A 951644-nucleotide genomic window follows, 5' to 3' on the forward strand; every position below is an offset into this window, starting at 1 on the left:
TGCTTTCACCACCAGATCTCCCCTCCGTGTTAAAGTGCTACAGAAAAATCCCCGTTAAGATACAAACTTGTTAGCAGGAACAGGTGACCTGTAAGCATTACCCCTCAGCAATGGCAGGTGGTTAGACTTAGGGACTTCAGAAATCCACTCATCCCACAAATCCTCACTGGTGCCTATCTACTGGTGGATGGTGAGTGCTGGGGAGACCACCGACAAAGAAACAGCCCAGGCCCCTGCCCTGGGAGCCTAACTTTGACTACAGAACAGACTATAAACAAACGAATAAAAGTCAGGCAGTTATTCCTGCTATAGAGAAAAATAAAGCAGGTGTTAGAATCTCAGAGAGTATGGAAGTGCCGTGAATTCTCTGCTGGAACCAGCTGACACTACGTCCAGTTTTTCTGAAGGGCTTTTAGGTCTAATTGGGTATATGGGTCTGAGGGTGCCTTTCTGAGTTTGTTGCCTCATCAAGCAACAAACTTGTTTTCAGCAGTGTTTAGAGTGGGCAGAGGAAGTTGTACTGCTTTCGTGCACACAGAGGTTCGGAGGGTCGGACAGTGTTGACGGATCGTCAGCCAGCAGATACTGATGTGAGACTGGGCTCCAAATGCATTAATCAGCTGGGCAAGAGTTCCATCTCTGATTCTGGTTTCTCCGGGGTTGTCAATATGGGGAATAGTACCCACCTCAGGGGTCGCTGAGAATATTAAATGAGACAATGTATAAACATCAGAGGGCTAGCTAGCTGTTCCAGTAACTTCTCACTGAAGCCACTGGCCTTTAGGAGAATAGCCCTGGGGCATAGCCTTTGAAAGCTGAGGTTGCTTGATTGTAGGATTAATTTTCCTTTCCAATTCTTGCCACTCATGGGTAATTGATTCTTTCCCTACAAAAAGAAGTCGGCCGTGATCGGGGGAAGCCTGATTTACTGAGGCACCCCGCTAGCCCTCTACCCACAGGATCTCTTTGTCATAGCTACCACTAACCATTGTACAGATTCAAAAGAGGATCCAAGAGGTCAGTCTCCTCGCCAGCAGCACACAGCACATTACGTGGCGGAGGGAGGATTGCAGTCCTTCACCCTCAAAGCCCCGATGTTGCCCACGGCCGTGGCCTCCTTCAGGGCACGTGCTACTCTAGGCAGCAACAAACCACTGTGAAGCGAAAGGAAGAGGTTCTCGTCGTTGGCCATTCTTTAATAATAGAATAGCTGTACCGTTGGTGGAATGCACCTGGTGTAGCCATTCTGGAAAACAGTATGGAGGCCCCTCGAAGTTAAAAGCAGAGCTGCCCTGGGGCGCCTGGGTGGCTCAGTCAGGGAAGTGTCTGACTCTTGGGTTGGCTCAAGTCCGCGATCTCACAGTTTATGAGTTCCAGCTGTGCTGACAGCATGGAACCCACTTGGGATTCTCTCTCCCCCTCTCTCTGTTCCCCCCCCCCTCAAAATAAATGAGTAAACTTAAAACAAATAGAACTGCCCTATGATCCAGCAATTGCATTACTAGGTATTTACCTCCAAGAATACAAAAACACTAATTCAAAGGGATACCCTCACCCGGTGTTTATAGCAGCATTATCTACAATAGCCAAATTATGGAAACAGCCCAAGTGTCTACTGACTGATGAATGGATAAAGAAGAGGTGATACACATACACACACACACACACACACACACACACACAGTGGAATATCATTGGCAATAAAAAAGAAGAAAATCTTGCCACTTGCAAAGACATGCATGGAGCTGGAGAATATTATGCTAAGCGAAATAAGTCAGTCAGAGAAAGACAAATACCATACGATTTCGCTCATATGTGGTGACTAGAGGGCAAGTGGAGGAGGGTGGGGAAAATAGGGATGGGGATTAAGGAATGCACTTGTAGAGAGCACCGGGTGTTATATGAAAGTGTTGAATCATTCCATTGAACACCTGAAACTAATATTACAGTGTATGTTCCCTAACTGGAATTCAAATAAAAACTTGAAACAAATAATAGCAATAGTATGTGGTTATTTTCTTGTACAAAAATAAAAGGGAGCTATGACTTCTAGCTCCTGGGGCCAGACAAATGTATCTCCGGGGTTATAGCAGTGAATTAGAAGAGCTGTACCCAAGCTGCCTGTCCCCCCTCCCCCCACCCCCAACCCTGACAGGTGCCATGGAGAGCCTGGATCGCCCTCTGGACATCAGGGGGTAGAACAGGGGACACCCTACCCTCGGTCCTCCCTGGCAAACCGCTTCCCAGAGGGGCCTGGGCAGTCCTTCCGTGGGGTGTCCATTGAAGGCTGCTTCCCACAAAGCAACTCCACTCATCACCCACTTCCCAAACGTAATAATGTGGAAGACACCCAGATGGCTTTACACCAGACATTGTCAGAGTCCGATGCCTAGAAATAGGTCTTTTGAATAGACCCAGAAGAAGAAACCATGCGGATCTTCCAAGGTTCCAAAGCAGTTTTTAGAGCAATCCCTCCATATGGGGTGAGGCTTTAAAAGGCGTGACAGTAGCTGGGCATTAGATGCATCCGAGTAACAAGAGAAATGAAATTGTAGGTCGATGAAAACGAAAGAGTTTGGGGGATAAAGTTGCCCAAAGGAAGGGTTCTATTTAAATTAATGTGTGCAGATCTAAGAATAAGCTTCTTGAATTTCCACTTAGACTGAGAGAGAATTTAACTTGCTTCCTTCTCTTCTAGGTTCAAAGCTGCCTCTGTGGTTCACTTCTCTAAGCATTCATACTTAGTTTTGTGGGGCGATGTTATTTAAAGTAATATTTTCTGCTATATGTGTTGGAATCCATTTTTACTTTAAACTTTTGGAAACTCTAATGTTAGTTGTCAACATGGCCTGAATAAATCTGTTTATTGTTTTATTAAAATCACGCTTTGGTCCGGAAAGAATTTTAGGTGGCATATATAAATACATCCAATCCAAGAGAACAAGAAAGAGAATTAAAAACAGGCAGATGAGGAAAACATAACTCAAGGGAAATGAGAACAGAAAAGATGAACAGGCATTCATATATTTATATCTATGTAAATGCATACATTTATATCTGTTTTCATCAAAACTCTTTTAGCACTAACTCTGAAAGCAATGTAAGCAAACCATGCAAAAATGAATCTTTAGCCTATTTAAAATAAGTAAAAAGTCATGATGTATTTCCTGAAAACTGTATTATATTTGGGGGAAGAATGGAACTGTGATAAGGCGAGAGATCTCGAAGCTTCCAGAGTGCAAACCATTACAATTATTTCTTTACATTGTACATATTTGTAAAATGTTGTACAATTTATAAAATTTAAAAATTTTTTAAATGTGTGTTTATTTTTGAGAGGGAAAGAGTACAAACGGGAGGGGCAGAGAGAGAGGGAGACACAGAATCCGAAGCAGGCTCCAGTCTCTGAGCGGTCAGCACAGAGCCCGATGTGGGGATTGAACCCACGAACCGCGAGATCATGACCTGAGCAGAAGTCGGACACTTAACCGAGGGAGCCACCCAGGCACCCCTGTGCACTTTTGGAACATTTACTACATTTTTGTTTCATGACGATAAGAGAAAAATGTAATATATCTATACTGTGTGAGCGGTGCGTGTATGTGTAACTGTTTTTCCACTAGCACTAAAGTCACTTCCGAGAGCAAATAAAATCACTTTAGAGACCCAAGGATGCACAAGTAAAGTGTCTCCGTTTCCTCTGGTTCTAGTCTACTAGGTAAGTCCTGTGAACACTCAGTACTTGTTAACTAACTTGCCAATTGGCCTTTCTTCTTCTTTTATTCCTGTGAATGACTTTAATGTTTTCTGGGTGGATGTTTCCCCCATCTCTGTTGCGGGCCTACTGTGAGAGCTCACTGAGAGGAACATTTCTGGCGTTAGCCATGAATTTGTCTGTGAAAGCATTTAGATAGCGCTTCTGGATCGGAGATTGACCTTCGCACAGAGAATTAGGAAAAAAGCCTGAAGGGGGAGAAAAAGAGGCAGGAGCAGGGGAGGCCCCGCGGGGATGGATGGCAGCCCAGGAAAGATGAATGGGCCTCCAGGAAAGATAACGGGTAATAATTCAGCCACACCTGGGGGTGCTGACTAGCTGTCAAGTAAGCAGCTCACAAATGATGGCCGGACACTAATGATACCCCCTACCAGCAGGCACTAGGATGCAATGAAATATTTGCTCACTTGTCTGGAGATCTTGTATCTTGTGATGGACACGCTCCTCTGTTAGATATGATCATTTATAAAATTTAGTTAATGGTTACTCTTGTTAATTCTTTTCTCACCTTCTGTGACCGTATATGGCTAATTCATTAGGATAAGGATTTCTTCTGCGTTTGAAATACTCAGAAATGCATCGTGTGCCCTTCCTGGATTCCCAATACACAAATAACGTCAGGCTAATTATGGAGGGAGTTCTTTATTCTAAGCTGCATACAGACACAAATACAGGCTTTAGAATCTCTCCGAATTTCCAAAGGTAATACTACTCCTATGAATTGCTCTAGTGTGTTACTGGGACTTGAATTAAATGAAAGGAAATCAAGGGGGGTGGTTAATAAAGACTCACTCATGTCTACTGTCCTAAATTCTTCTAGGCGTCGAACAAGCATTTTATCTTGGGATCCTAATTAAAGTCACTTTTCATCATTTTCATTGTGTACCCCCGAGAAATAGGCTCATAAATAAAACTGACAAGACCTGACAGTGTTATTAACCACCGATGTCAAACTTGATCATCATAGCACAGAATCCCCCCATGATAGGCTGCTATGTACAACCACCTCCTGGCCCTCGGTCTGCCAGGTGGATACGGAGGAAGGAGAAACCAGATGAATAGAAGTTTCTTTGCAAAATGCAGCCCTTTACAAAAAGCCCTTATCAATCGCTGGTCAGATTTTCCCCAAAAGCATTAATTGTGACTAACCGTGACCAGGGTGCTGTTGCTATCGAAGCAGAAGCAGTCGTTAACAAATCGTGCTTCCTCACTTTGACTTTGGTTCCTTCCTGAACTTGACAACTGTTTACTGGGTGATTCTGTTTGAAGAAAGATACCAGGCCCACGGGGATTTTTCTTCACGGCCATTGTTCATTAGGACACGAAAATATAATGAGAAGATAACATACATGTGTAAATCTACTTCCTGTGAATTAAATTGCCGTTCGAGTGTGACTTTAAGAGAACAATGCGAAGCATTCTGTGAAAAATTCCTTTATGAAGCAAAGGATCCAATTGTGTGACAAATAACAATTTGTAAACTGGAATTTGGGTATAAAGACCCACATTTGTAAGATTGAGAGGTTGCAGCTTTCTTTGTGAAAATTTCTCTAGGTACTAGGTGGTGAGGAGGGCCCTGGAGACAGTGTGGGACCTGTACAAGGACACTGGATGGGGGGTGGGGTGGGGAGAAGGCCACAGAGTGGAACATGGGACCCCAAAGAGCGTGAGACCCCATGGCACCAGTTTAGAAGGGTCCTCCGATCTAAGGCAGAGGGGTTTAGATTCAATGACCATTGTCACCCTCGAGGAGCCGGGGGTTGGTATAAAGGGTCTTTAGTCAAGACTATCGTCTTGACAGGCATGCGGCTGAAAGCGGACAATGCTGGTGGTCCGGGAAGTGACACCATGGGGCGGGGGGGTCAGGGCAGGGGGGAGACTCAGATTCAAGGAACCCGGGAGAAAGGAGTCAGGCTCAGGGACCAGATGCGGAGGAAACGGAGAGGCGGCTGAGCCACAGCTCTCTGCTGGCCGCTCCGTGCCACACGCTGTCTGGATTCCACTCGTTCTCCAAGTACCGCAGAGGCAGGCAGGTGCCTCACTAAACATGCAGTGGAACCAGGGCCTCTGAGAGCAGCCTTTCCGGAGAAGCATCTTTACATCACTGGAAACAGCCTCCAATCGACCCGGGACTGTTTGCCCTGGAACCATGAGGGAAGGTGACCAGGCTCTTACTGCACAACTTCGGGTTACCTGGCGCTGTCACCTGTGTTCGGCTCTCTCCATACGCGCGTCTTTGTGACACAATTTGATCTCTTCCTTTCCTAGCTTCCTTCAAATAATCCACGTGGAACCCTCAGCCATGAGCTCATCTAAACCCTTTCTGGACCGGTTCTATTTTTAGCCTGCGCGCATTCTCGGCAATAATGAGTTGTATCTTCTTCGCAATCATTGTAAAATGTGCAATCCCCCCCGCCCTTGTCTTGAGAGGGCATTAGCGCGTCACCCTCATTCAGCCGTCTGCGTACTGCCCTTCATTCATTCATTCATTTGCTCCATAAGCATTGATCCGGTGCACACCACGGGCGGGATTCTGCGCCATGCACGGGAGGAACAAAGCAACGTGCTTCCAGCTCTCGAGGAACTCAAGAGAGCACTGGGGAGACAGCCTGGGAAATCCGACACTGTAGCTGGAAAGCGAGCAGGAGCGTCTGAGCAAGGTGTCACAGACGCAGCGAAGAGAAGTGCCTTCCCAACTAGTGCGCCATGTTTCACGACTCTGCCTGCCACTTCCACCCTAGATGTGTTAGAGCTCGATGGCCTGGTACTTCTTTTTTTGTTTTTCAGTGTAAATAATCTGTATCTTTTCATCCAGCCCCTTATGAAAGCTTCTTTAGACCCAACTTTTTAAATGTACGACGGGTCATATCCGTCTTGCCACTTGACTTGAAATGGAAGCACACAACGCTAGAAAAAGTTAAGAGGTGGTGCCCTCCGGCTATTTCGTTCTTAGATATCAACCTAATAGACAATTTTGCCACATGCCCTGTAGATCTGATCTTGGTTTCTTTGGAAATCCTCTTGAATTGTAACTGTTGAGAACCTAGCACTCCAGAAAAGTTCTTTCCTTCCCAAGAACTGATTGTGTGTGTGTGTGTGTGTGTGTGTGTGTGCATGCCTGCACGTGTATTTCTGTCTGTCTTCTTGGTGTGCCGAGGCTGAAGTTGGCTAGATTCTTTCACAAATACTAAATAAACCCCCTGCCCAGAATGCATAACTTAAGAATGGCGTCCGTGACAGCTAACGTTCTTAAGAGGATATGTGTTTTCTTGTAAGAGAGTTGAGTGGATGTAGAAGATACCGGTGATGGGCCCGTGGGAAAAATCCCGGGGTCACCTGGGACACCAAGCAGTATAGTCGGCGACCGGCTGACTTCGACTTTTCCACTCTGACTCTGACGTTTGCGATTTCATTTCATGGACGCTGAAAGCTCTCTGCCCTGGCTGCCCTGGCAGGAGAAAGCTCCCATAAGCATTCGACGGAGTGCCGTTACAATCCCGTTGAGTCCCTTGCTCCAAGGCGTCGAGGGCCACAGACCATCTTCCCGTTGCACCTGCGGACGCGCCACAGACCTCCTTTTGGAAACTAAGAAATCACACCTTAGGAATCTTCTCCCACGTCTTTGTCTTTCAGGGGCACAGAAGGCTCCATCTTCAGTCAAGACATGTTTATGGCCTGAACAAAGACAAAGCAGCGAAAATATAAAATTAGACACATTGATTTATGCCATTTAACTAGCTATCTTCATGCTTTCGGTCCATTTACCTACACTGACATGTTCGCATTTATCTTTCCCATCCCACTTAAGATCACTGGACGTATTATACGTTTATCTTTTTGTGCATTGCCCCTCCTCTCCCCCACCAGAAAGACCAGTGTCTTTTGTCTATTTTGTTCTGTTGTACTTTGGCTCCTGGAATACTTGATAACTGCTCAAAAAATACTTAGTGACTGAATTCTGAATTTCAAAATGTAGGGCTTGCTCCTCAATCCTCGTGAACGTATAAGGAGAAAGAAACTCGGTGTCTATGACGATTCCCCATGAATTTAGAGGACGCTCAGAAACAAAGATGATGAGTACTTAGTGGACATACGCTTTTGTTTTCTAGCTATGGTCCCTCCTTAAGGAAACATACCAACAATGCAGACATCCTCAGAACATAGGATCCACTGAGGAGTCTCTATATCTGAGTGCAGGACTGAAAATCCGTATGGCTTAATGCCAGATCCTGATCCCTGCGTTAAGTCATCTAAGATGACATCTCTTAAAAGGAAGCTGCATCTGATAATGGATTCGAGAGCAATAAATGTCATAGACAGAAGACAAGGGTGTTAAACGGAGCAAATCTCAACAGCTTGGAAGGTTGTGAGTCGCAGATCAAATTCTGTCAGACTTGACAGTGTTCTGGCACGAGTGGGCACGCAGCTGTAGACCTACCGCCAGGGCCCCACCTCCCTGCAGCCCTGAGGTCCCCTGAGCTCCAGGAGCCGGAGGAGGAAGGGCACAGCCTCACTGTTCTCAGCACCCCAGCCCAAACACAGGGCAGCAAGGCTGAGGGAGGAGAGAGGCCGAGGTGAGGCTGGAAAGGAGTCGCTGTCTGCTATTTTGTGCAAAGAGCGGCCCCCCATGCAGACGGCCTCAAAGCCACACCTGAGTCCCAACGTGGGGGAGGAAATGGACTCAGATGAAGAAGGCCCCGAGTCCAGCTGGTGGGCCAAAGTGGCTAGCGGGCGAAAGTGCACCCCAGGCATGCCTTCCTCGCCCCCCAACCGAAACCGCCATCGGCCTGGCCCTGCCCCTCTTCCGCAGCAGCGAGCCCCCTCCCTGTCGGGTTCTCAGCCAAGAGGAGGAAGAGGTGACCTTGACCTCCTGCTCTTGGGAGATCTTCACCCTGAGGAAGGCTTCAGTGAGGCTAAGTGGGCCATGGTGTGACTAAAACCCCAGCCAGCCCATCAGAATTTTCTATGAATACGCAGCTCAGGGTCTCACTCTGAACTTCCAACGTGCTGAGCTCACTGCCTCACTCTCTTCGTGGGGCACCGCAAACCCTGTGTCAAGAAAACCCTTTAGCCCTCCTGACCCACTGGCTTGGCTGAGCTTAGGACCCCTGCCCTCCCAGCCCGGGGCGTCCTGCTCAGTCGAGCATCTCCAGCAGGGCTCCGGCACAGCACTAATTTCACTGCTTAATGACCTGTCGGTGCACCTCTCCACCTCCCTGCTCCCCCTGCTCCTCTGACTGAACTACTTACTAGAGGGCGGGAGTCACCCAGGGGTCACAGATCTGAAATGCAAAGGCACCTAGTACACCGCATTGGATGGTTGCGGAAAAAGAGAGAGATGTGTGTGTGTAAGTGTTAAGAAAATTCAGAGAAACCCCTTCCACCGAAGTTTCTCAGGGTGGATGCATTTGCACTATGCCTTGGAAGATGAGACTGGCTGTGGGCAGGTGGAAATTGGGGAGAGGGAGGGGGCTCTGAGAGCAGAGAGTATAACAAGAAAGCCCTTGGGTAGCACCCCTTGGCTCCTGCCTCTTGCCAGCTGAGATGGTCTCGAGCAAGTTACTTAGCCCCTGTATATGTTGGTTTCCTCCTCTGTGAGACGAGAATGATGTTGGATCTGTTTCACCATGTTCTGAGGATCAAATGAGCTAACATTTGTTTAGGCTTAGAACAAAGCTTGGCATACGGTAAGCATTTATGTAAATATCAGCCATTAGCAATACTATTATCATCATAAGTCCAAATAAGAAATGTGGCAGGAACTCAGAGACAGAAGAATGGAAACAGTCTGGAACAGACCTGGCTGAGGCTGTCACTGCTGCTTTATTTTTTCCTTTCCTTTCCTTTCCTTTCCTTTCCTTTCCTTTCCTTTCCTTTCCTTTTCTTTCTTTCTTTCTTTCTTTCTTTCTTTCTTGATAGCCTAACATTCTAGATTTTTCTGCGTGTCACTTTCAAAGAGAGTATTCCAATGTTTCCAATCCATCCCAAGATTTCGTTGAGAACAAGAGGGTCATTGTGTCCTCATGAAGAAGTCATTGGATCTTTTTATTTACGTTTCTAAAATAATCTGTATTTTGACACCAGGCAGGGTTCCTCCCAATTTCATCCTTGATTGGAAAAAAGGCAGAGAACAGATCAATTATATAACACACACACACACACACACACACACACACACACACACGTTAGGGCAATAAAAGAAGGCAAATCATATTTCTCTGAAGATCATGGTTACATGAGATGTATAAACTGGCTAAACTAAATTGTTGCAAATCCTGTTTGTCTGTAATTTTTTTTCTTTAAATGTCCCGGTTGAGGTAAACCCCATTTGCATTTACATGATCATAAAAAATCACGAGAAAAATATACTAATGCAGATCGACGTAAATATACAAGATAACAATAATAGACAATAGTGTATCTATGTTTTCCTTAATACCTTCAGCTAAGCCCACATTAGTCTAATTGCTTTGTTTTTTTGTCACTCATTTGTCAATGTCTGGCCCCTTTCTTCAGTTGTTTTCTTTTAGAAAATAAAAGCAAGTTACATAACAGTGTTGGTTGCACCCCAGAGGCCATAATGATGAACCCAGAGGCCAGCAAAATGAGAGGAAAAGCCAGTGCTGTGGGCTGACCCCCAGCTCAAGGCTTAAGTTGTGCTCAGTTCTGGACCTGACTTTGTCTAAGTCTGAGAATTGAAACTGGATCTACTGTGATCTTGTTTTCCAAGTCTCCTAAGAGCTCCCAGAGCCAGGTAGCTGATCCAGGCACCTGCCCCAAATGCCCGGGTTCCCCTCCCGCCCTCAGGCTGCCTGGGCAGGGGGCTGTCAGTCTCTACCCTTCGTGGACGGAGATGCCGTCCATTCTCCCCTCGCCCACTCTGTGTGACACTGCAGAAAGGGGGTTGCTTAGGTCAGCAAAAGGGTGGGCTTTGAAGTCCAGCCGGCACTTACCAGTTTGAGACTTGAGGCCATTCCTTTGGCCTTTGAGCCTTAGTTTCTCTTTCCGAAAATAGATCCATATGGTAAGTACCTTACGAATGTCTTCACTCAAGTGAGGAAGTAAAGTGGAAAAGAGGAAAGAAGTGAGACCCCAGACAGGGGATCCAAGGAGAAGAGCAGCAAAGGGGCCCTCCAGGGAGGGCTGGTGCAAGGTGACGAGGCATCCCTGGGTGCAGAGGGCAGTCCAGCCTGGGGCAGTGGCCAGCCTCAAAGATGGAGCCTAGGGCCCTTGGCTCGGTGCCTGCCTCCGGGCCTACTTTCATTTATTTATTTATTTATAAGTGTTTATTATTTTTCAGAGAGGGAGACAGAGCGTGAGCGGGGGACGAACAGAGAGAGAGGGAGACAGGATCCGAAGCAGGTTCCAGGCTACGAACTGTCAAGACAGAGCCCAACATGGGGCTCGAACCCATGGTGCCGAGATCATGACCTGGGCCGAGGTTGGTAGCCACCCAGGTGCCCCTGTGTCTACTTTCAATGAGTGAACTACTGGAAGATGAACCCCTGCCAAACAAGGGACGACAGCAAGACAGAAGGAGACATGAGATCTAGGGAGCAGCAAATGCACAGGGGAGGGCAGAAAAAGTCAGACGTCAGCAATAGCAGCCTGGACATCATCACCCCAAAAGATGGATGGAGACCCTGAGGAAGGTCATGGCCAAGGAACCCTGGGACTCCCTGGTCTTGGGAGAGGCTATTGGAGAATATGAGGAAAATCAGTAATCCATTGATAAGCCAGGGAATTATTGACTTGCAGAAAACAAAAAGGAAGGAAGGAAATTATCAGAGCACACTAAATATTTAACCGTAATAGTTGCAAATGCAAGGGCACCTGGGGGGCTCAAGGTGGTTGAACACCTGACTCCTGATTTCAGCTCAGGTCATGGTCCAGGGTTGGGCCATCTAGCCCCACGTCAGGCTCTGCACTGAGCCTGGCGTCTGCTTAGGATTTTCTCTCTCTTTTTCTCTCTCTCTGCCCACTTCCCCCACTTGCTCTCTCTCTAAAATAAAATAAAATAAAATAAAATAAAATAAAATAAAGTAAAATAAAATAGGGGCATCTGGGTGCCTCAATCAGTTAAGCATCCAACCTCGGCTCCGGTCATGATCTCACGGTTTGCGAGTTCAAGCCCCACATCGGGCTCTGCGCTGACAGTTCAGAGCCTGGAACCTGCTTCGGATTCTGTGTCTCCCTCTCTCTCTTTGCCTCTTCCCCCACTTGTGGGCTCTCTCTCTCTCTCTCTCTCTCAAAATAAATGAATTAATGAATTAAAAATAAAATAAAATAAATTTTAAAAATAGTTACATAAGCAGATAAAGGTGAACAGTGAACACAGATTTAATTTAAAATTATAATTATTTTGAGGGGTGCCGAGCTGGCTCAGTCGGTAGAGTATGTGACCCTTGATCTCAGTGTTATAAGTTCGAGCCCCTGTTGGGTATAGAGTTTACTTAAAAATAAAATCTTGGGGCGCCTGGGTGGCTCAGTCGGTTGAGCATCCGACTTCGGCTCAGGTCACGATCTCCCGGTCTGTGAGTTCGAGCCCCGCGTCAGGCTCTGTGCTGACAGCTCAGAGCCTGGAGCATGTTTCGGATTCTGTGTCTCCCTCTCTCTCTGCCCCTCCCCTGCTCATGCTCTGTCTCTCTCTGTCTCAAAAATAAATAAAAACATTTAAAAAAATAAATAAAATAAAATCTTAAAAAATAAATAAAAACAAAATTATAACTATTTTGAACAAAAGGAGAAGAAAAAGCAGAGAACATGATGGTGGATCAGAAGTACAGAAAGTCAGTAAGTCATGTTGAAATTGATTTTAAAAACCGATATACATACACTCTTTAGAACTGTGGTCATGTTTAAGTTGTCAGAACAAACATCTCAAAGAGTTAAAACTGGTTGAAAAGAAAAAGGTAAACAGTGAGCACAGATTTAATGGGGAAAAGTGAAAGCAGGGAATGGTTTTATTTTCTTCTGGGCCTTCCACATTTGAATTTTTAACCTATGTGCGTACATTACCCTGATAAAAATAAAAGCTAATTTAAAATCCTCACTTAAGGGGGGCGCCTCGGTGGCTCAGTCGGTTAAGCATCCGACTGCAGCTCAGGTCACAGTCTCACAGTTTGTAGGTTCGAGCCCCATGTCGAGACCACACTGGGCTCTGTGCAGACCCCTCAGAGCCTGGAGCCTGCTTTGGATTCTGTGTCTCCCCCTCTCTCTGCCCCTCCCCTGCTCATGCTCTGCCTCTCTTTGTCTCTCAAAGATAAATAAATGTTTAAAAAAATTTAAATCCCCACTTTACCAGATTGTTACACGGGTTACTGACGATATTTACAAAGTACTTAGCACAGGGACTGGCACAGAAGGACAGGCTCTCATGGGGACAGTGGTCATCATTACTGTTGCTGGTAACAGCTCATGAGTTGGTCCAAATAAATATGCAACTGGTTACTTACCACGTGCCAGTGCACTACTCTGAGTTCCGAGCGTGTATGCGAAGGACATTTGCAGAGTGCTTTTATTTCTGTTACAAAATGTTTGTGTTTGAATGCTAATGCTTTTTATTGAGGTAAAGTTTGCAAAGTCGGGTTTTATAATTATATTCCTTGGTAGGATTTAGATCACTCTTTTTCTTTTTAATTTTTTTAATGTTTATTTGTTTTGGAGAGAGACAGGGCACAAGCGGGAGAGGGGCAGAGAGAGAGGGAGACACGGAATCCAAAGCAGGCTCCAGGTTCCGAGCTGTCAGCATGGCGACCCATGCAGGACTCAAACCCAGGAACCTGAGCCGAAGTCGGCTGCCTAACTGACTGAGCCGCCCAGGCACCCCACCTTCTTCTTTTTTTTTTTTTTTTCGAGAAAGAGAGAGAGTGAAAGAAATGTGTGCGGGGGAGGGGCAGAGAGAGAACCTTAAGCAGGCTCCACATCCGGCTCGGAGCCCAACATGAGGCTCGATCTCACGAGTACCAGATCATAATCCGAGGTGAAACAGAGTTGGACACTTAATTGACTGAGCCACCCAGACAACCCTTAGATCACTCTTGAGTAGGGAATTTTACCATCGGATCTTTGCTGTTAGTGAATGAACTTTAATTTTGTAACCTCTTAGAGTTGTAAGCAAACTTTTTGAGAACATGTGTCAAAAGTAAAGAATCTATACTTTTCGTGAGATTTTACGAGGTTATGAGACCTAAGAGGGCCCATAAAATGTCTCTGGAGAATACAATATGTTGATATGACTTTTAATAAGTTTTGACTGCTGCAGTACAAAACCTTTTTTGAACCCAAACTTTACATTTCAAAAAAGACTAAAAAATAATTCCATTTGAGGCTTGATAGACCTAATAATTCCCTGACTCTAGTTTTTCTGGTGTCACATCAACCGAGGGAAGTTAATAAAGAGAAGTGTTCTTCAAACCAAGCATCATAAGTGACCAAGACAGGGGCTTTGGCTACCTGTGAAGAAAACAAAGGTACGAAAAGTAAGTAGGTTTGTTTGCCCATGAGCATACACGTGTAAAGTGGGGAGTCGAGAGGGGAAAGAAATTAAGAAAGAGAGAAATTGAGAAAGAAAGAGTTTAAAATGTGGAAATTTCCTTAAACCTAATTCTACCTCTTTTTAAAAAAAATTTTTTTAACATTTTTATTTATTGTTGACAGAGCATGAGTGGGGGAGGGGCAGAGAGAGAGGGAGACACAGAATCTGAAGCGGGCTCCCAGCTCTGAGCTATGAGCCCAGAGCCCGATGTGAGGCTCTAACTCACCATCTGTGAGATCATGACCCGAGCCGAAGCCGGATGCTTCACCGGCTGAGCCACCCAGGCGCCCCTAATTCTACCTCTGTTGTCTCTGAATTAATCTACTCTTTCTTGGACAGATAAATGTTCACTTACTTTTAAAAAATCTTCTGGGGTGTCTGGGTGACTTAGTTGGTTGAGTGTCCGACTCTTCATTTCGGCTGGGGTGGTGATCCCCGGGTTGTGGGATCAACCCCCGTGTCAGGCTCTGTGCTGGGTGTGGAGCCTGCCTGAGATTCCCTCGCTCCCTCTGCCCTTCTCCCCAGCTCAGGTGCTCTCTCTAAAATAAAGATACATAAATCTTTTATCTGCCTTCAAATCCTCACATGATCTCTTCTACAAATGAGCATCAGAATCCTCACAAAAAGGTGCTTGACCTCTTTCACACCCCAAACCTTGTGGCGCAAAGTCTGCAGGAGCCGTCACTCAGCGAGCAGGTCATAAGTGGTCTGCCCGGCCTGGGGCTGGCCACTCCAAATAGATGTGGTTTCTGTCTTCTCGGAGCTCGCAACCTGTCGGAAAAGTTAGTCACAGAAACAGCTGTGAAACCACACTGGCCGGAAGTGCTGAGAGGGAGGGGACATGGTGTGTGGAGAAACCCGGCGGGTGCTTTGAGGCAGAGCAGGGACTCAGGAAAGGCTTCCCGGGGTGAGTGGTGCCCCAGCAAAGAACCACAGGATGCTGCAAGGAGGAGGCAGGAGTGCTCATGACAGGATGTGCGGCTTCTGCCAAGTCTCGAAGGAACTGGGGGCCTTAACTGTGTCACACTGGGGAGGTGGCTATGATGAGGCCAGACTGCAAAGCAAGAGACCAGAAAGAGTTTCACTGGTGATTAGACCCCAGGTTCCCCGTGTTCTGGGCCCGCCAGGCAGAGTCACTCAGGGGGAAGCACAGGCAGGTGGGGAAAGCCAACTGTGGGTGGGTGGGTGGGGGGGCGGGTTTTCTTGTGGTTTCCATGGGAAGGAGCGGGCAAGGCGGGATAAGCGGGTTGAGGATTGGTTTGCTGTGTCTGCGAGTAGAGCCCTCATGAAATTCGTGGTCACTGCACCTATTAAAACACGCAGTTGGGGGTTTTCTAAAGTCTCCAGATGGTTGGCGGTGGGTCAGGGCTTACCTGGGACCAGCTAGCGGCCATTTCTGTAGACGTTACAACACTGAATTACAGAAATGACGAGTGTGGTTTTATTGTTGAGGGCGAGGTGACCCAGGAGAGGTGGGCAGGTTCGGAGCACCAAGCAGACAATGTTACAGTTACCTTCTTAGCCACGAACACTTTGAAGATGACTGGGGAGGTGGGGGGAGGTATTCTGAAGGAACAGGCCCGCGCAGTGTGGAGACGGGTCATGGAAATTGTGAGTGACCACTGAGGACTTTAAAATAGTTCGGGAGAGACGAGCCACTGACAGCACAGAGCCTACTTGGGAATCTCTGTCTCTGCCCCTACCCCCTCGTGTGCACACGTTCTCTCTCTCTCTCAAAGTCAATAAATACACTTAAAAAAAAAAACCAAAACACTCTGGGGGTTAAATTAAGTTGACCAAATTCACATGGCTGGTTGAAACTGGTCTACCTCCAAGCTTACACATTCTTCACGACTTTTCCCTGTGTGAGTCGAGACAACATTCATGAAGCAAAAAATTCTCCCTGAAGACAAGCTTGCTCTGATGAAAGCATTTCCTAGTAAATAGAAATTCCCTGATAAAGCCTGAAGACAACTGAGCTAACACAGGAATCATTCTTTTGTTAATTAAGGCATAGTGCCTACAATAAGCCACACAAATCTTACATGTGGTTTGATAAGCTTTGACAAACGTGCACACCTATGTAACTGCCACCTTAATAAACGTGTAGAGCATTTCTCTGACGTTAGAAAGTTCCCTCCCCACCCAGAAGTGGCCACTATTTTGTTTCCTAGCCCCATAGATTAGTCAGCCTGTCTTCCGTTGTGCCGGCCTTATTTTGCTGAGCATCATGTTTCTGAGTTTCATCTACGATGTGTATTAGGAATTTGCTCCACTTTACTGCTGAGTTGTAATCATCTGTAAATGGATGCTTAATGGATTTTAGCAGGCTTTTGCATATCATTATTAATAGCTTCTCAACTGAAGGAACCTCATAGTTTAAATTTCTCATGTTTGCTGGGATCCTGTTCCTTTTATACAACACAGACCATAGAATTAAGATATAAATTTCTCTTCTTCCTCCTAGTCACTCATCAGTATACTGACAGTATCCCTAGGCCAGAATTGCGGGCACTAATTGATGGGTTCAGCTCCCCATTGTTGATAATTAAGGCCATCTGCTTCGAACTGGGATCTGCAGGGAGACTAAATCTCCATCACAAGGTAAAGCTTCTATAAGCTTCGCTGATGTTAACAGATTGTGAGAGTGGGAAGTAAGCGTTTCTGTGGGTGAATTGCAAATGAAGGCAGCTATACCATGAGGAAAACTGAAACATTTTGCCCGAAAAAAATTAAGAATGTGTTTTTTGGAAATAAATATATATGCTGTTATTTAAAAGGGCATTATGACCCCTGAAAATGATGCCACCCACACAAACACTGACCACCACACACGTGCTAAATAAAGATAGGGTCTAAGAAGATTGTGTGATCAGAAAGAGGGCACAAAATCTCCAGAATATCACCAGGAATAAAAGATCAATATATCATAGTCATCTTATATCTATATATTAATAGCAAATGATTGAAAATGACACTTACGAAGCACATATTGTCATCTTAGAGCAACCACTAAAAACTAATGAAATTAGCTTAAAGGCAATAAATTAACTGCACAGTCTGCTAAAAAAAAAAAAATTTAATACACAAAAAGCAGGGTAAAAAAATCAGGAGTAATTTAAAAAAGTGCGAGAGAGATGTGACAAATAGCAAAATGGCAGACTTAAAATAATTCATATCAAGAATTAAATGTAAGTGGATTAAACTCTCCAATCAAAAGACAGAGATTGGCAGATGGGAATATAAAAACAAAACCAACCTATATGCGGTCTACAAAAGATGCTCTTTAAATGCAAATATGCAAATGAGTTTAAAGTAAAAGAACAGAAAAAGACATAGCATGGAAACAGTCAGCATGAGAAAACCCAAGTAGCTATACTGTAGGAAGGACTTTTACTCGAGGCAAAGAATTTCAAAATGATACCAAGATCAAAAAGCAGGAATATAGAACATTTACAGATGTGTATGAACCTGATAACAGAGTTCCAAAACACTAAACATTGACGAAAAGGAAAGAAGAAATAGACAAATCCATGATTTTTGCTGGAGACGAAACCGTGCTCTTCTGGTTAACGACAGAACGTGTAGACAGAAAAGCAGTATAGTGAAAATTTGACCAACATTGATAAAGCAGGCAGAAAATCAGTAATGATAGATAAAGCCTAAACAACATCATCGGCCAATGACCTAATTGGCATTCACAGAACACTTGCCACATGGCAATACATTCTTTTCAAGTGCATATGGAATACTCACCAATATAGACTATCTTGAGCCATAAAAACAAATCTCAATAAATATAAATGTAATGGGATTGCTTAGAGTATCTTCTCAGACCACAACAGAATTTACCAGAAGCCAGTAACAAAAACTCCCTGGAAAGTCCTCAAATATTTGGAAATTAAACATGATTCTAAATAATCTCTGAGGAAAAGAAGACATCGGAATTAGAAAATATTTTGAGTTGAACAAAAATGTAAGCACACAGTGAAAATGCTTACAGGAAACTTTATAGCATTAAAAAGCTTATATTAGAGAAGAAGAAATGAATAAATCCAGTGATACAAACTTTTTTCTTAAGCAAATAATAAAAGAGCAAATTAAACCCAAAGCAGGAAAAGAAATAATAGAGGTAACAGTAGAAATCAATGAAACAGAAAATAGACAAACTAAAGAGAAAACCAATGAAATTGGAATCTGGTTCCTAGCAAATCTCAATGGAACATAAACTTTTAGGTAAACTGGTCAATTACAAATGTACAAATTGCCAATGAAATGAAAAAAATGACAGAGGATTCTCACTATAGTTCTACACTCACTAAAGATTGGACAATAAAGGAATGTTATGAACATGCCAAAAAATTCAGTGCCAGGGGCACCTTGATGGCTCAGTTAAGCCTCTGACTCTTGACTTCGGCTCAGGTCATGATCCCAGGGTAGTGGGATCAATCCCCAAGTCAGTCTCCGTGTTAAGCTTAGATTCTCTCTCTCCCTCTTTCTCTGTCCCTCCCATATTCGTGCTGTCTCAAAAAAAACCCAAAAAGTCAATGCCATATGAAATATACAAATGCCTAAAAAGACAAAAATTACAAAAACAGACTCGGAAAACTGAAGACATATAACAAATAAAATGTTTAAATTTCCATCTGATTTCATGGTAATTCTATCAAACATTTAAGGAATAACTGATACCCATCTCTCACAAATTACAGCAGAAAAAAGAGGAGGAAATACTTTACTGTATTACTCTTTAATACCTAACAAAGACATAACAAGAAAAAAAAAACTATATACCAATATCCATCGTGGACATAAATGTAAAAAACCCTTAAGGAAATATTAGGAAAAAAACTGAACCCAGCAATATATTAAAAGCATCATGAATCATAAACAAATAGGGTTTGTCCAAGAAATGTAGTATTGGGGGAACCTGGGTGGCTCAGTCAGTTAAGCGTCCTACTTTGACTCAGGTCACGATCTCGCGGTTTGTGAGTTCGAGCCCTGCATCAGGCTCTGTGCTGACAACTCAGAGCCTGGAGCCTGCTTGGGATTCTGTCTCCCTCTTTCTCCCTCTCTCTCTGCCTCTCCCCTGATCACGCTGTGTCTCTCCCTGTCTCAAAAATAAATAAACATTAAAAAAAAATTAAAAAAAAAAAAGAAATGTAGTATTGGTTTAATATATGAGAATCAATTCATGTAATTCATCATATTAATAGAATAAAGGACAAAAACTATATGATCATCTCAACAGATGCAGAGAAAGTATTTGACAAAGTTCAACACCCATTCCTTTTTCATTTAATTTAATTTTTATTTTTTACATATTTTTATTTATTTTGAGAGGGAGAGAGAGAGCAAAGGAGGGGCAGAGAGAGAGAGGGAGAGAGAGAATCCCAAGCAGGCTCCATGTTGTCAGTGCAGAGCCCAACGCTGGGCTCAAACTCATGAACCACGAGATCATGACCTGAAACTTACCCAACTGAGGCACCCAGGCGCCCCTCAACACCCATTCCTGATAAAAACTCTCAGCAACCTCAGAGTAGAGTGAAATATCTTCAACCTTGAAAAAGAGCATCAATGAAAAACTTAGCAGGAGCATCATACCGAATGTTGAAAAAGTAAATGCTTTTATCCTAGAACATGAACAAGACAAAGATATATACCCTTGCAACTTGTATTTAGCATTATTATTCAGCTGGAGGTCCTAACCAGGTGAATAAGCAAGAAAACATATAATAGAGCATAGAGTTTTTAAAGAAGTAAAACCAAATTTACAGTCAACATGATCACATATGTAAAAACTCCCAAGGTGGGGGTGTATGGTTGCCTTATTTGGTTGAGCATTTGACTCTTGATTTTGGCTCAGGTCGGGATACCAGGGTTGGGGATCAAGCCCTGAGGGGGACACTGCACTGAGCACAGAGTCTACTTAAGATTCTCTCTCTCTCTCTACCTCTCTTCCCCTTCCACTTCTCTAAAATTAAAAAAATTTAAAAAAATCCTGAGGAAATATACAAAATCTACTAGAAATAATAAATGAATTTAGTAAGACCTCAAGACAAAAGATCAATATGCAATAATCATTTTATTTCTATGCATTAACAGCAAACAATTAAAAATGACATTTAAAAAACCAATACATTTACAACAGCATAAAAAAAAATCTTTAGAAATAAATTTAATGAAAGTTGTAGAAGATTTTTACAACGTTGAGAGAAATTAAAGAAGACCGAAATAAATGGAGAGATATGCCATGTTTAAGAATTAGAAGATTCAATATTAAGATATCAATTCTTCCCGAATCAATAGATTCAATGTAATCTTTCTTTCTTTCTTTTTTGAGCGTGACACCCATCGTGGGGCTTAAACTCACAACCCTGAGGTTAAGAGTCCCATGCTCTACCAACTAAGCCAGCCAGCTGCCCCAGATTCAATGCAATCTTAATCAAAAGCACAGCAGGCATTTTCTTTTAGAAACTGACAAGTGGATTCTCAAACTGACATGGAAATGCAAAGGGCCAAAAATAGTCAAACAATTTTAAAAAGAAGAAAAAAGTTGGAAGACTTAAACCACCTGGTGTCAAAACTACCGCGATCCAAAGAGTGTAATATAGGCCTACCAATCAGTGGAGCAGAGTCAAGTCCAAGAATAGATCCAAACATATGTAGTCAATTGGTTTTTAACTCAGGTGTCCAAATAATTAAATGATGGAAAGGATAGTCTTTTCAACAAATGGCTTTGGAACTGTGCCGTACTGTCCATATTGGGGGGGAAAAAGTCTTGACTCTTTTACCATATGCCAAAATTAAGTCAACATGGATCATAGACCTAAGTTTAAAAGCTTAAGTCTTTTTTTTTTTAATCTTTATTTATTTTTGAGAGAGACACAGAGTGTGAGCGGGGGAGGAACAGAGAGAGAGGGAGACACAGAATCTGAAACAGGCTCCAGGCTCCAAGCTATCAGCACAGAGCCTGACACGGGGCTCGAACTCGCAAACAGTGAGATCATGACCTGAGCTGAAGTCGGCCGCTCAACCAACTGAGCCACCCAGGCGCCCCTAAAAGCTTGAGTCTTAAAACCTTTAGGCAGAAAACATGGGAGAAAATATTTGTGATATAAAATCAGGCAATACTTTATTAAGACATAAAGGCATGAAACAAAAGAAAATATTGATAAATTGGATTTCATAAAAATGGACATCTTTTCCCCTTCAAAAGACTCTCTTCAGAAAATGGGAGAAAATTTTGCAAAGCATCCAACGAAGGGCTTGGGTCCTGAACATAGCACTATTACAACTTACCAATAAGGAGACACACAGTTCAGTCAAAAAATGGACAGAAGATTGAAACAGACACTTCATAAAAGAATATATATAAAAGGCCAATAAGGAACGAAAAGATGTTCAATGTCAGTGGTTAGCAAAGAAATGCAAATTAAAACAACAAAGAGATACTGCTATATACTTCCTAGATTGGCTAAAATTTAAAAAGCCTGACAATATGAGGTATCTGCATGGGGATGAAGCTATTGGAATTTTCAAATATTGCTAGTGGTTATACTACAACAATACTATACTATACTATACTATACTATACTATATCCCCTTGAAAAACAAGTTGGTGCTTTCTTAAAAGGTTAAACACACACTCAATATTCATCCCAGCAATTCCACTCCTAGCTATATAACCAAGAATGAATACATATATCTACACACCAAGATACTGTAGACAAATGTTCATAACAACATTATGCTCCATTGCCCCACACTGGAAACGATCAATATATTCATTAAGTAGTAAATCGGTGAACAAGTTGTTGTATATCCGGACAATGCAACACTGCTTGGTAAGACCATGGAATGAACTACTGATACATGCAAAAAAACATGGATGACACTCAAAAATATGCAAAGTGAAGCAAACCAGACACAAAAGCCAACAAATTATTCCATTTGTATGAAATTCTAGAGAAGACAAAATCATAGGGACAAAAAGCAGATCAGTGGTTGCCTTGGGCCAGAGCTGGAAGAAGAGATTGACTGTTGAGAGAACGTGAAATTCTTCTGATTTTGGTGGGGTTTGCATGATTGTATACGTTTCCCAAACTCATAGAACCATACTCTTAAACTCTGTGAATTTTATTGAATGACAATGTATCTCAAAAGTTGCCAAAAAAAAAAAAATCTATATGCAAAAAATCAGTATCTTTTCTTTCTTTCTTTTTCTAATCAGCCAGTAGAAGACCCAGTGGAAGAAAGGACAATATGTTGGATATCCTGTCTTGCCCTCCAGATTCCTTCTCCACCTGACTCCACCCTGTTCTCCACCCAGATAGGCTTAATTATATGGCCTGTTGACTATATCAATGGGCTCTCTTATCCTTTTGCCTCTGGTTGGGTTTGGCCAATGGAAAGCTCCAGCAGGAGATCTGAAGGAAAGGATTAGGGGAGGTAACATTTTTTTTTTTTAATGGTTATTTATTTATTTTGAGAAGGGTGGGAGGGGCAGAGAGACAGGGAGAGAGAGAATCCCAAGCAGTCTCCACACTGTCAGGGCAGAGTCCGACGCAGGGGCTCGATCTCACGATCTCACACATCAAGTGAGGTCGTGACCTAAGCCAAAATCAAGAGTTGGATGCTTAACCCACTCAGTCACCCAGGTGCCCCGAGATAGCGTGTTTATTTCTTCCTCTACCACTGTACTCTCTGCTGGAACCACAGTGGGCCAGTGGTGCCCCTGGAGTAAGAGTATAACTCCTATCTGCAATAAGACTGTGTATGTGGGTTACAGCAACTCCTTGCCCTCTACCATCCATGCCCAGGTGTGAAGATGACGAAGGACCTTACAACTGCTGTTACTTTCCCGAAGGTACTACTCTGTGCTCTTTGTTCTTCTATACCTTGTTCACATATTTGCAAATACAACTTTTATCTCCCCAAGCCATCCAACTGAAATGGGACCATTTGTTTTCTTAAGAGAACCCTTACTGATACAGAGTTCGCTCACAGCAGCACCAAAAAAATAATAATCCCACTGGAATTCACACACTAGAAATTGCAGGAGTCACGTAAAAACACTTCAAAATCAACAGCAACAAAAGACTTCAACAAATGGAAAGATCTCTGTGTACTGGAACAAAAAGACTCAACACTGTAAAGATGTCAATTCTTCCATAGTTAATTTATTATCTTTTTAAAGATTTTTATTTTTTCTCTCTACACCCAACGTGGGGCTCAACTTTACAACCCCAAGAAGAAGAGTCACATGCTCTACTGACTGAGTCAGCGAGGTGCCCTATTCCATAGTTAACTTATAAATCAAATGCCAACAGGTATTCTTACTGTTTTGTTGCTACTACTGTTATTGTTTCATTTTTTAATCGAACGTACCAGTTTTAATATTTATGTTGAAAAATAAACAAATAAGGATAGCTAGGAAAACTCTGAAAAAGAAAAGCAAATGTTAAAACATAAAATTATCATTAATGTCTTAAAAACCTGTGGTACTGGCATGTGAATAGGAGACACCAATGTCATTGAACAAAAAGCCCAGAAAATATACACGAATACTTATGAGACATTACAATAAAACTTGCATCTGGCTCGCTTGGTTGGTGCACCATGCACCTTTTGATCTCAGGGTGGCGAGTTCAAGCCCCACATTGGGTGTACAGCCTAGTGTAAAAAAAAAAATGCATCTCGGGGCACCTGGGTGGCTCAGTCGGTTAAGCGTCCGACTTCGGCTCAGGTCATGATCTCGCGGTCCGTGAGTTCGAGCCCCGCGTCGGGCTCTGTGCTGACAGCTCAGAGTCTGGAGCCGGCTTCAGATTCTGTGTCTCCCTCTCTCTCTGCCCCTCCCCTACTGGTACTCTGTCTCTCTCTCAGAAATAAACATTAAAAAAAATTTTTTTTAAATTGCATCTCAAATCAGTGGGGAAAAGGACTATTTAATAAATGGTTTGGAGACAACAGGGAGCATTCTGGGGAAAAAAATACTGTTGAATCCATGCAGTTCAACATACACGAGGATAAATTCCCAATGAATCAAAGATTTAAGTGTAAATGTGGAGTTGGAAAATATTAAAGGTAATTATGAGAGCATTTGTTATAATTATGGAGTGGTAAAAGACTTTCTAATTATAATTTAAAACCCAGAAGTAATAAAAAATTTTTAAATCTCGTATTACCAAACACCACTGGAAGTAATAATGTTGAAAGGTAAAGTGGGAATCAAACAACATACTCCTAGAGATCTATAAGAAAAAAAAAAAGACCAAAAAAAAAAAAAAAAGAAGAAGAAGAAGAAGAAAAGTACAGAAAAGAAAGGCCAACAATTCAATAGAAAAATGACCAGAACAATTAACAGAAAAAGAAATGCAAACGAGTTTTAAACAGAGAAAAGATACTCGCAGTGCCTGGGTGGCTCAGTCGGTTAAGGGTCCGACTTTGGCTCAGGTCATGATCTCGCGGTCCTTGAGTTCGAGCCCCGCGTCGGGCTCTGTGCGGACAGCTCGGAGCCTGGAGCCTGTTTCCGATGCTGTGTCTCCCTCTCTCTCTGCCCCTTCCCCACTTGTGCTCTCTCTCTCTCTCTCTCTCTCTCTCTCAAAAATAAAAATATGTAAACAAAAAAAAACCCAGAAAAGATAACTCAACTTTTCTCATAATAAGAGAACTGCAAATTGCAACAACACTGAGAAATCGCTGTCCACTTATCAGGTAGGAAAGCTCAAAACCACGGTAAAGTATTCCTGGTGAGGCTGTGGCCAACCGGGTTCTACCACGCACACCGCTCTTAGGAGTACAAATTGGTACCAGCTCTCTGCAGGGCTCTTGGTGCTATTAGAATTCCAAATGTATTCACTCTTTGATCTAGCTATCTTCTTCCTGTATATTTACCCTGTAGATATATTTGCACAAGTGAGAAATTGTGTCCACGTAAACTTCCCACTTCAGTATTGTTTTTAATAGCAAAACCCCCAAACACACTGTCTGACAATGGAGAACTGGCTGAATACATTATGATGTGTGCATACAACGTAGTACTTTGCAGCCTAAACCAACATGGAAAATGTGCTCTGTGTGCTCATTGGCATGAAGTTAATTGGAAGTGCTAATTGAAAAAAGCAAGGTTCTGCAGGATTGTAGTGCGTAAACAAGAAAGGAAAGTAAGAATATATATATCTGAAGTTGCTTGTATATAAACACAACGCTCTGAAAGGACAGGCAAGAAACTAGTTACGGTGGTTACCTGAGGGACAAAGGTGAGGGGTGGTGACAGCTGGGTGGATAAGCGACAGAGGTGGGAAGGAGGCTGGTCATCATATACTTTCTTATATTTGCAAAGGTGTCGAGCCCTGTAACTATATCCCCTATCCACAATTTTCAAAATATAAAGACATATTATTCTTAAAAGTGAAACCCCAGAATGACAGATATTAGTATGTTACTTCAGCAATACTCCTTAACTTAACAATGGGTTCATCACATTCACTGTCCCCCATGTGGTACAATGAATGTTTTCTGTCCTCATGTAGCAAAAACAGACAAGAGCAGGTGTTGTAGCCTTTGCTTCCCAGCTTGGTTAATGAGATGTGATTAGATACATTTATTCTTGGGCTCCTAACCCCTCACAGGACTCTGACCCGTGAGAATTGCCTTAGGTATGATTCTCTCTCTGCTCATTGGCTTTGAGTCTCCACATACACTGATTTTCATAGCCTCAAAAGTGTGCATTTCTGTACTTCCTTATTCGGACAGTACAAAGGTGTGATTTTGTACTTCTGTAATTTGGACAAGTTAATATACACGGTTGCAACATTGGCAACCCCACCGAACAACTCAGCACCACTGACAATAATAATATGCCGTTAGTTAATCTTGACAGCCTGTGTTTGATGCTTTTCATTTTTCTTCTTTTTCCTCTTCTCCTTCTCATACTCCTTCTCCTTCTTCGCCTCCTCCTCCTTCTTCCTCTTCTTTTTCTTCTTCTTTTTACAGAAGAACCGACTTCACTCTGCCTTATTTGTGCATAAGACAACCTTAAATTTTATCTGCAAAAGCATCTAAGACTAGATGGTTCTCTACAGATCATTGGCTGTCTAGCAGATGAGCATTCAAACCTGTAATTGGTGAAAATCATGAAATGAAAGAAAAGCTCCAAAATAGGGAAGAGAGAAAAGGGTAGGATTTAGGCAAGTGAATTTATTTTCCCTCTTATTTTGGAAACCATGGTGACCCAAGAGATTTGGTTAAACCACGTAATATGCCAACCAACATAAATCAGAACCATGTTGGAAGAAATATATCCTTTTGACCTATTCAGTTCCTTTTCCTACCAGGCAAAATTTTCCCACAGAAATCAATCTGTTTGCCAGTCACAATCAAGATTTTCTATAAACCATAATACAATGGACAGATTGGCTGTCCAGTGGAAATGACCTTTTAATGCATGGTCTAGCCTTGTTTCTTTTTTTTTTTTAATTTTTTTTTTATGTTTATTTATTTCTGAAACAGAGAGAGACAGAGCATGAGAGGGGGAGGGGCAGAGAGAGAGGGAGACACAGAATCAGAAGCAGGCTCCAGGCTCTGAGCTGTCAGCACAGAGCCTGACGTGGGGCTTGAACTCACAAACTGTGAGATCGTGACCTGAACCGAAGTCAGTCACTCAACCCACTGAGCCACCCAGGCACCCCAGTCTAGCCTTGTTTCAAATGCCTTAGTGTCACTGGGCATGGGGTTACAATCCTCAGAACTTCTGGGAAAATTTGAAAGTGAAGTTATAAATTAAATCATGGGTCTCCAGCCCAGAATTTTGGTGATTCCATCCCAGTTCAACTCCACCCAAGTGGATAGCCTATGAGCCGCATTTTTAGGAAATAAAAGCTAGTCTATATTCACATTTTTGTGATCTGCTTTCCTATCCATTTACACACTGAAATGGTTTTATTGTGCTGCCTTCTTTGAAAGAAAAGAGCATTTTGCATTCGTTAATGAGGCAGAAAATTCACCACACATTTGTAAATAATCACACCCTTCCTGGGCTTGCTTTTTTTCACCACTGCATTCTTAACATGATGACTGTGTTCCTGAAAAGCTGTGTATTGATTTAATTTTTAAACCTCTGATGAATCTTGTGTTAGTGAAGACGAGGATTTGAAGATCTGTTCTGAATTCTTTGTAATATGAACAGACCTTCCCAATTGATCTTCCTTGTAGGGCTGGACCTTTTTAGAAGGCTTTTCTTAAACAGAATGATTTCAGATTGTCAATTACTTAGATATGTAACGACATTAGGTCCCAAGATTAAGGCTGTGTACCTTTGAGTATAAACTTCAGACTTAACGTGAATTTCCAGCTGACCTCAAGAGAATATAAAGATATATTATTAACATTATGTATTGATTATATATTTCACAGTTATTTTATAGTTATATATTTATATAATATATAAAAACAGATATCATTATGTACATTATATAATAATAATATAGCTATTATAAATTCAGCAACACTTTAAAAATTATAACATAATTAATTTTAAATTCTATGATTAAAAATTTTTTTTTCATTTTCTTTTGAGAGACAGAGAGAGAGAGACAGAGCATGAGCAGAAACAGAAAAAATTCTGTTTTTTTAAAGATAACTAATCAAAGATACAAACATATGTAATTTAAAAAGTTTAATTGAATAGGTGGCTATGTCTGCTCCTGATCACAATATTCACTTTCAACCATTTGCTTTTTAAAAACCACTTAATTGAGGTATGATGGCTAGGCAAAAAGCTGCATATATTTAATGTATACAATGTGATGAGTTTAGGGCTAACGATATACCCCTAAAACTATCCACAATGGAGGCCATAATCTATTCATCACCTCCAAAAGTTTCCTTCTGCTTCTTTATTTTATTTTATTTTTTCCTCTTGTGGTAAAGGCTACTTAACATAAAATCTACTCCTTACCAAATATTTAAGAATATAGGACGGTATTGTTAACTACAGACTCCCTGTTGTACAAAAAATCTCCAGTTTATTCATCTCGCATAACTGAAACTTTGTACCCTTTCACCAACACCTCCCCATTTCCTCCTCCCCCCAGCCCCTGGCAAACTCCACTCTACTTTCTGGTTTCGTGAGTTTGGCTATTTTGGATTCCTCATAAACGTGGGATCACGCAGTCTTTGTCCTTTCCTGCTCGGTTTGTTTCACTTAGCGTTCCTCCAGGTCCAGCCATGTTGTCTCAAGTAGCAGGATTTCCTGATTTTTTAAGGTGCAATAATAGCCAATTCTATGTATATGCCATATTTTCTTTATCCATTCATCCTTCAACGGACATTTAGTTTGCTTCCGTCTCTTGGATATTATAAATAATGTTGCGATGAATACAAGAGTACAGATATCTCTTTGAGATCCTGACTTCAATTTCTTTGGACATATACACATTAGTCGGATTGATGGATCAAAGAGTAACTTTATTTGTAATTTTGTTGAGGAACCTCCCTACTGTCTTCCACAGTGGCTGCACCAATTTGCATTCCCACCAACAGTGAACAAGGGTTCCCTTTTATTCTCATTGTCACCAACACTTGTTTTGTTTTGTGTGAGAATAGCCATTCTAACAGTTGTGAGGTGACATCTTGTGGTTTTGATTTGCATTTCCCTGATAATTAGAGCATCTTTTCATATACATGTTGGCCATGTATGTCTTTTTTGGTGAAATGTCTATTCCGGTCTTTTACCCATTTTTTAAATAGGGTTATTTGGTTTTTTGCATTGATTCGTAGGAGTTCTTTGTATATGTTGGCTATTAACTTTTTATCGGATATTTAGCCGTTTGTTTTTAGTGTTCTAGTAGTTGGTTTTCATTAATCATAATCATACAATTATTTCTTGGTTTATGAATCTTGTAGTGTAACTATTGACTTTTTTGCTATGATAGATGAGCATATTATTTATTTATCTATCTATCTATCCCCTCCTCACCTATTCCTCCCCTTTCTTCCAGTTATAAGTATCACTATTTTTCATTCTTTAACTGGTAATAGAAGTTAATATAAACATTCATATTCTACTGTCATTATACTCAGTAATGTTACATCTGGTGAAATGTATAAAAGGATAGCCCACTTAAGCCTTTTCCTTTGAGATTAGCAGAGGCCATGACATTGCACCACAGAGAGAGAAGTATAATCATATGACTTAGCAATATGCTATATAGAGAGTCACTATATATATAATGGGTGTGCATATACATACAAACATTTGCACATAGTGTATATGTATGTAACCAAAATAGCATAAATGCTATTTATTGATTTTAACTTTTGGATTCAATCTAGAGGTAAATTACAGAGAACCTCATCATGGTTGTATAAATTCTGTATATATGGTATAATTATACCTAAATGATTTTTAAAGCCCATAAAACCAGAATGTTTATATTTGAAAAAATATAACAAAAGATTTGAATTTTATTATTTATTCACTGACGGATAATGTTTGATGTATATATTGTGTATGTAACAGCACTGCAACCCTCAGATGTCACTGGTTTCCGAGTTGTTAAATACCAGTTTACTGATGGGCTTGTTAGCAGTACCTCAAGAATTTAAGTATTTTCTTCTGTCTTTATAAAAGGGCTTATGTCTGACATCCTTATTAGATTATAAGCATCTTAAATTCAGGAAGTGGGTTTCGTATAGCAGGTAATTAAGAAATGCTTATTGGTAGGCCAATATCATACTTCCTGAGGAATTTTATAGACTTAACGTTCAAGCGATTAAATTCCGATAACATTTCTCAGAATAGCTGAAGGAACACTGTGTACAGAGATATTCTAGGTGATGTGGGAGGTATAGAAAGAAAGAACTTCCAGTCCACAGTCCTGAGGTTCACCCTGTATGGCTGGAGAGGCGGCCAGGGAAACAAATCATGTCTTGTATCATAATAGAGGCATGAGCCAAGTATGTGGGAGAAGGACAATGAATTCCAACAATGAGATCTTGGAGGACTTTGTGAATGAGATGGCATTTAAGCTGAGCTTTTAAAGGTGAGTAGGATTTTGATAGACAGTCAGGAAGAGAATAGGTGTTACAAAGTCCAGGGAATTCAAGCAAAGGCAGATGACTGCTCACCAGCTTTTACAATCCCTTTCCTTCCCTGGAAAGTGGCTACCCTTCCAAAGTCTGTATTTCCCAGTTCCTTGTTGCATCTAGATATGGCAGGTCATTGGGGGCACCGCTGCCGGGTGGCTCAGTTGGTTAAGTGCCCAACTCTAGATTTCAGCTCGGGTCATGATCTCACAGTTCATGGGATCGAGCCCCGAGCTGAGCTCTGTGCTGACAGTGCAAAGCCCGCTTGGGATTCTCTGTCTCCCTCTCTCTCTGCCCCTCCCTCTCTTGCTCACATATGCATTTGCTCGCTCTCTCTCTCAAAATAAATGAATAAACTTAAAAAAATATGGATATGGCATGTCATTAGTTCTCACCCAGAGAGTGTTAGTGGAAGGGATATGTGTCATTTGAAGCAAGGCTTAAGAAACAGGTGTATTTTCCATCCTCCCTTTCTCCATCTCCTGGAGAAAAAGGAACCAGAGATGGATGAATCCTGGGCCCCCAAGTCACCCCAGGAACAAAGCTGCTGACCAACTAGAAACACTTGCCTTGAACTGTCCTGATGAACAAATTATACACTAGACCTCCACATTTGGACATTTCCACATAGTAGGTCGGTCTAAAGGCGGATGGAGTCATATTCCCTGGAATAAAGCTGGAGCTGAATCTTGCACCCAGGACCTGGAGGGAGAAGAAAGCACGAAGTGAGATAAACAGGCTGCAGTTCCATCATTACAACACACAACATTTGTGACACAAAGCGGGGGGACACATCAAGAGACCCTTAAGACAGTAAGTTTCTAATCAACTGAAATGTTGAAAGAAAAAAAATATACTTATCTCCTTCGCTACACATTTCCCTGAAAGGATATTATCCAGTGGGGTAGGGGAGGCAAAACAGCCATGGCCTAGAGGTTGAGAGCAAGAGGAGAAAAATGTGCCCCTAGAAGGATGAGCCTCCACCCAAGGCCCCGGTCTGCAGCTGAGAACCCTTAGTTCTTAGTTTCCCTGGGGCAATCAATGGCTACCCGTAACACTGAGACTGGATAATTAAATGCTGCGTAAAACTCTCCTCATTTCTAAGAGCTCACTGGGAAACCCCTACCCAGAGTGTCACTCCTAATAGACAGTACTAACAGTGTAAGTAACAGCCACTGGGGCTTTCTGGGCAATTCGATTGATGGGCGATGGGAAGTAATTGGACTCCCTCGAGGAGACCAAAGTCCATGTAGGTGACAGGCCCACCTTCTGGAAGATTGGCCCGAAATTCAATCAGAAAATAAATGTCAACTCTGATCATATCACTGGACGTAAGTTGACGCTAGCCAGTTAACATTTAACCATTGGCCTTTAGGATAAGTCGAGAAGAAGCTTTTAAATAAATAGTGACTATTCCACTCTCAAATGTCTGTTAAGACTTGTGCATACAACTGCACACAAATCTACATAATTACCCATGGTCCTGAAGCCTACACCAATAATGTATGTTGACACAAAGCACCCAGGGCTGTATGAGCATCCAGACACAATTGGGATCTACCACCTGGGTTTGAGAGCCACTAGAGTAAATAGATAGCGTTTATTGTAATGATTTATGGAGAGCCACATTGGTTAGCACTTTGGAAAGAAGAGTAACCGACTATCTGTCCCATCCCTCGGCTTTTACTTCCCTTCTGAGGAAAACGGTGAACCATACTAGCCAACAGTCAGCCTAGAGGAGACAGGCACGGTGAAATAAACCCAGGATCTACTTTGCCAAGGGCACGTTTCTGCCCAAACCATGACTTGCCATGAGATGGAGTATTTTCATGAATCGCTGGCTTTACCTTTTTAAAAATACCTGTCATTTTAAGGAAAAGGCTGCAAAGATTTTGAGACTAGCATTCTCTAATAAAGGACAAGGAACTGTGTGTATCCGGATGAAGTTTGTGTATCTGTTGAGTGATGAGCTTTCGTGGTAGCTAGAAATCTGGGGCCTGGATCAAGGGCAATTGTGACTTCCTAAGCCTAAATAGGCAGAGCATGTTTACATTAACGCATTTAGACCACAGTGAAATGAGGTACTTTAACAGCATCGATACAGGCATCGTGGGCTTTCTACGTCAGACTGCTCTCAACAGTATTCGAGGAAGGGACACAACTGTGCTGTTAAGGGGCGGGCAGTCAGTGGGCAGGGAAACCATGAAGCAGCCTTGAGGGGGATTTATGAGAAAGAGAAGACAAGTACCAAGATTGGGCACGGCACATACTTTGAAATATGCTTTGATGTTTCTAACACAATGCCAGGATACGCATGTGAACTAGAACCAGGAGTCTGACTGCAATCATCAAGTGGATGGATGTAAGCAAGCAGCTGGGGAGAGAAACATCAGTTGCCCAAGGAGATGTCTATCGCGGCATTTTAAAAGGAGCTATTTTCTTCTGATGCATTTTATAAAATAGTTCATGTCACAAACTTCAGAAATCAGCAGGCCACCAGATGTCCACCCAGCCCACAAGAGTGACACTGGCCCATCTGATATTTATGGATTTGCGATCAAGAGAACAGAGGCCTACCTATGTCTGAGTACTGAAAGTTATAAATCAACTTAAGAAACAGTCAAAGAAAATGTATCTATTACCTTAAAATATAGCTTCATAACAGAGGAATAGGAAAATAAGTGTCTCAGAGCTATGATTTATATATGAGTCAAGTCCGAAAATCACTATTTAGGTTTTTAGCATTAAGACATTAACACAGGAGTGCCTGATTGGCTCAGAAGGAAGAACATGGGATTCTTGATCTCAGGGTTGTGAGTTCGAGCCCCAACTTGAGTGTAGAGATTACTTTACAAAAAGACATTAACATAATTTCTATTGTTTGGCAATAATAATCTAAGGGATCCAAAATAAAATTTAACGGTATTAAAAGTGTGAAAACTTTCAATATATTATTAAAGTGTAGAGTAAATGAAAAAATAAAGTATTAGTTTTTTTTGAGAAAGAGGGAGAGAGTGAGAGACTGTGAATGGGGGAGGGGCAGAGAGAGAAGGAGAGAGAGAACCCCAAGCAGGCTGCGTGCTAAGCGGGGGCAGGGTGGATGGTGGGGAGAGGGTGTGCCGGCTGGGAAGGTAAATCTGTCTGCCACGGTCGCTGTGCTCCTTCCTGCGTGCGTCTGAGCAACTCGTGAGCACATTCAGAGCTGCTGCCGAGAGAAGGAGGACAGTGGGTAAGCCGCACTGCTGGAAAATGATGGTTCATTACCCAAAACTGACTGCAGTGTGCTGAGAGGGAACGTTCGACGCGTTAGTGAATTTGCCTTTTATCAGAATGCTTCATCTCCCTTCTCCCACCGCCCCCGATTCTCCCCGGGATCTGGAGCCATACCCATCCCCAAAGTCAGCCACGGCACCCCCCAAACCTTCGTGGCATTAAGATGTAAGACACGGATTCTCTGGGGCCTGAACACCACCGGCCACGAGAGCAGATATGTCGGCTTATGGTCGCGCTGTGTCCGTGCCGAGCGCCCCGACTCAGAAGCGCCCGTGTGTTCCTTAACACATTCATCTGTGGGCAAGCGTCGCACCCAGGCCAGCCCAATCCCCGTCAAGTCTACGCAGGCACCGTCTACACCAGCGCTATGGCAGAGAACTAGAATACAAGCCGCATGTTTCCTTTTAAGTTTCCTAGAAGCCGTGGTGAAAACTAAAAAGAGGTAAAATGAATTTCAGCAGTTTGTTTTCTTTAAGCCAAAACATCCACATATCATTATTTTAACACGTAATCAATATAAAGACTATTAACGAGGTATTTTACATTCTTAAAAAAAAAAATCAAACTAAGATTTTATAATCGGGTGGTAATTTTGCGCTTACTTCACATCTCAATTCAGACCGGCCACCTTTCCAGCACTCAGTCGTCACATGTGGCTGCTGTGACATGTTAGCACAGGCCCGGACATCCACTCCCCGAACCCATTTTCTGGAATGAATGTGAACACCTTACAGCAGATAATAATGGCTACCGTTTATTAAGCATTTATTTTACCAGACACCATAACAAGCGTGCTGTGCTAATTTTCTCATTTTGTTCACCCTCAGGTAATATTTCTTGGCCTATTTTAGAGCTCAGAAAACAGGCCCGACAGTAGTAGTTACTGGAGCAAGGAAAAAAGAGATCTCAAACCCAAGAATCCTCACTCCAGAGCCGTGGATGCCATGCCTTTGGGACGCCCTCAGAGCTCTCTGCTGTGCTCAGATTCCCCACACACACTTCACAAAAAAAGGGAATCCGGAAACAAGAAGTTTATTTTCATGGCTTTGCCCTCTACTGACTCATTTTCATGAGCTCCATTGTGGATTTCCCCTCGTTGGCTCTCCCACCAAAGACAAATGTCCCTCCACCCCTCTGCCCCTCCCATCCCCCAGTGCAAGAGCCAGCTGAAATTCTGCATGAGGATTAATTTATTCATAGTGAAGGCAGCCAGGCATGTTGAGAAATTACATCCTGTTCTGATGCATGAATAATGAACTTGGAATAAGGACACAGTTACTTGTTAGTCTTGTCGTAACCAGACAATTTGGATAGGCAGCAGAAGTTTCATCAGATCTATGGATCATGCCAATGTAAAAAAAAAAAAAAAAAAAAGGGCAAACTTTGCAGGTTAGATCATTGTTCTAATAGCACCCACCAATGTGGACTCTTTTGATAGATTGTGCAGATCGATAAGGTACACAAAAAAGAAAGATTTCAACTCTCCTGCTCACCTGGAGACTAGAAGACACAGGGAATGCAGATATCTATTAATAGCATAGAATAAAAAAAATCCAGGGGGCCTGGGTGGCTCAGTCGGTTAAGCGTCCGACTTCAGCTCGGGTCACGATCTCACGGTTCGTGAGTTCGAGCGCTGCGTCAGGCTCTGGGCTGATGGCTCAGAGCCTGGAGCCTGCTTCTGATTCTGTGTCTCCCTCTCTCTCTGTCCCTCCCCCGTTCATGCTCTGTCTCTCTCTGTCTCAAAAATAAATAAACGTTAAAAAAAAACAATTAAAAAAAATCCATGGGGTCAGGTTTCTTTTGTGTAAAGAAAGCATTTACGGATTAATGATTTTTTTCTGCTATGATTAAAAATAAAGAATTATGATTTTGAAAAGAGCCCTCTATCTCTTAGAGGTACATGCTGAAGTCGTTACAAATGAAAGTATATGATGTCTGGGTTTGCTTTAGAATAATCTAAGTGAGGGGGCCACGTATATCTGAGACAAGACTGACAACGCGTTGACAATGGTTGAAGCTGGTACATGGGGTATATTATATTCTTCTCTGTATTTTGTGTATGTTTAAAATTTTCCATGATAAAAAAGGTTTTTTTTAATTTTTTATTGTTTTTTCATTTTTGTGAGAGAGAGAGACAGAGCGTGAATGAGGGAGGGGCAGAGAGAGAGGGAGACGCAGGATCCAAAGCAGGCTCCAGGCTCTGAGCTGTCAGCACAGAGCCCAATTCGGGGCTCATACCCACGAACCACGAGATCACCACCTGAGCCAAAGTCGGTGTGGTGTGTAACCGACTGAGCCACCCAGGCGCCCTCATGATAAAAAAGTTTCAACAAACCGATCGAAGAAGAAAAGATTTCCTCAAAAACAGCCCTTCCCTGGTTTGCCATTTCTACCCCTTGGTTTTCTACCTGTTTGTGTGATCATTGTCACTTTAGGACAGGATTCCTCGGCCTCGCCACTTTCGGGCCTGGACAATTGCTGTGGGGCCTGTCCCGCTCGAGCTGGGAGATTAACAGCAGCCCTGCCCTCTCTCCACCAGATACCAGTAGCTCGAGAGCGAGCATCTCCCACCCCTCCCCCCAGTCCTGCGGCAACCAAGATCAAAACAGCTCCAGACATTGCCAGAAGTCCCTGGGGGGAGCGAGAACGTGCAAGCCCACCCCAGATGTGCACCATCGCGTTAGACTGTGAACAATTTGAGGAGCGTTTTTGACTTCGGGTTCCTGGTGACTCCAGCAAAACTGGTACATAGTATCTGATAAACTCTCCAGCGATTCGCCTGGAGACCGGACCAGGAGCTGTGGGTAAAGCAAAGTAAAAAAGAAAACAAATGTACAGAAGGCAGCACTGGGTGATGGTCAAGTGGTGACAAGGGCATATAAGCTATTCTTGAGGATAGGGCTTTTACAAAGATCTTTCTAGGGGCACCTGGGTGGCTCAGCAACCGACTTCGGCTCAGGTCATGATCTCGCGGTTTGGGGGTTCGAGCCCCGCGCCGGGCTCTGTGCTGACAGCTCAGAGCCTGGAACCTGCCTTCCAATCTGTGTCTCCCCCTCTCTCTGCCCCTCCCCTGCTCATGCTCTGTCTCTCAACAATAAATAAATGTTAAAAAAAAAATTAAAAAAAAATCTTCCTAACTGATCTGGTTTGTTATTATAAATAAGTAGAACTTATTAACTGAATGTATAAGCTACAATTTTTAAATTATGTTGTATACAAGAAGTTGATTTTATATCTTATATGAAATTTTTATATTTTCTATAAAATGTGTGCATGACTGGTATTTGACTTCACTATTATTGCTCTCAGTTATTCAAATTTGAATTAAGTCAATTCTGCTTGGTCTGTGATATATTCAAATATCATAATAGTCACTTCTTCAGCGATCTCAATTATTTAAAACAGAATTGAATACCAGAGTGTTATAAGAACAAGGCCTCAAGCAGTCCATATAAGTAATACAAAGACCCTGAATTCATTTCTCCAGGAACAATGGATATACCCTCACTCAGAACTGAGTTACTCTTACTTTGCATATAGTTCTAACAAGGTTGGTGAGCTATTTCTTTCTCAGTAAAAACCAAGTTAAGGCAGGGAGCGGGGCAGAGAATGCCAGAAACGAACACACTAGAAGAAGCAAGAAGTAATACTTGGTAGTCAGATAGCAAGAAACAGGTAAAAAGCAACATAAACACTCGACAGAAACAACACCAGCAGCAACAATAAAAACCAAACCTAGGGGTGCCTGGGTGGCTCAGTCGGTTGAGCGTCCGACTTCGGTTCAGGTCACGATCTCACTGTCCGTGATTTCAAGCCCCGCGTCGGGCTCTGTGCTGACGGCTCAGAACCTGGAGCCTGTTTCAGATTCTGTGTCTCCCTCTCTCTCTGACTCTCCCGTTCATGCTCTGTCTCTCCCTGTCTCAAAAATAAATAAAACGTTAAAATAAATAAATAAATACCAAACCTAGTGTGTGATGTAGTTATTAAATGCACTTCATATCCTTTAAATATTCTAACTAACAGTCATTAATTCATTAACCAGAACAGAGAATAAAAGGCACATAGCAAATATTTGTGGAATAAATGTCCGTGACAATATGTCTCCGCCATTAGGAAAAAATGTAGTTGTGTTCATTATATTATGATTATAGGGGCATAAAAGCCAGCAAAACAATTTAAAAATATTCTCACTGCACCCAAAAAAAGGATTAGAGAAACGTTTTGTTCTTAGGGTGATAATAAACCTTATTTATATGGAAACCTCCTTTTTCTAGGACTGTTGTTAACACGAAAGATTATTGGGGCTTATTCTAGAAATAAGAAGTTGGTTTAACATTTGAAAATCAGTGTAATTCATTATATTAACAGAAATAAATGAGAAAAGTCATATATCCATATATGCTAAAAAAGCATTTCATAAAATTTGAGACCCAGTCATAAAAAACACTCAGGAGGGTCTCCTGGGTGGTTCAGTTGGTTAAATATCTGACTCTTGGTTTCAACTCAGGTCATGATCTCATGGTCGTTGTGAGATTAAGCCTCTCGTCAGGGCTCCACGCTTGAAGCTGAGCTGCTTAAGATATTCTCTCTCTCTGTCTCTCTGTCTCTCTCTCTCAGAACCTAGGTGGCTCAGTCAGTTAAGCCTCCAACTTCAGCTCAAGTCACGATCTCACAGTTCGTGAGTTCGAGCGCTGCGACAGGCTCTGTGCCGACAGCTCAGAGCCTGGAGCCTGCTTCAGCTGCTGCGTCTCCCTCTCTCTCCCCCTCCCCTGCTTGTGCTCTGTCTCTCTTTCTCTGAAAAATAAATAAAAAACATTTTTTAAAAAAATTAAAAGATTCTCGCTCCCTCTCTATCCCTCTGTCCTCCTCTCCCTCTTCCTCTGCCCCTCCCCCATTGGTGTGTGCACACGCTCTCTCTCTCTCTCCCTCCCCCCCTCACCCCCAAAACACTCAGGAAACTAGAAATAAAATATATTTAACAAAAAACCTAGGATATCACACTTAATGATGAAATATTAAATGCTTTCCTTATCAATTAAACAAGAAAAAGATATCCATTTTTATTCACATTGGTACCCCACATTGGGTGTAGAGATTACTTAAAAATAAAATACTAAAACAAAAAAAAATGCCCAATACTAACAAGTCACTTTTCTTAATAAAAATCAGGAAATTGGCCTCAAAAGAATTCCACCTCATGTTCCACCTGTTAGGATTATAGGAACATTCATTTCGGGGAGGATAGACCAAATATATTTAGTGGAATCTCAGGATACTTAAGGATCTAGAAAGAGTGACATTTGAACTACACTCAGGGAATTGTAAACATTTTTAAATGCTTCAAGGTATTTTTATATCTCTTTCTAAACAATATTCTAAAAACATAAGCTTTTCTTTAAAGATTTGAAGTAATTCCACACACAAAGATGGGGCTCAAACTCACAACCCCGAGATCAAGAGTCACATGCTCCACTGGCTGAGCCAGCCGGGTGCCCCAAAAGATAAGCTTTTAAAGCAGAATATCATATATAATCTATCCACGACCAAAGAGTTCTACAGCCAGGCTAGAGGTCACAGTCACTTAAATTGCATTTGATATATTTAGAACTAGCTATAAAATTATTTGTTCAATAAGCATGCTGAACACTTACCATGTTCAAGGAACAACAGACACTGTGAGCGTAAGAGGTTTTGTAAGCCTTTGTCTTCTACTCCAATGTCTTATAGTCTATTTGGGGTGATGGCACACACAGGTAGACAGCGATAACAGTAATGAAAATAATAACTAGCTGGCATTTATCTAGCACTTCTTATATGAGGGACATTTTCTATGCTATTTCACTTAACCTAGTCCTCAGACAACTCTAAGAGGTGGGTGCTCTTGTTTAACAGACGTAGAAACAAAACTCAAGGAGACCCCACTGCACCCCTAAAGTCACTCTGCCAGAGAAACCAGGACGGGAGGTGTTCTGTGTATTGCAAAAGCCTGACCTTTCAACCAGCAAGTAGGCCATGGTGAAAAAGGAGCCAGGAATCTGGCATCAGTTGGAAATGATTTGGATTTTAGGGGAAAACGTGATCAGGTGGCCCAATAAAGAAAGGCTTTGGGCTGGAAACCCAGCAATGTTGAATGTATTCTCAGCAGGCAGAAATAAGTACACGGAGAAAGAATATCAACAATGCATGAAGGCAGAAAATTCCAAGGCTGGTCCAGGAGATAGAGTATCAGCAAATCACGGATTCATGCTAAGAGGGTGGGACGGGGTCAGGTTATGGGGTAGCAGAAGTTAAAGCACGAGTTTGGAAATGATCACGTAGGTGCTAATGAATTGAAGCTTTTCAGTGGGTATATATGAAGCAAGACTCCTTTACAGTCATAATCCAATATGCAAAATGGATTAAAGATGGGGAGAAACTGGTTAGCTGCTGGTCCTTAGTCCTAGCTGCATATTAGAAACACCTAAGCAGTTTTTTTTTTCTTTTTTAATGCCAATACTGGGGCCTCAGCCAGGTCCAGAATCTCTGAGGTTGGGACCAGACATAGAATGTTTTTAAAGCTCTTCTAGGTGATTCCAATGTGGTATCAGAGCTGAGAATCACTGAGATTATTGCAGTCATGCAGTGTATGTTTTTGAGCTAGGGTGATAGCAGGAGAAATGATCGAATGCCACAGACATGATGGAGGCAGAGGAGGAAATAATATTTGGGGAGAAATTATTTTTTAATTCAACTTATTTAAACTAAAACAAAAACAGGGGCGCCTGGGTGGCTCAGTTGGTTGAGCATCTGACTTCGGCTCAGGTCATGATCTCACGGTTTGTGGGTTCGAATCCCACATCGGGCTCTGTGCTGACAGCTCGGAGCCTGGAGCCTGCTTCGGATTCTGCGTCTCCCTCTCTCTCTGCCCCTCCCCTGCTTGCGGTCTGTCTCTCTCTCAAAAATAAATAAGCAGTAAGAAAACTTTTAAAAAATAAAAGCCAAAACAAAAACAGTTCACCCATTTCTCTCACCCTCAGTCCCCTGCCTCTGGTAACAACTAATCTGTTCTCTGTATCTATGGGTTTGGTTTGATTGACTGACTGATTGATTGATTGATTGATTATTCCACATATAAGAGAGATCGTACGGCATTTGTTTTTTTCTTCCTGACTTATTTCACTTAACATAATGTCCTCAGGTCCATTCATGTTGCCCGTCGTGAATAGCAGTATTTCCTTCTTTTTTATGGCTGAGTAATTTTCCACTGTATATATGTACCACATTTTCTTTATGTATTCATCTATTGTTGGACACTTAGGTTGTTTGCATATCTTGTCTATCGTAAATAATGCTGTAGTGAACCTGAGAGTGCAGATATCTTTTCGAGTTAGTGTTTTGTTGTATCCGGATTAACTCCCAGCAGTGGAATTGCTGGATCGTATGGTAGTTCTAGTTTTAATCTTTTGAAGAACCTCCATACTCTTTTCCATAGTGGCTGTACCAGTCTCCATTCCCACCAACAGTGCACAAGGGCTCCCTTTTCTCCACAGCCTTGCCAACCCTTGCTATGTTTTGCTTTTTTGACAATAACCATTCTAACAGTTATGATGGGATCTCATTATGGTTTTGATTTGCAGTTTCCTGATAATTAGTGATGTTGAGCATCTTCCTATGTACCTGTCGGCCACACGTATGTCTTCTTTGGAAGAATATCTATTTTTTCCCATTCCTTAGGTTGCCTTTTCATTTTGTTGATGGCTTCCTTGGCTATGCACTTCATTATGATTTTGATTACATTTCCTTCATCATCGGTGATGTTGAATATCTTTTCATGTGCTTATTGGCCATTTGCACACCTTCTTTGGAAAAATGTCTATTCAAATCTTCATTTTGACTTGTGTCTTTTATGTAACAAGTCCCTTTTAAGATACAATTTGTGTATATTTTCTCCCATTCTATGGGTTACCTTTTTTTCCCCTTCTTTTTTGGTGGCATCCTTTGAAGTACAGAAGTTTTTTCTTTTGATGAAGTTCAATTTTTCTATTTTTGTTTTTGTTTTTGTTTTTGTTGCTTGTGCTCCTGGTGTCATGGCTAAGAAACCATGACCTAATTCAAGTTAATGAAGCTTACTCTGGAGTTTTCTTTCTTACATTTAGGACGATGATACATTTTGAGTTAAGTTTGCATGTGGAGTCAGTAGAAGTCAAACTATTTTATTTTAATGCAAATATTCAGTTGTCCTGACACGATTTGTTGAAAAGACTGTTCTTTCCCTGTTAAATGGTCTTGGCACTATTTTCAAGAATTAATTGACCGTAAATGGAAGGGTGTATCTCTGGGCTCTGAATTTAATTCCATTAACCTCTATGTCTATCTTATGTCAGTCTCATACTATCTTGATTACTGGAACTTTAAAGTAAGTTTTGAAATTGCGAGGTGTGAGTTCTCCAACTTTATTCTTTTTCAAGATTGTTTTGGCTATTCTGAGTTCCTTGCATTTCCATATGAATGTTAGCACCAGTGTGTTAATTTCTGGCCAAAAAAAAAAAAAAAGGTAGCTGGGATTTTGATAAAACTGTTAAATGTTAAATCTATGGATCCATTTGTGGTATATTGCCATTTTGACAATACGAAGCCATTTGATCTATTAACATGGGATGTCTTCCCTCTTACTTAGTCTTCTTCAAATTTTTTCAACAATGTATCATCATTTTTTTTAGGGCACAAGTCTCACACTATTTTGTAAAGTGATCTTATATATTTTATTCTTGTCTTATGCGACTGTAATGGAATTGGGCTTTATTAATGTTTATATTTTTATTTTGAGAGAGAGAGAGAGAGAGAGCGCACGCACAAGCAGGGAAGGGGCAGGGGAAATCCCAAGCAGGCTCTGCACTGTCAGCACAAAGCCTGACATGGGGCTCGATCTCATGAACTGTGAGATCATGACCTGAGCTGAAATCAAGAGTCAGATGCTTGAGCCACCCAGATGCCCCTGAAATTGTTTTCTTAATTTTATTTGCAGATTTTTAACTGCTAGTAAACTGAAATACAACTGATTTTTGTGTATTCATTTTGCAACCCATACAGGTATATACACTTGTTGAGTCATTGAATCTTACGTGTAAGATACAATGCATTTTCCTGCATAAAGCTTACCTCAGTAAAAAAATTTTAAGGTTTTAAAGAAAATAAACAGGACTGGTTATTTTTAGCATGAGATTGTTCTACTAACTGGAAATACTGAAGGTTTATATAATTGGACTGATTAAGGAGGGCTCGTCCAATGGAGAGAAGGAGGTTGTGGTATTCTATAGAGCACAGCTAATGGCTGTTAATGGAAAAATAAAGTCAGTCCATATTGATACTTCAGAGTTAAGACAACTCCGTAAATCAGTAACTATGGTGATAGAAGAAAGCGTAGGCTGTGACTCGCATTACCCTGGCACGTTCCTTGTCAGAGCAATCTCGCAAACGAAAAAGGCTTTTGTTTTCTCTGGTCATAATTGATGAGCACCCAAGTCCCAGAATCTCTGGGCCCCATGTTCTCTCCTGTCTTTTTGCATCTTGAGGCACCTTGAGAATGAATAGAACATCTCCACTGTCTCTTTAACCACATCATGAACACTGAGACTCAGCTGTTTGGTAATCACCGAGAGAAGTTTCAGCCATCAATCAAGAAATAAGGCTCTTTTGGTGCAGATCTTGTGAAAATATAACACCTATTAGCAAGTGTGCTTAACTACTGGGGCCGGCAGATCCGTCTTGTGTAGTAGTAAATTTTATTTCTTCTCGAGAGTTCGTGCCCTGAGAAACCCTAGCGAACGCTTGGTACCTATGCCATGTTGCCCATGTTTCTAGAGTTTACAAGGAAAACTTCAAGACCAAAACCTCCTGGAGACATTGATCTTCGCGCCCTTATATTTGAAATTAGAGGAATGAGGACCACAGGGGGTAAAATAGGCCTCAGGGGCCACATGTGTTTTGAATATTTCATCGTAGATATTTCAGGATAATTCATCTTCAAGGTTCTTAGGCCTCATCAGACTTAGGTCTTACACTAAGGTCTAAGAAAATACTGTGTGAAACTAGCCAACGTTCATTGAAGACTATCTATTTCTCTCCAGTCTTCTAATGTGAGCTGCTGTCATGTAAATAATCTAGATATTCCTGAGATGATTACAAATAATCACCCTTCAAGTACACTCTATAAAAAATGGTATTAACATTTGTTGAGTGACTGTGTTCCATGCATTGTTCTGGTGCTTTTAAACCTGGTCCCAAGTTTAATGAAATCTGACAATAATGCAAACAAATTTAGTGTACCCGCCAGACTTATTCAATAAATTTGTGTTCATTAAGAAGACAAGTGAAACATCATTGATATATACATATTCCAATATTTTCTTTCTTAACATTGTTTTCAGCCTCCCTCACATTACCACGAAGACATCAAAACCCTACTATCGCAGTTCTGTCCTTCTGATTTTCCCACTGAAGGACAAGAGAGGAAAATTCCATATCTGTCATCTAAAATCTATTAGTAACTACTTTGGCTAAGCCTCGAAACTAAGATGCCGCGGATCGATTACACAGGAATGAGCTGACATTTGCTTCCCTGCCAGGAGGCAATCCAGACAGATATAGAGAATTGGTTTTCTGAATGTAGTTACAGAGAGCACAATATTTACCTTTGTAAGGATCTGAGACTTAGGGAGCTAGTACAAAAAGCTGTATGTTAAAAATAAGGACTTAGGTTTTGGGGAATCACGGAAGGCCCACTATGTTTCTTCCATACTATCCTTTTGGCCAGCTTATTTGAATATGCCGAAACAAAAAGAACGTTCTCTCTTACTTCTGGCAGAGTTGCACAGAAGGAAGGGGAGGAGCTAAATCCTCAACCCTCTCCCAGAACCTCCAGAAGAGGAAATATTGAAATGTGAAAGCTGAAAGAGCCCTTAGAAGCCACACCAGCCACAGCCCTTATTTTATAGACAAAGAAACGGAGGCAAAGGTTGAATGCGACTTTTTTTTTAAAGCTTTTAGACCCTTTATCGTCCCTTCTGCCTGTGTGCCACTTACAGACTACATCGAGAAGTTTCGCTGGTGGGACTAGGATTCAGGTCCTCTGCGATAGAGTTGAAACAATTGTAAAAATGATTTTTCTTAGATGTATGATAACAAAATATCACAGAGTGCACACAGGACTGTGGACAGCAAGAGTCAGCATATTCCATTTTCAGAGAACGACTATCTGTCTCCACCATGGCCCTCTAAGGAATTTCAGGTACATTCAGATGAACTGTCTTTTATCCCAAATGCAATTTCCACCACTCGGGCAATCTACTAAGGTAAGGTGCCCTGTGCTTCACAGTTAGCTCTGGGATTTGCCAGCTACACACAGCTAGCCATAGGCTGGCTTGCTTTTAAGAATAACACTTGGCTTGGGGCACTTGGGTGGCTCAGTCAGTTAAGCATCCAACTCTTGGTTTTGGCTCAGGTAATGATCTCACGGTTCGTGGGTTCAAGCCCTGTGGCAGTCTCTGTGCTGAGGGTGTGGAGTCTGCTTGGGATTCTATCTGCCTCCTTCTTTGTCTCTCTCTGCCCCTCTCCCCCCTCAAATAAATAAACTTAAAAAAAATACCACTTGGCCCAAGGACAGACCTCTAAGGCAACATCCATCTACAGTCTTAGTATAAAATGAAATTATACTTTAAAGAACTTTTCCTACGATGTGAATTGTGATCTATTTCTATATACCAGAGATTCATGGCAGATATGTAACTCTTAAATAAGAAAAATATGCTAAGCTATAAATATATACGCTTACAAAGTACATGCATATACAGACACTTATTTTGGAAGCTCTGCATTTCTTTTGGAATAATAATTAGGTTTATACTTCAGCCTACTTATTTTAACAAAAAGAGCATATGCCTTTCTAGGAATATACTTAACTCTTAACCTGTCACTAAAGCAACTAAGTTCAATCTTCTGTTGTCCAGAAAAAAGACCAGTTTACTTTCTGAGACACCCAAAATACTGCACGTCCCTTTTACCAAAAGTCTGTATTACATAGGAGAAATCCAAAATTTCAGTTTTTCAGATCTTATAGCAAAAGCAAGTGTCCAAGCAAAAGATAGTGTTCCTGGTTGAAGCAATGAATTTCAACAGTATTCACCACGTTTATTTTCTGGAAATTGGGACACAAACACACAGCCCTCGGATTAGAGGTTGCAGGAAAAGTGGACTTTCTTATTTCTCTTATTTTACGAGTGAATAAGATTGAATGAGTGACTCATCCTGTTATGACTATAGCACATTTAGTGAATATTTTCACTGGTAATGAGTCATAACACAGGTTCCAACACGAGGAGTGCGGCTGCTCACGCACGATGTGAATGTTCTGGAGTCTGAGACTGTGTGGCGCTACTGTCTTAGTGCTGCCATCTACTGGAGACTCCTGTCTCTGCAATGTTGACCAGATGGTTTTAAAACTCAGATGGCCTCCGAATAATTAACTTCACTTCTCGAAAAAGCCGGTGTTGCTACTTTGGTTGCTCCCAGTGTGTTTGCAGCGGAGAAAGCCTGGCTTTCCGATATATGAAAGGAAAATCACGAGGAATCAATCGTGGAGTGGAAGGCATCATTCCTGCTGTCTTGCACAATAGCTAATGGAAAGAGCCTCTCCTGATGTAAACACGCTATCCTGGCTTCTCCTTCCCTTTGGCCGTTTTACTCTGAAACAGGATCAGAGTCCATGAAATCCTGTCTCAGCCCTCCCACCTGCCTCTGCTTCTCTCTCTGCGTCTAGCCTCTGAAGCCACCACTGTCCCCTTTCCTCAACTCCCGGATGCTGGCTGCCAGCCTGGCCCCAGTGAGTGGGCCAGGTGCAGGTTCGGAGAGCGGCTCTCGGGATGTCAGCTTGCCTGATGCGGTTCTGTGGTCAAGGTCATGGGCACGCTCACCATCGGTGGTACTTCCCTCCCCCCTCTGTACAGGTTCCAGGCCATTTCAGGGGAGCTCACTGGGGAGGGCACACTGTGGTCTGCTCCAGTGGCCGGCTCTGACTGCGTCCTCCCATTCGGCCTGTCGTAACTCAGTGGCAAGGCAGGAGACGTCCTCAGAGGCCCCGCTCGCAGTCACCAGCTCACCTTGTAAAGCCTCAGCTGTCACCAACCGCGGATCCTCCACCAAATGTAAATACTGGGTAAACATCCCATCATAGGAGGCTGCTCAAGAAAGGACTTGCCGTGGAAATAAGGAGAGGAAGTGCTTGTCGGTCAATCCAGGCACCGTCCTCAAGGTTCAGAAACTCAGTGACCTGCGTTCCAAGGAGAGACGTGTGTGGGATTGGTGGTTTATTTTTTATCCTCACTGCACCTCCTCATACAGCCTCGTCTCACCCTTTCTCTATCCCCCAACTACAGAAACACACACACAAATGCAAACACAAACACACAAATGCACATGCCAACACACACAGACACAGAAACACACGCAAATATACATACACATAACACACACAAACACACCAAACGCGCACATACAAACACACAAATGCGCACACACACACAGACACTCCTCTCTCTCCTCTGCCTTGAAGCCAAATGCAGGAGTCCTTGAATGACACACAAAAGAAGTTTTTAACGGGAAACTGCAATCTTTGAAGAAGGGAGAAACCTAATAATACAAATTATTTGTGGAAGTTTAATAAGCTGGATCAGCCAGAACGGAGACTGGACCAAGTAAATGTCTGTCTGCATCTTCCTTCTAGCCAGCATTCAGTTAACTGTGCCAGCTACTCAACTGGGTGCTGGGGATGATTCAGACATTGCTCCCGCCTCTCCAGCGACTCACGTGTCACGAAGGCTTGCAGACTCGATTCTTTCTCACGTCCTTTCTCCCAGCAAACATTGACTGGCTGACGCTGTTAATTGCCAAATGTGAACTAATTCTGAATGCACGAGCCTGAATTCTCCAGGCGATTTTGTTTCTAGAAAGGAAAATACAGATGCGAAAAGACAAAGGAAAGAAAGCTTTACGGTGCACAAACACGAAACAGAGAAAGGATGGAATAAAAATGATCTATACTCACAAACCCAGATGACGAGGAGATGGGCAGGGGGCCCGTAATGGAAATAGAGAAGTCAGCAGGGCTAGTGTGAGGGGCAAGGTGACATGTGCACTTTGAGACGGAATGATGTGAAGTGACAGGGAGACATGAGTGTCATTGATTGGCAGACCTTCAGATGCGAGGGGTGGGGCTTGGGTCAAGAGTGGATGGTCAGACTAGAGATGGTATTTGGGAACAATCTGTAGGAAGGGGAATTAAATCGGCGGGGCGTGAGATAAAAGAGGCACCATGATTTAATTAAGTAGAAAAGGTCATTTCCTCCAAACACCGTTGGTCCACATCGAATAAGCCATGGGAAGGCTGTCCTGAGGCAAAACTCTGGGCCAAATCCTTCCTTCTGAGCAATGAAGGGGGAGAAGAGGGGCACGGTGTGAAAAGGCAGGGAGTGGGAGTTCTGGCCTTAACTGGGGTGTCACTACAGCTTCACACAGCTCGGGAGGGGCATGCTCTGCTGAGTGCCTCCATAGCCTGACGCGGTTTTGCTGCCTTGTGTTGGGGCGGCCCCCACGGAGCCTCAGTCCCAGGTCCTGAGGTGTTCAAGGCTCCGAAATCACTGAAAACACAGCATCAATGTGATGAGGGAGCGTAAAGCAAGCTGAGGGCAAAGCACAGCTCGCAACCCCTCACCCCCACCCGGGTGGGATGTAGGTGACATTCCTCAGGCACTCCCGGCTGCCCAAGGGCAAAGGAAAGGGCAAAATCAATGGTTAACTGACAGAGATTCCAGTCATGCAGGACACGGGTCTCCATCCGTTAACAAATGTCTTAGTAAAACTACAAGAAAAAGGCAATCTTATCAATGGCCTAATCTCCAGAAACCTAGAGACTCACTTTCCTGGAGCCCCAACATCACCCTCTCCTCCGGAGTGCTGTAGGGAACAAGGACAAGAAGGAAATGGCGGGTAAAATTAAATTTCTTTATAACCTACAGCCCATCGACAAATACTTGAGGCAAATAGAGTCTAACATTTCTCCAGGAACCCCCTACTGCCTTAATAGTAATGCCTGACTGGTGGGAAAACAACCTTAGCCTGACAATAGCAAGGATCCTTTAGCATATGGAAGTCCTTTTGCCTCAACCTCCCCTAACTGCACAGTGTATAACCAGTCACTCTTCACAACCCCAGTGCAGCTCTTTCTGCCCACAGGTCCTGCCTCCATGCTTTAATAAAATCGCCTTATTGCACCAAAAACGTCTCAAGCATTCTTTCTTGGCTGTCGGCTCTGGACCCCCACTGCTCCAAAACTCCATCAAATGGACAAAGAACTCAACCACACAAGACACGAGGTGCACACTAGCTGAAATCAAAATAGCCTTTTGCTGTGCTTGTATTGCCAAATCAGGACTTTGGCGGATGAAGTTCATTTCCGTGCCCTTTGTCTTGCCGATGCCCCAACTGACGGCCCCAGCTGCCTTCTGGAAAACCCGGCACCTCCATTCACACATGACACCGTTTCTCTCATTTTCCTGAAGAGTCCGCAGCTCTCTGCTCCTGCTCCGCTCTTCTCCATCTCCACAGGCTGACCTGACCTTCGTGCCCTTGTTACTGGCTCAGGCTTCGCAGTGTCTGGATTTCAATCCAGTGCAATTGGAGCGAGCCGAACGTCTGAGCCAGCTCCGCATGGGGGCTGGGACACCGGGCCTGCGTTCTATCGCCATCTCCATCAGCAAAACCCGTCATCGTCTCCATCGTCGCCTGTGTTCTCTGTCATAGAGGAGCTGTCAGCCCGCGGCCCCGCTTTGCCTCCACCTCCCCACGCACTGTGGAGCGGATTTCTGGGAGCTGCTCGTTCTCCTTGATCAGTGTAGCAGCACGAAGCTCACCCCACTTCCTGCCATCTCCAAAGCAAGGCTGTGCACGGCCCCCCGCACCCCAGGGGGCATTTGTCCTTAAACCACTTGATGACGCTTCTTGGTCTCAATTACTTCTCAGGCAAGTTTTCCATTCTTGATTAAATGCGCCAGAGGAACTCCCCCAAACCCAAAACAAGTTCTAGGTCTGGGTTAATCCCTTTCAGGAAAGACTCTGTTCCTATAAATGCTGATGATCTCATTTCAGCAACATTTATTAGGTGCAACTTGTATGCCAAACTAAGAAGGCCACAGGATAATGGGAATGTCTAGATGTATATTTAGAAATCACAAAATAGATATTTTGCTATCCAAGTTATTCAGGGACGCATTACTATAGCAGAAAGAGGCCCAAATTAGGGATTATTGGGGATTCTAATCCCCATTCTGCCAATCAAGGCTATGGGAACTTTCCATGCCTCTGCTTCTTCATCTGAAAATACAGGGGTTGGACCTGATTTCTTGCTAATGTTCCTTTACGTTTTACCATGCTGGGATTTTTCTTTTAATTGTTACCTTCTTATGTGATGTGGTTTAGCAATTAGGAACTCCCAAGCCCCTATTTGACATCGGTGTTTGAGCTGTTAATATTGGAAACACTGATTCCCCTCAGATCAGCTTTGCAGATAATCTTGTGTTTTATGGAGATGTCAAAGAAGGAAGCGCTTTGCCAGAACGTCTGCAGAAAGCTTCGTCTTTCTGCAAGGTCATGATGTTCTAGGTGCTCCTGTGGCCTCTTATTTCACTCGGTAAGAACCTTATTTTTATTTATTAGCCAAAGGTGATGTGGTAAATTCCACAGTGGCTTATCCTCACTTCTGAGTTAGCATTTTTTTTTCAAATCTGTGCATCCTGTTTCCCGGGCAAATTCTCTAGGCAGAGTTTGAAAAAGCACTTTTAAGAAGAATACAAAGCAGGGGTGCCTCAGTGGCTCCGTTGGTTGAGCATCCAATTCTTGGTTTCGGCCCAGGTTATAATCTCACTGTTTGTGAGCTCAAGCCCCTAATCAGGCTCTGCCCTGGTAGCACAGGGCCTGCTTGGGACTCTCTCTCTTCCTCTCTCTGCCCCTCCCTGCTCTGTCTCTCTCAAAATAAATAAATAAATGCACTAAAAAAAAAAAAAAAAGAAAAAGAAAAAAAGGAAGTTTAAAAGGCAGTCGTCCAAGTGAGTCCCAGACCCAGGGAAGGGGGCGTCTGCACTGACTCCCACAGTTCGGGGTCCCCAGCACTGCGGTGGGGGTGAGCCTGGCTCAAGAGCAGCAATTTGCCTGCGGGTGTGTCTGTGCCATGATGGGCCGCAACTTCTAGGCCAGGTGTTGCCAACAGCTTGGGCACATGCTTCCCCAGCAGCAGTTCCGGTTCCCAGGAAGGGTCCTCTGTTTCCCGGGCCAAACTCTGACAGCCGAGAGCTTGCTCCGACGGGCTCAGGCCTCAGTCATCCTCTCCCTCTATTTCCCGCGTGTTCCCCTATTTGGGGCAGGTTCTCCTGTCAGAACCAGCCCCCCTCCCTGTGCAATGGAGACATTCATCCACCCCCAGGACCTTCTGAAGGCACCTCCTTCTCTAGGTCAAGAAATAAAATCCACAGGCTTGATTTTGTGAGAAATAAGCCCACCGCCCCAATCAAAGGAGGGACACGGAGACTCAGAGCACACTGAAGCAAGGCTTTAATCAACGTTCTTGCAAGACCGGGTGTCTGATGAACAGGCCCGCTCGGGGCACTTGCAGCAAACAATTTATCTCCTAGTATGCAAGTCCCTCCCCCTAGTATGCTCAGCCTCATTGGCTGAGCACTACACAGGTAAACCCCTCCCCTGGTTCCTCATTGGCTGAGCACCACAGGCCTTACCCGGAAGTCACCTGTGCCCATGTAAGGCAAAAAGTAGTCTGATTGGAACAAATGTACATTCCTTGAGGTGTGGCAGACACTTCAGTTCTTTGGCGCATGCTCATTGCAAAGCCCGCGAAAACTAAGCCCGCGAAATGAAGGGGCAGGGATTAGAACCAGGAAGTGAAGTGTCTAAGCGTTTGGGACTCTGGTTGATGCATAGGTTGTAAGGTTGTAATAGGTTGTAAATCTATTGTAAATAGGTTGTAAACCTTTTGTTAACTAGACAGCACAGCTTTTATTTGGTATTTGAAAATGAATCCTCTCACTTCTCACAATTTCCACCTTTCACAAATAATTTCTAAATACTTGGAGTTTTGGCACCAATAATTCAACGCATGAGTAGGATTTGAAAAACCCATCAGCAAAACGCAACAAAGTACCTCACAGGTCCTGTGGAAGGCTGTATTGTACTTCACCGATTCCTTTCTCTTTCTTCTTGTATTCATTATTTACTCAACAGACATTTACCTGAGGCCTTCCTGGGTATAAGGCACTGAGGTTTCAAAGACAGAGAAGAGTTGGTTATGGTGTGACAGACAGACGTAAACACAGCACACCACAACTGTTACTGGGCAGAAGTTACAGCCATGGTCCCTGGGGACTGGATCCAGGTCTCCCCCCTGGCTCCCGCATTCTGTAATTCTGAAGGAGTTGTGGTTCTGTTTTACAGGGGAGAGAGCAGAGGCTCAAAAGGGTCACTCAATTCCTGCCTTCCAGGCAGAAGTGGTAATGATGTGGAAATGTTAGGGTTGCAGCCTACTCTTGAGATGCCTTCCATGCAAAAAGGTAGTTTTATTAAAGCATGGGGACAGGACCCTTGGGCAGAAAGTGCTGCACTGGGATTGTGAGGGGTGACTGATTATATACTTGGGAACTGGGGGAAGTGAAGATGCGAAGTTTCCAAACGGACTTTCATATGCTAAAGACTCACAGGATCCTGGAGGCCTAGCTATTGTCAGGCTAAGGTTGTTTTTCCCTCCAGCAAAGCATTGACTTTAAGACAGTTGGGAGTTCCCAGGGGAAGGTCATACTCTGCCCGCCTCGAGTATTTGTCAGTGGGCTGTGGGTTATAAGGAAATTTAATTCTATCTATATTTCTTTTTGCCTCTGTTCCCACATCAGTAACATTAGCTTTGTCCTTTGGGCCACATCTAACACTGACGTCTCCTCTCTGAGATGCGGAAGTCTGCCCTGATCGTGGCATGCTGCTGTTAAAAAGAAATCCACAGGCTTTTCTTTTTCGAAAATGGGTGTTACTGAGACCAAGATCCCAAACTAGGGCTTACCAGCTCAGCTGATGTAGTTTTTACCTCCCGCAGAGATGCGCTTTTAACCCCTCCGTCAGGAATTGTTTAGTCGAGGCTGGTGAGCCTGGTTCTGGGGCCTTCCTCATCCCCTGAAGGAAGGTGAGGTGACTGACTTGGTAAAACCCCCACCTTTCCCCCTAAGGGAAAGGGGCTTGGCCTGGAACAATCCCTTTCTTTTGCTAATCACTTTCTTGCCACACCCTCCTTCTAAAAACCCTCCAGATTTTACAATTCCTCTGAGTTCCCCTCTCCTTGCCAGGTGGGATGCTGCCTGATTCTCGAATTCATTAATAAAGACAATTAGATCTTTAAAACGTCCCCAGTTGGGTTTTTGTTAGTTATTTAACACTGCTGAAGACCGCAAGCCTGCTGGATCCCTTCCCCCGGTCGAAGGGTCAGAGAAGACAGAGGAACGCCGTGTATGGGGGCTGGAACTCAGGGTCCCATGGCTCCTGCACCCTGCGCCGGTAACACCCCTTGGGCAATGGGTTGCTCAGAGAATCTGCCCCTTTCTTACCTTATTCAAAAAGTAAAACCAAGGAAAATCCCTGAAGCTCTTCTAATAAATTCACCCAGACTTTCATTCCGTGAACACTCATTCATTGAACACGGGCCTTGGGAATACAGAGATTGATAAACTTGTCCACCATCAGCTGGAAGCCAACACAGACCGCCTCTCAGTGCAGCAAGGAGACTGAGGAAGCTTGGCCAGCCCACACTCTTGTTCTGAGCCCAAAGGCAAGAGCCTGCTCCACTCACCAAGTCCTTCCAGGGCACCTGTTGGGGGGGGACCAGAGTCCTCCAACGGCACTCCACTCTGCCATGCCCTATGTCTCTCCAAGCCTTGGTCCCAGCATTCCTGGCAGATGAAGGAGACAGTCCCTTGAACTGGGCATCGTCACCATCAAGCTAACACTCGGAGGACGTGATTGGAAGGGGGCTGGCGAGAGGGAGGCCCCCGGAGGTCCCGGCCATCTGAACGCATCGTCGTCACAACACCCGGTGCAAACCAAGAATATCATCTCGGGGAAGATCCCTCAGAGAATATCAAGAAGACGAGCAGGAGGGGGAAGGGGACGTGTGCTCCCTGGGTCCTAGGGATCCTCTTCTCCATTCCATGAGCTGAAGACATGGAGGTGACGGTTGGGAGAGGGCGGGCAAGAAAATGAAGGGGCAGCGAGAGCAGCAGGGCCAGAGAGCCTTACCTGGATGGTTCCACACCGTGATGGGGGGCTGCCGAGCTCTCTGCCTTCCTGGAGTTCAAGCGATGCCTGTTTCATCTTCATGGAAGGGACTCTGATCGAAACACAGGTGTCGGGGTGCCCGGGTGGCTCAGTCGGTTGAGCGTCCGACATCGGCTCAGGTCGTGATCTTGCAGTTGGGGAGTTTGAGCCCCGCATTGGGATCCTGCTTCGGATTCCTGTGTCTCCCTCTCTCTCTGTCCCTCCCCCACTCGTGCTCTGTGTCTCTCTCAAAAATAAATACACATTTAAAAATTAAAACAAAACAAAATCCCACAGGTGTTGAAGGATGAATAGGAGCTCATCAGAAGAGAAATAACAGGAAAGGCATTCCCCGGATACTGGAACAGCACATACAGAGGCATGAGCTGGTTCATAGTGTATAGAATGGTGAGAAGTTAGATATAAAAGAACATAAGATATGGGATGGGGACAGGAGGAAGGCGATATGGAAGGGTCTAAGTTTTCAGTGAGAAGCCAGAGTTTATTTTTAGGAAAATCAATGTTCAAATGAACCCAAGAGGAGAGATTCTGGAGGCAGCCAATTGAGTTCACGGCTTCTGACCTGCTGAGAGGTGGTCTGGTAATGACACAGGATAAGAAGTCGGGTCAGTTTGGGGAACAAATCTGAGATACACTTGACATGGCTCGGAACAAGTTGAATAGGGAAGGTGAAGGGCGAAGGAGATGAGGGGTGTTTTTAGGAAGAAGGAAATGAGCTCCATTTTTAACATGTTCGATTTGAAACACCTAAAGATGTCCCTCAGGAAGAGGAAATACAGGAATGTGACTGCAGCTCAAATTAGAATAAAAATAAAGCTTGAGGTATTGATTTTGGAGTTGCCGGGGTATACGGTGACAGTCGTAACTGTTTGAAGTAGGTCAGACCGCTCAGAAGGAGCATATAAAGTAAGGAGAGAAAAGGACACTTTCCCAGGTAATAAATGAGAAGAGAGAGGTCAGTAAGGGGATGACAGTCCCCAGGTTGAGGAAGAGAATCAAGAAAAAAGGGGCCATGGAACTCTCAACCCAACAGATAATAACACAGGGCGGAGAGCTGTGCAGCCTTAGAGGGGGACCGCAGGGCCCCAGGGCCAGTTCCTCAAGGCACGGGAGGGCGGGCTGCAGGGTGCAGGCACAGACTCACACACACACACCCCCAAACAGACACACACATAGACAGAGACACACACAGCATCCAGCCACACGGCAAGGCCTTCCTGGACACTCCGAGGGGAGAGGTTCCATCCCACCCGGCCCAGTTTATCACAGCAGCGGATTGTGGCCCTTCACGACCTAAAACCAAAGTACTCTGCACGGAGCTGGTGCCCCACACGTTGGAAAGGTTGGAAGACACCTACCAGGCCGGTGTTGACAACAGGGAGGCGGACGGCAGAGGTCTTCGTTCCCCTGGGTAGCACAGCCTTCCTTTTCCTACATGCAAATCTTCATTTTATCCACTCTGCAAGGCCCGTTCTTAAAATCTTTCTCTGACCCCTCCAGCTTGATGGGATCTTTCCCCCCAAATCCCTAATCCCCTCAAATATTTATTGTCCTAATTTTCCTCTGACTCTCAGTGCTTGCTGATGAGGCTCTGTCCCCCTCTATTATTACTAATACTTTATGTACTACTGTAATCCTCCAACTAGAATATATGCCCCTCCCACATTATATCTGCCACATGCACACGTATAAACTCAGTCAGTCGTGTATCTAAATCGATGACTTTCCCGGGCATTTGGACATCCAGGAGCCTTTAGAAATTTCCAGACTGAAGAGGGGGCCGGCAGCCTTTGAGAATCAGGTCACTCACACCCAGCCTATTTCTGAAGCCTCTTCCCTCTCAGGGGGGCTTCAGGCCAAGAGTGACAGAAGCCCAGAGCAGTATGAGGATATCCGGGGCTCGGAAACTAGAATAGAGCACTTGCCTCGATTATGAGGGCGTGACTGACTCAGCCATTCGCCATTCTTCACGTATTACGATCTTATTAGTACTCAAACGTCCTGAGTGTGGCAGCAAAATTGGGAGACCACGTCACTTTTTAGTTTGATTCCCAGTAAAAGAAGGCACAGACAGAAAGGGAAGAGGGAGGACCGGCCATGAAGACCGTTCTCAGACCACCACACACGCCACACTCTACGACAGTGGTCCAAACCGTGGTTGTCATCTTGGCCTGAATCCTCGCACTTGTATATATATAAGTTATATATATATTTTTACAAGGGTTGCTGCTGTGTGTGTTCTGCACACAGGAAGGGGGCTCGGTGCTGCCACAATTCTGCTGCCTTGGTAACAGCTCACAGTGTAGGGGCACAAGTCTTGCCCAGCTAAATTCCTTGTTTAACTATCTCCGTTAAAGCAGATACACGTTTAGGGTTCTTGCAAATAGCCCAGGGAGGCAAACTTGTGTTTCCTCTTAGCTCTGCAAAATTTTCAGTGGAAAGGATCAGAAATTCAATTAAATACAGGTAATTCAATTCAGACAGAGAGAACCAGGCTGATGGCACATCAGGACACTACCTTTATTATAGACAAAGCCACTCCTGGCGAATGTGGCTTCTGTCTGTGGGAGAGTGGGCTTCCTTACGCCTGACCCCCAATGGGGCAGCTGGCCCACCGGGTCCATGCCCCGGGCGGACGCTGGTAAACTTGCGGCACAAGGAACCATGTGGAATGTGTTCTCCCACCAAGGAGCCGGGGCGTCGAGGGGAGGAGGAGAGGACTGGGCTGCGCCTTCCCACACCCCCCATCAGGACACAAGGGCTGTTGAAGCTTGGACGAAGGTACCCTCCTGCACGTGGAGACTGAGAACATGGAATGTGCAGGTTTGCTAAATGAGACAAGAGTTTCACCTACCGGCATACAGCTTCCCTTCTGTGTTCCACCAGCCCCTTTTGCTTTGGGGTAAAAGATGCTCGGAGGGTCAGGTTCTAAGACACCAAATGACCAAGACCGCAGGGCTGCTCTGAACGAACAGTGGGTTGCTTTTAAGAGATACGCAGCTTGTACTCATATGCCTTCCCCCAAATCGTCTGCATCCTGCTCCCTAAAGAGAAAGACAGGATTTGAGTGGTGGTGAGCACCCCAGAAACGCCAGCATGGGATGGGTGACGATGGGCCCCGGGACTTAGTGGGAGACAGAGGGGCTGAGAGGGAAAGCCGCTGGACCAGAGGAGCTGGGTTCTGACGCTGGCTGCGTGTGTGCATGTGTGTGCGTGTGTACGTGTGAAGTCCCTTAACCTCTGGAGCCACTGCTTCTCAAACTTGAGGGCACTTGTCACCTGGAGAATTTGTTAAAAATGCCAAGTGCTGAGTTCTACCACAGCGATTCTGACAAAGATCAGGGACCCAATTTTTAACCAAGTGCTCCCCGTGTGAGTCTGACGCGGGTGACCCGTGGACCAGCGTTGCAGAAGCTGCATTTGGCCTCGCGTGGGGTAGCTCAGGGTGACGCCTTCCTGTGTCCCTGCCAGGGCCTCAGTGGGGATGAAGAGACACCACTGACGTAAGCCCATGTAGTCAATTTAAAGTCCTATACAACTGCAGCATCATTCTGTGAATAAAGCCTCTGTTATTCCCCAGAAAGCCTTTTGTGGCCCCCACTAACATGGTCTAGGTTCTTCCCTAGGCATACAGAGTATGTGGCCACAGAGTCTTTTGTGATTTCTAAGTCACACTCTGTATTCTAATGTCCGTTACCTTCTTGATGTGTTTTTCTCCCTCTATTTTCCCCAAAGTCAGACGCTGCATTTGCATGTTGGGTCTCATGTGCTATTTGTCAGCCACATCTCGATTCCCTTGCGTTTCTCTTCAGCAGATTCTTTTTGAGCTCCCGCTCTGTCAGCCTCCTGGAGAAACCCGTCACTCAGAGACGGAGTGGGCAGTAGAGAGGTTTGCAATGGATTTGGGCCACCCCAGCCATACGGAGTCCCCACTGGGACTTCTCCCGGGCCAGAGGACTTGTCCTACCTCGGTCGGTGGTGCTTTTGCTCCTGGCCCCCAGGGCCTCTGCACTCACTGCCCTTGAACTGTCTCTGGCCCTGGGTTGAGCTGACACGGTCCAGGGCCAGCCTCTCAACACGGGGCATGGGGTCACACCTTCAGTCTTTGCCGGTCCCCAGAGGAACGGGCTGGCAGGCAGAACATACCGGACCTCAATTCTGTGCTTCCCAAACTCCTCAACGGAAGACACACACATCGTCCGTGTTTAAAAGAATTCTCATCTCTTCCTCTTGTTCTGCCGTGAATCGACTATATTGCCTCCTCCCACGTGTCAGCCAGCTAACAGACTGAAATAAATGTTTGCCGAATGGACAAATCGGTGAATAAATGAACGGAACTGACAGGACAGAGCCACTGATGTGATATCTAATCCCCGAGCTGTGTGGGGTCAGGGTGGGGATAGAGGCCACCATAAAAGTCCCCCGAGAGTGGCCTCGATCCTAGTGCAAAAGTAAATGCCACCGGGGGCTAATTACATCTGAGCCTTGGAGACTGTGTAATGTTACCACGCTTTAAGTTATTGTCATTTTCCCATTTTAAAAGTACATATTCACCGATTCCTTTTTCTGTTAACAACACCCTTTTCTGTTACTTTGTGGCTGGGATGTATTCAAGCCAATTTAACAGAGAAACCTGGCAGTTCCATTTTCCTGCGTTTGGGGGACGTTTGAGCCAAAAGAATTGTGACATCCTCATAAGTACATAAGATATCTGTGGCTCGGGCGTCTTGGAACAGAAGTGTGGTGTGGGAGGTGGCCAAATTGCTCATGCAAGGTGGAAAGGCACTCACATCCTCCTCACGTTTGTCGAGGATTGACTCTGCACGGGGGATCTAACAGAGCGAGGGTGATAGGAGTTCCAGCAAACAAGACGTCCTCGCCTTCATGAGATCATTGTCTCGAAAGAAAGGCAGACGGATCCACAGGCACATAGAATACCCTGTAACACCAGGTTCTGTTTTGTTGTGTTTAAGCCGGGGGGAAAAAATGATTCTCCTCCCAGTGTCGTGAGACTCGAGGATGATTTTAAAAACTCTATTCATACTCGACACCTACTAGAACACTCCCACGGGAGGAGGTTCGTTCCTGAGTCACAGAAAACACGAAGAGGCAGATGGAACTAATAACAAAAGCTGGAAGATTCTATGGGTGCAGGGTCCGTCTTCCACAGCTGCCATGCAAGACAGCTGTGACGTGGGAAGGCAGGGTATCTTCATATGGGCCAGACCTCAGGGCTAAAGGAGACTTCAAGTTTAAAAAGCAAGATTTGATATAAAGTTGGTTTGGAAGACGATGTTGAAGCAACATACTGTTTAGCTCCGTCACTTCTCAAAGTGTTGCCTGGGGCGCCTGGGTGGCTCAGTCGGTTAAGCGTCTTGATTTCAGCTCAGGTCATGATCTCACGGTCATGGGATGGAGCCCTGAGTTGGGCTCTGTGCTGATAGTGCAGAGCCTGCTTGGGATTCTCTTTCTCTCTCTGCTCCTCTCTCTCTCTCTCTCTCAAAAATAAATAAACTAAAAAAAAAAAAAAAAAAGGATGTGCGGAATCTCAGGTCCTATTCTAGATGCACAGAATAAGAATATGTATTTTTTTAATGTTTATTTATTTTTGAGAGAAAGAGAGAGAGAGAGACAGAGCACAAATTGAGGAGGGGCAGAGAGAGAGGGAGACACAGAATCCGAAGCAGGCTCCAGGACCCGAGCTGTCAGCACAGAGCCCAATGCGGGGCTCGAACCCACAAACTGCGAGATCCTGACCCGAGCAGAAGTCGGAAGCTTAACCCACTGAGCCACCCAGGCGCCCCAGAATGTACATTTGTAGCAACATCTCCAGGTGATTCACGTGCTCATAACAGCTTCCGCAGTGCTGGTCTAGATCCGAAAAGATAGAGCCCGAGATAGATTTGGAAAGTCTAGGTCTGGAAAGAAGCTATAATCTAGGACACAGCTGGAAAGAAGATAGAGGGTAGAGACAAGGGCTGGAGGAGACGGAACATGTAAAGATTGCTATAAAGGACAGTCTGGAGGGTGAAGCCATCTCTTGTCTAGGAAACCTCTTCACTGCATTTTCTGAGACCCTGACAGTCTGAAATCATCTGCCTAAACTGTAATAATAGCTAACACTTATATAGTACCAGACACACTTCCAAGCAGTTTACGTGCAGCAACTAACTTCATCCCCACAACCCACAGAGTGGTGACTAATATTCTCCCATTGCACAGGTGAGAAAACTGAGGCATTGAGAAGAAGTGCCTCTCCCAAGCCCATACATCTAGCAAGCCCCAGAAATAGGCTTTATTATTTTTTTAAGTTTATTTCTTTACTTTGAGAAAGAGAGAGAGAGAGGGAGGGAGAGGGAGAGAGAAGTTGTGCTTGAATGTATGCGCAAGCAGGAGAGAGCAGAGAGACAGGGGGGAGAGAGAGAGAGAGAGAGAGAGAGAGAGAGAGAATCCCAAGCAGGCTCTGCACTGCCTTCACGGAGCCCGAGGCGCGGTTGAACTCACCAACTGCAAGATCATGACCTGGGCCGAAATCAGGAGTGGGAGGCTTAACCACTGAGCCTCCCGGGAGCCCCAGAACCAGGCTGTAAACCCAGGCGGTGCCACCCCTGCCTCTGTAGCTTTTTATGGCCTTGCTCTTATGCCTCGTAGGATCTTAAGCTGCTTCTATCAGCTTCTTGTTCTTACTGTTTCCCTTGGAGGGTTTTGTCTGTTTGTTTAAGATAACCATCCTGGGGTGCCTGGGTGGCTCAGTCGGCTTAGGACCAACCCTCGATATGACTCAGGTCATGATCTCACCCTTGTGAGATCCAGCTCAGCCTTGGGCTCTGTGCTAACAGTGCAGAGCCTGCTTGGGACTCTCCCTTTCTCTCTGCACCTCCCCTTCATGCATGTACTCTCTCTCTCTCTAAATAAATAAATACATACATACACTTTTTGAAAAAGAAAAAAAGGAGGCGCCTGGGTGGCTAAGTCAGTTAAGTGTCCGACTTCGGTTCAGATCACGATCCGAGGGTTTGTGAGTTCGAGCCCCAGGTCGGGCTCTGTGCTGACAGCTTGGAGCCTGGAGCCTGCTTCAGACTCTGTGTCTCCCTCTCTCTCTGCCCCTCCCCCACTTGTGCTCTGTCTGTGTCTCTCTCAAAAATAAATAAAATGTAAAAAAAAAAAAAGAAAGAAAAGAAAAAAAGGATCACATCCTAACTCTGCTGTTCCAAGGAGGAATAAGGGGAAGACGCTGGTGCGTCCTGGGCCATCTCATCCTCCGGCTTCGTGCCCTCCCACCTGTCACTGTCATGTACAAATTGGCAGGCTCCAGGCTGAATTCAGTGTGTTTTGCTTCACCATAAGTGTTTTAAAACTCAGACATTTTCATACAAAAATCTGCATATTCACACTGCTCGCTCCAGATGGCCGTGGTACCCACGGCTCCCTGGCCTGCTTCATTTGTACACACTCAGTATCCCCTTTTGTCCCCGCCTCCAAATGTGAGCGCCGTGAGAATGTGTGTCTCCATCAGCATCTGGGTTGTTCCTTGAGCCTAGTGCCACGCATCGGGATGGAGGAGCTGTCGTCGATGCTTCTCGGCCTGGGCACCTTGGGCAGGAGCCAAATGGAGAGGAGAGGGGAGCCGGGCGCCAGAGGAATGGCCGAGGAGGGGAGAGCAGAGGAATCAACACGGGGAATCCTAGACTTCGCAGGGGAGGCTTTTGGGAAATGACTGTAAATCAGGGTGATTCAAACACAGATCCTTACTTAGGAGCAAGCTGTTGGGAAAGCCCTGTCGTCTTTGAGTCAAAGCCCATGCGGTCGTCTGTGGAAACGTGCCATGTTCTATCAAGGAGCTGATTTCTTAATAAGTGAATTCATTTTCTCCCGTAACATGCTCCCCTTCATTCACCATCTGTCCCTTCGAACGTGCGTTGGTGGATCCCTTCCAAGAGGTTCGCAGGTTTAGAAGTGGGATGAATGCGCGAGAAAACGCTTCACTGCCAGGAGGGCTGTTCTGTTCCCCACCCTCACCAGTGTGCCAGCGAATGTGTCCTTACCTGTCCTGTGCTGCTCAGAAGCATGAGTATTCATGACACGTGGGTGCAATACCACAGTCAACGTTTTAAGGGAATATGGTCGTGCTCTGTCTGCGTTACCAGGGAAGCTGATTGCACTGTGACTCGCCGTTGGCCGGACCAAAGCCTCCGTATTTCCCACCTGTCAGTTGGGTTCTGGAATACAGTTGCAATAAGACAAGATTTAACAAGATTGGTGACTCAGTTCACTGAGTTTTTGCCTAAGTTCAAAAAACAAATCCCCACGTTAACACAAGTGATTATTTCGGTCCGCTGGAGGGAATTCTGTAAGTATATTAAATATGCCTACACCTTGCTTTTTCTACTGGGAAAATATCCAAAGGGAAAAAGTCAGAGTCAGGGTATCATTTCTGGAAGGAAGAAAACCGAACCTCCTGTATTTGGACACTTAGACTTTAATTGGGCCTTCAACTTGAAATCCTATCATTTCTCTTGGTCTCAGATTCTCCTTCTCTCTCTGCCTTTTGCGCTTCCCTCTCTCTCTTAAGCATATCTTTGAACTGTGTATTGGGTACCATTTACGCCACTTAGTTGTATCCTTTAAAAAAATTTTTTTTAATGTTTATTCATTTTTGAGAGAGAGAAACAGAGCGCAAGTGGGGGAGGAGCAGACAGAGGAGGAGACACAGAATCCGAAGAAGCAGGCTCCAGGCTCCGAGCTGCCGGCACAGAGCCCGACGCGGGGCTCGAACCCACGAACCGTGAGATCATGACCTGAGCTGAAGTCGGACGCTTAACCGACTGAGCTCCCCAGGCGCCCCAAATCTTCATCTTCATACGCTCACTTGCATAGCACCTCCAGAGTATCTAAAAAGCTTTCGGACAGATGCTTAATCTCATGTGATCGTCTCAGAACCCTGTGAACCAGGAGCTACTATTTCCATTTCATGGGGAACCTGAGATGCAGCAAGAGAAAGAAACTTATATGGGACAAATGGCCAGTGGCAGAGCTGAGATTTAAAACTGAGCCCTCTTGGGGCACCTGGGTGACTCAGTTGGTTAAGCATCCGACTTCATCTGACTTCAGCTCAGGTCATGATCTCACAGTTCATGGGTTCAAGCCCCGTGTCAGGCTCTGTGCTGACAGCTCAGAGCCTGGAGCTGACTTCGGATTCTGTGTCTCCCTCTCTGTCTGCCCTTCCCCCACTTGTACTCTGTCTCTCAAAAATGAATACATGTTAAAAAATTAAAAAAAAAAAAAGCATCCAACTTCAACTCAGGTTGTGATCTCACGGTTTGTGAGTTCAAGCTCCATATCGGGTTCTGTACTGACAACTCGGAGCCTGCTTGGGATTCCATCTCGCTCTCCCTCTCTCTCTGCCCCTTCCCCACTCTCACACACTCTCTCTTTCTCTCCAAATAAAGTTTAAAAAATAAAAACTAAAACTAAAAATGAGATTTCCTGTGTGCTTCCTTGCATGTTAGAGTGTTTCGATGGATATAAGGACTTACCAATCTATAAATATCAAGAGCTCTACACGCAGACTTCCTGGAGGTGAATCCTGGCCCTGCCATTTACCATCCAGGGAGCTTTGGACCCGTTACACAGCCTCTTTGTGCCTCCTTCTTCATCTGTAAAATGGAAGTAATAATGTCTACATCATAGAATCACCATGAGGATAAAATAAGCTAACACACAGAAAGCACGTATGAAAGCGTGGACAGGACCCCGCACTTGCCTGTCACCAACCTAACACTGCTGGTGAAGGTTCAGCATAAAAGGCAGTATCCACACCAGAATCGTATGATCGGGTGTCCATAGCTAAATGACCAGGAAGGAAGAAAACTCAGCAGGTTTTCTGGATATCAGTTTTCCTTAGCTCTCGTCAAAATGCCGTCCAGGCGAGAATTAGCAGAGGCCTGGGATTCAAATGTTTTAAAAGCTGGTGAGGGTGTCCTGTGAACTGCTCGTTTAAACAGCACATATAGTAGATGGAAAGAGGGTCCATTACTGCAGGCTCTTATCTCTTGCAAGGTTAAGAAGCTGTCTCTTCTAGAATCATCATTAGTCAGTGAAATAAAGGGTGACAATAGCTTACATTTCCACTTCAATCTTCTCGCACAAAAAAAAAAAAAACCCACAAAAAACCAGTTTAATCTGATAAGGCAAAATGCTAACATCTTTCAAAGCTCCCATTACACAATTCAAAGAGAGTTTAGGAGTTTTCTTTATTTCTCTTAAATTATTCATAACATAAATCTTTGAAATATTTAAACTCCTTTCTCCAGTAGTCAAAGGAGAATGCTGATGGAAAGCTCTCTGTGCATGCCCAAAAGGGACACATGGATGCTTGCGGATGGGGGAGGGGGCGGGGGAGTGGCACCGCAGCCTGGAGCGGGAATGGCCTCCCCATAGAACCTTCAAAGGCTTTCATTCTGCACGCTCTTGCTTTCTGGGACTGGGAATGTCTTCCTTTTGAGATCCAGGTTTTACCAAATGGGATTTACTTTTTCTAACGTTGTTCTCAAGGAAGAGCCTTTAACAAAACACAAGCAAAACATGCGAAGAAGTGGGACCGTCCTCCTACAGCAAATGAAAAGTCGCTCATTAGCAAAGCACCGGGGTGCTACCATCCAGACGCCAGTGCAGCTGGCACCAATTCTGAGAGGAGAATGGTTCATTACCATGGTTACTGATGCCCGAAATATTACCTTCTGCAATCAGCACACACAAAGATCCTTTAAAGAGAGTGTAAAAATTAGAGCACTGTAAACAATTAGTGAAAATTGCCAGCGGGCACGGAGGCTGAACTTACACAATGCTGCTTTCAGGGCCGAAAACCAGAGGGGACCACTGCGGCACCAGCAAATCTTGCTCAAGGCAAAAAAAGACACTCCTGTTCAGGGAGCCAGCTGCAGGCCTCGCCCACAAACATTTCTGTACAAATCTGTTATCAGTCACCAGGACGGGTTAGGAACAGACCTATCTAGTTGGTAATATTTGTACGATCAGATTCTAGTTCATTAGACACATAATTTCATTTTTTTTTAATTTTTTTAACCTGTATTCACTTTTGAGAGACAGAGCACAAGCAGGGGAGGGGCAGAGAGAGAGGGAGACACAGAATCCGAAGCAGGTTCCAGGCTCCGAGCTGTCAGCACAGAGCCCGATGTGGGATTCGAACCCACAAACCACGAGATCATGACCTGAGTGGAAGTCGGAGGCTCAGCCGACTGAGCCACTCAGGCGCCCCTAAAAGCACAGCTTTTTAAAGCTTCTTTTTTAAAAAAATTAATAAACCTTATTTAAAAATTAAAAAAAAATTTTTTAAATGTTTATTTTTGAGACAGAGTCAATTTTTGAGAGACAGCACCCCAATAAACCTCATTTTTAACACCAGTTTTAAGTTCCCAACAAAATTGAGCAGAAAGCACAGAGATTTCCTCCCCCCACATTTGTACAACTATCAACATCCCCTGCCAGAGTGCTACATGTGTTGTAATTGATGCACCTATAAAAACTGATGAACTTACACTCACACATCATTATCACCCAAAGTCCATGGTTCACATTAGTGTTCACTCTCGGTGTTGCACGTTCTACGGTTTGGGGCAAATGTATAATGACACGTATGCACCATGATAGCACCCTGCGAGTATTTTCACTTCCCTAAAATCGTCTGTGCTCTGCCTGTTCATCCCTCCCCACCCCCACTCTCCCACCCCTGGCAATCACTGATCTTTTCACTATCTCCACAGTTTTGTCTCTTTCAGCATCTCATATAGTTGGAATCATACAGCATGTAGCCTTTTCAGATCGGCTTCTTTCACTTAGTGATAGGCATTTAAGTTTCCTCCGTGTCTTTTCATGGCTCGATAGTCCATTCACCTACTGAAGGACGTTTTGGTGGCTTCCGAGTTTTGGCAACTCTGCATAAGGCTGCCATAAACAACCGTGTGCAAGGTTTTTGTGTGGACAGAAGTTTTTGACTCCTTTAGGTAAAAACCAAGGAGTGTGACTACTGGATCGTACGGTAAGAGTATGTTTAGTTTTGTAAGAAACTTCCAAACTGTCTTCCAAAGTGGCTGCACCATCTGTACTCCCATCAGCAATGAGTGAGAGGCCCCCAAGGTCGGTGTTTGCAAAGCATCTTGGAAAATGCTCTGTGTCCTAACACTAATATTACAGTCCAGTGCTGTTGCTTCTTAGTAATAAGATAGGGATGCGAAAGTGGGAGGAAAGGAAGCGTGGTTGTTAAATGGCAGAAGTTTGCCTTTCAAACTGCAGTGGACTCTCTTCCAAGTCTTTAAATAGGAAACTAGATTAACTTCCATAAAAAAAGCTTTCACTGAGTGGATGAGTCATTCCCATACATATCTTATTCTATTTAAAGAATGTCAACACCTTGAGGCAATCTGTGCTTTCCCAAAATCTGGTCCAAACTCAGCAAATCCCAAAGCCCCACCCTGCTCTGCTGAAAATGGCGGCAGTAAAAACTCGGTCATTCAAATCTCTGATTTACTGAAATGTACCTTCCACCGCGTAATTTCTTCACAAAGAGGTGGCTAAATCAATTGGTAGTATAAACAAGATAATAACCTATAAGGAGCAGGCACTTTTGCATTTTGCAATGTAATTTGCAAAGTCAGTTAAAACGTTGATGTTTGGGGCACCTGGGTGGTTCAGTCGGTTGGGCGTCTGACTTCAGCTCAGGTCATGATCCCACAATCCATGAGTTCGAGCCCCGTGTCGGGCTCTGTGCTGACAGCTCCGAGCCTGGAGCCTGCTTCCGATTCTGTGTCTCCCTCTCTCTCTGTCCCTCCCCCCTCTTGTGCTCTCTCTCTCTCTCTCTCTCTCTCTCGAAGTAAACATTAAAAAAATTAAAATAAAAAACATTGATGTTTATCATCTATTCTTTAAAGAACAGTGATTCATCAGTGCTTTATTAGCCACTAGTATGGTCTCAAGTGGATGAGATTTGATAAATACATGCATATATGCATTCTGTATATACATATACAGAAATACAGATAGAGATATAATGTGATTGCCACATGAGCAAGGTTTTTTTGTTTTTTGCTTTTTTTTTTTTTTGTTTATATTGTCCATTGTTTTATCCCATATTGTCCATTGTTTTATCCCAAGCACCTGGAAAAGTTGTAGCACATAGAAGACCATATACAAATGTTTATACATATTTGTATATGGTCTTCTATTATCTACATGGCCTTCAAATACACACGCACGTTGGCACACATGAATGAATGAATGTGAAGGCTCTCTCTCCTCTTTTGAATTCAAAGAGTTGTTGACAGATTTTTGTGAGTTTTCTTTTTCTGAGTACATGAGCTCTGTAAGGCTCCATGAAGGCTGGAACAGGGTCTCATAGTTCTGTGTATTTTTAGTCTCATCAGATTCTTGCTCTCAGCTTCGCCAATTTCTTTCTGGTCCACTGGGTCCTGGACTGGCCCTGTGGGCTCCTTCTGCTTCACCCCGGATCTTGTGTCTCCAAACCCAGTTGGAAAGGGCCCTGGTTTCTTCTTTGCTTCTCTTCGATGTGCTTCTTTTAACCTCCAAAGAGTAACTAAAGGTGATATAACTAGCTTTTCCACAGTGCCAGTGGTTGATGTGCAATTATATGCAACTAACAGCTGACAGGGAACAAGGTCAGCTGTTAGGAAATATCCATTGTACGCCAAGGCATGGTCAATGAAAGCAAACTGGCCAAAAGGCTGGGAACTGGCGAAATCGATGGGCTTATCCTTATGTAGCTCCCCAAACAGATTTCACTTGAGGGGACTGATCTAGCCATCACTACCCCTGATTTTTTTCTCTTTAGAAGAATTACGTAGGTTCCTGAGATTCACAGGGCCTGAGTTCAGTCGAGTGTCTGCCGGGACTTCAGGGCAGAGGCGTTAAGGACAGGTGTAAGAATTACAACAAGAAACTTCACAGATACAGGCTGACGGGGGCCTGCCCCGTTTCCCACAAAGTGAGGCTGGGGCTTGGCAGGTGTGGAGCTCCTGTAGGGACCCTCGTGTCAGTGCCTCAGTATCCAGGACACCTCTGCCTAGGGAAGAACTCGAAGAACAAAGGAAATTTCCAGTCCTACTCTTCTTCCTCAGCATGATGGCGTAGACAAGGGCGCCGGCTTGCAGCCCATCCCAGATGGATTAACATCTCTGCTTGCTACTTACCACTGCATCATTTCAGGAAAGTTGTGTAACTTCTCTGAGCTTGAGTTTCTGTAACTGTTAAATGACAAAAGTAATCGCCTGCCTCATAAGGTTGTGACAAGGATTGGCTGCCAGTGAGTATAGTGCGTGGGGTCCACCGGAAGCCCCTGGCGATCCTGTCTCAACTATTCTCCTGATGTGTTCTAACATGCTCTCCTGTAAGATGTTACCGTTGTAACAGCGACTGGACAAACCAGCCCCGCATGGGCTGCCTCCGTTCACTCCTCTTACCCACCCTGAGCGGTCTAGACCTTAGCACTCTGACCCGTCTCCGGTGGCTGACCCCACTCCACGATGCAATAATGTGAAACATACATATTTCATTAGAGATTTTATGAGGATTCAGTGCAGATGTCTCAGCACCCAACGCACAGCAGAAACAGCAGAATTTCCCCATTAAACACCCCAGTTCTTTCTTCGAAAGCTTCCCTGGACTGTAATCAACCTCACCTCTTCTCTTGAAACACAGATTCTAAAGACTTTGCCTGATGCCGGGAGCAAGCCAACCCCACCCTCGGCTTTATGCCCCACATCTCCCAACACGGGGCTGCGGTCGGCAAATCCCTGCCTGGCCCAACGGCTGGTGTGGTTCCGAAGCCCCACAACCGTGGCCTAGTCACGTCTCTCTGCCCTCCTCTCTCCTGTCCTCCAGGAAGGAAGAAACACAAGGCAAACCTAGTGTGAGAAATGACATTCATTCGCAGTGTTTCTGGGGCTGCTCAAGTTTGCATGGCCAAGGGGTTCAGGGCTGCCTACGCCGGCCCCTGATTCTAAAGCCTTAACTTTCTGCTATGTTTCCCTTGGGCTTCGAGCAGACAACTGGTTTTTCTGTCCCGTCCTGCACTGGTGCATTTTAAGGAGAATATTGGAGATGTCCAAATCAACTCCCTCCATCAGTCATGACGTGAAGTGAACCAGAGTTCAAGGCCCTTGACTTCCTAAGAGTAATTGAACAAAAGGGATGGTTTCTCGGCAGACCAGTCCCTCTCTCCCTTTCAGCCTCCTCCCCGCTTGCCTCTCCGGCCACACCCTGCGGGACTGGATCACACCTGATACCCTTCTGTGTGGTGGTAGGGTACGCTGTAAGCTTTACCATCCTTACTGCTCAGAGTTTGAATCTTGAGTTCCCCAACTTGCCACTGGGCACGTTAACTTAACCTCTGTGAGTCTCAGTCTCCCTACCTGTAGAACATGGATAGGATTACCTTCCTCAGAGGTTTATGGGTAAGACCCAATGCCTGGAACAGCACACATTCCCCACAGAGTGGCTATTGGTTCCTGATCTGGGCAGAGCTGGATTTGGGGATCCTGTGCCCATCTGACTGGCTTCGCAATGAGGGTCAGGTGGAGAGGTCGGCATGCCTTCCCCAGAGGCTGGCTCCGCCAGCACTGGGGCACGTTCCTTTCTGCCTGGCTGGACATGGGATTTCATCCTTCACACCCTTTGCTTTCCTCAGATAAAGAAAAACGGGCCAGTGGTTCTCAACTGGGGCAACCATATTAAGTCCCGCACCCCTCACCCTCTGGAGGCGTTTTTGGCTGTCTCAGCTGGGAGGGGGTGGGGTTACCCCCTGCACCTGGTGGCGGGTGAGACCAGGGATGACGCTAAGTATCACACAACGAACAACGGGACAGCCCCCACAACAAAGAATTAGCCAACCCAAAATGTTGATCGCGCCGAGGTGGAAAACCCTGGAAACAGACCCCGTGTCCAGAATGTATGCGCTCACAGATAAAATGCCATTCTTTATGAAGTGGGGGGGGGGGGGGAAGCTGTTGGAGGCAACTACGTACAAAGAATGCTCGTGGACAAATTCTCTGAAAAGAAAAACAAGAATTACCACCGGGAGGGGATGATATCAGATGATCTCAGATGGTTCTCTTGCGTTTTAAATCTTCCTATCGTGTGGTTTGGGCCATAAGTAAAGGAAAGAAACGAATCGTCCCAGAGGGTGGCACAGGGTTCGGCTACTAATTTAAACAAGATGACCAGCACTTGGAAATTCACTGACCCTCAAACTCTCTCCATTCACCCAGTGGGCCAATTTGTCCCCACCCAAGTCACTTTGCAAATGCACGAGATAGAATCACACCAAGAGAAATCAACATTTAGAGGGGCAAGAAAATCCATCCATGCGAAAATAATTTCAGTAGGGTTTTTAATATTCATTTAAGTTTTACTTCATTGTTCACTAAACCAGAAAATGACAGCAATCGCCGTGACTGGTTAGGTCACTTGGGCCAAAAAAATTTCTGGTTGCCTGGCTTTTCCTTTTCAAATTTTTCTTTTCTCCTTTTTTCTTCCCAGAAACTGTTCTTAACTGCCAAGTCATTAAAAACTGCCGAACCAATCTGTGCATAAAACACAACCGAAGCAGAACAGGTCAGAGGGAAAAAAAGGATGCACTGAAAACACCTTCTACATTATACGACGGATGGTTTCCATAATAACAAAAGAAAAAAGAAAATAGGACATTTATAATGAAATGAAGTGGCTGAACATCAGAAGACATTCTTAAACTGAGGTGGAAAAAGACTCCAACACATAAGACAAAAGGCCAATCAGGGCAAGACGTATAAAAGTCCTATTCACTGAAGGCCAAAGAACGGCTTAGCTCCCAACATACTATTAAAGAACCACTCACACCCCACACTTCTCCTTAGCTGAGCGTGGGAGACACAATAACTGCTCTTAGTCACTGTCAGCACAGGGGGGGTAATTTGCATGTGATTTCCATACAATCTAGTTGCAGGCAGATTATGGCATTCACAAGTCTGAACTTTTCATTTTATTTTTTTTCAAAGAGAAGGATCCATTGACCAGCAGTATGGACAGCTGTTATTTCTGCCCCTAACCGCTGGATGTTTGCAAGCTCCCAAATGGTCCTTTTGATTTATGTTTTAACACTCTGATCAATGCAAGGAAACGTGAAAACCTAACCTTTAATCTTTGAGATGGTTGAGATGGAATGAGCTTAGCTCTCCACGAGAAAATGCCAAAGTTACGAAATTATAAACTACATTATTTATGGAAGAGGAGTATGTCTTGACAAAAATTAGCTTTAAGGCAGAATTCTGTAATGGGTACAGATTATTTGATCTGCCCATTCTATCCTGTCTAGTCTTGCTGTCTTGCTGTCATAATCTGTTTATTTATTCATTGATTCATTTATGCCACACTCCACAAATGCTTCCAGGAAGTGCGCGCGCGCACACACACACACACACACACACACACACACACACACAGAGAATACTTGAGGTGATAAAGCTGAGGAAAAAGAATGAAGCCAGGGAGAGATTAGAATATAGAATATACACCATGAAGTGTTGTGAGTTCCTATGGTGGGTAACAAATTTGATGCCAGTCTTCTTAGTAGCCAAAGCAAAAAGCACATTCCCATTATTACAAAGTTCACAGAAAAAAGAATGGTTCAGTTGTTCAGTGTTTCTCAACTATGAAACCTGAGAGAAAATTCTCTATTGTGCCTTGTGATGGCAGTTTCTTAAGGGATTTGTTAAGTAATCTAACAGTCGTGTTTTCTGTTTCATTACTTTCTGCACTTACCTGTATTGTTTTCAAAATAGGTAATAGAACACAATTTTGAAAAATCACTGCCTGGGGTGCCTGGGTGGCTCAGTCGGTTAAGCATCCGACTTCAGCTCAGGTCACGATCTCGCGGTCCGTGAGTTCAAGCCCCGCGTCAGGCTCTGTGCTGATGGCTCAGAGCCTGAAGCCTGCTTCCAATTCTGTGTCTCCCTCTCTCTCCGCCCCTCCCCCATTCATGCTCTGTCTCTCTCTGTCTCAGAAAATAAATAAACATTTAAAAAAAAAAAGAAAAAGAAAAATCACTGCCCTAGAGCAATTCACATATGCGCACAAGGAAGCATGCGTGGGGGCACTGGTCATAGCACTGCCGGACAGAAACAAAATAAATGTTCATCATTAAAAGAATGGATAAAGTTCGGGGCACCTAGGTGGCTCAGTTGGTTGAGCGTCCAACTGTGGCCCAGGTCATGATCTCATGGTTCATGGGTTCAAACCCCACATCGGGCTCTGTGCTGGGCTCTGTGCTGACAGCTCAGAGCCTGGAGCCTGCTTTGGATTCTGTGTCTCCCTCTCTCTGCCTTTCCCCTCTTGCACTATGTCTGTCTCTCTCTCTCAATAATAAACATTTAAAAAAAATTTTTTTAAGTTATTTCTGTGGGGCGCCTGGGTGGCTCAGTCAGTTAAACGTCTGACTTTGGCTCAGGTCATGATCTCACAGTTTGTGACTTAGAGCCCTGAGTTGGGCTCCCTGCTGTCAGCACAGAGCCCGCTTCAGATCCTCTGTCTCCCTTTCTCACTGCTCGTCTCCCCTCTTGCTCTCTTTCTCTCTGTCTCAAAAATAAACATTTTTTAAAGAGTTATTTTGGGGGCACCTAGGTAGCTCAGTTGGTTAAGCATCTGACTTTGGCTCAGATCATGATCTCACAGTTCCTGGCTTCCATCCCCGTTGGGCTCTGTGCTGACAGCTCAGAGCCTGGAGCCCGTTTCAGATTCTGTGTCTCCCTCTCTCTCTCTGCCCCTCCCCTGCTTGTGCTCTCTTACTCTCTCTCAAACATAAATAAACATTAAAAAAAATTTTTTTTAAAGAATGGATAAATTTTGATATAGCCATACATGGGAATACAGTATAACCGCTGAAATAGATGAATCAGATCGACATTACTAACATGGATAAATATCAAAAACATTGAATTTAAACAGCAAGTTAGAAGGTGATATGTATAGTGTGATTTAATTAATACAGGAGTTTAAATCTCCTTGAATAATACTATATGGTGTCTACAGAAACCTGTAATTAACGAAAACACATAAACATGGATAACAATGATGCAGAACAACTTCAGGATAGTGATTCCTTCTGGGACGGTCATGACACTTTAAACTCTACACGGGCATGCAGGGTAGCTGGGAGCTTCCACTCTATCTGTAGGACTTTTCATTTTTTTGGTAGATAGAAATAATTTTATTTTGTATTGAGGCACAGCAGGCATACAATCCGTATTACTTCCTCGAGTGTGCGATACATTAGTTATTCACATTATAAAATTAAGGACAGAAAGCCTTGTATGCAGGGGATATTAAAAATGTGTGTCTAATTTTGAATCTGTCTCTGACAGCACCCACGACCAGCTTTATAAATCTGAATGCATACGACATGAGACACATTTGGACAAAGTATTCATATGGGTCCACTCCAGATGCTAATTCACTCTACAGATAACTCACTCTTCACCTTGGTCATTGGCACTCCAGGGTCTGAGGCACATGTGGATTTGAAAGACACTTCTGGAAGTACATTTATTACACTGGCCATGTAAAGATTTCTGTTTCTTCTATTCTGCTTTAGAGTGGGGAGACCTTTTCTCTTTACAAGCAAGAAGACCTTTAAGCTTGTCTTTTGTTGGAAGAGTCTGAACATAACAAGCTTCTTCTATGGCGAATCCTGTTACTAAATCAATCTCCATCCCTTGATTAATTGCTAATTTTGCCATTTTTATTGCAACACGTCCCTGAGGTAAAAACTTTCCTGCCAGGTCCAAGGCCTTGCATGGGCTGGGCAGCATTCCTGTCCTGGTTCTGTTCTAGAACGTGGCTGATCAAGCCCACTGCTTTGGCTTCTTGGCCATCGAGCACACGTGCAGAGAAGATGAAGTCTTTGATGAGGACCATCCCGATACCGCCTGGCAGTGGCTGTGACCCCCCTGCCTCTATTTCATTCATCACTGCTCTCATTTTGGAGACAAAAGGAACAACTTCACTGGGATTCACTTGGACTCTCTTCTTAAGGTCGGCACCAGCACAGAATATTCCTGGGACTTCACTCCTGACTATTACCGTCCGCGCTTTTGAATCAGATTTGAAAGCATCCACAGCTTTGGAGAGCATTTTTATCAGCTTTTACTGAATGGGTTTTGGCATCAGCTCTGTTTATTCCAAGCACCGCAGTTCCTCGGTGCTCCTCTTCCAGGTACCGAACAGGCTGCTGGTCCTCTGTCCTCACCTCAGAGCGGTACCCCTCCATGGGGCCGACCCCCTGGCTGATGGCAGGCACCCAGCCCCACCCTAGATGCCTGACCCACCCACAGGCCGTCAAGGAACCAGGAAGTGCCCCCCCCAACCTGTGGGGCCAATGCAGGTGCCCAAAGTCCCAGGTGCCCCCGAGGCCTTGTGTAAGACTTTCTTTACACAATGATATGAAACAGATATGGTAAACCAACGAACAGTCTAATTTTTCTTGTGGGCACTTGGGTGTCTATCATCGTCTTCTCTGAACTTCTCTGTGTATTGAAATCTTTAATATTTAAACATAAACATTTTACATCATGAAAGGAAAGTTTGGGGACAGAGCTTGAAGGATCTAGAATGCCATGCCTAGGGTTCTGAACTTTATTCTTTAGGCATTAAGAATGTTTGTGCAAACTTAATTAAAAAAAAAAAAAGTGAGCAGAGGACAGAGTGGTCAGAGCTGTGCTCTAGAAAGATTACTCTACCAGGCACATAACACTTCACTCTCTTGGGGAGCCTGGGTGGCTCAGTCGGTTAAGCGTCCGACTTCGGCTCAGGTCACGATCTCGCGGTCCGTGAGTTCGAGCCCCGCGTTGGGCTCTGGGCTGATGGCTCAGAGCCTGGAGCCTGCTTCCGATTCTGTGTCTCCCTCTCTCTCTGCCCCTCCCCGTTCATGCTCTGTCTCTCTCTGTCTCAAAAATAAATAAAAACGTTAAAAAAAAATTAAAAAAAAAACAAAAAAACAACTTCACTCTCTTGTTCTTCCCATGATACGTACTCAAGTCCATCCGTATCCTCTGATGTCTTCCCTGCCTAGTCTCAAAGTTGTCCCGCCACCAGGCTCAGTGTTTCTTGTCTCAGCTGCAGCTGTGTGGTGTGGAAGATTTTGGTTATTGTAAGGAGTGAATGGGAAAAATTGAGACCGAGGGCGGGGATGAGTTCGGGAATCAAGAAACATCGCTCCTATTAAGAACACCCTAAGGGGAGCGACATAAAATTAAAACTCAAAGCAGATCTGTGCAAATCCCATGCCAATTCCCTGGTGGCCCAGCTTTTTCAAGTCCTGGCTTAGCTACGTGTGATTAAGGGGAGCACATCAAATCCAAAAAGGCACACATGTCACAGACCCTCACTCGTTCCTCATTGGGGACCATTCCAAAGCATGTCATTACATTTTTCCCAGGAGTAAATTTGCCTGCACAGGAGGCTGTGGGTCACGTCAGCTGCTCGACTGGGGACTGCCTATGTCAGAAACCAGTGCCTTCAAGGGTAAGTCGGAGGAATTTCCCACTCTGCACCCTGGCTATAACTCTGCTGTGGGTGTATCCCTTCCTTCCTTCTCTTTCTTTCTTTCCTTCCCGTTTTTCTTTCTTTCCTCCTTTCATTCCTTCCTTTCTTTCAGTTTATTTATTTTTGAGAGAGACAAGAGGAGCAGGGGAGGGACAGAGAGAGACAGGTAGGGACACAGAATCCAAAGTAGGCTCCAGGCTCTGAGCTGTCAGCACAGAGCCCGACGTGGGTGTGGAACCCGTGACCAACGAGATCATGACCTCGGCCGAAATCAAGAGTGGGAGGCTTAACCCACTGAGCCACCCAGGTGCCCCTGCGCGTGTATTTCTATCAACATTTCCTTATCCTCCAGGGCGGGCCAGGAGGTGCTGCTTAACAACAACAACAACAACAACAACAAAAGTTTCATAACGGTGCTGACGGACTCAACCAGGTATTTGTGCTAACCTTGGGGCCCTCCTCACAATCCTTTTATTCGTATTTTGCTGTCTCCTCTTCTCGGTGCCGGCGGGGCTGTTTCAGACGGCCAGTCATCCGAAGTTCCTCCCTGGCTCGGGCGGCAGAAGGCTCCCCTTTCCACCTGACGAAGAACATAACGAGCCCTCCTCGTCCTAAACCAATGCCTGGGGTTGGCACTACACGTCCTTCCCTCCGCCTTCAGGGAAATTGGGTTAGAACCCGTCCCCGCATCGTCCGCAGGGCGGGCTCTTCAGCGCGCTGAAATCCCCCTGCTGCAGTGATTGGGTCAGAGGCGATCACATGTCCTGGGGCCAGCCAATCAGTGTACTCCAAGTCTGGGCCTTGGTGATTGGTTGGAGGATGAGTTTAAGACCCAAATTGGTCTGGTCCAGCTCCTTGTCAGTGCTTGGGCACGCCCTCCTCCGGAAGGAAAACGACTCCTTTTTCCCTTGTCAGGGACTGGGCAGTGGTGTCCGAGAATTGGAGCCAACATTAGCAGAGGGAGGGAAAGAAACCAAGTTCTGCTGGCATTGTTTGAACTCCTAGGTGCCGCTCAGGCCTTGGACTTTTCACTACATGAACCAGGAGTTCCTTTTTCGTCCCAGGCAGTTCGAACAAGGTTTTCTGTCACCTGCTCTTGGCCAAGCGTGACAGCTCCAGTGTCCTTTCACACTCCCCAAAGCGGCCTCTGCAGTTCACCACACAGACCCTGTCACCGTCCTTCTAGCCATCAGCAGGTGGCCTGCCCCTCCTCCGCAGAGAAAGGGAAACCATCCTGCACGAAGTCCACACTTCTCTCTGAGTTCTCTTGCATCTTGACCACCCATCTTTGTTGAACGGTCCTCGGAGGAGTACTTCCTCCTGTGCAGAGTGAGCTGGACCCCTCTGCTCCGGATCCTGTCCCTGCTGCCCTCCTCTGGGACTTAGCCTTATCAAGTACTCCTTCTTCCTTCTATCTTCAATCTCTCCTGCCCCAGTGGCTCTTTCTCTTGTGTCTATGAACTAAAAAAGAAAGAAAAGAAAAGAAGGAAATTAAAAGAACTTTCCTTCTTCCTGAAAATCAGCCTAACATCCTTTTTCCTTCCTTTACTTCACAACGTGTTCGCTTCAAAAAATACTCGCTACTCCCTGTACTTTCTTATCGTTCATTCACGTCTCAATTCACTGCTGCAATTAGAATTCTGCCCCTCTACTTCCCTGAACCTGCCAAGTGCAGTGGCCTAATTTCAACATTTCACTCCTCTGTAACAGTTGATTCTGCTGCTGTGTCCTCTTCTAAATGGCCCGTTGAGCACTTCCCTCATAGATTTTACTGCTTTTTTTCAGGGCTTGTTCCTCCATTTCCTATCGCTTAAGCCAACAAATGTGTTGCCTTTTCTGGATTACAAAACTTGTTGAAAAATTGACGAGGCCTATTGTTTGTTTCCCTAGAAGCATGTACTTTGCAGGGTATTGATCAAGGTTGTTAGTAACAAACTGAAAAATATACTCCAGCTGGTGGAATCAAAAGGGGCTTGCCTAAGAGCACAGACAGTTCACATAAAGGTCGGGAGTGCGAAACTTCCAGGAACCCTGCACACGCAACGGAACTGCTCTGCCTCTGCCCAGTGAGAAGGCTCCTAAATCAAAGCCACCGCCAAGCTGCTGGCACCAAGCAGCTCGAGCGGGAACTGTGCGGGCAACGCGGTGCCCCGCACCCTGTGCCTCTCTCCGCATGCAACTCTGTGCGGATCAAGTCCCTCATGAGGGCAAGTGTCTTCAGACGACCCGGTTTCCAATCAGGGTCTCTCCCAAGCTCATCTTTCTGGCAGAGCCTCAGTCTCATGCCGAATCCTGGCCTCAAAGGAGGTGAGAGATGTGGCTTCCACCTTTCCTGCTCGGGGCACTGTAGAAAGAGGCTAAGCAGACAGCGTTGGGCTAATCAATCAGCTGTATCACCATGTATGTGTAAACGCAAACTTCAAACACTGAAGAAACACATTTTAAATGTTGATGTTCCTGAGTGCTTTAGTCATGATTTCTTTCTTTCTTTCTTTTTTTTTTTTTTTTTTTTGGTTACAAGTGTCAGATCACAATCGAAATTGCCTTTGTTATTATTTTTTTAATCTTTATTTTTGAGAGAGAGAGACAGAGTGCGAGCGGGGGAGGAACAGAGAGAGAGGGAGACACAGAATCCGAAGCAGGCTCCAGGCTCTGAGCTGTCGGCACAGAGCCCGACGCGGGGCTTGAACTCATCAACCATGAGATCATGACCTTAGCTGAAGTTGGATGCTTAACCAACTGAGCCACCCAGGCGCCCCTGAAATTGCCTTTCATAGGAGAAGGAATTTATTGGCTCAGACAAGAAGTGCAAGAACAGAACTAGCTTTGTCAGAACATGTCCACTCAGGGTCTCTGTTATTGTCTTAGCTCTGTTCCCCACTGCTTCTCTCTCAGGCAAGATGCTCCTGCAGTGACTAGCTGGCCAACAGCAATTCCCTGCTCATATCCTACTTGTACAGCAACCCCAGCAGACAAAGAGCCTCCTTTCCCAAGTAGTTTTAGCAGAAGACCCAGAGTGATGTCTCCTTGGACTAGTGAGTCAGATGCTCCTCTTTGAATCAACCATCGTGACCAGGTTCGCAGCACTCTGATGCACCATGTTTGAGTGATGTGTCCCATCTTAGGTCCAGAATGTGGGGCCATCCCTATATGAACACGTCGAACTGAGGGGTAGGAATGGAGGTGCTTTCCAGAGGAAATAGTATGTTGTTACCCAGAGGAGGGAGAATGGATCCTGGAAAGGCGAATTTAAGAGCTGTCCCTTCCACCAGAATTCTGCATCCTGCCTTCTGTTCCAGATTCCCTTGGGATAATCTCAACTACTTCTGTGGTTTCAACTACTGTCTGATTTAGGACGCTCTTGTCTGGAATAAACCTTACTTTGATTTTTTTTCATCCAGTGAAGTAGAAAATTCAACAAAAGACATAGTGCATTTGAGGGGCACCTGGGTGACTCCGTTGTTAAGCATCTGACTTCAGATCAGGTCTTGATCTCACGGTTCGTGAGTTTGAGCCCTGCTTTGGGTGAGCCCTGCTTCTCTCTCTCTCTCCTTCTCTCTCCCCCCATCCGTCTGCCTCTTGTGGGATTCTCTCTCTCTCTCTCTCTCTCTCTGCCCCTCACGCACTTGTGCCCTCTCTCTCAAAACAAAACAAAACAAAACAAAAACAGTGCATTTGAAAGGAATTTTTTTAGAGGGATTTTTTAGAAGGAGGAAGGGCACAGCCTTTTTTTCCCCTATTTAAAAACATGTTACACGACATTCTGAAATGACTCGCGGTGCTTCTGGTCCTCTACTAAAAATGGAACTGTTCGCTGTCAGATAATCCAGTTTATTTCGCCCAAATGGTGGACACAGACATTTTTGTCCACAAAGGGAATATTATTTTTTAATTTTTATAAGTTTGTTTATTTTTTTGAGGTGGGGGGAGGGGCAGAGAGAATCCCAAGTGGGCTCCAGACTTGAACACACGAACCATGAGATCACGACCTGAGCTGAAATCAAAAGTCGGTCACTTAACCGACTGAGCCCCCCAGGGGCCCCCACAAAGCGAATATTTTTTAAAATACATTTATTCTTCTTCTTCAGGAACAGGCCTCTTGATCCTTGGGATCTTCAATTGAGATATTTAATTATTCATTTATCTCATCTAAGGAAGGTTCAATGGTCATATCTAATCTCAGTTGTCTTAATTCCCAGCAAGCATGATTTTGAGCAATTGTCAGGGTTGTATTTTCTCTTCCCTTAGTGTAGCTTATCTTCTGGGAAGGAGGCACACAGATCTGAGTAGGTGACTACCTTAATACCAGTTTCTTTAAATGTGTTCCAGGGATAGAGGAAAAAATGCATTATGACCTGGTATTATCTGTCGGTATCCAAAGCAGGATCTCCACCCAGATCCAGGTTCTTTATTTCGTTTTAATGTTTTAATTTATTTTTGAGAGAGAGAGTGTGTGAGCAGGGGAGGGGCAGGAGAGAGGGAGACAGAGGATCCGAAGCAGGCTCCACGCTGATAGCAGCAAACTTGATGCAGGAATTGAACTCACAAACCGTGAGATCATGACCTGAGCCGAAGTCGGATGCTCAACCGACTGAGCCACCCAGGCGCCCCTCCAGTTTCCTATCTTTAAAGGGCATTTTTATCTCAAGGTCCTGAAAACACCACAACTCAACACACCTCGAATGAACTCATCTTTAACATTTGCTTTTTGTTCAATATTCCCTATTTCAAGTAATTACTAGCTATCTTTCAACAAATTAGAAATTTCTGAATTGTCTGTCATCTCTCTCTGCTTTCATATCCAATGGGTCATCAAGTATTGCTAGTTCCTCCTGAATCTGTCTTGAACCTGTATCCTTCCATCCTCCTCTGCACGAGCCTGAATGTTTTTAAGATTTTTTTTAACATTTATTTATTTTTTAGAGACAGAGAGAGACAGAGCATGAGCAGGGGAGGGGGAGGGAGAGAGGGAGACACAGAATCCAAAGCAGGCTCCAGGCTCCGAGGCATCAGCACAGAGCCCGACGCGGGGCTCGAACTCACAAACCGCAAGATCATGACCTGAGCCAAAGTCGGACACTTAACCCACTGAGCCACCCAGGCGCCCCTGCACAAGCCTTAATTAAGAACGCCCTTTTCAGGAATTGCGGGCGACTTGGACATACAGCAAAAGCCTGAAATGCTCTTCTGCATTCCATCTATCACTGGAAAGGAGAACCAGACAAGGAGCTGACTTCATTCAGCTCTGGCTTTAAACCTGCCCCCTCCCTTACCAGGTCATCTCACTCACCAGGGGGAAATCACTTTTCCTCTTCGGACCTCAGTTTCCTCATTTGTGAAAGGAAGTGGTTAGACTACATAACCTCCAAGCCCTTCCAGCTCAACAGTTCTGGAATTCTAGTCCCAACAACCCTGTCCCTACCCCATTTATCTCACGGGGTTAGTGTGCAAATTAAAATGACTGTACTTTCAGTGCCTGTTGGAGGGAACGCTGATGAACTCACACTAATTAATCCTATGCCTAGGGATTTAAAACCTAAGAAGTCAGGGGCTTCCAGGAGAGTCACACGCATTCAGCCCAGGGAGCAGAGCTACTGGACCCCTGTCCCGTCACTGGGGTGGGCTGGGGGACAGCTTCCATGCAGGCCTGGAGAGGTGGCTGCAATCACACAGGTAAGACCTTCAGAGAAGGTCACGGGCCTGAGTCATTATTAGCAGGATCACCTGAGCAGTCTATGAAAGACTCCCCCCAAAGCCCCCCTTCACTCCTTTGTTGTTTTCTCTCAATTAGGCAGCAAGGGTGGGGAAATTGTTTTAATAGCTGGCACCAGATTTCTATCAGGGAGACACCTGTTTAGGAAAACCCCTGAACCGGCCTATCGGCCTATGGGGGATAGTGGGAGAGCGTGTTCATCTAGGAGACGGGGAGAGAAGAGGAAAATGGGAGCTGGCAGGGGATAGAAAAAGAAACCCAAATGGCCAATGAATATGGAAACAGCTGCCAGGTCTCCCAGCTAGTGGCTGCCTGGTGAGGAGCACAAAAACCCTGTTCGCCTCCAGGTGGGATAGACTTTGCAGTGAAGTATATTCTCCCTGTGGAACCAGGAGGAAGGAGCTTTCCCCCAAAATACATCCTTGCTCAACTGGATCTCCCGCCATTTGAAGGATGTTATTTAAACCCAGAGGACCAGGTAACCCCAGCGATCACTTACCTTACGTTAGTAACATAACACAACTGTACTTATTACCTTCTGAGTTTTTTTAATTAAAAATGTAGACGGGAGCCTGGGTGGCTCAGTCGGACAAGCATCCGACTTCGGCTCAGGTCTTGATCTCGCAGTCCATGAGTTCAAGCCCCGTGAGCTCAAACTGACGGCTCAGAGCCTGGAGCCTGCTTCGGATTCTGTGTCTTCCTCTCTCTGCCCTTCCCCTGCTCATGCTCTGTCTCTGTCTCTCTCTCTCTCAAAAACAAACATTACACATTTCTTAAACTTTAAATTAAAAATGTATTAATCTTGTATTAAGCCTGTGTTTGCTACTACATATCACACCAGAATCCACTGAGATTTATTATGTCAGTGCTCTTGTGATTATCTAGCAGCTCTTGGGAAAGGAAACAATATAAATAGATTTATCCTGATGTCAAGTAGGGAGGATAGTCGAAATTACTGGTCATGGTCCTGAGTTTCCGTAAAATACCAGTAAATCTCACATGAGTCTGGGGACTTCATGACTGTGTGAAGGGCAAGGGCCCCCAAGCTTTTCCTATCACAGCCTTCATAGAAAACAATGATATTTATGCAGCACTGGGGGGCTAACCCGAGGGGAGCCAGGGACAACCCACTATATGGGGCTTGGTAAAAACATTACATTTCGTTCATATCACATCACACAGTTACGTCAAGAAAAATGAGATAGGAAGTATCAGAGAAAATATTTAAGACTGCCTTTCTGTAAAACTCTTCTGTTAAAGGACTTCACTGAGAGATCAGAGCTCCCTCCCCATGCACACGGCTTTCCTCTCAAGGTTTTAAGCCTCAGAGGGTCCCACCCTCCTTTTCTAACCCTTGATCGCCTCCATCCAGGAGGAAACATGTTCATCCAAATGGGTGATAAAAAATTGAAAACCGTTTTTGCAAACCTTTCAAACATTTATAACAGTTGGAATTAAGTTGAAAGGGTCTACCAGCTCCGAAGTTTTTGTGATCAGGGCACATGGACCTCAGACCCACCGGGACTTGGACCCGCCGATGGCCCCTCAAGTGGCAGCTGTCCCTGGCGGATCTCACGTATGCGAGCAGTCCCCCGGAGGACACTGGGTCCGCCGAAAGTGCCCTTGGCCAGAAGCCTGCTAACTGGGGGGACAGAGATCGGGGCCCCGCCGAGCCCTGCCTCGCCTCACACCGGGCTGCCCCTCGGCTGCGGAGCCCTGCTTCTTGCGCTTTTCCAACACAGACTCCCCCCACCCCTGCTCTCCACCCTTCGTCCGTGGAGTGGGCAGCAGCGGCAGAGACGGGGTTCCAGGCGTTGGATCCCCCTGCTTGCATTCTCCAGCCCTGCAGGGAGTCCCAGGCTTTTCATCCGTTCGTGAATACCTCGGGATGATGTTAGGCTCTCTACCCCCTGCCCGAGCCACTCTGTGGATCCCCCAACCAGGGTATGGCCAGCCACTCTGGGCCCTACCGGAGATCAGCGCCACCAAGCATACCTCTGAGAATATCCAGTTAAAGCCACAAGCAGGGAGTGGAAAAGTAACTCTGAAGGTTCAGAGAAATAGCCTCGTAAAATAACAGAAACGAGTGTAGCTGGTAGATCCATTGGGCGTGTGTGTAAGTTGTGAGACTTTAACTCATAACTCGTATCAATTTATTTATAGCTACTATAACAAAAAGTATTTTTAAAAAAAAATTTTTTTTTAACGTTTATTTATCTTTGAGACAGAGAGAGACAGAGCATGAACGGGGGAGGGTCAGAGAGAGGGAGACACAGAATCTGAAACAGGCTCCGGGCTCCGAGCTGTCAGCACAGAGCCCGACGCGGGGCTCGAACCCACAAACCATGAGATCATGACCTGAGCCGAAGTCGGTCGCTTAACCGACTGAGCCACCCAGGCGCCCCACAAAAAGTATTTTTAAAAAAAATTTTTAACGTTTATTTATTTTTGAGAGACGGAGACAGAGCACGAGTGGGGTGGGAGTGGGGGGCAGAGAGAGGAGACACAGAATCCGAAGCAGGCTCCAGACTCTGAGCTGTCAGCATAGAGCCCAACGGGGCTGGAACCCACAAACCATGAGATCATGACCTGAGCTGAAGTCGGTCACTTAACCGAGTGAGCCACCCAGGTGCACCCAAAAATTAACTCTTAAAAAAATGTTTATTTTTGAGAGAGAGAGACAGAGACAGAGAGAAAGACAGAGAGAGCAAGAGGGGTGAGGGGCAGAGAGAGGGAGACCCAGAATCCGAAGCAGGCTCCAGGCTCCAAGCTGTCAGTAGAGAGCCCGATATGGGGCTCGAAACCACGAACCATGAGATCATGACCTGGGCTGAAGTTGGACGCTTAACCGACTGAACCACCCAGGCACCCCCAAAAACAACTTTTTAAAAGTGTTATTTGGGCCTGATACAAATTAAGCCACCACCCCCCCCCCCCCCCCTTGCATCCCTGCAATACTGCAGTCTAATTCTGATGCTAGTCACTTGGAGTCAGCAGAGATTCCACAGGTGAAGGGCATGGTCCCCAACTGTCCTCATTTCAGATGCCCGCTGCAAGTGTGGTCACCTGCACTTCTGACCAATTGGCTACCAGTTTGGGGGGTTCCCAAGACCCCCTCAGGTTTGGATAATTCATTAGAATGACTCCCAGAACCCAGGAAAGTACTGTACTTACAATTAGAGTTATTAAAAAAGGATACAAATCAGGACCAGCCAAGTGAAGAGTCACATAGGGCAAGGTCTGGAGGGTCCTAGACACAGAGCTCTGTGTCCTGCCTCATGGAATTGGGGTTGTCATCCCTTCCAGAACAATGACGTGTTTACCACCAGGAAGCTACCCTGAGAAGCCTCCGTGTCCAGAGATTTTATTGGGGTTTCATTACATAGGCACGACTGATTAAATCATTGGTTTCAAAGTTGAACTGAGTAAATCTCCAGTCTCCTTCCCCTCCCTGGAAGTGGCGGCGGGGGGTGGGGGGTGGGTCAGGCTGATGTCACAAGGTTCAGGGCCCTGGCTTCTAATCACATGGTTGGTCTCTCTGGCATAACAGGTCCCATCCTGAGTCACTTCCTTAGCATAAGCTTAGGTGTGGATAAGGGGCCCACCACAAATAACAAAGACACTCCTATCATCCAGGAAATTCCGAAGATTTCGAGGTTATCTTTCAGGAAGCAAGAACATACATCAGACAAACCCTATTATAACCCCTAACAACGCTGGTTTATGGATACAAGACTCTCAGGATAAGCCTCCCGGACAAATCAGGTATTATATGGATTTTCCACCAAAGGAGGACAAACGAATTGTTGGAGATATAATTCTGAGCTACATGTCAGTATGAGAGAAAGTTATTAGGAGAACAAAGAACAAAGGTGGCAGGAAGAAGGAAAGAGTAAGACCAAAATGTACAGTCATAAGAGAAAGGATTAAAAAGACGCAAGTCCTTGGGGGTGGGGAAACTCTAGACCATCAGACAAAATGGAGCCCAAGTAGGGTTTCGCCTCTTTATTATTTTTTTAAGTAGACTTGGTGCCCAGTGCAGAGCCCAATGTGGGGCCTAAACTCACGACCCTGAAATCAAGAGCTGAGCTGAGATCAAAAGTCAGTTGCTTGACCGACTGAGCCACCCAGGCACCCAGGGTTTCACCTTTTATTCCTATTTAAGGTTGAGAGATGTTACTGTCAGAAGACCAATATTCTCTTGAACACAATGTTGGATTTGGACTTTGATGGGGTTCTCCACTTAGAAGAAATCTCCCTCACACCCACCAGGCAGGCACAAATTGATGGGTATGGTCATGCATCAGACCTGGTGCATATGTGCCAGACTGAGAAAACAAGATGTGACAAGAATCTTCTGCAATGCAGTCCCATGGGCAAAAGAAAGATTTAGAAGCTTGTTGAGAAAAACACATTGCCATCTGGAAGTAAGTACAAAACATAGATCTAGGAGACATTGGTGTCTTCTGGGAAACACTGAGGTGCTAGCAGAGAAAGATCTTTTTAGATTATCCCCGTCTTCTCGCCTGCCCCCTTGGAGGGTCGGGTAAATGAAGGAAGGGCCAAAGATGTCAAATGTACAGGCCTTCGTTTTCCTCAAAGTGGGAACCTTGAAAAATAACCCTGTGTGCATGTGAGGGTTTTTTTTATGTGCATTTCATGAAAAGTGTATAATTCTGTACAAAAAGGAATATGCAATTTTCCTAAACACTGAGACCTTGCTTGGACCTGTGTGATACATTCTTCACCAAATATTAGTATCTGTAGACTCAACATTTGGATAACTGCCTTTTTTCACATAAACCTTCACTGATAAGTGAAGAATATTATTCTTAAAACTTTTAATATATACATCAATATTTGATCCATTCTAGGATGCATATTTTCACACAATTTTCCATCTCTAAAGCTGGGTACATCTTTGAATCAGTGGTGTCTTACAATTATAATTGCCAGCATTGTTTTTTCCTTTATGATACATAAGAGAATGTACACCTGTAGAACCTTAGATTCGATGAAATATGGACAATTGCTTAAAATGTTACTAGACAAAACGCTGAAAGTTTAAAGAACCCCCATTGTCCTGAATAGCTTGAATCCTTTAAGAACATGACAGGAATTAAGTGTCCAAATTCTAGAATTGTTAAAGAACTTTAAAAAGTGCCTTCAGGCATGGGAATCTACGGCTCTCAGATATCATATGCTTCTCCTTGAAACTTTTAATGTGACAAGTTATAGTAATAGACTTTTTAAAAATGTTGAACCATATTTCCATTCCTGGAGTAAACCCAACTTGATATGATGAGTGTTGGTTTTACAGACTACCAGATTCAGTTTTCTTTTTCTAAGTTTCATTAAAGAGAAAGAAAGCGCACACACACACAAGTGGGGGAGAGGGGCAGAGACAGAGAGAGAGAGAATCTTAAGCAGACTCCACACTCAGCGTGGAGCCCAACAGGGGGCTCTATCCCACCACCCTGGGATCATGCCTGAGCTGAAATCAAGAGTCGGATATTCAACCAATTGGGCCACCCAGGCACCCCTGGATGCAGTTTTCTGATCTAATATGGAAACGTTGAATTCCATGATAGAGATACATTTTTAATTTTCCTCAACGAATGGTTCTTCCTTCTCTTAAAGAGATTGTGTTAGGGACACCTGGGTGGCTCAGTCAGTTGAACGTCCGACTCTTGTTTCAGCTCAGGTCACGACCCCAGGGTTGTGGGATTGAGCCCCACGTCAGACTCCATGCTGAGCACTGAGCGTGGAGCTTGCTAAAGATTCTCTCTCTCTGCCCCCTTCCCCGCTCATGCACACCCTCTCTACATACATATATACATACATACATAAATAACTTTTTTAAAAAAGAGAGAGAGGGGCGCCTGGGTGGCTCAGTCAGTTAAGCGTCTGACTTGGGCTCAGGTCATGATCTCGAGGTTCATGAGTTCAAGCCCCATGTCGGGCCCTATGCTGACAGCTCGGAGCCTGAAGCCTGCTTTGGATTCTATGTCTCCCTCCCTCTCTGCCCCTTCCCTGCTCATGCTCTGTCTCTCTCACTCTCAAAAGTGGATAAATGTTTAAAAAAATAATAAAATAAAATAAAATAAAATAGAGAGAGAGACAGATTGTGTCAGATTGGAGTTACCTGATCATTAGATGTTTGGTAGGACATTGGTTCTGCTATCTGGTTTTACTGTTTTGTCTGGAGGGGGCGGGAGAGTTTTCACTGTCGATTCCCTTGTCTTTATAACAGTTTTAGGACTTTTCATGTTATCTATTTCTTCCCAAGCCACTTTCGGCAATTTATATATTTTTTGGAATTTGTATGTATTGTCTAAATGTTGAAGTTATTGCCATAGCTTTATAGCACTTTCTCTCTTTTTATCGATGCCACAACTGAAATTATGCCCGTCTTCCCATTCTGAATCTTTCTCTTTTTTCCTGATAAATACTATAAATGTTTTACAAAAAAAAAAATCAATTTTTGTATTTGTTGATCCACTTTAGAGTATCTTTGTTTCCAGTCTCGTTACTTTCTGCTAAGTTATATTACTTCTTACTTAGACTTTCTATGGGTTTATTCTGTTATTCTTTTTCCAACTTCTTACATTAGATTAAAATGGATCCTTAACTCATTAATTCTCAGCCTTTTATCTTTTCTAATGTAAGCATGTTGGGCTGTAAAATTCCTTCTAAGTAATCTTTGGCTGTATTTCATGTTTTAATATATAATGTCTTCATGACTGTGCACTTCTAATTGTTTTCTAGTATGCATTCTCATTTATTCTTTGATCCACAAGGTATTGAAAGGCACATTTAAAATTTGTCCCAAATGTATGGAGTGGTTTTAGTTATCTTATCTCTGCTAATTTCTAGCATACTTGTAGTAAAAGAACATAATTCTGCATGTAACTGATTTTTTTTTTTTTTTTTTTTGGAGAAGCTTTAAGACTTACTTCATTGCTTAGGATGTAGCCAATTTTAATAAATGTTTTATTTGTACTTGAAAAGAATGTGGATTTTCCAATTGTTTGTTCCAGGATTACATGTGTCCAAAAGTCTTTCTCAAATCTTTATCCTTACTGATTTTGTGCCTGCTTGATCTTCCAATTACCAAAAAGTTCTACAAAACAGCTCATCCACTCTGATTGTGGATTCAACTGCTTATTGTATGGTCCCCAGTCCATTCTTAGGCCCTGGAACCAAAAGTTGAAAGTTCTAGACCTCCAGGAATCAGTAGTAACATCCAGGGATTTCCGGCCTCCCTCCTTTGATAGCTCAATATGCATATAGAGAAATAAAAATAAACATTGGCATTTTTTAAGTGTTCTGTACAAGAAAATTTTAAAACGCTGAATTTCTGTATTGCCAGAAACATGTAAGATCTCTAAGCCTCACTTTTTCATTGAAAAATGGAAATAATAATATCTGAGGTTGAGATTCCCCAGGAAATGACACCAAGACAGAGATTTATACTCAGGGAGTTTGTCGGGAAGCTTTAAGTGGCCTTAGCAGAGAGTGTTATGTCTCACTCGTGTATACCCACCAAGCTGAGCACGGACCTAACACAGCAAATAGTCGATGGTTGTTCACTAAACCAAATGACATGAATCTATTTTCTGATACATATAATGGATATAACTTTTGCATCAGAGGAAAGCTGCAGTTAGACTGTGGCATCAGACCTGGGACCACTGGAGGACCTGGCCAAGAGTTGTCCTTGAGCTTCCCAAGAGAACCAGAATCCCCTAGTAAGTTCCTATGCCACCTGGGCAACAAAGCCAACGTGGAGGCAGCTTCCGACACCGAGAACAACCTTCAAGGACTCTCAATTATTTCTAAAAGGCCACTTTTATACAGGGTTTAGGGAATCTAGAAATCTCAGGAGCTAAGAAGGAAATTAAGCTCTCAAATCTTAGACCTAGAAGCCAGAAAAGCATAAAATCTTAAATGATCTAAAATGAGAACCCCCTCCCACCTGGGGGATAGCTAGGAAAACGGAATGTGTCTGCAGCTTTGGGTCCTGGTCTTTGCCCAGACTTCTATCCTTTCTCGGGAATATCCCTTTCCCCATGTGACTGCTGGCTCACAAGCACCTGCCATGTCCTGGAGGGTGCAGGAGTCTGTGAGCACAAAGCATGGTGGGATAGAAAAATTCAAGGGCCGTTTTCCATTGCTTTGTTCTCTTTATGACATTGACCTCTTCCTTCTGAGACACAGGTTTTCACTCCCCTTTGGTTCAGTTGCTTCTTCGGGATTCTAAACCTTCAGGTTAAAGTTCTCCACGCGGTGAAAACAGCATGAAAGGCTGAAATCGTGTATGCTCTTAGAACTCTCCTGTGAAGGCCCACATTGGAGACTGACATCTATCAGTGAGTCTAGTGTGGCCAACTACTCCCTCTGCGTCAGAACAGATGGGTTTCTCTGAGTTTGGCTGCTCTGTCACATGAAAATGGTGCTATCATTAAATCCCAGAATCCCACATCCCACTCAGGGCAGAGCAATATTCACTCTATGAGAAGTATTCAGCAAGTGAGGCTGATTCAGTACATGGGCCTTGCACGTCCGTGGCTTGAAATGGTAGAGGCAATTGCTCTCTGACTTAAATTATTTTCTCTCGAGCCCATAGAGTTACATTTTTTTTTTTTTCCGTGTTAAACACATCAATGATTTCTCTCCGCTAAGCGGGTGTGTACTCAACCACCCAGCCACCTGCCTTCAATCATGGTTGCTCTCTCTCTCTCTTCTAGCCCCTTGTTTGGTATCTGGGGAGGGGCGGGGGGAAGCGCCTTGCTGATTTCAGTGCCATCGTGTCTGTTCACTGCTGTTTTAGATGCCAACACTCCAACCAGCTCAGCTACTGTCCTTGATTTCTTCCACAAAGACTAGGCTTTTCCCCTTAGTCTCTCCTAATTATATGTAGGCTTTTCATTTCAGAATAACCTGTCTCAGAAGATCACGCTTCAGACCACCTCTACTCCCTCCTGTTTGCTTGTTTGTATATAAGCATCCTGCACCACTCTATACCTCATTCCCAGTCCAAGAAATCCGTATTTATCTCTATGCACATAAAAGCAAGTTCTCTGTTCAACTCCAGCTCATGAAATTTTAATTTTTATAAATGCTTTTTTTAATGTTTATTTATTTTTGAAAGAGAGAGAGAGAGAAAGCACAAGCAGGGGAGGGGCAGAGAGAGAGAACGAGACACAGAATCCGAAGCAGGCTCCAGGCTCCGAGCTGTCAGCGCAAAGCCCGACGTGGGGCTTGAACTCACGAACCGTGAGATCATGACCTGAGCCGAAGTCAGACGCTCAACCGACTGAGCCCCCCAGGCGCCCCTGAAATAATCCTTTTTTATTTCTTTTACTAATAATAACTCTTTGCCCCACGATCCTTCCTATAAAAACCCTCTATTTTGTACAACTGCTCAGAGCGTCTCTCTACTTGCTGGGAGGGAGTGCTGCCTAATTCACGAATTGCTTAATGAAGCCAATTCGATCTTCAAATTCATTCAGTTGTATTTTGTTTTTTAACACCCCCCCCCCCCAAAAAACAAAACAAAACAAAAACCAGAAAACAACTCTTTAAAAGACTCCAGTCGGGGCGCCTGGGTGGCTCAGTCGGTTAAGCGTCCGACTTCAGCTCAGGTCATGATGTTGCAGTTTGTGAGTTCGAGCCCTGCGTCAGGCTCTGGGCTGACAGCTCGGAGCCTGGAGCCCGCTTCCGATTCCGTGTCTCCCTCTCTCTCTGCCCTTCCCCTGCTCATGCCCTGTCTCTGTCTCAAAAATAAATAAAAACATTAAAAAAAGACTCCAGTTGGTTCATCCTAACAGTCACAGCAGATTAGCCAGCCTCATGTGTGCTTATGAAAAATGGAGATTTTCTGAGCAAAAGGCTCAGAGATCAGATCCACGTCAGAATAACAAGGCTTTCGAAAGGCAAACAACAGTTTTTCACTTGTCTACAAAGTGTGAAAAGAAATACGGGCCCACTGTTGGTTTTTTCCACCAATTTCACGCACACGCACACACACACACACACATCACACTGCCATCACCATCATTCCAATCAGTTCTAAAAACTGAAAAGGGTGGAAATAAGATTCATCCCGAAAAAATAACCTACAGAATTCACTTTAAATGTAAAGGAGCAACAAAATTTATTGGCTGAATTGAACACAACAGTTAAAATGGCAGTGTTGTATTTTCATTTTAAGATGTTTGAATGAAACAAGGAAAGTGCTATTAGTTCAAGCTTCTTACATTCATTAAAAGGGTGGCTATCAAAACCAGCAACATGCACGATGATACATATGCACAAGATGGAATTATATCAACAAATATACAAAATACCCAAAATAAAATATTTACAGGCTTAAAAATATAAACATTGGTTCATTTATCCCATTAAATCATTGGAGGAAGGAGAAAAGATCCTATTGCTATCTGGAATCCTCTTGTAAAACAAGTTTTAAAAACATAGAGTAGTTCTAGAAGACAATTTTTGATGTGTTGGGGGGGACTTAACATTCTATTATAAAAATAATATCTATAAACCTACTAACCATTTTCCTCCTGTGCACAAAAATAATACAGCCAAAAGCTTGTCCTCAAAGACATGCCTGACTTTCAGGAAAACTAATTATAGAGATGGAGTTTCTCATTTGGGTCTTCTTTGTCATTATTTTCAAAGAACCTGCAATTCCCTATAGTACACTGAGATATTTCATATAAATAACTTGGTCAAAACCTGAAGTTAGCAATGAGCCCGGCAGAGAGCTGGAGTCAAGTAAAAATGACAAAAATTTACTTTGCCTATAGCGTCAAAACCATTTGCCCTGACGTTCTTGATAGAACGGCCACTCTCGGATCCTTCGCATTCAGTTAACTTCATCCTAGAAGCAGTAACAATGTCATCTATTACTTTGTTAGCATTTCTCTTCATTTCTTTAGAAATAACTGTGCAGTGGGGGAATAAATGGTTGCAGTGTAGATATCTGAGAAGGCTTACTAATTCCTTTAGGCTGCCTAGGGCCATCTCATGGCATGTCACAAGGATTTGCTGTGTGTCTGCTCTATGCCCCTATGCGGTTTGACCAGGTATTTTTAGTATCTCTGCTTTAGCTTATTAGATGATCCAGGTAGGTATCTGAGAAAGTTTAATATGTCTCTGATAGCCAGTCACCTAGGCTGTATTTTATTAAAAATACTATCTTCCCACACAAAGCAGAAAGTTACTCTACCAATTACTGAGTGGTTACCAAAAAGGACCCCAGTTGACGATTCAATAGAATGACCACCTGTCACCGAACTCTTCATTACATCTTATTAATACGAGGTCTAAAATCCATTTTAAAAGCATCTCGCCAGCAGATTACAAAATCTGTAGGCAGACCTGCTTGTGTGTAACTCGAGAATAACTGGGGAATATAGTCCACAATTTTGACTGGCCCAGGTGGGGAAAAAACCTGCTAGACTCTGAGATCTTTTAGACTTGCATGTATAAAAGCCATCAAAGAATTAAAAACCAAAAAACCAAAACAAGCTCACTTTTAACTCAAAGAGTCAGAATAGTCATCGGTTGAATGGTATCCACAATTATAAAAATCTGGTTTGGCTCTCACAGTTCAGAACTTTGATCAGTTTCTTACTTAAAACGACTTATACAAAAATGGAATCATATGGCTAAAAAAGAAGATATGTAATTAAAGCAGGAGCTATAGAGTTAGGTTTCTCATTCAAATTCTGTCCATTACGTATGAAATGGGCGACTCTGGACAAGGTGTCTCACCTTTGCGCGCATTATTTCCTTCCTCTGCAGGATGGAGCTAATACCCACCCTGCACAGTTCTTGTGGACCGTGGCGATAACAATGCACAGAGGATCGTCCCGGCACAGAGTCGACACATGGTATATGTTAGTTGTTTTACTTCAATATACAACCCTCAAATTCACGGTGGCTGACTTTCTAGGTCTTCAGTAAATATTAGTTGAATGAATTAATGAATCAGAAAATAGGCGCCAGAATTCAATGGCCACAGACAGAAGGTAGGATGCGCTACTTTTGAAAGAGCCAGGGGCTTGTCTCTGAAGTCCAGAACTGTATCGAGGCGAGGGATCGCTCAGCTAGTTCCTACTTAAACAAACCACACGGAACACCCAGAGCAAGCCTGGGCTGGGTTGATGATAGAAAACCACGTGCAACGTGCCTGGAATGACTGAAATCCTACAGGGAAGAAGTATTGCCATGACAACAGAAGAGATTTCTGTCTATATTTTTGATGTTAAACCCGAGAAAGAGAGGATACCGTCAAAAAAAAAAAAAAAAAAAAGCAGAGCGTTTGCCTGTTAACTGCACAACAGTGCCCCGTCTCTCTGCCAGTGATGGGAGCACCATCGTCTCAGACACAAAACCAATTTTCAGCTTTATGGCTTGGGTTGGCTTTTTTTTTTTCTATTGGAAGCGAGCCGGTCATGCCATGAAGTAGTTTTCAGCTCTTGTGTCACCCTAAGTTGGTGAAGACTTTATATTCCTGTCCCAGACACTAGGGGAAAAGAGAGAAAGGGAAAGAAGGGAAGGGGGAGGGGTAAAGATGGAACGGGATGGAAACAAACAAAAAGCAGGAATGAAAGATGGCACACGAGGGGAGTAATACTGCCTAGCCCTCGATAAAAGAAAGATGTTTTTAGGGACTGTTAAGAAAGTCCCATCACGGTACGGCTACGTGTGAACTGCAAACTGAAGGGGGTTCTATGAAGTATCAGATACAGTATATGCCCCATGAATACAGGTTGCTTTGAATTTAAGTACTTATCGGTCATAAAATGCGCCCAGTTTCAGTTCCGGAGGCCTCGTGGCCATTTTAATCTGTCCTTTTTCAGTTTGAGAAGGGACTCCTTTCCGTAATCATGAAACTATCATTCTGAATCGCTCCTTGAAAGCATTCTCTGCAGTGAAAGAAAAACATTCCTTATAAGTGGACTATTCTTGCAAGAAGCTGACTCCTTTATATCATCAGCACAGTGCAAAGGCTTTGAGAAGCAATTTGTGCCAGCCGTCAGGAGATGCTCCGAGCCAGACGCTGACCGCCCTTGAGGGGGAACCACACTTACCACCTGACCATGTTACAGACACGTCTTTCTATGAAGCAAACGCTTGCCTCTTGCTTTCCCACACAGGTCTGTATGTCACCAGTCGGCCATGCTAGCGTGTGGTCCCAAGCTGTCATGCATATTTGTGCGTGGGGAATCAAAAATTCCTAAGGCCGAGTTTCCACGAATAAGAACTATGTTGTTCATCCCTTGGGCTGCCTGGAGAGGACAGAGGGAAACGGGTAGGGCCGAGGTATTTGGGTTCCTCCTGTTACTTCATTCGGGTACTTTAAGCCAGCCATTGCCAGTGGTGAGAAGAGGCAACTGTGATGCTTTCTCCTTATGTTTACGAGTATAAAATTCTTTAATTAGTTTCTTAAGAATGATTAGTTGCTTAAGAATGAGCACAAAGTATATGCAAATATATTGGAACACGCCTCAGTAGAAACGGAGCACAGGGGACCAAGGCCAGATTGTCATCATTCGGGGGAGAAATCTGGAATGACTACCCTCAGGAAATGTGTTCCACTACGCAAGTGTCAAAACACTCCACCCTCGCGAGAAGTGTCCCCTTACTGCCATCCGAGGGCACCAAGTAAACATGGTGGGTACGGAGAGAGCGGGGAGAAAGCTGCTTTAATTAATCTCTGCATACAAAGTGAATGGTAAAAAGTCTCTGAAGACTAATCTGACAAAGATGTAAGGAACGAAAACTCGGAAAGATCCGTATAAGAAACCTTGATATCTAACATAGCCTTTTTACCTTGGTAACCGTGTAAGCAAAGGGTACTTTGAATATTATTCATTTAAGCGCAAATACTTCAAAACTGACTTCTGAGATGAAGAAACCCTTAAAACGCAGTAAAACGTCACATTCATCAACGTGAAAGGTTTTGTATTTACATAGGCAGATAGTCTGTGGAAAACGTATCTAAAGGAAGCCCTTAATGTCCTGTATGTCATTGTTGTTATTAGGTGAAATAATAAAAATCTAGTTCCTCTTGCAATTATCGAAAATGCTATAGTAAAATTTCTCCCGGTCAGTGCTAATGGAAGAATAAAAGCATCCAACTGCCATTAGAACTGATGCCAGAGTAGTTCAAGTAACATTGTGTGATGTAGACATTAAAGTCAGGCTGTCTTTGTACAGAGCTATTAAACTCACTGATAAATGCAGGGCCAACAATTGATTTGACTTTCTCCTCTCTAATTTGTTCGGCTCTCTGACTAAACAGACTTAATCAACCAAGCATCTCAGAATCATACACAACATAGCAAAGGTATCATCAGCCCACATTTAATCCTTCCCATTAAAAAAAAAAAATCAGCAAATATGGCCAATTTAGGAAACGCATAATAATAACTGGAATATAAATCTATTAAAATGCTAAAAAAAAAAAAAGCCAACTCTTCAATCTCCAGGAACGTGAATGAAAGTAGCCCTTGGCACAAAAAAAGCAACTATGATTCCTTGCCTATGGGTGGACAAGGTTACAATCCAGGCTTCCTGCATTGGTCCTGATTTCCCATCAACCTACTGAGGCCATTTAATTAATTGCCTGCATCCTTCATTTTGACTGGCGTGGGTGGAATTCTTAAAGATATAGAGGTTTGGGGGTTTTTTTAATGGAAAACATACGGGAAAACAAGAAAAAAAAGAGAAAATATTTTACATCTTGCATAACTGGTTAATTGCCAGGCAAGAGAAAATGAAGGTAAACTTTGCTGACACTTTCCTTTACTTATAAAAGAAGACACAGCATCGTGGTGGAATTGGAGAAAGGAGTCCCAGAACTGTGAAAGCAAAAATAGTTTGTCCCAGTGCTTATAAAAGAGATTTATCAATAGATTGCCTTTACTGTTACAATATTCTCATCAGTACTTCAGGTACACTTAACTTTCCTGTACAGTTGAACAAATGAGCAAACAGAACTTTTGTCATGGATTCACACAGAGGAGACTACAACCCTCACAAGCAAATGCACGAGAAGAAAATCAAGATCCTTTGTTTTACGGCTAGGAATGAAATTTACGTTTACATTCGCTGGGGGGGGAAATGAATGCAGCTGGAGTCTAGCACTATCGGGGTGAAATCAAATTTAAATCCCTTTCTCAAGACAGAATGTGTAAAATATTTCCAAGTGTGCAGTAGATGCCTTTGTGTGTTAGTTTGTGCACAGTTGAGTGCATCAGCACGTGTGCGTGCGAGTGGCTTTATGAATTCCTGGTGGTAGGTTCAGAGTGCTTAAGGCTATGTCTGATTATAGGACCTCATCTATAGAAGGAAATTAAATATTAAAACAGTACTTTGAAATGACATTAAGGATCTGACACAATGCAATAAAAGCCAGTAATCTGACTAATAAAGAAATTCAACAAATCTCTACCACCTCTTCCAATTGAATCACTGCAAATTTAAAATGGGAACAATCTGCTTTATGCTACTGGCTCAAACTTGTTTTCCTTTGATGTCTGTTTATTTCGTTCCTTTCGTACTGTTGAAATAGGTTTCCATATACTTAGCTTGCCTCTTTCTTTCCTTTATGAAACAGAACACAAGCTTTAAAAACATGTACCATCAGTTCATTACTTAGGCAATCTCTCTGGAAGATGGGAGCTATATAGCTCATATAGTGTATGAATGTTATGCCGTTCACACGCATGTAGTTTTGCTTGAGAATATCTAGTCGTCCTGACACCATGAATCAACTCCTAGTAGGAGCTCTGGTCTTTTGATTACACACACTGAAGAGCATTTCACAGAGGATATTACATAATCATTAGAGGCTAATAGCGTTCTAGGAGCTGCTTCAGTTAATCACTCAAAGTATCCAGGCATATGGTAACCTGTTCTGAAATAAATGTTTCATCTAAAATAACAGGAAACATACATATAAGGAAGCCACTTTTCAAAAAAAAAAATCTTGGCACAGAATGTTTATGATACATATGCTTGCCAGTGTCATATTCTGAACATACCTGTCCCAATCACAAGTCCATAAAGCAAAAGTCAACTAACATGAAAAACTGTGTTTTTCTCTTGTTTTTTCTTTATATGTTCCTCATTTGGGACTCCCTATATTGTAGAATGGTGGAATCCAAAATTTTTATAACCAAGGTAAAAATCTCTGATAAATAGTCTCTTACCCAAGACAAGACAGAACCATTCCTCTGGGAGGTCAACACAATAGACTTTTCTTTTTTTCTTTCTTTCTTTCTTTTTTTTTTTTTGGTTGTTTTTTTTTTTACCCCTGCATTGAGAGCCAGAGAACCCATATAAAACAAAAACAGAATTGCTTTAGGTTACAGTACATAAAAGAACATCAATAGTTCAGGGACAGTTATCATAACTAGTTATAAAACCAGATTTTAAATTCGAGGTTACTGATAGATTATAAAATGTTAACAGCTGGATAAACTGTAAAATATGCATTATGTACACATGAAAAGGTTACAGTTTATAAATGCTAAAATACTGTGTCTCTTGGCATTTTAGTGAAATCTTTCCCTGATCCTAATTTCTTCACTGGGTGGGAAAGAAAAAGGAGAAAGAAAGAAAGAAAGAAAGGAAGAAAGAAAGAAAGAAAGAAAGAAATCCTGCTCTGTTGAGCTTTTTACTTCTCCCCAAACAAATGATCTAAACCAAGCAAACCAAACTGCTCCTTTATGGTCCTGGTGGTAGATAGTGACCTATTTGCATACCCAGCAACTGAAATTGGGCAAATTTTCTGCCAATCACTGATCCCCTCTGCTCATCAGGTGAAGACCAGACTCTTTCAGCTTTGGGGGTGTTTCCCACACAGTGGTATGGCAAAGGGTCTTTTTTTTCTTTTCTTTTCTTTCTTTCTGTCTGTCTGTCTCTCTCTCTCTCTTTTTTTCCTGGAAAGAAAAAGGAAAAGAAGGAAGGAAGGAAGGAAGGAAGGTGTCTTGGGAGAGGAGGGGCTCCTCTGGGGTTGGCAGTGGTTCCTCCAGGCCCTCTTTGCACCCTGCCTGGCACGGCCGAGTATCACGGCATGACGCTTACTTAGGTTTGTTTGGTTAAGTCCTGTTTTCTGCAAAGGCAAGTAAAGGTGACTTCCAAGTGTTGAGCGCATCAAAGCAAAAAAAGGAAAAGCAAAGATTTTTTGTTTTCAAAGGTAAAAAAATTAAAAGTGCTTGAAAATAATTCTCAGGAAACTTATCTTGAGAGGAGAATCCCATGTGTAGCACCCCCTCCACGCTGTATCCTGCTGCCCCTGCTGGCCGCACAGGGACCTCCTGGGTCTAGGCTCTGGAGCAGGGACGGTCCTAAGAGCCTCCGTTTAGGGGGAAGCAAAACTTATTTCAGTGGTTCCCAGGGAAAGTTGTATTCCTTGACGTGTGGTCCATGCACGTCGGCCTCGGAGACCTCACAACTTTTTGGCAGTGTCGTGGCACGCCGCTGCCCGGATGGTGGTCCCAGCCAAGCCCCTGTTGCTGACCCTGCGGACCAGCACTTTGGAAACCGGGATTTTTGTTCTGGGCATCTCACTCCTGACCGGTTGCTGGTGCGCTACGGGATGGCTGGACGGGAGGTTCGCGAGGTGCTTGATGCTGATGGGGATTTTAGAGTCCTTCAGCAGGCTGCCTGGTGTGCGCAGCGGGCAGGTGATGGTGACCGGGGACACGGGCTTTAGCCGGGACAAGCAGGCCGTCTCCTCGCTGGCGGGGACGACGGCCGGGCCCGCATCCGGATCGGAGTAGAGGTCGTAGAGCGCGTCCCCGCTGTAGCTATCCCGGGGGATGGCCGCCTTCCTGCCGCCGCCGCCGCCGGCGCTGTCCTCCTCCGGGCCCGGAGTGGTGGAATCCCAGTAGCCCTCGTCGCTGTTGGGGACGCCCTCCTGCTGCTCCTTCTCCGGGGGTTTGGGCTCCTCCTTGGGATGGAGCTCCATGGGAACCCGGTTGAGCCTCCGGTGCTTGCCCAACGGCACGTCCTTGGCCCCTTCTGCGCACCTGGCGTCTTTGGGGGTCTCCGGCCCCACCTGGGCGTCCAGGGCCGCCGCCGCCGCCGCCGCCGTGGCCGCTGCCTCCTGGGGCCCTCGTCCCTGGTCCTCGGTCTGCGACAGCATGTCCCAGAACTCCTGGAGATAGGTGTCGTCCAGCTCGTCCGGGCTCGCCATCTCCTCCCCGCCGCCCTGGTAGGCCACCACGCCGGGGTTCTTTTTAGACAGGACTGGCTTGCCAGGCCCGGGGGCATGCTTGTCGCAGCTGGGACCCGCCTCGTCCTCCGGGTCTGCAATAATATCTCCGCAGCCTGTAAGAGAGTCAAAGCTTTTCAGTGAAGTCACGTCAGAAAACATCAAACAAATACGATCGGCCGCCGGGTCTGAGGGCGGATCGACAGAGGAAGGGTCGGGGGCGGCCGCCGCCCGGCCGCCGCACTCCGCGTCGAGCAGGGGGACGGGCGGTGCCGGAGCGTCACCTGTCCTGCAGGCATCCTCGGCCGTGTGCGCCTCCTCCCCCGCGCCCGGCTCCGGGGGTGCCCGGGGCTCCTCGGCGCGCCGGTGCCCCGCGGCGTCCTCTCCCCGGGCGCCCTCGGCCCGAGGCGCGGCGGGGCCGGGGGCCCGTCGGCGGTCCGGCGCGGGGGCGCGAGCGGCGGGGGCTGGCCCCGGCTGCCCCCCTCCGGGCTCACCTGCTGCTGGCTCTGGCGGCGCGTCCCCGCGCGGCTGCTCCGGCTGGCGCGCGGGCGCGGGCGCGGGCGTCTCCTCCTTGACGCACTCCAGGCTGGCGGTGAGCGAGCCCGGCAGGACCAGGCCGCCCGGCGCCCCCGCGCGCTCGCCCTTGGCCTCCGCCTTGGCCCGCTTGTCCTTCCTGGGCCAGCGCATGCTGCTGAAGAGCCCCTTGAGCCCCCTCTTTTGTTTGCCGCCGGCCCTGCTCGCGTCCGCGGGCTCGCCCCGGCCGCTGTCCGGCCGCCCGTTCTTCCTCAGCAGGGAGAAGAAGCTGTGCGACTTGGCCACGGCGCTGGGGGCCGCGGAGCCCCCGCCGGGGCCCGCCGCCCTGGGGGCGCCCCCCGCCGCCGCCGCCGCCGCCGCCGCCGCGCCCGGCCGACCCCCGCCGCCCCCGCCGCCGCCGCCGCCGCCGCGCGGCTCCTCCTTCTTGCCGCTCTCCAGCACCAGCACCTCGGCCAGGCCGTCGTGGGTCCGGCTCCTCGCCATCCCCGTCGGACCCGAGCCTTTCGCGTCCCCTTTGTTTTTGACCCCGAAAATGCTGGGCATCGCGCCGCCCGATTTCCTCTTCCTGAACAACTTGAACGCGGCCTTGTTGATCCTGCCCGACGGCTGCTCGGCGGCCGGCGTCTCGGCGGCACAGTCGCAGTGCGAGTCCATGTCTGCCGCGAGGGTCCCGGCCGCGGCCGCCGCCTTCCTCCTGCAGCCCCCCGCGGACGCGCGGTCGCCGCCGCCGCCGCCGCCGCCGCCGCCGCCGCCGCGCCCGCTCGTCGCCATGGAAACCGAGCGGGCTAAGCCGCTTTCGTCAGCCGTGCGCTCGCGCCAGGCCCCTGTCATCGGGTTCTGCATCAACCTGAGCCGCTCGAGCCGCCGCCGCCGCCGCCGCCGCCGCGAGAGACGCACACATCAAAGACCCTCTCCCCTCCCGCCAGGGGCTTACATAACTCCCCAGCCCGCTTCGGATCCGGCGCGGCGCGTGTGTGCGGCGGGGGCAGGCGACGGGGCCCCGAGCCGGCTGCGCACCCGGGAGGCGTCATGGTGGCGCTCGGATCGCGGCCAATGTTGCCCGCCGCCCTCGCGGTCGTCCTCTAGAGATGCTCCTTCCGCAAGCCCGGTCGCGGATCCCGGAACGCCCCCGACACGGACAAAGAAACGCGAAAATTCGACCCAGCAAAATGGTTCCTCCTCTCCGCGCCTGTCCCGGGCCTCATGAGTGTCTCTCTCTCTCTCTCTCTCTCTCTCTCTCTCTCTCTCTCTCTCTCTCTCTCTCTCTCTGTGTGTGTGTGTGTGTGTGTGTGTGTGTGTGTGTGTGTCTTGCCCCCAGCCTGTCGTGTCTGGCCCTACCGTTTGGGCCCCAGGCAGCAGCAGGCAGGCAGCGCGTCTGTTCGCCTCTGCGGCTCGCCCGCCGCTCAGCTCAGCACAAATCTGCAGGTGGAGGTGGAATCCTCGCTATTGCGGTTCTGATTCTGGCCGCAAAAACGCCAGCCCTCCGTCGAACACCAAGTAGCAACGCTCCGCAAGGAAAGTGCAACAGTTCTGCAGGGTGGACGTGGACTGGTCCTTAGGGACAGCCATAGATTTTTATCTCAGACCCCAGCTCCTGGGGCTCGGGCCACGGGAGCCACTGCCTGGCCCGCACTGGGCCACGGCGGATGAGTGCAGAGTGGGACACCCTATTTGAGAATCTCAGGTCCACAGGTGGTCCTCGGAGGCCAGGGCCTGCCGCCTTCTTTTTCATTCCGCAGGACACGAGCTTTACTCCTGTCCCCCCACCCCGTCCCCTTCAACACCCCCAGGCCTTCCTGCAGCCCTCTCCCCCTTCCAGACGGGGAAGAGCCTGGCAGCATCCCTGAGGGCCCAAGAGTCTCTGTGGCTGCTCCAACCCACATGATCTGGGGAGAGGAAAACCTTGCCCCAGAGAACCGCCCAATCTGGGGACCTTTTCTTCAGTCTGACTTGGAAGGTGACTGCTAATATTGTAACCTTCCCACCTAATTCCGTGATCCTGGCTGGGGGGTTATTAGCAATAAAAGAAGAAATGTGGAGAAGCATGTACACACACACACATAACATATACATTTAATATTATTTAAGAACGTGATAAATATGTAATAATACTTATATACCATTTATTTTACTCATAAATATTATTTAGGAATATGCAATGTTTACATCAATGTGAATAGCCATGTTTCCCCTAATCATCTTGAGATTCATTTTTGTTGTTTTTTGTTGTTGTTCTTCTTAGAGACAGACAGGTGGGGTGGGGGGAGGAGAGCCCTCACACTCACTGAGCAGGGGAGGGACACAGGGAGAAGGAGAGAGAGAGAGAATCCCCAGCAAGGCTCCACACCCAGCGTGGAGGCCAGCTTGGGGCTCTGTCCCACAACCCTGGGATCACGACCTGAGCCGAAATCAAGAGTCCGACTGAGCCACCCAGGTGCCCCTCGAGCATCCTTTTTTTTTAATTTTTTTTTCCAACGTTTATTTATTTTGGGGACAGAGAGAGGGCATGAACGGGGGAGGGGCAGAGAGAGAGGGAGACACAGAATCGGAAACAGGCTCCAGGCTCCGAGCCATCAGCCCAGAGCCTGACGCGGGGCTCGAACTCCCGGAACGCGAGAGCGTGACCTGGCTGAAGTCGGATGCTTAACCGACTGCGCCACCCAGGCGCCCCTCGAGCATCCTTTTTTATGAGCTTTGCATTTTACCCCGAAACTCCATTCTCTATGGGTTGGAGCCGCAGTTTTACTACTAACGTGTTGGCCATTGCAGCTCCTGTAGCACGGAACACAGTTGGTTTGAATTTAGGCCTTGGGGTTGTTCGTTGCACCCTTGCCCTTTTCTACTGATTTCGATCAAGAACGCTGTTTCGTAAAATTTAAAGAGCAGGGAGTTTGGATTCAGGAGAGGTTTTCATTCTCGCGTTTGAATCCAACCGGGTCTCTGCAATTCTTGGCACACGTCTCTCCTGGACAGGGTGTAACATTAAGACCCAGGTCTTTTGCCGGTTCTAACTGCCCACTTGCCATGAGGAATCAGGTTTCACATCACCGCAGGGAGGGAAGAGCTATGAAGTCTGTAAAGCGAAACGCAAGTGTTATTTCTCCACCAGCCTTTGGAAGGCGGTTGAAAACCTTTCTCAGTTCTCTTATACGCATCCTGAAATCGCTCTGACTGATGGGTTACGACGACGTAACTGTCCGTCCACAAGCGTTCATGGCAGGAATCTGGGAAAAGTGAAGCACTCTATACACACTCTCCCCTGCTCTCTCCCCAAGCCTGGCGCTGGGAGAAAGTGGACTGCTTATCTACTGCAGAGCTCTGATCTCCCAGGACTCCAATCTGAGTTTCATTAGCGTGACAATCCTTGGGTCCCCCTGGAAAAATGTGGCCAGGACTCTGGGATGCATATCATTCCCTTTGAGACACAGAGACTCCAACAAAAACAAAGGGACAAAGCAGTCCTCAGTCCTTGGCCCAGAGGCAGAAGAAGGCACCACACTCAGAACCATCCAAAGGCCTCCAGCAAAGGGAGCTTTAGAAGTCAAGATGTGAATGGGTGTCTTCAAATGTCCTCTAACCTAAGGTCCTTGTTACAGGGACTGTCAAAAAGGAGAGCGTGGCCAGCCTGCAAGGACCTTACCAGAAGAACCAGACACTCGGGGAGAGCACCCCTTCCCGGGGCCCAAGAGCCAGCAAGGGAGGTGGATGGTTAAGAGTTCCAGGCAGCCTGCTGGAGGTCAGGCAGCCAAAGGTCATGGTTATGAACCATGGCAGGGGTTTACGCAACCTTAAATCGCTCTTCACAGTCAAGAGTGGGGGAAGCAAAATCTGCATCTGCACAAACTGGTGACTTTAGTCCCTGAAAGACAGATCATGACAGTGAAGATAAGTTTACCAGAAGCATCCCTGTAGGGGGTTATGTTTTCCTCTTTCATTCCTTCTCCCCAACTCCACCATTGTCCCCACCTCCACGCTGCCACTTGAAAGAGCAAACAGAAAATTCAAGGAGAAAGAAGCTGAGGAGAAATGTTTCAGAAAAAAAGCTGTTCCGGGGGCGCCTGGGTGGCTCAGTCGGTTAAGCGTCCGACTCCGGCTCGGGTCGTGATCCCGTGGCTCGTGAGCTCGAGCCCCGCGCTGGGCTCTGTGCTGATGGCTCAGAGCCTGCTTGGGATTCTCCGTCTCCCTCGCTCTCTGCCCCTCCCCCGCTCGTGCTGTCTCTGTCTCAGGATAAGTAAATAAACTTTAAAAAACATTTTAGAGGGTGACTCCGTGGCTTAGTCAGTTAAGCTTCTGACACGAGCTCAGGTCATGATCTCATGGTCCATGGGGCTCTGTGCTGACAGCTCAGATCGTGGATCCTGCTTCAGATTCTGTGTCTCCCTCTCTCTCTGCCCCTCCCCGACTTGCACTCTGTCTCTCTCTTTCTCAAAAATAAATAAACATTTAAAAATTGTTTTAATTAAAAAAAAGAAGAAGAAAGGAAAAAAGCTGTTCCAAAATGATAGGATACTTCACAAACGTAAACAGCAAGCTGCCTTTGCTGGAGACATGTGCATGCTTTTCTGTTTTGGCACAAGGGAGTGTTTGTTATTCAGTCACGGCTTTTCTCTCTGGGTAGAGAGCGTCTTTGGAGGAAGACAATCAAAACAAGAGACAAGATAAGAGAAACACAGGAGAAATCATTTGAAAGCTTACCATCATGATCATCATCAAATTCCCCTTCAGGGTGTCTTCTGACCAGCCTAGCTCCAGCCATTGTCCTAAACTTATTGGGTGGAATTTTCTGACAGGCATCACCCAGAACATTCTGCGGAAAAGGCCATGGTGCAGCAGCCGCCGTGGACCTCCCCTTGTCACAGCATTCCCAATAAGGAGGCCACTGGCTTTACCTTACATTTGCCTAAGGTCTTTAAAGCAATAATGCTTAATCAATGTCATTTAGAAATGATGCTTGAACTGCAACCAACACTTCCTGTCTCCAGACCACTCAGCCTGCTCTGGACCCAGCCCAGTTGGCAACGCTGGCTTCCCCTTCCTGTCCATCTCTGCCCCCAACCCCACCCCACCATAACTATCCTCTAAGGCGAGCTGAGTGAAGACCCTCAAATATCTTTGTTAAGAGGACCATCCAGAAGAGCCCCAGCCTTGCCAACTTTGACCCTCATCCAGCAGTTAACTCTGTCCATGTAACCACGGCCTGTCCTTGCCCTCCAAGGGATGCCTTGGGCAACCACAAGCTGAGAGAGACCACAGGTGAAGTGCCCAGTGGCCAGGGGAGAAATATGTGAATGCCCCTTGGCAGGGAGCTTGGCCCAGGGGCCCATGCTGTTGGCATTTTTCTGTGCCCTCCTTTCCATGGGACACAAGGCTCTAGGTGACGGCTGGCAGAGAAGGACTAGAGAGCTCTAAGCACAGTAAGCCTGAGCTGGACCAAGGTTCTTAGGTACTCTTATGCATATTTTCATTGCTGATCTGGCCTGAGCACCAGCTTTCAGTGTGGGGTAATAGCTGCTCTGGGTATATGCTTACTCAGAGGAGAAATTCATTTCTAATTAGTAACATGCAATGTGAAAAGCCCAGTCCAGCTCGTAATTTTCCACATTAACCCTGGAACACAGCTGAGGCTGCTGAGGGGCAAGGGCTTATCTCAAGAGAACACAGAATCCCATGTTGGCTCTGGAATGACCGGAAAGCTCAGGGGGTAAGGTGTTCTGGGTTCCACAGGTCACCACTCAGGTGTCACCCTGGCCCAGCCCCTGTGGGTTTGTACCCGGATCATAGAGCAAGGGGGTGTGAAGAAAAGACCAGATAAAAGCAAAATGAGCACCTATCTGTAATGTTGGTGGGGCTCAGGGGCACGGGCTGTGCGGAAGCTGGTATTTGGGTCATTCCTACGCCTCTCTCATAGCTTCTGCTTCTCGCTGGCAATCATTGGCATCCCTTGGCTTCTAGACACATCATTCCAAACCACCTCCATGTTATTCTTTTTAAAAAACGTTTATTTTTTTAAAATTTTTAAAAATGTTTATTTATTTGAGAGAGAGAGAGCAGGGGAGGGGCAGAGAGAGAGGGAGACACAGAATCCGAAGCAGGCTCCAGGCTCCGAGCTGTCAGCACAGAGCCCGACGCAGGGCTCGGACTCACGGACCTCGAGATGATGACCTGAGCCGAAGTCGGACGCTTAACCGACCGAGCCACCCAGGTGCCCTGAAACCACATCCATCTTCACATGATGTTTTCCCCCAAGTGTCTGTGTCTCCTCTCTTCTTACAAGGACACCAGTCACACTGGAGTAAGGACCCCTCTCCAGCATCACTTCGTCATTTTATATCTCAGTCACAATTGAAAAGATCCTATTTCCACATAAGGTCACATTCACAGGTACCGGGGTTAGGACCTCCACACATCTTTGGAGCCACCGTTCAACCCACAATAAGCACCACTGCCAGCAAGGGTGCCAGCATGCACCTCACTATTATCCTTCAGCCCGGTCACCAGTGCCCTTGGCACAGACAGTATTGTGGCTGGACTCTCTTCGACAGATCCAAACTGGGTATGGGTCGCTCCAGCAAGTGTAGGCCCTTGGTAGATTTCAAGGTCATGGATGGCGCTCCTGGGGTCGCCAGCAATGAGGGGACGGTACCACTGGCAGCCGGAGCAAACAGGAAAGAAAATCGCGTGGTCCAAGAAGACTAGATGTTGGCACACTAGACGTGAGACCGCTGGCGTCTGTTGGCATCATCCGGGAGGATGAGGGCTGCCCGAGTTCCCATGCGGTGGATGGGATAGACTAAGAGAAACACCGTGGCCACTGTTGTGCTCCAATTTCTGCGCATAAGCCAGCGTGGCCCGAGAAACCCGTTACCCCGTCACCGCGACTCAGCTCCTCCCCATAGTTCCCTTTTCTCCTGGGTCACTGTTTGGCCAGAGCGCCTCTTAGAAAATATTCTGTCTCAGATTGCAGAGTGGGGTGGGAGGCCCTCAAGCTGTCAGCACCAAGGTGGGCACGAGGAAGCCAAAACCAGGCAGAATGAGGCCAGACAACAGGGGCCCGTGTGGACGGGATGCCAGGGTGTGGGGCACGGGTGAATGCACATCAGGGAGCGGCCAGACTCAGCAGTGGGGATCGTCTGATCCTCGCGAGCGTGGAAACCACAGCCAGACTCCAAGAGGAGGCCCACAGGTGTTAATGGAGGACGCAAGGCACAGGAATTCAAAAGCGAGAGCCCAGAGGGGCTGCGAGAAATGAATTAAAGCCCAAGCACCCGGCCCCTTGGGGGTAACTTTCGCTCGTCTTTAAGGAAATTCTACTGTGTGTCTGCTTTCTGACGCAAAGCAGCCTCACACACAGGCTTGACACGGCTCTTTCCGCAGGTCCACAGTGAGCACGAAGCAGCCCGTGCAGCTAAGGGAGGCCCCCCTGTCCAGGTTCCTCCTTCCCACCTGGTTTGCAGCCACATGAGCGAGGTGCTCTCTGCCAGGGCATCTCCTCATTGCCACCACGATGCCTTCCGGATCACCGGCTCCCTTTCTCGGCTGTTTCAACTTCAGTCCCACAAACACCAAGCTCCCCTGCTTTCCCGGGCCACTCTGGTTCTGCCGCTGCCCCACATCATAACACCTGCTTCCCTGTCCCTGCCGTGATGGCGCAGGGGACATACATAAGGGCTCCAGACAGACAGCAGCAGGGTCCTTTCTGGTCTCGGCTCCCAAGCCCCCCCGCGACACGGGGAGGCGTGTGTCACACCCACTCCTTTGTGGCAGGGCCTCCTTCTTAAAGACCCTGCCATTCCTTCTCTCCAACTTCTTTTCTCCCACTCCCCAAAGCTTGGGGGTCTTAAGTAGTCTGGGCCAGCAAAATACACACGTGTTCTCTTAAGTTAATCGCTTAGGTTGGGACCTTGGCCCTTCCAGTTTAAATGACCCTGCCTCATGCAAGTAAAAACCTCTTATACTGGAAGATACTGCCATGGGCTTCAAAACTTTATTTTGCACTTCAAAAAGCGTCTTCACTTGTTTTCGTTTTCTGGTTTCTGCATCTCTGACGACCTATTCTCGTCCAATTTCCCAGCCCTATCCCATCCCAAACCTCCTACACACAACGCACAAACACTTGCTCTCTAGCGTAGTCTATATTCTGGCAAGTCTGAGCAAATTCCCCGAACGTATCGTTGCCCATCGGCTTGGTACACACTGCAGCTATCACTTGGGGCACGGGAGCCCCACTTTTGCAGCTGATGTACCCCATGCATTCCCCACGAAGTGGCTGGGACCCCGGTTTCTCTGTGTCTCTAGGAGGTGTAGCAGATTCCCACGATAGGCATTTTCTGCACTGCCTCAATCATCATGGTGGCCCAGGGCCCACTTCCCATAAGTTGACTCGGACCTAGAGGGGCAGAAGATGCTGTTGACAGGGAGGAGGACTTCCCTCTGTGACAAGCAGAGCCCCCAGCCAGTAGCGCTGAGGCAGGTGAGGAGCTCTGTCATCTCAATCAGAGGCTGATGACTCACTTCCGGGGCCACGACCTCCCCATTGTGAGTTACACGGGGTGTGTGTGGGGGGGGGGGGTTTACTTCCCTTGGAATTCTAAGCGTTACTTAGGATAGTCTTAGCTTCTGTACCAGGTCCCCCCAAATAATGACTCAACCCAACAAGTGTATGTCTAGCTCAGGTACCAGTTCGAAGTAGGTATTCAAGCCAATGGGGCAGGGGTCTCTTGCACATGCTCACTCAGGGTCTCGAGCCTCACATCTCCCCTGGGGTCTTGTGGCTGTCTGCTTCTAGCCAGTGGGAGGCAAAGAGACCCCGGGAGAAGCTTAGACTCAGGCACCGTGCCTATCCCTTCCTCTCGCATTCAGAGGGGTACAACCAGTCACATGACCACATCTAGCTGCAAGAAAGGGTGGGAAATCTGGTCTCCCCATGTGCCTGGCCACATTGCTATTACTATGGAAGGAGAGATTAGAGCGGCCAGCCAGCAGAATCTGCTGCCTACGGGCCCACTCTGCGGCCATGCTGGGGCAAGGAAGCCTTCCCCATCTCGCAGTGGGTTCACTTTCCTTCATGCTCCCTCCTCCTACAAGACGGCACATTCGGTCTCCAGACCCTCCCCTCCAACCCCATTCCAACCTCTATCGCCCACTCCCAGCTCCCTTCGTTTCCTTTAGCCTTCTTCTGTGGAGAGAACATTTTCTGGCTAAAGCAATTACATTTAGGGGCGCCTGGGTGGCTCAGTCGGTTAAGCGTTCGACTTCGGCTCAGGTCATGATCTCACCGTCCGTGAGTTTGAACCTCGCGTCAGGCTCTCTGTTGTCAGCGCAGAACCCACTTTGAATCCTCTGTCCCCTCCTCCCCTCAAAAGTAAACATTACATTTTTTTTTTAAAAAGCAAATACAATTAGCAAATGTTTGAAACGGACTTAAGTTAGTGCTGACTGTGGTTATTGCCACCTCTAGACTGCCTCCATTAGCATTTGTTGAGTGTCTACTGTGTGCTGGGGACTGTCATGAATAATCTACGACACTGCCCTCGGGAGCAACCAGGAGACTCCCCAGTGTGAGCCTTAGTTCGATGTGACACTCTCCAGCCAACTGGCCTCACAGTACCTTTGTTTCCTCCCAGGTGCTAGGCCAGTATGATCAGCCCTCCGCAGCTTAAGTGTTCTTTTTTCTTCCTTTGGAAAAAAAAAAAAAATCTATGTTTTCCTCCATGATGGGTTAATCCCCAAATAGCCAGGCTTACTTCAGTCCCAGATCCTAACCGCCTACTGGGTTTTCTGCGTGGGCTTCTGTTTCAGTCCCTGATCCGGCTTCACGCAGCTTTCATTTATGTTTCATTTCCATCCACCACAACAAGGTTACTTTTTTCAAAAGAGAGAAATCTCAGCAGATGTATTCATTCTGAAATGTTTCCTGGGCACACACCAGTGAGCTCATTAGCCCAGGCTGACCATGAGGTTTACCCTCCCCCCTCCCTGCCTCTTTTCTTCTTCGTCGTCGTCGTCTTCTTTTTTTTTTTTTTAATTTTGCAGCAGAGAGCAAGATCACATGGTCCCCTAGCAGCTCCTTCCTGTATGTGCAGGGAGCAGTGACTGAAATCACCCTCAAGAAGGAGGGCTGTGCTCTCTAAACACGCATACTTCGGAGTATCTGCTTTTGTTTAGTGAAGACTGAAACTCAAATGGGAAATTTCTAGGTCAGCTGTACTTTGCTCTAATAAAGGGAAAGTCTAGCCAAAAAGAACAGCAAAACTCCGGCCTCAGCTTTTTGGAGTGTCTTTTCTGATTACCCAATTATTATATTACAGCTCAGATTAGGACGGGATTAGCCCCCGAGGTCGGACAGATGGAGAACCCTATTAAAATACCCCATGTGGGGTTTCAGAGTGGGTAGCAAAGTGGCCACCTGTCCCTGTTTCTTGGGTCAGTCTGTCCTCATTTAGAGTCCCAAGATCGCTGTCTTTGATGCCAGTGTGGAGAAGCTGAATAGCACAGGAAGCAAGCTGGGCACCCCCCCCAACTTCTGCCCCTCCTCTTTCTCTTTCCTTATCTTGTGCCCTGCCCTAGAATGACCTGGCAAGAAATGGTCAGCTGAATTGCAAGTGACTTTGGGGTTGTCATCTCTTAGGGCCCTTGGGAACAGGTCTGAGACATTGTATTAGTTAATAACAGACAGGAAGGTTTCCATCCCAGATCCCCTTTTCCTTTGTTAACTTCTGAATAGGCACCTCCTCCTTTCTTGAGCTTTTGTAATTCAAAGGCCACACTGGGCTGTTTCATGAGCAGTGAAGGAAGGTCTGTCCTGTGTCTTTGTGTGCCTTTTCACCCCTGTGTTTGGGGAGATCGGGACGGTCTCTGTACCACCTTGCCGGGCAAGGAAGCCTAGTGGCTTGGGCTTCGGGTCCCAGGCTTGAATTCGCAGGCAGAAAGGTGCTCTAAGCGGTTCATTTAATAATTAATAAGCCACTTAGCTCTTCTGCTTCAAGTCTTTTATCTTACAGGAATGGCGATGCTGACCTCAGAAGGATGTGTTCAGAAACATTAATGGCTGATGAGAAAGCATTATGCCAAGTAAAATATGTTGGTAATCTTGACACTGTAATGATCTAGCCAGATGAGTACATCTTCCTAATGAACATATCTAGCTCAGGTCAATTCAGGAAAAGCATACCGAACACATAGAGCGGCTCCTTCCTCAAAGACTTGGCCCCAGCACGACAGAACATAGAATCTTAAAGTTGACAAGCTCATCGATACCCAAAGTCTACAGACAGCCACCATTCATGATCGGAATTCTCCAGGAAAGAGGGTTTCACCACATCCAGAAGCAGCTTACCCCACGTTTGGACAATTCCATCACAGAGTTTTCTTGAAAAAAAAATAGAGTTGAATTTATGTCTTCACAGCTTCTCCCCCTTAGTCCTGCTACTACTCCAGTACTGACCAGCTCAGACAGGCCGGGTATTATTTCACAGGATTCTCACGCCTTATTTCATCCCCTCAATAATCACAGGGGGTTGGCTCCCCCGGTTAAGCAGAAAAGGAAACCGGGACAAAGAAGTAAAATGATTCGCTCAGATCTAATGGCTGGTAAACAGTGTGGCACCATAGTCTGCCATTTTTTTTTTAATGTTTTTCATCGATTTTTTGAGAGAGAGCACAAGCAGGGGAGGGGCCGAGAGAGGGGGACAGAGGATCCAAAGCAGGCTCTGCGCAGACAGGATGACAGCAGTGAGCCCGATGCAGGGCTCCAACTCGGGAACTGCGAGATCACGGCCTGGGCCAAGGTCGGACGCTCAACGGACTGAGCCACTCAGGTGCCCCCATCGTCTACCTTCCTTATTACTCTTTCGGTTATCCACTCTGAGACATAGTGGCTTCAAACGATGACCATTTATTTGCTCAGAATTTTGCGGCTCAGATGCTTTGTCAGGGCTCGCGGTGCGATGGCGGCTAGCACTGGACCCCAAAAGCGAGCATTTCAATCAGCAAAGCTGAAAACTGCCTAACTGTTCAGGTCCAGCTGGAGAAGTTACATGCCACCACCTCCACCAAATTCTATTGGTCAAAATAAGTCCCAGGGAAGCCCAGACTCAAGGGGAGGATGACTAAACTCGATGTCTTTGTTAAAGAGTGGCAAGATCATAGCGTGAAAAAACATGTGAGATGGGAGAGAGCATGGTGACCATCCGAGGAAACACCATCTACCAAACCCACCACTTATTTCTTCTAGAAAATAAGTTTGTATGTACTTCCAAATGACGCCTCTTCTGGAAACTGCCTTTCGAGTATTCTCCGAGACTTAGGTTTTTCAGGTGAGCCTTTGGTTCTTGAACTGTCCCTCATCATCCTAGCCTTCTCCCTCCACGTACCCCACAATGTAATGGCACATCCCAGGCTGTGCCCAGGCGGGTGCAGAGCAGAATGGCCATGGCCTCGTGTCTGCTAGATGTGGATATTGAATCAAGTGGGAATTTTTGACTGCCACACGGCATCGCGTAGAAATTCTGGCCCCTGAAATTTGTAGCCCCTCACTCCGTACCTGTGCAGTTCTTTCGAGGGACCCAAGCTAAGTTCCATTTTGCAGAATCTGGCCTCGCACTCTGATTCGCCGGGCCTTTCTAGATCCTGATGTGGGGTTCCGCTGTCTTCACGCTCCTTCCCAAACCTACGTTTGACTCATGACTTACCTCTTCCTTCCACACCGGCTTCAAGCCACTGACAAGACTCCGGGCCCATTCAGGCGCAAGGAGAGAGTGCTGAGGAACACCTCTTAAAAGACAACCCCTCTGCGCATTGACATCTAGCCATCGATCTGCAGCTCTGCAAGCCGGTGGGCGGATTTATTCAGGCAGCTGTGGATTCACCACCTCGTCCTGCTTTTCATCCAACCCACCTTTTTACACTTTGTCTCGGGAGGGTCAGAAGAACCACTGCCAGCACTTGAACCAGGTCCTGGAGACTCCCTCCTCTTTGCATTTCTCTGGTGTGCCACAACCGTAACACTGGCAGCCAGAGAAACTAGGTCAGCCCGAGTTTTCTCACCGAGCCCCTGCTGACTCCTGGCAATCACAGCCTCCCCTTCGCAAATCATCCTGTTTACCCTCCGTGCTGGACTCTCTCCCACCTCCTCTGCCTCCTGCCTGTTTCTGAACAGCAGCGCACTGTTCACCCATTTACAGCCTTCCCTGTCCTCTCCAGAATTCCCTAGGGAGCATCTCAGTGGTGCAGTCACCAAACTAAATCGCAGCTCCCCCTAGAACCTGATCCTCTTAGGAATCTGGGTCAGGAGACATAAAGCTGCCCACTGTTTTCAAGAAATGTGGGCTTCTCTGCTCCCCGGCAATGTTGACGGCACAGCACAGCAAGTGCAAGAAAGGCAGAGTGGGCCTTCAGACTGCTTACGGTATAGTTCAAGGGGAGGCATGTCTGCTAATAACAATAATATAAAATTAACTACAGTCGCTGCGTTTAGGGGGTGGAAGTGAGACATTACAAGGTGCATAAGACACACGATTTCTACGTGGGCAGAAAAAAAAGGTTCCGGGAGGCAGTGGCGTGTGGAATAATTCCCAAATAGCAGGTAAGTTCTGGCGAGAGCACAGCGACGGGCCTCTCGCACGGCTGCCTGTGTGCAGACATTCTTGAAAACAACCAGGTGGCGATGTAACAGATTCCTTTAAAATGCTCGCACCACTCGAGCTATAGTGCTTTCAGTGTCCGAGGAATTAATCCAAACACGACGTTATTCAAAGTGTCATTTAAATGATGGTGTCCTTGAACGGAACACCAGGCCACCATCAAAAGACTGTTTGTGAACGTGAACCCGATATCAGCTCAGGGCCCTAGGAGGCCCTCCCCTTGTCCCTCAGATATCTGATTGACACACCTGTATTCTCCACTCCACCCTTTGTGACAGTGCGATTCTTTCCCACTAATTGTGCAGATTGCCAAGAGCTTTCTTCCTTCCGAACGCTTCTTTCCTGTCCAGGGCCGCCTCATTCAGCTTCCACTCCCCACAGGCATGTTGTGATTTGGGTGATTTCCTCTCGTTGAGAAGACCCGTCAAGGGGGCTCAGACTATGCAGCCCGGCTCCCTCTCGCCCTCACGTACTCGCTCCCTCAACTCCCTGCACCAATTGACAAAGTATGCCCCCTGCTCCTCCCCAGAGCTTTTTTCTCAATAATGGCCAGTTTTTCCCTAAAAGGAATTCTTCTATCAGTTGCTAAGAATATACATTTCCCTCTCACATAATTGTACGAAGAATTTTTTATGACGTGACAAAATGCTTAAGATAACATGAGCTCAGCAGGAAAAAAGCAAGACACAATCGTAAAATTAGACCCAGTATAATCTCGACTGCCTAACACAATGGGCCTCAAAGAGCAAATTTAGCCCAACAGTAGCCGTGGCCGTCTCTGGCGATGGTGGGCTATTTTTGTTCTCCTAAATACACGCTGCTGCATTTGCCAAGTGTTGAAACATAATGAAGATACTTGGGGCCCAAGTGCCGGGGAAAGTAATGTCACCTTTTGGAAAAACTGAAGTCGAGAAGTGAGGAAAAGCCAGCTCGGGGCAGGGAGGGCGGGCTAACCACCCTCGCGCTCCTGAATGATGCCCAGCCCTCCTTGCCCTGTGCTGCTGACCGCCAGCCTCCGAGCGAAAGCTTGACTAGTTATCTGACTTCCCATCGTGTTGCCAGACCGGCTCCGTGACACTTGGAGCCTCGGCAGGATTTCTGGGAGGCGGGGGCAGCGGCCGGATCGGACTGAGGGGCGCACCTGCTGGTCTGTCCGGGCGCTCGCGGCCCGGTCCCTCCCCGCGGGCTGGCGAGGCCGGTGTGGTGCGCGGTGTAGCCACGGAGGCAGTGAGGGGCAGCAACGTGTGCTAACGGACCGAGCTCTCAGCCCTTGTGGTCAGCGACGGTCCCTCCTAAGTTAAACATTGCAGGGGGACCTGGGGGGCTCAGTCAGTTAAGCATCCGACTTCAGCTCAGGTCATGATCTCATGGCTTGTGAGTTCGAGCCCCAGGTCGGGCCCTGTGCTGCCAGCTCGGAGCCTGGAGCCTGCTTCCGATTCTGTGTCTCCCTCGCTCTCTGCCCCTCCCCCGCTCGTGTGTGTGTGTGTGTGTGTGTGTGTGCGCGCGCACGCGCGCGCTCTCTCTCTCTCTCTTTAAAAATAAATAAACATTAAAATAAATTAAAACATAACATTAACCATTGCAAAGCTGGATGTGACATCTATGATGACCACTCCTACATTTAATCACTACTATTTAGTCAGTAATTTACTGGGCCCAGGAAAGGAAAATAAGACAAAAGGCCTGTCCTCGAGCTGCTTGTAAAATCTAGAACGGGAGATTCTGCACATGACCAGATGGGACAAGAGCCTTGAACAGTACAGCACACAGGAATTCAGATCCTCTGACGGGGCGGGGGGGGGGGGGGGGAGCGGGGGGGAAATGACCACTGCCTGGGGCAATGCAGGCCCAGAGGTGTTCAACCGTGAAGGATGACAGTCCTGGTGAGCACGCATGGGAGGAAGGCTTTCTAGGCAAAGTGCTAGCGAAAGGGACAGGAATACCACGGGGACAGGAAAGAATCAAGCATATCCAAGAGTCATGAGTGGTGGGGCACCTGGGTGGCTCAGTGGGTTAAGCACCCGACTCTTGGTTTCAGCTGGTGTCATGATCTTGTGGTTCATGAGTTCGAGCCCCATGTCCTGCTCCGGTGCTGATGGTACGGAGCCTGCTTGGGATTCTCTCTCTTTCTCCCTCTCTCTCTGCTTCTCCCTTGCTCTCTCTCTCTCTCTCTCTCTCAAAATGGATACAAAAAAAAAAGTCACGAGTGGTGGTTGAGCTGGAGGGTAAGATCCACACAAAGGAGTCATTACTGGAAGAAAAAACTGGAAGGTAGATGAAGATCAGTTGAAGGAAGCTATAGATGCAAGTGAAAGAATTTACTCAATGGGCTGAGGGTTTTCGAGCGGGAGAGTATAGGAGCTTAAGAAAGTTTATTGTCTGCTGCAGGTAGTTGAAGGAGGCAAAGCCGGGACTTAGTGATCAGTCCCGGGACTGGCTCTAGATGGTTAAGGAAAGTAGGTTCGAGAAACCTTCTGGGTGTGGAGCCATGATTGTTATTATCTGGTTGAATGTGACGAACAGAGGAAAAGAACAGAAAGTAAAGCGTGCTGAGTTTTCATGACCAGGAGGGTTGAAAGCTGCCATTTGTTTCCGTCTAACTGAATTTCTGGTGCACCCGGCACCCGAGGGTGGCGGTGCCTCCCAGGCACAGCTAAGGCTCAGGGACGACAGGCCTGGGATCCCTCCCTGAGCCTTCTTCTTGGAGATAAGAGTCAAAGTAAGGGGGCGCATGAAATTGCCGAGAAAGGATACTACAGAAGCAGAGAGGAGGGAAGGAGAAAGCCCGTAGTTAAGGAGTTACAAGAAGAGGGGTTATCAAGATAGTTGGTCAGTATCTTTGCTCGACTGACCTCTGACTTGCTTGGAACTTTATGCCACCTTGACACACAGCTGTCTTGTCAATGTTCCGAATGACCTTCTGGCTTGCTCGTCTGGGTATTCTTCTCTACTTCATTGGACGCTCTGGTGCCCAAGGAATATGATTTGCTGTGGCTGAGAAAGATCCTTGACAAAATTTCTGCTGTAGCATTTGGTCCATGAGCTTGTCAGTCCTCAAGTTTGTTTAAATCAGTTGATAGCTTAGCATTTTTAGGCTTCCAGAACTCTGTGAATAGTATTTAGGTCTTCCAGACTATCTCCAAGTCATTCAAAGATATTCAAACCCTAGACTGGCATACCTTTTAGTATTCTTTGGTTTGTGATGGTGCTTTTCCTTTCGTGAATACGAACTTCTAGGGATTGTATCATGCTGTATTTATGTATATCGAGATAAATAAAAAGGTGCCCACCTGGCAAACAATCCAATCATGTACGCACTGTGTACAAAACCCACTTACTACAGACCTCAGCCGTCGCTTCCTGAGTTCAGATCTTTCTTTGCTTGTGATGGGGTTACCTCCCAGTAAACCCATCATAAATTGAAAATATCACAAGTTGAAAATGCATTTAATGCACCTAACCTACCAAGTGTCAGAGATTAGCCTAGCCTACCGTAAAGGTGCTCAGAACACTTACATTAGCCTCCAGTTGGGCAAGGTCATCTAACACGAAGCCTATTGTATAATAAAGTGTTGAATACCTCGTGTAATGTGTTGAATACTGTACCGAAAGTGACAAATAGCACGGTCGTGTGGGTTCAGAACGGTTGTCCGTGTATTGGTGGCTTACTCTCGTGCTGGCTGCCAGTCCTGGCGAGGGGCTGCGACTGCTGTCCAGCATCAGGAGAGAGGATCTTTACTGCATATCCGTCGCCCAGGAAAGGACTGAAGTTCAAAATTCAAAGTTCGGTTTCCAGCAAATGCGTATGGCTCTCATGCCACCGTAAAGTCAAAAATCGTTAACTCGAACCATCGTAAGCAGGGAGCATCTGGGGAGGGTGTGTTAGACCCCGAGAGAAGAAACCCCATCCTAGATGACGAGTCTGTGAACGGTTCAGACTGCAAGGCAGGGCCAGCTTCTGGGCGTGTCCCGCTGCACAGGGCCCGTGCTGGGCTAATGCCCTGCTGCTGCATCTTGAAATCGTTAACACTTTTTGAACAGGGAGCCCTGCGTTTTCATCGTGCACTGGGCCCCGCAGATTATGCAGCCGCAGAGCTAAACACATGTGTCAGTAATAATGGAAAAGGTCAGAGGGGTCTCTGCTGGAAGCAACGTTTGAAATGGCTCTTTAGGTCAAAGCAATGCTGGCTGCAAGGACGTGGCCCCGTGGGCTTCCCGCAGTCATTCACTGAGATCGGCTTGGGGAGGGCCAGGGGCTCGCCAGACCTCTCTGGGGCCTCTACCTTTGAGCCGGGCGCCTGGCAACAGCTGCTCGCCCCGAGTGGGTGAAGAATTTAGCTGCAAAAATCTAATTTGGGACTCCCTAATTAAGCTAATGAAGTCAGATCATTTTAATCTCTTCTTGGTCTAGCCCTAAGTCTAATCCCCCAGTAAATAGATAATTGTGACTTTGTGACATATGTGCCCTATTTTGGGATCGATGAGCCGAGCGACATCTTTCTGTGACTTTTTTTCTTCAAGACTTTAGGCAAGGAACTGGTTTTGCTCAGCCAGATTGGGGCAAAACTAGCCAGACTGATGCCTTTAAAGTGAGTCAGTCGTACACCTTTTACTATAAACAAGCTGTGCCCAAATTGCCCCTTCGTCCCGAAAGATCCTAGATGATCCTCAAATTTCTCTTGTGTAATTAATAATAAATAATTACCATGTACAGATGTCTCCTGAGACGGGCTGAGGTTGATAAAATGGAGACCAAGCCGGCTCTCTCCTTTGGCCTCATAGTCTATAAACTAGGAAAATTCGCTAGTTCACCTTCAAAACAGTATCACATTGTCTTCCTGGGACACATACATCCTCGTAACATTGGGAAAGCCTCTAAAACCCAGAGACTGAAGGCACCGTTCTGTGTAGTCCCTCCGTCTTCCTGCCAATCAAGATTGTTGTTACTGAACCATTTCCCCTGTCTTTTCAAATAACTGAGAGACAGTCATTCTTCCCCTCGGTGATTCATTCACCGAGTCTTTTCCATATTAATATTAATATCAGACGATTTTCCAGTATCACCTATTCCTCCCTTCAGAGGGTTTTGTGTTTCACCCATGCAATTTGATTTCTAAGCATTATTAGAAAATACAGGCACCACTTAGAAACAGTCCAATTGGTTAGCAATACCACCACTAACGATAAGGGGTAATGTTCATTGGGAGCTTGCTCAGCACATCAGGCCCTATGCTGAGCGCTTTGTTTAGATTATCACTTAATTTCTCGCCATCACAAGAGGTAGGGATTCCCGCCGTTGGAAGCGAGGAAAGCGAGCACAGACTGGTCTGTCCTTACCCAAGGTGCCCAGCCGGGCCCGTCGGGGGGCATCTGAGCCAGGCGGTTCCAGGGCTCCAGGAGCCCCTCAGGTTCTCTTGCGAAGGACAGATCTCTGTCCTATGGCCTCCGACTTCCCTCCAGCTCAGCTAAGTGTACAGGCAGGGTTGCCACTGGAAAACACTGCTGAGACAGTGTGACGGTCAGCACACGGCATCTCAAATCGTGGTGGAGCCCCGATTTGCCGTGTGCAAGGCCGGAGGCGCCATTCACGGGATACAAAGGTCAGGAGAACACAGACCCGCCTCAGAGAACATACGGAAGTCTTCCAACTCTCCTCGCAGAGACAGCAACCAGCCATCCCGGGTTGCCCGAGGCTGAAAAATGTGTGACTTTCCATTTTAAAAGGAAGATCTTAGCCACACCAGGATGAGTTGGTCACCCCACTAGTGGAAAAGTGGTATCCTGTGTATTTTGAGAAGAAAATCCATGCAGCCCCATTTGTGGACCCTATCTAGACAATCTTGTGGTTTCTGTTCGCCTTTCTGTGTGCACCGTAGGGCCGCAGAGGCTGAATGAGCCCCGTAGGCAAGCAGCGTGCTCAAGACCCACACCTGGAATATTGCGAGTCCCTGAGGACCCCAGAGTGAATATGGCTGGGCTCAAGGAAAGACAAGCTCAGAGGAAGACCTTCCAGAAGCCCCGTGGGTGGGAGTAAGGAGAGAACGTGGATCAGAGCTGCCTGCCTGAATGGGAGTGCTCTGAGAGGGGAATTGCCCCGGGAGCACCATTTGCCCCTTCTTTCTGGACTCACCTCTACCAGCCCATAATTCTCCCCGGTGACCCTCGACTTTTTCAACAGCAGGCAGGAGGGACCAGAGCCACTCCAGTAACCCGCCCCCCCCCCCATTCTCCTACTGGTGACCCCAGCAGCATTGTTGTTAGAGTCTTGGCCTGTCCCCCCACACTCGGCTGTCTCACGTTGGGGCAGCTGGACAAAGTCCAATAGGGCAACATACTGGATACTGGAGGGAGTGCATTTTCCCTCAAGACTGACGCTGTCATCGCTCTCCAGAGAAGCCTTTGAACACTTAGGTGGGAACCAATACGGTGGAGGGTTTTCGTGAAGGCTTGCGAAGGACCCCAGAGCAACTTTTCTAGTTTCCGAACAGAGAAACACAAAACGGCTCTTTTCTTTTCTTTCCTTTTTGCTCTTTGTTGCTGAATAGCTCCTTGTTCACAATCCTTTGGGCATGCGTTCAGTTCCTATGACAATGCCTATGGCGGAGCCAAACTGTGAAATCAGACCCATTGTCAACCACAGATGTGCTGCCAGAGCCTGGGTGGGGTCGCCCGATGAACCAAAATGGCATCAGCTGAGGACACAACAGTGGTGAGCTCTGTGCTATTTACCACGACATCACAACAGTCCAGATGGGGCGCTTTTCACCCAAGGTTTGAAAATCCTCAGTAGAGAAGATTCTAGGCAGAGAAGAGGAGAACGCAACTGAATTTGCGTCGCTGAACTTAGTCTGATTTCGGAGAGAGATGGTACTTCACTGCCATCGGGTCATTTGCTGAGCCAAGAACAAGAACTTACGGCGGGACAGGTGACGCATGGCGGGGTCCTCTGGGAGACAACAGATGCACGAGTTGGATTAACGCTTAAGCTGATTTAAGATTCATATGAGCTCGGTTGAAGTGTGTCACTAGACTAATGTGTTTTTACTTCTATTTTAATTCTGAGGTTGAAATGGGAGCAGTTGAAAACAAGCATGAAATTAATTTCCCTATAATCTCTCGGTAGGAATATGACATCGATATCATTGCTTGCATCGAAGGAGCATTTGGCTCAATAAAAATGGAGTGTCGGGCACTACATTAATCCTGTGGAAGGGTGAATCTCCAAGTAAAATAATCGTCCCACTTAATTTTTATTCCCTAGTCATCTGTGGCCACGGCTGGGCTGCAAATTTCATGAGAGGAGGGGCCAAGTCCGTCTGTATCTCTTATGCTTCACACAGTGCCCTGAACGTATGTCGTAGGCACTCAAAAAATATTTATCAAATGAATGAACGTAGTGTAAATGACGCGGGATCTCCACCCTTAAATTGTGGTAAAGGAAACAAAGACGATGTGGCCATAAAGGCTTTGGAGGGTTTGGAGTGGGTGGGCTGGGAAGTCCCTTCCAACTGTGGGAGCATCTCTCCTGTAGAAAGAGGGGCTCTGGAGGCAGCTCTAGAAGATAAAGGAGGGCCAGGCTGGAGGGGGAAAGGGAACTCTTGGTGGGTCTTCCCCATGACTGACAATCTGAATCTGTCTTCTTCCAGGATGCTGGCCCAGCAGTGCCCAGCCTGCCCTCTGTCGGGCCCCCCGTCGTCCAGGTGCGGTGTGGCTCTGCCTCAGGGCGGGCATCTGGGGCAAGGATGTAGGAAGGAGAATAGCCATCATGAGTCTGCCTGAAATGTGTCCTTTGCTGGGGACACATTTGCTGGTCCCAGCAGCAGAAGCCAGCACCCTTCCCACCACTCATGGACAGGCAAACGCCTCCAAACTTGGAACTCAAATCCTAAAGTGTTTGAAGTTTATTTATTTATTTATTGTGTGTGTGTGTGTGTGAAAGAGAGAGAGAGAGAGAGAGAGCAGGGGAGAGGCAGAGAGAGAGGGAGAGCGAGAGACAGAATCCCAAGCATGGAGCCCAATGTGGGGCTTGAACCCACAAAGTGTGAGATCATGACCTAAGCTGAAACCAAGAGTCAGGGATTTAACTGACTGAGCCACCCAGGTGCCTCGGAAACCAAATCTTTGTGCCACAGTTTGCTGCTATGGTACCCCAGGGAAATGCCAACCTGCTGTTCATTGGTTCTACACTTCCCTTCTGACCAGTTACCATTTTCCAATATTCATCCTTCGTCTCAAATTCTCTTCCTCTTCTCTTCCCACCTACAGTCCTCCCCTCTCTCCTCTGGCGTCCCTCTCTTCCTTTGTTTCCTTCTCTGCCTCTCCTTCCTCTTCATAGCACTGAAAATTCCTTCAGATTCTAGTTAACAAAAGAAAAAGACTGGGGTGCCTGGCTGGCTCAGTCAGTGGAGCGTGCGACTCTTGATCTCAGAGTGTGAGTTCAAGTCCCATTAGGTGTAGAGATTGCTTAAAAATAAAATCCTTAAAAAAAAAAAAGACCCCTAAGGCAATGTATACCAAAGCAAAAAAGAAAAAAAAAATCCAAAAGTGTAAAGTTAAACCCATAAAAGTGGGGCACCTGGCTGACTCCGTTTGTAGAGCATTGACTCTTGGTCTTGGGGTCATGAGTTCAAGCCCCACGTTGGGTGCAGAGATTACTTAAGTAAATAAGTAATTTTTTAACTAAAAAAAATTTTTTTAAACCTTAAAAGTATTAAAAAAATCATAAGTGACCTTAATTAAAAACGTACCAATACCCATTCATGATAAAAACTCTCAGAAAACTAGGAATAAAGGAGAACTTCCTCAACTTGATAAAGAACATCCACACAATATCTGCAGCTAATATCACACTGAACGGCGAGAAACTAGAAGCTTTCGTGTTAAGATTAGGAACAAGGCAAGTATGTCCCTTCTCACTCCCTCTTTCCAACATTGTACTGGAAGTCCTACTTAATACAGTACGATGAGGTACAGAAATAAAAAAATCTATCAACCAGGAAGAGAGAATAAAATTGCCTTTGTTCCTAGATGACATGGCCATCTGTGTAAAAAATCTGAAGGAATCAAACAAAACCTCTTGGAACTAATAAGCAGTTATGGAAAGGCTGCAGCAAACAAGGTTAATACATAAAAGGTCAACACTTTTCTATATATCAGCAGTGGACAAGTGGGATTTTTAAACAAGGGTGCCTAGCTGGCTCAGTAGGTACAGCATTGTGACTCTTGATCTTGCGGTCATGAAGCATCTAGCCCCATATTGGGCCTAGAATTTACTTTAAAAAATGAAATAAAAAAACCCAATGCCAGTTATGGTAGCACGCCCCCAAATGAGGTCAAAAACAATACCTAAAAATGAGGTATATACCTAACAAAATATGTAGAAGATCTCTACGAGGAGAGATACAAAACTCCGATGAAAGAATCAAAGAACTAAATTAATGGAGAGATAGCCCATGTGCATGGATAGGAGGATCCAATATTATCAAGATGTCATTTCTCTTCAACTTGATCTGTAGATTCAATGCAATCCCAATAAGAATCCTAGCAAGTCATTTGAAGATATTGGCAAGCTGGTTCAAATGTTTACATGGAGACGCAGAAGACCCAGAAAAGCCAACACAATACAAAGGAGAAGAACAAAGTCAGAGGGCTGACGATCCTTGACTTTGAGACTTAGGGTAAAGCTACAGTAATCAAGGCAGTGTGGACCTGTTAAAAACAAAACAAAACAAAACAAATAGATCAATAGAACAGAATAGAGAGCCCAGAAATAGACCCACATAGAGTCAGCTGATTTTTAACAAAGGAACAAAGGCAACACAATGAAGCAAAGATAGTTTTTTCAATAAATCGTACTGGAACTGGACATCCACAGGCAAAAATATGAGCCCAGACACAAATCTTACACCCTTCACAAAAAGTAACTCAAAATGGACCATAGATCTACATGTAAAATGCAAAACTATTAAACTCTTAGAAAGTTTAACTAATGTTGGGTATGGCAATGATTTTTTAGGTCCAACACCAAAGACACCATCCAGGAAAGAAGTAAATGATAAGCCGGACTTCACTAAAATTAAAAACTTCTGCTCTGCAAAAGGAAATGTCAAGAGAATGAGAACGCAGGCTACAGACTGGGAGAAAATACTTGCAAAAGACACAGCGGATAAAGAATTGTTGTAAAAAACACACAAAGAATTTGTATAACTCGACAACAAGGAAAGGAACAACTCATTTTAAAAAAATAGGCAAAAGTGATACCTCACCAAAGAAGACGTGCAAATGGCAGATAAACACATGAAAAGATGCTTCACATCGTATGTTGTGAGGGAACTGCAAATTAAACAAGAGTGAGATGTCCCTACACGACTACTAAAAATGGCCCAAATCCAACATGGGCATCCCCAAATGCTGGTCACAACAGGAACGCTCGCTTACTGCCGATGGGAATGCAAAATGGCGCCGCCACTTGGGAAGACAGCTGGGAAGCTTCTTACAAAACCCAACATACTCCTACCAAGTGACCCAGCAATCACTCTCCTTGCTATTTACCCAGATGAACTGAAAATTCACATCCACCCAAAGACCTGCCCAAACTTGGAAGTAACTAAGATATCCTTCAGGGAGTGAATAAACAGTGGTACATCCGGACAGTGGGATATTATCCAGCAATAAAGAGAAATGAGTCATCAAGCCGTGAAAAAACATGGAGGAAACGTAAATGCATATGACTAAGAGAAAGAAGGCAGTCAGAAAAGGGTATATACTGCCTTGATGTCAACTATCTGACATTCTGGAAAAGGTGAGAGTACGGAGACAGTAAACAGAACAAGTGGTTGTCAGGGGTCAGTAGGAAGGAAGAGATGTATAGGGACAGCACAAAGGATTTTTAAGGCAGTGACACTACTCTGTATGATGCTATAATGGTGGATACATGTCATTATACATTTGTCAAAACCGATAAGAAGGTATAACACCAAGAGTGAACGCTAACGTAAATGACAGTCTTCGGACGATAACTATGGGCCAATGCAAGCTCGTTAATAATAACAAATACACCATTCTGGTGCAAGATTTTCTTAGTGGGAGATGGTATTGGGCAGGTGGGGGCAGGAGGTATGTGGGAAATCTCTGTATTTTCACTTTTTTTTGCCTCAAACCTAAAAGTACTCTGAAAAAATAGCCGATCAAAAATATATAATGAGGAAAGGAAGCTATTAAGATGTGACTAGGTGAAAATGAATAATTTCTGACAGTAAATATTACCATACATAAATGAAATGAAGATTATCTCTTAAGATAAAGCTGTAACACCTTCCACATTTAAAAATGAAAACATTTAGGGGCGCCTGGGTGGCTCAGTCGGTTAAGCGTCCGACTTCAGCTCAGGTCATGATCTCATGGTTCACGAGTTTGAGCCCCGCGTCGGGCTCTGTACTGACAGCTCAGAGCCTGGACCCTGCTAAGGATTCTGTGTCTCCCTCTCTCTCTGACCCTCCCCCCATTCATGCTCTGTCTCTCTCTGTCTCAAAAATAAATAAACGTTAAAAAAATTAAAAAAAAAAAGGAAAACATTTAAAGACAAAACATGCTCAAATGATAACATTATCACATTTATTTGTCACCGTTCCAAATGAAGGACCCCCACGTCCACAGCATTTGCTCTAACACTGACGGCCTTTCCCCAAACCACTACCATCCACTGGATGTTGCAGCCTAAGGGCGTTCAGCAGGACACCGATCCTGCCCACGTTCCACTCTCTGTCCTGAATGAAGCGTTTCCCTGCGCTCCCAGAGCCAGAGTGCCTGCTGGTTTTCCCATCTTTGCCGGAAACGTCTTTTACAAAGTACTTCCTTTGGCTACGGTGTTAGCCAGCCTCGGGGCGTTTTTGTATTTCGGATTGCAGAGACAGGTGTAGCTTTTCACTGCAGGCAGCTAATCACTTCACTCGCTTCCTACCTACTTTCATCGTTCTGGATTTAACTTCTTCTTTTTTTTTCTTGTAATTTTCTTTCTTTCTTTGGAGAGACAGAGAGAAAGAAAGCAGGGGAGGGGCAGAGAAGCCTGGGGTCTCCTGGGAATGCCCATTGCTCATGGGGTTTCACAATAACTAGACTTCGGTGTACCTTCTTCCTCAGTTCTTTACCCTTGGGCTCCTGATTCCCCAGGTCATCCCCCCAGGGGCATGCAATTCAACCAGAACATCTTTGTTTTCCTTCACTGTCTTATCAAAGCTCCCCGCTACTCCCCTTCACTGGCCGTGGGGTCCTGGGGGCTGCCACACAGGTGTCACCGGAGTAATTTCTCCCGCGTGACAACTGTCTTCTTTTAGCAGCTCTGAAAGCTACAACTTCAGGGGTGTTCTTCCAAGCCACAGATCCGAGCATTTATGGTCCAAGGTCTCCCGGCCAGTGACGGCCAAGCTGAGATTCGTCCCCTCCAGCATCCCAGAGCTTTCATGCCGCCAAATCAGTTCCTGCTCCAGTGATGAGACCCTGTCTTATAGTCTTTGCATATGTCCAAGCAGATCATGAGTGAATCATTTCCTTCCACCCGATCTTTACTCTCCCTTTCTTAGGAGGGCAGAATGTTTCCCTGAATCAATTTCTTTAATCTGGCCTCTGGCCATGTTTTTCTGCTCTGAGCGCCTTGCAAGTGATCTGCTGCTGCAGAAACAAATCACCCCAAAGCACGGGGGCTTCAGACAACCCTCTTTGTCGTGATTCTGTGGTTCTGCGGTCTGACGGGGGGGTTCTTCTCCCTGCAGGTGGTTCACACTTCCGCGTCCACGTGGGTGTGGGCTGGCCTGGGAGGCCTGAGAAGGTCCCTCGCACACGGCAGGGCTGGGGCCCAGAGTCCGCCGGAGGGCTTCGGTTCACACGCTCCCCGCGAGCCCTCTTTCTGTGCACATGTTGTCAAGCTCCAGGGCCGCCCCACGTGGCCTCTCTCCAGCACGGTGGCCGGGTTCCAAGAACACAGAGATGAGGCCCTCAGTCTTCCCAGGGACAGGGCCACGGAGACCCTGTAGCCGCACTCCATCGGCCAAGTGAGTTTCAAGGCCGGCACAGACTCCCGGGCCGGGGCAGTTGCCTTCCGCCCCTAGATGACGGTGGCATCCAAGAGGCCGTGGCCCTCTTTAATCGGCCAGCGGGCCACAGTCCTGGCCTCAAACTCGCTACCCAGCGGGAAGGACGCACAAACGATGGCCTCTCCAGCCCTGTGCGTGTCCTCATCAGACCCCCCATCCGGCGGCACTGGTGTTCAAGCCTGCCCTGCAGCTGTCAGGACCCCTGAGGGAGGTTCCCTGAACAGGACTTTGCAGATCCCGGCACCTCAGTTACACGCGAGCTGCTCACCTACTCCCTCTGCCGGGGAGGCCGGCTCTGCCTTCTTCTTCAGGTGCATGACCGTATCCCCTGTCACAAGCACCGGGTGCGTCTCCAGCTCAACGTGCCTTCAGGCTAGAGAGCCACTGACTTGCATTTATTACAGGGGTTCTAGCCGACAGTACAGTGAACCTCTTCTAGGGAGGTGCTCCCTGCCTTCCTCATTCTAGGTAAGGCCTTGTGATGGTTAATTTGATATGTCAACTTGCCCGGGCCACGGTACCCCAGCAGTCGGTCAAACACCTGTCTGGATGTTTCTGTGAAGACATATTTTAGATGAGATTAACATTTAAGTCAGTAGGCTTTGATTAAAGTAGATTACCTTCCATGACATGGTGGGCCTCGTCTAATCAGCTGAAGGAGTCAAAAGACTGAGGCTCCCTGAAGAAGCGGGAATTCTGCCTCCAGTCTGCCTTCAGATTCAAGCTGCTGCTGTAACTCTTCCATGGGTCTTCAGCCTGCCCTGCAAGAACCATCTCACCTCACGGTGCCCTTGGGTGCTTTTGGGGACTGGCAGGTATTCAAAGCTGACTTTTGTTTGGGGCAGGGCTCTCTCACACACAGGCACCTTAATATGGGCAATGTCCCCTCAGGCTGGCCATTTGGTACCGCCCCCAGCCCCACAGGTTCCGGATTTTCAGCCACACAACCCCCATCCACGAATACACAGACTCTCTGTTACTACTGCCCCCAATGTCGCCGCCTGTGGCTTTCTCAGATGAAGTCCTTTTAAAGATGGCTCCAGTCTGGCTCTCTCTTCTATGTAGACCACATCTCATTCTAGCCCAATGCCCCAGGAACAAGATAGATGGTATTCCTTGACTTTGGGGTCCCTTCATTTGTTTCCCTCCCAAATTCTCCCAAGAGAGACAAGTAGGTACATTTGACTGAGGTGGTAATCTGGGATGCGGTGGGGACAACAGTGGATGCTGATGTTTCCTGGGGATGAGGTCTAGTGCTGTTTCTTGGCTAAGGATTACCAAAAGGGGAACCTGTTCCATTTTTTCTTATCATCCTTCCTCTCTGCCATGTATGCAACAGGTTTCTCCAGACTAGATCCACCACTGTGGGCCTCTCCCAGAAGGCCCAAAGGTATGTCAGGGCCTGATATGCCTGTCAAGGACCTTTTGGCAATAAGTAGCAGAATATCTGACTAAGAGTAGCTTGAGCAATAAGGATTTATTATTACGTATAAGTATAGAGGTAGAAAGTTCCATGTTGATCCAGTGGCTTGATGATATCATGGCTCTAGGTCAACTTCTCTTGATTTTTTTTTTATCCTCTTGGTCACAAGATGGCTGCTACAGTTCCAAATATCACATCATCCACCATAACATACAAAGCCAGGAAGGAGAGGACAAATTCCATTCACGTACCTCTGTTCGCCTCAGAAGGGAAAATGTTTCCCAAAATTCTCCAGCAGACTTTCCTTTACATCTCATTGGTCAGGACAGGGTCACACACACCCCTCTCCCCCCGCCCCCCAGTTCCCTGCTGCCCAAACCCAATCACTAACAAAGGGAATAGGTTGGTCTGAGACTCCTCGTGATTCATCCTCTGGAGCTGGTTCCAACTTCCTTCAGGCAGCCAATCCCAGAACAAAACTGGGATTTCGTTCACGGGGGAAAGAAATGACGGAGTGTCGCCAGACCAGCACGCTGTCCTCACAGGCTCCAAAGATAAATGCCACCTCCTTCTACTTCATGACTCTGCCCAGGGCAAGTCATGAGACAGCATGTATCAGTCCTTGTCAGGGACAAAACAGTCACACGCGTGAGTGGATTCTGCCGTTTAAATAGGCTTGTTTCTGCATCCGATGCCCCTCTGAGGTCCCCGAACGGGCTGAATCAGAGAGCAGGAGACACCACAGGGCCCACCCACGCAGGTCCCCAGGCTGCAGGGTCCCCGTGCCTCCCCTGGGCCTCACTGCCAGCGGGCCCTCCCCCTGACTTCCCTGGTCGGCCGGAGGGGGGCGCTGCTGAGGACTCACCGGCTGCGAGGTCGAAACAGAGACGCAGATGTCCTTTAGGAGATGCCCGGGAGGCAATGAAAATCAGCCAGAAGCAAGGCGAGGGCTTCTGACAGCGCTGGGCAGACGCCGCCCCTGCCCCCCACTGGGGAGACTCGGGGGGGGGGGGGGGGGCGTCTCTCTGGGTGGAAGCTAGAAGGAGGAGAAAGGAGGTGGAGCGCAGGGGTTCGGGAGCAGGGAAGGAGAGAGGAAAGGGCCCTCTCCATCTGGATTGGCAGGGCAACTCTTGGGAGATTTTACTTCCAGTTCTGTTTTCTACTGCTTTCTGGTTTCTGTCCGACACTTCAGCAGGTCAGGGTGTGGCTTGTTTTAATTCGTTTGCATATCTGGCAGGCCCTGGGTTTGGGGCTTCATTTAATTTCCACCACCGACCGAGCCTCGCCTTGGGGAGTTTGAATGGGAAACACAAAGAGGGAGCTAGCAGAGAATAAAGGCAGAGCAGCGCAGGACTGAAGGCGGGCTTCGGAGGCCCGCGGGGCAGGGGCCCGGGGTTTGCAGGGGGGAAGCAGTGGCCAAAAGAATCACGAGAGAAAGAAGTCGCTCTGTGATCAAGAGGAGCTTGCTAATGTCAGGAACGGAGGTGCCCAGGCAGGGACGGAGCTCAGCCGCTTTCGGGTGCCTGGGGGACCAGGCCATCCTGTCGGGAGAGCCGCTTTGCCGTGCAGAATGAGGAAGCCGGCCTCCTACCCTGTCCTCCGGGGTCCCCTGCCAGGTGGCACACGTACCTCTTTATTTCCTCACCTATCCCTCCTGACACACCGTAACCAGATGAGTCCCTTTCGAGAGCACTGAAAGGGCTCCTTAAGATCACTGGTTGGCCCCTGACTGTTCTTTATCCTTCGAAGTATTGCTTCTCGATTTTGACCCCAAATCAGTAAGAACATTTTTCTGACGCTGAGCTGTGTTCCAGTTCTCCGCTCATGGTGCCGTTGTCGGGAGGGCTCGGGGACGGATGCTGTGCGCCTGCGTGCCAAACTATGGATTCATTCATCGGTTCACCCGTTCACGCAACACGTATGTATGTAATCTGCACCGGCTGCCAGGTTATGAGGTTTCTGGGATGAGCAGCGTGGCATTAACGTGTCACCGTTCGATCCGGAATATTTTACGCCTCAGAAAACAGCATAGAAAAGCTGAAACCAGAAGCAAGAGAAGTATAGAGGAAGAAAGATTAGAAGGACGTTCGATGGCTTCCAGGGAGGAGAAAGGACCCCAAGGCCATCTGCTTCCTGGTGGGGATGGGAGAGAAATTCAGGGATCCCCTGGATGTGTTTGGGTCCTCCCTGGGCAGACGACAGCGCCCATCCTCAATGCCACCAGGTCGTCCCCAGACCGGTGGCCAGGCCTCAGGACAACCCGAAACTCTCCCACCAGAAACGCTAGTGTAGAGCCACCCCTTGGCCCTGGGCCTTCTGGCACGTGCAGGCCAACCCCAAATCAGGCTCTGTGGGCTCCTGACGGGGGGTGTGGAAGGCCCCGGGGCAGCTGGGACAAGGCCTGCGTTCTGGACAGTGCTGGCTGTGTGTTTGGCTTTCAAAACTGAAAAGTAATAAAGGTATTTGAGGCCAAGTACGACTATAACGGCGTCGTAAAGGATTTATCCAAAAGAGCCACCTAGATGGGAGAGCTTTTGCGTGCCCGGGTTTCAGATGCATTCCAAGGGAAGGAAATGTGACTTCTAGAAAGGTGCCAGGGTTTTTTAGCATGAGGGATTGTGCCAAAGCATTTGCTGGTTATACTTTGAATAATCAAGAAGGGTCTGCTGCCACTAATTGGCTGATTCAAGGCCAAAATCAAAGACTTGAATGCTGGGTTCAAGTGCACATCACTTAAATTGTATTTTTAGGAAGTGGCGTCATTCAGAGTCCAATTGAGTCATGTGTTCTATCAGAATCCTTCCAACCTGACATGAGAAATATGCTCTAAGCACACCTTCAAAAGGAGGAATGATTTTCCTACTTTTTGCCCTACTTTTTGGACATTATACTCCAAGAATTATTATGTGCTCCTATTTGCTATTTTTATATCACCACTGCCTGGACTGTGACACCCTGCCTGGGACCCACCCAAACACAGTGGCAACTGTCATCGTCTGTGAAACGTCTATCCCACACCTCCCTCAGCAGCTCATGCTTAGGCCAATGAGGAGGGACTGTGCCCGGCTTGAACGCCCTCACCAAGAAACATGGGTCCAAGATAGAAAATCCCCAGAGGGAAACAAAGCCTTGACTTCAGACTCACAAACCTTAAAAGAAATTATCTTATTAATCTGAATAAAACAAAATAAGGCACAAGAATAAAGCACTGAGCTATAAAGACTCCATGATGTTTTTTGACTCTCCACAATAACAAAATTCTCCTCACCACTCTGGAGGAGCTAACCCGGCCTTCCAGAATGTATTATGCCCATGGAGGGGGGGGTGTCTCCTGAGGGGAAATTGGCCTAGCTCTGTTTTCCCTTATATTTTGTATGCTGACACCCAGATACTTCTTTTTGTCAGGCAGAAACAGCCATGGGTCTGCGGGGACAGAAATCACCACTTGTTTCCCCGGAAAGTCTATTTGGTACTCGCCCCCGCCCCCACATCCCAAATGGGAGAGAAGAGGCGGCCAGTTATCTGAATGACAAATGGGGAGAAAATACCCATCGGCCCGCAAAACAAGTCTCGCTTCAAAAAGAGCTCTTGCATCTCACCCAGTTGGAACTGTCGTTTGTCAGTACCCGCAGGACGGACTCAGTAAGTTTTGTTGGATGGATAACTCAGCGTTCGTGTTCGTCGCGGAGGATTGTCCTGGCCCAGCTAGCTGCACCCAGGCCCCTGTAAGTGACATCACCTGTACGGGGGGCGCGGTGGTCCTACTGGACCTGCTGGAGAACGAGTGACAGAAACGGCACACAGCCATGCTAGCGGCTCCTTTCTGTCCTCAGTGGTGACATTCTGGGAACAAAGCCCCTCTCCCGCTTACAACCTTCTGGTCACTTCCCAGTTTTCTGAGGACGGTCAAGTCTGAAATCCTTAACAGGGTCCATAGATCCCTGAGGACATGGCCCTTGGCTCTCTGTCGTACCCCGACTCCTGCCACTGTCCCGTTGTCCCCTAGGCCCCAGCCGCCTGGCCTCAGTCTCCCCACACCCCAGCTCCTCCCACCCCGCCCCACTTCCTGCTCCGCGTGAGTTTGGCGCTCAGTTCACAGCTTACCAACCCTGAGAACCATCTCGAAGAAGGTCCCCTGCTGAACAGTCACTTTCACAGCACGTCCCTCCATTGGAAACATGTGCCCATTGGGATGGCGGTCCTCTCCTTTTAAACCGTAAGCTTTGTGGGGCACCTGGGTGGCTCAGACTGACTTGGGCCCAAGTCATGATCTCACGGTTTGTGAGTTCGAGCCCCGCGTCGGGCTCTGGGCTGACAGCTCGGAGCCTGGGGCCTGCTTCTGATTCTTTGTCTCCCCCTCTCTCTCCCCCTCCCCTGCTCACGCTCCGTGTCTCTCTGTCTCTCGATAATAAATAAACCTTAAAAAATTTTTTTAAACCGCCAGGAACAAAATGATGGCTTCGGTAGCTGACTCATTTCATTATGTCCCGTGCTCTACCAAGAAATAGCCACTCCGGGAATTTTTCTCATAATACTATTGGTTTTACCATCTTAATTACTTTTGAATATCAGTCTATGTCATTAAGGATGAATGTTCACAAAGGCTCTCCGTCAGAAAAGCGCCCTGGTGCTTAAGCCCCTTAAATAAGCCATTTCTTTAATAAATAATTTCCACCCACCGAGCATAACGGTGTAGATCCTCTGACAAGAGAATAAACAAGGCGTCTGTTGGAGCCTGCTTTTTGCCAGGTTTACACTGAGAGCCTACCCCCCTCCCCCCATGGGACTGGCAGGGGTGTGTCCCAAATCTCCTAGTTCTGTGTAGGGACGTATGTGGCTATAAACCCAGGGGCGACTGCTGTCCTCCTGGGCCTCACCACGTGCCGGGCACCCTGAGAGGCGGGACTGACCAGGGAAGAAACCGCCACATGTCCACCGCTCTGCTGAGGGACAAGAGACCTCAGGGAGGGACCTGCCCCCCCTGCGCCCCGGCTTTCTCCTTCTTAAAGCCAGGGTTATATTACCACCTCTCTCAGGGGGCTGTAGGGATCCAGGGGCAATTCACATCAAATGCTTAGCCCACGGGAAGGTTCTAGACGTGAGTTGACTCGCGTTACCGTTTCATAGCCCGTTTCATCACATCTTCACAGCAAACTCAGGACGGCTGTGTGTGGGCGCTGATTTATCACATCCCCACTGCACAAAGGAGGAAGCTGAGGTTTGGGGGCAGGGGTACAAATCAACTTCCGGGAGGTCAGCCCGACCCTGTCAGATTGTCAGGGCGACCCTGGGACGCTCACACAGATTGATTGGTCCTCCAAGCCCCTGCCTCCATCCCGGCTGTGACCTGGGAGGAGGAGGGGAGGTGAAATACCAGAGCCAGCGGCCCCCCAGTCCCCCTTGCCGCTCAGGGAAATAGCACAGCAGGGATCGGGGCTCAGCACCGGCTTTAAACTGGGAGACTGGTCTTTCTGGGCTTCCGGTTCTTTGACTCAGATGAGAAGAACACTCCTGCTGAGCATAACCTATAGGCTTCTGGTGATGAGCCCCAGTACCCACGAGGCAGCCCCAGGACATTGATCCACTCTCCTTCCTCATTTGCAACATGGGAGTGAGCGCACCCCCTCCCTGGAGGAGCTCTGTAACCCTAACACCTCACCCCTGGCGGTGGGGAGCACACTTCTGGTCCCCCCCAACCCCCGTCCGTGGCGCTGTACATGGCTTGGCCGTGTGCCCCCAGCGCAGGAGGGAGAACTAGGACCTACCCAGGGGTCTTTTCCAATTCTGTCTCAGACTTCATCCCTTTCCATGCACAACACTGGTGCTGACGGAGCAGAGTAGAAACCAACTTTTCCTCTCCAGGGGTGGCTGTCTATACAACAGCCCCGGGGCCGCGCGTCGGGTCGGCTGGCCTATTGCACGTCCCGTGTGAGACCTACACGCCTAACCCTGATCTCATGAGCGCAATTTCAGAGAAGAAATACGGGCCTGATGAAATACTTCTGGAATACGGATTCCGCAAGCTTTGATATAAAATAATATTTGTGAAATGTTCTAGGCTTTGGGTGAAAAGTGAAACATGAGGGTCATAAATATATCATCTAACTCGTTAGGCCAGCCACGGTGCTCGTGTCACATGAAGTAGGTCTATGGCTCTGGGCTCCATTCATCACATTATTCGGCGATTATCTCGAAGCCAGTAGAGTCCTTTTCGTGGGAGTGATGATTAAAGATGAAATTTATAACGAGGACGCGCGGAAGTCCATCTATACTGCTGATACTTAAGGATGTGCTGGGCGTGTGGAACTTAGGATATGGCTTTTGGGTCCCCCCCCCCCCCCCGTCGCCGTGGCCCAGGATGTAAACTGTACTGGGATGCGTGGCCCGTGTAGCCCTCCCCGCAGTCACGCAGAGAGAACTGGCCTCTGCAACTTCTCCATTCCTGAGCTGCTCTTCCTCAGGAGGCCCGTGCCCTGCAGGGAAGCAAAGGCGAGGATCTCAATTTCCCGGGACTCGGTAAATTCAGTCTGAGGTAATCAGGCAATCACTTAAGCTTTTGCTATATGCTCAGTCTCTTAAGAAACATTCTGCGTGTCTCTAATATTTCCCCCTCCTCCTGCTCTCCTCCAAGATGGTGACGGAGAGGTAGGGATGGCTCATGACAGTGTGTGGTGCTAGGGGAATCTCACCTCCCCTGGAACTTTCCGGGGGCCCTCTGGCCGCGAACACAAGAGGGGCTAATGGGGCCAATTCCAGATTTGCGGCGGATCCCAGGACCTGTCTGGATTGAGAAGTGTTGGCGGGGCTGTGCCAACACCCTCTACAGGGGTCCTTGTTGCTGCCCCTGGTACTAAGTAGGCTTCCACCTGTCAGGGGGCTCTCATCAGAGAGGTGGGCATAGCTGCGCCCTGCGCACACTCTCACAGGTCCATGGCCTCGTGCCACGACCAGAAGGGATCACGCTGGGACCAGTGATGATTGCAAAGATACCTTCGCAGAAAATGCATCTGTTCCTCGGCAACGGCAGTGGGAAGACTGACGTCGTTATAGGCAATGTATCCTACGGCAGATGGTTTCTCAAGGACAGTGGTGCAAATGAGGACGAGCAAAGGGTCCTGGGCCACAGTGTCGGCCCCTCTCGCTCACAGAGGGAGATGAGCAATCAATTTAGTGTTAAAATGACCTGAGGAAGTGAGGATCCCAGACATGAGCTCTGCCATGAAGCCTTCCTCGGCACCTGATGAGCGGGCAGAACGAGGGCTCACCACCCTCCCCCCCCCCCCCCGCACCTCCTACAGAGCGGGGCTCCTGGTTCCGACACCATCAGTCGTGTCCATCACTCATGGTCACCATGGCCATGGCACAGTCTTTCCCCACGCGATCACCCCATGTTTCCTCCCCCTGATCCTTCTTCAGACCGTGGAAAGGGGCTGAAGTTCTCGTTGTCTTTTGAGCCAAGTCTCCTCCAGGGGCCAGAGGGAAGGAGGCCAGCTCCTCCAGTCGGTCCCGAGTCAGGAGCCAGCAGGGTTCAGGGGAAGCTCACACCGCCCCCTCCCAGGCTTGCCAGCCCCCCTCTCTCCTGCCCTCTGGTCTCATTGCCGCACAAGACACGAACGCCCTCCTTGACCGAAATTTGGCCAGGCTCCACAGCCCTCTTTTCGGCCAGGCTTCATCTTTGGCCCCTGTTGTTGGTCTATGGAGTCCAGTGTTAGTGAAGATTCTAAGTCACTTTATTGAGAGGCCCCCACCCTTGATATCCAAGCAAACTCCTCTTCCCCGCCCACCCCCCCAACTTCGGTACCGAACCAAGTTCCTCCTAGTAATTTTCCATCCACGGTCTCATCCTGCCAGTTGGTTATAAATCCCCATGGTTCCTACTGTATTCCCAGTTGCATCCGGTCTCTCTCCCCTACCGCAGCCCAGTCCTTCTGCAACTGTTTTGAATAAACTCTTTGTGCCAGTTTCACGTGTGTCAGAATAATTTCCCTTTAACAGTTCCGAGACCGCCCCCAAACTTACTCTCTGGAAATTACTGTTTGATTTTGCTCACGGTGCAGGGAAGGCGTGGTTGAGCCACCCTTCTCCGGTCCTCGAGCGTCAGGTGGGGAGAGATAGAGTTGAGGCCACCTTCCAAGCCAACGTCGTCACTCCCACGTCTGGTCCCTCCAGGTCTCCAGCCCCTCCCTCTCCACCTGGCATCTCATCGCTGAGGGCCCCTCCCTGTGATATTGGGTCTCTGGGCGCCGCGATTTCTTACGACCCAACAGAGGGACGGACATTCTACAAAATACCCGACCAGTGCCCCTCAAAACCACCGAGGTCATGAAAAGCAAGGAAAGGCTGAGAAATTGTCACAGACCAAAGGCGGTTAGGAACACACGGCACTTACGTGGAATACAGTAACCTACATAGGATCTTGGAACAGAAAAAGAACATTAGGAGGAAACTAATAAAATCTGAGTAAAGTATACAGTTAAGTAGTGACATACTAATGTTAGACCCTCAGTTGTGACAGGTAGTAATGTAAGAAGTTAACAACAGGGGACACTGGGTACAGGGTCTGGAAGTCTCTGTGCCATAGACCCAACACTATTCTAAAATCAAGCGTTTTTTAGGGGTGCCTGTGTGGCTCAGTCGGTTAAGCGTTCAACTTTGGCTCGGGTCACGATCTCACAGGTCTTGAGTTCGAGCCCTGCGTCCGGCTCTGTGCCAACAGCTCGGAGCCTGGAACCTGCTTCGGATTCTGTGTCTCCCTCTCTCTCTGCCCCTTCCCCACTCACGCTCTGTCTCTCTCAAAAACAAACATTAAAAAAAAAGTTCAAAAAAAAATTTTTTATGTTTATTCATTTTTGAAAGACAGAGAGAGACAGAGCACAAGCAGGGGTGGGGCGGAGAGAGAGGGGGACACAGAACCCGAAGCAGGCTCCAGGCTCCGAGCTGTTGGCACAGAGCCTGACGCGGGGCTCGAACTCACGAACCGCGAGATCGTGACCTAAGCTGAAGTCGGACGCTCAACCGAATGAGCCACCCTGGCGCCCCCCCCAAAAAAGTTTAAAGCAAACATTTTTAAAACAATTAGATGAACCTAAGCTACAGCAGTATAATGGCTTACCATTTACATAAGACTAAGGAATGGGGGGAAAAAAAACGTCTAAGCTTAACGACACCTGGATCCTGGACCTCCAAGAGTAGTGAAGGTGACACAAATAGAATCAGAAGCTGATAACGACTTTACCAAATGCTAATTACCTCACATTTGAGACTTAGGATTTTGAATTTTCAGTGACAGTACACGGAGTAATTAATTATACAAGATTAACTAGACTATGATTCAATTTAAATTTTGAGTTTCAGATTCTGTTCCTTTTTCTGCTGGGTAATCCCAGTTGAATACGTCTCTGAACTGTGAATGGCATTTGCAACGACACCGAAGGAATTTGAATCAGACTGTTCTCCTCCAGTAAGATGAGTTCTTTCCGGAAAGGATGGCCAAGGAAGTCGTGTCTCTTGGCTACCTGATGAAACTCACCAGCAGCAGCAACTGATCTTAGGTTATGGGAGTGGAAAAGGGGATTTAGAGTTTTGGAGCTTTCACTCCAAAAGTGCTGGTGGGGATGATACCGGTGATGCTGGTGGGAGCAGACGCATTTTCCCACAGCGGCTCCCCAGAGGAGATAGTACTCCAACGCCCACTTGGCCATGGCAACAGGGTTGTTGACTTCCAGTCACGCTGCCATTTGAGTGGCAGCTCAGTGGGGAACCAAGCTCAGCACAATGAAGGTCCTGCTCTTCAGAGCCTACTCAGTCATAAACATAGCTCTTTTCCCAGGCCTTCTGAAGAGAGGAGAGGCCAGGCCCAGGGTGCTGTGAAAAATGCCCCTTCTTTCCGCCATCCCACTGTTTCATTTCCTATCGCTGTCTTTTTTCGATGAGCAAAGCATTCATATACTAAAAGTGGTAATATCATGGTTTTGACAGTGTATTTGATTTTGCATTCCCCGTGGTGAGGACAAAGGTTCTTTTTATCACATTCTAGTGCAGCGCACAAGAGGGAGGCCGGCAGGGAAAAGGCGACATGTGCAGTGAGGGGGTTAGTTTTTATTCCGAGTACACTGGGAAGTCATCGGAAGGTGCAGCCATTCAAGGACAATGTGTGCTGGCGAACTTAAGAGACCTGCCTGGAACTGGGGGAAGGTTTATTGGCTCTGTCTTCTCCCTCATAAATTTTAATGACATGTTAGAAAATTGGGGTCAAGAGAAACAATTTCCCAACGTCTTGATTTCCTGAAGGGTTTACCCTACAAGCAGCTATTTTCATGGGATCCCACTGTAAGACAGAATCAAGGCTTAATTCAGGAAAAGGATCTTGGCACTCTGGGCCACCGTGCAGCAATTTCTCATTCAATCAGTTATTAAGTGCTGATTCAATACTAGCAATGCACTAAGCACTGTGCTAAACATCAGGAATAATGATGATCAAGGCCCAGCCCCTGCCCTTAAGACGCCCACAGCTTAGTGTTGGAGACAGGAAGAGTGGGTATGGTTGGGAAAGACTCATTGCAATTTCGGCTGGCTTTTAAATGTTTTTCAAACTCACCCCAAGTGAAAACAGCTACAGAAGGATACCCCAATTGTCTCTGGTTTTGAGATCCTGCAGCTTTTCATGTGTTGAAGTCTCCTTCAATCGTCTTTAAAGTCTGTATGATTTAGGAACAAGTTCTTTGGCTGACGCTAGTGAATTTACCAAAGTCAACACCTATCCACTCAGCTGCTTGAGGAAAGTTGGGACACTGACAAAGTTTAATGTGGTGACTTCCTATGCATCTTTCTATTATCATTTACACTGTCTTTAAAATCCCAAACTCACTCATTCTCTCTCCCCATTCAGTCTTCTCAGGAAAGAATCTAAGACTTACCCACATTGAGATTTAAGGAAATGTTGAAGCTCAAAGTATGTTTCAATAGGGGCAAAGTTTTGTTGTTGTTTTTCTTTTTAGTTTTGGCCTAAGATCCACTAAATTCCATGGTCAGTTAATACATGTTGAATAAAGGAATAAATGAATACACAAGCAAACAAAAAATAAAACAAAACAAAACAAAACAAAAAGACGTATTAGAAAGAGTGTAAGGAGGGATGCCTGGGTGGCTCAGTTGGTTAAATGTACGACTTCAGCTCAGGTCATGATCTCACAGTTTGTGGGTTCAGGTCCCACATTGGGCTCTGTGCTGACAGCTCAGAGCCTGGAGCCTGCTTCAGACTCTTTCTCTCTGCCCCTCCCCAGTTCATGCTCTGTCTCTCAAAAATGAATAAGTGTAAAAAAATGTTAAAAAAAAGAAAAAGAAAAAGAAAGAGTATAAGGGGAGGCAGAGTTAGGCAGATAGAACAATAGCATCCCATGACTCCAAGTAAGGTTGTCAAGCAATTAGCTAACAAAAACAAAGAAAAGAGATTACAACAGCTAAAAATCAGAAACAAAGATCATCCACCACAGGAGAAGACAGTTTGCAACCTGATCCAAACACATATATACACACCATGCTGTCCTTCATTCATTTTGCCAGACTGGGAAAACCTTCCCATGGCCTGAAGTCAGCCCACAGGTTAGCTGGTGTTTGGAGCCACGGGGCTGAAAGATGACCCTCCTGACAGGAATGCTGTCTCTTTTTTTCTTAATTTTTTAAATGTTTATTTATGTTTGATAGAGAGAGAGAGAGACAGCAAGGAGGGGAGGGACAGAGAGAGAGCGAGACACAGAATCCAAAGCAGGCTCCAGGCTCCCAGCTGTCGGCACAGAGCCTGACACAGAGCTCGAACCCACGAGCTATGAGATCACGACCTAGCTGCTTAACCAACTGAGCCACCCAGGAGCACCAGAAACTCTTTTTTTTTTTTTTAACTGGTAGGGATACACAGCATGATGTGGACGCAACAGAATTTTGCACCAAATGTGTACGCTGCTCTTTTCTTGGAAGCTGAAGCCTCTTTTTTGTCATCTCTGCCCCAGTAAAAGTAAGGACCATTAAATTCATAGTCTCCTGATGCCTTTGCTCAGGAAGAGGTTCCACCCTATTTGTTCCAGGCGATTCCATTGCCTCCTAAAATTGATCATATCCAGAGATGAATTAACTCTTGATTTTTTTTTCCAAAAAGGAACACTTATAAGTCTTAAATCATTCAACTTGCACCTTAAATTATTCAACTTGCACCAACGGATACTGACTCCTTGACACTGTGTTGTGTATTTGTGCCCCACCCCCCTCACCTTTACTTCATCTAAGTGCCTCTTAACTTTAAGACTTAAGTAGAGCTGTTTCTTCAGCTTCCAAACTTCTCTGTGGGATGACATTATATGGTCGACTTCTTCCCAGAGTGAGGAAGAAAACCAATACCACCATCAATGGGGGGATAATATCTTCTCAGTGAAGACAGCTCTGTCTACTTTGGAATGATGGCAAACTCTTTGTTTCAGACCAGGTAAAAACAATTTGCTGGTACAGAAGCAAGCTATCAGTTTTTATATATTTATCTTGCATTTAGCCACTTTGCTGATTCTTTATCAAATGAAATGGTTCTTGAGTTGGTTATCTGGTGCTTTCTTAGATAGACAACAATATTGGTTGCAATTTTTTCCTCCTTTTAAATAATTATAATATATCTTATTTATCTTTGATATCTAATTGTATTGCCCAGAACTTCCAGGCAATGGTGAGTAATAATTAAGGCAGACATCCTTGGGGTTCCTCCACAGTTTTAATGGAAACACTTCTAGAGTTTCATATTTAATGTTGTTTAATGGAGTTACATATTCTATCCCAAATGTGAGCCTTAATCTCCCTAGTGTTTTAAAGATTTTTCTTATCTCAATCGGGCAAGAAGAGCCTTAAATTTCACAAATATCTCTTCCACATCTAACAAGATAAACTATTTCCTTTGTGAGTTGTTGATTTGGTTTATTAATATATTTTAATGTAATTATTCTTGTATTTCTGTAATAAATCCTACACAATCATAATAAATTATTCTTTAAATGTGCTATCAAATTTAATTTACTAGTATTTTATGTAGGATTTCACATCTATGTTAAAAGGTGAGTCTGGCCTACAATTTGGGGGGAAAATTAATTTCTTTTTTCTTCTTTTTTAGGTTTAGGTTTATTTATTTTTGAAAGAGAGAGAGAGAGAGAGAGAGAGTGTGCGCACACACGTGGGCAGGGGAAGGGCAGACAGAGAGGGAGACAGAGAATTCCAGGCAGGCCCTGTACTGTCGGCACAGAGCCAGAGGCAGGGCTCGAACCCTTGATCCAAGAGATCATGACCTGAGTGGAAACCAAGAGTCGGACACTTAACTGAGCTGCCCAGGTGCCCCAGGGGAAAATAAATTAAAAAAAAATTTTTTTTAACTTATTTTTTATTATTGGTCTATTCAAGTTTTCCATTTTGTCCAGTTAAAGACTTTCCTATCTATTGACACTTACTGTTTTTAGATAATCTTTTAAAACTCCTCTACGCTTATTCATTTCTTCCTTCATTCAACAAATAGCAATTGAATTTGCCTTTATAGATTCAATTCATAATAAGGTGTCTCCCACAGAGACTCCACATTTTAGGGATTTAATCACTATGCCTGGCACTGATTTAACTGCTGGTGACACAGCTGTGAATGTGCCTCGAGAAGTCCTTTCCGATAAGAGCTTACTTCCTAGTGGGGGAAACCATAGATGAAGTAAACAGATTGACTGCAGTGACAAAAAGATGGTAAGACAAGACCATGTGATGGAGATGAGGAAGCATGCCTGTCTGGAGCATGGTGGCCAAAGAAGCCGAGATTTCATGAGAAGCAGGCTTCCAAAGGCCAAGGGGCCAGCATTGCCAAGCCTCCGAGTTAGAAGAAAGCAGAATGAAGAACAAAAAGGGACAGGAAGAAAAAGCAGATAGGTAATGATCAAGGAGGCCGAGAGGCAGGCACAGGTGAGATCACTCAATATGGGAAGATACTGGAGGGTTTTGTGCGTGGTTGGACATGATCCAACATACATTTTAAGCAGATCTATTTGGCCGTTATACAAAGTGTTGGGGCAGAGAACAAGAGTGGCAGCTGGGAGACTAGTTGGGGGTTCAGTGGCTGCATAGGCAGAAGTGAAGGTGTTGCCCTATCCCTTTTCTCAGAATATTCGAGTTGTCTTTTTCTCCCTTGGGTAGCTATGCTGGAAGTTTGCCTACTTGATTGCTCTTGTCTAAGAAACAACTCTTGCATTTCTTGACTTACTCTTCTAATGTTCTCTTGTTAATAATTCATCAATGGTGTTTTGACCTCCAGGATTTTTTTCTACTTTTCTCTTTACTTTTTGCCCTCTTACTCTTTTCTGATTCTTAGCTCATTGTTTGTTGCTTCCTTTAAAGTCAAAAACATTTAGAGATTTCAGTGTATCCCATAAATCTAATAGGAAACAAAATCTTCGTTTCACCAGACATTACCTTTTGGGGTACTAATGGCATCATATCAATGACCCAAATGTCACTAAGTCAAGGTTCCATGTGGATAATTGTCTCTCTTTCAAGGAATTATCATATGAAACACAACTTGCCTACTCTATATTATTGTTTTTTATTTTTTTAATGCTTATTTATTTTTGAGAAAGAGACAGAGTGTGAGCCGGGGAGGGGCAGAGAGAGAGGGAGACACAGAATTGGAAGCAGGCTCCAGGCTCCGAGCTGTCAGCACAGAGCCCAATGCAGGGCTCAAATTCACGAACTGTGAGATCATGACCTGAGCCGGAGTCGGACGCTTAACCGACTGAGCCACCCAGGCGTCCCTTGCCTACTCTATGTTAAATGCAAACCCCAGATACTTTCCCACCCCCCTTTGCGTTAGGACATGGACACTAGACTCTAAGTTAGAAGCCAGTGACAGGAAGAGCCAGTGGCTGTGCAGAGCCCTGTTGAAATGAAACAGCAAGAGCTGCACACAGTGACAGAGGAACGTATCGAAGTTGACAGCAGAAAAAGTTCCACAAAAATGTTCAATATTCCTAGAAAACCACATAAGGGGAGCAATGAAAACTTGCCATTGGAGGTGCCAACAGGGAGATCATGGGGGAACAAGAAGCTAAGGCCACTCCTTCTGATGGAGTCTCTGTTTTCTCAGTGGGTGGAGAGGGTAGGCAAGCCATCACCTGCCTTGTGAGGAAGGAGGCACAAGGGAATGTTGGAGGGTTGAGGACAGGTGACATGTGGCCCCACACTGAAAGGGAGACCATCAGCTACTGTGATTGGTAACTTTTTGAGACTTCTTGAGCATTTGAAACTGCCTTGACATTTCAAATTTCTGTAGCAGTAAATTCCCATAGCATGTGTGTGCTTTTGTTTCAGAGGATGTAAGAATAAAAGCTAGATGGGGCGCCCAGGTGGCTCAGTTGGTTAAGCATCCAACTTCAGCTCAGGTCATGATCTCACGGTTCGTGAGTTTGAGCCCCGTGTTGGGCTCTGTGCTGACAGCTTGGAGCTTGGAGCCTGGAGCCTGCTTCAGATTCTCTGTCTCCCTCTCTCTGCCCTTCCCCTGCTCATGCTCTGTCTCTGTCTCTCTCTCTCTCAAAAATAAAGATTTTAAAAATTATTTTAAAAAAAAGAATAAAAGCTAGATAAACTACATCCCACTCTAAAGCTGGTACTGAGAGAGAACCCCAGGTAGCTGGAAAGGTTCATCAGATGCCCAGGGTCTGCAGAGGGGGGCAAGGGTCGCTCAGATAGATAGACTGAGCAGGCTGAGGAGTGGGCCACCTAGCAGGGACCATACTCCCTACATTCCTAAGCAAAGCAGAACCACCCTCCTAGATATGGCCTCATCTTGCGTGAGGAAATTGGACTTAATATGTTTGGAAATTATTTGAATTTCACTAATGCGGACCTCCAATTTTTTTTCTCCTAGACAGGAGAAAAATTATATCCCTATAATTATATCCCTATAATTGCAAAAACTAGTGAAGGTATTTTACATATTCGCTTTTGCTTTTACTGAATAAAACATGTACTTTCCATCCAGAGCACACATTTTTAGTGTTTCCCCATCAGGGACCTCTTTTTTTCTCTATGGTTCAAACGCTTATCTTTGAATGTACTCCTATTCTATGGATGAGTTGGAAAGAAGTCAAATACATAAATATTTGACATGACTAAAAGCATGCTTTCCCTGTCAGAACAACTATACTTTACCACCAAAAGTGAATCCCAGAATTTAAACTCCTTCCCTGCATGCCTCGGACAACCGCTTTTCACCTTGTCCTTTGGCTTTCTGATGACTGACTGTCACTCGGAAAAGAGGGAGGCATTCTCGTCTTGCACATTCCCTACAATGTCAAATCTCTATGACAGATACCTAGGTATAAATTAGATCTAAAAAATGAATGCCAGAGACTAGAACCCTAGATGAAGGGGTTTCACCACATTACTATTTATGAAAGGCCATTTGACCCTCATTTTCATCTCCATGTGAACCATGAGTTCTACCCAAGAAGAAACAGACACAAGAAGTCCATATTCCAAGAGTGAACTACTGCATTTGATTTGGGACGTGAAGTCACATCATCGAGTGGAGATGTTTGCACTTCTGCATTTGAGCCCTGGCATAGGACTCTAAGATAATTCTTTAAGTAGCTCATTCCCATCTATTTTCCAAACACACTACTAAAACCCTTGTGGACAACAACTGAGCATTCTCCAGGTCAAACCTTGAGACCATAAGTAAATAGAAGACGACGAAAGTAGATAAATTCAAATAAATAAGAAAAAATATTTAGAGCTTTGATTTTAATGGGGCCCGTACGAACTCAAATCAAGAGACAGAAGCTGGAAGAGATAGCCGTTCACAAGTAAATAATGTGGCCCGAGGAGAATGAAGATGGTTTAATTTACAATGAAAACAAATTTTTTTAAATGTTCGCTTATTTTTGAGAGAGACAGACAGGCAGACAGAGCATGAGCAGGGGAGGGGCAGAGAGAGAGGGAGACACGGAATCCGAAGCAGACTCCAGGCCCTGAGCTGTCAGGAGAGACCGATGCAGGCCCGAACACCCGAACCGGGAGACCATGACCTGAGCCGCAGGCAGACGCTCAACTGACTGAGGCACCCGGAAGATGGTTTAATCTTAGAATCACACAGAACATTGGCCTTATACTCGAGTATTTTTCTTTATAGCAACTTATCGTCAGGGAGAGGTTTCCGAAGGCGAAGGTTCTTTTCAGGGCGTGTCTTCTGCCACCGCTCTGTCGCATTTCACATTGTGGATCGTTCTCCTTTCAAACCTTGCTCCTTCTTGACTTCCCGTGGGTACTTGTCCATTCGACGAGTCCCGCGGCGTCCACCAGACACGGAGCCCCGCAGTGACGTCACACACACCAACACCCCTGTCCTCATGGGGCACATCTGTTCAAGGGAGCCAACGGAGAGTTTAAGAGGCCTATGCTCCTCTTAAAGTGGAGTGCAAGTGGCTCCAAAGGGTGGGCAAAAACAGGGGCACACGGGAGCCAATGTCTGCTCCCACCCACTCTCACCCCTGTTCCTCAGGCAGCCCCTGCCCTGGGGCCTTCCCACCTGATGGCCGACTCCTCATCCCCTGCCCGTCTTTGTTCCCACAGCACCTCCTAGGCGAGGCCCACCGTTTTCACCCCACGCGACCCACGGCCTTCCCTCCTCCTGACCCCTGGGTTTCTTTGCTGCAACTACCAGCTGCTAGCACACAACATAAATTACTCTCGACGGTCATAGTTCATTGACTGCCTCCTTGCTCCCTGGCAGCTCCTTCTGAGTCTCCTCCAGTATCTCTTGCCCTACCCATACCTGACACGTTCCCTTGGGTGTCCTACTCCGTTCTTTTCAACGACGATTCGGTGCCTGGGGTATGTTACATACGTGGGCACGGAGGAGAGGAAGATGGAACCGGCCTCGGTCTCTGTCCTCGAGGAGCTCATCACGTCCTTGAGGCAGACGTGTGGACGCTTTCACTACACGGGATTTACCTGAACTCCTGGGAGATCACAGGTGAACCACTCAGCCCTGGTTGGGGGTTGCGGGAAGTCTTCCTGCTGGATCACGGTCCGAGGATTCGAACTGGATCACGGAGCCAGGACGAGGGTTACCCTGGCAGAGCCAATATGCTCCCCCAATTCCAGGCACGTCTCAGTTCCCCAGCACGCACCGTCCTCGGGTGGCTGCATTTTCCAACGACCGCCCAGCACACTGGGAGCAAAACCAAGCACCTAACCGAGGCGTGAACATGCCTGTCTGTCCTCCTCTACCTCCTGCACCGCTCTCAAATGTGATCAAGGGACTCGGTCGGGAGTCCTTTCCTGAGGAAGACAGTATTTAAACAGAAAGCTATGAAAATAGAACTTTTAAGGAACAAATGCTGTCTTAGGAAAAAACAAACAAATGAACAAAACAGTGACAGGAAGTAATACAGTGGGATACAGGAAATAGGGGTACCTCCGGGGCATTCTCAGCCACACCCTTCCCTTTCCTCTCAAAGTCTGGGGAAAGAGTTGCATTTAACTGATATTAGACACTTCAACAAACATACGTGTATTGAACCCTCTCCTTCTTGTATGCTCATGATTCACAAAACTGCCAGGTACAGACGTCTTTCCTGAGCTCCAGACTCTTTTTTTTTTTTTTAGTGTTTTATTTATTTTTTGAGAGAGAGCAATTGAAGCGGGGGAGGGGCAGAGAGACTGGGGGACAGAGGATCCCAAGCAGGCTCCACACTGATAGCAGCGAGCCCGATGTGGGGCTTGAACTCACAAACCATGAGATCATGGCCTGAGCTGAAGTCAGACACCCAACTGACTGAGCCACCCAGGTGCCCCGGAGCTCCTGACTCTTAAACCCAACTTCCTACTAACAATCTCTGCCTGTGTTTCCCAGAGTGCTTTACATCCTTCACATGAAAAGCAGAACCCATATTCTTCCCCATATACACCTGCTCTTCACGACTTTATTTCTCAACTTGGTCAATGACACTACCATCCTTATTAGCAATCCGAGAGGCGTCCGAAATCCCTCCCTCTCCACTCCGCACATTGAATTGGCCACCAAGACCTTTACATTTTCACTCCCGCCACTCTGTCCACTCCTTCCCCTGTGTGACATCTTGGCAATTAATTTTTTGCTTCAGTCTTTCATCATCCTCTCCTGAACTCCTGCAAGAGCTTCTTCTTCCACACTTTCTGTCCCAGACCGGGTGTCCCCCTTTCTCCCCCAAGCAGAGCTTGATTAGAACCCGTGAGTAGGTTCTGTTGACGTTGGAAGTACTCAAGGCAATAGGCATGAGGGAGCTGGGAGAACGGTGGAAGAAAAGCCCATATAAAGATGAGTGACCAAGATCACCTCTGTGGGTAGCTGGGGCTTGATCCCATTCTCAGGCACATGTAGATTTCATCTTGGTATTATTCGTGAAGAGACGGGAGAAGCATTTACCCATGGGTTTCCATTCCTCACCATGAGGGTGTCAAATCTGCTGCACTTATGAGGCAAGGTGAAGGCGTGTGGGGCCAGGTACCCGAAATATCTGCCACCTACTCAGTTGAACCCACCTTCATTTAAAATGTCTTTCTAGGGGCGCCTGGGTGGCGCAGTCGGTTAAGCGTCCGACTTCAGCCAGGTCACGATCTCGCGGTCCGGGAGTTCGAGCCCCGCGTCGGGCTCTGGGCGGATGGCTCGGAGCCTGGAGCCTGTTTCCGATTCTGTGTCTCCCTCTCTCTCTGCCCCTCCCCCATTCATGCTCTGTCTCTCTCTGTCCCAAAAATAAAAACGTTGAAAAAAAATAAAAAAAAAATGTCTTTCTAGAATATAAATCTGATGATGTAACCCCCCCTTGCCCAATTTATAATCCTCCAGTTCAGTGAGCTTGCAACATAGCACCCATACCCATTAGAACAGAGTATACAGCCTGCACGATCTGGGCACTGCAGCCTTCCTGACCTCCCCTCACACCTACCCATTCCCCCCAATGCCCTGGCCATACCAGAGGCTGGACTAGTCACGATTCTTCTCTTTCCTCCATGTTTGCTCACTCTTCTCATCTTAAATGTTCTTCTCCACCTGGTGAATTCTTACTCATCATCTAAAACTCAACCCAACTACCATTTCTCCTCTAGCACCTTCCTGACGCCTACCGTGTACTCCCAGCTTGGCCCCCAAAGGAAGACCTAAAGCTCCCCCTCCTTTGCTCCTATAACAAATAATTCCAAGGCGATGTTACAGGGGGAGTAATGTACACGCTCTGTAATTCCGCCTACCCTCTTGTATTATCTGCCCCGGTCTTGTGAAACCCTTGAGGGCAAGGAACTACTATATCTCCTTCAATTTTGTATGTTCAGTGCCTTGAACAGCGTTGGACCCATAGGGCATTCACTAAATATTTCTTGAATAACAACACGGATTCGTCACTTATAATGGATCAGCCACTTCGCTAACTGTGTAATGCATGTGTCACTGAAATGTGTGCAGGAATCGAAAGCTGGCCCAGATAAAGTACACCTGAGACCCTGCCATCACGTGCTCATGGAAGGATGACATGAAGAGATACAAAGCAGCTAAAGGTTCCATCTCTCAACTGCCTCCATACACTGCACACACACAGCAGCTTTCTCTCTTTTCTTCTTGCATCTGGCCCTTTACACTATGGGAGAGCAACTGCTGTAAATATTACTGGTCCAGAGTCCCCAGAAACTTGAAAATGGACCCTAAGCCAGAGGCTTCGGACACCGCACGGGGACAGGGCAAGTGGAGACAACGGCGATGCAGAATACGAAACTGGATGAAAACCTTCAGTGGCAACAACGGGGGGAAACAGGGCCAAACCCGAGATCTTCGCAAAGAGGACAGCACTTTGTAGCAGCTGCACGGGAAGGAGGAGCGTTAAACATTCATTAATATTGCCCATTTTCAGAAACCATTTGGCCAAGAGCCACCTGGCCGGACTCCTGGCCCCAGCCCCGCCTGCTAGGAGGCTGGCTTCCAAGCACAGGGGCCTTCTAAGTGGCGTTCTGCCGAGGGGCACAGGGCTCCAAGCAGCGTCGGCTACATCCCCGCTAGGATGCGATGTTCTTACTCTCTGGTAGCAACATACAAATTTAAAAATCCTAACTCGCTTCCAAGCTCTAGAAGATACTAAAATATTTAGATTCAATACTTGCCTGGAATTATGAGGAAGGGAAGAGAGAGTTTATCAGAGGAGAGCGAGCGATCTTAGCAAACTGGAAAAATAACAGGCTATCTGAAAATTAAAGGCATCATTCTTGGTATGTATCAATATTTTAACACGGTTCCCTTTAGTTTCCTTTCTTTTAACTCCATCGGAAATTAGGAAAAAAAAAAAAAACAAACCCTTAAAAATTCTGGGCCTGTAAAATAAATAAATAATTTCTGGGCCTGTGTATTCATCTCTGCAGCCAATCCATAAAGGCCTCTTGCACAACTGCTGGGTGCCTGGAGACGTGCTCACGGGTTTTGGATAAGACGAGGAAAACACTCTTTGCCATCAAAAGACCAGGACTGAAACCCCCATGAGACATTTTCCCCCTTCCATGTACATTCTATAGGCTATGCTCATTTGGGTTTTCTAAATCGGTGATCTTTAGTGTATTTTAACTCTTTTCATAGAAAAGTTATATAGATAAGACATATTTTTCTCCCAATTATGAGTGTGGTCTGTAGTCATGCTCTCTACTCACTCACCCCCCATTCAGCCATAAAGCTGGCTGAAGTCTGATTTCTGCCCCTACAGTCTGATAGTGAAACTGTTCTTGACAAACCACAAGGACATAGACCATTTCTACTCTTTACATGAAATGACCTTTATGGCATTTGACACGGTAGATAAAGTTCTCAGACCCTTCCTCCCTGGAGCCTATCGGTCTCTCTGGTTTTCCATGTTCTCTTTGTCTTGCTATTTTTTTCTTTAGCTTTTCTTCTTTTCCTTACTTCTCAAGGTCTCAAGCTTCGATCTCTTATCTTATTCTAGGACCTCTGATAAATTTTATGCACACCCGTATCTTAATCCTCCGCTAGAAACTGGGGGCTTCCAGACTTCCCTTTTATAACTGAGGTCTCTCCTCTGAATACCAGTCCCATATTCCCATATTCATAAAATATCTTCACTTGGATGTCCCATAGATCTCTTCAGTGCAATATAACTAAACCCAAGAGCATCTTTCCCCCCCTTACTCTCCCCTTCTCTTCCCCACCTAGGTGAATGGTAGTCCCATCTTTAACACAGTTACCCTAATGAGAAATCTGGAAGCCATCACTGACTGGTGCCTGTGCATACTCTCAGGCCCTCAGCAATGTATCATTGGTCAGCAAGCTGGTCTATTCTAGCTCTCTCCCTATTCAGCTCCCCCCTATCCTTCATCAAAATCTTTTTTTTTTTTTTAAGAGACGGGGAGAGAGCACAAGTAGTAGAGAGGGAGACAGAGACAATCTTAAGCAGATTCCACACCCAGCACAGAGCCGGACGCAGGGCTCTATCTCACAACCCTGAGATCATGACCTGAGCCGAAATCAAGTCTGACGGTTAACCGACTGAGCCACCCAGGTGCCCTTCCTTCATCCATGTCTTACTTCAGGCTTCCATAACTTCTCTCTTGGGTTATCTCAGCAGCCTCCTTTTGACCCCCACCGGTCCAGAGCAATCCTTCCAAAATACAAATCTCACCTTATGTCCCTCTTGTTTAAAATCAAAACTTCAAACTGTCTTCTCATCTTCTTTGCATTAATACCCAATATCAACTCTTACTACTTTCTAGTCATACTTTTCATTATGATCGTATTCTGAACTATTCAGAGCTCCCCATAAAACCCATGTTCTCCCATTTTTCTGTGCTTTTGTTCTAAATGGATAACATCCCCCTCTTCTTTACCTGGCCAAAACCTACACATCCATCCTAAACCTCCTCATTCATGCAAACAGTTCAAAACAAAGCCTTTGATGGCCCCTCCCCAAGCAGAAGCAGGATTTCTCTATGCTATGATAGCAACAACTCACAACAGCAGCAAAAATAATAAAACAACAACGAATATTTACTTAGGGCTAAACAGTCACAGTGGTTCTTAATTCCAAACGTGTATAAGAATCATCTGGGAATGTTAAAACGCTATGCAAACATTGAAATGGTATCCAATGGTCTCCAAAGCCCATTCCAATATTCAGATGCATCAGATCTGGGACTGAGATCAGGAACCCACATGTTTAACAAAATATTCAAACTGATTCTGATGCAGTTGATCTAGGAACCATATTTTGAAAAACACTGAACATCTAACCGGCTTCCTGCCAATCGACTCAACACATTGCCACCAAATTACTATTCATAAAATACCTCTTATAATTTTAAAACATCAAATAGTTGGCACCAAAGACAATTGTGAGCTTCACACATATCTGTCAATTATCTTAAGCCCACTGAAGTGGTATTATCTATAAAGAAACAGAAAGTTATGGAGATTAACCTGATCAAATTCACAGATAGGAGTGACAGGATTCAAGTTTCAGCCTTGTTCCAGGATACCGTATCTTGAATCATTCACTGCCATATAAAAACGATAACCAAAAGTCTCAATGAGTCCCCATGACAGTCAACTGAATGAGATCCTTGGCCTGGATTTAAAGGCCCTTAAGGGTCCTGCCCCTTGTGATGGTTAATTTTATGTGCCGACTTGACTGGGCTTATCTGGGCAGATAGCAGATAAAACATTATTTCTGAGTGTGCCTGTGAGGGTATTTCCAGAAAAAATTAGCATCTCAGTTGGTGGGCCTAGTAAAGTAAGAGTTCTTCCCCTTTGTAGGTGGGTATCACCCAGTCCACTGAAGGCCCAAATAGAACAAAAAGGCAGAGGAAGGGTGAATTTGCTCTTCCTTCCTGACCTGAGACACATGCCTTCTCCTGCTTCAGCTATCACACTGAGTCTGGAACTTACACCATCAGCCTCCCTCTCCCCCTTTCTCATGTCTTTGGACTCAGAACGAAGTATGGCACCAGCTTTCCTGGTTCAACACCAATAAGACAGCAAACTGTGGGACTTTTTGGCCTCCATTACTTCATGAGCCAATTCCTAAAATAAATTCATATATATATGTATGTATGTAAATATATATATTTATATGTAATTTATATATATTTATTAATTTCTATATATATATTTTTATGTATTTATATATTTATACATAATATATATATTTATATATACATTTTTCATATATGTATGTATGTAAATTTATATATATATATATATATATGTATGTATGTATGTATATGTATATATACACCCATACCCACACCCACAAACACATAGGCATACCTCAGGGATATTACAGGTTCAGTTCCAGACCATTACAATGAAGTGAGTATCACAATGCAAGTCAAATGAATTTTTTGGCTTCTTAGTGCACATAAGAAGTTTTATTTAGGGGAGGAGCCAAGATGGCAGAACAGCATGAAGTTTTTTGTGTCTCGCGTCCATGATATACAGCCAGAGCAACACTAAACCATCCTGCACACCTAGAAAACTGATCTGAGGATTAACACAACAATATGCACAACCTGAACCACAGAATTCAGCAGATATGTGGCGGGGAGAGGTGAACTGGGGGAGAGAGAAGCTGCAGAGGGCAGAGAGCCACTTTTGCAGGTGGAGAGAAGATGGAGATGGGGGGGAGGAGAATATGGGAAAAGCACCCCCTCCAAAAGCAGCTGGAGAGAAAGTGGAAAAGTGGAAACAGCCACAGGGACTGAACTAAAAAAGGGAGAAAGGAGAAAGGAGAGGGTTGAAATTCCATTAAGACTATAAACAAGGGAAGCACAGAGTCTGCAACTCTGCAGCTCGATACCTGGCGGTGCTCTAGTGGGAAGGACGATTCCCCAGGAGCAGAGTGGAGTCCGGGGGTCTTCAGGCCACATGGGAAGATGTGGTTCCCCTGCTGGAAGGACACCTGGTAGAGACTGTGTGGGCCCCCCAAAGGTAAGGCCCCAGTGGACCCGGGAGAACAACCACATTCACTGGTGCTGGAACAAGGTCGTTAAGGGTGAAGCCTGGTGCCAGATGTGTGTTGTGATTTTCCATAATCCCTGAAACTCTGCTGCTACACTATCGTGCAAACTTTTTCTGGGGCGGGCTGGCACCCGGCCACAGTCTCTGGGCGTCAGCAGCAGCACAGTCTTGCAAACGTTCCCGGGGGCAGCCAGCACCCAGCCATTGCTCGGTGAGACCCTCCCGCAGAGGGGCGGGGCGGGGCGGGTCAAAGCCGCAGTCCCTCAGAAGTAAGGGGCTGGGGAAAAACAGCCATATTAGAGACAAAACTCGGGAGGGAGGTTCTGCCTGGGGTGTGGTCACAGACTGTGTAAAAGCGGGGAGTGGACAGAAGCCGAAGACAGAGGATGGGTGGGTGATTGATGGCCAGGAAGAACAGAGTTCCAATACTAGAGAATGGGTAGCTGGGTGCCGCCATTTTCACCACTCCCACGCATGCGCATACGCACCTATGAGCGCCACAACAATCCACCCCAGTAGGCTAGCAGCGCCATCTAGTGGAGAACGGAGACATTACACTGAGCCAGCCCAACTGGGCCAACCTCTCTCTTCAAGAGCACAAGTCTCACCACCTGCTTAGTTTATGGACTATAAAGCACTTCACAGTTTGACTTCTAGGGGAAAACAAAGTAATTTCAGTCATATTTCAATCAAACCCTGCTGTTGCTTTAACTACTAAGTTTGTGTAATATTGCAAATCCTTTGCTGTCCTTTCAACAAGCTTCACAGCATCTTCAGCAAGAGCAGAGTCCATCTCGAGAAACCACATTTTCTGCTCAGCAGTGAGAAGCAGTCTTCACCCCATCACGTTCTATCACAAGACACAGCAATGCCGTCCACCTTCAGGCCCCACTTCTAGTTCTGGTTCTCTCGCTGTTTCCACCACATCTGCCGTGATTGCCTCCACTGATGCCCTGAGCCCCCAGAGTCATCCTCAAGGGTAGGAATCAACTTCTGCCAAACTCTTACAAAGGAGATTTTGACCTCTTCCCGTTGTTCTTAATGGTTTTCCATTTCAGGAGGGATTTAATTTACTTTGCCCAGATCCATCAGAGGAATCACCGTCTATGGCAGCTAGAGCCTTATGAAATGTATTTGTTAAAAAATAAGACTGAAAGTCAGAATGACTCCGTGATCCATGGGCTGTGGAATGGATGCTGTGTCAGCAAGCTGAAAACAACATTCATCTGCTTGTGCGTCTTCAGAGCTCTTGCGTGACCAGATGCATTGTCAATGAGCAGTAGTATTTGTAAAGGAATCTTTTATTTTTTCTGAGCAGCAGGTCTCAACAGTGGGCTTCAAATATTCTTCAGTAAACCTTACTGTAAGCAGATGTGCTGTCATCCAGGCCTTGTTGTTCCACTTATAGATCACAGGCAAAATAGATGGAGCGTAATTCTGAAGGGCCCTAGGGTTTTGGGAAGGGTAACTGAGTTTGGCTTCAATTCACAGTCACCGGCCACGTTAGCCCCTAATGAGACAGCCTATCCCTTGAAATTTTCAATCCAGGCATTGGCGTCTCCTGTCCAGCTCTGAAAGTCCTCGATGGCATCTTCTGGCAATAGAAGACTGTTTCATCTTGTTGAAAACCTCTTGTGTAGTGTAGCTGCCTGCATTGGTATCTTAGCTTAGCTCTTCTGGATAACGTGCTGCTTCATCTTACAATCTGATGTCATGGAGCTCGCTTCTTTGCTTAAACTTCAGGAACCCACCTCTGCCGTCTTCGTACTTTTCTTCTCGGCTTCCTCATCTCCCTCAGCCCTCACAGAATTGAAGAGAGGTAGGGCCTTGCTCTGGATTAGGCTTTGGCTTAAGGGAACGCTGTGGCTGGTTTGATCACTGAAACTTTCTCTGTATCAGCAATACAGTTGTTTCACTTTCTTATGATTCATGTGTTCACCAGAGGAGTACTTTTTTCTTTCAAGAATGTTTCCTGGGCACCTGGGTGGCTCAGTTGGTTAAGCCTCCGACTTCAGCTCAGGTCACGATCTCACGGTCTGTGAGTTTGAGCCCCGTGTCAGGCTCTGGGCTGATGGCTCAGAGCCTGGAGCCTGCTTCGGATTCTGTGTCTCCCTCTCTCTCTGCCCCTCCCCCGTTCATGCTGTCTCTCTCTGTCTCAAAAATAAATAAACGTTAAAAAAAAATTTTAAAAGAATGTTTCCTTCGCATTCATAACTCAGCTAATGTTTGGCACAAGAGGCCTCGTTTTTGGCCTGCCGTGGCTTTCGACTTGTCTTCCTCATTAAGCTTAGTCATTTCTAGCTTCTGATGAAAGTGAGAAACGTGTGACTCTTCCTTTCACTTGAACAACCCAGAGGCCCCTGTAGGGTTATTCACTGGCCTAATTTCAATATCGTTGTGTCTCAGGGAACAGGGAGGCCCAAGGAGAGGGATAGAGATAGAGGAAGGGCCAGTCAATGGAGCAGTCAGAATACACACAACATTTAGGTTTAAGTTTGCCGTCTTATACCAGCATGGTTCGTGGGACCCCCCACCCCAAACTACAATAACAACGTTGACATTCACTGATCACAGATCACCATAACAAATATAATGAAAAAGTTTAAAACATTGCAAGAATTACCAAAAAATGTGACCCAGAGACACGAAGTGAGCAAATGTTGTTGGTGCCAATAGACTTGCTCTCCATGGGGTTGCCACCAACCTTCAGTGTGTGAAAAAACACAGTATTTGCAAAGCAGTAAGGCAACGTGCACTAGAACGAGGTATGCCTGTATGTCCTGACGGTTCTGTGTCTCTGGAGAACCCTAACACACACAGACTTTGGGTCTAGAGAAACAGAATTTTAGGGATGAGTTTTCTGAATTGGCTCTTGGGTTTCTGGAATTGGCTATTAGGTTTAAAAATGTTAATGAGGGGCACCTGGGTGGCTCAGTCAGGAAGGGTCCGACTTTGGCTCAGGTCCTGATCTCACAGTTCGTGAGTTTGGCCCCGCATTGGGCTCTGAGCCTGGAGCCTGATATGGGTTCGGTGTCTCCCTCTCTCTCTCTCTCTCTCTGCCCCTCCCCAGCTCATACTCTGTCTCTGTCTCCCTCAAAAATAAGTAAGCATTTAAAACAATTTTTGAATGCTAATGAATCTATTTCCAGCAGTTAAGAGAGCATGGATAGTTCATGGTGTGAACTGTCTATAGAAAGATGCAAAATATCTGAATTGGATACTTCTGATTAGCCCCTTACAAGAAGCAAGGCAGTAAATGACTCTGTATATGATACCTTGGAAACTTTTTGGAAAACTAAGGTATACAACAACATTGGTCAGTTGATCTTAGAACTCTAAGAAGACTTAGTAAGCCCTGTCCTTTATATTACAGGTGAGGAGAGCGAGACTCTATGGGGAAGAGTCTTGCCTGGGGGGACCACCGAGGAGCTAGGCCTGGGTCCTGCTTCTCCTGGCCCTTGGGTCAACGCTCCTTCCACACAAAAGACCGTCTCCTTTCATTCATCAAGAAAACAAAAACACCTTGCTTTTAGTAAGAAGGAGTTTTATGGAGCGATGAAGATATTCTAAAACCGGATTGAGGAAAGGGTTGCGCAAGTCTATAAATGTGTTAAAAATCATTGGATTGCCTGCTTAAGAAGGTTGAATTTTCGAGTATTTAAATTATACCTCAATAAAACGGTTAAACAATGAAACCTTGCCCTTAGGGAATGGAGTTTGGTCAGAAGCAGTCTCTATCTAGCACACAACAGACAGCGGTAAACTGAAGATATTGCCTATTCTGTTTCCTCCTCCTCCGGCTGAGGTCCTGTTCCTCCTTTAGTATCAGCCTCCCTACTTGCTGCCACTAAAAGCTAAGCTTCCCAAGGGCAGGGACTTTTTATACCTTGTCCCCTTCTAGATCCCCACCTCCTAGAATAATCCTAGAGTAATCTCTGGTACATGGTAGGCCTGTCAAATATTTGCCGCATGGATGAATGAATGAAAAACATGCATACCTTCATTTTCTTGCTGTGTTCTCTACTGCGTAGAATCTGGCTTCTTTCTCCAGGGAGGGGTTGACAACTAGCCCAAAGTCCACAGATACTTGGGGGTTTGGGGGCAGAGCTGGGGTCAGCCAGGCTCCAGAGGCTGTGTTCTTAATTGCTGCTCTGTACTGCCTTCCATAAGCACTGAATAAATGTTAGCTGCTGTTATCACCAAATCTGCAAACAGCTAGTTTCCCTACATCCCAAGAGATAGCCAAATTGGCTCATATCATTTCCTCATTGAAGAGGACATGTGCATTTCTTTCTCTAAAGAATAAGAAGGGTTTTGGAACCGCAGAAGGAGTGTGAATTTTGGAATCAGGAAAGTAAAGTATGAGTCCAAGTTGCTAGCTGTCAGAGTAGACACGTCACCTAACTGCTCCAAGTTGGTGCCTTCACAAAATGAGGAAAATGCCACCATCCGTGCAGGGTTACTGAGAGACTTTCATGAAACGATGTCTGTGATGTACCCAGCACCCTACCTGGCATCCACTAGACCCTCAGCTCGTGCCAAATGCCCGAAAGACAAAGAATGGGGGAGAGCACTTGAAGTGGGAGAAGCATCAAAGGAAAGGACAGTGAGAAGGTAGCACGAGTGAGACTAAGATAGAACAACAGAGGGAAGAACTCCACAGGTTTACGTAAACGTAAAACACACACACACAAACTCTGAGGACAAGAAATGCACGTTAAATACTATGTTTTGGGGATGACTGGGTGGCTCAGTCAGTTAAGCGTCTGACTTTGGCTCATGTCATGACCTCACGGTTCATGGGTTCGAGCCCCGCGTCGGGCTCTGTGCTCACAGCTCGGAGCCTGGAGCTGCTTCAGATTCTGTGTTTCCCTCTCTCTCTGCCCCTCCTTGGCTGGTACCCCCATCTCTCTCTCTCTCTCTCTCTCTCTCTCAAAAATAAACATTTAAAAAATACACAAAAAAATAAATGGATGTTTTGGGGAGTGGAATACAAGTGAGGTGAAAGGGAAAAAGATCAAGACAGGGACTTGTATGAGCTCATGCTGCTGCCGTATCCCTGGAATCCGGACACCCACGGTCCTGCAGACTGCCCTCTCGTGTGTACACAGCTCCCTCATACTCACACATGGGCACGAGAGCGAAGAAAGGCCAGCTTCTCTGCCCACTCAACTTTTGTTCCCAATCTCCCTGATGTTTTGTTCCCCTATCTACCAACTGCTCAAAACATCTACCTCCTGCTGGATCCACTGAGCCTAAAATCTTCAACCAATTCCCTTAGGACCTCACCTGCCACAACTACTTAGCCACCAGTCCTACTTTGCCCTCCGCAAATGCCAAGACCGCTTGCCAAGGGCCTGTTTCTTGACAATTAGTCCAATGTCGGCTATTTCTAAAGAATACGCCATTAGATAAATTAAAGACTTCAGGATTTATACCTTCCTACAGGAACTATCTTGTATAAGAGCATACAGTTGGATCTGTTAAGAACAGAGAGCAGAAAAGCTAACAATTTCATCTGTCAAACTCTGGAAAATTAAACTGACAAACAGATCTGGGCAAGCAAGATCCCACTGTTTAGATTTTTGCTGCCCAATACGGTAGGCACATGTGGCTACTGAGCATGTAAAGTGTGGCAAGTTCAAGCTGGTATGTGCCTAAATGTAAAATATATCAAATTTAGAAGACTTAATACAAAAATATGTTAAATATCCATCCATAACTTTTATATCAATCACTTGTTAAAATGCTAATATTTCAGATGCATTGGGTTAAATAAAATGTATCATTAAAATTAATTTCTTCTTTTTCTTTGTACTTTTTTAAATGTGTTTCCTAGAAAAATTTTAAATTACATATAGGGCTTGCATTATATTTCTATAGCAGAGTATTAATCTGGACTTTCCTCACAACTCTTTCCCATGCTCCATTTCACCAAGGAGCACTCCCTGATAATAACATCTGATGATCCAGTAACCTGAATAGGAGCTTCTCACTCAACCAATTTCACACTCATGTGTGCTCTTCAACTTGTCTCCCACTTCATTTCCTTTACAATATTCTGTGTTTGTTTCAGATGGCTACGTGACTAGAATTTCTCATATATTTTATGTGATCCTTTTACTCATGTTTATTATTTTAATTTTCATACTTTTGGTAACCATATCAAAACACAAATTTGAGATGAGTTGGAAGGATGATGGCTCAGTTAATGCAGTTGAGATATGCTTTTGTCTCTTTTTCCTTGCTGAAGTGTCAGCTTTTCATGGTGGTCACTCTTCCTGTAGTTGACCAACCTATACCATGCCAACACAAGAGAACAAAATACTAGCAAACTGAGTTCAACAGCACGTTAAAAAGATTATAGACCATGATCAAGTGGGATTTGTTCTTGGAATGCAAAGGTGGTTCAACATACAAAAATCAGAAAGAAGAGGAAAAAAGTGATTATCTCAGTTGATGCAGAAAATTCATTTGACAAAATTCTATGTCCTTTCATAATAAAAACACTCAGCAAACTAGGAATAGAAGAAAATTTCTTCAATATGGTAAAGGCCACCTATGAAAAACTCATAGCTAACACCATACTCGATGGTGAAAGACTGAAAGCTTTTCCCCTAAGATCAAGAACAATACAAAAATTCCTGTTTTGGGGGTGCCTGGGTGGCTCAGTTGGTTGAGCATCTGACTCTTAACTATGGCTAGGGTCATGATCTTAGGGGTGTGGGATTGAGCCCTGTGCCAGGCTCTGCTCTGGGCATGGAACCTGCTGAAGATTCTCTCTCTCCCTCTGTCCCTTTCCTCTGTTTGTGCACTGTCTATCTCTAAAGCAAAAGAAAAAAGTTTAATAACAAAATAAAAATAATTTTAAAAAATGCCTGTTTTCACCATTTCCATTCAACTTACTACTGAAGGTCCTAGCTGGAGCAAGTAGGCAAGAAAAAGAAACAAAAGGCATCCAAATTGGAAAAAAAAGAAGTAAAATTATTTCTGTTCACAGATGACATGATCTTACATGTGTAAAACCCTAAAGTCTTCCCCTCACACATAAAACTGTTAGAGCTAATAAATGAATGTAGCAACGTTACAGGAGACAAAATCAACAGACAAAAATGAGTGGGGGTTTTATATACTAGCAATGAACAATCTAAAAAGGAAATTAAGGAAACAATTCCAGTTATAATAGCATCAAAAAGAACAAAATACTTAGGAATAAACTTAATAAGGAGGTACACTGAAAACTATAAAATGTTGGTGAAAGAAATTAAAGGAAATTCAAATAAATGGAAAGACATCCTGTGCTCATGAATCAGAATCTTAATAGAGATAAGATGTCAACATTATCCAAAGCAATTTAGAGGTTCAGTAAAATGCCCATCAAAAATTCCACAGCGTTTTTGCAGAAATAGAAAAGCACATCCATAAATTCACATGAATCTTAGGGGATCCTAATAACCAAAGAAACTTGAGAAAAGAACCAAATTAGAGGCCTCATGCTGATTTCAAAACTTACTTCAATATTGCAATAATCAAAACAGTGTGGTACTGGCATAAAGACAAATATGTAGATCACCGGGATAAAATATAGAGCCCAGAAACAAAGAAATGAACCCTCACATACACGGTCACTAGATTTTCAATAAGAGTGCCAAGACCGTTCAATGGGGAAAGGGCAGTTGTTTTCAACAAACAATGCTGGGAAAACTGGGTATCCACACGCAGAAAAATGAAGTCGGACCCTTATCTTACCATATATGAAATTCACTCAAAATGGATCAAAATGAAAAATACTATGCTAAATGAAATATACCAGACACAACAGGACATAAACTGCGTAATTATACTTACATAAGGTAACTAGAATAGTCAAATTTATAGAGATGGAAAGTAGAAGGATGGCTACCAAGGGCATTGGGGAGTTATTGGTTAATGGATACTGAGTTTCTGTTTGGGATGATGAAAGAGTTCTGCAAACGGATACGGGTGATGATTTCACAACATTGTAAATGTACTTAGCGCCACTGAATTGTACAATTAAAAATAACTGAAATGGTAAATTTGATGTTATGTCTATTTTACCACAATAATGACACAAAAAGAAGACATGGGTCGGGGGGCGTCTGGTCGCTCAGTTGGTGAAGCGTCTGACTCTTGATTTAGGCTCAGGTCATGATCTCAAAGTTTGTGACAGTGATCCCTGAGTCAGGCTCTGCGCTGACAGCACAGAGTCTGCCTGGGATTGTCTCTCTCCCTTTCTCTCTGCCCCTCCCCCGCTCGCTCACACACACTCTCTCAAAATAAACAAACAGAATAGAAAGACCCTAAGAAGAAGAGATGGGGACTCCTGGGTCCCCACTGGATAATCGTAGCTAACTCTGTTAGTCTGAGTTCTACAGAGAACCAGAAGCAAAAGGATACACACAGAGAAAGAGATTTATTACGAGAAACTGGCTCACATGATTACATGGGCTGAGAAGTCCCGTGATCTACCATCTGCAAACTGGAGACCCAAGGAAAGCCAGAAATATAATTCAGTCCAAGTCTGAAGGCGTGAGACTCAGGGGACCCAATAGTGTGAACTCCAGTCCTAGGGCTAGAGAAGACCAGTGTCTCAGCTGGATCATTCAGGCAGAACAAGGAGGTAAGTTCTTTCTCCTTGTTTCATTCTCTTCATACCTTCAATGGATTGGAAGATGCCCACCCACATTGCTTTACTGAGTCCACCAATTCCAATGCGATCTCCTCCAGAAACACACTCAGAACACTCAGAATAACGTTCAGCTGAATATCTGGGTGTCCATGACCCAGTCAAGTTGACACACAAAATTAATCACCACAAGCCCACCCCTTGTCAACTTGGGCCCATACATATCTTGTTAAACCATACTTCTCTCCAAATAAAGAAAATAACCGGATCCTAATTCTGCCTAACATGACACAACTCTTCTGCATGAAGACTGAAAAATGACTAGCCCCTTCCCCAAAAGAGGAAATAAAATCCTTGAGTGATGTTTACTCTTCTCCTTGACGTCCTGTAACTTAAATACTACGATATGACATTAACAACACTTAGATACTATGATATAGTGAATACATGATACGCTATATAATGAGGGAACAAGACAGGAAAGAAAACAAGGATATTTGCTTCATATATATACTCACACAAATGTATTCATCAATATAAGAAGGAAATACTCATAAAAACGATAGTCCTCAATCTGTAACTGGTCACATGGTCATTTCTGGCATTCGTAAGTACCTCTTCCCACTACCCATTCTGTAGTCCTTTTGCCTTCAGCCAGCACCTCAGCTGGTCGTGGTTCTTCACCTGCTGGAGTGACCCAAACCTATATTCCTTTAAAAAAACATTTGTTTTTAAGTTTATTTATTTACTTAGAGAGAGAGAGAGAGAGGGAGAGAGAGATTGGAAGGGGCAGAGAGAGGGAGAGGGACAGAATCGCAAGCAGGCTCTACACTGCCAGCATGGAGCCTGATGCAGAGCTTGAACTCACGAACTGTGAGATCATGAGCTGAAATCTAGAGTCAGACACTTAACTGACTGAGCTGCCCAGGTACCTCCCCTGACTTCTCCAAACCTATATTCCTGAAGGGTCTGCATCATTAGTAACTGACTGGATAGGGTTCGTGTCGTTTTCCACTGACCTTAATCACAGGCCATGGTAATATTAAGAGAAGCCCACAAGGATCTGCTGTACGCTAGACACACTCTTCCTCACCTCCACTGTGTAACAGCCATCCACTTTTCTCTTGGTAGTCGGGACCAATCACCCAGCCAACACGGTAACTCCCTTCTTTGCCTGTTGATTCAGAGGCATGAGGAGCCCAACACGGGCAGGTGGCAGTCTTAACGTCCAGCTCATGAAATCATTGGTGTGTTTCCTGGTGGAGGCATTCCTCCCTCTCAAACTAAGACTATGTAGGCCAGCAGAGCATGACATCATGGGAAGAGAAAGCAAAAGCTTTGCTAGCGGGTCACTAGGAGTAATAGTGAATAATCCTATTACTCCTAGAGGAGTAATAGTGAGCAATTCCTGGAATCATGACTCCTGGCTATGGGAGAAAAAGCAACATATATTGGACACTGATCCAGAGCATGCACAGCCTTCTGGAGAACCTTGTCCCAGCCCTGCAAGGTATTGCCACCGAGCTGGCACTACAACTGAATCTTCAAAGGACCGTTCCATTGTCCTATCAGGCCAGCTGTTTAGACAATGCAGCAAGGCCAATGAATTCCATGAGCATAAACTTTTCTGCTTGTACAGACCAAGCAAGAATTTAGTAGGTTTCCTATCCATTTCACTTCTGGAAACACCATTATCAACTAGCCAATGCCACGGGCCTTTATGAGTCGACCACTCTAACTGCCGTTTTGACTCTGCTGTCCGTTACAGTAACCACACCTACCTTGCCTTTGGCCTCGAGTGTAACCACGTGACCCCCGCCACCCCTAGATCCAATTAGTCCCATTAGAACTTCCACATATTCATCGGTGTAGCTGTAAAGGTCAAGGGGGAGGACAAATTAAGTCCCTCCTGGCACATGCTTGCAGCATACCGAGAGAATTTCATACATTTCAATTTAAATGTGACTGGGGGAATAAAGATCTGAGACCAGCAGAACTGGCTCTCCATCCAAAGTGGACAGTCAGGTGGAAAACGAATGTGAGAGAGTGCAATGTGACAGTTAACATCAGCTATAGTTCATTCCCATAGAGAGAGAATCCCTCTCTACATGAAGAAATATTGACACCACATCTGAAACTATAGAGTCAAAAGGAAGGAGCTTAGGATGTATGTTGTGGTCATCTTAGGAAGACGTTACTTCCAGGGGAAAGAAAGTATCTTGAAAGGTGGAGGTATTGGGAAAGAAGAAGACAGCTAAAGATAAGCCTTTTACCAAGATAAGATAATATAAATAAATCCGAAGACAGACAACAAAGGCACATTTATTAAAGAAACTGTACTTCACTACAGCAATAGAAGAGGAAGTTCTTAAACTAGCAATACATGCTAATTCTTCCATTCTTCTTCATAGGATCACCTGCTACAACTGTTCCAAGAAAATCCTACACAAACGCTTATGAATAGCAAACAAAAACAAGCATCCATGGGAAGTTATAAGAAGGAAGCAAAAACGAGAATTAAAACTTTTCAGTAGATGAAATCCCAAAGATAAATGCTACAAGTGGAGGCAAACTGTAGCAATACAACAACATGCGTTAAAATATAATTAAAAGAAGTGCTGATATGATAAACAACCACTAATCATAAATTCAAAAACTCAGAATAGAAATGAACAAAAAGATGTGAAACAAGAATTAACAAACTTAAAAGAGAAACTGAAGCAGGGCACCTGGGTGGCTCAGTCAGTTAAGCGTCTGACTTCAGCTCAGGTCATGATCTCATGGTTTGTGAGTTCGAGTCCCGCGTTGGACTCTGTGCTGACAGCTCGGAGCCTGGAGCCTGCTTCAGATTCTGTGTCTCCCTCTCTGCCCGTCCCCTGCTCGTGCTCTGTCTCTCTCTTGCAAGAATAAATAAAACATTAAAACAAAAAAGGAAAGATACTGAAGCAAAAGAAAACAAATCCAGAAACAAAGATTAAATTTTAAGTTTCCAAAAGGAGAATATGAACAACTAAGTGCACAATAAACAGCATAGAGGAAAGAAATAAAAGATGTAAAAAATTAAACAGAAATGAACAAAAAATGGTAAAAAGAGAAACTGATACAAAAAACTAAAAAGATCTAATACTTATGAAATTTAAGCCCCTGAAGAAGAATAAAACAATAAAACTAATATATATTTTTTTAAGTTTATTCACTTCTTTTGAGAAAGACAGGGAGAGAAAGAGAGAGTGTGTGTGAGCAGAGGAGAGGCAGAGAGATAGAGGGAGAAAGAGAATCACAAGCAGGGTCTCTGCTGTCAGTGCAGAGCCCGACGCAGGACTTGAACCCACAAAGCATGAGATCATGACCCGAGAGCCATGATCAAGAGCCAGATGCCCAACCAACTGAGCCCTAAAACTCAGGCACCCCTAAAACCAGTATTTAAAAAATGATTCTAGAAAACTTTGCTGAAATAGAAGACCTGAATCTGTATGTTCAGCTGGGCCCCAGTGTACCTGGAAAAACTGACTAGAGGAGGTAACTAACTGCAAGATACTAGTTTATAAAATGACTTGACTTTATTTTTTTTAATTTGTTTTAATGTTTATTTATTTTTGACAGAGAGAGAGAGAGAGAGCATGAGGGGTGGAGGGGCAGAGAGAGAGGAAGACACAGAATGTGAAGCAGGCTCCAGGCTGCGAGCTGTCAGCACAGAGCCCGATGTGGGGCTCGGACTCACAGACCGCGAGATCATGACCTGAGCCAAAGTCGGATACTTAACCGACTGAGCCACCCAGGCACCCCAAAATGACTTGACTTAAAAAAAAACAAAAAAACCCACAGCCACTCCGGCTCAGTAGGTTGGGCGTCCCACTCCAGCTCAGGTCATGATCTCATGGATTGTGAGTTCAAGCCCCACATCGGGCTCTGTGCTGACAGCTCAGAGCCTAAGCCCTGCTTCAGATTCTGTGTGTCTCCCTCTCTCTCTGCCCCTCCCTTACTCGTGCTCTGTCTTTCAAAAATAAATAATTTAAAAAAATTAACCCCCCCACACACATGCACACAACAAAACCCACTGGGCTTCCAGGGAAAGGACCAAGCCACTTAAAAGGAAAAATATGGCTGGCATCAGACTTCTCAACAATAAACAAACAACATTTCTAAGAAACCCCAGGAAAGAAAGTATACACAAAGGATTTTATATCCAGCCATACTACTCTTAAAGAATAAAATTTATATGAGAATGCAAGCTGGTGCAGCCACTCTGGAAAACAGTATGGAGGTTCCTCAAAAAACTAAAAGTAGAACTACCCTAGGACCCAGCAATTGCACTACTAGGCATTTATCCATGGGATACAGGTGTGCTGTTTCGAAGGGACACATGCACCCCCATGTTTATAGCAGCACTATCAACAATAGCCAAAGTATGGAAAGAGCCCAAATGTCCACCAATGGATGAATGGATAAAGAAGATGCGGTATATCTATATACAATGGAGTATTACTCGGCAATCAAAAAGAATGACATCTTGCCATTTTCAACTACGTGGATGGAACTGGAGGGTATTATGCTAAGTGAAATTAGTCAGTCAGAGAAAGACAAAAATCATATGACTTCACTCCTATGAGGACTTTAAGAGACAAAACAGAAGAACATAAGGGAAGGGAAACAAAAATAATATAAAACAGGGAGGGGGACAATACAGAAGAGACTCATAAATATGGAGAACAAACTGAGGGTTATGGGAAGGGTTGTGGGAGGGGGGATGGGCTAAATGAGTAAGGGGCACTAAGGAATCTACTCCTGAAATCATTGTTGCACTATATGCTAATTTGGATGTAAATTTTAAAAAATTAAAAGAAAAAAAAAGAATAGAATGAAAAAAAAGAATAGAATTTATAGAAAATATTTAAAACATGCAAGAACTAAAGATTGTATTTGCAAGCTCTTCTAGAGAATCTTCAAGGGGATAAGCTCCACTGGGGAAACTTTGGCAAAGACTGGTGTTGAGCATTGGAGACATTTAGTGAAAACTTCTAGAGTAGAAAAAAATGAGATGAGGGTGGAAGGATAGTTTGATAGTTATATGCTCTGACAAAGTGGAAATAACACAGAAGGGAGACAGAAAAGGAAGAATAGAATAAGCTCATTGACACACAAGTACCACATGGGAGCCAAGGATTACTACATACAGTGGACAATCCAAAGAGCAGAAACCTAAGTAAGGTAAAAAATGAGCTACGTGCTTCATATAAAGTATCACTAAAGAGGCAACCACTCGAACCTAAGTCCAAATATGTAATTACTAAAAGAAAGGTTTAAAAACATTTTTAAATGAAAAAGACCACATAGTAAACAGATAAAGTAAACATAGAAAGTTGAAGTAAACGTACACACAATAAAGTTATAAATTATGGCAAAGTTAACACCAAAGATGAGTCCATGTTAATATAAATAAATGAAATAAACTGAACATTTATTTGATAATAAAAAGGATCGTTTACATAGGCTCAAAGGACTTTCCACAAAATACTAATGTTATTAATTTTAAAGACAAAAAGAGTGATTTTACTTTGAAGAAACCTGGAACATACCACTTTAATCAAGGGTTCATAATTAACACCACCAGTAGCAGAATAAACTGATTTCACCTGATAGTACAAAATAACTGGCCTGTACTCATCATGAAATTCAAGAAAACACTGAGAAACTTTCCTGATTGAAGAAGCTGAAGAGACTGGAGAATCAAATTCAACATGTGGATTCAACAACTGGATTGTTTTTTTATTTTATTTTTATTTTTTAATGATTTTTTAAAAATATTTATTTATTTTTGAGAGAGCTAGAGACAGAGCACAAGCAGGGGGAGGGGCAGAGAGAGACAGGGAGACGAGAATTTGAATCAGGCTCCAGGCTCCGAGCCATCAGCACAGAACTGGCATGGGGCTCGAACCATGAACCAAAAGATCATGACCTGAGCCAAAGTCAGACTCTCAACCGACTGAGCCACCCGGGCGCCCCTGGATTGTCTTTTTAAATAAAGGTAATTTGGGGGACAGTTGGAAAATTTAAATGGGGTCTGAGAATTTTAGAGTGGTTATGTTAACTTTCTGGTTTTGATGGCTGCATTACGGTTATACGGAAATGCCTTAGTTTGTGGGGAAAATACACATAAAGTGTCTAAAGGAGTAGGGGCAACATGTCGGCATCTTACTTTCAAAGGGGTTCAGGAAAAATGTTTCTTCTGTACCTTCAACTTTTCTGAATACTTGAGATGGCTTCAAAATGAATAATAAAAATAATAGTAAAGAAAACTCTGAGAAAGAAAAGTGCCAAGGCACAGTTCTACCATATAGCTTTGATAAATACAGTTGTACAGTTTTGGTACATGAACAGACACACCAGTGCTAAGGAAGAGAATCCAAAAGTACATAAATATGATGTCTCAAATCACTGATAAGAAGATGAATTTACTAACAAATGACTAAAATAACCAGATAACCATTTGGGAAAAGATAAATTTGAGTCCATATTTCTTTTTATATCCAGAACAAACTCCAAATGAACCAGAGAGTCAAATGAAGAACAAACAAACAAACAAAAAAAACCCAGCTATAAATACTAAAAGAACATGGGTGAATTATTTTATAGCCTAGGATTAGAAAGTCTAACTATAACTCAAAACAAGAAGCAATATAAGATGAATAGAATTCTATCTCCAAAATCTAAAACTCTTTTGCATGGCAAAAAGCAAGAAGCAAATGACAAACAAGGAGAATATATTTGCACAATACATCATAGAGAAAAAGTCAGTCTCCCTAAAGTATAAAAAACTCTTAAGAAAAAAGAGAACTTGTTCAGAAAAAAATGGGCAAAAGACATGAACAGGCAATTCACAGAGAAGTGCAAATGACCTTAAATATATGAAAAAGAAAAAAATATATTGATGCCTTATCCATCAACCTACAGCGTCTTTACCACACCTTAGCTAGCTAGCTAGCTAGTGCCCTCCCCCCCCCCCCCCCCGCCACACACACACTTTGAACTACTTGGTAAAATGGTATGTCTGAAATCTGTTTTGATATATGCCAACAACAAAAAATGGCAGAGTATCAATCAAATGTGATTAGCAAACTGCCATTAATAATTGACTCTAGATATATACACAAAGGCTCATTACACTACTCTTATTTTTGAACTTTTGAACATCTGCATAATAAAAAGCTTAAAAAAATAGGAATGAGTTGAATTCACTAGTTTAATAAAATCTATACCATGGAGTAAGTACTATGTAGCCATGAACAAGGACTGAGCAAGCTCCATCTGTAATGATCTGAAGTAATCCTCAAGATTCAGCGATATAAAAAAATGCAAGATACAGAATAGTATAGAAAGTAAGTATCTTTTGTTCAAGAAAAAAGCAAATAAATATATATATACATACATCATATATGTATGCACATTTAATTGCAAAAAAATATTGAAAGGGTAATAGAAACTAATAAAAGTGGCTGCCTATGGTGGGGGGGATGGAAGAGTAGTGGGAAAAAAACAGGGCAGAAGGGAAAGGAATAAAAGCAAGACTTCTGCATATACCTTTTTATAGAAATTGGAATTTTGAATTATGTTTTACCTCTTTAAAAATCCACTAAACCAAAAAGAAAATTAGCAAATCCTAAATTTGAAAACAAAATGTCTTAGCTGTATTTCAAATTAGTACAGTTGTTCCTTGTTTTATTGCACTTTATAGATAACCACATTTTTTTTTTTTTAATTTTTACAAATTGAAGGTTTGTGGCAACCCTACATCGAATGAGTCTATTGGCACCATTTTTCCAACAGCATCTGTTCACTTCCTATCTCTGTGTTGCGTTTTGGTAGTTCTTTCAATGTTTCAAACTTTCCATTATTATTATATTTCTTATGGTGAGCTGTGATCAGTGATTATGACTCACTGGAAACTCAGATGATGGTCAGCATTATTTAGCCATAAAGTGTTATTAAGGTATATACATTATTTTTATAGGTGTAATTCTACTGCATACTTAATAGACTATGGTATGGTGTAAGAATAACTTTCATATGCATCGGGAAACCAAAAAATTCATTTGATTCACTTTATTGTGATATTTACTCTGTTGTAGTGGTCTGGAATCAAATCCCAGTATCTCTCAGGTGTGCCTGTAATGTGAACAGAGAAATTATTTCAAGTGACTTTTGAATATAATTCTCTTTATGTCCTTGGTAGGATATACACAAGGATAAAGAGAACGGCAAAGAAATCTTAACTTTTATTCCGTATTTCTATCATTAGTAGTAACACTCATTGCAATTGTGCAACTATATTTTGGATACTGTAGTATACTGTAGAATAAAACAAAAAATGTCAAGAGATGCCTGGGTGGCTCAGCTGGTTAAGCGTCCGACTCTTGATCTCAGCTCTGGTCTTGATCTCAGGGTCGTGATTTCAAGCTTTGCTTCGGACTCTGCAGGATATGGAGCCTACTTTTAAAAAAAGGTCAATATACACATGCTATTAGAAACCAGGATTTTTAGTATAAGGAAAAAAGAAATAGACCAAAGAAAGCCCTGTGGTAATAATAATTTGAATTAATATTGTCTAAATTTATTATTTTTTAAAGTTATTTATTTATTTAGTCAGTTAGTTTATTTATTTATTTTGAGAGAGAGAGAGTACAATAGTGAGAGAATCCCAAACAGGCTCTGCAGTGGCAGCACAGAGCCCAACATGGGATTCAAACCATGAGATCATGACCTGAGCTGAAGTAAGAGACGCTTAACTGACTGAGCCACCCGGCACCCCTAAATTTATTATTTTTAGAAATACATTTTTCTAGTTCTGTCTACTAAAAGGGCCTGGAAGCAGTGACGCTCCAGGAGCAATGAGCACATGTGATGTCCAGAGTTTGGTTTTAAATATTATTCCCCACTAACAGGAACAAAGGTTCCCTGGAGACATGGCCAATTCCAAAACTGGAGCCAGGAAAGCACAAGATGGGCCTGGGACATCTACTCGTGTCAGTATCCAAAAATGTGCTCAAAACTACTTGGTACATGAACGGACATGAAAGGAACTTGAAGGAGCTCTTCTGCACAGACAGTGTGCAAAAAGAGCCTTTACTGCAACTGATTATAAAAATACACATCCCTACAGAAAAAGAGAGAAAACTAATTTTTGGAGGTATTACAACTCCTTACTCTGAAAATTAGTGATTAAAGGGAAAGAATTAAGCATTTATCAGGCCCTTTTCCAGAAGAATTTTCCCACTTGATGAGTGAAAGCACTTCTTTAAAGAATACCATCAAATAAACATAAAAGTGAAAAGACAATTTAGAAAATCAGCATTTTGGAACACCCAATGAAATAACTGATTCAGGCAAATATTATCAAATGGACAAGTTGTTAGGGAATGGGATATTCATTTTGATGTCAAAATACCACCTGGCAGATGGGGCACCTGGGTGGCTCAGTCGGTCGTGTCCGACTTCAGCTCAGGTCATGCTCTCTCGGTTCGTGAGCTCAAGCCCCGCATCAGACTCTGTGCTGACAGCTTGGAGCCTGGGGCCTGCTTCGGATTCTGTGTCTCCCTCTGTCTGCCCCTCCCCCACTCATGTTCAGTCTCTCAAAAATGAATAAACATTTAAAAAATAATCACCTGGCAGACAATTGGCTAAGTGCGAAGCCGGGGTGGGGCGGGGGGGGGCAAATGTACCTTTAGAAGGAGAGATCAACCAAGTGATCGAATTTATCATCAAAACAGTGGAACAGGCTGATTATTATATCCTCCTGAGTAAGGAGGTACAGGAAGTCGTAAGATACCCTACAGTTGGTCTGGTTCAAGATGTCAGTGCAAAGGGTGAGGGGACTGTTCAACGTCAGAGCCTAAAGAGGTACAAGCAAATGCAATGCATGAACCTTAACTGTAGATAGGAGTGCAAAAATAAGTAAAAGGCCCTGAGGAGACCATGAGGGGCTGGAATCTAGATGAAATCAGAGGCTTATTAACTTCTTGGGTGTGCTAATGGTTTCCTCATTCAGGATGAACTAGGTTATGCTACAGTAACAGAGCCCAAACTCTCGGTGACCTAAAATAAAGGTTTCTTTCTCACCCATCTTGTGCAGCAATGTTTCTTAAGTACGATGCGTCCCAAATTACTGCTCTTCATGGGAAAGTAATTCTGCGTTTCCTTTAAGAACAGGAGAGCCGCTTACTGATCGGGGTAGGCGATTCAGAATGTGATTCTCCCACCATTCTGCAACAGAAGCTCCACAAATATTGTTAAGTGCAAATGCTTCTGAAGGTTGCTTTTGGTTACACATTCCACTCGTTGACAAGAGTTGCTGTGCAAAGGGGTATTTTACTTGCTTGGAAATAATTAGATTAGCACTAATACCATTTAGAAAAGTGGCAGAAATTAGTGTTTTATTTTCTGATAAGTACAATAGTATATATCCTTTTCTTGAGATAGTCAGTCATCTTAGTTTACAGGCTTTTTCTAGATACAGCCTTCTAAAGCGTATAGTTCTGTACTTGTAAAAACAGGTTCTACGTTTTAACCCACCAAAACATGTTAATGCGAGTTGTACTACTGCACGGAAAAGCCAACAGAATAGCCAAAACACGGCCAACGAAAATGGATCGACATCACCGATAAAAGCCTGCAACTTCTCCTTATATAGTTTTGTAAACGATCAGAATTTCATCCAACTTAGAATGCCAACTGAATGAATTTTCAGTACTCTAAAGCGGACCTAGAAAAAAAAAAAAAAGAGGTCAAAAAAGGCTATTCAAACGGCCGAAACGCAGAACACCGACAACGGTGACGGTGAACACTGGTGAGGGTGCGGGACAACAGGAAGTCTCACCCACCGCTGGTAGGAATGCCACCGGCTCCCCCACTTTGGGAGACGTTTTGGCACTTTCTTACAAAATTAAACAGGCTCGTCCCACACAACCCAGTAATTCTACTCCTTGGCATTTAGCCAAAGGCGTTGAAAACTTCTGTCCACACAAAAACCCGCACAACAGATGTTTATAGGCAACTTTATTAAAAACTGCCGTAACTTGGGAGCCACCCAGGTGCCCTACAATAGGTGAATGAGTCAATCGTGGTATATCCAGACACGGAATATTATTCGGTGAGTGAGCGATCAAGACATGAAAACACCGAGAGGAACCTGAAGTGCATTTATTAAGTGGAAGAAGCCAATCTGAAGGCTGCATACCGTATGATACCTACTATGCAATGCTATGGAAGTGGTAAAGCTATAGAGACGGGAAAAACATCAGTGGTTGCCAGGGGTGGGTGGGTAGGGAGAGATGAATAGGCAGAGCACGGAGGATTTGGGGGGCAGTGAAGATACTCTGTATGATACTATAAAGGTCATCATACATTTGCTCAAAGCCCACGGAATATAGGACACTGAGACTAAATAAACCCTAAGGTAAACCGTGGACTTTGAGTGATAATGACGTATCAGTTTAGGTTTATCAGTTGTAACAAATGTACCACTCTGGTGGGGTACGTGAGAAATTTCCGGACCTTCCTCTCAATTTTGCTGGGAACCTAAACTTCCCTTTAAAAAATAGTCTTTCAAAAAGGAGGTGGGGGGGTTCCTGATACTACCCACCCTGTCCTGCTACTCCACTAAATAAAGAGAATACAAAAAAAAAAAAAAAAAAAAGACTTCCTTCCATCTTTTTTAGTCAGGATTCCCTGAGCTACTCTGGCTTAGCTAACCTGTTCAAAACACCCCCATATAAACTCCTTCCTGCAAGTCACTTTCCTCCTCACATTTACGTCCAGATCTGCCTTTGGCAAGACATTTTACCAAATGTATACTCTTACTGGACACTGCCTTCCACCAAAATTAAGTGACTCAACGACATCTGCTGAGCCTTTTAGCCCACTGTGCCTATTTTAAATATTTTGGTAATTATCTTTATGTAAGTTATTATTTATCAACATCAACTTTTGGGAAAATGAACTGAGGAAAGAAAGAACCACCACAACTTGATGCCATTTGTTTTTTGTGTTTTTTTTTTTACAGAAGAAAAACATTCAAAGTAAAATATGAACATTTAATTACCTTTAAATAACGTATGTAATAATTTACATGCTATACATTCCCAAACACACTGAACATAAATTCAATTTTATAAGACACATACACAATCTGCTTTTTGCCAGCACATACGCTGTAGGTCACTTCAGATGTTAACTGATTTCTCAGTCCATGTGTGAGCACATAAATACACATATATATGCCTGAAGTTGAAGATAAACCAAAAACGCGTGAATATGAGAAGTCTGCCATGGAAGATTCTAAAACCACAATCAGTTAACTGGAACCAAGCAACAAGGCACAAAAGCTTCCCTTTGTGGTCACAAAGATTAAGGTTCCTGTCCCAGTGCTTAATTAAGTATGGAAATAGGCTTGGCTAAATCACAAACTATATTTTATAGTGCATTTCTGTCACTGTTTAAAAAGGAGTATTTTTCTTCTTACATAACGCATTACACAAAAGCATTGGAAAAATAAACAGGATTAGGTAAGTTCCCATACAATAAAGCTTTTTTTTCCATGTGAAAAAGATACTTGTTTATGCTTAAAACTAATAAAATAGATATAAGCATAGTAAAGAGAAGCATTAGGGATCTTATGCAGGTTTCCTACTCTCCCTGAATCACATCTCTTGCCAGCCGTGTACTTAAACCTTCAGTTTTAAAGCCAGCTGAGTGAAGACCGTCAAATGCATGTGATTTTTTTTTCATTTAAAGATATGTTACTAGCACACAGAAACAGTTAACATAACAAGGCAAACAGAAACCTCCTAGCATTTAAGTTGTTTTGCTAACTTTGTACTAGGCTATCCTTAATTTTCCTTTTCTTCCCCTATGTTAACGGATAAGATAAAAATGTTCCACATAGAAATGGCTGCTTTAAAATTCATGCAACCAAGCAAAATCTAAACTACCTGTAATAACTTCCCTTTTTTAATCCCAAAATGTTAAGGAAACTGAAAGTTTGTTTTAGGAAGAGCAACTTATTGAAAGATAAAACTGTATATATCTATATACTCTTCACTGTCTCTAAGAATAGTTTTAGAGCCTTAGGACATCAAAACAATGCAGTAATCCGTACATAAAAGACAGTCAAATATGTTTACACATATTCAAGAAATCAGTAATCTAAGTTGTAAGTAATGTCATCAAGTGTAGCACTGCACAAACTGGAATCAGAATTAAACCTTCAGTTTCATTAATCTTGAATATGGAAGTGGGACCAGCCAACCATGAACTTAACAGTGGACTTGTACATCTGTTTATACAGGAGTATTGTAGCATGCAACCCCTGCAGTAATGAGAGTGCAATTCTTTACAGATAAAACAAGGCTGACCAAAAGAAAAAAACAAAAAAACCTTGCTCTTGGCTATAAAACCTAAGAGTAAAGAATAAGTTGAGATTTTTAAGGCTTTCTCTCAGAAGTATTTTTCATGGCACTTCAACATTAAACATCACTAATAGGCAAAATATGTAAATACTCATGGTTACGTAATTATAAGTCCATGCCATGTCAATTATTAAGTAAGGGAGAACTTGGTCAATTAAATTAGAGTTAAGGAAAGTTATTCATGTTTGGCTGTAATTAACATCCAAATCATACAGAAGTGTCAATTCACTAGTATACAGTACAAGTTGTGTTCTGAGTAGATCCGCCCATTCCACTCGTTTCTTAAAGAACTGAAAGTCATTCCTTGCCGGAAATGCAATTAAATGGACTTACTTCTCTCACAATAGCAGTTATTACCCTTTCTTCAACTACTCGACTCCAAAATCATTATCAGACAAATTCCTTTTGGTCATGCGCAAAGACCATTCTCACAATCCATTCTTGCACTACAGTCAGTCCAGAAAATACTCTATGCATCTAACAAGTCATTCTTGCCACACCATACTCTAAGCTGACCACACCGGGTTCCGATTTGGAAAACTCCTCAGCGTATTCACTGTAACGATTATCTGCTGGGTTGCTGCCCTCTATAGTTCGAAGAGCATGATTCACAGGTAACAGAGTTTGCTCCTTGAAACACAAGGAAGTTTTGAGGGTAGGTGATTCAGGATGAACTGAATGTATCAATTCCTTGGTGAGAATTCCATCTGTTGGCTTATTTTTGCATTGTTTAATTTTCTAGAACAAATCCAAATTTGAAAAAAATTACTAATTGCACATACTACACGTTCAGTATAGGTTAGATGAAAGAAGAAACCAAGCTTTTGCAAATGTTCTCTTTACGAAAAATACAAAGTTAAACCTCAAAAAATTAATAAAATCTACTGCAGAAGAGTAAGACATCATTGAGAATCCTGTTTATACAACTTTTATAGTGAAAAATGGTTATTACACTTGACTGCAAAAGATCCTAAGCCTTCATATTTGAAAAGGATATACGTTACCTAGAAAGCATTAAAAAAAAAGTAAACATTTTATAATGAAACACATGTGTAGGAGACCTTCACCCTGAATCACAACTGTATAATAAACACACACTTACTTAAAGGTTTTATTGCCTAAAGAACTTTCTTACATGGTTTCCCTATAATGGTTTGTTAGGTAAGCACAACCAGCTTTAGAACACAAGATTAAAAAAAAAAAAACAAAACAAAAAAACAAAAAGAAACAGAACACAAGATTTTAGAAGTATTCTTTGGCAAAGTATCACGCTCTCCAAATCCCTGGACCGCTCTCCAGCCAATCTGCTTGTGTCACCTACGTCTTGGGCTTGCTTCACTTTTTACACATCCTCCTACTGCTTCCTCAAGTGGTTATTAGTTACCTCCTATTCTGACAGATGACTAAGGAGCAGTCCTGCCTGATTGGCAGACACGACAGTCTGAGTTACAACTGTCTACGATTTTTAAAGTAGGTACTCGCTGATCCTTTTTGCGTCTATATGATGACTGACAGAAAGATGATACGAAAGTCTTAGAGTGGAGAGGGACTTCTTAAACAAGATACAAAAGAAGGCATAAAACATAAAGACTCATCAATCTGTACACAAAACATATCATAAATAAAATGGAGAAGACAAAAATGGACTAAATGATGCCACTTGTGATAGATAGATAGATAGATAGATATGAAACAAAGAATTAGCGTCTGGTATATAAAGAACCCTTACGGATCAATAAGGAAAAGGCAAATATGCCAACAGAAAAATGAGTGGAGGTTGGAACAGGCCATTCACAGAAAAGGGAAAACCAAATGGCCGGCATATATATGAAAAGTCATTCAACTTCATTTGTGATCATGGAAATCCAAAACTGAAAACAAATGAAGTGTTCTGCAGTAGCTGAATGGAGAGACTGATATATGCATATAAGAGAATATTATACAGTAGTTAATAATAAAATGAATTAAAGCCACATGTATCAACATGGATAAATTTCAAAACAATGTCGAGTAAAATGAAGCATGACGATATAACAACCTTTATATACTTTTAAAACGTGCAGCTCCTCAAGCCGGGTGAAGGGTACATGTGCAATCATGTTGCCTGTTGCTTTTATACCTTATTAGAAAATATATTCTTTTGTATTTTTTAATAAATATTAAAAATAATATTTTAAATCATATAAAACAGTCTTATAAATTCTGGATAAAAAGACAGACAGAAGTATAAAAATATGCACAGGAATAATTAACGCTAAATTCCACCCAAATTATGTGGGGATGGGCTGAGCAGAAGTATACAGGATCTTCAAATACATCCTATTTCATTTCTTAAAAAAAAAAAAAAAAGCGCTGAGGTATGATAAATATTAAAATCTCAAAAAGCGTGAAAGATACCCCAATATTTATTACGTTCATATCTCTACTTTTCTGATGACCCCTGAACAACACAGGGGTTGAAGGAACCAAACCTCCCTGCAATCAAAAACCCACATGTAACTTCTGACTCCCCCAAAACATAACTACTAATAGCCTACCACTGACTGGAATCCTTATCAATAGCATAAACAGTCAACTGATACATATTTTGTATGTTACAATGTATTATATACTATATTCTCACAATAAAGTAAGCTAGAGAAAAGAAAATGTTATTTAGAAAGGCATAAGGAAGAGAAAGTATATTTACAGTACTGTGCTGTATTTGTAACAAAAAAAAAATCCACTTATAAGTGGACCTGTGTATTTCAAACCCATGTTGTTCACGGGTCATCGGATATTGTACATCAGCTGTACAATATTAGTATTTCCACATTAAAATTCAGGGAAAGCAATTCAAACTTAAGAGGTTTCTACATACCAATTTACACTTCCAACATAAGGAAATAAACTAACTTAATATTCCAAATGTATTATATTAAGACACTTCAGAATACTTACAGATTCTAAGTCTTTAATATCTTTCTCTAACTGCTTATTTTGCTCATTCATATTCGTAATTATATTAAACACAGACTGTCTAGGATGCAATGTTCGGTCAAATTGGTGGTACATGTTTCTCCAAAACCTTTAGGACAAAACCAAAAAACAACAGCTCAATAAATTGTGTTTGAAAAAAAACAAGTATAAATACCTCAATGATGTCAACTTACTTAAAATTGAAAGATACTGTATTTGGCTCCAAAACTGTAAATTTTGGAGATTTAGAAGTGTAGAGAGGATTTAAGTACTTCTTCTGGTCATCCAGGAGAAAAGGCCACAGGGAGTAAGTCTTCTCCTTTAACCTTGGTGTAATGAGAAAAACAAAGAGCTTTCTCACAGATGCTAATAATCATTTTTTATAGATCAGGCAATTCCTTCCCAAGTAGATTTCAGTTTTAATTTTTCCTTCTACTCACAGTGTAACCTCACCTTGTCTCTGCATTCTGTATTCTCCCTTTTCACTCATAATCATGAAATAAAACCATGTCTCTTTGAACATAACACAGGTCTACCATTTCTCTCACAACCATACACGTTAAGAGATTCCTTTCAACTCCCACAACTTCGTAAACGTGGTCTCTGTGACACCTATCTCAAATCACCATACACATGTATACAGAGTAAGATACTTGTATCACCCTTTGCCTCATTCTCTTAACCCTCCATAGGGGCCGTAGTACAAGTAATTGCAGAGCAGGGACAAATTTAAGTGGGAATGAGTACAACAAAAGGGAATTGGGAAAAATCAAGTCGTTATTCAACAGTAAAAACACACCAATTATATTGCAATTTTAAGAATACGTTAGGTGAAGTAAGTGGATAAAGAGTAGAATGGTTTAGATAGTACATTTACAAAATGAACATAAAATAGATAGGAGTAGAGGGAAAAGGGGAGAGTTTGCTCATTCTTCTATGATCCCTAAGATGGGTAAGTTCTTAGAGAAAGACTAATAGGAAATACATGCTTTTACTACCATCTTCCTTTTTGACAGGATGTTTGGCACTAACTGAGGACAGTGTTTCCTAAAATAGCCCTGTACTCAGCATCATCTGCTCCAAATTATGATAAACTGTGAATTACCATAGCATGGAGCTAAAGTCTTAATGGTCTTTGATTTGTTCATCTCTGTCATACTTGATTTCAGTTGCAATTCCTTTCACACATCTTTAGAATCTTCCACGTGCTCTCAGTTCTGCTTCTGAGTTGGTTGAGAGTGAGAGTGTGTGGCTGTCTTCAAATTACTATCAGACTTAGTTTCTCTAGTTCCTGGATACGCAAGAATCTATAACTGCTCTTTACTGGCTTGTAAGAAACCTAAACGCAGAAACTCAACCTAAAAAAAATGTAAGAACTTCTCACGGCCTTATCCCACATCTCCTTTGTATCAAAATCTAGCCAGAAACCCCTACTCCCAAAGAACAGACAGGAGACCCAATTCAGGGACAGACACACTATAGCTAACATATTTTCCCCAAACAATTGTCTGCTTAGAAATGTGAGAACTGTGGCACCGGGTGGCTCGTCAGCTGAGCGTCCAACTCTTAATTTTGGCTCAGGTCATGATCTCACGGTTCGCGGGACAGGGTCCATGTTGGGCTCTGTGATGACAGCAGGGAGCCTGCTTGGGATTCTCTCTCTCTCTTTATCTCTCTCTCTCTCTGCCCCGCCCCTGTGAGCAACTGCGTGCTCTCTCTTTTTCTCTCTCTAAATAAATAAACTTTCAAAAGAATTTTTAAAAAATTATTTTTTTAATGTTTATTTTTGAGAAATACAGAGCGTGAGCGAGAGAGGGGCAGAGAAAGGGAGACACAGAATCCGAAGCAGGCTCCAGGCTCGGAGCTGGCAGCACAGAGCCCGATGTGGGGCTCGAACTCACAAACCATGAGATCATCACCTGAGCTGAAGTCAGATGCTTAACCAACTGAGCCATCCAGGTGCGCCGCACCCCCCCCCGCCCCCCAAATAAAATTATTAAAGAAAAAGAAATGCAAGAAATATAAAGCCTCATCTTACCTTAAAACCAACAGTTGTAAAATTCTTTACCAAACCTTAAAGCTTAGTGATCATTACTGTGTAGGAAATGAAATAGTGTAAGGCTTTTCTGTTCTAAATCTATATTCAGACTAGAAAGGAACATGAAGGGGGTTTCCAGGGTGTTGGCAATACTTCTTGTTCTAGGTGCTGGTTACATGGATGGATGAGTTTTAGATGTGCTGAGCTTCGCACTTAAGCTATATGTACTTTCCCATGTGTATGCCACATTTCAAAACAAATTTTTTAAATGTGTTTTTACTATTAACCTGAGGATGTGAAGGATCTTCAGAAAGTACTTAGCTTCAGAAATACAGACAATAAAATTCAGTTCTATTACAAACTGTCAAGGTATTTTATTATGTTCAACCATGATCTATGTTAGACCTCTGCTAAGTAGGAAAAAACACCAGTCCATTTGAAGCAAACCATCTTACTTGAGTTCTTCTCTTTCCTTCTGACAATTTCCAAGGAAGTTTCCAAATTGGCATGAATGAATATGTTCATGGATCTGAACGAGAAACGCTTCATTGAATTCAAAGGCTTGTGGAAACTGTTCGGTCAAATGCCACACACATTCCAAGAACTGAGTAAACACCGGTGAGACTTCCTTTGGGTCACCATCCAAATGGCCACACCTAACCCCCCAGAAAGTACAAGCTTTTGAAAATGCCTCTGAGAGAAGACAAGTGTTCAGGTATTATTGAATTTAAACACACACACAAACACACGAACCAAAAACTTTGTGACATTGGCATTAAAAAAGTATATATTTTTTTTTATTAAAGCAATTTAAACCTGAGTTTTTCAACCACAACTTTAACGGGTATGTTATCTTCTAAGTACCACAATCCAGGCAGAAGGAAGGTAATGAATTGCCATAAAAATTAACAAAGGTATGAGAATTGAAAGAAGTAATAGAAAAAAATTAAATCAGTTTTCATACAAAAAACAGCACTCTCACCTGCCTCTGGACATGTGAGCTCATGAAGAACAGAAATATTCTGGCACTCTAAAATAGCTTTATTAATTTTACAAAATATATAAGCGTAAAAGTATGACTCACCTCTCTGAAAACTTATGTCCAAAAGAGATCCAATCCTTTTCTATTAAAACCTTAATAAGAAAAAGTAAAATGCAATTTACAACTACTTTCAATTTCTTTTGTTTAAAATGGATTAAAAACTATTATTTTAATAACAGCATTTACCCTTTCAACTTATGGTTGCAAACAGAACAAAACAATTTTTTTTTTAAGTTTTTTAATGTTTATTTATTCTGGAGACAGAGAGACAGAGCGTGAGCAGGGAAGGGGCAGAGAAAGAGGGAGACACAGAATCTGAAACAGGCTCCAGGCTCTGAGCTCTCAGCACAGAACCCGATGCAGGGCTTGAATCCATGAACCGTGAGATCATGACCTGAGCCGAAGTGAGACGTTCAACCAACTGAGCCACCCAGGCTCCCCCAAATTTTTGTTTAGTTATAGGCAAAATATAGAAAGAACCTGGATTAGGGGTTGGTTTAACAAAGAGTAAAAATGATGCATAAAAGAAACGGTAGTCTTGTGACTTAATCATTTCAGTTGTATTTATTACATTTTAAATGAAAAGTACATGCTATAAAGCACTAGTACATTTACATTTTTATGTGTAATATCTGCATAGTAAAAAAACTAAGAAAATATAAATCAAAATGGTAACAGTGGGTGGTAGACTGGGATATATGTTTTAAACCTTTTGGCTTACTTGTACATTACTTATATGGTGCTTACCAAAAAAAAAAAAAAATATATATATATATATATATACACACACACACACACACACACACATATATACACACACACACACACACACACAGAGAGAGAGGGAGATGGGGAGAGACAGAGAGAGAGAGAGAGCAATGAAAAGTTTATATTCAAATTCAAATGTTGATATCAACCTCTTGAATGAACTGTCTTTATCTGTTTTCTCTGTCACAACTCTACTGAAGAGACAGGCTTCTGATTTTTTTCAGTCTAATTTATGCAACGTATCTTCTTCGTATACCACGTAATTTCATTATATAATCACCAAGTACATTTTCAGTATTAAAACTGCCACATTCAGCTTCTCTGATTTTGTTTTAAATCTCTCCAGAAGGCCATGTAATGTGATGGGGAAAGATGCAGCTTCTGGAGCCATGTTGCATGGGTTCAAATCCTAGCTTTGCCACCTCCACACTTGTGTGACCGCAGGCAAACGGTCTTCAGGCTGGAGCCCCAAATTTTACTGCAGGCCCTCTGCCTTTCCTCTCCACACCCACATCTAAAACCTCACTCAGTATCTTTCTCACGAAACTTAGTCATCTGTTTCTCTCAGTAGAAAGAGCAAGAGAGCAGCACCATCCATCCTGGCAACTGAGTCCAGATCTGGAAAATCATCCTGGAAGGGGCCTCCTCTCTTCTCCTGCACATTTAACCCAGGAACAATTCTTATGACTCTACTTTCTCAATATTCCTGGAGGTTGAACCCTACCCTCTTGTATCTGTGTGGGACTGCCCTACTCCTGGCTGTCTTTTCTCTTCTGAGTTATCTTGCCAGTTTCTACACTGGTCTCCTGCCCTCCATCATCCACTCCCCTCCACCTGGAAGACACCAAGCCATCTTTTTACAAAGAAGATCTAAGCAAGTTACCGTTCCCTCTGTTTAAAGCCCATTAATGGCTCTCACTACCCAAAGAAGGTGAAGGTCAAATTTCAGTCTTCTCTTCCTGAGGCTTTCATCTCACTATATTCTTCTGCACCCAAGTAGCCCGCTCTGACACCCTGAGCCCCAGTCATCACGCATACCTGCAGTCAGCTAATGGATCTATGCTTTGGTTCTCATTGCTCCTTTTGCCTGGGAAGCTCTCACTCTGTCCCAGGGCATTTATCACATGACTTCATTTGAATGTCTAGCAAACAATTAAAGTCAAACGTGGCACAGAAAATGTTCCTCACCTTCCACTCTCAAGGTAAGCTGCACATAATTTTATCAGGAGCACTTCCATTCGGCCTATCCCAGATTCGGCATGTTAGTGCCACCAAATAATGGTGCTGAAAGGGATCTGGTGATGGTGAACTTCCCTCTGTCTTAAAGATGGCACTACATTTAATAATTCTAACTAATGACAACTTTCTACCTTCGCTTCATTTACTTTACTTGCCGTGAGTTAAGATGCAAATTTTGAAAATCTAATCACGTTAAAAGACAAAAAACAGGAGGCAGGGCTTTAGCTTCACAGAGCAGAAAATCTAGGGGCGCCTGGAGGGCTCAGTCGGTTAAGCATCCAACTTCAGCTCAGGTCATGAGCTCGTGGTTTGTGGGTTCGAGCCCCGCATCAGGCTCTGTGCTGACAGTGCAGAGCCTGGAGCCTGCTTTGGATTCTGTGTCTCCCTCTCTCTGCCTCTCCCCTGCTTGTGCTCTGTCTCTCCCACTCTCTCAAAAATAAGTAAACGTAAAACAATAAAAATAAAAAAAATAACAAAGAAAATCTATTCAACTAGAAATTTAATCTTCAGATATAAAACATGCTTCCTAATGTATAATTACAATTAACAAATAAAGGAGTTTTAAACAGAAAGTTTCCTCTAGAATATCATTTCTTTTAATGTTTTCATTATTTATTTTTGAGACAGAGAGAGAGGAAGAGAGAGTGCAAGCAGGGGAGGGGCAGAGAAAAAGGGAGACACAGAATCTGAAGCGGGCTTCAGGCTCTGAGCTGTCACGATAGAGCCCAACGTGGGGCTCAAACCCACGAACTGCGAGATCTTGACCTGAGCCGAAGACGGATGCTCAACCGACTGAGCCACCCAGGCACACCTAAAAAAATAATTTTTAAGTACTCTTATTTGTGCCTTGCTTTACTATATCACTCATATTAGTTAGATAAAAATGAGGGAGAAAATACTGAATATTTCTACTATAACATTTTAGGAAACAACTATTAAATTTAAAAGTTGTTGGGTCACCGGGTGGCTCAGTCGGTTGAGTGTCTGACTTCAGCTCAGGTCATGATCTTGTGGTTCCTGAGTTCAAGCTCTGCATTGGGCTTGCTGCTGTCAGCCTATCAGCACAGAGCCTGCATCAATCAAATCCTTTGTTCCCCCCCTTCTCAAGCTTGCTCCCTCTCTACAAATTAAAATTAATTAATTAATTAATTTGAAACTCGTTTTCAAAGAGGTGGCACAAATTGAAATCAGTCTGATTCAAGGTTTTTGAAACTCAGCACTATATATATTTTAAGCCAGAAAATTCTTTGCCGCAGGTGCTGTCCTATGTGGTCTAGAGTATGAGCAGCATCCTGGGCCTCTACCAGCTAAATGTTAGTTAAATCCTTTTCTTTGTAACAATCAAAGCTGTCTCCTAACATGGCCAAATGTCTCCTGGGAGGACAAAATCGCTCCTATTTGAGAATCACTGGTCCAGCCAAATCACTCCTTACCATGAATCCTTTGATTGTCCTGTAGTAGGAATCCAGTAAGAGAGAGCCAAGGGAACAGACCTGGGACGTCCTATCCCAACCATCAGAACAATGTACCAACACACTTGCACTTTCAACCGTTATTGCCTGGAAAGAAAGATCACATACTTAGATTACAGCAGAATACGTTTTAGTTACATCAATTAAGTTCTATTTAAAAACGACACTAGCAAGTGTTGCATTACACAGAGGAGCAAGGATGGCAATGGTAATGTCACGGCATAATTTCCAAAAGGAAAAAAAAAAAAAAAGGCAAAACACAATAAAAACACAAAGCATACCAACAAAAACCAAAACCAAAACCGCTGTTTCAAAGTATTTGGGGATTTCTTTTTAAGTCCCTACATGAAGTGCCACGTGATCTTTTAAAGCTCAAATGAAAGGAAGCCTCATTAAGGAGGTAGCACGCAATGAAACTTATCTGACTGGAAAAGATACCAGGTCCCGACAGAATAAATGTAATTCCTTCCCAACCAGTATAAACCCCAAACCAAATGTGAGAAAAGAAGAGTTACTTTGGCTAAGAAGATTGCTGCATCCATAACAGCTTTGATATGGCGAAGCCATCCTGAGCTCTCCAAACCAGAGTAGAAATCACTGACAGAAAGCCCTTTGGTACCATTAACTAGAAAAGAAGGGAAAAATTTTCGATTAGAATGAGGCTACAGTCTCCACTTTTCCTCCTCAAGCTCTCTCGGAGTTAAATGAAAAAGAGAAGAGGACAAAATAAAAAGCAGGACTCTGGACTCTATAAATGAAAAGATGCTAGGAGAAGCTCCATGACGGATTTTGGGGGTATGTTTTCCTGTCACTCTTCATGCTTAAGTAAAGCTCCAATCTCTTTTAAAAAAAACAAGCACAAAGTGTTTCATTAAAAAGTCTGATTTTTTTTCATTAAAGAATTTTAAGTGTATTTTTGAGAGAGAGCGAGTGAGCGAGCACGAGTCAGGGAGGGGCAGGGAAAGAGGGACAGAGAGGATCCCAAACAGGCTATCTATGCACTGCCAGTGCAGACCAGTGCAGGGCTTGAACTCACGAACCATGAGATCATGACCTGGAGTCGAAATCCAGAGTTGGACATTTTACCAACTGAGCCATCCCAGCGCCCCTGATATTTTAATTTTTAAAATTCCACACCATGACTGGAAAGACACCTTAGTACTTAAATAGAGCATTACTATCATCAATTAATCAATCTAACAATAGCAATTTCTGTAACACCATTAGAACTTTGCTGTCCAATACAGGAGCCACTATCTACCTGAATATGGCTATTGACATATGTTTAGTCCAAACTGAGATGCACTGTAAGAGTATAAAATACACACTAGTCAATTTCTAAGACTTTAAAAAAAAAAAAACACCTAAAATGTGTCATTACTAATTTTTATACTGATTACACGTTAACACAATGTTTTTAATATATTAGGTTAAATAAGTACGTTGTTAAAATTAATTTCAACTTTTTTTTTTTTTACTTTTTGGAATGTATAGGAAATTTTTAAATTACCTTAATTTTAAATTTTATAATTGGACTAGCATTATATTTCTATTAGACAAAGTTGCCTCCAAGGCAAGCAATAATTCATACCTTCCAATAACTTCTGAAGGCTGGACCGCATGACGTGAATATTTTCGATTCCAACAAACTGAAATCTAATATTAGAATAGTTGTCTTCATTTTCATAACCTTTTCCAGCTGCTCTGTTGGCCATTGCATTCAGCTAAAATTTAAAATTTTAGAAATTTAGAGATAAATTGCTTTTATCTTTTAATTTAGTTCACCAAAACATCACGAAAGCACTAAATGAACCGTATTTTACCAGAGAGTTTAAAGAACACTTTAAAACTGAATATGCTACCATTTTTTAATGAATAAAAGTGTCACATATGTTATTAACAGTAAAGAGGGCCACTAACACACGATTGCTATGTAATGGAAAGTTCAGACAAGAAGTTCCCCACAAATAATTTATGAAACTAATTCACTTATGTTTGTAGTCAGTTTTCCATACGTTTGCAGTATTTCAAAATTTAGAAGAAGAAAGAAATATCTCTTATCTGAATCCTAAATGATTCAGAGATGAGCAGAGCTGGGAAGTTTTTCTGTTGCAGAATGAATGAGACCCACTTCAGAGCAAGCCTGTGGAGCCCCTGACCATCGGAGAGCCACAGGGACCCTGAAGAATCAGATCTGAAATACACGTCAGGTTATCTGAGGTCCTCCACATTAGAGATTACTGGAGGCCCACATGGTACATACCATGGCATGTAATCCACTAACCTGATACATCTCCAAGAATTGGGCCAAAATAAGGAGAAAACAGACTGCCAGTAGGCCCCATGTCTTTGGTCACTAGATCAAATGTAGAAGTCCATTTAAGATTTGGCATGTTTTAATTCTTCCAGACTAGGATTTCATATTACACATTATTACTGTTTACTAAGTATTCTTACCAACTTGGATGAAACAAAACCTAAATTGAAAGAAAAAGTAGCTTTTCATTCAGTGGATGGGGGCCCAGTTTGGTAACAAGAACAGTTCAATTCTAGCTGCTGGCTCACTGGCTATTCCGCACCTAAGGTGAAAGTTAGATAGTAAAACGCTTCCACATTATTACTACTTAAATTTGAGTTCATCAGATGAGAGTCAGAGATTAAAATGCTTCCACATTACTACTCAAGTTTAACTAGTATAACAAAACAAACAGAGAGGCCTGTTTTCTGTGTAGAAGTCAATTATACAAATGAGAGGTATAAGGTCCTGAGAAACAGATTGCCCTCAGGCCTCATATTCAGAAAGTCTTGTGTTACAACAATCGTTTATATCTAATATCGTCTAAAAGTAGTTCTGACCTATGAACCCACCTAGATGAAACAAAATAAAATTTGTCTTACGATATCACCAACATTCTAGACTGCTAAGAACGTCTTTTCTTGTTAACAAGATAAAAGATTATCAAATTATCAATTTCTAATTTTTAATATTTCTTAATTTACTCAAATTAATCTTCAAATTAATCTTCTGTTTCTTCCATTATCTTTTGTGAGAATGAACAATGATGAGAATAACTTGTAGAACAACTACCGTTCCTTTCAACAAAACTGCCTAAAATCGTGTTCTATATCGCTCACTCGCTTTTTCTCATCGCTTTCTCTTATTTTCTCATCATTCCAGATTTTTGAAGAAATCCTCACTATAATTCTGCCAATGTCCTTTTGTGTAGCCCACCAGCTCTGCATGCGATGCTATAATAAAAATTAAAAGTGATGTTAGCTATTACCATTGAGGATTTTAATTACTTTAGTTTCAGGATCCAATATGCATTAGTTGTTTAACTGTGTTTATAAAAAGAAAAAGGGATTCTGACACTTTGGCCCAATGATAAAAATTTAACCTAACATTATAGATGCCTAACAGAACAACTGTTTCCTGTTTACTATTTATAATTCTCTAGTTCAATGTTTCTTAAGTTGAACTCACTATTTTCCTTATTTTCTTGAGTATTTCAATTAAGGCCCATTATTTTAACAAAAAGTATTCTGACAATTAAAAATTCTACCAAAAAAATTTAGTAAGATTTTCTAATTTTTCACAACACACATACTATTTAATATTTCTTCACAATAACATAAGACTTACACATCATCAAGAGCTCTCAATATAAAGTTCAGCTTTTCTAAATTTACGTATAAATCAGAAGACATAAGAAATCACACATCTGGGAAACAAGTCTCCTAACCTGGCATGCTTTTAAAGGCTGCTTTCCTCAGTATCATTAGCCTCAGTTAATTTAAAACTAGGATTCAGATAGGTCGATTATGGGCAATTAGATCAAATCTCACTAATTAAAGTAACAAAGATAATGAAACAAACAGACTGTACTGTATTCAAGACACGTACTTTGGGCCTGGTATCCATTACATACATATAGCGATTGACTGGGTTGGCTTTACTAATGGCTTGAAGCAAATGTTCATCCTCCAGGCACCTGGCACTGAATCCTGATAGTGGCTGACTACATCGACAAATGGCAGCCTAATTTTAAAAGGACAGAAAACAGATTATTCAGAGATGTCTAAAAAATGCTTAAAAGAAAAACAGAAGTTAAAATCAAACATGTAATCTTTTTAAAAGATGGCAAGACAATTAGAAGATGTTAACTCTAAAATACTATTAGAATTAAACGTTTTTAATATCTTGGTGTTATGTAAATTTTCCCAATATTTTCTTCTAGTAAGAAACTGAAATGCTTCCTTGCCTAGTTTGATGAAAAATTCCTAAATTCTAAGAAGCAACACTTAGCCAATTCTCTATCATGTAACCTACTAAGATACTTGCATTCTATGCTCTAGATTATAAAATATTTTGAACTCAAGTTCAAGTAGGAGATTAGTCAATAAAGGTAGAACAAAATTTTTAAAAATAGCAACATTTGAGCTTTTACTTTCTCAAAGCTTTTAGATCTCTACTGAGAAATCAGATCTTAATATAAAATGAGACATAAAGTAAGAAAAATGAGTTTCAGTTTAAATTTGGGTTAAAACATAGTCAATCTAGGAGGGCAAACATATCTGTAAGAAGTAGTGAATGTTGGATTAGACATTTTAAAGTCTTAAAGAAAGGTTGAAAGATTTAGACCCATATACTTTTTCTCCAATCTCATCCATACCAACTCCAACTTAACCCGACCCAACATTCCAACCATAGTATTTAACATTAAGGAAAAAGAGTAACATAAATTCACACATTCACATATTTTAAATTCATACACAAAACCATGAGAATCTAATAAAATAGAAGAAAATGAGGACTGCTTTACAACATTCTTTTCAGACATACTTTCTGATTTGTTAAATTGGGCACTGAATATCTATTTTCAGCCAAGCTTTCCAATAAATACTGTATACAAATGTGGGTGTGTCAAATAGAGGCCATACCCAGTCATAACTCCCTATGACTTTGTTGTTATGAAGAGTAGATTGAGAATTTCTGTTTAAAGTTTTACTTTTTACCTCTGGCTCCCTTCTAAAATTGAACTAAAATTCTAATAAAGACATCTAAAATGTATAAAATCAAAAAATCAAAGAGAATGGAAAAGAGAAAAGTACAGTAGAAATATTAATAAAATTTCAGTAAATGAAAGCAAATTGATAAGTAATAACCAATTTACTGGAACAAAGAGAGCTGCCAAGTTGTTATAAGTCCACAAGAACCAAGTATTCTGAGCAGCAAAATTTACCTCTGATTTACCTCTGAAAGCCTGACCCGGAGTATAACTGAAAATAGAACTGGCTGAGTATCTGTATGGGACTAGTTAAGGCTCCCACATCTTCCCTCGCCCTGAAGACAAAGTTTATCCTATGAAAAGGATTAACCCGGAGACTCTGGACAATAGGCACAGCTGTGGGTGGAACCCTCAAAAAACAGGAGGATGGGGCGGTTTGGGGGGGGGGGCACCTGGGTGGCTCAGTCGGTTGAGCGTCCGACTTCAGCTCAGGACCTGATCTCATAGCTCGTGAGTTCAAGCCCCACGTCGGGCTCTGTGCAGACGGCTCAGAGCCTGGAGCCAGCTTCGGATTCTGTGTCTCCCTCTCTCTCTGCCCCTCCCCTGCTCACACTCTGTCTCTCTCTCTCAAAAATAAGCAAACATTAAAAAATAATTACAAAAAAAACCCAGAAAGAATCCAAAGATCGAGATCACACGTGCACACAAACTTCTGAACAGCTTTGTAGTACCCCACTTTTAAATATGAGAGGGCAGCTAAGAATCAGGTATTTTGAAAGGCATGAAAAACAAACAAAAAAATAAACAGAAAAAAGGAACTCTGAGCAACAGACAACTAATGTGGGAAACAAAAGAATTCTTTTTAAAAAATCTTTAATATCTTCAGGGAACCCAGTCATCACGGCCAAGAAAAGTGTCTAAAAAGTTCAGAAAATACAAAAGAGTTCTTAGATTTAAATACAGTATAGCAAGAATAAAGAAGTGGACTAGAAACGAAGTTGAGGAAATGTAAAAAATAGAGATGGAAAATAGGAGAGAAAAATGAAGAAAAACGGAAGTTTTTTAGCCCATTTGCCAACATACACACACACACACACACACACACACACGTACAAAGGAAAGTAAAAGAAGACAGGAAGTTACCAAAGAAATGGAGAAGTAATTTCCCCAAAGCGAGTTCCCAAAGAGAATTTTTAAAAACACGCCAAAGCACCTCACTGTGAAATTTCAGAACACTAAGGGGAAAAGCAGATTCTAAAAGCTTCCTGAGGAGAAAAAATCAGGTCACAAAGGACTGGGAGTCAGAAGTGGCATGGGACTCCCCAACTTACTAGCTGTTAGATCTAGGAAAAGTGGTTTACTCTCTCTGATAGTCTCCCCATCTGAAAGTTACAGGTAGTTAGTAGAGGCTACCTTATCAGATTGTCGTGGGGATTTCATGCATATGAAGCATCTAACACATAGTACCTCGGGGCCTTCTATACAAGCTACAAAGAAAACTCTGCGGTAATGGGCAATCCCTATTACAGCATCTCAGTACAAAGATGCCTCCTCCCCCTCTTCATATTGCAGAATCCTTCTGTTTGAAGAGCTTTCTACAAAAACTGAGAGCCTGAAATACTCTTGGTTTTCTTCTTTTTCTTAGTTGGCTTCTCAAGACTGTCTGGTTTCCCCCAATACACGGGATGAAAAGAGAACCACAGGGAAGAAGAACCTATCTGTGCCTTAATCCTATACTTTCAGGTCCCCATGAGAAGGAAAGAAAGACTGAAGGAGGGCGGGAGAGAAAGAAACATGACAAGTATGAAAGTTTCTGTATTTCAGGCTACTTTTGTCTTAAAATTTCAAAAACGTAACCCAGAGTTCCCTATCAGCAATGTTATAATAACGATCTCTTGATGTAAAAGCGAGTGCTCTTTAGGATGCTTAAACCCGAAGAGGGGTTACACCTCGTTTGTAAATTAACAAAAGAAAAAAGAAAATCTTCTTTTCTTACCTCTTTATGTTCATGATAGTAGGAAAGAACTGGGAATCTTCCCTTGCTCCGGAACTTGGAACTACCAACAATTATTGGTTTACTTGCTATTCGGGGAACATAAAGTTCTCTGGGGTAAGTTTCACAAATCTGTAAAAAATCAAGTAAAACATAACCATTCTTCTCACCATTCAAAGACCATGAGGTTAAAAACCACCTTCAAAAAACTTTCAAACTTATTAAACGCAAGTGCGGTACACATATGGACAGACAACTTGCTGCTGGGACACTCTCGGGCTCTGGGACTAACGTTTTCTGAATTTCTCCCAAAAGGTTGCTACGTCGAAGTAAATCAGAAAAAGACAAATACCGCATGATTTCACTCGTACATCGAATTTAAGCAACGAAACAAATGAGCAAAGGGGAAAAAAGAGAGAGTGAGAGACAAGCCAGGAAACAGACTCTTTACGGAGAACAAACTGGTGGTTACCGGAGGGGAAGGGGGAGGACGGGTTACACAGGTGATGGGGGTTAAGGACGGCACTTGTGAGGAGCTCCCGGTGTTGTAAAGAAGTGTTGAGTCACTGTGTTGTACACCTGAAACTAATATTACACTGTATGCTAACTACCTGGAATTTAAATAAAAACTTAAAAAAAAAAAAAGGTCGCTAAGTTACCTTGTATTCTCGGTTGGCATCAGACAGCTGCCAGTTTGAATTTGGCACTCCCATCCTCTTATATTCCTCGGCAAGGTCAATGAGCTGCCAGCCTCGGAGTCGCTCCGAATCGTTTTGTTTGGGATTGTAAGAGAATGCATAGAGATCTTCATATTTTGCTGTAGTATACAAAACACATAAATGTTAAGCTGCTACTATTATAGGATTTATAGTTAAAATTCTACAAATAACAGTTTTTCAGTTGTTTTTTTTTAATGTTTATTTATTTTTGAGAGAGAGAAAGACAGAGTGTGAGCCAGGGAGGGGCAGAGAGAGAGGAAGACACAGAATCCGAAGCGGGCTCCAGGCTCTGAGCTGTCGGCACAGAGCCTGACGCGGGGCTGGAACCCACGAACTGAGCCGAAGTCAGACGCTTAACCGACTGAGCCACCCAGGCACCCCAACAGTTTTTCAGTTTTATCCCTTCATTTTTCCTTTAAAATTTTCAAAGAGATAACTAATACCCGAACATATTTGAACTGAATATTTTCTCAGTTTGTTAATTCACATGATTATATATAAAGGGATATCAATCTGAGATTCAATTTATATCATCAGCAAAAGCTAATAAATAATATTTTTATAATACCCTAGTGTAATACTTCTTTTTAAAAGTAAACTTCTAATGACGTACACACTTCTCACCCACCACTCTTCCCAAACGAGATGTGAAATGAAAATACTAATGCTACGTTCCTATACATTCCTATTCCATGCTACATTCCACGTACATTCCCATAGGACAGTGTCAACCAAAAGTGGCAATGGTTGTACGGAGCTCCGGACAGCACTTGTTCCTGAACAGTGTTGAGCCCCTAAAGTGACCATCTTTACTATAAGATTTGGTGTAACCTGGGACACCGGGATAAATGCTACAGGCTTTATGTGTTAGGAAAGAAAGGTGTACATACACCTGTTCCTAGGCCACTACAGTCCGGGTGTTCAACAAAAAAGTACATTTAGTAACCAGTGTGCTTTGTCTCCCTGGAAAGGTCTATGTAATTCAAGTCAATGTTGAGGGAAGGAAGCCTCCAGATCCTGAAGGCGTAAGTAGTAATAGGATTCTTCTCTTGGGCCTACATGTCTCTCACTCCTACCTCTACTAACGTTGGATTCACCCTCCATTTCTCCTTTGGTGATCTCCCTTATGTTCCACTCTGGGCAATTAAATATATTAGTCCCACTGCTACCAAAGGAGCCCAACCTTCCTTAACTTCTCATTTAGCAACCAATTTCCAAGTCATTGGAACACCTTATTTGTGGGATACCCACTTGAAAAAAAAAAAAAAAAAAAAAAGAAAGCTGTTCTGTTGGCTACCAACAAACTTTAAAAACATTAACATGAATCTATGGTTTTTAAAATCTGTACTCTAAATGCTTCATTTTTTCTTTACTCTTACCCCTTCTTTGGAAACCATTCTTACAAGTCAGATCAAAAGCAGCTAATTATTTCTAAGCCAAATTTTTTGGAATAGAATGCATAAGAACTTGACTTAAGAGTTAAAGTATCTACCCAAACGATACAAAAATACAGATTTGAAGGGGTACATGCACCCCAATGTTTACAGCAGCATTATCAACAATAGCCAAACTATGGAGAGAGCCCAAACGTCCATCGACTGACGAATGGATAAAGAAAATGTGGTATATATATATACATACATATATATATATATATATATATACACACATACACATACACACACACACACACACACATATATATATACACACACACAATGTGATATTACTCAACCATCAAAAAGAATGAAATCTTACCATTCGCAACAAGGTGGATGGAGCTAGAATGTATTACGCTAAGCAAAATAAGTCATTCAGAGAAAGACAAATATCATATAATTTCACCTATATGTGGAATTTAAGAAACAAAGCTGATTAACATATGGGAAGGGGGGGAGAGAAGAGAGGGAAACAAACTACAAGAGATTCTTTTTTTTTTTAATGTTTTTATTTATTTTTGAGACAGAGAGAGACAGAGCATGAGCAGGGGAGGGGCAGAGAGAGGGGGAAACACAGAATCTGAAGCGGGCTCCAGAATCTGAGCTGTCAGCACAGAGCCCGACGCAGGGCTCGAACTCACGGAGTGTGAGATCATGACCTGAGCTGAAGTCGGACGCTCAACCGACTGAGCCACCCAGGCGCCCCATACAAGAGATTCTTAATGACAGAGAACAAACTGAGGGTTGATGGAGGGAGGTGAATGGGAGATGAGCTAGGTGGGTGATGGGCACTAAGGAGGGCACTCGTTGTGATGAGCACTAGTAGTATGTAAGTGATGTGTCAAAGAATTCTACTCCTGAAACCAATATTTCACTGTATGTTAACTAACAGAATTTAAATTAAAACACACACACACAAGAGTAACTTAAAGTATAAAGTAACAATGAGATTTAATCCATCACAAAATTAAGTAAGCTTTGGTCTCTCATAACAGTACCTTGTTTTGACAGTTGTAGCAGGGAATTGTAAATATCATGGCAATCTCTTTCTCTGGGAACAATGAAATGCACAATCCTGAAGTTCTTGCACTGAATCACAAGTGGGCATCCAGAAGTAGTCAAAGCTAGTTTCTCCACTAAGGCAATATGGTGATGCAATATCTACAGCATGAAAAAACATTTGATCAGCGTCGTAAAAAAGTACTAAACATCGTATTCTCTTCCAGAGCGCATACGTGTTAGGAATGCCCTCTTCAACCAAAGTCCTCAGGCTTTGTGACTGAATGCCTGAGCCAGAACTATGCTCTGATACTTCTCCATCGCTCCGCACATTCACTGCATCATCAGACCCCAACCACCGCGTCTCCTACATCTCTCTGGAACCTACTTCTCTCGGTGCCCACTGTCACTTCTCTAGCTGCCGTGCTCCCATTGTTTCTCACCTGAGTAGCTGTAAGTCACCGCCTACGTGCTCCCTTCCTACCTTCTCTTACCTACTCTTACCTTCCTCTAATCCATTTTCTACAGGGCAGGTGATGACTATTAAAAAACGATGTAGAAAACAGCAATCTGGTCATGTCATTTCCCACACTCTGGGTTCTAGACTCATTTCCAGCCCCTCCCCACATCGACTTCGACTGACAAGGGCCCTTTCTGCATCAACCTCCTTCACACACACTCAGTTGTTCTTACTAACTGGCAAACTGTAGGTCTGCCTCTTCACCTAGGAACTTCTAGTATTACTTCTGGCCTTTGCTTCAACCTCACCACCAAGAAAAACAGCCTGACAACCCCCATGGCCTTTCCCATGGGAAAAGTTAGGTCCTCTCCATTTTCTTATCCCTTATCAGCCTATACTTTTCCATCACGGCACTCAGAACACGAGTAATTCCTTGTATACAGTGAATGTCTATTTCTCCAGCTAGATGTTGGGAACTTCATACAGAGCAATACCACAGCTAAGTTGAGCAACGTTCTATCTCTAGCACCTAACACAGTATCTGGAGCATTGGAGTGACCCTGCTCAAATAGAAAAAGAAAGTTTCAACTGTTATATCTTATACATGCAAACTTAAAATCGGACCAAACCAGCAATACAGGTGTCACTGCTTATACCTCCCTTACAATGTTTCCTGACTGAATGAATAGGAAGTTCTACTATAAACTCAATACTTGATGGCATTTTAAAGATATAGTTATCATTCATATGAGTTCTAATATTCTGTTTGCTACTAAAAAAAGTTTTCTTTTTCTCAATACCATTCCTATTAATTTAAAGCATTTTTTAAAATGTTTACTTAAGAGAGCAAGCAGGGTAGGGGCAGAGAGAGAAGAGACAGAGAATCCCAAGCAGGCTCTGCACTCAGTGAAAAGCCCAACACAGGGCTCAAACTCATGAACCGTGAGATGATGACCTAAGCCAAAATCAAGAGACCGACAGTTAACCGACTTAGCCACCCAGGCACCCGTACTTTAAAATATGTACAGAAAAGTTTTCTGGAAAATAAAAGATCTCAAGAGTTATAGCAGATTCCTGAATGATAAAACTCAATCATGACAAGAAATAAATTCATCCCAAATTAATCTAAAACTTTAATGTAAGTTCCAATAAATAATTCCAAATGGCTTTTTGCCTTTTTCTGTGGTAGGGTAAGAGACGGCTGGTTATTTTTATATCATATATGTGTATTATATAATTATAAAATTAAATGCTGGTATTATTAATCACTAATTATATATTTTTTCTAAAGTTCACATGCAAGATTAAATCTATAATATAATCAAGATAAGCTTAAAAAAGACTAATGAGGAAAGAATTTGCTCCACAGACATTAAAAGTATACATCACACAAATATTTAACACACACTACACATGTACGGCTCACACTTGTGGCTAACATTTAGCACTGTTAACACTGATATTAGCAGGCCTGTGCCAAGTTACTCAAAATGATCTAATACTAGCATCTAAATAGAGAACAAGAGACAACAGCTACTGTAATAATATGTCACTATCGCGATTCTAATTATGACCCAAAATTATTTGCAAGAAAATGCTGCAGAGACCGACTCCGCCAATAACTAGTGACATGACCTTGAAAGAAAAATCATCTGTAAAATGAGAAAAAAGATAAAAAGTTGGTAAGTCTCTAGATCTAAAATGTTCATTTCTGTGGATCTACTATATGAAACAGATTTCATTCAGGAGAGACATATGGGAATATACTGATAAGAAGGCATTTTAAAGACAGTAATAGGAGAGGACAACACCGATATTTTTTCACTGCCCCAAAACTATGTTCTCAACATCTGCAAGAAGAGGTCTAGGGGAAACTTGCACATGTATCGCGAGGAGATGGGTAACATACTGAGAAGGTATTAGGACAGACGGACAAAGGAAGCGTAGATAGAGTGGGGGGTAGCATGACTAAGGATTTTACAAGGCCCTCCTGGCAGCTCCCGGGCCAACACTGCGTGGGGAGAAGTCCAGTGCCTCTTGGGAACACAACTTCTCCGAGATCAACATCTCAGGGAAGTATCTTGACTTACTTACTGCAATCACGTATCAACTGGATGGCCTTCCTGGGAAAATCAAGAGTACAATCAAAGAGAGATTGTATTAAAAAGCTAGAGTCAATCAAGGAATGTGCTACTGGTACAGTGGAAGCAATATATCAAAAGAACAGGACAGGGAGCCTAAAAGCAGGCCCTCCCTTTATCTATCACAGTTGATAGTACACATTAATGCAACAAAACCGTCAGTAAATGGTGCCAGTATCCATATGAAAAGAACATAAAAATGAATCCCTAAGTCATATCGCCCACCAAAATATTTCCCAGAAAGATTAACAACTTATACTTGAAACACAAAATGTAAGTTTTTAGAAAAAAAAAAAAAAATAGAATCCCTTAAGTCACAAGACAGCATAAACCATAAAAGAAACAATGAAAATCTAATACATTAAAATTTCAAACTTTAGTTGCAAGACGTATACACATACAAGACAAGCCACACACTGGGAGAAGTTATCTACGACACACACACCTGACAAAACATTAAAAACCAAAATTCTTATAAAGCCAGTAAAAGGATAAACAGCCCAACAGAAAAAGAAAAGGAAACCTAAAGGCCAAAATATCTGAAAGGACAACTTTCTCATAATCAGAAAATTAAAATCACAATTGCACATCCACCAGGGAGGCAAACATTGTAAAGCTGACAATGTCAATGTTGCTGATGAGGGCGGACCAGGAGTCACACTCTACTGAGAATATTCTGAAACAACTATTTTGGAGAGGTGCCACACTTAGCAAAGGAAAAGAAGCACTTATCTTAGACCCAGTAATTCTACTCTCAGCCAGATACCTCCGAGACACTCTGGTACATATACAGGAAGAAATATGTATAAAATATCCATTACTGTACTGTTTGATCTATAATCAATCAACTTAAAAAACACTGTAATTGCAATTTGGTATAAAAATACCACGGAATAGGCCATTTGATCTATTAAACATGGGCATGTATTATTTACATTTTTAAAAATTAAAAGGAACAAGCAGGTATTTTATAATTATTTATGCAGATAAAAAGAGCCTTGCTATATTCTATAAAAAATTTCCACATTCCACATGGTATCTTTGTTTTATTAGGAGGGAGGGTAGAGAATAGGCTGTTGAATTTTGTTGAAAATAGGTAACCAAGGATTAAATTATTTGTACATGACCGAAATAAAACACAGCTATAAGCCAAGTCCATTATTATAAGCATGGTAAGCAGCACAGCAGATGTCCTTCTTACCCAGGTTTCTTTCTGATGAGAGTCTATAAATAATAGATGTGTGGCTGTAAGATAGAGTGTTCCTGTTAGTGACTTGTTGCTGGTACTGAATCGGTCAAGTAATTTCACTTGCTCAACCTAAAAAAAAAAAAAAAAAAAAAAAGATGTTATCTCTCATTTCACAAGTAATACAAATTCTTTGTTATTCCAGGATTTAAATGATCAGCTCCAATTTTTTTTCCTCCTTCTGTTCAAACACACGAGTTTATTTAATGTTGAACATTAAATTTCACGTATCTCGGGGAACAGGTACACCATCAGTAACCTGGGTACTTTTTAGAGTTAAAATTATAACCGATACAGGAACACCGTAAAAAAATATTAACACAGATACTAAGTGGAACAGAAAGGAAGCATGTGGTATAAACAGAAACAGTTTTCATATCCAAGAGTCCGTAAATGTTAGGTTGGCAAATTAAGTAATAAATACAAAAGGTCATTTACCTAGGGTCATGGAGGTAAACTACCAGAAAAATGAAATCAGGAAACAGTTAAATGGTTGCAAACTCCGACTGAATTTCTCTATTCTCTTCACCACTCCACCCAAGACCATGTTTTGTAGCCACCTCTGTGCTTTTCCTCACACTGTTCTCCCTTTCTAAGACAGTCTCTTCCGCTTAGCTAAGTGCTAAGCACTCTTCAAGGCTCACTGATGCCCAGTCTCTTAACCCGAGTCCTTCTCAGAAAATTAATTGATTAATGTCTCAGCTTTGTAGTTCCTCCCGGCTCTGAATGCCCCGTCACGGATTATGTCACACGCTGCTTCCGTGTTGTCTAGTGGATGAGGCAGTGAGGCACATAGTAGATCTTTATTAATAGTAAACACCCACGCATGCCCTGTGCGCACGCGCACACGCAGGGTTGCCATTGGGGAATGGGGTTAGAGTTGGCGGGAATGTGCAGGATGCTACTGTTTTGAAAACAGTATTTATGGCTGTGCATGCTCATGGGGACGGGAAAAAAGTAAAACAACCATAACCAACTTAAAATTTTGATCGGCAGCTGTAAGAGTAGGCTGTGGATAATTCTTTAACTTGTGTGTCTTCAAAACCAGATTACTAACAGTTATCTCATTAATTCTGTACTTTTCCCATACATATTTTGTTCCTTACTAAAAGTGAAGAAACAAATGCCCCCCATTATGAAATTATGATCTTCAGTGTAATAACTACCATGTAAAACACTAATTAGCTTCCCCCAAAGAAATTTCCTTCCAGGGTTTTGCACTCATAACAGTTGCTGTCCAAATAAGTCAAAACTTAAACGTAAAAATAAAGCACCTGTTTTTGACAGAAAATTTTATTTGCAAGATTAAGGCAATGAATTGAGTTTTAAGTCTTTCTTCTGGAAACTTATAGAGATATGATCTAATAATGGCTCAGTTCTCACAGTTGATTTGACAGGCAAAAACTGCCAGATCATCATACTCCTTGTCCTTTATAAAAGACAATAGGAAAACCTCCTTCTTATAAACCCGTATGAAGATTTCCCTTGGAGATCAGATTTGTTTAGGACCACTCCCTCCTTAGATAAAATTCTAACTTCATTGTGCAACACACTTTGAATCCACACTTAAATTTAAACACTTTTAAAACAATGGGTCAATTACTGTTTACCCCTCTTCCGCCGTGCTGGACTTGGCTGTAAGGGCACTGCGGCCAACCAACAGCAATGACCCCGGTATAAAATCTCACCTGCCGCATCTCTGAAGCAATGAAAGTGAAGTGCCAATGGCACTGAAGAGAACTGATGAATATACTTGGAAATAAAGGTGACTATAAAGTGTCGACACTACTCAAACAATTTGTGCCACTTCACACGCTACTCAGAAAAGATAAAAAAAAAAAGGATATTGGCAAGTAGTTTAAAGGGAGTAGGGGCTGATGTTGTTATTACCATTTATTTAAATGAACAGCAAGTTCTTTTTAAGTCCACATGAAGAGTTTTAATCTGTGGATTTTTAAAAGGTCATAAGTATTTCTTGTTATGCTCCAATCATAAGCTGTAATAATTTCTTGACAAGGCACAAATTCTCTACACACGATTATCCACATGCAAAACAATCACACCACTTTTCATTTGAATGTTAACCCTCTTCCCTCCATCCCCTACCTGGGGCTCTTGTCCACTGTCATTGGGTTAGCCTATACGTTAATGATTCCCCAAACTAAATGCCAACTCTGAGCTCTCCTGAATTTACACCGTCTGTTATACATATAATAACAATAATTCCTGACATAGTACTGAGGTCTTATTATGTGGCCAGTACTATGATAAGTGCTTCACATACATTATTTCATTGCTTTTCACAATTCCTATGTGGTACGTACTATTAGTGTCTGTATAAAAAATGAGACTTAGAGAAGTTAAATGTCCCAACACCACACAGCAAGTAACGGCTAGTGAGCGGAACAGCACTGAACAGGAATAGTCTGATTCCTGAAGTAGGACACCTTCCCACCATGCTAAACTGCTCTACTTGAGTGTCTAAAGAGTTATGTTAAGCATGTGAAGATGAAACTGATTTTCCCTCACCCCTCACAAACAGGTTCCCAATCCTGTATTTCTGAACTGAGTGAATATTAACCCGTCCTCATCCAGTCACCCACATTAGAAATCTGGGACTCATCCTATGATCCCCAACGTTCAATTAATCACCAATTCCTACCAATTTTATGGCCTACATATTCTAAAAATCTGCACCTTCCACTACTATTAGGGTAGTTCCTACAATATAATGAAATCATCTGTTCACGTGCCCATCTCTCCCACTCAAGCTATAACATACCCCAGGGCAAGAACTCTTATTTTTTTAATAAAGTCTTTTTTTTTTAATGTTTATTTTGAGAGAGGGATCAAGCACAAACGGAGGAGGGGCAGAGAAAGAGGGACAGAGGATCCGAAGCAGGTTCTGTGCTGACAGCAGAGAGCCCGATGAGGGGCTTGAACCCATGGACTAGGAGATTACGACTTGAGCCAAAGCCGGACGCTTAACTGTATGAGCCACCCAGGCACCTCAAGAACTGTCTCTTATTTTATGTCTGACTACCTAACGACTAGTTTAACATTTGACACAATAAATGTTTGTTAAACAAAAGTGAACAGCCACAGAGAAATTTCTCACAGGGGGGGAAAGAGAAGGTGCCCACAATTTACGAGTGGTCTCTTTTGCTGAAATCATCCAAGAGATTCATTACATAAAATTCTTCTTTGTAACATTATACTGTCCCTAAGGTCTCTCCGCCACCTTTTCCCTACACAGTAGGTGAACAGTAGACATTCAGGGGTTTACAACTAAATGAACAAACTTAAAATTAGTGGAAAAATTACTAATAGGGTTCAGCTTTTTTTGTTTTTAAATACATGTGTGGACTCTCAGTCTGCTATTCCCACCTCATCACCCAATTAGGACAAAGTCACTCTTCTTCTAGAGCTGCGTAACACTACATGGCTCTTTCAGGCTTGCTGTCTATCAAGATTAGAAATTCAGGTCACAGATACTCTTCCTGGGGCACCTGTGTGGGTCAGTCGGTTGAGTGTCCCACTCTTGATCGCAGCTTAGATCTTGATCTCAGGGTCATAGTTCAGGCCCAGTATTGGGCTCCGTGTTGAATGTGGATCCTACTTAAAAACAAACAAAACTCTTCCTAACACTCCAAGCCTATTTCTTGATTCCCCCTAATTTCTATATCCAAAATTATCTGAAACTCCATTTATTAGATCTCTAATTCTGGCTACCTACACACAAGTCCCAAAGCCTACCTGTTCCTCTGAATCATCTCCAAAACTCTACATAAATATAAATCCCAAGCCCCACTGAACTACATTCAGTCATCTCAGAAGATGGAGACCAATATAAATATAAATACATAGACATAAATATAAATACATATGTATAAATACATACATATATTCTTTAAATACATATATGTATTTAAAGAATCTGTATTTTTATGAAGCTCACCGGGTCATTTTTACGCAACAGGTAGTCCTTCTAACTTTAACTCCAAATTAATGCCTCTTGCTCTTAACTCACATTAGGCTAGGTTCCTTCCCTATCTTTATGCTCTTTTCCCAAATATTTAAGGCCCCATCTCGTGTAGTCCCCCCAATTTTTAAAAGAGCTTCTTACAACTGTGGCCCCTTAAAATATGCAACTGCATTATGGGCATGTACATACACTCCCCTGCCCTTCCTCCCTCCCCACGCATACACACACATCTTTAAAGAACATAGAAAAAGGGGTACCTCGGTGGCTCAGGTAATGATCTCTCGGTTCATGAGTTTGAGCCCCACGTCAGGCTCTGTGCTGACAGCTCAGAGCCTGGAACCTGCTTCAGATTCTGTGTCTCCCTCTCTCTCTGCACCTCCCCCACTCTCTCTCTTTCACAAAATGAATAAACATTAAAAAAATTATGAAGAGCATAGGACGAACATGAACATAAACATACATTATAAAGAAAGAGAGTTTACTAAAAAAAAAAAGAGTTTACTAACTCATTCAACAAAATTTTACCAGCTAGCAACTAAAGGTCAATTTGTCTGGGCCTCGTTTTCTTTATCTGCAAAATAAGTACAATAATCTCTCCCTTGAGGGCTGCAGTAAGGTTGGATAGTAAATGTAGGTACTTTACCCCAAGGTTGCTTGAAAAACAGTAAGCAATAAAGTGCTCAAATGTTTGCAAAAATTACTACTGTTATTAAGTTAGTTAGCTGATAAGGTAAGTTGAGCCCTGACAGTCCTCTATATTAAAACGATGTCAAGTCAAATGGAGAAAAGGAGGAAGAGGCACACCGACCCAATATTCTAATGTGTGCTACAGCTGGAAAAAACTATGTTTTCCTAATATAATATTGAAAGCAAAGCTCAACAAAATTTTCTTAACTAATACACAGAAAATACAGAATTCTCAATAGAAGAGACAGAACACAAAAGGGGGGGGCATAACATTTATTTGATGAAAAAGAAACTCCCGTTAAAGTAGAGCATCTGTGATGCTACAGATAAAAGGATACAAAGGGAGGATTTTAAGCACCGTAGCCCATGATCGGATACGGTTTTTAAGATCTTTCCAATGGCAACGTGGAGAAAATGTTGAGTAGAGAAGAGATGGGAGGAAGGAAACCAGGTAAGAGGCTAATGGAGTGATCTAAGGGTGCCTGGGAGAGACTAGTAAGACCTGGATTAAGCCGCAACAGACAGGATAAAGAAGAAGCCCATCGTGAGATAACGAAACTGAGGTGAGGAGGAAGGAGAAGTAGAGAAATAGAGGCTTCTTGAAGATGTTAATCTCGTCAGACCGGGTGCCATTCACTAAGATAAGGTATAAAAAGAAATATAAATCTGAGGGAAGAGAGATTACATATGACTCAATTGAGGATTATTTACCTTAGTAAATGAAAAATTATATTCACATCAGAAAATATAATAGAAAAATCATTACATGACTGCCTCAATATGGCAATCGCTATATGGATGTGGCAGATAATAAAATGAACCTGAACATTAGTCCAAAATGTTTATTTAGTACTTTAGGTTCCGGAGAAACTTTAGGTTCTGAGAAAATTTACTAATTATTCTGTTCTTTGCTGCAAATCCTAAGGTAACTGTAAAAAAAAAAAAAAAAAGGAAATCGGATCTTTTTCTTCGCTAAAATTATCAGCATACAAATTTCAAACCAGAGACTCAGCCAATTTCTAAACACCAACTGCTGCCTCATATTTCCCTTTTTCACCAAGGAGCCAGAAGTACTTCACAGATGTTGCGACAGATCTTTCCCAGTGTTTTCCTGGAAACGTTTTAAGTCAGGTATTTAGGGAACCACAACTCTTTCAATTGACTAGCACTGAGGCCCTACAGAAATAGTGTTAGGATCCCTTAATTATAGGTATTACCACGGGCAAGAAGACAGTGGGGAAGAAGGAAAAGGTTTTGGGAAAAGAATAAACAAAGAAGAAATGATGCCGGGAGAACAGAACTGGAGGGTATGGTCATTATGGCGAGGATGGGAAACGCCAACACATTATTTTGAGGGCACGTAAGCTGAATTGTTGCCAACTTTGGGCCTGCACCGAAAGGTCCCCTAATGGTCTAAACAGGAAGTTCAAATTTCAGCTGATTACAAAGCTGGAAAGGAAAAACGCAGGGAATCACACATACTCAGAATCACGTCTAGAAAATCCAGACACCAAGTGGCCTCTGGGACAAGAAAGGACCCATGGCTACCCTCCAAGTTCTGCATCAAACAGCTGTACTTTACAACTCCCCGACAAAGGTTACTGAAGCAGAAAATGCACTGTCAGGGTTTCTCTGACTTGTCGTGAGCCACCCCTATAGCCAGGCACCCATTGGGACTCTTAGTATCCACACTCCGCAGCACTGACGTCTTTCAAAAAGAAAGAGCGTCAAGCTGCCTTTGTGAGGTGGAAGATGAACCTCAAGAGGGCAGTGACTGCCATCTTTCTTTGTTCGTGTACCCCCGGTTCCTACAATAGCGTCTAGCTGAATAAATCACCAATGAGACCGATCATAAATCCAAGGACACTTTTCAATCCTGTCTTACTTTGCTTTTCTGCAGCATTGGACACAGCTGACTTTTCATGAATGGCTTCCTGTCTCACTCAGGAAAAGCAAAGATTTCACATCAGCCTTCAAGGCCTGCCCCTTTGCCCCACTTTTAATCTACTAAAGTGCTCTCTCCTTCACTCACTCTACTCTAGCCACGCTGGTCTTCTTGCTAGTTCGTACTAAGCAGGCATGCCCAGCACGGGGTTTCTGCCCTTGTTGTTCCCTCTTCTGGGACTCTCCCAGCCACCCCTTCCCAACCCCTGTCCCTGTGAAGACGGCTTGCTCCCTCATCACTTTCAGGTCTCTACTCAAGTGTCACTATCTCTGTAAAGACTTCCCTAACTACCCTACTTACAACCATCCTCCCCCAACCCCACTCTGGCACTCTCCACAGCAGTTATTATCATCTACCATGTTATATATTTGACTTATTAACCTTGTTTACTGTTATGTCTTCCCCAGCGAGCAGATGAGTTTTATAACGGCAGGGACTTTTGTCTGATTTACTGACCACCGTTTCCCCAGTGCCTAAAATATACAAGCCTAAAGACAAGGAGAGAGCAGAGGAAGAGGAAGCAAAGAAGGAAATCAGAATAGGGAAAACTGTTCCCTTCCGGTGACTTGCCTCTTCCCGTTTTATCCCTAATACCCTTTCTCTGACTCCTCTTCTCCTGCTTGCCCCTTTGTAAGTATTCTCGGGGCTCTAACCTTCACACTCTTCTCCACAGAGCCTCTATGTGTACTCCTTGCAGAAACTCATCCATAAAAGAAAAAATCAATCATTACCTAAACACTGACAACTCCCAAATCTTCTTCGGGACCACACTTCTCCCCTGACCCTAGACCCTCATAATCAGCCACCTGCTAGACACAACCCGACCACCTAAGTTCCTCTCCTCCATCCCCTACTTTCCTTCCATTTCTACTCATGCTGAGCTACCTCACTATTCAAATCTCTTGATTAGACCATTACTCTGTGGAGAAGAGGAGTGTTATGGTTAAGAGAACAGGACTGGTATCAGAAAGATCTAGATTCGGGGCACCCGGGTGGCCCCGTCGGTTGAGCGTCTGACTTCCGCTCAGGTCATGATCTCACAGTTTGCGAGTTCAAGCCCCGCGTCAGGCTCTGTGCTGACAGCTCAGGGTCTGGAGCCTGATTGGGATTCTGTGTCTCCCTCTCTCTCTGCCCCTCCCCCACTCACACCGTCTCTCTCTCTCTCCCCTTCAAAAATAAATAAATATTTAAAAATTTAAAAAAAAGAAAGAAAGATCTGGATTCACGTTTCCACTTCTTACCTAGTAAAGCTAGCTGTTTGAGTCAGGACAAGATATTTAATCCTCTGCAGGCTGGGGTTTTCCCACCTGTCTAATGGGATAATATTAGTGAGTCAAAGTGGCATTTTACATGGGGAAAAGCATTCAGGTGCTCCCCACAAACTACTGGTTCTTATTTTTAGTCATTCCCAGTTTTGCATATCTTTCCCTCTGTGTAACTGATACATGTACGATCTTACATTCTAAGGACAAAACGGGTAGCAAGCTAAGAACAAACTAGGCGTTACTTCTGGAATAATTCACTTGAATCCTAGTGAGGTCAGATTTTCATAGGACACTCCAATCTTTAGTAAACTCTAGAAAGCAGTCTTCCGTATAGAACTTAGGAAAAACATTCTTCCATTACATTCTGTAAAGTTCCATTCACAAACAGCATGATATCATTCGACATCAACAGATGATGTCAGCCAAAGCACTGGAGCCTGGCAGGGATAGGAGAAAGACTGTATAAAGAAGTGTGTCTGCTTCTTTCCCATTGTTTCTTGGCAAGACTATCTCATTATGGCAAAATTAGAGCTCAAAGTGATAGGCATAAGCTTGGAAGTGGTCTTTCCGAAATTCAAATTCACACCTGACATCTTTAGTGGTACAGTTCGTAAACCAAATGTGACCAAAATAGGATGATATTCCTGAATTTTATAGCTATAAAGCCATTTAATCAGTACTCAGCCTCTGGGTAGTAAGCAATAATAAAAAACCTCACAATGACCATAAACTATACAAAAAAAAAAAAAATGCCACATATTATTTACTTATGTCAAAAAGAGATTTGGGAGAAGAAAAAGCTCTTAGAATTACTATGAGATTCATTTCTGATTTAATATTAATACATTTTAACAATTAGATTAAAACTAGAGAAGAAAAAAACATTATGTAATCTTTGGAAGTAGACAAGCCTTGGCTTCGATCTTGGCTCTACCCCTCATTAGATAATTGGGCAGATTACTTCAACTCTCCAAGTCTATTCCCTCATCTGTAAAGGTTGATAATGTACCCAATTGGCAAGGTTATTCAAGAAATTAGTGACAATTTTGCATAAAAAATATATTTGTGAAATTGTAAGTACGATAAAGAAATACTGCACAGTTGGCTCTAGAGACATAGAGTTGCTCAAGAAATGGTCATTATTACTTTCCAAATACAGCGGTCTCAACACAGAACAAGACAATCGTTACGTACGACTACAATCAGTTCTTGATCATAGTGACTAAACTGCTAAATTCAAAACAGCTAAGTAAACTTAAAGCAATTCATTTTTAGTTTTGAAATACAATCATTTTTGCAGTAAATTAACCATGTCCAAGTGAAGGCTACGCATACTAGTATAATAATGCAATAGGCTATGTTCATATCAATCTTTTAAGACTAAGCCATGATTTAAGAAAATATTACAGTAAACGCAATGATCAGAATGTAGAACGAGCTCCAAATCTATCGTGCTTACTGCTACATAACCGGTGTCTGTACGATGCCTGGCACGTAACTGGGACCTGGTAAATATTTGTTTAATTACAGTCTGTCTATAGCCACTTAAGATTATTCCAGAGTACTGGTGGTCCAATGCTAGAAAAATAATTCAAAGTAATAAAAGAGCACAACTTGAGAAGTAATTTTAATAGAAAATTAAATTTTGCTTCTTAAAAAGTCGTAAGAGGACCTGGCTAGACCATCAGCATAGGCCCACTGTGAAAAGCTACTATATAATATACATTCAGAACTTTGGAACCAGGACAAGAACCTGATCTAATGCATACCTCAGCCCTCTTTTCCACCTTTGCATTTTCTACTAGTTTGGTTATTTACTTAATTAGCCTTCTGTTTTCAAACTTTAAGTACCAGCAACTTGAAGAATTACAGAGTTGCTTTACTATTCTTCTCTTTAAAAAAAAGATTTTTTTTATGGGGCGCCTGGGTGGCTCGGTCGGTTAGGCGTCCGACTTCGGCTCAGGTCATGATCTCACGGTCCCTGAGTTCGAGCCCCGCGTAGGGCTCTGTGCTGACAGCTCAGAACCTGGAGCCTGTTTCCGATTCTGTGTCTCCCTCTCTCTCTGACCCTCCCCTGTTCATGCTCTGTCTCTCTCTGTCTCAAAAATAAATAAACATTAAAAAATTTAAAAAAAAAAGATTTTTTTGAAAGGCATTAGTTTTTAGCGTCTTCAATTTTACTATAGTATGCTCAGTCAAAAACAAGCTCCAACAAAAATCCGTGATATCTAACAAAGGTTTGTGAAACATTTTAATGGCACAGACCTCAAACTCTCCATGGAACAAATGAAGACAACGCACGTCTGCTATTTTTCTAAATGAATGGTAACTTTAGGATGTGAGGCAACTGAACAATGGTTTCAGGAAAACACGAAGTCAAGATTCACAGTGGGTCCCTCTTCCCTGTGTTGTTAGGCGCCCAGAGGTCTTCAAATCATGTTATTCCAGTCTTGTCTCGGTTTGTTTTCTCCCTCCCAAGGCTGAAGCTGAACTTAATTGCTGGTAATGTAATTCGGTAACATTCTGATGCTATTCCTTTCAGTTTTAGCATTTGTAATGGAATTATAAGAATATTGTGTGTTCTTAAAAGTAAATGCCTTTCGCACCCAAATGTTAAGCATAGGATTTAATAAGCTCAACTAAAAAAGAGTTTCACCGGACACTTTAAAATATGGGATGCCATTTTTTTCTTCTCCCGTAACTCCTCTGTTAAACTATTCACACTAAAGACAATGAAGTTTTGAAGCACAGAGACGGAATGCCAAATTTAAACGACTGGAGACCGAGACAAGCAAGTGAGATGGAGCAGAGCGCTGATCGCAGCGTCTCCAAAACTTCCATCAGGAATCTGTGACATGGGACAATTCAACGTGAACAAGGAAAAGCTTACACAGTACCGGGACGCTGGTTTGAGGACCCACCCGTTTTCCGGTCTATGGGCGGCGAATGGCTGAAAGCAGCTGGAGCTAAAACAGCCCCAGTTCTGCCCCCCAAAGAGTGTAGCGCTAGAGGGCGGCGACCCATTTCATGGGACTTAACCCCCAGCAGCCCAAATCATCCAGACCCCGACACCCAGGGCTGAAGCGAGACTGCCACTCCCGTAGGTACAGGAGGCCTCCGCACCCACCTCGGCCCAAACTGCCCCTACCCTCCCAGACTAGGCCCAGGCAGGCCCCTCGGGCCTGGGGCCGGGCCCCCGCGCGGCCGCTCCTTAGCCCCGGTCCGGCCAGCCGAGCTCCCATCGCCTCGTCCCTCTGCCGGCTCAGACCATGGCCAGTGGCGAACAGCTCTCTGCGTCCGACTACCTTGGTCGTACGGATGTGCTCCATTTCGAGGAGACGGCCGCCGGCAGCCAGCCTCACGGGCGTACCATGGAGCGACAGAACCCCGGGCGGCCACAACCACCCAGGTCCGGCAGGAACTATCAGCGGGCCAGCGCCGCGGCCAGTCAGCCCGCCCCCTCAGCCCGCCCCCTGGCAGCGTCAACCGCGCAGGCGCAGCCGGCGTGCGCCGTCTCCAAGAGACACTTCCCCAAACCGGCGGCAGCGAAGGGGGCGGGGACCGGCGGGGCAGAGCGTCCTCTGGGGGAGAGGGCGTCTCCTTCTTCTGAGCCACCGTAGATCCTACAGCGCCCCCTGCTTGTGGAGGCTCGCCAACCCCTAGCAGAAGGCGTCCCTCTACCCAGCAGTTGGCCAAGGACAAGAAACGGAGGCGAGCTCGGTGGTTCATAGACTTTTCTTTGCTCAGGAATGGACTGTGTGGACGTCCTTGTGTGAAGAGAATTTAGTGGGTGAGGGCGAGACAAGACGTCACTGAAGTCCATTACCCTGCCAGTGGACAGCACCAAATTTCAATACTTTCTCTTTAGGTGCGGTTGTACTAGAATCTGTTCCAAGGAAATCATCAAATATATTTAGTGTAGCCTTATTTGAAACAATCAAAATTCCCCATACTACAGAATTAGTTATATAAAAGTGTAGTATGTCCATAAACACCAGCATCCATTAAAAAATTATGCGGTAGATCCTAACAAGTAAAAGCTGAACAAACTTGAAAATCATCAACTTTCCCTAGACCTGCAAGAGAACTGAGGTCACCGGGAATATCACTGCCCTCAGAATTAGAGAGGGGCAGGCAAATACAGACAATCACAACTAAAGGAAACAAACCCACAAGCAGCAACCTTCCTGGGCACCAATGCCGGGCAGTTTCTTTTACCTAGTAAATCATGTCCAAATATCCAGAAAAACTTACAAGACATACTAAAGGGCAGAAAACAGTGTGAAGAGACACAGCAAGCATCAAAACCAGACTTGGGTATGACAGGGATGTTGGAATTATCAGACTGCAAATTTAAAACAACTAGGGTTAATATAGGAAAGGGTCTTATTTATCTGGATAAAGGAGACAACACGCAAGAACGGATGGGCAATGGAAACAGAGAGACGAGAGTCCTAAGTAAAAACCAAAAAGAGATAGTAGAGATAAAGAACACTGCAACAGAAATGAATGAAGAATGCCTTTGATGGTGTTATTAGTCTGGACATGGCTGAGGAAAGACATCTCTTTCCTCGGAGAGCTTGAGAATATTTCAAAAACTAAAACTTCCAAAACTAAAACACAAAGAAAACAAAGACTGAAAAAAACCCAGAACAGAATATCCAAGAACTGCAGGACATCTACAAAAGGTGTAGTATACATGTAAAGAACATCTGAAGAGGAAAGAAAGGAACAGAGGCAAGTATTTGCAACAATGTCTGAAAATTTCCCCTGGTTTAATGTTATATGTCAAACCTCAGACCCAGTAAGCTCAGAGAACACCAAGCAGGATAGATGTCAGAGAAACTACACATCATTCTCAAACTATAGAAAATCAAAGATAGAGAAAAAAAGTCCTGAAGAAGCCAGAGGAAAAGAATAGTTTACCTATGGAGAAGCAAAGGTAAGTATCACATTTGACTTCTCTTCAGATGTGAAGAGACCGCACAAGCAAGAAGAGAGCAAAGTGAAATAAAGACTTTCTTAGGTAAATAAAAATTGAGCAGATTTGTTGCCGATAGAGCTGCCTCGGAAAAAATTGTTAAAAGAAGTTCTTCAGAGGGAAGGGAAATGATACAGGTCAGAAATTTGGATCTATATAAAGAAAGGAAGAACATTAGAGAAGGAATAAGTGAAAGTGAAATAAAAACATTTCCTTATTCTTTATTGATCTAATAATAAACGTTTTGTTCAAAATAATAGCAACAATGTATTTGAGTGTGTGTGTGTGTGTGTGTGTGTGCACGCACGCACAAATGCTTCATGTATAAGTGAAATGAAGGACAGCAATGACACAGGGATGGGAGGGAGGAAGGAGGAATTAGGATTATTTTGTTATAAAGTACTTGCACTACCAAAAAAATTTATGCTGTAGAGGAATATTACATAACAAAAATGTTGATGCTGTATTACTGAGTGGAAAATAAGCTGGTTATGGAATGATAAGATCAATGTGACTGTTCCGTAATTTTTATGTATACAAACAAAAAGTTTACATTTCTAGATGGGAGGATTGCAGGTGGTTTTTGTAATTCCTCTATTTCAGTGTTTCTCAGCCTCCAGTGATTTTGCCCCTCAGGAGATATTTGGCCATACCCGGAGATATTTTTGGTTGTCACAACTGGGTGCATGGGTGGAGACGCTACTGACATCTAGTGGGTAGAGGCTAGGTTTGCTGCTGAACATCCTACAATGCATACCTACAGACACACACCTAGCAAAGAATTATCCAGAAACATGTCAATAGCGAAGAGATGGAGAAACCCTGCTTTACAGTTTCCCGATGTTCTATACTAAGCAGGTTTTTAAAAATTTTTTAACGTTTATTTATTTTTGAGAGATACAGAGACAGAGTGCGAGCAGGGGAAGGGCAGAGAGAGAGGGAGACACAGAATCTGAAGCAGGCTCCAGGCTCTGAGCTGTCAGCACAGAGCCCGACGTGGGGCTCAAACTCACGGACCACGAGATCATGACCTGAGCCGAAGTCGAACGCCTAACCGACTGGGCCACCCAGGCACCCCTATACTAAGCAGTTTTGATGCAATTTGAGTTTTGGGTTTAAGAGTGAATGCTAAGAAAGAATTCTTGAGATGTTTTTGGTGCAAAAAGGTGATTTTATTATAGCACAGGAACAGGACCTATGGGCAAAAAGAGCTGTACTGGGGTTGTGAGGAGTAACTGACTATATACTTTTTAATTAGTGGGGGTTAATGATAGCGTAAGTCTCTAAAGAATGTGGAAGCAAGGCTTTCAGGACCTTGAGGGGCTAGCTGCTGTTGGGATAAGGTTACCTTTAGTCTTTTAATAAAACGTAAACACTAAGGCACTAAGGCAACCACGAGTTCCTTGAGGAAGATCGCACTCTGCATGTTTCACGTTATCAGTGGGCTGCAAGCTGTAAGGAAATTTAAGCTACATTTCTCTTGCCCTTGTTTCCCTCATCAATTTCACTTGTTGTAACTAGAAAATGCTGCTTGTAAAACATCATTATAATTTTTATATCATCTTTCTTACCATGTTTGATGTTCTAGGTTTTTTCTTCTCTTTTTTAATGTTTATTTATATTGGGGGGGGTGTGGGAAGGGGCAGAGGGAGAGAGAGACAGAATCTGAAGCAGGCTCCAGGCTCTGAGCTATCAGCACAGAGCCCTATGCGGGGCCCAAACTCATGAGCCCTGAGATCATGACCTGAGCTGAAGTTGGATGCTTAACTGACTGAGCTACCCAGGTGCCCCTATGTTTTCTTTTCTGGTTAAGAATTTTCCAGCATTTCATTCACTTATTTAATTCAACTTGTCTTGGTGTTGCTTTGTCTTATTTTGGTTTGCTTTTTTCTGAGTGCCTGCTGTGTTTCAGACAGATTACCAAAGCAAGTGAGATGTTTGTTAAGCACAGCAGTCTTTGTGGTGAAATTACTTACTCCTGTAAGGTAAGTATGAAATAAGATTGAGCAACCTAGAAACCAGTCTTGGTATAGTAGCACATACAAAAGAAACACAAATCCTGCTTCCAACAAGAAAGAAAGAAAGAAAGAAATTAAGAAATTAAGAAAGAAAGAAAGAAAGAAAGAAAGAGGAAGAAAGAAAGAAAGAAAGAAAAAGAAGGAAAGAAAGAAAGAAAGAAAGAAAGAAAGAAAGAAAAAGGAAGAAAGAAAGGAAGAAAGAAAGAAAGAAAAAGGAAAGAAAGAAAGAAAGAAAGAAAGAAAGAAAGAAAGAAAGAAAGAAAACACATTGAAAATTAATGTAGGTCCTTACTGAAGACCTTTTGAGAGATGAGAATAGGGCAAATTATATTGAGTGACACACATCATGACTTCCTTAATAAAACCTCTTTTTATTATTTTTCCCATGTTTTTGTCATTTTCCCCACTTCCTGTTCCCAGACAGTTTACCCTCACATATCAGGTTATCTATCCTCCACCTTCTTTTCTCTTGTCATTTCTCACTTTTTCTCTCTTACCGATTCTAATAGAGAGGGAATAACAATGATAACACTTACTACCTGATAATCAGGAGTCAGAAAGTGTACCAGATGCTTTGCCTGTATTCTGAGGAAAATACTTTCCTCAGTTTAAAGATGAGGAAAGTAAAATACAATGAAGTAACTTGCCCAATATCATGCAACAGAGAAAGCCTAGATCCATGATGTGAAGCCAGACAGTCTGACTCTAGAGTCTGTATTATTAATAATTATTTTATATTGATTTTCCACAATCCATATAGATGTTCCATTTATGATAATATGATAGGCTAGGAAATGACCCTGCCTTAAAAAAAAAAAAAAGACTTAAAATAACAGGCAAAGTAGAAATCAAGTTCTGTAAAGCACCAGGTAACAGACAAGATAGTGAGGCCTTACCGTGCAAACTATAAGGGAAAGTATATACCCAGAGAGGTAAGCAGGAAACTGGAAATGTGGCAAAAGGGCCATTTCCAAACCAGGTGCCCTTAAAGGATGCAAAATTCAGAAGTCAAAATCTGAGGCCCACCCAGGTGGGGAGTTTAATGAGGCGCTCTCTCCCTACGTAAAGCCAGGGCCGTATGGAAACTCAACCAACCCAAGCCCTAGAATATAGCAGGAAATTTGCATTGACACGGAGAAAAGAAGGGGGTGCAATAATTGCCCATCTTGAAAATATTACAACCACAAAAAGGTTATTAGATGGATGTACAACCTAGATTCATACCACCTAAAAAAACTTACCCCAAATGTCAAGCTGTGAATGCAGTTGAAAGTACCTGGAATCAGTAATGCCTAGGAAGCTTTTTACAATAAACACAAATCCTTTTACAGTGAATTCTACTTCTACTGTGGGTTTCAAATAATTCTCACAATTAGTTTTCAAAGGAAAGCTGTGGTGATTCGTCAGAGTAAAAAATACGTACGTAGTACACTAGGAAACAATTCTCAGGAGATAATTGGCAGTTAACAATGCAATAGCAATAAAAGATTTTATAATTATCAGGCTTTGTTTCTAAAACAACTATGCTCATTTTGTTTAAAGAAATGAGACATTTAAAATATCTGCAGTATAGGGGGAAATAATTAAAAAAAATTTTTTTTTGTTTATTTAGTTTTGAGAGGGAGACAGAGACAGAGACAGAGCAAGAGCAGGGGAAGGGTAGAGAGAGAGGGAGACACTGAATCCGAAGCAGGCTCCGGGCTCTGAGCTGTCAGCACAGAGCCCAACGCGAGGCTTGAACCCAGGAAGTGTGAGATCATGACCTAGGCCGAAGTCGGTTGTTTAACTGTCTGAGCCACCCAAGCGCCCCGGGGGAAAATAATTTTTGAATGATATAGCAAATATGAAGAACCAAATATAACTTCTATAAATTAAATACAAAAATTGGAATGGAAAGCTCATTGGATGGGTTTAACAGATTAAACAAATTAGAAGAAATAATTAGAAAACCAGAAGTTACTAAAAAAATTATCCACAAAGGAAAGGAGTACAGAGAGACAAAAAGATTATAAATATGACAAAAGATTCAGGAAAAATGAAGGAAAGAGTGCAAAGATCTTACATAAACCTAATCACAGTTTCACAAGAATAAGAGAGAGAAGAAGAGAGACTGGGCAAAAATAACATTTGATGAGATAATGCCTGGATTTTTTTTTTTTTTTTTTTTAGAATGCATGGAAGACACCGATCCACAGAATAAAGAAGCCTACAAATTCCAAGTTTGATAAAAAGAAATCCATGTCTAGATACATGATAGCGAACTACAGATTCACTATGGTGACTTTGTTATGGCAACACCAAAGACAAAAATGGAGATCTTAAAAGCATCCAGAGGAAAAGTACAAATTACCTCCAGTAGATCCGTAATTACATTTACAGTTGACTTCTTATCAGCAATAGTAGAAGGCATGTAACATTGCAATGGTATCTGCCATTTACTGGAAGAAACAACTAATAATCTAAAATACTTTTTGCAGGGGTGCCTGGCTGGCTCAATTGGTAATGTGACTCGTGATCTCAGGGTTGTAAGTTTGAGCCCCATGTTCAGTGTAGAGATTACTTAATAATAAAATCTTTAAAAAATCAAATAAAATAGGGAAGCCTGGGTGGCTCAGTCAGTTAAGCGTCCAAGTCTTGATTTCGGCTCAGGTCATGATCTCATGGTTCATGAGTTCCTGCCCCACCTGGGGTTTCATGCTGACAGTGCAGAGCCTACTTGGGATTCTCTCCACCGTCCCTCTCCCCGTCCCTCTCCCACTCTCTCTCTCTCAAAATAAATAAGTAAACTTAAAAAAATTTTTTAATGGGAAATAAATCACTTAAAAAATAAAATACTTTTTCCAGGAAAAAATATCTTTCAAAAAATGAAAGTAGGGGGAAAAAAACTCAGACATCTTCCAAAAGACAAAAACAGAAAGACTGAGTTTGCCATGATCCATATAACAGCAAATTCTAAATTGTATTTCAGAATAGGGAAAATGATCACAAATGGGAGATCTAAGATACAAAAGAAATGAAGATTCTTTTTTTTTACATTTATTTATTTTTGAGACAGAGAGCATGAACAGGGGAGGGTCAGAGAAAGAGGGAGACACAGAATCTGAAACAGGCTCCAGGCTCTGAGCTGTCAGCACAGAGCCCGTCGTGGGGCTCGAACCCATGGACTGCAAGATCATGACCTAAGCCGAAGTCGGACGCTTAACCGACTGAGCCACCCGGGCGCCCCAAAGATTCTTTTTAACATAAAGAAATGAGAGGTGCCTGAGTGGCTCAGCCAGTTACGCTTCTGTGTTTGGCTCAGATCATGATCGCATAGTTTCGTGAGTGGAGCCCCGCATCCGGCCCTGCGCTGACAGTTCAGAGGCTGGAGCCTGCTTCAGATTCTGTGTCTCTCTCCCCATCTTTCTGCCCACCTCCCCCACAAACTCATGCTTTGTTTCTGTCTCTCAAAAATAAATGTTAAAAAAAATTTCAAACACAGAAATGAGTAAATGTAAATAAACACAAACTGCCTAAAACAATAATAAAGTTTTGCTAAGTTGAACAATAATTCAAATACATGAGTTAGGAGTGAGATAAAGTATCCTAGTATCCTTGCATTACCTTGGAAAAGAGTGGGAGTGCTGGTTAACTTTAGCCTTAAAAAGTTGTGTTTATATGTTTTATTTGCTAGAGTAACTGCTAAAATAATAGAAACAGCATATAAGTTCCAATGTAGTAGAAGGTGAAAATGGAATTTTAAAAAGATATATTTGCCACAGCATAAAAAGAGTATTAGATGTCAACAAATTTAACAAAATATGTGTAAGATATTTATAGAGCATGTTACAAAACTCCATAAATGGATGGATAATAGGTATACAGATATGCAATCTCAATCTTCTCCCTCTCTCCACACACACACACACACACACACACACACACACACACACACACACACGCCTAAATAAATGGGAGGGCTGGGGCGCCTAGGTGGCTCAGTCGGTTAAGCGGCCGACTTCGGCCCAGGTCATGATCTCGTGATCCGTGAGTTTGAGCCCCGCGTCCGGCTCTGTGGTAACAGCTCAGAACCTGGAGCCTGTTTCAGATTCTGTGTCTCCCTCTCTCTCTGCCCCTCCCCCGTTCATGCTCTGTCTCTCTCTGTCCCAAAAATAAATAAACGTTGAAAAAAAAAATGTGGACTCTAGAGAATCTTAAGCATATGCAATAGTATGTTATGTATATTATGTATATGCAATAGTATATTATAGAATATTATGTATATGTTTTTAGTACCCCATCTGTAATAGCCCAAAACTATAAACAACAGCAGGAGTAAAATAGGTGGATAGATAAATGGTGATACAGTCATAAAATAGAATAATATGCAGCAATGTTAATGAATATTCAGTTACATATAACAGCAAAGATGAAAATCATAAATATAAGGTTGAACAAAAAATGCAAGACACAAAACAACCATATGCTATGATTCCATTTATGTTATAGTTCAAAAATAGACAAAACTCAACTATGTTTAGGGGTGAACACAGAGGTGCTAAAACTATAAGGAAAATTGGAGTGTGATTGAAGAAGGGCATAAAAAGAACTTCTAAGTTGCTTGCAGCATCCAGTTTCTTGATGTGGGTGGTGGTCACAATATGGGTGTTTCATGATGTGGATGTTTAGTTTATAAACAGAACTTGTATACTTTCTGCATTCTTCTGCAAGTATATTTTCGTAACTGGGAAAAGTCTATGAAGTAGGACATTTTAACTTCTTTTCAAAGTAATATATACTGTTTTTTTTTTAAAGTCCAAGGGTAGGGGCATCTGGGTGGCTCAGTTGGCCAAGCGTCTGATTTTTTATCTCAGCTCAGGTCTAGATCTCAGTGTTGTGAGTTCAAGCCTCACATTGGGCTCTAACACTGGGCATGGATCCTACTTTAAAATAAACAAACAGAAAAATAAACAAACAAATATTCAAGAGTAGCATAAAGCTTGTAACAAAATTTGGTTATCCCTTGCTTCATCACTATTCCTACTTCCCCAAAGCACTCATTCTGATTTTTGTCTTTTTCTTGTTTTTACTTTCGTATGTCTGAGTAACATAGTTTTAGGACTCTTTCTTGACTTTTTTTTTTTCAGTTTTAGGTAATTTTTTTCATTTTCTTCCTTCACTTAAGGTCAGAATTTAGCTCTTGTAGAAAATCCCCTGCTCCCAGATTTGCATTTCCCCTTCCTCTTGTGCTATTAGAGTTTTAACACCTTAAAAAAGTTGAATTCACACTCATGTTTTCATTATTATTCTTATAGACTCTTCACTGTGATTCCAAATTAAGTACTCCACTTACATTTCCTTTCTTATATAATTGAATTTTTTTTTCAATTGCCTCTTTGAGTAATTTGCCTAGTTTTCTTTCTTTCTCATGTTAAGTATTCTCACACTAGATCCAGTATTCCTTCATGGTTAAGTCCGACAGATAATCTCTCAGTTCCATTGTTTTTCCTCGAGACATCTGTCCAGAGATCCCTAGATATCTAAGAGTCTCTTCCCTTCTTATTCCAGGTTGTTCCAGTTGTTCTCTAGGCCTACTGAATTATCTTGGGACTCCCCTTCACCAGTATATGGTGAAGCCAGGGAAATGTCTTGATTAGTCTTTTGTGTTGAATTCCTAGATCTTATGTTGTATTCTTCTTGATTTGCTTACTTTGTTCTGTTCTGTTTTGGTGGAGTATATTTTTTTTTTTAATTTTTTTTTAACGTTTATTTATTTTTGAGACAGAGAGCGACACAGCATGAACAGGGGAGGGTCAGAGAGAGAGGGAGACACAGAATCTGAAACAGGCTCCAGGCTCTGAGCTGTTGGCACAGAGCCTGATGTGGAGCTCGAACTCACAGACCGTGAAATCATGACCTGAGTTGAGGTCGGGCGCTTAACCGACTGAGCCACCCAGGCACCCCTGGTGGAGTATATTCTTTAATGACTTCCTGAAATAAGGCAAAAGACAAATCTTTGATGGATAGTTTGGCTGGGTCTAGAATCCTGTGCTGGGAAAAATTTTTTCTCTTAGGATTTTGAGAGCTCCCAGAAACACATCCTAACTTCCACGGCACCTGTTCAGAAACCTGATGACTTCCTGGTTTCCCTTTGGAGGTCCCCAGTTTATTTTCTCAGGAGGCTTTTTGGATCTCTTCACCCCCATGATCTGAAATTTTAAAACAAGAAACTTGGTTTTCTCCTCTATTTCCATCCAGTGTTTTGAGAACATGATGAACTCTTTGAATATTTTTTTTTAATGTTTTTTATTCTTGAGAGAGATAGAGCATGAGCAGAAGAGGGCAGAAAGAGAGGGAGACACAAAATCTGAAGCAGGCTCTAGGCTGTGAGCTGTCAGCACAGCCTGAGGTGGGGCTTGAACTCACCAGCCATGGATGGTACCATGACCTGAGCTGAAGTTGGACCCAGGTGCCCCCATGCTGAACTCTTTCAATCTAAAAACACATTTTCTTTAATTATGGGAAATTTTCTTATATTATTTCTGAGATAATTACTGTTTCTTTCTTTTTATTATTATTTTTCTTTTTTTCTCCCTTCCTTCTGTTATTGTTCTTCCCATTTCCCTCCCTTTCTCCTTTCTTTTTCAAAAAACATTTTTTTAAATGTTTACTTATTTTTGAGAGGGAGAGAGAGACAGAGTATGAGCCAGGGAAGGGGTAGAGAGAGAGGGAGACACAGAATCAGAAGCAGGCTCCAGGCTCTGAGCAGTCAGCACAGAGCCTGATGAGGGGCTCGACCTGAGCTGAAGTCAGACACTCAACTGACTGAGCCACCCAAGCGCCTGTCTCCTTTCTTTTTTCTATCAGATGTGAAAAGTCCTGGTCTGACTCTAATTTATTATTCTTTTATTCCTATTCTCTAGGCCTTTGTCTTTTTTTTTTTAATGTTTATTTTTTTGAGAGAGAAAGAGAGAGTGCGAGTGAGCAAGGGGGGCAGAGAGGGAGAAAAAGAGCCTGTCGGCTCTGTCAGTGCAGAGCCTGATGCAGGGCTCGATCTCAAGAACTGTGAGATGACAACCTGAGCGGAAACCAACAGTCAGACGCTTAACTGACTGAGCCACCCAGTCGCCCCCTTTGTCTTCCTAATATATTTTCTGGGAAATTCTTACGACTTTATAATACCACCCTTATGGAGTAGGAGTTGTTCTCCCCCTCTTGTGGGGCAGTGTTTCTATATAAATGATTTGGAATGCTTCTGCACAAGATATTTTTCTATTCTTCCCCATTTATTATTTATTCATTCGCTTACATCAGTGTGGATTTACCGATGTTCATTTTAAACTTTTGGTTATAATCTGATAGTTCCTTAGTTTCTTGTTCCAGCTTTGGCCATCAGTAAATTTTTCACTTGGCTCCTATGTCCTTTGACATACCTCATCAATATAGGCAGGGCTTTTTTGGTTTCTGGTTTTTTTGAGCACTTCCTTACTTTCTGGCACTACAATATGCTCCAGGCTCATCTTGCATCTTTTCCACCCCAACTCTTAGAATTAATAATTTCTCAAGGAGGTCCAGTCCCTTTAATTGGAGAATGATACTAGAATCCAAGATCTGGGCACTAGCTGTGCCGACCGCTACTGGAATGCTGTTCCTCCCAGGCTAAGAGTTCATTTGGTCACCTACATTTCCCTTTTTCCTTTTCCTAAAAATTTTTTTGTAGCACTCTGTTCTGATTTTGTGGCTCTCGTTTCTCTAGGTATAAGATAAAAATAAAGTTACTTGTTTATTTTTGCTTCCCAAATTATCTGTATTCCTTCTAGTTTTGTTTTGGTTTCTGACTTTCGCGTCAGACCTGTTCTCTAGTATCTGATGATCTTTGACCATCCTTTCAATAAAATGTTATTTAGAAACAATCTTTGTAGGAGAGTTTGACATTTGACGAGCCTCATGCAGAACGAAGAGGTAAGCATTTTGTTGGGGATCCCCCATACCACTACTTGAAGGTACTATGCGTTTGAACGGGCACAAGGAATTCTGGGAACAGCTGTCTTGTTGGTAGCAGCAGCAGAAACTGAGTAGAAAGCCCGTTAGGCACCACACACAGGATCGAAAGGATCCATACCATCTGCTCCTCTGCACTAGCTCTCTGCACAAACTCCTACCCAGCAGGACACGCCGCAACACTTCGACTTGACCACAGCCTTTGATCGTCAGGGAGTTTGCGCAGCACCAACAGGGTCAGCCACAGCGCCCCCCCCCCCCCCCCCCGCAGCGGACTCTCTCTGAAACGCCGCGGAGCGGATGAATTATCATCGATCGATTACCGAAACGTCAGGGAGCAGACACGCTCCCGGTACTTCCCCGGGAAGGGGCGGTAGCCAACCAAAAACTGAGGTCGCCTCCTTTACTATAGGGGCGCCTGGAATGCTCCATAGGGTCTTCCTCACTCTGGGACTCCACGCATCCCTTTTACCAGTAGAGAAGGACATAAGCAATAATTGAGATTCAACAACCATAAAGTACAGATTACGTCAACACGTATCCCAATACAGAACTAAAACGAAACGGTCCGCCTTGCCTTTAACGCCGGACGCCACCTCCGTAAGAGAGCCGGCGCCACGCCCACCCCACCCCCTCCCAGGGTGCCTTGCGCGGCGTGCCGACCCACCCACCCCGTCCCAGGGCGCCTTGCGCGGCGGCCTCGCTCCCGGTGGTCTACGTGCGCGCGGCGGGCGCCGGAACGTGCTCTCGCGTGGTGGCCCCACCCACCTCGGCCTTCTCAGCCCCTGGGACTTGAAGTTCCCGCCAGGTCGCGGCTGGGTGAGAGCGATGCTGCGCGGCCCGCCTTGACTCTGAGGAGAGAGGAGCGTCCCCGGCCCCTTGCAGCTTGCTGACGCCTCCGAGCCCCGGCAGCCATGTCCACGGGGTTTTCCTTCGGGACCAGCACGCTGGGCTCCACCACCGTAGCCGCCGGCGGGACCGGCGCAGGCGGCGGTTTCTCCTTCGGGACTGGGGCGTCTAGGTAATCGCACCTCCTCGCTTTCCCCGGCCCGGGTCCTCCCCTCGAGCCTCCGGTGGATGGGCCCGTCCCTCCCTCTTCCCCCCGCCCCCCGGGTTTCCTTCCCGGTGGGCCTGGTAGAAAAATACTTGCCCAGGGCCAGCTTCGAAGCCCTGCCTTATTTCAGCGCCCTGCCGCCCCCCCCTCCCCAACTCCGGCGGCCTGGTCGGCAGGAGGGCGGATGGTCTTGGGGTTGTGAGGTCCCCCAGAATTTACGATGGTTCATACTCACACGTTGTTCCCACGGAGGGGGTCTGGCTGCGTGGAATGGCCTGGCATGTCACGCCGAGCCCCAGCGGTGCGGCAGCCCGAGGCACGGAACGAATGGTGAACGAATGAACGGCACTGGGGCTTACTCTGGGGTTTTAGAAAAAGACAGTGTAATAGAAGATTTTAAGGAGCACAAATCAGAGTTTCTCCCCGAGAATTCAGATTTCATTGCAGGAGACACGGTGTGGGACTTTCCAGGGCTTAATGATGTTGTGGGATTTTAAAGGAGCTCAGGTCTTTGTACCTCATGGGACCCTCTCCTTTGTTGTTTCTTGTTTTAAACACTTGTTACAGCATTTATTGGTGATTTTGAACATGATGTGCAGATGAGTGTACATGAGCGAGTGTTGTGTTGTAATGACTTACACTGAAAAATGTAGCTTATTTCTCGTTTTTGTGCAGCCTGCTAAACCACCAGCTCAAATGGCGAAGTAAAGCTAGCAGAGGTCCAGAGACCATTAAAATCGTTAAAGATCATTGTCATGATGGGACATGGAATCTTTAGAATTCAGTCTTTTTAAGGTAAAAGTGGAGGCGTTCCTTAAATCCAGAAGAGCGCGTAGAATGCGTTACACGGCATCTTGTGAAGTTTGAGGAATGTGGTTGTAGATTAAAAGGGCAAAAAAAGAATCTTCCTTGTGTTAAAAAAAAAGGGGGGGGTGGGCACAGACTACATAGTCAAATATAAAATCTGGGAGTTTTTCTCCTTTAATACCTCCTTTTCTTTCACTCTGCACACATAATCAGCAAGGCCTGCTAATTTAAAATTTTTCTAAAATATCTATTTATTTTGAGAGACACAGAGACACCGAGCACGAGCTGGGGAAGGGCAGAGAGAGAGGGAGACACAGAATCCCAAGCAGGCTCCAGGCTCTCTCTGGGCTGTGAGCACAGAGCCCAATGGGGGGCTTGAACCCCACGGACCATGAGATCATGACCTGAGCCGAAGTCGGACGCTCAACCGACTGAGCCACCCAGGTGCCCCTCCATTTTGTTGTAAAATGCTGGTTGTGATCTGCTAAATTGATGTTATACTTCTGATGGGTCCTAATCGTAGGTTGAAAAACACTGCTGTAGCAACTTGGGCATTTTCTTAGTTCCTCAGGTGGGCTTGGCCCAACCCCTTCCCCTTGGGTCAGTTCCTGCTGATTGGAATCCCCCCGCCACCTCCTTGAGTGCCAGGCTAGTGTCTACTGTTGGGACTCCAGTGCTTACCTATCCAGAGAGGTCTTTGCAGCTCTGCCAGTGTAGACGAGGTTTCCATCCTCATAGCACCCTGTAACATAGCACTTACCACGGTTGTAGTGAATTCGTTATATTTTTTTTATTTTTTTATTAAAATTTTTTTTAACATTTATTTATTTTTGAGACAGAGAGATTGCATGAACGGGGGAGGGTCAGAGAGAGGGAGACACAGAATCTGAAACAGGCTCCAGGCTCCGAGCCGTCAGCACAGAGCCCGACGTGGGGCTCGAACTCACGGACCGTGAGATCATGACCTGATCCGAAGTTGGACGCTTGACTGCCTGAGCCACCCAGGCACCCCAATTCATTATATTTTTTGTTGACTTGTTTATATTCTGATCCCAGCAACGGAACGGAAGCTCCATGAGGGCAAAGACCGTTTCATGTCGTTTTTTTGGGTAGACACAGCGAAGCTCAGTGCATATTTTTTGAGTGAATGAGTGATTGATTCATTCTCTCCACTGACTGGAAACTTCCTGAAGTCAGGATCTGAGTCTTACCACTCTGTCCTCAGTCCCTGTGACAGTTCCTGGCACATGACAAGGGCTTTCATAGATCCTTGTTGAATGACTGAGTAAAGGAATTCTGAGTCCTGAGCTGGAAACATGTACACAATCTTCAGAGGGCTTAGATAAATGAATGAAAGGAGAGACCATCTGACGTCTGCCTCGTGGAGTACTGGTTTGAAGGCCTAACTACCCCCAGAGCCATCTAGCGATTTGGTCTCTGTAGGTAAATCGTTTCAGCAACGTTACTGTCCAACAGTTCCCACGTCTGGAAAAGGGGTATCATCTATTTATCTCACAGAGTTGTTGAATCGGATAAAGCATGTAAAGTATTTAGCATCACACCTGGCACTTGGTAGGTGCTCAGTAAGTGTTACCTCCTGAGTCCACATTAGGGCATGCTGGAGAAGTTAAAAGAATATTCCTGATCTGCTGGAGTCAACTTGGCTTTTCTGTAGCACGTCTTAAAGAGTCACTAGCAGATAATACCAGGTTGAGGCAAAAATTGGTCATGTCTGGGGTGGCTTTTGGTTTTCATTAAGTAAATTTCTCTGCCACAGAGAAATTTCTCTTGCTTTTCTGAGTAAGAAGATACCACTTTGATATATTTCTTTGGTAATGTTTTCAAATTTAGGTATGAAACACTTCATTGTGTCTTCAGTTATCAAGACATTTTAAATATTTTAATTGTCTTTTTAGACATACCTTGGCTGTACTTCTTTTGTGTCTTTATGGAATGGCAGTAAAACCAAATGGGATCACTGATTTGGGAGACAGCAGAGCATAATAACCATTTTTTTAATTTGATGTTTGCAAAATTTGCCAATTGTGTTTATTTAAACATCTTTTTTTTTTTTTTTTAAATGTTTATTTTTTAAAGAGAGCAGGTGCATGCACTGGGGTGAGGAGGGGCAAGGAGGGAGAATCCCAAGCAGGCTCCGTGCTATCAGGAAGCCTGATACCTGGCTCAAACTCGCAAATCACAACATCACGACCTGAGCCGAAATTAAGAGTCGGACACTTAACCGACTGAGCCACCCAGGTGCCCCCCTAGAATACCATTTTAATGCAGTTGATTAAGTGTTTAGGATTTGTGCTTTGTTGGTGAAACTTTGCAACCCTGTTCTGCCAGCCCTCTGTACTTCACACCTGGGACACACATACACCTGTGCTCATAGAAATCATTTTAAAATCAGTGATAAACTAAGACAGAGGGTGTAGTCTTTTTTTTTTTTTCTTCCCTACTCAGTGTTGATGACTGATTTCAAGTTCTACCTTCTTAGTAAGCTCCTCTCTATTCCCCTTACAGTGATTAGCTGGCATAATACCTTGTACATAATGTGTTTAATTGAATTTATAAGTGTTCCTTATGATGACAGTAGTAACATTTAATCTCTTAATCTTTCAAAAAATCTGTTAAGTGGGCACTGTTACTCCCATTTTGCAGATGAGGAAATGGAGAATCATAAACACTAAGTAATGTCACATAGGTACCAGGACACTGGGGTGCTGGTACTGGAACCCAGCCATAACCCCACTGCCTTCTTAAATTGAAACATCCCAGACTTTTAAACTTTTTAAAACTGACCTTGGCTTCTCTTATGGTGATTATGTCTGTATGGAAGGTGAGGGAGAAGTAATAAAGGTACGTATACAGGATGAATGGGATCTCCCATTATGTTACATGTTGATATATTCTCTCCTAACTCTCCTACACAATTTTTGAAGTAGCAAATTGTCAGGATTTCTTGTTTATTTTCATAATTTGCTCTCCCACCCATAGATAGCAAATTTGAGCCCCCGAGTTTTGATAAGAACAGTTGAAAGTTGTGAACTGTTCATATCACTTGTTATTATCAGCTGTTCTTTTTAAACTTTCAAAAACTCTGGATCGAGGGTAATTTTGTTTTGCATTTTACCCTTGCCAGGTTACCTTGAGTCCTTCTCATCTTCTCACCCCCGCCCCCAGTTCTTACTGCTGTTTTGGTGGCAAGATACCTGTGTCCTCTGCCCCCCCCCCCCACCCCAACTCCATGAATGTGGTAATATAGCAATAGAGAGGTAGTGAAGACCACTTAGAATAACTTTTCTATTTCTGGGTATGTTATTTTTCTTTATGTTATTATTAGTTGGGGAAGAACAAATGCTTTTGGAAATGTGGACTGTACATGAGTCATTCCAGAAGAAAATGATCCACATTCATAGCATTTCCCTATGGCCATTTAAAAGTATGCTAGCTTTTTTTTTTTTTTTTTTGAGAGGGAGAGAAACAGCATGAGCAAGGGCGGGGCAGAGAGAGGGAGACAGAACTCCGAGCAGGCTCCAGACTCTGAGCTGACAGCACAGAGCCTGACGCGGGCTCAAACTCATAGACCGCGAGATCATGATCTGAGCCAAAGTTGGATGCTTAACTGACTGAGCCACCCAGCCCCACCCCCCCCATTGTATTTTTTAAGGCTACTTTTATATGTGACTTATTTTTAAAGAGAACAGGAAAATATTTGAGTTTGGTTGGTTAAAAATGTTAGTTCCTTTTGTATTCTCTGGAGGCATATTGAATATGTTAAATGAAAGAAGGTAATTAACCTTGAACTTTTATTTTTCTTAAAGAAATCCTGGCTCTAATAGACTCTATTTTGTTTTTTTTTTGTAACAAGCAACCCTTCGGTGGGGCTCAATTTTGGAACTCTTGGAAGCACTGCAACTCCTGCAACTACATCCGCTTCCTCAGGTGGTTTCGGAACTGGCCTCTTCGGACCGAAATCTACCACTGGGTTCACTCTGGGAGGAACAAATACAGGTAAGGAGGATTGTCACATTTGCAGGGAGTAAGTGTGGGCTATTCTTCAAGTTCTGTTCTCTATCCCTTCTCTTTAGTTCTGTTCTCTATCCCTTCTCTTTACAAGGATTGTCATTGGTGACAGACCGAGAAAATGGTAAATACTAAGATGAAAAAATATATTGGGATGTGGAATTAAGGACCAGTGATAGGCCCATGTTGGTTATAATCTATTTAAAAGAATGTTTTTTTAATGTTTATTTCTGAGAGAGAGAGAGACAGACAGACAGAGCATGAGTGCGGGAGGGGCAGAGAGAGGGAGACACAGAATCTGAAGTAGTCTTCAGGCCCTGAGCTGTCAGCCCAGAGCCCGATGTGGGGCTCAAACTCACGAACTGCGAGATCATGACCTGAGCCGAAGTTGGATGCTTAACTGACTGAGCCACCCAGGCGCCCCAGTTATCATCTATTTTTGTGTAAAGAAGGAAAACACACACATTTAAAGAATTAAATAAGATCTCTCATAAGAAAAAAAAATTTTTGTAACTTGACACAAAGATGGTATACCTCCTTAAATACGATGAGTAAAGTAACAATTTTTATATTAAATTATATAATGCAGCGTTTTACCTTAGTCAAGATGAGTTTACCAATTTGGACTTAATTGAGCATATGTGGGACAGTTAGCATCTATTTTACTGTAAAATTATAATTTGCCTTCCTAAGAGATGTTTTAAGATTTTGTATTATTAAAACAACTGCCTCACTGGGAAAAGGTAGACGTTTCAATAATAAAAAGTTGTTTGTTTTTTAATACTTACGGGTATTTTATTATTAAGTTAAAAACATGATTCACTGGTACTACCATTTAAACAGTTTACTTCCTTATTGACTTTTTATTCTCTACCCTCAGGACCTCTTGGTCTCTATTACCACCTTTTGCATTGACCTTCCAGCTTTGATTGCAACATTTCACAGCCACACATAGAAAATGTAAGAACTGCAGGAGTAGATGTGACACCATCCAGGGAGCTTCTTGAAATAGCTCTGCGTGCCAGTGTTTTGCTTAGAGTAGCGTTTTTTTCTCCTTCCTAATTTTGTTATAAGCAGTAGTTGTTTGCATTTTATAAATTTTATTTCCTAATTAATCAAAATTATATACAGCTTGTAATATGAAAACCAGTGCTATAGGAAGAACGTTTGTGTTAGCGGTTATGGTGGAAGATACTGGTCGTCTGAGTAGTGTTATCACACCCTGAAGATGATTCCAAGTCTCCCCTTGTGATAAACCCCCAAAATGCCATCTTCCACTGATGAATTAAATTTTATTTCTCTTTTTGTCCCCAGGAATAGCAACAACTATAACTACAGGATTAACTCTGTGTAAGAATTTTTGAGGAAAGATTCCCAGATCTGTGGTTTTCTACTCTTCTCGTAATATCTCACAGAGCTGGGGTATAGAAGGAAGCATGTAAGGAACCTAACAGAGATCACAGACACTCATCACAGAACCTTTTAGTACTGGCATGTTTTAAAAAGTCAGTGACTTTTTAATTCAGAAAAAAAGCCTTAAATACAGAAGTTTTTCTGTGGAAATTTCACATTACAGTTTGCAGTTATTTGAGTCCTTGTAGTGGAAAAAGCACCACACTACCTAGCTCAGAAGTCTTGGAATTAAACCCTGCTTATACCTCCAAGTCGCTGTGAGGTCTTAGGTAGTCATGTAATATCTGGCAGCTTTTAGTTATCTATAAAGTGAAAGTATTCGACTAAAAAGTTTTTGACTTCCTTCTGGCTCAAAAATACCCTCGTTCTCTGCAGTGAGATGCCAAATGGAATGTGAGTAACTAGAATGGCGATTAATAATGTCAAAGGAAAGGAATGAATGAAAGGACAGTGAGGAGCCTCAATTAAAATTAAATTTATTAATTAAAATTAAACCAAAAGTTGAAATAAATTCAAGATTGGTGGACTTTTTTCATTTGGATGCTACTCACCTGGTATCGGGAGAGAGCATAGCACATCTGTTTACTACCAGCGGTTTGGACAGGATTGGCTTCAAGGACAAGCAGTTGGATTCTTTCATTTTCTGAGATTGTCGAACCCGTGCAGGATTTCAAAGCACTGTACTCTGGCAGGAACTTCTGGTTGTGGTAAGAACAATCCAGAAGCTTAGTTTCTGGCTTCTTTCTGCTCTCGGGAGAAGCCAAAATGCAGGTTGTTACACATGTCTTCATTTAGTAGTTTTGAGCAGCTGCTGCTTCCTAACCGTGTGGCCTTAGGTGTGCATGACGGTTTGAACATTTAGTATTAGCTGTTGGTGTGGCGATGGTACTGGTGGTGAGGGCGGTGCGGATTACGTCAAGAACTACAGAGTGTGGGGGCGCCTGGGTGGCGCAGTCGGTTAAGCGTCCGACTTCAGCCAGGTCACGATCTCGTGGTCCATGAGTTCGAGCCCCGCGTCAGGCTCTGGGCTGATGGCTCAGAGCCTGGAGCCTGTTTCCAATTCTGTGTCTCCCTCTCTCTCTGCCCCTCCCCCGTTCATGCTCTGTCTCTCTCTGTCCCAAAAATAAATAAATGTTCAAAAAAAGAAAATTAAAAAAAAAAAGAACTACAGAGTGTGTGAGCAGGGCATTCGGTGTGTTCCGAGGTGAAGGTGACAGGCAGGTGTAGTAATAAGTTCTTGTGTGATCTGATAAAGGCCGTAACAGATGTATGAAAGGCACCAAGGAAGGAAGAGAAAGAAAAGGGTAGAAGTTTATTTGGGGGGCAGGAGACATTATTCCTGATGCAGGAATGGAAAGTGCAAAGGCCCAGTTATAAAAGGACCGGGGAAGTAGGAAAAATACTCGGTTCTTAGAGTTTTGGATTCAGAGGTGGGAATGGTACGGAGAGGGGATTTGAGGAACAAGTTGGGACAAGATAGGAAAGGTGGTTGTGTGCCAGCCCTTTAGGCTGTAGCGTAGAGATAGTAGAGAGATAATGGGAGCCTTCAGTCCGGGAGAATCAGCAGGGTATTATTTTTTGTTGGTATTCTCGCTTGTTTTTAACGTAACTAACTGATTCAAAGAATAGATTAGAGGTTAGAAGGACTGACAGCACAGAAACAAATCAAGAGGTTGTGATAATAGTTCTTGAGAGGGAGATGGCCTGAGCTAAGGTTTTTGAAGATGCTTGTAATCCACGGATATTTCTGCAGGAGCATTGACAGGGTTTGTGGCCAGTAGAATGTAGGAGAGAGAAGGGGCATCAGGGAGGGTCGTGGCTTCTGGCACGAGCAGCTGAGAGGACCACGGCAGGGGATTTAGGAGTGCTTTTGTCTAGGGGGATGCCGAGGTGCAGAGGGACATCCAGGCAGAGCTAGCCAGGGGAGACTCCAGGGGGTGTAAATCAAGACCATGTTTCTGTGGTTGAAATTCTGCGGTTGGGAAGTAAGGAAGCAGGCCTGGTACCATAGGCAGCCTCATTTAAGAAGTGAACAGAGGAAGGAGATGGACGGAAGGAGACTGAAAGGAGTAGTGGGAGCTGACAGAAACCCAGAACACTGGGCAGTAGAGAATGCTGGTTTAAAGAGCCTTGGAGGGGAGGGAGACTTTTCTGCTGAGTATAAAGGAAGGGTAAATGCTCTTTTAGGTACATTCAGGGGTAGAGCTGAAAATGGATTTCAACATTACCACAGTGACTGGACTTTTTTTGCTGTTCTTAAATCCCAGGGCCATCTTTTTTAAGTATGCACCCTGATTTGGTCCCACCTTTTATATGTGACTTTTTCGTGCGCATACAAGTACATGGATCCTTGTTCTAGCTGCAAAAGTAGATGGACTCTATCTTTTAGGGATCCTGATTGAAACTGGTATGATACACACTTACGGTAAAATAGGATCTGTTTGTCTGTTTGCGCAGGAACGCCAGCCACAACATCCGCATCTACGACGGGTTTCAGTTTAGGATTCGCTAAACCTGCTGCGTCTGCCACACCATTTGCTCTGCCCATTACTTCTACCTCAGCTAGCGGTCTTACTCTTTCGTCTGCTCTGACGTCAACTCCTGCAGGTGAGGCACAATGGGAGAAGCCACCTCTTACGGTTGAATTTACTAGTTTTGCCGTTGGTGAACATAGGTATCCACCTTTATTATTAAAGAGAACTTTGGTTTTGGAAAGTTTTTATTTCAACCATGAGGCAGTTTTGACCTAGTAAACTACTGATTTGTGAAGAAGGTCATCACTGGTCCTTAAAGCAGGAGGGACCATCTTGGAGGTCAGTCTCTATTTACAGGGCAAAGCAGGGACAGAGTGAGAGGCAAAATGTAAAATTATTAATATCCACTTTGTTTTCAGGGAGCATTTTGGTGACAGGGAAGGGTAAAGAGTTTGCATAAATATTGCCTGGCTTAGGATTCTTTCCATTTCGAAGGCGAAGTTGGTGTCCTGGGTGGAAAAACTCCTTATTACTGTCTGGAATCAGTTACCTGATACCATTGTAGTATTACCCAGAACTCTTATTTCTGTCACTAGGTTTTGCTCTGAAGGTACGATTTCTCTTTATTCTTAGGTACATATATAATTTCATCTTCAATGAGTAGTTTTTCCTAAGTGAATTTTATCATGGACATGAAGGGTTGTTTGTTGTGTTTTTGTTTTTTTGCTTTTTGCATTTCTTGGGAAGTGTTTTTATTTTCTCTGGTGTTCTTAGAAATGATGTTCCCTTATGAAGCCTTACAATTTCATTTTTTACAGCATCTACAGGATTTACTCTAAATAACTTGGGTGGAACAACAGCCACTACTACTACTGCATCAACAAGCCTCTCTCTAGGGGGAGCCTTAGCTGGTTTGGGAGGTTCGCTTTTCCAGAGTTCGAACACAGCAACATCAGGTAACTGATGGTATTTACATTCCAGAAATAGTAACTATTTATTTTTAAATTTACTTTATCTTTATTTCAGCCTTTTGAACAGATCATTTTATCTCTTTAACCTATAGATTTTTTGTTCATTATGAACACTGAACTAAAAAATAATGTTTTTCATACATAATTAGACATCTTAACTATGTAGAAATAAATTTTTCTGCTCAATATTTTTATTTATTTATTTAGAGCACATGAGCAGGGGAGGGGCAGAGAGGGAGAGAGAATCTCACTCCGTGCTCAGTGCAGAGCCTGACGTGGAGCTTAATCTCATGACTGCAAGAATGACCTAAGCTGATATCAAGAGTTGGGCACTTAACCGTTTGAGCCACCCAGGGGCCCCTCAGTATTGACTGACTAGATAAGGAAGCAAAGAGGGGCCTGTTTAAGGAGGAGTAAACTATTCTAAAATTTTTTTTTTTATGTTTATTTATTTTTGAAGGAAAGCAAGACAGAGTGTGAGCGGGGGAGCAGCAGAGACAGAGGGAGACACAGAATCCGAAGCAGGCTCCAGGCTCTGAGCTGTCACCAGCTCTGACGTGGGGCTCAAACTCACGAACTGTGAGATCATGACCTGAGCTGAAGCTGGTTGCTTAACTGACTGAGCCACCCAGGCGCCTCAGGAGTAAACTATTCTAGAGAAACTTGTCTTTTTAATAAAAGACAGTTGCTTAACTTGAATCATTTAGTATCTAAATTCATTGTAAGACAACTTGACCTTTTAAGCTCTGGTTGTAAGAATGGCTTTCCATTAAAGACATCAGGAAAGGGTATTAGCATGTTTTGAAAGCAAAGTTTTAAAACACAAGTATTAAATTTATTATAGTCAGACAAAATACTAAAGTGTCAATTCACTTGGCAGAGAATACTTAATGTGTTCTATCTTAGATTGAGTTTTCATTTCATGCTTATTTTGAAATTGGCCTCATGTTAAGGATTCTACTTTAACATGTTTTGAATATTAGGAATGTATAATAGAGGAAACATGATACTGTATATAATGTAACACAGTAATATAATACAGGACAGCCATTGGGGCTATGTGGAAGTGAGAAAAGCTTTCCTCTGATTTGAAGATATTGTATAATTATCTCACATAGCAATATAGAATCAAGAATTTCTGTTTGGGGCGCCTGGGTGGCTCGGTGGGTTAAGCATCTGACTTGATACTGGCTTAGGTCTTGATCTCACGGCTGTGGGATCGAGCCCCGTCTCTGGCTCTGTGCCGAGCATGGAGCTTCTTTGGGATACTTTCTCCCTCCCTCTCTCTCTCTCTGCCCCTCCCTGCTTGTATTCTCTCTCTCTCTCTCTCTCTCTCAAAAAAAGAGTTTCTGTTTCCTAACCTAATTTATGAGTTAGGAAAAGTTGATAACGTGTTGGGGTGCCTGCGTGGCTCAGTCGGTTAAGCATCCGACTTCAGCTCAGGTCTTGATCTCACAGGTTCGTGGGTTCGAACCCCGCGTCGGGCTCTGTGCTGACAGCTCAGAGCCTGGAGCCTGCCTTGGATTCCGTGTCTCCCATTCTCTCTCTGCCCCTCCCCTGCTTGTGCTCTGTCTCTCCCTGTCTCAAAAGTAAATAAACACTAAAAGAAAAAAAATTTTTTTTAATAAAAAAAAAAAGAAAAGTTGATAACGTGTTGAAATCACAGAATTTCCAATACATACGTTCATTTATAATGGCTATTTGATTTTCAGAAGTTTTGCTGAACACCTAATATGTGTCTAATAATTGGTATGTGGGAGAGATGGAGTATGACCTGATGTTTTATATCAGTTATGGTTCTTTTGTGTCCTCTATTCAGATACTAAATTCAATGAAGAAATTCTGGGTCAGTGGAAAAGGGAAAAAGGAGTTTGAGTTCGTCAGGATAACCTGTAGAAGTTTGTGGTGTTCAAGTTTGCTTTGATCTTTCAAACACTTATCTTTGTCACTATTGTCTAACCTTTTAGGTACTCAAAATGTCTTCAAATAAACAAATCAGTGGATGACTATAATGTACATTTCCTTGCAGGATAAATATTTAAACATCTTTCCTAAAGGTTCCTGTGAGAGCAAAACACAAAAATAATAGGGGAGGTTGAGGATTGTTTTTGCGTCTGCTGATGAGTTTTTAGGTCCGTTCTAATTTTTCTTAGGCTCTAGACACACATCAGTGCTTAATTTATGGTTATGCTAACCTAAAGTTGCCATTGACTTTAAAAAATTAACGTATGTTTAGCATTGTTTTTTTCACACATTGCCAGTGTTTGAATCCAGCTTTCAGTCATCCTGTGCTCAGATCCAGTACATCCTACTGTTTCTCTAAATAGCATACTGTCCGCATTGTCAGCTTGGGAATGCATGGACTTCTGTGATTTACCAATGCAAGGTCTCTAAAATTTTGCTACTTGATTCACAAGCATACATTAATAATTTAAGATTAACAGTCTAGCCCCTTCAATTCCTTTTGTCAGGTGGGATTTAAATAAATGAATTTTCTTTTTTAAGGTTTATGAAAAGAACTTGGGAGTATGCAGTTTTGATGATGTTTGAACTGTAAGGCTTCCAACTGTCAGCTCTTTAAATTTCATTAATAGTAAAATTATTTGCTTTATATTAATACTGAAACCTTACAAATCATTACTGTTTTATTTATCTGTTCATCCCCACCTTTACTGAGGTATAATTGAGAAATAAAATTGTAAAATATTTAAAGTGTAGAGCATGATGATTTGATACATACATATACATTGTAAAGGGATTCTATCAAGTTAATTCACACATCCAGTACTAGGTAATTTAAAAGTATACGATTCCAAAGCCTGATTGGAAGATGTGACGCGTTCACCTGAAAGTGTACAAGCTAAAACTGCTTTTGTAGAGAGGGTTTAAAAAGCAACAAATAAAATGGGTTGTTCACATGTATTGAATTAACCTACACTCTCTGATCCTTCTGGTAAAGAAAAATTGATACGGATCTGTAAATACAGAGAACAGTGATGGTTGTCAGAGTGGGTGGGATAGGAGGATGGGCAAAATGGGTGAAGGTGAGTAGGTGGTGCAGGCTTCCAGTTGCGGACTGAGCAAATCTCAGAGATGAGCGGTACAGCCCAGGGAATATGGTCAGTGGTATTGTAATAAGGTTGTGTGGTGACATAGGGGGTAGCTACACTTGTGAACATAGCATGGTGTGTCGACTTGTCAGGTCACCATTGTACACCTGACATTAATGTGACATTGTGTGTCAGCTACACCTAAAAAGATTGCCTAAAAAGTAAAGAAATCAAAATTACATCATCCAAACTCCTTATACCATCGAATCCCAGCAAGACTATCAGTCTTTGTCCAAAGCATACTCTAGACTTGTTCTTGTTATTTGCTTAAATCAAGTATGAAGAAAATCCAGGATCCAACTTAAAAGCAATTTGAATGCTTTGGTCATTAAGGTGAAATTATGAAGACTTTCAGTGAAAAATGAGGCAGTGGATGTTTATCCCTCTGGGCTTATAAATAATACTTGGTTTATTTGTAGGACTTGGGCAGAATGCTTTAGGCTTGACTTTGGGAACCACGGCAGCTACTTCAACTGCTGGCAGTGAAGGCCTTGGTGGTATAGATTTTAGTAGCTCATCAGATAAAAAGAGTAAGTAATGTTACTATAATTTTATGTTCTTACAGTAACTTAAACTCCTGTGTCTGGAAGATGTTAGTTACATATTAAGTAGTAAAGTTTTGACTTTTAAATTTGATTGTATTTCCCAAATGACGCATGTGGTGTGTGTTTAAGATTTTCTTTTTGTAGAAAACTGAGATTTGTATGTGCATATGCCTTACGTAGCTATCTTCACGTGTGTATTAATATATATTCTAAGTTGGGATCATGAGCACATACCATAGTTGACACTTGAACAACACGCTTTGAACTGTGCAAGTCCACCTCTGGATTTTTCCAATACGTAACAGCACCGGAAGTGTGTTTTCTCTTCCTTATAGTTTTCTTAATAGTGTTTTCTTTTCACTAGCTTATCTGATTGTAAGAATACAGTGTATAATATACATAACATACATAGTGTGTGTTCATTGTTTATGTTATTGGTAAAGCTTTGGGTCAGAAGTAGGTTATTAGTAGTTAAGTTTTGGGGAGTCAAAAGTTATATGTGGATTTTCAACTGCCTGTGAGGTTGGCACCCCTTAACCCCTGTGTTGTTCAAAGGTCAACTATATTCCTTTATTTATAACCTGTTCTTTCTCATGTGTTCTATCAGAAGTATTTGCCAACTCAGTAATTCTTTAGAAATATTTTAATGTAGCTTAATATCAGTTTTATGAATGGATGTATCATTAGCTATCATTCTATTAATATTTGTTTTTAGGTCTTCTGGGAAGTATCACTGTATCGGGCATCTTTATAGGGAAAGGCATCATAGTATTGTACTTTAAAGATGTACACTCGGGCTGAAATTGCCTGGGTTCAGATCTGCTCAACTGTTTACAAGCTCTGTGACCTTACTCAAGTTGTTTATGCCTCTGGGCTTTAGTTTCTTTATCTGTAAAGTGGGCCCAACATAACAGTACCTACTTCATGGTGTTGGTCTGAGGATTACTGTTCACAAAACTTCAGCAGAGCCAGGCAAACAGTAAATGCTGTCTAGGTGTTTGCTTTTAGTATAACTTTTCATTCATAATTTCAGTTAATTTTTTAGGACAGATAACCTAGAAACTGAATCATTGGTTTGGAGAGAGAAACAATTTGGGAGACTCTTAGTGTATATTGTGAAATTACTTTCCAGAAAGGTTTTACCAATTTATTTCCCACCAGCCAGTATGAAAATGCCCTTCTCGCTATGCTCCTGCCATGCTGGGTATTCTTTTTAAAAATTGTCAATCCAGATTCATTTTCAAAAGTTTTTTAGTGTTGCTGGTTCCATGTGTGTGATTGTTTGTTTTGTTTTGCACTGTTTCTTCTGCCTCTGATGAAAACATGTTCACTAGTGCATATGCATGCACATTGCATTAAAACCCCATGAAGAATTAAAAATGAGGCAGTAGATGAAGGTGTAAAATGTGCTGTGTCCATATGTGAGAATTTTTTGTTTTGGACATGGTTTTTATTGTGAAGAGATACTATGCTAGGGTGAAGTACTATCCTAAAAGTTGGCAAAATCCTTTTTTTTTTTTAAAGTTTATTTTTATTTTGAGAGAGAGCATGCATGTGCACGAGCTGAGGCAGGGCAGAGGGAGAGGATCCCAAGCAGGCTTGCGCTTGATCTCACAAACCGTGAAATCATGACCTGAGCCGAAATCAAGAGCTGAATGCTTAACCAATTGAGCCACCCAGGCACCCCTGGCAAAATCCTTTTAAACTTAGAATATTTAGGATTGTTTTTCTTTGAATGAAAATTGACTAATTTCTTTTTTTTGTTTGTTTTAATGTTTTATTTATTTTTAAGACAGAGACAGAGCATGAGTGGGGATGGGGCAGAGAGAGGGAGGGAGACACAGAATCCGAAGCAGGCTCCAGGCTCCGAGCTGTTAGCACAGAGCCCGACGGGGGGCTCGAACTCACAAACCGTGAGATCATGACCTGAGCCAAAGTTGGACACTCAACTGACTGAGCCCCCCGGGTGCCCCGAAAGTTGACTAATTTCTAAACATAGGGGTGTATCTCTCGTTTTTAGTTTTCTGTGTAGCGACTCCATACTTAGAAAAAACCTTAGATATTTTAGCAGCTTATTTTTTTACTCAGCTAGAGCAGCTTGGTACCCTCCAGCTACTTTCATTCATGAAACTGCTTCTCTCTTTATTGTAATTGCTTTTAGGCTCCATGTGAAAGGGCTGAGTGAGGCAAAGGAGGAAGAGAAATGTAAGGAGTTAATCTCCCCTCTTTTTCCTGGGCCCTCTCTCCATTGTCTTCCGCTCACAACCTTGGTGAGAGTTGAACCAAAAGAATATGTGGAATAAGCGCACGTGACTTCATGTGCCACCTCTGGTTCCCTGTCATTTGCTACTACGTGTCAAGGGGTTCTTTTTTAACCTGAGGCTTTCTGTCTGTCTGTCTTTTTTTTTTTTTTTTTAATTTTTTTTTTTAACATTTTTTATTTATTTTTGAGACAGAGCGAGACAGAGCATGAACGGGGGAGGGGCAGAGAGAGAGGGAGACACAGAATCGGAAGCAGGCTCCAGGCTCTGAGCCCTCAGCCCAGAGCCCGATGCGGGGCTCGAACTCACGGACCGCGAGATTGTGACCCGAGCTGAAGTCGGCCGCTTAACCGACTGAGCCACCCAGGCGCCCCTAATGGCTATATCAGTTAACCTGGACCTGCGTTACTGGATTTAATCAGATCAAGAGTGGTAGGAAGCAAAGTTGTGTGAGGAGGCGCGGTATGGAGCTGCGCCTGGGGATGAGGATGATCTTAGCCCTTTTCTGAGGAACTGCTGGAAGACCAGCTACAGAACAGGATGATGAGATTCCAGAGGTCACCAAGGGCCTTGTGTGCCACGTTAAGGAGCTTTGGATTACACTGGGGACAGCTGAGGCCTCGCAGGGCTGTGATGTGGGTGATGTGACCTGAGATACGTGTTTGAAGAAGACGGTTAGGAGAGCCACGTGGGAGATGGTGTGCAGGAAGGCAAGAGCAGACGAGGAGCTCTAGTAGGACGCTCTTAAAGCAGCCCGTGGGTATTAAGAGAGGCAAAGCTACACGCACTAGTCAGCACGCCCAGAGTAAGCTAAAAGCAGGCCTAAGTTTTATATACACAGGTTTGTCTGTGTGTAAACTTTTGTAAATATAATAAAAATGGAATGTCAGAGAGCAAAACAGTACTTGAGTCAATAAAGAAGTTGAACTATCTAGAAAAAAATTAAATCCCTACTTTATATTGCCGTGTCTCATCAAATTGGAGACACCCATCTGGAGAACGTGGGTACCAGGTTCAGAAATGTTAAACTGTGAAGGAGAGAAATCTTAGCATCTGTGCAATACAAAATATGGAAAAATAAACTAAGTTGGATTAAAGAGGTAAACAAAAGAAACCCCATGGACAAAGGAAGAAGGTAAATGACAAATTGGGACTAAAATGCTTCATTTCTAGATGCTTATATTTTCACATTTTAACATCTGAAACTGAGATATATCTTAAAAGTAGGATCTAATTTTAGAAATAGACACATGAAATACATGAGACAAAAAATTATATACTTAATGTTGAAATAGCTCTTAGAAGCAATAAGAAAAATACCTCAGAGATACCCAAATAACCTGAACAGACTGTTCACAAAAGGAGAAATATACTTGTTTAACATTTGAAATATTTTACTTAGTACTGTCAGAAATAGGAATTTGGATTATAATGAAGTGGCATTTTCCACTTAAATACTAGCAGTGATTTTTTTAAAACATAAGTTCATTGTTGAGAGTGTGATGGGAAAAGTACTTTTTTTTTTTTTTAATGTTTATTTTTTATTTATTTTGAGAGAGAGAGCACGAGCAGGGTAGGGGCAGAGGGAGAGAGAGAGAGAGAGAGAGAGAGGGAATCCCAAGCAGGCTGTGCTCTGTCAGCGCGGAGCCCGACGTGGGGCTCGATTTCACAATCCATGAGATCATGACCTGAGCCAAAATCAAGAGTCAGACTCTTAACTGACTGAGCCACCCAGGCACCTTGGAAAAGCTACTCTTATTCATAGTAGTTGGGAGGATAAATTGGAACAACTGTGTTAAAGGATCAGTTTGATAATATGTCAGAGGCCTTCCCTGAAATGATCTTTGACCTATAAATTCTTCTTTTTTGGAATACAAATAAAGTAGTGAACAAGTATTTATGAATAACTATATCGACTGTAGCAGCATTGTTTATGTAGTGAATGCTCATATGTTAAGAAGAGGGTTGGGCATAAAGGTTCTGATACAGCTACATCATCATATCCTATGGTCATTTAAAGTCACGTTAAGTGACATGGAAAACTTATAACATGCTGAAAAAATGTGTTGAAATATTCTAGTAATCCTGACTGCTTTTAAAAATGTGTAAGTACAGAAAAAGCCTGGAAGACGGACCACTGAGGTTCTTTGGTGGGATTCAGTTTTGTGTGTTCCTATATATTTTTTTAAATAAGCGGGTCTTGGGGCGCCTGGGTGGCTCAGTCGATTGGGCGTCCATCTTCGGCTGAGGTCATGATCTCGTGGTTTGTGAGTTCAAACCCTGTGTCGGGCCCTGTGCTGATAGCTTGGAGCCTGGAGCCTGCTTCAGATTCTGTGTCTCCCTCTCTCTCTGCCTCTCCCCTGCTCACCCTCTGTCTCTGTCTCTCAATAATAAATAAACGTTAAAAAAATTTTTAATAAGTGGGTCTTTATAGTGACAAATTTTGGAAGAGCAGAAAGTAAGTCACTGCATTTTGCTGAAGGAGCTTTACTTTTCTGCTTATATAGATATATGCTATTAATGATAACTACTAAGTAGGTGTAATTAGTGAGAAAGTTGTTGCTATATCTGCACACATTAAAGACTTCATTTTTTAAAAAATTTGCTGCTTTTGTAAAATATTTAGAGATGATCAGGTCATCTGATATATTTTAATATTCTAATTAAAAAAAGTGTCAAGTAAAACTTTCAGGAGTGAAACTGCTAGGCCGGAATATTTTTCATGGAAGACAGTTGAAAGAGGAAGATTCGGCCCTTGAATGAGATAGATACAAATCAGCTATATAACTGTGTGTTTATATGTACACAAACATGTCTCCATAACGTGCTCTGTTTCAAGTTGGTGACACGTCATGGCTTCACATGCTGTTTAAGAGGCAGTCTAAGAAATGCTGAACAGTTTCTGTATATACCTTAGCTTGCATTAAATTGAAACTTCTATTTGGAAGACATTGTTGAATGACCTGTTTTTACATGAAGTTTCTTGAATTTTCTAGGTGATAAAACAGGAACAAGACCAGAGTAAGTTTACAGTCTAACTTTTAAAATATTTTAATTGAGTTTTATTTATTAAATAGTAGGCAAATGGTATGGTTGGAAGTAAATGAAACCATATAGGCATTTAGAAGAAAAATTCTTTGAATCAGATTTTGTCAAAAATAAATAATAAACCTATGCTCTGGAAAGATTATGGGATGGTCAAATCTTCAAGTTTTAACCATTTGGAAAACTTATAACCAATTCTTTCTAGAACACTTTATGCCCAATTTTATATCTAAACATACCTTTTATATGTAAGTTACTACACCAGTACCATTTATTTTATGATGATGAAGAGGGAGAAGAACCTCCATATACATCATATGTTCGAAGATCATTATTTTTACTACCACTTGTATTTTCTCACCTCCTTTTTACATTAAATAAAACACTTGTAAATAAATGATCAAGTTCATGCCTCTGAAACATCTTATGTATATTTTAGCCCTATTACATAAATAGGAAGCTGAAAGAGACTGAGATTTGCCTAGAGGTTATAGCAAGGAGTTAGTAGCAAATGTGTGACTGAAATTTAACTGGTAATTACATTATGGCATGCCAAATTGCACTTATTCCTATCCTCATTACACATGTATGATTTCCTTAAGCTATTCCTAGGTCTTATTTTATTGAAAAACAAATTGAAATTATAAAATAAAGTAAAATATTTGGAGCATCTCGTTATGAGAAGTTTTGTAGATTCTTTAAAGAATTTTTTAATATTTTTTAACTGAATGAAATGATAGTCGTAGAATTTTTGAGCCGGGGGAACTTAGTTCAATATTTAATCTGTTGTATTTTCTAAATTTTTTTCTTAAACATTTAGTCAGATGCATTTATGTTTACTTACAATAGGTGCCAGTCTTTTTAGAAAAGATCTCTCTCTGTCAGGTGAATTGTTAAAGTTATTTTAAAGGTCAAGAAATTTATAGTTGTTTACAAAGAGCTTTGAAATCATTCATGAAATGTATAAATGGGGAATATTTGCCTTATTTGCTTCTCTCTTAACATACTCTAGTGGAACTCAGCCGTCAGCTTTTTATTACCTCAATGGCTTTAATACATCTGTGGCATTTTTCTTAGGGATAGTAAAGCACTGAAGGATGAAAATCTCCCTCCTGTCATCTGCCAGGATGTTGAAAATCTCCAGTAAGTGTGTCAAACATAATTCGATAAGTCATTTTGAAGAATGCTAGCATATATTTTAGGGGGAACATCTCTTTCTCTTCAACGTTTTAACTTGGGTAAAAATTTTAATGTTTTTAGAAACTACAGAGAAAGCAGAACAGGACTTACATGTTTGTTAACTGTCATTCTCAAAAGAGAATGTGAACTGTAGTTGAATTTTTAATATTTCCTTCTTAAAACACTGGGACTCTGGCCAGCCTGTTGTAAGGGTACTTTTTTCCTATAGGAAACCAAAGGTGTATTTTTTTTTCAACTTAGTTTTATGTATCTTTTTAGGAAATTTGTGAAGGAACAGAAACAGGTACAAGAAGAAATTAGTAGAATGTCTTCAAAAGCAATGCTTAAAGTACAAGAAGACATTAAAGCTCTGAAGCAGCTTCTGTCGCTAGCTGCCAGCGGGTTACAGAGAAACACTCTCAATATTGACAAGTTGAAAATAGAAACTGCTCAGGTAAATGAACTTACAGTCGTTTTACCGTAGGGTTTTGTTTTGCCATGTGTTTTTCAAATGAAATCAGTCTTATAAAATCAGGATTTACTACATATAGCTTGTACAGTTTTAAATTGCTGTAATAATAATAGTTGCTAGTTCGTATTGAGTGCTTACTGTGTATGAGGCAGTGTGTTTTTGTTTTTTAGTTTTTATTATTGAGAGAGAGAGAGAGCACGAGGAGGGGAGCGGGAGAATCCCTAGCAGGCTCTACACAGTGTGGAGCCCAATGCGGGGCTTGAACCCATGAACCATGAGATCATGATCTGAGCCAAAGTCAGATGCTTAACCAACGGAGCCACACAGGTGCCCCATATGAGGCGGTTTTTTAAGCAGTTTATTAGTCCGGTTTAGTTTTCATGACAGCTCTGTGAGGTAGGCACTCTTATGTTCCTTATATAAATAAGACAGTGGGCAGAGAGCTTTGTTAATAAATGGAAGAGCTTGGTTTCTGACCCTGGTAATCCAACTCTAGAGTTGATGCTCCTGACTAGTTTGCTTTCTAAGAGTGACCACTGGCTAAGTTGCTGCATTATACAAGCTAGACAGAAAAATGTTTTTTAAAAGTCTGTCAGTGATTAAATAAAAACTATATCATGCTTTGTAAATATTAAATATATACAAAAATACATACTTTGTGTGTGTATATAGATATATATATATATATATATATATCGTTCTTATCTATTTTGGTGGGGAAGAATGATGGTAGATGATTTACTTTTATATTTTAAGTAAAAATATTAAAGTTGCTTATATGTCTTTTTTGTTTGAAATATAACACTACATTAGTTTCAGCTGTGCAACATAATGATTCAGTATTTATTTTTATTGCAAAATGGCCATAACAAATCTAGTTAACATCTACCACCGTGCTTAGCTAAAAACCTTTCCCCCTTGAGATGAGAATTTTTAAGATCCACTCTCTTAGCAACTTGCAGATATAGAATACATTATTATTACTGTAGTCACCATGCTGTACATTACATTCCCCGGTCTTATTTATTTTAAAATTAGAAATTTGTGTGTGCTTACCTTTAAGTCTTTAAGTCAACTATTGGAGAATACTTTCGTGATATTTTTAATGAAAATGTGTTACTAAAGTAGCTATTCTAAACTATGATGTTTAAAAGGAATTCAAAGCCTTTGTTGTCTGCTTTCAGATTTCCTGGTTGCCTACACACATTGGTTAAATACAAATAAAATATTCTCCCATGTTTCTTTTTCTCTTATTCCTCGTGTGTGTGTGTGTGTGTGTGTGTGTATACACATATATATGTATGTATATGTCATATCTAGGAGAAAGAAAATGTTATGCTTCTGGTGGAGAATGATTAGACTCTGATTAAATATTACATGAAGTCACAAATTTCATATGTGAAATGTATGAAATTGTATAAATTCTATGGAAAATTTCATTAACACAGTAATAGAGGAGGCAACTCAGAAAGAGGTGAATGCTATAATGGGATCTGTTGTGACTTTAGTACCAGATGATTCTATTCATAAATATTTGGAATACTTTTTATGTACTAGACTTGCTCATAGTCTTTCAGAGATAAAAACACAACCCGAAAGGCACTAAAAGACTAAAAGAGCAAATGAAATAATGAAAGTTTGGGTAGAATATAAAGGTGGCAAATGAAGAAGAGGATGAATCAAAGAACGCTTCCTTAGGGCTAAAGTCCTCTAAGTTGGGTTTAGAAAATTTTGTAGGTGATATCAAAGAAATTTGATCTAAACTTATTTTATTTCTAATTTACGGCAGTTAGTGCTCTACCCACACTTCAGTGAATTATCTATTGAAAAAATATTCTGATTCCCTTAGTGAAGTAGTTCTCAATCTTTAACCCCAAACCCTTTTCTTCCAAGAAAGCCTTTTGGGGAAATAAAAGCAATTCTGAGGTGAGGAGCAACGTTGTGGTTGGAAACACCAGAACCTTGTGGAAGCAAAGTCTTTTAAATACTTCATTTTGGGGGGTACATAACTCAAGAGTTTAAACAAGAAGTGTAGTTAAACTTCTTTTTGGGTAGGGTAGGTGCCAAATGCTTTGTTGCGGTTATATCATTGAGTCCATGGAGTCAGTGAACCTTTTTAAGGATCTGTTTTACCACTTCAGCAGAAGTGTTGGGATCAAAATACATATGATATACTAGTGAGAGTGAATTAAGTCAGTTCGGTACTATGTTCTAGGTACAAGGTATGACTGAGGCACAAAGGCCTCAAGAGGGCACTTTTTAAAAAATGTTTATTTATTTTGAGAGAAAGAGTGTGCATGTTTGCACGAGGAGGGGAGGGATAGAAAGAGAGAGAATCCCAAGCAGGTTCTACACGGTCAGCTCAGAGCTGGATGTGAGGCTTGATCTCATGGTTCATGAGATCATGACCTGAGCCAAAATCAAGAGTTGGATGTTTAACAGACTGAGCCACCTAGGTGCCCCTTAAAGATTTTTAAATAATAGCAGAGTCTTTTGCTGTGGATGAATTAACTTCACAGATTGTATAGAAGTCCATAGTTCTTCAAATACATAGCAGCTCATTATAAATTTATCCTAACCTTCATTAAAAGTACACTTTGGAAAGAGGTTTTGGCAACTTGTAAAACAGGTTAAACATGACGTGTTCTTGGAGCATGAGAGTGGCATTGTTTGAAGTTTCAGTCCAGAGATCATTGGTATTTTTAACTTGGCTTTTAACTGGTTAATCTTTCTTTCTTTCTTTCTTTCTTTCCCTCCCTCTGATCTATTAGGAGTTAAAGAATGCTGAAATAGCGTTAAGAACCCAGAAAACACCACCTGGACTCCAACATGAAAATACAGCTCCCGCCGAGTAAGTTACTGGATTTTCTCACTTTAGGAAAGCAAAACAGTACAATATATAGGCCAAGAATTTGTAGTTTACTATGTAGCAAGCCTGGGTTAATAAGCACTTGACATGGATTTCTCCTTTTAATTCTCACAATAACGCTAAGAAGGCAGTCCATTATCTTCATTTTATTGAAGGGTAAGTGATGGCTAAGATCTGAGCTTTTAACCAGTGTTATGCAGTTATACTTTATTTGTATGTTATGGCCTTTTCCACAGTATTAAATATTGCGGGTAGTAGATATTTTTACCAACAAGGACTTTTTAATTTAAAAATAATTTTATGATAATCCCTTCCTTAAACAGGGCATTCTAGAAGTAGTTTAACCCTTTTACTTGTTTGCATAGCTTTATTCACACAGATAATAAATCATCAGAAAGAGCAGTTAGAAAATGTAGATAAGTTAAAATAAAAAACATCCACCTGCAATCTTCTCACCCAGGAGGTGTGTCTGTCTAGTTGCCGAGTGATATCTTGTCTTGTCTCTTATATTCTTTCATGTTGCTAGAGCTAATGATAGCTAATATTTATCAGATGCTTACCATAGGCCAAGCAGTGCACTTAGCACTTGACATACTTTATCTCATTTTCCACAAAACCTCTACAGCTGTCACTATCCCAGTCTTCGAGATGAGGGGCCCGAGGCATGAGGAGTGGTGGAGGTCTGACTCCTAGTTTCTCACCCCTTTTTTCTTTTAACTTTTGATGGTGACATAATTTCAGACTTAGAGAAGAGTTCAAGAAGGAAACAAAGAATTCCCGTGTGTCTTTTATCGAGATTCCTTATATGTTAATATTTTTACTATGTTTGTTTTGTTCCCTGCTCTCTCTAATATATATACATATTTCCCCCCTGAACAGTTTGAGTTCTTTGCAGACAGATGCCCATTATGCTAAAGTACTTCAGTGTGTATTGCTTAAGCGTAAGAACATTCTGTTACATAACCACAGTTCAGTGATCAAAATCAGGACATGTTAACAAGGACAGTGATACTCTGATTATCTTATTCAGATAGCATGGGCTGTGTTCCTCACTGGACTTCTAGTAGTTTATCCTTCTTATTCTTCATGCTGCCATCAGAGCTGGTTTTGAAATGGGGTGAATTGTATCATTTTCCATTGCAAAAAGCTTTCGTAGTTGCCCATTTCTTACAGAATTACATACAGCACGCTTTGTATACTATTCAAGGTCCCTTTTATTTATCTGGCATTCTCTGGTTAAATTTAGCAGCATAGTAGCAGTAATTACATGCTTTCCGTGGACACTATAGTGTTTTCAGATTATAAATATAAGAACTGTAAGTACTTGTAAAATCTGGTTGACAGTTGCACTTTTTAAAAAACTTTTTTGAACTTATTTAGACTTACAGAAAATTTCCAAAAATGATAGTACAGAGAATTTCCTTATATCCCTTACCTTTCTTCCCTTAATGTTAAAATACTGTGTAACCACAGTATAATTATCGAGAACAGGAAATTAACATAGGTGTGGTGTTACTAATCAAGCAACAGAACTTATTTGAATTTTACTGACTTTTCCACTAGTGTGCATTTTTTTCTTCCAGTATCCTGTTTTCCACTAATGTACTTTTTCTATTCCAGGTTCCCATTCACTTCTCATTCATTCATTTCTCCTTCATCTCTCCCAGTCTGTAACAGTTATTCAGTCTTTGTCTTTCATAATGTTGATACTTTTAAAGCATAGAAAGTTATTTTGTAGATTGTCTCTTAATTGGGATATTTCATGATTGGAGTAATCTATGATGGAGTAATCTATTACTCCAATCATGATTGGAGTAATTTCATGATCTATTTTTGATACCTTGATAACTCACAAGTTTTGGTTCTGGTTTCAGTAATATCTATGCCATATCCTTATGTCCTCAGACTAAGTCAAAGGCCCTACTTAAATGGGGGCATATATTTATTTACTGGTTATTTTAATGCAAAGAAAAGAGCATTTTTAAAACTTTGATCTGACTTTGTAAATGTTTTTGTATAGCTACTTCAGAATCTTGGTTCAGCAGTTTGAGGTACAGCTTCAGCAGTACAGACAGCAGATTGAAGAGCTAGAAAACCATCTTGCCACACAAGCAAATAACTCACATATAACCCCTCAAGGTAACATGCTTTCTGTGGTGATTTTTTTTTTTTTTTTTTTGATAGCACTGTTTTTTAGTAAGAGAGAGAGGTTAAGGTGTTGTCACATAATATTCTACATAACTGCTAGTAGTTGTCTTGAGCTGCTATACAATTTCCTTGCTATTAGATATTTATTCTCCATAAATAGAAAATGCTTTATTATGAACTGTTATTATGCTGACCAAGGCAGAAGTTTCAGGGCCTTCTCCCCTCCCCCTGATGACTGATTCAGACACCCTGCTCTCAGTCAACTCGCTGTGCTCTCTTCTCTCAGTCATGGAAATATTGATGTGATCTTGTGCCTCCTACACTTTTAGTACCAAAAACTGCACTCAAGTCATAGAAAAATAATACTGATTATGTTACATGTATATTTGTGTGATAATATAACTTTCTTTTATAGATTTGTCAATGGCTATGCAGAAAATTTATCAAACATTTGTAGCTTTAGCTGCACAACTTCAGTCTATTCATGAAAATGTAAAGGTAAGTTTTCATTACCAGTTCATGTATCTGTATATCTAGACCCAAGTGAAGTATTCATTTGCGGAGCAGAAGCATTCATGCTAATTATAGGAATAGCTAAAATTACATATAAGTGAAGAAGACTAAAACTAAAACAATCCACATTCATGCTCAGATACAATCACAGATAACATCTGTTGTTTTTTCAAAAAGATCCAAGTGTTCTATGCAATCAGCTATCTTAACTTTTTTCAGTAGTATATTGTAAACAATTTTCTGCGTTGATATACATATTTCTTCAATATCATTTTTAGTAGTTACATAGGATTTCAGTATATATATATATATATATATATATATATATATATATATATATATATATGTAGTTTCCTTAACGCATCCTATTTGTTGGACAGTTAGGTTGTTTCCATGTCTTTAAACTAGGAGCAGCACTACAGAAAAGAAACATTCTTAGTAGCAAAAGTATTTTGTACTGCTTTAATTTTACATAGGTCTTTTTTTTTTTTTAATTTTATTTTTAATGTTTATTTGAGAGAGAGAGAGAAACAGAGACAGTGTTAGCAGGGGGAAGGGCTGAGAAAGAGGGAGACAAAGAATCTGAAACAGGCTCCAGGCTCCGAGCTGTCAGCACAGAGCCCAATGTGGGGCTCAAACCCACGAACTGCAAGATCATGACCTGATCCAAAGTTGGATGCTTAACCAACTGAGCTACCCAGGCGCCCCATAAATTATACCAGTTTTGAAATGAGCATGCTTTGGAGCTTTTGCTTTAATATATTTAAAATTCTAAACCAGATTTTTAAAATAGTTTTACAGGAGGAATTTTTATCGAATTTTCTTGAAATTAGTTTATTAAAGTACTAAAGATGATTCTCTGTTGGTACTTTGAAGTCTGTGTTGTACAGTTTTTTTTTTCCTTAATTTTTATTATGAAAGTTTTCAAATAGACACACAAAAAGAAGGGCACTGTTGTAATGAATGCCAGGTACCCACTCTCCGCTTCACCCATTATCAGGATCCTGCCTTGCTTTGTCAGTTTCCCACCCAGGGATGCTTTTTCCCCCTGGAACATTTTAAAGCAAATTCCAGACATGTCATTTGTAAGTATACATGCTTTTTCAATGGCAGTTTCTCCTCTCTGGTATTCTTATTTCTTTTTCTTTCTTTCTTTCTTTCTTTCTTTCTTTCTTTCTTTCTTTCTTTCTTTCTCTCTCTCTCTCTCTCTCTCTCTCTCTCTCTTTCTTTTTTTCTTTCTTTTCTTTTGTTTTTTAGTAATGTACATTGTAATATACATTCCCAGGAACCAAAGAATGTTCCATGATCAGATTTGCCATTTATTTTCAGTTGCATTTAGTGACCAAAGTATAATTTCTAGCTTCATTTACTTACAGAAATCTCACCGGAGGTCGTTTTTTAATTTTTGTTCCTTTTGTATTGTTTTTCATGAGATAATCTGCTGAAGCAGGTTTAAACTACCTGAGCCAGCCAGGCCCCAAGGACATTAACAAAACTGGACATTTTATCAATTAACTATATAAATCAAGGCTGATAGCTGTTCTTTTTTTCTTTTCTCTCCTTAAACCAATTGTCTTTCAAGTCTCTAAGGCAGGTGATTATTTTCCAGTATCTGAAGCAGAACAAATTGATGGACTACTAATGCCAAACATTGTATGGCTATATTCATATAATTACACAGAGAGAAGAGGATGGATTAGGGGGAGATCACTTCTAATAAAACTCATTCTTCTGACATCACATACTCTACTTCTGACTGCATTTTCCCCAGTTTTCAGTTCTTGGCAGGCCTGCTTCAGTACATTAAAGAGGTAGGAAAGTCTGGAACCAGAACATCAAATACTGACATCCACACAAAAGGGGGTGATAACTTTTAAATACTATAAATAGCAGTAAGATTGCTAAGTGTTCTACCTGTTAAGACCAAAAAGACATTACTGCTGAGAATGGTAGGAAATCTGAAAATCCTATATCTTTTTAAAAAGTTGTTTAAAACTGATCAAAATTTGATTAAACCCTTAATGACAGTATCTAATAATTCTGATGTGAGTTAATGGCCTTAAGGCAGATGCTGCATTGGGTGAACGAGCCCACTTGATGAACGTGGTAATTTTTCTTTCTTACTCTGAAATTATAAACTCACTCCCCCTCCTCGTTTGGTTATGCAAGTTCAACATGAGTCATTCTCATGGTAAAATAGTCAAACAATATTGATAAAGTGAAAACCCTTTTTAAACCCTCCAAGCTGTCTCTGCTGAAGTCACTTATTTTAACACGTGTCACCCAGGCCTTTTAAAGAAGGCATTTAGCACATACATATGTAGTACATGTTTTCAGCTTTTTGAATCTAAAAGTTATCAAGAGGTTGGATGTTGGAGGGGGTAGCAATCGTGAAAAACTAGAATATTGAAAATGGAATTTTAGATGTTACTAGCTAACTCGTTTTAAAGAGGCCTCATGGAGCCAGAATGTTTTAGGCAGTTTATTGTAAAGACATGACAAAATTAGGGAAGAAAATACTCAAGAGAGCATTAGAGCTTGCATGCATCACTTCACCTTCCATGCATTAATAGCACTTTGATTTGCGCTTTCGGGGGAATGTATAGCATTGGCAATGTCTTTGATCTTCTTATTTCCTACTTAGATTATTCCCGTATTACCAGATTCAACACAGAACTTGATTGATTAACCTTTTCTTTTTTCTTTCCCTTAGGTGCTAAAAGAACAGTACCTTGGCTACAGGAAAATGTTCTTGGGAGATGCTGTAGATGTGTTCGAAGCCAGGCGAGCAGAAGCCAAGAAGTGGCAGAACGCACCCAGAGTTACTACTGGACCCACCCCTTTCAGCAACATGCCAAACGCGGCAGCCGTTGCCATGGCTGCAACTCTTACACAGCAGCAACAGCCTGCTACAGGTCTGAATGCATTCAAGTTATAGCTTCTTACTGTTAAAATGCAGAACATTTATGTGCATTTTTATAAGTCTTCCTTTTGTGTTAGCACTGAAAAATTTCTATGAGTAGCTATTCCAGTATAATCTAAAAATTATGATGGACACAATTATAAACATATACCTGATAAAAAATGCAGGGTAGTCTTAGCAATAATTATTCATCAGTTAGATACTGAATATTGTGAATTACTTAATGTTATTTGCTGTATTGCTATAAATACCCTTTAGAACATGGTGTTTCACTACCAAATTACATTTAAGAATAACACGTTCTAAAATCGTGATTGTATCATTTATTGTTTTAAAGTCAAAGCTAATTCAGCCATTATAGCATTTCTCATATATGATACTGATAGATGGTGCATTCTTGTTTCCTCATACATAGTGATTACAGAGTACCCACATTTAGGATGAAGTACGTTTTTATGACTGAAGGTGTGTTGAAGATCAGTTGGTTGTTTTTATGTATAATGACTACAAACAGTACAGGTTCTTTTAACCAAATTTGGACGAAAGTACATGCTAGAATTATTTGTACCTTTTCAGAATGAACAGAACAGTAGCAGGAGCAGGAAAAAGATGTTTTGAGATGCTCTGGATTGCACATTAAGAAGTATGAACTGGGAAAGCTGGGCAGATGATGAAAATAATTGGTGAGATACTAGAAAGCAGATAATTTGAGTCCTTAGTTTAATTCCACTTCTGACAAAAGAAACATTTTTTGTGGTCTAGTTCTGCAGTGTGGAGTTTGGTCCTGTGTCTTTGGGAGATTGTTATCTTTACTCCTACAGTCTCCTTTTTGTCAGGCTTGAAGTATGACAGAGAAAATACAGTCTTAATGGGTATTGATTTTTTTTATTCATGCAGAAATTTTTGAGTAATGCTTATTATTATCCTATAGCATGTGTCTTTCTGAGAGTTCCATATAGTCCAAGAGTAAATTACAAAAAGTAAAAAAAAAAAAAAAAAAAACCGACAAAAACAGACATATCTAGATTGCATTCAGGCTGCCTCTACTAGGGAAACATTCTCTGGTTTTCACTATTGGCGGTTTAAAAATTGTTCTTCACATTTGGAGATGACAGAATTGACTTCCCATCAGTGAATGGCTGGTGATTGGTTTATGCCAAATCCTCCGCATTCCGTGGCTGGACCCATGTGAATAGTGGCTCATAGTGGCGCTCTCTACTAGTTCTCTAGCTGGCTGGAGTGTAGGATTCCATTCTCGAGTTGTGGAGGAAAAAAGTCATTATGGAATGGATTCCTATACTGACTTGATAGTCATACTGATTCAGTATCGGAATCAGTCCCATAATTATGATTATCAGTCTCATGATTATTTAACCAGCTAATCAAGCCAACATAGTACCAACTTACCTTTCAGAGCCAATATTAATCCTAAAAAAGATCAGATAAGCATGGGTTTTGGTTAAGTGTCCTTTAAAACATAAGGGATTTCCATTTTAATGAATAAAATAAAAAAGTCAGTTATTTAAAATGTCATGGGATAAGTGAATTTTATATTCTGTGGTATACAGCTAAATTCGAAGCAAAACCACTTGTCAGGGTTGTTACATTTTGTGTTTTGCGTTTTTTTTGGTTTTTGTTTTTGTTTTTTAATTCCTTTATGTAGACAGTCTTGAGAGGTGTGTAGGTTTTCACTCATACATTTTATGCTCATGGACATATGAAGATGTATGTTCATTCTACAAATATGAGTGCCTACTATGTGCTAGGCTCCGAGGGTACAAAGGTAAACAATGAGCTGAGTATGATGTTTGTTCTCTGTGGTGATGGAGAATGTTGGCTTAATTTAGAGTAATCATCTTGCAGAGCCTTTGCTCATTTAATTTCCTCTGTGACTTTTGCCAGGCTTCAGGGCAGCTGCGGCCCCCTGCAGTTGTGAAGCCTGTATGAGGGCTTCCCCGTTTACATTTTGAGTTGTGTGGTTTTTAGAACTGAGAAGTTTAAAACAGCAGTAATAAAAATTTTGCTTTATGTCTTCTGTTTCTTGAAGGCCTTCCCAGCTCCATATAGTGCATTCCTTTATGCGTCTTGTAGTCAGAATGTTCGTTATTTCAGTCCTGTCGCCACTGCAGCGAGATGGAGGAGGTCTCCTAGATACAGACCGATTTGATGAGTTACAGCCTGTTGAGAGATACTGTGCTTTGTATTCACTCGGTGACTTAATCTTTATGTCCTGTGACTTTGAGGATATCTTTTGCTTTTTAAGTGCAAATAATTTTAAAGACCATCTAGATTCAGTTAGGTAAGGCTTGTGTGCTGTTTTTATATATCACTGTTGATGCGTGCAAGATTTGAATTGTCAGGGGTTTTGCTTTTAGTTGCATATGGATTCTTCATTAATATAAAAAATGCAGACAGCTTTCTTAGGCTGCCACCTTCTGAAGGTGGTTTCTCTTGGAGGTGGAGGTATAGGTTTAAGTGACTTCTTAACTTTGGTGTTTTTAAGTGAAAAAAATATAATAGGTCTTAGGCCTGCGTGATTTATGGTTATTGTTTCTGAAGGCTGAAGAAAACTGACGAAAACCAGCGGGCTAATTATGTGTGAAATAAGCATCAGTACATGGATAAATTACATATAAGCAGATCTTGAGTACACTTGTCCATCAGTGCTTTTGAAGCCTCTTAAAAAGCTTAAGACATTTTACATTAGGATTACCAATATAATTTTAACTTAGCATAGATTGTTCTAAGCTAACGTACTGGGATTAAGTTTTGCTGTTGTGTTTTGACACTTTTAAAAAAGTTCTTGATGTTTACATAAGAAGACTATTCTCATGTGACTTAGCTGCTATTTTTAAGGAGAGCTGAGACATTTTGTTAGAGTTCCTAATTTCTAGCTTTTAGTGTAGGTTTGGACATTTAAGATGTAGTGTTAAATAGGAAACGTTAAGTATTTCATTTTAGTTTCTTGTAGTTTTCTGGTTTTGTTGTGTTTAACAACCAAAGGAACATTCCCCGTTAAATCAGTAAGTAAAATTTTTCAAATTGGGGGAAAAGGCATTTTTTGTTTTTCAGGAAAATTATTTTTAAAATATGACCTAGGAATAATCATACTAATTACATTAGATATTTTGAGTAATTATTGAAAATTATTAAAAAATTTTAGCACTTTAGTCCTTTTCCTGTGAATGCAGTTTTACTTTTAAGAAAGTAGAATTTATTCTGGAAAATATGAATTACAGTGCTGAACTTGATTTTGTTGTGTGTGAATATGTTATCCGGTAACTTTTGTAAAATGTTACTCTACGTGAAGATTTCACTTTGGGCAATTATTGGGATATATTACTACTAACTTGGTTTTATTTATGGAACTAAGCCTCTCATTGAATGACTATTCAGATTTTGAAACAGATTTCTTGAATTGTTTACGTGACTTTTGCCTGAAGGATTTAGATTCTGCTTTCTAATAGTGAAACTAATTTATATGGTGGCCAGAGTGTAATATATGCTGATACTTTGGCGTGGGAGATATTTATCATGTTTTTAATATTAAAAAATGTTATACATTTGCCTACTAGTTTTATAAATGATGTTGCCTTCAGAATTTGTGTGAAGGTACAAAACTCAAAGTATCATGTACCTGTTGTGCAATGGAAAGTCTTGTCGTTGTCAGAGTTCTTGATTACCTATATTCTGAATATCGATGATTAGGGTTACTCTTAAAAACAGACCCACACACAACAAAAAGCATGTTATTTGAGTAACTCTTAACGACTTGTAGGGTTGAGGGCTGTGGTGTGCGTTGTTCTTTAGGGCCTTCCACCAGCAGTGCCTCCTATAAACATATGACACTTAAGTCTCTCAGTGTTAAAGAAACTGGACGTGTGTTTTCTACGTATTATTTTTGTTAGAAATAAGAAAGTACTATGCTTAGTTTCTTTTTCCTATAGTAACATTTTACAAAAGAGCTGCTAGGCAGGTATTTTATTCTCAAATTGATCTCAAACTGGATGTAAAAATTTAAATCCTTTTTTAATTTATTTTTTAATAGTAGTATAAGAACTCTGGCTGCTATTAGTTCTTACTTTTTATTTTCTGGGTAGAAGCTATTTGAAAAGTCCAGTTTCTGTCCTAGGGTAGCAAAATATAGTTCCTCGGTTTTCTTTTTCTTTTTCTTTTTTTTTAATGCTTTGTAATTGTACACTACCTTTTGAATATACAAACCTCATTCTTCATTGAACAACTTGAAGGCTTTGATTTTTTTTGAACAGTTTAAATTTCAATCTGTATATTACTTTGGCAGTTCCCTCAACTTTGAGATGCACTGATCACTGTGCTTGAAAAAGACAAGACTGAAGATTGTACTATGAGATTTATTGAATAATTTTCATAAATTATTTATCAAATGAGAGATTTTTAGATTTTTGTATTCTGCTTAGTTAAAGAAAAAGTAGTTAAAAAAAGAGAGGCTAGTAAGTTTGATGCTATTCTTGCCAAACAGACTCAGACAAAATCTTTAATGAATGGGAAAAGGATGACTAATAATTGTTCTGCATCTGAGTACATTTTCCAAAATGTTGGAAAGAAACTTCTGAATTGAAATCTTGAATGTATTGAATCTGTCAAGGTACACAGCGGTGCCTTTGTAAATGTTCATTATCTTATTTAATCAGGTGATAAGTGGTGTAATGTAGCAGAGCTTAATAATAGACTCAATTATCACTTTTTGTGAACAAGTTGGAATTGTCATGTTACTGTGTAATTGATTTGCTTTAAAATGAACAATAAATTTAATGAAATAAAACATTGTCTTGTTTTTTATCTACTTATTGTATATATCATTTATATTTCATATAAAAAATGCCTAGTTTTTTGGGTACTTACTCTTATGAAGTAACATGATAGTTTTGCCACGTTAGCGTCAGTCTCTGATCAGTTGAGACTTGACTCTAACGATGAGGAGCTTGTTTTAAAAAAAAAAAGTAAAAACCTTTTACTGATTACACCAACTAATTTTATCAGAAAACAAGTGGGGAGATCTAAAATCATTTTAGAAAGAAAACCAAAAGAACTATAATTTACAATACATTAAAGATTTCAAATTATTTAGTAGGTTAAAATAACATCTTTCGATGTGCTAAGCCTCTTTTAATTGTCTAGTGTGAACAAGTTACTTAAAAACTTTTTTTTTGGTTAAGTAAATCAGGCTGGAGAGATACCTGAAAACTGGCTTTTAGCAAATAGAATTTGTTAAAATTAATCACTGTTTATTTTAAAAATAATTTCATAAAGAAATTTTAATCTTGAAAGAGTAAGGCAAATTTGTTTTTTTTTCCCCCCATTTTTTTTTTATTTTATTATTTTTTTTTTTTTATACCAGGGCCACAGCCATCTCTGGGAGTTAGTTTTGGAACACCATTCGGCTCAGGTATTGGCACTGGCTTGCAGTCAAGTGGCTTAGGTTCTTCAAACCTTGGAGGTACACTTTAACTTTTCTAATATTGCCTTGGACTATTATACATTTGAATTGATACTAGTCTGTAAAAAATTTCTAAGAGGGTCTGCTATTTTGGTAGTTAAGGTTCCATCTGACAAAAACAGCTCTCCAAACATAATCAGTGCTTTTTAGTATTAGAATTAGAACTTAAATCATTTCATCTTCAGTGAATAGTAAATAAAAAAAGAATAGTAAAATTAATTGGTAGGGATGTTCATATTTTCAAAGCAATATGCTAAAATATGAACTTGCAAGTTACTTAGTTTTAATAAATTTAACTTAAAAAACCAGTAGTCTTAATCACATCATTTTAGAGTCCAAACTGCTTTTGGACATCTAATCATTATCTTCTTTTTCTGTAAATGAACACTTTAGATGAGAAAATAATTTTATTATAAATTGGACAGTTCAGCTTCTGTCTTTTGCTAAGCATTTTTGGCATAGCTGCCTTTATGCGTACTTGTATACATAACAGTTAATAGTTTTATAAGTTAACTCTAGTAAGGTAAGTCTTCTGCCAATCATCATGCTACATATAAACGTATTCACAGTTCTGTGGTATGGGTATTTGACAGTAGAATGTATTTTGACAAGCATATTGTCATATAATGAATATATTATTTCCACTAAAATATATCATCGTAAGAGTGGAAGTCTGTGAGCAATCAAGGTTACTTAATATAGTAAACTCTATTGGAATTACTAGAATTATAGTAGACAGCATATTTCCTATAATCTATAATTCAGTTTGCCATCATATTTCTTAGCGTCATAGGCTATAATACTGTCTCAGACTCCTTATTTTAGATAGACTATTGCAGAGTAGCCTAAGAAGAATTTGAATTTTATTTTTAGATCACTTGACTTTGAGGAGAATGGAAACAAGTCTTTAAGTACTTAGCAGAATCTCTTCTTGAACTTCATATGACGAAAAATATTTTTTTATTTAAATCATGACTAGTACTATTAAGAAAGAAAAATGATCTCCCACTCGAAATTTCTCAATTGTCAAATCGGCTGGTATGTGGCAGGAGCCTGTGTTGCTGAGTAGATTTAATGTGATTAACTGTTTTGTAATTATGCAGTTTTTCAATGGTGAAGGTTCTTAAGTGAAAAGGTTTTGGTAAAAAGCAGAGTAAAAGTTGTCTTATGGTACTTGGTGTTTAAATTCTTGTGCATGTCACGCTTACTTATGAATTTAGTTTTTTTTTTCCCCAAAATGAAATATCCCTAAGTAGATGTGTTTATATCTGTTTGACCTAACACCATATTTCAGTGGTCACTAAAATTTCTAGTCAATCTGGGAGAGAAAATACTAATACGATCTTGTTCTTTATAGCTTGTTCTGTATAAAAATTACTGATGGGTCTTAAACTTAGTCTCAATAGATCAAAATGTTCATTTCAGAATTAATCTGATTCTTCAGAAGTCTGATGCACAAGAGTAAATAGCAGGTTTGTGTAATAGCACTGTGTTTATTAGACCTCTGATAATTGTAGGTTTTACTTGTCAGTAACCTTTAATCTCTGTTTTACGTACCATTGTATATTTCTCTATTACCCTTTCACTAGGATTTGGAGCTAGCTCTGGTTTTGGATGCAGCACCACAGGGGCCTCCACATTTGGATTTGGAACAACAAATAAACCCTCAGGAAGTCTTAGTGCAGGTTTGTGTGTTTTTGGCCTGAATTTCAGGCAAATTTAAAGATGCAAATTATGTAATTTAACAGTATAATGATTGTTATTTCCAGTAGCCAGAAGCAATCCCTGATTCAGTTTCTACCCCCCACAATGAAGCATGTAAGCCTAACTAATCATACAGTTTTATCTCTCTTGGAAACTAAAAGTCAGGTTTGTGAAATATCTCTAACAAGACTTACTAGTTTGAGATAATAAGTAATTATATCCTCTTTTAACTAAGTAGAGATTCTTTTGAACCCAAAGACTAGTTTTATGGTTAAACAAGTCTCTTCATTATTACAAAAATGGTCCCATTGTTGTGAAAGCTTTGACCCAGTGTTTGTTTGTTTAGGAGAATGATTTCTCTCCCAAAGAGATGTTCTTTAGTTGCAAGTCCCTTTATTTTAAAAGTCCCACTCTTATAATGGATGATTAATTGGGTTCTTTGTTCATTTTTGAAATAGGTATGTAATCTTTTGACTCCTCTAGTAGAAAATCCCAAATTTCTTCTCCATTTTCTCTATATTTGTAAATAATGGCTTCATTTATAATGTTTAGGGATAAGTAGCATGTCTAAAATAATGACAACAATACTTACTGTGTTTAAATTGAGGGAATCTTAAGGCGACTTCATTTAATATTAAGTGGTATTTAAAATCAACAGTTCCCAAAGAGTAAGATAATAGAATTCAGTGATACGGGGATTATAATCTAAATACGGTACTATTAATAAAGTAGGTAGTGATAGCATTTGATCTTAGTTACGCAAGGGTTCCTATAAAATCAGAACAGTGGGTACTACTCTTTGGGGGTGTTCATTGTCCTGAAAATCATGGGTTGAGGCCTTCTTGGAGGACTTAGGATTACAGGAGTGGGTCCATCTTCTACATGTTGACAATATGTTTCTGGAGCGGCTGAGAAGGAAGGCAGCATGGCATATCTAATTAACAGGAAAGTATCCGGCAGCTTGAAGTTTTCTAGAGTTCAGTTATTTGTGCTAAGGTTTCTCTTGGCTTGGGTCACTAAACTTAGGTCTCTAAAGGTGCCTCTTAGTTGTTAGCTAAATTATTTTCCTATAAAATTCCATGTTACAAATTTAGTGTTCTAATATATTGGCTATTTTCATAAATATATATTCTTTTAGCTAGAAATTCACCTCTTGTGCCCATTTTTTATATTTGTTTTTGTGTTTTAACTTCTGATGTGAATATTTTCTTCCCTAAACATAAGGCTTTGGCAGCTCAAGTACATCTGGGTTTAACTTCAGCAATCCTGGCATCACGGCATCAGCTGGTTTGACATTTGGGGTGTCCAATCCTGCCTCTGCAGGTTTTGGAACAGGAGGACAACTCCTTCAGTTGAAGAAACCTCCAGCTGGAAACAAAAGAGGAAAAAGATAAACATATGGGTTGATGTGGTTGAGAGAATTCATAGCAGCATCGTTCATTCTATGAGTCTATTTTTCTAAAATTGATGCAGTAATTAAATTGCATCCCAGGAGATTTATAAAGTTTTGATATTTTTCCCTACTCTGGAATCTGAACTGTGTTCTTGTTTGCCATGGTAAACATCTTTTTTTCTTGTGAATTTGAAACCCAGTTGTGTATTTTTCGTTATTTTTTTGATGGTCAGTGTAAGCAATGTTCTGATTACATCACTGATAAGTAAAGCCTATTTAACCTAGTGTCATAGCAATGTTTTTGTTGATAAGGTTTACATGATGTGAATATATGCACATTTGTTTCTTATACAGATGGTATGAACTCTTAAGTCCTATACTAGAATCAGTTTGTTCCTTGATAAAGGCCTTTTGAACTACACTGCAGGGCATCTTGTGAATACGTATGTAAATATATACAGAATAATACACACAGTTGTGTGTTCACATAAAATATATATTTACAGACCTACAACTTTTGCCTCAGACTTGTTCCCCTTTTCTAAGGGTATTCTATTTTTCACCTTTTAAGCTTCAGAGCCTCAGTGCTTGTAGAGTGATGAGCTAGAGGTACCAGGTCATTGCAGTTATTTAATTTACTTACAGACTTAATGAAATGGTTACTGGTGTAAATATTTGACCCCCCAGTCTTTTCCATAGCAGCTGCTCTGAATGAGGAGTGCTGTAAGAATCATCCAACAGATTTTAACAACTTTTATTATCCCATACACCCTCACATTTGCCTGTATGAGATGTTTTCTCATATCTGAGATGAACCTTCAAGAGCATATTTGAACTCCAGACTGATGTCTGGGGGCAAAGAGCTATTAAGCCAAATTGATTCTATGCAGGTGAAGGATGCACTATTACTTTAGTGGAAACTTTTGTAGCTATTCCAGTACAGAGTTCTTTCTTATAGGGCTATTGATATTGACACCAAATGGAGTAGTTTATCAGCCTTTTAATGTCTTAAGTAAGTGCTTAATTTGGAATAGAGAAACAATATATTTTAAGAAAAAAGTATTCTTTGTAGCAACTATAAACTACCCCATTTTAACAGTGAACAGAGCTCCAGGTAAAAACACATAAGGCATGTCCGATTGCATCTGTGTAATATTTGTCTATATTAGTATTAGTGACATCGAGTGGGTGAAAAAGAAGGCCCTTGGAAAGAGAACTGCCTTAGCTATGATTTCACACAGAAACCATTAAGTAGACCTACTTTATCTTTCAAGTACAGTTTTCAAATGGGATGTGAACATGGAATTTCATTGAAAATAGTATAATTTTTTATATAGAAGGTTTTGTACATAATGTGCATCAAGTGAATATTTTCAGAATCATTTTCACCAAGGCACCTTTTTTTCTAAAATAGGTATTACATACACACACACACACACATATTTTTAGTATAATGTTAGTTGGGTTTGATTACTAAAGTGTTGTTAAATCTGTTTTATTTATCCGCATATAGCAGTGATTGGCTCTTTGGAATTGAAACTTTTGCGCCTTGATGCATTAAAATAAGGAAAATGCTTTGTTTTGGAACACTGAAGTTTTTATTTTTGCATTCTTCTCTAAAACTGCAATCCCCAGATCCAGATTTTGGGGAAGGGTAGGAAAACGTGGGATTTTTGTGTTTTGAATTACTGTCAGAATTAAATACCCAAATATAGCAAGCTTTTTTTTTTTTTTTAAAGGACATTGCATTGTGCTGCAAAAATCTGAATATTTATATTTCTTAATTTTGTTCTTTATATCTTATACATTTTAATATGTTGAGCCACTGGAAATTTGTAACAGATCAATTTGTGATAGGAGTTTAATGTGTTGTCATTGTCTCCAATGTCTTCACTCTGTCCTGAGCGTATCATTATGTAAACAATAAAATTTATTGTGTCAGTTGCTTTGAATCTTTATAGGTGTCAGTAGTTGTTCTAAATATGTAATTTTCTTATTATTGCTCTTTTATTCTCTGTGATTGGTTTTTAGTGTTTTGTTTTTACCAATTTATATATCTTGCTTTTTAGAAAAATTGTAGAGTGAACACAAGATAGAAGGATATTGGGTAAAATGTGAAAGTCCCCTTCAGCTTCCAGGGCTTGATCCCACTTTCTTCCCCTGAGTATCTTTTCTTCATATTTCGGTGTGTATTCTTTCAAACCCTTTAAAAAATGGCCTTTTTCAACATATGCATATAAATGTTTCCTCTCTCTTGTTTTCTCACATTTATCATTCTCTTAGGTCCTTCTTTCCGTAACAAATGGGTTAAAAGAAATCTGTGTACTTTCTGATTTGTCTTCTTTCTCCTTTAACCATAGATCATCAACATTTTTCCATGTCAGTGCATGTAATTTACTTTTTATGTACCGTCCCGTGGCATGGATGTACAATGAATTGTTTAAAGTATTTTCTGTGGTTGGGCAATTAGGTTCTTTCCAGTATTTCTGTTTTACAGAAAAAGCTGTATGTGGCTCTTATGTTTAATGTTTCTTTGGGATTGATCCTTGAAGAGGAATTGCTGAAAATGCATATAAATTGTATTTTTTAATGCCAGATTGCTTCCCCAAACTGCTGTATAAATAATACACTTCTACAGCATGCATGAGTACCCATTTCCTAGTATTCTTTGCAACCCTAGATATTATCAATCCTCATAATAACTACTTGTGAGTTGAACTTTTTAATATATATGTTAGCCATTTGCATGTTAATGTAATTGCATGTTGGTATCCTTTGTCCATTTTTATTTAGTAGGTTTGTTTTGGGTTTTTTTAATGCTCTCTGTAGATAATGTACGTTAATGTTTCTCTTATGAGGTAGTTTGGACTCTTGGAGTCAGCTGGGTTCAGACGCTTGCCTTGAACCTGTGTGATCTTGGGGAAGTTAATTCACTTTTCTAGAGCTTAAGCTTTATCATCTGAAAAGTGGGGATAATAAAGGTGGGTAGTTGTAGTAATAATAGGATCTTTTATAAAGCACTTGGATGGCATGAACCCCTGATACTTTGCAAGTTTCGCTCTTCTTGCACCAGTACCCCACTGCTGTAATCAGTGTCCTTGGATGCTTTGTTTTGGTACCTGATGGGGGAGCTGCCCCATCTTGTTTTGGTTTTGGTTTTGGTTTTGGTGTGGGGTGGCTATTTTCGGACACTTACTCTTTAAGATAAGCTTGAGTACCTATATTTTTCTTTCAGAGATCTTACTGGGATTTTGATTGGGTTTATAGAAATGAAATACATTATGATCTGGGGAGAGTTGACATCTTAATATGTATAGCATGATATGTGCATATATTAGGACTCTTATTCTTTCTGCAAGGTTTTACAGTGTTTATCAGATACCTCTTTAAGCTTTTACTAACTGCATCTTGGTTTTATTTCTGAGCATGGATTTTTATCCTGCACTTGGTACAAGGTCATTCACGTTATTACAGAAGCAGATTAACTGTTCTTTTGTGATGATACAGTAAACCCAAGTTAATGTCTTACTAATCTCAAATATTGTGGGAATTTGAATAGTGCTTTTAGAAATACTGTAATGGGATTTTTATGTGTGAAATACTTAGGTTTGGATGATTTATCACATTTGCTTTGACATCCCCTTCCTCCGTGCCTTGCCCTGGTCTCGCCATGCATAATCCTGGCTGCACTGTACTTTTTGGAACACACACCACGAAATTATTTAGGGGATACAACCCTGGGACTTGGTAACAGGGGGTCAATGTCCTGGAAAATCTCAGCTGGAGGGCCTAATTTCAATCTTCACAAAGTCACCTTTACCTATAGGTGTCTCCCATTTATTGAGTGTGTAACATGTCTGTTCTGGGCTCCACACTCGCAACTTTATATACTCTACCCTGTTTAATCTCAATATTACCCTATAAAGCAGAAAACTCCCAATTACTAGATGAAGAAACTGAGGCTTATTTTATGCAATTTACTGGAGGTCACATGTCTGTCAAGTCATGGAGCTGCGGTTTTCTGCGATGACAGGAATGGCACGCTGATTTTCATGCCTAAGCCCTCAAAGTCTCCCAAGGTAATGTCATTACATGATTTATATGGAAAATTCCAGGTATACAATAAACTATAGATCAAAGCAAGGTAAGTACAAGGGGCTCTGGCACTTGAGGGAGGCATCCTAGGGAGGGTGTTGTGTGAGGAGGTAGCAGGTGTGGGACTTCTGGAGCCACCTTTCCCACTGCTTCCCTGTGCAGAAGCTCATAGAGAAGCATGAGGGGTGGTCTGCCCACCTTAGGGTAAGGGGGAGCAGTTTGGACTATCTGAATCTTCCGGAAGGTAAGCAGTTTAGCAAGAAAGCTTTTCCAGGAAGGCTTGCCTGACTCCTGTAACCCAAGAGCACCGCATGCTCAGAACGGGTGAGACTCGATCCTTTTCTTGCCTTACAGAGAGATGAACCTTACCTGGCACAAGGAGACCATGGAAATGGGCAAGAAGTTCGGGTGCTGAGGGACAGCAGCAGATTGAGGAAAGAGTAGGGGTTACTGGACAAATTGATCCTGGGCCAAATGTGGTGGGGTTTTTTTTGTGTTTTTGGTTTTTTTTTGCCTCTTCCTACTTTACTCAGTCTAACGCACTCTTTCTCTTCTACCTAATCTGTCAATTAAGAACAACAAAAAACCTACCAGGCTCACAAAGGTCGCAGTCCTGAAGACTGGGCTGTAAATTTAATTTGCAGAGACCTTGTTTTTGTCGTCCTCAACCCTTTGAATCCCCTGGTAGCAAGTCAGTTAAATTCAGTAAAACATTTGTTAATATTTGCTGTGTGCAAGTCAGTGCTGGGAATTTAGAGGAATATAAATAGCAATGGGATATTTTCTGTGCTCAGTAATGTTAGCTAACATCAGTGCTAAGCGGAGGCAAGGGCCTGCTCTTAAGAGCTTTCCATACATGAACTCATTTACTCCTTAGTCCTATGAGGTAGGTACTATCATTTCTTTTTTACAAATGAGAAATTAGGCACAAGTCACTAGTAAGTGAATGGGCCAGAATTCAAGACCAGGCTGTTTTTCTAGAGTTGAGGATTATAAGTAAGTATACTCTAATGTGAGCTTTTTATTAAGTGATAGGATAAAGATACAAAGAAAATTACTGAGTGCACAGAGGAGAAATTAACTTGGCCTGGGGAAACTCCCAAGAAAATTGTAATAGGTGGCTTTGAGCAATGAATGAATAGGATTTTTTTTTTTTTTTTTAATTTTTTAAAGTGTGTATTTTTGAGAGAGACAGCACGAACGGTGGAGGGGCAGAAAGGAAGGGAGACAAGCAGGCTCCAGGCTCTGAGCTGTGAGCACAGAGCCCGAGGTAGGGCTCCCACCCACTAACGGTGAGATCACGACCTGAGCCAAAGAGGCTTAACCTACTGAGCCACGCTCCCTGGCTCCCCTGGGATTTTTTTGTTTTAGTTTTGGTTTTGTTTTTGTTTTTTTTTAACGTTTATTTATTTTCGGAGAGACAGAGCACAATTGGGGGAGGAGCAGGGTGAGAGAAAGAGACCCAGAATCTGGAGCAGGCTCCAGGCTCTGAGCTCTCAGCACAGAGCCTGCGGCAGGGCTGGAACTCACGAACAGTTGAGATCATGACCCGAACCGAACCGAAGTCGGATGCTTAACCAACTGAGCCACCCAAGTCCCAGGAGCCCCTGTATTTAATGAAGTATTAACAATTTGAATTTGAAGAACCACAGATTTATTGAATTAAAGATAATTTTACATTTGAACAAGATAAAGGGAGAAAATAAAAAGCAACAAATACCTCACTTTCCAGAGGAAGTTTCTGTTAAATTTCTTCTGTTACTGTTTTTCTTCATAACTGCATAGCATGTATGTCCACACTCTGTTTAATAACCAGTTTCTTTTGGTGACTATTTCGACTGTTTTTTATATTTTTTGCTATTAGAAATAATTTTGGTAGGATCAGTGAAAATGGTATCCAGTTTTATTGATTTATTTTCTTTGTGAGTTTCAACATTTTTGTGTAGGTAGTAACCAGCTTTTAAAAATTATTTGTAAGAGCTCTTTGGATGTAATCCCTTCCTATCTGTAGAGCTGTTTGGAAAAATTAACAATTTTAAACCTTTACTCTTGGAGCCATGTAACTTTTTAATGAAAATTACGGCATTTAAAATAATTTCTTATGTATTGCAGATGTTTTGCAGTTAATCATTTCACCTATTTATGGTTTATTTTTGTGATGAGTAGAAATTTTAAGTTTTAAAATTGCCCAAGTTGATTGGTCTTTTTTTTAATGACTTCTGGGAAAGAGTGAGAAGTCAATGAGAGGGAAAAAAGAATTAAGACAGTTTAAGTTTTGTTTTATTTTGTTTTGTTTTGTTTGTTTTTTAAGAGAATGTGAGCTGGGGAGAGGGGAGAGAGAGAATCTTAAGTAGGGTCTCTGTTCAACATGGAGCCTGACGCGAGGCTTGATCTCATGACCCTGGGATCATGATGTGAGCCAAAGTCAAGATTTGGACCCTCAACCAACTAAGCCATCCAGGTGCCCCTAATACATTTAAAGTTTTACAATTTGTAGTCTTTCGTATTTGTTTACCATTAAAACTTCATAATCGTATGAAGTTGTCTTTAGAAGATTCAGCTAGGTGGCTGGTGCCCGCCCGTAATTGGAGAATGGCAGAACTTGCAAAGAGACTTCACACCTACTACTTTTTAGCGTGCTTTGACAGTCATGACATTTTAAATATGGCCGTGACATTAAGAGAGGTGATATGATCATTTCTCTTCTAGAGATGAGAGAAGCAGCTAATTTGCCCAAAGTCCTGCAAGTCCTAAGTGAGGATGCTAAGACTCAAACTCTGATATCCCTGGTGTCATTCAAGTGAAGTCTTTTAGAACTTGATTTTCAAATGATGGCACGTTCAGCTCACTGTCATTTCCAAATTTAATGCATTCTGTATTGTCACATACTCAGAAAGCAGAAGAAAAGTTAAATCTCTGTGGCCAATGCATTTTTTTTTCTTTTAAAAAATTTTTCTCCTAGATAGACGGGAGAACTTGATTCAAGGACACCAACTCTTAGATAAACATGAGTGACAAGTTCTTATTCTTATCTTGGTGAACTGTATAGGTGCCACTATGAAAACTAAAACTATCTTTTAACTGTATCTTCTAGATTGAGCCCTTGTTTGATGTAATCATTTTATTTTTTAAGTAATCTATTAAGAAGTTTCTAAAAACTACCACTTTAGATTCCTTACACAGTGTTGATCCTACGTGGTCTTATTTGTATTTTTTCCCCCTAAAACTGTAATTGTGTGTGGTGTGTGGGTCTGTGTGTGTCTGTATATATACACAGATATAATTCAAATTATCTGTATATAGAGAAAATTGAAAATGTATCATTGAAAGTCATTCCTATTTTTGATGATATGTAAACATTTAAAGATATATTTTTATATATTTTGGTGTATCATTTTCCCCTTCTACCTGACTTAGTTACTAGTTTAGTGAGTTTCTTACTGTTGAAAATAGCAGAGGGGCGCCTGGGTGGCCCAGCTGGTTGAGCGTCCAACAGATGATGATCGCACAGTTCGTGAATTTGAGCTCTGTGCTCAGCACAGAGCCTGCTCTAGACCTTCTGTTTCCCTCCCCCCCCCCCCCGCCCCGCTCGTTCTCATGCTCTTTCTCAAAAGTAAATACACATTAGGGGCACCTGGGGGGCTTGTGGATTGAGCACCCAACTTCAGTTCAGGTCTGAGCCCCACATCGGGCTCTGTGCTGACGGCTCGCAGCCTGCTTCAGATCCTGTCTCCCTCCCTCTCTACCCCTCCCCTTCTCGTGCTCTGCTTTCTCTCACTCTCAAGAATAAACAATAAAACATTGAAAAATAAATACTAAAAAAGAGAATATAGCAGAACTTACTATTTTCATGTTTAATTCTTATTTTCTATCACACTCACACGACAGTTAAAAGAGTCATGTTTCCGTAAACCTTGTGAAAAAAGTGGTTTCCCGTCTCTCTGTTTGGAAGTGACCTTTTTCGCCCCTTAAAGCTTTTGGCCAATTCTGTCTTCAGTCCCACTTTCGCCTCTTCCTGCAGTAATCAGTAGCTTCCTTCTCAGCTTTCCCCACCATGGTGGAAGGCAGCTCTCTTGATCTGCTAGCCAGTTACTCTTCCATTCCAGCTCCTAACACTTCTTTGCTATTAACACGGGGGGTTTCTGTTTGCAGGGACATCTCCTTAGTTTGCCTGGCTCATATTACTTCAGATACAGGCAAAGCTGCTTTCGTAAGAGACCTGAAAATACAGTGGCTTGAACAAGACGGTTTATTTCTCTTTCCTGTGATGGCCCAATAGCAGTCCAGGGTTGATGTGGCTGTTCAGTGCCAAAGAGAGGGCCTTACCGTAATTGTTTTGAGTACATATTGTATTGAATCTGTCTTATTCCTGATACGGATATGAGCTGACCTAGATTGGATTTATCCCAGCAGTGACTTGTATTCTCTTTGGTCTATGATGTCGTTTGCATTACCCTTTCTTCAAAATAACTGTCCTTCACTAGCTTTCACTTGAACTCTTTTGGATGCTGCTCTTGATTTTGACCTTCGTGTAACTTTAGGTTCAGAGGTTGCAAACTAACTAGGGAGCTGTCACTTGATCTGTTTGGTCCACAGAATGTGTGCTGATTTTTAAAAATCAGATTTTACACGAAATCCCCAATCTCTTGTGAACAAACACAAGCACACAGATCTGGCAGCAGCGATTGCCCCCCCCCCCCCCCCCCCAGGGAACTTCCCCTTCGAGAGGTGTCATTGACCCTCCAATTAACCCCCGTCCCCACTGCTCCCTGCCTTCTCTTACATTTACCTCGCTTGTTGAATTACCTGCTGCACCAGTTTCATCATTTGCTCTGTGGCCCACAGGCTTGGTCCCTTACCTTTCTCTCCTTTAACTATCATACGGGTCTTCTCTACACTCTTCCTCCGCTAGGGCCGTGATGGGGAAACCAACGCACAGAGAGCCAGGCTCCCAGCCTTCCTCATTCACAGAGATGTGAGAGTGACGATGGCTAGTCCACTCAAATGATCACTAGGAAGGAAAACATCTTCATCATCTGGCAAGTTTCTCAGTGCTGCGGAAAGCTTCTGACCTTCCACCATCGCTTTGAAAGCAATGACTCCACAAGGGGAGCTCTGCAGTGCCGGGAAGCTGACAGCAGGGGGCAGGGGAGATGAGTTCCCTCCTGTCCTGACCTGTTGTTTCATGGCTTAAAGTTCTATAATGGGACTCATTTGTTTGTGTTTTACTATTTGGTAGGTGTGTTAATAACAAATAATAATTCTTTCCAATCATAGTGTGCATTTTCTACAGTAGCTGAACAAGGGATTGGTCTAAAGAAAAACGGTCTTTTAAATAACTTAGCCCGAAACAATAATGCGCTGAGCATTTATTCCTTTTGGTTTCAAAAAGAACTCCTCCCATGTGATACACTTTTATTTGCAGTTGGTTTAGAATTAGTGATTCTCTATTGTTCAAGTCTATGCTCTCTGATAATAGCAAACGTGTTTAGTGAACACCTATGATAAGCCAAGCAGGAGAGTGTGGTAAGTCATTATGCCTTGGTTCAGAATTAGTATTTCAATCTGCACTGCCCAAAATGGTAGCCATTTGCCATACGTGGCTACCGAGCACTTGACATATGGCTAGCGTGATTGAGAAACTGAATTTAAAATCTTCATTTGAATCAATTTAAATTCGAAAATGGACGCTCAACTACATATTGGGCAACACTTGAGGGTGTTTGGAACAACCTAGATATGCGATTCTACTTTTTGATTGTAAATTTTATGAAATCTACATGCAGGTCAAGTAGTCCCAAAGCAAATTTAGCATTTGAGAAGCTCTTAGGTATAAAATCCACACTGGAGTTTGAAGACTTGTCATGAAAAAAGAATACAATATTTAATTAATATTTTTATTTTGATTTCATGTTGAGATGATAATGTATCACGTTAAATAAAGTCTTAATTTCCTGTGTTTGTCTTGTTTTAATGGGGCTCCTAAATTTTAATTTAAATTAATCTAATTTACATTTTAAATTACATATGAGACTTGCATTATATTTGTTGGACGGTGCTGCTTTAGATAGTACTAACCACGCTCCTGGGGCCATTTCTCTCTAAAAGAGAAAGAAACCGCAAATTTTTAATCTGTTTCTCCTTAAAAAAATCTCTGTGTCAATTCTTACAACAGCCTCCTACCTGGCATCCCTTTCATTGTGTCTACCCCTGTGAGTCATCCGAATTCTTCGTTACCTCCTTGAAATGCAGACAGGGTTATGTAAAGCCCATACTCTCTGGTACTTTTTATTCCAAACGCTTTAGCATAATCTGCAAGGTCCCTCAAAGCCTGGCGTCTACTTTCCCAAGCCCTCTTCTGCTCTTCTGCTGCTCTCACACACCGAGGCCATTCCAGGGTACTAAGTTCTTTCCTGCCACTCTGCATTTGCATCCTCTGCTTCCTTTGCCTGGAATAGAGATTAGCCTCTCGGTGCCCTCTGTCCTCGTCCTCCCCATCTCCTCTGGCAAAGTGAACATACACCTCTGCACTCCAGGAGGACTTTGGACCTTATGACACAGGCTTACCACATATACTTTTGTCACTCGAGGAGGTATTTGTCTCCCACATTCGATTCTGTGATCCCAGAACAAGAGCCCTGTCTTGTTATTATTTTGGTTTGTTTTTGTATCTTCAATACTTAGCATTTGATTGGACTCCATGAATATTTACGAACTGAGTGATTACTACAGTGGGAAAGGGGTTAATTCAGGGACCCACTGTGGACCTTACTCTGCAGAGGGGTTGGAACCATGCCCTCCACCACTTGGCCAAGTTATTTAAGTGCTGCGTTAGTGGAATAGAGATCATACCTATGCTACGGGTTGACTGTGAAGATGAAAATGAGTTCACGTATATGAGGTGCTTCAGCAGGTGTCCAGGCAAGCTAAACATGCAACAAATATTAATTAGAATTGTCACCATACGGTCTAAACTATTTTTCTTTTTCTCTCAGGCAACAAATCACAGGTTTTAACTGGATTTCGAAAACCCAGTGTTACAGAAACCAATGAAATAGGAAGAAAAATCCAGTTCTGAGCAGTCACTGAATCAACAAATACCGACTTTGAAGGAACTTCTGATTATCATTTTACCAACGTCACTATTTAAGAATAGAACTATAAGGCTTAATGAGTTTGGCCAAGGTGTTTTGAATTCAGTAAAGAAAACTTGCCCTTGATGTTTAAGGATGATCTAATGGATCATAAACCAGTTACGGAGAGGGTTTAAAAACACTACTGGGAAGTAGGCCACTAATTCAGTGTCTATAAGGAATCGTGGAAGGTTTACAGATGGGTAGGAAAAGCTGATACAAAATGGAATTGACCAAGTACAGCGAATTAAATCTTTGTTAATGTAATTATGCAACTCATTTGTTTAAAAAAAAATTTTTTTTCAACGTTTATTTTTGGGACAGAGAGAGACACAGCATGAACGGGGGAGGGGCAGAGAGAGAGGGAGACACAGAATCGGAAACAGGATCCAGGCTCTGAACCGTCAGCCCAGAGCCCGACGCGGGGCTCGAACCCACGGACCGCGAGATCGCGACCTGGCTGAAGTCGGACGCTGAACCGACTGCGCCATCCAGGCGCCCCAACTCATTCGTTTTTAAAAAGCAGCTTTCCTGAGATATAATTTATATGTCCCATAATTCGCCTATTTGAAGTATACATTCACTGGTTTTTAGTGTATTCACAAAGTGAGGCAATACTACAGTCTAACTTTACTTTTTTTTAAATTTTTTAATGTTTATTTTTTGAGAGAGAGAGAGAGAGAGAATAGACACAGAATCCGAAGCAGGCTCCAGGCTCTGAGCTGTCAGCACAGGGCCCGACGCGGGGCTCGAGCTCACGGACCGCAAGGTCACGACCCGAGCTGAAGTGGGTGCTCAACCAACTGAGCCCCCCAGGCGCCCCCCACCCCCTCACAGTCTAATTTGAGAACATTTTTCCCCCTTGAAAGGAAACTCCATACACATTAGCAACCCCCTTCACCAGCACTTCCACCACACGTCCCGGGTAAACCTTCATCTCCTTTCGGTTTTGAACATTTCATGTGAGGGTCACTGGCAGCTTTAACATTTTAGCATAATGTTATCAAGGATCATCCGTAGTGCAGGACGTATCAGTTCTGCGCTCCTTTTTATTGCTGAATAATATCCTATTGCATGCATATAACATGTTTTGCTTATTCACTCATCAACGGACATTTCGGGTGTTTCTGCTTTTTGGTTATTATGCATAATGCTGCTATGAACATTTATGTACAGGTTTTTGTGTGGACACGTGTTTTCACTTCTCATGGGTGTGTACCTAGGGAAGGAATTATTGGGTCACATGGTGACTCTCTATTTAACATTTCGAGGAACTAACTTTTCCAGAGTAGCTGTACCGTTTTATAGTCTTACTATCAATATGTGAGGGTTCCAATTTCTTCATATCTTGCTATTGTCTTTTTAAAAAATTATAGCCCTCTTAGTGGGTGTGAAGTAGTATTTCATTGTGGTTTGAATTTCCCTAGTGACAGATAACGTTGGCCGTCTTTTTCTATGCTTATTGGCTATCTGTATATTACGCACTTGATTCTTATGAAGCATATACCGTTCCTGTGTTCATTCTATTAACAAATGTTTGTTGAGCAACTATTATGGGCCAGACACCTTTCTAAGTGTTGGAATAGGTAAGTGAATACATCAAACAGAAATTCCAGCCCTCGTGGCACATATATTCTAATTGGAAGACATGGGCTATATAAAAAGTAATATGTTAAATATGTAGAATTTTAGGTGGCGATAAGTGTATGGAAGAAACAAGGTGGAAAAGAGGAACAGAGACTGCTGGGGTGAGGCTTACAGTGCTACAAGAAGTAGCTACAGGACGCCTCACCTAGAAGATGGTATTTGAGTAAAGGTAAGAAGTGATGATGCAGGGAGCCAAGCAGAGTCATGGGCAAAAGCAGGCCGTGGAAACAGTGTAAATGTCTCAAGGCAGGAGGACTCATTGGCCCAAAGAGCATCAGATGTACGGCAGGAATGAAGAGAGGGAGGAAAGTAAGAACCTATGGGAAGATCAGAGGTAAAAATACCATCGGATTGTGTAGGGCCTTGGAGGCCATTATGTGGGCTTTGCCTTTCAGTCTGGGTGCGATAGTAAGTCTTTGGAGGATTTGTATGGAGGAGTAACACGATCTGACCGCTCTCTTTTTTTTTAAATATTAATTTTATAATATTTAGAGAACACTAATAAAACCAAATGACTCATAGTTATACTTTGGGCCTTGGGAAAATATGACACTCTGAAATTTATTTTATTTGAATTAAAATATTTATGAAGAACATAAAGCTTAGAATGCATCACGTTTGGCCGTGAGATATAGCTGCATATCACAGAGCATGAAATATGTAAAACATTTAGCAAATTCCAGAAAGAAAATAGATCTGAGAGCTATGACCTTACTTATGAGAAAATTTTAGTAAGTTAAAGGAGCAATAGTTTTTTATTGAGATATAACTGACGTGTCAGTTTCAGGTGTGCAACATAATGATTCACTATCGGTATATGTTGTGAATTGATCACCACAGTAAGTCCGGTTAGCATCCATCACGACACATAGCTATGATTCTTTTTCCTTGTGATGAGACCTTGTAAGAGCTACTCTTAGCAACTTGCAAATGAACTGTAATCACCATGCTGCACATATACATTCCAGGCTTGGAATATATATATATGTGTATATATATATAGAAAGATATATCACGTTTTCTTTATCCACTGATGGACACAAGTTTCTTTCATGTCTTGGCTATTGTAAATAACGCTGCAATGAACATGGGGTTGCCACATATCCTTTCAAATTAGTGTTTTGTTTCCTTTGGGCAAATACCCAGAAGTAGAATTTCTGGGGCATGTGGTAGTTCTATTTTTAATTTTTTGAGGAACCTGCATACTGCTTTCCACAGTGGCTGCATTAATTCACATTCCCACCAACAGTGCGCAATAGTTCCTTTTTCTCTACCTCCTCACCAACACTTGTTGTTTCTTGTTTTTGTTTTTGTTTTCTCGTTATACCATTCCAACAGGTATAAGGGCAATATCTCCTTGTGGTTTTGATTTTCATTTCCCTGATGTTGAGTGACATTGAGCACATTTTCTTGTACTTCTTGGTCATGCGTATGTCTTCACTGAAAATGTCTGTTCAGATTCTCTGCCCATTTTCTAATTGATTTTTTGTTTGCTATTGAGTAATGAGGTTTTTGTTGCTTTTTTTTTTTTTTTTAATGTTTGTTTTTGAGACAGAGAGCATGCACGCCTGTTCGGGTGCTTTCACATATGTGAGTGGGGGAGGGATAAAGAAAGAGGGAGACAGAGGATCCCAAGCAGGTGCTGTCAACGCAGAGCAGGGCTGGAACTCACGAACCTGAATGGTGAGATCATAACCCAGCCAAAGTCAGACGCTTAACCAACTGAGCCACACAGGTGCCCCGTAGTATGAGCTTTTTAAAATATGTTTTAGATATGAGTTCCTTATCAGATATATGATTTGCAAATATGTTCTCTCATTCAATAGGTTGCCTTTTCATTTTGTTGATGGTTTCCTTTGCTGTGCAGAAGCTTTTTGGTTTGAGATAGTCTCACCTGTTTATTGTTTTGCTTTTTGTTGCCTTTGCTTTTAATGTCAAATTCAAAAAAATTCATCACCAAGACCAATGTCAAAGAGCCTACTGCCTATGTTTTCTTCTAGGTGTTTTATTGTTTCAGGTCTTACATTCAGATCTGTAATCCACTTTGATTTAATTTTTTGTGTATGATATAAGGTAGTGGTCCAGTTCCATTTTTTGTGTGTATGGTTGTCCAGTTTTCCCAACACCGTTTATTGAAGAGACTTCCCTTTCCCCATCATATATTTTTGGCTTTTTCTTTTTGTCGTAAATTAATTGACCATGTATGCCTAGGTTTATTTCTGGGCTCTCTTTTCTGTTCCGTTGGACTATGTGTCTGTTTTATGCTAATGCTATACTGTTTTGATTACTATGGCTTTGTAATACAGTTTGAAATCAGGAATTATGATGCCTCCAGCTTTGTTCTTGTTTCTCAAGGTAGCTTTGGCTATTTGGGGTCCTCTGTGGTTCCATACAAATTTTAGAATTGTTTTTTCCTATTTCTGTGAAAAATGCCATTGAGATTTTGATAGAGGTTGCACTGAATCTGTAGATTGCTTTGGGAAATATGGACTTTTTAACAATATTAATTCTTCCAATTCATGAGCATGCTATATCTTTCTATGACTTCCTTCTTGCCAAGATGTTCAGAGATGCCTATGTGTGCATGCATGTGGGTGAGGGGATATTAGTTGTCACAATAACTGGGGACCAGGGATGCTCACCATTTTGCAATATACAATATGTCAGTAGAAGCTGTGCTAGAAAACACTGGTGCAAAGACACAGGAGGTGAACTGAGACACCATTCCTGCTCTCCGACTAAGAAATGAGGGATACTTGCATCAGGCTGGGGCACTGTGGGTGTTGAGGAAGCTTGATGATTCCGTGTATATTTTGAAGCTGGAGTTGACAGGACTTGTGGACCGATGGAATATGAGGGGAAGACGAAGAGAAGAATGAAAGGTGACTTAAGGATTTGGGGAAAAACGGAGTTGACGTTCCTTGGAAGGGCAAGGTTGAGGGAGCGGTGGGGGAGAAGGGGGGGCAGAATCACAGGTGCGGTCAGCTATTGTAAGTTTCAGACGCCTCCGGACATACCAGTGGGCATCTGGTAGTAGGCAGATGAAAAGAGGCATCTGAAAAGAGATTCAGTAGGCATTGGGTAGGCATCTGAAAAGAGATTCTTGAGGGGGTGATTTAAATTTTGGAGTTTTACTAGGCCAGGTGATTAACAAAAGAGGGAGTTAGAAAAGGGAGAAGCCGTGGGGCTTTCCAACAAAAAAAAAGTCAGAGTGATGAGCAGGAGACAGCCAAGGAGACTTAGGAAAACTGTCCAGTGAATTAGGAGGAGAAAGAAGGTAACATTGAAGTCAGAGGAAATCTCTAGTCACCTTTGGCAGCATGGTTGGGTGCAACGTCGGGGAGGAAGATCTGCCTGGAGTGGGGTCACAGGGAGGGGGGAGATTCCCAGCCTTCCCCTGACAGCACGTCCTCCCTGCTTAGTACAAATATAAACTCTGGACAGAACACAAAAACACTACTTGCGGATGTTGAAAAATACGCAACCGAAGGCAGTTGTCGAACAGGGGCCAGTTTCCTTTTTTTTTTTCTTTTAATTTTCGTCTTTTTTCTCAATGCTTTGCCCCCAGGGCAGGCTCTACTAGCTTCTCAGTGCATTTCAGGAAACTAAAACTCCAGTAGAAACGTCCCAGTCTTTCTGGCCAGAGGATTCAGGTAAAGGAGGCCCACGAACTGGAAAGAGAGAGTGTGTGTCTTAGCCTGGTGAGAGCGTGTGAGCGGGGGAGTGGCAGAAAGAGAGGGAGAGAGAGAGAATCCCAAGTAGGCTCCACGCTGTCAGCGCAGAGCCCGACGTGGGGCAGGATCCCACGATCCTTGAGGTGGTGACCTGAGCCGAAACCAAGAGTCAGACGCTTCACCGCTTCACCCACGGAGCCACCCAGGCGCTCCCAAATTTACCTTCCTACCGTCAGCGTTTGTGAGGTTCTGTTTTTCTGCATCCACACTAGAAACAATAATGAGAGATTCCTTAATTTTTGCTGGTCTAATTGGTATTAAACGGTATCTGTGGTGGTTTCAGTCTTTACTAAATGACTAATAAGGTTGAGAATATTTTCATATGTTTATGGGCCGTTCATATTTTTCTTTCCAGTTAAATATGTGATATCTTTTGCCCATTTGTTTTCCTATTGGGTTGTTTATCTTTTTCTTATTAACTCATAAATTGTTAACTGTTCATTCTTTGTTGGTTAAATAAGTAACAAATGTTTAATCACGGTTCGTGGCTTGTCTTTTTCATCTAGAGTGTCTTTTGATGAGTGGAAGTTCTTACTCTTAATGTAGTTAAAATTATTCATTATTTTCTTTTATGATTTTATGGCTCTTTGGGGGGGGTGTTTAAAAAAAATTTCCCTACTTAGAAGTCATAACAATACTTGCTCTTTCCACCTGAAGCTGACTCATGAGTGGTGTGAGCAACAATTTCATTTTTTTTATATGGAAATTCAGCACCATTTATGGAATAAGCTATTATTTTCCCAGAGGCTTCCAGAGTGGAACCCGGCACAGGTTAAGTTTCACATACGTGCGTGCCTCTTTCTCACTACTCTGTTCCACTGGTTTATTTATCTCTCCCAGTATCAATTCTGTATTGACTTGTTATAGAAACTAAATCACAAACTTAATTGTTATAACTTTATGTCTAGTAGGTTAATTCTCCTATTTTGTTCTTTCTTTTGGACTATGTTGTTTATTCTTGGCCCTTTTCTAGGAAGACGAACATCTGCTTTTCAAGTTTCATGGAAATTCCTGTTGGAAACTTGTTTTAAATTCCATTGACTCTATGGATTAATTTATGCATAATTATATAACACTGAATTTTTCCATCAATGAGCATGGTATGAGGTTCCATTTTGGGGGGCCCTTTGAATGTCTTTTAATAAAGCTTTATAACTTTTTCCCATAATAGGATTTGCACTCTCTCTATTTGTATAATGAATTTATATTCAGCAAACTTGCTAAACCCTTATTCTAATAATTTAATTGTATATGTGTTACACATTTCTACCTTACAGTCATATCCTGTGCAAATAATCCATTTTGTTTCTTCCTTTGCAGTCCTTTGATCTTTCACCTGGTTTTATTCTCTTACCCTCCTGGCTGGGTGCACTGGATAATGTTAAATAGGAGGGGGAATAAGAGTGTTCTTGTCTTTTTCCTGATCAGTATTTCACCGTTAAAGTTTTATTTTTTTTTAAGATTCTCTTTATCTTTATTTAAGATATTATTCAAAGATTTTTTTTAAAGATTCTCTTTATCTAGGTAAGCAAATTCCCTTGTGTACATTAAAAAAAAAAATCAATAGGTATTGAATTTCTTCCTTTTTCTGCATCCATTGAGATGAGAAAGATTTTCTCCTTTAATCTGTTAATGTACTAAATTTCATGTATTTATTTTCTATTAAACTACCTTTGCATTCATAGGATAAACCAAACTTGGTCATAATGTGTATTACCTTTTTTTAATTTATTTATTTAAAAAAAATTTTTTTTAATGTTTATTTATTTTTGAGACAGAGAGAGACAGAGCATGAATGGGGGAGGGTCAGAGAGGGAGACACAGAATCAGAAACAGGCTCCAGGCTCTGAGCGGTCAGCAGAGCCCGACGCAGGGCTTGAACTCACGGACCGTGAGATCATGACCTGAGCTGAGGTCGGATGCGCAACCGACTGAGCCACCCAGGCGCCCCATGTATTACCTTTTTTTATAAAGTACCTCCGTGTGTGTGCATGCACATGTGTGTGTCTGTCTCTGTATCTTTCTCTCCACTCTCCCCATCCCACTATTTTATTCGTCTTTTAAGGCATAAACTGTTGACTTTGTTGATACTTTGTATCCTGTCTTTTTTTTCCTATTTCATTAATTTCTGTTCTTATCTCTGGGCTCTTCTCTTTTCTTTGAGCTTACTCTGTTGCTCTTTTCCTAATTTCTAAAAATGGACATTTAGCTAATTACATTTTTGGTTATTTTTCATTTCTTGTTTTTTTAACACAAACATGAGGTCTCTAAATTTTCTTCCTGTGTCAATTTGGGATTATCCCACAAGTTTTGATAATTTTTATTAATGTTCAGTCCTAAGTATTTCTTGTCCAGCATGCATTCTTTGTCTCTACATTTCCGATCATATCCTTTAAAACTAAAATTTGAAAATTTTATTTTTATTTATTTTATTATTTATTTATTTTATTTTATTTATTTATTATTATTAATGTTTATTCTTTAAAATTAAAATTAAATTTTTAAATTTAAAAATAAAAGTTTTATTTACGTTGTTTATATCTTCTATGTTTTTGTACATTTATTTGTTTGCTTTTGGTACACTTGACCTATCGACAATGAAATGATGAGCAGTTACACAGCACTTGCTAAATACTGGGTGATGTTTCGGGCTCTTGGCATTAGTTATTAGGGAATTATTTTATTTTATTATTATTTTTTAACGTTTATTTATTTTTGAGACAGAGAGAGAGACAGAGCATGAACGGGGGCGGGGCAGAGAGAGGGAGACACAGAATGGGAAGCAGGCTCCAGGCTCTGAGCCATCAGCCCAGGGCTCGACGCGGGGCTCGAACTCACGAACCGCGAGATTGTGACCTGAGCTGAAGTCGGACGCTTAACCGACTGAGCCACCCAGGCGCCCCTAGGGAATTATTTTAATCATCCTTTAAGGTGAATACTATCATTACCTTCATTTTACCTATGAGGAAATTGAAAGTAAATAAGTAATTTGTCCAAGATCGCACAGCTAATGAGTACCAGAATAAGGAATCATACCTGACACTCTGGTTGCACAATGCATGCTCTTAACTGCTATATCATACTATGTATCAATAACTCTGGTATTCAAACCCCATATTGCTGATGTATCTGTCATTTTCACACTGAAGTTCTATCAAGTTTTCATTATACACATTAGGGCTATTATGTTAGGTGAATTGAATCTTTTATCATTAGGCAGAACCCTCTTACCTCCAGTAATATTACTATTATCTGTTTTGTCTCTTATTAACATGGTCACTCCTGCCTTCTGTCTATATCAGCATGATGTAACCTTTCCATCTTTTGCTTTCAAACCTTTGGTGTCCTTATATTTTTGGCATGTCTCTTATAAATAGCAGTTAGCTTAATAATTTTCATTTTCATTTTTATTGGTATATGTGTATCTTATAGATTCAGATATTTAATGCTTTTCAATATCTTTATTCTGTAGGAATTTTGTAATTAAAAAATTCCCCTTTCACGAAACTGAGGGTTGTTAAATTTTCACTGGAAGGACCTCTTAAAATATGTTTGTTCTGCCAGGACTCTTTGAAGGGGAAGAAACACACAGACACACACACTCAAGCCCCCTATCTGATTTTAACTTACTGGGTATGCTACATTTGGTTAAGTTTCATCAAATCTCTCCATAAAACTTTCAGAGGCAAAAAAATTCAGTAAAATTTTCAGAGGCAAAAAAATTCATATATCAATCCCATCAGGACTTGGAAAGTGTCACCTCACCCAGTTTCATTGGAAAATCATAATTAAACCTTCAGCTTCATTTGTAGCCTAGCCAAAAATAACACAAATATCCTTTTAGCGGCACATCCATTTGCTTTTCTTTTTAAATTTTATTTTACTTAATTTTTTTTACCATGATAAGTTTATGTTACTTTTTTTTTTTTTAATCTTGATAAGTGTACGTTTAATTCCCATCCCCTCTTTCTCCCATGCCCCCACCGACCTCCCCTCTGGTAACTCTCTGAACTCTATAGTCAAGAGTCTTGTTTCTTGATTTGCCACTTTGTCCTCCGGTTGTTTTTTTTTTTTTCCTTTGCTTGTCTTTTTTGTTTTTTAAACTCCACATATGAGTGAAATCATATAGTATTTGTCTTTCTCTGACTTATTTCGCTTATCATTATACTCTGTAGATCCAGCCATGTTGTTGCAAATCATAAGATTTCATTCTTTTTTTTATGGCTGAATATTATTCCACTGTATATAAGTACCACATCCTCTTCTTTTTTAAAATGCAATTTATTGTCAAATTGGCTTCCATACAACACCCGGTGCTCATCCCAACAAGTGCGCTCCTCAATGCCCACCACTCATTTTCCCTCTCCCCCAGCCCCCCCACCATCCTTTGTTCTCTATATTTAAGAGTCTCTTGTGGTTTGCCTCCCTCCATCTCTGTTTGTATTTCTCCCCCTTCCCTTCCCCCATGGTCTCAAGATCCACATTTGAGTGAAAACATATGATATCTGTCCTTCTCTGATCCACATTGCTGCAAATGGCATGATTTCATTCTTTCTTATTGCCAAGTAGTATTCCATTGTATATATAAACCCCATCTTCTTTATCCATTTGTCAGTCGATGGACATTTAGGCTCTTTCCATAATTTGGCTATTGTTGAAAGCGCTGCTGTAATTGAGGGATCAGAAAAATGGCGACCCCCCAGTCTGTCCTTTATGGACCAGGTGTTCCAAATCACTCTGTTCAAGCCGTCCTCACTGTGCTACGGGCACAAGTGAGGTGATTTGTCCCGCTCTCCCGACTCCCATGCCCTGGTGCTTGGCTGGGATTCAAACTCCTGCTCCATGAGCCCTGGTACTGGGGGAGTGCTGCCCCTACGCCACCCGATATATGGTCTCTGGCTGGCAGGCAGTCTTTGTCTCTTGAGCAGATAGAACCCCTCTTCTTACAGCACTCCAGGGAGGGTATCACTTTCTCCTACTGTGGACTGCACCCCTAACCTAGCCATGGAGCCCGGGGCTGGCTCCCCTCCTCTCTAGGTGCACGATCAGGGCAGCCGGTCTGGATCTCCTTGGGTTGATTTGGTTCCGGGCACTCTGTGCTTCCTGGGTGTGGTTTTCTGTTTCCTTCCCCAAATTCAGGAAGTTCTTAGCGATTATTTCTTCAAATAAATTTTCTGCCCTCTTTTCTCCCTCTTCTCCTTCTGCGATCCCTATAACGCTAAGGTTAGTACATTTTTTGGTGTTACTGTGTTTCCTAAGTCTATTTTCATTTTTAATGTTTTCTTCTCGCTGCTGTTCAGCCTGATTGCTTTCTAGTACTCTGTTTTCCAAGGTGCTGATCCATTCCTCTGCTTCCTCAAATCTCCTATTCATTCCATCTAGCGTATTTTAAATGTTTTTTATTGAGCTCTTCATCCCTGATTGGTTCTTTCTTATGTTTTCTCTTTGTTAAGGGTCTCACTGAGGTCTTCCCCTGTATTTTTATGACAATTGCCTTAAAGTGTCTATCAGGAATATTACTTCGCTCTGTTAGTTAGCTCTCTTGTGTGATTTTGTCCTGTTTTTTTCATTTGGGACGTATTCCTTTGCCTCCCATTTTGTCTAACTCTCTGTATCTCTTTCTACGTGTTAGGAAAGTCAGCTATGTCTCTTGTTCTTAGAAGTAGTGGCCTTATGAAAAGGTCCTGTAGTGCCCTGCAGTGCAATGTTCCCTGCTCACCAGAACCTCCCGTTTCGAGGGTGTCCTCTCTATGTGTTGCATTCCTCCTACTGTCGTGACCGAGTTGCATTCGCCTTCAGTCCAGTCATGTGCGACGGATCTCTTTGTCTGGTACGGGCAGGGTTTGGTCCCTGTGTTGTGACTTGGCCAGTCTGGGGCCATCCTGGGCTTGAGTTGAGTCAGAGCAGGCGTTTGCTAGAGATAAGGCAGTACTGAACTGCAGAGCCCTTTCCCTGTGTTGGGAAGCTTTTGTCGGTGGGCTGGGCCTGCATTCAGACCAGATGAATGGCCCCTACCCCCTGCTGGGGCTGCTGTCAGACTGACACGTGTGGTTATCTTCTCCTCTCCCCGGGTAGGAGTCACTTTGAGGTTGTGTTGGTGACTGCGGGGGGCTGCCTGCACACTGCCAGGCTTACGGCATTGCTTTGGACGGGCTCTTGCCGAGGGCTTTCTGGAGGGGGCAGGTCTGCAGAAGGTGCGGGCGGGTAGTGGTGTTAGCAAAGTTTGTGCAGGTCTGCTGTGGGACAGGATGTGGAGCTTGGGGAAGACTTCCTAAAGCTCTAGCTGCAGGACTGGAGGTAGTGAGTCCACAGGAGAACGCAAGGGCAGAGAAAATGGCGCTAGCGAGGTTTGGATAGGTCTGCTGTGGCAGAGGACCTCGAGGCAAGGCCTGGCTGGGGGGGGGGGGGGCGGGGGTTGTCTGAAGGTCATGGGGGTGGAGCACACCGTCAGCAAGTTAAGCGGCGGGTGTGGCTGCTGCCCTAGTTTCTGAAGGTGTCCCTGTGCCTAGGCTGAGGGGCAGTGAAGGGAAATGGCAGCTGCCAGCAATTTTGTTCTTGGAGAAGCGGACCAATGATCCCCGTGCCTCCAGTACGCACTCTGAGATTAGTAAACAAATGTCCCTTCCATATCCCCCGGGTGGTTTTCAAAATCCTACTTCTGTGTTATATCTCCATGAGGCTGTTTGTTGTGTTGTCTCTCTCTTTTTTTTTTTTAATGTTTTTTTTTTTTTTTTTTTTTGAAGGAGAGAGAGAGCCAGAGCACGAGCGGGGCAGGGGCAGAGAGAGAGGGAGACACAGACTCCGAAGCAGGCTCCGGGCTCCGAGCTGTGGGCACAGAGCCCGACGCGGGGCTCGAACCCACAGACCGCGAAATCATGACCTGAGCTGAAGTCGGACGCTCAACCGACGGAGCCACCCAGGCGCCCCTGTTGTGTTGTCTCTTTAAGGGTGGGGACTCAGTTTCCCCTCGTCCTCCCAGCAACCCCAGAGCCAAGCCCACTGATTTTTAACATTCCACGTATTAAGCCCCGCCGGTTGTAAGAACTCAAAAAATTATGTCTCTGGTTTTCAGGATTTGTCTTCCCCATGCGGGTTCCTCGCACCTGGGGTGCCTAGTTTGAAGGTCTGTTCCTTTCCTCCCTCCAGGGCTCCGGCATCACTTGCTCTCAGGGATGGTCACATGGGTCCATTTAGCTCTGGACCATGTCTCTTCCCTTTTGACCCTCTTCCATGTGGCCTCTTCTCTAAATTTAGCTGTAGAGGGTCTGTTCTACCAGTCTTCGGGTCATATTCTGGATTATTTACACCGATGGGGGTATTATCTAGTTGTATCTACGGGACAAGGTGAGCTTAGGGTCCTCCTACTCTGACATCTTTCTCAGAAGTCCTTTACCAGTGTTTTAAACGAGAAAACAGATGAACGTAGCTCTAGAAATATTTCCTTACAAATATTTAAAAACTATTTTCCATCTATTCATTTTCTCAGCGTTCTTTTTCTGGAACCTCTATTAATCAGATTAGTTTTCTAATTAGCTATCCTTTCTCTCTTATTTCTCTAAATGCCTGGCTGCCGGGTGTTGTGTGCACCGAATACGCAGACGTGTCTGTGTGTGTGTTCGGGTCTGTGTCACAGTTTGTATCTGTGCTTGTGAGTGTACGTACATGTATGCACGTGTCCTTGTATGGACGTGTCCCACGCATGGGAGTGTGTGTGCACACATTTTTGTGCATGTGCATGTTTGTGTAGACCATTTGGGGCGTCACTGAGTTTGTTTGCAGGCGTTCTTTCGACCTGCCCTCCCTCATGCTCATGGCTCTGAGATCTGAACCTTTCCCGGGTACTGGGGGGGGGGGGGGGACAGGCTCTGTCTTTGACTCTGTCCCATTCTATGCTCACCTGGAGGCTGTCGCTTCTTCCAGCCTGCAGAGCCTTGTCCAGGGTGTAAAAGATAACGTCCAGAAACAGACGTAAGTTCTCTACGGGAATCTAGATAGAATAAAGATCCACACCATAGGTGGCATTTCCAATAAGTGTGAAAAAAGTGGCTAATTCAAGAAATGGTGTGGGCATTCCTGTTCGCCATTTAGAAGACAACAAAGCGGGACCCCCTGCCTTGTTCCAGAAAACAACATAAACTCCAGATGGGATGAAGAGTCAAATATGAAACAGGGAACACACAAAAATACCAGAATAAATGGATCATTAAAAAAAAGTGTCACCTGGAGATAAAGAATGCCTTTGAAAAATGTCACGAAATCCAGAAAGCTGGAGGGCAAAACTGGTAAGCAAGCTGCCTTCCTGGACATTACGTTTCTCGGGGCTGGCTGACCCCGCTCCCCATGATCCTTTTCCTCCTTGAATGCTAGTGGTCCTGTGACTGTCCTGCCTGGGCTAGCCGCTTCAATCCATACTCCTTTCACTGAGAGTCCCTGCAGGCTGGGCTGCTGACCACACCTTGGCCACTCAGACTCTGTCTGAGAAGTGTGAATCTGGAGCCGGGGTCCACGGGGTCAAAAGCGGAGCCCTTCCCAAGGCTCTGATGTCCCCAGTTGCCTGCGGTTATGTGAGGGCCCATGTCCTTTCATGAATTCTGTACCTATTTGGGGCGCCTGGGTTGCTCAGTCCATTAAGCCACTGACTCTTGATCTCACCTCAGGTGATGACCTCACGGTTCACGGGTTCTAGCCCCGAGTCGGGCTCCACCCTGGCAGTGCGCAGCCTGCTTGGGATTCTTTCTCTCCTTTCTCTCTGCCCCTCCTCCCACTCTCTCTTTCTCGCTTTCAAAATAAATAAATAAACATTAAAAACATTGTATTTCTGTTTAAGTTAGCCAGAGCCAATGTTTATGGCTTACTCTCAGAGAACTCTGGCAAATGGAGAGCTGGATGGGGTGGGGGTTGGGGGAGCATCCCTGCCTTGCTCCTCCCCACTCCTCCCATAAAGCATTCTAAACCAGTTGAAACAAAAGTAACAAAGTGGGAAAATATTTACAGTAAGGATAAATAAATAAAGCACATTAGGGCCAATTCACAAAATGAAAACACTACCAATAAATACATGAGACAATGGTTAGTCTTTCTAATGAGCAAAGGTATGCAGACTTTAAAAAAAAATCAAGTATTTAAAACATCTATTAGGCTTTCCTGGTGGCAGAGTAAGCCACAGGCTGTATTTTCCAAGGCACAGTTGATTTTTCTTTCAAGTTTCTTTTAAGTAGGCTCCACACCCAGCGTGGGGCTTGAACTCACGACCCTGAGATCAAGAGCCGATGCTCTATCACCTGAGCCAGCCAGGTGCCCCTCAAGGTAATCTTTTCTAAACTGCAAATCTCGATTTCCTTACCTTCTGGACGTTTGGTTCTGTTTCCCAATGCCTTGTCTATTGACCGGCTGGCGGCAGGCTTGCCCTTGCGTCCAAGCTGCACCCGCTGCACCGAGGAGAGCTGGCCTGAGTTGGGAAGGCCGTGCGGCCAGGTTGGCCTGAGGATCCCTGCGCTTCTGCTCGGGGCTCTCAGCCAGCTGCGACCCCCGCCCCAGACCTCTCCCCCCCTTCCTCCCCCTGATTCCTCCCCAGGCCCCTCCCCCTGGCTCCCCCCACCCCTCCCCCTGGCCCACCCTCACACCCCTCCCCCTGGTTCCGCCCCCAGACCCCTCCCCCTGACTCCCCCCCCCCCAGACCCCTCCTCCTGGCTCCCCTCCCCCCACCCATCTCAGTCCCCCACCGCACACGGACCGGTCCGCGTCTCAGAGCCGCATCGTCCCCCTGGTGCTGCCGGCGTGGCTCTGTATCTGGAGCTTTACCGGAGCCCACCGTGCACCTCTGTAAAACTGCCGGCACTGCCTGGGGGCCGCGGGTAAGGAAGGGGTGGGAGCGGAGTGCGACGGTGCGTGCGATTGCCAGGTGGCAGCGGCGGCGGCTGGGGGGCAGACGCGGAGAGGGAAGGAGGAACAGGAGCCCCAGGGCAACGCGGGTGGTGGGGGGAGGCACAGGGCTGGCGCGTGGAAGGGCTGGCCTGTGCCGGCGGGGGCGTGCGTCGGTCCCTGCACCTGCGTACGTGCGCACGCGGGGGGGGGGGGGTGGTGAGGACGCGCGCGGCCTGCCGAGGTGTCCGAGCGTGCAGGCGTGGGAGTGGGGAGCCCCCGAGCGCGGCGGCGGAGCTCCAGGGAGAGGCAAGGGCTCCGGGCTGCAGGCGGCGTCCAGGGCGCGGGGGCGGGGTGCGTGGGAGGAAGGGAAGGGGCTCGCTCTCTTTGCCCTAACTCCTGCCTTTTCTCTCCTGCCTCCCCCTGCTCTTCTGCACGTACCCTGCCTGTGCTCATTTCCTCTCACGGCTCAGGACACGCGCAGGAGGACCCCAGGCCTGGTCGCCCCCTTGAACACGGCGGGCTGTTGCCGGGAGAGCCGCCCGGGGACGCGACCACGCCCTGTGGATGAGGGGTGCCGACACCCGGGCACGCGCAATGGTTACCTACGCTTAGGGGCCGGATTCCACGTTCCGCCCGTGAAACGCGCGCCCCGCTCTCCAGAACGGGAGGGGATGTTTACTAGGCATATTGGACAGACTGGTTTTCCAGTGAAGTCATAACTGAAATGCTGTATGTTGCCGTTGTGCTCGGATGCGCACTGGTGATGCTTCATCTGCTGTGCGCGCAGCGCGCCTCCATCATCACAGAAGCGGGGCGCAGCGCGGCGGGGAGACCTCGGACACCTCCAGCCGAGGCCACCTGCCACTCCCCACCTTCCAGGGCCCTCCGGACTCCATCTTCTCTCCGTCCCAGCTTTCCCACCTGGCTCCTGTCTGGGGGCAGGCCTGCGGAGAGCTGATTCCTGTCCTTCCCCACGGGGACAGTGGCTTGGGGTGGCCTGAGCGCACTCTTGTTACTCTGCCAAAATGCAGCCTAAAGCATTCTGATTGTTAAATAATTCAAAAAACGTTCATCTGTCTTTGCTGCTCTTGTGAAACTCAGATCAAGTAAGTAGAAAAGAGCAGGGGAAAAAAAAATGTTTAATGTGATGTGAACATTAATCTTTCTAAAGGATCTGTAGCCCACAGAAATGATAAATCAGATAGCCAGCCAAATATTATATGTTAACTTCTCAAAATGTTGTCTGCAAGTTATGTTCATGCAAGTGATTCTCCAATATTCAGGAATCAGTTTGCCAAAAGGGTATTTTGGGGGGCTTTGATTATGTCAGTGAGGTCCATCCATATTGTAACCTGTATTAATACTTTTTCATTGCTGAATAGTATTCCAGGGAAGGATATACCACATTTTCTGTATCCATTCAGCGGTGGATGGACGTTTGGGTTATTTTCAATACGGGGCTGTTACGAATCACACTTGTGTACGAGTTTTTGTGTGGATGGATGTTTTCATTTTTCTTAGTGGATTTCTAGGAGCAAAATTGCCGGGTTTATAGGGTGAGTTTTACTTTTATTTTTTAAGTTTATTTATTTCTTTTGGTAGAGAGAGAGTAAGAGTACCAGTGTGAGCAGGGGAGGGGCGGGGAGAGAGAAGAAGAGGACGAATCGCAAGCAGGCTCTGTGCTGTCAGTGGGCAGCCCAACTCCGGGCTCGATCCTGTGAACCGGGAGGTCGTGCCTGGAGCCGAAATCCAGAGGTGGACATTAACCGACTGAGCCACTCAGGATCCCCGTGTTTAACTTGTTAGGAAACTGCTAAGGGAGATCAAGCATGGTTTTCAGGGAGACTTCGTCTCATTGGTCAACATGGTTCCTCAGGCCACTCCAGTGGCCTATGATAGGTGCAGCCTATGATATCGTTAGCCCTCTCCCTCCAAACCCTTGCAGTGGAGAGACGTCGGGTCATAAAAGATGACAAAGCAACAGATGTTCATCTGATGAACTCCAGAATTCAGTCAACTCTGAGTTTTAACTCATATTGTGTAGGAGAGGGCATGTGTTCAAAGCTGTAATTACTTTTGGTAGTCTTTGGTCTGCAGCTGCGGAAGACAATGTAGATACTTGATTAAAGTCTTCCATTCTGTTTATATAAAACTATGCTTTGGGTTTGTGTTACTATGACTGTCTAGAAACACTTTTCTTTTTTTTTTTTTTTTTTTTGTGACTTCTCCTCTTTTGAAGAGACCAATTTGGAGGGTACGATAATTATGGATGGGGCCACTAGACACTGAATTGACAAAAGCTCACATTCCGGCCCCACTTACTACCTACCTGTGTGATCTTGGGTGAACTCTTGAACCTTCCTAACCCTGAGTTTTCTCATCCACAAATTAAGGAGAATCACGTCCTTGTCTATTTGTATTGTTTTGAAAACGAAGTGAGGAAATGCAAGTCAAGCATTTAGCTCATTGCCTGGTGCAGAGTAAGCACTTAAAAAATGCCAGCTATTTTTATCACTATTATAAAACTAGCTCATCTGCTTTCACACTTGTTCAGTTGTCATCAAGCTGCCGGGTTAGCTGTTGAACTCCCCAATACTCAGCAGCTGTGTTGCATTTCCTGGCGAGGTGCTTTGCTCTGTTATTGTGACATCCCTTCTGGTCCCCAGTTCAGCTTGGCAACCAACGCTTGCTTTGATCACTCTGCTGTTCATCCCTTGCAACTGAAATTGTAGCATAGCAATGACGTTAGGCTGATAGACTCACTATATCCCTACACTTCATTTAAGGAACACTTTCTTATTGTAAAATTGTAAAAAATTTGAAAGAGCATGAGATGGAAATAGAAATCACCATCCAGGAATAATGAATTACAGTTAACATTTTAATACCTCTCTCCTTAGATATGGATACACACACACACACAGTTCATATATATGTATATTAAAAAATAGGGGGCACCTGGGTGGCTCAGTCGGTTCAGTGTCTGACTTCGACTCAGAGTTTGAGCCCCATGTCGGGCTCTGGGCTGACAGCTCAGAGCTTGGAGCCTGCCTCGGATTCTGTGTCTCCACTCTCCGCCCACCCCTACTCAGGCTCTGTCTCTCTCTCTCTCTGTCTCTCAAAAATAAACATTAAAAAAATTTAAAAAATAGATCACAACATATATACAGTTCTATGTTTCCCTTTTGTTCATTTAACACTGTGTTATAAATAATTTCTCAAGCCATTACACATTCTTCAAAAAGAATTTTAACTTACTTGCTCATGCTTTTGTCATTGGGCTTGTTTTCCAGGTTTTTGCTATTATGAGTATCCTAGTGCAAGCATTTAAAAACATTTTAAGGGGCGCTGGGTGGCTCAGTCGGTTAAGCATCCGACTTCGGCTCAGGTCATGATCTCGCGGTCCGTGGGTTTGAGCCCTGCGTCGGGCTCTGTGCTGACAGCTCAGAGCCTGGAGCCTGCTTCGGATTCTGTGTCTCCCTCTCTCTCTCTGCTCCTCCCCCATTCATGCTTTGTCTCTCTCTGTCTCAAAAATAAATAAACATTAAAAAAAAACATTTTAAAAGTTGAGGTAAGTTTACAGTGAAACATGTAGATCTTAACTGTACAGTCTGATGTGTTTTGAAAAATGCACACACCCAATATCCATTCCTTTATATAAAAAAAATTAAACCTGTCATCCCAGGAAGTTCCCTTGAGTCTCTTTTCAGTAAGTCTTTACAACATGACCCTTAGAGGGGTTTTTCGCCTTTTCTTAAACTTCATTTAAAGAGAACTGATAAAAGAAAATTTCCTACAGATGATTTACAGATCCGCTTACTAGATCAGGTAGGTTTTTATTCTGCAATTCATGAATCGGGGAGCATTCACTCCAGCAAATAGAAAACAAACAGCTTTAAAAAGGCAAGAGATTGTTTTTTTTTTTTTTTACCGAGGTATCATTGGCATAAAACTTTATATTAGTTTCAGATGTACAACATGATGATTCAATATTTGCATACATTGTGAAATGATCACAAGGGGGCTAGCTAACATCCGTCACCACACAGTTACAAATATTTTTTCTTTAAGATTCGTTCTTTTAGCAACTTTCAAATATGCAATATAATACTTTTAACTATAGTCCCCATGTGGTACATTACATCCTTATTTATTTATTTATTTATTTATTTATTTATTTATTTATTTAATACTGGACGTTTGTACCTTTTGACCCCCTTCACACATTCCACTACCCCCCATACAAGCATGCCTTGTTTTATTGTCCTTTGCTTTCATGTTTTATTTATTTTTGAGAGAGACAGGGACAGAGACAGAGTATGAACAGGGGAGGGGCAGAGGGAGAGGGGGACAGAGGGTCAGAAGCAGGCTCCGTCCTGACAGCCGCAAGCCCCGTGCCGGGCTCAACTCCCAAACTGCGAGCTCATGACCTGAGCCGAAGTCGGACGCTCAACCAACTGAGCCACCCAGGCGCCCTGTATTGTCCTTTACTGTGCTTCCCAGCTAATGGAGGTTTTTACGAATGGCAAGTCTGTGGCAGCCCGGTGTGGAACTCGTCCATTGGCACCACTCTGCCAGCACCACCCGCTCCCTTCGTGTCTCTGTGTCACTTTTTGGTAATTCTTCCAACACTTCAGACTTCTTCATTATTACTACTTTTGTTTGGTGATCTGTGTCAGTGATTACTGTTTTCTAGAAGCTCAGATGATGGTTGGCATTTTGGGGCAATAAAGTATTTTTGAATTAAGGTATGAACATTTTTTAGACATTGCGCACGTAACAGACTACAGTGTAGTGTGAGCATAACATTTATGTGCACTGGGGGACCTAAAATTTCATTTGACTCGCTTTATTGTGATATTTGCTTTATTGCAGCGGTCTGGAACCAAATCTGCGATATCTCTGATGTATGCCTGTATGAGTGAGATTTCTGTGACATTATGAGATGTTCACTTAGCATAATGCCATCGAGGCTTATGCATGTCAGCAATGGCAAGGTTTCCTTCTTTTTTTATGGTTGAGTAATAGTGCATTCTATATAATATATTACATATATATTTAGAATATGTAATATGTATTACATATGTATTTAGAATAGATGATATATAATAAATATATACATAGTATAATATAATAAATATATAAATCTCTATATCTCTATATCTCTATCCTTATCTATGTATCCATGTACCTATCTACCTATAAAGTTGTTTCCATGTCTTGGCTATTATGAACAATGCTGCAATAAACTTGGAGGTACAGCTATCTTTTTGAGTTAGTGTCTTTGTTTCTTTCACATAAATACCCAGAAGTGGAATGGCTGGATCATCCCACATGGTAGTTCTGTATTTAACTTTTTGAGGAACGTCCCTACTGGTTTCCACAGTGACTGCACCAGTTTACGTTCCCACCAACAGTGCCCAGGTGTTCCTTTTTCAACAGATCCTCACCAACACTTGTTTCTTGTCTTTTGGATAATAGCAGTTCTGAAAGGTGGGAGGCGCTATCTCGTGGTTTTGATTTGCATTTCCCTGATCATTAGTGATGTTGAACCCCTTGCAAGGAATTTTCATAGACCAAAGTGAGCAGGATTGAGGAAGTTTGGACGGGGCATTTGCTAATAGGTTAAAGTAGGGTTACTTTCCTTACAAGGAGCAAAGGCCACTTTTTGGAGCTGGGTTAGGTGATCTGTGCCGGGCAGACCAGTGCTGATTAGTTGACCTAGGCCTTTCTTTTCTGGGGGAGCCAAGCACAGAGCATAGAAACTTAAGTTCTGGTTTGCTTACATGGGGCTTAAACCACGAGGAACTTGAAGTTGGACCTAACCCGGTTACTTTAATGGAATTATACTTTATTTATTCTTTTGTATCTTGCTTCCACTCAGCATTATGTTTCTTAGATTCATCTGTGTTACTGTATATATTGGTGACTTATTCCTTTTTATTCCTCAGTCATTGCCCATAATATGAATATATCACAATTTGTTTATACATTTACCTGTTGATGGATATTTGGGTTGTTTCCAGTTTGAGGCTATCATGAATAAAGCTGCTATTAACATTTTTTAAAGTTTTTTAAAAAGCTTATTTACCTGTTTTGAGAGAGAGAGGAGAGAGAGCGCACAAGTGGGGGAGGAACAGAGAAAGAGTGTGAAAGCGAGAATCCCAAGCAGGCTCCACACTGTCAGCGCGGAGCCCCACGCAGGGCTTGAACCCAAGGACCGTGAGACCACGACCTGAACCACAATCGAGTTGGATACAACCACCTGAGCTACGCAGGTGCCCCACTGTTATTAATATTCATTTGTAAGTCTTTTTGTAAATATGTGTAAATTTCTCTTGGGCAAATATGTAGAAGTGGAATTTCTGGGTCATAGGGAAGGTGGATATGTGACTGTGTAGGAAGCTACGAGTTTTTCAAAGTGGTTATAGCATTGGACACTCCCACCAGCCAAGCATCACCACTCCTACAGTATTTGGAGTTGTTAATCTTTATTTCTAAGCATCCTGCTGTGTGCCGGTATATCATCGTGTTTGAATCTGCATTTTCCTGATCATTAACGAATTAGATTTGTCTTGGGAGTATTGAGTTGTAGGAGTTACTCATATATTCTAGGAATAGGTCCTTTGTCAGATGTGTGTGCATTGTGAATGTTTTCTCCTGGACTGTGCCTGCCTGTTTATTTTCTTGGTGTTGTTTTTTGATGAACGGAAGTTTTATTTTTGATGATGTCTGATAAAAGTTTTTTCTTTTATGGTACTTTCCAGGTCTTGTCTAAGAAATGGTTTCTTCTAGAAGCTGTACATGGCTAGTTTTTTACATCACGTTTATGATCCATTTTGAGTTAATTATTGTGTTATGGTTAAGGGATCAAGGCTTAATTTTTTTCCACATGAACATCAAGTTTTAGCACCATTTATCGAAAAGACTTTATTTTCCCTATTGAATTGTTTGGGTGCCTTTGTCAGAGTTATTTAGTGGTATTTCTGGACTCTCTATTCTGTTTCAGTGACGTGTCTGTGCACATGTGTCTACACTACGCTGTCTTGATCAGCATTAGCACGACAATAAGACTTGAGATCAGGTAATGTCTTTGATTTTCTTCTTTGGGTCTCTTGTTTTCAATGTGGAGGTCTTGCACATCTTTCATGAATTTTTCCCCATGTATTTTATGATTTTGGCGCCCTTATGTTTTATGAAAATTAAATTTATTTGCTGCTGGTTTTGATAGATTGGATTTCCCAAAATGGCTGCAACGGTGTTTCCAATCCTTACGTGCCACCAGAATCTTGCCTCTTTTCCATCAAGAGCTGGAGTCTATTTCCTGTCCTCTCGAACTGACTGGGCCTTTGTGACTCTGAAACAGGTTGTGGTGGGAGGGAGACCGCAGGCGTTCCGAAGCTAGGTTAGAAAAGGTGACGTAGCCCGACTCTGTCTCCTGGGACTGTTGGAAGCCAGCCACCATGCTGTGAAGAAGCGTCAGCTGCCTGGAGAGGACATGTTGAAGTACAGGAGATGACAGCCCCAGCTAAAAGCCCAGCTTCAGCCAGCGTCACATGCCAGACACAGGTGCTAACGAGTAACGGGAAGGGGAGGGGGCCTGCGACACCCGCCCCTCTGGTCATCAGGATGATAGTGACCGTTCCACTGAATCTTTCTTGTTCTATGTCCAATTTGGGAAAGTGCTCTCTAAAAACGATGTAAAAATTAGAGGAATTTGGAGCCATCAGAATGCATTTACAGAATGCTGAATACGACTGCGTTAGAATAAGCTTTTCTATTAAATCATCTTCTTTCCTGGATCTTTTGCCCAATACTCTCAGGGTTGCTTTTTAGCCTGTGTGTAAATAACAACAGGGAGAGAGGAAGGAGGCCTTATGAAGAAGGCCTAAAAGGAAATGGTCTGGGGACAGAGGGAAAGGAAAGTGGTGAGGGACTAGTGGTGGCTTCCACTCCGACTATATTGTCCCTCAAGCTGGCGAGGAGGTACACCGATGAACACTGTATGCGTATCTATATCTTTTTATTAATTTTTATTTTTTAAATGTTTATTTTGAAGGGGAGAGAGGCAGAGCGTGAGTGGGGGAGGGGCCGAGAGAGAGGGAGACACGGAATCGAAGCAGGCTCCAGGCTGTCAGCACAGAGCCCGACGTGGGGCCTGAACTCACAAACTGTGAGATCATGACCTGAGCCAAAGTCGAACGCTTAACAGTCACCCAGGCGCCCCTACTGATATCTTTTTATATGGTGTACATATGCCATTTCCTTTTCAAAAATGTTTCCCTATGTATAGACATAGGTCTATATACATATGATATACACATATATGTATACATGTATGACCATTTTTTCATGTGTAAACATTTTAAAAGGAAATGGGGTTTTCTTTTGAGGAAAGGGGCTTAAGAAATGGTGTCAGGTCTTCATTTGCATGAAAGAACTTCAGAAGGACACAAGCCGGTTGTTTTCTAGAACCACGAAGATTAAGAACGGGCTTGAGTGAAAACAGAATTTTAGGTGGTTATAGGAAGGGAAGGATTGCTTGGCCACCCTAGTTCTTGAGTGTTGGGAGTGTGCTGCCCAGAGAAGTTGTGCAGATTTCGTTCCTTGGAAAACAGGGTCGGCCTTTCTGCCGTCATCCCATACCATACTGTCTCTGGGAGACCGGGTCTGTCGTTGGCTGACCTCACTGCTTAGGGAGAGGGCACACAGAATAGAGAGGATGGAGACAGCTGGCTCTCAGGGACGGAAAACTCGGATCCCCTTTTCCTTTATGTCATCCCTTAGGACAGAAAGGACTGCTCTTAGCTCCGTAGTATTTATCAACCCACAGTGCCAGGAGCTCGGTGTGTCCTTCTTGGTCTAGCTCTTGAGGGTTTTTTCCCTTCTGCATTCTGCTGCTGTCACCTGACTTGTGAATGCCTGGGGTGGTGACTCTAGAGAATGGAGGCACAGGCTCATTCTTGACAAGTCTTTGCTTCTATGGGGTAGACACAAAATGCATTTCTCTGACTATTGTATACATACAATGTTTCCCTGTCGCTGTTTTGCATTGGCTCCTCTTTTTTACAAGCATTTTGGTCTCCTTTGGTTCTAGCCTAGGCTGCCCCTGACAAGCGTAAAAGCATTTCTCTGAGAGGTCAAGCACAGGTTATTGAATGATCCATACTGGCATGTGCGTTCTGAGACTAGTAACAAATAAATACTGGTCATCGGCTAGCTTCTGTCCTTTGTGCAGGTGTATCTTTAGAAGACTTCAAAGGTAAGATTTAGGTCTGGATCCTGTAGTCAAACGCCATCCTTAACTAACTTCCCCAGAGAGATACCCCCGCCAGTCAGATCAGGGAAGTTAACCACGGCAGTCAATGAGATAACACAAGTTCAAGCGAGGCGCCCATCTATTGGCCCTCGTACCTACGACGTCATCTTCACAGTGGGCCAACTGGACTGTCTCCGCTCTCTACAGAGTTGTCAGGACAGATTTGGTTAACGGAAGATACACACAAGAAGAAACAGAAGCACTCCCCCGACTTCATGATAGGGATGCAGGAAATCAGGGGAAGGCACTGAGCCAGTCTGTGGTGGTCAAGGCAGTGGCCTCTATTCAACATACTCAGCTTCTTAAAAATTAAAAATAACTTCTATCTACTCTTTCTTTTCCCACCTGGTTATGGGCAGAAAATCTTTCATCTTAAAATTCGGGGTTGAAAAAAGCCCTATTTTTCACCCGAGTCCTCTCCAGCTCTGCTTAAGCTCTCAAGGGGGTTGTTCTCCGTAGGCAATTGAATCATCAGCAACAAAGTTTTTGACAGACTCTGCTGGGACGAAGTTGCTTCACGATCACCCTTAGCAGCTAAGACCCACTGAGAAAACATCTTCCGCCCTGAAGCTCTCAACTGCACAACCGAGAAAGTTCTCTTCTTCCTCAATACCATGTTGAAGATTCACACTTATCAGAAACACTTTTTTTCCCCCCCTGAGGGCCCAGAATGGGCAGGCAGGGAATCCCACCTGAAGCTAAGGTTGCCAGTCTGTCCATCCCTTCTGCATGTTTTTCTAGGAAAATGCGGGGCAGAGGCTAGTCAGGAGGAGCTGGAGGGATGCCTGGCCTTTTCTCGTGGGGCACCATTCTTTCTGCTGAACTCTGTTCCTCTCCTGGTCCGTCCCCAGTATTTACGCTAAATTTAGTATAATGATCACATCAATAAATAAACGCAAGGTCAGCCTCTCTTACAATCATGTTTCTCTTTTCACTCTGAGGTCGGAATTTCATCAGCTATTAAACATTCAGCCTTTCCCCCCTCTCTTTATGGAACTGTGCCCAGAAGGACCAAGTGCGGTTTGAACGCTGAGTAAAAACAGTAAGAAATGGATCGAGTGACCTTGGACAAATCGCCTCACCTGCCACTGATTTTGCTTCCTATGGAAGGTGTGTCGGTGTGTGTGTGCGAGTGTGTGCGTGTGAGCTAAGCGAGCTAAGTATTCGTAGGGGCTTCTCACAGTTTTAACGTGCCACTAGCTACAATTCCAGGCGGGCTGGGGGCCCGGAGTCTGGACACCCAGGTTTTCTGTTTTCCAGACCCTACACCTTAGAAGTACCCGTTCTTTGCAGCCGATCCCACTGCAGTGTACACAGAACAGAAACCGAGGGAAGCCGGCAGAGTCAGGAGTCCCGAACGATTCCCACGGGACAAGCGCACCGCCTAACAAGGGACAGGAAAAAGAGGCAGCGGGCAGGGGCAGAAAAGGGCACGCTGAGGTGCGCTCGCGCCCCAGAGGAGCCCCCTAGCGCACCGCCCCGTCCCCCCACCCGTCCCCTCTCCGCCACCTAAGAGCCCCCCGTGCTGCGGAACGTTCCAGACTCTTCCCGGCCGCTGCCGAGGCCCGCTCCGCCTCCCGCCGGGCTCCCCGCCGGAGGGCCCGACCCCTCCCCCGCCGCCGCCGCCGCCGCCGCCGCCGCCGGGCCAGCGAGGCCCGCAGCGGTGGCGTCCGCGGGCGCTGCCGCATTGGCCCGCGGCTGCGGCACGGACGGCGCAGCCTCCTCCTCCTCCTCCTCCTCCGCCGGCGGCCCCGCAGTCCGGCCCGGGAGCGCGCCCACCCATGGCCCTCGGGCCGCCGTCCCTGCGCCCAAGCCCAGCGCGCAGCCTCCGCCGCTCGCCCGGGGCCGCCTAGCCCCCGAGCGGGGCGCGATGCCGAACGCCTCCCGCCTGGACAGAGCGCTCAGGATGTCCCTGCCCCGAAGGTCGCGGATCGGCTCGTCCGTTGGTGAGAGGGGAGGGGCGCGCGGCGGGGAGGGTCGGCGGGGCGGGGGGGGGGGGGAGGCGGGCGCGCGGAGGGGAGCCGCCGCCCCGCCCTCCTCCCGCCTCCCGCCGCCGGTGCTCGCACCTGGGGGTGGGGGTGGGGCGCGCCCGCGGCGCCGGGAGGGCCGCACGCCGGGCGAGGGGCGAGGGGCGAGGGCGTCGGGGACCCCGCTCCGCCCGCGGGGCCGGGCTGCGTGTGCGCGCGCTCGGGGTGTGTGCGTGTGCGCCGCCGCGCGCGTGCCCGGCCGCCCCTACGCCGGGGGTTCGCCGTCGCCCGCTGGGTGGGCGCGGAGACCGTCGGGCGTCGGCGGCGCGGTGTTTGCTGTAGGGCCCCGGGGAGCCGAAGGGCCCCCACGAACGTTTGTCGCCACCTGGGCCCTGGGGACTCGCGCGCGCACCCGGCGGCGACGCACCGGCTCTCGACCACCCGCACGGCCACCGCACACGCCCCGCTGCGGTCGGGCGCCCGGGCGTTGGGGCGCCTAATCCTCTAAAGCCCGACACCCCGGTGCTTCCACCCCGGCACCCCCGGCCCCTCCCGTCCGGACGCTCGCATTTTGTTTCCTATAGACTATATTTAGAAAGCAAAGTCGCGTTAAGCTGGATGTTACGTGATTATGATGCACGATGGGTTACCTAGACACCCCCCCCCCCCGCCCTAATGAGAAATTGCTTACCATTTGAGGGCGCCCTGCGCGTTTGTAGGTAGATCTTTGATTGGAGGAAGGGACAGGGTCTGCATTTTGGGGCTGGGGGCGTTTGGAATTTCTGTGCAGTTTTTGTCGCTTGTTTTGAGAAAGTAGGCTTCTAAAAATAAGTGACTTTCCCATTTCTCTGGTTGAGTCATGTGAGATGGAAACGGCAGACCAGTGTTTCCACGTTATCGTCCGGGCGCCTTCAGACTGGTTGGAGGAGAAGCCCAGTGCGAGAGCATCGCTGGCCGAGACTAGGCAGTGCCGAGTGCGGGCTGAGGCAGGGAGCCCCGCTGGGAGGGGACAGCGGCCACCCGGGGGCCGGACGGTACCTGTGACAGTGCTTAGGTGGAGCGGAACGGGGCCGGAGGGGCGGGGAGAGCGGGCAGGGCCGCCGCCATATGTTTGAAGGCAGAGGCAATAGCATTGTTCCTGATACGGATTGAGGCTTCAGTAAACAGAGAATCAAAGGTGGCTGGGAGGAGAAAGAGAGTGGAAGAAGGCGCCACTGTGTGACGGTGCCGTCGCACAGAGCCCTGCTCTTGCGCGAGTCCTCCGTTGGCTTTAATGCTGTGTTGTCGCTGTCTTGGAGGCCTTAATGGGTTTTGAATGAGGGGCCTGCAGTTTGCTTTTGCAGCGGGCCCTGCAAGTTACGTAGCCAGGGTGTATGGATGTGGCCCAGAAGGGAAAGGTCCTTGGACGGAGCCCTAGGTGTGGTGACATTTCAAGGTTAGGGCCACCGCCAAGGGGCTGAGAGGATGGTCGAGGGGAAGCCCGGAGAGGTCCTCTGAAGCTCAGTGAGCCAGCCGTGCGGAGGGCAGGAGTGCTCAGCTGTGCCCAGTGCTGCTGGGAGCCCAGGAGAGGCACCACCTGCCGACAGTCCGTCATGGAGGGCACGGGTGACCTTGCACGGAACTGTTTTGTGGACGCGTGGGCAAGAATGTCTACAGAACACCTTCAGAGAGACTTAAGGGGACAGATATTGGAGACAGCAAGTACAGAAAACTCTTGGCTGAATTTTGTAGCAAAGGGGGAGACTAAGCAACGATAGGCTGAGTTTGGATGATGGACCAGGACGGAGGGAAGTGCTGGGGCTGGGGGTGCCAAGGGGAAGGCCGGTCCATGCTGGAGGGTTAGCCCAGGAGTGTCCTGAGCTTTGAAACTGCTTTCCAGTTGACGGAGGTGCGACACCATGAGTGGGACATTGCCATCGGCAGAACTGGCACTATCACCACCCATTCTGCAGAAACTCTTTTGGTACTTTACTCCTTCATGTGGAAGAGGTTCTTCAAAGAACCTTTTCTTTTCTTGTCTCTTTGCTTTGCTTTGCTTTTCATTTCAAACAAGTCTTTTTTTTTTTTTTTTTTTTTTTTTTTTTTTAGCGTTAATTTATTTTGAGAGTGAGAGAGACAGAGTGCGAGCAGGGGAGGGGGAGAGAGAGAGAGAAACAGAATCCGAAGGAGGCTCCAGTCTCCAAGCTGTCAGCACAGAGCCCGACGCGGGGCTGGAACCCACAAACCACAAGCTCCTGACCTGAGCTGAAGTTGGATGCTCAACCGACTGAGCCACCCAGGCGCCCCTCGAAGAACCTTTTCTAAAATGAAATGAAACAAAACAACAACCTGTTAGAATTTGGGTTAAATTTGCATTAAGTTTATAGATTAACCTGGAGCGAGTAGACATTTAAAAAATGTTGTCCCTTTAACCATAAACATGGTATTCTCATCATTTATATATGTCTTTTATGTCTTAAATTTTTTTTTTTAATTTTATTTATTTTTGAGAGAGACAGAGCGTAGGTGGGGGAGAGGCAGAGAGAGGGAGACACAGAATGTGAAGCGGGCTCTAGGCTCCGAGCTGTCAGTACAGAGCCCAATGCGGGGCTTGAACTCACCAGCTGTGAGATCATGCCCTGAGTCAGATGCTTAACCGACTGAGCCACCCAGGCGCCCCTGGGTCTTTTGTTAAAGTGTCGTAATTTTCTCCATAAATTTCTATGCATTTTAAAAGGTTTATTGCAAGATACTTCTGTTCCGAGAATAAATGAGCTTATTCAAAAATTACATTTTTCATTGGTTGTTGCTGACGTCTAGGAAACGAATTTTAATGTTGACTGTTGTATCAACAACCTAGTGAACTGTCATAAATTTTCGAAGCTTAAGGTTGCTTTAATTTTGTGTGTGTAGACATTATCTGCAAATATTAATTTCATTTCTTCCTTCATCATTGTTATAACTCATATGTCTTTCTTATTTGATTACATTCATTAGTACTGCCAATTAAAGTTTGACCAGAAGGGCCATTCTTGCTCTGCTCTTAGAACATTAATGCTTCCAGAACTCTCTGTTGAGGAATGGTGCTGGAGTCCGCAGCTGTTCTGTAGGACTCTAAGGAAGCACTCTGTACTTCCTACTCAGTACGTTAGGGCAGAGGCGGGTTTATTGTGCATTTTAAGACACTGGTCAGGGACCAGCAGAATGCTTAAAGCTACCTGGGTGGTTGTGAGGTCTTTCCCTTTCCTCTTTCCTCCCTGGGTCTTTGTGTGCAGGAAGAGTGCATCCTGGCCCCCGTATCAGAATGGCCATAATAAAAAATAGTGACCTCAGCAAATCCTGGCAAGGATGCAGAGGAAGCGGATCATTCCGACATTGTTGCTGGGGATGTAAAACGGCACAGCCACTCAGGAAGAATGTTTAGCAGTTTCTTTTCTTTCTTTCCCTTTTTTGATCGAAGCATGGTTGACACACAATGTCACATCAGTTTCAGGTGCACGGCACAGCGATATGATGTGACATCTCTGTGTGTTATGCTGTGCTCACCACGAGTCTGGCCCCCGACTGTCACCACTCAGCGTGTTGACTCTGTTCTCTATGCTGTACCTTTCACCCCCCTGACTTACTCATCCAGACTTGTGGAAGCCTCTCCCTCCCACCCTTCTCCGTCCGTTTTGTCCGTCTCCCACTCGCCTCTGCTCTGGCAACCATCCGTTTGTTCTCTGTATTCATGGGTCTGTTTCTGCCGCTTTTGTTTTTTAGATTCCAGAGATAAGTGGAATATGGTATTGTCTGTGACTGCTTTCACTTAGCATAATACCCCCTAGGCTGATCCATGTTAGCAAATGGCAAGATTTCATTCATTTTACGGCAGGGTATATTCCATTGTATGTATGTATACGTATGTATATATATTTATCCGTCTCAATGATCAGTACACAGTTGTCAGTGGACAATCAGGTTGCTTCCATTTCTTGGCCATTGTAAATAATGCTGCAGTGAACATAGGAGTACTTCTGTCTTTTCTGAATTAATGTTTTTGTTTTCTTTGGCTAAATACCCAGTAGTGGAATTACCGGGGTATATAGTATTTCTGTTTCTAATTTCTTGAGGAAACTCTGTGCTTTTTTTTTGTTTTCACCATGCTGCACCAATCCACATTCCTGCCAACGGTGTACAAGGTTTCTCTTTTCCCCACACCCTCACCTACACTTGTTATTTCTTGTCTTTCCCATACCAGCCATTCTGACAGGCGTAGAGTGACATCTCATGTGGTTTTGGTTTGCATTTCCCTGATGATGAGTGATGTTGAGCACCTTTTTATGTGTCTGTTGGCCACCTGGATGTCTTCTTTGGAAAACTGTCTATTCAATGTAAATTAAAACATAAATAAATTATTAATAAAGAAAGACAAATGTCTGTTCAGGTCTTCTGACCATTTTTAATTGGATTTTTGGGCGGTATTGAGTTGTGTAAACTCTTTATTTTATTTTATTATTTTATTATTTTTTATTATGACATTTATTGTCAAATTGGTTTCCATACAACACCCAGTGCTCATCCCAACAGGTGCCCTCCTCAATGCCCATCACCCTCCCTCCCACCCCCCATCCACCCTCAGTTTGTTCTCAGTTTTTAAGAGTCTCTTACGGTTTGGCTCCCTCCCTCTCTTTTTTTTTTCCTTCCCCTCCCCCATGGTCTTCTGTTAAGTTTCTCAGGATCCACGTAAGAGTGAAAACATATGGTATCTGTCTTTCTCTTATGACTTATTTCACTTAGCATAACACTCTCCAGTTCCATCCACGTTGCTACAAAAGGCCATATTTCATTCTTTCTCTTTGCCATGTGCTATTCCATTGTGTATATAAACCACAATTTCTTTATTCATCCGTTGATGGACATTTAGGCTTTTTCCATAATTTGGCTATTGTTGAAAGCGCTGCTGTTAACATTGGGGTACAAGTGCTCCTATGCATCAGCACTCCTGTATCCTCTGGGTAAAGTCCTAGCAGTGCTATTGCTGGGTCATAGGGTAGACCTATTTTTAATTTTTTGAGGAACCTCCACACTGTTTTCCAGAGCGGCTGCACCAGTTTGCGTTCCCACCAACCGTGCAAGAGGGTTCCCGTTTCTCCACATCCTTGCCAGCATCTATAGTCTCCTGATTTGTTCATTGTAGCCACTCTGACCTGTGTGAGGGGATATCTCAGTGTGGTTTTGATTTGTATTTCCCTGATGAGGAGCGACGTTGAGCATCGTCTCATGTGCCTGTTGGCCATCTGGATGTCTTTGGAAAAATGTCTATTCAATGTAAATTAAATACATAAATAAATTATTAATAAAAAAAGAAAGAAAAATACCTAATCAGGTCTTCTGACCATTTTTAATTGGATTTTTTGGGGGTATTGAGTTGTATAAACTCTTTATATAATTTGGCTATGGTAGTTTCTTATAAAGCTGAACACACAACTGTCATTTGACATCGCAGTTGTCCTCTTGGGCATTCATTTCAGAGAAATGGAAACCTGTCTTTACACAAAAACTTTTGCGTGAATATCCATAGCAGCTCTATTCATCATAGCCAAAATTTGCATGTGTTTCCATGGCCGAAAGGATATACAAGCTGTGGTATATCCATACCATGTAATACTACACGGCAATATGCAGGAACCAAATACTGGAAACACCACAACTGGGGTGGGTCTCCAGGGAGTTGTGCTGAGTACAAAAAATCCAATTACGGGGGCGCCTGGGTGGCTCAGTCGGTTAAGTGGCCGACTTCAGCTCAGGTCATGATCTTGCGGTCCGTGAGTTCGAGCCCCGCGTCGGGCTCTGTGCTGACAGCTCGGAGCCTGGAGCCTGCTTCCGATTCTGTGTCTCCCTCTCTCTGACCCTCCCCCGTTCATGCTCTGTCTGTCTCTGTCTCAAAAATAAATAAACGTTAAAAAAAAAATTAAAAAAAACAAAACAAAACAAAAAGTCCAATTACGAAGACTACGTGTCACCTTATCCTGTTCATATGACATTCATGAAATGGCAAAATTATAGGAATGGGGAATAGGTTGGTGGTTGCCAGAAATGAAGGAGGGCGTATGGGCAGGAAGGATCAAACGGCAACATGAGGGATCCTTGGGGTGGTAAGAATGTTCTGTGTCCTGACTTATCCAATAGCAGTGCCCTGGTTGTGATATGGTGCTATAATTTTGAAAGTTGTTTCCACGGGGGAAAGCTGGGTAAAGGGTGCACAGGATCTGTGTTTCTTACAACTGCATGTGGATCTAAAATGATCTCAAAACGTTTCATGAAAAAAAAAAAAAAACCAAGGTAAACTGTAGTGATTTTTCGTCAAAAGAAAATAGTTGTCAAGTTTCAGATCTTGTAATAAACTCTCAGTTTAAGACAGTGGACTGAAATTATTATAGTTTCATTGATAGGATGTTTCCTCGGGGAAATTGCATTGTACATCACCTGTTTCTATAACACGGCAGAGCCTCTGTGTTTGATAAGCTCTGTGCTTGACGCATTCCCTCCTGCTTGATGTCATCTTGGCGGGGTCTGGGCCAAGGGTACTCCGTTGAAATTATTCTCATTTTTTATAAACTCGTAGTGAAGGGATCAAAGGCCACCGTCTGCCTCAAGATGATGTGCTCAGCTGCGTACCATTTAGTAAAATAATTCTGGGATGATTATTTTTTGCTCATGAGATATCTTTGACTCCTGTCTTCATCTGGATATTCAAAGGTACTTTTGCCAAGTCTCCCTTTCTCCAAATATATGTTCGGTGTCCGTGTGGCTGAGATATTTTACCAGGTGATGGGAATACAGAGACTGACCAGGGGTGGCCCCCCGGCCTACCTGGAGCTTACCGTTGGCCCAGGGAGGAGCCTTTCAGTCCAGGAAGGGAGACAGAGCGGAACTGGAGCTGTTGATTTTAACAAATACGTACTGAGTGCCCACCGCGTGCCAGGCACCGCTCCTGGTGCTAGAAACGCAGCGGTGAGCGGAGCAGGTGCTCTCTCGTGGAGCTTGTGGCCTTAGTGGTTGGATCCAACACACGGGGTCGGCGTGCACAACTCTTCCTCTGCCTCACCGTGGCACGCATGGCCTGTGACAGCTCGTGGAAGGTAACACTCGCGGGCAGCGCACACGGATGAGTGATGAATCTGTGAGTGGTGTGTATGGGTGTGCAGGGTGAGGTGAGCTGTGAGGACAGAACGGAAGAGAGAGTTGGTCTTTACAGACTGTGACGTCAGAGGTATCTAGGAAAGAAGCTGCCTCCCTGTTTTATTAAATTTAGGGATTTGGCTTAAATGACAGAAGATTAGCAATGGAGAGCGGGTGGGCAGCCAGCGCACGGACCAGAGACGGAAACCGGAGGAGGATGGCAGATCTTCCAGAAACTGTCCCCAGTGTCCTCCTCCCAGCCCCACCCTGGACCCATCCATGTCCTCTGTCCTCTCCTGGTCCTCAAAGGTGGGTTTTGTTTTGTTTTGTTTTGTTTATAAAGAGTTCCCGTGTGGACTCAGTTTTCCCATAACCACCTGCCCCACGTTTCAAGGGGCCAAGTGGGAAAATGAGGGCAGCGGAAAGTGGAGAGAGCTCTTCTGTTAGAACGTGTGCGGAGGCCTAGCTGGCTGGCGTGTTGAATTAAGAATGTGCAGATCGTGACCTGCGGAGTGAGGAGGCGAAGGCCACTTGCCTGAGGCTGGCAGGGGGCTCCCTCAGCCCCCAAGCGCCCGCTTTGGGAAAGTGAAAGCCCTCTGGGTCGTTTTGACCAAAGGTGCGGTTGTGGTACGCTTACACAAAGGGAGGAGTCACCAGAGTTATTACCCACAAAGCCCAGAAATGGGGCTGGGGGTGCAGTGAGCTGGGGGGGAGGGCGGTCCTCCATCCGCGGGGGCATGAGCGAGCCGGAGGCAGAGAACAGGGTCGCAAGCACCTGTTTCCTATAAGGTGGTCAGGGTGGAGGGCAGTAACTTCTGACGACCTTAACTCGAAGGGGTTATTTTATTTTATTTTATTTATTTATTTTTTTAATTGTTTTTAACGTTTTTATTTATTTTTGAGACAGAGAGAGACAGAGCATGAACGGGGGAGGGTCAGAGAGAGAGGGAGACACAGAATCGGAAGCAGGCTCCAGGCTCTGAGCCATCAGCCCAGAGCCCAACGCGGGGCTCGAACTCATGGACCGCGAGATCGTGACCCGGGCTGAAGTCGGATGCTTAACCGACTGAGCCACCCAGGCGCCCCGAAGGGGTTATTTTAAAAGATGCCTCGGGGAAGGCACAGTGGCAGCTTTCGGGGCCCTCCCAAGCTCAAGTCCATACGTGAATGTCCAGACCCTGGGTGTGAATAGGGGAGCCATGCTGTAAAATACCCAGGCGGCAACTCAGAAACACAAACGTTGTCTTTCATCACGAAGGGCGGGACGGCGTCTCAGAAATGGCCAGATCCTCCTGTTTCACCGAGGAGAAAGACAGTTCAGAGACATTCCTTGCCTCTTGGTTAATTTCTGACAGGACCAGCTAATCCCCCAAGTCCAGTGTGCTTTTGGCCACCTCCGGTGGACGTGGTTCAGAATCACACCCAAGCTGAACAGAACAGGTTCTGCTTTTGTTTTCTGTTCCTCAAATGGAAAGACATAAAGAGTTAGGCCTAATTGCTCCTGCTTCTGTTTTCTCTACTGTCTATCCTGTGGGTACTCAGAGCTCTGACTGAGCTCTGTCGTGGATCAATTTTGGACTTGGTCTAATGGTCTAGATTATGTTTGGAACTTTCTTAAAAAAAAATTTTTTTTAACGTTTATTTATTTTTGAGACAGAGAGAGACAGAGCATGAACAGGGGAGGGTCAGAGAGAGAGGGAGACACAGAATCGGAAGCAGGCTCCAGGCTCTGAGCTGTCAGCACAGAGCCCAACATGGGACTCGAACTCACGGACCGCGAGGTCATGACCTGAGCCGAAGTCGGACGCTTAACCGACTGAGCCACCAAGGCGCCCCGTGTTTGGAACTTTCTTGATGGCAGTATGCATCGGGGTTCCAATACCTAGCTTCAGGATCAGAGAGAATTGGATTCAGTTCTGTATGACGTTGGAAAGCTTCCTTTATTTCTATTATAGATGTGAATGAAAATTACATTTTGTACCCCATGGGGTGGTTGTGATTAGTAATATATATAAAAGTGCATGCCTTGGGGCGCCCGGGTGGCTCAGTTGGTTGAGCATCTGACTTCAGCTCAGGTCATGATCTCGCAGTTTGTGAGTTCGAGCCCCGCGTCAGGCTCTGTGCTGACAATTCAGAGCCTGGAGCCTGCTTCCAAGTCTGTGTCTCCATCTCTCTCTGCCTCTCCCCTGCTCATGCTCTGCCTCTCTCTCTGTCAAAAATAAATACACTTAAAAAAAAAAAAAGAAGTGCATGCCTTAATTATTTGATACATTAAGAGAACTTTGTGATGCAATCACGCTTGTATTGACAACATACAAGGTAAACTCGTACCCTGCATGACCGCGGAATTGGAGGAAACTTCACCTCTCACCATTTCGCCGGGTTAAATCTCACGATGGAGGCCTGTGGAGGACATGAGTGTATGAAGTCACCACTCGAGCATTTAAGCATTCTTCGCGTGTCCTTATCCGGGTGTATGTGATCACTCGCCAAGCACTCTGATATACGTAGAGAATTCATCCTCCAGTGTCTCTGGAGACTTTCCCCTTCTGCTCATTTGTCCTACCGTCAAGGCCCTTTTTTTCCCCTACAGGTGGCCAGTAAACACCCTAGTTGATGGCTTCAGTTGCTTAATAATTGATTTAACTTTTACAGCGGATGTTTTACCTTAAACCGTTATCTGACCGAGGTGCCAGCGAGACTGACGTTTCAATTCAAGTTATTCTCTAAAACACTTTGCAGACATTTAGGGGAGGATGTGCATAGAACACCTTTAAAGGTGAGCCTCTGCCTTTCCTTCTTGGATCTTTACATTTACTAAATATAACCTGCGGTCAATGCAGCACTAGATACAAGATCTTATTTACATCCATTTAGGCCAGGGAAAGTGCTCAGGGCCGATGCTAACAACTGTTAAGAAAGTCTAAAAATAAAAGTGATGTCATGTTCATGCCCTGGGAGTTCTTCCCGTCGTTAAGGGCAAACTCCGGAATAAGACCTGGGAGAGAGCCCTCACCAGGACAGAGCACCAAGGCAGCCAGGATGGTTGGTTGCCCACGCGAAATACCCTGATGACTTGTAGGGACATATGACACCTGGGTCTTTCCTGCAAAGATGTGTTCATAAGGGTGCACGAGTAGTACTGTTCATTCATCAGTAGTGATTGTGGAGGGCTCCCTGTGTCAGCACGAACGTCTGTGTGTGTGTGCGCCTGCGTGTGCATGTCTCTTCCTCGGACAGTTCATCTCTTACTTTGCTCATTGCTTGTAAGAATCAGAATCTGATATAACATCACCTGTCACCTGAAAAAGTGACCTAATCTCAGTTAACTTTGAACTAGAGATTTTATATTTGCAAGTAGACTTTCCAGACTTTTGTAATCTCATGCTAAATAATAAGCAAATGTGACATTTCACACATTTCGGTGAAGCGTTTGGGGGCTGCTTCTCCCTCTTCTGTCCCGAGGGGTGCTGTGTGGGCCGCGATCAGCACTGAGGATCCCTGGATTACTGTAAATATTCTCAGCACATTACCGAGACTGGTCGTATGGGAAACTAGAGTAAGCAAATACTACATGGAGTAAGGACCTCTCTACTCTGACATTTGGAACCTCATTCCAGATCCTAAGTTCAGGGAGGGTTGCTTTTTTTTCACCGGCCTTCAGTGATGCCTTCATATCATGGACAAGCTCATTCACATTCAGAGGGAGACACTGCAGACTGGCAAGCTGTTCAGCTTTGTGCCCCACAGGATCAGGCCTCTTATGAGCTATTTTTAGCCACGTAATGATTATCCTTATTTAAGACTCTTTTCCATTTTCTTTTTGCTTTTTTTTATTTGCACCGAGGAAACAGAACTTGGGTTTTAAAACTGCAGAATTTTTGTCTTTGGACCCCCAAAGAAGTAGTTACTGTTTGTCTAGCAAACAAACTAAGTGACCTTTTGTTCTTGAATCTCAGGAGCCTCGCTCCACAGCTGAGTTTAACCGAATTGCTAAGAGTGTAGGATAGTGTGAGGGGTTTCTGTGGTGTCCCCCGCCCCCACGGTCCCTTCCCCAGATTACCCGTGCTGTTCACTTGTGCTGCTGAGAGTTTTAGAAATACGCTCTTGGGGTCTGCCCTACGTTCATGCTCATGGTGACCTTCCTGATGCTTGGAAATATGTCTGTTCCACTCTATTTAACTCTTCCACTCTGATTTTCAGATGTCAGGGTGTGGGCAGATATTCTGGAAGGGAAGACACCACTGTGGGCAAGTGACTGAGGGGACCTCAGGTAAAATAAAGTGCACAGGTAGGGGCTGTTATGGTATTCCAGGTGAGGAATAATGAGGGCCTGATCCAGGGAAGCATCAGAGATGCAAAGAGAGAATGACTGGGGAGCACAGCTGAGTTGGAATGGACGTGGTGTAGAGACGGAACCAGACAAGTAGAAAAGTCTATCCATCTTGCCTGTCCATTATTTGTCCTTTGAGAGCCCAGGCACTTTGCAGAAGTGGGCAATACTTCAGAGAGTCAGACATTATCAGAGTCAAAGGTGACTCTGTGCCATCCAAGATGGCAGCCACCAGCCGCAGGGGGTACTGGGCACTTGAGAGTCAGAACCCAGTGTAGTGTGCACACTGCATTCTGAAGGCTTACTAGGAAAAAAGAATGAGACATCGCATTAGTAATATATGGTGTTTCTTACATATTGAAATCATACTTGGGATTGGTCAAGTTAAATAAAATATATTATCCCAATTATTTTCCATTTCTTTGTATTTTTTTTAAGTGTGCCTATGAGAAAAGTTCGGATTGTCTATGTAGCTTGCGTTGTATTTCCATTGGACAACACTGTCATAGATCATCTTGTCCAAGCACTTGTGATTGACTATTCATGGAATTGTAGACTTTCAGCAATAAAATGATCTGGGAGCCCAACATCCTCCCCTCTGGGGGAGGAAACCAAGGCTCTGACAGGTTACATTCTGGAACCTGCCTGGTGTTCCAGGGGTGGCGACCGCCTGGGGTCCATGTCTTTCTACTCTTCCAGTATTCTTTTCAGGCTTATTTTGTCTTTCTCTGGCACTGAGTAAATCTCTATTGGGCACAATGTAAGCGATCCACCTTGAGTTTATTTTGAAAATTAACTGGGTCATAGTGCAATATGACCAATATGTTTGGTTTTGCTTTCCACAGTTTCAATCACAAGGCAGAACGTCATCTGGAAGCAGATGATTCTCGTTTTGAGCAATTGGTAGAGGGTTCACAGTAGCCTAACGCTGCGTCACAAAGCCTGTGTCACTGACCTCACTTCATCTCATCACGTGGGCATTTTATCATGTCCCATCATCACAAGAGGAAGGGTGATTGCAGTGTAAAAAGTTATTTTGAGGGAGAGGCCACATTCACATTAATTTTATTGTGGTATATTGTTGTTACAATTGATCTGTTTATTAGTAGCTATTAATCTCTTACTGTGCCTAATTTATAAATTTAACTTTATCACAGGTACGTATTACGTACAGGAAAAACACAGTATATATATATAGGGCTCAGTACTATCCACGGTTTCAGGCATCCACTGGGGGTGTTAGAACGTGTCTTCGTGCATAAGGGGGGCTACTGTACTTGAGATTCTGTTATATTTCTTTGAACCTAATATCTAACAAAACCTACGTGCTTGAGTCTTTGTCGTCTGAGATCGTCAGTCAATATTTGCAGAGAGGATCTTCAAATATTATGCGCCTGCAATTTATATTAAATGAACCTTTGGCCCCGTGCTGCACGGTCTAGAGAGAGAAGCTGGCAAATCTTACCCACCCCTTTGACAACCTCCCTCATGACCAGTGGGCATTTTGGTAGCAAATTCCTCCTCCCAGACACCGGTCAGTAATTAGAGTCGAGTTTTTTAAAGACAGATATCTTAAAAATGTTTCCCTCTGAGTGTATATTTTCTTCATAATGTAGTCCTCAAATGGCTGTCCCCCAGAAATGGAGAAAGTAAATACAGAAGAAAAAGTAACCCAAGGGCCATGTTCAAACACCATTAGGGTGTCCATGGCACTGAGTCCTGTTGGGAAGGCAAGGTAGGTTTTGTTACCAGGGGATAAAGCTAGGCTTTTTAGATCGTCCCTGAACTTTGAGTTTTTGGGAATTTCTTTTAACATTGATGAAATCGTGGGCTGTGATACCAAATACAGTGTGGGTAGCCGAGATGATACTTGTGCTGTCGTTAGCAGTCTGATACCTTGTTCCATTGGCGTGTGGTTGTTTTGCTTTAAGGGGAAGATCTGACTCTCAAGCTGTGTCTGTGTGATAGAGAGCTATGTTGTCTGTAGTCTGCGGTCTGTTTCAGCAGAGGTCTTGGCCTTAGGAGCATGGCTGTGGGGTATGACTGAAGATACCCTGGGTAGGAGAGGTATCGCGTGGTTCTCCGTCCACCATAAGGCTCTTTTAGGCAGAATGTGGACAGGATGTATCAACGCCGTGCCAGAAATACCACGCAGGGCAGATGAGACCTTGGATGTGGCGATGGCCGTGTGAACTCAGTGCTGCGGCATCACGCTGTGAGGTCAGCACTGTAGTGTTGCACCGTGACAAATGTCTAATGACATGTATCCACCATTATAGAATCACAGAGTATTGTCACTGCTCTACAGGTCCCCTGGGCTTTACCTGTTTATCCTCCCCTGTCCCCGGCCCCCTGGCTACCACTGATCTTTTTAGTGTCTCCATCGTTTTGCCTTTTCCGGAATATCATTTGGTTGGAATCCTACAGGACGTAACGTTTTCAGCCTGGCTTCTTCGCTTAGTGATTCGCATTTAAGACTCATCCATGCCTTTTCACGGCTTGATATCAAGCTGTTTTTTAAAATCCCTGAATAATGGTCTGTTGCCTGGATGGACCACAGTTTATTTATCCATTAAGCTACTGAAGGATATCTTGGTTGCTTCCAAGTTTTGGCACTTACGAATGAACCTGCTGTGAAGGTCTGTGTGCAGGTTTGTGTGTGGACAGACATTTTCAACTCCTTTGGGTAACCTGATCATATAATGAGAGCATACTTAATTTTATAAGAAGCTGCCGAACTGTCTTCTAGAGAGGCTGTGGCATTGTACATTCTTACCAGCAGTGAGTAAGGATTCCTGCCGTTGCACATCCTCACCAGCATTTGGTGCCATCGGTGCTTTGGATTTTAGCCATTCTAATACTTGCTGTCATTTGCAATTCCCTAATGACGCGTGATGTGGAGCATCTTTTCATATGCTTCTCTGACATCTGTATTTCTTTTTGTATCTAAATACAAAGAACTCTTCAATGTTTGTTTCAGAGAGAGAGAGAGTCAGAGACACACACACACACACACACACACACACACACACACACACACAGAATCTGAAGCAGGCTCCAGGCTCTGAGCTGTCAGCACAGAGCCTGATGTGAGGCTCGAACTTATGAATGGTGAGATCAGACCTGAGCTGGAGTCAGATGCTTCACGGCCTGAGCCACCCAGGCACTCCTACAAAGAACTCTTCAAACTCAGCAATAAGAAAACATATAACTTGATTTACAGATGGGCAAAAGATTTGAACCGGTGGTTCACCATGAAAGATATGTTTTCCAGATATCTTCTCCCAGTCTGTGGCTTGTCTTTCATTCTGTAAGTGTCTTTTGCAGAGCGTATGTTTTCCATTTTAACAAAATCCAACTTATCAATATTTACCTTCACAAATTATGCTCTTGTTTCAAGTTTTCTTTGATAATATTTTTTCTTAGCTTTTTGAAACTTACATGTGTAAAGTTATTCTTGTAGAGGATACTTAAAATTTTTTTTTTAATGTTTATTTATTATTTTTGAGAGACAGAGACAGAGCATGAGCAGGGGACGGGCAGAGAGAGAGGGAGACACAGAATCCGAAGCAGGCTCCAGGCTCCAGGCTCCGAGCTGTCAGCACAGAGCCCGGCACGGGGCTCGAACTCATGAGCCACGAGATCATGACACTGCGCCACCCAGGCGTCCCTGGAGGGTACTTTTAAATGTGAGTAACACATACTGTTTTTTCCTCCTAACACAGGCGAGAATTAATCAGTACATGAATCCTTTTCCTCCCCGCTCTTGGCCCCGCAGACAAAAAGAAGACTGAAACTTGGCTGTCTGACTCCCTCCCCTACTGCCTTCTCTGCTGAAATCACCTGAGTTGGCTTCTGAGCGTGTTCACGGTTTTCTTTGCTCACCAGGCTTCCTTGTGTACCACTCTTCTTGTTGGAGTAGATCCCCCAGGATCTCCCAGTGACCAGCTGGGAGTGTAAAGGGTTTCTCCGTGTCCCTGAAAATGCTTTTATGTCATCCTCCCAATTAAGCGACAGTTTTGCTGAATACAGAGGTCTAGCCTCCAAACTCTTTTCCTTCAGTGCTTTAAGGAGATCGCTTCATTATCTTCCTGTACCCAGATTTGCTGATGAGAATCTACGTCCATCAGACTCTTGTTCCTTTGCAGCTAAGCTATTTTCCTTTTTGATTAGTTTTTAATGATATACGTGTCCTTGGTGTTCTCAAGTTTCAATCTAATGGATTTTCTTTTGCCCATTAGTTAATTGCTCGGTGCTGGAGGGCCCTTTCAATCTAAGAATGCTATCTTTCTTTTGGGGGGATGTTTTCATCTTGCCTTGTCAATCACTGCCTCCCCTGTCCTCCCCCCCTCCTGCTTGCAGCTTCCTTTACATCAATGTTGGCACTTCTGTGTCCCCCCCCCCCCCCAGGGGTTTCTTAATTGTATTTATATTCCTTATCTCCTAATGCCCCATTTGGGCGTTACCTGGCGTTCACTGATGCACTCTTTAGCTTTGGTTTACCTTTCTTTTCATTTTTTTCCTCCTTGGTTTTTAATATCTACCGACTTTTTATTTCAACATTTATGTATTTCATTTCCAAGGTCTCTAATTCTTTTTTTTCAAAACACTCTAGTATTGTGTAAGGTCCTGAGCACTCTGCTTTCCTGGAGGATGTGAATTACACGTTTCAAAGTATTTTTCTGATTGTTTTATTATTGGAGTGTGAGTTCCGTTTGTTTTCTCCTTTTCAAGGTGTTCATGCACCATGTAGTTCTGTGTGATTCCAGAACTCATTTTTTAAAAGTTGGGTTATTTATTTTAAGGGGGTGGGGGATGGGCAGAGAGAGAGGTGTTTTTTGTTTTTTTCTCAGTTGAGGGTCCCTGGAGGGGGCCAAGCAAAGCTGCGGGGGGATCGGGGATCATCCACACTGTCTTCAGTTGAGTGCAGAGCAGGTGAAACGTGCTAGCAGGTGCCTGCAGGGATGGTCTGCTCAGCTCCTCCTCACTCCTTCCACATAAACAGCTCTGTGTCCCACGAGCCGGAGGAAGCTCTCTGCAAAGGAAAAGTGTGGGTCAGCTTCCAAAGGGCCAGAGTTTCAGTGGTTTAACCCTGGCCAGGTGTCCTATGGGACCACATTAGCCACACAAGTAGTCTATCCTGTGTTTATCCTCTCTTTTCTTTTGCTTAGATGCACGCCTGCTGGTTGCAGAGGGGAAGTCACGCACAGCACTCTCTTTTTGTTTAATCTGTGCTGTAGCTTAGGCTGAGCACAATCCCGACTGTAGGCAGGGATACAGCCCAGATGACTCTAGTCGGACCTTTTGGGTTCCGACCCCGACACATCCTCGCTGGGAGTCCATGAGGAAGTGAGTTACCTGACTCCATGAGCCCCGCTTTCCTCGTCCATAACATGCAGGTGGTAATAATACCTCACTGATTACAGAAAGACCTTAAATATAATAACATATATGGAGCACCTACCACTACCCGAAACTTAATGTCATTCACTGATTATTGTAAAATTAAGAATTAAAAACAATGACATGATATGCTCTTGTAATTATTTCGAGAATAATATGCTAGGGATTATAGGGCTCTGACCCTCCTCCATTTTATTTTATCCATAACTAGATTGTTAACTTTTCTTCATGTAATATGAACTCTGTATGGATACCAAAGTCTTTGTCTGAAAAGTCAAATGACAATCTTAGTGGGCTTAATTAAAAAAAAAAAATTCAAATGTTTATTTATTTTTGAGAGAGAAAGAGAGAGAGACAGCTGGAGGGAGGGGCAGAGAGAGAGGGAGACACAGAATCCGAAGCGGGCTCCAGGTTCTGAGCTGTCAGCACAGAGACAGATGCAGGGGTCGAACCCACGAACTGTGAGATCATGACCTGAGCCGAAGTTGGTCGCTTAACTGACTGAGCCACCCCGGCACCCCGTAGTGGGCTTAATTTTTAAAGAGCATTGCAGTATTCTGCTCACATCACCAAATGCATGGGAGAATTTGCCTCTTGTGAAATAAACCAGTTTTCCACCTTATTATGGTGCTTTGGAAAACTTAGAGGAATACAGGGATCACATACCTCCCTGCCCCACCCTGGTTACTGGAAGGGATATGGGGCGTGCCCAGTTGGCCCCATTGAAGACTTGCACTTTTAAACCAAAATTATGCTAGGCTGAGTAGCAGTCTGAACATTAGTAGGAATGGATGTTTCTCCTCTTGGAATACAAATTGTCATTTTCTCTCATCACTGTACATGGAAGGTGTGACCACCCCTTACACTCCAGACTCTGCAACAGTTTAAGGGTGTCTCTCTCTTTTTTTTTCTTTTACAACCTTGATTTCTGCCACAGAGCACATCTTTCAGGGACCTTCTGGCCTCTCAGCTGATCTTGGAAATACATGATTACATCGTAGTGTCTCTGGACCCTCAGGGGAAAATGTTCCCACTCCTTTTGCACTGGAAAGAAAAAGAACAGGTCCATTCTGTGCTTGGAACTAAGGCGCTAAGTAACCTGAGGTGCTTGGAGCCTAGAGAACCACTGAGAATTTCTCAGGACAGTGTGAGCAGCTGTGAACCTCCCGCTGTGTGTTCTAGCAGGAATTGAAATCGTGCGGACGGTTTTGCGTGGCACAGGGTCTAAATGAACATGTTTCCACATCTTAAACTTTTCCGTTTTACGTTTACATGTATTCATGTGTTTTTTTAAATGTAAAAAATTGTTTTTCAGAGAGAGAGCGTGCATGGGGGGAGAGAGTCAGAGGGAAAGAAGCTTTTTTTTTTAAATTTGAGAGAGAGAGAGTGCGGGAGAGGGGCAGAGGGACAAAGAGAGAGAATCTCAGGCAGGCTCTGTGCTCAGCATGGAACCTGATGCTGGGCTGGGTCCCACTACCTTGGGATCATGACCTGAGCCCAAATCAAGAGTTGGACATTCAACCAACTGAGCCACCCAGGTGCCCCTCTACGTATTCATTTCTTTCTTTTTTTTTTTTTTTTAAATAATGTTTATTTTCAAGAGAGAGAGAGAGAGAGAGAGCGTGAGCAGGGGAGGGGCAGAGAGAGAGGGACACACAGAATCCAAAGCAGGCTCCGGGCTCTGAGCTGTCAGCACAGAGCCCGGCCTGGGGCTCGAACTCATGAACCATGAGATCATGACCTGAGCTGAAGTTGGACGCCTAACCGACTGAGCCACCCAGGCGCCCCTCTACGTGCTCATTTTTAAACACTTGCCTCTGCTTTCGTAGGCCTGAGGGTCATACGCACGTTGTACGTTGGCTTTAGCACTTTTCTGCTGTAGGAGGTGAAGCCCTGTGTTCGCCTCGTACTAAGCTTCTGGTTGGTGGGCATTGGGTATTTATGTACCTGTTCACGGCCTTAGTGCTTCACTACTCTCTAAAATGGGTATAAATAAAACCCCTTTCGCTAAGTTACTGTTGAAGTGCTTGAAACATTACTTAGAGCTATAGCTTCCTAAAAGTCTAATGATAATTTAGTAACCATAAGAGTGTTTGTCCATGAGAAGAACTTAAGATAGGTGTTTCTTTTCTGTAACCCGAAAATATTTTCTATGTTAAATGCAATGTAAATGTTTCTATATAGTAAGATTTTTTTTTTTCTCTTCAGTAATATTTTAAAATACGTTTGTGGGTCCCGGTTGTTCCGGAAGAGACTTTTTGTGTTGTCTTTCTCAGTGTGAGAATCTAAGAAGGGAAGGAAGGAAAGGAGGTTGTCAGGCAGGCAGGAAGGGTCTTGCCCTAGAGAAAAGGCGGAAAACTTGCTGGAGGGCAGGTCAAGGACACTGTGGTCAGGAGAGGGGGAGGAGCGGCCTGAACGCAGGAGCAGTGGGTGGAAGGGAAAGTGGAATTGCGTGAGGGCAGGTGTGCATGGAGAGTGTGCTTGAAGGGAATGTTGCTCTCCCTGTTCGATGGAAAGTAGGTTCACCAAGGTGGCCTGGAGATAGCCGAGGGAAACCGATGAAGAGCGAGGGCCAAGCTCTGCCAGGTGATAGGACAGCCTTCTGCTGCTAACGTGGGATTAGAGGAGCACAGGACAGACTTCCTGCCCCCAGTCACAGACTACGGAGGATGAAATTTCCGTTTAAAAGGATGCGAGAAGATACACAGTTTAAGGAAGACAGTGGCTCTTCATGGGGTTTGAGGGACTATAGGGAGAGAAGTAACTGTTGGTTTGTTTTCAGGAACTGAAAACAGGCTCATTTGGAAATGGGAAATCTCAGCATTTTAGATGTAAGGAGAATGAAGTAGAAACTGGTGGAGTTTGTAATGTTAAAAGAGGAACGTGATCGTGCTGTGTGTGATGAGCTCCGGGCTTAAGTGAGGTCAGCAACGGTGGGAGAGGAGGTATCTGCGTGTGGTCTACGCACTTTCTGGGAAGTGTCCTCAACTGGGTCTAGGTTCACGTGCAGATCTTCAGTCCCGTACCTTAGGTCAGTGGCGAATCAGCTAGAGGGCTACTGGGGGCGACATACACGAATGATGTCGACAGGTGCAGAGGCTGCCTGGGGGAGCCCGCGTTTGGTGTTTGACAGAGAAGGACATCGGTGAGCCTCTTTGTCACACTCAGCTTTGGATTGGAGGAGTACTTGAAATAACGTCACGTAGCCGGTTTTCACTGAAATCAACAAATATCGATTGAAACCTTCCCGTGTATAATGCGTGACCTGGCTACTTTGTGGATAAAGGAGACACGACACTACACAGTTCCTGTTTCCTGGGAATTGACCATCTGGTTGGGGGAGATAAGACCCAGACATGTGAGGAGGAGGTAATAAAAATAAAGAATATTTGGAGACAACAGCAGGGCACCCACAGGGCGTGATGAATTGCGGAATGAGTCACGAGGATGGTAAATGAACGCTCGAAGCAGAGCCTGGTGATACTGTGCCTTTCAGAGCAGGGTTTGAGTGAGGTGGTTATTTTTTGGCTTTTTAAAAAGTCAGGGCAATTAAGGTGTAATTTACATACCATGGAATTCACCCTTTTTAGGTGTGTCGTGTGGCTCCGTGATGTTGACAAATGCACACACCTGCGCACAGTCTAGACCCCGACCAGTTTTCATTTCCCCCAGAGTCCTCCCTTGTCCTTTCGTAGGCAGTTCCTGCCCCTCCTGTCTCCCAGCTCCGGACAAGCACTGTTCTGATTTGTTCCTGCTGTTTTGCCTTTTCCAGACAAATGGAATCCCATGTATATTGCAGTCTTTTTAGTGTTTGGCTTCTTTTGCTTTCTGCTTTTGAGCTTTACCCTGTCGTTTCTTTCGTTCCTTTGTACGGCTGACCGGCATTTTGTGGTATGGATGTACCACAGTACGTTCATCCGTTTTCCCGGTTTCTTGAGTTAGGTTTCAAAGGATGGGCGGATCTAGATGGAGGTGGTGGTGGCGGGAGGGGACAACGTAACTCAGAGGTCGAGTGGCATGATTTGAAATAGAGCAAGTTTCCGAGATATATCCTGAGCAGCAGTAAACCAGAGAGGAAGCCTCCTGAATAGGCAGCTTTATCTGCATTTTTATTATTGATCAACCCAGCTTCAGCCTTTCCTCCCCCTTCATAACCAGCCGGCAGTAATTTCTCCCTGCCCTGGACGCTGTCATTCTGTCCACTCTCTGCCCATCTGTTTGCCCCTTCATCCCTCCATTCTGCCATCATTTATTCACTTGTTCTGTTCATTCATCACTCAGCCTTCAAAGTGCCGGGCACTGAGTTAGGGTCAGGCGAAACAAATTAGAAATCAAAATCCCTGCCACCTACAAGTTCTTAGTCTAGTGGGGGACATGACAGGAAAGCCAACAATTAATAAAACCCCTCATCACGTAATGATTTGAATTGTTATTTAACTTTCGACGTGGGTTCCGTGGGGCAGGAAGAAGGCACCCTCCATGTTGGTGCCTTGAATATCCTGAGATCAACACGTATAAAAGATAATTTAAGTTGAAGCCATTTAGATTAGTTTTGGTCTTTGGGAAAGAAAAGAAACCCACTTGTATACGTGTTTATTTTTTGCCCTTCTTGGATGCCATCGGGGAGAAACTTTGGCCAAGATGGGGAGCCTGGAGCAGGCTGATTTAGTGGGTGTGGGGCTCAGGGAAGGTCACAGCTTCCAGCAGTTGAGGTTGCGTGAAATCTACTTGTGGTTGAGAATATACTTTGAAAAATGCCAACAAGCAACAATCTGTCGTAATGCACCATGGTTAAGTCAATGATTTAAAAAATAAAACCATTAAATTCTACTGCGTGGAGGTGGATGGACAAAGGCAGCCAGGGTATCCCTGGATTCACTCGTTTAGTGCTGAGCCCGGGTGCTGTGAGCTGTAGTCAGCCGTAGACCCCTGCCATGGTGGAAGTCCGTGGTGTGGTGCTAGTGATTGACGGGGAGCCCCGCTCCAGCAACTGTGGCACTCTGGCTGAAAGGAAATTCTGTTGCTTTTACACTTACTGTGCCTTTCCCTTGCGCCTGTGCACATGTCCCTGCAGACCCCAACGGAGGGACTCCTCCTCCATGGGGCCCTTCTTTGTTGATCAAGATTAACGGGCGTTTTGTTCGTTTCCCTGAGCCACCCTGGCATTTCATGTGTCCCACTTGTTAACCCGTGTCTACTTCTTTCAAACTTCTCAGAATTATTTACATGCTGTTTTCTGTAGTAGACACCTTCATGGGTGTATTTCTCATTGCGGGTTTCTTTGTCTTAATTATGTACTTTGGATTAATTTCAGAATTATAGAAGGGTTGCAAACATAAGACAAGTTTTTGGTATGTCCTCTAAAAAAAAAAAAAAAGCCAGCCTCAAAATAGGTTGACAAATGCTTCATCTGCTGTTTTATGAGGACTCTAGCCTGGGAGACAGTGTGTCAGATCACTCTCCAAGAACTTTCTTGAATCTTGCCAGTTTATAGGGGATTCTACGCAGAAAGGGGAGGGGTGTGGGTGCTTGAAAGCAGCTCTCCAAGGTACGATTGCATGTCACAAGTAGTAAAACTTGTTGTTTTGTAAAAATTAAGGATTTGTTATAAATTTGTTGCAAAAACTAAGGATTATGGATTCCCTGGTAGATGCACGAAAGACCCTTGGTTCGTTTTCACACATTATGTTTCTACCATATCTGATTGTTCAAAAATATTGCCTGCATGCCGCCACTTAACTGCTTTTCTGGTTCTTCTTGTTTTTGGTTTCTCTTTGAGGTCACTTGAGACAGTCATCAGGCTGACATCAGCCCCCTACTGCAGTTTGGGTGTAGAGATACGTTCGTCACCCAGCTTCCCTGATTTTAACGTCTTGCTTAACCGTGAGGCATTGGTCAAAACTAAGAAACTAACATTGTTCAAATACTAATTAACTAAGCGACGCGTTTTATTCGGATTTCACCAGTTTTTGCCCTAATGTCGTTTTTTGTTTGTTTGTTTTTTGTTCCTAGATCCTGCTCAGGATCTCACACTGTATTTAGTGGTCATGGCTCTTTTTCTTCTCTGATCTGTGACACTTTCTGTCTTCCCTTATTTGAAGAGTACTCATCAGTTATTTTACACAATGTGCTTCAGTTCGGGTTTGTCTTCAATTTGGCGTTTGCCCCTGTGATTAGTATCTGCCGAACTGTCTTCCAAAGTGACTAGTATTAACATTTTGCGTTCATATTTCGCCCAGCAGTGAGGGTCCCTGTTGCTTCTTTGCTTTTGGTATTGTTGATTTTACCAACTGTAGTAGGTGAGCGAGCAGTGGTGCCTCATCGGGACTTTAGTTTGAACTTTGAATTTGAATTTTATTTTTAATGTTTATTTATTCTTGAGGAAGAGAGAGACAGAGTGTGAGTGGGGGAGGGACAGAGAGCAAGGGAGACACAGAATCCGAAGCAGGCTCCAGGCTCCGAGCTGTCAGCACAGAGCTGGAGGTGGGGCTCGAATCCATGAACCGCGAGATCATGACCTTAGCCAAAGTTGGACACCTAACCAACTGAGCCACCCAGGCGCCCCGCTTTTTTTTTTGAAAGAGAGAGAGGGAGCAAGTGAGCCAGGGGCAGAGAGAGAGAGAGAGAGAGAGGGAGAGAGGGAGAAGCAGGGCTCACCGGAAGCGGGGCTCATGTTTTTACCTGAAGCGGGACTCGAGCTCACCCAAAGCAGGGCTCGAATTTACCTGACGTGGGACTCAAACTCGCGAACCGTGAGATCATGACCTGAGCCGAAGTCAGATGCTTAACAACTGAGCCACCTAGGTGCCCCTGAACTTTAAAAAACATTTTTCTATTTTATTTTAAGTAGGTGCGATGCCCAATGTGGGGCTTGAACTCATAACCCTGAGATCAAGAGTCATGTGCTATAACCCACTGAGCCAGCCAGGCCCCCTGTCTGATACTTTGTGAGCCTGCTGTTTGACTTTGTCATCTGGAGGGGGTTCATCTGGGAGCCATTTCATCTTGTATGGGCCTTAACTGTAATGGATGCTTATTGAAAATTTCATGTAAAAGAAAATATTTTCCCTCCACCCTTCTAGGTTCTTGGCTGAGACCCCTCTCCTTGTAACAAAAGAGCAAATTAACAGGAGTGAACAATTTTGTGTGTGTGCCCTCACAGGAGCCCCACAAAGATGGGAGCCTGGGAGGGCAGCCAGGGGACCAGTGCCCGAGCTAAGGAAAGGTCTGGGGCTTCCAAGAGGGGAGGCGACTCACGGGGAGGCGAGAGGAGAGGGAATATTTGGCAAAGGCTCCCCCTCAGGTGATGAAGTTACTTCTGGCTAAAGCTCTCTTCCGGGTACGGGCCCCATTTCTAATAGAAGTTTCCCTTCCAAAGGCGACGCCGCTGTTCTGTTTTCAGAGCTTTTCCCGTGTCTGCAGTTTCTCAAATTAATCAACTCAAAATAATGCTTGTTTCCAAGAGGCACGCTCTGGGGTCGTATACTCTGCTGCCTTTCACTGACGAGGGAAGAGTCTGGGCTTCCACGGCCAGCAGACTTGAGGTTGAGGTCCCACACTCTGGTCACGAGATCTTGGGAAGTCTATGAAACCTTTCGGACTTAGTGCCTCGACTTATAAAACGTGAATAGGATCTCACGATCATTGAGAGCAACTTGATGCACGGCACCTAGCGTTCAATAGTTACTCCATAAGTAACTGCCTTTATTGTTTTGGTTATTGTCAGTTGAGTGACTGAATAGTTGAGTGAGTGAATGGTGTAGTTGTCACGACCTTGTAAGTACATCTTAATAATAGATGAGAAAGATTCTAGTGGACGGTTTTGGTTTTCTGGGTCTCCTTTCTAGGCTGCAGAGGGGTGGGCTTGACCTCTGCAGTGTGGTTAGGCTGAGAGATGGGGCCAGTCTAGGGGGAGGGGAGCTGGGAGCTCCTTAGAAATCAGTGGTGGTGCGGGGAGGTTGGCCTCAGGCGGACATCGGACATCGGACATCGACAAGAGTGTTGCTTTCAAGTAAGTCTTCTAGCCAACGGTTTGCTTTGTGTGGTTTTGGGGATTTGTGTTTTATGTTACCAGAGAAAACAAAGCCCTTGCCTCCCCCTCCCCCCCAAAAAAGAAAGAAAGGAAGAAAGAAAAGAAAAAGGAAGAAAACCAAAAACTAACACAAAAGGAGACTTCAAGTCTAATCCCCTGAACCCTCCCGAGCCTAAGGGGGAGACCCTGTCAGAAGAGGCAGATAAGCAGAAAACAGGAGGTTGCAGAGACCAGTTACTGGCCAGGTTGATGACACAGGAAAGATCCAGGCTTCACAGGCTTGACATGCCCTTGGGCCACCTCTCAGTAGACCACTGGTCCCTCCACACTCTGTATCCACTCCCAGTGGAGTCCCTCCACGCTCCCAGTGGCCAGTTACCCAAGCCAGAGAACTTGTCTCCAGCCTGAGGGGATCTCTCTTTTAGAAGAGGGCCATGGGTCCCACTTGTCGTCCTCACCCGTGGCTCTGTGGCTTCTGTCTTGGCCTGGACATCTAGTAATGACCCCAGATGGCCTGTGACCACGAGGGTGTTCGTAGATGCATTAATGGCTTCGGGTTTGTACTAACTTTATCTTGGTGTTTTTAACACTGACCGTGTAGTTGGAAAGCCTGACACTATGAGTCTGCATGTCCTTTCCTTTCCACTTGCAGACCAGGCAACTGAGAGAAAAGCTTGTGTGTTTCTTACAGGACCTTACTGAAGCCACTAGAGGACTCCAACACCACCAATACCTGGATACTTTTTTCTCAAGTCCTCTGTGGGTGGCAGAGATCCAGAGATGCACAGGGACCTTTGAGCCCGCTCGCTTTGCTGCCATCGAATGATCATTGCAATTGCCCAACTGGGCTTGGTTGGGGTCGGGGGGTGGACCTCATTGCTTCTCGCCCACCTTGAGTCAGCTCCTTTCACACTTTAGGACTCGCGACTTGGACTGTCCCACTTCTGGGAATCAGTTTCTCTCTTCATTGGTATTCACGGTGTCTTCATTGGTGTTCATTCATCAACTTGGGCTGCTATAACAAAATTTCATACATTGGGAGGATTAAACAGCAGACATGCACGCATTTGTCTCAGTTCCGGAAGCTGAGGAGCCCAAGATCAAGGTGTTGACCAGTTTGGTCCTCCACTGAGGGCCTGCTTCCTGACTTACAGCCATCCGTCTTCTTTCTGGGCCTTTACATTTTGGAGAGAGAGAGAGAGCTCTAGTATCTTTTCCTCTTTTTTTGTTTTTTTGAGTTTATTTGCTTAAGTAATCTCTATGCCCAACATGGTGCTCGAACTCACAACCCTGAGATCAAGAGCCACACGCTCTGCTGTCTGAGCCAGCCAGGTGCCCCTCCCTTCCTCTTCTTATAAGGATACTAATCCCATCATGGAGGCAGCCATCCTCTGGACATCCTTAAACCTAATCACCTCCCATAAGTCCCACCTCCAAATACCATCATAATGGAGGGTAGGGCCTAAAGACAGGAACATTGCGGGGCACAAACTCTGTCCATAACAATGGGGATCTTTCATATAATCTCCTGGAATTTTCCTTTATAATTGGTCATTATACTTCCATGTGTATGATTTTCTGATTGTCACCACCGCAGGCCATGGGTCTGCGAGGACAGCCTGTGTCCCCTCTGACTCAGTGTTGTGTCCCTGGTGCTTGTTATATAGTAGATACTCGATAAACGTTGTTGAATGAATGCCGGGGGCTGAAAAAAATACAAATTTGAATGCGACTTGGTTCCTGTTCTTGAGGAACTCGGGAGAGGACGGAGATCTTTATAGAATATTTTCCATACCATGTGATAGATTTTATTAAAAGATACGTGTGATGTTGAGAGGCGACAGGGAAGAGAAGAGTGTCCGTGCCCCCGGGGGGGGGGAGAGATCAAGAAAACTTCACAAGAGGAAGTGATGCTCTTATAAATGTCCTTATGTAACTGAAGTGATGAATGTGAAATGAAATAAGGCCGGGGACAGACGTCATAAACCAGGCTTTGTGCGTTTGTAGAACTATGTGTGATCAGGTTATTACTGTTTTCGGCCTTTACCTCTGCTTGAAAAGTTTGCTGCATTTCACAGCGGTGATCCCCAAATGCCAATTTGTGGACTGGCTGAGGCACAGTCCCGGGACACGGAACCTGGGTGCCTGATCTACACTTTGAACCAGCTCCCCAGGGTATCTGACGTACCACGGAGAATGGGGACCACTGATGGGAGCTGTGGCTCTCAAGCCGAAGCAAGCACCAGAGTTCTCTTGCTTCAAGCTGTTCTTTATTTAGCGATGAATACAGTTTAGGCTGGATTGTGATGGACAGACATGAATGCTTTCTGGCTGGGGATGGGGTGAGGGCAAAGGCATATCAGCCGCAAACTGGCTTCGTGGCCACCAGGCCACTGTGTTTGAGGATCAGGGTGTCTTTCTGCGTGGGCGAAAGGACAGGACTGATTTAAAGGTGCCCTTTAAAAATAGCTCCTCTGCTACCCTGGTTGGCCATGGTGCTAGGCCCTGGGTCGGCCGCCCAGCAGGCATATGACTTACTGGTCTAACCTCTTTCGTTGCCTTTCAGGAGGGAGTAGCTGAGTCAGGCTGGGCACCAATTAAAAGGACTGTAGAGGGGCTTCCTTGGTGAGATGGTTCTTTTTCTGTGGAGTGGTCCACCTTGACTGGTAATACTGGGTTAGAAGACACTGGTTGAACCCAGCTGTGAGAGTAGAGCATCGATTGTGCTGGAGAATATATGGGGGAAAAAGTATCTCTAGACACAATTCCGACGGCCATGTAAATTTTATATCTACCTTTGCCGGGAACTCACTGGGTGACCTTGAAAAGGTTTCCACCTCCTCTGCGTCCAGACTTTTCACTCGGACCAGGCTTCTGCCCGGGGAGATTGGGAGCCACCTCTTGTCTGTGTGGCAACCACATTTCCCCCCAACCTGAGGGAACACGTGGTCTGGAAATATTTTTTTCTGACCTGTTTCTTTTTAATCGAAACTTGTCTACCAATTTGGTTCCTTTGGTAGCCAGTTGCATGGAAGTTTGGGGGTTTGCAAGAGTGGAGAGCTTGAAGTTGAGAATGTCCAAGGAGATCCGATGGCAGGGTTGCTCCTCCTTTTTCGGGTAAGACACCTCCTAAAAGCATAAGGGCTGGAGGGGGGCTGCTGCAAGGAATCCATTCATTCATTTATTCATCCCTCTATTTGGATGTTTACTGGTTACTTGCAATGTGCCAGGCACTGAATTAGGTGCCGGGGATATCCAATGGAGGATGTAAACTTCTGGCCCCGTGGAAGACAGACAGGTGGACAGGCTCTTCCGGAGCAGTGGGGGAGTGCCAGAGCGGGGAAGGTAGAGGGAGCACATGTGAAAATCACCCACCCAGGCCTGGCGGCCAGAGAAGGGTTCCAGGAGGACGCAGTGTCTGAGACTGAATGAGGACCGAGTCATGCCTGGGAGGGGGCTGGGGCTGCCGGGAGTGCTCAGGGCCAAGGGGACAGTGTGAGCAGGAGCTGAGAGAGGACTAAAGCCTGCGAGGAGGGGTGCTCCAGGCTGGCTGGTACTCGAGAGGGAAGACAGAATCGGCTGGAAGGCCTGGCCTCGTTACACATTTTGACTCTTCATCGACAAGGCGACGGAGAGCCCTCGGAAGGATGTTGAAGGGCCGCAGTGAGATCTGCACTAGAGAATTCTGCCGCTGGTTTCGCCGTGGAGAGCGGCTTGGAGGTGGGAGCGGTTAAGGAAGCAGCAACGGGAGGGCCATGGGGCAAACCCGGGAGAGTGGCCGTGCGGGTGGAAGGAGGCAGATCGCATGTGAGAAACTTGTTGGAAGGCCGGCGGAGGGAGAAAGAAGGGCAAGCTCCCTGCTGGGGCGGCCGGGTGGCTGGGGCATATGGAAGAAGAGAGAGAGGGAAGTGCTTTTATTCGTTGGCCGTGTTGGTTCGAAGTGGCCACAGGATGATACAGAGCACGTGTCTCCTGGGTGATTGGATCTGCGGGTGTGGCCGTGGACATGAGAGATTCGAGGCATCGACGGGTGCTCCTGGGACCCGATGCTTCAGCGAAAGAGGAGGAGGCAAAGGAAGGTGACAGAAATGTGTCCTGAACAGAACTTTCCTGAACGTCCCCATGGAAGGGACAGGCAGGGGAGGAGACAGCTAGAAGTGCTGTGGAGAAGCGGCCAGGGCAGTTGGAGGACACCGGAGGCGGGAGGGGCGTGCTCCAGACGGAGAGTGGCCAGCAGGAAGGCAAAGGCTGCAAAGGTTGGATTCAGCAGCAGGACGTGCGGAGACCCTGAGGGGAGCAGCCGGGTGGAGGGCGGGGACAGAAGCCCGAGAGCAGCGTCCGAGAGGACAGGGATAGGGGAGAAGCCCACGGGCAAGTGTAGACGGTGCTTTCAAAAAGCTCATCTGCGGGGCGCCTGGGTGGCTCCGTCGGTTGAGCGTCCGACTCCGGCGCGGGTCACGATCTCGCGGTCCGTGAGTTCGAGCCCCGCGTCGGGCTCTGTGCGGACGGCTCGGAGCCCGGAGCCTGTTTCGGATTCTGTGTCTCCCTCTCTCTCTGCTCCTCCCCCACTCATTCTCTCTCTCTCTCTCCTTCGAAAAAACAAACATTAAAAAAAAAAAAGCTCGTCTTCAAGGGAGGGATGAGAAGAAGCTGTTGAAAGATGAGAGAAAGTACAGAACATGGAGACTGAAGAGGAATGCTACCTGTCACATCGGGACCGGCCCTGCCCTTGGGGGCTGAATTAAAGCTCCAACTCACAGACATTATTGGGAAGACCCACCTGCCTCAGTCAGCTGTCCTTCCGCCCAGCTCTGCCTTCTTCCAGATGGTGCCCTCAGCTCAGGCCTCCAGCAGCCTGCGCTCTCTGCTTCCCGTCCCTGCGCGCGCTGGGCTTCTGGGCGGCTCCCCCAGGCCCCTCAGGATCTGAGTGGGACCCTTAGCACCCAGGCCCTGCCCGGGCTCGTCACCCTGCACGCCAACAGATAAGGCTGGTTCAGGCCCACACCTTCTGGATCGTGAGTTTTGAATAAATGCACAGAATCCTAAACATCACATATTACAAACAAACTCGGGATGTGGTGTTCCGTGCAGTGTTTCATTGTGGTTTTTAGGCTGGGCAGTCAGTTACTGGTACTTCCAAGTGTGCATTCTGGGTGGGGAATGTTCTGGGGAAACCATAGAAAAGGTGTGTTACCCACAGGTACACAGCCTTCCCTCCTTCCCTTTAGCTATGCTTTGATTCCCCTGCCCCTGGCTTCTCTCATCCTGGCTCCTGGCCTGTTGGATCATGACTCATTCATTCATTCATTCATTCACTCTCTCCGTCCACAGAAATATGTTGAGGATCTGTGTGCCTGGCTGTGATTGGCACTAAGGAGTCAAAGGTGAACAAAATGGGATTTTTTTGCCCTGTGAGGGCGATGTGACAAATGCTCCCACACGACCAGGCACACACCCTGCAGTGGGAACTGCACAGAAGGCAAGGGAATGTACCAAGGGCAGGGCCGGCCTCCCGGAGGAGGCGACATTTGAGTCTAGCTTGGAGACGAGAGTTGGATTTTACCAGGCGGCTCAAGCTGAGTCTATACTTGGAATCCCCTTGTGCCTCTCTCGAGCCCGTCTCCCTGCTCTGCACCCACCCCATCCTTGGAGGGTCAGATTCTGGGTTAAGGAATCTTAAGGGTTGAGGAGCCAGGATCATCACCCTTCCTCGGAAACGTCTTATGTCTTTCTTCCAGGTAACATATTTCAATTTTAACAGCCACTGTATGGCTAATGCGTCCCCCCGAGCAGTGGCTGTCACAGGGTGTGTGTTCCCCGGCTGCTATATTGTTGTGCCTCTCACAAGGTCATGCCACCTGCTTGATTGGTTGCAGCCCGTTACCACCGCTGCCAGATTGTCGGCAAAGCGATGGCCATGTGGAGAAGGGACACTCGGCAGGCAGTGGGGATCTGTGAGGGACCTTAAGAGCACCGTGACTGGGTCGAATTCACAAGCATAGAAAAGTATCTCAAGGGTCATGCTGATATTCTCAGTATCAACGCCAAATTTCGCTAGAGCAGGTCTTCTATCTTTAAAGCTAATTACACTGGGGAAATTGATAGCCCCAGCAGGTAATTGATGCCCCGTAATCCTGACAGTATGGTATGGTTGGTTTTGTTTTTGTTTTTTGTTTTTTTTTTGGTGACATAATTTAAAGAATAATTTACAGAGAAAACAAAACCTGGGCATTCTTTCCGAGAGGGCTTCTTCAGATAAAGAGGAAGAATGTCTTTGAATTCTGATATAAAGTTTTGTTTCTAGACTGTATTGCAGACAAATTAGTCTCGGTGGGATGGGAAACCAAGTTTTGCAAAGGATGGGGTGTACGTGAGCCTTCGAAGATTCCAGCATACAGCACGGCTGATGATAAACATTTGTCAAGTAATGAGAGAGCAAGTGAAGGGGGTTTCCCTTTGATTGCAGGGGTCAGGCTGCCCTGAAGGCTGACGGTTACTATAACCACAGCGGTCTTCTGCTTTTGAATTAAGGCCGGGAACGCCCTCTCCAGTTAGGACCTATAGAAGGACAATCAGCGAACAGCAGCTGCTGCTGGTTTCCTCGCTTCTTCAAAGCTAATTATTCCCATCTTAGGACTTGGCAAAATCTGTCTTTATGGGGAGGCTTAGTTATGTTCGCCACCCGGAACTCTCTGGAAATCAGACATTCTCAAGTAATTGCGGGACACCCTCTGGTGAGCAATCCAAGGTGTCTTTACTCTCCGCGTACAGACGCAGTTCTGGCTCTTTCTTGTAGGTCTTAGTTGCCTGGCTGCGCCCTGGTGGTTCAGGACCAGGTCCCTATGCAAGGAGGCATCATTCTCCTTCCCAAAGAGCTCTGGGGAGCCCTGAGGTCCGGACAAGGCTGATACGATCAGGTGGAAGGTGTGGGTAGAGGAGATGCTGTGGTTCATCTCCTCATTCTTTCGGATCCAAGGTCCCCTATGAAATGTCAACACGCGGGAAAGACTCAGTCCCCATTTGGCAGAGCTGATCGACTTGAGAGGACCGTGCGAGAAGGAGGTGCTGATGATACGTGGGCTGCAAGGAAGGAGGGAATCCGTGCCCTCTGGGGCAGGCCAGAGAGACAAGTGAGCCCCATGGCTTTGCTTCTTTCCCACCCTGCACCCGGATGCTTGAGGGAGGAGGTGAGTTGACTTTTATGCACCCTGTGAAGACCCTTACTCATTAAGTGTTAAAAATCCACTGAATATGGAAGCAAATTTGTAAAGCCAAACTCTTCGTAATTATGTGTATTTTGGAAAATGCGTTAGAATTCATGACGGTAATACCGAAATGTCATCTGAATCGGAAGCTTGTGTTCCAAATATCTAGTGAAGGTAGAAGGAGTAAGAAAAGAGGTGTCTTCACTGTCACCTTTGCCTCATATCGAGGTCTAGGGAAATGGGGGTGGGATTAGAAAATGGAGATGGTTTGGGGCGCCTGGGTGGCTCAGTCGGTTGAGCATCCGACTTCGGCTCAGGTCACCATCTCAAAGTTGACCGAGTTTGAGCCCCGCGTCGGGCTCTGTGCTGATGGCTCAGAGCCTGGAGCCTGTTTCAGATTCTGTGTCTCCCTCTCTCTCTGCCCCTCCCCCGCTCATGCTCGCGCTCTCTCTCTCTCTCTCTCTCTCTCTCTCTCAAAAATAAACATTAAAAAAAAAATGGGGACTGTTTGATCCAGAGGAGGAGGATACAAGGGCATTAAGAGGAAAAGGATCAGCTCTTGAAATGTCACAGTAGGGAAACAACCAAAAGGCCCACAAGAAAGTGGATTAAAATCGAAGAGAATGTTTGCCATTAGGGAGAGCTTCCTGCCTGTGCTACGTTGTGAGGTTGGATTGGGCTTTTCAAGTAAGCCCATCATCTCTCCTGTGAATAATTTGAATATATCGGGTAGAAGGCATCACACCGGGGCTGTGCGGCGACCTAGGCGTGTAAGACAGGGTCTCTGGCCTGGGGGAAGCACAAAGGGGCGTGGTGTGGAATGGCTTGAGTTGAGGGGCATAGACTGGGTCATCTCTCAATACCATTCACTGGAGAGAAGGAAGTACTCTTACAGCACTTTTCGAAAACCAGTATGGCAAGGAGTACTTTGGCTCCGAGGTTTGTAACTGGCCTGGCTTCTGTTAATTAGTCTCCGTGCCTCCAGGTGTCTCCATAACCTTTCCCAGTGTTCTCTGGGCTTTGGATCTGGCCCCGATCGCCCTTCTCTCTCTCTCTCTCTCTCTCTCTCTCTCTCCTTTATTTTTCAAGTTCACAACAAAATTGGTTGAGGTATAGAGTTCCTTAATCCCGCCCCCTCACTCTCCCCCACCGCCCACCTCTTGCACCAGAGTGGTACCCAGCAGTGACACATCAGTACTGGCCAAAGTCCATGGGTTACATGAGGGTTCTGTCTTGTCGATGTGCATTCTGTGGGTTTTGACAAATGTATAGTGACGGGTCTACCATTATGGTATCACATGGGATAGTGTTACGGCTCTAATATTCCTCCGTGTGCTGCTTACTCATCGCTCCCTCTCCCTAACCCCTGGCACCCACCGATCTTTTTATTCTCTCCAGTTTCACCTTTTCCAGAATGCTGTATGCTTGGAGCCATGTACGGTATGCAGCCTTTTCTGATTGGGTTCTTTCACTTAGTGGTATGCACGTAAGGTTCCTCCCTGTCTTTTCGGGGCTTGATAGCCCATTTCTTCTTAGTGCTGAAGAGTATCCCAGCCTCTTTTTCAGGCCCCTCTGAGCTGCCCTCAGGCCGCCTCCCAGGCACAGAGATAGCGGGAGAGGAGATAGGGATGTCTAGAGGGTCAGTGTCTTCTGGACCCTGAATTTGAGAGTCGCTCCTGGAGAAAAGAAAAATCCCTTTAAAGATCCATGCCTTTGTGAAATTTATGAATTTTTTGAATCCTCTTTGGATGCGGAGATGAATTCCTCGTTAACGGTAGGACCATATCATCCTACCTTTGTAGCATTCGGGGGCAGTTCGCTAGTTTCAGGCTCTGAGCACCCAGGAGCAGGATGACTGGAACTCATTCCCACTCTTGCCTCCCCCCCCACCCCGCAGACTCCTCCCTGCCCAGCCCTGCTTTCTGTGTTGGCTGCTAAGGTCTGCCTGTGGCCGGCAGGCTGCTGCTGTCGGGCACCGCACAGTGGCCTCGGTTCCGGGACATGAGCTGTCCCATCAGATGAAGGGGGCTGGCCTGGATGCAGACCGCCTTTGTTGTCACACAGTTGTTGGTATCTGCCTAATTTATTGAGGTGGAGCTGGTATCTCTTGTGGCCAAACACAACACTCCCGCTGGAATGAGAGAGGGCCCTCTTTTCCTCTGGAGTTGAAACGTTTGATCGGGTTCCCAGAATAAGTTGGCCCTGCCCTCTGGGGTTCCGGTGCAACAGGATAGGGGGCCATGGAGATGCCTGCTGTGAAGATCCTGTTTCTTATGTGTTAATCTTGTTGAAAGACATTTTTTCCCCCCAGTGTGCACCCAGTGGATATTTACTGGTGACTAGGTTTGTAGGAGAGCAGAGTAAAAATTCTCAAAGTATACTATTAGGGTCTTATTAATGAGTTCTGTTTATGGATTAGGTATATACTAAGCCATTGCCTTAAACTCTTGTCTCTCCCAAAATAATCTTGGCCTCATTTTCAAAGACTGTCTAATGAGGAAATCCTCCTGTCTCTTAATGCTTTGGGACAACCCTCATGGTGCCTTGATTTGATAGTTGAAGGAAACTAATTGCACATCTAAGAATTTTAATTTCTGATTATAGATGCAGAACGATACTGTGATTCTTCTGGAGTGTTGCAAAAGGAACGGCTCAAATATAGAAATAATGGGCTTTTTGCACACATGCAAGGAATTATAACACTTGGAGGAAGAAAGCGTTGTTGTGTCGCCTGATTTTAGTACCTTCAATTATAGTTTGCAAAGTCACATACCGTCTCGTGGAATTGTTATTCAAAACCCTTTCTTCTTTACTTTTCTGTCCCCTGCCTGTGCTGGCATTTATGCCCTTTTCTATTTTGATCTTCCTGTAAAGCTCTCTTTTCTGAAAACGGTTTCTGGAAACATCACCACCGGCTAGACCAGCAGGCTGGCTTTCATCCCGTCTCTGCCATGATACGCTCTGTCTACTGAAATATTGACTTAAAGTCTGCAGGCTTAGTAATAATGTCTATTGTGTCTATTTACAGAAAAGGAATTTGCCACGGCTTCATTTCCTTTTGGGGAGGAAGGAGGTGGTCACAGACATTTGTATATCACTCCCCGCATGATCTTTATGAAGCATGACAAACGTAAAACAAAATGATAAGATCTTGGGCATCCAGGGCTCAAAATCTAAGATTAAAAAAATCTAAAGACCAGGGCAAATAGCTAAGCTGAAATAGGAAGGAGATGGTAAAATCGATAACCTGGAAGAGTAAATGGAAAAAGCGATTCAAGAGAACGATCGTGTTTTGTTTCAGGTTCTTGTAAGGATTATTCCTGACCTTCAAAAAGACAGAAAACACTAAGCCAGGCACCACGAAGCTTGGGTCAAATACGGTCCCGCCTTTGAATCAGCGATGATAACTGGGGAAAAAGATAGAAAAAAGTTGAAAAAAAATATTAACGTACAGCCATGAAACAGGATGGACTGCCTTACCATCAGGAGGGACCATTGACAGCAGAAGTAATAGAATTTTCGTGTTGCGCTGACACCAGGTTATTTTTTCAGCAAGTTGCAGAGGTTAGGGTATTTTCTGACTCCAAATGGCCAAAGAGGCTGAGCCCGTTAGCATAGTGCTTCTCCAAAATAAATGAAACGTGAGGGGGAGTCTTGTGCACGGCTCCCGCTGAAGGGATTTGGTTCACAAGACAACTAAAATACAGGCTATATTTTACGTAAGATACAGGCTACTTTGGAAACTGAAAACGCAACTCAGCAGGCTCAAGGGGTGTGGGGGGTACGCCTCCCACAGGCAGACGGCCGGCCCGTGGGGCAGGCACAGGTGCGGGTTGCGTGCAACTGCTCAGAACAGGAGGAAGGAGCACTGTGCGGAGTTCTATGGGGAGCACCGAGGGGCTGTTTAATGATGGCGGCCATCTACCTGACGATTCCCGCAAGACAGTTGGTGTGCCCAAAGCCCTCCTGAAAACAAAGATGTTGTTTACTATACAAAAGCTATAGCATAAGCCACAATATTCGGGGACTGGTGGCTAGAAGGATCTATTGAGCAATGCCCTTACTTCCCACTGACACATGATTTGATTGTTCAGAGACCATCTGCCTTCCACAGACATAGGGCTGTGCTCAAAATGTATTAGGTGCCAAAGTAATCCAGTTAAGGGAAGCAAAGCTCCGAACCTCTTACTGTCCATATCCGCTCCTGGCCAGGTGGCTACTGGAGGGCTCCTTGAGGCCTTTGGACCTCAGCAAGAAACAGAGGTGGGCCATTTCAGGTGCCGTGTATCAAGTTATATCAGCAAGGAGGCAGGGGCCTTGGGGAATGAAGCATCAGAGACCCACAGGGGACCAGTACAGCCAACTGGTCACCCACTGGCCTGCCCTCTCTTGGACCCCACGGGGTTCGGGCAGGACAGGCACGGGTGCGCCCCATAATGCCAAACGGATCTGTTTGTTAATTCAGTATACCAAAACAAAAGTTAACTTTATGCTTGATTTTATGTGAAGCACTCTACCAAGTCAAGTAGTTGTAGAGAGAGTATCTTTTATACCTGCCGTCAGACTTATTTTTCAGAAGATTTGCAACCTGATTGGTAATGTGATCATCTAACTTAAAAACTAAGTGAGTCTAGTTACTATTTCTGATTCTGATTTAAGCTCAAATGTGGCATGGAGTTCAACGAACCACTTTCCTTTTTTCTTCTCTTCTTCTTCTTTTTTTTTTTTTTTAACGTTTATTTATTTTTGACAGGTGGGGGAAAGGGTCAGAGAGAGAGGGAGACACAGAATCCGAAGCAGGCTCCGGGCTCCGAGCACAGAGCACCATGCGGGGCTCAAACTCACGAACTGTAAGATCATGACCTGAGCCAAAGTCAGAAGCTTCACCAACTGAGCCACCCGGGCGCTCCCCCCTACCCCTGCGTCCGTCCCCCACCCCCACTCTTTTTCATTTAAAAAAAAGAAATTTTTTTTTCAACGTTTATTCATTTTTGGGACAGAGAGAGACAGAGCATGAACGGGGGAGGGGCAGAGAGAGAGGGAGACACAGAATCGGAAACAGGCTCCAGGCTCTGAGCCATCAGCCCAGAGCTTGACGCGGGGCTCGAACTCCCGGACCGCGAGATCGTGACCTGGCTGAAGTCGGACGCTTAACCGACTGCGCCACCCAGGCGCCCCTACTCTTTTTCATTTTTAATTGAGGAAATGGAGGCCAGAAGTGTTCTGTGACTGGTCCAAAGTCCGCAGTGGTTTAGAGGCTGAGCAGGACTGGAGTCAAGAACTTTCTCCTCCTTCACGAACCGAAGAACTGGTCACCATTTCAGAATAAAGGCTCTTCATTTCCTTGAAGCCTGCTCTATTTTTATTCCTCGATAACTCTGTTTTACTTTATTTACTTTATTTCTTAGGTTACTGCTGAGGTTTATCATTCTCCCGCAGGTTGACTGAAAATCTTGTAAAAATTGGTGGCTCGTTCTTGTTATCGAATGCAGTGATGTGAGTAGGAGGGCAGGTCAGGGTCGGCCGTGTGGGGTGGTCACCATAGACAGCAGCACCACTGACAGTTACAGCCAAAGGAGCCTTGGTGGTCACTGAGCCTTTCACTTTCAAAGTGGGAAACTGAGACCCATAGAGGCCAAATAGCCTGTCAAAAATCAGAGCTGTGACTGGAACCTGAGATGTGTGTGGGTGACAGAGCGCGTGCGTGTGCATAAGTTGGGGAGGGGCAGAGGTGGGGGGAGAGTGAGGGAAAGAGAGAATCTTAAGCAGGCTCCGTGACCAGCTTGGAGTTTGACTCGGGGCTTGATCCCACACCCATGAGTTTATGACCTGAGCTGAAATCAAGAGTCAGACACTTAAGTGACCGAGCCACCCAGGTGCCCTGGCACCAGAGACTCTTGATTCTGTGACTGTGTTGTCACAAGGACTATATTTCTAGACAGAAGTATCAACTGTATTAAACCACAGAGATAAATATAATCAGTTTTAGGAGATTAAGCGGTCTGGTCTTCGACCCAGGATGTAATGTGCAGTGTCCTTACCGGTCCCTGGAATCAGCTTACGTATATGCCTCTTTTCCATGAATTGAGTGCTTCCATCTATCTAATTGAGGCTTCCTGCATATTAATAACCCTAGTTATAACATCGATTCCATGCCTCGGAACCACACGTGGCGCTGAATTTCATTCCCTGATTTGTGGTTAATTACCCAAATGTACATTTTGTTCTGAGCGTTGCCCTCGGTTCCTTTTTGGTCTCTCCCCCCCTTTTGTGCCCCCACCACCACCCAGCTGTTATGTCATCTCTTCATTTGTTCTTTTATCAGTTCCTGGTGGCACAGGGTTGTGTCAAGCGGGTGTGGAGCAAATAATTAACCAGGAGGGCATACATACTTGAAATTTGCCGGGGAAGAAGCAGAGGAGCATGGTGCCTTCACAGATCGAGGGGGTGCTAAAGACGGGTGGTTTCTGGGAAAACTGACGCCCTGAGCAAAGAGACTATGACAGCCATGAGAGTTGATAAGCTTTTTCGTTAGATTCACATTTCTACCACCGTAGATCCCGTAGCACAGAATGTTGTTCACGTTCATATGCTTGCCTCTGAACATGATGAACTCATCGTAAGTCTCATGTGTGCATTAGATTGCACCCATCTCGGGGCGCCTGGGTGGCTCTGTCGGTTAGGCGTCCGACTTCGGCTCAGGTCATGATCTCGCCGTCGGTGAGTTCGAGCCCCGCGTCAGGCTCTGTGCTGACATCTTGGAACCTGGAGCCTGTTTCAGATTCTGTGTCTCCCTCTTTCTCTGACCTTCCCCCATTCATGCTCTGTCTCTCTCTGTCTCAAAAATAAATAAACGTTAAAAAAATTTTTTTTTTTTTTAAATTGCACCCATCTCACTTCCGCACGTGCTCTCCTTCTTGACAAATGGTACCGCCATGTATCCCGTTATGGAGCACGAGTTCTCGGAGGAACCCTTCCTTGACTGCTCTCTCTCACACCCCACGTAGAACCCGTCCGCAAGGCCTGCGGATGCTTCTTTAGAAATATTGCCCCAGATAGGACCGCTTCACAGCACCCCCACGATTAAGGCTCCCGTCCAGGCGACCACCATTCGAGTTAAGTCTGCAAGGGTCTCCTCACAGCTCCCTTTCGCAACCACGAAAAACCACGTATTTTTCGCAACCATAAAAGGAGCCTGATTGGTCCTTTTATGATTGAGTCAGACCATACTATGTTCCTGTGCGAATACTAAGGCGGCTTTCTACGCCCACTTGGAGTAGAGTCTAAAATGCACCATGGGAGAGGTCCTCCTGACCAGGCCTGCTCCTACCAGTCTCCTCCCCTTGACCTGCACTCCAGGCACACTGCCTTCCCTGCTGTTTTTCAAATACACGAAACAGTCCTTGTCTAGGGACTCGGCACTAGCTCTGAATCGTGGGTGTGCTTTTCTCACTGGGCTCCTCATTTCCTACATCTGAAATTGAACTCCTTGGTCACTGTCCATGTGCTTACCTTTAATTTTGCTCTATTGCATATGTTATATATGTATTTGTTTGTTATTTGCCCCCCTGAAGAACTTGCAGTCTTCAGGAGATGGGCTTTGGGTTTTGTTCACTGTTTCTTCTACAGAAAACAACTATTTGTTAAATGAACAATTGGGGTTATCTGAGAACTGTATTGCAGTGGTTAAATTCCTCTTAAAGCCAAAAGCTCTGTTGCATATTGGGGCTGCAAGGGCACTGGCAACATGGAAATGGTAAAATACTAGGGTTTTTTCTCATTGTCAGTGGGTTCGTTTGTGCTGCTGTTGACCCCACTCCTACCTCCATTTATTTTATAAAAGTTTATCTCTAGTTGGGGCGCCTGGGTGGCTCAGTCGGTTGAGCGTCCGACTTCAGCTCAGGTCATGATCTCACGGTCTGTGAGTTCCAGCCCCACGTCGGGCTCCGTGCTGACAGCTCAGAGCCTGGAGCCTGTTTCAGATTCTGTGTCTCCCTCTCTCTGCCCCTCCTCCACTCATGCTCTGTCTCTCTCTGTCTCAAAAATAAATAAACGTTAAAAAAAACTTAAAAAAAAAAGTTTGTCTCCAGATTTTATATGAAAGTCTGGGGGCGCTTGGGTGGCTTAGTCGGTTGAGCGTCCAACTTCGGCTGAGGTCATGATCTCATGGTTCGTGGGTTCGAGCCCCACATCGGGCTCTGTGTTGACCGCTTGCTCAGAGCCTGGAGGCTGCTTCAGATTCTGTGTCTCCTCTCTCTGCCCCTCCCTCGCTCACGCTCTGTCTCACTTTGTCTCTCAAAAATAAATAAACGTAAAAAAAAAATTTATGTGAAAGTCTCTTGGATGTCCCAGCACCAGAGTTAGATGGTGAAAGCCCCGGATGTGTGTTTTCCTGTCGTGTCCTAACATCCGTTGACAGCAGGCCTAGACAGTGCGCAATGATTCGCGACAGGCTTGATGTCTACGTGTTCACCTCCTTTACAGAAATTTTAGAGTTTGTATTACTCTCCCCGACTCCTCTCAAGATGAACAGGTTTTAAACCCCTCAGGAAGCATTAGCAGGAGGCCATCACCATCATTATTTGGTTAGTTTGTTGTGTCACAAGACTTATAAACTGCCCAGGAGAAGCATAAATTGTCAGTAGTTCTTCCAGAATGACTACCTTTATTCATGTTTAAGATTCATGTCTGAAAGGCTTCTGTTAGCTTTTCTGCTTTCTTTTATTCATGGGAGGTACTAAAAGCAACTCGTTGGGGTACATGGGTGGCTCAGTCAATTACGCATAGGACTCTGGATTTCGGCCCAGGTCACGATCTCACAATTTCGTGAATTTGAGCCCCGCGTCGGGCTCTCGGCTGACCGTGTGGAGCCTGCTTGGCATTCTCTCTCTCCTTAGGATTCTCTCTTTCCTTCTTTCTCTGCCCCTCCCCCACTCACATGCACACAAGCGTGCATGCTCGCTTTCTCTCTCTCAAAATAAATAAATAAACCAAAAAGAAAGTAAAAGCAACTTCTTTTCAGGTTGAAAATATTGAGACATACGTGAATTAAAGGCAGTTGAATGAAATAGTAGCTACACCCATATTGTGTCCTCATAAACCGTGTCCCAGAAAAATGTGATCCGAGCTCTTGAGCAACTTTGCTGCTTGAGATTGCCATGTGGCTTAGAACTTGGGCCACCATCGCGGGCAGTTTAGGAAACTGGGCTCCAGATTAAGTGACGCCATTTATCGGGACTTTAATTATGAAGTGTTAGGATATTTAGTTGATTTCCGCTTGTCTGAAAGTATGTCTTTGTCCCCTGGGACCTTCTTTTGCCCCCAGTTTTCCATAAATTTGTGGCTATTTCTAAAGGCGGGCGTGAGTCGCTTTTTCCCAGTTTAGGCTGAACCAGACATTCCCTTCCATCTTTAGCCTGTTGGTATAACTGAGTCTCCGCCTTGTACATGAAGGTGTGCTCAGGGACCTTTACTTTTATTTTACTTTGTTTTCTCCCATTTCTCCAGAGGCATGGCCCTTGTGTCCTGCCTTTGGCGCCATGGTCTGACTCTGTGATCTTGGCCAAGTTGCTTTGAGATTTTGGCACTCAGTTTCTTCATCTATGAGATAGTATTAGACAGTCTGTAAGTGGATTCATTCATCAACAAATATTTATCTTCTACCATTTTCTCAGGTGCTGGATAACTTTGCATTGATTGGTTCATTTATTCATTGATATTCTCACTTGTTTCAGAAAGAACTGAAGGAAGATGGGTAATAATATTTGCTTTCACAGCGTACAAAGCACCTTCGCATATATCATCCATTTGATTATAATAATAGTCCTGAGAGGCCGGTGGTGCTGCTTCATGGTACAGATGGGATAAAAGGTCTTTCCAACAAGCCATATTTGATGATTGTCGGGGAAGGGTCATCAGGAGGATGTGACCACTGGTTGACCTGTGATCTGGGCCTGACCCTTGGAGGCTCCTCACGTCCTTGGAATATGGCTTCCACGTGCCCTCCCTGCTTCCAGGAGGTGCCCCAAGCACCTAGCCTTGAGATAGTGATTTGGCGTTGGGAACCTCTGCACTATATGCTGACTGAGCCCCATTAAGGCCTCTTTATAAACTGAAGATTTAAAAAAAAAAATGCTTATTTGTTTTGAGAGAGAGAGAGAGGAAGGGCAGAGAGAGAGGGAGAGAGAGCATCTCAAGCAGGCTCCGCACTATCAGCACAGAGCCCGACGCAGGGCTCTGTCTCACAAATTGTGAGATCATGACCTGAGCTGAAATCAAGAGTCCGATGCTTAACCGATCGAGCCGCCCCGGCACCCCTAAACTGAAGATCTGATGGGCAGGCACGGAGGTACTGGCCTTGTGGCCACCCACCCTGTAGGTGAGCCCTTGCTTATGGAACCTGCCGCCTGCCAGGCTGTGGGGTCCGCCTCTCTCCTCTGCCTCTCCTTGCCATCTGTGGACAGCAGGGCAGGTGTGGGTGGCAGTTTCAGATGGCCTCTGGGCAGCTCCAGATGCTTCAAATCTACGATTCCGTGGTCCCAACCGTTCAGCTCAAACTATTAGTATAATTACTCTAAGAAGCTCCTTCGAAGTGGAGATTTCTGATTCACTGTGGGGGGTGGACCCCAAGAGTCTTCATTTCTAAGAAGCAACAACGGTGGCAGTTCTGGTCGGGGGTCTGCTGACTGCGCTTTGAGAAATGCTGCCTTCTGGGTGAACACAGCGCCCGCACAGCACAGATGGTCATCACACGTTTACTGGCTCAATCTGTGGGCAACGAAGCTGTGAGAAATAACCAACAGAAATAGAATGAAAACGTTCAAGCGTAGATAGACAGGTGACACCCGTAACACTGATGGAATGGGAAAGTCGGCTTTGCTGTGGACCCAGACACTTGCAGTGTCTGAAAGTGAATTAACTGGTGCTCAGCGTGCTGTGCTCTTAGGCCCCCCTCCTAGCACCCCAGGCCTTCAGATTTGACCTTGCACCCCTCTCATACCACCCACACTGCTAATGCACTGTCATTTCCCCTGTTAACCAACAGCCTCTTCCAACCCTCTCTTTCCTTCCAGGGCCTGGTGTAGGAAGCCGTCAGCATCGCCCTGCCTGGTGCTCCTGTGTACAGATCCTCCACTGCGGAGGAACGGGGACCTGAATTAGAAGATCCCAACCCCTCTGGAATAATACGTCTAACGTTTGCACAGACCCCAGGGAAGCTCTGTCTTAGAGAGGGGTCAGCTGAGATCTTCCTGCAGTCTTTAAAAGGCTCTGCGGAAAGGGCAACTCTATAGAAGTTCACGAATAGGGTTTCAGCCTCGCCGCTCCCAGCCCTCCCTCCCCTTGGGAGCTCTGATCTCCTCGGACAAGGCCGCTCCCCCCGCTGCTTCCCCTGTTCACCCTGCTAGAGGACTTTTGTTTATTTTAAGTTAAATCATGACTCTCCTACAGATAGCGTTCAGGAGGGAGCCGGTAAGATGTTACAGTCCATTCAAAGCATAATCCAAAGAAGACACATTTCTAGATCAGGAACACTGAAGCGTATGTGCGTATAGAGGCAGCATTAGCATTTTTCTGCAGAATGGGGAGGGGGGCGTAAATTGAACTGCCTGCCATCTGGCAGCATTTCCTTGTCTACAGGCAAGAATTACTTGGAATTGCCTTCAGTTGTCTGCAATTCACAGACCTCAAAGACAATGAGAAGCGAAAATCAAATAACCTGGAAAGACGTGAGCTGGACATTTCATGGTTTTCTACTGCAGCACAAATTTTGGCGCACTGAAGTCGTTTACATGCGATGAAACGCAGCATACGTCTTCCCGTTATTTTGTGTCCCCTGTCCTCGCTGCTGGTTATGGTCTTTCACTCTGGAGAGCAGACAGCACAAAGGTCTCGAGTCAGATCCTTCTAGCTGTCCTTCCCTGTAGTGTGTGAACTGGACAGACCGCTGCACTTCTCGGAGCCCTGGAGGTCTCATCTTTCAAACAGAGGTAACAGCACTTACCTCCTAGGCTCTTGCAGAGTTGAAGTGAAATGGCGGGTAAAGTACCTGGCACTCAGCAGGTGCTCTCCCAAGGTGACTTTGCTGCCATTCTGCTGCCCATCGTCCTGGGCCTACTGACTTGACCCTCAGTCACCGAGGAGTGGGGGGGGGGGGGCTCAAGATGGGGCACGTACCCCTACATTGTCCAAATCATAAAACTAATCAGGAAGTTGAACCACCACCCCGGGTGCTCTCTGGCTAGGCTCTCCGAGTTTGCAGTCATAGAGGAAGTGCTGTGATTCGAATAGGGAATAGTAACGGGAACTGTCAGCAAGTTTGATTTTTTCCCACCAGCTACAGCGTATTTAGTACAAGCATTGACCCTGGGTAGACTTCTAAAGAACTATTAAGACGTCAGGGAACTTATATTTATTACATTTAATTGGAAATATAAGCTTGGCACGTAGGAAATACGAAAGGAGTAGAGCAGTAGAGCAGTAAATAAATGATAAATGCAGTAGGTGGTCAGGGAAGGGTCTGGTTCCCTGTGCATCCTTCTTAACAATCCAAATAATGGGCCATCTTGGCTAGGATTCTGCCACCAATTGATGGGAGCAAAGAACTGAGGCAGGTGTGTGAAGAGTTCTAGAAAGGACTCTCATAGATTACTCATGGAAAAGCACGACTGTGTGCGCCTGTGTGCATGGCTGAGTGAATTAAATCCTCTTCTCAGAGTTCTAAGCTTCTATATTGAAGGGTCTCTGTGGACAGACCAGTCACAGAAGCAAAGCCTTTACTTATTTATTTATTCATTCATTCATTCATTCATTCATTCATTTATTTTATTTTTTTTAGAAGCAAAGCCTTTAAACCAAAGCTTTAGGAACATGTGACGTCATTTTCAGGGTGGGGAGAGGCCCGAACGGGATTCCTCTTTTTCCTTTCAGACCTGTGCCTATCTTGGTGTAATTTACTTATTTTTGTTTGTTTTTAGAATCATTTGAAAAGAACTGCTTTAGAATTAATCAGCCGGAGGAGGGTCGATACCGGCAGGGTCACCAGCGGGCCGAGGGGCGATGAAATACAAGGATGGAAGGGGACAGGTGGGTCAGGGGAGGGGGGCGAGGTTTCAGTCAGAGCAGAGACGGGGCTTCGGAGGAAGGTAGGTCTTTGTCTGCATTTTATTTTATTTTTAAAGTTTATTTATTTATTTTGAGAGGGGGAGAGAGAGAGTGAGCACGAGCAGGGGAGGGGCAGAGAGAGAGAATCCCAAGCAGGCTCCACACTGTCCAGGCAGAGTCCCGGCTCAAGGCTTGATCTCACCAGCCAGGAGATCGTGACCTGAGCTGCAATCAAGAGTCCGACTCTTAACCGACTGAGCCACCCAGGGGCCCCTTTTGTCTGCATTTTAAACCTTCCCTTCCCTTCCCTTCCCTTCCCTTCCCTTCCCTTCCCTTCCTTCCCTTCCCTTCCCTTCCCTTCCTCCCTCCCCTCCCCTCCCCTCCCCTCCCCTCCCTCCCCTCCCCTCCCCTCCCCTCCCCTCCCCTCCCAACAGCAATGTGCTATGCCAAGAATTATTCCATTGAATACTAGATATGCTTTTAGATGCAATGTGTGAGCACTAGATAAAATTTTTGGTGATAACAGAGATGGGCTTAGTATTAATTTGTAAAGTTTCATGCTTTAATTAACATGGCCACGGATAGTTTTCAGGGAATATCCGGAATGTTGATGGTTGGAACGGAGATCCAAACTGGGGACTTGAACATACGGGCCCCATTCAAGTCTTGTTCTTTTAGTGAAATTCAAGCTTTAAATGATGAATTTAAGTTTTAAGATTTAGCTGGTGTAGGTATAAACAGCTCGGTACAAACTGCTTTTTTTTTTTTTTTTTTAATTTTTTAAATCTTTATTTTCGAGACAGAGAAGGAGAGAGAGACAGAGTGCGGTGGGGGAGGGGCAGAGAGAGAGGGAGACACAGAATCCGAAGCAGGGTCCAGGCTCCGAGCTGTTGGCACAGAGCCCGACCTGGGGCTCGAACTCACAAGCTGTGAGATCATGACCTGAGCAGAAGTCGGACGCTTAACCGACCGAGCCACCCAGGCGCCCTCAAACTGCATTTATTTTTAAATTGCTTCCTTGGGATATCTCGCTGAAGTTATTTGATTTAAACTGCCTTCCCTTTATTTCCAAAACTTTGATTCAAGTTCCAGGACTGAATATGAATAGCTAGGATTTTTTTCTATTGTGTAAAGTGCATTACAACTCTGGATGGACGGAAATCTCATTCTTTAAAAAAATATTTTTTAATGTTTATTTATTTTTGAGAGAGAGAGAGAGAGCGTGAGCGAGCAGGGGAGGAGCAGAGAGAGGGAGACACAGAATCTGGAGCAGGCTGCAGGCTCTGAGCTGCCAGCACAGAGCTGGACACGGGGCTCAAACCCATGAACTGTGAGATCACGACCTGAGCTGAAGTCGGACGCTTAACTGACTGAGCCACCCAGGCACCCCATCATTCTTTAAAAATATGTCACTACTAAACATCTTGGTAAAGAATGCACAGGTCAGGAGCGCCTGGGTGGCTCAGTTGGTTAAGTGTCTGACCCTTGGTTTTGTCTTAGATCATGATCTCATGGTTTGTGAGATTGAGCCCTGAGAGTTGGGCTCTGCCTGCTTGGACCTTCTGTCTCCCCCTTTCTCTCTGCCCCTCCCCTGCTCATGCTCTCCCTCTCTCCACCCCGCCCCCCCAAATGAAGAAATAAACATTAAAAAATGCACAGCTCAAACTTGATTTCGCATAGAATAGTCCCTTAGTGGTTCTGGTACTTTAGTGGATGACCAGATAACTACTTAGTGTCAACCAAGAAAAAGAGGCAGAACTGAAATAAAATAAAAGCAGTTATTTGGGGTCTGAGAATTGCAATTTGGAGGCACAGATTTGGGTAACAACCCACATTGCATCCCACTAGGGAGCCAAAGTCAGGAGTTTTTAAATATTTTTTTTCATATATGTATTTTTTCATGTATTTTGAAAGAGAGTGTGTGAGAGTGGGCACGTGTGTGAGCTAGCAGGGGAGGGGCAGAGAGAGAGAGAAAGAGAAAGAGAGAGAGAGAGAATCCCAAGCAGGCTCTGTGTTGTCAGCTCAGGGTCTGATGCGGGGCTCAATCTCACACACCATGAGAGATCGTGACCTGAGCTGAGATCAGGAGTCTGACGCTTAACCGACAGAGCCACCCAGGCGTCCCTAGGCCCATCTCCTTAATGGCCTCCCGACTCGCTTTCAGAACCCCTTGATGTAAGGGACTCCATTTTCTTTCACCTTTCACATTAGGAACGCATTTTGTCTTCAGAGCCTTGTTCTTCACTGTGTGTAACGCATAGCAACTATACTTTTTACATTTGTCTACGTGTTTCTCCATAGCTTATGGTCTCTCTTTTCCTTTCATTTTTTAAAAAAATTTTTTTAGATGTTTATTCATTTTTTGAGAGAGACAGAGCATGAGTGGGGGAGGGGCAGAGAGAGAGGGAGACACAGAATCCGAAGCAGGTTCCAGGCTCTGAGCCGTCAGCACGGAGCCCGACGTGGGGCTCGAACTCACGGACCGGGAGATCATGACCTGAGCCGAAGTCGGACGCTCAACCGACTGAGCCACCCAGGCGCCCCTTAACTGCTGTTACTCTTAATGCAAAGTGTATGGCAGAACAGATTGAAGCCCCTATAGGATTTCCTTGAGACTGAATCGTAAAGAAGTCGGTTAAAGTTCTTTTTCAGAAACAAGTTCGCTTAAACCAAGTCATTTTATTGAATGGTTTCGGTAAAGACATGTGGTCAGTTTTTCCCTCCTAGACCCCTGGGCGTTCCAGTGATGATTGTGGCACTTGAGCTTGTGTTTTAGCTATTAAGGGTTCTTGATGGTTCCAAACGCAGCCTGCCTCCTGAATGTAAGCGACCGTCAGAAGCACGGGCCTGAACTGCGTGCTCTGTGAAAGTCTCTGCGGACGGGCCTCTCTTTTCCTTCCGCTCCTGTCAGCGTGTCTGTGTATGTGCTCCGTTACCGCTGTGTTTCCAATATACATCTTTCCCATTGGCCTTTCCTCCCACTCTTGTCCAAGATCAATCCTTCCGTTTAAAAGCTAGAAACTTGCCCCCCCCCCCCCCCAAAAGTATGGAGGACACACAGTGCTTTCTCAGTGGAATCTATCGAGATGTGGTTTAATGGAGGGTGAGAAGCTGGACAGATTCCTGGGACCAGAGTCCAAGTTGATACTGTTTTCTGATTGTATCCCCACCCCCACCCTAGTTGAGCTTTATTGTTGAACCTGAATAAAGAAATCTCTCGTTATTTTAAGGCCTTTCCCGTTAAATCTTAGCGTTTTAAATTTGGAGGGTGCAGGGAGGATAAAACTTGACTCTCTAAAAAATTAGGTATTTGGGTATAATTCCGTTTTGTTTCTTGTTTCCCATAACCCCAAGGGTCCCTCTTATTGGAAGCATTAGAATTTTACTCCTCAGGTCTCCTTGGAAGGCAAATCTTTGATAAAGTGTGGGACATTTGAGTTTGTCCTGGCAACCGCCTGTTTGTTCTCTGTATTTGAGTCTAGTTTTTTTTTTTTTTTTTTTACATTACACACATAAGCGAAATCATATGGTATTTCTTGTTCTGTGACTTGTTTTTACTTAGCAGAATGACCTTCTAGGTCCATCCATGTTGTCATGAATGGCAAGATTTCATTGTTGTTTTTTTTTTAATTTTTTTTTTTAATGTTTATTTGTTTTTGAGACAGAGCAAGACAGAGCATGAACGGGGGAGGGGCAGAGAGAGAGGGAGACACACAGAATCGGAAGCAGGCTCCAGGCTCTGAGCCGTCAGCCCAGAGCCCGATGCGGGGCTCGAACTCGCGGACCGCGAGATCGTGACCTGAGCTGAAGTCGGACGCTTAACCGACTGAGCCACCCAGGCGCCCCAAGATTTCATTGTTTTTCATGCATGTGTCTCACATCTTCTTTATCCAAGCATCTAACTGTCTATGCTGTTTCCATGTCTTGGCTCTCGTAAATAACACTGCAATAAACATGGGGGTGCATCGATCTTTTCAAATTAGTGTCTTCATTTTCTTTGGGTAAATATCCAGAAGTGGAATTACTGGATCGTATAGTGTTTCTATTTTTAATATTTTTTTTTTAGATTCCAGGGGAAGTAGGCAGTTAGAGTCTAAAGAAGACATCAAGCATGTTCATTCTTTGGAAAGATTCCTCCAAATCTGGTTGTGGTCTGCAAGGAGGAAAACCAGGCAGCTGAGTGGATGGGTATTCTTAATGCTAGAGCCATTTGTGCTCCTTGAGCGTTCCATTTTAAGTGTATTAATTATTCAGGAAACTGGTAAATGTAATAGACTGTCAAGTACCGTGTGGGAACTTGGGGTCGTGCAGGAACTTGGCGCATTCAGGATTCACTCATTGCTCCCGTGCCGGGGTGCAACAGTAGATGAGGCAGGAGAAGTCACTCTGCCTTGTGTGATTTCCACGGGTGTTCGGGTTTATCACGTAGGCCAGGAGGGCCCTGGTAGGTGGGAGGTGCTGTCACAAGCCTGGAGTGATGGGTCAGGTGTTGGTGACGAGGGAGGCAGTCTGGGCAGGAGTCAGCAGGTGTGTGATGATCCAGCCGGTGAGGATGAGACCCTGGAGAGGGATGGCTGGGGAGGAGGGGCTGGGCTTCTAGAGGTGAAACCTGTGCGGTGCCTCCAAGACAGAAAATCAGTGGTGGCTCTGATGTTTGTGGTTTGAGAGCTTAATATAAACACCAGATTCGATGAGGAAAGCTCAGTCAGTTTGGATTTAGAGCGTTGGAGAAGTATGTGGGACCTCTGGGTGGAGATGTCTGCTAAGCAGCTGGAAGCGTGGGCTCATGTCCATGAGTGAGTTCTGGGACCCAGACCAGCTCAGAAAAGGACGGCGTAATCTTGGGTGAATGTGCAGCCTGGGTGGGAGCTGAAAACAGAACGGTGGAGCCTCACATGTGGGGGGATGGTCAGAGGGGGACATTTGTGTGGAAAGAGAAAACAACAACAGATTCCTAGAAACCCAAACAGGGACTGTGGTAACATGGAGGAGATGTTACTTTATAAGGCTGAACGCAACGGAGGGGTTTGTAGGAATGAACATGTGGACAGCTGGATTTGGTAGGTAGGGGGTTGCCCTTGATCTTAGGAAGAGTGATTCCAGAAGATGGTAACAAGGAAGCACTGTAGTGGGTTGAGGAACGGTGGTTAGACATGAGGGTTGTTGGGGATGTTCTGAGAGATGAAAAGGCGGAAGGTTATGGTACAGAATTGAGCGTACTTAACAGGAATGGAATAGTTGGTGCGGTCTCTACTTGCTTAAGTGTGTATTCTTACCTCAAACGTATTTTACAAAGTAGGCACTCATTGTATGTGTAATACATGTGCAATACATATGCGTCTATAACATGTAAATTACTCAAATGATATACACATAGATGTAAACCTGTCTCTTGACTATTTTGATTAAAAAAAGCCTTTGAACAGACCGGAAAACCTCAACACTTAATTTTATATGCTTTCTCTAAACAGATTTTAACTGACACATTCTAATGGGGACCTTTACTTTGGTCGGGGGAAATCCCATGTAGTCACAGTGGAATGGGAATTGATTCCTCCTCCCCCTCCCCCGCTCTAGGAAACAACCCGAGGTTATCTGAGATCCAGTTTTAGTACTTAGTTGATTGCTTCTAATTAGGCAATGGTCTTGCTTTCATATGAGGAGCTTCTTAGTAAAATGTGAACTCGTAGCATTTTTTTAAAGTTTAATTCTTCATTGAGATATAACCTACGCACCGAAAAGTGCATGACTGTTTTTTAATGAGCTGTCATTCGTACATCAAATTCACTTCTTTAAAATGTAGACTTCAGTGGCTTTTAGTACCTTCTGAAAGCAGCTATCGCCACTATCTAATTCCAGCACATTTTTATTTCCCCCCCCTCGCCCCCAAAGGCAATCCCATACTCCCCTACCTTCCCTGGAGCCCCTAGCAATCACTAACCTATTTTCTGCCTCTATGGATTTGTCCGTTATGGCCCTTTCCCATAAGTGGAATCATCCACTATGTGGTATTTTGTGTGGGGCTCCTTAGCATGATGTTTTCAAGGGTCACCTGTGTTACAGGATGAATTTGAATGTGATTTACTTGTGGTCAGATAATATTCCGTTGTACAGACATACCACATTTTGTTTATCCACGCCCGTGAGTGACTTTTAACGTTCTCATTTTTAAAGCTTTGGGGCCTGGTTTGTGTGTGCAGAAGCACGTAGGGGCCCGCACAGAGGCTGTGCCATCAGCTTCGCCCACATCACTGGGCACTTGAGGTTCCTATGCTGATTGACCTCGGAGGCCTTGTGCGTCTGCATGCTCGTGTGCCCACAGCCACGGGACAGCTTTGGGTTTTATCTGCACTGAATCCCAGGCGAGGGTGTTTCTAGGGACCCTAGGATGGAGCAGAGACCCCACGCAAAGTGTCCGTTGACTTTCGTCCCTGGGGATCTGCAGACTTGCATAAATGTGGAATGAGCTCCCCCCCCCCCACCCCCCGCCCCGGTGTGGTTATTGACTAGTTTGGGAGCTTTGATGGTTCCTAGCAAATACTTGGGGCTGACATCTGGTCATATGTGTATGTGAGCTGAGCAGGGTGTCTCCGAGGCCTGGTGGAGTCTCCTGGGCAGGGACGCCCGGGCCGAGAGCTGGGCTCCTGCCGATCAAGGTCATGTCCCTGAGGTTTGTACAAGTGGACTAGCCTGCTCATTTTCTTACTGTCCACTTTTTCTGTGGGCGATGTGACCCTGTTTACATCTCTCAAAAGGAAGCACTCCCAGAAAAACCCCTTTAGGATTCGTAACTAAGTGGGCTTGTAGGGATTTACATGTTCTTAGGTGGGTAAATGTTCTTTCATAGAGCCTAACACCCTTGCTTTTATATTTTTCCCCTAAGTATACATAATTGACGTCTCAGTAAATGACGCAGATGGTTTGTGACCGAAGTTCCCCAGCACTCATGCTAAGCTAACGAGGTGCACCCAGACATTGGGTTTTCTTGGCTCCACCTGGAAAGAGGGGTCGTCAGCTTTAGGGAGGTTCCTTGTATACTTTGTCAGTTCAGGGGAAATCTAAACAAGTCCAGGAATGACTTCTAATTGTTTTTTCCTTTTGTTTTTATTTTTTATTTTATTTTTTTAATGTTTCTTTTTGAGAGAGAGAGAGAGAGAGAGAGCGTGAACAGGGGAGGAGCAGAGAGATAGGGAGACAATCAGAAGCAGGCTCCAGGCTCTGAGCTGTCAGCACAGAGCCCGCCACAGGGCTTGAACTCAAGAACCGTGAGATCACGACCCGAGCCGAAGCTGGACGCTCAACCGACTGAGCCACCCAGGCGACCAGCTTTTTTCCTTTTGTTTAAAAAAAATTTTTTTTTATTCTTTATTTTCGAGAGACAAAGACACAGCATGAGCAGGGAAGGGGCAGAGAGAGAGGGAGACACAGAATCCGAAGCAGGCTCCAGGCTCCGAGCTGTCAGCACAGAGCCCGCCGTGGGGCTCAAACTCACGAACCGTGAGATCATGACCTGAGCCCAAGTCAGATGCTTAACCGACTGAGCCACCCAGGTACCCCTTTTCCTTTTGTTTTTAAACCATGAGAGTTGTTGCAAGGTCTGAGCTCCTGAGCTTTGGCCCCATGTCTTTCTGTGACTATATGGAAAAGGCATTTTGTAATGTGTTTATTCCTTGACTTGGGTGTGTGTGGATGGGGGGAGGAGGAAGGAGTGGTGGCGACTTGATGTGAAGATCTCAGTTGTGTCCTGCAGTTCATATTGTTTCTAGCCTGTTTTTGAAGTGTTCCTTGCATATATGAGAGTAAAACGCACATGCTTGATTCTTGAGTTTTTGACTGCAGTTCTTAATTGCATACAGAACTCTCAGGCATTAGAAGTGGGAAATATAGGGGCGCCTGGGGGGCTCAGTTGGTTCAGCATAGGACTTCGGCTCAGGTCATGATCTTGTGGTCTGTGAGTTCTAGCCCCATGTCCGGCTCCGTGCCGACAGCTCGGAGCCTGGAGCCTGCTTTGGATTCTGTGTCTCCCTCTCTCTCTCTACCCCTCTCCCGCTCACGCTCTGTCTCTGTCTCTCAAATAAATAAAAAAACGTTAAAAAATTTTTAAAAAATCTATTAATTTTGGAACTGCCATTTGGCCAGAATGTTATTTATTTTTCCCCTAGTTTTAGATCACAGGATAAACTGATCTCATGAAAAGTTTTGCACAGTTAAATAGAAAGAACCGCTCTGTGCATGTGTGTGTGTTCACATGTGCATGTGTGTGCCTTTTCTGACTAAATTTAAGCTGTTCGCTGTCTTTTTTTTTATCGGTTCACGACCATAAAATTTAGCACTGGAGATTTCAAATTTACCTTCAGTTATGGTGCAATAATTCGACTCTGAAGATGTATCCATAACCTTCCAATTAGGGTCAGAATTAGTCATTTGGATTCAGAGCAATATTTCGACCATGTAGACATTGTTAATAACTGCTTTAACTGTAATTTAAAAACTCAGATGTTTACATATTTTGCTTTTTTTCCTCCCAGGGCTGTGTTTAAGCTAAGAAATCAGATGGCTTTTCCACAGATCAAAGGCCTATAAAATTAGTCTTCAAAGCTTTTGAAGCTGCAATATTTCAGGAAATAGTGTAAATAAAATCAATCGACTCTTTTTAAAATGAAGCTTTTCCTGGTATCGCTAGGGATTTGTATTTAGCATTTCTAAAAGTTTCTTGATGGTAAAAACCTCACCATTAAACAGGATTAGAGAGTCATGTATTTTTTAAAGTCAGGATTACAAGTGGATTTTAAAGAAAATACATTAAGGGAAACTTCTACTTTATCTGAAGCCTAAAAGATTGGGTAGGGGAAGAGAGGTTGAAGGAGTGTATAATCTGTTTTAGAGAGAAAGTGAGACAAACTTTAAGCAAGTAGACACTCTGGGATCTTCGTAATTCCCAAAAGGATTCTTCACCATTGGGCAATCTCCAGTTTAGACACAGGACACGTATGTTGATAAGATAAGGCAGCCTTAATTTATGAATCCAGTGTTAAGAAGGCAATTTTTATTTATTTATTTATTTATTTAAAAAAAATTTTTTTTCAACGTTTATTCATTTTTGGGACAGAGAGAGACAGAGCATGAACGGGGGAGGGGCAGAGAGAGAGGGAGACACAGAATCGGAAACAGGCTCCAGGCTCTGAGCCATCAGCCCAGAGCCCGACGCGGGGCTCGAACCCACGGACCGCGAGATCGTGACCTGGCTGAAGTCGGACGCTTAACCGACTGCGCCACCCAGGCGCCCCAAGAAGGCAATTTTTAAAAAATAAGAAAATAGAAAGGAAAACAACCTTCCTATTTTAATCTTTTTCTGATCCTAAAATGTTCTTTTAGAAAATGAAATTAAGAACAGGAATAAAGAAGAAATAAGCCGTTTATATCCATAAAGTCTAAAGAAGAGAAGTACTGTTAACATTTTGGAATATGAAGGAATTCTTAAGGAATATGAAGGGTCTTAAGGCTTTTCCCCAGTTTGTTATATTTGTTATTTTTCAGAGTCACCATTTTAAAATCTTAGATGAATGAATGTGTCTAAAGGATTCTGTGATCCTTAGTGGATTTTTAACCAGGAGTGGGGGGGGGGGGGCGGAGGGGAACAGGTAAACTTTGAGAAAAAGGAAGTTCTGGGTAGGAGATTTGCAACCTAGGGAAATTCAGTAAATATTTAAGACCGAATCCTGTCTTCAAAACGTATTTTCCAAAGAACTCTTAAGGGTGTTATCAACTTTTTCGGATGACTTTTATGGAGGGTTTTTATTTTTTATAAATAGTCAAAGATCATAGAGCTGAATTAGAAAATAGAGTTCCCCAGCTTTGAACCGAGTTTGTTAGCAAATTTGGCCTAGTTCATGCTGTTTTGTTTTCTAATGCTGGATTTTTATTTCTAGGTTGCTAATTATTTCATTAGTCTTTTTATGGAACGATTATTTACCAACATGGCAGGGTTTGTCACAACTGGAGATATGTGAGAAAATTGGGGAGACGAGGAAATAGGAGAAAGAAAAAGACAAAATCAGTAGTCAAAATACAGTTGGCTCCAATCCTTTAAGCAGCCGAAGCAAATAGGAGGCATGGTCAGTCAGGAGAATTAGTGTCCGTTAGAAGAGAAATTCGGTTCCAGAGACACTGAGCTATTTGGGATACGGAGTCCAGATTTGAATTTCTCTTGGGAATCCCAAAAGGTGCTGTGATAAGGGACCAGAGGGTTTTACAACATCCCTAAAGAAAATGTAGTGAATGACGTGTTGGCCTGGGAACGTACCGGTCCGTCACGAGCTCCCCCAGCGCCTGGTGTGTGCCGGGACAGGGCAGGGGCGATTCTGGGGCAATTCTGGCAAACGATCTGGCTCAGGCAGTGTTAGGGGGCCTGGGTGCCGCAGGGTCTCCCTAACGGGGAGACAGCGTCCAATCTTCCGCGGAGGTGGGAGGTGCCAGGGGATGGAAAAAAAAATCACAAAATGGAACTTGACTCACCCTCTTACTGATTTCCACAAATGTTGCCCGTATGGGGCTGTAGAATCCATCAGGCTATTTGATAGAAGAAGAAAGCCTTAATTTGCCATCCCCTCGAAGGTCACCTCGCCATTGCCCCTGCACCTCCTTTGTGACTTGGCAGGCTTTTAAGAGGATTCTTTTTTTTCTTTTTTCTCCTCACTTGTTTCGGGTTTAGGGTTTTGTTAAATGAGTTTTGGGTCTTACGTTTTTTCTTCGCTATAAATATCCACCCAAAGCCATCGCGTTGAGAAATCTTTGCAGCCTGGAGTTTTCGGGATTAAAATCCAAGAGCCATTTGACGAGCCGAGGTTAACCAGGGAGCAGTTCTGCGGGGTGCTTGTCTGCCCCTTCTTAAGTGACGGGACGGTGGTGCCTGCCTCGATGTGGCTGAATTCCGTGCGGAGGTGCACTTAGTGGGACCGAGCTCTGCTGGGGTGCTGGGGGAGCCAGGGTCTTGGTTGTAGGCTCTCCCCATAACTTCTCCCTATAACTTGCTCCCAGGCTCAAGGATGAATCCTCAGATGAGACTTGGAATTAAAGCAAGCCAAGAAGGCTTCTATTCACCTAGAAATTTTACTGTCACCTAGCAAGATCTACCCATGACTATCCTTCCACTGTTTCCTTTGCTAATTTGGTAGATAAAAAGTTAAAAAAAATTTTTTTTTTTCATGAAAAGCGGCTCCCACTCCTCTTTCTGCTATTATGCCACGTAAATTGGAACAGGACCGTTTCAGGGCATAATGTAATTCTCTCAGATTATCTTGGGGATCCGCTTTGAGCTCTTAATGCCTAGACACCTATGAACGCTTACGGCTGCTTTTGCGTTCACGCAGCCCGTGTAAAGGACCGAGCACCATGCCCCTGATCTACGGCTGTAGGAGATGCTGTTCCATAGGTAATAGACTCCATCTACAACGCTGTCCTAATGTAGGTGCAGCCTACACAAGGCACGGGTGACAGAGGACTCGGAGAAGAGCAGCACTACTTTGAGTAGATAGAATCCTCTGTCTTGTAGATCTAAGGGATTCTTCGTCCTGTAGCTTGAAATGTAGCAAGATCAGCTGAGGCGGTTCAAAGAATTTTTCTTTGTTTTCGTAAAGGTCAGCCAAATATATTTTGAATATGTTCAGAGCCCTGAACTAGGTTTGTTTTTTTTTTTTTTTTTTTTTTGGCAATGAAAATATTTAGGTGAAACCTGAAAATGAAATTAGATGGTATGCCGGAAGCCAGAAACCCAGAAGTTACACGTGAACGTGGACCGATAATATTCTGTCTTAGAATAGATTGTTTATCTCAGTGAGCACCAAAAAAGGAAAACCATGGGCTCAACACTAGAAGCTGCTGATTGGGGGTCACAATACTCACGCTATTTTAAAATTGCTTTTTCTTAATTTGTTTCTTGGATGAGGAGTTTGAATATCGTGCTGAACGGTCAGGTATTTAGTTTGCTTTTGCGGTTTTTAAAACAGTGATGCAATGGCTACTAAAATACCCAAATCTAGGGAATGTGAATTGGAGTCGAACTTTCTAGACCACTGCTTTTTAATTGGTAAAAGTTATAATTGCTGAAAACTGTTGTGGGGAGAAGAATCGAAAGCATCCTTTGTCAAGATCTGTTGCTTTTGGTAATTGAATGGTTTTGTCCCCACCTTACAGTTGGAACAGTGGGAGGGCCTTGACTACAGAATTGACCTCAGCTGATGCCAAGGCGGGGGTGGGGGGGTTGGCACTATGCTGTGAAGTGTTACCGGAGCTTTCCTGCTGAACTTTTTGGTTTTCTTTTCTTTTCTTATTTTTTAAGTTTATTTATTTATTTTGGGGGGAGGGGGGAGAGAGAGAGAGTACGGGCACACACTCGCAGGGGAGGGGCAGAGAGAGAATCCCAAACAGGCTCAGCACCATCAGTGCGGAGCCTGACGTGGGGCCCGATCCCACAAACTGCGAGATCATGACCTGAGCTGAGATCCAGAGTCGGATGCTTGACCGGCTGAGCCACCCAGTTGCCCCACCTTGTCTGTGACCTGTTTCCTCATTCACGTTTTCAACCTGGACAAGGTAGGACTCAGATTTTTGCAATTCAAATACAAATTATCCTCTCCTATATACTTTGTATAAGTAGTATTGGGAAAATTACCATAGTCAACAGATCAATACTCAACACGAAAATGTCCTTATGTATAACTTTTTTCCACCATTAGACTGGATTTTTCAGTTTTATTTTGCTCTGAGAACCCCAAGGTAGGTATTTTTCTTGTACTGTTCTGTGTAACAAATGAAACCTACTGAATGCAAATTAAGAATTTCAAGCTATAAAGACCACGGTTAATCTTAAAGGCAGGTGGAAAAAATTTTTAACATTATAAGTCTCTCGGGGCGCCTGGGGGGCACAATCAGTTAAGCGTCCGACTCTTGGTTTCGGCTCAGCTCGTGATCTCCCATCAGGCTCTGTACAGATGGTGCGGGGCCTGCTTGCTTGGGATTCTCTCTCTCTCTGCCCCTCCCCCGCTTGTGGGAGTGCTCGCTCCCTCTCAAAAAGAAAATAAATTAAAAAAAAAATTAAAGTCTCTTAAGCAGGAATACTGTTCATTTCCTGGAGATTTGTTGAAGGGAAGATACGAACCGTATGGGATTTTTCCCCACCTGAGGCCTTTGCGGGCCACAGAAACTCTTAGAAAGAGGGGTGTAAATTTCAGATCAGGTGATTTGGGAAGAGAGGCAGGAGTGAGTGAGTGCGTACTTCGCAGTGATGACCCGGAGATGCAGTTAAATAAACGAAACCGCCTCACCCCCTTTAAGACGGCTCTTGTGACATACTAAAAAGAAAACCCAGAAAATAACACATGTTGGCAAGGATCTGGAGCCCTTGGAGCCCTTGGGCGCTGTCCGTGTAAGACGGTGCTGCTGCTGTGGAGAAGCAGCCAGAGGCTCGCCCAGAGTGCCAAGTGTGAAGTCCCCACGTGAGCCAGCGACTCCGCTTCCGGGTGTAGACCCCAAAGAATTAAAAGCAGGGTCGTGAAGAGACCCTTGCACACCCAGTCACAAATGGCCGAAAGGTGGAAGCCACCGAGGTGTCCGCTGATCGCCACAACGGACGTGGGGTTGTTTCATCCCGTGGGATGTTATTCGGCCTCAGCAAGGAAGGAAATTCGGACCTGCTGCAGCCTGGATGGGCCTGGAGGGCGTTGTACGAAGTGAACTAGGCGGTCGCAAGAGGCAAATACTGTAGGATTCTCTTTATACGAGGCACCCGGAGGAGTCAAGTTCCTGGAGGCAGAAAGTCGGATGGTGGCTGCCAGGGACAGGAAGAGAGGGGGAATGAGACATATTGGCCAGCTGTGCAAGAGGAAAAGAGTTCTGGAGATTGGTGTGCAACAATGGGAACGTACTCATGTTAGGAGAGGTTTAGATGCTTTACCACAATTGGAAAACTATACATGTAATTTATTGTATGTGCCTGTCGTGATTTGATTTAAAGTTTATTACTATTTTCTTAAATGTTTATTTATTTTTGAGAGAGAGAGAGAGAGAGAGAGAGAGAGAGAGAGAGAGAGAGAATGGGGGAGGGGCAGAGAGAGAGGGAGACACAGAATCCCAAGCAGGCTCCAGGCTCTGAGCTGTCAGCACGGAGCCCGACCGCGGGGCTCGAACCTACGAACTGTGAGATCATGACCTGAGCTGAAGTCAGATGGTTAACTGAGCCACCCAGGTGCCCCATGATTTGATTTAAATAGTAGTTTAATAAGGTCAGTGCCTAGATTGTAATCTGCTCCCCCATTCCCTATCCTCATCCCCTTATATAATTTTTTTGCTATCTTCTTATAAATACTGTGTAACTTGGGGGTGCCTGGGTGGTTCAGCCGGTTAAGCGTCCAACTTCAGCTCAGGTCATGATCTCGCAGTTTGTGAGTTTGAGCCCTGCATCAGGCTCTCTGGCTTCAGTTCTGTGTCTCCCTCTCTCTGCCCCTCCCCGCTCGCAGTCTCTCTCCCTCTCTCTCTCTCTCTCTCTCCGCCCCCCCTCAAAAAAATAAGCATTTAAAAAAATTTTAAAAATACTATATAGCTTGTTTTATTCGTTGTCTCTTTTCCCTCTAGAGTGTAAGCTCCATGAGGGCACAGACTTCTGTTTTGTTCTATAGCTCTGGTGCCAGAAAGGGTGAGTTGGCACATAGTGGGTATCAGCAGATATCTGTGGAGTGATAGAATATTGTAAAGTCAAGTCACTTGAATGACAGTTGCATTTGGGATATTTTATCTTAATGTCTTTTTGAGATTTAACATAAAGCATACAACTCTAGAGTAGATCACTCAATAAATACTTACGCATCTGTATGCCTGTGGTCAATGCCCAAAGGAAAACGCAGACTATTCCCACCTTAGAAGATCCCTTATGCCCCTCTCTAGGCAGTCCCCTTCTTGCCGGATGTAGTCACTGTTTTAGTTTCTATCACCCCTGCATTTATTTGCCTTCACACTTCAATTAAATGGCATTTTACGGATATACTCTTTTGTCTGCCTTCTTTTGGCCAGCGTGATGTCTGGGAGGTTCAGCCGCGTTGAGTGTTTTCCTGGGTGGCAGATCGCTGTTGGTTCATCTGCCCCTTGCTGATCAACATCTGAGTTTTTTCTGTTACGAAAAAGATTCCCGTATATATTCTCGGTGGACATAACTTGGGTGAAATACATAGGGGTAGAATTAACTCCTAGGATAGACCTATCCTTTAGAAACCGCCCGATGGTTTTCCTGGGTGGTAGAAATGCTTTACATTCTCACGGCCCTTGGGCCCCGTTCTGGTGAACACGACGAGTGCTTCTCTTCAAATTTTTTTTTTTTCAACGTTTATCTATTTTTGGGACAGAGAGAGACAGGGCATGAACGGGGGGAGGGGCAGAGAGAGAGGGAGACACAGAATCGGAAACAGGCTCCAGGCTCCGCGAGCCATCGGCCCAGAGCCCGACACGGGGCTCGAACTCCCGGACCGCGAGATCGGGGCCTGGCTGAAGCCGGCCGCCCAACCGACGGCGCCACCCAGGCGCCCCGGAGTGCTTCTCTTCGGAAGCCATGCTTGTGGGTGTCTGTCTAGTGCATCGTCTGTGGTTTTCATCTGCATTCCTCTAAACGAGTGAGGCTGAGCGTCTACTCACGTGCTTATTGGCCACTGGAATACTCTCTGCGAAATACCTGTTCAAGCCTTTGTTCATCCGTCTTGTGTCTACATCTTGGTCTGTGTGCAGCCTTTATTTTGGGCACAAGTCTAGTGTCAGATGCACACACTGCAAACACCGTTTTCAGCCTGCGTCTTTCCTAAAATCCCGTAATGAGCCGACGTCCTTAGGTTTGGTAAAACCAAATTGGTCAAGGTTACTTCAAAGATTACGTTCTGTTTAAAAAAAAAATGTCGCCTGCCTTGGAATAATTTTAAAACCCTTGATGCAGTTAGCACAATAAAATGAACTCATGTTAGACACTCATTTGAAAGGCACAAAGAATTCAGTGTAAGCAAGTTCAGGATCCAAACCTCTTTAAGGATAAGACCAAGATACGAGGCCTCTTTTTAGGTGACGTTTTGCATACACTTTTTAAAAACTGAACTTTGTTCTGTTCAACGTTAAGGGAATCTGGTCGGACGGCCACAGTAGGGGGACAGTGACTTGGGAGCGAGGAGATTGTTTAACTTGGGCTCGGAAGCTTTGTCTTCTCTCTCCGTCACAAACTGTGGGCCTAACGCTTTCTGTTTGCCCCTCACCTCTCCTTCATGGACTCTGTTATAAACTTTTATTCTACTGTTTTTCTAATGTTTTTTTTCCCCCCCTGTTGTTTTCTAATGTGCTAACCCAATAGGAGAGCCCAACAAGACGTTGGAACGTAGCATCTGCGGTACAAAATTAATGGCTGGTAAAACCTGAGGTTGCTGTACATTGGGGTTCTGTTGAAACTGTTCCCAAACTTTCCCTGCTGCTAGGATTCTTCCTTGAAACAGGGTCGTGAAGGGACTCCACCTTGCGGTTCTGCCAGTGCCCTTTCTGGAGCCCGTATTTCTGCTTGGAGTGTGTTTTCAAGTGAGTTACCTGGTACGTCGTTTTGAAGGAGTGGCTGGGGAAAGCTTTCTGTTTTCCTAGGTAGTATTTACTTTAACCTTTTTACGCTCAGGTCTCTGCACAGATAACCATTCTCAGAAACAAGTGCCCGTTTGTGAACACTTTCTTTTTGCTTTTGCTTTGTAGGCTTTTTCCCTATGTTCACACCGTCCGATATGGGTGTTAGAAATTTTGTTGTGGTTGATTTGCCGTTTCACTGTTTTTTTGTTCCCTTCTCTATTTCTCTACTTTGTGTTTAATTTGCTGTTTCCAGTTTCTGAGGACCAAAGTGTAGCTCATTCATTCGAGACTTCTTTTCCTTTTCAACGTAACCATTTAAGGCTTCCATTGCCTCTAAGCCGCGGCACTCTATGTATCCAACATAGAGTTGGTTGTTTTTCTGTCTTGTTTTTCTCATTTAACGGTCTCTCCTTCTACCATCACTGCCAGTGCCCGGCTTCAGACCCTCTTTCCGTGCTCAGGATTCCTTAATCTCTGGTCTGGATCGGACTTCAACCTCTGTGTACGAATGCCTGAATGTATACCAAAGATTTCCCCCTGAAGGCTTTACGGCAACTACAAATTGACCCGTCTACACAGCAAAAGCCCAACAACAAATTTCCTCTTCTTTCTCCTTCATGCTTTTCTCCCTTTGCATCCTTTTCACCCATTCAGACACGCAGACTCATTCTTTCCACAGTGGTTGATGGTGTCCCTTTGACCGCTCCTGCCTCAACCCGGTCCTTGCTGGACCCACTTTTCCTCTTTCAGATGTTCCATCCAATGTGTCCAGTGACTTAGTGGTGTTCCAGGATTCTCTGCTGATTTCAGTTCTGCCGCTGCCTCCTTCAGGCCACCGTCTCTTGCATGGTGGGTCTCCACGCGATTTAACCTGTCCCTTACCTTCCGCGTGCTCCCCAGGATTCAATCTTCTCCATCTCCGACCCGAGCGGGGTGGCCTCGCTCAACGCCGGCAAGCCTGGTCACACCTTTCACTCCTCGTCTTCGGTTATTTCCTCACCTCTCAGAGGGCTTATGGTGTCCAGCTTACGTCACATGGATTTCGAGGCCCTTCAGATTTGGGTTTCTACTTCCTCTTCCTGCCACGCGTGGCACGTACCTGCGTCCTGGCCGCGTGGATCTTCTTGAAGCCTCCAGAACAGAATGTTGCATGTTGGTTACTGCCTTGGAGAGATTACGTATGTTGTTGCCCTTACCCAGAATGTCTTATTGCAGCCTCTCTGTTCGTCGTCTTTAAACATGGGCCTGTTTACCCCTCTGAGACCTCTCGTATTGCCCTCCTTTGCCTTGGTTAGGAGGCCACTTGACATGCTTCCGCGGACCGTGGCACCTGAGCCCCTTGTACACTTGATGTTGTCTTTGGACATCACTTGTGTACAGGTCTCCTTTGACCCTGAGCTGGGGGATCCAGGAAGGGCGGTGTCCGTCTCCTTTATCTTTGTCCTAAGTGCCCGCGTTGCTCGGAGCACAAGCGGTCCCTAGTGACGTGACGTTGGCGGGACCGAGGTTTGCTGACTTCAGTCAAGGATTTAAAAATTTTCTGCCGCCTGAAATATACATCTTCATGTATTGATGGAACTCTCACTCTGCTCCTTAAATAAGACCGTATAAGAGAAAGACAATTTAAATTCTAAAATGGGCCACGCAAAGGTTATAGAGGAGGACTGTGCTCGGCGAGGAAGGCTCACGTAAAAAATGGGTGGGGATGGGGAGGGGGGGAGCACGAGCGTGGCTGGTGGCTTTAGTGGAAGCCCAAGTGGATGTGATGGGCCAAGACTGTGGGATGGTCTGGAGAGGTACGCTCCCTGGCGAACCGTCTGTGGGCTTTCAAGTCGGCAGGGACGAGGAGCTTGGGTTCTGATTTCCTCCCCAGCTCCAGCAGCTATGGTGACCTTGAACAAGTTAACCAACTTATAAGATTCCCGTGTGTAAAATGAATTTCACGCCTACCTCCTGGAGTTGCTATCGATGAACAACATGTGCTCCAGATGTCGGTGTTGGTATTACTCATACTTTGGTTTCTCCTCTGTTCTGGCCGGTCTGCCTCCTCTTTCTTTTTCCGCCCTCGTCCGCGTGTCCACGCCTCCCCTCCTCCTGGCCACTCACAGAGAGACGAGCTTGGCAGTTTCTAAAGGCCTCCTTCATCACTCACGGTGCTCACAACCCAAGGCGATATATTTTTGTATACCTCCCTTACCTTTCACCGACATAATCCCAAGAAAAATGAGGGAAGCGGTTGTTGTGACTTTTTTCGGGCGTCTCAGACCACTGCCCTGCCTCCTGGCCCCAAACCAGAGCTTTCTTTTCATTCAGTTCAAAATATTTCCTGCGTTCTCTTCCAGTCTCTTCTTTTACCTACGGTTTAGAAGTGTGTTTCATCTTCAAACGTTTAGGTGTTTTTCAAAGAGCTTCCCACTGTTTCTGCTCATGGTCAGGACGTATTTGTATCATTTCAGCCCTTTTAAATGTGTTGAGACTTGTATAGATGGCAGTTCACCTTGTCGAATGGCCTGTGCGTATTTCTCCTTTGCTGGGTAGAACGTTCTCTAAGTGTTGTCAGATTGCTTTATAGTGTTGTTCGTATCCTGTATTTCACTATTGGTTTTCTTTCTTTGTTGTATCAGCTAGTGACAAGTATTGTAGCCTCCAACACAGTTGTGGCATTGTCTATTTTTTTTTTTGCTTCATAGATCTGTTATTAGATGCATAAATGTTTAGGACTAAGTCCTCTTGGTCAATTGCTGTTTTTATGATTATGAAAGGTGCCTTTTTTTATTTTTTATTTTTATTTTTTTAACGTTTGTTTATTTTTGAGAGAGAGAGAGAGAGCGAGCGCCGGGGAGGGGCAGAGAGAGAGGAAGACACAGAATCTGAAGCAGGCTCCAGGCTCCGAGCTGTCAGCACAGAGCCCGATGCAGGACTTGAACTCACGAACTGTGAGATCATGACGTGAGCCAAAGTTGGGTGCTTAACCGAATGGGCCACCCGGGCACCCCAACAGGTGCCTTTTTAAAAATGTGTATTTATTTTTGAGAGACAGAGACAGAGACAGAGACAGAGACAGAGTGTGAGTGAGGGAGGGGCAAAGGGAGACGGAGACACAGAATCCCAAGCAGGCTCCAGGCTCAGAGCAGTCAACACAGAGCCCGATGCCAGGCTCACACCCATGAAGAATGAGATCATGAAGTCAGACGCTTAACCGACTGAGCCACCCAGGTGCCCTGAAAGGTACCTTTTACCCTGATAATACTCTAGTTCTAAAAATCTATTTTTACTGATAACTGTGACACTTACTCTAGGTTTCTTTCGGTGGTCTGCTTCATATCACTTTCCATTTCCCATTGAACCTATCTGTGTTTTCTATTTAAAGTGGATTTCTTGCAGATTGAATAAAAAAGATCCAACTAGAGGCCATCTGACAATTGAATAAATTGAAGTATGTGGCCCACTTACAATGAATGTAGTTATCACTGTGGTTACATTTAGGTCGGTCATCTTGCTTTCTACTTCTCTAGCCTCTTCTTTGCTCTTTGCTTTCCTCTCCTATTGCTTTTTAAAAAAGTGTTAACTGTGCATTTTATGTATTCTGTTTTATCTCCACTCTGGGTTTATGAGCTGTAGTTCTTTGATATTTTTAGAGGTTGTTTCAGGATTTCCTATGCGCATCTTTTCACTCGTTGCTTTCTATAAAATAACAATGTAGTGTTTTACGTCTAGTTCAAGAACCTTATTACACTGTATGTTTTTATTCACTCCCCTTCTGTCTGTTGCACTGTCCATTTAGTTCTAAGTATAATTCCCACAATACACTTGTATGCTACCAAATAATTTTTAAAAGATTTTAAAGGAAGTATCTCACTTGCCTGTATATTTCCAGCTTTAGGCCTTCCTTGTTTTTGTGTGGGATTGTTTTCTATCTAATAGTCTTCTACTTTAGCCTACAGAACTTCCTTGAACTTGCAGTACATAAATTTTGCCAGCTTTGGCCTCTATGAAAAAAACCTTTTTCACCTTCACTGTTGAAAGATTTTATTGAGGGGCGCCTGGGTGGCTCAGTCGGTTGGGCGGCCGACTTCGGCTCAGGTCATGATCTCACGGTCCGTGAGTTCGAGCCCCGCGTCCGGCTCTGGGCTGATGGCTCAGAGCCTGGAGCCTTCTTCCGATTCTGTGTCTCCCTCTTTCTCTGCCCCTCCCCCGTTCATGCTCTGTCTCTCTCTGTCTCAAAAATAAATAGACGTTAAAAAAAAATTAAAAAAAAAAAAAGAAAGATTTTATTGATAGGGAATCCAAAATTAACATTTAAAAAAACCCCTCAAAGGTGTTCTGTGTTCTTTGGACTTTCATCATTTCTAATGAAGAGTCTGAGAAAGTTCTTATCTTCTTCAATATGCACTATGTCTTTTCCAAGCTGACATATTTTTTGTTAGTCCTGGTTTTGCCATTTGCCTATGTTATGCCTTGATATGTTTTCGTTTGACCCGCTTGGGGTTCATTGAGCTTCTGGACATTCTGGGTTTATAGTTTTCATTAATCTGAAATATTTTTCCTTTCCCTCCTTGCACCACCCCCATTTTTGTGTCTGGAACTCCAGCTATGTATACTGTAGATCCCTGATATTGCCTCACAGGTCACTGAAGCTCTGTTGATGTATGTTTCTCGGTGCTTTGGTTTGGATAGATCCTCAAATTCATGAATTCTTTGCACTGCAGTGCCTGATTGGATTTTAACTCCACTCAGCATCATTTTCATTTCAGATATTCTGGTATTCACCTCTAGAAGTTCTATTTGTTATATCTCATTTCTTATTGTATTCTCCCCCCACCCCTTAAATCCTTGAACATATTGCATCTACTTATAGCAGGAAGTTTTTAACACCTTTGTGTAGTAATTCTACATTGTTCTCACTTATGGGTCTGTTTCCATTACTGAGATATTTTCTGAGTATGGATCCTTTGTTCCATACAGGTTTTCTGTTTCTTTCATGTCTGGTGATTTTTGACCGAATATGATACATTGTGAACTGAGAGCTAGATTTTAATTCCTGTCAGGAGTTTTGGACTTTGCTCTGCTTAGTTACTTGTAGATTAATTTGATCCCATTGGGGTAGTTTTGAAGCTATTATGCAGGGGGGTCTAGAGTAGCTTTTCTTATAGGTCTCTTCTAGTCTCACAGCTAAGACACGATTCCCAGTGTAGTCAGTGAGGCCTCTCTACTTTGGTTCATGGCACCTCTGACAATTTCCTGGCTTTGTGTGAACTCTGGAAATTTCCCCTCTGACAGTTCCTTGGCAATTATTCTTTCCCTGGCCTTGATGAGTTTTGCCATATGTATGTGCAGATTGGAAATTAGCCAAAGGTTCAAGGTGACCCTTTTGCAAATTTCTGGAGCTTCTGTTTTGCATAGCTCCCCGCTTCTACTGCCCTGTAAATTTCCTTCTCTGCCCTGTAAATTCTCAGCATTTTGGCCTCCTCACACTGCGATCTTTGTCTCCTCAATTTAGTGAGGTTGTGAGGTTTTCGTTTGGGTTCTCTGCTCACTGCACTTTGGTCCAGAATTTGTTTTCAGGTAGAAGGATATCATAGGGTTCACCTTGTTTCTCTTCTCTCCAGGATTACTTATACAGCCTGTCACTTGATACCAGAAAATAATTTTTTTTTCCTATATTTTCTCCAGTTTTCTGATCGTTTAGTGGGAGGGTGCTAGTCTGGACCTCCTTATACCCCCCCCCCCCCCCCCCGTGGTCAAAAATAGAAATCCCAATTGGTCTATTTTAAACTTTCAATTTGTGAGATACGATAATCTCAATTTGTATTTGGGAATTGATGTGTCCTTTTTGTCTTCCAAATTAGCTCAGACTTGTGGGCTTACCATGGTACAGTTTGAGGGAGCCGACTGCTTGGACGCCCTCTAGCTTGAGTTGTTCTTACGGCAGTGGGAAGTCACATCATACCAAAAACATAGACCTCATGCTGTGTTCAGTTTTCAAAATCTCAATGTAGCGTTTATACAAGACAGAGGATAGCCGTTACCCTTTTAAACAAATACATCCTCATGAATGTAAGAGGTCCGTGAGTTTGCCTCGGAGAACTTAGCGGAAGCTCTCAGCCTAGCATAAGTGGTAGTCACACAAGTGACTATTGTGACACGAGGTATGGACACTTACCGCTCGCACCTTCCCTGTTGGGGGCAGTAAGAGGATGTTACTGTCTGCTCTTTGTGTGCCACGGGGCATCGTCTTGATTTTTTTTGTCCCACTGGATTCTATTCAGGTGCTTTTCTTTCCTTATAATCTTATGACTGGTTTTTACGTCCACTTGGCTGTGACATTTTTGTATAAATCAACTATCAATATAATATGCTTGAAAAGGAGGCTCTTAAAGATTGACATGCTCTTTGTTTTAAGTATGTAATAATAATTCACGGGCTATAAATGCATGTATAGGCACAGATGTCTTTAAGATCTACTACTGTATTTTGTTTTAAATGTTTTATATTTTTAGGAAGATACCAAATATTTAAAATGGCAAACTTTTCTTTAGTTTTATCAGGAGATATTAAATGAAGTGTTTAAAGTTGCTTAAAAATGCAGTTTTGAGAAGTTAACAGTTTTGAAAAACATTTACCCAAACATAACAGGAAATTTTGGGATTGAATAAATCTGGGCAAAACATCAGGACCCCTAGGAAAGTGTTATACAGACTTTTCTTAATGAGTCAAAATAGTGATTGTGAACATTAGTGATTATTTGGTATTTATTTAGTCTTCCTTGTCTTTGTGGCTGGGGTTTTCGGGCTATGCTCACTCTCTAACCTATGGCCTCAGGGTTGCTGTGCTGTACCTCAGGGTACATGTGTGGGGCCTGTCTAGTTCTGTGCCCTTCCTTGCTGTGAATTTTCACTTCTGACTGACCAGTGTGACTGACTGTAACGATTTTTTTTCCTCTGATTGTCTCTAATCTGAGATAAGGGAATGTCTAGTTTGTTAATCTTACTAGAAACAAGGATAACCAAAATGTGTGCTGACCTTTAAGGCAGGACTAAGGTTCTGTTATAAGAAAACTGTTTTGATTTTGGTGAAAAACTCTAACATCAACTTGGGTTTCTCTATAAGGCATTTTGGTCCCTACATCACAGCTGGAGGGGTGTTTCCCAACAGGCTAAGTTATATGGCTAGGAAAGGGCTAGTGCCCAGCTTTCGGATGCGGTGATTTTGGGTACAGATCTGTCGTCCCTGTTAAATATTCCTTAAGCTGATATTGAAATTACTTTCCCTCTTTGGGATACAAGTTGAGTCTGAGGGGTGGGGAGGGCTGTGGGATATGTTGACAGGTAAGAAAATAATGAAATAACAACTGCTAAGCCAGTGCTGTAAAATAGAAATTTAACTGAGCATATTTGTACTTTAACAGTGTATTTCATTTAATTCCGAATATCCCAAATGTTATTTCAGCATGTAGTCAATATACAAAATTGACACCATTTACTTCCTTTTTTAAATACAAAATAATAAAAGTCTGCTGTGTATTTTCCACTTATAGCATATTTTGATTCTGGCTAGCCATATTTCAAGCACTCAGTGGTCACATGTGGCTAGTGGCTACCATATTGGACAGCACAGCGTTAGTCTCTGGTTGTTATCTGATCAACATTCTTATGATTCAGAATTTATACATGCACACACAAATTGGGATATGAGGAAAGTGTTCAGAAATGCCATTTTAATGCACTTTGGATAGCTATAATGAAATAATCTTTGGTTTTTTTGGTTATTCATAATTATCAGTACTCTAGTCGGGGTGTTTATACCTGTTGCGGGAATTAACGAGATCCTTGTGATGCGGTGCCTCTCAATAAAAACTTGAGGGCAACATTAAATGTAGTAAACATTTTCAACATGAACTGTGAACAGCACAGTAGGTAGAGAAGAGTTTATCAGGTTAGTTAATGTGCAAGTGATTTTTTTTTTTTTTGGTCGAGGAAAATGGGGGATTTAACCAGAATTCTAAGGTATGGGAGTAATATGGTTAGAAGGGAATGGCGGACATGTGGAAGGTCCTTGCGATCCAAGACGCAAAATCGACATTCTAAGTGGACCAGATTAGAAGAATTCCTGGTTGGAATATAAAATAAGAAAATACAGAGAAGTCCTTGGGAATGATAACTCTTGACAAAAAGGGAGTTACAGGAGCTGATGTTTAGATATTTAGCAAGTGCTCTCATAGGATTGTGATGTTTTTGTTTGACTACAGCCACATCACTTAATAGAATCTTTAAATTAAACACTTTATAAGAACAAGGTTATGTTTGGTACCTATATCCAGCACCTCTAAGGAGAGCGTATCAGTGTTTGGGGTCGGGAAGATGGAGAGATTTGTTCTTGGATTTCGTCAAGTTGGAGGTGGATTTAGGACTTTGGATTAGACTTGAGTTAACACCTGGCGTGGCTGCTGCGACGGGTGACTGTTGCATTAACAATGTCAGTGTTGGGTGTGCGGACTTTCCCTAGAGTCGGTAGCTTTGTGTTGATCCTAAGGCTGAGTTTCTTACCTATGGGAGCAGCCACTTGGCAGATGTGTGTTTGCACAGCAGCGGGGATGGTGACCACACTGATTCGGGCACACGGATTATATGGAGTGAGGCTCTCGTGACGATAAGTCCTTGTATGTTTCATGTAGTTACACTGTATATCCCCTTCAAGGAATTCTTTTTTGGGGGAATCGCTGTTAGTAAGTTTTATCTTCCTATAAAGCAGACTCAGTTGCTTATTATTATTATTAAAAAATATTTTTTAATGTTTATTTTTATTTTTGAGAGAGGGAGACAGAGCACAAGTGGGGGAAGGGCAGAGAGAGAGGGAGACACAGAACCGGAAGCAGGCTCCAGGCTCCGAGCTGTCGGCACAGAGCCTGACACGGGGCTCGAACTCACCGACTGTGAGATCATGACCTGAGCCTAAGTTGGACGCTTAACTGACTGAGCCACCTCAGTTGCTTATTAGATCATTAGCTTTGCCTTGTGAATGTTTGCTCAATGTTTTTTCAAATGTCTGATTTTAAGTTGTTCTCAAGGTGAGCATAAAATTGAAAACAGAAAGTAAATAGGTCTCATTTTGAAAGTTACTTAGGCCCAACTAAGATGCCGATGGGCACTGTTCTAGCACATTCATTTTCAGAAATTATATTTTTAAAATCTCTTAGGGTAAGTTGTTCAACCTGGCTGGCCAAGTAACTTGAAACATGTGCAGCTTTGTCTCAATGTGGCTGCGTTTTCAAACCCTATTTCCTCATTCAGCATATTGTTTCATGTTGCCAGAACTTTGTGTTTTCCTATATTCTTAGGTTTGGGCCACATTTAGACACAGGTATTTGTTTTATGGTCCTCGTGACTCTGATGGGTAATGCATGGTCTTTTGCATGTTCCAGAAATGCAGATGCGTGCCGAGGCACCACTCAGAGGACCAGACCTTCCCTGGCCGCCTTGTGTGACTCAAACACACTTTCACGGCGTCATTGTGTTTACATTAAATGTACATGTTCGCTCAGGCCAATAATGTTCTATAAGTTCTTGGATGACTTTTTACTATTACAGAACATCTTTGCAGGACAATATTGTCTAAATTCAAAGCCTGATCATGGAAGCAGACAGACCTAGCTCTGCACTTTGGATATTATTCCCTTTGAGTTAAGTGAACTCCATCAGGTAGTTCGAAGTTTCTCAATTGTCTCATCTGTCAAAGGGTGTTGATGACCCTCCCAGGGTGGTTGTGAATTAAATGTGAGTCTGTGTGGAAAGCATCTGGCAGCTGGGGTGGGGGGGGAGGTCTTAGGAAATGGAAGCTTAATTATTAGCATACAGTCACTAGTGTCTTTGATTTTATAGTATCCTCCTTATTTTATTATAGAACTTTGTAGTTTACTCACCTTTTTCAAACCCAAGGTCTCAGTTTTAGCATTATAAAAGTATTAGGTAAAGTAGGTGTTATCTTCCTTGCTCAGATGAAGAAGTCAAGTCTCATAGAGTAAACTTTAAATTGTAGGTAAAGCATTTGTGAAATCAGTAAAATGACGTTCAAAGCCTGGCTTACTGAAGGACAAAATGTTTACTTTTGTAAGCAATGATATGTATAATGTTGACATTGCCAGGTGATGAATGAACCTTAGCAACAGAGTTGAATATTTACTAAGACTTGTTAAAGCAGGTTGAATTCATTGAATCATTCAAACGGCAAGTACCAAACACGTGTACCAGGCACCATAGGGAGAGCAGGGAACCTGAAAATCTTAGCTCATGGAGCTTACATTCTAGAGGGGTGGGCCGATGACCCATGGGTAAATAGTATTTACAAGAGTTATCACCGCTCTAAAGAAAAGAAGCCTGGATAGCAAATGACCAAAGGAAAGAATTACTGTCGATGACACAGTTCCAGAAGAACTCTTTGAAGATGGGACATTTGAGCAGAGACCCAAGACATAGGAAACCAGAGATGTGAAATTGTCGAAAAAGGCAGTTCCGGCTTAGGATAACCCCTAGGCGGGAGAAATAGTAGGAGCTAAGGGGCTGAGGTGGGGATGAGCTGGACATCTGTGAGGGACAGAAGAAAAGACCAGTGTGTCTGGAATAGAGCCTTGTTAGTCTGTGGTGGGCAGTTTGCTCTCTACTCAAAGTGTGGTGGAAAATCGTTCCACCAGGTCTCGGGTTACATTTAAAAACAGGAGTCTGGCTCCTGTGTGAAAGGCAGGAGGAGGATGGGTTGGGAAGTTACTGCAGTGTCCGGGCGAGGAGGGGTTGATGATCTGGGGAGGTAGCAGCTGAAAGAGCGAGAAGCAGTCTGACTCAGGATCTGTTCAGGTCAGGAGCAGGGGTGGAACTGAGGGGATCTCCTGACCAACTGGATGCGGGATTGAAAGACAAGTCGCAGTATTGGGGAAGTAATTGCAAGGAAGGATGCAGAACTACTTCTAATCCAGGTCAGTCATTCCTGGAGGGATTCCCTGCCCTCCACAGTAGCAAGACAAGCCATCTATTCCGTTTGAGCCCATGGTAAATGCTAGAGATTCTAGGGAGATGAGATTGTCCTTGACTCCAAGGGCCCCAAAGCAGGACTTTGTGAACATTGAAGTTACTCTCTAAGAGAAGGAGGGAGTTTAAAGCCAACAGAGGAGGAAGTTCTGGCAGAGCAAGTTTCCAGGGGGAGATGCAGTTTGAGAATGGAGAGGAATAGGCGGGATGGTGGGTGCTTTTGGCTTTTATGAATGTCTTCTCCTCTTGTCCCTGGAGTGACGAATGAAGTTACTTGTCGTCATCTTTGCCATTACCTATTTGGAATGCGTGGCTTAAAATAATCTTTTTTTACATTCATGAACTTATTTTCATTCTGTCTACAAATTGGCAGTGATGAAACTTAGAGGTGCATGGCCCATGAAATATGCAAATGGAAATTTACATAAATAATTTCTACTGCAAGAAGTTAAAAGTTGGAAAAGATTTTCTACGCCCCTGAAGTTCACTGTATTAAAGTAAACCAAGCCTTCCTCTTTAGACTTCAAACTGTGTTGTCTCAGCAGAAAGTGATAAAATCTAATCAGAATAAAATAATCCAGTGTCTGTTTTTTATTCAATGCACAAGTACTCACTGTTTTGGTTTCTGGCTGCTCACGTGTTGAGTCGGCTGCTATACTGCTTCCACTGTAGGCTGAACTCTGTAGGTCATGGTTGCCCGAAGATAGGTTTTCATGGGGAGAAAGGCATTAGCAGGCATAATAGAATTTCAGTATACACGCTGTGGTCAGTCACCCTCTAGGTCACCCTCTAGGCCCTCTGGCCTCTTCTGTGTGCTGTGTCTCAGTGCCTAGAAGTCCCTGGGTCCAGATCTGTCTGTCTTTTGAAAGCACAGACTAAGGCTGACCTAGCAAACCTTGATGAGGAGCTCTGTTGCAACCAAATGACCCCAGAGTTTGCTGACTCGGTCTTTATGGTGTGAGAAATGTAGGGGCGTTTCGTGTTCGTTGACGGGAACTCCAGACCTTCTCAGAAGTGGGAGGGAGTCTGTTGGGAGATGAATGTTGCCAGCGAGGAAGAGAAGCCAGCTGGGAAAGGTACGCACCGGAAGGCACGCTCGCAGGTGCATGAGCTGGGGAGGCAGGGCCCCAGCACGGGCCCTTCTGTGTCTGCCGTCTCCTGGCTTTTGCTTCCCGAGTGAAGGAAGAAGTAGGAGCTACAGGTGTCACGCCGTGAGAAAAAAGACCTGAGCTTGTTCAGGAGCTGCAAGCGGTCCAAGAAGTCTCAAGTTCAAGTGATGGCCAGAGCAGTAAGAGATAGAGGCTGAACCAGGAAGGCCTGATATATTCTGGATAATGATTTTTAGGTGAAGCCTCTCTACCTAACGAAGATTTGAGGCAATACATATCAAACCATGCCCTGAAAAGCACTTGTACTTTATTTGCATTTTTCTTAAGAAATGTCTTTTTTAAAAATTTATTTTTTGAGAGAGAGAGAGAGAGAGAACGAGCATGGGAGAGGCAGAGAGAGAGAGGGAGAGACAGAATCCCAAGCCAACACTGTGTGATCAGCATGGACCCCAACTCAGGGCTTGATCTCAAGACCGTGGGATCATGACCTGAGCTGAAATCGAGAATCAGATGCTTACCCGACTGAGCCCCCCGGGCGCCCCTCTTAAGAAATTGTCTTCACAGAATAAGTCCACATGACCTCAGCCCTCTCTCTGCCAACCTGCGTTGGTGTGTGACGCTAACATGAGTGATGTCCGTGTGTCAGGGCTGATGGTCAAAACTGAATTATTTCCTTATTGACTGTGTACTTCTGATATTGGTCTCGTGAAGTACTTGTTAAGGCCTTTAATGTTGGCTTATCTTTGCCCTCTGGATCCCCTGCTTTGCGTCTCTCTGGGGTATGGTATGGTCTTATTTCTTGTGCTCGATCCTTGGTTGCTTGGAAGTCTCTTTGCAAGTGTCGTGTGTGTTTCACTCTGTGGTTGGTACTTTTGTCAACTCACTGTAGAGCAGTTCAGCCATCGCCGTGGTTATTCAGATGAAACCAGAAACTATGCACGTTTCTGTCAAGGGGAAAACGCAAGCTGCAGCCAGGGTACATTAGATCCAGGGACCACGGGCGCTGAGGTGGGGTTAGGAGTAGGAGAGGCTCCTTTGGGGCAATGCCTCTGAAAGATGAAGGTGGGGGTGGGATGGGATGGGATTGAGTGAGGAAAGCCTTCTTGTAGCAGTGCTCATCTGCTGCCTGTGATGGCAAAGAGAGAAGGCAGCAGAGCTGGGCTGGAAGAGCCTTGGGCTGTGACGCTGGTCCATTGGAAACCTCCAGAACTGGGCTTGGCAAGTTACAGCCTGCGGGCCTGTCACCATCTTCATTAACAATGGCTAGGACTTAACTGCAGAATTTTAGGCGATACTCTGGTCTTAGTAACATTGCATTTACTGAACTTGTGGAGTGCCTGTTTTCCCCCCTCCCCCATGTTATAAGTCCATTTTATCTCCTGGCATGGAGGTCCATTTCAGAGGGCATCCCTAAATTCTGTAGAGGGTAGTCCGTTGATTAGTGCTGTCTTCCTCCAACCCCCACATCTTCAGCTATGGGTGTGTAGAACTGAGTCAGATTGTCAGCAGAGTAAAAGGAAGGTCTGGAAAGGATACAGGATTCTCTGGTTGTGACCACCCTTGCTGCTAGTGCATTGACAAAGGATTTGAAAAGTAGAGAGTGCTACAGAAACTTAGTTATGGTCCAGGATTGTATGTCAGATGTCACTGAGAACTTGGGACAATTCTGGCAGGCTTTTGTAACATTCAGTCCATTTAAGTAGTGTCTTCAGTGGACTGAACTCTTGTCTAAGAGTGGTAGGCAATGCTTCTATCATTTGGGCCTCTCAGTTCCCTCATCTTCAAAGAATTATTGGTCATAAGGATATCCTACTACCTAGACAGGGTATTTCATTGTGCTCGCTTTACAGTTTCATGGTCCACTGTGAAAGTCCTTTCGTTCAAGGGGAAACTAATTGCTTAAGTGATCGGAAATCCATAGGTAAAGGAAGATCATCAGAAAATGACCGGCCTCTGGTCTTTCCCCTCCCTGTCATCCAGTCATCTGCCAGGCTTTGTTCATTAATTCCTTTGATCTGCTTCTAAAATTAGCCGCTGTCCTTCTGGTGCCCAAGGCTCTCTTAAAACTAGAGACCCTTCCCTGTGTGAACACCTTCCCTGATCTGTAGCTCTATCACACCATTTCTGACTCTACATCTGTGTAATTACGTACATGTTTTCACTTCTAGGTCATCTAGCTTCTCACACCTTGTCTGTCAAAATGGTCCTTCCATTCCCTACTCTTTGCTCTGGTTTTCAGAGGCAGTGTTGTGTAGGGAAGCAAAAGTTAGGAGCTTTTGTCGTTCTTGTGTATCTGGGTGCGGAGGGGAGTAGAGTACAGTCCTAAGAGGGCATCCTAGAAAGCTGAATGAGTCAAGTGCTCACAGCGCATGTTTGCCCATGGCTTTGTCTTCCTCTGGATGTCCTTCTCCATATTTACCCTTTGGAGCTCTTTACGTAGAGCTCAGTTGCTGGCTTTGTAGTGAGAGACCTCTTAAATCTCTCCAGTACTGCCCCCTTACTACTACAGCTGGAAATACTAGTTTCTCTTAGACACCACACACCCATAGCATTCAAGGTCTCTTTTCCTGCTCCCACAGATGCTGAGGAAGAGTAAGATCAATAAGGCATAGTCTATACTTTTCCAATTAGAGACCTTTTCAACCAGAAAGACACACAGAGTAATTATGACCTGGAAAATGCACAGATGGGACAGTTGGGTATGGGTATTGGAGGTTGTGTAAGACTGAGAAAAACATTCCCTGGGAGAATTCCCTGCCTGGCCATGTCTGAGGGTCCTGTAAGTAGAGGGGGGACCTCCAACCCAACCTGGGGATGTGTGGTGAGCGAAGACTTCTCAGAAGAGAGTTGTTGGGAGGCAAACACGCTAAGAGGAAGAAAATGCAGGTGGAAGAAGGCCTTTCACATCCTGTGCTGTAGTATTCTGCACAGATTGGTTTCCTCACCACATTGCAAGTTCTCTGAAGGCAGGGAGAGAGTTTTTGATTTTGACGTTGTGCACATCGAATGTTCTGAACTTCGGATGAATGAACGACTTCCATCTGCCTCCGTTGTTTTGCTTGGCTGCTTGACTTACTGATTTCTTCTATATGTTCCTGCCTTCAGGGCACTTGACTCTCTAGGGACTTTGTTTTCCTGGGTTAAGCACCCAGTCCTGTAATCTCCACCACCACCACCATGTTGCCTGTGAGCCTGGCATTTGGGGGGAGTTGTGTTTTTAATGTATAGACTCTGGGGCTATACTTTCAGTTAAAGAAAAAGAAATCAACCCAAACCTAATAAGGATACAAGACCAGCAACAAATATTTGTCTATTTCTGGAAACTCCTTGAAGCCCACCCTCAAATTATTTATAACGTAGGTCATATAAATGACTCATAACGAGTAAAATTCAACTTACAGATACAAAGCTAGTTGGTGAATCACCCCGTTTTCTTTATCTCCAAAATGAACATGCTTGTCATGAGTGGTTTGAGAATTCTATGGGTTAACCCATACAGAGTGCGTAGACCAGGCTCAACGAAAGATTGTGCTTCTTACCGTAACTGTGCATGACCTGTCAGTGACACGGCAAAGACAGCTAATTGAGTTGGCGACACGAGTCGGTGGAGGATGCCGGGATTTCACGGACCCCGTCCGCGTCTCTTTGGCATCGCTCCTCCTTTATAAAGATTTTCCCATATTTGGAACTTTCTCACTTCTGTGTCTGAGAAGAAATGGGATACACAGAATGTCACATCAACAAGAAAATCAGGGGAAGCCATCCCAACTGGGAAAGAATGTGTTGTATCCGTGGAGTTGGGAGTAAAATTGGCCTCCTGGTGGACCCTTTCAAATCTGACTGCCTGTAATGTTGAAGGTTACATTAAGATTGTTGACAGAAGTAAAGAGCGATAGCTTCATATGACCCGAGGTGAGAAGCACACAGGGTGCGCGGACTTACATGTGAAACAGCATGATAGTTGGAGCAAATGAATGTGCCTTTCTCTTGTACTTGAGATGTGACTTCTATGCACTCAGTGCCTCTGCCTCCCTGGGGAAGGTTTAGAAGATCCACCACGAGAAATATCAAGGTGTCTTCCCCTTATGCTTTTCAAAAATAGCAGGGACGGACAAGCCAGCCTCTTGTTAATGAGATTTTGGGGATTAATTGTCCTCTCCGTTAAAGGGTTTACAACAGACCTGGGAGGGCTTGGCTGTCAGCATTTTCTACGTTGAAGAAGAGTTGGGTTTGCAAAGGGTTGTTTGGAATCCAGAAAGAATGAGGTCAGGGACGTACACTGAAAAGCTTGCCTGTCCTTTTGATCTTTAGGAGGTGGAAGGGGGGTGGTGGTGATGGTGGGGGGGGGGGGGTTGGGAAGAGAAGAAATCCATCTGAAAAGAAACATCTTAATTTTTCTCTCCCTGGGGAAAGTTTCCCCAGTCAAAGAGGGGAGATGTGTGACATATAACTGAGAGGTAAGAAAAAGTTTCCTTTTCCTGAATCGCCCACCGGTACTTTTCATGTGGTCTGGGAGCAGGTTTAGAAGCTGCTGGGCCCCTCTGGGCCTGCAGAGAGATGACTGATGATGCGGGACAGGTGGGCTGGTTCTGAGACGACACTCCGTGAATCTGAACACCTTTGGCCAAGGTGTTTTGTATCTTCTGAATGCTTAGGACAGGCAACAAACAACTTCAAAGAACACTGCACCTCTCCTAGGATTAACTGTTCAAAGCCTACCTTCATGCATATAGTGAAACAGTAGTGAGCTTTTTAAGGTTGGTGCCCTTAATTTGCACCCGGTTTCCTGGCCCCAGGAGTGATGAGTATCCATCCCCTAGCAACAGGGAGTTGCAACAGAAGTCCCTGGGCTTGTAATTTTAAGCCTCGGCCAATCCGGCCCGTCATATAGAAAAATCCTCTGAATTGACTGCTGTGAAACCTAGCCTTTCTTTTTGGTCGTTTTCGCTTTTGTATATTAAAGAGATTTCCTTAAAAGCACATCTGCCTTCACTTACATTAACATTCATCATTTGTGAATTACTAAATGATCTAAGGTGTAAAATGCGTTTCGAGGAACTAGAAGCCTGCTTTGCAATGTTGTCCTAGGTGGAAACAAAGCCTCAAATTACTGTGGCTCCATTTTCACCCCCGGGTGCCGGAGCCAAGTAGGTTGTATATAACGTATTGCTGGCACGTGCCTTTGCTCGCACGCCGTTATTCCTGGAACACTCTGCTTTTTCCACACAGCCAAATCATACTATCCTACTCATTTTTGTAAGCCTGGTTCCGATGCTTCCTCAACAAAGTCACCCTGGTCTTTGGCCTTGGCAAGACTGGCAGTCATCTTTGTCTTCTGGATTCCCCTGTATCTCGGTCTCCGTTTCTGTTGCTTCTGCTGAAGCGTGAGCCTGGGCCTTCAACTGTGCACTCCTATGCCTAGCAAAATGCCTTAGATCTAGGAAGGGCCCAATGCCCGCTTGGATAAATTCAACATTCAACAGTATTTTAAATCCTCAAGAGGCCGGGGCCAGTGTCTGCCCTTCTCTGTCCCTGACAAAGAGAAAAGAGAAGCCAATAAGTATTGGCAGTAAAAAGTGTCCCTTTCTCTTTCTATTTCTTTTAAATTCCTGGACAGAAATGGATCACAGCTGCTATACTCGGAGAGCTGTGGTTTGCGCAAAGTGGGGTCTAGAAAAGGCCTCCAAAACGTGTCCGCCGTGGCTAGGATCACCGCATTTCGCATTTGGACCGCATTTTCATTATGTGTGTTTGATTAGGAGCGGTAATGGCTCGAGGGCTTCCCCGGCTGCTGGACTGCTTTGTGTCATTGTGTTCTGAAGGATTATGAAACATCTTTGTAAATATGGAGTGTAATGGCCAGAGTTGAACTTGAAACCTTTGGGGCAGGGGAGGGGTGTGTGTGTGCACGCGCCCACACGTACGCACGCACACACACGTGCCTCTGGTTACAAAGCTCTCTGATGATAGTACTGTTTTCCTGGAAACTTTTCTGGAGGCAAAGAGAACCATCTTTTACATACCTTTTAAGTGCATACAAAATGAGGAGAAAAGACCCAATCCACTTAATTCCAGGAACAAAAGGCTGAAGATCCTGTTTGCTCTTTACATGTCCTGTTTTGTTACCGTGGAAGATATTTAATGTTTCCTTGAGGTGGGAGTTGTGATGTAATCAGGTTGGTAACTGGAAAGAACTTCGTGTGTATGAAGGGTCAGCAGACTGTGTCCGGTGGGCCAAATCTGACCTGTGAGTGAGGAACGGTTTTTACATTTTTAAGAGTTTTGTGTTTAAAAAAGAAAGGCGTATGTAGCCCAGAGTCTATAATGTTTACTGTCTGACCCTTCACAGAAAGTTTGCCAACGTTTGATTTCTATCATCGATTTCTGTTTTGCGGTTGAAGAGACCAAAGCTAGCTGGTGTCCCGACTTGCTGAGGCCCGTAAAGGCAGCCTGTTCTAATGGAAGGAGCATTGGATTCAAGTTTCTGCAGATCTGGCTTCTCTAATCCTATCTTGCGTTTGACCTGATACACTTCTGTGATTGTTCGTAACGTCTCCCTTTTGGTTCTGTCATTGTAGAGTTCACCAAGTAATGTCTGCAGTTCGGTTGTAATACCAAGTACCCACAGTGAGTTCAGACTTCACAGGTTCAGGGCATAAGTTTTCTAGAAGACTGCCCTCGCTTCAGACAGGAGCTGCAAGCTCAGGGATGCCTAGACCACTTGTACTTCTGGCCAAATGGCTACAAATTCAAGGATTTCCATTACCCCTTCAGTTTCAACATATGCTAGAATAACTGAGAACTCAGAAAAGCACTATATTTAGGATTACAGTTTTTATCATAAAGGGTGCAAATCAGGACCAGCCAAATGGAGAGAGACACTAGGGTGACATCTGGGAGGGTCCCACATATGAAGCTCCTTAGGACATGTCATCGGAGCTTTGGTGTTTGTAGTGTTTATTGGGCTTTCGTTACAAGGCATAATTAATTGGACCATTGGCCACATGACTGAATTCAGTCTCCAGTTCCCCTTCTTCCCTGGAGTTGGGAGGTCAGACCCCAACCTTCTAATCACATGGTTGGTTTTTCTGGTCAACCCCCATTCTAAAATGGCCTAGGGGCCCACCAGGGTCACCTCATTAGCATAAAATTGGGTTATGGTCCTGGGGCCCCACCGTGAATAGCAAAGACACTCCTGCCCCTGGGGTAGTTCCAAGGGGTTAGAAGCTCCCCCAGGAAGCCCAGACAGAGACCAACCAAACTCTTTATTCCACAACAATGTCCAGGGTCTGACTTCCCACAGAACTAGTAACAGAGGTTCTAGAAAGAGGCTTGCCCCTTTAATAGGTTTCTGACTTAGGAAGACTAGAGTATTTCTTTCCCAAGAATTTCTACTGTGAGGTAGTGAAACTTCTTTGCGAGGGAAGTGGACTAGATAAGTCACCAGCATCTTCTGGAGTTCTGAGTTAGAGAAAAATACTGCAGTTCAGAGTGAAGGATTTTATTTCTATGTTGCTTAAGGCAATAATATGCTTAGTAAAAATTTGCCTTCTATTAACTCCCCTTTAATGTTGAACTCTTTGAGGTTCTTAACTCCCTGGACCAACACTAAAATGTATATTAGATAATCAACAGTCATAAAATAATGTATGATTAATTAGATAGGAACAGATTTCAGAAACCTGTTAAGATTTTTCCTTCTCTTTCCAGAATGATCTCCATGGAATTAATTTATGTAATGGGGAGACATGAGGCATTGTCCTCACTTCTATCTGCTCACCTGCCGGTGGGAGGTCCAGCGTTGTCCCTGCTCCCTAGCGAGTGACTTCACGTCCTTGTTGCCACAGATATAAATGAGACATTTGGGCCATTCGGCAACATGAAAATACTAGAAGGACACGAAGAAAGTGAGTGGGAAGAGATTACCAGGCAAGCTGGAGCCACGGGGTGGCTGGGGTCCGTGGGAGAGTTGTAGGGATCCGTGACATGTGTGGCAGAACTAGGCTTCTTTCCTCTGCCCCTTCCCTATTCTTCACCCATCCTCTGTGCCTATCCTCTTAAAATTTTTTCTACTATCCTGGCAGAAACTCTGAAGGAAGGAGGGGCTTCTTTACTTAGCCAATCACCTTCCAGCTATTTCTGGGCTTTATCCAAATCACCCAAGCCAAGTGTTGCCACAAAAACATTCCTCTGTCAAATCCGGCTTCTTGGGGTGTGGGTTGTGGCATCTAATGGCACTTGTGCCCGGGCATCTAAAACCTTGCCCCCGCCCCAGGGTGACCTATACGTGAATAGGTATTTCTCCCTCCTCTTTAACCTTACTTGCATATCTGTCTTGAAGGAAACAAATAGGTTCTCTGTGCTCCCTCACAGTACTGATTAGCACTTCTGGTTATTCAGGAGTGGGTCAAGGAACCCAGAGACCCCAGTATAGCTAAGATCTGGGAAGGAAATTACCCAGAATCCAGAAAGCTGTTGGGACAGTTTCTGTTGCTCTCCCTGAAATGGTTTCATCTTTATTTCAAAAGAAACCCTCTGTTTCCCTGCCTACTCCATGGGTAGAAGATGGCCATCCAGAGACCCAGAGTGTGTATGTTAATAGAGCAGCCACATGCAGAAACCTGTCAAAGTTTCCAGAAGACTCCTCTAATGGTCAAACTTGGATGAAGCAACTATCCCTGGTGCGAAAAGCTGTGATGCGTGGGGATGCCTGGGTGGCTCAGTTGGTTAAGCGTCCGACTCATGGTTTCAGCCCAGGTCATGACCTCACAGTTCATGAGTTCGAGCCCCATGTCATTGGGGCTGATGGCACAGAGCCTGCTTGGGAATTTTCTCTCTGCCTCTCTCTTTGCCCCTTCCCAGCTTGTTCTCTCTCCCCCTCTCTCAATAAACAAACAAACAAACAAACAAACAAACATTAAAAAAAAAAAGCTGTGATGCATGCATTGACCCTTTCATAGACCTGTCCAGGGCTCCCTGGCCTGCATATGGGAAGGGAAAGGTTCAGTGACCACACAAGGGAGTCTGTGGTTCAGCAGCTGGGTAGGCATCCTCAAAAGGGACCTGCTACATTAGCCCTTTATCTATATTTACAGACTGGCTACTGTGTGCTAGGCATTATTCAGGATGACAGGGCTAGAACCATGAGTAAGACAAAGTCCCTGTCCTCATGCCCTTGGCCGTCAGCTGTCTTGTCGGCGTTTCTTGTTGTGTAGTAGGCAAGCTTAGTGCTTGTCCATTTTCCCACTCTCGTTTCTCTTTATTCTTTTTACCTTGGTTTCTTTCTCAACAGATATTTATTGAACTCCCACTGTCTGCTGACACTGTGCTTGTTTATACGGGGGAGTTGTAAGCATATACTCTACTTTTGCACGGTGGTATTTTCAAAATGCATTAACTCAGGATTCATCTCAGGAGTCTGAATTTGAAACCTTAGTCATGCTGTGCTTCGCTATATATGGTGTAGTGTTCTCTTTAGGCGATATATTTTCGACAGATGTGTGGTATTTGGAAGAGATTAATGTTTTTCTCCAAAGCAGGACTTGGTTAGGATGAGGCCACTGAGGTAGAAGAAAGTTATTGGCATCCTGGGGAAGGTGGGGGTGGGGGGGCACTGTAATGATTGCTATCCAGAATAAAATTCCAGGCCGGCCCTGACGTAGCGTAGAAAGGTGAGTTGGCCTCATGCATGGTAGATGCTTGGGAGACATTATTTCATGTAATTCTGTCTCTGATTGTGTAATTTGTTTGCACCCCAACACGCGTTATCCAACACTTAACTTCTTGTTTGGGCAAAATGGTTTCCATTCTCATTTCTATCACTAGTGCTTTTTTTGTCCCAATCTTCTCTTCTTCAAATTCGAATTACCCAATGTTCTTTTTTCTTTTTTCTTCTGGCCCACACATTCAATCCCAAAAAAGTCTTACAGGGTTTCCTTTTGAGATCGTTCTCCTGTCTGTGCGTTTTTTTTTTTTTTTTTTGCCCATTCTCCATTGAAGTTTTGCTTTTTAACCTCTTGCTTCTAGATTGTAGAATTAATTTCCTACCTGATCTCCTTATCTACAGATCCTCTCCTCTTTCTGCTCCTACTTGTACCTCACTGCCAGCTGCACTTCACCCCTGCTTAGAAACCGTCTGTGGCTTCAGATGACCTTCAGGATGAAGTTTAAATTTCTTTGCCTGGCATTTAATTCCTCCCCAGTCCTTCCCCGCCCCCCCCCCCCCGCCCCCCCAGCTTCCTTCCTATTGCCCACTTTGGACCCCTCAGTGCTCGTTTTTTGTTTTGTTTGGTTTCATTGGCTTATACATCTTGTCTACTTGGGCCTTTGCCTAACTTCTTTCTAGTTCCTGCCCCCAACTGTCCTTGTCCTCTTTCCTAACAGAAACCTTACCCATACTTTAATGCTTGTATATCTGTCCTCCAACTCTTTTTTTCACCAGCTCCCCTCACGCGCATAGAGGCTGTTGACCCCTGACCCTCCTTAGCACCGTCAAGCCCACTCTTAGTCACTTGTCCTGAACCACAGTGTACTGGTAACCATAGTTATACCTTAGTACCTTAAACTGGTTAACATTTTGACAGTAGGCGCTAGGCCTTTGTTTGTTTGTTTGTTCCCAGCAGCATCCAACAAGTGATTCTCAACTGTGGCTGCCCACTGGTATCCCTTAAGACACTCGAGAACAGAGTAAAAGACGTTGGAATCTGTGGGGGTGGGGCCCAGGGCCTATATAATTGTGGGAGCTCCCTTGGTGATGATAATGTGCACCAGGGTCAAGAGCCACTGAGTGAATACAGTCTAAGCAATGGACTGTTCTGACCCATACAAGCATATGGCGTTTGAGCCCTCTGTGTGAATCATTGCATCTCTGCCTGGGGAATTCAAAGCGACCCTTTAGAAGACTTGAGTGAAAATGACTTATTCGACTAGCAAACATGAGTGCCGTTATGTGCCAGGTACTGTTCTAGGTGCAGAGATCACTGTACTGAACAAAACATGTCCCTGTTGTCCTGGAGCTTCTGCTCTTGGCCGTGGGAAGACGGACCATAAAGAAATATCAGGTAATGATGATCGAGGCTGGAGGTGACTAGAGCAGGGTAAATGGGCAGAGAAAAAAAGCGGTATTTTTATGAAGGGAATGTTTTTGAAACTAGCCTATCTGCCTTAATTCAGCAAGTGCTTTAAAACCCAGCGTTCTCTGACTGAAGTGTGGGAGCCCCGGCCGGGCTCTCAGGCCAGTCAGTCTTGAAGTGGGAACTTTTGCTCTCTGCTGCCCCTTGTCAATAAGTGGAGGGCAGAGCAGTCCCCTGTGAGGCCAGAGGAACCCTGGAGAGTGGAGGCTGGAGGCAGGGAGCGAGCATCTGAGGAGATGGGGGTCCCCAAATGGGGAGCAGCTAACGCGCTGTGACCGGGGACCCAGCTGTGAATACTCCTCGGGATAATACGCCCGCTCTCAACCGATTTTGTTTTGGTTGTTCCCCTCATGTGATCACGATGAATAGGATTATAATCACTTTCCACAGATGTCAACACTTTCTCGTTCAAGATTTCTCTCTGTCAATGAATGTTCGTTGCAGCTGTGAAGTAGGTGTTTGCTGCAATGAGATGTCGGTTTCTTAAACAGTATACATCATTCATTTCTTTGATAGGTGGAAGGCATGGCAGATAGTAGCTCGAAGATGTAGGTATGGAAAAGGAGAGGAGGCCTCCTCTGCAGGGCATTTATTTTTCTGTGATCCTTTACTTCAGGCATCCCTCCCTGAGGGTCGGTTCTTGAGGTGGGTTGCCCCTGGTGATAAGGGATACGCTTGGCGGTTGGCGACGGGGGTGTGTTCAGGTGTAGCCGGTCCAGTAATGGGCGTGTCATTATTCTCCATGCTGACACCTGCATACGTGGAGGTTATGGCGTGGGGGCGGGGTGGGGGTCGGTTGGCCCACAGAGGGGCTTGACTGTAGGACTGAAGTCAACTCTTAAGGGGATACACTTGTGTGTGCCTTAACCACAGGAACCCAACGGGCGCCATGAAATGCAAGATCACGCAGCCCTCCGTGAACCGGGATGGGTAAAGCTACCTCCCTCAGGTTGCCAGGCACACCTAGGGGGAAGGGCAGCCGGTGCGTTCAGGATCACGGCGGAGCCGAGCCCATCATCACCCCCGAGGGTTGGGAATTTCCTTTGTAGGGCACGGAGATGTGCTCTGGCCGTCCCTTTCCGCGGCGACCAATGCAGAGCACAGCCCCTTTGCTGGCATCTTTGTCCTAAAGTCAATCAGAGCAGCCGAGAAAACCGAGTTCCGGACAGCGGTCCCTGGGCCCGCAGGGGGAGCTCACCGGTGGGGGGAGGTAGGCCCTGGCCCCGCTGTCCCCGAGGCCCCTCCCCGCCCCTGCAACGGGCAGCGGTGCCCCTGCCAGCCAGGCCTCCGGCCGCAGCAGGGCGGGAGGGGGCGGGGCGGAGTCGGCCGCGGGAGAGGCTCCCTCCTCGGCGCCCGGGGGCCCGGGGAGGGGGCGGGGCGCGGGAGGGGGCGGGGCGGAGCCGGGAGCAGCTGCGGCGGCAGGTCTCCAGGGGGAGCCAAGGTACATAGGCGGGCCCGGCAGCGCCCAGAGAGAGAGAGAGAGAGAGAGAGAGAGCATCCTTCCCAGCCGGTCCCCGCCCGCCAGCCCGCAGCCCGTGCTCGCCGCCTCTTGCCTGGCGTGACTTCTTTGTGTTTTGTTTTCTGCCCGCACCCCGTCTCTGCAGGACCTGTTCGTCCTTCTTCGGGCTACAGGAAGGCGGAGGATGAGATGTCCCGGGCCACGTCTGTTGGAGACCAGCTGGATGCACCAGCCCGCACCATTTACCTCAACCAGCCGCATCTCAACAAATTCCGTGACAACCAGATCAGGTAGGGGGAGGCGGCCGAGAGACACAAGGACAGTTGATTCACGGCTGGGATGGGGTTCATCTTGCTCTTGGCGGCTTTTGCACACACCTAGCCAGCGGTCCCCACCCTCCGCCCCCATCTCTTCCTCCAGCCCCTTCCACTCCCCTCCCCCGTCCCCCTGGGAGCCTGACAGTCTCTACCAGCTTCCAATGGGGTCATGTGAATACAGCCTTTACCTTTCTCTTCCTGGGCTCTGTTCTGTGCTCAGGCTCTCTGTGAGCCCCGAGGAAGTTTTTATTATTGTGGCCCTGACAAAAATGAGGTCTCTTATCTTTTCATCCCTGGGTTCCCTTCCAAGAATTCCTCCTAGTCCTGTTTCGAGCTAAATGAGAGCTCTCCTTACCGATTTGCAGACCATAATGTAGGGAAGTGCTTTCTAAAGGACTCCCACAGGACACAAGGACTCGCACTCAGCCCTAGGTGGTCCCCAACATTGGTTATGAGGTACTTATATGCTGGGAAACTTTGTGCGGAGTTAGCTTTCATCCCTCTTTCTGCTAACATTTAAGTGTCTGCTTTTTGCTGGCTACCGTCTCGGATGCTTTAGCTGGACTTGGTTAAGGAATCATCAGAACCTCTTAAAGAACGTTACCTTCAGACTAAGAAACAGAGATGTTAAATAATGTCCCTGTGCTCATATGGCGTCTAACTAGCACAGCTGCAAATAGCACCCACCTTCTCAATGAAAGCTGAAGTTCTTTCAGCTGTGCGAAAGATCGTTGGGCATGGGTGTTAGCAGGTGTTTTACATTTCATTAAACTTTCAGACGTAGACAACTTTATACGAGTGACTTCAGAGGATGTGGTTCTGTGGATGGCTCAGAACACCATGCACAGGTATAGAGAAGTTAACTGATCAGGTTACACATAGATTATTGACAAGCTTGAATTGCAACCCAGTGTTTCTCGAAAGCTCTCGTGAAACTTCGTTTCGTGCTTAAATACTCGGCAGCAGCACCAGCCCTTACGCAGGCTGCTTAGCCAGGCATCCCTATTGAAAAAGGTTTGGCCGTTGGGCATGACGGTAGCTTGATAGAGTTTGTGGTAGAATAATGGCGCATGTTATATGGAGGTGACCCCTCCATTGATTAAGGGACTGTTAGGTTGTTTGGGGCTAGATTATTAGTGTTAGGCTTTATTTTGGTTTACAAAACAGATGAACATAGGGGAAGGGAAGGAAAAATAAGATAAAAAGACGGAGGCAGGGGCGCCTGGGTGGCTCAGTCGGTTGAGCGTCCGACTTTGGCTCAGGTCATGATCTCGTGGTCTGTGACTTCGAGCCCCACATCGGGCTCTGTGCTGACAGCTCGGAGCCTGGAGCCTGGAGCCTGCTTCGGATTCTGTGTCTCCCCCTCTCTCTGCCCCTCCCCTGCTCGCACTCTGTCCCTCTCAAAAATAAGTAGACCTTAAAAAAAAATTAAAAAAAAGAGGAGGCAAACCATAAGAGACTCTTAAATACAGGGGACACGTTGAGGGTTGCTGGGGGGTGTGTTGGGTGGGGGGGGGATGGGCTAAATGGGTGATGGGCATTAAGGAGGGCACTTATTGGGGTGAGCACTGGGTATTAAGTGTCAGTGGTGAATCACTAAATACTACTCCTGAAATCATTATTACACTATATGTTAACTAACTTGGATTTAAATAAAATTTTTAAAAAATTAGAACAAAAAATGACCATTGGGACATACTCTTCATTTAAAAATGTAGCCTAGAGGAATAGCTGAGGTCCCGATAAGAATGAGCGGGCTCGGTTTAAAATGCAGAGCGTCCACCACAGTGAGTTTCTGCTTCCCAAACTCACACGCTCTAATCAAAAAGACGACAAGCGTTGGGTGTTGGTAAGGACGTGGTGAAATTGGAGCCCTCCCTACACTGATGATGGGCATGAACGGTGGTACAGCTGCTTTGGAAAGCAGTTTGGCAACTCCTCAAAGGGTTAATGCAAAATTACCATGTGACCCACCAATCCTCCTAGGTATGTCTACCCAAGGGCAATGAAAAACTGTGCACACAAAAACATGTGCACAAATGATCATAGCAGCGTGATCCTAACAGCTCCAAAGTGCAACAACCCAAATGTCGGTCAACTGGTCAATGAATAAACAAGTATCGGTATAATGGAATACTATTGGCCGGGGAAAGGAATGAACTACATTACTTGCTACGATATGGGGTGAGAGTTAAATATGATGTTAAATGAAAGAAGCCTGTCCCAGAAGTCCTCATTCCACTTACAGGAGATGTCTAGAGGGGCAAACCTATTGAGGCCTGGATTAGTGATCCCTAGGACGAGGGAAGAGGTTGAGAAACGGGAGTGACTGCTAATGTACATGGGGTTTCATTTGGGGGTGATTACACAACTCTGAGAATATACTTGAAACCGTTTGGAATCCTGCAGTGCCAATATAGTTGCATTTCTTCATACCTTATATATGTTTCCATTCAATTACTTTTAAAAAGATGGAAAGATTACTTAAGTAGGTTCCATTTTTTTTTTCTTCTTTGCTTGATTTCGAGGCTCAAGAGATCTATATTTCACTATGCTACACACTTTAAGCAGTGAATGTGTTCGGCCCAAAAATATATACTATATAAGGATGTCTAATTGAAGAATTTTCTTCTTAAACCTTAGGATGTTTTCAAGTAGTATTTTTGCTTAGTTTTTCTTGATTTCTTGGGCTCTGGTATCCATTTAAGCATGCTTAAAGTTGGGAAACTAAGGGTCTTGATATTTGTTTAAACTTCCTATTATATGGAAGAGGATTAAAAAAAAATTTTTTTTTACATTTATTTATTTTTGAGAGACGGCACTAGTGGGGGAGGGGCAGAGAGAGGAGGAGACACAGAATCCGAAGCAGGCTCCAGGCTTCGAGCTGTCCACACAGAGCCTGATGCAGGGCTCAAACTCACAAGCCATGAGATCATGACCTGAGCGGAAGTCGGATGCTTAACCGACTGAGCCACCCAAGCGCCCCTGGAAGATGAAGATTTTTAAGAGCTTTGGTAAGGTGGATTCACTACTTGTTCCGTAATCAAGATGCAAAGCTATCTTTTGAGGCTGATCTTACCAGATTTTTCAAGCGGCTACCTGTTGTACAGTTTCATTTGTACTTTTGGGGGTAGAAGGAGCTGTAAGTATGGGAATATACACTGGGGTTGGTTAGGAATAAAATAGGTACCAACTCTTCTATTTAAAGTCTTGTATAAGAATATCATTGCATTAGTTGAAATAAATCCCATCGAATATTAAAAATCATACAGTTTGAGTTCATGGCTTCTATTGGGAACACAGATTTCAGAAAACACTGGATAGGGTCTAAGAAATTAAAATGTGGCCCTTGCTGTTCTGTAAAATGGCTTTTGAGTATTTGTTTCGCCTCAAGTCTATATTTAGGGGAATTGGTAATGTGACTTCTAGTTCATTGAGGGACTGTCTATAAAACTTTTTGCCGTTAAAGCTTAAGGATTTTACAAAATGTTGAGCCACATTATTTTAGCACTTGAATGTTGCTGGAGTCGTCTTATAAAAATCCTTAATTCTTTAAATAAGGCTTTTTATATTGGCTATGAAAGTTTGCTAAAAGTCGATAAAACTGTTCAAAGGAATATTTTCATAAAAAGGGGTTGAAAAAGGATTTTTTCTTAATCTTTCTTGAGAAAGGGTTTTAACTTTTTGGGGGGGTGAGGAGGCAGGGGCGTGGAGTATTCATTACTGATTACTTGCTTCCAAATCAGTGTTTGTAAAAGAGCCCAGGTAGGACAGGTGAGACTCATGCTAGCCCATGAGTCCAGGGTACTGATTTTGTGGCTGTTACATAGACCTCAGGAGGCTGGTGTTCCCACTGACCTTCTCCACCGCACGCCCTTTATGACTCAGTAGAGAAGTGATCATGGAGTGAACTGATCACGGCAGTGGCTCTGTGACTGTCTTTATGGCCACCTGGCATTTTGATTTCAGAAAAGAGCTCCGAGTTTGCTAAAGAGGGATGTGGCTGTTGGGCATTGGGGAAGGTTGGTGAGGGCCTGCATGGTACAATTCAGGACAGACCTTGAAAGTCTAGAGTTAATGTTTCAACTAGTATATCCAAGAAAGAGACTGGGCCTGCTGAACACACAGGTAAGGTCACTGCTGGAGTTGACTGTGGCCCTGGCACCCCTGGGGGATATGCCAGACACGGTAACTCCAAATTTCAAACAGTTCCTTGAAGTTCTGGGAGGATCTGCACCATATCGGTAGATGGCTCTCTAAACCTTATTATTGTTCTCCGTACTGAAAATAATGCCAGTGATTGATTTGAAGCTATGGTAGATTGATTTGAAGCCAGTGAATTTGGATGCTTACAATTATGAGGAAATAGGACATGGTCTTTTTCCCCTAAGCGTTGCTTTTCCTAGGGCCTTAGTTATGAAGACAGAAGACTACTAGAAATGAGTAGTAGTTAATGGAATATTGCAAGGTTCACACACATACCTATGTAGGATTGTATATATATATCCACCTAACAAGGTCCCTTTGTTTCTGGTGTACAATCTCCTTTTAAATATTTTAATTTTTTTTATGTTAGGGAGAATGTGAGCAGGGGTGGAGGGGGGGAGAGAGAATGAATCCCAAGCAGGCTTCACGCTCAGCGTGTAGCCCCACTTAGGGCTTGATCCCACAACAACTGGGATCATGACTTGAGCTGAAATCAAGAGTCAGATGCTTAACCGACTGAGCCACCCAGGCACCCGCCTCATTTTAAATATTTTAATAGCTTTATTGGGATATATTTTACATCCCATATAATTTGTCTACCTAAAGTATATAATTCAGTGGTTTTTAGTATATTTAGAGTTGTACCACCATCACCACATCCATTACGGTTTCCTCCCCCTGGGCCTGAACAACCACTCATTTCCCCTCTCTGTAGATTTTCCTCTTCTGGACAGTTCGTATGCATGATATCATCGCCTCTTAGGCGTTTTAACTGAAACATTAAATGCTTATAGAAAGTTTGCTACTTAGAACAACCTGGTGGTGAAGCTTTAATTTTGTAAATCTAAACTCTCAAAAATGTTGAAAGTTAAACATTTTTTTCCAGAAAATACCCTGAAATTTGCTGATCGTTTGGATCTCTCTGCTGAGCAAATGGATGCAATCAAGTTCAGGTGTATGCCGTCTTTTCGTGGGATTATCAGCACACCATTTGTACTAGTCAAGGCTACGAGGGAGTTTGAAATGAGGTCTTCAAAGCAAGTTAGGAATGTTTACAGATATTGTGTTTTGAATGAGTCCTTTCAGGTGGGAGTTCCAGCTAACAAAAATCTTCATTAAAGCAATAACTTAGCTCGGTCAAGCTATCGCATTTCTTCTTGGTTTGTCTTAAAGGAAAACTGCTTAATATTGCTTTTGCCAAGAGAAGTGAAAACTAGAATTTTGCCTTGCTAGAAAAAGGGACACACTTAAGCTGCTTAAAACGTAACAGAAACAGGGGCACCTGGGTGGCTCAGTCGGTTGAGCATCCGACTTCGGCTCAGGTCATGATCCCGCGGCTTGTGAGCCCGAGCCCCGCGTTGGGCTCTGTGCCGACAGCTCGGAGCCTGGAACCTGTTTCGGATTCTGTGTTTCCTTCTCTCTCTGCCCCTCCCCCACTTGTGCTCTGTCTCCCTCTGTCTGTTGAAAATAAATGTAAAAAAAAAAAAACAACCAAAAAACAGCCAACGTAACAAACAATACGACGTTCCTGGTAAGAATCATAACTGCCTTTTACTCATGTCAAGAAGATTGTTTGAAAAACCAAAGTTGAAAAATCTGATTTGGGAGAGCTATTGTCAAGTTTGGCCAAGGTAAAATGTATAAAAATCCTCATCGAGAAAATGTGGTAAAAGCACGTGTGTTACCTACCTTGAAACGGCTGCAGGATGTTCTATGTATGCTGCTGTTATTGAGCTATTTGTATATTTTTACTTTGTATATATTGAAGATGTGCAACATGATTTGACGTACATATACATAGTGAAGTGATTAGTCAAGTTAATATCCTCTCCTCACTCAATCGTTTCTTTTTGGCTTAGAGGTGGATATACTTGGTTAATCTCCAAACCACGCACTGTAGTTTCTGCACGTGAATGTCACAGCGTGTTGAGAGTCCTTAATTTGTACATACCAGCAGCCACGAATGCCGTAGAAGTTTCTTGTAATTAGGACGTTATCAGGTTTTCCACCCTTGGACGAGGCTTTTAAGGCATGGCGCGGATGAAAATATTCGAACTGGGGGACTCTTTTAGCGCTGTCTTTCAGGTAGCTATTGAGAGCATTAGCTTTCTTGAAATGTATTTTTAGAAACAAAAGCATGTCAGCCTCGGGCTAGTTTTGTGATGTTTTGATGTTTCTAAGGAAACAGCAAATGTCTAGGAGAACAGGCTCACGGTGATCTATCAAGTGGACCCTTGTATGGGTGGATGAGGAGTATATCTTGAATTCCATCAAAGTCCCATCTGTGCCACTGTCCTTGATGAAAATGGGTAAAGGCATTTAGTCTGAGAGTTTCAGTCAGTAACCTATTTCCCTTCTTCCCTATTTCCCAATTAAACCTTCCTGTCTTCTTTGAGCTTGTGTTTCTGATTCTAGCTGATAAAAAGAATTGAGCATCAAGATTTGTGAAAAACAAGTTAAAACTGAACCAGAATTAGAGGAGACTGAGGACCTAGGACAACTAAATGTGGTCTGAGTTCTGAATTGGATCTTGGAACAGAAAAAGCGCATTGGTGGGAAAACCGAACTTTGAATAAACGATGTAGCCAGACTAGTACTGTGCCAATGTTATTTTCATATTTACTTTAGTAATTTCTTTGAGCTAGTTGTCATCCAATATTATTAGTTTTGATCCTTGTGCGATGGTCGTATCAACATCGTGGGGAAATTGGGTGAAGGGTATATGGTAACTCTTTGTGCTAATTTTGCAACCCTTCTGTAAAGACAAACTTCTCTCAAAGTATTGGAAAAAACTATGGGGTGCCTGGGTGGCTTGGTCGGTTAAGCATCCGACTTCGGCTCAGGTCATGATCTCACGGTCCGTGAGTGCGAGCCCCGCGTCGGGCTCTGTGCTGACAGCTCAGAGCCTGGAGCCTGTTTCGGATTCTGTGTCTCCCTCTTTCTCTGCCCCTCCCCTGTTCAAGCTCTGTCTGTCTCTCTCAAAAATAAATAAACGTTTAAAAAAAAAATATTGGAAAAAACTAGCAGAAGTGTCTGGGAGAATAGGAACTGAAAACTATACCCCTGTCTTTGTGTTGGTGCTTTGGGAAATGTTGAGTTCCTTTATTGGAGACAGACATGGTTTTGGATGGATGATGGTCAGAAGAGAGAGACCGGACCCATCTCTTGGCCTGTTTGTTGTGCTAATCGGATGGGAGAACACTCACTTCCTGGGTGTCAAACAACATTTCCTTAGACGGCAACACGGAGAGTCTGTTGGCATAACAGCTGACCCACTTGTACAGAACTTGAAAAGTCGGTAGCAAAGTGAATGCAGAAAACTCTGTGGTCAGAGTTTAGTCATGTGAGATTTTGTGTAGTTCTCTAGAAAGTAGCCTCTAAGTGTTTGTTCCACTTACGGCTGAGTCACTCAATGGACAGCAAAAGCTTACTCAGAAATGCTAATCAGCATCCCTTTGAAGAGGGACAATGCTTACAGAGAACAAAAGGAGAGGTCTGACCATTGTTGGGGTCAGACATGCAGTGATGTTTTACAAAGAAATTTCCTGAAATCCATGACGTTGAGTTTGATCATTTAAATGCTGATCTACTCTTTTCTCTTAAAGCTGGCTCTTCAAAACTTGAATCACCGGTTTTTAGCTACCCTTACTGTTTTATATTACACACAGTTAGGAAAGGATTTGGGGTTAGGTTGGGATGTTGTTGGTCAGTCTGAGGATTATTCTATATGTCTTCTGTATTTGTTACATAGACGGTCACTCGGAAGGCTACTCTCAAAGAGTGTTGGCTGGTTTCAGTTTCAGAACAGCCTGAGACCAGATAATCCACTTGAGAGTGGGCTTTGTGCTCTCATAGAAGTCTCAGATTTAGGCCCGTGGTCTCCTGTTTTGATCAAATGTCCCATTGGTAAAACACTACCATGAACGTTTGATATGTATATTTAAGTATCTGTGTATATGTTACTGTTGTTAGTTATTATCTCAAGACGCAACATGTACTTACCAAGGTTCTCAGTTAAGAATTATGGATGTAAATCCATGTTAATAATGATTATTTTGAATATTTTTGGGTGACTTAATCCAATTTGATTAAATCATCCTAATGTTGAACTTAGTAAGATGGATTGAAGGGCTTTTATAAGGAAGAGAAGTGTCAATTCAGTTTTTTTCCTTGTCGTTTGCTTACTTTCTTTAAAAAATTTTTTTGAATGTTTATTTACTTTTGAGAGAGAAAGCACAAGCAGGGGAGGGGCAGAGAGAGAGGGAGACACGGAATCCAAAGCAGGCTCCAGGCTCTGAGGTGTCTACACAGAACCTGACACGGGGCTCGAACTCACAGACAAGGAGATCATGACCTGAGCTGAAGTCAGATGCTCCACCAAGTGACCCACCCAGGTGCCCCGCTTACTTTCTTGCTTTCAGTCTGTGGTTTGTTTCATTACGGGATTCTTAAGCCACTTATTCTTCTTGGGGGGTTTAGTTGAGTTGGAATTAGATACATTACTCCATGAATGCCCCTAACTGGACACAGAAACTGAAATATGTAGTGATAAGCAGAGTGAACAGATGGGAAGGGGTGCCACTGTCACTCCCTCGTCAGTCCTCTCAGGCCACCATGAATATACATAGCCGAGGTGGCTTAGCGTTCTCTCCCCTAAGTGTTATTTTTCCTGCATATTAAGAGGCTGGAAGTCCAAGACCATTAATGGCAGCATGGTCAGGTTCTGGTGCAGACCCTCTTCCTGACTTGCAGACAGTGCTGCCTTCTTTTGTCCTCATGTGGTGAAGCAAGAGACCCAACTCTCTGGTGTCCCTTCTTATAAGGGTACCAAGCTGTACGAACCCCACTCTCATGACCTCATCTCGGCTTTATCACCTCACAGAGACCCCTGTCTCCGAGTATCCTCATACTGGGGGTTAGGGCTTCAACACACCAATTTTCACGGGACCCAGTCTAGTCCATTGCACCCCCTACCCTCTATCTCCCCCTTTAGGGAGCTTTCCCTCAAACCTCGTTACATAGGACCAGGTGGGGGCACCGGTGCCAATCCACTCAACAAACGTTATTAAATCAAATGGTTGAGAGTGCATCTACGTAGAAGCTGGTGACCTCTTCCCACCTTCTGCTTTGGAGCCACCAGCTTTGGGCTGTCTCCTCTTCTTTGGAGAAACCTATCTGGTCTGACCCATTCCGGTTTTGACTTCAGACCTCAGCAGCCCTGAGACCGATCACATCAATGGGACTTAGCGCCATTTCTAACCCTGCATTTGATCTATACTAGCAATGCACTTCGGTCCCCTTTTATGAAGTGTGGTGAATTGGGGCCGCATGGTTGGCTGCACTTCAGAGTGAGGCAGGCAGCCGAATGGGGGAAAGATCAGTGAGCTGGGTTGGAAGAGGAGTTAGAGCTCAGGCTGAAAGATCAGGTGTGGTTCGCGTGGGGAGGCATCCTTGGCATGGGGAACGGCACAGGTGAAGGTGCAGAGGAGCAGGAAAGCTGAGCGTGTGTCTTTCCAGCAAGGATGTGGAAGAAATCAGGGATGATGGATGATCTGTGCATTGGGTGTAACCAGGAGAAGCTTTCAAAGACACAAGTAACAGCATTATGTTGTTGGAGAACCTTCCAGCACGCTCTGATGTTTAGAGTGGAGTTTAGCTGTTATAATTTCCTGAGGTGAGGTGTGGGGCTACAGGATCATGGAAGCACAAGTCACCAGGGGTGATCAGAGGGGAGGTTGTGAGTGGGTGGAGGAATAGATAAGCATGGTCCTTAGTTAGGGTCCAATTTTGGGGACAGAGAAGGTAGTGGCACTATTCTATTCCCAAGGATTCTTTTAAAACTCTATTGAATGCTGGGTTAGAGCAAGGTCCTTGACCTCAAAGTAGCACAGACTTCCTTCTACCTCAGTACTACCCTACCCCCCAGGGGCTCAGAGGTGTAGGGGCGCCTCTGTTGGCTGAGTCGTGAAGGCGTGGAGCTCTTTGTCCCCCTCTTCCAGCAGCTCTACTAGGAAGTTGCTCCAGCTGTTGTCAGCTCTTCCTCTACCTTGAGATATGTTCCGTTCCAAGATATTTGGCTCAGTAAGTGGGAACTATAATAATGTACCTTGTATGTTGGTAGGAATTTGATGGCAGTACGTATGTAACCCAAGGTATGGTATTTGGTATAGTGTCCAAAGAGTGGCTGAAAGTCCAGGCTGGTTATTATTCACGTTCTCTTCTGCCAGGTGTATTGCTTACTATCCGATTATTTGGGGCCTAGAACATTCAGTTGGTGAGCTATGGGTGAGGGGTGAGGAAAGGAAAGTGTATTTGAGTACTACCCTGGGCAAAGGACGGAGAGTACCTGGACAGTAAATATGCAGGTTAAAGAATAGCAAGGTAGGGGCACCTGGGTGGCTCAGTCAGTTGAGCATCCACCTTCAGCTCCAGTCTTAATCTCACACTTTGGCTCAGGTCATGATCTCGTGTTCTGTGAGTTCGAGCCCCACATCAGGCTCCCTGCTGTCAGTGCAGAGCCCGCTTAGGATCCTCTGCCCCCTTCACTCTCAGCTCCTCTCCCACTCACACTCTCTCCCTCTCAAAAATAAACATAAAAAAAACCCCCACAAAAACAGCAAGGTAGATTTTGCATGTTAGGGGCTTTTGTATATTTTTCCTATATTTTTCTGCAACTTCTACAGGCAAGCGTGCTGTCCCGAGAGCATAAGACCGGGCTGAGAGGTGTTCAAGTGTGCGTGTGTGTATCATTGTAGCTTCAAGAAATTGGTGCCTGCGTTTGGCTGTGTTGAGAGAACAGGGTCCCGTGTAAGTTTACGATAAAGTCACTGTGACCTCCTCCTGCAACCAAATACCAGTGAAGGTTCTTGACTACGGGACGGTGAAAACCTTAAACCTGGTCCAAATGGAGAAGTAGAAATGTTCTGAGTTACGAATGTAGAATCTGTAGCTCTCTCTCCTTCCCTCTTTTGTCCCTCCTTCCTTCCTTTTTCCCTTCCTTGTTCTGGACAGTCAGCTTTTCAGCCATTTGGACTCTGCTTTGACCATCCCTAAGGAATACTGTGCATGATGTTTAATTTGAATACTTAATTGTAGATTGAATTATATAAAGGAGTGTTCTTATCCTATCAAAAATACGACTCCTTTGTTTCTATTCCAGTAAAAGGTGTGGAGGTCTTGAAAGCATTACTGTCTAGCGTATGAAATGTGTTACAAAACCCTGACGATTTAAAAATAGAGCTCTTTATTTTCAGACCGTAAGGTTATTTGCTGAGTAGTATCATAATTACTTCCCCAGTATTCCATCTTTGTTAAAACTGCCTCATATTAATTTTTAATGTTCCCTTTACAAATTAGAGTTCCTCAATCATCCCAGTGTTGACGTATCAGTAAATTGAATTATTTTGTAGAATGACTGTGCCAAGGGCAGACGGAAACATTCACTTCTCTCCGTCTTACTGTTTTGCCTGCTACCTCTTTCTGGTTTTATTGCCACTTGTATTTTTAGAAAGTTTGTTCACTACATAGGCTTAGACATTACAAGAGAAATAATTTTATTATTTTAAAAATCCTATTTTTTGAACGTTTGTCCAGTTTTGAGAGCCAGAGCATGAGCAGGGGAGGGGCAGAGAGAGAGAGGGGGACACAGAATCTGAAGCAGGATCCAGGCTCTGAGCTGTCAGCACAGAGCCCGACGCGGGACTTGAACCCACCAACCATATGAGCCGAAGTCAGGTGCTCAACCGACTGAGCCACCCAGGTGCCTCGAGAAATAATTTTAAATACAGGAGGGAATGAGTGTGCGTACCATACCATAGGTATTCTCTATATGGAGGTCTTGATGTGGGTTAACCATCTTTGTAGGCCAAGCATTGTAGATATTACCAAGTTGTGGCACTCCAAAGGAAAAAAATAACCTGATGGGAGATCCCTACTGATGCCTTTACCAGATTTCTTCCACCACTTTGTGTAAATGTATTCACATATGTGTGCACCCTGAAATTCTTAATGCTTATAATTCGTTTGTCCTACACATGAACATGTATCTCCGTTGGGAACTCATTAACTCCTCTGGTAAACCAGTCTAGTCCATGTTTAGCTGACGGGGGAGTCCTTCCTTCACGTTGAGGCTTCTCGTGATTCCCCCCTATGAAAAGCAGAACTTGGCCCATAAGCAGCCGTTAAGTAGTTGTAGTCACTATAACAAAATATTCTAATATCACATCTGAATTAATATTAATGAACTGTCATGCATTTAATGGCGCCCTTAATGTTTAGTATAATAATCATAGACGTCTGTAGAGATACGGTTTTTGGTACGGTATGAGTTTTGAGAAAATGTTGACACGGAGAGGGGTGGTCAGTCAGTAACCAAGAATACTTTCATGTATTTCTCTTGCAATTTGCCAGGATCAAGCTATTTCTAGTTTTGGGGTCCATTTGGTAGTATCTTTGGATGGTACATGGGCACACCACACTGTTTAAAAAAAATAATTTATCATATGTCCAACACTTACTTGGACAAGCTATTTAAAAAAAAATTTTTTTTTAATGTTTATTTTTTTTGACAAAGACAGAGCATGAGCAGGGGAGGGTCAGAGACAGAGGGAGACACAGAATCTGAAACAGGTTCCAGGCTCTGAGCTGTCCTCACAGAGCCCGACGCGGGGCTCGAACCCACAGACCGCGAGATCATGACCTGAGCCGAAGTCAGACGCTCAACCGACTGAGCCACCCAGGCGCCCCAGGACAAGTTATTTTTAATACAATGGTGGCATTTGCTAGAGAGTAAAATAAGTGTCTTCTGGAAATAAACTCATGATATTTAAGAATTTTGGAATAGTAGAATAGCTTTATAAGAAACTTAGCAGACTTTGATTTTAAATCCTAATACTCATATAAGTAGTTTGAAAATACCGATTTAACATCCTTCCCAATCAAATGTTTTCTCACATAGCTGTTGAAGATAAATTGATGGTTTTTGAACTACTGTGCTAAGGGACCTGATGAATTTTGATATTTTGAGATACGACCATTAGAAAAAATATAACTGGGGTGCCTGGCTGGCTCATTTGGTGGACCGTGCAACTCTTGATCTCAGGGTTGTGAATTTGAGCCCCATGCTGGGGGTAGAGATAACTTGAAAATAAAATCTTTAAAGAAAAGATAGAATTATGTCTAGCTTTTAAAAGAAACTCCTATGCTGTTTACTTGCTGGAAACTCACTGAATATTTAAAAAATTAGAACGGCATAAAAACGGGGGCGCCTGGGTGGCTTAGTCGGTTGGGCGTCCGACTTCGGCTCAGGTCATGATCTCGCGGTTTGTGGGTTCCAGCCCTGCGTCGGGCTCTGTGCTGGGGTTCGGAGCCTGGAGCCTGCTTTGGATCCTGTGTCTCCCTCTCTCTCTGCCCCTCCCCTGCTCGCAGTCTGTCTCTCTCTCTTTCTCTCTGTCTCTGTCTCTCTGTCTCTCTCAAAAATAAACATTAAAAAAAATTTTAAAAACGGCATAAAAATGGGTCCACATACATCCATGGAATAATGTTTATCAGATAAGAGAGCTGAGATTGAGTTCGGCAGAAGTGCTGTAGCTATTTAGTAACTTCCAAGATGCAGTCTCTGCTGGGCAAGACTAAAAAGTGAATGGTCTCTGGAATCTCTTTGCCAAGGTTTATGGACCTAAAAAACGATCCAGTGCATTTTTGTGGAATCCTCATAGAATGCCATCTGCACTTATGTATATTTTGCCCTCCGTTTGTCATTCTCGTCGTGTTTGCATGCTACCTGCCGTGCTGTGCTTCTCTCCTGTGGCATGCATATAAAGGTAACTTGATTGGTGAGACCACAGTCTATGGATCATTTTTTTCCTCTAAACTTTACATTGTATAAGAAAAATCTAGGTTTATTTGGTCTGGGGCAAGGCTGATTTCTGTTTGAAACTAACACTCCAGGGGACTTTGTTGAAGGGGGTCCTCATTTACAGTCCTCCCCATCCTCCAGTGCATATTCCATAGGATTATTGTGAAGGCTAATTAAATGAGTTAATATATATAAAGCACTTTAAACGGCGCCTGGCTGAGTGCTTTACAGATTTTGGTGTTCCTGTTGTTTGCGTTTTAGATTATGTATTTGGCAAAAACTCTCCTACCAAACTTGTTACATAGCGCCTGAGATGAAAACAACCAGGTTTTGAATTGCATTTAAAAGGATTACAAGATAATGTGCAAACCGAATAGGATGAGTGTATCTTAAGGGAACAAACACCGACATTCTCTTTGTGCAGCAACCTGATGAAGATCAACTTTAGTGTTTGCCTGAGGTTCTCACGGATAATTTTAAATTATTAAGTGTTTACTGGAAAAATGGTAATGGAAAAAATGAGCAGTGTAAGCTGTGTTTTTTAATTTTAAATTTTGAATTGCCAGAGGGGGAAGGTACTTAGGTCAAGTAAACCAGCAAAGGAAAATTGGTATACGAGTCTTGTGCCCACCAGTGACTACCTGAATGACTTGTCACCCATAATTTCTCTGAGCCTGTGTTTCCTCACTTGTCTGGCGGGAAGCATACCTGCCTTGCAGGCGTGTCATGAAGCTAAACAAGGTTACAAATGTGAAAACGTCTAGAACGTAATGCGCCATGGATATTGGTACATCCCATCTTCCATAACCTATCAGATCGGCTTACTCCTCTTTCTCATGGTGGTAAATACAGGTAACCTGAAAGTTACTATTTGAACCGTGTAGGAGTAAACAACTCAGTAGTGTGAGGCACGTTCACATCGTTGTTACTCTTTTCATCTTCCCAAGGGGAGACTTAATGTCCACGGGACGACTCCCTGTTTCCCCCCTCACCCTGGCTCCTGGCGACCACCATTCTCCTTTTGGTCTCTGTGAACCTATTCTCCGGGTTCCTCGCGGGGTTCTCCTCCACTGTGGGGAGTTCCCGTTCTCTATCAAGTGATCAGTTTCTACTCTTGAATCCTTCTATGATTGATCTCCTGCCTTGTTGTGCACCACAGTAAACGCCATTAAAATAGATACAAAGGTTTAGAGGAAACTCACACAATTTCTTTTCCTTCCTGCTTCTGAGTGTGGTTGCCTTTATTGTGCCCATCATCCTTCCCCAGTGATCCTGGGAACGTTGGGGGATTCTGGGACCAGGATGGAGAAAGAGGGCTGCGGAGGGAATGGGGTGGGATTGGCATGGGTTTTTTAAGTCAGATCTGCTTTGTCAAGTAGCGGGTTTCTACGGCACCGTCTCAGGCCCTGATTTCTTCACTTCTACCATGACCGCCTGCCTCAATGCCCATTTCCTTCCCATCTAGGTGGTTGGAGGTCATGGGTCCAGAGGCAGTTAAGGCGCTATACTACATCTGTTTTGTCTTCAGTAAGACACATGAGGCTGGCTGTTCTCATTGTATCCCAGGTTGACTGTCTCCTCTCCCCACACCCCTTCTCACCCTGCATTCTGGCTGCAGGGAGAGCTCCCTGGGCCTCTGCTCACAGTGCTTTCCCCGGAGTGCTCTCTTTTCCTACTAACGCTGGTCCACGTAGTGAGCTCTGTCTTTTAAGTCTCGGTTCTCGTATCTCTGAAGCATCTTCATCCGTGTCGTGCATCCCCACCCTTCGGAGGTTGAGCGACCCCTGCTTGTGCCACAGCTTCGCGTGGACTTTTCTGTTGTGGAGCTTAGCCTGGTGCATCAAATCTATTTTGGTGTCTCTGACTCTCCAGCTCTGCTGTCTCATCCTTGATGGCAAAGTCTGTCTGTTTCATCTTGTGTCCTCCCAGCACCAGGCACAGTTCTGGCCAATGGGAAATGGAAAATCTTGGCTGCGTGACTTTGCTCTACAGGTGAAGGTCAGAACTGCACGGAAAATTAGACTTGGCTTGATGAGTTGTTCTAAGATTTCCCTTCACACTTAATTGCTTATTGAACAAAGTAGAACCCCCAAAGCAGTTACTTAAGCCTCAAAAATTGATGTATTGTGTGGTTTTGATGTGCTTTTATATATAAAATACGCTTGCAAAGGGGGCTGCTGAGTTAAATGCTTTCAATGTCAATTCTTCAGATTTAATAGACTGATATCTGCCCTCAAATGCAGGTGCCTTTGGGACTTAATGTGATTGCTGGCATCCTTACTCCTTTGTATTAGTTGAAGTTGGAAGTTTCTTCATTCATCAAATTTATTTTTAGTACCTAGTACACACGAGTCCCTGCGCTTGGGGTTGCGGATGCGGTGGTGGGAAAGTGAGGCTGCCGCATTTGTGAGTCTGATCTTCTTGTTCCATTTGTTTCTCCCCTTTCCCCATAGTTCTCTTTAGCTTTTCAGTACCTTTGAGAAAGGGGACTTAGAGAACACACGTGTAGCCGCTGCTGTGGGATAAGTTCGTTGCCCCTCTGCTTTTGGGCGCGGGTCCTCGGCCTCTTAAAAGAGGAGCTCCTTCGGGAGTGTGAGAGCGGCCCTCAGGTGTGTTCCCCCGAGGCCGGAGGTGGGAACAGTGCACCTGCCTGAGGTGCAAACAGTGCAACCGCCTGGAGGTCTGCCTGCCTTCCGTTATCACTGTGCACCAGCAGCTGGAAGCGGCAATGGCAGGAAAGATGCTCTCCCTGAACAAGTCTTCTGTCGAGCTGAGTTCTAGACAATGGCTGTGATGATTGAATTTGAAGGGTTTTCTGTATATGTAAAATTACACATCTATATGTTTCAAATAAACGTTATTTTATTTATTCATTCATTCATTTAAGAGAGAGTGAGTGCGTGCATGCAGGAGGGGACAGAGGGAGAGAGAGAATCCTAAGCGAGCTCCACACCCCATGTAGGGCTCGCTCCTATGACCCTGGGATGGTGACCTGAGCAGAAATCAAGAGTCAGATGCTCAACCAGCTGAACCATCAAGGTGCCCCGAGCACATTTTTATTTTAAATAAGTATTGTACTCTACATGGAAGTCGGCACATACAGGTAACCCTCTGGCCCCCAGTATACAAAGACTAGGTTTCATAATTATCTTACAATTGATTTTTCATAATTATTCATGGTTTTAAAATCAAAAAGCAAATAAGGAAAAGAAAATGTAACATTAGTGGTATTATTTACTAGTTGTCTAAATGACTTCTTTTGCAGACATTTTGGTTTTGTTAAATTTCACATGCTAGTTTCTTTTTATTTTATTTTTTAAATGTTTATTTATTTTGGAGAGAGAATGAGCGAGCACGAGCAGGGGCGGGGCAGAGAGAGAGGGAGACACAGAATCTGAAGCAGGCTCCAGGCTCTGAGCTGTCAGCACAGAGCCCGACGTGGGGCTTGAACCCATGAACCTGAGCTGAAACCAAGAGTCGGAGGCTCAGCCGACTAAGCCACTCAGGCACCCTTTTGTTTTACTAGTTTCTTGACCATTATTGACATAAATATCATAGCAGCCTATAACCAAAGGATTAAAGTTCAAACTGTTATGGTATAAAAATGATTGAATAAAAATAGTTGTGCTTCTCTCTGCCACAATAAAAATTTACTGACGTGATTACGTACAATTTAATGAAGATAATGTTTGCTGTCGGGCCTTTTATTCCCAGTCAAGTTTTTGTTTTTATTTCATGATTGTTACTGAAAGTGATTTTGTAAGTTAAGGAGGGGGCTGTTTTAAAAACAACAACAACAACAGCAAAACCACTCTCCTGGGTGTCAGACACACTGGGTAAGTGGATCACTGCTGGCAGCTGGCGTCATGGCAAGCCAGCCTGGACCTGGCCCTGGACTGTCACTGTGTCCCTGACCGTGAACCTGCAGCTCCCCCCGCCCCTGTGCAGATGGATTTAGATGTAGCACGGTTTCTTCCAGGCCTTTTCAAGGTCTCTTCTAGTTGTGAAATCCTGTGTTTGAGTGGATCCTGAGCTGGAACGTGGCACGGACAGAGCAGTGTTTGGGTTGACCTATTGGCCAGTGATTGCTGTCATCCTTACTCCTGCTGGTCCCCAGTGCCTGAGGCGGTGGGAGTCCGTTTCTCTTGCCCATTGGTAAAAAAGTTCAAGGTAGTCCATGGATGTGGTCATCTCTTCCCTGCTGCTTCAGTCCCTGAGACTAGGAGTGAGGGAGTTATTCTAGATTTCCCTCTGCACTTGGAAGGAAGATGTATTCTCTATAGAATCCAAAGTTCATTTGTTGAGACTTCTTAATTACATTTTTCAAGTCTATATTCTTAGTCTATCCAATTAGTCTGGTAATAGAATTATTCTCCCGTTACAAAGTTTTTGGTCAATTTGCTTATGACTTTCGTTTTACATGTTTTCATGCTATGTCATTTAATACATGGAATTTGTCCCATAGGTGGTAACATAGCTATAATTAATGTTATGGCCTATGTTTGTTATTTTGCTTTCAAGCTTGACTGCATGTTAATACAGCCTTTGCTTGTTTTTTGTTCATGTTTGTATTGTATGATTTTGCTCATAAATTTTTCTGTGTTGAATAACAAAATCCCCCCAGAGATCCTTCTTCTATTCAGTAGGTGCTCTTGACCTATTCGTATAACTTTTTGATCATTTTGTTGGTTATTGTTGTTTGCTTACCTTTTCCTTGACTCTTGGCCTTGGCCAGTGAAATTCATTTTGGGATTACTAAACAAATGGAAGGAACTAGGGGTAGAGCCATCCATTTTGGCCACATTGACCATGTAGGGTCTGTGGGATGGGCAGGCAGGTACGTCCAAAGAGGGCATGTGGTAGGGGTTGGGGTTGGAGGTGGATTTGGTGACCACGGGCACACTGGTGGTAATTTGAACCTTGGAAGTTGAATAAGGCCAAGGGCAGAACCTTAGGGAAGATCCCTGTTCAAGGATCCATCTGTGAAAGAAAAGGAGCCATCTGAGGTGGAGGGTGGTGACCAGAAAAGGAGGGCTGCAGAAGCCCGGAATGGCCCTTCAAGGAGAAAAGTAATGGCGTTAGGTGTGGACAAGAATCCCTTTGCTGTGGTAGGTCACTGAGTAGTTTCTGTTAATGAGAGCATCAGAGACCAGGGAGTGGTAAGTTAAAGTCTAAATGGGAGGTGGGGAGGACGGCAGGGTGGAATTGTCTTCTTGAATGGAGTTGGCAGTGAAGAGAGATGAGGAAAGCTGAAAGAGGAGAAAGGAAAGGATTTGATTTTAAGAACTGTCTTGGGGCTCCTGGGTGGCTCAGTCAGTTAAGCCTCCAACTTTGGCTCAGGTCTTGATCTCCTGGTTCATGAGTTGGAGCCTTGTATCAAGCCCTGTGCTGACAGCTCAGAGCCTGGAGCCTGCTTCAGATTCTGTCTCTCTCTCTCTCTCTCTCTCTCTCTCTGCCCCTCCTCCATTCCATCTCTCTCTCTCTCTCTCTCTCTCAAAAAACATTAAAAAAAAAAAAACTGTCTTGCTGGGGGCGCCTGGGTGGCTCAGTCATTTAAATTCTGACTCTTGATTTTGGCTCAGGTCATGATCTCACAGTTGTGAGATTGAGTCCTGTGTCAGGCTCCATGCTGACTGTGGAGTCTGTTTAAGACTCTCACTCCCTCTCTCCGTCTCCCCAGGCCCCCTTTACATGGGCACACACTCTGTCTTTCAAAAACACCTGTCTTGCTGACAGTGGTGAAGGGAGGTAGGATAGGTTAAGGGCATTGGGCCTGGGGCATCCGATCCTGAGCGCAGGTGCAAAGGTGGAATGGTCCCTTTCAAAGATAGGACGGAAGGGGCTAAGGCTGGATGAGGTGGCAGCTTGGGTGCTATGAGGAGCAAGGTGAATCAAGTCCAATTGACAGCTTCCGTGTACCCCATGACATGGAGGTGCACAGCCTCGAAGTGAGGGGGTAGGGGTAGGGTGGAGAGTTTGAAAACATGGAAGGGTTGGAACAGCCGGTGGTGCTTGGGAAAGGGCACAGAGAACTTAGGTGATGTTGGGAAAGTAACATAGGTACTTTATGTGAAGACACCCACTTAGTTTTGCCTTGCTGAATAATATGCTTTTAGTTTTTCAATCTTTTGGTGGGGGGAAAACACCAAATAAAAAATCAGTCTGAGTCTGTTGCTCTTTGTGTATTGTAGGTATTTCCAAGTGGGGGCTTTGTGTATATTGGGTGTGTGTGTGTGTGTGTGTGTGTGTCTGTGTTTGTGTGAAAGCTTTGACCTTTCTGCCACTGCAGAAGATTCTTGCTGCCAATGTTGGGTTATTTATAAATATTTGAGTAGGTTTGCTGGGAGCAAAACCATGCTGCAAAGGGTATAAAAGCTTGTTTGGCAGAGATGAATGTTGGAAGGATTTATGATAACAGGGGAGAATATAGGGAACACAGCCTATTGTTTTTTTTGTTTTTTGGTTTTTTTGGTTTGTTTTTGCATTTTTCTGTTTTGTTTTTGAGGGGCAAGGATTCTTGGTATCTGCCGGTTTTTAGAAGAGGTTTGCTGTTCTCATATTCACCGACCTTCATCTGTGTTTCAAAAACTGAAAACCTAAGGCTAAAAATTGATCTGAAGCTTCTGATGGTTTTAGAATTGTTCTTGAACACGGCTAACTTTACTTTCCTGTTCATTTTCTCGGACCTCTTCTGTCCGAATCCTCCCAGCAGTGAGTAAGGTTGACACGGATATGATTTCAACACAGTGATGTTAACAAATTCACGCGGACCTAGCGGGTGAGCCTATAAGCTCCACCATGTGCTTCCGGTGCCCTAGTGGGTCTTTGCTGACTAGCATCCTTGGGATCCGTCTTCTTTCTTTTCAGCGCTTCGCCTCTCTTACCCATTTACTGTTCCCGTTCACAAAGCGAGTTAGGGGTTTCCTCACATTTCCCTTTAGCGAACTATCTATACCACACTTAACACCCAGATGGGCCTATGTGTTAATGGAGTTTTATTGTCTGTATCTTCCATGCTGTACATGACACCCCCGTGACTGACTTATTTTATGCCTGGAGGTTTGTACCTCTCCATCCCTTTCACTTATTTTTCCCATCTGCTTCATTCCTCCCCCCTCTGGCAACCACCAATCTGCTCTCTCTGAGCCTGGCTTTTTTTTTTTTTTTTATTCCAAATAGAAGCGAAACCATATAGTATTTGTCTTTCTGACTTCTTTCGTTTAGCATAGTCTCCTCTAGGTTCATCCTTGTCATTACAGACGGCGGGATTTTCTTTTTTTCATGGCTGAGTAATATTCCACTGTGTTAATCTACACCTGCCACCTCTTGCTTATCCGTTCTTTGATCACCGGACACTTGGGCTGGTCCATATCTTGGCCGTTGTAAGTAACGCTACGGTGATAGTGTCAGCTTTTTTTTTTTTTTTACTAGACGGTTTTAAGTTTTACGTAGTAGGCTAATTGTACAATTCAAGACTTGATGCAATTGCCTGTGCCCTCCGAATGAATAGTTGTTGAAGAGGAGACCATGTGAGGCGGAAAAAAGATTGCGAGCATCTTCGAAAATGGAAATGGTTGAGTAAGTTACGCAGCCCAGTTGACCTCCGTCTCCCTGGACCCACCGGTTCTCTGCCCCCTCCCACTTGGTTGTTAGACAAATGAAGAGGTTTTCTATCGATTCTGACTCCTTTCAAAGCCCTGCATGAAACCTGCATGAAAATGAAGAAAATATTTTGTTCATTATATTGGTTAGCTCCTTGTTCAAATGTTAGCTCCCGACAGGAACAGTTTTTAGTTAAATTTGGGGGAAAAAAAAGCAACTTAATCTAAATGGACCTCAGCTTACTCACTAGAGAAAATGAAACTGATCCCACTCATGAAGGGATTTTATTTATTTATTTATTTATTTATTTACATCCAAGTTAGTTGGCATATAGTGCAACAATGATTTCAGGAGTAGATTCCTTAGTGCCCCTTCCCCATTTAGCCCAGCCCCCCTCTCACAACCCCTCCCGTAACTCTCAGTTTGTTCTCCATATTTATGAGTCTGTTTTGTCCCCCTCCCTGTTTTTATATTATTTTGCTTCCCTTCCCTTGTGTTCATCTCTTCTGGGTCTTAAGGTCCTCATCTGAGTGAAGTCGTGTGATTTTTGTCTTTCTGACTAATTTCACTTAACATAAGACCCTCTAGTTCCATCCACGTAGTTGCAAATGGCAGGATTTCATTCTTTTTGATTGCCGACTAATACTCCATTGTGTATATATACACCACATCTTCTTTATCCATTCATCCATCGATGGGCATTGGGGCTCTTTCCATACTTTGGCTATTTTTTTTTATTTAAAAAAAAATTTTTTTACATTTATTTATTTTTGAGAGACAGTGAGACAGAGCATGAGTGAAGGAGGGGCAGAGAGAGAAGGAGACACAAAATTCACAGCAGGCCCCAGGCTCTGAGCAAGTGTTCAGCACGGACCCTGATGCGGGGCTGGAACCCACGAACTGCGAGATCATGACCTGAGCCAAAGTCAGACACTTAACCAACTGAGCCACCCAGGCGCCCCCATACTTTGGCTATTGTTGATAGTGCTGCTGTAAACATTGGGGTCATTTGCCCCTTCGAAACGGCATCCCAGTATCCCTTGGATAAATACCTAGTAGTGCAATTACTGGGTCATAGGGTAGCTCTATTTTTAATTTTTTGATGACCCTCCATACTGTTCTCCAGAGTGGCTGCGCCAGTTTGCATTCCCACCAGCAGTGCAAAAGAGATCCTCTTTCCCTGCATCCTCGACAACATTTGTTGTTGCCTGGGTTGTTAATGTGAGCCATTCTGACAGGTGTGAGGTGGTATCTCATTGTGGTTTTGATTCATATTTCCCTGATGATGAATGATGTTGAGCATTTTTTCTTGTGTCCGTTGGCCATCTGGATGTCTTCTTTGGAGAAGTGTCTATTCCTGTCTTTTGCCCATTTCTTCACTGGATTATTTTTTGGGTGTTGAGTTTGAGAAGTTCTTTATAGATTTTGGATACTAACCCTTTATCTGATAGGTCGTTTGTGAATATCTTCTCTTATTCTGTTGGCTGTCTTTTAGTTTTGCTGATTGTTTCCTGGGACTTTTGAAGACTACATGAGGCAAAAAAAGCACACACACAGATATGCATAGGGAACAGTGCCTGGGACACTTGGGATTTTCAGTCAATGTTGGCCTTGTTATCGCTAAAATGGGAGATGATGAGGCTTGCGGTTACCATGTGCTAGGAATGCTAAAGCCCTGTGAACTCTGGTTTTGAGAAACGTTTCTATCAATCTTAAGAACAAAATAGTTAGTAGCAAATAAGTTTATTTGGGAATAAGGGAATTGCGATTCAGCACAAGCAAGCTATGGAAAACCATAGGCAAGTCTGAAGCTGAAGGGTGAGCTTTTATTAGATTTCAGAGATAAATCAACACAGATTAATTGCCGCTTTGAGAAATTCTTTTAAGTCCCAGGCAGGCCCTTAATATCAGAAAAAGATGGAGGGAACATTGTGTGATATTAAAGACACTGAACAAGCTTTTATTTCTTGTGAAGATTATAGGTTTCACATATCAATGTAATGCCCATTTAGACTGAGTTACATAGAGTAACTAAAGTTACTATTTTTCAGGTTTGGTTTAGTTATTCAAAATAATGGTTAGTTTTAAGACTAATCATTGCCTACTGAACTTCTGACTAGGGGGAATAAGTTTGAACAGCTGAATGAAAATTGAATTAAGTTCTTTTTGGATTTAAGGGGAGGATAAAGTTGTTTTTTTTTTTTCAGATAAAATCTTAGGAATATTTTTGATTTTATGATATTTTTCCTTTAAGGAGAGAATTGGTGGGTTGGTTCAGCCGATGAAAGCTAATATCTATAATTTAGACCATTGTTTTTTCGTGGCTTACTTTCCCTATTGAAGATAGGGGTGTAAAAATAAAATTTCATTCTCTGGTATTTGTTCATCATAATTGTTGCCCATCTTACCTGACTTATAAGCTATATACCCACATGCATGGAGGCACACACTGAAAACAAGTTAACCATTTTGGGTGCCCACTGTGGCCAGACATGTGCTCTGTATTGGGGATCCAAAGGTCAATAGGTTGGAATTTGCATGGTAGGAGAGAGAAACAGATGATGGGTGTATGTGAGAAGAGTCTAGGAGGTCAGCAAATGTAGCATTAGCATTTGTGTGCCTGATGGGAATTTTAGATGGCAGACCTTCATTAATAGAATTTGACATTTTATCTTTAAAATTTCTCCTAACAGAAATTGGGAAGCTTTGTAGTTTGTAAAAGGACTCCATTCCTTCAACAAGCATCCTTCTCACAAACTGTTCTTTTTCTGCATAGGCAGAGCTGTTTCTGGTAGTCACATTCTCAAATAATGCTGCAGATTCAGTCTCTCAGGCATGGGTTCTGCTTTTTTTCTTGCACTGATGGTGTGTCGGACAGTTAGACTTCTCTATGAAAACTTTCCTTTTTGGTTGTAGGATTGGGCGTGTGGATAACGCTGCCTTTGTTAACACTATACTTGAGCCAAGCTCGGAAGTAGGATGCAGCTAGTTTCAAAAGGTTTTTGCTTCCTCTGCAGGTGTGTTGAAGTACAAATTTGAAGGGAGAGGTTTTGGAGAATAGATAAGAACTACTATTTGTAAGAGCTAACATTTGTTGAGAACTTCCTGCATGCCGAACACGATTTCTGTTGACCCAGTATTGAACTCTGTTTTACGGTGGCTGAAACTTAGGCACAGAGTGTTAAAATAACTGGCCCAGGATTCTTAGAGTGTTGGGGAGGAACATTTTTCCTTCTACCTTCTAGATTCTTTGGTCTAATTAAGTGGACATAATTAGGTTAACAGGAAAACAATTAGTTTTGTGCTTAAGGGAGACCCATAAAAATATGGGACTCCAGTGTAAGTCAGGCGATTGAAGCTTTATATGCCGTCGTAAGCTAAGGAATGGGATAGAGGGTAGGGGACTCAAAGGGGAGGAGGGTGATCCATAAGACAATAGGAGCAGATGTTTGGTCATTAGACGTTTGCCCCGCCATGCACATAGGTCATTCAGATAAAAGTTATCTCTGGTAATAACTCGCTCTCTGAGCCAGGCTCCCTATTTAAATTCTTTTAGGTAGTTAAGGGAGAGAGGGAGGTTCTTCTTGAGTGCTAGGTCTTGATTGCTTTTAGCTCAAAATAATCTATATGCCCAAATGGCATCTTTTGGGCTCCTGTATTATGCTTTCCTTCATAGCAAACCTAGCAGTCTGGCTGCAGAGCTCATGCTTTTAGCCACGATGCTACATCCATTACTGGAATGATACGGAGTCCTACATCCAGAGCTAATTCACATGTGGGTCATACTGATATTTTGTTCAAATCAGAACATGAGGACGTTGACACTTTGCCTAAGGAAAATCAAACTGAGATCTTTTACTTTTGACAATAAAATAGTGCTACGTGGGAGGGGATAAATGTCCCCCAAGATCCATTCCCAGTGGTTCATCCCCATGCTAATTATCACCCCCTGTTGATCCTAAGGAGGTGATATTATTCAGGCCAACTAGATAGAAACATACAGATCCTCTTATAGTGACTGGCATAGACTGAATGTTTGTTTCCCTCAACATTTATATGTTGAGACCTAATTCCCAATGTGGTGGTATATGGAGGTGGGGACTTTGGGAGGTGATGAGGTCATGAGGGCTTTAGGGATTAGTGCCCTTTGATAAAAGTGACCCCAGAGAGCTCCCAATTCCTTTTACCCTGTGAGGACAAAGCTGGAAGACAGCGGTCTATGAACTAGGAATCTAGCTCTCATCAGACAACGAATCTGTGAGCTTTCAAAACTGAGAAATAAATTTCTGCTGTTGATAAGCCATCCAGTTTGTGATTTTGTTGTTGTTACAGCAGCCTGAATGAAACAAGGTGGTATTGTGGCACTGAATAGTGTCCATAACATTTGGGGAAGTCTTGGTAGCCTAGTGTATTACAATATGGGGGGGGGAAAAACCCAAAAGAATATGGACTTTAGAAATGGGTTATGAAGTTGTAGGTTTTTGACCCTACTACAGATGTAGTTCCCAGTTCTTAATTACATCCGTGTAATGTTTCGGAATACGAGATTTGCAACTAAACATACTTGATTTGAGTCTTGGCTTAGCTATTGACTAGCTATGTGATCCCAGGTAAGTGCAGTACCTTCTTAGAGAGTGTTTCCACTTTTATAAGTCAGTGCCCAGTGAACAGATTTGTTCCAGAAGTTCATTGCTTGGCAGATGTTAATGACTAAATTGGATGGCAATAATTCCTCCTGTGGGCACGGTCTTCCATCATTGAGGAACTATGTAGCTCTTTTCTCCCTCTGCCAAAACACCCATTCTTCTCTCCAGTGTATTCTTTCGATTTAATATTGGTTGAATAATTGAGTGTCTTGATTTAGTTAGGAAGATACAGTAAATTGTAAACTTCAGATTGTATCGAGGGCAAGCAAGAGAATAAGGGAACGTAGGGAACAGTCAGGGTGGTGTGGGGGAAGATCAGCCAGATATCTCTCTGGAGGTGATACATGGGTCAAGATATGGGGAAGGGAAGGAGCCGGCCACTTAGAGAAGAGAGGTGGGGAGGATCCTGGGCAGAGAATAGGAGCAGAAAATGGAGTGGCTGAGCCTAGTGAGAGCAGCTGGCGAGAGCTGGGGAGCCACCATCACCTTCGGAGTTGCCCCAGCTGTTCACAGCGATGTGTTCTCACCCCCATGGTCCGAGGGCAGGATAGCCCAGACTTCCTAATGTGACCGTCCCACAGTGCACCAAGGATATGCATCCTAGTGGGGAAGAGTAAATTATTTCCTCGCGAAGCCTTCCTTTTAAATACTTCCAAAAATACTGTCCCCTTCTGTATGGTAAAAATTCCCTTTTCCCTGAACTTGGAAAGAAGGCTCAGGGTAGTGAATGAGCTGCCACACAAGTTACTAAAAATTACCAAAGAGAGTGTCCACGGCCCTTGTTCCCCTGGAGAAGTGAACTCCATATGATAGAGCTCTTCTGGAGGTTTAATTGAAATACTGAGGTGTGATAGGAGGGGACATGCATAGAAGCTTCGTCTCATTTAAAGAACACTTTTAAGCTTGTCCAAGAGATTTAAATGACTTACTCAAGCTCAAAGTCCTTGGTGTTACACTGTGTGCTCGGATCAAGTCCGTGAGGCTGTTTCGGGTTCGTGCAACTCTGGAGAAGCGAGCTAAACTAGAACTAAAGTGGAAATAGACTGTGAGAGTCCTACGTGATGCTTGAGGCCCAATAGAGAGTATTGGATTGAAATGTTTATATTTTGATTCTTTTGAGGCATAGATAAATTCTACATGCAGTTTTTGACTTGTATGCTTTAGGTATTCACATCTGAAACTTAAACCTTCAAGTTTATTTACCTCTATCCGTGTTTGTATTCCTTTGACCTATTTGACTCCTACCCTGACACTTTTAGTTGTGTGTTTAGGTAGGAAGGGGGAGTCCTGAAAAGCAACATAATGTAGGACACCTGGGTGGCTCAATTGGCTTCGCGTCCGACTCTTGGTTTTGGCTCAGGTCATGTCTTGTGGTTTGTGGGTTCAAGCCCTGTGTCGGGCTGTGTGTTCATAGCGTGGAGCCTGCTTGGGACTCTCTCTTCCTCTTTCTCTGCCTCTCCCTGCTTGCACGAGCACGTCCTCTCTCAAAATAAATAAGTAAACTTAAAAAAAGGCGACAACAGTTGATGTGTTTTAACACATACCCAGGATTTGCTTTAATCAGGTAGAATAAGGCAGACGCAGAAATGATGTCAGAAGGAAGAAGCTTGTACTCACAGTTCCCCAGAAGCAGGAGGCAGGACATGCCATGCAGGGCCACCTAGGGAAACACCGTGTCATTCTTGTGGCCGAGGGGGTGAGGGGAAGGCATGGGCAACAGCTGTTACTGTGGTAAGGTGAGACCAGGCATGATACGCAGATTTCGGCTGCGATAGTTTGAATGATCTCAGCAGCTCTGGGACGTGGGACTGCCCCTGGTTGCCTGGTGTCTGACCCTGGGACGACACCAGGGCAGGCGTGATGTGTGAGAGCTCAGTGAAGCAAGCAGTTGGCGGGTGGGGGCTTCCGGTTGGTTGGTTTGCATATGGAGGACGTGGTCCTGGGAAAGCTGCTTGCTACCTCTGGAGAAAAGGAGGGATGTGATAGCTATGGTAGGGAGCTAACACAGCTACCTCTGAGAGGGGAAGTCTTCCATGATCGGTGATGCCTTAGATGCCAGGACATCAGGAATACAGAAAATAAGAAACTGTAGTTAGAACGCGACGGGAAGCCTTTAATTATCTGTAATCAAAGTGAGACCGAATCCACAGACGTTGAATAGCTTGTACTGGAGCAAAACACAAGGCCCAGGGCTGAAGGGGTGAGCTGAACTTCCTCAGACTTGAGGGAAGGGGTTGCTTTCCCCCCCTGGGCTCTGAGGAGAGGTCCTGAAGGATGGTTGGGAGAGCCAAGGGTTTCAGAGGGAAGTGTGATTACAGGAGAAGGGAAGAGAAATGCGCATGGTGAGCAGTGGTGGGAAGGCGTGCCTGGATGCAGGGTGTTGGACCGTTTTTAGTTCGAGGCTGGGGAGCATTAGGAGTTTATCAGCGCGGAGGAGGAGCCAAGATGGCGGAACAGCATGGAAGCTTTGTGTGTCTGGCGTCCATGAAATACAGCCAGACCCACACCGAACCATCCTGCACACCTAGAAAACTGATCGGAGGACTAACACAACAGTCCGCACAACCTGAACCACAGAATTCAGCAGGTACGTGGCGGGGAGAGGTGAACCGGGGGAGAGAGAAGCCACGGAGGGCAGGGAGCCGCTTTTGCAGGTGGAGAGAGGATGGAGACTGGGGGGTGGGCGGGGGGGGGGGCAGAATACGGGAAAAGCACCCCTTCCAGAAGCAGCTGGAGAGAAAGTGGAAAGTTGGAAACAGCTTCAGGGACTAAACAAAGAAGGAGTTTATCAGCAGTGTGAGGCCAGACCCCATGCCCCTCACTTGGCCTCCTGACACTACTGTTCAAAAGCAAAGCCCTTTACTCATTTCCAAATACTAGTGGTTATTTGGATCGTGGGGGTTTTTGAATGTGAAAGTAGCCAGTATGTCAGAAAGGAGTCAGGTGCCCCTGTATGGGATAAATTCCGGGGCGCTAATTAGCAGGCTGAGCTGATGAGGGTTTCCAATAGGCTATGATGGCCTTGGGAGTGGAAAAAAAAAAGGAAACAATGGGGGGCATTTGGCTATATTAATTTATCCAGAAGAGGCTTCAGGCTGGGAGCTTCATTGTAATGTCATTGTAATGTTACTGGCAAAACGGAAGTCCTATGAAATATCGAAGCCTGGAATGCTGCAGGTGAGGGGCTCTGTTACTGGCTGTTCTCAAGTGGGATTGGAACCCATCAAAAGGAATTTAGAGTCTGGGGTTTAGCAGATCTGGGTTTGAATCCTCCCTCTGCCATTTTTGGAGGGGGGTGGTGGTGGTGGTGATAAGGGATGAATTAAGCTGCCAGCAGTAACTGTTACGTTCAGAAGAGAATGGTCAAACTCAAGAGGCGTGACTTCCTCTGCCTGAAACATTGACTAACTCATTTCCGCGTGCCCTCTGGGCTCAGGTGTCACTTTCTCCATGTCTGTGTTGTGTTATATGCTTGTTGGGGCTGTGGTACCTATCACTGCACTGTGTAATTGCCTGTCTGCCACAGTGTAGACTACCTGTCTCTAGACCAGCCTCGTGTTAAGTATGACGGTGTAGATATAGTGTTTCGTGGATATTGTTTTGCCATTCCATTTAAAGAGGCATTGTTGGGGCACCTGGGTGGCTCAGTGGGTTAAGTGTCCGACCTCTGCTCAGGTCACGATCCCGCGGTTTGTGAGTTTGAGCCCCGCGTGGGGCTGTCTGCTGTCAGCACAGAGCCCACTTTGGATCCTCTGTCCCCCTCTCTGTTCCTGTCCTGCTCGTGCACATGCTCGTTCCCTCTCTCTCTCAAAAATAAACATTAAAAAAAAAAAAAAGGAGGCGGCATTGTTGAGGAACCTGAGTGGGGAAGTTTTAGTTTATTAGTTTGGAGAAGAGAGCACTCAGGGAACATTTGACCATGCTTTCAGAGGTGAGGGCTCTGGGCTGCCTTGGCAGGTGAACATACTGTCTCAGATGTCCAAGCAGGGCTGTGATGTGGGGTGACATGTGTGGGTCTGCGTTCTGATACCGGGGCTAGAGAGGTATAAGATGCCATCTAGCTTCACCCCCCACCTTTCATTGTACAGTTGAAACAGATTGTGTAACTAAGACACTTCCCCAGACTGGTGTGACAACTTAGGGACAGTTGAACCAGACATCTCCTGGTTGCTCTGGGTAGCATCTCCAGAACTGGGTACTGGTTGAGGTCAAACTGGTGATATATCCAAGTGGGATAGCCCCCAGAGGGGCTGAATAAAGAGGGAAACAGTCTTCCCAGGTGTAAGGATGGAGAGGGAGGTCAGCATGGGGATAACAAATGAGCTGTGAAATAGTATTCGTAAAGAGCTTTCCAGTTTTAAGAGTTGTCCTGAAGTGGACGTTTGTTCTTTGGGCGAAATACTGAGCATCGATACTATCTCTGGACCATTGGACCCAAATCCATAAGAACCAAGCATCTATTTTCACAGGGGGCCAGAACAAGACCTCATTTGCTCCACAGAAAGAAATAATTTCCTCTTGGAAGCAGTAAGATGTGAGAAAAATACTTAGACGCTCGGATTCCTTCTCTTGTGGGTCTTTCAGAATTTGAATGCTTGCCATCTACCCTACAATGCTGAAATGGATGGTCACCCAGTGAATTTTGAAGAACATTGAACACCTCGGGTTAAAAAAAAAAAGACCCACATAGATGGAGTCTGAATACTTAACTAGTTTAGGGTGCCATGTAGCTATGAGCTTGTCGTTGGCATTCAGTAAATACTGGCATGAAGATGAGCGAGTCTGTGCATCCTGGGCCCAACAGAACAGCTCAGGGCCAGACATGGCGTGTATATCTTTTAAGAAACCTTCTCAGATACGATATCGAGATCGTGAATTCATCATGCTCTAAGAGACTCCATAGAGCACCCAAGTATGTTATGTGCTTGAAAGCATGTTAGAAACATCCGATTGGGGATTTGCAGTCACTTTCCTGTACTTCATGCCAATGGAATATTTTTCAGTGGTGTTTTTTTGTGTGTCCCACCACCTCCTGCATAGTCATGTTTTGGACTGAATATTGTTGGTATTCAATGTTGTGTATATGAAAGGTATGAGGATTCAACATTTGTAGAATTTTTCAAAAGTCGGTATAGGATTTTGAAAGGGCACGACTGAATTGGTACCCTAGTTTAAAATTCTTCTTCATCTGCCATCTATTCCATAGGGTTTTTTTTGGAGTTGTAGTTACGAGGGATTATTCACGAAGAGCAAATTTTATTTTCCTTTCCCTTTTAGAAAGAATATGTGCCATTCAGACTGTCACTTTGTAATGTGATGGGAAAGGCCACTTACAATCAATACTCCCCTTCTCATTCCTTCTAAAATCTTTGCTTGGGTCGGCCGGTGCGAGGCCATCTGAAGCTGCTAACTTTGCCCTGTGTTCTCAGGATCACGCTGTTGATGAGGATTGACAGTTACTAAGGGAACTTCTGCTATATCTTCCCCTATGTAGGGTACTATCCCCATGGCAGTCCCTTCACCAAGAATAGTTGTCTTAAATTAAAACTGTGTCTCAGTTTTAAGGTGATTGGATTGAGTGTGTCTGAGACTATCTGCTTTGGCCCCTAGTCTCAGGCTTGCAGATAATAAGACTTATTTTCTTTAGGTTTGTTAGCAAGGTCTCTCTCTCTCCTTCCCTCCCTCCCTCCTTCTCTCTCTCTCTCTCTCTCTCTCTTTTTTTTTTTTTGTCACAGCTATTTTCTTATCAGTGGACGTGGCTGGCCTGGATCTTTATCTCTATTTTAAGAGACCTACTGTCATACATGTTTTCCTCTTTCTTTCAGTTTCTTTTATCAAAGCCACAAACACCCCCTTGATTCATTTTTCTTTATAAGACCATTGTTTTCCCCCTTGGTTTCCATCCCTTAAGCTTAGAGTCTGGAGTTTAGTTAGCTACAAAGTCTGAATTGTAAAACCCTTTTGCATCGTACAGCTGGTAATGCGGGTCAAAGACACTTTCACATGTGGAATCGTGCATTAACCTCAGAGACTTCTTAAAATACAACCCACTAGGACTACTTATCCTTTTTATTTTAGTTCGCTCTCAACTCTTCATTTTTCTTGGCTTTCAGTAAATCCAGCCTAGAGATACTTTATAATACATGCTTTCCTGGCTCTTAGCTCCTTAGTTGTGCTGAACCTTGTTGATGATGAGAGCCTGTCCATTTATTTCCCTTTCAGAACTGTTGCCATTATGTAACATTATATATTATATAACAATAAGATATTATTCATATCAGACATTCTCTTATCTTTCTTCCGTACAGGTATTCCTTCTTGCCGTAGAATTATAAATTAGCCATACCTTTCTGTTTTTTTTTTTTTTCCAACGTTTAATTTTTTGGGAGACAGAGAGAGAGAGAGAGACTGCGCGAGCGGGGGTAGGGGCAGAGAGAGGGAGACACAGAATCCGAAGCAGGCTCCAGGCTCTGAGCTGTCGGCACAGAGCCCGACTCGGGGCTCGAACTCACAAGTCGTGAGATCATGACGTGAGCCGAAGTCGGATGCTCAACCGGCTGAGCCACCCAGGCGCCCCGTTTAGCCATACCTAAGACCTGTGACCTAGAAAGGAAAAAAGTCTTCACTTAAGAGTGTAGAAAGGTTAAGTGGCTCCTACAAGCTGGAGCTGGGATTCAAAACCAGCTTTCCACATTCCCTGCCTGTGCCTTTTTCTCTTTTATTATTCAGAGGAAACTAGATCTAACAAATACTTGATTACTTTTCAATATAAAGGACCATTGCTTTTAGCTTTGCTTAAATTCTGATTTTGTGTTTATCGTGGATAATACCTAATTCTGCTGTCCAGAGTCTTTCCTGATTTCATTGCTGAATGTTGCTTGTGCTCCAGTTCAGTGCCCTTTTGAGGGGCTCTGACATTTTTTCACCCCTGATCTCATCGTACGGATGATTTAACGGATGTGATTTTTGTCATGCCCCAAACACAAACCACTGATATTTCCACCCTTTTCGAATTTGATCAATATGTGGAACTGTCTGTGTTCAATCCCAACCTCAGTCCGTGCTGACTCCCTGGGGCTAAGTGCCACCTGCCCAACCTACCATGGATCACACCAGGAGGCCATGACATGTCTCAGTCATTTGCTTATCTCAGAGATGGCATTAAGACGGGTGCCACCCACCACTTTTGTCCCAAGTACTTGGGAGCAGGAATGGTCGTGAGATGTGGGTCTGGCCAGTTAGACGTGCACGGAGGGCATCCAGGGACAGATAGATCACTTCATGATAGAGGCACACAGCCTTTCTCCTCCTGGAACACAGCCGGGCATCTGAAGGGGGAGCCGCTGTTTTGGGACAATAGTGTGGCAGAATGTGAGGACACCCAGGATATGGACATTTGTGGAGCCGCTGTGTTAGTGCCGGACTGCCTGCCTCTGGGACTTGCGTTCTGAGAGGAAAATCCCCTCTCTCCCCCAGGCGGCTGCGGTGACTAGGTGAATTTCTGTTTACAGGGAGCAGAATTCAATTCCTAATTACGAATATTTTTTGTTTTAACCAGAGCATCTGCTTCTTTTCTAAGAGCTCGCATGCATTCACGTTTGCCTTTCAAAAACTCGGTTTTTGGCAGTAGTCCTTCCATTCTCCTTGGCTTTCAGTAAAAAGGATTTTCTCGGTAATGGCGTCTAATGTGCTTTTCACTTGAAAATTTGCAAGATTGAGAAATTGGCCACCATATTGAATAGATACTGTGGATGGGTCTTAGATTGACTTTTTGTGTTATGGCCGCAGTCATGTGACCACTTTGCCACTAGCCCATAATAATGTCCATTCCTCAAACTAGACCTTATTTATCAAAACATGACTGGGGCTACTAATTGGAATTACTAATCATGCCAAAAACTGTAGAAAAGTGCAGGTGTATGTCCCTAAAATGATGACTTACACAGATCAAAACACCAGACACTCATCTGAGAATTTGTGCCACAGCATAAGGCGTATATGTATATGGCTTGAAGAAAAATCATTAGAGGCCCTTAAAGGGAACCACTTGTTCTGTATTATTTCATCCAGTAATCATGTTCAAATCTGCAATAACCATTTTTTTAAAAACAGGGAAACTTAGGTTTTTTAGCATTTCTATTTGTGGTGTGAATTTCCCAGGGAGAAAAAGACAATTTGGGAAAAGAATATCAAGGTAGGAGTTAGTTACCTTACCAAATGTCAGGACATACACAAACCTACTGTCAATCAAAACGGTATGGGAATTGATGAAACTATCGTGGCACTAAAAACCGTGCCAATGTGTTACAAAGTGGTATTTCTATTAGGCGGAATAGATAATTATGCTGGTATCATTTATGAAATAATATGCCTGTCTGTCAGGGTAAAGACAAAATTGAGCTCCTTCCTATATCAGTAAGAATAAATTCTGATTGCAAAAATTAAAGGCTGATATTGAAGATCTATATAAAGAGGGGCACTTGGATGGCTCAGTTGGTTAAGCGTCTTACTCTTGACTTTGGCTCAGGTCATGATCTCACAGTTCACTGAGCCCCACGTTGGGTTGCACACTGAGAATGTGGAGCCTACTTGGGATTCTCTCTCTCATTCTGTCTCTCTGTCTGTCTGTCTCTCTGTCTCCCCCTCTCAAAATAAATAAACTTAAAAAATATATAAAGAGAATCTTGGAGACTACATTTCTATAATGGAAGGATGGAGAAAAATTTAATACCAAACCAAGGTGCTGTAAATTTTGGGGGGACATATGCATTGTCCAAAACCCTTTTGTAAGTCAGTCCATTAAAAAATTCACTATACAAATGAGTGGTCTAGAAATGCATTTTATAGAGTTAATAATTAGCTACAACCAAGAATTATTACAGACAGACACTGAACAACAGATCACCAAACTAATAGGAAAATAGGCAAAGTGTATGAGGAAGTGATAATGGACCAAAGCCATGTGGCGTGCAAATGTATGAAAGTATGCTCAACTTTGTTGTAATTGAGGAACTGCAAATTAATTTGGCAATATGTATTATTTGGCAGAAGACTGAGTACTGTAAAATGACAATACCTGTTATTGGCGGGGATATGAAGATGAAGAATACTCCTGTATATAGCTGGTAGAAATGGGAACTTCTACAATTCTTTTGGGAAATAATTTGCCGTCTATTAAAATAAAAAAATTATGATGCTTTTGGAACAGAAAAAGGACATTAGGTAGCAGCTGAGGAAATCTAAAGTATGGGCTTTAGTTAATAATTTTAAAAGCTACATGATCCTTAGATTACCTTAAGTGGAATTAAGAATCTATCTCCTAGAAGTAAACTCACCGGCAATCATGGATCTGCACACATCGCTATTTACCATGACCTGTTTTAGGGTGTACAAGTCTGGAAATAAAGTAAATTCTCCCCATAGGATGAATAAGTCAATGGAAGGATATTATATCGTCGTTAAAAATGAATTAGAGCTGTGCCCTTGACTTGCAAGGATTTTGCAGTGTTGAGGAAAGCAAAATTCAGAAAATGGCATATTGTCCCATTTTTGTGGAACATGGCAACTATATATGTATGAACACGTGTCCATGTCTGTGTATGATTTTATACACTTTAAAATTATGGAAGGGTTTACAGGTTATTAAAATAACCATATATAGATGGTTTATGTATATGTATTGGGTTATGTGTATATCCACAGAGGCAGATTGACTTGGCACTAATGGAGCTTAAGGTTCAGGGTATTTGCTCATTCTCAGGCCCTGGGAGGGAGCCGCCCACACGTTTATTTACATGGCCACTGATTTTTGTATAAGAAGTAGATTGAACCCGGATTGGGTAAGACGAGGGTCTCTTTTCAGTTGGACTTCACCCCTTATCACGCTTCCTCTTTTGTTAGATGGCATTGGAGTGGCATTGTAGGGATCTGGATAAGGAAAATTAGGAAATAACATCTTGTGTGGGTTTAGAGATCTATTTACGTGGCGTGCAGTCCCTTTGGCGACTAAATTATTAACTATGTCCCAGTATAGGAGTAAGGATCAGAGATGCTTCTGTTGCCAGCACCTTGCTTGGGGTTGTGGGAGGACAGTGTAGGGTTAGAAGTGTGTGGGTCACATTGGAGGGACGGTGTTTGAAAGGCATGGGGCCAGAAGCTAGTCTGTAGGAATTTCTTTCAGATTTTAAGTTTCATTCATAAAAGAAATTTGACAGAAGTTTCTCTGAATTTGACAATCAAACATGTCACGAGATTACTGCTGTTCATGAATTGTGAAGTGAAAGAAATATCAAAATTTCAGTGAACAGTAACTTCTTAACCATTATTACAGGAAAGAGTGAATTGTCTTTTATGAAAACTGTTACAGAATTGTCCGGTAAGAAGTGATCTCAGCAAATGAAATAAACGAATACTAGGGAAGAAGTATTGTAGAATACTAGACAGTTAATAAAAATACTGTATTTTCTGAAAGCTGCAATGCAGTATATTTCAGGTTTTATGAATTATGTTGTGATTCTCCCCCATCATTCTAGATAAGTATTGTTGGTTTTTTTTTATTTTGTGTTAAAGCGGAATTCCCCAAGTTGTATGTATATTGTATACAAATTATATCCAGACCCCACAAGTCTGGACCTAGCTGTGGGTATATAATGAGTACACTAAATGAAAGGATGAGAAAACATTTTAGGATTACCTAGGAATGAACTACAATACATTGTGTTTTTATATTAAATCTCCATGAGTGAATATACAAGGACCAATTATTAAACTGACAAAGCAGCTTTAAAGTTCTTCTCTAAACATTGTTTTTCTGACAGTTTGCCTTAGAAAATTCCTGAGGATCTTGGTTTTCCTCTGGCTCTGACGTGTGGCTCCTGCTTTCATTGCAGAGAACATTGCTGGCCAGCAGGGGGCACTGTGCTGTCAGTCTAGGTATGCAGTGAGCTCTGCCTGCAAAGCCCGTAAAGGTGGTGAAGAGAATAAATATTGATAGGGCTTTCCAGAGCTCCGGGTGTGTTAGAGGAAAAGAAATTACTTTCTCTTCCTGCCTCCCACCCCCCACCCCACGCTTTCTCTCTCGCATGCATGCACACTGAGTGATGAAATGCATATATTACAGATTGTGTATTGGGTAGACATGAATAGGGAAAAGCTTGCTAGAGAAGATGACCCCTTGGGCTGTTGGCTCAGAAGCGGAGAAGGATGTGGTTTGATGAAAAGAAGAAAGAAAGATGTTCTAGGAATTTGGCAGGGGATTAAAAGAAGCGAGAGAACTTAAACTAATACTCTTCGCCATAAAGTGATTTCTGTTTAAGGGGGAGGAACTTTACTCTCATTTTTCCTGTGGGCTGAGTTACAGGATAAAGACTCCTGTGCTGAAAGCCAGACTGCTCTTCCCAAAGGAATGACTATATAAAAGTTTTATGCTCTGAGTGTTGCACTGATGTTTGTTTCTTGTTAGATTCAAGTAGGGTAGATTAGAATTTCCTTCCTTCTGTCCATAGCCTCGGGCCGGGTTGTTGCTGGTGGAAGGAAGGGGCCGTAGGGAATAAGTATCAGATATAAGTGGTTCCTACAACATTTTGTGGTGGGAAGCAGTGTAAGAATGAATTAGGTCTTTAACCTAATTTCATGTTCTGATGAACAGCTTCTTATGTATGCCATTTATAAAATTAGCCAAAAATAAAAGAACTGATGGTCCCTTGACAATTAAGTCTGGATACTACTAACCTTTATTTAAAATATTAAGTTATTATTAAAGTAATACACATGAGTTGTTAAAAGTTGAAATAGGTGTGGAAGCTTACCATGAAAATCAATAGTCTCCCTCCCCATCTCTCCCATTCTGGTTCTGTTCCACCAAAGGCAACCACTTTGAACTCCTTCTGCTTTTAATTCTTTTGTGGTTTCCACCATATTTATTTTTTATGTTTATTAAAAAAAGTTTTTTTAACGTTCATTTTTGAGAGAGCACAAGCAGGGATGGGGCAGAGAGAGAGGGAGACACAGAATCCAAAGCAGGCTCCAGGCTCTGAGCTGTCAGCACAGGGCTCGACGCGGGGCTCGAACTCACAAACTGTGAGATCATGACCTGAGCCGAAGTCAGCCACTTAACTGACTGAATCCCCCAGGTGCCTCTATATTTCTTTTCTTTTTTTATTTTTTTGAGAGAGAGAGCATGTGAGTGGGAGAGGGGCAAAGGAAGAGAGCAAGAATCCCAAGCAGGCTCCATGCTCAGCCTGGAGCCTGACGCAAGGCTCAATCTCATGACCCAAGGATCACAACCTGAGCTTTAAGCCAAGAGCAGGACACCTCTGTTTCCACCATAGTTCTAAATAGGTTTAGAAATAATCTTTCTGGGGGCGCCTGGGTGGCGCAGTCGGTTGGGCGTCCGACTTCAGCCAGGTCACGATCTCGCGGTCCGTGAGTTCGAGCTCCGCGTCAGGCTCTGGGCTGACGGCTCGGAGCCTGGAGCCTGTTTCCGATTTTGTGTCTCCCTCTCTCTCTGCCCCTCCCCCATTCATGCTCTGTCTCTCTCTGTCCCAAAAATAAATAAAAACGTTGGAAAAAAAAATTAAAAAAAAAAAAGAAATAATCTTTCTGAATTCTCTTGTAGATAAATATTTAACTTCTGACTTTGGTGCCAAGTACTGACGTAGTATATCATGTTTATTTTTTTCCTAGTGTAACTTGCCTTTTCTTCCTCATTTTTCTACTACATTTTTTTTTTACATATACTTGCTTTTCCCTTCAGATCACTATTATACAACCTCTCTATATATTGAAAAAAAGATCTCTCAGAATAGTGTCTCAGTTCTATTTGTTTTCCCCCCAGAGACATCTTTCTCAGGTAAACTGGCTGTTGTGTGGATGTATTGTAAAATGATCATCTTAGAACTTTCTTGATGTTTTGTTGAGTTGAATTCCCTATTTTTTTGATAGTGTGTTAGTGTGTTGTTTTATTTATTGATTAATCCCTAATATTGTTAAGCCCATTTTGCAGTAAACAGTTTCCTAAGAAAGCTTACATGAAAGGTAAATTTGAGTGTCTGATAGTTTGGCTAGGTATAGAAATCTAAAGTGTTGCTCTAGCTGAATTTATGTTAAATTCAATGTGATATTTTTTCTCCTTTATAAATAAGTTACTTTTACAGTCTTGTGTTTTTAATAAAAGGATATTTGGTATTCTATAATTGCAGATTTTTGAATAGGTCTCTCGTTTTGGGTACTTAGTAAAGCCTTTCAATCCAGAACTTTATATCTTAGAATTCTGAGAAATTTTCTTGTATATTTTTTAAAAAAATGTTCTCTTTGTCTTACTTTTGTAGAGATTATAATGGTTGGATATTGAGTCTCACATCAGTGCTCTTAGGTCTCTAATTTTCATCTTTTTTTCTATTTTTTGATATATATTCACTTTTTTTTAAATTTTTTTTCAACGTTTTTTATTTATTTTTGGGACAGAGAGAGACAGAGCATGAACAGGGGAGGGGCAGAGAGAGAGGGAGACACAGAATCGGAAACAGGCTTCAGGCTCTGAGCCATCAGCCCAGAGCCCAACGCGGGGCTCGAACTCCCGGACCGCGAGATCGTGACCTGGCTGAAGTCGGACGCTTAACCGACTGCGCCACCCAGGCGCCCCTATATATTCACTTTTATATTTCACTTCTATGATTGGATTATCTTAGGCTGTCATACTTGTAATTCCTAATAACTCTTTCATTCTGTTACATTTAAAAAGTAGCGTCTTACCCTGGTTTTAGATGAATGTACTCTGTTCTTACAACTCTGAGGATGTTACCATTTTAAAAAGTACTCTTGGGGTGCCTGGGTGGCTCAGTCGGGTAAGCGTCTGACTCTATTTCAGCTCAGGTCATGATCTCATGGTTCATGAGTGCGAGCCCCGTGTGGGGTTCTGTGCTGACAGTGCAGAGCCTGCGTGGGATTCTCTTTCTCTCTTTGCTCCTCCCCTGCTTGCTCTCTCTCTCTCTCTCTCTCTCTCTCTCAAAAAATAAATAAACCAAAAACCAAAAAAAAAAAAGTATTCTTCTTAAAGTTTGCCGCATTGTGTTTCCTCAGATCTTTTCTTTTTCTCTTTTCATCTTTGAATGTCTTTTTCATAATTGCAACTTTCTACACATACTTGGTAATCTTCCAAAAAGCATAGACAACTGAGTGGTGCTTTATGAGCATGGGTCAGATAGCAAGCTCTGCTTTAGGAAGGACTTTAAAACATTGAGTATATGGAGGATTTTTTTTCTCTTTCTGTGAGGTTTCAGTGTTTGCCTAGGGCATGATCTTTAGCTCTCCGGCCATGGGTATAGGGGTCTAGCTGTGTGACGTTTCTGTGCCGCCAGAAGCAGGGGCCTTCCAAGAAAGGAACAGTGCTGCTTTTCTTAAGCCTTTGCTTTTAGCCCTTTATAGTTTTATCTCCTGAAGTTTCTCCAGATTCTTAACCCTGATCTCCTGGCTTGGCTCCTCTGAGTAGAGACTTTAACTGTTTCCCCTTGCTTTTCCCCCTTGCCTCCGTTCTTTTTCCATTGTTGGTGTCTCCACCTCCTGGACCTCTAGTGTTTTGTAGGCTAACACCCCTCTCTCCCTGTCCACAGGCCCCTCTGACACACTGGGGTGTGCCTGTCTCTGTCCTGCCTGATAAGTAATGGTGATGGTTCATTTTATGTATATGCCATGAGGTGCCCAGATGTATATGCCATGGAGTGCCCAGTGCCTGCATGGAGTGCAGGTTCTGCGTGTTTCTGTGAGGGTGATTTTGGATTATATTAACATTTGGATCATACAGTAAAGCAGATTACTCTCCCCAGTGTGGGTGGGCTTCATCCAATCAGTTGAAGGTCTAAATTGAGCCATAAGGCTGAGTAAGGGGGAGCCCCTCCTGCCTGACAGCCTTTGAACTGGGACAGAGTCTTTTTTTTTTTTTTCCTGCCTTCAGACTGGAGTTCCACTACTGGATGTCCAGCTTGCTGACCGTGGGTCTTGGGACTTGTCAGAATCTATAATCGTGTGAACAATTTATAATCTCTCTCTCTCTCTCTCTCTCTCTCCTCTCTCTCTCTCTCTCTCTCTCTCTCTCTCTCTCTCTCTCTCTCTCTCTCTCTCTCTCTCCATATACCTCCTGTTGGTTCTGTTTCTCTGGAGAATCCTGACTAATGCAGTGACCCTCTTGCTAGAACTGAAATATTACTCTCTCAAAAATGGACTGACTTACCTTCTCAGAAAATAGTTCTCAAAGTAGAACCTGTTCTTCTGTCTCAGCCCAGGGCCTTTCCCCAAGCAGTGTTGCCCTCTGGAGGTGTTCCCTTGCTGCAGCTCCTAGAGGCATGTGCCCAGCTTTCTGGCCAAAAGCAGACAGGAGTCTATTTTAGGAAGAAAAAAAAAAAATCTCCCCTGCTGATGATTCCATTTCTCATTTTGAAAAACATGGTTGTATATTTTTACATTCCTTTCTAATTTATGGTGCCTGGGTGGATGAGGATGATAAATGTGTGTGTCCATGTAACAGTTGTGAGTCAGAAACCAGGTCCTTAACATTTTTTTTAATGTTTATTTTTGAGAGACATAGAGCACGAGTTGGGGAGGGGCAGAGAGAGAAGGAGACACAGAATCTGAAGCAGGCTCCAGGCTCCGAGCTGTCAGCACAGAGCCCGACGCAGGGCTCGAACCCACCAACCGTGAGATCGTGACCTGAGCCGAAGTCGGATGCTCAACCGACTGAGCCACCCAGGTGCCCCGAAACCAGGTCCTTTTTGGATTGAGCCTTTATGTGTGGGGCTTTAATAAAATGCTCTGTTCCTCATGTCTCTGTGAAGTTTCAGGTAGGCAACTACACGGGTGTGTGCACTTTATGAAAAGTTGAGCTGTATACATGGTTCCTCATGCATACCAGAAAGTGCAGAAAACCTAGCAGAAAAGCTTGAGTTAAACTTAAACATTTGAATGAAGGTTTGCAGTTACGTGTGAGTCACAAAAATGTTATCGCTCGCCTTGGGTTTTGATATCCGTAAACTTCTTGGACTCTTCGTAGCACACAGGACTGACAGATTTTGCTTTATTATCCAGACCTTGGTGAACTTTTTGTGCATTCCACACTAGTGAACCCTGCGTACTCCTCAGCACACCTCCTGCTGATTTTCCTGTTTATCCGTGGCTAGGATCCCACGTAGACCTGGCTCATCTTTGGAGTTCCTAGGCTCTGCCTACTTGGGAAGTGACCTTTTTTGACTAGCTTTAACCTCCTCCTGGAACGAGCGATACCCCTGCTTCCATGGAGCCTGTGCAGGCTTTAGGTGCTTCTACTTTGATGACTCTGTTTCAGAGTCCTGTCACACCTTGTTTGACTTGTGGTATGTCAGCCCCCAGAGCAGCCTTAAATATCCCTTTTGATTGGGTTTATTTCCCTGGGTTTGGAAAGAACATTGTGAATTCTGAGTGCAGGGCCAAAGGTAGAATTACATGCAACAGACTTCGACCTGTTTTGCTGGTCCTGGGGCGGCAGTAGGATTGGGCTTCGTTTGTGACTCCTGTACCTGTTGGTGTCGAGGTCAGGTATTTTCATAATATTTGGTGTTTCTTTTTATTCGAGATAGAATCTCCTTGAAGATGGTCCTTTTCGCTTTGCTTTGAATGAGAGTCTCCCAGCTTCCCTTCCTTTGATTTGATCTCAAAGTTCGCAGGTTTTCAGGTAAAGCAATTGAACCAAACCTACTTCTCAGTGATGCTATTTCTGGAGATAGTAGCTATAAGCAACCGGTGTCTTGCATTTGGAACTGCGTATCTCAGAGTTGTCCATGGGCGAAGATTTGCCTGGCAGCGTGCTTTGTGCTCAAAATGTTGTTGTGTCGCCGTTCTCTTCTCCCCTGGCCACGTTTTCATCGAAGTATTGAAATAAGCGCTTTGTGCCCAGAGGCATTTATTGAATGATGCATTATGTGTTACAGAAAAGAACATGCTAAAAAGGTCTATGTCAGCCGTCATAAAGTGCTATGAAGAAGTGTGTTACTAATACCACTGGCCCAGGTCCAATTACTACATTCTGGGAACAGGCTATGAGATAAGGCAGTATCTTGCACTTTTTACCCAGCTATGGAAGAAGAAACAGGAAGAGTGTTGAAAATAGAGATTTTCAAAAGTGTTGAAAATCGTGTTCTCATATGACTTTTGCAACTAACTGGTGGAATTGTAATAGTTCAGGAAGATGACGTGAACGTTTTTAGTGAAGTGGTCCTAGCCCTGTTTATCGGCAGGGATTTCTATATTGGAGAGGATTTCCTGAACATAATTTGGAGGGGGGGTGTTGGTTGGCAAAGCATCAGGAGCTAGATGGGGAGGGCCATAGGCTTTGCTGTCCATTGGTCCATCCTTTTGGCTGTGTGTATACCTAAGGGGGATTTACTGCTCCCATTTCAAAGTTGAGTGTTAAGCTAGTTTAATTTCTGGGTTTCTGGAGGCTCGTTTTAGGGGGAAGTTACACTTGGATTAGTTACTGTGTTTTAGATTTGCCTTTAGAGACCAGTTGTCAATTTCGGTGTTTCTCACAGCCAGAAAATCCTAACTCAAGCGTCATGTCTGGGTTTTCTTTTTTTTTTTTTTTTTTTTTAACGTTTATTTATTTTTGAGACAGAGAGAGACAGAGCATGAACGGGGGAGGGTCAGACAGAGAGGGAGACACAGAATCTGAAACAGGCTCCAGGCTCTGAGCTGTCAGCACAGAGCCCGACGCAGGGCTCGAACTCACGGACTGCGAGATTATGACCTGAGCCAAAGTCGGCCACTTAACCGACTGAGCCACCCGGGTGCCCCATGTCTGGGTTTTTTGTGCTGAGTTCTGGCGATGAGACTTCTGGAATGCTTTGTGATGTGTGGCCGGCGTAGTCCCAGGCCCACGTGTTTGCCAGGCCCTATTTCCTGTAGGGGTGGTTTCCTATACTCTCCAGGTGCTAAGAGTGCCCAAGGGGAGCGTGCCCCCCCTAGACACGTGACCCCTGCTGATACAGGTTTCCCCAGGGGAGGGGGTTTGCAGGTTGCTGCAGTTGTCAGCTCTTGTCTTCTTGGAATCCAGAGACCTCAGGTTCTCGAGATGAAAAGGCCGGTGTCTGACTCAAGTGGTCTGTCCGTACTTCTGCACGTGGTTCCGCCCACGTTGGCCCTTCCCTGCCTCTCCCACGGAAGGAACCACGGGAGTGCTCACACTCCCCGCTTTGCCCTTGCTGTTCCCTGCTTCTGTGGCGCTCTTCCCTGCTGTGCCCATGTGGATGTTTCTGCTGCTTCACCTCCCTCAGGGCTTAGCACAGCCTTCACCTTCTTGGTGAAACATGTGCTGATCTTGCCGTTGAGGATGAAGCCCCTTTCCCCAGGCCCCGCTCGCGTACCTCTGTGTCCCTCTTCCCCGATTGATCTTCCTCCACGGTGTTTATCACATCTATTCTGTCCTGTTTTGTTTTCAAGCTCCTTTTTCCTCTAGAATGTAATTCCCATGAGGGTATGCGGTTTTGACCGGTCAGTTCCCTGTGGTGCCTGACACAGTGCTAGTACCCGGATGGGGCTCAGTGAATATCCGTGGAAGGAAGGTCGGATGGATGTTTGACGAGCCCCTGGTCATTCCTCACGTCGCCCAATTTTGGCAGACGCTGCTCTAACACGTTTAGAGGGAATCTGAGTGAACCACAGGAAATGCCTGTTTTCTCCTGGTCACTTCTCCCCATTCCCCAGGCTCTACGATGTGCTAACTACCTAGGGCTGGTTGGAGCCAGTGCCCGTCCTTGCCGTGAACAGCCATGTCCGCAGGTGTGCTGACGTGTGGTTTGAGTGGGCATCTTTTGGGGCCGACTCGTTCACCTGGGTGAACAGACGCTTCTGTTGGGAACCTCCTTAATTGGCCCGTTTCACCCTGTGTATGGTTCTTAACCCTGGTACGGGGACCGGATGGTAGATGTCTCTCATCCTTGTTAGGTGTTGTAGTGTTCACCTGGACTGACTTCAAAAAGGAGATTTGAGCAAAGCTACCTGTTCAAGGGTGGTTGCCGGTCAGGGCATGGTCCTTGGACCAGCACCGTTGACCTCACTGGGAACTTGTTGGCAATGCAGAATCACAGGCCCACTCTAGACCTACCGAGTCAGAATGCGCATGTATTGGTTAGTTTTATGTGCAACTTGACCCGGCTGTGGTGCCCAGGTGTTTGGTCAAACATTATTGTAGGTGTTTCTGTGAAGGTGTTTTTGAATGAGATTAGCATTTAAATTGGTAGACTGTGAATACAGATGATCCTTTACTTTGGGTGGCCTCATGCAGTTAGTGGAAAGCCTGAACAGAACGAAGTCTGCCTTTCCTGGACGAGAAGGAATTCTGCCATCAGACAGCCAGCAGACGTGAAAGAGCACGTTAGATCTTCCCCTGGGTCTCCGGTCGGCTGGTCCACCCTGCAGACTTTGGACTTGTCAAGCCTCCACAATTGGGCGAGCCAGTTCCTTAACATCTCTCTTTCCCTGTCTCTGTGTATACACTTCTGTTGCTTCTGTTTCTCTGGAGAACCCCAACGAATCCATTTTAACAAGATCCCCCAGCAATTTATATGCATCTTTAAGTTGGGGAGGCACTACCCTAAACTCTTCTGGTGGAAGGATTTTGAGGTGCTTGCCTTTAGCAGGTTGTAGTTGTGTGTCTCTAAATCTGTACCAGGACACATCAGGGTTGTCTGTCAAGACGATTGTTTTAAGGCTACGCAGTAGCCATCTCTTAGACCCATGTCGGTTTCTCTGAATTACTGATTACACTCCTTCTGTTTCAGTATGAAAATATCTTAGACTCACTTTTCTAGTCTGACTAGAATAAAAGTTAGTATGTTTTCCTCCCACATCTTACCTTTGGTTTTCTCACATAAATGGGATCTCTGTCTACTCCAAACCTTTACGGCATTTCAGAGACAGGCGGGTCCTCTTACGCACACTTAGTATCTTACTGAATTGGGAAACGTTCACGCGTAGACAGGGTCGTGTACCGTCAGTGTGAGTGTGTCTGTTCCATACAGATGGAATCTGGGGTTTATAGTCACACTACTTTATAAGATGCTTTTTCGTCTTCAAGTATATGAATTTTCCTGTTTTCTTTACGATAAACGTTGTTTGCTTTGTTTCAGTGGTCAGTACACCATAAAGGAATACATGATGTTCCGTTTGAATTTGTCCTCTAAACTGTAGTTAAGAGAACTTTATACCATAACTTTATATGACATGTACTGTCGTGTACGTGAACTTGATATATTTTCCCTACTCTTTAATGAGCTTGATTGCAGCTAGTTTGTTCTGTCTGGCAAAATTTTACAGTGACGTCTTATACCCCAACGGGCTACATAAATGAATGGGGGCTCCATGCAGACGTATTTTCTAGCTAGTTCAGTGATATCCCTTCAAGTGTCAGAATCTTTAAGTTTGAACGGTCTTAGAAGTGGTTTTCATGTAATTGTCTATATGTATATTTAATACTGTAAGCAGACGAAGGCTAAAAATAATTCTCTGAGGATGACTCCAGTGTGTATTGTGAAACACAAGGCTGATATACCATGGGGATGATCTTTTCTGAGACAGTAGCAGTAAATGGTACATGGGACAGTTTCCTGTTTCCTCAAGTGACCTTAAGATGCTATATTTTTTGAGTTGCCTGGTTTTATTATTTTGTCGTTGGGACTTATAGCAGTATATATGCCCCTAGTGTTCTGTCTCCTGAGGCATTTGCTCTTCTATTTTGGTGTTTCTGATTTGTTGTGTATTTGTGTGTTGTGTTGTTCTGCTGGGTAATCTTGCTATCATATATTTCAGTTAAGAGTTGGCTCAGATAGAACTACCCCACGATCCAGCAGTTGCACTGTTAGGTATTACTCAAAGGATACAAAAATACAGATTCAAAGGGGTATATGCACCCCGATGTTCATAGCAGCATTATCAACAATAGCCAAACTATGGAGAGAGCCTAAATGTCCATCGACTGATGAATAGATAAAGCAGATGGGGTATATATGTATACACACACACACACACACACACACACACACCCCATGGAATATAACTCAGCCATCAAAAAGAATGAAATCTTGCCATTTGTGATGACGTGGATAGAGCTAGAATGTATCAATGCGAAGTGAAATAAGTCAGAGAAAGACAAATATGATTTTGCTCCTAGGTGGAATTTAAGAAACAGATGAACATATAAGAAGGGTGGGGGGGGGGATAAAGAGAAGAAAGGGAACAAACCACAAAAGATTCTTCATGATGGAGAACAGACAGGGTTGATGGAGGGAGGTGGGTAGGAGATGGGCTAGATTGGTGATGGGTATTATGGAGGGCACTTGTTGTGATGAGCACTGGGTGTTATATAAGTGATGAATCACTGAGTTTTCTACTTCTGAAACCAATATTGCACTGTATATCCCCTAACTTAAAGTTTAAATTAAGGAAATATTTTAAAAAGGCAATAAAAAAAAAAGAGTTGGCTCAGAATTAGGTCTTCAGAAGGCAAACTAGGAGTCAAGCGGGTACTTCTTATTGGTAAGCCTTTGAGCAGCCAAAGGAAATCTGGTTCATTTGGCCCCTTCAGCTTCTCACTTTATGCCTTTGGATTATTTCATTGTTCATTGATTATCTGCTATGTAGTGGGAACATAGGAGGTTGAAGTAAGCATCTTAATGTTCCCAGAATCTATTTTGGGGATGGATAAATATAATACAAAGCAAAGCAGAGACCATATAATGTAGGGACAAACACCATCCTGTGGGCTTGGAGGAAAAAGAGTCTGTGATTTGACCAAATTTAATGGGATATATAAGTTTGAGGGGGTAAGATGGGAAGGAGAGACCATTTGGTGAGAGAGGATGTCCCAGGTAGAAACAAAAATGGGAACATCTACAGATTCAACACAATATTTGTTGAGATCCAGTGGCATTTTTTACAGAAGTGGAAAAAACACTGCTAAAATGATATGGAACCACACAAGACCCTAAATAGCCAAAGAAATTCTTTGAAGGAAGAACACAGTGAGAGGCATTACACTTCGTAAGTTAACGCTATACTCTAAAGCCATAGTCATCACGACAGTATGGTCTTGGCATAAACACAGACAAATAGATCAACAGAACTGAATCAAGAGCCCAGAAATAAACCCGAGTATATATGGTCCACTGATACTTGGAGAGGGAGCCAAGAATTCTCAAGGGAGAAGAGACCATCTTTTCAATAAGGTGCTGGGATAATTGGATACTCACATGTCAAAGAATGAAACTAGACCCCCATCTTACACCACTTACAAAAATTAACTTGAAGTAAAGTCTTAAGTGTAAGACTGCAAGCCATGAAACTCTTGCAGGAGAACATAGAAACAAGCTCGTTGACGTGGGTTTTGGTGATTTTTTGGATGTGACCCCTGAAACCCAAGCAACAAAATAAACAAGTGGGACTACCTCCAAGTCAAAAGCTTCTGCCCAGCCAAAGAAACCATCAATAAAGTGAAAAGAGAATCTGTGGAATGGGGAAAATGCATTTGCAAACCAAGTATCTGATAAGGGGCTAGTATATAATATATATAAAAGACTCCTACAACTCGATGGAAAGAAATGTCAGTTGAAAAATGGGCAAAGGACCTGAATAGACACTTATCCAAAGAAGATAGACGAAAAGCCAATAGGCACATGAAAAGGTGCTCAGCATCACTAGTCATTAGAGAAATACAAATTAAAACCATAAGGACCTATCACATTACACGTATTTGGATAGCCAGCATCAAAAAAAGATAACAAATGCTGGCATGGATGTGGAGATATAAACTGGTGCAGCCACTGGGGGGAACAGTATGGAGTTTCCTCACAGAATTAAATATAACTACCTTATGACCCATCAGTTCAACTTTGGGCAATATAGCAGCACTGTTTAGTCAAGACATGGAAACAGCCTGTCTGTTGATGGGTGAATGGATGAAGAAGTTGTGGTATATGCATAAAGTAGAATATTACTCAGCCACAGAAAATGAGGGAGCCCTACCATTTGAGATGTGGATAGACCCTGAAGGCACGTGAAGTAAGTGAAGTAAATCAGAAAAAGAGGACATACTGCATGATCTCACACACGTAGAATCTAAAGAATCCAAACCCAAACTCCTAGAAAAAGATGAAACATGTAATTACCAGAAGTGGAGGGTGGGAGGAAGGAAATTGGATAAGGTGGCCAAAAGTTACAAACTTCCAGTTAGGAGATAAACAAGTACAAGGAATGTAATGTACAACATGATGACGATAGCTACCACTGCTGTATGATAGATATGAAAGTTAAAGTTTGCTTGTGCCCATATGAGAAGATGGGTGTTGGCTGAACCTGTTGTGTTAACCACTTCACGATAGATGTAAATCGGAGCATCATGCTGTGCACCTTAAGTTATACAGTGATGTATATCAATTATTTCTTAGTAAAACTGGAAAACAGTTCCAAGCAAGCATGAGTAAAGGGTGTGATAGGAATGGAGATTTTTCAGGTGTGGTTGACCAAAAATAAAGCCCCCACCTGTGGTAGGTATCCAGAGGGATACCTTCCTGGTACCCAGGGCATACTTTATGGAATTAACTTGCTGCATTGAATCGATGGCTTTCTATTAAGAACTATCATGCATCACAAATCATGGCGTCATAATTCTACCCCGTTGTGTGAATTACCCAAGGTATTTCTATCTACTTCAGTGTTCGTATCTTCTGCATTTGGAATGTGTACCTCTTTCTGTTTTGCGATCCTTGAGACATGTCTTCCTTTAACTAATATTCTTGATGTGCTTACTATAGCTCCCAGAAGGTGGAAAAATGTCCCTGCTCACACCGTGTGAATAGTAAATGTGTCTAAATTTGAAAACAGAGATCCCATTGGAAGATTTTCTTGTCAGGTGTGTCCTTTTACAAGATTTTGTAAAGGGCCAGCATGGCAATTTTCTTGTCCTGAAGTTTGAACTACTTTATTTTTAAAACCACGTGTAAAATTCGTGAAACTTCATCTTCTTGCTTTTTAGAGCTTACGTTTGTAACCGACGCTATCATTTTTCTTTGTCCTTTCAGTACGGCCAAGTACAGCGTGTTGACGTTTCTACCTCGATTCTTGTATGAGCAGATTAGAAGAGCTGCTAACGCCTTCTTCCTCTTCATTGCCTTATTACAGGTAATGTTTTTAAAAAAAGTTATCTAAAATGCATAATGCTAACTACATGCAAAATGAGACTTTGCTCAAAGGTCACGTAACTGAAAAAGTGTCATGATGCTTGGATGTAATTTGTCCCCTTATCCAATCATTGTTTCCATGAAGAAACATGATCTTTGCATAAAGGGAGACTTATCTAGATATTGCTGGGAGGACAGTGGCAGTGACTAAAAAGACGCCTTGAAAAATGGCCCTCGGGTGATACTTTTAACCCCCTTTCTGTTCTAAACACATAGCAATGTTGGATAAAATTCTTAAAATACGTAAAACATGTACTTAGTTTTTAAAATGTAATCATTTTGGTTTAACAAGTGGAACAGAACTTCAAAGAGTGGTGAGTGTCCTATTTTCTTTTACATAGAGAAGATTTTCACTTAAAAATTTTGTCAGCTTCCCTCTTTTGGTCTCTTGTCTTACAGCAAATTCCAGATGTATCTCCAACAGGAAGATATACCACCCTGGTGCCATTGATCATTATTTTAACAATCGCAGGCATCAAAGAGATTGTAGAAGATTTTGTAAGTTTTTGCTTTCGTACAATAAAAATGTTGTATAAGTTATATAGCTTATAACTTATCTGTTGCTTTGGGTTTTTTGTTGAAGACAGGAAACTGGTCGATAGCTTAACTAGCCTGTCAAGGCCCACGATGTTGTTTTTGGGGAAGGAACGTGGACACACAGTGTCTTAAATCCAATGGCACAGAAGTAGTTCAAACTCTATTTTCTAATGTTAGCTCTGAGGCCCCTCTTTGATTTTCATCACTAATGTTCCTTGTGTCCTGCTTTAGAGCTTGTTAATTTGGGTAGTGAAAGGATTATATTGTTGCCTACTATTGCAGCATTGGGCTGGCTGTGGCTGAGGTACTTTTATGAGTCTTTCCCTCATATTAATCTCCGTGTATTTCCAAGTTCATTGACTACAGCCGTATTCATGCTTTCTCCCCTTTTCTCTCTCCACCTGTGGTCTTGTCTGCATAGTCTTTCTCTTCCTCTCCACTCCTCACTCCCTCAACACATTTCTCTCTCTCTCTCTCTCTCTCCCCCTTCCTCCCACCCCCACCCCCCGCAGTGTCTGTGGCTCTCTCCTTCTCACACACACATACACTCACACACACATGTACATTTTTCTGGGAATCGGGAAACAAATGAATGGAATACAAATCAAAGGAAACGTACTTTGTGCCTGAAGTACTTTACCAATAAAATGAATTCGGTTGTTGTTGGGTTTATCATCCTGAGTAATTTTTTAGTCGAGCCTAAAACAAACAAGGAGTGAGAAGTTTCATACTTCAGAGTGCTCACTCCTTGTTGGAGCCAAAAGGTCATGGTTTACACCTGCATCCACATTTGCTACATTTATCTACTGAATTCAAGCGACGCTGGGTCACAAACCACCGAGCTGAATTTTATAGCATTAATGTTGCTGCCAGTCGGTTTCCTTGTGTCCTGTTTCTTTCCTGATCTATTGTTTGTTGTTTCAATTATTCATTTGGAACTTTTGAATCTAAGAACGTTCTTTCTTTCTTGTAACAGAAGCGGCATAAGGCAGACAATGCAGTTAACAAAAAGAAAACGATAGGTAAGACACCAGGCTGAGTCACTTTTTCCACTGGAAAACCTAAGACCTGCATTTAAGGCATTTTAAATTAGTAGCTAATGGTACCGAGAGAAGTCGAGGGAAGTGATCTATAAAACATTTTCAAGAGCAAAATTACAAACCAGTCCAACAAAAGTGAGTCCTGGCTCTTAAGATTTGAACAGAATTGGTGTATTTTCAAAAAGGTGGTAATTTTCAGGAGCTAGACATATTTTATGTCCAAGAATTCACATCCTTGATTTGTAATTGCGCCCTACCTCTCTCTTTTACTCTATTGATTTCTAGAACATTAGATCTGTGGGGTTGTGTGTGTGTGTGTGTGTATGTGTGTTTTTAAATCTCATAACAACAGGGTGATATTTTTCTCCTGGGATAAACAGGACAAGATTTAACTTATATGCATATATCTATACTTATGTGTACGCATTAACCTACATATGGGACACAGATTTGGGCTCCATTTTGGGGAGTGGTGTGGTATATATACCTTTATGTCTAACGATATGATCATGTTGGAAGTAACAAGTGGAATTGTAAAAGGAGCCTTTTAGATTTTGGAAAGCTGGTTTTATTTTGATTATCACCGATGTTGATTGAAACATTTTTTTTTCTTTTTCAGTGTTAAGGAATGGTATGTGGCATACCGTTATGTGGAAAGAGGTAAAAACGAATTTTAAAGATATGCCGGAAAGTACTGGCTTGGGGACTTAGAATTGTTAGTATTGATTGCAGTTGATAAAGTTCAGGTTAAGACATCAGTCCTTTCCAATGTAAGTTTTACATTGTGGAGTTTCCCACGAGGTTTACTTAGAACTGCTCCTTGTTGGCTCTGTTCCCCGCCGTCTTCTGGAAAGTACCCACGGTGTCAGTTCAGTTGTGAAATTCGTTGCTCCCGATGGATATTTCTAGACTATCAAAGCAGTCTCTAGCTTCTAACTCCAATCCAAGAGACCTTCTCCCTGGTCTCTGTTCTCCTAACCTAAAACCAGTTTTTTAAAGATTTTCTAACTTCGGAGAGTCTCGCTTCTAACATCTTTGGTGGGAAGAGTTTTGGGTTTAAGATTGACTGTAGAACATAAATAGATGGAGTGGGGGTTGGAGACCAGTGTTGTTTCAGTCCTGAAGTTGGGTGGCACGACCCAAGTCTTAACTTGACGATACTGACAAGGTTTGCCTCCGTGTCCCTGGAAACCTGAGGTTGGGAGGGTTTGGGGCTGGTGAGCGTTTCTTGGCAGTTCATGGTGATGAACAGAAAACCTAGAAGAAATACGCTGTGCCATCTGGGTATCTTGCACCTGATAAAATTAGCTTTTGAAGTGAGCCTCTGTTTTACCTGGACCATCTTAGTGGTCATAAGATTCTTTTGGGGGTGACTCTCATGACTTCAGAATTTGAAGCTGATTAACATGATTTCAAAAGGAAACTGCGTTTTAGAGGGCTAACTTAACGATAGTTTCTCCTGTTACACATTTAATAAGCAGTGGTTAAAAATGCCTCTAGGGGCGCCTGGTGGGCTCAGTCGGTTAAGCATCCGACTTCGGCTCAGGTCATGATCTCACGGTTTGTGGGTTCGAGCCCTGCGTCAGGCTCTGTGCTGATGGCTCGGACCCTGGAGCCTGCTTCGGATTCTGTGTCTCCCTCTCTCTCTCTGCCCCTCCTCAACTCGTGCTCTCTCTCTCTCTCTCAAAACTGAATAAACATTAAAAAAAACCCTTTTTTTAAAAAATGCCTCTAGAATTTTTTACTTTGCAAAATGTCTGTGATATAGTGCCTATGGCCCTCAGTTTAGTTTTTTTTTTTATTTTGTTCCGAGACCTATTAAGTCCCTTTATAGTGTTTTGTGATAACACTTTAACCTTGGTAGCAATCTAGAAATCCTGTATTGCAAATACTAATCGACCTCCCTCTTACTTGGAAGTAAGTGGTTTGAAATTCTTGACTTCACAGGTTAGAAATGCTCCAGTGCTGTGGGGGGGGGGGGGGTGGGGTTCAAGGATTTCCACTGCACTTAGGAATGGCCTCTGTTTCTCTAAGATTCCTATTGCCCGCCCCCGCCTCTTAGCCCGCCCCAGATAGCCATGAACAGTGATCTGGATTTGGGATGTTTACTCGAAACAGTAGAAAATGGAGTGATGATCTCTGAATTCCGGGTCCAGGAGTGGATGGCCCCACTGACCCCTAAAGCTTGCTGCTGTTTCCCACACACACATTTGAAGTTAGAAAAAAATCCCAAACCAAATAACTCTTCTATGCTTTGCCACATACATTTTAAAATTTCATTTAAAACACTTGTGCTTGTTTAAATGGAGCTCTTAGCATGTACTAGAGACAGTGTTAGGCTGTGGGGAATGCAAAAAACAGTACAGCATGGCCCCTGCCCTTGAGAAACTGCCTACAGTGGTTCTCCGCCTTGATGTGGGGCATCCCAGCTGCCCTAACGCTGACTGGTGCCCGGGCTGTAGTCTTAAGAAAATGACTGATTCTGAATTTCCACAGGGTCCTCGAATTTGCATTTGTAATAAGTTCTCAGGTGAGGCCGCTGCGGCGGGTCCAGACTCCTGCCCCAGCACCCCCACGGGTAGTGGGAGCAGCAGGCAGCTGAATAGAATGCAGTGCACATACTGAGCTCCCGTGTAGGGGCAGGCTTGTGGAACATACGGGAGGGACTACTAGTCCAGCAGTTCAGAGGAGCGGAGGCTTCTCTCACGGGATGCGCTGGTGTTCTTGCGAAGGATGAACGGGAGGTAACTGTTTGGAGAGGGAAGTGCTCTTCAGGACAGACGGAGGTGGGTGGGCGGGAAAGGCGGGCACATCTACACCATGGCTCAGAGCAAGATTGAGAATAGGGGAGAAGCAGGGGAAGCTATCTTTAAGCTTCCCAGAGCCATGAAACTCCCACCTGGAACGGTAAAGCCGGAGTCGGCAAGTCCCCGGGCTGTAGCTGAATAGTGAAAACTCTTCTGCGCCTGTCGAGAGCTTTGGTTGACTTGAGGAGACCTTTGAGCTTGTCCTTCAAAAATCAGAGACTTGAGAAACCCCCTGAGGCTAGAGTGGATTCAGGGGTTCAGAGGGGGGGGCTCTGTCTCGCCTTAAGAATTCTCATTCTGGGTAGTGTCACACGCGCAGCAGCCAACCAGGCATAAGAACACCAAATAGAAAACCATTTTCAAGCACATTTCCAACGAAGTCGTTTTTCATGCACATGAAACTTCTTAGTACTTCGTCAGTGGGCTACGAATGCCTCTATGGAAATAACTAAGATGGGGGGGGGGAGCCCTAATTCCCCTGTCCCACCAGGTTCACAAAAATGCCACTGCCTTTTTCTTATGAAAACATGACCAGGTTTCCTTTCTCATTTTTAACTAAGTGCTTCTTATTTTTTTTTTCCATGCAGTTAAACTCTTCACATAACCTACGTTTACGTTTAAAACCATTTTCAATTTTCATAAGCATTCCTTGCCTTTTAACCGATGGTCGTCGCGATAGCCCTATAGCCTCTGTTCTTTGATATTCTTTTTTTTTTTTTTAATTTTTTTTCACATTTATTTTTGAGAAACAGAGTGAGACAAAGCGTGAGCCGGGGAGGGGCAGAGAGAGAAGGACACACAGAACCCAAAGCAGGCTCCAGGCTCTGAGCTGTCAGCACAGGGCCCAATGCAGAGCTTAAACCCGTGAACCATGAGATCAAGACCTGAGCCAAAGTCGGACGCTCCACCGACTGAGCCACCCAGGCACCCCTGATATTCTTTATTATGGAATACGGGGTATACTTCTGTGCCTGCCCTTTGCCGATAGGTTGATATACAGTGGTTCTGGAATTTAACTTTTACCACCATTCCCTATATTGAGCGCGGTTCCTTACTTCACACGCTTTGGTGAGTGATACAGAGCACTGGCAGGACACCTGTTTAGCAGACCTTCCTTCTCCTACTAGAAAGTTAGATACAGGCACCTGCCAGGGGCATCCTCCCAGCCTGCAAGATCCAGCACTCTTTCATAAGCATCACTTTCATAACTACGCCGTTTGAAGTTCCTGATTTCCGAGAGAACTGAAATGTGTGTTAGAACAAGCAGGAAGACCTAGTGCCCATTTTGAGTTTTGAATTTGTTAATGTGTGCTGAGAGCTGCCTTTGTTCCCGTGCTGTCAGAGAATCGTGGCATCTCTGACTCTGACACTCCCAGTGTTCGTTTGGTGTCACTCCTGCTGGTAGAGACTAGCGCTCAGCACATGCCTGTTCCATGCTGAGTGCTTGTATGTACGTCCTTAGTCATTGCATCAGCCCTCCCAGGTTAAGTGCTGGTCTTTCCCCAGTTTAAAAAAAAAAAAAAATTATTTATTTTTGAGAGAGAGTGAGCAGGGGAGGGGCAGAGAGAGGGAGACACAGAATACGAAGCAGGGTCCAGACTCTGAGCTATCAGCCCAGAGCCCGACGCCGGGCTCGAACTCACAACCGCGAGACCATGACTTGAGCTGCGGTCGGACGCTTAACTGACTGAGCCGCCCAGGTGCCCCGAGGTCTTTCCCTATTTTGTGAGTGAAGACGCTGGGGCTCGGAGAGGTGAAGGGCTTGCCAAGATTGTCTAGTGTCTGTGAGCCTCAGATTTGAACCTAGGTCGGCCTGACTTGAAAGCCCAGACTCTACCTACCTGGCTGCTTCTGTGACGTTATTTAAAGGATTTCCAAACCCTTGGCCATGGTGTTCACGGTTGGCAGATTAGGGCCTCTTTCCTTACCTTGGGGTCTTCTGTCCAGCGGAGTCTGTTTCCTAAAATGGTCTCTGACTTTGACTATGACTTTGTTTTTGTTTTTTTTTTTGGCAAGTGAGGCTATACAAATCTTCCCCGTTGTATGTGGTATGTTTCCAGGGGACCTTTCAGGTGCCCTGTTCGTGGGTGAATTTCGTATTGCCTTGCAGTCAGACCACGGGGCCAGTTGCACGGTTTTGAATCTGGGGTCTAACGCTCATTGGCTGCTGTGGGATGTTGATCGCGTGATTCCTCTTTGAGCCTCAGTTTCCCTGTTTGTTAAATGGAGAAAATCTGTGTTAACTCAATTGCTCCTTAAAATAACCCCATGAAATATGTGCTGTGAACCCCATGATATACACAGATGCACACGGAGTTTACATCACTTGCTCGGAGTCATATAGGGACAGTGAGGAGTCCAGCCGGGGGATTTGAGCCCGGCCTTCAGGCTGGCCCTGGAGCTGTACTCAGCCAACCACCCCCCCCACCCCCGCTACTGTGTATAGCTATGGGATTGTTGTAGAGTTCAGGGGTGGAATTTGCAACTGGATGGAATCATCATGAGAAAAGGAGACCTTGATAGTTGTTCTGACTCGTGTTTCCTTACTCTCCCTTTCTGTTTTTGTTTTGTTTTTCTTTTTCATTCAGCATCCACTGCAGAGAGGCCCTATTACCATTTGTAGTGAAAGACTTTGCTTCCGTTCTTGTCAAGGAAAATAATTTGGGCTTGTGTCTTAAATTTCAGGGCATAGTTATATAGTAATGTTTTCTTCAAATATTTAACCACCTTAGTCACTGTTTGTGCTTGCCTTTCATGCTTCTCTGACCCTGTCCCTGGTTTCCTAGGTGGCGGTGGGAGACATTGTGAAGGTCGTCAATGGGCAGTATCTTCCAGCAGACATGGTCCTGCTATCCTCCAGGTCAGCTGTGCTAATGGGCACGTTTTTTGAAATAAACATTACGAACAATAAAGCATTAAATGGTGACTGCAGGAATCACAAGGCACCTTTTTGCTTCCACCCTCCACGGCACCAGCCCCTCTCTCTCTCTCGCTCGCTCTCTCTCTCTCTCTCTCTCTCTCTGGCCTGTTCTTCTGTGACTCGTCATTTGCCTCTTTTTTTTTTTTTTTTTCCTGCCTTGATCCTGTTTTCTTTATCCTATTCATTCCCGTGTACTTTTGCAAAACTCTTCTATGTTTATTGGTTCATTTTAGTCTCCTAGCTATTGTGGGCTATTTGTCATTCACTGGAAACATTCCAGAGCAGGGGAGTGATTCCTTCATGGTACCCAGCTTGCAGCATCTCTGAGACCTGAGAACCAGTCTCCTGGTGGGTCCAGCCAGGAGTCTTCCTGTGGAACCTAGGGTCTCCTTTACTAGCTGCTCAGAGATCTGGGCCATTTTCGCAGCATAGACACGATCTGCAGATAGATCTGTTGCCCCTCTATTTCTCCATGTTTTGTCCCGCTTTCCACCCAAATGCCATTGCCACGTTCTCCACGTAGTTTCGTGCGGGAAAGGTATCACCAATTCCTACATGACCTGAATCATGGACCGTGTAGTCCTTGACTTCTCCTTGGCTTAATACGTAAAAGTGAATATCAAAGAAAGGATGCTAAAATTAGGATATGAGTAAACTTCTGTTCATGAGTTCAAGATTAAATTATGAGACTAAAACTTCCTGTATTTATGTACTGTGGGGAGTCCTAGATACTCACACCGTTTGCATTTTCTCTGACTACAGACAGTGCTGCTTTTGTTGGATCTGGTCACATATTGGATTTTAAGCCTTAGCGTGAATTGTCTTGCTTGAGCTAAAAGGTGTGACGATAGAGTCCTAGGCCTATAGAGGAGGAAAAATACCACATAAGGCAGGATTCACGTTTGTCCCTCTTGATTAGTAATGACAGAAATAGTGAAATGTGGATCATTTGACAGTTTTGGCTGTGAATTTTCACCATAACCCTCAGAAAACCTGGTTTTAATGTGAGATTGTCCCAGCTGACCATGTGTTCCTAGGCTGCTCACTAGTGTTTGAGTCTGTACATTGTGCTAAGCTGTCCGCTGAGTCCGTCATCACACTTAATATCCCCCAAACCCTTGCTGTCCCTGCTATTTACATGAGAAAACAAAGATTGAACAACTTCCAAGTCCACACGCGCCACCAATGTAGCAAGAGGAGATTTGGACTCAGCCAGTGGCTTGCAGGTTCCGTTCTCTTAACCTCTATGATTAGAAGTAGGAATACAGTATCTTCCATGCTTCTTCTTCTTCATATGTTCTGTCCTTAAAAGTAGGTGTTTGGATTAAAAAGTTACCTGTTGACACAGTAAAAGGTGCAGGGAAGGCTTGCCAAGCCTGTGTCTTGATTCCTGAACGGTGGCTGTAACGTTCTTCAAGAGATGTGTTTGTTCTGGCTATGCCTAGGGTAGCTCTTTTGGTCGGGAGCAGCCTGAGTCTCAGACTCTAAGGGTCATCCGGACACAGTAGTTGGGTCTTAGCCGGAACATCTTGTGTTTCCCTCAACCCACCAATCCCCTTCTCATTCTTCTTTAGTTATTTCTGTTGCTTAAGGTCAAGCAGGCATTATGTGGGGCCCATAATGGTGGATAATTGGGCAGACCACTTGGTATTGGTGTTGAGCCCCAAAGAGGAGGGTCTTTCTGGTCAGTTACTACTGAAGTGGTTGAAGGGCCAGTCAGCAGACACACTTTCTAGTAGAGACTTTATGAGCTGGGAATTTGGGGAAGGGATCTTACTAACCTTTGGCTTTTGAAATTTCTCTCTTCATAGTGAACCTCAGGCGATGTGTTACGTTGAAACAGCTAATCTGGATGGGGAGACAAACCTTAAAATTCGTCAGGTAAAGTTACCTTTTAAGACTTGTGCTGCTACGGAGACCCCCCAATTGCCAGTTTGGTCCGCTGTACCAGTCAGTGCTTTTCCTAGAGATAAAAAAGGAATCCCTGGGAAGAATGTGGCTTTTATTCTGAAGGCAACCTCTTCAGAGCGACAGCAAAATTAAAATAGTGAGCTTCATCCAAGTATGAGTCACGAAGGGTATCTTGCCTTAATTTACGTCCTAGATTTCTGCCTGTTAGTGCAGATGGAAAGACATCCTGTCAGCTAGGTTGAGTCACGTGGTGGAAAGGGCAGCATCTATATGGGGATATGGAGTAGACAAGGTGTGGGTACCTAACTTTACACTATTGTTTTAACTGAGACTTTAATTCTAGAGAGTTATATATTAGGTATGAAATTTCTGTGCCTTAAAACTGCTCTTACCATATGTTTTCATTCTAGAATGAAAAGTGGTCTTTAATATAGTACAAACTGTAAGCATTTGACATGTACATTTTCTGCTGCATAAAGTTGAATTTGATAGTTCTGTCCACGTATTTTTCTTTTCTACCTTAGGTATTTGATTTAGGTAGTTTTTTTTTTTTCTGTTTAAAGAAGAGTTGCTAAGTGCTAGATATGATACTCATATAATACTATATTAAAAGGCTACTTTATTCTGTTTTTATGACTTGTGTTTAAATAGAACTGATAGAGTGTTCACTCCATAAGGTGTTTGAGTACGTGGTTACTTGATCATGGATGTTCCCAGCACAGTCGTAGAATCTGAACTTTGTACTTCACTGAAATCTTTGGAAACTTTTGCATTAGGTTGCTATAGCGAAGGCTGCCTGTAGAGTCTGTCTTGAGGGACCGGTGGTTTGATTTGCCAGCCTCCCCAGTTATTCCATTTTTGCTGATACAATATTTCTTTTGGATTAACAATGGGGTTGCTGAATGCCGTCCCTAAACCTGGAAGATTGTGTTTACGTTCCTCTTTTGGTTTAACATTTTAGGGTTTGAGTCACACTGCTGACATGCAAACAAGGGAAGTATTGATGAAGTTATCTGGAACCATAGAATGTGAGGGACCCAATCGCCACCTCTATGACTTCACTGGAAACTTGCACGTAGATGGGAAAAGGTATCACTTTTCACTTTGCACTTAGTTTTTATTTTTGTTTCTGTGTTGTTGTTGTTTGTTTGAAATGGAGCTTTGGAAACTATCAGTTTGTTTTTTGATTTCCTAATGTCTTAAAATCATGAGATTTTGTAGGTTTCGCTTAGATATGAGAGACTGAGCTTTTCCCAAAACACAATTTCAGTCCATATAAACCTTCCCTTAAATTTAAGGAAAGAACTGGTTTTTGTCAAGAAAAACAGCCTGAGGGTCTGAAATGAGGTTAACAGCATGGACTGTTTTTTCTGTGTGTATTACCTACCAGGGAGGAGAGATGGTTTGGGCTGCATAAAATTGTCCAGAAAAGCAGAAGAGAAGCATTGAGGGGTATAAGAGCCAATCTGTTCATTAGAGAAATGTCCTTTTGGGTTTTTTTGGATAGCATTCTTCTAAGTAGCATTTGTGTTTATGAAGTTGAGTGGAAGGAAACGCAATTACCCCCCCCTTTTTTTTGAATATTCACGCTCTGTTGTCTGTATTCTTTTGTCTTTGTCCTCTTGACATTTGTTTGATTGTTAGAGAGTCATTTTTGTCCTTACGTTGATGCGCAGTGTCTCCCTTCTGCCCATCTATAATCTGCGTGCTCCTTATCCATGCTTCCCACCTTTGCATTTTGAACAGACCCAAAGGGAAGGATCTGATCATGGGAATCAACCCAAAATAACCATGACAGCTGTGACTGCTTTCTTGGTTTTCATTTAGCATGCAGAACCATTCCGTGTTCCATATCTTCATTTTGAATTTCTAAATTATCACCCAGTCCCTTATTTAACCATTAAGTCATCCTTGACAAATTTGATATTATAGCTCTTTTGCTTCTTTTTTGTTGTAATAGTCTCTAAAATAAACTGGGTTTTCCAAATGAATAAGCTTCTGGTTATTTTAGCAATTTCCTTATTGGGTGTGGAGTTTCATAACTGGGTTGTAAGAGAACACGATTCCCTCTAACATTTTTGTAGGAAAAACAATCTATATTTTTTTCCTCGTGGTGATAAATGGATAGGATGACACTTTTTTTTTTTTTTTTTTTTAGATTAAGGCATCGGTAACCTTTATTGCCCCTGTCTCTCAGTGAAATAATTCAAATTTGACTAAAAGGAACAATCAAATTAATAGACTAATTGTGGGTTTATGTTTAAGGGAAAAGCTCATGCTCATGTGTCACACTATCATTAAATATAAATGTTGTTTCTTATTTTTAGCCCTGTTCCCCTTGGGCCCGACCAGATCTTATTAAGAGGTACACAGCTTAGAAACACTCAGTGGGTCTTTGGCATAGTTGTTTATACTGGACACGACACCAAACTCATGCAGGTAAAACATTTCTATGCTGAAAAACAATGCTGGTTTTAGAATTTATTTTTTCTTTCCGTTTTTCTAGAGTAGAGAGTGCAAATGGAGGTGTTGCATTTGGGAAGCTCAAGTTTGTGACCTAAATTTGGAAAGGACGTACCTGATTCCTTGGGTAGTTTTTCCTGGATTTCTATGATCGTATCGCATGTGTATTATCTCCTGCTTGAAATATCGATGGTCTTGTTTTCCAGACTGAGGGGGACAAACAGTTCTAACTTATTTTATCTTCTGCACTTAAGCGGGGATTCATTCTAACTTCCTTATTTCTCTGCTTCTCTTCCTCACCCTGTGAATTAGGATTTTACAGTAAATTGTCCTTTTAATTGAACCCTTGGTAATGTAAAATCAGTTATTTTTGAGTTGATGTTTATTCCTCATACCCCCCCCAAAAAAAAAATTAAGTTGAAATGATTTTGCTCTTTCTCCCTGATCGTGATTTTTAAATTATTATTTGTGGGTTTGAAGCAGCCCGCATTTGTATGATGTGTTTTGCCAGACAGGTTTTGAAATTCTGTATAAATCAGTGTCCTGATGTGTCATTTCTCACATTTCTTTGGTTTCGTTTGGCATCTTACTTTGCTAACGGTTGCTATTCATGAGAATCGGCTTTTGGCTTGTCTGCTCTTTAGTTTCGCTTCCGAAGCATGTATTTGACTGTACTTCTTCGTTCAAAAACATTTAGTGACTACCATGCACCAAGTCTTGAGCTGGCCTATATGGATGCAATAGTGAAAGGCCCAACTCACCCTCTGGGAGCCACATGGACTAAGGAGTAATGGGGAATTGCCGGGTAGCACAGTCAAGTCCTGTGGGTGACTACAGAAGGGCCAGGCCCCCCAGGATTGGGGCCATTAGCGGACTCCGTGCTGAAAGCACATTTTAGATGGAGGGTTAGAGAGAGGGGTGCTCTTGAGTTGGTCTGCTCTTTTAATCAGATGATGGAAGAGGAGAGAGTTAACTGTTGACTAGAACAGATGACACGTTGGAGCCCACGTCCACCCCAGCTGGGAAATGCAACGGAGTCAGGGTGGTGGGAGGTGGAGGGTGGGGAGGTGGTGAACGTGAGGAGGCTTCAGAGGCTCGTGAGGCTCGAAGGCTGCTGCAGCTGCTGCGTGACAGGCCGTGTGGAGTGCTCGTCCTGGGGTTTCTTGGGCGGAGAGACCTGAGAGTGAGCCGGGGGAGGCCGACAGTAGGAGTGTGGGAGGCTGGGAAATACGGGGCTGAGAGACCACGCATCTGGCAGTCGGAGCTATGGTCGTGAAGACGGGATGATGGCAGCCCTGGGGCCAAGATGGATGCCTTAAGCCAAATGCTCACCTCCTGGGAGCGTGGGGGCCATGGCCGAGAGGTCGGCGGACTCGCTGAGGGAAGAGGCAGAAGGCAAGCGTAGCCGAATGACGTGAATGTCACGGGGGAGCGTTTTAACGTGGCATCAGAGGCATAAAGCGTCAGAAGTGCCACCAGCTTCTGAGGCCGAGGCGTGTAAGCACCCTCTGCTTGAGGGGCTTCAGGGAAGGAGTGCCCTCACCTGGGTAAGGAAAGCTCCCAGCGGAGGAGGAGGAGGTCGTGGAGAAGTTCCGGGCCTGGGATGGAATGGCATGGCGTGTTGGAATGGCTGTGGGGGAGGGGGGGTGTGTATGAGAGGGTGGGGGTCCGTGGCAGCCCGAAGAATAAGTAGTGAATGCTGAGGCCCTTCTTGGATGGCTCACGATCCTTCGGTGAATCCGAGAGGCGTCTGGTCTGTCCTCCCGGCTGGGTCCTCACCAGTTCAGAGCTGATTAGAACACTCCACTAACCAGCTCGCTTCTGTTTTGTTTTGGTTTTTAAAAATTTTTTAATGTCTATTTTTGAGAGAGAGAGTGAGTGGGGGAGGGGCAGAGAGAGAGAGAGGGAGACACCGAATCGGAAGCGGGCTCCAGGCTCCGAGCCCTCGGCACAGAGCCCGACGCAGGGCTCGAACTCACAAACCGTGAGGTCGTGACCTGAGCCGAAGTTGGCCGCTTAACTGACTGAGCCACCCAGGTGCCCCAGATCACTTGTGTTTTGATGGTGACGTGACAGAGGTGACAAAGAGCTCAAGTTTGGGGCCCCAAGGCCGGTGTTTAGATTGTGCATGTTACAAATTTCACCCCTCTCCAAGACTCCTTGTATGCCGGTTGTTTTTTTCAGGGTGACATTGGTAGTGTAGCTTTGTAGCTAAGGTGTAAGAGATAATTAAGTTATGCCTAAAAATGATCCCATCATCTTGTTATTGAGCAAGGTGTGCACAAAGTTACCTCATGAAGTTTGCGTCTCGTGAGATGGGTGCTTCTCATCGCACCTACACGTGATAAACCCATGCGAGGCTTGTTACGTGTTGACTGTTTGAGTGCAGAATGATGGAAAGCCCCAGAAACATCTGTGCTAGGTGCACCGTGCCTTTAGGACTGGAACAACAACTAAAAATAAGGAGCTTTTAAGTGGAATATAATATAACACCTGTAGCTGGAAACCGTTCTGCTTGTGAACTAATGTTTTTGTACGTGTGCTGCTTGACCACAGAGAGGAAGCACAATTGCTTTAGGGGTCTGCTACTTTCGTGTTCGTTCTTTAAGCTCTTCCCGCAGTGTCTTCCACTCTTCAGAGTTCCCTTGTTTCAAGTTGGGTGTAGTTACATGTGGAAATATTTTCAATATTACAGTTTCTATTGGTTGATTTAATGGGAAAGGGGTATTATCACATTAATTACAGCAAATACTTAGTGCCTTCATTCATCGTTCTAAGCAATTTGCATGTACTAAATCGTTTATTCCTCACAATGGCCCTATGAGGAAGATACTATTGTTGTGCCCACTTTCTAGATGAGGATGCTGAGACCGAGTGTCTAAGTAAGTTACTGAAATGACATACCCACCCGGTAAGAGGGAGAGTTGGGATTCGAACCTAGGCAGTATGGCTCCGGAGGGCATGTTCTCACTAGTTGCTCTGTTGACTATACTCTGTTAGGAGAGACAAAAATGTGTGAAATTTAGGTCAGTTGGAAGCTTTTTCAGACTCTGACATTTTGACTGGTTTCTATTACAGAACTCCATTACTCAGAAGTAGCAGTGTTTCTTAAGAATTTTGTAGAAGAATTTTCAATGCTAGTCAGAATTAACATTACACACTCATCTCTGCAAGTTGAGATGTTCGGGGAATGGGAGTGAGTAGGCAGAGCTCGGCTCTGCACGAACTACGTGTGATTGAAGCTTTGGGCTCTAATATTGGACACAAGATAGCTTTTTCTAACCCTGTTCACTGGCCAGGACTCAATAGTTGGAAAAGATCAGAAGCCAAGAAACTAATGAAGTCACAGAAATGATGTGTATTGTAATTTTTTTTCTCTCTGTGCTTCCAGTGAATGTTTGTTAAAAATGATACGATCTTGGGGCTCCTGGGTGAGCTCAGCTGGTTAAGCGTCCAACTTTGGTTCAGGTCATGGTTTCATTGCTTGTGAGTTCGAGCCCCACATCGGGCTCTGTGCTGACAGCTCGGAGCCTGGAGCCTGCTTTGGATTCTGTGTCCCCCTCTCTTTCTGCCCCTCCCCCGCTCACACTCTGACTCTCTCTCTGTCTCTCAAAAATAAACACGAAAAGATAAGATCATGAGTTTTAAAAGATTGGGATAGGGAGTCTTGGAATGGGTCTCTTGCTCTTTCCATAAGACCAGGGGTGATATGTTGTCCCCATCAACCTGTAGATGGGATTTGATTTTTGATGGGTCAACCTTCACTAATAGACTTCCATTTAGATTCTAAAGGAAATTTTAAAGTCTGTAAAGGACAGGGGTGCCTGGGTGGCTCAGTTGGTCAAGTCTTCAACTTGATTTCAGCTCAAGTCACTATCTCACAGTCATAGGATCCAGCCCTGCATGGAGCATGGAGCCTGCTTGGGATTCTCTCTCTCCCTCTCTCTCTGTCCCTCCCCCATTCATTCTCTCTCTCTCAAAATAAACATTTTAAATTCTTTTTTTTTTTTTTTTTTTACTACTTATTTTTTGAGAGAGAGAACGAGAATGTGCATGAGTAGGGGTGGGGCAGAGAGAGAGGGAGACACAGAATCCGAAGCAGGCTCCAGGCTCCGAGCTGTCGGCACAGAGCCTGACGCGGGGCTCGAACCCACGAAGCGTGAGATTGTGACCTGAGCTGAAGTCGGAAGCTTAACTGACTGAGCCACCCAGGTGCCCCATAAAATAAACATTAAAAAAAAAGTCTGTAAAGGACAAATAATTCAGAGAACTGAAGTGAAAGGGAGAAGAGAGGATATATAAAGGAAAATGCTGCTGGGCTGTTTAAATACTTAAGCACTTCAAAATTGCCCGTAAAACGATTCCCCGCCTCCCCACGCCTACAGGAAACCAGATCATGAGGGTAGCATTGGTGGGTTTGGTGACCGTTTCAGCGATGTTGTGGAACCGTATTCTCGAGGGAACATAGGGATGGATTGCTCCCTGTTTGCATCTTGATTTCGTTATGTTGTGACTTGATCCATGTTTTTATGTTTGGAGACCTTCTCATCCTACGTTTTTTTTACTGATTGGATGAATGAAAAATAGTGAAGAGTCATGAGTTAAGTTTTGAACAAGGCACCATTTTTAAGGCCAGTGAGTGCCCTTCAAGCTTTCAAATCACCCGATTTTCACAAACCAGTGTTGGCATCTGAGAGACCAGGCTCGTGACTCCTGGAGGGAGACTTGCAGACTGCAGCCTGTGTCCTTCTGCCCCTATCCAGTTCCTGGCTCCTGATTTAATCCAGGGGTGGCTCACCTCCAGGAATGGACTATTACCATCTTCGGGGTTACTGTATCCATTCCCCATCACTGCTCCGCTGTAACAAATTATAGGGACTCAGTAGCTTAAAACAACATGAAGTCGTCATGTTATCTAGTTCTTTAGGTCAGAAGTCTGATATGGGTCTCACCCCTGTCATGACCCCTGCAGGACAACATTCCTTTCTAGAACACTCCAGGAGGTTCTAGAGGAGAATCTTTTCCTTGCTCTTTCCAGCCTTCTAGAGGCGTCCTGAACTTCTTGGTTCATGACCCCCGTTTTCCATTGTCAAAGACGGCAGTATTGTACGCCTTGGACTAGTCTTGTGTCTCCCTCTGACGGTAGCCAGGAAAGGATCTCTTCATTTTCTGTTTTTAAGGGCCACGTGATTAAATTGGACCCACTTGGCTAATCTAAGATAATCTCCCCAAATCATGTCCTTAATTTAATTATATGCAGAGCCCCTTTTATCACATAAAACAACGTATTTACAGGGTCAAGGTATTAGGGCATGGGCATCATTGGGGAACCATTCATTGTTTTCCCCGGCGCAATTAGAATCAGAATTTTTAGTAAAATGACTTCAGGTGCATAACTGTCCAGTGTGAACAGTTGTACTGACTTTTCCAGTGCTAAGAGGATGTAGTCCCAAATTTTCTACCTGATAAGCAGCGGTCCTTGAATCCGGCTTTAACGAATCTTTCTAAACTGACTTGCTGACACTGGCCTCTGTTTGAGCTGGGATGGTTTCCCCACTGGCAGTCAGGAATTAGACCGTACATGTTTGTTGATGGTTAGGCTGTCTTCCACTTTTGTCTTACTTTCCTGTCTACATTTTGTTTATAATTCAAGACTGCACTCAGATTTCTCACGACCACTAGAGTTTTCCTCATGTACCTGCTTGTTCCTTGTTCAGTTTTCCAAATGAGCCCTTTGTCCATTCATTTTGACACCTAATCATGTCAACACCTATTTTGCATTTTCGGTGTCTGTGTGTCTGTGTAGGTCTTTTTTTCCCTCCATTTTGAGGGGAAAATACATACTTGAAAAATAGTTCTTTGTATTTTAATCATAGAGCTATATTACTTGGGACATTCACTCTAGATTCTTATGGCACAGAATCTTTAAGTTTCTCTTGCATTAAAAACATCCTGTTTTAAACTGACTTTAAATGATTTAGAACTTGTTTTCTAAGATTGCAAAAGTAGCCAATTTTGTACTAAAATGTAATCCTAAGTACAGATTGAAGCATGAAGAGTTGAAATGTGTTCTTTATTTCAAACATTGTTGATTCAGGAGTGCGGTGCACTTTTTAATTCCATTGGTTATTGGGAAAAATACAGTCTTTTACTTTTTATGTGTTGAATTTGGTTAACTTACCTCCTTTTCTCCCCACTCCTTAACCTCAAACCTGTTCTGTGACTCTTACTGATTTTCACTGCTGTTGTACAGAATTCCACAAAAGCACCTCTCAAAAGATCGAATGTTGAGAAAGTGACCAATGTGCAGATCCTGGTGTTGTTTGGCATCCTCTTGGTCATGGCCTTGGTGAGCTCGGTGGGGGCCCTGTACTGGAATGGGTCTCAAGGTGGAAAGAACTGGTACATCAAGAAGATGGGTAAGTGTCTGGATGGAGTACTTGTTGAAGTAAGATTAAACCAGTTTTGGAGAATCCTTTCAAGTACGGTTTATGTGGGTGGCCATGCCCATCCTTCATTCTTTTGGCTACTCTCTATAAGGCCAGCCTTTTTGGAAGATTAGGAGTCATGTGATGAAATGAAGATTGACATATTTGGGGATTGTTTTATATTCAAATGATTATATTTTTAATGATTTTTTTGAGTTACTTTCTTAGTGGTTGCTCTTAGGGATTAATGTCTCAGTTTATGGGCATCTGCCTCTAATACTAACTTAATTTCAGTAAAATGCAGAAATTTTACTCCAGTATGGATTCATTTCTTTGCCTGCTTTGTGCTATTATCATATAAATTAGGTCTATGTTATCAACCTAGTAATACATTGTTATGGTTGTTGCTTTATATAATCTAGTGTCTATTAAGCAAAAAGAAAAAAAATGTAGAGTTGTTTTACATTAACCTACTTATTTACTATTTCTGGTACTCTTTATTTCTTCCTGTAGATTTGAGTTACCAGCTTGTGTTATTTCTTTGCTTGATAATAGCTTGGTCCTCTGATTTCCTTTGTGCTGTCCTATATTACATCTGTATATAAGTCCGACGGTGCAATTTGCCGTGTTTTTTTAAATCCAAAAGAAAGGATAAAGAGAAGTACCTGTGTAATTACTTGTACTGATATCCTTTGTTCATATGGATTTAATTCCTGTCTGGTGTCCCTTCCTTTCATCCCGGAGAATTTCCATTGGTATTTCTTGTAAGGCAGACTGGATAGCAACAAATTCTGTTTTCATCTTGGAATGTATTAGTTTCTCCTTTGTTTTTGAAGCAGAGTTTTGCTGATACAGGATTCTTGTAGAATTCTTGGTTGGTGTTCTTTTCCTACCAGTACCTTGCACATGCCATCTCACTGCCTTCTGGCCTCCGTTGTACTGATGAGAAGTCAGCTGTTAATCCTACTAAGTTTCCCCTTGTATGTGAGTGATTTTCCTGTTGCTGCTTTCAAAATTGTCCTGGGTTTTCAGTAATTTTGAGTTTCTTTCATTTGGAGTTTGGTGAGCTTTTTGGATGTGTCCATTAATATTTTTCATCAAGCGTGGGAAGTTTTTTAGCTACGATTTATTCAAATATTGTTTCTGCCACATCTTCACTTCCTTCTCTTTCTGGCAGTTCCATTATGCACGTATTGGTCCACATGATGGGACTTTATTAGGCTCTGTTAGTTTTTCTTATTCTGTTTTCTTTCTGTTCTTCACATTGGGTAATCTCTATTGATCTGCATTCAAGTTTGTCTGTTACTCTCCTCTGCTGCCTCACGTCTGGTCAGCTTCACGGGGATTTCTTTAATTTCAATGATCATACTTTTCCGTTTCAGAATTTCCATTTGGTTCTTCTGTCTTTTTATCAGTGTTCTCTGATCAGTCGTTGTCATCGTACTTTCTTTTAATTCTTTAAACAGTTTCTTTTAGTTCTTTATAATAGCTTTGAAGTCTTTGGTCCATCATTTGGGTCCCCCTCAGAGGCATTTCTTTTTGTCTTGTTTCCTTGCATGTTTCGTATTTTTGCTGTTGGTTGTTGAAACCTGGGTGCTTTAGATAATATGTTGCGGCAATTCGGGACGGTTTCCTCTTCCTCCTGGGGTTTGTTGCTGTTTTTTGTTTACCTGTTTAGTGACTTGCCTGGAAAAATTCTGTAAAGTGTTTTCTCCTGCCTCTTACTGCTCAGTTTTAGTCCCATGTTTTTAAAACTGTTGAGATGTATAGTTTAAGCTATACCAAGGTTTTTAGTATATTCCTATTTGTGCTACCTTTAGCCCTTACCTAACTTGAATGTTTTCATCACTGCAGAAAGAAACCCTATCCTCGTTAGCACTCACTCTTCTTGGTTTTATCTTTAAGCCTGGATTCCTAGGGTCAGCATAGCTTACGGGTCATGCAGTGATTGGTCAGAGGTTGTGCTTAAACGCCTTGAGATAGTAAGGTCGTGGTAAAACTCCTTTGTTGTTTGATCTGTGTGTGGCTGTGGAATACCTTCAGTGTTTGGGGAATTTAAAGTCTGACCATATTCAGCCGGGGACTGGTAGTTCATAAGTCTCTCCTAAGCAAGTGCAGCCTTGTGCGTGGACGTGCTTTTCTGGACCACCAGGGTGGAGTGTGATCTTTCCAAGGTTTCTTCGGTCATTTATTTCCACAGATATCCCTTTTTGATTTCTAGCTGGCCTTCTGTTTTGTTTGCTCCTACTAGTACCGTGAGATGTACGTCTTCCCTGATTGTTAGCCCCTGGGATCCCTGTTCTTTGTGGCAGTGCCCTTGGCATGGCGGTTTTCGTGCTGTGTTCCAAATAACGACATCTTCCTCAGGCTAGTCCTGTCCTGACAACCTGCCTTCCTCTGGAGTCGCGGCCTGCCTCACCCTGGGATAGAATTTCTCATGGAGCTGGGGCCGGGGGCGTGAGAGCCGCAAGTCCCGTCTACCCACCCTGAACAGAATTTGAGCATCATGGCTCAAAGGGAAAGAAGAGGGAAATAGCCTCTGACTTAAATGCCAGAAGTTTCCACTTAGATTAAGTAGATATTTTTAAATGCATGCTTTTGAATTTTTTTTTGTAGGCACTGTGATTAATTTCCAAGCACTTTAACTACTTGTTTTTGATAATTTTGTCCAGTTCTATTGCTTCCTGTTTTGAGAGATTTGCTAAGCTTCTTATAGAGCAATTCCAGAAGACAAATCAATTTAATGACAAAATATTTTGAGAACTAAATTTGAATTTTAAAACTTTTGAATCTTTTCTTGAAGTTTTTGTTATTCCTATCTTTAAATGTATTTTGGTTAAACTGTCAAAACATTTTTTTCCTTTTCTAATTATCTCATGCAGAAAAATCAAACACTTTTAACTGCTCAGGAGAACTATTGTTGCAACTTTCACAAGTATGACCAGGACTCGAGTTGTAGGTTGGATCAAAACCCTTGGTTTTGTTCTTAAAATTTGGATTTGGACTGCATTATATGTCTAGCTTCAAATATGAAGACTGATACTTTCTGTACATACATAGTTTCAAAATATCATGATCTGGATAAATAAACAGCATTGGCCACTATCTTGGTATACAGGATTTGTGGGAACTGGCACTTAAATTTCCTAATGTCGGGGTGCCTGGGTGGCTCAGTCGGTTAAGCGTCCAACTTTGACTCAGGTCATGATCTCGTGGTTCATGAGTTCATCTCCCATCGGGCTGTGGGCTGACTGGTTGGAGCCTGTGTCTCCCTCTCTTTCTGCCCTTCCCCCACTCTCAAAAATAAATAAACATTAAAATAAATAAGTAGCCTAATGTCAAATTCCAGTATTAGCTGCATGATTTATGGTGGAAGAATGGTCTCTCTGTCCCACCCATAATGCTCTCTGCTTTGTTTTCCTATGGAAAAGTTGGCGTAGCTCTGGCAAGAGCCGTCGGACTTCACGTTCGCATTGTCGGTCTTGGAGCTGTGACTTCATCTTCTGTCCTCGCTCACCTCCACTTGATTGCTTTTGTTTGGCTGAATGAACTTTTACGCATAGGGTCTCTCCTGAATGTACTCTACTTACTGACACTGTCTGTGATGATCCGAAGCAATTTTTGGCCTGTATTGAAACCTGACATTTGAAATTTCTTAATACGTGATTCTCATTGGCAGCTCTTCCTGAGCAAATTAAACCTCGGGGACATTTGTCGACTATTGGTACTTCGAGATGCTGTTTAGCAACTATATAATTCAAAAGAACAAGATAGCAAAGTGACATGTTAGAAAGAAAAGAAGCATTTGGCAGGGAAAATAGAAGCCTTAGTGGGTGAGAAGAAGTGAAGGGTTGGGGCGAAGGTCACAACAGCCACTGACCAGCTTGTGCCCCCTCCCTGTCATCCTTCACCAGCCCTTTATCTTGCCATCACAACTACCCTCTGGAACTCTACAGCTGAGTCAAACCACCACTATTGGACTAATGTCCTGGGGAGGAAAAGCTCAACTGGGGCTTCAAGTCCCTACAAACTACTAATCTCCAATCCTAGCCTTTGCTTTCTTGAAACACCCATTCCCCTCAAGAGGCATTTTTAAATCCAAACCTTCAGCCAGCTGCAATCCTCCCTCCCCCCTTGCCAAGTTAAGATCATACCACTTTTTCCTTCAACCGGAGTGTCATGCTCATTAGGAAAAGAACTTTTCTCTTTTGATACGGACCTCTTTTCCCTCTCCTGGTCCCTTTTCCTGGCCACACTGACCCTACTTCTGCCTCGGATTCTGTCCTCTAGGGGTCTTGTTCCATCCTTAGGGGTCCTCCTCTGTTAAGATTTCCTTCTCTTACCTTCAGTAAATAGGCTCAAGTCTTCCTACCTCTCTCTCTCTGCCCGCCACCAGTGACACTTGTTTTTTTTGTACCTTGCACACTCTTTGGAGGATTCCAAATAGACTCTGACCTTATCAGCGAGGTCGTAGATATTCCTTACAGCCATTTGAAATGCCTGCTTTCTTTTCTACATCCTTTTTAGTTAGCTGGCTTGTCTCTTTCTGCCAAAACTGGACTAAAGCCTCCTCCGGATGGCCTTCAGCGACTATGCCTTCCCATTGAAAAACCTCCTGTCCGGGTTTCAGCAATGCCCTACGAACTCCTCCTTCAGTAGACGTAGCCTGCTGCATGGACGGTGAGGGGCGTGCTGGCTCCTGCTTCCTCTCCTCCCCCACAACCTCCTGTTAGAAGCCAGCTCTCTGGTGGAAGGGATTCTATTAACAGTCTTGGTATGCACTGTATGCCACGCAGTAGGTGCTCACAGTGTTGTAACTCGGAGCTCTCAATTTATACATAAACCACGAACGTCTTTTAGAAAAGTTCCACAAGAATAAAGGAACGGGAAACCGAGTGGAGACGAACTAAAGCTCACAGATGCTCTGCTTTTCTTCCACAGACACGACCTCGGATAATTTCGGCTATAACCTGCTGACGTTCATCATCTTGTACAACAATCTGATTCCCATCAGTCTGTTGGTGACTCTTGAGGTTGTGAAGTACACTCAAGCCCTTTTTATAAACTGGGTGAGTATCACAGCAGAGCTTCAAAGTTGGGTGACTGGAGCAAGGTCAACCAGTGTTTTCTCCCGTTGGCTCAGAGCCTCTCAGGCGAGCTCCCAGAAAAGGAAGAACGTGGTTAATTTAGGATTGGGTCTGGGACTTAAACTGGCCAGACAACTGGCAGGGGGTCTCTGGCAAGGCTGTCGCTGAGCCGGTGGTGGCAAGGACTAGTTGCCTGGGACCTCCACCTCCCGGTCTGTGAAAGGGGAGGACGTGGGTGCCCATTCAGGGGGTCCTTGTGAGGATTAAGTGAGATAATGGAGGCAGAGTGCTCAGCGGGCGCATGTCTTCGGGTGAGTGGGGACGAAGTGGCTGCAAACGCGTTCCTGCATTTACAGTCTAATTAGTGCCGCAGGAAAGGTCTCGTAGGTGTGTCTGTTTTAGCGTGCACCGTATATCAAATTCACCGTGACCATATACACTTGGATTCTGTTGCGAGAGTGGAGGTGGAATTTTTCGGGAGCTACCGTGGCCATTAAGCAGTGAAGTTCAGCCAGTGCTTGTAGACTGGGCGCCTTCCTGTGCATTGTTATTTGATCTTGCCGACAACCCTGTGAATGAGGTATTGGCTGATCACAAGCATGGGTTGGTCTAGGTCATGTAGTGATCGTCTTGAAACCAAATCTTCTGTGTGTAAATTGCATATTGTCTTCTGTCACAGTGTCCTCTATACTAATGGCCAGTGTACTTCCCCACCCAAATGAGCATTTATACTATCAGTTGTAGCCGCTTTTCTGCGTTGATCTGAGTGAAGGACTAATGGTATTTATTTTCTGAAGCATCCTCCCCACCCCCCCTCTCTCTCTCAGGACACAGATATGTATTATCTAGGAAATGACACCCCTGCGATGGCCAGGACCTCAAACCTTAATGAAGAGCTGGGGCAGGTGAGAGCTTCTCTGGGAACTTTGGTAGTGGTGACACGAGCATCTGGGGAGGCCAGTGCTAGAACAGTGAGACATTTTGGAAAAATAGTTCTCTGGGAATGTGGTTTTGATGTCTGAAGATCTATATCTATATACATCTATATATAGATATGTATATAATGAAAGTACAATATTACTAAATAGAAATGTTAGTTGGTTTTCACCTGCTTTTTTGAGGCATCAGTGTATTATATTACCTAGAAGGTACCTGCAAAAAAATTAACACAAAAACTAAAGTGCAACGTTAGTTTGGATATTAACATTTTTTATCAGGAGGAAATGATGGGGAAAACCATGATTCAGACATGCAGGTATTGGGTAACCTTACAAAAACATGAGGGAACTAATTTGAAGGGACGTAAATCTATTACATTTCTCACATGTTTTAGATTTTGTTTCTGGAACATTCCGGGGAACGAGTTTCTTTTCTGCTCTCACCTTTGAAACCCCTATTGCCTTTAATGGGTTGTGTTTGCATTTTATCTTCATCCTGTGTTGAAATTACTGTAAGGAAAGCCCTCTTTTGAACACATTGGAATTAAAGGTTGTAATTTCCTTTTATACATCTTATTTAAACCTCCCAACAGCCCTGTAAGGTGGGTGCTATATATATATGTCAGACTAAATTTGCCTCCTCTTTGAATGCTTTTTTAGTTTTTCAGGTAAAGTTAATCTCTCTTCCATGTCTCCATGACAGTCTCTCCAAATGTAAAAACAGTAAAATGAGAGACACGATAGTGACGTGGTATCTATTTCTGTCCTGAACCTTTCGAGTCTATTTGAGGGTGTGGATGTGCCCAATATGAAGTCTTTGGTTGCCTTGGTCATAGTCTAACACGGTGCTCAGTTTACCGTTGTTCTCAGGACCCGTTAAGTTGGATCCGAGTAATTGATGGATTACAAGTGCTCAAGTTGTACCCAGGATAATAATTCATCCTGATTGGGAATGTGGGAAAAGTTTGGTTGGGTTCAAGCTCTACCTAGTTTTGACTTGGAACTTAAGGATAAGTTAAAATTCAACAGGCAGAATGAGAGCAAATCTTGATAATTCCTTATTAGAAAACTTTCATTTTTAACATTGTGATATAATATTTTAATTTTTAAAAAAGAGGGGCAGAAGGAAACTCTGCTTATTGGAAGGCTGATTCTACTGAATTTTTTATACCCCTCGACCTACTGCATGTAAAAACTTACTTACAGGGACACCTGGGTGGCTCAGTCGGTCGAGCATCCCAATCTTGGTTTTGGCTCAGGTTCGTGAGTTCAAGCCCCTCATTGGACTCTGGGCTGGTAGCGCAGAGCCTGCTTGGGATTCTCTCCAGCTCTCTCTGCCCCTCCCCCACTCACACTGTTTCTGTCTCTCTCAAAATCAGTAAACTTTAAAAAAAAAAAACTTATGGTTGAAGCATTAATTACCCATACTTTACTGATTTTTATTTCTATGTAACATTTGACTTCTTTAGGAACATTACTAATTTTCCTTTACTTGAAGACCCTTTGATTGCTTTAAAAATAATTCATAGTGCATTTGCTTCTATCATTTCATTAAGAGAAAGTACAGAATAAATATTCACACATTAATCCCTCTTCCATAAAATAGTAAAGCATGGCTTCCCCCTTGTGATCCCTGGAGTACATCCAGTAGCAATCATGGCCCCTCTTTAGAAAACCACCGAGAAACTGGAATTTTTACAGGAGACAGTTCTGTTAATTATTCTCCCTTCACCAATCCATGACCTCATTTCCCAGATGTTCTGTATCTTCTGGCCAAACTCTTTGTTTCATAGATGTGGAAAGCGGGACCCAGAAGGAGGAGGTGACTTTTCCAGAGTCCACATTAACTAGTTTGTGTCCAGAGCCTGAACTGGGCAGCCATCCTCCTATGCTCTTGAGCTCTTTTCCCTCTTCCCCATCACATGATCCACTGGAGAGAACATAACTCGCACAGCACATGTGCATTTGGAGTTCATCTCTTTTCAGCTAATCGTGACCTCTAGAAATTTCTCTTTTCACCTTTGTATATTGGGAGCTTTGTGTGTTAAATCTGTAAAACTTTGTATCTCAGAAGGTTCTATAATCTATAGCACGTCTATGCTGCCTTCGTGTAATCTTAACTGTTACTATGATGGAGGACCTTCATGTTTGTTCTGTGTTGTTTCAGGATGTGCTTTCTTAATCCAATTAGGAGTGGAGTGAGAAAAAATGTCTTGAGTGTTGCCCAAGTCTGAGCTTGTTGTCTTGATATATTGAGCTTAGACCAGGGTGCTGTATGAGATCGTGGGACTGTCCTGGAGAGTGATGTGTCCTTGTGGAAGGACCTAGTGCTTGTGCTTAGAGATGGATGTGGCAGCAGGACTGTTATCGAGGCCCCTCCTTTGCACGTTTCCACACAACTGCATTCTAGGCTTGGTTAGTGGACAAGGTTTTCTTGTTTTGTTTGTTTTTTAATTAAAAAAATATTTATTTATTTTGGGGGGAGATAGAGAGTGAGCAGGGGAGGGGCAGAGAGAGAGGGAGACACAGAATCCGAAGCAGGCTCCAGGCTCTGAGCCGTCAGCACAGAGCCCGACGTGGGGCTCAAACTCACAGACAGCGAGATCATGACCTGAGCCGAAGTCGGACACTTAACCTATTGAGCCACCCAGGTGCCCCAGTGGTCTATGCATTAAACACATTTATATATGTAATATATAATTATAAAATATGTTGTAACATTATAATATATATAATTATAAAACGTGTTTTACTTTGAGGGAATTTACCTTTTAAAATTAATGGAGATTTTTGAAAAATAGAGAAGGAAAGACTGTATTTGTGTTGATATCTTACTACAGTTTTGATGTACATTTCTTCCGTTCTTTGATTTAGGTGAAATACCTATTTTCTGATAAAACTGGAACTCTTACATGCAATATCATGAACTTCAAGAAGTGCAGCATTGCTGGGGTAACCTATGGGTAAGTTTGTTTATCGCTTAAAATTTGATTGGCATTCTTCCAGCAAAACAAGTTTATTTTTAGTTGCTTAGTCAAATACGTTTTTGGTATTTGGAAAGGATATTTGTAAGAGATTTAGATATGTAGTAACTACTGAATGGGTTTAAAATGTAATGGGCCCCAACTTTGAACAGTTAACACAGTTTATTTCTGCAAATATTTACCTGGTAAGAAATCCCTGGATTTAATGTTATAAATTTAATTTTAAAACTTTAATTCTATAAATTTAACTTCTTTAAATTTATAACCTAATAATTATAAATGTCTTACTCCTATTTTTACCTGAATGCCTTTTTTTTTTTTTTTTTTTTATTGATGTATAGCTGACATGTAACTTTGTTAGTTTCAGATGTATAACATAGTGATTCAGTGCTGGTATATATTGCAAAATGGTCCCCACAGTAAGTTTAGTTAACATCTGTCACCACACATAGTTACAAAATTGATTTTTTCTTGCGCTGCAGCTTTGAAGGTCTATTCTTTTAGCAACTTTCAAATATGCAGTATAGTATTTATTATTAACTACAGTCACAATGTTGTAGGTTAAATCCCCATGACTTATTTTATAAGCGGATGTTTATCTTTTGCACCTTTCACCCATTTTGACCACTCCCCACCCCTTGTTTCTGGCAACCACTAACCTGTTCTCTGTATCTGTGAGCTTGCTTGCTTTGTTTGTTTATTTTGATTTCACATAAGATCATATGGGATTTGTCTTTCTCTGGCTGGCTGGTTTCACTTAACAGTACCTTCAGGGTCCATCCATGTTGTCACAAATAGCAAGATTTCCTTTTTTATGGCTGAGTAATATTGTCTTGTACATATGTACCATATTTTCTTTATCCTTTCATCCATTTATAGACAGGATGTCTTGACTATATCTTGACTATGTAAACAATGCTGCAGTGAACATGGGGTGCAGATATCATTTTGAGTTTGTGTTTTTATCTTCTTAATACCCAGAAGCTTTCATAAATACCCAGAATTGGAATTGCTGGGTCATACGGTGGTTTTATTTTTAAGTTTTTAAGGAACTTCCATATGGTTCTCCATAGCAGTTACACCAATTTACAGTGCCACCAGAAGCACACAAGAGTTTCCTTTCCTCCACCTCTTTGCCAACACGTCTTATTTCTTGTAACCATTCTAACAGGTAGGAGATGATAGCTCATTGTGGTTTTGATTTTCATTTACATGATGGTTAACACATCTTCATGTACCTGTTGGCCATCTGTTTGTATTCTTTAGAAAAATGTCAATTAAGATCTTCTGCCCGTTGTAAAAACATGTTTATTTTTGAGAGAGCAAGTGAGCATGAGTGGAGGAGGGGAAGAGAGAGAGGGAGATAGAGGACCCAAAGTGGGCTCTGCGTGGACAGCAGAGAGCCCGATATGGGGCTCGAGATCATGATCTGAACCGAAATCAGATGCTTAATCCATTGAGCCACCCAGACATCCCTCCTTCTGCTCATTTAAAAAAAATTTTTTTAATGTTTATTTACTTTTGAGAGAGAGAGAGACAGAGTGTGAGCGGGTGAGGGGCAGAGAGAGGGAGACACAGAATCTGAAGCAGGCTCCAGGTTCCAAGCTGTCAGCACAGAGCCCGACGCGGGGCTCGAACTCACAAACTGTTGAGATCATGACCTGAGCCGAGGTTGGACACTCAGCCGACAGAGCCACCCAGGCTCCCTCCTTCTGCTCATTTTTAATCAGATTATTTTTTTTCCATTGAGTTGCATGAGCTCTTTATATATTTTAGATATTAACTCCTTACCACATATATGATGTTCAAATATTTTCTTCGATTCAGTAGGTGGCCTTTTCATTTTGTTGATGGCTTCCTTTGCTGTGCAGAAGCTTTGTAGTTTGGTGTAGTCCCACTTGTTTATTTTTGCTTTCTGCTGCCTTTGCTTTTGGTGTCAGATCCAAAAAAATCATCACCAAGATCAATGTCTAGGGGCTTACACCTGTATTTACTTGCAGGAGTTTTATGGTTTCAAGTCTGTAGTCCATTCTGAGTGAATTTTTGTGCATGGTGTAAGATAGCTGTCCAGGTTGTTGAAGAGATTTATTTATCCATTTATTGAAGAGCTTGTCCTTTCTCTGTTATGTATTCTTGGCACTTTTGTCAGAAATGAAGTGACCATATTGCATGGGTTCATTTCTGGGCTCTCCTTTCTGTTCCATTGATATATGTGTCTGTTTTTATGCCAGTGCTATCCTGTTTTGAGTACTGTAGCTTTGTAATATAGTCTGAAACCAGGCTGTGTCACGTCCCTGGCTTTGTTCTTGTTTTTCGAGATTGCTTTGGCAATTTAGGTCTTTTGTAGTTCCATGCAAATTATAATTATTTGTTGTTTCTGTGAAAAATGCAATTGGAATTTAAATGGGAATTACATGGACTCTGTAGATTGCTTTGGTTCGTACGGACATGTTGACAGTAAATTCTTCTCATCCATGGACATGGAATATCTTAATATTCATTTGAGTCTTTGTATTCTTTCATGTCTTACGGCTTTCAGTGTGTCAGGTTTTGCATCTCCTTGGTTGAGATTTTTAAATTTCTCTTATGATTCAGTGTTAGTCTGTAGAAATACAACCGACCTTTGCTAAATTCATTTGTTTTAATAGTTACTTGGTGGACTCTTAGAGTTTTCTATATATAGTATCCTGTCATCCGCAATTAGTGACAATTTTACTTCTCTCTGAATTGGGTACCTTTTCTTTTTCCTGCCTGATTGCTGTGGCTGGGATATCCAGTGCTGTGTTGAATAAAAGTGGCAAGAGTGGCCATCTTTGTTTGGTTCCTGATTTTAGAGGAAAAGCTTTCGGCTTTTCACTATTATGATGTTAGCTGTGGGCTTGTCACACGCGACCTTTATTATGTTGAGGTATGTTCCCTCTGTAGCCATTTTGTTGAGAATGTTTGTCATAAATGGATGTTGAATTTTGTCTAATACTTTTTCTACATGTAGTGAGATGATCATATATTTATCCTTCATTTTGTTAATGTTGTGTGTCACATTGATGGAATATAGATGTTGAACCGTCCTTGTATCCTGGAATAAATCCCAACTGATCATGGTGCATGATTTTTTTTAACGTATTATTATATTCAGTTTGATAATACTTTGTTGAGGATATTTGCATCTGTGTTCACCAGGGGTACTGGCCTCTAATTTTCTTGTGGTGCCCTTAACTGGTTTTGGTATCAGGGTAATGCTGACCTTGTAAAAACAGTTTGGGAGGTTCTCTCCTTTTCTGTTTTTTAGGAAGCGTTTGATAAGTATTGGTATTCTTCTTTGAATGTTTGGGAGAATTCACTAGTGAAGTTGTCTGGATGTGACTTTTGATTGTTAGGCTATTGATTACTGACTTGATCTCCTTACTAGTAGTCAATCTAAGATTTTCTATTTCATCATAATTCAGTCTTGGTATGTTGTAGGTTTCTAGGTATTTATCCATTTATCTATTTCTTACATGTTGTCCAATTTCTTGGCATATAATTATTGATAGTATCTCTTATGAGCCTTCATATTTATATTGTATCACTTCTTTCATTACTGATTTTGAGTCCTGCTTTTTTCTGCTGAGTCTAGCTAAAGGTTTGTCAATTTTGTTTATCTTTTTAAGAACCAGCTCATAGTTTCATTGATCTTTTTTTTCCCCTCTATTTCATTAATTTCCGCTCTAATCTTGGCTACTTTCTTCCTTATGCTAAGGAAGTTAGTATACAAAGGACGTTGTCTCATTTGTTCTTTTTCTAGTTTTTTGAGGTGCAAAACTAGGTAATTTGGGATTTTTCTAGATTTTTCGTACAGGCATTTATCGCTGTGAACTTCCTTATTAGAATTGCTTCTGCTACATCCCCTAAGTTTTACTATGTTGTATTTCCATTTCCTTTTGTCTCCCCGTGTTTTGTTTTTTTTTTAATTTTATTTCTCTTTTGATTTCTTCTCTGACCCATTGGTTGCTCAGTGGTGTGTTGGGTAATCTCCGCATATTTTTGAATTTTCAGTTTCGTTCTGGCAATTGAGTTCTGGTCCTACCATTATAGTTGAAAATGATGCCTGATGTGACGTAAGTTTCCTTGAATTTGTGAAGAGTCGTCTCGTGCCTAGTATACGATCTATCCTGGAGAATGTTTTGTGTGAGTGCCTCTCTTGATCAGTTTTATGAACACTCTGTTTCCCTTTCTCCGGCAGTCATTTTCCAGAATTGACAAGAGAACCATCCTCAGATGATTTTTGGTAAGTGGATTCTAGCACTTCTTGATGTCTTAGTGGGAAGGGTTTTGGAACAATTCTCTATCGTCATTTTCGCTTAAATATTTTGTTAATAAAAGTTTCATATTTCTTTTTCCAAGAGAGAACCAAACTAAAATTAAACATGAATATGCTTTTAAAAGTAATAGCGGAACTACAAGGATTTAACGAGAAATAGCCAGTCCTTCCCTTGATACCTTCCATACTTCCTGCTTCCCAGCATAATGTCTTCAAAGTTGTGTCATACGTATTGTAGCCTGTATCAGAATTCTATTGACATGGAAGGCTGAGTCATATTCCATTGTCTGTATATACCACATTTTGTATAACCATTCATCTGATGATGGGCATTTGGTTTTTTCCTACTCTTGCCTGGTGTGTTTAATGCTGCCGTGCACATTGGTATAGAAGTATCTAGTCTCTGCTTTTAATTATTACGGGTATATACCTGAAAGCGGGATTGGCGGGTCGTGTGGTAGTTTTATGTTTGATTTTTTGAGGAGCCACCAAACTGTTTTCCACAGCAGCTCCACCATTTATATTCCTGGCAGCAACACACATTTTCCCCACATCCTCATAACACGTATTAATTTCTGTTTTTGTTTTCATGTACACAATAGCCATCTCAATGGGTGTGAAATGGTATCTCATTGTGGTCTTGATTGGCATTTCCCTTAGGACTAGTGATGGTGTGTGCTCATGTTTTAAGATTTATATACTAACAAAGCTGATTGGTAGGGCTACATGGGCAGGGGAGACCACGCAGTTGATGACTGACTGGTTTCCCTGTGGGATGATCGGCCGGGACCTGCAGTTTTAGTAGAGGATCTTTGGATGTCAGCCTCGGTCTTCTATGTGATCAGTCGTCTTCTCATGAGGAGAACTCTCCAGGCTGTAAATCTGGCTGTGGCTGTTAAAGGAGCTGAGCAGAGGCAGAGAGTTGGTGGTCATGAAGGATGCACTTAAGACTCCTGTCCTGGGAGAATTCCCTACCCTACCCGCTTGTGTGCCCCGTGTTGCTAGGTCCAAGACTACTCTGATTTGACTTCTCCAAACTGTAAACCTTCCATGGCTCTCTGAGTTCCAAAAAGTTCAGTTATCTGGCTGCATGGGATGAGGGGGAAGGTTCCTGGAGGCAGACTCTTCCTCAGATGGATCTGGAACCCCTCCTGCTTCCCACTTTCCCTTTATGGGACAGGCACCTCAGGCTGCCATTTGCTCAGCTTCCGCAAGATTCTGCTAGGGGCATCAGTTGGTATTCTAGTCTCTTCACTGCACAAGCTGTTGGTTTCTGCTCTGCTAAACTCCCACATCCAGAGTTCAGGCTGACCTTGGCTGTGGTCACTTCTTCCGTCGTCTTTGTTTCCAAGAAGGGGTTTCAGGAGGAAGTGGGGATACAGGAATATATTTAACCCTTCACATTTTCTTCAGTGTGATAGCAGCACACCGCCATTGTATCAAGTTTTATCGGTTCCTTTCTCACAATATTTGCCTCCTTCTCTCTTCTACGTGTGAGTTCTGACCATAAATGAATGCCTAGATACAATAATTGTTCCTATTTTACCTGCTTTGAGGTAAATACTCAGAAATTTTCCCTGGTAGATGTTAGAGAACAGCTAAAATGACAAAGTGTTGACCCCTGCCTCTGTTTTTTCTTGTAACTATGTCATTGTTTATAATGAACATATAAAATACTCTGCTTATAGTAAGGCTAAAGATTTTCTACCTCGAGGTCTGAAATAATATGCATTATTCCAAATCTTCAAAAGCTTAATATAAATCTATAGGCTTTTTAGGTGTGATTCTTCTTCAAGACAAATTCTTACTAGGTGTGGGTAGATTTTAAAGAAATTTTTGAACTGAGTATTTTCTGTTCTCTCTCACAGCCGGATACCTCCTCCCCCTAGTGACTCATGTGACTTTGATGATCCTAGGCTCTTGAAGAACATTGAAGATCATCATGTAAGGCCACTGTTTTGCTTCTAGAATGTCCCATAGCTTATGGTGTACTTTTATTTACGTGTATGTGTGCTGCCTTGAAATTTATAATTTTGGACCTTGGGGAGGAGATGTGGTTTTACTTTTCTGGAGTTAGTATTCAGGGAAGTGATCTGAAATAAATGCTCTGTGGTTAACACTCTGCCTGGTAATGCAAAGCTGAATTAAATATGTGGTGGAGCGGGGCGCCTGGGTGGCACAGTCGGTTGAGCGTCCGACTTCAGCCAGGTCGCGATCTCGCGGTCCGTGAGTTCGAGCCCCGCGTCAGGCTCTGGGCTGATGGCTCGGAGCCTGGAGCCTGTTTCCGATTCTGTGTCTCCCTCTCTCTCTGCCCCTCCCCCGTTCATACTCTGTCTCTCTCTGTCCCAAAAATAAACAAACATTGAAAAAAAAATTTAAAAAAAAAATGTGGTGGAGCTCTAAAGTCTCACGTCAAGATGAAGACGAGTCTCCATATGGAATTCGCCAACATTTCCGATTTCTCCTGCTCTTTAAGATTTCTGCAGTACCAATTTCTTCACGGTTGTGCATCTAAGAGGTCACGCATTTTGAAGGACACTTGCTTTATGCTTGGACCAGGAGAATTTAGGGAAGAAAAGGAGGGCAGAAGAGCATGTTGCATTTATAGCATCCTACTGCGTGCCAGACATTTGACGCGTATTTCCTTCAGCGCTGGAGTCACCCCGGAGAAGGGATAGGAAGCTGCATGGAAATATCGACTTGGCCAAGAGTTAGCAGCAAACAAAAGTAGATATGAGACTCAGAACCTAAGTCTGGTTGATTCTTAACTCTGACATCACATTATCTCTACTATTCTAACAAACCGGGATTAACTACAGGGTCGCCTAAATTCATTTGAAAAGGTACTTTGAAAAATACCAACTTAGAAAAGTCCTTAGGGATGAAGGCATTTTGCAACCCGTTTAATCAGTGTGAATTCCATCCGATTTTTTCTGAAAAAAATGTAACGTTAGGTAAACTTGAGCAAAATTAAAAGTTTATCATTCCAACATTTTGTTCAGATGCAGATCTATTTCAAACTTTCTCTAAATTCTCAGGAAATTTCCTGTTCTCTGCTGCACTTGCCCATTTGTTAACACTGAAATCTTCCTAGGCACGATTCTCAAATGCATGCATGTAAGGCACCCGCACCCACCAGCTGGGATGTGGACTTTCTGCCTCAGTCCCTGGTGATGCTGATGAAGTGGTCCCAGACCATACAGTGGATGCTGTTGAAGTCCATGCCCTGTATCATAGTCACAGGCATCGATGTGTTCTCTTTTTTTTGAATTAAAAAAAAAAAAATTTTTTTTAAAAAAATGTTTTTTTTAACGTTTATTTATTTTTGAGACAGAGAGAGACAGAGTATGAACGAGGGAGGGTCAGAGAGAGGGAGACACAGAATCTGAAACAGGCTCCAGGCTCTGAGCTGTCAGCACAGAGCCTGACGCGGGGCTCGAACTCATGGACCGCGAGATCGTGACCTGAGCCGAAGTCGGCCGCTTAACCGACTGGGCCACCCAGGCACCCCCAAAAAACTTTTTTTAACGTTTATTTATTTTTGAGACAGAGACAGAGCGTGAATAGGGAAGGGGCAGAGAGAGAGGGAGACACAGAATCCGAAACAGGCTCCAGGCTCTGAGCTGTCAGCCCAGAGCCCGACGCGGGGCTCGAATGCACACACCGCGAGATCATGACCTGAGCCGAAGTTGGACGCCTAACCGACTGAGCCACCCAGGCACCCCCTTTTTTTTTGAATTTTGGTAGTAGCCGTCTGGTCCAGCTGCTAGGCTAGAGGTTCTCCGAGCTGAAGAGTGGCATCTGAGAAGAAGCTTCTGTGGAGGGTGGCAGCTTAATCACGGATATCCAAGGCTTCATGGGCACAGTGAGGAATGCTGGAGTCCTCTGAAAGAGGACTCCAGCATTCCTGAATAGTGTTTAGAGGGTATTTAGGTGACTAAATGTGTGTGTTCAAGTTGGGGTGGAGAATGGGAAAGGAAGAAGGTGGAAGGGTGACCTAGAGGCTTGGGGAACTGCACTTAAGTCTCCTTTCAAGTTTGTTTTCCTGGCCCAGATCAGTGGGTGAGGAAACAGAGCAAGTGAGGTGAGCCTCGTGCTCGGGGTCCTTCAGAATCCCAGGGAAGGCTCAGAAATGGCATGCGAGTGGATCTGAATTTAAATAAGAGACTCATTCATCTACTCATTCATTTAGCAAACAGCTTAAGGGCCTGGTTGATATCAATCACCTTGCTAGGTACTGGGGGAAGAGACGAGTAAGAAAACATTCAGGGGATTTTTATTAGTTGGGGAAACAGATGTAAAATCATTAGGAGTCATTGTTTACCTTTGTGGCGTGGGGAGAGGGGTACGATACCTCTCCCCAAGAAAGCGATTTCATTTTGTGTAGATGGAGGAGTCTGATCTCTTGGGTGGGTGTTGGGGCTAACAGAATCGTTGAAATGTGGGCATCGTGGGCACCCACAGTGAATGGTAACTCGCATTCATCTAGAGTGTGGGCTGGTGTAGAAAATCAGTGCACAGGGGGCAAATCCTCATTTGGAGAAGAGATCGTGGGGAGACACTCTACATTTGCTGCTGGGATCCCCAATCTTGAAATCTTGAAATACCGAGCTCAGTTAATTTGTATATACGTACAGATGTTCTCTTCAAAGCTGAACCCGTGCATGGGTGCTGTTTCTGACCATCGGTCACATGCTCGGTCCTCTTTTGGCATTCGAGTGGAGACCTGAGATGTATCAGGATACTCTAACAGGAGCATTTCCTGCCCCGGGGCCAGTGGCATGCATTTCTGGAAGGAACCCTACTCTCTGGAGAAGTTAGTGCTGCTTTTTTTCATCCATTGCCACCTCACCATCTGCCGTCCTGAGCCATATTTCCTTTCATTCCAGTGGGAAGGCCGTTGAGAGTAGTGGGGCAGGGCCAGCACCATTTTCATAAGGGAATCCCTGGCTCAGTGAGGTTATCATAAACATCGATGAACACATGGAGACTTTAAAATTTTTTTTTTAAACGTTTATTTATTTTTGAGACAGAGACCGATCATGAACAGGGGAGGGGCAGAGAGAGAGGGAGACACAGAATCGGAAGCAGGCGCCAGGCTCTGAGCCATTAGCCCAGAGCCCGACGCGGGGCTAGAACTCATGGACCGCGAGATCGTGACCTGAGCCGAAGTCGGACGCTTAACCGACTGAGCCACCCAGGCGCCCCAAACACATGGAGACTTTAAAGGATATTTTAATAATCTGGACACTCAGAGTTCACTGAGGGTGTGATACGGCCATGGACTGGAGAATTTATTTTCTATTATTTTAGCAAAAGCCTACTTGCCTATGTTCACCACTTTTTAAAGGTGTGCTTGAAGCCTTCTAGGGTATTCTACATCTTGGCTACTGTGTTAATTACCCCACTGACATTTAACATGTAGCTCGACTATAAATAATGAGGACCATAGGCTACAGTATTTTTCTTTCAGAAAATCGGGATTAGATTTAATGTACTTCATGGATTTTTAAAACATTTTAAGTACAGAGCCTCTTAGATCACTTGGTTATTTTGCCAAAATAGGATTGAAGAGAGGGAAGAAGCATTTCAGGATTTTAGCCTATGGATATCCCACATTCCTATCTAAATTGTCTTGGGACCGTTGACTAAAATTAAAGCATTTGGGCCAAGAAAACCTTTGCTTTCCTCCCAAGGGAATACCTCCATATGCTACAGATTTTTTGTTTTTCCTGGGTCATCATTTCTGATTTTCTGGGTCCTTTAGGACTATGTTTTAAGCTTTGTGTAGGCTGATAGCCAAGGTGGAATTTGCCTATTAAAGAATCCACCTACGGAAAATTTCAAGGAAGAAGTTCATGTGGTCCTTTGTTTACATTGCTAACCAATGACTTCCTATTTGTGGGATAATTTCCCAAAGATTTACCAAGGAAGAACACATATGGGTTTTTCTTTTTTTTTTTTTTTTTGAGTCATTATGCCTAAGACTTTTGAGCTTGAGTCTTGAAGAAGAAATTATTTGTGTATGTAAGTACTTTATAGCTGTGATTTGGCATGCCAATTTTAGACATGCCTACTTTTCTATGTTTTACATTCATCAAATACTCATTTCTAGATATAGAAAGCATTTTGTGCAGATTAAAATCTCTTAAATGGAGGACAGGTATTTTATGATTATGAGGTACCTTAAATAGGCAAATTCATAGAGGCAGAGCAGAATAGAGGTTATTAGGGGTCAGGGAAGGTGAGAATGGGGAGTTACTATTTGACGGGTACAGAGTTTGGGAAGATGGGAGTTTTGGGTGTAGATATAGTCGTGGGTACACAGCAGTGTGTCTTTAATGTCCCTGAATCATGCCCTTACAGATGGTTAAAATGATAAATAGTATCTATTTCTCCACATGCAAAAGCTTTAACTTCTAAAAAGATATGTATACATGCATGCGTGCCTAGTCCAACAATCATTTCTTCGAAGTTATAAAACCCTTTTCTTGGAAGTTACAGAAAGGAAAAAGTTTATTTCCAAACATGGAACACTCGTTTCAAATATACTGCAAACCTCTCATCCATAGGCTGCGCATGGTTTGTCTCCTTTCCCTCATTTATTAGAGAATGCCAGGTTAACTAGAGAACCAAAGTTAGAACAGTTTTGTTTTAGGGATTTTTCCTTTTTGGATCTTTAAGAATGTTGTCTGGCCTACCACTCAAAGTGGAAACTTAATTTGAGTGTGTGCGCGACTGTTCTTATTAGCTGTCAGAAAGATTTTACTATTTGCCATGAATCAAAGACCCTCTTTCCTACTACACTGTGGGATGAGATGTTGTGCCAGATACGATCGTTCTCAGAGGCAGGAGAAAGCAGTCTTTTCTTGTCCCCCTGCATGCTACGTTTTTATGTATCATGGTTTCTAGCTCGTTAAATTGTTGAATTGTCTGTGGAACCGGTTGTTGCTGAGTACCATTTATATCAAAGAGAGAAAACAATAAGCTCAGGTCAATTAATTACCAGTGTAAGGCACAGTATGAAAGCCAGAGTCGTCCTTGGGAGCCTGTAAATACTTCCTTCAGTTCCTGCCGCCTAGGCCAATATTGCCAAAGACCAGGCCCAAGACCTAATGGTCAAAGTGGCGGAACTTCTTAGAAAGCTGAATGGGAAGCCTCACAAAGTCATCCGCATCAAAGTCTGGTAGGATCGAGACCCTGGGACTAGGGTTGGGCTCTTCTGGGTAGATGCACCTGAGAACCTGAGACCCCCAGGTTCCTCTGTAACTTCTGGGCCTGCGGACGTGGCCACCTGCCCTTAGGTTAAAGAACAGACAAGGTGTAGAGGAAATGCTAGGACGGACGATGGAAGAGAAAGAGCAGGGACTCACCCGCCTGGCGCGTCCGCTCTCGGTGTACTGATCCAACGTAGAAGATGCTAGCTTCCTTCCCCCTGCTCCTTGACCAGGTCTCGGCTAAAGCAGGTGGTCTTGCTGCAAAGTGCTGATCTTCCTCCGGGTCTGCCCCCACCTCCCACCTGAGCCACTAGATCAAGCCTGGGGACACATTTCAGCACAGCAGACGGGGGTGATGATGGCCCGCTAGTTTGGAAGAGGGGTTATTCACCAAAGGGGCTGCAGGGCCTGGTAATTGCTACCAGTGAGAACGGGGAGAGCGTGACTGAGAGAGGGACATGATCGAAAGCTGCACAAGAGAGAGAGTGTTGGAGTGTGGGACTCTTCTGCTGCTCTCTCTTGGAGAGCCAGTTCTCTGAGCCGCTGTGACGACTCTTAGAAACTCGGAAGGAGTGGTGGCCTTTATATAAAAAGCAATTTATTTTCACTGCAGAAACACTTAGAGAATACAGAGTATTTTTTTAACCCCCTAAATCGCTTCTGTCCTTTGCTGCCAAGTACTGTTAACATTTCCGTCTATTCCTTTCCGTTATCTTTCTCTGTGTGCACATGTGAACACACACAGAAATTCACTGCAGATGCCGAGATCGTGCTGCATGTAAAGTTTTTACTAATCCTACCTTCTCAAGAAATTAACAGTATAAATGTATCTGCAAACACTGATATTCCTGGAGATGGTCACCTTTAATTTCAGCAAACGATTCCCTGATATGTTGGAGTCACTGGAGCTGATTCCCCAGCACCCTTTGCCGTGTAGACCTTGGGGAATTTGTAAATCCTCTAACTTACTTGATTTCACTGAACCGTAGTTGAACGTGCATTTTCTTTTCCTGAAGGCGGATAAGAAGTAGCCGTGTGAGCGGTTATGTTTCGCTGCCACATGGCTGCTCTTCAGTCTCATTGACGGGTCAGGGGAGAAACTCAAAATGTTTTCAGATACCGATCACTGTCCATTTGTGACTGAGAAACTAAAAACAAAAACTCTGCAGAAATCAGAAAACATAGAGTTGCCTCCTGATCAGTGAAAAGACAAATCTGTCTCAAATTTATAGCCAGCTGCCTATCAAAAAGTGAAATATAAAAGACCTTGGCGTTCAAATAACGTGAGGACAAGGAGGCCCGGTATCACTGCTGGCTTCGAACATTGTCCTTAGAGTGCTAGCCTGGGTGGGCCAGTAAGAACTCAAGTGTATATGTTAGAAAAGATAAAGGAACATGCTGTCATCTGTGGATGATGTGATAAGTGTCTGCCTTAAAACCCAGGAGAGTCAACTGAAACTCAGAGAGCTGGTAAGGGGTTCATTACAAGCGACACTAAATGCACTTACAAAACTCAGTGTTGGTCCTTCTATCTGAACAGACTCTTGTGAAATATAATAGAAATAAGATCCTATTCATAACATAAAAAGCAATAGATAAGATGTCTAGTACCGTTCTCACATAGAGTAGGCATGTAGGTATTTTTTGAATGAATAAAAAATTAACAAGATTAATAAAATATGCCAGGGCCTATAGTTAGAAGTATTAGAAGCCTTTAATCAATAGGAAAGCTTTCTGTGTTCTTAGATGGGTAAACAGTATTACGATGGCATTTCTCCATTATTTCTATAATCTAATCCCAATGAAAATCATGAGGAGTGTGTGTGTAGGATGGGAGAAAGATACTAAATACGTATCCAGGACGGCTTTTTTTTCTTTTTTTTTTTTAAGTGATAGGGATGCACTGCCTTATAGCTTTTAAGCAATTATTAGGTTAAAGAACAGACAAGGTGTAGAGGAAATGCTAGGACAATGGAAGAGAAAGAGCAGGGACTCACCCGCCTGGCGCGTCCGCTCTCGGTGTACTGATCCAACGTAGACTTGAACGCCTTCTGTCTGCTGGGTCTGGGGTTACGTTCTTGAGGAAGACAGGTGACCTTCTGGCACGCCGGCGCCTCCCAGACGTGGGGAAGCCACACGTGAGCGGCAGGATTGTGCGAGGCGTTTGGAGCAAGCGAGGCGGGCGCTGGGGGAACTCTAGGAGGGGCGCGTGCTGCCTCCTCGCTCTCCTCTGACCCCAGGGTTCGTACGTTAAGAACGATGTTCCGAGACGGGTGGTAGGGGACTTCTCAGGTGAAGTGACCGTCGAATGGAAGCAGAGAGGATGAGTAAGAATTGGCTTCGAGCAGGTGGAGGGGCCAAGGGGCAGTGGGACGGACGGAGGCCTGTCGGAAGACCTACGGACCAGACCGGCTGGTGGAGCACCCAGGAGGGGAGAGGCGGGAGGAGGTGGAGCTGGGTGGAGAGCAGCTGCCACCCAGAGGGTGGCATCGTGGGGGACGTGGGGTCCACGCTAGGGCCTCGACCTGTGTTCGAAAGGGGGCCAAAAGCCAGTAGCGGGCTCTAAGCAGGGGATGGCTGAATCTAACCCTGCTGTATGCCAGCGGTGTTTTAACAGATGATCGCCTTGCCTCATGTCTGTAGCCCACAGCTCCGTGCATACAGGAGTTCCTCACCCTTCTGGCCGTGTGCCACACCGTCGTCCCTGAGAAGGATGGAGATAACATCATCTACCAGGCTTCTTCCCCAGGTGAGGGCTCTGGGCCGGGTGTGCCCTGCTATCCCCTTTTCTGGAGGCTTGGCTGTCTGCATTTACTTGTGGAGGGTGCGGTAGGGAGGTCGGCTTCACGAAGACCCCACTATTTACCTCTGGCCTCACGCAGCGTACAGGTTATGGTCACAAGCGATAAAGCCACAGAAAGGTGGCGCTGGGCCCTCCTGACTCTGTAACACTGTGACCACGATGGGAGGCCCCAGGCCATCTTGCAGCTCCTAGCAGAAGTCCCTTGCAAAAATAACATAGCAATCACTATTGCTCATAAGAGGCTACATGCAGTGGAAGAGAAAGATCAAATCATAATTTCAGCTTGGAACATACCTGTCTTTGAGTCCTCTGAAAATTTGTTGAAGTGTATTGTGAATGTTGTGCCATGTATGTGTCAGTGATCTTCAGTTTACCGGAACGTTTAACCTGAACGCTACTATTCTCCAATAATTTTGAGTAAAGGAAAAATCATCATAAAGCAAAAAAAAAAAAAAAGTCCCTGCACTGGACAAAACTCTCAGGGGAGGGTGGCCTGGCTTCCCTGTTCACCCTCTGCCCGTCATAGATTCTCCAGCTGCTGATGAAGCTGGGTGCTGACTCTCGACCCGCTTCCTGGAGCTCTGAATCCTACCATACTAGAAGTGAAACGCTGCCTCGCAAGGACGAGATGGGTTAGTCAGGAAGCCATGGGAATGTAGCTTAAGTTCCTTAAGGAGAACTTGACCCCAATGGAGGATAGTGGGTATACCAGCACTCTTGTCCCGACGATCAGCTTTAGGTCCTGTCTTTCCCACCTAACGAAAGTGCTGCCTTCGGGATCCTGGTGGCGGACTGAGCGAGCGCCTCCTAAATCCTGAGTCCTTACCCTTGTGTGCTTAGGCTGGGCCTCTCTAGCTGCTGCTGATCTGCTTAATGTGTAAGATAATACGTGCTCCACAGAATTCTGCCATTACCTGCGATTAGTCAATGCCTTGTCAACTCTATTGACAGATGAAGCCGCTTTGGTGAAGGGAGCTAGGAAGCTGGGTTTTGTCTTCACCGCCAGAACGCCGTACTCGGTCATCATAGAAGCCGTAAGTGACGAGCCCGGGTACCTCTTGACATTGTATGTCACCTCCTTTTTTGAAGACTGTGTTTGAAATAGCGTGTCTGATGTAAACACGATAGCTACATTTCTTCTTTTTTTTTCCCCCCTCCCGTGAGGATTAGGCCCCGTTGCAAAACTGCGGGCATGACGGGATTCTGTCAGCTTATTCATGTTGTGTTGCGGGCATTTTTCTCTCAGAGATACTTCTCCACAAGTCTTGCATGTGCTGGTGTGATTTGTAGTAAAGAACCTAGCAAGCCTGCTCTTGGTTTTGTCATAGGGAAATAAGCACGTGGCCCACTTGTCCTGAGGACAGGATCTGTGACTCTGTCTCTGTAACCTTGGCACGTAGAGTTCTTGCCCAGCACAGCCCTTGGCGCATTAGCTTCGGTCTCCCTGGCGGGGGGAGAGGCAAGTTGGCACTTAAGATCTTTGTTATTTACACGAGTTTTTCTTTTCCCTACAGTCAAGGGATTTGTTTATTTTATGATTGTTTTGTTTTCTATTTGTATGGTTTTTTTGAGTTTGGCTGCTCAGGAAGCCTGAGGGAGAAATTTGGTGACAGGAAAAAATGGAAATCAAGTATAACATCCAGTAGGGACCCTTGAGGCAGGTAACGGGGGAAATTGATGGTTGGGACTGGCAATGCCCTGGCATTTTTGATGCTGACCGTTAGAAGGGCTGCATTTCGCTACAGTCTGTGTTGATGAAGGGCCTGGAAGCAGTCACTGACAGAATTCTCTCTCCTCTGCCTTCCTGCACCCCTCAATTTGGGGAGGACGGACGGATTATAACGGTTTTTGCCTTTATGTATCTTGTGTCTCTAGACCTTGCTGATGCACTTGAAATTCACTACTAACTTACATAGCTGTTATCGTTCCTAACTTGGCAGTGTTCCATTTTTTTCTTGTACTTAGAAATGCGAAACCTAGAAAATACCAGACCTCGACAGAGTGCCCATTTCTTGGCGTTTTCGTGTTCCTGTCTTCTGGAGGACAGAGATGAAATCATAATTATTTTTACTTCATTTTAATCACCAGCAAGTCTCGCTTAGGGAAAGGTGCAGTCATTAGAGGTGGAGCCAAGCAACAGACTGAATACAGAATTTCCTTTGTGGACGGTTTTCAAGCCTTCGCCCCCCTCAGTTTGGGGAGACTCAGAACCTTCGATGTATGATCTGCTGTCGCACGAGTGCTGCTGGTTTCTGTGCATTGCGGCGGTGGGGACTGGAGGCGGGACAGACTGACTGGGCACGAGTGGGAGAGACAAGGAGACAAGGCTGCTTCTGCTTTGCTCAGAAGAGCGGCTAAATACAGGGAAGCCAGGGAGCCCACTGACCTTGTCATCACAGTGGTAGATGTCGGTGAAGGGTGGATGGGCACCCCTCTGTCATTTTATTAGCCCATTAAGGCCACGTGTCTGGGAGTACATGAGACTCTCTGACTAGTTCAGGGCCATAAATAATACCTTCGAGATCCCGTTCAGCCAGAGTGTCCTCAAACCCCACCTTCTCAAGTTGGTTACCAGCTGTTGCCATGAAGTGGCCGCTACTGATCATCTTAATGGCCGAGTCCGTGGGATGCACGTGGTTGCCCAGTGGTTGATCTGAGAGCAGAGAGGGGTTAGCACCTGGCAGTCACAGCGCTTGGGCCGATTTGCGGGGTAATGGTGGGCACGCTTCTGAGTGGGCCTCTGAGGAAGTTGGGGCAGCCTGAGGAGAAAGAACCGGATGAGGAGGGTCACTGGTTGTATCTCTGGGTGTGAGGGGAGTTGTGCACAGGAGAGTAATGATGCCTCAGGTTTCCCTGGATAATTGGCTTCATTCATTACTTCTCTCAAGCCTGAGGGACACGTTGGTGAGGAGGCCACACGCTCAGTGGCAGAAATAAGATTCTGACTCCTACCTATGGAACTTCAAGGCCCACGTGCTTTTCACCGCGATGTATTGGGGAAATAGAGAGCAGGTTTGATTAAGGAGTTTGGCAACGGTCCACACAGCCTGGAACCTTCCGGGAAAAATCGAGAACATTGAGGTTCCAGCTTTGAAGAACTTGAAGAAAAATAACATTTGATGAATTGCTCTAAAATCTTATGCAGATCCATAATCCTTATTTCTAAATTGCGAACCCAGGAAGCTTTGGATTCCAAAAAAGTTTTCTCCTGTATTTGGGGAATAGGCATCTGGCAGCAAAACTTAGCCAGAACTGACATGAGGCCGTTTATGGTCTTAGGAATCTCCGTGTCCTACGTTTTGCTGTGGAAAATTGATGTGTTGGATTTTAGGGCGTTGTGGCCACGTAAGCCTCTGGGGAAATCATGCCACATGGTGTATGTGTGCATTTTTAATAAAATGTATAAAATTCGGAATTCAGAAGCATGACTGGCCCCAAGGTTTCAGGTGTTCTTGGAAAGGAGGGTCAGCCAGCTGTTGTGATGTCCTAGAGAAGAATGAGAAGCTTCTACCAGAAGGGGGAGCTATGACCCCACCTGACTGGCTTGTGGGAACCCTGTACCTGTTGAAAAGGCCTTGGCAGGGGGATAGAGATGGAGAGAGAATGAGGTGGGGAGGAGGGAGAGCGGGAGAGGTAATCCATGTGTATGTATTACAGAGAGGGAGGGTGAGAGGGATATGTGTGTGTGGATTATATACAGAGAGAGAGCGCTGGGAGGAGGAGGAGGGACGGGGAGATGTGTGTATAGAGAGGTTTACGACTGGGGAGACTGTTGTTTTGAGATTTTAATACTTGGCACCTCAGGTAAGAGCCTGTTTTTCTTCCTTTAGATGGGACAGGAACAGACATTTGGAATCCTTAACGTCCTGGAATTTTCTAGGTATGCTTCTCCTTCATGCGCCGGAATAAAATACTTGCGTATATATTTAACAGCTTCATCAGAGTGTTTGCAAGATTGTATGATCCGATTAAATACAGCACTTAGGTATTAACGTTACTGAGTAGATCTCCACAGTCCCTCTCCTGTCTGGAATTTGGGACGTTCTGTAAAGAGAGTGAAGCAGGTCATTTTCCTGTGCGTGCGCGCGTGTGTTTTCCCCGAGTGAAGCACTGTGCTCCCATAGCCTCCTGTTTCTGTAGGTTTCCAGACCCGCTGTTCTGGCATCAGCAGCCGCGGACACGTCTGCATACTTTGGAGTGTGTGGTGGGGAGGGCCTTATTTCTGTTGGTTTTTCCCAAGTCCCGTGAGGTGGTGCCTCGTGCTTTATCTAAGCACTCTCATGCCAGACCTGGGGCACTGACAAGCCAAGACAGGTAAGATCAGTCCATCCCCATCGGAGGCTTTGTCTGAGTTGGGCACTGGTTCTGTCTGTGTGCCAGCTCATTCTTCCCCAGGGTGGTTTATCTAATTTTCAGGCCCAGGAATATTTGTTGATTATTTGCTTCCCGAGATCATTCCTGGTTTGTCCTTTTGAAAAATCTTAATGTTTTGTTCCTTGCCTTCTCAACACTGACTGTCAGTACGAGAGCAAAGTTCTTTTGCTACCTCGAGAGCCTGTTTTCCAATGATTAAACCTTGGGTTTTTTTAATAACCTTTGTTGAATGATTTCACACATTGTTTATTCTGTCTGCTTTATAAGCTGTTTGAAAAAGATCAGTTTTAAAATTTTTTTTTTATGTTTTTATTTTTGAGAGAGAGAGAGAGAGAGAGACAGAGTGCAAACAGGGGAGGGGTAGAGAGAGGAGACACAGGATCTGAAGCAGGTTCCAGGCTCTGAGCTGTCGGCACAGGGCTCGAACTCGCGGACCATGGAGATTGTGACCTGAGCCAAAGTCAGACCCTTAACAGACTGAGCCACCCAGGCACCCCTGAAAAAGATCAGTTTTGTAACCCTCTTGTAGGAAATGCTTTCCAGCCCTAGTCTTTAGTTTTAGGACTGAAAACTTGAACTTTGGTGGGTCAAGAGCCCTTGTGGCTGCGTATTCAGAGGGGAAGAACGATGGTTGATAACAGCAGTGGTTCATAGAGGGAGTAGGAGACAGCGTCCCTGTGGGTGGAGGTGAGGAACATACTAAACATTGCTCCGGACTTTTTGTGCCCCGTCTCTTACTGGTGTCCTGGAAACTGTGCTGTTATGCGGCTGTGTTAACTGGGACGAGCAGTTATTGGAGGGACAAGGAGGAGGAAAGGGAATTAAATTAAAGCAGGTGAATATGGACGTGAGGATGTTTTAAAAACTTATGGGAGAACATGCGGGAATAAAAGATCACTTATAGCTGTGGTTCTATTTCTTTTTAGTGGACTCCTCTTCTTCCCAGCGCCACTTAATCGTGACCACACTCCTTTGCGGTACCTGGTGGCAGTCCTGCTTTGCGCATTCAGAAACCAAAGTTCTGGGCAAACAACTTTGCCACGAGTCCCCGGCTACTAGGTGGCCGAGGGAGAATTCAAATCCAGGCCAGGCAGAGTGCTTAGGGTTAGGGTGTGGGAACTTACACAGAGCTGGAGAGAGAATGTCCCTTAGTCTGAGGAGCTCATAGTCCATTGGAAATCCCCTTGCTGGGGTGGGTGGTCTGGGGCCCGCTGTGGTTAGGAAGTGTTTCAGGAGGATGGAATGTTGTCTGCGAGAGGCAAGGGGCAGGAGCCGTGGAGGGGGGGGTGGTGTGCCGTGTCTTCCGGTGTACTGGAAGCCTGCCGGTGAACGGGCGGGTTCGTGCGAGATAGACCAGGCCGCAGAGGTGAGTGGAGGTCAGCAAGAATTGGAACCTGTAGGCAGTGGGGAGCCATTGAAGGCTCCGTGAGGGACCATGAGTCATGATGAAGGACCAATGTAGGAGGGTCCGTGTCGGAGTGGGGAGGGCAGCAGTGAGGCTCACCTCAGTGCTGCGTGAGGAATGTTCTACGACTTTGTAATGGCTTTCTCTTCTAGTTAAAAGATCCAACAAGAGGCTTTTGAGTTCAGTGGATGTCTATAGAAGCTTCCACTCTGTTGCTTACTGGGCAGATCACTAATATTTTGAGCCGTAGAACAAAAACACTTTTACGGAGTATCGTCAGGAGTAAATTAGATGTGTGTAGCGGACGGTCAAGTTTTCTGTTTCTGCTCTCCTGCTATACATAATTATATTAGTGAGTTTCCATGGCAGGGAAAAAAATAGGTTTATATCTGTTGTGTATAATAAAAAGAGTGGGAGGTATACAATTAAAGCCCACCTTTGAAGGAAAAGGTAAGGAAAATGGAGTTTCTCCATTTTTAGGACTACCAGGCCATCTTTTGATGTGTTTGGTGCTTAATCATAGGGCATGGGTCCTACAATACAGACCAGTGATAACTTTTTTTTTTTCCTACTTTTACAGTGACAGAAAGAGAATGTCTGTAATTGTTCGAACTCCTTCAGGCCAGCTTCGACTCTACTGTAAGGGGGCTGTAAGTACTGACCGAGCGTCTCGTGTAGCAGGTGCCCTTGGTGGCTCCTTTGTGAACCTGCTTCTCCTGACCGCTGTCGTCATCGTGCCCTGGAAGTTTGCCCAAGGCTGAAAGGCTCTTTCAGATGGGCCATGAAATTGACTTGGTAGTAAAGGCCTACTGAAGACAGTGGCGGTTCAGGCCAGCGTGGCAACCGTGGCCCCTGAAAAGCTTCCTTTTAGCCAATACGTGGTTTCAGAAATAGCACTTTGCCGTGTGATGCGAGATCTTTAGGGTGTGACTTGTGATTCTTGTTTTATCACCATTATGTTGTGACTTCAGGAAGATGGAATGGTTCATAACGACCTGTGATGATCTTTTTAAGTATTCGTGTGTGTGTGTGTGTGTGTGTGTGTGTGTGTGTGTGTTTGTGTGTTCGTTCTCAAACAGCTATTCGTAGTTGTTGTGTTTTGTGTTTTCATCACAGAGAGCTTTTCTGAGCTGTGTTGCTCAGTGTTTTTTAGCTGAAGTGGGTTCAGGGCCTAGTGGCTGGTGCACACCATGGCTGGGAGCTCCTGCAGGGGCAGGAGTGTATTTGTGCAGTTTAGGATGTGCATGGTACCCTTTCCGCTTCTGCATAAAGGTGTTCTACACATCGGTACGTATTTTGCAAATTTGGGTAAATGCAGGTACCATTATCTCTCTGACAGTTCTCTTGATGCTTACGGTTTTCCCCAAAGTTTTTGTCTGGACACATCCATACCCAGTTTGTTTTCCAAAGCTCATGAGTGAATCTGTCTGAGAACTGGATTTCTACCTGCCCGCTCAAGTACTCTCAAGTATTCACATTGGATAAGCATCATTAAAACAAAGCTAGGTTTAGAATGCTGACCGCAGGGTTTACTTAAAGGTTTGCCAGTCACAATGTTTCTCTATTTTGTAGGATAATGTAATTTTTGAGAGGCTTTCAAAAGACTCAAAATACATGGAAGAAACCCTGTGCCATCTGGAATATTTTGCCACGGAAGGTCAGTGAAATTTGGAAATGTTATTTTTAACCATTGAAGTTTTACTTTCAAGTGTTTGCGGCTGATGCTCGGGGGTGAGCGGTCATGGTCTGAATGGACATGTCCGTTTTGTGCCGTACTTGGCTTGCTTCCTAGGAGTATACTTTCCTAGGGCCAACCCCTGCCCCCACCCTCCACATTCTGTGCCCACGGCCATGACGCCATGTGCACCAGAGTCCACACAGAGTTATGTGCATGACTCTGTTCGCTCTTCCCCTGAAGGACAAAGGGAGCAGGCAGGCCAGCTCACGATGTGTAGAATCATTCTGTAGTCATTATTCCTCTTCAAAAAAACCCATGTCCCCACTTCCCCGTCCCCCTCTCGTGATCCTTGTGACGCTGGCTTATCCATGACTTGAGGAAGCAGTAATTCACTGAGCCCACAGAGACTGGGAAAGGAGTTCTCTGAAAGGATGTCAGAGATTCCAGCAAGGGAACATGATGAACGTTGGAGCCTTGCCTAAGTGCTGGCTGCTGCTTTCTTGGCTTCGTGTGTTCCTGTGGCTATGAGCGTGTGTGTGCCTGCATGCGTGTGCACGTGCACATGTGACTGCTTGAAAGCCTGGGTCTTCCACATGGTAGCATGTCGGGCTTTTATTGCTCTCCTGCCTCCTCTACTTCTGATACCTGCCCACGGCACATGTACATATAGATCGTGCCCAGCTCCTGTACGTCTCTGCCGTAGGGAGTTCACGTTCACGGCTTCTCGCTTCTCATGGACTCTCAAACGTATCCTCGAGGTGGTTTATAGCAAAATGCAGTAGACTTGTTTCTACCTTCCCTTTTTCGGTGAGTGAAAGTTGAATTAGAGTGACCTAAAAAGCAGATTGTTTCTTGAATTTTTTTTGAGTAGGCGGGTATCAAATGGAGCCACGTGATGTCACCTAGGAGGGAAGGCGTCCTGCTTCTTTCCATCGCTGGATACGCTATGGCTGTTTTGCAGGCTTGAGGACTCTCTGTGTGGCTTATGCTGACCTCTCTGAGCAGGCGTATGAGGAGTGGCTTAAAGTCTATCGAGAAGCCAGCACCATCTTGAAAGACCGAGCTCAGCGGTTGGAAGAGTGCTATGAGATCATAGAGAAGGTAATTGCACGTGACACACTTGCTACCTGCCCAGTGAGGGGCTCCACCACGTATTGGACAAAGTCTTTGGACAGGAACCCTTTTGCTGTATAGCGGAGAGCGTGTGTGCATAGGGGAGGGGCAGAAGAAGGGACAGAGAGAGAGAGAGATAATGAATGAATCTTAGCACTGGGCATGAAGCCCGCTTGTCTGTCCAGCGCTGAGCCTGGCCTCATAACCCTGACATCAGGACCTGAGTCAAAATCAAGGGTCAGACGTTTAACCAACTGAGCCACGCAGGTGCCCCTTAACCATTGGCTTTGAATGATGTCTTTCTTTGCTTTAAGAAGCACTTAGTTTTTTTTTCTTTTATTAAAGTTTATTTATCTATTTTGAGCGAGAGAGAGAGAGAGAGAGAGAGAGCGCGCGCACAAACGGGAGGGGCGCAGAGAGAGACGGGGAGACAGAATCCCAAGCAGGCTCTGTGCTGTCAGCATGGACCCTGATCTGGGGTTCTAACCCACAAACCACAAGATCATGACCCGAGTCAAAGTCAGATGCTCAATTGACTGAGCCACCCAGGTGCCCCAAGAAACACTTAGTTTTTATGGGCTACGTGAAAGATTGAACCAGCTTCTGCTAAGTGTTAATGGTATCTTAGGAAGTATCAGGTCAAAAACAATGTCAGTGACTTTCTGGGTTTGCCTAAGATTAGGCACCCTGTTGACTTACATGAGTTACATGAATCAGACCCCATAGGCTGGTTGGACATTGTTCATTCTGAGAATTTTCACACTTATTCTAGTAACAGCTGCTTTTGCCATTGGTGCTTTGTATTGCCTACTTTGTTTTTTGATGTTGTTTCTGTTCTTTTCAGTTTAACCCAAGGCGTCAGGTAGCTTTCTAGGTATTAGATTCCCTCCCATCTGGGAGCTGGATTTCACCTTTTTCTGTTTCATGTCGGCAACCATTGGCCCATCCAATTTCCAGTTTCTAGAACTCTGGAGTCATTAGCTTTTATCATTCTTTGTGTTTTTTAAAATGACTCTTGAATTTTTTTATACCCTGGTTTTACTTGAGTTTTATATTTACTTACGTGTCACTTTAATGGAATTTGGTGGGAGTGGAACCAAATTCAAGTGTACATTGTTTCTGCTTTACTGGAAATAACCAAAATTACTTTAGAATCAGAAAATGATTAAATCGGGGCACCTGGGTGGCTCGGTCAGTTAAGCATCTGACTTTTTTTTTTTTTTTTTAACGTTTATTTATTTTTGAGAGACAGAATGCAAGCAGGGGAGGGGCAAAGAGAGGGAGACACAGAATCCAAAGCAGGCTCCAGGCTCCGAGCTGTCAGCACAGAGCCCGACGCGGGGCTCGAACCCGCAAACTGCGTGATAATGACCTGAGTCGAAGTCGGATTCTCAACCGACTGAGCGACCCAGGCATCCCAAGCATCTGACTCTTGATCTTAGTTCCGTTTTTGATCTCAGAGTTGTGAGTTCAGGCCCTGCATTGGGCTCCATTCTGGGTATGAAGCCTACTTAAAAAAAAAAAAAAAAAAAGAAAAGGAAGAAGACGGTTAAGTAGGTGATGTGCCCATGGGGCACCCTTTGCACCAAGCACATAGTGGATGCTTTTCCCACAATCAGGTAATCAAGATAAGGTACTCTGTCATGGAGAGACTCAGGGGAGGTAGGTAAGCGGTTAACAGGCTCTCTGGGCAGGGGCTGGGGAATCTGCCAGACCAGCAGGCAAGGTACAGGCTGCTGCTGTCTCCACATCCCCGTGCATTCACACCCATCCTCACTGTGAACTAACCCTTTGTGGGCCTGGAAGAAGTTTAACAATCTTAAAATCTTAAAATCCTTTGATATTTTTTCTTTGGCTTTTAAGTTGTTAGCATCCACGGCCTCTTAGCTTTGTATTGCCAGATGTGCGTTATCATCTAGAATCAGTTTTGCTTCCGTGTTAACTATTATATGGTATGTCCTTAGCTCATCAGTGGAGAGGGGAGGGCTCACGTACTGTGACTATCCTCAGGATAACTTGCTTGTATGCTTTACCGCTGGGTGATTTCTATTTTAACATGCCCATGGACCAGGAAATAAATGATAAATACTAGGTTGCTTCTGTGTCTTGAGTGGTTCTAACACTGCAAACAGTTTTGACACTCAGTACATGAAGCGTCATTAATTATTTGCAAACAAAGGCTTAATGTACAGGAAATAAGAGAACCGTCAACATTTTGACTGCCTTTTTGGGTCAGTTTTGTGGTTAATGCTGCTCTTAAGCGTGTACCGATCTTTAATTGATGTTATTTTTCAATCTAGAATTTACTGTTACTTGGAGCCACAGCCATCGAAGATCGCCTTCAGGCAGGTGTTCCAGAAACCATAGCGACTCTATTGAAGGCAGAAATTAAAATATGGGTGTTGACAGGAGACAAACAAGAAACTGCGATTAATATAGGTAATGCATTTTAAAATTTCCTGATGCTGGTTTTGTATTGTTTGTAAAGTGTCTTGTAGAAGTGCCTAGGGCTTCCTCAAAGGCATTGACAGATGATGTTTTAAGGCCCAGGAAAGTTTACCTAAATCAAATGAAGATGCTCTTGTGAGCATTATCTGCCTGTAATAAACACTGAAACTCCATCTCCCTGAAATGTAGAATATAGAATTCAAGTTTTGAAGACTTTTTTTTCTTATCACTTTCTTCACAAAGTTTTAGTCTGAGGCTAAGATGTTTTCACTGAGTTTATTTATTATTATTTTTTGAGAGACAGAGTGAAAGTGAGGGAGGGGCAGAGAGAGAGGGAGACACAGAATCGGAAGCAGGCTCCAGGCTCTGAGCTGTCAGCACAGAGCCTGACGCTGGGCTTGAACTCACGAACCATGGGATCATGACCTGAGCCGAAGTTGGATGCCCAAGTGACGGAGCCACCCAATCCCTCACTGAGTTTAATATGCATTATAATTTTGGATAATTATGACCACTGGGATGATTTTACCAACTGATGGATTTTCTAAGAGCGCTGTGTCTTTCTTTCCCTTCCCTGCCTGGGTTGGTAACCTCTTTGCTTGCTAAACATCACAGAAAGGAAAATTGAAGAAAGGGAATTTTAAGTCCAAATAACTTCATTCATGTTAAAGAGGCACATTTTGAGTTTGGAAGGAGTTGAAATGACTCATTTTAGAAGGTCTCCTTTCGATTGCTTAAGTTCCCTTGAAGTCCTCTGCCACTTCCAGTGTCATTATGTAGCACCAGCCCAGGTGCGCATGTGATCAAATGAGTATGTGAGACCACATGGCTTATAATGTCTTTATGGAAGCAGACTCTGGGTTACAGCTGACTTCAGAAAGGAACATACTGGAGCATCCAGGTTTGGGTTACTGGTATCCTGTTTGGAGCGGTCGCCTTGGAATGTTATCACCTGAATCCAATGGTGGCCCTTGCCTTAAACCTTCTGTTTTGAATCAGCTCTCCCAGATAACCACAGTTGTAGTCAGTACTTACCCTTTGAAGTGAATTTTTTTTTTTATAGACAAGAGTCATTTAATCATTTCTTATCAAGGTTGTGACTAATCAAATGCAATTTGGGCCCCCACACCACTGAAATTAAAGTCCCAGGCGAGTGACAGGTGATTCATAACCATCTCTGAAGCTTCAGGTATAGACATTACCTATTGATTTGTGTTAGTTGTCTGTCAAATGCATGTTTCTGGACAAAAGTAGGGTGATATTTCTGTGCAGATCCCTCACTATTACTAGAAAATAAAATTCAATAGCTTGTAGCCCTTTGGTGATGTCAACATTTTTTTAAAAAGAAGGTAAACATGTGCTTTTGGGATAATGCCCCTCTCTCTCTATGTATGTGTTGTCCCTTCAGGTATGATTTCCCATAAAATTTGGGTTAAAATACCTGCTGATATGTGGCTCCTTTTGTTCATATAGGGCACATAAAGTTGACTGCTGCCCCCAAATACTGAAAATTTAGGGGTGTGCTTTCTGCTCTCTTAGAGCAATATCAAAAGGTAGGTAAAATTGTACTACGGTGATAAGATCTGGAAAACAGAGGTTGAGTGTTCTTGCTGGACTAATGACCTTTTTATGCCCCTAGCCCCAGACGACTTCCTTAAGTGCTTTCTTGTGTTTGCTGTAAGAAGAGAGTGTGAGTGTGCTGGCTGGAAAAAGGCCACTGTCCCTCTCATGGCCTCTCTGCAAAATCACCCTGTCCTTAGGCAGCACCCACGTCCCTTTTGCTGCTTGTCCCTTTTGTCATACCTGAGCATATCAGGGTCTGGAGGAGTTTAGGATACACGCAAATGAAAGCAAAGGCTTAAAAGTCAACCCAGGAAAAAAAATGGATTGTAATTCCTAAAGGAAAGTTTGACTTGAAGGCTGTGAGGCTTGTCTGAGGCTTATGAGATAATTGAAAACCTATCTGAAGAGTTTGTAAAAATCATGGTGATAGTATTTTGTGCTTTTTTTTATCAAAGAGGGTAGAGCAACATTTGTAGCTTGGGGACCAGGAGCATTCACAGCCATTGGATATTTTAAAATTGATCTTTTCTTAGCAAATCCTCTACAGGACCACATGGAGATGATGCATCCTGTTCATAGATAAGCTGATGACTTTACCAAAGTCTTGTATTCTGGAGTTTTTTTTCTACTCACATATTTTTCTAGTGTGTCAGAATTCAAACAGATCTTTGGTGTTACTAAGTATGCATCCAACAGCCGGGGAACTGATGTTCTTTGAAAGAGCTGTCTGAGTTACTTTTTCACTTTGCATTCAGAACTCACTGGGAATCCTGGGTTGTATTGGGTGGTGTTGAGGGATTAAATGTCGCTTTCTGATTTAGGATTTCTGTTGTGCCCGCAAATGATGCAGAAGGCTCAACAAAGTGTAGACATCCAGACGTTGTGTTAGACTTGTCCACGCCAGGCCACAGGTGACAGCTATAAGCAGCATGAGGTCGTGTTCCAGATACCGTGTGAATTGTATGCCTCCGTACTCATTGCATGTCCCTCGTGGCCCCGGAAATATGAGCTGGTACTGATCCATAATACTTGATGTCCTGTACATTTTAGTGCATTCGGTCTGCATTTTCAGGGATTCAGGGGATATTTGGGAAGATGATCCAGTGTCTAGAGTTCTACTTCTTTATGGAAGACAAGAGAGCAAATTTTTTTCTGTTTTTTTAATTTTATTTTTAATTAAAAATTTACATCCAAATTAGTTGGCATCTAGTGCAACAATGATTTCAGGAGTAGATTCCTTAGTGCCCCTTACCCATTTAGCCCATCCCCCCTCCCTCCAGTAACCCTCAGTTTGTTCTCCATATTTATGAGTCTCTTCTGTTTTGTCCCCCTCTCTGTTTTTATATTATTTTTGTTTCCCTTCCCTTATGTTCATCTGTTTTGTCTCTTAAAGTCCTCATAGGAGTGAAGGCATATGATTTTTGTCTTTCTCTAACTTCACTTAGCATAATACCCTCCGGTTCCATCCACTTAGTTGCAAATGGCAAGATGTCATTCTTTTTGATTGCCGAGTAGTACTCCATTGTATATATATACCACATCTTCTTTATCCATTCATCCCTCGATGGACATTTGGGCTCTTTCCATACTTTGGCTACTGTTGATAGTGCTGCTATAAACATGGGGGTGCACGTGTCCCTTCGAAACAGCACACCTGTATCCCATGGATAAATGCCTAGTAGTGCAATTGCTGGGTCCTAGGGTAGTTCTATTTTTAGTTTTTTGAGGAACCTCCATACTGTTTTCCAGGGTGGCTGCACCAGCTTGCATTCCCACCAACAATGCAAAAGAGATCCTCTTTCTCCCCATCCTCGCCAACATCTGCTGTTGCCTGAGTTGTTAATGTTAGCCATTCTGACAGGTGTCAGGTGGTATCTCATTGTGGTTTTGATTTGTATTTCCCTGATGATGAGGGATGTGGAGCATTCTTTCACGTGTCGGTTGGCCACCTGGATGTCTTCCTTGGAGAAGTGTCTATTCATGTCTTTTGCCCATTTCTTCACTGGATTATTTGTTTTTTGGGCGTTGAGTTTGATAAGTTCTTTATAGATTTTGGATACTAACCCTTTATCTGATAGTCATTTGCAAATATCTTCTCCCATTATTCTGTTGGTTGCCTTTTAGTTTTGCTGAGTGTTTCCTTTGCTGTGCAGAAGCTTTTTATTTTGATGAGGTCCCGGTAGTTCATTTTTCCTTTTGTTGCCCTTGCCTCCAGAGACGTGTCGAGTAAGAAGTTGCTGCGGCCAAGATCAAGGAGGTTTTTGCCTGCTTTCTCCTCGAGGATGATGATGGCTTCCTGTCTTACATTGAGGTCTTTCATCCATTTTGAGTTTATTTTTGCGTATGGTGTAAGAAAGTGGTCCAGGTTCATTCTTCTGCATGTCGCTGTCCAGTTTTCCCAGCACCACTTGCTGAAGAGACTGTCTTTATTCCATTGGATATTCTTTCCTGCTTTGTCAAAGATTAGTTGGCCATACGTTGGTGGGTCCATTTCTGGGTTCTCTATTCTGTTTCATTGATCTGAGTGTCTGTTCTTGTGCCAGTACCACAGTGTCTTGATGATTACAGCTTTGTAGTATAGGACAAGAGAGCAAATTAATGGAATATCTGCCCAGTGCCAGCGCTCTGCTAGGACTGCCTTCTGAACACGGTCTTCAGTCTTTACATCTTAACGGTCTTCTGGCTCAAAGGGGAAGTTCAGTGTTTATGAAAGTTACGTTGTATTTAATGACCAAGCTAGTATGAGGTCTCAGGGCCCCTCAGTTCTGGTGCAGGGCTCATTTTACACGGATTCACATAGCTTTCGTAAATCTGTTCTCTGAAATTTGAAGACTGGGGGAGAATGGTACAATATATCATTGGCGGCACGTTGTTATTATATGGCAGTATCCTGAAATTGGGATGTCTTATGATCGTCGACTCTTACGGTTTAGTAACATTTTCTTAGTGGTACGTAGAGTAAGCGTTCACCTTTAGAGATGATGCCAGGTGTTTGGGGTTGTTCGTTTTCTTCAGCATTTATCTGTCATACTTTAATACATATTTCTAAAATGTAACTTTTAGTTCCTACCTTGGAAATATTTAGTCAAATTAAATTCCAGGGTATTTATGTCTCTGAGGGGCCAGTGAGTACTATATAGACGGTCATCTTGCCTGTGGGTTTTAGGTAGTTTGGAACTGGCACGGTGCCAGAATCCTGCTGCACCAGGCTTGAATTTGTGCTAACTAGCTACGTTTCAAGGAGTTGGCAATTTTCTTTTTTAGCTTAAGAACGTGGCGTGCGTTAGTCTAAAGTGAAATTTCAGATGTAGCCTTTGTGAATTGTGTCATTTCCTTATTACCACTGGAAATAACATCTATTAAATAGATGTGAAGTCCTCAGAATCTATGATTTTTTTTTTCTAATGGATATAGGATGAGTGAGAAAAAAAATCGTAGTGATTCCATTTTAAAGCCATTAGGCGGGAAAGAGCTTTCATTGTAAACTGTTCCTAAGTTGTAATCCCGCACCCTACTCCCCCACCCCTCATTTTTTACTCATCATTTAACGCTTCTGAACCATGTCTTACAGTCTTAGAAGTTTAATTTTTAGAAAGTAAATATGGTGCCTGCTTATCCTATTATTGCCCGTTGCAAGAAAGACAGGTGTCTGTTTTCAGTGAAGCTGGGATGTTTGGCGGTGATCTCAGTCTGAGTGTTGTTTTTCACCAAAAAGTCAGATACGTTATATCTTGATCACCTGCAGCTGGTGTTGTTGCCAGACGTTCTAGTACAGGCTTGGGGGACCCGCATTCCCTAATTGGGGCACGAGTTAATCCTGAGCCAAAACAGAGTGAAATAGATGATGAGAAAGTACTAACTGCACAGCACAGACATTAAGCATGACTGGTGTTAATAATAGTTACCGAGTGAACATTGGCTATACTGTGCCAAATGCTGTGCTGAGTCATTTGTGTCTGTTTTATATTTGATTCCCCTGAGACAGCCATCATTTTTTTTCCCCCTTTTAAAGATAGAACTGAGGCACAGAAATACCAAGCAACTTATTAGCCTACATCACAGAGGTGGGAAGATGCTGAAAATCTGAGCATGGACCTGTGATACTTGATATTTACTTCCCAGAAGGAAAAATACCTGAGCCAAAAAAGAGAAAGGAAGGCTTCGAGGTTTCCACCTTGAGCCTTCAAGGGTTCAAAAAAAAGAAAAAAAGTCTGAGCATAGAATGGGTCAGGATGGCCCAGTTTGTGAGGCGAGGCTGAGGTCCTGTGCTCTTACGTGGAGTAGCCTTTTCCTGAGAAGGATCTGGAGGGAAAGGTGCCCAGGTGTGTGGTTTTGTGGGATGAGCCCTGGTTCTCTGGATGATGAAGGACTCTGAGCTTCGTTGGCCCCCTCTGGCATAGATTAGAATATCATCTTTCATCATCCGTTCCTGATGTCCGGCAGTGCGTTTCATACATTTATACTCAAATATTGATCAGATTCTCTCTGAAAATAGTTAGGACCAACAACACACTTACTAAGGGTTTGGAACCAGCCTGAATTTCAGTGATGGGTAGGTTGATGAATCTGAGCCTAAGATCCATGCTTAGTAAGGATAAAGTGTACCTAACCCTCCCAGAAATGTCTCCGGAGAAATCTGGACTTAGGTGTCTTTGACGATGTGAGTTTATCTCAAAAAAAAAAAGAGACCGATTTCAGAATCTGAGAGATTTGGTTTGGTGATACTTCCTAGCGTGGATGATTATTTTCTTAAAATGCAGTCCTGCTCTAAGTACCATAGAGTCTGAAATATTTTGATTTCTTTGGATGTTGGTTATACTCAGGTAGCAGAAAGACTAAACACTTTTGTAGCGTGCTGTTAATTTCAGCTGTAGTAAAAAGTAAAATCCCAGAGGTTCTCTTCCTAGTGATTTTATGGCCGTTTTGTTAGATTGCAAGATTAAAGAGCTAGACCTCAATTTACAAGTGCGGATTGACATTTCATACCTGGCCCTTCTCCAGGAGTTGATCTCATTTTATCCACAAACATTAGGAATCAAGCACGCCAAACTGGGGTTGACATAATTTAATTTGCCACATTAGCTAAGTCACAATTAACTGTGTTAGACTTCCGTGTTCTGTCTAGTGCAGGTGTTTTGTGTGATAATTCTCTAAGCAGAATCTCACTTCGTTTTCTAAATTGAAAAAAACGCGTTTCCAGAAACCTTTAGTTCTGTATATTTAAATTCGCAGAAGTGTCGGTGGCTTTATTTATTGCCCTATTCCCTGAAACGGCTAGAAAAACATTTAAGAGTTTTTCCATAATATCTTTGTGCAGCTTCAGTTGTCAAGCAGCATTTTGCGTCGACTGAAAAATATAAAATAAATCAGCAAGTTAGGGCTTAAAAATTATAGCTCGCTTCTACAGCTGTTGTTCAAATCAAAATCTACCAGCAAATCCTTTTGCGTTAGTTATACTAAATTTGTAACAGTCTATGTTGCGTGACGTTACTGGAAGTCTCTGGGGTATACAGAAGAAGTGAGCCTACCACAGTGGGAAATAGTTAAAGTTGCAACATCGCCTTTTGTAAATGAAAATAAAGTGTAGACCTCCCTTCTGAGCCTAATCTAAGAACTTATAGGAAAGAAGAATACATTTGTAAAATTTTAATGGTCAACAAAGACTTCACTTATGTCAATCCTATGAGGCAGGACTTTGAAAGGCATTCTGGGAAAGTCTGATTTTTACTCATCACTGCTGTTAAAATACAAACTTGAACAAGTTTGAAAATGTGTAGAAAATTGTTAAATGTTTCCACCTGCCCCCCCCCTCTTTTTTTTTTGTCTTCTGGGTTAAGCAGGTGCTTGCCCATGTGGTCTTATGATTTTAGATTCTTCAGTTTGTTTTAGTTTTTAAAATGATGAGAAGTGGTTTTAACAAGTGAAATAATCTCGTTCCCTTGAGGTAACCATTGTTAACGGTCTGGACTGTATCTTTATGGTATTGCTTTTAAAAAATATTCTTCTGAAATATCAAATATTCTTCTGAAATGACAAACGTTAGTGAAGGATATACTTTGTACGTTCCAAAATAAACATATTTATTGTCTCTTTCCTAAAAAGAAAAAAATAAAAACCAAAAGGCTTTTCCTGGTCTTAATTTTTCTGGGTGTCTTAAAGTCTGTTTGGTGCCTTTTAATAGGGTTTCCTCCACATCAAAAAAAAGCCCCGCTGAGTAGAATTGTCACATAAATGCAGTAGTTCTGGGACTGGCCCATTAGTTAAATGCTTGTCTCCTTTTCCAGTTAAACATAGCATCTGTAGGAACGGATATTTTAGCTGTTCTGTGGAGAACAATCCAGGCTCCTCCTCGCTTCAGGAATAGCTCTGGTTAAGCCCCTTCCTTGAGATTGTCACCCAGGTACTCGCTCGAAGATTGTGATTTTCGTTGCTGATGATTGGTTTCCTGTCTCCGTAATCATTAATCCTTTATCTTTAGGTGCTGAGGGTGGGGGGAAAAACTTGCTGTGAGGGCCAATTTTCTAGGTGGGAGGATTCTTCTCTTGCCTTTCCTCAATGAGCTAGATTGCGACGAAGGTTGGTGAAAAGTGCCAGTTCTCTCAAGGGGCACTGAAGAGGGGGACGGTATAGCTTGGAAGAGAGTAGACTCCTGACAGACCCCTGGGTCTTAGGACCTGCTGGAGCTGCCTCCTTCCCACAGTGCCTGGATTTCAGGGGGCTGGGCTCTCCTCCTGGTCTCTGGGGTCACTGAGCATCTCCAGATGTTTGGCAGTAGACTGCAAAGCCTGAGTAGGGAAGTGGCTCAGAGAAAATATGTTCACCTCCTGGGAGGAGAAGTCGAAGAGCCACTTGCTTAACCTATAGAGAGAACTCTTTAAAAATAGGATGGAAATGATCGATAGGGATCAGTGTGGGAATACGTACTTTTTTGTTTCAGGGGAATTTTCTTTTTTAAACTCCGTTTGATTCTTGAAATGCACCTTGCTTTGAACTTGGGGGAGGAAGAGAGATTCGGTTGTGTGATAGTAGTCCTTTGAAACCTGATGTGAGAATTACCTGCTTTGTTAAACAAACACACGAGGGCTCTGGATAGTAGGGTAGGCTCGTTTATGCTGATTCGCAAGCACCCTTAACGTCCATGTGTCTCCCTAACGGTGCTGCTGTTCTCCAAAGATGAGGAAAACTCCACAGAAAATTGACAAATGTGTATTTTAGCCTTTGGTCAAGGAAACCTTCCCAACCAGCTCTATCTCAGTGGTCTGCAAGAATCAGAGTCTGCTCAAAGAACTCCCTTTTCCTGCTCCTCACGCTTGTCCAATTCTTCTGTGTTCCTCGACAGGCTTAAAATGGTGATAAGGAAGACCCAAGAAGGGAGGATGAGTGTACACAGCTATTGGAAAGGGATGAGTTCTTGGAAGGAACGATAAACTCCCTAATGTTGCTTCTTCCTCTTACTCTAGGATATTCCTGCCGGTTGGTGTCACAGAATATGGCCCTTATCCTATTGAAGGAGGATTCCCTGGATGTAAGTCGTTTTTCACACGTTGTATGTGTCTTTTACCGTATTAAACTCTTCATGTATTTATTACTACTATAACTGATGAGGGTGTTTTTTTTTTTACTAAAAATTATAAAAGTACTCTGTATATTGTTATTTATGAACACATGTCGTAATCTCTTATCTTTAAACACCAGGATAGTAAATTTGGAGCACTGCTTAAAGGTACTTCTCCTTTGTGCATCTGGAATTCTGCATTTACGATGTTGACGGGACCTGTTACGATTTACGTTAAGTGGGGATGGTCGACTCCAGAGTTACCAAGGAGACTTGCAGGATTTTCTTTCTAGCACAAACTTTAACATAAAGATAATATTCAAGTGTCCAGAGTTGTTTGAATTTATATAGGAATAGGCTGCATTCCCCCAACATTCCAGTGCCACTAGCTCATGCAGAATTGAACAGCATGGTTCTCTGAGCATGTCATAGACCTGTACCCGCCTGGGCGTGGCCTAAAGCTTCTGATGAGACCAGGGGAACCGATTTGGGGTTAAACAGTGACCTGGGAAGTAGTTTGACATGAAGACATCAGCTGAACAACGAAATCCCATTTGTCAGGACTCGTAACAAGGGCTTCTTACTGCCTGGAACCCAGGGCCACCCTTCAGGCAGTGTATTTAAAGCCTCTTTTAGGAGCAGATGACAGGGTTAGTGAAAAGGATGAGATATAGTACAGAGATGTTTATAGTTGGAGATCGGGGAGGCCACGAATCCTACCGTGAAGGCCGACACACAGAGCGCCTCTTCAGGTGGCGAGTCTGTGTGCCCGCGATGCTGGTCGATGGCTTGGGAGCTTCAGGATCGATCTCAGTGTGCCTCTTACCCTTGTTTGTGTCACTGCCTACCAGAAGCCCAAACCTCCTGGGTCATCCCTCCTCTCCTGGACCCTAATTCTCCAGCTCTGGGGTAGTGAAGAACCTCCATTCTACCCAGTGTTGGCTTCTCCCAAGCACCCACATCCCACTTGCCTTTATTCTTGTCTATAGAACTTCTGATCACTAGAAATAATATATATTATTATTAATAAATATAATAAAAGTATATAAATGTGATGAAACACATGTAGAATTCGCCATCTTAGGCATTAAGTACACAGTTCAGTGGCATTCAATATGTTTATATTGTTGTATCATCACGATCTGTCTCCAGAACTCTTTTCATCTTACAAAATTAGAACTCGGTCCCCCTAAAACAGCAACTGCTCACTTCCTCCCCAGTGAGCCCCTGGCTCAACCGCCATTCTGCTCTCTGTCTCTGAATTTGACTACCCTGGTATGTCCGATAAGTGGAATCATACCATATTTGTCTTTTTGTGACTGGCTTATTTCACTTAGCATAATGTCCTCAATTCATCTATTTTATAGCCTGTGTCAGATTGTCCATCCTTTATGACTGGATAGTATTCTGTTACATGTGTAGCTCATGTATGGCTTATCCATTTATTTGTCAATGGAAACTCGGGTGGTTTCTGCCTTTTGGCTGTTGTGAATGCTGCTTCTACGATCGTGAGCGTTCAACTGTCTCTTAAAGACCCTTCAGTTATTTTGAGCATATGCTCAGAGGTGGAATTGCTGGGTCACATGGTAGCTTTATGTTGACCTTTTAAGGAACTATCTTGCCGTTTCTATAGCAGATGCTCCGTTTTACGTTCCCACCGGCAGTGAACGAGGGTTCCAGTGTCTCCACATCCTCACCAACATGTGTCATTTTGTGGGGGTTTTTTTTGTAGTAGCCACCTTGGTGGGCATGAAGTGGTATCCCCCTGTGATTTTGGTTTGATTTCCCTAAATGGTTAGTGATGTCAAACATCTGGTCATGGGCTTAGTGGCCATTTGTAGATCTTCTTTGGAGAAATGTCTAGTCAGTCCTTTGCCTGTTGAAAAAATTGGATTTTTTGCTTTTTCATTTTTGTGAAACACTTTATATTTGGTCTGTCTTGCTCTAGTCCCTTAAAATGTGAAAATATAAGGTTCATAGAGCTAAAAAATCTGATTTTTTAAAAAAACTGGTCATGTCAAAGACAATGCTTTTCACAGGTACTCTGTACATGTTTGAATGATTGGACCAACTTTAGATCATTTTCCAGTTACCGGCTAGAACTTCCGTTTAAAAGGTCACGCTGAGGAGGCAGTGGCTATCTACCATACAGGTACATCTCTCTGTCCGTGGATGGGCTGCATACAAGGTGTCTTTAGGAGGGAATCGAAACTGAGAACAGCTTGGTGGTAGAGAGGAGAGTGGAGAGCGGGTGCCGAGAGGGGGACTAGAACCATGGGGGAGCCAACTAGCCTGTGAGAACACCCAGATGTCTATGCCAGGAGCTTACTTGTTTGCCGATGATCTTCGCGTTCCAAGGCATCCACGATCTTAAACTAAGCCTATTACGTGATGGTAACTCAGAAGTGAGCCTGTATTTTCTTTTTATGCCAAGTGTACTCAGGAACCCGAGAGATGGGCTTTGACTCTACACAGCACTATGAGGCTCTAAGTACAAACTGGGAATTTTTTTAAAATGTTTACTTTTTTGAGAGGGGGGAAGGTGCAGAAAGAGGGGGGGACAGAGGATCCAAAGCAGGCTCCACACTGACAGTAGAGAGCCTGATGCGGGCCTCAAAGTCATGCAGTGTGAGATCATGACCTGAGCCAAAGTCGGACGCTCCACCAACTGAGCCAGCCAGGCGCCCCCACATCGGGACTTTTGGTTGACCTAGATCATGGAGTGATTTGTGAGGCCAGACAGGTTTTGGGGGATGTGACTGGCTGCCCTTGGAAGCCTGTTAAGAATTCTTCTTCCTAACCAGTGTTGAACGTCTGGTTTTAGTGTAATGACTTCCACGTACTCAGTATCTGCTGAACAGAGGTACAATTTTTATGTTTTTTTTTTTTTTTTTTTGTTCCATACTCCAAGCCCAGGGGGTATTCCCTATTTTTGACTAGAGTCCTTCTTCTCTTTCGCCTTGTTCCCTTCTCCCTCATTCTTCAGTTGGGTTGAAGGCATTCCTGTTCTCAAAATATTTCATTGCTAGGTGTGGAATAGGAGTCCTGGGGAAATAAGTTAGGTGTGTACCAGATCCCTGTGGAGCTCCCAAGTTGAGCTTTTTAGGCTGCAGGGCTCTGAGGATGAAGCAGACCAGACAGGGACAAAGGAAGGGGCCCAAGAGTTAGACGCATTGGGCCTAGGTCCCAATGCTTACTTTGCCTCACATATAAGTGGGAGGGAATAACGGGGATTACCGCAAAGAGCCAGATCTGGCATCCATCACTTTCACTTGACCGACAAATTATGTCCGGCGTAGAACTCCAAATGCTTGTAAATTACCAGGATTTATCTCTCTGCTTTGAGTTAGTCACCTGTTACCAAAACAACATCTAAGCTCTGTAATACAGATGAGATCGGGGGTCTTGGAAACCGGGCTGGGGGGGTGGTGGATCATATGTACCTCAGGGGAGCACTAGACGATGATGCGTTAGGATGCCAGAAGAAAATGTGCTTTTTCTTCTTTTACGTTTAAAAAAAAAAGTGCCGTGAAATCAGCTTCATTGATGATCACATAAAGGTTGGCACTGGCACACCCAATCCTATTTCAGGTGCCCTGATTAGAAATGGGCCTGGGAGGGGGGCGCCTGGGGGGCTCCGTCGGTTGAGCATCCGGCTTCGGCTCAGGTCATGATCTCACGGTCCGTGAGTTCGAGCCCCGCGTCGGGCTCTGTGCTGACGGCTCGGAGCCTGGAGCCTGCTTCCGATTCTGTGTCTCCCTCTTCCTCTGCCCCTCCCCTGCTCACGCTCTGACTCTGTCTTTCAATAGTAAATAAATGTTAAAAAAAAAAAAAAAAAAGGAAATGGGCCTGGGAGGAGTGGGTAGGAGGAGGGAGGCATGGAGTGCAAAGAAGAAGTGTGGACAATGGGGCAATCACTCTTTGGTTTGCGAAATATTGCCCTTTGCGTGTGCTGGTTAAGTGGATTTGTGGGCCACATTTAGTTTTGGGAAAACTGACTCTCCCAAGGTACCAGCTTACGTGGATCCCTGTTTAAAAAAAAAAAAGGATTGGGGGTAACACTAGTGTCAGCAGAAGCCACACCGATATGGCATGCTAGTTCAGGCTTTTCTTCAGCTACTGGATGAGTTAAGTCAGTTATCCGATCTCCCAAGTTAAACAAATTTCAGAATTACTCAGGAGGCCATTATCATTAATCTTGAATCTTTTCAAAAACGTATATGGTGTCTTGAAATGTTAGCTGTGGTGACTAAAAAAACCCTCTCAGGATTCATGAGGCTTTTAAAACTGAGAATGAGGAGTATGAGAATAAAATTGTACAGTTTTATTAGCAGTGGATAAAAACATCTAATATTCAAGTTACTCTCCAAATTTCACAAAACCGGCTAGCTATCGACTGAAGACAGCCTTTGATACTTGACAAGAAGCGCCACGCCTTTTGGGGAGCATCTGTGTACCCTCCAGTAATACAGATAAAATAACACAGCCAAATTAAAACAAAGATGCACGGAAGACCTACAGAAAATCTTGCTGGGGTTTTCTGAGGAACAGGTAATTGAGCAAAGTGTGAAATGTAGGAGATTTGTTCCATATTTGGGTGAAAGTGTAGCTGTTTCTAAAATGGGTTAACTTACGGGGTGCCTGGGTGGCTCAGTCGGTTGAGGGTCCGACTTCAGCTCAGGTCACGATCTCACAGCTCGTGAGTTCGAGCCCCGTGTCAGGCGCTGTGCTGATAGCTCGGAGCCTGGAGCCTGCTTTGGATTCTGTGCCCCTCTCTCTCTCTGCCCCAACCCACTCGCATTCTGTCTCTGTCTCAAAAATAAATAAACATTAAAAAAAATTTTTAAAAATAAATAAAATGGGTTACCTTACTTACATACACACACACACACACACACACACACACAAATTCTAGTTCTGATGAGCCATCAAAGGAAAGATGTATTGGTAAGGATATATTCTGAGCAAAATATTATTTCTTTAACACAAGTTTTATGAAATGAGTATGGGATCATCACTGATGGGATGGCCACTTAGGAATGAAAGGTGGAATCCTGTAAAATTCACTAGTGACCTCGGTGGCAGAGACTGCGTTTGCCAGCATCCTTCTGGCTGGATGGGACTCTGAGATTTCATTCTCACCGGTGGCATGTGAGCAGAAGTGAGATGGGAAGTTTCTGCATTACCCAGTGAAAAGGAAATCCCTGGCCCTGGTTTCTTGGTTCTTTCCATTTTGTTGACTGCAAATGGCAACCGCTAGAGTCTCTTTGGAAGTGACTATGTTGAGGAAGCTCCATATTGAGGAAGGCAGAGTTGTCTCACTGCTTCAGGTCCCTGGATGACTTTGAAGAGCAGAGAATCTGAAGATTGTGTGTGTGTGTGTGTGTGTGTGTGTGTGTGTGTGTGTGTGAGAGAGAGAGAGAGAGAGAGAGAGAGAGAGAGAGAAAGTGAAAGTTATATAGTTTGAAATCTTGCATGGCGGGGAGATCTTTGGTTAGCCTCACCCTACTAATGAAACAGAACCTGGTACTTAAAGCAACATCCATACAGGCTCCTCAAGCATAGATATAGGGCTGTCCTCAGGAGGGTTTGCTTTGGTTGGCAAAGAGGAGGGGATGGGATTTGGAGGTCAAGGGACTTGGAGCCCTTCAGTTTGATACACTCGTCCCCATTGGAGTCTTTCAGATTGAGACACCTGTCTTAAGGTCCCGTGTTTTCCCAGTCATTGCCCTGACTTCCACGGGAAGGGACCTAGTGAGTCTGTAACTACAGCCTGCATAGAATTCTACAATGTGAGCATTTTTATCATCCCCAAAAGTTTCCTCGTTGTCCCTTGGCAGGCAGCCCTCCTCATCCCTAGGCAACCGCAGACCTACTTTCTGTTAGGATAGAATTTCATATGAATGGAACCAAACAATAGGTTCTGTTATTGTCTGGCTTTTATTCAACACGGTAATTTTGATGTTCGTTAATGTCGCTGGTTGTATCAGCTGATTCCTTTTAATTTTTTTTTCAACGTTTTTATTTATTTTTGGGACAGAGAGAGACAGAGCATGAACGGGGGAGGGGCAGAGAGAGAGGGAGACACAGAATCGGAAGCAGGCTCCAGGCTCCGAGCCATCAGCCCAGAGCCCGACACGGGGCTCGAACTCACGGACCTCGAGATCGTGACCTGGCTGAAGTCGGACGCTTAACCGACTGCGCCACCCAGGCGCCCCAGCTGATTCCTTTTTATTGATGAGCAGTATTTCATTGTATGGATGCACCACAATTTATCCATTCTTCTGTTGATGGACATTTCAGTGATTGCCAGCTTAAGGCTATTATGAATAAAGCTTCCGTGAACACTTTTTGTACGGGTTTTGTGTGGACGCACGTTTTCATTTCTATCAGATAAGTCCCTAGGAGTGGAATTGTGGGGTCATAAAGAAATGTATATTTAGCTCTGTAAGAAACTGTCAGTTTCCATTTTATTTTACTACTAGTACTGAGAGTTTTCATTTCTCCCTATTTTTTTTCAATATATGAAGTTTATTGTCAAATTGGTTTCCATACAACACCCAGTGCTCATCCCAAAAGGTGCCCTCCTCAATATCTATCTCCCACCCTACCCTCCCTCCCACCCCCCATCAACCCTCAGTTTGTTGTCAGTTTTTAAGGGTCTCTTATGCTTTGGCTCTCTTCCACTCTAACCTCTTTTTTTTTTTTTTTTTTTTTTTTTGGTGCATGGGTGTGAGGTAAAGATTGAAGTACAGTTTATATCCCATAGGGCTATCTAGTTTTTCCAGCGCCATTTGTGAACAATACTATTATTTCCACATAGAATTACCTTGACTTGATCATATCTGTGACTTGATTTTTAGACCATCTATTTATTCCATTTATGTATATATCTTTCTTTATGCCCAGTTCTTCATTGTCTTATTTATAGTACCTTTGTAACAAGTCTTGGATCCTCCAATCCTTTTTCAAGACTGTTTATTCTAGGACCTTTGGCATTTCTGTACACATTTGAGAATCAGGCTGTCGACTCCCCCAAAAGCTTTGCAGGATTTTTATGGAGGTTGCGTTAAATATATAGAAAAATTGGGGCAATTTGACATTTTAATGGTATTGAGATTTCTAGTCCACAACATGATATATCTCTTATTTACTTAGGTCTACTTTAATTTCTCTCAGCAGTATTTTGTAGGTTTTAATATATAGGGTTTGCATACATCAAATATTGTGGTTTTGTTTTCGAGCTGTAATTTAAGAATGATTTGGCTGTTCTCTTAGGCATTGATGTTTTCTTTTAGATCCTTTATTTACGATTTGTAAAATTTCTGGTAATTCCATTTCTTTGTCATTTCTGGGTCCAATTTCTCTTGGTTATAGGTCACTTTTCCTGTCATTTATTGTATGCTGTTTATTGTTAATATTATACTTAGTATCTGGAGTCTGTAATTTTTCTTTAAAGAGTATTGAGTTTTGGCAGGCAGTTTATAGTAGCCTTTACTCTAGAACTACTTTAGCTTTACTACTAAGATGAGACGTTAAGACTGCCACCTAAGACTGTAAATATTCACTTTAGTTTCTCTGCGGTGGATGGTTCGAACTTAAGTATCTCCCAGTATTGTATGAGTGCTGGGAATTTTTCACCTTACGGGCCTGATAGTTCTTTTGTCTGTCTATCCATCCATCCATCAGTCCATCTGTCCATCTATCTATCCATCCATCTATCCATCCATCCATCCATCATCTGATTATTTACATAATTTTAAAAATTATATTATTTTTTTATGTATAGGTTTTTTCCCAATATGGTCTCTGTACACATGCATAACTTAGTGTTTGGTCAGAGACACAAGGGAACCCGTATAGATTTCTCAAATTCTTTCTGTGTGTAGTTTCTCTTCATAATGCTACTTTGCAAATTCCAGTGACCTAGAATTCTCCAGCTGTACCTCCAATCAGAAAGCCTCAGCTTTCTGGTTCATCTCATTCAGTTGATTTCTTTCAAGGATCATAGTCCTTAGTTGCCTATTGTCCTGTGTCTAAAGACAGATGTTTCATATCTTTGTTTCCAGTTTTCTAGTTGTTTACAGGTCTGGTGTCTCCGTTACTTTATGATGCCTAGAAGCAGAGTTTGACAAATCCCACTTCTGCCTCTGGCAGATCATCTTCGACACATACTGATTTCAAGTTTAAAGGCCGGTACCACTTGGATTTTTCTTTTGTAACTGTTTGTTGCTCCTAGAGGTTGGCCAGTTGTCTCTGATTTTGGGAACTCTATGAAAATAGCTAGCTCAGGAGAAAAGCAGAGGGTTGATAGGACCTCCTGGCTCCAGGGAAGAAGCAGGAGGATGGCTGGAAAAGCAGAGGAAGACCATCATTGATGTTAATTTAAATAAATGTTTTGGTACTCTTTGTCATGGACAGCTAGCATCTTTTTCCCCACTAGTGATGAGATCAACATCACTTCCTTGAAACCCAAGCAGATGAAATAGTGAATCTCTGTTTCCCATCTTTGGACTGTTTGTTAGAACCACTTCTGGTACCAAATGCAGGACTTAGCAGGCTTCAGTGCAGGAAATACAGTCAGATCTGATCAGGAGATAAATACCCCACACGTTATTTGAACAGAGTGATTTTAATGAAAAAAAAATTGTGAATTAATTTTGGAGTTGTTAATCAGACAACTGAAAGTCTAAGAAGAGAACTCGGGGGCAAATAACAACCCTTAGGAAAAATCTGAGCCCACGCTGTTGTTGCAAATAAAGTTTTATTGAACATTCCCATTTATTTACACATTGCCCATGTGTACTTTCATACTACAGTGGTAGGGTTGGTTAGAAATTCAGTTAGTGACTTTTGGCACACAAATCCTAGAGTATTTACTATCTTGTCCTTTTTAGAACAGTTTGCCTGCTCTAAGGTACCTTGTAGTGGCAACTGAGGGAAGCAGGTACCGCTCATAGGCTGAGGGGACAAAAGGAAAAAGATTGGACTCACTCATTAATACTTTTAAACTTCAAAGAGGGGATTCTCAAAGCTGATACTCGGATCTCTGAAGAGTGGGAGATGGCCGGCTGGTCCAGAGTGTCTGCATTTTGGGTAGAAGACAATGAAGATAGTTTTTGCAAGTGTTGCAGAAATCTGAAAACTGGATTCATCTTCTGCTCTTGGAAGGAACTGAGCTGCCTGGGGGGGGGGGAAGAAGCAACTCGCAAGGCAATTGCAAGGGGACCGGAAACCCACAGGAGACCAATGGGAAGGAGCAAGTTCCTTTTCCAACGGCAGCTTCTCTCGTCCGTCTCTTGCGCCACCTACTGGCAGAGCCTAGCGCAGAGCCCTCTGGCGAATCAGGAGTGTGGTGCATAGAGTTCCTGTTCCAGGATCACAGACTACATGCAGAAAGGTAGTTTTGAGGCTAAGGGTTGTTAACTCGACAACTGGCACAGAAACTAATTTCAAGTATAAAGAAAGTTAAAACGGTAAATTACTGGAAAAGCTGAATGAGCAGAAGTCTGCATGTCCCAGGTAGGTAGGTAGGTTTCCGGTTCATGCATCTGCACGTTTATTCTCAAGGTCAGGGCACTGTTGTTGCTATCCCAGAAGACTTGAGAAAATCACTGCTGATCTTCCGGCTTCCCTACCCCTGTGAAGCTGGCACTAGGTGGTGGAATGTAGGATACTTCCTCTGCAGATAAAGGAATAGCTGTCTTCATTCTGTCTTCTAAATCTTAAGCAAATGTGTCTTGTGGATGGAATCTATCCTGAATCCTGCTAATAAGGGAGTCTGGGAAATACTGTTTTTAGCTTTACAGTCCTTGCAGTATAGAGAAGAACATGGAAGAGAATGGGAATAGACGGTGAGAATCCGTCAGTAAACTATCTAGTACTGGCTAGTTCATAGGCAAGAAGCGGGAATCAGCACACAGAATGCTATAGGATCTCACGGATGTGGCCAGTTTTATAAAAAGCCTTTAACATACAGTAGATTTTTTTTACTTTGTAATGACATGCGGAGTCACCGTGAACATTTTGTGGACCACTGAGAAGTCTATTTAGTTTCTGTTGTTGTTCTCATGGCAAAGAACTTAACAGTTGTCAGACTTAAAGGTGATGAAGAATAGAATAGTGGCTAAGGAAGCAGGCTTTGGAATGCTTGGCTGGGTTCAAATCCTGTTATCTGTGCTTAGAAAAGTCTTTGACCCACAGTGAATTCTCCTAGTAAGTCAGTTACTATTTTCTGTTTTTCTTTTACAAGAGTCCACTTTCCCAATTTCATCTTTTCTCTAATGACAGGTGTCTCCATGGTAAGTTATTTAAAATACATTTAATATATGTAAGCACATTCACATATTCATACCCACAGGCATACTGTCATTATTTGTTGCTTCAAGTCGAAGATGAGATTGCATTCTTTTCTTTATGGCTGATCAATATTCCTCTGTGTGTGTGTGTGTGTGTGTGTGTGTGTGAGAGAGAGTTGTGTGCGCGCGCGCGCTTCTGCGTGCATGGGCGTACCATATTTTCTTGATTCATTTATCTGTTGATGGATCTGGGTTGCTTCCATATCTTTGCTATATATTTCAGTAAATATGGGGTGTGCATATCTTTTTGAATTAGTGTTTTTCTTTCCTTTGGGTAAATATCCAGTAGTGGAATTATTGGCTCATATGGTCATTCTGTTTTCACTTTTCTGAGGAATCTCCATATTGTTTTCTGCAGTGATCGTGCCAATTTACACCAACAGTGCCCAAGGGTTCCCCTTTGTCCACATCCTTACCAACACTTCTTGTCTTTTTGATACTAGCCATTCTGACTGGCATGAGGTGGTATCTCATTGTGATATTGATTTGCATTTCGCTGATGATCAGCGATGTCGAGCACCTTCTCACGTGTCTGTTGGCCATCTGTAAGTCAGTCACAGAGATGAAGAGTATAGCGTAGAGGATATGGTTGTTAACGTTGTAATATTTGGTGACACCCAGTGACTACACTTATCACAGTGAGCACTAAGTAATATATAGAATTGTTGAATCAGTGTTGTATACCTGAAACTAACACAGCATTGTATGTTAATTATACCTCAATAATAAATAAAAAAGAAGATGAAGGCGAGAGGATAATGGCTCTTTTTGGGATGGAGAAAACACTTGAAAAGATATGTTTAGAAACGCTTGTATTGTTATGGGACTTCCTGCAGAAAATGTGGGTTGCATATCTTAAGCCATGGACTAAGCAGCCTCCAGAAACAAAAGCTCATGTGTGTTGAGTGCTTCTTCATGAGCGCCTGACACTTAGTGTGAGTTCTCGCTCTTAAACTTCCTAGAAATTCTTAAAAGTAATGAAGCTCTCCTCTTTTAAGGTTGGTGTTCAGATATTTTTAAAAAATTCCTCCCCAGTTTTTTCCCCTGCCATCCTTGATAGTATTTACGTACTTGGTAGGATTCCCTTATAGCTGTATTTGTTCTTCAACATCTTTTCGTGGTGTACTAGAAATTTTGGTTGAGCAAGTTTTTTCCTGATTTTAGACATGTTCAATTAATAATTGTTTTAATCCTTTAAAGGTATTTAACATATAAAGGACAGAGAGACTATCCAGTGTTAGCGAGAAACATAAAGCAAGGTGAGGGGGACATGTCAGGCAGAAAGGGCAGAGGTGACTATGTTATGTAGGTTAGTTAGGGAAATTCTCTCTGATATGATGATACTTGAGCAGATGTGGACGATGAGAGCTCTGGGGCTGTCTGGACAGGGGACTGCACTTCTCACTTTGCCTGGAACAGTCTCCGTTTATGCTGTTGTCCTGGCATACCCTCATCATTCTATATCTGGGGGCCTAGTGTCCCAGGAAGGTGGTTTACCAAGTGCAAAGTCCCAAGGCCGATGCCTTCCTACTCTATTGAGCCGCAAGTGGCTGCAGTGGAGAGGGAGAGGGAGTCCAAGAAAGAGCAGGGACTTCACCTTGTAGTTTTGTAGGTGGTTGTCATGACTTGTCTTTTATTCTGAGTGAGATGGGTGGTCACTGGTGGAATCTGAGCAGCAGGGATACAGTGTGGTAGATGTAGATGTAGTGGAGGTGAGAACAGAAGCAGCGGGCCCACTTGGCAGGCTATTGTACTAATCCGGGTACAAGGTGATTGGGCCAGTTGCATCCAAATGTTGGCCGTGTTGGTGATGGAAGGTGGTGAGATTCTGGGTGTAGAGTCTTTTCACGGTAAAGCTAACAGGATTTGCTGGTATACTGAATGTGGAATATAAGAAGGCTAGGACTCCAAGGGTTTGGATCTGAGCAACTGGGAAGATTGAGTTGCCATTTCAGAGATGAAGACTGTAAGAGGAGCAAGTATGGTTGGGGGAATTAGAAGTCGTTTTGGGGTGTGTTAGGTTGAGGTGGTGATGAGAGATTGTTAGGCAGATGAACCTATAAGTCTGAGATTCAGGGGACACGTCTAGGATGGAGAGAGATCCTTGGGAGTAGTAAGTGTACTATTTTAAACCATGAGACTTGATGGGACTGTATATTTTAAACTATAGAGCTGGCAAAGAGTTGAGAACTAAGCTCTAGAGGAGTTTCATTGTGTAATAGTTTAGGAGATGAGAGCCAGCAGAGGAGACCAAGTGGGTGTGGCCATTAAAATAGGAAGAGAAAACAAAAGTTTGGTATCCTGGAAACCTCATATAGAAGTAAGGTTCAAGAAGGAGCAACAACTGTATTGGTTGCTGCTTTATGGATCCAGTAAGACGGGGTCTGAGAATTTGTTATTGGAATCAGCAATGTGGACGTCAACAGTGACCTTTCAAGAGTTGTTTGGGGGGGGGGGTGTTGTAGAGATGAATGCCCGATTGGAGTGGATTCAAACGATTGGGTGGAGGAGAAGAATGGGAGAAAAACTGTGTAGAGATTTCTGTGAGTTTTACTGAAACTTTCGACAGATCTTTGGTTAGTACGGTGACCTGTTTCCTTATTCTGTTAAGTAAATTAATGGGTCACTTATTCTTCTATTAACATATCACAAATTGTGATTTTTTTTTTTAATTTTTTTTTTAACATTTATTTATTTTTGAGACAGAGAGAGACAGAGCATGAATGGGGGAGGGTCAGAGAGAGGGAGACACAGAATCTGAAACAGGCTCCAGGCTCTGAGCTGTCAGCACAGAGCCCGACGCGGGGCTCGAACTCACGGACCGCGAGATCGTGACCTGAGCCGAAGTCGGCCGCTCAACCGACTGAGCCACCCAGGCGCCCCAGATTGTGATTTTTAAAAACGAACTTGGTCAATAAAAGGGATATTAACATTTTCTGTTTAAGTGAAAGTGGTAGACATTTGTTTCAAATGGTCTTGGAATAACTGAATCGATCAGACCTTTAAATTTAACGTACCAAACTCTTTATCGTGTAACAGTCATGCTTTTATTTATGTTTTTCACAAAATACAGCTGGTAGTACTCTTCTGTTCTACTGTAGCTATGTCAAAAATCATTCCCATCCAAAATGGGTTTATTTATGGTCATCCATGTCGACGGAATCCAGCCTTGGTTGGGGGTGACTTTGAAGGCTTTGTCCACCTCGAGTGCTAATGGTATCCCTGGAAGCATCGAAAGCACAGAGAATAGGACGGCATAACCTGTCAGGGAGCCTGATGGCTCTTACCACTGCTGGCTGTCTAGATGAAGATAATTGGTAATTGCGTGGTATATCATAAAGACAGATCATGAAAAATGCTTAATGATGGCAGTTCTTAGCCAGAGATAACAACCTTCTTTTCTTGACAACGCAGCCAGGGTATCATAGGAGGAAAAGTTACATTGGAGGCTTAAATCCGTCAGATTCCTTCATCGATGAAGTTTATTCTGTGTCAAATTTCTCAGCACTGTTGTTCCTGTATGAGGCAACTTAGGTAGACCTGGGCATGTTTTGTTTGGAATGACTTCCAAGTTGTATCTAAGACAGAACCTTTGATGTAGTTCACTTGATTAATGGGAGTGTAATGATCACCCTTTGTTCTGAGGATAATTTAGATTTTATGGCAGTCTACTAGTTTTCATCCTAATTGACTCCCTTTTCAGAATTAATCCATCTAATGTAGAAAATAGGTATAAAGGGCAAAAGAATAAAATTACTTAGAATCCCGCTACTCAAAGAACTACAATTAAAAATTTGGCTAATGGTCTAAGAACTTCTTTTCTGAGGCAAGAAGAAGTATATATTTATATCTGTGTATACATATGCACACACACAGTATTTATAAATTTCTTTGCGTAGATACTTATATCTGTGTATTTGTATCTAAATATTTGTTTATATACTTATCTATAAATATTATATATTTGTGTATCTACATATTTATACATGATATTCATTTTTTGGCTCTTTTCACAAACAATGCAACATGTGTGTGATATGTATATAGCCATTTAAAAAATGAAGTTATACACAACATTCTTGTTAACCTGTTTTTTTCCTCTCTTAACTGGAATGCTGTTTCTAGACCAATCAATTTGTAGCTGCAGTCCCCTTTTAGAGAATGACATAGATTCCATTGTGTATATTTCCATGGTTTATTTAACTCTTCACTGATTATTGGACATTGAGGTTCTCACCTTTCATGTTTGGGAACATAATTGGTTTTCTATTATTTATTTTCTTAGAGTAAATGCCTAGAAGTAAGGATCCTAGGTCAAGGGAAATAGACCTCTCTGGAAGGAGATTATCCATGCACATGGGCACACACATACATACAGGTGCATGTATTCATACATTCTTCTTTGTCCTCTTCTGCCAACTTATCTTCAATTTGTTAGTGAATTTAAAAAGTTTGCCACACTGTGCACAAATAATAAAAATGTTGGAAATTTAAGTATCTTCTCAGTATTGCTTGTGGAGTTAAAATACTCTGAATTGAGATTATATTTAATATGAGTTAAATTTGAAGCTATTAAAGCAAAATAAATTCTTAATAGATGGTCGCATAGCTTATAGCTTGAAACAGTGATGAATTTTTAAAATTTTTTAAATGTTTTTTTTTTTATTTTTAAAGGAGAGAGGAGACAGAGTGTGAGTGGGGGAGGGGCAGAGAGAGAGGGAGATACAGAATCCGAAGCAGGCTCCAGGCTCTGAGCTGTCAGCCCAGAGCCCGACTCGGGACTCAAACTCGCAAACTGTGAGATCATGACCTGAGCCGAAGTTGGACGCTCAACTGACTAAGCCACCCAGGCGCCCCGAAGCAGTGATGAATTTTTAACTTGTGTGGCTCTTCTTGGCTTTTCCTATTGGGTGTGTGGTGCTAGGTGACCCGTGAAATGTAATAGCTATCACCGATTCTGTTTGAAGGACTATTTTCTTTTAAATCTTTCATTATGAGAGCGGTCTTAAATGCATGATTTAAGAACATGTTGAAGAATAATTCATCGGCAGATAGATTATTACGTAAGTAGGAACATGATTATCTTTTAGAGATGAACTGTCTGCTTTCAGTAGAGAAGTTCTTGATTTATTAAGTTACCACAGTCTCCATTCAGCATAATGATCTAGTTCTTGTACTTGAATTTGAATTATAAGCCTACTGGAAAACATTTTGGTCCAACTGAGCATATTTATTTGGCCTTAACATTACTTGGTTCAGATGTTTTGCTCTTTGTTACCTGGAACTTAAATTTAAGAACAGTGTAAAATAAAATGATATATTTAAAAAACCATCTTCCGTAAGAGGTTGGAAGTGAACATGTTTTTCTGTGCTGTCCATTATGATAGTTGCTAGCCACAAGTGGTTATTAATCACTTGAAACATAACTGGTTTGAGGAAACACTGACTTTAAGTAACCCATCTTGTAACTAGAGGCTACCATATGAGACTGTTTTCTCAGTCCCCTTGTGGAGGGGTCGGCAAAACTCCACGAGGCCAAATTCAGCTCACCACCTGTTCTTGTAAATAAAGTTTTATTGGAATACAGCCAGGCTCATTGATGTATGTTTTGTCAGTGGCCGCTTCAGTGCTATAGTGGCAGGGTTGAGTGGTTGCCACACAGAATACATGGCTCACCAATTCTTACTATCCTAGACTGTTGACTATCTGGTCCTACACAGAAAGATTGTTGGCTCCTATCCTGCCCAATGAAAGAGAAATTGGCCCAATTCTACTTCCACAGTTGTTTGTTGCATTTTCTAAAGTGTGCTTTGAAATGTTAAGCATTATGGGAGAAAAATGGGGTCTATGGCTAATTTGGGGGAGATACAGAGTTATAAATAAGTAGGTTTTTCTATAAGTTTATGCAATCTTTAATACATTTATTGTACTATAAATCTTAAAGAATTAGAGAATATTTTGTTAACCAAGCTTGACCCCTGAATTTCTTTTTTGATGAGTAACTCTTGGGATGGGGAACACAGATTTAGAAGTGGTGCCTTTAGAAGTATGGAGTTTTCCTCTTGGTTGATGTAAGAATAAAAACTGTATGAAAGAGAATGCTCAGAAAATAGAGAAATGCGTGTTTAATTTTTAATTTATATTAAATCAGTAAATATTTGAGTGCTTTTAATTGGCCAGATTGCTATTATTGTAGACAGTCGTAAATGACAACGTATTCTCTACTATACTCGTTTCTATTTTAGTGTAAATAACCGTTACATCTTGACTTTGCCACAAAGGCAAAGTGTGAAGTGCTAAGTACATCTAGCTAGGGAAAGAGCAAACTTTCCGTAAAGGACTAGATAGTAAATATTTCAGACTTTGCATGCTATGTGCTCTAGGTCACAGCTGTTCAGTTTTGTCATTGTTATAAGAAAGCCATAGCTGATACACCACTCACGTCATACGTCCTTATACGTGTGCATCAATGTACCATATGTAAATACATACATACGTCTTTGTGCTCACATTAAGTATTCGGTAGAAATGACTATATAAGTCATAAAGTGTCAACAGAATTTTAGAGAACTGGTTATCAGGCATTTCCCGTATTTCTGTGAATACAGTGTACTGAACCAACGAATCAGTGATTTAAAAAAGATTATAACAAGGTTGCATTCTTGGAAATTTAAAAACTGCACTTAGAAATAATTCAGGAGTCAAAGAGGGAATCACGGTGTAAATCAGAAAATATTTAGAACCGAGCGATTAAAACAATGCCTTGCATCAAAACTCCTAGGAATATCTCAGGTAAGTTTGTAGCCTCCCTATTATACTATAAAAAGAGAAAGGCTTAAAGGTAATGAGCTGTGTATGCAATTTAAGATGTTAGTAAAAGAGCAAGAGAAGATCACCGTAAGTAGGGTCTTCGGAAAGACTCGAATGAGATAAACACAAACACAAAAATTTTCAAAAACCGCAATTTTGGGGAACGAGAAAAAGCTACGATAGAGAGCAGTGCTTATAATAATAGAATACTTTGAACAACTTGATGTAAATAAACTTGAAGCTTAGATGAAATGATTAATTACTTAGGAGAAATATGAAACCGTCAGAATCGTACTCAAGGAAACAGGAAACCTGAATCCCCCTACAACTGTTAAAGAAGTGGTATCACTACGTAGAATTTTTCCTACAAAGAGAACACTAGATGGTCTTGCAATGTACATAGTCCGGTTTTGTCAGGCATTTAAAGGAACAGTTGCAATTTTATACATAGCCTTCCAGAAAATAAAAGTCAGTCCTTTTCGGTGTAGTTTGACGCTCATATGTAACCTTCCCCTCAAAACCATTAGGGGCAAAATGGTAAACATTACAGGCCAATCTTAGCTGTACACTGAGGGGTAAAATTCTTTACTGGATTGGGTTTGCCATTCTCTCATTAATGGAAAAAAAAAAAAATCATACATTGTGATCTAGTTGTGTTTAATTCCAGGAATGTAAACATGTGTTTCCTTTAAAAACAAATCCTGATAATATACTTCATCTCATTAACAGATAAAAGGGGGAAAAAAACCCATACAATTTATCTAATGAGATGCAGAAAAGAAAAAAAAAATTGAAGGAGCAATTTATCAGTAAGCAGCAATAGCAAAGAAACTTGTCGACCTGGAATAGGAGTAATCTTTCTTAACCTGATAAGGTGCATCTACCACAACCTACGTGAGACATCCTACTTCATGGTGAAGTGATAGAACATTTCTTTTAAAATACTCATGAGATACACATGTTCCCTGCCAGCAGCCCCTTTTGACATTTTACTAAAGGTGTTAGCTTCAGTGTGACAAGAAAGGTGTAAGGATTAAAATTAACAATTTTCCAGGCACCTGGGTGGCTCAGTTGAGCGTCCCACTCTTGATCTTGGCTCAGGTCATGATCTCATGGTTTATGAGTTTGAGCCCTGTATCGGGCTCTGTGCTGGCGGCATGGAGCCTGCTGGAGATGCACTCCCTCTCCCACTCCCTCCCTTTCTGCCCCTCCTTCACTTGCGTGTGCTCTCTCTCTCTCTCTCTCTCTCTCTCTCTCTCTCTCTCAAAATAAACTTTAAAAAATACCGCTTTCATGAATATGATAATGAGTGTCTGTCTAGAAGATGCAAGAAAATCAGATGAACCATAATTAGGAGTTAAGGTAGACTGTTAAAATGGTTTGTAAAAGGGAAAAAAGACATTACAGAGAATTGAAGGGCCGTTACTTGTCTTCCTTTATCCCATTGCCTGAGAGAAAAACCGCCCTCTGGAATTTTTTATACTTTTGCTGTACCTGCATATGTATCCAAAAGCTATATAAAAACTTATTTTGGATTTTTCCGAATGAAATCCTATTGTTTGTATCTTTGTGCTGTCTGCTTTTTTCCACTCATTTTTTTGGCATTGAAGTTCATAGATTTAGTTCTAGTTACTTGCTGTACAGAATTTCAAGCTTGGTGGTAGACATTTTGGATTATTTTGCATTTTTCATATTCTCGGAAGTGTTGAAAACATCGTAGGTGCTTGTCTCTTAGGTACATGTGTAGGAATCTCTCAGGTATGTGCCTCGAAACAGAAATTGAGCTACTCAGTATTCTCTAATTCCTCACCAGGATGGTTCTACCAATTTCCCTCTCTCCAGGAGTGTGTGCAGATTGTTTTTATTGCTTCATATCCCCATCGATGCAGTTCCTCACCCTCCTTTTTTTGTGGGTGAAATTGTCCTAGACCAATCCCTTTGCTCCCCAAATGGATGAACATGAATCCTTCCCTGGTTTGCTATTCCTTTTTTTTTTTTTTTTTTTTTTAGTTTTTATTCAAATTACAGCGAGTTAACATGCAGTGGAATATTAGTTTCAGGCGTACGATTCACTGGTTCAACGCTTCGTCGTCAGCAGATGATTCAACACCGTGCTCATCCCAAGGGCATCACCTGTTTCCCCTCCGATAACCTTTTGTTCTGGTTTCTCTTTGTCAGTGGCGACTTCATGAAGTCTAGGTTTTAAGAGCAGTAATATTTGGTAATAGAAGGTACAGCTTGTCCGATTCTCCAAGCCCCTCCGTAGTTACCTGTTTGGGGATCTCAAAAGAAAGTGCTGCTTCCTGGATGCCTCGCTTCTGGAACATTGATTTTTGTCTCTGAATCATGAGTACCGGGAATCCCCCTTGGATCCTTGGAAAAAAAACCCAAAACACAAACATGAGCAAAATCTGATAGATTGAATTAGCTCATAGGGTACAAATTGCTGTGGCCGACTGGCACATGTGGGTCCTGTTGAACGTAATCACCGACCCTTCGACACGTGTGGCGGCGGCCTGCCAGAGTCCGCAGCCAGATCTGAGCGGGAGGGCGGTGCACGTGTAGTTTAAGGAATAACATAGAGATTAAATGTGTAATTGGAAATGATTTTGCAGAGTAAAACTGAAGTCTGGTGTATCTCGAAAAGGAAATCACTGCAGACATATAAATCGCTTCCTGTTCGGTTGAATTACAATTTCAGCAGTAGACGAGACGGAACGATGAGGTCTCCACCAAGAGATTCAGCTAGGGCTAAAGATCCTGCCGCGTGGAGGTGGAAGAGTATAATGCCAAACTGCATATAAAAACAATGTCCTTTCCTTCCAGTTAAACTTTTTCATTATAGTTGTATGGCGAGTTTTTATTTCGTGGCTGTATACAGCTTCTTTGTCATTGCCTAATAGCATTTGAAGGCCTTTTACTTGCTATTCATGTGGCGTTTACAGAGTTGGATACTAGGTTTCAGTGTTAGGGGCTGATTATTTTTATAGGTCTCTTTAAATTGGGGGATTTTCTGTCCCGTTGAATCCGTGAGTTATAGCTTTTGTTATTGCGATTCTCTCCACGGAGAATCGACAGGATGGTTTTGTGTGTAGGAAATGATTTGAAAAGTTTGGCAGAATAAAACTAAAATCTGCTTTTAGGGACAGAGAGGAGGACGTCGGTATTGACCCTGCAGACTCCATTCTTACTTGGCGTGACCTTGCCTTTGTTGTTGACGGTGGTTTTCTTACACATTCCTTGAATTTATTTTTGTTAGAATTCCATTATGAAATTTACCTAATTACTTATATTTTTCCGTAGTTTCCTTTCATTCCTGCAGAATTGGAAAAATCAGAGCAGCCCTGAGGGGAATGTTTTAAGAAACACCCTTCCTTTTTTTTTTTTTTTTTATTCTTTCTGGGCTTGCCCTCCTCCGTCTCAATATCTTTACTTAAAATACACATAGTAGATAAAGACTCATAAAGGGAAAGGGAGGAGAAGGCTTCTTACATTTTTGCAAGATAGCAATATTGGTAATGGGATGTGTGCTTAGGATTTAATATGCTAAACCTTTTTTTATCTATTTAATCTCCTTATGACGCATTGTTTATATTAGCTAATTTGTGGGTTGCCATATTTATATTATTGACTTAAATCGTATAGAAATTGATTATTGGCTTGTAAGTTATGTGCAAGTCCTCGGCAAATAAGCATGTTATATTCATGAGAGCAGTGTTAGAATTTGTGGCTAGATGCCAATCCTATAAAAGCAGCTTTAGGAGCTGATAGACCACATGAGCACATACAGATTTTGAAAGGAGATTTCTCAACATACTTAAGATCTTGATGGCGTAAGTCCCCGTAATTAATTTCACTTAGATTTCTGGTTTTGTCTCTCAGTACGTGGGCATCACGGACACTACTCTACACTCAGGACTTCAGTTAAGTTTATTTTCTTTTTAAGTTTATTTATTTAGAGAGAGCATGAACGGGGGGGGGGGGGGGGGGCGGGGAGAGAGAATATCCAAAGCAGATTCCTTGCTGTCAGTGCAGAGCCTGACATGGGGCTTGATCTCACAAACTGTGAGATCATCACCTGAGCCAAAATCAAGAGTCACCTGAGTAATTTTAAATGTTAAAATAGAACAGGCAGGTTGAGCGTGACTTTGGTAACTGGCCCAAGGTTGGTTAGGAGTGTGTGCTTACCTGTGTGAGTGTGATCCTGTGGGCTGCCGCCTGAACGGTGAGCTGAAGAATCTGGGAGGACAGCGTTGGGAGGGAAGAAGTGGAACAGACACTGCAATAGTCAGTTCATGCAAGGTGTTGTTACTCCTCCAAGAGCACCTTGATGTTATCAGGAAAGATCTGTTGTCTTCGGGGAGGGAGTGTGCCGGAATGGGTATCAGGACAGGGAGGTGGCGTGCAATTGGCAGGATGTTGGCGACCTTAGGTTTACCTTGTGAGTGTACTTGTTTAGGATACTTGAAAACAATCTCATCACGAAACTTGCTTGTTTTAAGCTCTCGAGCAGCGAAGAGTTACATTAACGTCAGTAAACTTTGGTTGAATAGGGAGACCACGCCCTTCTTTAGAAATTGTAGGATTTCAGGTTTTGTTAAAAAAAAAAAAAAATTAAAATTTCCTTTTTCGGCAGGATTCCCTAGGTGAGGCAGGGAGATTTCACGCTGCTGGTAAAAAGGTGATGCCTAGTGGTAGTCAGTAGGTGCCTTAAGACTTTGCTGGAACATGCAGAATAGCATTCTTCTGGACTACATCCAGAATTTTTATTAGGTTCTTGGATGATGGGAACGAGCTTGCTTAACCAGCCTCCCAGCCTTGAAATGGAAAGAACTCCCAATTCTCTAAATGGCAGCAATGTAATTAAAGACTTGAACTTGGGTTTGTTTTCCAGTAATGGCAGGTGAGGTTACCCTAACCAGCTTTCATACTGAAAATAAGTAAAACTTTTCAATATAATATTTTTAAAAGCATTGAAGAGAAGACAAGACAGTAAGGGATTCTCAGGAAAAACTGGAGGGATTGTGGGAATCCAGAGAGGCATATGGGATGCCTGGGATGATGAAGCTGCTGGGGGCCTTGGCAGGCCACAGTCCCAGAGTGAGACTGAGCCACAAGTAAGACTCGTTTCCTGTGGGTTTGATGCCTGAGTTCTCTGCACGTGTATGATCCAGGGACCCTGAAGCCATTCATCTCTAGTAGTAAAGTCAGATGTTTTTATAGGAGGTCATTTTAACTCTAAGTGCAAAAAATACGAGTTCACTGTCAAAAATAATAAAGCACAGGGGAAAAGATCCCTCAAGCAATTAGCACACACTAGAAACAAACTACAAAGATTAAAGATAACAGAATAATCAGATATAGAATGTGAAACAACCTTACTAGGTTATAAAAAAAAAAATTGAAAATAAACCTAAAGATATCTGTAGGGAGCGGTACACTATAGAAGATAGCATAGCAAATGTGGGAAATGATTGAATAGAATTTCTGGAAATGAAAAATACAGTAACTGGAAAATTAAATATATCTGGAGAAATAGAATAACCATAACATTTCTGGAAATGAGAAAAAGAAAAATTCTAAGGATTTAATAGCAAATTAGATAACACTCAAGAATGAGTTAGTGAAGTGAAAGGTCGGTAAGAAGGCTCTAGGACAGAAGTCAACATTTTTTTTCTGTGAAGGGCCAGGTAGTAAACATTTTAGACTTTGTGGGCCATGTATGGTCTCTGTTGTATATCCTTCTTTATTTTATTTAGGTCTTCAAAAATGTAAAAATAAATTCTTAGGTTACAAGTCATATTAGGAACAGGCCATGGGATGGCTTTGGCCCGTGGACACTTCTTCCCTGGCTCCAATAGAGAACACAGTGTAATGAGGAAGAAGAGGAGAAAATACGGAAGAGGCTGAGGTATAGAGGACAGAAAGAGAAAGTTTGCCATGTACTTAATCCATCTTAGAAGGAGAGAGGAGAATAGGCCAAGAAGTATCTGAGGAAATAAGAGCTAGGAATTTTCCACAAGTGATAAAGACACTTTTCCATAGATTTGAAATGTGCAGTAAATCCTAAACAAGATCAGTGGAAACATGATCACCAAGAAACATCATTGTGAAACTTCAAACATCATTTGGTATTTCCAAACCCCAAGCACAAAGACAAGATTTTGAAAGCGGGAGGCGACATAAGGGCAAGGTTTAGATTACTTCTGTAGGAGAGACAGGTGACTTCCCACCAGCGACACTGGAACTAGAAGATAGTGGAAGGGGATTTTCAATGCTGGAAGGAAATAACTGCCAACTGAGAGTTGTAAAGTCAGACGAATCTTTCAAGAATGATTTAAAATTTAAACACAGAAACATAGGTGAGAAAGCATCACCAGCTGACGCTTATTAATGGAAAATTTAAAGGTTGCATTTTACCCAGAAAGAAAACGATCCTGGGTGGAACATCTGAGTTGTGCAAAGAAACAAAAAAGCAAAGTGTATGTTAAATACGTGATAAGACCTAGATTACTATTGAATGTATCCACCACTATCTGTAGGAGGCAGTGAAGTTGATTTGGAATATAATACAACAATAGCCTACAAGTGGAGAAGAGAAGGAAGTACGTGTTTAAAATCCTCCCATTTAGATATAGTTTTCAAGCACAAACAGCTTTACAGTTGGTAGGAATCTTAAGACGATAAACTATTGACTCAGTTTTTAATAGGATAATAGAACAAAATGTTAGAAATGGGCACTGTGAAGCATATTGCTTGATTCCTGTCATAAAGGGGAGAAAAGGGAAATCCGTCAACCAATTGTAACTTTTTACTATTTTCAGTAAAGTTGTGTGAAACTCGAGAGGGAAAAGAAACCTGAATTAATAGCAAAACCTTCAACATACCGTTACAATGATAAGTAACTTTGAGGGAGGTTGAGTTGAGAATTGAGCAGTGCGCTTGCAGATGGCAGAAGAAGGGTTACTGAGGTCGCTGTCTGGCGTCTGTTTTAGTAGCTCCCTTGCTGTTGGAATTCTTGGTCCCAGCATCTTCTCCAATAGACCCTGCATCCAGAGAATTCCTCTTATCCTGGTTATCTTTGATCTGTGCTCTTCTCCAGGACACCAGAAGGTACTTTGAGAAGTGTCAGGAGATGTTTCCTTCATAATTAGGAAAGACATTCTTTGTAGAACTGTTATCTATTAATAAGCATGAAATCTGCATAAGTGTGTCAGATGTCAGATTTTTTATTCACAGGGCTAAGTGTTGGTAGAGACACTGGAGGACAGATTAACCATGAGATTTGGCCTATTTTTGATGGAGTCTGCCCATTTCTCTATTTTTTGTTTTCTTCAACCTTTTCTGCTATGTAGTGCTTTCTTATTTTCTTGGGTTTGTTAGAGTTAAGTGTACTTATTTAAAAATATTATCTGAGGCTGATAATGTCTGTAAATGTTGGTCTTGGACGTTCGTGAGATACCTTACAGAGGTGAGAGATCAGCTCCTTTCTCTTAAGTGCAGTTTTCTTGGGTTTTATTTAATGTATTTTTTTTTCAACGTTTTTTATTTATTTTTTGCGACAGAGAGAGACAGAGCATGAACAGGGGAGGGGCAGAGAGAGAGGGAGACACAGAATCGGAAACAGGCTCCAGGCTCCAAGCCATCAGCCCAGAGCCTGACGCGGGGCTCGAACTCACGGACTGCGAGATCGTGACCTGGCTGAAGTCGGACGCTTAACCGACTGCGCCACCCAGGCGCCCCTAATGTATTATTTTTTATTGAAACATAATTCACATACAAATACAAATTTATCATAATGCATTCTTATTCTCGTACTATAAGACGTGCATTTGGAGTTTTATGTTTAAAAGTCCCCCCCCCCCCCGCAAAAAAAAAAAAGACAAAAAGGAAATTCTTTCTCTAATCTTGTAGATTTTGTTTTCAATTGCATGCATGTGGCAAATAACTCACTATCTATGAGTTCAGCTCATGGGGCAAAATATATTTGCTGTAGGCTCTTTTCTCTAGGAACCTCATTAGGTCATTGATAGTTCTGAGTTTGTCGTAATGACCATGAGTAAATGACCCAAAATATCTTATGTATATCCTCCCAGCCATCCTACCGTTTTAGACTGAGCCCATTTTTCTTCATTCTGGCTTCATCCTAGCTGGATGTTTACCAAATCCAGTCTTGATATCACCAAGAACATTGGCAGTGAGGGGTAGGAGGAAGGTGGGATTGCTTATGTGACAATGGATCCCTCTCTAGGAATGTGGAGCTCCGTTTTTTTGTCGTTTTAAGTATCGAAAGGTTGTAGTCAGAAACAGAAATAGTAGAAAGCAAACTTGTGCTGAATCTTGAGTACATTTACCCCAAATTTTGATGTCTTTAAAATATGTAGTGGCCCCTGAATTTTGTCCTGTGGCTGTGATTCAACCACACGTTGACTGTGCGTTATTTTTATACGTTAAGACCTTCAGGGCATTCATGTGCCAAGTGGGAGATGTGTCAGTAAAGTTAAGCAGATTTTTGGCAACTGGCAAATTTAGTTTCTCATGACAAAACAAAGAAAGAAATAGGAATAGTCAGGATGAGTTAAGCAGCCAGGCCAAGAGAGATGATGAGAAGAAGTAAGGAGAAGAGGTATCGGAAGAAAGTGGGAATGTTGAGGGGCCCTGGGTGGCTCAGTCGGTTGAACGTCTGACTCTTGATCTCGGCTCAGGTCATGATTACACGGTCATGAGATGGAATCCCGTGTCAGGCCTGCTTGAGATTCTTTCTCTGCCTCTGCCCTTCCCCTACTTACACCCTCTCTGTCTCTGTCTCTCTCAGATCAATAAATTTAAAAGACATCATTTCTTGGATATGAGAGAGCTTTAAAATAGTTTGCATGTAAGTGGTGTTTAGGACACTCATTGAGTTGAAATCTCTAAGAAGCATCTTGTCCAGTGGAAACCTATTTTCTACGTGAGTAGCATAACCGTGTTTCTTTCCTCGTGGTCTGTGTGAGCCCCTGATGCATGGCACTTATGGTGGCTTTGGAGAGATTACGGGTTAGGCCAACGGGCTATAGTTCCTTTATTGCTCATGGTTTATGGATACAGTAGAGGAAAAGGAGAGAAATTTGGAGGAAATTTGATTATGCCTGTGATGGGACTGGCTGTGTCTCCATTGCACACATAGAACTGCTGGGCTCAGAAATGACTTCGCAGAGTTTGCACAAGTAAGTAGAATTTCTGGGACGGTCTCTCCGGGCTCTGAATGTTTGTGTGTTTGTTTCTCACTGTATCTGAGCTGTTTGAGTTAGAGGGACGAGTGGATTGAGTTGGAACCGTAACTGTCTGATTTTTTAACTGTAGATGAGTAAGCACTTTACCTTTTTCAATTTCATCTCAATTTGTATTTTGCTTTGTTGTTAGGAGACCAAGTTAACCTTCACAAGATACTTAATGTTAGTCTTTATACGTGTTTTCAATGGCACCTCTATTGTGGAGTTTTGTGTGAAGGTTGAATGATGTACTTTCCCAGCACAAATTACAATATTTCCCCCAAATTATATGTACTGAAGGCAACTGAAGTTTGTATGCAATTATGTGTTTATCACATTGGTGATTGGCTATTAGCTGGGTAAGTGCAAGTTGTGTGAATTATGCCTGCCTAGGGGTGGTCTTGCCTATGTGAGCTGCTTTCCTGAAATAGTCAATTTACCCAAATAAAGTCATTAGTGCAATTTTCCTGATGACCACCTCTGAGGGTTTTTGTTTTTTTTTTTTTACTTTTTTCAGCTCCCGTAACTTTTATAATTATATCATTTTAAAAGAAATCCCTTCCATCTGCAGGAGTGCGTTGCTTATGGCCTCCTTGAATCAGCCGAGGTCCGTGAGGTTTTTTGCATTTGAACTGTCTCGAAAAATACGAAAAGGTTGTGCCTTTCTTTCATGGCGTAAGGCAACTTCACAGCAACAGTGGATTGTGTGCAATCTATTCTACGTATCACATTTTGGGGGACGTGGACTTTAGGTAGGCAAGGGTGGGCAATGAGAAAAATGTACACTTAGTGTTGGAAGGAAAAAGATTGGTTATAGATCCAAAGGTGGTGTTTCCTTCAGCAAACACAATCGGGAGACTCTTTGTCAGCAGGGACACCGGCTGGAGTCCAGTAATCAAGAGACATGAGAAGTGTTAAATAATACGAGAAGATTTTTTACTTTATCAGATCCCTTTCTGAGGAAGGGCAGATGCAGTCTGTGAAATCACCAAGTGTTTGGAAAAGGGTACAGAAATGCAGTGGGACCAAAGCGACTTAAAATATATAGTCTTTACATGCGCGGTTTTCTGCACCGTGTGAAGTAATTGTCTAAAATTACAAGCACTACGACAGTGATTGAACTCCAGCTGCTCATTGAGCCTTTCAGGTTTAAAAATACACAGGCCTCAGCAATTCAAAGATTATTAAATGACACCTTCTTGTGGGAACCCCCATTAATGTGTCTGAGCAGTGGGTAGCGAAGGTCTTTGGGGAAGCAGGGGTGATGGGTGTCTCATTACAGTTTTGCTACTGCAGAGCTCTTACGGGTTGCTGCTCCTTCCCAAGAACCGAGATTTTGTCAGCACTTTATTCCAGAGGACGTTTAAAACAGAGACCTCTTGCGTCCCTTGACAGCTAGATTTTGTGTTGATCTCTGAAGAATAGAAATTAAATGAAATCGCTCATGAACCACAGACATGCATTGGTCCATAACTTGGTTATTTTCATTGAACCCCCACAACGGCCTATGATGGGACTGCCTCTGCTGGCTCCGAATGTTTGTTTGTTTTCCACTGTGTCTGAGCTGTTGTGAATTTTCAGATGTCTTAGAGTCAAAATTGCCTCTAAAGCAATTTTGCGTTGCCATTCCAACTTGAAGGGTTAAATAAGAGGTTTTATTCTTTGGTTCAGTGAATGTATTGAGCACCTGCTGGGTACGAAGTACACTTAGAGGCACTGGGAGTAAGTGGTTAAAAATGACCTAGATGGTCCCTTACGTGGAGCTCCCAGTTTCACTGGAGGGACATGGACAGATAAAGATAAGTGAATCGACAAGATAACATAAGTGCCTTGAAGGACAAGTAGCAGGCTGGTATATTAAGGAGTGGCTTGGGGGGTAAAGGAGAGCGCCTTCTGATCCAGTGATCAAGGACTCTCTGTAAGGGGGTGACCTTTGGCCTGAGAACCAGTGGTGACAAGGTAGGGCCAGGACAGGAGCATGCAGGACAGAGGAAACGGCCAGTGCAGCCCTCTCTGCCCCAGGTAGTATACTGGCGGAACACAGAGGCTGTGATGAGGCCGAGCCTAGCGAGCGAGGCTTCCTAGTCCTGGAGGCAGTCAAGAAGCAAGCAAGGGAAGAGCACGCCATACGGGGTCCTATAGGACATGGAAGGAGGCAGGACTATTCTAAATGCAGTGTGGCCTCTAATCGATGGTACTGTCATTTCCCGAGATGGGGAAGTTTCTGCACGTGGGTGGGCAAGGCGTTCTCTCCTTTGGTCACTCTGATTGAATGTCTAGACCTCAGTGTACTGATGTATACTCGGTTCTGTTGGGTTCAGACTTGACTTATGACTCACAAGTTCTCTGAGTCAGGATGTGTAAGTGGATGGATTATCTGACCGTGAAAATTCTCTTTGTCTAATAAAGAGGAAGAAATTCAAATATATCACTGAAGAAAACAGCAAAACATAAAGGAGAGACAAAGGACCAGAGAAAGTCTTTAGAAACAACCACAAAACATAATAAAATGACAAAAAATACATACCTATTAATAATTACTTTGAATGTAAATGGACTAAATTCTCCAATAAAAGACATAGGGTGACAGGATAGATTAAACAACAACAACAACAAAACAAGACCTGGGATGCCTGGGTGGCTCAGTTGGTTAAGCGTCTGACTTTAGTTCAGGTCATGATCTTGTGGTTTGTGAGTTCGAGCCCCACACCGGGCTCTGTGCTGACAGCTCAGAGCCTGGAGTCTGCTTCAGATTCTGTCTCTCTCTCTCTCTCTGCCCCTTCCCCCACTCATGCTCTGCCCCTCTCTGTCTCAAAAATAAACAAACACTAAAAAAAAAAAACCAAAAAACCCATGTATATACTGCCAAAAGAGACCCACTTTAGACCTAAAGACATCTACATTCTCACAGTGAGGGGACGGAGAAACATTTATCATGGAAATGGATGTCAAAAGAAAGCTGGGGTAGCAATACTTATATGGTACAAAATAGACTTTAAAACAAAGACTGTAACAAGAGGCAAAGAAGGACACTATATAATAATAAGGGAGACAATCCAACAAGATATAACAAGTGTAAATATTTATGCATCCAATATGGAAGCACCCAAATATATAAAACAGTTGGTAACAAACATAAAGGAACATAAATGATAATACAATAAGTGTAGGGGACTTTAACACTCCACTCACATCAATGGACAGATCATCTAAACAGAAAACCAACAAGGAAACGATGGCTTTGAATGACACTGGACCAGATGGATTTAACAGATGTATTCAGAACATTGTATCCTAAAACAGCAAAGTACACATTCTTTTCAAGTGCACACAGAACATTCTCCAGAATCACAAATTAGCCTACAGAGCAGCCCCAACAAACGTGAGAAGATCGAAGTCATTCCATGCACCTTTTCTGACCACAATGCTATGAAACTAGAAGTCAACCACAGAAGACAACGAACACATGGGGTTAAATAATACGCTACTAAATAGTTAATGGGTCAACCAGGAAATAAAAGGAGGAATTAAAAACTACACGGAAACAAATGAAAATGAATACACAACAAAGATGTGTATTAGATGTAGCAAAGCTATCCTAAGAGAAATTTATAGCATACAGTCCTACCTCAAGAAGCGAGAAAAAAATCTCAAATATCCTAACCTTACATCTAAAGGAGCTACAAAAAAGAACAAACAAAACCTAAAACCAGCAGAAGGAAGGAAATAATAAAGATTTGAACAGAAATAAATGATACAGAACCTAAAAAAAAAAAAAAAACACCCCAGTAAAACATCAATGAAACCAGGAGCTGGTTCTTTGAAAAAAATAAAATTGATAAACCTCTATCTACACTTATCACAAAAAAGAGAAAGGACTCAAATTACAAACAAGAGAAGAGAAATAACACCACAGAAATACAATTATAAGAGAATATTATGAAAAAACTATATGCCAACAAATCGGACAACCTAGAAGAAACGGGCAAGTTCCTAGAAAACGTCTAAACCAGCAAAACTGAAACAGGAAGATATAGAAAGTTTGAACAGATCAATAACCAGCATAGAAATTGAATCAGTAATCAAAAATCTCCCACCAAACAAAAGTCCAGGACCAGATGTTTTCACAGGTGAACTCTACCAAACATTGAGTTAATACCTATTCTTTATTCTGAAAAATACAAAGGGGAGGGTAACTTCCAAATTATTCTGTGAGGCTAGTGTTATCCTGATATGAAAGCCAGAAAAAGGCACTGAAGACACTAAAAAAGAGAACTACAGGCCAATATCCCTGATGAACGTAGATGTAAAAATCTTCAATAAAATGCTAGCAAACCAAGTTCAACAGTACATTAAAAAGTCATTCACCACGATCAAGTGGGACTTATTCCTGGGTTGCAAGGGTGGTTCCATATTTACAAATCAAACAACATGATACATTACGTCAATAAGAGAAAGGATACGAGCCATATTATCATTGCAATAGACACAGAAAAAGCATCTGACAAAATACAACATCCATTCTTGATGAAAACTCTCGACAAAGCAGGTTTAGAGGGAACGTACCTCAACATAAGACCCATATATGAAAAACTCACAGCTAATGCCATCCTCAACGGAGATGAACTGCGAGCTTTTCCACTAAGTTCAGAAACAAGGCAAGGATGTCCACTCCCACCACTTTTATTCAACGTGATACTGGAAGTCCTAGCTACTGTAGTCAGACAACAACAGGAAATGGAGGGCATCCAAATCAGGGAGAAGTAAAACTTTCACTGTTTGCAGATGACATGATACTGTAGGTAGAAAACCCCAAAAAACTCCACCTGAGAACTGCTAGAACTGATAAACAAGTTCAGTAAAGTTGCAGGATGAAGAAACAGTGTACAGAAATCTGTTGCATTTCTGTCTACCAATAATGAATCAGAAGAAAAAGAAAGCAATGCCATTTACAATTGCACCAAAACCCGTAAGACACCTAGAAATAAACCTAACCAAAGAGGTGAAAGATCTGTACTCTGAAAACTATAAAACAGTGATGAAAGAAATTGAAGATGACACAAATGCAAAGATTCCATGCTCACGGATTGGAAGGACAAATGTTAAAATGTCTACAGTACCCAAAGCATTCTACGCATTTAATGAAATCTCTATCAAAATACTGACAACATTTTTCACAGAACTAGAACAAACAATTGTAAAATTCACATGGAACCACGAAAGACCTCGAATAGCCAAAGCGACTTTGAAAAAGGAAAGCAAGGCTGGAGGCATCAAAATTCCAGACTTCAAACTATATTACAAAACTATAGTGATCAAAACAGTATGGTACTGACACAAAAATAGGCACATAAATCGATAGAACAGAATAGAAAACCCAGAAATGAACTCATAACCATATGGTCAAGTAATCTTCGACAAAGTAGGAAAGAATGGGAAAAGGACAGTCTCTTCAACAAATGGTGATGGGAAAACTGGACGGCAATACGCAAAGGAAAGAAACTGGACCACTTTCTTACACCATACACAAAAGTAAATTCAAAATGGATGAAAGACCTAACTGTGAAACCTGAACCCATAGAAATCCTAGAAGAGAACCCAGGCAGTAATTTCTCTGACATCGACTGTAGCAACTTCTTACTAGATACGTCTCCTGAGGCGAGGGTAACAAAATGAAAAGTTATTGGGACTACATCAAAATAAAAAGCTTCTGCACAGTGAAGGAAATAACAAAACTAAAAGACAACCTACAGAATGCAAGAAGATATTTGCAAATGACATAACCAATAAAGGGTTAGTATCCAAAATATATAAAGAACTTATAAAAACACCCAAAAAATGAATAATCCCATTAAAAAATGGGCAGAAGATAGGAACAGACATTTCTCTAAAGAAGACATACAGATGGCCAACAAACACATAAAAAAGTGCTCATCGTCACTTAGCAGGGAAATGCAAATCAAAACTACCATGAGATATCACCTCATACCTGTTAGAGTGGCTAAAATCAACAACACAAGAAACGACACATATTGGCAAGGATGTGGAGAAAGGGGAACCCTCTCGCACTGTCGGTGGGAATTCAAACTGGTGCAGCCGCTCTGGAAAACTCTACGAAGACCCCTCAGAAAGTTAAAATGGAACTACCCCATGATCCAACAATCACATTGTGGGGTATTTACCCAAAGAATACAAAAATACTGATTGGAAGGGTTAGCAGCAGCATTTACAATAGCCAAGGTATGGATGCAGTTCAAGTGTCCATCATTAGATAAATGGACAAAGAAGGTGTGGGGTGTGCATGTGTAATGGAATATTATTTGGCCATAAAAAAGAATGGTATCTTTGAATTTGCAAGGACGTGGATGGAGCTAGAGAGTGTAATGCTGAGCGAAATAAATCAGAGAAAGACAAATATGATTTCACTCATATGTGGAATTTAAGATACAAGCAAGGGGGGAAAAGACAAATCAAGAAACAGGCTCTTAATTATAGAGAACAAACTGATGGTTACCAGATGGGAGGTGGGTGGGTGGGTGGGTGTGTGGGTGGGTTAAACAGGTGATGGGGATTAAGGAGTGCACTTACGATGAGCACCGAGTGAGGTATGAAATTGTTGAATCACTATATTGTATATCTGAGACTATTATAACACTGTGTGTTAACTAACTGGAATTAAAATAAAAACTTAAACTATTCTCTTTGTTACGCGAGCTATGGCTTGTGCTGACCAAAGTATCGGAGATGCCATATCTATCATAAAGTTGCTGGGTAAACTTGGACTCTGGATAGAAGAGTTCTATGATTTACATACCTAAAGGCATTGTAGGGTGTGGCTAGGTCTGTGTGACAGACTCCTGCAAAGGCTGGCTGGACACTCCTATGGCTCCCACCCTTGTTGAATTAGGCGCCCATGCTGTCGGCCTCAAATAATCTTTATAGCCCTTCACTTTAGACCAACCTTTTTCTGACCCACAGGTTTTTGTTTTTGTTTTTTTCCCTTGAGGTTAATTCCTTCAGCCAAATTATTGTCGAGGCCCAGTGGCCCGGGAGCCATTCATTGTCTTTAATGTAATGTCATGCAACTTTGCTTCGATCCTTGATGTCGATCATACTGCGTTTTCAAGTTCTAGGATCTCCAACCTCTGAAACGCCACTCTAGGGCTCTGTTTCTGCTGTCCACACTTGCAAATACACCACCTTGATTTCATTTCTTCCCGCCTTTGTTCATCCTGATCCGTTTGTGAATCCCCCTCCCTCCTCTCCTAACTCACTTTGAGCCACACTGGCTGCACTAGTCTGTTCCAGCTGCTGTAACAAAGTACCATGGGCTGGGGTCTTAAACTACAGAAATTTATTGTCTCCCAGTTCTGGAGCCTGGAGGTCCAAGATGAAGATGTCCGCGGGATGGGTTCCTTCTGGAGGCTCTGAAGGAGAATTTGTTCTCAGCTTTCCTCTTAGCTTCTAAGTTGGCCTGAGGGCACTCCTTGGCTTGGAGATGGCCGTCTTCTCATTGTGTCATCTTCACACTGTTTCCCCGCTGTATGTGTCTGTGTCCAGATTTCCCATTTTCCTAAGGACAGCAGTCGTTTTGGATTAGGGCCCCCTTGTGATGAGCTCTGCAAAGACTCTACATCCAAATAAGATCAGATTGTGAAGTACTGGGGGTTAGGGCTCCAACAGAGCTTTTACTGTGGGACACGATTTGCTGTCTCTTCTCCGGTTTCTCAGCGCAGATGTTAAGTGGCAAACATCTTGGTCTCTTGTTTGACCCTTGGGGATGGTTACCTCTCCTACAGGACAGTACGATCTTGCTGTGGCTTATTAGTCGTGTTCCTGTAACTCTTCCATCATATTTATCCTCTGATTTGTCTGTCACTCTCACTAGTGCATCGTCGTCTTGAGGACAGGGTCCAGGATCAGCTCGGTATCCTCTCCCTGGGCACTTAGAGAATGCTCGCAGGGTAACTGTGTGGTATCATCGAGCATACGTGTTGGCTAAACATTGCCGTGGTCTCCAGTCCAGGCATAGTTTGACTCAACAAACTTATTTTTTGGAAGACCTGGTCATATAATTCAAGAGAATAGAGGTTTTAAAATTTTTTTAGAAATTAAGACCAGTTAAAACGATAGAATGCAAGCTTAGGTGACGTCAAGTATAAAAGATGAAAAATAATTTTTTTTCTTGTGAAATTAAGGCTGCGGTAGGTTCAGTTTAACATCCGTCACCATACATAGTTACAAAAATACTTGTGATTAGAACTACTTTCTTAGCAACTTTCAAATAAACACTGTAGTATTAATTACGGTAACTATCCTGTACGTTACACCTCTATGACTTATTAATTTTGTAACTGGAAGTTTTTACCATTTGACCCATTTCACCCACCCCTGATTCCACACCTCTAGAAAGCACCAGTCTGTTCTCGGTATCTGTGATCTGATATTTTTTTTAGTTTGTTTTTACATTCCACACGTGAGATCGCCTAGTATGTCTTTCTCTATGTGACTTATTTCACTTAGCAAAATGCCCTCAAAGCCTCGAGGTCCATGCATGGTGTTGCAAATGGCAAGATCTCCTTTGTTATGGCTAAATAATATTTCATGGTATATGCATGTGTGCATTTTGCTCACGGCGGTGAACTCGAGGATGCAGATACCTTTTCAAGATGGTGATTTCGTTTTCTTCAGATACCTTTCTTTCTGTCTGTCTGTCTGTCTGTCTGTCCGTCCGTCCGTCCATCCCACCACTGGACTGCTGAGTCACGTGACAGTTCTGTTTTTAACTTGTTGAGGAATATTAATACTGTTTTCCATGGTGGGTGCACCAATTTAAATTCCCGCCAACTGTGCACAAGTGTTCCTTTTTCTCCACATGCTCACTGATACTTGTTTTATTTTTTGATAACAGCCATTCTGACAGGTGGTAGGTGCCCAGGTGCCGCCTCATTTTGGTTTTGATCTGCATTTCCCTGATGATTAGTGATGTTGAGCGTCTTTGCATATACCTGTTGTCTGTCCGGATGTTCTGTTTGGAAAAATGTCTCTTCAGCTCCTCTGCCTATTTTTTTAATTGGATTGTTTCCGTTTGTTTGTTTTGTTAGTGTTTTTGTTTTTGTCTTGTTTTGTTTTTGCTATTGAGTTTTACGCGTTTTTTATATCTTTTGGATATTAATTCCTTATCATATGTGATTTGAAAATATTTTCTCCCGTTCAGTAGGTTGCCTTTTCACCTTGTTGATGGTTTTCTCTGCAGCAGCTTTTTGGCTTCACGCAGTCCCGCTTGCTTATTTTTGCATTTGTTGTCTTTGCTTTTGGTGTCAGATCTGGAAAAAATCACCACCAACATTGACTTGGAAGAGCTTACCACTTATGTTTTCCTCTAGGAGTTTCATGGTTTCAGGTCTTTAATCCATTTTGAGTTCGTTTTTGTGTATGTTGTAAGAAAGTGGTCCAGCCTCATTCTTTTGCCTGTGGCTGCCCAGTCTTCTCAACACCATTTATTGAAGAGACTCTGTCCCCATTGTATATTCTTAGCTCCTTTGTCATCTACTAATTGGCCATACGGGCATGGGTTTATCTCTGGGCTCTCTGTTCCATTGCTCTAGGTGGCTGTTTTGGGGCCATACCATACAGTTTTGATAACTAGCTTTTTAGTATAGTTTGAAGTCGGGGAGCTCTGTTGTTGGTTATCAATACTGCTTTGGCCTTTTGGGGTCTCTTGTCATTCCATACGAATTTTAGGATTGTTCTATTTCTGTGAAACTTGACATGCCATTGGAATTTTCGCAGTGATTGTGTTGAATGCGGACACTGCTTTGGGGAGTAGGGACACTTCAACAATATTCTTCCAACCCATGAGCAATGGAGTATCTTTCCCTTTATTTGTCTCTTCTTCAGTTCATTACTGTCTTGGAGTTTTCAAGGTACAGGTATTTCCCCTCCTTAGTTAAATATTTTTCCTAAGTATTTTATTCTTTTTGATGTAATTGTAAAATGGGATTATCGTCTTAGTTTCTCTTTCTGATAATTTATTAGTGTATAGAAACACCATAGGTTTTTGTATATTGATTTTTGCATCCTGAAAGTTTTCTGAAGGTGTTCTTTGTGTGTTTTTTTTGTTGTTGTTGTTGTTGTTTTTGGTGGAGTCTTTAGGGTTCTATCTATATAGTATCATGTCCTCTGCAGATAGTGACACTTTTACTTCTCTCTTTTTGATTTGGATCTTTTTACTTTGTCTTGCTAAATTATTTTCTTTAATCAGTCATTTGATCTTGTAGATGGTCTTCATAAATGCCTTTCTTCCAGTCGTCTTTCGGAATATTCTTTCATTTTGAAACACTAGCTCAAAATATCTTCTTTTATCTGACATTTGAAGAGTTGCCAAATATTTTGCATTAGGCTACACGATCCATATAATATGTTGAAAACCATGTGGGTTGTGGAGAGACTGTTCTGGTGTGAATGAGATGGCATAAACCAGTAAGAGGGCCCATCCGAGTGTCCTCCTACGCGCTCACCTTTCCTCAACGGTCACCCACCCCCCTCTCCCACCCACCTACTTTCCCTCTGCTTTCTCTCTCTGCTCAGGCCAGTGTGGCTTCAATTTCCCTGCATAAAACCCCTGACCTCCATGGAATAAATGCTGGTTTAACACACAGCATAAATGGCCCTGTTTTCTATGACAACTTTAAACTAATACTTGTATTTTGATAATTGAGAGAGAACTTCAGATGTGGGGAGAACGGGGTAATATAATATTGCAGTTCCTATGGCAACCGCAGTTTAATTTTATGGCAAAATCAATGACTTTAGAAATGGTGCTGTATTTATAACACTGAAAGCTTTGTGTTGGCAATTCCTTTCAAAGAAAGCGATTCTCATTATTCTATCATTCTATCGTAGACGTGCCCACCACCCTCAGGCTGTTAAAGACACTTGGTTTTGTTTTGTTTTTTCTTTAACCTTCCCTGAGCAGGGGACGGGGAGGGAAAACCAGGCGTAGGATTCTTTTGTGTTTGCTTCTAGTGTTTTATTTCTAAGTGAATTGAGACCATATGGTCCTGTAAACCCAAAGCTAGGTGGTTCAGAGATTTAATTTTGTGGCCTTGAAATGTTTCTAGTTTTGCCCGCAATTAGTGGAATATAATGTGTTCACAGAACAATGTATAACTCACACAGACCCACTGGCGAAAGAGTCCGCTCCAGGTACTGTGATGTATTCAAGAGAAGTGGGAGATCTCCACAGAGATGACTAATCGGTGGAGACTAAGCCCTCTCCCTTGTTCGCGTGACAACATTCGTCGGGTGTGACGCTTACTTCGCGGTGTCAGGTTTCCCCGCCTATATGCTCAGCCCTAATCCTCGCTTCCCGTGCATCCGTGTTCATACCCTCATGGATGAAGCTTGGCTTGAGGCTAACAGTTTTAAGTGACGGAGCTGTGGTTTGCTAAAGGCAGCTTTGGGCTGCTTATGTTCGCTTCTGAATAGAAAGAGCTTCCAAATATTTCCTGGAGGGAACGGTTCTACAGGAAATCTTGAGACAGCTCTTATGTTGATACATGTAAAATATGCTTCTTAATAATACATGTTTGTGATAATCAGATAAATGGAGTGTTGACTGATAACTTGAGCAATGTGATTGGCTAATGAACAGGATGTTTGTTCTCTATTAATACTCTGGACATACCAAAGGAAACTGCATCATCTGTTGGAAAAAAGGTCCTTGGAGTCCCAATTTTCAGCCTTCATTTTAATTTACAAGAGCAGGGATTGCTTCTGGGACCGACTTGGAGTAGTTTCTGGGGATTATGTCTGATTTAAAGACCGTTGGCTGTGCCAGGGGCTATAGGCTTCACCTGTGAAATGCCAGGGTGCCTCTCTTGTCAGAGCTTAATTACATTATTTGCATCTTGAATTGTTGAAGGTGGGTTGTCTGAGACTTTGAGAGAGATCTGCTTTTTAGTTTCTGACCAAGGGAATGATGGTTACATAAGACACAACCATACCTGTGCTTTTCGCATGGGGAAGAGGGGTCTTTGGAACTTAGGACAGTGCCGTCCAGCAGGACATTCTGTGACGATGGAGTTGTTCCTTTGTGCCGTGTAAGAGGACAACCCCTGGTCACGTCTGGGTAGTGCAGCTGAAGAACTAATTTTGTAATTAAATCGAAATGTAGGTGTAATAACAAGCCACAGGTGGCTGATAGCTACCATTATTGCACAGTGTGGACACAGAATACTGAAGACTGTTCTACCTCAGTGGTTCAGAATAAATTGTACTTGGCTCCTCTCCAGGGTAAATTTATGTTTGTGGTCTTAAGTTGATTTGAGAAGAGGCTTGTTATGCGTTTGGGGTCATCTAAACTTGATGCAGCATTATTTTTTGTCAACGGCTGGTTGATAATCGTGTTGATCCTACAAGAAAATGCTTGCTGCTTATATGTGAAGAAGAATTTGGTGGGCTCCAGCTTCATTCACAAGGTCAAGAGGACAAATGCTATGCCTGCATTAGGCGTTATGCTTTCTCGGTTGATGCTCTTACCATACAGTGACCCGTGGGTGTTGTTCGTGTGTTTAAAGGTATCTTAAAAATGCTGCCACCGTCAATGTAGGAGTCCTTCCTCTACTTCTTCAGCTTTCTGTATTATTCTCAAATCCCTTGGTTTTTGCCCTAAAACTCTTCTTCTTTACCCACCAAAAAAAAAAAAACTCCTTCGACCACAGCTGGGGTCTACCTGGTTGGCTTGTGCAGCAGGCCACGAGTGAGATCATAGCGTAAGAGCAGCTCATTGGGGAGGGCGGGCGTTACAGGAAAGGTGGAATCCTGAGCTGCTTTGTGGGGGTGTCCTGGTGGGGAAGTATCTTTCCTTTAGCAGAGATTCAGAGGAAGGGTGGGAACCTGTGTCTTCTGTGACGGAGGGACTTCATTAGTTCTCCACCTCAGCTGGGAGGCTGCTCTTCTCTGTGGAAGACGTTGTGTTCTGCTCAGCCCTCCACGTGTTTTGTTACCTTCCTGGTGAGGAGGCTCTAGAAGGCGCCCTCAGAGCCATACGACTTGCTTACTACTGGTGGTTTCGTTATGCTGCCAGGCCTGAGCGATAAGCTGTTTATAATTCAACGGTGTTTAAAAAAATTTTTTTTCACGTTTATTTATTATCGAGAGAGAGAGAGAGACAGAGCATGAGTATGGGAGGGGCAGAGAGAAGGGGAGACACAGAATCCCAAGCAGGCTCCAGGCTCTGAGCCGTCAGCACAGAGCCTGATGCGGGGCTCGAACCCACGAACTGGAAATCAGGACCTGAACCAAAGTTGGACGCTCAACTGACTGAGCCACCCAGGAGCCCCTGTAATTCAGCCTTCTAAGGGAAAGCACAGAGTGATGGGAATATAGTGTCTACGAATGTTTCACTGACTCCCGAAGTCCTGAAGAAGAAGATCCTGAAGATTTGTTCAAGTCTCTACCTATTCCCATTAGCAAAGCAGAATGAGGTTAGATTTCTCTTGAGCCTGGTGATAGCCTCTCTGGTAACTTTCAGAGAATGATCTACATCTAGCCAGGTGTGCTGTCTTTTACAAAGGCAAGGTTTTGCTTCTTAAGTATACACAGCAAGTAAGTAATTACTGCTCTTTCAGAATGGCATGTAAAGAAATTTCTTCCTTCCTGTAGGACTCATTTTATATCCATATTCTCTGTTCATGAGTATGTTTTTAAGGGGATTCATCTTCCAGAATGATTTCTAAGAATCTAGGGGTGGAGAATATACATCATCAGCCTCAGAATATCTCATTTGAATTCCAGCCTTGCTTCCCCCCCCCCCCCAAAAGAGAAAGAGAATGCACCAGGGAGCATGCATAATATCAACTCTTTGTCGTCTTAGAAGGCTTACATGGGGGCATCAAACTTAATTTCTTACTATGCCCTTTCAACCACAGCAATAAAATAAGCATGGTGAGGGCAACGATGATGATGTCGTACCCCCCCTTAGGCAGGCATGTCTGTGGTGCAAACACCTCACAAATATTTTTTGTGTTGTTGACGGAAAAGCCACCCGACTATTGAAAGTGGGCAGGGGGAAAAATGAACTTTAATGCTGTATCTACAAATCTACTGGAAACTTCACCAGGAAAATGTAAGAATCTAAAGCAGATTAACTCAGTCAAGCTTGACACACACGTGAGCCGTCTCTACGTTCCGTTGGTTGTTTCAAGAGACAGCATCTCAAAATGAGTTGTCGGAAGAGCGGTCAGCGTCTCTCCAGGGACTGTTACTACAATCAGGAACTGTGCTCCTGATGGAGTAGGCCTCAAATAAATTGGGCCCATGAATATTAATGATTTCTTAAAAGTCATAGCTGGTAACTACATCACTAGCCCTTCAGAACGGGGCCACTATGCTCTATCTGTGCGAAGTGCTGTTAGAGTGAGCGTGTTCCTCGGGCCCAGAAAGCGACCGTTCGCAACTAAGCTTCTAACAAGTTCTCCCATCCTAAAACTAAGCGACACAAACATTCACAATGCCTTGATGCCTGAAATGATCTCTCGCGACGCCCCTAGGAAGTTTGAACTGACGCAGTTTTCTTTTAAATGCCCCCGTGCCACATGGTGGCATGGGAAAGTTAAGTCTATGTGTCTTTGTCTGCCCTCCCTCCTGTGGAGGTGGGGCTGGTGGGTGGTTCGTTGCCAGTGACCGACCTCTGCGCGAAGACCTGTACCAAGCACTTCTTGTGCTGGCCTTCTCCAAAGCGGTTCAAGTTTATTCAGATTTGCCATTTTCCCCCATAGGACATATATTTTTTAATATGGAATTTATTGTCAGATTGGCTTCCGTACAACACCCGGTGCTCATCCCAACAGGTGCCCTCCTCCATGCCCATCCCCCACCCATCCCTCCCTCCCACCCCCCATCCACCCTCAGTTTGTTCTCAGTTTTTAAGAGTCTCTTATGCTTTGGCTCCCTCCCTCTCTTTTGTTTTCCCCTTCCCCTCCCTCGTGGTCTTCTGTTAAGTTTCTCAGGATCCACATAAGCGTGAAACCATATGGTATCGGTCTTTCTCTGGCTGACTTATTTCACTTAGCATCACACTCTCCAGTTCCATCCACGTTGCTACAAAAGGCCGTATTTCATTCTTTCTCATTGCCAAGTAGTATTCCATTGTGCGTATAAACCGCGATTTCTTTATCCATTCATCACCTGATGGACATTTAGGCTCTTTCCATAATTTGGCTATTGTTGAGAGTGCTGCTGTAAACATTGGGGTACAAGTGCCCCTGTGCATCAGCACTCCTGTATCCCTTGGGTAAATTCCTAGCAGTGCTATTGCTGGGTCATAGGGTAGATCTATTTGTAATTTTTTGAGAACCTCCACACTGTTTTCCAGAGCGGCTGCACCAGTTTGCATTCCCACCAACAGTGCGAGAGGGTTCCCGTTTCTCTGCATCCTCGCCAGCATCTATAGTCTCCTGATTTGTTCATCTTAGCCACTCTGAGTGGCATGAGGTGATAATACCTCAGTGTGGTTTTGATTTGTATTTCCCTGATGAGGAGCGACGTTGAGCATCTTTTCATGTGCCTGTTGGCCATCCGGATGTCTTCTTTAGAGAAGTGTCTATTCATGTCCTCTGCCCATTTCTTCACTGGATTATTTGTTTTTTGGGTGTGGAGTTTGGTGAGTTCTTTATAGAATTTGGATACTATCCCTTTGTCCGATATGTCATTTGCAAATGTCTTTTCCCAGCATTGCCATTTTAACTCTCTGGTCTCTGACCACACATCGGCCTCCTGGAGGCTTAGGACCATGAAGGCTAACCTCCTTGACACTTACCATAGTGGTTAGCAATTGGTTTACAAGCCATAAAAGCCATTATCAGATCATTAGCGAGCACTTTTTTTTTTTTTTTTTGAAAGGCTTAAAGGTATCTCCTGAAATTGCTCTGAGGAATGTCCCTTCTAATTTAAAAGAAATACAGGAGCAAAACAAGGGAAAAAGTTAATTCTTTCCTTGCAGCGTGGGCAACTTGTGCTGTGTGCCAGGAACTTTGCTCTGTGCTGGGGCACAAAATCAGAACCTGCTCATGGACGGAGTTCAGTCTAAGGGAGGAGGACCCACATATCATTTTATTTTTTAATTTTTAATGTTACTAAATAAACGCGGGCACACCAGTGGGGCAGGGGCAGAGAGAGGGAGAGAGAGGAACCCACCCAGATGTGTGATTTGAATTCATGAATTGTGAGATCATGACCTGAGCTGAAATCAAGAGTTGGACACCTAACCAACTAAGCCACCAGGCCCCCCAGGACCCACGTACCATTTTAAAAGTGAAAACTCATAAACAGATCATGAGAGTGCCGTGGAAATAAAGGGGAAGGCAGGACAGGAACATGCTAAAATAGGGGACTGTTAAGCCTGACAAAATGAGTTGGAGAGGAAGCACGTGGGGGAAAATGAGGAATGAGAAACCATTCCGTAAAGGTTATTGAGTAGTTTGGGGGATGTTTCGCTAGATATTTCTACTGCAGGCTGTAAATATGTGTTCCGTGTGAAAGGGCAGTTGTGGCTAAGTGAGCCTGAGGGCGAAACATCTCAGATTCCCCTTTTGGAGACACTCAGAGCACATAACTTTTTTAAAGTCTCTGAGATGTTCCCCCCTGCCAAGAAACCAGTTTACGTTGATTTAATCCAGTGTTGCCTAAATGTAGTTGCGCATGGAATCCTTGTGCTGTTGCACAGAATGATTTCTGATCAGAGGCTCAGGAAGTGTTGCCTGCCGGTGGTGGACGAGGGGCTGCAAAACTTGGCCCAGGCGAGACGCTAGGGAGTATTCTAGGCCACGCTCCAATTTTGGATGTTTCCTTTGTGTAAAAACGTTATAGCGTCTTCACATCCCCTATCAGAGGCAGAATTGCTGTAATTACTCTGAGGCTCTCTGCTTTGGAGAGACATAAAAGCAAGCGGCTGGCCCCTGAGTCAGCAGCATAAGCTATCTCGATACTGGGGCCATTGCTGTAAATGGAACTTTTGCACAATTCTTTAAGCAAGGAGAACTCTCCCTAGTGTCCTGTGGGGATTCAGCGAAGCTTCCTGTCCAGATTTGCATGCCCAGAGGCTGGATGAGGGCAGGGGAAATGATGGTGCCGGGATTACAGAATGATGGAGATCCAGTGCTGAGACCTCAAGGATTGTCAGGGAAGACGCAGGAAGAGCTGGGGAGTGGATTTGGAGGATAGAGAAGGAATATCTTGGAATTCGGAAAGCTATTCGTCTCGAGCCACGTAGTATCAAATTCTCGCGCTCAGATCAGGGCCTTTTAAAAAATTCCCTGCTGTGTCTCCCCCTAGAGGCTTGCCTGGCACAGAGTAGATGTCAAGAAATACGAGTTGACTGATTAAATTATGTTTTATAATGTACAAAGCCCTTAGTATTAATGACCGCCTGCAGTGCACGAGTAATGTCTTTGTTTTGCCATGCTTGTGCAAACCTCATGAAGTCCCATGGTGACTTATGCTGCCACATTTAAGGTCTGTTAATTGTTGCCCTTAGGTTATTTGCTACCTCGAATTTATCTCATGTTCTTGGTTTTCCTGAAGATGCCATCTTATTAGTTTTTAATTATAACACCAGGGGACACAAAGTAGACAACAGCAAGCTGTGAGATGTAAGCAGCCGTGAACCCCAGCACCCAAGACGGGGCTCTTGCTGAAGACAGCACCGTGTCCTCCTGTGTTCCTACCCCAGTCCTGAAGTTTGTGTTTTTAAAAGCCGGAGAATAACAGCTTTAGCCACGTTATATATGTCTTCTTTTTAAATTTTTTTTTTCAACGTTTATTTATTTTTGGGACAGAGAAAGACAGAGCATGAACAGGGGAGGGGCAGAGAGAGAGGGAGACACAGAATCGGAAACAGGCTCCAGGCTCTGAGCCATCAGCCCAGAGCCTGACGCGGGGCTCGAACTCACAGACCACGAGATCGTGACCTGAGCTGAAGTCGGACGCTCCACCGACTGCGCCGCCCAGGCGCCCCTATATGTCTTCTTCAACAACATCCCATTTAGCTTTGCTCGTTTGTGAGCGTTGCGAAACAGGCCGTATGTGCTCTACTGGATTTTGCTCGTGATCACTCAACATTCTGCTGAAAAACATGTAGTTCCTTTTCCCTGCTGAAAATGAAGATTGCGCTGTGGGATAATGTTTTCATCCTTTCTCGCAATCTTCTGCTGTTTCGAGCGGCGTTTTCCCAAACATCCTTGTATGTGGCCCTAGCTGTGTACAGGTTTCTCTGTGTTGACCCCCGAGTGGAATTCTGGGTAATCGTGTTTGAGCACATTCCACTTTACGAGACGATGCCAACTGTTCTCCAGAGTGGCTGTGGCAACTTACACGCTTTCCTGCGTTAGAGTTTCTGTTGCTTCTCCGCTCCAGCCCTCGGGATTTGTAAGAGGACTTCATTTTCGCCCGTCTGTCTTTGGCTTCCTCCCATGTGCAGTACTTGTTAATGTCTTTTGCTGGTTTTCCTATCGGGTTGTTTCTAATTTTGTTCCTGGTATGTGTAGACGTTCTCTTATATATTTCGAATGTTAAAATTTTATTAATTGGTGTGTGTGGCAAATATCTTCTCCCACCTTGTGGCTTGTCTTGCCCTCTCTCTGTGGTTTCTTTCGGTGGGGGAAAGTTTATAATTTTATGCAGTCAGATCAGTCGATGGTTTTCCCTCTGATGCTTGTTCTTTCTGTGTCCTAAGAAACTCTTTCCTTGAGATCATAAAGGTAGTTTCCTGTATAGTTTTATACATTATTTTTGGTGGTTTTCACACCTTAAGCATTAAATTGATTTTTGTGCAGGATGTGAAGACACAGTCTGATTTTATTCTGTGGGCACGAGCGATTGCTTGTACCTTTTGTACAATTGTACACGTACCAGTAATTGAACGGTTATCCAGTCTTTCCCTGATAATCGTAAACACCAGCTCTTTGCAGTCACATGCCCATATGGGTACATATGTTTCTGACATTTTTGTTCTGTTCGTTGACACTTGCCTCTTCTATATAAGTGCTCTGTTGGGGTTTTGCATATAATTGCACTTAATCTTTGGGTCATTTTCTGAAGAAATGACATATTTTTTTTACATTTTTTTAAAAGCGGGTTTCACATCCAATGTGGCACTTCAACTCATGACTCTGATGTCTCGAGTCATATGTTCTACCAAATAATCCATGACATCATCTATTTAGTATTTCCTTAATGTCTTTCAAGTGAAATTTTAAAAATTTCTCCTTAAAGGTCTCCCATATAGTTTTAGATTTATTTCTGGATACTTTGTGTTTCTGTGCTATGATAATAACTTTTCAAGAATTTTATATATATATATATATATATATATATATATATATATATATGATACACATATATACATATGTGTATGTATATGCATATATATATATGTATTGCTGGTATTTCTAAATGGAATTTATTTTAGCATTCTATTTTGTAATTTAGGAACCCTACTAGACTCTAATATTAATTTTAATATGTAGATTCCTTTGGAATTTTATTTTATTTTATTTTATTTTTTTTATTAAAAATTCTTTTTAACTTTTTTTTTATTTATTTTTGAGACAGGGAGAGACAGAGCATGAACAGGGGAGGGTCAGAGAGAGGGATACGCAGAATCTGAAACATGCTCCAGGCTCTGAGCAGTCAGCACAGAGCCCGACGCGGGGCTCAAACTCACGGACCGCGAGATCATGACCTGAGCCGAAGTTGGCCGCTTAACCAACTGAGCCACCCAGGTGCCCCTTCCTTTGGAATTTTAAAAGTAATTAATAATACAATCTTTGAATGATATTTGGGTACATCTTTCCAGTCCTGGTGGTTTATTTCCCTTTCTTGACTTACCTTGTGGACAAGGGCCTTCTAGCACGTTGCTGGATAGAAGCAGTCGGGGGCTACTTTAGGCTTTTTCTGATCGGAATTCTCATGTCTCACTTTTAAGGATGATGCTTATTGTAGATTTTCTATGGATTCCCTCCATCATGGTAACATGAATGGATGCTGAATTGTATCAGATAGTTTTTCTGTATTCATTGAGGTGATGTTACGATTTTTCTTATTTAATCTTTTGATATTTGAATTACCTTTTGCTGATTTTCCAATATTGAACCAATCTGGCATTTTCAGAAATATTCAACTTGGTGATGGTGAATTACTTTTTTGTATTCATTATTGACTTTTGTTTGTCAATATTTAGAATTGTATGCCTATATTTGAGTATAACTTGTCTATAATTTTTGTTTTCCTAGGTTTTCCTTATTGAGTTGTGACACCAGAGTTCTGTCACTCACAAGGGAATGTGTTCTCTGTTTCTCTCTGCTCTGACTTAGTTTGGATAAAGCTGGCATGATTTCTTACTAGAACTCACCTGGAAATTTCTTTGTGGAAAGATTTAAACTATTGAGTCAATTTCCGTAATCGTTACAAGATTTATCAGGTTTCTTTCCCTTTGGAAGTCAGATAATTAGGCAATACTTTCTCCACCCCCTCCGGGTTTATTTATGTCATTAATTTTTCAACTTCATTGGCTTGAAATTGCTCCAAGCTATGATCCTCAGCTTTATGAAGGTAGCACTTTTCATTTCCATTCAATTTATTGCCCATGTATTTTAGATCTTGTTTATTAGAGCAGTATTACTAAAGAAAGGAGTTTGCTAGATTTTTCAAAGAACAAACTTTTGGCTTTCTTTGGTAGCCATTTTTGAGTTAAGCTGTACATGTTTTTCTCTGTTGTCAATTATGATACAAGTATGGTTCTTATCATTTCTAACAAGTTCTGTCTTCACGTGTAGAAGATATTCATCATGTAGCTGACAACTTGGCTGTAAGTGGTTTTCTCTGGTTATCTTTAATTTTTATTTCAGTCAGTCTTTTGTTTGTAATTTCTTTCATTGTTTTTAAACTTAGAAAATCATCTTCTGTCTAGATAGTTAAAGATTTAAAAATTTCCTTTAACTTGATCGTACATCTAATAAAACTCTTTAGAATTTTAATCTGACCTATGATGTAAAATAAGACTGCAAACAATGACTCAAAATTCCAGCTTCCTGATCAAATCTGCTGAAGCTCTTTCTATAGAGAACTTCACCCAGTCCTCTCTTAGACGTACCGAATCCTAAATTTGGGGACGGGGTTGGGTGGTGAGATCCCAAAACGTTTGTCTCTTAAAAATATCACAGGTAGTTCTTGATGTGCAACCAGATTTGGGGACAACTCACTTAACTGTATTTTTCCAGTTAAAGGTGTGTTTTGTTGTTCCAGCAACAATCACGCAGCAGCCTTTTCTTTTACTGCCGGGGGAGATTCCTCCCTGCCGTGTGTTCAACTCCAGGGTATCCGCGGACTGTCTCCGGGTTCTGTAGTGTGACCTTATTAACATCACAGACTAAGGGAGGGTAGCTATAGACTATGTTCGCCTGTCCGGTGAGGCTGCTCTTCCCTACTCTTATTTTTAAAAAACATTTCTCATCTCTCAGAGTATGTCGTATGCGTTCCCATTTCAACACGCCATTCAAAATGGGGTCTGTTACACATTTTCACCTTTTTCGCGTACTTGCCATCCCTTTCTTGTTCAGATGACTTCTTCTGTGTGTGCATTTTCGTTGTCAGGGAATTTTCTTTCATTTTTCTCTTCGAGTTCGTGAAAAGAATGGCACTTTCTTGATTTTTCCCTGGCTGTCACCAGTGCCTAGGAAAGCTGTCGATTCTCGTTTTCGGTAGAGTGGTGCATTTGGGCTCCGTTAGACTTCTTCCGGTTCCTGAACTGAGCCACTTGTCCTTTAATTGGGCTGCTGTTCCTTTTCTACGTGGTCCTCTCCACTGCCTCGCCCACTCTCACTCCTGACTATTCCCCACGCTTCCGATTTCAGCTGCACTGTCATTCCACCGAGATGTCGTCTTGGAGCCTCTCACTAGGTTCTGTGCTCTGCCGTATACTTCGTAACGACAGCCCGTTTTCCATCCCGATGGCTTCTTTCAGTGTGACTGCTTTCCTGGTGTTGCTTATCCCTGCCTGCCTGTAAACTCCTTGGGGGCCAGGGACATTCTGGTCGTTTTGCTGCTGTCTCCCAACGTGTAGTGCATGGCACACAGTGGGCACTGGAAACATTGGTTAAATTAATGCATGAATCTATGTTTTAGCGGCATCCGTTGGGCAGTGTGGAGACTGTGGCGGAAGAGGAGAATGTCAAGAGGCCCAGAAAGGTCCGTTGCAGTTTTCCAGGCAAAGGAGAGTAGGAACTTGAGGTGCACTTACCAGGGATGGAGAATAAGGATTAGATTTGCGAGCGAAGAGGTGTGATTGACATTATTTCGGTGCCAGTTAGATGCAGGTGTAGGAGAGCAAGCTGGGTGGATTGAGGCACCTGCAGAGAAGCTGGCCTTGGGAAGAAAGCTGGGGAGAGGTGGTGATACTTGCTTTCTCCCTACAGCCCCTGAAGATAAGGCACGAAGGGTCACACTTTGGAAGTGATGGTTTCCCTTAAAACCTAACAAAATGGTTTTGGGCTACAAATGGAGAGCGTTTCTATTTTCCTTATTTGTGCCCTCTAGTGAATTGCTTTTAAACACCGTGACATATTTTGAAAATAGTTCTTACGATGTTAAGCCGCCGCGCTGCATCGTTAGGCTGTCTTTTGTCCTTACGAGGTGGAAAATGTGGAAATTCCATCTCCAGACCCCAGCTAATGTGTGGTTTCCTTTTGCATGGACAGATCTTTGAAGGAGGGAGCCCGTATCTGCCCCTCGTCTGTGCCCATGGCTCGTAGGCATAGAAGGCTGCCTCTCTCTTCCTTGTCTTTCTCACTGGGGTCCACTCGTAGGTCTCGCTTCAAGTGACATTGTGCAGGTGGCTCACTGAAATCCTCATCAGTGATGTGGTTTCGGCGATGCTATGACCCTGAGAAGTTTTCAACAGGTAGCTGCTCTATTTAGGGTACCTTTTTGCCCCCTGCTGTGTTCAAGAGAAGCCTCCAACATTGGCACCAGGTTCAGCACTACGTTAATCGCCTGGTTGACGGAGGGTAACGTAAATGGGTGAAAAAAGGCCAGGACTGACCTCTCGGCGAACCTAAGTGTTTTACTGCTGGTATCTGAGGTGGGGGACGACTTGGAAAAGCCTTACATTCTGCATCGGTGAAGGGTGCTGTCACCAGTGGCATCCATCTAATTTCCTGGCTTCCCCAACAGAGTTCTCAACATCATTAGAATATTACTGTTGCAGTTGACATCATCAGGGCCAGAGATGGGAGATAGTGACATTTTGCAGTTGTTGAAATGCCCCCCTCACCCCCGACTGAGATGTCCTTCGTGGTGGAGAGGGAGAGACACATCTGAGGAGTGGCCGAGCAGCTGTCAGATCTTCCTAACTGGGAAGAGATCCCTTAGATTCCTTGCAACAGCATCATATTGCTTCCCAAGTTCATGGCCCCAAACACATCATTAAAGGAAATAATCAGCCATTAGATCTTGCAGCATAATTATCTGACTATCCATTTTGTTTGTAGTTTGGATGAATCCTTGCTAAGCTTTATTGTGGCGGAGGTGGCGTGCACCCTGTGTAATTTGTTTTTGTTCTAGAAATACTTGTGTACGGATGGGCAAGATGAATTGGGAGTGCCAGCCATTTTGCCAGCTCGTCGGATGTCAGTGTTCAGGTCACTTGATGTCAGGGGATGTTATAAACAGGCCCTTCTTTCCAAATGCAACACCACTTGCTATTTCTAAGAGGCTGCCAATGAAGGGATTAGGAAATAGCAGGAAATCGTAGGCAGAGTCAGTGCCTGGGTTGAAATCCTGACTCCGTCCAGTGTAGGCTAGGGGCCCATTACTCAAGTGGTCAGTGCCTCAGTTTCCTTTTTTTGTAAAACGGGGCTAATAGTGGTACTGCAGGAAGGTTACGAGGACTACTAAATAGGTTCACGCATGGAAAAGCCTGAAGAATCGTATCTGGTAAAGCATAAATGCTGAAATGTTAGCTTACGTTATTAGGAAGTCATTTCTAAAATGTAGCTCTCACTTAGTGACCAGAATGCTCACTTAAATGATTCTTAGTGAGTTGTGCGATTTAAATTTTGGTTATTTTTTTTCATTGGACTTTTTCAAAGTCCTAGTGGATTCATATCACTAAAATCCATAATCTGTTACGTTCTGTTACGTTAATTGAGGCTATCAGGTGTCCGAAGAGGTCGGAGGAAAGCTTAGAGGAGCTAAACTTACTTTTTAACCCCAGAGAGCCATGTAAAGTGAACCGAGGGCTGATCTTTGGCATTTGGGTCAGGAAAGCAGGGTCTGAACACAAGAGGGAGGAAATAAATGCTTCTCTTCCAGTTGCTTGGACTGGAGACGCGTGGGGTGCTGAGAACCGGTGAGTCTTAGAAGCATCACGATTTAATGAGGAACACAGCAAGACACCAGAGAATCCTGTCCCTCCCATCCTAGAAACTGCCTTCGTGCCACAGCATCCCCTTCTGTAAAGTGGGAGTTTCCATGCTCGGAGGGCCGCCACGGTGAGATGGGCAAAGTCCGTGACTGCCGTGGGCCAGGACAGGAGAAGACAGAAATCCAGATTTTTACATAAGAGCTCAGATCTTGACATGTTGAAAAGTAAAGTTTTAAGGGTTCGGTGCGGCCCAAATAAGTCCTGTCTTTAGCTCAGACCCAGGCTTAAGGCCGCGAGTTTTCCATCTCTGAAATGAGAACAAATTGCTGGTTTTACGTGTGGCACACCAGTTTATTGAAGATAACAGGTCATTTTACTAGAATCTTTGAGTAAAATGATATCTGGTGGACTAGCTGAGATTGTTACACGATGCCTGGTTTCGGTTATTTGGGACATACCTATCGTGTGAGTCGGTACTTAATTCAGGTAATATGTTCTCCTTAGAGTGTGCAGTTGCTGCATGTAAAACTTGGCCCAGAAGCTGCAGACTGCCGTCCCGTAAAATATTAACTTTTGCCTCTTAGGTCCTATTAGTAGTTTTTTTTTTTTTTTTTAACGTTTATTTATTTTTGAGAGAGAGAATGAGAGAGCACATGCGGGTGGGCAGGGGCGGGGGAGGGGCAGAGAGGGAGGGAGAGAGGTGCCACAGAGCAACGTGCTGACAGCAATGAGCCTGGCGCGGGGCTCAAACTCCTCAAACTCGTGAACCGCGAGATCATGACCTGAGCTGAAGTCGGGTGCTCCACTGACTGAGCCACCCAGGCGCCCCTGGGTTCTATGAATTTGATAAAGGAAACATTGCTTCTGGTTCTTCTGTTCTTTCACGTGTAAGTGACAGTGTCATCTCCTAAAGAACGTGCGTTTTAGGGCTCGGAGTCTGGAGTGCGGGAAGCTTCAGGAACCAGAGACAGCAGTGTGTTGGACCGCTGGCACCCAGCCCACCGGTAGGATGTGCCTGGTATCTTCCACGTGGGTGCGAGTCGGTGCAACTGTGAGTGGCTGTCTCAGCCGACGGCTTTGTGGTGTTTGTAGCAGATGCCCTACGTCGTGTTACTTGGAGAAGTTCTAAGGATTTGCAAGTTTACCACATAGGCAGATACACATCCAGAATTACCTGTGTCCAAACAAAACGACCAGACATTCGCCTTTCCCAGCTGACGTGTGTGACTGCTGCTGCTTTAGCCATTAACGATTTAGCTGTAGTTTGGTCTTCCCATTTTCTGGACAAGATTCCCAAGACACAAGATTCCCAGTCACAGGTTTCACCGCTTCCTGACAGTTCCCAGTCCAGAGCAGATCCTGCTTCTGTGAACCTTTCTAAAATCACGTAACAGAACCCAAATCTGGAACGGGGCACCCCACAGCCCTCCACAGCCTGGTTCTCTGATTGCAGCAAGCCAGTAAACCCCAGTGTGGTTCTGCCGGTCTGTCCCAGCGGGCATTGAAACCTACGTAAGATCTCATGATAGTATCATGCAGGTATTTACTTTTTGGTACTTGTGAAAATCAAAGGCAGAAGACGTAGGAAAGTTTGTAAAGGAAAGTTAATGTTACAGGCTGAATGATCCATTTGCATAAAAGCTGTTTTACAGACTGTCTCCCTTTCAAGGTTGGGTATGTGGCGCTGCTAAGGCGTGTGGGAAAGCCGGTCGGTGTCTACGGGCAGAGGTCACGTGATTCGCTATGGCTGTTGCAGGTAGGAGGAGGGCATGACCTTCTGAAACCTAGTTAGAAGAAGCTCTTTCTAAAAGCTGTAGATTGTGCTGATTATGATCCTCAGCAGGCTTCAACCTGCTGTCCGAGTCTGGAACTGTAGACAAATTAAGATCAACAAACATTCTGAGGTCAAGTTTCATTTAATTAGAGTTTGCTGCCAAGTCATGGTTTGGAGCCCAGCCTCCGAGCCAGGTGCCTTTTGACCGTCTTCAGTCTGAGCCGCGGAGAACCCACAAGGAGGCTTTGCTTTTTCTCCGGGCCAGCTCCCTCTCAGGCCAAATCCCAGGGGCTTGCCCAGGGATAAGCTGTCTCTCTGCCTCTGGGTATAGAATGCTTTGCTGCCAATGCACGAAGGCAACACAGAGCACACGAGGCAATAGAAGTGGGTTCCGATTTGGTAGGCTTTTCCTAAAACCGAGAAAAAGGATTTCTGGTCCTTTCTCGGGGCAGTTTAAAAAGAAAAATAAGCTGACTTTTAGTTTTTCAGGTCACTTTTCGAGGAAACATGCAGAGTTCTCTCTCAGGCACTGTTATCTCCCTTTGTGAGGCAAACAGGAAGCTTTCCCTTGCCAGCTTTATTATGTCATTGAATTAATAATGTTGTAAAGACTAGATCAGAAGTCAATTTGGCAGCTGTGCCTTTAGGGAAATTTTTGGAAGAGTGACCTTCCATTTTTAATAAGCATGTTATTACATTTAGAATTAAATTACCGAGAGCCAAGCTACCCTCTTGAATTTGCTATTAGCCATTTTTTCCCTTTTATTTTTAATGAACTAGAACAAGTTGAAGCCAGTCGTTTCTAACAGTATGCAGTAAGAAAGGAACTCCGCATCTTTTACCATCAGGCCCTTTATTTTAGGCAAGTTTTCCTTCTCTAAACGTTGGGATTTTAAGTCTCCTACAAGGCATCAAGTTCTTTTTTTTTCCTCAACGTGGAATGGGAAGACTTGGTACGTTACTTTTACATATGGGTGCTTCCTCGTGCTTGAGTTTTCTTCCCTAGAGTGAAACCTACAATCTTCCTTGAAGTTATGTGATTCTAAACTTCACGCAGAAAATAAACGGACCGGGACGTCTAGTACTGTATGCTGTAACAACAGATCTGGGGAAGAGGTTTATTAGCCCATCAGATACTAGAACCTAAAACATTAGTCCTCGAGGCGATACAGTGCTGGGCTGACGTAAAATTGTAGAAACCCAGAGGGCAGTTGAGAATCACTAGCTAGCAAATTTGGTCTCTTTTATTTTCAAATAATACTCCTGAGTAAGCCCTAAGAATTGCTCCTGAATGATGTCGGCATAGATAAATGGCAATTTGGAGCCAGAATTTAGAAACCTAAACCAAATAAAAGGGTACTCCCGATTCACCGAAGGTGACAGATTCTCAGACTGTAGGAGACATGGTGAAAGAATAAAAAGATAGTATGCTCAGGCATGAAGCCATCAACCAAATCACAGATCCAGAAATACTCCCTTATTGTCGCAGGGCCTTTTTGAGAGCAGAGCCTGTCAGGTAAGCCGTCTGATTCTGGCACCTAACACACCTACTTCGTAAAAGCCCACGTTTGCTAAGGTAGCTTAATGAATGCTGTAAAGAAAACGGCAGTGTATGAACTAGCCTGTGTGGATGTGTAAGCAAATGTACAATTTTTTTTTTTTTTTTTTAATGTGCTGGGGCGATGACACTATGGGTGCTTTTAAAGAAAAATCCCTTTACTGTATTTTCAGCAAATTGGGGCGAACAGTAAACTTACATGACTAAACCTGCTTTTTATTTTATTTTATTTATTTACTTTTAAGTTTATTTATTTTGAGAGAGACAGTGGGGGTGGGGCAGAGTGAGAGGAGGAGAGAGGATCTGAAGCAGACTCCGTGCCATCAGCACAGAGCCTGACGCGGGGCTCGAACTCTTGAACTGTGAGATCATGACCTGAGCTGAAGTCAGACGCTTAACTGTCTGAGCCCCCCAGGTGCCCCATATACCTACTTGTTAGCCGATAGAAAGTCTTTGACCCCAGCGATAAGTATATTACTGTATGTATTTCTCAGGTTGATGGTAACGACCCTATTATAATAATAGACATGATTTGTTGAGTGCTTACAACATGCTGGGCACTTCTAAAAGAATTATCTTTCCTTATAGCAAATGTATGAGATGTATTGCATTTTTTAATATGTGTTAACAAGAAATCTGTAATGGTAGCTAATTCGTGTGCATATATGGGCCTGGGAGATACAGGGAGAGTTACCTTTGTATGTATGTATGATTATTTACATTCTTTTACTGGAATGTAAATGCCTGGGGGCTTAAGAATATTATGAAACACAGGTTCTCTGACATAGTATAACCTGGCCCACCTATCAGATATTGACTCTAGGAACCATGTGTTTCTATCCTCTTTCTGAAAAAATCTGGGGGCTACCCCTACCTAGTTTAGGTACTATAGATAGATAGATAGATAGATAGATAGATGTGTGTGTGTGTGTATATTACATATAATATATAGTGTTCATTATATATGTAATATAGTATATATTGTACAATATATAATGTATATTATATATAATATATAATGTATACATATAACATATAGTGTATATATATTATATGTAGTTTTTATTACATTATATATATGCTATACTTATACTATATTAAATATATAAATACTTAAATATATACTATATTAAATAAATATAGTATATAATATACTATATTAAAGTTTTTATTTAAATTCCAATCAGTTAACAGTCAGTGTAATGTTAGTTTCAGGCGTACAATATAGTGATTCAATACTTCCCTATAGTACCTGGTGCTCATCACCACAAATATACCCCTTAATCTGCATCACCTGTTTAACCCTTCACCCCACCCACCTCCCCTCTGGTAACTATCAGTTTATTCTCTATAGGTAAGAGTCTGTTTCTTGATTTGCCTCCCTCTGTGGGTTTTTTGTTTTTGTTTTCATTTATTGGTCTTTTGGTCCTGGTTAGGACAGATACACAATTTTTGGTTTTGACTATAATGACTCACAGATCACTGAGTGGAACCTAAAATTTTTCTCTTGCTCATTTGTTTGTGATCTCTCAATTACACACGAAATAAAGTGAAGTTTGCTTTAAGAAAAGAGTGGGGAAAATGATTAGGAACGTGAGCAGGATTAAATCCCTTTGCATAGCTCTGGAGAGACCATCTTTCCTTGTATCACTTGTGTAAAGCAAAATTTGAAAGATGTGAGATCTAGTATCTGAAACACGCATGGGGGGGGGGCCTACCTCCAGTGCTTTATTTCTGACACCCGGATGGGCATTGAAATTTGATTTAGTGCGTTCTGTTGCATTCTGTAGGGGTGATGAGTCACTTAGTTGTTTGTTTAAAGATAATTAAAAAAATAGGGCAGCAGATGTTAAAGTGAAAAGAAAGGATTAAATGCTAATTGGAATGATTGTGTGAAGCTGTGGTTTACATGCATGGCATCGTGTATTTGATGGGTGGGGAGAGCGAGTGCAAACAGTGAGGATTGTGTACTTTGAGCACTTGTTTCCAGGACACTTGAGGCCAGAGGGTAGTGGTTAACACAAGAATTCCGAGGTCAGACTGCTTGCATTTGAACCCTGGTTCTGTTGCTCCCTCGCTCTGTGACCTGGGGCCAATCATTTAAACTCCGTGCCTAGGCTTTCCTGTAAAATGGTGTTGTTAATAACACCCACCCCATAGGATTATTGTGAGGATTAAATGAGTTCAGATATGCACATTCCTTAGAAGAATGCATAGCATATTGTACAGACTACGTTGCTTACCGTTACTTGCTATGGTTAATGGACAAAGGTTTACTAGGATACAGAGGAGGTTCACAGCATCAGAGGTGAAGTTATTTTGGGGTTGCGTCCTTGGCAAAGTTTAGTAGGTGCCCCAAGATGGTGCCTCGTTTTTTAGAAAGAATTTATAGGCCTAGCATGTGATTGATTTAAGCCTCAGTGCTGACTGACTCTCTATGGGATCTTGATACCCTGATTAACTTCATTGTTTTCCAGCTATACCTCTTGAACTTTTTTTTTTTCCTTAATTTTACTGCACAGGAGAGAGGTCTTGCTAATGTTTAGGTTCTTAGGTATAAAAATACAACATTCTTGAGATGGTCTGCGTAACTGACGAAAACCTGACTGGAAATTAACCACTGCAGAGCCACTGCGACTCAAACGATTATTCTGGGAAGCAGGAGTTCACAATATAGAGTGAATTAGTGATTAATCTAATCTGGAAAAAAAAAAATGAGCCCTTGACAACAAATAAACCTTACAGATCAAGGTACTTAACATGTAGTTGTCTTTAGGCTGCTAATGCCCCTTAAAACTATCAGCGGATCTGACAAGATGCCCTTAAAAATCTTAGAGAAACCTGGGTCTGTGCTGAGGTTGTATTCTGGTGCAGTGTAATATTTGCACGTAACATCCTTTTATACTACAGAAGAAAATCCTTATGCATAGATACTAGCTTTTTTCCAAGCACCCTGTCGGTGAACAGAGGGCAGCAGACCAAATACAAAGGAAAAGAGGTCATCTGAGAACTTAAACAGCAGGCAGAGAGCGAGGTGGACATTGACCTGCTTCCGTCGGCTTGTGCTTTGTGCTGGGTGCTGTTAGACAGTCATCCCAGTGAATGCGCACACACATCCAAAATAGGATGTGGTGGCTCCGTTTGGCTCGCTGAAGACACCGAGGCTCAGAGGACGTGAGAATCTTGGCCAAGATCACAAGCACAGAAATGGCAGAGCCAGGATTCAAATTCAGCTGCAAGGTTGATGAAGCTCCTGAATATGTCAAGGCTTAAGAACATTCGACTAATGCCTCCGAAAGTTAATTTGGTGCAGATGGGACTTTTGCATCAATATTAATTCAGTTTTTTTCTCCCGCATCATTTCAGGTTCCTTGTAGTCATAAAATTTGGATTGAACTTTTTATTCTATTACTGAGCAAGTCTCATTTCTGAGTTTGTAGGTGGGGAGAGGTGTTCTTCAGGTCACTTGAAATGGAGTCACAAGAGTACGAATGTCTCCATTTAACCTCATTACCTGCTGTAATATTCAAATAGCCTTGTAATCGACTTTCTTTTATTTTCACTGAAGACAGATTGGGCTACTGGCTTTTATCCCTTAATCTCCAGAGTTGCGTCCTAAATTCCCTATTTCAAGATTGCAGACAAGTTTTGTTTTTTTTTTTCCAGGATTAGAAGCTTCTTTAATCTAGACCCATTATTTAGTAATATAAAGAGATAAAACATCTTTTCCCTCGTTATCTGGCAAAAGGACTTTATTGCAACCCACAATGTGCAGAACTAATAGGAATTTTACCTGTTTTCTAGCCCTCTGCTCAAGGTCAAAAAAACGTTTGGAGGTCTCCTTAAATGGAAATCTTCGCCAACTACAGATGATTTAAAACCTTTGTCAAACCTGTAGCTTTTAGGAATTATCATAGCAGAATGAGGTTGGTAAGGGAGGGGGTTTGGATTCTGAAGTTTAATTAGAAATTACAGAAGTTACAAGATGAATGATTAAAATAGTAATTTACTTTCTTGCATGTCGGATGAAAGGCCTGAAATGCTGATTAGGTGGTAGGGGAGAGTATGAAATTAGATAGAATGGCGGTAGGATTTGAGATTTTATTGTTGCCTTCCTCACCCCCACCTCCAGCAGTGTGGCAGTGGGTCACATGACTCTGCCCTCGAGGTGGGTTGGACCATGAATGCCATCGTCAGGAGGTGTCTATAGTCCTGCCTGCATGTGTTCTGACCTAGACCAAGTCAAAGTCAGACAATGCCAACAAGAATGCCTGAAGATACAAACTTTCAGTTGTAAGAGTGACTTCTGAGGATCTAATGTGCAGCACGCGACCGTAGTTCAGATGGTGTTGTATTCTCGAAGGTTGCTGAGACCTTAAACGTTCTGAGCACCCAAAAATAAATTAAAAAGTTAACTGTGTGAGGTGTGATGGATGTGTTAGCTATCTTGATCTTGGCCAATCGCTTCACAGCGTGGTGTATCTCTATCAAATCATGTTGTACACTTGAAACATACACAGTTATATTTGTCCACTATTCCTCAGTAAAGTTGGGAGAGAATTTTAAAAAAGAATGCCTTGAGAAACTGCTCACGACCGAGAGTGCAGTTGCCAGGTGGAGTTGGAGAGCCAAATAGTTGGGATCAGTTTGACTACGATGAGTCAAGTGAAGGCGAAAGGCAGGATCCAGTAGGTCTAGAAAGGCCTCCAGAGAGAACCAGAAGCACCATCAAAGAGCTGTGAAATGTTTCTCCACATTTCCTGTTGCTGCCGCAAGTTTCTGGCTTCCTGAGGCTTGGTGTTCGTTTTCTCCTGCATATGGTGACTGTGCACCCTTTCCTTTGAGGGCGTCTGCTTCTTGGATGGTAGAGAGCCTTTCCTGTGAGGAGAATGATGTCTAAAAAGACGTCTGCTCCGTGCACTCCAGAAGATCCGCACTTTGGTCTAGAATGTTAGAGAATGAAGAAAATAATTTCCCAAGGCATTAGAGACAAGCTAAGGCTGAGAGACGGGAAGTAGCCGGGGCGTGAGTTCCTCCAGAGCTCACGTGTTTAAGGCAATAGTCCACCACGAAGGCTGCACCCTGGAAGTCTCTGTGCTCAGCGAGGTGCATCTCTCAGGAGACCTAGCACTTTCCCTCTCAGGCCAGGGCAACTGGTTTCTGGTAAGCATTGATTTTGCAAGTTAATATCCAACTCTTCAGGATTGTGTCATTATACCTAGAAATTGTGACAGCTCACTCAAATCTTTTGAGTATTTTAGGAAACATAGGTCAGAATTGGGGCAACTTAACGATTTTTATCAGTCATAGAGATGCTGTGTGCAAACTTTGATTCCCTAGTGTATGACTTTCATTCTGGCCTTAGCAGCACGTGTGAAATGTGGACAGGGTTCTGGGGCTCATGGGGAGGAACACTAATGTGTTTGCACGGTGGTGCTGATCCGAATCCATTCATACCTCCTATCATTCAGTCTTGAATTCCAGAAATCGTGGATTTTAGAGTTGTGTACAATAACCACCTTGGCTAGGTTCTTTAATCCAGGGCTAGGTTTTTAAGCCTCATATGTTCATAAAATGTGTGACAGAGATTTTTAAGATTATTAATGGTGTTTCTGTTCTTTTCTTTGTATTGGCCGATGCGAATGGCATCAGGGGATTACAAGCCAAACTTATAAAATATTTATCCCGGCCAAGGCTGGTTTTTGCCTTTATGTTTCCAAATATTGACATGGTAGGACACAAGTCTTAACCTTAGTGGGAAGAGGATTTTCTTGGCACATTTTAGTTGTCAACTCTTAAAAATGTTGGTTTGTAAATTAACTATTCCAGGTTAAACTTTGCTATCTGACATACTGGGGTTTATTATAGTAATTATTTGGAATTTGGGCTTAAAAGTGAGTATTTTCCCTCTTCTCATGTATAGGTGAAACTCTCAGCCTTTTGATGACACCAAGCTTCAATATGCCAAATGAACATGAATTTTAACTTTGCTTTTAGGGAGATGAGGGCAAGGGGGTAAAACTTCCAAATGGATTTGCAACTCGATTAAGGCTTTCTGGGTAGAGGCAAGGCTGAGATGATTCTAAAACTACTTCTGGTGTCTCTTTCTGGTAGAAAGACCGTTCTGTTCAGTCCATTCATACGAGGATTAAGCTTTGGTTGGTTCCTTTTTACTACTGGAAGAATGAAAACAAAATTAGAGGTATTTTTCTTTTTCCAGCTGACTTTTTTTTCATTGGGGTGAAATTAACCATTTTAAAGTGAATAATTCAGTAGTGTTTCGTACATTCACAATGTTGTGCAACCATCACCTCTGTCTAGGTTCAAATTATTTTTATCACCCCAAAATAAAACCCTGTGCTCACTGAGTATTTACTCCCCCACAATTCCCCACCCCTGGCAAACAGCAGTCTGTCTTCTGTCTCTCGTTCACTTAGTAACCAATGCTGCCTTCCTTTGTGTTCGATGTTTTCCTAGTGTACCTTTTTGATCCCATCCTTGCTTCGGTCTGAATGTTCGTGTCCCCCTTCCCCTGCTCCCCCTCACTCCTACCCCCTGCTTTCATGTATTGACATCCTAATTCGCAAGGTCATGGTATAATGAAATGGGCCTTTGGGAGGTGATTTGGTCATAAGGATGGAACCTTCATCATTGGACCCAGAAATCCTCACCCAACAATGTGTGGGCACCCTGATCTTGGACTTTCAGCCTCCAGAATTGTAATACATTTCTGTTTTTTATGAGCTACTCTGTCAGTGATATTTTGTTTTAGCAGCCTGAACAGACTAAAACACATCTCATTTCCTTTTCCGTATATATTTTTTTATTTACTTAGTGACCACTGTGGGGATTACAATCAACATAAATTTCCTACAGTCCAATTTGAGTTGGTGGCAATTTAAATTCAGTAGCCTAGAAAAATTGCTCCCATACAGCTCCACATCTCCTTTATGGCAGCAAATTTCAGCAAATTGCTCCTGTTGTAGCAAATTTCATCTCTGGACACTGTATGTATACCCATTAACATAGACCTATAATTGTTTTGTGCACTTATCTTTTAAATGACGCAGGGAACAAAAAAGGACTGCAAATCAAAAATACGCTAATATTGGATTTTATGTTTTATGTGTGCAGTTACTTTTAGTGGAGCTCTTTACTGTTTGGTGTTCTTTCATTTCAGCCTAAAGCACTGCTTTTCAGCATTTTTTGTGGGGCAGGTCTAGGAATGAATTCACATTTTGTTGATCTGGGCATGTCTTCATTCCCCCGCCTTTTTTTTTTTTAGTTATCTCTACACCCACTATGGGGCTTGAACTCAACAACCCTGAGATCGAGTCATTCTCTCTACTGACTGAACCAGCCAGGTCCCCCTTTCCTAATTTTTTTAAATGGTAGTTTTGCCAAATACAGGATTCTTGGTCAGGTTTTTTTTTTTTCTTCCAGAACTTTAAATATAGTCATTTTACTGCCTTTTGGCATCCATAGTTTCCAATGAACAATTGGCAGTTAATTTTTATTAAAGATGCCTTACACATGATGAGTAGCTTCTCTTGTGTGGTTTTTGAGATTCTCTTTATTTTTGTCTTTGACAGTTTGATTGTAATGCTTGTTTGCATTTGTAGGTTGGATTATAGATTTATAGATTTGCATTGATAGATTTATAGTTTGATTATAGATCTCTTTAAGTCTGTCCTGCTTGGAGTTTGTTGAGCTCTATGGACCATGGGATTTTTTCAGCCATTTTTTCTTCAAATATTTTTTTCTTCTCCTCTATTCTTGTTTTCTCCTCCTAAGACCCTCATATGCAAATGCTGCTATGCTTGATGGTGTCCTACATGTCCTTCTGGCTCTATTTATTTTTATTCATTCATTCTTTTTTCTTTCTGCTCCTTAGTCTGTATAATTTCAGTATATTTTCAGTATCGCTGAATCTTTTTCCTGCTTGTTCAAATCTCTCATTAAACCCTTCTAGTGAATTGTTAATTTTAGCTACTATACTTTTCAGCTCCAGAGTTTCCATTTGGTTTCTTATTATTACTCCTGTCTCTTTACTAACACTCTCCACTTTGTCATACATTTTCCTGATTTCCTCTGCTTCTTTGTTTCCTTTAGCGTTTTGAGCATATTTAAGACAATTGATTGAAATCTTTGTCTAGTAAATTCAGCGTTTGAGCTTCCTCAGGGATGACTCCTTTCGATTCTATTTTCCCCCCACGAATGGGGTATTTTCTCTTGTTTCTTTGTGTGCCTTATACTTTCTTGTTGTTGGAACTGGTTATTTTAAATGTTGTAATGTGATAAATGTGGAAATCAGATTCTCTGCGTGACAAGGGTTTGTGGTTGACCGTCAAGTGCTGCCGTTTGTTTAGTGAGTTTCCCAACCCATTTTTGCGAAGACTGCGTATTCTTGGTCACGTGTTATCACTGAAGTCTCTGTTCTGTTGATGTGCGGTGACTGAAGTCTCTTCTCTCTTTTCTCACTGGTCATCCAGTTACCTTAAATGAGATTTTCTTGAATGTCTGGAGTCAAAAGGGAAACAAATAGTTTCCCTGTCTTTGAGCTGGAGCACCCCTTCAATGTGGAAGGTGGGTCGTCCACAGCTTTGCTTTTGCCTCCTGTTGTGCAGCACTGACAGAACCCCTAGAAGTGTAAGTCTGGGCCTCGTCAGGTCTTTTCTGAGTGTGCGTCAGTCCTGGGCACATATACTACACTATAGCTTTCACAGGGTATGTGGTGACCCTTCCAAGCTCTTACTCATTCCAGAAACTTCCTCCTCAGCCTTTTGCTTCCCAGGCTTTTGGGTCCGTCCACTGCTTGGCCCCTCTGCTGTCCCGTGTCCCGGGTGAGCGTGGGGAGCATATCTTTAAATCTTCCATAAAGTGCCACCATCACCTGGAAAAAGCCACTGCTCAGGAGAGCAGGGCGGGGCGAAACAAAGGTCCGCCTCTGCACCAGTCCCTCAAGGAACCAAAGGATAAGTCAAAATGCACCACTGTAGTATTTTAAGAATAAGATCCATATGAGCCCCTTGGCATCAGCAAGCTGCACTAGGAATGTCAGCCACCATCCTCCTGGCCACGGTGTGGTGCTGGGGGATGGGGGTGGGCAGGCAGGTAAGCCAAAAGGCCACAGTGGTCTATTCATGGAATTCAGCCACGTTTGTCTTCACTAAGCACTCCCCCTAGTTATTGCAGGTTTTTAAATTAAATCCCAGAGTTCCAGAATGTGATCGTGTCGGTATTTTCATCTTAATCATTGTTTCCGTGGAGGAACTGTTTCTCAGAGCACCCTAGTCCATGATTTTCGGGGACGTAGCTTGGGACTTACTTGCTTTTTCGGTCATTTTTTAAAACCGATCATTTTTTTAAGAGCAGTTTGTGGTTCACAGGTGAATTGGGGGAAAGGTACAGATTTCCTGTGTGTCCCCCACCCCCACACATGCAGAGCCTCTCCTACCATCACCACCCTCCCCCCCCCCAGAGTGGTATATTTGTTACAGTCGACAGACCCACATTGACTCATCCTCGTCCCCAAAGGCTGTAGTTATGTCAGGGTTCACTCTTGGTGCACATTCTATGGCTTTGGACCAATGTGTAATGCCAGGTATCGAATAGAGTCGTTTCACTGCCGTGAAGATCCTTTTGTGTTTCCTCCGTTCTTCTCGCCTCCCCCAACCCCTGGTAAATGGTGATTTTTTTTTTTTTAACTGTCTCCATAGTTTTTGTTGTTTCCGGGTGTCCTATAGTTGGACTCCCACAGATTCTCAGGTTGGCTTCTTTCACCTAGGTAATACACATGTAAGACCACTCCATGTCTTTCCATGGCTGATAACTAATTTCTTTTTATCACTGAATAATATTCCTTTGTCTGGATGTATCCCAGTTTATCCATCTACTTACAGAAGGACGTCTTGGTTGCTTCCAAGTTTTAGCAGTTACGAGTGAAGCTGCTATAAACATCCAGGTGCAGGTTTCTGTGTGGACGTAAGTTTTCAACTCCATTGGGTAAACACCAGGGACTGCAATTGCTGGGTTTTATGCAAAAGTGTGTTTAGTTTTGTAAGAAACTGCCAAACTGTCTTCCAAATTGGCTGAACCGTTTTGTGTTCCTACCAGCAATAAATGAGAGTTCCTGTTGCTCTAAATCCTCACCAGCAGTTGATGTTGTCAGCATGCCAGATTTTGGCCACTCTAAGAAGTGTGGGTAATTACTTTTTGAAGGATGATAGTCCCACTTCATACAAATCTGAGTGGCAACATTTTTATCTAAACATGCTGTTATTAAAGCAGCCTTTCAGAGCCTGGGAAGCGTTTCCTGCCTGGGAGTTATTAAGTAGGCTGTTCTGTACAGCAGCCGCTTGCCCCACTGTCAAGGCCATGCAGCTGTGTGGATTGAGTCGGAGGTGAAGTGTGCTCTTTGCTTTCTCTCTCGCCGCTGGTTTCTCAGCTGACTCTCCCTCAACCTTCTCCCCGTGTCGTAGCTTCATGCCCCTTGCTCCTGCCTTCTTCGCTGCGCTGTTCAGTGTTTTGACCCATCTAATATTTTTTAAGCACTACTTTGATCTGGTGACTTTTAAAATACATTTTAATAACTTCAGAAGGAAGCTTCAACTTCTGGGACTCACCTTCAAGATGCTTCAAGAATCCAGCCTGGTCTTATTTGCCCACCAATTCCCATTGTATTTCTGTGTATTCCCGCTAAATAAAGAGTGAGTGTCACCATTTCTGGTGTAGAAACTGAGGGTGCCCCTTCTGTGGTTTCTTTTACTTCAGTCTCCCCCTTCCACACCTTTCTCTTCTTCACGTGCCCACAGTCTGCCTCTCTTTCAAAAACCTAGCCCCGATGTGAAGGCTTTGTTAAAGTTAATATCTACTTAAAAAAATCCTTATTACTTAACCTTACTACTATTTGGTTCTTAATACTCCGGTCCCTTGTAGTATAGTTATTTTTGGAATCTGATTTCCAGATTTGTCACGTTAAAACATTTAAAATGACCAGTTTTGGGGGTGCCTGGGTGGCTCAGTCGGTTGAGCATCCGACTTCGGCTCAGGTCGTGATCTCACCATTCATGGGTTCAAGCCCCACATCCAGCTCTGTGCTGACAGCTCGGAGCCTGGAGTCTGCTTCGGCTTCTGTGTCTGCCTCGTCTCTCTGCCCCTCCCCTGCTCACACTCTGTCTCTGTCTCTCTGTCTCTCAAAAATAAACAAACATTAAAAACAAATTTTTTTTAAATAACCCAGTTTTCAACAACAAATGACAAGGCACACAAACAAGAGAGAATGCTCCATTCATGGGGAAAAAACAAATTGAAAGACCTCATTCCTGAGGAAGCTCAAACACTACACTTAGTGGATATAGACTATAATTCAATCTATGTATTCTGTCCCTTCTCTTAGACTTTCAGATGTATGAAGATGGCTAGGGTACTTGGGTGGCTCAGTCAGTTAAGTGTCTGACTCTTGATTTTGGCTCAGGTCATGATCTCACTGTTTGTGAGATCGAGCCCCACATTGGGCTCTGTGCTGACAGCATGGAGCCTGCTTGGGATTTTCTCTCTCCCTCTCCATCTCTGCCCCTTCCCCACTTACACATGCACATGCATGCTCTCTCTCAAATAAATAAACTTAAAAAAAAAAAGATGTATGAAGGTAGCATGTATTGGTTCATTTGACATTCCCTGAATTTCTTGGCATAGTGCCCTACTGTTTTAAATGTTTATTATTTGCCAAATAAAGGCATATTTGAGTTTAGCTACATAGAAAGAAACTATTTTTGTAAGAATGTTTTATCATCTTGTAGCTGTCCAACCAATATATCCGATAGTGTGATTTTAAATGGAAATGAACTTGCTGAGCCTGACTGGGAGAGCTCTTAGTTTGGTTTCCTTTGACTTTCTGAGGTAAAAACTGGTAGCACCTCTCAGTGTCTTCAAGGATGTTCCTACTGATACTTTAATTAGAAACTTCTAGATTTCCTTGCAGGCTACTTATGTGCTTAGATGCATTATTTTATCTAAACTCTTTACCTGGAATCACAACTTGATGGTTTTCCAACTTGCATTGGGTCCCTAACACCGAAGGCTTGGACCATATGTGAAATCACGATGCTGTTGCCTTGTCTGTGTCATTACTGAAAGTTTTTTAAACTTCATTTCTTATTCACATTTCTATCAGATGTCATGCCTTAGTCATACCCTCAGCCTCTGGAAAGAAAGCAAGGGGCAGGGTGTCCAATGGGGGACCTTGTAGGTCTTAGCCTCTGCCTTGCATGGGCATCTCCTTGGAGTTAGTATCTGCCTGGCTGACTCTCCTCTCTTTCTTTCCTTCTTTGCATGCTTTCGTCTTGTTTGAGGATTCTAGCTTGTTCCTAGAGGGGTAATACAAGATATCCAGGGACACTGATTCCATTTCAGCTGTCCTTACAAGATACCCTAGAAACAGTCTCTTAGGTCTTCTGTTTTTTTCCATCACAAACCTTTTTCCCAGTATTGGACTCCTCTCATGGCATCACCTTAGTGTGTTGCTGTGCTAGCAGGGTCTTTCCATTTCTCTGTGAGGCTGGAATTGAGGGTAGGAAGATCGTCTTTACAAACACAGTTAGCAAGGGAAGTTAAACCAAAACTGTAAGGGATCCATTTTTTTTTTTAATGTATGCCTTTTTTTTTTTTTTTTAAGGCACTTTTTGTTTTCCTCACTTCCAGTCTTTTAATTCTGGCTCCCATTTATTTTCTTCATTTTCTAAGCCACCTATGCCCGTGGCCAGGAACTGGCTTTATTCCTCTTTGAGTAAAGACAAAGTTGACTCTAGGATAGGGTCAAAATCCGTACCAGTAGGTCTCAGTTCTGCCTTTTTGAGCTAATACATTCAATCTAATTTCCCTTGCATATGATAGCTATTAAAACATTTCAAGACTGTGAACATGCTTATTTAAGACCGGAAAAGCCCAGGTCACAGAGGAAGAAGGAGGCAATTACAGAGTAGGAGTGGACAGACTTGAGTGGTTTGGGAGACTCTGGGAGATGCAGATAATATAAGGCATTGCTGGGAAAGATGAAAGGAGCGGGGCAGAGACAGAAATGTTTGTTCATCTGGTAGTTTTTATGATCAGTATTCCCTGAAAAATAATTTCTGCAGGTTCCTGCTTCACAATGAAAATAGGAAGAGTGTTTTCGATTGAAAAAGCTCAGAATTCCTGCATTAGCACTGCCTTTCCATTCAAACGCTGCTGCTTTCCCCCCCAGGCCAGAGGAGGCAAGGAGAGCGAGAAGGGGCAGACCTCGTTCTTCTCTCCCTCTGGTTGCCCTGTGGCTTCCAGACGTCACCGTCACCAGAGCTCTGTAGGACTTCTCAGTGCCCCCTGATGGCCTTCTATACATTTGTATGGGATTCTACGTGATAATTGCTGTTTAACTGCACACAGATTCTGGACGGGTCACAAGATTAACCATGATGTGGCAAACGAGACCAATTGCTGTAGCTGCAAAGCAGTGACTCTGGTTTCTGTATTCCGCTCAGGAAATCGAGTCTCATTACTCTAATCCTGTCCTGCATTAATACCGATGTAATTATAGGGCCAGAAGTTTAAAAAAATTCCAAAAAATGTAATACTGAAAGTCCTGCAACCTTACTGACTAATTGAGCCTAATCTCATGATAGTTTACAATTGCTGTCATTTGTAGATAGCATTTATTGCTCCCTGTGTACCCTGCATGTTCTTCTAGTAGGTTCGCTTTCTTACCCTGGACGCTAATTTAATCGTGACTCTCCATCTACCCCATCAAAACAGCCATCAGTGAGTAAGGAGAGTGGTTTAGACGGATGAAGGATGACTCACAACAATGGAGTTTATAAAAAGAAAAATGGTGACAGAGCTAACTTATAAAAAGAACCCCATAATCCAAAAAGTGTGTTTATTTGCTTGTGTGGTCCTAGTTATGTTTAGTTTCACATAGGGACTGGGGAAAAAGATGAAAATGATGGGGAACATGGTGCAGAACGTTCGGTTGAAAATGATACAGTCCACATGTTGCTGTGTCATCATTAAGTGTGTGTTTTTGAAACAAATCGATTTTTTTGTGGCTCAGCAGATGATAGTCAAGGGCTTGACTGCAGTATGGAATCCCATTCGGTTTTGGTTCCACCGTGGCTATAACCCCCATAAGAACGAATCTTAGGAATGAATTAGAAATTTTTGTGATGTAGGGGCGCCTGGGTGGCTCAGTCGGTTAAGCGTCCAACTTTGGCTCAGGTCACAATCTTGCGGTCTGTGGGTTCGAGCCCCGGGTTGGGCTCTGTGCTGACCGCTCAGAGCCTGGAGCCTGCTTTGGATTCTGTGTCTGCCTCTCTCTCTGTCCCTTCCCTGCTTGCGCTCCGTTTCTCTCTCTCTTAAACATAAATAAACATTAAAAAATATTTAAAAAAAGAAATTTTCGGGACGTTGATGTCTTAAGTTAAAACCCAGCCATTAAAGGACCCCCATTTTCTGCCTAAAGTAAGATTTCTGCATTCGGAGAAGCCACCAGACCTCCATGTCTTTTTAGGTTAGTGTGAACAAATTCATCCTGCTTTGGCATCTTTCCAGGGTTCCCACTGAGGGTCCAGGTGCGTGCCCCCATGGAACTGTCTGTTCGATGAGGACTTTCTTCTGTCTTCAGCCATGCATAGGATAAAGCATGCAAATTAGGTTTTTTTTTTTTTCATAAATTATGCCACCTCCAATAGTGTGTTGTTTCCATTCTAGTCAGTTTTAGGCCTTTTGAATTGTTTGAAACAAATTGGTTTTGAAATCTCCCCGATGCCTGTTGGCCCACATTTTTCAGTAGGTGAAGGTCAGAATGGGTTCCCTACCACAGCTGCCCTCTCATTTCTTTCTCTCTGGGTAGGTAGTGTATTTGTTGCTTTTCAGTCCCTGCAACAGACTGGAGTTTCTTATTCTTTCTCTAATGAGTATAAAACTCCCTTCGGACTCGGAGAGCAAACTGAGAGTGAAACCTTCACGAGAAAGAGTGTTGATTGACCTGTTCTCCCCACCCCCATGTCCTCACCACTGCATTTCTTCCAACATCGTGGCTATCAAGAAAGTGAAACTGGAATAATTTTTCAAAATTGCAGTGTGACCATGGTAGCAAATGGAATAGAGCCGGAAGCAGTGATGAAGCAAAGAGTTGCTTGTGGGCCGAAACCGTGTGTATGTCGTTTCCCCCTGGCCTCCAGAAGGTGATCTTCCTGGGGAGCTTTCGAACATACAGGATTCACTCGTAATTTCTCAGAGTAATTTAAAAGCAAACGGTGGTCACCAAGTGAGTATAAGGCAGCCATAAAGGGATGCTTTATTCTTTCTCTTTTCTCTTCTCTGTTTTCAGGGGAGTATTCTGTAACCAAATGGGGCAATCCTGCTTTTTTCCTCATTCCTGTGTCCCTAAATTCCGATCGCTCCCCTGACTGTGCTTGCCACCTTGTTAGCATTCAGGTTTTATGACAAAGGGGAGCGTATGAAATAGATGTGGTTCTCTCAAGGCGATGGAGAGGCCCCAGCGGGACAGAATTTCGGGAATGGCAGCAATGTGCCCGTCTGTCATGTTGGCTTTGTCCCTAGGATTGCATCGCGTGACCCGTAGAGCCAGGTGGCTGAGCAGGAGCCAGGTTACATTTCTCCAGGGCCGCTGTGCTACAGTTGTCACCTTCAACTGCTTAGAAATGTCTAACATTCTTGCTTTCCAGAGGGCTTCCTGTGTTTACACATTGATGCTGTTGAAATCCGGGCCGGTCGATAGACGGGTTGTAGAACAGGACGGACAGAACCAAATCAGGCCAGGTGCAGAGCAACACCTTGGGGAAATACCTCCAATTATTTTCAGACGCTGGCACCTATGTGGAAGCTACATGCCTTATGAAGTAGCTTTCTCATGTTAGGATTTGGGGAAATGTGCTGACACGACCTTTTCTAGTTAACGTCTTGTGTGTTTTTGATAGACTGTGCAATCATTCCACTATAACTAGGGAAGGACTATGAAAGAAGAATATTATACACACAAATTTTGGAAGGTGTGGGTGATCATTTTGTTCTGCTGAGTATATTTGAGAGAGCGACGGTGTTCGAAGAGCACTGAAAGTAGTTCCCCAGGCTCTGCTGGAGTTCATGAGTTGGATCAGCTCACCTTCAGGAGGCAGGCAGGCCACAGAATGCTTCCAGTGGATGGATACTGAGGCCTCAAAAAAGAACATTTTGTTTTATGTGGTCGTTTATTTTATTTTATTAAAAGAAAATCTTTTTTAATGTTTACTTATTTTTGAGAGAGACAGAGATAGAGTGTGAGCTGGGGAGGGACAGGGAGAGGGGGAGACATAGAATCCGAAGCAGGCTCCAGGCTCCGAGCTGTCAGCACAGAGCCCGACGTGACGTGGGGCTCGAACTCGCGAACAGCGAGATCATGACCTGAGCTGAAGTCGACCGCTTAACTGACAGAGCCCCCCAGGTGCCCCTATTTTATTTTTATCGAAGTGTAGCTGACACACAGTGTTACATTGGTTTCAGGGGTACAACATGGCGATGGGACAAGTCTACACATCACTCAGAGCGTAGCTTCTGTCTGTCACCATACTGTATTATTTTAATACTGTTGACTATATTCCCTGTGCTGTGCTTTTCATCAAAAAGAACATTTTAAGCGGAAATCCCCCAATTAGTGCTTTTCCTCTTTGATTTATATTAAAAAAAAAAATGGAATTGATATAATTAACTTACCTGTTTGTTTAAAAAATCAGTAGCGCCTTGGAGGGTAAGTATTCTGACAAGTAGATAAAGGTTATAAGACGATCTGATTGGCGGTACACATCAGAGGATTAAAATGTCAGGTTAAGAAATATGTTTCTGACTTGAGAGCTTAAACGTATCTTAAAATGCCCTTAAATTTCACAGGTATCCGAGGAAGGATGAGCTAGATTGTTTTTGTTTTGTTCTGTTCTTTTCCTCGTCTGGCTTAGATATTTCTAACTTGGCTCTACTCAGTAGCTCTCCCTCTGAGTTGGGTTGTGCTGGAGACGTACAGACCGCTGTGTGAGGTGGGGGATGGAAAGGAAACGAGTCATTTCAGGGCTCTGTTCCGAAGCGTGAGATCTAATCTGGTTCAGAGACCACACGTGAATTCTACCTTAGGACATTCGAATCATTTCTCTGGCAACTCGGTTTATTGTACGTGAGCGTATCAGAACACCCTGCTGTCTCTCCCCAACCTCACCGTGCTTCTTCAGACACCTCTTGTTTTACGTGTGCCACAACAAAAAGTTTGAATTTTGCCCAAGTGAAAAGGAAAAAGTACATAGCATATTAAGTGACTGTTTTACGTCTTACGCATTTTTCTCTAGAAAATAACTACGTTTGTATTTGACCCGGTGAGACTGTGAACTTACTAGTAAGGGGTGAAAACCTCTCATTGGTAGAAACTCAACAGGAAACTCAATTTGACAAGTTAAGACTTGCACACAAAAAAGTGTCTTCTGTAAGAAGTTTTGTTTTTTATTTTTTAAATGTGATTGAATGTGTTAGAAAGCCTCTCACTCCTTTCTGTGTGTGTGTGCTTTTCTTTTCCTAGTGCTTTGGTGATAGGGCAGAGTCCTTTGGTTCTTCTCCTTTCTAGAGAAAGGGAAAGGCCTCCCATCCAGATCTCTTCCAGCTGGACTTGTAGCCAGCTGGTTTGCCTTGCTGTGCCCTCTTGGCACACCGTCTTTTGCTCCACTCCATCAGGACTCACCTTTAACAAAATTCTTCTATCACGACACCAACTAGGTCTAGAAATCTGCTACTCTGGTTGCTACTAGGTACATGTGGCCATATAGATTAAGTAAACTTAAAATTTTTGTTTCTTAGTTGCACTAGCCACATCTCAAATGCTCAAGAGGCACACGTGGATGGTACAGATGATCATTTTCATCATCACAGAAAGTTCTATCGGACAGTGCTGGTCTAACACCCTGAAGAGTTTCCTTTTTTTTTTTTTTTAAAGACTGTAATGTAAGCCCTTAGCCTGGCTTCCAAACTTTCCCAAATCTTGTTTATGTGTACAGATTGAATATAATTTATTAGAAGGTTATCAGAGAAATCGTTGTGCTCAGGGGAGACTTGGTGGAAAAGGAGAGGCATCTTACTCCTTTTTAAAAAAATTTTTTTTTAATGTTTTTATTTACTTTTGAGACAGAGACAGAGCATGAGCAGGGGAGGGGCAGAGAGAGAGAGGGAGACACAGAATCCAAAGTAGGCTCCAGGCTGCCAGCACAGAGCCCGATGCGGGGCTTGAACTCACGGACTGTGAGATCGTGACCTGAGCCAAAGTCGGACGCTTAACCGACTGAGCCCCCATCTTACTCCTTTTTGAAGAATGAATGGTGCCCCAACAGGCAGGAGGTAGTAGAAGAAGGTTTTGGGGAAATACGTGAATGTGAATATCATTTGGGGTGTAGAAGACCTCTGTCTGTTGAGGTATAAGGTGAGGAAAGGGAAACAGGTGAGAGACCGGTGGCCTATATCCTCTGTTAGGGATTTATACAGACACGTGTCTTCTCATGGTCTTCAGCACCCAACCATCTTTAATCTCCTCTGTCTTCAAAAAGAGAACATGAAAAAGTTGACTCAGTAATTGCAGAGAAGACGAAGACGAGGCTGTTAGGGGATAAACGTGTACTTGAAAGAGAGGAGAGATGGTGGGAGTTTCGAGGTCCCGAGATCTCCTGGTGCAAAGGAGAGAGGGAGAGAGAGCAGGAGAGGCAGAAACATAATTTAGGGGTATGAGGCTGGCGCTACCTTGAGAGCGAGTCCTTTGAATCGCGACCACAGCGCAGGAGTTTGAGAAGCTTAGGGTGGAGGGAAGATGAGTCACGACAGCCCAGGTTCCACGGGGTGCGGTGGCTAGGGAAGTGGAGGTGCGGGTAGTCCGTGGTGGCAAGAAATTGGCCCTCAACTTTATGTCCCTAGCACCTGCGAAGCACTTGATGGTTACTGGATTGCTGCGAAACACTTGTGGCCTGTGGGGGGGAAGGTTGGCCTCCCCAAACTGAACAGCCGTGGAGCCTGGTACCAAACAGATTTCCACGTGAGGGGGGAAAGGTAGAGGTCCTTAGCGATGGGGCTGGCGGCAGGTGGAGTGTGTGGCCAGGAGTATTGCTGAGTTTATGGAATGAAAAAGCCCCACCGGGGAGTTGCTGAGTTTATTGAATTACCTAGACCCAAGGTGCCAAAGTAAGCATTGCTGATTTGGCTACTGGTATCTGCCTCCCAGCCCTGGCTCTGGCCTGAGAGCGGCTCCAGTGGACGGGGTTCTCTTGAGGCAGGAGGCCAGGACTCCTAGAACCACGGAGAGGTGGCAGCCGCCGTAGTCATCCCGGGAAGCCGAGACCGGGAGGTGGCTGGCTTTCGAGCGCATGTGTGACGGAGGGATCTGGACTCGGAAAAACTCTTTGGGAGGTTGCCTTTGGCAACAGGGTGGCTGGTGAGCTCTCCTTTAAAATCAAACCCATTACGGAATGAGTGGTTGCTCTGCCATAAGTCACTGCACCTCTCAGGTCGTTTCTGAGAAGAATAATTCTTACTCGACCAATCCGTCGTAGGCTGACGGGACAAAAAGCCATTTTTGTGAAAGCATTTTAGGAGTTGTAACATGCCACAAAAATTCAAGTTACTTGTAAATTGGATTGCGGGGGGTAGAGATCTGAGCAAAGGAAACCCGGTGAAGGTATCTTTACAATAATCACAGGGAATTAATGAGAACATGAATCCAGGCTATGACATTGGGGGGGGGGGGGTGGGGAGAGAACAGATGCAAAGCTTTCTACTAAGAATGTAAAACTTGGACCGGGAAGCCAATGAAGCACTAGGGGGAGGCAGTGGGGTGAAAGGAGGAGGAGGACACCAGGATTCCGAGTTTGAATGACGGAGAGCATAGTGGTAGCGAGACCTGTCGTGCAGGGAAAGGCCGGCGGTGGAGGGATGGCCTTTGTGTCGGGCTTATGGGATTCCGGGCACCGCTTGAACATCCTGCCAGAAACGGCCGGGAGAAATCTGGTTGGAAACCCAGAGGGATAATGGAGGCTGGGGTTGGGTGCTGACCGCTAGAAGCAGTGTTGGCGACTTTGGACTCGAATGCTGCCACCAAGGCAGAAGTATCAGAAGAAGACCAAAGTCACACTCTTGGGGATAATGCAGCTTAACTTCCTTAGGTGTTAGGGTTTCCTCAGTGCGTGTGTAGCTTCCTCAACCTTCCTGAATCATGGCACTTAGCAACGCGTGTTCACTTGCTCAAATTCCTGACATACGCTTAATTCTGGGAGGGAGGGATTGCATTCATCTTGTGTGCTATCAATCCTGCACATAGGTTGAAATGCCTAGAAGCACACAGTAAGCATTGGCAGATACTCCTTTGAATGAATGCATGTTCTGAAACTAAGGTCATTGTGATGAAAGATCAAGAGAGCCCTGGCTTGAAGGTACAATCCTGGACCCGTCCCAGGTCAAGTGATATTAAATGAGACCAGCTGATATGAGACCAGCTGATATTAAATGAGACCAGCTAGTGTCTTTCTTCCCTAATGCTCTGCAGATTGAGAATGTGAGTTGAGAATACAGACTGTTGGTTATGGATTAGGAAAACGTAGAAATAGCAGAAGGTCAAGGGGATTAGGACAGCATCAGTATCCCTGAAATCCAGGGTAGTTGGAGTGCTAGGTCAAGCCAAGAAAGACCTGCGGGGGAGTCCTCAGTGGTTTATGGAACAAAAGACATTTTGAAAACAAAGCAGGCAGTGTTGACGGGGGTGGAAGAAATTGAGAGGGAAGGAAAGGGAAATTTCTTGCTGTAGGTTCTTGGGTATGACTGTGCTAATTGTGTGGTTTTTAATGGGTTGAATTGTGTCCACCCCAAAAGGCATGTTGAAGTCTTTACCCCCAGGGCCTTAGAACGTGACCTTGTTTGTATACAGGTACACTGCAGATATGATTAGTTAAGATGAGGTCATGCTGGAGTCGAGGAGGCCCTGTGCACTGACTTGTGTCCTTATGAGAAGAAGTGACACACATGTACATAAGACGGGGAGCAGTGGCAGAGACAGAAGTCCCTGAAGCTGCAAGCCCCAAATTGCTGGCAACTCACCAGAAGGTAGGAAGGCACTAGGGCCTGGGAAGTATTCTCCCCTACAGGTTTCAGGGAGAACATGGCCCTGCTGACACCTTTGCTTTCAGACTTCTAGCCCTGAGAAGTGGGAGATAATTTTGTTGTTGTTTTCAGCCACCTCATTCTTGGTCAGTTAGGGCAGCCCTGAGAGACTGGCAGTGGCTAAGAGGAAGTGAAAATGAAGGTCATGGAGACTAAGGTGGTATGAGATATGGTTGCCGTGCTCAAGGTTTGGAGAACAGTGGAGAGGGATGGAGGGAAGAAAACAGTGTGGAGCACTAAAAGTCTCAGATAAGGGGAGTGTCCAGTAGCCTCCATACCCATAGCTAAGTGGCCACATAATCACGAGCTCTCCATACCTCAGTTCCTTTGAAAGTAAAGCAAGGGGCTTCACCATTATCAGGAAGGTGCCTTCTACATTCCCGGTTTTATATATCTCCAACTAGGTCTGTTAGTTCCTGGCCATTTGGGTTTAGGTTGCAGTTGGTATGGATGTTTGGTTTCTTTTGCAGGTATTATAATAGGGGCTCTGTGCATCTTAAATAGGACCGATGTCTTCAGGTTGAATGAGTTCAGTGTGCCAAACACTCCCTGCCTAAATTCTCATTGCAGGAAACATGAGTGGTATGCCCTGGTACATATTTCTGAAGAGAGGGAAGCAGTTGGTATTGAAGTGACCGGTTCCTTTTGCAAGGGCATCCATGAAAACTAGGAAGTCTAGACTGCTTTCCAGAGAAAAAGAGTCTTTGAAGATTGGGAAGCTGGGGGAAAAATTCAAAAAGAAAAGCTGTGCCCAGCTTACCAATATTGAGGGCAGAGGAGTGGCTTAAGACCCTGTGGGTTCCTTGCTTTGTCTCCCAAGCCTGCAGCCAGTTTGGGTATGGGGAGAAATGAAGGTGTTTAGTGTGTTCCCCTAGAGCTCCCGCATTGGAAATGAACTTGGGATGAGTGCTAATGTTTTAGATTTTTCTCCTATTGGTTGCAAAATGAAATGTTTGTGCACCCCTCACTCGGTGTTGACCTTGGTATTTCCACACTCCTGATTTTCGCAAAGATTGACAGGTACATAATTTTGGGTAACAGCGTGACCCAATACAGCGTGTGTATTCTTCCAGTCCTGACCGCCGTGGGGTTCGGGGCAGTGGTCCCTGTCATTCAGTCCCCTTCTAGGGAAGTCAGCCTGCAGGGAGCCCTTCGTGCAGTTTCCAGTGTTGTTACAGGAATGGCACTTGGCTCCTAGTGGGAAGGACAGGTTTGTTTCCTTCTCCTGCTTAGATACAAGTGTTCAATTTTTTGCTTTTTCTTTCCCTCCTCCCCCTTATCAAAACAAAGCAAACTAGTCTTTGAGAACACCTCAGAACGATTTATTTGCTGAAGATGCGTGAAAACAGCGATCTAAGAGGTCGGGAAAAAAGAAACCTCAGTGGTTCCATCCTTGTGTACCTTTGAAAACAGATGGGACGAGAGGATGACCTTGGACTGAGTGCTTGGGGTGTGATCTGGTTCACCTTCTGACAGAAGAATGAGTCTTTACCAAGTGACTGTGTTTGGCTAGAACCCAGGCCCAAAAGAACACTCTGGTCTTTGGCAAATGCATAGAAGAAAAACATGTCAAAATGAAGCAGAAGTACCGTATATCAGTTTCCGTGTGTAACTCTACGTGTGTAACTATAGCCGAAGGAAAGCAAAAAGTAAAAAAAAAAAAAAAAAAAAAATGATGGCCATTCCTTCTAATTTAGACTGTGTTGGTAAGAAGTGCCGTGGAGCTTTGCTGACAATGCTAGAAGACTTAGACAAGAGTCGGTGTCAGCCTGACTCCACTTCCAAAGTCTGTCTTCCCGACCTTTCTGGTGGGTTCCTGTTGTCAACTGGATCCTTCTTCCACACTCCTCTCCAAACACCTTATGGTTTTGGGAGGTGGAAATCAGGAACAAAATCCTTTCCCAGAGTCTGGCTCCGGGACCCTATCACCTTCCAGACTGAGCGACTGGAGCGGCCTGGCGGTTGTTTTTCTTAGTTGTACTGCTGCTTTAATTGGCCTCAGTTCCCTTCATCTGTCATGAAAACTCTTAAAACTCATACGAGAGTAATTTTCCCCACCTTCTTTATTGCGGGTTATTTTCTCTCCACGGGGCACGCTGCTGGGGATTCGGCCCGCGCCCTCCGGTGCCCTCCTCCGCTGGCTTTCTTCGGGAAGCAGTCGTTTGGTGAGTTTGTGCAGGCTGACCGATTGAGTTACACCCTGAGGAATGTTGAACCTGGTTCTCAGCTGCAGGATGTCTTTCCCGAAAGTTCTTATAGTGCGGGGCCTGCTTTGAGGATTCACATTTGTGTATTGGTTTACAGCAACATGAAAGCCTTCTCCCCACAGTGGATGGGTAAGTTACGTAAGGAACGTGACATAGCCCTCTCCCGGGGCCCGGAGCTGAGGGCAGGCCAGGTCCTTCTGGCTGGTTTCACATGTATTTATGACTTTCTTTTATACCTAATAGTCTTGCCTTGGATTTAAAGGAGAAATTCTTTAAAAAAAATTTTTTTTTTTTTTTAACGTTTCTTTATTATTGAGAGAGAGAGACAGAGCATGAGCAGGGGAGGGACAGAGAGAGAGGGAGACACAGAATGCGAGCTGTCAGCACAGACCCCAAGGCGGGGTTCGAACTCGCAAATCGCGAGATCATGACCTGAGCTGAAGTTGGACGCTCAACCGACTGAGCCCCCCAGGCGCCCCTCCCACCCCCCCACCCCCCAAAGGAGAAATTCTTAACGCAAGGAAAGATTCTGGGTCGTTTCCTGTAAAAGGTTGGAAGCTCTAAATTATAAAAAAGAAGAGTAAACATTAAGTCGATCTCCAAATATTGCATTTGATAGGACGTAAATTGAGAGCGAAAGACCACAAACAGAAAAATGACCGGCTAATAGCGCCATCTGAGGTTATTTTAGTAACGTGTGGAGGAGGAAGTAGACAAGGGAAAGATTAGGAGGGAGGCCCTCTCTGAACATATTGCCCTTAGGCACGAAGCTTGTGGCCGCTGCAGCGTCCAAGGTGAGGCTCTTGGTTGAGAGTGGAGGTGAGCAATTTGCACTCTGTCTCTACACCAGGCCTGTGTCTACAGGCTGCAGTTGGCCCTGTTGCTGGTTAAGTCTTCTGTACACATAAGATCCTCAAAATGCTTGACTCGGTAGGAGAGTAATACGTTTCTACTGGATTTAGTGTGTACTTTTGTGGGCGTGTGTCAGTATATGTGTGTGTGTTCGGGCTGCAGGTTTGTATTTTATTTTTGTCATCAGAGCTCGGAAATGATGGTAGGGATGAGTCCTTGTCTCCGTTGAATTGCCCAGAAGCCATTGCTTTCCTATTACCAGGAAGAGGGTAATGTGCGATTACAGACGGTGGTGTCAGCGAAAGCATTTTGTGTCGGTTGCTCAGAATAAGAGAGTACGCTCGTGAGCACCGAATGGTATATACAGAATTGTTGAATCCCTCTATCACATACCTGAAACTAACATAATACTTTGTGTTAACTGTACGGGAATTAAAATTGAAACTTAACAATAAAAAAAAAGAAACAAACTAGCTTGTGTAGGAAAAAAGGTATTCGCCGTTTTGGGAAAATGCTGGATGAATCATCATTTCCTTTTTTTTTTTTTTTTATTGTGAGTCCCTGATCATGCTTGATTTTTGTGTCAAGCCGATGGTCAGTGAGCCGAATGCGGATTGCAGTAGTGTTCTGCTTGGATGGCATTGTGAATAATGGCAGGTGGTACAGGACATATCCCAGTTGGCCACAGACCCCGCCCCGCCTTCATGTCGGAGCTGTACCTTTATTACCTGTCTGGTGCCCTGAGATCATTTATCTACATGGTACCCAACGCATATTTTCAAATTCTTTCTTAAACAGAAGCAAACAGATAGTAAGGCGTACGTCTGTTCAATGTATATTTGTATTTTGTCTCTCCAGATGTCTTCTGACAATGGGTTAATAAGAGCAGTGAAACACTCAAAATTGCTAAAGAATAGATTAAGAAGGTTTAGGGCAAGGATTATATATTAACTACCTAATTAGCCCTTAAATCTGTGGCACTGATCTTAATGACTGAGTTTAGCAGAGTGGGAAAGCTTGTATGTTTCCTGTTTCCTGAGTGAACAATCCTGGTATTGAATGATTCGATCTCCCTGGAAACATTTTTCCATCTCCCTGGAAACATTTTTGCTTCTAGGTTTCCCTTACTCCTCAAACGTTGCTAAATTAGCATGGGCTTTGAACACCCCCCAAAAGTCCTCTCCATTTCACATACTTCTCATATTTGTTCTATTGAAAGTGTTGATCGCAAGACAAGCTCAAGTCTGAGCCCGAATGGCATTGATCTGATTGATTCCTCTGTGTGCTCTCTCTGTGGCCATGGGCCTTCTTCTGGAAAGACCATATCGAGTTCGTCCACTGTTGTGAATGAAAATAATCAGCTGGCGAAAGCATAGAATTAGAAACCTCTTGGTATATTTATTTCTGTGTCCCAAGAATTCTGATTTAAAGCAGACTTTATTTCAAGTAATGTGAACAGTAGGTCGTTCAGGAGTCTCAGATGAATCAATGTTTTCTTCCCTTCTCTCCAAGAAAATCTATTTAAAGCAAAGGTCAAATCTGTGCTGGATTTAGAACCTATTAAATGTAAGTCTGGAGAACAGAGCCACTTCTTTTCTATTCTTTACATAGTTTCAAGCACTAGGGACACTCTGGTCTTCTGCAAGCCATCATTTCCCACATTTTTCTGGTGTTTGTACTTGGGGTTTTGTTTTTTTTTTTTTTTTTTTTTGTTCTGGAGGATAGAGTGTTACCTGGAGCCTCTGTACCCAGTGAATTTGAGCCCTTGTGAGTCTTTGAGCTTACGTAATTTAGGAGTAACTTAAACCTTGAACAATTGCCTTGGAGGAGTTGATTAGGCTTTGAACTGTATCTAAGAAAGATATATTAATGCATGTATTAATGTGACACATTTAATTAGCATGCTCAGAAATTGAACTCCTATGTGCCCTTCCTCTCTCTCCCCCTCCCCTCATCCCTCTGTCCTTTTCCATCTCCATGAAGGTTGTCAGGCTGTTGCCCATATTACCATCCCCACGCACTGCCCTCACATTGTTACCAAACCCTGCACGTTTTACCTCTGAAAAATCTTTCACTTCCTCAGTCCAGGGCTTGCTGTAGGTGTGGGTGTTGGCATGGTGTCCGAACTTGTCCCTCAGCTCCCCATGGCCTTTCACTCAAGAAAGATTCGGATAAATCAGTGCCCTGAGGGACATAAATCGGGAGAGGGAAATGGGTGTGCACAGGGGAGTGTGTTTTTAAGTAGAGCCACCGAGAAGGATCTCATCAGGGAGAGGGGACGAGCCATTGGAAATCTGGGAGAGAGCTGGAAGGGAGCAGGAGAGCGTATTTGAGGAACACCAAGATGTCAGTGGGTGCCGTGGTCAGAGCCACAGTTCGGGGGGGTTGGGCCCCACGGGGCAGGGTAAGGCCCTGGCTCTTCAGAAGCTTCTGAAGACTGAACCGAGTGACAGGATCTGCCTTTCTTGTTATCAGGACTCTGTTATGGTGAGAAAAGAGAACAGGGTGGGGGTGGGGGAAGGGCCAAAGCCAGGAGTAATTTAGGAGTTTGCTATGATGGTGTAGGAGAGGGAAGGTGGCTTTAGCAGGGCCTTGGTGAGAGGTAGTCAGATTCTATATGTATCTCAAAGACACAGGTCACATTGTTGACTGATGAATTGATTATTTAGGGTGTTCAATAAAGGAATAAGAATAAGCCCAATGTTTTTGGCTTGAGTACCTGGAAGGTTGACGTTCCCCTGCTGTGTTCCCACTGTTGGTGTTCTCAGAAGATTTAATGCAGGGAACAGCAAGCTTGGGAGGGAGGGAGTAAGGAGCCCAGTGTGGACATGATGTTTGCAGTTCCTTATAAGACAACCAAGTGGAGATGCCAAGTGACGTTGTTGGATATTCGGGTCTGGAATTTGGCGGAGAAGTTCTACCTGGAGATATAAACTTGTGAGTCTGACATATTTAAGGACGTAAGACCAGCTGAGATCCCCAGAGATACACGTAGGAAATGTCCTTGGACTGAGCCTTGAATCATTTTTCTTATAGGATTCAGAAATTCAGCTTTCTTAATGCGGGATATCCCCTTTGTCCCAAGCCCAGGTTTCAGGGGCATTTCTAGGTGTTCCTCTTACATACACGGACAGGTGAGGACAGTTGTCAGGCCGCAGTCCTTCTGCAGAGTTGTTTTCAAAGGAGTGCCCTTCTGTCCATTCCTAATCTCTGCTAAGCGTTCCAGTGTTAAATTTGCCTTTTGGTAGTTTTCTCCTGCTCCTTGCCCCTCCCCTGTTAGAATCTACGTCTCTGTCATGGATGTTATTATTCTTTTCTTCACAGTCCCCTATAATAGCCCTTAGCCTGTGTTCTCATTCATGTGCACCTGGTGGAAGGCAAGGGAGTTCTCTTTTTATCCCCACGACTTTGAATATCACCTGCATGTAACAGCATAGCGTTTGTTGAATTGAGTTTAATTTCTTAAGGTTCACAAAAGTGGTTTCTGTTTTATATTATACACACACGCATATATGTATGTATTATACGCCTACACATACCCATATGTACACCTGATATTTGGTATTTTATAATAAATATTTTCTATATTTTATGTTTTTTCTAGGATATCATGTATATCGTGTATGTGTGTGTATATGTGTATGTGTGTGTGTGTGTATATATTATTTATTTTCTTCTCAGAATAACTTTTCATCTCTTGTCTCAAGCATTTAGCACTAAGGCTTAGGAGCCCAAAAATGTGTACATGAAGAAAGAAGTTCTTATAGACACATTCACAGTTATTCCTTCCATCCAATATGCCATCTTACGCAAAAATTTCAGTACTACAGCTGACGCTTCATTTTTCCCTATAGAAATTCTAGCCATCTGGAAAATGTGTGTGTGTGTGCGTGCGTGTGTGTGTGTGTGTGCGTGCGTGCACGCGTCAAAGGTGAAATCTCTACTGAAAGCGATTTCAGGAGCTTCAGCAAATCCTCATTCCTCTGGACAGCTTTTGGGTTTTCAATCTGGGAATTTGCATGTTCTCTCAGTTTTACTAGTTTAATTTTAGGGGCAGAACCTTCATCAACTAGGTCGAATAAAGAATCTGGAACCGTGCCTGGATTGGCAACGGCCCACGACAGCTGTGACGAGAATGTGGGCAGAGCCCCGGTGGGACCTCGCCTTGTGTCCAGTTAGAAACCAAAGAACACGGTGCTCATCGAGCTGGGAGCGTGGGGCCCCGGCCGGCAGGGCCAGGGGCATGGTGGGAGTGCTAACGTAGCTCTCTGTCTGCCCCCCTCACCCCGTCACCAGCAAGCTCTGGCCCGCCCTGGTGATTTTCGTTCCCACTTTCAATGGAGAAGTGGGTCAGAGCAACCACAGCACATGCCCACTGACCAGTGATACTTGGCCTCCCAGTGTTGGGGCGACAGTAGGGACTGGGTGGCACCGTGGCCGGCGTGCATTTGTCGGGGATGGTTGGATGTTGCTTCGCAGGAACCACGGGTCTAGGCCTCCCAGAGACTGTAATTTTTCAAGAGACACCGGCTGTCAAAGCTCTCGTGGCTTTTAAATTTTGGATAAAAAAATTTTTTTGCCAAATGTGGGGTGAATACTTAACCTACACTCACCGTGTTGGTTATGTTTCCTGGCCACGCAAATCAATCGTCAGGACCTTTTCTCCAGTTGGGCATAAACTGCTGTACTTCTGCCCGTAAGCCAGTCTCGGTCTCCTTGGCTGATGCCCTTGTCCGGCTTCCGATGGACTCCTGCTTCTTGAGCCCCGCTGGACTTCGTTCGTGGCCCATAAAACTCACGGCAGGTGTGAGGTATCTATTTGCTCCATACCTGTTTCCTCACGAACGCGTAAGCGCCTCGAAGAGAGCTCTTGCAGTTCCGTGCGTGGCTGCGCCCTCGCGTTTGGCGTCCCACGGCCACTTAATGTGTGAGTGGTCTGCCAAGCTAATGTCTCAAGTGCTTTAACGAACTATGAATAGAAGGCCCTTGTCCCCAGACGAGTGCAGTGATGTGCAGAAGGGACAGCAGGAGCAGAGATGATTCACACCAGACAGTGAGCGATTGTTCTGGCCAGGGTCAGGAGTTCAGGAAGCAGCAAATATTCCCCCCAGAACGGGTGGCAAGCGTTTTCTCAGCACCTGCTGTATGCTGAGTGATTTGTTTGTTTGCTTTCTTCACCCAGAGGGAGTGGTAAGGAAACTGCCCAAACGGTTTCTTTTTCCAGTCTTCAGCCGGCATTGATTGAGGGGTTACATGATCCACAAAGGACAAGCGGTGGCTGCCGGAAGTTCGCTCTGAGCTCCGCAGACTTCGGAGCGACTTCTGAGTAGCGGTGTCCCCAGAGAGCAGTGCGGGGTAGTCCAGGGCCAGAGAGGCTCCCTACTCCCCCCCCCACCCCCCCCCAGGCGTTCAGACCAGTACTTACAGGGAACGGTAGGTTGTTCTTGAGCCAAAGAGCCACCTGTCTGTACGCAAAGTCAAAATGAAGTATCTGCTGTCCCCCAGTCACAGACCCCTCCCCGTGTGCTCCCACATCCGTTTCCCAGCCACTGGCCTCTTTTAGCAGGCCAGACGCTGGCTACCCTCCCCATCTCCTCTCTTGCCCTCTGACCAGACACCACGCATCCTTCTCGTGAACTGCGTTTCCTGGTTTTGTCTCTGTGACCCCAGTCAGAGGTTAGACTCTCATCATCTGAAGGCTCCTTGCTGGTCCGCTTCCCGTCCCACTCCGTCATCTCTGCTGTCGATGGGTGAACATCTGAGTGTGGTATTTTTATATGTAGAAGCCGTTGCTTTGCATTTGGGTGTACAAATGGTTCCTTCTGTCCTCCCAGCCTCGCCAACCCCCCCCCCCCCCCCCGCCCCGGTACCTTCCCAGCTGTGCCTGTGGTTCCCCAGCCTTACAGGCCTGCGTCGGTACCTGCTGCCCGCAGTGGTCTTTGGCTGTCGTGTGCCATTGTCTCCTTCCTTTGCTCTGGGCCTCTCCACCCCTACAAACCTGTGCACATAACAAGCTCTTAATGGCTAAAGATTGATTAAAGGTTTTTCTTTTTTTGTTCTATATTTCAATGTAAACTTCTGTCTCCGTGACCTTGAATCCTTGTCAGTCTGTGTAGACAAGAGAATGGTGAGGGGTGTTCCAGCCTGACTCCCGGCCTGCCCCCTCCCCCCACCCCCCCAGTTTGTTAATGGATTCTGCACAACTGGGGAAGCCTTCTGGCCAGGCGTATGTGCTGAGAGTTCCTCCTTGCCCAGTCATCAGTGTGGTGATCTCCAGTGGAAATGGGACTTATTCTACACATTTTTGCTTACTTATTTGGTTTTATTTTAAAAATCCATATGTAATAAAATACACCACTGATTTCACCAACTGGCGAGTATCCTCTAGAAAGTATTCCCAGTTTTAAATGTGCTACCATTGTTCCACATAAACACGACATATTTTCCTAACATAGCAGGGGATTTGTATACAGCTGTTCTTTCCTCTCGCATAACTCTCTCTCTCCCCCCGACTCCTGCTGATTCAAGGAAAATCGAAGAGGTCCCACTGGTAGGTGCTTTCCAGAACTTGTCTGAGGTGGCTCAGCCACAGCCGGGGCGCTGTGGGTGGTGGGCCAGTCTCAGCAATTTGTGTGTCGTCTTTTTGCTCCAGTAGGTCCTAGTGGTGAGCCAAAGATCACAGTGTCTTCGCGTGGCCAGAGCCTTCATGATTCCCTGTTCGCTACTTCACACAGACCACAGCTGCCTCGTGTGGATTTGGATTTTTTTTTTTTTTTTTTTTAATACTGTCATGTGCTGTTTGCATGAGTCACACACAGCCTGGGCACATTGTAATTCCTCTGAGAGTTAAGAAGATTTTAGGAGTAGTAAGTGTAGTGGCTGTACTATTGAAATACTAAAGTTAAATCTTTGAGTTCTTAAGGGCAGGAAATTAGCTAGTTAAGATTATTATGTTCATTTTCCTACACGGCACCTGTAAGGGTTATTCAAAAAGTGAGCATATGGTCTTAAGGAATTGGGCAAACCGTAAGAGACTCTTGGGTACCGAGAACAAACTGAGGGTTCGTGGGGGTTGGGGGAGAGGGGAAAGTGGGTGATGGGCAGTGAGGGGGGCGCTTGTCGGCAGGAGCACTGGGTGTCGTATGGAAACCAGTTTGACAATAAGTTATATAAAAAATTGGTTTTATTATAAAGCAAGGGAGTAGCTCACAAATTGAAATGACTTTGTGCTACTTATTCTATGCTTTCTGTGATGACTTAGCAGACACCAGCATTCGTCACTTGAGCCAAATGTGGATCTTTGGGTTGCTGTCGGTACCTTGTCTTTCTGTGTAAGATGGCACTCTGTCTTCCTTTGCTAAAGTTTATGTGACATAATTAATCACGCGGTTCATTTCAACTACTTTGCAAATTTTAATTGTCTGGAGATGGTTTTCTGCAGTAGTTTCTTTTTAAATGTATAAACGTGATCACCATTGTGTTTGGCCCGGGCACTTGAAAATAACTCCAAGTGTCGAGCAGATTTTAGAGATAGCTAAATAGGTGATAGCTATGAATACGCCGAAGGTTAAAAATTTAAATCCCCAAAGGTCAGAAAATTAATTAAGTTAAAGTGTTTGTGTTCATAGTAAAATTACTCCTGGTTAGTGTGATATTAACCGTGGCAGTGATTCATTGTGTCTCTGAAGTCTCCGGTGACTCCCAGAGATCCAGTCTGGACAAACGTGTGACAAGCAATCATTCATGGAATTATGGAGGGTCATTTTATACACAGCTGAATGATCACTGACAAATGCTGATTTTGCATTCTTCTTGCAGGAGGGTCACACTTTGAAATCATTTTCTTAGAGGAAAAGGGTTATCTACTTTAAGAAGAATTCCACATTTTAACAAATTGAAAAAAAAAGGATTGGCAGTCCATATTCAAATAGCAATGCTTTTTAGAGCATATAAATTATTTTTGAGATCTCATTATATATGGCCATTCAAGAATATATTTGTTTAGCATGTAAGACGATTCCTGCTACTAAAATCAAAATACAGCTTTTTGAATAAAGTAAGCCTATTAGGTTTGCTATTTAATATCCTTTGTGATAATGAAAGTACATGTTTTCAGGGAATTCTTTAACCTGAATGATTTGAGCTCGGTCACAACTGTTAGTCAAGTGGTCTTCCAATAAATAGCAGTGATTGTAGTCTTCAGACATTTTCTAGGCCCTGAAGGCTAAAAATAAGTGGACAATAAATGGTAAATGGTCCCCCCCCTTTAAATAAATGGTACTTGTTCATTTACAGCTGCTGCCAGTTTTCTGCCATATTCCCCACCTCCTGAGTCCCCCTTCTCACACTGTCTGGGATGCCTTTCCACGAAAACGTGGGTCTTCTAGAGACGAGAGATGTAAAAAGAAGAAATTGAAAAGTAGGATATATCCCAGCTCTCCTGAAGAGGGGTTCTTGGGGCTTATCAGCCTGCACAAGAACGGCCCCTGTGTACTCCCTGAATTATTCCACTTTGCTTACTTGTGTGTCTTAAAATCCCCCCAGACAGAATTCGTTTAATTCATTAAGCATTAGGAAATAGTCAACACCATTAGTCATGAGGGAAATGCAAATGAAAACCACTAAATCTGATACTGCACGCCCACGAGGAGGGCTGAAATCGAAAAGACTGATGGTGCCCGTGTGGACAAGGATTGCGGGGAGCAGCCAGAGAGTGCACGTGGGCCTGGGAAGAAGGCGAAGTGCCTCAGCCGTGTCTTTTTAAGTCGGAAACAGCCCCTCCCGGTCTCTTTAAAGTTAGGTCAACACTTGGGGCGCCTGGGTGGCTCAGTCGGTTGAGTGTCCGACTTTGGCTCAAGTCATATCTCGCAGTTCGTGAGTTCAAGCCCCGCATCGGGCTCTGTGCTGATGGCTCAGAGCCTGGAGCCTGCTTCAGAGTCTGTGTGTGTCTCTCTCTGCCCCTTCTCTGCTCATGCTCTGTCTCTCTCTGTCTCTCAAAAATGAATAAATGTTAAAAAAAAAAATTAAAGTTAGATGAACACTTGCCCTGTGTGTCTGTGTAGGTGGTATGACAGAGTGGTTCCAATCTTAGGTGTCTACCCAGGAGAAGTAGGAGTACGTGTCCACACAAAGACTAAAATACTTACTCTAGCATTATCTATGATCTCCTAAAACTGGAAGCAACCCAGATGTGTAATAATGGGTGAGTGAATTAAACAAAATGGGGCATATTCATACAGGGGAATACGACTCAGAAACAGAAAGGAATTGATGAGTGCAGAAACACTGGACAGATCGCAAAGCCTTAGGCTAGATGAATAGGCCAGACAGAAGACGCTGTGAACTCTGATTCTATTTATATGGCATCCGCAAAAAGGCAAAACTATAGTGACAGAGTGGATTGAGGGTTGCTAGGGAATGGGTTGGGGGTGGGGTGGGGGTCGGATTGCCTGCAGAATGGCAGGACGGGACGTTTTTAGGGCAATGGAAATGTTCTATGTGTTGGTTATGGACAGAGTCACGTGACTGCGTACCGTTGCCGAAACTCCTTGAATTGTGCATTTAAAATGGGTCAACCTTACATTAATTATAGCTCAATGAAGTCGATTAACCAAAACAAAACCTCTGTAGAGGCTTGTCTGTTGCTGTGAATTCAGTAAATTGAGTTGGTTTACTCTCCGAAGATAAAAAAAAAATTTTTTTTTGTCAGCAATAGAACATTTTGTGGGAGGTGGAGATGGCCAGTGTCGAGAAACGCTTGATGGGGGTGACAATAAGAGGTGGCTTGAGGGTACCAGACAGGTACTTGGGTACATGGAGGCAAGAGGCCAAACTATGTCTTAAGAAGGTTTGCCCAGTGCCTGTGAAATAGCATCCTATCCTCCTTGAAATTATTAGCATTCTAGGAAATCCTTGAAACATTACACACTTAACAGAGATTCCTCTTACTTTTTAACGAACCTCGTTTAGAGGTATTCATAGATTAGAACAAAGCAACATCCAGAGCACAAAGGTATCAGCTCTCCAGGCATCAACAGCTGCCAGTAGGGGCCATGAGTCACTATCTTGTCTTCCCAGCCTTGACTTTCTTTCTTTGCCCGTCGTGGGTTTGCTGGGTTTGTGCTTTGTCTTTTAAGTGTTACAGACTTTCATATCCATTAGGATTTATAAATGCCAAAGTATTGTGCGTGTTAATGCTGTCAGGAAACAAGTGTGATTATATTGGAAGCGAAAATGATAGTAAAATAAAGGAAGTGGCAAGAATAAGAAGAATGCTGCTGTGGCTGGTCTGACAGTCGGGACAGTGGGAACGGGTGAAACAATGGTAGAATGCAGTGGCGAGAGAAGTCACATGTGACAGCGGGCAAGAGACAAGAAAAATAGGCGGCTGGAATGGAAAAACAACAAAACCCTTTTGGACCCATGGTCTAGAGGATGAGCATCACCATTAGATACTCATTAGCCCGAGGTTAATCCAGGAGAAGGGAGTTTGCTCTCGAAGGCGTAGTATGATTTGGCTGAATGGCTGCTCGTGAAACTTGAACCATCCTGGCTTTCAGCATGGTCAGCTCTGAGCCCGTTGGAATTTGCAGAACATCAAAGGGGGGTCTGAGGCAGCTGCTGCTACCTCAGCGTCTAAGAAATTCCTCTCGACACTTGCCAAGCTCACGGAGGGAGAGGGTTACCTACCTCGACATTTTTCAGTGTTGCTGGAACGGTTTCATTTTGAGGAAAGATTCCTGCTATCTGCAAATCGGTAGAAATGCATCCAGATTCTAGAAATCTTCATCTTTCTGGGTTGATTAAACCCAGAGTGATTAACCGGAGAGCCACCTTTCAGATCCCACCTGCGCATAAATTCAGATTGAACTTCAGCTGTACTTCAGATGAACCTGTGATCTGTGAGCAGACAACCATTTCCTGAGATCAAGAGTAGCACTGTCTATGGTGTTTATATAATTAAAAAAAAAAAAACCCTGAAAATGGAAAGGCCAGCGTAGAGCTTACTGATAAGAAATGCAGGGCTCCCAGTACAGCTGAACCAAGGGAGCGGTGAGTGTTTGGTGCACCTACAGGAACGGTCTGTAGTTGCACTCGCTCGCTTTTGGCTATAAACCGTGTGTGTTTTTAATTGCAAAGGAAAATAAAATTGTAGAACATGTATGAAAACCTGGAAGTAGATTGTTTAGTATTAATGCCTAAAAGGCAAATTCTAGCGAAGGGTTTTGGAATGTTCTGTATCTTTCTGGGAATGAAACTTCTAGTCCCAACTCCCCGTGCCCCTCATAACAGCTAAGTCCATTGTAACTTTCAGTAATTGGTTTTTTATTAAAATAAGAGACTGCAGTATAAAGTTTAGCGACTAGGCTAAATAGGCATTAACAGGCCCTGGGATCCAACCACAATTTGTAACATCGTTCCTTTGGGAAAATAGATTCTAAGTGCCCAATAACCGACTTACAAATAGACTTTTGAATCATAGTCCATTTGAGAATAAGGAACTGTTTGTGATAGTCATACCTTCGATTGCCTTGCTTGAGAACTGCACAGAAGGGACCTATATTCTGCCACACATGTGCAATGAACCCAACCAGTCTGGGTTTGATCAAAGATTATTGCTGAGTGGGCATTGGAAGGAACTGAAGTGGAGGCTGGAGACAAGTCAAGGGTGGAGTTGGGAGGATGGGGAGTTAGGAGAGGTTTTAGTGGGAGGGAAGGTTTTCAATCTCGAAGGCAAAGGTGCGAGTCCGTGTAGATGAAGTGAGAGAACAGGACGGTTTGGATAGGAGCGGCGGTTAGGAGTAGAGAGCGTGGCAGGCAAAAGGAATAAGAAGGATCAACCAGAAGACAGCCTCTTAATTATAGAGAACAAGCTGAGGGTTGCTGGAGGGGAGGGGCAGGGGAATGGGCTAAATTGGCGATGGGTATTAAGGAGGGCAGTTGTGAGGAGCCCTGGGTGTTGTATGTAAATGATGAATCACTGGGTTCTACACCTGAAACTAATATTATACCGTACGTTGACTAACTGGAATTTAAATAAAAACTTGGAAAAAAGGGAAAGGAAAATGTACCAGGAGGGCCAAATGGCCCACATAGTAACAGTCATGTTTGGTTCAGTCTCTGCAAAGGGAAAACGTGACTGCTACGTTTCTACGGTTTGCAGTTCAACTCGGCCAAGGGGTCATCATTCACTTCCACGGGCATCTCCTGCTCCAGGAGGCCTTGTCCTGCCTCCCCTCTCCCTGCGCCCCCGTATTAGCAGCCTTCTCTTCCACGTTCGGTACTAAGCGCGCATCTGTCCTACGGCTGCTACGTTAGGAGGCTCATTCCAGGCAGTAAACGTGATGGCAGTTGTCGTGTGCTCCGTCTGTGTGTTGCCTTGGTCACAGGCCACGTCTTTTCGCATCCAAATCCATTATGCCAAGAGTAGTGCTGCATCACCGGTGGGCTCAAGGGGTCGTCTTTTGTCTTAGCTTGGTCTGCTGGCCCCAAAACTGGGTGGCTTAACCAACAGAAATCTATTCCTCATGGTTCTGAAGGCTGGGAAGTCTAAGATCAAGGTGCCGGCAGATCCATTGGCTCCAAGGACATTGGATCCAAGGGCTCTCCTCCGGGTTTGTGGAGCAGCTGTCTTCAGCTGTGTCCTCCCGTGGCTGGAGGGGGGAGAGTGGGCGGGGTAGAGAGAGAGAGAAAGGGAGAGAAGGAAGAGACTCCCTCGTCCCTTCTAGTAAGGGCACTGATCTCATTGGGAGTGCCTCCCCCTCGTGACCTAGTTACCTCCCAAAGGCCCCACCTCCAAATAACCATCACATTGGGGATTAGAGTTTCAACATATGAGTTTTGGGGAGATACACACATTGAGTCCACAGCACTTTTCCCGGGTCGACTTGGAAACCTGTCAACTCAGTGTCATCCATGTTTCCCAGGCCACCGTGGGCTGTGGCATACGAGGCTCTCAGGAAGAGGGGCCATGTGTGCGACTCTGTGTCCCTGCCTGCCACTGTTGAAACTCCAGCTCCCTTTCGGGTCCTTCCGTATAACTGCTTGACTGATTGTGGGGGCAAGGGGAGGACTGTCTGTGTCTGAGGAGCATGGTTTCCTCATTAACCGTATTTCTGCCATTCCCATTCCCAGTGCTTGGCACCCTCCCTGCTCATGCCCCAGAGCCTCTCACGCTCGCGGGCGGTCAGCTGCCAACCCTTAGGCTGAGGAAGAAGGCTCCAGTCTGTCTTTATGAGCAGGACAGAAATAACCCTAAGTGGAGAAAGTACCCTCCATAATCTTACCGCTGTCGCGTATCTCCATTTGTACTGTGCCCCCTTAAAACACAGCCACAGGCAGGGGTCTCCTCATCTCAGGGATTTGAATTCTTCAACCTTTTCCTCCATAAGTCCAGGGGGTGGGGTGGCAGCGAGGGTAAGTTTCACTGGGCTAGACGGTGCCTCCACGACAGTATTGGCACGTTGTCCGAGGACCAGTTCCATACATCTTGCCTCGTCCCTTTCAGTAAGATATTTTCCAGGAGGTTTTTCTGTGCCCCCCGCATCGACCTCTGGCCAGCACCCTCTCCAGAATCGCCCAGACTTGTCTGAGTTTCCTGGTGAACACACCCAGGCCGCCACCGGGATTTCCCTGAGTGGGTGGGATTTTCTTCTTTCCACCCAGATTCTAAAGGGCAGGCTGTTGGCACAGATAAGGTAAACGTAGACGTTTTGTCTGAGATTCAGAATTATGCAACTAATCAAGAGTTAAAAAAAAATGTGTAAAGTTTCCTCTATTTTACTGAGAGTCAACTTTTATTCTTAGGGCACTGTTCTATCAATTATGCTTATGTCACTACGCTGACAAAGAAGGCGTTGTCAGCAGCAATGGCATTTATTCACTGCCCAAAATAGCCCAACTGTGTATCTTCCTAGATGTAGGGTAGTAACCAGAGGAAGAATGGGCTTCATTGAGTGCTTATTATCTGCCAAGCTCAGTGTTAAGCAGGTTGCCCTGATTAGCTCATTTGTTTATAACAAAAGTGCTGTGAGGTAAGTATTCTTAGCCCCATTTTTACACTTGAGAATTGTTGTTTAAAGAGGTTAAGTAACCCGCCCAGGGTCACAGAGGTAATAAGTGGAGAGCTGGGACCAGTCCCTGGGCCATCTGACTCCAGAACGGGGCTCTAGGCCACAATTATGCCTCAAATACATCTTTCTGATAAGTGTTGTTGGAAGTCTCTTACTGAGAATGAAAACTGAGCAGTAAGACAGTAGAACCTGTTTTCCACTTTGTGGTAGTAGCTGATGCTCAGTTTAACTAGCGGTGGAAAGATTCCTGTCCATTTGACATGTTTCTTGAAGACGGTAATTTATGTTATCATGTGGATAAATTATATGTAAATGTAGCTTAATAGCCAAAGGACAGTCGTCCAGACGATAATTTTAGCAGACTTTTGTGTTTCCCTGATTCATTTAAACCATATATTTTTGTGAGCCAGAGACTTTATTCTTCTGTTTGAAGCAGGTATCCTACTCGTAGTCATAAATTCACTGGGAAGTCAGACATACTTTTTTTTTTTTTTTTTTAATCCAAAGAATGATTCTATGCTTTAATTCTATCTGATAAGAGACATCACACCAAGGTGCTTATTTAGGCTGGTACTAATATCTTAAAACGTATTATTTTAAAGTGTTTAATTTGATTAAATATTTTCTGGAACATGAAAAACATCAGTTTGTTTCTTCTTGTGACGACCCATGGGGAGAAATGGTTTAATCTGAAGATCTCAGCAGAGAAGAGAAATTAATCTTTTGTATTAATTTTATAGCCCCTAATACTTTTTGGAGGCTTTATGCAAACTGAGAAATGTTTGCCATTTAAGTTTTAGCACCTTTATCTTTTGGAAATAATAAAAAAACACATCGCCACCCATTTGTTTGTATGGAGTCTCCTGTTCTAGAGGCACTGAGAAAACTCCATATGGAGTATAAAGGAGTGGGGAGAAAAACTGTCCTCAGAACCTTAGCAATTAAAATTCCAACAGAGAAGAATTTGGATGCCGTAGTTCAGCCTGGACTGTAACTAGAGTAGGTTATTTTAAATGTCAAATGTAAATATCATTAAAGGGGATACGTTCATCCATACAACAGACCTAGCAGGCATTCCAGCGAATTCCAGACACACGCCACATCGGACTCTGTATGCGTTACGTTAGAATGGGTATGGCACTCTGCTTTTGATATATTAAACACCTAAAATTTGAAATACTAACCACATGCCCCCACCCCCCCAACTCTCGTTTCAGGCAACAAGGGCAGCCATTACGCAGCATTGCACCGACCTGGGGAATCTGTTGGGCAAGGAGAACGATGTGGCCCTCATCATCGATGGCCACACCCTGAAGTACGCACTGTCCTTTGAAGTCAGGAGAAGCTTCCTGGATTTGGCGCTTTCGTGTAAGGCGGTCATATGCTGCAGGTAAGCAGTTGCAGACTGTGCGGGGTTCACGTTCCAATGTGGCTGTAACCTGTGCTTTTATTAAAAAAACCAAACAATGCATGGAAATTCTAGGGGTAAAGTTTCATTTAAAAAGAAACACAAGCGAAATAGAGGTGCCTGGGTGGCTCAGTCCGTTAAGCATCCAACTCTGGATTTCTACTCAGGTCATGACCTCACAGTTTGTGAGTTAGGGCCCGAGTTGGGCTCTGTGTTGACGGTGTGGAGCCTACTTGGGATTCATTCTCTCTCTCTCTCTCTCTCTCTCTGTCTCTGCCCCTCCCCTGCTTGTACTCGTTCTCTCTCTCTCTCACAATAAATAAAAACTTTACACAGATTAAAAAAAACCTAGCAAAATAAAAATACTAATTTAACCATCCATTCACAGATTTTAGGTAAGGCAATTAGTGGTTTTTACAGTTCTGTTTGTTGTCTCCTGAAAACACAATAGAAGAGCTGGGGCCTCCAGTCTTACTCGCCCTGGGAGAGTAACTGGAATAAGTCTGCCCTGAGCAGGTGTGGCAAGGCCCTAGCTACTTGGTTCTTTGGTTCTGGATGTCTGGGCTCAATCTCCAAGACTCGAGGAATTTGGATGCCTCTTTTCTGACATACAGTAGGTATTTCTATTCAGTAAGGAGGTTTGGTGGGGGCCACGCTATACCAGCTTTTGTGTTTGGACCCAGCCAGATGACTTTGTTGTTGTCTTTTAAGCTTTCATGTGAATTCCAGTTAGTTGACACACAGTGCTGTATTAGCATTCAGGTGAGGGACTTGGTTGTTTTTTCAGGAAATCTGGGAAGGTTTCTGAGGGTGGGCGTTGCGACCTTCCGCGGGCTACTGGCCATGCGAGGTCCAATTCTGATAGAGATTTGAGGGTCAGGATTATAAAGAAAATACTAGAAAGATGAGCGGCACCACCTTGGTTGTGCAGCAGACGACTTGAGAGCTGAGAGGAGAGCTTTCCATCTCCGAAACTACTGTCCTTGGGCAGTGCCAAGGACAGTACATGGTTCAGTGCACCGTCCAAATCCTTGGATTAATAACCTGATCTGTGCTTGCTCTTATATTTTAGGGTTACACATTTTTTGTACATTGTTTCCTTGGGTATTTTCTCAGAAGTCAGTTATCAGGATGCTTTTAAATTCCTCACTGCACTGATGCTTCAAGAACGCCTCTTGTGGGTTCAAGCATCGTCCGTTCAGAACAATGGCTGTCGCGGTGACAGTGCTGTTTCTGCCTGACTAAAAGGCCCTAGTGACATCATCTGCCACACCTCTCTACCCAGGCCTCTCGTGACACTGCCTGTTTGGGATGGCCGGCAACTCTGGGGGACAGCTACAGGAAAGTCTCTCCCTTGCCTCTCCAACCTTGCTCCCCACTCTAGGGATTCTTGGGATTCTTCTTGGAGACCAAAAAATCTGTTGCCATTCTCCCGTGAGTACACATACTCAGAGCCCTGAACCGTCTCCGGACGCTGGTAGCTCTCGATCATTTCATCCTTCTCTCTTGAACCCTGTTCGTAATTTGGAACATGTCGTCAAAGGCCAAGGAGAGCCGGGGTGGCAGCCGGTGGAGCCTCCGTGGGGGAGAGGAATGTAGCTGTTGCACTGTGGTTGTAGGATGTTCAAGGACCCCAGGGCGAGGAACAGGTTCAAATGTGTTTACAACAGTGAATAGGAGCTGTGTGTTACCTCCACGTCCGGAAGCTTGGCACGGTAAGAGGGACCCAGAATAGTGAGGAATGACTAAGCATCTGGACGTGAAAGGCCAGGCTTCCGAGTTGTATAACGGTCTCCCTTTCTCTCTCTCTCTCTCTTTTAAACAATTTTCTTTTTTTTTTTTTTAATTTTTTTTTTCAACGTTTTTTATTTATTTTTGAGACAGAGAGAGATAGAGCATGAATGGGGGAGGGGCAGAGAGAGGGGGAGACACAGAATCGGAAGCAGGCTCCAGGCTCTGAGTCATCAGCCCAGAGCCTGACGCGGGGCTCGAACTCACGGACCGCGAGATCGTGACCTGAGCCGAAGTCGGACGCTCAACCGACTGAGCCACCCAGGCGCCCCTAAACAATTTTCTTGAGATACAATTCACCTTTAAAGTATATAGTTCAGTGTCCTTGAGGCTGCTCACGACGTGTTGTAACCATGACCACAACCAATTTCAGACTATTTTTAGCCACCCCCGAAAGAAACCCTCTTTTCTCCTGTTAGTCAGTCCCCATCCTCCTCCAGCCTCCCCCCCCAGCCTCGCTCAGTGCTAAACTACCACGAATCTGCTTTCTTGTCTATACAGATTTGCCTATCTGGGACATTTCGTATGAATACAAGGATACGAGATGGGGTCTTCTGATTTCTTGCGCTTAACGTAATGTTTTCAAGGTTCGTCCGTGTTGCAGAATATATCAGTACGTCGTTCCTTTTCATAGCTGAATAACATTCCGTTGCATAGATATACCACTGTTAGTCATCGATCTTGATTAGCACTTGGATTGTTTATACTTTTTGACCACTATGAGTAATGCTGCAATGGGGATTCATGTATACGTTTCGTATGGACATCTGTTTTCGTTTCTCAAGGAGCAGAAATGCTGTGTCAGCTCGTATGTCTATGTCTGATCTCTGGAAGAACCATCAGGCCGGTTTCCAAAGTGGCTACACCCTTTTACACTCTCACCAGCAATCTGTGACTGTGCCAGCTTGGCCATATCCATCTACTTGTTATGTGTCTTTTTCACTGTTAAGCCCAGTGGGGGTAGAGTGGTATCTCATAGTTTTGATTTGCATTTCCCTGATGGCTAATAGTAATTAATTATAAAATGTAGATAAAATAGAAAAATTGAAGTACTAAATTAATTGAAATATTAAAAAAGAATAATGTTGAGCATCCTGGCATGTGCGTATCGGCCATGCCAATGTCTGTTCGAGTCCATTTTTTTTAAGTTGGATTATTTGTCTTCTTGTTGAGTTGCAAGAGTTCTTTATGTACACCGTATACGACTGTCTTATCAGAAATAGGATTTACAAATATTTCCTCCTGTTCTGTTGGTTGTCTTTTCATTTTCTTGAAGATGTTGTTGGCAGCACAAAAGATTTCAGTTTTGACGAAGTCCACCTTATCTGTTTATTGTTTCATCCTGTGTTTTGGTGTCCTGTTTTACTTATTTAATCTTTTTTTTGAGAGAGAGCACACCTGTAGGTGCATGGGTGTGAGCAAGCGGGGGAGGGGCGGAGGACAAGGGCAAGAGAGACTCCCAAGCGGGCTCCACAGCCAGTGGAGCACCGGGTGCAGGCTTGATCTTACAACTGTGAGATCGCGACCGGAGCTGAAAGCAAGAGTCAGAGGCTTAACTCACTGAGCGACCCAGGTGCCTCTATCCTGTCTTTTTTTTTTTTTTTTTTAATTGGTTTTTTGAGAGAGAACAAGCAGCGGGGTGCGGGGAGGGTAGAGAGAGGGGGAACAGAGGATCGGAAGCGGGTTTTTGCTGACAGCAGCTAACCCGACGTGGGGCTTGGGCTCACAAACCGCCAGATGATGACCTGAGCCAGAGTCTGACGCCCAACGGACTGGGCCACCCAGGAGCCCCCTCTATCCTGTCTTTTTGAAGCAGCTGATACTGTGCTTTCTTCCCTGGGTTCCATTTGGGCACGTTAGCTCAGGGACGTGCACATGGCAAGAAGTGGAGAAGGAGTAGTGATGAAACGCTCTTTTCTCATAATTTCCCCTTTGTGTCTGTGCCGTAAAGCTGCCGAGTTAGGTACCTGGTTTCTGCGAGGTCCACAGCACTAGGGGTTGTTACTCTAGTTCCACCCGGAGCCAGAAGTCACGGTGAGGACGTCCCTCTCCCTTGCCAACCGCGAGTGGGTCACGGGGCCATCACCCTGACTTGTCGGCGAGCAGAATCAAGCAACAAGAAACAACATGGGAAAGTCTGGTAAACTAAATCAAAGCAAACGTGCTCTCACTTCATGGTTTTTCAAAGGGAAATCAAAACGAGTCCGTTTGGATTCTCCGGGGAGAGCAGGAATGCCTTCAAGGCTTTACAGGAACACGCCGCTTCCTTGCCAGGTGCTTGATACTAAAGAAAAACATCTTCTCCCCCTTCTTTCTTTGGCTGCTTTCAGAAGGCTTTGTGTATCACATAAAGCTGTGCACTCAAAGACTTCACAGGAAGGACTTCAAACTGGAATTGGCACAGAAAGAGGAAATTTCAAATTAAATACTGTTACTGTCTACAAAATAGAAACACTAATTGAAAAAAGGAATCTAGGAGAGCGTACCGCTGTTACTACTCTAGGAAACATTTCTTGGCTGGTTTCACACTCAAGATTTTAAGAACATCAACACCTACTTTAAAAAAAAAAAAAAAAAGCACTCGTGTACTTCAGATGTTGCTTACTATTCATTGAGAATTTAACCGTAAATTAAATTTAATGTGACTTCAAACATAAGGTTGACCTTAATTCTCACTTTTCTTCTTTAAAATGTAATCACTGTAAAAGTTACCCCTTTCTCTAATAATAGAAGAAAATAATTGCTTTCGGAAAATAACCTCGGTGAGCTCGTGAAGCCCCGTGTCCTGTCAACGTTGATTCCAAGACTGGCGGATGTTGTATAAAAACTGATAACACCTTTAAGCGAAAACAAAATTTTAGGCAGAAAACAGAGGAAATAATGTAAGAATTTGTTACCTACTTTGCGGACACTAGACTCACACACATTTAGCTAGTTATACCTTATTACACCCAAAATATTTTCCATGTAGTTAAAATCCTAGAAAGGTCATTACATGGTCAGCAAAACAGGTACAGGTCAGAAATCTCCTGAGGTTTACTGTTGTATCTGCCAGGGACCCTGCCACATTATCTATCGAGGTAAAAACTGGTTGGTCTAATCATATTTTTGTCGGAGGCTTGATATGTGCATTGTGTGTCCGGGAGAATAGTGACATGGTCTGTGCCTGTTAAGAGCAAAGAGTAAATGAGAGTATATGACAGGACTCACGTATCTTCTACTTTACATCTTACGTGGGCCCCGACTCCTTGTAAGCAGGGCCTCAGAGAAACTAGCAGGTCCCCGACTCCAGTGACTTGTATCTTGCCATATGCAAAGATTCCCAATTTCTTTCTTGATTCCTCCTCAGCAGCTGAAGTCAGTGGCTCCCCCCGCTGGATTCTCATGTGTTTCTGTGACTCCTCTTTTTCCTACGTGTCTTCCTTATGGGATCTTTTCAGCAGCCTTTGAAGTGTCCTGTTTCCAAGGTTTTGCCTCAGCCTCGTCACACCACCCCCCTGCCACGTCTTCTCCCTGGTGCGTTCCATTTTTTTCCAGGGCCCCGTTCATCCTCTCCGTTCGTGAGTCACAACACCAGCTTTATCCTGAACCATCTAGAGAACTTAAACAATTTTTGTCCTCAAAAATTTAAATACAGGATTATCCTCTGACCCAGCGATTCCACTGCTAGGCGTACAACCCAAAGAATCAAGAACGGGTAATCAAGCAGATACTTGTATGTTGATGTTCATAGCAGCGCTATTCACAACAGCCAAAAGGTAGAAACAACCCAAATGTCCCCTGATGGATGAATGGATCAACAAAGGGTGGTGTATCCATACAGTGGAATATTATTTGGACATAAAAAGGGAAAAGCGTGGATATACATGCTCAACATGGATGAGCCTCAAACACATACCTAGTGAAAGAAGCTGTTACAAGAGATCACATATCATATGTTTCCATTCATAGGAAATATTCAGAATAGGTAAATTCATACAGACGAAGGCAGATTAGTCGCTTCCAGGGACTACGGGAGAAGGAACATAAAGTGATTGTTGAATGGGTACAGGATTTCCTTCTGGGGTGATGAAAACGTTTTGGAACTAGATGGTTGCACAAGGTTGTGAATATACTAAATGCCACTGAACTGTTAACATTTTTTTAGTTTTATTTTATTTTGTTTTTAACGTTTATTGATTTTAGAGAGAGAGACAGAGTGCAAGCAGGGGAGGGGCAGAGAGGGAGGGAGACACAGAATCCGAAGCAGGCTCCAGGCTCCGAGCTGTCGGCACAGAGCCCGACGCGGGGCTCGAACCCACGAACCGTGAGATCATGACCTGAGCCGAAGTCGGACGCTCCACCGACTGAGCCAGCCAGGCATCCCGATTGCTGTTTTCTTGGTCTTTTGTTTTTTGTTGTTAACACTTATTTTTGAGAGAGAAAGAGGAGACAGAGAACAGAGCATGAGCAGGGGAGGGGCAGAGAGAGAGGGAGACACAGAATCCGAAGCAGGCTCCAGGCTCCGAGCTGTCGGCACAGAACCCAGCGTGGGGCTCGAACCCACGAACCGTGAGATCATGACCTGAGCTGAAGTCAGACACTTAACCGACTGAGCCACTCAGGCGCCCCTGAACTGTTACATTTTAAAATGGCTAATTTTATGTTATATGAACTTTCTGTTAAAAAAAACAATAACAAATGAAGGGGAACCTGGGTGGCTCAGTGGGTTAATCGGCTGACTTTGGCTCAGGTCATGACCTTGTGGTTCACGAGTTCGAGCCCTACGTTGGGCTCTGTGCTGATAGCCCAGATCCTAGAGCCTGCTTCGGATTCTGTGTCTCCCTCTCTCTCTCTGCCCCTCCCCTGCTAGTAATCTCTCTCTCTCTCTCTCTCAAAGATAAATAAAACATTTAAAAAAATGAATAAAAGAATTCATCCATTTAAATGAAATGTATGTTGAATGAACAAAACAAAAGTTGGAATGAAAGTGCCCTTTGTTTGAATTAAATCTTCGTGGAAAAGAAGAAGAGAAAAAAAAAAAAAAAAAAAAAAGACAAGACTGCTTCCCAGGCTCTACCCAGAACAATTAAATCAGAACTCTAGGGATTATACAAGCCACCTGTCCCCAACTTTGATTCTAGTGAGTATTTGGGGTTGAGAGGAGAGGACTTCCCCAGTCTGTCAGCATGTCCAGCATAACCCCTTTCTTCAGCCCCCCCGTGTCTGAGACTTTTTCACACTGACCTGGGCATACCTTAAGTTCAACATGTGTAGGCTGAATTAATCACAATCCCTGGTCTATGCGTCTCCTCATTTCTTCTGGGCTTCCCCACTAGTTTTCGGAGTTTTCTGTCCCAGGTGATGGTACCACGCACCTCACAGCTACCAGAGCCTTTTCGTAACATAACAGGCACTGTTCTGTATTTGAGGGACCCGTAAGAAACGAAACCATAGAGGGGCGCCTGGGTGGCTCAGTCGGTTGAGCATCTGACTCTTGGTTTTCGGCTCAGGTTCTGGTCTCATGGTTCATGAGTTTGAACCCCGCATCGGGCTCCGTGCTAACAACTGGGAGGCTGCTTGGGATTTTCTCTCTCTCCCTCCCTCTCTTTCTCTCAAAAAAGAAAGAAAAAAAGCAAACCTGAACCATTTAAGTAAATTATCGTATTGAATCAAAAATTGCACTCTTTTAATTTGTCGATCCTTGGTAAATATTGTCTTTGTTTTTATAAAGAAGAAATAAAGGCCTCAGTAAAATTAGAGTGTCTCCTCCATGACTTCACCTAAAAAAGCAAGGGAGGCATTGTCAGTTTATCCTGGATACGAACAGTACCAGGGCCCGTGCTCTTAAATCATGTGGTCGGCTGTGGCGGCTAATTTATAGTCATGTGTTTATTACTGTCAGGACTCGAGTTTTATATGAAGTTTTGGCTTTGAACATGTTCCACCTGAAGAATTTGTGTGAACCTATTTAGCATAAAGTCTGGTAGGATTTGTCTTTCTCCAAGAAGTCACGTAGGAAATGTGTAAACCATTTTTTATATGTTCAAGAAGGAGTTCTCTGTTCTCTGTTCTTTCTTCCCTGTGTCCTTGGAACTACCGTCTTTCACGTTCTCTCATTTTTCCTTTTTCTCCGACGTTCTTGAGTTTGGTCAAAACGGAGATAAATTTTGTGGGCACAGACTTGGGATGGGGCGGGTCTTTGGCCTCTTGAGAACATTCAGAAATTGAAAATGTTAACATGGATCGTCAGGAAAAAAGTCATGAAAGAATCGTCAGGGCTCCCCTTGTGAGGAAGTTGTGGCCCCGCCACGGTCCCCTGCAAGTGCAGGTGATGCTCATTGTCCCCAGTGCCACCATATTAGCAGATGTGATTTATGACTGTATATCTCTGGGCAGGAGGTGGAGCGGGAGGAAAACACCACAGCAGGGTGGATGTGCAAATGAAGGGTTTCAGAAGACATCATTTATTTTCTTGGCTGTGTTTCGACTTCTGTCTTTCAGGGTAGATTCAAAGATAAACATGTGTGAACCTACCATGATACCATAGAAATACGGCGAAGAGAAAAAAGCAGGTTGGGCACAGCAAACGTTTCTAAAAAGCTTTTGGGGTTTATTTTTCTAACTTGAAGAGTGATTTATATTTCTCGTAGGAAAAAAATAGAAAATTCAGGTCAGCGAAAAGAAAGAAATCAGAATTCACAATCCCCCCACCTCGAGTTCATCACGGTTAGCAGTTGATATTTAAATCTAGATCTCTCTCAGTTAAAATAATGTTTATCAGAAGTGGTTTAGATTATTTACAATATGTGAAGCGAAAAAGGTTATAAACCTTAAAGATGGTTATAAAGGTTTAGTTTCTATGCGAAATCATGATATAAAATGTTTTCTAAAAGCTTGCTAATCTTCTGTTATGAAAACACCATGATTAATCTCTTCCTATTGTTGGGTATTCGGGTTAACACGTGATTTTTTTACTGTTAGGAATATCACTACCATAAGATTTTTATAGCTAAATCTTTGCAAAGACACTTGATGATTTCCATAAAATAGCAATTCAAGAGTAAGCCACGTAGAAATTGGCAGAAGTGTTTGTACCCTTCACCTAAGAACAGGAAGTTATTTGATTGGGAGTGAGAGAGATGTGGTCAGGAGCTCACTCCGTGCTGGGACAAATGTGTTCCCCTCGTTCGGCCAGCTTGGTGTGGGGTTTATTTTCCCCACCAAGAACAGGGAGCAGTTGAGAGATTACTTTGTGGCAGGATGCATATGGGGTTGAAAAAGAAATCACAGCATTTTTAGTCACGGACAGTGTATCATCTCCACGGCTGGTTCGACCTTATACTTGTTTTCTGGACTCTCGTAAGCCTGTGACTCACTTAGCCTGCATCCCCGAACCTGTACACTGGCCCTACCTTCAGACTACTTAGGGTAGGAAAGAACTGGCTCTTTCCACTTGGTCTCCACTCCAGCTTAGCTTTTTACATTAATGAGGCATGATGGATAATAAGAAATCTTAGAACATGATGCATTTTGCGTGTGGTATCTTTCAGCCTGTGAACCACACACAAGAATTCTATCCAAACAGAGTTCAGACGCACTAATTAGAATTGTACCACCAATAGTGTTTTGGTTGGCGTCCACATTGGTAGGGGGCCAATCATACACTTGCAAAAATAAAACTTTTCTTTAGTTTCTTTCATGATACGATTTCTCAGCATCATACATGTTTAGTTAGAAGTCAGCTTCCACCTTTGACATTTCGTTCCAGAGAACATTATTAACTTGTCGAGGGTGTAAGCCTATCCTTAGGTTGTTTGTATTACAGCTTAGCATGTATGCCCGTTTGTTGATTAAATGCAATTAAGGTAGAATTCATTCCTAGACAGGGTTTTGTTTTGTTTTGGCATTTTTTTTTCATTGAGCTCTAAAATGAATGCTATTATTTGAGTGATTGTGGCAATTTTATTTGGTCCTAACTGGCCTTTTTGTTGCTGTGCTCAAAGTGAGTGTGCTCAGATGTTATGATTCCTCAGCAACATGTTGAATAAAAACAACGTCCAAAAAGCCCACAGTTTAAAAAATGTTTTCCGTCCACAGGTTTTACCATTATTTACTCAGAATGAAAATTAGATTGATGTAGATTCTGTACCATAGAGAAATAGCTTATTTAATCATTGTATAGACTGGCATATGTGGGAACTTGGCAATCTTAATAGAACAAGGAATCCCTTTCTGAGCAATTCTAGCTTAGAAAAAAAAAAAGCCATTTTATTAAACATTTTGGAATCAAAGCCAATTTTGATGACACGTTTAGAAATGGAGGACTGTGTTCGTCTTAAATAACTATTGCGGGACCAGTCACTCTATAGTATCAACTCTTGACTATGAAGGATTTCTGGGTTTTTTTTCCTCCGGCTAAAAGTGACATATTATCAATATTTATCTGTAGCTCCTAGAGGTGAAAAGTCGAAAGATAAATTAACCCGTCAGCTTGGTTACTTGTGTCCTGAACTAGCAAACTGCTTTGGTGGGAAGATACAGTACTTGTGGCAAAATACAAGCAAATATTTTAGTATAAGATTCAAAATACGGAAAGTTCTTCTGTAGGAAAATCTGTTAGATAATCCAAATTAAAAGTTAGCACCTGTGACATGTTGACATGACAGAAATCTCTAGCAGGGGGCATTTAGTAATATGGTTAGATCTTTTAATAGTGTGCTGTATAATTGCGAGCACATTTCTTTTTATTTATTTATTTATTTGTTTATTTATTTATTCATTCATTCATTCATTCATTCGTTCATTCAGTATATGACATTTATTGTCAAATTGGTTTCCATACAACACCCAGTGCTCATCCCAACAGGTGCCCTCCTCAATACCCATCACCCACCCTCCCCTCCCTCCCACCCCCCATCAACCCTCAGTTTGTTCTCTGTTTTTAAGAGTCTCTTATGCTTTGGCTCTCTCCCACTCTAACCTTTTTTTTTTTTTTTTCCTTCCCCACCCCCATGGGTTTCTGTTAAGTTTCTCAGGATCCACATAAGAGTGAAACCATATGGTATCTGTCTTTCTCTGTATGGCTTATTTCACTTAGCATAACACTCTCCAGTTCCATCCACGTTGCTACAAAGGGCCCTATTTCATTCTTTCTCATTGCCACGTAGTACTCCATTGTGTATAGAAACCACAATTTCTTTATCCATTCATCAGTTGATGGACATTTAGGCTTTTTCCATAATTTGGCTGTTGTTGAGAGTTGTGAGCACATTTCTTAGGAAATTTTTTTTTTTTTTTTTTGGTTATAAAATGGATGTTACCGTACCACTTTTCTTCTCTCGCAGAGCTGTCCTTCTGAACGGTTCTGAGACGTGGTTTTTGTGGTAAAAGTTCCCCTTGGTTTCTGATCTTCACACTGTGTCGTCGACACAGATACAAAATGGACAATGGAAGTAACGAGGCCCTTCCTTCTCGTCAAGCACTAGTCTAAGAATTATGGTAATCGGGCCTGTGTGATCTCCCATCTCTCCGCTCTGCCGCTTTCAACACATTGGGACCCAGATGAGGCACCAGGAGAGCTTGTAGACACATCACTTTTCAAGTTTTTTCCTGTGTTTCTTCCTCTTCCTCTTTTCATGAATGATTAATTCATCAGCGCGTGTCATTTTTGACAACAGTGCTTTGCCAAGTGAAACAAGGTGATGTTAGGTCAAACCGTGGTCCAAAATTCTGAAGTAGAAGCTCATAATATTTGGCATCTTTCCTACTAGAAAAACAAACCAGGAGAAAAAAAAAAAAGTCAAGAATAGAGCCTAACTAAACATGTGGAATGTGTCATGAATATTTATATGCCCAAGTCTTGCCTTGTGATAGTATTTGTGTTTAAGGTGGTTTTTTTTTCTTTTTCCTGTGAAATAGTTCAGAATGTGTTTCATTAATACAAGTGTCATGTTAACTTTCATTAGGAAAAAATTCCATTTCTTCTGACAACATTGACACCTTTCTGATGGAGCATATGCAAAGTAGCTCTTACGTTAATTGGTCCCAAAGAAAATTATGTTTTCCAGTTTCCTGCCTATACATCTGACACTTTCCCTCATTTAGTACCTGCTCAATTATCGATGCTTTTTCCCTTTCCTGATCTTGACAGCCGGTATTCCTCCTATGACTTTGAAAACCATAAGGAATACCCCATCCTGGAAGCTTAACTGTCTTCCGGTTTGAACAGGAAGTACCAAGATGACCGTGAGCAACTATTCCCAGACTGCAGCCTTCTCTGGTTTGTTTGTTGATTGGTCGGTTGGTTGTTTTTCCAGCTTTATTGAGGTGTAATTGGTATACAGGAAATTGCATCTAATTAACATGTACAATTTGAGTTTGAACGTATATATACACTCTTGTTACCGTCATCACAAGCCAGGTAATGGACATGTCCATCCCCTCCAAAAGTTCCCTTGTGTCCCTTTGGTTTGGGTGGTGTTTTTGTGGTTTTTTTTTTTTTTTTTGGATTGTTGTGTGTTTTGTTTTTGGGTGCAGTAAGAGCACTCAGCAGGAGCTCTACCTCCTAATAACTTATTAAATGCACAACACCTTAGTGTCAGCCGTAGGCACTGTGTGGTATGGCAGGTCTCTGGAACCTGCTCTCGAGTAACTGTACCTTTCTACCCATCGAGCGACGGCTCCCAGTTCCCCTCCCCCCACCCCTTGGTGACCACCATTCGTGGACTTCTATACCTTTGATTATTTTATGTGCCTCCCATAAATGGAATCGTGCAGTGGTACTTGTCCTTCCGTGACTGACTGACTTCACTTAGCACAATGTCTTCCAGGTCCATCCGTGCTGTCACCAGGGCAGGAAGGCTTCTCCGCTTGAAGTGCCTCTGATTCAGCTTCTTACTTGTTTAACTTTAGAGAGGAAATACCTGGCAAGGAAGGAATGTTTCCGTTCGTTGTGTCTCAGAATTCTTCCTATTCTATTTAGCCCCATTTAGGGCCACAGGTAAATTGGCAACATGAGATACTTCAGGTTGATGGAGCTAACTTAAGTTGCCAAATTTTGGAAGTTGGGCTTGGTTTAAATTTTATGGTTGGCCATTTCTGAGCTTTATTATCATTGCCATCTGCACCGCTTTGCTGGGTCAGCAGAGACTAAGAGCTTCTGCTGAAAGATTTGGTTTCTGTTGTTTCTTGTTAATCCGCTAACTGAGCTCTGTTGGAGTTCGGGGGCTGAGCGGTCCTCAGTGGCTTAGTTCCTGATAGGCCAGCAAATGGGAGAGACGCAGGCAGACGGACAGACGGATGGACAGACAGACAGCCCCTCTGTCCCCCGCTACTCCATCAAAGTCTTGACACCTGGGTCATCTGAGAAAAACAGAGTGAGCATTTTTCTCCCACTAAGCAAGGATTCATGGCGGTGCCCTTTCACCACTTGGACATACCGGTCATTAAAGACCAGAGTAAATACACCAGTGTGAAGATAATCCTTTCTCAAATATACAAGTGCCAAGTTGAAACCATCTGTCAATCGTTTGTGCATTTCCCCCTTACTTTTATTTGTCTTAGTGGATAGGTGTTGTTTGGAAATATTGGAGCTTGAGAAATTAGCAGTCCTCTGTTATCACGGTGTTTTGCCAGTTCACAGATAACTAAACCGTTAAGTTCGTGTTTTCTCTTTGTAGAGTCATGACAAATATATATTGGGTATTTCTTTTTCCTGCAATAGAAAATAATGACAGGGATTGATGCTTATTTGTAGATAATTGAATACACGGGCATAGGGGTATGTTCAATGGTTTTTCAAGCTCCGTGCTTCACATCAGGATATGAATTTTGAATGATCAAATCTGGGAGCAAATATAAGATTAACATAGAAGGTAGCGAAGCCTTTTTTAGAAACGGAGAAAAGAATAAGTGCTGAGTGATGTTCATTTATTTGAACAACACTTGGGATTTGAATTTATATCGCTCTGTGGTTGTAGTTGTGTATTAACACGTGTCTGTATAAACATAGCTACTTGAAGAATAGTATCTGATGGATGCTTTCATACCAACACCTCATGAAGGTTAAAAATAGTTATAATGATAGAAGCTAAAGAAACAAGGTAGGGGTTTGGTGTGGTTTTGTGTTTCCTTTGTTTGAAAACAGCTGCAAAGAGTCTTTGGTATGATTCCATTGTTGGGTGTCTTGCATTTCTACATTATACTTAAAATTGTCTCAAGTCAAAGATTTCTTTAGATTAAGTATTACGGGCATTCAGATAAATTGTGGGGAAGAAAGAGGACTTTTCCCACATCTTCTAGACCTATTTTAAGGTGATTTCGATGTATCTTATCCTGTTATGTTTTTGGAACAAGCTGGTTTCCGCGTGATGGACCCGGTAGCTGTGTCGCCCCGGTCGGCTCGCTGGCCCGCCCAGGCTCTGCACGGTGGCCCAGCCGAGGAAGTGTCTCCTGATGAAGGTTGATGCGTAAGCCCAAATGGCACGGCCTCTGCCTGCAAAGAGGACTGTGGCGGGAGGGCCAGCCCATAAAGGGCAAATGGCGGCACAGATGACAGCATTAGGTGCCGTAAAAGTCAAATCTGGGAAGCGAGGGGGCATCGTTAGCTCCAGGGGCGTGTGTCTGGTGGGGAAATACTGATGATGATACTGTGGCGCTAACACTCAAGTTGTCACTGTGTCCAGACCGCCTGTGAGCATTTAACATCTCTTACCTCGGAAAATCCTTCAAGCAGTCCTGCAGAGAAGAATCTTATGGTCCTTTAGAGTTTGGAGAGCAGAGGCACAGAGGACTGAGGACGTTACCCTGAGTCCTGTAGCTGTAACAAGTAGGTCCAAGGTTTGAACCCCGGCAGCCCAGCTCCAGAGTTGATGCTGGTGGAAGACTGCTCTCAAGATAACGGTGAGGAGATGAAGGGTTCAGAGCAGATGAACAGAGCTTGCATGTGTTTAGGGAAGATTCAATATGAAGGCCAAAAATAGAGTGTGTCTGCGAGGTGCGAGGCCCTTTGGATTCTTCAACTTGGCGACAGTGGGAACCTCAAGTAGGGTGGTGGTAGCTTGAGTCTCTGACACATAGTAGGTATTCAACAAACTGTTGGGCTGGATTTCTAGACTTCCTGAAATGGGTTATGATCCAAATACACAGTCATTAAGGAGTTCGAATCAGTAACTTCTAGCAAGGGAGTGAATGTAGGAAGATTGGTAGGATGGGGGAGACGTTAAGCCCTGCTGTAACACGGGCCATGTCAGAGGGGATGCTGGTGGAGGGATTAATTTCCAGCATTTCTAGGAGCTGCATCATCTCCAGCAGCTGCCGAGCGTTCAAGTCTGATGCAGGTGGGTGCTCTCGAGTCCAGGTTCCCGCAGTGACGGTGTGATCTGTCTGAAGCTACAGACAATGGCTTCTTGGCTGTTTGCCTTCTAGCTAGCATCTATGCAACACGCGTTCTGGATCGGTCATTCTAGTTTATGCTGCTCCGATAGGAAAATGAGTAAGAGAGACTTTGCTTATGGTCTCCCTTCACATACGTCTCTGGTGGAAGAAAGTACTATGACTAAACGGAGTGTGACTTCAGAAAAACACACAGAGCCACGCGTGCGGAAGACAAGAACGGATCGCACATTAAATACCATAAAGCTGGAAGTTCCAGGACTTGTTACTGGCATTTGTCTCCTCGGGGCAACGTTTCTAAGGTGAGCTCCCTTTGTATCTTGAAGATAGTGATGGAAGTTTTCAAACATGGCGGGCGGGGGAGGGGGCAAACACTTGCCTCTTAGATGAACCAGGCTGGATTTGAGACGGGTGAGACTTGGGAAGGAATATGAATATCACAACTGGAGCAATCTAGAAGACTAGATGCCATGTCCTTTTGGGACACGAGTCACAGTGGCCATCTTCATTCATAGAACACATTTGTCACCTTTTGTTTATTTGTCACCATTTATTTATTTATTTATCTATCTATTTATCTTTACTGCAGAAGGAAATGCGAACGTCTCATGGTTGGCTTCTAGGAGGTACTTCCTTTCCCATGTTAATTTTCCCGATGTATGAAGTAGTGCCTTAAACAGCCACTCAAAATGCCTGCTCTCCTCTGTCAACTTATGGTGGCTTCAACAGCGTGCATTTACTGGTCTGCTGTTGGACTTCCGGTTTCTGAGCCAGCGTTGTTTGAGCAGTTCTCTTGCTGGAGAAAGGTTCTCGAACTCCTCTTGGTTTTCACAGACTCGGCGGGTCTGCACCTTCAAGGTGTCGAAATGATCCTCGCCGGTTAGTGCCATGGCCTCTAGGACTCCAGACCCCAGAAGACTGGTCTTGGAGGACATTCCTGTTTCTAGGTACACACTCAGAACAGGAAAAAGTGTTGAGGAAGGTAAAGGTTTCTCCCTAACACAGTCCCTTTGTCTAGATGAGTGGGAGGCAGGGCTCTGGGTGAGGTCAGACTTGCTTGAGTAATAAGGCCCCTTAGGGTAGGATCCGTATACTACCCATAGCAAGGCCAGTCCTGTTTGTTCGCTAAAGCTCTGAGGGCCCAAAGGGACGAGAGATGATATGTGAAAAGGGTCTAAGTGACTCCCCTAGTGTTAGGCCACGTCAACAGACATAGTGAAAGTAAATCTGATTCAAGTGCTAAGGACTTAATTATGTCCTCCCCAGATTTATATGAAGTCCTAACCCCTAATGTCACTGTATTTGGAAGTAGAGCCTTTAGGAGGTAATAAAGGTAAAATGAAGTCTTTTAGGATGGTGGGATCCCGATCCTATAGGATCAGTGTCCTTATAATAAGAGACACCTGTCATGTGAGCATATGGTAAGAAGGAGCCATCTGCAAGCCAAGGAGAAACCAGAAACCAAATTGGCCAGCATCTTGATCTTGGACCTCCAGCCTCCAGAGCTGTGAGAAAATAAATTTCCGTCATTTAAGCCCCCCAGTCCGTGGAACTTTGGTACGCCTGCCTGAGCTGACTAATATGCTAAGTTCAGGTTTCTGCATTGCCCAAGCTAATTAATAAAATCCTTACTGTAGTTGTTTTTAATCAGCTGGAGTTGCCTTAATCAGTTCTGGGTTTGCGAATGTAAAAGGATTGGAAAGGGGGTCATGAGTGAGGTGAGGGATTGGTGAGAAGAATTGCATGAGTAGGAGATGCTAGCCTTGAAAAGTAAACCTGGGAATGCTTTGTATTTCAAACTACACCATTCCAACAAAGGATAAGTCATTTTATGTGATAAGAGCAAAAGTAAGGAATATCATCGTGGAACTAAAAATTTAGTATTGTATTTAGCTTACTGCACCAGTCTTCCCTTAAAACTATCCTAGCATTAGCTTGATTTGTTTGATTTTAAGGTAAATTTAGCAACGCAATCCCTAAAATTATAGATGCTGACCAGTGTATGGAATTCCCTCTTTTCCCAAAATGGTGTCTGTTTCTCCTTCATTACGTTCCTAGCTTTGTTCATTCCATATTTCAGTTTTGATGTGAGGTTTAAAGAACAGAAATTGCTTCTTCCGTTTCCAACTTGAAAGGCATTTTGACAATTGTGTGTAACAAATGCCATCATTCTCACTAGGTCTGTTGTTTCTGATAGGACAAAGAGGCGCGCTTTGCTGGCCTAGAAATTCTTACCAGTTTTCATGCACTGTACCGTTCAAGCATGTCTTTATGTATGAAAGGAGAGTGATTCAGAACAAATTTATATTAGCCCGATTCTCAAAATCCTCAAGTTAACCAGGATTACTTTGAGTGGAACAGCTTTCATGCAGATGTTCTGCAGAAAAATTTAAAGGTCCTCATCGCCCTGCATGGAGATCCTCAGTCACGATTCTAGAAGAGCCCAACCTCAACCTAGTAGCTGTGAGGGATTTGTGAGTTCTCCTGGTTAGACCTCAGTACTTTGCTGCTATTCCAGCAAACTGAACCGTCTCTGAAGGATTATTTTAAATGTCGGTCACGTTGTGTTTCTTCAGATGAAAAGCAAAACGAAATCTGCATATATGCTGAATGAATTAAAGGTACGCGTTACAAAAAGATTTCCCGTCAGATACTTCTATGGGGCTCCTGCTTTGTCCTGGGGATGAGATTATACTGTGGGTGGCAAGATCAGCACCGCCCCGATCTCTGTGGTGCTCGTGGTCTGGAGGAAGACCTGCATGGTGAAAACCGTGGATTGTACAATTTGAATTGAATCCTTTACTCTCTTGTATTTCTGTGTACAGAGTCCTTGATCTTAGGTAGATGGACTTCTTAGATATGCTAGCTTCTCTGATGCTGTGCTACTCTTAATGTTCAGCTTTGATTGGCCCAAAGTTTGGCTAAAAGAGAAGCTGTATGTCTCTGCTGAAAACCCTTCTGGAGGCTTCTCATGGCTCTGAGAATCAAACTAAAAGGACTTAATGGGATCGTGCTTCCCCATTGCTTACCATGCCCCAGCCACATTGGACTCCTTTCTGTCGCTCTGCAATCTGAGTGGGCTGCTGGCTCAGGACCACCATGAGACCTGTTCTCTTTGCCTGTAAAGTCCTAACCCCTGATGCCACATGGCAAACACGGTCCCTTGATTCAGGTCTCCCCTCAAATACTAACTTGTCAGGGAGGGTGTCCTTGAATACCTGGCTAAATTAGTGCCCCTTCCTCTTTCCTCAGCTTTAGTTTGCGTGAGAGTGCTTATCCCTACCTCTCACACTGCACTTGTGTTTAATTATTGGTAATCCGTCTCCACCCAATGGAATGCAAGTTCCATTAAGGCAGTGATTTTTGTCTCTGGTCCTCTGCTCCATCCACGGTGCCTAAAACGATGCCCAGCACATAGTGAGTGCTCAGTAACTATTTGCAAATGAATGAATGGTGTGATACCCTCCCTAAACCTTTAGTTTTCTGGGAGACAGCCAGCCCCCTTCTCGGGACAGTTGCTGAAGTTATGCCAAGAGCACTGATGATACAACAATGAAGAGAAGATACTGGCAGAGTCAGATTTTTTCTCTTTTCCACTATTCTTCCTATTTGGGAGCACCCGCTTAGGTGGTCTACCCACCTGTGTGTAAAAAATGGCCTCCAATGTGAGAGAATATAAAAGTCCTTAGAGAAAACAAAGAGCCTTTTGTATCAGAGTTAGCATGTGATGCTGAGTTTAGGATGCTCACAGGATCTCCACATGGACACTAGAAACAGAAAAAAGAAAAAGCATAGACTGGACATGTGAACAAATGCTTCCTTTGAAAGTAACATAACTTTTCCTTTTCTCATGCCCCTATCCCTTCATAAAGGTGAAGTTGGCTTTATTGACAGCTAGTACCACTGAATGCTACTGTAAAGTCAGTTTATGAAGCTAAAGTTTATTGAGCAGCTACTATGTTGCCTGCGATGAGGCTAGAGAAGCAAGCTGGGGCTCAGGCAGGCAGGTCTGTCATCACGTAGGGATTTGTACTTCGTCCTCAGTACAGCGTGCAACCCTGACATTTTCTAACCAAGGAATGTGATCAGATATATATTTTTTAATGACTGTGTACTGAGATGTAATTCACATACTGTACAATTCACACATTTGAAGTGTACAGTTTCATCCTTTTTGGAATATTCAGAGTTGTGCAACTATCACGGGAGTCCATTTTAGAACATATTCGTCACCCCCAAAATTTCTGCACCTGTTAAACACTCTGGATTCCCCTCTATACCCAGCCTTAGGCAACTGCTAGTCTCCTTCATGTCTCTAGATTTGCCTATTCTGAAAACTCCACAAAAATAGAACGATATGTGGTCTTTTGTGACGGGTTTCTTTCCCTAAGCACAATGTTTTCAAGGGTCATCCACGGTGTGGCATTTTACTTGTTAGGATGGATACATCACATGGTTTTTTTTCCATTCACTCATGGATGGACATTTGGGTTATTTATACTTTTTGACTGCTATGAATAATGCTTCTGCGGACATTGATGTATCAGTTTTTGTATGGATGTATGTTTCCAGTTGAGTACCTAAGAGTGGAGTTGCTGGGTCATGTGGTAACTCTGTTTTCTAAACATAGAGGAACCGCCAGACTGTTTTTCTAAAAGGACTGGATCATTTTACATTCCCATTAACAATGTATGAGGGCTTCAATTTCACGATTTTTGCCAAAACTTGTTTTTTTTTTTTTTTTTTAATTATAGCCACCCTAGTCACTGTGAAGGGCAGTCTCATTGTGGTTTTGCTTTGCATTTCCCTAATGATTAGTGACGTTGAATGTCTTCTCATGTGCTTACTGGCCGTTTGTATATCTTCCTTGAGAGAGATCTATTTAAGTCCGTTGCTCATTTTTAAATTAGGCTGACTTTTTATTATTGAGTTGTAAGTGTTCTTTATATGGTCTGGATACAAGTATTTTACCAGATATATAATTTTCAGATATTTTCTCCTGCTCTGTATGTTGTCTTTTCCCTTTCTTTCTCTCTTTCTTTCTTTTTTAAATGTTTATTTTTGAGAGAGAGAGAGAGAGAGTGAGAGAGACAGAGCATGCGCGGGGGAGGAGCAGCAGAGAGAGAGGGAGACACAGAATCCGAAGCAGGCTCCAGGCTCTGAGCTGTCAGCATAGAGCCCGACACGGGGCTCGAACACACAAACTATGAGATCATGACCTGAGCCGAAGTCAGATGCTCAACCGACTGAGCCACCCAGGCTCCCCTGTCTTTTCTCTTTCTTGACGGCATTGTTTGCAACACAAACAAAAGTTTCTAAATCCGATGAAGCCTGCTTTCCCACTTGATCTTTTGTTGCATATGCTTCTGGTCATGTCTGAGAAGCTATGGCCTGCTCCAAGGTCATGAATATTTACACCCATGTTGTCTAATAGGAGTTAAAGTTTAGGGGCGCCTGGGTGGCTCAGTCGGTTAAGCGTCTGACTTTGGCTCAGGTCACGATCTCACAGTCCGTGAGTTCGAGCCCCGCATCGGGCTCTGGGCTGATGGCTCGGAGCCTGGAGCCTGCTTCTGATTCTGTGTCTCCCTCTCTCTCTGCCCCTCTCCCGTTCATGCTCTGTCTCTCTCTGTCTCAAAAATAAATAAACGTTAAAAAAAAAAAGAGTTAAAGTTTAGCCCTTACATTTAAGTCTTAGATCCATTTGAGTTAATTTTTGTATATGGTGTGAGGTAAGGTCCCGTGTCGTTCTTCTGCATGTGGCTGTCCAGTCGTTCCAGCACCACCTGTTGAAGAGACTGTGCCCCATCGAATGGTCGCAGCCAGGTTTCTGTTTTTAGAAGTGCACTCAAACTGGTGACGGTATGGCTTAAAGGAGGGGTAAGAGTAGAGGAAGGGAGATCAAGTGGACAAATATTGTTTAGCCGTTATCCTGTGTTCAGTATTACTTCTAGGCACTGGGACTGCAGTGATCGACAATAGGGTCGGGTGTAGCCCAGCCTCGTGCTGATACTGAGGATTAGGATGCAAATCTATAGGAAAAAGAAAAAAAGCAAAGGAAATGATTACGAATTGTGAAAAAAGAAACAGGGATGTTGTACATACAAATCATGTAGCTTATTGAGTACATAAAATGTGAATTTCTTGTTTGTTTTTTTCCCTTTAATTTCAGAGGCATCTCCACCCTTGGGTTGAGTATGCCACCTCCCGCAAGTGGGGCAGAGTGGACTTGGGTGAATAGCCTCCCGTGGAAAGAAAGACGTCGTTAGTGTCATTGCGCCCTGCATGCTACTTCCCCCCCTCAGAGTTTGACTTCGTGTGCCTGTTCACCTGCTGGCAGCATTTCCAGGCTGACAGGCTGAAAGAATGACCACTCCATCCATCCATCCATCCATCCATCCATCCATTCATTCATTCATTCATTCGTCTCTATTGGGTCAGGGTAGGAGGCAAAGAGAAGAGGAACACAGATTTGAGGGAGGCGTAGATGTGAAGTGGAGAAGACTTTGTAATCAAGTAGGAAAGGTACAAGTGAGAGGGGGGAGTGGTCAAGAATGGGATCAGGGATCCTGGGTTTGGTGGCCATGACAGCGACCGAATGCTGAGGATGGGCTCTCTGTTAGCGCTTTCCAGGCATGTGTCCGTGCTGCTCAACAACTCCTCCCGAGGTGGGCACCAGCAGCACCACCACAGGACAAAACCAAGGCTTGGGGAGATTAAGCGGGTATCGCTGCAGCAAGAGCGGGCAAGCATCCGACTTCGACTCAGGTCATGGTCTCGGGGTTCGTGGGCTCGGGCCCTGCATCGGGCTCTGTGCCGACGGCTCGGAGCCCGGAGCCCGCTTCCGATTCTGTGTCTCTCTCTCTTTCTGCCCCTTCCCCACTCACACTCTGTGTCCCTCTCTCTCAAGAGTAAACATTGAAAAAATTTTTTAAACAAAGAATTGAGCTTAACCTTGCTTATCTTTGGCATTTTCACTTCTTTCTCTTACTACGTGATGTATATTTTGAGTTGTAGCTCTTTACAGTCCAGGCTAACGAGATAGAGGAGAAAATATCGTCTGTAACACCTGGGGCTAGGTGAGAGTAGATGACAGGGGGACTCTGGAGTGTGGTACGTATTGCCTATTCCTAAATTATGTCACGTGTGCCCCGGCACTTTACTTCCTCGCTGTTGGAACTGGTTAGATCACTGGATTTAAATTTGTGTGGTGTGGTGCTCTTTTTTAGAGCGGGATGATGACATTAGGAAAGTTGGATCGAGGTGATTTTTTCATCATAGTAATGGAATACAGCAACAATTTCAAAACTGAGCATTTGTGTCATTCCTTGAGTTGGAGCAAGCCTCAAATCATAAAACGTATTAGGGAACATTTTAATATCTCTGAGACGGGGGTCAGAAAAAATGTAAGTGAATAAGAGTCTTTCATTTACTGTTTTTTTTTTTAACCTTTGTTTCCTTTTTGTGGACCTATTATTCTGAATCTTTTCTGTTTATCACTTTTGTGGTTATGGATGCCACCTGGTACACAAAGTTGTTATTTTGATTCCAATCTGCTGTGTCTTGGGGAATATGGACTGTTTGCTCTTTGAGCTACAAAAATCGGTATGTACTAAAAACAAAACGAGAGAGATTGCTAAAGATCCAGCAGCCATCTAGGAAACATCTGCCAAGAACGCTGATACATAGGCCCAGCCTCCTGAGACAGAATGTGAATCAGGAAAAGAAAACCAGGTTTTGGGTGTGTGTGTGTGTGTGTGTGTGTGTGTGTGTGTGTGTGTTTTAAGCCAAGAATAACAAATGAAAGATTAAAACACACAAGATTAAAATTGTTCTGAGTTTTTTTAAAGTTGGTTAGAAGTAAAGGCTTAGAAGCACGTACCATTTTATTTAGTGAAAAATGAAATTTGGGATTGTTTCTTCTCTCTCTCTCTCTCTCTCTCTCTTTTATGAGCAGGGGGTGGGGGGAGGCACATGTGTGAGCTGGGGAGGGGCAGAGGCAGAGGGAGAGAGAATCTTAACCACAATGTGGAACCTGATGGGGTGGCTCGATCTCATGACCGTGAGACCGTGACCTGAGCTGAAATCAAGAGTCCAGCGCTTAACAGACTCAGCCCCCTGGGTGCACTGGATTGTTTCTTCTGTTGTAACTGGCTTTTGGCATTGGTTAGAAATAGCAGAATGAATGAATGAATGGACACATGGCCAAAGCTGGTGCAAAATGGCAGAGGACCTGAAAGGGAATGGGCCATCGTTCATGTAAAACATACCTGTGTGCACGTGGATACCCAGGGACATTTTCTGTGTCTTGCAGGGTTTTAAAAGATTTTTGCCCTGTTCTGCCTTTTTGAATTTGAACTCGTGTATCAAGCTCGTAGGTCAGTTTCTGTGAATGCTTTGCAGCCTGGACTACCTCAGCTAAGCTCTTAGGTTTCGTGAATCCAATTCAGTGCCAGAGAAAGGCTTTATGATTTGGCTCTAGGCTTTCCTTATGAATGCCTTCCCATTTCATTTCTTCCAAAATAAAGCACTTCCATAACATCACACCCCTGTTCTGGTTGGGCAGCTATTTGTGCTCCTGCAGAGATTGCCAGAAACACTGTAAGTGGTCCATTCACGAAGGAGAAGGAAAATCAGATTAACTGTTGTCTGGGCCTGATTGACTTTCTCCAACCCAGGGAGTGGGTTTTTCTAGGGGGCCACAGCCTGCCTGGGTGTATGCGGACAGTCAATGAGAGGAACCGTCCTAACAGCTCTGGGGGTGAGGTGAGCATTGCCTTTTAAAGTTGTTTTTTTTTTTTTTTATAACATTTATTCATTATTGAGAGACAGAGAGACAGAGAGACAGACACAGGGCGTGAGCAGGGGAGGGGTAGAGAGAGAGGGAGACACGGAATCTGAAACAGCCTCCAGGCTCCGAGCCGTCAGCCCAGAGCCCGACGTGGGGCTCGAACTCACGGACCGTGAGATCATGACCTGAGCCGAAGTCGGCCGCCCAACCGACAGAGCCCCCCAGGCGCCCCAAACATTGCCTTTTAAATTGGAAATACAGGTTACGTAGGTAGAGCGACGGATAAATAATTCCCGGGAAGGCATTCCAAGAACATTTACTACCTGACTTCAGCCACTGTGATTTCAAAACGTGGCTGGTGACAATCTCATTTTCCCAGCTACTCCATGTGAATCTTTGGCGTTTTGCCTTCCTCCCTCCTCTTACCCCTCGTAAGAATTCCCCATTCGCAGTTCTTGATTCTTACTGTTTTTTTTTTCGTTTAAATCTCACTTTTTTCATCTCTTCATTCGGCCTTCAGCAAACTGTGCTCCAGCCTCCGCTCAGAACCTTACATCCCTTCTCTTATGAAACCCTCATCATAACCCTGCAGAGGCAGGTTGAACAGCTTGTCCCGGAGCTGAGAACAGAAGCCCAGGTTGGGCTTCTGTACCAAACAACTCAGCCTTTTAGGGGGACCATCCCATGGCTTTCTGTATTCACAGATATGCACAACCATCATCACGGTCAATTTTCAAACACTTTCGTGTCCTCAAACAAGAAATCCTGTACACTCAAAACCCCAGCCCCCAGCCTGAGCAGCCACTAATCCACATCTGCCCCTCTAGGTTTGCCTGATCTAGACCTTGTGCGTAAATAAAATCATAACACGTGGTCTTGCAGGGCTACCTTCTTTCACTTAGAATGTTTTCCAGGCTTATCGACGTCCTAGCACATATCACTATTTCCTTTGTATGGTTCAGTAAAATTCCATTTTACTGAATGGAATGGGTATACCCCATTTTGTTTGTCCGTTCGTCGGTTGATGAACGTTTGGGCTGTTTCCACCTTTTGGCTATGACGACTAATGCCACCGTAAACATCCACGTACAAGCTCTTACGTGGACATCTGTCGTCACTTCTCTGGGAGGCCACTTGTGGAGCCGCTGGTAGCTGGATGCTCACCTCTTTGAGTGGCTCTCAGGCTGTTTTCCCCAGAGGCCGTACCATTTGACATCCCCGCCAGCGGTGTGCAAGGGTCCCGCCTTCTCCCCTTCCTTGCCCGCCTGTTCTTGTGTGACTCTGTCAACACAGCTGTCCCAGTGGGTGTGAGTGGTTTGGTGCTGTGGGGGCTGTGGGCTGTGGACCCCGCAGCACTCACCTCCACTCACATGCGCCTTCCTTTCCTTCTTGATGGCAGTGGGAGTCCCTTCTGCTTCTAGCCCCCCATCGATGTTGCCCTCCCAGAGCCTTGCTCAAGTACTGTTTGGTCCTACAGCTTACCTGACCAGGGTGCTCAGGGGGCTCCCCCCTTTCCTGCAGGGTGCTGTCTGTATTTCTTTGGGGTTATGAGCCCTGCTGTGGCCTTGCATTCCTCTCTTCTTCTGGACAGAGCGGAGACTCTAACGAGACAGGTGTATTTATTATAATCTGCCTGTGCTAAGTATGTTCACACTTGTGAGCCTTTGTTCCTGCAATTCTTACAACTCTTCTTCTCTTCCACGAGACCCTTTCTGCCAGACGTTATGGATTTCTTCTACGTTCCTTCAGCACTTACTATTACCGACACACACACACACACACACACATACACACACACACACACGGCACTAATTTATTGCTTTGCGTTTCTTATTTAGGCTTTCGTCTGTATATACCAAAAATGCATCTAACAGCCACAATAAATGCCACTTCGTCACTCCCTGGTTAAAAAACTGAGCCTTCCCAGTGCTGTTGAGGACCCCTCTGTACCTAAGATCACACCTCCCCCCACTTCTGTTCCCACAGAGGTGACTCCTCTCGTCAATTCTGTTTGGTCATCCACTTGCTTTCTTTCATGGTTTCCATCTCTCTGTGATTGATATCATTTCCCTGTACCTGCATTTGAACTTAGAGCAAATGGAATTGCACTGCTGTATCACTTAGTTTGTTCAAGGCTGTTTGAATTTAATCCATGTTAATTCACGTGGCCTTAAGTGTATTCATTCTCCCTGCCACCTGAAATTCCACTGAATGAGTATTAGCACAACTTCTTTTATTATTCTGCTGTCAATAGGCATTTGGCTTGTTGCCAGATTTTTACTATTACAACACAACATGGCTGAGAAAATAGTAAATGTCTACTCGTGCACATGTGCAAATACTTTTCTAGGGTATGAAACTTGGCAGTGGAATTGCCTGGTAGTGGGGAATGTGCATTTTCAACGTCACTAAATAATGCAGCACTGTATTCTTAAGTGAATTGCCAACAGTTTATAAAAGTGTTTCCTCATCTACATCTTTGCCAAGACCTGTATTTTTAAGGTGTTTTAGTCTTACCAGCCTTGCAAGTGTGAAACGGCTTATCTCCTTGTTCCAGTTTTCTATTTTCTCACTTGCTAATGAGAGGACTTTAGTTTTCTTGCCTTGTCTCACATCTGATACTAACTTAGCTATGAGAAGTTTCTTTTAGTTAGCCTTGGCCTAGCACATCTTTTTTCTGTCCTCTTACTTTTGGCTTCTCTGTGTTCTTTTTAAACATCATCTAGCTGGCTTTTGTTCATTTTTTGTTTCGAACTCCAGTTGGAGGGCCTGTGTAGTGGAGAATTTTGTCCATTTCCACAGTGTTTGGGGTGATTGTTGTTTGGGGTCTGTGAATAATGGGAGAAATGAATTTGCATGTGGCCATTGTTCTGGGCAGCATTCCGAGATGGCCCTAGGGTTCTCTCCCATCTGGTGGACACCCCCTGCATAATCCCCAAGACTGGGAATGTAATGCTTTTACTTCCATGATTAGGTTATGTTTTATAGGAGAGTGGACTTTAAGAAAGGGAGATTATGTGAGCGGGTCTGACCTACCACATGAACGTTTTAAATCTTGTTCTAAAGGTCAGAGATGGGGAAGCCAAAGAAATTTAAAATGTGAGTAGGATTTGATGGGTGGTTGCTGGTTTGAAGATGGAGGGGGTCTGTACAGCATGGTGACCTCCAGGAGCTGGTAGTGGCCCGAGATGCAACCAGCGAGGAAATGTGGATTAGCCCTAGGAGACCACGGTCAGGGAATCCAGTCATCCGGGACCTGGACTTCTGACCTACGAAACTGTGAGCTAACAAATTGGTGCTCTTTGAGGCAGCTAGGTTTGTATGGCTTTGTCATGCAGCAGTGGAAAACTAATACAGTCGTGTGCCATCTGAGAGAGCTTTGGGACAGCGTTCAGGCCTTTCCAGAAGGTAGTTGGAAATAAACACCTGTATTTGAGAGAAAGATCTCGCCTGGGGACAGATTTACAACTGTTGTTACAGAAACGTAACGTGTAAATGAGATCAGTCAGAAAACGAGCCGCTACACGGAGCACCTTGGGCAATACTCACATTACCCGCTGTTGAATTGTGAATGAGGGTCTGACGGGTGAGGAGTCAGAGCTCAGAGCAGCGAGAGTTGCAAAAACTGTGTAAGTTTTATCTCCTTGGTAAGCTACAACTGGGTTGAGAGCTGAGCACATGTTATCGTACTGACTGTTTCGGAAATATACAAAGTCCCGGTCTGCGGCTGTGTCTCCATTTAAACCATCCACATTGATCTCTTACGGTCCCACAGCATGAACAGACGGCTGCCTTCTCCTCCGGTCATTTAGTGGGAGTAGGGAAGAGAAACAAATGCCTGTTATTGAGCTCCCTTTTGGCAGAAATATGTTAAGAATGGAAAAAAGGAAGAAAACCAGACCCGCGTCTCTTGGTGTCATAATGACTGGAGCTTGGGTATACCGAGGGTTTGGACGGTCAGGTCATCAACATAAGGGCCACTGATGCAAAGTTCAGACTAACTTCCTCTGGCATCAAGCCCGGGAAACAACGGACTGCCCCGGTTTCAAGGTGCCTTAAATAACATTCGTTCCCTGAACGAACACGTGATTGAAGTGCTTACGAGTCAGCAGCCCTCGCCCTAGCGCTTGGAGGTTAAATGTTACCCAACGCAGGCATTTCCCCTGCCCTCTCCGAGCTCACTGTCTATCAGGCAGGGCGGTATGCACACCAGCACCTTGCAAAACAGCGGTTCAATATGCTGGCTTCTCTCTTGTGTTGCTTCTTTGGGGGCCGTTGCTCACCTGGCACACACCCATCCCCCCTCTGCCAATAGGAGAAAACACAGGAAAACACTGGCCTGGCAGTAAAATTTCTCTGGCAGTCCGATTTCTCTGAACTGTTCTGGGCTCTGCTTCTTGTCCCCCGCGGACCCGTCCAGTCAATCGTACCGCAGAGCTCCTCCCTTGCCTGTGAGGATGGACCCAGACGTTTGGGGCAAACTCTGAGTGAGGAGCCCCGTGCCGAGCTTGCAGACCGGGGTTAGAAACGGGTGGCGGTTGACCAGCGTGGGATCTAAGGTCCTTTTCAGGCCCAGGGTTCAATTTTGCTGACTCTGACCCTCTGAGGTGGCCATTCCCAGACCAAAGACCAGTGGCAAGAGTACCAGGGAACTTTCTCTGGTGTGGAGGCCAGGAGGGAGGGAGGAGCGAGGGAACGAGCCCGGTGTTCTCAACACCTGTGGTCACTTCGTGCTGTGGGTCGAAAATTGAGGGTCTGTTGGAGGTGGCCAGGCTCCTGAGTGTGACTGCCAGACAGATCCAGCCAGACCGGCCTGGTGACCCTGTGTTTGACCAGAACCGTCCAACGGCGTGGCGCTCTTGCCTGCCCTAGCCATGGACACTCTGACCCTGCCCTGCCCGATGCTTTTCTGGGTTTTATTGCTAGAATGATGTGCTTCTGCTCAGTTAGCTTCCGGAAACGGCTTCCAGCCTAGCTTTTCCTTTATCTCACTCTGTTGCTTTCTCTACCCTGGCTCTGTTCCCGATGTTCACATTGTCCTCGGCTCATCATTCCTGTTTGAGTTCCTGCACTATAAATGACCATTTTGTTTCTCGCGGCACAGAGAAGTAACCAGCCCAAGGGGGAAAACAGCATGAGTCCATGTGTGGTTAAGGCTAAAAAGAAATCCGCCTGATTTTTTTTTCTGGCTTAAGTCTTGTCTTCATAAGGACCCCAGAAGATCAGTCTTAAGACCTCATGGCTAAATGTCACATGCTGTGGCAATGACACTGATTCCAGCCCATACTGAGTGCTTATCATGTACCTGACATTAAACCAGAAGGTTATTTTTTAAATTTTTTAAATTATTAAAAAAAATTTTTTTTAAGTTTATTTCTTTGGAGGGGGGGCAGGTAGGGGAAGACAGAGAGAGGGGGACACAGAATCCAAAACAGGCTCCAGGCTCTGAGCTGTCAGCACAGAGCCCGACATGGGGCTCGAACTCATGAACTGCGATATCGTGACCTGAGCTGAAGTCGGACGCTTAACTGACTGAGCCACCCAGGCACCCCTAAACGAGGAGTTTTATATGTGGTGTTTATTACATTTGCAGGGCAACACCAATTTTCTGATTTCAAACAAACAAACAAACAAACAAACAAACTGAAGCTCAGGAAGAATAACTTGACAAGCAAATGCTGATAGAAATCCATTGAATGGAAAGCGAAGGTGAAATACTGTAGCCTTATTTATTTCAAAGTCGTCAGTGGTATGAGAATTATTTTCCAAAGGGAATCGTTTTCTGATTTGCGTAGAATAGATTATAATGTTTCGTGTACCCGAGCAGAAGCCCCCTTGTGCTGGAGAAGGTAGATGAAGGCAGCAGAGGGTGTCTCTGTAACTAAGAGTATGACAGGGCTGGGGGACAGGCAGGGCGGGGCCTGGGAGGTTGGAGGTGGGGGAGTAGTTGCCTACTGCCACGCACTAAGTAGCTGAAAACAACACAAATCTATTCTCTTACGGTCCTGGAAGGCTCCAGGGGAGTGCAGGCTCCGGGAGCTATTGAATTCTAAAGGAGTTCTTTAAATAATAAATTCCCGGACTTGTGTCCCCTTCTTCCATCTTCAGAATATATCACTCCACTCTCTGCTTCTGTCATCACATCGTCTCCTCCTCTTCTGAAGCAAAACCATCCTCTGCGGACACTTTGTGATGACATTTAGAGCCACCCAGATAACCCCAGATGATCTCTCCGTCTCAAGGTCCGTAGTTAGGGCCGCAAAAATGCCGTTTTGGCCAGATAAGGTAACATTTACAGGTTGAAGGGGTTCGGATGTGGACATATTGAGAGGCTGCTCTTGAGCTGGAGAGCACGTAGGAATTGATCCCTCGCAAGGAGTTCTTTTCATGAGAAGGCGCGAGCCCCAGGGGTCTGGAGGAGATCCCAGCAACAAGGCAGGAGTGCTGGCGGGCTCTACAGGGCAGGGCAGTGAAGAAGGGCCCTGAGGGGTGGGGGTGGGGTGCATTGATGTGTGTCTCTTGATTTTCCTTTCCTTTGTGTTGATTTTCAGCGTGGTAATCTGGTATCTTTAATCTGTAATCCCCATTCGCCTCCAGCCGGGGCACAGGTGTGTTCAGAGGGGGGTAAGCCCAGCCACAAAGCGGGGGTGGGGGGCACATTTTCCCTCAGATCTCAGAAAAGAGCATTGTCCCGTAAATTAGCCTGACTGTGTGGCATGACGGAGAACTCGGGTCTCCTGAATTTTCAAGGTAAACTGTTGGAAGATATCCGAGCTGAATCCTTACGTGACAAACTTTAACAGTCTGAGAAACATTGTTTATTGGAACATTATAGGAAGAAGTTTAGAGAAGTTTTTTTTGTTTTTTGTTTTTGGTTGTGTTTGTTTGCACAGAAACATCAGTGACCGCACAATGCTGTGGACAACCCGGGAAGTGATTTTGTCATCGTTATTATTTGTATTCTCTCTTGTCAAAACCAAAGCATCCACCACATGGCAAGAGCTGTGTTTGCAATATTGAAAAGCAGGGGCGCCTGGGTGGCTCAGTCGGTTGGGCGGCCGACTACAGCTCAGGTCATGATCTCGCGGTCTGTGAGTTCGAGCCCCGCATCGGGGTCTGTGCTGACAGCTCAGAGCCTGGGGCCTGCTTCTGATTCTGTGTCTCCCCTCAGTCTCTGCCGCTTCCTTGCTTGCTCTGTCTCTCTCTCTGTCTCTCTCTCTCTCTCTCTCAAAAATAATAAACATTTAAAAAAAATTTTTAAAGAAAAACAAAGAAAAATAGCGAGGCCACTGGACAACATGAGAGCCTGTGCCCTGGATGATTGGAAATGCTCATGGCGAAAGCCGGCCATTATCTGGAATAAACTTCCCCGGAGGGAATTTTTCAGACTCACGCAGGGGACCGCTAATAAAACACAAACTATAAAGTGTCCTCCAGCAACAAAAACACGTGGGATGTTTTTCTATATAATATTTCACATTAAATGTAATTGTAGATTAACTTTTATAGAGAAAATATTTGTTCAAGCCAGAGATGCTTAAATCCTTTCATTTCCTCAAGTATGACAAAGCACTGGGAATGTACTCCCCTTTGTAATTTCCTACTGATTTGCCCCAGTTATGGACAGAACGTTAACTCTGCAAAGTCTGCACATGGGAAACTGCCCCAGACGGAAATGTTAAATTGGCCAGACCCTGAATCTGGAGTTGAGGCCTCTGTGCTCTGGTCCCAGCATCGAAGCCCACCCTCGCGGGTGGCTCACCAAGCGTGGCTTCCTGGCCTCACGGTGCTGTCCCCAGGGCGGGGTGAGGGCTAGGTCATCCACAAGACTCCTTCCTGCTCTTAGCTCACACACAGCTCAGCTATCCCAGAACCACATGCCGGATTTAGTTAACCCCCAGACCTGTTTTTATAGTCTTTATGAAACGTTAAAGCTTGGACTAATGTTTATTATCTATTAGTTTATTCAGTCTATTTGTTAATAAACAATAATTATTGGCAATGTCTTATTACTGAGAATTTCACAATCTCCAAATTCCCGGCGTGAACAAAGTTCGAAACTAAAGGGATGAGACGAACAGAGTTTGAAGGGCAGCACGCCTGGCTTTGAACCTGGCCTCTACCGCTTACGAGCTGTGGGCCTTCATCAGGGAATTGGCTGGAATCTCGCATTTTCTCCCGTGGGGGGTGGGGACATCTACCTCAAGGACATCTCCCGGCAATTGTCAGGTGCTTCAGTGCCCTACGTGGCTGATAACATCGCCTGTTATAACATCGGAGGTCGACGTAGCATCAGTGCCGCTATTTTGTCTACACGGGGCCTCGCCTCTCGAGTAGAAGCCACCGATACTTAGAGGTCGCGTTACTTTTCAGGACAACTTAGTACTTGATCCACGACAGGCAGATGAGCTGTCCCTGCCTGAGGGAGAAGGTAGACGTGGTATGTGATAAGGTTTGCATCGCACTGTCGCCAGCAGACGTTAGAGGTGGTTGTCTGAAAACGGTGGGTGCGGCCTCTGAGCCTCCGAAACGGGTCTGCCGTGTCCTGGGTGCCGTGGCTTCGTGTGACCAGAGCCGCTTCGGTCCTGCCTCCTGCCTTGTGCTGTCCCCGCAACTGTGGGCTCTCAGGTAGACCTCCCCACTGCCGCCACATCAGTGAGCGTTGGGGAAGTTTGTAATTAGCACATACACGCGAGCATAGAAACGTGTGCCTGAAACCTGTTCAGTTAGTTGTGATGGCACTCTCCCTGGGACATGGGATGTGGCTGCTCTTTTTTTTTTTTTTAACTTTTTTTTAACGTTTATTCATTTTTGAGAGACAGAGAGAGAGAGAGGGAGGGAGACACAGAATCCAAAGCAGGCTCCAGGCTCCGGGCTGTCAGCACAGAGCCTGACACAGAGCTCGAACTCACCAACGGGAGATCAGGACGTGAGCCGAAGTCGGACGCTCAACCGACTGAGCCCCCTCCCCCCCCCCCCCCCCCCCCGGCGCCCTGGGATGTGACTGCTCTTAATGGCACCTCTGAAAACTGTCTTTCAGAGTTCCAGTGCCACTTCATTTCAGGCCCTGCCAGGTGGATGTTCTCTTCCTCTTGCATTCATATATCCTCAGCGCTGCCCTTTGGAGAAGTCCTAGATTTTAGCCGGTTTGTTGAGTTGTTCTTACAAGGCTATGCCCTTGAGTTGCTTCTGTCGGTTCCCCTGTGCTCCTCCTCGTTTCTTCCGTTTGTGGACATAAACTGGACACCTTCACTTACTACCTTGTAAGACGGAATCAAGGGGACCTTGCTTTGACTTCTGCTGTGTTCTCTCACACTCCCCGTCCTCTTGGTGCCTGTGTCCTACAGAGAACTGGGGAGGGGGGACCAGGCGCCGTGGACGTGCTTTCATGTGTCCTCATTTCCCCCTGATTCGTACCCCTCAGGGCAGGCCTTGATATTCCCACTGAACTGGGGGAAGTGCACGTAAGTAGTTTATGATCAGAACTCAGGTCTGAGTCCGACCCACTGTATCAATTACTTGGAGTCTGTTGTGACATCTGGATCTTTTTCTTGGTGTGGTGTTATTGTTATTGCCCTAGCAAGGCTTGGATGAAGTGGGTCCTGGTCCTATACTTGTTTGGCTTGTCTTGCTGGATCTGTTTTTTCGCCTTTGCTCTCAGATGACTTTGTTAAACTGAAAAATCCAGAATTGGTGATAAAAGATCTCTAAGAGACTTAGGTGGCCCTCCGACTTCACACTTCATAAATTACGGTTAAAGGGAAATTGTTGAGGATGCTAACGGCAATGTGAAAGAAAGCGCTTCCCCGCACACACACACACAAAAAAAAACAAAAACAAGCGCGATGGTTGAATTTGGTGGCTTTTCCCCCCGAGTCTTTAACGTGCTCGTGTGGGTCGTGTCGGAAGGGAATGTAGCATATGCGCTTCTGAAACTTACTCTCGTCTGTCCACATCTGACTTAATTTGTTGGAAAGCAAAACTCAGATTAAGGCGGATTTGTCTTCAACTCCGTCAAATTGATTCTACAGAACAAAAGGGACTAGTGGTCCGCGACTGTTAGCTGGGCGTGCAAATGTCCGCTGTGTGTCAGGACTACCTGCTGTAATTGTGGCATTCTCCGCTTTTACGGCGGGCGTTTAAAATGTAGTAAACGCGTGCAACAGGGCTCCTGTGGTAGCTTCTGCCCTTCTCAGAAGTTGCAGCCTCCGGTGATAGGCTCCCTCGCACCCTCGCAAAGAGTACCCGGTGCTGAGTTCTCCTTACGGGTTGACGTTTTGTCCTGTGCTCTGTATTCTTACTTTGCAGTTTTTCGTGTGTCACAGACCTAACGTGAATGCCATAAAGAAGGCCAAATGTAGACTCCCTGCTCGATTTCCTTATCCCGGAAGAGCTTACTATGGAAGATGGGGGTTGAGGAGTTGTTGGATTTTTGTGGTTTAATTGGTTAAAGGAGGGAATACAGATAACTGTGAAAGCCATAATTGTTAAAATATTTGCCAGTTGGATTCTCGTGCCTGTGGTTTTCCCCATCCTCTTCCCAGACCGTTGTGGCCATAGAATGCTTTTAATCTGGAGTGACCCCTGTCCAGTCTCGTACTTTCATTTTTCTGAGTAAAGGCACTGAGTCCTCAAGAGCCGATGGAAGATACTTAGCAACACCCAGAGGGTTAGTGGAAAATCCCTCCGGTGTAATCAAATTCACAAAAAGCGTATGATGCTCCTTTCAGTTTTTGTTTTTTTTTTAAATGGAAGGATGTGCAGCAGAATCTAACACACAACACACATACCCACGAAAAATGGGGCTCATTCGGTGACTCACTGAAGGTGTCACTTAAAACTGAGAAAACACACTGTTATGTGCACAGCAACCAACTTGTTCTTTCTACTCGAAGATATGCCGCAAAACTGTGAACGTCTACGTTCAGAACTTGATTTCCGTTATCCTGAGGGTTGTGAAAACTTTAGGCTCTGAAAATGAACATGATCGGTTTGTAGGTGACAACGCAAAACCGGACAACTAGACTTTTTTCCCAGGTGGGCTGCGTGTCCTCTCAACTCTGGTGTCCTGGAGAGGTCCCCAGCATCATGTGCCACTTATCTGTGCTACTGGCTTTTCCCCTCCCAGCCTCCTTCCCGTCGCTCCTCTGCTCACATACCTCAGACATACTGTTCTATCTCCCTCACGTCGGGGATAAAACTGAGCTTTTCTCTTCCCAGCGCAAAGAGCTGGGCTTTTCCCAAGAGGAAAGAAATCCCTATTCCTAGTCATTGGTATTAAAGGAAAGAAGCAACTCCTCTCCCCCCCCCCCCCAAAAATAGTGTTTGGAAGTAAGGAGTCCCGATGGTCCTTTGCAGGCTGTTCCTTCCAATGTCACAGCAGAGGCGAGCAGCGTTGCATGATTGGAAATTATCTGTACCGGGACTCCCAGGACTCAGAAGATGTGGTCGTGGCCACATAGCACTAGCCACCTACGATGCCTTGAGCAAGCTGTTCACACTTCAGGCCTCCGTTTCCTGTTTGTGAAATCAGGGGATAGACTACATGATCTCCAAGGAATTATTTGTTGTTGTTCCAAAAGTCTAGATATTATTTAAATTTTAAGACCTAAGATAAATAAATGACATGTCTCCTGAATTTATTTTTAAAATGTAGTTCATGGCCAAGAATATTCACTGCTGTAAAGGAATCGTTTAAAGAAGTGCTCTTTTATTTTCTGTGGGACTGTATTTGACTTGAAATGTTTTATTTTTCGTTGTGTCCTTTCAATGCATTTCAGCATGTCTATGAGCTGAGTTGGTCTAACAAACTAAGTGATAACAGAATGAATGTTGTGTTTTATGAATCAATCAGTCAGGTCTCGAAGGGATAAAAATTACGAAGAAAATACGCAATTTATCCCGGTAAAAGAACTCACTTCTGCCTGAGAAAACATATCATACCCTGTATTATGGCATGATGCTGATTTGTCCCACAGGTGTGAATAAACCTGGAAAGCATAAACATTTGGAAGTTATTGAAAATTTATTGAAAATGTAGTACGAAACTTCCACCCTTCCTTTGTTCCCATCCAAAATACAGAGTTATTGTAGTTGGCTAAGGTTTTTCTTAAATCTCAGAGGTGTCATTTCCCCACATGTGAGAAAATTGAATGGGTTGGATCTAAGAATAATAGTACATGCCTTTATGGTGAAATATAGACAATGGGAGGTGTATGTCATAGAAGTCTTCAATGCCTAATAAGGAAATAATCTGACTAACAGCAGGTGTTTTGATTAACAGAGAAGGTAGTTTATAGCGTAATAAAGAACGGCATGAAGGATTATATTGCCCAAAGAAACCAAGAAGGATTTCGGGGTGGGGGGAGGGGAGTAACTTCTCCTTCCATGCCCCTGTGAAACTAATACATATTGTTGGACTTGAAAAACAACGAAGGAAATAGAAATCAGTGACGGTGTCCCCATCCTCAGACAACTACCGTTTCTTGTACTTGTTTGCACGTGCCTGTATGCGTGCGCGTGTTTTATTTTTCGTGACGTACTCTGGAGCATGCATTTTTCATCAAGTTAAATAGGTTGTAAACGGCAAGCAGAGATTAGAAAACCAAATTTATATTCTTTCCGTTAGGAATCTTTAGCTCTTAATTCCTGCTAATTTAGTAGTTATTTGTTCTTTTCGTCGTACTTTGTCCACGGTCTCGCTTACTGGATTTCAGTAGTTTTCTTTTCCAAAGGGTTTGGTGTTGTGGGTATTGAGTCACTTAATCTATTTGATATGTGGGCCCACTTAAAAAGAAAAAGTCAGCCATTAAAAAAAAAAATCAATTGTGGTCCAGAGAGGTAGCTTGAGAATTTACCGGTTCCATCTCCTTTCTTCAGCCAGGGCTGCCCAGATGCTCTCTGTTTTAAGGACCTCCTGACAATAAAATTGTAAACCACAAATAGTGTTTAACACCCTTTGATGTCAGCCAGCTATTCCTTCCGCCTAATTTCAGTACCTTATGGCACAGCTTAACCTCCTTCCCTTTTGATTTTTCTCCATCGGAGATAGGGGCACCTGGTTACCTCTTTTGTAACGTTGCCTTTTCCCAGTGAACAAATAAGATCCAGTTACCCTCTAACTTTCTCTTCACGTTGAATTTCTTCTTTTAGTCCTCTTTTACCATGGCAAGCTTGCCACGAAGACCACAGGCGTAGCGCCCAACATGTGGTGTACGTTCAAACATGTAGATGTGGATAAACTTCGGGATTGGTTGTGAGTTGTTGTGTACATGAAGCATCACCTTCCATCCTAATTCCCTTCTCCCCATCCCAGTCCCCATTTCTGTTCCTGGTTAGTACTACTTGGAAAGGCCTCTGTGTCTAGCCAGGAGTAGGAACCGGGCCCATAGCTAAGATAGCACTCGGAAAGGCTATATCTATAAGTACTGGATGAAGTCCTTAGCCAAGGGCTGTTCTCCATCTCTAGTCTGTGCCCGTAGCATCGGAAGTGGGTAGTAAACTGAACAGAAGATGTTAGGTAATGTAGATTTCTCTCTTTTCCGACGGACACTCATGTAGTACCTTACGGTTCACAAAGCATGTAGGATTTTTGCAAGCATTTATCGCGTGCCTACTGCACCCTACCACCTGGGTGGACCTCCAGGGTTTTTTAAAGCAGCTCTTACCCTCAGAGTTCACAGTTCAGTAGAGGGGACAGAATGTAACAAACCATCATGAGCCATCGAGGTAAGCCTTCTAACAGGTAAGATCAAGGTGCAGCGGCGGCAGAAAGGAACAAGTGATCGGTCGTATCTGACAGTCAAGGGCAACTCAAGGAAAGATGGCTGACCTGGGTTCTAGCACAACACCTAAAATGTGATTTCACTTACTGAGTGATGTGGTCCCATTCCTCCACTGGAAGGTGGGTATTGGACCTTCCATCTTGGAAGTCCTAGGTTGCTGGTTGCTGTAGCCAGGTCGTTAGATGTAAAGGGAGGAGCAATCTTACGTGTACGTGAAGAGTTAGGGGCTATGTCTCAGAGGGCACTGAGTGAGAAATCTTTTTTAAGTTAGACAAGTAACCGACAGGAGGAGGAAGAGAACTGAGAGGAAGGTGAATCAGGAGGGCAAGGAAGATAGGAAGCGTCGGTAGCCTTCCAAGGGGGAATGGGTGGTAGCCCGGGGGAAGGCTAGACAACCGTGGGGCGGGGGCCATGTAGGGATCTTGAGAGCAGGAGTAAGGATGGCCTAATGGATGTAGTTATAGAAGGCCCCTTTCGAGATAAACCCCACATGGGTCATGCTTCCATTACCTCCGAGTGCATCGCGATGGCAAGATGCTAATAGGTGGTCACTTGGAGGCACTTGGAGAGTGGTCTTGAGACACGGTCCACATAATTAGCTGGAATGATAAAAAACAAGCGTGACCGAGGATACAACCTGCATTTAGGGCCAGTGAATGTTATCTGTGATGAACCAGATTGTAAATATCCTAGGCTTCGTTGTCTTGCCACATCTCTATTCTATTTTTACACAGAAGCAGCCATGGGTAACATATAACTAAATGGAGGTGGCTGTGTTTCAGTACAACTTACTCACAAGAATGGGCAGTGGGTTGGATTTGCCCATGGGTTGTAGTCTTCTGACTCCTGATCTAGACGGTGGAGTCTGTATGTTGGCGACTGTAGTTGATTGTAGGCCTGGACCAGAGTACATGCTCTCTGGATATGCCTGACACAGAGCCCTGGGGAATGCAGACCAGCAATCGTAGAGGAGGACAAACCGGCAAATGAAACTGACATCACTGTCAAGCCAGAGTAGGGAGAGGTTTTCAGTGTGAGGGGGTGTGTGTCACAGTCAGCTGACATAACCTAAGTGCTAGGATAATGACATTCGGTAGGAGGGAGGTTTGTGTGGCCTGATAAGGACAGAAGTACTCTGAAAGGTAAATACAGGGCGAGCAAGTAAGGGCATGGGTTTGTTTTTGTTGTTGTTTCTGTTTTTTTTAACCCCAAATGTAAATATGAGGAAACAGACCCTTGCAAAGGTAGATTACGCAAGCCTGCGCCAGAACACGAACTCACGTATTTGCATCTTGCAGTTGTGTGCGGTTTTTAAAAACCATACCCCCGCCGCCACCAGGCCCTAGCTAATTCTCTCGGTCATTTTGTAAAATCCCCACTTGAGAGGATCCCTTCTGGTTGGACCAAGAAGAATGAGGTACCTGTTGGTCTATCAGTATGCAGATAGAGCCGCCCTTCTAGAAGTTACCTACAGCCGACCCCGCTCCTGTAAACCATCCCGTATACTTGCGGAGACCAGGCAACACTCTTTGTAAACACGATACTCCTCGCTGAGTCTGAAGACCGTCTCCTGCCCTGGACCGAGAGCATCACGTGTGCTAGCTCCTCATTTAATCTGTGTACCAGCCCCCTGATTTCAGAAGTATTATTTCTCTCTAATCCATGAGGAAAACCAAGATGCCACCCCCCCTTCCCCCAGAAAGTGGCGGGCTGGGATTTAAACTCCCACGTCGCTGAGATTTCTCACAGGTAGAGGGACAGGGACTGCCAATCTGGAGCACAGGCATGGTATCCCCGTTGTCTTGTCCGATCCTACGGTCTCTGCCTCCTCCAGCCCCATGTCTTTTTCTGACGGTCGCTATGGTTTAATCTTTAGGAAGGTTGCAGGGCCGTGGAATTTTGTTATATCCTGTATTTTCATTCTGAGGTCTACCGCCATGGCTGGGCACGAGAACTTAGCCGGTAGTAAATGATAAAAATGTGTTGCGATGGGAGGAAGGTGGGGAGGCAAAGCGTGTGGGTGTGGGGGAGACACAGAAGAGGAAGGAAAAGGGATTTGTGAGCCGGGTAGGGAGGGGGCCCGGCCTGGAGGGCCCCTCGAACGTGTCTGTGTCCCCTAAACACATCTGTTTTTAGCTGGCTTGCTTCTGCTAACAGTTTCTCAATTTACATATGTAAGAACTACAGGCAAAAAGACTGGAACCGAGGGCTCATGCCACTTGGCTCCCCGCCAGCTTTGATTTCAAGCTGACAACTTTCTGGATGTAATACAAGATTTATAGTTGTTTGTTTCTCCTAATGAGGTGGCAAGATAAGGCTGCATCTGTTACGGCTGCTCAGCACAGGGTATGTGAACATTGGTCTTCTTTTTAAAAAGAAACACGAAAACGTAAAACTTTCAAGGTCTAAACATGGTGTGAATTAGCACGCTGGTAATTGGGCTCGTTGCACGTCAGCTGCTCTTACCTGGTGGGGGAGTGCTGGTGTGGAAGGTGGGTTGGCACGTGAAGTTGGCGGGTGAAAGCTCTTCCTTTTCTCTTGAACTCTGGAGCAGGAGAGTCACGTCATGCGTTAAAGGAGGGGAAGGAAATGGCCCGGCGTTTCTCTCCGATGTCTGAACAAGCCCCTACCGGTCAGATCCTGGATGCCACCCTCCGTGCCGCTTGCTAACAGGTCGCTAGGCATCTTGGCGGTGTGTCAGGGGGCGATGGGGACAGCTGTTCATCAGAGGCGTTCCCCGCATCCCGCCTGACTGCTTCTCTGTCCTGCCTGGAGCTTCTTGACCTCATGCTCTTACTTGCAAGGGAAATTCTGTTCTCCCTCGGTCAAATCATATGGAAACAGGGACAGAAAGGCTTAAAGCATGAAACCTGTGGCTGTTTATTTCTTACTCTATAACCGGGTAAACTGAGAGATGAGAACAGCCTTCATATAGCACAGAAGGAGGCTTTCTTTTTCTTATTTTTTTTTTTTTATAGCACTTTTTGACCCTGTTCCACCGCAAAATAAGTTCAACTTGGTTTGGAGAAGAGCCACACAGATGGAAAATCGTAGAAAGACAGTAAATAAAATGTAACATAAATGGCAAGTTTACCACTTGGAGCTTGATGTTATTGGGATTTGTATGCTGTCTCCCGTTTTATTTAAGGAGAAATAAACTTCACGTTAATGAAGTTGGCAGATGATCCCAAATCAGAGGAGATTTCAAAAACGTGGAAGGGCAGAAATATTATAATTATGCCTTTAGGAGATTAAAAATATAGGCAGGAAATAACAAAATGAGATACAGCTTGTAAAATGCACACTCATGCAACTGGGGAAAAATAATGTGAAATGCAGAAGCCGAATGAACAGAAGAAATGTGTAACAAAATGCCAAAGAATAACAGTACGTGCCAGTATCCACCGGACCCCGAAGTATACTACCGTGGACGGACCATTGGGGGCCACCTACGCTGCTCATCTGCAATAAAAAGACGGTTTGGCCTGCAGAAAGGACAGTCAGCGGTGTTTATTTTGGTTTCCATAATTTCCCTGTTGAGGAGCGAAGGAGACCAGAAGGCGGTCACTGGTAGAAACCGACATAACACCAGGGAGGATGGGAGTGTAACAGCAGAGGTGAGGAAGGGCTGAATGCGGACTGTGATACTGGGGTTGGTCAACAATAGATGGACCTCAAGGAAACCTAGGAGGCGAAATCAGGCTGAAGATCCAAGGAGGAGGCAAGAGGAGTTGCAGATGGCTTCCCGGCGGGGGCCTGGTGGAGCGGGTGTCACCATGATACCCACAAGAGGGTCAAACAAGCAGGTCCAGGAAAGATAGTCTCACGTACGTTGATTGGTGGAAGCTAAAGGGCTCTTGAGCTGTAGGACTTTCTAGTATGCAAATGGATGTTTAGTCCAGCTGGATGAGTTGTAAGCTAATTTGATGTGTCAGTGATCGATACAGAATGTCAAGTACTTCTATCAGGTAGACCTTTACTTTTATCCCAGAAGGCCGAAAAATGTGAGCATCTCAGACATCTGGCCAAAACAAGAAAGCCAGTCTTTAAGTATTCCTTTCTTTCCATAAGACAACGCTTATTCACTTTTCTTAAATATAGCTGTAGTAGATCTGTTTTAAAAATCAGACACTTACGAACACACATTACTTTTCAGAACTATGTAAGAAAATAGCTATTTTTAAGAATAAAATGAGTTCTTGGACCCCCAGGTGGCTCAGTCGGTTGAGCATCTGACTTTGGCTCAGGTCATGATCTCACGTGCACTGACAGCCCAGAGCCTGCTTCGGATTCTCTGTCTCCCTCTCCCTCTCTGCCCCTCCCTGCTCTCTCTCAAAAATAAGACTAAACATTAAACATTTTTTTAAAAAATAAAATGAGTTCTCATATTTTAGTTTTACAGGCAAGACCTTTGTCCGAAGAGAGTTTAAAAATCAACTACTTCTAGGGGCGCCTGGGTGGCGCAGTCGGTTGAGCGTCCGACTTCAGCCAGGTCACGATCTCGCGGCCCGTGGGTTCGAGCCCCGCGTCGGGCTCTGGGCTGATGGCTCAGAGCCTGGAGCCTATTTCCGATTCTGTGTCTCCCTCTCTCTCTGCCCCTCGCCCGTTCATGCTCTGTCTCTCTCTGTCCCAAAAATAAATAAACGTTGAAAAAAAAAATCAACTACTTCTAGAAGATGATGGAAATGTAGATGAGTCCAGGATGTAAATTTCACATTCTAAGAATGCTGATGATGTGCGAACCTGAAATCAGATTGTTGCTTAGTTTCTCAAAATATTGGGATTGATAATCTCCCTTGGTCATAATTAGCAGTTAATGAGCAGAGTATCCAAAATAGAAGTGTCCCTGAGACAAATGAAACATACACGCAAGCAAAATTTTCCTGAATTTAAAAGCTTAGGGAAGTTTAGTTACTGATTCAAGTAAAATGCAGCCTTCACGAACTGAGGGCTCAATGGCATGACACGTGCGGGAAGGCACTGGACCCAGGGATCAGGAGAATTGTGTTCTGAGTCGGGATCTGCCCCCGTCACTGAGTTTTGACAAGGCTCTGGAGATGCCTGACTCCAAGTCCACCGTACCTGAGGGCAGGATCCTGCCTTCTTCTCATTCTTTGTGGTAGGAGGTCTAAGTGATTACCGATGGAAATCCCAGCAGCCTTTCTTAGGGATATTTCTGAAAGTCAAATTCCTCAACGTGACTCTGAGGTGTATAAGATAAGGTACGTATTTAACATACCTTGTTAATGTCAGCAACGACCGTGTGACTCAAGCAGATAACAAATAGGGACACACGTGTGCTTCACCACAAGATAGTTATATGGCAAGGCAGGGGCTCGTTAGAAACCAAGGCTTTGACTTGCTTGAATCCCCCCTACTTTTCTTACTGGTGGTGAATCTTTTGGATCATTTATTCTGAGGAATATGCACTGGGCCCTCATAACCAGGGATTTTTTTTTTTAGAGAAGATGGAAGAAACAGTGGTTTGGAAAAGGCCCTTGGAAGTTTAAGAGAAGGCCACTGCTGCCCTTCTAATCTCAAGGACATGACATGGGGGCAACGTGTCGTGCACACAGGAGCGGGCGTGGCTTTGTGGCACAGGCTTTCCCGGGGGAGTCAGGCTCTAGTTTGGGAGGTGGGGGATTTTTGAGGACGTTGGAAGATGGTAGGGGGCGTTATGGGCTGAATTGTGTGTGTGTCCCGTCCAGTAGGCCTCCCCTTCCGTAAAGGGGAATTTTGAACACAGGCACGTGGGAAGAACACCATGTAAAGACGAAGGCACAAGTCGGCATGATGTTTCTGCAAGCCGAGGAAGTTTGCTGCTAAACCACCAGGAGCTGAGAGAGGCAGGCATGGAGCAGGTTCTCCCTCACAGCCCTCAGAAGGAGCCTGCCGACTCCTTGGCCTCAGGCTTGCAGCCTCCAGAACTGTGAGACCAGCAACTTCTCTCGTCTAAGCCATCCAGCTTACGCCATTTTGTGGTGGCAGCCGGAGGAGACGAATACGAAAGGAGACGGTGTCCCGAAGGAGGAATTCTTGTAGGATTCTAACTGTGGTGGAGGTTCGGGTCACAGGAAAGGAAGCTCAGAGAGCAAGCTTGAGGATGTGGACGAGACAACAAGATCTGCTCCCACTGTGGGTGGCCACAGTAGGTGAGGACATAGCTTCGCTTTGACACGTGGAATTTACCGGTCACATTTGTCGCGTGTGGTGCTGGGGGTCGCGTCAGGTTCTGGCAGATGTGGGACTGGAAAAGCTTAAAGAAACATCAGGCAAATGCGTCTTGAGGTGTCGAGCAGCACCGCGGACCATTCTGCAGCGATTTGTTCTGAAGCTTTCAGCAAGTTGATCAATTTCCTCCACTTCACCTGTTGCTGAGTTTTTCTGAACCTTAGCAAGAATGCTAATTAGTTGTGAAAACCTATATTGATGAATGAGGTGAAGGTCCCCCGAGGAACATGTATCCCATCAGTTAACAGTTGATTTATTCGTTGACGGAATGTCCTTGGAAAGCATATTGCGGGTTATGAGGAAAGGGTTTTGAAACGTCGTAGGATGTAAGCTAATCCTGTGACCACATCTATTCAAAGAAAAACCATATACTGCCTTTTCGCATAGTAGAAACTTTTAAAGTCATTTATTGTTTTCTGTTGTGGCTCTGGTTTCATAATTTTTATCAAGGAACATGCCCCGATATGTGCCTTGACCTTATAAGAGGGAGGAGACCGCGGTCCATTCTCCCCAAGTATGAATTTTCTGGAGCAGTTGCCCGATTCTTTCCGGTTCCTCAGCTTAAAAACCACTCTGAAGGCAGTAGATTTTATTTAGCCCCGAAGCTGTAGTTAGAATATTTTTCTTCCTTCTCCTCTGTTTTTGTCCCTAGTAAAATAAACGGAGATATGTGGCGCTCACCCGCCCTGCTCGCTCTTTCCTGCCCCGCCCCCCACATGTGTGTGTCGGCCAAATATGCAGGTTTGTGGGGTCAAGAATGCCAGCGGGAAATGCACGCTGCACATACAAATGTGTTTTCAGACATTTCATTTAGAATGCGCTTTCCTTAGCCCTTTTGAAGGGACAGAGATGTAGGAAAGACAGATTTCATTTTTATACACTTGGTTCCATATTTAGAGATGATGAGATCATTTCGGTTTCATCGGTGATGTTAACAACTAAAAGATAATAGCAGGCTGATACTTAGAGTGAGAATTAAGATGGCCTCATTGATCCCAACCCAGCTGTGTCCTTATTATGTGACCTTGGTTAGAAATCTCAAAAGCCACTGTGGTGAGAGTAATGTGCATCAGACTGTGTTTGTAAGAACAAGCTCATTACAAGGCATACAGGGAAGCTAAAAGTATGTTCATCCAGAGGGAGATACCTGAGTTTTCTTATCTTTGCTAATTGGACACGGGTTGCATTTTCAGAGGAAAAGATGTTAGATACATTTTTAAGACTGTGGTGCCATTTCCCTGCAGACAATACAAAGGGCAGTCGTTAAGTCAGAGAAAGACAGATAGCGTATGATAGCACTTATATGTGGACTTTAAGAATGCCGAACTCCTAGAAACAGAGACTAGCATGGTGATTATCAGCGGCCGGGGAGTAGGGAAAAGGGGAGGTGTTGGTCAGAGAGTATAAACTTGCAGCTGTAAGACGAATAAGTTCTGGGGATCTCATGTACAGCATGGCCATTAAAGTTAACAATGCTGTGTTACATGCTTGCAAGTTGCTCAGAGAATAGATCTTACATGTTCTCGCCACAAAAAAGAAATGGCAATTATGTGATATGATGCAGGTGTTCCCTAAGACGATGGTGGTAATCATTTTGCAGTGTATCAGTGTACCAAATCAACATATTGTTTGCCTTAAACTTATACAATGTTACATGTCAATTACATCTCAGTAAAGCTGGGGGAAAGGGAAATTAACACCTTTGGAGAAAACTACAGTGATTTTATGGCTGTGTTATGTGACTGAGAGGAATACACACACACATACACACACACACACACATGCAGGAGAGCACTAGAGCAGGGACCCACCTGTTCTGATTTGACTTTGGAATCGTACGGATTAGGCGGGAGTGTTGATGGCACATGATTCACCTCCCCACCTGTCCTGAGGCTAATGACAAACCATGTCCATTAGGCTGCAAGCTGATTTGTGTCAATGCAAAGTGTCATGCTTGGCGAGAGGGAAGCCAGCCCAGAACGTAAAGTGAATCGTACCATTAACTTGTCTTTATTTATATCCTGTTTTGGTTCTAAAAACCAGACATAAGATGCTTACGTTTGATTTGGCATAATTCTCAGGACTATCTTATGAGGACTTGGGAAATCTCATTTGCTTGGTCTAAATCCATCTATGTCCTGAGCTATATATCTGCTCTGTGACTGGGTGTGGAATTTCCCTAGTGACTGGGGACGTGCTGGGGTGTTTGCATGTAAAGGTAAATATGAATTCCGCCAAGATGTAGTTAATACAAAGGTATGGTAATGGGGTAATCTTTAAGGAGTGAAGCAAATGCTGCACGAGTGAGATAAGTGCCAGGATCCAGTTCTAGTAGAACTTTATTGCTTATGCTTTTTAAATATGATTGTTTTTTTTTTAATTTTTTTTTAACGTTTTATTTATTTTTGAGACAGAGAGAGACAGAGCATGAACGGGGGAGGGGCAGAGAGAGAGGGAGACACAGAATTGGAAGCAGGCTCCAGGCTCTGAGCCATCAGCCCAGAGCCCGACGTGGGGCTCGAACTCACGGACCGCGAGATCGTGACCTGAGCCGAAGTCGGCCGCCCAACCGACTGAGCCACCCAGGTGCCCCTAAATATGATTGTTTTTAAGCAAACAAACACAAGCCCGAGTTTCATCCTCTAGTTCAGTTCCGTAAGGTTATTTTATGTGTATGTGTGTGTGTGCCTGTGTGTGTGTACGTGTGCACCAGAAAGGATATTTTAGTAAAAGAGAAATAGTGTAAGAATAAGTTTCTCTGGTTTTGACAGAATGCTAAGCATAGGGCTGACTTAATCCTATAAAGTTTGTGCCCTGTGTTGTTTTCACCACACTGTGGGTGTGACCTCTCCTTCTCCTGCTGTGACCCTTTATCAGAATGCCATTCAGTACCCAGGAGGGTCCCCACTGCATGTACTCTCCAGAAGAGACTTTAAAACCCAGGTAGTGTAATCCATACTCCTCATTTTTCTAGCTGCAGGTGCCATGCTCATCGACATTCTCTGTGTCATTCTCCATGAGCTAAGGGTAAAGCCCACTCAAGACTAAAAACCTAAAAACAGAAGCTCCAGTGACAACACGGAAGACTTGTTTAGCGCGTTCAGGGATTTGCATACTGACATAAACTTAATGCAGAATGGATGGCAGGTCGTGGGCGTCTTCCTTGGTTATTTGACTTGGGAAATGAGAAGGGAAGATAAAGTAACGAAGCTGTTAAAAGAATTTGAATTTCAGGGGCGCCTGGGTGGCTCCATTGGTCAGGCATCCAACTTCGGCTCAGGTCATCATCTCGCGGTCTGTGAGTTCGAACCCCGAGTCGGGTTCTGTGCTGACAGCTCAGAGCCTGGAGCCTGCCTCAGATTCTGTGTCTCCTTCTCTCTGCCCCTCCCCTATTTGCGTTATCCCTCTCCCTTTCTCTCCCTTTCTCTCTCTCTCTCTTTCTCTCTCTTTCTCTCTCTCTCTCTCTTTCTCTCTCTTTCTCTCTCTCTCTCTCTCTCTCTCTCTCTCTCCCCCTCTCTCTCTCTCTCAAAAATAAATAAACATTAAAAAAAATTTTTTTTTTAAACTTGAGTTTCAGCTCAGACTTTTTATGTCCCTTTTTGTACACATAACAATATCTTTTTTTTAAGGGAAATGTTTAAGGTCACTTTGTGCACTATAGGTGCTGAAATATTTATGAAACTATTTTCGTTAGTTAGAAAAACAGTTAACCCAGGTTGAGTCTAGAATGTTCCTTGCTCGTTCACTGGAGGGCTGATGATCAGGTACTGAAAGGAAACTTTACCAGCACATCCTTACTCTTGGACAGATGTTACATATGCCTCAATAACAATAGCAGCAAAACATTTCCTCAATAGCTAAAATTCTGACCCCTTCCAGTTGAAGGATATTTATTTAGAAAGAAGTGCATTTAGGGGCGCCTGGGCGGCTCAGTCGGTTGAGCGTCCGACTTCGGCTCAGGTCATGATCTCCCGGTCCGTGAGTTCGAGCCCTGCGTCGGGCTCTGTGCTGACAGCTCAGAGCCCGGGGCCTGTTTCAGATTCTGTGTCTCCCTCTCTCTGACCCTCCCCCGTTCATGCTCTGTCTCTCTCTGTCTCAAAAATAAATAAACGTTAAAAAAAATTTAGAAAGAAGTGCATTTAAGACTAAGCTGTATAAACAAGTCAGAGTGAAAGGATTTTTTTTTTTTTTTTTTACAACCAGCGTCAAAATGACTGGAATAATTCATATGTATTTCTTAATTCTGTACTTCAACATCGTGGTGTCACCCCCAGCTTTTCTACCTGTGCTTTCTAGATACCCCTGTGACCAAAGTTCCTTAGCTCGGGTGCGTTTAGTTCCAGCGGAGGGCGTCCCGGTGCCCACTGAGGGTCCTGTTCATTCTGTACTAAGGTCCTCTGCTTCCCTTGTAAAATGAGAACCTTCTTCCTTGTGTTTCCTGATCTCACCCAGGAGTTTTTTCAGTCTTTTTTTTTTTTTTTTTTTTTTTTTTTTAACAAGGGAGGATGTTACCATCTTTAAGAAGACTTAAGATGGCAGTTTTTGTTTTTCTCTACACATATAAGAGATCAGAAATGGGAATCGGTAGAAACTTACATTTGCCTCATCTACAACCCGTTTATTCTATCCATGAGGAATAATGAGGGATCAGAGCCCATTAGAGCCAGAATGTTTGGGAAAACGTGCCTATGTGGCCGTGCTCTTTGGGCCCGTAGATCTTCAAGAACTATGGAAAGGTCAGTAGAAGAGTCAGTTCTCGGGTTTGTATTTCCAAATGTTTGTGGTGCTTCCACATAAGAGTTTAAAAACATGAAGTGATTCCATTTTAATTTTATAAAATTATAAAATTGTGACTTTTCAGCAAGCTGACATTTTTAGCTGGCTTGGTTCAGATATTTTCCTACAAATAAATTAGTTTTGTTTATTCTAAAGAGATTCATTGGGTTTTTAAAAATGGATTGAGCTAATAGTTCAGAAAACCTGAGAGTTAGCTACTAACATGTTTGTAGTTCATTCTGATTTGAGAGTCAGTTTGGCTTAAATTCCAACTTAAAAAAATTAAGGAGAGGGGCGCCTGGGTGGCTCACTTGGTTAAGCGATTAAGCGTCTGACTCTCGGTTTCGGCTCAGGTCATGATCTCCTGGTTCTCAAGTTCGAGCCCCTCTGATGCTTGGGATTCTCTCTCTCCTTCTCTCTCTGCCTCTCCCCTCCCTGCCCTCCACCTCTCAAAATAAATAAGTAAACATTAAAAAAAATTAAGTAGAGATACACTTGTACTAGATGTTGGCTCTGTTTTCATGACAGTCTAGATAGATGGTATTATTGAACATTGTGAATAGACTAAATAATCTCAATCAAGAAAATCCACTCATAGCAGAGAAATTATTTTTCAGTGAAAGGAGGTGATGGGATTTGTCCCCATGTTATTTCACGTGGAAGATTTTTCAGCAGACTGGTCAGAGTTCTGCCCAACTGTTTTGAAGGTTCCTAAGAACCAACCTGATTTTTCTCCTCACTACACGTCTGAATTCCCTTAAGCTTTTGGAACTTTTTTCCGTTTTAAATGTTACACACACTCTTCGGTTTGACCATTGAATGAAATGTTTTGACATTTAAGGGGAAAAAGTCCTATAAGCATTAATCAACGTAAGATATTTGTTGCTTTTTCATTCGACCCCATCCAGCTTTCATCCTGACATGCACCATCCTGCAGGCACTGGCGGCTTGTGTAATTGTTTAGTACGGAACGCGGTTTGATCTCTTTTCTTGTGCTTTCAGTGCTGGTAAATTAATCAAAAGGAGTTACTGCTCTGCTGGGCATTAGCATGGGTTTAGATGTTTCTGCTTCAGGGCCTGTTCATCAACGAAAATGCTTTTAAGCCCCAAATGGAGAGTAAACAGTATCGTTGCGGCCGCTTTGAGGTGAGCCATGACTTGTGACCCGCTTACGTTTGGGAAGAGGCCCGTTTGTATTAGCGGCTATTCTGGTTTGGGTTGTAGCATTTCCAAAATGTTTTTTCTCCTCCTTTTATTTTAACGTCCTGAGTATTTGCGAAGAGCCACTCCTACCGTCATCACCGCACATTCATACCAGAGGCATTTCGATCTCGATACGTGGAAATCAAAATAAGGAAACCCAGTTTGGTCCCATGCCAACATTCCTATGAAGTTTGAAATCTAACATATGTGTCATAACCAGCGTTTGTCGTTAGAGGACAATGAAATTACACTACCAACTGAGAAGTCATCATCTGTAATACAGAGCAGTTCTTTGGGGCATGTGGGTGGCTCAGGCAGTTGAGCATCTGACTCGATTTTGGCTCATATCATGATCCCCAGATTGGGATCCCACGCTCAGTGTGGAGCCTGCTTAGGATTCCCTCCCTCTCTCCCTCGCTCCCCAACCCCCCCCCCCCGCCCCTCTCCCATGGGCGCACTCTCTCTCAAAAATAAAAAAATAAGAGCGGTTCTTATTAAAATTGTAGTTGGGTTTTTTTTCCCCATTAGAAGTCGATACTCTTATTATCATTGGCACTCTTTGTGCCAAGCATTGTACTAGGTGCCAAGATCCAAAAGAAAATAGTCTTTGCTTTCCAGGAATTAGTCCCTTGAGAAAGACACATATATGAATCATTTCAGGGTGATGAGGTATGTGTGCCAATTGAGGGATTGACCAGGGGGCTCTAGGTTAGGTCGAGAGGGTGGGTCCTCTCCCAAGGAGATGACGTTGAAGCTGGTCTTCAAAATGAGTGGAAGGTAGTGGAGGGGGGGGGTGGGGGGAGACAGGGAGGAGACAGTGGAGGAGAAGATTTGTCAGGAAAAGCAGGGCAGTAAGACCATAGGTGGGGGGGGGGGTAGGGTGGGGCATGGGTGTTGTCAGGGAGGCAGTGTCTGGAAAGGAGCTCTGTGAGGCACTCGGTGCTCAGGAACCTTTTTTTTTTTTTTTTTTTTTAACAAATTTATTGTAATTTAATATAGTGGTCTGAGTTCAGAGAAATAAAGGGGAAATTATGTGTTTGAAACATTAACTTTGCAGCCCAAATATGGAAGAGACTCAAAAAACCAGAAAATAAAAATAAAACCAGGCATACACAGGAAAGCAGACAATTCTAGATATAGACATAATGCTCCCCTCAGCGTCCATTACTGTTACATGGTTTTAGCAGTTTTGTGGAGGTATGATGGATATGCAAAAACGGCAGGTGCTTGGTGTGTACAATTTGGTGAGTTTGGACAAACACAAATACCCATGAAACCATCACCACAGTCAAAGTTAATGGACATGTACTCATCACCTCCTAAAATGTGATCTGGAATGGTGATCTACTAAACTTAGGCTTGTTCCTGGAGGGGAACCCTGAGGAATTCAAGAAAGAGCAGTAAAAAGATTGGCCTTATGAACACAGCAAGGCTGTGGTGTAGACAGGAGTTGGGGTGGGGGCGGGGGGGGGGGGCAACAAACCCATGGTGTTTCTTCAGATTTTCTTTAAAAATGCAAAGGAAGTTAAAAGGGGAAGTTCTGGTCATTATTGAGAAGAAGAATTACTTGACGTAACGGTACATTGTCTCCTTCATTTCTGATCGGTGACGTCTAAGTTTGCTTTAAAAATAATTATTTGCATGTAAAGAGCTCCTACCTGTGTATAGAAAATTTCTGTTTTGAACGAGCTGCTCTGGAAAAGCATAGAAGTCCTTTTGGGATTACGTTGGTAGTTCGGTAAAGTAACGTAGCTGCAACAGATCTGTTTTTGAAAACTGAGAATTTGTTCTGTTTGCCCAGGGTCTGAAGTTGAAGTGCGTTTTTGGACTATACCACAGCATCCTGGAAAACTGAAACGGGGCTTGGGCACACTGTCTATAGGGGTGCCGGTGAGCTCCCAGCCAGCACTGCTGTCCTCAGGGTACAAACTGCACATTTTTCTGGTGAAATATACCTCACCGTGTAAATGTGATTTATTTGGCGGGGGGGGGGGGGGGTGCGGGAGGGGGGCTATTTCTCCTACAACCTTCTCTGGATTTATTTGAAGGTAACTAAGGTAATCCCACGCCCTTGGCTCATTTTGAATTCAGCCTCATCAACAGATGTTTAGTGAGGCTGGATGGTGCCTTTAATGAGAGGGCTAGAGGCACGGTGCGAAGAAACGTCAGCATCTTCTTTCTTTTTCTGTACGCTTTGGTGTTTAGAACGTTGAGAGGTAGCTCTGTGAGTCTATAAATATCTTGCAGTGTAATATCACTCAGATGGCTACAAAGGCAAAGGTGGTCACAAAAGCGTTCAGGGAGGAGTTCAATCGAGGAAGGTCTCCGGGGGCATTTAATCAGCTTTTGTTTTTAAGAACTTATGTGCTTTTTCATCGTAAGAGTAGTACACGTTTCTGACGTGAATCGGAGAGAACAAAAATGCAGGAATAATTCACCTAAATCCATTCTTGTCAGCGATAACCACTTTCTAACTTACTTCCTCCTGCAATTGTATCTCTGCGTGTACACGTGTATGTCCATTTAATAGTGCACGCCCCAAACTGGATGCCACTGCACCTGCAATCGCCCAGCTTGCTGTCTTCGTTCAGTAGTACACAGTGGGTGTATGCCCGTGTTCCATGTGGACACAGCTTAGATCTTCAGCATTCTCTTTTAAAAAATTTTTTCTTAACGTTTATTCATTTTTGAGAGACAGAGACAGAGCACGAGTGGGGGAGGGGCAGAGAGAGCGAGGGAGCCACAGAATCCAAAGCAGACTCCGGGCTCTGAGCTCCCAGCCCAGAGCCCGAGAGGTCTGCGTTCCTAATGGCGTGGGGCTTACAGACGATGCTCTCGGGCTGTCTGAGGGCTATCACCTTGTCTCCTGATCCGTTCCTTTCTCAGCATAAATTCTTGCAGTGGAGTTGCCCGTTCAGAAGTCAAACGGAGTTATATATATGCACGTCGGTAGTATATCAGGGTGCTTATTTACCTCCGCATCAACTTGTATATCCGTAGTGTGTTCAGTTTTTGACAAACTCTGTTCACACTGTTCCCTTTCCTTCTCCTGAACTGCTCTTTTGTCGGCTCTGCCCACCATCTCCTCCGGTTCTCTCAGAACTAAGAGAAAGATCTCTGTGGGGTTTTTTTTGGTTTTTTTTTTTTTTGTTTTTTTACTGGCTCACCACCCTCCACTGTGTCTTTAGCTGCTCTCTTAGGCTCCAGCAGCCCTCAGCTCAAGTGCACCTGGCTGGAGTGGTGCATGAATAGGTCTTAGGTTTCCTGCTGGAGCTTACAGGACTGGCGCGGCAGGTAGAAGAACGCCGTCTGGGCCGCGACGCCCGGAAACCTGGCAAGTGGCGTCACAAACAGACCTGTATGATGCACGTTGGGACTTGCAAACCGAGCGACAACACTCGAGGGGCGTGGCCCCACAGCTGCCTTTGGCTCAACCCATACACATTTCGAAACCCCTTTTTCGCTTATTCAGCACCCAGCTCGGTGCTGATTCGTATGAATGTTGGCCAGACACTCTGTTGTGTGGTTATTCGCTTCCCGTTCCCTTTAATGAATGCGACACTCGGCCTTTTAGAGCAATTTACGTAGCAAGTTTACGTAGCTGTAAATTTGGAGACTCGTTCCAGGTGGGGTAAGAGTGTCCACAGCTATTGTGTGAGTGCCAGCCACGAGCCTTCACTACCAGCCGATAAAGAGTTCCAGAACGTAGAAAGAAAACTGGCACACGTTGGGGTACATTGCAAAGCAGCGAGGGTGGTGCTGGCCTCCGTGGGGGGGGGGGGGGGCGGGGATCGCAGAGGAAACGTTATCCTCGGCATAGAGGGATGGTCCTGCCACGTCTGTAAGGAGGTTTCCTAGCTTCTGTTTGGGACACGTGTTGTCAGAAGTGCTGGCAACCCCACAAGAGGCTGGGAACGTCCTGCAGCGAAGCATCTCCCTGCCGGTGGGAAGGGTGTCCTCTGCCACGGTGCTTGGTGGGTGGGTGTGCACAGAAAGAAAGACCACCTGTGTCAAAATTTAGCTCCCAGAGTTAAGGAAAAGTCTGCTTCCTGAGTGAACATAGCATCTGGAAGAAATAGAGAGGGGCTATTTCCTAACTGCCATTCAAGTGTGTTAAGCCAAGTGTCCTGCATAGTTTTCTCTCCTTCATTCACTCGGGGACTTGAAAAGAAATCGTTCCCCTTGCGCTTAGCATCACGTGTGTACCACTTATTCTAAGAGCAGTACCGTTTGACTCCGTCAGCATTGATAGCCCCACCTGATCACCATAGCACCCCAAAAGCGTGAGGCTGTCGTTACAAATCTGACTTAATTGGCCCGATGCATTTTTATCGGTTGGCTAGTTTGCCGCACTGTGTGTGGCTGGATTGCTTAATATAGTTTTCTTTATTCTGTTGATGACCTGAACTTCATTACCAGCTGATAGGGAGTTCCAGAATGTAGAAAGAAACCTGGCCAAGAGTATTGGTGGCTTACTAAACTAACTGGCCCTGGCCTCTGCTTTGTTACTGATGAGATGATCAGAGAGCAAGTCCCACAGAGTGTGCTCACTGCCATGGTCAGTGCCCAGGCCCACAAGGCTGTTATCTTTCCAGGAAGCTGTGGCCTTCTCTATTTGCTCCTTAGGAAAATTTCAACTTTAAACGTTTCAAATGGAAAAACCCTATGTGATTTTTTTTTTTAAAGCTTTTACTAATATGATTTAATGGGCTGTAGCTAGCTTCTTAAAATCAGTCAAAACTGTCTTTTCAATAATGTTGAAAAATATTTTTCTTTGAGTAAAAATTAGTCTCTTCAATTTTAAGATAATTTCACTTGCAAGTTTGGAGCTCAATAAAGTCCTGGGTTAAGTAAGTGTCCTGGAGAATTGTCTGATGTCAAAAAGTAGGCAAAGAGGTCCTAGCTTTAAAATTTGCTGGGATCTGGGGCACCTGGGTGGCTTAGTCGGTTAAGCGTTCAACTTCAGCTCAGGTCATCATCTCACAGTCTGTGAGTTCGAGCCCCGCATCGGGCTCTGGGCTGACAGCTCAGAGCCTGGAGCCTGCTTCAGATTCCGTGTCTCCCTCCCTCTCTGCCCCTCCCCTGCTCGTGCTCTGTCTCTCTCTGTCTCAAAAATAAATAAAAACATTAAAAAAATGTTTTTTAATTTGTTCAGATCAAATATTAACAAAGTTGTTTTAATTGAATTTTTGTATTATTTTATCATCACTTCAGAGATAAAGTGCTTTTGAGATTTTATTTTTTACCATAACAACAGATCATCTGTGACGTAAGAGAATACGTAATTACGGATTTCATTGGGATTTTTAGGTTAACTGAAAATGGTCATGTGTCGGAGGGGGCATTTCTGTTTTTGACTTGTTCACTGGTATTATTTGACATAATGAGGCTTCTTTGAAATTTGTCTTCTACTGAATTTCTGTCCTTTTTCTTTGGGAAGAGTAAAATGGATTCTAGACTCCCGTTTTATTAATTACATTCCTATTGGGCTATTTGCTGTTTTGTTTCATTATGGGAAGCCAGAGTAAGCGGAAAAACTGTTTCTAGTACATGAATGAGAAAGAATCATACTCCCACGTTTGATCCTGCTCGAGGGGGAGAGCATCCTTGTGACGGCTACACGTCCTTTGAGTTTATAACGTGTTCTAGTGAGCAGCTGACATGATTTTAAGGCAAGAGGACAGGCTAAGCTGATCACACAGTCCTAATCATTCAAGAAAACTCTGATATGATTACAGTGCCATCTTCTGAGGCAGGCTTTCCCCACTTTGACTCACGACTGCACCGAGGGACAGAGCTATGGAGGGAGGTGTGCTGACCCTCGTTTGTTCTTTGTTCCCATGCGTTCCCTGCCCCAAACCTCCATGGGCTCCATTTCCCTCCGCAGCATCTAGCAGAACTGCTTCTGTTATTTCTGCAATGTGACCCGTGGAGGTAAACTTGGCAGTGGACCCTGTGTGCCAAACACTTTGGGTGTATGGACAGTTAAAAACGGAAGACGTAATCTTTATCCTGCAAGAACGCACAATCTTATTTGTGTTTACATACGTTCACGGTCAGTATGTCTGGATAGTGGAGTGAATTATTACGCAATTTAACGGGTCGGCATACAAAGAAATTAGGTAAAATTATACATGAAAGCAATCAGATACAGGACGTTAAGGTGGGGGGTGGTAAATTCAAATAAGGACACATCAGCCAAAATGTTCTTCTCTGCTGTTTCTCATCCCACCTCCATCCACCCTGAAACGCCGGGAGGCCCTGAAGTCAGGAACTTAGGGGAGGACCTTCCCAGCCAGGACTAGCATGGAGCCTGGATGGCATCCTCAATGGAGAGGTGATGAGGGGTGGCTGGCACTTAATCCAAGAGTCAGGAAGAAGCTAAGAGAGGGGTTTTCCCCATCTTTCAAAATGCTTACCCACCGATAGCGTTCCTTTGGTCTTTGTGACTCTTCTGTGAGACACGTGGGAGGGGTGCCTCCCTCAAATTGAAAGCAGAGAACCGAGAATCGGGATCAGGTAACCTCGTGGGGCTCTCACCGTGCTGGGAGTAGCCAGCACGGCCTGGCCGGATTTCTCAGCGGAAGTGTGGGACACTTCCCGAGTGGGTGTGTGCACAGTAGCCAGGCGTGTAGCTGAGTGGCTAAGCAGGCAGACCCTGGAGTGCGACGGCTGTGGTCACGTCCTGTCTTGGGTCAGGCTTTGTGACCTTGGGCACAGTGTGCCAGCCTCCCTGGCCTAGTTTTCTCACCCTTGAGTTGGTCAGGATGGCCCTGCTGATTTCTCAGAGTCGCAGCAAGGATTAAACTAGCTCGGTCACGGATGGCTAAGTACCGTGGGTTCAATCAGCACTTGTGGCTGGTCTTTTATTATTATCACTATAAATAATAATAAAATATCATTTTTGCTTCCAACTTGAAAGTATAGGTTTTAGTGCTCGCTTTGGCAGCACATATACTAAAATTGGAAAAATGAAGAGAAGCTTCGTGTGATCCCTGCAGGAGGATGACACACAAATTTGTGACGCATTCCATTAAAAAAAAAAACAAAAAAAACAAAGCAGCATAAGTCTCAGAGCCTAAGAAATATTAGAAATCCTCATTGTTGGTCACAGAGGAGAGAGAAAAACTGGAGAGGCTGCCTGCCTAGATGAGAAGAGGCAAGAGTCCCACTTATGCCCCTCTCTGGGGGGCCCTCCCACTCGAAGCCTTCCCCCTTATTCCTCCTGGTTCGTGTGGTCACGCGGGGCCATCACCTGCATCCTCCCCTCCCCACAGTGTGAACAATGAGCACTCTGAAACCCTGGGCGTGAACAGACTCTCCAAGGGATGGGGAGGGTGGGAGTTGTTGGAAGAAGGATGGAATGTTCCCCACATGTAAGTTATTATCACCTCGGACCTCGGGTCACGGAATCTGGTTCTGGGCCTTATACCACTCTGAGTGTGGGCCATAGGATTTTTAAAAAGGCACCTGGGTGGCTCAGTCAGTTCAGCGTCCGACCCTTGGTTTTGGCTCAGGTCATGATCCCAAGGTTGTAGGTTGGAGCCCCAACCTACACGTCAAGCTCTGTGCTGAGCCTGGAGCCCGCTTAAGATTCTCTCTCCCCCTCTGCCCCCTCCCCGCTTGCTTTCTCTCTCTCTCTCTCTCTCTCTCTCTCCCTCTCTCTCAACCTCTTATATCAAACTGCCTTATCTGAGGCTGTGTTTGGTTGATGATTCCCATTTTAGCTGGAAGGTGGGTATGATTGCAAGATTTAAGCATTTCTCCCAATCTCCTTTGTATTTCTAGCTTTTTATGGGACAAGAGCCCTTGCTGAATGCACTCCTGGTACCTTTCCTCGACTCCTCAGGTCTCCTGGCTGGAATCTTCTTCATCCTAAACTCCCCTCTGGCCATAGCCCTGGTCCGAGTGGACATGTATGGGCAAGCTCTGGTCTTGATCTCCTCGCCAAGCTCAGCATCAGGCCCTCCGCCCTGACAGCAGCATTGATCTTTCTCACTTGTCCACTGCAGCTGCCAGCCAAGGTGGGCGGGGCAGATGTTGGTAGCGCTGACCCCACCTACCGAACCACATAAATGGCAAACTGGACTTTCAGGTGGTGGCTGTTGCTTCGAGGAGGTGGTAACCTGATGAATGTGGTTGTTGGTGTATTAATCGACTCTGAAAAGTATAGGTACCAGGTGGACTTGAAGGTTGAGATTTGGGCTTCTCTGAACAGGTGTTGTAACGAACAAGTCACTTTCATCTTTCTTTTTCTTTGATCAAAACTGAAAGATGATCATTATTTAGTTTGATAAGTGTGTTCTTAAACATGAATTGGAAACAATTAAAATGAAGAATAAGCACAAGGAGAGCTGTGTTTGAAGTCCAAAAACAATCATTTAAAAGTGGGTAATTCAACAGGCATTTGTTACCTATTGTATTTGGTGCCACAGGTTTTAAAGATGAGTAAAAGAAATCCCTAAGACCAGGTAACTCATAGCCTAATTATGGAGACGAAGTCCCACACAGCAAACTATATTCCAGACCAGACTTTGTCCAAAGAAGTGTTGTTCTGCTAGTGTTCAGTCAGTTAGGAGAGCAAGTCACAAATTAAACTTGCAGTAGGTCAGGTTTATTACTCTTAGACTTGGCTGCTACAGTTGATTTCTCCTGTGGGTGCACGGCGTCCTGGGCTCACGTTCTCTCTTTATGCAGACCCGCACGTGGTTGGTCACGAGGCCCATGGTCGCTTCTGCCCCACACCAGGCGCTCCTGCCCCATCTGCCTGATGTCCGTCGATCATTCTTGACCACTTTCCAGGACTTCAGCGGATTTATAGAACCAGCACGTTCATCTTCATGTTCTGCTTTAGCAGCGGTAGAATGCTGCTGCCTTCCTCCCTCCCCCCCGATAGACTTTATTTTCCGGAACAATTTTAGTTCACAGCAGAATGGAGTGGAATGTACAGAGATATTTACAACACATGCAGCGCCTCCCCCCCACGACCCCCCCCCCGCCCCGTCCCGACAATGGTACATTTGTTACAGTTGATGAACTACATTGACCTGTCCTTATTACCCAGAGTCCATTGTGCACATTAGAATTCACTCTTGGTGTAAATTCTGTGGATTTGGACAAATGTACCCCCAGAAAAGCGTGATCATTTCTCGCTATTGAGATCAAGAATTAGTGGCTTATTAAATACAGGCCTTCAGGTTTGAGAAGGGGTGTGTGGTTCTTGGAGAAAAGAGTTTTGTCTGACTTCTCCGCATTTCTACCCAACAAATTCCACTCCCAGATTTTCAGATTGGAGAGAGTGGGTGCACGTGGTGCTGGTCACTGCCATCCCTGTGGCTCTTAAGGCTCTCGGTTGCTTGCATGAGGCCTGGGGGTCAAGGTCAAGAGGCACACAGGCTGCCCCGCTTTTTCCGGGGTACAGATAGTTACAGTTTGGCTTATTTCTCGGGTTGGTAATCTGGTGACCTTTGCGACAGGTGACAGGTGAAGGGCAGGCCTAATTAAAATCAGTCTATTAAGCATCTCGGTCGTCATTTATTTTTAGTGGTGCATGAGCTCATGATGTGTTGGCCCTGAAGGAGCTACAAGCTTGCTCTGAAATGTCAAAACTCAAAGCCTTCTCAGCTTTCCTCTCGGTCCTATTTCCTATTCCCACTATCCCCACAGCAAAGGCCAGGCACGCTGTTTTGAAATACGAGTGAAATTTGCAGTGGAGAACAATAAATGTATGCTAACCCCAAGGAAGGCAGACACTCCTGAGAGGGTTTGGGGGGCTTTAATAAAGCATTTCAAGGAAGCAGAGTATCGAATTAATGCTTTTTGTGCTAAAAACATTAAGGTATTTAAATGTGTTATTCTAATCCCTGCTTCAGCCTGGGAACAGAAGGATCTAATATCTCTTATTTAAATCCCAGCCTTCCTAGTCTGGGCCCTTCTTTTCAGCCTAGCACAGGAAGAAACAGGCTCTAGCCAGTTGACTTCAGTGAATATAAACCTGTGTGTAATTCACAACGTACAACCTATTAAAATTTTATATCAAATGTGGCTGCCCGGATCTTAACATATTCTGTATTGTTTAGTGGAGATGTTAGGTTTTCAGAAGCTAGACTCCTGTCTGAGCACCGCTTTAATTGCTCTGTTTCCTGGACACGCAATAAAATTGTCATGGACGCAAGTACAGATGCATAAATCCTGAACCCCCAAGCAGGGGATACTTATTTCAAAGCGAGCCCTTTCTGGTCGTGGAGTAAACTGATCTTGGGCAGACAGGGTGTCCTCCCTTTCTCCAGGGCCACTCTGAAAGCCTCAGCTGCACAGGCAGCATTTATGGCCAAAGCACAGGATCAGGTTATAAGGTTTTTGTTCGGTGAATAAAGAATATCAGGTTCCCTCACGACTCACAACTGTAGGATGGCTGGTCTCTACCTCCTAGGCTGGGAGGAAGAGAATGCTCCCAGGACAGTGAAGGCAGTCCACAGTCAAGCAGTAATTAAGATCAGTGGTAAATATATCGCCCTGTCCCCAGATCACTCATTAGGGTTTTTTCCGCCTTTAAAATTCTTGTTTGTCGAGAAGTTTTTTTAGATTTTGGAATCAAGATTGGGGGCCATAGAAGGGTGACTTCAGGTGACTAGACTATTTAGTCATAGCATTTATTCATGTTGAAACTCTGGGTCATGCATCCAACGTGAAAGTGCAGAATACTTTGATTAAGATACTGGCAAGATTGTTTTTCAGAGTTTGATACTAAAAGGAGAATCAAGACCACATTTTGTACGCTGTGTTTGTATGTGTGTGTGGTGTGTGTGTGTGTGTGTGTGCATGCACCAGACACTGAGATAATCAGCAACCCCTTTAAGCTTTAGAATTAAACACTGGAGGAGTTAAATGAACTTTTTAAGCAAGGAAACTACTGGTAGTAATTGTTAATATATTGTTATAGTGGCAAATTTATATAAATAGCATTTTAAAAAGCTCTCACCTTCTCTCTCGATTCCAGGCCTGCGTGGCTGCCCCTCCTGAGAGAGGGGCAAGGAGAGAGTGTGAAGGAGGGCTCATCTCCTGTTTCTGGAAGTTGAAGTCTATTCTGGAGGCGGAAACATTTAGCCTTAGTATTTTTGAAAAAACGAATACTTACACCATGTCGAAAAGAGTCTTTGTACTTTTAGGATGCTTCGGAGATTTTAAGCTTTCTGCAGTTTAAATTTAATATATGCCCAAACGTGTGTTAAATTCCTAAACTGACTGGGGCATCTGGGTGGCTCAGTCGGTTGAGCTTCGGACTCTTGATTTCGGCTGAGGTCACGATCTCACGGTTCATGAGTTCGAGCCCTGTGTCGGGCTCTGCACTGATGGTGCAGAGCCTGCTTGGGATTCTCTCTCCCTCCTTCTCTCTGTGCCCTTCCCCACTCACTCTGTCTCTCTGTCTCGGTCTCTCTCAAATAAACAAAAAAAATTTACATTCCTAAAATGACTGTATATCTTGCACCACCAAGATATACAGCAAGATGATAGCACAGCTACCTGTTTTTGGCCTCACCTGGCACAGTCGGACTTGTCACATTGTGCCAGTAGCCTGCATTCAACCTTCCGTGTACCTGAAGGGGGACAACCTCCATACAGGGAACGTTATCAAAACATCTCCAAATAAGCGATGCCTCCTGAGCTCTCCGATTAGCGGCTCGGCAGATCCTGTGACCATATTGGCCTGTATTTCTCAAGGGTGGCTGGATCAGATGAGGGCTCATAGTTATTTCATGCAGATTTGTATCACCAATCATGAGATCTAGGTCGATCATTTTATTCAACCGGCAAGTTAAATGCTTACTCTACTGGGTACTGTGTTCAAAAGTTGTTAATAGGGCAAAGGTCTGGAGGAATTGGGGCTCGTGAGAGAGCATGATTTCAGACCGAAATCACCATGCAAGGAGCAGATACGTGGCGAGGTGCTTAAACCCAGACTTTGTTCGGATGGTTTGCATCGCCCGACATCCCCGAGACCGCTCGAAAAGACCCAGTAAGCCAGTTTGTGCTAAGCCCTCAAAGTGCTGACGCAGGATGATGCTCAGGGGCTTACTGTTGGCTTCTCACAGTCAGAGCATTCGGACCGAAAGAGCAGGCTTCTGGGTTAGCCCTTCCCAGGAGAGCCCTGTGTGAAGCCAAGGATGGTTGCCCTGCTACATGTCATCAAGAGCTGTCGCAAAAAGCCTCTAAGGAGCCTCTAATGGTTTTAAGGCTGTTAGTAGAAAACAGAATCAAGAGCACCGGCGTGTTTGGCCAGGAAGTTTGCAAGAAGTGCCCACTGGCAGAGTGGTCAGAAGTGTGGTGTTTTGAACTCCTCTCCATGGGCGATGGAATTAGATCTCGCAGAGGTGCGCGGTTGCCTTTGCTTCACACTTCTTCCAGTCTCTCCGTCTGTGAGTAGGAGTACTCTTTCAGGATTATACACTGGTAGCATTTTCCCATTTATATGGAAGTTGATGTACTTTTAAGCAGAACTGTATTCTTCCTATTACTCATAATTACGGTCAGAGAGAGGATTAGTCCTAGAACCATGATTTCGGTAGTTAGTCACTATTTGCTGAATGTCCACTGGGGTAGGGGACGGAGAGGGAGGGATGGAAAAGAAGGAAAAAGTGAAATTGAGGGAGACAAATACATTCCCCCATAATGGTAAAATCATTACACTGGATACACTGAGTTTACTTTAAGAGAGATACCCGCTAAATAGTTCTGGGATCAATTCTTTTTTTTTTTTTTTAACTTTTTTTAAATTAATATGTTTGTTTTTGAGAGAGAGAGAACACAGAAGGGGCAGAGAGAGAGAGAGAGAGAATGAGAATGAATCCCAAGCAGGCTCTGTACCATCAGTATGGAGCCTGATGTAGAGCTTGAACTCAAACTGTGAGATCCTGACTTCAGCCAAAGTTGGACGCCTAACCAACGGAGCCACCCCGGTGCCGCCTGGGATCGATTCTTGAAACGTTGGTGTCCACGATGTTCCTGCCTGTGGTCTGTCATCCTCTCTGCTCTTTTATGAGGCAGCTCTTTTATAAGGTTGGGGAAAGGACAGTAACTTCAGTCGTACGGCATTTTGTAGGAAACCACATCTTTGATATTGCCACGGTGTGGTCCGAAATTTTTAAGGATGGAGAGAAATCCTTCCACAGGAGGGCCTCCATAGCACCTCAAATGTGGGGGGAAATGCTAGGGTGGGTGGAACCCTTCACCGCCAAAGCCGCCGAAGCCGGACATGCTCATCCCTGAAAGTCTGTGAATGTTGCTCATTTAGAACTAGGTCTATGGTGCTACCCTATGCAGCCCATTATCTCACGGATGGTATTTTTTCTCTATACGCACTCCTTCTACTTTTGAGAACGTGCTCCGCTCTAGTCCCAACCCTATGAGGCTGCCCCTTGGTCAGGCAATGAATTTTTGCAATAAAACCTGAACTCCGTTTTCAGTTACGTCTTTGTAAGGTGCCATCTCTCATGGCTTCCTCCTGTAGAAGATAGCTCTTTTCTATGTGTACGTTCAAAAAAATTTTTTTTAATGTTTATTTCTTTTTGAAGGAGAGAGAGAGAGAGAGACAGAGTGTGAGCAGGGGAGGGGCAGAGAGAGAGGGAGACATAAGAATCCGAACCAGGCGCCAGGCTCCAAGCTGTCAGCGAGGCTCGAACTCACGGGCTGTGAGATCATGACCTAAGCCGAAGTCGGATGTGGATGCTTAACCGACTGAGCGACCCGGGTGCCCCTCTGTGTGTACATTTTTATAATAAGGGAGCACTTAAGTCTAATTGAGAGCCCCTGAGTGAGTTTAAATGTCACTTCTTTGTGCCTATACGTAAACTGACCTCAGGTACCTACTGGGTCTGCCCAGACACACCCTCTTGCCCCGCCCTTCCCTGCAGCCTCTCACATCTGTCCCTCTGCTCTAGGGACTGTCCCAAGCTGCCAACATTATTTGCTTTTGGAGCTAGGGGCTACGATCAGATGCACTAAGAACTGAGACATGAGATTAAATTTGAGAGAGTCACACATTCTGGGTCAGAGCACAGAGATAGAATGTTCCAGAAGGGGAAAGCTTTCCAGGAGGCCTGGACAACTGGTCCTGTATCAAGTGCACTAAATGCATCTAAGGAACAAACACAGAGGTCAGGACGCATATTGGTCAGCCAGGGAGGCACTTATTAAACAGACACATAGGATAGTTCAATTGTTCTGAGATTTTAGACACTTTTTTTTTTTTAATTTCAAAGAGAGAAAATGTCGGAGTGGGGTTGAAGGGCAGAGGGAGAGAGAGAGAAAATCTCAAGCAGGCTTCATGCTCAGCATGGAGCCCAACGCAGGGCTCAATCCCAGGACCCTGGGACCACGACCCAAACCAAAATCAAGAGGCAGACGCTCAACCAACTGAGCCACCCAGGCACCCCTAGATTTTAGGCTTCTATGTTAGGTGTTCGTGTATCTACAAACAGATTTGTTTTTTTAAGATGTCGCAATTTTTGAAACTTTTAAGATTACTGACTGCTATAAGAAATAAGGTGTAATATTGTTTTTTAATGAAAGAGTTTCATAAGGATGTTATCTTTAAATTAATAGGGAAAATGGACATTTTCACACATTAAATCACCGATGTTGGTCTCTGTGACATTAAAAACAACTTAGTCCTATAGACCAAAGTCCTATAGACCAAATTTTGGTTAGTATTTCCTCCCTCTCACCCTCTTATGTGAGACACTCAGATTTGAAGACTATTTTAAATGACATTCCAACCCTAGTTTGTACTTACTAGTTGAGGGTTAAAAGCAAAGAATAGGGCACCTGGATGGCTCAGTGGTTAAGTGTCTGACTTTTGGTTTGGGCTCAAATCACGATCTCATGGTTTGTGAGTTTGAGCCCCACATCCGGCTCTGTGCTGACAGTGCTTGGGATCCTCTCTGCCCCTCCCTGGCATGCTGTCTCTCTCAAAATAAATAAATAAACTTAAAAAAAAAGCATAGAAGAACATACAAAGCTTGAAAGAAGGGGATGAGATTCAGTGTTCCTGCTAATTGTTAAATGTCACCTTTTACATGTATCTTCTGCTTTGGAAATGTAAGCCCAGCTAATTAAAACTTTTGAACAAGAGAGATCTTGTCCAGGTCAGTGTTGCCTACTTTGGTGTTGTCCATAGGCAAGCAACATCACCATCACCTGGGAGCTTGTTAAATGCACACTTGTGCATCAGAACCTGTATTTTTACAAGCTCTCCAAGTGATTCTGATGCTCACTTAAAACTTGAGACTCATTGACCTAGGCCAGTGGCTTCAAACTTCGTTTTCCATCACAGGGACTATACAGAATAACTAAATTTAAGAGTCCAATTAGTAAATGTGCTTAGTGAATCTGGTTAATGAGTAAGTGTTGAAGTTCTCTTGGGTGCCCCTGGGTGGATGGAGTTTCTTGCAACTCGCCTGGCTGAGCTGAGCTCAGTTTGCAAATCAGTAATAGAGATTCACCCCACTTTACAAATGAGATCTCTGGGCTCTAAGAAAGAAGGGATTTGTTTAAACTTGCTCAGATGATATTGCAAAGCAGAATTTAAAAACTTGTTTTGAGACCAGGGCTTTTGTAGATCAGATAAATTAATGCATGATCATTAATTCTAGAAAAGCAGTTACCAAAGGTACTACTTAAACATCATAGTTGAAATAACTTTAGAAAGTACATTTTAAAGTTTCAGGAACACATATCCCATGAAATTAGATACTCCAGGATACTGAATTTTTTTAAGTCTCCAAAGGAAAACTAATTTTTTATTTTAGAATCTATTGTGTTCGCCAAAAAAGTAGGTAGAATATCTCTCCAGTTGATTAAAGGTCTTTGATTTTATGTTTTTATTCACAAGGCACTAAAGTAGTTATAGAACTGTCCCAAGTGCCTAGCTTAGCTCAGATGTGGCCTGGAATTCTTATTTTATGGGTTGAATGTACTATATGCTGGGAAGTGTGGCATGTGATTCCAGGTTACAAATTAAGATTAAAAAAGGAGGTGGTTTGTGCTTCGTGGCAACTTGGCATACTAAAACACTACGTATGACCGAGGCGTAATGGTGCCTATTCCGTTTTGTAGAAATTAGCTGTTTGACATCTGTTTTGAACCCCTCGTGTGTGCTAGAATTATATTTTCTCAAGGCATCGCAGCCGAGGGCGTAATAAATCCTTGATGAGAATTTCATGCTTCTAAAATGCTGGGATATGACTCAGTTTATATATCCCAGTCAGGTTTTCTCTTTATTCTTGCTTTTTTGGGAAAATGCAGCTTTGGACTTGCATAGATTTTGCTCAAAGCCATCGGAATCATGACTCAACTCGTCTGAGATTCAAATCCCACAGTGGCAAATGTAGTGAGTGGATTTGACTTGCTACTTGGCTCTTGTTGGTTGGCTTACTGCTAAACCCAATAATGAGAAAACACCTTAAAAATATTTTTTAATGTTTATTTATTTTTGAGAGAGAGAGAGACTGTGTGCGCGTAAGCAGGGGAGGGGCAGGGAGGGAGGGAGACACAAAATCCCAAGCAGGCTCCAGGCTCTGAGCTGTCAGCACAGAGCCCAATGCAGGGCTCGAACCCACGAACTGTGAGATCATGACCTGAGCCAAAGTTGGACACTTAACCGACTGAGCTACCCAGGCGCCCCAAGAAAAAAAACACCTTTAACCTCAGAGAAAACCACGGACTTGTTTAGTGGCTTCCCTATTTGGCCACCACAACCCGTCCAGCCTCCCACCACACATGTTCTTGTGGTTGAGCTTTCTGCCCTGCAGAGTCCCCTTTTGCCCCGTATACCCCCTTTTGCTCTGAATCACTCCAGGTCAGCTGGAGACCAACTTACTCGATGACTTGGGTGGCAAGGAAGATTCTCAAGTCGTCGCAGCCCCAGACTCCCCAGGGCTGTGTGTCTGTCCCATGTGCTCCTGTACAGAAGACGAGTTCGAGATTAAACGATAGTGGAGTTTCACTTCAGTGAGTGAATGAATGTATTTGAAGAGCCAGTGATGTAATCATGGAGAGGAGTGATCAATGCAGAGGCTCCCAGACTCCCTGCGTTCGCAGAACTGTAGTGTCTCAGTGATTGCTTTGCAAAGCCCCTAGGCCAAGAAAGAACATTGAATACATTGAGCAGTTTCTAACTACGAGGAAGGTAAGGTCAAACAATGAAAGAAGTAATTATGTTCTAACAACTTAGTAGACGTTTGAAACAATCACGGACATAGCTGGAAAAAAATAATACTTTATCTCACCCTTACTAACCATAACCACTCACCGATTCTCTGGTGTGGGGCAGCTGTTGAGCCTTGGACAACTTCTCAAACCTCGAAGAAAGCATGGATGTTTCAGCCCTCATTTCCTATTTCACACTGATTTCTGCTTTTTATCATGGCAGCCGTGAAAACTCGGCTTCACAAAGATATGTCATAAAATGGAATGTAGCATGATCTAATACTGGAACTGTGAGCTCCTTCGAGCTAGTGTTTCGTGCGACTACCTGAGGGATATTGCTGGTTTTCCCTTGAAAATCCATAACTTCCCACTGCAGCACTGCAGGGCCCTTACAAGGGAACCATGGGTTGGATGGTGTTCCGTTCTCAGACGTGTCCGATTTTTTCTAGCAATTGAAGTTTTGCAGATGGGGTAGGAGATAACATTTGTCTCACACAGGCAATGTGTGATTTCACATAAATATATCAACCATCTCATGAGGTAGGCTCTTCTCATTTTCCCCATTTCATTGATGGGAAGACAAGGACTCAGAATTACTTCTTCTGTGTAAATAGTATGGGGAACAGGAGAAGGTCACGTTCAGTTATTTAACTTTGAATCCCACATTGGTGTCTCCATACCATATATGACCTCTGCTTCTGTTGAGCTTAAAGAAGAAATGGGAAATCAGAGTCGTGTAGCAGATGAGAATTGTGGGGCTGTGCCTGCTGATCAGGAGCTAAATGAGAGAGGTACGTCAGGGTCAGCCCTTGGCTCTAAGTAGCCCTTGCACAAATGTGGAAGGAAGAGCTACAGTTTACATCTCTGTCCGTTAACATTGCTTCCAGTAATTTCCCATTAGGCTACATTAAAGTAAGTCTAGCATCTGCTACCAGGGAGATGGTGATTCTGTTCCATTCTGCTCGTAGCTGTCTGGAAGATCATACTTGGAAGCTATTTTTAAGCTCTGAAGCGTGTCTGTTAAACAGTGGGTGAGGGACCTGGGACTGTTGAGCCCGTAGCCACTGAACTGTGGGAGGAAGGATGTGATGGATGTCTCTCTAGTTCAGCCTTCCTGACATTTGAAAGATGAGTTCTACTTGTTCTAGCCTAACCCAAAGGACAGAATTAGTGCTTTTAGGTTATCAACCACAAAAAAGTAGCGGTAATGATTTTTGGTGGTTGCAGTTGCCCTAGGAGGCAATAAACTCCCGTTATCGAAAGTCACTGTGAGAATGATTAAAGAGATAGTAGATTGTACAACATGGCTCCTAAAAGCCTTTCAACCCCCAGATTCTGTTTTTCTAATTTGCTAATTTCCATTCCTTTGAGCTAAGGCTCCCAGAGTACCTGAGCTTTAAGTTCAGTTTGCTGTCTCACCAGACACAGAATGGTCTCTGGGTTGGTAGAATTAAATGTAAGGTAAATTGTAAGTTTTCCGATGGAAACAGGTATTCTGGAAGTCAGAGGCCATATGAGAAGTCATAGTTGTACTGAGAAAGTCCTTGCGTGTCTATTCTAGCTTACAAGTACCATGCGTATGTGGGTGCAGCCAGTATACCTCTGGGAGACCCAGACAGGCCTTTTACTGTGTGTGTGTGTGTGTGTGTGTGTGTGTGCGCGCGCGCGCACGCCATTCGGGAATTTACCCGTGAATTTTTTTTTCACCCAAAGTGACTCTCAGCTTACCAGTTCAGAATTTAAAATAAATCAGTCCCGAGGTACTAATAGTTTTTACCATGTCGTTGTATTATCTGGTCTTACACTCCGAACAAATACTTCGTTATAATGAACTTTGCTGTGCTTTAGAGCCCGTAGATTTACATTGGGTCTTCTTCCCAGATGATTTGAGGGCTTATAAGAAATAGCCCCCATCCTTCGATTCCTTATGGAAACAGCCCATCTTCCTGCAAAGGCTGTCTTATCTTTGGGCTTTGGGCTGTGCTCCTGCACAGTTCAGCTTTGGTAGTCCTGTCCCGGTGACCGCCCCCCCCTCCCCCCTTCTTAAATCCTTGTGCCTTGGCTGCCCTTCAGACACTGCCTCCATTTCTGAGGTGGAGAAGGGAAAGGCTTTCTTCTCCCTTACCCTCATCCTCTTTCTGCACCTCTCAAGCCATGCCAATTTTCTTTCCCTTCTGTGAAAGCCGATTTTACAGACGGTTCCCTTGCCAGCCCTGGGTTGTGTATGATGTACAGCAAAGCAAAAATGGGGTCTGTGCTAGCTTTCTGATTTATTTGGAAGACATTTCCTAAGACCTCTGTATCCAGCTTCCCTGCCTTCATCGTTCGGCGGGGGGACACATGTGCCCCTGAGGAGTTTGCACGTATGGTTACCACCGCGCAGAGCGATTACAAACAGGCTGTGTTTTCAGTTAGTTTTGACTTGTGTATTTCATCTGTGAAGTTGGCAACTACTTGAAAGCCACAAGCTACTGTTTTCTGAAAGCTTCTTTGCACATGAGCATAAAACGTATGTATTGGATTTGGAAATTGTCCAATAACTGCCCTTTTAATGCAGCTCAATGTAGATTACAGCTGTTTCCTCTGGAAAGACGCATCCAGTCATCATTTCTTTCTTCTCTTACAGAGTGTCTCCTCTGCAGAAGTCTGAGATAGTGGATGTGGTTAAGAAGCGGGTAAAGGCCATTACCCTTGCCATCGGGGACGGTGCCAACGACGTTGGGATGATCCAGACCGCTCACGTGGGTGTAGGGATCAGCGGGAACGAAGGCATGCAGGCGACCAACAACTCGGATTATGCCATCGCGCAGGTCAGAGGCGCGTTGACCAGCTGTCCCGTCCCGTTGGCAGAGGTATCAGCCGGGCATGAAGGCCTGGTTGGTGCTTGACCTCGGTCCAGCCCTAAGAACCCTGCCCCCTCTTTTGCGGTTGTGTCTAGACAAAATCGCCGGAGTATTTGCATTTCCCTGTGGTCTTGCTCTTGTGCGGTTTGAGGGCCCTGTGCTGCGGGTTGTTGTGGTTGTCACGGTTGTATTTGTCAGCGGTGAGGTTGGCCGAGCTCTCTGTCCTCCAGACGAGGCATCATCCCTGACGGATAGGTCTCGGGTCCTGCTGATGAGAGCCTCTCACCCTCAACTCCCACATGGGCTGCCTGTCCTGGTCCTGTTCCTTATGGCATCCCTTGCTAAAGGATGGCCATGCTCATAACATTAATTCTCTACCGTCCCCATCCCAGAGTCTCTCCTCTTTTCAGAAGGCGCTAGAACACTCTCTCATCAGGCATTGAAAGTCAGGGGAAAGCAGTGATTTACAACCGCCAGCCACCCTTCTCTACGGCCATAACCAGGGTGCTGCCCAGACCCGCTGCTCTGAGATGAACCCACAGTCAACAGCAAACAGCCTCTCGCTGCCAGACCAAGTGCAGCCCGTTCCTCTCTGGATCACATGTTGCCCGCAGAGGGGCCCAGTGTACTTTGTAGTTACTGAACAGATGACCTGACAATGAGAGAAATGTCTGCTCCTCAGAGAGAGCCAAAACCTGAAGGAAAATAGCCAACCGCCTCACCCTAGGTATGACAGATCTAGGTCATTTGCCCCCCTTGATCATCCAGAAAATCTAGACCTCACAATGGACACCGATCATGGCCTCCTGTCTACAGGTTATAGTAACTTGTGATAAAACGCCTGCGCGTTTGGTGGTTAGCCAGTGTTGTGTCATTTCAAGTATGTGTTAACCTTAATCACGTGAACACAAGTAATAGTGGCGTTTTCTCCCTTCAAGCTGAAATTGGGGGCTGCGTATACAATGTGAAAGAGCTTCCAACGCCCCCAGGGCTGCGGGCTGGTCCTGCGCAGCTTGGGGGCTCTCCCTCCCCGGAGCGGGGTTCTAGAGCATTAGATCACCTCTCAGACTCCCTCCCGGCTCGTGGTTCTGCAGACACAGGGAGGAATTTACAAAATCCTCCTGGCTCTGGAAAGCCCACGAAATCAGTCTTGTTTCTCTGTTGATTTCAAAGAAATCCTCAAGGTAATTGCTAAAGTTGGTAGGGGAAGGAATTCTGATTTTCCAGGTGGGAACACTGGGGCTCCTTCCCATTAGGTGACCTGCCTCGGGTCCGAGCATCGGGGGTCAGAGAACACCAGACCTGCACGTGACCTTGGGGACCAGTCCCGCACACCTGCCCATTCACTTTCCCGAGTCCACCACTCCGAGGCCTGTGAGACTCCCACTTCCTGTAGTCTGTCAGCAACTGTAGATGTTATACACCCCAGCATTATTAAATACTTGAGTTATGGCATCATGTGGCTGGAAGGGATCTTTAGAGGTTTCCTAGGAGTTCCAGGCAAATATTTGCCTTTTTCTTTAAAATGTCTGGGGAAGGGAGATTCCATGACCTGCTTTATTGAAACTGCATACTAATAGGCTGTGGGATCTGGAGCAGTGATTGCTCTCTTCAAGTTGACAGCACGAAAGCAGGGTAGGGAGGAGAGAGAGAGAGAGAGAGAGAGAGAGAGTGAGTGAGTGAGTGAGTTAGGGGTCTCCTTCCCCTTCCAGTGTCATAGCCGCTGCCAAAGGAACTGATGCACGGCCCCATGTGTCTGTGGGTCTTTGTTTCTCCTGTCCGTGGTCCTGCCCGTGCCTGGGGAGGGGTCCTGCTGCTTCAGGGTAGCCTTCCTCCTGGCCTTACACCTTCCCCACCTGACACTGTGCCTCGGCCGCTTCAGTCAGAAGTTAGAGATGCCACAATTTTATGAGTCCCGTTGCCCCTAGTGAAATGATAAACGTCTCTGGCAGAAGTTAACATCGTGTGCTTTGTCTTTTCATTTCACGTGGATGAATACGCTTTTGATCGGATCTTTGAGGAAGTGCCCCGGAAGGTTGTATACCGAAGGAAGAAAATGTAGCTCGCAGGCTGGTCCTTGGGAAAAAATGATGAAAGAGGCCAAGCTCTGGTTCTACCTCTTTTCCGCCCGCCTGTGCTTTTATCCTCAGAGGCAGCTGCTGGGACTCACGGCCGCCCCTGTGCTGCTGCCTTGCCCGTGGGCACTCTGTGCTGGCGACTGTAGCCCTCGGCTGCCCGTTCTCCTCAGGAGAGGATCCTTCCTGCCCCCAACCTTCTTAGCGTCTTTTGAGCGACCTCATGAAAATAGCATTTTGATTTAGGGTGTGTGTGTGTGTGTATATACACATATATATGTATGTATATATACATATATGTGTGTGTGTGTGTGTGTGTATATATAAATTTCCTGAAAACAGATCATTGTAGCGCTACACTTGAGTCATTCCGGATGACTCTAGCAGATGTTCTCTGTGCCCACCGAAGTTTAGCATCAGGGGGTCCAGGTCAAATGAAAACTTCCTTTTTATTTGTTTAGCCAGTTATTTTATGATTCCCCAATCCCCTTTGGAATCCTTAATGAGCTTTTATGGGGAGTTTTATTTTTCCATATGAACCTACTCCTGCCATTTTGAAGTGGCCATTTAGCTTTTGGAGTACGTAGTTGAGTGACTGCCCTACCCCCATCTCTTGGAACAACTCATGAAATGTGATGTCGTGTCAGATCTTTAGGGCTAATGGAACCTATTGTGTGGTTTCCTCTTGAAACAGAATGGTTTTGTTTTTAAATACTGCATTTCTAGTCAGAAATGTTCTTTTCTACAGTTAAATTTAATGTCAAAAGTAATCAGAAATAGGCAGTTTGCCATATCGAAAGGATTTTTTTTGCACGCATCACTTTTTTTCTACTTAAAAAATGTTTATTTTGAGAAAGAGAGAGTGCACACAAGCAGGGGATGGGCAGAGTGAAAGGGAGAGAGAGAATCCCAAGCAGGCTCCACGCCGTCAGCACAGAACCCCATGTGGGGCTCAGTCTCACAAACCATGAGATCATGAGCTGAAACCAAGAGTCCTGTGCTTATCTGACTGAGCCACCCAGGTGCCACTCTACTTTTTTAAATTTAAATTCGAGTTAGTTAACATATAGTGTAGTATTGGTTTCAGGAGTAGAATTTAGTGATTCATCACTTACATGTAACACCCAGTGCTCATCCCAACAGGTGCCCTCCTTAATGCCCCTCACCCATTTAGCCCATCCCCCCACCCACTACCCCTCCGCAGCCCTCAGTTTGTTACCTAGATATAAGAGTCTCTTATGGTTTGTCTCCCTCTCTGTTTTTATCTTATTTTTCCTTCCCTTCCTCTATGTTCATCTGTTTTGTCTCTTAAATTCCACATGAGTGAAATCATATATTTGTCTTTCTCTAATTTATCTTGCTTAGCATAATAAACTCTAGTTCCATCCATGTTGTTGCAAATGGCAAGATTGCATTCTTTTCTATGTCCGAGTAATACTCCATTGGTAATATATACACTACATCTTCCTTATCCATTCAGTTGATGGACATTTGTGCTCTTTCCATAATTTGGCTATTGTTGATAGAGCTGCTATAAACATTGGGGTGCTTGTGCCCCCTTTGAATCAGCACTTTTGTATCCTTTGGATAAATACCTAGTAGTGCAAATTGCTGGGTCATAGGGTAGTTCTATTCTTAACTTTTTGAGGGACCTCCACACTGTTTTCCAGAGCGGCCGCACCAGTTTGCATTCCCATCAGCAGGGCAGGAGGGTTCCCCTTTCTCCACATCCTTGCCAGCATCTGTCGTTTCTTGAGTTTCTAATGTTTGTGGATATTCTCAATATAGCCTGATGATCTCTCTTAGGAGAGTGAGCCTGAGGACGACGACGACCCTGTGACTTGGAGTGGGTAATTGAGGGTGTAGTTCAAGGCAACCAATGGGACACCAGTGTGACACAAGACTAATTAATGCGTAGACATTGTGAATTTAAACAGGATTGCCCCTAATGGTGCCTTTGTACCGGAGCACTACACGGTCCACAAAAACAAACAACAGCAACAAAGAACAAACCTTATTTCCCTCCCTCTAGCTCAGTATTCGTTTTTGGGGACCTTTGTGAGGTAGGACACAAAAAGCCAAGCCAGGCTAAGAGGAAGCGGATAGGATTCAAGTGGCGCCCGAAGACCCTCCTACCCCAAAGAAGATTCAAATATCTCATTTGATATTGGATATCGCTCAGTATTTCAAGCAGCGAGAGCCATTACATCATCGTCGACCTCGTACCCGCTGCCTGCTGGTTTTTTGTTTTTCTTGACTGCATAGCACTCTAGCAAGAAGTACGGTTCCCTGGTTGGAAGCAAAAAAGGAGGACACAATGAGTGTAGAAGTGAAGGCTGTGTGTGTGTGCCCGAGTGCAGGTGCCCCTCTGTGCACGTGCAGTTGCTTTTAACCTGCAGGCTGATGGTGGAAATAGGTCATGTACACATATGTGCATCCCTTTGGTAAGAAGGGTACTGGTGCCTGAGCGTTCCTGTCCCTTGCTCCCGAAGTCACCATAAAATCTAGTCGAAGAGAAGCATCTGGTTGCTTTGCTTTTCTTCCAATTCAAGTGGTCACCTTCTCCTAAGAGTTGAGGACCCTCCTGCCCCGGCAAAAAAAAAAGTATTTGTGTAAACAGAACGTCAGGAGAATAACAGTTGGAGGTCCACTGTTGTGTTTGGGGGAAAATAACAATTAGGTGGATCTGAGAGGAGGTTTTAGTCGTCCTCACTGGACCTGAAAGCTTTGCCTTTTGTTTTCGGGAGGGAGCGGTTTTCTCGGGTTATCCGCACCCTCCGCTTTCCTCTGCTCCCTTACCCGTCTCCCAAGGCCATTTTGCGGCTTCTGTTCCTAAATGATGGGCGGTCCTGAACTTCAATCTTTTTCTTTCTCAGTTTTCCTACTTGGAGAAGCTCCTGTTGGTTCACGGCGCCTGGAGCTACAACCGCGTGACCAAGTGCATACTGTACTGCTTCTACAAGAACGTGGTCCTCTACATTATCGAGGTGAGCAAGGTTAACCTCTTCGTCGAGGCGGAAGGCCTTCACGTATTTAAGGTAACTTCAAGAGAGGATGTTGTTCATGTAGAGCTGAAGAAAAGGTGGGGGGGTGGGACATATGGGAAAGCCGTGACGCACGTGGCCTCTCGGAAGCAGGGGGCACCTTGCAGGTGGAGGTCCTCATGCCGAGCCACTGGTGCACGGAGACTCTGCATCTGGCCCAAGTGGAACTTTGCTGTCACTCACACCCCGCGCCCCCCAGGGTGGTCAGCGCCTGGGCGGCAGATGCTTGCACCTGTCTTGGTGACCCCTGGGACGTTTCTAGGCAACCCAGTCATCCTTATCTTCCCTAGAATGAAAGGGTCTGACTTCTTGCTGTATTTCTCATGGAACCTGCACGTTACCCAAGCACGGATTTGTCACTTGTGGGATATTTGGACCATACTATTTCAATGGGGAAGGCTGGGGAGTAAGCAACTAAGGTAATTAAAAATACCTCTTGAACTCACTGGGTTGTGAAGCTGGTTTTCAAGATGTTGATTCAATTGCAGGTGGACTTATTTTACTTATTAGGGGGACTAGAGCAGGAGAAGGGTGGGCCCAGGGAAAAGTGGAACGGGCCCTTTCTGTGTGAGCTCAGTGGGAGTACCACCAGGACAGCTGTGCTGCAAGGGGGTGGCTTTTGAGGCCATCTTGACTAATAGGTTTCCAAGTGTGTTTAGAAAGGAGGAAGCAGCTGGTCGCTCCAGAGAGATAGAAAAGCAATGTTAATTGTGGATGGTGTCAATATGGCATTCTGTTACGAGTTATTTTGTGTCTGATTTCTCAATGCTTGGCAGAAATAATAACCAAGGCATAGATCAACGTTTTCTGATGCGGATCTTTAATGTACTCAGCTCAGGAAATTTAACAAGTGGTTTGACTAGCCATTTCTTTACCAAATTGTCTACCCTTTCCTATCAAATATTCGGGTCAAACACATAGGTTCCCATCACTCACTCTGTAACTAAACTATTAGTGGGTAATTTTCCTGAGTTGTGCAGGTTGTTCACTGTACAAGGCTGCCCAGCCGAAGGGGTAAATGGGGCAGAGATGTAGGAAAACCAGGAAAAAGAGATGTGTTTTGCTAATTTGCACAAAGGCAGTCTACTCACCGTGTCTGCTCGTCTTGTGCCGTAATAACACAGTTCAGTCCATGCCAAGTAAGAACTTCTAGATATGACCGGTTTCATAGTTTGTGTCTTCCTTTTGTCTGCATTATTACAGGGGTTTTTTTTGGAGGGGGGCACTTAAATATGTTTGTCCTTCTGTTTCTGTGACATTTTTTTCCCTCCGTGATAGGAGTCACTCCTGAATGTCACTTGGGGTCATAGATGATCAGTGCTGTGGTCTGCAGGAGTGTAGGAATCCCTGCTCCCACGTGCCATCCGAAGTTTTGCATGCACTTTCAGCTCCTATAGCATTTGGCCTCACAAGATTTCTTAACAATCTGTTTTTCCTCAAAATCAGCAAATTACAGATAGTCTAGACTTCTTATCAGGACATTTTACATGAAGCCCCCAACCCTTTGGCTTCCCAGAACTTCTTCCCAGGAAGTGCTTAGTCATTTACACCTCCTATCTTGCCCCCCGCCCCACCTTTTTTTTAAATTTCAAGAGGGCTAAGGATGAGAAGAGTATAATTTTTGTCTGTCTGGAAAATTCTATCTGGAATGAAACCCTGAAAATGCCGTGTGAGTTCCTTACATTAATTTTTCGATTGTAGCTGAGCCACAGCGGTAAACAGTCTTTTGTAAACAGCCTTTAAAAACATTCTTGGTAACAGTTAAAAATGAAATAAAGTCTCCACCACTCTGGTCTCCATTTTCCATTTAGTATTTCTAGGAGATTTAATTCGAAAACCAAGAGAACAAAATCCTCGCCTGCGCCCGGAGCATTGACTCGGTGTGTATATAGCCTCTGTGCCACCAACATGCACTTTAAGTGTAATTTTAAAAACAGGAAATTGTAGTGTCTTTTGAACGGAAAGACCGAAGCTTATCGTACTTTGATTTGCTCCTTTGCGATGAATAGTTTTGCATTCTGAGGGTTACCTTGTAGCTAATTGAGAAGGAATTCTATCGCGTATTACTCTCAAATGGTTTTCTTGTAGCTCAAGGAGAAACCCTTGGCAACAACCAGTAAGTTCTCGTGTCAAACGACCTCTGATACACATACTATCAGTCATTTAAAAATAGAGTCAAGAGGCAATTTGGCGGAGTGACAAAAGACGCACAGGTAGGCATGTGCACGCACACACGCACACACACACTTAGAGTCTTAGGCATTGCCGTGAGGATTATGGTGATTTGAATTACCAGTGAAGATCGTATGGTAGACCTATGAGCCTGTGATGCTCACTTGGTCCACTGACCTATGAAACTTGATTTTCCTGCGGGACCCACGGCTCTCTCCTCACCTCAAGACGGAATGCAAACTGAAAGTCCCCGCCACTCTCGTCCCCTGCTCGCTTAGGCATATTCTTTCGGGACCCTTTGCTGTGTTTACGGACATGTTCACATATACAAGCAAATCAGTGGTTTTACACACAGGTCCTCATGCTCTGTAATACGGTCTGCAGCCCATGTTAGACCTCACACCGTACTTTTGGGACCATTCCCGTCACTACACACAGGTTCATTGCGTGCTGTTTCACAGAGTAGCTTCTTGATCTATTTCACCTTTCCCAGATTGATGATCAAGTCCTCTCCCTCCCACCCACAAAAAGCCTTGCGGAATAACAGCTTTCCCTCTAAGTAGGCCATAAATACTCGACCGAAATGATAGTGATCTAATTCGAGCGTTGCCACCACAGTGCCTTGACCGTCACGCACGATCAGTTGATAAGTCTGTACCACAAGCTCCTTCTTGCTGACAAACCTTAGTGCTATTTGACGTGTCATGTAAAATTTCTTTGGGCCGAAGTAACCATTGGTTAGAGTGATTATGAAATAGGAACAAAACAATGGGATCAGTGATTTCATGGTCACCCTATTAATAGGCAAAACAAAAGATGCATAAACGTTGGCTCTCTGTTCCCTCCACTGCTGCCTTTATTTAGCACTTCTTGCCTGCATGATAGCAAAGACCGCTGGCTTTGCTCCATCAACCATCTGTATGCAGCCTGGATGAGCCTTCTGACATACATTTGACTCATTCCAGTGACTGGCACAGTTTCTGGAACATCGACACTCAGAAATGGTGGCAGCGAGTAAACAAATGTCACTGCCCCCCTCAGACTCAGACAAGCAAAGGAGGGGCAGAGGGAGAGAGAGAATCTTAAGCAGGCTCTGTGCCCAGTGCAGAGCCGGACGTAGGGCTCGATCTCAGGACACAAGGTCATGACCAGAGCCAAAATCAAGAGTCAGATGCTTAACCAACCGAGCCACCCAAGTGCCCCATCCTCGAACTCTTCAAGGTTCTTATGGCTCCTGATGGAATCCCCAGGTCTGCCTTCCTGCCCCTGCCCGTCGTGGTCTGGATCCCGATTGTCACCGGCCTTATATTTCACTCCATCCCTCCTCATCTGTTATTAGTGCTGCTAATGCACACAGTAAGATACACCTTTACTATGCTTACGGTTCTATGCATTAAAACTGGATTTTTTTTTTTTTAAAGTTCATGTGTTTTTTGAGAGAGAGAATGCAAGTTGGGAAGGGACAGAGGGAGGGGGGAGGAATTCCAAGCAGGCTCTGCACCAACAGCACAGAGCCTGACGCGGGGCTCAAACCCACAAACTGTGAGATCATGACCTGAGCCAAAGTGGGACGCTTAACCAATTGAGCCACCCGTACGCCCCACATTGGATTTTTATCATTAGAAACCAACTGGCAGTTTTCTGTCTGCCTCTCGTAGATGATGCCCAGAATATCACAAAGAGTGTCTGGAGATGGGTGATGATGGCTGCCCAATGGTGTGAATGTACATTAAAACGTGATTAGGATAGGGACGTCAGGGTGGCTCCGTCGGTTGAGTGCCCGACTTGGGCTCAGATCTGTGAGTTCGAGCTCCGTGTCGGCTCTGTGCTGACAGCTAGGAGCCTGGAGCCTCCTTCACATTCTGTGTCTCTGTCTCTCTCTCTCTCTCTCTGCCCCTCCCTCCCTGCCCCCCCCCCAAGAATAAATAAACATTTTTTTTTAATGAGTGCTCTATGCACTTTATTTTATTTAATTTTCATGACACTTGACCATTTTTTTTTTATTATTTTTTTTAACGTTTTATTTATTTTTGAGACAGGGAGAGACAGAGCATGAACGGGGGAGGGGCAGAGAGAGAGGGAGACACAGAATCGGAAACAGGCTCCAGGCTCTGAGCCATCAGCCCAGAGCCCAACGCGGGGCTCGAACTCACGAACCGCGAGATCGTGACCTGAGCCAAAGTTGGACACTTAACCGACTGAGCCACCCAGGCGCCCCATGAATAAACATTTTAAAAAGATTAGTATGGTAAACTTTATGTTATGTGTATTTTACCATAATAAAAAAACACGCTAAAAAATTTTAAAAAGAACATCACCAGCACTTTGTTGGTTTAGTCACATGGAGGGAAACAAAAATGTGTAGCCAGGACCCTATGCTTTGGAGAGCTCATTGAAGGTTTTTTCAAACCTTCAATGTAGTGTAGTTACGTAGTCTTGTTTACGTGTAGTTTTGTTTTGTATCAGTGATTAAATGCTAAGTTTGTGGCTGTGACCAGATGACCATACTTCTCAGAAGGTAAATTTCCGCTGGGGGCTAGACCACGCAGAACATCTTAGCCTTGTGGGGCAAACGGGGCTCTTGTCAGCCAGCTAGAGGGGGTGCGTTCCTTGTGTGTCAGAGGTAGGGATAAAATTAGCGAAGGCAAGGAGGTAGGGTTGGGTGGGATATATGAGTGGCCAGAGAAGGGGATCTAAATAACTAGACAGAAGTTTTATTGCTATTAGAAGCTGGGGTTCCTTTTTCATTCTGGAATAAGCGAGTGACATAGTAAAAGCGATTTTAGAAAACTCCTATGTCAATATGTAGGGCAGATGGCAAGCAGAGACCTTTAATGTAATTTTGTAGTTTTAACCTGGAGCATAAATCATGACCATTATGTAACTATTTCCCAGCATAATTTATAAGCAGAAAGGAACAACTGATTAAAAAAAAAAAAAAACTCTTTGATTTCCACAATGGTAGGCATTTACCGTAAATGTAAAGATGGGAGAAAAATCCATATACATTTTTGAAGTCCTCATGCGACTGCTTGGTGATAATTCCCAGAGAGAGAAGGGTCGATTAAATCCTTTAAAGTTCCTACGCTATTTAACAAAGTAGGGGTTCGCTACTCAGAATTCCCTGAATAGGGTACAAAGCCTAAGAAAGTTTCAAAGCATAACAGCTTCCGCATGTTAAGCGTTTACTAGGTGCACTGGTTTGTCCTCAGACTTTCTGAACCCCTAGGGAAAGGTAATATTCGGAATGGAGAAAAGTTTTAACGATAATAAAATTCAAATAGGAAAATAATAGGGAAGTTACTTGACTTTAACCTGCATTTCAAAAAATTACGATACTGGGGCGCCTGGGTGGCGCAGTCGGTTAAGCGTCTGACTTCCGCCAGGTCACGATCTCGCGGTCCGGGAGTTCGAGCCCCGCGTCAGGCTCTGGGCTGATGGCTCAGAGCCTGGAGCCTGTTTCCGATTCTGTGTCTCCCTACCTCTCTGCCCCTCCCCCGTTCATGCTCTGTCTCTCTCTGTCCCAAAAATAAATAAACGTTGAAAAAGAAAATTTTTTTTAAATAAAAAAATAAATAAAAAATAAAAAAAACCCAAAAAATTACGATACAGATCCCTTATAAACTTTGATGTGTGATGTAAAGACAAGACCCCAAATCATCTTTGAAATAGATGAGACTTTGAAATTATGATTATTATTATAATTACGATGGCGATGAGTTGGTGGCTCCTAGTATAGAGAATAACAATAACTTAGGTATTGATGTGAAAAATGGGAATTTTATACTGCTTAGAGTGTCTGCTTATTTTTGGCAACACGTATAAGGAATTTTAATGTTTTCTTGGGGTCATTAGACTGGCATGAGATACTGGCCAGGAACTGGGATGCATATTTGGCATGGAGGTCTGGAAATATCACTGAATAAGACAGATTTAAACCACTGCAATTTGAGATCAAATGCAACTAACCAACAGAATTTTGTTGAAAGCTAATTAAGACTTGTCAGTATCTGACAGGCCTAACACAAACAACAAAAAGCCTGTGCTCTAGAACGTTCCAAAATGTTTACCAGCATTTTGTTTTCCGTACCTTAAAACTAAAACAGTAAAATGAATTATGGTTCATGTATAAACTGCCATTTTCACCCAAAATATTCTCAGAGAAGTACTTTGAATTTGTATTTTTTCTGAAAACATGTACATAATCTTTTTTGTTGTGATATAGTTTTTTGCTGTCAGACCTCAGAGGTTTGGGGGTTTTTTTTCCTCCGTTTTTTAGATCATTATTATTTGAGAATAATTATATCTCAATGACTTGTAGGTGGCCCCTTCTTTCATTTATCATCTGACTAGCTTCTCATTTGTGAAGCTCCTTCTCATATTTGGAGCCTTAAAAAATATCATCGGACTAGGTTCTCATTGTGGAGCCTTAACGTGCGAGAGATGCTGTGGATTTGGTGAGCCCTGTTCCAAACTGGCATCTGTTTCCCAAGAGTAACCCGGGCTGCCTTGTAAATGGGCTTTGGGTAGATTTTGCTTTAAATCTTAGAATCAACAAAGAATAGACATTTTAAAACTTTAAAATATTATCCAATAACGTTTTCTCCTTTTAGTTACAATGCACGACTTAAACCCGCCTCGACAAAAAAGAACGTATTTCATTCTTGACACATAAGAGATCTCTTTATGGTGAAAGACCAAATTCCTGATAGCTAAGCTTCCCTCTTCTGTCCTGTCCGTCTGCCTTGTGAGAGGTGGCTTTAGGTTTCTTGATAAAGAGCCCTGATTTGAGGGGCTAGATTGCAGTGACGAGCTTAAAAGTTAGCATGTTAATAGGTGAAGGGGAATCGAGACCTATCTGTACAGGCTGTGACTTCATCACGTATGAAACCATCCGTTTTCTGGTAAAAGCTTTAAGCATTAGTTGTTGCCTGCCTCCTCGATAGCAGGTGGAATGCTGGGACCAGGGGCCCAAACTCTGCAGAGTTCTTCCCCACTTGACAGGGCTGGTGGCACAGCGAGAGAAGGGCCCCCGTGGCAGATGTCTGGGGCCAGTTCCATTCCAGGAACGTCCCAGCTTGTGGACTCCGTGACCACCTGGCCGTTTCCCGTCTGGAGCTGATAGTTACTGAGCAATCTTTACAATTTTAATACGTTGGAAGGAAAACTGTCTCAAGAATGGCTTCCCAGTGGGCAGTTACAGGATGGGAATTGACCAGAAGTAGGAATATTCTGAACAGTACTCTCCCCGCCTCACACACCCTCATTCTCCAAGCACTCTGGGGTCCTGGGATCCAGATGAACCCGACTGAGCCCCTGCTCTTGGAAGAAAGTAGGGGATGCAGGGAAGACTGGCGCAGTTACGGTGCCGGGTGCCGGCTTACAGGAGGACCGCGTGCGGGTGCAGGGAGAGCTCTCACAAGTGGTGCCGTACGGCCGTGGGGGCCTCGGCTTGCCAAGAGGAACTGAGCTAGGACCCGGCGGGATGAGTACAGGCTGATCAAGCGAGGGGGGCTGGAGGAGAGAGTTCCGTTGGCCTGCCAGAGAGAGGCCCGCACCTGTCTGCCCCACTTAACCCTCCCGGTGTATTCCAGCTCCGTGATAAATGCCAGAAGTCACCTAGGCCCCTAGGAAACAACAGGGAAGAAGTGTAGTTTGCTGGGTTTTATGTTTCAGTAGGAAGATGGCCGCAGAAGTGACGGCACACGGGCGCAGGAATGTTCTCTCCAAGCCTGCTTGGTTGCTGCCCATTTGCAGAGCTGGGAGTTTATCAGCAAAAGGTAGAGGAGTGGGGAGGGGTGGCAGAAAGGCGTCTTTATAAAGCCACAGAAATATTAGCAGTCTGGAGGGATTCCCCTACAAGATACACCATCACTTTGAACTTTACAAAAATAGACTCTTGCTGCCTTTTCCATGTGACAGTATATGCTTTTTTAATGATGTTTTTGCAGCTGTGTTACCTGAAAGGCTCATTGTAAAGATCCAACGTTCTACCAAGAAAAAAAAAAAAAAAAAAAAAAAGATGTATTTAGGCCCTGATGTTTTAAAGATTGAGTCTTTAACTCCATAAAACCTCCCCGAGGGGGGGAAAAAAGTGCGAGTCCAAAAACAAAATCAAGCTAAGGACTCACGGGGTGATGTGAACTCTGAGAGGTCTGCTGTGTGCAAAACCGTGCCTTATTCTGGAGCGCCCATTCTTTCCTGCCCTCCTGGTGCTGTGGCAGAGACAAAGTCACCCCAGCAAGGGGGGCCACCTCATCGCCTTGTGCCTTAAAGCTCCCTTATGCCAACTTGCTTCCTTTCCTTTAGGTCCTATTGCACTCAGACGTAACACCTGCATAATTTAGTGCTGGGTTCTCATCAGGGGGAATGTTACTTCTTTTTACCAAATTGCTTGTGACTTCCCTAAGGGCAAGGACCCTTTCTTTCTGACTTTGCCCCTAGACCGGACTAAATACACACTGCTCAATAAACAGATAATCAATTAAACACATTTCAGTAGAGGCTGACAGGTCAGAATCTCTTGGGCTCTGTGTGTCTGGGTGGAGTGGTGATGAATGTGTTTAGAATACAAAGGATTATTTAAGTAGCATATATTTAAAAAAATTTTTTTTAACATTTATTCATTTTTGAGAGAGAGTTACAGAGCATGAGCAGGGGAGGGGCAGAGAGAGAGGGAGACACAGCATCCGAAGCAGGCTCCAGGCTCCCAGCTGTCAGCACAGAGCCCGATGCGGGGCTCGAACCCACGAACCGTGAGATCATGACCTGAGCCGAATCGGGTGCTTAACCGACTGAGCCACCCAGGCGCCCCAGCATATTATATTTCTGATTTCTGTTTAGGAAATATCTTTCTGGTCTAACTTAAATCTTTCCTTGTGGAATTTTCATACAGAGAATATACCCTCTAAGTACGTATTAGAAGATTAATTCAGGTTTAGAATTTGTTTAACCTCATCTTTTGAGAGAGAATAAAGGATAATTTTGATTGCATTCTTTAAACACATTCCTACCTTACACTAGCTTTTATTTTAGCTGAAACTCTTAGATTTTCACTCTGGTGAAAGTGATTTTTACCAATTGGGTTTTTCTTGCCATTTTACTCTGCATTGCTTACTCTCCTGGATTTCTTCTTGTCCTTTCTTCCACTAGTAGAGACCAGCTGTCCTAAGACTTTTGAAATCAGATTTCCTTTAATTCTCGGTATCAACTTTGTAAACGTGTCTCAGCACAAATGCCCTGATCGTGCCTGTCTATCCATTTTCATCTCTGTGCACCAGAGTAGCACTGTTCTGAGCAAGTAAATTTCCATGACATCTGATTGCAAGTGGTTAAAAGTCACAGGTTGTGGAAGAGATAAGGGGACAACAGAAAAGAGCACCTCCTGTAGCAGACGAAGGAGAAGGTGGTGGGAAGAGGCAAAGGGGGTTCATAGTGTATCATTCCAGTTATGGAAAATGATCGCCTGTTTTTGTTTTTGTTTTTGTTTTTTTGACCTCCATTTGCTTTGAGAGGATCAGGGGCCAGGACCCTCTCTTCTCCTTTTCTCTAAACTTGTCAGCCTGACTTAGAAAAGAGAAATAGATTTTGGCCCATAGTTTTGAATATTTTTTTTTTTTTTACAAGCAAGCGAAGTATGATTATAAGAATGCAATTCATCTTTCTTTTTCTTCGACTTAGGGTTTTTTTGGATTTGCCCTTTAGTTGAAATAGCTTCGGTTAAAAAAGCATCACATCAGGAAGCTCATCTCTCCTCTGGTAAATGCCTGTACTTTTAGGCGGTAAATAATCTTCACTGCCTACTGACAACTCACTGGAGCCAATATATTGGTTTTCATTTGAGCCACTATATTGGTTTTCCAACAGGTGTTCTGGGAGTTTAGCATGCCCTTCATTTCTTAGTTCCAGTGCCCTGACAGATCAAGTGGGCTATTTAAAGAAGGCTCAAGAAGTGATGTATGTGCTTTCTTGCCTGGTCTTTCAAAGTGAGGGGAGGCAAAGTATATTAGTGCTTGTACCTCCTGAGCAGGCCGGTGAAAGAATATTGATTAAAATGTTGGCCTCTTTCATCCAAGGATCAGAGGATGAGGTTTATTATTGTTCCCTTAACTAAGCTGCATGTTGTTTGGATGGTCGTTTTGTCAGTCACTTGTCCATCTGAAAGTTGCTTCTTCTACTAACTAGGAGCTTTTACCTCCTTGTTAGCCTTGCTTTATTGGTTTTCTTTTTTCTTTTGAAGGTTTTTATTAGTACGGTGCACTGGTATACCACTTTATTTTTTTGTGAGGTATAATTTACATGCAACAAAATAAACTCTTTCCTTCCGACTTCGGCTCAGGTCATGATCTCGTGGTGCTTGAGTTCGAGCCCCACGTCGGGCTCTGTGCTGACAGCTCGGAGCCTGGAGCCTGCTTCGGATTCTGTGTCTCCCACTCTCTCTGCCCCTCCCCTGTTGACGCTCTGTCTCTTCCTTTCTCTCAAAAATAAACAAACATTAAAAGAAATTAAAAGAAAAAAAGAAAATAAACCCTTTCTAGGGTTCAGTCTGTGAGTCTCAACAAATGCATATGATAGTGTCATTGCCATGACCCTCAGATAGAGAGCACTGCCATCACTCAAAACAGCCCCCCAACGCCCCTTCTGTAGTCTGGAACCTACCCTTACACCCAGTCCCTAGCCATGACTGGTCTGTTTTCTGACCCTATAGTTTTGCCTTTCTTAGAAGGTCATGTGGGTGGAATTATACCGCTCTATGATCTTTGGCATAACCCATTCGAGGTTCATCCATATTGTGGTGAGTGTCTGTGGTTCATTCTTTTTTAGTGCTGAGTAGTATTCTGCTATAGAAATAGGATTTCCCATGGTTGGAGAGTTCTGGAAGCCCAGTTCCACAGGGTTGTGAGCCAGGGACCAGGAAGGCACCGGACTGGAAGTAATACTGTGGTTGCAGGAAGAACTTAAATGCGACCGGAATAGCCCTGATCATAATGGCGATGATGATGACGGAGGGGTGAGTTGGCCTGGGGAACACTTTCTGCTAATCCTTCTGGGGAGGAGAAGGGCCAAGAACCCAGACTTGTCTTCTTCCAACCCCTCCTCCATCTGCTGTCTCGCTGGGGACTGCGGTTAGCAGACAGCAGCAATGTTAGGTTGGGGTGGGGCTCTGTAGTCAGACCGCCTGGGGGCTTTGCTCCCAGCTCAAGCCCTGCAAATCTGGGCATGCCTCCTGGCTACTCCCAGCCTCAGTCTCCTTCTCTGTAAAATGAGGGTAATAAAGTGCATACGTCAAAGAGTTTACGAGGATTAAATAAAACCATACAGGAAAGCCTTTAGCATGGGGCCGGCCCCAGAGAGCCCTCAAGTTAGCCACTGAACATTATTTGAAGGTATTTCACATTTGACCAGTCTTTCGACTACAGTGTTGTAGGGCCTGAGGCGTTTCTAGTTCATCCTTCTTCCCAGAATAGGAATCTGCCCTGCAATAGCCAAGTCTAACCCACCCTCTGCTGGGAACCTTCTACGAGGAGGTAAGTCTTCCTTACTACCTCTTTAGGTAGTGCCACCTTAAACACAGCTCCTGTTATATGCTGCAGTTGGATATAACCACTGCAGAGCAAAACAGCCTTGAGTAACCCTGTTCGATTAACTTGGAGTTTGCTTGCCTCCTGCCCGTGCATTGCTACCAATTCAGGTGCTAATAAGTAACTGCAGTCCAGTAATGTGGTCATATGTTTATGACTGAGAAATAATTCCTCCGGCACAATCTGTGGCCTCCTGTTCTCCCCGCACCCAGGGGGGCATTTACAGATGTCGTTAATTGGCCGAGAATCCTCGATGCTGTCACACGTTGCCTGAGAGCATTTAGATGAAACACTGTATATACAAACCACGTGGATAAAGAAGATGTGGTCTGTATATACGATGGAATACTACTTGGCCGTGAGAAAGAATGAAATCCTGCCATTTGCAGCAACGTGGATGGAACTGGAAGGTGTTATGCTGAATGAAATCAGTCAGTCAGGGAAGGACGGATATCGTATGTTGTCATTCATATGTGGATCTTGAGGAACTTAAGTCCATGGGGGAAGGGAAGGGGGAAGAATACTTACAAACAGAGAGGGAGGGAGGCAAACCACGAGAGGCTCTTAAATACACAGAACAAACAGGGTGGATGGGGGATGGGGGAGAGGGGAAAGTGGGTGACGGGCATGGAGGAGGGCACCTGTTGGGATGAGCAGTGGCTGTTGCATGGAAGCCAATTTGACCATAAATTATGTTCCTAACAAAATAAAGAAAATTGTAGCCATTAAAAAAAAAAATAAATGAAACACTGAAACTGATGTACTTGTCCCTTAAAACTCCAGCTCCTTAAACAGTCCACTCTCTGGGGGTTTGCTTGAAGGAATCCATGTGAGTTTCCTTTGCTCCCAGAGCATGAGTCTCACTAGTTTCTCTCAAGGCCAAGCCGTCTCCTGTTGGCTGAAACCGAGATGTATGCCTGCATTAGAGTTCAAAAAAGAGCCTTTCCTCTAGGTGAACCAAGTCACAAGTGTACCGTCCACAAAGACAGTGTCAGTACTTGCACGGGGCAAAGTGCTAATGCCCGTCGCGGGTATTTTTCACCTGGGCCAATGGTAGCCTTAAAGTATGCAAGGGTTCTGTCAATTACACCCGCCTTCAGGGTGCCCTGAAACTCATCTGCTTTGGAACCGATAAGAACAAACAACAGTGGGGCGCCTGGGTGGCTCAGACGGTTAAACATCCAACTTCAGCTCAGGTCATGATCTCACGGTTCGTGGGTTTGAGCCCCACCTTGGGCTCTGTGCTGACAGCTCATAGGCTGAAGCCTGCTTCGGATTCTGTGCCTCCCTTTTTCTCTGCCCCTGCCCTGTTTGCACGCTGTCTCTCTCTCCCTCTCAAGAACAAACATTAAAAAAAAAAAAAAAAGGAACAAACAACAATGAACTATATCCTGGCGACTACTATGCGTTGGTATGAAAATGGAAAATAAATGTTCCTGGACTCCTCTTGCTGTTTCCATTCCCGAGTATATTTTGAATCTATAAAAGCTGGGTGCATTTTGTATCTGCTGCCTTTTTTGTTGTTGTTGTTGGAGAGACTTGCCAGATCGCTTCTCGGCCTTTTGGCTAAGATCAAGTGTGGAGAGACTTGCCAGAGAAACTTACCCAAAAAGGCAATGCTGTGAAAAATTTCCTTGCTATTTGATAGGTCACGATAAAGGCCACTGGTATCTCTCTTGTTCTTGATCTGTGCATAGTACCATTAGCTGATGGGAAATACGCATTTGGCTTGATAATTCTTGCTGGAAATTTTAAAAGCTCACATTAAATAGTCCTAATATGTTGTTGCATTAACCCCAAAAGGATCTGAAAATATTGATGGAATACTCACTATAGGGAAGTTATATAGCCACCATGGATTTTTCTTCCCACCTAAATGACACCAAGCAGATGGCTGTTGTTTTCACACTGGTCTTGGAGGCCCGTCTTTGTAGCAGGGCTTCCCAGAATGAGCACTGCCATGTACTTACAGGAACCACGTATCCGATGGAAGGTGGAACCAGGAATGCGATGGAAGTCCCCGGGGTGTCTCCCAGAGGAGTTCTCACGGGATACCTCTGCCTGCGTCACTCTCCCCCTGGAGTTATGGCCAATGCCATGGTTCACCTGACTCTAGCTGGAGTCCGTGCAGATAGGAGTCACGATTGATCCTCTGCTTCTCCTTTTGTTCCTGCTTGTTAAATTTTTTTAATGTTTATTTATTTTTGAGAGAAAGACAGGGAGAGGCAGAGAGAGAGGGAGACACAGAATCCAAAGCAGGCTCCAGGCTCTGAGCTGTCAGCAAAGAGCTGGACGTGGGGCTTGAACCCATGAACCAAGAGATCATGACCTGAGCTGAAGCTGGACGCTCAACCGACTGAGCCACCCAGGGGCCCCTTTTTCTCCTGCTTCTATAGCATCTGTCACAACATTAATCTCACAACATTAAGTCATATCTGCCTACGTCAAGAAATGCTAATCAATGGTTTCTGAACAATAAGCATAAATGGGAAAAAAAAAAAACCCTAAATTCTACTCAAACCAACTAAGGCTTTAATGTTGCTAATTAAGTTAGTAGAGTGAATTCTAAAGAATAACATTGAAATAATAATTAAAATCAAGTTTTTCTGCCTACAATGAGTCAGAAAAGATTTAATTTAAGTATTAATTAAAATACATATTACTTAAAAATGAAGTTAAGTATATCGGAGGAATAATAAGACAAGTCTCACTCTAAAAGTCAATGTGAATAAATAGACCTACCCCACTCTTGGACTAGGAAGAAATATGTGCACACGGAGACGTACACATACATTTTTACACATAAAAGCATCAAAACAAACAAGGAAATGCTAAAGATCATAAGAAACTACATGATAAAATAGCCTGGACATCTTGAAAATAAAAATATTAAGAGGATTTGTCAAGCTGGATGTTACACATAGTACAAAGGTGTAACAGTAAAAGCAGTTTGGGGCTGTGCATGGACAGATCAATAGAACCAAGTGGAAAACACAACAACCAATCCAAATACAGCTGGATCTTTTGTTTATGATTAAACTAGCATTTGAATTGAGTGGGTAAAAGATATTTTTACATAAATGGTGAAGGGCAACAGAGGCTACTTGGAGAAAATATTACATTGGATTCATAATTCTTTACTCTTTCCACCAAAATTAATTACAAATGGATTTGAGGTTCATGCGGTGAAAAGGTAATGCATTCCCATGGTTTCTAAACTTGAAAACCCCAGTGAAAATTAAGCATCCTAAAATCGGCTATGTCTGGCTCTGTCCACGTCATTGTCCCCTTCCCTGTAGAGGTTTCCTTGATACCTCCTTTCAGCATTTGTTTATCCAGACACCAGCCTGTGTGATTATTTGCCTTGTGCGTTTCTTTCGTACGCAAAAGATTGCATTCTAGAGACCTGTTCTGCCCTTTCTTTTGTGCCATTAACAGTATATCCCGGGGTCTTTCCATGTCAGTGCTAGAGGGCCTCCTCATTCTTCTTGAAGTTGCAGATTATTCAGTTAGATAAATAGTTTACTTAACTAGTCCCCTATTGATGGACACTTGGGTTATTTCCAACCTCAACATTTTCCTTCAACAAATTATGCTCCAGTGTTGGATAAATTCCCAGAAGTGGGACTTCCATGTCAAAGGGTAAATGCATTAATAATTTTGATAAGTATTGCCATTTCCCCTCTTTCTTTTACATTTCTAGGAGTTCTTTATATATTGGGGGGAGATTAAGCTCATTGTCAGGGGCATGAGTTGCAAGCATTTTACTTTTCATTATAGTAAAAGACTGGGATCATCCCAAACTGTTCATTGCGGACTGGGTTCCCTGGGAAGGAGACTCAGATGGAGTTTAGCATGAGGGATTTTGTGCCCTTGAGGTCAACATCTGTCAATGGGAGGGAATGGAATCATGAAGAAGCTATGGGTCAGGTAAATGAATGAGACTCTATGTCAGACAACTGGCCGGGGGCCAAAGCCAGGGTGAGAATGCATTTTCCTGCTCTTGCTATAGCAAAATTGCAGGCTGCTTCTTCCAAGGAGAGCATCCTAAAGAAGGCCGTGGCTCAGGAGAAGTGATTTCTAAAGAAATGAATGAGAGTAAGCAAAGAAAAACAAGGAAGTATTCCCTTGGAAAAGGGTATACCCGTGAGTCTGCAGAATTGCAAGTAGTTCTGAATAGTTGAAGGTTGGGTCTAAGAAGTGTCTGGAAATGCAGTGGGAGAGAAAACTGGGGTGACATCAGTTAAGCCCTGGATATATATGAGTCTTGGCATCTTAAACACAGTAGTAGTGATGTGATGATAGTGGCATTTCTGAAAGATCATTCTTGTACTATTCATCTTGGTGGCTCATAACAGAGCAGCAGAGGATAGTTTCCAAAGATGGCTACCTCAATATGTCTTTTAAGTCCCATGCTCTTCATGCAAAGTGCTTCTGACACTTTTCTACTGAGCGGTGGTGTTATGTTCCCTTCCCTTGAGTCTGGATGGACCTTTGTAACAGCTTCAAGCAGTAGGCACCAAGTGACTTCCAAGGGTTGGTTCCATTGGAACCCAGCTGACCTGTTGTGGGAAGACCAAGCCAGGTGCAGAAGGCACATGAAGCTTTCTGGCCAACAGCCTTTCTGAGGTCTCAGCTGCCAGCCGTGTGAGCACACAGACTTCAAAGAACTCCAGACCCCAGTCTTCTAGCTGACACCAGTGAAGCAGAGATGTGTGATGCCTGCTGAGCCCTGCCCAGTTCTAGATGTGTGAGCAAAATCAATGGTGTCATTGTTTTGAAGCGCTAAGTTTGGGATGGAGGGAGTAACTTGTTAAGTAACCACAATCCCTAGAAATATTTAGGCTGATTTTGGTTTCAAGCAAATTAACTAATGTCCCATCAGGCCAACGGGTTTCTTTATCTTTTGGGTCATGTTCCTTGGAGCCAGTCACTTTTGGAGATGCAGAAGAGTGTTTCGCGTAGAATGTAAATATTACTGAAAAGAAACGTAGTTTCAAAGGACTTGTCACCAGGAAGTTTAATAATTTGGCACCGAGCACACTGTTCAATGCCATTCGCGTGATCTGTTCTCCCTCTTCCGGTATTCTTTTCTCCTGGACTAAACTACTAGTTTGCTGATGACACTAGTTTGCTGATGACAGCAAAGTATCAGATTTTCCTCTTGCCATGCAAGTGTATGCAGTGGTCAAAATTCATAGAGCTGTACGCTGAAAAGGGTGAATTTTACTGCACGCAAGTTATATCTTTAATACATATCATAAAGTGTATCTTAATAAGCAGATATTCTAGTAATTGCTCCTCGATGTTTGAATCGGGCCTAGTGCCACCTCTGCCAGAAAGGTCTTTTGTTTATATCAAACTTCTCCCTTTCCTTCCCTTCTCCATTCCACCACCCCTCCCCCCATTACATCCTCTCTCTCAGAATCCCACACTTCCTTAGAGTTGAGTTGTGGGGTAGGCCTGCTAAGGGTGATTCATGCATCCATGCCCAAGTTTTAATTCAACAAATAGGGCTGTGATCAAAGTACTGGTTCTGTACGGTAGAGGCTTGGGAACATTTGACAAAACTAAACTTAGCTCTCCGCTGAGACAGCCAAAGCCTGGAGACATCATGCATGCACTTTCTGTATGCATAGGACGTTTTCTCCCACTCTGTTTTCTCATTCCTGCGAGGCTAGATGGCTCAAAGGTATTGGGGCAGGAGTTTACTTAGGTATCATTGGGCTGTCAGAGCCTCCTATCCCTCATTATTTTTGAGTTGTAAGAATATAGTTAAAATGCTTGTGTTTCTGTGCACTTCCTCAGCCTTCAAATATGAATATTACAGTAAATCATAAACCACAATTCAAAAATGCAAACACCTTCTGTGCCCACATTTAGTATATTTAGTCAATTTCTTTTCCATATCCACTCAATGACAGCTGAAGGAATTTCTTTAGGATGACAGATTGTCAGCACATTGACATAGATTGTGTTAGATGTATATTTTTAGTGGGAACGAATGATTTTTCAGTGAGCTTTTCTCAGAAATATAATAATAGGGAGGAGAATTGTTATTCCATGTGTCAAGCCTATAGAATTTTTTTTTCTTGCCGGTTATAACGGTCAACCTAAAGAGTAGTTATTAACAAGTATTTTACAAGATAAAGAGGAAAATCATAGCTTGCTAAAAACCATTCTCACATTTACTAGAATAGACACATGAGTAAATAGGAAAGAAAGTTATCTTTAGAGAAAAAATAATTTTAAAATAGTTTAGAATTGTTTCTCGTTCTTTATTATATTTCGCTACTTAGATAACATTTGGGAAAAGGGACCGATCAAAACTTGCCACATGGAAAGGGCATTTCTTTACATTTACTTGTGAAATTGAACTAAAATTCGGAGTATAAGAACTATGATCTCTGAATGAGATCCTGATTTCTTATGAATACTTTCCTGGAATCAGAGGCTAAATTGTGTGGTTATGACCTAGTTACTACCTGGAGGTACTGCAGATTGTTCAATCAGAAGGCCGTGTGTTGCTTTCTGCCTCTGAACATTTGGGACCATCCCTTTCCTGTGTATGAGCCCTGGGGAACTAAGATAGGAGAGCGGGATACATGTTAAATCACTTTTCATGTAAGGAATGCCCACGTGGATTCCCAGAGGACAAAATTAGGCGAGGACCTAATGGGGAAGAGCTGTTCTCAGACTGAGAGAATAGGCCTGGCTTCCTAAGGGACTGCCTCTCTCTTGAATCTTCAGCATTGGCCCAAAGGGATGTGTTTCTTCATACTCACTTTGAATGGCCGTTGTATCGTGCAACACCATGACCTGCCATAGCTTGATTCCTTTTACACTGGGAAGACTTTCAAGGAGAAATCTTTAAGGACACGGAACCAGGGAGGAGAAAACACCGCACGTTGTTGAAGAAAGTAAATCTTATTACAAAAGAAAGCACTCTTAATTTTTCTCTGGAAAATAATTAACAGCTGCCAAGGGACCATCAGTCCTTCAACTGCCTACATACAGCTCGGTTTCCTTGGTGTGATCATTAGTGGAGATTTTTCAGGCGAATCCACAGATACCCTATGGGAAAGGTAAATCTGGTTCTATAGAACTCTAGCCCTGGGGTGGCTGATGTGCACCCCTGAGGTTTCACTTCTCCTTGTACCTGCCCCACCCCATCGTGGTCCTCGGTGCCTGTCAAAACAGGAAGCCTTTTCCTACTCCCTAATGGAAGGAGGCCCCAGGGCATTATCACCACAACCAGCCACAGGGATAAAAGAGGCCTCGAGTGGTAATATAAATATGGTGATAATAATAAATCCGAAAAGAACACAAAAATAAAACTACTAAAACATACTTGCAAATACAAGTGTCAGTCACAGCTTTGCTTCTCACCGTAAAACTGTGCCCCTTGGCCACGTGGGGCGCTTGGTCTTCGCTGGTGTCACATGCTTTGTAGGGTGAAGAGTGGTGCGGGCAGGAAGCATTTTGAAACTTGTTTGCAGTTACTGGGCCGCTGTAAATCTGTATTTAAAAGTACGATTACCAACATGTTTAATAACCAAGAGAAAGCTTTGTTGAGACAGGGACAGTGTTATGTACCATAAACTCAGCGATGCAAATATATGAGCATATAAAACAGACTAGAAGGAAAAACCCAACATATTCATATCATACTTATATTTGAGTCAGTAAATGTATGAATGATTTTTTTCTGTGTGTTTTATAGATATTTTTAAACAAATGGTATGTTGATTTTGTATGCAGAAAATGTCAATGCGTACATGTGTGAATAGATGCTATAACGATGGGGTTTAGGAAAAAGACAACTAGAGGTTACAGTTGACATGTGTATTAAAAAACCAAATCAGGGGCGCCTAGGGGGATCAGTCAGGTAAGCATCTGACTCTTGATTTCAGCTCAGGTCATGATCTCGCGGTTTCGTGGGTTCAGACCACGCGTCAGGCTGTGCGCTGACAGCGTGGAGACTGCTTGGGATTCTGTCTCCCTCTCTCTCTGCCCTGCCCCCGTGTGCGCACTCATGCTCTCTCCCTCCCTCCCTCGAAAATAAATAAATAAATAAATAAATAAATAAATAAATAAATAAATAAATAAAATCACCCCCAAAACCCCAGAAACAAAAGTTAGGCCATTGCAACAAAAATCAGGATATAGGCAAAGCATTACTTAGGGAATCTTACATTCTTATGATACCTTTTCCTGCCGGTAGTACGTATTCCTTGCAAATAGTTCTCCCTGAAAGATAAATACCGTTAAGAAGCTTTCCAAAGTGGCACTCAGCTTGGCAGGGTTTCATGAACTCTCTTGAAGCATCTTATTTTTTAAAAAAAATTTTTTTAACATTTACTATTGAGAGAAAGAGATAGAACATGAGCAGGGGGGAGGCAAAGAGAGGAGGAGACACCGAATCCGAAGCAGGCTCCAGGCTCTGAGCTGTCAGCACAGAGCCCGACACGGGGCTCGAACTCACAAACCGCGAGATCATGACCTGAGCCGAAGTCGGACGCTTAACCGACTGAGCCACCCAGGCGCCCCCCATCTCTTGAAGCGTCTTAGTGGACATTAGGTAGTTCATACCTCTGCATGAGCTGAGTTCTGAACACACCCAAATAATTATCCAAACTTCTATGATGCAGGATAAACAAAACAGCTCTGTGGTAAAATTAAAATCTGTTTCAATCACGAATTTCATCTTTTACTTTTTTGAGTTTGAGGTACTGTGCTCATCAGAAATGGACATTGTACCCCAGAACAGCTTCGTTCCCACAGTCAGAAGGGCTGTATTTTATTGAGTTCTTCTATGTTAATTTGTTCCTTTTTGGTTTAAAAATGTGTACATAACAAGTTATACTTGAACGATAATTGATCATAGTAATTGGAGTGTCTAAGAGAAGTTTTAGTCCAAATAAAGCTTTGCCTTAACTAACATGAAGGAAACGATTTTCTCAGCAACTATACAGACTATCGTGTCAGGTGCATATGCATTTTTTTTTTTTTTTTTTTTTTTTAGGAATTTGATGTATAGGTTGTCTTATGACTATAGGTTTTATTCAATTTAGGTTCTGTTTTATATATCTTTAAGTTTTGGGGGGGCCGAGCTAGTTTTATTTGACGGCATGACTTAATGGGTGGAGTTTGCAAGGGCTCTTAGCTGTTGCGATGCTACTCACAATGGCACGGTCTTGAAGTGTTAGTTTTGTTAAACATTCCGTGCTGAATTCGTAAAAAATTAAAGGTCTTGACACTTAATTACATTCAGAAGGGGAAAACAGTGTCGCATTTGCAGACTGACCCCGTTGAAGTATGAGTAGTTATCGATGGGCACGGTGCCTTGGTAAATCGGTCCCGTGTAGAGACAAATGAGTCGGAGGTGCATAGATGGTTTACGCAGATTGGATCTGTATCCAGTAATAACAGATTCCTTTTGGTGTTCCACGGTTCATTTTATTTCAAGAATTCTTTAAAACCTGTGCTATTTTCCCGGTCTAATTTTGCCCAGACCAGGACACCCTCAGCACAAGGTGCTTTCACCCTTAGGCATCTCCAGTTGATGTACAGTGACTAATGTCCACCATGTGTCATGTAATGAGCTCCCAGACTGCTCTCAAACCGTGTTTGTTTCATTTGACCCACAAGAAATGGTAGTGATTCTACTGTGAAGGTGCTTATCACAAAATGATGAACGATTCACGTAACTCTGAAACTCCCTCAGGGAAACATCTATTATTTGTGGAAAATGTCACCTCGTTCTCTAAGAACTTCCTCAGCTTTCTGTGTATGTTTTGGGGCGAGGTGAAGAACACAGCGGGAGGTATCTACACTTGGCGATTCTGTGCACACACATCAAGCAGTCACAGGCTTCCGTGTAACTCTTGTCCACCTGGCTCACGGAAGGTAAAGGTTTCTTTTTATAGATGCGGTTGTTGTTGTTGTTGTTGTTGTTTTTGATAACTGAGTGTCCAGTCCTTAGTAGGGAAAGAGTATTTCAAGCAGTTTTAAATACTTAGAAAATAATATCGCATTTCTGTGCATTACCTCGGGACTTGAAAGGGGTATTTTAAAGGCTGGTCTTGAGAAGGAGGAGGCTAGGAGGCATGGCTTCCGACCCAAATTCCAGTTGTGTACTTTCTCTTCGCTTCAGTGTCCTGTTATAAAATGGAACTTAACCAACCTCTCAGGATAGTCGTGGCAGTTCAGTGGTAATAGCAGATGAGCTCCATCCAGAGCCTAAGTGCCTAAGTGCACTCCCCTCCTAACCGGTCATTTTGGAGGCTAATTATTTGGGGGTATAACAGAAGTTCATCGCTGGAAAACAGTTTTAAACGAGTCTGCCTCATCGAAGGGTAGGTACGGGGAAACGGGAGCCAGCACGGAGGAATCCGTGTGTGTTGCTCCCGACCGCAAGTATATTCAGAAGGACACGAGACTCTTTCTCAGAATGGATTTGTAAGGACTCGTTTCGACGCCAGCTCTCCAGTTCGAGAATTCCAACTGCTCTTGCTGGTGGCAGAGGAAGCCGTTTTCGGGCACACAAGGGAGCTCTTCGGTGGTCTATCACCACCCTTGTCCTTTGATCTAGGAAAGCGAAACAGTGACTCTTCTTCCTGAATAAGTCGTTTGGACATTTCCAACAGAGCATCCGGAACCTTAGGAAAATGTAATACGTTTCCTAAAGGAAGTTAAAAAGGTGCAGTGTTGTCTGATGACTCGATATATTCACTAGTAATTATAGTCACGATAGTAGCTGGCACTTACTGAGCCATTTCATGTGCCATCCACTGCTGCAAGTGCTTTGCACATATTATTTAACACCCACCAACCCCTATTAGACGTTTCCTACTACTGTGTCCATTTTACATGGGGAAACCGAGGGTCGCACAGGTTAAGTAACTTGTTCGTGGTCAAACAGCGGCCGAGCCAACGTTTTAAACCAGCCATTCTGATTCTGGAGCACTAACTCGTATCTATACCAAATATTTCTGGATGCAGTGGGAATGAGGACCGGGTATCTGCCCTGACCTGGTCAGGACGAAGCTCGGGTAGGTTGTTGACTAAAGAGAAGGGTAATAAACACAGTTGATAAACCCAGGTACCTGATAACAAGGTCTCAAATTGAATCACAGGCCAGTCCTAAGAAGTCAAACAAGAGATGCACTGGACATTATCACACAGTCACTTGAATCAGGTCTTGGTGTCTAATATCTTCTGTCCAGTTATTTTCAATATGGTTTAAGGTACAGCTCCTCATTTTGACTTTAGAGGGGTTGTACGGAAGGTTTCTGAACACCTGGAGGCACTCTGTGGATTTTTTCCCCTAAAAACTTATCCCCAGGGAAGGGATTGCTGAGCTGAGGAGCTGGGCGTCTCACAAAGAATGTATCTTAATGCTACGAAATAGTGCCCCAGCTGTCACAATTGTTTGTGCTTTTCCGTCTCTAAGCCGTGCTGTGCCTACGTCCCCATCTCCATCTATGCTGGAAAAATTTCACCTTCATGAAATCGTCAGAAAGCAACAGCAAGAATAACCATAGAATGTTATGGTTGTGGTTTCTGCAGCCACAGGGGCTCATGATGCTAAGAGTTTTCCATAAAAACTGTAAGTTGCCCAAATCCGTGTTGATCCCGGGCGCAAGCAGCAGAAAGCATCTCTAAGGGCCAAGAATTGCTGAGATTTTGACCCTGGGCAAAACTGTTCTTCCATTCAGCTGTGGAACCTAAAGCTGAGCCCTAATCTTGCTTGGTTTTCTGATGTCTGTCTATGCCAGCACATTGGGCTGTTGTCTCCATAAGATACATGTAGTTACCACCAGGCAAGAGAGCTGCCTTATGGGAAGAGAATTCTAATTTGTTGGGTGGAGATTTCGCCCCTCTGGTTGCATCTCTGGGCAGTGGGCTACTTTTCTAGGTTCATGTGGAATCTGTGCTCCCTCTTCTGGGTTGGCTGTGGAGCCCAGGGCATCTCTCTCACAGACGTCTTCCATGTCTGGTAGGCTGTCCAGACACGCTCACCTAGAACGGGTTAGTGTTCTGAGCCCAATAAAAATCCCCTTGTTTCTCAGTTTCAGGCCAAATTCTTTAATGCTTCAGTACTGCTCCATCATTCTCCCTTAACGGCTAAACACCTAACTCTCTTGGAAGCTCACACGGGTGAACTTTACCCAGAGCTGCTCTTAAAATCTACCTCCCACGTCCCTGTCTGTGGGTGGGACTCTGGCAAAGATAGCAAACAGTTCCAGAATGATCAGAGACGAGTTGCTTCTGGATATTCTTCCTTCGCCTTGCCAGAGTACTTGGATCGGCCATCGGGAGATTTTTTTAGAAAACGCTTTGAAACTCAATAAAGTGGCCGGACATGAACAAATGTCAAGCTTTGGCCATTTAAATATTCACGGCACTATCCACGTGGTAACCTGCATTAATTACACGTTCATTCTTGGGATAACAGAACTTGCGAAACTTCTGCCTTGCATGAGAGACACTTCCCATTATTAAAAATAAGCATACATCATTTGGGAACTTGTCTTCACAAATGTACGCAATGGATAATTGCAGTGAAACGAAACCAGTGACCAACATTCAGTACCTGCGGCACAGTCTCGAGAGTGGCAACTTCCTGGAGACCTCGTAGCCCAGAAGCTATGACCTCTATCCTCTTCCTCCGGGAGTAGGCAAAGGTGACGGGAGACAGGGTGACTGACTGTGCTTGAGAACTTTTTCTCAAGTCAGATTGAAAACAGCAGATCGGGAAGGAAAAAGAAGGCACAAACAGAGAGGGAGACAAACCATAAGAGACTCTTAACTACAGAGAACAAACTGAGGGTTGCTGGAGGGAGGTGGGTGGGGGGATGGGCTAAATGGGGGATGGGCATTAAGGAGGGCACTTGGCTGGGATGAGCCCTGGGTGTTACATGTAAGCCATGAATCCCCGGGTTCTACTCCTGAAGCCAAGACTAGCCTGCATGTTAACTCACTTGAACCTAAAAAGAAGGGAAAAGAAAACAACATGAAAGAAAACAGCAGACTGGGAAGCAATAGAAAATGTTACCCCTGGAATTCTGTGACCCAGCGCGGGCCGGTTGTGATTTTATTTGTCAAATAGAACGCCTGGAGGCTAGACACTAATTGAGCAATCAGTAAATCTGAAACTCGGCTTGTTTTTAATTTCATCATAAAAGTGAACGTCTAATCTTCCACAGGGAAATTTTGTCTCCCCCCGGTGTGAGGAAGAAAAGTGAAGTTGTGTTTCCCTTTCGTTCCGTGTGTGCTTTCAGTGGTTACTTCCTTACCAATTGTGCGGGCTGTTAGAACCATATAGTATGAACTATTATACGACATGATGAAATACATGTGTAGAAAGTCAGGGAGCTGTGTTGCTTTCATGAAAATTAATTTGTATGTTTTGGAAAGACTCACAGGTGAGGGTTTTTGTTTTTGTCTTTTTGTGGGTTTTTTGTTTGTTTGTTTGTTTGTTTGTTTTTGCTAATTACTAAGACAACTGAAAAAATTGGTGAGTTTTGTTTTTTTTAAATCACAGAAGATTTACACTCAAGTTGCCTCTCAAGTTTTCCCTTTACTTAAGAAGCTCTGAAACTGGGCATCTTGTAATTGAATGCTATTGATAGGTTGTAGTATCTCCATGTGATGGACAAAACGGAACTTGAAGCAGGAGAGCCTGTGAAATCAAGTTTCGGTGAAGGAATTTACATTTCTGTATTCAAAGTGAAATATTTATTTACCATGTTTGACTACTTTTTTTTTAAGTTTATTTATTTACTTTGAGAGAGAGAGAATCCCAAGCAGACTTTCCATTGTAGCATGGAGCCTGACACAGGGCTCGAACTCACGAACTGTGAGATCATACTACCTGAGCCAAAATCAAGAGTCACATGCTTAAATGACAGAGCCACCCACGAGCCTCTTGACTCCTTTTTTAATTAACTGACTTCCCGCAGGTCTCAACTGACTCAGAAGATGGGATTGTAACAGATTGCTGAAATGAGCTTTTTAATGAAACGGAACATCGAAATTATACTTTAGTATCTGGGGTACAAGTAAGTCTATGGCACAGTGATTTAATAGAGGTTCATGCTGTCATTTTAAAGGACATCCTGTACTATACGAATATGTACGTGTATCCTATAAATGGTCCATTTGTGAAGTCTTGGCCCAGATAGAAGTTTTCTTTAGCTGCAGTCCTGTAGTGAGTAATTATGACACAGCTGATGTATGCCGCGTTGCTCTCACGCTTTTGTCTATATGAGCATCTCAACCCGGAATGCCGGTTGCCTCTTCTATCTTACTGTTGAAATTCTACCGTCTTTCAGAAACCAGGTCCAATGTGATACTTTGCCTCGAAAGTCTTCCCCAGATTCTCCGTGTAAAGCTGCGGGAGACTCCTGAAATGTGTTTGTTGACAGCACGTTGCAGTACTCCCTGCTGGCTTGCTTAGAGATGCTCCCAGTACTGGGATTGGGGGAATCCTGTTAGCGCTGATGCATTTGCACCGTGTGTATGTTTGTATACACCTCCACGTCTCCGGGTAGCTCTGAACACGGTCATCGGCACTTTCGCCTGACTTACGTAAGAGCACGCACACCGAAACACTGCAGGGCAGCAAGAACTTCCATTTGTGTATCAGGAGAGAGAACAGATCCTTCCCCACAGCAAGCGCAAACACACATTTTTTGAGGGGAAAAGAAGCATTGTGCTGACATTCTCTCGGAGAAGTGACTGCCTGTACGTAATAGGACTCTGTGTGCTTTGGCGAAACATTTGTTTAAGCCTAGAGAGCCTTTCAGGTTTTGTTAGGATATTTAAAGGTGCTTGTCTTGTAACCATTTTCAGGGGTGTGTGAGGAATGGTCACTAGCGATAGCAACGTAGAGAAGCCTCTTGGTTGGGAAGAAATGTTACTATTTTACAATTTATAATAAAAGTGTGGTGTTAGAGGTAAGTGCTACCTGCTTGGAAAGCTACGAACCTCGAAGCTACCTGCTCTCTCCAGGGATCAGGAAGCTAATTTTAACTCTGAACTATAAGCTCCATGGGTTTCGGAGTTTAATTTTCTGTGATATTAACCAATCTCGTGTGGTGAGTTTTGTAGCTTTGTTAGTTGTATTGATCTAATAGTGAAATACAAGTGCTTGGGTCTGTATTTGTAGGACTAGTATATGTGGCTTGCTTCTCCGTTATTACTGGGTCCCAAAAACTGTCAAGAGCTTTCTGTAAACACATTCTAAATCTGAAAGCATCTTTAAAAATGAACTTTTTCCCTTTGAGGCAAAATTCCGGTTGGCTGGCAGTTTTGTTTCCTATAAAGGGGCTCCTCAGGGAGAAATGCTCTGAACGGACCGTGGCCTTACCACCACTCTGCCACAGTGTGGATTGGGTGGCCCTGTTAAATCACCTCCTTACTCCGTGTATAGAAAAATGGATTCCGCAACCTTAAAATTATAGCCCTTACCCAAGAGAACTTCTAACATAAAGAAAAAGCAGAAGCTAGCTGAGGCTTAAGATGTCTATATAAGGAGAAAAATGAGGTGTTAAACAGTTAGACACTGCCATCAGATTTTTCGCATTGATAGTTCTGAATCGTTTGGGCCTTCGGTCCAGAATGTAACAGTTATCCAACCCGTGGACATTAAACATTCAGTTGCCAGCTTCTGGGTTGGGTTTTTTTTTTTTTTTTTTTTTGATTGTTAATTTTCAGTTCATGTGGTTTAGGTGCTTGGCTAAGGATTTTGTGAAAATATCTCTTCTTGTTTGAATTCATTTTTCTGCAAATTCTGACTGCTTTAAAGGTGGATGATAGAGTTAGCTTATTTTTTTCTTATTTACCCTTATTTAAGGGTAATGAGGTAATTAATATCTTTTATTTGCTCATAAAAAAACTGTGATATATATAACTTATTCAAAATCAAGGTTGCTTTTGAAATTTCCACATGCTTGGAATCTTGGAATCTCAAGCTACGCATGTAGATACCGTCTTCACAGGTATTCCCTACTGAAAACCATGCTGGCATCTCAGAAATTAAGTACAACGTATGTTTATAAAGTGGCCCTTAATTTTGCAACTGTGGAAATGTTGTTATCTTGATGAAGGCTACAGCTGTTACAACATTAAGTTCTTTTTTTAATTTTTTTATGTTTATTTTTGAGAGAGAGAGAGAAAGAGAGAGAGAGAGAGAGAGAACAGGGGAGGAGCAGAGAGGGAGACACAGAATCCGAAGCAGGTTCCAGGCTCTGAGCTGTCAGCACAGAGCTGATAAGTGTTATTGAAAACCAAATAAATTAAAAATCTCTGGAAGAAATTGTGCTTATAGGTGGCGGCTAAAGAGCCAAAATTCTGGTAGAAGCTGGACATTAGACCTGGTAGACAAAAATGAAAATGGACCCAAGACCTTGATTATCAAGAAATAGTCCAGAGGGGCGCCCGGGTGGCTCAGCCGGTTGAGCGTCCAACTTCGGCTCAGGTCATGATCTCGCAGTTCGTGGGTTCGAGCCCCACGTCGGGCTCTGTGCTGACAGCTCAGAGCCTGGAGCCCGCTTCGGATTCTGTGTCTCCCTCTCTCTCTGCCCCTCCCCTGCTCGCACTTTGTCTCTGTCTCTTAATAAATAAACATGAAGAAGGAGAAGGAGAAGAAGTCCAGAACCTAGAAGGAATTGGAAAATTCGGGATGAAACAGAAAAATATATAAGGTGGTTTAAGTGTGCCTGTCCGGAGAGATTCGGGGTTACAAAGAAACTAGATGGGCAGATTAAAGTTATATCATCTCTACATCTTTAATAAAGTAAGAGTTCATCCTACCTGACAATTATTTGGTGTCTGAGATATTGGGGTCGACCGGGGCATGGCCAAGATAAAGTTTTGAGGCAGTTACATTTGAAGTCCCCCACAGTAAAGTGATCTGAAGGTACTGCATAGAGACATCGTTTTTAATCCAAAAGATCCCATAGACGTTACCAGACCCAAACCGTTCTTGTTTCAAAGGACAGTGGTGGTAAAAGAACGGTTCCGTAGATGGCCTGAAGTCCCATGGCTGTTCAGGGGCAGAATCAGGACTATTGCGGGAGTCTTCTCTGGGGCCAATCTTGTATTTTCTCCTCCACATCACTGCAGCTGTGCAGAATTTGAGCTGCTCCCGTGAGATGTCTGGTAGACAGCTGTAGATTGAAATATAGTCGCATATCATAAAATTTCCCCCTTAAAAGAGTGCATTCGAGCGGTTTTAGTGTATTCGTAGACTTGTGCAACTGTCACCGCTGTCTGATTGCAGAGCACTTCTGTCACTCCACACAGAAACCCCGTAGCTCTTAACAGTCCCTAATCACCCCCTAACCCCCTCTCCGGCCACCACCACCACCAAAAGCCTCTGGCAGCCTCCAGTCCACTTTCTGTCTCTATGGATTTCTTTGTTCCAGACACGCCGCATACGTGGGAATCGCGTAGCACCTTGCCTTTGTGTCTGGCTGCTTTCACATAGCCTAAGGTTTGCAAGGGTTCATCCGTGTTGCAGCACGTATCAATGCTTCGTTTCTTTTTATGGCAAGATAATACTCCATTGTATGGCTCTCCCACACTTTTTAATCCATTTGTCAGTTGACAGACATTTGGGATGGTTCCACGTTTTATACATTATGAATAATACTGCTATGAACACTGGTATGCAAGTTTTTGAATAGAGCTAAGTTTTCAGTTCTCTTGGTATATACCTAGGAATGGAATTGCTGAATCGTCTATAAAGTAACTCTATGTTTCGCTTCTCTGGGAAGTGCCAAGTTGTTTTCCAGATTCGCAGCATTGTTTTACACTCCTACCAGCAGTATACAAGGGTTCCAATTCTCCATACCCTCACCAACACTTACTTCTTCTGGATTATCGCCATCCCAGTGGGTGTGAAGTGGTGTCTCACTGTGTTTTGGGTTTGCGTTTTCCTGATGACTAATCGTTTGTGCGTGTGCTTGCTTATTGCTCGTCTGTAAGCCTTCTTTGGAGCCATGTCTCCTTAGACCCTTTGCCTGTTTTTTCTTTGCCAGTTGGGTCGCTTGTTTTCTTCTTCTTCTTCTTCTTGAGTTGTAAGGGCTCTCTTTGCATTCTGAATACAAGTCCCTTCTCAGCCGCGTGATTTTTTTTAATATATTTTTTTTCCCTTCTGTGAGTTGTCTTTTCATCTCAAGGGTATCCTTTGAAGCAAAGAACTTTCTAATCTTCCTGGAGTCCAACTTTTTCTTCTTTAGTCTTCTATGTTTTTGGTATCCTGTCTAAAAACCGTTACCTAACCCAAGGTCACAAAAATGTACTCCTATGTTTTCTTCTAGATGTTCAGTAGGTTTAGCTTTTAAATTTGGGACTACTGGGGGAACCTGGGTGGCTTAATCGGTTAAGCATCCGACTTTGGCTCAGGTCATGATCTTGCGGTTCGTGGGTTCGAGCCCCGCATCGGGCTCTGTGCCAACAGCTCGGAGCCTGCCTTGGATTCTGTGTCTCGCTCTCTCTCTGCCCCTCTTCCACTCATGCACTCTCTCTCTCTCTCTCTCTCTCCCTCTCTCTCAAAAATAAACATTAAAAAAAATTTCATTTAGGACTATCGTCCGTTTTGAGACGGACAATATGGTGTAGAGTAGGTGTCCAGCTTCATTCTCTTGCATGTAGATATCCAATTGTATCAGCATTATTTATTGAAAAGATTCTCTCCATCATTGAATTATCTTAGTCCCCTTGTTGAGAATCAATTGAACATAAATGAAATGGCTTATTTCTGGACTCTCTATTCTATTGATCTGTATGTGTAAACTAAAAATTCTTTAAAAACAAACAGTGAGACACTTAGTCACATTATTCAATCCATGTAGAAAACAGAGAGTAGAAAGGTATCTATAACTTCTCACTGTGTTTTGCCATATTTCCCTTGAGCGAGCCTTAGACCATTTAATTCCTCTACAGTTGTTATTCTTACCTTTAAAAAAAACTCTGCTCACACTGCTCATTTCTTTTCCTATGCACTGCAGAAGACAGAGGGAATGGACAAAGCAGCAGGACTCCTAAAATCACTTTACACACACACACACACACACACACACACACACACACACACACGCACACATACAGGAAGGGGTAAAGGTTATATTTCTTTTTAATATTTTGTATTTTGCTGTCCCTGTTTCTGCTGTAAGCCACTGATTTACTGAGTGCAGTCCTGAGGCTCGATACCAGCTGTGCACGAGTGGACTTTTATAAATACTTTCATGAGAACTTGAATCACGAGTTACCTTAATTTAAGGGCAAGCAAAGAACATTCTGAACAAAACGTAAACCTTTACTGAACCCAAGTTCAAACTGGTTTCTTTGCTCCCCAAAGACTTTTTGTACCTGAAATACCAATCGAAAGCATATTTCTACTTGAATTTTTTAAAAAAATCCTTCAGATATCTCTACTTTAACTCCCATGATTTAACTTTTAGAAACCTCTGTGACCTTATAAACAAAGAGATCTCTTGAGAACCGAACTGGGAAACCATATTTTCAGAGAGCCTAGAGATTTTTCCAGAAAGTTGAAAGAGATCTAAGGAATTCAAATCTCAGAAGGAAGGATTGTGTCCTAGGTAAGAGCTACACCCGAAAAACATGTAATATTTCAAAAATTTATGGTTCCAGTGAATATTCACATGCTACATTGTAAATTACCAGATCTTGACAATGACTTGGCTTGCATATGAAATAATATTAGCTTAAAGTTGTTAGACAGTGAAAGATACAGAAAGCCAGACTCTGTAGAGAACCAACAGAAATAGGTGAAGGGGACTAAGAACACTTACCATGATGAGCCCTGAGTGACGCATCGAATTGTTGGATCACTGTGTTTTACACCTGAAACTAATATAACGTGGATGCCAACTATACTGGAATTAAAATGTTGAAAAATTATTCAACACTGACATACTGCCTTTTAAAATGCAGTTTCCTGTTTAAAATCTTTTTTGTGTGTGTGTCTTTTTTAAGGTTTTATTTAACTTCCAGTTTGTTAACCTACAATGGGATATTAGTTTCAGGTGTACAATATAGTGACCCAGCACTGCCGTGTAATACCTGGTGCCCATCACAAGCGTCCTCCTTCATCCCCATCACCTCTTTAAAATCCACAGTTTTGCCCTCTCGAACCTACCATGTCCACAAGGCCACTGTCGATTCTTTCTTCTCAGAACCTATTCTTGTCCCTCTTCTCCCCTTCCCGTGTGACGCGTCCTCGCAAATGTTTCAAACTGTTTGTGCCACTCTCCCGGTTGCTTGTAAAGCTTCCGTCCAAGTGCTGTCTTTACCGTTATGTGAATAAACTCTCCTTTCTCTCGGAGCTGTTCCCATCTCCTCTTGAAAGGCTGGTTTTTCTCACCTCCGGCTCACAGTGCCCTGCTTATTTTCTTCACAGCCCTGATGGTCGGATTTGTTGGTTTACTTCCGCGTTACCCGTGTCCCCCACCGGTCCACAACGGCCTCAGTGGCAAAGATCTTTCTCTCTTTCCCCCTAAATCTCCAGCACCTGGAGTAGAGCCGAGTACACAGTTGGTGCCCCATAAATATGTGTCCAATAAATGATCAAACAGTAGTGAGTTACAACCAGAGTCAAAACTCCCAAGAATCTGAGAGGGTGTGTGTATGGTAGAGCCATCTAATTAGTATATTGCAGAGAGCCGGCCGGCTAAACTCATTTCCTGGAGGGAGTCCACTTAATGACATCTCTAGCCATTTGAACGCAGGAGAGGAAAAAGTTGTTTTTGTTTTCTTTGGTTGTGTCTTCCACTGGGCTTTGGACCCTAGAAAAGTAATGGTAACAGCTTTTGTTCAGCTCTTACCGTCTGAAGCCTTCATTCAGTGTGGACTGTTGTGGGAAAAGCACTTTCTCTGAACGAGGCGTCCTGTTGTTTCTGAATTTACCCCTGTTTTTCATCTTCTTGCTCATGAAGTCGCACAAGATTCTGTTTCTTTATATAGCACATTAAAAATTGGGGCGCCTGGGTGGCGCAGTCGGTTAAGCGTCCGACTTCAGCCAGGTCACGATCTCGCGGTCTGTGGGTTCGAGCCCCGCGTCGGGCTCTGGGCTGATGGCTCAGAGCCTGGAGCCTGTTTCCGATTCTGTGTCTCCCTCTCTCTCTGCCCCTCCCCCGTTCATGCTCTGTCTCTCTCTGTCCCAAAAATAAAAATAAAAACGTTGGAAAAAAATAAATAAATAAATAAAAATTGCAGTGTGAATGGAGAGCGCCCACTTCTCAAACCTCAGCTCCAGTGGTCTTTCCTCAAGGGAGCCTTGTTTCGCATCCTTAGCAGCCTTTACTGTCTTTGACGGCGTTTGTCACATTCCAGACGACAAAGTGAAGGTTCCGTCTGTTGGTCCCAGCCCCCCTGGTCTAGAGAACTCCATGGGGCCAGAGAACATGTCTGTCTCTCTTAAAACAGCTCTATTTCTAGGCAGCACTCAATAAAATAAGTTGAATCAATTAATCCTTTCCAGCTTTAAAATGCTGATCTCTCTGATTCATGAATCCATTTTCCAGCAGCAGTAATATGTGACTTTGTGATATTAAATACATTTCCAGGAAGCTCAAATACAGGGACATGAATGGCTCAGTGAGAGGAACAGGTGTTTCACGCTTGCGGGAGAAGGCAGGTGTGACGTTCACTTACAGACTTGCAGGCAGAGGTCATTTGTTTCCTGGGTGGACCATTTGATTTTTTTGAAAACAATTTTTAAAGTGATTGTGATATATTAATACCATTAAATCATTGATGAATTTTGCCAACTCTTTGGAAAGTAAATATTAAAGGATCAAATTATGATCAGGCTTACATTTTACTTCATCGTTTTGTTTTCAGCTTGTCCTATAAATTTTGTGCATGATGTTATAATTAAGGATCTTAAGGGACGAATTAAATAGAGAGTTATACAAAATTTTTGCCACTTGTCTCCCCTAAAAGAAAAATATCTGTAACTATAGTAAAAGACCCTGTCATCTTAATTAAGAGGCAGCTCTTTTTCTGTTTTTTTTTTTTCCTGTCTTAATTATATAAGCTGTGCTGAGTGGGATGTAATAACATGATTTTAAATTGATAATTCATGTGTAGAAGGCACTTGGCAGTAAAGTACAGAGCAGTATCAGTGGCATAACGTTGGCAGTAGAAAAATATAAATATAATCCAAATGCCAGCATAGAAATAAAGCCAGGACCAGGTAGTCAACGATTTGATAAAATGTTTTGGGAAATGCAGTCAATTACATTAATTTTTAAACCAAAATAAAACATGTAGTTTACTGAGAAGTCATAGGACCTGGATATGTGTGTGTGTGTGTGTATCTACATACCATTAAAAATGGTAATCCTTACGTTTACTTACACTTCTAGTCATCATCCCTAAAGAAAACCTTTTTTAGATGTTTCTTCTGGAAGCTATCAGCTTGTCTCCAAATAACATGCTTGTGCTATGTGTTGGTTTCTCTATTTCAGACGTTGCCTTTTGACATCCTGTTCTGGTGGGTGAGGATTTCCCTCCCATATGTTACTGTCTGACCTCCCCTCTTCCTCCCTTCCAATATAGTTATAGCTATCATTTTAATTAATTTGGGGATCTGTGTGAGCCTCTTTAATAGTATGTAAATAATGTTCACTGTAGAGCCAAAAAATATGATTCTTTTTCCTTTCTTGCTCATGTTTCAGTTTTTCCCATAGTTTCAGAAAGCCTTTCTTTTTTTATTCAAGTGTGTGTGTGTGTGTGTGTGTGTGTTTGTTTAGAGGGGGTGGGCATGTGTGCACAACAGGGGAAGGGCAGAGAGGAAGAATCCCTAGCAGGCTCCACACTCACAGTTCTGAGACTGATGCAGGGCTTAAACTCATGAACCAAATCGTGATACCATGACCTGCGCCTAAAGAAGAGTCAGACACTTAACCAACTGAGCCACCCAGGTACCCCATCAGAAAGCCTTCCTCTTTGTCTCTTGCTCTAACTGAATTCCACATACTATTAATATTCTCCAGAAGTTCCATTATATTATGTATTTTCTTGAATCTCCTATCTACCTCTCCCTCCCCCCCTTTTTTCTTTAATGTTTATTTATTTTTGTGAAGGACAGAGAGAGAGAGGAAGCAAGGCAGGGGCAGAGAAAGAGACACAGAATCCAAAGTGGGCTCCAGGTTCTGAGCTGTCAGTGCAGAGCCCGACACGGGGCTCAAACTCATGAACCATGAGATCATGACCTGACCCAAAGTCGGACACTTGACAGGTTGAGCCACCAAGGCACCCCATCTCCCTCCCTTCTGAAGACCCCTCTCCTCTGGACTGCTTATTCTTTAGGCCTTATTCCTGCCACAAAAATTTGTTTCCTGGATTCCTTGTTGTCATTATTCATGACTTCTTCACTCATGTTCCTGAATCACATATATCAGTAGTTCCTTCAAAAGTGTTACATGGGTAGTATATTTCTGAGACGTTGGATATCTTTATTACGTGATTACATGTGATTGGTAGATGGTCTGGGTATAAAATCCTAGGCTGAAATTCTTTTTTCTTTCAGAATATTCTCTCTCCTTTAGCCTCCTCCTAGCTGGCCAAAGAGAAGCTCGATGCAATTCTGATTCTCAATACTTTGTATTTACACATCAGAGTATTTGTCTTCTCTTTGTTCAGTGTTCTGAAATTTGCAAAGATGTGTGTATGTGTGTGTTAGTGTGGATCTCCTTTCCTTTATGTGCCTTTTCAACCTAGAGACTGGCTTTCTTTAGTGTGGGAAATTTTCTTATATATATATTTTTGTAACATCCTCCTTTTTATTTTCTGCATTATATCTTTCTATAGCTAAGTCGTGTAAAGAACCTTCTGGATTTTCTTCCAATCTACTTATGTTCTCTATAATTTAACTCTTACTCTCTTGCTCTCTTTGAGATTCCTTGACCTACTTCTAGACCCCCGCTATTGTGATTTGGGGTTTTTTTTAATGTTTTTCTTTCCTTTTAATTTGCAAGTCCTTTACTTTGTTCTCCCTGCTTTTATAGTAACACTCTGATCTTAGTTTATAGGTGTAATATCTTATTATACCTCCTTGAGGATATAAAATAAAATCCATATAAAGTTTTATTTTTTACCCCATATTAGTTTCTGTTTTATCTGAGTTTCTTTTTTTTTTTTTGAAAGTTCTTCTTAGATGCTCCAATATGTGGTTTTAGTCTTTCCTTAATTAGATTTTTTATTTCTTATTTACATATTTTAACTTTCACCTAACAATGCAAACATTGAAATACTGAATAGTTAATACGTAATAGTCAAAATATCCTTTAATATATTTCAGATTTGAATAAAATTAATGTGTGCTTAAAGTAATTTCGCTGCCTGATAAAAGGTGACAACTTTTCCCATTGTTGATCATGTTTACTTTTCCTCTCCTGGAAGAATTTCCAAAAAAAAATCATGACAGTAATAGCAAACTTCTTAGCACATCTAGATGATGATAATTACGATGTCTGCTTCTTCAAATTCTATTGTGAAAAAGAGATTTACACCATCCAAGTATAAAGAGCACATCATTAATACTATATATGTTCATACACACTTGGATAATAACCAAGAGGACCTTCTCTGGAATGAATTCTGGAATTGTTCCCAGATGTTAATAATTAATTGTGTTGTATATAATGTTCAGGTTAAATTATGTATTATCTTATTTAGTGGAAGTCTAAGATTGACAAGTATCTGTAGCAAGACAGGATATTTTGAGAATTTAACTGCTCCTAAAACACGTACCACGCAGTAATTAGCGCCTTCAGCAAGTGTTGGTACTCTATTTAGGATTCTGGGCCTTTTGGCAAGATTGAAAAATGTTTCTGCTACTAAACTGTTAATCTGAAATCATGAATATACACACTTAAAATAGACAAGTTAGCTGTACCAATACCTTAAAATTATACTGAGTAAGTAATATTCTATTCTAAGTATTAATAATGCCAAAACTGGGCAAAGGCAATAGAATGGCCATCATAGTAGCTTGATTGCTATGAATTTGTTAAGAAAATATTACCTGTTCCTTTTCAAAATAATAGCCACAAACAAAGAAAAGAGGGAAGAGAGAGAAAGGAAAAAAATGCTCAAGGATGCTTTTCCACATGAACCTCCAAGTTTAATTGACCAACATCGTTCTGCCTTATCTTAGCAACTTCGTGAGGCCTGGGACCGATGGGTGTTATCCACAGAGACAAGTGATGTTCCTAACGTTGTCTCCCATTTTAATTCATTCATAGCTAAGCCTACTGAAGCGGCTCTCAGTCTGGGGCCTTTGAGGGAGGTGCCGCTGCTAAGGGCCAGAAGCTCATGGCTGGGAACACTGCACATCACAGCTGGGACAGAGGGCAGAGTGGGTGGGTGCTTTTACAAAGTATGGCATGATTTTACCTTTTAGCGCATTATGCAGTTTGGCTCTGATGGGACAGACAGGGTTGTTGGGCTGGCGTGACCTCGTCTGTAACCTCCGTCCCCGTGGCCACTCTCCATGGTGGTTCTGGAGGTGGCCGTGTGATCTTGTTCTGGTCTGTCGTGTGTAAGTGGAAGTCTCTGGGTGGGACTTCCAGAAGTGCCTGGCCCGTGAATATATATTTACTCAGGGTTGAAGCAAATGAAGTATAAACCTTAAGTACCGGTTATGAAATTTAATGCAAAGCACCTTTTCTTTGCTTCTGTCTATTGCCCCTGAGCTGTAGACGTTGCTGTCATGCCAAAGCCCATCCCCGGGTTTCTTGCGTCCTCCTTGCACCGGGTCCCTCACTGGATCACTTCTGTTCCTGTTGATGTGATGGGTGTCTATTTACTAATATAGCAGATGTTTTTCTTATCTAAAACTCTCCCCCCAAGCTTCAGCCTTGTACTTTGGATTTCTTCCTGGAGAGCCCACAGGTACTACATATTTCGCATGCCCCCAACGTGAGCTCATCTACTGCCCTCCCATCACCAAGCCTCACATCTAATCACGATCATCGCTGTGACTCCAGTCTCCCTTCAGAAGACTCTCTGAATCACCTGCGGCTGCCACTCCATATTAATCCCCTCAAACAGGACTTCTCAGTATCTTTCTCTAAGAGTGTTCCCAGCTGTGATTCCTTCCCTTCATGACTCTCGAGTCTGTCTCCTACACTTTTCTATTAGGTAAACTTCCAGAAAGGCAAGTGGCCTGTGTCACATTCCTGCCGAAATGCAGTTGTCCTGGGCTCCTGGTTGGCCTGAACAAGCACGTGCTAGGGTGGAAAGTCCTCCTGGGAACATATGAAGACCCCACCCCCCCCAGGAATCCATTGCCAGAGCTCACTTCCAGGGCACGCTCCTGCCCTGCCCCCCTCTCCATAGCCAACATGAAAAGCATACATCTCGCCTCTTCAGAAGCTCACTGTGGGGCATGCTCCATGGTACGAAAAGATGTCAGCCACAAACCCAGGAGACTGCATTTATTGAAAAAATAAAACCCACCTCTTCTACCCCACACAGTGGTCAGCAACACACGGCTCCTGAAGAATTATCCAGAGAGCATCTCAGTAAGAAGCAGAGAAAGCGACTGTCCCATATTTCATGTAGATGCCATATTCATGACAATGCTCTGTTCCTCCCATTGATCTGTACCAGTGCCTGGAAGCTCAGAAGTGGCATGGTCATCGTGGATATGGATATGAACATGTCTATTTCAAGTGCAAATTGAAGCCAGAATTTTTTTCTGATGTAACCAGTTAGTTAAAAAGTGAAGGTAGGTGTTGGCAGTCAGGTTTCAGTGACTCTGTCCTACACTCAGAGAACCTTGTGCACGGAGAAAGCAATATAAGGTGGCCCTGTGTGGTCAGAGGAAACTGTTTTGTCAAACAATCATGTAATAGCAATAGTGTATTAAAAACGAAAAAGGTTCTTATTTTTCCCCAAAGTTTTATTGTGTCGGGTGAAAAAGGTATATCTAAATGAAACCATAGCAGGGATAACTAGAAGTTACCTGAAAATTCTTGGTATAGCCTTGAGGCATACTTCCTAGAAGTTACGAAAGAATTACTCTGGTGAATAGGTAACAAAATCCTCTACAAGTCAATGTTTTTTGTTTCTTTGCCTTCGGAAAACTTCAAAAAGGACCTAATCAAGATGTCAGCAGATAGATTATTTCCAATAACATTCGTATTAGAGCACTGTTTTCTTCTTTGGCAAGTGGCTCAGAGATCCAAAGTATTGATGGATATTGCTCTAACAAAACTTTGCATTCTCATTTACTATGTGAGTTCTATTTCTCGGGACTTAAATCTGTAGAATAGACATGATGCAATGGGAATATTCTTCCACAGTTACATAAACTAACGGGCTGAGAGGGGACCCAGCTCCATCTCTCTCATTAAAAGATGTATTTCCAGCAAAATTTTATTATTTAATGATTATCAAAATGTGTAATTTTTTATCAATTATATACCGCTAGTAATCATGATGAAAACTAAATCCAGAACTCTTTAACGCTTATAGCTATATAGCCGCAGAAAATTAAAAGAAAATTCATTGTAATTTCTATTCTTGTGCAGTGTGATAGGGTGATCAATACAAGACTTTAAAACAAAAATACATTAAATTTGGGTTAAATTGTATCTGAGTCAAGTGGAATGGAAAACAAGTTCAAGACAACAAGAGTGATGTAAACTTTGTGACTATTAAAAAAGTATTTGTAGATTTCTTAAAGTGGATTATAATGGGCATCCACTTGTGGTACTTAGAATCCATTGAGTAGGTTAAAAAAGATTACATTTATTGTAAAATGCCAATCTTTACATATGCCAGAAATTATATCCTTTGCAACTATTTGTCCTTGTCATTAGAAAATTTACACGACCTTAAAAATGTATTGAGACCAAGGCAATCTACAGAGTCAATGAAATCTCTATCAAAATCCCAATGACATTTTTTTGCAGAAGTAGGAAAACTCATCCTAAAATTCTTGTGGAATCTAAAGGGACCTCACATAGCCACAGCAATCATGAAAAGGGAGGACAAAGTTGGGGGAATCATACTTCCTAATTTCATACCTTGCTGCAAAGCTACAATAATTACAATAGTGTGGTAGCAGCATAAAGACAGATATATAGAGCAATGGAATAGAGAGCCCAGAAATAAACCCTTACATATATGGCCAAATGATTTTTGACAAGGATGCCAAAACCTTCCAAGAAGGGAAGGACCATCTGTTCAACAAATGGTGCAAGGAAAACCACATGCAAAAGAAAATTGGATCCTTACCTTACACCATATAGGTGTAACTCAAAGTGGATCAAAGAGCTAAATATGAGAACTAAAACTATGAAACTCATAGAAGAAAACATAGAAGGAAAACATGACATTGGATTTGGCAATGTTTTCTTAGATGTGGCACCAAAAGCACAGACAACTAAAGAAAATACAGATAAATTGGGCTTCCTCAAAATCAAAATTTTTGTGCATCAAAAGATACTCTTAATAGAATGAAAAGGCAACCCACAGAATGGGAGAAAATATTTGTAAATCGTATATCTGACAAAGGAGCAATATCTAGTATATATAAAGAACTCCTACAACTCAAGAAGAAAGAAAGAAGAAACAAGAAGAAAACCTAATCCAAAAATTATTAAAGGACTTGAACAGACATTTTTCCAGAGAAGGTATATAAATGGCCAAGAAGCACATGAAAAGATGCTCAACATAAGGAAATGCAAGTCAGAATCACAATGAGATGCCAATTCACATCCATTAGGATGTCTACTGTTTAAAAAAAAAAGAAAGAAAGAAAGAAAGAAACAGAAACAGGAGATAGCAAGTGCTGGTGAAGACATAGAGAAATTGAACATTTGTGCCTTGCAGGTGGGAAAATAAAAGGGTCCAGCCACTGTGGGAGACAGTATGGAGGAACCTCAAAAATGAAACATAGAACTGCCTTATAATCCAGCAAGTCTACCTCTGGAAATATACCCCAAAGAATTGAAAGCAAGTACCCAAACAAATATTTGAATACTGGGGTTCATAGGTACATTATTTACGGTAGCCAAAAGGTGGAAGCAACCCAAGTATCCATCAATGGATGAACAGCTAAGCCAAATTCTGCATATATGTGCAATGAAATATTATGTGGCCTTAAAAAGGAATGCAATTCTGATCATCGCTACAACATGTGTCTTGAAAAAATTATGTTGACAGATACAAGGCAGACACAAAAGGACAAATACTGCACGATTCCACTTACATGAAGTAACGTGAATAGTTACATTTATAGGAACTGGATGTAGAAGAGCAGTTACCAGAGGCAAGAGGGAGGGAAAATGAGCTGTTACTGTTGATGGGAAATTCTAGAGATACAAGGTGGTGATGGTTTTACAACAGTGTGAATGTACTTAATACCACTGAATTTTACACTTAAAAATGGTTAAAGTGGTAAATATGAAGTTATGTATATTTTACCACAATAAATAAATACATATTGAGAGAGTTTTTCAGATTTGCAGCTACACTTAGGCAATATATGCATAACTGTTCACATATTTGAATAACACCTGTCTAGTGTCCTTCACAGTCTGAACCCAGCCCTCTCCTCTCACTTCATGTTCTTTGTAACCACCTGGAAATTATGTACATCTGCTGCAATTATGTACCTGTAAGGCCCTTTCTCCCCCCACCGATTTGATTAATGGAATCTGATACTCGCAAGTACCCACCACCTTCCAAAAAAGGTTCTTCCCATAGAGAGAACCCATCTCTGCGTCTATTGTGTTCCCAAAGAACTTCTCCATACCTTTGATCCGTCCCAAACCTGTCCTCAACCAGACCGAATTCTTTAAGGGCCAGGATGTTGCATGCTTCGGCTCTGTGACTCCTACGCATAGCACAGAACATAATTTGGAGCAGGATCTTAGTAAATAGTCCGGTAACTGAACTTCTAAAAACATACGTGATTCTTTCCTTGTAATTCTCCTCTGAGAGAGAAGGCAGACCTTTTCCCCACTTCCCAGAACAAGAAAATCAGCAAACGCCACACCTCGCTCGAGCTACAGGCGTCAGGTGGCTGACAGGGATGGAGGAAAACATCACAAATCTGCCTTCTTACGACCAGGTCTGTGGAGCCAGGCACTAAATCTTATCGTCAATATGTTAAGAACATTACTTTATTGGCTATAAAACCCATGTTTTTGAATATTCGCCATAGGTTTTGTCCATAAACGAAATGATCTTCTACATATTTCTGCTACCCCTTCCATAATAAGCCCCCTGCCGCTGTTCCAACGCCACAGTTTGGAAACAACTGTGTCATTAATGAACGATACCAGATCCTAACCAATGACCTCCAGATGAAAGGCTCATTATTTCATTACTGGTCTCCAGAGCTGTTTTGTCCCCTAACACTGTAGTACAGAATTTAGACTGAAGAGTTTAAGCCTTGAACTATAAAAAAAAAAAAATGTAAGTAGTCCTTGACATAATTTGGAGTGATTAAATTCTATTGTGCCAAGAATTCCTTATTAAAAATCAATTTAATTGTGCATATACCATCTGGTCGGTATTATGGTCTTTTATGGGAAGGAACCATGATTTTGTATTTACCTGATGTTCTGTTGGATAAGCATGTAATTTTGCAAAAAGGGAGAATGTTGTGGCCCTGGAAAATTAGTAATTAAAGAAACTTTAAAGGTGTTTACTAGACTTCACTTTTGTGATGTTTGAGCTATAAGATTTAATATTTTAGGATTTTAATGGAAAAGAAAATGTTAAAGTAGGAAATGTTTATGTGCACATCATATTCTACATTTATTTGCATGAATAATTTTTATCATATATTTTTGATACTCGAGTTCCCTTAAACATAACTTAGATTGTCACATCAGTATTTGTGTTGTCTTTTTATTCAAAGAATTTGGATAATGAATGGTGAGAAGTTTGCCTTTGATTGTCTACTAGCTTGGTTTGAACTACATTAGTAAAAGATTTGCCACAGTTTAGCTCACAATATTGCAGAAAAATGTTTCAAACTGGAGCGACTGCATTTTGTTGTACAAAATGGGGAAGTTTTTTTGCCGCCTGTTTTTCAAAAACACTTTACACCCTAATGTAAACAGGATCCTTTAGTTTCCTTACATAGCATTAGAGGCTTAAGATTTGGGTCATTTCCTTAAGTTTTTGGTCTGCTTATGTGCTTGTGGACGTGAAGCAGTTTGTTCATGTTACAATCTTCAAACGTCAGCGTTGTAAATTAGCAGCCATAAACATTGATTCAATTCTGAATTGCCTTAACTTCGATGTCAAAAAAAAATCACTTGTGGGGCACCTGGGTGACTCAGTGGGTTGAACGTCCGACTCTTGATTTAAGCTCAGGTCATGATCCCAGGATCGTGGGATCGAGCCCCACGTTGGGCTCCACGCTGAGCAGAGAGCCTTCTTAACGATTCTTCATCTCTCTCTGTCTCCCCAGTTTACGCTCTCTCACTCCCTCTCTATTAAAACAAACAAACAACCTTGTTATATAGGGCCAAGTGTTAACAGCTACCTATTTGGTATCAGCCATAACATCTCTAATCTTCCCTGTGCCCTGATTTCCTCATTTGTGAAACAGGCGCATTGTCTGCTTGCTAAGCTTGCTATGAGGTTTAAACGAGACAGCCATTTGGAATGTTGTGAAAATTCTTGGCACAGAACGTATGTTAGCTTCTATCATCATCCAAAATACCAAAATGACCATCCTGCAGTGTGTGGTTTTCTTTCCATTTGTTTATTAAAAGAAAACGAAGCTAGGGGATTCAGAAAGTTGCCTGTGCCCCCGTAGCAATTAAGTGCTCCAATGAGGATGAAATCTGTTCGGTCATTTCCATGATCTGTCCCGTACTCCCTCTCAGCGACCTCTCCCCTTTCATGTTAAGTGTTAATATTCTGCACGTATTCACTTATTGAGTACCTGCACCGTGCTAGACTCTGAGTGTGTAATAACCAGTGGGATCTTTGCAGTTCTCTGGCTTCAGACGTCTTACCGATGGGGTGCTGGACAGGCAAGAGCACACCAAAAGCTATAGGACGTAACAAGCCAGCGGGGAAATGAGCGTGGGACAGTGATAGAGAATGACAAGGTCTTTCCTCCCACGTAATTCTTTAATGTAACACTGATTTGTTGGAATAATAATTGAGATGTCTAAAGAAAAATAATTTCCCCTCCTCTGCCTCCGTTGCTGCCCAGGCGTTCAATAGGAGCAGTTTAGCTAGGCTACCTTTCTTTGTGCTCATACACACATACGTAATTGTATGGCATTTTTCTCGGGATTTTACCAAAAAATGGATTTTATACACAGGCTTAGTCAGTAGAGCATGTGACTCTTGATCTCACTGCTGTGATTTCAAGCCCTACGTTGGGTGTGGAGACTACTTAAAAAAAAAAAATTTTTTTTTAAACTGGATCCTATACACATTACTTCATAACTTTCTTTTCGTTTATTTGCCCTAAAAAAGCCCTTTGAAGTTGTGTGAGTGTGTGGTGTTTGCCGCTAACATTGTACCTGTCCAGGACCTACCCAGAGAACATTCTCCAAAGATTTTAGAGCTGAAGCCTTGCCCACTCATTACAGTAGTTGCTATTTAATGCTGACCACTCGATCCCATAATTCACTGGACTGAAGACACTTGCCGGGAAAGTTTTTGGAGTATCTTGCTGTTGCTACTGTTTTTTTTTTTTTTTTAAGTTTTCTTCATTTTGAGAGAGAACACAAGCAAGGGAGGGGCAGAGAGAGAGGGAGAAAGAGAGAATCCCAAGCTGCTCTGCACTGTCAGCGTGTGGAGCCTGACGTGGGGCTCGAACGCATGAACCGTGAGATCATGGCCTGAGCCGAAATCAAGAGTCGCTTAACCTAATGAGTTAAGTCAGTTAAGGACTCTTCACCGATTGAGCCACCTAGGCGTCCCCTGTTACTACTGTTGTTGTGGTTGTTATCATCATCATCATCATCATCATCATCATCATCATTATTATTGCCATTATTATTTGTGATAACTCTAGCTCTACAATAGCATCCCTGATTTTTTTCCCCTTGATTTCCTGTCCACCTACCTACCTGTCTACTGACCCATCTATTTATTTTGCCTTTTCTTTTGTCAATCTATTTCCTTGGCGTACATTTCTTCATTTACATACCCATAGATGTAACATTTCAAAAGATAAGTGCTTTTATAGACTTGCTACATTCACAGCCTAATAAAGACCTTCAGGGGCTTTTCTTCCCTATGCCTTTTGCTTTGTTTTCTTTTTGCTTTCCACTATTAACAACACTGAAAACCAGGCAGTGTTTTTACATACAGGTGCTTTTATTTATGAGAATAAATAGAATTTTTAGACGAAGTATATGCTTGTTTTTTATCTTAATACACATTGCCAGATGAAATTCCAGAAAGATTGTGACACTCTGACTTTTAAGCAGGGTATCTTTAATGCCAGTTAATCAGCTCAGACCTGATGTGCAAACCGGTAGATGATGATGTCATTGCCACTTCAGCAACAAACCATATGGCTGATTCATTTAATTATTCCCTCTCGGGTACTTTTCCCGTGTCAGTCCTCTACCAGGGGTCTTGGAAGAACAGGGTAAACCGAGGAACAGGTCCCCCCTTTCCCAAGTGAGGCAATCCTCTAAGTATGTCGGCTGTTAGCTGAGAACCTGAGTGCAGCAGGTCCGGCCCGCTGAGATTGTGCAACGCGGCCAGGACCTCTAGACGGGAGTCTGTGCAATTAGCCAAGACGGTCACTGCGTTTTTGGCAGTGAAGCAGCAGTTAAAGCACAGAAGGATCTTTTTCCAAGAAGGAAAAGCCATTTAATAAGTTTGAGTCAGTTTGCTCGTAACAGCGCTGCATTTGAGGACCAAAAACCCCAGGAGCTTGGCAAGTCACAGTGCTTGGCTGGTGTTCCCACCAACTCACCAAGTCTGAGGCCAGCCAGGCAGAACCTGGCTCCCTGTGCTTTGCCTGTATTCATTTAGTAACATTCCTAGTTAACAAGAACGTAAAGGCGGAGGAATCTTGCTCCCCATTAATCCAGAAGAGTGAAAGGTAGTGGCTCTAAGCAAGCCGTGGTCCAGGGAGCTGTACATCGGAGGGGGGACATCGGGCCATCTGTTTGCACTGAGGGCTGTGTGTTGAGTGCATGTAGCTTGGAGCTTGTGGTCCCACCAAAAATGGCATTGATGTTTAGGAACTGGGCAGTGCTTGCTTTTTTGTACATGAATTTACCATTTGTGTACGGGTGCCCGGCGTGGAAGTCTGATTTTGTGCTGTGTCAGGGAACCACGGTGTACCAGTCTCATGAACGAAGGAAACAGAAACTAAGTATGCTCGTATAAATTATTTGAAAACACTGTGTGTTCTCATACTTTTTCCGTTTCACCTAGGGAACTCTTGCCAAAACGAAATCAGGTTTGAGCCTTTACCACGTAAGGGAACACCAGCTCGTGGGTTTTGAAATTAGGGGGTGGATTTTTGTTTGTTTGTTTCGTTTATTTTGGTTTCCCTTTTTTTTATTTTCTCCGCCAACTACTTCCAATGAAATAAACAGGTCCAATGGTGTAATGATGGATCATTTGAATGAAGGTTGAAATTGAATTGGAAATGTTGAGAATGAGCTTGTTTATACTTTTCAAAACTGCATCACCGCCTGCGACTGATAAAAATTAGCACAAACATAGCAAAAATCTTTAAGGAGACGTGTGGCCAAGCCGGTGCCAACTTGGACAGAGTCGGAGCCCTGTTTAAAGGGAATATCCCCACATTCAACTAACCAAGGACGTTAGTCTGAAGTAAAGATTACAATTTTTCACATGGTTCAGGATCGCTTGGAACAAAGGTTAATGCCAGGAAAGAGAAGGTCGATTTCTCAGGACTTTTCCCCCTTATTGTATATTTTCCGCAACGTGAGTGTCTTAGCTACACGAAATTCACTCTCAGTCTTTAGGGTGATTCCTCATTAGTGATTTATAAAGTTAGGTTTCTGACATAAGGATCTACCTTTGTGAAGTTCTGGATTCATATCCGGTGCCGCGGTGGCCTCTCGAGAACGGCGCCTGTGGTTCAAGGCCAGGGGAGAGGTCCCCAAAAAGAAGTGAAGCTTTTTTCATCCACACCCCGTCAACACAAATATAAGCATGGCTTCGCGTAGTCTGTCACGTATCATTGTTTTGCCTCTAATAAACATCTGTTTACATCGAGATTTCTAAGTTATATCAGTTTGACCTAATAAATGTATTTTTCATCCAGTAGTGGCACTGTTGACATTTTGGACCAGGTAATTCTTTGTTGTAGGGAGCCGTCCTGGGCACGGTAGGATATTTAGCCGAATCTTTCGCCTCTACCCGCGAGATGCCAATAGAACCCTTACAGGGGTCTGCAGACATCGTCAGTGTCCTTAGAGACAAAAATCAACCCTAGCTGAGAATTACCGCTTGAAATAGTTATGTAAATAAAACATGAACATGTTTTTAAAACGTTGGGACTGGTACAAGAGGTAGGAGACGCCACACCTCCTGTTGAAGAACACTGCTGCTACCAGAAGATAATGGATATTAAGTTTCTTATGTGACCTCCAGAAAGTTACCATGTAAAATCTGTGCCCTACCGTCTATTCTGTACTGTCGTGACCTTTCAGCATATACCTTGATATTTTTCATTTTAATACATCCGTGACACTTTGGTATTAAAGCACTTACAGTTTTATATCACTCTTTTTTAATGTTTTATTTTTTATTGTTGAGAGAGACAGAATGCACACAAGTTACACGGGGCAGGGCAGAGAGAGACCACGTTGGAGGATCCAAAGCAGGCTCTACACTGACAGCACTGAACCCAGTGTGGGGCTTGAACTCACGAACTGTGAGATCATGACCTGAGCTGAAGTCGGATGCTCAGCTGACTGAGCCACCCAGGCACCCCTCACATTACTCTTTCTAACATCTGCACAGTGTCGCATTGTTACAGATGAACCATAATTCATTTAGCTGTCAGTGCACAATGTAGGTTCTAATTTTTTTATCCTTCCAAATACCACAGTAAACCTGCTTGTATTTTCATGTTGAATACGATGTTATTACAGATATAAGATACAATCCAGAGTATATCCCTAAAAATGGAACCCCTAGGTCAGAGGAAAAGTACATTAAATGTATTTGTGGACAGTGCTCTCTACGTTAGCATCTGGCTATGAGGGTAGCTATTTCCCCACATTATCAAACTTTTAAATCTTTGCGCGTGATATCCCTGTGTTTATATCATAAAAAGTGAGATTTCCTGTATTTATAAGTTGTTCTTTGTCCACCGTGATCACATTGTATCTGTTCTTTGCCTATTTTCCTAACAGCTTATTGGGCATTTTCTTTCCCATTTGTAGGAACTCTTTATGTATTAAGGAAATTAGTCCTTTGTCTTCATAGGTGTTACAAAAATGTTGGAACGAGTTATTTCTTTTCTTTCAAGTTTATTAGTATTTTTTCTATAGAAATTGTTTCAAATTTAGCCCTCCTTTTGTACAATTTCTGAGTTTAAGGTCTCCACAGAGTTTCACATACGAAAGCACTTCCCCCCCCCCCCCCGTTTTCTCTTAATTCTTTGAATTTGGTGTTTTATGTTGAAATAGGCCATCCGTAATTAACTTGAGTATACAGAGTGAGAGCAAAATACCGCATAATTTTTTTCTAAATAGTATATCATGCTGTGAACAAAATTCCTTCATATTTGGGCGCAAAACACTAAGACTAGATTCATACTTGGTGCTTGCAAAGAACCAAGGAGAAGCCATGCTGTCAGGATAGCAGGCAAAGACCTTCCTGGTCTGTAGGGCTTTGGAAGTCAGGGTTGTGAATTTGTGGTTATTCAAATAGTATCTCTTTCACGTGTTACTCTGTACACAGCACATATTTTAATTTTTTTAATCCACCAGGCATTAAAATTTTTTTGTATTATTAATACAACAGACACACTTAGTATTACTTCCGTCATTGCGTTTTCATCGTGTTTTGGGCTCTTAATGTTTCCTTTGTTTCTGTCTTTGCCTAAGATTCTTGTCATGCTTTGTTTTGCTGAGGACACGTCAGCATTCCCACTGGCCTCTGGTATTGTCTACTGCTGGAGAGGAGTGATCTTTCCCCTTGTAGGTTAACTGCTTTTTCCGCCAAAATATAATAAGAATCGATCTTTCAAAATTTTAACCCATGAATTGACATACCAGAATGCGGGTAGCTGTGGATCTCTCTTTATCTGTGGTTTTGTTTCCTGGAGACAAATGGTGCTCACTCCGTTGGCTGAGCAAGGTATTGGAATATTTCAGAATTTTTCTCTTATTATATCTTCGAACATTTTGTTCTCTATCCTACTTGTTCCTTTATGTTTTTTTAAGGTACACCCTTTTGGAATGTTCCAGTTATCTTTGAGAGATTGTCCGCTCTTACAATGAATGTTAACCTTTTGTGCTTTGACATTTGTTCTCCCAAGCCCTCCCCACCGCCATCCGTAGGTGTGCTGTGGGCACTTTCAGCTCTGGGTGCCTCCCCCTTTATAAAGTGCCTTTAACCTGCAACATTGACTTTGTCTTGCTTGCTTCCTCCTTTGATAGCTTATACATCTTACTTTAGCTCTTGTTTCAATGAAAAGCCACATTTTTCTTTAGCTCGTTTATGCCTGTCAAGAACATTCAAGATATTCTTCTGCCCTGTGACCTGGTTTTTTCAGTAAAGATTATTTCATATTCATGTCATGTATAATGTATGACATTATATATTTTATATGTATATAGTTATACATAATTATATGTAATATGCAATGTCATACATAACGTATACATGTTCTTTCATAAACGCATGTTTTCCTTATTATTTTGTGAGCATATCTAGGGGGCAGGGGCTGCAAAATTGTCTCAGAGCGCTTGCTCGTCAAAGGTTCTGCCTCATCTACACTGGTCAGCTGTCATTTTGCATCAGTAAGCCCCTCTCTCCCCCCGTCTCTTCCTCTTGGGCGAGTTGGAGGGCGATGTGTCTCACAGTGAATGTCTGCATGTTACGGGTTTTCTGTTGGACGAATTTGCATTTCTTTCTTTTCAGGTTCCCTCCATCAGTGCCTGCCAAGTTGTCAGCCATTTCTGCTCCCAACTTGACCCTGCCATCCTCCTCGCTTGCTTCTTGGGGGGAAATGGCATAGGTGTGTACATTGTCCTTCAACCTCAGTTTGCTTGCTGTGGTGAATGGGACAAGGGACCTCAGCCGTGACTTGTCCCTGCCTGTAGATTTCTCCCTTGCATGTTTTCTTTTAATGTTTTATTTATTTTTGAGAGCAAGAGAGACAGAGCGTGAGTGGGGGAGGGGCAGAGAGCAAGGGAGAATCCGAAGCAGGCTCCAGGCTCTGGGCTGTCAGCATAGAGCCCGATGCGGGGCTCGAACCCATGAACTGTGAGATCACGACCTGAGTTGAAGTCGGATGCTTAACCGACCGAGCCACCCAGGGGCCCCTAGATTTCACCCTTTAAATGAGAGTTGGTCAGCGATTTCTTGGATTGTTGCCCTGTTTCCTGGAAAATTTTTTACTCTGTAGGTATATTACTCTGCTGTTGGCAGTCCCCCTTGTTTGAGCCTATCGTGTATTATTTCTATGCTGTGTCATGTGTAGTTTTAATAAAGGCTATCCTACAGTTTCATTGAAAATAGCTGATTCTGGGGTGCCTGGGTGGCTCAGTCAGTTAAGCGTCTGACCCTTGGTTTCAGCTCAGGTCATGATCTCACAGTTCTTGAGATCAAGGCCCGCATCAGGCTCTGTGCTGATAGCACAGAGCCTGCTTGGGATTCTCTCTCTCCCTCTCTCTCTCTTCCCTTCCCTCCCCAAAATAAATAAGTAAACATTAAAAAAAAAAGAAAATAGCCATTTGCTATTTTCAATTACTTTTGCTGTTTTCAGTTGATATCAGGAGAGGGGAGAGCGGTAGAAATATCACTACCTTCAACGAAAGAATATAAATCAACAGAATTAAGCAATATAATAGTTAAGCGTTCATTAGATATTTATCAGTGTTCGCTCACTTATGTGAATAGGAGAATGTAAAAGTATAACACAATCTTGGGAAAATAAAGTGAACACTCTTGAAACAGTTTACAAATATGCTTGAATCAGATGTGGACCCAGGCTCTCCTCGCACTAAAAGTTTGGCTGATGATTACCAAGGCCTCGAGTGGTTGGAAAGCAGTGTGATTGGAATTGTTGTTTTAGGGACAGCTGATATTCGAACAGGTGTTGTACAAATATTCTGAGTGCATACAAATATTCTGAGTGCAGAACACAGCATAAACTTCTGATTCTTAGTTCCCTGTCAGTGTTTCTTGACAGAGAACAGCCAGGCCTCACGGGGGCCTCTTGGGAGACAGTTGGATTTAAGAGTGAATAAGCGTGTGGGAGGACTTTTGAGGGTCCGCAAGGTCAGCAAGCTTATCTTAGATTTAGGAGGGATCCCTAGCAGTTTTTTGAACTAGGGGATGAGATAATCAAAGCTATGCTTAAGAACACTTCATCTGGCAATTGAATTGAGGTGTATTTCATTCGACCCTGTTGGGACTCGGCGAATCCTTTGCACTAGCTATCGCATTCCGTACAGTTGTGCAACATAGGCAACAGTTCCTTTCTCAAGAAGCTGATCTTGAAAAATCAGACTCGGCAAAATTTTCGTAGCAGAGTTGGTCTCAACTCTTATTATCATGGGGTAGCTCTTCTGTGTTGCCAGTGTATTTCTCCCATAGTAATGGATTCAGTCTGTCATGATTTTATACCACTAAGGTGAATTCTGTGATTCCCGTGGGATGCTTTAAAGTCTAGCCCCAGATCACTGGAATCCTGTTGTATCCCATAAATTTACATGACTTTTGAAACAGCAGCATGTTGTATTCCGTTCTTCCATATTCGCTCCCTTCTAAATCAGGGTTTTGTCCATCCTTGCGATGGCTCACCCCTTTTCTGTTGCACTCTCATTGCTGCACATCTTTTCCTGGTTATGCCCGTCTGATGGCTTCTTCTCTAACATATTTTTATCCCCTGGTATTTTGCTCTGCAGTTGTTTTTATGTCAGTCTTGCTTAATCAATTAGAATTATAGTCTACTTGAAGACATAAATAATCGTCTACATTTTATTTATTTATACACCCATGTTACTCAAGAAGATGATTTGAGCATGTTCCTTTTGTATTACTGTGTTTTGACCTTTGCTGAGGTGGTGGACATTTGATTGAGGAGGGTCACTATTTTATGAGCTAAGAACATAAGTGACCAACAGAGGGGTTTTTGTTGTTTTTTTATTTATGGTTTTTATCTGTTTGAAAGTCCTACAAAGATAAATCACCTTTATCAAATCAACTCCATGGGGAAAAAGAACACGAATTCTGAGACTCTTCCAGTCAATGAGAAAGCGTTGCCACGAAACATATTCGACGTAAATGAAATATAAGTTGCTTTTCTGTAAAGATGTACATATTACCTCTTAAAATTGATGTATGCGTTAAATATAAATTTTCCTTAAAATACCAGTACCCGTAATATCGGGAACTTGTTTTTTTATGGGAGAACGACCACCACGTCCTGTGGCTCTTTATCCCTCAGCAGCTGTGTCCAGCTGGTGGTCCACATTCCCCCCACTCCTTCTTCAGTGAATGGAAACATTTAGGTCAATATTGATATAAAACTTCTTGAACTTTCTTCTCTTTCAGCTTTGGTTCGCCTTTGTTAATGGATTTTCTGGGCAGATTTTATTTGAACGCTGGTGCATCGGCTTGTACAATGTGGTAAGCATTCCCTATCTCTATCTGATAGCATGCGAAACTTCAGTGACATTCCTTTACTGTTTACGTCTGGGAAGTGTATCTAAGTCAATCATCTGTATACATAGCGGGCAGCACAAATACATCTTTAGAGCCTTTGTTGCTGCGACACATCCCGCAGAAGCCCAAGCTCTCCACACATGGTTTCAATCATAGCAGATCATTCTTGAATAACCCCATGAAATTATTAACCCATATATCTTGATAATAGACCCTTGTTACCTCCTGACTAAATGCCTGCACAACATTTCCATGTTTTTAGCTCAAGTAAAAATTTCTGAGCTACATCTAAGCCTATTCCGCTTCGTAATTTTATTTCTGAATTCTTAAATGTAGATAATTCTTAAACGTAGAGTATGTAACCCGGTGTCCATTTTGTCCTTCTTGGAAGAGTATCTGTCCTTGTGGGAGAATGCTGTCTTCCACAGCTAGTGCTGCAATAGTGAACGCTGACTTCCAGCTCCCGTGGGGAATGATAATCGGCTTGTTTGGCATTTTTCATGATTTTAGAGTTGTTTTTTCATTACCTCACTATAGTGGATTCAAAAGCTAGAAAGAAATAGAAGCCATAAGCCCAAATGGCGAAGTGTAGTACTTAGCTGTTTGTTTTTCTGGCAGGAAGAACCAGGGTGCTCTAGAGACCCCAGCGCGCAACATCGCGAGTTGCGCTTTCCCACTTCTTTTGGACGCTAACTCTGGCATCGCCTGCCCTGTGGGAGTTTATAGTCAGAAACAGCCATCACAGGAAGCTATAGATGGAGCTTACCAGACATACAGTGTACATTGTGGGGCTATAAATATTTATACCTTGTATGTACATTTTTGGCTGGATGTTCTAGTCACCGGCTCACACAATCTTTTTTTTTTTTTTTTTTCCTTCTTTTTCAGTAGCTACCATGCCAGGTCCCAGGTATAAAATGCTGCATTTGATAGGTTGCCCCAGCCCTGTGTAGCTTGACGGGATAAGAGGGTCAAATGGGTAGACTAAGCTGCCACTGGGCCTGAGTTCAGATCTTATCTTGGGTTTAAACAGTCTTGGTGAGTTTGTCGGTGTGCTGCTAGCTGCTAAGTATGCCGGCACGTTTATCGCTAAGACGTAGGCCCAAAAGGCAAAGGTGACAGGTGGTGAGAGTGGCACCGAATCAATGCCCGTTCCTCACCTGTGCCGGAACAGCTATTCTAACTCACCTACCACATGGATAGCGGCTCAAAGACCTCCCCTCGGACAGATTGCTAACTGTGCAGGACCTAAAACTCTTTGGGGCAGATGAAAATTAGTCTCTGCTCCATAATGATTTAGTGCTGGAAGGGGCCGCATCCATGCCCGCATACGGATTTATAAACAGGAAGCTGAGACCCGTGAGACTCTGCTTGAGAGCTAAGGACTGGTGTAGTGTCGCCTGGTTGGATGATGCGTGGAGGTCAGCCCCCCTTTTGTGTTCAGGCCTGAGAGCTGGGTTCTTCACTTAGCTGTGTGCAGCCGTGGACAATTCACATCAATCCCACAAACTTGCGTTGAGGGCCTGCTATGCATAAGATGCTGATAGGCTTGGACAGTGTTGGTCAGAATGTGGTCCTCACACCGCTTAACCAGGATTTGTGTGAAGATGCGGACGCCTGAGCCCCATCAGAGCTTCTCAGAGATAGAACACAGAAGTTTGAACACAGTTTTTTAACGATGGTTGTGCATATGAAAGGTTACGACCCACGGTGACCTTTGATCCCTAGGGCTGGGGATGTGTTGTGTGCTCTTTGTGTCCCCCAGACTATAGAAAGGAGGATATTGCACTAGAGAAGTAAATTTCAAGGTAAAATGGCCCTGCACGTCTGTCGCTAAGACCACAGCACAGGTGTTGGAGGGAGCCACCCTGCAGAGCTGGGACAGTCAAGGATCTGTGAGGTCAGAGGGGTTCTGGCCTCCAGAAGTCAGTCGTGCTGGAAGGGCCAAACCTTTTGAGAACATGGAAGTTTGTCTCCATAGAAATGGTTTTGGTAACGTTTTAAAAAAAAAAATTTTTTTTTAATGTTTATTTTTGAGAGAGAGAGAGAGACAGAGCACTAGTGGGGGAGGGGCAGAGAGAGAGAGAGACACACAGAATCCAAAGCAGGCTCCAGGCTCTGAGCTGTCAGCACAGAGCCCGACACGGGGCTCGAACTCACAGACCATGAGACCATGACCTGAGCCAAAGTCAGACGCCCAACCAACTGAGCTACCCAGGCCCCCCTGTTCTGGTAATTTTTGTTTGAAATAAATTGAAACTAAGAGAAATATTGCAAAAAGAGTACAAAGAACTCCTGTATTCACATTCATCGATTATTACCATTTTGCCCTCATTTGCATTTCTCTCTCCTTACGCGTGCATATGTGCAAACGCCCGCCAAGGGCACGCATGCACACACCCACAAGCACACATGTGCACGCACGCACCCCCACAGGCCCTCATGCATACGCACACACCAACACAATTATTTTTGAGCCAGTTGAAAATAAGACATCAGGCTTCTTACTGCTTAATGCTTTGGAACACAGTTGCTAAGACCATTCTCTTATATAACCACAGTATAATGATCAAAATCTAAAATTTAGAATGGATATGGTACTATTCTCTGATCCTTATTAGTTCATATTCCAATTTTGCCATTGTTGTTCCAATAATGTCCTGGTTAGCAGGGTTTTTTTTTGTTTTTCTCCACTCCTGCCTCAGTGCACAAAGACCCAGTACAAGGGTCTCTGAGTTTGGGACAGTTTGGGACGTCTGCGACGTTCACGAGTGACCCCTATGTTGGGCTGGATTTCCTCTTTCCATTTTCTCCAAACAGCATTTCTGTCTTACTTTTTCTTCTTCTGTATATGCTCTTTAGATTTGATTCCCCGGGCCAGCTAAGGTAGCGAGTCATGGTTTGTCATAGCAGATTAAATAGCATAAAAACTGACCTGAAACTCTGAAATCTCTCCAAATAATGAATGAATGCCATCCATTGGATTCCCATCGTATCTGTAGTCAAATTTCTACGTCCTTTTATTTTATAGTGACAAGAACCACCATGGTCAGATGGATTTCAGCTAGGTGTCATCTCTTACTTTATTGAGGTAGCTCTTAATGTGCTTTAAACTGTTTGAAAAATTATCTTATTTAATCCTATCAAGGCAGCATCATTTGAAGGAAAAAACTATGGGCCAGCCTCATTTGTAAACAGAAATACAAAAATTCTAAATAAATTATCAGCAAATAGAGTTCAAGAGTGCATCAAGAGAGTAAAATATTTGACCAAGTAGGATTTATTTCAGGAATACAGGAGGTTCAAAATTTTTAAATCTTTCTAAATATCAACAAAAGAAAAAAGAAAAACATGATCCCATCAGTGGATGCGGAGACAGTATTCGAGGCAAGTCAGCTGCCACTCCCCAAATAAGGACTCTTAGGTAAAATGGGAAAGAGAGAAGCCAATCAACTATAATCCAGACTATTTATTAAAAAAAAAAAAACACAGTAGCATATTACCATAAATGGTAAAATTCTTAAACTATTTCATTTTAAATAAGAAATTAGTCAGGGATGCCTGAAATCACTATATAATTCAGCACTGGTTTTGGAATTTTCAGCAATTGCCAGGAAAATTTAAAAACTATTACTAGAAAAAAAATGACTTCTGTGCTTATACAAATATGCACACAAAAAGTGGCCTTTTACATGTGTTCACATATGGCTGTATGTCTATAAAACCCCAAACATATCGATAAATACTAGAATTATAAGAGAATTCATAAGGTGACTAGATCCATCACCAATAACTTCTTTCTATCCTAACAATCGATAGCTTTTTTTAACTCTAGCAAGGAGACTTAGAAATGGAAAGGAGTAGTAATTCCTTTCATATACGTTGGGTGGGAGTAATTTTTATAGTACCAAATAGAAAAAGAAATCCAAAACCTTACTGAAGTATACAAAATAGAGGAGAGCAGCTAGCAAGGGATATTATTCTCTTGTATGAGAAGACAGTGTCATAAAAAGAAAAAAAAACTCCTCTAAACTGATACATAAATATGTGTATTCCAAAAAGAATCCCAGTGATTGGGGCCGGGGGGCGGGGGGGGGGGGGGGAAGTTGCTCAAAATGATATCGAAGTATAAGTGAAATTAACAAGTACTTGACAACAAATACACAGAGTAAAAAAAAGGAATCACAAGGGTCAACTTCTTGTCACTAAACATCAGACAATATTGGGGTGCCTGGGCGGCTCAGTTGGTTGAGTGACCGACTTTGGCTCAGGTCGTGATCTCATGGCGCATGAGTTCAAGCCCCACATCAGGCTCTGTGCTGACAGCTCAGAACCTGGAGCCTGCTTCGGATTCTGTGTCTCCCTCTCTCTCTGCCCCTCCCCCTCTCACTCTCTGTCTCTCTGTCTCTGTCTCTCTCAAAGAATAAATAAACATTAAAAAAAATTTTTTTTTAAACTTCAGACAATTATAAACCTGTTGTAACCAAATCAATATGATCCTTACATGAAACTGCACCAATAAGAGAATCCAGAAGTAAATTCCAGTTTGGGATTCCAGATCTACAATATGTGAGAATTAAATAAACGTCAAAGGTGCTATTTTAGGAAGAGTTTGGATTAATTGTGTTGTGACAACTGGCTCTTTATTTGGAAAAAATAAAATAAAATTGGATGCCTATCTTATACCACATAGATAAATTCCAGATACGTTAAGACTTACATGTGGAAAGTGAAACTGTAAGATTTCTGCAAGACATTCCTAAAAACTTTGATAACAATAATTGGGCACTCAAAGCTATTCTTGACCATAGAAAACTTAAGCGCTTTTATATGACAAGAGAAACCATAAAGAAAGCCAGGAGACAAAGAGTGCATCTGGATTAAAGACAGAGTTGGTATCTGTTATACTCCAAGTACTCTTAAAAAGTGGATAAACCACAAGTAGAAAATGGACAAAGGACCTGACTAGACCGTTCACAGAATTGCAAACCCAAATGTCCAACAAATATATAAAAACACGCTGACACGTGTTGGTAGTCAGGGAAATGTAAGTTTCCTTTTAGGTAAGAATTAATATCTTTAATTTTTTAGCCTGGAGGATATTAAATGTAACACCCAGTGCTGCTGGGGAAGCAGGGACAAGATTACTGTTGTCCTTCATGAAGGGAAAGGTAAATGATTGGAAACTTTTTTGGAAACCACTGAGCAAACGTCTTGTAAAATTTAACATGTATCTTTTTACCCTGCAACCCTATTTCTGGGAATCCTTCCCACAGAAATAAAAGATAAAGGTATCTTTGTTATGATACATTATGGACGTTTATTACGTAATGTGTGCGGAAACAAAGGAATACCTATCTGTAGGCGAATGGCTGAAAAAATACGGAGCCTCCGTATTATGAATCACTGTGTGGGGGGACAAATACTGCTTTAGTGTCAAACCCAGGGGACATGTGAAGCATCCCACGATGTATTGTTTTGCGAGAAAAATACGAAGAAAAATTTGTTTCTATAAAACAGAGAATGGGGGCGCCTGGGTGGCTCCCTCGGTTAAGCATCCGACTTCGTCTCAGGTCATGATCTCAGAGTTTGTGAGTTGGAGCCTTGCATCAAGCCCTGTGCTGACAGCTCGGAGCCTGGAGCCTGCTTCAGATTCTGTGTCTCCCTCTCTCTCTGCCCCTCCCCTGCTCATGCGCTCTCTCACTCTCTCTCTCTCTCTCAAAAATAAGTAAACATTAAAAAGAATTTAAAAAACAACGACAACAAAGAATGATCTATGTGTGTGGTGTGTTAAAGCAGGGTGAGAATATGATAGGTCCTACTGGGGGGTTGGCCACTGGTGAAGGGGGGACGATGTGAAGTGGGTAGAAAGTCCTGTAAAAAAGGAAAAGAAGCAATAAGGACGGTAACATGAAGCACGCGTGAAAGCACATATAAGTGGAACAACGAGGGTGGGTGGACGTACAGCTGTGCACGGGTTCTGAGATGTTGGCTGGGAGCACGTCCCTTAAACAGATAACTTGTATTATTGTGAGAGGGCCGAGTGCCAGCCCTCTCGATCCTCTTATCCTTGAAATCTGGAGGAGGTTGAGATCCCCAGGGCCATTTTCCTTTCTGCTCCAGGGTGAACGAGGATCATGGGAGTTTTGCGGGCCTTATTCCACCACATCTCTGATTGTTTTATCCTAATAGATTTGGAAAAGGCTTATTTATCTGGACTCGGGCTCCGGGTAGCTGGTGACACAGAGCTCTCAGAGACACGCATCCAGTTCCCACGGGCTTAAGAGTTTGCTGGGTTTGTAGGCAGGGATTTGCTCGGTGCTGACGCTGAGCAGTGAGTGACCCGGCCTGTGACCTCTTCCCAGAACCACGTAAGAGAATGGCCTTCCTTTCCGGGCTGAAATGGCATGCTGAGTCCCAATTTCTTCTTTAGGATCTGGCTTTCTCTTTCCCAGACACAGTCAGGAGCGTGCCAGTCCCCTGTAGATTACAGGTAAGGGTCGTGGTCTCAGCAGGCACCAGGAGACCCGTTGTCGTGGCAGGTTGCTCTGTCTCCTTCCCAGCCTCGTCTTGTGCCACGTCCTCAGCCAGCCACCGTGCCGGAAGTCTCAGGAGTCCTCACCCCACCCCCGAACGTGCCACCTGTGTTCCTACCTGAAGCTTTGCGAGGGGTGCTCGTTTCACGGGAGTGTTCCCTTCTGCGCCCCTCTCCCCGGCCTCCCTCTTCATCCCGCCAAATCCTGTAGGTCCAGTACCTTACAGGTCAGGCACTCTTTGGTCCCGGAACCCTTTCCTGACTTTCCCTTCTCCTTCCCCATCATCTTCCCCATGAGTAGTTTCGCAGAGCACCGACTCGTAGGTGTTTATTTATACGCGGGCTGCCTGCCGCCCGTCTCCAGCCCTGCAGTAGACAGAGCTCCTGCGGCTCAGGGACCTGCTGCTTTTCCTCCTCCTTCTATACATATTCCTGGTGCTTATCACGGCGTCTGGCCCATAATTCATTCCCAAGAAATGTCTGTCAGATGAATAAATGGGTGAAGTACTTCGTGCTTCCTGAAATTTGAGTATAAAATCAGGATGGGAAGTTGTAAAATCGTGCCTCGGCGACGCCAACAGGAAGGCACAGCACCACACAAAGCCACCGAAACCACCGCTCGCTTGACAAAGGAAGGTAGTTGTTAATTGAACGTGGTTTCTTAGCTAATCAGATATTTATGGTGTTGTGTTTCGCGTCCAGTGCATTCGTTTTATGCTGATGGAGTAACAAGTAAAAACGGTCTCTCGTGTATTCTCTTTGTTTGGAGGGTGCCTGGGGAGCTGTGAATCACTGAGGCTCAGGTCTGGACTTGACTGAAAATTAAGTCATCGTTCCGTGGAAGCGAAACACTCGGGAAGGCCAATTTTAATGGCTCGTTGTTCTCCACACAGATTTTCACAGCGTTGCCACCCTTCACCCTGGGAATCTTCGAGAGGTCTTGCACCCAGGAGAGCATGCTCAGGTTCCCACAGCTCTACAAGATCACCCAGAACGCGGAAGGCTTCAACACAAAGGTAAATGACGCTCGCCCACAGTCGTCGCCTCAGAAGCGCGTAAGCGGCGCGCTTCGTCTTCCGGCTCTAGTTACCTGCCTGAGAGGTCAGAGAGAACATTTGAGAAGAGTTGAGGCCCCAGCCCTCTCCAAAGTATAGCCAGCCGGTGAATTCCAGATGCCGAGTCGGAAAGGAAGCTTCCGCGTTGCACGTTCAGTTCCTGTTTGCCGACTCCTTTGCTCTTGTCCCCGTGTGCCTTTGACATTGGTCTGGCCGGCGGCGCCCATGGCCCTGGGTCCTGTGGGATCAGAGACTCCCCTTCCCTTCATAAAGCCCCTCGATGAGGCCGGTGGGGAGCTTCCCTAACGGAGCCTTCTCGCCACCTGTGGCTTGGTTTTTCAGTTAAAAGAAAAGGTTTCTTTAGTCAGTGAGTAGAATTGGCCAGATGTCAACACGGGAATCAAGGCAGTGGTGGGTATTTCTTTTTCAGCCTGGAGAGTCAACCAGAAGAGAGAAGGCACCTAGACCTAAAAGATGCCTAAAAGGCATCTAGACCTAAGCAGTCCTGCAGAGGGCCGAGCGGAAGCTGGGTTAGGCTAGGTGTTGCCGGGATTCTGCTGTCAAGCCTGGCAAAGGGGACCTCCCAGGGTCTGCCAGTCACAGCTAAGCGGCCGGGTGGTTGAGTCTCACTGGCCAGAAGGGAAGACCTGTGCCTGGTTTGGTGCAGGATGCCTCCTTTGCCATGTTTCTGTCTTAGATTTTTGTGCAGGAGGGGATTAGGGGGTTGAAACAGAGGTTCATTTCAACATTTTAACGGCGGTCAGCTAAAATACAGGACGCTGGTTGTGTGCATGATTTGCTTGGGTAGCCACCGGGGCCTTGGTAAGGGTGACAGAGGGTGAGACTTATTTGCAGACACCTTGAAGATTTTTTTTTTTTTCTTTTGAGGGGATAGGTGAGGAGGTCAGGGAAAAGGCAGGAAAAAAATGAACTTTTCAAATGGGAAAATCCCATTGTCTTATCGTTTTTTTTTTTCATTATTGTCTGTCTCCCCACCACTACTTAGGATCAAACTATAGGACAGTCCCTGGAACAATCTGTAGATGTTTGAATAAACTCAAGCTGGTGTCAGTATGGTAGTTCGGTCATCTCAGTAGTTAAAGAGATCCTCGAAATGCATTTATGAAACTCTGGTTTGGAAGAAACTAAACTTTGCGTTCTCTTGTTTGACCTTTCAAGTGTTAAAGAGTTTTAAACGTGCATGATACTAACCAAACTCCTAGAAGTGAGCAGGTTGCACGGGAGGGATTTCAAAAAGCAAAACAAAACAGTGAGAGCGCCGTGTAGGAATCCACATTTAAGGCGTTTTCAGTGTTTTCAAAACATTTCTGTCTCTTGTTAACAATTTTGACCTAATACCCTTCTCTTTCTAGATGATTGTAAAACTGTGTTGTCTTTTTTATGATTACTTAAAAAAAGGATTACAATTCATTTTTTTTGGATGTGGACAGATTGTATACTGCTCTATGTATATGGCCATATACATTCAGGTCTTTGTAGTAAGGTGATATTATCTGGAGATCGTCCAGTCATTTGTACGTAAAAATGAGGAAATAGGTATTTTTTTTTTTTAACTTCAAGAATAATACGGTGCTTCTGCAGCGACGCAGCACCCTGCCAGTATCCTTCACAATGAGCCGTCTGTTGAGTTGCACAGAGGTCAAGAGTTGTGGGCAGCTCCTGACTCCCTTGGTTTGTTTTCCCTTAGGTTTTCTGGGGTCACTGCATCAACGCCTTGGTCCACTCCCTCATCCTCTTCTGGTTTCCCATGAAGGCGCTGGAGCATGGTAACAGCTTCATGACCTCAACTGTCAGCAAGTAGCTCTGCGGTCCCCCTGGTGCCAGTTGTTCACGATTTTTCCCCCCCGGTTCTGCAGACCTAGAGATCACAAGAACACATTTTAGAAGAAAAACATACCTAAAATCTAATGAGAGCGAGGGCTCAGGTTTATAGCTTGTAGGTTTCATCCATTCTGGCTCCGAGAGCCCGTTTTCTTTCCAGGTGCCTGGAGAGTTTAAATGCTAGGAATTCTAAACTTTGTTTTTAATAACCGTTTGAGGCGAGGATCTCGAAGCAAAGCACGGCACTGTAATGAAACATCGATGCCTCCCGTCCACGAGTTGGACATTTTCGGTTAATTACTTGGGCTTTCGTTTTCCACCCTCACGGACCTATATGCAGAGTAACTCAAATCTCGTGAGAGCCTAACCTCACACCCCATTTCCTGAAAGAGTTGCCTTTCCTTGACATACACGTTTCAAGCAAACTGCTAAGGTTTGAGGACTGATTCTCTCGACCGGGTTTAGTCCTCCCTCCAGCTGGAAGAGGGCATGTGAGAAATGCAGCTGACTCAATATATCCAAAATGTTTCCTCCTAAGGAGAGACACATCTTTTAGTCCCAGAAAAGGAAAATGTATCATGAGACTGCTTCTCTTTCATCCCTGTCAAATAGTAATAATCCCCCGGGGAAAAATTACTCCAAATGTTGACTAGACAAGGCCTTTTATTGTTCAGAGAACCAAAGAATATAAAGCCTACAAGCCTCTTTGTTTCTGTGTCAATGTGTGTTGTGCTTCAAACAGAAGTGATTCATCCTCGCTGATAGTCTTTAGCCTATTAAATACTGACAGTTGGAGAAAATGCATGCACAGCCAATTTATTATACCCTATGACCTGTTCTCTGAGTCTCATCAGACCTCCTTGTCCTGGAAGGGTCCCTAAGTCTCCAGATCAGAAAATAAAATGTCCTGTTTCCAGACCCACCCCCACAAGGGACATTCTAGCAGAATCGTGTCCTTTTAACTCTAAAGCTTTCCTGTGATTCATTTTTACTCAGAGTAGATCTTCACGTATTTTGAATGAGCAGGGGTTCCAAAGAGTGCTGAATGTGGTTTGTTGTAGAAGCCCTGCCAATTTGGTGATAGAAGCAGCCATCACTGTGTCAGGACGGACTGGCAATGGGAAGCAATGGGAACAATTTTTTGGGGGGGGGGGGGCGCCTGGGTGGCTCAGTTGGTCAAGCATCCGACCCTTGATTTGGGCTCAGGTCATGACCTTGCGGTTTGTGAGATCGAGCCCCATGTCAGGCTCTGAACGGACAGCATGGGGCCTGCTTGGGATTCCCTTTCTCCCTCCCTCCCTCTGCCCCTCCTCTCTCTCTCTCTCTCTCTCTCTCTCTCAAAATAAATAAATAGTAAAAACAAACAAGCAAACAATTTTGGCAGTTGTCCCTTTGGCCCACATGCAGGGAGACACAGGGAATGGTGTGGACTGAGCACAATGGCTGTCTCCAGGCCCCTTCCCCTTCTTATCGAGACGTTGCACTCTGGTCCTAACTCCAAAGTGCTTGCCTTGGGACTCTCAGAAGATTTGTAAGATGGTCATTTGCTTGTCTGCTTCCAAAAGAACTAATGTGGCCCATTCTGTGGTAGGGGCAGGGGTTTTCCAATCCTAGAGTTATGATTATGTGCTTTGAGCTTGTGGCTTGTGGTTTGTGGCAGAATTGTTACAGTCAAGCTATAGTCCATTATGTAGATCTATTCGTTCACCTCACGCAGCCTGTGTTGAAAAGCAGACAGACTCCCGAAAAGTTACTTTACCTGAGAGATAACACCAGATGAATTTTGGGTTCGCTTCTGCCGCCCTGTCTGCTTCCCTCAAATTTGGCAATTTGCCTAACAGCCAGCCAATAACATGAGTTTTTCCAGTTTGTGTTATCATCACCAATGCCATTATTTCATTGTGTTCAGTAAGCCCGCAGCATGGGGTTTTCTTTTCATTGTGTTGTAAACGTTAACCTATTGAGTGAACCTGTGTAAGACAAAATAAATTGCAAATATTAAGTATGTTTGGCAGAGAATTGTAGGAGGCCATTGGAGTTCTTGTTCATCAGTTGACTTCCTCTAACAAATGAATATTTTAGAATGAATTTAACTCTCACGATTAATGGGTAGCAAAAATGGTTGTACTGTTGCTCTTTAACCTCATTCCCGTGATGCTGACGTCCAAGGCACTGTGGTGGATGATGAGGGTGACAGGTAAATAAATCAACGTGGGTCTTACCATCAAAGAGTTTGTAGTCTGATAAAGGAGACTGGATTCACACGTGGAAGCTTCTAGTACAAAGTAGAATATTATTGCCTCAAGTAAAATACGCCTGGCGTGCTATGGGATTTTGGAGGGCTGAGAGAGAAATGCCTTTCATTTGGAATTGCTAGTGACCTGTTAGAGAGGACATTTAGGTTTCGCCTGAAAGTCCAAGCAGGATCGAGACACGTAGGCATGGAAGGAAGAGCCGGATACAGTGGGGAATTTCAGGGCTGATGTGGAAAGCTTCGAGGAGCTGATCCCTTCAAGGGTAGAAGACCGGAAAAGGTTTGAGAAGGTGGGTGAAAGCCGGATGCCACAGGGCTTTGCATGCGAGGTGAAGAAGTTGGGACTAAAGATGTTAAGTGAAGAGTCACGTAGAATTTAGATCAAGGAGAGTATTATGATCAGAGCAATCTGGGGGGGACGAACGTGTGATGTCAGATAAGGTGAATGGTGGGAGGAAAACCACCTGTGTCTCCAGGCATCGCAGGGAGCGTTTCAGCAGAGTTAAACCCAGGAAATGGGAATGTGTTTAAGAGGAGGGAGCATGTGTTGAGAACTTCTGTATCCAGCAGAACCATGGCGTCTCTCTGATGTGCCCTGACCCTGAGAGTGCGCAGATAAGAATTCCGCCTCTCTTACCCTCTGGCGCCTTGCAGAAGGTGGGAGCCGATGACCAGCAAGCACGTATGGAACTGCTGAATGGCCAGAGTGCTGAGTGCTACGGGGACACAGCCTAGTCTAGTGGGTCGAGGAAAAGGCTTCTCCAAAGAAATGACATCTATGTTTTTGAAAGTTGAGGAGGGGGTGGCCAAGTGGGGCAGGGGAGGTGTGGGGGAAGGTGGGGAGAAAGAGCATCCCTGGCCCAACCAGGCAAGCACGTGAGCACCCGCACACGGCGCGGACAGTATTTACCGGTGTGGGAGCCGGGGAGGGGGTGGGGACCTGGACTGCAGACTCTGTTCAGCCTCCGATGAGCATTTCAGGATGCTGGACAGTGAATGTCAGTAACCTCCCCTCCTTGTCTCCCAATCCTAATGCAACGATAATAAACCGAAGCACGTCTTCACGTATTTCCAGTGTTCCCTCCGGGGTCAGCAACAGCACCCACGGTCGAGACAGCTACAGCACAGAGGCGGCGGGAGTGGCTGGAACGGAGGGCAGAGAGGTTAGGTGAGGGTCGCGTCACGAAAACCCGGGTGGGCACTTTTCTCGGTGAGGGGTTGGAGGTGAGTAAACTGCTGTGTAGAAAAACACATGAGGGTTGGCAGGAAGATGAGGGTTTTCTTTGGGCGTGGGTGCGGGTAGGGAGAGGAGAGTCAGTGGTGGAGATTCAGAAAGGTTGCAAATTTGAGAAGATAGGGACTCTTGCCGGGATTACTGGTTCGTGTGTGCTGATTGGCAGTCTCAAATAGAAACGAGTTCTCGTGACACTTTGAATTTCCGCTTAGAGCAATGTTATCACCCAACCCCCAAAGACACCTGATCTGAGACAAATTAAGGCACTTCCAAGGCAGCTCGGATCCTGATCTGACAGAGGAGTCCCTCCTTCACCCCCAGGTCCTGCCTGAAGCTGTTCCTTGGACTCCTCCCCCCACCCAGGGCCTTAAAGGAGTTTTGCCTGACAGGCTAAGGTCCCTAGAGTATTTCATTCCTGTCATTGACGCATGCTTCGTGGATTATGTCACAAAGACAGTGGATTTTACTAGGGAGTTCTCTGTCCACCATCCATGAAGAGAGGCACAGGTACATACCAGTGTTGTTCACTTGGGGCACGTAGTTGTTGGGAAGGAGTATTTTTGAGAAGGTGTGAGCACGCCATTCATTCCTTAGAAAGGTTCCAGGAATTTTGCTTTGCTTATGTTTGCGTGGTTTTGGATAGACCTTTCAAAGCGCTCCTTTGCTGATGGAGTTTGTGAGGACTCATTTCAAGTTTCAAAATAAAATTTTCCACTCCGGCAATTCAGCAAATCAGATTTCTTCCGACCATCACAGCCTTACGCTCAGTCCCGTGGCCCATCTGCAGCTCCCACGCTTTGATGTGAAAAGCGATTCTAGGTTAAAACCAGAGATGTCACCTTTGCAGGGACTGAAATTCACCAAGACCCTTGGTGCCAGGCCACACTCAGGTTTTCCATTGGTGGATCCAGTCTGCATATTTGAGCAATCCTCCTTGAAGTGGAATGTGGCTATTGGCGAAAGAAAGCAAAATCAGGTTTGACTTACCGAAAGGAAATTTTCAGATTTTTCTTGACGAAATTTAAGAGGGGGGAGGGTGTGACGAGAAAGAGAATATACTTACCAGCCGAGAAAAACTCCTGAAACATTTCTCAATTCTTCACAGTCTACACCCTGGAAATCACTCCCACCCCTTTCCAGAAGGAAAAGTACCACGGGGATACTTATTCCACTGGCATCATTAAGCAGCAAGGTCTTTTAAGATTTCTGGAAAAGGCTATTTTCTACTTTGTAATCAACGTGCTGCTGGAAGATCAGTTTTACAAACTGTGCACACGTATACCATGAAACGTGACATACTTCTCTGCCTGTGGCATCATCGGGCCGTTTTCGCTTGAACTATTTACGATCTACACCCAGTACTGCAAAGTTGGCTCTGTCACGTAAATCCTAATGACTTGCCTTGCTTCCCCTTAAGCTGAGTGTGGGCAAGGCTGCCCTTGTTCTCTGGGCTCGCAACTTCTTAAACTCAATTATTTGTTCATTGAAAAGAAGGCGCTAAATGAGTCTGTTCTCTGTGCCAGGCCAGCACTGGTTTCTGGGCATCCCGTAGGGAGCCAATATTGCTCTAATGTTCCCCTAACCTACCTGATGGCACTACCTCCTGGACCAGTCAGGAGGGTGTTGCTACTGCAGTTTATCCACAAAGTTTATCCACAAAATGCTGTATTTGCTTCTTTAAAAATTCTTTTAAAGTTTATTTGTTTATGAGAGAGGGAGAGAGGGGAGGAGTGGGGGAGAGTCAGAGAGAGAGGAAGAGAGAGAATCCCAAGCAGGCTCCACGCGGCCAGCACGGAGCCCAGTGCGGGGCTCAAACTCACATGCCTGAGCCAGAACCAAGAGTCTCGGACGCTCAGCCGACTGAGCCACCCGGGCACCCCCAAAACGCTGTATTTTCAAGTAAGGGATGTGAAACAAGAAGCCGATGTTTCGTTCCCCTTGAAGAATCACGACTGTGCTGCGCACAGGTTTTAAAAGATCTACGACACGTGAGAAAGATCCAGGGATGAACGTCAGATGCTGAGTGGGACGGAAAGGGGACTGGTAACCCTCCATATGTCCTCTGCCACCTGGAAACTTCTGAGTGGCCAGGGTAGCGGAGGATGTTCATAAGACCCTGAAGCATGTACGTGAAGTGAATGGGCCTTGCTCACTAAAATCTAGAAAAATGGTATGTGTTGGGAGCTTTTTAGATGTTTATACAAATGAAACTACCACTTATAAATCTAAATCACTCATCACTAACCCAATCATAATATACTGAAAATAAAACCAAGTCTCCAGATTCAAATTCAGAACATTTTTTTTCCTGTTTGGGTTTGTTTCCAACCCAATGACCCATTGAGGGAAAGCTCAGACTTTGCCCTTTTATCTGTCGCACCGATGTTTGGAAACACAGAATTGGGCTGGAGGCTCATTGTTGTCATTCAGTTAAATATTTCTTATGTTCTTAAATATTCGCTGTCTCTTTTTAAAACATATTTTTAAAGTTTTATTTATTTTGAGAACGAGAGCGAGAGAGACAGCACAAGTGGGGGAGGGGCAGAGAGAGTGGAGAGAGGGCGAATCCCAAGCAGGCTCCACACTGACAGCATAGAGCCCCACGCAGAGCTCGAACCCACAAACTGCTAGGTCGTGACCTGAGCTGAAATCAAGAGTTGGACGATTAACCAACTAGGTCACTCAGGCGCCCCTCAGTGTCCCTTCTAATAAACCCTGTGTCACATGTATTGGAAACAGTTTCGTTTGGTGTAATGCTTGTAAGAAGCGTGAGCCAGAGTCCCAGATTTCACGAACCCTTATAACTTTATCAGGAAGTTGAATTGAAGTGCGTTAGCAAGGGTGGGAATAGACTGTAACAACCCCCAGATCTTAGAGGCGTAACCCATTAAAAGCTTATTTCTTAGTCGTGTCACCATCAAATGGAGGAGTGCATTGGGCATATTTTCTTTTGATTTTTTTGTTTATTTTTGAGGGAGAGGGAAAGTGTGCATGCACAAACAGGGGAGGGGCAGAGAGAGAGAGAGAGAGACGGAGAGAGAGAGGATCTGAAGTGGGCTGTGTGCTGACAGCAGAGGTCCTGATGCAGGGCTCAGGCTCCGGAACCATGAGGTCATGACCTGAGCCGAAGTCAGGCGCTTAACCAACTGAGCCACCCAGGCACGCTGAGCATATTTTCTCATTTTCCATGTTTTTGATGCTCTCATGACTGGGGCCTTGATCCTGAAGAGACCATCCTTCCCAGGGCTACCTAATTCCTCGAGAGAGCAAAGGACTCCCTTGCAACAATGTCTCTGATACTCAGATGAACCAGTCCGGGGCCGACACCCCCAACCATCTAATCTATTAACTTTCACATACCAAGCAATATTCTCCCTGCCCTGAATCACCCCGGGGCCAGATACCAGGCAACTAGGGATCACCCCTATAACCCAGAGTCTGCTGAAATTATTCACACCATCCAGTCCTAAGCTTACACAGCATACCTGCTCTGCCTTGCACATTCCATCCCCCAAAAACCCCAGTAAAGGCTCTGGACCATGCTCTCCCCTTTCGTCGCCTTCCTCCTGACTGACCCTGGTGCTTCCCCGTGTGGCCCTGCGTGGCATCCATGGCTCCTGTTTCTAGGGATCTGTAAGCATGAACTTCCTTCACGACATCGTTTCCATGTCTGCATAGCTTACCATACCTCATTAAAACGAATTCTGGGTGCGTTTCAATGCAAGGGGGCAAGGGGACTCCACATCATGACCCCTGAGTTCACCCTCAGCCTTAACATCGGCAGGGCAGAGAGCCAGGAGAGGGAGTGGTTTCTCCTGAGCATCTCTGGCATCACCTGCTCATGTGTGATTGGCACAGACTAGTCACAGGGCCCTCCCTAGGTATGAGGGGCTAGGGAGTGCTATTTAGCTGTGCACCTGAGAATAAGGCACAAGTCTGTGGCCTTTGACTTTGACATTCAAGTTTGCTTCCCATCGTTTTTACCACCTTTTTTTTTCTTAACTACCTTTTTGAAATCCATTTTTAGTAAACAACAGTGAAAAACACATTAAAATTTGAGTTTCATCCTTAACTTTCTCCATCAGTAACGGCAGTAGAGAGGAGAAAATCCAGCAAAAGGCTTATATAACCAGGAACTCAACCCAGCACTGGTTATGAATGTAATTATAATCACTAACACTTGTATAAACTCTACCTTCTGTAAACTCTTTCCAATATTTTATACCACTCTTTACCGAGAAAGGAAAAAATAAATTTTCTCTTCACGAATACATAGCATTGGAAGCAGAAAAGAATAGTTTCAATCACAGAGCCGGCAGTCAAGGTATTTGAGCAGGGTGAGTTCTGAAAGTTTGTAAATTAGTGAGTTGACATTTGAGATACATCTTCACTTTCAATACTGTACTAATCTAGTAGTACCTGGTTGGGGAGTACCTCCTTGAAACGTCTAGAGTCTTGAGAGGCCCAAAGAGCAAGATGGGGTAACGATACCCTGTTAATATTCTGGAATAAGGGCTCCTGGAAGTTCTGAAGCCAAAGGGCGGGGAGAGGGAAAGCAAGAGAAACTTGGCATCTGATCTTCAGCCAAAATTCTTGGCAGGTGCCTTGTCGTCAAGGGAATGGTGCCCCCCACCTCCGTTCTCCCTACTGAGTCATACTGTGCGTGAGGTGCCTGGGATTTCTAATTCAGGTGTTCCACAGATTCTTACGACATTAAAAATGCACATATAAATTCACCATCTGTTTTCTTGATTATTAAATCCTGTCTTCCCTGACTGTACGGGACCGTGCTATAACTTTGTCTTCAGATTTTGCTTTTTGTCAGAGCCATTTCTGGATACGTTCTTGTGGTTTAATGATGTAATGCTTTTAACAAGCTTTTAATTGAAATGGCATCTTTATAAAATGTCACCAACCTAGCCCTTTGGAATACTCTGAAGTAAGTTCCTTGATCATTCTGTCTGCTTAGAAAATGAGACATACTTTCCTTACAAATCACAGGTTTTCCCACAAATATTTTCAAAGAGGTTCTTGCATGCAGCATTTCTGGGCTGTCGCTACTGATGTGGAGAGTCCGTGTGGTTTTGTCTCAACGGTCCACAATAGTCTGTTTTAGTGACTATTTCTAAACCACACTTGGCTGATCTTACACTACGTTGGCCCCTGGATCCGACCAGATATTGCAAATAATGTCAGTCTGGAAGAACAGTGTCACCCACTGCTGTGGGCCAATGGATCCTGAAGCCCCAGTGTGATATCGGCCTTTAAGAGAATGGGCTAACTCTACCCGGGACAGTGTCTCCAACTCTGTCACTTATGTTTAACCCTTTTGATGCATATAGTAAACCCCATCATTCTAGTAGGCTTGATGTCACATGTAGCCACAGTAAAATCATTCTAAATCTTTCCTCTCCTTTTAGGTTCTCCACTCTATGGAAATCTTCCGATGGGTTTTGGGGAGAGACGATGCTCTCCTCTCTCATTTCGTCTCTCACCCGGGTGAATTTGATCCCCGGTTTGCAAAAGGCTGACTGGTCCCAGTTTAGTTACATGCCAGCTGTTCTGGTGCCGTAGGGAGCTGAATCCTTCTTGCTGCCACCCCTGCTCGGCTAAGCCTTTGTGTGCCGATAATGATGGCTTTCTGGTGGGAAGTGCACCGCCGTCCTGCTGGTGAAGATAGGGAAACAGAGGTTTGGGGAGATTACATCGCTCCGCGTGCACTCTTGACGGATCTCTCGTGTTAGGGACCTTTTGAGAGCCTTGCGTGGTTCGGGCCCTGCCCACCTCATCATTCCGGTGCACGCCATCATGGCCCCACGCCCACCCTGCACGGCTCACCCCTCACCCCCCTGGGCGGGAGTCTGCCTCCGTGCTCCTCTGCAGGCCCATTTCCTTTTGCCCTTTCCCCTTCTCACCGCCCCCTTCCTCCCAAATAGCCATCCACCCCACCCCATGCTGCTCTGCATGAAGTGGTGTTCTCACCGCCATTTCCACAGACGGTGGCCAAATGATGTTCTGAAGGCTGGCTTGGGGACCTCAACCACTCACCTGGGTTTGGGGGTTACTTTTTCCCTTTAAAAAAATCACTGCAGATGTTAAATATCTGACTGAAATAAAAACAGCCAAACGACAGGAAAGATGTTTTCCTGAGTGAGTTGTTGGAGTCCTAACAGTGCTCTTCGGTTTCAGCAACGTGGGAAGAAATAGTTTGTCAGCAGCGTGCTTCAGGAATAAACCGGACAGTCGAAATGGGCTTTTCCACCCTCAAATTATCAGCAAGCCATAGCTTACTGATGCGTTCATTCGCAAATGATTTCTTAGGACTTCTCGTCTCTTCTTCAGTACGTTATTGGCAAGATTTAACAAAGAACAATGCCCACAGGTATTTGCCTCTAACGCGGTTGAAATAAAACCCGGACGAGAACGATCCATTCCATGGGAATTTCCCCAGCAGGGTGTACAGAGCAGTGTCTTGTGACTTATCTAAAGGATGCTATCTTCTTTGAGGCTTTTGGCGTGTCCCAGAATTCTCCAGTTGGCTTGGGAGTTTCTCCTTCAAGGAATAAATTATTCCCAGATGGTAATCCATTTTGACCGAGGCGGGAGATACTGTTTCCTCGGAAAACGAAGATGCACGCTGACTTATCCTTCCAAACTAATGAACAGAAATAGAAGGTTTATCCTGTCTCGTGTAAAAGTCACTTTCAGTGTATTCAGATCACCTCAAGTATAAACATTTAATGCCAGGGAGCATTTCACTTTCTTGACGGTGGAAATTAATGCATCACCAGACTCTGGAAGCTACAGTTGGAAAATGTCTTTTAGTTTTCCCTCTTTTTCTCTCCGTGCCGCGTTGCCAGCAGAGCGTTGAGTAGTCCTAAGGGGCTCCATGGAGGTGCCGTCCTCGTACGTGAGCTCTCAGTCCTACAGGTAATCACAGTCCGCCCCCGTTTAAAGGCCATCAGGGATCGGGTGTTGCATGCTTTGTGCGGAAGTCTCCCACTGTTTGTGCCCATCGGTCGGGGGAACAGTTGGGTGTCACTGCATTCTTTCCACAGTCTGACTGGAGAGAAGAGGGTTCTCCCAGGTGAGACACTGCTTCAGAGTCTATTCTGTGTACTTCTGGGTATTTCCAGTTCCTCTTTTGCCTGACTTCCAACGCTGTGGTTCTCAGTCTGGGCGATTTTGTCCCCGGGGGACATTTGGCAACGGCTGGAGAAAGTTTCCGTTGTCAGCTAGTGACTGGGTGCTCCTGGCATCCAGGCAAGCCGCCAAACATCCTGCGATGCACAGGACAGTCCCGCGCAACAAAGAATTACCTGGAAAAACGTCAGTAGTGAGTGCCAAGGTTGAGAAACTTGGGACTGATGCAGTGCGCACCCTAACTCAGGTTTCGGGGGTTTACTGCTGCTCCCCAGGTTTGCACATGCGTTTACTTCCATATGTGGCCCAGAATTCCTGTCCTAGGAATCTAATTTTCTGTCCTCCTCAATTCTCTCCTGAAAGTTCTTCCCGTTAGGTGCTGGTACTTCAAAGGAGTCCTTTGTAATGTTTTTCCCTCTTAAAATTGTTTCCTTTTATTCTCTGGGATCCATTTTTCTAGCTCAGTAAGGAAAACAAACTTATTTGCAGTTTGTTGCAAAGTGGGTGATCTTTTTCATGTCACTCGACTTCTCTTTGCTGCCCTAGTTTTCTCGTCTGAAACGTGAAGGTAATGATATTACTTCCTACAGTTGTTAGAATATCGAAGGAGTATCACGTATGTCAGTATTACATATTAGTAACACTAATAATTACGCATTACTATTACGTATATTGGCAAGCGTACGAATATATGTAAAGTGCTCAAAACCGTGCCGGTCGTATAGTGGGTAACATGTTCTCTCCTTTCATTGCAGAATTTCTTACCATGCTTTACAATGTTCTCTTCATGTCTATAAAATATGAAACACGTTCTAAGCCCTTCATGTTAGACCAATGCTTTGAATGTTTAATTTCTTTTAGTACATGAATCAGCCAACATTTGAAACACTAGTACTAAAAGGAAATTCAAAGAGTTGTCGAACCATAATTGTGAACTTTGATTGTCAGGTTGGTCTCACACCTCTTCTAACTTTTCCATCTGGTTGGCATGGACTCCAGACTCCGTTAGGGCTTAGTGTAGGTTGAACTTCAGGGAACTCGGGTCTTTGTTGGCCATTCATTTACCCGTAGACTGCGACAAGGAAATCCACCTTGACCTAAATTGAACAGGAAGAAGCTCTGAAACCCTCCAGTTTCCACCATTACCTACCTGGGGCTGATGTAGCACCTAAGAATGCAGACCTTATAGTCTTTGAATTTCTATCTTAGAGGAATCTGGGTGACAATTCAATCATCATCATCGGTATCTGGCATAAAATCCCCGGCTTATAGATGGGGAAACTGAGACTTAGAAGCTAACCTTTTGAAGAACATAAATAACAGCAGAGCTGGAACAAGAGAGCGGGGCTATATGGTCTTCTAATGCTCATTGCTGGGATTTTTTTTCCCACTAACCTTGACTCCCTTCTCACCACCTCATTTTTCTCAACATGCTTTTGTTTCTCCCTCAGTAGCATTATGTGTCTTTGCTATCTGTTCTTCCTATTGTGACTTTAAGATGTTGACCACTTGGAGGGGGTGGGGTGCGTGTCTGGGTGGCTCAGTCGGTTGAGCATCCACTTCTTGATTTTGGCTCAGGTCATGATCTAGCAGTTCGTGGGATTGAGCCGTGAGTCCCGTCTCTGTGCCGACAGCATGGAGCCTGCTTGGGATTCTCTCTCTCTCTCTCTCTCTCTCTCTCTCTCTCTCTCTCTCAACCCCCCCCCCTCCACTGCTTGCATTCTCTCTCTCTCAAAATAAATAAACATTTAAAAACAAAGGAAGGAAGGAAGGAAGGAAGGAAGGAAGGAAGGAAGGAAGGGGGAAAATACTGATCACTTGGTACCAAATTTTAATGTGTCACTCTTTTTATCAGTATTCCTACATTAATATGACCAGAACCAGTGTTCTCCATCTCAAGTAAATGATATCACCGTTGGCCTAGGTACTCAGGCAAAAACCTGAAATCACCCTTGATTCCTCATGTTTTTTTCCACCCCACCAAGTCCTAAATCCTGTCATTTATACCTTCAAAATATGTGCCAATTCCTATCGCTTCTTTCCACCTCCAACATAACCACTCTGGCCTGCAATGTCCAATAGAACTCTCTGGACAGTAGTGACGCTCTGTATTCCCTTCTGTCCGACATAGTAATCACTAGCCACCTGCGACCATTGAGCATTTGAAATGTAGCTAAGTGTATCCGAAGAACTGAATTGTTTTTAATGACAGCTTTTCAATACATAATTTACCTACAATTCACCCAAATGCTATGGTGTTTAATATATTCAAATAGTTGTGCAACTGTCACCTTAAGCAATGTTTGAGCATTTTAACCTCCCCCAAAAGAAACCCCATACCTGTGAGCAGTTACTTTTCATTTACCCCCCTAAAAAACCCACCTCCTGTCAGTCACTAATCTACTTTCTGTCCCTATAGACCGGCCCATTCTGAACAGCTCAGGAAGTACAATCCTACAATAGATGGCCTTTTGTGACTGGCTTCTTTCACTTAGCACGAGATTTTCAAGGTTCACCCACATTATAGCATATTTCAGTAGTTTATTCCTATTTATTGCCCAATAATGGAATAGTAGGTGTTTTGACATTTTTCCTTCCTTTTAATGAAATCTGCCTAAGTTTTCAAGTCTCTCCCCTACGCTTCGAGACCATTCCTTTGTAAGTCTGTGGCCATCCCTCTGTGGATAACTCCTATGTTCCCCAACAGCCGTCCCTTAGTTTAGGTGTCTATAATGCAGCCCATAATGTCACTTTACAGTTCATCTTCCCTTATATCCACAAATTTACCTATCTAGAATCAGGAGAAAGGCCGTGCCCTGGAGCTTGGTGTAGGGCCCCACGAGCCCCAGATTCTGCCTATGATGCTACTCAACCATTTTGGTGTTTTAGGAAACTGAACAGATCTTGAATCTTTCATGAGAGTCAGGTTCCTCAAAGCAGATGTGTAAATCAGCAAGCCCAAATATGTATGGCAGCCACTGGGCTGGAAATTTGAACACAAAATCCCTGTATACTTGGCCTGTAGGCCACAGATCTAAATTTGAGTATAGAAGGACATAAGAGGAGATTGGCAGTGGCATCCAAAGAAACCATTCCTGATGTTGAAACAGCCTTCAACCCCTCAGGATAATAACCAGACTTTTCACAGCAGGCAAGTTAGACAGTTCTATTAGAGTTCAGCCTCACTGATTGTTTTATCCATTGTGATAGTCGTCCCCGAAAAGAAAAAAAGTGGAAAAGATTTTTAAAAAATTGAAGCTTCAAAACCCTCGTTGTATTTTCTAGATGTCTCTCGTTGGATTGTTCACATTCCTCCAATTGATAGACTTCACGCGGTTGCATACGAGAACATGAGTAGTGAATTCTGAGTTCAGTAATCATGAATTGATTTGTATTCATATAATTATCTTCCTTTATTGGCCTGTAATTCCAACTTAGCAAAAATTAAAAATGCAGAGTAAGAGAACACTCAAAAAAAGTCTAATGCTGGCGTTCAAAAAGGTAGACTATTATGTCCTTACTCTTCCCTGTGTTTAACCCAACAAAGGGACATTTTAATCTTTATAAAAATGTAAATGTCAGTGCAGTTCAAGTGTTTGGTTCAGTATGTTGGAAACCTGATTTTGTTTGCTTCATTTGGAGAAAATACCAGATGAAAAAACTCACCGTTAGAAGTAGGAGGCATTAGAATCACAGATGATGCAATTTTTGAAATTCCCTTACGATTTAATAAATGTTTCTAAAGTTCTGTTTTTGTGTTCTGAACAAGACAGATTGCAGTGCTCTTCCCCAGAAGTTAGTAATAACTTCTTTGTTTTTCAGATACTCCGTTGGCCAGTGGCCAGGCCACAGACTATTTATTTGTTGGAAATATTGTTTACACGGTAAGTTTATCTCTGTTTACGGAACCGTTCTTAAGTGGCATATGTGTGGGCTTGGCCTCTGAAAACCCTTTATATAAGGCCTTCCTTCATGCTATTTGTTTCAAATCGTTAAACCACATAGTATAGATTCCTTAGAGCTCAAAACGGTTGTGAAATGCTTACCTCACTTTTTTAGTGGAGATTTGACAGAGTCCATTTCTGGACAGGTGACTAACAGATCACCCCATTCTTCAAATGACACTTTCACATCTACCTGTGAAAAAGGCAACGCCGAGAAAGGTTATTTTCCCTAAATCTTTCCAAGCTAAGAAAAGCACAAAAGTAACTCCAGCTGCCTCTGGAGGGGAGATTTGCGTTTCTCCTAGAAAGTAAAAATAAGTCACCGAGGATAATACGTTTTCCCCGATTCCTTTGTTTTCACAGTATGTTGTTGTCACTGTGTGTCTGAAAGCTGGTTTGGAGACCACAGCTTGGACTAAAGTAAGTTTTCTCTGGAATTGTTTCTCTATCCTTATAGGTATTTTGATGGCATGCGATCTTTTTAAGCCTTGGGAAAACAATCAATATTTGGTTTGCTCATTTAAATTTTGCACGTAAAAATCGTCTTTTTATCTTTATCAGGGCAAATTTGCAACCCAAAGTTTTCTGATGACTCATTTGCTTGGCACTTAGTAACAGCTCTAAACTCTTAACAGTTTTCTCATGTCAAATATATATGCATGTTTTTAAAACAAAACAAATACAGAAGATACAGAAGGACAAAAAGGAGAATTTTTAGCTTCCTTCACTTTACCACCAAGAGACAGTTGGTATTAACACTTTTCTGGATCACATTACAGACTTTGTTCCATGTGTATTTTTAATAGAACGCATTACAGAGCATATAGATAGTTTGGTGATCTTTTTTCAGTTAAAAATATATCATGAACATTTTCTATACCTAAAAGTATACTTGCACAAAACCTTTCTTCATGATTAAAGAGTATTAAGTTTTATCGCTATCCAACATTTAATCATTCCCCAACTTCAGACGTTTTGGTGACTTGCCACGTTTCAGGATGATGACCCATGTTTCATGTTTGTCTGTCACTGCTGTTTTCGTAGGCTTCTGCTTCTGGGAAAGTGAGGGAGGAGGTTGGAGCTGGATGTGGAAGGAGAGAATCTATTAATAGACAATGGCAGTTAATCCAAATGAGAGGTGATGGTGGCTTGACCTGGGGTGCTACAGGAGGAGGTAGTGAGAAATGGCCAGATTCCAGATGTATTTTTTAAAAAAGCTAGCAGCCCTTGATGATGGATTATATCATGGGGTGCGGAAGAAAGGAGGACATCAAGCATCGTCATATTAAGAGGACAGAGGAGAAAAAGCTAACAGCTCAGTAGGCACTTAAAGGATTGTTAAGACGTAATATCCATCCCAGATTTGTAAAAAGGTCTTTGGAAAATGAAGAGAACGGCCGAAATCTCAATAAGTAAGAACATCTTGTTCTTTTTGTTCATTCAGTGCTTTCTTACTGGATTAACGAGGCCTGGCTTTATGTAGCTCCAAGTTGGAGCAGACGCTGGTGAGGACCAGCGGGGGGCCTACTAAAAGTACGGGATGGGTCTAGGAGAAGGTCAGCTGCGGTAGCAAAAGCACCTTGATCTTAGTTTGGGGCCACCGGTTACTTGAAATCATTGTTAAATATTCTGAGACAAGGCCATTAGAAGATGGAACTTTCCAATGACTAGTGATGGGTCAAAATGTTTCCCATAAGGAAGGGTGGCTTGGACACAGGGATTCTGCTGCAGGTGGGGTTCAGGTGGCTCTCCTGGGCCAGCGGACAAGCCCTGCCTGAGCGTGTGTTTCCTTTTGCAGTTCAGTCATCTGGCTGTCTGGGGAAGCATGCTGATCTGGCTGGTGTTTTTTGGCGTCTACTCAACCATCTGGCCCACCATTCCCATTGCTCCAGATATGAAAGGACAGGTCAGTGCTGCTAATTGCGAATGGGCTTTCCATGTCCAATGTCCGATGGTGATGATGCTTTCCGTGTGTGGGCTTCTCCGGTCTTGTGACACTGATGAACTTCAGGAGAGGCTCGTATTGCCTGCTTCCATCAAAATTCAGAGGGAGGGAAATAAACCAGATCAGAGCACCTGGAAGAGGTGGTCTTGTCCACACCAACGGCATCTGAAATTTTAACTACTGTAAGTAGTCAGCTTAAATCCGCTGACCTACCTGGCGTGTCCTCATTTCCATAATGGAATGTGTGTTGATTACACACAGTTCTGATGTGTACAGGTAGTTTTTGGCCCTTGGAAAACTGGAGTTGTTTTGAGTCATTCACAAGCCAATGATTATGTTGATGGTAGTTGTGAGGTTAAGTGTATTGTTATTCTCTGGCTGATAGTCTCCTGTGCAAGATAAATCTAACACCTCTATGAACCAGATCATTAATTCACCAGAATATCTTCTTGTTCATCTCTTGAACTAGAGAGGCTGAGGTTCAAGACCTATACACTTGTTTGAATTGTTTTAATATTTTCTTTTCTTCTGTATTTGTCCGGTGTTTGAGATTGAGCCATCAACGGTGATGGATCTTAGAGTCCCACAGTATTGGTTCTTGAGAGGAGTTTGACAATCCTAGGTTCCAAACCACCCCAGGTGACAAATGAAGCCATGCAGGCCCTGACACTCCAGACTGACCCTACAGACCCCATTTCGGGGTCTGCCCATAGCCAGAGCTGCCCAGAGACCCCCAGCAAGTGGCTGCCCCGGGCCCTGTGCTTTGGAGGCCTCCGTGATGGCTGTCCCTGGCTGGGTATGTTCCTCTTCGCAGGGTGAGGAGCCCATGGTACACAGAGCCAGAACCCCTACGTCTGGTCCCTTCCCTGGGTTCCTAGGACCCTGAGTTTCCTTCCCAAACAGCCACAAAAGCCAGCTTCCCAGGCCTGCCTGGCCCTCTTCCCAGATCCAGGCCTGTGTGAACACCCCTTGCCCCAAGGGGCAGCCAGGTGCCAGGTATGTGCTCTGGGCCAGCTGGGTGTTTGCATCGTTAGACCCACCCCCATGTGCATGAGGCATGGGATGAGAAGAGAAGGCCTGGGGGTCAGGGGTTTCCACTCGTGTCCCTGCACCAGGAATACATATTTTAGGGACAGGCCTGTCTGTGGCACAGCCGACTGCTGTCTTAGCCTCACTTACTCTGCCGAAATAAGCCGAAACTCCTGGGTCTACCCAACGCGAGATACATGTGCAGCGGCCGTGTCGTGTGAGATAATCCGGGGGTGGCGTTGCTTGTCTTTTTTGCTTGGCGAATCAGTAGTCGGCGTCCCAGGGTGTCCGGAACCTCCCCTGAATGTGGGTGCTGAGCAGGGCAGACATGTTCTTCAGGAGTAGGCTTGTATGTCTCCTGATGCATCTTTGCCATCCGTAAGCAACGAGGCCAAACATACCTCTTCCAAATCCGAGTGACAGAGGAAATTCCAGAAGATGGTGTAGCAAGACAAGCATCTCCCGGCAAAGATACTTTGTACATTTAAAGAAATCAGTTCTACTTTAAAGCAATGGGGTCCATCCCCAAAACAAACCAAGTGCCTAGAATATCTGCTTCACATTCTCTTCCTTCTGGGCGAGGGCAGGTGTGGTCTCATGACTGTTTCTCTCGGGGAGTTTTTACGGTGCAGTTTTTACGGTGCTGATTGCTGAAGAGACTTTCTTATGTTAGAGAAAAGTGATGGCTGGCAGAATGGAATCCTGTGTGAAGCCTCGACTGAAATTTCCGTCATTGAGGACCTTTCAAACACATTTAACCAGGTAGTCCTACCACCCCAGAGCAAAGAAACGATCATATCAAACCACATTTCACTTTGGCATACACATGGTTTTATTTTTCACGTATTCCCCGTCGTTCTAACTTTTTTGTGGGTTGGTTTGCGTGAGGCAAAGGAAGTCTTGAAATCCAACATGGCTGGTCGGGACTGAGGTCCTCGCTAGACGTTGAATGACATGATTAATGTAGTTTTCATGTCACAGGATTTCTAAGTCAGTATTCTGCTGTCTGTGTTTAAAGGGCTGTTTATTATCACTAGTCTTCGTCTGGGGGAGACCTCTTAGTGGGGACAGGTGTCAGAGAACAATGTCAGAGCCAACCCAACGCTCTTTCACCTGCTGTCTGCTGCCCAGTGGTTTGTTCATCCTTTGAACACTTTTGAAGAAGCCCTTGCATGGAGAGTGGCCAACACTAGCCTGAGGTCTCCCAAAGACCTCCTGCTGACTCCGAAGGGATTTCAGGCTATCGTAAAGAAAGATGGGAGCCGGGCTCAGGTACAGGCAGAAACAGGGCTCCTTAGGGTTACTGTCGAAAATGTGCCCAAGCCGTGGTCATCCCTTTGGTTCTAGGTTGGTATTAGGGACTCAGTGTTTGTGTCCCTGACCTCTGATTCACGTGGTAAAGCCCTAACCCCCCAGTGTGATGGTATTTGGAGGTAGGGCCTTTGGGAAGTTATTAGGTCATCAAGGTAGATTAGTGCCCATAGAAGAAGGGGCCAGAGAGCTAGCTTACTTGGTTTCTGCCACGTTGAAGCTGTGATGAAAAGTTAGATGTCTGCACCGGAAAGACCAGGCCGGCACCCTGATCTCAGACGTCCAGCCTCCAGAACCATGAGAAATAAATGTCTGGGGCTGATAAGCCACCCCATCTATGGTATTTCCTTATACTAGCCTGAGCTAAAACCATTGGTGAGTGCTTAGGAGTGAGGGGTACTCTGGGAGAAGACTGTTGTTGTTGTTGCTGTTACATGTTTTTAGTGACTTGTAGAAACCTTTTTTTGTAGTTCCCAAAGCAGTAGGATTTGGGCAAATGAAGATGGTTCTTTTGAACTTTGGAATTCAACTAGTGTAGTGGCAAATGGCATTTCTCACTGAGGAGCCCAAGACAGACACCCTGCACAAAACATTCTGTCTATTCATAACATCCTAAACTGTTGAAAAGATGCATTGTTTCTGCTGGGGTTTCCTAACAGATTTAGTTCAATATTTCTTTCTTTGTCTCATCCATTATGTTTGGAGTTTTTCTCATGGCGGGGAGAAGGCAGGTTTTCCCTCGAGGGCAAAGGAGGAGAAGGCTCTAGATGAGAGTGATTTTCCACCGTCAAAGGGTCTTTATCTTCCCTCCAGTACCTCATGATATGGTACTCAAAACCCAGCCAGACAGTGAGCCAGGAAGTCTCAGTGGCAGTTTCTGAACTCAGAGAAGTCATCTGAAAATATGCAACATTTGTGGGATTTTTAAGGGACACCCTGTTTTTCTATTTTTCTAGGCCCATGCTAGATGGAAAGCGAATTAAAAACTCAAGTTGCGTCTATCCTGGTTACTGCCAAAGTCCCCTACCAGGGAAAATATGTGCTGATGTTTTCCCATAGAGGACCGTATGTTTTTCTTTCTCCCAGTAGCATAACCATGGGTTACAGGCATCTCCATAATGGGTCCCCAAAGCCAGTGCTTGAAGCTGGCTTAGCCCAGAGTTGCCTGCTGAAGGGAGAGCTTTCAGTTAGAGAGAGGAAGACTTTATCTAAAACTGGATCGGGAAACATATTTACATTTTCTTCACGTTATTTCTCAAGGCTTTTAACTTGGGGAGTATCTGAGGGAATATCATCTCATTTGACCTCTGTGTAAAAGTCAAGAGACCTACCCTAACTAGCTTTATAACCTTTGGTAAGTCCCTTAGTCTGCGTTAATTTCCTTATCGGCAAAGTCAGTGTAATATTACACTAATTACCTCAGAGGCACATGGTACAGATATAACAAGAAAACCTGAGGGAGTTAGAAGACATGCCTGCTCTTTTTCCTGGAGTGACCAATTATTTTTGAACTTTTGCGAACAGAGATATTGTACACTCGGCTCCCAATTCTTTTGGCCAGAGGATTTTAACGTTTTATAGGTTCTAGATGTGATATTTATCCGTAAGTTCAGGTGACTACCTGCATCTGAATCATCTGGGTTGCCTATTAAAAAACAACCTCCTCCCCACCCAGAAAATCTGTTCTTCCAAGGCACGTGCGCACACGCGCGCGCGCACACACACACACACACACACAATATCACAGTCCCTGGGTGTGTAGCCCCAACCTCTGAATTTTAATAAACCTTCAAGCTATTCCTCCCTTTAATGTTTGAGAACCACTGCTGTAAGACACCTAAAATATTACTCCATCAGTGTTCGAGTCATGCAGGGTGTTACAGGGAGAAGATGGTATGTTTAAAATATTCACAAACGATTTATGTCTCATGGGCAGTGCTTATGTAAGACATGGCGGGCATCGCCAGTGACTGCTTTAAGGCAGCTAGCTTTCCAAATAGAGAATTATACCAGAGGACATTACATCGTTCACCATGGAAAAATATTCCTCATCAACTTTGGTGCTTTTCCTTTAACGTTCTTTTCATTGCTAGTAAAAGAGGAGAACAAAACCTTTCACTTCAAAGCTTACAAACCGCTAACTCTGTAGTGCCAAGCTCCAGGCTTCAGCCAGTTTCTGGCCTATGACAGGCTTTTTTTTTTAATCCTAAATACAGGAATGGGTTTACGTTTGAGTTTTATACCCACACTCGTGTATACACAGTGCAAATCCCAACGGACTAACAAGTCTACAGAATGGAGGTATCATTGCTGACCATGGTTGGTCAAAGAGATCCACTACTCATCTTCCCTAACTGACTGCTTTCTCCTGGACTTGGCAACCTAGTAAGATCTCAGGCCCAGGTATTTTCCACACAGAATGTTAAAAGAGGGGTTTTTGTTTCCAAGTGCCTCAGGGAGGCAAGCGAGGGAGAAGGGTAAAAGTCCCATCGGCCACCACCTTTGCTCAGCTGGGGTTCTGGAACATCTCTGCAGGACAAAGGCCCACCCAAGGGCCAGGAGGAGACTTGTGCCCGGGGTTAAGTTTCCTGGTGTGGGACAATGTTGTTCAGCCCCAGCATCCATCCTCCTCCACGCTTTCCCGAGGGGCCTGGTTCGTAGGCACATACAAGGCCATGTGCAAGAGGTCCAGCACCTTCGGGGACTCATTTCCGCCCCCCCCCCGACTCCTGGGGAGAGCTTGATCCCAGCCCCTGCTGTCGTAAGTGATTCAGAAACCCTACAGGGGACACAGGAGACATTCGCTGGGCGCTTCTGCGAGAGAAGCATGTTTGCTCCCAGGAGAAATCCATCAAAGAGATGGCTTTCTCCTGTGCGTGATGTGGTTGCTGCCGTGCCGGCCAGAGCTGTTCAACCATCAGGAGGGAAGCCCCTCCAGAATCCTTCTGCCACCATGAAAGATGTGATATAAAGACAGAAGACCACCAGAGTCTCTTGTGTGAGTGTTGAGCCACCAAATGAAGCCAGCCTTGTAGTGCCCCCACCCTGCACCCACGCCCACTCTCCAAGGAGCACCTCATGCATGTGCCACCTGTACTTTGTCAGTAGCAGGTGCATAGAAAAGGCACTTGACCCTCATGTCAGTGTTGGGACATTTCTTTTATAGTCACCAGTATGCAGTCAATCAAGGAAGTATGTGCTTTAAAAAAAAAAAAAAAAAACAGGGGCGCCTGGGTGGCGCAGTCGGTTAAGCGTCCGACTTCAGCCAGGTCATGATCTCACAGTCCGTGAGTTCGAGCCCCGCGTCGGGCTCTGGGCTGATGGCTCGGAGCCTGGAGCCTGTTTCCGATTCTGTGTCTCCCTCCCCCCGTTCATGCTCTGTCTCTCTCTGTCCCAAAAATAAATAAACGTTGAAAAAAAAAATTTTTTTAAATAAAAAATAAAAAGACAGGCTTAAGGCTTAACATTGCGTATTACGCCATATTCGAACTTGGGTGCTTGTAGATTTATTTAAAGATTTGGTAAAAAATTACTTTAATATCACAATCGTTCGTGTTTTCGGTAATTACATCCCAGAAACACCTAACATGAATACTGTAAAGCTTATTGGAATTCTCTTTAATATAGCAATATTGAATAGAGTAGGTTCTATTTTCCTCAAATAATGTTTATTTTAAAAGCCTGTGGCCCCGGCTTATATGAGAAGGGGTCAGCCTCAGGAGGTAGAAAGTTCCATCAGTAGAGACTTGTCTCTTGGCTTGAAATAACCTTCTGGTATCTCCTTTGTGCAGTTTTCTTGTTTATTGAGGTTGGCCAAATTATTTGTGGAAGTCCGATTTATATTTTGGCTTTTAAACTTGTACATTTTGGGGGCGCCTGGGTGGCTGAGTTGGTTAAGAGTCCAGCTCTTGATTTTGGCTCAGGTCATGATCTCCCGGTTCAGGAGATGGAACCCCACGTTAGCCTCTGTCTATGCTGACAGGGCGGGGCCTGCTTGGGATTCTCTCTCTCCCTCCCTCTCTCTCTGCCCCTGTCCTCTTCTCTCTCGCTCTCTCGCTCTCTCTCTCCAAGTAAGTAAATAAACTTTTTAAAAAATATATAGTTTAAAAAAATAAAAATAAGCTTGTACATTTGGGGTGATAATAAGATTGACTTGCTCTGTTTCTGGATGACATTCTCTGAATACATAACAATGTGAACAAAACTAAGAAGGACTCCCAGGTCTCTCCAGTGTCTGTAACTCTCGTCATCCACGTCCAGGATGAGTTTGTCCTGCTTACAGGCTCCCCACACTAATCCCTGTTGGAGGCAATCACTAGAACCGAAAAACGTGAACCGAACTATAACCAAAAATTCTTCATTGATAATGAAGGGGAAAACAGACACAGTTGCTTGATTAGGGATATCAAGATGAGTTCTCCCAGGCCTATGAATATCTGGGCTCTGAGATGAGAAAATTCAGGCATCGGATAACAGTTCTGTCAGAACACGGATGGCCTTTGTAGATGTTACATGTCGTGCCAAGTTGTTTTTGTTTGTCGTTCCCTGATGATCAAACAAGGGGGAGAGGATATTTTTCAAAATGTGGTTGCTCCTTAAAGCAATTTCAGATTCTTTCTACGGGCAGTAATGGGGCCAACACCACTTGGCCTGGTTGCTTCTGTGCAAGGCCTGGCGGGATCCACAGAAACAGTCTGGGTTAAAGTGACCAGGATCAAACCTCTCTCCTATTCAGTGCACATCCTAATGTTGAAAGTGGGATTTGAACTCAGTTAACCTAATGCCTAAGAAATACATAAAGTGAAGTCTACTGTTCATAACGTTTGTAACTGTTAATTCTGAGTCTCAGTTTCATCGGGTATGTGGAGTAGATGATATCTATCTCTGGAGCTAGTAGATTGAGGAAGAGAAGGCATGTAAATAATAGTAGGTAATGTTATGGGGGTGGGGAAAATGGGTGATGGGCATTAAGGAGGGCAATTATTGGGATGAGCACTGGCTGTTGTTATGTAAGTGACACATCAAGGGAATCTACTTGTGAAGCCAAGACTACACTGTATGTTAGCTAACTTGCCAATAAAAAAAGAAAAGAAAAGAAAGTGCATCACTGGTTAGAAATATGGCACGGCCTCCAGGGCCATTGCATAAGTGAGGGTTAAAAAGTGGGTAAATCCAGGGGCGCCTGGATGGCTCAGTCGGTTGAGCGTCCGACTTCAGCTCAGGTCATGGTCTTGCAGTTCGTGAGTTCGAGCCCCCTGTTGGGCTCTGTACTAACAAACAGCTCGGAGCCTGGAGCCTGCTTCAGATTCTGTGTCTCTCCACCCCACCCCACTCCACCCCCCCCCCCCCCCCCCGCTCATTCTCTGCCTCTGTCTCTCAAAAATAAATAAATGTTAAAAAAAATTTTTTTAAGTGGGCAAATCCAGCAACTTAATGCCCAAAGGCATCCCAACTGGGCCTGAGTTCCTCTGGTTCTCTGCAGACCTACCAGAAGTCCCGCCCTGAACCTCTCAGCAAACCTTCCACGCAAGGTCTTTGTCAGAGCGCTGCAAAATAGGTTGGGTGAACAGGTCGTACAACTGTACCAGCAGGCTAATAAATGTTTGTACGCTTGGCACAAAAAAAAAAGTAGGTAACGTTTATTGAGAACCTACTAAGTCTCAGACAAATGTGCATTCATACAAGTGTATGCTGCACACAAGCAGTTACATGGGGAATCAAGCATTAGCTCACCTGATGATCTACGAGCCGTAGGAGGGCACAGAGGCTTAGAAACAAAGCAGCAGCACCTCGGTCAGTCTGGGGAGGGCAGTAGCTGAGACTCGGTGGCTATGGAGAGCACCCGGGGTGATTGATACTGGGTACAAGCCAGATGTCACCTAAGTGTCAGGCGAATCTCCTTGAAATTGTGCTTTGATTAACTTGCATCGGAAGACGCTTACCCTGCAGTGTAGTCAAATTTTTAAAAGGTAACTGTAGAGTCAGAAGCAGTACACGTACCTTGTGTGTGAGCTGCACGCTTCTGCCCTTGAACCCCGGGGAAAGTAGGTTTCAGACCATGTCTTTTTTTTTTTTTTTTTTTAGGTATGTCGTGGAAAGCCCCTTTTTCTTAGTTCCTACTCCCCCACCCCCAACACCCCCCCTTCTCTTTCTTTTGGCAGTTTATTTTATTTTGGCCTCTCGTTTCAAGGATGCTGTGTGCTAATTAGAGGCCAGGCGGCTTTGATTGTGAGTTATTTTTCTCCTCAGTGAAAGGTTTTGTTGTGGTGTTGGCATTTGCCATTCATTCGGATGTTAATTTTTTTAAATATCTGTCAGCAAATTAAAGTACACATTACATGCTGATTTTGTTTGTTTGTAATATTTATACTCCGCGGTCACTGAGTATGTTTGATGTGGTTTTGAACTTTTCCTTTCTCCAAACATGTGGAAATGCGTATGTGGGGCGCTGGAGTTGAGACTCTACGCAGGAGTTTCCTTCTCTGACATCTGCAGAGAAAAACGGCCTTGACTGGTGACCACGGTGTGCAACTTGTGGTCCTCCTGCCCAGGGACATCCGTGTTCTTTAGGCTTGTTCTGTTTAAGAGGTGGAGAGCTGCCTGGGAGAGGCCAGCAGCGAAAGGGTTTGTGCAAGGAAAGACAAACCTTGCAAGAAAAGTTAGGTCAGACTAAAGAGAATCACAGCCTGCGATTAGGCCTCTGCCACGGCTGTCTGTCGTATTTTGTGTAAACAACGATACAAAGCTGCTGTTGACAGAATCCAAGAAGACCAAAATAGTGAAAGGATTTAAAGGAGGTGAGATCTTCAGTCACTCTTGTGCATCGTAAAATATTAGCACCCATCGAGGAAATTGTGTGCTTCTGAAACCAAGATTAACCAGCTGTTAGAGTGTTTGGCATTCCTTTGGCTAAAGACAGGAAAAGAGAAATCTAGGGTTACCTGTATCTGTGCCTATCGTGCTCATTCATTCATGGGTTTTGTTTTCGTTTTTTAAAAAAAAAAATTTTTTTTTAATGTTTATTTTTGAGAGAGAAAGACAGAGCGCGAGAAGGGGAGGGGCAGAGAGAGAGGGAGACACAGAATCCAAAGCAGGCTCCAAGCCATCAGCACAGAGCCCGATGAGGGGCTCCAACCCACAGACTGTGAGATCATGACCTGAACCGAAGTCAGATGCTCAAGCGACTGAGCCCCCCAGGTGCCCCTGGTTTTGTTTTAGTTTTTTAATTGCTACAACCTGATTGTAATAAAGGATAGACCCTGAAAGAAGGACATGTTTAAATGTGGAGATTTCTGAGTGCCCGTGAAGGCAAGCCCCGCCCACCCTTCTCAGCCTCAGCAAACAAGCCTGTTGCCTCCTGGGTGGAGGGCCATCTTGTCATCAGTCACCCGCCCTACATCTTTGTGGTCACAGCCCCTAAATCCCTTCCCCTCTTCCAGAACATGTATTTAGACAGTGCTGGTTCTGCCTCTGCTCCACATCTGGTTCTGAACTTGGCATCCAGAACTAGTCAGCCAGGATGTCCATATCGCGGACCATGGTGACTGATTCAGGAATGGGCATGGGGACCGGCACCAGGCCACTGAGAGGCATTTCAAGGATTTGTTTTTAATAGAAACTAACAGGGGAAGGAGAAGGCACTCTTGCTGCTGGTTTGTCATACGGGGATGATGTTGGCCTGGAGCTGCCAGTGGCCACTGTGGAGACAGTGCCTGGCTGGGGATGAACCGAGCACAGAGGAAAAGCTGAACCAGGAGAGGACCGCTTTGAGTGCACTCCTGGATCCAGCTCTTCCTGAAGCTAGGGCCATCTCCAAACTTTCGGATACACATAAACCGGTATATTCCCATTTTTGCTTCAGACAATTCGAGTTGGATTTCTGTTACTTCTGAGAAGAGTCCTAATTAACGAAGAAATTGCTAAGTTGCAGACACAAAAGGGAAAAGTGACTGAGACAAGTTAAGATAGGACTCTCCTCTCCTTCTGGAAAATTGACAGGCATTGTTATGTTGTAGAAAAGCAGCTGGCCAACTTTTCCCACTGTGTCTCCAAATTGAGTGCCATGGGACACTGCCTACTTTTTGTAGCTGCCCTCCCCTCCTTCCCCACCCAGAACAAGAAGACAGCCTTGGGTGGAACTAATCGTTTGCAACAGAGATGGAAGGACATGGAACATTTTCTGAGAGAGGCCTCTTGGAAGCCAATGATTCAAAATGTCTTAGAGTCTAATGGTCCTGAGCAGATCTGTCCAATAGAAATATGGGAGACACATGTATAGCGTTCAGTCTTCTAGTGGCCCCATTAAAAAGGTAAAAACAAACAGTTAAATTAGTTTTATTAATATACTAACTTGTGATCAACATTTAAAAAATTATTAATGAGATAATTTACGTTCTGTTTGTACTAAACCTTTGAAATCCAGTGTGTGTGTTGAACTTACAGTACATCTTAAATCAGACCAGACCAACTAAGTGTTCAGTAGCCGCCTCTGGCCAGTGGTCACTGTGCTAGACAGCACAGCTCTTGACCAACAGAGATTCGGAAACCCAGATTCATTCTCCAAGGCTAAATATAGTTCAGGCAAGATTAAGAGATGAGGAAACCTAGCCCCAGATAAGCTTGGTCCTCTCCAGGTCCCTCCCCTGCATCCAGGGTGTGGATGGACGACCTGACTTTAATTTCAGTCCCTTGTACGTAAAAAGATCTTGACTCTTCCACAAGGCTTTCCCTAAAAAATAAAATCTGGACCAACTGAGCTGTTAATCTATGCTTATTAATTGCCTTAAGCAGAGTTTTTGAAGCACGGTTTATAAAGTGTGGGTCTGATTTTAAGTAGTTGGCTAATACCCCAGACATTTCCTCCTGCATGTGGGAGGGAAGAGGTCAGGATCCAGGATTTGGGTCACATTTATGTCCTGCTGCAACCAGCTGAGCAATAGTCACCCATGCCACCAAAAATAAATTAGATCTGTTCCTAACAAATGGTTAATTTGTTCAATAAGTGGCAATTTCTGAGTAGGATTATTATGTCATTTCTGAGATTATGGGAACCCTTTTGTCCTTTTTTTCCCCTCTAGAGTCCCAGGTGCCTTTCTCCATCATGATGCTTAATCCAAGCCTTCTATCATTTTTACCTCCTAAATGTCTTTTATAAATATGTATCTTCCTCCATCCAGCTCTGGTCCTGTCCCGTTAGTTGATGGTGTAGCATTTTTTGCCTGGGCTGTTGCAGTAGCCTCCTGATTAGCTAATGAGCATCCAGTCTGTCTGGATCCATTGCTCTACTGTAGTCAAAATAGTCTTTCAAAACACAAATCTGATGGATGTAGTTGTCCCCCTGGCTTCCCGTTGCCCTCAGGATAAAGTTCCAGGTCATTTACCTGGTCCCTTGGGCACCATGAAGCCCTGACCCCCACTCCTGTGATATCGTCCCTCACTCCTCACCCCCCCCACACACTGGTCTTCTCTTGCTTTCTGGAGTGCCCTGCTTGTAGTCTCACAGTGCATTTGCACCTACTCCCCTCACTTCCTGAATGGCCTGGTCTCCGCCTTCCGCCTAGCTAATGCTTACCTAGTTTTCAGACCTCACGTGAGTCATGACTTCCCGAGGGTGCCTTCTCTTGCACCCTGACCAGGTTACATCCTCCTAATACAGGTGCCCTTAACATGACTCTCCTTCGTTGTACTTACCACGATTAAAAATTTACGTTTGTATACGAGATAGTACCTTAAACCCGTTAGGATGACTGCTACTTAAAAAAAATAACCAGTATTATGAAACTATAGAAAAATGAAATCCTTGTGTACTGTTGGTGGGAATGTAAAATGGCATATCACTGTAGAAAGTGGTATGGAGGTTCCTCAAAAATTTACACACAGAATTACCATACGATCCAACAATTCCACTTTTGGGCATGTACCCAAAAGAATTGAAAGCAGGATCTTTTTTTTTTTTTTTTTTAATTTGAGAGAGACAAAGAGTGCACAAGCATGAGAGAGGCAGAAGGAGAAAGAGAGAGGGAAAATCTTAAGCAGGTTCCATCCATACTCCGCGTAGAGCCTGATGCAGGGCTCGATCCCACAACCCTGGGATCATGACCTGAGCTGAAATCAAGAGTCAGATGCTCAAGCGACTGAGCTGCCCAGGCATCCCAAAAGCAGGATCTTGAAGAGATATTTGCACACCCTTGTTCATAGCAGTAGTATTCACAAGAGCCAAGAAAGAGAAACCATCCAAATGTCTGCAGGCAGGTGAATGGATAACCAAAAGATGATCTCTACATACTAAGGAATATTATGCAGCCTTTAAAAAGAAAGAAATCCTGTCACGTGCTGTAATACAGATAGATAGATAGATAGATAGATAGATAGATAGATAGATAGATAGATAGAAAAATAGATATAGATATAGATATATAGATATAGATGAGCCTTGACATTATGCTAAGTGAAATAAGCCAGACCCAAAAGGACTAATACACTGATTGCATTTATATGAAGTACCTAGAGAAGTTGAATTTATAGAGACACAAGGTAGAATGGTGGTGGCCAGGGGCTGGGGGGACAGGGGAATGAGGGGTGAGTATTTGATGGCTCTAATAGAGTATCGGTTTTGCAAGATGACACAGTTTGAAATGTATTGCGCAACAACGTGAGCCCAGTTAACACTGCTCAACTAGCTACATCCCAAAAAATGGCTAAGCTGCTAAGTTTTGTGACGTGTTTTTTACCACAATTTAAAAAAATGCTTTTGAAGTACATTTATGTGATTTCATAGTTTATGTCCGTTTCTTCCTCAAAACTGTAAACTGTGTGAGGAAAGTGAATTCTCTTCAGTATGTCCTTGGACTTCTCTACCCTCTTTTCTAGCATTCAGTAAATATTTAAATGCGTGAATTAGTACAATGAAATTAAATACCTCTCCCGTAGAGTTGAGGGATGGATTTGGCTTTGTGTGATAGGTTCTTAGTCTCTGTTTGCTGAATGGATGACCAAAGTGGATACCAAATACTTGAACATTTGGAAATAGTCTAGCTCTGCACACGATAAGTGATTGATAGCTTAACGAATTCAGCAATGTTCTCAAGTGTGCTAAGAGCCAGTAACACAAGCCGTGCATTTTTCCCACCCAAAGAATGATTTCCAGTTGAAAGATTTTTAGAACATTTCCAGTTAAAATCATACTCGGACCATTTTGGCTACATGGGTGCTATCTGGGATATAATATTTGTTGACCCTGGTATTTGCAAATATTTGGTATTTATAAGGTTAAATTACTTCATAGGAAGGGGCGCTGGGGTGGCTCACCGACTGAGCATCTGACTCTTGATTTCGGCTCAGGTCATGATCCCAGGGTTGTGGCATCGAGCCCTGCATCAGGTTCCACGCTAAGCCTGGAGCCTGCTTAAGATTCTCTCTCTCCCTCCCTCTGCCCCTCTCACCCACGCACACACTCCTTGTCTCTCTCTGTCTCTAAAAAAGGAAGAAATTCAGAAGTGTCTCTTTTGGAACTGATAGTAAAGGAAAGGCAAAAATGGAATGAAAATGAATTCTTTTGAGTATGTAATTTGAGGAAGTGCTAAGCTAATCAATATCCAGTGGTCTTATTATGGGAGATAAAACTGATGAAGACCGTGAGTGCATCTAGCAGAAATGCAAGTTCTCTAACCCACTACATCCTCGGATGGCATTCTCATTATTCCATTGAAAGCACTGATATATTTGGAGTAATAAATACCAGCACACAGTTGGAAGAAGAGGTTTTGAGTTTTTTTAAAAAAGTCAAGGTTAGGTAGAGTTTAGGTAGCAGCTGGCCTCTGATAAATCTGGGATGATTTCATGGAAGAAAGCGACCTTCTCTGGGGGGCACTGGTCCTCCGTCAGATGGTGGAGCATTCCAGGTTTATGGATTGCCTTAGAAGAGAGATTTAAAGCATGAGTACATCTGGCACCAGGGGCCGAATTAGGGCACAGGATTTTTGTGTCAAGTAAAGCGATAACTACAAGAAAAGAAAAGGTTTACGATTTGAAACTCGTCTATCTTCAACACAGCATCATAATTAAGGGAAAGAAAAGCAGTAAGGAAAGTGATTCTACATCCGGTAAAACCAGAAGCGGCTGGGGGCAAAAAGAGAACGAGGTGAGGAAAAGTGATTGATAACGGGGAGCATCAGAAGTCTTCATGTGATGGGGAAGGCCAGGTGGGTAAGGGAACCTGGGAGGAGAGGGTTTTATCATTTCACCAGAGGAAATTGCAGGGCTGTGGAGAAATTTTCCTAGATGTGGCATTAAGAAAGAAACAAATTGACCGTGAATAAAGGTCCTGTAACGCAGTAGGTCAGAGTTTTACCTCTTTATGATTAATGTGGGAAAAGTAATTCTTAGAAACAAAAGGAAATAGAGGACATACGAGTGTTATTTTGTGTTAACGTGTCTGACTGCTAGCTCATTTAAAATGAACCAAAAAAAAAAAAAAAAAAAAAAAAAAAAGCCCTGGTCAATGTTATAAAACACACACACACACACACACACACACACACACACACACACACACTGAATTTTCTTACCATTCAAAGAGAATTGCATTAGGGTATTATAGTAGTTTGCTATAATAACTTGTTGATCTATATGAGACTTTTAAAATCTGAGATGACTGTGATTTTAGAAAACGGCTTATGATGTCAAAATAGTTTACAGGAAATATAAAATCGAGCCATTTATAGATAACTAGCAAAATTGTCTTCTTGGGGATTTGTTCCTTTTGTTAAAAGAAAAAATAATCCTGTGTTTTTGATGGCTCACGTGTAGTGGACTGACTTAGTGAAGATAGTATTCTCATACACAGCATGAAAGTGAATTCTGTTCAAGCCTTTTTGAAGTTCTTCCGACACAGGTCTTAGTGACAGATGCTATTTTAGGGCCATTTTATCTCGAAAACAACCTTTTTCTTTCAAAGAAATGGAATTAGTCCTTCATTCCTCAGTATCATTTATGTACCTGCAGTACTGGGTAGTTGTCATTCTAGAAAATTGGAGTTTGGGTCCTGGTGGTCTCCAGGGCCCGCCTCTTCACCCTCTGATCTCCTGGGACGGTGAAGGGAGCGTCCGCAGCTCAAAACTCCAGACATTGAACATCTAATAGAGTGACGTGTTTGAATCTGTATTTCTGAACACTCCATATCATTTTGCTTTCAGATTCATGGAGATGTCTCCATTAGTTCTGTATATATTTTGCCTTCCTTAAAGCGAGTTCTTGACTGTCTCCTGATGTTCTGTTATTTCCACCCCCTGCTCTTCCCTTTCTCCTAACCCGAGTCCTCTGTCAGTAGGTAGTTACTTTTTCTCCTGTTCCTAGAGCAACTCTCTTGGCAAAGTTTTGTCCACTGCTATAATGGCATGGGTTTACATTGTAGTGTGTTGATCACAGCTTGCCAAGAGGGCCCTCCCACACTCTTCACTACCGAAACTACTCTCTCTGTGAATTCTGAAGCCATTTTACAAGCCCCTCGTCCCTTCAGACATGGCTTGGGAAATCATTTTATTCATTAAGGGCTCATGAGGACATTACCCATTACATGCAATTGCTAACAAAGGGAAGCATGCTCCTTTCCCAGTGGCTTCCTAACAGAGCCTGCCCTATACCCAAAAAGACAACCCTCAAGGCCTGAAATACATGTCAGTCTTAGAAGATCGCCTAAGAAAATATTCGGTGAATAGACTGTAAGCACAAGGCTGATAGCTGAACCACTCACTTGCACGCCACATTGGAGAAAAACAGCTTTGCATTTCTTCCCTTGTGATGGAAAGCTTCTTTTTCTTTTTTAATGTTTGTTTAACTTTGAGAGAGTGAGAGAGACAGAGCGTGAGTGGGGGAGGAGCAGAGAGAGAGGGAGACACAGGATCTGAAGTAGGTTCCAGGCTCTGAGCCGTCAGCACAGAGCCCGACGCGGGGCTCGAACTCACGGACCGCGAGATCATGACCTGAGCTGAAGTCGGACGCTTAACCCACTGAGCCACCCAGGCGCCCCCAAAACTTCTTGAGGACAGCCCACTTCTTGGCAGGTAGAAGACACTTCAGTAAGTGCGGAGGGAACAGATGACTGAGGTAGGAGGGAAGGGCTAGAATATAACCCAAATGAGTTGCCCGCCCCGGCCCTTAACCCCCATCATCACCCATCAGGCTCCCTCCGATGTGCTGGGTTACTTGTTAGTTGTTGTTCAATTTGCATCAACATTAAAGAATGTTACAAGATGGTACGAACCTTATGGTGAATCTAAATAATTTTGACTAGTTCTGTGTCATCCACATGCTTGGCCTCTAGAACCTTCTTTGTCTTTCTCTGGCTCTCGTGTGTTCCCTCATGCGCCCCGTCCAGGGGTGTCTTCACCCTCTGCAGTCACACAGGCTTAAACCTTTAACCTATTTGCCCCTGCCCCCCCCCATCACCAGAGCTGCCCCCCACCATTAATTTTCACCTGTGCCGCTGGGCTTGTGTTACAGCCTTTAGAGCACTGTACCCCCGGCCTCATGGCAGATAGTCTATGTTATTTGCCCCCAGAGGGCTCACATGGTCTGCACACATATTTGGTCTACAGGGAATGTTGAAGTGGCAGGAGAGGGGAGATACCCTTTGGCCTTGATGACAAGATTTTAAATAAACTCAAAGAATCAGGGCTCTGGATATTGTCTTTGGTTGTGGCTTATTTCCATGAGAAAAAGAATCTTAAAACTTCAACTCCTGTTCCCTGCTAGTGTCTCTTTCTTAGAAATTATTCAGTGAACACCCAGGAAAATATCTCTAGTGGTGGCAGTAAATGAAGTCTGATGGAGGGCAGGTTTTTCTATCAGCCATTAGCCTTGACCTTGCCCATTTGGGGCGATACCCCAACATGCCCAACTTGTTTTGTTGTTGTTGTTGTTTTTAATTATACTGGTCAGGGTCCTTGGGTGCAGTGAACAGAAGAAAAGAAAACTGGCTTTGACTTAAGAAACAGAAAAGGAATACGTAGAAGGAAATGATACAGCCACAGAATGTAGGGAAAGGCTTAAGAACTAGGCTCAGAAAGCTGGTAGAACTCGTGGAGGCCACCCTGGGGCCATGTGGTCAGGATACGACCCTGCACTGTGACCGTTAGCTGTGTGCCTCTGCTGGTGACGGACTTTGAACTCTCCCTCTGCAGATACTCCTTGAGGTACCCGAAGCGCGGGCAGGAGCATCTGACGGCTTCCTGCCTTGCACCAGCCTTTTCCTTTCTGTGATGGTTTTTCTAGCAGGTTTGTTATCAGCTGACCCAAACGTGTTTGGTAACGGTCCTGGCAGTGCCCACAGTCTCCTACAAACAACAGGAAGGGAAAGCCTCTTTTCCACGAGGCTTCCATTTGGGGAAGGAGTGAGGATCCTAGACGTTTTCTGGAACAGCTTCTCTCGAGGAGATGACAAATTTGCCTAACTTACCAGACAATTTGGAGTAAGTTCGGGAAGTCCAGTCACACCGTATAATACTCAGTAATGAGCAGAGACAAAGCAAGAGTCTTCCCTGTAAGAAAACTTAAAGAACAGCCTGGGGAAAAGCAGGCTTCAACTGAGTAGGCTTACATGCGTCGGTGGGGACGGAGGTGGTCTCCCTCACAGAGGCAGTGAGGTGAGGAACCGTCCATGGCATGAACTGTTTTGGGCAGAGGCACTGTGATGGGTAATCAGATCTCAGATAACCCTAAAATCAGAAATTAATGATGTACAGATAATCACCTGTAACTTGCCATCATCTATAGCAATTCAAGTAACAGTTTCCCTCTTCCTTGTGTGTCAAAAAGACCCAGTAGCTGATCCGTAGAGGGTTGCCTCTTGGCACACCGGCTTCGTGTGAAATAGCTAAACGTCCCATCAGCTGAAAAATGTGTAATTTCATTGTTTTCTCAGGATACCGTCAAGGCAGGGGCAACCAAGAAAGAGGAGAGAAAAAACGTGATTAGCATTATTTTGTCGTAATTCGGCTTGAGCGAATTAGTTACCCAAACCAGGGGAAGTTGCTATCCCATTTATAATCCCGACGGTGAGGCTCTAAGTGGTAATGGAAAGTTTCAGATGAACTTTGGTTTTGCAGCAGAATTTCGGCATTGTGAGGCTCTTTCTGGAATACACTCAGATGAATTCACGTAAATCCGCTGGAAGAACCTTTACAGCAAGGAAAGAGTATTGAGAAGCTACCCTTTTTCCTCTCCCAGGAGATACTATTTGTCGTGACAAGTTATTTACCCCTAGATGGAAAACACAACCTCATCTATCCCTGCATGCCCCTAAAAGCTATTCAGCAGAAGTTAATCTTTTCAATAGAAGCAGCCAACTTTTCTAGCAAAGGAATTTGCAGTCTTTGTGGTTTGGGTAAAAAGGTGGTTCATTTTACTGGTTTCTTGGTGAAAAATGTTTCATGATAAATTCAATCTTTCCTGAAAAAAAAAAAATCCCCAAATCTACTTTTCTGTGCAAAATTCAACATGAAAGCCTTTCTCTATTGAAGCAGCCGAATGTGGAGTTGTGTGGACCCAGGCAAACAGTTTTGGGTCCAAGGTTAAGGATATTTATTGCCGGAGGTATTATGTGTTCGTATCCAGGAAGAACAAAATCTAGTTCATCGACAGTGGTTTTCAAATGCATTCATTTAGTTTCTTTTGTTTTAGGGGGAATGTTTTTCTCCTTCTCCTTTTAATCCTTTTCCACACACTTGGTAGAATTGGGGAGGATTTCTGCCAGGGATAACTAGCAAAGGTATACAATGTGCAAATACACAGGAGATCTGCTGGTTTCGTTGCACAGACTTCAGAGAAAGTTCCTTACACTCTGACTTTGGCATAGCATGCAGGAAATTCCTCGTTGGTCTGCCCGATGCAATAAACAGCCCTCCTGCATCTAACCACATCCACGCTGAAAGTTTCTTAGGTGGGGTTACTTTTGCTTTTTGTGTAAAAGTTAAGGGTCCCAGGATTCCAATTCCACACTTTCTTTAGCTCCTCGGTTTGGAGTTTGTGTAAGGACTGTGTTTAGGAGTTAATGGGACTTGCGGTTGGACTTACTCTAGTGTTTTCTTTGTGCACACGGGAAGGGTAGACAAGGTAAACAGATCCCCTGTGGGGATGCTTTCGGTAAACCTTCCATTACATCAGACTGATCAAAAACATCAGAAGTTCGCATTTGCTTTTCGATTACTCATTGAGGGCGTGGCTTATTATATTCAGTGCCGATGAGTCCTTCAGTAACCCTGCTACTCCAAGGGTGGCCCCCGGCCAGGTGGCCTCAGGATCACCACAGGGAGGGCTTGTTCAAATGCTAAAATCTCAGGCCCCAACGCAGAGCTGCTAGACCGGACTCTGCATTTTAACCAGAGCCCCACACGGTTCATAGGACGTTAAAGGCGGAGAAGTCCCGAGTCCTGTCCCTGCTAGCAGAGTGCCTGAGTCCGTTCCAGTAAGATCTCCATGGGAGGGTGTGAGGGAGAAAACAGGCTGGCCAGCGGGGCAGAGGAAGGAGAGCCCGGGAGGACATCGCCTGAGTTAAATTATGCTCATTAATTCAATTTGCGGCAGGAATGTGTGTAAATAAACGCGGGCCGCTGCAGAAGTTCTGTTTCCTGCAGGGCTTAGGCAGGAATGCAGGGGCCAGTGGCCGTGAAAACCTGAGTGGAGATCAGTCAGCCCTGCAGCCACGAGACAATGACAGTAAAGAGGGCATTAGCTTTATCGTGTTAGGGAGGTTTTAAATGCAGGGTTTAGCGCCAAACCAAGTGGAACAGGAGAGGCTGTGCTAGCATAGATAAAATCTTAATTATTTGAAAAGATTAAGCTCGCTTGGCTGTTCCGTCCTCCTTTTTGAAATCAGTGCAGGTCAGATTTCCAAAGGGGTTAAATGAAAAGGACAGTGCCACAGTCCTACGCAGCCTGTCAGCGTTTCACGTGCGCATTTTCCCTGCAAAACTGAGTCCGTGAGAAACAGGGAAGAGAAAATGGAGTTCTCCAGGTTAAGAGCAGCTCCTGCCTACCATAAACCTGTAAGATGTTTATGGGCTTGATTTTTGGCACTTCGTGTTCGGGAACGGTTTGGGGGGCGGGGGGGCTGAGCAATCATCTCTGGTTAATATTTATTAAACCCCATGGGGCATGCTGGGCAAAGATGCCTGCCTAACCATTAAAAGATGGCCCGCACGCTGTCATTTTCAGGAGCCCATTGAATGTTATTTATGCCAAAGAGACATCTGCTTTCCAGCTTAAAAATTAGCCACAAGTCCCTCGTCCCTACTCACGGATGGGATGATCTAGAGGAGAGTCCTGTCCTTTAATTTTATCTAGAGATGCTTTCCTGAATGCCTCTGTGCTTAGGCCGATGCTAATGATGATAAGAATAGCCCACCAAGTGCCGGGCGCTTTACTGAGTGCGCTATGTGTTTAATCTTTAGTGCCGTTCCTATCTGATGGACATGAAACCGAGTCCTGGTAAAGTTAAGGAACCTACCCATGGCCACGTGGTCGGGAGGGGGCCCGGCATTTGACCTCAGGCTGCCTCGGGGGGCCCCTAACTGCAGCCGTTCACCCCTGAATACACAGCAGCCCCATCTCTTTCAACTGTGCCCTGAGTGCTGTGCGCCTTCTCTGTCTCTTAGGAGCCCTCCGCATCATTTTGTCGTGAAAAACACATTTTTCTCTTTATTATTGCGCACTAGTGTGTACCCAAGTCTTTCACCCACTGGATTGTTAGAAATTTGAGAGAAGGGGGGCACCTGGGTGGCTCGGTCAGTGAAGCATCTCTCAAAAAACAAATAAACATCACAAGTACTTTCAAAGAAGGAAAAGAAATCCTAGAGAAGAGACTGGCATAGACGAGGCCCTCGGTGAACAGTAATTCGTTCCTCCTGAATGCTGACAGGCCAGTGACTTCAGTCCTGAGCCTCGCCCTGGTTCTACAGGACAACTTACAGGTGATTGCCCTTTCCCAACACCGAGTGGCATTCTGGGGAAGCACGGAGAACCCTTGCCTCTCGGCTGTATCCCTTCCTCTTTAAAAGGCTAAAAAGCCCTCTCCTATACGCCACTGCAGGTAAACCTGGAGACCACTTCTTGGTACCCACATGGGACTCCCATTAACGCGGACGCAGCCCGCGTGCGTCAAGGGGACACCGAAAAATCCTGCAGATCGTTGAGGCCTTGATTGACAGTCTTGTTGGCCGCTCAGGGCTCGATTTAAACTCCGGCAGAGAGTGACAGGAAGCAAAGCGAGTTTTCACTCCTAGTTATTTCCTCGCTTGTGTGTACACTGGCCTGTCCCTCGGGGGCGCAGAAGGGGCAGAGGCAAGGAAGATGAGAAATCAAGCTCCTGGGGCCCATCCCTCTAGGCCACCCTCAGTATTCTAACTTCCACACCATCAGGCCAAGCCCGGTTAATAAAAGGACCTTGGGCGTCCCGCTCCTGCCTGCTGTGAGTGCCCACCTCGGGGAGGGTCCGCGGCCTTCAGCAAACAGCACGAGCTCAAGCCGGTGGGCCTCTGCTCCCTCGGCCATCACTGCAGCGTCGCAAAGGGACTCCACAAATCCCACCCGTCCTTGGGGGTGGCAGTTGAACAGTGTTGCGGGGGGGGGGGGGAATCATCTCAGGATTTCGCTCTCTGTCACTCATCACCCACACTCCCAACTCGCCAGTATTCGGGGACTGATGTATTTGTGGAGAAGCACCACTCCCCGCTTCTGCTCCCACTCTCTTTTCCTGCCTGTCTCTTCCCGACTTTTCTGCTCATTAGCAGGCTCTCAGAAAGCAGGCTGGGGAAGGAAGCAAGAAGATAATTCTGAAATCAGTGTCAGTCTTGGCTTATGCTCCAAGTCTGCCTCCTTGGGAAGGGAGGGGGATCTTGAGCTGGGTGAGCCCTTTCTCTGCTGGGGTTTCCCCAGGTGATGTGGCTACTTTCAACTTCCAAGTTCGTGCTCCTTCCCTCGTCCTGAGAAGGTCCGGAGCATGCTTCGAAAAGTCTGACGTTGGAGGAATGGGGCCCAAGTCAGAGCAGCTGGGTGGACAGAACTCGGTTTCCCTGCTGCCTCTGCTTCTCTCTCACTGTTGACCTCTGCCCTTGAGCCTTCTCACGTGCCTCCTCCCTTCTTCATTGCCTCTCCTGTCTGCCCACATCCCTCTCCAGGCCCTGCTGACTGTGTGCTCCCTGAGACCAAGAGACCTTTCTGTGGAGATGAAGGGGGCTGGGCACTGTGGCCTTGGCCTCTCTGTCCCTCCCGGGCCCTGGTCTCCGCAGCAAGGACATCGGAGCAGGCCACACTCTCCCGCCCTTGCTTCCGCTTCCTGCTTTGCCCAAGATTCCCTTCCTCACCCCAGACTAGAGCACAGCCTCCTTTCATTTGCCTCTGTTCTCCTGTGTCTCTATCCCGGACTCTGCCCTTCTCTCCTTCCACCTGGCATGAGAGGCATGTCCCTCGAAGCGGGGAACGTAAAGGCTAAATCCTGGGTCCGCTCACTGTCCGAGGAATGTCACTTGCCCTTTCCAGCTCATTAACAGAACGGAGGGTGGCCAGTGGTAGAGCCATCGACGGCCTAGATCGATCGGCCCCGACCCAGAGGACTCTCAGTGTCCCCCTGCTGCTCGCGATGCTGTTTTCTTGCTGTTAGTTCTGTCTGTCTTGCACTAAAGCAGCCACAACCTGATAGGAGGGGAGTTCAAGCAGAGCAGGGTATTTGTAGGTATTTTTTTTTCTCTTTTAAAATTGGCCTTTTACTGAGCCATGGGGATGGTTTCCATGCATTACTCCTTAATGATATGTTTATTTACCTAGACCCACATAATTCTCCTTTGCCCTATAATAATCCGATATTAACTTGTAATAACCAGGATGCCTATTGCAGGAAGGGGTGTTTCAAAGAGAAGCAAAGGGAATTGCAGGTTCAAAATTCCTGAGAGAAACTGAATAGAACCCTACGGAAGAGGATGTGGGAAAATGACGGGCTCAAGAGGGCAGCCTTCCAGACTAGCACATCGCTAGCTATCTCTGCTCATACGCCATTGTTCGAAAGCTGCCTTTGGTTTGAAGGAAGTTTCTTCCTCTGAGCATATTAAAGTAAGTAGTTCTAAAATTGGCTGGCAATGTTCTGTCGTCTCTTAGATAAGAGGTGTGTTCTTTGGTAGCTGTAACTGAACAGTAATGACACTTGGGCGCCTGGGTGGCTCAGTCAGTCAAGCGTCCGACTTCAGCTCAGGTCACGATCTCACGGGTTCGTGGTTCGAGCCCCACGTCGGGCTCTGTGCTGACCGCTCAGAGCCAGGAGCCTGCTTCGGATTCTGTGTCTCCCTCTCTCTCTGCCCCCTCCCCTGCTTGCACTCTGTCTCTCTCTGTCTCTCAAAAATGAATAAACATTTTAAAAAGATTAATGGCACTTGAGATTTCCAAATTGCCTAATATGGCCCCCACCCCCACAACAGAAGTTGGGACGTCGGGGCCGTGATGGTGGAATAAAGCATTTGTCGCTGGGATTAGTTCATAAATCTAAATTAGCTCTTTTTCCGGAAGATTCTCAGTGTGGAAATGGTGGCATTTGGCTCTAGTTGGATTTGAATGCACGTGTTTTGTGTGTTTGTATGACTAGAAGGGGATTCTGTGCCCCTGTTGTGTATACAGTGCCTGTCATATGCTGTCCACCCTTCTGGCTTCCCTATTTTTTGTCACATCTGCAAGTGCCATCTGCCTTTTGTAAACAGGTCACTAATCCCAGACTAGAGGCATGAAATACAGCTGACGCCTTACACGCTCCACATGTGCTGAATGCCGGCAGCGAGAGAGGGAAGGGCCTGAGGACTCAGCCTCTCGGGGCAGAGTGCCTCCTCGGGCCACTGCAGGGAAATCCCTGCCAAGCAGCAGCCCGCAGCCTCGTGCCATCTGGTAGCTGTTGAGTAGCATATAGGAAAAATGTCCGGAGACCCAGGGCCTTCTCCAAAGGGAGCATCAGAGTTTTACTGCCACGAGAGTGGAATGAGAAAAATGGGATGAAGCTTTCAGATTCTAGCCCCTTCTAACCCAGGCGCCCCAAAAAATCATTTGAGATGCACACCTCTGATGTGTGCACTTTGTCGTTGGGTATATCTTTTACTCTGATAAAAGGTTTCCATTTAAAGATAGGACAAGTGTGTAAGGAAAAACGTCTTTCCTCAATCCAACTTTCGCTAATAATAAACTGAATCGAGAGGGGAGAGAGAAGGCGGCAACAAATCAAAGCAGGTGTTTCCATGTGCAGGACCCTGAGATAGGAACTCGCTTCCCATCTGCCCTGGGAAGGCTTCACTTGTTTTGTTTTGTTTTTAAGATTCTATTTTTAAGTCATCTCTACACCCAACCGGGTGGGGCTTGAACCTACAACCCTGAGATCAAGAGTCAGTCTCATGCTCCACCCACCGAGCCAGCTGGGTGCTGCGGGTGGTGGGGGAGCCTTCGCTTTTACTCTCCTGCTTCAGTTTTCCTTTGTCTATTGAGGGTTCCTAGTTTACTTTGTTAGTTCGATATTTTTTTAACAGAATAATAGTAAGTACATCAATATGTGTTTGAATCCCAGTAGAATGCTTTTGAATAAATGTTTCCACGGCTGCTTATGCATCGTGTACGCTAACAAAAAATCTAAAACATTTATTTTAATATACTGACTTGGAAATTACCACTATTTGGACGGTAGTTAGAGGCGTGGGAGTAAGATGATACTGCCAGGGTAAGTGGGCAAAGAGATTTAAAAAAAAAAGTAGAACAGAGCCCCGAGCCCCCGGGGGGAAACTGGCATCTCCAGCGTTGGTAAACAGCCTTCTGCTCACCAAAAGTAGCACACGTTAACGAGACAGAGCACACTGATCACTCTGTAAAGGCTGCCTGAATAATTCAGTCTTGTTTTCTCTTTAAAAAGTGAAATCGCTTTGAGCTGCTCTAAAATTCCTGGTCTGAAATTTTACATCAGGACCAAAACAGTACCCAGACTAAGAATTTTAGTACCACCGTTTTCCTTGCTAAAGAACTTTTCAAATGTGCCCATAGATACGTTGTCTAAGCTTTCTGAAACTGACAAGGAAAATGTCTTAAAAAAAAAAAATTTTTTTTTTTAACGCTTATTCATTTTTGAGACACAGAGAGAGTGCAAGCGGGGCAGGAGCAGAGAGAGAGAGGAAGACACAGAATCCCAAGCAGGCTCCAGGCTCCGAGCTGTCGGCACAGAGCCCGACGCGGGGCTCGAACTGACAAACCGCGAGATGATGACCCCGGCCGAAGTCGGACGCTTAACCGACTGAGCCACCCAGGCGCCCCAAAATGTCTTTTTTTTTTTAATTGACAAGGAAACTGTCTTTTTTTTCTTTATCAAGCTTAGAAAATGATAAAAACAAAAGGGCTAAAAACACATGGGCATTGTGTGCAGAACCTGGTTGGGAGGGTCGCTGTGCTTGGCCCACGCAGGGCATCTGAGTGTTGGTGGGGCCTGGGCTGTTGAACCGGTGGGGGGTGGGTATAAAGTGTGCAGGCTCCTGGGGGCTTTCTTGTCGGTGGATGTTTTATTGGAATAGGTGCATTTCTTTGCCTATGTTTAATCTTACGTGAAAATACTACCTCTGAAGCTTTCTTTTTCCTCACTTCAATGTGACATTTTTTTCTGTGACCTCTCAGACTATCACGAGAACACAATTTAAATTCCACCAACTAAGGGAGACTTCCTTTTGACAAATAATTAAGTACTACTTGTTTTCCATCTTCCAACAATAATTTGTTTTCCTGTTTTGCTGTCGTCGTTTTACGTGTAGTAAACAAGTAAATTCTGATCTTCTTCCCCATTTCCCAGCAAACACCAGTGTCTGTGCATTGCTGTTAAATTTGTATTGTCGTCATCTGTCGTATATATAATTTAAATGAATTTTTAAAAATATTAAAAGGTCTTAAGACTTCAGGAAGTTGAAAACCCCCTGGGCAGAGCATTGTACGGACAACTTTTGTTTAAATCACCTTCCCCCACCTCCTCTGTCTTGGCTTCAGGACTCTTTAAGAAACAACTTCACTGCTCTTTAAAAAAAAAAAAGTCTTCGAGATGCGGTCTGATCATAACTCTCTTCACACTTGCTCAAGGCGCAATAGCAGATTAATAAAATATTCTTTAAGGAAGACTATTATTTTAGGCTCAGCATGGGTTTTTATGCAAACCTTAGCTCTTTTCCTGTTGGATATTATCAATACCACTTTCGCATCCTTCCTCCCTAATGCAATAACCTCTTCTTCACCTCAAAGTGGTTGATCTCCTGGCAACACTCAGCACTCGTTGCTTCTAGAAGTTCTGTCTTCTGATACATAATCCTTTCCTGTCTCTCCTGACTGTGACTTTACTATATTTCATTGGTCTGTCCTACTCCACGGTCCATCCCTTTAATTGTAATTGGTCTGAAGGATTCTTTACTCACCTTTTTTTTTTTTTAAATAAACTTTCTCCCTCTGTTATATCCTATATGCCAAAAGCTTCAATTCCAGCTAAAAACAATCAACTTCCAAGAGTATATCTTTAGGCCAACGCTGTATAGTTGCCGACAACTCGACTGACTTGGAAAATGAAAACGTATCTTTTTCCTCTTCTGTATTTCTTTAAATACCTAACAGACTACCTGGTACCTCGTACATATTAGATAGATGAAAAACATGCTCACAACAGTGAAACTTCTTAATTTCTGCATTCAGTTCTGTGATTTTCACTCTAACGAAATAACCCCTGAGGACGTACCGGAAGAACGAATGTAGATATTTCCTCTCCCCGATACATATTTATACTTTTGTCGTGACGATCAGTAGGCCACCCTCACAAATGGTGTATTTCTAGCTCTACCTATCAGACTTCTTGTAGAAGGTACAGCGTGGGGATCGACACTTGGCAGAATATATTTTTTTTTCCCCTGACTCTTGTGGGACTGACTGATTTTGAATATAAGCCGTGGAGCAGAAATGTTAAAACACTTGGGAGCCCCGTCCCCCCCCCCCCCCGCAGTGGGAGTCTTTTATTGCCAGAAGTGAATATCCCATAGAGCTGAAGAAAGTCCTATGAAATTTAGCCTTTAAAAACAAAGCTGTGTTTCAGTTCTGTGGAAACAGAAGGGATTGCTTAAAAAAAATGACATGGCAGATGTGATGAGAATTTGTTTGAAGGCATTTCTCTCAGGTTAAGTCACGTTCGCCAACTTACAACCTGGAACACATTTTGACAACTCAGCAAAGCTCCATGGTGGAGAGTCCGCGACGATGAAGAGAGTTTGTGCCGTGGGACGGGCTGGGGGCCGGAAATGGACGCCCCCTGCTTGAGAAGTACCCGCTCCTCTCCCTCCGTCGACTGAGCAAAGCCAAGGAGCGAACCTGAAAACACGAGCTGTGTCCCCTCTCCTCTGCAGTGATGCATTCGGTGCTGCAGGTGATTCGCACAGGGTCGCAGGCCGGGTCGCCTTGGTGCGAAGCACAGAGGTGTTGTTTTGTGTGCTGGCCGTCCGTTTCTTGCATAAACATGAGGGCCAGATCATTAAATGACTCCTAGTGGAAAGTATTCTTCCACCGCTCCCCAGGGAGGAAAGCATTAAATGCCAGCACCGAGTATTGAGTGTTGAGTATTGAGTTAATGTTAGATAGGCCCGGGTTTGGGACCGTTGCCATCAAAGAGGGTGGCCATCTTAATCAGACATTGCCTTCGCGTGGGTCTGGGACAGGATATCACTGGAGAGTGTGATGCATCTTTCCCTCAGCTCTTCATCCGGATGCTGACGCTCCGGAGAGCCAGGGCACCTTGGGGTGGCCCACCGCCGTGCCGCCGCGAGCCTGGATAAGAGGGGCCACCGTCTCAGCCCCACCTGGGAAGCTGCCCCTTGCTGTGGGACATGCCACGGCTTACCCACCCTCCCGAGCGTGTCCCACAGATGGAGGGTTTAGAGCCCAGTTTATTGAGGATTTTGCGCGCTCACACATAAAAGTGGTGGCATCCCTCCAGTATTTGCTTGGTAAATGGCACTTATTATAGGACTCTTCTCAATTCATAGTACCGACCTGTCAGAAATGGTTTGGGAGCATTTTTGGGTCAAAAACTCCCCATGTAGCCTTTCAGCACAAATTCATTTTTGCCTGTGATATACCGGATACTTTGTAGGACCTGGAGATACAACCAGGATGAGGACTAAGGGCCCCTGTTCCCGTGGAACTCCCATTCTGGTAGTGTCAGGCAGAAACCAACGAATAACATATGAAGAGGATGAAAAGTCGTTATCACACATATGCAGAGAATTACAAGTGACCGTGTGCTTCCTTCAGATAGGGTGCTAAGAGGGGCATCTCAAGGGAGCCGCCATCTTGGCCAGGGTTGGACTGAGAAGCAGGAGCCCCTGGTGCCCAAAGTGGGAGAGAAGGAGCCAAGCAGAAGGTGCGGAGGCTGTTGTGTTCTGTGTAGAGAGCAGAGGTCAGTTTGGTTGTAGTGGGAACCGGGGAGAGTGGCGGGAAATGAGAGCACGGGGTGAGCAGTGGCCAGATCATAGGGGGCCTTTATCAAACACACAATGAGAAACTTGGATCTTACTCTAGATGGGATGGAAAGCCTTTGAAAAGTTTTGAGCAGGAAAATTACATGATCCGATGTACATTTTTAAAAGGTCAGCTCGCTGCTCCCTGGTGCTAAGAGGAGGAAGAAGCAAGAGAACCAATGAGTCTTCATGGAGTTGGGATCTGGAGGAGAAGAATGGCTAACTCCCTGTTCCGTACAGGACGGTGTCTAAGGCATGACTGAATTTGGAGTCAAATGGGTGGTACGGTTAGCCTTGTGTTTGGAGGTGGGCCCAGTGAGTGGGTCCCGTTGGTGTAGTGAAGAAGGAGAGGCAGAGGGGTGAAGGGAGACAGAGTAAGGGAGACAGTTCTGGGGTTGCACAGGAGCTGTCTGAAGTGGGCAACTCAACTGAGGCTGATGAGCTTTCCTGAAAACACCAAACCTGGGAGAAGACACCCTTTTGCACGATTCTGCGAGCCTGGGTGGTGCCAGAAGTGGCCGAAGAATGGCGTGGGGCCAGGGGATTTTGTAAGAATTGGGGTAAGGGAAGCTGAGAGTTAGCTTGAAGAGGCGGAAAAGGGACCAAACTGAAAGGGCCTTGGGAGTTTTGTGGGACTGGAGAATTTTTCCTCAGGAGCTCCAATAGCTTCTGTGCACATGCAAAAGAAAAGAAAAGAAATCCCATCGTACGTGGAGCTGAGAAGTGTTATATGCATGTGTATGCCTTTAAAGGAGATAAACTTTATACTCAGTAGATGCATATTTTATGTAAAAATTTATCATAGCTATGAATACAAATTCATAGGTATGTTATATACACCTAATTTAAAATGTGGTTCTTTGAAGAAACTAAATCAACTAAAAAGGACAAATTTAAATTTTTAGTTATTTTTTCCATTACTTTCCTACACAGATCTTAGAAACAGGAACAGAGTTGTTTCAGAAGTCAGTTTCTGGGAGGAGTAAGGAGGAATGCTTTAAATTGCCGTTGATCGCAAAGAAACTGGCATGGAGGGCTGAGGTTTCAGAATGAGATTAGATTTCACTCTACAGCTTATTAGCTGAGCTACAGTCACTTCGTAGCCTATTAGCTGGGAAACTATCTCCAAACAGGATATGGTGATTATTTGTAAATGATCATTGAACTGCTGATAATAGCTCATCACTGGGTACTCAGGGGAACAGCTCCTTTTAAACATGCATATAAAGACAACGTGAATGAGAATATCATAGGCACAAGCACGTAAATATCAGCTGATCTACCAGGTTGGAAGATTCCTAAGTAAAGATAATTCACAATAATTTAGATATAACAGACTGTAGATTAGGCATGTTTTAAGTAACTAGTATTTACGGAAAAGGATAACAGCAAATTCTTGGCAATCAAATGAAACGAGAGCATGGGATTCAAAAGAAGGACAGTGAAGAAGTTCACCGAACAGGAAGGGGAGATTGCTCAAGAGATCTGTAGGGAACCATTTTTCCCACTATCCTCTCTGCATTTCAAAAGGCGGATGCAATTACAGCTAGAAGACATCATCTGAATGTGGAGTGAGATGCTAATAGTCTGCCTTTTTTTTTTTTTTTTTTTTTTTTTTTTTTTTTACTGGCAGTGAAGTTTCAGTAATATCTTTACTCCCCTCCCCAAAGCTTTGGAGAACATTGGACATTACTCGGTACAAGCAGATTGAGTTATTTGTTCGAATGACCAGCGTTTTTGAAATAGGGAGTCCAGTTTCTGTCCACAGGAATCCCTGTATCTGCCCGGGCAAAGAATAAATCCCATGCATCTGGATACTTCTATTTTGGATCATGAGTATTTGAAGTAATCATTCATAACCATTTATTTGAAATACTTTGTTACATCATAGCTAGGTGGTATGCAAAAAAAAAAAAAAAAGATTTTCCAAAGTGTCTGTGCATGTTTCTCTGTAAGCATTTTGCATCATGCTTTAAAAAAAGCTCCTCTTAGGGGCGCCTGGGTGGCTCAGTCGGTTGAGCGTCTGACTTCGGCTCAGGTCATGATCTCACGATTTGTGAGTTCGAGCCCTGCGTCGGGCTCCGTGCTGACAGCTCAGAGGCTGGAGCCTGTTTCAGATTCTGCATCTCCCTCTCTCTCTCTCTGCTCCTCCCCTGCTCACACTTTGTCTCTCTCTCAAAAGTAAATAAAATTAAAAAAAAAATTAAAAAAGGTCCTCTTGGAGCACCTGGGTGGCTCCGTCGGCTAAGCGTCCAGCTCTCGACTTCGGCTCAGGTCGGGATCGCGCAGTTGACGTGTTCAAGCCCCACATCAGGCTCTGTGCTGACAGCATGGAGCCTGCCTGGGAGCCTCGCTCCCCCTCTTTGTCTGCTCCTCCCCTGCGGGCATACGGGTGTGTACATGCACGCATTTGCTCTCGCTCTCTCTCAAAATTAAAAAAAAAAGGCTCCTCATCCTGCCTTTGCCCTGGAATGTTGGTGCCCCAGGCGCTGCTGTTCAGTTTCTTCCGTCACGTCTTTTTGTTCCCGTGCTGCTCTTTCAACCACTGCTCTTGGACAGTGACCCCCACTCCTTGAGCAATGAGGACCTCCTCCCGAGCCGCAGGCCCACACTTATGGATTGAATTCGCAGCCGTTTCAACTGGCCCTTTCCTCCTAAATGTCTCCTGGTCTCTAGGCCTCTCGAAATCAACCTGCCACATTATCGGCTAACTTTATACACCTTCCACACACACGCACACACACGCACACACATTGGCACGTGCGTGCGTGCACCGGAGGTGGGGGGGTGGGGGGGGACAGCAGAAATGAAGCTGGTTTTTCCTGCTGTAAATCCTGGCTTGGTTTCAGGTAACTCACACCAGGAACTCAGCGTCTCCCTCCTGCCCTGTCACCCTCGGCGCGAGTGGTTCTCCAGCAAGGCGGTGTCACCCCTGACGTCGCCTTCTGACTCCTCTTCCCTTCCTACCAGCCCCACCACTTTCCTCCTCAGCCGGAGCGCCGACCTCACCACCGGTCTGGCTGCTGCTTCCCCCTTCCTTCCCTTCATCTCAGCCCTCCCTGCAAGGTGCCTCCGGTCTCCATCGCTTCCCGCCAACCCCACCCCTACCCGCCCGGCATGCCTGCTTCCATCCTGGGCCCTCAGAATCTGTTCTCATCCCAGCCACCTGAGTGATCCTTTCAGAACCTGAATGGCTCGCGTCAGCGTCTACGCAGAAGCCTCCCGGGGCCTCCCGCCTCATTCAGACTGAGTCCTTGTCGTGGTCCGTAAGGCCACTCCTGACCGTTCTCTGTTACGGCCCTCCTCGCACGCTCTTGTCAACCACAGCGGTCTTGTCCGACCACCCAGGCCTCAGGCTGGAGGTCTTGCCGGGCCCTTTGCCGACGGCCCTCTTGCTCAGAAATTAGTGTCCTGCCTCGTCGTTCTTTCCGTGCTCAATTCTTCCTCATAGCTCTGCCCACCTTCCCGTCTAACACATAAGGTGCGTGTGTCTTCGATGTGTCTTCCCACACAAAGAAGCTTTGTTGAGTCTGCAATTTTGGTTTAGTCCCTGTCGAATTCTCGGCTTAAAATAATGGGAAGTAAACAGATAGTTTCAAAATAAATGAATGGGAGTCGTCTGGGGAGCATTTAAAAACACGGTTGTGCAAACTCCACCTCAGACCTAATGAGTCAGCACCTCGGGGCGTGCGGTTCAGAAGTTGCTCTTTTTCCAAGGTCCCCTGGTTGGGAGCCACTGCGGCCAGAGAGCTTTCGGAAGCCGCAGGTGTCCCCAGCTTCAAACCCTCAACTGCCTTCCATTTTCCCGCGGAGTCGTGCCCAAACTCCGTGAGGTGACAGTCAAGGCCCTGGGCCAGTCAGACCCCTGGGGGACTTTTCAGCCTGCTTCACTCGCCTCTCGTGCCTTTTCTCTGCTAAAGTGTCATACTCCTCTCGATTTGCCGAATTGCTCGTGGTTAAAGTTTTGATTCAAATGTCAGTGGTTAAGCATAGTTTCCCTCTTTACCCTCATTTCTCCACAACCATCCCAGTGATTGCGGGTCACTTTTATGGTGCGTTGTGTGTCGTATCCATGACCTACTCTTTCAGAATTGGCCTCCTCGGGGCACCTGACTGGCTCAGTCAGAAGAACATGATACGCTTGATCTTGGGAGTTCTGAGTTCGAGCCCCATGTTGGGTGTGGAGATGACTTAAATGAATAAGACTTTACACAGAAGAATTGGACGACTCCCCATTAGGCTCTAAATTACTACAAGATGACAGCGACTTCCTTTGCTTGGTCCTCAACATCTAGCAAACTGTTAGACACAGTTCTTCCCGTGCACCCGAACAGAAATTATCTTAATGATGTGAGATACCTTCACTGGGTTTTCTTGAGTATTGAGCACTAGACATCTGCACGGATATGGACACACGGGCACAGCTAAGCAGACGTGCGTGAGGCCAGCCCTGAGCCCTCGTGCTCCCGGTTTTGATGTCTTAACTACCGTGTCTCTCGGCAGGCCACCTCCTTAGGCACTTAAAGAAACGGTTTTAAAGGAAGATTTCCTCGTGTGATCCCTTGTGCGCTCGTTTCTAAACAGACAAGATTTTCTCTTCCTCTCCAGATTCGGCCTCTCTTCCTGTTTTCTGATTCTGTCTTCCATCACTGCTTGGTGGACCTTGATTCTGCTTTCATCCCCATTCACGCTCTTGCTCTCATCTCTGTCGCTCCCGTGTCTCTGTCTCTCTCACCTCCCGTCTTTTAATACTTTGGTCTCTCCTATCATTTGAAAAGTGAGAACAGCGGAGTAAAAAGTCCGGCCGTCCCTCTGCTGACCTCCGCCTGCTGTGTCTCCCTTCTGTCGCTTCGCTCTCGTCTGCTGGCGAATTGGGGGGGGGGGGTCACCAGCTGCCGCGGGACCCCAGACCCTGTGCCCGTGCCCACCCTGGTCCTCCTCTGCCTGCTGGCGCGAAGCGTCAGCCTCTGGCCGTCTGCTTCCCTGAAGGGCACTTGAGAGGCTCCTGTGAGACGGTGCTGCCCTGGGTCCCCTTTCTGCCCCTTCCATCTCATCCCCTCTCCCCGTCTGCCTGCATAGCCCTGCCCGGCTGCTGCACCGTGAATGACAAAAGTGGCAAGAAAGCCTGGGGCCAAGTAAACCTCATTCAAGGCTCCCTTGTCTGGTTCCCAAGTCTGGGTCCTTTTGTCTTTGTTCTTCGCTGCCACCCCTCAGGAAAACCTGTCTCTGAAAAGGGGCCGGTCACCTCCACTCTCTGTCCCTTCCAGCTGCCCGCCTGACGTGCTGTGTCCTGATCTTCACCCTTGCAAGTCTAAACCTTATCTTCTCTCTCCCTCACCCCCTTTCAAATAGATTTTCCCTAATTTCTCTGCTCCTGTCTTTCTTCTTCCGGCCCGTGTCCCGAGCCTCTGATCATCTCACGGGCCCCCTCCTCTATCTGCCCTTCACAGTTGATCAGTCTCCACACCTCCTTGCCTCTCCTCCCCTCCCCCCACCATCACCTTCGTATCCTTTATTGCTTCGGGTCTTCCCGCCTTCAGTCTCTCCCGGGAGGGTGCACACAACGGACAACCGTGCCCAAAGTCCCACTGTCACTCAGCCGCAGGGATTCCGGTAACGCCACCCAGATCTAGGCTCTCCGCAGCCTGTCCCACTTTGCGGATTCCCCGGCACCCCACTGGGGTCCTTTCTGCACTCTCATGAATGCTTCTCTTCTTCCCTGATGAAATGCTCTGCCCTCTTCTCCTCGCCTCCCCAGAGCTGCCCTTTCTTCACATTCTTGTTCCTTTGGGAGTACTCCCTCCCCAGGTTTTTGCTTCTTCTCCTTCTATTACTGAGATGACAAAACGAGAGCCTTAGGACAGGTTCTCTGCCGTGAGCTGACAGTCCTGTGTGCTTCCCTGACTAGGCCTCAGAACTTGGTCTGTTCCTCCCACAGTGCCCTTAATAAACATGTTTTGTTGACGAGCCGTCAAAACAGGGTAGAAAACACTCAGAGAACGGGTATACAGCTGCATTCCAACAAATGATAACTTTGAAGAGGAAGTAAACTAAAATCAAACTCCCAGTTTGATGACCGTTTACGATCACTTGGAATCTTGGCCACCTCAGTGGGTTTCTCCATGATGGAGGTCTTAGATTTCTCTCTCTTGCTCTTTTTATCTGTGCAGTAGAAGGGCCTATTGACTCAAGCGTTCAACAGTCACTTCGGGATACCTACGATGGGGATGTGTGGATGTCTTTCAGCTGCGCAATAGCAAATGACATTTTCTGAAGACAGAGACCTTATCGATTAGCAGGCCTCTCAGGGATTTTTTTTTTCCAATTTTCTTTTTGCCATTACAGTCTTTCTTTATACACCCACCCCCTTTGTATGGTCCTAACTTCTAATCTAAGTCTAGGCCCCCATGCTTTCAGCTATCGTACGTCATACTATGCTCTTTTTTTTTTTTTATTTCATTTGAGGAAGGGAGCAGACACATGAGTATGGGGTGGGGGGGGGGGGAGAGAGAGAGAGAGAGAGAGAGAGAGAGAGAGAGAGAGAGAGAATCCTAAGCAGTCTCCATGCTCAGCATGGAGCCCAATGTGGGGTTCGATCCCAAAACCCTGGGATCATGCCCTGAGCCGAAATCAAGAGTTGGACACTGAACCAACTGAGCCACCCAGGCAGCCCCATCATACTACACTCTTAAACAAGCACAGTAGAATATGGAGTCCGTAGAGATTCTGTCTGAGTTCTGGGATGGACCAAAGCATGAAATGCTAGAGCCGGCTCTTCATATAGAAGCTGAGGTCTTCTAGGTTCTTTCCGGGAGTGAAACAGTCCTACTGCATTGCTTTTTTTTTTTTTTTTTATTCTAAGACCTTTTATTCTAAGACCTATTCTATATCCTTGGCAGATTTATTCAGATGAAGGTTCTGTGATAACACATCAACTCTGTGGTCTAGTACCTCGCCTGTCAAACTCTTGTAATTAAAATAACTTGTATAAATACTGTGACTTGAGATCAAGCTTAGAAATCTCATTTAGAGATAACGCTTTAATGCCTGATGGTTTCCTCCCGAGATAACACTGTATTTGCTCCCATGTCTGTTCCAGCAGATCTTTTAGTGGAACAGTTTCAGTAATGTCTGGAAGTCACCAATTACGACATGCTTGCAGCCTGTGCAACTGTATTCTGTGCACGCTGGGCTGTGGTAACAGTGACTTAGTTTCACTACGTCGCGCATAGTTTCGCTCATCGGGTTGTCGTGTCCAGGCCCGCACTTGGACACTTTTTCATCTTTGCAACTTGTCTCCCGAGGAAGTAACGAAGCGGTGACTGGCCTCCCTGTTCAGAACGGACGAGGGTGTCCCTGAGGCCTCCAGTCCCCCTAGGTGTCTTGTAACAGCATTCCACAACAGCTGTTCTGTTTTAAGGCTCAGTGCCCTCAACAAATTCCAGACGCCCCACGGCTGCGGCAGTTGCTCAATGGTGACTTCAGGGTTCACTTGGTTCAGGCCTCAAGGGGACGGAGTCAAAGCTGACATGACTTACTGTTCAGGCAACAGTTTCCAAAGAGAGAAAACATTTCAGATGCCAACTAACCGCTGCTTTCTTCCAAAGAAGAGGACTTTAGAGGAACGGCTCTCTTTCAGGAAGTCGTGATCCTGGTTCCATTTGCTTGGACGGCATTTTAGTTTCCCGGCCCTTTCGTACTGGGGACGCTTGACCCAACGGTTTTGATTTTTTGCGTGTGATACTTTTAAATAACAAGTCCGTAAAGTAGAAAATACTATTTGGATGATAAGAGGAGCAAACAGTGTTAAGGATTATTTTAAAAACTATCTCGTTCATGGCTTGCCTTGAACTTTGAGGATGTTTGTTTATCTGTATTTAATACAGTAATTTGCTTGTCTGTATTTAATACAGTAATATCTGTATTTAAATCTGATTCATTTGGGGTGCCTGGGTGGCTCAGTCAGTTAAACGTCCATCTCTTGATTTCAGCTCAGGTCCGTGATCTCATGGTTTGTGAGTTTGAGCCCTGCATCAGGCTCTGTGCTGTCAGCTGGAGACTACTTGGGATGCTTTCTCTCTCTCTCTCAAAAATAGGTAACTAAACATTAAAAAAATAAATCTGACACATTTTAGCTGAGTATGAAAGCTTTGCAGATACACTTTGAAGTTGTTGACTTATTTCTTATAATTTGTTTAGTTTATTAAAAAGAAAATTCTGAGTAAACATCAGTGTTATTATAGTTATAATTAAATTATTCCAGGTAATAGTTTCACAAGCTTAATGACATGCGTTCCCAGAATAATGCAGCTAATAAAAAATATAATTATGACTAACCATGTCATATTTTGTATTCTAATCATTTTAACCATTTTTAAGTGTACAATACAGTACATTGATAATGTTGTACAACTATCACCACGATCCACTTCCAGAATTTTTTTTTATCATCCCAGTCAAAACCTCTGAAATAATTCCTCATTCTCTCTTGTCCCCAGCTCCTATGATACTTTCCCTAAGAATTTGCCTAGACGAGGCACCTCATATATAAGGTGGAATTATACAATATCGGCCCTTTGTGTCTAGCTGATTGCACTTAGCATGATGTATCCAAGGCTCATCCATGTTGTGGCACATGTCAGGATTTCCTTCCTTTTTAAGGTCGAATAACATGACTCCACTGAATGTTTCGTAGAAGAAGAACTCTTGCTTGACCCTCCTAGGGTCCCCTGCCCGAGTCTGCTAATTAAGCTGACAGATTAACAGGAGAGAAGCATACAAATGTATTTATGTAACTTTTATGTCACATGGGAACCGTCATAAGGACATAAAGGCCCGAAGAAATGGTTAAACCCGAATGGTTCTACACCAGGTTTGGTGAAGAGTGGAAAGTCATGGAAAGTTATGATAGGGCGCAGGGTCTGAGCTAAGTGTAAGAAACTGGGGGGCATTTAGCGAGGTCTGTTGTCTGGATTCTTTGCAGTGGGTCCACGAGTGGAGGGAGGAGACCTCTTACCGGAGAGTCTTAGGAACTGCTTCAGGGGAGAAGGGGGAGAACAGAAAGAACCTCTCTTCTGCCATTTTCTCAAACGCCTTCAGCTTAAAATTAATGTGCCTGGGTGCCATATTTCCAGGCAGCATGTCTCAAACCCCGCCACGGTATACTCCATTGCGTTTCTTAATTCATCCACGGATGAACATTTGTGTTGTTGTTTCCACTTTTTGGCCATTGGGAACAATACTGCTGTGGACATTGGTGCGCAAGTTTCTGTTTTAGCGTCGATCTCTCTTGCAATGTGCCTTCCTCTTTCCCTTGTGATAGGAAACACTAAATATTTCTTCCAAAAGTGGTCCAGGCCTGGCTTGTTTTCTTCTTCCCAAATGAAACAATCGTTCAGTGGGTATAAGCTTCCTGTTGGGAGGTTTAGGCTGACTAGAGAATTGTGTCTTCGTGTCTCATTGTAAACACCATCTTAAGGTAACCACAGGGCCATTCACAGAACCCTGGAATGATTAAGTAAATATGAAAAGAAGACTAATTATCCCCCTCAGATAAGGCTGGGAGATTTGTGCAGAGAGGTGTTTATGTCAGTGCGGTGTCTTGCTTGTGGACAAAAGATTCCCCTGTTTTCCAGGAAGCTTGCCTCCCAGACCCGGTCAGTCATGAATCTTCCTGGGGCCGTAGCCCCTTGAATCGCCTTGTCCAGGCTGTGGTGCTCCAGGCCAGGTGGTCTCCCGAGACAGCGTGCCCTGGGCTTCTGAGATTTATGCAGAACCAGTTGAAGCCCAAATATCTATCACATTCCTAGCCACCCGTGGGAGCCTAGCCCGAGTTAGGCGGAAGGCAGTAGATGGTGTTAACCAGACTCAGATTCCCCCCCCCCCCTTAATTCCTGTGTTTGAAAAACAGGAGCAAACTGTGTCTTCTGTATTTAGCTTGTGCTTAGATCTGTACTGGGGCCTGATGAATGTGTTCCTGTTGTTGTCCTTCCAGTTACTTAGGAAAACAAACTGTTTGCTCGCAAGGTTGAATGAAGGTGGTGGTCTTTGCTCAGTATCGTGGAATATTAATACATCAACAACAACTGAGCTTATAATAAAGAACGGTGACCTTTCAAATGATCTGAACTGTCTGCTGTATGTCACATTTTACCTTTTCAGAGAAGTGCTAATTCATGTTAAGTCCGCCTGAGAGATTTGTTTAATGAGCAGATTAAACATGAGGGATGATTATCCCTCTCTTCATTTTTTTTTTTTTTTTTTTTTTTAAGGAAGGGCTTCTTGTGATGGCCCTCTGCTATGTGGCACAGGAACACAGAGGGGTCTTTTTAAAATTACCCCTGCAGGGTCACTGGGACCCAAGCTGTTTGCTTCATTAAACCCTGGTGGCTTCCTTAGAGCCAGCACCCCCCCCCTCCCAAACAGCCCTGACACAATTGTATCTAAATTAGCATCTGACTGCCTCCCCCCAACCCTTCCCTCCCTTTTTAAGCTCCAGCTGACAGGGATTGGCAAAGATGTTAATTGGTTGGGCCTGGCTCAGAACAATGGACTTGCCAAGACGACAAAAGGACTAATGTTTCTTTCAATATGCACCCAGATTCACATTAAGTACCTCTTTTAATTACCAGGAATTATTGTAATGCCTGGTCAATGGAATAATTGACCCTCAACAGCCAGCGCTGCCGCGCACTAAATAATGGCACCGGCCTCGTCAGAGTAGCAGGTACGAGGGTGATTTGGAGGGACTGAAGAGAGATTTTCTCAGCCAGCGCTCTGGGAAGTTCCAAGGCAGCCCAGTGGGAGCCCCAGAGAGGGGACTCATTTGGGCTTACCCAGGAGGAAATATGCTGAGAGCCATTAGGATTTTATCCTCCGCATCCTAAAGGGGTGCGTAAAGGAATGAGTTAGGAGTGTGAAAGAAATTAGTCGGTAGCTTGGCAGTTTAGGACTCATGTGGTCAGTGAGAGGCCCCAGCGCAGGTGGAAGTGTCCCAAACTTCCTCTACCCAGGAAGGTTCCTTTCCAGCCCACACCGCAGTTCCGCCCTCCCTTTTTAAAAAGGGACATTTTGATTTCAAATGTGGGGTCAAATGAATCCCCAAACTTGATGTCATCTCATTCTCTATTATCACAAATCGTTAGATACCTTACAAATCATTATCACAAATCATTAGATATCTCACAAGTAATTTTGTGCCGTATTGAGGCTCGCAGAGAATGTGTTTTTAAAAAATTGACTATGTCCGGATGGGATCGAACAGCATAGTATACACTACCTGGGAGAATCCTTACTTTGCGGTTGATGTCCTAATTCTAAGCAAGGTTAGATTTTTAATTTTTTTGAGGGCTCTTGAGTGCACACACACAGGGGAGGGGGAACAGAGAGAGAGAGAGAGAGAGAGAAAGAGAATATCTTAAGCAGGCTCCACGCTCAGCGAGGAGCCCGACTCAGGGCTCAATCCCATGACCCTGGGATCATGACCTGAGCAGAAATCTAGAGTCGGGACTGAGCCACCCAGGAGCCCCAAGGTTAGATTTTAAACTACCATCCCCCGATCCCCATTATAATGTCCACCTATCCACCGAGGTTACCTTGTGTTGGGCGTTTTGCATGGAGCTTTTACTGAGTGATCGTAACCACTCAGTCTAAGTAGTAGTGTTTGTGAGGCTGCTGAAATGTCATAGCTGGGCACTGTCACCGTTGAGGTCAGTCAGAACCGAGTCCTAATCTTAACCGAGCTGCAGTCAACCAATGTGACCTTTAAATAAGATGCTAAAATGCCCAACCTTAAGTTTCATCCATCGTCTTATTCAATATAGCACCAGGTAAAGAGTAGCACCCGCTGTGTTGCCTATTATAATTATTGCCCCCAAGACTGCATAGCCAGGAAACGATGGAGGCACAATCTGTACTGACTGTTTTTTGACTCCTAAAGCTTGTGCCTTTCCAGGATGCCCTATCACCGATCCATCCCTAGAGTTTAAGAGAAAATATGAATATGCTTCAAAAATGGTGAAAAATAAAACAGCAGTGCTTGCTTTCATCTTTAAAAACAGTAGATGAGAAAAGAATTTCAAATATAACGGAAAGTTTCACAAATACATTGTGATCTTGGCCAGGAAATTATTTTTCCGTACATAACACTAGAAATTCATTTACCTCTAGCAAGTTTCAATCGGGGAAAGGAAAACATTCGAGTATTCACTGCTGGTTCTCAAGATAGATGTGTTTTTCCCATGAAGGAAAGGTACAATGTCCAAAGAGATTGTACAGGCACATGCTGACACCCGAACTTGACAGAAAGGATCGTTTAAGTTCAAATGCCTCAATTAAAGGTTGATTTTTGTATTTGTTTGGATGTTTGATCTGGTGAGTAGGTTCACTTTTTAAGAAGTAAGTTCTCTTAGGTTCCGTGGATAAATATAAAAAATGACTAAACAAAACACCACCACCACCAACAGCATCTGCATTTCTTGCAGTGACGGGAGTTAGGGCTTTGATGTAGACTGCCAAGTCTTTCGGAACTTCTCCTTGAGAAGCTTCGGTTTTTATCATGGAGAGTGGACTCTTGGGTGGGAAACATTCTTATTGGTCAGCAAAAGCCAAAGTTCTGGTCCAGCTTTACTGTTCCCTAGTTCTGAGTCCTTGGGCAGTTGAACTGTAAAAGAATAGAAGGTGACCTCCTACAACTCAACAAGTCAACCTGTAAAATAACCATCCCAACACCGACCGAGAGACGTCGCAGTCACGATCTCACTTGATATCTGTGCTCTTATATGTTCACGGCCACCTCCTACTTCCTAAAACTTCTTTCTTCTCTCTTAACACCCAAATTATTTCCCTTGCCTAAGTTCCTATCTGTGTCTTTCCACCTCCTTGCTGGTTCTTCTTTTCCTTTCTGGCCATTACGTGTGGTGTCCCTCAGAGTTCAGTTGAGTCCTTCACTAACTTGTTATCACTTCCTGTGGCCGCCTCATCCATCGCCATGCCCTGACCAAATAGAAATATTTACGCTGCAGATATAAATCCCTAACCCTCACCTCTTCCTGAGTACCAGACTCCCATTTCTAAGACCCTCTTCACACTCCCCACCCCAACACTCAACATACTCAAAATTCAGACTCATTGCCTATAACCTATGGGCTTAACGCATCATTGTTCATTTCTGTGCTTCTACACGGTACATGGGATTTTTCTTACACTCTCGCTACTCCCTGACCTACAAGCCATCTTTTCCTAATCCTGTCCTTCTCTTCGTCAATACGTCTGGCAAATCCGCTTCTCTCCGTGTTCTCAACCGCCCTCACGATGGTTGTGATGTCATCACCTTCTGTTTGACTCTAGAAGCTACTGTGGATGATCTCCATGTCATAACCTCCTTCACTCCAGGCTTTACGCCGGAGTGCAAACTTGTGGCTGCTTAGAAACTTGTTAAGGGCCCCGCTTCCCTACCGAGTGATCTCAAACTCCTTGGAAGGGCTTTCAGGAGCCTCACAATGGAGCCTTTCTGTACCCTGTTTGCTACCTCTTTTCTTCTCACTACACCCTGTGCAGAAACATGCAGCATATTTCCAAGCTTCTGGTTATGCTGTCCCCCCTATGGAATGGCCTCCTTCCTCCTCCCTCGACTGTTAAGATTTCGCTCACGTTTCAAGGACCAAACCCTTATCATTTGTCAGTGTTCCATCATGATAGGGATTTCTACCTACGTGAAGTTTTCTCCAGACTTCCAGCAAAATTCATTTCTTTCTTCATCCCAGCCCACAGCTCATGGTCATTTTTGCTGGAAGAACATCTGTTCTGCTTTGTTAGCATCAAGGGATTGTATATCCGAGTCTAACCGGGAATCCAGAAGCTAGGCTAATTATTTAAAATCGCGTGTTTTAATTCAAAGAATTGGTTGCAGAGGCAATACAAGGTCTGAGAGAGAACGTGGAGGTGAACCCCCACAGAAAGTGCCCCCCCGCCCTAGGCTGCAAGGCCAAAGGGAATACACGGTAGTATGGGCCTAGTAGCTGGGTCACCCTGCGGGAGTGGTCTGTCCCGGCGGGGAGCAAGATCCCCAGGGGAAGCGGGGCTGCTTCTGGAGACCTGCAGGCAGAGGGGAGAGATCCTGGCTTCTCCCTTCTCACCCTCTAATCTCTTGCCAGAAGCTCTCCTGGCAGAGCCCAGTTGGGGCCCCCCTGGAGCACGCAGCCTGCAGGAGTCAGGCCGGTGAGACAGAGCAGAGCAGGGATTTGAGCGCAGCAGAGACCCAGCACTGGCACAGGTTACGTCCGTCTCCGGAACATATTTAGAGCGGCTTAAAAACAGGGACTTCATCTGACGTGCTTTTGTAACCGTACTGCCCAGCACCAAGAAGGTTTCATAAATATTTAGTGAATCGAAATGAGCTCTAAAGTTTCCTTCCAAGCCTGAAATCATGCTTTTACTCCCTGTGCATGGCCTCCATTTATCATAACCTTGAAACAAAAACATGCAACATCTCCATGAAATTTTTCTTGATCACATCGCCGATTTGTGCGTAGTTATTTACTTAAACCCCGGCTTCAGTTCAGTCTTCGACCCTGTTCCTTTATTACCCTCGAGCCGGTGCTATTTATCAGCTCGGGGTCGGTTTTGAAACCTTTTCCACCAACTGGGAGTCAGATTAAAATACAAGGAAGGGAAGTGGAGACATTGATTTGAGAAATGCTAACAATGTGAGGGGGAAAAGGGGGAACAGAAAGCATTGTTGCGGGCAGTTTTCACATAACTCGTCCTAAATGTGCCTTTGAACAGGCTCCCACGCTGGTCTGTGGCCAGGCTCCCCCGCGCCCCCCAGAAGAGACGTTGAGGAGCGTGGCGGGCTCCCCGTGGGCGACGCCCAGCAGGTCTCAGGCGGAAGGCTCGGTAGCCGGTCCCTGCCTGCCTTTTTAAGTTGTCTTGCCCTCCCTTTGGAGCCATTCCAAAGAAGAAAGGCGTCACCACGGCAGCACCCGGGGGCCTGGCGTTCGGATGCACGCACCTTCCCAGATCGCGTCGCCTCTGGCTTAGGAAGCCGCTTCCGGCCTTCCTCTTCTGATGGCACCTGCCTGCGGCAGGTCTAGACCGGATGGGCTAGACCCCGGGTTACAGCCTCACACGCGTCACGGGGTCTAATGTTTGAGACAGTGGCCGAGCAGAGCCAGAAGAAATCTTAAGGAACATCCCGAGCCCTTTGTTTCCTGGTGAGGAAATGGAAGCTCAGGGAAAGGTCCCTCTTCTGCCGCACACGCCCCAGAAGTTGTTTGAAACCCTCACCTTGAACATTATGTCGCAGTGTTGTCAGTGTCATTAATCAATTTGCTTGTCCTTTCTACGTGTCTCCTCTTATTTCGAATTGAATTGTAGGCGTTTTTTTTGTTTTTTGTTTTTTTCTTTCTGTATGCCTCCTTTATTGGCTTCTTTTGGGTTTGGACTCCGAGATCTCCAGACAATGTCCTGGGCCCATGTTTCCTGTTTTGTTTTGTTTTTCTTTTTTTACCCCAGCACCCATGTCCTTCTTTCTCTTCAGTCCACTTGCTCTCACCCCCAGTGCCTCAACTCTCACACTCGTTCTGACGTTTCACTGCATGAACAGATTGTACTCAGCTCAAAAGGGTTGCAGCTGGGGGCAACCAGGTGGCTCGGGTAAGCGTCCAACTTCGGCTCAGGTCGTGATCTCACGGTTCGTGGGTTCGAGCCCCGCGTCGGGCTCCGTGCTGGCAGCTCGGAGCCTGGAGCCCCGCTTTGGATTCTGTGTCTCCCTCTCTCCCTGCCCCTCCCCAGCTTGCACTCTGTCTGTCTCTCTCAATAATAAACATTAAAAAAAAAATTTTTTTTTAAAGAAAAGGCTTGCAGCTAAGCACACACACCTGATAGCAACCTCTACACGTAGGTAGAATTTCCGTGTCTTTGAGATCATCATCCAGTTCAGCTCCTGGCCAGAGCTGTGGTCTCCTCTGTCCTAGAGCAGTATGGACACAGTTCATCAAAGCTGACCCCAGATGTTCAGCATGATGACGTTACAATATTCTCATTTTCTCCCTTCCCATTTCTTCCCTTCCCTTCCTTTCCTTTCTCCCCATTTAAAGACTCTGTAAACCTGTGGAGGACCAATTTTATCTTTAATTCTGCAGGTTAGATCAGTAGATGTCTAATTCAAGCCAAATACTAGTTGTTTTAATTGATCAGATCTGTCCTTCACAGTAACCCTAAAGTGCTGGTTTTAGTGTCCATTACTTTATGAAGAAATTGAGAGAGAGATTGATTGATTGATTGATTAACTTACCCAGCATCACAGAGATATTAGCTACACAGCTGTGGTTCAGTCCTAGGTGTGACTGATTTCAGACCTGCTCACTGTATGATATTATGACGCAGATGGCTATGTCAACCAGAATTCATATAAGTAACTATAATTTCAGGAACAATCACTAATTAATACTGACATAAATTATTTGCTAGAAAATTCTATCTTGGTAAAGCTTAAAAATAACCTGGCTTCTATGCTGGTAACTATTTAAGGAAACGTGTATCTTTTCCCTCCTTGTAAATATAAAAATAATTTCTTCATAATGGCATGTATTATTTTAAAATGTGAGTTGATAGCTCATAGCAATGAACTATAATAGAATAAGAGACCTTATTTAATTCTAAGATTTCTTCAGTATTACAGAATACATTTTCAATCCTTGAGTATTAGCCCTCCCCCCACCCAATTGTTGACCGTGAAGAAAGAAGATGAGAGAAAATAAGAGAAGGCAGATGTTTAAAGAGAATAATTATCTGTAGAAGGACATATGTTTTTAGATTCAGTGAATTCATCTTTTATGAAGTGGAAATCCTGGCCAAACCACATAAATGGACTTAAACTGACTGCCAGATAAGGAGCATTTTAGACACGAAAAGGCACTGCTACAGCCTGAAGGATAGGTTTCCCAAAACATTCTGATAAAAGCAAAATACTTCAAGATGCTAGAGGTGCGTGAGTGATAGATAGGAGGTTTTCTCGGGAAGGACATCAGTTACTAAGATAGAGGAAGGGAAATTTGTAACGGGAAGTGAGGAAGCCAAAATGTTGTATTTGTGGATTGGGCTCTGCAGGCCTTCAACCACGTGATGTTCCCAATCACAAAGTTACTTTTTGCTGGTGACTGCATGGTTGCACAAAGCGCCAGATCCCTGGTTAAACGGGAGAAAAAGACCCACCAACGTGGTGTAGAGCATTCGACAGTGTGAAAACTATGTCTGTTGCCTGTGGGCACTAAAGGGAAACGTAGAAAAGAGAGCCCACTCTCCAATCAGAAGGGGATGAGCCGAAGTCTACATGATACGACAGTGCTTTATTTTATTGTATTTTATTTGTTTTATTTTTACAATGGCTTCTTTTAAGATTTGTTCTGATTTGTGAAAGTTTGAGGACCACCCCCCCCCGCCCCGGTTAACGAATCAGTACACGGAAGATGAGGGCCCAGTGGAGGCAAGGACAACATGAATTCCAATGTCCCCATCGGGACTTGTCTTCCATTCCTCCCAGCAGCCTGTCGCTGGACATTTCATTTCACTTTGTCCCCCACTCGTAATCTGATGTTAGGGGGTACTATATTTGTTACTGTGATGATTTTAAGTTAACTGCCCTTGTATTCTTCGTAATAAGAAAGCACATTGCTATCTAGGGTTTGGTACTGGAATGGAGTGTTAAGCAGCAGGAAAAAGTGGTTTCAAATACTATTCCTCTTAGGCAGGGGTAGTAATCCGTGGGAGTCCTGAGAGTCGCTATGGACACCTGTGTTTCTCTAGACCTTGTACAGTCACTGAATTGGAGGACAGAGCCGGAAATAATGACCTTGCTTTTTAAAACTAAACTAAATGCTGCCTGGAAAGTGAATGCAATTCACCTTTAAAGGAATGTGTATTTTTCCACATATGAAATCATTGGTGTTTTCATGTATTCTCTTCCCAAATTATACATTGTCCTTTTTACTGGAAACGTGCAGGTGAGCTCATTGTTAAGACTTCGATGTAGGGAAAACTACAGGCCTTTATCTGGGAAAGAACACACGAAAGGTCTCGGCCAAGGTATTTGGCATTATGGCAAATGACTTATCCGCCATCTTCATTTTTTTTTTTTTTTTTTTTTTTGATTCCTTGCATTTGAGCTAAGGGGTGGGAAAAAAGAGCCTGTGACTACTTTTCAAGAGTAAACTATAGGGGCACCTGGGTGGCTCAGTCGGTTACGTGGCCGACTTCGGCTCAGGTCATGATTTCACAGTCCGTGAGTTTGAGCCCCGTGTCGGGCTCTGTGCTGACAGCTCAGAGCCTGGAGCCTGTTTCAGATTCTGTGTCTCCCTCTCTCTGACCCTCCCCCGTTCATGCTCTGTCTCTCTCTCTCTCAAAAATAAATAAACGTTAAAAAAAAATTCAAGAGTAAACTATAGGATTTGAGACTATAGGCTCACCATGACATCTAACTCTTGCTAGATATTCTAAAAGTAATATTTGATGAATCCTGTACACACACACATACACATATATTATTAGGCGCGCGCGCGCGCACACACACACACACACACACACACACACACGCTGTATTAAGGTGCGGGAAAGCTAGAGCTAGTCATTTCCTGGGAGTATAAAGCCTTTACAGGTATTCGTAACAGGCGGTCATCCCCATGAGATTGGGTTCCGGTACTCCCAAGGAAGTCTTGCTTTCCTAGGCTGTTGGTAGGATACCAGAAATAGTTCAAGGACTCAGAGCTTTGCCCACAATTATGGTGGTGTCCTAGAATGCACTTTAATAAACACTTATTGAATATCTGCTGTTTTGCAAGCCTCTGTGCTATGTGTGTACAGTTTAATTGATCAGTGATTAATTTGAAATACAACACTTTATGTGGTTATTATTATGACTGTTATCTTGATTGCAAACTTTTCACTGTATTTTGAATTTCAGTTTGAAAATATTTTTCTTTCCAAAAGCTAAGTGTGCTGGTTATAATATGTATATTACCTATTATAAAAATTACACCGAAGCCATTGGCCAGGAATAGCAACTTTTAACGTTTAGGGTTGGTGTGATCCTTAGCTGAGGTGTACCACCTCCTTTTTAACTGTATTCCAATCACTATCCCCAGGAGGCTTGGGGTGTTTGGGTTTTCTTTTTGTCTTGGACATAAAAGAATTGTTATGTTTACGTGCTGGGGAAAACGGTCCCCTGGAGAGGTGCATTCTCTAAGCTCTAAATTAGGAAGTGCAGTGAAGTGGGGTTGCCCTCTGGATTTTCTACAGCCCCTACCCCCCACTATAGTCCTAAGAGAATCCCCGCTTTTAGAGGAAATTCATCCTTATTCAACGCATTTTCTCACTTTCAATTTAGCCTTCAACCTGTCAGAACCCTCATCATTCCTGCGTAACGATTCTCACCATCACCAGTTCTTAATTACAATTCTAAAGAATATTTTCTGTCTCTTTCTTACAGACCTCTCTGTAGTGTGTTGCGTTTTCTTTTTAAAACTCACTTTTTTCTTCTTTCTTCTTTTCCTTTAAAGCCATCTTCTCTGGGACTCTTTCTATACTCCAGCCAACCCTTTGCTTCTCCATGCTAGACTCCCTTTCCTCCTTGGTAACTTAAATGCTGAAGTTCCCCAAAGTTCTACCCTCAGCCACTGGCTCATTCTTCTTGACTGTTCTTATCCACTCATCTGTCTTCTACTAATACCTCTGGACTTATGACCTCCGAGTCTAAATCTCTGAAAGGCAAAATCACTCTTCTAGGTGCCAGACTCAGTGACCCAGAGCCTTTCAGACTTCCCAACTTGGATCACACACACACACACACACACACACACACACCCTGAGCTCAGCATGTGTGAGACATCACATTCCCCCGCACACGCCCTCACCTGTCTACTTTTCTGCCCCTGTAAGTGGCTCTACCCTCTACTAGCTCACATAGCCAGGAGCCACAGTCTTCCCTCTTGCCAGGCTCAGCAGTCACCAAGCCTGGTAGGTTCCACCTTTGAACCTTTGCCAGGTCTCCCTGCCTTTTACCCTGCATGGCCTCGTTGGAATATCACCGTCCCTGGCCAGCGTGGCCACGGGAGTCCCTGCCCTATGGCTTGGCCATTGGCCCCAGCCCTCTTGAGCTCCCATGCCTTTCCTCTTGCTTGTAGCAGACTCCTTTTCCTGAATATCCCCAACATTTTATTCTCCTTTTACTTATTTGTAGAATAAAACTGTAAGGATTCAGAGGACAGAAACTCTATCTCCCTTGTATCCCAAGAAGTAACTCTGTCCTGTTTTCCCTTTCCCACAATCCCATTAAAGCAATGTCTAATGAATAAGACCTAACAAAATTCAACAGCAAGGCTAAAAGACTTCTCTTCCAACACAATAAACTAGTATGAGTGAGTCTCAAGGAAAACATATGGTGAGCCCTTGTCCCTTTAAAATGTGTAAGATTATCAGATATTGGAAAAACTGAACTGAAGGTGAATTCATATTTATGTGTTCTATTTAATGTATTTACCTATAAAATCTTGTGCTGGCATGAAAGATTTGAGCCTAAAAGCTTAAGATTTAAGCTGAGATACGCTATTTTGATTGATTACATGTCATAAAACAATATAATATTTATGGTTTGAAGTATAGTTTTTGGTGTCTATTTGATTGAGTGCGTGTAAAAGGGAAAAATATATCTCAATGTTTCTAAGCTAGAAATAAGCTAAATAATTATTGAGGTAGAGAATGTCTTTACTTCTACAATTTAATTTCTTAAGACTGTTGAAACTTAAGAAGAGTGACACTCTTGTCAAGTTTGGAGGGTAAGAATTAACTGCATTTAGTTTTGGAGAGTATGAATTAGCCGCATTTTCCAAGTTGTAGCATAGAATAGGAAAACCCTACCTCAGCGATTGCCTGTATCAATAAGAGGTCAACTCCAGGGGCGCCTGGGTGACTCAGTCAGTTAAGTGTCCGACTCTTGGTTTCAGCTCAGGTCACGATCTCGTGGTTCATGAGTTCCAGCCCTGTATCAGGCTCTGTGCTAACAGCACAGAGCCTGCTTGGGATTCTCTGTCTCCCTCTCTCTCTGCCCCTCCCCTTGCTCTCTCTCTCAAAATACATAAACAAACTTAAAAACACACAACTAAAATACTTAAAAAAAAAAAAGAGTTCAACTTTAAAATTCTAATAGGTCCATCATCCTAATCAGTAACATGCAGTTATTAAAAATTTTTAAACTTCTTAAATGTTTATTTATTATTTTGAGAGAGAAAGAGAGAGACAGAATGTGAGTTGACGGGGGCTGGGGGTGGGTGCAGAGAGAGAGGGAGACACAGGATCCGAAGCAGCTCCAGGTGCTGAGCTGTCAGCACAGAGCCCGACGCCGGGTTCGAACTCACAGACCGCGACATCATGACCTGAGCCAAAGTTGGACGTTCAGCCGACTGAGCCCCCCAGGCACCCTAGTGACATGCAATTTAATAAAATCTCTGTGGTGAGCTTATTGTGTGAAGAGTTTTCATTCTAGACACTCAGAATTTTATTGTAGCCTTCACAATCTGGGTGTCTCGAGGGAGCCTGAGCAGAGCCCCGTGTGAATTTGGAGGAGTTCAGATTAAAGGGATGATGTTCCGAGAACAAGTCGGATCGGTCTGAGTATTGCAAGATTGTTTTCGGCATTAACGGTGGCTGGTGACGGAATGATGAGACCTTCAGGTCCTGGAGTCTCAGCGAACCACCTTGGAAGGAGATAAGTGGACCGCTGTCACATTGCGGAATTGTAGCTATTCCCCAAGAGGACAGAAAGGACCGCGTGCTTCCGGTCGGTGGGCAGGGCCGTGGGGTTCCCTGTGGCCAGCTGTCGGCTCCCTCCGTGGAAGGCCACCGAGTGCTCGGGGGTTATAAATGAGCAATTGTCGGAGCCCCTGCGGAAAGCGTCCGGCAGAAGGGTTAGCATCCCTCGTGTTGTGTTTTTGGCCTGCGATTGGAATTAGTGCGCCACATCTCATATGCCTGCATGTGTCCAAATACCCCTCGCCGGGGTGCGGTTTCCCGCAAAGGGGGAGGTCGGGGCCGCTGCGCGCATCTGCTCATCTGCTCTCATCTTGGGCCAGTGCCAGCCAGCCGCACTTTGCGACTGTGACACGCGCTAATTGTAATCCTTGTAACCCCGTTCCCACAATTGTACACAGAGCCTCGCCTGCCAGGAGGCCCAGGGAATGCCTCCTTTTATAGGGAACCAGGCTTGGACCCTGTGCCGAGCGGGTCCAGATCTGAAGTGCAGCGTCTTCTTTTTATTATCAACTTGAAGGGCAAGGACAGGTGGGGCTAACCAGATCCAGACCCGGCTACCCTGTTTACTGTAGAAAGCCAGGGAGCGACGTAGAAACACATGTCTTGGTAGGAATACACCGTAAAACTGTAGTGCCCCTCCTCCCACCAGAAAAGCTTGGGCAGTGATCATTTTTGGCTGAACGGGCGCAGTCAAGTTTTCCCATCACCAGATCCACCAGCGGAGCCCTGCCAAGAGCCGCAGCCGCGTTCCTGCCAGTTCCTGGAGTCTTCTCAAGTGGCGTTTTATTAAAGTCTTTTATTTCGCTTTCAGTGAACATTCATTTCTTCTGTTTGCCTCCTGCAAGCCAGCGCTTTGACGGGTGCTGCGGCCAGCAGGGGTGAGCCACGGTCTGCGGCCACCGGGGGCCGGGCCAAGCAGTAAAGGGCGCGAAGTGCACAATGCGTGAAATCGTTCTCTGCTCTTTACCGTTACCGTTGTTAAGTTCGGAAAAATTACTCTCACTGTCGAGGTCCATCCGGATGACATGTATTTTAGGAAAGCGACGGAGGCTGCAGTCCCCGTGATCAGGTCCAGATGCCATCCTCCCACCTACTGACGTGGTCGTCTGGGATAACACCGCCTCTAGCCTGAACTTCCCTCCTGTAAAGCTGTTAAGTCCCCTCGCTCCTAGACGTTACCAAAGTAATGGAGAGGGAGGTCCTGTGCGGACTTCTCAGGGACAGCGCTGCCCACACCCAGGCTAGGGTATTTCGTGGTAAGTTTGATCATCCGCTTTCTGCCTGCAGAGGGTTGAACAATTTAAATCCCGTCTGGCTTTTATTTTTTCTAAAAATATCATCCCGAGACGATTACGCAATTTTAGCATTTACTGTGAAGTTCCTCTCTGGCAGCATAAAACACTACAGAAAACGTTAGTAGAAGTTTGGATGTCTAGCTTTTTAATGGGTGGATTTGTGTCACTGTCGAAGAGTGACTCTTTTCCAAGTAGCTGACATGGACAGGGGAGGTAAACACTGGCCAGGAAGGTGCCCCTCAACTTGCTTTCCCTTGTCTTTGCGAGACTCAAGTGATAATGTTGATAATGGATCGATAATGGCCCACGGGGCACATCCCGTAACACAGTTTCTACCCTCCCTTCCCTGTTGTCTCCTGTGCCTCTCTCATTCAGAGCACAGTAATTGAAGGCTTGATAAGAGCCATTAAGCTGTGAACAGGTGACCACCTCTTAATATCTTACTCATTTCCAAGGCTTGTTAGCAGAGTTGGTCTGTCAGGGCTGGAGGCCACGAGTCTGAGATCAAGGTGTTAGCCAGGTTGGTTCCTTCTGAGAGCTGTGAAGGAGAACCTGTCCCATGGCTCTGGTCTCCTAAAGGTATCTGGCCATCTTTGACGTTCCTTGGCTCGCCCACACATCATCCTGATCCCTGCCTTCGTGCTGTCCCTGTGTTCATGTCTGTGTTCAGATTTCTCTTTAAAAAAAAAAAAAAAAGTCGGGGCACCTGGGTGGCTCAGTCGGTTAAGCGTCCGACTTCGGCTCAGGTCATGATCTCACAGTTCAGGAGTTCGAGCCCCACATCGGGCTCTGTGCTGACAGCTCAGAGCCTGGAGCCTGCTTCACATTCTGTGTCTCCCTCTCTCTCTCTGCCCCTTCCCTGCTCATGCTGTCTCTCTCTCTGTCTCAAAAATAAATAAACATTAAAAAAAATAAATAAAAATTTTTTAAAAAGTTTATTTTTGAGAGAGAGAGAGAGAGAAAGAGAACACAAGTGCAGGGGAGGAGCAGAGAGAGAGGGAGACACAGAATCCAAAGCAGGCTCCAGGCGCTGAGCTGTCAGCACAGAGCCCAATGCGGGCCTTAAACCCACGAACTGTGAGATCATGACCTGAGCCAAAGTTGGATGCTCAACCCACTGAGCCACCCAGGGGCCCCCAAATTTCTCCTTTTTCTAACACCGGTCATATTGGTTTAAGGGCCCACCCTAATGACCTCATCTTAACTAATTATATATCTCCAATGACCCTGTTTCCAAATAAAGTCACATTCTGAGGTACTAAGTTTTAGGACTTCAATTTAAGAAATTGGGAGGAAAAGGGGTGGAGCATGTGACTCTTGATTTGGTGAGGTTGGGAGTTCAAGTCCCACCCATGCTGGGTATAAAGACTACTTAAAAAAAAAAAATCTTAAAAAGAAAAAGAATTTGAGAGGGAGGTAATTCAACCTATAACACTATCATGCATTGATGTTTCCTTGAAGTATTTTGGGTTCTTACCACCTATAATTCTCCCTAAGAACTAAGCAAGTAAAGACTGGATTGTGCTTATTTCGTAAGTTGCATAGTCTATTTCACAGAAGAATCCTCTCTCATTTAGGTCTGGGGTGTCACAAGGACTTTCAAATGCTTGCTGTTTTTGCTAAATTCAGGTAAAATAAATAGGAGGTCTCCTTTCTGTCAGGCTTTGAGCTTGGTGCTGAGAATATAAACATGTGTGGTCATTGCCCTCACAGAGTCAGTGAAGAAAACGAAAGTATAGCACAATATGTTCTGTGTAATGCGTATCAAACTACAAAAGGACATGGTCAATTTGGAGGTGGAGTAAAAAAGCTGTGGGGATTCCTTAGGGATTGCCACGACTCCCCTCAACAAGCTCTTGAAGGAAAATAGAGATTTCCCACCTCCTCTACCCCCAAGATTTAAGAAGTGGGAAAGCATTTCAGTGGGAAAGACCTGTTCCAGGACCAGAGAGATGGGCAATAAGGAAGGGGAAGGAGTGGTTCATGGCAAGAGCAGTGAACGGACTTGGGAGAAAAACGTGGAATCAAGTGTTCAGGGCAAGGCGATGGCTTTGGACAAGAAGGGAAATACCTTGTGTCTATGATTAAAATGAAAGTAATTGATACGGGTGTGACTGTAGGTACATTTCATGTTTTCAGGAAAGTTTAGAGTCAAAGAATTGAAGCTAAAGTGCCCGATTGTTACAGGAAATTTCCATGGTTAAATCATCTTTCTTAAATATAAATTGGAGTGTCTCATTTTGCGGCCTAAAACCCTGTAATAGCTTCATCTTGACATTTTGATGTAGTCCAGGATTCTTAACAAGATTTAGAGACCCTCCACAATCTAATTTCTCTTTGTGTCAGCTCTCCCTTGCCCTCTCTGCTCTGCCATATTAGCTCCTGGAATGTTCTGGGCCTCTGCCCAGGCCTGGAACGGGGCCTTCTTTTCCTTCCAGTGGCATGCCTTCCCCTGTTACCCAATCCATTCCCTCCTCCTCCTCCTCCTCCTCCTCCTCCTCCTCCTCCTCCTCCTCCTCCTCTTCCTCCTCCTCGAAGCTTCTGCTGAAAAGTGGCACATTCAGGGGGGTGGTTCCTGATGGCTCCCTACTCCTGCCCCAGCTGCCATCACCTCCCAGAGCATGCTATTGTCCACTTTGTTACTTGCATGGCACTTATTCACTGAACATATTTCTTTTCCAATAGATGGCAAGCTCTGGAGGGCATAAACGGTGTCTCCCGTACAGTTCACCATATCTCTGGCATGCCGTATTGTATCTGGCACATGGCAGGTGTTCAGTGGATGTTTTGCTAAATGAATGAATGAGCAACACATAACTGACGGGTCGTGTCTCAAAAATAAGCATGAAGTTAGAAAATAAAAATAAAGTACTTATTACCGGTCACACACAGAAAAGTTAAATTTTAAATTCTTGCCAAACTAATGTAGTTTGTATTTAGTTAACTCTCGGAAATGTTTGCAAGAGCGAACCAAGGGACTGAAGAATGACGTGGTCAGAACTGACCTTGAGGCTGGAAAGCCACAGAGGACCACGGGAACAGCAGGATGTGTGTGGTGCGTTCCCTAGATTCTCCCGGACTTCCTCATCTTCTCTCCTTTCTCCTCTGTGTGTTTATGTTGTATTTTCTTTTCCTCCCACCCACTCTCCACTCTTTCATCCTCTTCGCTTTCCCGTGTGTCACACCGTTGGTTCTAATGCAAGTGCCTAAATGCTAGTTCAGCATCACCCGCCCCCAACCTGAACTATATGGCCGGTCTTTGTGCTAGGGAACCCGACAGCCATCGTATTTACACCTCCTGTCCTCCTCAACACACTGGGAAAAGCGTTTAATTTAAAAAAAAAAAAAAAGGTTAGAATTTTGCATTTTATCACTTTTATTGAATGAATTTTAATGGCCCCTTCATTTCAGAAGCAAGTTAGCGTTTGGTTTTCCTCTTTAAAAAACCAAAAAACTTGGCTCTTTGTGGAACCTGAATCATTTTCAATCCCAAAATAGGCTGGTAGCTGTCTAAGTCAGCATTCTGCACTGCTTTTGTCATAAAGCCAGTTAGTGTTTCTCCAACCGTGGGGCTGCTCCTGCGCCAGCAGAATTGGGAAAGAAAGAATACGATGCGTGCTGTAGTACACGGGTTCATGTTGAGAAGTGTATGTCTTGGCACAGGAAGATTTCAAAGGCTTGAATATTCATAAGGTCTCTTATCTAAGCCACTCACCGGTTATTAGTGCTTCACATTAAATTAAAGATATGTAAATCCTCAGAGGTTCGTGGTATATGTGGGCTGACTAAAGCTGAACCTTGGAGAAAGAAACCACACACTGCATTTTCAGGCGGGGTCTGTTCGCTCTTCTCTGCGCTGCACTCATTATAACAGCCCTTTCCTCGCTCATATAAAATTGTGATCACTTCGTCTCCAGAAGCCTATTTGACTTAGCTTTATATGTATACCATTTATCTTCCTCTGCTTCAAACGTTTTACACGGACGAAGCCTGCTTTGAAGGCAGAACACCCACGTTTGGTATCACTGCATTCATTTTTCTTCTGTTTTGGCTTCAATTACGGTGCTTTTAATATTCATGAGGTCTGAAAAAATAAACATCCTAGACCATTTCCTCCGAATGGAAATATTATGGTTTCGAACCCCAGAGAAAACAATTGGTAAGTTTTCTACCAGCCCACATTTTCTCTCTGTCAGTTAGAAAGTAGCTCCAGCCTGGCCGAAGGAATAACCTGACACTTGTGGGCTTCCCAGAGCAGATGGCCGGGGGCCTGCTTTAAAGACGAGTCAGACAGTCAGCAGACATGCACATTTAAAGATTCCCTTTAGAATAAGAGGTATCAGAACCCTTTCGGCTGACTCCAAATGACACCATTTTTGTCACTGAAGAACGTAGAAGAATTCTCTATTCCGTCTGCTTTTCTGTGTTCAAGTTTGACCATTTCACTCCATTTTGTCTCCTTACTTTCCATCAGGCCTGTACTGGTATTTCCTTCTCCAGGAGTATGCTCAACCAGTCCCTTAAATATCTTAAGGAATATAGGGCAAGACCTTCCCACAAATGCAAAGGCCAACCTTTTAAGAAAAATGAAATGGTTGTCCTCAATAGTTAAAAGTGATCATCAAAAGTGGCGTTTCAGTGTGAGAACGTTGTTCTAGGTTCCATGTGCCGGAGCGGGCCAGCCCCAGCGGGGTTACGCATCCCATCCTGTTGACTCTCTGTCGTGTTGCCCCGGGTCAGATTCTCAAGGCCTTCGATTCTCTCCCCGAGGGGTAGCTCTAGAGTCTTCCCTCACGCTCGCTGAGAGCATGGTCCCGCGTCCCACTCTGATGACCCACCTGTAGTTTCATGGTTCCCTTTCTCAAAACATCTCTGTAACCTGTCTTCTCTTTCCTTCTCAGGAACTATAATTTCTCTAGGTGCTCAAGGCTAGCTACCTCTCCCCCAGATCATGTTCTGTGTCTCGATGGCTGACTCAGACGCCATTAAAAGATCTTTTGTTCCTACCACCTCCCACGAAGGGTGCTGAGAGGACAAACGTTTGGGTCCCAGCCTCCTTCGCAGTGAGTGATACCCGGCCGCATGGGCCACAAATGGCCAGCAAGCACTAGGGAAACTTGAGCGGGGCTTTCCTTCATGACAGTAAGCGGTGGGGGGGCGGGGGGCGGCCTACCTCCTCTCCCTTCCTTGAAGGCAGATAGAATGCCTTGCACAGCACCCATTTGGGGACCATGAGGCCTCAAGTAAGAGGACAGAAAGTCAACACTGAGGGTGATAGTGCTACAGGACGAAGAACGCCTGGGGACTTCACAGCACGGAGGAGCAAGCACCTACTTCCAGAACTATTTGGGGGGAGCAGCCGGCAACCATTTGTTGTTTGAGCATGGCTGGTTGCATTTTTAGTTTCACACGGGCAAGTACAACCTAGCAGCTACTCCCCTCTCCCCCAAACGAAGCAGATATCAAAACCTTGCCCCATCCTGGGACTTCTTGTACATTTTTAATTTCTCTGTCTTCGCTGGCTATTTCCCTAACACGAGCTCCCCAAACACCTTCCTTGTCCTTGCCCCTCCCCGCCATCCCTCGGTGCTCTACGTCAGTCCCAAGCTTTGGTGAAAGAATCGGCTATACTTGCCCTCCTGAGCCCCTCATGTCCCTTTAGTCCCGGCATTGGACTTAAGCCCTCACCACTTCACCTTTTCTCTCACAGATCGTAGGTGTCCTTCTAGTCTCAAGCTGTGGGTCTGAGTCTCGATCTTCCCCAGCCTTTCTGCAGCACTTAACACGGCTGGCTTCTGCTGCCATCTTGAAGCTCTCCTCTCACCCTCCAGTCTTCCGGGTTTTTTTTTTTTCTTTCTTTGTTCCCTGAAATGTAAGGGCCCCTCAAAGTTGTGTCACACTTCCATCTCTGCTTTCTCCCCTGCCAGTCTCATCTATCCTAACCCCAGCTTCAAATATCATTTCTGTGACTGTGTCTCAAATCGGCCCCACTTTGGCCCAGTGTTCAAAGTAGTCTCTGTTGCCAGCTGCGGGTTGTAGATCGTTGCTTCAAGTCACGCTAGAATCTTCCTCGTCCTTTTCTTGCCGCCTTGTATTCAGGTATCAGATCTCACCGATTTTTCCCTCAGCAAAAATTTCTCACACCTTTCCTGCAATTTACATGTATAATGCTGCCCCCCCTAACGATGGCCTGTAGTGTAGGAATATCCTAATTGCTTTTCTTATGTGAGTCTACCCTTGTACAGACCACCATCGTGGCACCTCCCTCACTCTAACTCACGCTTAATCCCTCACTGAGTCCTGTCCATTCTTCCGCCCAAATATCTTCCCCATCTGTCCATTTACCCTCCTTTCCGTGCCACCACCCTAGCACAGGCCACCGTGTTTGACATGGCTCTTGGCTTTTAGTCTCGTTCCTCTCGATGTTCTGCACGGCATCTGGAAAGTTCTTTAACCAGTGTGAATCAAATTATGCTCCTCCCCTTTTTCAAGCCCTTTAGTGCATCAGAATTGAGAATCTTGTACGTGGCAGAGGAGGCCCAGGCTGATCTGGCCCCGTGAGTCTTGTCAGCTGCATCATAAAACACTGTCCGGCCATCCTGCTCGCCTCTTAGTTTCCTCACATCGACTCAGGTCTCTCGCACTCAGGGCCTTGGCTTGTGCTGTTCTTTCTGTATACAGTACTCCTAACCCCTTGCCCAAACGGTCTTGCAAATTGCTACCACTTCCTTTGGGTTCAGCTCAAATGGTACTTATTAAAAGAAGCTGTGGGCCCCCTCATTGTTCTTTGTAATCGCATCAGAATGTTTTCCTTCGTTGCCGTGAACGAAAAGAATGTCAGCTGTGTTAGTTGTTTAGTGTTCTAATTTCCCCACCCTTAGAATGTCAGCACTTTGAGATGAGGACGCTTGGGTGTTTTTTTCTTCGTGGTGTGCTCAGCGAAACCAGCTCGGTGCCTTACCCATAACGTGGGCTCAGAAGTACTTCTTGCGTGAATAGCAAAGGCTCAGTGTGGTCTCAACGCCTGTCAAATAGAAACTCAGCCCCTTGGCCTCTTTGCTCAAGGGAGTCTGGAGTCTGCCTTCTGCCAACCTTTCCCACCTCTTCCCTCACAACACCCATGCCTGTGATGTGTGACTGAGCAAATGGAACTTTCCCCTGACACATGTGCCCTTTCTTGTTCCTGGTTCTCCCCTGGGCTTCCCTCTACTGCCATGTTTTATATCGTAGCCCTACCCATCCATTACCAGTCCAGCCTGCGTCCCTTTATGATGCGTTTTTGGACCTGTCCCCGACCAGGGGTGATCTCTGCCTCCCTTGCTGTCCCAAGTACCTTGCTGTGTGTTCCTTTCTGCTCTTATCTTTTCTGCTCTACAGAAAAGGTGTATGTTTTTCCCTCTTGAGCTAGCGTGTAAGATGCTAGAGAGGAATGTGTCCTGTTGGTCTCGGCACCTACCACACTGCTGGGCTCAGGGCCTGGTTGGCTGGCGTGCTGGATACACAGGTGGGCTGCGGGCCTCGGTGATCCGCCTACGGTCGAGGCGGGCAGAGCGAGCTGAGCCCTCTGTTTGAAACTCCCCAACCAAACTGAGGTAAACTTGGGGAAGCATCTCGAAGTTCTTGGCCAACCCCGGAGAAGATACTTGATAAGATGTCCTGAGTGCATTCAAGGTAGAGCAGAGACAAAGAGCTTAGGTTTTTACAGTAAATTTATCCGTATGGTGTGGCATGACATCCCTTCATTCTCCTAAAGGAGGGGACAAGCCCTACGGTATGTTGGCTCAGCTGGCTGAGCGGATATTGTGCTGACTGTGGATCTCAGCAACGAAAAGGGAGAAGCCCCAGTGTGGTCGTTGAAAGAAGAGAGTGCCCATCCCCAGTCTCTTGGGATCGGTCACAGAAGAAACGCCAGTCTGCCTGGGGATTGCCTGGTGCCTGTTTTGTGGCCGCCTCCCACAAGAAAGAAACCTTTTCATCACTTGAGTAATCCCTGCCCCCTCCCCACGAAGGAAAATAAACAGAAAATTCTCCCTTTGGGTCAGCTTTGAGCATCAGCTGTAGCTGCTCTAGCAAAGATCAAACCAGAATGCTTGCACCTTGTGGTCATTGGCATCAAAGGCCGCAGGTTTTCTTTCTGCCTCATTTTAATATGCTTGTGAGCCTTGGGAGGCTTAATTAAAACTGTAGGGGAGCCAAAGTAAGCATATAAAGGAACTGTTTTGATGCTTCAAAAACCCAAGCAAACAGAATCTGGATTATTCAATTAGGTATGCTTATGGGATTTGTCTTGGGTGTTTTGATTGCTCAAAGCCTGCTGGGGAAGGCAGTCATGGGGTTTAGACCTGAAAAGAACCATATTTAATGCCCCCCAAACTTCACTTCTTATCTTCTTTATTTAGGTTTCCCATTACCAGTGCATTATTGTGAGCTGCACATGAACTTTTCCTCTGACTTCTGTTTACTCAGCTTCTTCCCCTGATACCGGATTACACGGCAGGGCCAGCCCAATTTTCCGGCCTGGTTTGGCAGTCTTGTTGTTGGATCCCTTTCCGGCTTTTTCGCTGATGGTCTTTGCTTTAGTAAGACGCAGGGCTGCCAAAGAGGCAGCGTGGCACGGCAGCTCACAGCGCAGGATCCCCAGCTAGACCCCTTCTTGTCTGTTTGGTCTTAGACAAGTCCCCTAATCTCTTCCTGTGTTTTTATATCATCTACAAAAGGGAGATCGGGGTGGTGGAAACATGTGCCAACATCACAGCGTTTACCGTGTTAATTCAATCAAATCATTCGTGCCAACGTATACTTAGCACCGTGCCTGGCTCAGGATGAGTGTTCAGTAAATGGCAATAATTATCATGGTTCTCCCAGGACATCGGTAGACATATCTGCCTTAGCTGCAGCCAGTGGTTGAGGGAAGACGGGAAGGGTTGTGAATGTAGGCCCTCCAGAGGCATAGGGTAGATAGACCTGGCTCCTATGCTACGAACAAGCCCAGTCTAAGGCCTCGAAGGTCACATGAGAGACCACACACACACACACACACACACACACACACACACACAGCGAAGGTCAGTGGAACGTGTATCATGTGACCGGTTTTCCCAGCGGGCATTGACGTGACAAGGACTCCCACGGTAAAATCAACTGTGGAGCCCCTTTGTCATTACACTATGGGACTCTCCCTCTGAAGACACCATTCAGAGTCAGGTCTCCAAGAGAATTGATTGCCAGGACATGACGGCTGTGGCCACAGAGGCAGGCAGCCATATCTCCCAGGGCCGTGGTGGCCTGGCCTGGTTGTGAGCACACTGCACACTCCAGAGAGTGTATGCATCCAGCTAATCAGCTTAAAATAGACCCGTGTGCCGAGAGCCTATCCTGATATCCAACCGTTGGAAAGCCACCCGACAGGAAAGGTTTACGTGGTGTCGGATGGGAGAATCCTTAAGAACCCAGACAAGTATTTAGTGTCAGTTGCGAAAGATTTACAAACAGGTGTTTCTGGATGGTACTGCTGTGCTAGGCTTTCACCTCCTTTCCAGATGCTTGTATCCCAACAAGGCAGGTAGTATAAAATGTTTGTATAGATGGATAGCCTGTGCAGGACAGAGTTTCCCCTTTCTGGTTTCTAGCACATCTATTAATAAGTGGCTGCCTATGACTAACCAGCTGCTCAGATAAAGGGGTGGACAGAACACGTCCGTACTGTTAGGAGGTTGTCAGTCTAGTGAAGACACGTAAACAAATAAGCCTAACGTTGAACGTAATGCAGAATCACGGGGTGCGGTGAAAAGAGCAGGCATCGTGAGGTCTATGAACTTGGGGTGAACAGTGGCTCTTAGCCCTGGCCAGCAGCACCCCCTTAGGAAGATGGTGTGGCCTCTCTGAACTTTCCAAGTCTCCAAGATGGAGGACGGTGTGGTGTTTGAGGGCCACCCTGTGTATTAAATGAGGGGAGGGCAAGCTGCAAGCACAGTACCTGACAAATGGTAGCTATGCAGAAAATGGTGCTAGGAGGAGTGTTACGTGAAGGACACAGGGGAGAAGCTGGAGGGGTGGTGTTTGAACCGAATCTTGAGGGCAGCAGAATTCTCAAAGTGACAGAATGGAGCGTTGCCAGCTGCGCACAGAAGAAGATGGGCAGGGGCGCCTGGGTGGCGCAGTCGGTTCAGCGGCCGACGTCAGCCAGGTCGCGATCTCGCGGTCCGGGAGTTCGAGCCCCGCGTCGGGCTCTGGGCTGGCGGCTCGGAGCCTGGAGCCTGTTTCCGATTCTGTGTCTCCCTCTCTCTCTGCCCCTCCCCCGTTCATGCTCGGTCTCTCTCTGTCCCAAAAATAAATAAAAAGCGTTGAAAAAAAATTTTTTTTTAAAAAAAAAGATGGGCAAAGGCCAAAACAAGAAGAACGTTCCGAGAGACGCAGACAGTTCAGCATGGCTGGAGTGCAGGGTTCTGGTCATGAAAGGCCAAGAGCACGGTCTTGATGACAGACAGGGCCGGACCATGAATAGCCTCACATTCTATGCCAGAGAAGTTAGATTTTTGCCCAAGTTTGCAGTGTACTAAAAATTCCAGTGCCAAGTACTACACGAGGCTATTTATATATGTTCCTGCCTGCCCAACAGCCACCTTAACAAGGATAAGATAGCCCCATGTTGTAGATGGGCCAACTTGGGATTCAAGGAGATTGTTACTTTGAACTTACCGTGTTAGCTTGTGGTGAGTCAGGCAGACAGCTTATCCAACGGGCGTGTTGTCTCGTGGGGTATTTCGTGTCAACTTTTGTTGCCTTATTTTTACTTTCGTTTCCTATTCTTTGTTATTCCACCTCGGATACGGTTGGAACCAAGCAGTACCACAAATACGTAGAACGCCTCTACTGATAGTCCAACTGAGTGAGTCTGGCCACTTTCCCCAGCTGGGCAGTTGATGAGGTAGAAACAGGGAATTGGCTCGCTAGTGTAAATCACCAGGATACAAAGACTCATTTTTACTTTGGGTCGTATTGTTCTCCCCCAATACATCAAGCAGTCTATTAAAAATAGCACACTATATTTTATTTTATTTTTATGATCGGTATTAGGCTTGAGTCCAAACTAACCTAATGTGGGGCATTTGGTTGAAGTCGAAGCTCTGGATTTCGTGAAATTTGGTGTGTCACCCACAAGGGAATACGATTCAACCCAACTTTAGACGGGCCATCCTCCCTCAAAATATTAGAAGTACACGTTAGCATCACCTCTAGGGATTTTGGGTACGTGAGGCACCCAGAGCTCTGCGTGTCGGAATGGCGGCGATCAACCCCACGCCCTCAAATTGCTCAACGCCGTTTGTTTTGGATGACTTCTAAACAGGTGTTTCCTCTATGTCACAAATGGTTTAAACTAGAGCCTAGCTTACGTCCGGCTGGTTCAGCTGAAATCACAGGGCCAGCTGACGCTCCGTGAGCGTGCCTGCTCATCTGCGTCCATGCTGACAGCCGGTACTTGCTGATTCCCACGTTGGTCAGCGCTGGACGTAGAACAGATGTTGGGGATTACCGGGAAGGATGCGGGGAGGCTGTGGGCCTGCGTGTCCGCGGAAGTAATTCATTGTGGCGACGCAGACAGGCCCTGCTGAACCTTCCGTGAGAAGCTCTACGACATAAGCCTCGGTGGGCCTGTGCATCAGGACTCGAAACAAATGCCTTCCTGTGTCCTTTAATTAAAAGAAAAATTATAAATCATCTTTAAACGGAGAAGGGAGGGAACCTAATCCCACAAGGTTCATTTAAATTCTAATCTCTGAGTTACTTAGTGTAGAATCCTCTAATGGATCCCCTTGGTGCAGCATTGGAAGACCGTTTGCAGGGGGCTGTCCTGTCTACTCCAATCCCACCCCGCTTTTTGGGAAAAATCCTGGAAGGCTGGGCTCAGTTTACCCCATACACCACAAAGCTCTTTCTTCCTGGCCGTTTCTGGCTGTCCTGCAGGTTCTTTGTCTCACTGGCCCACCAGTGGTACTGTCCAACGCTCAGCTCACAATCCCAAGACACTCGGAGTTAGAGGTCCAGACTGTAGAAGGCTGTAGGTTGTGACAGTTGTTGTGTCTGCTCAGCGGGGCACTGGGATCCTCAGCTCTTACTGTGGCAGTGCTCTGTGGAAAACTAACCAGAAGGTAACTTCCTTTTTTCTTAAGGGTTTCCAGGTAGCATTCTGTAGGGTTAATGAACTTCGGTTGGATCCTCCTCATCACAATCCAATTATATTCGTTGGTACATTTCAGGAAGTGTGCTGTTGGTTAAAAAAAAAAATCAGATGATTTAAAGAGCCAGAAAGAAAGGGATGATACAATTAGAACTGTTTCAGCCAGTAAGGGTCATCAAAGAAAAATTTAGAAATCAAGCGAAGTATGTAAACAGAGTTTCTAAGAAGAGTAGAGTTCAGGTTTTCTCTTTTACTTGTTCATTGCCCACTTACTTATAGCCCGTTAAGGATTTCAGTGATCAGAATTACAGGCAAAACGTAACCTTAGCTGTTACTGCCTTAGAGTTGATTTGAGTGTCTTATTTTTTTCCCCCAAGAATGTAGCAGATACGTTGCTTTCTCTGCATGTAAACGTTAAAATGTTGCTGCTGGTGAGAAAGCACATTGTTAATATGGAGAACAAAGAAATTGACAATAGCTTACTAGTGAATGTTAAAAACATGTTAAAAAAGAGACAAAAGACATAAATTTGTATATCATTGGCATTAAATACCGCAGTAAATAAGCAAATAAAAATACGAGGAAAAACATAATGGATGCTTGCAATAAACATTCTAAGATTCAGAATCTCAAATGCATTAGAATTAGGAGGGCTTTTTTTGTTTGTTTTTTTTTTTTTTTTTTTAATAGCAACTCAGAGTAACCTCCTTGGTTTTCTTTTTGGAAAAAAAAATGGGGAAGAAGGCTAATTACTATATTTTGTTTTTCCTCTGAAAACATCTTCCTTTCTCCCAAATCTACACAAATATAAGAAGACAGTTCTATCAAAGCAAAGAAATCCCTCAGATGCTTCAATAACATTAAGGGGAACAAAGACAAAAAGAAGGTCTGGATGATTTTAGGAAGAGCATTATTACATATTATTCACATATTAACCCAATTTGAACATGGGAGAATGCCACAAATGTACCAGGCTCTCTGTGGAAAGAACAGTCCAAAGTGTTTATGTTTGGTTGCCTCTACGAATTTTTAAACAAGGGAAGCTGTATTGAAAAGATAAATTGAGATATATGGGAAAGGAAAACATCGCTGAAGTGCTTCCATTAGGGCATGATGAAAAAAAAAATGGATCTGTTTTATGTAAATTTTCAACAGTGACCTGGTAAAGAAAGTCAAAAGTACATTAATTAAATTTACAGAGCCAAAAAAGGCAAAGACCCAGGAGGTTAGATGTAAAAAAATACAGATGGACTGAGAGAGATGAGGGGAAATAGATAGACTTTTACAACATGATATTCAGCTTGGAAATATGCAAGCTCTAATACGCTGGGGAATACCAGCCAAAAGACAGATAGCTGGTTTAAAGGAAAAGTTAATAAAATGTCGAGTCTGAAAAACTATACACACCAAAGCCAGGAAATTACAAAGTTATGGATCCCGCAGTAACTGTAAATTAACCCCAGTGCACATATGTAGTATTTCATATTACTGTGTATGGTGTTAACTTTCACGCCTAAACATGCAGGCGTGTGTGTGTGTTTCGTCTGAATTACGGTTGTAATGGGAACAAAGGTGCAAACAGGACACGTAATGGATTGCCTGCTCCTTTCACAAGTCACCCAGGAGCCCTGGAGCCCAGGCTGGTCATGCGCCTTGGAATAGAGCAGAGGAAGAGTCCGGCACTGATTCAAAGTCCAATTGTTTGCCAAAGGCACTGGGAAGATAGACACATTTCTTAACAGTTGTAAAGAGGTCATGAGCGTCCTGGGTACGTGGAAGGAAGTCCATAGTACATTCCCAAGATAACACATAGGATTTAAATGTGTCTCCAGTCTAATTTCTCCTTTCCTTTTCCTTGCCTCAATGCAAACTACCCAATATCTCTCTCATATGCTCCCTTCACTCCTATTTTTTTTGCCCAATGACCATCCAGTTTTTCTCTCTCTATACCTGGTGTCTTACTGAGCTCAGTACAGGAGATAGGATACAATGTTTTTCTTTTAAAGCAGCCAACCTACCAGTCTGGTTGTTGTTTGCTTTTTGTTTTTTCTTTTGGTCGTTTGCTTTTTTAAAAATAGTCCAGTCAGGTGCACCTGGGTGGCTCAGTCGGTTGAGCATCCGACTTCGGCTCGGGTCATGATCTCACAGCTCGTGAGTTCGAGCCTCACATCGGGCTCTCTGCTGACAGCTCAGAGCCTGGAGCCTGCTTCGGATTCTGTGTCTCCCTCTCTCTCTGCCCCATCCCATTTGCATTGTGTCTCTGTCTCAAAAATAAATAAGCATTAAAAATTTTTTTAAAAATAGTCCAGTTAATTTATATGCTGTATATTCCAATACATTCCTTCCTTCCAACATAGGACCAGGACGGAGGAGTCCACAGACCTCTTCCTGAAGCATCATACAGGCCATTTCTCTTCTAGTTCATGCGTCTTCTTATAGCATCTTCTACCCTTGTCATAACCACACACTGATTTTTCCCTCTGTACTGGCTCCATCATTGGGAAGTTGTCCACCTATGTAGATAATTCTTCTATTTATCTGATCTTTGTAATCCTTTGGCCTCCTCAATGCCTGTGAGGTTCTCTGCAGCCACCTTCCCCTTCCTTGGCCAGGCCACATCTCCACGACTGGGTCATTGAAATCTGTGTCTTCTGCAAGATCCCACTATCCGATTCCCCTGGGCTCACAGCAAGCCCTCGTTCTTCTACTGCCTGTGGGCCCTCATTCCCACTGGCCCTGCTGTCCACCTTCACTGTCATTATCAGACGAGATCGGGCACGTTCAGGGGGATATGGCCATGGACGTCACTGTCATTGTCAATCTGTCAACCTTGTAGTTGGGTGTCCAATAAATACTTTCTGAATGTTCTCTCACCAATTCTTCCAGCCTTCAGCTTCCTTTTTCACAGCTGGGCTCCAAAATCAGCGATTTAAGTGCTTCGTTCCCTCTTGTCCTTAATTCCCATGCCCTCTTCTGTTCTGATAGCTTCGCCTGTCCCTCCCCACCATCTGCTTGCGTAGCTGTGTGCTCTCTGGGTGTCCCACGGTTACGGAGAAAGTCAGATGGTCTGTATCCTCATCAGGGTCATCTGTTCATGCTAGCAGCTGGCTCTCATTGGTATTGTAAGACCTGTTTATCTGAATTCCCATTCTCCAGGCAGCATTTTCTAAGGCTTCTTCTTCCCCTGTAGCCCCAGACTGCTTTGGCCCCACCAAAGTAGACTCATGGCCCCACCGTCTACTCCGGAGATTAAGGTCATTTCGTATGGGTTTCTCCAGTCGTCTCGCCACCCAGAAACCCCGGGGTTCACCCATCACTGCGGTACAGGTGACACCCAGGTACGCAGGGCTTGCCCATCTCTCTTGTGAGAGACACGGGCTCTGGGGGCAGACGGCTGGCTGTACGCCCTGGCTCTGTCACCTGCCGGCTGGGTGGCCCTGGCCGAGTCCCGTGACCTTTCTTGCCCGAGGCACCCCACCCCTAAGACGGGGCTGACAACAGCGACTCTGACAGCAGGGCCCAACAGGCAAGGCTGCTGAAAGGATGAAATGCACCGCCTCGTAGAGAGGGCTGAGAACATTGCCGGGCACTCGGCTGACACGGTAAATGTGGCTCCTCTCTTGTCGTGGCCCTTTTTGCCAGTGTCCATGTGTTAATCTTATTGTGAGCCCCTCAGCCTCCCTCCAAAACCAGTTGGAGCCAGTTGGCCTCCAGCCTTTGGTCCCACCTTCCCCTTCACTGCCGGCCTCTGCAGCTACCCCGCTCTGAGCTTCCGCCTCTGCTGTGGCTCCCACCCAGCGAGGCTCTCCTTTGTCTCCTCAGCTACTTAGAGGCCCCTGTCTCGGCCCAACAGGCTCCACCCTCCCTTCGATGGTTCCTATAGGCTCGTGCCTTAATATTCTCTGTTCCGGATGCCTCCTGTGGCTTTTTGTCGTCTCCTGAATTAAATCTAAACCCCTGAGGCCCACATTCAGGGCTGCCTCCCTACACACGGCCCAAACCCAAGCACGTTTTTTTCTTGCAGAGAATATTCCCGTCACTCCCACCTTGGGTCTTTGTTCCAGCTCTTCTTCTGGTTGGAGCGTTTCTCATCACTTGTAACTCTATGGAATCTCAGTGAGCCCCACATGAGCACCTCTCTTAAAGACTGCTTTGCCTTCCACACACCTATCTTCTTTCTCTACCAACCAGAAGCTGCTAGAAGACAGGCCTGGCCCTCCGGCTCCCCATGTGGCCCCAGCATCACACACACACTGAATTGAACTCTGTGAGTTCGGACCTGGACACCCCCCTCCAGCACCTCGTACCAGGCCTCACACGGCCGTGCCATACGCTGGTGCTGTTGTGGCCTAAAAACGGAATTTATCAACGTTGTGACATCTTTCACACGTAGGGACAAAGGACATGGAATCAAATACACAGCCTACTCAAATATTAACAAGCCATGTGCTTTATCTCTTCTTGAAAAGAAACAGAATGTTAACCATACTGTTGAGTGCCCCTGGTTGCGCTCCGAATCTCGTTCACTCTGAGATAGAAACACTCTTGTGCCTTTAATGTTTACTATTTTTATGCATGTATTATGTACATAAAAACCTATAGAACATATAAACAATATATAGTGTTGATTTTTGCAGGGTTTTGAAGCTTTATAAAGATTGTATCGTATATATCCTTCTCTTCAACACTGGGTGTTTGGGTTTTTTTTTTTTTCAAAGCTATTTTTGATGTTTACCCATAGTTATAGAATTGTACTTCGTTCATTTTCATGCTGTTTGCGGTTGTATAAATATGCCAGAACTTATTTATTCTCCTGTTGATAAACATTTAAGTTACTTTTTTTTTTTTGCCATTACTGAAAATACTATAGCAAACTTTCTTGTCTATATCTGCAGACATGTTATGAGTTTCCCTAGAGTATTCCAGGAATGGAATGAGCATTGGAAATTTCTCAATGCTTTTAATGCAGATCTTTTCATGCAAAACTTTTTCATTTTAATGCATTCAAACTCATCTCTTTCCTTCATGGTTTCTGCTGTTTCATATCAAATTTTCTTTTTTTTTTTAATTTATTTTTTTTATTTTGTATTCTTTTTTCAACGTTTATTTATTTTTGAGAGACAGAGAGAGCCTGAGTGGGGGAAGAACAGAGAGAGAGACACACACACAGAATCCGAAGCAGACTCCAGGCTCCAAGCTCTCAGCACGGAGCCTAACGTGGGGTTCGAACCCACAAACTGCGAGATTATGACCTGAGCCGAAGTCAGACGCTTAACTGACTGAGCCACCCAGGCGCCCCTCGTATCAAATTTTCTAAAAACTAATCAAGGTTATAAAGGTCTTCCTCCACACTTTGTTCTACAAGTTTAAAAGTTTTGCTTTTCACCTTGGAAGTGACATGTGCATGGGGTGTAAAGCAGGTGTACTTGGATTTTTTACAACGACATAAACGGGACCACGTCCCGGCGAGCCCTCCTCCCCCACTGATGCACAGGATACTTGGCTGCTAGATTTCTAGTACCGTCATGTGGGATTCTTCATGTCCGGACTCTCTGGTGTTGCATCTGAGGGGCAGGGTCCGAGCAGAGTGGGGCTGGTGACACCCTGCTAGAGGAACATGAGCATTTGCCTCCAGACAAATGGGTTTGAACCTAGAGAGCATCTGAGATGCATCACAATCCCTGCACCGGAGACTTTGTCTCTCTAGAGAGCCTCAGAGTAGCAAGACCCCAGTATAGTGACGTCTAAGCATCTATAAGCTGGACATCTCTGGAGAACCACTGGGCCATAAATTACAGGCGTCCTCTCCTCACTCAAATTATTCCCGTTTTATAAAAATGATTCTTTTCTAACTTTTAGATGCCCTCTGGGATGCTTTGAAGGCCAAGATATTATTTTTGTTTCATAGGTATCAACTTTAATAAGACTTGCCCAACTGAAGAATAATGAGGAACCATAAAATCTCAACAGACCCTGCGGTGTATACACACACACACATACACACACACACACACACACACACACACACACACACACACACACAATGTGGGACTTGAACTCATGACCCCAAGATCAAGAGTTGCACGCTCCACCGACAGAGCCCCAGGCCCCCGCAGACTGTGAGCCGTCCGTTAACAGACATGTGCTGTGTTGTCTGTTACCGATCACCAAGACATGGCAGACTTTGCTTTATTGAGTGAGGATACAGGACTGCTTTCTCAGCACGACTGCACTACACTGGGGAGATAACATTCCCATGGAATAGTTGCATTGTTTAAATCATCTAAATTTGTCATTTTAAGATGCTACATTTCAAGCAGAATAGAAAAAGACAAGGGTCAGAAATGTGACAAAAGAATTTATGTATGGCAAAGTCAGACTAGGATTTCTAAGCTAAAAATGGAAGCAGGATTTTACAAACTTAAAGGCTTGCGATGTATTAAAACGAATGTTATTGAAATGCTAATAAATCATAATAAAATACTAGCCAATTATGAGTAGACAGCACAGCCATTGTCTGTTAAGAGCATGACTCTCATACCATGGGAGAGGCAGGCCCTGGCTCTAGAGTCCAGAGAGACCTGGGTTCAAATCCCACCTCAGATCCTTGCCGTGTGACCGGGAATTGGTCACTTAACCTTAGCCTTAAGTTGTATCATCTGTAAAATGAGAACAGTGAGTTTCTTTCTTGCAGGTGTTTCTGTGGGGCTTAGAAATAATAGATGTGGGAGGGGCACCTGGGTGTCTCAGTTGGTTGAGCGTCTGACTCCTGATTTCGGCTCAGGTCATATCACGATCATGAGATTGAACCCACATCAGGCTCTACTTTGAGTGTGGACCTACTTAAGATTCTCTCCCTCTCTCTTCCTCTGCCCCCTCTCCCCTGCTCATGTGTGCGCTCTCTCTCTCTCTCTCTCTCTCTCTCTCTCTCTGTCTGCCCCCTCTCCCCTGCTCGTGTGTCGTGTGCGCGCGCTCTCTCTCTCAAATAAATTTTAAAAAAAGAAAAAGAAATAATATACCTGGGAGTACCTAAGAGGAGAGGTTCCATAGAAGAGAGCAGAAGCTCAAATAAAGACCTACCTCCCACTTGGGCCAGAGGCCAGTGGCGTCTTTAAGGAAAACAGAAAATGCCAGGGAAGGGTTGGGAAGAAGTGAGGGTTGGTTTTAGAGTAATGCTATACATTTATATTGTTTGGGATACCCTTGCTGGGAGTTTGGAGCTCCTGCAGCGTGTGCTTGTGAATCCTTACATGCATCCGGCAGCGTTGTGCATAGAGACAAGTGAGTAGTTTAACCAAATACCCCGCATTCTGGCCATGTGTGTAGATGTCTGTGGGTGGAGCCTTGGAGGAGCGCGCTCCCCCTTCGTCTTTGTATCTCTTGTGAGTAACCGAGAGGTTGACGTGGAATGGGTGCTCAAACACTGCTGGTTGTTGCCGTGAAGCGTTGAGTTTTGTGAAAGAAAGAAACCAACTCGATGAGTAGAAGGCATTAATTTCTTAATTTGGTACTTGGTGTTTTGCAGTGCTCGCTTGGTTATCGCGAAAACTTGACTAAAGCTAGTCTCTTCCCCCACGAGAATATTGTTTCTATTTAAAAAAGGAAATCTGAACTTTGGTGTGGGGGAGCAGTAAAAAGTAACAGCAAGAGTGACTGAAAGAGAGAGAGAGAGAGAGAGAGAGAGAGAGAGAGAGAAGTAGGCAGAAGACGTCCCCGGGGAGCCACAGGCTGCTGCTAAATTTCAGCTGCGGTTGTCAGAGTTAAAGAAAACATCGGAGAAAGTGTCTCATCGTGGGGTCCCCGGATTGTTCTGCTGTGAGTAAGGCCAGCTGAGGGGTGGACCAAGGCCAGCTGGCAGGGGCTCAGACGACCGGGTGCCATGCACCAGCCACTGAGCTCATTTGCTCCACCTCGGTCACTTTACAGTCAGAGCTGCTTCAAGATCAGCACAAGGCACCGTGCAGATGTTTGGGGGCTGGGAAAGCAAGGCAGAGTTTGAGGAAGGAAGAAGTACATGCTTAGTGCTGAAGGGTGAGCCCAGACCTTCTTGGGGATTTGGTGAAGTAAAATGTGTTTGTATACAGCTAACTGGACACTGGGCTCAACAGCCTTGAGAGGGAGGTGCCACTGCTCTCTTGGTTCTACCAGGAAACTGAGGCATGGTGAGGTTAATTAACTCGTTGAAGTGTCATGGTCTAAAGCATAGAGGCAGAATTCTATCCCAGGTTTATCTGAATCCAAAGTCCTCATTCTTCACTGCCGTATTTAGCTGCCGAGAAAATCCCTACAGGAGCAGTAAGGAGTTAGCCCAAGGCTGCCACACTGGGTTCTAGAACTCTGCTCCCTCAGTGAATGTTCATTGTGACTTTGTGAGGCAATGGAGCCCAGCGTCTGTATCCCCGAAGAGATATCCCTCTCCTCCTGAGAGCCCTTGTGGTTGTGGATCTCCATTCTGGGAAATAGATTGAGAAGCACCCCAAGGACTACTCCAACAGGGTGGAAAACAGAGAAGCTTGGATCCATAGCAGTGATCAAGAGTCAGTCGAAGCCTGGATCTAAGCAAAAGTGGGATATAAAGTTTGCTGATTCAAGGGCTTTCCATGTCTGCCCCCACCTCTGCTCCCAGGCCCAGTAAGCTCCTGCTTAACAACTCTACCTGGGAATGTCCTGTGCCTGCTGATCAGCTATCTAGTGTACAAATTATTTTCAAATCCAGGTATGTTTTTGTAACTGTTAATTCCATTTTCCTTAAACTGGTTCATGGAACACCCCTGACAGTGGAGGAAAGTGAAGATTAACATTCCCCGGGGATGCCTGGGGACATACGCTGTGGCATTGCATCTCAGAAATGATATTGATTTGAAGACTCTGGTTTTAGGAAAAGAGAAACCATGCAAATCTATTACAAAAATGTTCTTGGTTTTATCTTCTATGCCATTTATTTCTGCTGTAATCTTTATTCTTTACTTCTGCTGGTTTCAGGCTTCATTTGTTCTTTTTCTAGCTTCTTTAGGCCTAAAGTTAGGTTATTTATTTGAGGGGTTTTTTTGTTGTTGTTTCTTAAGGTAGGCCTATATTGCTCTAAACTTCCTTCTTAGAACCACTTTTGCTGTGTCCCAAAGGCTTGGGGCCATTGTGGTTTCATTTTCTTCTGTTTCCAATGTACTTTATCATTTCTCCTTTTATGTCCTGGTTGACCCTTTCATTGTTTCGTAGTATGTTATTTATCCTCCATGTATTTATGATCTTTCCAGATTTTTTCTTGTGGTTGACTTCTAGTTTCATAACGTTGTGGTCAGCAAAGGTGTGTGATATGACTTCGATCTTCCAAAATTTGTTGAGGCTGTTTCTGTGGGCTAATGTGTGGTCTATTCTAGAGAATGTTCCATGTGCACTTGAAAAGAATGCGTATTCTGCTGTTTTAGGCTGGAATGTTCTGAAGATACCTGTTAAATCCATCTGGTCCAGTCTGTCATTCAAAGCCATCATTTCCTTCTTGATCTTCTGTTTAGATGATTTGTCCATCGATCTAAGTGGAGTGGCAAAGCCCCCTACTATTATTGTGTGACTATTGATTCGTTCCTTTATGTTTGTTATTAACTCTTGTATGTATTTGGGGGTTCTGTGTTGGGGACATAAATATTTACAATTGTTAGATCTTGTTGGATCATCCCCTTTATTATTATGTACTGTCCTTCTTTATGTCTTGTTATAGTCTTTGTTTTAAAGTCTATTTGTCCGATATAAGTATTGCTACTCTGATCACTTCTGATGTTCACTTATATGACAAATGTTTCTCCATCCCCTCACTTTCAATCTGCAGGTATCTTTAGGTCTGAAATGAGTCTCTTGTAGGCAGCATATACATGGGTCTTGTTTTTCTGTTTTGTTTTTGTTTTTATCCATTCTGTCACCATACCTCTTTTGATTGGAGCATTTAGTCCATTTACATTCAAAGCAACTATTAATATATATTTATTGCCATCTTATTACTTGTTTTGTGGTTGTTTCTGAAGATTTTCTCTGATCCTTTCTTGTCTTTTTCTCTTTCATGGTTTGCTGGTTTTCTTTAGTGATATGTTTGGATTTCTTTATTTTTATTCTTGGCATATTTGTTAGTGGTTTTTGATTTGTGGTTACCATTAGGTTTGTACATAACATGTCCTGCATATAGCAATCTATATTAAGTCAATGGTCGTTTGGGTTGGAGCCCATTCTTTACTCCTCTCTTCCCCACATTTTAGGTATATGGTGTCATATCTCACATCCTTTTATTTTGTGATTCCTTAACCTACTTCTTACAGAAATAGTCATTTTTACCACTTTTGTGTTTCCTACCTTCATACCGACATTTTGGGTCTTTCCTTTCTACTCAAAGAGTCTCCTTTAATATTTCACGCAGGGCTGGTTTAGTGGTCCAATACTCCTTTAGTTTCTGTTTGTCTGGGAAACTCTTTATCTCTCCTTCTATCCTGAATGATAGCCTTGCTGGATAGAGTATTCCTGGCTGCAGATTTTCCCCATTCAACACTTTGAATATATCATACCACTCCCTTCTGGCTTGCAAAGTTTCTGTTGAAGACTCCGCTGATAGCCTTACGGGGTTTCTTTTGTACGTAACTGTCTTCTTTGGTCTTCCTGCTTTTAATGTTTTTTCTTTATCCCTATATTTTGCCATTGTAATTACAATAAATCTTGGTATGGGTCTGCTTTCATTGATTCTGTTGGGGGTTCTCTTTGCCTCCCGGATCTGGATATCTGTTTCCTTCCCCAGATTAGGAAAGTTTTCAGTTATTATTTCTTCAGATAAATTTTCTGGTCCTTTCTCTCTCTCTTCTTCTTCTGGGATGCCCATCATATGAATGTTAATACCTTTTGTGGAGTCACTGAATTCCCGGAATCTATTCTCGTTTACATAATTCTTTTCTTCTTTTTTCTTTCTTTCTTTTTTTTCCCACTTTTGCTCAGCTTGCTTACCTTCCACTACTCTGTCTTCTAGGTCATTAATTGTTCTTCTGCTTCTTCCAGCCTGCTCTTCATTCCATCAGGTTTGTTTCTCATTTCATTTATTGAGCCCTTATCTCTGCTGTGTTATTCCTTATATCTGTGTTAATGGTATCACTGATGCCCTCCACTCTTTTCTCAAGTCCGGTGCTTTAAATTCTCAATCAGGCATGTTACTGATATCTATTTCACTTAGGCCTTCACCCATGGCCTTGTTCTGTGCTTTAATTAGAGACAGATTCCTCCCTCTTCTCATTTTGTCTAAGTTTCTGTGCCTATTTCTGTGTGTTAGGAAAGTCAGCTACGTCCCCTGGTTTTGAAGGTAATGACTTTACGAAGAAGAGGTCCTATAGTGCCCTGCTGTGTAGTTTCCCTTGTTCCCAAGGGCCTCGCATTTCCAGGAGTGTCTCCACTGTGTGCTGTGTACTCTCTGTTCTTGTGTCCTGGCCACTTTATCCTTCAAGTCAGTCACCTCCAGAAGCTCTCTTTGCCTGTTGTGAGCAGTATTTGATCCCTGGCCTGAATGTGGTGCATTTTAACTAGGTGTGCCCTGGTCTGCTTGTGAAATGAGACCTGTTGTCACTGCCACTGGAACCGAGGCCTTGCAAAACTCCCTTGTTAGGAGATTCATGTTAGCAGGGATTTGGGCCAGTGTTTTGGGGGACCCCCCCCCCCACCATGCTGGGACTGAGACAAGCATGACTGGAAGGAGCAGTTCCACCAGAACGTCAGGGGCAGGGCTTGGTGTAAGCAAGTTAGGTAGCAAGTGTCAGCACTTTGCAGGTTCCCAGGTGGCCCTGGGCTTATGCTGAGGGGCACAGGAGGAAAAGGCAGCAGCCAGTTCCTTTGTTCTCTGAGCTATCCCTCTGTGAATGCCTTCTCTCTGGGTCGTGCTCTGAGATGAGCGAATAATCTCCCTACCGTGTGCCGTAGTGGCTCTTCATATCCCTGTTTCCATTTTCCATGGTGTATGTCCATGAGCCGTTTGCCCTGCCTTCTCTGCAAAAGCAGCACAATGCCCTCCGAGCTGTCCCAGAGCCAGGCCCACTGACTTTTAAAATCCAGGCTTTAAGCCTCACTGGTTGCAAGAACTCACACAGTTTGGGCCCTCTCACTTTCCACGCCAATTACCATGGGGATTTGTTTTCCTAGTATGCTTGTTCCCCTGTGTCCTAGTCTGTTCTCTTGCCCTTCTCTGCAACTGTGGCTCCCTCCTCGACCACAGTGACCGCAGTCTCGTTCTCTCCCAAGCCATGTCTCTATACTTCCTGCCTTCTTCGATGTGGCATCTTCTCTATCTTTAGTTGTTTGTTATGCCACTCTTCAGATGGATTTCTGGGGTATTTAGGATGGTTTCATAGTTACCTAGTTGTGTTTCTACAGGATGAGATGAGCCTAGGGTCCTCCTGCTCTGCTGCCGTCTTCCCCTTATCCTCTTTTCTTGGCTTTAATATGAAATCATCTATTTCTCAAATCTTTGGGTAAGGTTGAAGATCGAGAAAGATGTGTCTTGTTAATCCCATGGATTTTACTCGAATTGGGACTATGCAAATCTTCCAGGTCATGTTAGCCTTTTAAAAAGTATTCTAAATGCACAAAGTAGTGATCAGTGGGGACTTTTCCGGGAGATAAAAATATCTCATATTTAGGATATGTGTGTGAGTGTATATATTCTATTAGTTATGCAGTTCCCATTGTCTACCTCTGCATTAATTTCAGTAAAAGTTGGGGAGACAATCCTTCCTAGGGTCAGTCCTGTCAGGCTACGTGAGTGGCTGCTGGCCTTATGTACCCGTAAGGCCATGTCCTGGGTAGAAGTTTTTATCGTCACTTGAAACAATGATTCAATGTCTTTTAGTTTGTGGTTCCTGCCACCGAGGAACCTACGGGAAAACCTGAAGCCGACCGGATCTCCCATCTCTGAATTCCTTTAAATCTATGCTAAGGATCAGGATGGCTGTGGGCTGCTTATCCTACAGTTTAATTCTGCATTACTGGGGAGATCTCACTCACTCCTCAGCCCTGTGGAAGCAGCTTAGGCTCTGTGACAGTCTGGGTTGATCATTTTCCCCAGCTTCCTGGACGGGGACTCAGGTAGGCACCATATTTAGCCTTTTGACGTGTTCCCACATAGAGAACATTTTTCATGAGCAATTAGCCCCTACTCTTTTTTCTTTTCTACTTGGGTACAAAGTAAGTTATCAGCGGACATCTTTCAGCATCGTAGAGCGACAGCTGAGTCTGTGCTCTGAGTGGTGTTCTGTAGAGATGAGAGCAGTGCTTGGCCTGGTATGATGATAGGAAGCTCACCTTGATCAATTAAAAATAGAAGGCACCCTGTCAGCAGTCAGCACCAGTGAGTGGTGCTCATACTTGAACCTAAAGAATAGATTTTAGCTATTTCACTATTTAGCTTTTTTCACTATTAACACCTGCTGCCCATCACCCACAAGCAACCTGTTTGCAATGTAACTTGGGAATCCTGCATCATACGGCTCAACCTGTCCAGCCACCTGAGAGCAGTGACGCGTGAACCTCCTGACAGCTGGGGCAGATCGTCATCTTCTGGACCCAGCCCCCCTCAAAACTCACTCAAGAGCCACTCTCTATCGCTATTGTTCACTGCTAGGATATCCAACTAAGATTGGGGCTTCTACCAATAGGGTAAAAAAATCAGCTCATTATAGGTAACGTGTATAGCGCTTACCATGGGCCACACACTGTTTCCAGTACTCTCCATTTGTTCATTTAGGCCTCATGGTATCCCTAGTGAGTTAAGTAATATATATTTCCCATTTTACAGAGGAAGAAGCCAAGGCCTGGTGCTTAAATAAGAGTAGGCAGCAGAGTGGGATTGAGGTCCAGGTAGGCTGTCTGTGCCTGTTAGGGACTGGATGTCCGTGCCCCCCCTCAAGTTTTTATATTGAAGCCTTAACCCCTAACGTAATGGTAATTTAGAGATGGGACCTTTGAGAGGTGATTAGGTTCAGATGAGGTCACGTGGCAGGGGCGGAGGCCTCGTGGTGGGATTAGTGCCCTTGTAAGAGGAGACACCGGAGAACTTGCTCCTTCTCTTTCCCTCCCTCCCTCTTTGCACACGCGCGCGCACACACACACACACACACACACGCACGCACGCACGCAGGTCATGTGAGCACAGTGAGAAATCAGCCTTCTGCGAGCCACAAGAGAGCTTTCACAAGAAAGCAGGCTGGCGGGCGCCCTGCTCCCAGATGTCCAGGCTCCAGAACTGTGAGGATGAATGTCTGTGGTCTACGCCCACAGTCCCTGGCATGCTGTTACTGCAGCTCGGGCTGCCAGTGCTCCGTCAATCCCACCTCCCACAGAAGCCCTTACAGCCCCTCAGCGTTTCAAGAAACACCTGCCGATCGTTCTCGCTGGTCCTTCAGATGTCCTTCCTCGGCAGTGCCCCTTGGTTCAAGACCGTGATTTCGTCCGCCTCTCTGGGAGGAGGAGGGAACCAGCTCCTATTCCACCTTAGGAAGTGCAGGCGACCCACAGGCTAGGTCACAAGGGTGTATATTCTGGCACCACAGCGGCCAGTGGATATGCATGAAGTGACAGCAGCACCTGTCTGTTCCAGAGCCCTGGGCTCTGCGGGGACCATCTCTGTGTCTCCGGATCTTCCAGACTTGAGGGCCAGCTAATAGTAGTCATGGTGAGGGGCGCTCATCTCTCTTCGGGGGGCTCGTCACTCAGGCGGCAAATCGAAGAGGTGGGCCATCTTTATTGATACCTGTCATAAATACTGTGCTCTAATATCGAGCCTAATATTCTAAATTACCGTGGTTGGTGCCACTGTGAGACGTCTAATTTTTCTCCTCAGGGAAATGGATAACTTTCTGTGACAGCACAGTTGACTCTTTTGGCTTTCTGTGAAATCACGCGAGAATCACAATCTAGAAATAGTGAGTGTTGAAATTGTCTGTAAACACCCAGAAGAAACACTGTACCACAGACACCCACAGAATAATTTCTGGAAGCCTGCAGGCTCACCTCTAGGGAAGGAGAGTCAGAACTGGTACCGTGGCGTCCCTGCAGCCCTCCCCGTCAGCCCCTGCAGGATCGAGCCCCATGTCCGGCTCTGCACTGTTAGCGCTTGGATTCTCTCTCTCCGGCTCTCTCTGCCCCTCCCCCACTCACGTGTGCCTGCCGTCTTGCTCTCTCTCTCGCTCGCTCGCTCAAAATAAACAAATAAATATTTTAAAAAATTGTACAGCACCAGTTTTAAACCTGCCCCTGTTCTCACCTTGAACGTGAGTCCCACATTTCATAGCAGTGATAGCTGATTTCCTTGCCGTAATTTCCTGCACCAGGCCCTGTGCAGAATGGTAAGAATTGTTTTCTCCTCCGGAAAAATCGTTTCAGGAAATTCGTGGTCTCTAAAATGGGGTGCTAAAGAGCAAAATGGGAAATCAAAAGGACCACTACCCGAAAAAGGATAAGTTAATAATCCAGGTAAGCAAATCATAGCATCGACACTCCACCTCTTCACAGCCTGTTCGGGAAAAATCGGGAACCGCCGTCTCGCCACTGGCCGGGGAATAAATGAGAGTTGAAATGTCGCCACGGATTTGTAAAGAATCGTCCCGTTCCACGCGCCCTGAAATAAGAGTTCCCTCCCTTGGGTAGGGGTGGGGCGGGGTGAGGGGAGTCTGTGTTTCCTTCAGAGTTTTCTTTCTGGAGCTTTTGGCTTTGTCAGCGCTGCCCTGCCAGTTAGTGGGGAAAGGCTCCCCACTCCTGTGGCTTCTGTCATAAGTAGCTCACGTGGTGATGACGGTGTTTGTGAGAGCAGACCCCACACGCAAGGTGTCAGGACCACAGTGAGCCACTAGAACGGCTACCATGAAAGATACGGACAAGACCAAGCGTGGTGAGGACGTGGGACAGCAGAGGTGCTCAGACATTCACTGTACTCGTGCAACTGCTTTGGTGGACTCTTGGGACGTCTCTTATAAAGTTCATCATACACAAGCACACCTCGTTTTATTGTGCTTCACGGATACTGCATTCTTTACACATCGAAGGTTGGTGGCAACCCCGCCTTGAGCAAGTCCGTTGGTGCCATTTTTCCAACGTTTGTTCACTTTGTGTCTCTGTGTCACGTTTTCGTAATTGTCACAAGATTTCAAACTTTGTCATCATTGTCATTTTTTAATTTATTGAAATGTTAATAATTTATAATAATAATTTATAATAATTTATAGTATAATTTATAATTATTTATAATAATTATTTATAATTAAAACATATAATAATAAATTAAATTATATAAATATAATATAAATATATAATATATTAATAATTAATACTAATTATTGTTAAAATAAACAATATTTATTTTTGAGAGAGAGAGAGAGTGTGAGTGGGGGACAGTCAGAGAGAGAGGGAGACAGAATCTGAAGCTGTCAGCACAGAGCCTGTATGCGGGGCTTGAACTCACCAACAGTGAGCTGAAGTCGGATGCCTAACCAACTGAGCCACCCAGAGGCCCCTCAAACTTTGTCATTGTTATATTTGTTATGGGGACCTGGGATCAGTGATCTTTGACGTTACTCTTGTAACAAGAGTTTGGGGGCGCTGCAGACCACACGCATGTAAGACAATGAACTCAATCCACAAATGTGTGTGTTCTGCTGCTCCACCACCAGCCAGACATTCCCGGTCTCTCCTCCTCTCCTTGGGGCTCCCTGTTCCGTGAGACACAACAATATTGAAATTAGGCCAGTGAATAACCCTATAGTGGCCTCTATGTGTTCAAGCGTAAGGAAGAGTCTCACGTCTCTCGCTTCGAATCAAAACCTAGAAATGATCAAGCTTAGTGAGGAAGGTTTGCCCAAAGCTGAGCCAGACCCAAAGGTAGCCCTTTTCCACCAGACAGCCAAGCTGTGAATGCAGAGAAAACATTCTGGAAGGAAGTTGAAAGGGCTTCTCCGGTGAACACACAAATGGTGAGCAAGGGAAACAGCCTTATTGCAGATCCAGAGTCACCTGGAGTGGCCTGGACAGAAGGTTACATCAGCCACAACATTGCCTCCAAGCAAAGCCTAATCCGGAGCAAGCCCCTAATTCTCTTCAGTTTTATGAAGGCCGAGAGAGGTGAGGAGGCTACCAGGAGCAGAGTTTGAAGCTAGGAGAGGTGGGTTCGTGAAGCTTACAGAAGGAAGCCTCCAGAACATAAATGATGCAGGGTGAAGCAGCAGGTGCTGATGAGAAGCGGCAGCAAGTTTCCAGAAGGTCTGGCCAAGGTAGTTAATGAAGGTGGCTGCACCAAACAGCAGATTTTCAACGCAGACAAAACAGACTTCTATTGGAAGAAGATGCCACTGAGGACTTTCACAGCTAGAGAGAGGCCACTGCCTGGCTTCTAAGCTCCAAAGAACAGGCTGACTCTCTCGTTAGAAGCTAATGCAGCTGGTGACTTGAACTGGAAGCCAACTTCGCTGAAGTTGAAGTCCATGAAGTGCTCACGGACCGTTCTGAAAATCCTAGGTCCCGTTAGAATTATGCCCAGTCCACTGTGCTTTACAAGTGGATCATCGAAGCCTGGATGACAGTATGTCTGTTTACAGCACGTCATGTTTACAACATGGTTTACTGAATATTGTAAGCCCACGGTTGAGACCTGCTGCTCAGGAAGAAAGATTCCTTTGGAAATATTGCTGCTCGTTGCCAGTGCACGTGGTCACCCAAGAGCTCTGATGGAGACGCCCAAGGAGACTAACGTTTCCACGCCTGCTGCCACGGCGTGAATTCTGCAGCTCACGGATCGACGAGTCATTTCCACTTTCAAGTCTTACTATTGAAGAAATGCGTTTTGAAAGCCTATCAATGTCCTAAAAAGTGATTCCTCTGATGGATCTGGGCAAAGCAAATTGAAAACCTCCTGGAAAGGATTCGGCATTCTAGATGTCATCAAGAACATTCGTGATTCGTGGGAAGAGGTCAAAATATCCACATGTGCAGGCGTTTGGCAGAAGTGGATTCCCACCCTTGGGGATGACTCTGGGGGCTCGGGGCGTCGGTGGAGGCAATCACGGCGGATGTGGTGGAAACAGCGAGAGAACCAGGACTAGAAGTGGGGGCTGAGGGTGGATGGCGTTGCCGCGATCTCGTGACAGGACGCGATGGGGTGAGGACTGCTTCTCGCCGCTGAGCAGAGAACGTGGTTTCTCCAGATGGGACTCTGCTCCTGCTGAAGATGCTGTGAAGCTTGTTGACGTGACAACACGGGATTTAGAATGTTACATACACCTGGTACTTAAAGCGGCGGCAGGATTTGAAAGGACTGGCTCCAGTTTTGAAAGAAGTTCCACTGTGAGTGAAATGCTATCAAACAGCATCTCATGTGACAGGGAAACCATTCATGAAAGGAAGAGTCCCTTGCTGCAGCAAACTTGACTGTTTCTTCTAAGAAATTGCCACAACCACGCCAGCCTTCAGCACCCGCCACCCTGATCGGTCAGCAGCCATCGACATCGAGGCAGGACCCTCCCCCAGCAAAAGGATTACGATTTGCTGAAAGCTCAGATGATGGTTAGCTTTTCTCAGCAGTACAGTATTTTTAAATTAAGGTATGTGCATTGTTTCTTAAGACCTAATTCCATTGCCCAATTAACAGACTATAATACAGCATAGACATAACTTTTATATGCAGTGGGAAACAAAAAAACTCATTTGACTTGTTTCATTGCAATATTTGCTCTATTGTCGCGGTCTGGAACTGAACCCCCAACATCTCTGCGGTATACCTGCGCATGACAGAGCAACCCCCCTCTCAGGCGTTGACCCCAAAGAAACAGAAACATATGTACACAAAAACGACTCTGTACAAATGCGTACAGCAGCCTTATTATTGATAAGAGGCCCAAACTAGAAAGAACCCCAAGGTCCATTCACAGGAGACTGGTTAAGCAAATTGTGATATATTCACACAACAGAATACCGCCCAAACATTTTAAAAAGAATAGGTTATAGATACCCACAGGAACACGCATGAATCTCAAAGGCATCATGTTGGGTGAAAGAATGTCTTCCCGCTTACGTGAAGTCCTAAAACAGGCAAAACTTAGCTGTTAGTGACAAATCAGGGCAGGGGAGGGATCAGGCAGGTGTAGTTATACAGATGTACACAATTGTCAGAACTCTTTGAACTAAAAACTTAAGATTTGTGCATTTGACTGTATTTAAATTCTAATACCCCCCCCCCCCACCTTCCCCAGAAAGCATTCCTTTATCCTCCTGGAGGGGGAATACAGTTTTGTTTTGTTTTTTTTAATATTTATTTTTGAGAAAGAGAGAGACTCAGTGTGAACGGGAGAGGGTCAGAGAGAGGGGGAGACACAGAATCCGAAGCAGGCTCCAGGCTCTGAGCCGTCAGCACAGAGCCCGACGCGGGGCCTGAATTCACAAACGGTGAGATCATACCTGAGCCGAAGTCGAACGCTCGACCGACTGAGCCACCCAGATGCCCCACATTAATCATCCACCACTAACTTTTGAGGGTTTCAAAATAATAGTGTCATTGATAGAGCTACCTTATGCTTTAGTGACAAAGAAAAAAAATTAATAAAGCCCACTGTCAAAAAGAGAGCGTTTGTTACATTCTTGGTTCTTAATGACCCCACGTTTGTAGGAATGATATTTTTACGTGGTTGCTTCTTCTCGCCCATCTTCAGGGATCACAGCAAGGCTGAGGTAGCAGCTTCTTGTGCCGGGGTTATGGCTTCAAGTCCCCTTTTGTGCAGGTAGATCTGGACGTGCCACTGGGCCGGCACTTAAGTGTCCAGATCAGGCATGTGGGGTGGTTTCTGAGTTAGCACAGGTACGTAGGCGCTTCTGGCATCGCTCAGTTGTTTTTCCAAAACTTCATTTGCATTCCGAGTGCGTGGGAGGAGAGTCGTCTGAGGACGTTCTGTGGGAGACAACTGAGATGTTACTTTTCAGTAAATCTAAGCGTAACATTGGCACCAATGTTAATGCCGTAGGTATTCTGTGGAGGAGAGCTGTGGGCACACGTGACTATGGGAAGGGAACTCGATTTCAGCCTGAAATTGCGCCCTCCTTCCCGCAGCAAGTGGATGTGGTCTCAGCTCAGTCCTTTATCGAGCCACACACGGGATAGTCTTTCCTGCACCTGTCTGTCGTTCCGCCTGCCCCAGAGTTCCCTGGGGAGGATGGATCTGTGCCACGCACCTGCCTCTCAGCCTCGGCGTGTGGGGGGTGCACAGCTCCTAAACAAACGCGTCGACCGTCGCACAGTCACCCAGAGCAAATAGTGCGAGAACGTACATCGCCACCCTTCCCAAAACGACTCTCGCAGAGAGAAAAGTGGATTTAACTTCCCTCGTGCGCATCCGTGGCAAACAAGGTTTTTGGAAAACCAGAGCTCACCGACAAAACTAGGGCTCCCTTGGCCTTTGAATGAAAACACAAAGTTAGGAAAGGTGAGGGGTAAACAAAACTTAAGGAGTAGAAACCACAAGTACAAGTGTCCCTACCAGGCTGATGGTCCTTAGAGGTTTGGCTTAATTTTGTTACTGTGCCTGGTCGGTGGGGGGGGGGGGGGGGGGGGGGGGCGCAGGGATTGGGGGGCGCAGTTCTTTGGTTCTGTTTTTGTGACACTGCAAGTCCTCCAGATTTTCTTTGACTTACAGTTTGAATTTGGTGCCCTGTGTTTCTGGTGTTAAATGGGAGTCAGACTTGGGGCTTGAGTGTTATTGCCAAGTCTGTGCTGGGGGATGTTCGTTCTCTCCTGCCCCGGGACAGGCGGGTGCAAGAGGAGGAAGCCCCTCATTGCTCACGTTTAGGGGAGGCAGTGGGGCTTGGGGACAACCAACGGCTTTGGATGTGGCAGCAGATCCTGGGGGGAAGTTGCAGAATTAAATTTCCTTCTGTGCAACGGGAACTGTGAGGGGTCACATGGGAAGTCCTGCACATAGAAATGCACAAAGAAGTCCTAGTTCCTTCTCTGGGCCGGTGAGCGGTTGGCTTCCGCTGTCAGCGCCTTGGTTCCCATGCACCCCGCACTGGGAGCACGAAGTACCTTACCTGGCTCTGGTTACTTCTGCTTCCCTTTTGAAACTTCTCGTCTATTGGTCTCTTGGGTGCCTCTGTCGGTTGAGCGTTCAACTCTGGATATCATCTAGGGTCATGATCTGATGGTGGTGAAATCCATCCCTGCATAAGGCTCTGCAATGACAGCATGGAGCCTGCTTGGGATTCTCTCTCTCCCTCTCTATCCGCCCCTCCCCTGCTCATGTTTGCGCACACATGTGCGCTCTCTCAAATAAATAAAACTTAAAAAAAACAACAACAAACTCCTGGTCTATCACCACGTTCCTGGATGGCTGGACCTGAGTTTGCGGGTGTGTGTGTGAGATTAGTAGCACACTGTAGCAAGCAAATGCACTAATCCCTGATCACTCCTATTGTGGGTGCCCCTGGTTCATATTTCTAATCTAACTCAGTGCTGTGCTGGGCGGCTCATTACAGTCAGACAAACCTCCAGTCCTGTCTGGGCTCTCACCTTTTTGCGCCCTAATGTATCAACTCATTCTACCCACCTGAGCCTCAGTTTACTGCAGTGGGTTCCTGTGCATTTGGCACCTGAGTGGCTCATGTCTGTGCTAGTAAAGATGTGCTAACTGGGAAGAGGGGGTCCGTTCTTCCCAACAGACTGTTAGCACATCAAAAGGATATTTTTAAAACCTCACTCAATAGTACTTAGGAGAAGGGAGGGGAAAGAGTAATTAAGTGCCATTTGTCACCCAGCCCAGCTCAATAAACATTTTTTTTTGTCATGCTTAAGAGAACAAGAAAATGTAATTAAGTTTAAATAACTAAAGCTGTGGCCTTAGGGAAGCTTTCAGGACGTTGGACCTCAGTCATTCCGTGAAAATCTGTAGAAGCCTTTCTGGAACCACACTTTTAAGTTATATACACGAAATCTTCCCGGCTCCAAGTTTTAAACACCAGCAACAGCAACAACAATATTTGCAAATCTCTATAATAACTTTTGTTAATTTGGGTGGGGGCTTCATATTTCCAGTAGGGCAGCTCAAAGTTCACGTTCCTTACTTGGCTCAGCAAGTAAAATTCTTACTGAGTTTCGTAATCTAGTTTAAATCATTGCTGTCAGGTATTATTTTTAAATGACCGTACCCTTTGGTAAATACACCTAGCAGATGACCCAGGACCTACCCCCAGTAAGTATAGCTCAAAACAGTCCCACCTTCCATGGGCAAGTACCACCCCAGGCGGGTACAGCAGAGAGCAATACCCAAGGTGCCAACTCAGCCCTGCGGCTGGGGACTCACCCAGCCATAGAGGCAAGAGGGTTGTTGATGGGCTCCTTCCCGTGGTTCGCTTGGGAGGTGGAGGGAGGGGTCGGGTTACATCTTTTCTTTCATGTGAGTAATACATATTTTCGGTAGAAAAAAACAGGAAGTAGAGATAGCCAGAGAGATATGCAAACAACAGTCACCGTCCTCCTGTATCCCAGATGCATTATTCACGAACACGTCAGCAGCACGTATGAAAGGGGGTGGTAGTCTTGAGCCCAGCAAGGCCGGGACCACTCCACCCCTTTTGAAGTCCCAAAATGCATTTGTGAAAGGCGAGCAAATCCTAAAACAGGACCTACAACAATCGGAGTGTATATTGACGTATATAGACACGTGCTGAAGGCTTCACATTCAAAGACACGGGAACTTGTAGTAGACTGCATCAGGACATAGCATCTCAAGTTCAATTTCAAGATTTGGCCCAGTTGTGCTGCTTTTCCCACACTCCCATTGCCATGGTGGGTCCGTTGGAAGAGGTGTCAGAACCGGAGTTTGCATTAGCCTTGTAACATTCCTCTGTGCCAACGAATCTAATTCTCTATCACTCTTAATTGCCACCCACGAGCCCATTGTCTGTAGGTACCACAATATAATTAAGTCCTGTTCTTGGACGTTTCTTTCTTCCTGTCTTTGGTAGCACAGCACGGTGTGAATATTCTTGCACTTGCTTCTTCGGACACTTTATTACTTATTTCCTGAGGATGAAGTGGAAGAGACGTGATTGATGGGGCACAACGCGCTCCCATAGTTTTAAGTCAGAAAACAGGCACTTTTTTTAGAAAAATCAAACCAAGTCCTCCAGGCCCTGGGTGGAGTTCGGCTTTACCCCAGACCTCACTGCGTCTCAGACTCATCGTCAGAAGCTCCGAGTCCCTCGGAGAGCCACGCGACAGAGTTCGGAGGCAGGACCCGAGCGGTTAGGCGTGGGCTTTGCCGTGGCTGCTCGGGACAAGGGTCGCGGTGGGTGTGGCGGGCCCACCAGAACAGAGGACGGAAACCAGAGAGTGCGTTGAAACTAGCATGCCACGTGGGGGCCAAACCCCGCCCTCTGCACTTGAAGAGAGCTGCCCTGAGCACCCCCTGATTCTCAGCCCTGCTGCGTCCCTGCAAGTGTCCCCCAGCTTACGTGTGCCTCGACCCCACTGCCCACCCGCCCTCGGAAAGCCTCCGGCCACTTGGTAATGAGTTGTGGCAAAACCTCTCTCTTCCCGCGGAACCAAATGGTGAGGACTCCAGAAAAGCAAAGGAACGAACGTGAAGGGTTCCGTCACCCCTGTCCCTTTTCGAAGTGGCCCACCCTTCCAGGCCAACTTGCCGGTTGCCAGCCAGCTCCAAGCTCCCAGCCCGGCTCACCAGAAACCCCAACCTAAGGACTCCCTACTCCCCGGCCCCCACATTTGCTTAGAGCAAACTTGTCCGCACCCCCTCCCCGGCTTTTGCCCTACATTCTCTTTTCACCTCCTCCCCTGACCTTTAACTTGGACCCACAGCTCTATTCCTTAAAACCCTCTGCCCCAAACTGTCTGTGCCGCAGCATGCCAGGAACAAGAAAAGCTCATCAAAGGCTGCTGTCCTCGCTGCCTGTCCCTGTCACTCATCGTTCCCCTTGGAACTGCTCTCCCTCTACCCTTCCCTAGCTGCCGAAACCCTGCTTATCTTTCTAGACACATCTCACGTTCTGTGTTCTTTAAGGAGCCTGACCAGCCTTCTGAAACCCCCTAGAATGTGATCACAATACATGTCATATTCCGCTGTGTCGTGTACGGACGGTCCCTGACTTAGGATGGTTCCGTGTAGGATTTTCCAATTTGATGATGGCGTGAGAGCGAGACGCATTCAGTAGAAGCCGTACTTGGAGCTTTGAATCTGGATCTTTTCCTAGGCCAGCGGCATGTGGTACGATTATCTCTCGTGACGCCGAGCAGTGGCCACTCCCCAGGCAGCCGGCACAGCCCCGAGGGTGAATAGCCGACACGCTCACAACCATTCGCCACCCAGACAACTACCTGTCACTTTTAGCACGGTATTCAGTACGTCGCAGGAGATAGCCAGCACGTGATTGTATTTTTAGTCTCGTTTTTTGTTCCTTTTTTTTATCAAAGCATAGTTGGCACACCATGTTATGTTAGCTTCCCGTGCGCAGCGTAGTGATGCAACAAATCTGTTTGTAGTGTGACTGCCGCGTGTCACCAGACAACGCTTCCCGTCCCACTGACCGTCTTCCCTAGGCTGTGCCTTTCGTCCCCGTGATGGAAGCCTCTGTCTGTCACCCCCTTCGTCTCTTTTGCCCTCCCTCCCTGCATTCCCCCTCCCCTCCGGCAACCACCAATTTGTTCTCTGTACTTATGGGTCTTTTTCTGCGTTTTTGTTTGTTAATAAGTTTGTTTTTTAGACTCCACGTAGAAGGGAAAATATGGCTTTTGTCCTTCTCTGTCTGGCTCCTTTCACTCAGCATTATGCCCTCTGGTACGTCCATCCATGTGGTCCCACATAGCAAGAGCTCATTCGTGTTCATGGTTGAGTAATATTCCGTGTGTGTGAGTGAGTAATATTCCGTTGTGTGTCCGTACACACCCCCCCCCCCCACATCTTCTGGATCCATTCATCTGTGGATGGACACTTACGTTGCTTCCATATCTTGACTATGGATTGTAAATAATGCTACAGTAAACAGAAGGGCACATATATCTTTCGAATTAGTGTTTTTGTTTTCTTTGGCTAAATACCCAGTAGTGGAATTTGGGGACCCTATGGTTATTTCTATTTGTAATTTTTTGAGGAACCTCCATACAGTTTTCCACATTAATAGTTTATTATAAAATAGGGTTGGGGCACCTGGGTGGCTCAGTTGCTTGGGCTCCCAAGTCTTGATTTAGGCTCAGATCATGATCTTATGATTTGTGAGTTCTAGCCCCACATCGGGCTCTGCACAGACAGCATGGAGCCTGCCTAGAATTCTGTCTCCCTCTCCCTCTCTGCCCCTCCCCAGCGTGCTTCTATATATCTCTCAAAACAAAAATAAACTTAAAAAAATAAAATAGGGTTTTGATGATTTTGCCCAACTGGCTATGGTGTTCAGTAAGTTAGGTGTATTAACTGCATTTTTGACTTATGATATTTTCAATTTATGATGGGTTTATCAGCATATGACCCTATTGAAAATCAGGGAAAATCTATAGATTATACCACGTGTGTGTGTGTGTGTGTGTGTGTGTGTACTTAATGATTTTAAGTTCCTTGGAGGCAAGGACTATAACCATTCATTTTCCTCTTCTGGGTGTTCAGAATCACTATACCTTGTACCAAGGTACTGGTTCTATGAATGAATGAGCAGCAAAGGAACATGGGCTGATGTATAAGGGAAGTGGATGTAATGAGCCTCCTAGAGAAAAGTTGATTTGATAGGAAGCTGGCTCCAACATTTCCATATAGGAGGGATTTGGGGACAGCGTTCTGATCAGAAAGAGGCTTAAAAAAGCACTTTTTAAAGAGGGAGACAACAACGCTTGTAAAAATGAAAGGAGACCAGAGCTGATGGAGATCAACAGAGAGGCACATTTTCGCTGTGATTGAATGTCTGTTTTGTGTGTGTGTGTGTGTGTGTGTGTGTGTGTGTGTGTGTGTGTTATGGGATGTTTTCCATTGATTAAATCACGTAGGGTTTTTGAAAGAACAAACCTAACGCACGTGTCACTTCTGTGTCTTGCAGGCAACCATGGTCCTGAGCTCTGCACACTTCTGGTTGGGATTATTTCTGGTTCCCACGGCGTGTTTGATCGAAGATGTGGCGTGGAGAGCGTAAGTGAAAAGTGAAGTGGCCGCCCTAAGTCTTGCTCAGCTGCCCTTGCAATCACCTTTCGTGAACCCTGCAGTAGGGTCCTTCATGCTGTGGGACTTCTCAAGAATCAGGTCTCCTGCATGGCCAAAAACTGTATGTGGAGGTCATTTCAAATTAGAAAATACTTGGAAGGAAGGAGTCTTCATTTTCCCAGTAACTCACAGTAGGAATCCTTCAAATATAATTTATTTAGAGTGCCCGTGTACAGATCTATGTGAACATTAATCACAGAGATGAAATTATAATGTGGGTCAGACAGGAAACAATTCATGCTCAACTTTCGCTTACGTTTCAAAATAATGTTGCTTCTGAAATGTCTTGTGTACAAGGTAAGTGAAGCAACTACGTTCCAAGAGAATGTAAATTTTAATTTTATCCATGAGAAAGAGACGGAATACTCCAAATGAGGGAACACTGAGTTTTGTTTGGGGCAGGCCTGATTCCTCCTACAAACAGTTGCCGACTTCCCTGAAAATTGAGCCTCCTGGATTGGTTTTACTTTAGGCAAAGCATAATTATTTTGGGGCCCTGAGGTAGAGAATTGAGACTTTAATCCAAACCTTCCAGGAAAAGACATCAGATTTCATTTTTATCTCCCCCTTCCTCCCGCACTCAATGAGAATTGTTCTTGCCTGACAGTTAAGGATGTCTTTTGAAGAAGTCTTCATTTTGGCATTATCTTGACACCCGATGATGCCTAACGTGGAGAGAGAGAGAGAGAGAGAGAGGAAGAGAGAGAATTGTATAGCACATATTTTGGGTGGGTTTTTTTTTTCCTCGTCACTAAGTTTTGCAACTGTTGGAAAAAACTAAATAATTCTAATTTATTAAATGGCTTGATTTACCCCTACTTTCATTTTATCTACTAAACCCGTGTTTTGTAAATAACTGAACTAGAATCTTTGGAAATGAAATTATAGCCAGGAAAGATGTTTTCTTAATCTAATAAATGCACTGAGAGAAAATGTTCTATTATTTGTTCTTATAGCACAAAGCCCAATTGTGGCATACCATTTTACCTTGCTAAATTTCTTCAATTTCACATGACAGTTGGGTTAGTTTTAGGTAAATACAACATGACGTTGGTTACATTAGATCACTTTACAATTTATACTGATTGAGAATAGTGATGCAATTATAAATTAATCTCAGCCTATTTTAATTCAACTATCTAGATTAATGCCATGAAAAAAAATGTTATTGAGACTGTATTTGCCAAGTGAGACTTTAGCAAAAGTATCTTTCTACCATTTCGAAGAGTGTTGGCCGATGACAGTGTTCTCTACCTCCTCGTCTTTTCCAATCCATTCTGAGTAAAAGTTACCAGTCACCAGGGAAACAAATTATTCCTTCAAGCAGGACTTGTTTTTGGTTTCCCCTGGCACTGTAAAATTAGTGCCATTTACATTTTAGCAAGAATAAATCAAAGGACCCTGCCTCCAGCTCCACCGGATGGAAAGAGCAAAAGTCACTTCATTTCCAAGAAGCTTGCCAGCCGGGTAGGAGCAGGACCGTGCTCTGTGGTGAGGATGCTGGTGGGGGGCCAACAGAGGCAGACAGACCCCAGGCATTGTCCCACCTGCTACCTCCTGCCCGGTAGGGGCCCAGAAAACAGCCCTTCCCAGGAGCAGACGGCGCCTCAGCTTTGGGCTGAGCCGGAAGGGCCGCTACCAAAGTGCAGGGACACTTACAGAAATGTACTTTTGTCCCTTTCTGTTTGGAGAAACCAGGGAGGGTGCGTACCTTGGCTCTCACCTGCAGCATTTGCCCAAAGAATATGCTCAATTTGTAGTACACATTTCACGTCTAAAGTACAGTCACCTCTGTCCTCAAAAAACGAGAATTTCACAAGTTTACTTGGGAATCCTCCCTGTGATCACGGGGCCCAGGTTGATACTCCCGGCCTGACGTCGATGTTGTCGAGTCCCGTAAATTCAGAGGCTTCTCTGGGAAGGGAAAGCCGAGTATGAGTCGCACTGTGATTTCTCTTTCTGAGCTTTAACTCCCGGGACGTGTTCCGGTTTTCCTTCCTGCACACTGAACAAACAACACGAACCCTGCTTGTCCACAACCTCCCTTCCCTGGGTTCCGGGTGTCAACTGTTTATTGAGACACGATGTGCTGTGGCCGTCCTTGGGCTTCACAGGAAGAGCCTGTGGGGCCATGTCAGAGTCTCTCACGGGATGACTCTCTCATCTTGCCTTGGCCCAATCTTACTGGACTTTTTGTTTTGTCTTGAATGTTAGAGGTTGACTCTCTTTTGAAAGAGCTTTTAAATCCCAGCAGGAGGCAGGCCCACCTTTTTGCATGTATTTCTATGAGTGTTTAGGGAAGTGAGCTGTTCTTTCTCCATTTCCCCCCTTAGCCTGCCCAGTCCCCCTCTCCCATTTCAGGACCTTGACTGTTTCAGAGTCAGGAAAAAAAAAAAAAAAAGAAAGAAAGAAAGAAAGAAAACCAGCATGAGGTAATTCAGTCATTTTTTCCATGAAGTCTGTCAGCTTTCTGGTCGAAGATCCATTAGACTATCTTAAGTCAGATTTGGATGCCATAAAGTACCTACTCTGTTATCCTATTAACCATACTTCTCATAAGGGACCGAACTAACACATCTTTTACTAAAATAATTGACTGATTATATGTGATACCTGGCTAATGAGTATTTTTATTAGAAGCATGAAGTTTAAATTGCCCAGAACTATTTTAATACACTTTAGCTTACACACTTCCAAAATGTTTACCCATGACCACATTCTTAGGTAAGCTGCCATGTACTCATTCTCATTTAGGAGAAATTCGTTAGTTGCTTTGTAGAAATAATATAAAGCTCAAGGCCACTGGGCACAGGAACCCGTCTCCTTTTATCTAACTGTATCTCTTATACTTTACCAGTCAGCACACAATACGTTCAGCAATTCCAGAATGACTTCATTTCCTTATTATAATCCCAGATAGGCAGTTAAAGGGAAATAAAAAGTAATAAGAAATTTCTGTATACAAATGAATCTTGATTTAAAAAAAAAACCCAACTAAACTAAGTTTTTGTGAACCAAATTGTATTTACATTTTCATCCACATTTAGTGGAATCGAACATCTCCTTGACTTGCTGCTTTTCCGTGCAGAGGAGGGAGTCAAGGAACAAAGTTTCAGAAACAGAAAGATGAAAAGGTCAAGATGCTACGTCGATCTATTTGTGTTAAAAACCCCCGAATACATGGAGATACCCTTAGCTGTATCTGGACGCTCCCAGCTGACTCTCACACTCTGACAGTGGCTAAGCAACCCACGCTACCCCCCGTGGGATCATCTGGTCTTTTGGTGCGGGGTTGGATGGAGCAGCCCCAGATCACAGCGGGCCAGCCGTTGGGGGACAGTGGGGCTCACTCACTGTGTCACAGCTGTGACTCAGAACAAGCCACACCCCGGTGCCTGGTGAGACCGAACTTGCAGGCCAGTGGCTGATGCTTCAAGGCCAGCTTTTCACATGTGAACTTTGACAGGGGGAGGAGAGCCATTCATCTAACGAAGAATTTATTAATGAGGTTAAGGCCCTTGAAAAAGCAGTTTTGCGTTGCTAACGTCACTTCTACCCCAGTGCCACACGCAGAAAGACTCACGGAATCATCCCCAAGCATTGCCATACGGTGTTCTCAAATAGTGGTCAAGTCCCATGAGCTAGGCTCGTGGAAATACTGAAAACTTGCTGAGTAATTCTTGGACACCAGTGAGTTTCATCCATTAAAAACATGCACAGTGTCTGGGGGCATTAGGATACTCAGATCATTTCACCCTGAAATGATTTTGTGAATGAGCCAAAACTGGCAGTTTCAATGTAGTGGGTCAGATTCGTTTTCCCTTGGCCTAAGGTGTAGATTTCCAGCCCGCTGGCCCAGCCTCCCTGTTCCTAGCCTACTTCTTGGGGGCACCCTTGTCCCCCAGCCCAGAAGATAACTCCGAGGGCTGTTACAGAGGTTGATGAGCCCTGATTGCTCTGTGTTGGGAGAAGGAGGGAGGAAGGAGGGGAGGGGTGGATTGAGGACCATCCTGAAACAGAGCACATGTTCATCCCCCAGGACCCGCAGATGTGTTCTCTGTGTATTTGGGGACCTGTATATCTGGGGTGAATCCTAGCGGAGCGGGGCTTGCCCCTCAGTTGTCTCCCTATCATCCTAGCCCCGTGGGCCCATGAGATAAAAGTTCAAGTTGGGGGCCCAGCATATTCAATAATAATGAACAGTGCAAATTTCAACATTCTTTTTTTACTGTCTCCAGCAAAACGCTAAACGTTTTCTCATTTCTTGTTTAAATTAAAATTCCACAGTCTCTGCTTTGAACTGCAGTATGTTATCACTCCTGAGTCCCGGGACTCGGCTTGATGTAATTAAGGTATTATGTGTTAAAACCTGTGTGGCTAAGTTCTCTTGTTTACTTTGGGGAAAAGGAATGACAGGCACATACACAGTGTCTTAGGACTAATACTCCATTATAGATTAACTTGGAGTGTTAGGGGATGACTGGGCGTTATCTTAACAGACTTCTTCCCTTGAAGGTGGAGGGTGGGAGGAGGAATGCGATTTCACTGCCACAGCTTGCGTCTTCAGAATGTTCCCGTTACGCTGTTTTCGCTTCCTTGCAGAGATGCTCCGTTTCTGTTCTTGTTCTGTCTCTGAGTCCTGGCACTTAGCAGGGTCTCCACATCTGTTTACACTGAAACTAATGCAAAGCTTTTTGTAATACAGAAACCTGCCTATATTGCTAAGCAATGAGCCCTTTTTCTTTGTAGTTGTCCCCCCTGCCCCCCCGCCCCCCCCCCCCCGTTTCATACCTGTGTCTAGTCAAATGGCCTTTTCCGTCAGCGGTATCGTTTCCAACCAGTAGCTCTGTGTTTAGTCTCAATTTCAGGAAGATCCTGAGATCAGCTGCTTGTTTGAATGTTGTAAGGTATTCTTAGTTTAATCAGAAAAAGAGGGCAGGTGGTTTTTCCTGCAGTTCGAGGGGGGTGACCTGACCAGGCTGAGGTTTAAACTGTGGTGCAGAGGCCAGCTTATTTCCGTTGCTACATCAGTTGCTTTACGCCATGGAGACCCACATAGATGGGCCCCGAGGGTAAGTCTCTGCAAGAGAACAGTGGAAAAGCTGTGCCTGGATATTTGTACCGACCCTAAATTTCAGGTCCAGGGTTTGGCTTGAAGAGCATGAACTCCAGCATTAGAAACCCCATTCCCGGGGCGCCTGGGTGGCTCAGTCGGTTAAGCATCCGACTTCAGCTCACAGTCATGATCTCACGGTCCATGAGTTCGAACCCCACGTCGGGCTCAGAGTCTGGAGCCTGCTTTGGATACTGTGTGTGCCTCTCTCTGCCCCCCCACCCCACCCTCTACCCCCTGACACCTGCCGCTCACACTCTATCTCTCAAAATTAAATAAACATACATACATACGTACATAAATCCCATTCCTGCTGTGACAGTGGCTCTTTTGACGCTAAAAAGAGAACAAACTACTCACCCGGGGTCTGTGATCCCAGTAGGGGCCAGGGCTAAGGGATCCGCGTACATCCACTAGGGTAAGGATTTAAAGCATCTTCTGGGTTCTTAGGTTCTGCAGTGAAACACTTTGGAGATGGACCCGTGAATATCCATGGACCCCGGTCCTTGGTCTGAAAGGCTGGGTCCTCAGCCAGATTCTCAGGCTTTCAGCAGCAGGCAGCGTTCCTTGGCGGATGTGGGCTAACTTCTGAGGCTCGCGGTCCAAGTGTGTTCTGGGGGACTTGGGGTGCTTCCCAGTGTATGAAAGTGGAGCCCTGGCCACGCACCGGGACTGTGACTGTTCCATGATGTCCGGAGCTGCAGCCTCGGCATCCGAGGGCATCCAGATGTGGCCCCAAAAGGGAGCAGCCAGGCTTCAACGCTGTATAAAGTTCCTATGTCATGCGCTTTTTGTCTTTTCCTTCCGACACAGGGCCAAGCATACCTGCAAGAAAACGTTGCTGGAGGAGGTGCAGGAGCTGGAAACGAAGGCCCGAGTGATGGGGAAAGCGATGCTTCGGGACAGTAATGGGAAGAGGTGGGCCAGCGCCGGCCAAGAGCGTGGGGGGTGCCAGTTCTCACAGCCCTGCTTCCTACTTTTCCCTCCCGCCTTGCTTTTCCTCGCCTCAGTTTTCCATGCGAGCGTGGCATGCTCAGTTGTAGCCGTTTTGGGGATTCTCGAAGAATATAGTCACAGGCAGATTTAAAGCGCATTTCCTCAGTGGCCACGTGAGATGTGGCCTGTCCCCAGGTAACGCTGGGGGTTTTCACGGGGTCTGGGCATGGCCAAAACAGCCCACGTGCGGAAAACAGAAATAGCGATACTATCCCGAGGTGGAAAAGGTCTGTTTCAGTCTTGTTACCAAAGCTAGGCCTTTTGATGTTAGGCCCAATTATTATACTCCATGATGAGTATCTACCATGAAGGTTTGCATGCCGAATAATGTGTGTTTTTCATGTAAATCTTGTTACGGTTCACGGCAAGTGTACCTGGGGCCTTTCGTTGTGCTTTTACTGAATTGTGATTTTCTACTGGTGTTGAGAAAGTATCATGTGACGTATGGGCGAGTTCACAGGAACAAATGCTATCGTTCCCTCTCCTTATTTCCCGTGGGACATCAGCCTCCTCTTTCCCGTACCTAAAAGTTGGGCATGTGAACAGCTTTTGATTAATCCTGTACGTCGCAGGGTTATTAGATTGCATTTAGTTAAAGCCCGCGTACTACCAAAGGAAGCTGACCTGGACCCAAGAACAACTTAGTATTGCCGTCTTAGACACATGGAATGTCTGGAAAACTCGGAGTACCACTCTCCTGTACGTGGGTTGAAGGAAATCTGTAGCTCACGGCCAGGAAAACAGAAATCTGCAAGCTGAAAACGTCTAGAGATTCCTACTGTGTGTCTTAATGTTTCAATTCTGCTTGATCCTACCACCTTCCAAAGCAATGAAGACAAAAGCATTTTCTTTTTTAACCCAGAGTTTGAGAACTGTTAGGAATATAACTTCAAAGAACTTCAGATACTTCAGGGAAGGGAAGATACTTCAGATACTCACAACTTGAGCGTGTAGTTCAAGTTGTGGTTTTTGTGTTTGTTCATGACATTTTTTTTAACAAGTGAGGCCATTAGCATTCATTATATGGCAGCTGTGCCAGTGGCTGTAAAAAATAATCTGTCAACAAGACAAAAATCACTGTCTTCAATAAGCTGAAAGCCATGACTGGGTGGGGACAGCAGCCGGGCTTGAAGCAGATCTATATAGAAGGGTTACACACGGCAGCACATGGCTAAGGCCTGCTCTGTCCGTTAGATACTTTAGGCCCGGTGCTTAGCACCTACTAGATTTTCAAGGGCCTACAAAATTCTTTGAGACCTGAAAAAAAAGAAAAAAAAGTTCCTAGGCTCCAAAAATAGGGAGCAGCCTCGGCAAATTGAAATTAATAAGGGTTTAAAACTCTACAAAAGGCAGATCAGTCTTAGTAACTGTTAGATGTAATACGCATGCTGAGTTTTAGCATCTTTGAAAACAACTCACAGGGCCTCCTAGATCCCAAGCATGCTCGCATATACCCAGTGACTGCTGAGAGATCATAGGTAATTCCTAAGTAAAATGAGAATTTCAAAGCAAAATTCTAAAAACTCTTCAGCATTTGACAGGAAAACCTTGCACCCGGCGTAGCATAAGAATGTGCTTCGCCGTGTTTGATCCAACGTGGGGCCGGGGTCTCGTTCTGGTCCGGGAGGTTAAAACAGGCCTGGACATGGGGTCGGTAGCGTGGAGGGCGTTCAGAGGAGGCGACAACCCGGGAGGTCATCTGGCGTGGGAGATGAAGGGCTTCGCGTTGGAGATGGGATGGGAAACAGGGCTTGGAGGAGGCGGGCAGATGGAAATACTGAGTGCGTGTTTCCAGCAGAGGGAGCAGCCCGTGCAGAGGCACTGGTAGGATTGTGTGCCCGTGTGCATCCCATGGAGATCTGGAGCCTGCGTGTGAATTCTGGCTCAGCTGTTTGCTGCTTAGCCGCGTGACCTTGGACAAGATATTTTACATAGTGAGATGGTCTCTTCCTCTGTAACCGAAGACCAATATTTGGGAGAAGGCGGGTTGGGACTTGACGAAACAATGCGGACCACACGGCAGGTCGCCTGACCCGTGGCAGGAGCACAGTGTCCCCGCTGCTGGTCTTTAGTTTGGCTGGAGAGCTGTGATGTTGAAGGCGGATGCGGGCTGTGAGCCCGTCCCTCCTTACAGTTCATAAAAAGAATGTCATTGTTAAAATTCACGTGTCCTGTTCAAAATGCACTTCTCAAGGTTCAAATGAGTGTCCGAAAGTAATGAGAGTTTAAATGGGGCTTCCTACCTTCTGCACCTTCAAACCTGTTTTCTGATCACTCTGTAAACGTGACGATTGTGTGGCTGGAGTGACTGCGCAAGAACGTGAGTGTGCACCCCCACTCCGTGGCTCCGGTTCCCTTGGGCTCTCGTCGCGGTGTGTTGCCTCACTTTTGTGTTCCTCGCAGAAGATCATTCGGGGATGCCCCGCCTCCCATCATCCTCAGACCACCCCCTACCCCCGCCCCTGACCCACCACCATTTGTTTTTCCTCCCTCTTAATTGCTCCCAGATTTTCTGGGTGGTCCATTTGCAAACTAGATAGTGGCTACGGGCTGTTCTGATTTTGTCCTGCCTGGTCTCACAACTTTTCGTTCATCGCCTTTGTTTGCTCCTTTCACACCTGCCTGGATTCCTGTGCACCTCTGGTGCAGGGAGGCGTGGGGGCGGGTCAGCCCGGGAAGGGGTGGGGGAGGTTTCTTCAGCTCGGCCCTTCCTTGTAAAGACTTAGAGACGCCATCGTTGAGAGATCCTGAGTACTCTTCTCACATCCCCGTTTCTCATTCCCCGCCCCCCATCTAATATTTCACTTCACTCGTGCATCTGTCTTTGGCTGTTAGTCGGGCGCATCGTAGAAGCTCTGTAAATATTTGTTGACCGCCTGGAAATGTGAAAGCCCTGCGAGTTGATGGTTGGGCAGGGAGAGTGAGCCTGCACTATCCGTGCGGACCTCCCAGTCCCTGTTGTGTGGGCTCATGTGGAACGTGGCCCCAGAGAGATGCTGAGAGAGACATAGGTGGCCACTCAGCCCTTAGTGAGGGGGGCTTTTATCTCATGGCTTAAGAATGGAGCTAACAGAGTCACAGACGAAGAGGCACGTAGGACATTAGCCTATGCATGCGCAGATGACAGCCCCCAGCCCATCCTGCTCGCCAGGTGTCCTCAACACCCCTAACCACGGGAGAGCTCGGAACGCCTTCCCTAGGGCCTCTTCAGGACATCCTGCCAAGTCATAAAAGCCAGGTCCAAGTCGCTGGCAAATATCGTAGCAGTTTTTCTCAGGAATGTAACTCACAAGAAATGGAGCAAAAATGTTTACGCATTAATCTTGAGAAGCCCTCTTGTGCCAAATTTGCAAGTATAATTTTGAAACGGTAGCTAGGGAGTCCGTGTCCCTCTGTGCTCTTTAGCCGTTCAATAAAATACTTTTAACTTACCGTTTGACTGATCTTGTCGAAGCCCCAAACTTCACACTCTTGGTAAACATGAAACTGTCATTAGCATGCCTCCACACTCCTGCATTAGTAAATCTTGACTTCTGAAATGAACCTGTGTCGTTGATGCATAGTTAAACCTGTCCTCGTGACTTAGAGAAAACGGGCTGATAAAAAGATGACATCTGAGAATGAGACATCCAGAAAGTGCAGGGCAGTAAGAAAATGCCTACAGTGGTGAGCAGAAGTGTCTTGATTTTGTTTTGTCCTTCCCCGATGAAACATTTTTCTTGACGTATTGTTTGCATACCTCCCAAATACCAGACGCTTGTTAATATTTACATTGTTAAGAATACCTTTCCCCAAACCATCTTCCCCAGAAATCTTCACCGAGATATAACCAAGACAGAGTCTGTTATGCATTTCAGGACTTTGCTAAAGGGAATAAAAAGGAAAATAAATGAGCCTAAGGGAAGAATTCCTTCTTTCAGTGTTTTGGTAGTATTTTCGCTCTCTTTATTCCTGAAGTGTAACTCACGCAGTTTTTGTTTTTCTCTGGTGGAAGAAAATCTTCCAATGGCCACTTACCATTACAAATAGAATTGTTAAAAATGCCTAAGATGTCACGTACGGGCCACAAACCTTTTTCCCCCTTACCTTGTTTTTCTTTCTTGGTGCAAGGTAGGGGGTGTTCTGATGTTTTCGGTATGAGGGCAGTCAAGAAGAAAGGGGAATATATTTGGTGAAAACATCCAGTTTTCCAGTTATTTAATCTGAATAAACAACAAGGAGACCCTTTTGTTGTAGAACTTCTTTCTCTGCATCACAGTTGGTGGGAGGGGCTAGGATAAGGCCCTGTGCTGACTTTCTCCAGTTTCAAGGTTAAGGAGTTCTGGTTGCTGCCCTTGGCTTCCCCCAGCAAGTTGGTGGGATTCTCTTTCACTTAAGTGCTTCCCTGAAATATACTTCACTCTGTGCCCTGGTAAAGGTAGCCGGTGACTGGTCTTTGCCTCATGGTGAGCGATCACTGAGTCTCTTATTTGGTTTTATGTCCTTGTGAATGCTGATACATGGGCGCTGTGACCCCGGGGCTGAGCCAGCACACCCAGGGTAATCTAGACGGCCTGTCTGCCTCTTGGGAATTCAGGAGGGAAACGTGATTCACTCCCGTGTGTGGGTGCCACAGCCTGTGCTCACACAGCTTCCGTTTCATCAAGGGCTACCTCTAGGCAGATAGGCGGGGCGCTGGGCCAAGCCAGCCATCTGGGAATCCTGATGGAATGTTATCAGTGGAAAAATAGAGGCCGGAGCCTGAAACACATCAGCAAGATTTTCAAACACACCAAAGTTTATTCCTCCAGCCATCATTCACCTGGTGCTCTTTTAAAAACCAACCATATTAAAAAAACAAAAACTCCCCAATACGTTTTGAGGTGAGTACTCAATTCAAAAAATATCTACTACATGGGGCGCCTGGGTAGCTCAGTTGGTTGAGTGTCTTCCTTCAGCTCAGGTCACGATCTCGTGTTCGCGAGTTCAAGTCCCGCATTGGGCGCACTGCTCTCTATCAGATCTCACTGCTTCGGATCCTCTGTCCCCCTCTCTCTCTGCCCCTCTCCCGCTTGCATCCTCTCTCTCTCAAAAATAACAAACGTTAAAAAAAAATAAATCAGTATCCACTTTGAGCTCTAGACAGAAATCCTTTGATGTGTAAAATAATATTTAAAAGCTATTTGGTGTTAATACACCTCCCAGTCAAAATTGTACAACTGCTGAGTCAAAACTGAGTGTAAGCGAGCCTCAAAATGTGAGATACACCGGCTTGATTGTGTATTATTTCCCCAATATAGACTTTATGTCATTTTAGGAAAAATGTTTTTTCCTCCTAGTATTGGCTGCTGGCAGCACCTGACTCTGTCTTCCCTTTGTTTCCCTTTCCCACACTTTTCCTCTCCCTAAAGTATCTATTAGTTTTTTATTAGCTAAAAGGATAGGAAATTATGGCATCATTTTAGCAAACCTCTCCAGGCCAGGTGGCAAATGTCTGCTTCCAACACCTGGTTAAGATTTCTTTCACTTCCAGCTGCATTTTTTCCATCACTGTGTCATGAAGCAGAGGAAAGAGTAGAGCACAGAGATAGACAGACCTGAGTTGGGCTCTAAGCCCCCCGCCCCCCTCACTTAGCTGTGTGACCTTGGCTGGGTTAATAACTTCTCTGAACTTTAGCTTTCTCATCATAAAGTTACTCTGAGGTTTAAATGAAATAATACAGATTAAATCTATAGCATATGGAGACGTTCAAAAAGTGTTAATACCCATGTTGTCTCCTAACGTAGAAGCTGAATAACAAAGTTTCACTGGCCATTTTAACACATGGGGGTTTTTTTCAGAGCTCTTAGAGTGTGAGTCCAGCAGATTCTCTGGCTTGCGTCTTCGGGGTACGCCGCCCTTCCTCGCAACACCCCCCCCCCCCAGGCTGGGGCAGAGGGCAGGGCTCCAGCTGAGCCCCAGGCGCATCAGAGCTGTGTGAGCAAGCCACCATGAGTTTTGGGTCAAGGACACCGGGAGGGGGAGAGAGTTCACAACCCTGACGGTTTCCTGAGTCAGCCTTGCACTTCTGCTTTTACTGACTCCACTTTGCAAAGAAGAGGGGTGCTCCCAGCCAGGCTGTGTCCCAAACCCAGACTGTCTGTACGCAGCACGTCTGCGCCTGAACTGGCCATCTCCCCTGAGAACCAGCCCATCCCTCAGAGTTCCCTGCCCCCATCGAGGACGAGTTGCCGCAATACCTCAGATACCCTCTCTGCATCATCCCGTCCCCTCTTTGCTGTCACGCGCGGCCGGGCTCCGGGGCTTGTAAACAGACCACCACTCCACCACCTGGGCCAATCCCCTGATTCCGAGGCCAGTGGCTCCTTTGGTGCCCTGTCCCCCTGACCGGTCCCCCTGCTGTGGTGCCTGCCCGGCTCACTCCAGCCTCCACGGAGCCAAGACTGTTTCCTGCCACTCCCTGGTCTAGAACCTTCCCTATTAGCTGTCCAACTGACTGCAGGACAGGGACATACACTGATTTCCGCCTCCTCTCCCTCTTTTTACCGGCGTGGGTCTTAGCCTCCTGCCTCCCCTTGCCCTCCCGAGCTTCCCCTCCCCAGGTTTGGTCACGCTCCTCTGCAGCCCGTGCTGCCCGTGGCCCTTTCTTTTCTTTTCTTCTCTCTTCTGTTCTTTATTCTCAGGTTCGTTAACATACAGTGTAGCCTTGGCTTCAGGAGTAGAGTCCCGCGATTCATCGCTTACATGCAACACCCAGTGCTCATCCCAACAGGTGCCCTCCTCAGTGCCCATCAGCCACGTTCCCCTCCCCCCTCTGCATCAACCCTCAGTTTGTTCTCTGTGTTTGAGAGTCTCTTATGGTTTGCCTCCCTCTCTGTTTGTATCTGATTTCCCCTTCCCTTCCCATAGGTTCATCTGTTAAGTTTCTCAGATTCCACATGAGTGAAATCACGTGATATCTGTCTTCCTCTGACTTATTTTGCTTAGCATAATACCCTCCAGTTCCATCCATGTTCTTGCAAATGGCAAGGTGCCATTCTTTTTCATCGTCGAGTAGTATTCCATCGCGTATCTAGACCACATCTTTATTCATCAATTGATGGACATTTAGGCTCTTTCCATAATTTGGCTATTGTTGAAAGCGCTGCCATAAACATTGGGGTGTGTGCGCCCCTTTGATTCAGCACTCCCGTATCCTTTAGATAAGTTCCTAGTGGTGCAATTGTTAGATCGTAGGCCCCGTGGGCCTTCTCTGTTGGCTGGTTTTAGGCAAGGGTGTCCACACTGGGTGGAGCTCTGGGCACTCAGGGACAAATGAGGCAGACCCTTGTCCTGGAGGGATCCGCAGCCCTGCGGACAAACATTTCTGCCTCCAGACACACTCTGACATCACTGAGTTGTCTCTGATTTCTCGCCACTACGATAATGTCAGCTTGGGCCACCTCTAACGCATTCGTTTTGAAAGTGTTTTCAGTTATTCAGATATTCAACATATACGGCAATTAGTGCAAAGAACCCCCCACCCAGTTCTCGCTGCCCAGATTGAGCGCTTACCAAGATTTTGCCGACACCGCTTCATCTAGCTCCTTTTGGGCCCCATTTTTGTTTCACTGACGCATACAAAGCAAGTCCTAGATATCACATCTCACCCTTACTTCACGATGCAGCTCTAAATATCACACCATACATTTTCACGTGTATTATCGTTAATACGTTTATACTTGCTTATGTTGTTACCTATAAACACTAACTCCAACGCCTATTATCACATCTAAAAAATTAACGCTAATCCGTTGGTATCGGTTGATACCCCGTCCACAAACAGATGTTCTGGATCCTGCCAGGCCTCCCTTTTGGGGGATTTGTTAGGTTTGTATGAGGGTCGAGGCAAGGGACCCAGGTAACCTCGGGTTGCTGTGTTTTCAGGTTTCTTTTTCTCTCCAGAAGCCCCCTGCCCTTCCTTGTTTTTCATGCCATGGGCTTAACAGAACGTCTGCCCCATTTTCTTTTTCTCACGACGGTTGTCACCACATGCTGTAAATGAGTTTGCTCCTATCCGAAGAGGTGGCCCAGCCTCAAGGAGGTGGGGTCGCCTTCCCGCCACACACCAGTGTCACCCAAGCAGAGTCAGAGACCAGACCCTCATCTTCGACTCCAGGCCTCCTTCCACAAAGCCAAGGTTTTGAGAGCCACCCAAGTGCATCCATTTCGAATTACATCTCATTTGGAGTGCCCGGAAAGCAGTGGAGCCCCCAGAGATGAGGAGGGGTGGCCGCCTGGGAGCAGGCATCCGATCGATCGGAGGCCAGAGGCCTTGGGGAGGGTTTTTGGGGGGGGGGTGGGGGAAGGTCAAAGTCTGCGCTCCGAGGAAGCTAGAAAATAATAGTCAAATGCTGGTGCCTTTTCCGTCCCTAAACGCAGAAGGAACATGGAACAGACATGGAGACCGCCCTCCTCTAAAGGAATACGGAAGCCAGTCTGTCCACATCAGAGCGAATAAAAACAGAGGAGTTCACAAAAGCTGTCAGCTGTTGTGATCCGATTCAGAAAAGAGAAGCCTTGTTGAGGAAGGTGATTTCCAGCCAGAATCACCTTAATGGAGACGAGGATGGTCTATAAAAGAAATCCGTTGGGTAGATTTAATCCCGTGTAGGGAAGAACCCTGGGCAAGGCCTGAAGCAGCAGACGTGTCAGTTGAGACAACAGGGAGAGCTGCTCAGAACAATCGGAGAGTCCACTGCACCCCCAGGCAAGGCCGGTGAAACCTGCAGCCTTGCTGACAAATAGCACAGGTGAGGAAATGCATTCTAGAACAAAGGGAGTAAAAGGTCCAGGAAATTACAGAAAGGCTCACTGGATTACCCAAATGGGGATTTCTGGTGACTGCATCCTGGGCACAGGAAAGAGAGGATGAGGAAACTCAACTCGTAAGGAAGTAAAACACCTAATTAGCATTTACCTAATGCCTAAGCTGCCTGTGTCAACTAAAAATAATTGGTTCTCTGTTATCTTACGGACGGACGGACGGGAACTCCCAAGTGCCTTTGTTGTTGTTGTTGTTGCTGCTGCTGCTGCTGTTGTTGTTGTTATGGACAGGTGTTCAATAATTTAAGAAAACTTTCATAAGTACCTTTTGTCATTTGTTATCAAGCAAGAAAAGGACTTCTTGTGCCCTTTAGGTGGCCCGTTAGCTGTGCTAGAAATGGGCGCGGCAGCTGAGCCACTGTAGTCACAGTGTTGCAGAATCTTGATGCGATTTGTGCAAGAGGACGAGGAAACCCTTGTCTCCCTGTGTTGCAGGGAGTGAGTTGATGGATACGGAACGGAGGCAGGTTAGTGTCAGTCCGTGGTTTGCTAGGAACACGTCCCCAGAATCTAGTTCCAGGATGACTTAAGAAAATTTATTTTTCCGACCGTGACTTAAGTTAGTTTAATGTCCTCTTTTCAAAAATCATTTTTACTCGAGAAGTTAATGTTCAGTAACTCGTGCTGGTGGTTCATCACATCCCCTGTAAAGCAGGACAAAATATTCTAATCCTTTTTTTTTTTTTTTTTTGCGCAAGTCAGTTTTATTTAACCCATTTGAACAACAATAGAAACAGGAGGTAAATTTAAGGAAAAAAAAATTTTTTTTTCATGGTGTAGGTCTTATCATTTGAATAGTGATATTTCACATTCCAAGCAGAGATTAGTTCTTCAGGAGGTTTTTAGAAGATCTTGGCTAATCACTTCTCTACTTCATTATCAGTGAGTGTCTGCTTTTTAGTTTGACTCCCTCCTCCTCCCTACCTCCAACTGTGATGGTAAAGCATTCCAGCCAGCAGAAAACAGATGACCGCAAACACCCATTCTGAAATCGAGTTACAATTTAAACATAATCCAGGAATAGCCAGATTCCTCTGCTCCTTTCTCAATGGGCCCGTCCTGACTCCTTTGGGAGACTGAGGAAAGAAGAAGAGACCTTCTGGCCCCGAAAGTACAGATGCAAAGTTGCTTTTGTAGTACATTTAAGAGAATTGTTGAATCCCCTGGATGTATCAGACTTCTGGAGGAAAAAAGAATTCAAGGGGCAGTGCTGGACTTTTTTTTTTTTAATTTTTCTCTTTCTTTCTTTCTTTCTTTCTTTCTTTCTTTCTTTCTTTCTTTCTTTCTTTCTTTCCTTCCTTCCTTCCTTCCTTCCTTCCTTCCTTCCTTCCTTCCTTCCTTCCTTCTTTCCTTCTTTCCTTCTTTCCTTCTTGTCTGTTTTTGCACCCGACACTACTCTGAACATGCACACCCAAGTCCCAGGTGTGGTCCTTGTTGTACAGCACAGTAGTTTGGCATCTCTATGCCTGGAACCTGGAAAGCCACTTAAGGGCCATTGGGTCACCAGGTCATTAGGTGACTGTGACATCATTGACCTTGTAGTAGACGACTCAGAATTTGTAAAAGTTATTGCTCAGAGATGATCATCGTCGTGGGAATTGCTGCATTTAGCAATAGATGTGTTGAACTTTTGGAGAGATTTCTCTAGTAATAAAAGCGGCGGGGGGGGGGAATGGATGTGTCTCTGCTAGCGAACAGAAGAGTAAATCCTTCTGGAGGCCAGGACGCGGGAATGACTGCTTATTTAAGAGCCTTGGTGGTTTAGCCATTCAGTTAGTTGCAATTATGTCTTCCCTTTCTAACAAGGCAGTGATAATACGGTTATTCAGTGTTTATTCTCTTGCCCTAGCAATTAGGATTGGCTCAAGGCACCTTAGGTGGTGGTAATTGGGAATTCACACTTGCTAATGAGTAAACATGTTGGCTTCATAGCAAATAGAATCACTGATTGGCTTAATACGGGACAAGTCACTTACTCATCATGCAACAGACATTTATTGAAAACCGAGGACGTGCCGGGCCAGGGTGTGGCATAGGATGAAACAGACAGGTCCCCACCGTGTTAGAGCTTACATCCCAGTGAGGGTCACACGCAGTGAACAAACAGCGAATAAACTCGAGATTCAGTGGTGACTGGTGTGAGGAACATGGAACAGAGGTTTGTCACGGGGAATGAATGGGTTTACGTGTCAGGAAAGTGTCTCAAGATGTCACTTAGAGACCTAAATAAAACACATAGCCAACCCAACAAAGATCTGGGGAAGCAGCATCCCAGACAGTGGAAAGTGTTGGTGGTCTGGCTGGGGCCTGTAAAATTCAGGGCAAAGTCACCTAAGAGGCAGCAGAGAGATTTGCAGGGAACGATAACGGATCAGGGAGCCATGGAAATGGCTCGAGCAAGAGAAATGCATGACTCGATATTGTAAAATACATGATTGCCATGCCATTTTAAAGCCCCAGTAGAACAAATGTATATACACGTATATGAGATATATAAATATAAAATGGTATATAAAATACAGATAAATAATATATATATAATATATATATGTAAAAGCGAAAGTAAAAAAATAAGAAAGTATTTTGGTATGAATTTATCGTAACCGTTAAAATTAACACATTTGTTTTAAGGCCAATTAGTAGTAACGGTGAGAAGATTTTTAAAATGACAGAAATTTAAAATAAGTTTTATGGAGGACAGATGTCTTATCTTATTTTTTTTTTCTACTTTCTTTTGGGTTCTATTGAGAAAAGCCCTGATGTACAAAGAGTAGTTGCCATTCACAGTTAACCATGGGAACCTCAGACTATGTTTTCTTTTTTTGTTGTTCTTGACTATATTTAATGTAATGATATATTTGCTTAATATGTAAAGTAATATAATTGATATATAAATATATTATTAAATAATTGTGTAATCATTTTTATAATTATTAAATATAAGCATAAATAATATAGAAATAATTTATATCAATAATATGTTTGCCTACATTTCTTATATACGTATATCATATAAAGAGGCTACTGATGGTTTACATAAGCACTATGGTTCTCTAAACTAGCCTCATCTGATAAAGTGATTGTTCTCTTGTTACGCGACTGACTTAATGCGGACAAGAATATGGTCAAGCGATGCACTTGGAACAGAATAGGCTAATTGCCAGTATTGTTTTAGCTATAATGGACACATAATGCTTTTTTAAAAATACCAATATACAACTACAACCTTTCTAATACGTGACCTGTTTATAAGACTGAATGTAAGAAGCTTTAATCTGAGATCTTTATAGAAGCAAATTAATTTGAAAACATTTGCAGCTTTTAATATTAAGGTTTGGTGTGTCTCACATGAAATATTTATAGGTTCTTATTTTATATTCTTAATTTTTTTTACGTTTCTTTTTGAGAGAGAGAGAGAGAGAGCACAAGCAGGGGAGGGGAAAACACAGAGAGGGAGAGAGAGAGAAACCCAAGCAGGCTCCCGCATTGTCAGCGCAGAGCCTGATGCAGGGCTTGAACTCATGAACCGTGAGATCATGACCTGAGCCGAAACCAAGCATCAGACACTCAACTGACTGAGCCACCCAGGCACCCCACGTTCTTATTTTAAATGTTTTTACAAATATTCAATGTATAGAGAATGCAACTTAAAAGCTAGTGGTTGAAGGGTAGTGAACAGTACTATAACCTTAAAAGCACTTATTATCCCTGTACTTCAATTGAGTCACAATGTGCAGAAGCATACGTTCAAAAAATTTGAAGGCTTTGGTAAGAATATACACTTTAGAGGGGCACCTGGTGGCTCAGTTGGTTGAGCGTCTGACTTCAGCTCAGGTCATGATCTCACAGTTTGTGGGTTCAAGCCCCGTATCGGGCTCTGTGCTGACAGCTCAGAGCCTGAAGCCTGCTTCAGATTCTGTGTTTCCTTCTCTCTCTGCCCCTCCCCCGCTCACACTTTGTCTCACTCTGTTTCTCAAAAATAAATCAATGTAAAAAAAAATTTTTTTTAAGAATATACACTTTAGAGAAAATAAAACACGCATAACTATTTTAATATCGCTTACATATCTAGTTGAGGCATATAAAATGAATGGCTTAAATTTTTTTGGTATTTAAATTAAAAAATATAACTTAAGCAAGAGTTTGACATGCACTCATTTAATTCATTGATAAATATAACTTTTCATCACCACTGAAATAAAAAATTTTCAATTCTGCTGCACCTTTCTTTCTTCCAGTTTGTCACAAATAGCTAAGGTTCCAGATGGAAAAAATGTTAGATATTCTAGGTATTTCTAGATTGATAGTTGTTTATTTTAATTTTTTTTTAAGTTATTTATTCATTTTGAGAGAGAAAAAAAAGATCCCCAAGCAGGCTCCCCACTGATAGTGTAGAGCCCGACTGGGAGCTCTGTCTCACGAACCCTGAGCTGGGACGGGAGCCAAAATCGAGTTGGACGCTCAACCGACTGAGCCACCCAGACGGCCCCCATGGTTGTTTTGTTCATTAAAGCATTGGTATGTCACCCAGACCTTTTGTCATCCTGGCTATATCCTACCTGTTCAGAAAGCATTTGCTTTTCTGAAAAGACCCGAGGGCAGGAACTTGCTGAAGGCGCTTTTGTCACATGCGACTTTGGGACCGTTGTCCACGCTCACACATCTGTTGAAAACTGAAGACATAGCCAAGTTGCCACAGGCTGGAGACAGAGCCCTTTGCCTGCTTCCCAGGTGACGCAGTGTCTCTCACCAGGTGCAGAAGATCAAAGACCCTAGAGCGCTCAGAGCACAGGGGCGTCGGACGGGATTGTGAGCGAGCTGCTCCCTACCGTGTTACTGGACAAATTGGTTGTATTCTTTGAGCGGATGTCTACAGATCTTCTCTATGCGGGAGCGTTGGAGACATGTTGGCTTCCCGAAGTAAAACCCAAGTGAGCTTTTTGTTCGATAACCCAGAGAAATGCTGCAGCCACAGGTTTCTGCTCCATTTCGGCCACTGCTCCTTTGTGTCCACAGACCACACGGGCCTGGGTCAACCGGCTGAAGACCACGTTGCTACTGTTCCTCAAAGCTCTTCACTTCCGTTTCTTCGGTACGTGGAAATGAAAATACATGCATAGCCTCGACAACCATTGATTTGTATGTGTTCTCTTTTGTTGAGGAATGTCTAGGGGAAGAGTGCACTGTGTCTCATTCTGGATAAAGAATTTTCCTGAGGATCTTCAGGGACTTTTTTTCCATTAAGCCCAGCAGACATCCTCATTTATGTACTTCAGATGCTCGGTTCTTATTGTTCCTTAGGTGACTTTTTCTTCTTCTTCCTTTTTATGTAGTATTCTCAGAGGGCATAACCACACCATTCCATCAAGTTTACTTCATTGTTCTGTCACTGCTGGATTCCTTGCATTAATTTCTTTCTTGAACACGCCAGCTTATACTTAACCCGCGCATAGATCTCCCGTTTTCTGACTTTAGTTCTTTTATAGCTCTGTTGGAACATGTCCAACGTATGACATCATTAGAAATGCTGCATAGGCTCTGAGATGGACCTTCTGTTTATCGCCTTGATTTTCTGTGCTGCCATTCACGTGTGCATATCGTGTGTGTGTGTGTGCGCGTGTGTGTGCGCACGCAGCACGTCTCATCTGCTACCACTTGCAACAACAAAAGAACATCCACCATTTACAAGAACAACAACAACAAAAATGAAGTTACGACAAAAGAAAAACCTGATCATTGAATTTATAGTCGATTTTTGTCATTTGTTCTCCCCGGACTGTGTCCACCCATCTGTGAGCAGGACAGGACATGATGGCACCTCTCATTTTTTCCTTCTATAAGCCATTACCCATTCATATCCAATCTCTTCCAAACATTTTGCACAAAGATGCCGACAAGTAGTTTCATGGCTTTTTTTAATGTCTGTGAGTGGGTATATCCTGTTGTTGAAGGTCACGTTATACGAGCAGATTTCTCTGACGGAACCTTGTCTTCTCAGAACCTTCTCTGATAGAACCTCCTTCTAGTCTTCAGGAGTCAGCCTGGATAAAAGTGGAGCTTCTGGTAACTTTCCACACCTGGTTTCTCGTACACGTTCGTTCACTCAGAGATGCCAATATTGTCATCCTTTGTGGTGATGCTAATCCAGGCAAGAGCACGTATTGAACCTTGCGTTTTGCCAGAGATCATGCTAGGTGATGAAGAAACAGGAAAAGACTAAAGTGATGATGTCAAATACAGTGTGAAAAGTGTTTTAAGAGGGTAATGGAGAGACTGAGAGAGCCCAGTGCAAGTTAGAATTTGTTAGCAGGGGGCAAAGCAGGGGAAGGGGATTTTGGCTGTAGAGAAAAACTCTCCAGGCACAATGAAAAGGTTAGTGTGATGGGCCAGGAGTCCACGTGGTGGTGAAAGTTTAGGTTGGATAAGTAGGTAGGGACCAAATTACATGACCTATGATGAGGCTGGGGTTTTATTCTATAAGCCACAGGGATCCATTAAAAGCCTCACTAATTAGAAATAGCTGTAGAACGAGGGGCGCCTGGGTGGCTCAGTCGGTTAAGCATCCGACTTCAGCTCAGGTCATGATCTCACGGTTCATGGGTTCCAGCCCCGCGTCGGGCTCTGTGCTGACAGCTCAGAGCCTGGAGCCTCTTTCAGATTCTGTATCTCCCTCTCTCCCTGCTCCTCCCCTGCTTGTGCTCTCTCTCTCTTTCTGTCTCTCAAAAATAAACAAACATCCAAAAAAATTTATATATAGCTATAGGCTGAGATCTCATGAGTGGTGAATATTAAACAGAATCACTTGGCCTTTCTTCACCAAGATCTCTACAGTTTGCCCATACAAAAGCAAGTGTAGATGTCTCCAGAATGTCTCTGTCATGCAAAGTTGTACCAGGACATGCCTATTTAATCCCCTGCTCTAAAACGATTTACATTATAGGAAGGTTTTCTTACAGTGGTTTCACACCCTTTTTGAGGAGAGAGAAAAATTGTAGGTTACTACCTGCTTGACACATAAGCAGTAAGCAACCAAATATGCAAACGTAGGGTAATGCCCCCTTGGGCTGACCTCCAGCCCTGGGGACTTCATGACTCTCCTAATGTGGAGAATGCAGTTTCTCACATAAAGCCTAATGGGTAGCTATTCATGTAACACGTTCATGTTACACGTTCATAGAACATATATATTACATGGTGATATAACATACGTGTTATACGTTCATATGACGTTATGTCCCATGTTCGTATGACATACACGTTCTACGTTCATATGATGTAACAGCTATAAATTATGCTGATTACAAGAATAGACAAAATGGTAAAACCTAGATTACTATTATGAATTATATCCAAAAACTATACCTATATCCCAAAACAATAACTATATGCAAAAATAACTGCTAGGTGTACCTCAGGGTCACGAGGCCAAGAATAAATAGCCAAGTCCCATCTCCCCCTCTTCATACTTTTTCAACTTACTCTCCCTGTCGCTCTCCCAGGCATACATTCTTGGTTCCTCAAAGTCTGTCCTTGGGCCAGTGGCTTGTCATTGTTTTGGAACAAGAAATCTTGTATCAGTAGAGACTGCCTCCAGTTGCAAATAACAGAGGCCCCCGTTCAAACCACCTTCCAGGTCTTGAGAAGTCCCGGCTGGTACAATTTGAACATCCCGCTGGAGGGCAGTCATGGCTGATGGATCCCTGGCCAGGAATGTCACCAGGGCCCCGAGTCTTTCCACTTTGCTCCAATACTTCATACTAAGTCTGCTCCAGCCCCTGACGTGATCACAGGGAGATCATCCCACATGAACCTTGTTCACAACCATTGAAAGGAGAGTTTGCCCCTGACAAATCGTTCACGAGTTTCTGTTTTTCTGGAAGGGGCCATCCTGCACCAATCCCTACAGTCAGGGAAATGCCGTGGTGGATGCTTGAGGTCTGGATTACCAGCATCCATCCATGTAGGAACTCCATGTAGGAGTGCTCCCCAACAAGGGGGGAAAGAAAAGGATGTTGGTGGGGACGTTACATGCAACTTACATACCTACATACATACATACATTACAGGCCTCTGAGAATCTGATGAAAGCATGTCTTGTCTCTCTACATGTCAATTTTGCATTAGATTTTTAGGGGATTCACTCACCTCCTAAAGACTGTCATTCTTTATCTCAGAGAAATTACATCACTTCCAGAGCAGAGATGCATGCTTCTCTTAGATTTTCGCGTTCTCCTGTACTCTGTATCCATTCTGGAAGCACACCATCTAACACTGGAGGTCAGTTGTGGTTTTTATTTGCTGTTTCATAATTTTTCCGGTGACCCGGAGACAGGTCAAGCAATAAGATGTGAGCGATTAATTGCAAACATCCAATTCATTCTTTAAATCCATCACCCAAGGTTTTTTTCCATTGGGAAAGAAAGGGAAAATGTGTTCCCCCTGCCCTGTGCCCCACCTGTTTCATTTTCTACCACATCTTTCCTGATGCTATCCCAACATCAGCTGCAATGAATCTTTCCACAGACTGGTAGGAACCAAGAGTAAGGTAATCGGCCAGACCTGTCAGAACAGCCTCACGCTGTGGGATCCGGGTGAGCCTTTCCAGTGAGAACTCTTCTCCAAACTGGAAAACATGAGCAAGCCGTGCTGTGGACAGCCATCTTATTTTGAAATTTGAAAAGAAAGGGTTTGCCAGGAGCACCAGGCAGGTTTCGCAGCTCTTCTGCCTGGAAGAAGCCGAGGACCTGACCTCTGGAGAGCCCCTTGTGCATTGTCTGTCCGTGTGCTTATCGGTAAACCCTGCTTTAAAAGTAATAAAAGAAGACCCTGGCAAAGTTTGCATGGTGTTGCCTCACTCCCCGTGTTCGCCTTGAAGACCCTTCTCTAAAGAAGAGACCAGAGAGGATTTGACGGATTGCCAAGCCCATCCGTGGCCACCGGCCAAGTGGAGTTGGGGGGTCATATTTCCCAGCTCTCTGCAACCCAGGCTGTAGGTCTGGTTCTCAATCTGGACAGCCGTCAAATGGCACCAGATAACTAGATGTTCATTTTCCTTTTCTGTTTACCTTAACGATCAGCTCAAAAGTTTTTTAAAAGGCAGCTGTGGTATGGTTCCTGCTTGTTCCACACAGAATTGTTCTGCAGGTGTGGCCTCAACTTGAACAGTTTTTGCACACTTGTTCTCAAATGGCTGCTTTGAAAACCCACTGTTTGCACTCACTTCCTGCTGAAGAGTATGGGTTAATATATATATTTTTTTTTTTGATGAAGCAGACATTTTTTTCAAGAACTACTTTAAGATACTTAGCCTGACTACTTGGGCCACAGGAAACAAAGTTGTTAGTGTCCATACAGGATTATGGAAAATGGGATTCTAGTTCCAAATCCAAAGCAACTCAGCTAGTGGATGGAGACCTGACACAGGTTAGTGACCGAGGAGGGCCCAGCGGAACCCGCTGCACATCCAGCCCTGGCTAAGTGTGGGCCTCAGCCTCAGAGGGCAATGTTGACCGCCTGTCCTGCGGTGTCCTGTGACTTAGATGCCGTCTCTGCCCTGAGAGAGAAGACACTGGGCCCCAGCACTTCTGCACACAGAGCTGGGAAAAGGCCTTGACTCACAAATGGCAAGAATGGTAACGCTTCCTCTCCACACACGGGGAGGAAGCGTTAGACCCCATGCTACCTCCTAGTTCCGACACGTCCGTTGGGAAAGGAAAGGGATCTCAAATGACTTTTTTCGGGGGCTTTGAGTCTACCTAGGACTTAACTGATAATACTATGTTCTCCATGTGGGAGGAGGTGGAAGAAACAGGAAAATACTTCCAAATGTTGGTTGTGGCCTGGCTGGATTCCAGAGTACTGGAGATCGTGGCTTCATTCACCCCTTCATAACATCTTCCTTGCGCACACCCCGACCTTGTTCCAGAATGGACTTTAAGCGGCTCAAAAACATGAATCGAGTGTTACAGTGTAAAAAGTAATTTGTTGAAGGCCTGTAACTCTCTCCATGGGCTGGGCCGAACTTTGAGTGACTCACCCCTGGTCTGAAGTCCTATAAACAAATCCCCTAGGCTGGGATCTGCAAATTTTCCTCTATGTAATTCTCATAAAGAGAGTTTATTGTATTCCCCACCAATCGGGCCATGCATTTTCCCAGGGAGACAGTACAATGCAGGCACCTGTATGGGCCATCAGACTCCTGTGAACTCTGGGGGGGGGGGAACACAGAGGTCAGGCTATGCCAGGCACCTTGATCCCTCATTATCTTTAATTAGTGTTTAGGAGGTTAATCGGGAGTGAAGCTTATCTTTTGTTACTTCAACAATTGAGTCAAGGGGGCACTATGGCCAAATTCGTATTGTTTGTTTGGGTTCTTATTTGAATTTGTAAAGTCCCGATGTTTATTGCCCAGACCCGTGCCTTGGAGAGGTGCTGGAAGAGAAACGAGGGTACAGGAACAGTTATTTTTATTGTAATTAATTTGCAGCTTAATTAGACCTGCTAGAAAGTTTGCTATTGAAAAGAAAATAACATTCATGAGCGTTGTCAGTGGTTTCAGACTTGACCCAAATCTTCTTAAGCTCAAATAGGCAAATTTGCTTCATTTTACATATAAAGGCAAGCTCACATTCAAGGAATTTAATTGATTAAAATACTATTAAGTCATTACGCCCATGTCTCCCCTTCCTGTAGTTGATGCTCTGTCAAATCATATTTTCAATATTTTGATGGTAGAGCTAACTTTACTCTCAGGAAATTGTATTTCAGCCCAATAGGCTTCATTGTTCACAAACTGTCCTTAATCCTGGTTTAAATTTTCCTCTGCTTCTCTCCAGCACCCTGTGCTGTTTCTCTGCAGTTATTATCCATAAGCATCAAGCACTTTAAAAATAACCGTTGCCTTTGTATAAAGGCATATACTCTTTTCACCCTCCCATGTTCTTTTCTTCCTTCCTTTGCCACATTCACATACTTGCCCCTTGTTGCAAGATAAACTGAGGCAAGTTAAGAATTGCAAGAGTCTCCATGAGCAACAATCAAATAGAATCAGAAGCAACAGACCAGAAGTGGCTAGGAGGTCTCTGCCAGGAGGAAGGAGCTCAGGGAGAGATTTCATAGAGAAAAAACAACAGCAAATGAAGGAGATTATTGATTGGCTATCGCTTAAAGCCTGGTCAGGTTTGTGATTGGTTGTCCTTAGGCGTCAGTTTCATAACCATGAGGTATTTACAAGCTTGGATTTTGGTTCGCCTATGTGCGCCACCGTGGCATTAAAACCGCATCGGTCTGAGGGCTTCCTTGTTTAATTAATTTAACACCCTTAAATGAAGGCCATTGTTTTCAAGCTTCACGGGAGGGTGAACTTTGGACCTGCGCTGAAGTGCACGGTTTCCATTGCACAAGAAAGCAACCCTTAGCCAATCTGTACGCCTGCCTGAGACGGGTCGGCCCTTCTTTGGCAAAGTTAGAAAGTAGGCTGAAGTTAGAAGGTAGGCTTGGTAGTCCTGTGGCCCTGGAAACTCTCTTCTTCACAAAGAAGCTCCGTGTGATGAGACCCTGGGAGGTCACACCAGCTCCTCCCTTCCTCCAGGACGAGGATGTGCTTGCTTGGCCTTTAGAAGGAGGAAGACGAAGGGCCCCGTGGGCTTGCCATCCCTTCATTTCTTCAATCCTTCCACGTATAACCCTTGAGTATCTTCCTTGTACTCGGCACTGTTTTTGGTACTGGGCATATAACCGTGAATGAAAAACATCGAACTGACCCTCCTAGAACGTACCTTCTGGTGGGGAACAGAAAGGAAACACAAACTCTGTGGTGAAAAGTGAGATAAAGCAAACTAAACCAAGGCACAGATTAGGAGAGAGAGGAGGCGGGGAGGTTATACAGCAAGCCGCTCTACGGAGAGAGCCACCCACCGTGGGAAGAACATCCCAGACAGCCAGCCAAGTGCAAAGACCCTGATGTGGGAAACTAGTTAGTGTTCCCGGAATCGCGAGAAAGGCCATGTGGCTGGAGCGGAGAGGGGGAGGGGGAGCCTAGTAGGGGATTGGGTTTGAGAGGAAGCCAGGGTTTTGCATTTAGCGTTTGATTTTGAGCAGGGAGATGGCATGGTCCAGTGGGTAGAAGTAGAACTTTAACAGAACTTTACTCCTGGAAAGCAGCATCTTCCCGACCAGCTTGGTGCTTTACCACGGAGTTGTTTTGCCTTGTCCTTTCCCAAATGCCCTGAACAGGAAATACACAGAGCCTAGACTATTCCTCACTCCATTACACCCGGGGCTTCTCAACCCACCGCCCAGCCTTTCACTGAGGCCTCTCTGGGTCAGCCAGGTGCCCTGCTAATTTATCTGTTCCTAGCAGCCCCGTGACTCTGACCTGACCTTTTCATAGGCTCTCCGACTGGACCACGGCGCTCAGCCTTGTATAAGGGAAACCTCACTACCTCATTGCAAGTCGTGGAATGAGGTAATGGTTTCCATATGTGCTGGGGCTGTCATTCAAATCTGACTTCGCCTGCTCTGCTAATGAGGTCAGACGGCTCTGCCTGTGGTGGACAGCCTCTCCCGGCGGGGGGAGGGAGCTCGGCTCCAGGAGACGGATGACAGTCTCCCACCCCCTTTCAAGGAGCTCAGGGAGGCCACATTTCTTCCCACTGCAAAGAAACAAAATAAAAGGCCGTGCATGCATTGTTTTGTTTGTTTAAACGTTTTATTTGGAGATAATTGCAGTTTCACATGTGGTTGTGAGAAATAATACAGAGAGAGCCCCCTTCCCCCTGCCCCTCCCCCCGGTAGCCTTTGCTCACTTTCCCCCAAAGGTGACATCTTGCAAAACTATGCAACGGTGTCACGGCCAGGAAACTGACATTGATGCAGTCAAAATAGGAAACATTTTCATCAGCACCAGGAGCCTCATGTTGTCTTCTTATAGTCATATCTACCTTCTACCCTGTCCTTAGCTCCTGGCAGCCATCAATCCGTCCTCTATTTCCGTAATTTTGCCATTTCAAGAATGTTATATAAATGAGTCGTATCATGTGTAACTCTTGGGACAAAAAAAAGCTCCCTTTTTTCACTTAGCATAATTCTCTGGGGACTCATCCGGGTTCTTGCATATTAGCAATGGTTTCTTCCTCTTTCTCGCCGAGTAGTATCTCATGGCTATGGCCGTACCACGCTTTGTTCAAACATTCACCTGCTGAAGGATATCTGGGTTTCCAGCTTGGGGCCATTATGAATAAAGCTCTGGAAAACATTTGTTTACAGGCTTTTATGTGACCGTACGTCCTCATTTCTCTGGGATAAATGTCCAGGAGTGCAACAGCTGCGTTTTTTAGCAGTTGCATATTTAGGTGGGTTATTTTTTTTTTTTTTTTCTTTTTAAAAACGAAAACCATTTCTTGGCTTCCATTCTGTGGGTAGGCAGTTTGGGCTGCACATTAGCTCAGGTTTATCTGATTTTTTTTTTTTTTTACATCAAATGCATAAACTTTACCTTTTTAAATTATATAATTTAGTGGTTTGTAGTATTTTCACAGAGTTGCGATGTGTTTGGTTTTTTAAAGAAATGCCAAACTGTTCTTTCAGGTGGCCACGGCATTTACATTTCCACGAGCAGTGTCTGAGCGATCCAGTCTTTCCACATCCGTGCCAGCACGTGCTGTCACTGTTTTTTTATGTTGGCCGTTGTGGTAAGTGTGTGGTAACAGCTCACTGTGGTTTTCATTTGCATTTCCCTAATTGCCAATGATGCTGAGCCTCTTTTCACGTGCTCATCTGCCATCTGTATGTCCTTTCTGACGAAATGTCTCTTCATACCCTTTGCCCGTTTTCTTTTTTTCTTTTTTTTTTTAATTTTTCTTTTAACGTTTATTTATTTTTGAGACAGAGAGAGACACAGCATGAACGGGGGAGGGGCAGAGAGAGAGAGGGAGACACAGAATCGGAAGCAGGCTCCAGGCTCTGAGCCATCAGCCCAGAGCCCGACGCGGGGCTCGAACTCGCGGACCGCGAGATCGTGACCTGAGCTGAAGTCGGACGCTTAACCGACTGAGCCACCCAGGCGCCCCCCGCTTTGCCCGTTTTCTAATTGGATTCCTTGGGGTTTTCTTCCGTTGAGTTTCAGTAGTTCTTTATATATTCTACACATTCATCCTTTATCAGATAGGCGGTCGACAAACGTTTTCTCCCACTCTGTAGCTTGTCCTTTCGGCCTTGGGAAGACAATCTTTCTCAGGGAGAAAAAAAAAAAGGTTTTTAATTTTAATAAAGCCCAAATTAATTTTTCTTTATGGATTTTGCTTTCGGTGTTAGGTGCAAGAACTCTTTGCCTAGTCCTCGATCCCAAATATACGGTTGTATTTTTTGTAGAGTTTTATAGTTTTGTATAGTTTTATAGTTGTATAGTTTTATATTTTACTCTTAAGTGTGTGATTCATGTTGAGTTAATTTTTGCATAAGGAGACTTCTATAGAGGGTTTGTTTTTCTTTATGTATGCATGGTTGCTCCCGTATCATTTGTTGAAAAGAGTATCTTTCACCGAATTGCTTTTACACCTTTATCAAAAATCAGGTATATTTTTGTGGTCTTTTTCCTGGGTTCTCTATTCTAGTCTGTTCTACTAATCTGTGTAGCTATCCCTCAACCAATGCCACACTGTCTTGATTACCATACCCTAGGTCTTGAAATCAAGTAGACTGATCCCTTCCATTTTATGCAAAATTGTTTTAGCTACTCTAGGTCCTTTGCTTTTCTGCACATTTTTTAGAGTAATCTTGTCTATACCTACAAAAAAATCTTGTTGGGATTTTGATAGGAATTGCATTCCTATAGATCAACTTGGTAAGCATTAATATTAAATCTAAATATCAATTGGGAAGAATTAACATTTTTATTTTTATATATATTAATATTTATGTTGAGTGTTCCAATCCATGAAAATTACATGTCTCTCCAATTATTTAGATCTTTGTTTTGTCAACATTGTGTAATTTTCAGTATATAAGTCCTGTATATATTTTGCTAGATTTACACCTAAGTATTTCTTTTTTTTTTTTGAACAAACATATATGCATCATATTTTTAATTTCAGGATTCACATGTCTATTTATAGTACATAGAAATACAATTGATTTCTGTGTGTTGGTCTCATAGCATGCAACCTTGCTGAACTCACTACTTCTGAGAGTTTGATATGTGTCTGTGTGTGTTTATATTTTCTTATCTATATTTATATTTCTTGGGATTTTCTAGACCATCACATCATCTGCAAATTGGAACATTTTTATTACTTCCTTTCTGATCCATATTCTTTTATTTCCTTTTCTTGCCATATTGCATTGGCTATAACTTTCAGCACTATTTGAATAAGAATGTGAGAATGGACAACCTTACCTTGCTTCCTATCTTAGGGGGAAAGTAGCAGTCTTTCATCATAAAGTATGGTGTTAGCTGTGGAGTTTTCAAAGATGCTCTTTGTCAAGTTGGAGAAGATCCCCTTTATTCCTAATTTCCTAAGAGGTTTTGTTTTGTTTTTTAAATCATGAATGGGTGTTGAATCTTGTAAAATATTTTATCTGCAGCAACTGATATGATCATGTGTGGCTTTTTTCCTCTTTAGCTATTAATATGGTGGATTACATTGATTTTTATATATTGAACCAGTTTGCATCCCTGGAATAATGCCCACTTGTTCATGTTGTGTTATTCTTGTCATATATTGCTGAACTGAATTTACTAACACTTAGAAATTTTGCATCTATATTCATGCGAAATACTGGATTGTGGTTTTCTTTTTTCTTTGTTATATCTTTAAATGGTTTTGATATCAGGATAGTAAGTGAATTAGAAAGAGTCCCCTCCTCTTTGATTTTCTGGGAAAGATTGTGTAGAATTTTTTAAATAATTCTTTAAAAGTTTATTTTTATTTATTTTGAGAGAGAGATAGAAAGCAGGAGAGAGGCAGAGAGAGAGGGAGACAGAATCCCAAGCAGGCTCCAAGCTATCAGCACAGAGCCTAATGCAGGGCTCGAATTCACAAACTGTGAGGTCATGACCTGAGCCGAAATCAAGAGTTGGCCACTGAATTGATTGAGCCACCCAGGTGCCCCAAAGGTTTTGTAGAATTGATGTTAAGTTTTCTTTAAATATATTTGGTAGAATTCTCCAGTGAGAGTAGAATACAGCAGAATTCTCCATTTTATCTTTTGTTTTCTGTTCTGGTTTTCATTTCTCTGTTTTGTTTTTCCTTCCTTCTTGTGGGTTATGTGAATGTTTTTTAGAATTCCATTTTGGGGGTGCCCAGGTGGCTCAGTTGCTTTGGCTGAGGTCATGATCTCACGGTTTGTGGATTCAAGCCCCACATCGGGCTCTGTGTTGACAGCTCAGAGCCTGGAGCCTGCTTCAGATTCTGTGTCTCCCTCTCTCTCTGTCCCTCCCCCATGCACACGTGCGCGCGCTCTCTCTCTCTCTCTCTCTCTCAAAATAAAGAAACATTTAAAAATAAAATAAATAGAATTCTATATTGATTTATCTGTCATATTTTTGAATGTGTCTCACAGTATAGATTTTTTACTAGTTGTTCAGGGTATTATATATATACATACATACATACATAAATATATATATATACATATATATATTATACACACACATACACACACACACACACACATAACTAGTCATAGTTTACTGGTGGTGTCATTTTACCAGTCTGAGTGAAGTACAGAAACGTTACCTCCTTTTACATTACTTTACACACCCCCATTTATAATATGCTTTTCTTAAAAATTTTTCTCTGTATACATTTAGAACCACATCAGACAATGTATAATTTGTGCTTTAACTTAGTCAAATATAATTCAGGGAATTCAAGAGGAAAGGAAAAGCCCATTGTATTTACCCATATTTTTGCTTACCATGTTCTTTCTTTTTCCCTGATGTCCCAAGATTTCTTTTTTTTATCATTTCCTTTTCATTTCTGAAATTTCCGTTAGCTATTCTTATAGGGCAGTTCTGATGGTGACAAATTCTCTTAGTGGCTTCCATTTGAGAATGTCTTGATTTCTTCATTCCTGAAAGATATCTTCACTGAGTGGACAGTTCGTTCCTTTCAACACTTGAAAAATATGCCACTTCTGGCCTCAGTAGTTTCTGGTGAGAAGCCCACTGTCATTCCAATTGGTTTTCCCCTACAGGTAAAGTAGCATTTACCTCGGGCTGCTTTTGAGATCTTTCCTTTGTCTGCAGTTTGAAGAAATTTGAAGAAAGAAATTTAATATAATCTATCTTGGGCTGGATTTTTTGGGGCTTGTCATATTTAGAATTTGTGCAGCTTCTTGAATCTGTAGGTTTATGTCTGTCACTAAATGTGGGAAGTTTTCAGCCTTTATTTCTTTCAGTGCTTTTTCAACCCCATTCTCTTTCTCCTCTCCTTCTAGGACTCTGAAGACATGCATGTTACTTCTTCTTTTATTCTCACAGGTCCCCGAGACTCCGTTAGTTTTTTCCTCAGTCTATTTGCCTCTGTTATTCAGACTCCATCATTGCCACTGTTCTGTCTCCCTTGTTTACAAACTCTTTCTTCCGTCCCCTCCATCCCGCTCTTAAACCCATCCACTAAGTTTTTATTTGTTATTACATTTTTAAGTTCTAATGTTTATAACCGGTTCTCCTTTATATCTTCTTTTTTGAGGCGTTCTTCTTTTATTTTTCATTTGTTTTAAACATATTCCTAACTGCATGTCGAAGCATTTTTATTACGGCTGCTTTAATATCTTTGTCAGATGATACCACCGTCTCTGTCGTCTTGATGTTGCCATCAGTTGATTTTTTTTTTTTTTTTACATTCATTTTGACATCTTCCTGGTTCTTGGTATGACACGTCACTTTCAAATGAAACGTAGACATCTTAAGTGTTACGTGTTCTGATGCTGGATCCTGCCAGGTAGAAGTACTCTAGATCCCCTACTCGACCTCTGTTGAAGCCTGCTGGGTGGGGATAGGAGTTCCTGCTGTCCGCATGACCTCCACTGACACTGCAAGGGATAGGTGAAGGGTGGGGAGGAGACAGGGGGTATGCCTTTGTTACTCCTGGGCAGGGATGAAAGTCCTGATTCTCTGTGAGGCTTCTTCTGACACAACCCCACTGAGGAGGGGTGGGGCACAGAAGTTCATTCTTCTCGTGTTGTCTCTGAAGATACCACAGGGGACCAGAGACCTCATTATCAGCTGACAAGGATGAAAGTCCCAGCTCCCTCCTTGATCTCCTCTGTTACCATCTCATAGGACATGCTGTTGCAGCCTCGTAGGAGTGGAGGTCTAGGCTCCCCACTTGGTCTTTGCTGGCGTGGATGGGAGTGAAGCCACAGGTGTTTTCTGTGGTGTTGGGCTAGAGTAGCATGATCATGGTCTGAAAGTTTTTTTGTCTTGCCAGGCTGCCCCTTTCCTGCTCCTTTGACTAGAGAAAACAGGCTTTTATCTGGGCTTTTTTGGTTGCACCCATGGGCATTTCTGGGTGGCCAGACTTTTTAGCTCCAAATATGGGATCTGTGAGGCCAGAAGGAAACTGAGATTTCTCATGCCCCGAGGTTCCTAGCTGGTCTTCCTTCCAATTTCATCCGAGTTGCTATTTCAGGTGAAAGGACAGTGGGGTTGCCAGCTCCTGGTTTCTTTCTTCTTGAACTTTCCTTCCCACTTCACTGATTTATTTATCACTCCCGTTAGCAGACACAGTGGAAAAGGATCACATGCAATCTGGTCCCCTGCCCCTTTTGTTAAAGGCTTCCCAGGCAGCTTTGTCCTTCAGCATGGTTGGCGTACGTGCATCACCTGTGTTCTAACCCAGGTGGTTGTTGACAGACAGATTCCATCTATCTTGAGCCTGCAAATCTGCTGTTGCCTCTTGCAAACTTATTGCTTGATTTAGTGCTACACCTCCTTGGAGGACAAACTTTTCTTTTTGAGAGAAAATCACCCAATCCACATCATAGAAGAATGACATTTCGTCCAATACCCCAAACAGTCCCCTGACCCCCACTTTCCAAAACTTTGGACAGAAGAAAATAAGCAACTTGTTAGTATAAGCCTTTCTTCCCTCCAGTTCCCGGTTGTGCTGGTCAGAGGAGACTTGAGACCAGAGAGGACAGGACAGATCTATCCTCTTATTTTTTTAATGGAATTTGTATTAAGTTCATTAACCTTGTGTCCTATCCTGTCCTCAGCCAGACTGTCTTTCAACTCTTCCATGTAATCTGAATTCTTAACAAAATACAACGTCCTGTCTCTGTAAAGGACACGGGGTTGTTTTGTTAGGTTTTGTTTCTGGCAGTGTCATCTAGAATTTGGAGGGGGCTTTCGTCCTCTGGAGGAGAATTGGGATTCTATCATTTGTAGAGAACAATACAGAGGAATTCATCTCAGTTATTATTGGAAATCCCACTGCATCCTAGCCCAGTGTTGGGCATTGTGGACAGATGCAGAGACAAATAAGACCACGAGAATAAGACAGACCAAATCAGTAAATACAGAGGACAAATGCAATTTTTTGTACGTAACCATGTCCTCTGTCCTCAGCCCTGAGTAGGTACTGTGAAAAACGCAGAGACAGTATAAGACTTGGTCCCTGAGAGAACAGACCCTCTGGTTGAACACTCAGAGGACGTGTTGGTGTTTCTAGGAATCACCCCTTATGGCGCCTTCTCACCCTGCCTGTTCTCCCTGGGTTTCTACAGGCTGAGGAATCCGAAGTGGCATCTCTGGCTTGAATCTCTCTAGACCCCAATATCTCATGGCCCCCTAAATGCTTCAAAGGCAACTCAAAGCCTGACATCCAAAATTGGACTCATTGTCTTTCCTACTAAACCCATTCTTCTCCTGCATCTCCAACTGGATGATCAACAAGGAGTTAGCCATTGTTCAGGATGTAGCTTCAATGTTGATTCTTCTTGAAGCCTTCCTGAACTTTCTCCAAGTTATCACTCCTCAGTTTTAACGCTGTTGAGGCCCGTGTAATCTCCATTTTGGTACTCATCACCTTTGCCATGATATGTGTCTACCCAGAGAGATCACCTCAGAGACTGTGAGCTTCATAAGGACAGGGACAGTGTCATAGGCGGCTTTGTTTCCAGCACTGGATCTCACACACAACAGGTGCAGCATAATTGTTGAATGAAAAGAAGTCAAGTTTGAAAAGTGGAAAGTGTATGGTTTGGCAGCAAGGAAAAAGGAGAATAATTTACTACCATTTAATGGAACAGGCTTTACAAAGGTCTCCTTGCTCCAGGGTCGTAATTCCTATCTTACTGGAATCTTAGGCTAGAAAACCTATTTTGTTTTTATTCTTGTTATTTTCCCTCATTACACTGGTCTGTTTAACTAAGGCAAAGTTTTTGATCCTACAAAGGCCTAAGTAGGTCTGGAATGCACTTGAGCCTAAAAGGTTCTTAGCTTCTGATGTTCAGATTATAAGGCGTAAAATAAGTTACCAATTGAGGCTATGAAATCTCATTCTCTAGGGCGCCTTAAAAATAGGTTAGAGTTTCAGTAGTCTGATAGATTGGTAGATGTTTAGCCTTACCTGAAGGAAAAGGAACTTTGGACTAGCTGTTTTCTTGAAGAACCTGTCAGATTTATGTTTTGAATGTGGTCCAGCACTAATTTAAAAATAAGTTTCTAAAAATACATATTTGTTTTTGGCTTTGTACGTCAGCTGCAATTCCTAGCAGCTGTAACTACTGACAAGATCTAAAAACAGATTTGCAATTATTTGCTATATTCTCCATGTTCCTGCTCTTTGGCAGTTATGCATGGGTGATTTTTGCAGGAATAGCCTCCTGACAGAAATGTGGACATGAGGGTTTGTTATTCCCCAACATAATGCTTCTCAGCTCCCCGCTCCTTCCTAAACTGCTCAGTTTTTGAGACAGGAGCACACCTCCCCCTCTAGGATATGTCAGCTTCTAAACAGAGCCTGCCTATATGGAGTTGTGTGAGGTTGGGTTTCACCATCATTACTGGGGAGGCACCAATAACGCACGCTCCGTTGGTAAATTTATGTTTACGTGTACCTTTCCTATCGGTAAGTCTCGGTCAGCGTGCGTGCTTCCGCGAGGACGGGACACCATCAAAGAACACACGTTGACTCCAGGATCCCCCACTGTGGGAGAAGTCAAATGTGAAGATTGCATCATTACCAACAGCTCAGGCAGTGGGAGGGAATTTACTCCAATTCAGGACCCATTCCCTCTCCTTTTTAACTGAAATTTCTTTTTTTTTAAGTTGTGATAAAATTCACACAGTGTGAAATTTACCATTTTAAAGTGTACAATTCAGTGGCATTTAGGACATTTACAGTGTTGTGCAACCATCACCACTATCTACTTCTAGAATGCTTCCACCTCCCCAAAGGAAACCTTATGTGGTTTAAGCAGTCATTCCCCATTTCGCTCCCCTGCCTACCCACCCGATACTCTCCGGCAACCACTACTCTACTTTCTGTTTACATACTGGTCTATTCTGGATCTCATATAGTCATGCAATACATGGCCTTGTGGGCTTGACTTCTTTCAATTACCATAATGTCTTCAAGCCTTATCCCTGTGGCAGTATGTCCCTCAGCACTCCATTCCCTTTCGTGGCTGAGTAATAGTCCGCTGTATGGAATATACAACGTTTTGTTTCCATTCATCAGTTGATAGACATCTGGATTGTTTCCATCTTTTGGCTGTTGTGAATAATGCTGCTGTAGATATGGGTGTACAGGTATCTGTTTAAGACCATTTCCATTTCCTTTTTTTGAAAGTGTATGTTGGAGTGGAATGGCTGTGTGATGCAGTCTTCTGTGTGGAACTTCAGTGGCTGCACCATTTTATAATCTCACCAGTAACGTGCTAGGGTTCCAACTTCTCCACACCCTCTCCAAAACATGGTACTTTCTGTTTGTTTGTTTGCTTGCTTGCTTGTTTTATAATTATAGCCATCCTAGTAGATATTAAGTGCTATCCCTTTGTGGTTTTGACTTGTATTTCCCCAATGACTAATGATGTTGAGTATCTTTTCATACATATGCTTTTGGCCATTGTATTTAGTCTTTGGATAAATGCCCATTTTGTAACTGGGTTGTTTGTCTTTTTTGTTGTTGAGTTTGGGGGATTATTGATATATTCCGGATACTAGACCCTCATCAGATATGTGATTTGCAAATACTTTCGCTCATTTGGGGTTGCCTTTTGACTTTCTGGATAATGTCCTTTGATGACCAAAAAGATTTTAATATTGATGAAGTCCAATTTATTTTTCCTTTTGTTGCCTGTGCTTTGGGTTCATATCTATGAAACCATTGCCAAATCCCAGGTCATAAAGATTTACTCTTTTGTTTTCTTTAAGGAATATATATAGTTTTCACTCTTATATTTAAGTCTTTGATCCATTTTTAGTTCACTTTTGTGTATGATTGCAGGTAAGGGCCCAACTTCATCCTTTTGATGTAGAAATTCAGTTATTCTAACACCATTTGCTGAACAGACTATTCTTTCCTCATTAAATGGTCTTGGTAACTTAGCCAAAAATCTAGGCTCTTAATTACATCACACTGATTTATGTGTCTATCTTTATGCCAGTGCCACACTGTTTTTATTACCATAGCTTTAAATTTTTTTTATGTTTTATTTATTTTTGAGAGCGAGACAGAGACAGAGCATGAGTGGGGGAGGGGCAGAGAGAGAGACACACACACAGAATCTGAAACAGGCTCCAGGCTCTGAGCTGTCAGCACAGAGCACAACACGGGGCTTGAACTCGGAAACAAGCTCATGACCTAGGCTGAAGTTGGACGCTTAACCAACTGAGCCACCCAGGCACCCCACCATAGCTTTATGTTAAGTTTTAAAATCAGGAAGTGTGAGTCCCATAATTTTTTTTCAAGATTATTTTGGCAATTTGGGGTCCCTGTGGATCTTAGGACAATTTTTTCCATTTCTGCAAAAAAAGACTGTTGGAATTTTGCCTGTTTTGATTAGAATTTCCAACAAATTCATCAGATAGAAGTGGTGAATGCAGGCTTCCTTTGTTTTGTTCCCAGTCATAGAGAGATAGGTTTCAGTCTTTCACCATTGAATATGATGTTAGCTGTGGGTTTTTCATAAATGAAAAGGACTTTATGTGTTGTGTTGAGGAATTTCCCTTCTATTCTCAGTTGCTGAGTAATTTTTTTATGAAAGGGTGTTGGTTTTGTCACATGCTCTGTCTGCACCAATTGAGATGATCACATGATATTTTTCCTTCATTGTATTAATGTATGGTATATTGATTGATTTTTGTATGTTGAACCAGCCTTGCATTCCTGGGATAAATCCCATTTGATCATGGTGTGTAATCCTTTTATTACAGAGTTTTCTTGAAGATTCTCTCTCCTTTTTTAAACCAAGGTCTCATAGATATAAATTGTCTTTCCTTGTACTAATTTGTACTTCGTTTTTCTTTTCTTCCCATTATTCAAAATCAACCAAATATTTGGTTGTGTTTCCTTCACCTTTTTTCCAATGTCTTTGTGAGTATATAGCTTCCAAAGTATGCATAGATGATAGAATACCATAAAGGGCAAATGTTATTATCATCCCTTTCTATCTTGAGTTTTTTCAACATTATTGTTCAGCATTTTTTTAGGTTTATTTATTTATGTGAGAGAGACAGAGACAGTGTGAGTGGGGAAGGGGCAGAGAGAGAGGGAGAGAGAAGCAAGCTCCATGCTGCCAACACAGAGCCTGATGTGGGGCTCCAACCCACAAAACTGTGAGATCATGACCTGAGCCAAAACCAAGAGTCGGACGCTTAACCAACTGAGCCACCCAGGTGCCCTTTCCTGAGAAGTTTTAATAATTGTCAGTAATAATGCTTTTTTCTTCTGCAAAGAAGAAAATGGGAAATGGGGAAAGTACTATTACTTGACATTTCAACGTTGGAGCACATAGAGAAGCCAGTGGCTCAAACATCTCCACTAGAGTGTTTTATGAGCTCTCAGACCCTTTTCATCACCTAAACCTTTGTCAAATCTGCCACTTTAAGGGTCTCCAGAAAAGGTTGTTTCTGAGGATAGCGAAGCTTGAGAAAGAACAGTTCTGTGATCATGTTTTGTAGCCATAATGTTTTCCAGTAATTGGGTCAGGGGAATATAAATTATTCACAGAAACCAGATAAAGTCAATATGGTAGACTGAGCTGACGCAGGACTTTTCCAGATGCATAGAAATGCTCAGTGAAATATGAACAAAGAAAGGCTTTTAATACATAATCAACTTCAAATGGAACACAGAAACCTAGGTGCCAAAACGGAGAGACGCAAAAGCCAGTAGGCCAAGAGGGAGATAAAGCTGAAGAGGGGGTATCAGACTGCATAAAAGGCTCAGGGACTGAAGGTTCAGAGATTAATATAGGGAAAGGAGATAAAACCTCAGTCCCAAGTGAGATAGAACTCAATGCATAAAGCTACAGATTTTGTAGGGCTGCTATTGTAATGAAACAGAAACGAGAAACATTTTACTCACTAGATTGACAAAGCAGCAATGGGGAAGACAGAATTACCCACCAGAAACTGGAAGCCCATGCTTATGTATGAGGTCCAATTTTAGACTCTTCCCAATGCTATGGGAACTAAGCTAAGATAATGTAAAAATTGATGCAACCCACAGGACCCTGGCAGAGGCAAAAGAAAATCATTCTGAAGCATGACTTCATAACTAGAGTACACACAGTAAATGAACCACAGTGACGGTGGGTCATGGAATACTGCAGACATTTATTGGCTCTCCACACCCCCAAGAACTGGATATGTAAGGAATGTCTGAACAAACCTATAAAATAGTGGGGAAAGAAGATGTGGAAAGAGTAAAATAGTATGTGAGAACAGGTGGATCTAGAAGATAAATAAACTCTTGTAGACATGAGAAGGGTTCTAATTTCAATTAAAGCATGCCAGTCAGTTTAATGATAGTTCAGGTAAAACCAAAGAAAGAAAGGAAATGGAAAACGTAGAGGAGACGTAGAGATGTGGAAGATAGGATTATATATATAAGAAGATCCTGGATAAGAAAAAAACAGAGAACTGGGGACAGGCAGGGCTCAAAGTGTTTTCCATACATGAAGATAAACTTCTGAGTTGTAGTGACTTTCCAGGTCTCAGCAGCTGAGCAGATTTAAAAACACATTTGGGCGCCCGGACGGCTCAGTCGGTTAAGCTTCGGACTCTTGATTTCGGCTCAGGTCATGATCTCCCAGTTCGTGAGTTCGAGCCCTGCGTGGGGCTCTATGCTGTTGGTGTGGAGCCCGCTTGGGATGCGCTCTCTCTCCCTCTCTGCCCCTCCCCCACTCACATGCTCTCTCGCGCTCTCTCAAAATAAAATATTTTGGAAAACACAAATCTACGTCTAGTCGTACTAAGTGTCGTAACAAAACTGCAGAACACCAAGGACAGAGTAATTATAAAAGTATCTAGAAGGAAAAAGACTATCTGCAAAGAACTGGTCCTCTAAATGAGTAGATAATTAAAAAGAATGTAAGAAAGGAGAAAGGGAGTGAAGAAAAATGTGATGCATGAGAAGCTGAAAATAAATGACACTCCTTAGATATATTTTAAAACATGATGAAGTGTTAGTTGTGATGCATATATACGTAAAACAAAAGTACGAAATAGAGATGTAAGACTATTTCTGATTTATTATAAGAGAGGGGGAATAATGGGGTCTGGGAGGAGGGCAACGGACTTCGTATTTGAAATTTTATTCTTTTGTTCACATTTGAAGTAGGGGCGCCTGGCTGGCTCAGTTGGAGGAGCATGTGACTCTTGGATCTCAGGGCGTGAGTTCGAGCCCCACATTGGGTGTGGAGATTACTAAAAAAATAAACAAACTTAAAAAAATTTTTTTGAAGTCATTCTCACAACCAGGACAGGACTTGGTGCAGGAGTGCAAATGAGGTACCACGTCTGTGGTATGTGAGTATGTGAAAGCCATAAGTCAAGCTAACAAATAGCCATATACCTTGATTAATACACCTTCATAAAGACTGTGGTGTTTTGTGATTCCCAGATTCTCTGGAGTTTTGGAGCCAGAAAGTCGTGGCATGGGAAAGAGTTTGCTGCCCTGTGCCCTCCCCCCACCCTCCCAACCCCAGCTTAAGGGGTCCTGCACTTAAGGGGGTTTACACGCATGAGTTTGGGCATCACCATCCATCCGACGCAAAAACCCACCCATTGGCCACCCGCAGACCTAGGAGTGTGAATGCTGGCTCTAAGGTCTGCTTTTAGGAGGATAGTTTGGCCTTGGGTGCCAGCTTGGAGAGATGTCACTCAACAGGAACTTCTGGGGTCCCAAATACCTGGGGTGGAGGGCAGGCGTGGACTCTGGGTGGACATGTCCCGCTGGCCCTATGGACCCTTTACCACGTGGAAGGAAGGGCTGCAGGACAGAGTGGGTCCCTCTAAAACGAGGGGTCAAGCGGTCAAGCACAGGAGCTCCATTTTCTAAAGCTGAGCAGGTGGGTGGCCATTTCACTGTACTAGTAGTCCCTGTGTGTTTGGAGTGTCTTGTTATAAAGAGAGCGAGAAGAATGCACCATTTCACAAGGGAAAGAGGGACATCTGTCGAGCCCAAAGGCAGGGGCAGGGACACTGCCAGCAGAGCATCCTGTGACCTTTGTATTTGCTACAGCTGAGTCTGTTTCCTCACCTGCCCAGGGAGAGACCAGGATGTGTGACTTCCCACTTGCATGGTCCTGTGAAGTTCTCATTCGCCCCATCACTAGGCAGCACCTTCCACGGAGGAGTCCTGGCCAGTGCTGGGTCACACGGGGAGGACGGCCTTTCATTTCCTCCCCCACGTCCTAAAAGCAGCCAGCACAGGGAGCCCCGGGCACACTCACAGGCTCCTCCTCGTGTATCTGCTCCTCTCTGCCTTGTCCGGGCTGTTGCTCAGCAGAGCCCAGTGAGATTAATTTGGCCCGTGGAAGAAAAGGCCATGAGAGAATGGAAAGCCGGTGCCAAGGGATAGAAAAGGTGTTTTTCCTCATCAGCCATCATGCATTTTGCCGAGCTTAGCTAGCCGAGGCTCACCTCCAATTGGTGATGAACAAACATTGTCCTTTCAACTGACATAATCAGAAAACGTTCTCTTCTGGAAACTCAAGTGCAAAAGGAACTTCAGCTCAGAGAACTACTGAGAATACTTTGGGCCCCGCTCCTCCTTTAAGGCCCTTGAGTTGCTGTGAGGTCGACTCCTGTCAGGAGACCATGGTCTTCAGGCTCGAGGCTCATAGACGTGGGATGGGGGGGAATGTACTCGGACGGCCCGTGGCCGCAGCTCCTCAAACAACTTCTGTGCCCTCACATTCCCACAAACGGCAGATCGGGGCATATTTGTTTGCTAGGGTTGCCGTCACAAAGTACCACAGACTGGGTGATTTAGCAGAAATTTGTTTTCTCGCTTCTGGAGGCCGGAAGTCCAAGATCAAGGTGTTGGCAGTGTTGGCTCCTTCTGAGGTCTCTCCCACTGGCTGGTAGATAGATGGCTGTCTTCCTTGTCTTCAGACGGTCTTCCTTCTGTGTGTCTGGGTCCTAATCTCCTCTCCTTAAGAGGACACCAGTCGTGTTGGATTAAGCCCACCCTAGCGACCTCATTTAACTTAATCGCCTCTTTACAGACCCTGTCTCTAAATACAGTCCCATTCCGAGATTACTGGGGGTTAGGATCGCAATGTAAGAATTTGGGGGGATCGCAGTTCAGCCCATATCAGAGGGCATTGGCAAACTCCCACACACCAGGAACCTCCTGGGGCAAACAAAGTGACCTCATAATGGTGAGAAATCAAAGCCCTTTGGCCTACCTGGGCAACTTTGAAGCAAGCACCCCCTTCTGCTTTATCAGAATAAACAAAAGCTACCCCAGAGGACCGCTCCGCATTTCCTTACAGCGGTGGCAACCTTGGAGGGAACCCTTTCAGGAAAGGCGAGAAGAGCTCCTAATCCTCGTGTGTTCCAAGAAAATTCACCTTGACTTTCAAAATAACAATCAGGTTGTGCAGAAAGAAATCAGTCTCTCGCGGGGGCCCCAAGGCACCTCGGGGAGGCTCTCGTCCTGGTACATTTTACTGGCTCAGGGAGAGGCGGCTGCAGGTGGGACTAAGGCTTTTAAGGCATTTACCATAGAAACAGATCAGTGCTTGCAGAAGTGTTCTGGAAAGCCAAGGGTGTGCCTGGTATGAAAGGGCACTTGCGGTGCACTTCAATTAAGAGGCAGGCCGCGTTCAGAGGCGTTACGTACAGGACAGACTGGAAACAGAGCGCCTTTCAGAAGAGGGAGCAGTGCACTCAGGGTGTCGAGATAGCATCTACTGTAAATAATAGAGCTGCTGGCCAAACTGGACGTTTTTCTTGACATGAGGAAGCCTTTTCCCCCGGTCTCTTTTATTTTGAAACCTAAAGTCACTGGGTGAGGCATTTTGAGAGGCATCCACATGAACCGGGACTGACCGAGTTTGATCCACCTGCAGGATGAATGAACGTGACCGCCTACTGAGGAGGCTCAGCAGGAAGACGCCCCCCACACTCTTCCGAGGAGGCTCCCTCCAGCAGTGTGTCCCCCGTAAGTAGCCCTCACCCCCTTTCGGTCAGCCAGACCCCAGTGACGCAAGGAAGGCGGAGGCTTCATTAAAGCATGCTCGTGCTAAGAGGGGTGGAGACGCTTGCCAAGCCAGAGCCCCACATTTGGACGTGGAATTTGTGCATTTGGCTCCGGGCGAGTAAGCTGGAGTCTAGGTAGTACCCTGGGACCCAATCAAATGCCTGAATGACAGAACCCTGAAACTTAAAATCCTGATGTGCTCGAGATCCTTCTGTCAGCCTCCCAATAGGATTTTGTTCTAAGGCTCAAGTGGTATGATTTTTAAATCATTTCCCCCAAAGATAGCAATGTGCACTCTTTTATTTCATATTAGCATGTTAATTAAAACAATGACGATCACCGGGGGAAAAAAAAAATCTCTGTTCTCTTCCCAGGAAGGCTGCCTCTGCCTCTAGCGCTGGTGTCCCCACTCAACACCAGAGGCCAGGCCTGATTTCTGCTGAGGCACCTGACCCAGGCAGGGGTCAGTGGGGGTGTGCCAGACCCCAGAGGAAGGGTGGGAGGCCACGAAAGAGGCACAGGTGGCACAGCTCACGGAGGTTGTAGGCCTATTTCAACAATCCAGCCACTTGGCTGGCCGCTGAGAGGTGTTATTAGCACAGGTTTCCTTGGGCCGGAGGGGACGTCACCTGCCTTCCCCAAGGCGAAGCCTGTTGGCACCTGTCGTCTGTCACCTGTTTCTGCCCCTCTGAACCCCGCCTCTTCTCCCAGCACCCCCTCTCTCGCACATCACTTACCGTCTCTTCAGCTGACACGTCTCTTGCTTCCTTTCTCTCCCCGAGTTGTTCAGGAGGGAACAGGAATGGTTTAGGAGAAGTAGAGAATTGTTGTGTCCGTAGTAACAGGTATTGAGGGTCTGTGTCAGGCTCCCCTGAGCTCCACCCATCAACAGATCTTCACAGACTTTCCAGCAGAGAGAAGGACAAGGATAGACTCCCTCTCCTCACTTTCCCCACATGGAACACCAAGTTCCCTGTGGTGCCTCACATGCCGCCCGTCCTGCCCCAGGAAGCAGGCAGTGTCCGCCCCGAGAGCACTCGGCAGAGGCTCAGGTCGCTACAGTAACTGGCGAGCAAGGCCCAGCGATCTGGGTCACAGCCATTGTCTCTCTGATCCAGGAGACAGGTTGAGTCAGGAGGCTTGATGGCGTGGTCCAGAGAGCGAGGTCTGCAGGGTCCCGCTTCTGGAGCTGGACTGCCTGGGGGTCCTGTCCCAGCAATGTCACTTTTTTTGTGTGACCTTACATCTCTGTGTCTACATCTGTAAAATGGAGATGATGTAAGAACTGGGTTCGGGGGGAGAATTAAATGAGATGGTTTATACCAAGTGCCTAGAACAGTGCCTGACACTATGGAGTCCAATAAAGGTGAGGTATCACTGGTTTTTTCTGCCACTGGGTGAGTAACTTTGGGCAAGTTACATATTTCTCTAAACTTCTGTTTCCTCCACTGGGGGAACAAAAGAATTATAATAATATACGTCTTACACACCCTCTGTGAGGCTTCAGGATGATGTGTGTAAAGCAGCTCTCTATAGCAGGCACACTGATTCTGTAAATGATGATGTCTAGGCCCCACTGCTTCTCTAATAAATGTTTCAGAATAACCCGAGAAAGACTCTATGTGATGCATATATTGAGATCAAAGATCAAGTAAGAACTTTTGCAGAAGAGTCATAAAATATCCTACAACTGTTGAACGTTATTCTTAACTCTCGATGTTTTGAAGGACAAAAGAAAATGCTAAGGAACAAGTACAAGGAGTAAAAAAAAGACCTCTAAAATCACGGCACGTTTTAAAAACACCCAGCAACTAATAGCAAGAAACCGATCGGTAACAGATCATTCTGTCGGTAACAGCTAGAGAAGGCCATCGAGCTGTGAGAAGAGGTCCTGGCCTGCGAGAAGGTCTGCGTTCTCCTCTTGGCCTCTGCTCGCCCGCCCTGGGTCTGTCCGTCAGCTGTCTTGGCCCTGTCTTCCCAGGAAACTGGAAGGAAAACTCTCATCTTGGCGGGATTTTTAGTTCCTTACAGGCCACCGACACGCGGTATTGATAACTGAGATCAGCATTTTCCTACAGTCTAATTTCCTTGTCATCCGCAAATGGGCTACCCCCATTTCTGTCGCTTTCAGGGAACTTCTGCTTTCATGAAGCTGTTTTATCAGAGCTACTTAAGGGGAGTTTTATTCCAAAATAATTTTTAAAAAATGACATGATTTTATGGGTTTCACCAAATGTTCTATCAGAACACAAAACAACTAAGATGCTCCCCTACCCTTCCAACTCCTCTCACCTACCCCGTTCTGCCCCCAGACTCTGGCTGTGGCTGAGCATTTAAGGAGCAGATGCCTTGGGAAGCCAGCCAGGGGAAGTTTATGAGTGGGGTCCATCCAGGGCTTTCCCCACGGCCCCATCATTACTTTCTGGCTCTCGGGACTTCCTGACAGATGGAGCAAATCGGGAGAGGCTAAGGGTTGGAGGCTTCCTCTGAGCTCCCCATTTGGATGCAAATGGCGGCTACTTGTTCATCAGACAGAAGCTGGTGACCTGATGGGGCATCTTTGTTGGGCTGAGGGGTGCGGGCTGGGCGGGCAGAGGCTCGTTGGGTGGTGATAGTCCCTGTGGCCCCACTAAACACTTTTCCCCTCACGGCCCTCGCTCCCGCCAGGCCTGGTTTCTGAGAAGACCATGTTGTTGTCTGTAGGAGGGGGACACCCCTGCCCCAGGGTAGCCCTCCCAGGCCGCCCTCCATTCCTTCTTGAGCTACACGGCTCGCTTCATGTCTCTGTTGAGGCCAAGAAAGTCTAGTGAAGAAGGTCTTAGTGCGTCACGTTCTGGAAACGTGATGGTAGATGCAACCCATGGGAACTGCGGGACAAGCCCTCAGGGAGTGGCCTCTGGGCCTCAGCTGACCCTGGGAGAAGGGATTTGCTACTGGACCAGAAGGTCCTCTCAGATGGACACCCGGAAGCCCTTCCCAGTCTGGAGTGGAGGGGGAATCCTGCCGGAAGGCCCTTGTGCCAGTGAGACAAATACAAGCCAAGGATGCCTTACAGCTCCAAGCTACGTCTGTGTCCCAGTAGGCATGGGCAGGATATGAATGAAAAACAGAATAAGTAAGACAAGGCTTTTGCTCTTTGCACTTGAGCAAGGAGCAGACAATTCCACATGCTAAGATAACTTTCCCAAAAGGACACTTCCAAACAACGTTTCTGTGTCTGAAAAAGTCCCCTTCATTTCTTCCTCTCCACCAGGCACCTCCCCCCTCCAAAAAGCACATCAAAAAAGACGGGTAGCAGTTGTTCTACTCAGATGGATTGTTGAGACTGCCTCCGTTCTTTTCTGGAATGGAGGTAGAGGCTTCCTCCAGTGGTGCCGAGTGTGAATCGGCCCTGAACGAAGACGAGCGTTCTGTGGCCTGGCTGTAGTTCGCCATGGAAATGCCTGGCACCCATGTGGAGGGTTAGAGCTCTGAGGACACTTGGACCTCATCTGGTCCAGGCCCTTTATTTTACAGAACAGTCAACTAAGAAGACCCAGAGAGCTTAACCCATGGTCCTGTGGCCACGTTACTGCCACGCAAGGACTAGAACCATCCTCTGCCTCAGGCCCTGGGCCTCAGGATCCAAGATGGAAGCAGCACAGGTGAGAAAGCTGCCGTCGGGGTGGAGAGCTCACTGGCCACCTACCTGCCACCAGACGGGCTCGGGAAGAGCACTGACAGGGCGCTCCCATTGCTTGGGATCAGAGCCACTTCTGCCGGGTTGACGAGCATCCGCCTGGGGTGTCACGGCAGGCCACCGACAAGGGCTGCGTGGCCCCCTCAGGAAAACGTGGGATGTTGACTAGAAATGTTCCTGTTAAAAGACCAGAGAGTGAAAAGTGTCCAAGTTGACCACAGAACACAGCCTTGTGACCGGAGGAGACGGTGTTATTGGCTAGATTTTGCTTTGAAACATCCCACGGCCAGGTGTCTGGTCTCAGACTACAGTCAAAGAGCCGCACAAAGAGCACCTTGTGCTGGAGGGGCCTCAGCACCCGGGAGGGAGGGAGCCGCCCCTCGGAAGCTGGGCAAGGGATGTCTCCTCTCCCCTGGCCCTCACCAGTCAAGCAACTCACTCAGAGGAAACCTAAATCAGAAGAATGGAGGAGAGAGGAGGCATTTCCTCTTCAGGTCCCGTGAAGCCGCTGAAGCCTCCTTGTGTGGAAAGCCATCATGAAAGTTCAAGTGCCCCGCACCCAGCACCCCCAGGGCCTCCCTCCCCAGGCCCGCTCCTGCATTCCAGCCCAGGGACCCCGCCTGCTCTTGGACCCCGCAAGATGGGGCTCACGCCAGCCGCCACATGGTGTGATGTTTTGGTTTGCGGATTTGGTTTTGTTAGAGATGGAGGTGAGCCAGTGCAAGAAAGCCCCCCCCCGCCCTCCGTGGAAGATTCCTTTCGGTTCTTATCCTTCCCTAGTTCCCCCTGCACTCCCACCCGCCCCTGCTGTGCAGCCCATGTCCTCAGCTGCCTCCCGGGCCACCTGTGCAGAAGAGCCCTGGCCTCCCAGGGTGTCCTTTCTGAGCCCTGGGGTTTACTCAGGTGGCGGCCGGGAGAGCCGGGAAGCCAGCCCAGGCTCAGAAAGTCTGCTTTATGAGAGTCTGGTTTACGCAGAGCACAAAGTCGCCCTGCGCACCATCCCCACGAAGACGGCTAGGCGTTGCTCTTACCTGTCCTCATGGTTCAGAAACTCTCCTTTGTAAGCCAAGTGTCTTAGTAAAACAGTCACCCCCGCGAGGTGGTACACGGCCACAACTTCGGATTTCTTTTTCTCCCTTGGAGAACGTGGCCGTGAACTAACATGTCCATCGATAAGTCATCCGCACACGTGGGAGTGGATGGGAGTGACCATTGTCAGACGTTTTACCGTGTGGTCTTTTGGTCAGAATGTCCAATCCAGCTGTGGGACTTCGCCATACCCCTGCCCCAGAGGAGTTAGCCAACAGAGACAGAGTCTTGTAGATGCTCCTTCTGTGGGAAGGACCCTGTAGGAAGGAGGGACCTACTCTGGGCTTTCGAAGGCTAAACCTCTCTTGGAACCAGAGGTGCAGGAGAGCGTGGGTCCTGCAGAAGTCCTGCCTGGGTTTGGCTCCCAGCCCTGCCACGCACTAGGTCTGTGAAATCACCCTGCTCCTCCGTTTCCCCATCTGTGAAATGGGAAGAATACTATCACCTAACTCATAGGGCTTTGGGGGAGGAATAAATGAGCTATTCGTGCATAATACATAGAACCGGCCTGACGCACAGAGCATTTAATAATTGCTGGAACCTGGGGCTGGGGTTGTTATTATTATCGGAACTGATTGTAAGACCCATTCTTCCTGGGGGCTCTGGAATGTATCTTGTGATCTTTTTCTTTATGTACACAAAAATGAACACACTAATTTCTTATTACCAGTCCGCATCAGTCCGCTTGAAAAGCGGGAATGCCGCGAGCGTCACACGCACATCGCCAGTCTTCGCTCCCGGCGTTGCTGGGTGCTCCCCGGCCAGCCTGCCAGCTTCAGGCAGACTGGGACACTTCTGGAGCAGGGCAAGTGGCCTTGCCCCCCGGCTGGCGCTGGGACAGTGCAGACGTGGACCAGTGACCTGCCGTTTACGCTTCCCCGGCTGAGCTCCGCCGCGGCGAGGCCGGGCCCCCCCCCCCCCCCCCCCCAGCCTTTCCCATCGCGGCGGCGGCCAGAACCAGTCAGGCCCTGCTGGGTCAGGCCTCGTCCCACCCCGCCCCACACTCTGCCCATGTTTCCCTCCCGGGCCACGGGTCTGTCCGTCCCAGGCTCCCACCTACCCAGGGCCGGTGAGCCCAGTGTGGCGAAACTGAGCTCCCGTGTCCCAAAAGAGCATTTTCTTCTAAACCCAGGGTGGTCCCCCCTCCCCCAGTTGTCCTGTCAACCGGTCCCCGTGTGTGTTCCTCCTGCAGATGGGTACGCCTTCTCTCAAGAGGAGCATGGAGCTGTCACTCAGGAAGAAATCGTCCGTGCTTACGACACCACCAAGAAGAAATGCAGGAAGAAATAAGACGTGAGTTGTCCTGATGGGTCCCAGGAAGGAGACGTGGTTTGTCGCGCCCGGTGTGAACCCATCTCTGCCCGAAGAGACTGGTGTCAGCAGCCAGAACACCATAAAACACATTTCCGTGGCCTTAGCCAACCGGTTTGTTAGTCACACGGTCCCTCGCAAACCTGCAGTAGATCCCGCGGGGGAGGCCGTCTCTTCCCCTTCCCGTGTGTCCGCAGCGCTTGGCCTAACTTCCGTTCCCGTTGTTGCGAAGCATTCAGCTGTGCTCTGTGAGCCGTGAAATTGAAAGCGTTACGTTTCATTTAAACATCAGTGCTAGCGGTCCTGGGAGAAAGGCGAGAGAGTGCCATGCCCGTCTCGCGGAACGGGAGCGGGGGCGCGCTCGCTTCCTGTCGCGTTAACTCACGGAATTCGGTCCACCAGGCAGCGCGTAAACTGCATTCGGGGCAGGCCGGCGTCTGGCTTTGATTGCTCTTTGGTTTGTATGACGTCGGCGTAAACTTCCGACTGCGGTGAAATCGCAAAAACGTCCATCAGGGTGGTAAGCCTGAGGACGCTTATCGTAATGCGCTCCACGGGCCCGGCAGGGCGGCCGCGTCGGCGTTCCAGGATTCTCCTGCACCCTTCGCAGGTGCCCTCTGTGGCCCGGCGGGCTTCCCTGTCTCCGACCTTCTGCATGGCTGGCCGCGGTGCTCGGTGCATGGCCGCGGGTGGGCAACCAACCGAAATCTGCACTGTTTCTTGCTCTAGCACAGATTCAGGCTACCGATGCGAGAAATAGAAATCCCCTCTTCCACACCACCCTTTCCCTCCCGGAACTCAAGAAAAGAAAACATACCCCGCATGTATCCTGAGCGTCTGTCTGCCTCCTTCCGAGGACAGGGAAGCCTGCGGGGTCGGGGGTGGCCGAACGCCTCCGCCAGCCTGCTCTGGTGAGGCTCTCGGCGCTCACTCCCCAACCTCCAGGCCACTGGACCTTTGGCACCCATTTAAGCCAGACCTACACTTGTTCTCTTGGGAGTTGGGAGCACATTTTGCGTTTTCGCTGCTGGGAAACCACTGAATTTCTAGCGTGTCTCCCCGGAGAAGAGAAGCCCCTGTCACTCTGCCACTCTGAAATCGGAGAGAATGAGGGAATCCAGTGGGAGAGTAAGGGGCCCTGAGGCTGGTGGAGGAAGAAAGCCATCAAAGGAGAAAGCAAGAGGCAAGGACACAGAGACGCGGGGACGAGGACGCGGGGGGGGGGGGGGGGGGGGGGGGGGACATTTTAGCCCAGTCTCAGTGGAAACCGGAATCAAGCCCGGAAGCCCAGGCGGTCGTGATGATCTGCCTCATGCATACAGGAGGCTAAACAAGACCTTGACAGGCAGTTTTCGTTGAAAAGAATTCTACACCTTTCAAGGAAACGCCCTTTTCTATAGGGATGAGGTTTCCTTCCTTATCGAGTCGGTGTGATATACGGGCACCTCCCGGAAAGTAAAGTGTCCTGAATCTAAGGCAAGGAAGAGAAGCACTGAGTCACTGACTCTGCAAACTGCACAATGCCACCTTCTAAATTTGGACGGAACTTGTGAGCCCTCAGGCATGAATGTCAGCACCTGGAGCCCTTAATAAATGGCCAGCCTGGAGGCACGTTCCTCTCCTCTCCGCTTTGGTTGCCAAACCAGATTTTTGGATGGCTTCACATAAATACTTCTGGGCAGCTGTTACTGCTTAAAATGGCACAGTGCTTCTGGGGATGGCTGTGCTAAATGGGGAAATAAAACAATAGTGCACTTTGCTTCCTTATCCTTTATTTTTGGAACATCCACATCTTATTGGGCATTGTAATAACTGAGAGTATGATTTGCTTTGACTAAGAAAACTAATCCTTTACTTATGACATGACCAGGATTCAGAGAGGGCTTACGGGGAAGCGGAATGCCGTGAGGCTTAGAAAATGGCCCTTCCTTCTTCCCCAGGACGATAAACCATTTTGAAATACTAGAACACCCGGTGACATGAATCACCGAGGACTGTCATGCAGGAATTGCGCCCCCCAGCCCACAAAATGTGCCTGTAGTTAACACAACAGACCAAGGCAAATGTCTTTATTGGACACCCAGAGAGATGATGTCCTAAATACATAGGAGGAATGAAAATTTGAATTGAATGTGCGTTAGGCATCCTGACTGTTTGGTTTCATTTGGAACTAAGCCTGTCTGGAAAGGGGAACTCAAACTCATTCTTTGTCAAATACTTAGTTCTTTCTTTCACTTGAAGCCTTCCAAATTAGATTTGTGAATTACGGGGTGTGTGTGTGTGTGTGTGTTTGGGCTTTTGGTTTTTTATTTTATTTTTTACATTAAAACGCAGTTCAGATTTTCTGAGATTTTAGTATATTTTCCAATTCTTTTGAAAATGGGACTAAGCAGTCTTTGCAAGTATGAGACATGCACACAGAAGAAACCGTGAGATGGGATACCTTTCTGTTCTCTTATGCGGTTACGCCGTCTGGTAGCCAAATGACTAAATTGGGCTTCGAGGAGGAACAGCTGTCACTGCGTGCAGTGTGTAGTATTTAGCCGCGGCCAACTCGGGGGCTGTGTCATTTGTCCCGTCTTCAAAATCGAGGTCAGAGTGTCACGCACAGCCCCTCCCCAGGGAGCAGGGTGGACTGGAGCAAGTTGCATACTCTGGCTGTCAGCTCAGTGGAGATGCCACATGGGACTTGTCACTCTGCCACATGGTAAGTGACATACAGGCTGGCAGGTCATACTTGGTCAGCACTACGGGGCCTGTTCCTGATTGGGCTAAAGTAGCAGCATCCACTGAGGCCCAGCCTTGGTCTGAGGTTATACACAGACTGCCGACTCTTAAATTTGAGTCCACGTTCCATTCCGGCTGACTCCGCAGAAAGAAGAGACTGGCCGTTCTATGCACTGAGTTTTGAGTTCCACTGCACACTCGCACGGGCCAGCAAGGGAGGCTGTGGCAAGTGCACATTAAGCGGGCAGGATAAGAGAACAGAATAAGCCAGCCATTTCTGCTTGGCTGTCTGGATTAGCACTTGGTTGCTGATCAGAATGGGCTTTGTCATCATTTGGGGATGTGGCTGACGTGTCCATCCTGTCTCTGAGCAAACTGTTCAGGGCTTCTCGACCAGCGTTATATTCTCCCATCTCCCCAAAATGTGATCATCTCGGGGGGAATCGTAGAGCATACAAAACCCGTGCTTTAGAGAAAGGAGGTGCTGTTGCTTTAACATTCGCGGAGTAACACCCTCAAACGTGAACCTGAGTTTTGGCAGAGCATGGCTGGGAACTCTGTTGACGTTTCCTTTTCCCTGACAAGGCTTCAGGTCTTGCTGTAGGGAGCTGGCAGTGGAAATCAGTGGTAACTTGTCAAGAAGTGGTGAATAATGAAAAAAAAAAAGTGAGTATGAGCAACAAATGTCTGAAAATGCATATAGATGTACATATGACAGGCGCTAAGACTGAACTTTTTTAAAGAAAACTATCGTCTGTAATCTCCATTTGTTACAACAACGACCCTTTATCTCCTTTTTTGAAGAGAATCTTCTATCATATTTCTGTTCCTAGGAGTTTCTGTCTTAGACCACAAGTTGGGTAGAATGTTTGCAAAATTCTGCTGTAGGATGAGGTAGCCTTTCACCCTGACCATGTGAAGGAAGTGCACACGTTTCAGCTGGCATCTGGATTACTACCGAGGGCCATTGTCCCAAAGTAATTCAAGGAGTGATTTTGCCTCAGCATTTGAAATGTAGACTTCATCTCCTGGGATCCGTAAAAATGGCGAACGGGGGAAAATCTGGTTAAGCAGAACCCAAAATAATAACCTGGCAAAGAAATGAGTTTGTCAGGTCAGGTTCAAGGATGGCGTCCCCCATCACAGTCGTTAAATACTTTCTTCGTGCAAATGCTTGTATTAGCAAATACAGTAGTGATAGAGATAGTGAAAATAAAGCCCTCCCCGCTAACAAGGGAAGGCATACCTCAGTTGGCTTTGTTGCTGGTTCTCCGTTGGCTCGAGGCAGTTGTTGGTCTAACTGTAGCCTTGGGAGAGATTATTTAGTCTCATCCTAGCCATTTTCCCATCCTTAAGGGTGAAGAGGATGGTTACAAGAGTTTCCATGGGGTTGTAGAGGTGAGAGTCCAAGATCTCCCCCATGATGATATGTTAAGAGGTATCTCCAAAAGGAGTAGACCTGGAACACTCTACCCGATGGGTGGTATTCTTCATTTGTTTATTTTTTTTAGCATCCCAACAGAATGCTGTTGTCCAACAGTACACATTTGCTTCGATATTACATGAGCTTGATTGACTGCCAGGCCTCAACTAGCACTCTGTTTGAAGCTCTCCCTTAGCTTGTTGGGTATGACTGTGGCAAACCAGGATGCAGTCTTCGACAGGAATAAAAGGAATAAAAGGCCACGGAGGCCAGCACAGTGTTCGGAAGCTACAAAACAAAAGGGGGCAGAAAAGAGGGGCGGCTCACCCTGCTGTCCCGCCCCAAGCAAAATTCATAGCAGTTAACTCTGACAAACACCTCTGCTCCCCTGACTGAGGAGGGACAAAAGAGTGATTCTTTTACACCTTGGCTGGCTCATTTTCAATGACAATCTCTTGCCCTAGTTGCCTTAGAGACATCCACTCTGCTCTTTCTCTCAGGCTCCAGACCAAGAAAAACACACTTACAAGATTAGCCCACCGGCATTTCTTCTGACCTGGCTAAAGAAAGAAAGGAGACCTGTTCCTTTTAAAAGTCAGGAACTCCGTGTCAGGTGGCTTTGATTTATGACAGAAAAAGGAAGAAGAAAGTTGAGGTAACAGCACTATCCAAATAACCCTGCCCAGGAAACTGAGGGGTCAAGAGAGCTGATCAAGAGCCTTTTATAGGCAAGCTCTTCTGTGTGGCAGAGAAGGGCCCAGAAGGAGGCGGAAAGCCTGAAGGTGAGGATGTGAACCCACCTCCAATGGGATTCGATTCAGTCATCTCCCTAAAGGTCGCCAAGCAACTACAGGTGGCTCATCGAGCACCGATTTCAAAATGGAAAAAGAAAATCGGCCCTGTCATAGGGTTTCTCTCCTTCCCACAAGGTCCCTGCACCGGTAGATACTTTCCGGGTTTTTCATTAATAAAATCAGCATGTGTGCTGACACGTGCATTCCTCGACCTTCCTTCTCCCATGTTACCAATGATCGCTGAGTTCAGAAGCACCCCCGCTGCTTCCCCAGGGGCCTCCCTCTGCAGGGGCCTTGCTACCAGCTGCCACCCAGCCAGCTGCAGGGGTGGCGCCCTCCCCCCCACCCCCCCACCCCCCACCCTCCCATCCCCGGGCCTGCCAGGAGCAGCCGGGTCTACAGCCTGCCCGTGCATCTTCGTTCCTGCAGGTCCCTGAATTGCTGTTTGAATGTAGCATCCTTGTGGTGTCTTTTTCATGCAAGCAAAGCCACGTGCCCTCCTGTCTGCTGTCACATCTGTGCTCAGATTGCCTAAATATTGTTTGCGACAGGGAGGTTTTAATCTGGTTATACAGAGGGAAGCGGGGCTGTGGGGGCACGTTTAATTGGCTCCCAGCAGAGTAGCGAGCGCGTCTGTGGAGTGTGGGGTTTTTTGTTCCCTCCCTCTAGAAGTGTTACCATTTTCACGTCCTATTAATGTCCTCTGGTTGTTAAATTACAGCAGCACATTATAGCCGAGCCGGGTTCCCTCCTGGAGTGAATACAAATGAAGGGCATTTACTTGTATTTTTAGAGGTTTTGGAAAATGTAGTGATTTGTGGCTTTGATCAATCCTGTTGACTGGTATATGTCTGCACAAACCTGTTTCAAATAAATCTTTTGTTAAAGTAAATGATTGGGCCGTGATTTATTTTGGAATTTTCTCTTCCACTAATAAGCAGTTACTGCCATAGGGACTTGGGACAATAATACAGAGGTTTTGTCTGCAGGTGCGGGCGATGTATATGTTCTGCCTCGAGAGCTGATGGTCAAGGAAACCCTGTTCTATGGCAGGAGCACAGAAGAATCTGAATTGTAGATTAATGTGAGCTCTGTGAGTCCAGGTCCCTTTTATGAGAAGAGGGTCCAAGAGGCCACACGGAGTTTGGACTGATCACACAATGGAGAGAATTGTACATAGAGGGACTTCTCCCATGCATTCCTGTACTTTCCTTGGTTTATCTCAGTTTCCCTGCAAACTGAGGTGTGAAACGTTCAAAGTCTGTTGTCAAGCATGAAATTACAACCCCGTCGTTGAACACGCCGTCCCAAAGCATGCCGCCTCGGCACGTTGACTATTTGAGCTGAAGGCCATCGAGAAACAGCAGGTGCAGGAAGGGCTCTGTGATCTCCCCCTTCTACCCAAAGGCAGGTCACAGCATCGCCAATGAGAAAGGTAGCCTCCCTGCACTGGGAAGAGAAGAATGTTCTTATCACTGGGGACTGGGGGTCGACACCGGAATGGATCTGTACAAACAAACCTCCTAGAATAAGCCCGACCTTCCACTGGCTTCCCCCATATGTTGGTTTCCCTGTCTACTGCCCCTACACTGCAAGCCTCTTTGTCCAGTCACATCCCCACAATTTATCTTTCTTTGTGTAAAAGGTATATAAGCGTCTGGGCCTAATGGCTTCTTGGGGTCTTCAGTTTTCTTCTGAAGATTCCCATATACACGTAAAAATATTAAATAAATGTGTATGCTTTTCTCCTGTTTGTCTTGTGTCAGTTAAATTCTTAGGCCAGCCACAGAACCTAAGAGGGTAGAAGGAAGTCTTTTCTCCCTTACATTATTTTAAGGAGAGTAAGGAGACACCTGCCCGTTCCCTGTAGGCTCACCAAGCCACGTTTAGGTAAGCATCCACCACCTTGGGGTTCCCTGGGATGCACAAGTCACACAGCAGAGGCCACACTGAACCTGGGGTAAAGTGGGAGCTAGAGGGCCCAGACATTGACCTTGGAAGCATGGAGACAGGGGCCTTCCTCCCTGGAAACCGGCCTCAGGCTCTGGTTCATCGCCTGCCTGCCTGGCTCTGTTTGGGCAGCTCTGCCCTTGACTCATATGCAGTGAGGACAGACTGGGGGCGGAGGACAGAAAGGCCACAAAGCCTGCAGAGGCTTAAGTCTGGAACTCCAAAATCTCCTACCTGCCCCCTTCAGAGTTACTACAAATCCCCACGGTTGCCTCCGATTCCTCCCAGATAGTTTTGTTAGAACTGAGTTTGGCCAGTCGCGACCTTGGTGGCCACATTCCCAGGCTTGGGCAGGGACAGGAGGCTGGGCCTCATTCCAGGCAGAGCTCTGGCCAGAATGGCCTGCTCTACACAGGCCCAGCCTTATTTTTCGTAAATCACGCAAAACTGAAAATGGTTTAATACGATCAATAGCAAAGTGTTCCATTCCAAACCTTTGCCATGTGCGCTTGGTTGGTTCTACAAAATCTGCCTTTGCTGCTACGGCGATTTTTTTTTTTTTTTTTTTTTTTTTTTTTTTTTTTGAAATCCCGTCCCTCACTTGCACTCACCAGAAGAAACTTGCATCATTGAGAGGCCATTAGCAGCTGAAGACAGTTTCCAGACCCTACATTTCTGCCTACAGCACTACTCTTTGGCATAGTTTTCCCTCTGAAAAAGACTCAGGCCACTTTGAAAAATCATTCAGATTCTATTTATTTTCAACATGTTTGTGTAAGAGACGTATAGAATGTGAGGGATTGAAACGTGTATCAAAGCAGCAGGGCACATAACAGAAGCCCACTCCAGCCTCTAATCTTTCTCTTTCTGCCTACGTTCTGTTCCACGCATGCATCTTTCAAGGGAACTTGCCAGCAACTGTTGAAAAGACAAGCCGTTGTCGTAACGGGGACTGTGGACGCGGTCTGGGACTTTATTTTTTCCCAGAAGGAGCACGTGCCAAGGCGAGAAGCACCAAACAAACACGGTCCAGTTCACAATCATTAGGCTTTCACTTATCGAAAGTAGGCCATACCCGAAAATAAAATGACTCACAGTTCTTGCGGGTGGGCCCCAAACTCCGCCTTCAACTGTTGGCCTCTTCTGGCACCGCACTGTCCTTGACTTTAGATTGCAGAGCGATGGAAGCCGAAAGCAAGGTGCACAGGGGCCCTCAGCGCCACAACTTTGGCTGAGCCCTGAATGGGCAGGGTCTGTCCCAGCGGTTTCTATGTAATTGCTATTAGCCTTGTTGACATTGAATGCTACCTGTACTCTCTCCGCAGCTCTAAAGAAAATGTGTTTTGATTTGAAATAGTCTAACTGCCAAGAACCTTACGGATTTTTCTCCCGACTTTCAAAATAGCGGTTGTGCGCATCTTAAGTCTCATCTGACTTAAAACTCTTGTGCTGACCTAACACACCTTGCCCGTGGCTGGGGGCCCCCGTGGTTGTCACCGTTGCTTTCCAAATAGCCTTGAGTTGGGGGGGGGGTGTGAGTAGCTGCTGTGAGCCGAAGTAGAACAGCCCTTTAGTCACCAGCAAAGCTGTTAATGTCATTTCTCCCCCCTTCCCCGTGTCCTTAAGCAAGCTGCCTGCAAATTACCTCCAAAGATGGCTGCAGGAGTAGCCCTTGGATTCGGTTCACTATTGCATTTCAAACTGCATGGAGGGGAGAATAGTGGGGCTTGGGGAGACCCTTACGCAGCGGTAAAAGAAACCACCTCTAAGTGAATTTCTTTAATACTTGGGCTGGAGAATGTATAACGGAATCTCACTGTCCGGTCTATGTGGTAAAGAGCCCCCGTGGGCTGGCTGCTGACGGCAGGTCCCCAGGAGCTGGGAGCTGAGGGTGCCCCACACGCCCCCTGCACGAGGGAGACCCACTCGCACGTGCAGGAGGCCCCTGGGCCTGTGTGCGCGAAGCTCACGCGTGCGCGATCACGCGCGCCCCTCAGCTCTGCGGGAGAAGATGGAACGGACACAGACAGACATGAACGCTAAAGAAGAAAATCCCTTCTCAAACTTGAGAACGTAGCAAAGCAGGGGAGACGATGCCACGGGAAGGGTACGAGGGCTTGACGCAGTTCTCACGCGAGGAGACGAGAGAAAAGCGGGCAACCGTGTGTGCTAAAGGGAGATGTTGGCAGGGCTCTACCGGCCCACCTGACCCGACAGCCGGACGTTTGAGAACCCGGGGACTTTACTGCTGAAAGGCCGAGGCCCCCGCTCCCAAAGAAGGGCCTCCAGCGGCCGGCGGAGGTGGGAGAGCACTGGGCGGCCCAGTTCAGGTGTACTCCTGCCCTGGCTGACACCAAGCGAGGCCGGCTAATGATCTTGAACTCTGCCCATCCCAGGCAGCTGCAGCTGGGAGGGCTCTCCGACGCCCTTTCTCACGGCCCTTCGGAATCCGAGCCGTTTCCCAACACAGGTGGAGGGTGTGTCGAGACGCAGTGGAGAACCACACCGACTCCCGGCCCCACGGAGCTGACATCCCAGTGGGAGAGTCGGACCCTAAACAAAAGAACGTATAATCCGACACCGGGTTCTGCAGCATAGATGGTGTCTTAGCTTGGGCTGCTACAGCAAAACTACCATCGACTGGGGGGCTTAGAAGCGATGGATATTTATTTCTCATAGTTCTGGAGGCTGGAAGATGGAGATCTAGGAGTGACTTCAGCAAGCCTAACGTGTGGGGAGAGACGCGTGCCTTTCAGAAGTCACGTGCTCTGTGGACGATGTCCAAGTGGGGCTCCTCACTCTACAGCAAACCAAAGGCCACTGACACGCATCGAACACCACCACCTACAGTGCCCTCCAAAGTGACTTACCGCCGTGACGTTCTAACACAGTTCTGACTCATTTTCTAGTAATCATAGAGATGGATGTGGGCTTCAATACGATTGGTCAAGCACAGTCTTTATATAACCACGTTGTGAAAAAGAGAAGTCAGTGAATCAAATGAGTTTCTGACACTTCTCAGTAAAAGACTGCTGAACGAATACTGATCCTTAGTCAACAAAGGATCTTTGTGTCCCAGTACATCTTCCGTTAGACATACGATTTCTTAAAATTAATACAGAGTTATTGTACTGGCTCAAAAAAAAAAAAGAAAATGAAAACTAATAAAAAATAAACGAAGAGTGATCACCCCAGATTACTCTCCGCCTTCCAATTTATTGTCAGGAGAAATGGTTTTAAGATGACTCCAGTGGTTTCAAACTTTTGCCATCCTCACATAGTTATGTTGGACCCAATATTTCGAGTCAACCTGTGACAAAAGTCTAGACAGAAGCTGCAAATATCATTCTCACAGAGGTCACCATGGGTCCAAGAGCAAAGCCAACAGGACCAACATTCTATTCTGTCTCCGGTATTGTTAACTGAATGGCCATTTGAAATTTTTTGTAAGCAAAGAAGAATCTGTGTGCCACTCCAAATAAAGTCAAGTTATATTGGATGCTCCTTTTCAAGAAGTAGGGCATTGCCTTGGCCTAAGGAGGATTCAGCTCATTCAATTCCTTTTGAAATACTTAACATCTTTATGGCCAAATATTTTTTCTACCTCCGCAAGTGTTAACAGCATGTGCACTGTATGCAGGCATTGTGCTGGGTGCTGAGGAGTCATCTAGAGCTGTAGACATCTTGGTTTCTATCCTTGAGAAACTCGCTAAGGGGACGTGTACACAATTCAACATGGCCCCGGGCAGCATGACACAAGGGTACCAGCAAGTGCTGTGGGAACAGGGAACAAAGAGGAATTACACCCAGCATGTGTGCAAGGAGCAGAGAGCAGCACTGTCCTCTCTCTTATCTCTACTGCTCTCAGTTCTTATAGCCCAGTCTCTCAGGGTTATTGGATGACATGAAAAACAGAGGAACGACAAAGGATCCCAGTAGAATGTGGCTAGATGAGGTGGTTTTTTTTTTTAATTTTTTTTAATGTTTATTCATTTTTTTTGAGAGAGACAGAGCATGAGTGGTGGGGGGGGGGGAGTGGGGGGGGCAGGCAGAGAGAGAGGGAGACACAGAATCCAAAGCAGGCTCCAGGCTCCGAGCTGTCAGCCCAGAGTCTGACACGGGGCTCGAACCCACGAACTGTGAAATCATGACCTAAGCTGAAGTCAGACACTTAACCAACTGAGCCACCCAGGCGCCCTAGATGAGGTTTTAAAGATAGTTTAAAATTCAACCAAAAAACCCTACTTACATAAAACCAGAGCTTCTGGAAAGCAGCCTACAGAACCAACACCACCTCGGGAGAAAGCTGAGGTGGCCGGTCCTGTCTCATTATGTCACTTAATCTGTACAACTGCCCTGTGAGTGGATGACACGATGAGTCTCATTTTAGCCAACTGAGGTTCCACAAGGTTTCCTGACTTGTTACCTACTTGTCAGGGATGGAAGAGGGATTCGAAAACAACTCCCACCTCCTCCCAAGCCCATCCTTTACTTCAAAGGACCGTGCAAAAGACGACTGCAAAGTCCCCAGAAATGCAGCTGTCCAGGGAACGCTATTAAACCCAACTCCCATGGAACGTTTAGTTTCTATTTTTGCCTTGAAATGAGACGTATGAAGTACTCTGAGTTCAGTCACCGACTTGATACACAGCTGTCCTAAGTAGATGAATACATTTGCAACATCCATGTCAGAAAGATGAGGAAAATCCTAAGAGTCATTCAGCTACAAGGCATAGTGTCAGCTTGAAAGATGCCGGTTACTGACTTCTGCCCCCTCCCTTCCAGTGCTGCCGTGCGATGCTCTGGGGGGCGGCTGCACCCCTTACCCTTTGCCCGCTGGTCATACTAGGCTCTGCCAACAGGGGGTGCTAGAGGGAGCCTGAAAGGCTGAGGGAGCAGAAGGGCAAAGACCTGCCCGTCCACTGCCTTGTCTGTGACCACAGATACAGCACCAGTTTCCATCTTTAAAAAAAAAAAAAAAAAAAAAAAAAATTGGCATTTCCTGGGGCATCTGGGTGGCTCAGTCAGTTAAGCACCCAGCTTCAGGTCAGGTCATGATCTTATGGTTCATGGGTTCAAGTCCCATGTCGGGCTCTGTGCTGACAGCTTGGAGCCTGGAGCCTACTTCGGATTCTGTGTCTCCCTCTCTCAGTCCTTCTCTTGCTCATGATGTGTCTCTCTCTGTCTCTCATAAATAAATATTTAAAAAAATTTTTTTAACTGGCATTCCCAGAATGGGCTGCATTGTGTCCCCGGGGGTACCGGTCAGCAAGTGCTGCCTCTCTGAGTGGACAGGGCCCTTCCTTCAAGCCCTGGATTCTAATACCCCCAGCTTCTTCCCTTTGCTCCTTTGGCCTTAGGGATAGTAACTGCCTCAGGCAATCATCAGCTCCGCATTGCCTCAATTTCCCCTTTTGCTCTTTCAGTTCCCTAGCACCTGTTTAACCAATTCCTTTCACAAATTCTCTGTTAAAAATAACTGGTATGACACTGGTCATATCTACTAAGGCAAACATCCATATGTCTCCTATGACACAGCACTTCCTGTTCTGAAACTCCACACAAGAGGGCTGAGGGCTCGTGTTCACGAAAACACCTTTAAAATGTTCCTAACCGCCCCAAATGCAGAGTAACCCAAATGTCTGTCAACAGTAGAGTGGATAAATATAGTGTACGTATGGTATTTCTATATGATGAAATACTACACAGCAATGAAAAGGAACTGGGGCTCCATTCAACATCAGTCATAACAGTGAGGGAGGGAAGCATGTGATTCCATTGTTACGAAGTTCAAAACCAGGCAAAGCTAACGTATGATGATGGAGATCAGAGGAGCCCTTCCCCTTGAGGGGAACTCTCGGCAGGATTCTGTCTCTCTCGACCTTGATGAGAGTTTATTGAGTTGGACATTTAAGATTTGTGTCCTTTGCTGCGTGTCGGTTATAATTCAGTGGAAAATTAAAATGATTCAATCTGTGTTCCTGACTGGACCCCAGTTGGTACAGAGAGATGCCAACTGGCAGACTAGAAAGGTTCTGTAGGTGTAGCTAAACACAGCAGACATATAGGGAGGAGAGAAAGCCTGTGAATTTACAAAGCAACAGCACAGAGAACTAAGACAGGCCGCTTAGGGCATTACAGAGAACGGTACTGATTCAAGGCTCAGAGAACGCCAGTTCTGTGCACGTCTCTTGGGCAACCTAAAAACATTAGAAATATAGACTAACCCAGGTAAAACTGGTTATTGAAACAAAAATAAGGAAAATCTAACATAGTTCTGTTACAACGTTCCATCTATCTCTCTATCTGTAGTTGACATATTTTGTCAATATACATTATGTATTTCTTTGTATCAGGCAGGTTGAAAATATCTGAAAAGAAATTAAATTATATGTGTATTATAAACACCTCGTAGATGCCACTGTGTTATATTCTTTATCTCCGCACCGACCCTAGGAGGTGGGTGTGGTGGATCCCCTGTTCCAGAAGGCACGCTTGAGCCCAGAGACGTGAACGCTCACCATTGGTGTTAGGGGTGGATTCTAACATAGGTCCGTCCGACTCCAGAGGAAGTTGGACAGAACCAGTTCTGGCTGAGACAAGGAAAGCTGAGCGCTGCAAACCAGCTCCAGTTTAAAAAAAAACCAGTCAAGAATTGAGAACAGAGTCTTGGATGAGATAGCCTCACATAATAAGTTATTTCTGTTTCAGATTTTCCTGTGATCATTCTGTACACATATGTATACACACATGTGGTAATTTTATATACATGTTACAGATGGCAATCAGTCTTCTACAGCTGTTATGTCTCCTCAGTAAATAATGTCTTGTGTAACCTATGATTTTTCTAAATGAAAAGACCTACATTTCAAGATGGTTGAAACCAAGATGCAAGTTTGATGTTTGAAATCAATCTTAAGGCCGCCACCATAAACTGTTTACCCCTTTTATCATCCCTCGTTTAAAAGCTTTCTTATTTTTTTTTAATTTATTTATTTTGAGAGAGAGAGAAAGTGCGGGAGGGACAGAGAGAGGGGGAGAGAGTCCTAAGCAGGCTCCGTGCTGTCAGTGTGGAGACCGACTTGGGGTTCCATCCACAAACCGTAAGATCATGGCCTGAGCCAAAATCAAGGGTCGGTTGCTTAACTGACTGAGCCACCCAGGTGCCCTTAAACTTCCTATTCTTGACTTGAGTCCAGTTCCTTCGATTGGGGGTGTAAATGTCGGAGGCATTCTGAAGCTTTAACTGTGAAAGGCACAATGACCCCACACAGCCACCTCCCTCCGTAAAACTGTAATTTTATCTCAAAGTTATTCTGTCCTGGTTGCTGTGGGGTTATAGTGAATAGTCAAAAATACCGAACATCTTGGACAGGAGTAGCCGTGTCTCTAGGGGTTTATTCTTCCATTTTCACTGATAAAGGATTCTATCCAAGAAGAACAGAGGGCAAAGAAAATCCAGGGCAAATCATGCACTACGTAAGAACTGTTTACCTAGCCCATCTTCAATTTTCAGGAAAGGAGGTAATAATTTCTAACCCTTTGTCATCTCTCACTGACTCAACCTCTTCAAGGCACTTGAAGCACAGTAACATGCATGTTTTCAATTAAGAAAAACATTGCAGAAGGCAAAGAAATTTTCTGTGTATCTTGGAATGAATGGACTGAATGAAAATAGCTGATCTCTGGCTCTTAAAAACAACAACAACAACAAAAAACAGAGAGAAAGGGTGAGGGGTAGCAGGGTGGAAATGTCCTCACGGCTCTACCAAATAAGGAAAAGAAAAGGAGGCTTAAGGTTGAGTGATGAGAAATGGTGTTCTCATTTGTATGCATGATTTATTCCTCCTGGCAATATTTAGGCTGCTCCTTTTAAAAAGGAAAGGGGCTCTCACTCTTAAAAACTGAGAACAAACAGGGTTGATGGGGGGTGGGAGGGAGGGGAGGGTGGGTGATGGGTATTGAGGAGGGCACCTTTTGGGATGAGCACTGGGTGTTGTATGGAAACCAATTTGACAATAAATTTCATATATTGAAAAATAAAAAAAAAATAAATAAAAATAAAGAAAGCTGTAAAAGTTGGGTCTAAAAGTTCAGACCCACTCCCCGGGCTCCCAGGGCCTTCCCTGGGCAGGCCCCGGGGAGCCCACACACTTCCCTGGGTTGTCAAAGCCACAGCCACCACCACCCCCTGCCTTGAGCTTCCTCCACTCGAGATCATACGGCTTGCTCACGCGCTTTCCTTGTGTCCTACTCAAGAGGCAAGGGAAATCAGCAGAACGGGAAGTGTTTTAAAATGTTTTAAAATCCTAGAAAGTCCCCTCAGCCGTTACATTATTTACTTAGCGGCAACTCAGCAACATCTAGTAGGGCCGGCCGGGTTCCTGGGCTGCTTGTTTTCCATCCTGATGACTGACAGGGTTCGTCCGATGTCTGGGCCTGCCCGTCGTAACCCCTCTCCCCAAACTGCGCCAAGCTTCGCCAAGCACAGACCTCGAGTCGAGGCCTGCAGTGGACAGTGCAGGCGAATACACATTGTACATCCTAACGCTGCAATTGGGACTGGAGGAGGCCCGGGCTAAGTTAGTGGGAAGTCTTGATTCTGAAGTCCCTTAAACAGAAACAAGCGCATTCCTTTTAAGCACTTAAAAGGCTTAATTAAGCAACTAAAAGCTAGCATTCTGTGTATTCATTTAAATGACTTGAGTGACTCACCGCGAAGACGTGTGGCAGACATAATGTGAATTTGCGGGAAACAGAGCCTTTACCACAATCCAGGAGTATGTGCGAGTGCTGTCACTAGGCAGGGGCCAAACCCTTCCGTGTCCCAACTGTTAGCACCACTTTAACTTTTCTCCCCTGGGTCCAGTCCATTTGGGGACCTCCGCCCTGACTTTTCCTCCCCGGCTTTGTTCCAATTTTCAAGGTTTCCCCAGGAAATACTTCTGATGGAAACTTAAATTCTAATTTGTATCAAACTAAGGAGAAAAGATCATAGAATTCGTGAAGTTGTGCAAGCCTGAGCAAAACAGAGCTCAAGGTAAGTTCACCCTATGAAATATCAGTCAAGCATCTAGGATCGTAATCAGAAGTGGGGCGCTAGCCTGAAGCGGGGAGCATGGCCGAGGAAATACGCCAAACCCACTTGCGTTTGTCTCAACGGTCTTGTAGCCACTCTGGACGTTGACATTATTGTTAAATTGTAACTTTTCCAGCCGTAGCAGGAATGCTACGAGATGAGTAGTTTCCTGGCCCTTCAATGGACAGAAAGAGCTGGTTCATTTCTTCCTCCTTACAATCAGAGGGTCTGACCTTCCCACACAGAGGGATACAGGGATACAGTCCCCAGGGCCATCATGACTCAATGCTGAAGGTTTACATACAGAAGAAAATGTACAGCAGCAAACTATTTTCCTAACTGCTTTCTTTGTTTTTTTTTTCTCCCCAGCACAACTTTAAAATAGTTCGACTGGGTGCAAATTATACCTTACAGATTCCGATTTCATGCCAGTAAGGAAGGTATTCCTTAAACCAGGTATCTGAACCTTTTACTTTGACAGCTAAACGTCTCTAGTTTTTATCAAAATTGAAAAGATCTGAGGGTGCGTCCAATGATATCATTTATATTTGGGGGAAGACCACACAGCACTAAGTGAAGAACTCATTTCGTTTATTAAAGCGCATTTTTGCTTTAATCATATTTAGTACTATGTAGAAAGGAAGGAAAAGTTACACAATCGTAGAGAAGCTGGCACTGTATGTTTTTAAAAAAAGCTGTTGAAAATGTCATAAAGGGACTCCTTCCAAATAATCAGGGAAGGAATGACTAGATTAGGGGTTGGTGAGCTAAGACCAATGGCCAAACCTAGCCCACTGCCTCATTTTTACGGCCCGAAAGTTTAGAATGGTTTTTACACTTAGAAGTTATTGAGAAAGAAAAAAAAAATCAAGTATTTTGTGACACATGAAAATTGTATGACATTCAAATGTCGGTGTCCATCAGTGAGGTTTTATTGGAACACGGCCATACCCCTCTGCTATTGTGTGATAGTGGCAGAGTTGAATAGTTGGTACAGACCATCTGGTGTGCAAAGCCTTAAAGTATTTACTCTCTGGCTCTTTCCCGGAAAAAAAAAAAAAATTTGCCAATCCCTAGGCTGAGTGATCTCTGAGGTCCTTTTCACCTCCAAGCTTCTAGGAAGTTTACTTCTTAGATAACCCAGAATCCTCCATCAAAGACAATGTGTGGAACATACATGAACCTGATAATACCGTAATCCCAAAGACTCTCTTTTGTGTCAATACTCACAGAACGTACATAGAAACTTCCAAGACATTACTTTTAAAGGTACGCTCTTGGTTCTAGAAAGCAATTCTTTATAATTTTTAGCAGTTTTATCACATTAACAAGTTTAAAAGACCATCTGAAGAGTTACCAAGTAAAACAAAAATGAAAAAAAAACCCAACTCCCTTGGAATTCATACCATAAAATATTTATTAATAAGTAAAAGGATTCCCCTGCCTTTGTTATTAAAAAATTTTGAGCATCTTCGTGGATACCAATTGCCAACAATGGTTTTATATCATTCAGTCAAGAGAGAGAGAGAGAGAGAGAGAGAGAGAGAGAGAGAACAGAGAGAGAGCTGAGCGAAAAATAGGGTAGACAGAAAATGGATGGAAAGTTGGATATATAAACTATCGATATAAATATAAATGTGTGAAAGACCATACCTTACAAATGGTTTGTTTAATTGCAAATCTTGGTTGTGCCAGCAGATGGAAATACAGTTGCACATACTTAAACTTACTTCTTTTAAGCAAACAGTACAGATTCACTTGAATTTCATAACTCAGAACATTAGTAATGAATACAGTGCTTGTTGAGGACTATAAGAGAGAGGAAAACAAAAACTGTGAGGGAAGAAAGGCAAGATCTCTTTGAAAAGCTTTTCTCTTGACTCAGTAGTCCCCCCCCCCGCCCCCGCCTGAAAAATAAGCCATTCTGATAACAAGAGTATGAAAAGCCTCATGATTTGCAAAGTATATTGTATTTGTGGTTTAAATTTCATCCCAAGTCTCAGATTATGGCTGAGAAGTTATACTAAGTATCGTTGTAAAGCATTTCTTTGAATTTTTATAGGAAAACAAGAAAATGTTTTATCAGATCTAGGCAGAAATGCTGATCTTCATTTATAACAGTAATTACCCGCACACGGTACCATATAGACATGGGGATCCGAAAACCGAATAGAACAAAATGCCAAGCCATACCACACGGTAAAATTCCAACTCACTTGGAGAAGTAGCAGGTGGTAACTTATGATTTCAATATAAAAACATCTAATTACGTCTTCTCAGATGTCACTATAAAGTCAGAAAATTAGATGATATGATCAGGAATGAGATGAACGGTTGTATTACTACACCACCCGCTACTTAAAAGATTAAAATAGTCCCAGAGTTCTGAAATGTCATTAGTTAAGTAACTATACAATTTCTTTCAGTCTCTTTTTAATGTAGAAAATCACTTTGTAATAAGATCTCTACACAAGGTAAAAAAGCACAAAATAGACCAAAAAAAAAAAAAAAAAGCACAAAAATAGACAAAATATATCTATCTTTTTACAATGAAATTAAGATGTGCCTGTGAAACACTGAGATCAAGGACCCAGCTCAGGGAGTTCGAACTGGATCTCCTTTTATAATAATTCTGTCTTTACATCTTCCCCTGAACCTTGGATGCTTATAAAACTCTTACCCAGGTAAAAGGGAGGGAACAGGTATTCCGATCTTGGACAGTAAGAAACAAAAAAGAAATAGTCGCAAGGATACAATAGAAACCCTCAATCTGTCCGTTCACAAAATCCTTCCGGCAGTCGTACCTCAAGGGCCCTTACGGCCTCAAGTGTCTGTCACACAACCACGGGCAACAACACGGGCATCTCCAGATGATGCTTTTTTTCCGTCATAAATCAATCACGCACCGGGACGAAACAACATCCAGAAAGGCTAACGTGGAAAGAGATGTTTTCATAGGGCTGGGGGCAAACGAAGCCATCCAAGAGAATCGGGCCGTCCACACCAGCCACACGGGTGGACTTCCACTTAGAGAATTCTTCCCGCATCCCCGGCTTCCCCGTGGCTCCTGTCCCGTGCAGGAACCCGGCGGGCCCCCTGAGCTACACGGTCACAGCTGGGTACATCTTCTGCTCGCTGCTGGTGTGGGGGAAGGGGGCTTGGATCTTCCGGTAGCCCGTCTGCAGGCTGTCCAGGAAGGGGGGCACAGGAGTCATAGGCCCCGAGTCGTGCTGCACCGCGTACCCCACGTAGGGGGGGTGCAGGAACTGCCCTTGATGGGGCACGATCTGGGTGGCCTGCTGACAGTTCAGCACGGAGAAATTTGTGGGCATGTTGACATACACGTTGTTCATGGTCCCCTCGGGCAAGCAACAGTTGGTCTGTGACCTCGTTGGGGGCGCCCGGGCCCCCGAGTTGGCGCTGGAGCTGGAGCTGGCAGCCGTGCTGGACTGGCGGGAGGACGACCCTCGCGAGGTGCTGGCACTGGGGATCATGGGGATGGTCTCCATCAGGCGGCTCCCTCCGGGGGCGCGGCTCTGCTGGGGCTCCTGCTTCGGCCGGAGACACCTGCAGCAACACGCTGCCACCAGTGACCCCAAGATGATGAAGGCGACGAAGACGGACCCAACGATGAGGAACGGTACGTAGATGGGGACTGAAGGATAAAAAACGGATTATCGTTTACTGTAAGAACGCAGTAAAAGATCAGCGCTTGGAGTAAGTGCGCCACGCCCATACCCGGAACCGAAGGACCCAGGCTGGGCCAGTCTCTGCTTTCTAGCGGCCCACAGGATGCCCGGTCCCTCATCAAGTACGCAGGGAGGGCGGTAGGGCCCTGTAGGCGGACCGGCCCCCAAAGCAAAACTGTTAACGTTCACAGCTGAGGCTCACCAACTGCAACACTGAGACGAATGTCCAATTTAGCAAAAATACGAATTGAGTGTTTTGAGACTTCTAAAATTCCTACAGTAACTGAACTGCCTGAACTTAAGTCTGCCCTTAACAGATACTTGTCGGATCTGCATAGAAATGAATTAAATTTCTGGGGGTGGCTCAGTCAGTTGAGTGTCTGACTTCAGCTCAGGTCATGATCCTGTGGGGTTTGTGAGTTCGAGCCCTGCGTCGGGCTCTGTGCTGATGGCTCGGAGGGTCTCCCACTCTCTCACTCTGCCCCTCCCCTGCTCGCACTCTGTCTCTCTCTCTCTCAAAAATAAACATTTAAAAAAAAAAGTTTTTTAATATTTTTAAAAAAGAAATGAATTAAATTATTTAAGAGTGGTTCCCCCCCCACACACACACACACCCCCCCCCTGGAAGCTATGTTCTTTGCAGACTTCTCTGGCCATTCTTGAGCTGTTATTTTTTTCACAGGCAAGTAAATCAAAAACTTGGGTCTAGCCACAGCCGTTTCCAAATCTGTAACACAAGGCACAGGGGTCATCAAAGAAGGGTAAAAAAAGAACAAAAAACAAAATACAAAAAACCACCACACACACTTGCCTCGCTGAGGGCTGGTCCTTGGGCCGTGGCCCCCCCCCCCCCCCCCGTGGGCACTGGATGGTGGAAAGGTGACGTGACTCGCAATAAAGGGAAGCTATTCCAGACACGTGCAGGTCAGCATGAAACAAGGTACCGAACAGAACAAATGTTGGGAGCAACAGGACATCTGTTCCAGGGAGAAGGGCAGCCCCCATGATCAAGAAGGGACCCAGGCAGGGCCAGGGTGGCTGCAGTAGGGCAGTTACACCCACAGTTAACAACACTGGGTTCTGTATGAAGAACTCCAGGGAAAGCCTGCAGACCGTGGAGCAGCGTGCATCGTATTTAACGAGTAAGGTTTCTTCTGAAAAATAACGTACAAGCGGAAAATAAAAAGCCTTCCTCAAGTTGGCAGCGAGTTCCATTGTTACACTGTTGTACTGAGAACAATCTTTTGGGAGCTCTGGGGATGGCACTCCAGGACTTTCAGAAGCTAGACGCAGGCTGCCGGGGACGGAGAATCGGGAGACAGGAGGCTGCACGGTGCTTCAGAGCCACTTTGGAATTCTACCCCGGGTCACCGAGAATGTGTTTTCTGATGGGCTCCTGCCTGTCGCCTTGGCTTTTCGATTGGAAACTACAGAAGGACAGGGACTAGGGCTCGCTGGTCTCAGCAAAGCCTAGAGCACAGGGGTGCAGGGCAGCAACTGGGAAGAAGCCCAGCTCTGAGACTCAAGTCAGTGTTATTAGAAGACACTGCCACACGGAGTCCTGGAGGAATAATGCCTTGTTAAGTAAAACGTACTTTATAGGGAGGTCCCAAAGGCTGACCTCTGAAGACTTCCTAAACCTTCAGTGCTGAACACTGTTATTTATGTCGCGCCCGGCAGCAGGTAGAAACACTTGCTACAGAGTTTGCAGCGCAGAGGGTTTTCAGATGAGGGTGCTGTTCTAACAGCATGATCTCTTCAGCCCAGCTATGACGGACCGGAGCAGTGGACGCTGGGCTTTTCCGTATGCACGTTATAATTATCTCATTCTCTAAATTAGGGTACCAGCCCTAAATGGGTTATTGGGATGTAAACAAATAAAAGCAAAAAAAAAAAAAAAAGAATTCTCCAGACATCACAGCAGAAACTAGCTGAGTTCAGTGTAAGTCCACAGAATGAGTTTTGGGGAGAAAGAATTGTTTTCCTTCCAGGATTTTTCATGGGGGTGTAAATAACCACACAGAGATAAAGAACGCAGTGCTCCCCTAAACCCTGGGCGCAGCCTGATTAGGCATGTTGACCGTTTTGACTGCAGCAGAGAAGTCAGTGGAACAGAGCGTTTAGGAGAAAGGATTTAACAGACTGAAGAAGGCGTCCACCTCACAAGAAGCTAGCCGCCTTCTGGTCTGTCCAAAGTCAACCCAACTTTTTTTTCTAAACTTTTTTTTTTAATGTTTGCTTATTTTTGAGAGAGAGACAGAGAGACAGAGCGCAAGCTGGGGCAGAGACAGAGGGAGACACGGAATCCAAAGCAGGCTCCAGGCTCCGAGCTGTCAGCACAGAGCCCGATGCGGGGCTGGAACCCAGAAAGTGTGAGGTCATGACCTGAGCCAAAGTCGGATGCTTAACCGACTGAGCCACCCGGGCGCCCCTCAACCCAACTTTTTAGAGATCACTCATGAGCCCAACTTAGCAGATACATCAAGGCAGCAGTCCCGTCTTTGGCTCGTTTCTCAAGGCTTTCTTCCCCAGTCACACGCCCTGCAACCGTGAGCTGGAGGAGCTGGAGCTTTAAAATGGCACCTTTTCTGGAACTACCCTCCGTTCTCCTCTCTTCAGACTCAAGGCAGCGGGACAAGAGGAGTAGCTTGCTAATAAAATGCTTGACTGCAAAGGGAACAGCACTGAAGAGAGCTGCCTCTTACCAGGCCCAGGAGACAGTTCTGGAAACACAGGTGCCACTCAGTGCCAAACAAAGCTCAGGTAGCTTAAACCCCGGCTCAGGGCGCTGCTAAAAAGTCCTCAACATAACCAGCTGCAGAAAAGGGAGGAGACGTCCATTCTGTGTTTGCCATCCGACCTCCACCTCTACCCTGGTGCTAAAGCCTCCCTCCGGTACGTGGGCGGAGACCCTCAAGGGAGGTGGTCTGGAAGGTTTCCGAAGAATGGAGGAAGTGGAACTCATCAAATTCGTTTGTGGATGTGTGCTCTCTCTTCGGCAACTTGAAAAAAAAACTATTAATTTGAAAAAACCAAAGCCACGAAGAGCAAGCTTGGGCACGGTTTTAATATCACACCTACTAAGTCTGACGTGGTAAAGAGAACTGTCCAGAAACCAGAGAGGCCCGGGCCGTGCAGCCAAGTGTTCCAGAGGATTAGAATTCCCCGGTCTGTTAAAGTGCATCACCCACAGGAAAGCCCTGAGGAGCTGCCTGCCTTCTGCGGAGCCTCTACGGACGAAGAGCCCTCGCCAAACCTCTCGCTGCGGTCGCGCCCTCACCGTTTCCCGGGGTCCCACCAAGACACTCACTCTTACTAGAAGTTAGACCTATGGAGACAGGAGGCATGGGAGAGGGTTTCAGAGATCCCCGGCCAGGAGGAATGCGGGGCTGTCTGCACCCCACGCTGCCTTATGTTTGTGGTTTGCTTCTGAAAATCCAAGCCAAGCTGTTCTTTAGGGGGCAGATAGGGAAACTGAGGCTCAGGGCAGTGAAGCTTAGCACAAGTTAAGAGCTGCTCCAGGATGCAGACCCTCCCCCCCCCCGCCCCCCGCCCCCTCCTGGTCCAAGCCCTTTTCTGAAATTCCATCGCCCCTAACTCCTCTCGGGTCTCCGGGCTCCCGGGCCCGTGCCTCGCGGGCAAAGCCAACCTTCCTCCCCTCTCGCGCTCCGACCCGCCCGCCCTACCTGCCGAGCCGTCTGGGCCGTCTTTGTCCGCCCGGCCAGGCTCGCCGGCGCCCTGCTGGCGGTCGTTGTCGCAGCCGCCCTGGTCCAGGCGCGCCTCGGCGCTGGAGCAGCAGTAGCGCAGCGCGCAGCTGCCGCAGCAGATGGTGGCGTCGCCGCCGTCGAAGCGCTCGGGGCACTGGAAGCCGATGCGCCAGACGCCCTGCGCGTCCAGCCAGCCGTGGCAGTACTCGCCGCTGGCCCGCGCCCCCGCCGCCAGGAGCGCGGCCAGCAGCAGCTGCAAGAGCGAAGCGGCGTTCCGAGGGGAAGCGGCGGGCGAGCGGCGTCCGCCCCACATGGCACCACCCTGCGCGCGGGCGGCGAGGCTCCAGACGGCGCAGAGCTGTCTCCGGGAAGTCGCGGCCCCGACGACCAGGCTCCCGGTGCTGCGGCGGCCGGGACTGGGACGCCTCCCGTCCCTCTCTGCCGCGACGTCCAGGAGCCGACGACGCCGGGCTGCTGGGGCAGGGGTCCTAAGTCATCCCTCCCTCGGCCGGGGCGGGATGCCGCTCGCCGGTCCCCGGGGGCGCTGCCTTGAGAGCGAGCCCTCGCTGATGGAACGCTCTGGGCGCAGAGTCAGAGGGGCCCCGGAGCCGCCGGCCCGCAGCCCCCGGAGGCTTCACCCGCGACGGGAGCCTCCGCACGCATCCCCGAGGGGACGCTCACTCCCGCCGCCGACCTGAAGCCAGGTCGTTGCCGCGGAGGTTCGGCCTCGTGGTTCCGCGCGCAAGTCGGGAAGCGGCTCCGCTCCTTTACTGCCCTCTCGGGCGGCGAGAAGGGGCCCAGAAAGGTGGCAGCGCGCGCAGGGCTCCGGGCAGCAAGTGCAGCGGCCGGCCGCGCTCAGGCTCCCCAGCCCCGAACTCGGTCCGCATGGCTCCGGCCGCGCCGCCCGGGCAGCGCTGCCCTCCGCGGGGCGGACGGCCGATCCTCCCGGCGCACGCCGGCGTCCAGGACGTGGGCGACGGTCCGGCGCGCCCCCGCCGCGGTCCCGGGAGCCTGCCTGGCTGGCGGCGGCGGCCGCGGCTGCTGCTGCTGGGCGCGGGTCCAGGCGGGCGGCTCGCCCCCGGCTCCCCCGCTCCGCCTCTCCCGCTGCAGCTCGCTCCCACGGGCGCCCGGCAGCCTCCGTCCAGCTCTCCCTCTCCCGCTGGGCGCCGCTTCCCTCGGGAGGGGCGCGCACCGATGGGAGCCTCCCACGGAAGTTTCGGTCCTCCGGGCTGCGGAAGAAGCCGAGGGCGGCAGCCGCCCGCACGCTCACGGCGCCCGGCACCAAGCCAGCTCCGACTGGGCTCGCCGCGGCGCTGCACGGCGTTCTTATTAGGGGCCGGCGGCTCCCCGGGCGCGCATGCGCGCTAGCGCGGGCTTCCCTCCTCCCGGGTACGCCCCGAGACGCCCGGAGCCCTTCACCTTCCGACGCCGGTGGGGCGGCGGGCCGCGCGGGAAGGAACGCAGCTCGAACAAACTGGGCCTTGCTAACGCAGGAACAGCAGTATAATCGTAATAAAAGCAAACTGCACTTGCTTATTGAAGATCCTCGCCCTTCCATCCGATTCTCAAGACTTCCCTTGCGAAGGATTATAATCACTTCCCATTTTACAGAGGGTGAAGTTGCCGCTCAGATTAAGTGTCTGTCTCAGCTTCCAGCAGCTCGCGTCCTGGCCACGGCTGGTCACGGGCCACAAGCGTGGACGTGTGTGTGAAAGCGTTCGCATGCCTGGGGCTGTGCCTGGTGGGCTCCAGGCCTCCACCAGGTGGAATGAAGAGACTTCGGTGAAAGCATTATAAATTTGGCCACTGTCTAGATGATCTGTGTCGAATTTTTTCTTTCCATATTTGGGCGTGGCGATTTACTGGATTTAAGCAGAAAGGTGCCTCTGTTCAACATTTGGCCTTACGGGTGCAAGACAGCTGCAGTGAAGAGGAAAACAAGGTTCAGACAGACCAGAAATGCGGCTTTGATGAAGGAGAAATTAATAGCTTCTCCCTTGCGGAAGCTAAAACAACAGGTGCTGATGCTATTAAAGCAGCAGTGATTATTTTTAAAAGAACTAGTGACCCTTCCGACACGGTCTGGAAGTCGGCGGACCTGGTATCTAGGCCCAGCCCTACCAGTAAAGAATGACTGCATTTTCTTGGCCTCAGTTTCTTCGTCTTTAAAGTGGACCATGGGATACGATAACCACTAAGGTCCCTTTCAAGTAGGTGACTGTAGAACACAAGGCAATTTCATTCACGGCAAAGACACTGCTGTTCAAACAATCATGGGGCACTTGTGAATGCCTGGTAAAGGCACAGATTCAGACATGGTTGACATCCTTCCACTCTCCCCAACAAAATCAAATGAAAGGAAAATACCTACCCTCTTCTCCCCGGCCCCCCCCCCCATCCCAAAGAACACCTCATTCTTTTCACTAAGCCTCTCTCCCAGCATTGCGCTTAAATCCATTGTTTTGGGGGAGTTATTTTTAGCTTCATAAAATTATGTATTTTTTAAGTTTATTTATTTTGAGACAGAATCCCAAACAGGCCCCTCGCTGTCAGCAGAGCCCCCCACAAGGGGCTCGAACTCACCAACCCAGTGGGATCATGACCTGAGCCAAAACCGAGAGCCTGTTGCTTCATCAACTGAGCCACCCAGGCACCCCTAAAATTATGTATTTTAAATGCACCAGCCACCAACTCTTTTTAACCTAATATGTTAACAAAATTTCAGTGTGAAATTATTCATTCAACAAAATCACACTAAAGTCTTCCGGTAAGTGTATGGTCCTCTGTGTTGGGTACTGGGGATGCGTCAGGAAGCCAGACATCAATGAGGTCGTTTCCTTCAAACAGAGCTCAAAGTCTCTGGGGTAAAACAAATTGGACAAAGAGACAAAGAATTGAATAGGCAAAGATAATATGATAAAGCTACGACTGGTGGTGTACAGGTTAAGCACATAACCTGAAGGTCAGGAAGGAGGGAAGGTCAAAAAAATCCAGCCCAAGTTCTGGCCCAACTACAAAGACTGCCCAGCACACTGCTCGTCCCCACAGTGCCTCCTGCAGAGGGCCCCGGGACTAACTGTGAGCTCTATACCAATCACCGGGTGCTTAGGTATCGTTGTTTTCCGATGGGACCATAAACTGATTTGGGGGGTGTTCAGAGGGTTAATACTTTACCTTTTTATTCCCCCCTTTGGAAAAAATGAATACAAAAGAACTGTACATTTCTCCAGACAGTTCCTGTCCCATACCCTTCTTCCACTATCCATTAATCCTCCAAAAATTCTGAGAACTTGTCAGAGTTTATTTATGACGAGAGCGACGTTGCCCATTTCCACATTGGGATTGATTTGGTGACAGGGTAGGGCCACAGTTTCAACGCAATACGTTTTTCTCAAACAGTTCACAATTTACTCACGGGCAAACCTAGAAATGCAGAGCTTTGAACAAATGCGTTGTCTTTTCTATTGTTGTGTTCCTTTATTCTTTGAAAATTAAGGAGAGGCCCATTTCATAGTTACTTTATGTGGTGGTCGATTGACTTCAAGGCTCACATCCTTAAAACGTTCTGTTCATTCCTCTGGCTTGTTTTTAGTTTTTCTTTGCGTCTCTAGTATGTCGTATTGAAATTTTATAAGATGAGTTGTCAAATACTTTTTGAGCTTCTCTATGGGAGGTGCTACTGGGGGATGTTAAGGTGGCCTTGTTCCTTTCCATAAGAAATAAAAAGAAATTCCCTCACTGTCCTTAACAGACAGCCTACACTAATTTTACTACTCTCTTCTGAGAAACCATGGCTAGAAATCATAACATATAGGTAGTAGTAATAGTAATTTATTATAATCAAAACTAAATGTCAGGCAGTCTGCCAAAGTATATTTAAACACATATGAAAGAGTGCCCTCTTCTCTTTCAAAAAGCTTAATTCTATAGACACTTGCTGGGGAAGTAGATTTTCAGATAATTTTGTCTTTCGGTCTGTGCCTGTGTATATGAATAAAATGCAGTTGATTCAAATACAGATTTCTGACATATCTTCAGAAGTACAAGTAGAAAGTCATATAACTAAAGAAATGATTACTTATACCTCTGCTAACTGGAGTTGATACAAATCATATGGAGGTAATCATATTTCATTTGGCTAGCAGTTCTAAACGCTGCAAAATCTGCAGAGTTTTTCTGCAAGTTTCAGCAAGAGCAGAATTTTCTTACCATCTGTACACCAGTCAGCAGTCTGTTTAGGAAGAATGGCTTTCACTGGGTTCATTCATTTTTTTTTCCTCCTCTTTTATAAATAGGAGTAGTATTGAAAATTCACATTTGGTTTACCAGAAGTTCTTTTAAGTTGAAAGTGTTTGTGTTAACAAATGAGACCTCAAACCCAAACAAATATGCTAATTTATGTTGCTTTTAATTTTGCCTTGTGGTTACCTAACCTCATCTGAAAATAAAAATGGTCTTAAGGTTTTGAAAACAAACATCTCTCTTGTTGCTTTTAAATTTCTCATCTTTCATCCTCCTCTTTTTCCTTGTAATTGATATACTGACTCTCAGAAAAGTAATTTCCATATTTTAAATTCTTTTTTTTTCCTCATCTGTCATTAACTTTAAACATTTGACATACTTCTCTCCCTCCCCCATCCTCACCCCTAACTCCAGAGTTTTAATGAACCATTTTTCCCGTTGATTTTGGTATTTACTACTGATATCTTTTCTTTTTGGAAATACAGAGTTACAAACCATCCAGGACTTCTTCCAACAATGCTGGAATATCTGAAAGGGTGGCATAAACAAAATCAACCTGGCATCCAAATCCTACAGCAAATATCTGCAAATCATGTAACTGATAAGAGCCTAGTATCCAGAGTGTATATATTCAAATCAACAACAGACAAGTGACCCAATTCAAAATCAGGCAAAGGGCTTGAACAGACGTTTTCTCCCACAACCAACAAACGCACGAAGAGATACTCAATATCATTAGTCATTAGGGAAATGCACATCAAAATCACAGTGAGATACCATGTCGTACCCGCTAGGATGGCAATAATAAAAATAATAATAATCAGGAAATAACAAGGATTAGAGAGAATGTAGAGAAATGGGAACCTTTGCATCCTACTAGTAGGAATATAAAATGGTGCAACCACAGTGCAAGGCAGTTTGACAGTTACTCAAAAAGTTAGACATAGAGTTACCATATGACCCTGCAATTCCATTCCTATGTGTATATATCCAAAAGAAGTGAAAGCGTATGTCCCTGTATATATTTGTACATAAATGCTCATGGCAGCAATATTCATAATAGCCGGCAAGTGGAAACAATCCAACGTCCATCAACTGGTGAACAGGTAAACAGCTTGTGGTATATCCATGTGATTGGAATATTATTAAGTCACAAAAGGTAGAAAGAACTGATCCGTGCTACAACATGAATGAATCTTGAAAGTATTATGCTAAGTGAAAGAAGCCAGACAGAAAAGGTACATATTGCATGACTCCATTTATAGGAAATGTCCAGAATAGGCAAATCCAGAGAAACAGAAAGAAGATGAGTGGTTGCCAGGGGCTACGGGGGAGGGAAGAAGGAGAGTGACTGCTTAATGGGGTTTCCTGTAAGGTTGAAAACGTTCCAGAACTAGATGTGAGCGATAGTTGCGCAACATCGTGAGTGCGCTCAACGTCACTAATGGTAAAAGTTACGTTATGTGTATTTTACCACAATAAGAATCCAGAACTGAAAGAAAAAGCCTGTGCCCATGAAACTAGCTATCTGCCCATGACGTCACCTGAAGGCTCTGAAGCAGGTTCACCAGTTTTAAGTCTCTGTTCTCTTAGAAATGAATAGTGCTGAAAGATAATCAGTTAAGGAGTCCTGTGACACAGCCGGGTACTTCTGAGTAGAATTCTGAGCCCCTAGGTTAATGTTGCAAATCCTTTGTTAGAGACTAATTTATATCCCCACCCACGTTCATAGGCTGAAGCCCTCATCCCCAGTGTGACTGTCTTTAGAGACAGGGCCTTTAGGGAGATGATAAAAGGTCACAGGAGAATGGGCCCTAATCCAATAGGACTGGTACTGGTGTCCTTATGAAAAAAGGAAGAGACCCCAGGGATGGGTGTGCACAGAGGCATGACCGTGTGAAGACATGGCAAGGAGGCGGCCATCTGCAAGCCGAGGAGAGAGGCCTTGGGTAAAAAACAATCTCGCCAGCGCTCGAGCTCAAACTTCCAGCCTCCAGAACTGTGAGAAATACTTTTCTGTCGTTTAAGCCTCCCAATCTGTGCTATTTTGTTGAGGCAGGAGAGCAGACTGGTGTACTGTGTTCTGCCCAGTCCCTTCAGCCTAGAACACCAGGAATGCCCTAAGACAACCTGGAGGGCCTCCTGAAAACGCAAGGCAGCTTGGGTCCGAGCTCTACCTACGGACCAGAGAGGAATGACTTGAGGTGACAGGGATACGCCCTAAAAACAGTGTGAGAAAACCTCAGGTCCATCTAGAATGGACACAGAAAATGCGTGCTGATTCAAAATGGTAGGAAGATAGAGTCCGACTCTTCGCCAAAGTGGATTATTACACAGATCTGGTTTCAGTTTACCCCCAGAACCCTTTATTTGTGTCTCTACTGATGTAACTGGAATTATGGTTCCTTTGGTCTTCCTTTCTAGGCCGTGAATCCTTGAAGGCAGAAGTCAAATCGTACTCACCTTTGAGTTCCCACCGTGGTGGGTGTGGAATAGGCTCAGTCTACCCAGTCAATAAATGTTTACTGAGTGTGTGTGTGTGCCAGGCACAAAAATACTCGATATTGAACTGAAGCGTTAATTGTAAGGAATTTTAAACCTTACCTAAAAAGTAAAGGCGTCCTGAGTATAGAAACTTGGATATGAAGTATCTGGGAAGATTAGGCTAAAGAGAAGTGGTGCTCAGGTGAAAATCCTGGTGCAGTGAGTTCAGAGGGAGAGAATTCCCAGCCAGAGACTCGCGTGGCCTCACCTACACAGACCTTTATTCGAGACTTAAGGTGAGAGACATTTTGCAACGAGAGAAGATGCAAGAAAGGGCAAGCTGTGCTTGGATGTCACCACAGGAAAATCGACACGTAAGCCGCCCACGGGGTTGGTGCCAGCAGTCTTCACGGGTTGCAAGAGTAGCTCTGTTGTGCTGCCGTCGGTGGTCTTGACGTTGCCTCAGTGCCAGGTTCGGTTGGGGCAGTGACGGCCCCAGCACCTGCTGCAGACGCGAGGGGCATCGCTTCTGTCCTCTGCGTCTGAGAGCCAGCGGTGGCAGGAGGAAATGGCACCAGCCTCGGGGTCACCAGAAGAACGAGTTTGAGAAGGGGACGCTCTGCGGGGGGATGGATTCTCACAACTAAGAAGAATCTCTGGGTCCCGTGCGGCTCCTCCCTGCAGAGCAAGAGAGGGTGAAGAAACGTCTAATCTCGTTATGTAGCCCAGAATTCTGTAGTTTCATGTCCAGGCTAAGAAACTAGATTCCTTGAATATAATTTCCTATTATTTATGAAAATAATTCAGGAGGCACTTTGGATCACAGGTTCCTTGGGATTGCACATTATTAAGATCATCGTTTTTATGACCGGGTCATAGGAGGAAAAAAAAAGCCCATTTATCCTGGGTGTTTAGATTTGATGTAAATAGGAATTTCCTTCATCAAAGCTGCTTCACCAGTCTCCTGGTAAAAACATAAAAAGATAAAAGGACCACTGTGCTGCTTATTTTAGCAGAAACGGAATGATGGAATTCACAGCGCAGCCTCCCGGTAATTATCCTTGTCCAAAGACTTTAACTTTTCTAAACCAAGCCCTCCCCCGTTTTATGGCTTCGACCTTCTTTTTGTACCTTTTGAATTCGTAAGAGATTTTCTTTGGCTTTTGCAAGAAGTCAATCTCTCAGGAAACAATTGAATTAAACTTCCTATTTGTTTAAAAGTCCTTGGGTAGTGGCTCACATCTGCATTTCCTCAAAATGTCTCCATTGGAAGAATAAAGAAAGAATGTTCTGCATTGTGTAGTATTCAAATGAGCAGAAAAATGTGTAATGAGTTCCATATCCTACAAACGTTAGCGTCCTGATAACACCTTAAGACTTGTTAAGTATTTCAGACCATTTCACAGCCTTACAAAACTCAAACATTTCTTGCTGGATATTGTAAGTTCTTATGTAATGTAACAGGTGCCTGGAGAGTCTCCAGTTTACTAGCCTTCATTTCTTAATTAGAAAGAAAGTGTTGTTTTCCTTTTAATGTTTTCATATTAGAAAATATACTTGAATAGTTATAAGACCGAAGCCCAATCAGTTAATAACTACTATTTATTGAGCGTCTGGTATTGAGTGTCAAATATTGTGCTAAATTCTTCGATATCATTATAGTGTCTCTTCTAATGAATGTGTTATTAATAAGCTAAAAAAGGTTTAAATTCATCCACTTTTCTAAAATGTCCTAATGAGTTAAAAAAGAAAGCCTATGCAGAATGTCATCCAATTAATTTAATACAAGCATCGTTAGTATTCCTTTCCCAGCTTTTATTTTCAATGAACCAGTTTCTAATGTTACACACATGAGACGAAATGTCTTAGAAAAAATGCACAAATCGCTGGCATTCTTAATTTGTTACCAATTTCCGTTTTGGCGCACGGTGGTTAGCTTTTATAAGGTGCGCATATTTTCAGTTATTTTATTTCTGGAAGTAGGTCAGTTTACTTTGGAGATATGAAGCCCGGAAGAAAATACTAGAAAAATAGAAAGTGGAAAAGCACAGAAAGGTCTAAGATGATGAGGATATTCTGTCTAAAGAAAATAAGGTGAAGGAGGTAGTTTCAAAATCCTTTCAGTGTGAAGGATTATTTCAGGAGGGCACTTAAACCTCCCGTACAGAGAAGACAGACAGGAGAAGGTGATCTTTAAAGAGCGCTCTCTAGCCAGTGTGGATAAAGAGGCTACAATGCAGACGATGAAGGAGGTAGTAGAAACTACCCCTATTTCCTTAGGAACCTGTTCAATAAACTGTAGCCTTGGAAGCAGGAGGGGTGTCTCAGGAAAACTGTGCCAATGGACACAGCCAGGACTAGTCAAAGTCTTGAGCTAGTATTCCTTGAATCTGACCATGCCGCGTAAAATTCTTAGACTTACGATAAAGGAAACAGCAAACAAGGTTCATATTTGTTCTTTTGACATTGATCAAACTCCCTGACTTCCTCAAGCCAGTAAAATATTTTAAAACCAGCGGCATTTGGGTGGCTCGGTCGATTAAGTGTCCGACTCTTGATTTGGACTCAGGTCACGATCTCACCGTTCAGGAGCCGGAGGAGCCCTGTGTTGGGCTCTGCGCTGACAGCGTGGAGCCTGCTTGGGATTCTCTCTCTCCTTCCCTTTCTCTCAAAATATATAAATAAACTTAAAGAAATAGATTTTAAAACAAGACAGGAATGTTGCGTCTCTTAATGTATCTGGTATCCCCTTCTGATAATATTTTAAGGTTCTGGGATAATATGCATTTTAGTGCTTCTGGGAGCGGGAGGAAAGGCGGAGTGGGAGGTGACGGGCTGCCTGGGGGTTACCTTGAGACCTAGACCGGTCTGCAGAAGTCACACGGTTCCAACACTCAAAAGGCATCCGGGGTGAGTTTCAGATGTAGGTAATTTACATTTATAGACTGGGTCAAGCAAATTCGACAGTTTAAGTGAGCACTGAATGAATGGGAACATAAATATGTTGGGGCCAATAAATGGTCATATTTATAGAGTGCAGTAAAAGCCATATCTCTCACTCCACTTGGAGAAATCCTGCCAACTGGATTTGGATTGAATGCAGTGGTCATGATATTGAGTGCTAAAACCACAGGAGAGGTGAACTCAGCTCTTTAAACTGAACTTTCAACTTCTGTAGTACTATTTCAGACGCGCTTGAATATTCAATATCCTCTTGGTAGAGAAGGAATAATAAGTCCAAAGACACAGGAGACAAAACAAAACAAAAAACACAGCCAAACAAACAGGCAAAAACAAAAAAGAAAACCAAAGACACACTTCCTTTGAAACTCATTCATACATTTCCAGAATCTAAACGGGGCCGCCAAACCCTACCTAATTTTGGAGAAAATATAATCCATATGTTGCCTGATAGGAAGAGAAGGATTAAGCCAGCCTCCAAGTAATAAAAAAAATGGGTAACTGTTTCCAAGAAACAGCACTCACCGCTGTTTTCTTCATTATGGTGAGTCCTGTTTTGGTAGTCTTGGAAGTGACCCTGAAGATCAGGGCTTGGTTTACTTTCAAGTCTGAGCATCGGAATCGATTTAGCCTCCCCAGTACAAGAAGCACAGCCCCCCACTTGTCGAGTTCCTGCCCGAGATGCAGAGGGCTCTGCCCCACGCTGGTATTACAGGGGCTGAGTCATGAACGCAGGGCAAGCTCACTAAACCGAAGATTCTTTTTTAAAACACAAGCAGAGAAGTCCAAGAGCAGTCTCCTCACCCTTTCCACGTGTCACGGAAAGTGAACGCTGCCTCTCTATGGCAGCGTTTCGATGCTCTTTGCCATGTCTCCAGCTCACTGGAGAGTCCAAGATTCGAGGATAATGAAAACTTGGACTTCTGATAAATGACACACCAAATCTTTGAACTCCTTTAATTCACGTTCGTTGTGTTAAGTTTCACAAGTGGCTGTAGGTTTCCGCAAACTCTGGTACTTGACTGTTTTGTCCCTAGGACATAGGTTAAGCGGCGTAAGAGCTGTTGTTTTTAACTGAATGACGACATCATGCCATGTCTAGTTGACTAAAGTAAGAAATCCGGGAGGTCCTTCTTTTCAGTTTTGACTTGCAAGTAATTACACACTTGGAGAATGGGTTGCGAGGGTATGAATCACACAGAGAACACTTGGGTACCCCTTTACCACAGTCACCAATTGTTACCATTTGGGAAATGTGTTTTATGTCCAAACAATGCCTCCTAAAAATGGCTTCATCCTCCTCCTCCTTCTGATTTGGGACTCTCTGACCTACAGATATGAGAGAAAGGACCAATAGTACTAATTGTACCTTACCTGTCAGAACAACACCAGAACCATTTTCTTTTGCTGGTCATTGATTTATACTCCCTCCCCACCCCACCCCCACCCCTGGTTGTCAACAAATTATTAAATCCAAATCATACGCTTGTAAAAATGCATTACTTGGGTAGCCCTCTCCTAACAGCTTGTCTAACTTTACATGTATTACAATGCTAAGCATTGAAGAATATAATTTCAAGCCTCTCAAAACAGAGAAAAATATATGCAATCCATAAACTTCCCAAGACTTCATGTCTTTGGCTCTTGCACTCCATCTTCTGGCTAAAAGCTGGCTGTGAGATAGTGGAGTTGAACACACCAACCGTTATAAGCAATTGTGGCACTAGATGTAAATGAAAGAGAAGCATTAATATTATACCAGCAAAAATGTACTAAGTCCACAGGAAAAAGAGTAATCAGACAGAAGATGACTGCCGCTGAAATGACACCCCTTGCTTACCTGGAATGTCAATCTGAGAAGCCTGTGCCCAGGTTTTATGACCCAGTGGGTGATAGGTAGGGGAGAATGACTGGGGATAGAGTTTGGGAGGCCAGGCATGGGGAGCCATCAGCTGGTCGTCATGATCTTACTTTAAATTTTAGGTAACCTTTCTCCAAGTCACTGCTTCTAAATCCCTTTGAAGGCAAGGACTGAGTCCATTTTACCTTTCCATCACCCTAGACTGTAGACTTTCTCATTGAATGAGTGAAGAATGAGAAACGAATTTCTTTGCTTCTGTTTAACACATGCAGGTGTGCTGTTGAGGTTTTTTTTTTAATTTTTTTTTCAACGTTTTTTATTTATTTTTGGGACAGAGAGAGACAGAGCATGAACGGGGGAGGGGCAGAGAGAGAGGGAGACACAGAATCGGAAACAGGCTTCAGGCTCCGAGCCATCAGCCCAGAGCCTGACGCGGGGCTCGAACTCACGGACCGCGAGATCGCGACCTGGCTGAAGTCGGACGCTTAACCGACTGCGCCACCCAGGCGCCCCAAGGTTTTAATCTGAAATACAAAGATTGAAGTAATGAACGATTACAGCACACAACAGCAAAATATCTAGGAACTAATAGCTTTTCTGTAGCCCCAAATCATACATGTCTATTTAGTCAGATTTTCAATTTCAATCCAAACTATTTGCAGAAACAATCTACTTAGAATCCTCATTTTAGACTTGGAACGGGTTATAAAAGCTACATAGTTTACATCAAAAATCAGTAAGTTATCCATTTGGCTTTGAAATATTATCATAAATCACTCTGCAGATTCCCTTTAAAGATCCCATACTCTTTGAAAGCCTGTTCTAGGTTTAATCATATTTGCAACATATCCTTAAAACAGGCAAAATAATTGTCATGCGCCAGAGTACCAACAGTCACACCAGAGTGAGACATGGAGATTTTGGTTATCTGAGGCAACATGGACACAGCCTTTCCTGCAACATTACATTGAAATCTCCAAGGGACCAGATCTTTTTTGCACAAACATTCCCCATTCTTAACTTCCTGTCTGCTTAGACTCAAGAAGACTTCTGGTAAGTTTCACTCCGGGTTAAACTATAATGCAACAATAGTATAATTTCCAAAGGGAAGGTAAAAATAGTAGAAAATAGTAGCTATTTATTGAAGACCTATTGTGTGCCTTAGATTGTTTATATACATTGTCTCATTTAATCTTCCCAAACCCATTTGGGAGCAAAGTTACCCAGCACCTCCAGCTGAAATCTGCCATTTGCCTGTAGCTTCAGCTTTGGAAGCCAACGTCAACATCTCCAGCATCCCTGAACTTGTGCGTGACCAGTGGTCACAATGGTCAACTGCTCGCATAGGCTACCATCATATCTAATCCTTATAACATGTTTGTAGAAATACAGACGTGGTGTGACATTGGGATTCGTTTTTACTATTGAAATATAGCATTTACTTTCAAATATAGGTTAAGTGTGGACTGAAAATCTCTTTGGGGCATTTAGAGTTTGGAATTCTATCAGTCAATTGAAGTATGAATCTGTGTTTATTATAGCAAGACTATGACAAGTGTGGAAGGCAGAAAGGTTATTTAAAAGAAGGCATGTTCGCTTCAAGACACATTGTTTTTTGAGTCAACAAATGTTCATGCAAATTGAAATGATAATGTGAGGCAGATGAATAAGGATTATCAATTATATAACTGTAGACTTTTGTAGAATTGTTTTTGTGTATTAGTATTCTTGACATTAAATAAAGTGACAAGTAAGAACTGTATTCATTTTTTCTTCAATTCTATGTAAGCCATGATCCCTTTAAGGAAAAATACTATTCAGAATTTCTTTTTATGCATGCTTTAGAATCAGGTGGTTAACCTTGCCACTAAAAATTTCACAGGAAAAACTCCCAAATCGCTCTACAGCAACATTCAGGATAAATCATCTCTGATCTACACATAATAAAGACTAAAGGAAGAAGAATAGAATATTTACTTAAAAATGAGCTGCTCAAATCCTTTGCTTCTCTACCAAAGGTGAAATGGGTTCTATCTAGTATCGTAAAAATGTAGGTAGCTACCAGAAATCTAGCCGCTTTGGAAGTTTGGAATTCCAAAAAAAAAGTGAAGAAATTATTGTTTCTTGCCCAGAATGTTGAATTTATAACATGTAACTGATAAAATCTTAGTAATAAATCTTGTTAATGTAGTATGTTGACTGAAGAAAAAATGACTCTAATTCTCTACCCCAACATCTATTCGTAGCCTTTGCAATGTGTCTTTGGAGACCTTCCCTTGAAGAGGTGGAATCTATTTTCCCACTCTGAATCTGGGCAGCTTTGTGGTTTACTTTAGCCAACAGAACGCAGCAAAAAGACTGATGTGCCGGTTCTGAGCCTAATCTCTGGCGGTCTCACTGGTTTGCCCGCTTCTGCTCGCACTCTTTGAACCCTGCTGCGCCCTGAGAACGAGCTCAAAGTTCTATTGGAGTAGGAGAGACCATTCGGAGCAGAGACTGTGATGGCATCCTAAAGCAGTCAGCCCCCCGCTGACCTGTGAGGTGACTGCAGCCCGGTGAGTGAGCAGACTGGAACCTAGCTGAGATCCTCTGGGATCTCAGAGCAAAAAGCAGCACAACCACCCAGCTGACCAGACGGAATGCTGAAAGATGAATGTTTATTATCGGATGCCAATGAAGTTTTGCAGTTACTATATGCCATGGAAGTTTGTGGTCGCCCAGCCCTATTGTGACAATAAATAACTGATACAGTTAATGGCTACTTTTTTTTTTTTTTAAGAACATTTCAGGCTTATTCTTTTATTCCAGAAATCCATGTTAAGACGGTGATATTTGGCTTTGGCTTCCGTGACTTTACCACCTGACCATTAAAAATTCAACCCAAAGCATGGATTCGGTGCTTCTCCGTGAGTTAAGAATGATCATCTCCAGTTTAGAACTTAAAAAACACACACGCACACAACTGAGGGTTTGGAAGATTTCCCAGGTCCAAAGCAGATCCATCTGCCTCCAGAACCATGTTCTGGAGTTATACAGCTACATTCTCTAATACAGTCTCTGGGATGAGCTCTGGCAAGAATGGAGTTGGTCACTTACAGGAAGTCATCCTACGGCCTGATGGACAATTTATTCTGGGTAGGAAATGAAGAGGGTCCATTCCATTTGGAAACTGATATCTGTGCATGAAAGCCAATTTGATTGTCTGGGAAAAGACTCTGGATGGAAGGAAATGTTGGTAATCCCACCCCAGACCCGCAGAGGTACTCAGTAAAAGTGTACTGAGTTCATGAAAGTTACTTATCAATGAAATATGCTTTGCGGCTTAAAGAAAGGAAATCTGTTCAAATTAGGATTTTATGTGACAGTCCTCTCTATTCTTCTGATGCATTCACTCTAAAATTAGGCAAGAATAATTATTTGACCATATGCTTTGTTAGTCCGCCACCTTCCTCTGATTAGACTAAGCTGACATCTGAAGAAAGGTGTTGGGAATTGAAGCAGTGTGAGAAAGACACAAAGGAACAAACTCTCTTGTGAGTAAATACTTGAGGGAAAGACAGAACACTGATTGGATAGAGAAGAGGAGTGGTTCTCAAGGTGTTTCCAGGGTCAGCAGCCTCAGCATCATCGGAGAATGTGTTAGAAGTGCCGATGCTCAGGTTTTACCTCGGACCCACGGGATCAGAGCCCTGGAGAGCTTCCATAGACCTTTTAGGTGGTTCTGACGCCCACTGAACATGAAGAACCACCAGGTAAGGGTCATTCAAAAGGAGCATTTTTCTTCCTTGTATGCTTTCAGTTTGGGTCTTGTGCACAGTCGAGAGATAGAACGGGACAGCTCTGACCCTCCCAGCTCTCTGCTCCCGGAGGAGGCCGGTGGAAGAGTTGCAGTCTCCCTGTTCCTTGCAAGGTCTGTGAACAATGAAAGCGGGCAGGGGAAAGGTAACTGGCAGAGGAGCCCAGTCCTTGTGGCCCCCTCGCTGCGCTCCAGCTTCCCTTACTCCTTAAGCTTAACCCTCTGGCTGCCCCGACAAGGTCAAAGCACCTTGTATGTCATGCAAAAAATATTTCCCAGCAAACTGCTTTGCCTCCAGCTGTGAAATTGATTAGTGGCCACAAAATCCCTGGGGAAGCGTCTCTGCTGACAGCTGTAGTTGCTATTTGGAAACTGCAGAAGAAAGGAGTTCATGAGGGAGGACAAGATAGTGTATTAGGTACAGGAAAAAAAGTTTTAAAGTATCTTTTCCTCTGGAAGGTAAGCAATGACACACCCAGGAGAGGAAATAATTCTACTTCCTGTATTGGAGTTTTTTGTTGGAATACCTTAATATTTAGTTAATCGTTACAAAGCTACTTCTGAAATCAGTATCAAGAAAATTAGCTTGTATGTATTTGAGAGCTGTGGAATTAGAAGATGAAAGTCAGCCGGTGCACATCCTGGGAAGGCGTGCTCCTTGTGGAACACTTGGCCAGAGTGAACTGTCTCCATGTATCCAGGAACACTGTCTGAAATATGGGAAAACCAAACATGTCTTATCATGACACGTTCAACTCATTACTCAGATCTGGAAATTAAAATACATTGCTCTCCATAAAAGTGAGGTTTTTTAATTTAATTTTATTGATTTAATTTTATTTTGAGAGAGAGAGAATACAATTGGGGGAAGGGCAGAGAAGGAGGGGGAGAGAGAGAGAGAGAGAGAGAGAGAGAATCCCAAGCAGGCTCCATGCCGCCATCACAGACCCCCTACATGAGGCTTGAACCCACCAACCTATGAGATCATGACCTGAGTCAAAACCGTGAATTGGAGGAGGCTTAACCGACTGAGCCACCCAGGCACCCCATCCATAAGAATGAGTTTTAAAGGTCCAGTTAAACTCTGCAATACTTCCTACTACCACATTTCCCCCGCTAAAGCACCTTTTGAACATATCCTAATATTCTGAAGTAGAATAGTGCTGCTTGACACAAGAGAGAATGCATGTCCAGGCCTCAGCTACTGCACTGGGAGTCAGTTACATGAAACCGACTAATACCAATTTATGGGCCCAGATATTTTATTTTCAGTTAATACATAGCCAGTTAGATTTTTACACAGTGCAGGGGACAGAGGTAAAACCAAGATTCATAATAGGAAAATATATAAACTATGCAAAAAAAACCCCAACAAATACAGGTATCCTAGGTGGAAAAGTTACAAAGCATCACATGGCAGCTAAGTGTTTTCTTCACAAATTACTTGACTGGGCCAAAAGTGGGGGAAAGAAAAAGTGTCTCTCACGCCCCCTGGTGTCTTCTGGTGGGACTTGCAGCGTCCCAAAGCTCTTGGACAATTCCTATCAGAGTGAACAAATTCTAATTCCCTGTTTTTATTTATGAGAGACTTTATTAATTATAAAAATAATTGAAATATCTATCTAAGTATGAGAGACAGGAAAGTCTGGTGTTTGCTGATGACTGTCAGTGAGTTTACCATAAAATGGGGCTAATCAAGAATGCTAAGAGCATGAGGTCATGACCAGATGGCTGCCGTCAGTGAACACATGTCTGAACTAATTACCAGGAGGGGACAGGGACAAAGACCAAGTGCCTATAAAAAGCAGTAGAGCTTGGTGAGCCAAGGGACCAAATTAAGGAGGTAAATCAGGAGGACAGGAGAACCAGAGTTAGGAATTTTGTGGAAAGCACAAATACAGACTAGACCATGGGAGGAAGAAAACCCTGAATGGATTGGAATTTTGAATGTCGCTCCAATCTAGTTTAGATCCCACGTAGGCAATCAAATAAGTATCTATCAAAACAAACAAAAAGAGGCCATTAAGGGGCAAAAAAAGAAGAAGAAATCCCATTTCAGAGGAATAATCAAAACAATGTTATCAAACCAGTAAAGAACGTGGTTTATAAACATTTGCTCTTACCGCTTGTACTAGAAGCTTCAGAAATTTGTTTAGAATTTTACAATATCTAAAGAAAATGAACAAATTAAGGACCAGACAACGGATTTTGGAAACACATTTTTCATGTAGGTGATTTTTGGCTGGAGGAGGAAATAGGATACATGACTCAGTGACTCTACTGGTTTACTGTTGCCTTGAAAGCCAAATCTCCTGGCTTTCAATTTTCCTGGAAATTCGAAAGGTAAGAATGCCCTTTTCGAGTTTTTCAGCATCGAAGTCTCTGGGAAACGGGTTTCTATGGCATGGCTATCTACACTCACAGCTCAGCAAGATCTGGACTTCTATCTAAACAGCCGGTTAAACTGGCAAAAAGCGAAACACATGAACGTGTGATCAGTTTGTGGGTCTGTGTTTTAAGTCTCCGTGTGCGCTCTCTGCGTATATCGATAAAACCCAAAGGAGGGCCCCTATGGGCGCCGGTGTGCATTCCTAGCGTGCAGAAAAATCACCTGGAGACCTTGAAGAAACACAGATCCGGGCTGGGGAGAGTCAACCAGTGACCGAGCCTCTGATGCAGGAGATCTGGGGTGGGGCTAAGAATTTGGGTTGCTGACAAGTTCCCTGGTAACACCGGAGCCCGCACTGAAAACTGCTGCTGCGGGCGTGTGGAGCTTTTGAGGCGCTAGTTGGGTGGGTGAGGAAGGAGAAGGCTGGATGTGTCCAGAACATTCCCGGAGACGCTCCGAGGCAACCCTCTGCACAGAGCTGACCCATCCCCAGGCCTCCAGGAGCAAACGGTTTGTTAACGGGGTTCTCAGGCACTCTCCACTCCGTAGCGGATTAAAATGCACGGGCAGGCGTGGCTCACACGCCTAAGCACACGCGGGGGCCAAACTCCCCGGCTCATCCCCGGCGCCCCACTGTGGATGTTCTCTGCAGGGATGCAAGGAGGGTGCAGAGCGAGGGCGCCTCCCCGGCTCCGGGCAACCCTGCCCTTCTCCTTCCCACCTGCGTTCCGCCCTTCCCCTTCCCTCCCGCCTCGCGTCCCACCGAACCCCGCCGGGCCCCGCTCCCTCTCCCACCCGCACGTGCGCAGCGTCCAAGCCCTGCCCCCCCGGCTCTGCCCCGCCCGGGCCTCGCGCTGCCCTCCCCTGCCCACCTGCGCCCTGGCGGCTCCGCCCGAGCCCCGCCCCCGGCGCTGCCCCGCCCCTCCGCCCCCGGGAGCCCCGCCCCGGTCCCGCTCCGCCGGCGCTGGGACGCGCACTCGCGCCAAGGGCCCGAAAGGAGCCCGGAGTCGTTGAAAGGGAGAGTGGGAAGCACGCGCGGTGGTGGCCTGGCAGCAGCTGGGGCGGGGTGTGCTGGCGGGGGCGGCCCGTCCCCGAGCTCTCGAGGCGCGCGGGAGGCGTGCTCCTTGCCGTCGGGCTTCCGAGCGGAGGAACCCGCGGCGGCGTGAAGGAGGCCCCGCGCCGAGGACGCGGGCCTGGACTCCGTACGCGCAGGGGGCGACCTTCCTCCTCTGGCCGGCTTCCCGCCCCTTCCCTCGGCCCAGCTCACGCACACACCCTGGTAGGTGCTGCGCCGGCTCGTCCTCGTGGCCGCGTCCCCAGTTTCACGGTCCCGGGCCAGGCCCCGCCTCTCTGCCCAGAAAAGGCAATTCTAGATGCTAAAACTGCGAGAGACCCTAGGGGAGGCCTCCTTGTTCTGCAGAAGCAAAGTTCTTGAAAAGCGAAGTGTCCAAGGGTATCTGAATCGGTTTTGTTTATCTTTAGGGTTTTTTTTTTTTTTTTTTTAAGTTTTATGTAACGAATTCCATTGTATGTAGGGTAGGAGCCAGTAGGGGCCCAAGTGCAGAAGTCAGCAGAATGGATGCAGCGCCCCAGGCCACGGGTGGCTGTGGCCGGCCTGTTTGGGGAGGACGTGGGCAGAACAGAGGTTCCACCTCGGGTCCTAGTGCTTAGGAAACCAAACGGCAACAGACAAAGTCTGAGCCATCAGCCTTGAGAGATGCAGGCTGGCAACGGACTGCAGATGTGTTTGATAAGCTGCGTTCCACGGAGGCCTCCAAGGAAGACCTCCTGAGTGGAAATGAGGTTCTAATAGGAAGCCTTGGGACGGGAAATCTTCCCAGATGATTTCCAGAGGGTGGTCCGCAGCTGGGCTAGTTTGTGTGTCAGGAAATCTTCTGAGCAGCCTCAGTGGCTGGGAAAAGCATCGCTTTTAGGTAACGGGCAAGACTCTGTCAAAGTAAATCATGTATTTAATAATTTTTCCCTCACCAGATAGTCACCCATAGGAAAATGACCTGTGTAACCCCCACGGCAGCGGGGGGCAGCTTCTTTATTTGCTGTCATTTGGTTCGCATTGACTCAATCCTCTCCCATCCTCCCACCCCCACCTCCTGATGGGAGCACAGCCGCCTTTCAGAGATTTCAGGTTTCAGGGTGTTCTTGCTACCTCTGGAAAAAGTTCCCTTTTCACTTAAAGCCATTCTGCGTGTGCTGACCCCAAGACAGAGCCCAGGCATTTTCATCTGACCCCCCAAATACTAGTGAGGTAGTAATGTGTTTTGGACATTTACTCAAGATTTGGGGGGGGGGGGTTAAGATAGCACGTTAAGACGCCTAAAGATGCGGGCCTCGGCTTCCTTCTCTTCTCCCTCAGCCGTCCCCTAAGCAAGGTCATCTCCTGACCTAGAGATCAATGCCAATAGATCTGCATCCGAAGCCCCTTCCCTCAGCATTCCTTCTGTGTGTCCGGCTGCTTCCCTGATCGCTCCATTTGGCTGTTGTAAAAGGCTCCTTGTACTTAGTGTATCTTTGGCAAAACCTGAAATAGTAAAATTATTTCCGGAATGTGCCCAGACCCTTGCAGGCTCTGGCCGCTGTGTGATGTTGCAACCATGGCAACAGTGGAGGGACTTAAATAGTTGCGACAAAAGGTGAATCCCTTTTCAGTATGTTCTGCCATTTCTTGGTTCCCTCTTGGCTCACTTCGTACACATCTTTTTACTGCCTTTTCCAGGAATACTGCCAAAATATTCTTTGAACGTAGAGAGGGGTTGTTGTCTATGTGAATAGTGAATACAACTCTGAAGAGTTACTAGTAACATCATGGCCACTGTTGAATGGTATACCTTCTTAACCTGAAGATGATTTGTGTGCTAAGACATGTTGGCATGGCGGACCCAATGAGGGTTCTGTATCGGTGGTGTCACAGCCTTCTTGGGAGCTTTTCTGGTATAATCTGGAGCCTGTCCCTGTCCGCAGAGGGCAGGGAGAAACCAAAGAAAGAGGCAGGCCGCTCCAGGTTGGTAGGTGACAGTTTTAATAATAGCAAAGGGAACATACATACGAGATTTGTCTTGGGCTGCTGCAAGACGAACGGATACCTGCACCCACCTCCAGATCTTAAAACTCCTAATGAGGCCCTAAGTGGGCTCAGTCACATATACCATGCAGGTGTTTTCAACATCACACCCACATCTCAAGGCTCTGTCCTTGGAGCTGCCTCTGGGAGCAGGAAAGACAAATGGAACCCACATTCCAAGGAAGGGGAGGGAGTGAGGAGCCTCGGAGTGCCCTGATCCACCTCATAGGTCACTTGGTGATCACGTTCCCCAACATACCCACATACCTATAGTTTTCACTAGAAAAAGCATGTAGAGATCACCACTTAATACCACTTACAATAAGGTCTGTTTAACAGTCTACTTAGAAAGATTAAGGTTGGTCAGTTTTGAATACCACTAGTATTTCTGAGGAAGAATGACATGATAGGGGCGCCTGGGTGGCTCAGTCGGTTAAGCGACCGACTTCAGCTCAGGTCATGAGCTCACAGTTTGTGGGTTCAAGCCCCGTGTCGGGCTCTGTGCTGACAGCTTGGAGCCTGGAGCTTTGGATTCTGTGTCTCCCTCTCTCTGCCCCTCCCCAGCTTGTGCTCTGTGTCTCTCTCTCAAAAATAGGTAAACATTAAAAAAAAAAAAAAAAGAATGACCTGATACATCTACCAACAGAGTTACCTTAGGAAATGTAACAGGATGAAAATTTAATTACTGGTGCCCATAAAAAGAGTGATAGATAATATTTTACTAAATAACTTGGTGGTGGAAGGTGGGAAGTGACCATGAAAAAGGAGTTGGTTCTGAAGCATCTGAGTGGCTCAGGAAGTTAAGCATCTGATGCTTGATATGGGCTCAGGTCATGATCTCACAGTTCATGGAATCGAGCCCCAAGTCAGGCTCTGTGCTGACAGTGTGGATTCTCTCTCCCCCCTCCTCTCTCTCTGCCCCACTCATCTCTCTCTCTCTCTCTCAAAAATAATTTTTTTTTTAAAACAGGAGATGATTCTGCTCTGTGTAAGAGATGAATGGGAATTTTTGAGTGGGAAAGAGTAGAAAAGGGACAGAGGCAAGTGGGGAGAAAGGAGGGAGGGACTGGACCATGTGGTTGTGATTGGAAACCAGTGTAGGGATTTATATTTAATTCTAAGTGCAGTTGGAAGTTGTCAAAGATTTTCAGCAGAATAGGGCTAATCTCAGTCAAATAGAAATTCAGAAGGTCTTTTGGAATTTCCGTGGCTTAGCCGAAAACTTCCCTGATGGCACCTGTATTTTCCACTTACCAAGTTACTTCCTTAGGTTAAAAATGAAAGTGGAGTTGCTATGCCAAAGGTTTTATATATATATATTTTAAGGCATTCAATATGTATTGATATAATTTAATTCTTTATTAAGTGACTGATTAAGGACCATAATGGGTGTTATATTTTATTTTCCCCTGTACTAAATGTTCTAGAAACATCATTCTTTTTATTATAAACAGAAATTTGTGAAAAAGAGAAAATAAGTTTCTTGTGTGATAAATACTCTTTCATAGAGGATATCAGTAGATACTGTGAATTCAGAATGTGTGGCACAGGGAAAGCTTTTGAATGGTGAGCTCAGGCTGAACCACCTACATCTCAGCAGCAGCCGTGCCAAGAACCTGTGTTTGAGTTAGGAACTAAGTTTGGCTGCAGGTAACTCAAACCTGACAAACAGCGGCTTAACCAAATTAGTGGCCTTACGTTGGTCAGATTAGGGATGGTTTATGCTTCCAGGGTGCCATTACAGACTGGACTCCTGTCTTTCCACTCATTCACTTGTAGGAGGTACTTGTTGCCTCACAGTGCATCATGGCTGCTGTGACGCCAGCATGAGGCCCACGTAGGAATGAAGCAAGAAATGAAGAGCAGTAAAACACATGTGCCAACTGGGTATGGTCCTCTTTTAAGGGCCTTTCCTGGATGCCCTCTCCCCCAGTCTGCTTTTAGATTGTTTAGCCTAAAGTGTGTCACATGGGCATCTTCCAAGGAAGCTAGGAAATGTGGTAAATGTGATGGGACTGAGTTAATAGGGAAGATGAGGAGAATGATTGTTGGTAGACCAGTGGCAGTCTCTGTCCCGCCCCAGATGTGACCTTGGCCACAACTCCAGATGAGAAAAGTAAATCAAAATTGAAGTCCACAAATGATAAAGAAATTTTTATTACTTACCTATTGCCAAATAACAATTTACTCCAAATGTTCGAGACTTAAAAACAACGAACATTTATAATCTCACAGAACGTGTGGGGGCAGGAATGCAGATGTGCTTTAGCTGGGCCCTCTAGATGAAGGTGCCTCGTGAGGTTACAGTCAAGGTGAGCCTCGTCCAGGGCTGCGTCCCATCTGGAGGCCCAGTCGGAGGAGGATGTGTCTCCAGGCTCACTCACGTGCTCGTTGTCTGGATTCAGTTCCTCACGTGCTGTCAGATTCAAGGCCGCGAGTCCTTGCTGGCAGGCGGCTGCAGGCCTCAGCATCTCTCTGGATGATCTTTCCCGCAGAATAGCTCACCACCTGGCAGCTAGCAGTCAGCAGAGCGAGCAAGAGAGAGAACCAGAAAGATGGCCAGATGAAATCTGGAGTCTGTCATTGAACCTCATGACCTCCCACATCCCTTTGACCGTATTCTGTGGATAATTTACACAAGTGCGTGAATACCCGGAAGCAGGAACCACTTCATGAACATGTTAGAATCTGCTGATCACAATTGTGCGACTCGAGCGAGGACGCGTGGACCCCATTTCCTTGTAGAGCTCTGAAAAGGTTGCCCAAGAGCAAGGACCGTTTATTCTCCTGCCTCCTATTGCGTTTTCTCCTGCCTCCTTGAGATAAGCATTCATTTTGGAACCACACATAGCACACACAGACTCACCCCCCTTTTTGGGCCTCAATTTACAATAATTACGTTACTTAAACATTTTCTCTTGGTCACCCACCTTCGTAACTTTATATTTGTAAACTTCCACTGTTCTTCCATCCGCATCAGTTTCTTGACGCCTGTGTTAGTCTCCTCGAGCTGCCACACCAAAATACCACAAGCTGGGGGGTTTAAACAACAGAAATTTATCTTCTCACAGCTCTGGAGCCTGGAAGCCCGTGATCTGGATTCCGTCAGGTTTCGTTTTCTACTGAAGCTTTTTTTCTTCTGGCTTCTAGATGCCTGTATCCTCAGTGTCCTCACGTGACATCTTCTCTGTGCACAGAGAGATCTCTGGGGTCTCTTACTCGTAGGAGGACACTAGCCCTGTCAGGTTAAGGCCCCACCCTTGGGAACTTCAACGATCTCCCTGAAAACCTTATCCAGATACAGTCACACCAGGGGCTAGGGTTCCAACATACGAATTTTAGGGAAACCACTCGGTCCATCGCAACTCTATTATATAAATGAATGCTTCTGTAGTTTTTTTCCTTCTAAGAACTACACCTTTACTTGTACCTGTCTTATCTCCTCTTCTGTCAACTACACCTTTGCTTTACATTTTCAGAGCTGTTAAACATTGCGTGCTTCATTGAGGGCTGAGTGTAGGCATTGAAAGCCAATGAAAAGTATTTACATTCCTTTTATTCTGTATATTCCTTGCCGAGCTGAGTAGTGTTTTCGTATTAACTTTCCTTCTCTACAGCTCTTTGTGTTCAATTTTACTGGCTTCAGGTCAACTAAACTGTGACAGGCTCTGAGGACAAATATATGCTCTTTTTTTTTTTTAATATTTAGCCTTTAAAACAATTTTTTTTCTAATGTTTATTTTTGACAGAGAGAGAGAGAGAGGGACAGAGCATGAGAGGGGGAGGGGCAGAGAGAGAGAGGGAGACACAGAATCGGAAGCAGGCTCCAGGCTCTGAGCTGTCAGCACAGAGCCCGACGCGGGGCTCGAACTCACGGACCGCGAGATCACGACCTGAGCCGAAGTCGGACGCTCAACCGACTGAGCCACCCAGGCGCCCCCAAATATATGCTCTTTATTCTTCTCTCCATCTCTTTCTTTTTATATGCCATCAACTGTTCAATGTCATGCAACTTTTTATTTTCCTTTATATTCAGAAGCATAATTTTTTCAATAGTTTTTGGGTTTTACAGAGGCTTCTAATCGCCTTTCTTTTTTTCTTTCTCCCTTTTTTTAAAAAATATGTTTAATGTTTCTTTATTTTTGAGACAGAGAGAGACAGAGCATGAACGGGGGAGGGGCAGAGAGAGAGGGAGACACAGAATCTGAAGCAGGCTCCAGGCTCTGAACTGTCAGCACAGAGCCCGATGCAGGGCTCGAACTCACGGACCGTGAGATCGTGACCTGAGCCGAAGTTGGACTCTTAACCAATTGAGCCACCCAGGCGCCCCTCTTTTTTTCTTAATAAAAGAAATACATGCCTTTTTCATGTCTTTAGTGTAATCCCACTTCTCGATTGTAGTATCTACTGTATAAAGTCCTCTCAATTATTTACAAACATTCTAATTCTCCTGCCCCAGTCTGTATGGGAAAGCCAAATCTGTGTGTCCACCAAACTGTTTCATCCTTAGAAAGATGATCTTTTCCAAGCTGCTGCTGCTTTTAGTTAAAAAAAAAAAATAAAATTATAATTGTATATACATACCACGGTTGGGGTGCTTCTGTATGTTGGCTATTGTAAATAATGCTGCAATACACATAGTGATGCATATATCTTGTTGAATTAGTGTTTTCATTTTCTTTGGATAAACACACAGTAGTGGAATTACTGGATTATATGGTAGTTCTGTTTTTAATTTTTTGAGGAAACGCTATACTGTTTTCTACAGTGGCTGCACCAGTTGGCATTCCCACCAACAGTGCACAAGGGTTCCTTTCTCCCTACGTCCCCATCAACACTTGTTATTTTTCGTTTTTTTAATTTTTTTTCTTTTACTCATTCTGACAGATGTAAGGTGATAACTCATTGTGGTGTGGATTTGCATTTTGCTGATGATTAGTGATGTCGAGCATCTTTTAATGTGTCTGTTGACCATCTGTATGTTGTCTTTGGAAATATGTCTGTTCAGGTCCTCTGCCATTTTTAGTAGGATTGTTGGTTTTTTAATGTATGTTTATTTATTTAGAGCAAGAGCAGGCTCAGCATGGAGCCTGACATGGGGCTTGATCCTGCAACAGTGAGCTCATGACCTGAGCTGAAATCAAGAGTCAAACGCTTAACCGAGTGAGCCACCCAGGTGCCCCAGATTATTATTGTTTTTTAATGTAGAATTGTGTAAATTCTTTATATATTTTGGATATGAACCCCTTATTAGATATTACATGCAAATATTGTCTGCCATTCACTAGGTTGCCTTTTTGTCTTGTTAATGATTTCCAAGCTTTTTATTTTGGTGTAGTCCCAATAGTTTATTTTTGCATCTGTTTCCCTTGCCTTAGAAAGCATAGCTAGAAAAATGTTGCAATGGTTGATGTCAAAGAAATCACTGCTTATATTTTCTTCTAAGAGTTTTATGGATTCAAGTCTCACACTTAGGTGTTTAATCCACTTTGAGTTATTTTTGTGTATGGTATTAGAAAGTGGTCCAGTTTCATTCTTTTGCACGTAGCTGACCAGTTTTCCCAGCACCAATTGTTACGAGCCTGTTCTTTCCCGGTTGTATACTCTTACCTCTTTTGTTGTAGATTAATTGACTGTATAAGCTTGGATTTATTTCTGGGGGTCTCTTCTGTTCTAGTGATCTATGTGTCTGTCTTCCTGTCAGCACCATACTGTTTTGATTACTGTCGCTTTGTAGAATATCTTGAAATCTGGGATTATGATACCTGAAGCTTTGTTCTTCTTACAATTGTTTTGAGTATTCAGGCACCTTTTGTGGTTCCATACACATTTTAGGATTATTCTAGTTTTGTGAAAAATGTTGTTGGCATTTTGATAGGGATTACATTAAATCTGTAGCTTGCTTTGGGTATTACGGACATTTTGACGATATTTGTTCTTCCACTCCATGAAATATCTTTACGTTTATTTGTGTCTTATTCAATTTCTTTCATCAGTGTCTTATAGTTTTCAGAGGACAGGTCTTTCACTTTCTTGGTTAAATTTATTCCTAGGTATTTTATTCTTTTTGGTGTGATTATAAATGGGATTGTTTCTTAATTCTTAATCTATTTCTTAAGTTCTTAATTCTTAATATCTTTGCTACTTCATTATTAAGGGTATGGAAATGATCAGATTTCTGTATATTAATTTTGTATTCTGCAACTTGACTGAATTCGTTAATCAGTTCTAGTCATGTTTTGGTGCAGTCTTTGAGGTTTTCTCTATATAGTGTCATGTCCTGTATATGCATGTAGTGATAGTTTTACTTTTCCTTACGGCTTTGGAAGCCTTTTATTTATTTTTCTTGTCTGATTTCTGTGGCTACAACTTCCAGTACTATGTTGAATAAAAGTGGTGAGGGTGGACATCCTTGTCTTAGAGGAAAAGTTTTCAGTTTTTCACCATTGAGTATGATGTTAATTGTGGCTTTTTCCTATATGGCTTTTATGTTGAGATATGTTCCCACTTTGTTGAGAGCTTTTATCATGAATGGATGTTGAATTTTTCAGTGCTTTATCTGCATCTATTGATCAGTTTTTATCCTTCTTTTTAATGTGATGCATCACATTGATTTGCAAATAATGAATCACCTTCACATCCCTGGAATAAATCTTACTTGATCATGGTGAATGATTTTTTGTAATGTACTGTTGAATTCAGTTTGCTAATATAATGTTGAGGATTTTTGCCTCCATGTTCATCAGAGATATTGGCCTGTATCTTTCCTTTTTTGTAGTGTCTTTATCTCATTTTGATATCACTGTAATGCTGTCCTCATAAAATGAATTTGAAAGTTTTCTTCCTCTTCTATTGTTTGGAAATAGTTTGAGAATAGGTATTAACTCTTCTTTAAATGTTTGGTAGAATTCACCTGTAAAGATACCTGGTCTTGGACTTTTGTTTCTTGGGAGGTTTTTGATTACTGATTTAATTTCATTACTGTAATTGATCTGGTCAGATTTTCTATTTCTTCCCGATTCAATTTTGGAAAATTGTATGTTTTTAGGAAATTATCAGTTTCATCTAGGTTGGCCAATTTGCTGACATATAATCTTTCAAATGAAGATTCAAATAAATAGAGTAATAACCCTTTGTAATTCTGTGGTATTGGTTGTTATTTCTATGTCTTTGTTTTTTTAACGTTTACTTATTTATTTTTGAGAGAGAGAGAGAGAGTGCGAGCTTAAGCGTGAGCAGGGGAGGGGCAGAGAGAGAGAGGGAGAGGGGGAATCCCAAGCAGGCTCCATGTTATCACCACAGAGGCCGACCTGGAGCTTGAACTCACGAACTGTGAGATCGTGGCCTGACCCAAAATCAAGAGTCGGATGCTTAACTGACAGCCACCTAGGTACCCCGAGATTTTTCTTTTTTCTTGAGGTAGGCCCATATTACTGTAAAATTTCCTCTTAGAATTGCTTCTGGTGCATCCCAAAGATTTTGAACCATTGTGGGGTTTTGTTTTGTTTTTTTAATTCAGAGAGAGGGGGCGGGGGGAGGTAAGGGCAGAGAGAGAAGGGAGGGAGAATCCCAAGCAGGCTCTGCACTGTCAGCGCAGAGCCCCATATGGGGCTCAAACTCATGACCTGCAAGATCATGACTCGAGCTGAAACCAAAAACCAGGAGTCGAATGCTTAACCAACGGAGGCACCCAGGCGCCCCTGGAGCATTGTGTTTTCATTTTCATTTGTCTCCATGTATTTTTAAATTTCCTCCTTTTTAAAAGTTTTTAAAGTTTTTATTTAAATTCCTGGTAGTTAACAAAAGTGTAATATTAGTTTCAGGTGTACAATATAGTGATTCAACGCCTCCATACAACACCAGGTGCTCATCACAGGTGCACTCCTTAATCCCCATCACCTCTTCTACCCATCCTCCCCCGACCCTGTAACCATCAGTCTGTTCTCTGTAGTTAAGAGTCTGATTTCCTCTTTGATTTCTTCATTGACCAACTGGTTGTTTAGCAGGCCTGTTGTTTAGCCTGCGTGTGTTTGTGTTTCTTCCAGTTCTTGTGTTTGATTTCTAGTTTCATACCATTGTGGTCAGAAAAGGTGTTCGGTATGATTTCAGTCCTCTTAAATTTATTGAGACTTGTTTTGCGGTCTAAAATGTGATATATCCTGGAGAATGTTCCATGTGCACTGGAAAAGAATGTATATTCTGCTTTTGGCCGAAATATTTTGTATATATTGGTTAGGTCCATCTGATCTAATGTGTCATTCATAGCCACTAAACAGTCGTTAGCATTCTGTCTGGATGATCTATCTAGTGATGTAAGTGGGCTGTTGAAGTCCCTTACTATGATTATTGTATTACTGTCAACTTCTACCTTTATGTCTGATAATATTTGCTTATGTGTTTAGGTGCTTCTGTGTAGGGTGCGTAGATATTCACAATTGTTCTATCCTCTTTTTGGATTAATCACTTTATTACCATGGGGTGCCCTTCTTTGTCTCTTGTTACAGTCTTTGTTTTAAAGTCTATTTTGTCAAGTATTGCTGCCCCACTTTATTTTTTGCTTCCATTTGCGTGTTACGTTTTTCCATCCTTTCGCTTTCAGTCTGCATGTGTCTTTAAGTCTGAAGTGAGTCTCTTGTAACTAGGATATAGATGAGTCTTGTTTTTTTTTTTAATCCATTCTGTTATACTATGTTTTTCGATTGGAGCACTTAGACCATTTAAATTTATTTAAAAAAAATTTTTTTTAACGTTATTTTATTTTTGAGACAGAGAGAGACAGAGCATGAACGGGGGAGGGGCAGAGAGAGAGGGAGACACAGAATCGGAAGCAGGCTCCAGGCTCTGAGCCATCAGCCCAGAGCCCGACGCGGGGCTCGAACTCACGGACCGTGAGATTGTGACCTGAGCTGAAGTTGGACGCTTAACCGACTGAGCCACCCAGGCGCCCCATTAAATTTAAAGTAGTTATAAAAAGGTATACACTTATTGCCATTTTGTTGTTTTATGATTGTTTTTATACATCTTCTCTGTTCCTTTCTTCTCTTACTCTCATCCTTTGTGGTTTGATGGCTCTCTTTAGTGTTATGTTTGGATTCCTTTCTCTTTTTTTGTGTGTATCTATTACAGGTTTTTGATTTGTGGTTACCATGAGGTTCATGTATAACATCTTATGTGCATAACAGTCTGTATTAAAGTTGATGGTCACTGAAGTTTGAATACATTCTAAAGCACTCAATTTTTACTTCCTTCTCCATATTTTATGTATATGTCATGTTTTACATTTTTTTGTGTCGTATACCCCTTGCTTGATTTTTGTAGATACAACTAATTTTACTACGTTCGTGTTTTAACCTCCATCCTGGCTTTCTAAGTGATTAATCTAGTACCTTTACTATATGTTTGCTTTTACCTGTGAAATTTTTCTCTTCCATAGCTTCCTTCTAAGTATGGCCTTTTATTTCCACTTAAAGGATTTCCTTTAACATGTCTTATCTCTCCTTCTATTCAGAATGATAACCTTGCAGGTGTTTTTTCCTTTCAACATTTTGAATATATCATGCCACTCCCCTTTGACCTGCAAAATTTTCGCTGACAAATCAGCTGATGGCCTTAGGGGGTTTCCCTTGTATGCAACTGTTTTCTTTTGCTGCTTTAAAAATTCTCTATCATTATTTTTTGCCATTTTTATTGTTATATGTCTCCGTGTGGATCTCCTTGGTTTTATCTTGTTAGTGGCGCTCACTGCTTCCTGGACCTGAATGTCTGTTTCCTTTCCTGGATTAGGGGATTTTTCAGCTATTATTTCTTCAAATAAGTTTTCAGCCTCCTCTCTTTTCTCCTTCTGGGATCCCTAAATTGTGAATCTTAATATGCTTGATGATGTCCCAGATTTCCCTTAACCTATTCTTGTTTTTTATTGTTTTTTCTTTTTGATGTTCAGCTGGGTTGCTTTTCGTTACTCTGTCTTCCAGGTCACTGATACGTTCTGCTGCTGGTATCCTCTAGTCTGCTATGGATTCCCTCTCTAATGTGTTTGTTTTTTTCAGAGATTGAATTCTTCAGCTCTGCCTGGTTCTTTTTAATATTTCTTAAAAATTTCTGTTGAATTTCTCACTGAATTTATCCACTCTTCTTAAGTCTCGTGAATATCTTTACGGCCATTACTTTGAATTCTTTGTCAGGCATGTTGCTTGTCTTTTTTTTTGGCTCTTTTACTGTGATTCTGGTTTTGTTTTGTTTTGTTTCCATTCAGGACGTCTTCTACTGTGTTTTCATTTTGTCTAACTCTGTGTTCGTTTCTATGTATTAAGTAGGTCAGCTATAGCTCTCGGTGTTGAAAGTAATGGCCTTGTATAGAAGAGGTCATGTGCTGGGGCGCCTGGGTGGCGCAGTCGGTTAAGCGTCCGACTTCAGCCAGGTCACGATCTCACGGTCCGTGAGTTCGAGCCCCGCGTCAGGCTCTGGGCTGATGGCTCGGAGCCTGGAGCCTGTTTCTGATTCTGTGTCTCCCTCTCTCTCTGCCCCTCCCCCGTTCATGCTCTGTCTCTCTCTGTCCCAAAAATAAATAAAAACAACAACAACAACAAACGTTGAAGAGGTCATGTGCTGTCCTATAATGCGATCCTCTTGTCACCAGACCCAGGTGCCCCAGGGTGCCCCCTGGACGGACTGCATGCACCCTCCTGTCATGTCTGGGCTGCAGTTGTGTTTAGCGCAGCCGACTGCAGTGTCCCACTTTTCCTGGTTGGGTGCACCTGGCCGGGTTTGCTTCCTGTGCTGTTGAGGGGCCTGTGTGCAGCCACTGCTGGCTCTTGAGTGGGCTTTAGCCAAGTTCAGTTCTTTGAGTTAACTCACAGCCACGGCTACAGATCCGCCGAAGGGCAAGGCTTGTCCCCGACACAGCCAGCCAAGAGGCCACTGCGGGGACCGCGGGCATGCCGGCGTGTGGTGTTGCTTTCCACCCCTCCCTCCCTCCGCAGGAGCCGCCGGGAGTGGCGCTGGCTCTGGCTGTGGCTTCTGCCGGCTGTGGCAGGGCAGGAGCTGCTTTGGAGGGACACCTCCAGGGTTGGGTGGACTGGATGGGGCGGGCCCACAGGGGAACGTCCGGCGGGCACGTAGTGCTAGCAGGGCAGATGGGGAGTGTAGCGTTGTCTCCCACGCGTGTCCGGCTACCAGGCTGGGTGGAGGGGAAGAGAAATGGCACCTGCCGGTGCTTGTGTTTCTGGAGAAATGTCCTGTAGATCTTTGCCCTTCCAGCACGTGTTCTGAGATTACTCAATAAATCTCTTTTGTGTGTACTCCATGCATCTTAAAACTAGTGCTTCTGTGCTGTGTCTCGGGCTGAGTTATTTAATATCTTGGCTCTTTCAGGATGGGGACTCCATTTCCTGTTGCCCTCTGGCTTTCCCAGAGTTAAGCCCACTGATATTAAAGTACCCAGAGTTAAGCCCTGCCGATTTTAAAAGTTCCCTGAGTTAAGTCTTCTGGTTTTCAAAGCCAGACATTATGGTCTCCAGCCCCGAGTGTGCCTGTGTGGGGTCCGAGCCTCTCATTGTTTCATGCTTGTGATGTCCCTCCCGTTTGTGGGTAGTCTCACTGGGGGGTTCACTTCCCGGCGGTGTCTCTGCCCCTCCTGCCCATTGGGTCTTGGCCTCTTCTGCACGATTAGCTGTGGAAGGTCTGTCCTGACGGTCTTCAGGTGTCTTCAGAGTTAGTCACCGAGGTGTGGCTGTTATTTCGGTACGTACATGGGATGGGGTGAGCTCGGGATCCTCCTATTTTGCCCTATTCCCCAAATTCCTATTACCATTCACAACACTTTTTTGAGATACATACTATTTTATCCTCCTTTTACAGATCAAGAGACCGAAGTACAGAGTGATGAAGGTAACTGGCCTGGGTCACCTGGTGGTGCCACTCTAGCCATCAGTTACTCCTTAATGACCTCTGTTTCCTCTCTGGATGCTTCCAGCAGCATGTCTTTGGTGTATGAGGTTGTGTATACAGCTGTCTCTTCTTTTTCATCTTGGTCCCCATCAACAGGTTCTTTTCAGCAAAGACTGTGCCTTTCTTCAGCCTTGTAAGTAATCTTCAAATGCTTTTCACAGATTCCCCATCTTCCCTGTCCTGTCCCTTCCTTTTTGTACTCACTCTTAGTTCGGTGTTGAACATTCTCGATTGATTCTCTACATTTCCTATCTCTTCTTTCATAACCTCTTCTTTTTTCTCTATAGCGTAGGATATTGACCAAACTCTATCTTCCAGACCCCCGTTTGTATTTACTTTATCTTACAATATTATTTTTAATTGTCAGGAACTCTTCCGCATTTTTTACTTTGTCCTTTTCATACCATCCTTTCTTTGTTTTATGGATGTATTCTCAAAAATGTCTGAATGTATAATTGCAGTTTTTTTTTTTTTTGTTAAAACGTGTTTTAGTTTACAAATTATTGGTGTAGTTTTAGAAGTGATTTGAAAACACTTTGCCTTTCTATTCTGTGCTGTTGATTTTCCAAAATACTGATTCAAAGTGGCAGGATGTCTCTGAAGAGAATTGCCTGTGAAATACCGTGACGGGCCATTTTGGAGCAGTATGGTGAAGTGTTTGGAACAAAGACATTGCAGCCGGAGTGCCTAGCTTGGAATTCCCACGTCATCATTTATAACTTGAGTGACATTGGGAACATTACTGAACTGCTTTGTTTCACTTTCTTCATTTGTAAAATGGGGATGTTAACACCCCCTGCTTTGTAGCACTGTTGTGGTGATGAAATGTGATCGTACGTGTAGGGTGCTCGGCCTGGGACAGAGTAGGGCCTATATTAAGTGTTGCTCCCGCCACTCCTGTGGTAGTAGCTGTAATCATGATGATGATGAGGGTGAGGATGAAGAGATGGGACACTGCTTGTGAGACCTTAGAGTCCAGCAAAGTGAATCAAATTGCTTTGCAAAGTAAGATATGAAGACTTTTTAGTTTGCGTGGCATCCTGAGAAGCAGAGTTAAAAGGCTAGAAAAACAGGAAGGCCGGGTGGGAGATGAGAAGTGAGGACAGAAACTGGGCTGAAATTGCAGCAAGGAAGCAGGAGTCCAAGAAGGGGCTAACTGGAAGCTGACTTTGGCAGAAGAAGCCAGAAAACTCACAATGATAAAAGTACATACCATTCTAAGCCTCTTGTTCTGCTGGCCCAGCATGAGCTGGGAGGGTTAACCCCAGCAGACCTGGAGTTGACCTGAACTGTTGTACTGAGGACCATACAGGGCACTAACCCCTGGTCAAGCTACGGAATGTGCTGTAGGGAGTGATAGTGTTTCTTTGTAACCGTGGGTCCGATGAGTTTGTACCAGCTTGTCAGCGTTGTTTACTGATAAAGATAAGAATCATGATCTGCACCTTGTCTCGGTGAGACCCGCTTGTCCCCAGGGCACCTTGCTATTTGGACTGGTTCTATATCCAATCAAGAGCATGCCTAGAGGGCATAAGAAACAGCTCGGGGCACCTGGGTGGCTCAGTCCGTTAAGCATCCAGCTTTGGCTCAGGTCGTGATCTTGAGGCCCGTGAGTTCGAGCCCCGCGTCGGGCTCCGCACTGACAGCTCAGAGCCTGGAGCCTGTTTCGGAATCTGCGTCTCCCTCTCTCTCTCTGACCCTCCCCCGCTCATGCTCTGTCTCTCTCTGTCTCAAAAATAAATAAACGTTAAAAAAAAAAAACAAAAAGAAACAGCTGAGGTTATATTTTGGACTCTGGTTTTGAGATTTTCCGGGCACAAGTCAGTAAATTCCTATCCGAGACAGAGAAAGGGTCTGCACTGGCCCTCACAGAGGGAGATTCTGGGAGCTGGTGTTGCTTTGGGGCCGCCTCTGACCGTGATGTATTGCCTTACTTCAGTGCTATTGCTAAAGTATATCCTTTTCCTGCAATAAACTGTAAATGACAAAGCTTTGTCACGTTGAGTCCTGTCTCTTTAGCAGTCCAACTTAGGATGACCACTCCATCCCTGTTCACCCAGGGCTGTCCTGATTTTAGCACTGGAAGTCCAACATCCCAGGAGAACCATCAGTCCCAGGCAAACGGGCATAGTTGGTCATCCCAACATTTGTGCAAGTATATTTCCCCTTCTTCCTTACCCACTCCCACCCCCCATTTCAAATATTCAGTTAAAAAAAAATTCCATTGGTTGTTTTGTGTTCAGGACATTTAAGCAAATCAAAGAAAAAAGACTGTGCTCCAAGTTTAAGTTGAAGAAAGGTAGAGAGAAGGCAACAGCTTCAAGGCGATGAAAAAGAAATCAAGGATTCTACTTGAGGTGAGAAATGGGAGAGGAGATGAGTAGTAGAAACAAGATCTGAGGATCCTTGGATGGGTTGAAGAAGGATGCCGTATTTTCCCTAGTGGTCTGACTGTGGGTTCTATCTAGTTTTATTTGAACACCAGAGGAAGGAAGGATTTGAGCAGCTGGAGGAGGTGAGAGCACCCGGAACTGCAGCCTTGAGCGGCGCGATTGGAAATGTAGCAGTGCTCTCTCCCTCCTTCCGTCACCCGAGGCCCACGAGGAGGGGACATCCGTGGCCGTGGCCACAGGGGTATGGGCCTCAGGTCAGCAGAAAAGATTGATATTCTTGGAGGGGGGATTCCCTTCTGGGAGCATGGCAGCTGCATGGGATTCGCGGGGTCCCTCTTGCTCGTGCCCAGGACACGCTGGGAAAGGCAAGGTCAGGGGGAGAGGCATCTGGACAGCTTCACTGGCCGGCTCATCGCGGAGGGCGGGGGGGGGGGGGTGCGTACACTGCGTTTGTTCTCCTTAACGAGGAAAATTACAACTTTCTAAATATAAATGACACCTATAAAAGGGGAAGGACTCACTTTTCTAAGGTGTTGGTGTTGTTTCCCCTAAAGGCACACAAAATTGTGACTAAGTTGGCTTCTCAAAGTCCTTGGGTCTAAGTTTATTATCTTGTTTTAGGGGCATAAACTGGTTGAAGTAGGTTTGCTCTTGTTTTCAACTTGGAAGTCCAATAAACTGTGCTGCCCAAAATGGGAAAATAAATTGTAGATATTTAAATAACTGGAGATTTCTTAATCCTGGGTCCTTTTTTTAAAGTTGAGATATAGTTGACATAACATTCATTATATTAGTATCAGGTGTACAAGGTGATGACTCGATATTTGCAGATACAGCGAAATGATCACCATTATTGTGACTTACTGGTCTAGTTAACATCCGTCACCACACATGGCTACAATTTTTTGTGGGTTTGGTTAGAACTCTTAGGTCTACTACAGCAACTTTCAAATATACAATGCAGTATCATTAACTGTATCGTGTTGTACATTGTATTCCCAGGACTTATTTATGTAGTGGGATTGTTCTTTGTGTATCACCTAGAAAATTCAGTAAGTTTTGACTAAAATCATCTATTTTCCAAAAATGAGTTGTAGATACATAAAAGGAACTGACAGAGCAGCCATTTATATAAAAATAATGCCATTCAAGATGGCAGACAAGGAGTTTTGCATTTCTAAGAAGGATCACTGCCTAAAGTATCATTTGACACAGTGTCATGCAATTTATGATGGGTGGGGGCATTTACTCCAATCTGAAAAACATGATTTCTTTTTCAATTAAAAATAGGGTACCTAGGCGGCTCAGTCAGTTGAGTGTTCGACTCTTGATTTCAGCTCAGGTCATAATCCTGGGGCTGTGGCATTGAGCCCCATGCCAGTCTCCACGCTAAGCACGGAGCCTGCTTGGGATTCTCTCTCTCTCTCTCTCTCTCTCTCTCTCTCTCTCTCTCCCCCTCCCTCCCTCCCTCCCTCCCTCCCTCTCTCTTTCCCTCTCTCTCTCCCTCTCCCCCCCCGCCCCTCTCCCCTGCTTGTGTTCATATATGTGTGTGTGTGTGTGTGTGTGTGTGTGTGTCTGTGTGTGTGTGTATGTATGTATATATAGTAATGAAATATTTAAAAAAAATAACCCATCTGGGCACATGATACTCTTTCTTGGCAATTCTTTTTTTTAAGTTTTTATTTATTTTTAAAGTTTTATTTTGAGACAGGACAAGCAGGGGAGGGACAGAGAGAGAAGGAGAGGGAGCATCCCAAGAAGGCTTTGTGCTGTCAATGCAGAGCCCAACACGGGGCTCAATCCCAAGAACCATGAGATCATGACCTGAGCCAAAATCAAGAGTCAGACACTTAACCAACTGAGCCACCCAAGTGCCTCTTTAAGGCCTATTAAGAGGCACCCAGGTGCCTCTTTAAGGCACCTATTAAGGTGCCTATTTAAATTTTAATGTACAGTATAATAATAGTTTCAGCTGTACAATATAGTGATTCAACACTTCCAAAAAATACCTCATCACCTATTTCATCCATCCCCCGACTACCTTCCTTCTGGTAACGACCAGATTGTTCTCTATAGCTAAGAGTCTGTTTCTTGGTCTGCCTCTCTCTTTATTTCCCTTTGCTCGTTGGTTTTGTTTCTTAAATTCCACATACGAATGAAATCATGCAGTATTTGTCTTTCTCTGACTGTCTTATCTTGATGAGTGTAATAATCTCTAGCTCCATCCACATTATTGCAAATGGCAAGATTTCATTCTTTTTTATGGCTGAGTAATATTCCATTGCATACATATACCACTTCTTTTTTTTTTTTTTTCCCCTCAGATCTAGGGTTAGGGTTAGGATCAGGTTTAGGGTAAAGGTTAATCTTAGGGGCCAGGGTAAGACTATGTCCCTGATATCTTGGTATTCTTTACATAAACCTGTGAGGTGCTAGAAAGGAAGCATCAGTTACACCTCTGACAATAGTCTTCGATAGCAGAAAATATAAAAGTCCAACATTATAAGACCTTTTTGATGGCTAGCAAAAATTTGGACTTGAACTTATTTTTTTTTTAATGTTTTTATTTATTTTGAGACAGAGAGAGACAGAGCATGAGCAGGGGAGGGGCAGAGAGAGAGGGAGACACAGAATCCGAAGCAGGCTCCAGGCTCTGAGCTGTCAGCACAGAGCCCGATGCAGGGCTCAAACTCATGGACTGTGAGATCATGTCCTGAGGCGAAGTCGGATGCTCAACCAACGGAGCCTCCCAGGCGCCCGTCAATAATATTGAAACGCTCATACATTTCAATGTTAACATAAGGGGCATATGATTCCACTCCTGTCTGATGTGTCTATAGATGTGAGTATACGCCCATACACATAAACAGGATCATAATAAACATGCTATTTTGAAGCTTATTTTTGCCCCCCACCTTATAAACTGTGAATATTTTCTCATTTGGGTAAATACTCTTTTACAACAGGATTTTAAATGGTTTCTGGGTATTTAAAATAAGATTATAATGAAATTATATGTAATTTTTAAACATTAAAAAAATTAATATCTTAGTTAATATACAGTACAATATTGATTTCTGAAGTAGAATTCAGTGATACATCACTTAAATAAAACACCCAGTGCTCATCACAAGTGTCCTTAATATCCGTCACCCATCTAGCCCATCTCCCCCCCCAACCACTACCTCCCTCCATCAACCCTCAGTTTGTTCTCTATCATGAAGAGTCTCTTGTGGTTTGTTTCCATTTATTTCTCCCTCTTCCCATATATTCACCTGTTTTGTTTTTTAAACTCCACATATGAGTGAAATCATATATTTGTCTTTCTCTGATGGACTTATTTTGCTTAGCACAATACATTCTGGCTCTATCCATGTTGTTACAAATGGCAAGACTTCATCTGTTTTGATGGCAGAGTAGTATGCTATTCTATATGTATACAACTTTTTTTCTGAACTAACTGGTTTATTTATTTAAAAAATTTTTAATTTATTTAAATTCAAGTTAACATACAGTGTAGTCTTGGCTTCTGCAATAGAACCCAGTCATTGATCGTTACAAATAACATCCAGTACTCACCCCAACAAGTGCACTCCTTAATGCACATCGTCCATTTAGCCCTCCCCCTCCCCCCCCCCCCCCCACCTACCACACCTCCAGCAGCCCTTGATTTGTTCTCTGTATTTGGAGTCTCTGATGGTTGGCCCTCTCAGCCAAGATAAAGGGTTGGCCCTTTATCTTATTTTTCCTTCCTTTCCTTTATGTTCATCTGCTTTGTTTCTTAAATTCCACATATGAGTGAAATTACATGGTATTTGTTTTTCTCTGCCTGACTTATTTCACGTAGCATAATCTACTCTCGTTCCATCCACCTCATTGAAAATGGCAAGATTTCATTCTTTTTTTTAACACAGAGTAGTGTTCCATTGTGTTTGTGTGCGTGTGTGTGTTGATTCTTCTTTATTCATTCATCAGTGGACATTTGGCCTCTTTCCATAATTTGGCTTTTGTTGATAGCAATGCTATAAACATTGGGGTGCATGTGCCCCTTCGAATCAGCGTTTTGGTATCCTTCGGATAAATACCTAGTAGTGCAGTTGCCAGGTTGTAGGGTAGTTCTATTTTTCATTTTTTGAGAAACCTCCATACTGTTTTCCAGACTGGCTGAGCCAGTTTGCATGCCCACCAACAGTGCAAAAAGGGTTCCCCTTTTTCCACACCCTCGCCAACATCTGCTGTTTCCTGAGTTGTTAATTTTAGCCATTCTGATAGGTGTGAGGTAGTATCTCACTGTGGTTTTGATTTGTATTTCCCTGATGAGGAGTGATGTTGAGCATCGTTTCATGTGTCTGTCGGCCATCTGGATGTCTTCTTTGGAAAAGTGTCTATTCATGTCTTCTGCCCATTTCTTTACTGGATTATTTGGTTTTTGGATATTGAGTTTAGTAAGTTCTTTATAGATTTTGGATACTAACCCTTTATCAAATATGTCATTTGCACATATCTTGTCTCATTCCATTTGTTGCCTTTTAGTTTTGTTGATTATTTCCTTTGCTGTGCAGAAGCTTTTTATCTTGATGGAGTCCCAGTTATTCATTTTTGCTTTTGTTTCCCTTGCTTCCAGAGACTTGTCTAGTAAGAATTTGCTGTGGCAAGGTCAAAGAGGTTGCCACCTGTGTTCTCCTGTAGGATTTTGTCTCACATTTAGGTCTTTCATCCATTTTGAATTTATTTTTGTGTATGTTCTAAGAAAGTGGTCCAGTTTCACTCTTCTGCATGTCACTGTCCAGTGTTCCCAGCACCACTTGATGAAGAGACTGTCCTCTTCCCATTGGATATTCTTTCCTGCTTTGTTGAAGATTAGTCGGCCATACATTTGTGGGTCCATTTCTGGGTTCTCTGTCTTGTTCCATTGATCTATGTGTCTGTTTTTGTGCCAGTACCATACTGTCTTGATGATTACAGCTTTGTAATACAGCTTAAAGTTCAGAATTGTGATGCCTACTGCTTTGGTTTTCTTTTCCAGCATTACTTTGGCTATTCGGGGTCTTTTGTGATTCCATACAAATTTTAGGATTGTTTATTCTAGCTCTGTGAAGATGTTGGTGTTATTTTGATAGGGGTTGCATTGAATGCATAGATTGCTTTGGGTAGTATTGACATTTTAACAGTATTCTTTCAATCCATGAGCGTGGAATGTTTTTCCATTTCTTTGTATCTTCCTCAGTGTCTTTTGTAAGCTTTCTATAGCTTTCAGCATATAGATCTTTTACCTCTTTGGTTAGGTTTATTCCTAGGTATCTTACGGGTTTTGGCGTAATTGTCATGGGATCAATTCCTTGATTTTCCTTATTGGTGTATAGAAATGCAACCGATTTCTGTACACTGATTTTATATCCTGTGACTTTGCTGAATTCACATATCAGCTCTAGAAGTTTTTTGGTGGAGTCTTGCATTTTCATGTAGGGTATAATATCTGTGAAAGTGAAAGTTTGACGACTTCTTTGCCAATTTGTATGCCTTTTGTTTATTTTTGTTGTCTGATTGATAGGGCTAGGACTTTCAGTACTATGTTGAACAACAGTGGTGAGAGTGGACATCCCTGTCATGTTCCTGACCTTAGGGGGAAAGGTCTCAGTTTTTCCCCATTGAGAATATTAGCTGAGGGTGTTTTATATATGGCCATTATGAGGTTGAGTAATGTTCTTTTTATCCCTACTTTCTTGAGGGTTTTTATCAAGAAAGAATGCTGTATTTTGTCAAATGCTTTTTCTGCATCTATTGAAAGGATCATATGGTTCTTACCCTTCCTTTTATTAATGTGGTATATCACATTGATTGATTTGCAAATACTGAACTAGCCCTGAAGCCCAGGAATAAATGCCACTTGATCATGGTGGATAATTTTTTTAATGTACTGTTGAATTAGATTTGCTAGTATCTTGTTGAGAATTTTTGCATCCAGGTTCATCAGGGATTTTCGCCTGTAATTCTCCTTTTTAGTGGGGTCTTTAGTTTTGGAATCAAGGTGATGCTGGCTTCATAGAATGAGTTTGGAAGCTTTCTTTACATTTCTATTTTTTGGAACAGTTTGCTAAAAATAGGTATTAACTCTTCTTTAAATTTCTGATAGAATTCCCCTGGGAAGCCATCTGGCCCAGGACTCTTGTTTTTTGGGAGTTTTTTGATAACTGATTCCATTTCTTTGCTGGTTAGGGACTATTCAAATTTTCTGTTTCTTCTTGTTTCAGTTTTGGCAGTGTATGAGTTTCTAGAATTTGTCCATTTCTTCCAGATTGCCCACTTTGTTGGCATATAATTTTTCATAGTATTATGTTATAATTGTATTTCTTTGGTGTTGATTGTGATCTCTTTTGTTTGTGATTTTATCTATTTGGGTCTTCTCTCTTTGCGATAAGTTTGCCTAGGGGTTTATCAATTTTGCTTATTATTTCAAAAAAACCAGTTTTTAGTTTCATTGATCTGTTCTACTGGGTTTTTTTTTTTTGTTTCTATATCATTTATTTCTACTCAAATCTTTATTATTTCCCTTCTTCTGCTATTTTTTGGACTTCACTGACTGCTCATTTTCTAGCTCCTTTAGGTGTAAGGTTAGATTGTGTATTTGGAACCTTTCTTGCTTCTTGAGATGGGCCTGAACTGCAATGTATTTTCCTCTTAGAACTGCCTTTGCTGCATCTCAAAGGGTTTGGGCTGTTGTGTTTTCATTTTTATTTGCTTCCATGTATTTTTTATTTCTTCTCTAATGACCTGTTTAGCCCATTCATTCTTCAGTAGGATGTTCTGTAACCTCCATGTATTTGAGGACTTTCCACATTTTTTCTTGGGTTGATTTCAAATTTTATAGCGTTTTGATCTGAAAATATGCATGTTGTGATCTTGATCTTTTTGTACCTTTTGAGACTGACTTGTGACCCACTATGTGATCTGTTCTGGAGAATGTTCCATGTGCACTCAAGAAGAATGTGTATTCTGCGTTAGGATGAAATGTTCTGAATATATCCATTGTTAGGTCCATCTGGTCCAGTGTGTCATTCAAAGAGATTGTTTCCTTGTTGATTTTCTACTTAGGTGATCTGTTCAGTGTTCTAAATAGGGTACTAAAGACTCCTATTATGGTTTATTACCAATGAGTTTATGTTACTGATTTCTGTATTTGGGTATCTCCAAGTTGAGGGCATAAATATTTACAATTGTTAGATCTTCTTGATGATAGATCCCTTACTTATGATACAATGCCACTCTTCATCTCTTGTTACAATATTTGTTTTAAAATCTAGTTTGTCTGATATAAGTATGACTACTCTGGCTTTCTTTTGACATCCATTAGCATGGTAGATGGTTCTCCATCCCTTCACTTTCAATCTGCAGGTGTCTTTAGGTCTAAAATGAGTCTCTTGTAGGCAGCATGTAGATGGCTCTTATTTTTTATCCATTCTGATACCCTTTGTCTTCTGATTGGAGCATTTAGTCCATTTACATTCAGAGTGATTATTAAAGGATATGAATTTAATGCCACATGTTACCTGTAGAGTTGGTGTTTCTGGTGATGTTCTCTGGTCCTTTGTAGTCTTGGTTGCTTTGGTCTTCTTTTTTTTTTTTTTCCTCAGAGAGTCCCCCTTAAAATTTCTTGCAGGACTGATTTAGTGGTCATGAACTCCTTTAGTTTTTGTTTGTCTGGGAAACTCTTTATCTCTCCTTCTATTCTGAATGATAGCCTTGCTGGATAAAGAATTCTTGGCTGAATATTTTTCTCATTCAGCACATTGAATATTTCCTGCCACACCCTTCTGGCCTGCCAAGTTTCAGTGGACAGGTCTGTTGCTAACCTTAGGTGTCTACCCTTGTAGGTTAAGGACCTTTTGTCTGTAGCTGCTTTCAGAATTGTCTCTTTATCTTTGTATTTGCAAGTTTCACTATGATATGTTGTGGTGTTGACCTGTTTTTGTTGATTTTGAGGGGTTTTCTGTGCCTTTTGGACTTGAATGCCTGTTTCCTTCCCTCGATTAGGGAAAATTCTCAGCTATAATTTGTTCAAATAAACCTTCTTCTTTTTCCCCACTCTTCTTCTTCTGGAACTTCTATGATACAGATATTGTTTCGTTTTATTGAATTACTAGGTTCTCTGAGTCTCCCCTCATGATCTAATGGTTCCCTTTTCCTCTTTTTTTCAGTTTCATTATTTTCCATAGTTTTATCTTCTATCTCACCTGTTCTGTCCTCTGCTTCTTCAATCTTCATTGTGACTGTATCCAGTCAGTTTTGCATCTCAGTTACAACATTTTTTATTTCAACCTGACTAGTTTTTAGGTCTTTGATCTCTGCAGCAAGGGTGACTCTGGTAGCTTTTATGCTTTTTTTTTTTTTCA

General features: G+C 44.1%; 5 protein-coding genes, 5 long non-coding RNA genes, 1 other non-coding gene and 1 pseudogene across 19 annotated transcripts; 4 read left to right on the plus strand and 8 right to left on the minus strand.

Annotated features, from left to right (window-relative positions):
• Positions 1-45814: 45814 nt before the first annotated feature.
• Positions 45815-55231, minus strand: LOC113600851 (uncharacterized). Of its 2 annotated transcripts, XR_003421945.2 has the most exons (6): positions 54045-55231; positions 53599-53698; positions 51913-52025; positions 47514-47649; positions 46808-46977; positions 45815-46393 (listed from the first exon to the last, which is right to left on the minus strand). It is a non-coding gene; the product is annotated as an uncharacterized LOC113600851 (long non-coding RNA). The 2 variants fall into 2 exon arrangements; XR_003421944.2 differs by having other exon boundaries at positions 45815-46977.
• Positions 55232-72201: 16970 nt separating this feature from the next.
• On the minus strand, positions 72202-77442 carry LOC113600853 (methylglutaconyl-CoA hydratase, mitochondrial-like; annotated as a pseudogene).
• Positions 77443-98370: 20928 nt separating this feature from the next.
• Positions 98371-101394, minus strand: AMER2 (APC membrane recruitment protein 2). 2 transcript variants are annotated; one of them, XM_053208784.1, is made up of 2 exons: positions 100144-101394; positions 98371-99765 (listed from the first exon to the last, which is right to left on the minus strand). In XM_053208784.1, the coding sequence occupies exons 1-2, from the start codon at positions 101024-101026 to the stop codon at positions 98882-98884; spliced, it is 1767 nt and encodes a 588-aa protein (XP_053064759.1). In that variant the 5' UTR covers positions 101027-101394; the 3' UTR covers positions 98371-98881. The 2 variants fall into 2 exon arrangements, with proteins under 2 accessions (XP_053064759.1, XP_053064719.1); XM_053208744.1 differs by having other exon boundaries at positions 98371-101394.
• A 35811-nt stretch (positions 101395-137205) lies between these two features.
• On the minus strand, positions 137206-147935 carry LOC128312937 (uncharacterized). The gene is made up of 3 exons (XR_008292927.1): positions 146347-147935; positions 145633-145753; positions 137206-140430 (listed from the first exon to the last, which is right to left on the minus strand). It is a non-coding gene; the product is annotated as an uncharacterized LOC128312937 (long non-coding RNA).
• A 21523-nt stretch (positions 147936-169458) lies between these two features.
• MTMR6 (myotubularin related protein 6) lies at positions 169459-210365 on the minus strand. Of its 3 annotated transcripts, none has more exons than XM_027064560.2 (15): positions 210194-210365; positions 198962-199078; positions 195159-195321; positions 192662-192819; positions 192006-192134; positions 188905-189039; positions 188136-188249; positions 186592-186724; positions 185516-185625; positions 184962-185087; positions 181564-181613; positions 180935-181135; positions 178636-178767; positions 178424-178550; positions 169459-172779 (listed from the first exon to the last, which is right to left on the minus strand). In XM_027064560.2, exons 1-15 carry the CDS (start codon positions 210215-210217, stop codon positions 172720-172722), a joined length of 1779 nt encoding a protein of 592 aa, XP_026920361.1. In that variant the 5' UTR covers positions 210218-210365; the 3' UTR covers positions 169459-172719. The 3 variants fall into 3 exon arrangements, with proteins under 3 accessions (XP_026920361.1, XP_026920360.1, XP_026920359.1); XM_027064558.2 differs by lacking the exon at positions 169459-172779 and adding an exon at positions 175144-176221 and having other exon boundaries at positions 210194-210364; XM_027064559.2 differs by lacking the exons at positions 169459-172779; positions 188136-188249 and adding an exon at positions 174096-176221 and having other exon boundaries at positions 210194-210361.
• Positions 210366-222575: 12210 nt separating this feature from the next.
• Positions 222576-271723, plus strand: NUP58 (nucleoporin 58). 3 transcript variants are annotated; one of them, XM_027064569.2, is made up of 15 exons: positions 222576-222888; positions 227603-227745; positions 231628-231777; positions 232463-232600; positions 236145-236255; positions 241528-241552; positions 242654-242719; positions 243035-243209; positions 245999-246078; positions 248117-248235; positions 248660-248742; positions 251471-251672; positions 257058-257156; positions 258746-258841; positions 271344-271723. In XM_027064569.2, the coding sequence occupies exons 1-15, from the start codon at positions 222782-222784 to the stop codon at positions 271424-271426; spliced, it is 1677 nt and encodes a 558-aa protein (XP_026920370.1). In that variant the 5' UTR covers positions 222576-222781; the 3' UTR covers positions 271427-271723. The 3 variants fall into 3 exon arrangements, with proteins under 3 accessions (XP_026920370.1, XP_026920371.1, XP_026920369.1); XM_027064568.2 differs by lacking the exon at positions 271344-271723 and adding an exon at positions 260085-262209 and having other exon boundaries at positions 222578-222888; XM_027064570.2 differs by lacking the exons at positions 257058-257156; positions 271344-271723 and adding an exon at positions 260085-262209.
• Positions 271724-274139: 2416 nt separating this feature from the next.
• On the minus strand, positions 274140-286898 carry LOC113600858 (uncharacterized). Its single transcript, XR_008293041.1, has 4 exons — positions 286596-286898; positions 286206-286310; positions 284760-284849; positions 274140-276799 (listed from the first exon to the last, which is right to left on the minus strand). It is a non-coding gene; the product is annotated as an uncharacterized LOC113600858 (long non-coding RNA).
• LOC128312980 (uncharacterized) lies at positions 286582-297508 on the plus strand. Its single transcript, XR_008293047.1, has 3 exons — positions 286582-286716; positions 287197-287832; positions 297306-297508. It is a non-coding gene; the product is annotated as an uncharacterized LOC128312980 (long non-coding RNA).
• Positions 297509-297743: 235 nt separating this feature from the next.
• Positions 297744-922406, plus strand: LOC106988928 (phospholipid-transporting ATPase IB). 3 transcript variants are annotated; one of them, XM_027064563.2, is made up of 38 exons: positions 297744-297991; positions 384725-384869; positions 435302-435401; positions 435860-435958; positions 436974-437019; positions 437657-437697; positions 442631-442704; positions 444576-444645; positions 445637-445764; positions 447003-447114; positions 453392-453557; positions 458508-458635; positions 459481-459558; positions 462466-462554; positions 466798-466842; positions 468744-468819; positions 476736-476841; positions 477847-477929; positions 480726-480775; positions 483255-483324; positions 484247-484331; positions 485314-485453; positions 487766-487904; positions 496937-497001; positions 590756-590928; positions 660725-660908; positions 665893-666003; positions 718581-718655; positions 726120-726242; positions 727990-728068; positions 742577-742638; positions 743062-743118; positions 744497-744604; positions 834874-834962; positions 840961-841065; positions 878525-878616; positions 884616-884716; positions 921898-922406. In XM_027064563.2, exons 1-37 carry the CDS (start codon positions 297916-297918, stop codon positions 884711-884713), a joined length of 3567 nt encoding a protein of 1188 aa, XP_026920364.1. In that variant the 5' UTR covers positions 297744-297915; the 3' UTR covers positions 884714-884716; positions 921898-922406. The 3 variants fall into 3 exon arrangements, with proteins under 3 accessions (XP_026920364.1, XP_026920363.1, XP_026920362.1); XM_027064562.2 differs by lacking the exon at positions 921898-922406 and adding an exon at positions 890668-891428; XM_027064561.2 differs by lacking the exon at positions 921898-922406 and having other exon boundaries at positions 297745-297991; positions 884616-885117.
• Positions 575996-580825, minus strand: LOC113600856 (uncharacterized). The gene is made up of 4 exons (XR_003421952.2): positions 580080-580825; positions 579847-579972; positions 578186-578387; positions 575996-577650 (listed from the first exon to the last, which is right to left on the minus strand). It is a non-coding gene; the product is annotated as an uncharacterized LOC113600856 (long non-coding RNA).
• Positions 647827-647933, plus strand: LOC113601201 (U6 spliceosomal RNA). Its single transcript, XR_003422354.1, has one exon. It is a non-coding gene; the product is annotated as a U6 spliceosomal RNA (small nuclear RNA).
• On the minus strand, positions 902358-908528 carry SHISA2 (shisa family member 2). Its single transcript, XM_027064571.2, has 2 exons — positions 908083-908528; positions 902358-904362 (listed from the first exon to the last, which is right to left on the minus strand). Exons 1-2 carry the CDS (start codon positions 908414-908416, stop codon positions 903809-903811), a joined length of 888 nt encoding a protein of 295 aa, XP_026920372.1. The 5' UTR covers positions 908417-908528; the 3' UTR covers positions 902358-903808.
• Positions 922407-951644: the final 29238 nt, after the last annotated feature.

Source organism: Acinonyx jubatus, chromosome A1 (assembly GCF_027475565.1).
Source record: "Acinonyx jubatus isolate Ajub_Pintada_27869175 chromosome A1, VMU_Ajub_asm_v1.0, whole genome shotgun sequence".
NCBI classification, from domain to species: Eukaryota; Metazoa; Chordata; class Mammalia; order Carnivora; family Felidae; genus Acinonyx; species Acinonyx jubatus.

What these genes read in the sequence shown, in the direction of transcription:
- MTMR6 (XM_027064558.2), bottom strand. Translation starts at nt 210,217, where the DNA reads ATGGAGCACATCCGTACGACCAAG. An exon ending in CTCATCAGAAAGAAACCTGG is followed by an intron (nt 195,322 to 198,961) that starts GTAAGAAGGACA and finishes TTCATGCTGTAG; the next exon opens with ATATTGCATCACCATATTGC. An exon ending in ACTATCATGAACATAAAGAG is followed by an intron (nt 189,040 to 192,005) that starts GTAAGAAAAGAA and finishes TTTTAAAATTAG; the next exon opens with GCTGCCATTTGTCGATGTAG.
- AMER2 (XM_053208744.1), bottom strand. Translation starts at nt 101,026, where the DNA reads ATGCAGAACCCGATGACAGGGGCCTGGCGCGAGCGCACGGCTGACGAA.
- NUP58 (XM_027064568.2), top strand. Translation starts at nt 222,782, where the DNA reads ATGTCCACGGGGTTTTCCTTCGGGACCAGCACGCTGGGCTCCACCACC. An exon ending in TCTGACGTCAACTCCTGCAG is followed by an intron (nt 231,778 to 232,462) that starts GTGAGGCACAAT and finishes CATTTTTTACAG; the next exon opens with CATCTACAGGATTTACTCTA. An exon ending in GCAGCAACAGCCTGCTACAG is followed by an intron (nt 251,673 to 257,057) that starts GTCTGAATGCAT and finishes TTTTTATACCAG; the next exon opens with GGCCACAGCCATCTCTGGGA.
- SHISA2 (XM_027064571.2), bottom strand. Translation starts at nt 908,416, where the DNA reads ATGTGGGGCGGACGCCGCTCGCCCGCCGCTTCCCCTCGGAACGCCGCT. An exon ending in CGGCCCAGACGGCTCGGCAG is followed by an intron (nt 904,363 to 908,082) that starts GTAGGGCGGGCG and finishes TTTATCCTTCAG; the next exon opens with TCCCCATCTACGTACCGTTC.
- LOC106988928 (XM_027064563.2), top strand. Translation starts at nt 297,916, where the DNA reads ATGCCGAACGCCTCCCGCCTGGACAGAGCGCTCAGGATGTCCCTGCCC. An exon ending in ACGACACCAAACTCATGCAG is followed by an intron (nt 447,115 to 453,391) that starts GTAAAACATTTC and finishes GCTGTTGTACAG; the next exon opens with AATTCCACAAAAGCACCTCT. An exon ending in TTGGAAATATTGTTTACACG is followed by an intron (nt 742,639 to 743,061) that starts GTAAGTTTATCT and finishes TTGTTTTCACAG; the next exon opens with TATGTTGTTGTCACTGTGTG.